This window comes from Geotrypetes seraphini, chromosome 1 (genome assembly GCF_902459505.1).
Source record: "Geotrypetes seraphini chromosome 1, aGeoSer1.1, whole genome shotgun sequence".
Lineage (NCBI taxonomy): Eukaryota > Metazoa > Chordata > Amphibia > Gymnophiona > Dermophiidae > Geotrypetes > Geotrypetes seraphini.
Window position 1 is genome coordinate 454,378,674 of NC_047084.1, and position 915,846 is coordinate 455,294,519.

A 915,846-nucleotide genomic window follows, 5' to 3' on the forward strand; every position below is an offset into this window, starting at 1 on the left:
AAGAGCAAGTAAGCTTCCCTCCGTGGCTGGCTTATCTCCCGCATGCTCCGGGGCTCTAATGGTCCGTGCCAGCTTCTCTTCCCTACCCCCCCCCCGACGTAACTTCCGGTTTCTGAGGGAAGCCGGGTTCGAGTCGCTTGCTGGGTTTTGTTTTGTTTAAAGTCCGGCGGGAGTCTTTCGGCGGCTCATCAGGCTGCGCGTTAGGCAGTGGTGGCAGCAGGATTCGGCAGATGACAGCCGGGCGGTAATCTAAATTTTCTGGGCGGAGCGCCAGGCTGAAAAGCGCTGGGGAGAACACTGCCATATATCTATTAAATTACAAGATTGTGCCAAATTATCTAACCCTAGTGACTTCATAATTTTACTTGGTTTTTTATCCATTAATGGATCCATTACAGCATTGAAATCTCCAGCCAATATTAAATTAGAGGTAGCCAGTGAGAGTAGTAATTGTTGTAGATTCCTAAAAAATTCCATTTGATTCATATTTGGGGCATACACATTGAACAAATCCAGGGTAGTATTCCCCATGCTCATTTTAACATGTACCCACCTACCCAAAGGATCCAAATTAGCTGTACATTTTTTATTTATTAATATGGCAACCCCAGCCTTCTTGCCAACTGCAGGGGCAAAAAAATTTTGGCGAACCCAACCCCCTTCCAGTTTTCTAGATTCCATCATTGATAGGTACGTCTCTTGAATAAAGTACAAATCAGCGTTTTGCTTTTTAGGAAAGCTAATATTTTCTTCCTTTTTATTTGATGGTTAAGGCCATTGACATTCAATGAAAATATCTTAATCTCCATCTAATTCCATATGTATAAACCAACAATGATATTTAAATTTATTCAATTTGATATGCATTAGACACCATTACACAAATAATATCCAATGAAAAGTTAAATGGATTTTCTTCATCCCCATCAATCCCTTTCTTCCTATCCCTGATTTTGAAAAAAAAAACCACCCTCCTCCCTCCCCTTCCCCCCACATAAATTGATTGTCTTGGAACACACATAGGATTAGTAATCGCAATACCTCCCCTAGGCAACATTCTATCACATCTTACTTCTTACAATATATATAAATAATAGTATATTCATTAATGCATTATGAATCAAATAATCTTACAATAATACCCCTTGCAACAATGTAGTCCTAATTATTATCGTAAAGAAGTTCTTCATATAAACTCATTTTAAAACTTTCCTAATTGAACCAGGATTACAAATTCATTATCATTTTAATCCTTCTAATAACCTTTAAGTGGAAATTTAGTTAATCATCTTTATAGAAGATATTCATCTATCAATAAACTACTATTAAATAATTCATATTTCCTAAATTTCATGAATATCCTTTTAAGTTTATATCATGACCATCCCAAAATGCATAAATATTAACTCCTTTCTCTCTTTTATCAATTCTAATGACTTTATCAAAACATATTAATCGATCTTTTCATTTAATTAAAATATTCATAAAACAACAAATATTACTCAATTAAAATTACTATATTCAATTTCATCATATAGCATCATCCTTTGCATTTATCAATAAACATATCTGATGCAATTAAAATAAATTTCAGTGGTACCTTGGATTATGAGCATAATCCGTTCCAGGAGCATGCTCGTAATCCAAAATGCTCGTTTATCAAAGTGAGTTTCCCCATAGAAAATAATGGAAACTCGCTTTGATACATTCCCCCCCCCCGATAACCAGCATCGCTCCCCCCCCTGCTCGCAAAGGTCCCCTCGCTCCAAACGGCCCCCCCCGCCCGAACAACTTAAACTTACCCCCCCCCTGTCTGGCACCAGCACGCAGGCACAGATCGTGCCGGTGCCTAGAAGATCTTCCGTCTTATGCCTGCCTTAAGCATGCATCTGCACATGCTCAAGGACTTCTAATTCTCCCTCTTTTCTAACACAGTTTATATTGTGGCTACTCTGATTAATACACTTTGCTTTGTGGTATTTTATATTTTTTTCATGTGTTCTACTGATTCTGGGACTTAGCTCTGGCATACCGTTCTTTCTATGTTTTTGCAAATAATAGGAATATACGAGCAAGACTTTTATATTTTTGTTTTGTATACATTTTTTATTTTTATTTATATGTCTTTTATATTGCTGCTTGAAACCAGCCTGATATTCATGTTAATACATTTTTGTTTAATATTTTTTAAAATAATTTTTATAGTAATTTTCATTTATTTATTTATAATTTTATACAGTATTGTCTTTTTTAATGCATAATGTATTTATTTATAAGCTTCATCTCTGTCCTTGCCCTTTGCTTATCTTTAGACCAGGGGTGTCCAACCTTTTGGCTTCCCTGGGATGCATTGGCCTAAAAAAATTTTTCTGGGGCCGCACAAACACTAATGTTAGCTGATGAGCAAAAAAAAGGTTGAATAGGTCCCAAATTTGCAATCACTAATATAGAAGATGTACAAGGCTAATAATAAACTTTCATTAAAGGGACAGTGTGGAGAGGAACCCAAAAAAGCAGTAATACTTACCCTGACTGAGTGATCCTCCACGTCCACTGCTGACAGTGGGAGTAGCCAGAAGGCTTCCGCATCCCCATTCTTTTCTTTTTTTTTTTCAAGTTTATTAATTATACAATTCTTCAGAACAGTACAAGGTAAAGAAATACATCATACATAAAAGGAAATTAAAATTCAACAGAATTCCTTCTAGCCCACATTAAATTGGTGGAGTTATGCATCCCCATTCTGATGAGCAAAATGCCTTGTAGATGTGTCTGCCGTGGACTCTAGAGGCCCAAGCGAACATGAACTGGTAGCTTTGTTCTCAATCGCTCTGTGAGGGCGTTCTGTTGCACATTGCCTCCTAGATTGTGGTAACGACAGATGGCAGTCTTCGGGGCAGGGGAGCTCACTGTGATCGTCGTCCTTTTCAGGGCTGTTGGACTCCGTATCAGAAGAGGTGGTTTGGAACTCAGGATTATTCGTCTGGCCCTAAGAACATTGCAGAAGATTCTGGAAGGGCAGGCAGTCACGGTCTTCTGACAATGTGACCGCAGTAGCCTATGTCAATCGCCAGAGAGGGTCCAAGAGCTCTCCTTTGGATTAGGAAGCCCACCTTCTTTTCCTTTGGGTGGAACATCGTCATCTGGTGCTGACAGCTGTGCATGTGGCTGAAGTGGACAACATGCAAGTAGACTTCCTCAGCCGACAGACTCTGGATCTGGGCGAGTGGACCCTGTCATTGGAGGCGTTCCAAGCCATTGTAAGTTCTGGGAGCAACCCCACTTTGACCTCATGGCCACAGCACAAAACAAAAATGTACAGCGCTTCTTTAGTCACAGATCCAAGCCAGGAAGTGAGGGGCTAGATGCTCTAGTGCAAGGGTATCCAACCTTTTGGCTTCTACGGGCTGCATTGGACGAAAAAAAATTTTTCTCTGGCCGCACAAACACTAACACTAGCTGATGAGCAAAACAAAAGTTGAGCCGGTCCCAAATTTGCAATCACTAATATAGAAGATGTATATATCTAATAATAAACCTTAATTAAAGGGATTTTGTGGAGAGGAACCCAAAAAAGCAGTAATACTTACCCTGACTGAGTGATCCTCCACGTGCATCACTGACAGTGGGAGCAGCCACAGGCTTCCACATTCCCACTCTGATGAGCAGGAATGCTCCCTCCTGGTTCTCTCATTCACTTCTATTACAGCTACGGTGAGCCTCTTCAGAGGTGAGTCTCATCAGAGCTGGGGATGTTGGATCAGCTGTCAGCAGCGCACGTGGAGGATCGTTTAATCAGGGTAAATATTACTGCTTTTTTGTGCCTCCCACTTTGAGCTTAGGCTCCCTAGAATGAATATCTCCCCTGCTGTAGCTAGTAGGGATCCCCAAGCCTCACCAACTGACAACCAACTCCCCATCCAGCTTCCTAAGTTCTGCAGCTGGCAGCAATATTGCAGAGCTTCTGCCTTCCCTCCTCCCTGCCCCCCCTTAGGAAGATGTCTTCAGTTGGCAGGGCTTGAGAATCCCCACTAGCTCAAGTATTTATAAATTGTACTCAGGCAGGGAGAAACTTTGGTGCCCATCCACTAATTTTGGGCTCCAGCCCCTCCCCCAAATCAGCTGTATATGACTAAGCCACTGAATGCAAAAATAATTGTGATGCACATAGCCCAAAGCTAACATATTCCAGTTAATAAATTCAAAATGAAACAATTTTTTCTACTTTGTTGTCTGGATATTTTGTTTTTCCATCATCTTTGTCCCAGTTTCTCTTTCTGCTTTTTGTCTATCTTCAACTAATTCTCTTTCCAGTGTCTGTTGTCCATTTTTTTCTTTTCCTCTTCTCTCATTTCATTTCCTTCTTATGCCTGCCTCCAACGTATTGATTTTTCCCTTTCAGTTTTCTTAACTTTTTCTTTTCTGTCTCTGTCCACTCAAGTCTTGCCTTTTTTTCTCACCCTTCTTCTTTTTTAAATGTTCAGCTACCTCTCAATTCTCCATCTTCTTTCAGTCCGTAGCTCTCCCATTAACCATCGCACTCCTTTCCCACTCAAGTCTTGCCTTCCTTTCTCACCCTTCTTCTTTTGAAATGTTCAGCTACCTCTCAATTCTCCATCTTCTCTCAGTCCCTAGCTGTCCCATTTTCCATCTCACTCCTTTCCCAGCCTCCTATTCCCTTCTATCTACTCCCCATTACCACATTTCTACCACTGTATTCACTGCTCTCTCACTCATCTTGTCATCTCCCTTTTGACCTCATCCACATGGCTTACCACTTTCAGAATCCTCCTCCCTCTCTCCACTGGTCAGGCTTTAACTCCCTATCCCTTTCTTTCCATCCCCTAGCATCATCATCCCAGCTCTCTTCCCTCTTGCTCTTCCATGATTCCATATCTCCTCCTCTATCTCCATGGTCCAACATTTTGCTCCCTCTCTTTTCTGGTTTTCTTCTTCCCTCCCCCCTTGATGCTGAACAATGAAATGGAGAAAAAAAGAGATGCTGCATCTCTCTGCCTTCCATCCACAGGCCTAACATTTCTTCCTCCCTCCCATCCCCAGATCCAACTTCTCTCCCTTTCTCTTCTCAACTGCCCCATCCCATCTATCTCCCTGCCTGCCTGCCTCCCTTCCTTCCCCAGGTCCACTATTTCTTTCTTTCTCTTCCCAACAGTTCTCCCTTCAAGTATCTCTTTCCCTCTTCCTCCACACCACCCCAGGTCCAACTTTTCTCCCTTCAGACCATTGCCCACCATCTCTCTCTCTGTCTTCTGTTTCTGATCCCATAAGCTCTCTCCAAACACCCAATCTGGCACTTCTTTTAATACCCCCTCCCCCCCCCAAAAAAAAAAAAAGTCCAGTAGGCTTCCTCAGCCCAGCATGTTCTCCCCTTCGCTCTGCGCCCATGCATCTCTATCTCACTCATCTCCCACCAACATGTCCAATAATTCTCTCTCTGTCGCTGTCCCTCCTCTCTCTGCCCTAAGACTCTCTCTGCCCATCAGTTCTCCTCTTTCTTTATCTCCCCAATTGCACCATCTCTTTCCCTCTCTCAGACATCCAATTCTTCTTTTCTAATATCTCTCTCACATCTGCATCTCTTTCCGTCACTCCCTCCATTCTTCTATTTTATGGCTCATACTCCCCTCTATCTTTCCCTTCATTCTGTGTTCTAAGTTCATGCCCCTCCCTCCTTCCTTCCATCATTTTTCCTAAGTTTGTGCTCCCTCCCTCTCAAGTCCTTAACTCTCACGTCCTCCCTCCCTCCTGTGCCCCGGATGTTTACTTTCAGGCCGGCTCCCTCCTCACTGCTAGTCATTTTTTTTGCTGAAAGCTGCTAGCAGCGCCTTCCTCTCAAGTCCCAACAAACCCTTCTCCCTCCCTCCCTTCTGTGCCCCGGGTGTTTACTTTCAGGCCTGCTCCCTCCTCACTGCTAGTCTTTTTTTTCTTTTTTGCTGAAAGCTGCATGCAGCGCCTCCCTCTCAAGTTCCAACACGCCCTTCTCCCTCCCTCCCTTTTTTGCCCCGGGTGTTTACCTTCAGGCCAGCTCCCTCCTCTCTGCTAGTCATTTTTTGCTGAAAGCCACGGGCAGCGCCTCCCTCTCAAATTCCAACACACTCCCTCCCTTCTGTGCCATGGGTGTTTACCGTTTTGCCTGCTCCCTCCTTGGTGCAGCATTCGCTCAAAGCCGCGGGCAGAGGCTTCCGTGCTTCTCCTGTGGCTGATCTGAAAGTGTTCCCTCTGATGTCGTAACATCAGAGGGAACACTTTAGGGGTCAGCTGCAAGAGACACATAGGATCCGCTGCCCGCGGCTTTGAGCAAACGCTGCAGCAAGATGGAGGAGGGAGCCGGCAAGACGGTAAACATCCAGGGGCGGCAGAGAAAAACACTACATTGCCCTCGATCCTTGAGCGGGACCGCACAAAATACTTAACGGGGCCCTGCTGTAAATGATTCTACTGTCTTGCGCTTATTTAAGTTTGCAGCCCTGCCAGACCTCATTTCTGAATCGTTGCAGGATTTGAATTTAGTCTCTCAATCTTTCCCTGGCACCCTCATATGAGTGTTCTGGTCTCAGAGCAGTTTGACTCTCCGGAGGGTTCTCTGAAGATTGCTAGAGTTATGTCTCACTTGTATCCTGTGGCACAGGAGTGTCAGCAGCTTTTGGGTCAGCCCAGGGTGGATTATTTGGTGGTGCAGGTGACTAAGCGCACCTCTCATGCAGGACCGCAGGGTGGATGTGGTCCTTAGAAAACTTTTTGATGCAGCGACGTTTGTGGCACGCGGTTGTCTCTCTTGATTGCGCGCCCTGGAGAGTGAGGCAGTTGATCCCCCTCCTCAGCTTCTTTTGGCTGGGACTGATTATAAGGCAGATGCATTGTATGAACTCAGGAGAGTTTTGACAAAGGTGTCAGCGTATTCCATCTCTACCCACCAAATGCTCTGAGTCTGTCAATGGGCTGGTGATTCCACTTTCAAGGCTACTTTGGCTAGGCTGCCTTTTTATGGACATGAGCATAAGAATAGTCTTACTGGGTCAGACCAATGGTCCATCAAGCCCAGTAGCCTGTTCTCACGGTGGCCAATCCAGGTCCCTAATACCTGGCTAAAACCCAAGGAATAGCAACATTCCATGCTACCGATCCAGGGCAAGCAGTGGCTTCCCCCCATGTCTTTCTCAATAACAGATAAAGGTCTGAATGACCTTATGGATTCGGTGACAGACTGTCATCCTAAGACTCTGCTCAATAGTAGACCTAGACCCTCCAGGGGTTCTGGACACTCTAATTTTCATGGCTCATGGCATTCCATGCCATGTCACAGAGATTTTCCCAGAGCTCCAGACAACGATACACTGGCTGCATGTGTTCCTAGCCTTCCGCCTCCCATTCTGCACTCTCTGCCAGAAAAGCTCAATGATGCCAGGACGAAGGCTGCCCCTCTGTGGATATGGGGCCAGCTCTCAGTGTTTCTTCCTGCCTGTATGCGCATTACGTCTGACCAGTGGGTTTTGGAATTATTCAGTCGGGTTACAAGCTGGAATTTGCTCGACTTCTTGACAGATTGGTTCGTGGACTCGCCTTCAGGTTGCCCAGACAAAGCACTCAGGTTTCAAGCCACCATTCAGCGCTTGCTTGGGTATTCAAGCTGTAGAGCCAGTACTTCTCGGGCTCCATTTACTTTATCATGCCAAAGAAAGTCTCAGAATATTGGAGCGCATGAATGCGGTCCTCGAGATTCCTTGAATCCAAATGGAGACAATGCATTCAGTTATTGCAGCAGTGGCTCCAGTTGAGTTTCTTGCCACTCTGGATCTCACAGAGGTGTACTTGCACATTCCTATTTTCCAGCCCACTGCAAATTCTTGTAGTTTTATGTTCTAGTTCTTGGCACTGCCCTTTGGGCTAGCAACAGCACGTTGAACAATCAATATATAAAGTGAAAAAAATCAATCTGCCAAAATAATCAGATCCACAGAAAGACAAATTGGTGAAGGTCAATTTTTTAAATGTGAGGGATAGTGTCTCAGAGTACCACTAAAGGGATCATAATGACTTTCACCCTTAATTTTTGTGGTAATGGTTATCTTTCATCGACACCCCCTCTCCACATACCCTTTACTACTCTATCGTAGCTAATTTTATATACCTCTTTTATCAAACTTTTCAGAAAAATAAATTAATTTTCATTTTATAAAACTTTTTAAAAGCTATTTTAAATCTTTTTTATATACTTTCTCAATTTATCAAAAAAATTTTTGGGTCTTCTTTTTTTGACCACCCCTTATGTCAAATCCAAAGTCAGATTATTTTGCTGCTTCATATACTAAGCTGGAATCAACATTACTGATTGTACTCAGTACACACACAGAGTGATATAACTTATCTTTGCTCTTTATCTTTACTCCTGTGCTTTATCTTTTCTCTAGTGCCGTTCACTTAAAGGCCCAAATTGCATTGTCGCCAAACATTGGCTAGCACATGTAATACCAATGGGTTCCGTTTCACCGCATACAGCGGCTTCATCAGGGTCTTTTAGTCGGGTTCTAAAAACAAATGCAAAGCAGTTTGAAAGAATTAAAAGAATGATTATATTACATTAACATTATGCATGATAGTATTGCACTCACTTTTTAGCTATGAATGAAACACTTAAAAATGGTGCTTATAACACTAAGAATGTCAACGCATGCGCTCTTACTGCCGCTGACGTTAAAGCTTCTAATAGGTGCAGCACAATCTCTAACATACAGAATCTCCCGCCCTCTAATATCAGAAGAACACTGACCAATCAGAGACTGTATTTAAACCCAATGGATGTACAGTTTTCAATTTATGAATCCACTGTAACTCTCGCTGTTTGAGCCTTTTGATTCTATCACCTCCCCTATGCATTTTAGGCTCCTGATCTATTATGAAGCATCACAAATCATTGAACTTGTGTCCTTGCAATTGACAATGTTCCACTACAACTTATGAACTTCTTGCACATTTCAAATTAGACTTATGTTCTCTCATCCTTATGCATAAATTTCTAGAAGACATTCCAACATATATTTTCTTACATGGGCACAGGATGAGATAAGCAATGAATGTTGTTTTGCAATTAGTGAAGTTCGTAAGATGAAGCCGCTGTATGCGGTGAAACGGGACCTGTCGGTATTATATGTGCTAGCCAATGTTTGGTGACAATGGGCCTTTAAGCGAACAACGCAAGATAAAAGATAAAGAGCAAAGATAAGTTATATCGCTCTGTGTGTGTGCTGAGTACAATCAGTAATGTTGATTCCAGCTTAGTATATGAAGCAGCAAAATAAGCTGACTTTGAATTTGACATAAGGGGTGGTCAAAAAAAGAAGACCCCCCCCAAATTTTTTTGGATGAATTGAAAAAGTATAAAAAAAGATTTAAAATAGCTTAAAAAAGTTTTATAAAATGAAAATTAATTTATTAATCTGAAAAGTTTGATAAAAATAAGATGGATTAAGAGGTATATAAAATTAGCTACGATAGAGTAGTAAAGGGTATGTATGTGTGTGTGTGTGTGTGTGGTGGGGGTGTCGATGAAAGATAACCATTACCACATAAATTAAGGATGAAAGTCATTATGATCCCTTTAGTGGTATTATGAGACACTATCCCTCACATTTAAAAAATTGACCTTCACCTGTGGACCTTCAAGCATCAGTATCCCAGATCTTCACCTGTGGATCTTCTAGTGACAGCACCCCAGACCTTCACTAAGGTGATGGTGGCGGCAGCTTACCTGCAGTAGATGGCTCTCCAGGTTCACCCTTACTTGGATGACTGGCTGATCAGAGCTCCCTCGTTGGCCGAGGGACGACATACGGTGGAGCAGGTGCTGGAAGACCTTGGCTGGATTGTCAACTTCAACAAAAGCCATCTGACGCCTACGCAATCACTGAAATACCTGGGAGTCTATCTAACAGAAGCCCCTAGGCAGAAACAGTGTGCCCAGATTTCTTCCCTTCTGCAGTGGCTGCTTCGGCATGGGATTATCTTTAGGTTCTGGGATCAATGGTTGCCACGCTGGATTTGGTTCCTTGGGTGAGGGTGCACATGTTCCTCTTCAGCATGCTTTGCTCTCTCACTGGGCTCTGCACCGGGATGCCTTGCTGACCCATACCTTAGACTCCGGAAGCCTGAGTAAGCATGGACTGGTGGCTTCTTCCACAATTGCTCCGCAGGGGGTACCACTACACATTGCCTCCTGGATCATGGTGATGCCAGATGCCAGCCTTCAGGACTGCTAAATACTCTGCTGAGCACATTGTAATCATTGTCCTGTTCAGAGGTGTTGGACACCCTCTCAGCAAAAGTGGTCAATCAATCAGTTGGAGCTCAGAGCCATTCGATTAGCTCTGACGAGATTGCAGAAGATACTGGAGTCAAGGTCTTTTTCGACAATGCAACAGTAGCAGCCTAAGGATCCAAGGGCCCTCCTCTGGTTCGGGAAGCCCGCTTTCTTTTTCTTTGGGTGGAACGTCATCTCCTAGCGCTGACGGCAGCGCATGTGGTAGGAGTAGACAATGTTCAAGCAGACTTCCTCAGCAGACAAACTCTGGATCTAGGCGAGTGGGTCCTGTTCTCGGAGGCATTCCAAGTGATAGTGGGGTGCTGAAGGAGGCCCTGCTACGACCTCATAGCCATGGCAAGAAACAAGAAAGTGGATTACTGCTTCAGTCGAAGATGCAAAAATTTTACGTGCAAGAAAGTTTTGTAAGGCTGATATCTTTTATTCACAGAACAGGCACTGATATGCGCTGACACTCATTTTTATTCCGACTTGTACACTTTCGTGAAACCTGTACTTTCGTGAAACCTTTGCGCACATAGTTCTGTCTGGCTCCCCTCCCCCTCCCTCCCCCATTGGAGTAGCGTACAAGATCTGCATGCATAAAATTTGCATGAATTTTATTTAGCTTTCTATCTGCCTGCATCTCCGCTTTGGAAATTGATCATATGGTGAAAGGTGGAGCTGTTACAACTAGTTTGGTGAGGAAGGAATATAAGATCCAGTGTGGTTTATGATCTTAGCCTAAAAACTGTAGCCCAATCCCCCCGTTATCCAGACAGGTTGAGTAAATTAATTAAAACAGGAGTTGAATAAGATGAGCCAAAAATTCAAATTTTTTCACAAAAATGATAATGAATACATAGAACAGTCTTCCAACAGGTGGCAAAAAAAATCAGAATTCAGGAAGGCAATTGGGAGACACAGTGTGTCTTTAATTATGAGCTATTGGGAAGAGAGTTCATCCATGCCATGCTGTGCAGCATGTAATTTTGGAAGATAATGCTTCCAGGGCTCTGTGCTTAATGTCTTTCTGCAAAGAAGGAATTGTTTCTTTGTGATTCCATCTGGAATGTCTGAGAGAGGGCATATTTCATTCCTGTCCTGTTTTTTTTTTTTCTGTCATAGTTACATGATGCAGTGGCCAGGGGGCAGGATCCTACTTCGACATGAACTAGATGCTTTCCTGGCTCAGGCAGTTTCTGGCCAACTGTATGAACCAGATCACCTGCAGGAACTGAAGGTAGGTTTACTTAAGACTTCCTTTAAGAATTAGGATTGTTGTGATATACAGTCATGTGAAAAAATTAGGACACCCTATGAAATAGTCAGTTCTTTCTTAAGAAATGTTTACATATCGATGTCAAATCTTTTTTTTTATTTATCTCTGGAAAAGAAAGTGATATAATTGCAGGTAAACAACAAAAATTTTCCTTGATTTACTCATGAAACAAGATATCCACAAAAATGTGTATTCTCACTGTGGAATAAATTAGGATACCCTACACTCTAATAACTAGTGTTACCCCCTTTGGCTGAAATAGCTGCAGTGAGACGCTTCTTGTAGCCATCTACCAGTCTCGGACATCGATTTGAGGAAAGTTTGGCCCACTCCTCAATACAGAATTCTTCCAGCTGTGAGATGTTTGAGGGGTTTCTTGCATGGTCAGCCTGTTTCAAATCACCCCACAATATCTCAATGGGATTAAGATCAGGGCTTTGACTCGGCCACTCCAGGACTCTCCATTTCTTAGTTTTCAGCCAGTCCTTGGTGGATTTACTGGTATGTTTTGGGTCATTGTCGTGTTGCAGGGTCCAGTTCCGCTTCCGCTTTAATTTTCTTACAGATGGTCTCACATGCTCCTCAAGCACCCTGTGATACACGGTAGAATTCATGGTGGATTCTATGATGGTGAGCTGGCCAGGTCCAGCTGCAGCAAAGCATCTCCAAACCATGACACTTCCACCTCCATGCTTCACAGGTGGTATGAGGTTCTTTTCCAGGAATGCTGTATTTGGTGTACCCCAAACATGGCCTCTTTTCTGGTGTCTAAATAATTCAATTTTAGACTCATCTGTCCATATATAGAACACTATTCCAGAATTCCTGGTGTTTGTCTACGTTCTCTCTGGCAAACTTCAGTCTGGTCTTGATGTTTCTTGTAGAGAGCAAAGGTTTCATCCTTGCACACCACCCATGCAAGTTAAATTTGTGCAGTCTCTTTCTCATTGTAGAGGCATGCACTTTCACATCAACAGTAACAAGAACCTGCTGTAGGTCCCGTGATGACATTTTAGGGTTTTTGGAGACTTTTTAGCATCTTGCGGTCTGCTCTGGAGGTCATCTTGCTTGGATGGCCAGACCTGGGCATGTTGGCAGTTATTTGGAAAGTACACTATTTTCCGTACTGTGGAATGGCTAATGTCAAATTCTTTTGAGATCTTTTTAAATCCCTTACCAGACTTATAAGCTGCTACAGTCTTCTTTCTGAAGGCCTCAGACAGCTCTTTTGATCTCACCATAGTGTTCACTCTCACCGCAGCAGTCATGAGTACACCAAACTAAATATCTAAGGTTTAAGTAGGGCAAACCTCTTTCAAAATGCTGAGTAACGATTTTCTAATCATGTTCACCTGATGTGATACACCTGTGGTGTGATTTGAGCCACTTAAGTGGGAGAATATGTGGGGGGTGTCCTAATATGTTCCTATTGTTTTATCCCTTGAATGTCTCTTTCTTTACTTTATTGTAGTTCTCCCCTTTCTTTTTTAACTGTATGCCATGTCTCTGTTCTGTCTATTATTTAAAAATTTTTGTATCCCATTTTTATCATTGTAAATAGCCTAGAATTCAAGATAGGCATTTAATCAAATTTTAAATAAACTTGTGAAACTTATTTACCAAGTTTCCAAGTTTATTTAAAAATTTGATTAAACACCTATCAAATACTAAGCATTTTACACATGTAAAATTAAGGGGAGACACAAATTTAAAACCAAAATAACATTTAAAAACAAAAACATATGACAGGACTCATAATAACGGATACATTTAAAAATAGGAAAGGGGGGAGAACTACAATGGTTTATAGAAAAAAGAACGAATAAGGAAAAAAAAAACAGTAGGGACAATGGGGGAAAAAGAGAGAAAAAAAAGTGGAGTCAATGAAGAAAAGAGAGGAGAGTTCAATATTCAAAGGTGTCTTTAAATAAGAAGTTTTTTTAAGCCTTTAAATTTGTCAAGATGTTCTGGTCGAAGATGAGTAGGCAATTACATCACTTTCTTTTCCAGAGATAAATAAAAAATTTGACATCGATATGTGAACATTTCTTAAGAAAGAACTAAATATTTCATAGGGTGTCCTAATTTTTTCACATAACTGTACGTAATATATAGTTTACTGGTTACAATTTGCCACAGTTCAGGTATTTCTGGGCCAGAAACTCAGAGCTATGCCCAGTACGGTGCTTAGGTTCCATCTACTGATGTCTCCATCAAAGCTCAGTCCAGCCCATTTAAACCATCCCAGCTGTTGAAGCTCTCCCCAGCCCATGCTCAATTGAATGGCCATATACAGGACACAGACTCATATAAGTCTGCCCAGTACTGGCCTTAGTTCTTCAATATATATCATTTTCTGATTAGAGATCTTCTGTGTTCATCCCATGCTTTTTTGAACTCTGTCACTGTTTTCCTTTCCACCACCTTCCTCGGGAGCTCATTCCAGGCATCAACCACCCTCTCCATAAAGAAGAATTTCATTCATCTCTCAGAACCACAATATCTAGTGGACAGACTACATCACAACACACCAGCAAGCACAATATACTCGAGCAAAAACCTCCTGCTGGGAAATACCCTCCTTCAGAGACATCAAATACAAAAGAATGTTTTCAGTGATGGCACCAAGGTGGTAGAACACCCTTCCTAAAGAACTAAAACTAGAAAAGGACACCAGAAAGTTCAAGAAAGGGTTGAAGACCATCCTCTTCACAGAATACTATAGCCAATAATGCAATAAAGAGGAGATAATTAGCTAGTCTCCTCTAGGAACATCTATAGCATAATAGTACTAATTGTAACACTATTTTTTCTATTCATTTTTCACAGATACACAATATAATCTTTTTAACAACACATAATGGTTAACTACAAAATTAAACTACACAAAGCACACTGACAGCAGATGTAAATTCTCAAAATTGACATAATTCAATCACTAAATTAAAAAATAAAATCATTCCCCCTACCGTTTGTTGTCTCCCTCCCTCCATGCTATGCCTTACCTTCTGGCCTGCTCCCGCCTGGCCATTTTATGCCGCCCCTGGTGTTATCTACAGGCCGGCTCCCTCTTCCTCACTGATGCAGTGCACAAAGCTGTGGGCAGCGGCTCCTTGCGCGTCCCGTGCATCATCTGGAAGCCTTCCCTCTGACATTGCACTGTTAGAGAGAAGACTTCCAGTTCAGGCGCAGGACGCATGTAGGAGCCACTGCCTGTGGCTTTGTGCACTGAATCAGTGAGGAAGAGGGAGCTGCCTTGAAGATAACGCTGCATTGATCGCACCGTGGACCGGCGGTTGAAGAACACTGTTTTTGGCCTGATGCATGTGCTGGCCCTGTGGACCAGCCAGTGGCGTACCTAGGGTATGTGGCACCCGGGGCCCATCATTTTTTGACACCCCCCCCCCTCATGTAAAATTTTTTTTTTTTTTTTTTTTGCAATAACCATGAAATGGAATAAATGGTCAGAATAGAAACAGGCAGTGAAAATTTTCTTTTTTTTTTTTTTTTTTTTTCCAAAGTATTTTTATTGAGAATGGCAAAAGGTCCAGACAAGCAACCATGGTCTGTACAGAAACTTATACATTATCAAAAAGAACACAGAATGAGAGTAACAGCAACAACAAGCATGAACAAGCCTCTCCCAAGAGAAAATTGCCAATGAGAGGCATAGCAATACACAACAAAAGGCCAAAACTTGGGGCAAGCAAACAAATCCCACCCCAGAACCCACAAGAATAATAAGCCGGACTAGACCCTCAGCCATATTTTATAATGAAAAAAACCCCCACAAGCAACAACACCCAGACCGCTCACCAGACACACCAATCCGCACAACAAGCACCCAAGAAACACCCAGCCACCACCCAGACAAAACTACCAGACACACCTACCCCACCAAGCCCAGACCCAACCCCCCCTCCCCAGAGAGTGCAAGCGCAAAGTGGACCGTGAAAAGGGCAGCTGCAGAAGTGGAAAGCCCCAGATAAGTAGGTTAGCTAAAGAAAGCCCACAGATAGAAGAAATCAGGATAACAGAAGTTCCAACAAATGCTCCCACAGAAAATTTTCTTTTATTGAACCTCATTTATGTAACCATTATTCCAAACATAACATAACATAAATTATGTCTGAATTGTCATGACATCAGAAGTACATATGGAGTAGTTGCAGGTGATGCTTGGGACAGTTCTGATTATGTTAGTTTGGTTTTATGTGTTTTTTTAATAGAAGGGTTTTTATTTCTTTTTTTAAGGTTTTGTAGTTTGTGGTCGAGGTCAATAGGTTGTAGAGTTGGGGGTCAAGTGTTGCAGCTCGAATGGCTAGGAGGTTGTCGAACAGTTTTTTTTCTTTTGACGTTTTTGGTTGGAGGGTGTGTGAATGGTGCGTGAGTTCTCCTATGTCTGTTTGAAGTGGATTGAATTATTTAGCTGAAGAAATTAGTTACCCCCCCCATTCCACACACATTAATTCTCTTCCATTTTTGTTCCCATTATAAAAAAAACACTGATAAGTTCCCAGGAAAAAAATACATTAAAATAAGAAGTGAAAACAAAGGCCCCTACAGATGAGAACATAACATAAGAATAGCCTAACTGGGTCACACCAATGGTCCATCATGCCCAGTAGCCCATTCTCATGGTAGCCAATAGTGCTGCCCGATTCAGAGAAAAATATTTCATTCGATCCGATTCACCCTGTTGAATCGATTTTTCGATTAGATTCACTGTTAATGACACCGCTTTTTAAGTTTAAACAAAGTATAACAATAAATTTCACAACAACAATAAATTTCACAAAGTACTTAAAAAAAAAAAAATCACATTTTTCCATTAAAGCAGTTCTGGAGACATTTGCTTGAACAGTCTTTTTTCCCAGTCCATAAGCAAGCAATATGAAAAAGATTTCCTTAATTATCTACTCAAACATTTTTGCTATTTACTTTCATTGTACCTATACTATTATTCAGTAGAAAAAATGGACTTAACTGTGCAGGAAATGAATCTCCTCATACACCCACCATATAGTGCAAAAATGTGCAAAGATCTGTTTTTTTCTTTCGATCACTACATAGCCTAATGCCACACAAGCAGCGCTGTTACAAACATATTCTGAAGGTCAATGCTAAGGTTGACAAAGTTTCCTTCCTTGGACCAGAAGGAGATACTGACAAACCACTGGAAGAGATTCTAAAACAACTACCCAGAAATAACACCCAAAGACCCACTCAGTGTGTGAACCAGTTGAGTGGAGTGGACTAACTGGGGGTGGAAATGGGCCCAGAGTTTGCTCAGCAGAATTTCCCAGACTACCTCTTCCTCTCAACACACTGACATGCTACCACCACCACCAACACTAGGAACACCTCACCGAGTATGCCAGCAATGCTTATAAACTTTATAAAACACATTATTATATTTTCTTATAAAGCATATATTTTAACTGAACTCAGCCTTGCCATTCACAAAAATAGAAAAGTTCCCATTTCAAGCTGTCTCATGTACACTTTTCAAATCTAACATATTGTAATCACAAAACAGAAAATAAAATTATTTTTTCTACCTTTTGTTCTCTGATCAATATTCAAATCTTGTTGGTCCCAGGCTCTTGTTGTCTTGCTTGCCAGGGTCTCCTTTCTCCGTGCTAACCATCCGTCTGCCATCTCTGTTCTCCCCTTCCGTTTCCCTTCCCTCTCCCGGAGATCTGGCATCTTTCCTTTTTTTTGTCTCCATCCACAGATTCACCTTTTCTCAACTCCCCACCACCCCAGGATCCACCATCTCTCCCTTTCTGTTCCCAACTATCCTCCTATCCAGTATCTCTATCCCCCCTCCACACCATCCCCTGTTTCCAAGTTCTCTCCCTTTCTGTTCCTTCCCTCCCTAAATCCCATTATGCACCATCTCTCTCCCACTCCTCTGTTTTTAGACCCATTATTTCTAACCCCCAAAGTCTGGCATATGCATGTATCTTTGAACCCCCCTTCCCTCTCTCCCTCTGTGTACTTTTACACCAGGACCCCCCTCCCCCGAAGGTCTGTCCCCCCTCCGAAGGGCTACACCCCACCCCTGAAGACCTGCACCCCCCGAAGGACTTTACCTCCCACCCGAAGGTCTGTCCCCCTCTGAAGGCCTAAACCCCACCCCTGAAGGACTGCACCCCCCCCCCCGAAGGCCTGCACTCCCTTGAAGGTCTGCACCCCCCCGAAGGCCTGTCCCCCCCTTGAAGGCCTGTCCCACCCCCTTGTAGGCCTGTCCCCCCTTTAAGGCCTGCCTGCCTGCCTTTCCCCCCCTTGAAGGCCTGTCTCCCCCTTGAAGGCCTGCACCCCCCTTGAAGGCCTGCACCCCCCCTTGAAGGCCTGTCCCCCCCCTTGTAGGCCTGTCCCCCCCCTTGTAGGCCTGTCCCCCCCCCTTGTAGGCCTGTCCCCCCCTTGAAGGCCTGCCTGCCTTTCCCCCCTTGAAGGTCTGCACCCCCCCGAAGGCCTGTCCCCCCCTTGAAGGCCTGTCCCACCCCCTTGTAGGCCTGTCCCCCCTTTAAGGCCTGCCTGCCTGCCTTTCCCCCCCTTGAAGGCCTGTCTCCCCCTTGAAGGCCTGCACCCCCCTTGAAGGCCTGCACCCCCCCTTGAAGGCCTGCACCCCCCCTTGAAGGCCTGTCCCCCCCCTTGTATGCCTGTCCCCCCCCCTTGTAGGCCTGTCCCCCCCTTGAAGGCCTGCCTGTCTTTCCCCCCTTGAAGGCCTGCACCCCCTTGAAGGTCTGCACCCCCCCAAAGGCCTACACCCCCCCCGAAGGTCTGCACCCCCCTGAAGGCCTGCCTGCCCCCCTTGAAGGCCTGCACCCCTTGAATGTCTGCACCCCCCCCCCCCGAAGGCCTGTCCCCCCTTGAAGGCCTGCCTGCCTGCCTGTCACCCCCTCCCCCTTGAAAGCCTGCTTGCCTGCCCGCCCGCCCCACCCTGAAGGCCTGATGCCCCGACCCACCCCGAAGGACCGCTCGCCCCCCTGGCCTCCCCGCACCACCTATGAACAGCCGCAGCAGGATCGCGAAGTCAGCGTCGGGTACCAGCCCTAAGGGGGTGTTCCCGGCCTTGCCGTTCAGTCCCCCGCCACCCCCGAAGGACCGCTCGCCCCCCTGGCCTCCCCGCACCACCTATGAACAGCCGCAGCAGGATCGCGAAGTCAGCGTCAGCGATCCCTGCTGCTTCCTGCGCCACGGTCCCGCCCCTCCTCTGACGTCAGAGGAGGGGCGGGATCGCGTCGTAGGAAGCAGCGCAGGGATGCTGACGCTGACTTCGCGATCCTGCTGCGGCTGTTCATAGGTGGTGCGGGGAGGCCAGGGGGGCGAGCGGTCCTTCGGGGGTGGCGGGGGACTGAACGGCAAGGCCGGGAACACCCCCTTAGGGCTGGTACCCGGGGCGGCCCGCCCCCCCCGCCCCCCCCTAGGTACGCCACTGGGACCAGCAGGAAATTTCTGTGGATTGGCACCGGTCCACGGACTGGTGGTTGAAGAACACTGATCTATAGGATAAACACAGTAGGGATGGGATAAGATAATCATAGCACAGATAACTAGATTTATCAGGAAGTTAGTACTTCTGAGATGAACATAGATCACGATACAGACACTAATTTCCTAGCTTTACTCTTGAGTCTACCACCCCTCAACCTCAAAAATATGCCCTCAGGTTTTGCCATTTTCCTTTCTCTGGAAAAGATTTTGATTTATTTAATACCTTTCAAGTCTTTGAAAGTTTGAATCATATTGCCCCTGTCTCTCCTTTCCTCTTTTCAGTGCTTTAAGTTTCTCCTCATTTGTCTTTGGTGCAAACTTCCTACCATTTTCGTTGCTTTTCTCTGGACCGCTTCAAGTCTTCTTATGTCATTTGCCATATATGGTCTCCAAAATTGAACAAAATACTCCAAGTGGGGCCTCACCAATGACTTGTATAGGAGCATCAATGCCTTCTTTTATTGGTCACGCCTCTCTCTATACAGCCTAGCATCCTTCTGGCAACAGCCACCGCCTTGTCACACTGCCTTTAGATCTTCACCTACTATCACTCCAAGTTCCCTCTCCCCATCCGTGCATATCAGCCTCTCACCTTCCAGCACATATGGCTCCTTCTGATTTCTAATCCCCAAATGCATCACTCTGCACTTCTTTGCATTGAAACATAGAAACACAGAAACATGACAGCAGATAAAGGCCAAATGGACCATCCAGACTGCCCATCTGCAATAACCATTATCTCTTCCTCTATCTAAGAGATCCCATGTTCTTATCCCACACTTTCTTGTGTCTAGTAGTCCTGAGGCCCCACCCAATCATTGTTTTAAGCCTGCTTTCTGTTGGAAGTCAGAGTGTGAGAGTATGGAGGATGCTTCTGCTACTCAGCTAGGATAAGTCTGTAAATAATAAAGTAAAAACATGTATTTTTGCCTGATAAATGGTTATGTGAATAACTACGAGCACCAAGAATATCAGTGCTAGTTGCACACTATTTCTATTTTGATCTTTAACTTTGTTGGTTATACTTGTTTCAGAGCAGAACAGAATTTGACTGTCAGGGAGATGCCCCATACCCTTCTTTCTTCTTATGTCTCCTTTTAAGAGTATTTTTGACTGCTTTGGGATGAACTGAGGGAGCATGGCATAGCCCTCTGAGAAGGAGGCAAAGTTGAAAGATGTGTGACATCCTACTGCAGCAATTTGTAGGTTCAGGAACAAAACCCTGCTGTTCAAGATTTCTAGACAATCTACAAGAAAGAAGATTATTGAAGTAAGAACCTGATGTTTCTCCTTTTTCCTCTCTCTCTCACCTGCCCTCAGCCCATCTACCCCTCTCTTTCTCTCACCTCCCACTTGCCCATGTAGTAAAAATTTCTGATTATTTGACTCATTTAGAAGAGAGACAGAACTTAGGAGCAAGAGGCTTGGGTGAAAATTAGAAATGGCAATTTGTAGTACCAGTCTTCTGTCAGCTGGAGACTGAATCATAGAGGGAGGAGGGAAGAGGTGAGGGAGTTGGACAGAGCTACAAGTTGTTTTTTATGGTAAACATTTGTCATTAGTGGGACACTTTTGAACACAGCAGAAACCCCTTTACTGGGTGAATCTGGTGCAACTGCACCAGCTGTCTTCCCCTAGTAGCCTCTAGTATCATATCTATTGTAAGCAACAATTATGGATAGAATAAAACAATGTGTATAATCTCTGATAGTGGGGTTTACTTCTCAGTAATAAACACTCCCTTCCCTTCTCCCCACCTTTTCTGTGACTCTTGTCCCTCTAACTCAGGGGTGTCAAAGTCCCTCCTTGAGGGCCGCAATCCAGTCGGGTTTTCAAGATTTCCCCAATGAATATGCATGAGATCTATTAGCATACAATGAAAGCAGTGCATGCAAATAGATCTTATGCATATTCTTTGGGGAAATCCTGAAAACCCGACTGGATTGCAGCCCTCGACATGGATTGCAGCCATGTTTCTGCTGTCTAGCTCATGCCATTGGAGGCTCTGCCCTTCAGAAACAAGAAGTCCATGTTAGATGGGGAGGAACTGGCAGAGCCATTAGCAGCATAATCTAAAAAGCAGCTCCATATCTTTATGCTGCTGCTTAATATTTTTTTTTTGCAGCTGGGGAGGCTGGGAAGAAGATAAAAGCTGCAGGACTAGAGATGTCAAGGGTGGCCCATCCCAGTAAGTGAGATGAACCATCCCAGTGAGTGAAACTGAAGGCCAATAATTGAGACTTTTCTCATAGTACATTCAAGTATTATTTTGGCATTATGAAGGGACTGAGGCCTAAGGAAGGGTTGCTAGATACTTATATTGACAAGTAATATGCCCTTAAAAATGGGCTTCTGTATTATAAGTGATATGTTTAAATTCAATTACAGTACTCCCTTGGAATTTGTGGGGGTTCCGTTCCAGTAGCACCTGCAAATTTCGAAAAACCACGAATATGGTTTAGGAGTGGATCGGAGGCAGGAGAGGGCTGCAGGGGTGGCGGCAGGTGCTGAAAATCGGGTGCAGGATTGTTCATAGTATTTTCTGACCTCCTCTTCTGGGAACTAAAGTCAGGCTACACCAATCAGGATCTGCTTTGACATGCTAACTGGCATGTCGAAGCAGCTCCTGATTGAGTGAGAATGAAGGGGAGAGAGAAATGCCAGCAAGTGGAGTGGGCCTTGATGCCAACAGACCAGGACAGTGGTTACAGAACATTGAACTTCGTGCTGGAGAGGCTTAGCTTCCCTAAGCTTCTTATATGGGATGCCTATGCTAAATGGTAAGGTTTAGTTATCTGCTTTTCTAGCTCTAAAATACATTCATTTCCCACACTCAATCCTGTGTCTGGCAAAGACTATGTGCAATGTTACAACTTTTTATATCCAATCTCAATGCTCCTCCCAGTTCGTTTACAGAAGTTGGATAGCTCTAGGTCTAATAGATGCTGGCATTGTAGTTTAGAATTTTTTTCTGTCTCTATATAAATGCCTTTTGGAAGTTAATTTGGTCCCAAATTTATTCATTGTTAGAAAATCATGTTGCCCTTTCCTATGATATTATATTATTTGGTACATCTATGAGATTTAAGAGTCCAATTTCAGCAAATAATAATAAACTTTTATTAATACTGATGGGGTTGCCATTCAACATATTGCTGGAAATTGGAAGGATTATACTAAACTTAATTATACCTTTTGGTGGAATTCAGTTTATCATATTTATAAAATGGAGAGAATGCTTGATATTCAGCAAGGAAATTATCATAATTTTAAAAAGATTTGGGGGCCATTGATTATATATTCTAATGATCAGACATCTTAAACACCTTGTTATTATATAAGATATAGGTAGGGTGGGATTTGGAAATATGATATTTGGTTTATTATTAATGGATGGAGTGGTTGGGGAGGGATTCTTTTATACTTTAATGATTATAAGTAAGAATGTCAAATGATTTGTAAAAAATTTTGATTGAATATTATACACTTGTTGTAAGATATGAAAATGAATAAAGATTTTTTAAAAAACAACTTTTTATATCCTGAAGACCCAATCCCACCTATCCTTGGGAAACTACAAGAAAAGTAAAAATAAGGTCCTCCCTCCCTGTCCATTTCTTTATCTCTCCTCTTTTAAGGAACACCAATAGATTTTGGAGGAGAGCCATTTAAACAGGATTATTATCATAGTCATTTGCACCCTGCCCATTAAAGATAAAGGTAAATCTATCCAGTATTTCAGTTGCTTGTCCAGTTCTTGCAGTACATTCAGCTGGTATGGTTTATGCATCTGGCTTGATAGAATAATGTCCAAGGGGCAGATTCTCAAAACTAAAATCTGCCTTTAACATGCTTGCTAAACCGGTTCCCGCCTGTTTAGCGTGCATGTATTTTAGCGGCGGATTATTAAAACAGCTTACCAAGGTCTTTTCCAAGTTTTCTAGCAGTCTTCGATACTGCCATGCAAATGTAGTACAACGAGGTCATTAATATTAAAATAGTAACTCTGAGTGATTCTCTAACCTTGTTGTTCCACATTTGCAGCCAAAATTTGCCAACGGGTCTGAGCTGTCATATTGCCTTTCTGATTAGTGCCTAAGTGCTGATTGGCTCAGGCATTGACAGGAATGTAAGGTTTGACAGCTCAGACCCCCAAGCAAAAAAAATAAAAACAAACCCCAAATTGAAGATTGGCAGGAGAGATGCCCACTCTGTCCTGCTGTGTCACAATCACCCGATACTGCTACCCCTCCCCCCCCCACACAGCAGGAGAGATGCCCATTCTCTCCCATCGTCAAGCAAGGCCCCCCCCCCCCGATGCGCCTCAGCATAGGGAGAGATGCCCACTCCCGACAAACAGCACACCCTTCACGATACCCTCCAACAGCAGGAAAGATGCCCATTCTCTACCACCTCCAACACCCCTCCCCCTTACCTTGTTAATGATGGATGGCCAGAGGGATGCCTACTCATCTTAGGAGTGGCTTTAAATACCTCAACCAATCAGAGCCTTAGGCCCCTCCCTAGTGCATCCCAGGATGCACTCGGGGAGGGGAAGGCCTGCCTTTTTGAAGAGACAGGCCTGCTGGTCGGAAGAGTAGGCATCCCTCCGGCCTGCCATCATAAGCAAGGTAATGGGGAGGGGGCGGGGGGGTTGTCCTTGGGGGTGTTGCATAGTGGTGGGAGGGAGTGGGCATCTCTTGTGCTGCTGGTGGGGGTTGGGGAAGTTGCTTGGTGGCGGGAGGAAGTGGACATCTCTCCTGCTGCGGGGAGAGAGTGGTTAGCAGTGTTGGGTGATTGTGCAACATGGTAGGAGAGAGTGGGCATCTGTTCCGCTGCCAGGTGTTTCTTCGGTCTGGGGGGGAGGGGGGAGGTGCTGTAGTGTTTACAATGTTTTAATGTACACAGCTACTATGGTGTTGAGGGTTGATTTGTGTATTTCCTTTTCTAGTGTGGTTTGGGGGGGACTGGGGGCCCCGATCATGAGATAGTGACTCCCTCACTTCATGCTGCCTTAGTGGTGCGGGGTGGGTTTTCGACATGGGTTTAAGGGGGGGTGGGTTCTGTATTCCGGGGGGGTTTGAGGGGTTGATAGGTTGGGTTGTTAGGTGGGGGGGTGGACGGTCCTTCGGTTCTCATGTTTGGTTTCTCAATATATTTTCAATATGTCTATTCTCTATGGATTTGCTGCCCCCAGAGGAGCCTGGGCTCCTGGGGTTTCTGTCTTGTCTCTTTTTTGCGTCTTTCTGTCCCTTTCTTTCCTGATTCTCTAGTCTGAGTACTTCTTTTAGACTAACCTCTTGGAATGTGGGGGGAATCACTTCGCCGGTTAAAAGATCTAAAATTTTATTGGCTCTAAATCGATATCGTTCGGATGTTGCCTGTTTACAAGAGACTCGTTTAACGGCTGCAGAGCACCTTAAACTACGCCGCTCTTGGGTAGAGGAGGTCCACTTTGCATCATCACCGGGCCGTCATGGTGGGATAGCTGTGTTGATCCGCAAAACTTCGCCGCTGGGGGTTCAAGTCCTTGACAAGGCCGCTGATGATAGATGTCTTCTTTTGCGCCTGACGTTGGGTGATCAACACTACCGTCTCCTAGTTGTTTATGGACCTCACTCGTCGGAATCCTCTTTCTTCCAAAAATTGACTCAGCTTTGTTCCCGTTATTCTGGGGACCAATTTATTATTTTGGGTGATTTTAATCTGGTTCTCGATCCTGACTCTGATAAGTCGGGTACTTCCTCAACCTCATTGGGGGCCAAGGGCCGTCTCCTTTCAGACTTTTGTGATACTCTTTCTGTAGTGGACCCTTGGCGCCTTCTTCATCCTGAGGTTCGTGATTACACTCATCTCTCTCGGGCTCACAACAGTTGGTCTCGGATTGACTACATTTTTCTGTCCTCGACATTGTTTTCCTCCATCGTCTCCGCAGAAATTGGTCCATTGAATATTTCGGATCACACCCCGATATGGGTGGACGTTCATTTGGAAGCTGCCTATCTTCACTCTCCTTCTTGGTGCTTTCCGTACTACCTGGCTCGGGATGTGGAATTTCAAACTTTTTTGCGGGCTCAATGGGATGACTATGTCGCTCATAATGCCACCCATATGGACGATCCTGCTTTGTTTTGGGAAGCAGCTAAGACAGTACTTAGGGGTTATATTATTTCTTTTTTTGTGTGCAAGGAACAAACATCTCCATAGAGGCATCATCACTTTGGAAAGGACCTTACGCGCTGCTAAGCGATCTTTTCACTCAGCTCCCTCGGGGGATACTTGGGAACGTTATTTATCTACTCAAGAGGCTCTCAATTCTCTAATTCACTCGCGTTCTCAGAAATGGACAGCTTACCATAAACATCAGTTTCACCGTTTTGGTAACAAGCCGGGGCGCCTTAGGGCACGACTAGTGACAGTTGAGACCAATAGAAAACCGATTTTAACCCTTCGAACCCCGGGGAGGTGGTAGGGTGACCAGTACGTCTGCAGTTTCTGGGATCCTCTTTGACTTCTTTCAGAGGCTGTATGGCGCTCCTGAGGATGTGTCATCGGACTTATTGGCAGATTATCTTCAATCCTCTGGAATCCCTCGCCTCTCTGACGATATTGTGGCTGCTCTTAATAGCCCCTTTCGGGTGGTGGAGTTGGAATTTGCTATCAAAGCTCTTGCTCTGGTAAGGGTCCGGGCCCGGATGGCTTTTCCGGAGAATTTTATCGCATTCTTTCTTCTAATCTTTGTGGTCCTTTATTGTCTTATTTTACTGCTGCTATCACTCGAGGATCTTTTCCTCAGTTTGCTAATGAGGCAGGATCCAGTACATAGCCTGACGCAGAATATAGGCCTGATGATACCTATAGAAATTTGGAAAATTTACCCCTCCCTCCTCAATTGATTTTTGTAAAGATACTAAAGCTATTGTAGCAGTTTTGCCCATCCAAATAAATTTGATAAGAATACTATTCAATTTTTTGTAAAAAGAACTTTGAAAATAAATTGGTAACATTCCAATTTGATAACACACCACAGACAAAATCATCATTATCACTGTTTGAACTCTCCCCCACCAAGATAAATGTAACGGATTCCATTGCTCACACATTTCTGTAACCTTTAACAATAAAGATTTTTCATTTATTTTCATTGTTTCTTCCTAAATATTTTATACCCTCTTCTTTCCAAAGAAAAGGGAACTGATCAAACAATCCTTTTTGAGAATGTATATTAAGCGGAAGGATTTCTGATTTATTCCAATTTATTTTATATCCTGAAAACTCCAAATCTTTCAGCCAAGTCCAATAAATGTGGAATAGTAGATTCAGGATTTCTCAAATGAAGCAAAATATCATCTGCATATGCAGAAACTTTGTATTCCTGACCAGCATAAAGGAATATCCCAAATCTACTCTGCTTGTTGAATAGCCAATAATAAAGGTTCCAAAAAAATATCAAATAACAAATGAGATAAGGGACATCCCTGCCTGACTCCCCTCTCCAGACGAAAACCATCTGAAAAAGAATTACTTATATACAATCTGGCCAAAGGGGAGTTATCGTCAAATATATTTTATTGAGCACCAAGAAAAAAACAATCCAATACAAGAACAAGGATCAACAAGGCAGCTCAAAGATTTGCACCCAATAATCCAGCAACCCCACCCCTCCAACCCAACCCACAACCCATCCCTCCCCCTCCCACTCTCACTGATGCCAAAAAACAAACAAAAAAAACCCCAGTTGTAATAACAAGGTTCAAAAGGCGGCTACGAGCCACCGGAGACAACGTGTTCCAAAAGGGCTCCCAAATTCTCTGGAAGGCTCGTCCGGTCAAGGAAGAAATGTCCTGGACTCCTCTCCGTTCCCAAGAAAGCAACGTAATCATGTAACTATGCCAAAGGGAATAGTCAGGTGCCTCCGCTTCCATCCACTTAATCAAAATGCATTTGATAGCAATCACAGCCGTCCAACGAAGGAAGGCGGAGGCTTCGGGCCAACGGGGATGGAAATGCAATGAGGCTCCAAATAACACCAAGGCTGATCTCCAAACTGTATTGCTCCAGATGACATCAACAAAATTAAAAACAGCATCCCAAAAAGTCTGTATGGGTGGACAAGACCAAAACATGTGGCCGAGACCTGCATCTGGAGCACCACAGCGCCGGCAGTCCAAAGGGGAGTTATACAAAGCTTTGATCATTTGTATAAATCCAGAACCCACTCCAAACCAATCAATTGCTTGGTACATAAAAGTCCATTCTACACGATCAAATGCCTTCTCTGCATCCAAAGATACAGAAAAGGCTGGATCCTCCATGGGTTTTGTTAATGTCAAAATATGAAGAGCCAATCTAGTGTTATGTGAGGAATGTCTATGAGCAACAAATCTGGTTTGGTGCATACCTATAATATAAGGGAGAGCCTTAGCCAAGCGTATGGCCAATAACTTAGCCAACAGTTTTCCATCAACATCAAAGATATTGGTCTGTAGTTTGAAACTAATAAAGGATCTTTATTTGGCTTCGGCAAAACTATAGTCAAAGATTCTGCCATAGTACCTGAAATGCAGCCTTTATTCAGTTGAGCTTGATATAATTTTAATAAATAAGGCATTAATATATTTTGAAATGATTTATTAAACTCCACAGTATATCTATCTCCTCCTGGAGCGGATCCGGCTCTAAGGGACTTAAATGCTGCTTGAATCTCCTTCAGTGTGATAGGTGCATCAAGAGATCCTTTTATATGCTCGGGAATTTTAGGACCCTCAATTAAATTTAAAAACTCTAAACCATCAAGTTCTTTATTTGAATAAGGCTCAGAGGAATACAAAGTTTATAATATTTCAAAAACTGTTTTAATATATTATCAATTTGAGAATGAGTAACCCCATTTTCATCTGTAATAGCCATAATCTTTACTTTTCTTTTTTTGCTTTTAAATAATTAGCTAGTAAGCTTCCTGCTTTATTCGAGTTTCCATAATACAAAGCCTGTTGAGTAAATATTTCCTTCCTAGCCCATTTAGAAGAGATCTCATTATATTTATATTTAGCTTTTAAGAGGGGCTGGAATGTATCATGTTCCCATTTTACCATTAATTTTGCTTCTAATTCTTTTTTTTTTTAACTTGAAAATCTTTATTAAAAGTTTTGTATTAAACAAGCAAAATATGGATATCAAGGCTCAAGCACTCCATAGTATTTAACAGAAGACAACAGACTCAAAAGTCACAATACAGCAAGAAGAAAACATCATTGCCAAACAGATATCCCCTGCAATGAATCACAAATCCCCCCACCCCTCCCAAGGAAACTGAAATATTCAAAGTGGACACCTCCCTGTTGTTCCTTCAGGCAGTTGTCCCCACATCAACAAACCCCCCAGCCCCAGTAAACTTAAACCAAAGTATCAATCTTATCCATAATAACAGTCCAAGTTCGGATAGATGAAAAATAGTGCCCATGTCGTTTAGCAATGGAAAGTTCCATAGTACACAATTGATGAAACTTCAAATACCATTCTAACATAACAGGTGCCTCGGATCTTTTCCAGGATTTAGCAATTAAACATTTAGCTGCAGCCAATCCCCACCGTCGGAGTTTAGTTTGCCAAGTGTGTTCACACACATTATGGAAGCCCAGTAAACATTCTACTGGCACCAACGGGAGCACAATTTGTAACAATTGGGATAAACAGCCAACAACATGTTTCCAAAAGATTTGTAAAGGAAGACAATCCCACCAAATATGCAAAAAGGTGCCAACGGCCCCCCCACACCTCCAACACAGTGCAGAAGATCCCGGAAACATTTTATGTAACCTAGCAGGGGTATAATACCACCTGGTAAACACCTTGTAGGCATTCTCCTGTATAAGAACATAAGAGGATGCCTTTCCCACCTCAAGACAAAGTTGGATCCATTCCCTCTCTGAGAAAGAACACCCCAAGTCCCGTTCCCAAAGACCTTTGTATTTAGGGTGAAAGACAACTGAGCCCCTGAAATATTGATAGAGAACTGAAATGGGTTTGGGCAGGTTACGAAGTGTAAGCCATAGATGTTCCCAGGGATCCCTCGTCTTGATCGATTCCCCAGTCCAGCCCTGTGATTGAATAAAATGTCGGGTTTGGGAGTAAGCTAAAAAATCCCCCTTAGGCAAAGCTGCACTCTTTTGAAAAGCCTCAAAGGACACCAGGATCCCCTTATGAAGGACATCCGAGAACGTCCGGAGGCCCTGACGCTCCCAGCGCTGAAAAACCGAGCTCTCCCTACCCGCCGGAAAAAATGGTTCATCCCCCAATGCCCCCAACAGCGAAGGCACCATCCCTGCTCCCCATTTCTTCCGCGTCTCCCACCATATCCGCAAAAGGTGAGTCAAAATAGGGTTTCTCAAAGTTCTAAAAACCACCCGTTCAGATAAAGAGGACCAAATCAAGGATCGTAAAACCCGGTTACCCATTAATTGCTGTTCCAATTGTACTACACATTTTTGTTCCGCTATATCCCAATCCAACAAAATTCGCAATTGCGCAGCTCTATAATACCAGAACAGATTGGGAAGCGCTCTAATTTTGCTTCTAATTCTTTAATCTTTTCCTCTAAATCAAAGAAATCTTTTTTTGATTGAGTATTAACATGAGCCAAATATGAAATTATATTCCCTCTCATGGTAGCTTTAAAAGCATCCCATAAAGTTTCCAATGAGATCTCTTCTGAGTTTAATTGGAAATATTCCTCCATTTTTATATTAAATTCTTCAATAAATTTTGTGTCCTCTAGCAGTGTATTATTGAACCTCCAAACAGATCTCTTTCCATCTTGTTCCTCCAATTCAAATTCTATCCATACACCACCATGATCTGATAGAATTATTGGATCTATGGTAGCTGTTCTGACCTGTTGTACAAGATTATCTGAAACAAAAATATAATCAATCCTAGAAAATGATTTATGAACATGTGAACAAAAAGAAAATTCCTGAGCATTAAAGTGTAAAATTCTCCAGATGTCTTATAGCCCACAAACTTATATCAAATTATCCAATCCTAATGATTTTATCATTTTACTAGGTTTTTTATCCAATAAAGGGTCCACAACAGCATTAAAATCTCCCGCCACTACTAAATTAGTCATAGCCAGAGGTAGAAGAATATGTTGGAGTGTTTTGAAAAATTAAATTGGATTCGAATTAGGACCATAAATATTAAAAAGTGTCAAAGTATCCTTACCTAAGCTCATTTTCACATGTACCCATCTACCCATAGGATCAGCTGAAATCAAGTTAAATGATGCATTACATTTTTTTTATTTACTAATATGGCAATTCCCCCTTCTTCCCTACTGCAGGAGCATAAAAACATTCTTTTACCCAACCTCTTTCCAACTTTTTAGATTCTATATTGGATAAATGGGTCTCTTGAATATAATAGATATCTGCATTTTTTTGAGAAAATTAAGTGTGTTTTTTTTGTCTTTTTATGGGTTGATTAAGGCCATTGACGTTTAATGTAAATATTTTCGTATGCATTTTAGATTTATAATTAGTAGTTCTCTATTCATGTTACAATTTATATAATAACCCATGCACATCTAGAGCCCTCCCCACCCTACACCCCTCTCTCTACCCTCCCCCAACCCATTAGATAATATGAATACTTGAAAACACTTATCAAGACTAACAACTAAAAAACTCCCCCAGGCACCTATAAATAATCATATTAAAGTATTGTAGATTTTCATCATTTATCATAAATCATTTTCATCATATACCATACATAAATTTATATTAATTAAAATAACTTAATATTATTAAATAGATTAAATTGAAAAGTATCTTAATCTATTACATTCTTATATCTGAACAGAACAAAATAGAAGATTAAAATCATCCTTTAAAAGAATTATGAAATTGTTATCTTTAAATATTAATTCATTAATTAATTCAACAGTTTTCAACTTAATTATAATAAACAATTATAATCCAAGTTAAAAATACTCTATATTAGAATGACCTAATATGTCCTATTAAAACAAGAATCTCAATTCCTAGCTTAAATGAATGTCTGAGATACTCAATTTCCCCATATTAATTTTAAGAAGCATTACCCTTATACCTATCATCAAATTAAATTATATAATTTTATAGGATTTCTAAGAATAAGACTATTAAATAGTAATTAATTAGTTCCAAGTCTAAAACATTAATAAATTAACTAAGTTAACTTTTTAAATTACCATATGTATTTATTATGCATCCCACTTCGTACATCATTACATTTTACTATTTTATATTTCATTGAATGTTATTTTACGTTTGCTATCACTTAAAGAATTCAGATTTCACAAACAGAAATTAATTAAGAAATGTTAATTTTTTCAGATAATCTTACTAAGGATTGAGGAACCTTAAACAGTGCAATCCACTTTCCTTCAACTATTTATTATGAATGGAACATCCTTTCTTTATATGTAAATTCAATGAAGATGAATGATAGATAATATAACATATGTTCTTAATTCTCTTTATTACGCTATAATAATTGATGTTATTGTCTAACAGCCATACTTAAAATATATTATTAGTACTTATTAATGTTGTTAAAGCTACTGCATTTCTTAATATTTCAGTAACTCACCATTTTCTATTTTGTAACTCATTGAATTCCCCAAATTCATTCATACTATGCTACTTAACTCTACCCCGCCTCCTTTCCTCTCCCTTAAGAACATAAGAAGTTGCCTCCGCTGAGGCAGACCATAGGTCCATCCTGCTCAGCGGTCCGCTCCCGCGGCGGCCCATCAGGCCCATTGACTGAGCAATGGTCTATACCTATCTATACCCCCCAATCCCTTTTTCTTCTAGGAATCTATCCAAACCTTCTTTGAAACCATTTAGTGTTTTCTTGTCTACAACAGCCTCTGGGAGCGCGTTCCATGTATCTACCACCCTCTGAGTGAAAAAGTACTTCCTAGCGTTTGTTCTAAACCTGTCCCCTTTCAATTTCCCCCAATGCCCCCTTGTGCTTGTGGTGCCCCTTAATTTGAAAAATCTGTCCCTGTCTACTTTTTCTATGCCCTTCAGGATCTTGAAGGTTTCTATCATGTCTCCTCTAAGTCTTCGCTTCTCCAGGGAGAAAAGTCCCAACTGCTTCAATCTGTCGGTATATGGGAGATTTTCCATTCCCCTTATCAGTTTGGTTGCTCTTCTTTGTACTCCCTCAAGTACCGCCATGTCTTTCTTGAGGTACGGCGACCAGTACTGGACACAGTACTCCAGATGCGGCCGTACCATTGCACGATACAGCGGCATGATAACTTCCTTCGTCCTGGTTGTAATACCCTTCTTAATGATACCCAGCATTCTGTTTGCTTTCCTAGAGGCTGTGGCGCATTGCGCCGATGCCTTCAGTGTTGCGTCTACCATCACTCCCAGGTCTCTCTCCAGGTTACTAACCCCTAGTGGTGTTCCCCCCATTTTATATGTGAACATCGGGTTCTTTTTCCCCACGTGCATGACCTTGCATTTCCCCACGTTGAAGCTCATCTGCCATTTTTCGGCCCACTTTTCCAGCTGCGTTAGATCCTTTTGGAGATCCTCGCAGTCTTCCTTGGTTTGAGCCCTGCTGTATAGTTTGGTGTCATCTGCAAATTTAATGACTTCACACTTAGTTCCCGCCTCTAGGTCATTTATGTAGATATTGAACAAGAGCGGTCCCAGCACCGACCCCTGCGGAACTCCGCTCGTGACCCCTTTCCAGTCTGAGTAGTGGCCCTATACGCCAACCCTCTGCTTCCTGTTTGCCAGCCAGTTTTTGATCCATCGGTGGACCTCCCCTTGTACCCCGTGGTTCCATATCTTTTTAAGCAGTCTCTCGTGTGGCACCTTGTCGAAGGCTTTTTGGAAGTCAAGGTAAATGATGTCTATAGATTCCCCTTTATCCACCTGGCTGTTCACTCCCTCAAAGAAGTACAATAAGTTTGTGAGGCATGACCTACCCTTACAGAAGCCATGTTGACTTGGTTTTAGCTGCCCATTTTTTTCGATGTGCTCACAGATGCCGTCTTTAATCAGTGCCTCCATCATCTTTCCCGGGACTGAGGTCAGGCTCACCGGCCTGTAGTTTCCCGGGTCCCCCCTTGCGCCCTTTTTGAAGATGGGCGTGACATTTGCTATTTTCCAATCCTCCGGGATCTCTCCGGTTTTTAAGGATAGGTTGCATATCTGTCGAAGTGGCTCCGCTATTACGTCTTTTAGTTCCTTGAGTACCCTTGGGTGAATGCCATCCGGACCCGGCGATTTGTCGCTCTTTAGTCTGTCAATCTGCTTGAGTACATCCTCTTGGCTTACCTCTAAATCGACCAGCTTATCTTCTTGGTCTCCTATTACGATCTCCTCGGGTTCTGGAATGTTGGTTATATTCTCCATCGTGAAGACTGACGTGAAGAACTCATTTAACCTGTCAGCTTCTCTTTCTCTTCTTTTACAACTCCCTTTCGGTCTCCATCGTCCAATGGTCCCACTTCTTCTCTCGCCGGTTGCTTCCCCTTCACGTATCTGAAGAACGACTTGAAGTTTGTTGCTTCCTTTGCCAGTCTCTCTTCGTATTCTCTTTTTGCTTTTCTAATCACTCGGTGACACTCTTTCTGGTGTTCTTTGTGCCTTTTTTGGTTCTCCTCTGTTTGGTCTTTTTTCCATTTTCTGAACGATGCTTTCTTGTCGCTTATCGCCTTCTTCACTGCACTTGTTATCCACACTGGGTTTTTTGTTCTATTTTTTTTGCACCCTTTTCTGAACTTGGGGATGCATATGCTTTGTGCTTCGTGCACAGTCTCCTTGAGTAAGGTCCAGGCTTTTTCTACGGATTCCGTCTTCCCTATGTTGCCTTTGAGCTTCTTTCCCACCATTTTTCTCATGGCATCATAATTTCCTTTTTTGAAGTTGAGTGCCGTCGTTGTGGTTCTTTTCCCCTTTGATGATCCAATTTCAAGCTTGCACTGGATCATGTTGTGATCGCTGTTACCTAGTGGGGGTAATACCGCCACCTCCTTTGCTGGCCCCCCTAGTCCGTTAAAGATTAGGTCAAGAGTGGCATCGCCCCGTGTTGGTTCCGTGACCAGCTGCTCCATGAAACAGTCCCTCGTGACTTCTATGAATTTTGTCTCTCTTGTCTCCCTTCTCACCTATACACCTCATCTCCCCTGGATTCTACTATCCCCATTCTGCACTCTCTTGTAATTGTTACTGGATTATTTTGTAATTGCTACTGGTTACATTACACTGGTTAATCTAACTCTCTGTATCTTCGCTGTAAATGTACAGTCTCTTCTCCTGTAAACCGCTCTGAACTGTTTTGTGGTATTGCGGTATTGCGGTATTGTGGTATTGCGGTATACAAAAATAAAGTTATTATTATTACTATTGTACCATTCTCAGAACATTTAAAAACAAAAAAGAAAATGATTTAAAACTTATTGCCATTTAAGAATGTTTATTCTTGTTGAGTGTGCTTCGGATCTTATTTTCCATATCCTCTATTAGTCTTCCAATATTGGTCATCTGTCTAGTTAGGCTGCCTCCAAAGTACATGGTATTTGACCCAGTCTTGTTGGTCTGCAACCAGAGTCACTACTGTGGACATTAGCTTGTAATACACAGTGCAATCACTTGATATTTCCTGGACCTCCACAATAGGAAACAATCCCACCGGACTTTAATTTCTTTTTGAACCATCTCGAGTTTTACTAATTAATATAACCCCCGCAAAGCCCCAGACCAAATCCCAAGGGTATACAGAAGAAACTCCTTTCAAAGTACAGGTCTCGGTACTGATCAAAAGCATCACTGGTCACAACTTCTAGTTTCTGTAGATGGGCAGATGGCATAGCTCCATCCACAAACTATATTACCTTATAGATAATCTTTTCCTTCCTCTTTATCTCTGGCAATCCTCAGTAACTGGTCAATAGAGGGCAGAAGATCCTGGCAATCCTCAGTAACTGGTCAATAGAGGGCAGAAGATCCTCGCACTGGGTTGAAATCAAATCAATGAGGTCTCTCAATATTTCATACTTTGTTGGGGAGGCAAATGCCTCATTAAATCTAAGGCACAAGATACAGTCCCAACTGCCAGTCACCCACGGCTCCGGTGCTCGCTGTGGCGCTACAGAGGCTTGGCCTGGGTAGGCACTCGCTGGCTCTCAATGTCTCAACTCATTTTCTTCTCCAGGCCTGGCGTTCCACCTCCTCGGTGCCCAGGATTGGATCATCGGAACCTCCGCAGCAATGACTCTATCCCTCCCACTATAGAGAGTCACTCAAAAGCCAGCAGACAATGCAAAACCAAATGATGCATACCTGACTTAGTTCATTCGAAACTATAGTAATTTGTCTGACGTATGTATGCATCTCACTTTAATTGTCCAATGTATTTCTTGTGAACAACCTCCAATACACAGATGATATAAATAAGAAAATACAAATTCAGTCAGAATAGTATTACATTACATTACATTAGTGACTTCAATTCCGCCTGTACCTTGCAGTTCAGACACTGTTCTCTTTTGCACAGAGTCAGTGACGTTGTTACCGGAAGTATAAAATGAGGCGGGACAAAAGAAACTGTCCAATCAAATAGCCACCCATGAAAGTTCCATATTTCATTCTGAGATTTAGCTGTTAAACTGTAAAATATTTAACCCTTTAATATCGAAATAACACTGTTAAAAGTTATACCGTCTCCATTTATTGATCTTAAAATAAAACCTAGCGACTTCAAAGACTGACACTCCTTTAACATTAATCAAACATCAATAAATTCATTCTAGTGAAACATACCATCTGATTCATCACAAATTTACATTTAATTTGAATAAGTATTCTCATTCCATTGGCATTGCTTGTGAGATAAATTCTTTTAACTTCATTGGGTCATCAAAATGTAAAGATTTATTTTGATATGTTACCTGCATAACAGCAGGGGAAAAAAAGATCATATTGAACCCCTAGGTCTTAATTGGAGAAATTGTTTCCTGGTATCTGCAGTTCTTTTTGTGAAATCCGGTACCATTAAGATCTTTGCATCCTTCTAATTCCAATTTTTGTTTTGTTTAGCGAATTGAAGAATCTCAAATGCTTGTTGATACCACAATACACAGAATATTAAAGGTCTAGGACCAGTAAAGCAGTTATTTCTTTTTATAGGAATTCTGTGTGCCCTTTCCACTTCGAATGGAAATTTAGATGACAGTTTTGGAATAAGCATTTCTATAAAGGCTACAGCATTTTTACCTTCTGAGTTTTCCGGTAGCCCTAAAAGTCTTATATTTCGCCTTCTTGCACGATTCTCTAGATTTTCAATTGGGCTGAGAAATCCTGTTGTATTTTCTGACTTTTCTGACATGTTATCACTGCTGCCTCTGCTTTTTCTAATCTGCTTTCCACGTTATTCATCCTAATGGTAATGCCATCCATTTTATGAGATAAACTTGTTACCTCTTCAATCACAGTAGCAAGTTTTTCTGCATTGCCCTGTAATAGTTGCCAGATACTCTTTAATTCCTCCCTTATATTGATTTTATCAGGTGAATCTTCAGGCAACGGTATCTTGGATGGTGTAGTTAGATCTTGCTTACTTCTTTTTGGTTTTCCACTCGAAAACGCCGTTTCAATATTAATTTGTTAGAGGCAGCCATATTTAGTAAAGAAGTTTTTTGTCTCCTTTTTAAAATTTTTTTTATCCGTGATCGAAAATCAATAAAAAGTATCTTGGATAGACGGAGCTACTTAATTACGCATCCATTAATCAGCGCTTCCAAGCCATGCCCCCCTGTATATTAGTTTCTATCTCTGTTAGTATGACAGTTTTTTTTATTTAGGTCTGGAATGTGCTTTTTGTGTGTTGATTTACTGGAACTCTGGAGGGGCTGTTCAAGTTTCAAGTTTATTAAAAGATTGTTTAAACCGCTTAATTAGGTTTCTAAGCGGTGTACAATATAAAATTTACATAAAAACATATTAAAACTGGGGATACTGGATAAAATCCAAGTGTCATAATAAAGCACTGATAAGATGTATAGACCTATTTCAAACAATAGGAAAATGGAGGAGAACTACAATCGTAAAAGAAAAGTGCAACAAAAAAAGGGAAAATAGAATAGGTTAGGGTAAAAAGTAATAATTTTGATTTAATTTTTGTCCTTAAAAGGACAGTTGTTGTCCAAAAGCATCCTGGAACAAGAATGTTTTTAGTTTTGCTTTAAATTGTTTTATATCGGATTCACTACGCAAATGGTTAGGCAGTGAATTCCAGAGAGTAGGGGCAGTGACGGCAAAATTATTGGAGCACAACGTATTGATTAATTTTAAAAAAGGTATGACGAGAAGATTCCCTCTCATTTCCCCCTACTTTGGGAGAGCTGGTGTTATAGGGAGCTATCTTATTTTACTTCTCTGGCCCCATTTGGTCCTAGCTATACCACTAATGGACCTGTGCATGCACAGTTGAGCTGTTTCAAAAGCTCTCTGCTTAAGACTGGGGGGAAAGCTCCCATCCATCATATGACATCTTGCATAAGTGAATATTTATATCCTGCTTTCCTTGTAGAACATCTGCTTGCAGCTAAGTATTATCTGCATAAAATTGGATACATTTTCAGGGTGTTCCCTTTGAAATTTTGCTAGCCAGCTTGTATGTGCAGAGTTTAACAAGAATGATTAGGAATAATTTTGTAGGTTTCATAATGTTACTTTACTTATGCTTTCTTGTCCTGATGCGTGGAGGCTTCATGCTTACTCTAAACTGAATATTCTTTCTCTCTGGTTTAGATCGAGAAGCTAGATACCCGTGGCATCCAGCTCGCTGCCCTTTTCATGAGTGGTGTAGATACTGCACTGTTTGCCAACGATGCCTGTGGTCAGCCAGTCCCCTGGGAACACTGCTGCCCTTGGATCTACTTTGATGGGAAGCTTTTTCAGAGCAAACTAATCCAAAGTGGACGGGAGAAGGCATCACTGATTGAGCTCTGTGATGGACAGGTAGAGTGAAGTCTAGGGAATCCCTTTCTGATCTTTTGTATGAGTAGGCTTACACTTTGTAATTGCCCAGCAAGGGAGTCATCTGAAGCAAAACTGCCAGAGAGATAGAGGAGACAATATCCTACCACAAGAGATTGCTTCTTTACTTTTCTGGCCTTGAGATGAAAGAGTGATTAGGGGCAATAGAGTTGATTTATATGCATATTGATAAGGTTATCTATGTCTGGTAAAGGAAGTCTCTCATCTATTTCCAGGCTGAACAGGCAGCAAAGGTAGAGAAAATGAGACAAAGCATCCTTGAGGGAATCAACCTGACACGTCAACCACCACCACCACTTCTTCCTCCACCACATTTCATGCCTCCCATGATGCCACCATTTTATCCTGTCCCACTCTATCCACGTGCCATGGGGTCAGTCCCCCCTCCTCCACCAGGGAGAAATCGAGGCTTTTCAGGTGAGTGCTCCTCTAACAGGTTCTACAGGTGCCAGTTGTGTGATACTTTCTGCTTATATGCGGCCTTTCTTTTCTCTTTCCAGGCATGCATCAGATTCCTCCTCAGGGAGGGAAACTGGAGATTGCGGGCATGGTTGTGGGCCAGTGGGCTGGTAGCAAACCTTCCAGAGGCCGTGGGTCCTTTGGGATGCAGGTGGTCTCTGTTGGGGGACCAGGAAAAGGGTATGTATAACAGATTGTAAAGGGAGAGAAGTATAGATGTACTAAAATTAAACATACTATGCTATCAATATAGATAGCACAATACAGTAGACTCTCTGTTAACTGGAACTCAAGCAACCAGCAAAAATAATCAAAGAAATACTGTAATACTTTAAATAAAAATGAAAATAAAATCAATTTCTGTTGGAAATTTAAGTGTAAACATGGCACGCCACACCTGAGTACGCCGCTTTGCCTATCACATGTCTGGTAGTTTGGAACAGTTTATGGTATGGAATAGTATGGGGTATAGTATTAATTAGGCCTATTTTTAATAGTAACTCTCAAACAACCAGAAACTACATTTATCCGTCATCTATTAAATCTCATGTGTGCCGGTTAATAAAGAGTCTACTGTACTTACCTTTTTTTATACTGGATGGATCTGGGTGTGATTTTAATTTTGAGAGCAGGATCAAATATCTTTTGACTATTGGCTCACTTTGCAGTTGGCTAGTATTTTTGCACAGTGTAGCACTTAAGTTGTTCCTTCTGCCTTTTCAGTATAGTGGAGAGCCTATGAGGAGGCACTTGGTCTGTGAGAACAGCTGTTCTGGACTGTGCCCTGAGACTTTTCCTCCTCTGATATTTATTGTTTTTTCAAGCTCTTAGTTCTATCAGTGGTGTATTGGATGTTTAGAAGTACTATTTGTTAGCTCCTGTAGTTTTCTATTAGAGCAGATTGGTCAGGTTTATTTTGCTTTCAGGGCTTTAATTCTTTCAAACCACAGGCTGAGCAACAGAGTTCTTTTTTTTTTTTTTTTACTTTATTTTTATTTCTAATGTATAAGATGACAACTATCTTCAAGTATAGCTTATATAAATGACACAATTATATCTCTCCCCCCCCTTACCTGTCCCCTTCATATTCAAAAGTCATACGAGGCGATCCCACACAGTAATAACCACACAACAATATCATAACACAAATAACAGAAGTAAAAGTGAAACATAGTAAAAAGAAAAATATAAGCATACTCCATAACCCCCAGAATTAAATTTCAACATTTATCTATTTTAGTTTTAGTTGTTAAAATCACCCATACATAGCTTAAAGAACTTTAAATAACTCTCAAACACTTGTTCCGTTTAGTGTGCTGAAGCTTAAAATGTTTGAGATACACTGCTTTACAGAGTACTATTAGTAGAATTAATCATTTGTGTAGTTCTTGGAGCAAAATGCTTAAATAGGTTAGCTGACGGCAGCATCCCATACACACTTATTAATTTCAGGAGTGGCAGCTTTGTACATCTTTTCCTACCTACAGGTCTTCCCACCCCACCATCATGAATAATATCTTTTATTTCTTCCTCTACCCACAGACGCGGAAGAGATGCAGCTGGGAAAGGAAGCAAGAAGGTGAATAAACCGGTGTGTTGACTTCCTGTTATAAGAAGGAGTATAGTGAATGATTAGAAGTACAGTGCATCCAGAAGGGAAAGAGTGGCACTTGCTCTTTGACATACCAGAAATGGGGCAGGCTAGTTTCAGAGGCAGGGGCTGTGTAGATTGAGTTCATCATAATTAGAACATGCATTTGGTACCATGTCAATGGTATAACATGGTGATGTTCTTTTCAGAGTTCTACAGATGGAGTGACCAAACCTGCAGAACTGATCAACCACCAGGTCCCATCTCAAGTTAATGGGACTGGGAGCAGCAGCATGACAGCAGGTGAAGAGGCAGACAGTCCAGCAGTCCTGGTATCACAATGTGCCTTATCTAAAGACAATGAAGCCTGCAATAGCAGCAGCAGTAATGTGCACGTCAGTTCATTGAGCGAAGAAAGAGACTGCTTCCGGGATGAGAAGCTAGGCGTGGCTGTCCTCCAAAAGGAGGAATGACCCCCAAGAGCACCAAGGACATGTAGAGTCTGGCAGACCTGAGTTTTGGGGGGAACAGTGAGGCCTCTGCAGGAAGATTGAGAAAAGAGGGAGAAGCACCTTAGTCGGCACCTAGCAGCTCTTGTGTTTTGATTCCATGCACACTGGCTGTGGTTTTACTTGGACATACATGGTCACGGTTTAATGCTTTGGGGGGAGGGAGATGTCCAGGAAATAATACCTTCATGCCAGTCTACAGTAATGGACAAACACAGATAAGTGCCATCTATATTTTTGATGCGTGTGAGAGGAGTGCGTAAGTACTATATTCCTCTTCCCTGATTCCCCCAGCCCTTGATGAGTATTGTGGTTTTTCAGAAGGTGAATATAACCTAAGTTGATATGCTTTGGGTGAGGGGTGGCAACTTAGTACAGTCTCAGCAGGGTTTTGGGAGGGTACAGGAATTTATATTTGCATTAAAGGAATGTGACCTTGTCCATCATTTCCTTGATTCTGCATTTGTTTAGGAGGGAGAAGGGGGGTATGGTGAAATAATGGCAGTTTCCTCCTCCATGGGTATTGAAATCCATCAGTGTTATCCTAGATATTTGGAGTTAGGCTGCCATTGTGCCCACTTCTACAGATTGAGTTCTAGTACACCACTCCTTCTCTTTCCCTGCTCCAACAGAGCTTACTCTACTGTGCCCTCCATTCTAGGCTCAGTCTGCAGATAGTCTTTGTCTGCCTTGCAATTCTCTGTAAATGTTTGCAGCTTTTTTAATTTAATTTTATGTATGTATATGTATATATGTGTGTATATATATATATATATATGTATATATATATATATATGTGTGTATATGTGTATATATATATATATATATATATATATATATATATATATATATATATATATATATATATCCCTTTGTACTTGGGGGATTTCTGAGAGTGCGAAGGTATCTAGGCAGATTTTTCCTGCCTATTGATTGGCTTGCTTGTGATAGTGACATCTGCTACCCAGTCTCTGCTACCCTTATTCTGGAGGGTGACTCAAGCCTTCCGGACACAATCAGCAGAGAAAGGGTTAAAGCCAATTACAGGATGAGATATGCATGGAAAAGAAGTGTATGCGTGTGCCTTTACCTACAGTAGAAGGATGCGTGTGTACATACATGTATGTATAAGCACATACGTATGCTTGTCCTGGGGTGCACTCATGCTTTATATATTGAGAAAGAAACATAAAGCTATATTTATATATAAATATATACATATATATAAATATAAATTTGTCCTTGTCCATTGGTGAATGGCATTATTTCAGAATCTTCACACTGGTATTGAGTGGATTTCTTTTTTTATTTTTATTTTTAAATAATGCCAGGAACTAAAAACTATTTTTTAATACTCTCAATATGAGAGAAAAACCAATTTTAAGTCTCTGTTGCTAGGTCAGTGTCTCTCAAATTGTGTGCCACAGTACAGTGGGGTGCCCTGAAGAGATTCTGGGTGTGCCACGAGAGTCCAGAATTTTACTTTATTTTTTTTAAATTTCCCTTCGTAAGTATATACTAGAATAGATGATATTGCACATCGCATACACAAGTATCTGACAATATTATGAGCATCTATATGCGTAAGGATACAACCGCCCAGACAAGCCTTTGCGAACTTGGATTTTCAGCTCTGACAGAAATTAAATGAAGAAAAAGAGAATGACTGCAGATGGTGGATGATGAAATGCGTGTTTACTTATTGACTATCAAGCCGCGTTTTGAGTTAATTTTCACTCAAAACCAAACCCATCCATCACATTGATTAGTAATTCTATCTGCTTTAGTTTCACCATTGTTAGAATTACCCAAACATAGCTTAAAGGACTTTAAATAAATAAATAAATCTCTAAATTTTTGTTGGTTTTGCAATTTTATAATTTCATTTATAATGTGCCACGAAAAACATTTGCTCCATTTAGTATGCCAGGGCTAAAAAAGTTTGAGAAACACTGCCCTAGGATCATATGTGCTATCTGAATTCACCTGGGGTCTCTAACAACAAAAAAAACAACCCAAAAGCAGGTTAACCTGTTCTGAGCAACAAGCACTTAAGAGACAAATAAATCTTCTTACTTTTGACTCTGAAATGATGTGTGGGGACAAATCCATTTTGTTGCCCTAAGAGTGAGGAAGGGCAAAGGGGGGATAGTTCTAGAAATATACACGTACACACATACAATATACAATATATATATATAATTTATATATATAATTTTTTTTTGAGAAGATGCTGCTCTCTGCTTCTACGACATCTCTACATGGATAGGGCTGTACCATTAGCAAGAGTGGGATGAGGGAGGAAACACTTCAAGCATCCTTCCTCCATGGATTATTCTATGTTTTTATCTAAGCCTGATTTCTCCTGTGTACATTCAGTGAGAACTGTCTCTTAAGACTAATAAATGATCAGACTTCCCTGGCCACTGTCATTATGTGACAGAGTGGCTAAGCACGTCCTCCTCCTATGAAGAGAGGTACTTTTAGAATTTTTCCTTTTATTCATGCTTGCTTAGATCTTTTTCCCTACATAAATGATTATACCATAGGGTTTACTGAATTAGTGATTGTGTTTTCTTTTGTAACTAGAGAGGAAGATTGTTCACAACCTTTTTTTGATTCTATCTCCTTCCCCAAAGTCCTCTTGTGTACCTTAAAGAAATATTATTCTATTGCAGCTCTTTTGTACTAAAGGTACCATTCTTTCTTCTTGATCTCCATCTCACAAAGGAAGGGAAACCACAAATAAAATATGTAGAACTGAACACCTATGCATAAACCAGGAAAGCCTTCACAAGCTTCGCAGCATGTTCAAGGAAAGTTCTTTGCTACGATCATCGGACAGCTTCCTAGCTATTTATTTAATTCATATTCCTAGGGTTCCAATGATCTTAGCTCTTGACATGCTTAGATTTAGGAGCTTTTTAGGCATTGAAACACTAGGGTTAGATGGCAAAAGAGATCATGGTTCAAAGGATTTCAAGATCCTCCTGCATACTTTTCTTGGTTCAGAGTGAAATGGTTCTATCTGATGCCAGTACTATCTGCGATGCTGAAAACATCATAGATCTCTCTGATTCTTTGCTTTTGTGAGACGGAAGGTTCAAATTTATCTCATTTCTGAAACCTTAAGAATAAACAAACACTCCCCAAGTGTTCAGAATTGGACTTTGAACCCCTTTCTGATAATAGTTCCATTGCAGTAATGATTGTGAAGATGCATTTTCCAATGTAAACTTCCTGACAGATCTTTTCACTGTCGCCAGGTTTGGCACTAGAAGGCAGAATATATACTTCATGCTTAGAAGCAGAGTCTCTAGTGGAATACCATCAACTAACATTCCGTATTTAAGCATTATGATGATCCTGATGATTATGGAATGGAACAGTATTGCCTACTGAGGCTGTGTTCTCACAGCAACTTACTTTCCCTTTTATTGAGGTGTGTTGACTGAGTTTGGGGAGGGAGGCCTATTCTATCATTCAGCATTCAGTCAGGAGCTCAATACGAAGCTCTTATTCTTGAATCACCAGTTCCTATGTGGAGCCACATAATGATAGGCCAGGCTCTGGTTTCCAGACATGATGCTAATTACTTGGATAATAGAAACATTAAGGTTGGACAGTGCTACCACCAAATACTACTCAGTTAGTGGAATACAAATTGTGGCACAAACTCCTGTGATCTCATTTCCAAAAATCCAGCATGGTCCCTTTGTACACTCTACCTATTCTTTCCATACAATTAGATTTTATACATTGAAAACCATGGAAACAAACATTGTATAATTATGATAACAGTATTGAAGAAATTTCTAATGCATCAAGATAATTTCTGCAGTGATACTTTGCTTTATTCTCTTTCGGAATTTGTCAATGTTTTTTTCTTTTCTTTTTTTGGGGTGGGTGGGTAAGATGTTCTGTTCATCTGTTAGATGAACCAGCACATAAGAATAGGTCTGTGTTTCTTTTATAGGGTGGCAAGAGTCAATCTAATCAATTAAGCCTTAAAAGGAAAAGCATAGTAATGGCACTAATCTGTAGTTTTTATGAAAGGCTAAAAATCAACTATTCTTGTCCCATCCATTACATGGTCAAATGATGGTTTCCACAAACATTGCTGCTGCTGCTGCAAAATTAAACAAAGTATATTATGGTAGGTTGTTTTTTTTTTAATTTCTCTTTTTAAATTGTAATGAGCCCATCCACCTGTACAGGAAGAAACCATAGCCCAGAAAAATGGCTCGCCCACATGCACAGTTAGAAGATAGATAAAGTATGTATTTCTCGTCTCCTTTTTATATGTACGTTCTGATGTGGCTTGCTGGTCCCAGCACATGAAACACCAGCATCCTGTTAAATCACGACAGCCATAACTGTTGATGATCTCAGCTGGCTACTGACTTAAGAGGGATTGACCAGATGTTCATTATACTTCTTGAGCGTAATTTAATTATGAAAGATTGTTTAGTAAGATTTGTGTGTTCATGGCTAGTGAATCTTAAATAAATTGTGTAGGTCCTTTTTGTGTACAGCAGCAATGCTAGCTGCAGTCATTCTCTGCCAGGGTGTGGAACTTTTTTTTAGATATTGTTTCTCTTTATATTGTCCTATACCTTTATTAAAGGAGGAGGGTTTCTAAAATGATACCTTATTATATTTAGCCCGAAGTAACTTTAGGCAGTATTTAAAATGCGCCTGCTTTTCAGATCACCCTTTCCCCTAAGGAGGCAGTTTAGCCCTGCTTGGACTGGACATGGGGGCAGGTCGGGGATCCGTGCCTCCAGCAGCACCTTCATGAATTAAAGAAGGTGGTCAAAACCTCATTATTTCTCTTCAGGAAGAAAGAGGATCTTAAACTAAGCTGATTATGCTGCACCTTGAAATGTCAGTACATTGTAGTGTTAAAAGGAGGGAGAGGTGATCCGGTTGTCTTGTTGAAGTCTACAAGGAGAAACTTATACAATGCCCTTGTACCGCTTCCGGACACCCTTTCCCTTCTTGTATGAAACAGTTCCACAACTGCTAACTAAAAAGACCATGGTTAATATAATCCAGCTAACTTTCCTAAAAAGTTTAATTGTCATAATTAGGTTTTCTGTTCCTGAATTGTATTTGGTTAATATTGCATGTTTTAACATTTTTATTTCTTTTGCCTTTTCTCACTGCTACTTTTTATTGACTTATTTTCCCTCTTTCACCCTCCCCATCCCTTTCCCTATATCTTTGTTTTCGGGTGTTCCTGGAATGGAGGTATCCACACCATTTTCTTCACACGGTTCTTTGGTGTTCCTTGAGCTTATTTAGTGTTTAAGGGAAATATAATTTTTAAAAAAGACTAAGTATAAATAAAAGCACAGAACAACTCTGCTCCTAAGGTGAACACCCTGCTTCAGCTAGTATCTGTTTCATCTTTGCTTTTTTGTTTTTCCTTTGTCTAAATAACATTGACTAATTAATAGTACAAATTTGCAGAAACCTAATTGATAATATTTCTAATGCTTTTTTTTTTAAGTAATATATTTCCCTTCACCCTTCTCATAAATCTAATCAACTTAGCTTCATTTGTATCAGTATGTTTTTTTTAAAGTGTTTTTAGCATAAGAAGCTTGATGGATCATTCACTGATGGCATCTGATTTTTTTTTTTTGTTGGTGTTCCCTGTTAAAATACTATAGTACTTACACACAAAAAAAAGGTAAAATATTTCTTGATTTTCTCCTTTTGTAACTCTGTCCCCTTATGCTGTATTGATTACCTGTGTAGTGGATGGATAACATGTAACTCAAAACCTTCTTGTACCCCACATTCTAGTCTCACCCAACCTCGCCACAGTCCCACAACAATGCCATAGTTTTATTGATGTAAGTTTGAATGGATCATTCTCTAGGAGACTGGGGTTGCTGATGAAAAGCTCTTGAATGGAATTTGATTGTTTCTTGATGGACATAGGTTTGCTTGTTCTGTTACTGCTGATAGAGAGAGAGAGACTTACAATGCTTAATAAAAATCTATTCTTTTAGTAAAAAAACAAACAAACAAACTGTTGCTTGGCCTGTCTTTGTCCTGAAGTTTGTACTACAGTAGAAATTTGTTTTGCCCTTACACTGCAGATTTACCTGTAGATTAAATGTTTTCTCAAAGCAATCTCTATAAAAAGGAATAAAGGATATTACTAGTAATATGCAAACATATTTGTTTTCATTAGTAACCACTGTATTCTGATTCTCCTATAAAACAGCTATCTTGTTAAGCGTTTTACTCAGGTAAACAGGAAAATAAGTAGCCCAGAAGTTAAAGCAATAAGCTTATCCAGGGAAGCCAAATTCAAATCCCTCTGTAGCTTCTTATAATCTTGCGGAAGTCACTTAAACCTACATTGCCGCAATTATAAATTTAGATTGTAAGTGAATGCAACTTACTTAGAGCTACAGCTGTAAAAGGCATGAGCTAAATCCAAAATCTCTTCCCTTTTCCAATTTGTTCTGGAAAGGACATATCTTAAATTTACTTATACTACTGTTTTTAGCTGGTTTGGTGTTTGCTGGATAAGAAATGTTATATGTGGTATACAGTGCTTTATAGATCTTCACTTACCATTGTACATGTTTCATATTCTACGATGTAAAAAACACAACAAAACTTAAAATGCATTAAAATAATTTATTTCACTATCTGAGCTTTCAGTATAAAAGAACAATTAGACATTCATAAAATTAAGAATAAGAAATCACAAGTGTCTTAATTGCATAAACTTTCATCTTTTTGGGTATAGCAAACCCAAATTAGCTCTTGCACCAAAAATTGCCTTAAGGCCCGTAATAAGTTAAATGGGGACTGCCTGTGACCATTCATGATAGTCAAGTTGATTCAGATACTACTGGATGAAAGGTTAACTTTCTATTGAAAGAGGTGTTACTTTAACTCAGGTCTCAAGAGTTGTCAGTAAATCAGGTTTTTAGGACATCCCTAATGAATATGCCTGAGAGAGCTTTGCATGCTAATCTCTCATTCATATTAATTAGGGATTCCCTGAAAACATAACCTTTTCATGGTGTTGCCAGGAAATTGTCTGATTTGCAAATGGCGATCGATGTTGAAACAATTTCACATGCAGATGAGTCATTGCAGAATGCGACTGACACATGCGCAGAGCTGGGAGGGGAAGCCCTGAAGCAGCTTCCTGCCAATCAGCTGTTCAGAGCAGGAAGAGTAGGTTTTTTTAATGGGCACAGATATTGCTTAATTGGAGGGGGCTTAGGCAACTGGCCCAAACAGAATCATAGGCCTCTCCCAGGGCATCCCAGGATGCACTGAGAGGCAACAGGAGGGAGTGGGCACTCCTCCTGCCCATCTTCATGGGAGGGTGTGGGGGTGTCTGGGTGGAGAAGGCAGGAGGGATTGTTAGTCCAGAGTAGGGGTTGGCAACCACAGTCCTCAAGGGTCACAACCCAGTTGGGTTTTTCAAGACTTCTACCCTAAATATGCATTAGATCTATTTGCATACAATGGAAAGCAGTACATTTAAACCACTCTCATGCATATTCAGGGTGGAAATCTTGAAAAACCCAACTGGGTTGTGACCTTTAATGACTATGGCTGCCCACACCTGGGTCCAGAGGATACTTATTAAAATGGCCAGTTACCTTCATTGTAGAGAGTATGAGGACAGACTTTTATCTAAATATGTTTACTTTGAAAGAAAGGTGGGATAGGAGGTAGATGATAGAGGCACTTAAATAATCTATGTAATGCCCTTTTTGGATTTTATTTGGTGTTTGTGTATATTAGTTATTTGATTTCTTTTAGAACATTTTCTTATTGTAAGAGTAGTAGTTCCACAATGTGTCTTATAGGCACATCTGTATAGTAACATGTTTAATTGTCTTAAACCTTCTGTACTCTGACAATTCCATAATACTGCATGCCTATGGCTAAAGATCAAATTGAGTTTCTTTATTTTTAGAATATTTATATAGTTTCATATTGAAAGTTTAGTTCATGTTCAGTAAAACAGACCCCAGTGTTAAACTACAATCCAAAATATGTTAGGAGAATGTGAAAAATGTACAAGAGTTTGAAGACTTATAATTGTATATCACATCCACATATAACAAAATAGTCTTGAATATACAAGATATATAAAACCATCATCAAAACAAAATAGCACACACTTTTCCTTGCTTGAGTTCAGATAGTACAAAGTAGGAAGAAGAGAGTGAAATCACCAGAACTTATATTTCACAAAGGAGATAAATCCCAGAAAACAAGGGACAGTGTCTACTACAAAAGGATTTTTCATTGCTTTTTTTACTTCCATCTGGCACTTGCCACAAGGATTCATCATCTGCATAGACAAGGAAGGGAAATGAAGGCACACTTGTGTGACACCATTTGATACTGCCAAAGTATCTGGAACCTTCCTCTAGCTACTAGGTATCTGTTTTAGTGCAGCTGGCCAGGAGTTCCCACATCGGTTGAAACTGCCTAGGAAGCTTCAGTATAGATTTTCCAATAAGGTCAGGCACAAAAGCTCTAGCCACTCAGCTCAAACCATAATGCATGGTTTTAACTTTAAAATAAACCCATATTCTTTAGTTTCCATCTCTCCAGGCTTGGTTCTAGTAGTAGTACAAGGAGTTTTATAGAATACAGTGATTACTGTTGAGTCCTCAGAAGCAGCTGCCCTCTTGGGACAAGCAGTGCAGGTCAGAGCTCAAGTCCCTGCTCACCAGGACCACATTTCCACTTCTAGTTTTCCCAGGGTTAGCTGCTCCTGTTCCAAAAGGACCAAAAGAAAAATCCTATTTATCAGGGATCTACAAAGTAAGATGGGAAGTGGATGCACACTTTACACAAGGATTTGGTTCCCTCTGCATTCTAAGGACAGTTGTGACCTAGTTTAAAAAAAAAAAAAAAAGGCTGGGTCTGTTTAGGATGAGGTGAGAAAGCACTACAGCACGCCTGTTTCCCACATTTCTCTTCCCATACTATGAGGTGGACTCAGAGCTACCTGCAGTATGCTTTCTCCTCATCCACTCAAATTATGCTCCAAGCAGACCAATCAGTGCAGGCCTAGCTGATCTAAAAATTTGTTGGACAGTTTTCCTGCAGGGGCAAGTAATTTTTACTTCCAAGATGCTGAATGTATATCTGTGATTTTGTATATCTTTGAAAACCTGATTTATTTTCTAAATATGTAAGCTGAAATCAGAATTGTTCTACTTTTTCAATTTAATGTGTAAAAACCAGCTAGCGCTTTCCATAGCGACAATATATAAGACAGTATGTATTGTATTATATGGTTCCCACTACACATGCCATTTCAGATTGGTGCCAGCAGGCTGTGCCTACCCCCCCAGCTTTTTCAGAGTCTCTAGATCACACTGTTGCTCATCTTCCCAAGACCAGCTTGCCTCTCCCCTAAGTCTTCCAAGCTCCCATAACTGAGACCTAGTTCAAATAAGAGGCTTCTCTTCCCCTCCCTCCCTGGCAATTCTTACACCAAACTACAGCTGCCCCCCCCCCCCCCCAGGAGCAATCGTATTACTCACCCAAACATTTTGCTAAAGATTTCCAAAACTCTAGCAGTCTTGTGGTGCTCCCAAAGAGACTATCGCTATAATCATCAGTATGGCGACTCTTTTCTCTGACTGACCAGATTTGATACTCTTTTGATCTCAAGTATAAATTCTCCTGTTCATAAGTGTAATCACATTTAACTACCTCATTATTGAGTTGTAGCAGAAGCAGAAGCAATTTTTTTAAAAAGCAAAGTTCTCAAAAGTTAATTCACAGACCCTGGGCAAGTCATTAAATCCTCCACTGCCCTAGGTACATTGTGAGCCCATCGGGACAGATAGGAAGAATGCTTGAAGTACCTGGGAAAGGGATAAAACGCGGACCTCATAGACCTAACGGACCTCATGGATCAAAACCCGCACGGTCTTAAAAATCTGAGGTCTGTGTCCGTGCCACTTGTAGTTTGTCTCTGACAGACCTTGATGAGATTTTAGTGCTGACGGATCCGTCTCAGCATAGGGAGGGAAAAGTATTAGGATCCGTCAGTGCAAAAATCTCTTTGAGGTCTGTCAGAGCCAGAGGCTAGTGCTGGAGTGGCAGAGCAGAAGCCAAGAGAGCGGGGACATAGGTTTCAGATGTGCGTTATGGAAAAGAAGTCTCCAAACGTTGCTGGGTGCTGCCGGGGTTCAGTCTGAGGATCGTAGGCATGAGGCAGAGCCTCGGCTGCTTTTCTTCCTCTGAATTGCTCAATGTACCCCTCTGCCTTTCTTGGAGAAGGGGTAAAACGCGGGCCTCAAGACCTTGAGATTTTAGCGCTGACAGATCCTAATATTTTTCCCCTACCGTTGCTGAGACGGATCTGTCAGCGCTAAAATCTCATCAAGGTCTGTCAGAGACAGAAACTACAAGTGGCACGGACATGGACCTCAGATTTTTAAGATCTGCGAGGTCCGTCAGGTCCGCGTTTTATTCCTTCCCAAGTACCTGTATGTAAACCGCTTTGAATGTGGGTGTAAAACTACAAAAAGTCCCAACTCCCCCCCTCCTTTTTCAGGAAGTGACCACAAACTTGTGAAAGTAGTCCGCAAGCTGACATTTCAGAGTTCTGTGTTACCATTGAGAATCACCTTGTATCAGCTTCAGATCTTACACTGTCAGCATGCCTTATGCCAGCAACTTGCTGAAAACTCTCAATGTTCTTGATTCTCAGCATGATCAATTTACATCTAGGCCTCCAGAAATGCATGTCATCTGATCAAAAGTCTGCCTAGAACTCTTATACCACTGGCAGAGCTGCAGCTTGCTTAGCTTAAATCTTCAGGTTTTAGCAAAGGTCTCCATGATTATCTGGCACTGTGCTTTTCAACCCAGTCCCCTCAGTTTTCAGAATATCCACAATGAATATGCAAGAATTTGCATGAACTGCCTCATTGATATGTAAATCTATCTCATGCATATTCATTCTAGAATGTCCTAAAAATCTGACGAGACTAGGTGTTCCACAAAGACTGTTGAGAAGCACTGATCTAACAGATACCACCTGTGACAACTTGTTTGGGGATAAATTTTAAGATGTTGTTTCTCAATTTAGACTATAGTTCCATAGTAAAGGAACTTTAGGGCAAATTCTGTAAAGGACAGGGGTCATGTAGATATCCAGCAAGGAAATGCTGAGCATGATTCTATATTGCATAGACCTACTATACAGCAGTGCCGGTCCACAGAAATTTCATGCCCGTCCACAGAGCCAGCATGTGCATCAGGCCCAAAACAGTGTTCTTCAACCGCTGGTCCACAGTGCGATCGATGCGGCGTTATCTTTGAGCCAGCTCCCTCTTCCTAACTGATTCAGTGCACAAAGACACAGGCAGTGGCTCCTACAGGCATCCTGCGCCTGAACTGGAAGCCGACATTGCAACGTCAGAGGGAAGGCTTCTAGATGAGGCACGGGACGTGCAAGGTGCAATTAGTACTATTATGGGGGCGGGGTCTGGCCCACAACTTAGCCCTGTGTTCTTCAACCGCCTGTCCACGGACCGATGCCAGTCCATAGAATAATTATTTTATATCTGCCGGTCCATAGGTGTAAAAAGGTTGAAAACCACTGCTATAGAGAATCACACTCAGCACAAGTTTATCAGACATGGCTAAAAGTGAATAGGTTTTTTATTTTGGGGCGAAAGAGGACTCCAGGTTGATATCAAGGTCAAAATAATTAAATAATGCATTATGTAAATTGAGTTACCCCAAACATATAAGTTTAGTATGCAATATACATATATATATTGCATACTAAACTATATCTCGTGTGTGTATATTTTTGGGGTAAATCACTTTGCCCATCCCTGCCCCATTTCTGTAAGCCAGTGGTCTCAAACTCAAACCCTTTGCAGGGCCACATTTTGGATTTGTAGGTACTTGAAGGGCCTCAGAAAAAAAAATAGTTACTATCTTATTAAAGAAATGACAATTTTGCATGAGGTAAAACTATCCTATATAATAAAAGTCTACCTCACGCATGCGCACTCCTATCTGCGTGCTTCCATGATCCGTAGGTCTGTGGCCGCAGGAGTGCGCATGCACGAGTCCCCAGCCTTACTTCCCAGCACCTACCACTCGCGGGCAGGACTGGACACCAGTGCTGGACTCCCTGCTCTCTGTTGTCGGCTCCTCTCACTAGCTTTGGAGAAGGCTTCCGACGTTGGCGGGATCGAGATGAGCCGCCGCAACACCTCATGGGAAGGGAAGCCCAAAACACTCCAGCTGCAAATGGATGCCGCGGTCCCGACTCCAAACCAGCTGATTCCAGCAGCGTGTGCAGCACTCTACACACGCTGCTTCGGGGCCTTCTACTGCGCTGATTTGCTCTGCCACGTCTCTGATGATGTCATCAGGGATGTGCCAGAGTAAAGACCCCAAAGAAGCGTGTGTAGATTGCTGCACATGCTGCTGGAATCGGCAGGTTTGTCGGACCGCGGGAAGGGGAGAGTGGGGGCGGCAACGGACTAAGGGAGCAGGCAAGACCAAGGGAAGGGGGAGGTAAGGGAAATGCTGCTGCTGCTGCACAGGGAAGTGGGGTGGGGTGGGAGGGAATGCTGCTGTGGCTGCTGCACAGGGAAGGAGGGATCTAAATGCTGCTGTACAGGGAAGTAGTGGAGGGGGAGGGAATGCTGCTGTGGCTGCTGCACAGGGAAGTGGGGGGGATGGGGGGAGAGACAGATAGATAGAAAGCCAGACAGCGAGAGGAGGGAGACAGAAAGAAAAGCCAGACAGACAGCGGGAGGGAGAGAGACATAGAAAGAAAGGGACAGACATATATTCTAGCACCCATTAATGTAACGGCCTAAAATACTAGTAGTTTATAAATCTTTCGTTTTGGTTAAGTCTTAATAATAATATTGTAATTTATAGCTAAAGAGACATATAATCAAGAAACTCTTATTTTACTTTTGTGATTATGATAAACATACCAAGGGCCTCAAAATAGTACCTGGTATGCCGCATGTGGCCCCTGGGCCACAAGTTTGAGACCACTGCTGTAAGCTGTGCCTCAATTGCACGAGCCTCAAACACAACTGATTTGAAAAGTGTTTGAGGCTGGTGGAGATGAGGATAGAGCTTGCAGGATGGGTCAGGGATAGGAAATAACTCAGAGGGATGGGAAAATTAGTTCCCATGGGGAAAATTTGGCCCCATGTCATTCTCTAAGAGAACTCCTATTTTATAATAGAAAAAAATGTTTAATAATCATTACTCAAAGCACTCCGAGAGAGCGTGAACTCGAAAGCCTTGAGCATGCTCAGATGCTCAAGGCCCAGCACAGCAAAGAAGACGCAGATCTTCAGGCACCAGGGTCTGGAACGAATTATGTGTGTGTGTATATACACACACACACACATAATTCGTTCCAGACCCCGGTGCCCGAAGATCTGCACACACTGCACACTAAACCTCATTTCCAAAAGGTTAAGAAAGAGATGCTCTGAACTACAGCATTGTGAGTTGTGTAAGTGCACAATCTTTACATCATTGTGACATCATCAATATGGACCTAAATGACAGAATGCCACTAAAACTGGGAGTATGTGCTGAGGTATCTGACCATGCTTAAGATTTGAATCCATGACCTTTTGGAAGATGGAAGCATAAGAATAGCCTTACTGGGTCAGATCAATGGTCCATCAAGCCCAGTAGCCTATTCTCACGGTGGCCAATCCATTTCACTAGTACCTAGCCAAAACCCGAGTAGCAATATTCCATGCTGCCAATCCAGGGCAAGCAGTGGTTTCCTCCATGTCTTTCTCAATAACAGACTATGGACTTTTCCTCCAGGAACTTGTCCAAACCTTTCTTAAAACCAATTTCATAAGGTCTGCCTGCAATTTTTCACAATCCACATGCGTTTTAACAACTTTGAACAGTTTAGTGTCATCTGCAAATTTAATCAATTCACTCGTCATTCCAATTTCCAGATCATTTATAAATAAGTTAAAATAACACTGGTCCTAGTACAGACCCCTGTGGCACTCTACTTAGTAGTTTACTCTCCTCCATTGAGAAAAATGACCATATAACCACACCCTGTTTTCTGTCCGATAACCAATTCCTAATCCACAACTGCACTTTGCCACCTATCCCATGACACTTTAATTTTCTAAGGAGCTGCTCTTGAGGATCTTTATCAAAAGCTTTCTGAAAATCTAGATACACTGTATCAACTGGCTCACCTTTATCCACATGTTTATTCACACCTTCAAAGAAGTCAAGCAAATTGGTGAGGCAAGATCTCCCTCAGCTGAACCTATGCTGACTGACTCATTAAATCATGTTTGTCTACATGTCCAACAATTTTATTTTTTATAATCATTTCTACCATTTTACCCGGCACCAAAGTGAGGTTTATCGGTCTGTAATTTCCCGGATCTCCCTTGGAGCCCTTTTTAAAAGTTGGCATAACATTGTCCACTCTCCCATCTTCAGGTACTATAGACAATTTTAGCTACAGGTTACAGATCACTAACAGCAGGTCAGCAATTTCATGTTTGAGTTCTTTTAGGACCCTGGGAAGTATACCATCCTGTCCTGTCACTTTTTAACTTGCCGATTTGACTTAGTATATCTTCCAGATTCACTGAGATTTTTCAGTTCCTCCGCATCATCACCCTTGAAAACCATTTCCAGTTCAGGTAGATCTCTTACATCTTCTTCCATAAAGACTGAAGCAAAGAATTCATTCAGTCTTTCCGCTATGGCCTTATCCTCCCTGAGCGCCCCTTTTGCTCCTTGATTGTCCAACAGTCCCACCAATTCCCTCACAGGTTTTCTGCTTCTGATGCACCTAAAAAAAATTGCTATGAACTTTTGCCTCTTTTTCTTCATATTCTCTTAGCTGTCTTTATCAATACTTTGCATCTAAGTTGTCAGTGCTTGTGTTTCTTCTTATTTTCTTTGGATCCTTTTCTCTATTCTTTAAAGGATGGTTTTTTGGCTCTAATAGCCTCTTTCACTTCACCTAATCCACACCGGCTCTTATTTCCTCTTCTTTCCACCTTTGCTGATACATGGAATACATCTGGTCTGGGCTTACACAATGGTATTTTTAAATAACATCCATGCCTGGTTTTTAGTCTTAACTTTTGCAACTGATCCTTTTAGCTCCTTTTTAACCATTTGCCTCATTTTATCATAGTCGCTCTTTCGAAAATTAAATGCGCCTACAGATTTCTTTTGCGACGTTACTCCCGGTATCAGCTCAAATTTGATCACATTATGATCACTGTTTCCCAGTGGACCCAATACAGTTAACTCCTGTACTATGTCTTGCATTCCACTAAGGACCAAATCTAAAATAGCACCCCGTCTTGTCGGTTCCCGGACCAGTTGCTCCAAGAAGCAGTCATTTATGACATCTAGGAATTTTACCTCCCTAGCACTCCCTGATGTAACATTTAACCAGTCAATGTTAGAGAAATTAAAATCATGTTAGTTACTATATCCAATTAGAGAGGCAAATATCTCCAATCACATAAAATAAAGCTCTTTATATATGCTAAATCTTTAAACTCAGAGTAGTGGGTTTGGAGAAAAAAGGGGCCTCAGTTAAAGGGCTTCATGGGTCCCCCCAAAAAAACTCCAATATAGTGCTTCTACTCACAAAAAATATCTGTTTGTTTAATATCAAACAGTTCCACAATAGGTCAGTTTTCCAACAGACTGATTTTTCTTCAATATCAGTGTGTTCATATGTTATCACAAAAATGCCAGCACTGTTTATAGCAAAAATAAGGAAAGGTACTTAGCTCCACACGCTGATGACAGCAATCAGCTGGTAGATCTATTTCTTATTTGATACCGTGCAGGCTTGTCCCTTTCCAGACCCAACAGGGAGTAATTTACTCAACAGGGAATAAATTCTGAGTTGTTCGTCAAGCCCCTTCCCTTCTCTTGGTTAAAAGAGACTGAAAACCCACCTTTTGATATAGCTTTCAATCCTTAACCCTTCACCTCTGACCTCCAACCCAGCCAGCTGATTAACCGTTCCTCTTAACTGTATCCATGATATTTTCTTCGTTTGTCTTGCCTGTTTAGATTGTAAGATCTTTCGAGCAGGGACTGTTTTCTTACTCTTTATGACTCTGTACAGTGCTGTGTGCATCTGGTAGCACTATAGAAATAATAGCAGTAGGTCCATCAAGGAAGCTTACTCCAGAAGTTCAGATTAAGATTCCACATTGGAAAAGGCTGTTGCACTGGAGGATGGAGGTATAACATGCCCTTCAAAAAACTGGCCACATCTAGATGTGCGGCTATGGCGCTCTTATTAATCCTAGGCCAAAAAAGAAGAGCCCCATAATCTGAACTTTCAGGTAGCCAACTGCTAGGCCTTTTTTCCAGACCTTCCTGCAGGAAGGCGAGTACCACAGAGATCGGTGTGGAGCTCGGGTTCTCACTTTTCTGAGCACACCAAGTTTGGAAGCACTTCAAGGCTTTTGCATATGCTGCTACAGTCACCTTCTTCCTACAGCTTAGAAGGGTGAATACTATTTGAACAGCCATTATGTGCTAGCACCATGTGCTCAAGAACCATGCCATAAGACCAAAGTGTTCTGGATTCTGTAGGATCAATTGGACCCTGTGTGATCAATTGGAGATGACAGGGAAATTTGAGACTTTGATCCCTTTGCAGACAGATCATGGTCACCTTGTCCAATCTGGTGCTACTGGAATCACCAGTCCCTGGTGCACCATGATCCTAAGCAGACGTCAGTCTATCAAGGGCCATGGATTGATACAAACCTGACGCCTTTGGTCAGGGTTGTACCAGGGCATCCAGGCCTTCATTTCCTGGCTGTCTTTGACTGAAGAACCAAACCAATGCCATCAGGTCAAATATCGGGCACCCCTGATTCACAATGCAGGTGAAAGCTTCCTGAGACTGTGACCATTCTCCAAGTCATCTGGCTGAGGAAATCCGCTTGCACATTGTCCGTTCCTGCCACATGCACTGCTGAGTGTGCCAGAAGATGGGCCTCCGCCCATCAAAACAGTCTCTGGGCTTTCAAGCATAGAGCAGCACTTTTGGTGCTCTCCCTGGTGATTGACATAGACTACTGCCGTTGCAACATCTGAGAAAACACATACCGCTTTGTTCTGCAATGCAATCCTGAACTCCTGAAGCACCAGGCAGATGGCTCAAAGTTCCAAGTGGTTGAATTGGGAGGAGGACCAATGTCCCTGAATTGGACACCTCTTCAATGTGCCCTCCAGCTGTATAGGCTGGTGACCATTATCAGAGTCACCCATGAAGAGATGAGAATAGGAATTCTTCTGGTGAGAGACTAGGGTTCCAACCGCCAGGCTAGACTGCAACAAGCTTCCACTGTCCCAAAGCAGCTGTTTGTGAAACACATCCCTCTGTTGGGCACCATCGGGAGAAGAGCACATCCTAGAGCGGACGCAAATACATCTTGCCCAGTGCAACCATAGTTGCAACCATTGATCTCAGTATTTCCAAATAATGCCAGGTCATCGAAGCAAACTCAATCTGAAACTCCTGTATCTGATGCAGCTTCTCTCTGCAGGCTTCCAAAAGGAACACTGTTTTCCTTTGTGTCAAACCAGACTCCCAGATACTCCAAGATCTGCATCAGCTCCAGGTGGCTTTTCCAAAAGTTTGCCACCCAGCTCAGCTTCTGCAGCAGTTGAATCACTCTGTGAATCGTTTGTCTGCCTTTGGATTCAGATTGGCTCTTATTAGCCAATCATCCAGACACATATGGACTTGCATGCCCAATCTGTGAAGGTGTACTGCAACCACCACCACTACCTTTGGTGAAGGTTCGTGGTGAGCCCGAAGGGCAAGGTCGTGAGCTGGAAGTGTTGCTCCAGCACATGGAATCACAAAAACTTCCTGTGCTCTGGAAAAATGGGAATTTGCAGATATGCCTCCGTCAAATCCAGGGAAGTAAGAAAATCCCCCCACCCCATCCACAACTTGATGCAATCACTGATCTTACCATCTCCATTTCGAAACGTGAAATCCTGAGGGTCAAATTCACTGCTTTAAAGTCTAGAATTGGCTTCCAGTCTTCTAAGCCTTTCTTGGGCACTATAAAGTATATTTGGTATCTGCCAGAGCCCAAGTCTTTCCCTGCTATGGGCTCTATGGCTTCCAGATCTAGCAACCTTTGCACTGTTCCTCTGACTTTGGCTGCTCTTTCTCAGCATCATAGCTGGAATCTAGAAAAAAGCCAGGAAGGGGATGAAAGAACTCAAGCTTTTTCATCCTCCCTTATAATGTCCAGAATTCAAATGGTCTGTAGTATCTCCATCCACACTCCTCAAAATGCTGATAACTTTCCTCCAAGGCATGGATGCTTGCTCTAATGCATGGATGCTTGGCCAACGGCTTCATATCATAACTGCTTCTTGGGAGTTGTGGTGGAGCGGGATCTTGAAGATTGGGTCTGCGTGGCCCCCCTGAGAACTAGCAATATTGTCTGGAGGCCTGAAAATCACCACAAACTGATCCTCTAGGAGCTTGAGGTCTGCTGTCCAGTAAAGACTTCAGCTGCATGCTGGCCATAACTTCTTCCAGACCTTTCCCAAAGAGTAAATGTCCTTTAAATGGTAATGTACTCAAGATTGCCTTAGAGGAGTCATCCCTCACCCATTGTCTAATCCATAGCATCCTGTGGGCAGAAATGGAATAAGCAGACATTTTGCTCACGACCCTGAAAGGTCATACAGAGCATCAGCTACATAATTCACCCCAGACATTAAATACTGGAGTTCCCCCTCCTGACAACTGTCTCCAAATCGTGATGCAAAAGCGTAGCCACAGCTGCTTTCAAACCTGAGATTGCGGCCTCAAAGAGCTTCTTATGAACAAAAACCAGCCTGCTGTCCTGGGCATCTTTAATACCACACTGCCTTCACTGGAAAGGGAGGTACGCTTTGTAACCTGTGCCACCAGTGAATCCACTTTTGGAAGAACAAAGAGCTTTGCCATAGCTTTGGTTACCCAAAGGGGTCCCTTTGGGACCTCCAATGGTCTGTGAGCATTTTGGTAATGTCTTGATGAGAGGGAAAACAGGTGATCTCATATAGCAGAGGACTTTGGAGTCTCTATGTTTAATTCCCAGAACACACACATACACACATAAAAAAAAATGATTTAAAGACCCTCTCTCCCCTGCAATTTTGTTTGCTAGGCTGCTAGACTTTACCTGTGTGCTGGGAGCTGCAAGTGTGGAAGCTGCATATAGCTTACAGGGAGAACCTCTGTCTCAAGCCTGGAATCCAGACTGCTTGTCTGACTGCCTCTCGGGCCCAACTCCCCCTAGATCATGTACACGCAAACACGGGGAAGAAAGCAGTCAGTCCATATCCTGGAAAAAAACACCATGGAACCAATCAGCCTATGCCCAAGCCCACTGCAGACAAACCTGGGGGGCGAGCCTTGCTCCCAAAGAAATGGTCCCTAAGCCCCCAAACTGGCTGTCCTCGTAGGTACACTGCAAAGCCATCTGCGCTCTACCGCAACCAGAGTTGTCCCAAGAGTGGAATCCTCTGTAGCATCAAAAAGCCTCACAAATGGTCCAAAAATCCAAATATAGTTGAAAAATAAGTATGAGTAAAAAAGACCGGCTTCTACCATCTCGATCCATCCTTGACCCATGCCCGCCAAATCTCATGGCAGGCACTAAAGAAACCTTCGTCAAATTAATCCTACCTCTAATAAATTCCTTCTTGCAGTCGGGAGTGGTACTGCAAAGCTGGAAATCAGCAATCAGGCCCAAACTTAAAAAAAACAACCAACCACCCTGGATCCAAATGAACCCAGCAACTACACTTTTCCTTCGTCTCCAAAATTATTGAAAAGGCCATACTATTGCAACTCCAAGTCTTCATCAACAGACAGAACACCCTCTCCCCATACCAATCTGGCTTCAGAACATTCCATAGCACAGAAATAGCCCTAGCGGACATCATTGATGAATACTGGGTCATACTAGACAAAGAAAATGATGGATTACTGGTCCTTCTAGGCCATCGATCACCTCGCTTCCTCACCAGATTTGCAAATACTGGAACTGGCAATCAAGCGCTCCGGTGGCTCTCATCATTCTTGACCCATAGGACCTAAAGCGACCTAAGGTCTACTCTATCGCAACCCAAACCAAAAAAATGAGTATCGCAGAGCGCTCTCCTATCCCCTCTGCTCTTAAACTTCTATATCAGACCGGTAATAAACATTGCCTTAAAACATCACGTAAACATCCACTCGTTTGCTGATGACATACAACTGTACCTACCACTAGGTGCAAACCGAGAAGCTCAACTCTCCAACTATACAACTGCCTCTCAAAAATAAAAACCTGGATGTCCTAAAATAACTCAACATGGCGAAACTGAACTCCTCTGGATACGGAGAGGTGACCTTGAATTCACCCGCAGCCTAGGGGTTATACTTGATGGTGACCTTTCACTCTCTTACATCTCCCAAGTAGTCTCTGCCTCATTCTACCTCTGGCAGCTACGGAAAATCAGACGTTACATCTCAGAACCGGACTTCTCTCAGCTACTCTACGCCTTTGTCCTCTCTCGTATGGATTACTACAATGCACTCCTAAACAGGCTCACATTAAAACATATCCATCAATGAGTACAAAATGCTGCCAACTGACTCCTAAAAAATCTCTACATAAAAGACCCGATCCCCCCAGTGTGCTTGCTGCCCACTGGTTGCCGATTAACAAATGATGTATTTTCAAAGGCCTAGTAATGGCCTAGAAACTCTTCCATGACATGGTATTGGCCTATAAGGCCTCCAAATTTTTACCCTATGCCCTCAGGACAAGCCCTCCATCTTGAGAACACCCAAAAAAGATCTTACTTGCACTACCTACCACACCTCTGGAACAAGCTACCTATCCATATAAAATTATTAGGTCTACTGAGCTTCAGGAAGGCAATAAAAACTCACCTCTTCCCCTGACCCTCTATTAAAAGTATGCCTATCCAAATTCCCCTAACCTGCTGACAAAGTGCCCGACCCTCGAGTCCCTAATGCTATGTGCTTCGTCACATGCTAGACCATACCATGTTTTATCTCTCAATGTTCTTCCACACCTTGTCATACTGTTCACCATCTTTGTCCTAATACTATACACCTTATTTACCATACTGTCTACCATTCTACAATCTCTCACACCATGTTTGCCACTCAATGTTTACTGTACCATTTCTTCCATGTTATGGAAGCTCATCTTACCATTTTTGCCATATCATGTTTCACTTTGTCAGCCATACTACGCTCATTATGCTATGTCTCACCATACCACGTTTTATCATTTTATGTACCACCATACTTTGTTAACTATGTTTGCCATCTCTATCAGACAATGGTTGCCTTGCTATTTTATACCATATGATGTCTGAGAGTGTGGTGCAGAGATTATAACTATAGCCTCAGCACCCTATGATTGTGGGTTTAGGCCTACATTGTCCCCTGTGACCCTGAGCAGGCCATGTGGTACCCCATCGTCCAGGTACATTAGAAAGATTGCGAGTACCACTGGGACAGATAGAGAAAAATGCTCGAGTACCTAAATAAATTAATGTAAACTGTTCTGAGCTCCCCTGGGAGAATAGTATTGAAAATTGAATGAGTGAATAAATAAATATAGAGACACAACTGAGGAATTGGAAGACAGCCCAGAAGGATGGGAGGCAGAGCAATAGAATACTAATGAAGCTCCTGCTAAAAGGGATTGACTACCCACACATTCAGGAATGGAATACACATGTGTTGAACTAGAATTTGTTCTCTCTTAATATAGTACTGGAATTCTCAGGCTTATCCAGTGTTTTGTAGGAATCTGAAGACATATTTGTTAAAAAAAATTCCTTTGATTTTTATTTTTTTTTTCTTATCTGGAATATAATTCTAGTGATGGTGGAATACAAATATCACATTATATTTACATTTATTAACATGTATTTAGGTAGATAAGGTCCTCTGCTATAGGGACTACAACTTTCTTTAATTCATTTCTTTAATTCTTTATTTAATTTTATTGAAAAAAATTAAATAGAAAAAACCCCCAAATAGAGCATTATTTATAAATAGTATTGTATCATCCTGTACAATACACCAGCACTTTCAAGATATTCAGAAAAACACACAAGGACCCTCCTCATCTTTCAAACTAAACTTTTATTGAATCATTTGTTAATTTCTCCTCCATGGACTAAAGTAACAGAAGAGAGATATCTCCTGATTAGCCACAGAAGAATTGTACTCAACAGTTAAGAGAAGTTGGACTAGGGGACAACTCACAAAGAGCTGTAACTGGTTTCCAAGTTCCTGGGGCACTTTCAGAAAACAAGGGGAAGGTGAGAGGGTTGTCTTATCAGAAAACTTGTGAACACTTTTTTTCTTTTTAAATACACACATTGTTTTCAGGCGTGAAACTCAACATTTAAAGTTTTCTTGTTAATTCCATTCTCCTGTAATAAGATATAATAAATATAAAAAGGAGGGGGACTAAGTTTTGATTTTTTTTTTAGACAAGCTATTGCATTTTTTGCCCCCTCTTGCTTTTAGTCCCCACGGTCTTTTCACTCTCTCCTGCCCTTCTCTCTGCTGCAATCTCAAGTGCATTCATTTAAATAAAAACATTACAAAAATGGCATAGATCTCTTCCATGTGCTAAGGATGAAAGAGCAAATATCTAGCAGGTCTTCTCCCCCCCCAGTTTGCTGGAGCTATTTTTTACCTGTCCGATTCAACCCTTCCAACCCGTAGCAAAACAAATGTTTACAGTCATTCATAAGAACCACCCAGAGAAAGGGAAAAAAACCATTTGATTGGATCTTTCTTTTCAGTCGTTTTATTTACAGGTAAATTTTCATATTTATTCAAACTGAAAAAATAGCATCATGAAAAGTGACTTCTTATCAAGAGTGCTCTCAGTTTTGTTTTGTTAAACTTCCTCCTCTTCTGTAATGACACCAGGGTCAAGGATCTGGGTTTTTTTTTTTTGTCTTAGATCATTAAATGTGCACATCAACACATTCCAAGCACAAATTAAGAAATGCAAAAAACAAACAAAAAAATATATATATTTATATATAATTTCCCCCCCTATCCAAATATTTCAAGTCTCAGTACAGTGGATACTCCCGTGAACAGGATTCTGTTATGCCTAAAATAGGCCATTTGGCTGAGTCGTGGCAAGTGGGGAGGGCAGCGGTGGCAGGATACACATATTGTTGGGATGGTTTAGTCTTTTTGTCTCCTCCACCTTGGAAGTTCAACAGTAGAAAAACATGCTAGCCCCTTTAAGCCAGCCCAAAGCCTTCTGAGCATTCCTGGATAGCCAACAGCAGCATGTGACGAAGTTTCTCATAACTCTCATAGGCTGGCAAATCCAGCTGGTTAAAACTAAAGAGGAGACAAGAAAGGAAGACAGAAAATGAAAGACCTCTAAATCAAACTATTCATATGGTTGCTCCACATTATTTGCTTCTCGCCTTTGTACACTTAAATTTTGCTGAGAAGCTGATTTGTCTTCAAGCAATGTGCACAGGATACCACCCTTTTAAGCAGCTCCTCTGCCATCTGCTAGATAACGGCGTTTTAAATTAGAGGTTAAAACCATCACAAATACTTGCAGCATGACTGTCCTGCTTCTGTCCCCTGCTTCTCCCTTACCTGCTCAGCATCAAGCTTCTACCTTTTCCTCCTTCTTTTCCCTATTCACTTTCCAGAAAGCAGCAAAGAAAATATTTAGCCTCTGAATCCCAAGAGCACTCAGACACTAGAAAGGCCTTAACTAGGAAACCCATGCAAAAAGGTGGAGCCACAGTAAAGCTTATCCACAGACTGAGGTTCAGAGACTCTGCAGTGAATTTGTGCTTTGTTGTTGCAGTAATAGTTGCTAAGGGCCTCTGGACAGGTGCTAAGTTCAATTTCCCCTAGTTTTGGTACTGCATTGGGGGAAGGAGAGGAAGGGAAAGAGGTAGGATATTGTTCTTCTGTGCAGGGCAGTCAAGACAAATAAGCACCCAGGAAAGTTGATTTTCATGTACTCCCTCACCTATTGAGCTGACATGCTTGCAGACTCACAAAAGAAGTGTAGCATTTCTCTTAGATTCTCCCCTCATCTTGTAACATCACTTTACCCATATCCTCCCTCCAAGCTTACACTGCATCTGAGACTTGCTTAAGGATCTTCAGAAAAAATGTGTGCACTTCATTTTCTTAAGTTCACTAATTATCCCTCATAATAACAAAACTAGAGCTACCAAACTATCTCTGTGGAAGAAATGGCCATATAGATGAAAATCCAACAATACACATTCAATAAAATAAACCAATACAGCAAGATTGGTCACTAGCCTGCCATCATATCAAATTAGTTGCTGAAGAAAAAAAAGAGGGTAATAGGATGATCATAGCAACTATCATATTTTCATTATTCCAAAAATGATAATTGCCCCGAAGTTGCTAGTTTCATAACTCAAAATGGAGTTATGAAACTAGCAACTTTGGGGCAATTATCATTTTTGGAATAATGAAAATATGATAGTTTCGATGATCATCTTATTACCCTCTTTTTCCTTCAGCAACCTTTAGATATGGGTAGGATGTTAGTCTGAGAGCCTACATCTGATTTTATCATATCAAATTAGGACACGCTGGCAGAGTTAGTAATTTCTGGATTTTTCTACTCTGAATTATATTTAGGGGGGTGGAGAATTTATAAGGCTCAATTTTCAAAACATCTAAAAAAGTCAGGAGAGGCTCTTGGCCATTTAAATTGCCAGCCTGGGGCTTACTCAGCAATTTCAGCAGCATTTAACCAAATAGTGCAACTGAAAATTACCCAGTTAGCTGATATCAGCTATTTTGGAGGCATTCCAGGGGTGGAGACGGCACTTAACCAGCTACAATAACCACACAATAGGATTGTATAAAAAGTGGTCCTATCTTTATGCAGTTCTTCATAGCCGGTTAAGTGCTGAATATTGCAAGAAACTGGCTAAGTATGTTTTTGCCAACTTCACATACCCAGAAATTCAATGCCAGAGAATGACCCAGAGAGTGGTAGAAAACTGGAACGTTCTTCCGGAGGCTGTTATAGGGAAAAACACCCTCCAGGGATTCAAGACAAAGTTAGACAAGTTCCTGCTGAACCAGAACGTACACAGGTAAGGCTAGTCTCAGTTAGGGCACTGGTCTTTGACCTAAGGGCTGCCACATGAGTGGACTGCTGGGCACGATGGACCACTGGTCTGACCCAGCAGCGGCAATTCTTATGTTCTTATTGAATTTCTGGGCATGATGCTGGTGGTGGTCAGTAAAACGCTGATCACTATTTGCTGAATATTGGTCTACAGACTTCTTTCTGGGTAAAAGTGTTTAATTCTAGATGTGTTAGTAAAGCAACAACTTATAAAACGTGTACTAGAATGCCCAAGTGATAATTTATGATCCAAGATGACCAATTTACTCAGTAAACCACTCTCCAATTTGCAGGATCTATTACAAAGAAGGCTTCACAAGGGGTGGAGAAAGCTGAGGAAGCTGTAAGTCATTACCACGTATGAGCAGAGGGTAGTCTGTCTGTAGATCTGTCATCCCGGTGTATCTGGAACTTCTGAATGCCATTCATTCCTTCTAAAGCAGCAAAGCCCTGCAGGGGAACCTTTGAGGTACCGGTGACAAATTGAAGGAATTTGGCACGGTCTGCTTGGTCAAAAGAACGCAGAGCTCTCCAGAACCATTGGATCTGTTGGGAAAACAAGGCAGACGAAGTTAGCAAAATAGACCCTCTTTACAGCAATAGGTTACACTTTATTGGTGTTAATTGATCTCTGTCAAAACAGCTATAGTGTGATATGCACAATGTACCACATTAGTTAAAGTTAAAAAATTTACTTGGGATAAACCCTGCCCCCAACACACTAACAAGTGTTCTGTTAGTTCTGATACAGAATTGAGTAAGCAATACCTAGAAAATCTGGAACAAAGCAAGAATTAATGCATTTTTTGCCCAGATCCTCTTACCTGCCAACTCCAATCTGATCAACTAATTTTTTTGGCATTTAAAAATTCATAACATTTTGGATAATTTATGCCTAATCTTTTATGAGTGAACACAATCAATACAAAGTACAACTGTGTACAGAAATTAACACACATAGCCAGTGCATTTTTCTAGGAAAAAAAAAAAAAGGTTCTGGTACTCAAATACTAGGCCATTTTTCAGGAGTAGGGTTGATCACAGAGGGCAGTAGCAGGGCCCCATGAAAAGACATTGAGTGTGCAGAACCTGAGCTCTTTTATTAATACTTGGGAACAATGTGTCATTTTTATCAAGCAATGGAAAAAGTGCTGATACTCAGTACCAGAGTACCCCTCAAAAAAAGCCTTGTACATAGCACTCCAGTATTTACAGTAAAAAGAAAGCCAGCATCCACTGAACTATATATCTCATGCTCCTCTAAACCCCCTCCCTTTAGCGAGAAGATACCATACATAGTAATTATATCCATTTAACTAGTCAGCAGACTGTACAAGTTTGTCAAATTAAAAGAAATCAAGTTTAAATTGCGTAACTAATTAAACTATGTCACCTATTTGTACAATCATCTAAACCTACTCATATTCTATCCCAAACAGAAACCAAGTATTGGAGTGAAAGGTCTTGGCTCTTATGGCCTTCTATTCTCATCACTGAACTCCCTAACCTCTTATATTAACAACGTTTTCAGGTACAGTATATCAAAAGAAGAAAACCTATGAGAGAATCCATGGGACTGTTGGATCATCAATGACCAAAAGGGGCACTTAGGAAGTATAGTGTGGTCTGCATACCGTGGGCATTTCGGCCAGTCTGGCGCCACTAAAATCACTCTTCTCTGGTGTGCCATGATCCTGTGCAGAAGGCAGCCTATTATAGACCATGGAGGAAAGGCATATTTAAGACCTGTCTTTGGCCAGGGTTGATACCAAGGCATCCAAAACTTCGCTTCTTGGCTCACGTCTTTGAGTGAAGAATCGCTCCGCCTTCTTGTCTGTAGCCGATGCCATCAGGTCGAATGCTGGTCGCCCCACAGATTCACTATGCAAGTGAAAGCTTCATGGGACAAGGACCACTCCCCAGAATCCCGGGTCTTCCACCCGAGGAAGTCCGCTTGCACATTATCCATTCCTGCCACATGTGCCGCCGAGAGAGCCAGAAGATGGGCCTCTGTCTATCAAAACAGCATTTGGGTTTCCAAGAAGAGCACTTTTGGTGCCCCCCTTGGCGACTGACATAGCCCACTGCCATTGTGTTGTCTGAGAAAACTTGAATCATTTTGTTCTGTAAGGTGCTCTCTAATCTGGAGCGCCAGGCAGATGGCCTGAAGTTCCAAGCAGTTGATTGACCACTTCCTCTGGGAAGGGAACCAACATCCCTAAACTGATGTGCCCCCCCCAGCTGTAAAGGCTGGCATCTGTCATTAAAATCACCCATGAAGAGATGCAGAGGGGAACCTCTCTGGTGAGACAGAGAGAGGATTCAACCACCAGTCCAGACTGTGATGAGTTTCCGCTTTTCAAGGAAGCTGTTAGTGTAGTGGATCCCTCTGTCAACACCATCGGGAAAGGAGTTCCTCTGGGATTTAATGCAAGTGCGCTCTTGCCCAGGGACTACGTCCATGGTCACAACCACTGACCCCAGAACCTGCTTGTATTGCCAGGCTGCTGGAACAGGTTTGCTCCGAAACTGCTATAGCTGATGCAGAAGCATTTCTCTGTGGTATTCCGGAAGGAATACTTTGTTTACTTCCGTCTCAAACCGAACTCCCAGGTATTTAAGCTCAGCGTCGGTTCTACATGGCTCTTCTGGAAGTTAACCAACCAACCAAGCTTCTGCAGCATCTGGATCACCCAGTGAACCGCTCGTCTCCCCTTGGATTCAGACTGGGCTCTAATTAGCCAATCATCCAGGTTACTTATGTATTTGTATGCCTGTCCTGCATAGATGAGCTGCAACCACCACCATCACAACTTGGTGAAGGTCCATGGCCAGCCTGAATAGCAAAGTTGTAAACTGGAAGTGTTGCTCCAACTAGAGAATGACACGGGGAAAAAATCTGTCCCCGTCACTGCACCGTCCCCGGCCCACCATCCTCTACACCGCCCCGTCACCGCCATCCCTTTCATCGCCCCGTCACCGCCACTGCCATCCCATTCACCGCCCCGTCACCGTCCCCGCAGCATCCATATAAGCCTCAGTACTGCGAAACACCATGAAGACAGAAGAGAGTTCTGCCACTACTACTACTGCACTGAGAATCTGTTTCAGTGCCTCTGCTCTGTAGTAAAAACCGAACATAAAATAAATCAATTAACTTGTCCTCTCTTTCAATGACGTATCCCCCATGTTCATCTATAGCTCGAATCAGGTCAATTGTGCACACTAAAAATGCAGGAGGATCTGGAACGTGAGCGCAGGCAGGCAGTGATACAAAAACAGCAGACACCCGACCGACTGCAGTGTTCCGCCATCTCCCTCCCTCCATCTCACTTTAGATGTAGAGTATGCTGGCTTTCTTTTTCGCCCAGCCGCATGTGCGGGTGTTCATTTGTTCAATATTCTCCTCTGATGCAACCGGAAACAGGAAGTTGCAAGAGAGGAGAAGATTGATCAATGCGAGCGCGGCTTGGCGAAAAAGAAAGCTGGCATACTCTACATTAGTGGTTTGCAACCTTTTTACACCCGTGGACTGGCAGAAATAAAAGAATTATTTTGTGGACCGGCAAACTACTAGGACTAAAATTTTAAAACCTATTTCTGCCCCATCTCCGCAAGCTCGGTCACCTCAGTAACTATAGAAAAATAGACAAATATAGACAGCAGATATAAATTCTCAAAACTGACACATTTTGATCACTAAATTGAAAATAAAATCATTTTCCTACTTTTGCTGTCTGGTGATTGATTTCATGAGTCTCTGGTTGCGTTTCCTTCTGTCTGTGTATCCTTTCTTTCATTTCTTTCTTTCTGCACTCAGGCCCAAGGATTGTCCCTTTCTATTCCCTCCCTCTTTGCTTCCTATGTCCTTAGTGCCCCCGGTGCCTCCTTCCCATGTCCTTAGTGCCCCTTCCTGTCTTTAGTGTCCCCAGTGCCTCCTTCCCATGTCTTTAGTGCCCCAGTGCTTCCTTCCCATGTCCTTAGTGCCCCTTCCTGTCTTTAGTGCCCCCAGTGCCTCTTTCCCATGTCTTTAGTGCCCCCAGTGCCTCCTTCCCATGTCTTTAGTGCCCCCAGTGCCTCCTTCCCATGTCTTTAGTGCCCCAGTGCCTCCTTCCCATGTCCTTAGTGCCCCTTCCTGTCTTTAGTGCCCCCAGTGCCTCCTTCCCATGTCTTTAGTGCCCCCAGTGCCTCCTTCCCATGTCCTTAAGTGCCCCTTCATCTTTAGTGCCCCCAGTGCCTCCTTCCCATGTCTTTAGTGCCCCCAGTGCCTCCTTCCCATGTCCTTAAGTGCCCCTTCCTGTCTTTAGTGCCCCCAGTGCCTCCTTCCCATGTCTTTAGTGTCCCTAGTGCCTCCTTCCTATGTCCCTCTCACTGCCTTCCACACTTTGTCCCACCCCCACCCCCGAAGCTTGCCTGCCTGCCTGTCTACCTTTCTCCCTCCCTAGCCAAAGCCAGCCTGCTGCCTCCCTGCCGCACAAAAAAAAAAAGCCTCCGTCCTTTTCCCCTTCTCTTACCGCCATGCTGCAGCTACTAAAGCCGACAGGAAGTCTATCCGACGTCAATTCTGACGTCGGAGAGGACATTCTGGGCCAGCCAATCGCTGCCTGGCTGGCCCAGAACGTCCTTTCCGACGTCAGAATTGACGTCGGATAGACTTCCTGTCGGCTTTAATAGCTGCAGCATGGCGGTAGGAGCAGGAGAAAAGGAGAGGCTTTTTTTTTTCTTCGCGCGGACCGGCAGAAATTCAACCGGCGGTGCTCTTCCAATTCAAAGGTGAGGTGGAGGGAGGGAGGGAGATGGCGGGGACCGCGCAATCTTGATTGCCTCACTGCGGGGACAAGTCCATTCACCGCTCCACGGGGCGGTGAATGGCCTTGTCCCCGTCCCGCAGAGGCCACTATTTTTTCTTCCCCGTTTTGGCGGGTTACCCGCGGCTAAATGCGGCTAGCCGCGGGTAACCTGCCACCGTGTCATTCTCTAGCTCCAACACATGGAATCACAAATACTTCCTATGGTGTGGAAATATAGGAATGTGCAGATAGGCCTCCGTCATATCTGGTGAGGCAAGAAATTCCCCTGGCGCCACGATGCGATCATCGACCTTGCTGTTTCCATTTGGAAACATGGTATCTTGAGGACCACATGCACAGCTTTGAGGTCTAGAATTGGCCTCCAGTCTTTGGAGCTTCTCTTGGGCAAGATGAATTATATCAAGTATCTGCCAGAGTCTTGAGTCTTCCTTTGGGATGGGCTCAATGACTTCCAGAGCTAGCAATCTTTGCACTGTCGATCTGATATTGTTCACTTTTTCTGGCTTCCCTACTGGGAAGTGTAGATAAAGGTCTGGAAGGGGATGAAAGAACTCGAGCTTGTACCCCTTGTGTATGATTTCCAACACCCAGTGATCTGTGTTGATCTCTTCCCATGCTCTTAAATAGCCTGACATCCTCCCTCCCGATGTGTGGAGGCTCAGCTGACATTGTGGAGTCATAACTGTTTCTTGAGCTGTGGCAGTGCAGGATCCTGAAGATTGGGGGCACCTGTTCCATCCAAATCTTTGAGTTTCGAAATGATCTCTGGCCTGATGCACCCCCCTCCCCCATGAGAACTGCCGGTAGAGTCTGGAGGCCTGAAAATTACCCTAACCAGACCCCCTAGGGGCTCGAGGTCTGCTGTCTAGCAAGGATTTTGGCTTACAATTCTGTACACAGGTCATAAGATTATCCAGGCCTTTCCAAAAAAGTAACTGTCCTTTGAATGCCAATTTACTCGGTGTCGCCTTCGAGGAGGAATCTGCTGCCCACTATCTGATCCATAGCATCCTGTGGGCGGAAATAGAATAAGGTGACATCTTACTAACTGTGACAGGATGTATATCCCATCCCAGAAACCAGGGGTCTCCGTGTCCACTTTTGGAGCCTCCCTTGGGAGGGATGATATGATTGGGGGAATTGCAGTCCTGCTGGGGAGGGATCTAGTTAGTGTAGAAAGACTAGGAGGGTAGTGGCGGGTTCCAGATATTCTCTATCCTCCCAAACAGATGCTGTTCCCCCATTCCCTGAACTGCTTTTAGTTCTTCCTCCTCACTTGCTCATTTGCAGTCATGCTGTACACTGTGGGTTTTTTATTAAAACATTAAAACTGCTGCACAGACTCACTATATACTCTCTCAAAACTGATGCCGACATCACTGTAGGTGCTGGCTTTCAAATCCTTTGTCTAATACACTGTGGGGACTGGCTCTACAAATATAGGGAAAGAAAGCTATTTGTGAAATTATGGTATTTGCAAGAGGGCTCCGCATCTAACCCCTGCAAATATGTTGGGAGACCCGTATTCCAAATGCCTTAGCGTAAGATTGAGGTTCATTCCTATCATGGAATGTGCCAAACTAACCAATTTGGAGAATTGCTTCTGAAAGAGACATTACATGCTAATAGAATTCTTTACCTCAGATGTACAAAGCACAGATCCTTGCCTAATACAGAATAGGGAACTGCAAATCAGAAACGAAGACAAAAACAGAAAACGCCAAGAAAGTCAAATTCTATAAGCAGTCCAATATTGGAAAGAGAAACACATGTATTTACTTCTGTACTCTACAAATATGGAAACAGAAAAGACTACCCATTCCAACGCTTAAAATGTAAAATACTGTTTCCAGTGCAATAAGTGTCATTCTGGACAAGTGAGTAATTTCCCTATTGCCGCGAGATCTGCAGAAGGAATCCACTTTGGATTTTTTCTGTAACCCAACCCTCTTACTTCACTGAAAGCTTTACTGCCACATACAGTTTTTACCTTCTGCACACGAGTCTGAAGGAATGTTTTTGTTCTGCTTTCCTTTTTCTTTATTTTACTTGGTGTTCTTCAGTTAATTTCCAACAATTTCAGTGCTCGGATCTCACCAATTTCAGGGTCAGCTTTGCCTGTGTGGAGAAGCAGATGAGGTCTGCAACTGACAGGTCAATCCCTTGTGGTACCTGCTGGCCTGTTGGTCAGCCTGCAAAAGTATTTTTGGAACTCGGGCCCGTTCCCATTTACCCTCTGCTACTGCTTAGCAGGGGTTTGCGTGCAGACTGTTAGGCATTCTTAGGAGGCTCAGCAGTGTCTCGCAGGGTGCTGGCTGCATTTTTGCCTTCCCCCCCCAGTTTGGTAGAACATCCATCGGGTCCCACAGTGGTGGGGGATTCAGTCAGACATCGAGTTTGACTGGCAGCTTTAAGATCAGCTTTGGTAAGGACTTTCAGCATGAGGCAGTGATTTCTTCTCCTTTCCAACTATTGTACAGAACCGAGGCAGGCTGCAGCACATTTCCAACACAGGTCACAGTGAGTAAGGCTGTCATAGCCTATGAGGTGGAATCGGTGGGGGATGTGTGTAATTCCAATTTTTGGTAGATTCTGAATGTTCCCCCTGTGATCACCCCGCCTGAAAAATCCTAAATTTACCAGTTTTTGACTTGTTTGTTTGAGGTTTTTTAAAGCAATTTTTGGCACCAAAATCTGACGGTGGCCATCTTGGATTTTTAGTGATTTTTTTTTCTCATAAGTTTCCTACAGCTTCAAATCAAATTTTTTTTGCCTCAAATCTTGTTGGGATGGAGTCATTGGGCTCTTTTACCACTAATCCATGCCAGGATTGTGCAAATTCTGCTCCTCAGGAGTGTCCGTGCACCATATGCCATGCTGCATGAGAAGGAGAGGTGAGAGTTTCTGGCTTAGCCTCTCCTAAGCATTCTTGTCTTTAGAAAAGGGCAGCTAGCCTGGCTGGAGCAGGTGTTTCTCTTTTTGGATTCCAGAAACAATCATCCTGCGTGGAAGCCACAGAGCCCAAGAAACGCAAATTAGTCATCGCAGGACGACTCTTCATTCCCTGGTTTGGCTTTTGCTTTTTCTTTTTTTTTCAATTTTCAATTACAATCAAGTTAACACTTGTACAGAAAGGTAAAGTTAAGCAACAAATAAAATACAATATAAATTATATTCTATTGGCCCACTATTCCAAGAAAACTAAATATAGCTTAACTTTTACTCAAGTCCTCAATTTAGAACTAAGATGTAGAAACCAGCGAGATAATAACAAAGAAATAAAAGTAAAAATAAGGTAACAGGTGTTGGCTGAGACAGGAAATCAAAATCTATGAGTGCTTCAGATATCCACTCCTTTTTTCAGGAGAGCAGCTGACAAGAAGGTTGTTAGTTGACTAGGATCAAAGAAAACATATTTTTGCGATTGATACACTATCACACATTTACATGGGTGACGAAGAAAATAAGCCGCCCCAAGAGCAATAACTCCCGGCTTTAACAACAAAAACTCACGTCGACGTTTTTGTGTATCTCGTGACAAATCTGGATACATTTGTATTTTATACCCTAGAAATTATTTCTGTTTGTTCTTGAAGAAAAGTCTTAATAGCCAATTCTTTTCTGGTGACAAAGCAACTGTTAGAAGAAGTGTTGCTGGCTTTGCAAGTTCGCTATCTGAAAGTTCCAAAATTGTAGAAACATTAAGTTCTCGTTGAATATCTTCTTCCTTTAATTTTTCTTCCCTTTTCATTGGTAAATAATATACTTGGGTAATTGGCGGTAGCAATTCCTCAGAAATTTCCAGTATCTCTTTCATATAGCATTTCAACATATCTCTAGGAGTTACTGTCGCTACTCTGGGAAAATGAATTAATCTAAGATTGTTATTACGAGAGAAATTTTCTAAGGACTCCAGTTTTCTCCTTAAATTAATATTATCTCTCACAAGTGTTTCTGAAATTTATTTAGAAGCTTTCACTTCTTGGGAAGAATTCAAAGTTGAATTTTTTAAATCTTGTAAGTCAACTTTAATATTCTTAAATTCCTTTTCTTGGGCATTAACTTTTTGCTCCAACTGAGAGAGCTGAGGATTAATAGATTTAGCCAGATTCGCCACAAGGTCCCAAATAGCCTCAAGAGTTATCTCTTGGGGTTTTTCCAAAGTAAAGAAGAATTTTTTAGAAGAAACAATTTCCTCACCAGCTAAGGTTCCTTCGTGGCTGCTGGTCTCCTGCTCACAAATCAAATGTGGCGCTGGTAAGTCCCCAGGTTCTAAAGGGAAACTCTGCAAATGCAGAGTCCCACTCCATGGTCCCCTCTGTACGTTGCCATCAGCCTCCGGGAAGAGTCCCACATCGACTCCTGATGCTTTCTCAACCCGCGGGGAACTTGCGCCCTGGGGAGGAGAGAGAAGCACTCCAGCTTCGGGGCTCAAGGTGGTTTCCGGGCCCAAGGAGATCGCTTCCGCCTCGCCCCTGTGCGTCTCCACGCTCCAGCGATGTCCTGCATTTGGCGCAGAAACTGATCAATACTGCCGAAAGTGGCTGGGTCCGGACGCTGCAAGGCTCCAGCGGCACTACGCCCTCTCCGCTTCGGCATCGATAAAGGTAATTTTTATGTAGAAGTAAAAAATGTTAGCAAGCTTTCTGAATCGAAGCACTCAGACAGACCTTCAATCCGCCATCTTGGTCCCATTCCTGGTTTGGCTTTTTCTTTGGAATTAATCAATTTAATGTGGAAAGCCTTTAAAAAGTCATTCTCCCAAAGTGCAGTGTCACCACCAGAGCGCCAGACTCCCCCTTAACAGGAGGAGAGCGCGGCGCTACACACTTCATCTTCAGCCGGTGCGGGTGGAAGCAGGCCCGGCGAAGACAGCGGCAGGAGGGAGAGAGAAGCCGGAGCAACGCAGAAGAAGGAGACAGTGGCAGGCAGCGAGCGGTAGCGTGGGGGAGCTCCGCCCACCCCCAACGCGTCACCGCCAGCGTCACCACCAGAGCGCTGGACTCCCCCTTAACAGGAGGAGAGCGCACGCTACACACTTCATCTTCGGCCGATGCGGGTGGAAGCAGGCCCGGCGAAGACAGTGGCAGGAGGGAGAGAGGAGAAGCCGGAGCAATGCAGAAGAAGGAGACAGCGGCAGGCAGCGAGCGGTAGTGTGGGGGAGCTCCGCCCACCCCCAACGCGTCACCACCAGCGTCACCACCAGAGCGCCGGACTCCCCCTTAACAGGAGGAGAGCCAACGGCGCACAGCCGTTTGGCGCGCGGCGAGCGGTAAAGGCGCTTGCCTTAGCAAGAGCGCCTTTGCAAAGGAGCCTGCAGAAGGAGCCAGGAAGCTGGGCCGACTAACAGGGAGCTCCAATATGTAAGTTACATTCTGGTTATTGTTCTTTTGTTTACTATTACCTAGCCACACAGCACACACCGAGACAAGCACTCTCAAACAGCTCAACAGCACCAACACAACCAAGACCAACGATCAACAGGAGGACTGCTATCAAGAGGGCAGGACACACACAATTGAGAATGAGAACAAGACATGAGCGCCCACGGAAGCCAGAAGATGAGCTTTCCAGTCTTCTGCACCGGCTGCAGTATGTATGACTACCTCCCCTCGGGGACTAGGGCATACGTTTGCAGCCGATGCGAGGAGCTGGACAGCCTGAAACTGCAAGTTCGGCTGCTGGAGGGAACTGTGATGGAACTCGAAGAACTTCTTGCCAGGAAGGAGGAAAACTGCTTGCAGGAGAAGTTGCTAAGGGAGCCCGATACCAGCGAAGGGATCGTGGAACTAGAAAGATTCATCGAGGAAGCCCACCAGCAACACGTAGAGATCCCAGGGCTGGAAAGCTGTACCCAGGATACCCAGACAGAAGGCCTGGAAGAGAGGAGAGAAGACATCCATGCAAACACAGAAAAAACCGAAGATGAGGTAGGAGACATCCACACACCAGGAGAAAGAGAGAGAACACAGGAAGACGTCCCCTCATCTGAAGAGCCGAAAACTATTTCAAGAGTAGCACTGGAGGAAGAAGACTGGCCTTATACCATAGATGTGGACTTACGACCCCCAAGAAACCCCCAAATAAAGAAGATGGGGATCATCGTAGGTGACTCCTTTATACGTCACGTGGACAGCCACACCGCAGGAGGAAGAGAGGACAGAATCGTCACCTGTCTGCTTGGAGCAAGAGTGAAGGATGTGGCCAACAGGATCTCCAGGATCATAGACAGCGCAGGGGGAGAGGATACTTCTGTTCTCATCCACGTGGGAACAAATGATGTGAGCGGACGGAAGTATGACAGGGAAGAGATGAAGGGCCAGCTCCGCTCACTTGGAAGACAGCTGAAGATCAGGGAGGTGAAGGTGGCCTTCTCTGAGATCCTCCCAGTACCAAGAGCGGATGGAAAGAGACAAGGGGAATTGCAAGCTATTAACGCCTGGATGAGACGATGGTGCGAAGAAGGCGGCTTTGACTTCGTGCGCAACTGGACGGCGTTCTGGGGAAAAAGCAAGTACTACAGAAAGGATGGACTACACCTCAACAAGGAAGGAGCAAGAGTATTGGCAGGCAACATGAAGAAGGCCATCGAGAAAGCGTTAAACTAATAAATAGGGGAAAGCCGACAGTCGACCACCAGTCGATGGCACGGACGACAGGATGCCCCGATGAAGAAACCATGGGCTACTACTCATACACAGGAGGGGACAACCTCACAGCAAATAAGGAAGACAAGGCAGGAAGGGACAACTCAGACACAGGAGGGGATGACCGTACAGCAAACAAGGGAGACAACACTGGAGCGGTTAAGGATACCGTGAAAGAAACAGTAGAGACAGTAAAGAGTAGAAAGTCCAAAAAGGTAACACGAAGAGAACTCAAATGTATGTATACGAATGCTAGAAGTCTAGGGAACAAAATGGGGGAACTAGAGACAATAGCAAGACATGATAAGTTGGAAATCATTTGCATAACAGAAACATGGTGGAATGAAGAAAACAAATGGGACACAGTACTACAGGGATACAAACTATATAGAAGAGATCGAGTAGGGCAGAAAGGTGGAGGTATTGCCCTGTATGTTCAGGAAGGAGTAGAATCTGTTGAAGTGGCTACGACGGAAACGAAAGAGAAGCTAGAGTCCCTCTGGATCAAGATTCCTGGCCAAAACAGCGCAGACACGAAAATTGGCCTTTACTATCGTCCCCCAGGACAGGCGGAGGAAACTGACTCAGAAATGATAGAGGAAATCAAACAAGAATGCAAGACGGGCAATGTAATAATATTGGGAGACTTCAATTTCCCGAGGATAGACTGGAAACTAGGAACCTCCAACTGCGGCAAGGAGGCCAAGTTCCTGGAGGTGCTAGGGGATTGCTTCCTGGAACAAATGGTAAAAGAGCCGACAAGAGGCAATGCCACCCTGGATTTGGTACTAAATGACCTCACGGGTCCGACAAAAGAAGTAGAAGTTACGGTACCGCTGGGGACGAGCGATCACAAAGTGATCAGCTTTAAGCTTGACATCGGGAATAGAAAATGTGCCAAAACCTTAACCAAAACCTTAAACTTTAAAAAAGGCAAATACGATCGCATGAGAGCCATGGTGAAACAACGACTCAAGAAAAAGGTGGACAAACTTGAAACAGTAGACCAGGCATGGTCCCTACTGAAAAATACTATCACAGAAGCACAAAATCTCCACCTTCCGAGGATCTCCAAAGAGGGGAGAACAAAAAGTAAGGGAGAACCGGCATGGCTTACCAGACAGGTGAGGGAAGCCATAAAAGAAAAGAAGGACTCTTTCAAAAAATGGAAACACATGAAAACAACCGAAGCATGGAAAAAACATAAAGATGATCAGAAGAAATGTTACAAGGCGGTGAGGGATGCCAAAAAGGACTATGAGGAAAAAATAGCGCAAGAGGCCAAAAACTTCAAACCCTTCTTTAGATACGTGAAAGGGAAAAAACCCGCAAAAGAGGCGGTGGGACCCCTGGACGACCAGGGAAGAAAAGGGTACATCAAGGAAGATAAACAAATTGCAGACAAACTAAATTCCTTCTTTGCGTCCGTCTTTACGGAGGAGGATACCGCAAAAATACCAGAAGCAGTGAAAGTGTTTAGTGGAGTAATAGAAGACAGCCTCACCACAGTTGAAGTGGAGTTGGACCAGATATACTACCAGATCGACAAACTTAAAAGTGACAAATCCCCTGGACCGGATGGAATTCACCCGAGAGTTTTAAAGGAATTGAAGGCTGAAATCAGAGAGCTATTGCAAAAACTTGCCAATCTGACAATCAGAACTGGACAGATACCAGATGACTGGAAGATAGCGAACGTCACGCCAATTTTCAAAAAAGGATCGAGAGGGGAACCGGACAACTACAGACCTGTGAGCCTTACGTCTGTCCCTGGAAAGATGGTTGAAGCACTGATCAAGGATAGCATAGTCCGGCACCTAGATACACACGACTTGCTGAAACCCAGTCAACATGGGTTCAGGAAAGGGAAATCATGTTTAACGAATTTACTTCAATTTTTTGAGACTGTGAACAAGCAAATTGATAGTGGAATGCCGGTGGACATAATATATTTGGACTTCCAGAAAGCATTCGACAAAGTTCCACATGAAAGACTTCTCAGGAAACTACAAAGCCATGGAATAGAGGGAGATATACAAAGGTGGATAGGCTGGATAGGTGGAATGGCTGGAAAACAGAAAGCAGAGAGTGGGCATAAATGGGAAGTTCTCAAACTGGGAGAAAGTGACTTGTGGTGTGCCCCAGGGCTCGGTACTTGGGCCGATCCTATTTAATATTTATATCAATGACCTGGAAGACGGAATATCCAGTGAGATCATTAAGTTTGCAGACGACACAAAGCTATGCCGGGCAATCAGATCACTGGAGGATAGCAAGGAACTCCAGAGCGACTTGTATCAGTTAGAGAAATGGGCAGAGCAATGGCAGATGAAGTTCAACGTGGAGAAATGCAAAGTAATGCATTTAGGTAGTAAGAATAAGGAACACGAGTATAGAATGTCAGGCGCAACTCTGGGTAAGAGCGAACAATTAAAGGACCTGGGTGTACTGATAGATAGGACCCTGAAGCCATCGGCACAATGTGCGGCAGCGGCAAAGAAAGCAAACAGAATGTTAGGCATGATAAAGAAAGGAATCACGAGTAGATCGGAGAAAGTCATAATGCCGCTTTATAGAGCAATGGTCAGACCACACTTGGAATACTGTGTCCAACATTGGTCTCCCAACCTAAAGAAGGATATAAAACTGCTGGAGAGGGTGCAGAGACGAGCAACGAAGCTAATAAGAGGTATGGAGAACTTGGAATATGAGGAACGACTCAAGAAACTGGGACTGTTCTCCCTTGAGAAGAGGAGGCTGCGAGGGGACATGTTCGAGACGTTCAAAATGCTGAAAGGCATCGATAAAACAGAGCAGGAAAATAAATTATTTACATTGTCCAACGCGACATGGACAAGAGGACATGGTTTGAAGCTAAGGGGGGACAAGTCCAGGACAAATGTCAGGAAGTTCTGCTTCACGCAGCGAGTGGTAGACACCTGGAATGCTCTCCCAAAGGAGGTTATTAAGGAATCCACTGTGCTAGGATTCAAAGGCAAATTAGATGCACATCTCCTTATGAGAGAGGGAGGGAGATGGAAAGAAGAAAAAGCATGGAAGCTCTGGAAGAATCCCTGTAAGTCCTGACGTTATTAAACCAGGTGAAGTGGGATGGGGGGATAAAACCATAAGCTCACAGAAACTGTTCTCCCTACAAAAAACCCTTCTAGCAACTAGCATCTTATCTCTGCAGCTGATGGAAACAGTAGATTAACTGTAAAAAGATATTTCACACAATTTACCAGAAGACATGCACAAATAAAGAAATACCTAGTTTCTAAGCAAAGTAAACTACTGTGTCAGCGAAACTTGAGAGAAAATAACAGGTCCTGATGCTGCGGTCTGGCATCAGGCCCACCCAGCCAGATACCATGAAGAGATGAACAGACCATGGTCCGAAGATAGAATTCTCAAGAGATATCATCTACAGTGTCAGAGATATTTATGGTTGGGAGGGGGTCTTGTGCTCGGAAATACTAATATGGTGGGGAAACAGGCATTTAGGGGAAAAGGTAGGTTTTACGGAAAACAGAGTAAAACATATAACATGACGTAGATGAGAATAGCCAATAAATGAATGTAGTTAGGCAGTAATGCATAAGTAAATAACCAATAAGGATGTATCATGTGATGTAAACCAACGTGGTGTTGGCCACTAAGAAATGTATAAAAACCAGGCCATTAGAAGGGAGAGGGGAGAACAGACATCAGAGGACCTCTAGGCCTAGAGGTCACCTTCTGAGCCACCTTCTGTTACGCTATATACTAAATGATTTATTCCTGTAAGCTGTTATTGATTGACTAAATAAATATATACTTATTGAAACCAGTATATAGCGTTCGAGGTCTCATTACCGAGATAGGCCTGGACAGCGGCCTATCTACATCACTTACGAGAGGCATAGAGGGATATGGGTGACTAAAACTACATCAGGTGTATACCTGACTGGGCCTCCGCGTGTGCGGATCGCCGGACTCAATGGACCATGGGTCTGATCCGGAGATGGCAGTTCTTATGTTCCTGCACTTCAGACTCAAAATGACAGGACACAGCCCCTCAAAGGATTTCTGCCTCACAGTTTAAAACTGCCCAGCCCTTAGGAGACCTGTTTGCAGGGGATACAGATAATGATGATACATCTCTCTGTGCCGTTACTGTCCATGGATGCATCTCCCATATCAGGGAAGCTGGTCCACAGATTGGCACTTTGGATCCTACTATGGCACTGGATCCTGGCGATGATCCCACAGTCCTGCCGGATCTCATTTATGAGTCTTTGCATGAACTAAATTTAGACTCCCAGACAGTTCCTGCTACTTCCTCCTCCCTTATGAGTGGAGTGAGGGTTCAGTCTGCTGCGTTTATAGGGCAGTTGCTATTCAGTAAAGGACTGGACGATCTCATGAATTGTGTGATGGACCGTTGTCCTAAGACTTTGCCTAACAGTTGGTCGGGGAACTCTGGAGGCTCAGTGTGCACTAATATTCGTGGCTCCTAGGTTCAGATTTCATGCGATCACTGGGTTCTGGAAATCATCTAGACTGGTTACAAGATGGAATTTGCCAGACCAGCTTCTCATGGATTGGTTTGTGGACTCTACCAAAGGGTGGCTAAAAAAGGTGGTCAAGGTACAAGCCATTGTGAGAAGGCTGCTGGATATCCAGGCCATAGAGCCAGTGCCACCCAAAGACTTGGGGTCTGGCAAATGCTCCATATACTTTATTGTAACAAAGAAAGGTTCTTATGATTGGAGACTCATGAAAATGATTGGAGACCTCACGAAAATGCAGCGCTAAATTCCATGCTTTTGTATGGAGACAGTTTGATCTGTCAAAGTGGCGATGATTCTGGGAGAGCTCCTTGCCGCTCTTCATCCGACGGAAACCTACTTGCATATTCCCATTTTCCAGGACCATGGAAAATAGTGATAAAATTTCCAGATCCAACAACGAGAGTAGTACATTGTTTAACATCTGGCGCTCCTTATCCTCTAAAAACGAATCCTCCCCATCAGCAGACGACCTAGCAAAATTCTTTAACGAAAAGATCACTACCATAATAAGCTCCTTCCCACCAGCAGTCTCTTATAATTCTCTGGTTCCCAGCGACTCTAACCCTTTCCCAGCCAACTCTAACCGTATCCCAGCAGACAGATCCTGGACCGTCTTTGAACACATATCCGAATCTCAGATCTCTAAACTCTGCCTCAAACTGAAATCCTGCAAATGTGCCCTGGATCCATGCCCTTCCTACCTATACAAGAAAATTCCCGCGCTGGCCATCTCATCCCTCACCAGACTTATAAACTCTGTTTTACTATCGGGCCTATTTTCTGCAGAAATGGGACATATTGCCTTGACCCCCATTACTGAAAAAAGCTGATCTTGACCCTTCCTCACCATCTAACTATCATCCCATAGCAAATATCCCTCTCCTTACCAAAATGCTAGAGGCCATCATATCTACCCAACTCTCATCTTACCTAGAGAGATTCTCCATTCTCTTACATTACCAATATGGCTTCAGACCCAACTTCAGCACCGAATCCCTACTGGCCTCATTAATTTCAAAGGTGCAACAACTACATTCTTGTAATAAGTTTGCTATCCTATTACAATTTGATCTTTCTGCAGCTTTTGATGTTGTCCAGCACGATATTCTAATTTATCAACTTTCCGAGATAGGCATGGACTCCACAGTTTTAGAGTAGTTCTCGAAATTCTTACGATCCCGCTCCTACATTGTTAACACAAATGGCACCATGTCCTCTCCTTGGAAACTGACTTGCGGAGTCCCGTAGGGATCCCCTATTCTCTTCAACATCTATGTCTTCCCTGAAACTCTTTCATCTATGTTATCCCTTGAAACATTCTACACATATGCTGATGACATCCTTGTCCTTCTCGAGACAGACTCGAACCTTACCAACCTCTCTGAGAACATAATAGCAGTCCCTCACAGTACAAATGAAACTGAACGAGTCCAAAACGAAACTACTCTGGATCAGCCCAAAATTAGAACAGCTACTCACCCTCATCTCACTGCCTTCTGGCGCCCACTGCAACTTGAGTTCTCAAGCAAAGTTCTAGGCATCATTATTGACTCTTCTCTTTCCTTCAATGACCATCTCAACTCCTTGATAAAGTCATGCTTTTTTAACCTCCATATGCTGAGGAAAGTGAGATCCTGCTTCCACCAACAATATTTTGCCATCCTTGTACAATCTATCATCTTCTCTAGACTAGACTACTGTAACTAAGTCTAACTAAAAAAGTCTCCAAAGACTTCAGCAAATTCAGAACACTGCGACCAAGCTGATCTTCGCAAAAAGCAAATTTGATCATGTTTCCCCTCTTCTGTCCAAACTTCACTGGCTTCCAGTAATTTCCAGGGTTAATTTTAAATGAGCTTGCCTAGCTTTTAAGATCTTACACGGTATCCTCCCTCACCTAATTCCTCTATTTTGGAACTCCTTGAGTCCCGTTACCACCAGGTCCACCCAAAAATTTAAACTATCCTTCCCCTCGCTAAAAGGTATCCTCTATGCGGGAAGATTAGAGAAATCTCTCTTCTTCCGAATCACAGGGCTTTGGAATAACCTTTCTGCCCCACTAAAGAATCTGGTCTCCTTCCAACTATTCCGAAAGCATCTAAAAACTAGGCTATTCACAAAAATGTAAGGCTCTCTACCCCCTATACTCAACCTCCAACCTCATTATGCTGTTCCTTCCTTATATTAAGCTTTTGTAAACCGTGCCGAGCTCTATAATTATGGAGAGGATGCGGTATATAAACTTAAGGTTTAGTTTAGTTTAGGACCATAGGAAGTTTCTCAGATTTCATGCCCTGGAAAATCATTATTCTCGGCTCTGCCTTTCAACCTAATGACGGCTCCTCACACCTTCACCAAAATCATGGCGGTGGTGGCGGTCCACTTACACAAGATGGAGCTGCAAACACATCCCTACCTGGACGAATGGCTGATCTGAACCCCCTCATTGTCTGAGGGTCGGTGCACAGTGGACCAGGTGATCCGAGTTCTGGAGGACCTGGGTTGGTTTGTGAATTGTCACAAGAGCCATTTAAAGCCAACAATCCCTGGAGGAACTGGGAGTCTTGTTCAACACATTAGCTGGCCATGCTTAACTTCTAGAGGCACACAGACAAAAACTTTGCTTTCAGATATTGTGCCTTCTACTGAAGTTAGCTCCGTCGGCATGGGGCTATCTTCAGGTCCTGGGGTCCATGGTGGCCACAACAGATGTGGTTCCTTGGAAGAGGGTCCACATGCGTCCTCTCCAACATGTGATACTCTCATGCTGGTTCCCACAGTCAGGCTCTTTGCAGAAGTCTCTACCTTGGAAGCTCAGGCCAGCATGGATTGGTGGCTCTGCTTTCAGTCCCTTACCAAGGGCATGCCCCTTCAGATAACTTTCTGGAATGCCAGCCTCTTTGGCTGGGAGGCTAATTACAACTGTCGGCTGATTCAAAGACATTGATTGCCCTCTCAGAGAAATGGCAGGATGGAGTTGCGAGCCATTCAGATAGTTCTGGCGAAATTGCAAAAGATTCTGGAAGGCCAAGCGGTCAAGGTAACATAGTAAATGACAGCAGATATAGACCTGAATGGTCCATCCAGTCTGCCCAATATTTACACTCCTTATACATTCATGTTTAGATTGCCTTTTATTTAATATTTCTGGGCAATAGACCATAGAAGTCTGTCCAGTATTGTCATAGGTTCCCACTACCGAGTTGCCGTTGAAGCTCACTCCAGACTACCCTAACCATCCTATCACTGGAGCTTCCCTCAAAGCCATCCCCAGTCTATCCTAAATGAATTCACCATATACAGGTCACAGACCATGTAAGACTGCCCAGTACCAGCCTTAGTTTGTTTTATACCATTAATTTTCTAATTAGAGATTCTCTGTGCTCACCCCACGCTTTTTCCGTCACTGTTTTCATCTCCACCACCTCCCTCGGGAGGGCATTTCAGGCATCCACCACCCTCTCCTGAAAAAAAGAATTTCCTAACATTACTCCTAAGTCTGCCACCCTACAACCTCAATCAATGCCCTCTAGTTTTACCATTTTTCTTTCTCTGGAAAATATTTGTTTCTATATTATATATTTAAATGTCTGTATCATATCTCCCCTGTCCTTCCTCTCCTCTAGAGTATACATATTCAGGTCTTCCAAGCACTTCTTGTATGTCTTTTGGCAAACACCCCATACCATTTTTGTTGCTTTTCTCTGGACAGCTTCAAGTCGTTTTACATCCTTAGCCAGATATGGCCTCTAAAACTAAACACAGTATTCCAGGTGGGGTCTCACCAATGACCTGTACAGGGGCATCAACACCTCCTTTCTTTTGCTGGTTATGCCTCTTTCTATACAGCCCAGAATCCTTCTGGCTAAAGCCACTGCTTTGTTGCACTGTTTTGTTGCCTTCAGATCCTCAGACATTATCACCCCAAGGTCTCTCTCTCATCCGTGCATACTAGCCTATTCCCCAAATGCATCACTCTACACTTCTTCACATTGAATTTTAGTTGACAAACATTAGACCACTCTTCTAACTTTTGCACAACTTTTTCATGTTTTCCACTACCTCCAGAGTGTCTACTCTGTTACAAATCTTGGTATCATCTGCAAACCTTACCTTCTAACCCTTCAGCAATGTTGCTCACAAATATATTGAGTAGAATTGGACCCAACACCAATCCTTGTGTCACTGTTCTACTCACCTTTCCTTCCTCCAAGTGAATTCCATTAACCACCACTCTCTGGCTTCGGTCCATCAACCAGTTTCTAATCCAGTTCACCACCTTGGGTCCTAAATTCTGCCCATCAAGTTCATTCAAGAGCCTTCTATGAGAAACTGTGTCATGCTGAAATTAGGTAAATTACATCTTGCACAGAACTTCAATCCAATTCTTTGGTCGCCCAGTCAAAGAATTCAATCAGGTTTGGCATGATTTACCTTTAGTAAAGCCATGCTGCCTCAGATCTTGTAATCCATTGGATTCCAGGAAATTCACTATCTTTTCCTTCAGCAACACTTTTATTATTTTTCCAACAACCGAAGTGAGGTTTACTGGCCTGTAATTTCCTGCTTCATCTTTGTAACCACTTTTGTGACGAGAGACTACATCCGCTCTTTTCCAATCCTGTGTAACTTCTCCGGTCTCTAAGGAGTAATTGAACAAATCTTTTAGAGGGCCCACCAAAACCTCTCTGAGTTCCTTTAATATACTGGGATGGCTTTGTCCACCTTCAATTTTTCAAGATGTCCACAGCCAATTGTAGTCCTTTTACAGGATTTTCTTTTGTAAATACAGAGAAAAAGAATTTGTTTAGCAAGTTAACCTTTTTCTCATCAGCTTCTGCACTAATATACCTGAAAAAATTTTTGTCACTGTTTATTACAGTTGTGGCATATCAATCGCCAGAGTGGCACCAATAGCGTCCATCTGTGTCTGGAAGCCTGCCTCCTCTTCCACTGGGCAGAACATCATTTGCAGGCACTACTGGCAGCCCACATAGTGGAAGTGGACAATGTTGAAGCCGACTTCCTCAGCAGACAGACCTTAGACCCAGGCAAGTGGATGCTGTCAGTGACAGCATTTCAATCCATTGTTTGGCATTGGGGTTGGCTTTGATTTGACCTCATGGTGATGGCAAAGAACAAGAAGGTTGGCAGGTTCTTCAGTCAAAGATATGACACCAGAAGCGAGGGTCTAGATGAAAATGCAGCGCTCATGACAGACTGAGTCATTGAAAGGATTGCAAGTCATCAGGGAAAGGTCATTCTGGTGGCTCTAGATTGGCCCCATAGACTGTGGTATGCAGATGTGATGCGCCTTCAAAAGGGTCCCAGTCTCCGGTGCTTCCGGACTTCGTCTCAAGGTCCAGTATGCACGGAGGATCTGGATCATTTTGCTCTTATGCATGGCTCTTGAATGGGAAGTGATAGAGAAGAAAGGATATTTGGAAGTAGTCAAACACTCTTCTGAAGTCTAAGAAGCTGACTACAGTCTCTGCCTATGCTAAAGTGTGGAAGACTTTTCAGCATTGGTGCATCCAAGAGCATGTGACACCATTTTCAGCTCTGGGTTCGTTGGTGTTAGCTTGTCTCCAGGGTTCTCTTGTTTTAGTGCTTGGGACCGCAGACCTACGCTGGCGTGGCTCTGCATGGTTTCAAAGCTCTGTTCTAGCCACTAGAAGAGGTATCCCTACTGGATTTAACACTAAAGGTGGTCTTTCTGGTAGCTGGGACTAGAGAATGACAAGGTGAACACAGCAGCAAGTCGTGGTTTGCCTGTGGCTATGGAGACACCAAAGCCTGACTCACCACAGACAAGAGAACAAAACATTTCACTGCCCACAAGAACAGTGAAAAGCTTTGTCCCCGCAGTTAGAAGCACCCCCCTTCCTTCTTGCCATTAACCACTTGTGGGGGGTACAAGGCACTGTGTGTGTCTCCCGCCCCCTTCCTCCCCAATGTGGAGCCACCTGATGTTCACTGCTGCTGGGGATCCCATTTGTAAACAGGTCTCCTTCCTGCCCTCCAGCTGCATGCTCCCATCCGCCGAAGCTAACCGGAAGGCTTCCCTCCAATGTCAGAGCTGATGTTGGACAGAAGCCTTCCAGGTCAGCCGGGGATCTCAATTACCTCAACAGTCCTCCTTCCAGATGGGCTGCTCTTTCCTGCCTTCAGCCACACTTGTTCTTTGCAGGGACGTGATCAGCGGATTTTGAACACTGCAAGTGGTTGACCCAGAAGCCATCTCTCCGACGTCAAAGCTGACATCAGAGGGATGATTTGCAGGTCAGCCATGTGAAGGATGCAAGAGCAGCTGCCTGTGTCCCTGCAAATGAGTGTGACTGAAGGCAGGAAGGAGCAGCCCAGTTGGATGGCCCTAGAGTGAGCAAGTAAGAGAGAGAGGGGATATCAATATGGGTCAAAGGGAGAAAGGAGGGATGGCACAAATTTGGGACAAAGGCTGGAAGGCAGGGAAGGAGGCATGAACTTGGGATACAGAAGGAAGGGAGGGGGGCATAAAGCACAGTTACTTACCGTAACAGGTGTTATCCAGGGACAGCAGGCAGATATTCTTGACTGATGGGTGACGGCACCGATGGAGCCCCGGTACGGACAATTTTAGAGTGATTGCACTCTAAGAACTTGGAAAGTTCTGGCAGGCCGCACCGCGCACGCGCGAGTGCCTTCCCGCCCGACAGAGGCGCGCGGTCCCCAGTTAGGATAAGCCAGCTAAGAAGCCAACCCGGGGAGGTGGGAGGGATGCAAGAATATCTGCCTGCTGTCCCTGGATAACACCTGTTACGGTAAGTAACTGTGCTTTATCCCAGGACAAGCAGGCAGCATATTCTTGACTGATGGGTGACCTCCAAGCTAACAAAAAGAGGGATGGAGGGAAGGTTGGCCATTAGGAAAACAAATTTTGCAAAACAGATTGGCCGAAGTGTCCATCCCGTCTGGAGAATGCATCCAGACAATAATGAGATGTAAAAGTGTGAACTGAGGACCAAGTGGCAGCCTTGCAGATTTCCTCAATAGAAATGGAACGGAGGAAAGCTACAGATGCTGCCATAGCTCGGACTCTATGGGCCGTGACAGAACCTTCCAGTGTCAGTCCGGTCTGAGCATAACAGAATGAAATGCACGCTGCAAGCCAATTTGACAACGTACGTTTAGAAACGGGACGTCCCAATTTATTCGGATCAAAGGACAGAAAGAGTTGGGGAACTGATCTGTGTGGTTTCGTACGCTCTAGATAGTAAGCTAGAGCTCTCTTACAGTCCAAAGTATGCAGAGCCTGTTCTCCAGAATGGGAGTGAGGTTTCGGAAAGAAAACAGGCAGTACAATAGATTGGTTGAGATGGAATTCAGAGACAACCTTAGGAAGAAATTTTGGATGTGTACTTAGAACTACCTTATCGTGATGAAAGACTGTGAAAGGTGGGTCAGAAACTAGAGCATGAAGCTCACTGACCCTCCTGGCAGAGGTGAGCGCAATAAGAAAAAGTACCTTCCAAGTGAGAAACTTGAAAGGTGCAGTCGCTAAAGGTTCAAATGGAGGCTTCATTAAAGCGGAGAGAACCACATTAAGATCCCAGATCACAGGAGGTGCTTTAAGAGGTGGTTTCACATTGAAAAGACCTCGCATGAATCTGGCGACTAGGGGATGAGCTGAAAGGAGTTTTCCATGGACTGGCTCATGAAAAGCAGCGATAGCACTAAGATGGACTCTGATGGATGTAGATTTGAGGCCAGAGTCAGACAAGGAAAGTAGATAATCCAATAAAGTCTCTACTGCAAGGGATGTGGGATCATGATGATGAAGAAGACACCAAGAAGAAAACCGTGTCCACTTCTGATGGTAACATTGCAGAGTGGCTGGTTTCCTGGAAGCATCCAGAATAGAACGAACGGGCTGAGACAGAAGAGAATCATAAGAAGTCAGCCCGAGAGATACCAAGCTGTCAGGTGTAGAGACTGGAGGTTGGGATGCAGAAGGGTCTCCTGATGCTGTGTAAGCAGAGAAGGATATAGTGGAAGCAGAAAGGGTTCTCTGGAACTGAGTTGAAGTAGAAGGGAGAACCAATGTTGTCTGGGCCACCATGGAGCAATCAGAATCATGGTGGCTCATTCCCTCTTGAGCTTGAACAAGGTTCGTAACATGAGCGGCAGAGGAGGGAAAGCATACAGGAATAGATTGGACCAATCCAGGAGAAAAGCGTCCGCTGCCAGACGGTGAGGAGAGAAGAGTCTGAAGCAGAATAGGGGCAGCTGATGATTGTGAGGGGCTGCAAAGAGATCTATCTGAGGAGTGCCCCACTGAGCGAAGATGGAGTGTAGAGTTACAGGATCGAGTGTCCACTCGTGAGGCTGGAGAATTCTGCTGAGGTTGTCCGCCAAGGAATTCTGTACTCCCTGAATGTAGATAGCTTTCAGGAATAGTTGGTGATCTGTGGCCCAAGCCCAAATCTTCTGGGCTTCCTGGCACAAGAGGCGAGAGCCTGTCCCACCCTGCTTGTTGATGTAGTACATCGCAACTTGATTGTCTGTGCACAGCAGGAGGACCTGAGGAAAGAGAAGATGTTGGAAGGCCTTGAGGGCATAAAACATTGCTCTGAGTTCCAGGAAATTGATGTGATGTTTCATTTCCTGGGTTGTCCAAAGCCCTTGAGTTTGGAATTCGTTCAAATGAGCTCCCCAGGCATAAGGGGAGGCATCGGTGGTGATGACAAGTTGATGAGGAGGCAGATGAAACAGAAGACCTCTGGAGAGGATATTAACCACCATTGTAGAGACTGACGAAGAGATGATGTCACAGATATGTGTCGTGAGCAAGGATCCGTCGCTTGGGACCACTGGGTAGCAAGGGTCCATTGAGGGGTACGCAGGTGAAGACGTGCGAGGGGTGTGACATGAACTGTGGAGGCCATGTGACCCAAGAGTATCATCATTTGCTTGGCAGAGATGGAACGTTGTGGAAGCACTTGCTGACATAGAGATTGAAGAGTTTGAAGACGGTTGGATGGCAGGAATGCTCTCATGAGAACTGTGTCCAGTACCGCTCCAATGAATTGAAGTCTCTGAGTGGGGATGAGATGAGATTTGGGTAGACTGATCTCGAACCCCAGAAGCTGTAGAAACAGAACGGTTTGGTTGGTGGCCAGGAGCACTGTTTGAGATGAATTGGCCTTGATTAACCAATCGTCTAGGTAAGGAAAGACTTGAAGGTGGTGAGAGCGTAGAAAGGCCGCTACCACAATGAGACATTTGGTGAACACCCTTGGAGAGGAGGCAAGACCGAAGGGCAGCACCTTGTATTGATAATGACAGCGATTGATCATGAAGCGGAGATACTGTCTGGAGGTCAGATTGACCGGTATGTGAGTATATGCTTCTTTGAGATCGAGGGAGCATAGCCAGTCGTTTTGATTGAGAAGAGGGTAAAGAGTGGCTAGAGAAAGCATCTTGAATTTTTCCTTGACTAAACATTTGTTGAGATCGCGAAGATCTAGGATTGGTCTGAGATCTCCTGTTTTTTTGGGGACCAGAAAGTAACGGGAGTAGAATCCCTGTCCTTGCTGATCTAAAGGAACTTCCTCTATAGCGTTTAGAAGGAGAAGGGATTGAACTTCCTGAAGAAGGAGGGCAGAGTGAGGAGTGTTCAAAGCAGACTCTTTTGGCAGGCTTTGAGCTGGAAGGGACTGAAAGTTGAGAGAGTAGCCGTGGTGGATGATGTTGAGGACCCATTGGTCCGAAGTGATAACTTCCCACCGGCTGAGGAAAAGAGAGAGACGACCACCTATAGGTTGAGGCAGGTGGGTAGAACTGGGAACCTTGGCTATGCTTTGGAGAATGCAGTCAAAAGGGCTGTGTTGATTTTTGTTGTGGAGGTGGCTTCACAGGTTACTGCTGCTGTGGCCTGGGAGGCTGATGTTGCTGTTGGCGTTGATGCCTGGGTTGCTGGGAAGCTGCTGGCAATGGGCGAGCTGCATAGCGTCGTTGATAAGCCGATTGCTGTCTGAAAGGCCTAGTCTGAGGAGGCTTTTTCTTGGTTTTGAGCAGGGTATCCCAGCGTGTTTCGTGGGCAGAGAGCTTTTGAGTAGTCGAGTCCATGGATTCCCCAAAGAGCTCATCCCCCAGACATGGGGCATTGGCTAACCGATCTTGATGATTAACATCAAGCTCGGATACCCGAAGCCAGGCAAGGCGACGCATGGCCACAGACATTGCAGTTGCTCTGGAGGTAAGTTCGAAAGTGTCATAAATTGACCGAACCATGAACTTACGTAGCTGGAATAGAGAAGACGAGCAGTGATGAAAAGCTTGCTGCTTGCTGTTTGCGCTGAGGAAGGTACTTTTCAAATGAAGCTATGGTGGTAAGGAGATGCTTGAGATAAAAAGAAAAATGAAAAGCATAATTACCAGATCTGTTAGCGAGCATAGCATTCTGGTATAATCTCTTACCGAATTTGTCCATGGCTTTACCTTCTCTGCCAGGAGGGACAGAAGCATATACACTAGTCCCTGCAGACTTTTTAAGCGTAGATTCCACCAGCAAAGATTCATGGGGAAGCTGTGGCTTATCAAATCCAGGAATAGGGATTACTTTGTATAATGAATCCAATTTGCGGGGAGCTCCTGGAATAGTTAAAGGAGTCTCTAGGTTTTTATAGAAAGTTTCCCTCAAGATATCATGAAGAGGGAGTTTCAAAAATTCCTTTGGAGGCTGGTCAAAATCAAGGGCATCTAAAAAGGCTTTAGACTTTTTAGATTCAGCCTCCAAAGGAATGGATAGAGAGGTACACATGTCTTTCAAAAAAGAAGTGAAAGATGTGGAGTCCTGTTGAGAGGATGGATCATCTGAGGAACATTCACCTTCAGACAGAAAGGGCTCTTCAGAGTCACCCCACAGATCAGGGTCCCTGATATGGGAACTACGGTCTCGGGACTCTGGGGTGGACGGTTCTAAGTGTCGGGATTTGCGCACCGACTTACCCGACCTCATCGACACGGTACCAGGAGATGTTATCGGTTGCACCGGTGCCGAAGTCTGTACTGATTGATGTTGGGCTCTCGGCTCCGGAGCAAGAACAGGCATCGATATCGATGAGGCCGAGTGGACCGGTACCGAAACAGATGCTGCCGATAATAGAGGTTGGTTTACCACCGGTACCGGTGGTTCAGACCGGACCGGCACCGGAAGGTTCGGTGCCAATAGAGCAGGAAGGAGTTGTTGTAACTGCTCCTTTAGTTGCACTTGGAGGACGGCGGCAATGCGCTCATCCAAAGAGGGCACCGGTACCGCTTTTTTCTTTTGTGGTACCTGCGGTGCCGCTCGACGCCCCGAAGATGAAGAGCCCGAGGTTGAGGGACTCACTTCAATCGGGGCGGAGCGCTTCCGCTGGCGTTTCACGGTCGGCAGGACTGGGCTCGCTGCAATAGAGACCGGAGGACGCTCCAGCGGGGAAGGCTTCTTAGCCGGCTTACCTAGGTGCGACGCCGGTGTGGTATCATGCGGCGTCGAAGAAGTAGGTGCCGAATGTGAAGGTGCCGATGCCGGTGTCGATGGAACGGGATCGGACATCTCGGCACCGAAAAGCAATCGCTGTTGTATCTGGCGATTTTTCAGAGTACGTTTCTTTAACGTGGCACAGCGGGTGCAGGTGGAAGCCTGATGCTCAGGACCCAAACACTGTAGGCACCAGTTGTGTGGGTCCGTGAGAGATATAGGCTGAGCACACCGCTGGCACTTTTTAAAACCCGGTTGAGGGGGCATGAAAGGAAAAACGGCTTCCGCCAAATCGAAGGCCGAGGCCTCGATGGTGGAAGTAGGCCCCGCCGGGGAAAAACCAAATTGAAGAAAAAATAAAAGTTAATTTTTTTTTTTTTTTTTTACCAAAATGAAATAAAAGAAAAAAGGCAATAGAGCCAAAAAGAGTTTACGCGAGCGGGAAGGCAAGAAGAAAAAATTTCAACAGCCGTTGAAAAACGCGTCTTCTTAGCTCCGCGGAAACTAAGAAACTGGGGACCGCGCGCCTCTGTCGGGCAGGAAGGCACTCGCGCATGCGCGGTGCGGCCTACCAGAACTTTCCAAGTTCTTAGAGTGCAATCACTCTAAAATTGTCCGTACCGGGGCTCCGTCGGTGCCGTCACCCATCAGTCAAGAATATGCTGCCTGCTTGTCCTGGGATAAACTTGAGATACAAGGAAGGGAGGAAGGGGGCACTAATTTGGGACATAGGAGTGAGGGAGGGAATAGAAAGGAAGAATTGTTGGCATGAGTGTGTGAGTGAGAGGGAAAGAGATGGTGCACATGGGGAAAGGCTTAAAGGAAAACTGTTGGGCATAGAGGAGTGAGATAGATACATGGGGAAGAGGATGAGAGGGAGAAATGTTGGATATGGTGATGGAGAGGGAACAGAGGGACAGATTGAAGGGGTTGCAAGGAGGAGGAATGTTGAACATGGAGGGAGAGGTATGGCTGGAGAGGGGTGATAGAAGAAATGTTTGGCATGGGGCTGGTAGGCAGTGGTGAAAAATGCTACACATGATCTGAGGGATGAGAGAGAAAAATGTTGGATGTGGCAGAGATACACCGTGGATCTTTCTCTTTCCCGATTCCCTGTACACAGGAGGGGATCATAGAATGGTGACATGATGAAAGCAGAGAGATAGGCACAGGGAAAATACTAGAAAGGAACATATAGGAGATATAGAGAAGGGAGATGCTGAACATGGAGAAAAATACATACACAGAGATAGAAGATAGCTGGTGAGCATAGAGATAGAAGAAATGTCAAATGGTCAAGAGACCCTGGCAAATGAGTAAGAGAAGACAAACGAAAACAGAGACCAGTGCCTGAGACCAACATGATTTGAAAAATAAAATGACAAGACAACAAAAGGTAGAAAAAAATAATTTTATTTTCTATTTTGTGATTAGACTATATCAGATTTGAAATATGTATCTTGCTGCAGCTGGTGTTAGACATACTGGGGACTGCAAAGCCTAGGTCGAGCTTCTTTAGCTTCTAGCTGGCTTAGGGCTCTCTCTGACCAGAGGCAGTTGTACTCCCTAACACTATTCATGTATGACTGTGGTATTCTGTTAGCATGATTTTTCTGTGTAGCATTCTGTAATAATTTGGCTTATTCAGTTTTCTCGATAGTGGAGGAGATATTTGTGAAGGGGAGGGGAGATAAGGGTTTTATTGATCCTTGCTCTGTATTAGAGTTAATAAAATGACAATTGTACAGAATATTATTTCTTTTTATACTTTAATAAAATAAGTTCAATATAAAATAATTATTCAAGGCTTGTGCGGATGGGATCAGACAGTTTGCGGGGATTGGGAGGGCGGAGACGGGGACTGAGCTCGCGGGAACAAATATTTTCCCCGTGTCATTGTCTAGCTGTGACCTCAGCGAGACGAGTCTTGGAGCTCCAGACTCTTTCTTGTAGAGAGCCTTTCTTTAAAATCTCAGAGACTGGAGTCTCTCTACACACAGTCCCTTTTCTGTCGAAGGTCATTTTGGTATTTCATGTCAATCAAGAAGTCCGCTTACATGTGCTCCAGTCTACAGGTTCTAAGAAACAGAACCATATTTTGAAGAAGCTGGATGTGAGAAGAGTGCTTCTTCAATATCTAGAGGTTACCAATGAGTTTTGACTATCTGATCATCTGTTTGTGCTGACTTGTTCAACTAAGCGAGGAGTGCTCCCTTCCAAGGCCATGATTTCCAGATTGATCCATAAGGATATATCGTCAGCCTACATTATCTGTGGTAAATACACTTGACCAGAAGTGTAGCTTTGTCATAGGCAGAAGCTAGGGCATCTCTCCAGCAGAGATTTGTGGAGCTGCAACTTGGTCCACTCTACATACATTTGCTAAGTTTTAAAGGGTGGATGTTGTGGCAAAAGAGGACTCTACCTTTGGCTCCTAAGTGTTATGGGCTGGCGCAGTCAGCCCAACCTAGATTTCTGGGACTGCTTTTGTACATGCACTTATCCAGAATGACACACCTATCACACTGGAAAAAGAGATTATGTTCTTATCTTGATAATATATTTTCCAGTAGATAGGTGTGCCATTCTTGACCCCTGCCTTGTCCTTCCTGCACCTGCCTACTGTCTCATTCTGTTTTTTCCTTCCTCAAATATGTTGTTGATGTGGTTGACATTGTCTCCTGGGGGTTGAGACTTGAGATTGAGCTGGGGCCATACGTTTTGCAGCAAACCGTCTCTGATATGAGGATTTTTGTCTGAAAGGACGAGAAAGTGGAGGCTTCTTTTTGGGCTTTACCAGAGTGCCCCACCTAGTCTCATGGGCCGATAATTTCTGGGTAGCCTTATCCATAGATGCACCAAAAAGTTCATCCCCCAGAAAAGGTGCATTAGACAACCTATCCTGATGATTAATGTCTAGCTATGACACTCTAAGCCAGGCTAGACACAGCATAGCCATTGACATAGCCGCAGTATGTGAAGTGAGCTCAAAAGTATCATAAACAGAGTGAACCATGTATTTACAAAGCTGAAGTAAGTCAGAGATGAAATGCTGAAAAGCAGGTAGTTTACTGTTAAGTAAATATTTTTGAAATGTGGCAACTTGGTTGACTAAATGCTTTAGATAAAAGAAAAATGAAAAGCATAGTAGCCGTACCGGTTGGCCAACATAGCATTCTGGAATAGTCTTTTGCCAAAGCGGTCCATTGCCTTATCCTCTCTGCCAGGGGGTACAGAGGCATACATGCTAGCCCCCGCAGATTTCTTCAGGGTCGACTCTACTGGGAGGGATTCATGGGGGAGCTGAGGCTTGTCAAACCCTGGAATGGGAACCACTGTATTCAGTGAATCCAGCTTGTGAGGAGCCACAGGGATGGTGAGTGGAGTTTCTAAGTTTTTGTTAAAAGTCTCCCATAAGATGTCATGGAGGGAAGTTTAAGAAGCTCCTTAGGTGGTTGGTCGTAATCTAAAGCATCTAAAAACTCCTTAGATTTCTTAGAGTCAGCTTCTAAGGGAATAGATAATCTCATCTCCAGTCTTCTCAAGAGCCTACAGATGAGATTCATTTTCTGAAGAACCGTCTTCTTCAGATAAATAGGGTTCCTGCTCAGAATCCCCCCAGAGATCTGAATCTTGAATTGTTTGGGCCAGTGCCGAGTGCTGGGTGTCGAAGGCTCATTTTCTTCAGAGTCTTTCCTGATCTTACCGACACCGTCTCAGGAGATGTCTGTGAAGATGATCGACGTCGACTACTGACCGGTACCAGTTCCTTAGTGAGATGAGGCGGCACCGATGGAGACTCCTGTAAAGGTACTGCTGGTGTCGAGGGCTCAAACCCGACTGGCACCGGAGGAGTCGGTGTCAACATGGTGGGTAACAGCAGTTGCAACTGCTCTCTTAATTCCTCCTGCAGCAATTCTTTAATTTGCTGCTTAAGAGAACGCACCGATACTGCTGGATTTTTTGCCGGTACCTTCGGTGCGGCTCTAAGCTCTGGCGATGAGGAAAATGTCGAGGCACTCACCAATATTGGAGCAGAGTTTCTTGGGTATCCTTGAGGTCTGCAGGATTTGGCTCACTGCTGTTTTGACCTGAGGACCCAAATGGGTAGGGGAAGGCTTCTTAGCCGGCATACCCACTGAAACATGCGACACCGAAGATGGTTCCATTGATGTTTGGTGCGATGTCAATTTTGTTGGTGCTGCCGACGTCAGCATCGGTGTCAAATCACCCTCCATCGTGACACCGATGAGGTGGCGCTGTTGTATCAGTTTCTGATAGTCCGTTTCTGGATGGATGAACAACGGGAATAGGTTTCAGGATGGTGCTCAGGCCCTAAGCACTGGAGACACTAGCGGTGCGGGTCGGCTATAGAAATGGGCGAGCACAGCGTCCGCACTTTTTAAAACCCATTTGCGGACAGGACATTAAAGGGAACACGGCCTCAGATAAATCAAAGTCCAAGGCTGTGAAGGTGGAAAAGGCCCCACAAGGCCGAACCCGTGAAAGAGAAAGAAAAATATTTTTTTTCAGAAAAAGGAATAAAAAAAGAAAATAAAACAAAAAATGACTGAAAAGTCAAAGACACGTGAGCGGGAAGGCAGCGGAAAAAAGATTTCAACGGCCATTGAAAAAATGCATCATCTTAGCTCCACGGAAACTAAGAAACTGAGGGACCGCACACCCTACATCGGGTGGGAAGGCACTCGCGCATACGCAGTGCATGCTAATTGTGAACTTTCTAAACTTAAAATTGCGATTCACTTTTCATCCATTTGTGAGAATATGCTGCATGCTTGTCTGGGATAAAAGATATTATCAAAGAACATAATTTCTTTTTTTCTACCTCTGTTGTCTGGGTATTTTATTTTTCTAACTGATTTGGTTCCAGTCTTTTATACTTTTCTTATGCTATTCTTCTCCTAAATTCCTCCATTTCCTCCTGTCTTCTTGCCATTCTTTTTCTACCTGACAAGAATCTTCCCTTTCTCCGAGTCTCTCTCCTCTGGCTTCTCCATTCATAGATAGACTTTATCCCTTAATCTTCCTCTTTTCACTTTTCCATGTCTCTCCCCAACCCTTCCTATGTCTTTCCTTTTCCCAGTCTGTTTTCCCATTTTCATCCTCTGAATTCACTGCCTCAAGTTCTTATCTATCTTCCTCTCATCCCCCTAATGCTTCCTGACATCTAAGTTCTTTTTTGAACCCTCTATACAGCTTTGCATTCCTCCTTTTCAACTTCTTCCTAGTTCCATTTCCACAGTCTTTCCTCTTTATATTACTTCTGAATCTCCAGATCACACCGCTCTACCCTTTCTGCCCTCTCCCCATCCCTTTCTATAGATGCTTTTCTCACTCTGTTTGCCCTCTCCCTCTTTTCCCTCTTTTGCTAACTCCTCCTTTCTTGTATCTCCCACTGGGAATTCCCTTACTTCCTACCCTTCCTACTATACATATAGGTACACAAACATGAGGATTTTCTAATTTTCATTCATCTTTCTCACAAGAAATGCGTCCCTCTTGCTTCTCATCTGCTTGTCTATGCATTCCCTAAATAAAGATTTTCTTCCCTTCCTCTTCCAGAGGTACTCCCCTCTTCTTTCTCATCTGCTTCCTCCTTGCATCCGAGGTCAGTCCTCAGGATACACTTACAATGGAGGAAGGGTATCACACATTTATCTCAGGCATATTCACTGTTGATATTCTGAAATCCTGAATGGCTACATGTATCCCAAAGACTGGGTTGAGAACCCCTGCATTAGCAGCTCTTCTTTTTTCTCCTTCCCTCAGTCCCTGTGGAGGCCTTCTGTCTCCCTTTCTTGCTTCCTTTTTTTCTCCCCTGGACTCAACACTTGATCCAACACCCTTCAGTATAGCACACAACCTCCTCTCATTGACAGGAGATATCTTCTGCTGCTATGGGACCACTGTTATGCCAACAATTGCAAAATCTTGCAGCTCATATGAGACTGGCCCCACAGCAGTAAAACATGAAGTCTCATTAATACTTCTTCTTTGCCTCTGATTGGCAGGTGAGGGTACTGCTGCCCGGTTCACTGATTCGAATTGATTCACTTTGGTGAATCGATTTAAATAGATTCGTTTTGTTAAAAAAAACAGGCTCCCCGATTCAGTGACCAACCCTCCTCACTGCATACCTTAGGGCCTCCTAAAGCAGAAGCAGCAGAACTCTGGCAGCGAAAAGCCTGTCCTAAGCGCTACCTCTTGCTGGTAGTCCACTGCTGCTCCTGCTTTAGGAGACTCAAACTCAGAGCTCACTGTTGGGGGGGAGGGGGTGTTGGTCAGGATAGGGGCACAGGTGTCAGCACTGTGGGTGCACGAGCAATCCCAATATTTTGGGGACCTCACGTGACATGTTACCTTCAGCCCCGTGCCTTTAGGGGGCTCCCTGAAGGGCGGCATGTTTTCTCCTTCTCTCCACTGTCATCCGGCTTCCCCCTGGTCTCACTTTGAAAGTTGCAGAGGATCAGTGGTGTAGCGATTCTAGCAGGCTGCTGTCGGCTTCCGCCGCATGTTCCCTCTGTTGTGGTCCAACTCAGACCAAAACATGACATCATGTTAGAGGAGGGGCAGGACCGCAGCAGAGGGAACATGTGGTGGAGACCAATAGCAGCCTGCTAGAATCGTTCCAGCACTGGTGATCCTCTGCAGGCTGTAATTAGTTTTTAAAGTGAGACCGGGAGGCCAGGAGGATGGCAGTAGAGAGAAGGGGGAAACATGCCGGCCTTCGGGGGGCCCCCTAGTGTAGCTATTAGAAGTACATGGAGGGAGGGAAGGGTCACAAAAGAGGGGCATATGCTGGACTGAGGGTGGGGGGAGGTGAAAGGGAAGAAATAATGGGTCTGAAAACAGAGGCGAGGGAGAGAGATGGTGGACAATAGGATGGAGGGAGGGAAAAGAAAGGGATAAGTTGGACCCAAGGAATGGTGTGCGAGGGGGGCTAGAAATACTGGATAGGAGGGTAGTTGGGAAGAGAAATGGAGAGATGGTGGACCCAGGGATGGTGGGGAAGGAGGGAAAGATGCTGCATGAAAGGGTAGTTGAGAAAAGGAGGTGGATCTGGGGATGATGGGATCCAACGCTGCAGCCGCTCTTTCATTCTTCAGGCTGCCGGCAGCATGAGTGAAATAAACACACTGCCTTCTGCAGCAGGAATCTTTCCCTCTGCTACTGCTTCCTGGTATCACTTAGATGTGAAGCAGTAACAGAAGTAAAGCTTCACTCATGCTGCTGGTGGCCCGAAGAGAGCAAGAGTACTGCCTTATCGAATCTCATAGAGGAGAGGAATGCAGGGGGAGGGGTCACTGGAGGATCACAGGAGTGATGACTGGGGGCATTAGAGAAATGCAGGGATGGAGATAAAAAAAAAAAAGGAAAGATGCCAGAGCTCTGGGGGAGGGAAGGGGAGGACAGAGATGGAGGGTGAGCACAGAGAAAAAAGAAAATGTCAAATGGGCAGGAGATCCTGGCAAGCAAGTTAACAGAAGACAAACAGAAACCAGATCCTGGGACCAACATGAGTTGAATGACGACCAGACAACAAAAGGTAGAAAAAAATAATTTTATTTTCTGTTTTGTGATTACAATGTGTCAGATTTGAAATGTGTATCCTGCCAGAGCTGCTGTTAGACAGCGAGTATGAGCTAGGACTTAGCAGAGAGAGGAAAAGTATTTTTAAAAATTTTGTTTACACCACAGCACCAGCGTGGTTAGGAGAGGGCAAAGAGGGGGGAGGGAGTGAAGAGGCTACAAAATAAACCTGCTAGGACGTTTTAAAGAAACACCCCAATTGGGCAGGAAAATCAATTCAATAGGCTGAATCCAATCAAAAATTTTTTACCTGAATCGGGCAGCACTATTGCACAGTGGGAGAGAATGCAGAATAACCAAGGCAATGAGCCATCAGATCAAGCAGTTTTGGGACACCCTGGACCATCAGATCAGGTAGGTTTGGGTCACTCTGGACTTGATTTGATGGCAAATAGATGGCTTTTGCTAGCCTGCAGTGATGATTATGCTCAGATGGACCCTCAAGTGTGAAGCTTCTGAATGATCTGTTTTAAATGCATCAATATACTTATGTCTGTACGAGTAAGGAAAATGTACATAGTGGGAGATATCAATGCTCTCTCTATAGAAATGAAGGCATTACAGAGATCCAGCGCACAGGCTTAGAATGTAAAGAGGGATCAGACCCAGTCTAACCTGGATGGAGTTGGACTGGTACTTGTGGTATTCTGTATTGGATTTCAAATCATCAATGTCAATGGTAGGCAGACCAGATATGAGCAACTCCAGTTCCTGCTCTGTGAATATAGAGATTAGTCGCTTTGGAATGATCTCATAGAAACCCTCTAAGAATGCAGCCAACTGCTTGCGGATGGCACCTGTACAGGAAAAAAAATTGGAAACGATAAGGAAAAAAGATTATAGGATCTTTATACCACATTGAACCAAACCCCCACCATTTTTCACAATGTTGCCACTAGCAATCCCACTCTAAATCAAGTCACTGCCAATTAGAAAATATTTACACACTCCTGATGCTGAGCAGTTTAATCCACTTCAGTTTTTACTCTTAACCTTCATACATACATGTTTTGTTTACACACAAAAGTACAACTTGGGGTTTTTTCTGTCCAATTGGAGTTAAATTTGTAAATCTGCTTGTTCTTCAGTATACTAGAAAGCACAGTTACTTATCTGTAATAGGTGTAATCTGGGGACAGCAGGCAGATATTCTCACAAGTGGGCAACATTAACCACAAAGCCTGGTAAGGACAGTGCAAAAATGTACCATAACTTTAAAAGACTGAGAAGTCTTGAGATCGCCCATAATGTACATGCGCTGGTGTGTCTTTCCACCCGATGTCGATTCGCGGGACCATCACATGTCTATAAGCCTGGTGTAAGTAAATGGGATGGAGGGATGATAATAATAATAATTTATTTCTTATATACCGCTATACCGTGAAGTTCAAAGCGGCGTCTAAATGAAGAATAAATTTTGTAGAATTGCTTGGCTGAACCAACTACCCCATCGGGAATGATTCTCTATGGAATGATTCTCTAAAGAGTAGTGGGATGTGAAAGTATGAATTGAGGACCAAGTGGCAGCTTTACAGATGTCCTCAAAGTGAATGGAACATAAATGAGCTACTGAAGTCACCATTGCTCTAACTTTATGTGCAGTTACAAGGACTTCCAGCATCCAGCCTGGGCATAGTAAAAGGGGATACAGTTCACCAGCTAAGTTAAGATGGTTCTCTTGGTGACAGAAGCTCCTACTTTGTTAGGATCAAATGACAGGAATAGCTGAGTGGAAGTTCTATGAGATTTGGTGCGATTAAGTAGACAGACAGAGCACGTTTACAGTCCAATGTGTGGAGAGTTGTCTCACCAGGGTGAAAATGTCATCTGGGAAAGAAGACGGGAAGAACTGTTGATTGATACAGATGAAATTCCGAGATGGCTCTTTGGAGAAATTTAGGATGAGTGCGAAGAACCACCCTGTCATGGTAGAATATTGTATAAGGTGGATCTTACTTGAAAGTGGAAAGTATAACATTAATATCCCAAGCAACTGGAGGAGGTTTGATTGGTGGTTTGCTATGAAAAAAACCTTTCATGAATTTGGAGACTAAAGAATGTACTGATAAAGGTTTGTTATCCAGAAGTATATGAAAAAGAGATTATGTACTTACCCTGGTAAGCTCTTTGCCAGTAGAGAGGTGAGACATTCTAGACCAGTGGGTAGTGTTCCCATGGCCGTGTGCCATCTGCTGAAGGAAGCCAGTTCATATTTTTCTCTGTGCCTATTCTGTACTTCACTGAGCTCATTAGCTCCATCCACAGTTAGTACCCAAGCACCAAGGGCCAATCAATGTGAAGTAGATACACCCAGACCAATTCAAGGTCATAAATAACTGTTCTGCTCGAAGGAGCAACATGACAATATCAGCTGCAAACAGCCAGCCAAACCTCAAGGGCGCTCAGAAACTACTCTCTCCTAAAAAAGGAACAGATACAGTATATGCACCGGCCCCCAAGGGCTGACAATTATCCATGATACAACTTAGAAATGCATAAAACCAACTGAGATAATAGGTAGGTGCAGGACGAACAGGGCGGAATCTAGAATGTCTCTAATGGAATGTATCTAATGGAAAAGAGCTTACCAGGGTAAGTACATAATCTCTTTTTCCAGTGCAATAGGTGTGACATTCTAGATCACTGGGACGTACAAAAGCATTCCCTAAAAGGTTTAGGAGAGCTTACTGCGCCAACCCTCAAGACAAAGGAACCCAAAGGCAGAGTCCAGTCTCACGACTACATGCACTCTGCAAAACAGGGCAAAAGGGTATATAGAAGAACATGTTGCCACCGTGCAAATATCCTCAGGGGAGACAACTCTAGCTGTGGCTCAAGAAGAAGCCACACATCTAGAAGAATGCACCTGGACGGAAACAGAAGACTATTTCCCAGAAATTATGTAGGCTGATGAAAGGGCCTTGCAGATTAATCTGGAAACCTAGGCCTTAGCAGTGGGAGGGCCCTGTTGGATAGAAGAAGTCAAGCCAAACAAATGGTCAGAAAGACAAACTCATTCGTGACCACCAAATAACGAAGAAGTACACCATGCATATCCAGGATCCTCAAAACATGATCCTGAGTGTATGAACCAGTAGGCTGAGAAACAGGCACACATACTTCTGATCAACATGGAAAGCTGAAACCATCTTCAGAAGGAAGAAAAACTGTGCACAAGGAAAATTCAGTCTCCGAGATTCAGAGGGACAGTTCATTACAAGAAAAAGTCTGTAGTCTGGAGACAAGGCTTGCCAACGGAACAGAGATCAGAAAAAAATATATAAAAGCGTGCAGAGTGTCAAGGCTAAGAGGGGAGCATCCTAAAAGTGCTTGAAGAGTCTTGGAAAGACTTTACAGCATCAGGGTGAGGTTCCAGAAAGGGAATGGCAGATAAATTGGTGGTTCAATGCGAAGAGTCCCTGTCAGAAATCTGGCCATGTCAAGGCAAGACGCCAAAGACAAAGGATGACCCCGGGCATGAAAACAAAAGAGCCCAGTCACTTGGACACTGCAGAGAGGCCTTAATCAATATCAGTTTGGAGAAAGGCCAGTACCACCGAAAGTGAAGCGGAATATGGCTCCACATGGTCTTGTGTGCACCAATGCTGAAAAGTCTAACATGCCTTAGTGGAAGCAGATATAGCAGTTGACTGCTTAGACAAGAGAAGAGCTCTTGTGGTCTAAAGCAGCATGCTCAAAAGCCATGCCATATGCAAACCCATGGAACTTAAGTAAGTTGTTATGACTGCCATCACCTCAGCGAAAACATGAATTGTTGCTAGTTCAAAGGGCAAAGCCAAAAACTGTAGGTGGAGCTAAGCAGCTCAGTGAAGTAAAGAAGGGGCACAGAGAAAAATTTGAACTGGATTCCTTCCGCAGATGGCACGCAGTCATGGGAATACTACCCACTGGTCTAGAATGTCTCACCTATTGCACTGGAAAAACTGTAATAGCACTGAGATAAATTCTGACTGAAGTAGTTTTAAGACAAAAGTTTGAAAGGTGTAAAAGATAAGTCTACAACCAATGGGAGCGGACAAGTGATTGGATCTGGTGAATGGAGATTTCACCAGACTGTGCAACGAATCCACTTGAAATGGCAGCAGCATTGTGTGGAAGGTATTCTAGAAGATTCAACGATGGCCGACACTGGTATAGAAAACTGGGAAGCATCTATTTGCTGGGAGAGAGATACCAGGCTGTGAGTGTTAATGAACATAGACTACCGTGTTTCCCTGAAAATAAGACAGTGTCTTATATTCATTTGGGCCCAAAAAAGGCACTAGGTCTTATTTTCAGGGTATGCACATGATCATCTCTCCCGTCCTCTCCTTCACCCCAATTCTCCCTCTTTCTTTTCTCTCCCCATGTACAGCATCTTTCTTCCCCTCCCTCCCATCCCCCTGTGCAGCAGAAGTTTGCCCAGCTTCTATCCTTCCCTCCCGTCCCTTGTGCAGCAGAACCCTTAAGCATCCTCTTCCCCCACCACGCAGCCGAACCCCTGCTGACCCTCCATCCTTCCCTCCCCGCCGACAGCGAGCGAGCCCTACATTCAACCGAAGCAGCGTCGGGCTGGCAGCACTCTAAACAGGCTGCTTGGACTTGTCCATCGGGGATTTCACTCTGCCGCGTTACTGATGATGTCATACTACTTACCATTTAGCACTATGTAGTTTTCTTCTCCTTTTGACCACTTTATATATTTTGACAACATATGTGGAAATTTTCTAATGCCCAATAAGTTTTCCTGAATATGAAAAAAGGACCAGCTGTGGAGCAAGTATGAGGGAAAAAGCAGAGCGGTATCTCTCTCTCTCTCTTAACTTCCTCCTTCCTTGATGCATGTGCCATGTCATGACACCAATAGGTGAAATCACTGACTTCTCATACCTCTGTTGGCAGCAGGAAGGAGTGGTGCTGTGACTTAAGCTCTGCAGCCCATTTGAGGTTGTGAGACTAAAATTGTGTGCAGAGTGCAGGGCACTGGGCAGTTGCTCCCATTCCTCCCTTATCCATGGATGAATCTATATTTGAATAGCAGTACCTTTCAAGGGGTCCCCCCCCAAAAAAAAACCCCCCATAAACAAAACACACCACTGACTTTACTTCTACCCACAGTAACTCAACTCTGAACAATACAGTCTATGGTTTCAGTTTGGCCAGTGGAACTCATCTTAGCCTATGAACTGAGTTTCATCATTTTTTTAAATTCTAGTTTGAAAACCATGGAAGTAAATCCACCAAAATTCATGTTCTTGTAAGAAATCTACCCTAAATTCCAATGCTAATGGGTCAAGGATTTCATGCACATGGAGGAAGACACAAAATAGTTGATGAATACTGCACAGATACAGAGGCAGGGTACCAAGGAGAGACAGCTGTAGCTAAGGAATAAAAGACATCTTACACATTTTTCAACTGCTATCGCCATTGTGCTATCACAACAGAAAAGTAATTATAGCCAAGGACTGATAAAAGAAATCACAATATATAGATAGGAGAAGGCAGAAGGTAAAAACATAGGCAGGGGGATGTATATTGGTGAGGAAGAGAATTCTTGGAATTTTTTGATTAAGTTTTAGGGGGATGGTGCTAGTCCTCTTATTTGTGGGCCTTTAAGGACCCCTGATTTGTCTTGGTATCCTGCATAAAACACATACTTCCACCTCATCCCCACTTTTCACTTTTAGTATCAGCCCCTCAAACTGTAAGATTACTTTATCATATTATTAATCAATTGGGAAACTTCTGTTTGGGCCTTAACTAGTTTTACTGCTTCTGTATTTTTCTTCCTCATTGCTGGCCCTTTTGCTGTTTAACATTACTGAATGTTAGTCTTTTTGAACTAGTTGTCCTCTCTTTAAACTAAACTAAGCCTTAAGTTTATATACCGCATCATCTCCACGGAAGTGGAGCTCGACACGGTTTACAAAGTATAAAAATAAGGAAGAGAGAGGAGGGGATTTACAAAAGCATGTAGAAAGGGGGTATGTAAAACAGGAGAAGAGGTGTTATATGCTAGAGAAAAGCCAGGTTTTCAGTTGTTTTCGGAAAAGTTGGAGGGAGCCCAGGTTCCGCAGCGGGGCAGTGAGATCGTTCCAAAGGCCCGTGATTTTTGGAGAGGAGGGATCTTCCCAGTTTACCTGCGTGTAGGATGCCGTGTAGAGAAGGGTAGGAAAGTTTATGTCTGTGGGCTGATCTGGTGGTGGCGGGCGTCAGGGCGAGGAAGGATAGAGGGATTAGGGGCGGAAGGATGCCGTGAATGATCTTGAAAGCCAGACAGGAGCATTTGAATTGAATTCTGAGAAGTACTGGGAGCCAGTGAAGATTGGTAAGAAGTGGGGAGACGTGGTCAGATTTGCGTTTAGCAAAAATCAGCTTGGCCGCAGTATTTTGGATAAGCTGGAGTCTGCGAAGACTTCTTTTTGTTAGGCATAAGTAGATGGCATTACAATAATCGAGTTTGGATAGGATGATGGATTGTACAAGGACGGTGAAATGTTTTTGGTGAAAATAAGATCTAACTTTCCTCAGCATGTGGAGGCTGAAAAAGCAAGATTTTGCCAAGGAATTCAGGTGATTGTTGAAGGAAAGGGAGGAGTCGATAGTGATGCCGAGGACCTTGCATGAGAACTCAAGGTGCAGAGCAGGGCCTGTGGGTAGAGTGAAGAGGGTGGGCAGGTGTGCTAATTTTGGGCCGAGCCAGAGTAATTTTGTTTTTGATTCATTTAATTTCATCTGTACAGAGAGGGACCAGGCGTGAAGTCTCATTATGCATGAGGTGATGTTCTCTTGGAGGTTTGTAAGGTTTTGATCTGTTTCGAGGAGGATGAGGATATCGTCTGCATATGTGTAAATTGTTTCAAGGGGGGATAGTTTGAGGAGCTTCAGGGAGGTCATATATATATTGAAGAGAATAGGGGATAGGGGAGAGCCCTGTGGGACACCACAGGATGGTGTCCACGAAGCGGATTTGGAGCCATTTGTGTTGACAATATAGGAACGAGCGCGAAGGAAGTTTGAGAACCATTTTAGGGCAGAGGAGTCTATTCCTATCTCAGAAAGTTGGTAGATTAGTATGTCATGGTGCATGACGTCGAAAGCCGCAGAGAGATCGAACTGTAGGAGAACAGCAAATTTGTTTCGGGCGTGTAGTTGTTGCACCTTTGAAATTAGGGAAACTAGGAGGGACTCGGTGCTGAAATTGGGCCTAAATCCGTATTGGTAGTGTTGGAGAATGGAGAATCTCTCTAGGTAAAAGGAGAGCTGAGTAGCGACTATGGTCTCTAGAAGTTTTGTTAAAAGAGGGATGTTTGCTATGGGGCGGTAGTTCGATGGTAAGGTAGGGTCAAGATCGGCTTTTTTCAGAAGGGGGGAATAAGGCAATGTGTCTCATTTCTGTGGAGAACAGGCCCGATAGTAAAGTTTTATTTATAAGGTTAGTAAGGGAAGAGATGGCCTGTGCAGGGATGTTTTCGTAAAGGTAGGATGGGAAGGGATCTAGGATGCACTTGCGGGATTTAAGTTTGAGGCAAAGTTTGGAGAGCTGGGTCTCGGATACAAGTTCGAAAGTAGTCCATGATCTGTTGGCAGGGATAGGGTCGGAGTCTTTCGGGGGAAGAGAGTTGTAGGAGATAGTTGGGAGGAACAAACTCTTTATGGTAGTGATCTTCTCGTTGAAGTATTTAGCTAGGTCAGTGGTTCCCAACCCTGTCCTGGAGGACCACCAGGCCAATCGGGTTTTCAGGCTAGCCTTAATGAATATGCATGAGCAAATTTGCATACCTCTCACTTCCATTATATGCAAATCTCTCTCATGCATATTCATTAGGGCTAGCCTGAAAACCCGACTGGCCTGGTGGTCCTCCAGGATAGGGTTGGGAATCACTGAGCTAGGTCATTTGGAGATGGGGGGGGAAGGGGCGGAGTCGTTTTTAGAAGTTAGGTTCCGCCAGATGTGGAACAGTGTACTGTTTTGGTTTTTTGACCTGGAGATTTTATCTCCATAGTGATTCTTCCTAGCTTTAGAATATCATGTTTTTTTTTTTTTACCGATTCTTCTTCCAAACTTGTCTAAAGAATAAACAAAATAAAGCTTGTTTTCTCATAGTATTTGTATCCAGAGTTGTTCTGCATCCTTCTGATTCTGGGTTTCTTTAGGACATGCCCTGCACAATCATTCAATTTCTTGAAGCCAGCCCTTCTAAAGTCCAGAACTCAAGGCTTAGTATTGTATGAAGGCTCCAATGTTTAGGATAGTGTTGCAGTCGATGGTATTACCTGGTTTTGATTACTGTAATATGGGGTTCTTGGGAGTACCTGAGTCAGTTTAGTGTGCGTTACAGGTGGCCCAGAATTCAGTGGTAAGATCGTTGTTTAAACTGAGTAGACGTGAACATGTGACAGATTTTTTTTTTTAAGTTATATTGGTTGAAGATAAGGGACAGGATAAATCACAATTTATTGGTAAATGTCTTCATGTGCCTTCAAAAGCTGGCCCCCAAACATCTGGTCCAGAGTATCGTGCCACATGAGTCGGCTCGCTTGCTTTGATCTACTAAGCACTTTGACTTATTTGTCCCATCTGTGTAGGACTTGCAGCTTTCAACATCCAGGAATAGTGTTTTTCACTGCATTGGCCCTAGGGAATGGAACAACCTTCCAGAATATATCCGTCATCAGCAGAATTTACAGAACATTAAGAAAATATTGAAAAGACATTTGTTCTGTACGACGAAATATGGGGCATGAGAGTGCTCGAGAGGAATAGTGGTGACTGTTGAGTGCGGGTCACTGATGTATTCCATGGTTTGGTTTGTTTTACTGGTTTTAATAATACTCAACATGCTAGTGACTTATATATCGTAGGCATTTTTATATTCTGATGTATACCGATGCTTGCTGTTGAAGCAATTTGTTTGTTACTTGTATTTTTATTCTTAGTATGTATATGTGTATTTTGGTTAAAGTGATGGTTGTGTTGATGTGATTTGAATGTTAAATGTAATATATTTTACTACTGCATCCACTATCTCTAGGTTATTCAGACCCGCTTTCAATACCTGTCATTTTCATCTGGCAGACTAAATGAACATATTCTTTCTTGTTCTCTTCCGTCACTAGGATGTTGGCTCCATTAGGTTTGAGGTCACGAACTTCACAGACTCCAAATTCCTGGACCTGGAAACCAATTTCAAATATATAACAGTCAAATAAATGATAGAACTATATAGTGCTGCACTTACTGCCATCTTTCCCAGAAAATTGTGCCTAGAAATTTCTGACAGACAAGTCAGATTATGAAGGTGTCTAGCTGTTTACTGTTTTACAAATTTCTGCACAACTAGGGGAACACAGTTATGTAATATCCATTTGGTTATAATAAAGTCCAAAAATATAAGTGTACAACCTTAACAACTGTTTTAGTCCCTTAATTCTTAAAGTTCATTTTTCAGGGAGGGGGGATTTTAAGTATAACATCTTATATAAAGTAATTTAATTACTTGTTATGAAGGGGTGGGAAGGGAAGGAGATAAGATTTTATGATTGGTATTATTGCTGAATATTCTCAATGTGCAAATGTGTTTATGTATTATCACACTTATTGTACGTATAAAAATGAATAAAGATTTACAAAAAAAAACCCCACAAAAAACAACAGTTCTAGTTTTAGAAAACATTTAAATTCTTTGCAGAATGAAATACCTTTTACTACATTCAACATTATTAAATATACCGTATTTTCTAGCATTTAACGCGCGCATTATACGTGGTTTTTACGTACCGCGCATACCCTTGCATGTTATACGCGTGAGCGCGTTGTACAAAATTTTTTTTACATAGTTCCCCCCCGACGTCCGATTCACCCCCCCCCCGCAGGACCGCTCGCACCCCCACCCCAAAGGACCGCTCGCACGCACCCGCAACCCCACCCCGAAGGTCCGCTCGCACGCACTCCCACCCGCACCCGCACCCTGAAGGACTGCTCGCACCCCCACAGCCTCCCGACCCCCCCCATCATGTAGAAGCTCCTACCGGTGTCCTGCTGCTTCCTCTTGGCGGTCCCGACACGATCGGGGCAAGAGGGAGCTCAAGCCCTCTTGCCCCAGCCAACCGCAGCACCCCCGACACGATCGGGGCAAGAGGGAGCTCAAGCCCTCTTGCCCCAGCCAACCGCAGCACCCCCGACACAATCGGGGCAAGAGGGAGCTCAAGCCCTCTTGCCCCAGCCAACCGCAGCACCCCCGACACGATCGGGGCAAGAGGGAGCTCAAGCCCTCTTGCCCCAGCCAACCGCGGCACCCCCGACACGATCGGGGCAAGAGAGAGCTCAAGCCCTCTTGCCCCCCCGACACGATTGGGGCAAAAGGGAGCCCAAGCCCTCTTGCCCCGCCAACTCCCCGACAATATCGGGCCAGGAGGGAGCCCAAGTCCTCCTGGCCCTGGCGCCCCCCCCCCCCCGCTAGTTGTTCGGGACAGGAGGGAGCCCAAACCCTCCTGGCCACGGCGACCCCCTACCCCCACTACATTATGGGCAGGAGGGATCCCAGGCCCTCCTGCCCTCGACGCAAACCCCCCTCCCCCCGCCCCCCCCAAGAACCTCCGACCACCCCCCCAGCCGACCCGCGACCCCCCTGGCCGAACAACTAGCGGGGGAGGGGGGGTCGCCAGGGCCAGGAGGACTTGGGCTCCCTCCTGGCCCGATATTGTCGGGGAGTTGGGGAGTCAGCGGGGCAAGAGGGCTTGGGCTCCCTTTTGCCCCGATCGTGTCGGGGGTGCCGCGGTTGGCTGGGGCAAGAGGGCTTGAGCTCCCTCTTGCCCCGATCGTGTCGGGGGTGCCGCGGTTGGCTGGGGCAAGAGGGCTTGAGCTCCCTCTTGCCCCGATCGTGTCGGGGAGTCGGGACCGCCAAGAGGAAACAGCAGGACACCGGTAGGAGCTTCTACATGATGGGGGTTCGGGAGGCTGTGGGAGTGCGAGCGGTCCTTCAGGGTGGGGGTGCGGGTGGGAGTGTGTGCGAGCGGTCCTTCGGGGTGGGGGTGCGTGCGAGCGGTCCTTTGGGGTGGGGGTGCGAGCGGTCCTGCGGGGGGGTGAATCGGACGTCGGGGGGGCATCAGGCTTTCAGGGTGGGGACAGGACTTCAAGGGGGAGAGGAGAGGAGAGTCGGGGTGGCCAGAGGAGAGTCGGGGCGGGCGAAAGGAGAGTCGGGCAGCATGTGCGGTATACGGGTGTGCGCGGTATATAAAAATTTCTGTACATAAATTTGTGTTTTTCGCGTGCTATACCCGTGTGCGCGTTTTACACGGGTGCGCGTTATCTACGTGAAAATACGGTACATTAATTTTCAAGACCTTACAGGTCTCTTCTTCAGCTGTTATCTTGAAAGGTCATGTAAAAAGCATCAGCTACGTTTTTCTCATGTGGTGATATGAGAGAGCTAAGTTATTAATAAACATTTTGATATACAAATATGTTTCCTATTTATTGTTTTGAATTTGCACTATGGAGGAGTACTCTCTGCTCATTTAGTTGCTCTACAAATCACTATTTCCAGTCGTTATCCATATGGTACCTTAGTATGTGACACTTTCTAGGACCTCTGAGGAAGGAGTGTTTCTTTGAAACACAGACTGTGTCGGGTTCCTGTTCATCTACCACTTGGACCATATGTTGGATACAAACTTTTTTTTGTTTATTTTTATGTTTAATTGATTAAAGTCTTGGCATCTTGTACACCATTCCTGCAGTTTTTTCCTTTTTTTTTTCTCCCCCCCCATTTATTGTTCTGATAGAATGTCACAGACATGGACAAGGTCCATCAGTTGTACTGAATAGTTGCCCCAGTCCATATGTACCTCAGTGCTAAAAGTGAGATCATAGCCAAGGGTAGAGACATCATTTTCAAGTAGGTACACCAACCCTTGGTAGAAATGATAGTCTTCACTCTCCATGTCAGTATATCTGAAAAGACAAAGGTAATATGTAAGGTAAAATATTAAGCATGCATCCCTGAAAAGACCAATTCCACAGTTTCACTGCAACTTTCCCCAAGTACTGAGCTACTAGGTCAACTAACTATAGCTCCATGCAACTACCAGTTTCACAACCCTACAGTATTCAGTCTAGTTCTCCTAAGACAATTAAAAGTTGCTTGGAAGTGATACTAAAGGTGAGACAGAAGCAGTATTTCTTTGCAGGAGCTATACCCTACAGCATATGCACATTTGCTTAAGTAAAATTTCTCTTACCAGAAATTTTCCTTGCTTGAGTCTCACCAGACCACAATCTGTGGGATGCATTCATCGACCAGTCGATAACGAGAGAGAACAAAATGTGAGTTCTGCCCTAGAAAGGTATCCTGCAACATTGGCTCTTCAGTATTTCAACAAAGCAATAGTAACTCCTTAGAATTTGCTTTTCAAAATCTTAATCATCCTATGAAACTCCACAAGATGTAATATTTTTAAAAGCAAGAATAAAATCAACAAACGTGGAAACAGACAAATAAAGGGAGGATATCTGGACTAGTCTGGTGAGATTCACATAAAGAAAATTAGCTTAAAAATGCTTCATTCATATGTATGAATTTGGGATTGAAGCACTGCCCAGGTTGCCCAGAGGAACCTAGCAGGACTTCCTGTCCTCCAACATACGGCTGTGCTTTGCCGGGAACACAAGCTTTCCATTTTCTGGCTCCAGCCAAAATTTCAGGCCCAGGAAACGTTTCTTATGGGCTACAATCCCCCTCCCCCCCGAGAAGAGGTGAAACTTGAAACTCCCGGCTCCCTCCTTCATATGCTGGGCCACATGTGGAACAATGACCCCCCTTGGACAGGCATCCATCACAAATCTGGTGTGAATCCAAAGGATCTCTATCTGAGGAGTCCATCTCTGACCTTTTTAACAAAAAATGAGGGGGTTTGAGGCAGATAGAGGCTTTTAAAATCAAATTGGTAAACCCAAGATGGCCACCGCGATAGCGATTTTAGCGCCCAAAACGACTCATGGAGTCAAAAATGAAACACAAGGTTCTTGGAGATGCAGGGCCTTACCCTCAGCAACCTTTAAAATTAATTTTAAGGAACCCCTCCTTGATTTTCCCATTGACTAACAGCCTTACTTACTGTGCCATGCATAAATAACCTCTAGTCAGAGGTATGAGAACATCTCTGCCTCAGGCTCAGATAAGCCCGATAAAGGAAAACTGTCTTGTTTCTTCCCCAATGATAGTGGTTGGGTGTCCTCTGATTCCTGAGTATTCTCTAAATTATCAAACTATTCCTCCACTAAATAATTTAATACTTTAATAATCTTATAATTTCAGTCACCAATTCAGGTACTGATCCAGGAGCAGACAGCAGACTCGAAGCTGCAAGGATATTTGTCATCATTTGCTAGAGACAGAAATAATGAAAAGGTAATGCCCTTATAGGATAGGGCTCACAATCTTTTGTTCTCTGTTTCCATCTTCTGGTCAACATACACAACCCACAGGTTCTGGACTGATCTGGTGAAGACAATAAGGAAATTCATTTATCATAAAGTGAAGGACAAAGAACAACAAAATCTGGCTGCTCAATCCCAATCAATATCAATTTATACAAGAAAAACAGATTCAAACATTAAAGAACGTGGGACTTCTAGACAAATTGCATAGACTACGTTTCTATAATAGTAAACATCCTTCCATTTAAAAAGAAAACCTAGTGCTTCTAAGTACTTACCTGACTGACTTGCCCAGGATGTGTTTGTAGAAAGACCGGGTGAAGTAGCATTCCAATAATCGGTTATCATATACAGCCTTTGCAACAATACGGCCTACAAACTTGAAGTAGCTGAGATGGTTGGGGTTGCAATGGGAGGAGGGATTGATGGTGTAGGTGACCCTGTCACCAGGAGAGGTGCGGAATAAGGCGTACATGGGGTTGAACATTTCCCTGGAGATTATCATGTACCACTCTCGGAGTAGGCCACCAGCATCCTGCCCTTCCTCCCCTTCAAATACTATGTACCTACGAGAAATAGAGAAAAACTCAGAAAATAGAAATGGAAATTTTTTTCTTACCTCTGCAATTTGTATTATATTAGTTCTCCATTATCAGCCTGGGCATTTGGATGATGTCTCTCTCCTTTAGACAGATATCAACACACCAAGATCCCATTTTGTTTTTTTTAAGATATGCCTCTGACATCAAGCACCATAGTTGTCCCTCTCCAAGTTACTTTTATAGCTAGATAAGCTGAAAATGATTAAATACAACATGTGACAATAACCCTGAACATATTGGAGTTCTCCATATCAATTTGGATGTCTTTACCTGATGGAGATAAGCTAAGGTACCCTTTATATAACAATCTTCTCACTGGTCTGATCAGCAGGAACATATCAAAACTACCCAAATAGGTAGGAAATAAGAAGTTCAGAAAATTTTTTATCCAAATACTGCACTGGAAATACTTATCTGGTCTGTAAATTTTAAGTTTCTATGTACTCTAAGGCAATGTTTCTCAGCTTCAAGCCAAATACCCCCAGATCAAAAAATTTTCAACCGTGAACCCTGAGAGCGGAGATTTTGAAATAGATATTTTATTGTTAAATGGTAACAAACTAGGCAACATACATAATACATACAGGCCACTGAAACCGACATACAAACCAAGGCATTTTTTTTGCTACTTTAGCTTGGCTGCGGTGTTCTTTGCTCACATGTTTAAAGACAATAGACTGTTTTCAGTCCAATTCTTTATATGTGAGTTTGCAAACCATTGGACCTCTGAGGAAGGCGTGTTCGCTGAAACATGGACCATGTAGGGTCCGGTTGGATTTTTATCACAATATTTTTTAGCATTGTACTTTTTTAATTGAATTTTCATGGTTTTATATGTCAGTGTTTAATAAATTATCTCCAGAACATCTGTATCCACAGTTTTTTGGTTTTGTTTTCATAGAGAAATTTGGAAAATTTTCAGATTATAAGATAAATTGGAGTAAATCAGAAGTTCTTCCAATTAATGTCCATTGCACAAAAGGATTATTTGAAACATTCCCCTTTCTATGGAAAGAGGATGGAATAAATATTTAGGCAGTTGGATAAAAAAACACGTTGGATGAAACAATGATAGTGAATGAAAATTTTTATTACAGAAGGTAACAGAAAAGTGCGAGCAGTGGAATCCTTTACATCTTTCTTGGTGGGGAAGAGTCCAAACTATTAAAATGATGATATTGCCTATGGTTTGTTATCAAATGGGTATGTTACCAGTTTTTTTTAAGGGGTCCTTGTATAAAAAGTTAAACAGTATTCTTTCAAAATTTATTTGGCTGGGTAAAATTGTTAGAATTTAGTTAGTATCTCTACAAAAGCCAATTGCGGAGGGAGGGGTAAATTTTACCAATTATTATAGGTATCATCAATCCTATATTTTGCGCCAAGGTATGTATTGGGTCCTCCCAGAGCTCATTGAAAATCTCCCAGATTGGTTGTGGTTGGAATGGGGACTCATGTTTCCTCTGCGACTATGTCATGTTCTCAGTATCAAGATGCTTAAATTATATAAAGAAAACAGAATTTTAGTGGATACATGGAAAACCTTACAATATAACAACAATTTAACACCTATCCCAATACATAAAATCAATGAATCAGATTATATGGTTAAACTCCAAGATTCAAATTGGCGGATTTAAGATCATCTGGAAGCATTGGATGATAGCAGGAATACGTATTTTAGATGATGTTATATCTAATGGTAAGCTGCTTGATTTTTCAGTTGCAGCATAAATTTGGACTTAACAATTCACAAAGTTTTAGATGGCTGCAACTGAAGCAGGCCATTCAGGTGGGGTTCCCTGAATGGAAAAATTTAAATAATCAGTATAGCTTGGAATTCATATGTTTTCAGGTGGACTTCCTGGGACACCAGGCTGCCCAGTGGTACAAATTGTTAGGTGAATTTGCAAATAAGAAATCAAAAACTGGTCTTGGGGACATTTGGAGTACTGAGATTAAGCACCAAATTTCTGCATCTCGATGGTCACGAATTTGGACTTGGAGGATGAGATGTACAATGTCGGCATCTATGCGACAAACATGATTTTTTTTGTTACATAGAGCATTCTGGACCCCGGTTCATTTACAAAAGTTGGATAACTCTAAGTCAAATAGATGTTGGCATAGTCATCTCGAAGCAGGGACTTTAGATCACTTATTGTTCTATTGTCCTTTTATTTTGGCATTTTGGAAATCAATATGGGGCCAAATTAATTGTTTGTTGGAAAATCCAGTGGCATTGTCTTATGAACTTCTGATTTACTCCAATTTATCTTATAATCTGAAAATTTTCCAAATTTGGTATTTGGTATGTCAAATTTGGTATTTGGTATGTCAATGAGGGCTAAAAGCCAAATATCATCTAAGAACAACAGGCAGTCGCCATACAACAAATTATGAGCAATTGGAAGAATTGGACAAGGCTTAATTATAGTTTTTGGTGGAATTCACTGTGTCATATGTATGAAATGGAAAGGACATTGGCCATTCAGAAAGGGAATTTTAAGAGGTTTCAGGAGATTTGGGAGCCATTAACAAAATATTGTAATGTTTAAATAGTGTTTTCCCCTTTAAATATGCACATCTGGGAGGGGGGAGGGGGGATGATAGGTTAATGAATTTTGAATAATTGATATGGATGATTATAGATATTTTATGTATGGGCATTGTGATTGTTTAGGGGGGAAGGGGGATTAATTCTGAAATGGATATTATAAGAATATTAAGTGTGATATTTGAGTATAAAATGTTATATTTACTGTTACCCTTATTGTAAGTATTGAAAATAATAAAGAAGTGAAAAAAAAAAAGAAAAGCCATTTAGACCTATGACAACAGGAAACAGAAGAAGAAAGAGAGGGCACGGGAACTCCTGCTACCAGTCAATTCTGCTCAATTATCATATTATACTAAAAACTATGGCCAAAAATGACCAACTGGAAACAAACAGATAATGCAAACATTATAAACTACAAAACCTAGGAAAATCCTGGAACATGGACACAGCCTGAAGATCAGAAAGGGTACCCCCCGGGGAACCCCCCCAACCCTTAAACCCAACAAGGGGGAATACGCATGAAATTCTTAGTGAGGCTGGTCAAAGACAGAAATCCAGCTTACCAGTTACTGAAGAGGCAATCTGCAAATCGGACAAAAAAAACAGATGGGCGGGCATTCAGCATCCAGAGAAGATATACAAGAAGGAAAATTAGCAGAAGTAAGAAACCTAATATTTCATTCTTGTACAATCTCTCTGGATGCTGAATGGATGGGACGTATCAAAGCTATCCTAAAACTCAGGGGGGGAGGCGATGAGCCCGCTACAAGAACAGAAGAGCCAAAGTCCGTATCACCCTTAGCAGCCCCTTTGAGCCTGTACAACCTGGAAAAGGTATGAAGGGAAGCCCACGTGGCTGCCCGACAAATCTCTGCAGGCGAGACCCCATGAGATTCCACCCATGAGGAAGCCATTCCTCTGGTAGGGTGAGCCTTCACCCCAATGGAAGGCTTCTTCCCCACCACCACATAGGCCATGGAAATAGTCGCTCGTATCCAACATGAAATAGTAGTCTTGGTAGCAGGCCGACCCCAATACGTGGGGCCTGCCAGGACAAACAGATGGTCCGACAGAACCAAGTCAGTGGCCTCCAGGTATCTCAAGAGAAGACGTCCGACATCCAGAGACCGCAGAACACGGTCCTGAGACTTGGAACCCAAAGGAACAAAGGCTGGCAACCGAACTTCCTGGTTGATGTGGAAAGAAGAAACCACTTTTGGAAGAAATGAAGGCACAGTCCTCAAAATCACCGCTGACTCCGTAATGCAGAGAAAAAGATCTCTGCATGACAAAGCCTGAAGTTCCAATACTCGTAGTGCAGAAGTGACTGCCATTAGGAAGATGGTCTTAATGGTAAAATCTTTCAGAGAGATCGCATCCAGGGGTTCATAGGGCGGATGATTCGGGGAGCGCAAGACCAAATTCAGGCTCCACGATGGACAAGGCAGTCGTAAGGGAGGACTCAGCCTCCCTGCCCCCCGCAAGAACCGGACAACATCTGGGTGAGAAGCCAGAGAACCTCTGAACGAAGAGGGACCCAAACAGGAACATAAGAAATGCCTTCACCGAATCAGACCTTAGGTCCATCTAATCCGGTGACCTGCACACGCGGAGGCTAAGCTAAGTGTTCCCTAATGAAGACCCTGTTTACCCTATCCCTCAATGTGATTTGCAAGAAGGTGTGCATCCAACTTGCCCTTGAATTCCAGAATGGTGGTCTCCGTCACAACCTCCTCTGGGAGAGCATTCCAAGCATCCACCACTCGTTGTGTGAAACAGAACTTCCTGACATTTGTCCTGGGCCTGTTGCCCCTCAATTTCAGTCCATGACCTCGTGTCCGAGTCACATTTGACAACGTGAATAACGGTGTTTCTTGCTCTATTTTGTCGAATCCTTTTATTATTTTAAAAGTCTTTATCATATCCCCTCGCAGTCTTCTCTTCCCCAGGGTGAACAAGTCCAGTTTTCCGAGGCGTTATTTGTAGCTCAAATTCTCCATACCCTTTAATAGCTTCGTGGCTCGCCTCTTTAGGTAGGGAGACTAGTGTTGGATACAGTACTCCAAGTGTGGTCTGACCATTGCTCTGTAAAGCGGCATTATGACGTCCGCTGATCTACTTGTGATTCCCTTTTTTATCATGCCCAACATCCTGTTTGCTTTCTTTGCCGCCGCAATCTGCACACGTAGAGAAGAGACTGCCAGACCCTTCCTGAGGCCATTCTGCAGGAAGTCCAGAACCTGAGCCACCGACGGGACCAAAGGGTCCATCTGGAGCCCCGCACAAAAAGCCTGAAAACACCTCCAGGCTTTTGCATAGGCCGAGACTGTCAAATTCCGCTTGCTCTGCAGGAGCGTGGTGATAACCGCAGAGGAATACCCCCTGGCCGTCAAGGCTGCCCGCTCAAGTGCCAGGGCGTAAGACCAAAGCGATCCGGATCTTGAAGAGCAAACGGAACCTGTGCGAGTAACCGCCGACGGCAAGGAAGATGCAGACCGCTCCCGGAGCTCAACCTCATAAAGTCTGGGTACCAAGGTCGTCTGGGCCAGTCTAGAGCCACAAGGATCACTGGACCCCAGTGTGAGAACATCTGGTATAAAATGCGCCCTATCATGGGCCACGGAGGAAAAACATACAGAAGTTCCCCTGTGGGCCAAGGTTGAACCAGAGCATCAAGTCCGACGCTGCCGACCTCTCGTCGTCGGCTGAAGAATCTGTCTGCCTTCCTGTTCACTGACGACACCATCAGATCGAAGGTGGGACGCCCCCAGCGGCGCACTATGGCCCTGAAAGCCAGCTTGGACAGGGACCATTCTCCCTGGTCCAGAGTCTGACGACTGAGGAAGTCTGCCTGAACTTTGTTGACGCTGGCCACATAAGCCCCAGATGAAGCCAAGAGATGACACTCCGCCAATGCAAAGAGCATCCGATCCTCCAGTCCTAGCCGGGGACTCCTCGTGCCCCCTTGATGGTTGACATAAGCAACAGCCGTCACATTGTCCGAGAACATATGGACAGCCTTCCTGTGGAGATTCACTCGGAACCGTAGCAGAGCTAACCGGATCGCTCGTAGCTCCAGCCAATTGATCGACCATCGGCTCTTTCTCGGTGTCCAGCGGCCCTGGACTGGGATGGACATGCAAACTGCTCCCCAACCAGAGAGACTCGCGTCTGTAGTCAGGGTCACCCAATCCAAGACTCGCAGAGGAAGCCTTGTGGACAGAGTGACTGGGTTCAACCACTACAGCATACTGCTGCGCGCTGCTGCCAACCAAGGCAGCTTCATTCCCAGCACATCTCTCTGGGGATTCCACCTCGATAGAAGTTAAAACTTAAGAGGACGCAGGTGAGCTCTTGCCCACGGAATTACATCTATGGTTGCCACCATGAGACCCAACACCTGCAGGTACTGCCAGGCCTTCGGAGCAGGGACCGCCAACATGTTCCGAATTGCACTCCCGAGTTTCAGTTTTCTGGATTCTGGAAGAAACACCCGGTTCAGACCCATGTTGAACCAGATACCCAAGTACTCCAACTCCTGGGTTGGAACAAGGCAACTCTTCTTCACATTGATCACCAATCCGAGAAGCTCCAGTAGAGACACCACTTTGCGAACCGCCAAGCGGCCCTGCTCCCACGAGGGAGCTCTGATCAGCCAGTCGAGGTATGGATGCACCAACACACCCAGAGAATGCAGATGGGCAGCCACCACCACCATGATCTTGGTAAAGGCTCTGGGTGCCGATGCCAAACCAAAAGGGAGCGCTGCAAACTGGAAATGCCTCCCGAGAATATGAATTTGCAGGAACCTCCGATGTTCCGGGAAAATCGGAATGTGGAGATACGCTTCCATGAGATCCAAGGAAGCCAAAAACTCCTTGGGTGCCATTGTTGCTATTACAGAACTCACTGTTTCCGTCCGTAAACGTGGAACTCGCAAGAATGCATTCACTGCTTTGAGGTCCAGAATTGGTCTGCAATCGATGGAGTCCTTCTTTGGCACGATGAAGTAAATCGAGTATCTCCTGCAGCCCAAGTCGTCCTGTGGGTCCTGCTCTATGGCCGCCAGATCTAGCAACCGGCGTACGGTAGCGCGCACCTTGCTGGCCCTGTCCGGATTGCCCTCGGGAGAGGAGATGAAGAAGTCTGGAGGCGGCCGGAAAAAGTGCAGTTGCAGTCCTTCCCTGAGTACCTCCAGAACCCACTGGTCTGAGGTTATCTTCAGCCATTCTGGAAGGAAGGCGACAGCTGCCCCCTGATTCGGGGAGGCCCCGCCAGAACCCTGGCATCATAATTTTCTTTTGGAAGGGACTGAAGGTCAAGAGTTGGGAGGCTGCGGGCGCACTGTACCTCCAAAGCAAGGTCTGTAGGATGCTCTAAAATGCTATCCCGCCGCAGGGGGTCCGGCGAACTGCAAGGTCCTCTGGAAGGGACGAAAATTCAGCGGATGAGATCTAGGGTCAGGAAGCACCTTAGGCTTACGGTCCTGCACACTCGCCATAAGGTCATCCAAACCCAAATAAGAGTGAACCTTTGAATGGCAGCTTGCTCAGAGTAGCCTTGGATGAAGAATCACCAAACCACTGGTGAATCCATAACATTCTCCTAGCAGAAACTGAATAAGCTCCCAGCTTTGCAAAAAACCTTCAAAGTATCATAGAGGGCGTCTGCCAAATAATTCACTCCAGAGACCAGGAAATCGAGATCCCAAAGGACAACCTCCTCAGGATCCCGATGAAGTTTAGTATGACATGCCTGGGCCACAAAAGAAGTGGCCACTGCAGCTCGCACCCCCGTTGCAGCAGAATCAAAAAGCCGCTTCATGACAAAATCCAGTCTATGGTCCTGGACGTCCTTCAGGACCACCCATCCATCCGAGGGCAAGGAGGTACGTTTACTGACCTGAGCTACCGCCGAATCCAGGACTAGGCGCTTGGAAAATTCTGAAGCCATGGGATACAATTTTGCCATGGCCCTAGCACACTTCAGGAGACCTTCCAGAGCCTCCCAAACCTCCAAAAGTATTCCGCCAAATCCACATGATCTGGAAAGGAAGCAGAAAGCGGGGGCTTAGAACTCATTACGGAATACTCCACCTGAACCGCGGAGTCAGAATCAAGTTTCAACGTCCGCAGGGATTCAGAGATAAGATCAGGAAGGCAACTGGACTTAAATAGCCTGCACACCACCTGATCCTCACCCAGATCGTGGAGCTCCGGGAATCCCTGATATCCGTTATGCTAGCCACATCAGCGGAGCCCGCCAAAGAGCCGTGCGACATCAATGGCATTAGAAATTGACGCAGGCAGTGAGGCAAAAGCAATGGCATAGAAATTGACGCAGGCAGTGAGGCAATAGCAGGAAGTTGCCTCTGGCTTTCCAGTGGACCAGCAAGAGAGCAGACTGACATGCTGGAATCCAAAGCCTGCACAGCTGTCGCACCGGATTCTGGAGGGGGGGGGGGGGGACACAGTCACAGCCCGCTTTCGCATGAAAGCCTGATACATCCTATCCACAAATTCTGGCGGAAAATAGTCCCTGGCTGCCAGGGCCGATCTGCGGGACTCCGATTTGGAGTGTTTTGAAAACTTATGAGACTTATCCCCGGAACTGTGCTTGCGTTTTGCGGAAGCGACCTCCTCGCCCAAATTTGGCATCCCAGACAATAGAAACGCATCTCCGGTGGAATCGGAGGCAATTAGAACCTCCCCGGAGAATAGTGCGGCATCCACACACAGTTCACACCCCTTGCGGGCCGTAGCGCACGTAACACATGGCTGTGAATCCGCAAGCCTTCCACCAGATTTAAGGCATGAATCCATGCCATCCTGTCCTGAGGTGGCCATCTGTGAAGTTTGGAGCAAAAACGAAGTTTCTAAGTCAAAAAATACAGTTTTAAAAACTTTAAAGAAAATCCAAGATGACCGTCGCGGGTGCCAATTTTGAGAAAAAAAAAAAAACGGCCGTTAAAAACGCAGGAAAACGCTAAAAATAGCTAAATTAGGATTTTACAGGTGGGGGGACCAGGGCATGCGGGGAAACCCCCCAAAACCCCAATTTGAAGACCCCCAAAATCGGCAAACTCTGACTCACAGACACCATAGAGACATGTGCTGTAATGAAAGTCTATGGCAGCCTGTAAAACACAGTACAAGCAAGGAGATCAATACCTCAGGAGCTGAATAAACTGGATATTTCAGGTCTGACCGCCTCAACTTCCCTGCCACCTCAGATCACGACCAGCAGGACCCTGCAGGGAAATCAGGGAAGACACGCGGCGCGGTTCTGATCCCGGCGTACCTCCTCGGAACCGCAGCAGCCTGCATTCTACCCCTTTGCGAACGAACCAGGGGAGAGATGGATCCAGAACCTGGAGACCTGATCCAATCTGCAGGCTGTCCAGAGGGCTTACTGTTTCAGGCTTACAGAGCACTCTCTGGAAGCAGACTAACTTTAAAATGTCTGCGATCTCCCGCCGAAGGATCACTCGCACCGAGTTGATCCGCAGCAAGTGGACAAACCTGCGGAAAAAAATAAAAAAGGACTAGGAAGATAAAACAAATCACGAGCAGAATTAACAGAGATACCATGCAGAGAAGCTGCAGAACAAACTGAGCAAGACAGGAAGCTCCCGGGCAGGTAGCCCAAAGGAGAGGGATCATCTTTTAGTTGCTTGCAGCTGAAGCTAATAGAGATACAAGATCCCATCTGTTCAGCATCCAGATAGATTGTACAAGAAATTGCCATTAGTGACCGATACAGCTTCATCTTTTCTCTGGGAAAATGAAACATGAATCCGATTGGTCATTGAGGGCAAGTTCTCACCCCTCCCCAATATGCCCTTTTTTCTCTGACACACACACACCTCCATGTGCCCTTTGTCTTTCTCTCTCTCAGACATATACCTGTCTTCAGCCACTCTGCCATTTTCTCTCTGAGAGCTTGTTGATTTTGCTGTCTCATGAGATTGGATGATTAGGTAATAATCTTTGTTAGCCCCTGGAGGATTCTGTACTGTAGGTGTCTCATCTCAACCCGCGAACTGGGTTTTGCAGATCAACACACTTTTCTCTTCTGCTCCTCCCACTTGGCTGAGGAACACAGAGCCCCCTGCAGTAACGTCCTAAAGCAACCGAATAGAACTAGACACAAAGGGGGCACAGGGAATCTCTCCACTATATTTATTTTAAAATTTCTTACTTGCGACATGCTACAATTCTGTGCGAGTCACAAAAGAATATTCATAATTAAAACATACTTCACAGTATAACCACCACTTTAAACAATAAAACATCATCAAAATCAGCTTCATCTTGGAACAATATCAGCGTCAGGTAAAACTGAATAGTAATGCTTGAACAGTACTGTTTTAATTAATTTCCTGAAGCTTAATAAGGATGGAGCTCTTTGCTTCAACTGGCAAGGTATTCCACAACATATGAGTTTCTGTACTAAAATCTAGGCGAAAACCTGATTGACTATTGTGTAAAATATTAAACCTATCAAGATATTCTGTCAGTTGTATGTTACCAAACCTGCCATAAGTTTAGTATCAATACCATTGGACGATAAATTGTTATAATTGCCTGAGATTCCTTTTTATTTTTCAGTATTACAGGGAGAGTATCGATACCTAAAGAATCTGGAAAATGGCCATGAGTTAAAATAGCAGTTATCCATTCAAATATTTTTATGGAGCAGTTTTCATACATATTTGTAGGGCAAGCATCCCACTGGCAATGAGATCTGGAAATTTTATTGATCAATTTGTCAACTTCTGACCACAGAACTGGTCTGAAGTTGCTCCAGATCCTATCAGATGGTACTGCATCATCTCCCATGAAAAAATGTCATTGGTATGATATTTTAAATACAATTTGTTAAAAATATTATATTTTTGCCTGTTATTTTAACTTTATATTCAGATCATATTTATTTTTTTTCAAATTCTAGTTTTCTACAGGATTTCTTTAGCAAAGTAAATCTGTATTATAGATTGCACCTTTGAGTACTTTAGGTGGTTCTCCATGCACTGCTATAGAAGACTATGAAATGCGTCGTTTAAGCCAGTTGGAAACGCAAATTTTTGAAGCTGGTAATATCACAGACTTGTTAAAGCTTTTTGACTCACCTTTAAGCATTCAATATCTACAATGAGCAATTGTTTTCTGAACTTGGATATTTGTAACAAAATGAAAACTCATATTTGGAATGAAAACCACATTGCCCAGAAAAATGCAAATAAAACTTAAGTTCACAGGTAAAGATTTAGCTTCACACATGAGCCAATAGTCTAGTCACCCTCAATGACCATGGGTACAGCCAGATCCTTTTTAGCTAAAAGTCCTTTTATAGAAGAAAACAAAATGGTCTTACCTGCTAAAAAGAGATTAGGTTCTTATCTTGCTAATACCTTTTCTAGTAGATAGGTGCATCATTCTAGACAGTAGGGTATTCTCCCAATGCCTGTGAGCTGTGTAGAAGGAATCCACTCCAGGTTTTTAACTCTACCTCCTTCTCCAGAGGGCTCTGTACCAAAGCAGGAAATAGGAGGAAGAGTACAGGGAGACTCCCTGAACTACAAATCTGTTCTGCTCTGGAAGTATAACATGTTGAACTTTTTAACTAAACAATCGAAACACTGAAATAACCACAACAATCTGAAATATTTACCATACTATTCCTCATATATCGCAAAATTTCAGCAAGTATTCATTGCAATTTACAATAAGATTTCAAGATCCATCTTTACATTTATAATGAGATTCTAAGAACATTAATAGGCACAGATCATGAGGAATACAGAGAGAAGAGATGTGTCTTCTATTTTCCTGAAATTATAATAAGAGGGGAGTTGATACAAGTACTGTATACACTTGAATATAAACCAAGCCAAATATAAACCAAGGTATACTTTTTTCTCTCCAAAAAGGAGGAAAAAGTTTGACTCAAATATAATCCAGAGGTTAGAAATTTGGGTTATAATGGTGAGCCAATCTATAAAGACTGCTCACTTTCCCTCCTCATCAGTTATCTCCCAAATCACTAAACATACCTATATCTGTGATGCATATATCTCAAAGCTAACTTAAACCGCAAGAAGCCATATGCAGTTCAACACCAGGGAAAGAGAAATAACACTCTACACACTTTGGCAAAAAAAAAAAAAAAAGAAAGAAGTGTAAATTTACAGTAAAACTGTATTTTCTGTTCATGAAATTAAAAATAAAATTATTTTTCTACCTTTGTTGTCTGGCTATTTTATTCATGTTTATCCCAGTTTCTGCTTTCTTTTGTCTTTCCTTAATTTTCCTTCAGTTTTCAGTCTATTCTGCCTTTTCTCTTCTTCTCCTATATCCTTCTTAGACTTTAACCTTTTCCTTTCAGCTTTCCTCCATTTATTTTTCTGCATCTCTATCTGCTTCTACTTACATCTTTCCATCTCCCTCATCCTATCATTCCCCAGTATTTTTGCTATCTCATTTTTCTTACCTTCAAGAATTTTACACAACATTCTACATGGTTCTCCATTATTGAAGCATAGGATAACTTGGTATGTATACATTTCTACCATTTCTCCACTAAATTTGGTCAGCTTCTTCCTCATTTTTTCACAACGTAATTCAATCATTCCTTTGTTTATTATCACATCCTCACATACAAAAAATATCTTAATATCACCAGCACTTACACATGTTATCACTACACAACTTTGGTGTACACCTCTCACACAATTTCCTATTGCTCACACCATTGGGAATACCTCACCAATTGGTCATCAGTCATGGGGGACGCACACTCACCAGCCACCACATTTCATAACTTTTCTACCTCATTTTCCTATAGGACCCCTGAAGGAGTGTTGGGTCTGTTCTCCATGTACAAGTGTATGAGAGCCATTTTTTTGGATTATAATATTTTATTGACTTTCCATAAAAGTTCCTGCACCTTGTACATTCTTTGCTGCAGTTTCTTTTTTTTTTTTAAGATTTATTGAAAATTTTAAAAATACAAAGTTTGAAACATACATATATAAACCAGTACAAATCAAACTTTTGTTACATGACTCTTTGATACAAGGCCAACATGTGCAAGAAAAAGAAGGGTACACCCCGCCCACTAGAAGCCTCCCACACCTTATCCTAGGCAGTAGTATCCAAAAGAAGAATCGGCAGAGCCTTTCATTTAAGAAAGTTCTCCACCTGATTATATTGTAAAAGGTCCGCCCCTTTGAGCCCAAACTCCTACTGCATGTGGGAAGTCGGAACCCAAGCTCCCTCCACAACAAACTGTCCCAAGGTAGCCAACCCCCCTGCCTCCCATACTTTAAATCGATGATCAGATTGACCTGGGAGAAAACCCTCAGCCACTCTCACTGGGGTCTGAGGGAAATATACCCGACTCTGAAACAATTTCTACCAGAATAACGCCCACAGGCGGAGAAGAACCCCCAACACCAGTGTAGCCCTTCTAGCAATAGCTTGAATCTGGCCCAAGTCATACCACGGGATGTGTTGAAGAGAGATATCCCCCAGAAGCCAAGCATCCATTTGTACCCAAGTCTTATGGGACTCCTGTTGCCAGGCCAGCAAATAACGCACCTGAGCTGCAATATAATAGTAATAAAAATTTGGGACCGCCATCCCCCCTGTCCCGCAATTGAACAACATTTTGCGACTGACTCGTGGAGGCCTCCGTCTCCAAATATAGGAAAAAAATAATACGATGCAGAGACTCAAAGAATGCCCTAGGAAGGAAAATCAGCAAGGCTGTAAAAAGATAAAGAAATCGGGGTAAAACCATCATTTTAATCACATTCACTTTCCCTAACCACGAAATGTGAAGCCGTTCCCATCTATCCAAGTCCTCCCTCAGCTGTTTAAGTAGGAGGGGATAATTGGCATCATATAAAGATGTCAAATCCGCTGTAAGATATATTCCCAAATACTTTAAAGTATGAGCTGCCCAACGAAAAGAAAAACGCTGTTGTAATGCTAAATGATCCTGCCCACCGATAGTAAGATTAAGGATCTCGGACTCAGACATATTAACTCTAAGTCTAGACACCCGCCCATAGTCAGACAAGACTGCTACTATTCCCTGTAAGAACTCCCCTGGATTCCGAAGTGTAAGGAGAATGTCATCAGCAAAAAGGAGTATCTTCTGTTCCCTACCTCCATTAGGAATACCCGTAATATGAGGGCACTCCCACACTCTCTGTGCAAATGGCTCCATAGTGCGAAGAGGAGGGGAGACAAAGCACACCCCTGGTGGGTACCTCTAGCTAGCTCAAATTCCGCACAGTAGGCACCATTCACCTTAAGTGTCACCAGAGGTTTAACATACAAGGATTTAGTCCACGCAAGAAATTCCCATAGCAGACAATGCCTGAAACAAAAATGGCCAGGAGACTCTATCCTTTTCTGCGTCAATCCCAAAAATCAGAGCGGGACCATCCAAGCCTGGGCAGAATGAAGAATGCGGAACTCCCAGCGAAGGTTATCAAAGGTTTGCCGTCCTTGAATAAAACCCGTTTGATCATCTTGCACCAAAACCCCCAAATACCGTTGCAGACAACGAGCAAAAACGCCCGTAAACATTTTATAATCTGTTCCAAGCAAAGATATAGGGCGATAGGAAGCTCTATGAGTAGGATCCTTTCCAGATTTTAACAGCAAAGTGACCCCTGCTAACCTCCAAAACCAAGGCAGATCTCTCTCTCCCCCCCCCCTTCAAGCTATTAAAAAAATTCCATAAGAGGCTTAACCAGAAAGGAGCTAAAACATTTATAAAATTTATTGGGAAAGCCATCCAATCCTGGTGCTTTTCCTAAAGGGAGAGCCTTAATAAAAAGCAACGTTTCCGCCTCCTCAATGAGTTGGGAAAGCCAATTCACCTCAGCCAAAGATAAACTAGGGAGGGTCACCTGATCCAAATAATCAGCCTCTTCAGAAGCTATGTCCTCCTCTGTATATAACGCAGTGTAATATTGGGTAAGGATATCACCAATGTCACCTGAGGATCTACGGAGCACTCCATCAGGACCCTTCAACTGAAGAATGAAATTTTGTAGGCGCTTCTTGCGGAGTTTATGCGCTAATAAGCGCCCTGCCCTATTGCCTGTTTCAAAAAAGGCTTGCTTCAAAATCTCAAGACGCTGTGAGATATCTTGCAACTCCAGCTCCTGAATATCACCCTTCACCCTCTGAATCCGAGACAGCAACTATGAACGCTCCCCCTCCCACTTATGCTGAGCCTCCAACACCAGTAACAGGGCCTGGAGGCTCTCCACCTGTTGGCTGTGCTCCTTCCTACGAAAAGCCCCCAGGGATATAATCCGTCCCCTAATTACACTTTTCAAACCCTCCCAGAACATTACCGAAGAGATCCCTTCTGAGAGGTTAAACTGAATATATTATTTAAGATTGTCCATCAGCTGGGAAATATTAACAGGATCCAGCAGAAGCCCCTCATCCATACGCCAAAATTTATTGCCATGACATTTCTCCCTACAATGTAAAGAAAACCAAACTGGGGAGTGATCCGACCACACCCGGGATTCCATTCCCACCTCACCCACCAACAATACCTCCGTGGAAACCCCCCAAAAGTGTATCCTAGAATAGGATTTGTGGACCTCTGAAAGATAAGATTAGACTCTGGCACCAGGGATCTTTCAACTCCCAGTGGTTAAGGAGTTCCACAAGTTTTTTCCTATCATGGTGATCATAACTAGTCCTGCCCATCAAATTGTCCAAAGATGGGTCCCAAGACAAATTAAAGTCACCCCCCAATACCACATGCCCCTCTACAAGGTCCTGTAACATCTTTTCCAGCTCCTCAATGAAGTGTCCCTGATCCTTATTGGGGGCATAAATATTGACACAGATAAAAAGTTCTTGATCAATAGTAACTTTCACAATCAGATAACGCCCCTGTTTATCCTTTACAACCCCATGTACTTCAGGAGACAAATCTCCCGCTATAAAAATTTCCACCCCATTTTTCCTCTCTGCAGTAGTACTGGAAGCCAAATACATGTGTGGATATTTTTTTATGATGAAGGTAATGTTCATGCACCGTTCTTAAATGAGTCTCCTGTATGAAGCTAATCCCCACCCGTAAGCGTTCAGCTACCTTGAACAAAAATTGACACTTCCTGAGGATATTCAGACCCCGCACATTAAATGTCATCCAACGAAACATTCTAGAACTCAAAACTGAGGCCAAGCAAGATTCCCGCAAATGAATCCCCAAGTAAAACAGACAGATATCCCCCTACACCAAAAACCCGCATTAACCATATCTCCCACTACCCGCATCCAGAATCACAAAAGCCCCCCCACTCCCTCCCCTTGAGCCCCCAGCCCAATCCCCATCCCCCCACACCACCCACCTTGTACAGGAACTTCCAGATCCCCCTCTCCTCCTTCCCTCCCCCACACATGTTTCTAAGGACCCTACCACCTATACCTCAAAACACATATTCCCACAACATCACACAACTGCCCCAACAATCTTGTTTAGCTAGCCTTCCTGACCCCCCACCACAACCCATCAAACTTAAAAGAAATACTGGACTCCAGCTCCACATTAGTAACCAGTCCAAACACTACAAGGGAGAAAACTCTCCCCGATCTCCACTGTATACCCATAGGAGTCCATGATCCTTCAGGTCGGGTGGGTAGCTGCAGAAGCATCCGAATGACATTGTAGACACTGACCGCTCTTATCCCCCCTCCACCATCGGGACTAACTCGACACTCCACTCCTCTGCGGTTGAGCGGTTAATAGGGGGACCTCCGAGTCCTGCCAGAGCTTGGCTTGTTGCAAAAGCAGCCAGGCCTCCTCATGCGTCGATACTTTATGCGATTGATTCTGCAACTGGAACAAAAGTCCAAATGGGTAGTTCCACTTGTATCGTATCTGCTGGGCCATCAAACATTTAGTTATGTCCTGAAACTCCCGCCGCTTACAGAGAATTAGGGCGGACATATCACCATACAGCTCAACTTTTGTGCCTTCCCACTCTATATGGCCCAATTGCCTCGCAGCTGCAAGCACCTTTTCTTTTATCGGGAAGCAGTGAAAGCAAGCTATAAGATCTTTCGGGCAGTTCAATAAAGCTCCCCCGACAGCCCGATAAACCCTCTCAAACTCTAGGGTAGAGACAGCCACAGTAGGATCAGCGGCCTGCAGAAATTTCACACAAATAGTGCGCATTGTCTCCTCCAACAGCTGAGAACTCGCTTGTTCCGGTACATCACGGGCCTGTAGATTGCTACGTCGGGCCCGATTTTCCATATCCTCAGTTTTTAACAGTAACTCATCATACTTGTTCTCAACGCCCTTGCACCTCTGTTGCAAATTTAAAATGTCGCCATCGTGGTCAATTACCCGCTCTTCAAATTCACCTAATCTCTGGCCCATATCCTCCACCGTTTTTCGCAGTGTAGCAACGTCAAGAGTGTAACTCCTTCTGCATTGCCATCATGGTATTTTTAAGGTCTGTATATCAGCCTTGAAGCTCTGTGCGTGACGCCAGCCCTTGCACCAGTATCCAACGGTAAGCACTACAAACTTGACTCGCTCGAAGTTTTGCCGAGACTCTGCAAGGCACAGGCCCATCCCCTAGTGCCATGGCTTGATAGGCAAAAGTGTACAAATCAGTCTTCAATTTTTTTGATGCCACGGTCATACCAAGGGTGCCAAAAGACACGTAGAAAGGCCCTTCAAAGTGCTAATTATAAGCAATATAAAGCTGGGTGGAGAGGAGCTCACTTCTCACTCTGCCATTGCTAGGATGACATCACCGGAAGTCCCGCTGCAGTTTCTTTTTATTTTTGGTGCTTTCCTTTCACTGCAGACTTGATGGATTTCTTTTTATTTTGTTTAGTCATCATCCAACACTTATAGGTCAGAAAAAGGCTTGAGACAGATATAGTCTCTCCATTAATCGCACCTGTTCAGGGAATGCTCTCTTCCATGGGAGCTACCACCTTTGAAGGACAAAGATTGGATAGACAAACATCTATGGAAAAGCAAAATTCTGTCTTTATTCTACTCCTGGTAGATTCACTAATCCTGAAACAGGAAAGTCTTCTAGCTACCCGATGCTTCTCTCATCTCAATGTGAAGACAGATTATTTTTTGCTTAAAAGGAATATCTAGTCTCAGTATCTCTGTGGAACTGAGAGTCTGCTGCCACAATCCCTACCAGTGAAATCCTGGATCCTGAAAAAAATCCTAATAGAGGAGATGAAACTCAACATGTCTCAATCAACGGATGACCGGCAGTATAATGGGGAAGAGTGGTGGCCTTGGTACTGGAAATCAGAGAGGAGCAGTCAGATACCAAGACCACAGATCTTGTGTTTACTGATGTTAACCAAGAAGGGAAGGCAACATAACCCAGCTGTCCATATATAGAAAGAAAACAAAGTAGATGCATTCCTGCAGGGCTGTTGCTTAAGATGAGTAATGTAGAATTTCCGCACCTTACACTTCTGCAGCATATACAGTATGTACTTAGTGGTGTACCAAAGGCAGGGCAGGAGGCGGTCTGCCCCCAGGTGCAGGGAGCTTGGGGTGCAGGAATGGTTGTGGGTCTGTCTGCATGCAGCCATTGGCTCCCCCCATGTCAACTTCTTGTTCCTGGGAGGAGTTCCAGCAATAGCTGCATACAGGCAGCCCAAAACTCCATGACAATCCATGCACCCATCCCACTGCCTGGAGGAAAGGGGTATTCTGGGCCAGAGGAGGGGGTGCTCCGCTCTGCCACAGTATATACTGTATTTAGGCAATACATATATCTGCTGGCATGCAGAGTAGTTTCCAGGATAACACATCTTGCACTTACAATCTATTCTTCATTTCCTCTGGGGATTTCCGGTGCAACTCACGATACGAATCTTCGAAGACATGATCCCGGCGCACATGGACTGCCATATCCTCTTTCCTCAGTCCTTCATCCAAGCGTTCCAACTCCTGGCGAAAGTACCTGTTAAGGAGCAACAAAAAGTTGTCTGATGCTAGTCCCATAAAGAGGTGACAGTCCCCCAAACACTTCTTGCTTTATTAAAAAATGTTTGAATATTATAAAAATCCTAAATATTGTCAACACCTTATTTCAGAAAGTTTTCCTAAAAAAGCTAAATTTGATTACACCTATGTTTAAAAACAATTTTTGATGCTTTGCTTATTGAGAACTGCAAACCTACTTCTACCCTTCATTCCAGGGGAAGCTAACTGAAATGGTAATTATGCAACTGATTGTCTGGATGTACTGACACACTTGAAAAAAATTGCTGTGTGAAACAGAAAAAATAAAAATTCTAACTGAGTAATTGTTGGTTCACCCAAAAGCTGTCGGAAAGAAAGTGCATCAATGCTGAATATCTTTGAGGTAACTCTTGTTAAGAGGCTGACAGAATTCTGACTTCAGGGCCACATCCTAACTGTATAAGACAGCTATCAGGGAGAAAGACAACTTTTTACTCTGATCACATTTTGTAAAGTAACAAAGCTAGAGTTTTTTTAAGGCTTAACACACTACAAACTCTCCCTGTTCAAAAGGCAGAGGATAAGTTGCAATCCATTATTTTCATACTAAAATCAAAGTTACTTATCTGTAGTAGGTGTTCTCTGAGAACAGAAGGCATATATTCTCACATGCCCCACAGCCCATTCGAGGGCAACCAAGGACCGCTTCCACCAGTCAGGCTTGCCTCTGCCCACCCAATGACTGGTCTCCTCCCAGCCCACTCTGAGCCGCCCAGGGTTTTGGATCCATTAACAGCTCTTCAAGGCAGAGGAAGGAGGAAGCTTCCACCATCTTGTCCCTCCTTCCGACGCCCGATGCCGCTGGAGCAAGATTGATCGGCCCTGCCTCGCTCTTCTCTGAGCTCCTGCCCCCCTGCAGCCTACCCTGGCGAAACCGTTGGCTGAGCTATTCAATCTCTCCCTAAGTAAGGGGAAAGTTCCCCTGGACTGGAAATTAGCTAATGTCGTTCCTCTGCATAAAAAGGGTTGCAGGGCAGAGGCTGCGAATTATAGACCGGTGAGTCTCACATCAATAGTGTGCAAACTCATGGAAACACTAATTAAAAGCAAATTGGACACGATCTTGAATGAAGGGAATCTTCGGGATCCCAGTCAGCATGGATTCACCAAGGGTAGGTCCTGCCAATCCAATCTCATCAGCTTCTTTGACTGGGTAACAAAAAAGTTGGACTTGGGAGAGTCTTTGGACGTCGTGTACCTGGACTTCAGGAAAGCTTTTGACAGTGTCCCACACCGCAGGCTGCTAAGCAAGATGGAATCGATGGGGTTAGGAGAGACACTAACTGCATGGGTCAATGATTGGCTGAGTGGCAGACTTCAGAGGGTGGTGGTTAATGGTACCCTCTCTAAAACATCGGAGGTGACCAGTGGAGTGCCGCAGGGCTCGGTCCTGGGTCCACTCCTTTTCAACATATTCATAGGGGATCTGACTCAAGGGCTTCAAGGTAAAATAACACTATTCGCCGATGACGCCAAACTATGTAATATAGTAAGTGAATGCAGTTTACAGAATTATATGGCGCAGGACCTGCTTACATTGGAAAGTTGGTCCTCAACCTGGCAGCTAGGCTTCAATGCTAAGAAATGTAAGGTCATGCACCTCGGAAGCGGAAATCCATGCAGGACGTATTTCTTGAACGGAGAAACTTTAACTAGGACTTCAACAGAACGAGATTTAGGAGTAATTATCAGTGCAGACATGAAAACTGCCAATCAAGTGGAGAAGGCTTCATCTAAGGCAAGGCAGATATTGGGTTGTATCAATAGAAGTTTCGTCAGCCGAAAGCCTGAAGTCATAATGCCGTTGTACAGGGCCATGGTGAGACCTCATCTGGAGTACTGTGTGCAATTCTGGAGGCCACATTACAGTAAAGATGTGCGCAGAATTGAATCGGTTCAACGGACGGCCACCAGGATGATCTCGGGGCTCAAGGGTCTCTCGTACGAAGAGAGACTGAACAAATTGCAGCTCTACACTCTTGAGGAACGTAGGAAGAGGGGAGACATGATCGAAACATTTAAGTACCTCACGGGACGTGTCGAAGTGGAAGATGATATTTTCTTTCTCAAGGGACCCTCGGCCACAAGAGGGCACCCGCTCAAACTCAGGGGCGGAAAATTTCATGGCGACACCAGAAAGTATTTCTTCACAGAGAGAGTGGTTGATCATTGGAACAAGCTTCCAGTGCAGGTGATCGAGGCAGACAGCGTGCCAGACTTTAAGAATAAATGGGATACCCATGTGGGATCCCTACGAGGGTCAAGATAAGGAAATTGGGTCATTAGGGCATAGACAGGGGGTGGGTAAGCAGAGTGGGCAGACTTGATGGGCTGTAGCCCTTTTCTGCCGTCATCTTCCATGTTTCTATGTTTACCCGGATATTGCCCGATGCCAAACTTTATTACTATCTATGCTCCTATTTAGTGTCTAATTTTATTACGGGCTATGCTCTTGTCTAGTTACCAAATTTCATTACTGTTTTTGCTCCTGTTCAGCGCTAAATTGTATTATTGCTAAAGATCTTGCCTAGTACTCCCTTTTCTGAGCCCCTGTTCCCCCCAACACATCCTTGGGCTACAGCAAACCTTGGCTGTACAATCTTTCCTGTCAATCACCTATTACCCAAAGTCTCTCCGTCTCAGGTTTCCATATGAAAAATGTCTAGCCGCTAATTGCTTTCACCGCTAAGGTTCCTCTTCCGATCTACCCCCCCCAAAAAAACAAACAAACAAAAAAACAAAAACCCCTACTCTAAGCTCTTCACACAGCCAGCTTAATTAAGTCCCCTGCTCCTCCCTTAACTCACCACCAACGCCCCCTACTGTAGACTCTCACGCACCAACCATCTAGTCCCAACTCCGCCATGAATCCATCCTTCTGGCTCCTTCTCCTCCTATTCTGCTCACCTCTCTAAACTTCCCTCTGTCTGAAAACTCCCTCTCCCAACCTACTTGACCTCGCAAACACCAATACTATCTGCCCTGGTCTCAGAATCCCCACTCTGATACGCACCAGAAATCACCCTTTCAAGAAAACCCCCTGAAAAATCAACCACGACTCACTAAAACCTTTGCCCTCTGCCAATCTTCCTAACACTACCTCTGACTCTCTCACCCCAGTCCCGACACTTTATTGCAATGCCAGATCAGCATGGAACAAGACCCAAATCTTGAAGGACCTTCTAGACGATCTTGACCCTGGATTCCTGTGCATCACGGAATCATGGATCACCAAAGACGATCTATTCACACAAAACGAACTCCTCCCCCACGGTTATCAAAGTCTCTTCTCTCCCAGATCCAATCGAAAAGGAGGCGGACTGGCACTCCTCTTTAAATCCTTCCAGTGTTCTGCGCGGACTGTCATATGTATGACTACCTCCCCTCGGGGAGACAGTCGTATGTATGCAGTCGGTGTCAGGAGCTGAAAAGCTTGAAGAAAGAAGTCAAGCGACTTGAGGACAAGATACAGGAGCTAGAAGGACTTTACACCATGGAGGACCCTACCAGGGCATTTGAAGACTTCAGGAGTGAGAAACACATCAAGAAGGAAGTCAGGGAACTCGAGGAATTCATTGAGGAAGCATACAGGAGGAGGGTGGAAGAGAACGAACTCCAGATGAGAGATGATGCAACACCAACATGGAAGGGGGAGCAAGAAGCAGATGACCTCAAAGAAGACACCCACAGAAGAATACCACACGAGGGGGAAGAATTGGCTAGTCGATGCCCAGAAGAAGAGAGAGCTAAGCACACCGAGGACATTGACCTGAGACCGATAAGAAAATTGAAGAAGGGAAAGTCAACGATCCTGGTGGGAGACTCGATATTGAGGCATGTGGACAGCCACATAGCAGGAGGAAGAGAGGATCGACTGGTGACCTGCCTCCCAGGAGCGAGAACCAAGGACAAAATTGGGCAGGTCCTGGAAGGAGCGGAGACGGAAGAGACCGCAGTAATGATCCACATCGAGACGAATGATGTCAGCAGGAGAGACTACAGAAGAGGCACGCTGATAGAACAGTTCAAGATTCTGGGAAGGAAACTGAAGATGAGGACCCAGAAGATAGCATTCTCAGAGATCCTACCGGTACCAAGGGCAGATGTGAAAAGGCAGGAAGAACTACAATCAATAAATGCGTGGATGAGGAGATGGTGTGAGGAAGAAGGGTTCCACTTCGTGAGGAACTGGACAACGTTCTGGGGCAAGAGCAAGCTCTACAGGAGAGATGGACTGCACCTGAGCGCGGCGGGAACAAGACTTCTAGCAAACAACGTCAAGAGAGGAATAGAACAGGCTTTAAACTAAGAGGAAGGGGAAAGCCGACAGTCGACCTAGCGTCGACGATTCAGAAGACGGTATCCCATGAAGATACTAAGGGGAAAAAAGGCTGGGAAGAAACAAGGGACAAATTACAGGAGTCGACTAACCCAGAAGTGGAGGTTAGAAAGATTGTAGCAAAAGAGAAGACACCAAAGACCAAAGCACAGGGAAAGGAAATGAGAAGGACGAAATGCCAGGATCTAAATTGCATATATGCTAATGCAAGGAGCCTAAGAAACAAAATGGAGGAACTAGAAGCCATGGCCAATGCAGAGGACATAGACATCATTGGAATCTCTGAAACGTGGTGGAATGAGGAAAACAGATGGGATACAGCACTGCCGGGATACAAGCTCTATCGCCAGGACAGGTCAGGACAGAAAGGAGGAGGAATAGCCCTATACGTAAAAGAAAGCATACAATCGACAAGAATGGACACAGCGGAGACGACCAACAAACTGGAATCGCTATGGGTTAAAATACCGGGTAGGAAAGGGCATGAAATAAAGATGGGCTTATACTATCGTCCACCCGGGCAAACCAGAGATATTGATAAAGAAATGGATGCCGAGATGAAGCGAGAATGCAAAAGAGGTTACATGATTGTTATGGGAGACTTCAACTACCCCGGGATAGACTGGAGTCTTGGAAGCTCAAGATGCGCCAGGGAGACAGAATTCCTGGAGGCTATACAAGATTGCTTCATGGAGCAGCTTGTTAGAGAACCGACGAGAGGAAATGCAACTTTGGATCTAATCCTAAATGGGCTAATGGGACCTGCAAAGGAAGTGGAAGTAGTGGGACCGTTGGGAAATAGCGATCATAATATGATCAAGTTCAAGGTTGAAGTAGGAATACCGAACGGAAAGAGAACCATAGCGACAACTTTCAACTTCAGGAAAGGAAACTATGAAGCAATGAGGGAAATGGTAAGGAAGAAAATTAGGAACACTTCCAAGAAATGGCAAACGGTAGAACATGCCTGGTCTTTTTTCAAGGACACGGTGAGCGAGGCGCAAAATCTGTACATCCCCAGATTCAGAAAGGGGTGCAAAAAGAGTCGAACAAAAGACCCGGTATGGATGACTAAAATAGTGAAGGAAGCGATAGCCAATAAGAAAAATTCATTCAGGAAATGGAAGAAGGACAAAACTGAGGAGAACTGGAAAGAGCATAGGAAGTATCAAAAAGAATGTCATAGTGTGGTTCGAAAAGCCAAAAGAGAGTACGAAGAGAGGCTAGCCAGGGAGGCACAAAATTTCAAACCGTTCTTCAGATATGTTAAAGGGAAACAGCCAGCTAGGGAGGAGGTGGGACCGCTGGACGAAGGAGACAGGAAGGGAGCGGTGAAGGAGGAGAAAGAAGTCGCGGAAAGACTTAACATGTTCTTTTTGTCTGTATTTACAAACGAAGACACAACCAACATACCAGAACCTGAGCAAATCTTCAATGGAAATCAAGCAGAAAAATTAACATCCGTGGAAGTGAGCCTTGATGATGTACACAGGCAGATAGAAAAACTTAAAACTGACAAATCCCCTGGTCCGGATGGAATCCATCCAAGGGTTTTGAAAGAATTAAAGGAGGAGATAGCTGAACTACTGCAGCAAATTTGCAACCTATCCTTGAAAACAGGCATGATCCCGGAGGATTGGAAGATAGCCAACATCACGCCCATCTTTAAAAAGGGATCAAGAGGTGACCCGGGAAACTACAGACCGGTGAGTCTGACCTCGGTTCCGGGGAAAATGGCGGAAGCACTGATAAAAGAAAACATCGATGAACATTTGGATAGAAACGAACTTCTGAAAACAAGCCAACATGGTTTCTGCAGGGAGAGATCGTGCCTAACTAACTTATTGCACTTCTTCGAAGGAATTAACAAAAGGATGGACAGGGGAGACCCCATAGACATCATATACCTTGATTTCCAAAAAGCCTTTGACAAGGTGCCTCACGAACGTCTACTCCGGAAACTGAAGAATCATGGGGTGGATGGAGACGTACATAGATGGATCAGAAACTGGTTGGCAGGTAGGAAACAGAGGGTAGGAGTGAAGGGCCACTACTCGGACTGGATGAGGGTCACGAGTGGTGTTCCGTAGGGCTCGGTGCTCGGGCCGCTGCTATTTAATATATTCATAAATGATCTAGAAACAGGGACGAAGTGTGAGATAATAAAATTTGCGGATGAAACAAAAATATTTAGTGGAGCTGGAACTAAAGAGGAATGCGAAGAATTGCAAAGGGACTTGAACAAACTGGGGGAATGGGCGGCGAGATGGCAGATGAAGTTCAACGTTGAGAAATGTAAAGTATTGCATGTGGGAAGCAGAAACCCAAAGTACAACTATACGATGGGAGGGATATTATTGAATGAGAATACCCAAGAAAGGGACTTGGGGGTAATGGTGGACATGACAATGAAGCCGACGGCACAGTGCGCAGCGGCCGGTAAGAAAGCAAATAGAATGCTAGGTATAATCAAGAAAGGTATTACAACCAGGACAAAAAAAGTTATCCTGCCGTTGTATCGGGCGATGGTGCGCCCGCATCTGGAATATTGCGTCCAATATTGGTCGCCGTACCTTAAGAAGGATATGGCGTTACTCGAGAGGGTTCAGAGGAGAGCGACACGTCTGATAAAAGGGATGGAAAACCTTTCATACGCTGAGAGATTGGAGAAACTGGGTCTCTTTTCCCTGGAGAAGAGGAGACTTAGAGGGGATATGATAGAGACTTATAAGATCATGAAGGGCATAGAGAGAGTAGAGAGGGACAGATTCTTCAAACTTTCTAAAAATAAAAGAACAAGAGGGCACTCGGAAAAGTTGAAAGGGGACAGATTCAAAACGAATGCTAGGAAGTTCTTCTTTACCCAACGAGTGGTGGACTACTGGAATGCGCTTCCAGAGGGCGTAATAGGGCAGAGTACAGTACTGGGGTTTAAGAAAGGATTGGACAATTTCCTGCTGGAAAAGGGGATAGAAGGGTATAAATAGAGGATTACTGCACAGGTCCTGGACCTGTTGTGCCGCCGCGTGAGCGGACTTCTGGGCATGATGGACCTCAGGTCTGACCCAGGAGAGGCATTGCTTATGTTCTTATGTTCTTCTTCGATGTCCAACTCCTCGAGAAGCACTCTCACGCCTCTCTAGAATATATGCTTGCCTCTGTCAACGATGAACTCCGCACTTACCCATTGGGCATCCTGTTACTATACCGCCCACCTACTCCTTGGACCAACTCATCCTATCTCGTCTTTGAGGCCATAACAAACGCCTTCCTTAAATTTCAAAGACTACTGATCGTTGGTGATATTAATCTCCACCTTGACGATACCACCAGCAAGGACACGATTGAATTTAACAACTTCCTTACCTCTCTAGGTTTCCCCCCACCTACCCCCTCTCCAACTCACGAAAAGGGGCACACACTAGACTTCACCACTTTCCTTGATCTTACCGCCTTCAAAACTTCAACAGACGACACTCGTTGGGAACAAGTCCCTTGGTCTGACCACTTCTTAGGGGCTACCTGTCTCCCCATTTTCATTTCACACCTTGAATCCCCATCCAGCTCCTCTCACTCCATAACCTTCTGCAAAAAAACTTCGAGCGATCTATTCTGGTCCAAATTCCTCAATCAACTCTCCTCCAAACCCAAGCATATAGATCCCGAATCCTACTGGCACAACTGGATCTCCCTCTCCGAATCCACCTACCACTCCCTTGCTCCAATATCCACCAAAACCATTTCCTACCCCCGAAAGGCCCCCTGGTATCTCCCACTTCACAGAGAATTGAAACAGAAATGTCGCGCTTTGGAGCGCAAATGGAAAAAATCTAGATCCCCTTCAGATAGACAAACTTTACAATTCAACACTAAAAAAAGCCAGGAAGAACTTCTTTGGAGATAAGATCTCTAAATCCAACAACCAGATCACTGCGCTGTTTAACATCTGGCGCTCCTTAACTACAAAAAAGGACCCATCCCTGCTCCCCTCGTCTCTTGTCAGCTGACGCCCTACCAAAATTCTTCAATGAAAAGGTTACCACCTTAAGATGTTCCTTCCCGCCTACAATCGCCTACAATTCCCTGGCTTCTATTGACCCCAACCCTACCCTACCTGTCTCTAATCCCATTCCAGCCGACAGAACCTGGACTGTCTTTGAGCTTGTCTCCGAATCACAAGTTTTCAAACTTTGCCTCAAACTAAAAACTTGCAAGTGTACCTTGGACCCTTTCCCCTCCTACCTATTTGAGAATATCTCTACACAGGCCATCGCTTCCCTCACCAATCTTATAAACTCTGCCCTATCATCGGGCCTTTTCTCCTCCAAAATGGGACACATTGCTCTGACTCCCCTACTGAAAAAGACCGACCTTGACCCCTCCATACCATCCAATTACCGTCCAATAGCAAATATCCTTCTCCTAACCAAGATGTTAAAATCTATCATATCCACTCAACTTCATTCTATCTAGAAAGATTCTCTATTCTCCTACCCCACCAATTCGGCTTCAGACCCAACTTCAGCACCGAATCCCTATTGGCCTCACTAATCTCTAAAGTGCAACAACTCCATTCTTGCAACAAATTTGCTGTGCTTCTACAATTCGACCTCTCCGAAACTTTCGACGTCATCCATCATGATATCCTAATCTTCCAACTCTCCAAAATAGGCATAAGCTCCACAGTCCTAGACTGGTTCTCAAAATTCCTATGTTCCCGTTCCTACACCGTTAACATAAACGGTACCTCATCCTCCCCCTGGAAGCCAATATGTGGAGTCCCGCAGGCTCACCCCTCTCTCCTATCCTTTTCAACATCTACATGTCCTCTCTGAAACTCTTCCAGCTCTCCCCCCTTGAAACTCTCTACACCTATGCCGACAACATCCTCATCCTCCTCGAGACCGACTCGAACCTCACTAAACTCGCTGGAAACATATCTGCATGTATATTGAACCTCCAATCCTGGGCCCAATCTGTACAAATGAAACTAAACGAGTCCAAAACAAAATTACTTTGGCTTGGCCCAATATTAGATCATTTACCCACCTCCATCCCACTATCTTCCGGCCCCACTCTTCATCTTGAATTTTCAAGCAAAGTCCTGGGCATCATCATAGACTCATCTCTCTCCTTCAATGACCACCTCAACTCCTTGATAAAAAAAACGCTTCTCTAACCTTCATATGCTGAGGAAAGTGAGATCCTGCTTTCATCATTCTCACTTCGCCGTCCTTGTTCAATCCACCATCCTCTCTAGACTGGATTATTGCAACTCCATCTATATAAGCCTAACTAAGAAAAACCTCTATAGACTTCAGCTAATTCAGAATGCCGCGGCTAAGCTCATTTTCACAAAAGGCAAGTTCAACCACGTCTCTCCACTTCTGTCCAAGCTTCACTGGCTTCCAGTACATTACAGAATCCTCTTTAAATGTGCCTGCTTAGCGTTCAAGATCCTACACGGCATCCTTCCTCCCGTTATTCCACTCCTTTGGAACTCCTCAAACCCTAACTCCTCCAGATCCTCCCAAAAACTGAAACTATCATTCCCTTCTACAAAAGGTATATCCCGCGCAGGAAAACTAGGAACATCTCTCCCCTTTAGAATCACAGAACTCTGGAACCTCACCTCCCCGCTCAGAAATTCAAATTCCCTCCAACTCTTCCGCAAACACCTGAAAACTTGGCTCTTTTCAAAAATCTAACACCTCCCGCTCTCTAGTACCTTGACCCCTCTCTACCCTCTTAGTTCCTTTCCTATTACCCTTCTTCTTCTGGAATTCCTTTCTATCCTAATTCTGTAAACCGTGCCGAGCTCTACGCTTGCGGAGATGGCGCGGTATACAAACCTAAGGTTTAGTTTAGTTTATGTGAGTGAAGAAGCGATATGGATCGCTCTGAAAAAAAGAAGATGGAACTTCTATCTATGTGGGTGTAGTCTACAAACCTCCGACTCAATCGCAGCAAATTGATAAAGATCTGTTTGTGGATATCCAAAAGTTTGGAAGGAAAGAGAGGTGCTGCTGTTGGGAGATTTCAACTGCTGAATGAGGACTGGAATGTTCCATCTGCGGAATTGGAAAGAAGTAGGGAGATTGTGGTTGCCTTTCAAGAGGTTCTGCTCAGACAAATGATGACGGAACCCAAGAGGTAAAAAGTGATATTGGATCTGGTCCTCACAAATGGAGAGTATCTCTAATGTTAGAGTGGTTGCTCACCTGGGAAGTAGGAGCCACAGGGTATGGCGAGCAGCCACTCAGAGCCATGGACATGGCCAAAGCCGCAGATCATACATGGCATCTGAGAGATAAGAAGCGCCCAGCTCAATTTTAGCTGCCTCCTGATCCACTAAGGACCAATCATCAGACACCCAGTCTAGAACACACTCAGACCATCGAAAACAAGCCCGAGCCACCAGACCGCCACACATCACCACCTGGACTGTCAGGGCAGCCACATCAAAACTCTTCTTAAGAAGAGACTATCTTATAATCCTCAGAGTCCTGTAAGGCTGAGCCAACCTCAACAGGCACAGTATGCCGATGCGTGATGACCAAGACCACTGCATTCACCATGGGAGGCTTCAGGGTATCCATATCCCCCTCTAGAATGGGATACAGGCGAGCCATGGACTGCGTGAAACGAAAAGGCATTTCTGCCACCTTCCACTGCTGAGAATTATATCCCGAATATCCTGATATATAGGAAAAGAGCAGGACGACGAGCAGATCCTCCGAAGCAGGGAGTCCACCACATGCAGGGGCTCCTTTGTATTCTCCTTGAAACGCAAAACTGAAGAAACCTGAAGAATAAGCTCCTGGAGCTCTTCCCACTGAAAAATGCACACCACCGATGCATCCTTGCCAGATGGCGGCTCCGTAGAACACCCGTCAGCACAATCCATCCTCCCAAGAGGATCTTGGGGGTCCACCAAGGGGTCCAGGTCCTCATCAGCTGTAAACGCATCTTCAAACAAAAAATCTTCATCCCATGAGAACTTTGGCCGCTTGGATGAAGATGGAGGGAACTGGGTTGGAACCGGCGCCGGGGGAACCGAATGGGAGGTGGACGTGGAAGGCAAAAGTTCCCCAAAACACCAGACCCCTGGGGAAGAAACAGGACCCCCCGGCTGCCTGCAAATAAGCCTTGCACAAGGCTAAAACAAATCCGATGAAAACCCCCCTGGCAGCACAGCAGGACTCTCTGCTAAAGCAGGAGACCCAGCAGAAACCTGCCCCTTTCTCTCTAATACAGGGGGAAGGTCACCCGAGGCTGCAGACAAGATGGAGAAGCCACTACTTGCCCTGGAAGGGAAGGAATATTGCTACTCCTTGGGTTTTAGCTTGAGTACTAGTGACCTGGATTGGCTACCATGAGAACAGGCTACTGGGCTTGATGGATGACTGATCTGACCCAATAATGGCTATTCTTATGTTCCCGCCAAAACCGGAGCAAAACCCACTGAAAAAACTCTCGAGGCCTGCAGAAGTAAGGGAGTCCTTAGCACTATTGGCGATAAGGGAAACCTCCTTTCCCTGACCGTTAGCGGGTGGGAAAATTCTTGTGTGAGCGGTAGGGAAGTATGGGCTTCCCCTCTCTGTCTGCTGCCAACGAGTGGTGTACGCGCAAAGGGAAACCCTGCTCACTGGCACACAAAGCTGATGAGGATCCCTCTTCAGTGGCTGGTGCAGCTCATGCACACGCTGGCCGCATCAACCTCGCGGCGGGAACACAATGAGCACTTATGCCCTGTGCTCATTGCGAAACCAATACTACGGAAAAAAACAAAGTGCCGGTTAGCAATTTAAAGTCAATTTACCTTAATTGAAGGCTTACAGCTGAGGCACCTCTACAGAAAAAATTTGGGGAAGTGGGGGAGAGGGGGGAGGGAACGACCCGTCGAGTTTAGCACCCCCGAGGTCAGATGGACCCCCAAGGGCTCCCCAAGCTCAATCTGGCACCACAAAAAGGGACAAGAAGGTCAAATCTTTTAATCCCAAATCCAACAGCTTCCAACACTAAACCAGGGAAATCCAACAGCTTTCAACACTGCACAAGCTTATCAACCTCCACCTGCTGGAGACTGAGAGCAGACTGATTGTACTTGGGACTGCACATCTCACTAGTACAGTGGTCTCAAACTCAAACCCTTTGCAGGGCCACATTTTGGATTTCTAGGTACTTGGAGGGCCTCAGAAAAAATAGTTAATGTCTTATTAAAAAAATGACAATTTTGCATGAGGTAAAACTCATAGTTTATAAATCTTTCCTTTCGGCTAAGTCTTAATATTAATATTGTCATTTATAGCTAAAGAGACATATGATCAAGAAACTGTTTTATTTTACTTTTGTGATTGATAAACATACCAAGGGCCTCAAAATAGTACCTGGCGGGCCACATGTGGCCCCTGGGCCGCCAGTTTGAGACCACTGCACTAGTACTACAGCCAAAAGTTTGTGTCTCAGTCTCCACCTGCTGGTCATAGTGAGCTATTACCCATCAGTTTCTGTGCCGGTCTGGAAAGACGATATAACATAGCAATTTTTGTTTTTTGGTGGAGGGGAGCCTAAGTACTAACTCCAGAAATCACTAAGTCAAAACTAAGGACCCCTCTAATATTCCCCATAGTGAATAAAGGGAGTACTCACTGTGACTTCTGGTGCTTGTTTGTCTGAATCAGCCTGGCTTTAGGGAAAGGATTTCTGCTTCAGAAAGGGTTCAGACTTCGGCCGTTTAAGGAATTCTTCTGGCTGCCGGTAGGACGGATCACGACCACTATCTCTCACCCCTGAGATTCCTTACACAGTGAAGGGGAGAGAAAATATGCAGTTTCCTCCTTGATACCCCGAGGGCTCTTACTTGGGCCACATAATATGCACTCAAGCCTCTGCTAAAATCAGCAGACGAGCCGCTCCCAGGGGGATGGACCCCAAGTTTCTAAAGGAACCCAAAGCAGGTTGGCTCCATAGGTACTCTTTGAGATTGGCCTGGGAGCAGCAGTCTTCCTCTGTGGGACTGTGCCCTTTCCCCGATGGAGTATGCCCGAGCAGGGGACCTCCAGGTACCAAAGCATAAGAACATAAGAATTGCCGCTGCTGGGTCAGACCAGTGGTTCATCGTGCCCAGCAGTCTGCTCACTCGGCGACCCCCAGGTCAAAGACCAGTGCTCTAAATGAGTCTAGCTTTACCTGCGTACATTGCAGTTTAATAGGAACTTGCCCAACTTTGTCTTGAATCCCTGGAGGGTGTTTTTCCGTATAACAGACTCCAGAAGAGCGTTCCAGTTTTCTACCACTCTGGGTGAAGAAGAATTTCCTTACGTTTGTACGGAATCTATCCCCTTTCAACTTCAGAGAGTGCCCTCAACAATCTATCTTTATCTGCTAAGTCTATTCCCTTCAGTATTTTGAATGTTTCGATCATGTCCCCTCTCAGTCTCTTCTTTTCAAGGGAGAAGAGGCCCAGTTTCTCCAATCTCTCATTGTACGGCAACTCCTTCAGCCCCTTAACCATTTTAGTCACTCTTCTCTGCCCTTTCGAGTAGTACCATGCCCTTCTTCATGTATGGCGACCAATGCTGGACGCAATACTCCAGGTGAGGGCGCACCATGGCCCGATACAGCGGCATGATAACCTTCTCTGATCTGTTCGTGATCCCCTTCTTTATCATTCCTAGCATTCTATTTGCTCTTTTCACCGCCGCTGCGCATTGTGCGGACGGCTTCATCGACTTGTCAATCAGAACTCCCAAGTCTCTTTCCTGTGAGGTCTCTTCAAGTACCGCCCCGGACATCCTGTATTCGTGCATGAGGTATTTGTTACTGATATGCATCACTTTACACTTAGCCACGTTGCTATGTCGATGCCCATTTCTCGAGCAAAGAAAACTGAGGAGAGTGCTATTCTCCACTGCAGAAGGGGAGGAGCTTTAAGTTCTTAAAGTGATACCCTTCTGGAAATGGGAACTAACAGCTACAGTATAGACTCCTGTGTATCCGCAACAAAAGCAACAGCTACAGTTCAGAATCCTGTCTTCGCTACAGAACTGGAAATTACTCAGCCAAGTTGATATTCAGTGCAGTACCTGAATAGGTGCCAACACTGAATACTGAAGCACAATTTAGCTGGTGATGGGACAGCATTAAAAAAACAAATGCTGACTGCTGTTGATTGTTACCCCTTGGTCTTTTATTTATATGTTCCCTAAAGGTTTTTTTTTCTATATTTATGTTTATATTGGTAATGCTTTTTTGTTTGTTCTTTTATGGTTAGTTTGTTTTTATACCATATTAAGGTTAGTAAGTATGATGAATATGTACAATGCAGGAGAAAATCTCAGGCCTTGATGTAGTAAACTAATATTTCACACTTAACACTGCTGTAAAGTGCATGCCAACAGGAAAAAGAGCAAACACTTCAATAATGTGCAGCAGAGGAGAGGGGTGGCATTCCCACTTCCTATCCCTTCTCAAAGCTGTCTGGTCCAGGGAATGCCTAGCTGGGGCAGCTTGAAGAGAGCTGGGGAATAATCTAGTAGTGTACTTCTCTTGAAAAACTGCAGGGATGGAGCAGTAAAGCACAGTTACTTACCGTAACGGGTGTTATCCAGGGACAGCAGGCATATATTCTCACATGTGGGTGACGTCATCTACGGAGCCCCGGCGCGGACAGCTTTTCAAGCAAACTTGATTGAAGTTTCAAGTTTGCACACTGCACCACGCATGTGCATGCCTTCTCGCCCACTAGAGGGCGCATCCCACCTCGTGGTCCTCAGTTCCATAACTAGCAAGGAAGCCATCCCCGGGGAGGCGGGCGGGTTGTGAGAATATATGCCTGCTGTCCCTGGATAACACCTGTTACGGTAAGTAACTGTGCTTTATCCCAGGACAAGCAGGCATGATATTCTCACATGTGGGTGACCTCCAAGCTAACCAAAAAAGGGCAGGTGGGAGGATGGCGATTTAGGAAAACAGATTTTGCAAAACTGACTGGCCAAACCGGCCGTCACTCCTGGATAACGTGTCCAGGCAGTAATGAGAGGTGAATGTATGAACCGAAGACCAAGTGGCAGCCTTACATATGTCCTCCATCGGAGTGGATCGGAGGAAAGCTATCGAAGCTGCCATCGCTCGGACCTTGTGCCCCGTGACTCGACCCGGGGGAGGAAGGCCGGCCTGAGCGTAGCAAAAGGAAATGCAAGCGGCCAACCAGTTAGACAGAGTGCGCTTGGAAACTGGATGCCCTAATCGATTGGGATCGAAGGACAAGAACAATTGAGGAACCTTCCGATGAGGCCTGGTGCGTTGAAGATAAAATGCCAACGCCCTCTTACAGTCAAGCGTGTGAAGCGCCGTCTCGCCCGGATGGGAGTGGGGCTTCGGGAAGAACACAGGAAGGACAATGGACTGATTGAGGTGGAAGTCAGAAACAACTTTAGGTAAAAATTTAGGATGGGTGCGGAGGACCACCTTGTCGTGATGGAAGACAGTGAAAGGAGGGTCCGCGACCAAGGCTTGCAACTCCCCAATCCGCCTGGCGGAGGTGAGGGCAATTAGAAACACCGCCTTCCAAGTCAGAAATTTCAAGGGGGATTTGTTGAGTGGCTCAAACGGGGGTTTCATCAGTTGAGCCAGAACCACATTCAAATTCCACACGACGGACGGAGGCTTAAGAGGGGGGCAAACCCTGAGTAACCCTTTCATGAAGCGTGTCACCAAGGGATGGAGTGACAGAGGGCGTCCCTCCAGAGGTTGGTGGAAAGCAGAAATCGCACTGAGGTGAACCCGCACCGAAGTGGTTTTCAAGCCGGAGCGCGACAAATGAAACAAATATTCTAAAACCGAGGATACCGGAACTGATACCGGATCCAGGTGGAAAGACGAGCACCAGGTGGAGAACCTGGTCCATTTCTGCGCATAGCAAAGCCTCGTCGAGATCTTGCGGGAGGCTTCCAACACCTCCTTCACCGATTGAGACAGGTCCGGAGGAGTCAGGGAACAAGAAACCAGGCTGTCAGGTGCAATGACTGCAGATTGGGATGTAACATGGATCCTTGACTCTGAGACAGCAGAGAAGGAGAGACAGGCAGGGGAAGAGGCTCTCTGGCACTGAGCTGGAGCAGCAGGGAGAACCAGTGCTGACGCGGCCATCGAGGTGCTATGAGAATCATCGTGGCCGTGGACGATTTTAGGTGTACCAACGTCCGCATGATCAGAGGGAACGGAGGGAATGCATACAGGAACCTCCCTTCCCAGTCGAGTAGGAAGGCATCCGCTTCCAGACGGTCCTGCGAGTACATCCGAGAACAATATAGTGGTAGTTTGTGTGTCTCCGGAGAGGCAAACAGATCCACCTGTGGCGTTCCCCAGCGAGCGAAAATCTCGTGTAGAACTGCTGAGTGTAGAGTCCACTCGTGCGGTTGCAGAAGTCGACTCAGTTTGTCCGCCAAGCAATTCCGTTCTCCTTGGATGTAGACCGCCCGGAGGAAGATGTTCCGGGAGGCCGCCCACTCCCAGAGGCGAAGAGCTTCGGAGCAGAGGGGCCATGATCCCGTTCCTCCCTGCTTGTTCACATAATACATTGCCACCTGATTGTCCGTGCGGACGAGGACCACCTGGTCCTGCAATATGTGAACGAAGGCTCGAAGTGCTAGGAAGATGGCTCGCAGCTCTAGCACGTTGATGTGACACTGACGGTCTTCTGTCGACCACAGGCCCTGCGTGCGAAGACCGTCGAGATGGGCTCCCCACGCGTACTCCGAGGAGTCCGTGGTCAGGACCTTGCGAAAAGGCGGAGTGAGGAACAATAGCCCCATGGACAGATTTGAAGAGTCTGTCCACCAACGCAGCGATTTCCGCAAGGGCGGAGTTACCGAAATGAGGCGAGACACCGGGTCGCACTCCTGACGCCACTGGGACGCGAGGGTCCACTGAGGGATCCTCAGATGTAGCCTCGCAAACGGCGTGACATGTACCATCGAGGCCATATGGCCCAGCAGCATCATCATGCGCTTGGCCGAGACCCTCGATAGTTGAGAGACCTGGCGGCTCATCCGTACCAAGGTTTCCAACCGCTGGGTCGGCAGGTAGGAGCGTAGGCGCACCGTGTCCAGCACCGCACCTATGAATTGAAGAGACTGAGACGGCCTCAATTGAGACTTTGGAAAGTTTATCTCGAACCCGAGAGTTTGCAGGAAGGTAATAGACTGTCGGGTCGCTGAGATAACCCCCTCCCTGGTCGGGGCTTTGATGAGCCAATCGTCCAGGTAAGGGAACACATGGAGTCCACGTGACCTCAGGGCTGCCGCAACCACCACCATGCACTTCGTGAATACTCGTGGGGACGCGGCCAGGCCGAAGGGCAGTACCCCCACCTGGAATCGTAAGAATCTTCGGCAGGCGGGGTGCACCGGAACATGGGTGTATGCTTCCTTCAGGTCGAGGGAGCACATCCAGTCCCCTTCCTCCAAGAGAGGATACAAAACCGGGAGAGATAGCATTCGAAACTTCTCCCGGGCCAGGAATTTGTTGAGCTTCCTGAGGTCCAGTATGGGGCGCAGGTCCCCGGTCTTTTTTGGAACCAAAAAGTAGCGGGAGTAAAACCCCGTACCCCGCTGGTCCTTGGGGACCGGCTCGACCGCCCGAAGCTTCAAGAGGGCTTTGGCTTCGGTTATAAGGGTCGGTAGCTGCGAACGGTTGCAGGGGACTAAACTTGGAGGACTGTCCGGTGGCGAGGACACAAAGTTGAGCGAGTAGCCCTCGGAGACGATCTGGAGCACCCAAGCGTCTGAGGTAATCCCGGTCCATGCCTCCCGGAAGGACCGCAGCCGGCCCCCGATAGGAAGGGGTTCCTGTGAAAGTGCGGAGGGGAACCCGCCCCGTCCGCTCAGCCCGTCAAAAGGAAGGCGCGGGCTTAGAAGGGCCTTGCGCCTGTGCTTGGGTTTGTCCCCCTCTGCCTCGCTGAGACGGACGTCTCGGAGGCGGTCTCGAGAAAGCCGGGGTCGACTTCTGAGGGTATCGGCGCGGCGGAGGCCGAAAGGGTTTCTGCGGCGGGGGTCTAGGTTTGGGGCGGACCAGGGATGCTAGAGAGCGCTCCTGTTCCGACAGGCGTTTGGTCGCCGCATCCAATGACTCGTCGAATAACTCGGACCCCACACAAGGCAAGTCAGCCAGGCGTTCCTGCAGGTTTGGGTCCATGTCGAGGGTGCGAAGCCAGGCCAAGCGGCGCATGGCCACCGAGAGGGCCGACACCCTCGAAACCAGCTCAAAGGCGTCGTACACTGCGTGGAATAGGTACAACCGCAATTGAGACAGGTTGGACATAAACTTATCGAATCCTGCTCTTTGGGAGTCCGGTAACGAGTTTCGATATTGAGGAAGATCCTTCACCATACCACGCAAATAGGAGGAAAAGGTGAAGGCGTAATTTAGAACCCTGGTGGCCATCAGGGAATTTGAATAGAGGCGACGGCCAAATTTGTCCAGGGTCCGCCCCTCCCTGCCTGGTGGAACCGCCGCAGAAACCCGTGAGGGTTGTGATTTTTTAAGAGCAGACTCCACCAGAAGAGACTGGTGGGAGAGCTGCGCCTTATCGAACCCTTTAGGGGGAATCGTCCTATACTTCGATTCCATTTTCGAAGGCACAGACGTGCCTGTAAGAGGGCTTGACAAGTTATTCAGCCAGGTTTGCAGAAGGACACTGTTGAGAGGGAGTCTAGGCACCTCCCTAGGAAGAGTAGGGAGGTCCTGTTCCTCCAAAAATTCTTTGGAATACCGGGAGCCTACCATGAGGTCAATCCCCAGGGCTTGGGCCATGTCCTGAACGAAGGATGAAAATGAGGACGGCCTAGCCTGGGGGGACGGGGTTCTCGACCGCCCCACCGAGGAGAGGGGGGAGGCTTCATGGGAATAATGAGGATCCCTAACCGATCCCGAATCCCAGGATCCCCTCTCGAGGGCCCTCGAGGGGGAAGGGGAAGTTGTCCTCCTCGCAGAACCCTTGGGTGAGGACCCCGGGGTTCGTGGGACACTCTCCCGTTTCCTCGGCGAGGCGGCCCGGGAAGACTTCCCATGAGGTGAGCGGAGGAGCCTCGGGTTGTCGAGGCGCAACTCCGACACCTGCAGCGCCTCGCCCCCGAACGACGAGGAACGGTCGCGCCGAGGCGAGCCTCGGGGCCGCTTAGACTTCCTCGATCGACGCCCCGTCCGAGGTCGCGTCGAGGGCGAGGCGTGTCTGGAAGACCCGGAGGAAGAGGAGGAAAGACGGCGCACTCTGCGCAACTTTTCCTTGGGCCTTACACTCCGCTCAGGGGGTTCCCCCGAGGTCGAGGTCCGGGGCGGGGCCGAGACCGAGGTGAACGGGGTCACCGTACCCGAGACCGAGGTCGCCGAGGTCGGGGCTCCCGAGGGAGCCCAGGCCGGGGCCTCCGAGACCGAAGGCGTCCCGGCCGAGGTCGAGGCCGCCGGAACCGCAGCACGCTGCAACACTTCCAGGGCTCCCGACAGCTCCGATGAGATCAGAGCTCGGAGGAGATCCTGGAAGGCCGGAATCCCCACGAAGGTGGGGAGTTCCGAGTCCGGGGCACACTCCCTGGAGGGCGACCTCGGTTTCGAGTATTCCCTCGGGGTGTGCGGAGTCGAGGTCCGATGCGGGGCCGGGGTCGACCCACCCGCCTTGGCCTGACTCGAGGATGGCTTCTTTGCTGAAGGGGATGGAACAGAGGACTTACCCGAAGCTTGCTTCACTGACGACGCCTTCGAGGAAGAGGGCCGAGGCGAGGCCGAGGCCCCCGAGGACGCCGAGGCCGAGGTCAAGGCCGGGGCCGAAGCCGAGGCCGACGTCGAGGCCTTAGGCGGTGCGTCGACGGCGAACAATTCGGCCATTCTTGCCTTACGGCGACGGAGGGCCCTGTTTTGGAAGGTAGCACAGCGATCACACGAGTCTGTCGGATGTTCGGGCCCAAGACAGACGATGCACCACCGGTGAGGGTCAGTGATGGAAAGCAACCTCTCGCACCGGCTGCACTTTTTGAATCCCGTAACAGGACGGGACATCCACTAAGAAAAAGAAGAAGGCCGGGAACGTACCGACGTCCCACGGCCACGGATTCCGGGAGCCCCCGGAGTCCGATGAAAAACGAAAGACTTTTTTTTTTTTTTTTTTGAAGGGAAACGAAAAGAACAAAACAGCACCGCGAACTAATTCGAAGGAAAACAAACTAAACGCGGCAGCTAGAAGGCAAAAACACTGGAGCTCAGATCCACAGGGCTTTCTTGCTCCGCGGAAAAATTTGAACTGAGGACCACGAGGTGGGATGCGCCCTCTAGTGGGCGAGAAGGCATGCACATGCGTGGTGCAGTGTGCAAACTTGAAACTTCAATCAAGTTTGCTTGAAAAGCTGTCCGCGCCGGGGCTCCGTAGATGACGTCACCCACATGTGAGAATATCATGCCTGCTTGTCCTGGGATAACAATGCTGTAGGAGAGCTAAGAGCAGCAGCATGGATAGAAAAGATAGGTCTCTAGGGTTGCATGATTTCTGTGGCCATAATGGGGGTCATGACAGCAGTGCATTAAAATCCTCTGATGTGAATACATGTATCAGACGGTTGTAATCTGAAGTCTGTGAATCTTGACAAATTAGTTAGCACGCCTATAGGCTCACTAGAATATGTAATATGTAATAAGGTAGAAGACAACCTACTTGCGTTTCACATCGAAATCTAAGACTCGGATGTAGTCTACTAGCACAGCAAATGGTCCATCAGCAAGATGTGTTGTGGATTGGCGAAGGATCTGGTTTAACACAGTGCGATGAGTCTCTGACAAAGAAGACAAAAAGTGAGCCCCTGACTTGACACACTTGACAGAATAACTTAATTCCTGAAGCTCATTTTGTTTCTTTACTTGCTACATATCCCATCTCCTTCCTCATAAGCATTCCACACAAACCGGCAATTCACTTCCCACCTGTACTACAGCTCACCTCCATTCTTATAAAGACATATCTAATTCCAATCAGATAACACTAAACATACCCTTCTCTCTTGCTCTATACAGTTCCTTCCTGTACTGGAGTCAGATGACTTCATTTTATTCAGAAAAATTAGATATTAATCTGAAATGATTATCCACTTAATCCCTGGTTTCAAGATACACCTAGGATCATCTCTACTGACCTATTACTATTAATAATCATTTTTATAGAGCTGCCAGATGTACACAGTGTTGTACATTAAACATGTAAGAGACGATCCCTACTCAAAAGAGCTTACAATCTAATCAAAGCAGACAAACGGTTCAAATAGGGGTTAGGAAATTTCTCACAGAGGGATGATAAATACAGACATTGGTAAGAGTTAGGTGTTAAAAGCAGCCTTGAAAAGGAGAAATTAGGTCCATACCTGCTAATTTTCTCTCTCTTAATTCCTCCAGACTAGCACAGAAACGGATGTGTTTACGCTCCTCTGCCAGCAGGTAGAGACTGAGACATTGACTTTTGGCTACAATACAAGTCCCTATTACACTCAGTCTTAACGAATAGCCAAGCAGAAAAAAACAACTAGGCTGAAAAACTTACAACATCTCAAGTCCACACTTACATGGAGAAGAAAAAAGGAAAACATGTTGGATACTGATTAGAATAGGAACCTTTCAGAAACCCCCTCAGTTCGCCAGCTATACCAAATGCTGCTGCTCTTTAAACTCCCCCAAAACTAATCATGATATATAGGAAATTCCAGAATGTGAGGCAAAGCAGCTCAAAGAGGAACCATGCCATGTGCGGAACACTAATCTTCAAAAAGACGCCAAAAATGGACATAAGCCTGAGAGGTGGAAATTCTCTGAGAACCTAAGAGAGTGGAGATCAACTTATCTGAATATCCCTTCTTCCTTAGGTGAGCCCTTTCAAGAGCTAAGCCATAAGACAAAAGAGATTGAACATTGGAATGGGACCCCGGTCTGATAATCAGTTGAGAGGGGCAGAGGGAGAGGATCTGCAACTAGCAGACAAACCAGATCCGCATACCACGGGTGCCTGGGCCAGTCCAGAGCCATCAGGTTCATGCAGCCTGTATGCTGGGCAATCCAAAGAACTCTGCCCACCCAGAGGCCATGGAGGAAAGACATACAGCAGGCCATCCAATGGCTAAGCCTGCACCAGAGCATCCATCCCCTCAACGAATGAAAAAGCAATCCCTGCGACGAATGAAAAAGCTCGGCCTGTGATTAGCTAACCCCAAGCCTGAACAATGAACTCTAAGGCCTCCAAGCCTGAGACACCACTCTCCGGGATCCAGCACATGACGACTTAGAAAATATGCCTGGATGTTGTCCATGCCAGCAATGTGGGAAGCTGAGATGTCCCGAAGATGAGCCTCTGCCCATTCCATGAGCAGAGGGTTTCCAGCACCACCAGATGGCTCTTGGTGCCCCCTTGACAATTGACATAGGCCACCGCTGTGGCATTGTCTGAGAAACTCGAACTGACTTACCCTCTAGCAAGGACTGGAATTCCATCAATGCTAGCCAAATGGCTCTGGTCAACAGGACATTGATCAACCAGGACGCCTCCACCGGTGTCCATCTGCCCTGAGCTGAGCTGAGCTGAGTGACTGAGATACTGAGTTCCCCATCCGAGGAGACTGTGAGAAGCACGGTCCACTGGGGTTGATTGGGACTCACTCCCTGAACCAGAATGAAAGACTGGAGCCACCAGCATAGGCTGCGCCAAAATAATCTCCTGAGTGGGACAGGCGAGTCCAAATTGTGAAACTGTGGCAACCACTGTCAAAGAAGCGCATACTGAAGAGGACACATGTGAGTCTGAGCCCACCGGAACACTTCCAAGGAGGCCGCCACAGATCCCAAGACCTGCATAAAGTCTTGCACCAGCGGACATCTACAATCCATCAGAGAGTGAATCTGCAATTTGCACACCTGGGCCTCTGGAAGGAAAACTCTCCCCAAGCTGGTACTGAAAAGAATGCCAAGATACTCCAAGCGCTGAGACTGAGAAACGATTCTTGGCCAGGTTGACCACCCAGCCCAGGGACTGGAGAAACTCCACAACTCAAGCCGTAACCTGGGAACTCTTCTGCAATGACTTTGCTCGTATCAACCAATCGTCCAGGTAGGAGGGGTGCACCAGAATGCCCTCCTTATGCAACGCTGCTGTCACCACTACCATAATCTTGGTGAAGGTGCATAGTGCCGTAGCTAGACCAGAGGAGTCCTGAAAGGACTGCTTGCGTTGGAAGAAACATCCTCTGGAAGGAAAAGAGGTCACACCGTGGCCAGGGCGGTACCTCTGAAAATCATTCAAACATCCCCGGGCAGAACCACTTCGCGAAGCCTGGAGAGGTCGGTATCTCCGGCAACCAAAGCACCTTAACATCACTCAAGACCTAAAGCAGTTTATCCAACTCCTCCCCGAAGAGAAAGGAGCCCTGAAAGGGAAACTTACTGAGTTTAGCCTTAGATGCTGCATCTGCCAACCAACCCTGAGGCCACAGGGTACAGTGGGTCGTTATACCCAGAGACACGGACTTAGTCGAGGCACGCAACAGATCTTACATGGCATCAGAGCGATAAGTTTCAAGTCAAGTTTCAAGTTTATTAGGATTTTATATACCGCCTATCAAGGTTATCTAAGCGGTTTTTACAATCAGGTACTCAAGCATTTTCCCTATCTGTCCCGGTGGGCTCACAATCTATCTAACGTACCTGGGGCTATGGAGGATTAAGTGCCTTGCCCAGGGTCACAAGGAGCAGCGCGGGGTTTGAACCCACAACCCCAGGGTGCTGAGGCTGTAGATCCAACCACTGCGCCACACACTGCCCCGAAGTTCCCAGCTCAATCTTAGCAACTTCCTGATCCACTAAGGACCAGTTAGCCGTCTTGTGGTCAAGAACCCTCTCAGCCCACCAGAAACAAGCCCAGGCTACCAGACCACCACAAATCGCTGCTCGGGCAGCCTCCATTTTATGGTCCTGAGGGTCTCTCAGGTCGAAGCTACCTTACTTCGGCACGGTATGCTTGTGTGCAATGGCCAAGACCACTGTATTCAGCACAGGAGACTTAAAAGTATCTCTATCCTCATCCAGAATGGGGTAGAGTCAGGCCATAGATTGCGCCAAACAAAAAGGTGCATCCGGAACTTTCCATTGAGCATAGGGAAAGAGCAGGATGCTGACCAGATCCCTCTAAGATGGTCCACCACACAAGGGGGGCCCTTGGTTTCCTCTTCAAAGTGTAAAACTTAAGACACCTGAAGTATGAGCTCCTGAAACTCTTCACAATGAAAAATGTGCACAACAGAAGCATCCTCGCCAACCAGCGCCTCTGAACAGTCTCCATCCAAAACAACAGACCCCCCACCCCCACCAATTGATCTGAAAATTCCTCCCCAAGATCCAAGTCCTCCTCTGGAGAAAACAGATCAGCCAAAAAAGAAGTCTCATCCCAAGACACCTGCGGCCACTTGGATGATGGCTAAGGGGTTTGGATAGAGGCAGCCATAGCAGGAGACTGTATGGGGTGGCCATGGGAGGAAAAAACCCCAAAACGACTCTGCAACCCTTGAAACTGAAGGAGGTCCTCCCAGCTGCCTATAAATAAGCATTGCACATGGCTAACATAAAATCAGGGCTAAACAACCCTGGAGGCAATCCAGAAATCATTAAAACCTGTTCCTGTCTTTCTAAGACAGGAGGAAGGCCACCTCCTATCTTAGAAAGACATGGGCAAAATGGACATGCTTCCCACCAAAGCCAAGGGAAGGGCTGTTGTTAAACTCTCACCTGAAAAAATACACGGCAACAAAGCCAAACCTTTGACCCCGCTGCTACAGAAACAACGCTAACAACCCCAGCTGCAGGAACAAGGGAATCTCCAGCCTCCCCTGAATTCGCTAGACTGCCAGCAACTGAGGAAACCCAGGTGTGGGCGACAGGTGAGGCCCGGGCATCACCAGCGCCTCCCACCAATGAGCGGTGCACACATGAAGGGGAGTCTAACACACCGACACCTGAAGCCAGATCCCCCTCGAGGCGGCCAGAACATTTTGTGCACACACCAACCGCATCCACCGCTCAGCACCCTCATAAAACGCACTTGTGCTGCTTCTTTGAAGCGCTCAATGAATGCGCCAAAACCCCATACACAATGCCACGCATCAACAGTGGCCTCAGGATTACTTTATGTTCCTAAATCTTGTGTCTTTTGGGGGTTTGTTTGTTTTTCAAACTTCTCACAGCTCAAAAGTAGTCTCAAGAGAGCAGATCCGACAAGGCACTCTAAACTGTAGTCTGGCTGTGCCAGACAGGTGGCTAGGCGTACAGATGAGGCTCCTCTAAAACACAGCAAACCTGAGGTGAGGGAAATGGGGAAAGGGACTTGACCCTTTTGAGTGTGGCACTCCTGAGGTCAGTAGGACCCCCAAGAAGGTTCCCCAAGCTCTGCCCAGACAGCAAGAGAGACAAGAAAAAATTCTCTAACCAGATCCAACAGGCCCAAAGAAACCCCAGCACAGACTGCACAACTTACCACTCCACATGCTGGAGACTGAGAAAAGACTAAGTGTATTAGGGACTGCACAGCCCGCTTATACTGTAGCCAAAAGTCAATGTCTCGGTCTTCACCTGCTGGCAGAAGAACGTAAACCCATCTATTTCTGTGCCGGTTTGGAGGGACACTAAAGAAAGTGGGTTTTTAGCCTAAATTTGAACACTGCCAGAGACAGAGCTTGATGTACTGACTCAAGCAGTCTGGTTCCAGGTTTATGGTGTAGCAAGATAGAAGGAATAGAGTATGGAGTTGGCAGTAGAGGAGAAGAGTATAGATAAACACTTACCTGCAAATCGAAGGAATTTCTGAGTGTCAGGAGGCAGGCTGGAAGATATGTGCATAGATGAGGGCTCCCGAGAAAAGAAAGGGTCCAGTGAGGATGGTGTGGCAGGAGTCAGAGGGGCTGGGGAGAGTGGAGGAGGTTCATCTTTGATGTGTGACAGTTGGCTCTCCCGTGTATCCCGTGCAGGTGGTTTGCTCTCTCGCTCTGTGGCATGCACCAGGAAGAAGGCCTCAACAGCAGGTTGTAACACTGCAAGAAAGTAAATCAAGTAATCTTACCACTTACTTTATGGCACATCATCTTTTAAGAGCAAGTTGTTGAGCTTCTATTCACCTAGCACAGCATGCTGGTCATGAGACTCTTCTAGCTCCTTCAGACATTCTCCCAGCATATCCCACAACTCATCCAAGATCAGCTGCTCACTGAGTAGTGGTAGTTCAGGAAGCCGCTCCTCTTTCTCTTTCTCCCCCTGCTGTGATCCTTCTGAACCTGTGAAGAAAGGGAAAAGCAGGCGGTAGCTATAGAGTCATATACCATGTACCCTGTGCTACTGGAGGAAGAAGGGGCAAACTATAAAGCAAAGTTAACTCACCTGTAGCAGATGATCTCTGAGGACAGAAGGATATGTATTCTCACATATGGGTGACATCATCCAAGAGCCCAAGTGCATATGTTACCCAGCATCCCGTTTCTTTAAGGCTTTGGTAGCATTGTACCACGCATGTGCAAGTGCCTTCCCAACCGATATGAGCCCATGGGACCAGCAGTACAAAAACAAATCTAAAAGAATATGACTCCATGGAGAGGTGGAAGGGGAAGTGAGAACACTTGTGATGCTGTCTGCAGAAAACTCCTGTTACAGGTATGTAACTTCACTTTCTATGAGGACAAGCAGGACATTATATCTCACAAAGGAATCCCTAACTACAAGGCTCACAGAAAACTACTAACCAAGGACAACAGAGACTTGCAATAAGACCAACTAGAAGCCAACCAAAATTACATACACTCCCACTTTGTGAGGGTAAAATAGAATATACCCAGACACCCAGAAAAGATGAGTCAGCAAAGTACTCTTCTTGAAAAGACTAGGTCTGTGTCATGAGAGCTGATGATCAGACCTGGATACTGGGGGAGTTTCATCTCTTGATGGCCTCTTCTGAGGCCAACATGGTGGTGTCACCTAGGGGTGAGTTAAGGCATGGGCTTTCAGGATCAGTTAGTGTGAAACCATGTCCAGCATGTTGGGCCAAGATCTTCGCCAACTCTTTTTGCAGTATGGCCTGGAACCATTCCTTAGAGGCAGACACAGGTAAAGGTGGGGCAGGTGTCTGTTTGGCGACAGACTACATAGATGCAGGTGCTGAACTGAAAGGTTGGTCTGGTGATTAGGAGACTGGAACATTGGCAGAGATTCCATGGATGGAGAGCAGCCCTTGTGGCACCGATGCCTCTTGGGCATCAGAGTTCTAATCTAGAGCTCCTACATTGTGCTCCAATGGGGACTGGTTGGTGCTTCTTTGCATTAGCTCAATGAACAATTATCAGAGTCCCTCAGTGTCGATGAGAACAATGCCAAATCCAGATATGCCCTCTGTGATGCAGACCAGTCCAATCGGGCTCTACCAGTACCTGAGGTTGAGGCAGAGGGAAACCTCCTTAATGCCAATGCACCCCCTTCAAACACATGGATTGTTACTCCCTGTTTTGATGGACTGGTCTCAGATGAACCTCTTGCAGGGCCTTTGCTTTTCATAATATGTTTCTGTATTTTCAGACAGAGAACACAGTTAGAAACCTCATAGTCAGGAGCTAGGTATCACAGACAACATTTATGTGAGTCAGTCATAGAAAAAACTCTGTTACACCTACAGCACCTTTTAAAACAACTGTTTATACACTTTTATAATGGCCAAAAGGTATAAAAATGCAGCCTCTTCAGTCCTTTTCCCTTCTTGCTTTTGATTGACGCTTTAAAGTTAATTAAGTTTAGGTACTTTCCATGTTTATTGTTCTTTTTCTATGCTATCAGTGATCCCTTTTGGGCTTTGTTTACTTTAGTTTTATCAGTAGTGTACAGGTTAACTTTGTGGCAAGCAACAATTTTTGTTGGGAAATAGTGGGGAATTATGTTCAAATAATAAAGAAAACAAAAACAATGCAAACACTTCCAAGTTTTACAAGATAAAACAGTGAATCCTCCCTTCCCCCCACCCCCCTCCCTCCCAACCAGTGTCATTCCTCTATACAGCATAACAAAAGACTAACAAAATGAAAGTTAACAGACTCAAGCATCAGAAATTCAAAAGATGACTCCGCGCCAAAGGAATCATAGTGTTCCAAAATGGCTCCTATGCCTTTTGAAAGAAGCGCCCCCAAGGGGAGGAAATCTCCACAATGTCTCTGCGTTCCAACATCAGAAAAGAAATCACTCGAGTCCTCAACAAGGAGATATCGGGAGATTCTGCATCCAACCACTTCAGGAAAATACACTTCAACTCAATCACCAGTGTCCATTTAAGAAAAGTAGAAGTACCCCGCTGCCGGGGATAGTAACTGGGAAGAATACCAAAAAGTAATAAAGGAGAACAACGTAATTTTATCTTCGAAATACGTTCAATGAAAGTGAAGATGCAGTCCAAAAAAGCCTCAACATATGGCCCAAACTTGCCTCTGGGTAGGAACAACGAGGACACTGAGCAGATGCCCAAAAACAAGCCAAAAATGCTCTTTTAGGAGAAATATAGAGACGCAACACCAATTTGTACTGTTGTTCTCAAAAAGTCATATATTTCCGATAAACATTGTAAATCTCAGGCCCAAACATCCCGAAGCTTATGATGATCAAGCAAAGGGGACTCATCCTTCAAATGACGGTGATGGAACTTAAAAGGGACCAATTGCTGGGTACCAATTCATGCCGAACTGCAGCCAGATCTCCCAAAGGCAAAGATTGGTGATAATGTCAAATTTGGAAATACGCAAACCCATCAGTAGAAGGTAAGCCAAATTCATTTTGTAATTGGGTAAAGGATTTAATGGTCTTATCATCCGACACAAGATGAAACAAATAATGAATCCCCCCGTGCTTCCCAACGAAGAAAAATAGTGGGGAATTATATTGTAATAATAAAATCACTTGGATGGTTCAATGTATTGGTTTGCATATCATTGTATTCTATGTGAACGTTTTCCACATTCAATAAAGATTTCACACAAAAATGGGAGTTTTCTTTAACATCAAGGGAAAAATAGCTGATGCAAAATCAAAGGCTCAATTATGAAAAATAAAATCATTTCAAGGAGAGAAAAGCTACCTTGGGGCTAGTGCTTGGGACTAAGTGGACCCCAGAAGCTGCAAAAAAGAACCAAACTTGTCTAAAAAAAAAAAACCTAAACAATTAAAGGCACAAGGAGAAGATTCAGAGAAAAAGAAAATGAAGTAAAACTTTGTACTGAATGAGAAGTCACTTTGAACAAAAGAAAAATAAACATAGTACTTAGGAGAGTTCATTGAATACAACCCCTCTGCTCTCAGAAAACAGACTATTGGTTCCGTGTGTTCGCATTGGGCAGGAAAGTACTCGCACATGCGAAGTATGATACTGCCAAAGGTTTCTTAAAGACAAAGAATATTGGGCAGTGTCCGCACCAGGCCTCGGTCACATAACATCACCCATATGTGAGATACAATGTCCTGCTTGTCCTCAGAGATCATAGACCCTGTATCCTACAGCGAAATAGTGACTGAGAATTAGTACAGTCACAGATTGCAAAACTCATGCTGCTCGGAGAATAAAGGGAAAGAGGAACAAGCAACAGTGTATACTGACCCACAGATTGTGTATCCTGTGTAGCAGGGGAGGGCTGATCCACATCCATGGGAGACTCATCTCTTCTCGCAGATCCTTCTGCCTGGCTGGCATCAGACTAAAATAGAAACAAATTAGAGGAAGACCCAGCTTCGGTTTGATTTCCTTCCAGTAAAATTTCATTGATAGTTACTACCATGAAGGAGTATTAATGGGAATACAGGAGTTGAGGTAGGGAATACTATCACTAGGTTTCTACTAGCATGTCTCTAGGAGTTGAATCCTTTAACATTACACTAACTATGAATTTCTGGAGGTGGTCCCAGAGTTTCATATCTGTGCTTGGTCTAGATATTCAGTTTACTGATTTTGTTCAACTTTGTCAAGTCACAAGCACAGACAGGCTGTGAGCACCAATGATAAAAGAATGTAACATCAAACCAAGACTGATTCAATCTCAGAGCTGGAGTTTTAAGCTTAATTGTAAATTAAGAGGAAGAGAGGACATTTAACTAGAAAACTGCAAATGTGACCTAGAAATCAAGATGCCTAAAAAGAAGACTCAAAGATATATTTTAAATGCAGACATTTAAAAGTGCACACCACCAGAGACTATTGGAACAAACACTGCATTTTTATTAATAGTAACCAAATTATTTGGAAACAGCAGTACCTAGGGTGGGAGAGTCCTCTGGACATGCATTTGCCAAGGCTATGTATAAATCACTCAAAACCCAAACATTTTGACCCTTGAGAAAAGCAATGCTCAAGTAATCTTTATAAGCAGCTCATCACATTCCTGAAAATCTCTGTGCTCTCCCTCCACTAGCCATGTTCTGCTCTCCCTTCTCTGCACAACTGTCACTGCATTACCTGTATTTAAGGGAGTTGTTGAAAGGCTTGAGAGGGTTTAAATACAGCAACATTTGGACTGATGAGTATTTGTGCCTGAATATTCACCAGCTGTGGTCCTATGTGCAACCATGGAGGCACCTGCAGCTCATGCCACAAAGCTTCCAATGATAAGGAACCCACTTGGAGCCCCTTCCCTCTCTTCCCCAAAATATCACACAAACATGCAAGATGAAACAGTGACAGAATGAAAAAAAATAATGGGGAAGAAGGGAAGGGGAGAAAAATATTTTTGGATGGCCTGCCAGCGCCACAGGAATCATGCTAACCGTTGCTGTTTGCTGCTGTCTCCGCGCCCTTTGACCCTCACGTACCATTTGTATAATGGCATCAGCTTCAGCCTCCAGCTGCCGCACAGCTGCCTGGATGCTGCTAGCCGAGCCCAGACTGGATGCACCTGTAAGGGAGAAAGAAAAAAAAATGAATCAGAACTGAGATGTTTACATGTTACTCAATGTTATGAACATTCCATAATCGTGAGATCCAACCACTCAAGTTCATCTCTTAAGCTGTGTCTACCTGCCCCCTCACTACTCATACCTAGTCTGCCTGTCTGCTTTGCCTTCTTGTTGGCTCTGCGAGTGTCATCCCGGAGTTGGATTATGACTTGAAGCACTCTTAGGAAGAACTTCTGGGTGGAGGTCTTTGATGTCAGCATGGACATAGAAGGAAGTTGGAGCTCCCGGCCACCCAATGGGCGTTTTTGCGATGCCACAATCACCACATTCTCTGCGATATCAAATCTGCAGCACACAAAGAAATCAAAAATCTAGACACAAAAAGGCAATCCTGAGCACTAGCTTGGTGGGGTGCAATATAGGAGCTTTGCTAATACCCCAAATTGGACATTCATTGTAGAAACTAATGTATTAAGTGCAAACTCTATGAAGAGCTGAGGTAGAGAATGACACGGGGACAAATTTTTCCCCATCCCCGCGAGAATGACACAGGGACAAATTTTTCTCCATCCCCGCAGGAACTCAATTTCCTTGTCCCCGAAGTTTTGTTGCTGTTCCTGCCCCAATCCTGTAAGCTCTGCCTTAACCACACAAGCCTCAAACACTTATGATTTTAAAGAACTTGTGGGGACAGGATGGGAAAATAAGTTTCCACATGGACAGGGAAAAATTTGTCCATGCCATTCTCTAGGTAATACATCAGCTCAAATATTTAGAGTAGCAGTACACCACCTGATACCAAATATGCATCAACACTCATTTGGGAGAATGGGGTTGGGTAGAGACAGGATGGCAACACAGCATCCTGGAAGCAGAATATCAACCTGGTACCACCTCATTAATATTCTTCACAAAAACTAAAATACAAGAGTGAACCATGAACAATAAACTCTCTATACATACAGTATGGCACTGCTATCTGAACTCACCTGCTTTGCATTTTGCCTTTCAACTTGGTGGTCTGAGGTTGCTCTTCAGGCACACCATCAGGAGAGAGAACCTCACACTGTGCCCGTCTCTGCTGCTCCAGGTTATATTCTCGCAGCTCAGCCAGGAGAGTTCCTGCAGAGAGAGAAAGATCAGCATCAATAATAAAACCCTAAGCACACATGCACACTACTACCTCCATGATCTCTGCCTCCGTGATCCGTAGCTCTATGGCAGAGTAGGCAGAGACATGGTAGTAGCGGCTCGTGCGCAGTTTTCAGCACTTTCCTACTACACTTCCTACAGCTGAGCCAGTGGCGGTTTCTGTGCGCCAGTTGCCCTTTGCACTCTAAACAAACAAACAAACAAAAAAGGTACGTGGGAGAAGGGCCATGATAAAAAGACAGGCAGGTGGCACGGAGAGACAGACAGACAGAAATAAAGACACACACACCGAAAGACAGGTAGGTGGGAGAAGGGGCACGAGAAAAAGACAGATAGCAGCCAAGGGGAGAGAGAGACAGAAAAATACAGACAGCGGCCAAGGAGAGAGACAGAAATAAAGACAGCCAGACAGATCTATTCTAGCACCCGTTAATGTAACGGGCTTAAATACTACTACATAAATAAAACTAACATATATAACTGAGCTGCACAGCAATTCATTAACATGCAAGTATAATAGACCTATGAGAGCAAGCTTAGAGGTCATGCCAGTCTTCAGCATGTTCACAAAGCCCATGCACATATATTTTTCAAGTTAAAAGGTTGTAAGCAAGTAAGAGAGAGGGAGAGAAAACCATCCTGTTTATGCAGGGAGAGGAGCCCAAAGGTGGAATGAAAATAGGGTACCCTCCCCATTTGTCTCACCTATCTGCCTGCAAAGGGTGCAGCCTAAATGCCTAGCACCACTGAGCAGCAGTTTCAAAACAGTGTCTCGTGTTGCTGCATCCCCCCTAGAGAGTTGCAACAGTACATTGGCTGCATCTTCTAGACCTTCTTCTGAGCAGGAGTGTGATGTCAGCACCTGGGGAGGAAGTTGGAAAAAGATAAAATTATATCTTACCTGCTAATTTTCTTTCCTCGAGTTCCTTCAGACTGTTCTAGACTCATGGATTATGCACTCCTATCAGCAAATGGAGATTGAGAAGCACTGACTTGTAACATCCCATAAGTATCCTGTGCAGCCCTTTTAGCAGTTAGTATTTATGGCTATATCAAGCAGAAACATTAACTTATCTAGGGAACCAATGGCAAATACTCTTGACAAAAAAAATCCCCACACTCTGCTGCAATGAGAAATATGTAACTTATACAGGAGTAGCCTGAAACTGGAGAAATTCTTCCCTTTTTACTGGCACTCTCTTACACTGAATAATGGGTGGGTTCTTGAATGGTCTGGATGGACTTAATGAAATAAAATTAGCAGGTAAGATCTAAGGTTTTCTTCCTCATCATCCCTCCAGACCAGTTTTGATTCATGGGATATACCAAAGCAGTACCTAACAAACTTTGCCTTAACATCCAGACAATGTCTTACAAAAGAATAAAATAAAAATCAGGTAGTCACTTTACAGATCCTGGATGGGATCAATCAATGTTCTGTCCATGAGGCCACTTGCCTCCTAAATGAGTGTGCTGTCTATATTTTAAGAACTGTGTGTCCCTGGAGGATATACACAGAAGCAATAGCATCTTTAATCCATCTAGTAATGTGTCACCTTAAGAGACTGCCTTTCCCTTCCTAGCTGCACCACTACCATAGATCCAACCTCTGAAACTCTTTCGTCCTATTAAAATAAAAGAGAAACACTGTCCACATTTAGTTTATGTTAATATCTGTCATCCCCCTCAGCTTCTGACTCCCAAAACACCAGAAGAGAAATGACTTGGGTGGAAAGAAAAGACTACTTTTTTAAAAAAAATCTTTATTCATTTTACATCTTATAACAAGTGTAACAATAGATAACAGTTAAATTGAATTGAATACAACACTTGAATCTCTATCATATTCAACATTAAAACATTAACATTTTTAACCCATTCCCTCCCAATCCAACTATAACCTATGTGTTCACAAAACTCATATAAGAACATAAGAAGTTGCCTCCGCTGAGGCAGACCAGAGGTCCATCTTGCCCAGCGGTCAGCTCCCGCAGCGGCCCATCAGGCCCATTGCCTGAGCAGTGGTCCCTGACTATCCCTATGACCTACCTCTACTCCTATCTGTACCCCTCAATTCCTTTATCCTCTAGGAACCTATCCAAACCTTCTTTGAAGCTTTGTAACGTGCTCCGGCCTATCACAGTCTCCGGAAGCGCGTTCCATGTATCCACCACCCTCTGGGTGAAAAAGAACTTCCTGGCGTTTATTCTAAACCTGTCCCCTTTTAATTTCTCTGAGTGCCCCCTTGTACTTGTGGTTCCCCATAATCTGAAAAATCTGTCCCTGTCTACCTTTTCTATACCTTTCAGGATCTTGAAGGTTTCTATCATGTCTCCTCTAAGTCTCCGCTTTTCCAGGGAGAACAGCCCCAGCTTTTTCAGTCTGTCAGTTTATGAGAGGTTTTCCATACCCTTTATCAGTTTAGTTGCTCTTCTCTGGACTCCCTCAAGTACCGCCATGTCCTTCTTGAGGTACGGCGACCAGTACTGGACACAGTATTCCAGATGCGGGCGCACCATTGCACGATACAGCGGCAGGATGACTTCCTTCGTCCTGGTCGTGATACCCTTCTTAATGATACCCAACATTATCCCAGGACAAGCAGGCAGGTATTCTCACTAGTGGGTGATGTCATCCGACAGAGCCCCGATACGGACATCTTGCAAGCATGTCTTGCTTGAAGAAACTCAGAAGTTTCGAGATGCCCGCACCGCGCATGCGCCAGTGCCTTCCCGCCCGATGTACCGGGCGTGTCTCCTCAGTTCTTTTCTTTCCGCGGAGCTGAGAAGTTTCACTTCATTCTGCGCTGACTGAATTTCAGTCAAATTTGCCTTCTTTGTACCACGTTTTTTTGTTTATTTCTACTTTAACTTAGTGTTTCTTTAAAAAAAAAAAAAAAAGTTAAAATTATTTCTTCCGGCGGTTCGGCCGGCCCGGCCTCGTGGCTTAGGCCCAGCGCCTTCGACCTTGCGGCGACGATTTTCCGGCCTATGTCCCGGCCAATCACCGGTTTTAAAAAGTGCAGCAAGTGCCAGCGCGCGATTTCGTTGACGGACCCGCATCGACGCTGTCTTCAGTGTCTTGGTCCAGAACACATACCGAAATCGTGCCGGCCTTGTTCCACGCTTACTGTGCGCTCGTTTAAACGGCGCTGCTTGCTGTGGGAGTCGATGTTTAAGATGGAGACTGCTAAGGAGCCGTCTGCTTCCACTTCTGCTGATGTTTCGCCGGTCCATGCGAAACCTGCATCGTCAACTCCTGCATCTGGCCTTTTGAAGCCGGCATCGTTCACACCGACTTCAGCCTCGAGTTCGACACCGGTGCCTGTCCCCGTCTCCTCGGCTCAGGTACCGCCTTCCACTGTCCCTCCGGTGGTCATCAAAGTGCCTAAGGCTAGCAAGCAGAAGCACTTGGCCGCAAAGGAGCGCGATGACCGTGCTGGAGGACCCCCTTTCGGTGCAGATCCCTCCATATCGGCTTCGCTGCGATCCCTGCTGGAAGCTCAGTTTGTCGAGCTTATGCAGACTATGGGACCCCGGCTTATCGCCTCCATCCAGGGTGACCTCCCAGTCCCGGGGGGGGCGGGCCGCCCCCTCCCCCTCCTCCTCGTCGTTCGATCTCACTGCTCGACGAGGAGGATCGGCGGAGGGGGCCTCGCGGCGGGCTTCCTTTGGAGCCCATCACGCCTCCTCGCCATCAGAGTACTGTGCCAGCCACTGATAATCGGAGCCCTGGGCATACCTCGCAGGAAGAGTTCTTCCGCACTCCATACCAGGCCTGGGTGGCAGCGCGTGAGTCCGCATCCTTGCCACCTCTACGATCCACTGCATCTAGTCCCATCCATTCCGTGGAGGCTTCGGGGGACCGTGCGATGCATAGGCGTTCCCGTTCTCCATCCCGACACCGGGAGGGGCATCGATCCCAACACTCGTCTCGACACTCCTCGCGTCATTCGGAGGTGTCCCCGCAAAAGAAGATGCAGCGTATGGGATACTCCTCGTCGGATTTATCCCCGCCTGAGGGACCGGAGAATGAGGAACCATCTACCTCCTATTCTCCTTGCCGCTCCCAGTTCTCTCTGGACCCGGAGGCTTCTACTTCTTCTAGTCCGTCTCGCCGGCCGGCGCTGGCGGACCAACTATCCTTTTCTTCCTTCCTCCGACAAATGGCGGATGACTTGGATGTAACTTTGGACACTGGTTCTCGATATTCCAAGGAGTATCTAGACACCATGCACTTGCCTCACCCTCCGGCGGAGTCGCTCCAGCTTCCTCTGCATAAACTGCTTGACCAGACTTTCATGCACTGTTTTGAGATACCATACTCCATCCCTGCAGTTCCCAGCAAGTTGGATGCTCGATAACGCATCGTCCACCACAAAGGGTTTGAGGGAGCTCAACTCTCTCATCAGTCCCTCCTGGTCGAGTCCTCTCTCAAGCGATCTCATCCCTCCCAGGTTTATGCCTCAGTACCACCGGGCCGAGAAGGGAGGACGATGGATAAGTTTGGTAGACGTATCTACCAGAACTCTATGATGGCGTCTCGAGTGCTCAATTACAATTTCTTCTTTTCTTCATATTTGGAGTTCTTCTTGCTGGTGCTCCGCAAGTTTATCCTTTTTATCGATGCTCAGGCTCGATACGAGTTCGAAGAGGTGGTGGCGACCCTTTCCCAGTTACGCCTTCAGCTGATGCAATCCTCCTACGATGCCTTCGAGCTCTCGGCACGTGCTGCTGCCTGTTCGGTAGCTGCTGCCTGTTCGGTAGGCATGGCTTCGTACGATTGATATGGATCCGAACCTCCAAGACAGGCTTGCAAATGTGCCTTGTGCGGGGGCGGATCTGTTCGATGAGTCTATCGAGACTGTTACTAAGAAGCTTTCGGATCATGAGAAGTCCTTCCAGTCTATCCTACGGCCTAAGCCCAAGCCTCAACAGTCTCGACCTACTAGGCCGCCTTTGATTTACCAGCGGCGTTATACTCCTCGCCAAACTCCTCCAGCGAGACAACCTGCGAAGAGACAGCCCCCTCAGAAGCCTCAGCAGAAGCCTCAGATGCCGGCTGCACCCAAGGCTACACAGCCTTTTTGACTCTCTTTCAGGGAGCATAACCGACCTCGTTCTGTCTCCCCCAGTTTTTCCCATTGGGGGTCGTCTCCATCATTTTTGTCATTGATGGGAGACCATTACCACGGACCTTTGGGTCCTTACCATCGTAAGAGAAGGTTACTCTCTTCATTTCCAACGGGTCCCCCCGGACCACCCGCCAAGAGAGTATCCTTCAAACTTGACGCAGACCGCTCTTCTCCTTCAGGAGGCTCAGGCTCTGCTTCGGGCCGTCGAGCCGGTTCCGTTAGATCAGCAAAACCGAGGGTTTTACTCCCGGTACTTTCTCGTCCCAAAGAAGACGGGCGATCTGCGTCCCATTTTGGACCTTCGAGTCCTCAACAAGTTTTTGGTCAAGGAGCGGTTCCGTATGCTGACCCTTGCTTCTCTCTACCCCCTCCTCGAGCAGAACGATTGGTTATGCTCTCTGGATCTCAAGGAGGCCTACACTCACATCCCCATTCATCCGGCCTCCCGCAAGTTCCTCAGATTTCGGGTGGGACATCTGCATCTGCAGTATCGAGTGCTTCCATTCGGCCTTTCCTCATCTCCCAGAGTCTTCACGAAGTGTCTGGTGGTGGTGGCCGCTGCACTCCGGAACATGGGTCTTCAGGTGTTTCCATATCTCGACGACTGGCTCATCAAGGCCCCATCAGCTCCAGAGGTCATTTCGGCGACCTTGACTACCATTTGTTTCCTGCAAAGCTTGGGCTTCAAGATCAACTTTCCCAAGTCACATCTTCAGCCCACCCAGTCTCTCCCCTTTATCGGGGCGGTCCTGGATACCATTCAACTTCGAGCATTCCTTCCTCCTCAACGCATGGATGCTCTCCTTCTACTCTGCCAGTCGGTGTCTTCTCGCCAATCCATCTCAGCGAGACACATGATGGTCCTCTTGGGCCACATGGCATCTACAGTTCATGTGACGCCTTTTGCCAGACTACATCTCAGAATTCCTCAATGGACCCTGGCATCTCAGTGGACTCAGGTGTCCGACCCGTTATCCTGTCACATTGTAGTCACTCCTGCTCTACGGCAGTCTCTTCTCTGGTGGATGACCTCTTCGAATCTATCCAGAGGTTTGCTGTTTCACTCTCCTCCCCACCAGAAAGTTCTCACGACCGATTCTTTGAACTATGCCTGGGGGGGCTCATCTGGATGGTCTTCGCACTCAGGGGTTCTGGACCAGTGCGGAACGACTCCATCAAATCAATCTTCTGGAGCTCAGAGCCATCTTCAATGCTCTCCAAGCTTTTCAACATCTGCTTCACGACATGGTGGTCCTTATTCGCACAGACAATCAGGTCGCCATGTATTATGTCAACAAACAAGGGGGCACGGGCTCGGCCCCTCTTTGCCAGGAAGCTCTTCGAGTCTGGGATTGGGCTGTTCGCCACAACGCCTTCCTCAAAGCTGTCTACATTCAGGGGAAGGACGTCTTGGCAGACAAATTGAGTCGTCTTCTCCAGCCTCACGAATGGACGCTCCATTCCGACCCCCTTCATCAGATCTTTGCACAGTGGGGTACGCCTCAGATAGACCTCTTTGCAGCCCCCCACAACTTCATACTGCCTCAGTTTTGCTCCAGGATCTACACTCCTCATCGCCTCGAGGCAGATGCCTTTCTACTGGATTGGGGGAATCGCTTCCTGTATGCGTTTCCTCCATTTCCTCTCATTCAAAAGACTCTGGTCAAGTTGAGATCAGACCATGCCACCATGATTCTGATTGCTCCTCGGTGGCCCAGACAACCTTGGTACTCCCTTCTACTTCAACTGAGCAGCAGGGAGCCAGTACTTCTTCCAGTGTTTCCTTCACTACTTACTCAACATCAAGGTTCACTACTTCATCCCAACCTGCAGTCTCTCCACCTGACAGCTTGGTTCCTCTCAACGTAACTCCTCACCAGTTCTCTCAAGCAGTGAGGGAGATCTTGGAGGCTTCCAGGAAGCCTGCTACCCGAAAATGCTATTCCCAAAAATGGACTAGATTCTCTTCCTGGTGTATTTCCAATGCCACGGAGCCTCAGCGAGCTTCCCTATCCTCGGTGTTGGACTATCTTCTACACCTGTCTCAGTCTGGTCTCAAGTCTACCTCTATACGAGTCCACCTGAGTGCTATTGCGGCTTTCCATCAGCCTCTACAGGGGAAACCTTTGTCTGCTCATCCTGTGGTTTCCAGATTTATGAAAGGACTTTTTCATGTCAACCCTCCTATCAAACCTCCTCCTGTGGTTTGGGATCTCAATGTTGCCCTGTCTCATCTCATGAAGCCTCCGTCTGAACCTCTCAACAAGGCTCCACTTAAGTATCTCACCTGGAAGGTGGTTTTTCTGGTGGCCCTCACGTCTGCTCGCAGGGTCAGTGAGCTTCAGGCCCTAGTGGCGGATCCACCGTTCACAGTATTCCATCATGACAAGGTGGTTCTTCGTACTCATCCAAAATTCTTGCCTAAAGTGGTCTCTGAATTTCAAACAATCCATCATGCTTCCAGTGTTCTTTCCAAAGCCTCATTCTCACCCTGGAGAATCTGCTTTACACACTCTGGACTGTAAACGTGCTTTAGCTTTCTACTTGATCACACAAAGCCTCACAGAACTGCTCCTCAACTTTTCGTCTCCTTTGATCCAAACAAGTTGGGACGACCTGTATCGAAGCGCACCATCTCCAACTGGATGGCGGCTTGTATCTCTTCCTGCTATGCCCAGGCTGGATTAACCCTTCCTTGGTCAGAGCAATGGCAGCCTCTGTTGCCTTCCTCAGATCGACACCGATTGAGGAGATTTGTAAGGCTGCCACTTGGTCCTCGGTTCATACATTCACCTCTCATTATTGTCTGGATACTTTCTCCAGACGGGATGGACAGTTTGGCCAAACAGTGTTACAAAATTTGTTCTCTTAAGTTGCCAACTCTCCCACCATCCCATTGGGGTTAGCTTGGAGGTCACCCACTAGTGAGAATACCTGCCTGCTTGTCCTGGGATAAAGCAATGTTACTTACCGTAACAGTTGTTATCCAGGGACAGCAGGCAGCTATTCTCACATCCCACCCACCTCCCCTGGGTTGGCTTCTCAGGCTAGCTACCTGAACTGAGGAGACACGCCCGGTACATCGTGCGGGAAGGCACTGGCGCATGCGCGGTGCGGGCATCTCAAAACTTCTGAGTTTCTTCAAGCAAGACATGCTTGCAAGATGTCCGTATCGGGGCTCTGTCGGATGACATCACTCACTAGTGAGAATAGCTGCCTGCTGTCCCTGGATAACAACTGTTACGGTAAGTAACATTGCTTTTTGTTTGCTTTCCTTGAGGCTGTGGCGCACTGTGCCGACACCTTCAATGTTGTGTCTACCATCACTCCCAGGTCTCTTTCAAGGTTAGTTACCCCTAGCAGTGATCCCCCCATTTTGTAGCTGAACATCGGGTTCTTTTTCCCTACATGCATGACCTTGTATTTCTCTATGTTAAAGCTCATTTGCCACTTTTTGGCCCATTCTTCTAGTGTCGTTAGGTCCCTTTGCAGATCTTCTCAGTCTTCCGTGGTTTTAACCCTGCTGTAGAGTTTGGTGTCATCTGCAAATTTAATAACCTCACATTTTGTTCCCACCTCCAGGTCGTTAATAAATATATTGAACAGGAGTGGTCCCAGCACCGTTCCCTGCAGAACTCCGCTCATGACCCATTGCCAGTCTGAGTAATGGCCCTTTACTCCAACCCTCTATTTCCTGCCTGCCAGCCAGTTTTTGATCCATCGGTGGACCTCCCCTTGCACCCCGTATTTCCACAGTTTTTTAAGCAGTCGTTCGTGTGGTACCTTGCCGAAGGCTTTTTGGAAGTCAAGGTAAATTATGTCAATGGATTCCCCTTTATCCACCTGGCTGTTTACCCCCTCAAAGAAGTACAATAAGTTTGTGAGGCATGACCTACCCTTGCAGAAGCCGTGCTGACTCGACTTTAGCTGTCCATTGTTTTCTATGTGTTCACAGATGCTGTCCTTAATCAGTGCTTCCATCATCTTTCCCGGGACCGAGATCAAGCTCACCGGCCTGTAGTTTCCTGGGTCACCCCTTGAACCCTTCTTGAAGATGGGCGTGACGTTTGCTATTTTCCAGTCCTCCGGTCTCCAGTCTCCAGTTTTTAAGGATAGGTTACATATTTGGCGAAGTGGCTCTGCTATTTCGTTCCTTAGTTCCTTGAGTAACCTTGGGTGAATGCCGTCCGGACCTGGCGATTTGTCGCTCTTTAGTCTGTCTATCTGCCTGAAGACATCCTCTTGGCTTACCTCTAGTTGGACCAGCTTTTCATCCCGATCCCCATTTACGATCTTCTCGGGTTCTGGAATATTGGATGTGTCCTCCCTCGTGAAGACTGACATGAAGAACTTATTCAACCTGTCAGCTATCTCTTTTTCCTCCTTTATCACTCCCTTTTTGTCTCCATCATCCAATGGCCCCACTTCCTCCCTTGCCGGTTGCTTCCCCTTCACGTACCTGAAGAACGATTTGAAGTTTGTTGCTTCCCCCGCCAGTCTCTCCTCATATTCTCTTTTAGCTTTCCTAACCACACGGTGACACTCCCTTTGGTGTTTTGTGCTCATTTTGGTTGTCCTTTGTTTGGTCCTTTTTCCATTTTTTGAACGATGCTTTCTTGTCACTTATCGCCTTTTTCACTGCATGTTTTCCACACTGGGTTTTTTGTTCGATTTTTTTTGCACCCCTTCCTGAACCTGGGGACGTACAGGTTCTTTGCCTCGTGCATCATGCCCTTGAGTAGGGACCAGGCTTTTTCTACGGACTCCATCTTCCTTGCGTTGCTGTTGAGTTTCTTTCCCACCATTTTCCTCATGCCATCATAATTCCCTTTTTGAAGTTTCTTTATTATTGATCTAAATATTTAATAAAATTATAAAATCCCTCCCCCCATCCCTTCCTTGTTATTGCATTTATAATGGAAAAATCACATTTATTCATTACAATATCTTAGAAACATAGAAAGATGACGGCAGAAAAGGGCTATAGCCCATCAAGTCTGCCCACTCTACTGTAATGTAATGTAATTTATTTCTTATATACCGCTACATCCGTTAGGTTCTAAGCGGTTTACAGAAAATATACATTAAGATTAGAAATAAGAAAGGTACTTGAAAAATTCCCTTACTGTCCCGAAGGCTCACAATCTAACTAAAGTACCTGGAGGGTAATAGAGAAGTGAAAAGTAGAGTTAGAGGAAAAATAAAAATAAAATAAAAAATTTTAACAAGACAGCATTGATCTAAATACTTTGGAAGGTAGAAGAGAGGAGAGAAAGGAATAGAAGCAGAAGGGGGAGCCGTTGAACAGTAGAATTCTGGAGAAATTTAAATGATAGAAATAGAACAAAACAAAGACAAAAGGCAAAACAATAGATAAGATTAAAGATAAATCATAAGCTGGAAAGAAAAATAAAATAAAACTTTGTCTTCAATCCACGGTTTCAGCGTCAGTGATGAAGTGGAGCAAGTAAGTTTAGGAGGAGCGATTGACGTTTCCAGAAAGGGCTTCTTCAGGGAAGAGACTTGGCCGACAGTCCCAGGATGCCTATGTCTCCTCCCCTGCGATGTTCTCCCATCCATGCATTCCCTCCCAGACACACTGCTCGTGCCCCAGCCGCTCCAAGGAGGCTGCCCCAGATGAGGCCCACGGTGAATGCAGGATACTCTCCTCTGCGGGAAAGCCGCCCGGAGCCGACAGTCGATACTGTCCCACCCCATTAAGTCAGAGTGCTGCTCGACCCACGTAGAGATCCCACGTGGATGTCTCATTTATTTTTAAAGTCGAGAACGCTAGTGGCTTTGATCACCTGCACCGGTAGTTTGTTCCAGTGATCCACCACCCTTTCTGTAAAGAAATACTTCCTGGTGTCACCACCAAATCTCCCTCCTCTGAGTTTGAGCGGGTGCCCTCTTGTGACTGAAGGTCCCTTAGGAAAGAATATGTCGTTTTCCACCTCGACACGACCTGTGACGTACTTAAATGTCTCAATCATGTCACCCCTCTCCCTGCGCTCCTTTAGAGAGTAGAGCTGCCAACTTGCCCAGTCTTTCCTCGTATGAGAGACCCTTGAGTCCGGAGACCATCCTAGTGGCCATTCGCTGGATGGTCTCCGGACTCAAGGGTCTCTCATACTTGTCAGTGGTCCCCAGACTACTTTTTCGGAGAAAAGGACAGAGTTGTAAGTTAGCCACCCTCTCTTGAGAGAAGACATAAGAATAGTCATACTGTGTCAGACCAATGATTTTCACAGTGGCCAATCCAGGGCACAAGTACCTGGCAAAACTCGAACAGTAGCATCATTCCATGCTACCGAACCCAGGGAAAGCAGTGGCTTTCCCCTTGAACCGCAAGGCAATGGTGGAATAGAAATCTCTAATGTAATGTAATGTAATATCTGTCTCAATAGCAGACTACGGACTTTTCCTCTAAGAACCTTCCCAGGAATGGTTTGCAACAGGATGCCTGCAGCTCTGAAATATGCCTGGCTAAACAGCTAGTTACCAGGAATACCAATTTCAGTGTCAAATTCTTCAAGGCAGCCTTCCTGAGAGGTTCACAGTAAAACCAACAGGACCAAATTCAGATTCCAGGGAGGAACTACCAGACACTGTGGAGATCTCAACAATTTTATATCTTGAAGAAAATATTTCACACTGGGATGAGAATCTAAGGCTACACTGTGCACCTGGCCTCTCTACTAGGCAAACACTGCCACCTATACTTTCAATGATGCTAATAGCCAAACTCTTATCCAATCCATCTTGCAGAAATTTCTGAATCCCTGATATGGACATCTTGAGTGGATTATACTCCTTGTCTCCACACCAGGCCTCAAACATTTGCCTAATCCTAAAACAGATAAACAAAAAAAGCAGCATGTGAGATGTCATAAAACAACCAACAAGAACATATATAAGCATAAAAAAGTCCCAGTATGTTTACTTGGCAAACATACTGGGACTTTTTTTAATGTTAATAAATGCTCTTGTTGGTTGTTTTATGACATCTCGCTTGATTATTTTTTTGTTTGACATATACAGAGGCAAGTCTTCCTTTCTTTGTTTGTAATCCTAAAACAGGCCAGTGACAGACATCTTTCTAGAGTGCTGAAGGTTCCAATAACTTGAACAAGTAACCTCTTTCCAAGAGTCAGACATTAAGAAAAATAAACTATCTGCATCATCACTTGATCCATCACAGGAGAACCTCCGAGATCAAAAAATGGGCTGGATGACCCTACCTTCTTGGGCACCACAAAATAGATGAAATATCGCCCCTTGCTCTCCTGTGACATGCAACATACTTGAAGCTGTAACAACCTAAGGTTGCCCTGATTGCTACTACCTTTGCTCAGGAGCAGTAGAGGACTATAAAAAGGCCTCTGAAAGAAGCTAAGTGAATTCAAGGGCATAACCTTTCTGAATGATCTCTAGGATCCACTGGTCTGAGGTTATTTGGGCATACCTCTGGTAAAATATTTGGAGCCTTCTTCCTATTGAAGTTCCTAGATAGTGGACCCCCATGTTCTCATTGTGATCCTTGTACATTCCTCAGGGTTCCAGCCCCCCCTCTGTGACCTCCATGAAACAAAATGAGTAAATCATGCTCCATTCACTTTACCCAGTCTAAACCTCTTAGAGTCCCTAAAACTATTCCTACTTGTGGAAACTTGCTGGTCATTATGGACTTGTCCTTGGGGAGCCTTTGTATCTCAGATTCCTCAACCTTCACCAAATTTTCCAAATCCTCCCCACAGAGCAATCTACCCTTAAAAGGAAAAGTTTACTTAGACACGTTTTGGCAGACGTGGTCTGCAGCAGTTATGTGACCCGGGTATGTTTTTGCTGGGCAGAACAGATGCCTGAGGATTCTCTGGGGGTCCGTCCCAGGCAGAGACCTTGTAAATGGGTAAGCCTTTCTAGTCGGTGCCTTATACCACTTTAGTAAGGCTTTGGCTTATAAGGCCCTATTAATGGCAGCACAGCATTTTCTCTGACTGACCAATTCCTCAGTCAGAGAAAATGCTGTGCTGCCATTAATAGGGCCATCACCTTAGCCAAAGCCTTACTAAAGTGGTATAAGGCACCAACTAGAAAGGCTTACCCATTTACAAGGTCTCTGCCTGGGACGGACCCCCAGAGAATCCTCAGGCATCTGTTCTGCCCAGCAAAAACATACCCGGGTCACATAACTGCTGCAGCCCACGGCTTGCAGTCCTGTTATGTCAAAGGTTTGTGTCAATAGCAACTCCATCTGACAATCTCAAAGGTCCTCAAAGAGTGCTGACTTTCACCAGCAGTCATTATCTTTGTTATGCTGGAAAAGATGCAAGACTTCCTTCTCTTATACTGGGATCAGATATAGCCTGGTCAGAACTGCCAACATTAAACCCCCATATCTGAAGTGTTCCATTCAGCTGCTATTAACATAGAAACATGATGACAGAAAAAAAAAGGCCAAATGGCCCATCTAGTCTGCCCATCCACAGTAACCCTCTCTCTAAGAGATCCTATACCTTCCTTAATAGCTCTGTTATCAGAAACATCCTGGAAGGCTTATTGTTTGTAAATCTTTATTCATTTTTATCTCTTACAACAAGTGTATAATAATCAATCAAAATAATTTTTACAGATCATTTGACAATCTTACTTATAATCATTAAAGTATAAAAGAATCCCTTCCCACCAACCCCACCCAATAACATTAAATCAATTATCAAATATCATATTACCCAATCCCACCCCTTCTATATCTTATATAACAAGGTGTTTAAGGTGTCTGATCGTTAGAATATGTAATCAATGGCCCCCAAATCTTTTTAAAATTATGCTAATTTCCTTGCTGTAAAACAAGCACCCTCTCCATTTTATAAATATGACAAACTGAATTCCACCAAAAGGTATAATTAAGTTTAGTATAATCCTTCCAATTTCCAGTAATATGTTGAATGGCAACCCCCGTCAGTATTAATAAAAGTTTATTATTATCTGCTGAAATTGGACTCTTAAATCTCATAGATGTACCAAATAATATAGTATCATATGAAAGGGCAACATGATTTTCTAACAATGAATTAATTTGGGACCAAATTAACTTCCAAGAGGCATTTATATAGGAACAGAAAAAAATTAAATGATCTAAAGTCCCAGCTTCTAAACTACAATGCCAGCATCTATTAGACCTAGAGCTATCCAACTTCTGTAAACGAACTGGGGTCCAAAAAGCTCTATGCAACAAAAAGAACCCAAGTCTGTCTCATAGATGCTGACCTTGTAGTTTTTATTCTCCAAGACCAAAATTTGGTGCCCAATCTCAATGCTCCAAATATCCCTAAGACCAGTTTTCCGTTTTTTATTCAAATACCCATACAACAATTTATACCACTGTGCGGCTTGGTGACCCAAGAAATGCGCCTTAAATCATAGGAATTCCAAACTATACTGAGAGTTAAGAACTTTCCATTCAGGGAACCCCTCCTGAATAGCCTGCTTCAATTGCAATCACTTAAAATATTGTGATTTGTTTAAACCATATTTATGTTGCAATTGTGAAAAACTAAGCAGTGACCCATTTAGAATAACATTATTTAAAGTCCGTATACCTGCAATAATCCAATGCTTCCAAACGATTTTAAATCCGCCAATTTTAATCTTGGAGTTTACCCAAATGGATTGATTTAATGATTTAGAAATTGGATCTGGTGATAAATTACTAACATAACGTAAAGTCTTCCAGGTATCAATCAAAATTCTATTTTCTTTATATTTCCTGGGCAAATTTATACTAATAAGATGAGACAAAGTAAAGGAAACAGGAGCCGCCATTCTAAATATAACCAATCTCTGGAACATTTTCCATAAGATCTGGGAGGAGAAGCAGAATGTGGATGTATATTTTATTCTGGTTTACCTGGAAGGCTTCTTAATAACCTCTAAAAGCAGGTTATCCTCTTTTACACTATCCACTAAAAACAGGAATCTTGCAAAGTTTTTGGGGATCCCCCTGGTCAGAGGGGATTCCCTACTCACAGGGATCCTGCGAGGATGGAAGATGATCCTCAGGGGCTCCCAAGGGAGTGTACCTGGCCAGTCTGCCTGCTTCCAGTACCTCAACACACCACCGGTTCTTCCTATATGCTGCTGGCAGCTGACTAGGAAGGCTGCCTTCTGATGTGCTTTTCTTGTAAGAGGGAAGCCTTCCGGATAAGCAGCTGTGTGTAGGAACTGCTGCTGGCAGCATGCTTTAGAGAAAGTAACTGCATGGGCTGGAGGGGGGAAGGGAGGGTAAGAAATGCTGCACGGGCCGGAGGGATGGGTAGGGAGGAAAAGATGCTGCACAGGCTAAAAGGGGTGGGTAGGGAGGGTAAGAGATGCTGTTTTGGGTTGTGGGGTGGGAAGTGAGGGAAACAGAGATGCTGCCAGTGGGGGAGGGAAGAGAAAGTGAAAATGGTTGAACATAAGTGTGTGGAGAAGGTAGATGGTGCACATGGGGAAAGGAAGAAAGAGGGAAAATTGTTGGACATGGTGGTGGAAAGGAGGGGGAGGGTGAAATATTGGATGTCAGAGAGAAAAGAGTGGGACAGATGGAAAGGGTTGAAAGAGGAGGAATGTTAGCCATGGTGGCCAAGGGAAGGCAGAGAGAGAGATACAATGTAGTGGGACTGGTGGCACCAGGTGTGAGAGTTGGGGGGAGGGGAGAGGAGGGTTTTGGCAGAAAAATGAATGAGCAGAGGATAGTGATTATAGTGGGTGAAAATATGGTAATGGGGAGTAGACTGAAGATGGAAGGGAAAGGAAGAGTGGGCGAGAAGATGAAAATTTGATAGCGGAAAAGTGAAGAGAATGGAAAAAGGGTGAAATCTGAGTAGAAAGGTAGAAGAGAGAAAAGGTAAGGAACAGCTGAATGGAAATGTTAAAATGTCAGAAGCAATTGTAGTGAGGGAATGGAACAAGATAGGAGAGAGAAGAAAAGACCAATGGACAGAAATTGTTTGAAGAAGAATTTTCAGAAGACAGGAGGAAGGCAGAAAAAAAGGAAATTGGAAAAATAAATCTACAGACAACATAGGTAAAAAAAACAAACCCCCGAACAAACAAAACAAAACATTTTGAATTTATTGACTGAAATATGTTAGCCTTGGGAAATGTATATAGCTGATGTCTTTGTATTGTGTTGTGTTTAACAGAAAAGGAAATGCATTTCTGGTTTTATTTGAAGTATTTGCTGACCCTTGCTGTAGCTGGTAGGAATTCCCAAGCATCGCCAGCTGAGGACCTTCTCCAAAGGTGGCCGGAACTCCTTTCTACCAAATTAAGAAATTGCTGGTAGAATCCTTGAGCCACTAGTTAGTATCTATGGCTTAGGGATATTGCTGCTGCCTGCCAAGCTAGTAAAAGAGAGTTTTGGCCATTTTCAGAGGACGTCTTCAGAACGTGAAATCGCAAGCCTTGAGCATGCGTAGATGCTCAAGGCCCAGCAGAGGAGGATGATCTTCGGGCACCGGCATCAAGCACAGGACATGCCGGTGCCCAGATGACTGTAAGAAACGGTGGTGGTGGGGGGGGTGCCCGATCGCGGGGGGTACACATAAATCAAGCCACGCTCAGTTTCCGAGGCGCCGATTTTACAAATGTTTTGCTCGTCTTGGAAAACACTCGCAAACCGGTGCATTCGTAAACCGAGGTACCACTGTATTTCTATTTACACTTACCCCTCCCTATTCGTGGTTTCGATTATCTGCGTTTTTTTCCCCAGGCCCCCGTCCCAAGAAAAAACAGCCCTGGGACTTGGAGGGAGGCAATCAGAGGCATCGGGGGGCGGGGGTCTGGGGGGCGATCAGAGGCAGAGGGAGGCGATTGGAGGTGGTGTGGGGACGATCGGAGCATGGACTGACCTGGTGGTCTAGCAGTGACGTGGGACAATAGTGATCTTCCTACACTCCTGCTCCGTGTAGAGCCGTGCTGTGAGTTCCCTTGGTCTCAAGAGACTACAACAGGGAGTTCCTGTTGTAGTCTCATGAGACCACAGGAACTCAGCAGCATGGCTCTGCGCGGGGCAGGAGTGTAGGAAGATCGCTCCTGCCCCGCGTCACCGCTTGACCACCAGGGAAGGGGTAAAGTCCGGGGGTGGGTCAGAGCCAGCCAAAAGTTATTCGCAATTTTTCCCTATTCGTGAGCCGGCTCTGCCCCTAACCCCCGCGAATAGGGAGGGAGAAGTGTACTTTAGAGGCTCTAGTCAAAACCCATTTACAAAGTATCTATTCTTTCCAATTAATATTTCCAAATTAATAGTATCTGTGCTTATTTGTAAATGAGTATCTACCAGAGCCTCTAATTCAGAAGCATAATTAAATAACCCTTCTGAAGTTTATGGGAATGAGTGGGGACGGAAAAGATTACTTGCAGGTACGGATGGAGACAGGCTTGATTTCTGTCCCCATGCAACTTTCTACTGACCACATGTTGGGGTTTTGAAATCTTCAGCATAGCCTGTACTTGAGAAATTGGTACAAGCAGCTCATGCAGAGAAAAAATGCAGCCCATAATGGCATTTTCTCCTTGTGGAACTTCCTCTTCTTCTGGCTATACTCCCACCTCAGGGTCTAACTTGTTTTCCCTCAACTCCATCTTTATATCAAAGGAGAACCCAACAACCCAAGTTCCTCTGGATCTTCCGCCGCCATTAGTTTAGGATGCTTAATACTGGGAAGACCCTCTCTGGAGAAAAAAAAAAAAGATTGCTAATATTTTTTCTAGTAGATAGTCATGTAAAAAAATTAAGACACCCTATGAAAAAGAGTCAGTTCTTTCTTAAGAAATGTTCACATATCGATGTCAAAATCTTTTTTTTTTAATCTCTGGAAAAGAAAGTGATGTAACTGCAGGTAAACAATAAAGATTTTTCTCGATTTACTCATGAAACAAAAGATATCCACAAAAATGTGTATTCTACCTGAGGAATAAATTAGGATACCTCCCACATATTCTTCCACTTAAAGTGGCTCAAATAACACACAGGTGACTGAAGCCATTTATGGAATGGTGCAGGACAAGGCAGCGAGCGAAAAGCTCGCACCTGCCTTTTGGGCCAATTTGACGTAGCTTAGCTCAGCCAGAGAGAAGGGCGGGACCGCCAGATCAACTAAAATAAGGTACGGGGGGGGGGGGGGGGGGATTGCCTGCCTGTTTGCCTCTGGGTGGGAGGCCCTGCATGCCTGTCACTAGGCCACTAGGTCTGCCTGCCTGCCACTAGGCCTGCCTGCCTGCCCTGTCCTGGCAGACCACCAGAGGGGGGACAGGATACAGAGCCTGGCAGGGAAAATTTGATTCAGAATTGTTTTTTTTTCTTGTTTTCCTCCTCTAAATCTAGGGTGTGTCTTATGGAGCAAAAAATGCAGTAAATTCATAATTTGTGTTCAAAGTGTTATCCCTCAACCTTGACACATTCACAAAGTCTTCAACACCACTGAGCTGTCAGCTCAATGAATTCTGGTGTTTAACGCTCAACTGTTTTGCCAGCTCAATGCACTGGAGCTCCATCCTGTTGAAAAATAAATATTTTGAATTTAAGGCAGACACTGTGCTGCAGCAGGGTTTTTTTTTTTGAAAAACGTTGAGATCCCGCTTTTTCCAGACACTGTATACACACATACTTTTCTTTTTTAACAAACATAGCAGGAGTTCTTTTGTTTTTGAGGCCCAGCTCTTTTGTTTTTCCTCCAGCAGCGGAAACTCAGACCTCTTCCCATGAGTAGGGTAAGGTGAGCCAAGGCACAATCAGTTGAGCCCACATCAACAGCAAGAGTTGGGAGGGAAAAGGGATCCCTGAGATTAAAGGGGTGGCTGCAGCTGTCTCCAGTCACTTCCTTGATACCCTTTTTATTTTTGTAACTACTGGCTGAAGAGGGTTGCACAGGATACTTATGGAATAATGTTACAAGTTGGTAGGAGTGAATAACCCATGAATCTGCAATAGTATGGATGGATGAGGAGGAAGTAAGCATGCCTGAAGAAAAGAAATCCAACCAAATGATGCTGACAGATCATCTTACCTCCACGGAGAGCTGCAATTGTTTTTCCGTCAACCCTGATGCTGCTATCTTGTCTGCTGTACTGCTTCCACCATCGGTGACCTTGGCTGGTGATTTACTGACCTTTGTTGTAGCTTTGGACAAAAAGTATTAGTGAGAGAGCTTGCAATCTGCTTGATCTTTCCCACCCATGTTTGCCAGTTCTGCAGAAAATGTAGACTTTGTTCTGTAATATGGCTACCAAACTCTGTAAAGAGTGATTCCACAAAACAGATGACATTGTAGCTCAAGTGATAGATCTGTATATCTAACCTCATGCTATAAGTAAGAGAAGATTAGTTTCTTGCCTCAATCTTCTTTCCAGTATAAGGGAACATGAGTCTTGACCAGTGGGTTATTCATCTCTACCTGCAAGTTTTTGCAGAAGGAATCATCTACAGCTTTTCAAGTCCACCTCCTTGTATCAATGGGCAGTCCCCATCTCAGTTTGTACCAAAGCAGTTGTTCACCCCTAAGAGAGGAGAAATAACTAGGAGGGCAAGGGGAACTCCCAGAATAAGTCAAGAATTTTCTGCTCTGTAACAAAGACAATGAATTAAATCCCATGAAACTTAATGCATGCAAGATAGACCCAAACAAGCCACCTGAGTGCAACCAGTACTCACATTTATATAGCTATGAAAAACAATATTTTACATACTCTCTTGTCTGTTCCAAGGCAAGCATTTGGAGACATTCAGGGCAGGATTTTCAAAAACCGGTGTTAAAAAGTTAGTCTGCTAACGCAGCCGTTTTGATAGGGAATCAAAAAAAGCGAGACATTTTCAATAAACCCGCACGCAAATAAACTCAGTGGACAGCAGCGAAGATTCGCAAAATTTGCATGTGCCCATTGCTGGTGACAGCAATGGGCACATGCACAGAAAAAAAAAAAAACAATGTGTAAAAAAAAAACCCCAACTCAAAACACAACAAATGTCCCCCAGCAGTGGGAGAGATGCCCACACTCTCCCGCTGTACTAAAATCCCCGCCACACGATCTGTTCCAACCTCCGGATTCAACCACCAATGCATGTTGCTGTGGGCCGCTGCTGACAAAGGTAGAGGCAGGCTCAGAGAATCCCACTGGGGATTTCACCGAGACAATAGAGAATGCTGAAGAGGTCGAAGCCTCGCTCTGGCCCACGTAAACACATCTATGGTCGCTACCATAAGACCCAGGACCTTCAGATATTGTCAGGCTGTAGGAACCAGAACTGCTAACATGACTTGAATGATCTTCGCATCTTGATTTTTTTTTCTCCCCAGGTTCCGGGAGAAACACTGGTTCCTAGCCATGTGAAATCTGACTCCCAGGTATTCCAATATCTGTGTCAGCTCGAGGTTGCTCTTCTTCAGGTTGATCACTCAGTCAAGACATCCCAGTAGTTGAACCACTTGATGAACTGCCCTTTACCCCTCCGCAAACTGAAGGGCACCCTAGCATGTGGAATTGCAGGAACCTCCTGTGCTCATGAAAAATGGGAATGTGGCAGTATGCTTCTGTGAGATTCAGGGAAACCAAAAACTTCAAGGTGCTACCGCCGCAACGACTGAACATACCGTTTCCATCCTGAAGCATGGAACACGCAGGAATGCATTCATTGCCTCTAAATCCAGCAAAGGTCTCCAATCTTCTGAGCCTTTCTTTGGAACGATGAAGTATATTGAGTATCATCTCCCTGAGCCCAAGTTGTCCTCTGGAACTGGTTCTATTGCTGCCAAGTCCAGCAGCCTGCGAACTGTGGCCCGCACGCACAGGCCTCTTTCTGACTGTCCTGTTGGCAAAGCCAGGAAGAAATCTGACGGGGGTCTGTAAAATTTCAATCTGAGGCTTCTTTGAGAACTTCTAGGACCCACCGGTCCAAGGTCACCTTCTGCCACTCTGTCAGGAGAGATGCCATAGGCCTGGCGTCAGAACTGTTTTGTAGAGGGGTAAGGGGGACACTTGTTGGAAGATTGCTGTCACATTAAATCTCCAAAGTGAAGTCTGGAAGATGCTCTGAATCATTGGCCTGAAGCCGGGGGCACAGTGTACTGGTGAGGGCACCAGTAGGGTCAAAAATTTGCCCGTCCCAAGCCCTGGGCTGGCCAAGGTTTGGAGCCCGATAGGACCTTTGGCTTATGGTCCTGAACACTGGCCATGGTTCAGACCCTGACCAAATAAAAGCAAAGGGCAATCTGCTCAGCGTGGCTTTGGAAGAAGAATTTCCAGACCACTGCCGAATCCAAAGTATCCATTTAGCTGACAGATAATAAGCTCCAAGCTTAGCAAACACCTTCATCAAGTAATCCACCCCAGAGACCAGGAAATTTAGGTCCTGCACTACATCCTCAGGATCATGGCGGAGCTTGGAGTGATATACACAGGCGACAAAGGAGAGGGCCGCTGTAGCCCTTACCCCTGCTGCCGCAGAATTGAAAGGTGCTTGAGGATGAAATCCACTCACCTTTCCTGAACATCTTTCAGGACTACCCCTCCATCAGAGGGCAAGGAAGTGTGTTTAGTGACTAGAGAATGACACGGGGAAAAAATTTGTCCCTGTCACTGCCCTGTCCCCGCGACCACCAACCCTGTCCCCACCCCATCCCCGTCCCATCTCTATCCCCATCCCCGCGACCACTGTCCCTGCAGCATCCATACAAGCCTCAGTACTGCAATATTTAGCTTATTCCTTTCTTATAAATCAAAGTTCTGGCTGCTGAACTAGAGAAAGATGTTCAGCTGGCAGGGCTTTGTTTATAAATTTTTATCAACACAACTAATATACTACTTTATCCTAAGCAAATAAAATAAAATTTTTTTTCCTACCTTTGTCGTCTGGTTTCTGCTTCCTCATCCTCTCCTCATTTCATTTCCTTCCATCTACTGTCTGCCTTCTCTGTCTCTCCATATGCTCTGTTACCTGTGCCTCTCCCCTCCATCCCCACCCCAATTGGTCTGCCATCCATCTTCATCCCTCGCTCCCCCCCATAGTTTGTAATCTCTCTCTTCCCCATTTCCCTTCAGCATCTGTTCCTCTCCACCCCAACTTCCCCAGTTCCCTTCAGCAGCTGTTCCTCTCCGCTACCCCACCTTCCCCAGTTCCCTTCAGCGTCTTTTCCTCTCTAGCCCACCTTCCCCAGTTCCCTTCAGTGTCTGTTCCTCTCTAGCCCACCTTCCCCAGTTCACTTCAGTGTCTGTTCCTCTCTAGCCCACCTTCCCCAGTTCCCTTCAGCGTCTGCTCCTCTCCACCCTAACCTTCCCCAGGTCCCTTCAGCGTCTGTTCCTCTCCAACCTTCCCCAGGTCCCTTCAGCATCTGATTCTTCTCCCACCCCAGCTTTCTTCCCTTTCTCCCTCCCTGCCCCTTACCTTTGTGGCAGGCAATTTCTAAATTTGCTTCCTACAAGTAGCTGGGGGCGTTGAAGTTACTTGTGGCTGCAGGAAAAGGTTGGCTCTGATGCAACTTATGGTTGCGGTCAGAGATGACCTTTACGGCAGCCATACACAATTTCAACACTCTGATTGCTCGTAGGAAGCAAATTTAGAGAAATTGCCTGCTGCGAAGGTAAAGAGCAGGGAGGGAGATGTTAAGGTGGCAGCAAGCGGGCGGCAGTGATCAAGAGGGATGGAGGGAGAAGCTTGGACAGCGGCGGCTATCAGTATGGAGGGGAGCGCGATTCTGGTGACCATGCACGTTCCCTCCCTTAACTGCGGAGACAAGGCCATTCACCACTCTCACAGGGTGGTGAATGGCCTTGTCCCCCATAGCTGCAGCGAACACAGTTCCCCTCCCCCCGTTTCGGCAGGTAACCCGCAGTCCCCTGCAGCTGACCACAGGTAACAGCCACCGTGTCATTCTCTATTAGTGACCTGCGCCACAGCCAAATCCACCTTCGGCAGGGTCGGGCGTTTGGTGAACTCCGGGGCCATGGGATACAACCTCGCCATGGCTCTAGAGCCTTTGAGGGGACCCTCTGGTGACTCCCAAACTTTAGAAAGCATCCTACACAACTCCGGATTGTCCGGAAAGGAAGAGGACCTTGATCACTCATCAAGGAATATTAGGTCTGTTCTGGATAATCCAAATTCAGGTTCAACTCTCTTAGGGACTCAGCGTCAATGTCCGTCAGGTGGCTAGTCTTAAACAGCTTGCGCACTGTCGGGGCATCCCAAGGTCGCAAGACACACTCTTATCCAGGGATCACGAAGATCTGCAAGATTAACCACATCGGCATGAGGCTATCGCTGAGACCTGCATCAGCAAAGGTATAGAGACCTGAGGCAGAAGTGATGGTGGACACCTTCCGCCTGCTCTCTGGGATCCCAGAGAAGGACACAGCGACATGTTGGAATCCAGTGGCTGGGAAGATCCCAACTGTAGTGTTGGATTCTGAGTTGAAGAAACAGGCATGGTCTTTTAAACCAAAAACGCCTGATACATCATCTTAACTAACTCCGGGGGAAAAAAACTCCCCTGTGGTCAGAGCCGCTCTGCATGCATTTGATCTAGAGCACAGTTCTTCAACCGCCGGTCCGCAGACCGGTGCCGGTCCACAGAAAATTCCTGCCGGTCCACACAGGACCGGCGAGATGGACCCGTTAAATTTTCTGCCCCGATGGTGTTTGCAGAAATCTTCTGTTCCTCCCAGCCTCGGGCGATCAAGACAGGCTGCCGACGTCGGCCGTGCCCTCTGTGAGTCTCGCCTATGCGGAAAACATGAGTTGAAAGAAAATAGGCGGGTCTCAGAGAGGGAAGGTCCCGATGTTTGCAGCCTGTCTTGATCGCTGCCCCTGCTGAGTCGCCGAAGAGGGCCGCGGGGAAAGTGCAGGCAGAGAGAAGATGGTCAGCGTGCGCGGGGAGGTCAGCGTGTCGATTGGGGCCATCAGCAGCGTTTGTGCTGAGTCTGCCCATGTGCAGGATGCGGCGGGTAGGGGCCTCCGGCTCGTATTGGGCAGCTAGTCCTGCAGTGCAAAGCTGTTTTTGCCGGCTTGGGGGGGGGGGGGTATCGCGAATGTGCAGGGCACAGCAGGAGTAAGATCATGGGGAGCCTTCAACAGTGGCTGTCTCCTCTCCTAGCAGCTCTGTACTTACCAGGGCAGTGATTCACTTTGGCAACTTCCCCTTTCCTCAGAGGCGGCAACGGACCCAAGGCTGCCTAAGGAAATCACTGCTGCAGGCAAGTACTGAGAGCTGCTGGAAGGAGAGGAAGCCACTGTTGGAGGCTGGGAAGCTGATGGATAAAGGGAGAGCTGCTACTGCACCTGGAGAGAGGTAGAAAGAGAGATGCTGCTGGGAGGGGAAGAGGGAAAGAGATGGGAAGAGGAGCTACTGTTGGATAGGGGGGAGGAGGGAAGGGAGAAGGTAAAAAGGAAGGAAACAGCTTGGCCAGGGAGATTAGAGGAGGAGAAAGGGGAGAGACAGGAATGAGAAAGTAGAGAGAGATTGATGCTGGAAAGGGGGTCAGCAGAGAAATGAGAGAGGGCTAAAGATGCTAGATCTGGTGTAGGAGAGATAAAAATGAAGAAAGCAGTGAAGCTGGAATGAATGATGTAAAAAGAAGAGAGGAGGGCACAGGCTGGATGGAAAGGGGGAGAGGGGCATAGAAAGAAGTCAGATACATATGGAAGGGGGAGGAGGACCAGACAGTGGATGGAATGGGCAGATGCTGGAAGGAAGAGTGGAAAGAAGATGAAAGCAGAGACCACAAAAGGTACGAAAAAAATCATTTTATTTCTATTTTGTCATTACAATATATCAGATTTGAAATATATATCCTGCTAAGAGACATAACTGGGGACTGCTCAAAGCCTAACACTATTCCTGTCATGTGTGACTGCAGTATTCTGTTAGCATGATATTTCTGTGTAGCATTCTGTAATAATTTGGCTTGTTCAGTTTTCTTGATAGTAGAGGGGATATATGTGAAGGGGAGGGGAGACAGGGGTTTTTGTTGGTCCTTGCTCTGAATATTTATATTTATAAAATGACAATTGTACAGAATATTGTTTCTTTTTATACTTTAATAAAATATGTTCAATATAAAATCATAACTGAGGCTTGTGCAGATGGGATCAGATGGTTTGTGGGGACCGAGCTTGCGGAGACGGGGCGAAAATGTGTTTTTTTAAATTTCGGTCTTACTAGTTTGCCGGTCCACAAAATAATTCTTTTATTTCTGACGGTCCACGGGTGTAAAAAGGTTGAAGAACACTGATCTAGAGTGCTTAGATAACTTATGGGACTTATCCCCAGAATGAATTTGCATTTTGCTGAAGCGTCAGTCGTATCCTTTACCGGGTCATTCCGGAGGAGGGAAGAGCGGAATCCGCAGTGTGTGTGCAGTGGTGTGCATAAAAGCCGGCTGCGAAACTGACAGCCATCTGCCACAAACGAGGCATGAATTCATGCATCATGTCCTGAGGAGGCCATCTGAACAATTTGGAGCGAAAATGAATCTTCTAAGTGCAAAAAATATACTTTTTAAAAGTTTAAAGAAAATCCAAGATAGCCGCCATGTGTTTTGATTTTGCTCTACAACAGTCCAGGAAAATGGCAATTTGACATTTTTAGAGGGGGGGGGGTTAGGGCATGCAAGGAAATCACCCCAAACCCCCTTTTTAAGACCCCCCAAAATCACCAAACCAAGCATGAAAACAGTAACTCACCCTGCTCTGTGCTGCAAGGAAAAGAATGGCAGGCAAGCTGAAACAGAAAGGATGGAGATCTATTTTTTCTGACTGCCTCACCTGCATGGTCACCCCAGTCAGTGACTATCCGGACCTCCAGAACAATCAGGGAAGGTATACAGTCCAGTCCAGATCCTGGGAATGCCTCCACGGAACCACACAGACTGCACTCTACCCTTTAGCGGACGAACCCGAGGGTGAGTTTGCTCTCGATCCCAAAGCCCTGATCTGACCTGCAGGCTGTCCAGGGGGTTTATTGCAGCGGCAGGAAACCCCAGAAGCAGACAATTTTATATATAAAGTATGCGATCTCCTGTCAAAGGATATTCCTGCAGGGTGAATCTGCCAGCACTAAGGCAAGACCTGCACCAAAATCAAATTAACATACTACAATTTAGGAAAATAAAACACGAGCAGAGAGATGAGCCCCTAAAGCAGGTTGTAGGAAACAAAAACTGATCTAGTTGGGGAGTCTCCTCAGGAGATGTCCCAATGGAGGATGGGTTAGACTTTGTTTTGAGTCCCCTACAGATCAGGGCTGGAAGGGATTGATAACCCTATGGTTCAGACTACAGAGGGATTGCACAAGAACAGTAGTTGGAACCTAACGATAGTATCGGGTTGAATTCTAAGGTTTATGGCCCAGAATAACCAAAAGAAAAAAAAGAAAAAGATTTTAATTTAATCATGAAATTATAACGCATATAATTATAAGGCAGACTGGATAGACCATTACAGGTCTTTATCTGCTGTCATTTACTATGTTAAAAAGAGCCAGGGGAAACAAAATGCAAAGTCAGAAAAATTAAAAACTTAGGATTTTGAAGGTGGGAGGACCCTTTAGAGAGCCCCAGAAACCTTTAAAACTGCACTTTGAAGACACCCCCCCCCAATGTTTCCCAGACAGTAATGCACTGTACTCACAGAACAGGAAAGGTGCTGTGCCTGCATCAACTTTTACTGCAGCTGAACAAAGAGAAGATTTCTGCCTCATGCAAGCCTGGAGTTCCTCCGGTTATTTGTCTCTTTGGCCTGCCTTTTAGAAAGACCTCATGGGTCTGGAACCCTTGACTCCATTAGCTCCTTATGCATCTTCAGAGGGCACCCATTATATTCCTCTGGACCAACACAGGGCCACTCAGCCTGTACTCAAGCGCCTGAAAAAATTCAGGGCAAAATGTGCTTCAGGGGAACTCTCCCCAAACTGCCCCCCAGTACAGTCCTCTGAACCAGAGACTATCTTCTCTCAGACAGAGTAGTCCCGGATCGCTGGGAAACTCTGTAGCAGCAGGATCTTCAAAATCAGATACAATCCTGAACACAATAAAAGATGCTGAACAAACCCCCCCTAAAACACTTTCTCAACTCACTTTCAGAAGGAAAAACTGATTGGCTGAGGTACTGCTCAGTGATTACATGGAGGCAGAGTTGAAGAAAAATGTAAATGATGCCTTCTGCAATCATCACGGGGTAAACGGAAAAAATTCAATAGTCAAGACTCCTGTCCCTTCCTCCACTGGAGGTAGATTTTTTTTCCACTTATCAATATAATTAAATCCTGTGAATAGCTGATAAAAATCAGTTTTCAAGCCCATTTCATCCATATTACTGTACCAATGAAAAGCAACTACTTTCCCCACAACTTGAGTACTAGTTGTTGAATACAATAGAAAAACCAAAGGGTAAAACTGGACTCTATGCAAAGTAAGCTTTTCCAGCTGGGAATGGTAAAAGCAAACAATTCTATCTCTGTACATAGAAATGACTCATGCAGCAGAAGACAAAGCCTTTCCCACTCAAACAATCTGATGAGATACTTACTCGACACAGTGGTGGTAGTGGTGGTGGCGGTGGTGGTAGCAGTAGTTGCAAAGGCAGGGACAGGGGCGGGAATGGGGGCTGCCGCAGGTGTGGGAGCTGGTGCAGGAGTTGTGGCAGTGCTGCTGCTGGTGCTGTGGTTGGCTAGTGCTTCTGCCACCTTGTTCTCTGGTAGTGCGATGGAAATGAGGGACAGTAGCCGCAGGAGTTTCTCGGTCAGCAGAGAACTACGACGGATGACAGGGTGTGAGAGCATGTTCATAAGCTGGCCTAATGGGGAGGCCTCCAGACTTAACTGTGCATTCTCCCCTTCATTACCCGAGCCCATAGGGGCAGACTTCATAGAGGTCTTGCCTTTCCGGCTCACATTCATGTTGTCCAGTTTTACCAGTAAGTCCCAGAAGTCTGTAGAGATATTGCCTCCACCCCCTGACTGTCCAGGACATGGACTGCATGCCAACTTTATGCTGCGCTCCCGTTCACTCTCTGAATTCATCTCTTTGGTCCGCTGCAAGGTGAAATGGCTGGGGAATACCTGGAAAAGGGAAAGAAGGAAAATTAAATTCTAGCACTGTGTCCAGCCTAATTTCCAGATTGCCCTCCCTCACCCTTCAATCAAAGGAAGCATGTGTTTATTGGAGATGAGAAATGGGAAACAGAGGATGGAGGCCACAAAGAGACAAAACTAAACTCCATTCAAACACCAAAAAAAGTTCCTGAAATCATGACTTATTTTTATATGAATTGAAAGGAGTGGATGCTTGGAAGATATAAACAAACACCGTGGATCTATAAAGTGTCATCCATTCAGAGGGAACCACAGTCAGAACATGTCAGAGATAGCAGTCATCTCTGGGATGACCTACTTCTAATCTGCATCTGAAAGAATCTCATGATTTTACTACCTGCCTTATGTGGGATGCAGAGAACTAGCTGCTTGTGTGTGTGGGTGGTTAAAGACCTGGTAAATTTCTGAGGTATTTCTTCCCTGAAACATCCAAATCATCAGATCGCCCACACTGAATACATAGGACATAGATGTGTATGAGACAGAGGCAGCCGATATGTACATCTCATACATATTTTTTCTGGATATCAGAAAAACCTGACTTGCTATAAACTCCAAAATGTCTCGAGAAACAATGGCATAGAAAACATGTATAGATGGGCAAACTAATTTTTATACTTATAGGAAATGACACTTTTAAGAAGTTTACTCTTCGTGTTGGAGAGGAATTGGGTTTTATAGGCTCTAAAGGAAAAGGTTTTTTTTTCAGCTTGTGCTTCAAACAAAAAATATCTAAACATTTCAGTGATAGAAGCTTTGGACGTTTCGTGAAACAGAAAGATACAGAGCTGTTAGTTGCCAGTTATAGAGATACCAACCACAAAAGCACTAGATTTTGGTAGTCATGTTTAGGTGAAGACTCAACAGATCTTAGTTTTTATCAGAACAATCTGTTTGTTTTTTTTTTTTTTTAAAGTCTTTCTGTAGGAGAAGAGGACATTGTACCCTTTCACTACTATGCACAAAACTCTCTTGTTAACTCCTGTTCTGTGAGTTCTCTACATTAGCCTTAGAACCTTTGGGTTTACTTAACCCCACTGCGGACTGCTGGCAACGACCCAGCAGCAGTAATTCTTATGTTCTTATGTAAATTTGAGTATTCATAATTTAAGATGACATGACCTAAAAAGAGTCAATAAATTATTGAACTTTCAAACATTTGGCCAGCACTAAGGTGTTTTGTAGCTCTCAGGGGATGATGCTCAAAGGTTTGCAGAAAATAGCCTGGTGGTCTAGCCTGTGGCAATGCCTCAGTCACAAAATAGCCCTGGTGATTCAGCAGCAATGTGACGGGGGTAAAATTTTTGAAATTCTCTCCCTGGCATCTTGAGGACATGTTCTGACCATTTACAGTTTAGAAAGATGTTTTAAGACAATTGTTTGTTGATGCTTTTCTTTGAAATTGTGCTGGTAATCATATCTAATAAGAATCTCAGAATATGACTGCTGCACTTTATTTAGCGGGGATGGGTGATATGTAAATTCAATGAGTTCTGCCATTATTTTAAGTGGATTAAATTACTACGTGATTGGAATGTAATTGTTCTGTTTTAACAGTATTAACAACTTGATGAAAGGTCAGATACCAACCTTTACCTCTGTGCTGAGACCTCTGTGTATACTGCCTTCCAATCTGCAAATCCACAAAAATAGCTGGTTCTTAATTTGGCTCTCTGCTAAAAAAATTAATAAATCCAAAAAACGCCTTTCCTAGGGTTACCATATGGCTCCAGAAAAAGGACAGATTGAGATATCTGGGTTTTACTTCCACTGAAAGCAATGGAGTAAAACCCGGATGTCTCAATCTGTCCTACTTTTTTATGGATTATATGCTAACCCTAGCCTTTCTTGAAGGATATCATGTGGCTCTGTGTGTTTTGCCCAATGTAAATGTGCAAGAAAAATTAATTTACTTTCCCAAGTATGATGATTTTTCAAATATTGTTGTTGCCATTGTAAGCAAAGTTTGGATTGTTAGTGCACCCTTGTAGGAATACAATTTGATAGCTTACTAACATTAGCAATCAATTTCTGTTACCCAGTAATGTTTCTCTCATTTCTGTTTCTAAAAATTCTAAATTTGAGGGAGTTCCTATTTTATCTTGAAGCAGAGCCTATTCAGACTGAGCTTGAAGTTCTGGATGTTTTGCATGGTCATCCAAAAGTGAAGCATTTGATGGATTCCAAAGAATCTCACAGGATCGAGCTTGTTGTTAATTTTGCAAGTCTGCACATTCTAAACTTTCATGACCACTACTGTTGCTGGTTTTGTTTTCTCTGTCCTTTGAACCATCATGATCCTGTTTATCTTGCATTTGAGATCCTCCTTATCCACCACATCTTTTGTCAGGCAACTCCAGCCACTGACCAGCTTGTTTATTATTCTATCTTGATATACCACATTTCTTTACAAATGTAAAACAAAGCAGTGAATATAAAAGAAAAACTCCACACAAATGAAAAAAAAGGTACACAATCACACGAGAGTACATTTAAAAAAAGTATACTACTTTAAAAGGTATAATACAGTACAGTATGTGTACTTGGAACATGGTTTCAGAGCTATCATCATCTAGAACAGTGTTCTTCAACCTTTTTACACCTATGGACCAGCGGAAATAAAATAATTATTTCGTGGACCGGCAAACTACTAAGACTGAAAATTTAAAAAAAACATCGCCACCCCGTCCTCGCGAGCTCGGTCCCACAAACCATCTGATCCCATCTGCACAAGCCTCAAATAGTTATGATTTTATATTGAACATATTTTATTAAAGTATAAAAAGAAACAATATTCTATACAATTGTCATTTTATAAATACAAATAATACAGGGCAAAGATCAACAAAACCCCTGTCTCCCCTCCCCTTCACATATATCCCCTCTACTATCAAGAAAACTGAATAAGCCAAATTATTACAGAATGCTACACAAATATCATGTAACAGAATACCACAGTCACACATGACAGGAATGGTGTTAGGGAGTGGAGCTAGGGCAACTGCACCCTGGTCAGAGAGATCGCTAAGCCAGCTGGAAGCTAAAGAAGCACTGCCTGGGCTTTGCACTCCCCAGTTATGTCTAGCAAGATACATATTTCAAATTTGATATATTTGAATCACAAGATAGAAATAAAATAATTTTTTTTCTACCTTTTGTCGTCTCTGGTTTCTGCTTTCATTGCCTTTTCACTCTCTTCCATCCAGCGTCTGCCCTAAGAACATAAGAATTATCACTGCTGGGTCAGACCAGAGGTCCATCATGCCCAGCAGCCCTCTGGTCTAAGACCAGCACCCTAACTGAGACTAGCCCTAACAGCGCACGTTCTTGTTCAGCAGGAACTTATCTAACTTTGTCTTGAATCCTTGGAGGGTGTTTTCCCCTATAACAGCCTCTGGAAGAGCATTCCAGCTTTCTACCACTCTCTGGGTGAAGAAGAACTTCCTTACGTTTGTACGGAATCTATCCCCTTTCAACTTTAGAGAGTGCCCTCTCGTTCTCCCTACCTTGGAGGAGGGTGATATAGTGTCCTTTCTCTACTAAGTCTATTCCTTCAGTATCTTGAATGTTTTGATCATGTCCCCTCTTAATCTCCTCTGTTCGAGGGAGAAGAGGCCCAGTTTCTCTAATCTTTCGCTGTACGGCAGCTCCACCAACCCCTTAACCATCTTAGTCGCTCTTCTCTGACCCTTTCGAGTAGTACCGTGTCCTTCTTCATGTACAGTGACCAATGCTGGACGCAGTACTCCAGGTGAGGGTGTACCATGGCCCATAACCTTCTCTGTCTCTTCAGTCCAGCATCTGCCCCTTCCATTCACTGTCTGTCTTTCCCTGCCATCTCTCCTCCTGCCTTCCCCCTCACCCCAAATTTGGTCTGGCATCCATCATCTTCCTTCTGTTCCTCTCATGGTCTGGCATCTCTGTCCTTCCCCCCCCCCTGCGGTTTTTAGCATCTCTCTCTTCTCATTTCCTCCACTCAGATCTGATATCGTTCTCTGCTCTCTCTTCCCTTTTCTTCTCTGGTCTTCCTTCTCTACTTTCTGCCTCCATCTAAATTAAATTCTTTCTTACTATTTAGTCCTGTTTCCCTCTTTTCACTGTGTCTACAAACAGCTTGTCACCCCCTTTCCCCTCCATTATCTTACTATTTTCTTCCCCCTTTATTTATCTCCTCCTTCCATCCAGTATGTGTTCTATCCCCACTTCCATTCAGCATCTGCTCTCCCCTCTCAACTGACATCCATCTGCCTTCTGCTCTCTCTCCCTTCTTCTCACTTCCATCACCTGTCCCCTTCTCTCTCTCATCTCCTCCATTCCATCATCTGCCCCTTCTCTCTTTCCCCCCCCCTCCACTTCCATCATCTGCTCCCCTTCCCCTCACCTTTGCGGGTCACTTTCTTTTCCCTGAGGGTGGCTCATGTCAGAGGGGTAGCTTTGGCGGAGCAGAACCGCTTCCACTGTTCCTTGCAACTTACTTGATGTTGATGCTGGGGCCCGTTGCTGTTTGAAGAAAAAAAAAAGTGGAAAAAAGGAAGACCTCCGGGACAGCTGCTCTTTGCCCTCCTTCAGCGGCCCAAGAGTCTTTAGGCTGCGGCAGCTCTTAACTTCGGCACAGAGCTGCCCCTAAGCAGTAGTTTAGCGCGGTTTCATGAGGCAGCCTTGGGGCCTTTGCTAGGTCGGCCCGCTTCGATGATGCGATGTGGGCCGGCCTAGCAAAGGCCCCGAGGCTGCCTCATGAAACCGCGCTAAACTACTGCTTAGGGGCAGCTCTGTGCCGAAGTTAAAAGCACACAGAGCTGCCGCTGCTGGTCTGGAGGTGCGGAGACAAGGCATGAAGCATATGCGGTGGAAGGCAGGAGTCCCGGCACAGCGACAGCAACAGGAAGTTGCAAGTCAGCTGACGCCGGCACCTTTCGTTGCGGCGGGGACCCGAATCCTTTGTGGACCGGCAAGATTTTTTTGCGGACCGACACCGGTCCGCGGACCGGCGGTTGAAGAACTGTGATCTAGAACAGTGGTCTCAAACTCGCAGCCTGCCAGGTACTATTTTGAGGCCCTCGGTATGTTTATCATAATCACAAAAGTAAAATAAAACAGTTTCTTGATCATGTCTCTTTAGTTATAAATTACAATATTATTATTATTAAGACTTAGCCAAAAGGAAAGATTTATAAACTATAAAGAAATTTACCTCATGCAAAATTGTCATTTCTTTAATAAGATATTAACTATTTTTTCAGTGGCCCTCCAAGTATCTACAAATCCAAAATGTGGCCCTGCAAAGGGTTTGAGTTTGAGACCACTGATTTAGAAGGTATCTAATCTAATCTTTGGTTTATATACCGGGTCATCTCTAAACGGAGCTTGACTCGGTTAACAAAAATCAGAAGATCATAATATACACAGAGATAAGACAAAGGGTGGGTAATAGAGTTTAGCCTGGCCTAATGCAAAAATGGGCCCTGTAAAATAATTAACTGTTACTGGGTCTTATGGGTAAATTTAGTTTTTAGATTAATCTTGTCTAGTTTATTGCTAGTTAGCTTGAAGCTGGAATACATTCCCTTGCAGTTATTCTACTTTTAAGGGGGGGGGGGGGGAAATGTAGGAGTGTTTCCTGGATCACTTTTGAGGGGCTGAGGCCTACCATCTGAGCCATACTGTTATATTTCCTGCAAAACATTCTCTGCCTTAAGGTTTGTGAAGGTCCCCTGTGCCATCAAGGACACTGTTTGCTTGAATACCATCTTTGTCGATTGTTTACTGTGTGGACCTGGGTGCATGAGGAACTTATGATGCCCCAGACAGATGGTAATATGGAAATTGGCTTCTGTTAAATCCAAGGAGGTGAGAAATTCTCCTCAGACTGCTACAACCAACCACAGGGTCACTATGCAAAAAATGAGCACTTGGAGGGCCTAATTCACCCTTTTGAGATCCAGAATAGGCTGGAAAGTGCTTTCTTTCTTCAAATCCACAAAACATATCAAATACCAGCACTCATCTTAACAACCTCTGTAGTGTCACTCCAACAGCCCACTGGGAAATGTCTTCCACAGGGAATGATCAGGAGATTCCAGAAAGGCAACAAGCATATAAACTCCAGGGCATATTTATCTCAGATGACTTTGAAAACCCATTGTTCTGAGCGGTAATCTGATAAAAAGCTCTCAATCTTATTCCTATTCAATTCTTATTCCACTGTCAGAGGATGGACCCTGGATCATGTGAGTGATGTTAATACAATGGCTGAACTCTTTACACAGAAAACCTGGTATGCACACAGGCAAACTAAAGCTAATTGAGAAGTATAAATGTAAAGATGTGCTCCGATATGCAGCTGCATTAATTCATGAAAAGGAACAAGGTTATCAAGATTAGCCTATACTAGAAAATGCAATAATAAACACACAGGCACCTCAGACTTCTGTTCCTTTGAATTTAAAACTTTTCCCTTGTCAAGATCTTTAACAATCCTATACTTCTGCAATTTCCACACATAAATAATAATTGTTACTACCTTATTGGGGACCATTTTCTTTTCCCTAAGACATATCACATGACGGGTCATGAGAGATGCAGAGAAATATACTCCCTATTAGAGCTGCCCAATTCATTTTGAATGACAGATTTTAAGTTTAAAGTTGAATCAATTTTTATTGTAAAATTAAACAAGTCAGATTAATAGAGATTGATCCTGCATAGTCAATGCTAACAGAAAACCATGTCCTTTTCATACATACAGAACACAGATATGCCCTTGCCCAGTATGGAATAAGTAATCACAAGCTACAGACAGAAATATGTAGACAAAAGTTAAACAGTCAAGAAGCCAGACTGCATAAAATGCAACACCACAGAAACAGTAACACATGTCCTCTAATACTGTGAAAAATATAAAGATAGATGCAAATTTGAAAAAACTGACAAATAATCACCACTTTACAAATTAACAAATAGAAACAAAACAAAAATGGAAAATAAGAATACACCATTTTATTGGACTAATCCATTTTTAAATTAGCTTTCAGAGGCCAAAACCGCATTCTTCAGGTCAGTAAAGTATACTGCTGTTACTGTATCTTATTCTGACTTTGACAGTAAAAAAAAACCCCAAACAATTAGTCTAATAGGGGCGGGCTGATGTCATTAACTAAGATGGCCCCTTGAGGACCGGGCTCCGCGAGCCTCACCATAATTTTAGCTATTTCCAGCAACTTGCCCCTCACTGTTTTCTACTTTGTTAGTAGTTGCAATTCCCCGACGATCCCTGAAGTCGAGTGGTGACACTGATGGCTCAATCGGGTTGCCATACGTTAAAGGAGTACGCATATCAGATACGTGCAGGAGATATGCCCAAACCAGCAACGGTTCAGCCACATACAGGCTTAGCCCCGGACTCTCTAACCCAGCAACAGGTGAGCTGGCTCCCTCACACCTGACAGAAGTGATATCCAAAATGCAGGAAATAAAGACTGATATTAAGGCCGTTCGTTCTGAGCTTTCAGCTTTGGCATCAGATCTCTGGGGGGAAATTGTGGATTTGAGGCACCACATAGAACACCGCGAGGCCATAACTCATCTAGAGACACAGACTACGGACTCCCAACAAACGCATCTATACATTCTTGATAAAATAGAAGATTTGGAAAATTGAAATTGAAGCTCCAATTTTCGGATTTGTCTGACTTTATGGACAGTGCATCAGTGGTACAGCACATTGCCAGTATGTTGCTTTTGGATGAGACCTCTATAATACCTCCTGATGACATTTGTATTGAAAGGGAACATAGGGCCTTGACTGTGCCTTGTGCTAACAGGCCACATGATATTATAGCCTGCTTTAAAGACTCCAAAGCAAAAGAGGTGGTCATGTCTAAAGCCTGGGCCTGTTCAACTATACTCTGGGAAACATATGAAATAGAGTTGTACCACGACCTAGCCTCTGTCACTTTACACAGGAGAGCTGATCTAAAGCCGGTTCTTCAATATCTGCGAGATAAAGCTATTCGATACCACTGGCGTCACCCTTTGCTTTACTGTTTTATCTAGAGGGATCGCTGAAAACAGTCTGTACGCTTGAGGATGCAGGACGGTTATTTCCAGAGGTGGACTTTGGCATGAAGGACGCTTCATTGGGTAGAGGAGTTTGGGATTTGCACCTTTCTGGCTCTCACAGACATCTACCCAGATGGCAGTGTGCAACCAGAGGCCGGGGTTGTCTTACGTGACAAGCATCTCAGAGTGGATTACCCAGAGGGAGCTCTACATGAAAACAGGGGCTTTTGGATTTATCGTCCATTTGATCAGGTGGACCTTGCTGGCTCCGTTGGGAACTTCCAGTGCCTCTTGAGGCTCCTCTTGAAGAGTGATTTATGTTTGACTGATTTTGTGTGAGTATGGCACTTTTTGGACTTGCTCAACATTTTTGGGACAGTTCGCTGTGGATTTCCTATTACTTTGGGGTTTTTTTTTCTCCAAATGTGGGGCAGGGAGGATTTTTTGACACCTTGAGTAAATTGCTTGGTCGTCATGCAGAGGATATAATAATTATAGCGGGGGGGGGGATTTTAATATGACAGTTAATTTGGCTTTGGACAACACCTCCACTCATGGCCTTTCTGTTCAACGGAGCGGGATGGGATCATTTGCTCGCTCTGATTAATAGGTGGGGCCTGGTAGATCTATGGAGATATTCATATTCTCAAGAGGAGACTGTACCTATCGCTCTTGTTCTCGGATTGATATTTTATTAGGGGACCAATTGGTACCTCAGCGCTTGCGCTCCTGCATGATTCAGTCTAGTACGCTTTCTGGTCATATGCCGGTACAGGTAACCATAAAGAGCCTGCTTCCGCAGCCGCTCTGGCTTCCTTGGCGCTTTCCGGATACTTTGCTTTTGGAGCCTGCGCATGGATAAGTGATAGCGAAAGCAGTGGAAGAATATCTTGAATTCAATGATATTGATCCCTGTTTGCTGTGGGAGGGCCTCAAGGTAGTTTTGTGGGAAAAAAATCATAGTGCTGCAGGCTCATTTGCATAAGATCAAGCTATGTAAAGAACAATAGTTGTGTCAACAGGTACAAGAGCTGGAGTGCTCTGTGTGTGCTTCTCAATTAAAGGATGCTCGTAATGAACTTAAAGAGTTGGAGTTGCTTGCTATAAGTGCAGACCTTCAAAAGTGCAGGACAAGATTCCAAAGATGAATACCGACCCCAGGCCCAAAAACATGAGCCCAGCCATTTGGACCCAAAGGGATGCCACAGTGAGGCCTTGATCAGGAACAACCTGCGAGCACCTCCGAAAGTGGAGCGGAATAAGGCTCAGCTTGATCCTAAGCGCACCAATCCTGGAAAGTCATCCACGCAGTAGTGTAAGCAGATACAGAAGTCAACTTCTTAGACATGAGAAGAGTGCCAACGACCATATCAGAACAGCCCTTGTGGTCATAAGAGCACAGCAACCCGGGTCCTCCACGCAGACTAGACCCTGTGTAAGTAGGTCAGGATGGGTGCTCAACCAAAAGCTGTGACCCTAGTGAAGATGCATCAGATCTGCATACCACGGCCTGCAAGGCCAGTCTGGAGTCACTAGAATAACATGGCCTGGATGGTCTGCAATTCTCTGAATGACTCGGCCTATCATGGGACAGGGAGGACATGGCTGAACCAGACCATCGAGACTCTCGCTTCTGAGCTCGGACATTCCATTGAAGAATTAATCAGCTTTCTTGTTCCTTACCGTGGCTATGAGGTTGAAGCAGGGCCAACCCCAATGCCGCACAATGGCTTGGAGTGCCACTGGGGTCAGTGACCACTTGCTCTGATCCAAGGGCTGTCCGCTAAGTCGACCTGAACAATGTCGACTCCTGCAACATGCACTACTGAGAGTGCCTGGAGGTGGCGATCTGCCTACAGAAAGAGAAGGTGGAAATCCTGAGCTAGAGAGTTGCCCCTGACATCTCCCTGGCAATTGACATAGGCTACTGCTGTTGCATTGTCAGAGAAAACTCTGACCGCTTGGCCCTCCAGAGTCTTCTTCAAGCACACTAGAGCCAGACGAATGGCTCTGAGCGCCAACCGTTTAACCAATCATTTCCACTGAGAGGACGTCCAATACCCCTGAATGGGACACCGAAGGCTGGCATCTGTCATCACCATGACCCAGGAGGCAATCCACAGTGATACGCCCTTGCATAGCGATTGCAGGAGAAGCCACCAATCATTCTGGCTAGAGCCTCCAGAGTTCAGGGAAGACTGGTCTGTAACGCATCCCTGTGCAAAGCCCAGTGAGAGAGCATGTATGCTCTTGCCCAAGGAACCCATATCCAATGTGGCAGCCAAGGATCCCAGGACCTTAAGATAGTCCCACGCTGAAGGAGCTGGTAGACACAGAAGGGAAGAAATCTGGGGACGCAGTTTCTGTCTGCATGCCCCTGGGAGACAGATGAGGTGGCCCACAGCTGTGCCAAAGAGAACATCCAGGTATTCCAAAGGTTGCATGAGAGAGACTGTCCTTTCTGTAATTCATAATCCAACCAAGGTCCTCTAGCACCTGGATCACCTGATCTACCATGTGTTGACCCTTAGCCAATAAGGTAGCTCTGATTAGCAAGTCGTCCAAGAAAGGGAATACTTGCAGACCCATCTTACTTAAGGTACGAGGAGCTGTCGCTAGTCCAAAGGGCAAAGCTAAAAAATGGTAATGGTTGTGCAAAACATGAAACCACAAGTATTTGCGGTGGACTAGAAAGATCAGAATGTACAAGTATGCCTCCATGAATCCAGAGAGGCAAGGAACTCTCCACTGCTGCTATGATAGTTTCCATGCGAAAGTGCAGAATTTTGAGAGCCTTATGTACGTGCTGCAGCTCCTGAATAGGCCTTCAACCATCTGAGCCATTCATTGGCACGATAAAGTATATGGAGTATCTGCTGGAGCCTGAAAGGTTGGGCAGCATGCGCTGTGGGAGAATCCACAAACTAATCAGTCAGAGGCTGGGCGAATTCCAATTGGATCCCGACCGAATAAAGTAAAGAACCCACTGGTTGGATGAAATGCAAACCAAAGCTGGCAGAAACGCTGATAGATTGCTCCCTATCTGTAGGGGGGGGGTATCCCCAAGCCTGACTTCATTGCACCTTCTTGGCAGGAGGTGCAGGATGGGAGCCAGATGGCTGGGCATGTCTGTAGCCGGAGTACCTCTGCTAGGAGCTCTGGTCTGAGATGTGATGTTGGGATATGAGTGATAATGCCTGGAGTCATGAAAATTAGAGCAACCAGAATCCCTAGGGGGTCTGGGTCTTAGGGCGAATGACCACCAAAGAATCCATGAGGTTGACCAGGCCCTTGTCAAAATAACTGCACTGAAAGGAAAGTCTCACCAAAGTAGCCTTGAAAGTGGAAACACCAGCCCATTGTCTAATTCAGAGTATCCTGCGGGCAACACTACTTGCATAAGGTCACGTAAAGCGTCAGTCACATAATCTGACCCAGCCAAAAGAAGTTGAAGAGGATAATCTACTGTCTCACTCTCCAGGGTGTGCAGGTGAGACAGACAAGTGTATCATATAAAAGATGCCACCAAAGCAGCCTTAAAGCCCAAAGCAGCTGCATCAAAATGCCTCTGGAGAACTAGGTCCACATGGCGGTCCTGCATATCTGTAAGCACCAAATCACTTTCCCTGGGAAGAGATGTGCAGTTAGTTACCTGCATAACCTAGGAATCCACTCTAGGCTGATCCAGAACCTGCAGGCAATCCAGTGCCAGAGGGTACAAACGAGACACGTCCCTCAATAACATAAGAGCACATTCCAGATCATCACATTGCACTGATATTAAAATGCTCATATGAGAGTGCCAGGGAAAGGTGAAAGACTGAGCACACACGACAAAGCCAGGAGGAAGAGGATGAAGCCGGCTGAGTGACCAAATGCAACTCCTGCAAAGACTCAGAAATAAGATTGGCAAGGACAGACTAAAATAAGCACAGAATTGTGGGATTGTCCCCAGGTTCTAGAGCCCCTGAAGGATCCGAAGATCCAGCATACAGTCCCTGGTCCCCCGTCCTTGGAAGCACTGCACCTGTAAATAATGGGTCAGCAAGCTGGTAATCAGCATTAGAATCAGGATCAAGCAGACCAGTAACAGCAGCTGACTGATGCAAAAAAATGCCCATAGAAGCAACGCCAGTGAGATGCGCAGCTGAGGCGGAGCAGGACTGCGCAGAACACCGGCTTTGAAATGTATTTCACAACTGCTTCAGAAACCATGATAAAGTCTCTGGCTCCTGGGGCGCGTAGTCACCCTCCAATGACTTAACCATGCATTTCGCAGGCTGCGGAGTCCGCAGCCTTGTGCACAGAACTATCAGCTGTGCTGAGCCCCCAAAATAAAGAAAGCCAACCCACTGGGCTAGCCAAGCGTTTTGTCACCTGCTGGATCAGGGGAGAGGCTAAGCTTTGAGCTGCTTACCCTCCCGGCTGCGGTACGTGGTGGAAGAACACTCCTGAAGTACCTAATTTGCACAATCCTGGCATGAATTCAGCCTAAGGACTCCATCCCAACAAGATTTGAAGCAAAAATTGCAGTTTTGGAGAAGCAGGGAGCTTTAACAAAAAGCGCAAAAAAACCAAATTTGCACCAAAATCGCAATATTTTTCACACTTACTAAAAGTTTAAAAAAACAGTAATTTTCAGATTTTTCCAGTGAAGGAACCCCCCTCCCACACACACACTTTTCAGACCCCCTCCCCCCCACCCCCCGATTCTCCTCACAGGCTGTGACAGCCTGTACTCACTGTGACCTGTCTGTGGAACTGTGCTGCAGTCTACCTCAGCTCTTATAGTAGCTGGATCAGAGAATCACTAACTCATGCTGGGAATGCCTCTATAATGCTGATCTTTGAGCTGCCAGTCAGACCCTATGCCTGACTGCACCTCCACCCCTGCAGACTGAAGAACGTACACCAAAACAGGCAGAGGTGAGAAGACGCAAACGGCACCCTGTGAGACACCACAGAGCCTCCTAAGGGTGCCTAACAGCCTGCGCTCAACCCCTGCTTAACAGTAGGTGACACAACTTCAGGGACATCCTTGAGCTCCAAAGAAAACTAAGCAGGCTGGCTAACAGGTACTTACTGGGATTGGCCTGTCAGCTACAGACTGTGTTCTCAATGTAGGTAAAGCTGAACAAACACTCTGAAAAAAATGACTAAAAACACCAAATAAAATAATAATGAGGAAAGAGCAAAATAAACACACTCCTGCTGGCACACGTGCAGAAGGAAAAAGCTGTAGGTGGAGCTAAGGAGCTCAGTGAAGTACAGAAGAGGCACAGAGAAAAATCCAAACTAGATTCTTTCAGCAGATGAAGACACTACCCACTTGTCAAGAATGTCTCACCTATTGCACTGGAAATCGCTTTGGGGAAATCTCTTCATGAAAAGGCAGTTAATAAATTTCAATAAAGTATCCCAGAATTGCCCTCCCCCTACCCCCCAAAAAATTTCTATGACACCATAATAGATTGATGTATGTATAGGTATCTTGGCACGTGAGAAGAAGGAGAAATTAGGTTTTTACCTGCTAATTTTCTTTCTTTTAGACTATCCAGACTGGCCCAGTCCACTGATGGGTAATAGCTCACCATGACCACCAGTGAACTGGGCCGGTCTGGAGAGTTGCTAAAGAAGGTATAATTTTTTTTACATAGATGGAAGCAGTGCAATGCATCCACCAATTCTAATTCTTTCTGCTGTCCTGCTAGGACCTCAGGAAAGTCAAGTCAACTGACCAGCCACAAAGAGAATCATACAAGACCCACAACCTAGAAATTTCCCTTTGGATTGCGATTCTCCCTATTAAACTATCAATATGGCTGTCAGCAACATAAATACTAAAATCAACACGCATAATTTTGACTTGTTGTCTGGAAATCCTGCAACATAAACAAACATAAAAACTCACTTTTACATTAGAAAACCATTAAGTTCTATGCAGTTCACAAAAGATTAAGAGTATACAAAGTGAATACAATAAGTGAGGTTAACCTAATTTCCAAAATATTTAATAAAGAGATATGTTTTTAAAGCATGCCAAAATTGTTGGTAGATGTCAGAAGACATAATTAAATGATACAAATCCTTGTTCCATAATGCCACTTGAAAGGACAGAAGACACAGATGAAATCTTTTAAATTTGCAACCCTTGGCAGATGGAAAAGTGAATAATGCATGAGATTTTCTGGAATGTTTTGAACTAGTAAAATGTGAATGAATCCAAGAGATATTCCAGTATTAAGCCAACTGATGCCTTAAAGCAAATGCATCCAAATTTGAACTTGACCTAAGCCTCGACTGGTAGCCAATGCAATTGTCAATAGAAAGGTGTGACATGGTCATCCTTTGGGATTATAGATCAATTGGACAGCAGCATTCTGTATAATGCACAATCTTTTAAGATTTTTTTGAGCTCCAGCAAGATGCACAATATTACAGTAATCAAGAAGGCTCAAAACCAGGAACTGCACAAGTCTGAAATAATTTGTATCAAAATATGCTCTAATAGCTCTTAATTTCCACAGCGTGTGGAAACCCTTACGAACTGTAGAGTCAACCTGGTTTGTCATGGTTAGACTATGGCCTAAAACTACTCCCAGTATAATAGTAGGTTGAATAAAGCACAGTTACTTACCGTAACAGGTGTTATCCAGGGACAGCAGGCAGCTATTCTAACTAGTGGGTGACGTGATCCAACGGAGCCCTGATGCGGACGCCTCACAAGCAGACTTGCTTGAAGAAACTCGAAGTTTCGAGTCGCCCACACCGTGCATGCCTTCCCGCCCAGCACAGGGCGCATCTCCTCAGTTCAGACAGCTAGCAGAGAAGCCAACCCGGGGAGGAGGGTGGGATGTGAGAATAGCTGCCTGCTGTCCCTGGATAACACCTGTTACGGTAAGTAACTGTGCTTTGTCTCAGGACAAGCAGGCAAGTATTCTCACTAGTGGGTGACTTCCAAGCAAACCAAAGTGGGATGGTGGGAGAGTTGGCAACTTAGGAAAATAAATTTTGCAATACTGTTTGCCCAAACTGTCCATCCCGTCTGGAGAAAGTATCCAGACAATAATGAGAAGTGAAGGTATGAACTGAGGACCAAGTGGCAGCCTTACAAATTGCCTCAATAGGTGTAGATCTGAGGAAAGCCACAGAAGCTGCCATTGCTCTGACCTTATGGGCTGTGACTTTACTGTGAAGGGGTAATCCAGCCTGGGCATAGCAGAAAGAGATACAAGCCGCCATCCAGTTGGAGATGGTGCGTTTAGAAATTGGATGTCCCAACTTTTTGGATTGAAGTAGACAAAAAGTTGAGGAGCAGTTCTGTGTGGTTTGGTGCGTTCCAAGTAGAAGGCCAAAGCACGTTTACAGTCCAGAGTATGAAGAGCCGATTCTCCAAGGTGAGAATGAGGCTTTGGAAAAAACACATGAAGCTCACTGACTCGTCGAGCAGAAGTGAGGCCAATGAGAAACACCACTTTCCAAGTGAGATACTACAGATGAGCCTTGTCCATTGGTTCAAATGGAGGTTTCATCAGTTGAGCAAGAACAACATTGAGATCCCAAACCACAGGAGGCAGTTTTTGAGAGGAGGGTTGATAATGAAAAGTCCTTTCATGAATCTGGAAACTAAAGGATGAGCAGAGACAGGTTTCCCTTCAATACGCTGATGGAAAGAAGCAATTGCACTAAGGTGGACTCGGATCGACTTGAGACCAGACTGAGAAAGGTGCAACAGATAGTCCAAAACTGAAGATAAGGAGGAAAGTTGAGGCTCCTTATGATGAGAAAAACACCAAGTAGAAAATCTAGTCCATTTTTGGTGATAGCATTGTCTAGTAGTAGGCTTCCGTGAAGCTTCCAAAACATCCCTCACAGATTGAGAAAACTGCAGATGAGCTATGTTGAGAGGAACCAAGCTGTCAGGTGTAGAGACTGCAGGTTGGGATGAAGCAGAGATCCCTGATGCTGCGTAAGTAGAGAGGTGAGTTGAAGTAGAAGGGAGTATCAGGGTTGTCTGGTCCACCGAGGAGCAACCAGAATCATGGTGGCGTGGTCGGACTTCAGCTTGACCAGCGTCTTTTGAATGAGATGAAACGGAGGAAACGCATATAGAAAGAGATTTGTCCAATCCAGAAGAAAAGCATCTGCCTCAAGGTGATGCGGAGTGTAGATCCTGGAGCAGAACTGAGGCAGCTTGAAGTTGTGGGGGGCTGTAAAGAGATCTATCTGAGGCGTTCCCCACTGAGAGAAGATGTGATGCAGGGGCATGGAATGGAGAGTCCATTTGTGAGGCTGTAGGAGACGACTCAAGTTGTCTGCTAAGGCATTATCCGCCCCCTGAATGTAGACAGCTTTGAGGAAGGTGTTGTGGCGAATTGCCCAATCCCTAACTTTCAAAGCTTCCTGACAGAGGGAGGCAGATTCCGTGCCTCTCTGCTTGTTGACATAATACATGGCGACTTGATTGTCCGTGCGAATGAGGACTACACGGTCGTGAAGCAGATGCTGAAAAGCATTGAGAGCATTGAAAATCGCCCTGAGTTCCAGGAGATTGATGTGACACTGACGATCCGTACTGGTCCAATAGCCTTGAGTACGGAGACCATCTAGATGAGCCCCCCCAAGCATAAATTGAAGAATCGGTCGTGAGAACCTTCTGATGAGGGGGCATGTGAAAAAGTAAGTCTCTGGATAGATTGGAAGAGAGCATCCACCAGCGAAGAGACTGTGTCAGAGCAGGAGGGACCTGGATGTGTCGAGTCAGAGGGTCGGAAACCTGCGTCCATTGAGATGCAAGGATCCACTGCGGAATCCTGAGGTGAAGTCTGGCAAAAGGAGTCATGTGTACTGTAGAAGCCATGTGACCCAGAAGAACCATCATGTTTCTCGTTGAGATGGACTGGCGAGAGGAGACCGAATGACAAAGATGGAGAAGAGCTTCCAGATGTTGTTGAGGAAGAAACGCTCCGAGTTGGACAATATCCAGAACAGCTCTGATGAATGGAAAAGTCTGAGAAGGCTGGAGATGGGATTTCGGAAAGTTGATTTTGAAACCCAGACTCTGCAGGAACCAGATAGTTCGCTGGGTCGCTAGGACGACTCCCTGAGACGTGGAATCCTTGATGAGCCAGTCATCCAGGTAGGGAAACACCTGCAGACCATGGTTCCTGAGCGCAGCGGCCACCACCACCAGGCACTTGGTGAAGATACTGGGCGACGAGGCCAGGCCGAAAGGGAGCACTCTGTATTGAAAATGAAGATGTCCCACCCGAAATCTGAGGTATGGACGGGAGGCCGGATGGATGGGAATGTGTGTGTAGGCCTCTTTGAGATCCAGAGAGCATAACCAGTCGTTCTGCTCGAGGAGGGGATACAGGGATGCTAGGGTCAACATGCAAAACTATTCTCTGAACAGAAGTTTGTTGAGCACCCTGAGATCCAAAATAGGATGCAGATTGCCTGTTTCTTTGGAACAAGAAAGTACCGGGAGTAAAAATCCTTGTTCTGCTGAGCCAAATGAACTGGCTCGATAGCTCGGAGCTAAAGCAAAGCTTGAGCTTCCTGAAGAAGAAGGGTGGTCTGGGCAGAGTTGGAAGGATACTCTCTTGGAGGATGTTCCGGAGGAACTTGATGGAACTGAAGAGAGTATCCCTCCCTGATGATGGAAAGGACCCAGAGGTCGGATGTAACAGTTGTCCATCGGTGGTAAAAATGATGGAGACGACCTCTGATAGGGGGAAAAACGGGAAATGACAGAACGACTGTGGTTATGCTTTGTATCAGACAGTCAAAAAGGCTGAGGAGCCTTAGGTACAGCAGGTGGCTGAGGCTTCTGCTGCTTCTGAGGATGTTGCCTCTTGACAGGCTGACGAATGGAAGGAGCCTGTTTTGGTGGAAAACGCCGTTGGTAGATTAGAGAAGGGCGTGAATGTCGAGGAGGAGCCGGCTTCGGCTTTGGACGGAGAATGGATTGAAAAGACTTCTCGTGGTTCGAAAGCTTCTTGGTGGCTGCCTCAATGGGCTCGTCAAAGAGGTCATTGCCAGTGCAAGGAACATTAGCCAGCCGGTCCTGCAGGTTAGGATCCATGTCGATGGTACGGAGCCATGCCAGATGCCGCATGGCCACCGAGCAAGCTGTAACTCGAGCAGACAGCTCAAAGGCATCATAGGAGGACTGAAGAAGCTGCAGCCAAAGTTGGGACAAGGATGCAAGGACTTAATGCACACGAGAATCCAAATAAGGCATGAACTTTTAAAGGATAGAGAGAAAAACTCAAAATAGGTGATGAAATGAAAATTATAATTAAGGACTCTGGAGGTCATCATAGAGTTTTGGAAGATGCGACGACCAAATCTGTCCATCGTTTTGCCCTCCCTGCCCGGAGGAACAGTAGCATACACCTGGGAAGGGTGAGATCTTTTTAAAGAAGATTCAACCAGAAGGGATTGGTGAGACAATTGAGCAATGTCAAACCCCTTGTGATGAACAGTCCTGTATCTGGAATCCAATTTGCCTGGAACTGCTGGAATGGAATAAGGAGTTTCCAGACAGCGGACAAAGGTTTGATCCAAAAGCTTGTGAAGAGGAAGCTTGAGGGATTCAGCAGGAGGTTGAGGAAGATGCATGGTCTTGAGATACTCCTTGGAAAACTTAGATCCAGTGTCAAGTTGAATATCCAAATCAACTGCCATCTGACGGAGGAAAGAACGATGAAAATCAGCGATTCTGAGAAAAAAGAACCCAAAACCGCGGACTAAAGAAGGCAAAAGTGAAAAATACTTCACGCAGAGAGTCGGATGGACTTCTCGGCTCCGCAGAAAAGCAAGAACTGAGGAGACGCGCCATGTACTGGGCGGGAAGGCACTCGCGCATGCGCGGTGCGGGCGACTCGAAACTTCGAGTTTCTTCATGCAAGTTTGCTTGTGAGGCGTCCGCATCGGGGCTCCGTTGGATCACGTCACCCACTAGTGAGAATACCTGCCTGCTTGTCCTGGGATAATATAAGTTTTGCATTTAAAACTATAGACGTCACTAGTGCTGCCTGATTCAGGAAAAAATATTTTTGATTCAATTCAGTCTATTGAATCAATTTTTTGATTCAATTCGATTTTCCTGCCCAATTGGGTGTTTTTTCCAAACATCCTGGTGGGTTTATTTTTTAGCCTCTACACCCCCTTTGCCCTCTACTACCCACATTGGTCCTGTGGTGCCCTCTCTATGTTAAATCCTAGCTCACATTCGCGGTCCAACACCAGCTCTGGAAGAATACACATTTCAAATCTGACATATTGTAATCACAAAACAGAAAATAAAATTATTTTTCCTACCTTTTCTTGTCTGGTTATTTTTCAAATCATGTTGGTACCATGTTGGTCTGGTTGTCTTCTGATCAGGCTCTCCTTCTTTCTTCTTTCTCCGTGCTAACCATCCATCTTCCATCTCTGTGCTCCCCTTCTGTTTCACTTTTCTCTCTCACCCAGAGATCTGGCATCTTTCTCCATCCCCCCGCAGCTGCAACAATGGACTCTACCATCCACAGATCCACCTTTTCTCAACTACCCTTTCATCCAGCATCTCTCTTCTGTGTCCCTGTCCCTATTCTCCTCTCCAATACTGTCCCCGTTCCTATGCTCCCTCCATGTCCAGCATCTTATCTCTCCCCATATCCAGCTTCTTTCTCTCTTCCTTACCTCTTGTATCCCCTTCCCTAGGTACAGGCTTTCTCCTACTAACTCTCCTACCATCCTGCACCCTGCCCACCTACTTTGGAGCAGTATCTATCCCTTTTGTACACTTGCCCTTGTGGTCTTGCATTTCTTCTCCCTCTCTCCTTTAGTCCAGCACCTCTCCTTTGCTTTCCTCCCCCTCTTTTTTGTTTGGTCTCTCTCTTCCCTTCACCCCAGGTCTGGCATCTCTCCTCCCCTCTCTTACTCCTTCCTCCTCCTCCCTCTGCAAAGGCCTGCCTCCCCACCGCGAAGGAACTCTTCCTCCTCTTCCCTCTGCACAAGCCTGCCTCTCTGCCATGAAGGCACTCTTCGGCCTGCTCCCCGCTGCGAAGACCTGCTCCCCCCCCACGCTAAGGCCTGCCCCCCTGCCGTGAGCCACTCTTTTCTCCTGCTCCCTGCCACGAAGACCTTCCCCGCACCCCCTGAAATGGTCTGCCCTCCTGCCGTGAAGGCACTCTTCGGCCTGCTCCCCCCGCAAGCCTGTATCCTCCCTCAGCTTCCCCGCTCTTACTTTAGGTTAACACGGCAGCTTGCAGGCTCGTTGGTATTATAGCGATCCCTGTAGCTACCCGTCTACCTCAGCAGCACGTTCTCTCTGTCGCGATAGTGTCCCTGACGTCAGAGCACAGGCAGGACGTAGCAAAGAGAACGTGCTGCTGAGGACGAGGGGCAGCTGCAGGGATCGCTATAACACCAACGAGCCTGCAAGCTGCCTTAAGGAGGTAAGAGCGGGGAAGCTGGGGGAGGCCTTTCTGACTGACTCTTCCCCTTCAAGCAGGAGCGGCATCGGATGGCCAGCAAGAGGCAGCGCTGAAGCTCCTACTTTTGGAAGATACGGGGGAAGTGTCAATTATTGAATCGGGAGGCCGATTTTTTGGGAAATTGAATTGATTCACCTGATTCAAATCGGTGAATCGATGTGAATCGGGCAGCACTAGACATCACATCGTCTTTCTGGCTCATAGAAAATTCTGCCATCCTTGATTCAATTATCAGTAGGATGTCAACAACATTATGACTGATATGAGAAAGAGGTAGAAATAGGGATCAGAACGGTTATATCTTCCATATTATTATTATTATTATTATTATTAGGTTCTTATATCCCGCCATACCCAAAGAGTTCTAGGCGGTTTACATTCGTTACATTAGGATCCGGTCTGAACCCTATAGCTAAACAATTTGATCTCCCAAAAAGGACAGATAAATATTAAAGAGCAAAGGAGACAACGGTGAGTCCAGTGGCACACCGAATGAATTGCTCCAACTATTAGAGTATTTGTTAAGTCGTACTTGATACGTGCGTGATGTTAAGAAGCCTTCAAACCATTTAAAAACCTTACCATGCACTCCAAAAACATCCAAGTACTCCAGTAATTTTTTTGTGTTTGTCTAAGTCAAATGCACTACACAAATCTAGCTGTAATATTAGAGCACTGGCACGTTTACTAAACAGATTACAGAGATTATCCAAAATTGAAGCTAAGACTGTCTCAGTGATATATAAAAGTCTAAAGCCCGATTGTGATCCATATAATTTAACAGCTGTATGTAGACCAATACTTCCATGATATTTACAAAAAACAGAATAGACGCTATAGGCCTGTAGTTAACTAGCAATGAAACTGAATCTCTAAGGTTTTTTTTGGAATGGGAGTAATAATGTTATGATCTCCTGTAGATGGAAATTTACCATTATCAAACAGATGGGTTAGCCAACTAAATAGATCCAATTGAAAATTTAAGGGAGCTGATTTCATAATTGCTGGGGGCAAGGATCCAGAGAACAGTATGATTTCACATACTTAAGAATATAAGAATAGCCTTACTGGCTCAGACTAATGGTCCATCAAGCCCAGTAGCCCGTTCTCACGGTGGCCAATCCAGGTCACTAGTACCTGGCCAAAACCCAACATGTAGCAATATTCCATGCTACAAATACAGGGCAATAAATCCCAATTCGGATTTCCAAATGTACCCAGCTTAAATCCATATAGCAGGTCTCTAATTTTTCTTGTTGGTCACCGAGCATGATATTCTTAAGCTATCAATTTTTTTACTAAAATAGTTTGCTAAATCCTCTGAGTTAAGAGGAACAATGTGAATTGATTGAAAAAAATGTTGTCATATCAAAAATATTGGTAACAAGTTTAAACATTAAGATTTCATAGATTTGCCATTTACAATGGGAGAGAGAATATTTAAGAGTTTCAGGATAGTGGGGAAGATACAATGGAATTTGGTAATTTAAGTAAAACAACCATTCTTTTTTAAGACTGATCATTGTGATCTCTGGCCTTTTCACTGTAAATATTTTGTGAATTACAAACATAGCTATAAAACTGCATCTCTACATTGCATACAGATTTCAGCCCCCCTTACCTTGGCTAACTGTATGAGGGTATCAAGGACATGCCGGCACACCACCGGGGCAGCTTGTGGATGGATATGCACTGTGGAGCCACAGCCCGAGTGCTTCTCTGTATGCTTCCGCCCCAATGATCTTTGGATCTGGAAGATGTTAGTCCGGCATCCAAGGGCTGCATCCATTGAGACAGAGAGCCAGGATAGCTGGCTAGAGCTCTTAGATTCCATTTTGTGTAATAGGTCAAAGGCCCGATTTTCCTGGGTCCCACATGATTTGCTACTGGCTCTTTTCCCTCTGTCCTCTGTGGCACTGGTAGACATGGGCTTGGGAGTCTCAATGCAAAGCTCACTTTCACTGCTGCGCTGGAGAATGGATAGCAGGCTTCGAATCACCCAGCTGCGGGTTTGAGCATGGTAGCAGAGGTTGCGCAACACCCGGTGCAGTCGACTTGTGTTTAGCTTGGGCTCATCCACAAACAGAAGGACCAACAGGCAGGAAAGTGCTTCATGGTCTAGCAGGAGTCGTCCCCGGAGGCGCAGAAGGCTGTCCACACTACCGGCTGATGGCCTGAAAAGAAGAAAGCAAACACCTGGATTAACCAGCCACTATTGATAGTTTCAAGTTTATAAAGTTTCTTTAAAATATTTGATTTGATCGCAAAATCCAAATCCAATGCGATTTACATTTAGTTAAAAACCTCTTTAATCTTTCCTCATATGAGAGTACCTCATGAAAGACTTCTGAGGAAATCAGAAATAATTATTATCTCATGAAAGACTTCTGAGGACATCAGAAAGTCATGGGATAGGAGGTAAAGCACAGTTACTGACCGTAACAGGTGTTATCCAGGGACAGCAGGCAGATATTCTTAACTGATGGGTGACGGCACTGACGGAGCCCCGGTACGGACAATTTTAGAGTGATTGCACTTTAAGAACTCAGAAAGTTCTAGTTAGGCCGCACCACGCATGCGCGAGTGCCTTCCCGCCCGACGGAGGTGCGCGGTCCCCAGTTAGGATAAGCCAGCTAAGAAGCCAACCTGGGGAGGTGGGTGGGACATAAGAATATCTGCCTGCTGTCCCTGGATAACACCTGTTACGGTAAGTAACTGTGCTTTATCCCAGGACAAGCAGGCAGCATATTCTTATGTCCCACCCACCTCCCCAGGTTGGCTTCTTAGCTGGCTTATCCTAACTGGGGACCGCCGGGGTCGCGGCGAGGGGTAGCTCCGCCCACCCCCACCGCGCCACAGGTCGCGTCGGCGCCCGGGCTCCCCTTTAAGAAGGGAAGCCAGGGCACGAAGCAGACCTCAGCGGTTGCAGTGTCCCTTCGTTTTTTTGAGAGCGTAGAAAAGCGGCCACCATAATGAGACACTTTGTGAATACCCTGGGAGAGGAGGCAAGACTGAAGGGTAACACTTTGTACTGGTAATGACAGCGATTGATCATGAAGCGGAGATACTGTCTGGAGGCCAGATTGACCGGGATGTGAGTGTAGGCCTCCTTGAGATCGAGGAAGCATAGCCAGTCGCCCTGAGTGAGAAGAGGATAAAGTGTGGCCAGAGAAAGCATTTTGAACTTTTCCTTGACCAAGCATTTGTTGAGATCTCGGAGATCTAGTATGGGTCTGAGGTCCCTGGGTTTTTTGGGAACCAGAAAATAGCGGGAGTAGAATACCTGCCCCTTCTGATCTAGAGGAACTTCCTCTATGGCGTTCAGAAGAAGAAGGGATTGGACCTCCTGAAGGAGGAGGGAGGACTGAGATGTGTTCAAAGCAGACTCTTTTGGAGGACTTTGGGTGGGAAGAGTCTGAAAGTTGAGAGAATAGCCGTGGCGAATGATGTTTAGAACCCACTGGTCTGAAGTGATGATCTCCAAACGGCTGAGGAAAGTAGAAAGATGTCCTCCTATGGGTTGAGGCAGAAGGGATGATGGTGGAAAACTGGCTAGGCCCTGGAGAATGAAGTCAAAAGGGTTGAGTGGACTTCGGTTGTGCCGGAGGCTTCACCTGTTGCTGCTGTGGAGCACGAGGTTGTTGGCGTTGCTGCTGACGTTGGCGTCTAGGCTGCAGAGGAGCAGATGGTAAGGGTCTAGCAGAGTAGCGGCGCTGATAGGACAATTGTTGGCGAAAGGGCCGAGCAGGTGGAGGCTTCTTTTTATTCTTTAGAAGAGTGTCCCAGCGAGTCTCATGTGCTGACAATTTCTGTGTGGTGGAATCGAGAGAGTCACCAAATAACTCGTCCCCGAGGCAAGGAGCATTGGCAAAGCGGTCCTGGTGGTTGATATCAAGCTCCGAAACCCTAAGCCAAGCCAGACGGCGCATAGCCACAGCCATCACAGTAGCCCTCGAGGTGAGTTCAAAGGTGTCGTAAATTGAACGACCATGAATTTTCTAAGCTGTAAGAGACTGGAAATGTACTGGTGGAAAGAAGTCAGTTTCCGTTCAGGTAAGTACTTTTCAAAGGAAGCCAGTTGTTGAATGAGGTGCTTCAAATAAAAGGAAAAATGAAATGCATCATTACCTGATCTATTGGGAAGCATAGCATTTTGGTACAAACGCTTGCCAAACTTATCCATGGCCTTCCCCTCTCTGCCAGGAGGGACAGAAGCATAGACACTAGTGCCCGCAGACTTTTTGAGCGTGGACTCAACCAACAAAGATTTATGCGGGAGCTAGGGTTTGTCAAAGCCTGGAATTGGAATGACTTTGTATAAAGTATCCAACTTGCGAGGAGCACCAGGGATGGTTAAAGGTGTCTCGAGATTTTTATAGAAAGTCTCCCTCAAAATGTCATGTAGGGGCAATTTAAGAAATTCCTTTGGAGGCTGATCAAAGTCCAAAGCTTCAAGGAATGCCTTAGATTTCTTGGATTCAGCCTCCAAAGGAATAGAAAGAGACTCGCACATCTCCTTTAAAAAGGATGTAAAGGAGGAATGTTCCGGTTTAGAAGAAGGTTTCAGTAGAGAGGGGTCTTCCTCAGCTGAAGAAACCTCGTCCTCAGACAGCAAAGGCTCCTCAGAGTCATCCCACAGATCAGGGTCCCGTACCTGAGAGCCTCGACCCCGGGAGTCTGGTGTCGAAGGTTCAGCATGCTGGGTTTTGCGTACCGACTTCCCAGATCGCATAGAGGTGGTACCTGGAGAAGTTAGAGGTTGCCAGGAGTGATCAGACAGCAGTGGAGGTTCGGTCGTTTGAACAGCCCGATGGAAGCCTCTCGGTTCCGCAGATAATACTGGCATGGAAGCCGAGGAGGCAGAATGGACCGGTACCGAAAGAGTGGAAGCCGACAATAGCGGCTGCTCCACGGCCGGTACCGGCGGCTCAGACCGGACCGGAACTGGAAGGTTCAGTGCAAACAGAGCAGAAAGGAGCTGCTATAAAGCAATGTTACTTACCGTAACAGTTGTTATCCAGGGACAGCAGGCAGCTATTCTCACTAGTGGGGTGATGTCATCCGACAGAGCCCCGATACGGACATCTTGCAAGCATGTCTTGCTTGAAGAAACTCAGAAGTTTCGAGATGCCCGCACCGCGCATGCGCCAGTGCCTTCCCGCCCGATGGTCCGGGTGTATCTCCTCAGTTCAGGTAGCTAGCAGAGAAGCCAACCCAGGGGAGGTGGGTGGGACGTGAGAATAGCTGCCTGCTGTCCCTGGATAACAACTGTTACAGTAAGTAACATTGCTTTATCCCAGGACAAGCAGGCAGGTATTCTCACTAGTGGGTGACCTCCAAGCTAACCTCAATGGGATGGAGGGAGAGTTGGCAACTTAGGAGAAAAAATTTTGTAACACAGTTTGGCCAAACTGCCCATCCCGTTTGGAGAAAGTATCCAGGCAATAATGAGAGGTGAACGTATGAACCGAGGACCAAGTGGCAGCCCTACAAATCTCCTCAATCGGTGTCGATCTGAGGAAGGCTACAGAGGCTGCCATTGCTCTGACCCTATGTGCTGTGACCTTACAGGGAAGGGGTAATCCAGCCTGGGCATAGCAGAAAGAGATATAAGCCGCCATCCAGTTGGAGATGGTGCGCTTCGATACAGGTCGTCCCAACTTGTTTGGATCAAAGGAGACGAAAAGTTGAGGAGCAGTTCTGTGTGGTTTGGTGCGATCCAAGTAGAAAGCCAAAGCACGTTTACAGTCCAGAGTGTGAAGAGCTGATTCTCCAGGATGAGAATGAGGCTTTGGAAAGAACACTGGAAGCACAATGGATTGGTTGAGGTGAAATTCAGAGACCACTTTAGGCAGGAATTTCGGGTGAGTGCGGAGGACCACCTTGTCATGATGGAATACTGTGAAAGGTGGGTCCGCCACCAAGGCCTGAAGCTCACTGACCCTGCGAGCAGATGTGAGGGCCACCAGAAAAACCACTTTCCAAGTGAGAAACTTTAGTGGAGCCTTGCTCAGAAGCTCAAAAGGAGGTTTCATAAGCTGAGAAAGGACAACATTTAGATCCCAAACCACTGGAGGCGGTTTGAGAGGAGGATTGACATGAAAAAATCCTTTCATAAATCTGGAAACCACAGGATGAGAAGAGAGAGGTTTCCCTTGTAGAGGCTGATGGAAAGCCGCAATAGCACTCAGGTGGACTCGTATAGATGTCGACTTGAGACCAGACTGAGACAGATGTAAAAGATAGTCCAAAACAGAGGATAGGGAGGCTCGCTAAGGCTCCTTAGAATTGGAAATACACCATGAAGAAAATCTAGTCCATTTTTGGGAGTAGCATTGACCAGTAGCAGGCTTCCTGGAAGCCTCCAAGACATCCCTCACCGCCTGGGAAAACTGGTGCGGAGTTACGTTGAGAGAAACCAAGCTGTCAGGTGGAGAGACTGCAGGTTGGGATGAAGCAGAGACCCCTGATGCTGAGTAAGCAGTGAAGGAAACACTGGAAGTAGGTACGGTTCCCTGCTGCTGAATTGAAGTAGAAGGGAGAACCAAGGTTGCCTGGGCCACCGAGGAGCTATCAGAATCATGGTGGCATGTTCGGACTTCAGTTTGACTAGAGTCTTTTGAATGAGAGGGAATGGCGGAAACGCATACAGAAAGCGATTTCCCCAATCCAGCAGAAAAGCATCTGCCTCGAGGCGATGAGGAGCGTAGATCCTGGAGCAAAACTGAGGCAGCTTGAAATTGTGGGGAGCCGCAAAGAGGTCTATCTGAGGCGTTCCCCACTGAGCAAAGATCTGATGAAGGGGCTTGGAGTGGAGTGTCCATTCGTGAGGCTGGAGAAGACGACTCAGTTTATCCGCCAAGACATTGTCCCTCCCCTGAATGTAGACAGCTTTGAGGAAGGTGTTGTGGCGAACCGCCCAATCCCGAGGGAGGCCGAGCCCGTGCCCCCTTGCTTGTTGACATAATACATGGCGACCTGATTGTCGGTGCGAATGAGGACCACCATGTCGTGAAGCAGATGTTGAAAAGCTTGAAGAGCATTGAAGATGGCTCTGAGCTCCAGAAGATTGATTTGATGGAGTCGGTCCGCACAGGTCCAGAATCCCTGAGTGCGAAGCCCATCCAGATGCGCTCCCCAGGCATAGGTCGAGGAATCGGTTGTGAGAACCTTCTAGAATGAAACAGCAAACCTCTGGATAGATTCGAAGAGGTCATCCACCAGAGCAGAGACTGCCGAAGAGCAGGAGTGACAGTGATGTGTCGAGTCAACGGATCCGACACATGAGTCCACTGAGATGCCAGGGTCCACTGAGGAATTCTGAGTTGGAGTCTGGCAAACGGCGTCACATGAACTGTAGAGGCCATGTGGCCCAGGAGGACCATCATGTGTCTCGCTGAGATGGTCTGGCGAGAAGACACAGACTGGCAGAGATGAAGAAGAGCATCCATGCGCTGAGAAGGAAGGAATGCTCTGAGACGTACGGTATCCAGGACAGCCCCGATGAAGGGAAGAGACTGGGTCGGCTGTAGATGAGACTTGGGAAAGTTGATCTCGAATCCCAAACTCTGCAGGAACAGAATCGTTGACAGGGTCGCTGAGAGGACCCCCGAGGCTGAGGGAGCCTTGATCAGCCAGTCGTCGAGGTAGGGGAATACCTGAAGACCTTGGTTCCGGAGGGCTGCGGCCACCACCACCAGACATTTGGTGAAGACTCTGGGGGACGGAGACAGGCCGAATGGAAGCACTCGATACTGCAGATGGAGATGTCCCACCCGAAATCTGAGGAACTTGCGAGAGGCCGGATGAATGGGAATATGAGTGTAGGCCTCCTTGAGATCCAGAGAGCATAACCAGTCGTTCTGCTCGAGGAGGGGGTAGAGAGAAGCAAGTGTCAGCATGCGAAACCTCTCTTTGACTAGGAATTTGTTGAGGACCCTGAGGTCCAAAATGGGTCGCAGGTCGCCCGTCTTCTTCGGAACAAGGAAGTACCGGGAGTAAAACCCCTGGTTCAGTTGGTCCGTCGGAACCGGCTCCACGGCACGAAGCCAGAGCAAAGCCTGAGCTTCCTGAAGAAGAAGGGCGGTCTGAGTCAAGTTGGAAGGATACTCTCTTGGAGGGTGGTCCGGAGGGACCCGATGGAAATGAAGAGAGTATCCTTCCTTGATGATAGTAAGGACCCAGAGGTCGGTTGTTATGGCCTCCCAGCGATGATAAAAATGATGGAGGCGCCCTCCGATGGGAAAAACAGGGGGAGGCAGAACGAGGTTGGTTATGCCCTCGACGAGACAGTCAAAAAGGCTGAGTGGTCTTAGGGACAGCAGGCGACTGAGACTTAGGCTGACCCTTCTGGGGAGGCTGACGCTTCGCCGGTTGCCTCGCAGGTGGAGTTTGCCTCGGCTGATAACGCCTCTGATAAATCAACGGCGGACGAGAAGGTCGAGACTGCTGAGGCTTAGGCTTCGGCCGAAGGATAGATTGGAAGGACTTTTCGTGGTCAGACAACTTCTTCGTGACAGTCTCGATGGATTCGTCAAAAAGATCCGCCCCAGCACACGGGACGATCGCCAGGCGGTCCTGAAGATTCGGGTCCATATCAATGGTCCGCAACCAGGCCAACCGGCGCATCGCCACCGAGCAGGGCCGCCGCTCGGCTGAGAGCTCGAACGCATCATAGGCAGATTGCATTAACTGAAGCCGAAGTTGGGACAGCGAAGCAACCACTTCCTCAAACTCAAACCTAGCCTGGGACTCGATGTATGGTGTGAACTTCCGAAGCACAGGTAGAAAAAATTCCAAGTAGGCTGCAAAGTGGAAATTGTAATTCAGGACTCGAGACGCCATCATCGAATTCTGATAGATGCGTCGACCAAACTTATCCATGGTTCTGCCCTCGCGGCCCGGAGGCACTGAAGCATAGACCTGGCCAGGATGAGACCGCTTGAGCGAGGATTCGACCAGGAGGGACTGGTGAGAAAGCTGAGGACCCTCGAAGCCTTTATGATGCACCGTGCGGTACCGCGCATCCAATTTGCCAGGGACCGCAGGGATAGAGTAAGGAGACTCGAAGCATCGCATGAAGGTCTGGTCGAGGATCTTGTGCAGGGGAAGCCGCAAGGACTCTGCCGGAGGACGAGGCAAGTGCATGGTATCGAGGTACTCCTTGGAATATCGAGACCCAGCATCGAGAGTAATGTCCATGTCATCTGCCATCTGCCTGAGGAACGATGAAAAGGACTGTTGGTCCGCCGTCGCTGGTCTGCGAGACGGACTAGAAGAAGAGGCTTCAGGCTCCAGAGAGGCCTGCGAGCAACAGGACGAGTAGAAAACCTCGGAGTCCTCAAACTCCGGGCCCGGAGGAGGAGACCCAGTCGAAGCAGCATACCCCAACCGAGGCAATTTCTTCTGAGGCGAGACGGTCGAGTGCCGAGAGGAATGCTTCGAAGAATGTCTGGCTCGATGCCTGGAAGGGGATCAAGCCCGTCTGTGAGAAACTGGGTCAGACGCCTCCAAGGAGCAGATCGGACTCGATGCCGTCGATCGCAGAGGCGGAAGAGTCGGTGCCTCCCCTGACGCCGCCCAGGCTTGATAGGGGGTTCGGAAAAACTCGTCCTGCTTCCTGCTATGCCCAGGACTGGGTGGCCCCGAAGGTGGACGCCACACTGAGTCATGGGGCGGAGTAATCGGTTCCAAGGGAGGCAGGTCACTAAACGAGGCTTTCCTCGAGGGGATGGGCTCCAAGGGAGGCATATCACTAAGGGAGGCCCTCCTCGAGGGAATCGGTTCCAAAGGAGGCACAGCACTAACGGAGGACCTCCTCGAGGACCCGGACACCGCTCGCCGCTCCTCCTCGCCGAGCAACGAGGTCGTGCGGCGAGGAGGAGGAGGAGGGGGCGGTCCACCCCTCGAAGCCGAAGCTGGGAGGTCACTCTGGATGGTGGCAATCAGTCGAGGCCCCATGGTCTGCTTGAGCTCCACGAACTGAGCCTCCAGAAGGGACCGCAACGAAGCCGATATGGAGGGATCCGCACCAAAAGGGGGCCCTTCCGCACGGTCTCCGCGCTCCTTCGGTGCTGCGTGCTTCTGCTTGCCAGTCTTTGGCACCTTGAGCACCACCGGTGGAACTGTAGGGGTCGATACCTGCTCCGAGGAGACGGAGGAAGGCTCCGGCGCCGAAGCCGGGGCCGAAACCGGTGTGAATGATGCCGGTTTCAGGAGGCCCGAAGCAGTCGGGGAGGCAGAGGGCTTCGCTGAAGGAGTCGAAGCACCCGTCGATGTCGAAGCTGCAGGATCCGATGAAGCTTCCATCTTGAACATGGACTCCCACAGTAGACAGCGGCGCTTAAACGCTCTCGCCGTCAGAGTGGAGCAAGGCCGGCACGATTTCGGGAAGTGATCCGGTCCCAGACACTGTAAGCAGCGTTGATGAGGGTCCGTGAGCGAAATCGTGCGCTGGCACTTGCTACACTTTTTGAAACCGGTAATCGGCCGGGACATAGGCCGGAAAAGCTCCGCCGCAAGGTCGAAGGCGCGGGGCCCCAGCCACGCGGCCGACCCGGTATCGGAAGGAAAATTTTTTTTTTTTTGAAAAAAGAAATCAAAGAAAGAAATAAATGCACAGGAGAGCCAAAAGAACTCAACCAGTGGCAAAATAGAAGGCAAAAAAAAGAGATTCAATGGGCGCAAATTGAAGATAGACTTCTCAGCTCCGCGGAAGAAAAAGAACTGAGGAGACACGCCAGGACCATCGGGCGGGAAGGCACTGGCGCATGCGCGGTGCGGGCATCTCGAAACTTCTGAGTTTCTTCAAGCAAGACATGCTTGCAAGATGTCCGTATCGGGGCTCTGTCGGATGACATCACCCCACTAGTGAGAATACCTGCCTGCTTGTCCTGGGATAATTGCTCTTTCAGTTGGACTTGAAGGACAGCCGCAATACGGTCATCCAAGGAAGGCACCGGTATCGCTTTCTTTTTCTGCGGTACCTGTGGTGCCGCTCGACGCCCAGAGGATGAGGAGGCCGAGGAGGATGCACTCACCTCAATAGGGACGGAGCGCTTACGTGGGCGCCTCGAGGTCGGCAGGACTGGACTCTCTGCCACAGCTACCGGAGGATGCTCCAAGGAGGAAGGCTTCTTAGCCGGCTTACCACTTCATCGCCGGAACGATGTCATGCGGCGTCGATGAAGTGGGCGCCGGTTGAGAAGCCGTTGACGCCGGTGTCAATGCCGAGGGATCGGCCATCGCGGCACCGAAGAGAAGTTTCTGTTGAAGCTGCCTGTTTTTTAAGGTGCGCTTCTTAAGAGTAGCACAATGGGTACAGGTGGAAGCCCTATGAACCGGACCCAAGCACTGCAGACACCAATTGTGCGGGTCGGTCAACGAGATGGGGCGCGCACACCGTTGGCACTTTTTGAATCCTGGCTGAGGGAGCATGAAACATAAACATAGAAATAGACGGCAGATAAGGGCCCACAGCCCATCTAGTCTACCCACCTTAATGTCCCTCCCCTACCTTTGCCCTGTGAAGAGATACCATGTGCCGATCCCATTTGGCCTTAAAATCAGGCACGCTGCTGGCCTCAATCACCTGTAGTGGAAGACTATTCCAGCGATCAACCACTCTTTCAGTGAAAAAGAATTTCCTGGTGTCACCTCGTAGTTTCCCGCCCCTGATTTTCAACGGATGCCCTCTTGTTGTCGTGGGACCCTTGAAAAAGAAGATATCTTCCTCCGCCTCGATGCGGCCCGTAAGAGCGAGTATAGCTGTAATTTATCAAGCCGTTTTTCATATGGTAGATCCTTGAGTCCCGAGACCATCCGGGTGGCCATTCTTTGCACCGACTCCAGTCTCAGCACATCCAGGTAAATACGGCCTCCGCCAAATCGAAAGCAGAGGCTTCAATGGTGGCAACAGGCCCCGCCGGGGCGAACCCGAGAAAATAAAAGAAAAATTATCAATTTGATTTTTTTTTTTGAATAGAGAAACAAATAAAAAAAGGAAGATAAGCTTCCAAGAAGAAAAACACGCGAGCGGGAAGGCAAGTGAAAAATCTTTCAACGGCCGTTGAAAAAACGCGTCTTCTTAGCTTCGCGGAAACTAAGAAACTGGGGACCGCGCGCCTCCGTCAGGCGGGAAGGCACTCACGCATGCGCGGTGCGGCCTAACTAGAACTTTCTGAGTTCTTAGAGTGCAATCACTCTAAAATTGTCCGTACCAGGGCTCCATCGGTGCTGTCACCCATCAGTTAATAATATGCTGCCTGCTTGTCCTGGAATAATGTCCTATTATAGATTAAGAAATGGTTGAAAGACAGAAAACAGAGTGGGTTGAAATGGTCAATATTCAGAATGGAGAAGGGTAACTAGTGGGGTTCTCCAGGGGTCTGTGCTGAGACTGCTGCTTTTTAACATATTTTATCAATGATCTAGAAATGGGAATAACTAATGAGATAATTAAAATTGCTGATGACACAAAGTTGTTCAAAGTTGTTAAATAGCTAGAGGATTGTGAAAAATTGTAAGAGGACCTTGTGAGACTGGGCATCAAAATGGCAGACAACATTTAATGTGAAAAAGTGCAGAGTGATGCATGTGGAAAAGAGGGACCCAAACTATAGCTATGTGATGCTGGATTCTATGTTAGGAGTCACTGCCCAGGAAAAGGATCCAAGTGTCATCCCTATGACTAAAGTGGCTAGGGCTCTTCAGCTTGGAGAAGAGATGGCTCAGGGGTGATATGATAGAAGTCTATAAAATGCTAGGAGCAGGGGGCATGCAATGAAGCTACTAAGTAGTAGACTTTATGCTGTGCAGGAGTTAAAATACGGAACTCTTTTGTATGCCAAATACGAAACTGTAGTTAAAAAGGGCATATTTAGAAAATTACTCAAGACACAATTATTTGTAGATGCCTTTTTAGCCAATTTTCCTCTCTGCAGTTGATGAATTATTCATGATTCTCTTTATATAAGCTATGGTATTAGTTTGTAGATATGAATTCTGATGATTATTTGTGTGTCTGTTTTATTATGTTTTTACAAAATTATGTATGTAAATTATGTGAACAGTTTAGTTTTAAACGGTATAGAAAATTTTAAAATAAATAAATTTAAAACAAACCAGAAAAACATTTCTTCACACAATGTGCAATTAAACTGGAATTCATTGCTGGAGAATGTGGTGAAATCAGTTAACTTAGTGGAGTTTAAAAAAGATTTGGATAATTTTCTAAAAGAGAAGACCATAGGCCGTTATTGAGATGGCTTGGAAAAATCCACTGCTTATTCCTAGGATAAGCAGCATAAAATCTGTTCTAGTTAGGTACTTGGGTTAGCCACTGTTGGTGACAGGCTACTAGGCTTGATGGACCTTTGGTCTATCCCAGTATGGTAATTCTTATGTTTATATCCCAAGCAACTGGAGAAGGTTTGACTGGTGATTTGGTATGATAAAGATCTTTCATGAATCTGGAAACCAGAGGATGTACCGATAATGGCCTTTTATCCAGAAGTTTACGGAATCATTTATAGCACTAAGATGAACTCTAACTGAAGAAGGTGTTTCAAAACGTAAACAGCAAATTGACATTTCATGAAACTAACACCACTAGAATTTCAAACTCCCACGCAGGGAAGATACATTCTTCGAAGTGTTGACACTGCACAATAGATGGCATGGCGTGCTTAATTGGTAGGGCACCATATACAAAGTGGAAGTGCCCTTAGCTGTTTTCAGGGTAGAGGAGCAGGGAGCAGTCATCAGATTTTTGTGGTCGGAGGGTGTGAAACCTCGTGAAATTCATAGAAGAATGCTGCAACAGTATGGAGATACCTGCATTGGCAAGAGAAGAGCATATGAGTGGGTAGATGTGTTTAAAAATAGGCAACCATCAATCCCTGATGAGGATCGCTAGGGTCATCCCAGCATGGCTGTCACTGATGAGAAGGTGGGTCATGCTGATGCCATTATTTGTGAAAACAGGTGCATTTCTTTAGAAATTCTGGCCAGGGAACTGGATGTCAGTATCAGATCGGCATATACCTGTCAGTACAGCCTTACATTGCTAGCAGTCAGCATTTTCGGTTGGCCTAACTAAGGTCAGCAGAGGCCTATGGAACATTATATCAATCTGACTCTGGAATGTTAATGCAGATAAACCCTAAATCAAGGGTGCCCAAATGGTCAATCGCATTGCCTTTGCAATCTTTTTCTTCCTGCCTCCACGAGCCAGGCCAGGCATGTACAGTGCCAGACCCACAAGATTTCACCTTCAATGTAAATTCTGATGTTGGAGAGGAAGTTCTGGGCCAGCCAATCGCTGCCTGGCTGGCCTGGAACTTCCTTCCCGATGTTAGAATTGACGTCAGCGGTGAAGGCTTGTAGGACCGGTGCTTGTACGCGCCAGGCCTGGCTCGGGGAAGCAGGGAGAAATCGACGTGGTGGCTTGGGGGGGGGTTAGGGAAAGAATCAGGGAAGTGGAGAAATCAGCGCGATGGCTTGGGGGGCAGAGGGAGAGAGAAAGAAAGATAGGCAGGGGGAGTGAGAAAGAAAGGCAAAAAAAAAGAGGGGGGCAGGGGGAGAGAGAAAGTCAGGCGGGGGAGAGAGAAAGAAAGAGATAGACAGAAAGAAAAGGTGAGGGGAACAAAAAGAAAGAAATATTGGATTTACAGAGGAAGGAAGTGCATCCAGAGACTCATGAAATCACCAAGAAGGTAGGAAAAATGATTTTATTTTCAATTTAGTGATCAAAATGTGTCCGTTTTGAGAATTGATATCTGCTGTCTATATTTTGCACTATGGCCCCCTTTTACTAAACCGCGATAGTGGTTTTTAGCGCAAGGAGCCTATGAGTGTCGGGAGCTGCGAGGGGCATTCAGCGTAGCTCTCTGTGCTAAAAACTGCTATTGCGGTTTAGTAAAAGGGGAGGGGGTATATTTGTCTATTTTTGTACAGTTGTTACTGAGGTGACAGTGCATATTTTATAGTTATCTGCCTTGACCTCTGATAAAAACCCCGAATACAAATGATAATTAACATTTTCTCTGCGTACAGTTTTTTATTTATTTATTTTTTTCAAATTCTTTATTCATTTTTACATCTTACATCAAGAACACAATATTACATCATTTAAACCTTGTAAAAATCACTTGAATTTCTTCTAACATCAACTTAAAAACATGAATTTATACCCTCCCCACAAATATTTGAATCAAAAATATCATATAAATATTATATTCTTATCTATTGATCAGACCTTTAATATAACTTTATACCCACCCCCCTCACCCCTATGTTTAAGTGTACTTTCAGTGGATAATGGTGTCTAATCATTGCAATAATTTGTCAATGGCCCCCAAATCTTTTAAAATTATTATAATTCCCTCTTTGTATGGCAATTGTTCTTTCCATTTTGTAAATGTGGCTAAAGGAATTCCACCAGAAGGTATAGTTAAGTCTACTGTAATTTTTCCAATTTCTGGTAATAAGTTGTATGGCGACTCATGTCATAATAAAAGTTTATTATTACTTGATGAAATTTGACTTTTTGTTCTCATTGACATACCGAACATTATTGTATCATATGATAATGCTACATGGTTTTCTAATAAACAATTAATTTGAGACCAAATTGATTTCCAAAATGCTATGATACAGGGACAATAGAATATTAAATGAGCTAAAGTCCCTGCTTCCAGATTACAATGCCAGCATGTATTAGACTTAGAGCTATCTAACTTTTGTAATCTAACTGGGGTCCAAAATGCTCTATGCAAAAGAAAAAACCAAGTTTGTCTCATAGATGCGGACACTTTAGATCTCATTCTCCAAGACCAACTTCGTTGCCATTGAGATGCAGTAATTTGATGCTTTATCTTTGATGCTTTTCACAGGTCGCGTCGGCGCCCGGGCTCCCCTTTAAGAAGGGAAGCCAGGGCACAAAGCAGACCTCAGCGGTTGCAGTGTCCCTTCGTTTTTTGCTTTTGTTTTTCAGCGGCGGAGGGCAGGAGGAGGAAGCCACGAGGAGGTAGCCAGGGGAGGAAGGCAGAGCAGGCAGGAGGAACCGGGGTTGCGGCGAGAGGTAGCTCCGCCCACCCCCACCGCGTCACAGGTCGCGTCGGCGCCCGGGCTCCCCTTTAAGAAGAAGGGAGCCAACGAGAGCGAGAGCGCCTTTGCGAAGGAGCCTTTCGAGGGAGCCAGAAACGCCAAGTAATTCACTTTTCTCTTCTTTTCTCTTTTCCCTTTTTCTTTCTCTCTCTCTTACCCACAGCAGGAGCACACCAGCACTTCACAAGAGCGATGGAGGACCCAGGATCCCAGAGGTACTTTCCGGTATACTGCACAGAGTGCAATATGTACGACTACCTCCCTTTGGGAAGGCGGGAGTACATATGCAGTCGGTGTCAGGAACTGGAAAGCCTGAGGATGGAGGTCGGCAGATTGAGGGTCAGGGTCCAGGAGCTAGAGGGACTGGAGGAACTGCGCACCACAGAGGAAACGAGCTGGTCTACCCAGAACACAGACGGAGCAGGCCCCATTGTGGACCAGGTGAGGGACCTCGAGAGATTCATTGAGGAGGCCTATAGGACGGTGGAGGAACGGGACCAGCTGCAGCACAGACGGATGTCGGTAGATGAGACCCAGGATCCACAAGGCGATACCGGGGAAGGACCTAGCGGAGGGACAACGCAAGAGGAGGAGACCATGACTCACCAGGACCCCGAGGGAGAGACACCATACTACACCGAGGACACGGACCTGAGGCAGAGGAGGTTGCTGAGGAAAGGGAAGTCTGCTATTGTGGTGGGAGACTCGATCTTGAGAGAGGTAGACAGTCACGTAGCTGGAGGAAGGGAGGACCGGCTAGTGACTTGTCTCCCAGAGGCCAAGACACGAGACATCACTGATAGGATCGAGAGGATCCTGGACGGTGCTGAGACAGAGGAGACTGCGGTAATAATCCACGTCGGAACAAACGATGTGAGCCGGAGGAACTTCAGCATGGACGCACTGACTGACCAGTTCAGGGTCCTGGGACGAAAGCTGAAGCGGAGCACACGGAGGATAGCATTCTCGGAGATCCTGCCTGTACCGAGAGCAGATGCAAAGAGGCAGGCAGACCTCCAAGCTGTGAATGCATGGTTGAGGAGATGGTGCCAGGAGGAGGGCTTCCGCTTTGTGAGGAACTGGACGTCCTTCTGGGGAAAGAGCAAGCTCTACCGGCGGGAAGGCCTGCACCTGAGCACAGCGGGAACCAGATTACTGGCAACCAATTTGAGGAAGGAGATCGAGAGGGCTTTAAACTGAGGAGAGGGGGAAAGCCGACAGCTGATCTGATGTTGACGCTTCGGACAACAGTATCCAGAACAGATGCTGAACGGGCTGACTGCAGGGAGGAAACAGAGGGACCGGAAGATCTCCAAATCAGACAGCGAGGGAAACATCAGGTAAAGGGAGCTTGCTGGGAGAAGACTAAGGGGCATGGGGACACAGGGGGACTGGGTGGCATAAGGGCGAAAGCCAAGGGTAATATAGAGGTACCACAAGGCGAAGGGGATCAAACAGAGGCTCAAGGGATGATAGCCCAGGAGGGGGCCGGTAGGGCTAGAAATCCCAGAGGAAAAGCGGGAAAGTGGGGTGGCAGGAATGTGGGGAAGCTGAAAGCTAAGAGGGTAAAGGCTGAGGGTAAAGCAGAAACACAGAGAGCGGGAAAACTGCCAGAAATCCAAGGGCAAGTGGCCCAGGTAAAGCAGAGGTGGAAGAAAAACGACGGGACCTGCGGTGCTTATACGCAAATGCAAGAAGCCTCACGGCCAAGATGGGTGAACTAGAAGTCGTGGCCAAGGGGGAGGACTTGGATATAATTGGAATTGTAGAAACCTGGTGGACAGAGGAAAATCAATGGGATGTAACGCTGCCGGGGTACAAGCTCTATAGGAGGGACAGGACCCACAAAAAGGGGGGAGGCATAGCACTATATATAAAGGACTCTATCCACTCGGTCGGGATGGATATGGCAACGAAGGCAGAGGGGCTGGAATCGATGTGGGTCAAATTACCGGGAAACAAGGGTGCGGGCATAAAACTGGGGCTGCACTATCGACCACCTGGTATGCTAGAGGGAGTTGGACACGACTTGGAAGTGGAATTGAGACAGGAGTGCAGGACTGGAAATGTAACAGTGATGGGGGACTTCAACTACCCAGGGATAGACTGGAGTACGGGTCACTCCAACTGCACTAGGGAGATAGGATTTGTAGAAGCTGTGAAGGACTGCTTCATGGAGCAACTAGTCAAAGAACCGACGCGAGGGGGTACTACTCTTGACCTCATCCTAAACGGATTAGGGGGGCCTGCAAGAGGAGTAGAAGTGGGAGGACCACTAGGCAACAGTGATCACAACACGATCAGATTCACATTAGAAAGAGGGACACCCATAGTTAGGAGGACCGCAACAACTGCGCTGAACTTCAAGAAAGGGAACTACGTTGCTATGAGGAAAATGGTGGGGAGGAAGCTCAGAAACATCTTTAGGATGGAGACTGTGGGAAGCGCCTGGACCCTATTCAGGGACACCCAGCAGGAAGCACAGAGAATGTACGTCCCCAATTTCAGGAAAGGCTGCAAGAACAAGCGATCAAAGGACCCGGTTTGGATGTCAATAGAAGTAAAGAGGGCGATAAAGGACAAAAAAGTATCTTTCCGGAGATGGAAAAAGGACCCAACAGAAGAAAATCACCAGGCGCACAGGAAATGCCAAAAGGAATGCCACCGGGAGGTTAGAAAAGCAAAAGGGAAATACGAAGAGGGGCTGGCCAAGGAGGCGAAAAACTTCAAGGCATTCTTCAGTTACGTTAAGGGGAAGCGACCAGCGAGAGAGGAGGTAGGGCCGTTGGACGATGGGGACAGGAAGGGAGTGATTAAGGAGGATAAAGAGGTAGCTGAGAGGTTGAACACGTTCTTCTCGTCGGTTTTCACGAGTGAAGACAAATCTAATATACCAGACTCAGAGGAGCTCATGAGTGGGGAACAGGCTGAAAAATTAGAGCACATAGAGGTAAGTAGGGAGGATGTCCTCAAACAGATAGACAGGTTAAAATGCGGCAAATCACCGGGCCCGGACGGGATCCATCCAAGGGTTCTGAAGGAACTAAGACAGGAAATAGCGGGCACAATACAACATGTTTGCAACTTATCCTTGAAAACTGGTGAGGTGCCAGAGGACTGGAAATTGGCAAATGTCACACCCATCTTCAAGAAGGGATCGAGGGGTGACCCCGGGAACTACAGGCCGGTGAGCCTGACTTCAATTATAGGGAAGATTGTGGAAGCTATGATCAAGGACGGCATTTGCGAGCACATCGAGAGGAATGGCCTACTGAGAACAAGCCAGCACGGATTCTGTAAGGGAAGGTCGTGCCTAACGAACCTTCTGTACTTCTTTGAGGGAATAAGCAGTCGGGTGGACAATGGGGAGCCCATAGACATCATTTACCTCGACTTTCAAAAGGCTTTCGACAAGGTGCCACATGAAAGGCTACTTAAGAAGCTGTGGAACCACAGGGTGGGAGGGGATGTGCACAGATGGATCAAGCACTGGTTGTCGGGAAGACTGCAGAGGGTTGGAGTAAAGGGTCAATATTCTGACTGGCGGGGAGTCACGAGCGGTGTGCCACAGGGATCGGTGCTGGGGCCTTTACTCTTTAACATATTCATCAATGACCTGGAAAAGGAGGCAAAGTGTGAGGTTATAAAATTTGCAGACGATACCAAACTGTGCGGCAGAGTTATGACCAGGGAGGAGTGTGAGGACCTACAAAGGGACCTGGACAAGCTGGAAGACTGGGCAAACAAATGGCAAATGCGCTTCAACGTGGACAAATGCAAGGTCATGCATATAGGGAAAAAGAACCCGTTGTTCAGCTACAAATTAGGGGGGGTATTGTTGGGAGACAGCAGACTCGAGAGAGACTTGGGTGTGCTGGTGGATGCATCACTGAAGCCATCTGCACAGTGCGCAGCAGCCTCGAAAAAAGCCAACAGGATGCTGGGCATCATAAAGAAGGGCATAGCAACCAGAACACGGGAAGTCATCATGCCATTGTATCGAGCGATGGTGCGTCCACATCTGGAATACTGCGTTCAGTATTGGTCGCCGCACCTCAAGAAGGACATGGCGGTACTTGAGAGAGTCCAAAGGAGAGCAACGAAATTGGTAAGAGGGCTGGAACACTGCTCATACGCCGAGAGGCTGGATAGGCTGGGGCTCTTCTCTCTGGAGAAAAGGAGGCTCAGGGGAGATATAATAGAGACCTTCAAGATCATGAGGGGCATAGAGAAGGTGGATAGGGACAGATTCTTCAGACTGAAGGGGACAGCAAATACGAGGGGGCATTCTGAGAAACTGAAGGGAGACAGGTTCAAAACAAATGCAAGGAAGTTTTTTTTCACCCAAAGAGTCGTGGACACTTGGAATGCGCTACCGGAGGAAGTGATCAGGCAGAATACGGTACAAGGATTCAAACAGGGATTGGATGGATTCCTGAGGGATAAAGGAATCGTGGGATACTGAGGGAGGAGCTGGGATGTAACACAAGTATAGGAAGTTAATCAGGTAATGAGTATAAACTAACCTGGTCGTGCATGTGCAAGACCGGAGGGCTAGGACTTCGATAGGAAGGCAGGACTTAAATGGGAAACCAAGGTGGCAAGGGAGCCCCTTCTGATGATTCAGACAGGTCTTGACCTGTTTTGGGCCGCCGCAGGAGCGGACTGCTGGGCGAGATGGACCTGTGGTCTGACCCGGCGGAGGCACTGCTTATGTTCTTATCTCAATGCTCCAGTGTCCCTAAGTCTATTTTTAGGTTTTTTATTTATAAATCTGTTTATCAATTTATACCACTGTGCAACCTGGTGACCCAAGAAGTCCATGGAAAAAAAGGAAAATAAAAAGTCACAAAAAGTGGGGTTCCCTGAATGGAAAAATCTCAATAATCAATATAGTCTGGAGTTCTTATGTTTTCAGGTGGACTTCTTGGGTCAACAAAACAAGGAGGGGAGGGTGGTCCCAACCTAAACTGCAGTAAACAACCAACCAAGAGCAAACAAAACAAAACTGCAGATCTGTACAAGACGTAGGCAAAATTTATTGTGACAAAATAATTTATATGCAAACCCTTTTACCAATCAAGGGACCCGACACAGTCCGTGTTTCGGACAAACCTTCGTCAGGGGTCCATGGTAAAAAAGGAAAATAAAAAGTCACAAAAAATGTAGAGTAGCAGCAAAATTTTGGCGACGTCGGAGCTCACTCAATGCTTTTTTTGCGACGGCTGTTTGCATTGAGTGAGCCCCGACGTCGCCAAAATTTTGCTGCTACTCTACATTTTTTGTGACTTTTTATTTTCCTTTTTTACCATGGACCCCTGACGAAGGTTTGTCCGAAACACGGACTGTGTCGGGTCCCTTGATTGGTAAAAGGGTTTGCATATAAATTATTTTGTCACAATAAATTTTGCCTACGTCTTGTACAGATCTGCAGTTTTGTTTTGTTTGCTCTTGGTTGGTTGTTTACTGCAGTTTAGGTTGGGACCACCCTCCCCTCCTTGTTTTGTTGACCCAAGAAGTCCACCTGAAAACATAAGAACTCCAGACTATATTGATTATTGAGATTTTTCCATTCAGGGAACCCCACTTGAATAGCCTGCTTCAGTTGCAACCATCTAAAGCTTTGTGATTTATTAAGACCATATTTAAGTTGCACCTGTGAAAAGTCAAACAGCTTACCATTTGAAATAACATCACCCAAAATTCGTATACCTGCAATCATCCAATGCTTCCAAATTACATTAAATCCGCCAATTTGAATCTTGGAGTTTAACCATATAGTTTGATTTGTTGATTTATAGATTGGAATAGGTGTTAAATTACTAATATATCGGAGAGTTTTCCATGTATCCATAAATATTCTGTTTTCTTATATAATCTAGGCATTTTAATACTAAGAACATGACATAATCGTAAAGGGAACATGAATCCAACCACAACCAATCTGGGGTATTATCAATGATTTCTGGGAGGACCCAATACATACCCTGTTGCAAAATATAGGCTTGATGATACCTATAGAAATTGGGAAAATTTACCCCACCCTCCGCAATTGATTTTTGTAAAGATCCTAAAGCAATTCTAGGAGTTTTGCCCAACCAAACAAATTTTGTAAGAATACTGTTTTTTAAAATTTTATTGTTGGTAGATCATTTTGACTAGGTCATTTTAAAAGTAGCTCACAAGCCAAAAAAGTGTGGGCACCCCTGCCCTAAATGTTCCTGCACAGAATTCACATACATTAAGCATTCAGCCATGCTGGATTGTTTATCAAGAAAGCACAGTTACTTACCGTAACAGGTATTATCCAGGGACAGCAGGCAGATATTCTTGACTGATGGGTGACGGCACCGACGGAGCCCCGGTACGGACAATTTTAGAGTGATTGCACTCTAAGAACTTGGAAAGTTCTAGTAGGCCGCACCGCGCACATGCCTTTCCGCCCGACAGAGGCGCGCGGTCCCCAGTTAGGATAAGCCAGCTAAGAAGCCAACCCGGGGAGGTGGGTGGGACGCAAGAATATCTGCCTGCTGTCCCTGGATAACACCTGTTACGGTAAGTAACTGTGCTTTATCCCAGGACAAGCAGACAGCATATTCTTGACTGATGGGTGACCTCCAAGCTAACAAAAAGAGGGATGGAGGGAAGGTTGGCCATTAGGAAAACAAATTTTGCAAAACAGATTGGCCGAAGTGTCCATCCCGTCTGGAGAATGCATCCAGACAATAATGAGATGTAAAAGTATGAACTGAGGACCAAGTAGCAGCTTTGCAGATTTCCTCAATAGGAGTGGAACAGAGGAAAGCCACAGATACTGCCATAGCTCGAACTCTATGGGCCGTGACAGAACCTTCCAGTGTCAGTCCGGACTGAGCATAACAGAATGAAATGCACGCTGCAAGCCAATTTGACAACGTACGTTTAGAAACAGTCCCAATTTATTCGGATCAAAGGACAGAAAGAGTTGGGGAGATGATCTGTGGGGCTTAGTACGCTCTAAATAGTAAGCTAAAGCCCGCTTACAGTCCAAAGTATGCAGAGCCTGTTCTCCAGAATGAGAGTGAGGTTTCGGAAAGAAGACAGGCAGAACAATGGATTGGTTGAGATGGAATTCAGAGACAACTTTAGGGAGAAACTTTGGATGTGTACGCAGAACCACCTTGTCATGATGAAAGACTGTAAAAGGTGGATCCGCAACTAGTGCATGTAGCTCACTGACCCTCCTGGCAGAGGTTAGAGCAATAAGGAAGACCACTTTCCAAGTGAGAAACTTGAAAGGAGATGTAGCCAAAGGTTCAAACGGAGGCTTCATTAAGGCGGAGAGAACCACATTAAGATCCCAGACTACAGGGGGAGCTTTAAGAGGTGGTTTCCGCATGAATCTGGAAACCAAAGGATGAGCTGAAAGGAGTTTTCCATGAACTGGCTCATGAAACGCAGCAATAGCACTGAGGTGGACTCTGATGGAAGTAGACTTGAGATCAGAGTCAGACAAAGAAAGAAGGTAATCCAACAAGGTCTCCACTGCAAGGGATGAAGGATTATGATGATGAAGAAGACACCAGGAAGAAAATCTTGTCCACTTCTGATGGTAACATTGCAGAGTGGCAGGTTTCCTGGAGGCATCCAGAATAGAACGAACGGGCTGAGACAAAAGAGTATCATTCAAAGTCAGCCCGAGAGATACCAAGCTGTCAGGTGCAGAGACTGGAGGTTGGGATGCAGAAGGGTCTCCTGATGCTGTGTAAGCAGAGAAGGAAACAAAGGAAGAAGAATAGGCTCCCTGGAACTGAGTTGAAGTAGAAGGAAGAACCAATGTTGCCTGGGCCATCGTGGAGCGATGAGAATCATGGTGGCCTGTTCCCTCTTGAGCTTGAACAAGGTTCGCAACATGAGAGGCAGCGGAGGGAAAGCATACAGGAACAGATTGGACCAATCTAGGAGAAATGCATTCGCTACCAGACGGTGAGGAGAGTAGAGTCTGGAGCAGAAGAGGGGCAGCTGGTGATTGTGAGGAGCTGCAAAGAGGTCTATCTGAGGAGTGCCCCACTGAGCGAAGATGGACTGTAGAGTTAAAGGATCGAGAGTCCACTTGTGAGGCTGGAGAATTCTGCTGAGTTTGTCCGCTAAGGAATTCTGTTCTCCCTGAATGTAGACAGCTTTCAGGAATAATTGGTGATCTGTGGCCCAAGCCCAAATCTTCTGGGCTTCCTGGCACAAGAGGCGAGAGCCTGTCCCACCCTGCTTGTTGATGTAGTACATCGCAACTTGATTGTCTATGCATAGCAGGAGGACTTGAGGAAAGAGAAGATGTTGGAAGGCCTTGAGGGCATAAAACATCGCTCTGAGTTCCAGGAAATTGATGTGATGCTTCATTTCCTGGGCTGTCCAAAGTTCTTGAGTTTGGAACTCGTTCAAATGAGCCCCCCAGGCATAAGGGGAGGCGTCGGTGGTGATGACAAGTTGATGAGGAGGTAGATGGAATAGAAGACCTCTGGAGAGATTTGAGGACATCAACCACCATTGTAGAGACTGACGAAGAGATGATGTCACAGATATGTGTCGAGAGCAAGGATCCGTCGCTTGGGACCACTGGGTAGCTAGGGTCCACTGAGGAGTGCGCAGGTGAAGACGTGCGAAGGGTGTGACATGAACTGTGGAGGCCATGTGACCCAAGAGCATCATCATTTGTTTGGCAGAGATGGAACGTTGAGGAAGCACCTGCTGACAGAGATTGAAGAGTTTGAAGACAGTAGGAACGCTCTCATGAGGACTGTGTCCAGCACCGCTCCAATGAATTGAAGTCTCTGAGTGGGGATGAGATGAGATTTGGGTAGATTAGAAACATAGAAAAAAGCAGCAGAAAAGGGCTATAGCCCACCAAGTCTGCCCATTCCAAGTATCCCCTCCCCTGAATTTACTCCCTTAAAGATCCCACGTGAGTATCCCATTTTCTCTTAAAATCCGTCACGCTGCTGGCCTTTATCACCTGGAGTGGGAATCTGTTCCAATGATCCACTACTCTTTCGGTGAAGAAGTACTTCCTGGAGTCGCCATGAAACTTCCCTCCCCTGATCTTCAGATTGATCTCGAACCCCAGAAGTTGAAGAAACAGGATGGTTTGGTTGGTGGCCAGGAGCACTGTCTGAGAAGAATTGGCTTTGATCAACCAGTCGTCCAGGTAAGGAAAGACCTGAAGGTGGTGAGAGCGTAGAAAGGCAGCCACCACAATCAGACATTTGGTGAACACTCTTGGAGAGGAGGCAAGACCGAAGGGCAGCACCTTGTATTGGTAATGACAATGATTGATTATGAAGCGGAGGTACTGTCTGGAGGCCAGATTGACCGGTATGTGAGTATATGCCTCTTTGAGATCGAGGGAGCATAGCCAGTCGCCTTGATTGAGAAGAGGGTAAAGAGTGGCCAGAGAAAGCATCCTGAATTTTTCTTTGACCAAGCATTTGTTGAGATCGCGAAGATCTAGGATGGGTCTGAGATCTCCTGTTTTTTTGGGGACTAGAAAATAACGGGAGTAGAATCCCTGCCCCTTTTGATCTAGAGGAACTTCCTCTATGGCGTTCAGAAGGAGGAGGGATTGAACCTCTTGAAGAAGGAGGGAAGACTGAGGAGTGTGCAAAGCAGACTCTCTTGGCAGACTTTGGGTAGGAAGAGTCTGAAAGTTGAGAGAATAGCCGTGGCGGATGATGTTGAGGACCCACTGATCCGAGGTGATGATTTCCCAACGGCTTATGTAAAAAGCAAGGCGTCCTCCTATGGGTCGTGGAAGATGGGCAGATGGTACAACACTGGCTATGCCCTGTTGCTCTTGTGCTGGCCTAGGGGTTTGCCTTTTGTTGTTGTCGCTGACGCCTAGGCTGTTGAGGAGCCGGTGGCAAAGGACGAGCCACATAGCGGCGTTGGTAGGCCGATTGCTGTCGAAAAGGCCGAGCTGGTGGGGCCTTCTTTTTTGTTTTGAGGAGAGTATCCCACCTAGTCTCATGGGCAGAGAGCTTTTGGGTAGTGGAGTCCATGGATTCTCCAAAGAGCTCATCACCTAGGCAAGGTGCATTAGCCAGTCGATCTTGATGGTTGACATCAAGTTCTGAGACCCTGAGCCATGCCAGACGACGCATGGCAACCGACATGGCCGTGGCTCGAGAAGTCAGCTCAAATGTGTCGTAGATCGACTGGACCATGAATTTGCGAAGTTGTAGAAGAGATGAAGCAGTTTGGCGAAAGGCAGATCTCTTGCGGTCAGTGAGGTACTTCTCAAAAGCAGTCAGATTTTGTATGAGATGCTTTAGATAGAACGAGAAATGAAAAGCATAATTCCCTGACCTGTCAGCCAACATCGCATTCTGGTACAATCTCTTGCCAAATTTATCCATGGCCTTACCTTCTCTGCCAGGAGGGACTGAGGCGTACACACTAGCTCCCGTGGATTTCTTTAAAGTGGATTCCACCAAGAGAGACTTATGTGGAAGTTGTGGTTTGTCAAAGCCAGGAATGGGGATGACTTTGTATAAAGAGTCCAGTTTACGAGGGGCTCCTGGGATGGTTAAAGGCGTCTCCAGATTCTTGTAAAAAGTCTCTCTCAAGATATCATGGAGAGGCAATTTCAGAAATTCCCTTGGAGGCTGGTCAAAATCCAGTGCATCAAGAAACGCTTTGGATTTTTTGGACTCAGCCTCCAAGGGAATAGAGAGAGAGTTACACATCTCTTTCAGAAATGAGGTGAAAGAGGTTGCATCTGATTTAGAGGATGGATCTAAAGTAGAAGGATCCTCGTCACCAGATGAACATTCCCCCTCAGAGAGAAAAGGCTCTTCGGAGTCACCCCACAGATCAGGATTCCTAACTTGGAAGCTGCGGTCTCGGAACTCCGGTGTGGAGGGTTCCAGGTGTCGAGTTTTGTGTGTCGACTTACCTGACCTCTGGGAAACGGTACCGGGAGATGTTAAGGTCTGTGTCGGTGCCAAAGTTTGCACAGCCTGATGTAAAGACCGCAGTTCCGGTGCTAAGATCGGCATGGATACCGATGAAGCAGAATGTACCGGTACCGACAAAGTGGATGCCGATAAAAGGGGGCTGCTCCACTGTCGGTACCGGTGGCTCAGACCGGACCGGGACTGGAAGGCTCGGTTTCAAAAGTGCGGGAAGGAGCTGTTGTAACTGCTCCTTGAGTTGCACCTGCAGGACGGCAGCAATTCGCTCGTCCAGCGAAGGCACCGGTACCGCTTTTTTCTTCTGCGGTACCTGCGGTGCTGCTCGACGCTCCGAAGAGGAGGAACCCGAGGTCGATGGGCTCACCTCAATCGGTGCGGAGCGCTTCCGCAGGCGCCTCGAGGTCGGCAGGACTGGGCTCGCTGTTACTGAGACCGGAGGACGCTCCAGCGGGGGGAGGGGGGAAGGCTTCTTAGCCGGCTTACCTGAAGGGTGCGATGCCGGCGCGGTGTCGACGAGGTGGGTGCCGACTGAGACGGGGCCGATGTCGGTGCTGGTGCCGCAGGATCAGACATATCGGCACCAAATAATAACCGTTGTTGGATCTGACGGTTTTTTAAAGTTCTCTTTTTTAAAGTGGCACAGCGGGTGCAGGTGGAGGCCCGATAGTCAGGACCCAGGCACTGTTAGCACCAGTTGTGCGGGTCGGTAAGAGAAATGGGCCTCGCACACTGCTGGCACTTCTTAAACCCGGGTTGGGGGGGCATGAACGTGAAAACGGCTTCTGACAAATCAAAGTCCGAGGCCTCGATGGTGGCAACAGGCCCCGCTGGGGCGAAACTGAAAGAAATGAAAAAACAAGATTTAAAAAAAAAAAAAAAAAAAAAGAACAAAAAGAATAAATAAAATGAAGGAAATATTATTTCCTCAAAGGTTTACGCGAGCGGGAAGGCGATACCGAAAAAATCTTTCAACAGCCGTTGAAAGAGACGCGTCTTCTTAGCTCCGCGGAAACTAAGAAACTGGGGACCGCGCGCCTCTGTCGGGCGGGAAGGCACTCGCGCGTGCGCGGTGCGGCCTACTAGAACTTTCCAAGTTCTTAGAGTGCAATCACTCTAAAATTGTCCGTACCGGGGTTCCGTCGGTGCCGTCACCCATCAGTCAAGAATATGCTGCCTGCTTGTCCTGGGATAAGATATGCTACTTGAATTGGACAAAGAAGCCAGAGACTAATCCCATCTACCACTTCCTTATCAATTAAACTAACCATTGTTGCAAACAGTTTATAAATTATAAACAGAAAGATACTAGGACCTACAATAGTTTCTATTTTTAGAATAAGATTCTAATCTATAAAAGCCTCCTCTCTGCAACACCCTTCTCTCCCCCTATGGAACTTGAACCATTGGAAACCCCCCCCCCTCTCTCTTTTTTTTTTTATAATTCTTTATTCATTTTCATATTTTACATGAAGTGTACAAAATATTGAGTTACAACTAATGAATACACAATATCACTTTTATATCTATTACATAATATTCTGAACAAATTTTTTTTATCCCCTCTCCCACCCCCCACCCTTCAAATACTTTCCAATCACCTTATACATATTGTATACCATATTATAACATGTTATGTAAAATTATTTTCACTACCCCCCTCCATGTGTGCCATAAAGAAGACAAGAAAAAGAAGAAAAGAAGAAGATAAATCCTATTATTCATTCAGTACAATACTTTGTCAATGGCCCCCATATTTTTATAAATTTAGGATATGTCCCTCTTTGTATTGCTATTACTCTTTCCATTTTGAATATATGACAAATTGTATTTCACCAAAATGTATAATTAAGGTTACTATGATTCTTACAGTTATTGGTTATATGCTGAATGGCAACCCCTGTCATGACTAGTAAAAGCTCGTTATTTTCTGGTGAAATTTGACTTTTTTTTCTCATCATCATTCCAAATAACACTGTATCAAATGATATTGCTACATGATTTTCCATCAATTTATTAATTTGTGGCCAAATTGCATTCCAAAAACTTTTAATGTAGGGACAATGATATAGTAAATGATCCAACGTCCCAGTTTCCAGATTACAGTGCCAGCATTTATTGGACTTAGAACTATCTAATTTTTGCAAACGTGTAGGGGTCCAAAAAGCTCTATGTAATAAAAAGAACCAAGTTTGTCTCATAGATGCTGACACTGTACATCTCATTCTCCAAGACCAAATTAGTGGCCATTGAGATGCAGTAATTTGATGCTTAATCTCAATGCTCCAAATGTCTCTTAGACCATTTTTTGGTTTTTTATTCAAATATCCAGATATTAATTTATACCACAATGCGGCTTGATGCCCTAGGAAGTCTGCTTGGAAGCATAAGAACTCTAAACTATATTGATTATTCAATGTTTTCCATTCAGGGAACCCAACCTGAATGGCCTGCTTCAATTGCAATCATTTAAAACTTTGTTTTTTACTAAGACCAAATCTATGTTGCAATTGTGAAAATTCCAGCATTTTACCTTCCGAAATAACATCATTCAGAGATCTAATGCCTGCAATAATCCATTCCTTCCAAAGGATTTGAGCTCCGCCAATTTTAATCTTGGAGTTTATCCATAAAGACTGATTAGTTGACTTGTTTATTGGGACAGGTGTTAATTTACTAATAAACCTCAACGTTTTCCAAGTATCCATTAATATCTTATTTTCTCTTTATCTTCTAGGCATGTTGATACTTGGAAGATGAACTAAATTTAGGGGAAACATAAGGCGCCATTCCAAATATAACCAATCCGGTGCATTATCTATCAGTTCTGGGAGGATCCAATACATACCCTGACGTAAAATATAGGCTTGATGGTACCTATAAAAATTTGGAAAATTTACCCCTCCCTCCTTAATTGATTTTTGCAAAGATACCAAAGCTATTCTATGCGTTTTACCAAGCCAAAGAAATTTCGTTAAAATGCTATTAAGCTTTTTATAAAAGGACCCCTGAAAATAAATAGGTATCATACTCATTTGGTAGCAAACTACAGTAAAGATCATCATTTTAATAGTTTGAACTCTCCCCCACCAAGAAAGATGTAACGGATTCCATTGCTCACATAACTCTGTAACTCTTTTCAATACAAATTTTTCATTTTCTTTTACTGTATCTTCAATTGTATTTTTAACTTGAATGCCAAGATATTTAAATCCTTCTTCTTTCCATATGAACGGAAAAGCGTCAAATAATCCTTTTACACAATGAACATTTAAAGGTATAAGTTCAGACTTACTCCAATTAATTTTATAACCTGAAAATTTGCCAAACATATCAATTAATTCCAATAGACAAGATAAGATAGACTCTGGAATCCTCAAATAAAGTAAAATATCATCCGCATAAGCCAAAATTTTATATTCCGTATCAGAATATGGAATACCCTGTATCCCCCTTGCTTGCTGTATTGCTAACAATAAGGGTTCTAATACAACATCAAATAACAAAGGAGATAAAGGACAACCTTGTCTAATTCCCCTCTGCAATTGAAAACCATCAGATATCATATTATTAATATTTAATCTTGCAATCGGGAAGCTATACAATGTTTTTACCATTTGTATAAATCCAGAACCTATACCAAACCATTCTAAAGCCTGATATATAAAATTCCATTCTACCCTATCAAATGCTTTTTCTGCATCCAAGGAAACTGTAAAAGCCGGTTCATCCATTTTTTTAAATAAATTTAACATATGAAACAATAATCTAGAGTTATTAGAGGAATGTCTTTTAGCAACGAAACCCGTCTGATGCGTGTCTATAATATGTGGGAGAGCTTTGGCTAATCTCAAAGCCAAAATTTTCGCCAAAAGTTTATTATCCACATTTATTAAAGATATAGGCCTGTAGTCTGAAACCAAAGTAGGATCTTTATTTGGCTTAGGCAAAACAATTACTATTGATTCAGCCATAGTACCTTTAATATCACCTTTCATAAGTTGTGTCTGATATACATTTAGTAAATATGGGGAAAGGACATTTTGAAATGTTTTATAAAATTCTACTCTATAACCATCACCACCTGGAGCGGATCCAACTCTAAGAGATCTCAACGCTGTTTCTAATTCTTTTAATGATATAGGTTCATCTAAACTCCGTTTTATATGATCAGGAACCTTAGGTCCAATAATTAAATCTAAAAAATTTTTACCATCTTTTTGCCTCTCCAAATAAGGCTTGGAAGAATACAGGTCCTTATAAAATTTTAGAAATTGCTTTAAAATTATATCCGTTTGATTGGTTATTATACCATTATCATCTTTTATCCCATTAATGTTAGTTCTTCTTTTTTTTGCTTTAAGATAATTTGCCAATAATCTTCCCGCCTTATTAGAATTTCCATAATACATTGTCTGTTTGGAAAACAAGTCTCTTCTTATTATTTTTGAAGCTAATTCGTTATATTTACCTTTTGCTTTCAAAAGAGCTTGTAATACATTATGTTCCCATTTGCTTACCAATTTAGTTTCTAGTATTTTAATTTCTTTTTCTAACTCTATATACTGTTTTTTAATCTGTTTCCTAACAAAAGCCGAATATGATATAATATGACCTCTCATAGTCGCTTTAAAAGCGTCCCATACATTTTCAATAGATGCATCTTCCACTAAATTAATTTGAAAGAAATCACTAATTTGTGTTTTAAAATTTTCCAAAAATTTTTCATCCACAAGCAATGCATTATCAAATCTCCAAAGAGGTCTTCTATTTTCTAATTGTAAATCTATCCATACTCCCGCATGATCCGAAATGATAATGGGATCAATGCACCTTATGTGATGAAATAAAAATATAATCTATTCTTGAAAATGATTTATGAACCTGTGAACAAAATGAAAATTCCTGATCATTAAAATGAAGAATACGCCATATATCCTTCAAATCACATGATTGAACCAAATTATCTAAACCTAAAGATTTTATACTTTTACCTGGTTTTTTATCCATTAATGGATCCATTACAGCATTAAAATCTCCAGCCACCACTAAATTAGAAGCAGCCAGTGGTAACAACATACTCTGCAATTTTTTTAAAGAATTCTGATTGATTCGAATTAGGGGCATATATATTGAACAACGTCAGGGCATTATTTCCCATACTTATATCAACATGTAGCCATCTTCCATGTGGGTCCGAATTTACTATCTTAAAATTGGCCATACACTTTTTATTTATAAGAACTGCTACTCCTGCTTTTTTACCCTCTGCTGGAGCAAAAAAACATTCTTTCACCCACCCACCCGTTAGTTTCTGTGATTCCTTTAAATTAAGATGGGTCTCCTGCAGGCAATAAACATCCGCGTTTTGCTTTTTTAAAAATGATAATACCTTTTTCCTTTTGATTACATGATTCAGGCCATTGACATTAATAGAAAATATCATAAAAGACATAATATATTTTATACTCCTTATCATAATCTTCCTCTTCCCTTCTTCCATAACTAAGATCTAAAAAACTTCTCCCCATGGCACACATTCTTACCTCCAAATTACCCAATCCCTTATTAATCTTTTCCTTAATCATCCTAGTAATATCTTTAATACCCACCTTCTTCCCACCCCTCCCTCCCCAATATAATGACTGCTTAAGGACACACATTGGACAGTAATCCCAACTTCCCCCCTCCCCCCCAGGCAACCAATATTTATTAATAACCCCTTTATCCTTTATTGAGACAAATTCACTACCTCTCCACAATATATCTAATTATATCTCTCTTCTAATCATAAAACCTTTTTTCTTTTCCATTTTAAAGTAATTAATTTCTCTATCTATTATTTAACCTTTAGTCACATAACCATATTTATTTCCTAACATTCCATTAATGCATTTTTATCATTTCACCAATCTCTAATTCATTCTCCCAACATTTTATTTCATTCAAGAAAATTCTATCAGTCATATATTTAATAAAAAGTATCATTTTTCTATATCTTATATTATCTAATCCATCTTCTCCTATCCTCCTTTAAATATCCAACAACAAATATCCATCTCTTCATATATTTGTTAAATAAAAAAAACAAAAAAACTTCAATTTTATAAGTTTTTATTCCATTTGTATTTAAACATTTGTATTTCATTTTCAAAATAATTTTTTTCCCTTTTTCCCCCCTTTTTATATTTCCTCTTCTCCAAATTAAATCCAATCTTTTTAAAATTATATTATCACAACATCAATCTTTACATTCCTTCAGCTACCAATAAATTCTTATGTATCTTTCTTTTATATTATTCATTTTCCTTGCCTTTACTTGCATTTAAATATCATATAACTTGTCCTTTCTATCATTAGTCCATTCTGCAATCTTTTCCTTATTGTCCTTTCATTCTTTACTTTCTCTTTTTCTGACTTATTAAATAAACTGAACTTTCATATTTATTTCTTATCTCCATCCATCCACTCTTAAAGACTTTTGACTGCCAATTGTCATTCATTTTTTTTTTTTTTTTAATATCCTTTGTCTATCAGTCCTGCTTTCTTCTTCTTCTTCACATCTATTTATTTTCCTATTCAGTCTTCACTTTTCCTTTTGTGTTAATTTGTCCAGTCCTTTAATCCTTCTTGTTCATTCTTTACTCCACAAAAAACGTGAAGGGAACAATATGCAGAAATCTTTCAACACCTTTTAAACCCGTGTGGTGCTCAGAATCCAGTAATGGATAAGAAAAAAGCTTAACATGGGGACGAACCCCTAAAGCATTTTCACAGAGTCTATCATTGCACCACCGATTTTGGTAGAAAGGTGAGTAAAAAATCTCTAAGGCTTGGTATAGTAATAGTTATATGTCCATAAAGTGAAAAAACTTCAATGTGTAAATACTTTGAAAAGCTAATAAATATTAGTTAAACTTAGCTTGAAGGTCCATACAGCGAAGATCTTAACAGGTTCTGACGCGTTTCGCCGAAATAGGCTTAAAAGGCTTCTTCAGAGAACCTGTAACGCTGAGTGAAAGATTCAGTTTGTAAATCCTTCCTGGTACAAAGGAAAAAACGAAAAAACTTTCAGTTCCTATGACCATAGGAACTGAAAGTTTTTTCCTTTGTACCAGGAAGGATTTACAAACTGAATCTTTCACTCAGCGTTACAGGTTCTCTGAAGAAGCCTTTTAAGCCTATTTCGGCGAAACGCGTCAGAACCTGTTAAGATCTTCGCTGTATGGACCTTCAAGCTAAGTTTAACTAATATTTATTAGCTTTTCAAAGTATTTACACATTGAAGTTTTTTCACTTTATGGACATATAACTATTACTATACCAAGCCTTAGAGATTTTTTACTCACCTTTCTACCAAAATCGGTGGTGCAATGATAGACTCTGTGAAAATGCTTTAGGGGTTCGTCCCCATGTTAAGCTTTTTTCTTATCCATTACTGGATTCTGAGCACCACACGGGTTTAAAAGGTGTTGAAAGATTTCTGCATATTGTTCCCTTCACGTTTTTTGTGGTTATTCTCCCTTTGGAACAATATTTGTTCATTATATACCCAGTTGTTGTACTTTGGGCATTCTTTACTCCAACCATCCATTTTTCAGTCTCCTAAAAGTTCAGTCTAATAACTTCACTTTAATGTCTTTCCAGTCTATCCTTCTTTCTACTTTCTTCTTTACATTCTTTTATTTTCTTTTTCACTTGTTCATTTTTATTTCCTGTTCTTTGTTGCATATTCTTCTTTTTCCAACAAACAAACGTCCCATAGTTCTTTATATTTAATTTTTTGTTCAATATCCACCAATCCAGTCTTAGTATTTATCCCTTCATTTCAACACCCATTGTGCTAAAATGACATAGGTTCTGATTTTGAAAGAAAGGTCTTTAGTTTTTCCGGATCAACAAAATACAAAGATTTATCCCCACAAGATACCCTCATTTTTGCTGGGTAATATAACCCATACTTATATCCTTTTTCCTTTAATTGAGATCTCAGATCAAGGAATTTCTTCCTAATATTTGCTGTATTTTTAGCAAAGTCTGGTAAAAACCATATTTTGGATCCTTTATAGTTTAAGTTTTTATCTTTTTTGGCAGCATTTAAAATTTCTATTGCTTGCTGGTATCTTAACATCTTGAATATTAACGGTCTTGGTCTCCCTTGATTTTCCAGACTCTTTATTGGAATCCTGTGTGCCCGTTCTATTTCCAAAGGCTGTTTGAAATCCAACTGCAATAATCTAGGAATTAAATTTTCTAAAAACTGTATTGCATTTTTCCCTTCCAAATTTTCCTGTATTCCAAAAAGTTTTATATTCTTTCTTCTTCCACGGTTTTCATAATCTTCCAGCTGACTTTTCAATTGAATTATTTCCAAACTGTCATTTTTGCATCTTTTTCCTTCACATTCTAAGCTCTCCATTTTAACTTCTAACTCTGTTTAACTTCTAACTCTGCATTTGTTTGATTTGCCTCAGTTCCCCCATAACTTCAGCTTTGCTTAACTCCTCTGATACATCAGCAGGAAGCGGAACCTTACTCGGGGTAATTTGATCCTGCTTCTGCCTTTTCACAGCCCCTCCGGTTTCACTCTTACTCTGTCGGGTGCTCGCCATGCTCCCGCTGTCCTCTCCGATGTTTTCAGCCGAAAACAGTTTAAAAGGAAATCTTTATTTATTCAACGGTTGCCCAGGTAAGAGGAGCGCTGCGATCACACGACCATTTTGTGTGCACACTAAGCCCCCCCCCTTCTCTCTCTAAAACCTGAAGCCTGGACCATCTCCCCGCCTCCTTTCTTTCTCTCTCTGGAACTTGGACCCTGGCTTACTTTCCCTGTCTTCTTAAGACAGCCTCTCACCTATCCAAACACACATTAATTCAGGTAAACTGTCCTCTCTCTCACATACACACCCAAGCAGTCTCTAAATCCATTCTGTATTTGTAAAGCTTATGTCTATTTTTTCTGTACATTTGTAATCCAGTATATGCTGGATGTATAACTCTAACATTGCCTTTCTGTAATATTAAGCCTATTTCTGCACATTATATTCTTTATGCAATCACTCTTGGCTGTCAGTCAGTAATTTCACTTCCTACTGAGAATCTTCTACGAGGGTATTGAATCCAAGATCTGCGGATAGTAAGGTCGCCACATTATATCATTGGGGCTTGTTTGCTCATTATCATGGAAGTTTTCAAGTATCTTAAGGTGTGTGCATAAGATGCTGACTGATGAGCACAACATGATTCATGTGCAGATTTCTACAGCCTTTTTGCTGGGTATAATGTAGGGGAAGGCTTCCAGGTACTTATTACAGGGGATAAAACCTGGATGCATCACTGAGTCTGAAAGCAAGAGGCAGTCTTCACAATGGTGTCACACATCTCCAGTCAAGAAGTTATTCAAGTCTCAGCCCCCCCGCTGGAAAAGTTCTGTTCACTCTCTTCTGGGATATGAATGGACCAATTTTGTAGCACTATCAGGAAAAGGGCGAAACAGTTAAAAGTGTGTGAAATGGTGCAATGTTGGAGGAGGAGCTGAAGCCCAAAATATGCAGCCATCACAGATGACTATTGTCTAAAAGCATTCTCCTTCATAACGAACGCCTTCGCATTGCTACTGCAACTCTCAACACTATTTAGAGATTGAGATTCCATATCTTAAAGCTTCCTCCATACAGCCTTGATCTTGCTCCCTCTGATTATCATGTGTTTGAACCCTTGAAGGACGCTTTGAGGGGATGAAGATTTAGAAGCGATGAGGTCCAAGAAGCAGTGCATTCCTAGCTGAAGGCATAACCAAAAACATTTTTTCTAGTGGAATAAAGAAGTTTGTGCAATGCTGTGAGAAGTGTGTTGAAAAGGAGGGTGATTATGTAGAAAAATGACATATAATTTGTTTCTCTAATTGAATTATATATCTCAAAATATTCAATTTGCTGTTAATTTGAAAATGCCCTTGTAGTTTTAAGACCAGAGTTAGAGAGGTGCAGAAGATAGTCCAGAATCGATAAGCGAGGACAAGTGGTTTGATCTAGAGAGTTAAGAGTACACTATACTGTGTAACGAGTCCACTTAAAATGGTAGCAGCGCTATGTGGAAGTTTTTCTAGAAGCTTCTATGATGGCTGAGACTTGTGTAGATAGTGGAAAAGCATTGAATCGCTGGGTGCGAGATACCATGCTGTGAGAGGTAATGAACATAGATTGGGACAGAGCGCCCTCGTTCTGTGTCAGGTTGCTGCCCACGGTGGCATTGGCGCTCTCTGACATCACATCCGGGACCTGCGCCTAGGAAGTGACGTCAAAGGGCGAGCCAGAGAAGTTAAAAAGATATGGGGAAATGGCAGGGGGCCGGGCGCCGCTCACCCTTACGCCACTGTCTGCAACCAAACTTGACTATTCTACCTCTTGAACTGTGTGCCTTCTATAGAGCAGACTACACCAAGGACTGATGTTGCAATTAGGGTCTGTCAAGCCCTGGACAAGATTAGATTCTATAAAGGGTATCAAGCTTGCATTGAGCTACTGGAACAGAGAGTGGTGCTTTCCAGTTCACGAATAATGCCTCTAAGTAAATTATGAAAAGGTACTTTTATGCACTCTTTATAATCTAAAGTGTCCATTAATTCTACTCTAGGCTCTGTCTTTGATTTCATATTTATGGGAAGAGTCTGGCCCATCTGTTTGATGTATTTTGTAAAAGATAGATTTTCTGGTAGGGATCTTCTGTGAGGTGGTGGAGGAGAAGGATCTGATGGTATGCCATAAAATTCTTTTAGACAAGTCTGAATAATCAGAATCTGATCATTGGGATAAGTCTGAATCATAGGTCTCGATATCAGGTCTCATAGGTTGAGTGCCGGTATGGACGCTTAGGTAAACCTCAAGGAGAGTGTCAAGGCGAACATGGAGAAGAACGCTGAGGTGATAGTTGATGAGAATGCCTCAAAGAGCATCGAGAGCATGATGAAGTGCACTTTTTGGAAGATTAAGTGTATTCCCTAGTATGGGACTGTCGACTACTACTATTATTTCTAGAGCACAACCAGATGTACACAGTGCTGTAAAAGGCATTACTTGTTTGGTCTTCTCATATACTAACCCAATTTTCCTCTGAAAATCATGGTTTACATTTCTTAACTCACTTTTTCAGGTAGAGTGTAAAAAACTCTAGTGAGGGTGTTAAAAAGTGAGGTGAAAAAAAGTCCAGCATCTGCTGTACCCTACCTGGTATGGCTGCTGCTGCCACCCATCTGAAAGGTTCCTCCTCGCTGCACGGCTAAACGGGTATACTGCACACCACGATTCCCACTCAGGCGGCTAGTGAAAGCTGCAGTGAAGAGAAAACACTGAGAAGACGGGCACAGAAGGATGTCTCAACATGTGACTTCAATTCAGGATGCTCACTCACAAATTGATAAGTGTTATTATTTTCTACTGTTCATTCAGGAACTGCTTAAGGGGATAGATTCACAGACATACTCTAAAGCAAACAGGTGTTTTCCAAGGACAATAGGATACCAGTCCTCACTGATGGGTGATGCCATCTAACAAAGCAAAAGATATGAGCATTGTTCACAAAGTTGAAACACTTTTTAGTGTATTCTACCACACTTGTGGAAATTCCTACATCAGTACAATAACTTGGGGCCAACTTAGTCTGTAAAACTATAGAAGTTAACTCAGGGGAGGTGGGTGAATTTTGTGAGGACTGCTGTTCTGCTTTGCTTGGACAGAATCAGCTAAGCAACTATGCTTTCTCCAAGAAGGGAGAATCCCTAGCTACAGGATGCCTAAGAAAAAGGGGTATAAACCCTTTTGTTGCAATAGGCCATTTTATTTTGACAAATGCAACCAAGAAATAAAAACAGATGAAATTAGCCCCTATCTTCAAATGCTATTTCCTTGAGTCCCTCAGGACCAAACACATAATATGTACTCCTGAGAGCAGATAGAAACTCACTAGTTTATGCTATCACCCTATAAAACAGTAGTCTTCAAATATATTCCCAAGCAAGGGCCATGACACTGCTGACCAGTGTGTATCAATGACATCCATCTCTACCTTCAAACCACATTGGGGATACCTCAAAGTTGTAAGCATTTCCAGATGCATTCTTGTCTATTGAGAAATGCTTTACCTGCAAGTGCTGGGTATAGAGGAAAAAAGCAAAAATACAATGGGGGCTGCCACTGAACCCCAGGCTATTCAATGAAAAACATTGCTATAAAGGGTCCTGTGCAACCCACAGCTAGCCAGTATTTCTGTAACAAGGTAATGGTAAAACTAATTCCCCCTTAAAATCAAGAAACAAAGGTTAAACATGAAATTTTATAACAGTTTTTGAGAGCAACTGAGAGCATTTTTTAAGAGAAAAGCCTGGTTTTGAGAGATAAACTCTGTTTATTGCTGTCTTTCCACAAGTATGATTGAGTTCACAGTTGTTTGGTTTCCTGAAGCAATATAACGAAACGTGGACACATTTGAACCAAGAAACCAAGCTTTAGCTAAGTGCTTTTCACCTACTAAACGCCTTTTTGGGAAATTGAGTTTCACCATTAATAATTTTTGAATATTTTAAAAATAAGCTTAAAAGTATGAAAGATTACGCAATGATTGGGTGGTTAGGTGGCTGGGGGTTCATACCCTCTATTGTGCCCCTTCATGTCTCTGAGCTATTCCTATTATATGTAAAGCTGTTATCAATAAAAGGTTACTTTATCATTTATAGAGGGAAGCGTTTTTTGTTAAACAAAGAAGCCAACTAGAGAATGTGGGAGAGTTGCAAGAATATCTGCCTGCTATCCCTGGATAACATCTGTTACAGGTAAGTAACTGTGCATTATCCCAGGACAAATAGGCAACATATTCTCACAGATGGGACTCCTAGCTACTTAAAAGGGATGGAGGGAAGCTGGAACATAAACAGAGAATAAATTTTGGACAACTTCTTGGCTGAACAGACTATCCTGTTTGAAATGAGTCTCCAGACAATAATGGGATGTGAAAGTATGTCCTCAATAGGAATGGAATGGAGAAAAGCAACTGAGGCTGTCATTGCTCTAACAAGACCTTCCAAGGTAGTTCAGCCTGAGCATAGGAGATACAGTCCACCAACCATGTAGAAATTGTTTTCTTGGTAACTGGAGTTTTCAGTCTGCTAGGATCAGATGAGAGAAACAGAGGAGTAGAAGCTCTGAGGTTTTGTTCGATCTATGTAGTAAGCTAAAGCACATTTACAATCCAATGTGTGGAGCAGTGGCGTACTTAGGGTATGTGATACCTGGGGCCCATCATTTTTTGACACCCCGCTCCGGCCCATCATTTTTTTTTACACCCTCCCCCCCCGTCCTTGGTACGCCACGGTTCTTCTCTTCAATTATAAAACACAATAGAAAATCCAGTGCTAGAAAAAGGCTAAGAAGCTGGCGGGAGTGGCAAAAGTGCCCTTTAAGGAATGCCCTCCCGATATGGCTCTATCCCGCCCCCTTCATGACACCACCGGTCAGCGTTCTCAGCCATTGGTTGACCTTGCCTGGGTACTGCGACCCCAGAACGTTGATCAAGAACAAAAGCGATCAGCATTCTGGCGCCTGGGGTTGCAGCGCCCAAGCAAGGTTGACCAATGGCTGAGAACTTTGTCCGGTGGCGTCATGAAGTGGATGGGATAGAGCCAGATCGGGCGGGCATTCCTTAAAGGGTGCTTTCGCTGCTCCCGCCGGCTTCTTAGCCTTTTTCTTGGGCACGGGGGTGGACCAGCAGCTGTGCTAAAATGCAGGGTCCCAGAAGGTTCTGGACCCGGCCAGCTGTGCACCCCGGGTGTTCTGCGTGCCTCCCCCCCCCCCCGGCAGGTCACTGGTGTGGAGTACAGTTTCACCAAAATGGGAATGTTGTCTTGCTATGAGCTGGGATTTATCATCCAAAGTTATCTGTGCCTTGCAATTGTGTGCTTTACTAACAGATAATATATATGTTCTCTCAGCCTATTTGCTCAATCTCAGACTAAAAGTAATCATCAGTCATCAGGCCCCACGTAGGGTCTGGTTTTTATTACAAAACCTGCGAGCAATCAGTGTATGATGAAACTACTGTAATAATTTTGACACAGATTCTGTATTTAAGATTTTTAATTTGGTTGTTTTTTATGACATTTTGAGCACAATAATCATTTTCATTAAGGGCTAGATGCACTAGAGTCAGACATCATCGTTAACCCTGTTTTCACAGCTTTAACGACGATCACTTTTACCGACCCGATGCATAAAATCGCGTGCTTTTTCCTTTGATCGCCCATTTTTGGATCAGATAATGCAAATTAGCAAAAATCCCATGTTGCACTAACATTGCTTGGCTATGCAAAAAAACCAAAAACAAATAAACCAGGAGTTTTAGCTATTGGAAACAACCGGCTGGTCTAAACCTGTCAGTAACCATGATACCCAAATCTTTACACATCCGGTTCTCACATCATCCACTCCAAACCACAATTTACTATAGAGAACAGGAGTCCATGGATGATCTCTATATTGCTTATTTTTAACTTATACTGCTCCATTGCAACCAAATGCCCTCTCTCAAGCATACCCTCAAACTTTATTAATTAAAAAACTCTCTTACCACCACTATTCAAAAGAAACCACATTGTCACCCAGACAAAAACTCAACTAGGAGGTGGATATATCATACAGCCATGAGGATCCAAATCATAGGACCTTTTATAATCTGGTTATTTCAAGTCCGCATCTGCATAACATTTGTTTTAATCATTTATATCCAAACCTCCTTCCCATCCCTTATACTAAGCAACAGGTAATTGGTGTAAAATATATATCTTCTAAGCAAAAGATTAATATATGAAGAATTGCTCAACTATTACATCATTCCAACAAAAACCACCTTCAGCTGTGAAAAAGATGTCTTGTTCTGAACCATGATTTTTTGAACAACTGTTGGCCTTCCACTAGTTTCTAGTTTCAAATCTGCTTCATATCTTTTTTAAATGTCGACGTCAGTAGCCTGGATCCATCCTGGCAGACTTCAGTGGACACAGACTACAGTCACTACAATGATATAGAGTAAATCTGAGTATTTCTCTTCTTTGCTGGGATAACTTCACTGGCACCCAGTTTGAAAGAGAATTCAGTTTAAGGTATCTTGTTTGTTATTCAAAGCTTTTCAAGGCAGTTTACCAGAGGATGTTACACTATGGTTAAATTTTCCATCAGGTATTTTTGCCAGTAGGCTGCTACTACTATTACTATTTAACACTTCTATAGTGCTGAAATGTGTAAGCAGCGCTGTACATTTTGACATTAAATAGATGGTCGCTGCTTGGAAGAGCTTACAATCTAACTTAGACAGACAGACATGACAGAGGGGTTGGGAATGCAGAACCCAAGGAGAAGAGTTAGGCGTTGAAAGCAGTCTCAAAGAGGTGAGCGTTTCACTTGGATTTGAATACTGCCAGAGATGGAGCTTGCTGTAGGGATTCAGGCAGTGTGTTCCAGGTATTCGGTGCAGCAAGACGAAGGACAGAGTTTGGAGTTGGCAGAGGAAGAGAAGGGGACAGATAGGAGGGACATACCAGTTGAGCGGAGATCGCTGGGGGGGAGGGGGGGAATAGGAGAAGTGAAATGAAGAGATAATGAGGGACATCTGAGTGAATGCATTTGTAGGACAGTAAGAGGAGTTTGAATTGTATTCAGAAACGGACAGGAAGCCAATGAAGTGACTTTAGGAGAGGGGTATTGTGAGCATAGTAGCTCTCACGGAATACGAGTTGTGCAGCAGAATTCTGGACGGATTGAAGGGGAGAGATGGCAGAACGGAAGACCTGATAAAAGCGAGTTGAAGTAATTTAACCATGAGGTGATGAGGGTGTGGATAAGGGCTTTGGTAGTGTGCTCAGAGAGGAAAGGTCGGATTTTGGTATTATAGAGGAAGAAGAAGCAGGTTTCACCCATCTGTTGTATCTGGGCAGAAAAGGAGAGAGAGGAGACAAAGATAACCCCCAAGACTGCAAGCAGACAAGATGGCGACGATAAGAATATTGTCCACAGAGACAGAACGGAGGAAGTGAGGAGGTGGGTTTAGGTGGGAAGATGAGCAGCTCTGTTTTAGCCATATTCAGTTTTAGATGGTAGTGAGACATCCAGGCAGCAATGTCAGACAGACAGGCTGAGACTCAGGTCTGGGCTGCAGTAGTGATGTCTGGTGCGGAGAGGTAGATCGGGGAGTCATTGGCATATAGGTGATATTGGAAACTATGGGTGGAGATCAGTGCTCCAAGTGAACAAGTGTAGATTGAGAAGAGGGGTGATCCCAGGACAGAGCCTTGAAGTACACCAATTGATAGCAGTATGGCTGTGGAGAAAGAAACACCGTTGCTTACACACTGAAGGTGCAATGGGAGAAAGAGTAAGAAAATCAAGAAAGCAGACCCCTGGAATCCCAGTGAGGACAGTGTATCAAGGAGCAGGTGGTGATCAATAGTATCAAAGGCAAATCCAATTTTGGACTTTGATGTTTCCCTCTGCAAAATCTGTTCGCTTCAAAAATATATTTGTACATTCATTCCCTTTTATGGCAGTCTTGATTTGGAATGATGTACCTGTGGACTTGCAATTTTATTTTTTATTTAAAATCGATCGATACCTGAAGGCTTTATATTTCTCTAGATCTTTGAATTAATATTTATCTTTCAAAATTTTGATGTAAAAAATTTGTGAACCACTTCGGGTCCTCAAAACAGAGGCTAGAAGTGGAATACAAATCTGACAAATAGAATAGAATTCACCACACCTAGGACCAACAAAGACAGATTGTCAAAACTCTTCCATCTTCTGAACATACTCTCACAATGCTCTCTTGACAGAGATGGAACAACTGCCACTGCTTCTCATTTTCTTTGGCATCCCACTAAACCAGCCAATCCAACAACATGACACACTGAAACCACCTTAGGAAGAAAGGAAGGTATAGGACACAGAAACACCTCATCCCTGGAAAATATCAGGAAAGGCTCTGTACAAGATCTCCAACTCCAAAATTCTCCTGGCAGAGTAAATGGCCACTAGGAAAACTGTCTTCAGGGTGAGATAGCTAAGGTTATATATCCAAAGGACTCAAAAGGAGACCAATGCCATGAGAACGAGATTCAAATCCCATGTGGGTTCCAATGGGTGAATAGGGGACTGAACGAGCCTTACTCTAAGGAATGTCTGAATGTCCGAGTGTAAAGACAACACCCAGCCCTGAATCTCATCTATGAACCACACCAGCACTATAGCACAGCTACATACCATACATAACAGGTGTTATCCAGGGACAGCAGGCAGCTAGTCACACATGTGGGTGATGTCACCAATGGAGCCCTGGTACGGACACTTTAAAAGTGCATCACCACTTTAAGACACGAGAAAGTTTGCGATAGCCAGCACCTCGCATTCGCGAGTGCCTTCCCGCCTGACGTAGATGTGTGGTCCCTCAGTTGAGATAGCCAGCTAAGAAGCCAACCTGGGGAGGGGGATGGGTTGTGAGAATATCTGCCTGCTGTCCCTGGATAACACCTGTTATGGTAAGTAACTGTGCTTTATCCCAGGACAAGGAGGTAGCATATTCTCACATGTGGATGACCTCCAAGCTAACCAGAATGGGATGGTGGGAGTGTTGGCCTTTTAGGAAAATAAATTTTGTAATACAGACTGGCCGAAGTGCCCATCCAGTCTGGAGAAAGACACAAGCCAGTAATGCAAACTGAACGTATGAACTGAGGACCAGGTGGCAGTTTTACAAATTTCCTCAGTAGGAATGGATCTAAGGAAAGCTATGGAAGCTGCCATAGCCCTAACTTTATGGGCTGTGACACAACTCTCCAGGTGCAGTCCAGCCTGAGCATAACAGAATGATATACAGGAAGCCAGCCAGTTGGAAATCGTTCTCTTGGAAATAGGATGCCCCAACTTGTTGGGATCATAGGAGACGAAAAGTTGAGGAGATGATCAATGTGGCTTTGTCCTGTTGAGATAGTAGGCCAAAGCTTGTTTGCAATCCAGGGTATGTAGAGCCGCCTCTCCTGAGTGAGAGTGAGGCTTAGGAAAGAATACTGGAAGCACAATTGATTGATTGAAATGAAAATCAGTGACAACTTTTGGCAGAAACTTTAGATGTGTGTACAGGACCACTTTGTCATGGTGGAACACAGTGAATGATGGATCTGGCTCTAATGCTTGAAATTCACTGACTCTCCTTGCAGAAGTGAGTGAAATAAGGAAAAACAACTTTCCAGGTCAGATACTTGAGATGAGCTGTTGACATTGGCTCAAATGGAGGCCTCATTAACCTGGAAAAAACAACATTAAGGTCCCAGACAACTGGAGGAGGTTTGAGAGGTGGTTTCACATTGAAAAGTCCTTTCATGAATCTGGAGAACAGAGGATGAGCAGTGAGAGGTTTACCCTCCATTGGATGATGAAAAGCAGTAATAGCGCTGAGATGGACTCTGATAGATGTAGACTTGAGCCCAGAATCAGACAAATGGAGAAGATAATCCAACACCAGTGAAACTGAAATGGATTGTGGATCATAGTGATGAGAAGACACCAGGAGGAGAAAAAAAATCCACTTCTGCTGATAACACTGCAGAGTGGCTGGTTTCCTGGAAAGCTTCCAAAATAAGACGTACTGGCTGAGAAAGATGTAGATAAGCAGCATTTAGCCCGAGAGAAACCAAGCTGTCAGGTGTAAGGACTGAAGGTTGGGATATAACAATGAACCTTGACTCTGTGTAAGAAGAGATGGAAAGATTGGCAGAGGAAGTGGTACCCTGGCACTGAGCTGAAGTGGAAAACCACAGCTGCCGGAGAGCTATGAGGATCATGGTGGCTGACTACTGCTTGACCTTGAAAAGAGTCTTTAGAATTGAGATAAAAATGCTGCTTTGGTTACCTCTTTGGAATAACTACAAGACGGCATTGTATCTTCCAAAACAGACAATATTCGTTTATTGTTAGAATAAAAAGTTACAATATTACAGCAGCCAAGGCATAGCAAAGCATAATGTATTGTCAGTTCAGAATATACAATGGAGAGAAGAATTTTCACTCATATGCGTAACAGGGGGCTAGCAGTTCCCCATAGTATAAGTAAGTGAATCTTTCTCTGCCTTTTCTTAGACTGCACGTGTTTTTTATACAGAGAAATTCTTCCTTTGTTCTAAAAAAGGCCATCCCCCGAATTCTAGTTATGTACTTCCCTATTGGTACATAAAAATAATGTACAGCTAACTCTTCCCTATCGTCCACGCCTCTCTCTCACCTCCACACCCCCCCCAGTAAAAGGGGGGCCTTACAGAAACAGAGAACTGTTGCTGAACTCTCATCTTTCAGCACGGAGACCTGCATCTACTAATTAGAGGTTTTACAATTCTATGCATATTCGAGTTGGTGTCCTTGTAAGATGAAAAGTTGGCAACGAGATGGCCTTTCCACAATCCAGCTGTCTGGTTCCCATAGCTTGGTTCAGAGACAGAGAGTCCATGGTTTGGTACCAAGATCTTTCATCTTGTTACACCCACATGAGCAGAGCTCCTTGCTCATTATAAATGGTTTATGGCTTTTTAGGGTGTCTGGCATATGAAGTCATACAGCAGTGATAAGAGTCCAGCAGGGCCTTGAAGAGATAGACTCCCAGCAGGGAATGAAAACAAGAACATCATTGCTGGCATTGCAAAGACTGCAGCTGTAGCAAGGTACACAGGCTGGGCCTGGCTATGGGAAAATATGTCTGTAGTTTCCAGCATACACAAGTGAAAATCTAGGTCTGTAGAGTCCAGTAGAATCATCCAGATGTCCAGGATATACATGTCAGAATGAAAGGAGTAGGTGGGAACGCATAGAGAAACTTGTGTGTCCAATCCAGGAGAAACACATCTGCCTCCAGATGGTGAGAGTAGTCAGGAGCAGAACTGGGGTAATTTGTTGTTGTGGGGAGATGCAAACAAGTCTACTTGAGGAGTGACCCACTGAGCAAAGATGGGATGGAGAGCTGCAAAGATGAGCGTCCATTTGTGAGCCTGAAGAATTCTGCTGAGCTTGTCTGCTAGGCAATTTTGTTTTCCCTGAATGTAAACTGCTCGGAAGAAAATATTTCGAGCAGTGGCCCAGAGCTAAATCTTCTGAGCTTCCATACACAGGGAAAGAGACCCTGTGCCGCCATGCTTGTTGATATAATACATCATAACTTGATTATCCATGCGGAGCAGGAGGACTTGATCATGAAGCTTGGGAGATGTTGGAACGCTTTGAGAGCATAATAAATCGCCCTGAGCTCCAGCAGATTGATATGAAGCTGTCTCTACCTGGCAGAACAATGACCCTGAGTCTGAAGGCCCTGGAGATGCACTCCTCAGGCATAAGTGGATGTGTCCATGGTCAATACTTTGTGGTGAGAAGGCATGTGAAGAAGTAGGCCTCTGGAAAGACTGGATGAGATCATCCACCATTGTAGTGACTGTCGAGGAGATGTCAAGGAAATGAGTTGTGAGAGAGGATCTGTTGCCTGGGACCACTGAGAAGCGAGGGTCCACTGAGGTGTTTTGAGATGGAGTCTTGCCAGAGGTGTGATGTGTACTGTGGAGGCCATGTGGACAAGAAGGACCATCATTCGTCTGGCTGAAATACAATGAAGCTGGTCCACTTGATGACAAAGACGAATTAGAGCATCCTGGCAATTCTGGGGAAGGAATGCTCTCATTTGAGCAGTGTTTATGTTTATTTAAGATTTGATATACTGCTCTTGCATTTATCCAATGGAGAAGAAGCTCTGGTAGAGCATGAAGCTTGGGAGTCCTCTGCGTCAGAGTCAGAGAAAGGGTTCCTGATCAGTGTCTTCTTGTAAATCCGACATCAAGCTTATGGAAGAGGAACTGTGCTTGGAATGGTGTCATTCCGATGCCAATGTCTCTACATGCTTACGTTTGTGAGAGACCTTCCCTGACTTCACAGGGCTAGTGTCCGACTGCCTGGAGGACAAGTATCGGACTTGGATCGATGTCGATGCGTCACTGTCGAATTGGCAGGCTTGACACCCGCGACGCTTCTTTGTCTTTACAATGCATCGATGCTGCTGTGTGATGCACCAATGCTTCCTTGCGAGGCATCAAGACAGCGTCAACGGTGCCCATGGTCCTGGATGCATGCTCAGGCTGGACTGGCACCGGAATAGTCAGTGTCGGAAGTAGCATTTGAAAATGCTCCTCAAGCTCCTCCCAAAGCAGCGTATTGATTTTCTGCTTCACAGAAAGCACTGGTACAGGCGGCTTGGATGCCAACCCACATGTGCAGCACTGCTCGATAAAGGAATTGGGAGCTTATGGAACTTTTGCGAGGTCGGCATGACTTGGTTCGATGCGTTGATGACCTGCATCCCAGATTGGGAAGGGGAAGGCTTCTTAGCCGGCTAACCCAATGGTATGGTGTAATATGACCCCGGAGTGAGCGTCGGTGCCTCCTTCGATGATGATTTCTTTGGTGTCAGTGGCTTGGACACCGTGGGTGTCGATGCAGGCTCTTGGTTTATACCGACACCAAAAAGTTGCTGCTGCTGCAAAACCCGATTCCGAATAGTCCGCTTCTGCTGTATAGAACAGCAGATGCAGGCTTCAATACGGTGCTCGGGACCCACGGGAGGCACCAACTGTGAGGGTCCGTTAAAGAGATAGTACAAGCACAGCAAGTACACCTTTTGAAACCCGTTAGCGGGCAGGACATGGATGGGAACACCACCTCAACCAAATTAAACTCCATGCCTGAGGTAAGAAATGAGGCCCCGCCGGCCCAAATCCCACAATGGATAAAGAAAAAAAAAAGGTGTTTTTATTTATTTATTTATTTTTTTGGGGGGGGGGTTAAGGAAAAAAAAATAAGGGAAGAAAGAAAAGACTGACAGTCAGAAAACTGCGAGAGCGGGAAGGCAAGCAAAAAGAATTCAATAGCCGTTGAAAACGCGACTTCTTAGCTCCGCAAAAACTAAGAAATGGAGGGACTGTGCGCCTACGTCAGGCGGGAAGGCACTCACACATGCGCGTTGCAAGCTATTGTGAACTTTCTCAAGTCTAAAAGTGGCAATGCAGTTTTATAAAGTGTCCATATCAGGGCTCTGTCAGTGACATCACCCACATGTGAGAATATGCTGCCTGCTTGTCCTGAGATAAAATCTGCTCCCTTGAGAGATAAAAGCCAGCTCCTTTGTCCAACCCATCCTGCAAAAACTCCCAAAAATATCCATCACAGAGGAGGCTCAATAGAACCCATTGGATTTCCTCACGCCACTCCTTGAAGATATACCACATGCAGACATATGCTAAGGAAGCAGAACTTCTTTGTAATTTAAGCATGGTGGAAATTACTCTTGCCAGAAAAACTTCTCTTGCACAATGGCACTCTCTTAAGACATTGGACAAAACAGACGAGTCAAGTAATGCAGTGGCCCTTGTTCCAGCAGGCTGCCCAAGCTATATTAGATCTTCATACTATGGTCTTCTGGGCCAGTAAGGGGCTACCAACACATCAGGCCTCTATGATACTCGATCTTATGAAGGATTCAATCTATCAATCACCAGGGAAGAAACCATCTAGCAGCCACCGTTGAATGTGGGCATCATTGCCTTCTGCCCTCAACTGCTTCCACTAACCGAAGGACCTAGATAGCTTTGCATTCTCCATGGAGGCCATTAAATCCATCACTGGCTGATCTTAAATTTACACTATGAGACTGAAGGCTGCATGACCCAGGCTCCACTCTAGCACATCTAGCTCATATAATTCAGCCAACAAATTCTCCACTCTAGCTACAGACAGATCCACCTAGTAAAATCTGCCAATGCCACAAGCAGAGTTGCATTCAATGACACAGACTTCATACCGCCTTGATGATTTACTTAAGCCAACACTGTTGCATTGATGGACAGCATGCATCCCACACTATCCTCCAGAAGGGTTTGAAAGGAAAACAAGATATGCACTGCTCTTGTTTCCAGACTGTTGGACTACTGAGCTGCTTCTTTCACAGGCCATGTACTACCTGCACCAGACAATGGTCTCCTCAGCCACTAAGGCTTACATATGTAGTCAGGATTTTCAACTCTGGAGGCTCCATGCTGGGCATCTGTAGCCACCAGTGCAGACTGTTGTGCACCATGACCCGAGACTGCAATCTTCTGTCCAAATCCTGGCACTTGGGTGACTAGTGACTAGGAGGAACTCCATAGCCACAAGGGAATTTCTAAAGCGTTAATCTTCAACAAAATACCCCTCTGGGTAAAAAGTGTTATATGTTCTATGACACATCTGATAGAGACTCTTGACATAAGGCACGTTTGCCAAAATATTTATTTATTTACTAAATTTTCTATACCGTTCTCCCAGGAGAGCTCAGAACGGTTTACATGAGTTTATTCAGGTACTCAAGTATTTTTCCCTGTCTGTCCTGGTGGGATCACAATCTATCTAATGTATCTGGGGCAATGAGGGGGATTAAGTGAATTGCCCAGAGTCACAAGGAGCAATGTAGGTTTGAACCCGCAGCCCCAAGATGCTGAGGCTTTAAGTTCAACCACTAAGCCACACCCTCCCTCAGTGTCGAGTCCATCAGTCCATACTGTGTTGTTTATTAATAAAGAATATCTTGGATTACCCATCCCTGAATACCCATCGCTGAATACATCTTTTGTCTCATGACTTCCCTATTTGCATTGCGAGAATAGTGAAACAGCATCTCCTGAAGGGGCCCCATGAGAGATCAAGCCTATTGCACTAATTCCAATGTTGCTACCAAAGATTCAAACACCTATATATAATCTTCTGGTTGTGGGAATCTCAATGCATCAACCTAGGTTAGATTCTGTGGCTTCTGAGTCCTGGTCACCGGTAGGAAGACGCAACCCTGACTCTCAAATAATCAAAAACCTATGAGACTTCAGCATATTCTTGAGCCCTGCTGCTTTCCTGAAAGGACTTTGCCCAAACTAACCAAGTGTCAAGATACAGGTGAAGCAGGATCCCTTCCTTCTGAGGGCTTCCACCACAACAATCAATATTTATTTATTCATTCAATTTTCTATACCGTTCTCCCAGGGGAGCTCAGAACGGTTTACATGTATTTATTCAGGTACTCAAGCATTTTTCCGTATCTGTCCCAGTGGGCTCACAATCTATATAATGTACCTGGAGCAATGGGGGACCAGGTGGCCAGCTCATGATCACAGGGGACAACATGGGCTTAAACCCACAACAGAGTGTTGAGACTGTAATTATAACCCCTGCACCACACTCAGATATCGTTTGGTAGAAAATAGCAAGATACTGTATTTTTTGCTCCATAAGACGCACCTGACCATAAGACGCACCCTAGATTTAGAGTAGGAAAACAAGGAGAAAACATTCTAAACTAAATTGTATACTAATATATACCAGGCTCTGCACCCAGCCCCTCACTCCCTACCAGGCTCTGCACCTAACCCCACACTCTTTGCCAGGTTCTACACCCTGTCTCCTTCCCTTCTACATAATTTTGCTAATTGAAATCTATTTAAAATATACATGATATTGGACCTTACAAAGGCTACTGAGGTCTATTTAGTAAAAATATACAAAAGAGCTTGCCTTACTGGAATATCTGACGGAGTGCCGAGCTTCTCCTGGGTGGAGGGAGGGGAAGGAGCAAGGCAGGGGCTGCTACCGACTTGGCCATTAGCTGTAGAGGCTGAAAGAGGGAAGGAAGGAGCTGCGGGAGCCCAAGTCAGAACCAGTCCCGGGATTCAAGCACGGTCTCCCCCCAGATCGGATTCGAGCCTGCACCAATCATAAGAACATAAGAATAGCCTTACTGGGTCAGACCAATGGTTCATCAAGCCCAGTAACCCGTTCTCACAGTGGCCAATCCAAGTTACTGGTACCTGGTCAAAACCCAAGGAGTAGCAATTTTCCATACTACTGAGCCATGCACACCCCTAGGATAGATAAGTTATTAACTTTAACATCTTCAGTATGAATTTGGCAGATTGGCCCTGCTTGGGGCAAACCAAGATGCAATGTGCAAGGTCAACCATTTTCCAATATAAGAGCACAGAGGCAGGAAAGAGTCAGCAGCATCTCTCCTACTTCTTTATAGCATGAGAGTGGGGGGGAGGAGAGGAAGGGGAATGGTGCTAGAGAAGTTTCTTTCATATTGAGGGAAGGAGGATGGGTGGGAGGCTGCTAGACTATCGGTGCTTTTTTTGCTGTTGTTGCTGGGGGAGAGGGTAGTGGTTTAGGTCAGATTGGGATCAGGGAAAGCCACTAGACTAGCAGGAATTTTGACTTTAATGTTAGAGATAGCAAAGGGTCAGATTGCTTTCTTTGAAGGGGAGAGAAGGGGACTCCAGTCTAACAGGGATTTTGGACATTGATGAAGAATGCTATGCTGAGGATAGAGGTTCAGGTTAGATTAAAGACTGAGGAGTTTTAATTCAAAATGTACTGAAATAAGATTCTAAAGACTCTCCCAGAGAATAATAGCACAGTTACTTACCGTAACAGGAACAGTAGGTAGATATTCTCAACATATGGGTGATATCATCCACGGAGCCCGATGTGGACAACCTCGCAAGCAGAATTGCTTGAAGAACTTTAGAAAGTTTGTGACTGCTTCACCATGCAAGCGCGAATGCCTTCCCGCCAGAGGTAGGGCGCGCATCTCCTCAATTCAGATAGCTAGCTTAGAAGCCAACCAGGGAAGGTGGGTGGGTTGTGAGAATATCTGCCTGCTGTCCCTGGATAACACCTGTTATGGTAAGTAACTGCGCTTTATCCCAGGACAAGCAGGCAGCCTATTCTCAACATATGGGTGACCTCCAAGCTAACCAGAATGGGATGGTGGGAGTGTTGGCAATTCAGGAGAATAAATTTTATAAAATTGCCTGGCCAAAGTGGCCATCCCATCTTGAAAAAGAATCCAGATAATAATGAGATGAAGGTATGAACCGAGGACCAAGTGGCAGCTTTACAGATTTCCTCAATAGGAGTAGATCTAAGGAAAGCTACAGATTTCGCCATGGCTCTAACTTTAAGGGCTGTGACTCGACCCTCTAGATGCAGCCCAGCCTGAGCATAGCAGAAAGAGATGCAAGCAGCCAACCAGTTGGAGATGGTGCACTTGGAAACTGGGTGTCCCAACTTGTTTGGATCAAAGGAGACAAAAAGTTGAGGAGAAGATCGCTGTGGCTTAGTCCTTTGCAAGTAGAAAGCCAAAGCACGCTTACAGACCAGAGTATGAAGAGCTGTTTCTCCAGAATGAGAATGGAAAAAACACTGGAAGAACAATGGATTGATTGATATAAAACTCTGAAACCACTTTAGGTAAGAATTTAGGATGAGTATGGAGGACCACTTTGTCATGATGGAATACTGTGAAAGGTGGGTCCGCTACTAAAGCTTGTAGCTCACTGACTCTACGATCAGACGTGAGAGCAAGATAGCTAAGCAGCTAACTAGGGAAGGTGGGCAGGTTGTGCTATAGGTGAGTAATTTTCTCCGATAAGCAGACATAATATTCTTATGTTATGGGACTCCCAAGCTGCCAGGATCATGCTTCTAGGAAGAGGGTTATGGTTAAACATGAGCCTAGTGAAACCCAAAGGGTTAGCGGGAAGGCTGGCATCTAGGGAGAGAAAAAATTTTGTAGAACTGCTTGTTGAAACTGACTATCCCTTCTAGAATGATTCTCTAAACAGTAATGGGAAGGAAAGGTAAGAATTGAGGACCATATGGCTGCTTTACAAATGCCAATTGGTATAGAGCAAAGATGGGCTACCAAAGTCACTATGGCTTGCACTTTATGAACAGTGACTTAGCCTTCAAGCATCAGTTCAGCTCGAGCATATACAAAGGAGATGCAGTCTGCTAGCCAAATAGAGATGGTTCTCTTGGTGACGGGAGTTCCAAGTCTGTTGGTGTCAAAGGACACAGAGTTGAATAGATGCTCCGTGAGACTTGGTGCGATCTAAGAAGTCTGATAATTAAGTTTTTCAACTCATCCTAGAAAAAGTGCTACATACCTCATTGCTGAATATCACTATGGCCATCTTCGAAATACTCCCCTTGGGAAGCTATGCACCAACGCCAGTACCTAGTCCACCCTTCAAAGCAATTTTGGAACTCTTTTTCTGGAATGCCCATCAGAGCTGTCATTGTATTACCCTTAATGTCCTGAATGTAATTAAACTGTATTCCTTTCAATATTTTCTTTATCTTTGGGTAAAGAAAAAAGTCATTGGAGGCCTGATCAGGTGAGTAGGGAGTGTGTTCAAATAGTTATTTGTTTACTGGCTAAAAATTCCCTCACAGACAGTGCCGTGTGAGCTGGTGCATTGTTGTGATGCAAGAGCCATGAGCTGTTGACAAAAAGTTCAGGTCGTTTTCCCATAACTTTCACACCGCCTTTTCAGCATTTCCAGATAGTAAACTTGGTCAACTGTTTGTCCAGTTGGTATAAATTCATAATGATATTCCCTCTGATATCAAAAAAGGTTGGCAACATTGTTTTGACTGTTGATTTGGACTGGCAAAATTATTTTGGTCATGGCAAACTTCGACTCTATTTCGCTTTTGCTAATCAATGAGTTCCTTTGGGACCATTTTTGCACACACCTTTCTTATGTTAAGATTTTCCTGGTTGTCTATCAATGTTTACTTGGTCTGCTATGCTTTTCACAGTGAGCCGACAATTTTGATGCAAAATTTGACAAATATTTGCAATGTTTTCATCAGTTCAGCTTGTTACCGGCCACCCTGACCTCTCTTCATCAGTGACACTTTCTCTCCCCTCAGAAAAAACATTTAATCTATTTGTTCACTGTCGTTTTCTTCATGGCATTATTCCCATAAACTTGGATTAACATGTCCCTCATTTCAATTAACATTGATGCAATGTTTGTGACTGCCCTTATGCACATCTTGAAAAATTGGAAGTCCTCTTCATTACTAAACTATACCTTTTGGTGGAATTCTTTGAGCATGTATCATAAATTTGAATCATATGCTTATGAAAAGAAAAATATAATTCGACTTTCCAAAAGTTTGACACAATGTAAATCACCCTGGAAATTCCTAGACTCATATGTTCAATCTATTTCATAGACACTCCTCTCTTCTTCTTCTTCTTTTTCTTTACCTTCATCTTTTTCCTCATTTTATTCTTTTTCTTTCTTCCTTCAATTTCTCTTTCCTCTTATCTTTTCTTTTATTATCTTTTCATGAACAGTCCTAGTACTTTAGATCTTTTAAAACGATTCAATTCTACATTGCACAATATAACTGAATATTTGTTATACTAAATGTTTTGTTTTATTTTTTGATATCCTGTACTTGAACTGTTTCTTATATTTTTTCAAAAAACTCAATAAAAAATATTGAACTTAAAAAAAAACATGTCCCTCATTTCACTTCCATTCTTGCCAGCCAAGTTTAACAAGAAATGTAATGTTTGTTCGTTGTTCTAATTCAAGCTCCAACATTCTTGTGACAGCACACAAAAACATGCAACAATAATAAACACCACTCAGCAAGACACTGCCACACATAAACATGAACACAGCAGCGAGACATTGATATACCAAGCTGTTTGTACAGTGTTGCTTCAACTAATAGCCAATCTGTCGATCAAATCGGGAAAGATTCCAGAGGACTGGAAGGTGGCAAATGTTACGCCGATCTTCAAAAAAGGTTTGAGGGGAGACCCGGGAAACTACAGACTGGTGAGTCTAACCTCGGTACCGGGAAAGATAGTAGAGGCGCTGATAAAGGACCGCATCATTGATCACCTTGACAGACACGGTCTGATGAGGACCAGCCAGCACAGTTTCAGCAAAGGCAGATCTTGTCTGACAAACTTACTGCACTTCTTCGAGGGAGTAAACAGGCAGATAGACATTGCATATCTGGATATTGTATATCTGGACTTTCAGAAGGTGTTCAACAAGGTTCTGTATGAACAACTACTTAGGAAAATTGCGAGCCATGGAATCGAGGGTGAAATACTCACATGGATTAAAAACTGGCTGGAGCATAGGAAACAGAGAGTGGGGGTAAATGGACAATACTCGAACTGGAAAAGCATCACCAGTGGGGTATCGCAGGGCTCGGTGCTTGAACCCGTGCTCTTCAATATCTTTATAAACGATCTGGACAACGAGCGAGGTGATTAAATTTGCGGACGATACAAAGTTATTCAGAATAGTGAAGATGCAGAGGGATTGCGAAGATCTGCAATGTGACATAATCAGGCTCGAGGAATGGGCATCGACATGGCAGATGAGCTTCAATGTGGATAAGTGTAAAGTGATGCATGTCGGTAACAAAAATCTCATTCACGAATCAGGATGTCCAGAGCAATACTTGGAGAGACCTCCCAGGAAAGGAACTTGGGAGTTCTGATTGACAAGTCAATGAAGCCGTCTGCGCAATGTGCGGCGGCGGTGAAAAGGGCAAAAAGAATGCTAGGAATGATAAAGAAGGGGATCACGAACAGATCGGAGAAGGTTATCATGCCGCTGTACCAGACCATGGTGCGCCCTCACCTGGAGTACTGCGTACAGCACTGGTCGCCGTACATGAAGAAGGACATGGTACTACTTCAAAGGGTCCAAAGAAGAGCGACCAAGATGGTTAAGGGGTTAGAGGAGCTACCATACAGTGAAAGATTAGAGAAACTGGGCCTCTTCTCCCTCAAACAGAGGAGATTGAGAGGGGACATGATCGAAACATTCAAGGTACTGAAGGGGATAGACTTAGTAGACAAGGACAGGTTGTTCACCCTCTCCAGGGTAGGGAAAACGAGAGGGCACTCTCTAAAGTTGAAAGGGGATAGATTCCGTACGAACGTAAGGAGGTTTTTCTTCACCCAGAGAGTGGTGGAAAACTGGAACGCTCTTCTGGAGGCTGTCATAGGGAAAAACACCCTCCAGGTTTTCAAGACAAAGTTAGACAAGTTCCTGCTGAACAAGAATGTGCGCTGGTAGGGCTAGTCTAAGTTAGGGCATTGGTCTTTGACCAGAGGGCCGACACGTGAGCGGACTGCTGGGCATGATGGACCGCTGGTCTGACCCAGCAGCGGCAATTCTTATGTTCTTATGTTCCTTGTTTGTTCACATAGATTAGAACATGGAGACTTGATTGTCAGTTTGAATGCTTGCCCTAGATTGGTAGCATGGAATGTTGCCACTATTTGGGTTTTTGCCAGGTACAAGTGACTTGGATTGGCCACTGTGAAAACAGGCTACTGGGCTAGTTGGATCACTGGTCTGACCCAGTAAGACTATTCTTATGTTTTTACTCCGCAAGCAATCTTAAAAGGTCCAGAGGGCATTGCAAACTGCTTGGAATTCCAGGTGATTGATATGGAGAGCCCTCTCCTGAGTATTCCATTAATGTGCAGGGCGTTGAGATGGGCTCCCCAGTCAAGCATGGAAGCATGGGATATTGTAAAGGTGATCTTGGACATTGGTATCTAATTCTGAGATCCAAAAAAAAGCTTTTCTGCACATTGCAATGGACATGGCTGAAGTCTGGGAAGTGATAAAGGCATCGAATGTGGATCTGAATACATATTTTCTGTTCTCCAACAAATTATTGGTCAGATGTTGGAAAGGTTTGATGGAAGATATTGCTCAAAGTTTGACAATTGTTTAATCAAGGATGGCAAATAAAAGGTCATGTAAAAACTCTAAATTGCATATTCTTGTTAGCTACCATTGTTGCTTGGAATACCCATCTGCCAAATTTTTCTAAGGTTCTGCTTTCTCTGCCTGGCAAAGTACTGGCATATATAGGAGAGCCATTTGCTCATTTTAGGATCAACTCAACTACTAGAGATTGATGCTGTAGTTGAGGTCTATCAAATTTAGGACATGACTATTCTGTATAGTATCCAATTTACGTGGAACCACTTGAAAAGAGTGTAGGGTTTTCTAGTTCTTAGCTTCCTTCATGAGTTTGTGTAATGGCACTTTGATGCAACCGTAGTCTAAGAAATCCTTGAACTCTTCCTGAGGTTTCTCTTCAGACTCCATGTTAATAGGTAGTGATTGCCCCATTTGTCCAATAAAGCTGGGAAAAGACAGACTTTCAGGTGGGGACCTGCACCGAGGAGGTGGTGGTGAAGTATACGATGGTATCTCATATAACTCATCAGCAGAAAAAAAAAACTATAGGTATTTATCAGAAGAGCGTGGTAACAAATCAGAATCAGAGTCCTCAATGTCAGCTCTTCTGGTAATGGGGCATTGAGGGGAGTGTCGGGAGTGAAAAACGCTAAGGAGAAGTTGGTGTGCTCCGCTCTCTAGAGTACACCGCAAATGTTGAGCATGTTTTTGATGTGGAAGATCGATGCCTTGATAGACTGCTTGGCTGATGCTCAGTCTGGGCTAAGGCTGGGAGTGACAATGTAGAAGGCTGTACAGTAACCAAATCAATTTTTGCTGCAGTAGTGTTTGAAGCTGCTCTTGCAGCATTGGCACCAGTACTGATATTGACAAGGGTACATTAGGCGATTGTTGAGTTGGGTGTAGAGGTGTTGGGGACCTCGATGCCAAAGAGACAAACTGTAAAGAAGGCAATCGGTCATCGGTGCATTGACATTTGGAGTGCAACAATGAAGATGACACTTGAGACAATGCTGATGCATGCCTGGTGGGGGAGACATGTTTGTGCTTCTTAGTTTGCTTAAGAGGCTCCCCCGATACCGGTAGCACCGAAGATGCAGTAGAATGAGTCAACAAGGCTGGTGCCAATGTCAATACTGGAGTAGTGAAAGGTTAATCATCAGGACTGGAGTCTCCAGCCATGCTCAATGTCCCTGAAGTTGTACCAAACAGTTTTTCAAACTTCAGTTTTCTGGCTTTAAGTGACCTCTTAATATGAGAACAGAGTGTGCATGAAATATCTAGATAGTCAGGACCCCGATACTGTACACATCAGTAGACAAGGGAACGGGCTAAAAAGAGTATGAAGGCCTGAAAACCCAAAGTTTGGGGAAAAAAATGCAATTTTAACTAAAACAAAGGAATATGACAGAAAACAAAATATTATGATAAAATTGACATACTAATAGCTTCTTAGCTCTGTAGAAAAACATAGCTTCTTAGCTCTGTAGAAAACTAAGAATTGCAGGTCCCGCAAGGAGACGTTGGGAGACAAGGCACCAGCACACAGATGGTATAGACGGTCCTGTGCACTTTTGACTGTTTGTACTGGGCACTGTTACCTACATGTGAGATTATGATGCCTGCTTGTCCTCGGACAACAGAATATACATACATTTCTGACATTCAGCCTATTACTGTAATATTACTTACTGTACCACTTGTTGAAGATTCTCAGCATTTTTTCCATCATCCTTCCCTCCTCAATTGACTCAAGTAATCTAATTCTAATCCTCCCCATGGCCCACTGATACATTCCTAATACCTGTAGGCTGTATGTGTAAGGGAGTCTTCAGGTTGGGTACACATTTCCACTTAAGCACATATGTATTCCACAATTCAGAGAGGCACTACTTCCCTCTACCATTATTTCAGGTGTTTATAGACATTTTTACTGCAGAATATCACACTCCCATAAAACTGAACTCTGATACACATTTAAAGAGAAAGTAAGGCAACTGCCGTCAAATTACAACATACACTGTCCCAGGACTCCAAGTCTGCCACTGGTTCAGGACATGAATGTATCTTTGACTCATGTGAATGCCTTGATAAAGACTTCTCCTTCCATACCTGGGCTCCTCAGAATGGCAGAAAGTGCAGAAGTGCTGCTATGGCCAAAAAGCCTCTCATGCATGAGCTGCCTCTGCCGAGCTTCCTGTTCCCGGCGCAGTGCCTGGGCCTCAGCTGCTATGTCTGGTGGCATCACAGCCAACACACTGTCTTCCATGTCCTCAAGTACGCTGCGACGCAGATCTGAGGGCAGTGTTTGGATGAAGGTGACTGGGTCCATTGGTGTGTCTGAGGTAGCACTCTGTGCCAACTCCCGCCGTTGCTGTTCTGCTCGCTGCTGTGCCAGTACCTACAGCAGACAAAGAAAGGCAGTCAGACTAAAAAGGAGTGAAGAGCAACCAGCGAGTCATTATGGAACCATCCCCTCAACTCTGTTCCCTCTTCACTGCCCAGAATCCCTTTCTTTCCTACTCATCATATTTGTTTCCCCAACAAGAAGAGAATATAATGAGCAAATACCTCCTCTTGAATGGCTGGTGGAAGTGCTGCCAGGAATTCAGGGCTGACCTCTGTCACACCAGCATTTGCTACCATGGGAGGGGGAACAGTGGGGGTCGTAGTGGCAGTTGGAGGAGCCCGGGCAGGTGGTCTGATACCCAGTTGGTTCTGGAGGACCTCACGCCTGATATCTTCAGGTAGGGCGGCCAGGAAAGAAGGGTCCACGCCTTCTGGTAGATTGATGCCTTAATGGAGAGAATATGAAGTAAGTATGGAAGAAGAAAGAAAAAAGTACAAAACATGCAAAGCACATGAATGGGGGTCATCACAAAAAAATTTCATTCACACCATTGTAAGAAAAAAGTGATCACATCACAACTAATCACATTTGTTTCAATTCAAACACTATGCCAGATAAGCAAGTGCTTATTGCTGTAGGCCAAGTGTTTTGCACACTGCCTCTAATATTTTAGACCTCCCACTCACCCCCTAGAAGATGAGTTTCACAAATGCCTTGTACCCACCCTCACCTGCCAGCGGATCCTCCTCTTCACTGCTAGTTGAGGGGAGAGGCTCTTCCAGGACGCCTCTGACATCTGCTCTCAGGATGGTCACAGATATCTCTCTGTTGGAGGAGCTGTCTGCAGAGGCTGGAGGAGAACTGTGGTAGGGAGGATAGGAGAGGTTTGCTGGAATTTGATAAAGACCAGCAAAATACTTCTGCAGTGTGTGGAAGAAAGATACTCAATCACCTTTATTAAACATTATTAAGCAAGCCTACTGAGTGATCCTCTCTCCTGTAAAGCACAGGACTCATCTCTGATTTCACCTTGATAGTCAGGGTCTTACACTGATACCTGTTATTCCGGACAAAGAATAATTTCTATTAAGCTTGCAAAATTATTTTGAAATAGTACACAACTGGGTATCAGTAAGTCAATTAAAGTTGAACAAGGATAAAAAAGTTCTTTGCTGGTACACCCAGTTCATCAAGATACTATATATTGATACCTGATTTTTAAGAAGAAACTTTTCCTTTAAAGATATTGAGAATCATTATAGATTGTACTTTATTGTAAATACTCTAGTTAATTAAAAAAAAAAAAAAAAAAAAAAAGCATGAGCAGCTTAAGTCAGATAAATTTTTCTTTTAAGAGATTTTATCAATTTAAATTAGTTGCTCAAGCCCTGACCTTATCTTAATTAGACAATTGCAATGTGCTATATGTGGGCTGTTCTGAAAAATTGATTAAGACATTTCAGACCTTATAGAATACAGCCTTGATTTACTGTATTCAGCTAGATACTTCAATAATCTCTTCTTTATTTTCAATTTTGACATCTTTATTTTAAAAATCACAATGGCTTCCAATTTCTACTCAGCTTACATTTAAGACCTGCACTATAGTTTTAAAAAATGTTTGTGGTCAAGCCTCCCAGTATTTGTTTGATTTGTCGTCAGTTTCAATTGACAACAACTATATCTGAGATAACAATTAATATTATACTTCCTGATTTGAAATGGTGTCAGATGCAAAAAAAGGTTAACATATAGTTTTGTTACCAGGCAACTAAGGTATGGAATAAGTTACCCTTGGAATTTAGATTGAAATCTAATTATATGTTGCTCCGGGAATTGCCTGAAAACTGTTTTCTCCTAAAATGTAAAATTGTATAACTTTGTATAAGTATTCTGTATATCATAGGTATGCCTAGTCCTTTTTTTCTCTTTTTTTGTAACCAACACTTTACCACTTTTGGTAAATATCAACTACAAGTATTTATTGATATTCTTCACTAATATGCATATCAAACAGCTTTCCTATCCTGTCAGTCAGTAGTTTCTATTAGGTAACTCACCTGTAGCAGATGTTCTCTGAAGACAGCAGGTAGCGTATACTTACGTATTCTCACATCTGGCTGATATCTGACAGAGCCCGGTGCAGGCACTGTCCAGTAACAACATAATAATATAGTACATGACTGCAGATAAAGACCTGAACGGTCCATTCAGTCTACCCTGTAATTACATGCAGTAATTTCATTATTAAATTATTATTTTTTCTCTGTTATTTCTGGGCCATTGACCTTAGAATTCCACCTGATACTGTCCTAAGGTCCCAACTACTGGAGTTGTCATTGAAGCTCACTCCAGCCTATCCAAAGAATCTCCTTTGCAGGATTTATACTGTGAAAGTTTGCCCATTCATATTCTAATTAGAGATGCTCTGTGTTCATTCCATGCTTTTTTTGAATTGTCTCACTGTTTTCCTCTCCACCACCTCCCTCAGGAGGGCATTCCAGGCATCCACCACCCTCTCCATGAAAAATAATTTCCTAACATTACTCTTAAGTCTACCATCCCTCAACTTCAATTTATATCCTCTAGTTTTACCAATTTTGAAAAGATTTGGTTCTATATTACGAAGGTAAATCAAAAAGTAAAGGCAAAACACATTTAACGGCTTTACTAGATGTAACACAGCAATTAAACATATTTTTCCACATAGTGCCCATTTGTTGTATCATTTAATTAGCTTCTGCAGAGAAGTTGTTTTTCAGTTGCTCCCAAAGCCAATTGAGCACTGCTTCCTTTACTTCATCATGCTTTGTCTTTTGCTCTCCAGGCAACAGTGGATACACTCAAGTCTCGTCACCGGTGACAATTCTCTCCAGAATACTCAGATCTTCACACCGTCTCAGGAACCAGGTCTCAACTTCCACACGCTGTTGCTTATTTGGGAACCTATCGTGTACAGATTTTCCTGTATCCCAAGTCACCGTGCATTATGACAAATGCAGATCCATAGTTGATATCCAAATTTACAGCCAACTGAGACACCATTTTCTGTTAGTCTTCTCTAATCCAAGCATCCGCACTGTCAATGTACTCTTGTGTGCACTATGTTGATGGGTGACCAGAACTATATTCGTCGGTTACACCTGCTCTTCCCACTTTAAACCTTTTTATCCACTAATAAACCTTTCATTGATTTATGGTGCTATGTCCATACTGAGTTAATATCCGATGGTGAATTTCCACTGGTTCAATCCCTCTGCCCAAAGAGTGCACTACTGCATGCTGTTCTTCAGTGGTACAATCTTGCAATGGAGCGTCCATGTTTCTGACCTCGTGGCTGCCACACGACTACAGCCCAAGCGCTGCACTGTGCATGGATGAAATATCCAACAGGCAATTTACAAGAATATATGTTGCATTTTGCTAGCTCTGTTCTGGTTATCGCATAATTTAACAATTGCCTTTAATTTTTGATTCACACTCATAATACCTTTCAAAATATTTAAATGTCTATCATATCACTCCTATCCCTCCTTTCCTCCAGAGTATGCATGTTCAGGTCTTCTTTCTCTTCTCACACTCTTTTTGGTGCAAACCCCTACCATTTTTGTCGCTTTCCTCTGGACTGCATATATCCTTGGCCAGTAACACAATTCTCCAAGTGGATTCTCATCAATGACCTGTAAAGGGGCATCAATACCTCCTTTCTCCTGCTGGTTATGTCTCTCTCTAAACAGCCAAGCATCCTTCTGGCTACAGCCACTGCCTTGTTATATTGCTTTGTGACCTTTAGATCCTCATTCACTATCAACCCCAAAGTCCCTCTCCCCATCTGTGCATATCAGCCTTTCAGTTCCCAGCACATACATATATCCCTTGGATTTCTACTCCCCAAAAGCATCACTCTGCACTTCATTGCAGTAAATTTTAGTTGCCAGACATACCATTCTTCCAAATTTTGAAGATCCATTTTCATGTTTTCCACTCCCTCCGGTGTATCCACTGTTACCAATCTTGGTATCATCCACAAAAAGGCAAACCTTTCCTTCTAATCCTTCAGCAATATCTCTCACAAACATATTGATTAGAATCGGTCCCAGCACCGATCCTTGAAGCACTCCACTTCTAACCCTTCCTTCCTCCTAGCAAATTCCATTAACCACCCTGTCCATCAACCAGTTTCTAATGCAGTTCACCACTTTGGGTCCTAACTTCAGGAACCTTGTCAAAGGCTTTGCTGAAATCTATGTAAATTATATTTAGCACAGTTCCTCGATTTAATTCTCTGGCTAACCAAATAATTCAATCAGATTAGAAACATAGAAATAGACGGCAGATAAGGGCCATGGCCCATCTAGTCTGCCCACCCCAATGACTCTCCCCTACCTTTCTCTGTGAATAGATCCCACGTGTCTATCCCATTTGGCCTTAAAATCAGGCACGCTGCTGGCCTCAATAACCTGAAGTGGAAGACTATTCCAGCGATCAACCACCCTTTCAGTGAAAAAAGAATTTCCTGGTGTCCCCGTGCAGTTTCCCGCCCCTAATTTTCCATGGATGCCTCCTTGTTGCCACAGGACCCTTGAAAAAGAAGATATCTTCTTCCACCTCGATGCGGCCCGTGAGATACTTGAATGTCTCAATCATGTCACCCTTCTCTCTGCGTTCCTCGAGTGAGTACAGCTGCAACTTATCCAGCCGTTCCTCGTACGGGAGATCCTTGAATCCCGAGACCATCCGAGTGGTCATTCTCTGGACCGACTCCAGTCTCAGCACATCCTTACGGTAATGCGGCCTCCAGAATTGCACACAGTATTCCAGGTGGGGCCTCACCATGGATCTCCCTTTAGTTTACTATTTCTACCACCGGCTTCGAGTACTTCCTGCATGAGTGGAGGAACATTATGAGAGTTTGGGTGGAGCCGAACTGTTTGTGATTTCTGGTTTCTGGTATGCTGTGGATATTGCTGATTTGCAGAATGTTTCAGCAAAGGTGAGAGGATTTGAGGAGGACAGCATTGGACAGAAGTGGACTATATATGGGACCTCCTTGAAGATTTGTGTTCTAAGAGAAGCTTCTCCCATTTCCAACTCTTCAAATTCCTTCTGCTAGCAGCTAAGTACTTGGCTTGTTTTGCATTTTTGCATTTTTTTTTGGTAATTGTGGTTTTTTAAAAAAATTTTGTTGTTCACCACATAAATTATTAAACACTGTTTTGTTCTGTAGCATTGTGCTATAGTGAGTATATCTCTGTGCCTGGGTGAATGACAGTTTTTTCTCAGATATTTCTGAGTTTTTTTGTTGCCATTACAGCTGGACACAAGAGGAGCCTATGATTATTGGACTCTAGCCGGCTGGCTTGATTGTCTGGCATGGATTAAGTTTCTGTCTGTTGCTCTGAGGCTCGTTTTGATAAAGATTTGGAAAAGCCAGTGTTTTCAAATTTTGTCATAGGTGTGTTAATACTACATAATAATTTTTTTGTGACAAAAAATTCACCTTTTGGCTATTTTTGTGTAATTACCTTTAGTAAAGCCATGTTGTCTCAGATCTTGTAATCCATTAGATTCTAGGAATTTAAATATATTTTCCTTCAGCAATGCTTCCATTATTTTTCTAATAACCGAAGTGAGGCTCACTGGCCTGTAGTTTTTTGCTTCATCTCTGTATCCACCTTTTGTGAAGAGGGACTACATCTGCTCTTCCCCAATTCCATGGAACCACTCCCGTCTCCAGAGATTTATTGAATAATTTTTAAATGGAGCTGCCAGAACCTCTAAGAGCTCTCAGAATATCCAGGGATGGATCCCGTCTAGTCCCATGGCTTTATCAACCCTTCAATTTTTCAAGTTGTTCATAAACACTTTTGTGAATGATGTGGTATCCATTCCATTCTCATGTGTAATTTTGCCAGCCAATCATGGACCTATTCCAGGATTTTCTTCCTTGAATGTAGAAGTATTTGTTTAGCATGTTTGCTTTTTCTTCATCATTCTCCACATAGCAGTTCATAGAATCTTTTAGTCTTACAATTCCATTTTTCATCTTCCATCTTTCACTAATATACCTGAAAAATTTTGTCTTCCTTTTTTATATTTCTAGCTATTTGCTCTTCTGCCTGCGCTTTCACCAGATGTACCTTTCTCTTGGCTTTTTAATTTTTATCTGGTATTCCTTTCTGTGTTCCTTTTCTTGAGAATTTTTTATATTTCATGAACACCAACTCTGTTGCCTTTATTTTCTCTGCCACTAGTTTGGAGAACCATATTAGTTTCCTTTTTCTCTTGTTTTTATTTATTTTCCTCACATAAAAGGTTGGTAACCATTTTCATTGCTCCTTTCAGTCTGGACCACTGTTTTTCCAATTCCCTTATGTCCTCTCATCTTACAGTGCTCTTTCTTCAGATACTCCTCTAGTTTACTAAAGCCCACACATTTGAAATCCAGGACTTTGAGTTTTGTGTGGCTGCCCTCCACTGTTATATCAAACCAAATCCCCTAACAACAATAATTTTCTTGTTTGAGCTTTCTTATTTTTCCTTTAAGTGTGCTTTTCTTCTTGAGAGTGTGACTGCAGTAACTAATTCTTTTTCTCTTGAGCATTGCAATGCTCTAATGGAGCAAAACAATACTTTAGGTGCAATAAATTGTGAGGGTGGATGTTTGTGTCACATGTTACAGTTTACCAGATCCTATTGTGATCCATTTATTCCTGGATTGTTTTAATCTTTGAGGCAGTGGTGGTAAATTGGTATGATTCTGTGGAGTGACAGGAGCTGCTTTAATTGTATCCAATTCATGCTTAAGTTTATAGAGCAAAGCTGAAGACAGATGGGGCAAGCCCTAAGTCTCCAGACGGTGTGTCTTGAACTAAATCACTATAATGATTGCACTGACTAAAAGTCATCCTGACTGATTGGTGTGGGAATTGACTGAAGTATTTTTGATTATTGGGTTGTCTATCTATAGTAGCAAACCCAGGGGTAGGTGGGGTGTGGGGGAGAGTAGGTGGGATTATAAGTCCTTAATTAGTAGAGAACCAGGCAGATTAGAACCAAACTTCCCAAAAAGTAAAAGAAAAGAGGTATTATTAAATTAATTTCTTTTACTAGCTGAAAGTAGAGTAGAAGACTGAAGAGAAAGGAAAAGTATTAGATTCTATGCGTAAAGCAAAATCAGGAATATACAATTCAGGATTACTTAGCTCTTAAGAGAGTTGCTGTGCTACAAAGCATATGTGTTACCACTAAGGCTTTGTACCAGGAAATTAAAGTAACCCAGGAAATGGCCCGCTCCTAGCAAGACACTGGCTCAAGGCATCTATTCAAATGGTCTAATGACAAGCCAAACCCTTATTCAAATGGTCCAAGAGCAAGCCAAATCTTTAAGCTCACTTTACTACAGAGCTGAGCAGACAAAAAGATAGGATTTTTTAAAACCCAAAGCACCACTATCCAATTGAGCAGAAAACAGAATTTTCAAAACTTCATTTTAGTAGAGCATAAAAGCACAAGATTTAAAACCCAACCTCCTCTTACTGCATGCGCAGGGAAGGTCCTTCTTCAACAGCTGGAACTCTGGAAGGATGCAGAAACACAGGGATGCTGCCCAACACTGTGTGGGAGAGATGCCTCTCAGGCAACAGGAACACTACAGGTGTTCAGGAGAAAGTTTGGCACTGGAACAGCTGTAATCTGGATTCAGCACTTTCTTCAGGGCTTGGTCACATATCTGAAAGGGAGCAGCTCAAGCATAGCATAGCCAGCAGGCCTTATGATCAGGAACCACCAGCACAGAGTCCTCTCTTAAGAGAATGGTTGCCAGGAACCACCAGTGTGGGGTCCCTTCTTAGAGAGTAATAGCCAGGAACCACAAGTGCTTTTGGGAGTTCATTCTTATATTCGTTCGGACTCAGTTCCTATCTGGGAAGATGATGCTTTCTATGCCTCCTGTTCCGACTTCTTGACCTGAGCATCTCCAGAAATATCCTTAGCTATTACTTCAGGGAAATTCCAGAAACCTTAACGCCTCCTGGTTGGTGGCCCCCAGAATGTTTGGGCATCAAGTTGTCTGAAAGGGCAAGCATACTTCACAGATAAGACACTGAAGGAGCAGAAGTAGGCCAGAGGTTTGTCCTGCTTCAGGCACAGTATCTGAACTAGCAGATGAAATGTATTCCGCTCTATGTAAAAATCTATGTGCAGGCCTAAGTCTTACAAAACCCTATGTTCTCAACAACAGGCCATGAGGGCAAAGGACTAGAGGCTGAAATGTAGAAGGGACCCCCCATTCTGCATTATGAGAGTCTGAAAACACTCCAATCTCACAATTCTTCAGAATACAACTCTAGAAGGAGGAACCAGATCTCTCTCAGCCAGAATGGAGCAATTAGATCATTATTCCCTTATCTTGACTGAGTTATCAGCAAAGTTTTCTCTATGAGAGGTACTGGAGGATACACTTATAGAAGACCTTCCTCACAATGAAGAAAAAAGGCATCTGATGCTAGCCTGCCATGTGATCTAAGCCTGGATCAGAACTTAAGGGACCTTGTTGAGATGAGCTGTGAAAAGATCCACTGACGGGGTGCCCCATTCTTGGATGATCTTGCAAGCAATACCCATACTGAAAGATCGTTCATAAGGTTGCATTACCCTGTTCAGACTGTTCATGCCAGCTAGGAACATTGCTCATAGAACCATCCCATGAAGAGGGCTCACCGCCCACATCTGTACCACTCCAGACATAAGGGGTAAGATCCCATACCCCTCAGATTGTTCACATAACACATTGCAACTTGATTGTTGATTTGAATGAGAACAATTTGATTCTGTATCCACTCTCTGAAAGCCTTTAGAACATTCCAAAAAGCCCTTAGCTCCAGAAGGTTGATGTAAAGAGCTGTCTTCTGAGCAGACTACATTCCCTAGATGTGAAACCAATCTATGCGAGACCGACCCCCATGCATCAGTTGTTAACATCTTTAAAGAAGGTGGAATTTGGGAGTCCCATGGTCAAACTGGTCCAAACTGTCCACCAGAGAAGAGAATGACACAGAGATGGGTTCCCATGGCAAATTTGTGGGAATGGGAAAAAATTTAGTGCATTTACTACAAGTACAGGAGCAAAAGCTTTTACCACCCCATAGGAATGGTAAAAAGTCTTGCTCCTTAAAAAACCCCTCAATTACCACACCTAGGTCCGCATCTCTATGCTTTCCTCCCCAACTCCCCACGCTTATCTGTACCTTAATGAGCCCAGCTATGGACAATAATCTTCATAGGCCTGCTCTGGGATGTTCCTTCTGCAGAGTCCCTCCTTCTGATGGGGGAGAAAGGAATGCAGAAGGGATATGCTGGACATTTTATTTTTGGGGGGGAGGGGGGTTGGATACAGACACAGAGCAGTAATACTGGACACAGGGGGAGGGGGAGGGAAGCACAAACTCCCAATCTGAGTAACAGCGCTGTGACTTATGCTAAACACTTGATGAAGACCTTGGGAGCTGACAAGAGAACAAAAGGTAGAACGCAATATTGGTAGTGGTGTTTCCATATTTGAAAGATGAGATACATTTCAATACTTCCCAGCTACAGAAAATGAGAATAGGCATCCTTTTAAGTCCAGAGCGTATAGCCAATCTTTTTCCTGAATCATGGAGAAGGGTGCCCTGGCAAATCATCCTGAACTTTTCTTCAACCAGGAAGTTGTTCAGGGCCCTTAGGTCTAGGATGGGATGAAATCCCCCTGTCTTTTTAAGCACAAGGAAATACCTGGAATAGAATCCTATCCCTTCTTCCCCAGGTGACAAGGGTTCAACTGCACTGTCCTGTAGAAAGGTGGAGGTTTCCTTTATAAGTACCTTCTTCTGCTGAGAGCTGATGTAAGATGCTCTCAGTGGCAATTTTGGTGGTTTCTGATGTCAATGAAGAACATAACCGAGGTAGACTATTTGAAGAGTCCATTGGTTGGTGGTTATACAAGGCCACCCTTGTTGGTAAACACTCAGCCTCCCTCTCACTGGTAGGCCATCCATGGAAGCTAAATGGATGATGGCTACGCACTTCTGGAGCCAATCAAGCACTCGTCCCTTGTTTTGACTGGTGCGTTGGTTCATCTTTTGTATATGGGACAGACATGGAACAAGACTGGGGTTACTGGGTAGAGCAGGAAAGCAGCAGGAGTAATACATCCGCCACCTAGGCACAATCAAAAACCACCTAGACAGGATGACGATGAAGCTAGAGAATGCTGAGAGACCGAATGATGTCACTACGTTTCTTGATGGTCTGTGATATCCTCTACCTTGCACCCAAAAAGATTCTCTCCTTGGCCCAGTATATCCACTAACCTCTCCTGAATTACTGGTTCCAGGTCAGAGACGAAGCCATGAGAGTATGCATTCCCACACCTATAGAGAAGTGTCTGGCCGCTAAACAAAAGGTGACAACTGCCCCTGGCCAAATATGTCCTATAATCCAACTGCTTTTTTGACCAACTAGCAAAGCTGTGGCCTACAAATGAGGGAGATAATCCATATGGTGGAGCATACAGCACACCAAATACTTCAAGAAAGATCTCATATAGAGCTGTTCATAGTGGATGTGATTAATGAGCATCGAGGCCTGATAAACGTCCTCCCAAATAAGTGAGGCCTGATAAACGTCCTCCCAAATAAGTCTAGAGTCTGAGCCTCTCTATCTGGAGGAGCTAAGATGCATTTTTTAAAGATAGGCTGTAATGGAACTGTGACCCCCTTCCTTAGGAGGAGATTCAGAGTCTACGATGGATACCATCTCTGCACGAGGCTCTTCCTCAGTCTCCAACTTAAATGGGATGGCTGAAGCCATCTCCTTCACAAAAACAGTGAATGACACACACTCAGTTGGCGATTTAAATCTCTCTTAGATCTTCGTCTGACTCCTCACAAAATTCTATTAAGGGCAGAGTGAGTTTGTGCCTGCTCTGGCTCAAGTGGACCCATGTAATTGTTGACCATGTCCATGACCTGGTTTTGACAGATAGAAAAATATCAGCTGAGACACTACAGATATCCAGGGAATGTACTGGGTTTATAATTCACAAGCAATTGGGTATGCAGAAGCTGTTATCCTGTGGGTGCTCAAATGTTTGAATGCTGATGAGAAATGTTAGAGTGGACACTTCCAAGTTGATTTTGCAGCATTTTCAGCGAGCTAGTGCCAACTTTTTGGAATGATTAGTTACCGTTGTTGAAACATGGTTACACCACTATGATCCTTAGACAAAACAATAGTCCATGCAATGGCGGGACTCAGATTCTCCAAGGCCAAGGAAACTCGAGACACAAAAGTCAGCAGGAAAGGTCAGGGCCACAGTGTTTTGGGATCAGGAAGGTGTTGTAATGACTATCTTCCAAGGGCCAAACAGTTAATGCAGAATACTACTGTAACTTGCTGTGCCGATTAAAGGAGTCATTTAAAGAAAAAAGGAGAGGGAAGCTGCGGAAAGGAGTTCTCTTTTTGTAAGAATGCACCTACACACAAGGCTGGCAAAACGATGGATGATTTGACACAGTTGGGGTTTCAGTGCATAGACCATCCACCTCTGTCACCAGATCTTGCTAAATAGTCAGATGGAGCAAGATCTGGTGACGGAGGTGGATGGTCTATGCACTGAAACCCCAACTGTGTCAAATCATCCATCGTTTTGCCAGCCTTGTGTGTAGGTGCATTCTTACAAAAAGAGAACTCCTTTCCGCAGCTTCCCTCTCCTTTTTTCTTTAAATGACTCCTTTAATCGGCACAGCAAGTTACAGTAGTATTCTGCATTAACTGTTTGGCCCTTGGAAGATAGTCATTACAACACCTTCCTGATCCCAAAAGTTTTAAAGGGTGACAATTTTCAAGTGATTCGAAGGTGCCTGCAGCAATATTTCAGTGACCAGACATCAGAGTATTTTGGGGATGGGTTAGAGAAAGTTCAGACACGATGTGCCAAGTGTGATGGACCTAGGAGTGGATATGTGGAATAACTTGTAAGTGAAATTCCCCTCTTGGTTGGGCTGAGAACTTTTCAGCATACCTGTAAGCACTATCAAGTGTGAAATCAGGAAAGAATCAACAAGTATCAGTGAAGAGCAGCTAGTCACTCAGTGTCTGCCCTGTAACACTTCTATTTCTTTTATTTATAGAACCATATAAGCCACTCTCTTCTGTACAAATAATATTCAAGACTATTAATTTAAAAAAGAGCAATTACATCAACTCAGTACTAAAATTTGAAGCCAAGTCACTGATGGAAAAAATCTTCAAAGCCATTAAAACTTATATGACCTTCTTAAAAAGTCTACAAATTAAACAATCTACTAATTTGCACTAATATTTAATGTACATTATTTAATGCAGGTTCCATTACTGTCAATGGAGTCTATTTAGCATACTTACTATCAACATTGGTATAGCATGCAATAATGCATATTGGTAAATCTAGCCCCAAGTTCACTATCAACCTCATATGAAAGACTATTCCACAATATTGAGGAGAAAATAGAAAAAGTTTTAATCCTCCAGATAACTTTCTTAATAGCAACCACCATTGAGGCCATTAACAGATACCTCTGACAAGAAGGTGGGAGTCTTGTTGGTAGAGTCCCATTAAATCTTATAAGGTATATGGGCTGGTAAGTACCCCTTCAAACACTGGGAATCAATGCAAACAAGATATTCCTTCTTTTTTGACCCACTAGTAATTATACAACAGTGTTCTGGATAACGTCATCTTCTCATAAATTTGCTGGAAATCCAATATACAGGGCATTATAATATCCCAGATCATCAATCACAAGAGTCTGCATTACGAAACAAAGTGCAGACAGTTCTAATGGTTTTAGTTGTTTCACCAAGAAAATATAAGCCCACTGCACCACTATTGAAATTTGTGGCACAAATTCCTTCTAATCAAAATCTCATCCCCAAATTCCAAAGTATTTAAAGGGTACAATTATGCTCTCTTACACAGTGACTTAGAAGAAACTAACATATCGGAAGAGACTCACTGTAACATTTCTATCTTGAAGTACTCCTCCCTCCCTCTCACCCCCCCCCCCCCAGTCCTTCTCTCTTGAGGTTAAGTTTAATCTTCCATCCTAGGTTTATCCATGACATTAACCCATGGTGAGAAAAGAGCATGCAGTCTTCAAGTAGTTTTTGTTTCTGAAACAGCATAAGATCTTGCCTCTCTTTTAGAGATAAAACCTCCAAGGCCTAGAATGCACTAGAGTAGTGGGTCCAGAAACATATATCATCTAAACCAGTGGTTCCCAAACTTGTCCTGGGGGACCCCCAGCCAGTCAGGTTTTCAAGATATCCCTAATGAATATGCATGAGAGAGATTTGCATATAATGGAAGTGACAGGTATGCAAATCTCTCTCATGCATATTCATTAGGGATATCTTGAAAACCTGACTGGCTCGGGGTCTTCCAGGACAGGTTTGGGAACCACTGATCTAAACAATTCTTACTCAGAAGCATCCCCCCCCAACCTTCCAGCACAATGGCAATGAAAACATATTGAGCATACCATATGCTTTCTGAGACATGAGGCTGCCCAGACGCATTGCTACCCTTGGATTCTAGCAATGCCATACTTCCACCCTAGTGCAAAGCACCAGACTGCTCCAAGCCTCATTCAGAGGATTTATTCCCATTTAAGCTTGTTCCTTACCCCTCCACTCTGTGTTGCACAGCCTCTGCCAACCCAGCACTGTCAGGTGTAGTCTCCACGCCTTGCTGTGAAGTTTCTCCACTGGTCGTATCTGCTCCAGCCTGCTCTATATGGCCAGCTCCGGAGCACTCCCCAACTCCTTCCTCCAGGGTTCCTGAGGCCAAGCTGCTGGTATCCATGGGGGAACCCTCCAGCTGACTGCTAACAGCTGTTAGTGCATCAGAGTCCTCTGCTCGCTCTGGGGAAAGGGAGGCTGCCAGACAGAGAGGGAAAGATTAGGCCCTTAACCTTGCTAATCTTCTTTCTTGTGAATAGAAATGGTAGTTTTGACCATTAAACCTCCATTAGTTGCAGGAGTTGTAGAGACCCCACTGTTTGTTATCGTGCTTCACCTCCCATCACTCTGAGATGAGTTCAACCCCTAGTCAGTACCAAAGCTTCTAGCAAGACCGAGTGCAAACATAAGAGAGATTCAGGGAAACTCCCCAAAACTACTAAGCCTGTTCTGCTCTAAATGCAAACATTAACTAACAATGCTGATTAATCACAACTAAACAAAACAAACAAGGCCATCTGCAATAATAGTTCAATTGCTCTTATGAGTGAATTCTTCTTCATTCCTGACCCTATTGGGCAGGCAATAGAAACAAAACATCCGACTAAGCAGGCATGTCTGAAACAGAAAGCAGGCTAGTATAAATCTGACAGAGCGGGCACCAAGTCTTCCATTCCTGTTTACAGGAAAGAAGATTATCTTGTGCAACAGGACTGGTAGTCTTCACAATCGGGACATATCAGAACAGTTCCCAGTTCCTAGGGTGGGACAGATGAGACTGCTGTCAGTACTGAGGATTCAAAAGTGGTGTCCAGCCCGGCTGCCACATCCACCTTACAAAATTTAGTGAACGTGTGGAGATTGGACCAAGTGGTCACCCTGCAAATCTCTGCAGATAAAACTGCTCTAGAATCTGACCAAGATGACGTGACACTACAAGTTGAGTGCACCTTCACTGCCACTGGAGACTACTTTCCATTTCCAATATAGGAAAAAGATATGATCATCTTGATCCACCATGATGTGGTCGCTTTAGATGCTTGTCTCCCCCTCCCCCCGACATGCCACATTCGTATGCACGAAAAGGTGATCAAACAGCCAGATCTCGTTGGTTACCTCCAAGTAGCAAATCAAAATTCTTCGCACATCCAGAACGTTCAACACATTATCTACTTACTTCACTCTTGTAGGTGTGAAGGCTGTGAATCACACCTCCTAGGTCACATGAAAATTGGACATGACCTTCGATGGAAAGAAGGGACCATTTGAATTGAAATGCTAACCTCTGAGATGCAAAGGAAGGGTTCCCTGCAGGATGGAGCCTGCAGCTTTGACACCCTTTTCACTGATGTCACGCCACTAAGAAAACTGTCTTAAATGTCAGATCTATCATGGATGCCTCTGCCAAAGGCTCAAACAGGGCCATCGCAAGGACCTACAGGAACAGATTAAGGTTCGCCGGAAAAGGCTGTACAGTGTCACTCACACCAGTTCCTGAAACACTTCCTGGCTTTTGCATAGGCCACTAATGTGGACTGCTTTTTAGATCTCAGGAGTGTGTCAATAACTTCAGATGAAAAGCCTTTATGCCCTAAGACTTCACACTCACGAGCCATGCCATAAGACCAAAGTGCTCTGTAGGAGCTGGACCACGTGCTTTACTGCTGTCGCTCCCTCATCCAGGTTTATGCTGAAGAGAAACTGTCCTTGAAAGTGGAGTTTGCTCAGGGCTGCCTGATCCAGAGCATTCTGTGGGCAGAGATGGAGTGAGTTGAGACCTTGCTCAGGACCCTGAAAAGGTCACAAAGAGCATCCGCAGCATAATCAACCCCCTCCAAGACAAACTGGGAGTTAGCATTGCTGTCTGGATCCAGAGCCTGGCTTAGCTGAGAGTGGCATGCCCAGACAATATAAGAAACCGCTGCAGCCACTTTCAGTCCCAGCGCTGCAGCCTTGAATTGTCTTTTGAGAACAATGTCCATTCTATGGTCCTGTGCGTCCTTAAAGACTATACCGCCTTCACTAGGGAATAAAGTTCACTTCATTACCTGTGCCACCAGCGAATCCACTTTAGATGTAGCAAACCACTGCTGGAACTCAGCATCCATCAGACAGAGCTTATCCATGGACTTAGCTACCACTAAGGGCCCTTTGGGCATACTCCAGTGATCTGTTAACATCTTAGTTATCTAGACGCAAAGGAAAACAGGCATTCTGTTCTTTGGTGCTGCTCATGAGCAAGCACTGAGCTGTGGAGGCTTGACGCAGTTCCAACTTTAGTTCCTAGAGCACCTCCACAATCAAACATTTCAAGCATAAGGGTTTGAATTTGCACCCTCAGATCTTCTCTGAGATCCAAGGCTGCACCTGATCATGGACAGCCCCTCCCAGCTGGGATTGCTGTACCTCCCACAGCTAAGGACCCTGAATGAGAAATTAAAGGCACCGACTCTGAACCTTCATCCTCTGAGTCTACCAGAACTTGGGTCCCTGTGAAATCTGCATGGCTCCTTGGAGAGAAATCTGCGCCTTTCACTAAAAATCCTGGCACTACTTCCATCAAGGCCCCATCAGGGTTAAGACGGCTGTTGATACCTAGTAAGGCTTCATCAATATGTGTATGAATTAGGGAGCAAACCACTGCCTAGATCCTAGGTTGCCCAAAATGTCCTGGCAGGCTCTCCCATGCTGGCTCCTGATGTTTGTCCACTGGCACGTGGTTGTGCTTCACCGAGGACGCAGAGTCTGTTTTCTCCATCTCCTGCCGGAATTTCTGGCCCATAAAATGCTCCAACTGATCACCTACACCATCTGAAGCCCAAAGATCCCGCCCCCACCCCCATGTGGAACAACCACCCCCTTCAGATAGGCATCCGCCGCAAATCTGACATGAATCCAAAGTATCTCCATCTGAGGAGTCCATTGAGACTGTTTTCTGTCAAACATAAGGCTGCTGGAGGGATTAAAATAAAAATAGGAAAATCCAAGATGACTGTTGCAATAGCGATTCTAGCGCTTAACATGGCCTGTGGAGAAAAAATGCAAGGAAGGGGTGTTGGGAGATGGGTAACCTGATCTGTAGCCTCAGAAACCTTCAAAAATGACTTTTAAGGACTCCCCCACCTAATTTTTCCCATAAGCTGCAATAGCCTTACTCACTGCCATGCTTCTGTGCTGGAGCTGCATAGCGAAACCTCAGATCAGAGGTGAGAGATTTCTGCTTCAGACAAGCCTGGAGTCCAACAGATGGCTTGTTTCTTCAGACTGCCGTCCAGTCCCCGACATGGAACTGGACTCTCAGAACCCCACTGGAGCTGCATAGTGTTGTTTTTAGGGGGGGAGTGAGGAGGAGGAGGAGGATGGAATGCAGTCAGCCCCGATCATGGATAAACTGTCATGGGACCTGCTCAGTCTGCACTCGAGCTCAGTGTGGATAGAACCTGGGGAAAGATTGCTCCAAAGGTTATGCACCCTGAGCTCAGAACTACTGATGCAGACTGGCCACACAGGAATCATGTGAAGCATGTGCCTATGGATTACAAAACCTCTACCTTGAGAGAGTATCTTCTCGCAGATAGAGATGACCCTGGGTGACCAGGATCCTCTTCAGCACCGAAAGCCTCCGACTGGTTAATGAAAATAATAAAAATTAAATTCAAGCAACAAAGAGTAAGACTGAGGGGGTAAGACTGAGGGGGTGGAACTCATCCCAGAGTGATGGGAGGTAGAGCATGAAAACAAACAGTAGGCTCTCTACAACCCTTGCAACTAATGGGGAAGTAACCTGATGGTCAAGACTACCAGTTCTGTTGCACAAGAAAGGAGAGTTAAAGGGGAAGTTGCTTCTAAAAGAACTAACATGCCAGGAGTAGAAATATATCCTATATGCCTTATATTAACTTAACAGACTGACATGTAACATGTCTTTGACCTACATTCTTGCCTGTGATTCAAAGCAGCTACTCCTAGCACAAATGAAAAGAGAAGGGGCTAGGGGAATTCTTACTTATTGTAGGGGCTGGTGATAACTCCATCTGTGTGGCCTCTGCTTCCCCGCTTGGCCTCCCAGAGCCAGAGTCCTCCTGCTCCACTGGCATTAGTAGCTGTCCTGCTACCTCTGCTTCTAAATGCACCTGCAATTCCTGAGGCAGCTCTCCTAGCATAGCTGGAGAAGGCTGGGAGGCATCCAGGCTGATGAGCGATTGGTTAGGGCTGGTTGGGGTGCCCTCAGCAGATGAGGTTGTGGGATAGTTCTCAGGCCTGGTAGTACAGTCCTGGTCTGAGAGAATGAAGAAAATCAAAACATGTTATGCTTGAGAGATAGGTGGACTGCCAAGCCATGCTTTTGACTCATCTTGTCTCAGCCCTAGCAGGAAAGAAGTCTGTCCTCAGTCACTCAGCTTTCAAGATGCCACCATTTAGGCAAAAGTACCTAAGATGCCAGTAGTAAATACCATCTGCAGAGGAAGGCAGTAAGTTGTATAGTTATCTTCAAAATGGGGCAAAATATTCCCTACCCCACAACAATACAACTTACTACCTCACCCCAGCAAAGGTACTTTCCAAGGATGCTGCACCAACTCCACTATCAGGTGACAGGCTAGTTCAAATCCCTGTGCTTCAAGATATGCACTGTGCTCTCGAGTCAGTGGCTCATCAAGTCTGTTTTATCTGAGTTAAGACATCTTAAAATGCAATACAAATGCTAAAACATATTTAAGCAGGCTGCAATTGTTCCTAGTATCATCCAAACTGTTTTTGCCTGTAACTAACTTCAGGACCAACTCTGGTGGTACCCCAAGCAGGACTGTTGATGGCTGCCGCCCAACACACTAGTCTCTGGCAGTAAGGGGCCTTCTTGCAACTTCATTTCTGCCCTTTTTCTTGTCAAGGTAGTAGTGGCAGCCCAAAGGGTAAGGAGCAGCAATGGCAGAAAGCAGCAGCTGTGGGCTATTAAAGTAAGAACTTACCTCATACCAACAGCAGGAAAAATTCTCTCCCAGTTCACACACATTATCTTCTCCACCAGTGCCAGATCTGTTCAGGGTTCTTGGTGGCATCCTTTATTGCACAACATCATGGGAGACTACTCTGCTTGCCTTACTTTATCCATCTACTCCCTCTCTCCTTCTTGTGGTCACAGTTGACAAGTCACACCGTGAGAAAGACAGTAGACTGTATAGTTATCTCCAAGATCGGGTATAACCCTAAAACCATACAATCTACTACCTCACCCCACAGGGGACAAGAAATCCTCTTTCATGCATCCAGAAATGGTAAGCACCTGGAAACTTGAAAATGTAGAATGCTAGGAGAGAAGACTAATCATAATTCATAATGGCGGAATTACCTGCAGGAGCTTGGTCCGAGGGACTGGCTGTAGATTCAGCAACCTATAGAAAGAAAAAGCACTTTTACCTGAGGACAATTTAGAACTTTTGATACCAGAGGAGTTATTCCACAGCAGTATTCCAATGATTCAACTATCCTGGTATGAACATGATTCACAGGGAAGGGAATAAAAAAGAGGTAAAGAGGTGACAGTTAGATTCACCTGTGCACTCTGATCCTTGTTTTCCTCCTTGGCTTTATCAACCACTTTAGCCTCCTCTTCTGCTAGCTGCTTCCTGCGCTTCTCCCTCCTCTCCTCCAACTCCTCATCCCGCAGTGCTTCAAGGTGATTAATAATAGGCACTTTCACTACTAGAGAGAAAAGACAAAAGGGGACCATGAGAAGGCTGACATCTCCCAGGATTTGAGCAATATTAAGCAACAAGGGATAATACAATACATACTAGAATTTTGATTTGATCAATTCCTTTTACATTACTTTTCTGTTCCTTGGACAATCAGATAACCATTCATCTTGAAATAAGTTACGCTATGACAAACTCAGATCGCCCAGAAAATCTTCTTTGAATGTTCACTATTTTAACAGTAAATTATACAAAGGTGGAAAGCTGTTAAGTGTCTGAGCATGCACACATGGTGTAGACTGTGCCTGAGCAGTGATTCACAGGACTTGCCAAATGACTAAATCCTGAATTAGTTTAAGAGTTAATGTTAATACAACATATGACAGGATGATTGGGTATAGTAATGCTTTCTTCCTATATGTTCCAGTGTCTTGCATTCAAACACAATCAGAAAAATTTTTAGTCTCATCCTGTGCAGATTCAACCATCACAGACTAGTATGGCTGCTGGACCTTGTTGAATCCTTATAAGTTCCAACTGGTTTATAAAATTAGAATTGATCAGCCAGATATACCAGTTCTCCCGTATAATTATGAATCGGGGATAAAACTTTAAAATTCAGTCTGGTTTCAACTGGGAGCCAACAAAATGCAAAATACATACAATAGAGCTTTCTCCTCTCCTTCCTACCAAAACCTGTGGATGTATTTTAAATTGTGCATGTAGTAAACCCTTAGTAAACCACAGAATGTGAAGTTGCTTACCTATAATGGGAGTTTATAAAAAAAAAAAAAAAATATATATATATATATATATACTACTCATGAACATCCAACAATTCTGTGTGAGTTACAATATAAAACATACATAGCTCTATAGACATCAGGGACTGTAGCTATTCTCAGAGGTGACATCATCTGATGGAGCCTCCAGTGCCTTAGTAGTTCTTTAGCTCAGATGTCAACCATTTGAGCATGTATAGGGGTTCTCACACTGCCTTGGTTTCCCCTCAATCTGTAACAAGCTGATGTGACATTTATTTTTAGGCGATGGAGAAGTGTGGGGGGGGGGGGGAGGGATGGGGAGTTTGGTTGCATTTCCCTTGTTATCTACATAGGAACTCTGTTATGAGTAATTAACTTTGCTTTCTTTGTTCCCTATCAGGGAAATGCAGGCACACTCAGAGGGAAGTCCCAAGTAGAGGGCCACCTAAAATTTGCTTCTGTTCATAGTCGTCAGAACGGGGGGCCACAGCAGCCATGGCCTCCCCCAAAATTGCCCCTCCTAAAGGTCAGAGGGTATGTGGGCTGACTGTTGCCCCCCGCCGCTGGCACGGACCTTCTCGCCGATATCAGAATGGAAGTCAGGTGAAGGCATGTGGGCCGGCGCCGATGCACACACCTGTCTCTTCCCTTCTTGAATTTGCTGCAGCAGTGGGCGGCAGCGGACCATGGGGGGTAGAATCGGCGGAGGATAGGATAGGCTTCGGCAGCGGACCAGGGGAAAGGAAGAATTGGCAGCGGGTAGGCCAGGCTACGGCACAGGAGGGAGGCAGACTGGCTGGCTTTGGCACGGCAGGGTGACAGGCAGACTGGCTTCGGGGGAAGGGGTGGGACAAAGGCTGGAAGGCAGTGAGGGGGACATAGAAAGGAGGAAGGGAGGAAGAGGCAGAGAAAGACTGGGGGAGGGGGGGGTGTAGGCAGAAGAAAGACAGAGAGAGAGAAAAGCCTGGACCAAAGGGGAAAGACAGGAGGCAGATGCTGGACTATGGGAGGTGCAGACAAAGAGGGAGAGATCCTGCGGAAGAACAGAAATGGAAGATCATAACAGATGAGGGAGAGAGAGGGAGACCTGGAACAAAGGTGGTGGTAGGTACAAAGGAGAACCGACACTGGATCTGGGGAGGGTAAGCAGAGTGAAAAGAGAGAGAGACCTGGACCCAAAGGGGTCGGGCTGGATTGTGAAAGAAATGTTGGATAAGAAAGAAATAAATATTGAATGCACAGTCAGAAGGAAGTGCAACCAGAGACTCATGAAATCACCAGACAACAAAGGTAGGAAAAATGATTTTATTTTCAATTTAGTGATCAAAATGTGTCAGTTTTGAGAATTTATATCTGATGTCTATATTTTGCACTATATTTGTCTATTTTTCTATAGTTGTTACTGAAGTGATATTGCATATTTTAAAGTCATGTGCCTTGACATCTTTGAAAAAACCTCAAATATAAATGATAATTAACATTTTCTCTGTGCGTGGGGCGTGGCTTAGGTGCAAATAAGGTTAGACGTGTGATCGCTGTGCTCCTCTCCTTCCTGCGGTTGTCAGCATAAAATTAAAGGGTATTTTTGAACAATAAACTTTTCAAATGGCATCAACTGGGCAAACAAAGATTGATACTGCTTTTGGAGGGACAGGTGGGGGTAAACGGTTGAAACCAGATCCCCCCCACATCATCAAAGGTCCCCTTACCATCGGAATCCTCATCAGAAGCCTTAGAAGCTGTGATGGCCGAGCTAAATAGTATGAAGATATTGATATCGGATACTAATGCTAAGATAACGAGTGTGAAGGATGAGGTTGCTAATATTACACAGCAACCTGCTGTATGCATGACTCGGATGGACTCTGTGGAGCAAAGGATGACAGGTTTGGAAGAAAAAGTAAACAACTGTGGTGAAGATAATAAAAGAGTTCTGCAATTAAACAAAGAGTTGGAAGATTTAAGTAACTGTTTTAGGAGGAATAATAGTCAGGTATTGGGATTACTGGAGGGGACTGAGGGGTCAGACCTGGTTAAATTTGTTGAAAATTTTATTCCCAAGCTGTTAGCTCTGAATTTCTCAGCTCCATTTGAGGTAGAGCGGGTGCATCGGATCCCGAGGAAAATAACTAATAAGTCGAACAGTCCATGTCCTCTAATTTTCAGAGTATTAAGATTCAATCAGGCATTTGAAATATTACATGCCGCTAAGGAAAAGAAAGTTTTACAATGGCAGGAGAGGAAACTTTCACTAGTCCCGGATTTCGCAAAGCGCACAGCCGACCAAAGAAAACAGATGTTGGCCTTAAGGCCACAGTTAAAACAGCTTGGAGCCAGATACGGGCTTTTTTACCCCTCAGTAATGCGGGTTATTTTAAATAATAAAACAATTCATTTTGAATCTTGTGATGCTTTGAAAGACTGTATTGAGCAACAGCAGCAAGACATGGAATAACTGTTAATTGCTTAGGATTCTATAATGGCCTAACTGTAACTGTGAGTCTATGAACATTCCAAATATACCATCAAATTTAATTTCAACATCAATGACTTTAACCTTACTTGAAGGTACAAAACTGTTTAAGTTAATGGGAGAATATAAATTTTAATGATTCTACTAACCATATGGGTTGTTGCAAGGAGAAGATCCCATGATGCAGTGTAAGGAGAGGTTTCCTGCCCTTTTAGAGTGACAACGAGCAAGTATTCAAGAGGAGGCATTATATATTTTTCTTCACTTCGTAAATATTTAGTGCCCTCTGGTGGATTACATTTATCTTAATTGAAAGCATGAAAGGAGAAAATTATGTGAGATCGAGAGATCAGAAGCGGGGGCAGAGAGAGGAGTATGAGCAGGAGAGAGCGCGAGGGCAGTAGCCACATCGCTGGCCTCAGTTACTACCACTATCCGGGGATTAGCAAACCTCCGTCTGCCCGAAACAACCACCTCTGAAGGGAAACCAACAAGCAGTACCGTAAAAAAGCAGCACTAGTAGCGAGACCAAGACGCAGTAGTAGCTGCAGCCTTTCACCGCAAACAGCAAGCTTGGCTTTGCGGCCACCGGGAGGGAAAAGATCACTGCAATCAAGGTTTTGGAAACAGTAAAATGATTTATTGTACGGAACGGGTATGGTTTCTTCAGCAGGAATGATACCAAGGAAAATGTATTTGTTTTCCAATCTGCTAAAAAGATGAACAACCTGAGGAAGTACCTTAGCAGTGTGGGTGATGGTGAGATTGTGGAGTTGGATGTGGTGGAAGGAGAACAGGATGCAGAGGCAGTCAATATTACAAGACAGCAAGTATGCAGCAGATTGGAACCATTATAGGCACTAGAAAATCAAGACAGATTGGGGTTTCCTGTTCAATGCCTTGATTATTTACACATTGTATCTTCAGGGAAGTGTTAAGTACTGATGATTGTGGTTTGTTTACTTCTTTTAGACATGTGCTTGGAAATCTTTTATGAGGGCTGGTATAGGGAATTCCTTGAGTTGCAGCAGAATCTTTGGTTATGTTCACAGGGAAACTTTGGGTTAATATTTATGGTTTCATAAGTTCAGGCTTCTAATACCATATGGTTAACTTATTTGTAGTGTTAAATTGAAAGGTTGTACGACAGTTTTACTTTGATTGGGAGGCGATGTTTGCAAGGATGCAGTTTGGGAATGAGTGACGGATGATAATTTCTAATATGGTATGAATGGTAGTTTATTAAACAAGGTGAATGTTGATTAATGTAGTAGGAAGATATGGGCATGTTATATGAATGATAAATATTTAGTTTTATTAATTATTTGATATTGTGTATTGAGCTGCTGTATTGATCCTTTTAGCATGTCATTTTTTTTAAGATAGCGGGACCTGCTAAGTGGGGTTGTCTTGGAAATGGGCCCTAAGTAAGGGGGGTTTGAATATTTAACTTTCCCAATTAATTGTTTCATTCAATCTTTTTATTAATTCGTTAGTTTTATGGGGTGATTAAGCAGGTAATTATTTACTATTGCAATTGAAACAGTTTTATTTTACTGGGACATGATTATTTACTATTTAACTAATTTGATAGACATATAATATATATAATAAGGATAATTGTCATTCCTATTAGTTGTTGGAATGCAGGGGGGAAATGTGGGTGGGTGAAGGTCTGATAAAACGAGTCTGAGTTCACTATGAATGAATTATTCAGGTGGGAGTGAGGTGGGAAGGGGTTATGATTGTGTGTGGTGGTTATTCTGGAATTATTTGCTTCTGTATTATTCTATATTTGTCAAATAAAATGGCTATGAAATTCTATTTGTTAAATGTAAATGGGCTTAATCACCCCATAAAGAGGAAAAAAATAATGCATTTTTTGAAAAAACAGGAGGCTGATGTTTATTTCGTGCAGGAGACATCTTTCTCCATCCGAGGCAAGCAAGTTGGAGGGAGGATGGGTGAAGCACTGCTTTTTTGCGCCTTCGATGGGAAAGAAAGCTGGTGTGGCTATCCTGGTCAATAGGAAATGCTCTGCTTTATTTGGTAATGCTAATGCTGATCCTATGGGAAGATGGATTCATATTGATATGACCTCAGGAAAAGATGTCCTGAAGCTTAATCAGGCTGATTTTTTAAAGAAACTCCAAAATATGATTCTGTCATTGGCTTCATCTAATCTAATTGTAGCTGGTGACTTCAATGCTTTTTCAGAACATTTCCGTCTGGAGAGGGGAGTTAGACAAGGGTGTCCTATTATCTCCTTTGCTGTTTGATATTATTCTGGAACCCTTGCTATTAGCTATTCAACAGGAAAAAGAGATGCAGGTTGGGAATATAAGGTCTCTGCTTATGCAGATGATATTTTGCTTCATTTGAGGAATCCTGAATCTACCATTCCACATTTACTAGCTTTGATTGATAGATTTGGGAAATTTTCTGGATATAAAATAAATTGGAGTAAATCGGAGATTCTTCCGCTAAATGTACACTGTCCAAAAGGATTGACTCATTCCCTTTTCTTTGGAAGAAAGAGGGTATAAAATATTTAGGTATTTGGATTCAAAAAACGCTGGAAGATATGATGAGAGTAAATGAAAAATTTTTTATTGCTAAAGGTTTCAGAAATGTGTGAGCAATGGAACCCCCTTACATCTTTCTTGGTGGGGGAAGCGTCCAAACGGTTAAAATGATGATTTTGCCTATGGTTTACTACCAAATGGGTATGTTGCCAGTTTATTTTCAATGGTCCTTTTATAAGAAATTGAATAGCATTCTCACTAAATTTATTTGGCTAGCTAAAACTGCTCGAATTGCTTTAGTATCTTTACAAAAAACAATTGCGGCAGGTGGGGTAAATTTCCCAAACTTTTATAGGTACCATCAGGCCTATATACTGCGTCAGTGTAAGTATTGGATCCTTCCTGAGCTCATGGAACATCTCCCTGATTGGCTGTAATTAGAGTGGCAACTTATGTCCCCATTAAGGTTGTTTCATGTGTTGAGTATCAAGTTACCCAGATATGTTAAGGACAATAGTATTTTATTTGACACCTGGAAAATCTTGAAATTTATTAACAATTTAACAGAAATTCCAGTAGAGAAATCCATGTGTCAATCCTTATGGCTAAACTCCAAGGTTCAAATTGGCGAGTCTAAGATCTCCTGGAAGCACTGGATTCAGGCAGGTATATGTACACTAGAAAATGTTTTATCAAATGGGAAAATGCTTGATTTTTCACAACTGCAACAATCTTTCGGTATTTCAAAATCTCAAATTTATAAGTGCTTGCAGTTGAAGCAAGCCATTCAGAAATAAGACTGTAGACGAAATCTTAAAAAAAATTAAAAAATTAAAAATCAATATAGCTTGCAGGTCCTATGCTTCCAGATTTCCTAGGGCATCAGGCCACTCAGTGGTATAAATTAATATCTGGTTATATGAATAAGAAATCAAAAACTAGTCTTAGAGACATTTGGAGCATTGAGATAAAGCAGCAGATTTCTGCATCTCAATGGCCACAAATTTGGACTTGTAGGATGAGATGTACGGCATCAGCATCTATGAGACAAACTTTTTTTGTTGTTGTTGTATAGGAGTTTTTGGACCCCGGTTAGATAACTAAAGTTAGATAGTTCAAAATCTAATAGATGCTGGCATTTGTCATCTCAATATAGGGACACTGGATCACCTATTGTCCCTTGATACTCAACTTTTTGAAGTCAATATGGGGACAGATTAATACCATATTGGAGTCATCGATTCCATTGACATATGATGTTGTCATATGTGGGATGATATTGCATCTTAAACCCTCATTGGACAGATATAAATGTCAGCTTTTCCTTATTATGACCGGGATTGCCATGCAAATGGTTACTCATAATTGGAAACATTATGATCGCCTCAATTTTCCTTTTTGGTGGGCAAATTTATGCTTTTGCTATAGGTATGAGAAAATGAACGCAGACATGTTGGGGCAAAGTAATTAATTTAAATTGGTTTGGGGCCCATTGAATCTTTTATCACTTAATTATAGTTGCCTTTTATCTTTACTTTTTGTTTAGTTTCACAAACAACCGGGGGAGGGGAGAGTGGTGGGAAGGGTGTGTGTGGCTATTTTTTTGCTTTGTTCCATTCCTTGATGAAAATGTAATGGAAGGAAATGTGTGTGTGTGTGTGTGGGGGGGCTTTATTCTTTATGCATTGTTATTGATTGTGATTATAAGTGTTTAACCTAATGATTATTATACATAAGGTTCTGCACTTTTATTGGCCCTAAAAATCAATAAAGATTATTAATAATAAAAAAAACCAAACATTTTCTCTGCGTACCTAGTGCTTTGTGTTTTTTTTAATTTTGTGGTTACCATTATGTATTAATAAGATTATATTGTGTGTATATGAAAAATGGATAGAAGAAATTGCATTACAATTAGTATTATTATTACGGGGGTGGAGTCTGGACGGGTCTGGGGCTGTGCTTTTGCCCCCCCTTCCAAACAAAGAAGCGTTCCGCTGCCTTTGCTTCAGGAAATAGAAAAACAATGGAGGAAAAGAACTAAAGAAGAGACTATCTTTAGGCCAACAGGTTGTGATGAACTGTCTGGCCAAATGGTACATCTTTAGCTGAAAAATGATCCAGACAACTTTTATTAAATATTTGGATAGAGGCTTATGTGGCCACTTTGCAAATATCTAAAATAGAAGCTGCTCTGAAATTGACTATAGAAGTAGATTTTACATGAAGTTCCCCAGTGGCGGAAGATTTGAGAATGCATAACAAAAATAAATGAATTAAATCCAATTGGTAAGTATGAACTTAGACAAAAAGCTGCATTACTATGAAAAAGTCTTTCATGTTAACATAGATAATACTCACTTACAATATAGATGTGAATAAAAGGATAGAAGAAGGTTGATACAATTAAGATCTGATTAAAGTGGAAATCTGAGACGATCTTGGGAAGGAATTGTGGGTGACTGTGAAGAAGCACTTTATTCTGAAAAACTGAGTATACAGAGGGTAGTGTATTAGGGTTTGCAGCTCAGATTCTTCTTGCTGAGGTTATATCTATGAGAAAAACAGTTTTTTAATTGAGATATTTTTCTGGAAACAGATGCCAAATGTTTGACGGGTCATTCATAAAAGTCTAGTGACCAAAACATTCAGATCCCATGCTATAAGTAGATGTGGTGCTCTTAAGGGTAGTCTTATATACATTAGGCTCCCTTTTGAAATCAGTAGCTACTTTTCCAGGTCTATCTTTCTTTGTTGAAGACAGTGATATACCTTGATAGCTTCTAGATCAGGGATCTCAAAGTCCCTCCTTGAGGGCCGCAATCCAGTCGGGTTTTCAGGATTTCCCCAATGAATATGCATTGAAAGCAGTGCATGCACATAGATCTCAAGCATATTAATTGGGGAAATCCTGAAAACCCGACTGGATTGCGGCCCTCAAGAAGGGACTTTGAGACCCCTGTTCTAGATGGAGGCATTGAGGTGGTCAGGAGTCCTGACTCAGAGGTGGAGCAAGCAAGTTAGAATGACTGTTGGAGAGCAAGAGAAAGAATTCTTGTTTTGGGACTTATACCAGATAGATACAAGTTGTCACTTTAAAGAACATGATTTACAATAGCTGGTTTTCAGGATGCCAGGAGAACTTGTTTCACTGGCTATGATAAGGGTGAGTGTCCATAGGTCAAACTCAATATCCAGACTCTTAGAGACAAGCTCTTCAGATTGGGATGTAAGATTTGCTCTTGACAGAATATAAGTGTTGGATGATTGTCTAATGGGACTAGATGGTGTCTTGACAAATCAAAGACATGGAAACCAAATTTTCTCAGCTACTGTGGAACAATGAATATTACTTGAGTATTGACAATGTAGATCATCTGCAGGACATTGGTGATCAGGGGAAATGGTCAAAAAGCATAAAGAATCCCTTTCTACCATGTAATTGTCAAAGCATCTGATGTAATTCTGTGATGACATGGGCAAAGGAAATAAGAGGGCGCATTGTTTTGTGTGTAAAAAGACCATATCATATGTGCAAGGTCTGAAATACAAGGGGATTCAGGAGCACAGGAAGATCTGCCAAAGAGAGGGAGAAAAGTCGTGGACCTCTTGGAAGGGGGGAGGCAGACAGTAGGAGCACAGAAAGATTTGCTGTGAGAAGAGGTGCAGACAGGAGTTGGGTGGGGTGGGTAATGTTTGAGAGCCAGATTCCAGAAATAAGGATGGAAAACCAAGGGAGATAGTGACAGAGGAGGAAGGAGAGAAATGGGAGGGAAGAGAGGGTGTCCATGAAAGGAATGGAAGGGGAGTAGATGATGGTGCCCATGATGGCAAGAAAGGGAAAGAAAGAGAAACTAGATAAATTTGAAAAAAGAGAAAGAAAAATGGAAGAACAGTAGATTGTGAGCAGGAAGTAAAGAAGAGAAAAAAAAGAGCGAATAGACAGGAGGCCCTGGAAAGATTTCAAAGCACAGGAAAGCAGAACGAGATGATTAGAAAGATAAAATCACCACACAACAAAAGGTAAGATAAATGATTTTATTTTTTGTTAGGAAGGGGGTAAAAGGATTTGATATATCGCCTTTCTATGGGACAACTGAATTGAAATGTGTCAGTTTTGAAAATTTATATCTGGTATGTAAATATTGCACTATACAGGAAGAAATTTGAGGGGGGCTTTATGCAATTTCAAATTTTAATTGATGTACAGCCTTAATATAGACTATTACACAGCCTCTGTCTCAATTCTTGAGTCTATGCAGATGACATTTATTTATTTTATTTATTCAATTTTCTATACCCTTCTCCCAGGAAAGCTCAGAATGGTTTACATGAGTTTATTCAGGTACACAAGCATTTTTCCCTGTCTGTCCCGGTGGGCTCATAATCTATCTAATGTACCTGGGGCAATGGGGGGATTAAGTGACTTGCCCAGGGTCACAAGGAGCAACATGGGTTTGAACCCACAACCCCAGAGTACTGAGGCTGTAGCTCTAACCACTGTGCCATACATATACAGGAAGAAATTTGAGGGGGTGCTTTATGAAATTAATTGTGCAATTAAAAATTTTAATTAATGTACAGCTCTAATATAGACTATTACACAGCCTCGGACTCAATTCTTGAGTCTATGCAGTTGACATCCAATTAATTTTGAAAATTGATGAGACCATTAACAATACTATGTAACAATTTTTTTTTTGTTCCTGGGTAATAAGTGTTCGTTCTTAATTGCCAATGCCACAAAAGTATAGAAAATGGCTATCATTCCCCTTATACTTTGCTTTTGTTACAAGGACACTATTTCAAAATTTACTTAGTTAATTTCAAGAACTTTCCACCAATACAAATCTACTTTAATAAAACCCTAAGCGCGCATGCGCACTTCAAACTTAGTGTTCCGTAGCTCTGTGGCAGTCCTACTGCGCATACAGAGTTTTAAATCATGGCCATGGATGCAAGGAGGCGGAGAACATGCCAACGACTCCCCCCTCCCACCCTCAGACACTCTAAGGCCCGCGGGGTGTTCAAAATTAGCCCGCCAGACAACAAACCGCTGCTGCTCTTCATTCGCCTCTTCAAAACAGCCTGCTGAGTATCGCCGGCCGGCTGTAGCGAACCTCGCAGGTCGCTCTCCACCTTGGGAGCACGTTCCCTCTGACGTGATCCCGTACGTCAGAGGAGGGGCAGAATCGCAACAGAGGGAACATGCTCCCGAGGTGGAGGACGGCCTGAGAGGTTCACTACAGCCGGCCGGCGATCCTCAGCAGGCTGCTTTAAAGAGGTGAATGAAGAGCAGCAGCGGCGGCAGCATTTCGTGTCAGTGGGCCAGAAGAGACCAGGAAGCCAGGATGGAGGGAGGGTAAGAATGGTGCTTTGGAAGCAGGTAGGGAGCAGGGAAGGGGTGCTGCTGGACAGTGGGGAGGTAAAAGTAAGGGAGAAGGGCTATTGCTGGACAGGGGGAGCAGGCAAAGGGTGGTGGTGGACAGCTGAGGAAAGAGAGAGACAGAAAGAAATACAGACAGACAGCGGCCAAGGAGAGAGAGAGAAAGACAGACATACACATCTATTCTAGCACCCGTTAATGTAACGGGCTTAAAGACTAGTAGTACAATATAACTACAGAGATCTTAAGCTCATCAGCTCAGTTTAGTTCCAATTGCCTAAGCGGTAACATATCTGCGCTGTTTTAATTGATTTGATTTTTTTTTTTTGAATTTCTTTATTCAGTTTTGCATATTACAACAAGTGTATCAGAAAAATTCATATGATCTTATAAATACACACTTGATTTTCCTTTATGTAACACTAAGTACAACATATCATTCTTATATTCATATTTTATAATAATTTAAATATTATATAATACATTTAATATGTAAATTTCCTCACATAATAAACTTTTATTTATATTGACTGGAGTAGCAATTCAACAAATAACATACAATTGGAAAAATTATGACAGATTAAAGTTATAACTTTTGGTGGAATTCGGTATGCCGTACATATAAAATAGAGCGCACAATAACAACACAGAAAGGTTATTTTGGTAAATTTCAGAAGATCTGGAGACCATTAGTAGATTTTTGTAATGATTAACATTTTCCCATATCTGCGCTGTTTTAGATGGCTGCAAACATCTGGCAGATGCATTTTGCTATGTAAGCAGCCAATTTATCAAAACAAGAGAGAAAAAGTACTCCATAGAAGCATCCACTAAGAAATGCGATGCCTACAAGGCATATTTTGGCATGCATGTTGGGGATCAAGACACATACAAGCACTGCCAAAAAACTTTGGAAGGTAAAAAATTTTTTCTCACTAGGATGGCAGAATTTTCTGCTATAAAATTTGTTAGAATGTTTATATTTTAAAATATTTAATTTTAAAATGTTCAATGTTATTTGAAAATATATCAGATATGAAATATGTTGCGAATATCTCATACACAGTCATAAGTGAAATCAGTGGCATAGCGAGGGTAGGAGGCACCCAGGCGGTGGCACCTCCCTCCTGCTCCTTCTGCACTCCCAAGCGATACTCACATCCTCCCTTCCCACCCCCGTACCTTTTAAAATCTTCGCCAGCACGAACAGCTTTTCTGTTGTGCTAGTGTTGGTTTTCCCTCAGATGTCACTTCCTGGCCCCGTGACCAAGAAGTGATTTCAGAGGAGCCAGGCCTGCATGAGCAGCAGGCTAGAGTAGTTTCTCGTACTGGTGAAGATTTTAAAGAGGTACAGGGGGTGGGGAAGGGAGATCACAAGAGTGTCGTGGGGGGGGGGGACAGAGAGGTGCTGGCGCCCTCACCGAGACAGCACCCGGAGTGGTAGGCCCTCCCCCCATACTATGCCACTGGATAATATAATGAGAACATGATGGGAGGCTACATCAGGGGGCTGATTCGTAAAAGTAATTTACAATATAATCACAATTCTAAAAATAAAATACTCATTTCTAAATCTTCTTAGTCATCTTTGTATAACTTCAATATAAATACATGTCAATGGTGATTCATTGTGCTTTTTATAAGAATGAAAAGATGAAAATTCGGTGTTATGTTTTAAAGAGGTAAACTGTAAAATCTGACTATTCTGATCATAAAAGCAAAGCTTTATGAAAATAACAGGCATTTTCTATACTTTTTAGAAATGAGCAATTTGGAAATTACACTTACTGCCCAGGAACAAAAATCATGTTACATAGTATAATTCTCTGAACGCTCTGCGCATTAACCTACATACAATAGGGAGGTGATTGAAAGGTAATCATTTAGAGACCAATATCTCAAACTCACATTTTGCTTTTAGCTGAATCAACTTCCGATGTCCCTCAATATTTCACAATGGATGGATTTGATATTCCAATAGTCAATAAAATGCAAAATTTAGAACTAAAGCCCAATTCACTTATCTATGAAATTTCAAGTTTCCAAAAACAATAGCCCAGTGTTTTCAAAGCTGAAATTGAGGAGCGAGAGAGATATGATTGAGTTTTCCCAATTTTTGTTTGATTGTTCAAAATATTGTATTTCCTATCTTTGACAACAGCTTTTTAAATGGATTGCCAAAAAGTTATCTTAAAGCATTACAAGTGGCTTAAAAAGCCACAGCTAGGATTTTAACAGGGATATCATGATGTGATCATATTACACTGGTCCTGAAATCACTGAATTGGTTACCAGTAGAGCAAGAAATCAATTCGCGGGAGACATTAAGGAAATCGCTCAGCGCTGAGCAGCACCAAAGCGTGCTCCTGCTTGTTACCACTCAGCGGCAGAAGCCGCAACTTGCGGCAGGGACTAACCAGGTTAGCAGTGGGGCAGGAGCACAGAAAGCAATGTTACTTACCGTAACAGTTGTTATCCAGGGACAGCAGGCAGCTATTCTCACTAGTGGGTGATGTCATCCGACAGAGCCCCGATACGGACATCTTGCAAGCATGTCTTGCTTTAAGAAACTCAGAAGTTTCGAGATGCCCGCACTGCCTGATGTACCGGGCGTGTCTCCTCAGTTCAGGTAGCTAGCCTGAGAAGCCAACCCAGGGGAGGTGGGTGGGACGTGAGAATAGCTGCCTGCTGTCCCTGGATAACAACTGTTACGATAAGTAACATTGCTTTATCCCAGGACAAGCAGGCAGGTATTCTCACTAGTGGGTGACCTCCAAGCTAACCCCAATGGGATGGTGGGAGAGTTGGCAACTTAAGAGAACAAATTTTGTAACACTGTTTGGCCAAACTGTCCATCCCGTCTGGAGAAAGTATCCAGACAATAATGAGAGGTGAATGTATGAACCGAGGACCAAGTGGCAGCCTTACAAATCTCCTCAATCGGTGTCGATCTGAGGAAGGCTACAGAGGCTCCCATTGCTCTGACCTTATGGGCCGTGACCTTACAGGGAAGGGATAATCCAGCCTGGGCATAGCAGGAAGAGATACAAGCCGCCATCCAGTTGGAGATGGTGCGCTTCGATACAGGTCGTCCCAACTTGTTTGGATCAAAGTAGACGAAAAGTTGAGGAGCAGTTCTGTGTGGCTTTGTGCGATCCAAGTAGAAAGCTAAAGCACGTTTACAGTCCAGAGTGTGTAAAGCAGATTTTCCAGGATGAGAATGAGGCTTTGGAAAGAACACTGGAAGCACGATGGATTGGTTGATGTGAAATTCAGAGACCACTTTAGGCAAGAATTTTGGATGTGTACGAAGAACCACCTTGTCATGATGGAATACAGTGAACGGTGGGTCCGCCACTAGGGCCTGAAGCTCACTGACCCGAGCATCCATGCGTTGAGGAGGAAGGAATGCTCGAAGTTGAATGGTATCCAGGACAGCCCCGATAAAGGGGAGAGACTGGGTGGGCTGAAGATGTGACTTGGGAAAGTTGATCTCGAAGCCCAAACTCTGCAGGAAACAAATGGTAGTCAAGGTCGCCGAAATGACCTCTGGAGCCGACGGTGCCTTGATGAGCCAGTCGTCGAGGTATGGAAACACCTGGAGACCCATGTTCCGGAGTGCAGTGGCCACCACCACCAGACACTTCGTGAAGACTCTGGGCGACGAGGAAAGGCCGAATGGAAGCACTCGATACTGCAGATGTCCCACCCGAAATCTGAGGAACTTGCGGGAGGCCGGATGAATCGGGATGTGAGTGTAGGCCTCCTTGAGGTCCAGAGAGCATAACCAATCGTTCTGCTCGAGGAGGGGATAGAGAGAGGCAAGGGTCAGCATACGGAACCGCTCCTTGACCAAAAACTTGTTGAGGACTCGAAGGTCCAAAATGGGACGCAGATCGCCCATCTTCTTCGGGACCAGGAAGTACCGGGAGTAAAACCCCAGGTTTTGCTGATCCAATGGTACCGGCTCGACGGCCCGAAGCCGAAGCCGAGCCTGAGCCTCCTGGAGGAGAAGAGCGGTCTGCGTCAAGTTTGAAGGATACTCTCTTGGCGGGTGGTCCGGGGGGACCCGTTGGAAATGAAGAGAGTATCCTTCTCTTACGATGGTAAGGACCCAAAGGTCCGTGGTGATTGTCTCCCATCGATGACAAAAATGATGGAGACGACCCCCAATGGGAAAAACAGGGGGAGACAGAACGAGGTCGGTTATGCTCCCTGGAAGAGAGTCAAAAAGGCTGAGTAGCCTTGGGTGCAGCCGGCATCTGAGGCTTCTGGGAAGGCTGTCTCTTCGCAGGCTGTCTCGCAGGAGGAGTCTGCCTCGGTTGATAACGCCGCTGGTAAATCAGAGGCGGCCTAGAGGGACGAGACTGTTGAGGCTTGGGCTTAGGCCGCAGAATAGACTGGAAGGACTTCTCATGGTCCGAAAGCTTCTTAGCAACAGTCTCGATAGACTCATCGAACAGATCCGCCCCCGCACAAGGCACATTTGCAAGTCTGTCTTGGAGGTTCGGATCCATATCAATGGTACGGAGCCATGCCAGTCGACGCATGGCGACCGAACAGGCCGCAGCGCGTGCCGAGAGCTCGAAGGCATCGTAGGAGGATTGCATCAGCTGTAGGCGTAACTGGGAAAGGGTCGCCACCACCTCTTCAAACTTGAATCGAGCCTGAGCATCGATGAAAGGGATGAACTTGCGGAGCACCGGCAAGAAGAAATCCAAATATGAAGAGAAGAAGAAATTGTAATTGAGCACTCGAGTCGCCATCATCGAGTTCTGGTAGATACGTCTACCAAACTTATCCATCGTTCTCCCTTCTCGGCCCGGTGGTACTGAGGCGTAGACCTGGGAGGGATGAGATCGCTTGAGGGAGGACTCGACCAGAAGGGACTGATGAGATAGTTGTGCTCCCTCGAACCCCTTGTGGTGAACGATGCGGTATCGAGCATCCAACCTACTGGGAACTGCAGGGATGGAATACGGTGTCTCAAAACAACGCATAAAAGTCTGGTCCAGAAGTTTATGTAGAGGAAGCCGGAGCGTCTCCGCCGGAGGGTGAGGTAAATGCATGGTGTCCAGATACTCTTTAGAATATCGAGAACCAGTGTCCAAAGTCACATCCAAGTCATCCGCCATTTGTCGGAGGAAGGAGGAAAAGGACAGTTGGTCCGCAAGTGCCGGCCGGCGAGACGGACTAGAAGAAGTGGAAGCCTCCGGGTCCAGGGAGAGCTGGGAGCGGCACGGAGAATAGGAGGTAGATGGTTCCTCATACTCCGGTCCCTCAGGCGGGGATAAATCCGACGAGGAGTAACCCAGACGCTGCATTATCTTTTGCGGAGATACCTCCGAATGACGTGAGTAGTGTCGAGAGGAGTGTCGAGATCGATACCCCTCCCGGTGACGGGATGGGGAACGAGATCTTCTATGCATCGTTCGATCCCCCGAAGCCTCCAAGGAATGGATAGGACTAGATGCAGTGGATCGCAGAGGTGGCAAAGATGCGGACTCACGCAGCGCCACCCAAGTCTGGTATGGAGTGCGGAAGAACTCCTCCTGCGATGCAGTATGCCCAGGACTCCGATTATCAGGGGCCGACCTAGTACCCTGGTGTCGCGGAGGCATGATGGGCTCCAAAGGCGGCATATCAGGAAGGGAAGCCCCTGCATCACCGAGCACTGCCCTCTCTTCTCAGTTTGTACCAAATCAGAGATAACTCCTGAAAGAGGAGAAATAAGGAAGGGCACGGGAAAATTCCATGATCATACTTTTGATCTACTCATAGAAAACACAACTCATAAACAAATGCAAAATAGCAGTAACAAGGCGGAATGAAAACAGCCACTTATCTGGTGCAACCAGCAACATTTGTTCGGCTCTGTGAAGAGCAAACCTGCATAAACACTCCTGTCTTTCTGGAGCCGTAGCTTTGTATTGCTTCATCTTGATTGCCATTAGACAAGAATCTGCAGAAACATACCTGGCTAAGAGCAGGCTACAGTGAAAATCGATATGGAAGAATTTCAAGATTCGTGTTTTTTCCTACTAGAAAGAAGATTATCGAGGTAAGAACCTAATCTTTCATTCCAGTGCAAAAAGCACATGAGTCCAGAATCTGTGCGGTGTATCAAAGCAGTTCCTCGAGTCTAGGGTGAGATAGAAGAGCCTTCTTCTACCGCGTTTCCCTGAAAATAAGACCTAACATGATTTTCGGGGTAGGTCTCACATCAGTTCCTGGGAAGATAATCGAAGCACTAATTAAAGACAACATTGTACAACACTTGGAAGATCACAACCTAATAAGGGCTAGTCAACACGGCTTTAGGAAGGGGAAGTCATGTCTGACAAATTTACTTCAATTCTTTGAGAAGGTGAACAAACAATTGGATAGTGGAAATCCAGTGGATATAGTTTACTTGGATTTCCAGAAAGCGTTTGACAAGGTTCCGCATGCAAGGCTTATGAGAAAACTACTGAGCCATGGAATAGGAGAAGTGCACAGATGAATTGGCAAATGGCTAAAGAACAGAAGGCAGAGGGTTAGCATTAATGGGCAATTCTCGGACTGGGAGAGAGTGACCAGCGGCGTGCCCCAGGGTTCGGTTCTTGGGCCTATCTTGTTTAATATGTTTACAAACGACCTTGAAGAGGAAACAACATGCAATGTAACAAAGTTTGCAGATGATACAAAAATATGTCGGGTGGTTGGCTCCCTAGGGGACTGCGAGGATCTCCAGAAGGATCTAAACCAGCTGGAAACTTGGGCGAAAAAGTGGCAGATGAATTTTAACATAGATAAATGCAAGGTGATGCATCTAGGAAAGAAAAACAAAGAACATGAGTATAAGATGTTGGGGGTGACATTAGCCAAATGCGAACAAGAAAGGGATTTGGGGGTACTGATAGACAGAACCCTAAAGCCTTTGGCTCAATGTGCGGCGGCGGCGAAGAAAGCAAGCAGGATGTTGGGCATGATTAAGAAGGGGATCACGAGCAGATCGGAAGAGGTCATAATGCCACTTTACAGAGCGATGGTCAGACCTCACTTGGAATACTGTGTCCAACACTGGTCTCCACACCTAAAGAAGGATATAACTCTGCTGGAGAGGGTGCAGAGGTGAGCCACGAAACTAGTCAAAGGTATGGAAAATTTGAGCTACGAAGAACACCTCATAAAACTGGGACTATTCACCCTCGAGAAGAGAAGATTGCGAGGGGATTTGATAGACTTTTAAAATATTAAAGGGATTTGATAAAATAGACCAGGAAACAGCATTACTAACATTTTCGGAGGTGACACGGACAAGGGGTCATAGCCTGAAACTGAGTGGCAGCAGGTTTAGGACAAATGTTAGGAAGTTCTGTTTCACACAGCGAGTGGTTGGCGCTTGGAATGCTCTCCCGGAGGAGGTTGTGGCAGAGACTACTGTTCCGAGTTTCAAGCGCAAGTTGGATGCACACCTTCTTGCAAATCATATTGAGGGATACGGGAAATCCGGGTCTCCAAAAAGGAGTACCTATATGGGCCACCGCGTGCGCGGATCGTCGGACAAGATGGACCACGGTCTGATCCGATGAAGGCATTTCTTATTTTTTTATGTCCTAATATAAGCCCTACCCCAAAAATAAGCCCTAGTTTAGATCCATAACACTAGTGCTGCCATAATCTTTCCCTTCCTCTCCTCCACTCCACCTCCAAAACACAGTGGCAGGGGCCAGTGGCGAACCAAGGGGGGGAGGTCCACCCCGGATGCTGCCTTAGGGGGGATGCACATCCAGCCAGGTCCGGAAAATTCTACCGGGCCAATAAGCCTTCCTCTCCCTGACGTCAATTCTGCTGTCGGAGAGGAAGTTCGGGCCAGCCAATCGCTGCCTAGCTGGGCGGAACTTCCTCTCCGACGGCAGAATTGACATAGGGAGAGGAATGCTGGATGGCCCGACGCAGGGAAGGAGAGCTTGGGGCGGCAGCGGCATGTTACCCGATGGCGGTGACTTGGGGGGCTGTTCTCCGATGGCGGCGGCAATGGCTTGGGGGAGGGCAGGGAGAAAGAAAGAAAGGGGGCAGGCAGGGAGACAGAAGGAAAAAAGGGAAACAGAGAAAAAGAAAGGGGGCATGAAGAGAGAAAAAAAGAAAGGGAGGCAGGGAGAGAGGAAGAAAAAGTTGGGGGAGGGAATGAGATGTAGAGGAGAGAAAGCATATAGGCTGAAAGAAGGGAAGAAAGATTGGATGCACAGTCAGAACAAGAAAGTGCAACCAGAGACTCATGAAATCACCAGACAAGGTAGAAAAATTATTTTATTTTAAATTTAGTGATCAAAATGTATCTGAATTTATATCTGCTGGCTATATTTTGCACTATGGCCCCCTTTTACTAAACCACAATAGCGTTTTTTTAGCGCAGGGAGCCTATGAGCATCAAAAGCAGCCCTGGGCATTCAGTGCAGCTCCCTGCGCTAAAAACTGCTATTGTGCTTTAATAAAAAGGGAGGGGGGTATATGTTTATTTTTGTATGGTTGTTACTGAGGTGACAGTGCATTGTCATCTGCCTTGACTATGGGAGGAGTGGAGGGAAGAAGATGAGCGGAGGGAAGAAGATGAGTGCCAGACCAATTTGGAAGGAGGGAGAAAGGGAGAGGCACAGTAACAGAGCAAATGGAAGATGCAGAGAGAAGAGAGACAGTGGATGGAAGGAAGAGAGTAACAAGAAGATGAGGAAAGCAGAAACCAGAGAAGACAAAAGTTAGAACAAAAATTTTCTATTTATTTAATGTTTAGGAGACATGTGTCACTGTTTCTGTGGTGTTGCATTGTATGCAGAGTTCAATTTAACTTTTGTCTATGTATTTCTATTTTATCCCCCCTTTTACAAAACTGTGGAGCATTTTTTAGCGCCAGCCATGGTGGTAGCAGCTCTGATGCTCAGAATTCTATGAGCGTCAGAGCTGTTACCACTGTGGCTAAAATCCACACTACAGTTTTGTAAAAGGGGGAGGGGTTAGTGTGTTATGACATATTCTATACTAGGCAAAGGTGTTTTCTGTGTTCTGTGTGTTCGAAAGACATGGTTTCTGTTAGGATTGACGGTGTAGGATTGATCTGTACTAGTCTGGCTTGTTTAGTTTTACAATGGGTGTATTGATGTTGTACTGCTCACTGCAGTATGTAAGATGCTGCCTTTTCCTAGGTACTCATGCGTGACATGTGGCTTGTTACTAAAAATCATGTTTTTCGTACAGATGGGGGTGCCAAAAAATGATGGGCCCCGGGTGTCACATATGCTAGGTACGCCAGTGGCAGGGGCCCAACTACCTGCGCAGACAGCTGGAAGGCATGGCTCGGGCGAGGATGAGTGCTGTGTGTGGAGAGCCTGGCTTCAGACAAGGCCAAGTTTCATACGTGAAAAGCCAGAGGCTGATAGTGATTGCTGCAAGCCCCAGCTCGACATCAGAAAGCAGCAGCGGCAGTAGCAGCGAGGGCTACTCGGGCAGTGTCAAAAACAGCCACAGAAGCCCCCAACTTGCTGATCATGTACCGGCGGAGAACAGAAAACGAGAGCACTGGCAGTGGGCGGCGGAGACCCCTCTGCGGACAGCAGGCTCTGGCGAGAACTTTGCTGCTGTGGCTGAGCATATGGCTCTGCGCGGGCACAACGGCAGCGTGGCCACGTCCGAGGGAGGCTTAAGCCAGCACAGCTGCAATGAGAACGACCTGCACGAGGAGGAATTCAGCAAGCAGCTAGACATCAGTAGTCGAGCATAAGGCTTCGGAAGTATGTCATGCTCACGGAGGGAGGGTTGGTGAGATTCCCCTGCTGCTACTACTACCTGTGTTTCCCCCCAAATAAGCCCTAGTGTGTTTTTGGGAGCACAAATTAATTTAAGACTCTGCCTTATTTTCTGGGAAACATGGTACTACCTCGGACCTAAAAGTGAAATCCTTTTGTGATGCTATATCCACTCTGTAAAATTTAACAAATATATGTAGAGTGGACCATGTAGCTGCCCTACAAATCTTGTGCGAAAACATCCTGGACTCTGCCCATGAAGTAGCTACACTTCTGGTGGCATGCGCTTTCAAGGAAACTGGTGTATGTCTACCACATCCTATAAGACGACAAAATAGCCACCTGTATCCATCTGGCAATCAAGGCCTTTGAGGCCAGCCTTCCTCTGCGTCCAGAGCCCATTAGGATAAAGAGGTGTTCTGACAAACGAAAATCACTGGTCATCTCCAGGTAATGAAGGAGAACCCTTCCAATGTCTAGCTATTCTAGCATTTTGTCCTGCTTCTTTACACATGTGGCCTAGAATTCCAGCAGTCGGACTTCCTGAGTCACATAGTATGCCAAATCCACCTTTGTCAGAGAAGAGGGAACTGTACGCAGACACACTCCCGCCTCTGTAATTCTAAGGAATGGTTCCCTGCATGACAGAGCCTGGAGCTCTGAAACCATTCTAGCTGAAACAATGGATACTAGGAAGATCATCTTTCCCTTGAGGTCTGTTAGCGTGGCCTCCTGCATAGAGTCATATGGGGCCTTACTTAGGGCCCTCAAAACAAGGTTAAGGTTCCATGAAAGACAAGTTTGATGAACAAGACAATGCAACTGCATTGTTCCCTTCAAGAACCTGGAACTGTCAGAGGGAGAGGCCAGTGAACCTCTCTCCAAACGAGCTTGAAAAGAGGAAAGACTATCTGAACTTTTAAGGGACTGACTACCAAGCCCTTTTCTAGTCCTTCTTGAAGGAAAGATAGGTGCGGCAATTGGAGCCCTAACTGGCTCTCTATCTGCTGCTCCGAACATCAGTGTTGAAAGGATTTTCCCGCTTTTGCATAAGCTGCTACTGTTGCTGGTTTCTTGGAGTGAAGAAGTGTAGTTATGACAACTCTGAGGAGATATGGCCACCTCCAAGTATCCTTTTTGTACTAGGGCGGCACGCTGAAGAGCTATGCCATAAGCCCAAAGCATTCCAGATTCTCTAAGGCAGTGGTTCCCAACCCTGTCCTGGAGGACCACCTGCAAGTCGGGTTTTCGGGATAGCTCTAATGAATATGCATGGGGCATATTTGCATGCCAGTCATCTCCATTATATGCAAATCTCTCATATGCATATTCATTAGAGCTATCCCCAAAATCCGACTGGTTGGTGGTCCTCCAGGACAGGGTTGGGAACCATTGCTCCAAGGCATCTGGACCATGCGAGAGCAGCATCGGTTGGAGAGGGAGTCTCAGACTCTGATCTCTTTGCAGCTGAACTAGATTTGCGTACTATGATTGATGTGCCTAATCTGAAACTATGAGGATCACCAGGCCTTGATTTATCTCTATTCTTTGAATGACTCGGCCTTTCTTTGGCCAAATTTATAGAAGACATTGTAGACATACAAGTTCAATCAGATAAAAAAAGAAGAAAACCAGGATAGCATGGACCCTCTAAACCAAGAAAAGGCGAGAGAGAAGCAGAGAATGGTCTACTATTCTAAAGAGACTGCTAGAACAATATTATGTTTAATTAGACGGGAATGAATTTCACTCAGAACAGCTGTTATAACAGAATCCGTATTATGATGGCAGCGGAAACTAGATTGTTTAGGATGTAATGCTAGCGTTTGTTCAACGTAAGATGAAAGCTGAAGAAAAACCATCTTCTTCAGTATCTTTGAAAGATAACAGATTCAAAATAGTGAGCCGGTTTAGTTGGGTCAAGTAATGATTTTTTAAGGATGGGTCTAACTATTGCAGATTTCCATAGAAAGGGAACCTGTCCTGTCGAAAGACTGAAATTAATTATAGACAGGATGTAGGGCATCCTTTCTAAATAAAGAATCCTAAACCAAGATGGAAAAGGTCTTATTTTGGTAGCGAAGATTTTTGACAAGGAAAATAAAGACTGCGGTTAAAAAGAAGCCCATGTCAAATTACCTACAAAGTAAATTAAAACTTTAGCCTCGGAAAACCTAGAATCCTGAATTGATAATGTTGAAGAGATTTAAGAAACAGAAGTTAAGGCTTTCTGTAAATCAATGATCTTGGAGGAAAAATATTATGCTAAAGTTTTGGTTGTTGGTCCTGAGTAAGAGGAGAATATCTGTAATGATTCAAAGTAATGGTGGAAAAAATGGAATACATTTCTTTGGATGGGTTTGATGATTTCTTAATCAGGTCATGAAAAGGAGAAGTTAGGTTCTTACCTGCTAATTTTCTTTTAGTTCCTCCAGACTGGCACAGCAACTGATAGATTATAGCTCACCTCAACCAGCAGGTGGAGACTGAGACACAAACTTTTGGCTGTAGTACAACTGTGCTGTGTAGTCCCAAGTACAGTCTAACAAATAGCCAAGCAGAATAAAGAAACTAATAACTGTGAACTATAACAGCAACTTCACTCCCAGAAGGAGAATAGCAATGAACAGAAAGAAATACTGTTGGATATTGATTATAATAAGAACCTTCAAAAACGTTCCATCTCGCCAGTTATGCAGATGAACTAAATGCTGCTGTTCTTTTAATCTCCCTTGACAACTCAGACAAAAAGGGATTAAAAATGTTCTCTTTGTGCAAAACTCCAAATAAAAAAACCAACAGGGTGGGGTCTGTGCCGGTCTGGAGGGACTAAAAGAAAGAAAATTAGTAGGTAAGAACCTAATTTCTCCTTTATTGTCCCTCCAGACCAGCACAGCAACTGATGGAACATACCAAAGCAGTACCAATCATGGGTGGGACCCCCAAAGGGCTGCCACAAGAACATGCTACCTGAACACCGTATCCTGATGTGCCTGATCAACCACACAATAGTGTCGCACAAAGGAATGGCGAGAAGACCAAACCGAAGCTTTACAGATATCCACCGGAGGTACAAGAGAAGACTCAGCCCAAGAAGCTGCCTGACTCCGAGTGGAATGAGCTTTGAGAAATTCCAGAACAGGCTTCTTCTGAAGAAGGTACGCCAAAGTGATAGTCTTGTTGATCCATTGCGGAATGGTAGCCTTAGAACAGTGTTTTTCAACCTTTTTTGGGAAAGACATACTTGTTTCATGAAAAAAATCACGAGGCACACCACCATTAGAAAATGTTAAAAAATTTAACTCTGTGCCTATATTGACTATATATAAAGTAATTCTCTTGAATAGGAATCAAATAAACACAAAGAAAGTATTTTATAATTACTTTATTATGAAATATTAAGTAAACAGAATAGTGAAAAATTATAAAATACTTTATTCAGTGCGAAACCTGGGCCTGTTTGGCTGAACACAAAGCTGATATTCTGGCTGGAATCGAAGAAAGACACACACGTAGCTCTTCGTCAACAGCTCTCAGTCTCTCTCTGTATTTGGTTTTTATAGCATACAAAAATAGACAAATATACCCTCCATCCTTTTTATTAAACCACAATAGCAGTTTTTAGCGCAGGGAGCTGCGCTGAATGCCCAGCGCTGCTCTTGACGCTCATAGGCTCCCTGCGCTAAAAACCACTATTGCGGTTTAATAAAAGATGACCATATTGTAAAATATAGACAGCAGATATAAATTCAGAACTGTGCAGGGAAGTGAAGGGAAGTTTTCATCTCTTGGAATTTACCCAGTTAACTATTAAGTTATTTGGGCAAATTCCTTTGAAAACTGTGGTAATACTGCCTCCACTTTGCTAAATTTAAAATAAAATCATTTTTCCTACCTTGTCTGGTGATTTCTGGTTGCACTTTCTTCTTCTGACTGTGCATCCAATCTTTCTTCCCTTCTATCAGCCTGTATGCTTTCTCTCCTCCACACCTCATTCCCTCCCCCAACTTTTTCTTCCTCTCTCCCTGACCTTTCTTTCTTTTTTTCTGTTTCTCTTCTTTCCTTCTGTTTCCCTGCCTGCCCCCTTTCTTTCTTTCTCCCTGCCATTCCCCAAGCAACTGCCACTGTCGCTGCCATCGGGGAACAGGACCCACCAATGGATAACTGGCCCCAAAGCCGACGCCGACGCATGCTCTCCCTGACGTCAATTCTGCAATCGGAGAGGAAGTTCCGCCCAGCCAGGCAGCGATTGGCTGGCCCGAACTTCCTCTCCGACTGCAGAATTGACGTCGGGGAGAAGAAGACTTATCGGCTCGATAGATTAGATCGCCAAGACAAAGTGAGTCCTGGGTGATCGACTCACTTTGCCTTGGCGAGCTACTGGCGCCCCTGCCTCGGGCCCCCTGTCAGCTCCGGGCCCCTGAATGCAGGACTGGTAGTACTGCCCTGATGGCGGCCCTGCGGCACACCAGGCAACATCTCGCGGCACACTAGTGTGCCGCGGAACAGCGGTTGAAAAACACTGCCTTAGAAGCACTGTCCTCTAAGAGGACAAAAGACTATTTGATTTCCAGAACTCCTGGGTCCGCTGAACATAAGAGCGAAGGACCCTACTGACATCCAACTTGCGCAACTCTCTCTGCTCCAAAGAACCCACCCAACTACCCAAGACCGGGAGGACCACAGACAGGTTGACATGAAAAGGTGAAGCCAGCTTCGGCAGAAAAGAGGGAATCAGCCGAAGAATGACCTGCTCTCTAGAAAACTGCAGTTCGGAAATGTGTCTCACAGAATTACCACCAGGAAGACCGCCTTAAGAGTAAGGTCTTTCAACGTACAGGAGCCAAGAGGCTCAAAAGGAGTGTGCATGAGCTATGCTGTGCTGTGTATCTCAGAGGGTGGCAGTCAGAACCACATGGCATTTTATAAAAATCCATGGAGTCCATGAGAAGACAAAGGGAAAAACTTTGTACTGGAAGTGATGATACAGGAAGATTAATTTTAGGAACTGCCTATGACTTTGGCGGAATATAAGTGTAGGTATCCTTTAGGCTGAGGGCAGCAAGCCAGTTGTTTTGGTTCAGCAGTGGGAAGATTAAAGAGAAGCTCAAAATGAACTCACTACCATGATATATTTATTGGTTGAGATCATGTAGATCTAGGCAGGGCCACAGGCCTCTTGTTTGTTTGTTTTTGGGGTTTTTTTTGGGGGGGAGGTTGGAGGTGGATGAGGAAAATCTCATATATAAACTTTGATTTTGAAACTGTTGAGGAACCTCCATAATTGCATTGGCTTGTAAGAGTACACTGATGTCTTCTTGTTATAAAGAAGGGAGTAGACCCCAGATTGGGGACTGTTGGGTGAGGTCTGCTGATAAGGTTTAACATGTAGTCTTGAAAATTACTTGTAGATCCCAGCAATCTTTTGTAATTGCTTGCCAATGTTTGGGGGAAAAAAAAAATGCAGGAAAATTTCACCTACAGGAATAAAGTCAGAGGGAAGGCATAGGTTTGGTAGGTGGAACCAATGGTAGTGGTTGCAATTTGTATTCTCTTGGGCATTGTTCCTAGGTATAGACCTGATAATTCTATTGCTGGAGCTGTGGTCTTGTATAAGGTTAATATCTTCTTCTGAGGTGACAAAATATTGATTGCAGTTTATAATTTCTTTATACATTTTTTCATATTACAACAAGTGTATCAGAAAAATTTATATGATCTTATAAATACACACTTGATTTACATTCATGAACACTTTAAGTACAACATATCATATTTATATTCATATTTTATAATGTTTTAAATAATATGTAATTAATTTCAAAAGGGTCTTCAATATCAACAATGGTGATTTTCTTGGACAATGTAAATAATGCCTGAGGTTGTTTGGAGAGTTCCTTTACTGTTGGAGTGATCCTTAACTTGAGAAACTGCATCTTTAACTTTGTCTCTGAAGATTATTGCTTGTGGAGGGGGCATCTGCTAATTTATCTGATATTTAATGCTCTCAGCCAAGCTGTTCTTTGAACTGCAGTAGGTGCTGCAGCTACTGCTCTTCTAGATGTGATATCATAGGCACTACAAATGAGACATGGCTTCTTGGAGGTTTAGATGAAAATTACAATTTCATTTTGGGAAGTGAAATAGAAAGCATAAAATTCTTCAATTGTTCTAACTTGCCATGTTGAAAATGCACTATTTATAGTTGATGAACTATTTTTAGGGCTGAAAGGAAGCTTAAGTATACTTTTTACACATAAGTAATCTAAAAAAAAAAAAAAAAATTGTCATTTTCCAGGGAGCTGTAGATTTGAGGTCTTATAACTTTGGGATTTGTAAGAACTGCATCAGATACTACAGACTTATAGCGGGAAGTTGATGCTCATATGACCTAGTGGTAAGAAAACTATTACACGCTCAAAGCACTTGGATATTGGTAGACTAGTAGAAAGTGTCTTCCATACACTAAGCTACAGCTCTTATAAAAGTTCATGAATTGATAGAGTTAAGATCCTTAGGTCCTGAGCAAGACTACAATATGGATCCGAAGTCTCCTCTTTCACCCCGAGTTTCAGACACTTCCCCTCACTACCCAAGGCAAGGTCTTTACGTATTTTATGGATGAATTTTGTAAGGGAAAACTTTTCAGTAGGCAATGTAAGATGGTTGGGAGATCTGAGGCTGATTTTGAGAAGACTTTGTAGGTGTCCTAGTGATGGGAACATTGAGGACCCAGGGACAAGCACAGAAATAGAGCTGAAGGTTGGGCTGAATTCAAGTTAACGGTGGTTCCTGCTGAAGTGCCTGCCAGCACTGACCTTATCTTTAAAGAGGACTCTGCACTCTCATTCTCTGCTATAGTCTCTTGTGTGGACCCTAAGGCCAACCTCAGCTCCCCATAGAGATAGCACTCTGTGACTGGCAATTTCATCCACCCAATGCCCCCATGTGTTGCAATGATGCAGCCAGCGAGCACTCATACCACAGCCACTCCTGCTGAATCATAAGAATTTCAAGGGCCATCTAGGAGCAATAACTGCCAGAACAGTATAGCTGGGACACCTCTCCACAACAAGAGGCCCCAACCACTCTTCTGCCCTCCATATAGCTCTATATCCCTCCCAAATGGAGCAAGCTGCTGTAAGCTGTTTTTGAAAAAATCAAGGCTTCCATACAATATGGGAGCTGGGGCACACTGCAGCCCACTCCAGGAAGGAGGGCAGAAGAGGGGTAGTAAACGTAGTTCCCGTGGACCAACACTGCTAAAGTGAGGCTCAGACAGAAGTACAGCAAGCCACCTCTTTTAAATCAACCACCTAGGAATCAAAATCACAAACCTTAACCACTGTTGGGGATCCCCCACTCCCCCTTTCTGGGCCTACTAGACTGGCTCAGATTGCATGTCCACCGTCCGCTGGGAGACTTAAAAATACTGGATGGCTAGGAACTGAATACTGTTATTATACTGTATAATTCTCAGATTCAAGTGTTCTCAGTCTCCCTCTGCTACTAGATGACCCTCCCACCAAACTGACCTCACCCCTTTCCCATGTTACAAAAAAATTGGCAGGAAGCATGCCTCCCCGGGCCTTAGGCATCTGAGCCAATCAGGGAATTCAGCTCTGCCTTGTGTATCCTGAGATACACAGGAAGGAGCCCAATGCCCTGATTGGCTCAGATGCCTAAGGCCCCTTCAAGGATATACTAAGAAGGCCCGCTATTTTGGAGTGGCGGGCCTGCAAGCAGGAGGACCTGGGCATCCCTCCTGCTGTCATCTTAATGTACAAGTACTGGGGTGATTTGGGGGGTGGTCCCGGGGGGAGGAGGTCGTGGACATCCCTCCTGCTGATTTTTTGTAATGTGGGGATGGGTGTGTCTGTAGGGTTCAGCGCAGGGGTAGGTGGGTTTCACAGGGTAGGAGGGAGTGGGCATCCCTCTTGTCTTTATTTTTGTTCTGGGGGGATGTCTCGATTTTTTTTTTTATATGGACCAGATGCATGTGTTACAAACACACATACAAAATCTTTGCCCATAGGAAAAGAAAAAACAGGTTGGTATTTGTGGTCCACTTTTGGAACTGCAAATGTTAGGCTATCGATCAGATGACTCATTTTAATATTAAAGACCTCATTTTTAATAATAATGAGGTAGTTTACATGCTAGTCAGACTTTTGTATGACCGCATGGAAAACCACACGGTTAGCCATTTTCAACATTGAGTCGGCAAATTCTGACAAGTCACTATTTAGTGACCACTGGTACCCGATCGGAGCACTTAGTGCATCTAGCCCTGGGTGAGGACTTCAAAAGCATCCAACATATTTTACTGGGTTCCCCAAATTCAACTGTTATTAATGAACTTCAGTTTAACTATCTATGAATTGTCAAGTAAGTTATTTTGTGTTTTATCTATTTGTATAATTTGTGCAGTAGAACTGTGTAACTTTTGGGCTTTGTGAGGTCTTATAGTCACAGGAAACCATAAGAGAATAGTTTACAGAAGCAGGAACCCAAGCAAGTAGGCAAGAAGTTGCAACCAAAGGAGTATATGCACAGGTACAAGCAAAGCCTTAGCACTGCTTGGCAGTCCCATTCCTGTGTCCTAAGGGTTAACACTGATTTATTTTTAAAAGACAATGTTACTTTCTGGATTTCATCAAGATTATGGTGATGGTCTCTCCATGCTGAGATTAATTGGATGTCTTAGCATCCATTCTGAGAGGTGGGAACAAATTATAAAGAACAAACATTCTGATAGCTGATGAGCAGCTCACTCACCTGATACACAGTCATGCATACTTTCTGCATCTAGCACTTTACACTCCTCTGTCCAGCGGGTTAGGGCAGTGGGAATGCTTGACAGAGTTCCTGTAGAGAGAGATTTATTGAAACAGTGTAGCCAATACAGGATCAAAAGTAACAGAGCTCTAGTCTTGCTTCATCCATCAGTGACCAGTTAAAACAAAATAACTCATGTCAATCCAAATGTGCTTCACTTCCAGAAGCACTAAATAGGTCTGGCCTCTGCCCAAGTTTCCAATTCATTATTGCACATTTATTGTGCTGACTGCTGAGGCCAGGGAATAGGATCCTGCTGTATCCAGGATCTCATCCCCACACTCTTCCAAAGTAAAAAAAAGCAAATTTTTATGAGGTTTTGTGGACCAGCAATTGTTCAAGATCACTTATGCATGCTCCCTCCACACATTCCAACCTCAGCTGTACAACTTACTTCCCCTGAGCTATTCATCAGCCTACAAATTTAACTACCTTATTCCCATGTTTACCCTTTCCTCTTTCCATCTTCCTCTGGTCATTCTCCTCTTACCATACCTTCCTGCTGCATGAGGAATTCCCTCACCTACAAGTCATGACCCTCCCACTCCCCCACCAGGCAACTGACCTCCCTGGCTGGTGGCTGTGCTTTGATCATGGAAGAAGTCATCAAGCAACTCATCATCAGAGCGTGCAATGATATGAACGTCATCATTGCCAACCAGTAGACGGGCTCGACCCCGGCTCTGCATAGGAAGACTACTGCTTAGCTGTAGAATGTCTGCCGCTGCTGATGGACCCAGCAACCTGTGGAAATTACAACAACAAACAAGTCAGTTCTGATAAAAACCTGAGACAGAGATGCATTGCAGACCCTTCTACTAAAGATCTGACAGTGGTGGTATTATATTTACCAATCCACAATTTCAATTAATTCTTCATCTCCAATACTCTTGCTTACTTTCTGGCTTTTATTTTATGCTGTATAATAATTTTACTGCTATTTGAAAGTGAAATTATACTACTCCCAAACCACATTAAGCAGCCACTACGCTGTTACAGCATGTAGAAGCCATTAGCACAGGCCCATGCTAATGGTTAGGGCACACTCAATTCAACACTAACTGCTTAGCACACGTTAGTAAATGGGTCCCTGTGTTTCTCAATGATAGCTCTGCTCTGACAGTCTCAGAGTAAGAGATTCTTGTAGTGCTTTGTGCAGCAGCTAAAGCGTCGCCTGGCAGCAGATTTTAAGAAGGCAAGGTTATCTTGAGTCAACAGCTTTTAAATGACAAGGTCCTATTTCAACAAAGGCCCTGATGGAGAAAGCTACACTACTCTTTAGTGTGCGGATTAACACGTGATTTTCACATGCTAATTTTTACTGAACAAGGAGCAAGAATATTAGCATAAGAGAAAATCAGTGTAAAACTACTGCTCTTAAAGGCAGAACAGGAGGGATGCAAAGAACATACAAATTGCTGATTAAAAAGATTATTACCGTTGTTTGGGAAAGCTTGGTTTTAATTCTTTCTAGGGCTGAATCTTTATACCCAGTCCTGAGCTTGCGTAAAGATGCAGTGGGGACCAAAAGGATCACTGGAAGTGAAGCGCGGTGCCTTGCCTCAGGTAAAGAAAGATCTATGGTAGCCTCAACCCTCCCCAATCCTGAAAAATGTTCCCAGGACATGCCGGTGCCGAGGCCAGATGAAAGTAAGAAGCTGGTTCAGATGGGTCTGGGGGACCGGATCGCAGGTGTGAGGGTGCTGGATCACAGGGGGGGGGGGGGGGCGCGCTTGTAAATCGAGGAATGCTTGGTTTCCGTGGCACCGATTTTACAAATGTTTTGCTTGTCTTGCAAAACACTCACAAACCGGTGCACTCATAAACTGAGGTACCACTATATAGTATCATGTCAGCATGTGCAATTTTTCCTCTTTTCTATAAAAAATTCTCCACCTCTTAATTTCCTCCTGACTTGTCTCCCCCCCCTTACAAAAGCATCACTATCTACTCTTATCTCTACTATTTCAGACTTTAACATTTTTTATCCCAATTCTATCATTTTAGGAGATTTCAATATTCACTTTAATTTTCCCAATCATCACAACACAGCAGAACTTTTGGCCTTAATTTCCGATCTATCCCTAACCCCTCTTATCTCTATGCCTACCCACTCTGCAGGCAATACCATAGATATGATTTTCAGCCCGACTTCTATTAGTCACCTCTTTCAAAACTTTCAATTTCATCCCCTCCCCTGGTCTGATCACATCCTTATTAATTGGCAATTAGACTTTCCGTCATATTCATGTCCTGCTCAACAAAACACTTACATTTCCAGAAATATTAATAAAATAACACTTTCTGCCATTCAGACTTCCTTTAAACTAAACCTACAAGATTTCACTACCCTTCCAATTGAAGAACAATTTTCACTCTGGGACACTGCTACAAAATCCTTAATGGACTTCCTGGCCCCTCCACAGGAAAAAAATACCTTAAGTCAGAATAAAAAAAAAAAACCCTGGTATAATGACAAACTCACCCTTCTTCACCGACAACTCCGCTCCATCGAACACAAATGGCGTAAAACACACTCCAACAATGTTCTTATCCTTTTTAAGGAAAAAGCCTCCTACTACAAAACTGCCATTCAACAAACCAAGAAAGAATATTATTCTAAATATATCACTACTACCCGCAACTCCTCCGCTCTCTTCAATATAGTTCAATCTCTTTCTTCTTATTCTAAAAAGAAACCTTCACCCCTACATATGCAGCTATCTGCTACTGAACTTGCACTCTTTTTCAATACAAAAATTAAGGACATTAGATCCCACCTCAGACCTCCTACCTCTGTTTCTTCCCCAGACATTTCTGATGATTCTACCCATCTATCATTCAGCACTTGCTCTAATTTCAAACCCCCTTCTCTTGCAAACCTTCTCCAAATCCTACAATCTTTAAATACTCCCAACAATCCTACAGAAAGTATTCCCCTTTCGCTTCTCAAAAAATTATTTTCTTTTTTTGGACCATTCCTTTTGGAAATGGTATCCAAATCCCTTTCTGACAACCTTGTTCCTACAATCTGGAAATCAGCTCTCGTTATTCCAAAACTAAAAAATCATAACTTAGATCCCTCCTTGCTGGCAAATTTCCATCCAATTGCTAACCTCCCTCTAATATCAAAACTGACTGAGAAAATCATTCATAACCAACTCACAGAATTTATTGACAACACTCATGTTCTACACCCATATCAAACAGGTTTCCGCTCCTCTCATTCTACCGAATTGTCATTGCTAGGCCTCATTTCAACTATATACTATTTTCTTGATCACCAAAAATCCGTCCTTATTAGAGAATGACACGGGGAAAAAATCTGTCCCCGTCACCGCCCCGTCACCGGCCCACCATCCTCTGCACCGCCCCGTCACCGCCGTTCCCTTCACCGCCCCATCACCGTCACCGCCATCCCTTTCACCGCCCGTCACCGCTACTGCCATCCCATTCACCGCCCCGTCACCGTCCCCGCTGCATCCATATAAGCCTTAGTACTGTAATATTTAGCTTATTCCTTTCTTATAAATCAAAGTTCCTGCTGCTGAACTAGAGAAAGAGATGTTCAGCTGGCAGGGCTTTGTTTATAAATTTTTATCAACACAACTAATATACTATTTTATCCTAAAGCAAAAAATAAATAAATAAATATAATTTTTTTTTCTACCTTTGTTGTCTGGTTTCTGCTTTCCACATCTTCTCATTGAATTCCTTCCATCCACTGTGTGTCTTCTCTCTGCGTCTTCCATTTGCTGTTACTGTGCCTCTCCCTTAACCCACCCCCCCACCCCCAATTGGTCTAGGACCCATCTTCTTCCCTCCGCTCCCGCATAGTCTGGCATCTGTATTCTTCCCACTCTGTCTTCCACATTTCCCTTCGGGGTCTGTTCCTCTCCACCCTCCTTCAATGTCTGTCCTATTCCTTTCCACCACCACCCTTCCCTCCCTCCTTTACCATCTGTTCCTTGCTACTACCCTTCAGCTCCTCTCATGTGGCTTATCTATCTACCTTCCTCCCTCTTATTTTCATGGCACGTTACAATGTAATTTGTGCAAGCCATTGGAGCCTGTGAGCTCGGTCCCTGTCCCATCCCCACAAACCATCTCGCTTCTGTGCTCCTATTTTCTCCATTTCTAATATCTCCCCTATGTATCTGTCATTGCCCCCCCTGTGTCCATATACCATCCCCATGGCATGTCCCCTTTATGTCTCTGTCCCTATGCCCCATGCACATAATTTCCCCCTCTTTCTGTTACCTTCCTGTGTCCAGATTTCCCCTATCTTCCTCTTCCATACCAGTGTGTCTCTTCTTTTCAACCCCATCTAGCTTTTTTCCCTCTTTCTCCCCCCCCCCTGCTTCTAGCATCTGGCTCACCTGCCAGTCCTTCCCTTTCTTTCCTGCTGTGGGTTTTTCTTTCCGACTTCATCCCCTTGGCCCAGAATCCTTTTCCCTTTCACTCCCTCCTTCCAATTTGAGCCGGGAACACTAGCGATCGCACGGTCCCCGCAGCTCACACCCGCCTGCCCAATCGATTCTAGTGTTTAGCCAGCTCTCTCCCTTCTCCTCACCTTAGTTTGTAGATTTTCTTTTTGGCGACCCGCACGCGCGGCTGCTCAGTGTTCAATCTTCTGCTCTGCTGTAACTTCCTGCTTCCGGTTGCGTCAGAGCAGAAGATTGAACACTGAGCAGCCGCGCGTGCGCGGCTCTCTGATAGCGTGCGGGTCGCCGAAAAAGAAAATCTACAAACTAAGGTGAGGAGAAGGGAGAGAGCTGGCTAAACACTAGAATCGATTGGGCAGGCGGGTGTGAGCTGCGGGGACCGCGCGATCCTTCATGCCTCACTGCGGGGACAAGACCATTCACCGCCCCGTGGGCGGTGAATGGCCTTGTCCCCGTCGCCGCAGCGACTGCTAGTTTTCTTCCCCGTTTTCGGCGGGTGACCCGCGGCTAAAATGCGGTGGCCGCGGGTAAACCGCCACCGTGTCATTCTCTAGTCCTTATCTCTCTAGATCTGTCTGCAGCCTTTGATACCATTGACCATTCTCTCCTCATCAACCGACTCAAAGACTGCGGCGTTATAGGACCAGCTCTCTCATGGTTCACTTCATACTTTAATGAACGCAGTTTTAAAGTTCACGTAAAGAAGGAAACCTCCTCATCTATACCACAAACTCACGGCGTCCCGCAGGGTTCTATTCTATCCCCCCTACTATTCAATATTTTTCTGTCACCTCTACTTACTTTGGCACAGTCAATTGGATTCACAATCTTTGCCTATGTGGATGACATTCAACTACTTCACCCCGTCAATACCTCAAACACCTCAGAAATAAAAGAAATTAACAATAAATTAGATAAAATAATTGACTGGCTCCACACAAATAAACTCTCTCAATATTGATAAATCCTGCGGTCTCCTATTTCCTATCAAAAACAGTGAGTCACTATCAGAAAAGATTTTTATCAAATCCACCCCTATAAAAATTGAAACAAAAATAAAATTACTGGGAGTAATCATCGATAAGGACCTTACTTTCCACGATCACATCAGCTCGGTGATAAAAACTTGTTTTTATAAACTTCGCCTTATTCGTTCTCTAACTTCCATCCTAGACATGGATGCTATCAAAACCTTGGTTCATTCCTTAGTTATCTCCCACCTTGATTACTGCAACTCTCTATATAACGGAATTCTCCAAAAAGAAATCTGACGTTCACAGTTAATCCAAAACTCGGCAATAAAACTTATATACAAACTAGGTAAATATGATCACGTGACCCCTCTCCTGAAAGAAGTGCATTGGCTTCCCATAACACATCGTGTTACTTATAAAACCATCCTGCTGACCTTTAAAATTAAACTCTCCCATCAGCCTTCTTACCTTGATAGACTTCTCATTCCACAATGTCCAACACGTACACTTAGATCAGCAGACCAGAATTTCCTTTCAGTTCCCTCTATAAAAGATTTTTTCTATACTAGACAAACAAATTTTTCAGTAGTTGCCCCAACATTGTGGAATGCTCTACCACATCAACTCCGCCATGAAAAACAACTTGATAGATTCAAGATAAGCCTAAAGACTTTCTTATTTCGAGATGCTTTCATCTGCTCTTAAAGCATTTCCTTCTTTCTCAACCAACCGCTTCTATGAAGCGATCCCATCCTACATGTTTATCCTCTCCCTCCACTCTTCTTTCAATCTCCATTTTTTTTTCTCTCTCCTCTTTCTTTTCTTCTCCTAATTATGTAACTTTACCCATTCCTTCCCTTCTTACCATCACGCTCAAGTTCGTCCAGTTCATGTCCTTAATGTACACTTTTATTAACTCCTTTTATAAATATAATTTTCTATCTCTATTTTTAACATTTTATTGTAAACCAGCTAGATACCAGTTGATGGTCAGTATATTAAAAGTTAATAAACTTGAAACTTCTTTGAAATCACAATTTTTTAATGTATAATATCAAATATCATCACATAACAACAAACTTTTATTAGTCATGACAGGGGTTGCCATTCAACATATTACCAATAATTGGAAAAATTACAAGAATCTTAATTACACATTCTGGTGGAAATTCATTATGCCATATTTTTAAGATGGAAAGAGCAATAGCAGTACAAAAAGGGACATATAATAACTTTGTAAAGATATGGGGGCCATTGGCAAAATATTGTGATGAATAGTCATCAATTCTTTTCTTTCTTAGTTGTATTTAGCACACTCAAGGGGGGAGGGTGGAGTTGTGAATAATTTTATAGGATATGTTATAATATGTTATATAACACGTGTATAATTTGTTGGATTTTCTTTATTCAGTTTTGCATAGTACAAGTGTATCAGAAAAATTCATACGATCTTATAAATACACACTTGATTTTCCTTTAAATATAACATATCATTCTTATATTTTAAATGACAACTATATGATTTTAAAAGAGATTCTGTGACTCATCAGAAGCCAGTCTCAGGGGAAAGTAGAAATATAAAACTTAGTCCCTGGTCAGAAGAGCTAATCAGTTTAGCAGCAAAGATCTGGAAGTAGCTGACTACCCCTCTGACAATGAGACAGAGCAGGATAGGTATGAGCCCAGTGTCAATGTAATCTATGTGATTAAATATCCCTGTGAGCTACTTAATATAGGGCAGATGTCCAGAGCCTTAACAACTAGGCTGATAGAACATAAGAGCTGTCTGAACACCTGGAAAATGTCAGCCCATTTAGTTGCCCATTGTGTGGAACACCAACATAATTTTAGAAAACCAAGTTGCTGGGTTATTGAGAGAATCTCTTTTTCCCTGAGATGGGGGGATGTGAGACAAATAAAGATCAACAGTGGATCAGCCGTTTAGAATCTTTGGACGCTTTAGGTTTGAATACGACCTTTGAATGGCAACCTTTCTACTGAAACAAGTTTGTTTGTTTATGCAGGTTTCTGTTATAGTACAGTGAACATTGTTTGAATTACTCCTTCTTTTTTGGAGCATATGACTTTTTGAGAATGGTTTTGTAATAATTTTTGTTTGTGAAGGTTTTTTCCCATTCTCTTACATATTGTTTTTCCCTCCGGTGTGTCTAGCTAATCATGATTCACGTTTGTGGTGACGTCATGATGCCTGGCTCTTTTTTTAATAAGCCGGGCGTGCCTCTCGGTCCCGTGGCCATTTTGGGATGTTGCCAGCTCTGGTATTCTAGTTGCATGATAGTGTGATATAAGCGTTGCAGTCTATGAGTGAAGCTACTGTTTATTTTTTTTTAGATTTTTCCCTGATGTAGCCTTGATGAGAAGGCGAAATGGGGAAATTAGGTTCTTACCTGCTAATTTTCTTTCTGTTAGCCTGTAGACCGGTATAGTTCCTTTTTGGATGGGTATTATACCTCACTGCTACCAGCAGGTGGAGACTGTGATCAAACTTGTATATCAGTATAGCTTCCCCTCTACTAATCCAGTCTGCTGAATAGACAAACAGAACCTAGGAAAATTCTTAACTGAAAACAGTAAAACACACTCCGAAAAACAACATACATCTGCAAACAACTGTTGGAACATGTGTAGAACTTTATTCTGGACAATAAAACATTTCCACACCTCACCAGCTATGCTAGCTGAGCCATCGCCACTGTTCTTAATTCTCCCAGGCCCTATAAAAATCCTGGAACCCGAAGAAAAATTCAAAATCTGCACGTGAGCAAAAACCCGCAATCTCCGTACAAAGACAGATAGGGTGGGGAACTATACCGGTCTACAGGCTAACATAAAGAAAATTAGCAGGTAAGAACCTAATTTCTCCTTCTGTATCACCTGGTAGACCGGTATAGTTCCTTTACAGATGGGACGTACCAAAGCAGTACCCATCAAGGATGAGAACCCCGAAGGGCCGACACCAGAACACGTTCACCGAATACCGCATCCCGATGTGCTTGAACATCTACACAGTAGAGTCTGACAAAGGAATGCAGAGAAGACCATACTGCAGCCTTGCAAATATCCACTGGAGGCACTAGAGAACATTCAGCCCAAGAAGCTGCCTGACCCCGAGTGGAATGAGCCTTGAGAAATTCTGAAACAGGCAAGCAGAAGCAATAGTCTCCTTGATCCAGCACGCAATAGTAGCCTTAGAAGCGCCATTTCCCTTATGAGGACCCACTAGAAGGACAAAGAGATGATCTGATTCCTGATCTCCTGGGTCCTCTGCACATAAGAGAGAAGGACCCGACTGACATCCAACTTGCGCAGCTGTCTTTGCTCAGAAGAGCCCTCCTGACTACCCAACACCGGGAGGACTACAGATTGATTGACATAAAAAGGAGAAACTACTTTTGGCAGAAAGGAAGGACCAGGCCTCAAGACAACCCACTCCCTAGAAAACACCAAGAAGGGAGCCCTACAAGAGAAAGCCTGCAGCTCAGAAATATGTCTAGCTGAAGTAATGGCCACCAAGCAGATCACTTTAAGAGAAAGGTCCCTACTTCCAACTTCAACATTACTGGGAAACTGAATGCCGAGGGCATCCTGGGGTATGGGTCAAGTGTCCGCTGGATAGTCATTTTTCAGATACTCCACCTCAGCTTAACTCTCTGTCCTATTGGTATCTGTCTTGGGGACACTACGGACGCATTGGGAGATGGACCTTGGGCAATCTATAGCAGAGCTCCAGTTCCTTGAGTGTTTTAATTTTTTATTTTATTTATTCAATTATCTATACCGTTCTCCCAGGAGAGCTCAGAACAGTTTACATGAATTTATTCAGGTACTCAAGTATTTTTCCCTGTCTGTCCCGGTGGGCTCACAATCTATCTAATATACCTGGGGCAATGGGGGGATTAAGTGTCACAAGGAGCAACATGGGTTTGAACCCACAACCTCAGGGTGCAGAGGCTGTAGCTTTAACCACTGTGCCACACTCTAAGACCCTTTATGTTTTTACGACATCTGTTGATTTTCATGAATTCCAATCCAAGGTCCTTCACAGAGCCTATATTACCCGACGGAAGGGAGCGCGCGCAGGGCTTTGGGACAGTGACCTTTGTGTTAAGTGTAAGTGCTCGCCTGGTACCTATCTCCATTCCTTTCTTGAATGTTCCAAATTGACCATCTGGGGCAGCTGCTTCCCTTTTTGAAGCATGTGGTGGAATGTGCTGTGGAATGGGATTATGGCCTTTTATTGGGTCTTCAGGAGCCTCTTAGGGCGCAGGGTCTGACTCTCCCACACTGTAGAGTTTTGTACAATGCCATCCTTAGTGTCAAAAAACTGATTCTGACGTACTGGGTTTCAGAAGATACCCTGCCGGAGGCCCAATGGAAGAGCAGACTTCGGGAACTGGCTCAATTTGAGATTCGGGCTTTTTCACTATCCTCATCTTTCTAAGCAGCATTATATTACTCTGTGGGAGCGTTTGTATGATCTGGTGATCTGAATGCCCTTTGGTATGACTGTCTCTCTCTTATTTGACTCTCCCGCTTTTTTCCTTGCTTTTCCTCGTTATGTGGGTACCTCAAGGGGGTGAGGCTGTGTGGGCTGGTGTGTTTGGGCAAGAGAGCGTTGGGAGTATGTGCTGTCTGAGTGGTTGGATGTTTACATAAAATTGGTGGTTGGGGTCCGGGGATTGTTTGTCCTGTTGGCATTATCCCTCTGCTGTCCCTGGGTTGGTTTCAATTTGCTGAGTTCCTATGAGGGGGGGGGGGGGTTTCTTTGACGGGACCCTGTTGCTTTTTATTTAGCTTGCCTCAGCTGTACCTGATTGTTTTCATGTTTTCATTATTGGCTTGTATTATGCTCTCTGTGACCCTTGCCATCTTCAATAAATATATGTTTAAAAAAAAAAAAAAAAAGAGTAAGGTCTTCAAAGAGCAGTCGCCCAACGGTTCAAAAGGAGGGCGTACTAGAACTGACAAAACCAGATTCAGATTCCAAAAATGAACAGAGGGCCGCACGGGAGGCCTGAGCAACTTGGCCGCCTGCAAAAAGTGAATCACATCAGGAACGTCAGTCATACACTGACCTTTCAACAACCCACGAAAGGCTGACAAGGCCGCAAGCTGAACCCGGAGAGAAGACCAAGCCAGCCCTCTGTCCAGGCCAACCTGCAAGAACTCTAAGAGGTTAGGCAGGGAAGCGTGAAATAAGACCACTCCATGCGCATCATACCACTTCTCAAATAGACGTCAAACCCTCACATATGCCCGAGAGGTGGATAGCCTCCGGGACCCCAAGAGAATTGAGATCACTTTATCTGAATACCCCTTCTTACCTAGGCGACCCCTTTCAAGAACCAAGCCGTAAGACAGGAGGGACCCGGATCGAACATTGGAATGCGACCCTGAGTCAGAAAGTTGACCAAGAGAGGCAGTGGAAGAGGATCCTCCACCAGATGCCTCACCAGATCCGTATACCACAGTCATCGAGGCCAATCCGGATCCACCAGAAGCACGAGACCCGGATGGCAAAGAATGTGGAAAAGAACTCTGCCTACTAATGGCAACGGAGGGAACACATACAACAGCCCCTCCGTTGGCCATGGTTGAATCAGAACATCCAGGCCCTCAGCCTGACTGTCTCTGCGACGACTGAAGAAGCGGGATGTTTTGGCATTGACAATTGTGGCAATCAGGGCCCTGAGGAGCTGATCCCAAGACTGCACTATCAACTGAAAAGCCACAGGGCTTGGACACCACTCCGGGATCAAGCATGTGACGACTTAGGAAGTCCGCTTGAACATTCGCCACACCGACTATGTGGGATGCTATTTCTTGAAGGTGCAACTCTGTCCAGACCATGAGCAGAGTCGCCTCCTGGTGCCCCCCTGATGATTGACATAGGACTCCAGCAGGGGAGAGCCGACGGAGGAGGGCTGCAGTCCGGCCATCGGTCCAACGGTCGGGCTCGGGGGCCCGTTCCAGCGGGGCACCCAACACTGTCTTCACTCCTCCCCCATGCCAGCAGGGGAGAGCCAACGGAGGAGGGCTGCAGTCCGGCCATCGGACCAACGGTCGGCTTGGGGGCCCGTTCCAGCGGGGCACTCGACACTGTCTTCGCTCCTCCCCCATTCCAGCAGGGGAGAGCCGACGGAGGAGGGCTGCAGTCCGGCCATCGGACCAACGGTTGGCTCGGGGGTCCGTTCAAGCTGGACTTCAGTTTTGACTGTTTTGATTTTATTTTCAATTCTTTTTAGTTTATGATATATTTTTTAATCTCACTTATTGTTTTACCACTTATTTTGTTTTATTTTATCATTTAAATTTCCCCAGAATTCTATTGCTTCAACGGTTCTCCCTCTGCATCTATTCTTATCTCCCCTCTTTTTTCAACCTTTCAAAGTCCTTTAGATCATTGTAGTCTTATTAGAATGTTTATTTTCTTATTTTTCTCATCTATTCTCTATTTTATTTCTTCATTACTCTACTAATTGTCATTTTTCCAGGTACTTTAGTTAGATTGTGAGCCTTCGGGACAGTAAGGGAATTTCTAAGTACCTATTTTACTTATAATTTTAATGCACCCTATTGTCTATTTTTCAGTAAACCGCTTAGAATCCTAACGGAGTTTAGCGGTATATAAGAAATAAATTACATTACATTACTGCCATGGCATTGTCCGACAAATCCCTGACTGACTTGCCCATCAGAAAGGACTGGAAAGCTAGTAACGCCAGACGGATGGCTCTGGTCTCCAAATACTGATCGACCAAGAAGCCTCCTCCGTTGACCAGGTGCCCTGAGCTGAGTGACCTAGATTCTGAGCCCCCCCAACCGAGAAGACTGGCATCCGTGAGCAGCACCATCCACTGCGGCTGATCCAGACTCACTCCTTGTACAAGATTGGGGGTTTGGAGCCACCAACGAAGACTGCCCCGAGCTAAGCCCGGAAGTAGAACAGGGTGATCCAGACTGTGTCTCTAAGGTGACCACCTCCGAAGAAGAGCATACTGAAGGGGATGCATGTGAGCCCGCGACCACTTCACTACATCGAGGGAAGCAGCCATCGACCCCAAGACTTGGAGGAAATCCTGCGCCTGAGGACACTGGGACAGCATTAAGTAGGAGAATCTGAAATTGTAATTTGCTTACCCGGGCCTCCGTAAGGAAGACCTTCCCCAAGGGGGTGTCGAACAGCACCTCTAGATAATCGAGGCGATGAGATGGAGACAACCGGCTCTTGGAAAGGTTGACTACCCTGGCTGGCCTGTAACTTCCTCTCCGACGTCTGAATTGACGTCAGAGGTGGTCATATGGGCCTGGCGCTTGTACGTGCCTGGCCTGGCACGGGGAGGATGGAAGAAATTGGCGTGGTGGCTTGGGGGGGGGGGGCAGCAGGGAGAGAGAAAAAGAATCGGGGAAGTGGAGAAATCGGCACGATGGCTGGGGAGGCAGGGAGAGAGAGACAGAAAGGCAGGCAGGAGGAGAGAGAAAGAAAGACAGAAATAAAGAGGGGGGCAGGGGGAATCAACATTCTCAGTCTGACCACCTTAATTCCTTGTTCCGACAAAGTCAAGGTGTCCCTATCCTGGTGGATTCACTCTCCAGTCCTCAAACAAGGATGCCCGTTCCAGCCTCCACCTCCTCTTCTCACCATTAACACAGATGCCTCCAACAAAGGCTGGATAGCGCATCTCAAGGAATTTGGTCAGCAAAAGAACTCCATTTCCACATCAATCTACTGGAACTTCGTGCAATTTATTATGCGCTCAGAGCAATCAGCTAGTATATTCACAACACACGGTTTCTGATTCAAATAGACAACCAAGTGGCAATATTTTATCTTCACAATCCCTACCCTTTACAGAGAGGCTCATCGTCTATGGAACTTTGCTGTCTCTCTCAACGGACATACAAGCAGTATACTGTACATTCCAGGAAAAATGAATGTCACTGCAGATTCCCTTAGTTAAAAGCTCGATCCTCACGAGTAGACCTTAAACCCGGAAGTACAACAATCCATTTTTCTCCAATGGGGCACTCAGGGATGATCTCTTTGCTTCCGCAAACAATGCTCAGTGTGCCATTATTGCTCCCTACAACCATTTCCTCATGTAGTCACCAGGGATGCTTTCTCGATTCCATGGATTTCCAATCTGATCTATGCATTTCCGCCGATTCCACTCATCTCCAAAGTTCTTCAAAAGACCAGAGACAGCACTCAACTGATTCTCATAGTGCCACGTTGGCTCAGACAGATCTGGTATCCCATCCTTCTGGACGCACATTCAATACCGTTAGGGGATCATCCGTCTCTTCTTTTCCAGCGGCATACTTATCTATTATATCTCAATCTTCGCAGCCTCCTTCTCACAGCTTGGAAATTGAATGAAGAAAAAGGGGATCCAGGGGTACAATTAAAGGGTTACTATACAGTACAGAAGGCTGTAAAGTAATAAAGTAGTAGAGTAATAGATCACTACAGGTCCTTGACCTGGGGGGCCACCGCGGGAGCGGACTGCTGGGCATGATGGACCTATGGTCTGACTCAGCAGAGGCAGTGCTTATGTGCTTATCACTGATGTTTCAGTCTCATCAGCAGTAAAAACAATACTTCTTGCAGCCATAAAGCCATCTACCAGGAAGTCTTATCAGTTGAAATGGAAATGTTTTTCCATCTTGACAGGCTCACAAGATCAAGACCTATTCTGCTGCCTAGTGGATCACGTCTTAACTAACATACTACACTTATCAAATTCAGGTCTTAAGACCAACTCTGCACGCCTTCACCTTTCAGCTATATCGGCCTACTACCATTTTTTGGATGGAAGATCACAAAATCCTCTGGTTTCTCAATTTTTTGCCGAGGTCCTAACAATCTCCGACCTCCACTTCATACTCCACCTTCAGCCTGGGATCTCAACATTGTTTTAAACCGGTTCATGAAGGATCCTTTGAACCCTTGGGATCTGCTACACTGCAGTTCTTAACATGGAAAACAGCTTTCTTAGTGGCCCTTACTTAAGCTGAAAAATTAGCAAATTGCAAGCACTGCTCATCTATCACTCATATCTTAAATTTTTTTCTGATAAAGTACTTCGTACTCATCCAAAGTTTCTACCAAAGGTAGGTACGGACTTTCACATCAATCTATTTCTTTGCCATCATTATTTCCTTCTCCACATGATTCTTCAACGGAGCAAACTCTTCACACATTGGACTGCAAAAGAGCGGTACTTTACTACCTAGATAGGCCTGCTTCTATCCGTATCACTAATCAACTATTTGTTTCTTTCAATGCAGCTACTCAGGAACATACAATTTCTAAACAAACTATATCTTCTTGGATTGCTAATTGCATTTCTTTTTCTTTTCCGGGTCACATTGGAGCGCATCAAGTACGAGCGACAGCTTCATCAGTTGCAAGCTTGAAAGCAGTTCCCATACAAGGTATCTGCAAAGCAGCAACTTGGTCTTCAGTTCATACGTTTAATAAGCATTATTATTTAGATCGGAGTTCAACACAAGAGGTTCAGTTTGGACAATCTGTTCTTTGCAGTTTTTTTTTTTGTTTAAGTGGAAATAGAGAATTGATTTGCCTTCTCCCATTTTCTTATTCAAGCTAGTGACTCACCAACAAGTGGGGCTGCATTAACCTGCTTGTCTTCGGGGAAAGCGAAGTTGCTTACCTGTAACAGGTGTTCTCCGTAGACATTAGGGGAATGCAGTCACACTCGCCCGTCCTCCATCCCTTCTAACCAGCATCCTTAGTGAGCTAGAGACATACTGACAGGAAAACTCAGTTCAGGGACTTCATCAACAAGTGTGGCTGCATTCCCCTGCTGTCTATGGAGAACACCTGTTATAGGTAAGCAACTTTGCTTTATCTGCAGTATAGCCACTAATCCCTTCATGCCTCAGAATAGTCTTAATATAATTTTTTGACTCCTATGGAAAAGTGGCTGGCAGTAATGACTTTTTTTATTTACAGGTACTTCTTTTAATGATAACTATCTCTCTTTTAAACTACAGTGGAACCTTGGTTTATGAGCATAATTCGTTCCAGTAGTATGCTCGTAAACCAAATTGCTCGTATATCAAAGCGAGTTTCCCCATAGGAAGTAAGGGAAACTCGCTTTGATTCGTTCCACTTTCTCCTCCCCCCCTGAGGCTACTGGCGCTGATCCATCCCCTCCCCTTTGAGGCCACTGACGCTACTCCATACCCACCACCCCCCCCGCGATCCGGCATCCCCCCTGCGAACCGGCATCCTCTCCCCCGCTCGCGTTGCCCCCTCCCCCCGTGATCCTACATCCCCCCCGAGCACCGTAACGACATCGCTTACCCCGATTGGGCACCGGCACCAATGCACAGGAGGTGCCGGTGCCCGAAGATCCTCCCTCTTCTGGCCTGGGCTGAGCGGTGCGACGGAGATCCTCCCTCTTCCCTGTGCTGGGCTGGACTGAGCTTTGAGCATTTGCGCATGCTCAAAGCCTTCTGGTCTCGCTCTCTCGGAGATTCTCAGATTCAAAATCTCGGAGAGAGCGAGACCAGAAGGCTTTGAGCATGCGCAAATGCTCAAAGCCCAGTCCAGCCCAGCACAGGGAAGAGGGAGGATCTCCGTCGCACCGCCCAGCCCAGGCCAGAAGAGGGAGTATCTTCGGGCACCGGCACCTCCTGTGCATTGGTGCTGGTGCCCAATCGGGGTAAGCAATGTCGTTGCGGTGCTCAGGGGGGGATGTAGGATCGCGGAGGGGGGGGGGGGGTGACGACGCGAGCGGGGAAGGGGGATGCCGGATCGCGGGGGGGGGGGGAGGCGATTGTAAACCAAGTCAAACTCGGTTTCCAAAGCACAGATTTTGCAAATGTTTTACTCGTCTTGCAAAACACTCGCAAACTGGTGCACTCGTAAACTGAGGTTTGACTGTATGTCTCTTTTAAAACTTTTTTTTATAGTTTTGGTCATTTTTACAGCATATTGATTTCATTTTGTTTTATCTTTCCTAGCAATTGTTATTTAGTATTTCCATATACTGATATGTTTATAAAAGTCAGCACTCTTGATTCCAGGTGTCTGTCTGAAGTAGAAGAGGCTCTACCCTCAAGTGGTATGTTTGTTTCTCGTTGCCTTTGTGCTTTTTTGCCTTGTTATATTACCTCATTTTTTGTGTTTGTTTTTTTCTTTTTTTCCCTTTACATTTATCTGTTTGGCCTTCTGTGGATTCAAAGATTATACTAACTACGCTCTAATAGATAGTAACAATTTCTGTGTATTAATTTATGAATCTATATTATCCTGATGCAGGCAATTTGTTAAAACAGTTCAGGTTTTAATTTGAATTTTTATTATTTATTAGCAATATGTAACATAATAAAATTTTATTTTAAATCCTGATACTTCGAGTCTGTCTGCTCTTCTGCATGCTCCATTTGCAAGGCACCTTCTGTTATAAGAAAGGCCTAATAGCATCTTAATATTTTCTGTAGTGATGTGAAAGTTTCCACTCACCCTTTTATCTTTCTTGGATTTCCCTTATGATTGCATATGTGTCACACTGAATGGTTTCTGTTCTTTAAACAAAATATAATATTAACAAAAGGGAGCCTGAGAAAACAAGTTTTTAAATTGCTTCATTTATTTAAGGAACAAGCTTATCCAACACCAATATCACACATGTGAAAAGGTAACTGTCCCCTAAACTTAACTGGTTACGTTACCATTAGCAGCAATAATGGCAAACACTTTCTATAAATTGTATCCATCTTTCACATTGCCATTCAGTAATCTTATCCTCCCTTCTTCTTTCCAGAACTACTTTAATTTAGGCTGATATATTTCAGAAACTTGTTTTCTCGTGTCCTCTGTAATTTTCTTTGATCTTGTAGAAACTGTGTGTTGACTATTTCACAATAATGGTAAAAGTTCAGAGCTAGCTCTAATCGATACAGAATTCAATGGCTGAATCTGAATTATCAATTAAATTTGGTCAGCTGGTTGATTAAATAACTAAGGAGACAGAGTGTTGCATAACTTTGCTCCTTAAATACAGTAATAACTAGAAAAAATCCAGACCATTGTATATTATTCAGGTTCCCTTTATCTAATATTAAATTTTGTTTGAAGATCAGAAACCATTCAGTGGCATATAAAATAGGGGAAGGGGATGTTAAGAGTGAAAGTGAAAGCAAAAATCTATAGCTAATGAACTAAGAGCACACAGCAAGGATCTCACCTTTGTAGAATTAAGGGTGGATTAGGCTGCCTGTTTCCAGGATAGTGGACATGGATAGTGTGTCCTGTATTGGCTGTCAACTGTCGGAGGGTTCTTTGGCTGCGCCCAATGCCCTGTGCCAGGCGTGTGGTGGAGCCCCCACTCCCTAGAGTCAGGGAGCTGTGATCTGCGTGCCGTACCATCAGTGGATGGGTAGCAGGAATGTTGCCTGGTGATGGAGGGATATCAGCTGGAAGCAGAGTAAGAGTGCTGCATGTTACACAGATCAAAACGATGAACATGTTCAAACTGTTAAAAACATGAAAATAGCAGACATCATTAGGCCTGAAATACTTCCAATGCTCAATGTAGTTCTTGTATAGCAAAAAAATGACTTCACTGAAGTCATTTTTTTGCAATATTTAATTGCCTTTTGACTTCCTATTTTTGTTAAATATTATCCCTGAATTTTACATAAGGAAACGGCCAATGTAGTTCTTGGCCATAATTTTAGGACATGAGAGATACCTACCTGCACTAGAGAACATATTATCAAATTCAATAATGAGATCATCCTCCCGGTCAAAACGCTCAAAGCGCACCAGTGGTGATGCATTCATGTCTGGATAATCCTCATCCAACTCCATCTCTGAGCCATCATCATCATCATCCTCATCCCCTTCTCCCTCCTCATCATCCTGAGGAAGAAAAGAGTACATGACAATAAAAGGACAATACCTGGAGACCTGTGAAACTAAATACCCATCAGAAGTCAAGATATACTTATTATTAAAGTTTACCCAATGTTACAAAACTCAATATTAAACAGTTTCATCCGAGATTCAATAAGCTAACTCAATGTGATCGAAGAGTGTTAAGGTAGAAATAGAAATACCTTCACAAAGAGTAACTGATTATGTGGGCAGGACGAGGAGAACTAGATTGGTTTGTACTGTATTTGTTCTAAGATAATGTTTTATGTTTTGTCATTGTTTTGTATGTGGTTTTTTACCCTGCCTAGTTGTAGATTGTGCAGATGTTTTAAATAAAATAATCGTATCAAATCAGGACATCTCCAGACATAGGTGCCGGCTCTGTGGGTGTTTGAGCACCCCCAAAATTGAGCAAGCTCCATTATTCTGATGAGGGAGTATTCATTTATGTTGTGTAACACCCCCAATCATTGTGAAAAGTTGGCTTCTATGTCTCCAGAGATAATGTCTTTTTCTCCAAACCTGATCATCCTCATCTTCTTCCTCCTCCTCTTCCTCCTCATCTTGGCTATCATCCTCATCTTCATTGCTGCCGCTACTGTCCTCTTCTTGTGTGTGTTCCTCCTCATCTTCTGGGTCCAGTATGTTCATAGAGTCTGGTCAGAGAAAGTACAGTGAGAGATGAAAGAAAATAGGCAGTAAACACAAACATAAATGAAGGCAAATAAAGACCGTATGGCCTATCTAGTCTGCCTAACTATGCCATCTTCTATCTCCTCTTCACCCTTAGAGATCCAATGTACTTGTCCCAAGCTTTCTTGAATTCAGATACACTTTATCTCTACCACCTCCACTGGGAGACCGTTACAAAGATTCACCACCCATCCAACATCTAAAATCCAATACTCCTTGATGCAAGGAGTATACATCAAATATGCATAAATCCTCCTCACCCATTCTCAGCATCTTCAATCTGTTGACTGTTAAGGTATTCCGAAAGCACTACACACTAGAAATTCTTAAGGTGTTTTAGATTTAGTGACAAAAATACAGATGGGCTCAGGCAACTGTTATGAATAACATCTCATCCTTATTATGCTGAAACTTAGGGCTCCTTTTACGAAGGTGTGCTAGGGTTTTTAGCGCACACACAAAATTACCGCTCACTGAAAATCTTGGCTAGTGCGCTCGGGAATTTAATGCATGCTATTGCGCGCGTTAAGGCCCTAGTGCACCTTTGTAAAAGGAGCCTTTAGTGCACACTTTGTGAAACTGCTGGGTAATTTATTAGCATTTGTTTACACACCTTGCCATAGATGTCTGTTTGGAGTTTTCCAATTTCAAATATTTTCCGACCTTACTCAAAAAAATAAAACATGTACTTTGAAACTTTCTACTTTAAATAGCCACAATTAAATTCTCCCATTATTAAGCATAAGAGAAGGCTAGGCTACATAACCAGGTTTTAATTTTTCCGATATCATTTACTTCATTAGTATTCCTCCAGCCTGGCCTAGGTTTATGGGTTATGCATAACGTGACCATGTATTTTTTCCTCAAAACAGGACATCTACTTCCTGTTTCCGGTTGCAACTTCCTGTTTTGGTTTTTAGCGCAGGGAGCTGTGCTGAACGCCCTGCGCAGGGCATTTAGCACAGCTCCCTGCATTAAAAAACGCTATCGATGTTTAGTAAAAGGGGGCCATAGTGCAAAATATAGACAGCAGATATAAATTCTCAAAACATACACATTTTGATCACTAAATTGAAAATAAAATCATTTTTCCTACTTTTGCTATCTTGTGATTTCATTAGTCGCTGGTTGCACTTTCTTCTGACTGTGCATCCTTTCTGCACTCAGGCCCAACAATTATCGCATTCTATTCCCTTCCTCCCTCATTCCTATATCCTTAGTGTCCCAGTGCCTCCTTCCTATGTCCTTAGTGCTCCCTCCCTCCCTCAAGCCAACCCACTGCCGCTTCTTCCTCCTTCCCCCCAGTCCGTCACCACTCGCTACATTTAATTACAGCCCTGGTGCCGCAACTACAGGAAGGGAAGGGCCAGTATGTGCAGCGATTACACACAACTGGCCCACAAGCCTTCCCCCCAACATCAATTCTGCCGTCAGAGAAGGTCTAGCCGTCAGAATTGATGTTGGGGGGAAGGCTTGTGGGCCGGCTGTGTGCAATCGCTGCACATGTTGGACCTTCCCTTCCTGTAGTTGCAGCACTGGGGCTATAATTAAAAGTAGCAGGCGAGTGGACAGCAATCAGCCCGCGTACCTCTGAAAACGGGACATTTCGGCATCACGAAGCTGTGCTTGTGGACAACGGGACAGGCTACCTAAAAATGGGATGTATGGTCACGTTAGTTATGCACTCCTATCAGCAGGTGGGTGGAGACCGAGAACTACAAAATTCTTGTGCAGTCTAAGGTAGCTGCTTTCTTAAACAATGCAGAAGCAATTAGTAGTTTATCACTACTTTATTCAGCTTTGCAGTATTTGGCACCTGTGAATTTCCATGGTAATTTAACAGTCCCTCCCGCTTGTACTGCACATGAAGCTGGAACCCTGATGGAGGAGGGGGAAATGGAGACATGGAGACTTTCAGAAGAGTCTTTTAGTTATGTTGAGTAATTTTGTTAGTGTCCAAAGAGCATCCTCAAAGTCTATCAGAAGGTATGGGGTGTTATAGGAGCAATTACAATTTTTAAATATATGAATACAGGCAGTCCACAAGTTATGAACATCTGACTTATGCTGAACTCGTACAAACAAATGTGGTGATATTTTCCTGGCATCTCCATTCTGCCTCTCTCCGCGGCCTTCCCAAAGTGGTAAAAGCTGGCCAGCAGGAGCAGCACTATAAACAGGACACCCGAGGTCAGCCACATTGGGCCTTTCCTCTGCCGCATCTGCTTCCTATGCTGGCACTTCCTTTAGGCAGATGTGACAGAGGAAAGGCCAGCTGTCACCACTTTGGGACTGACTGTATTCCACTGTGCTAAACAGATGTAGAATAAAGCTGTTCAATTGGATTTGGTTTTAGTGCTGTTTTTCGTCTTGTTTAGTCATTCTTCAGAATTATATGCGCGCCCAAAATGTGGGGCAGGAAAATTAAGTACACTGACAAGCACATCAAATGCCTCGGTTCTGACCATGACTGTAAGCATTATCTAATCTAATCTTAGATTTATATACTGTATCTTCTTCTGACAGTTTCAGGTTTAACTCTGGCTTATGCATGGCTGTGATTAACACCTAAGGATTTAGTCTCAGAGATACTGTGCTTGGGAATTTAGCTTCTAAGCATGCCCTTTCAGGTGAAGTTCACAGTTTCTATACATGCCTTCTCAGGTGAAATTCAATGTGGGCTTACTGCTTTAATTTTCAGAGGTGCCTTTCTTTCCAAAACAAAACAAAAAATATATCACCAAAATGTTCCACATAAAAAAAGGATACCCCAAAGCAACAAGCAGAGCTGTGGATTAGAGAATGACGTGGATTGTAGTATCTTTTGTATTGTTCAAACAAAAATTTTCAATAAATTATTTCAAAAGAAAATAAAGAATGAGTTACACTTTTAAAACTGTTCTTGTCAGATTTGTATGTAACTCGGAACATGTGAAAATTTGCTTTTTTCTGGAGTTGATGCAAGGGCTGCACTACAAGCCTAAACATCTGCAGGGTCTCTGCCCTTTGAATGACTGAACGCTTAAAATTATTGTGCATGTCCTGCTGAACCAGAACGTACACAGGTTAAAAAAAATAAATAAATAAATTATTGTGCATGGTTAATGGATTCTCCATGGAAGATTCTCAGCTAATCTGTGCAGGAATTTATGCACAGGAGCCTTTTTGCAAGGTTTTTCAAGGAGCAGTTTCTTTTCAGCCTCTATATTTCTCTGAGATAGTTTACATGGCCTTTTTGGGCCCCTACTTCAGAATAGAGAGTTGCGCGGGGACAGAAATCCAAACCGTCCCCACACGTCCACGCCAAAGTCTCACCCGTCCCTGTGAGGAATCCCACCCGTCCCCGTGATGAATCCCTCCGTCCCCGCCCGTCCCTATAAACTTCAGAAATAGTTATTTCATTTAATTATGCTACAGAATTAAAGGCTCTGGTAGAAACCCATTTACAAATAAGCAAAAAGACTATTAATTTGGAAATATTAATTGGGAAGAATACATACTTTGTAAACGGGTTTCTACCAGAGCCTCTTTTGTTTATAAATTTTTATCAACACAACTAATATACTACTTTATCCTGAAGCAAAAAAAAAAAAAAGAAATAGAATTCTTTTCCTACCTTTGTTGCCTAGTTTCTGCTTTCCTCATGTTCTCATTCAGTTCTTTCCATCCACTGTCTCTCTTCCTTCTGCGTCTTCCATTTGCTCTGTTACTGTGCCTCTCCCTTTCTCCCCCTTCCAAATTGGTCTGGCACCCATCTTCTTCCCTCCGCTCCCCCCATAGTCTGGCATCTCTGTCTTCTTCCCTGCCAGCGTCTTCTCCCCACTCTCTCTTCCCCATTTCCTTTCAGCGTCCTTCTCCCCCCCATCTTCCCCATGTCCTGTCAGCATCCTTCTCCACCCCCCCCCCCCCGTCTTCCCCATGTCCTTTCAGTGTAAGAAGGAAATTTAGATTTGCGGTTAAGGGCAGGGAGGTTTGTCGGACCAGGGCTGTTGTCGGTCGGTCGGGGAAGCGCCACAAAAGTAAGGGGACCTGGCCGGCTGTGCTGCACCCGGGGTGGGGCGGATCGCCCCCCTCCCTTGGTAGCCACTCGAGCCGCGAGGCTACTCCTCCTTACCTACCCTGCCTGCAGCACAGAGCGAACGGAAGTCATCCCGACGTCAGCACTGACGTCGGGAAGACTTCCGTTCGGCTCTGTGCTGCAAGCAGAGCAGGTAGGGAGAAAAACCGCCGACTTAGTACATCCAGCCCCGCAGGAACCCCGCTACCCTCGGAGGCGTCCCCACGGGATCCCCGCGACCCTAGGGGGCGTCCCCATGGGATTCCCGCGACCCTAGGGGGCGTCCCCACGGGATCCCCATGACCCGAAGGGGGAACCCGCGGGATGCCCACGGGATTCCCGTCGTTCCCGTGCAGCTCTCTACTTCAGAAGAAGATACAGTATATAAATCAAAGGATTAGATAATGATAAAACATTTGTGTGGCATTGGCCTCCTCATTAGACCCGTAAATTTTAATTAATCAATTATTCAAAAGTGCTCAGTGCTCTATATTATATCAATTTCAATAAATAGCTATAATAAAAAGCTAAAACTTATCTTTTGTTTGTTCATATGGCCATACAGCAGACTACAGCCTAGGAGAGCCAGAAAGCAGCAATCCTCACCATGGCAGCAATACTAAGGGGACTTTTCTTGAAACAGCCTTCGGGCGAAACATGTCTAAATAACAAGTCCCTTCCCGATATGAACACACAACAAACAAAAGATAAGTTTTAGCTTTTTATTATAGCTATTTAATGAAATTGATATAATAGAGCACTGAGCACTTTTGAATAATTGATTAATTAAAATTTACGGGTCTAATGAGGAGGCCAATGGCACACAAATGTTTTTAGCCATTGAAAAAACTTGGCTAACAACTGGCACTTCTGAAGACCTTAAGGAAAAATAGATAAAAAGGAAAGAAGAATGAATGTAGATATGATACTGGTTTGTGTTTGAAGAGATGAACTAATTTCAGTATCTTATAACTGACTGCAAGATATACAGTCTCCTTTTCTTGGCATGAATGGTCAGAACAAAAATGTGATTTGAAAGGCGAAGCTCATTGGTAACTTCAAGGTACTGAAGAAGCACTCACTTGAAATTCAGCAAATGCAATGCAGTGTTCTCCCCAGGGCCTTTTAGCCGGGCGCTCCGCCTGGCTAATTTAGATGACTGCCCAGTAAATCCTGCTGCTGTCGCCGATGCTCCTTCCTGGGCTGACTCACCACCGAAAATTTAGTTTGATGCCTGCCTTTTTTTTTTTTTTTGCCAGCATGCTAGTTTTACTTGCTTCGGGCCTTCCTCACTGACGGGTCCTGCCTACTTTGTTTCTGTGAAGGCAGGATCTGGCAGCGAGGAAGGTCCGAAGCAAGTAAAGCAGCAAGTTGTAAGCTTCCCTCCGGGGCTCTATCGTGTGCGTGCCGGCTTGCCTTCTCCCCCTTGAGAAATTCTGAAACAGACTTTTTCTTCAGAAGATAAGCGGAAGCAACAGTCTCCTTGATCCAGCATGCCTTAGAAGCGCCACCCCCCTTACGAGGAACCTCTAGGACAAACAGATGATCTGATTTCCTGATCTCCTGGGTCCTCGAAGGACCTGATCGACATCCAACTTGCACAACTGTTTCTGCTCGGAAGAGCCCTCCTGGCTACCCAACACCGGGAGGACCACAGCCTGATTGACATGACAAGTAAAATAATTTGGCGGGCAGTCACCACTGAAGTTATTTTGCCTCATTGGAATGACTACGAGACGGCATTGTATTTTCCAAAACAGACAATATTTTTTATTGTTAGTATAAAGACTTACAAAATTAAAGCAGCAAAGGCATAGTAGAAAGAAATATATTGTCAGTTCAGAATATGCAATGGAGAGTAGAACTTACACTCATATGCTTAGCAGGGGGCTAGCAGTTCCCCGCAACATAAGCAAGTGAATCTCTCTGGCTCTATCTGTGATGCACTGTTTTTTTTATACAGAGAAATTCTTCCTCCGTTCCAAAAAAGCACATCCCCGAACTCTGGTCATGTACTTCCCTACTGGTACAAAAATGTATACCTAACTATTCCTCCCCCCATTCCACGCCTCTCTCACTTCCCCCCCAGGAGGGGGGCCCGAGCAGAAACAGAGAATTCTTCGTTAACTTTCTTCCTCCAGTTCTGAGATCCTTATCACCTTGCAGATGCTTATTTGTGGTTTTACAATTCTGTGCATCTTCAGGATGGCGTCCTTGTAGATAGTCTTATGCAGAAAGTTGGCAAGGGTGACCTCCAGCACTCCAGCTGTGCTGGGTTCCCATAACTTGCTTCAGAGACAGGCCAGCCTTGGTAAGAGTTCTGTCTTGGTATCAGGCTCCTATGTCTCTTACTCCCCTGTCATCCTGCAGGGAATGTTGCTTGTTATAAATGTTTTATGGCTTTCCAGGGTGCCTGGCATATGTGAAGTCATACAGCACTGATAACAGCTCAGCAGAGCCTTGGAGAAGTATCCTCCCAGCAGGGAATGGAGACAGGAAATTTGCAGCAAAGGCCAACTGGGCTAGCATTTCACAGACAGCAAGGTACAGGCTGGGCCAGGCTGTGGGAAAATATATGTTAAAAATGTCTGTAGTGTCCAGGCCTGTATGTCCAGTTTATCCATCTGTATGTTCAGGTTATCCATCTCAAAAGGAGAAACTACCTTTGGCAGAAAGGAAGGAACAGGCCTCAAGACAACCCGCTCCCTAGAAAACTCCAAGAAGGGAGCCCTACAAGAGAAAGCCTGCAGCTCAGAAACACGTCTAGCAGAAATAATGGCAACCAAGAAAGCCACTTTAAGGGTAAGGTCCTACAAAGAACAGTCGCCCAATAGTTCAAAAGGTGGGCGCACTAGAACTGACAGAACCAGATTCAGATCCCAAGATGGAACAAAGGGTGGTACGGTAGGCTTGAGCAATTTTGCCGCCTACAAGAAGCGAATCACATCAGGAATGGCAGTCAAACATTGACCGTTCAACAACCCACAAAAGGCTGACAAGGCCACAAGCTGAACCCGAAGAGAAGTCTAAGCCAGTCCCCTATCCAGGCCATCCTTCAAGAACTCTAAGATGGTAGGCAAGAAAATGTGAAAAGAAACCACTTCATGCGCAGCACACCACTCCTCAAATATACGCCAAACCCTCACATAAGCGTGAGAGGTGGAAAGCCTCTGGTACCCCAATAGAGTTGAGATCACTTTATCTGAATACCCCTTCTTACTTAGGCGATCCCTTTCAAAAGCAAAGCTGTAACACAGAAGGGCCCCGGATTGAACATTGGAATGGGACCTTGAGTCAGAAGCTCGTCCAAGAGAAGCAAAGGAAGAGGATCCACCACCAGATGCCTCAGATTTGTGTACCACGGTCATCAGGGCCAATCTGGAACCATCAGAGCCACAAAGCCCGGATGTTGAACTATGCAGAGAAGAACTCTGCCCACTAATGGCATGGAGGGAACACATACAACAACCCCTACATTGGCCATGGTTAAACCAGAGCATCCAGGTTCTCTGCAATGACTGAAGAAGCGGGGTGTTTTGGCATTGACAACTGTGGCCAGTAAGTCCATGAGGGGCTAACCCTAAGACTGCACTATCAACTGAAAGGCCACGGGACCTTGACACCACTCTTCGGGATCTAGCACGTGACGATTGAGGAAGTCCGCTTGAACATTCTCCAATCTGGCTATGTGAGAGGCTGATATTTCCTTTACAGGAGACTCCACCTAGACCATGAGCAGAGCCGCCTTCTATGCCACCAAAGTGCTCCTGGTGCCCCCCCTGATGATTGACATAGGCCACCACCATGGCATTGTCTGAAAGACAGGAAGGCTAACAGCGCCAGATGGATGGCTCTGGTCTCCAAAGCACTGATATACTAAGAAGCCTCTTCCGCCCTGAGCTGAGTGATCTAAACACTGAGCTCCCCAGCCGAGAAGACTGGCATCCATTAGCAGCACCGTCCACTGCAGCTGGTCCAGATTCGCCCCTTGTACAAGATGGGAGGTCTGGAGCCACCATCGAAGACTGCACCGAGACAAGTCCAGAAGCAGAACAGGATGATCTAGACTGTGCCTCTGAGGCGACCACCTCCAAAGAAGAGCATACTGAAGAGGACGCATGTGGGCACACCACCACCTCACTACATTGAGGGAAGCCTCCATTGACCCCAAGACTTGGAGGAAATCCTGCGCCCAAGGACATCCGGATGCCATAAGCAGGCAAATCTGAGATTGCAATTTGCTCACCTGGGCCTCTGGAAGGAACACATTCCCCAAGGAGGTGTCAAACAGCACTCCTAGATACTCCAGGTGCTGAGAGGGAGACAACCAGCTCTTGGAAAGGTTGATGACCCATCCCAGCGACTGCAGAAACTCCACCACCCGAGCCATGACCCGGGTGCTCTACTAGAATGACTTCACTCGAATCAACCAGTCATCCAGGTAGGGATGAACTAGAATGCCCTCTTTTCGCAATACCGCCGTAACGACCACCATCATCTTGGTGAACGTTCGCGGAGCCGTGGCCAGACCAAAGGGAAGTGCACAGAACTGATAGTGTTGCCTAAAGATCGCAAAGAGCAGAAAGCGATGATGGGAAGCCCAAATAGGATTGTGCAAGTAGGCCTCTGTCAGATCTAAAGACGTCAGAAACTCCCCCAGCTGAACCGCCATTATCACAGAACGCAGAGTTTCCATGCGGAAGGAAGGCACATGTGAAGATCCCTGTTGACCCCCTTCAAATCTAAGTTGGGTTGTAAGGTCCCTTCTTTCTTTGGCACCACAAAGTAAATCGAGTACCAACCTGTACCCCACTCCTGCGGGGGAACTGGAATGACCGTGCGGAAATTCAACAATCTTTGAAGGGTCCGGCAAAAGGCCTGCTGCTTCCACGCTACCTGCGAGGGAAAAGCAAGAAAACAATCTGGCAAGGAACGGGCAAATTCCAAAGCATAGCCATCCCGAATCACATCCAGAACCCACTGCTCAAATGTGATGCCTGCCCATTTTGGATAAAAATCCCTCAGCCGTGCGGCCTACTGGAACCAAAACAGGTGCCGGCAAGGATTCACTGGACAGGACGGGCGGCAGGGGCGTTACCTGTACCCTGGCGGGCCCCATGAAAGGGCTGCATGCGCTGGAAGAACCAGCTTCTAGAGAGCCCAGGAGACTGAAAAGAGGCAGCCCCCTCGACCAGGGTGGAAGCAGCAATCACGTCCACAAGTAGCACCACCTCGAGCCAACAGCCTAGGTCTATCCTTTAGAATCAGTGAGAGTCTGAACTAACTTGTCCAGGTCCTAACCAAACAAGAAAGAACCTTTAAAAGGAAACTTTGTCAACTTAGCTTTGGATGCCGAATCCGCTAAACAAGCGTGAAGCTACAAGGTACAGCGAGCTGCCACTGCAAACGCCAACGACATAGCAGAAGCGCACAAGAGGTCATACATGGCATTTAAAAGATAAGAAGCATCCAATTTAAATCTTTGCCACCTCGCGCTTTAGCAATTCCCAATCTTCAGATTTACTGTCAAGCACAAGCTTGGCCCAGCGAAGCGAAAACATGCCCGAGCCACCAGCCAGCCACACATAGCGGCCTGGACCGCCAGAGCTGTCACATCAAAACTCTGTTTAAGGAGGGACAACTTATGCTCCTTTGGGTCCTTCAAGGACGCACCACCCTCAACAGGCACGGCGACTTCAATGTGTCCCTATCCCCATCAGGAATGGGATACAGGTGGGCCATTGAACGTGCAAAACGAAAGGGAGCTTCTAGCACCTGCCACTGTGTGAGCATGTCCCGAATATCCTGATGCATAGGAAAAGAGCAGGAAGGAGAGCAGATCCCCTTAAGCAAGGGGTACACCGTACGCGGAGGCTCCGACACGATGTCCTCAAAGTGCAAAACCGAGACGACCTGAAGAATTAGCTCATGAAGCACTTCCCACTGAAAAATGCGCACCACAGACACATCTTCGCCAGACAGGGGGTCTCGAACCCCTAGCTGGTGGCATCCGACCCCCCAAGAGGATCCTGTAAATCTTCCCATGGGTCCAGGTCCTCATCAATAACATCTTGTTCCTCTGGGCAAAAATCCTCATCCCAAGAAACCCTCGGGCGCTTGGACGAGAGATGAGTAGAAGGGGGCAAAACCGCCGCTGCCTGTGGCCGCACCGGGGAAGACGTCGAGGGCAACCTCCTCTCCCCCCTCCTGAGATCCCCGGAGTGGATACGGAACCTCCAGCCACCAGCACATAAACTTTACAAAGTGCTAACAAATTCAGGGGAAAAAAACCCCGGCGGCCCCTAAGGACTCCCTGCCCCAGCAACGGACCCTACCATACCTTGGCCCTGTACTTCCAGAACAGGGGGAAGTTCACCTGAGGTAACAGAAATAAAGGAGGAGGTTCCGGACGAAATTGGACCTGAAAATTGGAGCTCCTGCGGCCTGCTGCATCTGAAAAGCCTGGGACTGTCCAGATGCTAAGGCCGAGGAACCAACCGACGCGAAAAGGGAATCTCCAGCTGCTCTGGCGGTAAGGGAACACTTTTCACCCTGACCGTCGACGGCTAGGGAACCCTCCGCATGGGCGTCGGGGGAAGCCCGGGCTTCCCCACGATCCAAAGCTGACTGGTGAGGTACATGCTACGGGGTGTCCCGGCAGCCAGCATCTGCTGCTGACAAGACTGCCCAAGCACTCCAGTCTGCACAACGCTTGCACAGGCCAACCACGAGTACCTCGTGTCTGGAGCATTTTTCCCTTTAAAAGTGCTCATTGTGCTTAAAACCGCCCTAGCTGTAAGAAAAGTGCCGGTTAGGTGATTTCAACAATAAAAAAAAGGCAGTTTTAAAGGGAAATGAGCCCTTTAGACCGGCACACCTCAGGATTATTATTTTTTTTAACTTTATCAGAACAGACTCCACGGCTCTCAAAGCTGGAGGGCTGACCAACCAGAGGGCCAGGCCGCCGGCAGAGGCACCTCTACAAAACTTTGGTGAGGTGGAGGAACATGGGGGTGGGACCCAGCATGAGACCTGCTGAGTTTAACACCCCTGAGGTTGGACGGATCCCCAAACAGGACCCGTCCAAGCTCCATCCAGCACAAAAGGGGAACCCAGGAGTCCAAAACAAAATTCCAACAGTACTAAGAATTAGTCTTACCACCTACTATGGAGACTGAGATAGACTGGATTGCTAGGGGGAAGCTATCCTGATATACAAGTTTGTTCTCAGTCTCCATCTGCTGGTAGCAGTGAGGTATATAACCCATTCGTAAGGACTATACCAGTCTTCCAGATGCTTCAGAAATTGAAAATAAAATAATTTATCCTACCTTTGTTGTCTGGTGATTTCATGAGTCTCTGGTTGCACTTTCTTCTTCTAACTGTGCATCCAATATTTCTTCCCTTCTTTCAGTCTCCTGTATGCTTCCTCCCCCAACTTTTTCTTCCTCTCTCCCTGCCCTTTCTTTCTTTCCCCCTGCCCCCCTTTCTTTCTGTCTGCATTTCTCTCCATGCCACCTTTCTTTGTCTCCCTGTCCTCCCCTTTCTTTCTGTTTCCCTTCTTTCTTTCTGTCTTCCTGCACCCCCCTTTCTTTCTATCTCTCTGCCTGCCCCATTTCTTTCTTTGTCTTTCTTCCTCCCTGCCCTCCCCCAAGCCACTGCCATCAGGGAATAGGCCCCCAAACCACCACCACCGAGTTCTGAGCTCTCCCTGCTTCCCGACGCGATAAACAGGACGCAGAAGCGCTGGGATGACCAGCCTTCCCCTCCCCCCCTCACTGTCAATTCTGTCGGAGAGGAAGTTTCAGGCCAGCCAGCGATTGGCTGCCTGGAAGCCCGGAACTTCTTCTCTGATGTCAGAATTGACGATGTGTGTGTGTGGGGGGGGAGGGGGCTGCTCGGCCCGGCACTTCTGCATCCTGTTTACCGCATCGGGAAATAGGTAGAACGCGAAGGCAACGTGATCGACTCACGTTGCCTTCGCGATCTACTGGTCGATCACGATCGACCTTTTGGGCACCCCTGCTCTAGAGGTACAGAAAAGATATAATACAGAAATTTAAATAATTGAAAAGTATTAATATAGAAACAAATATTTTCCAGAGAAAGGAAAATGGTAAAACGAGAGGGTATGAATTGAGGTTGTGGGGTGGCAGACTTAGGAATAATGTTAGGAAATTATTTTTCACAGAGGGTGATAGATGCCTGGAATGCCTTCCTGAGGGAGGTGGAGGAGATGAAAATGGTGGCAGAATTAAAAAAAGCATGGAATGAACATAAGAGGATCTCCAATTAGAAAATGAATGATATAAAACTAAGGCTGGTACAGAGCCGTCTTGCACGGTCTGTGTCCTGTTTAAAGAGATTATATACTTACCCTGGTAAGCTCTTTTCCAGGCAGCTGGGTTATTTCCCCATACCCATATGCTGCAGAAGGAATCCACTATGTATTTTTCACTCTGCCTCTGATGTACTTCATTGTGCAGTTTAGCACCCTTTAAAGTTAGTACCCAAGTATTAAGGAGCTCCTAATATACGTGAAGTAGAGGCACCTGTAGTAACAGGTTAAACAAATTGTTCTGCTCAAAGTAACTAAACAGTACTATTAACCACAAACACAGGCTTCAAAAGAGCTCAGAAACTACTCCTCAAGAAATGGTATATATATACAAAGTCTTCCAAGCCCTCAAGAGTTGACAGACATCCAAGAATCAGCTTGGAGAAGCATAAACAGACTGAAAACTATAAGCAGGCACAGGAAGGACAGGGCGGGGAGTCTAGAATGTCTCACCTATCTACTGGAAGAGAGCTTATCAGGCTAAGAACATAATCTTTCCAGCATAATAGGCAAGACATTCTAGACAGCTGGGATGTTCAAAATCAGGGTGGGCTTGCTCCGCTGGCTCTTAAGACCAAGGACCCGAAAGCTAATCCTGTCTTTCAGCTACATCCACTCTATAGAACTTGGCAAACACTTGAAAAGAAGACCACGTTGCCACCCTACTAATCACCTCATGAGAGAGAGATCTAGCTTCGGCCCAGGAAGAAGCCACACTCTTGGTAGAATGCACCTTGTCAGAAACAGGGACTATTTCCCAGAAATAATTTTATGCTGATGAAATGGCCCTATGGATCCATCTTGAAATCAAGGCCTTGTATGCGGGAGTGTCCCATTTAACTGAATGAGTCAGCACAAACAAATGTTCAGAGGCTAAACAAATTGGTAACCTCCAAATAACGCAAAAGAACTCTGCGCACATCCAGTTTCTGCAACAGGCGATCTTGTGTTCTAGAGCCTGTAGCCTGAAAGGCAGGCAAATATACTTCCTTAATAACATGGAAAGCTGAAACCATCTTTGAAAGGAAGGAAGGAACCATTTGAAGGGAAACTCCAGCCTCTAAATACGAAGGAAATGGACATAGTAAGACCAAGCCTGTAGTTCCGACACACGTCTTGCTGAAGGAATGGCAACCCGAAAACAGTCTTGAGCGCCAAGTCCAAGAGGGAAGCATCTTTAAGTGGCTCAAAAGGAGCCTTGATAAGGCTAGACGGCACCAGGTTAAGGTCCCGGGAAAGGACTGGTTAACTGGTGGCCTGACACGAAGGGCCCCCTTCAGAAAATCAGTGAAAGATGGGTCTACAGGATGAGACATCTACAAGGGCCGACACTCCCGTAATTTAAAAACAAGAGCCCGGTCACCTGGAACCAAAAATAAGTCACAGAGAAGCCTTTATCCAGACCACTTAGACCCACAGAGAAGCCACAGTAAGGTCTTTATCCATACCAGCCTGAAACAAGGCGAGAATCAGCAAGATCAGAGCTGAATATGGATCCACCTGGTTTGTGGTGCACCAATGTTAAAAGGCCCTCCATGCCTTAGTGTAAGCTGACACTGAGGACAACTTCTTAGACTTGAGAAGAATATCAACCATCAGGGCAGAATATCTTCATGCTCTGAGGCTGGGCACTCAAGAACCATGTTGGAAGAGCAAAATGACCCAGATTAACTAACCCCTGCATGAGAAGGTCCAGAAAGGCACTCAGCCGCAGGCTGCGACCGATGCACAGATGCATCAGATCTGCGTATCATGGTCCGTTAGGTCAATCTGCAGCCACCAGAATGACACAGCCTGGATGAGCTGCGATCCTCCGAATGACTCAGCCGACCATCGGCCAAAGAGAAAAGACATATAGGAGAATCTCCTGAGGCCACGGCTGCACCAAATTGTCGAGCTCCTCACTTCCAGGCTCGGATCCTTGATTGAAGCAGCGATTTGCTTTCTTGTTTCTTGCGATGGCCATGAAGTTGAAGTGGGGCCGTCCCCAGAGCCCCACAATTGCTTGGAACGCCTTTGGAGACAGGACACACTCACCTGGATCGAGAGACTGTCTTCTGAGGAAGTCTGCTTGAACGTTGTCCACACCCAACACATGTGCTGCTGCCAGCACCAGGAAATAATGATCTCCCAAAGAAAAAGAAGGCGGACTTCCTAAGCCAGAGGAAGTCCCTCCCTGGTGACTAACATAGGCTACTGCCATTGCATTGTCGGAGAAGACCCTGACTGCTTAGACCTCCAGAGTCTTCTACAATCTCATCAGAGCCAAACAAACGGCCCCGAGCTCCAATCGGTTGATGGGTCACTTGCTCTGTGAAGGAAACCAACACACCTGAACAGGACAACTATTGCAATTGCTCCCAAGCCCCAAAGGCTGGCATCCAGAACCACCACGATTCAGGAGGCAATGTGGAACTGTACACCCCTACAGAGAAAGAGCGGGCAAAGCCACAAGTCCATGCTTGCTCGCACATTCAGAGTCCACAGCAGACAAGTCTGTAAGTCATCTTGGTGTGGCGCTCAGCGAGAGAGGAAGGCATGCTGAAGCGGACAAATGAGTGCCCTCACCCAAGGAACTACATCCAGCGAGGCAACCATAGATCCTAGAACTTGAAGATAATCCCATGCCGAAAGAGCTAACCACTCCAGAAGAAAAGAAATCTGGGCACACAGCTTCTGTCTGAGAGCTTCTGGCAAATAGACACGGCCTTCAGCCATATCCAGTGATTGCCTGGGCATCAGATATCTCTTCCTGAAGTCAACAATCCAGCCTAGGTCCTCCAGCACCTGGAGCACCTGCTCCACTGTGAGTTATTCCTTGGCAGAATGAGCTCTGATCAGCTAGTGTGCTAAACAAGGGTGAACCTGTAGACTCATCTTTCGCAGGTAAGATGCCACTACCACCATCACTTTGGTGAAGGTACAAGGTGCTGTCGACAGCTCAAAGGGCAGGGCCGAGAACTGGCAATGTTGTTCCAGAACATGAAACCGCAGAAATTTGTGGTGGGCCGGAAAAATGGGAATATACAATTACATCTCTGTAAAGTCCAGTGAGGCAAGAAACTCTCCTGTAGCCTCCAATGCAATGACCAAACGCAAAGCCTCCATGTGGAAGCAGGGAATCTTGAAAGCCGCACGCACTTACTGAAGATCCAGAATAGGCCTCCAATTATCTGAGCCTTTCTTTGGCATGAGAAAACAAAGTATCTGCCTGAGTCCGAGAGTTCAGGTAGCACCGGTTCTGTAGGCTGAACATCTAGCCAGCGATGAATGGCTACCTGAACTCTGAACACTTAACGTGGGCACCCCAAAGGAGAATTCACAAACCAATCTGACAGGCCTTGCAAATTCTAGCATGTAGCCTAGCCAAAAATTGTGCAAGACCCACTGGCCTGACGTGAGGGACATTGAGGAAAGAAACAACGCTTGGAGTCGGCCCCCTATCCGCAGAAGGGCATCCCTTGGTCTGTCAGCATCGTGGCTTTCTGGCAGGGGGTGCAAAATGGGAGGTGGAAGTTTGGGAACGACTGTAGCCATCATATCATCGTTGGGAGCTCTGTGAAAATCTCTGCGACGTTGCAGACGCATACGGTCTAGAGTGCTGTGAACCACAAAAATTAGAATGACCAGAACCCCAAGAGGGTTTAGGTCCACTATCAAGCATGGGCTTAGGGCGAAGGTCCATCACAAAATCCATGAGATCATCCAGGTCGTTGCCAAGCAACAAGTGCCTCTTAAAAGGCAGCCTAGCTAATATCGCCTTTAAAGTGGAATCCCCAGTCCATTTTCTGACCCAGAGCAATCGGCAGGCACACTTGCCAAAACTTCCAAGATATTATAGAAGGCATCCATCATCAGATATTGGAGGGGAATCTACCACTGCACTCTCCAGTGTGCGCCACTGAGAGCGACAGGCGCGTGCCACAAAGACGTTGCCGAAGCAGTTTTGATACCTAAAGTAGCTGCATCAGAAGTTTTCCTGAGGAATACAGGCACACGGCTGTCTTGCATATCCTTCAACACCACCCCACCCCCACTGGGAAAGGGGTGTGCTTGGTTACATGCACCAAGGAAGCCACCTGGGCTGACCTAAAAGCTGCCAACACTCCTGTGCTAGAGGAAAAAGTGTGACAAAACTCTAGAAATTTACAGAGCATCCTCCAGAGAGTCAAACTGCTCCGAGACTAAAACACTCATATCCAGAAGTCAGCATACAGCACAAAGCCAGGAGGTAGAAGTGGCAGAGCCGGCAGAGGGACGAAGTTTTAGTATTACAAAAACTCAGCAGTAAGGTCTGGCAGAGCTGAAAGCTAAAATGAGCTCAGGACTGTAATATCCATATGAGGATCCAAGACCCCCAAAGGATCCACAGATCCAGTATACCATCCCTGATCGCCCATCCCTGGAAACGCTGTACCAACAAACAAGGGATCAGTAAGAGACATATCGGGCTCTGGGTCTCTCAGATCAGATCAAGCAGTGCAACAGGGTAAGGCGAGGACGTGTCCAAAGGCACCATCTCACTAAGAAATGCTGCAGAGGCGGATGTAAACTGCTCAGGGAAAGAACACTTGAATTTGACTTTTTTTTTTTTTAAACAAATTCAGAAAAGGTATCCATCTCCAGGGGCATAAAGTTACCCTTAGATGATTTAAAGATGCATTTCTAAGACTTTGGGGGAGGGGCAGGTTGGGGGGTCCGCAGCCAGGCTAATGGAAGAACCAGCTGTGCCAAGCCCTGAAAGTAATGCCAGCTAGCCTGCCGGGCTACCTGAGCATTTGGTCACTTGCTTCAGTAGGAGAGAAGTTTAGCTGGATGCTACAGCCCCCCTCCCCCCCAATCTGAGTCATGCAGCGTAAAAACGCTCTAAAAGAACTAAATTTGTGCAATCCCGTCAAGAATTCACATGAGGAGTGCCCAAGCACACCATCCTACCAGTTTTCTAGGCAATATTCAAAGATTTGAAGAAGCAGCGAGCTGAAGAAAAAAAAAAAAAAACTGTTACAAATCCAAGATGGCCATTGGCACACAATTCACACCAAAATCACAATTTTTTTTTTTTTTTTACACATTTCCCAAACTTGAAAAACAGCAATTTTAGGATTTTTCAGGAGGAGGAACATCCAGAAACACTCAAAATTTCACTCTTCCAGCTTCCCCTGATGTCTTTCACAGGCTGTCAGTCTTGACCTACAGGATCCATGCTGCAAACCTGCTTTCAGTTCTCTCACAGTAGCTATATGAGAATTTCACTGCCACAATGCTGGGAATTGGTCTTCAAAGTTGATCTTCAGGCTGCCAGACTCCTCTGCCTGACTACATCTACCCCTGCAGACCAACAGATGCACACTGGGATGAATAGAGGAGCGAAAATGCAGTAGGCACTCTGCAAGACACTGCCGAGCCTCCTAAGGATGCCTAACAGCCTGCGCTCAATCCCTGCTTAACAGTAGGTGAGCGAGCCATTTCAGGGATGACACTGAGTTCCAGATAACATTATGCAGACTGGCCAAGAGGTACCCAAAAGAGATTGGCCTGTCAGCTACAGAGTAATATCTGTGAATTTTCATGCAGGCAGAGCTTCAAACTCGCAGTAAGCACAAAATTACTAGGAAAGGGGACAAAATTATATTAATTTAAAATAATAAAATGGGGAGAGCAGAACACACACAACTGCAGTAATGCGTGCAGAAGGAAAAAACTGCAGAGGGCGCTAAACTGAACAGTGAAGTATATCAGAGGCGGAGTGAAAAATCAGTAATGGATTTCTTCTGTAGCATGTGGGTATGGGGAAATAACCCAGCTGTCTAAAATGTCTCACCTATTGCACTGGAAATGGTGATTTGGTTTAGGATAGACTGGGGAGGGGCTTTGATGGAAGCTCCTGTGAAAGGTTGTATAGAATAGGCTGGAGTGAGCTTCAACAGCAACTCAGGTAGTGGGAACCTGAAGATGATACTGGGCAGACTTCTATGATCTATTGCCCAGAAATATTAAATAAAATATAATTTAAACATGATTGTATGGTAAGTGTGAATGTTCAGCTGACTGGCTGGACCATTTAGATCTTTATCTGCTGTCATTTACTATGTTACCTTACTAGGAAGCATCAATAGTAAATGATTAGATCTCAAGGTGTGGTCAGAAACATAAGGGCTCAACAACTTAGCACTATACAAAAGTTTAAACTGAATTCTAAATTCTATTGTGAACTACAAGTGATGGTGATACAATCTGTACCCCTTTTTTCCTCTCCAACTCAAAATGTACAGGCATCTTTTGTATTAACTGAAATGTGTTTGTTCCCTTCCCAGAGGCATGAACAGCTGGTAAACTCCTTTCCCTTAGCCGTCCTGCTAGCCTGTAGTACTTTTGGAGCTTGTTTCTATCCCTTCGTAGCTAGCGACATGACCATTTAGTCACCTTATCTTCCCTCTGAATTGCCAATATAGTGCTCATCTGTCTGACTTCTTTTCCTTACCTTCTCTATTGGGCTGCAGTGTGGATCCTTGGCTAAGATTTGAGGGAGCTTCATCCATTAGAACATCTTCCTGAGACTCATCTTCTCCACTTCTGCTCACTGTAAAAACAACCATCTTGAGTGTGAAGATATGGTCCTACAACTTACAATTTTCCACTGGTATTTTCATTCAAGTAAAGCCATGGGTGTGAAGAACAGCAAGTAAGTGTGCAAAGGGCATTCTCAAACATAGGGAAAATTAGCCTGCCCTCTGGGAAAATTAGCCTGCCCTCTTACAAAACTGCCTACTGACGCCCTTACCTGCTGCCCCATCTCTCTCAAGCAGTTCATCAATCAGATCTTCCAGTTCATTTTCCACCTGAAATCAACAAGAGAGACTTCAGGTGCTACAACCACCAAAGGACAGCAGTTACACACTGGACACTAATCATTATAGCATGTGAATGCTTTGAGAAAGTTCTTCTATAATGCTGTATAAGTAGTTCCATCTCACCTGCATCTCCTGTGTGCTGAGCACTTCTGGCTGCCCTGCAATCACTACTGTGTCTGTATCAGCCTCTCCATCCATAATATCCCCATCAGTCACTTCTGCCTGAGTAACGTCATGGTCTTCCTCATGCAGTTCTGCCTCCCCTGCCTCCCCTGTGAAAATATGTGGCAGTCATCACTGTTACAACAATCCAACATATGGGCCATTATTTTTTTCTTTTAACTTTTCCTACAAGAGACAAGTATGAGGGTGGCAGACAGGATGGTGACAGAGGTAGCATAATCTACATCCATTTGGAAACTGCTCACACTTGACTGGCTGGTCACCAAGCACTGAAACTCTATGCTTAGAATGGCAAGGAAGGAAAGAGAGGGACTCATCAGTACCTAATCTGTTTTCATTCAGCAGAGTGCTTGGAACAAGGTGAGGGAACCAAAGGGTGTAAAGTAAACCAACTTCTTGATAATACCTGAATCAGGCTGATTACTGTTGGCATCCCTAGCAGTCCCATGGGAGTCCTGGTCAGTCTTGTTTTTGCTGGAAGTTCCTTTGTTTCCAAAGAGACTGCTAGGCTGGTTGACAATGCGTGAGAGGGTCTCCAGGGGCTTTAGGGCTGCATTCACTGTATTTGCCATGTTGGGGCTAATAAAGAAAAGGAAGCATTGAGCACAGCAGATAAGGCACAAAACAGCTTGGTTGTCCAAATAATTCCATATTCTGAGTGAACAAGGTGAGCCAGTTCAGGTTCCCTCACTGTAAGATATAGAGCCTTCCTGGTCTTCTGGAATGTTAAGGAGAAATTAGGTTCTTACCTGCTAATTTTCTTTCTGTTAGCCTGTACACCAGTATAGTCCTTACAAATGGGTACTGTACCTCACTATGACCAGCAGGTAGAGACTGAGACAAAAACTTGTTGTAGTATATTAGCTGAGCCTTTCTCTAACAATCCAGTCTGCCGAATAGCCAAGCAGAACCTAGGAAAACACTAATTGAGAACAGCAAAAACATTCTGAACAGGAGGTGAAAAAACAACAAACACAGGGTAACAACTGTTGGAACCTGTATAGAACTGGAATCCTGCATTGAAAGTGTACCCACAGCTCACCAGCTAAGCCATAGCTGCTGTTCTTATATCTCCCCGGCACTAGAAAAATACTAGAACCCACAGAAAAATTCAAAATCTGAACGTGAACAAAAACCCGCAATCACTGCACAAAGACAGATAGGGTGGGTGATTATACCAGTCTACAGGCTAACAGAAAGAAAATTAGCAGGTAAGAACCTAATTTCTCCTTCTGTAGTGCCTGTTAGATTGGTATACTCCTTACAAGAGGCTCTGCTCAGACAAATGGTGACGGAACCCACAAGGGAAAAAGCGATATTGGACCTGGTCCTCACAAATGGAGAGAGTATCTCTAATGTTCAAGTGGGTGCTCACCTGGGTAGTAGCGATCATCAAACGGTTTGGTTTGATATAACGGCTAAAGTGGAAAGCAGCCGCACGATATTTAAAGTCCTAGATTTCAAACGTACGGACTTTAATGCAATGGGAAAGTACCTGAAGAAAGAGCTATTAGGATGGGAGGACATAAGAAAAGTGGAAAGACAGTGGTCTAAGCTGAAAGGAGCGATAAAAATGGCTACGGACCTTTATGTGAAGAAATCAATAAAAACAAGAGAAAAAGGAAGCCGATATGGTTCTCCAACCTAGTGGCTGAGAAAATAAAGGCGAAAGAGTTGGCGTTCATGAAATATAAAAAAACCTAAGAAGAGGAGAGCAGAAAGGACTACAGGGTGAAACTGAAAGAAGCCAAGAGAGAGATACGTTTGGCGAAGGCACAGGCGGAAGAACAAATGGCTAAAAATGTAAAAAAGAGGAGATAAAAATTTTTTCAGATAAAAATTTTTTCAGATATATTAGTGAAAGGAGAAAGATAAAAAATGGAATTGCTAGGCTAAAAGATGCTGGGAACAAATATGTAGAGAGTGATGAGGAGAAAGCAAATGTGCTAAACAAATACTTCTGTTCTGTGTTCACAGAAGAAAATCCTGGAGAAGGACCGAGATTGTCTGGCAAAGTTACACGAGAAAATGGAGTAGATTCTGCGCTGTTCACGGAGGAGGATGTTTATGAGCAACTTGAAAAACTGAAGGTGGACAAAGCGATGGGACCAGACAGGATCCATCCCAGGATACTAAGGGAGTTCAGAGAGGTTCTGGCGAGTCCTATTAAAGACTTGTTCAACAAATCTCTGGAGACGGGAGTGATTCCTGGGGATTGGAGGAGAACGGATGTGGTCCCTATTCATAAAAGTGGTCACAGGGATGAAGCAGGAAACTACAGGCCGGTGAGCCTCACTTCAGTTGTTGGAAAAATAATGGAAGTGCTGCTGAAAGAAAGGATAGTGTACTTCCTTGAATCTTTTTTTTTATTTTTTTTTTTGTATTCGAATTTTATACCATTATTACATATACATAATAATAAGGTAAGGAACATAAATAATATTAATACATCAACCATGAAGCTATCACATAAATTCCTCTAGTCCTCATAACTATGGGAGAGCAAGTACATGTATTCTAGAAAAAAGTCACATAAACATGATCATATAGACCAAACATATTAGTGTTTAGAAATTCAAAACTCCAAACAATTAATTATGTGGTAACAGAGGAATTACTAATGGATTCTTGATGTTGCAAAAATTGTTCTAATTGAGTTGAGTCCCAATAAACATAATCATTTTCTTTGAATTTAATCAAGCATTTACAAGGAAATTTTAAATAAAATGTGGCTCCTAAAGCCAACACCCTAGATTTCAAAGCTAAAAAGGATTTTCTTCTCAATTGCGTTGCTTGGGCCACATCTGGGAAAATCAATACATTATCTCCGCAAAACTTAGTCTGCTTATTCTGAAATACTTCCTTGAATCTAATGGGTTACAGGATCCGAGGCAACATGGCTTTACAAAAGGTAAATCGTGCCAAACGAACCTGATTGAATTTTTTGATTGGGTGACCAGAGAGCTGGATCGAGGACATATGCTAGATGTAATTTACTTGGATTTCAGCAAAGCCTTTGATACAGTTCCTCATAGGAGGCTGTTGAACAAACTTGAAGGGCTGAAGTTAGGACCCAAAGTGGTGAACTGGGTCAGAAACTGGCTGTCGGACAGACGCCAGAGGGTGGTGGTTAATGGAAGTCGCTCGAAGGAAGGAAAGGTGACTAGTGGAGTCCCTCAGGGTTCGGTGCTGGGGCCAATCCTGTTCAATATGTATGTGAGTGACATTGCTGAAGGGTTAGAAGGAAAAGTGTGCCATTTTGCAGATGATACCAAGATTTGTAACAGAGTAGACACCGAAGAGGGAGTGGAAAATATGAAAAAGGATCTGCAAAAGTTAGAGGAATGGTCTAATGCCTGGCAACTAAAATTCAATGCAAAGAAATGCAGAGTAATGCATTTGGGGATTAATAATAGGAAGGAACCATATATGCTGGGAGGAGAGAAGCTGATATGCACGGACGGGGAGAGGGACCTTGGGGTGATAGTGTCCGAAGATCTAAAGGCGAAAAAACAGTGTGACAAGGCAGTGGCTGCTGCCAGAAGGATGCTGGGCTGTATAAAGAGAGGTGTAGTCAGTAGAAGGAAGAAGGTGTTGATGCCCCTGTACAGGTCATTGGTGAGGCCCCACTTGGAGTATTGTGTTCAGTTTTGGAGACCGTATCTGGCGAAAGACGTAAGAAGACTTGAGGCAGTCCAGAGGAGGGCGACAAAAATGATAGGAGGCTTGCGTCAGAAGACGTATGAGGAGAGACTGGAAGCCCTGAATATGTATACCCTAGAGGAAAGGAGAGACAGGGGAGATATGATTCAGACATTCAAATACTTGAAGGGTATTAACGTAGAACAAAATCTTTTCCAGAGAAAGGAAAATGGTAAAACCAGAGGACATAATTTGAGGTTGAGGGGTGGTAGATTCAGGGGCAATGTTAGGAAATTCTACTTTACGGAGAGGGTAGTGGATGCCTGGAATGCGCTCCCGAGAGAGGTGGTGGAGAGTAAAACTGTGACTGAGTTCAAAGAAGCGTGGGATGAACACAGAAGATTTAGAATCAGAAAATAATATTAAATATTGAACTACGCCAGTTACTGGGCAGACTTGCACGGTCTGTGTCTGTGTATGGCCGTTTGGTGGAGGATGGGCAGGGGAGGGCTTCAATGGCTGGGAGGGTGTAGATGGGCTGGAGTAAGTCTTAACAGAGATTTTGGCAGTTGGAACCCAAGCACAGCACCGGGTAAAGCTTTGGATTCTTGCCCAGAAATAGCTAAGAAGAAAAATTACAAAAAAAAAAAAAAACATTTAAATTGAATCAGGTTGGGCAGACTGGATGGACCATTCGGGTCTTTATCTGCCGTCATCTACTATGTTACTATGTTACTAGTGCTGCCCAATTCAGGAAAAAAATTTTCAATTCGATTCAATTCAGCTTATTGAATCAAATTTTCGATTCGATTTTTTCAAACACCATGGTGGGATTATTTTATAGCCTCTTCACTCCTTTTATAGACAGACTCTTCACCCCCTTTGTTCTCTCCTACCCACATTGGTGCTGTGGTGTAAACAAAATAAACAAACAAGAGACTTTTCCTCTCTCTGTTAAATCCTAGCTTACATTTGTGGTCTAACACCAACTCTGGCAGGATACACATTTCAAACCTGACAAGTTGTAATCACAAAACAGAAAATAAAATGATTTTTTCTACTTTTTGCTGTCTGCTCATTATTCAAATCATGTTGGTCCCATGCGCTGGTTGTCTTCTGATAACTCGCTTGCTAGGGTGGACTCCTCCTTTCTTCTTTCTCCGTGCTAACCATCCATCTTCCATCTGTGTCCTCCCCTTCCATTTCCCTTCCTTTCCCCTGGTCTGGCATCTGTCTCCTTCCCCCCCATGCTCTGACATTTCTCCCTCCATGGCCTAGTATCGCCTTTCCATTCCCTCCCTCCCATGGTCTTGGCATCTCTCTTTCCTCTCCTCTCCCTTACATAGAAACATAGAAATAGACGGCAGATAAGGGCCACGGCCCATAAAGTCTGCCCACCCCAATGACCCTCCCTATCTATCTTTGCGGATAGATCCCATATGTCTATCCCATTTGGCCTTAAAATCTGGCATGCTGCTAGCCTCAATAACCTGAAGTGGAAGACTATTCCAGCGATCAACCACCCTTTCAGTAAAGAAGAACTTCCTAGTGTCACCGTGCAGTTTCCCGCCCCTGATTTTCAACGGATTCCCCCTTGTTGCCACAGGACCCTTGAAAAAGAAGATATCTTCTTCCATCTCGATGTGGCCCGTGAGATACTTGAATGTCTCGATCATATCTCCCCTCTCTCTACGTTCCTTGAGTGAGTAGAGCTGTAACTTCCCTAGCCGTTCCTCGTATGGGAGATCCTTGAGTCCTGAGACCATCCTGGTGGCCATTCTCTGGACTGATTCCAGTCTCAGCACATCCTTATGGTAATGTGGCCTCCAGAATTGCACACAGTACTCCAGGTGTGGTCTCACTATGGATCTATACAATGACATAATGACTTCCTGGTCTTCCTTCTCCCTCCTTCCCCCAATTGGGTGCAGCAGCAGCATTTCTCTTCCTCATCCCTCTCACTCTCCTCCTTCACTGCTCTTCCCCTTTCCCCTATCCACTACTCTCCCCTTAGTCTTGCTACAGCTTTCCCTCTTCCATTTTAAGTCCAGCAGCACTCTCCTCTGTTCCCAATCCAGCAGTACCTCTCCCTTTCACCTCCCTCTACCACTCAGCTCCAACAGTACCTCCCCTCCCCCTCCTCTCTACTTCCTTTTCCCCACCAACTAGCTGCAGCACCTCTCCTTTCCACCCCCAGGGCAAGCAGCACCTCTCTTCTCAGACTAGAAGGGCCCATCTCACTTCCCTTTCCATCCCCTCTGACTAGAAGCAGTACCTTACCCACTCACCTCCCAGGTCTAGCAGCACCCCTCCCTCTTGACTCCTAGGTCCATCGGCACCACTCCCCCCTCCCGATTAACAGGCTCTCATCGGCTCTTACCGGCTTGGGGATTCCCCGGCCTGACTCAGCACAGCCTGAAGTTCTATGTTTGACTCCAGCCAAAGAAAATAAAAAAATAAAAAAAAAAAAAAACCCCAGGCGATTTTTCAAACCCTCCTTGTAACACTAGCCTGGATTAGCAGCTGCATCACTCTCTCCTTCTGCAGCTTTAGCGAGTCAATTCCCATCTGCAGTCTCAGGGCCTCTGCTAGGCCGCCCCACCTCCGATGATGCAACTTCTTTCTTCCTTGGAGGCAGAACAGCCTAACAGAGGCCCTGAGGCTGCAGAAGGGAATTGACTCGCTAAAGCTACAGGAGAGAGTGGTTCAACTGCTAATCCAGGCTACTGTTACAGGGAGGGTTTGAAAAATTGCCTGGTTTTTCAGAGGGTTTTTTCTTTTTTACTTTCTTTGGCTGGAGTTGAATATAGAACTTCAGGCTGTGCCGAGTCAGGCCGGAGAATCCAGAGTTGGTGAGGGGTTTTTAAAAATGTTTTGAGTGGCGGCGTCAGCACAGCAGGATTTGTGACCGCGATGACAGCCTGGTGCGGGGAGGAGGTTGGGCCCCGAATTGGAGAGGCCGATTTTTTAAAAATACACATCGATTTGAATCGATTCACCCAAAGTGAATTGGTGAATCGATTAGAATCGGAAATCGGGCAGCACTAGTCCTTACGAATGGGACGTACCAAAGCAGTATCCATCAAGGGTGGGACCGCCAAAGGACCGACAACAGAACATGCTCACCGAACACTGCGTCCCAACACGCTGGAACATCCACATGGTAGTGTTGGACAAAGGAATGCAGAGAAAACCAAACTGCAGCCTTGCAAGTATCCACTAGAGGCACTAAAGAAGACTCAGCCCAAGAAGCTGCTTGACCCCGAGTGGAATGAGCTTCGAGAAATTCTGGAACAGAATTTTTCTGAAGAAGAGAAGCGGAAGCAGTAGTCTCCATGATCCAGGTGCAATGGTAGCCTTGGAAGCGCCATCCCCCAGACGAGAACTTTCTAGAAGGTCAAGGAGATGATCCAATTTCCTGATCTTCTAGGTCCTCTGAAAGCGTGAAAGACCCAGCAGACATCCAATTTGCGCAACTATTTTCGACTACCTAACACCGGGAGGACTACAAATAGATTGGAATGAATAGGAGAAACTACTTTTGGAAGAAAGGAAGGAAAAGACCGCAAGACATCCCGCACCCAAGAGAACTCGAGAAAGGGAGACCTACAAGAGAAAGCCTGCAGCTCAGAAACACATCTAGCAAATGAAACTGCCACCAGGAAGACCGCTTTAAGGGTAAGGTCCTTCAAAGAGCTGTCATCCAAAGGCTCAAAGGGTGGACTCACCAGAAAGCACAGTTACTTACCGTAACAATTGTTATCCAGGGACAGCAGGCAGCTATTATCACATATGGGTGACATAATCCACGAAGCCCCGATGCGGACAGCCTCGCAAGCAAACTTGCTTGTAGAAACTTCAGAAGTTTCGAGTCAGCCGCACCGCGCATGCGCGAGTGCCTTCTCGCCCAGCACAGGGCGAGTCTCCTCAGTTCAGATAGCTAGCAGAAAAGCCAACCAGGGGAAGGGGGTGGATTGTGAGAATAGCTGCCTGCTGTCCCTGGATAACAACAGTTACGATAAGTAACTGTGCTTTATCCCAGGACAAGCAGGCAGACTATTCTCATATATGGGTGACCTCCAAGCTAACCCAGAATAGGATGGTGGGAGTGTTGGCAACTTAGGAGAATACATTTTTTAATACTCATTGGCCTAAATGGCCATCCCGTCTGGAGAAAACATCCAGACAATAATGAGAGGTGAAAGTATAAGAACATAAGCAGTGCCTCTGCTGGGTCAGACCAGAGGTCCATCACTCCCAGCAGCCCGCTCACGCGATGGGCCATCAGGTCCAGGACCTGTATAGTAATCCTCTATCTATACCCTTCTATCCCCTTTTTCTTCAGGAAATCATCCAATCCCTTCTTGGACCCCAATATTGTACTCTGTCCTATCAAACCCTCTGGAAGCACATTCCAGGTGTCCACTACCCTTTGGGTGAAGAAGAACTTTCTAGCATTGGTCCTGAAACTGTCCACTCTTAATTTTTCCAAACACACTCTCGTTCTTGTAGTTTTCAAAAGTTTGAAGAATCTGTCCCACTCCACTTTCTCTATGCCCTTCATGATCTTGTAAGTCTCTATCATGTCCCCTCTAAGCCTCCACTTTTCCAGGGAATAGAGCCCCAGTTTCTCTAATCTTTCAGCATATGAAAGGTTTTCCATATCTTTTATCAATCGTGTTGCTCTTTTCTGGACCCTCTCGTGTATCGCCATATCCTTCTTAAGGTATGGCGACCAATACTGAACGCAGTATTCCAGATGCGGGCGCACCATCGCCCGATACAAAGGCAGGATAACTTCTTTCGTTCTGGTTGTAATACCTTTCTTGATAATACCTATAATTCTATTCGCCTTCTTGGAAGCTGCTGCACACTGTGCCAACGGCTTCATTGTCTAGTCCACTATTACCCCCTTTTCTAGGGTACTTTCACCCATTACCAGCCCTCCCATCATATAACTGTACTTTGGGATTCTGTTTCCTACATGCAAGACTTTACATTTCTCTACATTAAACTTCATCTGCCATCTCATCGCCCACTCTTCTAGTTTGTTCAGGTCCCTTTGTAAACCCTCACAGTCCTCTACTCCACTAAATAGTTTGGTGTTGTCTGCAAATTTTATTACTTCGCACTTCGTCCCTGTTTCTAGGTCATTTATAAATACATTGAACAGCAGTGGTCCAAGTACCGACCCCAGCAGAACACCACTCGTGACTCTCCTCCAGTCTGAGTAGTGGCCCTTCACTCCTACCCTTTGTCTCCTACCCGCCAGCCAATTTTTGATCCATCTATGTACGTCTCCTTCCACCCCATGGTTCTTCAGTTTCAGCAGTAGGCGTTCATGAGGTACCCTATCAAAGGCTTTTTGGAAATCTAAGTATACAATGTCTATGGGGACCCCTTTGTCCATTTGTTTGTTAATTCCTTCAAAGAAGTGCAACAAGTTCGCTAGGCACGATCTTCCCTTACAGAAGCTATGTTGGCTTGTTTTCATCAATTTATTCCTTTCTAGATGCTCATCGATGCTACCCTTTATCAGCGCTTCCGCCATCTTCCCCGGAACCGAAGTCAAACATACCGGTCTGTAATACCCCGGGTCACTTCTCGATCCCTATTTGAAGATGGGCGTAACATTAGCTATCTTCCAATCCTCCGGGATCACGCCCGTTTTCAGGGATATGTTACAAACTTGTAGTAGTTCTGCTATTTCTCCTTTTTTATTAGGTTTTTATATACCGCCTATCAAGGTTATCTAAGCGGTTTAACAATCAGGTACTCAAGCATTTTCCCTATCTGTCCCGGTGGGCTCACAATCTATCTAACGTACCTGGGGCTATGGAGGACTAAGTGACTTGCCCAGGGTCACAAGGAGCAGCGCGGGGTTTGAACCCACAACCCCAGAGTGCTGAGGCTGTAGATCCAACCACTTCGCCAAACACTCCTCCTTTTAGTTCTTTCAGTACCCTAGGGTGGATTCCGTCCGGGCCCGGAGATTTGTCAGTTTTTAGTCTATCTATTTGCTTATGTACGTCTTCAAGGTTTTACTCCATGGATGTTAATTTTTCTGCTTGATCTCCTTTGAAGATTTTTTCAGGTTCTGGCACATTGGATGTGTCCTCCTTTGTAAATACTGATGAAAAGAACATGTTTAGTCTATCCGCCACTTCTTTTTCCTCCCTCACCACTCCTTTCCTATCTCCATCATCCAGCGGTCCCACCTTCTCCCTTGCCACTGCTTCCCTTTAACATATCTGAAGAATGGTTTGAAATTTCGTGCTTCCCTGGCTAGACTCTCTTTATATTCTTTTTTTGCTCTTCTAACCATGTAGTGACATTCTTTTTGATGTTTCCTGTGCTCTTTCCAGTTCTCCCCGGTTTTGTCCTTTTTCCATTTCCAGAATGAGTGTTTCTTGTCTCCTATCGCTTTCTTCACTTCTTTAGTTATCCATGCTAGGTCTTTTTTTTGGCTCTTTTTGCATCCTTTTCTAAATCTGAACCGAGGACCAGGTGGCAGCTTTTCAAATTTACTCAATAGGAGTGGATCTGAGGAAAGCTGCTGAAGCCACCATGGCTCTGACTTTATGGGCTGTGACTCGACTCTGTAGATGTAGTCCAGCCTGGGCATAGAAGAAAGAGATACAAGCAGAAATCCAGTTGGAGATGATACGCTTAGAAATTGGATGTTCCAACTTGTTTGGATCGAAGGAGACAAAAAGTTGAGGAGCAGTTCTATGTGGTTTGGTGCATTCCAAGTAGAAGGCCAAAGCACGTTTACAGTCCAGAGTATGAAAAGCTGATTCTCCAGGATGAGAATGAGGCTTTGGAAAAAACACTGGAAGAACAATGGATTGGTTGAGATGAAATTCTGAAACCACTTTAGGTAAGAATGAGGATGTGCACGAAAGACCACCTTGTCATGATGGAACACAGTGAAAGGTGGATCAGCAACTAAAGCTTGCAGCTCACTGACTGTTCGAGCGGGAAACACCACTTTCCAAGTGAAATATTTCAGATGAGCCGTAGACATTGGTTCAAATGGAGGCTTCATCAATTGCAAGAACAACATTCGGATCGCAAACCACTGGAGGTGGTTTGAGAGGAGGATTAACATTGAAAAGTTATTTCATAAATTTGGAAACCACCAGATAAGCAGAGAGGGGTTTCCCATCAATTGGCTGGTGGAAAGCAGCAACTGCACTGAGATGGACTCGGATCGATGTAGACTTGAGGTTAGAGGTGGATAATTGCAAAGGAGGAATCTTGAGGCTCCTTAGCATGAGAGATGCACCACGTAGAAAATCTAGTCCATTTTTGGTGATAGCATTGTCTAGTAGTAGGCTTTCTAAAAGCCTCTAAAATGTCTCTTACGGGTTAAAAAAACTGAAGAGGAGTTATGTTGAAAAGTACCAAGCTGTCAGGTGTAGAGACTGCAGGTTGGCATGAAGTAGAGATCCTTGACTCTGTGTAAGCAGAGACGGAAAAACTGGTAGAAAGAATGGCTCTCTGCTGCTGAGTTGAAATAGAAGGGAGTACCAAGATTATCTTGGCCACCGAGGAGCTATCAGAATCATGGTGGCATGATCGTTCTTCAACTTGACTAGTCTTGAGAATGAGAGGGAATGGAGGAAATGCATACAGGAAGAAATTTGTCCATTTCAGTAGAAAAGCATCTGCTTCGAGGCAATGAGGAGAATATATCCTGGAGCAGAACTGAGGCAGTTTGTGGTTGTGGGGAGATGCAAACAGATCTATCTGAGGAGTTCCCCACTGCGAAAAAAATGTGAAGAGGCCAGGAATTGAGTGTCAATTCATGAGGTTGCAGAAGACAACTCAATTTGTCTGCCAAACAGTTTTTCGCCCATTGGATGAAGACAGCTTTCAGGAAGGCGTGGAGGATTGCCCAGTCCCAAACCTTCAGAGCTTCTTGACATAGTGAGGGAGATCCCGACCCTCCCTGTTTGTTGACATAGTAACTACCTAGTTGTTGACATAGCAGGAGACTGCGACTTGGTTGTCCCTCCGAATGAGGACTACCTGGTCGTGAAGAAGATGTTGAAAAGCTTTGAGAGCATTGAAGATCGCTCTGAGTTCCAACAGACTGATGTGACACTGATAATCCATGCTGGACCAGTGGCCTTGAGTACGGAGACCATCGATATGAGCTCCCCAAGCGTAGGTTGAGGAATCTGTCGTGAGGACCTTCTGATGAGAGGGCGTTTGAAACAGCAAGCCTCTGGAGAGATTGGAAGAGAGCATCCATCAGTGGAGAGACTGTCTCAATGAAGGAGTGACTGCAATGTGTTGAGTGTGTTTCGCAAGCCTGCGTCCACTAAGATGCCAGGGTCCACTGAGGAATTCTGAGGTGAAGTCTGGCAAAAGGAGTCATGTGCACTGTGGAGGCCATGTGACCTAGGAGGACCATCATGTGTCTCGCTGAGATTGAAGAGCGGGAAGACACTCCATGGCAGAGTTGAAGAAGAGCATCCAGATGTTGTTGAGGAAGGAATGCTCTGAGTTGGATAGTGTCCAGAACAGCTCTGATGAACTGTAGATTCTGAGAGGGCTGAAGCTGGGATTTGGAGAAGTTGATTTCGAATCCCAAGCTTTGGAAGAACCACGTAGTCCGTTGGGTCGCTACAATTACCCCCTGAGATGTTGAATCTTTGATGAGCCAGTTGTCTAGGTAGGGAAACACCTGAAGACCATGGTTCCTTCGAGCTGCTGCTAACACCAACAGGCACTTGGTGAACACTCAGAGATAAAGCCAGGCCGAAGGGTAGCACTCTATTGGTAATGCAGATTCCCCACCCGAAATCGGAGGTACTGACGGGAGGTCGGATGAATGGGGATTCGAGTATAAGCCTCCTTGAGATCTAGAGAACATAACTAATCATTCTGATCTAGAAGGGGGTAAAGGGACGCCAGGGACTACATGCAAAATTTTTGTATGTTGAGAGCCCTGAGATACAAAATGGGTCGCAGATCGCCTGTCTTCTTCGGAACCAGGAAGTAATGGGAGTAAAACCCCCTGCTCTACTGTTCCAGAGGAACTTCTTCGATGGCACAGAGAAGAAGCAGAGCTTGAGCTTCCTGAAGAAGAAGAAGGGCGGTCTGGGATGGATTGGAAGGATACTCTCTTGAAGGCAGATCTGGAGGAACCTGAGTGAAATGAAGAGTATCCTTCCCTGATGATTGACAGCACCCAGAGGTCAGATGTAATGATCTCCCATCAATGGTAAAAATGATGGAAAAAACCGCCTATGGGGGGAAAGGAGGACAGAGGCAGAACGATGGAGATTATGCTCTGTTTCAAACAATCAAAAAGGCTGCTCAGCCTTAGGCGCAGCAGAAGGCTCCGGTTTCTATTGCTTCTGCTGCTGTTGTTTCTTGGGAGGTGCTCAAGTGTAAGCAGCCGCGCTTGGAGTATAACGCCTCTGGAAAACTGGAGTCGAGTGTGAAAGTTTTGCAGGAGCAGGCTTTGGCTTTGGTCTGACAATGGAAGTAAAGGACTTTTCATGTTCAGACAATTTCTTAGTGGCAGCCTCTATGGATTCATCAAAGAGGTCATTGCCTTCACAAGGAATGTTAGCCAGACGGTTCTGAAGATTAGGATCCATATCAATGGTACGAAGCAGGCCAAGCGGCGCATGGCTAAAGAGAAAGCAGTAGCCCTAGCAGACAGTTCAAAGACATCATAAGATGACTGGAGAAGATGCAATCTGAGTTGTGACAGAGTAGCAGTGACTTCTTGGAACTCGAAATGCCTATGTTGATCCAGGTTCTGGAGAAAGCCTGGAAGAATATCAATGAGGAACTTGAGATAAGTAACAAAGATAAAATTGTAGCTGAGGACTTTGGGGGACATCGCAGCATTTTGATAAAGACGATGTCCAAACTTGTCCATGGTCTTACCCTCTCTTCCAGGAGGGACTGTGGCATAGACCCTGGAAGGATGGGTTTTCTTCAAAGATGACTCCACAAGGAGGGATTTGTGAGATAACTGTAAATTCTCAAATCCTTTGCAATGTAAAGTTCTATACCTCAAGTCCAACTTGCCTGGAACAGCAGGTATAGCATAAGGAGTCTCCAGACATCGTTTAAGTTTGAGACAAAAGTTTATGAAGAGGAAGCTTAAGTGACTCTGCAGGATGTTGAGGCAGATGCATGACCTCGAGATACTCCTTAGAGTATTTAGAACCAGCATCTAATTGAATTTCCAGGTCATCAGCCATCTGACGAAGGAAAGAAGAGAAGGAGAGCTGATCCGCCTTGGCCTTGCCTCGAGAGGGACTCGATGACCTCAAGGCGCCTCGAGTGGAGAACGAAGGCGAAGCCTCTCTGGTGAAGTGGCAATCCACAGAACATGGAGACTTGGAGGAAGCAATGGAAGCAGCTGTTTCCTCTGAGTCTGGAAGCGGCGACCTCGATCGAGGAGTTGGAGGCCTCGAAGAGCTGTAAGGTCTGGAATGAGGTCTAGATGAGGAAGGCTGCTCTTTGGAAGGAGACCTGCGCCTCAATGAGGGCCTCGATTGACGACGAGAGCGATGTCTGTAAGCAGATCTCGAGTAGGATCAAGGAGACTTTGCTCTATGTATGGAAACAGGCAATGTTGCTGGTGAATGATTAGGGCTGGAAGCTGTAGATCGAAACACTCCCAAATACTCTGATCCTTGTATGTTGTGTGAGGATTCCTGTTGAGACACTCACAAAGAATCTATTCCTTGCATCGAGTATGTAGATGCCAGACCAGACACTCGCAAAGACTTTGCTCCTTGCATAGAGTGTGAAGCTTCAGCTCGAGGAACAAGCAGGGACTCAACCTTGCAGGAGACTGCGGATTGCCCAGGCTGGATTACAGGAGGCATTGTCGAGGCAGAACCATATTTGCTCAGTAATTGAACAAATTACTGCTCCAACATGGTCTGGAAAGAAGCCTGCAAATGTGGATCCGCATCTGAAACCGGACCACTTGCTGAGGCTAAAGGCTCCAAAGTAGCAGTGGAGATGTGCTTCGACTTGGAGGTCTTATTGAACTTGAGAACCACCGCAGAAACCTTCTACTTAGGTATCTGACCTGAGTGGAGCTCAGGGGAAGATAAAACAGGTGTACTCGAGGATAAAGATGAACGAGGGCGGTCTGATGAGACTCAAGGTCGGAGTCGTGGAAGCAGAGGAACCTTGCTGGAAGATGGGACTGAGGCAGCACTTGAGGTTAAGGATGTCACTAAAGAGTCCATCCTGAAGAGTTTTTTCACTAGACGACGTTTAAGGGCTCGAGGTTGAAGAGTAGCACAGTACTTGCACGACTTAGGACTATGGTCAGGCCCGAGGCACCAGCGGTGTGGGTCCGTGAGAGAAATCGCACGCTGGCACTGGCTACACTTCTTGAAGCCCATTACTGGCCGGGACATAGGAGGGAAGATAGTTGCTGCTAAGTCGAAGCCTGCAAGCTGCGGCAGAGCAGCCTGCCCCGCCAGTCAGGAAAATAAAATAAATTATTTTTTAATGAAAAGAAAAGTAGTAACACAGCGATTCACGACTAAAAAGAACACAAACCGCGGTGAGAGAAGGCACGAAGCGAACGACGTACAGACTTCTCAGCTCTGCGGCAAACTGAGAACTGAGGAGACTCGCCCTGTGCTAGGTGGGAAGGCACTTGAGCATGCACGGTGCGGCTGACTCGAAACTTCTGAAGTTTCTACAAGCAAGTATGCTTGCGAGACTGTCCGCATTGGGGCTCCATGGATGATATCACCCATATGTGAGAATAGGCTGCCTGCTTGTCCTGGGATAACAGACAGGACCAAATTAAGATCCCAAAATGGAACATAGGGCCGCATGGAAGGCTTGAGTCATTTGGCCGCCCGCAAGAAGCGAATCACAACAGGAATGGCAGTCAAACGCTGACCTTTCAACAACCCATGAAAAGGCTGACAAGGCCGCAAACTGAACCCGGAGAGAAGACTAAGCTAGGCCACCTTGCAAGAACTCTAAGATGTTAGGCAAGGAAACTCGAAAAGAGACCACTCTAGGCACAGCACACCACTCAAATATACATCAAAACCCGCACAAAAGCCCAAGAAGTGGAAAGTCTTCGAGAGCTTAAGAGGGTTGAGATCACTTTATCTAATACCCATTATTAGGTGATCCCTTTCAAGAGCCAAGCTGTAAGACAAAAGTGACCCGGATCGAACAATGGAATGAGGCCTTGAGACAGCTGGTCGGTCGAAAGAGGAGGAACCACCACCAGGTCCACCTCACCATGGACGCCTGGGCCAATCCGGAATCACAAGAATCAACAGGCCAGGATGTCGAACAACGTGAAGAACTCTGCCCACTAATGGCCACGGATGGAACACATCCGATGTACCCTCCGTTGGCCTTGGGGGAACCAGAGCATCCAAGCCCTCGGCCTGAACGTCTCTGCAATGACTGAAGAAGCGGGGCATTTTGGCGTTGACACGCGTGGCCATCAGGTCCATGAGGGGCTGACCCCAAGACTGCACAATTAGCTGAAACGCTGTGCGGTTTAGACACCACTCTCCGGGATCTAGGACAGGACGACACAGAAAGTCCACCTGCACATTCTCTACACCAGCAATGTGGGAGGCTGAGATGTCCTGAAGATGAGACTCTGTACAGAGCAAGAGCAGAGCCACCTCCTGCACTACCAAAGTGCTCTTGGTGCCCCCCTGAAGACTGACATATGCCACCACCATGGCATTGTCCGAAAGAACCCTGACAGACTTGCCAATCAGAAAGGACTGGAAGGCTAACAGTGCTAGACGGATGGCTCTGGTCTCTAAGACATTGATCGACCAGGAAGCCTCCTCCATGGACCAGGTTCTCTGAGCTAAGTGACCCAGACACTATGCTCCCCAACCGTGGAGACTGGCATCCGTGAACAGCATCTCACGGAACTCAGCCCACCAAAAAATGTGTCTTGTCGGCGCTAGTAGACAGAGCGCAAAGCCGCCACTAGCAGGAAAACCGTATTCCCCCCCCCCCCGAATTCTGGAGAGCTCCCCAAAGGGTCCAGGTCCTTAGAACCAAAAGACTGCTCCTTTCAAACCAACAGCATCCCAAGAGGCCCACAGGTGATGGGACGCGAGAGGAGCAAAGGGGAACAGCACTGTCACTGAATGGGGCCCGACCTGTAGAGGACGTTGAGGGCAAAAAAAAACCCCGAGACCAAACATGAAAATAGGGGGAAAAATCCCCTAGCGGCCCCATGGGACTCCCTGCCACAGTAGGAGACCCAGCAAAAACCTGCCATCTATGTCACCAAACAGGGGCGAGGTCACCTGAGGCTAAACAAAAAATGGAGGTGCTTCCTGCCAAAAAAAAAAAACAAGCTCCAAAGACCTGCAGCGGCTAGAAGGCCTAAACCAGTGTTCTTCAACCACCGGTCCGTGGACTGGTGCTGGTCAGCAGAAATTTCTGCCGGTCCACAGGGCCAGCATGTGCATCAGGTCCCAGACAGTGCTCTTCAGCTGCTAGTACACGGTAAAATCCATGCGGCATTGTCTTTGAGCCAGCTCCCTCTTCCTCAGTGCTGCAGTGCACAAAGCCATGAGCAGAGGCTCCTACGCGCATCCTGCACCTGAACCAGAAGCTTTTCTCCAATGTCGCAACGTCAGAGGGAAGGCTTCCAGATGAGGTGTGGGATTGGGTGGCAATGGGCGGGGTCTGGCCCAGGACTTAACCCAGTGTTCAACTGCCAGTCCACAAAATAATTATTTTATTTCCGCCGGTCCATAGGAGTCAAAAGAACACTGGCCTAAACCATCCAAGCCGCTAAAGCAGGCAAGCTGGCATCAGCTGTAACGAGAGTTCCCAGCCGCTTCATGAAAATGGAATCCTTTCTGCCTGACCATCAGCCGCTAGAGAACCTCCCGCATGGGTGGCGGGGGAAGCCCAGACTTCCCTGCAAATGGACTCGAAGGGGATCCCTGGCCACCAGCACCCAATGCCGATGAGGATTCCCCTTCGCAGCAGCCTGCCTGGCTCGAACAGGCCGGCAGCAAGTGCCTCACGGCTGGATTACAATGAGCACTTTTCCACTTGCAAAAGTGCTCATTGCTCCAGATGCGACCTAGCTAGAATTAAAGTGCTGGTTAACAGAAAAAAGCAACCCAGTAAAATACAGTACTTTTAAAGGGAAAGAACCCTTTAGAACGGCACAGCCTCAGGATTTTTTTTTTTCTCTCTTTTCAGAACAGACTCCACGGCTCTCAAAACTTGAGGACTGACCAACCAGGGGGCCAGGCTGCCAGCTGAGGCTCTCTACAAAAATGTGGGGAGGTGGGGGGGAAGGGACCCAGCACTAGACCCGCCGGGTTTGAGACCCCCCCCCCCCCCGAGGTTAGACAGATCCCCAAAAGCTCCGTCTGGCACTAAAAAGGGGACTAGGAGTCCTAAAACAAATTCCAACAGGCCTAAAAGAGGGAACCAGTTTTTTCCTACCTCAACCTGCTGGAGACTAGAAAGACTGGATTGCTAGAGGGAGCCTCAGCTAATATACTACAACAAGTTTTTGTCTTAGTCTCCACCTGCTGGTCATAGTGAGGTATAATACCCATTCGTACGGACTATACCGGTCTAACATGCACTACAGAATATAAATTATATCTGTCTCTCTCTACAAGAATTATGGGTCAGCTCATTTTATCTCCCTGAACATGGAACTATACATATAATCTGCACAGGCTGTCAGAGGAAACTAACATGCTGTGTTTTGTTTCTAAGATGCAACTAACATACTCAGATTTGTATGAAGGGTTTAGCCTTTCAGTCTTACCTAGACAGGTCCAGACTATGGGGGACCCTGGCCAGGTCATTCACTAAACCCTTCTTCAAGAAAAGGCGGATGATATTGTTCATGCCATTGTGCTGTGTTTTAGCTGTTGCGCTGCTGTAGAAGCTTGATGTAGAGGGACATGATTCCATGATGGTACTAATGATGCACATCACGGCCTGCAGCCTGAGACAGAAAGATTACTTAAAATTCCCAATTGTCAGAATATTCCTGGGTAGTCTGGAGGCATTTGTTATTGAAACACACACAAGAGAGCTGGAAAGAACTCTATTACATTATTAGGTTGTTGGTTTTTTTTACCTGGCATGCTTCTCTGTACTCTCTGCCATAGCCAATGCTCGGCCTAAGGCAGCCTTCACTTCATTCACTAGAGCCACCTGTGCATCTGTACCGCTGCCTGCTGCAGCCAGGCTGGCCAGGAAGAGACGTGCCAGTGCAGGAGTATCCTTGTCTTCTACATTCTGTGTATGAGGGAGAAGGTGATCTAGAACAAAGGCCAGCACACTGCAGTCCTGAAAGATAAACACAGATATTAGCCATTTGGAAGATCAAGGATACAAAGTTGGCCAAGTGTGCTGTTCCAGAGGAGGAAGAAAATAGGTAGTTGTGCCTGGGAGGGGAAGAATGGAAGAAGAAAGCAAGCAGGCAAAGTATCCAGGTGCTTCTCAGCAGAATGCTAAAAGGAGAGAGAAGCTAAGGAATGTATTCAGTTTGGTTCAGTTAGTCAAACCTTTCCTATCCCATCAATACTCATTACCTCTTTGATTAGCTCTGATTGGCCAGCAGTATAACTGTAGCTAGCAATGAGGGTAGCGATGCCAACATATGAACGGACTAGTTCAGCCAGCAGCCGAAGGATAGTGGAGGTAGGCAGCAGAGGTTTGCTGCTTTTGGCCTTTTGTTTCCCTTCTTCAGAAGCCCGATCTGGCTCTTTATCTTTTTTCCCTTCTCGTGAATCCTCAGGAGTAGAAGCTGCAAAGAAATTTTTTTTTTTTAAAGTAGGAAACTAATTACTGTTTGCTATGCTAAAAATTATGCTTCAGGCTCCCTCTGTAAAATAGTGCATACCATCACCCTGTGGAGTTCCTGACTGTGGGGTCTCCACAGCTGTACTGTCTGCTGAAAACACTTGAGCCGCCTAAAAAAGAGAGAATAATTAAATATAAGTCAGAAAAGTATCATGTTGATAAATGTGGGCCTCAAAATCTAGCCTCTAAATTCTCACAGCTGAAACAACTCAGAGGGAAGGTTTTAAACTTGTTTGAAAAGCTCCCGGAATACAAATGAGAAAGCTCAAGGACTTACATTGATGGCAAAACCAGTCTGTGCATCAAAATCACTACCCTGCCGTGTCAGGGGCCGATACTGCTGGTAAACATCATCCCCCATATCCTGCAGAATCTGGCTGACCTCTTGATTCACCAACCCTGGCTTTGGCTCCAATTTTTCTGCTGAAGAGAAGAGTGGTATTTTTTTTTTAGCCTTCCCAATAAGTTGTCTCCAGCAGGTACATCTCACTGCACACCTTGTTTTTTTTCTTTTGGATATAATAGCATTAAATGCAGCCCACACCTACCTTCATCAGGTGCATGGTATGCTGCCAGAGCATTCAGCATGTCATAGATCACTTCTTTGATTGTGTCAGGGATGACTGGAAGTGGAGAGGGTTTCACTGGTGTGGTCTTTACAAGCTGCACAGCATTTGGGCCTTTGATTCTCAAATTTTCAAACTCGTCATCTGAAGCTATAAAACAGTCAGTAAGAAAATCTTACCACGAAAGGGCCAATTTGCATCTCATCTCTACTCTTTGGAGAGGAGTAGCAGCCTAGTGGTTAGTGCAGCAGCCTGAGAACCTGGGGAACTAGATTTGATTCCCATGGCAATTCCTTGTGACTCTGGGCAAGTTACTTAAAACTCCACTGCCCCAGGTGCAAAATAAGTACTTGTATATAATATGTAACCACAGAAAAATGGTACATCAAGTCACATTCCCATTCTCTTTGAAGCTCAGCCTCTTCATGATTAAGACACCTTGCTCTGTACCCCTAAAAAGTACCCTCAGGGCATGGATCACTTACCTGTGCCTGATCCACGAGGGGCAGGCAGAGCAATGCGGATACAGTTGTTGGCCACCTCAGTGAAAATGTCTGGATTGCGACATGCTGCAGGACCAAGGACTCGGAGGATATAGTTAATCTCCCGTGAACCCAGGCTACCGGACACTACACCAGAGGTAGTGCTGCCTGCTCCACTGGTAGCTGCAGAACGTACAACCTGATAAGAGACACATTTTCCTTTTGAGAAACCTTCATAAAAACAGATAGACCCATACAAATGGTAACTTCCATTCATTCAACAGCAGTTTATTATATACAACAACCCAGCTTGCACATAGTTCAGATTGTATTGGATAACATACCAGAATCCTACACCCATATGCATGCTCAAAGTTCAATAACACCTCATCCCTCCCTTGCAACAAATCAACTCAAACAGTCAGCAGCATTCCAAATGGATCATCTGAAACCAGAAGAGGAATCATGTTCCCTTTACTTCTGCCAGATCATTTTAGATGCTCAGGTCCATCTCCATCTGCTGAAAGGGGGAGCATAAAAGACTACAACTTTCCAGTGACATCAATTATAAAGGAGTGGTACAGCTGAATGGCTTGCCTGCAATCTAATATTAAAGCAATGAGATAGAGAAAGCCCTAACCTGAAGCTAATACCAGAACTACAAATGGAAACAAACTGTAAAAACAGTACCCTTCTCTGAACTTTCTTGCCATGGATAAAAATGGGTGCTGTGGAGAAAAAAGGGGTTCAGAAAATTCTATGTACCTAGACAAGAGAGTAATTGTGTGAATTTCTGACAACACCAGGTGATCTTGTAACTGAATAACAAGCCTTTCTTGCAATCAAAGATATCCTGGGATGAATCTAGACTGGTCTGGCAGAATTGAAGGACAGAATAAACAATAACATTTTTTTCCTTTATCATCTTACTAGACCAGTTCAGACATAGGAAGTACCCAAATTCAAACACAGAAGACTCTTAGTTAACTTGCACCCATGGGGACTGATAGATGTCAGATAAATGTAGTTTGTTTGTATGAGAGTTACTATTAAAAATAGGCTTAACTAATACTATACCCCCATAAACTGTTCCAGACAATTACCAGACATTTGGTAGGCAAAACGTGGGTGTACTCAGATGTGGCATGTCAAGTTTACACTTAAATTTCTGCCAGAAATTGATTTTATTTTCATTTTTGTTTAAAGTATTACAGTATTTATTAGATTTTTTTTTCTGGAATTTGAGTTCTGGTTAACAGAGAGTCTACTGTATAGTGTGAATGAGAAAAAGCCAAGGCTTCTTTAAAATTACTTACACCACAATCTGAATTAACTCTTGGCCACTTTATCTAGTCTAATATTAAATGAAGGAACAAAGAAGATGAACCAGCAACCTTGCAAGTTTCCTCCAGAAAAATTACCTTTGGTTCCACTTAAGATGCTGCCTTCTCTCATCAAATGTGCCCAAAAGAGACACCAGGACTTGAAGAACTTTCAACAAATAAGCAGAATAAATCACTTGCCTAGGTGGAGATGATTTGAAGAAGACTCTTGTGCAAGTCTATTGAACACTACCACTTCCCCTTAAGGATACTCCTTCATAATGTCAGAACCACCTAAAGATCTACAGTCCTGCCCAAGGGAGTGACATAGCAAGGGTGGAGCCCATAACTCCATCTCTCTAAGTTCAGCGGCAATTAGCGTCTGCGTAGAAACAATTCTGATTACTTTAAAAAAAAAAAAAAAATTTTTTCTCAGTGCAATCAATTACCACACCATTAAAAGTCAATTAAACCAATTAACTTAGATGCCAGTAGAGCGCCTAATGGCACCGTTTTTAGAAACTGGGCCTAAACGTATTTTGGTCTGATTATTAAGGTAAGGTAGATTGGAATGGGGATTAGGGGGGAGGGGGGATTAATTCTAATATGGATTTTAAGATAATAATAAGTGTTGTATCTGAGTTTAAAATGTTATATATGCTGTTACACTTATTGTAAGTTTTTAAAAATGAATAAAGAATTAAAAATAAAAAAAAAATACAACTTTTTAATTTCTAACTCCAACCTGTTTGTAAAGTAACCACATCTATTTTGCACTCCTACCCTATTTGTCCTATTTGTCTGATTAGATTGTAAGCTCTGTCGAGCAGGGAGTCTCTCTTCATGGTTAATGTAATGTTTAATGTAATGTACAGCGCTGTGTGTGTCTAGCAGTGCTATAGAAATTAAAAGTAGTAGTAGTAATACTAATAAGAGAAAGACTAGTGTGTCACAATTAGTCTGTTACACTGGTCCTCTATAAAAGAGGGATGCATCTTTAAAATGCTAGTTTTAATTTAAAATTTTGAAATTTTTAAGTGTAGGGGTACGACCCTCCTACCACTGTACTAGTGCAATCCAAACTTGGGCTACAGCCTCCTGTGCTCCAGAAAACAAATGAACAGTGCTGATGAACTTGCACTTCAGAGTGATGCAAGCATGGGAAGAACGCTTGGTCATAGCAACCCAGCTTTTCTGGTGCTGAAATTTGGAGAAAAATTTCTAGAATGACATCAATAGATTCTTGTGGTTTTCCTAATATAACAGATAGGACATATCCAATTATCTATTTAATCTTCAGACACACTGGGGCTTTATCAAAATGTTATAAGGGCATCAAATGTGTCAAGAGTTATTTTTAGCACTTGTGAAGTCTTCTGAGCTTCTCTACTCATCTCATTCAGAGTATTGGAGTGCAAATTGTGGTATTCCTCAAGGGTCACCTATGTCTCTTTTGCTTTTTAATTTATAAATGAGCTCTTTGGGACAATTGCTAATGAATTTAAGCCTTTTAAAAAATCTTATGCTGATATTTTTATCTTAAATCCAGCACTGGATAATCTGGAGGAGGCTTTGAGATTTGTTCAAAAGGTAACTATATTAGTGGTTAAATAGGCAGCCAATATTTTCTTACAGCTGAATAAACAAAACACTAAATTAGTTTGTTTTGGTATGCCAATAAATCATAAACAAACATAGAAACATGATGGCAGATAAAGGCCAAATGACCCATCCAGTCTGCCCATCTGCAATAACCATTATCTCTTTCTCTCTCTGGGAGATCCCATGTGCCTATCCCAGGCCCTTTTGAATTCAGACAGTCTCTGTCTCCACCATCTCTTCCGGGAGACTATTCCACGCATCTAGCACCCTTTCTGTAAAAAACGTATTTCCTTAGATTACTCCGGAGCCTATCACCTCTTATCTTCATCCTATGCCCTCTCATTACAGAGTTTCCCTTCAAATGAAACAGACTCGACTCATGAACATTTATATTACGCAGGTACTTAAATGACTATCATATCTCCCCTCTTCCGCCTTTCCTCCAAAGTATACAGACTGAGATCTTTAAGTCTGTTCCCATATGCCTTATCACGAAGACCATACACCATTTTAGTAGCCTTCCTCCAGAATTGTACACAGTATTCTAAATGAGGTCTCACCAGTCTTATAAAGAGGCCTCAATGCCTCCTTGAGGCACACCACTGGTAACATCCCTTTCCTCAGAGTGATCTCCATTGATCATTACCCTCTGTCACCTTCCACTCAACCAGTTCTGGCCCAGCTCGTCACTTTGGGACCCATCCCAAGGACACTCGGTTTATTTATTAGACATGTGTGTGGAACACTGTCAAAGGCGTTGCTACAATCTAAATACATCACATCTAGCGCACATCCTCTATCCAATTCTCTGGTCACCCAGTCAAAGAAATTGATCAGATTTGTCTGACAAGACCTACCTCTAGTGAATCCATGTTGCCTCCAGTCCTGTAATCCACAGGATTCCAGAAACTTAACCATTCTCTGTTTTAAAAATGTTCCCATTAATTTGCTTACCACAGAAGTCAGACTTATTGGCCTGTAATTTCCTATTTCTTCCTTACTTCCACTTTTGTGGAGTGGGACCACATCCGCCCTTCTCCAGTCTTCCGGTACCACTCCCAATTCTAGACTCATTGAAAAGGTCAGTCAGCGGAGCCTGTAGTGGAGATTTTTTGTAGAAGGCAGATTTAGTTGCAATTTGTTTATGATTCTCCTAAAGGTGGACCAGGCTATTGAGAATAGTTGGGCAAGGGGGGTGCCTGAAGAATATCCACGATTAGATGGGTAGCCAGTGCAATTATTTGAAGAAGGCCGAGATCGAGTCATATTTCTTTAGGTTGAAGATTAGTCTAACCGCTGTGTTTTGTATGAGCTGCAGTTTGTGAACTAGAGTGGTATTGATTCCCTTAAAGTAGTCCAGCTGAGGCAGTATCATCAACTGGACAATCAGCGCAAAATGATGCTGACGGAAGTATGGCTTAATGAGTTTTAGTTGGCACATGGTAAAGATGGTCTTTTTCCAGAGGCTGGAGACTTGAGGTTCCATTGTGAGTGTGTCATCCAGGATGCTGAAGATTGATGCTCGTCAGGGAGTTCTGCTGAGCTGTGTGGAAGCAGATGACTTTAGTTTGGTGGCATTTAATTTGTTTGTTTATAGTTGTCCAGGTGTGAATTCTTGCTATGTTGATTGATATTTTCTCCTCTGCATTTGGCTAGATGTTAGTTATGGGTATGAAGAAGAATGCCATCTGCATAGGATAGTAAGGTTTCATCTTCTAACTTAAGGTTTACGAGTGAACTCATGAATAAGTTAAATAAGATGGGAGCCATGTGGGACTCCGCAGGATGCCTTCCAGGAATTGGAGAACTTCCCTCACTTTTTAACCGTGTACTCTCTATTTTGCAGAAAGTCTGCGAACCAATTCATCACTGTCCCTGTTATTCCAATTTCAGATAGTTTGAATAGGAGCAGATAGTGGTTCACCACGTCGAAGGTGGTGGAAATATCAAACTGGAGTAGTATCGCTTGGTGACCAATGCTTAGAAGTTGCTTGATTTTAGTGATTAGGGTGATAAAAAGGTCAGTGCTGTATTGTTTTCTGAATCTGTACTGGAATGGGTAAAGGCATGAATGTAGCTCTATGTGTGAGGCTAGTTTGCGTACATGGGCTTCAATGATTTTTGTTAGGATAGGGATGCCAGCAATGGGCCTGTAGTTTGAGGTCTGCTGTAGAAGTTTTTGGTGTGTGTGAGAGAGAAATTTTTCCTATTTCTTTGGGTAGTTGGCCTTGATTCAGGGAGCTTTTAGGTTTGTAAGCCAAGCTATAATTTGGGGAGTGGGGGAGCGGCAGACAGGAGGTAAGTGGGGCAGTTGTCTAGGGGGGCTGCTGCGCGTGGAAAGTTTTGAAACAACTTTTTGGTATCATAGGTGGAAAGATAAGGACATAAGCAATGCCTCCGCTGGGTCAGACCAGAGGTCCATCCCGCCCAGCAGTCCGCTCGCTTGGTGGCCCATTCATGTCAAGGACCTGCATAGAACCCCTCAATCCCCTTTTCCTTCAGGAAACCATCCATTCCTTTATCTATACCTTTCAATCGCCTTATCCTTCAGGAAGTGAAGGAGGTTCAGATATGATCTGCTATAATAGGTTCCGTGTGGAGCTTTGGGGTGCTAAGTTGGGGGTTGTTGGGAATGGTAGACTTTGTGACTTCTGCTTGAACTGATTTGATTTTATTGAGGAAGAAGTCTGCCAAGTCTTGTGCAGATATTTTGTTGGCTTCATCAGTTGATTCTTGGTTCGGCAAAGATGTTAGCTGTCATACCAGACTGAACAGTTTTTTGTTGTCAGTAAGCTTTATTTCCTAGTTTGTTGGCGTAGTAGTTCTTCTTGACCTCTGTTGAGGGTTATTGACAATTATAATAATAATAATAACAACTTTATTCTTCTATGCCACCACAGTCGAAAGACTTCTAAGAGGTTCACACTGAAGAAGGCTGGACAATCAGCAAACTACAGAATGCAAGAAGTGAGGGTACAACTTATTACATAAGAAATAAATAAAAGGAAAATATGAATCTTAAGGATGTAGTATAGATTTCTTGTATGCAACCCAAGGAATAAAGCTGGACAATAAGGCGAATTGCAGAATGAAGGGAATTACAGAATAAAGCAAAATACTGGATAAAGCGAATTACAAAATAAAACTGGACAGTCAGCGAATTACAGAATGCAAGTAGTAAGGATACAACTTATTAACAAGAAATAGTTAAAAGGAAAATATGAATCTTAAGTATGTAATTTAGGTCTCATGTATGCAACCTAAGGAATAATGCAGAAAGTGAAGGAACAACATATTACACAGAAATTGACAGAGGGAAAATATAACTTTGTAAGTAGTGAGGCTTCTGTTTAGGAGATGAATTTGTCAAACAGTACGGTTTTAATTGCTCTCCAGAAGGCACCATAGGTCAGCCTGGCTCCATTGATGTAATTATCCAGCCAGGACTGCTGTTTACTTGCTTGGAACATGAGCCTGGCAAAACCAAAAGGGCTGGAAGGAAGCTCTGGCATTAAATGGTGAATATATTTTGTAGAACTGATTGGACGAACTGGCTATCTCGTCTCACCAGACTGCATTTTAAAACTTTTACTCAGATGATTTCTTAAAAGTAGTTCGTGAATCAATTTTTTATGCTGATTCTAGAAATGACTTCCATTTTTGCCAATCACGTAAGGTTTTTACACAAAATAAGTTGTTTAACGATATTAACTACTGTAAGCACAAATGTATTCAAACACCATTTCACACGAAATCAATTTTTATTACAAACATTTAAAAATACAAATAACTGTCCTAATTTATTTCTCGACTACCCTGTTACAAAACAAAAAGCAAACAGTGTTCCATTAATTTTCAAACTGTCTCCTCTTTGACTTCCTTGCAGATCCTGGAAGATCTTAACTGTCCCTCTTCAACATCCAACAGTAGTCGGCCATCATAGAACACAAGCAGTGTCCATCAAGCTCAACAGTCCGCTCACGCGGGGCCCATCATTCCATCTCCCCTGGTACATGCTCTCCATCTCCATAATATCTTGGTGAAAATGTTCACCTTGCTCTTCACTATGTCCCAGATTTTCCAGAAAATAGTTGATATGGGAATATAAAAAATGAACTTTTACACTCATGGTACAACCCAACTTCTTGAAATTTTCCAACATTGTTTCAACAATGGCCCTGTAATTAGGATCTATGTTATTCCCTAGAAAGTTTGCAGTAACAGATCAGAAGGCGGACAATGTATCTTTTTCTCTCTCATTCATTATTTTATCAAAATCTTCATCCTTCATCAGTTTCTTTTTTTGAGGACCAACAAAAATTCTAGCTTTCAATTTTTCTTGTGTGAAGGGAAATGTCTTAGAAAGGTACTTTAAGCAGGGCCCAACCTCTTACTCTCCAATGTCTTTGCTTTGCCTGACTGTCTCATTCACATAGAAAACAAGGCATTTTTGTGAACCCAGCTTGTTGTCGTAATAGTATTTCTATAACTTTGAAGTCACCACAGATAAGCCATTTGTGTTCCTCATACTGGCTACTTGTTAAAAGTAGCTTCATGTTCTCAAATGTCTTTAATTTGAACTGAATGGGCCACAGGAATGGACCCATACATATTCCCATTATGCAGTAACACGCCTTTGAGGCTCCTCCTTGAAGAGTCTATAAAAAGTCTCCACTGAGTAGGATCATGTTTAGTGCCATAGAAGTGCATTAACTTGTTTTATGTTATTGCAGTAAACCAAGGAATCGCTCTGTGAGAATAAAGGAACTAGTTCTTTTTCTCTGTATCTGCACTATGAGTAATGTGTTCCTGGTTCCAGAAGATTCTTACTTTTAAGCCAGGACCCAAGTAGTTCTGCAGATTCCTTAGGCAAATTCAAATCATGTACTAGATCATTAAGTGCACTCTAGAGAACCGTTGTGGAGTAAAGTCGTATTCAGGCTGGTAGCCATTATCAATATCATCTTTGGTGATTGCATCAAGTTCAATTACATCATCTTCTGCCAGGTTCTCTAAAACAGCTGAAAGAAGAAGAGCATGCAGGTCTTCTCCATGTGGAACTGGCCTAATGGCTGAAGGAATGCTTGGATACACAATTTGGTTCTCATTTTTTGAATTGCACCCCTGAACATTAAGTAACAGTCATTAATGTGGTCTTTAGGCTCCCTCTACACCACAGGAATTGCAAATGGCATGCACGTTTTCTTTCCTTTTGCCCACAATCTTAACACAATAGCTCTCAACACAATAGCAGCAAACTTTCTTTGGCGCCCATGCCTTATCCTGGTCACCAAGTTTCACTTTAAAATAAGCATAGTAAGCTTTTTTCACAGTCTGTTATATCTGTACTTTGCTTAAGCACTGTATAATTTCCACAAATGTAACAACAGAAAACATTTGGATTGTTCACACTTGCGTGTAGACATTGTAGTACCTGCAATCACAATAGAGAAATAAAATGAGAACAGCACTGGCAATGCAAGCGTCTGAGATAAATAACACTTCCAAGGTCACACAATAACAATTAGCAGCAACAGTTGTGCTAGCCTAAAGGCTTACAGGTCTGTATTGAGAAATTTTCCTCCAACAATACTCATTACTTACTGGCACAGCACTAAATCTTTGAAGTAAAATTGTGAAAAAACTGTATGTGATAGAAGAAAACTAAGAACAGTTCTGGAATCAGCATAAAAAACTGAGGTAATATCACATATTAGTTTTCAGTCATCTGAAATCATGCAGCTCAATGACTCTTTTAGCTGATGTGAGTGCTGCAAGAAATCTAATCTAATCTTTGATTTTTTTATTTTTTTTTTAAATCGATTCATCCCAGAGCTCAGCTCGGTTAACAAAATATTAATAAAATTATACAAGAGATTAGAACAGAAACTATATTTTTTAGGCCAGAATTTTATATTTTATGATTGATTTGGAAAGGAAGGATCATTAATAAATTTCTGAAATAAATATGTCTTTAGTACTTTACGAAAAGTAGGTAGATGAGAGAACTCTAATTATAGAAAAATGTTTTCCAGAAAAGGAAAGTGAGAGAAGGCAGAACCCAGCGGTTCAAAGGGGTCTGCCATCAATTGATCCAGTACTACATTGAGGTCCCAAGATGGGAGTAGGGGTTTCTCAATGGAGGGCTAAGATTGTTGAGACTCCTCAGGAAACATGCCATGAGAGGGTGTTGCGAGAGTGGTTTATTATTGACTCATGAGTGGTATGCTGAAATCACTGATAAATGAAGTCTGACAGAGTTCGATTTAAATCCTAAATCGGACAAATGCAGGAGATATGTGAAGAAATGATCCAGTGGGCAATAGAGAGGTTGTAGACCTTGATCCTGAGCCCCTAAGGAGAAACGTTTCCATTTTTCCTGACAGGATTTCCTCGTAGCAGGTCGTCTTGCGTCAAGCTGTTTTTACAGATTGTGAGAGAGGATGGTTGGTTAGGAGTGAGCTCTCAATTTCCACGCCATGAAGCTCAGACTGCGGAGATTGGGATATAGAAACTGGCCATCATGTTGAGACAGAAGAGGATGGTCGCCCAAAGGAAGAAGATCCAGAAGCAGTGGAAACCAGATTTGCCTGGGCCATCTGGGTGCAATAAGAATGAGGTATTCTTTGTCTGTTAAAACCTTCTGAAGCACTCTGGAAATGAGGAAATGGTAGGAACGCATAAAGAATATGGTAAAAGCATCCCTTCCTAGAGCTTGTAGAGATGGACATAGAGAGTAAGAGAGGGTGCACTGTGCATTGATTGGAGAGGCAAAGCGATCCAGTTGGAGTCCCCCATTGATGGAAAATGTTTGATATCACTGCAGGATTGATGGCCCATTCGTGTGGGTCAAGTTTCCTGCTGAAGGCGTTTGCAAGGATATTGTGATCTCCTGGAATGTAGACTACATGAAGATCTATTCTGAGAGTCAGGGCATAGGCCAGACATGATATGCCTTAGAGTTTGAGGGATCCCGAACCCTCCTGTTTGTTTATATAAAATATGGTTACTTGATTGTTCCATCTGAATAAGAATGTTTTTGTGACATATCTAGAGGCTGAATGCTCTGAGTTCCAAGTGGTTGATATGGAGGGACTTTTCTGATGGTGACCATTCACCCGAGTGCAAAGATTGTTGAGGTGTGTCCCCCAGCCTTGAGTTGAAGCATCAATGGTAATGGTAAGAGAAGGTGGTGGGAGCTGGAATGGACATCCTGACTGAAGAGAGGTGGAATGAATCTACCACAGAAGGGAATCTTTGATGTTGGATGGCAGGGGTGGAGCTTCGATAGCGGGTGGAGATGCTGGTTCCAGTGTAACTTGAGGTGCCACTGCAATGGACGCATGTGGAGTATGGCATGTGGCACTAATGAAAGTGAGGCTACCACATGGCCTAGAATTCACAATTTCTCTTGAGCTGGTAAGAGAGCCGATTGTCTTGCTTGGTTTATCAATTGGACAATAACCTGATGTCTTTCTTGAGGAAGATAGGCTCTTGCAGAATTGGTGTCTAAGAGTGCTTCGATGAAAGTTAGGGTACGAACTGTAGTGAGATTGGACTTTTCAAAGCTGATGATGAAACCCAGACTTTGCAAGGTATTCACAGTGGTCTGCATGGTGAGAAGACGACGTTCCTTGCAATGAGCTAGTAACAGCCAATCATCCAGGTACAGAAACACTATATGATGCTGTTTTCTTAAATGCGCTGCAACCATTGCCAGGCATTTCATGAATACTTGTGAAGCTGATGATAGGCTGAATGGGCAGGACCTTGTATTGGAAATGGTGATCGAGAAATTTGAATCAGAGGAAGCGCCAGTGGGAAGGATGAATGGGAACATAACTGTAAGCATCTTTGAGATCTAGGGCGGTTAACCAATTGTACTGCTTGAGGAGAGGCAGAATCACAGGAAGGAAGAGCATTCTGAACTTTTCTCTTTTTATGCAAGCATTGAGAGGCATGATATCGAGAATTGGATGGAGGCCTTGTGTCTTCTTGGTGATGAGAAAAACTGAATAAAACCCCTGATTGTTCTGGAGAGGTGGCACTTCTATGGCCTTGTTCTGGAGAAGAAGTGAGAGCTCTGCTTCAAGTTGAGACATATGTTGAGGAGGAACTGTGGATGGTGGCGGGGTTTTAGAAAGTAGGGTCTGAGATATAAAATTTAGTCGATACTCTTGGGACACAATGCTGATTACCCACTAATCTGTCGGGATCTGTTCCCAAACTGAGAAGAAATTAGTTAGCCGCCCTCCCACTGGAAGATTGTCAAAAATCAAAAACTGAGTGCAGGCTTGAGTGCAGGGAGTTGAGATGGGAGGCTGTTTACGGTCTCTAGGATGTTGTCTTGGTGTATACTGAGAAGGCTGCAAATGCTGCAAGGGAGTTTTATTATAAGGAGTAAATCATCATTTTGGATAGTATTGCTGGAAAAACTGTTGCTGATATGTTCTACGAAAGGGAAAAGTAGAAGATGGACAATGAAATTGATGAGACTTGATCAGAAGAATGTGCTGAAAGTTTCTTGTTGGCTGAGGAACCTTCCTTGAGTTATGAAACAGTGACTTTTACCTTTGCACCAAATAAACTTTCATAAGCAGGGAGCATTTGCTACCTTGTCATGAAGATGCTATCTAAGATCTGACACTTTTAGCCATGTGGTACATCTGGCTGCTATGGCCCTCACCGCTGTTCTAGTTATCATATTATAGGCATCATAATTTGTCTTAAGTGGATTCCTGAAGAGCCACATGTAAATTGGGAATGGACTCAGGCGAAGCCGATTCCAACTGCTGCAAGATTGAATGCTGAAAACGTAAAATCTGAAGCTGATGGGCCTTAATCTTTGGCAAGAGCATAGAACCCTGGTAGACTTTACGTCCAATAGAGTCTAAGAGACGACAGTTTTTCCTAGGAGAAGCATTAGTAGGAGTTTTTGAAGCCTTGCATTTCTTAATGAATGACTCAAACTATAGAATGGTGAGGAAGCTGAAAGAAAACATGTCCAGGTGCCTTCTGTAACTAGTATTTGATCTCTAGGAACTTGGAAGCCGTGGATACCGACCATGGTTTTTGCCAATTATCTAGTTGTAGATCTTGCAGGATCTGATGCACTGGTAGGGCAATGATTTCTCTCACTAGAGACTTATAGGACTGAAGGATAGTCTGAAAATCCCAACTACCTGAGGGAGTTGTGTCCAGACCGAGACTTAGAAGAGAAGAAACTTTTTGCAAAAACTTTGGGTAGGAGTGCTCCTCTAATAACTGGCTGAGGAAGGCACAGCTCAGGTTGGTCCGAGTCCACTGCCAAAAGTTCCTGTTGGTCCAGCCATTCTCTGAGAGATGAAGGACCCTGGGTTGGAGAGGAACAAATGGGAGTCCTAGGACCCCAATCCATATGTGGTGTTATGTCAACTTCAGTTTCTGAGGATAGAAGTTCTACACAGCCAGGATATTGCTGAAGCTCCAAAACAGGCAGAGGAGGTGCAGGGTCTGGATACTGAAAAAATGCTGCACTATCCTACATGAATCTCTGAAAAAGTGTGAAAAAATTTGACATGGGCTGAAAAGATTGAGGAGCAAAAGGAGAGCCTGGAACTGAAGGAGACAGAATCATTTGCTTAGGAGGCACCTGTGAAGTGTCCAGGTTCGGTGGAGAAACAACTCTTATTTTTTTACTTATGTTTTATCTGCTTCGCATAAGGCAAATCTTTTAGAGAAAGAAGGGGAGAGAACCTCGAGGCCGAAACAGGGCCTGCGGGAGCTCTCTCGAACAAAGCTTCCGGCAACAGACTAGTCCTTGAGGTACCTTTGGAGGGATGGGCTGTTGAAGCTGTCGATGGTGGAGAGGGAGTGTCCAGCCTCTTTAATATCAATAGCTTTTTCTTCTTCTGCAGTGCCGACGGTGCTGAAACTTTTGTTTGTCAGCTGTGGCGGCATGACGCTACCCTCCCCCATCAGAACCAAAACAGGGCCCTGCTGTTGTTACGCCGGCCTTTTTTCTATGCTGGCATGGAGCGGTGTCAAAGGGGTACTGGATGACATTAAGTCAGTGGGAGTCTTCGCGGTCCTAATAGCCACTGTGTAAATTGAAAATGAATGGAGAAAAAGTTGGAGCAAAAAAACAGATCTGCTCTCTGCTGCTCTGTTTAAAGTTTATTATTTTTTTGTAACAAAGAGAAAAATACTTGCGGATTGTCAGGGAATAAGAATTCTGGTTTCCTGCCGTTGTCTCCGAGGCAAATTTGCTTTTTTTATATACTATGCCCTAAGAGCTAGAAAGCATAGGCTTTCCCGTGAAAATATATCTGATTGTTTTAGTTCTTAGTTGGATTTTTTTTCTCTCTCTCTCCGACAGAAGGGGAGAGCTGCGACTGAATAGGAGCAGGTCAGAAAAAAACTGACAGGAGGAGGGGAGGGGGCTCGAGGACTAGGGCTCCTGCACATGCTCAGTAAGCTTAAAGGCTTACTATAGCTAGGGGAGGGCACCAACACATTAGGCTCAGTCAGAGACTTCATCATCAAGTGGGCTGCAAATCCTCTGCCTGTCTCCAGAAAAACAAACTTTACACAAAGTCTGATCTCCCGCAGCCAGAGCTGTCCCCGCAGGGAATCTCTGCAGCACAAGGGCAGAAGTTGCAAAGAAAATTATTAAAGAAAAATAAATATGAGCAGAAAAGACAAGCTCCTACAGTTTGGCTTGTAGGAAAAAACTTGATTCCTGGAGGGTAGTCCTGAGGTAACAGGGAAGGGGCTTAAGACTCTATAATGAGCTCCCTATAAGCCAGGGGTGCCCAATAGGTCGATCGCCGTGATAGACTCACTTTGCCTTGGCGATCTACCGGGCCAATCAGCCTTCCTCTCGCCGACGTCAATTCTGCCAGAGAGGAAGTTCGGGCCAGCCATGCTGGTCGGCCCGACGCAGGGAATCAGAGAGAGCTTGGGGCAACAGCGGCGGTGGCTTGGGGGCCTGTTCCCTGATGGTGGTAGCAGTGGCTTGGTGGAGGGCAGGGAGAAAGAAAGAAAGGGGGCAGGCAGGGAGACAGAAGGAAAGAAGGGAAACAGAAAAAAAAAGGGGGCATGAAGAGAGAAAAAAAGAAAGGGAGGCAGGGAGAAAGAAAGGGCAGGGAGAGAGGAAGAAAAAGTTGGGGGAGGGAATGAGTTCTGGAGGAGAGAAAGCATACAGGCTGAAAGAAGGGAAGGAAGACTGGATGCACAGTCAGAAGAAGAAAGTTCAACCAGAGACTCATGAAATCACCAGACAACAAAGGTAGGAAAAATGATTTATTTTCAATTTAGTGATCAAAATGTGTCTGAATTTATATCTGCTGTCTATATTTTGCACTATGGCTCCTCTTTTACTAAACTACAATAGCGGTTTTTAGTATGAGCAGTTTTTAGTATGAGCATCGAGAGCAGTGCTGGGCATTCAGCACAGCTCCCTGCGCTAAAAACTGCTATTGTGGTTTAGTAAAAAGGGAGGGGGGTATATTTGTCTATTTTTGTATGGTTGTGACTGAGGTGACAGTGCATAGAGCAGGGGTGTCCAACCTTTTGGCTTCGCTGGGCCGCATTGGCCGAAAATGCTGCAGCAAGACAGAGGAAGGAGGAAGGAGCCGGCAAGACGGTAAATATCCAGGGGCAGCAAAGGAAAACACTGCATCGCCCTTGACCGGGGCCGCACAAAATACTTCACTGGGCCGCATGCGGTCCTCGGGCTGCAGGTTGGACACCCCTGGCATAGAGTCATCTGTCATGACCTCTTTGAAAAAAAACCAGAATAGGAATGATAATTAACATTTTCTCAGTGTACAGTGTGCTTCGTGTTTTTTTTAAATTTTATTGTTGGCAGATCATTTTGACTAGGTCATTTTAAAAGTAGCTCACAAGCCCAAAAAGTGTGGGCACCCCTGCTATAAGCTGTCTAGCAACCATAGGAAATTAACCAATTATTCCAGGAATAAAGTAGGATTGTACAAGAATAGTCAGTTGCCCAGTTATGGATGAATTCCGATTCCTTCTTGGCTCAAAACCCTGCTAGTACAACCATTACCTTGAAAAATGCCCTGAGGATTCTTGATACACCAAAAAGCATTGCCCAAAACTGATGCTTCTTTCCTGGAATCACAAATCTTAATAATCTGATGTGGTAGCAAACTGGAGTAAGCCTAAGGTCCAAGCTCATTAAAAATTCTCCCAGACATACAGCTGCAATCACAGATCTTAAGGTTTCCATTCTGAAGTGCAACATCTCCAAAGTACAATTTACATGCTTGAGACATCTGCCAACATAATCTTGTGAGGAATGAACCCTGAAGGAATCACTAGAATGCCTAGGAAGCACCTGAATATGAGGTCCTTGATTAGGTTTTCTATCTGCTCAAAAGACAGTTACAAGCTTGAAACTGAGAATGCTGAAAGAAACCTATCTTCCTCAGTCTCTCTTTGCATCTCACAAACTAGCTCTTGAAGATACTTACCGTGTATACTCGAATATAGGACGAGATTTTTGGGCCAAAAAAATGGCCCCCAAAATGGGGGGTCACATCCTATATTCGGGTCATCACCCAATGACCACCTGACCTCCTCCCAGATTGTTGCAGGCCTCAACCGGCCTGCCGTATGACTTGGTAGGCCGGGATAAGAGGGACCTCTCCCGTCTCCCATCCCAGCCGACTATTTTTTTTTTTTTTTTTTTACCCATACCTTTTTTCACCGTTTTAAATTCCTGGTGGTCCAGCGGTGTATGGGGTAGGAACGATCTATCCGCACTCCTGCCCTGAGCCTCTCCCTCCCTGGATGTCTGCCTCCGATCTTGCGGCCAGCGGCACACCCAACAGGATCGAGCTTTTCGTGCTCCCTGTCTGGCCCCGTGCCGCTCTCTGAATGGCTGTCGACAGTTCTTGTCCACTGGAGGCAACCATTCAGAGAGCGGCGTGAGGCCGGACAGGAGCATGAAAAGCTCGGTCCTGTCGGGTGCACCACTGGCCGTGAGATCGGAGGCAGACATCGAGGGAGAGGCTCAGCACAGGGCAGAAGTGCCGTAAGATCACTCCTGTCCCATACATACACTGCTGGATTAAAAATGGATTAAAATAGGTACATGAGGGGGGGGGGGGGGTGTTAAAAAAATTGTTACTTGGTCGGGACGGATTCCTCATGTCCCAGTTTACTACTAGACCTCCAGAGGGGGTACAGGGTAGGAAGGTGGAACAGGGTGCAGAGCCTGGCAGGGAGTGGGGGGGGGGGGTTTGGGTATAGAGCTTGAAATGGTAGGGAGGGAAGAGGGCTGGGTACAGAGCCTGGCAGGGGAAGGCGTGAGGGAGAGGGACACTGGGTGCAGATCGTGGCAGAGTTTCACATTTAAAGTTTATTAAAATATTTTTATACCGCTTATTCAAATTTCTAGGCGATGTACAATAATAATAAAAAATAAATATCTTAAAGGAACAAAATAGTTGGAGCTAAAATATTAACCAAAACCATGTTAGGTTAGTAGACACATACAAAAACGTATATACTAACTGCACACAATTAGGAAAGAAGGGTAGAACTACAATATTTGAAAAAAAAAAAAAAAGCACACTTAAGGATAAAACAGTAGGTAAGGCAATCAAATATTAAGCTCCCGTCTTATATTCAAGTCAACCAGTTTTTCTTCCTTTTGGGGGGGAGAGGAATAATGGGGGTGTTGATTTATATTTGCATTGACTTATATTCAAGCATATTCGGTACTTAGAAATTTGGGTTTGTCTTCAGGCAAATGCTACAATTTGGTGTCCCCAAAATCCTTTATTAATTTTTCTAAAATCTTCAGCAAAGAGCAACTTGAACCAAACAGGAAGCCTACTGAGACAGGTTTTAGAAGCACTATCTATAGATCAATTAGACAGCCATAAAAGATACCAAAAAGGGCATCATTACTGCTGTACCCTGAGCATAAGTTATAAACAAATCAAAGAGCAAATGATGCACAAGTTAGATTGCAAATCGTTCAAAACACGACTGTTCATCTAATTTTTTAATCTAAAGACAGACCATATGATACCTTATTATTGGAAACTGTACTGGCTTCAAGTGGAAGTAAAAGTGATACAGTATAATCTCGTTATAACAAACTCACTTATAACGGAATATTGTTTATAGCGGACAAGGTCCGCTGGTCTCAGCCGTGCGCCTTTATGAACTTGTAGAAAAATCACTGTATATAGCGGACTTGCATACAACGGACTTTTGCATATAACGGACAAACAATATGGTCCCCAGAGCCGCTTTTAAATGTAGTTTTGTTTGGCTATAATGGACAAGCAGGCTCCGCCTACAAGGCTAGTGGAGTGCCGGTGATATAGTATCAAAATGCAGCCCAGAAGAAAACGACAGATTATTTTTCTTTCCAGTACAGTACGACATAATGCTTTAGAACATTTTAGTGTACTGGATTTATAATCATTTCCTACCAATGTTTTGCTGAGTTTTGTTATTGATGTTCTTGTGCAGTGACTGTTGTTCATTGATGCACGTTGTTTCAAGTTGACCTAAATAAAGTTTTTAAAAAAATGCAACTCTGGATATAACAGACTCTGGCTATAATGGACTGTTTTTCCAGGTCCCTTGAAGTCCATTATAACGAGATTATACTGTATTCAAATGTAGATGTATATGTTACAAAGTGACTCACTGTCGTGCACCAGGTTATCTTGTGGATTATTTTATGCTTGTAGATTCTAGACGTTTATCACAAAATTTTACCTTGTTTGCTTTCCATTCCGTAAACGGTTGTTTATGTAAAAGGTTGTTTCTGTAAAAAATATTTTCATAGATTGTCTTTTTAGGCTGCCATTTGGGGATAAGGATTTTAGCAATCTGATAGCAAATTCAATGTCCTATCAGCATTTCAGGAAATTGTTGAAAACCTGTTTGAGAAATTTCTAAAAGCCTGATTTGTACTTCACTGTGTTTATTCAGTTTTCTTTTATTATGTAAACTGGATAGAACTGCAAGGTTTTGCAGTACATACTGTTAAATAAATTTTTATGTTACTAGATGAGTTAGATCTGAGGGGTCTTCCTTTTTGTCTCCTTGAGTCACTCCATGGCTCTGCTGTATACATGGAAAACTGGCTCTCAACATATAGGAACTCTATTGGCCTGATGGGTTGGAAAAGTATTAGAGGGTTTTCTGGTTCCTAGTAGACTAGGATGCCCTGCAAGAAGCAGCTCCTGAACCAGGGATACTGAAATGCTTTCCAGAGTTTTGGAAATTACAGCTTTGAGGAGCTCTCTCCAGAAGAGAAACTACTGAAGAGCTGTCCCTTTCTAGCCTTGTCACCAAACCAGCTCCAGATGCCATAGATCTTGCATGATCTGAAACTGCTGCAAAGAGAACTGAATTGATCTCCTGTTGTCTAGTAATTGTAAACATCAGTCTGACATCGATGACCCCCCCCACCCCGCTTCAATCAAAGTGGATGGGAGATGTTTTGGTCCAAGAACCCTTGAAGAGAAAAGCCTTATGGAGCAATAAATTCTGAATACTTGAATTGTACATCGCTTAGGTATTTAATAAGCGATTTATCAAGCATTAATAAAACTTGGAAATTGAAGAACAAGGCATTCCTGCTCCCAGGGCTTTCCAGGAATCTCCAGAGGGTCTTAAATTATTTGGAGGGACTTCCATTGACTGTATGGAACTCACACTGCCCTAAACTGACATTTTGAGAGCCAAATGCATCACTTAAAGACACTGTCAATGGCTATGTTTGAGGAGGAATGAAATAAGGATGCTTTTCCCACTGCTTCTGCTCAGGAACTAGAGAGATGGGCAACATCAGATGCAACACTTTTTTGCACCATGAAAGCCTTTTTTGCTTGTCGCAGGACTCTTCCCTCAGTCTGAAGTATTGGAAAACCCACTGTGATAGGGGGCAGCACTTACTAACAGTGTGCTGGCCCCCACACCGAGAGAAGATGCTTGCATGTTTCACTGGGGCTTCCATGGCCCACAAAATCCACTCCTCTTCTCAAATGCACCAGCCACAACTAAAATCCAGATGATGCTAAAGGTGTTCCATGGAACTTCAAAACAGCTACACTTTCAAACAAAACCATAGATGACCAACTAAGTTCTAGAACAAGGATGAAACCCCCTTACTCACAATTAGACAAAGCTCTTCTTGTGTTCCAAAAACTGTGCTTTATTTTATTTAACATTTTCTTTAAATAGAGAAAGGAAAAACAGAACAAAATTTGTAAAATAAGGGGGTGGAAGGGAGGAGGGTATGGGGAAAAAAAATTATCAGACTCCTCTGATAGGTCACCCCTCAGCTTTAAGCAAACATTTTAATATTAAGAAAGGAACACTCCTTGCTCTAGTTTTCCAGTTTCTTAACTGGCCTCTAAAGATGCTAAGGAACATTTTCTTTTTTAGGTCTATAGCCAGATAAATGAAGAGATGATATCCACCCTAGCAAACTGAGACTAAACCCCTAATTCAGGAAGGTTCTTCTCTTCCCCTGCTCAGCCAGGTGATCTCAAGCAGAGTACCAAAAGCTCTAAAGATAAGTCTTGTTCAACCTGAAGGCTGTATGAGGTCGGGAACTGGGAGCCTGAAAGAGGGAAGCTGTTCTGAAATTGAAATCTTTAAAAAATAAAAAAAAAATGCTGCCTCAGGAGCCATGGATCCTTTTCTACCAAGCAACAGCCTGTAAACTGCTGCCCTGAGTGAGCAGCCTGGAGTCTAGGAAGAAGGCTGAAGCCCGGAGAGTCTGATCAATCCTAATCATCTGACTAGACATGTTTCTATCAGTTGAGAGAATGCCAGTAAGTGTCACCAGTGTACCACTTCTTTATATAGTTATTTTCTCATTGGAAAGTTGTTGATCTCTATCTAAGCTGATTTGGCAGGATAATAAATTTTCAACTCAATCAAAATTTGTCAAAAGAAGATGGAGGGAAATTGTCCTATGCATTCTCTATGATGTGCAGATTAGAGATGTGTTTTTCATACATTTTCCATGGTGTACAGCAACTTGCAGTGTATTTGAAAAGAGCAGGAGATTTGAGGGAGGAGTGTTACTGTACCTTTTCCATGGTGTGCTGCAAAGTGCAGGGGTCTTCAATGATGTGTCGGAACAGCAGAGTGACTAATGGAGTGAATCCGTTGAAGCCAGAGCTTTGGGTTAGGCTCAGGATCATGCGTGTGCTCTTGAGTTCAGCAAACATCATAGCATACTTGTGGTCTCGGGTCAAGCGAAGACAGAGACGCAGTGTGGCGTGCAGTGTGTCAGGGTCAACAGGAACCCCCAGCATGCTGACACATGAGCGGATCAGCACTGTCACCATCTCCTCCGTCAGCCCTTGAATCACCAACTCACTCACTTTGTTGTCCTCACCAGCTGCCTCTTTTTCTCCATTGGTGTCTAAAGACAAGCTAGTATCTGGACAGAAATAAAAGATGGCACAAGTGGTATGTCTATAGGCAGCAAATTAAGGTATAAGGGAAGATTAAGTACTTATCTTGATAATCTTCTTTCTAGTAAATAGGAACATCATTCTAGAACCCACTATTTTAAGTTCTTGTAAACCGTGTCGAGCTCCATTCTCATGGAGATGATGCGGTATATAAACTTAAGGTTTAGATTAGATTAGAACACTTGGGTAGCCAATCCCTGGTCGCGAGATCCTGTGTAGAGAGCCTCATTTACATTTTTCCGCTCTGCCTCCCTTTACTCTGGGCTGTCCCATAAGTCCTTAGTTCAGATGGTCTAGAGAAGGAACATAACAAGGAGGGGTATGGGGAGTCTCCCTGAGAAACAAATCTGCTTTGCTCATATCAAAACATTTAACACAAAATAATCATGAACCATTTAAAATATATAACGAGGTGGAACAAACAAGCCATCTACCTGAGTGCAACCTATACTAACAACTCTGCATGATACTCCTTGATCCCTTCACTATAGCGATGGTCTTCTCCATCCTTGTCCTTGCTGGATAGAAACAAGATATCTTGAAATCAGACATGTCTGAGACAGAAAGCAGGTTAAAGAACACAGGGCAGGCTTCAAGAATGATGTACTTATTTACTAGAAAGAAGATTATCTAGGTAAGTACCTAATCTTCCATTCCATTCTAATAGACACATTCTTGAACACTTGGGACATATCAAGGCAATACCTGGAATCTAGGGCAAGAAAGATGAGCTTGCTGAAAGTACTGAATATCCAAACGCAGTATCTGATTTAGCTATTATGTCCACCCTATAAAACTTTGTGAAAGTATGGAGGGAAGAACCATGTGGCTCACTCTGCAAATTTCCTCAGGGAAAACTGCTCTAGACTCTGCCCAGGAGGATGTTTCTCCCCTAGTGGAAAACGCCCTTATGGAGACGGGAGGTTGTTTCCCGCTCCCTATATAAGCTAAAGAAAAGACATACAAATCCATCATGAAATGGTCACTTTTGAAGCAGAGTGGCTCCGAAGGATAGATCCTGCTAGCACAAAGAGATGATCCGACAGACAAAACTCATTGGTGACTTCCAGATATCTAAGTAAAACTCTAAGGACATCCAGCAATTTCAGAACTTTGTCACTCTTTTTGGATCTTGAGGGCGTGAAGGCAAGTAGCCGTATTTCCTGGTTGATGTGAAACCTAAAGACTACCTTGGGCACAAAAGAGGGGACTATACGTAGTACTATCCCATTCTCTAAAATCCGGAGGAAGGGTTCTCTTCAGAGTTCACCTACAGTTTCGACACCAGAAATACCGCCTTAACTATCAGGTCCATCAATGATTTCTCCTCAAGAGGCTCATACAAAGCCCTAGTGAGGGACTATAGGATATTAATACTCCATGTTGGAAACGGTTGACATACTGGAGGGTGTTGGCTTAATGTTCCCTTCAAAAATCTGGACACATATGGGTAAGAGGCCAATCAAGGCAAGACCCTTTTGAAGGAATGTTAGAACCTAAGAAATTGGGGCCATGATCGGGTCTACACTCTTTGTACACCAGTCCTGAGAGCACTTCCAGGTCCTCACAAAGACAGCTAATGCTGACTGCTTCTAACAATGATTAGAAACAGAAACATGCTGGCAGATAAAGGCAAAATGGCCCATCTAGTCTGCCCATCTGCAGTAACCATTATCTCTTTCTCTCTCTGAGAGATCCCACGTGCCTATCCCAGGCCCTCTTGAATTCAGACACAGTCTCTATCTCCACCACCTCTTCTGGGAGATTGACCACGCATCTACCACCCTTTCTGTAAAAAAGTATTTCCTTAGATTACTCCAGAGCCTATCACCTCTTAACTTCATCCTATGCCCTCTCATTGAAGTTTCCTTTCAAATGAAACTCGACTCATGCGCATTTACATTACGTAGGTATTTAAACATCTCTATCATATCTCCCCGCTTTCCTCCAAAGTATACAGATTGAGATCTTTAAGTCTGTCCCCAAACACCTCATGATTTTAGTAGCCTTCCTCTGGACCGACTCCATCCTTTTTATATCTTTTTGAAGGTGATGTCTCCAGAATTGTGCACAATATTCTAAATGAGGTCTCACCTACAGTCTTTACTTCTGAATAACCTTTGTGAGCTAGGGCTGCTTGCTCAAGAGCCATGCCGTAAGCCCAAAGTGCTCTGGATTCTCCAGGGTGATTGGTCCCTGTGTAACTTCGGATGACAGGGTAGTCTGAGACCCTGGTCCCTCTGTAGATGGATATCGATGGTCATGTATGCTCAGAGACCTGGAAAACAGTTGGAGGAACACCCCAAATGTTAAGGTCTCACCATCCCAATCATTGCACACAGCTTTTAAAGACTTATCACAATATAGCAAACTTCATTAACTTCCAGAAAAAAGTTTTTATATTGCTTAATTGAAAATAAGCACTTATTTTATTGATTTCCTTGGGTCCCAAAATGGGACCATGTTTCACAGGCTGCTTCAGGGAATCCGACTTGGGAACTCAAAATTATAATATAGTGCCAATGGTCTCTAAACATAAACCAAGAAAATATGTTACAAGATAAAACACTACTCACTAAATTACCTTAAATCATATATTAAATAACAACCTAAAGCTTAACATTTTAACATACCTTAAACTTTAAAAACCTTTCACCACAAAGCTTTTCTTCAATATAAATCAATGTGAAAAATACGCCGCAAGATAAAGATGTTTAAATAGTGAGACGTCTGCACAGCTGATGAACGTGAAGACATAAGCAAAAATATTCACACACCAATTAGGAACCCAGGTCAATTATTCAAGATGTAAAAAAAGCTCTCCATTCCATCTCGTTAAGGCCATAAGGGTGCACCGTGTTTAATTCAAAGATCCATTGCTGTTCGCGCTTCCACAATAAAGCAATTTGGTTGCCACCATGGGGAAACTTTGGCGCTTCAATTACAGAAAACTGTAAATCATCAGTCTTGTGAATATTTGACATCCAATGCTAAATGAGAGGGGCTTCGGCTCTTCCAGTACTGATTTTACTTAAGTGTTCAATTATGCAGCTTTTTATCGCTCATGCTGTGTAGCCTACATATAGCTTCAGACAGGGACATTGCATGAAAAATCACCCCCCTCGGAAATTGCAGTCAGTTGTACACTTTCTGCTTTTTTTCTTCATCAACTCAGATATGGCAATTCAATGCAATGGAATGCTGTATTTACAACTCTTACAATTGCTACATGCAAAGTGGCCCTTTCCATATCCAAAAGAGTCAAGAACTGAGATCTCATTAAACGATGTTTAAATTAGGCCCCTTTGAATATGCAAATCATGGAGCGTCTTGAAAACAAGGGTGATATTGGAGTATAGTCCAATGGGATTTTATTATGCTCTTGATCTGAAATGCATATTGTGAGTAAGGAAGAAAAACATACTAGGTCTTCATCAGCAGTTTTTTGAGAAGGCTGCAGTAATACTGATTGGTGAGTATACAGAGCACGTTTGTAGGCTTTTCTTATCACCGCCTTTGGATAGCTCCTCTGCACAAAACGTTCCTGAAGTTCCTCTGCTTGGCTAAAAATTCTTTGCATAAGAAACAAATACGTCTGAGCCTCAAAAACTGTCCAACAAGAATATTGTTACATAGATGTTTAGGGTGGAAACTATTGTGACATAAAATATTTTTGTCAGTGGATTTTCTGTAGAGGGTAGTGACAAACTTTCCTTCCTCAATGTTGATCATCAAATCCAAAAAAGGTATTTTATCTTGATGCACTTCCAAAGTAAACTGTAAATTAAGGTCACATTGGTTCAATCACTTAAACTCATACAACTCATTATGTGTTCCAACTCATACTGCAAACACATCACCGATGTAACATCTCCAAAGGAACTTAGTGAAAAATGCAGATGGATACAAAAATTGTTCCTACAACTGGTTTCCAGGTCTCTGAGCATACATCATCGATATGCATTATAAATTGCAATTAGCAATTTAGTTTACAGATTTTGGGGGTTTCCCCTGTAATTATAAGTACTTTCCCAGACATCAGTTTGAGTGAGTTTTGGGGAAAAATTTTCCCCAAATGTAGATGGAATATGTAGATGGAACAGATCTACATATCATGGCCGTCTCGGCCAGTTTGGAGCCACAAGAACTACAGACCCCTGGTGTGACTTTATTCTCCTAAGAACTTTTCCTATCATGGGCGATAAAGGGAACACTTACAGATACCCTGCCTATGGCCATGCTGTACCAGGGAGTCCAAGCTAACAATTCCTGGCTCGTATCTTCAGCTGAAGAACTGAGACGCTTTCTTGTTGGCCGCTTGACACCATCTGATCGAACGCTGGGTGCCTCCATTCACTCACAATGCAGTCAAAACACTTCCTGGAGTGGAGTCCATTCTCAAGGATTTAGGTACCAGCTGAGAAAATCCACTTGCATACTGTCTGCTCCTGCAACATGTGCAGTTGAGAGAGCCAACAGGTGGATCTCTGACCACTGGAATAACAGTTGAGCCTCTTGGCATAGTGGTGCACTCTTCGTGCCTCCTTGTTGATTGATATAAGCCACCGCCATTGCATTGTCAGATAAGATCCTCACCGCTTAGTTCTGCAGAAAATTCTCAAGCACCTTCAGGGCTAGACAAATGGCCCTCTGCTCCAACTGGTTTATTGACCATCTCCTCTGAGATGCCAATGACCCTGCAAGGGATGCCCCTTGCAAATGGAGATGCAAAGTGGCACTCCCTGGGTTAGCAGCTGAGGCTCCAGTCACCAGTTCAGAATGTAATGCGCTTCCAGTGAACAAGGTAGGGACATCTGCAACACAGCCATCTGCAGACACCAATGGAATAGAAGCGAATCCTGGAGGAGAGGGCTTAAGTGTATCGTCGCCCAAGGGTCAAATCTATGGCTGCCACCATTGATCCCAGTAAAAGCATCCATGAAGCTACTCAGAGGGCACTCAAGCTCTCTGTGGACAAAACCTAGAGTGAAATTTGCTCCCAAGAAAACGGTCTTTGAGCACTGGACTGTTAATGCAGGCTGGCCAAGGAGGTGCCTGGCCAAGCAGGCTGCCCCATGGCTGCAGTTTTCCATCCTTAGAGTCTGTTTCCTTCTGCAGCCAGAGTTGTCCTGCAACTGGGAGACTCTGCAGCTCTAAAAAGCTTTGCAATCAGATAATAAAACTCAAAATTCATGAAAAATAAAAATGAGCAGAAGAGAAAGGCTCCTATCGTGAATGTAAAAAGAGAAACTGAGGATTTGCAGGACAGCCCAGAGTGAAGGGAGGCAAAGTGGAAAAATGTAAATGAGCCTATCTATAAAGGATCTCCTGACCATGGATTGACTACCCAAGTGTTTAAGAATGATGTGCCTATTGCACTAGAAGTAATATTGCAGAGTAATAACTCCACTCACAATAGTTTGAACATTAAGTTGTCTATGGTTTGCAACAACCAACAAAAAAAAACACTGTGCACAGAAGGCCAAGGTATATTTGCATCCCACGGCTCAGTCTTCACCTTTTACACAGTCTGGCTATTAACAGGAAGACAAACTTAGCCATATTCTCCACTTCTAAGAATTTAAGGTCTCTTAATTTTCCTATGATACATGATACCCCTGAAATTTTTCTTTTCAATTATTTTTCAAAGCTTCATATTTTCCCCACAGGTTGAGAGAATAGGAACTTCATTATTATATTTTTATTAAAGTTGTGTTTCCAGCTGGGGCAGAGGGGCTCTTTAAAGGTTCAATTGCAGTAGATAACTAAATACATCAAAACTTCAAAACCTTATTGGAGAATTCACAAGATATATATCAGGAAACTATTCTAGTGCTTTCCATCTCAGAACTAGACAAAAATTTTATCTTAAGAATAGTCTATTTTGAGGCCATTCAATAGTGTTGTTTTCTGTCACAATGCAAGCTACTCAATGATTAGCAACTCAAAGGGTGGGTATTGGTACCAAAGTAACTTTTTGCCTAAAACTTTCATAAATGTATGCTTATCTTAAACGATTTGAAGCAACATGGGAACACTGACATTCTTCAGGTTGTTGAATGTTTTCAAATGAAAGACAGGGGAAAAAAATATTAACATTTTTTCCATGTATCATAGAATGCCCTCTTTTGGGAAAAAAGTGTTATAAGAAAGCAAATATATATATATATATATATATATATATATATATATATATATGAAAATAAATATTAAATTAAAAGTAACCATAAACAATATGTAGCCTGCAACGAGGGGAAGAAAGTTAAGCAAAAAGAGATTATGCCTTACCTTTATAATATCTTTTCTAGTAAAAAAAGTTTATCATTCTGGACAAGCGGGTTATCTCCTCATGGCTGCGAGCCATCTGCAGAAGGAATCCACTCCAGATTTTTTCTGTGATCCTCCTACTTTACTGGGAGCTCTATTGCACTCCAGTGAGTGTCCAAGCATGCAAGAGCTTCCCTGAGATTAGATGAAGTAATGAAATGGGAAATTTCCCAAACAGTTCTGCTCTAACAAACATTTGAACAATGAAACCACCACCAAATGCCAACAGAAGCATTAAATATGCCCAGCAACCTATTATACAATATTCATCAAGGCCCAAAGGGCTGATTGGCATCCAAAATACATACTTGGAGAAGAACAGATTGAGACAGTAGGCAGGTGCAGAAGGACAGGGCGGGGGTCCTGAATGACACACCTATGTACTGGAAAAGATTAAGACAATCTCTTTTTCAAGTGGGACATACAAAAACAGTCCCTTCTTTCCGAGTGAAGGCAGTGTGGTGCATAAGGATGTGCAGGATCGCCGTGTAGAAGTGGCTCTCAGGAGACTTTAGAGTCATAGCTGCCTTAGCAGCATCTTTTATTACACATGCCTATCTTTCCAGGCTGCGTACTTTAGAGCGTGAAGGCAATGAACCACCCACTCAGCTTCTTTTATCTGGTGTGGCATATATATAGCAGATGCTCTAACACAGGGGTAGGGAACTCCGGTCCTTGAGAGCCATATTCCAGTCGGGTTTTCAGGATTTCCCCAATGAATATGCATTGAAAGCAGTGCATGGAAATAGATCTCATGCATATTCATTGGGGAAATCCTGAAAACCCAACTGGAATACGGCTCTCGAGGACCGGAGTTTCCTACCCCTGCTCTAACATTATTCATAACAAATCAAACACAAGCCCCTCGTTTTTGAGGTGCTGATTGTGGATTGTCCGCCTTTGGCTGTGGAGTCTGGTGCCTGTGGTGACATTAAGTACTTTCCTTACGGTTCTTTTGGTTATTCATGATTAGGGTTACTGTGCTGTAAACCAGGTCGGAAGTGTAGTTCAATACTAACATTATTCATGTCATGAGAAAAGCATTAACTTATTCAATCTCTGCTCATAGAATGATCTGGATTAGACAATGGCTGGAAATTCCACCTCTAAAGCTACTCAGCAGATTCCCTTTCAGGGGACAGTTATTTGTAAGGGTCTGGATGACCTCATGAACTATGTAGTGGACAGTTATCCTAGAGCCTCTAGAGCAGGGGTGAACAACTCTGGTCCTCGAGGGCCGGAATCCAGCCGGGTTTTCAGGATTTCCCCAATGAATATGTATGAGATCTATTTGCATGCACTGCTTTCAGTGCATATTCATTGGGGAAAATCCTGAAAACATGACTGGATTCCGGTCATCGAGGACCGGAGTTGCCCACCCTTGCTCTAGGATAACTGAGGCTCTAAATGCTTTCATTTTCATGGCTCCAGGTGGTCTCGACAATATTCCAGTTCCAAAACCCAGAGGTTCTCCCAGAGCTACAGGCAGCGGTTTTCCGGACCCAAGCATGACCAGACCTCAGCATATTGTGCTGCTCCCCTGTAAGGAAGAAGATGTCTTCTTCTACCTCAATACGGCCAGTAACGTATTTGAACGTCTCTATCATGTCACCCCTATCTCTGCGTTCCTCGAGAGAGTAAAGGTGCAACTTACCTAGACGTTCTTCGTATGGGATATCCTTGAGCCCTGAGACCATCTTGGTGGCCAATCGTTGAACCAATTCCATTCTTAGCACATCCTTCCGATAGTGTGGCCTCCAAAATTGTACACAGTATTCCAGATGTGGTCTCACCATGGACCTGTACAGCGGCATTACCACCTCGGGCTTTTAGCTGACAAAGCTTCTCCAGATGCAACCCAGCATTTGTCTAGCCTTGGATGAGGCTTTCTCTACTTGATTGGCTGCCTTCATATCTTCACTAATGATTATTCCCAGGTTCCGTTCTGCCACAGTTCTGGTTAAGGTCTCACCATTCAGAGTGTAGTTTCTGCATGGGTTTCTGCTACCAAGGTGCATAACTTTACACTTCTTGGCATTAAAATTCAGCTTTAAACAATCAAAAAAAAACCTGAGAGATATCAAAAAGCAAAGGAAATTAAAAACTACCGTATTTGCCGGCGTATAAGACGACTTTTCAGTACCTTAAAATCCTCCCCAAAGTCGGGGGTCGTCTTATACGCCGGGTACTGTTTAGAGAGCTGCACGGGGACGCCCCTAGGGTCGCGGGGATCCCGTGGGGACGCCCCCTAGGGTCGCGGGGATCCCATGGGGACGCCCCCTAGGGTCGCGGGGCTCCTGCGGGGCTGGATGCTCAGTCTTCTGGATGTACGCGGCTCTTCTTCTCCCTACCTTCTCTGCTTGCAGCACAGAGCCGAACGGAAGTCTTCCCGACGTCAGCGCTGACGTCGGAGGGGAGGGAGGGCTTAAACAAAGCCCTCCCTCCCTCCGACGTCAGCGCTGACGTCGGGAAGACTTCCGTTTGGCTCTGTGCTGCAGGCAGGGCAGATAAGGAGAAGGAGAGTAGCCTCGCGGTTCGAGTGGCTACCAAGGGAGAGGGGCGGCCCGCCCCGCCCCGGTTGCAGCACAGCCGGCCAGGTTCCCTTACTTTTGTGGCACTTCCCCGACCGACCGATAACAGCCCGGGTCCGACAATCCTCCCTGCCCTGTAGCCGCGAATCTAAATTACCTTCTTACAGCAGCTGTAAGAAGGTAATTTAGATTCGCGGTTAAGGGCAGGGAGGTTTGTCGGACCGGGGCTGTTGTCGGTCGGTCGGGGAAGTGCCACAAAAGTAAGGGAACCTGGCCGGCTGTGCTGCACCCGGGGCGGTAGAGAAGGAGGGGGGGAGAAGGACGCTGAAAGGCCATGGTGAAGACAGGAGGGGGGGGAAGGACTCTGAAAGCACTTGAAGACAGAGGAGGGAGAAGGAGGCTGAAAGCACATGGGGGAATACAAAGGGGTGGAGAAGGACGCTGAAAGGCCATGGGAAGGGTGGGGCGGGAGAAGGACACAAAGGAAATGAGGAAGAGAGAGTAGGGAGAAGACGCTGGCAGGGAAGAAGACAGATGCCAGACTATGGGGGGAGCAGAGAGAAGAAGATGGGTGCCAGACCAATTTGGAAGGGGGAAGAAAGGGAGAGGCACAGTAACAGAGCAAATGGAAGATGCAGAAGGAAGAGAGATAGTGGATGGAAGGAATTGAATGAGAACATGAGGAAAGCAGAAACCAGGCAACAAAGGTAGGAAAAGAATTCTATTGCTTTAGTGAATTAATTAAAATTGTTGAAATAAATTCTGATGTTCTTTTAAGTTTTATTTGTTGTGCAGAAGGTGTGCGGAAGAAGGGGTAGTCTTATACGGCGAGTATATAACAAACTCTATATTTTAACTGTAAAAGTTGGGGGGTCGTCTTATACGCCCAGTCGTCTTATACGCCGGCAAATACGGTAACTAATATAGAGAAAATAAAGAATTCCTTCTACAAACTATCCAATAAATCATAAAACTCAAGAGACATGAGTATAATGTACAAAAGTTATCATATAATAACCAATATAATACTTTATTATCTTGATTAATATAATTTTTAAAAAATATTTTAATTTTTTAAATTTGAATTTTAATAGTCAAAAAAAAAGAGGCCCCGCTGGTGGATCGTTGGGTTCAGTTTAATCATAATCTCTCTGATTTACGCTTTTGTGTATTTAAACAATTTTCTGCTCTTTCATTTACTTATTTATCATGAGCAACGCTTGATTTTTGCATGGCGGACTGTCGTCCCTAATGGCTTGAATCGTGAGATTGAGTGGCTGGTTCTTCATTAATTATGAGGTTTTGTTTGTTTTGTTGTTTCATTAATGTTATTTCATTTTAATTGATTTGTTTGTTACTTAATGTCCCGCCCCTTCCTCAGCCATTACAACTTCCGCCAGCCCTGCGTTGTTGTTGGTAGTTCTGGCCTAGACTCTCCACCCGTTATGGTAGCTATGATTTAGGTTTAGTTTGTTTTGTTTAGACTGTTTTTGTACACAAGTGTTTGTATTTTATTAAGAATTTTTATAAAAATTTTTACTTTCTGTATCTTTTTATTCCCTTGTGATTTCCCCTACCTGGTGTATTTTCCATTTATGTTCTCTTTAATATATACGATTGTAGTTCTACCCTTTCTTTCCTCATGTGTCTGTTAGTTAGTTTGTTTGATTTTAAGATAATGTATTAAATTTATGTATATGTTTATAATTACTCTGTTGTACCTACTTTTTATCTGTAAATCACTTAGCAATTTAAATTAAGCGATTCAACAAGCTAAAAATAAACTTGAAACTTAAACTTGTACATTTTATTTGTAGCTCAATTCCTCCTCTTGATAAAGACCTTATGGAAACACGGCCTGTGTTGAGGAAGGGCAAGAAACTTGTTGCCGTCCAGGCCCTGTATTGTGTATGGTTAAATGTGGAACGTCTTTTAAAGCATCCTTTAAAGCACCTTTTTGCACCTGATTTAGACCTCTTCACATCATTGGAATTATATTGCACATTATTGGAGTTATCATCGCACATCAGCACTTTAGTTTTTGATTGGATTTTGAACTTTGAAGTGAACTAACTTGGCTTTGTTTAAGGATGGCTGGGTCGCTCCTCTGCTATGTTTAGCTCATCGGACTTTTCAGCTAAGTATTTGCTCAATTTTGCCTTTTGCTTCTTGGCTTTATGAACAGAGCGTACCCTGTGTGCCATCTATATATTTTGTGGAGCGGAATGACGTTAGCTGTTTTCCAGTCTAATGGAATTATTCCCATGCTCAGAGAAAGATTTAAGAGCGCGGCTAATGGCTCTGCCAGGACATCTCTCAATTCCCTAAGCATTCTGGGGTGCAATTTATCCGGTCCCTTGGCTTTATACACTTTGAGCCTTGACAATTCTTGGTAGACGCTGCTGGTGGAAACTTAAAAATTCCTGAACGGGTCTTCTGGCTCTCTCTTGTTTGCAGTTGTGGACCGGATCCTGGTGCCTCACAGATAAATACTGAGCAGAAGTATTTGTTCAGTAGTTCGGCTTTATCGGAGTCCGATTCTACAAAGTTGCCATCGGGTTTCCCTAGGCGCACTATCCGGTCTGTATTCCTCTTTCTATCACTAACATACCTGAAGAAGGATTTATCCCCTTTTTTAATATTCCTAGCTAAATCTTCTTCCATCCTGAGTTTGGCATATCTGACCGCTGTTTTAACAGTTCTAGATTTCACTAGATAAGCTTCTTTGTCTTCTGGTCGTTGTGATCGTTTGTAGGATGCAAATGCTCTTTTCTTCTGCTTTATGAGTTCCGAGATCTCCACAGAGAACCATTGGGGTTTGTTATTTCTCCGCTGTTTTTCTTACGGTCCTTATAAAGAGGTTGGTTGCTTCCTGTAGGGTAGATTTCAGAGCTGACCACAATACCTCCACATCATCTGTTGTGTCTTGGTTTTGCAGCGCCTCATAGACAAAATTTCCTATGCTCTCGAAGTCAGTGTCCTTAAAGTTAAGGACCTTCGTTGATGTGTTCGACCTCGTGGATCCCTTCCTGAGGTGAAACCACACCATTTTGTGGTCGCTGGAGGCCAACGCCTCACCTACCAAAACCTCTGTGACGCTATTTCCATTGGTGAGTATCAGGTCCAGAATCGCCTGATCCCTGGTGGGCTCCAAAACCATCTGTTTGAGTCATGCCCCCCGTATAGATGTTAGTAGCCATAGAAACATAGAAGATGACGGCAGATAAGGGCCATAGCCCATCAGGTCTGCCCACTCTATTGACCCACCCCCAAGTCTACTATCCTAGGGATCCCACTCCTTGTGACAGGTTCCTTGGCTTAATCCTCTAAGGGATCCCACATGGGCATCCCATTTGCTCTTAATTCTTGCACGCTGTTTGCCTCGATCACCTGCACCAGGAGCTCGTTCCAAGGATCAACCACACTCTCGGTGAAGAAATATTTCCTGGTGTCGCCATGAAATTTCCCGCCCCTGAGTTTGAGCGGATGCCCTCTTGTGGCTGAGGGTCCTTTGAGAAAAAGAGAATCTCTTCTTCCATCTCGATATGGCCGGTAATATACTTAAACGTCTCGATCATGTCTCCTCTTTCCCTATGTTTCTCGAGTGAGTACAGCCGCAAATTTTTCAGCCTTTCCTCGTACGATAGATCCTTGAGCCCCGAGACCATCCTGGTGGCCATCCGTTGCACCGACTCTACTCTCAGCACATCTTTTCGGTAGTGTGGCCTCCAGAATTGCACACAGTTTTCCAAATGAGGTCTCACCATGGTTCTGTATAATGGCATTATGACTTCAGGCTTACGGCTGACGAAACTCCTGCGGATGCAACCTAACAACTGTCTTGCCTTAGATGAAGCTTTCTCCACATGATCAGCAGTTTTCATGTCTGCGCTGATGATCACTCCCAAGTCTCGTTCTATTGAAGTTCTAGCTAAGGTCTCAGCATTCAAGGTGTAAGTTCTGCACGGATTTCTGCTGCCAAGGTGTATGATCTTGCATTTCTTAGCGTTGAAGCCCAGCTGCCAGATCGAGGACCAAAGCTCCAACAAATGTAGGTCCTGTGTCATACTATCGGGTGAATTGCCGTCTCTCACTATATTGCATAGTTTGGCGTCGTCAGCGAATAACATTACCTTATCTTGAAGCTCCTGAGTTAGGTCCCCTATGAATATGTTGAAAAGGAGCGGGCCCAAGACTGAGCCCTGCGGTACTCCACTGGTCACCTCCGATGTTTTAGAGAGGGTACCGTTAACTACCACCCTCTGCCACTCAGCCAGTCATTAACCCATGTAGTTAGTGTTTCTCCCAGCCCCATTGATTTCATCTTGCTCAACAGCCTGCGATGCGGGACACTATCGAAAGCTTTGCTGAAGTCTAGGTATACGACGTCCACAAATTCTCCCAAGTCTAGCTGTTTTGTTACCCAGTCAAAGAAGCTGATGAGATTGGATTGGCAGGACCTACCCTTGGTGAATCCGTGTTGACTGGGATCCCGTAGGTTCTTCTCATCCAAGATTGCGTCTAATTTACGTTTGATTAGTGTTTCCATGAGTTTGCATACTATTGATGTGAGACTCACCGGTCTGTAGTTTGCAGCCTCTGCCCTGCAACCCTTTTTGGCAGTGGAACGACGTTAGCTGTTTTCCAGTCTATGGGGACTCTCCCCGAACTTAGGGAGAGATTGAAGAGTCCTGATAGTGGTTCTGCCAGGACATTACGCAGCTCACTGAGCACCCTGGGGTGTAGATTGTCCGGTCCCATGCCTTCTGCTGCTGCTGCTGGTCTTAGCTGAAACTTTGTTCCAGTTTATATCTGGCATGTTGAAGTCCCCTAACAGTACAGTGTCTCCATGCAGAGTGAAGGTCTCAATGTCTTCAATTAATTATTTGTCTATGTCACCCTGTTTAGGAGGTCTGTATATAATGCCCAGATACAGGCATTTGCCACTTCCCCTGGCAAGGTTCACCCAGAGGGACTCCCCTGTATACTTGACACCTGTGATTCTAGTAACTTTGATTTCTTCCTTGATATATAGCGCTACCCCTCCTCCATTTTTGCCTTCTCTGTCTCGGCGGAGTAAGTTATAACCTGGTATAGCCATATCCCATCCATGGGAGTCCGTGAACCAAGTTTCAGATATGGCCACCACATCTAGGTCAGCACTCCTCATTTCTGTCTCTTAATTCTAGTATTTTATTGCCTAAACTGCAGGCGTTAATGTACATAGCCTTCCATACTTCGTGTATGCCCGGTGTGCGTGGAGTTTTTCCCGCTTGACTTAGCATGCCCTTTATTTCCCAGTTTGAGTTAGTTTGTCCCTTTCAAGTTGATCTGTCCCCTGCGGTACTGACTGCAGCGTAAGTACTCACCTCAGACTCAGTAATGGAGTGTTTACTTACCATACCGGGATGGTTACTTACCATACCATACCAGGATGAGAATGGGTTCCATCCCCCAACTCACCTAGTTTAAAGCCCTTTGGAGCAGGTGAGCCAGTCATCTATCAAAGACATTCTTCCTTCTTCTGGTTAGGTGGAGCCCATCCGATCCCTGTAGTGCCTCTCCGTGGTCCAGGAAACCAAAGTTCATCTCCCTGCACCAACCGTGTAGCCATTCGTTTGTCTTCCGGATGCGAACTTCCCTGGTTCTACCCTTGCCTCTCACTGGAAGGATGGAGGAGAAGGCCACTCGTGCTCCCATTTGCTTCAGCTTCTCACCGAGGGCTCTAAAGTCTTCAGATATCTTCTCCGGGATGTTCCTGGTGGTGTCGTTCATCCCGATGTGGATGAGAAGCATAGGATAGTAGTCTTGGGGCTTGATCAGTCTCCCTAGGCTTATGGTCACGTCCCTGATTCTGGCTTCTGGCAGACAACAAACCTCTCTTGATCGTAGATCCGGTTTGCATATTGCACCCTCTGTGCCCCGCAGCAGGGAGTCCCCAATGACTACCACTCTGCGCATCTTCGTGGGGAGCTGATCCGTTGCCCCTGGAGCCTGAGTCATCTTCTGTAAATCCTCTTGAAAGTCGTCCTGAAAGTCGCTGGCTGGTTCTATCTGTAGAAGCTGGAACCTGTTTTTTGGGTGATCTGTGGGGTTGATGTGAAGCTTGTCTGTTTGCTTGAAGTGGAGGAAGGTCTTTTGTATTTGCTTGTAGAGGTGACCAGTTGCCAGGAGTCGATGTCTCCAGCCTCTTCTTGTACCCCAGCTGTTACTTCCAACGCTGCGAATCTGGTCGGTCTGGGTGTCTCAAAAGTAGTCATGTTTCCTTGTGCATGCTCAGAGACTTGGGACAGCTCCTGGATGACGCCATCGATGTAGGCCTCATCTTCCCTGATGCTTCTAAGATGCTTCACCTCCTCCCTCAGGCTCAAAAATTCTTGCATGATGTCTCTGTCAGCCTGTTGCTGGTTGACCACCTCTGCATGTACTGAGACTGAAGTCATCTGCTGTGGAATAACTTCTGTCTGCACAGAGACCTCTGTCATCTGTCGTGGGTAATCTTCTGTTTGCATGGAAGCTGTGGTTGTCCTATGGCTCTCTTCGGTGACTGGGACGCTGGTCTTCAATGCAGTCTTGTTGCTTCTAGTTATTCCTGCCATTTTTCAGCTTCTCACTTGCTGGGTGTTGGCCCTGGTCTGCCTGCTAGTTGATTTGCTTTTGTACTCCTGGTTAGCTGATAAGTGTAGTTGTCTGCTGTTTGGTGGGCCCGCCTACTTGCTGGGTGTTTGCTCCTATCCGCCTGTTAGTTGACTGTGTGAGTCTGTCTGATGTTTGCTAGGTGTTTGCTTTGTCACTTCTTCTTGCTAGTATGTGCTTGTGTTTCCTTGTCTTGTGTGTCTTTTGCTGGTATCTTTTATATCTGTCACTCCAGGGTCAAAAAGGGATGCAGAGCAGAGGCTGCGAATTACAGACCAGTGAGCCTCACATCAATAGTGTGTAAACTCATGGAAACACTGCTTAAAAGTAAATTAGACACGATTTTGGACGAGGGGAATCTAAGGGATCCCAGTCAACATGGATTCACTAAGGGTAGGTCATGCCAATCCAATCTTATCAGCTTCTTTGATTGGGTAACAGGGAAGCTAGACTCGGGAGAATCTCTGGACATAGTGTACTTGGATTTCAGTAAAGCTTTTGACAGCGTCCCACACCGTAGACTGTTAAGCAAGATGAAATCGATGGGGTTAGGTGAGACACTAATTGCATGGGTTAATGATTGGCTGAGTGGTAGACTTCAGAAGGTGGAGGTCAACGGTACCCTTTCTGAGACATCGGATGTGACCAGCGGAGTGTCACAGGGCTCGGTCCTGGGTCCACTCCTGTTTAACATATTCATAAGGGACTTGTCCCGAGGGCTTCAGGGTAAAGTAACACTATTTGCTGCCGCCGCCGCCGCCAAAATATGTAATATAGTAAGTGAAAGCAATCGGCAGGATAGTATGACGCAGGATCTGCTTACGTTGGAAAACTGGTCCTCGACATGGCAACTGGGCTTCAACGCTAAGAAATGTTAAGGTCATGCATCTCGGCAGCGGAAATCCATGCAAAACTTACACCTTAAATGGAGAAACACTAGCTAGGACTTCAGAAGAACGAGACTTGGGAGTAATCATCAGTGCAGACATGAAGGCTACCAAACAAGTAGAGAAGGCCTCATCCAAGGCAAGGCAAATGATGGGATGTATCAGTAGAAACTTCATCAGCCGCAAACCTGAAGTCATAATGCCACTCTACAGAACCATGGTGAGACCTCATCTGGAATACTGTGTGCAATTCTGGAGGCCACATTACCATAAAGATGTGCTTAGAGTTGAGTCGGTTCAACGGATGGCCACTAGGATGATCTCCGGGCTTAAGGGTCTCTCATACGAAGAAAGACTAAACAAATTGCAGCTCTACACTCTAGAGCAGTGGTTCCCAACCCTGTCCTGGAGGAGCACCAGGCCAATTGGGTTTTCAAGCTAGCCCTAATGAATATGCATGAAGCAAATTTGCATGCCTATCACTTCCATCATATGCAAATCTCTCTCATGCATATTCATTAGGGCTAGCCTGAAAACCCAATTGGCCTGGTGTTCCTCCAGGACAGGGTTGGGAATCACTGCTCTAGAGAAACGCAGGGAAAGGGGGGACATGATTGAGACATTTAAATACATCACAGGACGTGTTGAGGTGGAAGACGATATCTTCTTTCCCAAAGGACCCTCGGTCACAAGGGGGCACCCGCTCAAACTCAGAGGAGGGAAATTTAATGGTGACACCAGGAAGTATTCTTCACAGAAAGGGTAGTAGATCACTGGAACAAGCTTCCAATGCAGGTGATCAAGGCCACCAGCGTGCTTGACTTTAAGAATAAATGGGACATACACGTGGGATCCCTACGAGGGTAGAGTTAAGGAAATAGGTCATTTTAATGGGGTGGGTCAGAAGAGTGGGCAGACTTGATGGGCTATAGCCCTTTTCTGCCGTCATCTTTCTATGTTTCTAATGAGTCACCCTGAGATGCCTCTAATTTGTGTTTCTTGGGTTGCTGGGCGACCATGTCCTTTCAAGAGGAATAGTCACTGTTTCCAAGCCCTGAACTACTACTAATTATTTCTATAGCATTACTAGACACACGCAGCGCTATACAGAGTCACAAAGCGTAAGAAAACAGTCCCTGCTCGAAAGAGCTTACAATCTTTTTTTGAATTCTACAGAACTTTATTTCTCACCCATACAAGAGCTATAGCTTGTTTTGCACGGTCTCCTGAAGTCCATCTCTGGACCAATCCCTACCCAAGCATCCTGGCTAATTTTCCTCTAAACAGAGGACTGCATCCCATGTGTTCCACACATTCAATAAGAGTCCTATAAGACATTTAACAAGAGAGGTTTCTTGTGCTGGATGCACAGACTCTTTGTAATAGGAACCAGTTGGAAGACCCTGTTCTCTTTGGTGCCGACGTTCAGCTGAAATCAAAGGTCTCTGAGAGGCTAATGAGAAATGGGTCCAAATCTGGGCTCTAAACAAACTATTGGTATTGTCTGTCTGGACAGATTTACACAGCTATATCATAATGTCACCAAGAAGGTGACGTGGGCTGAGGGTTCTGCAGATAGGACATCACCACCGCTGAGATGGACAACATAAAACTGCTCATCATCTGTTTAGTGTCTTCTGAGCTTCGGGAATTAGCAAAGCTGATGAACGAGCAGTAGATAGCAATCCAGGCACACCACTTGAGCTTGAGTATAAGGCCACACATGCTGAAAATCACGCCTAGAAGATTCATATAATCAGAAGTGGGGTCTTCCAGAGTGGAGTTGTTCTCTGTGGAAGGAGGTTTGTACCGTAGCTTACAATCTAAACAAGAAAAAAGAAAAGACCGTCCCAGCGGGCTAGCTCTCCTTTCAGTTAGTTGAGAACATATAGAAAGGTTAAGCTGGCCACTCCTGCCTCCCCATTCCTTGCTGTGCAGCATGTGGCGCAAGGATGCTCTTGAGGCGTAGAATTTGCATAATCCTGGCATGAAGATTTGGAGGTGCAGGAAGCATTTTGAAAAAAAAGATTGCTAAAAATCTAAGAAGGCCGTCAGGATTTTGGTGCCTAAAATCACAAAAAAAAACCCCCACAAAAAAACCTAACAAAATTTTTTTTAAAAGGTGAATTTAGGATTTTTGTAGAGGAGAAACTTAGAGGAACATGCAGAAACCTCAAAAACTGTATTTTCAGACTCCCCCCCCCCTCGATTCACCTCACAGCCTTACTCACTGGGACCTGTGCTACAGCCTGCCTTAGCTCTTTACAGTAGCTAGAAAGGAGAAAAAATTACTGCTTCATGCTGAAATCCTTCCTCAATGCTGATTTTCTGGCTGACATACACAATGTCTGACCGAACCCCCATCCCCGCAGACCAAAGGATGCAATACAGAATGGGGGGGGGGGAGGAGGCAAGAAATGCAGAGGCCAACCTGTGAGACACCACTGAGCCTCCTAAGGATGTCTAACAGCATGCACTCAAACTCTTGCTAAGCTGTAGGGTAATGGAAGGCAAGTGGGGATGGCCCTGAGCTCCAAAAATACTTGTGCAGACTGGTTAACGGGTACCATAAGGGATCGGCCTGCCAGCTGCAGACCACAGACCGCTTCCTCTCTAAGCAGGCAGACCTGAAACTGATATGGGTAAGCTCCGAGCCTCAAATTTATCGAATATTAACTGAGAAATATCAAGAAAAACAAATAAAAAGGGGAGAGCAGAACAGAAACACTCCTGGCTCATGTGCAGAGAAAGTGTAGAGGGCAGTGAAGTAGGAGGATCACAGAAAAAAATCTGGAGTGGATTCCTTTTGCAGATTGCTTGCAGCCATGGGGAAATTAACCTGCTTGGCCAGAATGACACACTTATTGCACTGGAAAATAAGAATAGCTATTTGGTTTTTTTTTTGTTTTTTTTTAACTAGGTGCCCAATTATATAGCCTTCACAAATGCCCTCCAACAAGTACCAAAAACAAACATAAAAACCCACTGAATCCTCTCTGCAAAAGGTACACAGTTTCTGAACAGTTAACAAAATTGACAACATTGTTCCTATTGCCAAAAAAGTGCTCCTAAACAAAACATTCCTATAAACACAGGAAAAGAGCGGCATAGCCAGGTGGGCTCACTCAGCAATGGTGCACTCTTTCAGCAGCTGGCAGGAATCCTCAAGCCTGCCAGTTGAAAACTTTTTTGAACATGGACAAAACACAACTCTCTAGTTGCCTGCAGCTTTTCTGTGCCAACTAACCACAGCACTCAACATATGCTTGATTTTTCCACATACATGAAAACAAAGCATGTGGCATAGGCATCGGGCGGCTCATGAAAGTGCCACTGACTGAAGAACTGTGTTGGAGAAACCTGGCCAAGTTCAAGGAGGTTTTCTGCTGGCAGGACTTGGGAAATCACACTACCTCAGGTATTTAATATGTTTTAAGTTGAAGAAATATGGAATGGGGAAGGGGGCAGGAGCGGACATGTGCCCACCCAGTTTGCCAACCAAAAATTTGATGTCAGCTATGCCATTACAGGAAACAGGATATGAAAATTTTCAAACTGTACCCATCTACTTTTTTTGGGACACTTTCCAATTTGAAAAAGTGTTTGAATAAGAATGAGGATTTAGTAGATTCTTAAGCTTCAAACTTTTGTAATTGGAGGGCATTTGTGAGATCTATATGATAATTAGGAAACTTCATGAATAGCTATTAGTTTTCTCTCTTTTCTCTTAATTTTGTTTCTCTTTACCTCAATGTGGGCTTTAAATTGTTTCTTTTCAGTATTTATTTGGATGTATTTGGTTTTTTTAACACTTTTTTTCTAAAGTGAAGATAAGGATTTAAAATTGAAATAAAGAACCCCTTTTCCAGCATCTCTCTCATTCCTTAATTCCTAATCCATTCCTCTCTTCAGTCCAAAACCAGGGTTTTCTGCTAGTGTTGGTCACTAGTAAGCAGTAGCAGCAGTATTGATGGAATCAGAGTGGGGCTTGAGCTGTTATGTTCTTGTAGGTTTTACCCACTCATATATGTTTCCTTTAAAACAGGAGAGAAAGCAATTGGTACAGCTGTTGCAGAGCCTATGTACAAGGACCAACACAGTGGTTACAATTCTCAATGCTAGAAACTCTTAAAAATATGACAGCCCCATAGAGAAGGGTATTTCAAGGCTGCTGTGCACCCCTTCTTTGCACCCTACCTCCATTAAAACAGCTCTTGAACACAAGTCTTATCAGTTTAGACATCAAGTAGTAACTAAGAATGAAAAAAGGCTGACGTGTGACATTAGTACTACAACATGAAAACAGATGTACACAAGGAGTACCATAAGATCTGCATTCAAATGAATATCACAAACAAAACTGCAGTACCATTTCCTTTCTCTTCTTTGATCTTTGTTTCGGCTTCCTTCCCTTCCTCCAGTGTCCTTTCCAGCTCCTGACCATTCCCATTTTTGGAGTTCTTACTAAGTCTAGGCACACGTAGCAATGTCAGCATTACTGGACGTCTATTTCCTGTTTCTTCATTCACCTGCAGGATCAGTTGGGACAGGAGAAAAGAAAGGATAACATATCACAGCAGGCCTCTGATATCCTGTACAACAGCAAAGTGTGTCACAACCAGATGGAATGAACCACGGTTTACCTCTACATCTTTCACTTCAAATAAGAATTTGACTACCTCTCAGTAATTTACTGAATATATTCTATTCCAGTACCAGTTTCGATAGAACATAGGATCATGAAGATGAAGTAAACTCCAGTACCCTGGACCTACTTCCAACTTTACACTTTTCCCATCAAGAACTTTTATAGATTCAACAAACACAAGAGTCACTTGCATGCCTAGTGCGAAGGTGGCGGACCTCACGTATCACATAGATAGGATTTTAGAAAGTTCTGGGGAGAAGACAGCTATCTTGCTACACATAGGTACCAATGACATAGGAAAACGTGGGAGGGAGGTTCTGGAAGCCAAATTTAGGCTCTTAGGTAGAAAGCTGAAAATCAAATCCTCCAGGGTAGCATTTTCAGAAATGCTCCCAGTTCCATGTGCAGGATGAGGGATTTAGATTTCATAGGAACTAGGCAACCTTCTGGGAAAGGGGGAGCTTGTTCCAAAAGGATGGACTCCACCTTAATCAGGATAGAACCAGGCTGCTAGTGCTAACGTTTAAAAAGGAGATTGAGCAGCATTTAAACTGAGATTCGTGGAAAGTTGACAGTCGCCCAGGAGCAGATGGTTCGGTGTGAGGTATCCTTGAAGAATACTATTGAAACAGGATATTTAGGGAGTCTAAGTACAGAGATTTCAATAATGGTCAAATTTTCCCTGTCTTCTCAGCAGCATGTAGTTACAAGGAAAAACCACAATTTGAAGTGTCTGTATACAAATGCTAGAAGTCTAAAAAATAAAATGGAGAGTTTAGAGTATATAGCACTGAATGATGAAGTAGATATAATACGCATCTCAGAGACCTGGAGGAAGGAGAACAATCAATGGGACACTATTACTAGATACAAATTATATCGCAAGAATAGAGTAGATCAAACTGGGGGGGGGGGAGGGTTGTGCTTAATACTAAAAAGGGAACTGAATCAAATCAAATAAACATTATGCATGACATAATGCATAGATATCAGTGCAATGCAATAGACAGCAGTGTGGAATCCATATGGATAGAAATTCCATGTGTGAACGGAAGGAAAATAAAGGAAGGGTTATACTACTGTAGAAGGGAAAGAATATAAAGGTAGGGTTATACTACCATAGAAGGGAAGGAATATAAAAGGTAGGGTTATACTACCGTAGAAGGGAAGGAATATACAGGTAGGGTTATACTAACGCCCCCCAGGACAAAATGAGCAAACAGATGAAGAAATGTTTTCAGAGATTAGGAAAGCTGGAGAACTGGGCAAAAGTATAATAATGGGTGATTTCAATTACCACAAAAATAAGAGGATGGATAAAATAAGAGGATGGATAAGTTTTTCAATATCAAAAAGCTTAATAGCTTATCCATATTCAATCCAGGAGACTAGAAAAAACTATGTACTTGCTAGCAACTGAACCTCTAGGCAGCTTTCTTGGAGACTCAAAAGAATGGGAGAAAAAGGCCTCAGTTAAGCTTCATATAGCCAAAAAAAACTCCCAGTTAGAAATATCTTCAAACTGTTCTTTATTTAAAGTCTTCAAAAATGCCACTGTACACAGCAACATAGTACTCTTCTCCCTCCGTATTCGCTGTGACAGGGGATTAACAGAACCGCAAATACTGAAAAAACCACAAATAACTTTTTTATATGTTATGTGCTGTTTTCTATTAAAAACCATTGTGAATATGGTGAAACCACGAATAACATGGTGGGAGACCTGGCCTGTTTCTGAAGGAGAAGCAAAACAGTGTACAAAGTGCTGGGAATCAGCGATTTCTCTATGCAAGCTGATGTAATTTGGGGGAGGAGCCAGCAAGCTAAAAACCATGAATAATCAAAACTGCGAATATGGAGGGAGAAATCTATAGACTAATCATTCTTAAAGCCTACATCCAAAATGAAACCAAACACTTAACTTGCTCTGGCTCCAATCTGTCCTCCGTTGATCTTTCACAGGCTGTTGCATTTTCAACTGCTGCTCTATTCTTCCCATAGATGACAAGCAGAGATCCAACAGGGTCAACCCTGTTTCACCCACTGGCTTCTTCAGAAATCTTCTGCTTCAAAACTCTTCCAAACCGGATAGCACAGACAAAAATCAAACACACAAAAGCAAAATACGGCTTTTTTTTTGAGTCTCCAAGAAAGCTGCCTAGAGGTTCAGTTGATAGCAATACTTAGTTTTTTCTAGTCTCCTGAATTGAATGTGGATAAGCTATTGAGCTTTTTGATTTCAATTACCCCAAATCACGTTGGAGAAAGTAAGGTCACAATACCACTTTTGAAACTAAACTACTTCTTACTTATTTAGATACAATGCAGGAATCTGTTTTATTGACTCAGGAACACTATATTGCCTACTTCTTCATGACAATCAAAATTTGCATTACCACCCCCAGCCCCACAATAAAAAGTCTGGGAGAAAAAAGGCATCAGATGGGCTTCATAGGCCAAAAAAAGGCTTGTTTTAAATGATATTATTTCCAAATGAATAAAGTTCAGCAAAAATAGCTCCCTGCAGTACAGACTTCCTGCCAAACTGCACGGCAGCTAAGGTGAATCAAAACTAATTTCACTTAGCTTTTTGTTGACGGCTGGCCACTCTGCTCAAAATATGACAGTTCGCTCCTGTGGCGTTTCTTTCATCTGCTTTTCCTTAAGACGCCAAGTCATTTTTGCTGAACTTTATTCATTTGGAAATAACGTGATCAAATTTGAGCCGATACCGGGAGTGATGTCACAAAAGAAATCTACAGTAAAGGAGTTTAATTTTTGAAAGACGTACATAGATGGATCAGAAACTGGTTGGAGGGTAGAAAACAAAGGGTAGGAGTGAAGGGTCACTACTCCGACTGGAGGAGGGTCACGAGTGGTGTCCCGCAGGGCTCGGTGCTCGGGCCGCTGTTATTTAATATCTTCATAAATGATCTAGAAACAGGAACGAAGTGCGAGATAATAAAATTTGCGGACGACACCAAACTATTTAATGGAGCTCGGACTACAGAGGACTGCGAAAAGTTGCAAAGGGACTTGAACAAATTAGAAGAATGGGCGGCGAAATGGCAGATGAAGTTCAACATTGAAAAATGTAAAGTATTACATGTGGGGAGCAGAAACTCGAGGTACAACTATACAATGGGAGGGATGTTATTGAATAAGAGTACCCAGGAAAGGGACTTGGGGGTAATGGTGGACATGACAATGAAGCCGTCGGTACAGTGTGCAGCGGCCGCTAAGAGAGCGAATAGAATGCTTGGTATAATCAAAAAGGGTATTACAGCCAGAACGAAAGAAGTTATCCTGCCGTTGTATCGGGCGATGGTGCGCCCGCATTTGGAGTACTGCGTCCAATATTGGTCGCCGTATCTTAAGAAGGATATGGCATTAGTCGAGAGGGTTCAAAGGAGAGCAACACGTCTGATAATAGGTATGGAAAACCTGTCATATTCTGAGAGATTGGAGAAGCTGGGTCTCTTTTCCCTGGAGAAGAGGAGACTTAGAGGGGATATGATAGAGACTTACAAGATCATGAAGGGCATAGAGAGAGTAGAGAGGGACAGATTCTTCGAACTTTCGAAAAATAAGAGAACAAGAGGGCATTCGGAAAAGTTGAAAGGGGACAGATTCAAAACAAATGCTAGGAAGTTCTTCTTTACCCAACGTGTGGTGGACACCTGGAATGCGCTTCCAGAGGACGTTATAAGGCAGAGTACGGTACTGGGGTTCAAGAAAGGATTGGACAAATTCCTACTGGAAATGGGGATAGAGGGGTATAGATAGAAGATTACTGCACAGGTCCTGGACCTGTTGGGCCGCCGCGTGAGCGGACTGCTGGGCACGATGGACCTCGGGTCTGACCCAGCAGAGGCATTTCTTATGTTCTTATGAAAGGGCGACTATGAAAAAATGAGGAAAATGGATAAAAAGAAGCTAAAAGGATCAGATGCAAAGGTTAGGATTGTAAACCAGGCATGGATGTTATTTAAAAATACCATCATGGAAGCCCAGACCAGATGTATTCCAAGTAATCGCAAAGGTGGAAAGAAGAGGAAATGAGAGCCGATGTTGTTAAAAGGTGAAGTGAAAGAGGCTATTACAGCCAAAAAAAACAGCCTTTAAAGAATGGAAAAAGGATCCGAATGAAGAAAATAAGAAGACACAGAAGCACTGGCAAGTTAGATGCAAAGCATTGGTAAAGAAAACTAAGAAAGAACATGAAGAGAAACTTGCAAAAGAGGCAAAAACTCAATTTTTTTAGGTACATCAGAAGCAGAAAACCTGTGAGGGAATTCATGGGACTGTTGGATGATAAAGGAGCAAAAGGGACACTCAGGGAGGATAAGACCATAGTGTAGAATAAATTCTTTCCTTTGGTCTTTATGGAAGAAGATGTAAGAGATCTACCTGATCCGGAAACAGTATTCAAGGGTGATGATGCAGAGGAACTGAAAAAAAAATCTCAGTGAATCTGGAAGATGTACTAAGCAAAATTGGCAAGTTAAAAAGGGATAAATCGCCAGGACCGGATGGTATACAGCCCAGGATACTAAAACATGAAATTGATGACCTGCTGTTCAGTGATCTGTAACCTGTCACTAAAATGAAGGGTGGACAATGTTATGCCAATTTTTTTTTTTTTTTTCCAATATATTTTTTATTCTTTTTTATATAAAATTCTTACAACAAGTGAAATACATGTATTACATTCATTTATATTAAAACACTTAAAATTTTTAATAATTGTTCTTTCATTGTAATTAAACCTCTCCCCTTAGACAGAGTTTTATTTATAAGTACTAGTATAATAATTTTCCCTCCCTACCCTTTTATATGTTTTCTATATGTGCTATGATATCTGATCATTAGAAAAATTTGTCAATGGTCCCCATATTTTATTAAATTTTTTAATATATCCTTGTTGTATTGCCAGTACTTTTTCCATTTTATATATATGACATGTCGAATTCCACCAGAAAGTGTAATTTAATTTAGTGTAATCTTTCCAATTCTGAGTAATTTGTTGAATGGCGACCCCTGTTAAAATTAATAAAAGTTTGTTATTATTAGCTGATATTGGACTTTGTGTTCTCATTGCTGTTCCAAATAATATTGTATCATATGATAGTCCAACGTGATTATCTAATAGTTTATTAATTTGGGGCCAGATTAATTTCCAAAAAGAATTAATGCAGGGACAGAAGAATAATAAATGGTCCAATGTCCCCACTTCTATCTTACAATGCCAGCATCTATTAGATCTACTACTATCTAATTTCTGTAATTTCGTAGGGGTCCATAAAACTCTATGTAATAAGAACAACCATGTTTGACTCATAGATGCTGATCTTGTAGTATGTAATCTCCAAGACCAAAATTTTTGCCATTGAGATGCAGAAATTGTCTGTCTTATCTCAATACTCCAAATGTCCCTAAGTCCTGTCCTTTTTTTTTATTTAAAAATTCATATATAATCTTGTACCATTTTGCGGCTTGGTGTCCTAGAAAATCCGCTTGAAAACAAAGGACTGGTAAACTATATTGATTGTCAAGATTCTTCCATTCAGGGAACCCTTCCTGAATAGCCTGCTTCAATTGCATCCATTTAAAATATTGTGTTTTATCTAATCCAAATTTTTGTTGCAATTGTGAAAAACTAAGCAGTGATCCGTTTGCTATTACATCTTTTAAAGTACGTATACCTACTTTTATCCATTGTTTCCATACTATTTTAAATCCACCAATTTTGATCCTGGAGTTTACCCAAATAGATTGATTTAAAGATTTAGTCACTGGATCTGATGTTAAATTATTTATATATCTTAGTGTTTTCCATGTGTCAATTAGAATTCTGTTGTCTTTATATCTCTTAGGCATTGTTATACTAATAATATGTTCTGGAAGTAAAGGGAACATGAGGCGCCATTCTAAATATAACCAATCGGGTACATTTTCCATGAGATCTGGGAGGATCCAATACATACCCTGTCTTAATATATAGGCTTGATGATACCTATAGAAATTTGGAAAATTTACCCCTCCCTCCTTGATTGTTTTTTGTAATGATACTAAAGCGATTCTGGGTCTTTTCCCAAACCAAACAAATTTTGTAAGCACACTGTTTAACTTTTTATAAAATGACCCCTGAAAAAATATTGGGATCATACTCATTTGATAACAAACCACAGGTAAAATCATCATTTTAATTGTTTGAACTCTTCCCCACCAAGAAAGATGTAAAGGATTCCATTGCTCGCACATTTCTGTTATTTTCTTTAATAAAAGTTTTTCATTCTCTTTTACTGTGTCATCAATTGTATTTTTATAAGAATACCTAAATATTTTAGTCTTTCCTCTTTCCATTTAAATGAATATGAATCAAATAGTCCTTTGGTGCAATGGATATTAATTGGAAGAACTTCAGATTTTTCCCAATTGATTTTATATCCAGAAAACTTTCCAAACTTTTCTATTAAATTAAGTAGATGTGGAATGGTGTCTTCTGGTTCTCTTAAATATAATAATATATCATCTGCATATGCAGATAATTTAAATTCCCAATTAGAAAATGTGATTCCCTTTATTCCCTTAGTTTGATTTATTGCAATTAGTAAGGGTTCTAGAACAATATCAAATAGTAAGGGAGACAAAGGACAACCCTGTCTAACTCCCCTTAGCAAGTTAAATTTATTAGATAAGTTATTGTTTATATTTAATCTTGCTCCAGGGGAGCTATATAATGTTTGAATCATTTTAATAAAACCAGGTCCTACACCAAACCATTCTAAAGTTTGATACATAAATTTCCATTCCACTCTATCAAATGCTTTTTCTGCATCTAATGATAGCAGAAAAGCTGGATCATTTAAATTTTTTGCTAAATTTAAAGAGTGAAATGCTAATCTGGTGTTATGTGAAGAATGTCTTTTAGCAACAAATCCTGTTTGATGTACATCAATGATAAAGGGAAGAGCTTTAGCTAATCTTATAGCCAACACTTTAGCAATTAATTTAGCATCTACATTCATCAAAGATATAGGCCTATAATTTGTTATCAATGTCGGATCCCTGTTTGGTTTTGGCAAGACAATTATAACAGAATCAGCCATAGTTCCTGATATATTTCCATTAGTTATTTGATACTGATATAAATTTAATAGATAAGGTAGTAAAATATTTTGAAATGTTTTATAAAATTCAACAGTATATCCATCTCCACCTGGAGCGGATCCATCTCTAAGAGCTTTCAATGCTGTTTCTATTTCTTTTAAAGATATATGTTCTTCTAAACTTCCTTTTATATGATCAGGAATATTTGGTCCAATAAATGATTTTAAAAATTCTATACCATCATTTTCTTTCTTTTTATAAGTATCAGAAGTATATAAATCCTTATAAAAATCAAGAAATTGTTTTATTATATCTTCATTGCTAGTGTGTGTATTGCCTTGTTTATCCTTAATTGCTATAATCTTAGATTTTCTCTTTTTTGCTTTAATGAAATTTGCTAATAATTTTCCAGCTTTATTTGAATTTCCGTAATACTGTACTTGTCGATTGAATATATCTTTTCTTATAATTTGAGAAGAAATCTCATTATATTTAACTTTTGTTTTTAATAATTTCTGTAATGTATCATGTTCCCATTTAGTAATTAATTTTTGTTCTAATATTTTAATTTCATTTTCCAATTCTATAAATTGTTTTTTAAGATGTTTTTTTCATATATGCAGAATATGATATATTTCCTCTCATTGTTGCTTTATAAGCATCCCATAAAATTTCAATATTTATGTTTTCTGAATTATTAATTTGAAAAAATTCATGTATTTTTATTTTAATGTTTTCTATAAATTCCATGTCTGCAAGTAGAGCATTATCAAATTTCCAAATTGGTTTAGAGTAAGCTGATATATCATTTTGTATATCAATCCACACACCAGCATGATCTGAGATAATAATAGGATCAATAATTGCTTTTATCACTTTTTGTGCTATATTATTAGAAACAAATATATAATAAATTCTTGAAAATGATTTATGGACCTGAGAACAAAAAGAATATTCCCTATCATTAAAATGAAGGATACGCCATATATCAATTAAATTACAAGATTGTATTAAATTATCTAATCCTAAATATTTCATAATTTTACTTGGTTTTTTGTCCAAAATAGGATCCATTACAGCATTGAAATCTCCTGCTACTATTAAATTAGAAGCAGCCAGTGGTAGTAATATCTGTTGAATATTTTTGAAAAACTCCAGTTGATTTAAATTAGGAGCATATAAATTGAATAAATCCAGGGTTGTATTTCTCAGATCCATTTTAATATGTACCCATCTTCCTAATGAATCAAATTTTATTAACTTGAAGTCTGCTATACATTTCTTATTTATAAGAATAGCAACTCCCGCTTTTTTTCCCTAAAGCAGGAGCAAAAAAACATTTGGAAACCCAACCCCCAATTAGTTTATTAGATTCAGACCCTGTAAGATGAGTCTCTTGCAGGAAATAAATATCCGCATTTTGCTTTTGGAGAAAACTTAATATTTTTTTTCTTTTTAATTGGGTGATTTAGACCATTGACATTAAGGGAAAAAATTTTAATTGCCATTTAATATATTAAGTAAAATTTTAATTGGAATTTTAATAAAAAATTTTTGATCAGACATCTGCACATATTTAACACAAATTTCATTATTGATTTTTAAATCCTTTTTCTTAAAACTTATATTATTTTCCCCTACCTTCCTTTTCCATCCCCCCTCCCCACCCACCCTTTTAATTAAAAATTGTGTATACTTGGAATCACGCATCATAGATCGATAATAATAAAACACTCCATAAAGACCTTTTCTTATTGTAAAATATCAATTAAATCATTAAATATTTAAGATAAAATCAGATATATATCATTAAATATATATTGTTATAGTGATGATATATTATAAGTCAAATATATTATAATTATGAAAGATATAATCCTAAGATTCTATATTCATATAAACCTAGAATATATCTATAGGGAAAGATTATTAATTTCATTTTTATTTTATTATATTTCTATTTACCATTTTGTTTATAAGCTGATCAGCATTACCTATATATATACCTATATATATATTTCATTATATATACTACTATCATAAAATAAGTATGATGGGAACATAATGACTTGTGTTTGATGAATTCACGAACTAAGAGGTCCTTCCTCATGGAAGAAATCACCACAGAAGCACACAACATTCACATATATCATTATTCTTTTAGGATATATGATATATGTTTAAAAGAGAGGAGAAATCCTTTAGCGAATATGTTTTAGTCAAACTTAGTTTTTTAAGTAAGAGTCTGTTCTAATCTTCCGTTTCCTCTTCTTTCTTCTTTTCTTCATTTCTCAATATATTCCAAAGACACCCAGATTTAATCCATTGTATATATTTATTTATTTATTTATTTTTTTGAATAGTAAGCATAGTTCAATTATATGATGTAGCGATGTCATTTGGTTGTAGTTCCATTAGTTTTGATATTATAATGGTAGTTCCGGTAAATATGTTATATCCGTTGTTTCTTTCGCTTTGTCTTTCGGGGATGTAAGTCTCTTGAATTCAATATTAGTTTTAACATTATTCTTGTCCTCTTGTTCCGGAAAAATTTTTTCTTCCATTCCTATCAATTTACTTAGTATGTGCCTCCATAGTAATTCCCCATCAGGAGAAACCATCAGCCCGCCAAACATCTAATTTAATCATTTTAATTAATAATTATTAATTACATATTCATCACTTTCCCATCACATCCATTCTAAATCTAATATCATTCTTTTATAGGCAATATAATTATAATAAAATAAATTCTTCCACTTTAAAATTAAAATCGTTCCGGTTTTTTTTTTTTTTTTTTTAATCCATTTAAGGAAATGCCTTATCTAAGACGATTATTATCAATTTCACATATATATTTGGAAGCTTTCACTACTATTGGGTTTACAAATTATATTATATCTTTAACTTCATATATTTAACCTCATATTGTTAATAGAATGTATTAGTTGATTGATAAACATTCCATTTCGTTATTTTTCAAATCATTGCTATCTTTCAATATAAACCAAATATATACTTTAAAAAATACATTTCATTTATCTAAATTTATTTATAAATGAAAGATATTTCTTTAAAATTATGAAGACATTGGAATATCTTGATTTTTAATAAAATTTTCCAATTTCTCTGCATCATCGAAAGTTAAAGTTTTATTGCCAATAGTCACTTTCATGTTAGCAGGATAAACTAGACCATATTGTGCTCCTAATTCTCTTAATTTTGGTCTTAAATCAAGCATCTTCTTTCTTTTTATAGCTGTATTTTTAGCGAAATCCGGTACAAAATGAATATATGCGTCTTGATATTTTAAACCTTTATTTTTCTTTGCCAGTTGTAATACTTCCATGACCTGTTGGTGCCGCAATAGTTTAAAAATTAATGGTCTTGGTCCGTGTTGATTTACAGCCTTTTTGAACGGCACTCTATGTGCTCTTTCAACCTCTATAGTAAACTTTGTTTGTATCGGAAGTAACTTGGGTAATAAATTTTCAATGAATGTAACCGGATTTCCTTTTTCTGCTCCTTCCGGCAAGCCAATCAGACGTATATTACTTCTTCTTTCGCGATTCGAAAAATCTTCAAGCTCTTTAGTGAGTATTTCAATTTTTCATCTGTCCGTTTGGTTGTATCTTACTTCTTCCTCTACTGCTAACATTCTTTCTTCTAAGTTGTTTGATTTAATTTCTAGCAAATCCATTTTCTTATTTAGTGTAGAAACATCTTCCGTTAAATCTGTAACTTTTTTAGTAATGATTGAGAGCATTTCTTTCATTTCTTTTAGTTCTTTCATAACCTCTATATCTGGTATTTTTAAACCGCTCTCTTGTTCAGGTTTTGCTCTCTTACTGCTACCCGAAACCGCAAAGTCATTTTTGTTCTGTTTTCCAGTTGCCATCTTTTTTTCTTCTTTATTACTCATTAGATAAGTTATATTCTTATTTTCTTCAATTTCTTACGATTTATTAATACTTTCAAGGTCTTTTTTTACGGAGCTCTCCTATTGTCCGACCGTCCTCATGCGCGTCCAAGCCACGCCCCCCGTTATGCCGATTTTTAAAAAGGGCTCCAGGGGAGATCCAGGAAATTACAGACTGGTAAGCTTGACCTTCAGTGTCGGGCAAAATTGATGAAAAATGATAAAAAATAAAATAAAATTGTGCAACACGTACACAAACATGATTTAATGAGATAGAGTCAGAATGGGTTCAGCCAAGGGAGATCTTGCCTCACAAATTTGCTTGACTTCCTTGAAGGTATGAATAAACATGTGGATAAAGGTGATCCGGTTGATGTATCGAATCTAGATTTTCAGAAAGCTTTTGACAAAGTTCCTCATGATAGGCTCCTGAGAAAATTAGAGTCATGGGATAGGTGGCAAAGTTCAGTTGTAGATTAGGAATTGGTTATTGGCTAGAAAACAGAGGGTAGGGTTAAATGGTCATTTTCTCAATGGAGGAGAATAAACAGTGGATTGCCGCAGGGGTCTATACTGGGACTGGTGCTATTTAACTTACTTATAAATGATCTGGAAATTGGAACGAATGAGGTGATTAAAATTTGCAGATGACAATAAACTGTTCAAAGTTATTAAAACTTCTGCGGATTGTGAAAAATTGCAGGCAGACCTTAGGAAATTGGAAGACTGGGCATCCAAGTGGCAGATGAAATTTAATGTGGACAAGTGCAAAGTGATGCACAAAGGGAAGAATAATCTAACAATTACCAGAAGCTAGAGTTCACCTTGGGGGTTAGCGCCCAAGAAAAGGATCTGGATGTCATCATAGACAATACGAAGAAACCTTCCACCCAATGTGTGGCGGTGGCCAAAAAGCAAACAGGATGCTAGGATTTATTTAAAAAGGGATGGTTAACAGGACTAAGAATGTTATAATGCCCCTGTATAGCTCCATGGTGCAACCTCATCTGGAGTATTGCATTCAATTCTGGTCTCCTTATCTCAAAAAAGATATATTGGTACTAGAAAAGATTCAAAGAAGAGTGACCAAGATGATAAAAGGGATGGAACGCCTCTCGTATGAGGAAAGACTAAAAAGGTTAGGGCATTCAATGAAGTTATAGGGAAATACTTTTAAAACCAATAGGAAGAAATATTTTTTCACTCTGGAACGCATTGCCAGAGGTTGTGGTAAGACTGGACAGTGTAGCTGGTTTTAAGAAAGTTTTGGACAATTTCCTGGAGGAAGGGTCTATAGTTTGTTATTGAAAAAGACATGGGGGAAGCCACTGCTTACCTTGGATTGGTAGCACGGAATGTTGCTACTCCTTGGGTTTTGGCCAGGTACTAAGGACCAGGATTGGCCACCGTGAGAACGGGCTACTGGGCTTGATGGACCATTGGTCTGACCCAGTAAGGCTATTTTTATGTTCTTATGAAGAGAGATAGCAAAGCCTCTAATACCTGTTTCCTTCAGGCAGGAAAGGTGGTGGTCATGACTGGCCAAATCAAAAGCACACAAGGGTCAGCAATTAACTTCAACACTGTAGAATTAAAATCAGAAATGTCTTCTGTATTGTGTTCAACTGAAAAGGAAATGCATTTGCTATATATTGTACAATTCCCAAAAGCTAACATATTTCAGTCAATAAATTCCTTTTTTACCTTTGTCTGGAGATTTATTTTTCCATCAAGTTGGTTTCAGTTTCCCTTTTTCCCCAACTTTCCTTTCTTCTGCAAATTCTTCAAGTGGTTACTGCCCATTGGTTCTTCCTACCAAGGTCCAGCATTTCCCTCTTCCCTCCTTCCCATTGAACAGCATCCTCACTCCCTTCTATCCTGGATCATTCTTTCCCTTTTTCCCCTTCCCTCTCCTGCACAGCATTTCTTCCTCTCTCCTCCGCCCCCATATGCAAGACGTCTTCCTCTCTCTCATACTGTCAACCATCTCGCTTTCTCTCATTGCCTCTTTTGTTGAAAGGAAGTAGGGAGAGAAAGAGAGGGATCCAGGGTCTCTCTCTCCCACTCCCACCACATCCAACATTTCTCCCTCTCTCAACCCCTAGACCATGTGCAGTATCTTTCATCCCTGCCCACCAGCCCCATGTCCATACATTTCTCCTTCGCTCCAGCACCATTTCTCCTTCTCTCCATCCATTCCTTCCACCACCACATCCAAAATTTCTCCCTCACATCTTTCATTCCCATGCATCTCTACCACACTCCTCTCCCTCGCTATGCTCAATTCTCCTTTTTCTTCTTTTCTCCATGTGCACAATCTTATTCCCTCTCACTCACACCCATGCCCAACAATTCTCCCTTTCGATTCCCTTCCCCACCTCAGCATCTCTTTCCCTCCCTCCATACTATGTCCTAAGTTTTTGCCCCTTCCTCTCTCCCTTTTGTGTCCAAATGCGCTCCCCTCCCTCCCGTGTCCCAAATTTGTACCCCTTCCCTATTTCCTTCCAGCCTTTGCCCAAAGTTCATACCCCTTCCATGTCCTAATGCGCTACTTTTCCTTTGTTCCAAGTTCATGCCCCCTCTCTCTCTCCCGTACTTGTCCCAACGTATTCGCTTGCTCCCTCTCTCATGTGGCCCAAGCACTTGCGCCCCCCTCCCGCGAGTGTGTAACAGATAGACTCCAGGTGGTCTGAATCCTTCCTGCCTTATTCATGTCTTCGCAGCGTGGCGGTTCCTGCTGGCTGCACATGGCTGATGCAGAAGCCTTCCCCTTCTGATGTCTTCTCCGACATTGAGGAAAGACTTCTGGGTTGGCTGCAGTTAGCATGCAGGGAGTGCTGCACACAGCTTTGTGGAGTAGCAAGTATGGCTGGAGGGCAGGAAAAAGGAGGTGCTAGTGAGGTAACACTCTTAGGAGCCCCTCGAGGTGCCTCCATTCCTGTGGGATTCCCACGGACCTAGAAGGTAACCCTGTGGGATCCCCGTGACCCCGAGAAGGACCCCGTGGGATTGCCATCATTCCTGTACTTGTGCAGCTCTCTACTCCTAACACTCATTCACTCTGTCACTCCTTCTGCAACCTAACCTCTATTGTCCGTTTTACTTAGATTGTAAGCTCTTTCAAGCAGGGACCATTTCTTACATGTTTAATGCTTAATGTAAAGCACTGTGTATGTCTTGTAGCATTAAAAAATATAAATAAGGGGTGCTGAAAAGTTCTCAACCCATCTTCCTAAATTAATGGCACTATTTTGTCACTGTAGCTGAAAAAAGTGTTACTGTATATACTCGAATATAAACCGAGATTTTTGGGCAAAAAAAAAAGGCCCAAAAATGGGGGTCTCTGTTTATATTCGAGTCACCTGGATGGAAGGAAGGGGAAGAGATGGTGAGATGGAAGCAGTAAAATGGAAGAAAACTGAACATGAAAATCAGTGTCAAAGAAGGATGTAGAAAATTTACATGTTTTTATATTTTGGAATGTTTAGGAAGAAATTCATTTTTTTTTTTTAGTTCTCTTGTGATGTATTGTGTGCAGAGTCTGGCATATTACGGTTTCCTTTGTGTACAATGGTACTTTTAGTTTATGGGCTTGTATTTGAAAAGGTGTTTTTTTTCCCTTCTATTTTCTGCATATGTGACTGAGCCCAGGTGTTCTGGTGGGGACAGAAATCCAGAAACTTTGGTTGGTGTTGAGGCCCCAAGTCTAAAAATATTTGTTGGCTCTCCTTCAACATTTTTCGACTTGAAACAGCCCCAACTGAAAAATTAGTGATTACTTATGGCATGCTCCCTGACAAATGACACTCATGTACTCAGATTTCTAACCTCCGTTTATATTAGAGTCAACCTTTTTGCCTCCTTTTTTAAGGGAAAAAGGTTACCTCGGTTTATATTCGGATCAGTTTATATTTGAGCATATATGTTATTTTATTTTTTAAAGTGACAATTTGAAGCATTGAATTTTAAAGTGACAATTTGATAATTTAAAGTGACAAATAATTAAAGAATTTGAAGAATTGAATTTTGACACAGTTTCAGATCATTGGAGCCATGAAACTTACAAGTTATTCTACATATTCACCCCTAAGTTCAACACTCTTGGCACAAGGTGTCTGAAGTTTTTGCAATCTTTCCCAAAAATACTCTGATATCTTGGTCACTGAAATACTGCTTCACTGTTACAATCACCTCCGAATCACTCAAAAATAGTTGCCCTTTCAAACTCTGCTTTGGAAGCAGAAAATAGTCAGATGGAACAAGATCTGGTGGATGGTCTATACATTGAAACCCCAACTGCATCATAGCATTCATTGTTTTGCCACCCATGTGAGCAGGTGCAATGTCTTGCAAAAAGAGAATTCTATTCTACAGCTTCCATGTTTTTGTTATGCCTCCTTTAATCGGCACAGCAAGTTACAGTAGTATTTTGCATTAACTGTTTGGCCCCTTGGAAGATGGTCTTTACAACACCTTCTTGATCCCAAAACACTGTGGCCATGAACTTTCCTGCTAACATTTGGGTCTTGAATTTCCTTGGCTTTGGAGAATATGAGTGCAGCCATTGAATGGACTGTTTTGTCTCTGGATCATAGTGGTGTAACCATGTTTAATCAACAGTAACTAGTCATTCCCAAAAGTTGGCACCAGCTTGCAGAAAATGCTACAAAATCAACTTGGAAGTGTCCACTTGACATTGTTTTTCATCAGCATTCATACATTTGGGAACCCACTTGGCTGACAGCTTTTGCATACCCAGCTGCTCATGGATTACACAGCCAATACGTTCCCTGGATATCTGTACTGACTCAGCAATTGTTTTAGCTGATATTTGTTGATCTGCCAAAATCAGGTCATTGACATGGTCAACAATTTCAGGAGTTAACACAATTTGAGGTCCCCTAGACCTTGCTGTATCTTCAGTTTCAAGATGACTACACTGAAAGTTTGCACTCCACTTCTTTACTGTGGAGTATGATGGGCATTTGTCACTCAATGTTTGCATCATACATAAAAGTTCATGGATTTCCTTTGGAATTTTCTTCTGCAGCAATAGGAACTTCACGACAGCTCAGAGTTCCACTCTTTTCACTGGCATTGTCCAAACAATGATAAGAAAAAGTCAAAACATAGTATTACAATTCTGCAAATTGGCACTCAGAATTTAGGAAAATAGTTGGGCTGAGAACTTTTCTGAACCCCCTCATAGTATCATCAAAACAATCCTGAACCAAACAAAACAAAAAAATATCATCTGCATAAGAGTATATATGAATATGTGGTCAAGTAAATTTGTTCCCCAAAGCTCTTAAAAAAAACAAAACACTGAACAATGAAGGGGACAATGGGAAGCCCTGAGGCACCCTGCAAGATGATCTTCAAGATGGAGACTTACTGCTGCCCTTTCTTACTTCATATGTTCTATTCTGCAGAAACTCTGCAAACTACTTCAAAACTATACCTTGCAGGCCAAGTTCACTCAACCTGAAGAGCAGCAGTGAATGATCAATTACTGAATATCAAATGTTTATGTCTATTAAAATTTTTATATACCACCCCCTCGTAAAAACATCAAGGTGGTTTACAATAAAATAGAACTACAATCATAATAGCAAAAATACACATACAGAGGAAAGAAAATACAGCTGATATGTCAAATTGTAAAAGAACCGATTGCTCACCCCCCGCCCTTACTTAATAAAGATTTAACTTCTAAAGTCAATTCTAATAATAAAGTTTTAGTACTATGCATAGCATGGACATGGAACCTATAATAAGAACCATGAAAGCCATCTGCTGAGGAAAGAAACTCAGACAACTGAGAATTTACACAAAACTCCAGTAATTTAGCAGGCCAACAAATACTAGCCACAGGTCTATAATTCTCAACCTTAGTCAAATCTAACCCTGTAGACATCTGAGTGGGAGTCAATGCAATAGATGACAAAGCTGTTGAATAAGAACCACTGAGTAAGACTAGATTCACAAAATTTGTCAGCCAATCCAGAAAGCTGAGAGGTGTATTATCCAACACATTAGGTGGACAGATATGTATACAGCAAAATTTTTTAGATAATCTTTTTAAAAAGGTAGACACCACATCTGAGATAACTACAGAAAATTGACTCCAACATCTATCAACTGGAATACTTTCATCATCTACATCTGCTACATCCACATCTACACAAGTCTGCAAAGTATGTGAAAAAATCTCTCACTACATTAATCTTAGTCTGAAAATAAAGTGCCATCAGGCTGTAATTCAGGAGAAATAGATAAAACTTCTGTGTGGAGACCAGTGAATTAAACATTTTAAAAAGACATTTTGAGGAATTTATTGATTTTTCAATCCAATCATCATAATATGATTTCTTAGCCTCAGTCACTGCCACTTTATACTGTTTTATTTCCTCCAAGATCTTTCCAATTTCCTTACCCTTAAAATTACTAGGGCCTTGGAAAACTAGGGATTTCACTTCTTCCTTGATTTCACTATCTCAAATGGAAGATTAGGTTCTTACCTTGATAATCTTTCTAGTAGAAAGGCATATGAATCTTGAACCAGTGGGTTATTTTACTCTAGACATGAGTTGAGTAGACGGTAGAGAATGACATGGGGACAAATTTTTCCCCGTCCCCACGGGAGCTCATTGTCCTGTCCCTGCCCCATTCCTGCAAGCTCTGTCCTCATCTGCAGAAGCCTCAAACACTTTCAAATCTTAAAGAATGTTTGAGGCTTGTACAGTTAAGCCAGAGCTTATAAAAATGGGACAAGGACAGACAGCAACAAAACTCACGGGGACGGGATGGGAAATTGGAGTTTCTGCGGGGATGGGGAAAACTTTGTCCACATGTCATTCTCTAGTATAACTGCTGCAAAACCTCCCCAACCCCAAGAAAACCAACTAGCAAGGGGGAGAGACAAGAAGAAACCTCAATCTAAGTTAATCAGCAAATTACACATAGTGTGAAACAGGAGAACCCTCAGTAACACAGCCACCCACTAAGGGAAAGGCTGTCACCGGCTGACACTCAGAAAGAGTGTAAACTGTGAAACATCCCCGGGTTCTTCCTGTAAGTGGTTTTCTTGGGGTTGGGGAGGTTTTGCAGCAGTTATATATTTTTCCTCCCTATACATTTTTGGGTTCTATTTTTGTATTCTCTAGTATAAGGCATCTATGTTTTTTTCTCTCTCTCATTTCCACTTCCTGCATCACTGGGCAGTGCTCTGGCTCCTCAATTTGTATTAAAACAGTTGACAAGCACTATAAGAGGAGAAATATAAAAGGTGGGATATAGGGATCACCCTAATCAAGCCAATTGTGCTCTGCAACAATTAAAATACAACCAATCAATGCCAATAGGAACTAGAGAGCTGCACGGGAACGGGGACGATGGGAATCCCGCGGGATCCGCGGGTTTCCCGTTTGTGTCACAGGGATCCCGTGGGGATGCCCCCTAGGGTTGCGGGGTTCCTGCGGGATTGGATGGCACTCGAGCCGCGAGGCTAGTCTCCTTCTCCTTACCTGCCCTGCCGCAGCACACAGCCCTGACATCGGGAAGACTTACGGTCGGCTGAGTGCAGCAGGGCAGGTAGGGAGAAGGCAATGGCGTACCAAAGGGGGCGGGGTGGTCCGCCCCGGTTGAAGCCATGGGGGGGGGAAGTGTGCACAGCCAGTCAGGTCCCCTTACTTTTGCGGTGCTTCCCCTGACCGACCAACAACAGGCCCGGCCGACAAACCTCCCTGCCCTGTAGCCGCAAATCTAAATTACCTTCTTACAGCAGCTTCAATACTCCAGCTGCTGTAAGAAGGTAATTTAGATTTGCGGCTACAGGGCAGGGAGGGCTGTCCAACCAGGCCTGTTCTGTTGTCGGTCGGGTGGGGAAGCGCCACAAAGGTGAGGGGCAGGGAGGGAGAAAGGGAGGAAAGGTGAAGTGGAGAAGAAAAGACGCTTAAGGGAAATGGGTAAAACTGAGGGGGGAGAAGGCCGCTGAAAGCACTGGGAAGACAAAGGGGTGGAGAAGAACGCTGAAAGGACATGGGGAAGATGGGAGGGGGGAAAAGGATGCTGAAGACAAAGGGGTGGAGAAGGACGCTGAAAGGACATGGGGAAGACAAAGGGGTGGAGGAGGACGCTAAAAGGACATGGGGAAGACAAAGGGGTGGAGGAGGACGCTAAAAGGACATGGGGAAGACAAAGGGGTGGAGGAGGACGCTGAAAGGACATGGGAAGACGGGGGAGGACGACGCTGAAAGGACATGGGGAAGACGGGGGGAGGATGCTGAAAGGACATGGGGAAGACAGAGGGGGGAGAAGGATGCTAAAAGGACATGGGGAAGACGGGGGGAGAAGTACGCTGAAAGGACATGGGGAAGACAGAGGGGGGAGAAGGACGCTAAAAGGACATGGGGAAGACAGAGGGGGGAGAAGGATGCTGAAAGCACATGGGGAAGGCAGAGGGGGGAGAAGGATGCTGACAGGAAATGGGGAAGAGAGAGTGGGGAGAAGACGCTGGCAGGGAATAAGACAGAGATGCCAGACTATGGGGGGAGCGGAGGGAAGAAGATGGGTGCCAGACCAATTTGGGAGGGGGGGGAGAAAGGGAGAGGCACAGTAACAGAGCAAATGGAAGACGCAGAAAGAAAAGAGACAGTGGATGGAAGGAATTGAATGAGATCATGAGGAAAGCAGAAACCAGGCACAAAGGTAGGAAAATTTTTTTTTTTTCCTTCAGAATAAAGTAGTATATTAGTTGTGTTGATAAAAATTTATAAACATTAGAGGCTCTGGTAGAAACCCATTTACAAAGTATGTATTCTTCCCAATTAATATTTCCAAATTAATAAAGTCTTTTTGCTTATTTTTAAATCGGTTTCTACCAGAGCCTTTAATTCAGTAGCATAATTAAATGAAATAACTATTTCTGTAGTTTATAGGGACGGGCGGGGACGGAGGGGATTCCTCACGGGGATGGGTGGGGATGGGTGGGATTTCTGTCCCCGCGCAACTCTCTAATAGGAACATAACTTAAAACAAGGTAGAAACAAACAAGCCACTGTGTGGCAGAAGAAAACTAAACAGCAGGCAAAATGAAATTCGACAGAGCGGGCCTTCAAGACTCATATGCCTTTCTACTAGAAAGAAGATTGAGGTAAGAACCTAATCTTCCTTTCTAATGCAAAAGGCGTATAAGTACTGAACCGGTGGGACATACCCAAAGCAGTTCCCCAAGTCTAGGGCAGGACAGATGAGCCTGCTGCCAGTGCAGAGGACCCAAAGGGGTATTCTTTCGTATCGCCACATCCACACTGTAAACTTTGTGAAAGTATGGAGGGTGGACCATGTAGCCGCCCAACAAATCTCTTTGGGCAGAGCTGCCCATGAGAAAGCCACACTCCTTGTAGTGTGTGCTCTCAAAGCCAGGGCCTCCACTGCCTTTTAAGGACTAATTCCACCTTTCGGACTTGTGCATCCTTTAAAATCACTTTGAGCTGGACAAACAGCTATAGAAAATCTGGAGCCAATGAATATAAAACTTCAACATAGTCCTTGTCACTCACAGAAGGATTCTTCCAATGCTCCACCAACATCTTGTAATATCAGGATGGGAAGGGAAAAAATGTGGTCTGAGCCTCAGAGCTTCTCATGACTGAAAGCAGATTATCAGAGGTCTGCGGGACTTCAAGCTTCAATTCACACAAAGATTCTGTGATGACCTCTAACAAAGCCATAGGCTTAAAAAGAGGCAGCATACTGTTGGGTCTTTCCCCTGGTCCAGGGCTGCCTATGTGGGATCCTGAATCCTCCAAAACTGAGGATTCAGACTGAGGGATTAAAGACATTGACCCCGACTCCTTGTCATCTCAGTCTTTATTCGACTGGACCTCTGGTTCCTGTGATGTACCTTATGTAGGAGAACAGTGCTCTGAGAAGGAAACCCCCGCTCAACCTCTGGCGAGACCACAGACAGTGCAGGCAGACCTTGATAAATCAGATAGGTTGCAAACAAACTCACAAAATCAGACCTGATTTTGTGAGTTTGTTTGCAGCCTTATTCTGTTTTCTGATGTTGTTTCTGTTTTCTAGATTGAGGACGAGGAGGACCAGAAACCTTGGCAGAAAACCGGCGCTGCTATGATGAAGCAGGTTTAAAAGAATGCTGGAGGAGTTGGTTTCTTTCTTGGCTTGATCAAAGAATCCCAATGGTGGTATCTTTGAAAGGACCAAAAAGCTCATCTTCCAGATATGGAGCTTTAGCAAGACGATCCTGATGATTAACATCCATGTCTGAAATACATAAGCATGCTAGACGGCGCATAGTCACAGACATAGCTGCTGCCCTAGAAGTAAGCTTGAAAGTATCATACGTGGAGCTTCCCTGCAGGCACTTACCTTGTCTCCTCGTGGGCCCAGTGGCGTCTGCGTACCTGTGCTTCTCCAAATCTACAGCGTCACTATCCAAGGGCTCTAGGAGGTGTTTTTGACCCAAAAATCAAGCCATCTGTGACTGTCACCCTAGAAGGACCAAAGAGGGCTAAGACCAGCACTCCTGCACCCCCCCCATGTGCCCTGTGGCAAGTGGAACATGGGAGCTCCTCAGCCTGCCATCCAGCACAAATCAAGCATGAATCCAAGTTAAAACATCTTGAAAAGTCGATCTATATTGATTTTAACCAAAATCAAGGTAATCTGAGGCAGATACAGGCTTTTAAAACAAAATCAGGAAATAGCATTTTGATGCCAAAAAACGACCAAGAGAAGCTAAATAAAAACACAAAAAATTCAGCAAAGGGGTTTTAGGAGGTAGGGGACCCAAGTACTAACAATAACAACTCCACAATCCTTGAAAATATCAAAATCACAATCTCCCCATGTAAGAAGTGGTTTATACTATTGCTGGCTCTCAACTCCTTAAATAAGTGCAAAATACATTGGAGGACCTTCAAAAAGAGGAGGAAAATGCCTCATACTCGCGCCTCTACCACCATTAGGCATATATTTAGGCGTCAAACAAAGCTACCTCATTGGCTAAAAAATCTCCTCCTCCCTTCCATACCTCCAATTATCTTTTTATAATGCTCTCCCAAAGGAGGTTATTAAGGAATCCACTGTGCTGGGATTCAAAGGCAAATTAGATGCACATCTCCTTATGAGAGGCATAGAGGGATATGGGTGACTAAAACTACATCAGGTGTATACCTGACTGGGCCTCCGCGTGTGCGGATCGCCGGACTCGATGGACCATGGGTCTGATCCGGAGATGGCAGTTCTTATGTTCTTATCTATTATTTTATTATTATTTTTCATAAACGTTATTTACCTTTTTGCACTTTCATTTATTTAAATACTTTAAATACCATTCATCCCTTAAATATCATTAAAATTATTAAATTGAAAGCCACAATTATTTTCAACAATACTTTCAATATTCCTATTTCTAATGCCTGTGAGCACAGAGACTACGTGCCGAATGTATCCTGGATACCCTTACGCAGCTTAGCAAAATGCTGGCTGGCCACTGTTGTCTTGGGCTAAGCAGACTTGCCTGCAGCAATAGTGTAGATTTAAGTTTACAGCGCTAGCGTGGAGAGATCAGAATTGCGGTGTGCATATGCTTAAGCATATAAAGATAAGTAGTTTGTTTCTTACATTTCAGACCGCCATGCATCCGAACTCAGTGCTTCCACACTAGTGGGTAGCGATTTTATGGTTGCACCTAGTACTGCCCAATTCAGGAAAAAAAAAATTTTGATTTGATTCTCCTGCCCAATTGGATGGTTTTTTTTTTAAGCTTTGCAGTTATGGCACATTAATTGCCAAATTTAATGGGCTATAACTGTAAAATCATGGTAGTCCAATTGCCATAAATTGTGCATGTTTATCTCAGGACTTCTAATCCTTTTAAAAACCAAATCAGATTTTCCCCATGATGAAATTATAGCTCTCCTCATGACACATTAGGCAATACTCATTTTGTACACTGGACATGATCAAGGCATGCCAAACAGGGATTAATGCTTACCAGTAACTAGTCTACCGTATTTTCACGCATATGTGTATAACACGCATACGCTTATAGCGCGCGGGAACAAAGCATTGCTGTAAAAAAAAAAATCTATATAGCACGCACACGCATATACCGCGCATGCTGCTATAACCTCCTCCCGCCACCCCCGCTTACTCCCTCTTCTGGCCTGCGAACCGGCATCCTCCCCCCCCCGTCGAGTCACACCCCCTCCCCTGCGATCCTACATCCCCCCCAGCACCGCAAAGACATTGCTTACCCGACTGGGCACCAGCACCAATGCACAGGACGTGCCAGTGCCCGAAGATCCTCCCTCGCCTGGGCTGGGCTTGGCGGTGCGAGGGAGATCCTCCCTCTTCCCTGGGCTGGGCTGTGAGCATTTGCGCATGCTCAAAGCCTTCTGGTCTCGCTCTCTCCGAGATTCTGAATCTGAGAATCTCGGAGAGAATGAGACCAGAAGGCTTTGAGCATTTGCGCTGTCAATCCTGCTTTAAGGGGCGGGTCAGACAATGAAACGGGAGGCCGATTTTTTTTTTTTTAATCGATTCGAATCAATTCATCCAAAATAAATTGATTTGGATCGTGAATCGGGCAGCACTAGTCGCACCCGAACATAGCTGTAGAAATAGGACTATTCTCACACATGGGTGACCTGTAAGCAGTGGCGTACCAAGGGGGGGCGGTCCACCCCGGGTGCAGCTTTCTTGATAATAGATAAGATATATGTGAAGGGGAGGGGAGACAGAGGTTTCGTTGGTCCTTGCTCTGTATATTTATATTTATAAAATGACAATTGTACAGAATATTGTTTCTTTTTATACTTTAATAAATATGTTCAATATAAAATCATAACTGAGACTTATGTGGATGGGATCAGATGGTTTACAGGGACTGAGCGTGTGGAGACGGGGCGGAAATGTGTTTTTTTTTTATTTCAGTTTTCGTAGTTTGCCAGTCCAAAAAATAATTATTTTATTTCTGCCGGTCCACGGGTGTAAAAAGGTTGAAAAACACTGCTCTAGAGCACAGTTGGAAGCTGCGCTGAGGTGCAGGACGGTCTCCCGATGACTCGTCTGCCGGCTTTGCTCCGGAAGAAGTAAATTATGTCGGAGGGGGTGGACCCGGCAGACGCAGTCATCGCAGGTCCTTGCCGCAACTCCCTGCGTCTGCCGGGTCAACCCCCTCCGACGTAACTTACTTCTTCCGGAGCAAAGCCTGGAGTCATTGCGGGACCTTTCAGCACGCTGCTACCGACTCTGCTCCAGAGCTAGTACGTCAGAGTGGGGTGGACCGGCAGCCGGCAGCTACAGTCATCGTGAGAAAGGAGCAGGACTGCTGGAATGAAAGAGTGGTGCAGGGAGAGAAAGAGGGCAGGGTGGTGCTGATGGAATTGATGTACAGGGAAAGGGGAGAGAGACATAAGGGGGAAGGATACTGGATGGAATTGGATTGGAGGGAATGAAAGGGGGCAGATGCTGATTGAAGAGGGGTGGATGGAGAGAGAAAGGGCAGATATTGGATGGTAGTGTGGCAGATAGAGGGGGAGCCTATGCTGGATGGAAGTGCAGATGGGAGAGATAAGGGAGCAAATGCAGGAAGGAAATGGGAGGAGAGAAAGAGGGGAGCAGACAATGGAAGTGAACAGAGAGAGGAGAAGGTACTAGATGGAAGGGGTAGAGAAAGATGGCACATGATGGAAGGAGGGGATAAATAAAAGGAGGGCACATGATGGGGGGAAAAGGATTGAGTTAGGGAAATACTGGAGGGAGTGAAGGAAAGAGGTGGCGAGCTGTAGGTAGACAGTAAAAAAGGAAATTGATGAGAGGGTAGTAAGAACGTAACCTAGATGGATGCAGAAAATAAAATGAAAAGGAAAATGAGGGCAGAAAGGGATTGCAGAAAAGAGGTGTGGGAGAAGGAATGAAAGGAGAGAGATGCCAGACCAATGGGGGTGAAAGGAGAGATGGAAGGGGGAGGCATACAGTTTCTGGAAGGGGTAGAGAAGGAGAGAAGATCCCTATTTGCGGTTTCAATGTTCACGGGTTTCAATTATCCACGTTTTTTTCCCCAGGCCCCCCTTGAGAAAAAAACAGCCCTGGAACTTGGGAGGGAGGCGATCAGAGGCAGGGGGGGGGCAATCAGAGCCGGCATGAGGGCGAGGGAGTTCCTGTTGTAGTCTTGTGAGACCACAGGAACTCAGCAGCATGGCTCTGCACGAGGCAGGAGTGTAGGAAGATCGCTCTTGCCCCGAGTCACCACTAGACCACCAGGTAAGGACCGGGGGTGGGTCAGAGAAAGCCAAAAGTTATTTGCGATTTTTCCCTATTCGCGGGCTGGCTCTGCCCCTAACCCCCACGAATAGGGAGGGAGAAGTGTAGTTCCTTTATGGATGAGTATTATACCTCACTGCTACCAGCAGGTGGAGACTGAGATCAAACTTGTATATCAGTATAGCTTCCCCTCTACTAATCCAGTCTGCCAAATAGCCAAGCAGGAAAATTCTTAACTGAAAAACAGTAAAACACACACTCCGAAAAGAAGTGCAAAAACATCAAACATCTTTAAACAACTGTTGGAACATGTGTAGAAATGTATCCTGGAAAATATAACATCCCCACTGCTCACCAGCTAATCTAGCTGAGCTATTGCCGCTTTTCTTAATTCTCCCCGGCCCTAGAAAAATACTAGAACCCGCAGAAAAATTCAAAATCTGAACGCGAGCAAAAACCCACAATCACCATACAAAGACAGATAGGGTGGGGAACTATACTGGTCTACAGGCTAACAGAAAGAAAATAAGCAGGTAAGAATCTAATTTCTCCTTCTATATCGCCTGGTAGACCGGTATAATTCCTTTACAGATGGGACATACCAAAGCAGTACCCATCAAGGGTGGGACCCCCGAAGAACCGACACCAGAACACGTTCACCAAATACCGCGTCCTGACGTTCTTGAACATCCACACAGTAGTGTCTGACAAAGGAATGCAGAGACCAAACTGCAGCCTTGCAAATATCTACTGGAGGCACTAGAGAAGACTCAGCCCAAGAAGCTGCCTGACCCCTAGTGGAATGAGCCTTGAGAAATTCTGAAACAGGCTTTTTCTTTAGAAGACAAGCAGAAGCAATAGTCTCCTTGATCCAGCACGCAATAGTAACCTTAGAAGCACCATCCCCCTTTCAAGGACCCGCTAGAACAAAGAGATGATCTGATTTCCTGATCTCCTGGGACCTCTGCCCATAAGAGCGAAGGACCCGACCGACATCCAACTTGCGCAGCTGTCTTTGCTCAGAAGTCCTCCTGACTACCCAACACCGGGAGGACTACAGATTGATTGACATGAAAAGGAGAAACTACTTTTGGCAGAAAGGAAGGAACAGGCTTCAAGATAACACGCTCCCTAGAAAACTCCAAGAAGAGAGCACTTCAAGAGAAAGCCTGCAGCTCAGAAACACATATACCTGAAGTAGTGGCCACCAAGAAGACCGCTTTAAGAGTAAGGTCCTTCAAAGAGCAGTTGCCCAACGGTTCAAAAGGAGGGCACACTAGAACTGATAGAACCAGATTCAGATCCCAAGAAGGAACAGAGGGCCTCACGGGAGGCCTGAGCAACTTGGCCACCCACAAGAAGTGAATCACATCAGGAATGGCAATCAAATGCTGACCTGTCACTAACCCCCGAAAGGCTGACAAAGCAGCAAGTTGAACCTGGAGAGAAGACCAAACCAGTCCCCTATCTAGGCCATACTGCAAGAACTTAAGATGTTAGGCAACGAAGCACGAAAAGAAACCATTCCAAGCGCATCACACCACTCCTCAAATAAGTTGCCAAATCCTCACATAAGAGGTGGAAAGCCAAGAGAGTTGAGGTCACTTTATCTGAATACCTAGGCGACCCATTTCAAGAGTCAAGCCGTAAGACAAAAGGGGCCCGGATTGAACATTGGAATGGGACCCTGAGTTAGGTCATCCAAGAGAGGAAGAGGATCCACCACCAGATGCCTCACCACAGGCATACCACAGTCGAGGCCAATCCTAAGCCACCAAAACCACGAGGCCCGGATGGCGAATTATGCGGAGAACTCTGCCCACTAATGGCCATGGAACACATACAACAGCCCCTCTGTTAACCATGGTTGAACCAGAGCATCTAGGCCCTCAGCCTGACCATTTCTGCAATGACTGAAGAAGCAGGGTATTTTGGTGTTGACACTTGTGGCCATCAGGTCCATGAGGAGCTGGCCCCAAGACTGCACTATCAACTGAACGGCCACCTGGCTTAGACACCACTCTCTGGGATCTAGCACGTGACGACTTAGGAAGTCCACTTGAATATTTTCCACACCGGCTATGTGGGTTGCTGATATTTCTTGAAGGTGCGACTCTGCCCAGACCATGAGCAGAGTCACCGCCTGCGCCACCAAAGTGTTCCTTGTGCCCCCCTGATGATTGACATAGGCCACCACCGTGGCATTGTCTGACAGAACACTGACTGACTTGCCCATTAGAAAGGACTGGAAGGCTAGCAATGCCAGACGGATGGCTCTGGTCTCCAAAACATTGATCGACCAAGAAGCCTCCTCCGTGGACCAGGTGCCCTGAGCTGAGTGACCTAGACACTGAGCTCCCCAACCGAGAAGACTGGCATTCTTGAGCAGCACCATCCACTGTGGCTGGTCCAGACTCGCCCCTTGTACAAGATGGGGGATTTGGAGCCACAACGAAGACTGCCCCGAGCTAAGCCTGGAAGCGGAACAGGGTGATCCAGACTGTGCCTCTGAGGTGACCACCTCCGAAGAAGAGCATACTGAAGAGGACACTACATCGAGGGACGCCGCCATTGACCCCAAGATTTAAGAGGAAATCCTGTGCCCGAGGACACCGGGACGCCATAAACAGACAAATCTGAGATTGTAATTTGCTTACCCGGGCCTCCGGAATGAAGACCTTCCTCAAGGAGGTGTCAAACAGGACCCCTAGATATTCCAGGCGCTGAGATGGCAACAACCGGCTCTTGGCAAGGTTGACTACCCATCCCAGCAACTGCAGAAACTTCACCACCCGAGCTGTGACCTGAGTGTTCTCCTAGAACGACTTGGCTTAAATCAACCAGTTGTCCAGGTAGGGATGAATAAGAATGCCCTCTTTTCGCAATGCCGCCACGACAATCACCATTACCTTGGGTGAATGTCCACGGAGCCGTGGCAAGACCAAAGAACTGATAATGTTGCCCCAAGATCGCAAAGCGCAGGAAGCGATGATGGGAGGTCCGAATTAGAATGTGCAAGTACGCCTCGGTCAGATCTAGAAAGGTCAGAAACTCCTTTGTTTGAACCGCAAGAATCACAGACTAGAGTTTTCATGTGGAAGGAAGGCACGTGAAGAGCCCTATTGACCTTCTTCAAATCCAGGATGGGTTGAAAGGTCCCTTCTTTCTTTGGCACCACAAAATAAATCAATTACCAACCTGTACCCCACTCCTGCGTGGGAACTGGAACCACCGCACAGAGATCCAACAGTCTTTGAAGGGTCTGATGAAAAGCCTGCTGCTTCCACGCCACCTGCGAGGGAGAAGCGAGAAATGGTCTGGCAAGATCCGGGCGAACTCCAGAGCATAGCCGTCCGGATCACCTCCAGAATCCATTGATCGAACATGACGTATGCCCACTTTGAATAAAATTCTCTCAGCCTTGTGCCTACTGGAACCAAGATGGGCATCGGCAAAGAGTCATTTGGCAGGACGGGCGGCAGGTGACCCAGCAGGGGTGCTCTCTGCACCCCGGTGGGCACCATGAAAGCACTGTGTACACTGGAAGAATCTGCCTGTAGAGAGCCCAGAAGATGGAAAAGAGGTAGCCCCTCTATCAGAGCGGAAGCTGTGGAAATCACGCCCACGCCCATGAGCTGCGCCACCTCGAGCCAGCGGCCAAGGCCTATCCTCAGGAAAACGAAGCACTTTGGAATCAGTGAGAGTCTGAACCAACCTGTCCAGTTCCTCACCAAACAAGAAAGATCCTTTAAAAGGGAACTTCGACAACTTAGCTTTGGATGCCGAATCTGCCGACCAAGTGTGAAGTGACAAGGTACGGCGTGCTGCCAGGCCAAAGACTTGGCAGAAGCTTGCAAGAGGTCATACATGGCATCCGAGAGATAAGAAGCACCCAATTCAATTTTGGCAACTTCTTGCTTTAGCAAGTTCCAATTCTCAGATTTACTGTCAAGAACATGCTGAGCCCAATGAAAACACACCCGAGCCACTAGCCCACCACACATCGCCAACTAGACCGACAGAGCTGTCACATCAAAGCTCTGTTTAAGGAGGGACTCCAACTTACGCTCCTCCGGGTCCCACAAGACCGCACTGCCCTCAACAGGCACGGTATGCCTCTTAGAAATGGCCGAGACCACCGCGTCCACTACGGGCAACTTCAAAGTGCCCCTATCCCCTTAGGTATTACTATAGATGATAGGTTATCTTTTCACGAACACATTACTAACACTGTCAGATCTTGTTTCTATAGGCTGCATATGATCCGCTCAACTGCCAAATTCTTAGAACCAAAATCACTCAACACACTGATTCATTCACTAATTATTTCAAAACTTGATTATTGTAACTCTTTATTAATAAATGTCACTCAAAGAGAAAAAACATCTTCAAATAGTTCAAAATATTGCCATCAAATTAATACATAACTGCAAAAAATTTGATCATGTTACACCGCTCTTGATTGAATCACATTGGCTTCCTGTGGCTCATCGCATTACTTTTAAAATTTTACTTTTAGTTTTTAAAACATTGTCCACAAATGAACCCCAATTTATCAATAAATTACTTATCCCCTATAGTACATCACGTTCTTTAAGATCCACTAATCAAAAACTCTTAACAGTTCCATCACTAAAAGTTATCGGAACTCGCCGTCCTGATATTTTTTCTGTAATGGCCCCACAACTATGGAACACTCTGCCTCAGTATCTAAGAGAGGAAAGCGATCTGAAACATTTTAAAGGCATTCTGAAGAGCTTCCTTTTTAAAGACGCTTTTAATTTATAATCATATTTAATGATTACCATTTTTTTTCCCCCCGCTCTAATCCTTTTTTTTTATTTTGTTTACCTTACCTGCTGTTTTTACCATTTATGTTTTTTCTTTTATACATACAATTGTAATTCTGCCCTTTCTTCCCTCATGTATCTGTTAGTTTGTATGATAGTATGACAAATTTATGTAATCTTTTATAAATAATTTAATGTATACACTTTTGTTCTTTTATTTGTAAATCGCTTAGCAAATTAAATTAAGCGATTCAATAAGTTAAAAATAAACTTGAAACTTGATACAGGCGGGCATTGGGAAAAAGAAAAAATAATAATATTTTTTTTAGTTTATTAATTAACGTAAAAGAAAAGAAGAAAAAAAGAGAGAATGACTGAAAAGTCACAAATCGCAAGAGCGGGAAGGCAGAAAAATTTAAACGGCCTTTGAAACGCGACTTCTTAGCTCTGTGGAAACTAAGAAATTGAGGGACTGCGCGCGTACATCGGGTGGGAAGGCACTAACGCATGCACGGTGCGGGCTATCACAAACTTTCTAGAGTCTTAAAGTGGTGATGGCACTTTTCAAGTGTCCGTACCGGGGCTCCGTCGGTGACATCACCCATGTGTGATAATATGCTGCCTGCTTGTCCTGGGATAAAAGTAATATATTACTTAACAATATTATATAGTTGACAATTATGTAAAGAATGAATAGGGGAGGATATCCTCCAAGCTCTATCAGCTTTCTATACTGTTCTTTTATAAAGTTTGAGATCAGGTGAAAAACATGGCTGGTGATGATGTCTGACAAGTTGGGTGAAATGGAGTAAGACTATCCAATATCTTATGTAGAAAGCACATGAAAAAAGATCTTTTCATCAAGAGGAAGAGAAGAAACTGCAAAAGGAGAGATCTCTGAGAAAATAGCTCATTATCGGAGGAAGTGACGTCATCCTAGCGTATGGCTGCCTGAATCGTGAGCTCCGTAGGGGCCGTGGAGGAAACAAAGATTTAAAGCTTCTAGCGCTGCGCTAATTTTGCTACCAAGTTGTTCCTTAATTGCCGAAGACATGGCAACGCGGAAAAAGCTAGACTAGTTTAAATATTTTGGAGATGGAGGAGAGAAATCGGCGAGTGAAGCACAGGGGGGTGCGGGAGACTCGCTCAAAATGGCTGCGGGGCCTTCGATGTCGGCGGAGTTGGTCGAGGCTGGGACTGCAGTGCTTCCGGGAAGCTGGGTGAGACAGCGCATAAATCGTTCCAACTGTGGTTTCAGGAGCTGAAAGATGAAATTGTAGGAGTGAGAGTGGATGTGAAAGCTGTTCTGGCAGAACTCCGTGCGGATATGGGAGAGCTGGGAGCCCGAGTGTCGGCCTCTGAGGAACACGTGGAAGCGTTGTCTGCCTCGGTATCCCGGGTCAAGGAGTCCACAGCCCACCTATCTTCCGAGCTGCAGGAGTTACAGGCGCAGGTGGAAGATCTTGAGAATAGATAGCGCTGCTGCAACCTGCGATTCAAAGGAATTCCGGAGGGGGAGTTATATCGTGATTGCAAGAGTGTGGTGCGAGAGTTTTGTCGTAACCTACTTGGTGTGGATGGAGCTGAGGTGCCTGAGGAGATTCGGCTACAGAGGGCACACCGGAGCTTGGGTCCCGTGAGAGGTTCTGGATTTAAGATATCATCGCCTGTTTTGCTGATTATGCTCTCAAAGAGCGGGTTTTGCAGATGGCACGGCGCCATCCCCGTTTTTGTTGGAATGAGCTGGAGGTGGGAGTTTATCAGGATCTGGCCTGGTCTACACTACAGAAGCGTTTAAAGAGGTCACGCAAGTGCTGAGAGATGGTGGTCACAAATACCGCTGGCTTTTCCCCTTTGGAGTATGGCTTACCATCAATGGGAGGTCTCGGAGGGTGACTACTGTCATGGAAGCCTGGTCGGCTATGAAAGAGCTGGGCTGCGTGAACATTCCTGAGACTGTGCCTGTGCTGGAATCGGCTAGCACATCGGGATTGCCTGGAGCTTGGTCTACAGTTTTGCGCTCTGGAAAGCGTACGGCCAAAATGGGGACCTGATGACAATGGGGACCGGATGTTCAGAACATTCTTTTTTATTGAATTTTTAAACTGCCTGGACTGGGAGATTCACTGGGTGGTGTGATATCTCCGGTCTTACTTTTTGTATGGGACTTTGCATTTTCAGATATTTCTTTCTAGCTTCTTTTGCAGCTTGTCCTGCTGTAGTTCTTGGTTTTGTTTTAGAGTTCAGGGGAGCAGCTTGGGGTAACTTTCACTTTCTACGGACTGGCTGGTCCTTCGTTGAGGGGGTGGGGGGGTTCAGGGGGGAAGTGTATGTAAACTTCTAACTATTGGATCATGGAATGTAAATGGCTTGAACAGTCCAGGTAAACGCAGTATAGTGTATCGTGAATTGAATCGCTTACAGTGGGATATTTGTATGCTTCAAGAGACCCATCTGAGGCCCAGACATGTGGGAGTCTTGAGATCCTCTCATTTTGAGCATATCTGGACTCATCAAAGTGCAATGTCCGCTAAAAAAGTGGGAGGGCTGGCAATTCTTATCCGCAAGGGTTTGGGTTTTACAGTACAGAAGGTATATAGAGATTCTGGGGGGAGATGCCTTGCGCTGCAGGGCACATTGCAGGGCCGTCTCATCACTGTGATTAATATTTATGGTCCTAATGAGGGTTAGGCAGCCTTTTATGCCTCTCTTAAGGAAGATTTGGTAAATTTTGTGGCTGGATCAGTATATCTGGGAGGGGATTTTAATCTCACTCCTGATGTGCTGCTTGATCACTCTCAGGGAGGACTTCGGCCTTCTTCACGAGCCTCTCGTAAGGCCTTTCTTGCCTTGATGTCCTCCCTGGGCTTGATTGACTGTTGGCGCTTGCTCCACCCTATTCAGAGGTCGTATACCCATTACTCTTCTGCTCATTGCTCATATGCTAGGATTGATAGTCTTTGGACTCATCGTAATCAGTGGGGGGGGGGGATCAGGGCAGCCGAAATTGAAGCTATATATATCTCTGATCATGCACCTGTTTGGATAGCTTGTGAAGGCTATTGGGATGTGGGGAACTACCGTGCCTTTTGGAGGCTTAATGAATCATTGTTAAAGCATACGAAGGTGGCCAGCGAGGTGGGGGAGGCTATTGCTAACTATCTGCATTACAATGATAATGGCACGGTTGGTGACTCCATTTTGTGGGATGCTCTTAAAGCTGTAATTCGAGGGGTCTTTATTAAATGTGGGGCTCGCCTCAAGCGGACGCGAGAGCGCCGGGTTATAGTACTTAGGGACAGTTTGATTTCCCTGGGGAGGCAGCACCAGCATTCTCATGACCCAGAGGTGTTTGCACGACTTCTGAAAGAGCTTTCTCTTCTGCAGATGGAGGACATTGATTTTTATAGACTACGATTGCGTCAAACTGTGTACGAATATAGTAATAAAGTTGGCTCGCGCCTGGCTCAGTATATCAAATTGAAACAGACTCGAGCCACTATTACACGACTCAGGGATGTGGAGGGGAATACTCAGTGTACTGATGGGGCTATTAAGGGTTTTTCTTTCCTTTTCCATCAAATTATATGGGAAGGTGGAGGGGGTACATTCGGAGTCTATCACGGCATATTTAAATAAGGTGACTCTACTGCAACTGGGGGACTCTGATATGGAATATCTTAATGGTCCTGTTTCTTTGGGGGAGGTAATAGGGGTTATTACCCAATTGAAAATGGGAAAGTCCCCGGGTTTGGACGGGTACACCAACAGTTTTTACAAACAGTATCGGGATGATCTAGCTCCTTTATTGGTACGGGTTATTAATGGGGTGAGGGGAGGTAATATGCTACCACCTTAGATAGGAGACGCGGGTATTTCCATATTGCTTAAACCGGGGAGGGACCCTGCTAGCTGTGGTGCATATCGGCCCATTTCACTTTTGAACACAGATGCAAAAATTTTGGCTAAGGTCTTGGCCCTCCGGTTGGGGAAGTGCTTGCCTACCTTGATTCATATGGACCAGTCGGGGTTTATTCAGCGACGTCAAGTTAGTGACAACATTAGAAGAACTTTTTATCTTATTTGGGCGGCGCAGCAGACTTTGGATAAGGTAGCTCTCTTGGCAGTTGATGCGGAGAAAGCTTTTGATCAGGTGGGCTGAGACTTTTTATGGCAGGTCATGGAGCGGATGGGGTGTGGTGATTTCTTTTTGGCATGGGTGCGGGCGTTTTATCGGTCTCCGAGGGCGACTATTAGAGTAAATGGGGGTTATACGGACTTTTTTTTGATTGAACAGGGTACACGACAGGGTTGCCCTCTCTCCCCGCTCCTGTTTGTGCTGTCTATCGAGCCCTTGGCTATTTGCATACGGGAGCATCCGGATTTGAGAGGAGTTTGGATTGGTGATCAGGAACACCAACTTGCGTTCTTTGCTGATGATATTTTGTTGTATGTGAGGGATCCTGAATTGTCCCTTCCTATCTTGTTAGACATTTTTGAAGAATATGGATTGGTGTCCGGTTTTACTGTTAATAAGGATAAATCTGAGCTGTTGGGAATTACTTTGACTGCAGATGATGTACGGGGTTTATCGGGGGGATTTCTGTTTTGTTGGGCTTCTAGGGCGATTAAATATTTGGGGATTTATATTTCTCAGGATCTTTCTCAGCTTTATACTTTGAATTATACTACCATAGTTCGGCAGGTTAGGGTAGATTTGCAGCGGTGGTCTGGGTTGTGGCTGTCTTGGTGGGGGAGGATTGCAGTAACTAAAATGAATATTTTGCCTCGTTTATTGTTTCTTTTTCAAACATTACCTATACCGGTCCCTTCTTTAGTGTTGAAAGAATTTCATGCTTTATTCTTCAAGTTTATTTGGAAGGGGAAACCGCCTCGAATTTCTCGACAGTGTATGTGGTTGCCTCGCAACTCTGGGGGGCGAGCGCTTCCTAATTTGTTTTGGTATTATCAGGCGGCGCAGTTGCGACTATTGTTGGATTGGGATATTGCTGAACAAAAGCGTGTAGTCCAACTAGAGCAACAACTAGTGGGTACCCAGGTTTTACGATTTTTGCTTTGGTCTTCTTTATCAGAGAGGGTGGTTTTAGGGACCTTGAGTAATCCTATTTTGAAGCACCTATTGCGATTATGGTGTGAGACGAGGAGGAGATGGGGAGCAGGGATGGTACCTTCCCTTTTGGGGGTGTTGTGTGATGAACCCTTATTTCCGGTGGGTAGGGAGAGTTCGGTCTTTTTGCGCTGGGGGTGTCTAGGGCTTTGGACATTTTGTGATGTTCTTCATAAGGGGATCTTGGTATCCTTTGAGGCCTTTCAGATAAGTAATGCTTTACCTCAGGGGGATTATCTGGCTTACTCCCAAACCCGACATTTTATTCATTCGCAGGGCTGGACAGGGGGATCGATTAAATCTATAGCTCCCTTAGAACATCTGTGGCTTACGCTTCGCAGTTTGCCTAAGCCCATTTCAGTTCTCTATCAATACTTTCGGGGCTCAGTTACCTTTCATCCTAAATATAAAGACATTTGGGAACGGGATTTGGGATGTTCCTTTTCGGAGAGGGAATGGACTCAACTTTGCCTTAAGGTGGGTAAGGCCTCCTCTTGTGTTCTTATACAGGAGAATGCCTACAAGGTGTTTACCAGGTGGTATTATACACCAGCTAGGTTACATAAAATGTATCCGGGGTCTTCCGCAATGTGCTGGAGGTGTGGGGGGGCTTTGGGAACATTTCTTCATGTTTGGTGGGATTGTCTTCCTTTGCAGATTTTTTGGAAATGTGTTGTTGGTTGTTTATCACAATTGTTACAATTTGTGCTCCCATTGGTACCTATGGAATGTTTATTGGGCTTACATAATGTGTGTTAACATGCTTGGCAAACTAAACTCCGCCGTTGTGGTCTGACAGCGGCTAAATGTTTAATTGCTAGTCACTGGAAGAGATCTGAGGCACCAGCTATCTTAGAATGGTCTCTGAAATTTCATCATATGTGTACCATGGAACTTTCCATTGCCAAACGGCATGGGCACTATTTTTCATCTATTCGAACTTGGGCTGTTATTATGGACAAGATTGATACTTTGGTTTAAGTTTACTGGGGTTGTAGGGGATTCGGGGGATTGATGTTGTGGGGATGACTACCTGAAGGAACAACAGGGAGTTGTCCACTTTGGATGTTTCAGTTTATTGGGAAGGGGTGGGGGGATTTGAGATTCAATGCAAGGGATATCTAATTATTTATGATATTTTGTTATTGCTTTTCTGTGATTTTTGATTCTGCTGTTCTTCTGTTTTATTACATACTGTGGAGGTGATTGTGATATGATATCCACATTTTGCTTGTATATCAATAAAATTCTAATAAAGATTTTCAAGTTTAAAAAAAAAAGAAAATAGTTCATTATCTAGAGTTTTATACTCATGGAAAGACTGGAGACTAGTAAAGTTAAGCAAGGAGCTCATTCCTGGTTAACGGAGTGAAGGCAAATCTCAAATTATGTCACTCCACCACATAACAGCTACTGAATGAGGTTGCCAACTGTGCCCATCCCTAAAGTACACTATTGTTTTCTATTATATAAACAAACCAATGCAATACTGTATATATCTTGAATACCAACTGACTACAATCATAAGATCTCTCCTAGTATACTATCAAAGGTAGCACAAATATAAAGGTACACAACAAAGGCTAAATCAGATTCTAACAGAGGCAACCTTTTACTCAAAGTAGAGACTAGCAAGGTTATTTGTGAAAGTGGCAGTAACTGCTCACTAGATAAGTGGGAAAATTAAACTGCTGACAAGCATAAGCTGGTGTATTTCCATTCCTGTTGCTTTTATAAAAGCAGGTTTAGATATTTCTTGTCAAAATCAGGTGGCTTGCTGTAACCCTAGAAGGCAATTAATTGCTCTTATACAAAATAATTAGGCTCTGTCAATGCCAAAGCTAAATGACAAACCAATAACATTTGGTACTTCAGAGTTAACACTAGGAAGGCTGCTGCCTCGTTCCATTCCTCTCTCTATTACTAGAGTTGCTGTGAATTTTGGTTTGGTCTTTTTACTGCACACTGTCTTGAAAGGCAGTACAGCAAATTCTGCAGTAAACTGAAGGGCTTATGAGAAGGGAGGCAACAGGAAAAAAGCCTCTTAAACTGGATGCTAGCCTAGCACCTGGTACAGGCAAAAGCACAAGACTCCTGTTAAGACTGAATAGAAGCAAATGCTAAATTCAATACCTTGAATTCCTTAAAGGGCTGCAATCATGTTAGCTGCCTCTACCTTCCCAACTGAGTGTTCTACTATTGGGACCCAATCTGCCTCAGAATCTGCAATGTGGAGCCAAACTATATTTAAAGCAAACAAAGGAGACAGACACTTAGTACTTGTGCTGCACTCTGGTTAAAAGGGGAAGATGGAAACTAAAAGGCTATCTATGCCATAGTGACCAGCAGCTTTGAAACTTTGTCAAAATATGGGCTTATTCACTGGATTTGAAGTTGCAGCACAGGGCCCAGGCTGTTATTGTGATTTAACACCACCCCCATTGAAAAAAATAAAATGGTCTTGTCATCTTCCATGCTAGCTGTTAATGCACATATATAGACTTTACAATTTAGAAGCCCATCCCTTCAGCTTGGAATTTGTACCTGAACCATGGTGGTAAACTGAACTGTGTAGCGCCTACGTCCAGCTGTGAAGCGCACATTGGAATCCCCGCTCTTCCAAGCTGTGTCAATAGTACTGTTGTTGCTGGCACTGTAGCTGCACCAACGGCCAGAGCGATCATCAAACCAGCGCCAATTGTTGGCATTAACATGAAGATACTGTAGAGAATGAGAGAGGAAATAAAGTACAAATGAATATTTCTGAATGCATTTATATCAGGAATCATGAAGGCCGTCTCCCTGCCCCCAGGACTTTGGTATGCTCTCAAAGCTATCTTCCATACTTCCCTGCTCTCTGGCCCCTTATACATACTCAGGTAGCAGCTGAAGATTACAAATAAGGGAAAGGGACAGGGACTTGTATACCACCTTTTTGTAGTTTTTACAAACGCACATAAAACAGTTTACATGCAGGTACTTGAAACATTTTCACTTTCTATCCTGGTAGGCTCACAATTACACCCTACCACCTGGTGGGCTCTAACCTCTAAACCACACTCTCCTCCAACCAAGCTATCCAACATCACAAATCAAATGCTTCTTATGATACTTTACCCTGTTCATTTGTGCTCGCCTCTTTGAAGAAATGGCTGTCTTCTCATAAAAATCTATCAACAGCAACACTGGTGTGATCCACCTATTAAGGGAGAAAATTTGCACATTAATCTTAGTTTTTAAATATTGTTCTTGTTTAAATGATCAACCAGTGTGGTTTGCAACCATGCAAAGAAATATTCTGTTCTTACTTCAATAAATCTTTCTTGTAGATATGTCTAGTGGTCTTGAACCCTAGGATTATGCATCTGAACCTGCATGTTGCTTGTAGAATGTTGTCAATCATCTTTTGAACTCTGCCTCCTTCCCAGGGAGCTGCTCCTGCCCCCTTAGTTTGTACAAAAGCAAATAGCACTGTAATGACAGACATAACCAGGAGGAGGAAAATGGGGAAAAATCCCTAACACTACAATTCAGTTCTGTTCTTTAACAAACATATCCAACATTATAACATTCAAATAACTAGTCAAAACGGATACAAAAACTGTGAGAAACCAGCACTAACCTTATGTAGAGTTCATAGGTACTCGCATATCCTGCTAGCAAAGCAGATACTTAGACAGTTTTTACTTTTATAACCAATTTTATTGTAAACCGTTCAGGGCAGCTCCATTGATACCGGGATTTGCCCCAACACACACCAGCCCTCCCGCTGCAAAGAAGAGACTTCGGGCCGCGTGGAAGACCAGCTCCGCCTCCCGAAGCCCCCCTGCGGCTCACAGCAGCGTCGGATACTTTCTTCAGGGCAGCTCCATTGATACCGGGAGCTGCCCCAACGCACACCAGCCCTCCCACTGCAAGGAAAAGTCTTTGGGCTACGTGGGAGACCAGCTCCGCCTCCTGAAGCCCCCTACAGCTCTAACTTTTTGAAAAGACCAACAACAGGATCTTTCTCCCACACAACAGCGGGATCTATCTCCCACACCGAAACCAGCAGGACAGACGACACTCCGAACCACTCCAGACCCTTACCCCCTTCTCCAAAATGAAGCTAACTCCAAACACACACTCAAGCCACCCTTACTGATAATCCTCCTCATTACCAGTTGGAAAGTAGTAGCTTTTAACTTATCCACCACACTCAAAGGCCCCACTACAATCAATATACAACACCACCACAGGAGAACCCAAATAACAAGAAGCTCAAACCAACAAACCAGCACTCAACATCCCATTACCCTAACCTGGAGAAGAAGACCAACACTCCCCAAGACCAAACCTCAACCTCCTCCCAAAACACTCATCTACCCTGAAACGTCTCACAATCATCAAACTGATATCACTACCCTAACATGTGCCTACATAAACATCAGAGCGCTGGGACCTAAAACAGAACAAATAAAAAACTGGATAAAAACCGAAAACCTAGACTGCCTTTTCCTCACAGAAACCTGGTTAACCTCAGACGAAGACCCAAGAATAACAGAAGTATGCCCTCAGGAATACAAAATAACAGTGACCTGCAGAGAAAAAAAAGAGGAGGGGGACTAGCAATTATACTCAAAGACTCCCTATCCCTAAATATACTAGAAAAAACATCCACCACACAAATGGACTTCCTTGTCTGTCATCTCACAAGCACCACACTAAAAAATTCACTAAACCGCATGCTCTGCTACATAACACCAAGAAACTGGACCACAGTAAGACCTGAATTTGAAAACTTCATTTACCAAAACTCTAACAGCTGAATACAACCTTATCCTAGGAGACCTAAACCTACATCTTGAAGATCAAACTTCCAACCAAGCAAAAAACTGTCTATCATTCTTCAATGCCTTATTCTTCCAAATCCTAAACCCTCAAACCACTCATGAAAAAGGACATCAACTCGACATTGCAGCCTTCACGACCCATCAACCACCCACCCCAGTAATTCAAATACCCAATGGAACCTGGTCCCTATCCCTCTGGTCAGACCAATACACACACCTTCAACATCAACTGGACCAAGAACAAAACCACACCAAAATCCAAAAAAAAATAACATACCATCTACTGTATTTTTAATCCAAATTCCTAAATATTTCAATCCATCTTCCTTCCCAACAAAAGAAAATGAATCAAACATACTTTTTAAACAATGTATATTTAGTGGAAGAATTTCGGATTTATTCCAATTTATTTTGTAACCTGAAAATTTACCAAACATTTCTATCAATTCTAACAGACAAGGAATGGAGGAACCAGGATTTCTCAAATATAGTAAAATATCATCTGCATAAGCAGAAAACTTGTACTCCCAATCATTATGAGGAATACTCTATATCCCCTTTGCCTGTTGAATAGCTAACAATAGGGGTTCTAAAACTATATCAAAAAGCAAAGGAGATAGTGGACAACCCTGTCTAACTCCCCTATGCAATTGAAAACGATCCGATAAATTATTATTAATATATAATCTTGCCATAGGGGAGCTATACAAAATTTGAATCATTTGAATAAATCCCGAACCCATACCAAATCATTCCAATGCCTGATACTTCCATTCCACTCTATCAAATGCTTTTTCCACATCTAAAGATATGGCAAAAGCCGGTTCATTCATATTTTTAGTTAAATTTAATGTGTGAAACGCCAATCTGGTGTTACTAGAAGAATGTCTATTCGCAATGAATCCAATTTGGTGTACAACAATTATGAAAGGGAGAGCCTTAGCTAATCTCAAGGCCAAAGTTTTAGCTAATAATTTTCCATCCACATTAAAGATATCGGCCTGTAGTTTGAGACCAAAGTGGGATCTTTATTTGGCTTAGGCAAAACAATAGTCAAAGATTTTGCCATAGGAATTTGGATTAAAAATACAGTAGATTATACGGTAAAAGAAAATGAAAAACTTTTGTTAAAAAAGGTTACAGAATTATGTGAACATTGGAATCCATTACATTTATCTTGGTGGGGGGAGAGTCCAAACTGTTAAAATGATGATATTGCCGGTGGTTTGCTATCAAATGGGTATGATGCCAGTATTCTTTCAGGGGTCTTTCTATAAAAAATTGAATTCGATTATTATCAAATTTATTTGGCTTGGTAAAACTCCTAGAATTGCTTTAGTATCTTTGCAAAGGCCAATTAAAGAGGGTGGGGTACATTTTCCAAATTTTTATAGGTACCATCAGGCCTATATCTTATGTCAAGGTATGTATTGGGTCCTCCTGGAGCTCATTGAGTATACTCCTGATTGGTTATATTTGGAATGGCGACTCATGTTTCCTTTACATCTTTCTCATGTTCTCAGTATCAAGATGCCCAGATTATACAAAGAAAATAGAATTTTAATGGATATTTGGAAAACATTAAGATTTTTTAGTAACGTAACCACTATTCCTATTAATAAATCAACTAATCAATCCATATGGCTAAACTCCAAGATTCAAATTGGCGGTTTCAAGCTCATCTGGAAGCATTGGATAATTGCAGGAATTAAAACTTTAAATGATGTCATCATCTCTAATGGTAAACTGCTTGATTTTACACAATTGCAACATAAATTTGGGCTTCATAAATCACAATGTTTTCGTTGGTTGCAACTGAAGCAGGCCATTCAGGCAGGGTTCCCTGAATGGAAAGCACAGTTACTTACCGTAACAGGTGTTATCCAGGGACAGCAGGCAGATATTCTTGACTGATGGGGGTGACGGCACCGACGGAGCCCGGTACGGACAATTTTAGAGTGATTGCACTCTAAGAACTTGGAAAGTTCTAGCAGGCCGCACCGCACACGCGCGAGTGCCTTCCCGCCCGACGGAGGCGCGCGGTCCCCAGTTAGGATAAGCCAGCTAAGAAGCCAACCCGGGGAGGTGGGTGGGACGCAAGAATATCTGCCTGCTGTCCCTGGATAACACCTGTTACGGTAAGTAACTGTGCTTTATCCCAGGACAAGCAGGCAGCATATTCTTGACTGATGGGTGACCTCCAAGCTAACAAAAAGAGGGAGAGTGGGAAGGTTGGCCATTAGGAAAACAAATTTTGCAAAACAGATTGGCCGAAGTGACCATCCCGTCTGGAGAATGCGTCCAGACAATAGTGAGATGTAAAAGTATGAACTGAGGACCAAGTAGCAGCCTTGCAGATTTCCTCAATAGGTGTGGAATGGAGGAAAGCTACAGATGCTGCCATGGCTCGAACTCTATGGGCTGTGACAGAACCTTCCAGTGTCAGTCCGGTCTGAGCATAACAGAAAGAAATGCACGCTGCGAGCCAATTGGACAGCTTACGTTTAGAAACAGGATGTCCCAATTTATTCGGATCAAAGGACAGAAAGAGTTGAGAGAATGATCTGTGGGGCTTAGTAAGGTCTAAATAGTAAGCTAAAGCCCGCTTACAGTCCAAAGTATGCAGAGCCTGTTCTCCAGAGTGAGAGTGAGGTTTCTGAAAGAAGACAGGCAGAACAATGGATTGGTTGAGATGGAATTCAGAGACAACCTTAGGGAGAAACTTTGGATGTGTACGCAGAACCACCTTGTCATGATGAAAGACGGTAAAAGGTGGGTCTGCTACTAGTGCATGGAGTTCACTGACCCTCCTGGCAGAGGTGAGAGCAATCAGGAAGAGAACCTTCCAAGTGAGAAATTTGAAAGAAGCCGTGGCCAAAGGTTCAAACGGAGGCTTCATTAAGGCTGACAGAACCACGTTAAGATCCCAGATCACAGGAGGTGGTTTAAGAGGTGGTTTCACATTGAAAAGTCCTCGCATGAATCTGGAGACCAAGGGATGAGCTGAAAGGAGTTTCCCATGGACTGGCTCATGAAAAGCAGCAATAGCACTGAGGTGGACTCTGATGGAAGTAGACTTGAGACCAGAGTCAGACAAAGAAAGAAGGTAATCCAACACGGTCTCCACAGCAAGGGACGTAGGAATATGATGATGAAGAAGACACCAGGAAGAAAACCGTGTCCACTTCTGATGATAACATTGCAGAGTGGCAGGTTTCCTGGAGGCATCCAGAATAGAACGAACGGGCTGAGACAAAAGAGTATCATTCGAAGTCAGCCCGAGAGATACCAGGCTGTCAGGTGCAGAGACTGGAGGTTGGGATGCAGAAGGTTCTCCTGACGTTGTGTAAGCAGAGAAGGAAATTGTGGAAGTAGAATAGGTTCCCTGGAGCTGAGTTGAAGTAGAAGGGAGAACCAATGTTGCCTGGGCCACCGTGGTGCAATCAGAATCATGGTGGCCTGTTCCCTCTTGAGCTTGAACAAGGTCCGGAGCATGAGAAGCAGAGGAGGGAAAACATACAGGAAGAGATTGGACCAATCCAGGAGAAATGCATCCGCTGCCAGACGGTGAGGAGAGTAGAGTCTGGAGCAGAAGTGGGGCAGCTGATGATTGTGAGGAGCTACAAAGAGGTCTATCTGAGGAGTGCCCCACTGAGCGAAGATGGACTGTAGAGTGAAAGGATTGAATGTCCACTCGTGAGGCTGGAGAATTCTGCTGAACTTGTCCGCTAAGGAATTCTGTTCTCCCTGAATGTAGATAGCTTTCAGGAATAGATGGTGATCTGTGGCCCAAGCCCAAATCTTCTGGGCTTCCTGGCACAAGAGGCGAGAGCCCGTCCCACCCTGCTTGTTGATGTAGTACATCGCAACTTGATTGTCTGAGGAAAGAGGAAAGGACCTGTTGGAAGGCCTTGAGGGCATAAAACATCGCTCTGAGTTCCAGGAAGTTGATGTGATGTTTCATTTCCTGGGCTCTCCAAAGTCCTTGAGTTTGGAATTCATTCAAATGAGCTCCCCAGGCATAAGGGGAGGCGTCGGTGGTGATGACAAGTTGATGAGGATGTAGATGGAACAAAAGACCTCTGGATAGATTTGAGGATATCAACCACCATTGTAGAGACTGACGAAGAGAGGATGTCACAGATATGTGTCGTGAGCAAGGATCCGTCGCTTGGGACCACTGGGTCGCTAGGGTCCATTGAGGAGTGCGCAGGTGGAGACGTGCGAAGGGTGTGACATGAACTGTGGAGGCCATGTGACCCAGAAGTATCATCATTTGCTTGGCAGAGATGGAGCGTTGATGAAGCACCTGCTGACACAGAGATAGGAGAGTGTGAAGACGGTTGGACGGCAGAAATGCTCTCATGAGGACTGTGTCCAGCACCGCTCCAATGAATTGAAGTCTCTGAGTGGGGATAATATGAGATTTGGGTAGATTGATCTCGAACCCCAGAAGTTGTAGAAACAGGATGGTCTGGTTGGTGGCCTGGAGTACTATCTGAGAAGAATTGGCCTTTATCAACCAATCGTCCAGGTAAGGAAACACCTGAAGGTGGTGGGAACGTAGAAAGGCGGCCACCACAATCAGACATTTGGTGAACACTCTTGGAGAGGAGGCAAGACCGAAGGGTAGCACCTTGTATTGGTAATGACAATGGTTGATCATGAAGCGGAGGTACTGTCTGGAGGCCAGATTGACCGGTATGTGAGTGTATGCTTCTTTGAGATCTAGGGAACATAGCCAGTCGCCTTGATTGAGAAGAGGATAAAGAGTAGCCAGAGAAAGCATCTTGAATTTCTCTTTTACCAAGCATTTGTTGAGATCTAAAATGGGTCTGAGATCTCCTGTTTTTTTGGGGACTAGAAAGTAACGGGAGTAAAATCCCTGCCCCTTTTGATCTAGAGGAACTTCCTCTATGGCATTCAGAAGAAGGAGGGATTGAACCTCTTGAAGAAGGAGGGAAGACTGAGGAGTGTTCAAAGCAGACTCTCTTGGCAGACTTTGGGCAGGAAGGATCTGGAAATTGAGAGAGTAGCCGTGGCGGATGATGTTGAGGACCCACTGATCCGAGGTGATGATTTCCCAACGGCTTATGAAATGAGTAAGGCGGCCTCCTATGGGCTGCGGAAGATGGACAGAAGGAGGGAGACTGGCTATGTCCTGGAGAACCAAGTCAAAAGGGTTGAGTTGATTTCTGTGAAGGGGGAGGTTTCACCTGCTGTTGTTGCTGTGCTGGTCTAGCAGCTTGCCTCTGTTGTTGCCTCTGACGCCTGGGTTGTTGCTGGGCCTGAGGTAAAGGACGAGCCACAAATCTACGTTGATAGGCTGATTGTTGGCGAAAAGGCCTAGTAGGTGGGGTCTTCTTCTTTGTCTTAAGGAGAGTGTCCCATCGAGTCTCATGAGCTGAGAGTTTCTGAGTAGTGGAGTCCATGGATTCTCCAAACAGCTCATCCATCAAACAAGGTGCATTGGCCAGTCGATCCTGATGATTAACATCGAGTTCTGACACTCTGAGCCAGGCCAGTCGCCGCACTGCCACCGACATAGCCGTGGCCCTAGAGGTCAGCTCAAAGGTGTCATAGATTGATCTGACCATGAACTTGCGCAGTTGTAAGAGCGATGAAGAAGTTTGGCGAAAGGCGGATCTTTTACGGTCAGGGAGATATTTCTCAAAAGATGACAAGGACTGAATGAGATGCTTAAGGTAAAAAGAAAAATGGAAAGCATAGTTCCCTGATCTATTTGCTAGCATCGCATTTTGATACAACCTCTTGCCAAACTTATCCATGGCCTTACCTTCTCTGCCAGGAGGGACAGAAGCGTATACACTAGCCCCCGTGGATTTCTTTAAAGTAGATTCCACCAGTAAAGACTCATGGGGGAGTTGCGGCTTGTCAAAGCCTGGAATAGGTATGACCTTATATAAGGAGTCCAGTTTGCGGGGAGCTCCTGGGATGGTCAAGGGTGTCTCTAGATTTTTGTAAAATGTCTCTCTTAATATGTCATGGAGAGGCAGTTTGAGAAATTCCTTGGAGGCTGGTCAAAATCCAGAGCATCGAGAAATGCCTTGGATTTTTTGGATTCAGCCTCCAAGGGAATAGAGAGAGATTCACACATCTCTTTGAGAAAAGAGGTAAAAGAAGTTGCATCAGGTTTAGAGGACGGATCTAAAACAGAAGGATCCTCTTCCCCTGATGAACACTCTCCCTCTGAGAGAAGAGGGTCTTCCGAATCGCCCCACAGATCAGGGTCCCTTACTTGAAAACTGCGGTCCCGGGATTCCGGTGTGGAGGGTTCTAGGTGTCGAGTTTTATGCATCGACTTCCCAGACCTCTGTGAAACGGTACCGGGAGATGTTATAGGCTGTGTCGGCGCCGAGGTTTGAACAGCTTGGTGTAAGGATCTCGGTTCCGGCGCTAAGACCGGCATAGATACCGAGGAAGTAGTATGCATCGGTACCGACAAGGTGGATGCCGACAAAGGAGGCTGCTCCACTGTCGGTACCGGAGGCTCAGACCGGACCGGGACTGGAAGGTTTGGTGTCAGAAGAGCAGGTAACAGCTGCTGTAGTTGTTCTTTAAGCTGTACTTGCAGGACGGCGGCAATGCGCTCGTCCAGTGAAGGCACCGGTACCGCTTTTTTCTTCTGCGGTACTTTGGGTGCCGCTCTACACTCCGAAGAGGAACCCGATGTCGAGGGGCTTACCTCAATCTGAGCGGAGCGCTTCCGCGGGCGCCTCGAGGTCGGCAGGATTGGGCTCGCTGCCACTGAGACCGGAGGGCGCTCCAGCGGGGAAGGCTTCTTAGCCGGCTTACCTGATGGGTGCGACGCCGGCGCGGTGTCGACGAGGTAGGTGCCGACTGCGTCGGGGTCAAAGTGGGGACCGGTGCCGCCGAATCCGACATCTCGGTACCAAACAATAATCGCTGTTGGATTTGGCGATTTTTTAAAGTTCTCTTTTTAAGAGTGGCACAGCGGGTGCAGGTGGACGCTCGATGGTCAGGACCAAGACACTGTAGACACCAGTTGTGCTTGTCTGTGAGTGAAATTGGTCGAGCGCACCGCTGGCACTTCTTAAACCCGGGTTGAGGGGGCATGAAGGTAAAAACGGCTTCAGCCAAATCGAAGGCCGAGGCCTCGATGGTGGCAACAGGCCCCGCTGGGGCGAAACCGAAAAAATGAAAGAAAAATGAAGTTTTTTTTTTTTTTTTTTAGAAAGAAAAGAAAATAAAATGAGGGAAACAAAATCTCCCAACGAGTTTACGCGAGCGGGAAGGCGAAAGAGAAAAAAGTTTTCAACAGCCGTTGAAAAGTGCGTCTTCTTAGCTCCGCGGAAACTAAGAAACTGGGGACCGCGCGCCTTCGTCGGGCGGGAAGGCACTCGCGCGTGCGCGGTGCGGCCTGCTAGAACTTTCCAAGTTCTTAGAGTGCAATCACTCTAAAATTGTCCGTACCGGGGCTCCGTCGGTGCCGTCAACCCCATCAGTCAAGAATATGCTGCCTGCTTGTCCTGGGATAAAACTCTTAATACTCAGTTCAGTATGGAATTTTTATGTTTTCAGACGGACTTTCTGGGTCACCAGGCCGCACAGTGGTATAAAACTATTAGTGATTTGGTTAAAAGAAAACCTAAATATGGTCTTAGGGATATTTGGAGCATTGAGATTAAGCATCAGATTTCAGCATCTCAATGGCCACAAATTTGATCTTGGAGAATGAGATGTACAATGTCAGCGTCTATGAGACAAACTTGTTTTTTTTTGTTACATAGAGCTTTTTGGACTCCAGTTAGATTATAAAAATTAAATAGTTCTTTGTCTAATAGATGCTGCCATTGTAATCTGGATGTAGGGACTTTGGATCATCTTTTGTTTTACTGTCCCCATATCTTAGCCTTTTGGAACTCAATCTGAGATCAAATAAATTGTTTATTGGAAAACCATGTAGCGTTATCTTATGATACTGTGATATTTGGAATGTCTATGAGAAAAAAAGAGTCAGATATCATCTTGTAATAATAAACTTTTAATGATTATGACTGGAGTTGCCATCCAATATATTACTAATAACTGGAAAGATCATAGTAAACTTAATTTTAATTTTTGGTGGAATTCAGTATGTCACATATATAGAATGGAAAGATCAATAGCGGTACAGATTGGCATTTATAAAAATTTTATTAAAATATGGGAGCCATTAACATCTTTTTGTCATGATTAGATGCCATTTTTCTATTAATTATACACCATTTAGTATTGGGTGGGGGAGGGTTTCAAGTATATGATCTTATAATGAATAATGGGCTTTGAGGGAAGGTGGGGAGAGGGTTACATTTCTACTTATAGATTATAATGATAAGATGTTCAAGTGCTCAGATTAATTGTGTTTATTATGAACACTTTTTGTACACTTTTTGTACACTTGATGAAAGTTTAAAAATGAATAAAGAATGTAAAAAAAACAACAACAAAAAAAATAACATACACCTCACGCAAACACATCGAACCATCCGTTTTCTGGACAAAAATAGACGAAACAATCCAGGACTGCGACCCCAAAGACTTCATCTCTCACTGGAATAAAATGACCAACAACATCCTTGATGAACTAGCCCCACTTCAAACCAAAACTAGAACCAGCAGAAGATCAGACCAATGGTTTGACAACAAACTACTCCAATTTAAAAGGCAATGCAGACGACTAGAGAGAAAATGGAGAAAAACAAACCTAGATCAAACAAAAACTGATTGGAAAAAAATTAACAAACAATACAAACTTCTACTAAAAGACAAGAGGAAAACTCACTACACCAATCTTATAGGCACAGAAACCCAAGATACCAAAAAACTATTCCAAATATTAAAAGACCTAACAGACACCAAACCCTACATGACCGCTAATAATACCCCACCCCCCTAAGCCACCCTCTTAGCAGATCACTTCAAGAACAAAATTACAACTCATACTGGCTACCAATCCAAGAAAGAATACTATTTAAATTCTACGGAGACAGCCCATCCTACCTGAACAACCAACTCATCCAAGCATCCTCAACCAGACATAGAAAAATGAACTCCCCTTTCACACACACACCCTCCCCCCGATCAAAGAAGTAAAACGGACAAAATTATATGATGGCCTCCTAGCCACTCGAGCCGCAAAACTAGATAACCAGATCTCCAACCTTCTGATAACCACCCCAAACTATAAGATATTCAGAAAATAAATAAAAACTATACTCTTCAAGAAATTCCTGAAACAGCCCTAACTTCACTTATTCCGCCACTCCCCCCACCCGGCACACTGAAATTACCTGACCTTCTCTATACAACTTGAGAAATGACAAATGATCTTCCTTTGTTACTCTCCATTCATATATATCTACATACTCTACACCACTTTTTACCACTTGACAAATTACCTTATTGCTTACAACTCTAGAAATGACCACAAGGTAATAGCGGAATAGAAATCTCTAATGTAATGTAATATGTTAGATAGATGGTATATCAAGAAATTAAAACTTGAAAACTTTGAGTGGTTTCCGTTCTCTTTTTTATCCTCTAAGTTCATCTCTAAGATAGTGAATTTTTAAAGCACAAGACAGGCTGAGGGGAGATAGGATTTAAAGTCTACAAAATCCTGAGTGATGTAGAACAGGTACAAGTGGATTGATTTTTCACTACCGTCAAAAATTACAAAGACTAGGGGATACTCAATGAAGTTACAGGGAAATACTTTTAAAATCAATAGGAGGAAATATTTTTTTTTTCATGCAGAGAATAGTTAAGCTCTGCAGCGCATCGCCAGAGGTTATAGTAAGAGCAGATAGCGTAACTGGAAAAGTCCATAGTCTGTTATTAAGACAGACATGGGGGAAGTCACTGCTTGCCCTGGATTGGTAGCATGGAATGTTGCTACTCGTGTGTTTTTGCCAGGTACTAGTGACCTGGATTGGCCACCATGAAACGGGCTACTGGGCTAAATAGACCATTGGTCTGACCCAGCAAGGCTATGTTTTTCCTTCCTTATATTAAAGTTCCTATAAACCATGCCGAGCTCTATCTTTATGGAGAGGATGCAGTATATAAACTTAAGGTTTAGTTTAGTTTATAAAGCCCACTGACAGGACGGGGCTTCAGGACCACTAGACACATCTACAAGAAAAAAAAGATTACAGATGTATTTGTTGTAAGATGAAAAATGAACAAAGAATTAACCCCCTCCCCCACAAACAATCTTTCTTTCTAATGCAATGTGTATAGTAGTCCTGAACACTAGTGACATACCAAAACAGTCCCCAGAGTCTAAGGCGGACCAGCAACTCCTCTAGTAGATTGCACTTTCAATACAATCAGCAGCTGCGTACCACAGCCCAGTGTTCCCGCTAAGCTGCGCTGGCGTGCGCTGGCGCACAAAATATTACATCGCAGCGCACAAGTTTCACGTCACAGCGCACACTCGAGCGGAGGTGAGAGGAAGCGGCGGCGGTCTGCCCTGATCGCCTAAGATGCAGCAGCGGCGGCTCCTTTCATGATCCCCGTAAATTACGGGGATGCCGCCGCTGCTGCATCTTAGGCGATCAGGGCAGACCGCCGCCGCTTCCTCTCACCTCCGCTCGAGTATGCGCTGTGACGTGAAACTTGTGCGCTGCGATGTAATAGTTTGTGCGCCAGCGCACGCCAGCGCAGCTTAGCGGGAACACTGCTGAGCCCACATATGCGAAGGAAATGGCCATTTTAAACTATCTGGAAATTGAGGCTTTATACGCTGGCCTCCCTTTCTTGACATGACTGCTCAGAATAAAAAGGTGATCAAATATGCAGAACTCATTGGTAACTTCCGAGGTAACGGAGAAGCACTCGCTTGACATCAAGCAAATGCAACACTTTATCCGTTTCCTTAGATCCTGTAGAATGAAAAGCAGACAAACAGACTTCCTGATTGACATGGAAGGCCAAGACTACCTTCGGTAAGAAGGATGGTACTGAGCGTAAGGAAAGCCCTGCTTCCATAATTTTAAGAAACGGTTCCCTGCAGGACAGAGCTTGTAACTCGGAATCTCATCTCGCTGATGTAATTGCCACCAGAAATACCATCTAGATCAGTGTGTCTCAAACTTTCTCGAGCAGGGACACACTAAAGGTAGTGGCCACGGCTTGAGACACCCAGAAGTGCACGGATGTTGCCGTGATGACATCACACATATGCATGACATCATCATGTCGATGTCCACGCATGTGTAAATTCCCTCCAGATGGGCCCTGAGACGCCAGTAGGGGGTGCCAGCAGGGAAGAGGGCCAGAAAGAAGGAGAGGCACTGGCACCAGCTGATTGCCTACAGCAGTGTTTCTCACCTACTTCAAGCTAAGTACTCCCTAAGTCTAACAAATAACTGAGTACCCCAACCACAGACCTCTCTAGGCCTACCCAAGCTCTGCCCCAGATCCCATCCTCTTTACTAATTGTAATGCAATTTTTTCCATTCATTTTTCATATACACAGCAGATATAAATTCTCAAAACTGACATATTTCAATCACTATATTGAAAATAAAATCATTTTACCTACCAGCGATCCTCTGCAGGCTGCTGTAATTAGCTTTAAAGGTGAGACCGGGAGGCAAGGGGGAAAGCAAGAAGGACGTTAGAGAGAAGGGAGAAACATGCAGGCCTTTGGCGAATCGGGCAGCGCTGGCGCTGTACCACGTAGGGAAGTCAGCTGGCAGGCGCCTCTCTTCCTCCTCAGTGTACCGCGGCACACTTGGAATCTCAGGAGGCACAGTTTGAGATACACTGATCTAGATTGTAAGATTCAGAAGGGAAGTCTACCACAAGGGCATACACCGAGCTCTACTGAGACCTTGTAATAGTGTTAAGATTCAAGAAAGGGAAAGGGAGACACACCAGAGGGTGCAACCGAAGAACCCCTTTAATGAACCGGGTGACATCTGAGTGAAAGCCCAGAGAGCCTCTTCTCCCTCCCCCCCCCCCCAAGCTTGGAAACAAGAAAGGCCTGCTAGCTGCACCTTTCTGATTTGAAAGACCCTTCTGAAGTCCCTCTTGCAAAAAGTCTAGGACTAATGAAGCTGAAGCTTGTAAGGTCTCTACATCATCCACAGCACACCAGTGCTGAGAGGACTTCCAGGCCTTAGCATAGGCTTCTTAGCTCTAAGCAGAGTGGAGTCAACATCTGAGTATCCCTTGCTCGCTGGGGCCGCCTGCTCAAAAGCCAAGCCACAAGCCCAAAGTGTTATGGTGTCTTGATAGCGACCAGTCCCTGAGTGAAAAGATCCACTTAGACTGGCAAGTCTGAGGCCTTCCCCTATCTGGAAGTGAACTAGGTCTGCATACAATGGTCCACAGGGCCAATTGGTTGCCACTAGGAATATCAACTTCAGATGACTCGCAATCCTGCAAATGACTTGCCCTAGCATGGGCCACAGGGGAAAAAGTTCAAGAGCCATTTTTCTGGCCAGAATTAGGACTGTGTCCAATCCCGTACTTCCAGGCTCGTATCTTTGACAGTAACAGCAAATCTCCTTTGTGTATACAGCCGAGGCCATCAGAACAATCTGTGGACGCCCCTAATGCCAAACTATTAAAGTGAACACCTGGGGGAACAGAGACTATTCTCCTGGGTCGAGAGTTTGCTGAGAAAGTCAGCCTGCACATTTTCTACTCCAGCTATGAGCTTCTGCCCACCAAAAGAGGGAGTTGAGCTTCTAGGCATAACTAGGTGCTTCTGGTGCCACATGGCCTGTTGACATAGGCCATGGCTGTCGCATTGTCCGAGAAGAACAACAGCCTTGTCCTCCAGATATTTCTCTAGTGCCTGAAGCGCTAGTTGATTGGCTCCGAGTTCTAGTCAATTTATGGACCAGTTTTGCTGAGCCAGTGTCCAATAAACCTGAATTGAGTGTCCGTTGTAATGATGCCCCCAACTACAAAGGCTGGCATCAGTCATTAGCATCTCTCAGGAGGAAATTCGGAGATGCATGCCCCTTGAGAGGGCAGCCAGATACAGCCACCACCACAAACTGCTCTTCGCTTCTGGTAACCAGGGAAGCAGTTGCTGAAGCAAGTCCATTTGCGGAGACTATTGAGAGAGAAGTGAGTCTTTGAGAGGCCTCATGAGCGCTCTTGTCCAAGGGACCACCTCTGTGGCTGCCACAATCAACCCCAGAACCTGCAGATAATGTCATGCAGTAGGAGACTCTGTAGATCTGAAATCTGCTTCCAGAGCCTTAGTCTTTGTGGCTCTGGAGGAAAGACCTGGCCCAAGGCCATGTCAAATGAAACTCCCAGGTACTCCAGGTGCTGGACAGCTCCAGCTGGCACTTTTTGAAGTACAATCTACCCCAAGCACTGGAGGAGTTGGACCACTCTCGTAACTGCCAGTTTGCCTACCTCCTTGGACAGGGCTCTGATTAGCCAATTGCCTAAATATGGGTGTACCTGTATCCCTGTCTTGTGAAGGTGGGCTGCCACTAACACCATCACCTACGTAAAAGTGTGAGGTGAAGTTGCAAGGCCAAAGGGGAGCACCAAGAATTGGAGATACTGTTCCAGAACATGAGTCAGCAAGTACCTCCTGAGAGTCAGAAAAATGGGAATATGGAGATAAGACCTCCATCAAATTGATGGAGGCAAGAAACTCCCTTGAGCCACTGCCGCTATGACCAACTGAACGATTTCCATGCAGAAATGTGGCACTTTCATTGCAGCATTAACTGAATATAGGTCCAGAATTGGCCTCCAGTTGTCTCAGCCATTCTTTGGTATGCAGAAGTACATGCAGTATCTGCCTGAGCCCAATTCTTCATCCAGTACCAGCTCTACAGTACAAGGATCCAGCAGCCTTTGTACCATTGCGGAACTCTGAGGGCTCCCTCTGAAAGGCCGGGAAATCTACAAAGAGATCTTTAAGGAGGGCACAATTTTGTAATCTTCTCAAACTTTTAGGATCCAACAGTCTGCGCCTATCTGAGCCCAGACCAACCAAAAGGCTGACACTCTGCCACTTATCTGGGGGGTTGGCCCCTGTCCTGGCATCACTGTGCTTTCTTGGAGATTGGGGAGGGAAGAGAGCCAGAGGCTTGCTTTCTCCTACCCCCACTGAACCTCTGCTGTAATCCCTGAAAGGACCTCTACATCGCCTGGCCTCCTGTATAAGGACAGAATCTTCAAGATCCTTGAAAATTTCCATGTCCTGTACCCATCATCATCCAGGGTCTGCTGTCTGGAAAAGCCTTACAACAATGGTCCATAACACTGGGCATTAGATCATTCAGACCCTTGCCAAATAGCATCTTCCCTTGAAAGGGAAGCCTGCTCAGAATGGCTTTACAGGTTGAATCTCCCAACCACTGTCTGATCCAGAGCTTCTGCAGGAAAGAGATAATATAGGCTGACATCTTGCTCATAACTCTAACATACAGAGCGTCCGTTATATAATCCACCGCAGATAGGAGCATTTGGGGGATCTTCGTCATCCTCCAAGTCTGGGACTCGAGATAGACAGGTATAGCAAGATGCTGCCTTAATCCCTAGGCCAAAGCTTCAAAATGCTGCTTGGAGACCACATCTACTTTATGGTTCTGAATATCCTTTAACATTACACCTCCTTTACTAGGCAAGTAGATTCCTGTGGTGCCTGCACCACCATTGAATCCACCTTCGGCTGAAGAAACAGCTGCTAAAGTCCAGAGCCTTGGAAAAGCTTAGCCATATTCATTCAGGAAATGGACGCTCCTCAATCGGCCATTTAGCGCAAACCTGGTATAATATAGGGGGGTAGGAATGCCTGAGCGATCCATCTGTCAATTTTAAGTAAAATTGAGGCGTTTTGAAGCAGATGGAGTCTTCAGGAAAAGAAGACTGTTTAAAATCCACGATGGCCACTGCCAGAAAAATCATGCCAGAAGCGCCCTTGACTCCTCCCCCTAAAGTGCACCAGCTCCCAATTGGATCTTCTTCGTCCTCAAGCAGTGAGGGGACCAATCATTACTGCTGCACACGTTTATGGGTTGTAATGCAGCAGTAGCAATTCAGAACTGCGGTCACGACAGTTGCGGGAAGGACTGTGGAAGAAAGGAGAGCTAGACTAAATCCAGAGACAGTGGATGATATGTTGTTCATCCACAAGTTAAAAAATAAGGACAATTAAAAGTACAGGTTGTGTTTTGTTTTTGTATAGGCTGGGATAGTTAAGTTGTAAAGAATGTTGTTTCCTTTATATGTTAATAAAGACAAGTACTTGTATAAAATCATACCTGTTTGAGGCTTGTATGGATTCTGCTGGGGATAATGGTCACGGGGATGGGGCAGGGTCGGTGGTCGCGGGGATGAGGATGGTGGTTGTGGGGACAGGGACAAATTTTTTCCTCGTGTCAATTCTCTATTCCAGATAAATCAGGGATGTGAGCACATATGCAGGGGACAGCCCTCGAGCTCAAGAAAAACAAAAGCAGGCTGGCTAGCTTGGTGTCCCTGTGAGTTGATCCTGCTAGCAGCAGACTTCCACAGTGTGAGTCTGCGAACCTCTGACCAAACAATTAGAAAAAAATACCCAAATTAATAAAACCGCAGAGCAGAAACACTTCTGAGCAACTTACTTACAGAAAAAACAAACCTGAGGGGACAGAAGCAGCTCTCTGGGAAAGAGGCAGAATTCAAAAGACGATTGACAGCATTCTGCAAGCAACTTGCGGGTTCAGATGCATAACCCCATTTAGGACCACTAGACATACTACACTAGAAAAGAGTATAATCAATTCTAAGATAGTCACATAAATGCAAGATAATATTCTAAATATACAGTGCATTAAAGATATAATTCTTCACCCAGGATCAAAGGTACAATGCACCCTATACTTACAATCAGTATACTTCCTCTCAAGACCAAACAGTCCTACCACAAAAGTATACAATTACACCACCACCCACAGGCCTTGAAACATGTGCTCTAAATATTACTGTGTTTCTCGGATATTTTTATAAGCAGGATATTAAAACATAAATCAAATCTTTATAAAAAAAATTGCAACTTTGCTTATACATCCATAAGTGTCAATAGTAGGTGCAATAGCTGGTTTTATGCTAGGACAGCAATGACTACAGAATAATAAGGACAGCACTGATGGCATCACAAGCCATATCCTGTAACACTATTGTAGTCACAAGGCAAAGTTTACAACAGCAGCAGCAGCAACAAAACAGAATCCCTGGGATATCAGTGTCTCTGCTACAGGATCAGGACACAGGATAAAGAATTGTTTTTCTCCCATACAGAAAGTAATCATACTGAATGGCCAACATGAGTTCAGAAGGATCTTACTTGGGGGTCTGAACCTCCTTTTGCTCTTTTGCTGCTTGCAGGCATGGCTGCACCACTTCTAGCAACTTGATAAGTACATTCAAGATCCCACTTGTCTCTACTACATGAGCACAAGGCAGTTTCAACTCCTAGGAAGAAAAAATAGTCAGTCAGTCATTTACCACACTGAACTCTAACATTAACCTACTCCTGGGCAAGAAGGAAAGGACTCTCACCTCAAACAGCAATGTGAGAAGCAAGATGCGGGTGGCCAGGTTGGAGGCTTGAGGCAGAGTGGCCATCTGACTGATCCATTCAGAAACAGTTTTGGTATCACTGGTGGTGAGAGGGAGAGCGGCTTTAATTAGAACATCAGCTGCTTCCCAGACCTAGAGGAAAGAAAAAAAATAATACAGTAAGAACGGCGCTGGAGGCAATCTTGCATCACCATTATACAAGAAGATATACACATTAAGAAATCTCTTCCAATCCTGATGATCAATCTCAAAGCAACCAATCCTGTTCCAGTGTATGCATAGATAATGATGGAAATGCCTTAGGAACAGGCAACCAGCATATAGAAGAATGAGTTCAAATGAAGGAAGTCCAAAGCCAAGCAGCTGCCACAAGGCTTGTAAACCTGAACCTTTGGCTCATAGCCTCTTAGGTGGTGCAGGGTATGCCATGAAATCAAGACTCTAGAAATCTCACTTGAGAAAATGTAGGAAATTAAAGGGCTACCATAAGCCTGAAACTGTCCCTCACACTCAGGAGGGTGGGAATACTAGCTTACACCAGCGAAGGAAATGCCTTTTAGTCTGAAGAGATGGATCATGTTCTCCTCTGAGCCAAACCCACCCTCTAGACCAGGGATCTCAAAGTCCCTTCTTGAGGGCTGCAATCCAGTCGGGTTTTCAGGATTTCCCCAATGAATATGCATTGAAAGCAGTGCATGCACATAGATCTCATGCATATTCATTGAGGAAATCCTGAAAACCCGACTGGATTGCAGCCCTCAAGGAGGGACTTTGAGACCCCTGCTCTAGACTCTTCAACATCTGACAACTTCTTAGAAAATAACTTTACAACTAAAGAATGTCACAAGAAACAATCCACAAACTGTGAGTGTTTGCACATTAAACAAAGCAAGGAGAGATTAGTCTGATTATTGGTCAGAATAAAAGAACTGATGGAGATAAGCAATTTTGGTCCAGTTAGGACCTGAGAGGCAGCAACAGGGCTGCAAGGAGGCAACTTTCTGTGGCAGGGGTACAACAGTGAGAATGAATGCAGATGAATTAGAATCACTGTGTGGACAAAAGATGAGAAGAGAAGAAACTGGCTGGATGAAGTGAGGTGGGAAATGGAGGAGAAAAGTGTTGCACTTGAGCAAGGTGAGGAATGAGTCACATGGACATGGGTAAAAGTCACATGGACATGGGCAAACAAAGAAAACTACTAGTACCATATTACTCAAACAAATAACTGGGGTAAGGGGCAGGAAGGAGAAATTAGGTTCTTACCTGCTAATTTACTTTCTTTTAGCTTCTCCAGACCAGTAGAGGTTAACTTTACGATTGGGTATATATCTAATCATGACCAGCAGGTGGAGACTGAAAACAAAACTTTGGGACAGTATATCCTAGCCCCTCCTCTCTATTTCCCTCAGTCTGCCGAATAGCCAAGCAGAACCAAGAACTGGAAACAACAGAGAGAAAAAACAATACTCCGAAAGGAGTAACCAATAACATACCCAAAAAATGCTGTTGGAAAATGCAGAGGAGAAATTCCCGAAGGAAGAAGGTCCCCACAGCTCGCCAGCTAAGCCAGCCGAGCCACAGCCGCTGTTCTTCAATTCTCCCCGGCCCTAGAAAAATACTAGAACCCGCAGCAAAAACCAAAAACTGCCCGCGCAACAGCCCCAACAACAACAACAACAGACAGGGTGGGGACCTCTACTGGTCTGGAGAAGCTAAAAGAAAGTAAATTAGCAGGTAAGAACCTAATTTCTCCTTCTTTAGCACTCTCCAGACCAGTAGAGGTTAACTTTACGATTGGGACGTACCAAAGCAGTCCCTCTCACGGGCGGGACCCCCGAAGGGCCGATACCAGAACACGCTCACCGAACACCGCGTCCCGACGCGCCTGAACATCTACCCGATAATGCCGAACAAATGAATGCAAGGAGGACCAAACCGCAGCCTTACAAATATCCACCGGAGGCACGAGCGACGACTCAGCCCAAGAAGCCGCCTGACCCCTAGTGGAATGAGCCTTGAGAAACTCCGGAACCGGCTTCTGACTCAGAAGATAAGCGGAAGCGATCGTCTCCTTGATCCAGCGCGCAATAGTAGCCTTAGAAGCGCCAGCCCCCCGACGAGGACCCGCCAGAAGCACAAAGAGATGATCGGAGCTCCGAAAATCCCGGGTCCGCTGCACATAAGCATGGAGGACCCGACCGACATCCAACTTGCGCAGCTGTCGTTGCTCAGAAGAACCCTCCCGACTACCCAAGACCGGGAGGACCACCGATTGATTGACATGAAAAGGAGAAACTACCTTCGGCAGAAAGGAAGGAACAGGCCGCAAAACAACCCGCTCCTTTGAAAACTCCAGGAAGGGAGCCCTACAAGAGAAAGCCTGTAGCTCCGACACCCGTCTAGCGGAAGTAATGGCCACCAAAAAGACCGACTTCAGCGTAAGGTCCTTCAACGAACAGCCATCCAACGGCTCGAAAGGAGGGCGCACTAGAACAGAGAGAACCAGATTGAGATCCCAAGAGGGAATCGAGGGCCTTATGGGAGGCCTGAGCAACTTGGCCGCCCTAAGAAAGCGAATCACATCAGGAATGGCTGACAAACGCTGACCTGTCACCAGCCCCCGAAAAGCCGACAGGGCCGCCAGATGAACCCGAAGAGAAGACCAGGCCAGGCCCCTATCCAGGCCATCCTGCAAAAACTCCAGAATGTTAGGCAGAGAAGCGCGAAAGGAGACCACTCCCCGCGCTCGGCACCATTCCTCAAACAGACGCCAAACCCGTACATAAGCCCGAGAGGTAGAAAGCCTCCGGGACCCCAAAAGTGTAGAGATCACCTTGTCGGAATATCCCTTCTTACTCAGGCGGCCCCTTTCAAGAGCCAAGCCGTAAGACAAAAGGGAGACGGGTCGAACATGGGAATGGGACCCTGCGTCAGAAGATCGCACTCGAGAGGCAGAGGAAGAGGATCCGCCACCAGATGCCTCACCAGATCCGCATACCACGGACGACGAGGCCAATCCGGAGCCACCAAGACCACCAGCCCCGGATGGCGAACAATGCGAAGCAGTACTCTGCCTACTAATGGCCAAGGAGGGAACACATACAACAGCCCCTCCGTTGGCCACGGTTGGACCAGAGCATCCAGACCCTCGGCCAGACCGTCCCTGCGACGACTGAAGAAGCGGGGTACTTTGGCGTTGCCACTTGTAGCCATCAGATCCATCAGGGGCTGCCCCCAAGCACGCACTAGCAACTGAAACGCCTCGGCGCCGAGACACCACTCTCCCGGATCCAAGAAGTGACGACTGAGGAAGTCCGCCTGAACGTTTTCTACCCCGGCAATGTGAGAGGCCGAGAGGTCCAGAAGATGCGACTCCGCCCAAACCATGAGCCGAGCCGCCTCCTGCGCCACCAGAGTGCTCTTGGTGCCCCCCTGACGATTGACATAAGCCACTGCCGTGGCATTGTCCGACAGGACTCTGACCGACTTGCCCAACAAAAGGGAGTGGAAAGCCAACAGCGCCAGCCGGACCGCCCTGGTCTCCAACACGTTGATCGACCAGGAGGCCTCCTCCGTGGACCAGGTTCCCTGAGCAGAGTGACCCAGACACTGGGCCCCCCAACCCAGGAGACTCGCATCCGTAAGGAGCACCGTCCACTGCGGAAGATCCAGACCCACCCCCTGAACTAGGTGAGGGGTCCGGAGCCACCAACGCAGACTGCAGCGCGCCAAGCCTCGCAGGGGAACCGGAACATCCATCCCGTGCCTCTGGGGAGACCACATCCGGAGCAGAGCATACTGAAGAGGACGCATGTGGGCCCGCGCCCACCTCACCACGTCCAGGGACGCCGCCATCGACCCCAGGACCTGGAGGAAATCTCGCGCCCGAGGACACCGGGACGCCAAAAGCAGGCGAATCTGAGACTGCAATTTGCTCACCCGGGCCTCTGGGAGGAAGACCTTCCCCAAGGAGGTGTCGAACAGCACCCCGAGGTACTCCAGACGCTGAGCCGGAACCAACCGACTCTTGGAAAGGTTGACCACCCAGCCCAGCGACCGGAGAAACTCCACCACCCGAGCCGTAACCCGGTAGCTTTCCTGCAACGACTTGGCCCGAATTAACCAGTCGTCCAGGTAGGGGTGTACCAGAATGCCCTCCGACCGCAAGGCTGCCGCGACGACCACCATCACCTTGGTGAACGTCCGGGGAGCCGTGGCCAGCCCAAAGGGAAGCGCACAGAACTGATAGTGCCGACCCAAGATCGCAAAGCGCAGGAAACGCTGATGAGAGGTCCGAATAGGAACATGCAAGTAGGCCTCCGTCAGATCGAGAGAAGTGAGAAACTCCCCCGGCTGAACCGCCAGAATGACCGACCGCAGCGTTTCCATACGGAAAGAGGGAACCTTGAGAGCCCTGTTGACCCCTTTCAAATCGAGGATGGGCCGAAAAGTCCCCTCCTTCTTGGGCACCACAAAGTAAATGGAGTACCTGCCCGTGCCCCACTCCGGGGGGGGCACCGGAACTACTGCCCTGAGATCTAGCAAGCGCTGAAGGGTCTGGCGAAAAGCCTGCTTCTTCCCCGGAGTCTGACACGGAGAAGCGAGGAAAAAATCCGGCAGAGAGCGGGCGAACTCCAGGGCATAACCGTCCCGCACCACCTCCAGGACCCACTGATCGGACGTGATCTCGGCCCATTTGGGAAAAAAAGTCGCGCAGCCGGGCCCCCACCGGAACCAAGGGGGGCGCCGGCAAGGCGTCATTGTGCAGGACGGGAAGCGGGGGAACCGGCGGAGGGGTTCCCTGCCCCCCGACGGGCCCCCCGAAAGGGCTGCATGCGCTGGAAGAACCGACCCCGGGAAAACCCCGGAGACTGGAAAGAAGCAGCCCCACGCCCAGGGCGATACTTGCGAAATTCCCGCAAACGCCCCCGGGCCGCACCCCCCCGAGACGCCGGGCGGGCACGGTCCTCCGGCAAACGGGGAACTTTCGAGTCCGACAGAGTCTGAATTAACTTATCCAAGTCCTCTCCAAATAAAAACGACCCCCGAAAGGGAAATTTAGTAAGCTTAGCTTTGGACGCAGCATCCGCCGCCCAAGCGCGCAGCCACAACACACGCCTTGCGGCCATGCCAAAAGCCATGGACTTAGCCGAGATCCGCACCAAGTCATACAGAGCATCCGAGAGGAATGAGGCAGCCATCTCAATCTTTGCTACCTCCTGATCCACCAGAGACCAGTCGTCAGACTCTCGATCCAAGACCCGCTCCGCCCACCGAAACACGGCGCGAGCGACCAGTCCCCCACAAATAGCCGCCTGGACCCCAAAAGCAGAGACTTGAAAATTTTGCTTAAGGATGTTCTCCAATTTGCGCTCCTCAGAGTCCCGCAAGGCAGAACCGCCCTCAACAGGCACGGTATGCCGCTTGGAAATAGCCGAGACCACCGCATCCACGACTGGCGAAGCTAACGTAGCCCGATCCCCTTCAGGAATGGGATACAGGCGAGCCATGCTGCGCGCCAGCCGAAACGGCGTCTCCGGCGTTTTCCACTGCTCAAGAATAATATCCCGAATATCCTGATGCATAGGAAAAGAGCGGGAAACGGAACGGATCCCTCGTAACAGAGGGTCCCCCACACGCGGAGTCTCCGGCGGCGCGTCCTCAAAACGCAAAGCCGAAGAAACCTGTTGAATAAGGTCAGGCAGCTCATCTCTCTGAAAAAGGCGCACCACGGACGCCTCGTCACTGGAGAACGGGAAACCCGACAACCCGCCGCCAGCTTCCGTCCCCTCCAGAGGGTCCTGGAATTCCTCAGAAGGGTCCAGGTCCTCCTCCATACCGACACGTTCCTCCGACCACAAATCCTCGTCCCACGACACCCGCGGACGCTTGGACAAGAGAGGCGGCGGAGGGGACGTCACGTCAGACGAGAGAGGCAAAGCCGCAGGGAGCGCGGAGGAAACCCCACCCCCCGAGACCCCCTGGGCGCAACCGGGACCCCCAGCCGCCTGAAAATAGGCTTTGCATAATGAAAAGAAAAAATCAGGGGAAAAACCCCCCGAGGGTCCCAAGGGACTCCCTGCCACAGCAGGGGACCCAGCAGAAACCTGCCCCTGCTTAGACAAAACAGGGGGAAGGTCACCTGAGGTGGAAGACAAAATGGAGGGGCCAGACAGAGAAGATGGCGTCTTTCCCGCCAAAACAGCTCCCTCCACAGCCTGAAGCGGCTGAGAGACCTGAATAGTCTCAGCCGCTAAAACAGGCAAGCCGGCATCAGCTGTCAAAATATCAGCTGAGAGGGAATCCTCTAAAACCCGACCGTCGGCGGCTCGGGGAATCCCTCCGTGGGCGGACGGAGAAGACCGGGCTTCTCCACCGTTCCCTGCCGACTCGCGAGGCACCATCGGCGGGGAGCTCTGGGCGCCTGCAGCCGCTGCCGACGGAGCTCCTCCACCGCACCGGCCTGAACACCGCTTGCACAGGCCGGCCGCGAGTGCCTCGCGTCTGGAGCACAATGAGCACTTTTTCCCTTTAGAAGTGCTCATTGCTCCATACGCGACCTAGCTGTAAAAAAGTGCCGGTTAGTTGAAAAAATACAGTAAAATACAGTTTTCTTAAAGGGATACAACCCTCCAGACCAGCACTACCTCAGGATTTTTTTTTTTTTTTTTTTTTACAGAACAGACTCCACAGGCTCTCGAAGCAATATGCCTTGCTTGATTTAGGGGGCAAGGCTTACTGCTGAGGCTCCTCTAAAAAAATATGGGGAGGTGGAGGAAGTGGGGGGAGGGACCCCGCTCGTGACCCGCCGGGTTTGACACCCCCGAGGTCGGACGAACCCCCAAACAGAGTCCGTCCAAGCTCCGTCCGGCTAAAAACAGGGACAATAAACCTCTAAACAAATTCCAACAGCCCTACCAAGGGAGATGGGTACAGATCACTCAACACCTGCTGGAGACTGAAAGAAGACTGAGGGAAATAGAGAGGAGGGGCTAGGATATACTGTCCCAAAGTTTTGTTTTCAGTCTCCACCTGCTGGTCATGATTAGATATATACCCAATCGTAAAGTTAACCTCTACTGGTCTGGAGAGTGCTAAAGAATACATTCTAGTCATAACAAGTACATTTTCAATGAATTTTCTTATTTTGGATTTCTTTTGACTTTCTTGATCAAAACAGTAAAAAAATGTATTTAGGGAAGCATCTTGGAATAATTCTTAAAAACAAACTTAGAGAGGATAAAGCCATAGCAGAGACTGAATGAATTCTTTGCTTCGGTCTTTATAGAAGATGTAAGAGATCTACCTAAACCAGAAATGTTTTTCAAGGATAATGATATGGAAGAACTGAAAGGAATCTTGATTAACCTGGAAGACGTACTAAGATAAATTGACAAGTTAAAGAGTGATAAATCACCTGGAAAGGATGGTATATATCACAGGGTATTGAGAGAACTGAACTGTTTGTGATCTATAACCTACTGCTAAAATCATCTATAGGTACTTGAAAACTGGAGGATGGTTCTGGGGGTGATCCAGGAAATTACAGACCGGTCACAGCCTGACTTCAGTGCTAGGAAAATAGTTGAAACCATTATGAAATAAAATAAAATTACAGAACATGTAGAGAAACATGGTTTAATGAGACAGTCAGCATGGGCTCACTCAAGAGAGTTCTTGCCTCACCAATTTGCTGCATTTCTTTGAAGGCATGAACAAACATGTGGATAAAGGAGAGCCGGTTGATGTAGTGCAGGGATGCCCAATAGGTCGATCGTGATCGACTGGTAGCTCGCCAAGGCAAAGTGAGTCGATCATCCAGGACTCCCTTTGCCTTGGCGATCTATCGAGCTGATCAATCTTCCTCTCCCCGACGTCAATTCTGCCATCGGAGAGGAAGTTCGGGCCAGCCAATCGCTGCCTGGCTGGGCGGAATTTCCTCTCAGACGGCAGAATTGACGTCGGGGAAAGGAAGATTGATCGGCCCGAAGCAGAGAGAGCATGGGGCGGCGTCGGCTTTGGGGCCTGTTATCCGTTGGTGGCGTTTGGGTCCTGTTCCCCGATGGCAGCGGCAGTGAGAAAGGGCAGGGAGAAAGAAAGAAAGGGGGCAGGCAGGGAGACAGAAGGAAAGAAGAGAAACAGGAAAAAAAGAAAGGGGGCATGAAGAGTGAAAGAAAGAAAGGGCAGGGAGAGAGGAAGAAAAAGTTAGGGGAGGGAATGAGGTTTGGAGGAGAGGAAGCATACAGGCTGAAAGAAAGATTGGATGCACAGTCAGAAGAAGAAAGTGTAACCAGAGACTAATGAAATCACCAGACAAGGTAGGAAAAATGATTTTATTTTAAATTTAGTGATCAAAATGTGTCTGAATTTATATCTGCTGTCTATATTTTACAATATGGTCCCCTTTTACTAAACCACAATAGTGGTTTTTAGCGCAGGGAGCCTATGAGCGTCCAGAGCAGCGCTGGGCATTCAGCGCAGCTCCCTGCGCTAAAAACTGCTATTGTGGTTTAGTAAAAAGGGAGGGGGGTGGGTTTTGTCTATTTTTGTATGGTTGTTACTGAGGTGACAGTGCATAGAGTCATCTGCTTTGACCTCTTTGAAAAAACCCCGGAATAGGAATGATAATTAACAATTCTATGCGTACAGTGTGCGTTGTGTTTTTTTTAAATTTTATTGTTGGTAGATCATTTTGACTTGGTCATTTTAAACGTAGCTCGCGAGTCTAAAAAGTGTGGGCACCCCTGATGTAGTGTATCAAATTTTTCAGAAAGCTTTTGGTGAAGTTCCTCATGAGGCTCTTGAGAAAATTAAGAGTGTCATGGGATAGGAGGTAATGTTTTACTGTGGATTAAGAAATTGCTATTAGACAGAAAACAGAGGGTAGGGTTAAATGGCCATTTTTCTCAATGGAAGAGGGTAAATAGTAGAGTGCCGCACAAATCTGTACTGTGAACGGTGATATTTATCATATTTAGAAATTATCTGGAAATGGAATGACAAGTGAAGTGATTAAATTTACAGATGACATGAAACTGTTTGAAGTTGTTAAAATGCATGCAGGTTGTGAAAATTTGCAGCGAGACCTTAGGAAATTGGAAGACTAGGCATCCAAATGGCAGATGAAATTTTATGTGGATAAATGGAAAGTGATGCACATTGGGAAGAATAATCTTCATTTGATTTTTTTTTAGCCCGTCCTCCTAAAGGAGCTCAGAACAGGTTACAAATCGGGTAGACAAGCATTTTCCCTATCTGTCCTGGCGGCTCACAATCTATCTAATGTACCTGGGACAGTGGAAGATTAAATGACTTGCTCAGGGTCACAGGAAGAAGCACAGGATTTTGAACCCACAACCTTGTAGCTTTAACCAGTAAACTACACTCTTTCACGATAACTGCTCAGACCACACAAAACATTCCACAATATACCCTTGACTCTCACTCTCCTTAATACCCAATACACCTAAACGTGCTGCACTCCATCTCCCATCTTTCTCCTATTCCCCCCACCCCAGGGCAGAAATATTACCCACAAAACGCACCTTCCATTGGCCAACAATTATCCCATTCCCTTTCAACCAACCTACTCTTCAAACTCCTTAACCATTTCAAACAATTCCTAAACAGCATTAGGGGTCTTCAAAATAAGATCAGAATACTACTTGCACTTATGAAATCAGGAAAGTTGATTAAAAACTTATAAAGCTTGCTTTCACTGCTGATGCAAATCATTATTGCCCAGTTTACACAACGCTTGTTCGCACCGCCATAAAGGGGAAATTAGATCTTACCTGCTATTTGCTTTAGTCCCTCTGGACAGGCCCAGAGAAAACTGATAAGATTGTGAATGCCTACCAGCAGGTGGAGAATGAGAATTCAGATTCTTGAATGAGCCAACCTTGCCCAAGCCCTGCCAGAATAAGTATAAGCCTTTCAAAGCAAGGGAGAGAAAGAAAAAGAAAGTGTGCATCTTCCACCACCTGTCCTTAGTACATCTGCCAAAGTACTGGCTGTTTGATTTATAATCTAATTTTTGTTTTGTAACCCTTAAGGAAATTTGACATTTCATATGAACCACCAGCCTTTCCCCGCAGATCAGATCCCGAGCAAGAAAAACAGATTATGCACTAAGAGAACTAAGCAAAAAAAAAAAAAAAAAAAATCAAACAAACAAAAAACCATAGGGCAGGCTGAGGGATAGTCTGTTCGGATAAGGAAAGCAAATCAGAAGGTTAAGATTTAATTTCTCCTTCCTTAGTTTCCTTCCGGATCGGCACAGAGAAAACTGATATGAACTAACAAAGCAGTACCATTTTAGGAGATATCTAGAAAGCCCTACATAAGAGTACCCTGTTGGGCATGAACATTTACTCTGCAATGATGAACAAAATGAATGCAAGGAATTCATTGTCAAAGAATGTGGTGAAATCAGTTAGCTTAGCAGGGTTTAAAAAAGGTTTGCATAAGTTCCTAAAAGAGAAGTCCATAGGCTATTATTGAGATGGCCTGGGGAAATCCACTGCTTATTCCTAGGATAAGCAGCATAAAATCTGTTTTACTACTTGGAATCTAGCTAGGTATTTGGGTTGACCATTGTTGGAATTAGGATGCTGTACTTTGGTGGATCTTTGGTCTGTCCCAGTATGGCAATTCTTATGTTCTTAAGACCGCCACTCTATAAGTTCAATGGAGAGATTAGAGAATGCTCAGCTCAGAACCATGCTTGACCCTTGGTAGAATCCGCCTTAATCCTCTCCGAAATAGACTAGCCACTTAGAATATACACAGATGCAATTGTCTCCTTGATCCAGCATGTAATAGTAGTCTTGGATGCTGCCAGGCCTTTATGGCTGCCTCCAAGGAGAGCAAAAATATACTCCTTCAATGCCCTCCATCTTACGTAATCTACACTGTTCCTCTGACTCCTTCAAGAAACCTAAGGTGAGCAAAAACCATAGGCTGGTTTAAATGAAAGGACATCAGCACTTTACATTACATTACAGATTTCTATTCCGCCATTACCTTTCGGTTCAAAGCGGATTACAAAAAGAGTTATGGAAGAAGGGTTACAACGTTAGATCAGAGAAGGTTTCCAAGAGAGGGAAAAGTAGGATCTGGGGTTAGGGAGGGGATGGTAAGAGGGGGGTTAAGCTTTATCTGGTATTAAGCTTTATTAAGGGATTTCTTGAAGAGTATAGTTTTTATTTCCTTTCTGAACATCTTGTAGTCTGGGGTTGTTGTCAATAGGTTGGAGACTTGGTTGTCTATCTTCGCTGCCTGAGTGGCCAATAGTCCGTTGTATAGTTTTTTCCGTTTTACTTCTTTGATTGGGGGGTAAGTGAATGGGGTATGTGTTTTTCTATGCTTGGTAGAGGTGGTTTGGATGAGGCGGTCGTTTAGGTAGGTTGGGCTGTCTCCATTTATAGTTTTAAATAGTATACAGTAGAATTTAAATTGTATTCTTTCCTGGATTGGAAGCCAATGAGAATTGATGAATGCCTCAGTAATGTGATCATGTTTTTTCAATGAATAGACGAGTCTCAGAGCTGTATTCTGAATTGTCTGTAGTTGTTTAATCATTATTGCAGGGCAGGGGAGGTAGAGGATGTTGCAATAGTCTAGGATACTTAGTATTAGAGATTGTACTAGGAGCTGAAATTGTGTTTTTTTGAAGAATTTTCAGATTTGTCTAAGGTTTCTCATAACTGCGAAAGATTTCTGTATTGTTTAGTTAATTTGTGGTTGCATGGTGCAGCCTCTGTCAATAGTCATACCTAGAAGTTTTAGGGTGGTTTGCAAAGGGTAGTTGATAGAGTTGATTTCTAAGTTGGTTATGGTTGGGATTTTGTTATTTTCTAGGAGGATGAATTTAGTTTTGTCTAGGTTGAGTTTCAGTTTGTGGTCTTCCATCCAAGTCGTAACTGTAGTTAGAGTTCTGTGTAGTGTGTCTGACATTAAGAGCATTGGTTGGTCGAAAGGAATGAGGATGGTGATGTCATCAGCAAAGCTATAAGAGGATAGGCCTTGTTTGTTCAGGTAAACGCCAAGAGAGGCCGTATATAGGTTGAAGAGAGTAGGGGACAGTGGGGACCCTTGTGGAACGCCGCAGGGGTTGGACCAAGGTTTGGATTTTTCTTTGTCTGATTTTACTTTCTATGTTCTGGATTTTAAGAAACCTTCAAACCATGAGTATACTTTATCTGAGATGTCTATTGAGTCCAAGATTTGCAGTAGGATGTTATGGTCTACCAGGTCAAATCCACGGAGCCGCGTTGCGGACAGCTTTTCAAGCAAACTTGATTGAAGATCTCAAAGTTTGCTAGTGCTGCCCACGCATGCGTGCCTTCCTGCTCCACTAGAGGGCACATCCCCTCCTCGTGGTCTTCAGTTCAGATAGCTAGCAAAGAAGCCAACCTCGGGGAGGTGGGAGGGTTGCGAGAATATCTGCCTGCTGTCCCTGGATAACACCTGTTACGGTAAGTAACTGTGCTTTATCCCAGGACAAGCAGGCAGCATATTCTCTACATGTGGGTGACCTCCAAGCTAACCAAAAAGGGACGGAGGGAAAGTTGGCAATTTAGGAAAACAGATTACGCAAAACCGACTGGCCAAGCTGGCCGTCGCGCCTGGAAAAGGTAATCAACCAGTAGTGAGAGGTGAAGGTATGAACCGAAGACCAAGTGGCAGCCCTGCATATCTCCTCAATAGGCGTGGACCTGAGGAAAGCGACAGACACCGTGCCATCGCTAGGACTCTATGACCCAACCCTGCAGCGAGAGACCAGCCTGAGCGTAGCAAAAGGAAATACAAGCAGCCAACCAGTTGGATAAGGTGCGCTTGGAAACAGGGCGGCCCAACCGATTAGGATCAAACGAGATGAAAAGTTGAGGAGCCGTCCGATGAGACTCGGTGCGTCGCAGGTAAAAGGCTAGCGCCCTCTTACAGTCAAGCATGTGAAGCGCCACTTCACCAGGATGAGAGTGGGGCTTCGGAAAAAACACCGGAAGAACAATAGATTGGTTGAGGTGGAAATCCGAAACCACCTTAGGCAAGAACTTAGGATGAGTGCGAAGAACCACCTTGTCATGATAAAATACAGTAAAAGGCGGATCCGCAACCAGAGCTTGCAGCTCACTGACTCTGCAGGCAGACGTGAGAGCAACTAAGAACACCACCTTCCAAGTGAGAAACTTCAGAGGAGTCTTATCAATGGGCTCAAATGGAGGTTTCATCAGTTGAGCCAGAACAACATTCAGATCCCAAACCATCGGAAGGGGCTTGAGCGGAGGATGAACATTGAAAAGGCCCTTCATAAAGCGGGAAACCACTGGATGGACAGATAGATGTTTCCCATCAAGCGGCTGATGAAAGGCAGCAATCGCACTGAGGTGGACTCAAATAGATGTTGATTTGAGGCCAGACAGAGACAAGTGGAACAGATAATCCAGCACAGAAGACAAGGAGGCCGAGGGCAGATCCATGCGGTGCTCAGCACACCACGCCGCAAATCTGGTCCATTTTTGAGAATAACATTGACAAGTGGAGATCTTCCTAGAGGCCTCGAGAACATCCCGCACCGACTGGGAGAAGCCTAAGGAGGGAGGCACGTTGAGAGGAACCAAGCTGTTAAGTGTAGAGACTGCAGATTGGGATGCAACAGCGAACCCCGACTCTGAGACAGCAGAGAAGGAAAAACAGGAAGAAGCAGAGGTTCCCTGACACTTAGTTGAAGGAGCAGGGAGAACCACGTTTGCCGGGGCCACCGAGGAGCTCTCAAGATCATGGTGGCGCAGACTGACTTGAGATGCACCAGAGTCCTGAGAAGCAGAGGAAAGGGAGGGAACGCATAGAGGAACCTGCTCGTCCAATCAAGAAGGAAAGCATCCACCTTGAGACGATCCGGGGAGTATATCCTCGATCAAAATCGAGGCAACTTGTGATTGAGGGGCGAAGCAAACAGATCGACCTGTGGCGTACCCCACCGAACAAAGACCTGTCGCAGAGTTTGAGAATGAAGCGACCATTCGTGCGGCTGAAGCAGGTGGTTCAACTTGTCCGCCAGACAATTCCGCTCGCCCTGGATATACACTGCCCGAAGGAAGATGTTGTGGCGTAATGCCCACTGCCAAAGACGAAGGGATTTCCTGCTTGTTCACATAATACATCGCCACCTGGTTGTCTGTACGCACCAGGACAACGGAATCCTGCAGCAAATGACGAAAAGCCACCACGGCATTGAAAATGGCCCAGAGCTCCAGCAGATTGATGTGGCAGTGACGTTCCGCACTCGACCAAGGACCATGAGTCCGCAGGTCGTCGAGGTGCGACCCCAAGTGTACGCCGAGGAGTCCGTTGTCAGAACCTTCTAATGCAGGGGTACGAGAAAGAGCAAACCTCTGGACAGATTGGCAGAGCTAGCCCACTAATGGAGCGAGCGTCTCAAGGAGGGAGTCACCGCAATGTGTTGAGAAATGGGATCCCGATCCTGCCGCCACTGAGACATCAGGGTCCACTGAGGAACCCAAAGATGCAACCGGGCAAACGGCGTGACATGAACGGTGGAGGCCATGTGTACCAGGAGAATCATTATCTGCTTGGCCGAGACCGAAGCCCGCTAAGACACCAGCTGACTCAGCCGCAGGAGGACAGCCTGTCGAGGCAGCGGCAGAAACGACCGGAGGCGGACCGTGTCGAGCACAGCCCTGATAAACTGCAGGGACTGAGAGGGGCACAACTGAGACTTGGGGAAGTTGATCTTGAACCCAGACGCTGAAGGAAGATAACAGTCTGATGGGTCGCTGAAATGACCCCTTCCCTCGACGGGGCTTTGATAAGCCAATCGTCGAGGTACGGGAAAACCTAAAGGCCCTGCGACCGCAGGGCGCCGTAATCACGAGGCACTTCGTGAAGACCCGTGGAGACAAAGCAAGCCCGAACGGGAGGACTCGATACTGCAAGTGGAGGGTGCCCACCTGAAAACGGAGAAACTTCCGAGAAGCCGGATGGATCGGGATGTGAGTGTAAGCTTCCTTCAGGTCCAGTGAACACAACCAGTCCCCCTCGCCAATCAAGGGATACAAAATGGGAAGCAAAAGCATGCGGAACCGCTCCCGAACCAAGAACTTGTTCATGTTCCGCAGATCCAGGACGGGACAAAGGTCTCCCGTCTTCTTGGAAAACAGGAAGTACCGAGAATAAACTCCGGAGCCCCGTTGGCAAGAGGGAACCTCTTCCATAGCCCGCAGACAAAGTAGGGCCCGTGCTTCCAAAAGAAAGAGAGGAAGCTGCGTCCTGTCAGAAGAGACTCTCCGGGAGTCTGTCTGGAGGTAAAGCCCGGAAGCTCAGGGAATACCCATCCCGAATGACGGAGAGGACCCAAGAGTCTGCAGTGATCTCTGCCCAGCGCTGATAAAAGGCGCGGAGACGTTCCCCGATGGATAGAGGGGGAACCCCCAAGGCGGAAGGGGCCAACCCCCTCCCGCCAGGCAGTCAAAAGGACGGCTGCTGCTTAGGCGCAGCGGCGGTATGGGGCTTAGGAGGAGCCTTCTGCTGCTGCGGGCTTCGAGGCGGAGGGCGAGAGAACGCCGGCGTGGACTTCTGCGGATACCGCCGGGGAGGCAGCTGGTAGGTCTTGGGTGGGGCGTGTTTCGCCTTAGCCCGGACCAAGGAAGAGAAGGAGCGTTTGTGTTCGGAGAGGTGTTTCGGGCCAGCCTCGATGGAATCATCAAACAACTCGTTTCCCAAGCACGGGAGATTGACCAACCTGTCCTGCAGGTTCAGGTCCATATCGACAATGTGGAGCCACGCCAGCTGACGCATTGCTACCGCGAAGGCCGAGACCCTAGACAACAGTTCAAATGCATCATAGGAGGCCTGAAACATGTACAGCCTAAGCTGCGACAGTGTATCCACAAGCCGGCGAAACTCCGCACAGCTCGCAGAAGGCAAAGCGTCCTCGAAGGATGGCAGGGCCTTGATGCACCACTTGAGATAAGAAGTAAAAGTAAAGTTATAATTCAGGACTCAGTTCGCCATCATGGAGTTCTGATAGAGACGCCTCCCGAACTTATCCATTATCCTGCCCTCCTGCCCTGGCGGGACAGCGGCATAGACCTTGGACCGGTGAGACATTTTAAGGGTAGACTCCACTACCAAGGACTGGTGAGAGAGCTGCGCCTTCTCAAACCCTTTGCAAGGCACCTTCCGGTACCGAGACTCCATTTTGGAGAGAATAGCCAAATTACATATTTCAAATCCGATATATTCTAATCACAAAATAGAAAATAATATTTTTTCAATCTTTTGTTGTCTCATCATTTTATTCTTCAAATCATGTTGGTCTTAAGTGCATGTTCAGCATCTCTCTTATCTATGTCTCCTATAAATCCCTTTTAGTATTTCCCCTGTGCCCATCTCCCTATCTTCATCATCTCACTATTCAAAGATCCCCTCTCCGTGTGTTTAGTATCACACCTCTATATCCCTATGCCCCCATCCAGCATCTTTTTGCTTTCTTATTCTCACTCATATCTAGCCATCTTCTCTGTGTTCATATACTCTCCCATGCATTAACCCTTTGTGTCCATATATCATCCCATGCAGCATTCCCCTTTTTGTCCATTCCTATACTCCCATCCATGTCAAAATTTTTAATGATGTAATATTGTGTACTTGTTGTAAGATGATAAAATTAATAAAGAATTGGAAAAAAAAAAAAAAGAAAGAAAGAAAGGGATGGAGGGAGTGTTGGCCATTAGGAAAATAAATTTTGCAATACTGCTTGGCCAAAGTGACCATCCCGTCTGGAATAAGGTTCCAGACAGTAGTGTGGTGTGAATGTATGAACTGAGGACCAAGAAGTAGCTTTACAGATTTCATCAATAGGAGTGGAGCATAGGAAAGCAACTGAAGCTACCATAGCTTGGACTTTGAGGGCTGTGACTAGACTGTCAGTTGGAGCGCAGCCTGAGCATAACAGAAAGATATTTAAGCTGCCAACCATGTAGAAATCATTCTTTTAGATACAGGACATCCCAGCTTACTAGGATCAAAGGAGATGAAAAGTTGAGGAGAGTGGCTGAGTTTTCTGCAAGTAGTAAGCCAACACTCTTTTGCAGTCTAGAGCAGTGTTTTTCAACCGCTGTTCCGCGGCACACTAGTGTGCCGCGAGATGTTGCCTGGTGTGCCGCAGGGCCGCCGGGCCCGGAGCTGACAGGGGGCCCGAGGCAGGGGCGCCAGTAGCTCGCCAAGGCAAAGTGAGTCGATCACCCAGGACTCACTTTGTCTTGGCGATCTAATCTATCGAGCCGATAAGTCTTCTTCTCCCCGACGTCAATTCTGCAGTCGGAGAGGAAGTTCGGGCCAGCCAATCGCTGCCTGGCTGGGCGGAACTTCCTCTCCGATTGCAGAATTGACGTCAGGGAGAGCATGCGTCGGCGTCGGCTTTGGGGCCTGTTATCCATTGGTGGGTCCTGTTCCCCGATGGCAGCGGCAGTGGCTTGGGGAACGGCAGGGAGAAAGAAAGAAAGGGGGCAGGCAGGGAAACAGAAGGAAAGAAGAGAAACAGAAAAAAAGAAAGAAAGGTCAGGGAGAGAGGAAGAAAAAGTTGGGGGAGGGAATGAGGTGTGGAGGAGAGAAAGCATACAGGCTGATAGAAGGGAAGAAAGATTGGATGCACAGTCAGAAGAAGAAAGTGCAACCAGAAATCACCAGACAAGGTAGGAAAAATGATTTTATTTTAAATTTAGCAAAGTGGAGGCAGTATTACCACAGTTTTCAAAGGAATTTGCCCAAATAACTTAATAGTTAACTGGGTAAATTCCCAGAGATGAAAACTTCCCTTCACTTACTATGCACAGTTCTGAATTTATATCTGCTGTCTATATTTTACAATATGGTCACCTTTTACTAAACCGCAATAGTGGTTTTTAGCGCAGGGAGCCTATGAGCGTCAAGAGCAGCGCTGGGCATTCAGCGCAGCTCCCTGCGCTAAAAACTGCTATTGTGGTTTAATAAAAAGGATGGAGGGTATATTTGTCTATTTTTGTATGCTATAAAAACCAAATACAGAGAGAGACTGAGAGCTGTTGACGAAGGGCTACGTGTGTGTCTTTCTTCGATTCCAGCCAGAATATCAGCTTTGTGTTCAGCCAAACAGGCCCAGGTTTCGCACTGAATAAAGTATTTTATAATTTTTATTTCGTAATAAAGTAATTATAAAATACTTTCTTTGTGTTTATTTGATTCCTATTCAAGAGAATTACTTTATATATAGTCAATATAGGCAGAGAGTTAAATTTTTTAACATTTTCTAATGGTGGTGTGCCTCGTGATTTTTTTCATGAAACAAGTGTGCCTTTGCCCAAAAAAGGTTGAAAAACACTGGTCTAGAGAGTGTGAAGAGCCGTCTTCTCCAGGATGAGAATGAGACTTAGGGAAAAACACTGGAAGTACAATAGATTGATTGAGATGAAAATCAGTGACAACTTTAGGAAGGAAAATTTGATGGGTGCGAAGCACAACTTTGTCATGGTAGAACACTGTGAAGCATTTGAAGTTCACTTTTCGAGCAGAAGTATGGGAGATGAGAAAACCCACTTTCCAAGAGAGGCATTTGAAATGAGCCATAGACATTGGTTCAAAAGGAGGATTCATTAATTTAGCAAGAACCACATTAAGATCCCAAACCACAGGAAGTGGTTTGAGAGGTTTGACATTGAAAAGTCCTTTCATGAATCTGGACACCAGAGGATGAGTAGTGAGAGGTTTTCCATCAATTGGTCTATGAAAAGCGTTGATAGCACTGAGATGAACTCTAATCGAAGTGGTCTTGAGGCCTGAATTGGATAAATGTAGAAGATACAGAGATGTAGAAGATATGGATAAATGTAGAAGATATGGATAAATGTAGAAGATACTGAAGATACAGAGGTGGATTTAGCATCATGATGAAGAATACACCACGAGGAAAACCATTTCCATTTCTGCAAACACTGTTGCATAGATGGTTTTCTTGATGCATCTAAGATAAGCATGACAGGCTGGGAAAGATGACGGTCAGCCCGAGAAGTACCAAGTTGTCAGTTGCAATGACTGAAGACTGGAATGCAGAAGAGATTTGTGATTCTGCAAGAGAAGACATGGAAAAATCTGAAGCGTGATTGGTTCCTCGATACTGAGTTGAAGCAGAAGGGAAAACCAGGGTTTTATGGGCCACCGAGGAGCTATGAGAACCATGAAGGCCTCTTCTCATTTAAGCTTGACAAGTATTTTGAGGATGAGAGGGATTGAAGGAAACACAGAGAAAGAAACTTCAGTGTCCAATCCAGTAGAAAAGCATCCGCTTCTAGACAGTGAGGAGAGTACTGCCTGGAGCAAAACTGGGGCAGCCTGTGGTTGAGGGGGAACACAAACAAGTCTATCAGAGGAATCCCCCCCCACTAACAGACGATGTGATGCAGAACTACAGAGTTGAGTGTCCATTCAAGTGGCTGAAAAGACCTGCTGAGTTTTTCTGCAAGAGAATTTCTTTCCCCTTTAATGTATATTGCTTTCAGAAATATGTTGTGCGCAATCGCTCAATTGTGCCGTTTGATTGTTTATGTAATAATACATTGTGACCTGATTGTTCATGTGGATAAGGAGGACGTGGTTGGTGACAATGTGCTGAAAAGCTTTGATAGCATTGTAGATCATTCAGAGTTCCAACAGATTGATATGGCAAAGCTGGTCACAGGCAGACCAGTGATCTTGAGTGCGAAGACTGTACAGATGAACTCCCCCCCAAGTGTAGGTGTAGTGTCAAAACCTTCTAATGTGGAGGTGTGTGGAACAATCATCCTCTGGAAAGATTGGAAGAGCTCATCCACCACTGCAGAGATTGTCAAAGTGAAAGAGTGATGGTAATGTGGGTTGAGAGCTTGAGACCATCGAGATGCGAGAGTCCACTGAGGCGTCTTTGAGATGAAGTCTCACAAATGGAGTAACATGCACCATGGAAGCCATGTGATCCAGTAGTACCATCATTTGCCTGGCTGAGAGGGATGGCAGGTGAGAAGTGAGTGCAAAGTTAAATCAAATTTTCTAGTCTTTGCTGAGGGAGAAACGCTCTGAGATGAATGGTGTCTCACAGAGCTCCGATAAATTGCAGAGTCTGAGAGGGCTGAAGTTGGGATTCGGGAAGATTGATTTTGAAACCCAACTGCTGAAGGAAGAGAATTGTTAAGCGAGTCGCTGCAATCATCCCTTGAGAGGTTGGATCATTGATCAGCCAATAGTCCAGATAGGGGAACACCTGGAGACCCTGAGCCCACAATGCCCCTATTACTACCACCAGGCACTTGGTAAATAATCTGGGAGAGGATGCAAGGCCAAAGGGCAGGACCTTGTATTGATAATGGTGCTGTTCCACCTGAAATCTGAGGAATTTCCTTGAGATCAGTTTCACTGGAATGCGAGTATAAGCCTAGATCTAGAGAGCATAGCCAGCCATTGTGATCTAAGAGGGGATATAAAGTTGATAGGGAAAACATCTAAAACTTTTCCTTCACTAGAAACTTGTTCATACCTCTGAGGTCTAAGATTGGGAGCCACTGTAATGGTTAGGGGCATCTCCCAGTTCTTGTGAAGAGTCTCCTTGAGAATATCATGCAAAGGTAGTCTGAGAAGTTCTTTAGGAGGCTCATCATAATCTAAGGTCTCCAAGTATTCAGCACTGTAGGCAGGATCACCTTCTAGCTTGACTGGTAGCTCTTTGCCCAACTGCCTAATAAATTAGGTAAAAGAAAGCTTTCAGTAGGATATTTATCCCTTGGTGGAGACTTTTCCGAGGTGGTGTGTCATAAGCCTCCATTGTAGACTCAGATAAGTCCTCAGCTGAATCAGACTCAGTTAGTCATAAAAAAGCTTTGGTGAAGAAGTGCGCCAAGAAGATCGATGCTGATGTCAAGCCCTGTGTTAATCCGATGATGATGATGATATAGGATGTGACACTCTTTCACGCTTCGAAGACCGTGAGGGAGAAAAATGTTTTCTCTTCGAAGCTCCTTAAGAGGAGCAATGCTTACTGGACTTGGAGAGTCAAGATGAGGAGGAAAAGTGATGATACCTTGATGAACTGGAGCAGGGCCTCGATGGAGAACTGGACCTGCGATAAGATGGTATGCGCTTGGATGTGGAACGTTGATGCCAGTCTGGAGACCCAGTGTTGGTACCACAGGACCTGGTGGCCTTATGCTTGGGCTGGGCTGGTACCAAGGGAGTCAATGTCGGCGTAAGGAGTTTAAACATTTCACTCACTTGGAAAAGCGCAATGAGCTTTTCACAGAAGGAAAGCAAAAGTACCTTTGGCCTTTCTGCCGGTACCATCGGTGCCTTGTCTTTGAGGGTAGCCTCGAAGAGGATGCACACCTCGATGTAGGAGAGGCAAGATGTAAGAGAGGTCATCACTTGGTCAGCATTAAGGGATTCTATGCAAGAGTGACCTGCGACACCTGTTGGGAAGCTGGTGGCTTCTTAGCGGGCTATCTGATGATGGTATCAATGTCGATGCCTTCGACGTCAAAGGTTGTGATGACTTCTCTGCTGGTGCCAATTTTTCTTGTTGAAATTTCAGCTCTTGATGGAACATTTCTGCAGGGTAGAACACTGAGTACAAGGTTCTACAGGGTGTTCCGGGCAAGGCACTGCAAAAGCACCAACTGTGGGGGTTAGTGATGGAAATTTGCCTTTGGAATCTGCAGCACTTCTTAAAACCCGTTAACGGCCAAATCATCGACAGAAAAAGCGCCTCAGCCAAATTGAACACAATGGCTGAGGAAAAGAAACGACCTCATCGGGCAAAGCCCGGAAGGAGGAAAGGAAGGAAAAAAGTTTCTTCACTTTTTTTTTAAGAAATTTAAGTAAACTTAAAATTAAGTAAAAATTAAGTTAAAAAAAGAAGAAAACGTGTGCGTGGGAAGGCAAAATGCAAAAAATTTGAACGGTGTTCAAAAATACAACTTCTTAGTTCTGCAGAAAGCTAAGAACTAAGGACCTGGGAACGGCGTCGGGCAGGAAGGCACTCGCGCATGTGCAGTGCAGGCAGTTCTGAACTTTCTCAAGTTCTTAAAGTGGCAATGCACTTTTAAAGCTGTCCATACCGGGGCTCCATGGATGACGTCACCCACATGTGAGAATATGCTGCCTGCTTGTCCTGGGATAAAGGGCAGCTCCAGGACCTTAGTTCTTCTGGCCAAGCCCTTCCTTCCAATGCAACTTCCGATTTCGCCAGAAGTTACATCAGAAGGAGGGACTTGGCCGGAAGATGATCCCGGAGCAGCCCTGTGTGCAATGTTGCCTCTTCTTCAACAAAGCTACTAGGAGGCTGGTAGGCCTACCCTAGGAAGCGCAAAGGGGCCGAGACAGGGGAATCACAGGTTTTAGGGGTTTGTTTGGTTTTTTTTTTTTTTTACCAGTTATGACCCGTTATCGGGAGCGAGGGAGGGTGTGTGGGAGCGGGGCTGTTGGACCCACGAGAGGGAGGGAGGTGGGCTGTTGGACCCTTGAGAGGGGCTGCTGGCCAGTTGTCCAAGGCCTAAGAGGGCCTAATGGGCCATGGAAAATAAAGAAAGCTTAAGTGTTGAAAAACCTGAGGAATTTCACAAGAATCATGGTACCACACAGCAGCAAAAAGGACTTACAAATAATAAATAAGGAAATTTTTGCCAAATAGTAATGCTTGAAAGACTCTCGAGATGCAAGTTTAAGACAGCTTATATAAGCATGCCCAACTTGCTCCAAAGAAAATTTGACACTGGCAAGATCTTACATAACAGCACAAGGCAGGATGATGCATAAATACACAGTTCAACACTCTAAAGTTGCAGTTTACAAGCTGATGAGAGTTTCCACATGGGCTCTGTCGGATGTCATCACCAAGTGTAAGAATCTCTTATTTTGCTTGTCCTTAGAGAATAAAAGCATCTCTCCTAAACAGCTCTGGAAGATCCTAGGGATGCTAGAAGACTGATTAGCTTCCCCCATCCCATGAAATGGGGTGACAAATTCATACATGCACACTAACAAGCAGACATATCCTTACCTGATTGACTACCTGTTTAAGGATCATGTCCCTATAATCGGCACCATTGCGTTTGATGGCAGTCATGATAAGATCACAGACACGGTAGACTGTGTCTGGAAGCTCATCTAGAAGATGGAAGCAGCCTGGTAACATAGTATCTGTAAAGCCATGCAATTCATCTTGCTCCAATGGTTCTGAATCCTGAAACTTTTCTAAGCACTTAGCTTCTTCTTCTTCCTGCTTTTCCCTTGCCTTCCGCTCCTCTTCCTCTTTTCGGCGAGCTGCCTCCTGCAATTCAAGAGATCAGTGGCAACATCAGATAAAATGAAATTGAGAAGCCATAACTACAGATATCCCATGTCTTCCCCTTAAACTAGTAAATAGCTCGGGCTTATCAATGGCAGGTTTTATAAACTTTTCTAAAAGCACTTGTGAGGAGCCATACAAGATTCTGCAAGATTTTTCGGCTGCATTAAGGACAGTCTCCTCCTGTGTTCTATGATCATGGCTCTAGATTTCTCCTTGAGCCTCTGTTTAGGTACATAACAGATATTGTAATGTATATCTAAGCTTCTCTGCACTGTACTAAACAGTTCTCCATATACTGTTGTGTAAGTCACCTTGAACCTTTGAAGGCATAGTGCGACACATAAATATCCAGATTAGATTAGATAAATAAATGCTATAAATGTTCTCAAAGTTATCATCATGGACACTTGGAAGGTCCTAGCAAGCACTACTTGAGTCCTGCTTGTTTCTATTTTTCTATTCATATGACCCTACATTAGCAATTCCCTACCCACCAACTACATCCCCTTTCGCTTTTGGGGAAGTAAATACTGTATTTTTTGCTCCATAAGATGCACTTTTTCCCCACTCAAAAGTGGGTGGAAATGTTGGTGCATCTTATGCATCGAAGATACTTTTTTTTTTTTTTTTTAAACACCCCACCCCCTACCCCATCGTACCTTTTTAATACCTGGGCCCAATACGGCTCTCCCTAGCGTCGGTGAGCGCCCGGCTGTCTTCTTGGCTTCCCCCACAGCGTCCTCCGGATTCCCCCATTTTAAGTTAATTAGGCTCGCGACGAGCGGGGCCTTACCTCCAAGCTGTTTCCTGCACCCAGCGAGAGAGGTCGCCTTCTGCGCAGTGACTGCCTTTGAGCTAATTATGGCAGCCTGAAGAGTGAACCTAGCAGGCTGCCATTGGCCTCCGAAGCATGTTGCCTCTGCCATGGTCCCGCCCCTGACGTCAGAGGAAATGTGTTCCGGAGGCCAACAGCCTGCTAGGTTCACTCTGCAGGCTGCCATAATTAGCTCAAAGGCAGTCACAGTGCGGAAAATGACCTCTTGACAGAAAGGGAGAGCTGTGTCTCCCCCGATCTCCTGCCCCAGGTAGCGAGCAAGAAAGAGCAACTGCTGGGGAGGCAATGAGAGCCTGCCAATTTTGAGGCATGCATTCGGGCCTGGGCAGAAGCTGCAGCCCTGCACTGTGAGGGCTTCTGCCACCCATCCCAGCTCAATCCAGCACCGTCTGGGAGCTGGAGATAACGACCTCATAGGGAGCAGCAGAGGTAAGGCCCCGCCCATCGTGAGGGCCCTGGCAGGACGCTGGATCTGGACACCGGGGCGGGGGAAGAGAGAGACAGAAAAAAACCTTGAAAAAAGGGCAGATGCTGGACTAGAGGACTCAAAATGTTAGCAGAAGGAAGACAGAAAGAGGGGAAAACCTGAAACAAAGGGAGGCAGAAGAGAGGGGGCAGATGTTGGACTTGGGGTTTATAGAGGGAAGAGAGAGAGAGAGACTGCAGTGATGTGGAAAGATTCTGGACCAGGGAGGAAGGAAGGAGAGAGAGAATCAGAGAAAGACCTGGAAGAAAGGAGAACAAATATTGGACATGGGGGGGGGGGGGGGGTTGGTAAGCAGAAGACAGACAGAGAGAGACCTGGACCAAAGGGGAAAGACAAGAGGCAAATGCTGGACTATGGGGGGTGCAGGCAGAAGAAACAGAGGGGGAGAGACCTTGAAAAAAATGGAGAGATGCAAGATTATAACAGAGGATGGAGAGAGAGGGAGACCTGGAACAAAGGTAGTGGTAGGTACAAAGGAAAACTGACACTGGATCTGGGGAGGGTAAGCAGAGGGAAAAGAGATAGAGACTTGGACCCAAAGGGGATGGGGCTGGATTGTGAAAGAAATGTTGGATGCAGAGTCAGAAGGAAGTCCAACCAGAAACTAATTAAATCACCAGACAAAAAAGGTAGAAACATTATTTTATTTTCAATTTAGTGATCGAAATGCGTCAGTTTTGAAACTTTATATCTGTTGTGTGTATATGAAAAATGAAAGGAAAAAATTGCATTACAATTAGTAGGGGGGGGGGACAGGGTGCAGAACCTGGCAAGGAATGTGTGATTGGGTGCAGAGCCTGGCAAGAAGTGAGGGGGGCTGGGTGCAGAGCCTGGTATATGTTAGTACACAATTTGGTTCAGAATGGGTTTTTTTTCTTGTTTTCCTCCTCTAAATCTAAGGTGCATCTTATAGTCAGATATGTCTTATAGTGCGAAAAATATGGTAATAAGATTATACTGTGCATATATGAAAAATAGATGGAAGAAATTGAATTACAATTAGTACTATTATTATGGGGGTGGGGTCAGGAGTGGATCCTGGGCGGGTCTGGGGTGGAGCCTGGTCAGGGGTACTCGGTTGATATTTGTTAGACTTACAGGATACTTGGCTTGAAGAAATTGAGAAACATTGTTCTAAAGTACAGGGGAAAGAAACAGGATTCTGCATCTAGCATTACCCTGTCTTTGGCTGCTTTCTAGCTGGCTGGAGGAGAGAAAGTATCTTCTTCCTGGACAAGAGCAATGCGAGGCTGCCACCAAAAGGACACTGAAAAGACTTACTGCTGCCCCTCCCCTTTGCCATGGATGACTGCCTCATTTTGCCTAATGAAAAACATATCCCTGCAAGTCTTAATTGGGTCTTTGTGCCATATTAAGGCTTTGTGTTTGATTATATGAACTGTTTCAAATTGGTTATGCTTTATAATCTCTATTAATTGTATTTTAATATTTCTATTTATTCATTTAAAATACTGTACTTGTAAGTGTTCTAGGCAGCTTCCATACAATATTTATAATAAAATCTTGAATACAAAAAATTAAAATTGAGTTATATAACAACTAATACTTATTACATATCTGCTGCATTATAAATGAAAAATGTACCCTTTGAAGAAATATTTCCTTCAGCACAATGAAATTTGCTCATTATATGGTTCAAAAAATTTGCAAAATTTTTAGTTCACTTGAATGACACAACAGACATAACAGATCAAGGCTCGAGGCAAACTATTCCACAGACTAGGACATGGGTGGGGAGCGAAAGCCTTTCTCAGGATTCTTAGGATTTCCCCAATGAATATGCATGGGATCTATTTGCATGCAGTGCCTCCATTGTATGCAAATAGATCTCATGCATATTCATTGGGGAAATTCTGAAAACCCTACTGGATTGTGGCCCTTGTTCCCCACCCCTGGACTAGGACCCTTTATTTTAAACATTGACAAGTGTTATACATCCAGTCATAAAACTGTATAAAAAAGGGGGAGGGGCTGGAGGAACAGCATCCAGAAAATTTGCATCAAAGGATCTTAAGGACCTTGCAGGTTGATAGATTCATAATATAGAAGCAATCAGTGGGGAAAACAAATTATTACAGAAAAGCTTGCGAGCGGTTGCCCAAATCCAGATTTTCTAGGCTTCCTGGCATAACAGGTGAGAGCCCGTGCCTCCTTGCTTGTTTATGTAGTACATTGCTACTTGATTTATTGTGAAAAGGAGGAGGACTTGAGGGTAGAGAAGATGATGAAAGGCCTTGAGGGCATAAAACATTGCTCTGAAGATCGTCCATATGAGCCCCCCAGACTTAAGGGGATGTGTGCATCGTGATGACCTTGTGATGAGGGGGCAAGTGAAAAAGCAGAGCTCTGGAGAGATTGGAAGAGGTCATCCATCGAAGTGACTGCAGAAGAGATGAGGTCACAGATATATGTTGTGAGAGACGATCCATCACCACTGAGATGCAAGGGTCCACTGAGGAGTGCGAAGATGTAGCCTTGCCAGTGGTATCACATGGACAGTGGAAGCCATGTGTCCTAGAACCATCATGTGCCTGGCAAGATATGGATTGAAAAGGAAGTAGTTGCTGACACAGATGGATGAGAGCCTGAAGGCGATCTTGAGGAAGAAACACTCTCATGAAAGTGGTGTCTAGGATTTCCCCAATGATCAACCAGTTGTCCAGGTAAGGGAAGACTTGAAGGCTGTGTGATCGGAGAGATGTGGCCTCTACAATTAAGGCAATTTGTGAAAACTTTGGGAGATGCCAGGCCAAAGGGAAGGACCTTGTATGACACTGATTGATTTGGAAACGGAGGCACTGCCTGGAAACGGAATGAATTGGAATATGTGTGTAGGCTTCCTTGAGATCCAGAGAGCATAGCCAGTCGCTCTGATTTAGGAGAGGATAAAGCAGGGTGAGGGATAGCATCCTGAATTTCTCCTTGACTAGAAATTTGTTGAGAGCTCTGAGATCCAGGATGGGTCTCAGTCCTCCCATCTTCTTGGGAACTAAGAAGTAACAGGAGTAGAATCCCTGCTTCTGCTGATTGAGGGGAACTTCCTCGATGGCATTCAGCAGGAGAAGGGATTGAACCTCCTGCAGATGAAGGGAGGACTATGCAGGGTCCAAAACATACTTGTTTGGAGGATGGTCTGGTGGCAGGGTGTGAAAATTGAGTGTGTAACCCTGACGAATGATAGTGAGGACCTAGAGATCTGATGTTATGAGCTCCCAGTGAGCAATAAAGAACTGGAGACAGCCTCCGATGGGCTGAGGCAAAGTCTGCAGAATGATGACATTGGCTATGCTCTGAAGAAACATGTCAAAAAGGCTGTGTAGGCTTTTGGCGTGGCAGTCTGTTTTCGCTGTTGACGTGGTTGCTGCTGTCTCTGTTTCCTTAGTTGAGGCGGAGCAGGGGTCAAAGGTCTGCAGCAAACCTTCTCTGGTATGAAGAAGCTGGTCTGAAGGGATGAAAAATAGGAGGCTTCTTTTTGGGCTTTACCAGTGTCCCATCTTGTCTCATGAGCAGACAATTTCTGGGTACCTGTGTCCATGGAGGCACCAAAAAGCTCATCCCCCAGACAAGGTGCATTGGCTAACCTGTTTTGATGGTTGATGTCTAGTTCAGAAACTCAAAACCAGGCCAGATGCCTCATGGTCACTGACATTGCTGCAGCACGTGAGGTAAGTTTGAAAGTATCGTAGGTTGAACAAACCATGTACTTGCAAGCTGGAGCAGATCAGAAAAGAAATGTTGAAAAGCGTGAAGCTTACGTTCTAGAAGATATTTTGGAAACTTGTTTGACGAAATGCATCATTTAGATGGAGAAGTGAAAATTGTAGTTGTCAAACCGGTCCACAGCCTTTCCCTCTCTGCCAGGGGGCACAGAGGCATAGACACTAGCCCCTGAAGATTTCTTTAAAGTTGATTCCACCAGGAGAGACTCATGTGGAAGCTGTAGTTTGTCAGAGAATCCAACTTGCGAGGAGCCACAGGGATGGTAAGTGGATTTCTAGATTTTTATAGAAAGTTTCCCGTAAAATGTCATGAAGGGGAAGCTTGAGAAGTTCCTTGGGTGGTTGATCGTAGTCCAAGGCATCGAGAAACTGTTTAGATCTTTTAGAGTCAGTTTCCAAGGGAATGGACAAGATCTCAGACATTTTCTGTAGAAACCAAGAGAAAGATGATTTTTCAGACACTACAGAAGCCTCTTGAGAAGAGTGGTGAATGGATTTGTCATCTGAAGAACCTTCCTTGTCAGTTAGAATAAGGTCTTGTTCAGAATCTCCCTAGAGGTCTGAATCCTGAGTTGTCCGGGATTGGTGCCAAGCACTCAGTGACGAAGGCTTGAGATGTTTTAACTTCTTTAGTGCCTTTCCTGAACGCACCGACATCATCTAAGGTGACGTATAGGCTGAAGACGACTGGTGTTGGCGAATCATCGGTGTCGGTTTCTTAGTGAAACGTGGCGGTACTGATGTAGACTTATTTGCAGGTGCAACTGGTGTCGAGGTTTCAGACCGGACTGGCACCGGGGGAGTCGGTGTCGACATGGACAGAGTTGAGTCGGCACCAGCAGTTGGAACTGCTCACGTAATTCCTCTTATAGCAACTCAAGCCGGTACTGGGCAGACTTGCACGGTCCGAGTCTGTATATGGGCATTTGGTGGAGGATGGGCTGGGGAGGGCTTCAATGGCTGGGAGAGTATAGATGGGCTGGAGTAGGTTATAACGGAGATTTCGGCAGTAGGAACCCAAGCACAGTACCGGGTAGAGCTTTGGATTCTTGCCCAGAAATAGCTAAGAAGAAAAAATTTAAAAATTTAAATTGAATCAGGTTGGGCAGACTGGATGGACCATTCGGGTCTTTATCTGCCATCATCTACTATGTTACCTATTCCCATTATTCGTCCCTGCAGAAGAGAGGACTCTCAAGAACCGCCTTATTCAGCAATGGAGGGAGATTTGACACCGGCCAATCGACAACGCACCAATCGACATTGGTGGAACCATTGTCAGTGTTGAACACTTCAGTGGGTAAGCTGGCTATAGATAATGACACGGGGAAAAAAATCTGTTCCCGTCACTGCCCCATCCCCGGCCCACCGTCCCCTTCACCGCCCCGTCACCGCCATTCCCTCCACCGTCCCCGTCCCCGCAGCATCCATATAAGCTTTAGTACTGCATTATTTAGCTTATTCTTATAAATCAAAGTTCTGGCTGCTGAACTAGAGAAAGAGAAAGGGCTTTGTTTATAAATTTTTATCAACACAAAAAATAAATAAATAAATAGAATTTATTTTTTTCTACTTTTGTTGTCTGGTTCTGCTTTCCATATCTTCTCATTCAATTCCTTCCATCCACTGTGTGTCTTTTCTCTGCGTCTTCCATTTGGTGTTACTGTGCCTCTCCCTTCACCCCCCCCCCAAATTGGTCTAGCACCCATCTTCTTCCCTCCGCTCCCCCATAGGCTGGCATCTGTCTTCTTCCCTTCCAGCGTCTTCTCCCCAATCTGTCTTCCACATTTCCCTTCAGGGTCTGTTCCTCTCTACCCTCTTTCAATCTCTGTTCTATTCCTATCTACCACCACCCTTCCCTCCCTCTATCACCATCTGTTCCTTTCTACCACCCTTCAGCTCCTCTTACTTGGCTTATCTACCTCCCTCCCTCTTATTTTCGTGGCACGTTACAATGTAATTTGTGTAAGCCGCTGGAACCTGCGAGCTCGGTCCCTGTCCCATCCCCACAAACCATCTCGCTTCTGTGTTCCTATTTTCCCCATTTCTAATATCTCCCCTATGTATCTGGCATTGACCCCCCCCACCCCCCGTGTCCATATACCATCCCCATGGCATGTCTTCTTTATGTCTCTGTCTCTATGTCCCAAGCACATAATTTCCCCTCTTTCTGTTACCTTCCCGTGTCCAGATTTCCCCTCTCTTCCTCTTTCACACCAATGTGTCTCTTCTCTTCAACCCTATCTAGCTTCTTTCCCTCATTCTTCCCCCCCCCCTGCTTCCAGCATCTGGCTCACCTGCCTGTCCTCCCCTTTCTTTCCTGCTATGGGTTTCTTTCTTTCCCTCTTCATCTCCTTGGCCCAGAATCTTTTTCCCTTTCACTCCCTCCTTCCTAGTGTGAGCCGGGAACAAGCGCGATTGCGTGGTCCAGCAGCCCCACCCGATCGCGTTTAGCCAGCTCCCTCCCCTCCACCTCACCTTATATGCCGAGTTTGCCGGTTTCTTTTTCCCGCGCGAGTTGATCAATCTTCTCCTCTCCTGCAACTTCCTGTTTCCGGTTGCGTCAGAGGAGAAGATTGATCAACTCGCACAGCCACACGTGCGCGTCTTTTTAAACGCATGCGGCTCGGGAAAAAGAAAGCCGGCAAACAGCATATAAGGTGAGGTGGCGGGAGGGAGCTGGTTAAATGCTGCGATCGGGCGGGTGGGGGCTGCTGGATCGCGCGATCTTTGATGCCTCACTGCGGAGACAAGACCATTCACCGCTCCACGGGGCGGTGAATGGCCTTGTCTCCGTCCCCGCAGTGACTACTATTTTTTTTCCCCCGTTTCGGCGACTAGCCGCGGGTAACAACCACCGTGTCATTCTCTAGCCGGCTAAGAAGCCTTCCCCCACCCCTCTGGACTTCAGGTCAAAGCAGCAGTGAGTCAAGTCAGTGAGGCCAGCAGCGTGCTAGATTTTAAAAAGAAATGGGATATGCATGTGGGATCTCTAGCGGGGTGAAGTTCTGAGGGTGGGTCATTAGCGTGGGCAGACTTGATGGGCTATGGCCCTTTTCTGCCGTCATATTTTATGTTAGGTTTCAGGATGGTGCTCGGACCCCAAGAACTGGAGACACCAGTGATGTGGGTCAGTCACAGAGATGGGACGAGCACAACGTCCACACCTTTTGAAACCCTTCTGTGGGTGGGACATTGAAGGGAAGACAACCTCGGCTAAATTAAAATCCGAGGCCAAGGTGGTCGAATAGGCCCCCACCAGGCTGAACCCGCCCGTGAAAGGGAAAACACAAAAATTTTACTTTTTTTTTTTTTAAATGAAAAACTTAACAAATAAAAACAAAACTGACTGAAAAGTTAGAGATCCACAAGAGTGGGAAGGCAGCGAAGAAAAAATTTCAACAGCCGTTGAAAAAGGCGCGTCTTCTTAGCTCGGTGGAAACTATGAAACTGAGGAACCGTGCTCCCTACGTTGGGCGGGAAGGCACTTGCGCATGCGCAGTTTGGACTATCACAAACTTTCTAAAATTTCTAAACTTTTAAGTGGTCCATACCGGGGCTCCGTCGGTGACATCACCCATGTGTGAGAATATGCTGCCTGCTTGTCCTGGGATAAACTCAACTACCATGAATAAATAAGCGCAGTAGTTAGAAGTTTTCATAGACTGTGTAGGATTAGATCTTTAGCTTCATTTCTTGATACAGGTTCCTTGAATATCGTAATTCATTCACTGGTAAGTTGGATATCTGCAATTCATTATACAAGGGTACAGCAAACCCAGGACCTCTCGCACACAAAGCGAGAATCATACCATTAGATGAACAAGCCATTTGGCTGCTGTGCTGTGGAAGGTGTGGTGATAGAAGCAGGTAATTTCCCTGTAGTTTCTGTGCCTACACTGGGGAAATCCCGTGTGCCTGGTAAAATGAGAATTTCTTGAAAACAGCAGGCCTATCCTAGCAAAGATGATTTTGATACATCGACCTCTGGGTTATGGGCCCAGCACGCTTCCGCTTTACCACTCTGCTCCCTGAAGATGGTGCTTTCTGGCCGGCCCCTCTGTCTCGCTCTTCTTGCAGAAGAGAACACATGAAGTTGACTAAAATGGTCTGTGGTCTTTGTCGTAAAGTGTATATGGGGACAGACCTAAAGATCTCAAAATGTGTACTTTTGAAGAAAGACAATAGAGGGGCGATACGATACAGATGTTTAAATACCTAGGTGGCACGAATGCATCAGAGGCGAGCCTCTATCATTTGAAAGGAAGCTTTGGAATGAGGGGGTGTGGAAAGAGATAGATTTGGAAAAACCTGAGAAAAACTTCTTGATGGAAAAGGTGACGAATTCATCGAACGGCTTCCAGGTTGCAGTTGGCACTGACGAAAAATGTATCTGAATTCTAGAAAGTTTGGGACTAGTAGGAGAGTAGATGTCACAGATAGATGGAATAGGCTTATGGTCTTTTCCCACCTTCCCTTTTCTAGGTTTCTAGAACTATTGCTTTGTAGTGCCATTGCTGTACCCTATTGCCACCCTTTGTCTTTTCCTTTTCTTTACACTTACTTACCATCTGACACAGAGTGAGGAGGAGGTGGTGTAGAACTAGTCCCAATCATGCTAAGCAACAGATCCAATCACCAACTGCTATGTGCAAGATACTGGCTTGCTGAATAGTTCATTTCAGAGCAGACTGGGAACTGGATTAGCCACTCTTGGAAACAGGACACTGGGCTAGAAGAACCTTCGGTCTGTCCCAGAATAGCAATTCTTATTTTCTTATGTTCCTCCAAAACTGTCACTACGGTGAGGAGGAAGTTGTGACGATACTGAGGAAACCATTACAGGAGGTGTTGCCATGACACAAATAGAAAATTAAAGAGAAAATAAACCTAGTAAAAATATTATGTACTTACCCTGGTAAGCTCTTTTCCAGTAGATAGGTGAGACATTCTAGACCAGGGGTAGGCAATTCCGGTCCTCAAAAGCCACAGGCAGGTCAGGTTTTCAGGATATCCACAATAAATATGCATGAGAGAGATTTGCATCTCTCACATGCAAATCCATCTCATATATATTCATTGTGGATATCCTGAAAACCTGACCTGCCTGTGGCTCTCAAGGACTGAAATTGCCTATCCCTGTTCTAGACAACAGGGTTATTTCCCCATACTCGCATGCTCTACAGAAGGAATCCACTCTGGATCTTTCACTCTGGCTCTGCAGCACTTCATTGATTGGTTTAGCATCCTCTATAGTCATCCTCTATAGTCAGTACCCAAGTACTGAGAGGTACCCACATATGTGAAATAGAGGCATCTGTAATAACAGGCTAAACAAAGTGTTCTGCTGAAAGTAATGAAACAGTATCATTAACCACCAACACAGGCTCAAAGGAGCGCAACACAACTCCCCAACAAAAAGAACATATATACAAATTATTTCCAACCCACAAGGGCTGTGTGAGTCTCAAAGAAGCAGAATGGAGAAGCATAAACAAATTGTAAACAGGTGCAGAAAGGACAGGGTGGGGAGTCTAGAAGGTCTTACCTATCTACTGGAAAATAAATTAGCAGAGTAAGTGCATAATCTCTTTTTCCAGTGCAATAGGTGAGACATTCTAGACAATAGGAAAGTACATATAGCTAGGGTGTGCTTGCTGTGCTGGCCCTTAAGACAGAGGACTCGAAGGCTGAGTCCTGTCTTGAAGCAACATCCACTCTGTAAAACATGACCAATGTAGAGAAGACCATGTTACAACCCCACAAATCTCCTCAGAAGACAGATTTAGCTTCGGACCATGAAGAAGCCACACTCCTAGTAGAAAGTGCCTTGACAGAAAGAATGTAGGCTGACTAAATGTCCCTATGGATCCATCTGGAAATCGTGAACTTTGAAGAGGGAGCACCTCACTTAATTGAATGAGTCAGCAAAAACAGATGGTCAGAGAGGTGAAACTCATTAGTGACCTCCAAATTAACACAGAAGAACCCTGCGTACAACCAGTTTCTTCAACAGGCGGTCCTGAGTCGAGGAACCTGTTGGCAGAAAGGAAGGCAAACACACTGGCCAATGAACATGAAAAGCCGAAACAGCCTAGAGAGATTGAGAAGCATCTGAAAGGAGGCCAAAAGGAGCCTAGATAAAGCTAGAGAGCACCAGGCTAAGGCCCGCGGCAGGAATAGGATGGACAACCAGCTGTCTGACATAATGGACGCCCTGCAAGAATGGAGCGACATCAGGATGAGTCACCAAAGAGGACCAACTGTCCAAGATTCTAAGTAAGAGAGCTTGGCTACTGGGACCCGCAGAGAAGCCGCTGTAAGGCCAGTATCTTTCCAATGGGAAGGAAGAATCAGTGAGATTGGAGATGAATACGGATCCACCTGGACTTGGACGCACCAATAGTGGAAGGCCATCCATGCCGTAGTGTACATCAATCCCCTGGATAACTTCTTAGACTGTAGAAGAGCCTCAACACCAAGGGCAGAACATCTCATATGCCCGAAGGACGCATGCTCAAGAGCCAAAGGCCCCAGAACTAGCATGGCAACTGGACTCTGCTTGAAAGGGTCCAAAGCACTTAGCCCAAAGCTGCGACCCACATGCCCGCATGATGAACTTGAAGTCACCAGCATAATGCACCAGGTTGAACCAGGATCCTCTGAAAGACATGGTCAACCAACAGCCCAGGAGTAAAAACAGACAGAAGAGAGCTCTTGCTGCCAGAATTGAATCAGCGCGTTGAGCCCTCTGCTTCCAGATTCAGATCTTCGACGGAAGAAAAGCACATTCCGGAATCATAAAGTGGCCATGAGATGGATGCGGAGACTCTACCAATGCTCCACAATCATCTTAAATGCCTGTGGGAACAGGATCCACTTGCCTGGATCTTGAAACCATCTGCTGAGGAGGTCAGCTTGCATGTTATCTACTCTCGCCATATGCACTGCTGTCAACACCAAGAGATGATGTTCTGCCCAAGAAAAAGAAGGCGGGCATCCTGAGCCAAAGGAGTGCTCTTGGGCCCTCCCTGGTGATTAACATAGGCTACTGCCATCACATTGTCAGAGAAGACCCTGACCCCTTGGCCCTCTAAAATCTTCAGCAATCTCATCAAAGTCATACCAATAAGTTCTAGGCAGTTCACATCAAGAAAAGCTGAACAGTCGGCTGATGGACCACTTTCTCTGCATCTGAACCCTCATCTGAGCCAAACACATGCTGAAGATCCAGAATAGGCCTCCAATCATTGGAGCCATTCTTTGGCATGCTAAAGTATACAGACTATATGCTTGAGCCCAACAACTCGCACGCGACACCGACTCTATAGCTTGAATATCCAGCAAGCACTGAACAGTAGACTGGACTCTGAGCACCTTATCTGGTTGTCCAGATGGAGAAACAACAAGCCGTCTGATGGAGGCTAGGAAAATTCCAGATTATATCCTGATCAAATAATGTCCAAGACCCGCTGGTCTGCTGTAATGTGCACCCATGCAGGCAGAAACTCCAAGAGCCAGCCCCCTATCCTCAGAGGAGATTGTATCTTTCTGGTAGATTGTGCAGGGTGGGTGGCAGAAGGTTGTGAACATCTGTACCTCGCATACCAACCTTGGGAGCTCTGGGGAAGTCTCTGTGACATGGAATGTAGAGGTCTGCACGGGAAAGGGGATCGCGGGAGTCCCGCGGGAATCCCCCCTAACCCACGGTACTCCCACGGGGACCCCCCTCTGGCCCACAGGACTCCCACGGGGAGCCCCTTCTAGCCAAAGGGACTCCCACAGAGATGGAAGGCTTTGGGAGCAGGGTTCATCCATATAATATAATGGACACGTCAGCCTTACTAAAAGAGGGGGTTTATAAGTAAATTACCTGAACAGAAAACAAAAAAAGGGTTCCACCAAAGAGATTCCACAAGGAAAACAGCAGCGCAAACACAAAAGAAACTGTGGAATTGATGATCCTGTCAGAAGTAATTGCTGCTTTTTATGGGGACGGGCGGGGATGGAGGTAATTCCTTGCGGGGATGGGTGGACGGAGAGGATCCTAATGGGGACGGGTAGGGACAGAGAGGATCCTGGCGGGGATGGGTGGGGATGGAGAGGATCCTGGCGGGGAAGGGCGGGATTTCTGTCCCCGCACAACTCTCTAATGGAATGTGCATACTGTCTGAAGCCACAAAAATTAGAACACCCAGAATCCCTGAAGGGTCTGTGTCTTCTATCAGGCAGGGACTTTGAGCGACAGTCCATTACAGAATCCATGAGAACCTCCAGGCCTGTGCCAAACAATAACTTAAGAGAAAGCCTCGCTAAAGTCACCAAGGAAACCCACTGGTTACCGGTAAACCACATAATCACTTATAAAATTGCCTTACTGACACATAAGATATTAGTAAACAAAGCCCCAGCATTTTTAGAAAGATTTTTAATACCATACAATCCTGTAATATCTATTAGATCAGAAGAAAAATCCCTGCTGGTAACTCCCTCACTAAAAATTATTTATTCAAGGAGGGATTCAATCTTTTCTGTTACAGCTCCCCAAATTTGGAACTCAATATAAGAGAAGAAAAATTACCTACTAAATTTAAAGGCCTACTAAAAAGCTGGCTGTTTAAGGACGCCTTTCACTGATCCTTTTCATAATCACATTATCTCATTCCCTGGAATTTATCTGGACAAGGAACACTGTTAAGTAGAAATTAAGTGGGTACCGTTCCCCAACCTTTTGTTTCCTTACCCTTCCTTTTTATTTATTTTCGAATTGTATTTAATCCATTTTTCCCCCCTCCTCTTCATCAGTGTTTTTACGTCATAATTGTCTTTAATGTCCTGTTTGTTGGAAATTTTTTATTTTTTCTATTTTTAATTTTGTAAATCGCATTGGATTTGGATACTGCGATTATATCAAATATTTTTAATAAACTTGAAACCTGGAAGTGGAAACACCAGCCCATTGCCTGACCCAGATAATTTGGCGGGCCAAAAAGGAGAACACCTGACCAGAGCATTCGGCGGGCCAAAAGGAAGAATGCCGACACCTTTGCCAGCACTGTCAAAAGATCATACGTCATCTGCTATATAAAGTGTCACAGTCAGCAGTAGCTGTGGAGAAGACTCCACTGCATCAGTCTCCAGCATGCGCATCCATGAGACACAGGCGCATGCAACAAAAGGCGTCACCACAGCAGCTCTGATACCCAAATTGGCTGCTTCAAAACATTTCCCGATAACCACAGTCACACAGCGATCCTGCATAGCTTTCAACAAAACACCTCCTGCACTGGGAAGAGAGGTGTGTTTAGTCACTTGTGCCACCAAGGAATCCACCTTGGGCAGCTCCAAAAGCTGTTGACACTCCTGCAGCAGGTGATACAAGTGGGACATAGCTCTAGCACTCTTCAAATACCTTCTAGAGCAGGGATCTCAAAGTCCCTCCTTGAGGGCCGCAATCCAGTCGGGTTTTCAGGATTTCCCCAATGAATATGCATTGAAAGCAGTGTATGCACATAGATCTCATGCATATTCATTGGGGAAATCCTGAAAAGGAGGGATTTTGAGACCCCTGTTCTAGAGAATCAAACTGCTCAGAGACCATAAAACTCATATCCAGATGCCAGGCAAAGGTCGCCGAATGCGAACGTCCACTACAAAGCATTGAAGGAGCCGGCTGAGTGGCTAAGCTCAATTCCTACAAAGATACAGTAGTAAGAACAGGAAGAGCAGCAAACTTGATTAAGCATAGGACAGCAGGATCACCACCAGGATCCGGAGTCCCCAAAGGATCCAAGGATCCAGCACAAAAGCCTGGAACCTCCGATCCAGGAAGGGATGCACTGTCAAACAAGGAATCAGAGAGGTGAGGACCAGCAGCCGGATTCCCCAAATCAGGAGCAAGTAGATCAACAGCCGGATCAGGTGAAGGCAAGAACATGCCCGAAGGCACCACGCCATCCAAAAACGCCCTGGGAGGGAAAGGAGACTGCTCAGGAGAAGGACATGATTTTTTTTTTTTTTTTAAACTCTGGCTACAAAACCTCATGATTTTAGAGAAGGTGTCCAGCTCCTGGGGCATAGAGTCACCCTTCGATGACTTAAATTTGCGTGTATTAGACTGCGGAGAGTCTGCAGCCAGGCTGATTGAAGAACCAGCCGTGCCAAGCCCCAAAAGTAATGGAGGCCACCCTGCTGGGCTGGCTGAGCATCTTTTCATCTGCTTCTGAAGGGGGAAAGCTAAGTCAGTCACTACAGCCCTCCCCCCCAGCAGTGCCATGTGGCACACAGATGCTTTAAAAGCACTAAATTTGCACAATCCAGGATGAATTCATATGCGGAGACCCCCAAGGACTACATCCCAGCAGTTCTCCAGGCAACAATCGCAGTTTTGAAAAAGAAGGGAGAAAAAAAAAAAAAAGATTGCTAAAAATCCAAGATGGCCACCGGCACCAAATTCATACCAAAAACGCAATATTTCTCACACTTCCCAAAGTCCAATAACGGCGATTTTAGGATATTTCAGGAGGGGGGACATGCAGTTAACTCAGAGAATCCAACTTTTTAAACTTTCCCCAACATCTCACAGAAGCTGTCAGCTCCTTGTACTCACTGTGACCTGGTACACTGGAATACACCTGCTCACAGCTCTTATTCAGTAGCTGTAGAAGAATTCACTGTCACAATGCTGGGAATGCTCTCACAAAGCTGATCAGTGGGCTGCCATTCAGACTCCACTGTCTGCCTCCACCCCAGCGGACCACCGGATGCGCACCAGGACGGGAAGAGGCGTGAAAATGCAGCCGGCCCGCTGCAGAACACCGCTGAGCCCCCTAAGCATGACTAATAGTCTGCACTCGACCCCTGCTTAACAGAAGGTGAGACTACTTCAGAGCCCTGAGCCCTGGCCCTGAGCTCCAAGGAAAACTATGCAGACTGGTTAACAGGTACCCAAAGGGATCAGCCTATCAGCTACAGACTGAAGTCTGTGAACTCTCAAGCAGTCAGAGCTCCAAAGTTGCTTCAAATGCGAAATTATCCAAAAAAGGGGATGAAATGACATCAAATTTAAAACAATAAAATGGGGAGAGCAGAACACATAGCTGCAGACATGCGAGCAGAAGGAAAGGCTGTAGAGGATGCTAAACTGAACAGTGAAATACTAGAAAGGCAGAGTGAAAAATCCGGAGTGGATTACTTCTGCAAGTATGGGGAAATAACCCTGTTGTCTAGAATGCACTGGAATTAAAATTAAAATTACAGCTTACTGTTTGCTCCAAGAAAACGCACTAAAAATGCAACTGACAAAATGCTTGAGGGGAGAAGGGAGAATTAAGGCAGTGCAGGAACTCCACATGCACAGAGATATTAAGCTCAGATATCTCTAAGCTGAAGAACTGTTCTGGCATCCGAGGCTCCATCGGATGATGTCATCTATGACTGTGTGCCTGCATTTCCCTGATAAGTCTATGGAGAACAAGAGCCACTTTCAGTACTGTCAAGAGATGGCATCAGGCTTTCTGCTTTAACTAAGCCCTAGTAAAGGCATAGTAAAGAATGAAATCTAGCTTTTCAGCTTGGCAACATACATCATGGTCTAGTGTCAGCACAAAACATACTAAGTACAGGAGTGATTATCATACCATGGGATGTAGAGGACATCATGAAAAAAATTACTCTATCATGGAAACTGTTCACAGATCATGTTCTACATGAAAACCAGCCCACCACAGCAACAAGTCAAGATCAAAATGTATGGCTTACAATACCTCAGGTGACTCGGCCCTCTGATCCATGGGAATATCCTGTCCCAGTGACATGGCAATAGCTCTTAACATCTGATCTTCTTCAGACATGCTCAGATCCTGCAAAGCAACACAACTGTCAGCTCAAGAGGAAATGTACCTAGCACAAATCTAGACAGAGGAATCTCACAGACTATGACTGTTAACCTGGCTAGGTGTCATGAGAAGTTGCCAGCAATAACTTTATTCATAGGGATTAAGCTTTCAGTCAATTCTAGCATTGCCTTTTGGCAAGGAAGGATTAGGTTCTTACTTCGATGGTAATTTAGAAAATGACGGTAGATAAGACCCCAATGGTCCATCCAGTCTGCCCAGTCATACCCTCTCTTTAAATTACTGATTTAATTTAAATGGTCCTTTTTCCTAGATATTTCTGGGCCATAAACCTAAAGTTCTGCTTGGTACTGTGCTTAGGTTCCATCTAGAGCAGGGGTGTCAAGCTCAATCACATTAAGGGGCTGATATCTATAACACAGGCTAAGTCATGGGCCAGACTTCACCCAATCTCCGTCCCACACCCTGCCCCCATATTAGTACTAATTGTAATACCATTTTTTCCATTCATTTTTCATATATACACATGATATAATCATATAAACAACACATAAGGGTTAACCACAAAATTAAACTACACAAAGCACACTGTATGCTTCTCAATATTCATTCCTACCAGAACACAGATAATCCCTATGCAAATACGGGACCACAAACTAAAAGTACTAATACAGTGGTGCCTCACACAACGAACTTAATCCGTTCCAGGAGCAAGTTTGTTATGTGAAACGTTCGTTGTGTGAAACGCGTTTTCCCATAACAATACATGTTAAAAAAAATAATTCGTTCTGTAGCATAAAATATGCTAAGATGACATAAAAAAAGATAAATTTTTGGTTATTATTTTTATTTAGATACATCTAAAAACATAATTGTTTTTTAAAACAACACACATTTTTTAAATTTAAAGACAGACTAAGTAGAGTCTAATTTTACAGTGAGAGGGCAGAGTCTCAGCGGCAAAAACTGGGACTTAACTGTTCATTTTTTTTTTTTTTTCTACCGTGTTTCCCCGATGATAAGGCAGGGCCATCAAATAAGACAGCCCCCCCTTTTTAGAAAAAAATGTAAAATAAGGCACCCCCCCCGCAAATAATCCACCCACCGATACCTGCGCTTACCCGAATCGGGTGGTACGGTGGGTGACTCCGTGTAGTCCCTGGCACCCCCGACACGATCGGGGCAAGAGGGAGCTCAAGCCCTCTTGCCCCCCTGACTCCCCGACATGATCGGGGCAAGAGGGAGCTCAAGCCCTCTTGCCCCCCCCCCGACTCCCCGACACGATCGGGGCAAGAGGGAGCTCAAGCCCTCTTGCCCCCCCGACTCCCCGACACGATCGGGGCAAAAGGGAGCTCAAGCCCTCTTGCCCCCCCGACTCCCCGACACGATCGGGGCAAAAGGGAGCCCAAGCCCTCTTGCCCCGCCGATTCCCCAACTCCCCGACAATATCGGGCCAGGAGGGAGCCCAAGTCCTCCTGGCCACGGCGACCCCCTAGCCCCACCCTGCACTACATTACGGGCAGGAGGGATCCCCGGCCCTCCTGCCCTCGACGCAAACCCCCCCCCCCCCCAACGAACGCCCCCCCCCAAGAACCTCCGACCGACCCCCAGCCGACCCGCGACCCCCCTGGCCGACCCCCACAACACCCCCAACCCCCTTCCCCGTACCTTTCTGTAGTTGGCCGGACAGACGGGAGCCAAACCCGCCTGTCCGGCAGGCAGCCATCGACGGAATGAGGCCGGATTGGCCCATCCGTCCCAAAGCTCCGCCTACTGGTGGGGCCTAAGGCGCCTGGGCCAATCAGAATAGGCCCGGGAGCCTTAGGTCCCTCCTGGGGGCAGGGCCTGAGGCACATGGTCGGGTTGGGCCCATGTGCCTCAGGCCCCGCCCCCAGGAGGGACCTAAGGCTCCCGGGCCTATTCTGATTGGCCCAGGCGCCTTAGGCCCCACCAGTAGGCGGAGCTTTGGGACGGATGGGCCAATCCGGCCTCATTCCGTCGATGGCTGCCTGCCGGACAGGCGGGTTTGGCTCCCGTCTGTCCGGCCAACTACAGAAAGGTACGGGGAAGGGGGTTGGGGATGTCGTGGGGGTCGGCCAGGGGGGTCGCGGGTCGGCTGGGGGGGCGGTCGGAGGTTCTTGGGGGGGGGGGGGGGGGGGGGGGGGGGGGGGTTTGCGTCGAGGGCAGGAGGGCCTGGGATCCCTCCTGCCCGTAATGTAGTGCAGGGTGGGGTTAGGGGGTCGCCGTGGCCAGGAGGACTTGGGCTCCCTCCTGGCCCGATATTGTCGGGGAGTTGGGGAGTCGGCGGGGCAAGAGGGCTTGGGCTCCCTTTTGCACCGATCGTGTCGGGGAATCGGCGGGGCAAGAGGGCTTGGGCTCCCTTTTGCCCCGATCGTGTCGGGGAATCGGCGGGGCAAGAGGGCTTGGGCTCCCTTTTGCCCCGATCGTGTCGGGGAGTCGGGGGGGCAAGAGGGCTTGAGCTCCCTCTTGCCCCGATCGTGTCGGGGAGTCGGGGGGGGCAAGAGGGCTTGAGCTCCCTCTTGCCCCGATCGTGTCGGGGAGTCGGGGGGGCAAGAGGGAACCAGGCGGAGAGAGGGCAGTTAAGCGCAGTGCCTGCGCGGAAGGATGCAGCTCGGGCAACTTCGTTGTGTGAAACGAAGTTCGTTGTACGGATCAAGACATAAAGTTCGTTGTGCGCAGCGTTCGCTGTGCGAGGCGTCCGTTATGCGAGGCACCACTGTATATAAAAACGGAACCCTAAGATTCAAGACTCTGCATGCAGCAAAACCCCAGAGAAATAGAAACAAATACATTTCTTCTTGAACAGTGCAAAATATAGACAGCAGATGTAAATTCTCAAAACAACACATTTTATCACTAAATTGAAAATAAAATCATTTCCCCTACCTTTGTTGTCTGGTGATTTTGGTTTTCAAACCATCTTTTCCCAGTCTCTGGTTGCACTTCCTTCTGCCGGTGCTCTTAACTGTGTATCCAGGGCCAGCTTATCCATTTGCTGTTTTTCTCTCCTTCACATCTTTAGCATTAACTTTTAACATTCAACTTTCTTCCCAAAATCTATCTACTTTTCCATGTCTTCCCTTCCCATCTATCCATGTGTACCATCTCCTCCCTCTTTCTTCCACCCTATGCCCATCTATCCATAAGAAGCATTTCTTCTTATCTCTTCCCTGCTGTACCCATTGCTGTGCACCATAAGAACATAAGAAGTTGCCTCCGCTGAGGCAGACCAGAGGTCCATCTCGCCCAGCGGTCCGCTCCCGCGGCAGCCCATCAGGCCCATTGCCTGAGCAATGGTCCCAGACTATCCCTATAACCTACCGCTACTCTTATCTGTACCCCTCAATTCCTTTATCCTCTAGGAACCTATCCAAACCTTCTTTGAAGCCTTGTAAAGTGCTCCGGCCTATCACAGCCTCCGGAAGCGCGTTCCATGTGTCCACCACCCTCTGGGTGAAAAAGAACTTTCTGGCATTTGTTTTAAACCTGTCCCCTTTTAATTTTTCCGAGTGCCCCCTTGTACTTGTGGTTCCCCATAATCTGAAAAATCTGTCCCTGTCTACTTTTTCTATACCCTTCAGGATCTTGAAGGTTTCTATCATGTCTCCTCTAAGTCTCCGCTTTTCCAGGGAGAACAGCCCCAGCTTTTTCAGTCTGTCAGTATATGAGAGGTTTTCCATACATCTTATCAGTTTAGTTGCTCTTCTCTGGACTCCCTCAAGTACTGCCATGTCCTTTTTGAGGTACGGCGACCAATACTGGACACAGTACTCCAGATGCGGTCGCACCATTGCACGATACAGTGGCAGGATGACCTCCTTTGTCCTGGTCGTGATACCCTTCTTAATGATACCCAACATTTTGTTTGCTTTTCTTGAGGCTGTGGCGCACTGTGCAGACGCCTTCATAGACGTGTCCACCATCACTCCCAGGTCTCTTTCAAGGTTACTTACCCCTAGCAGTGATCCTCCCATTTTGTAGCTGAACATCGGGTTCTTTTTCCCTACATGCATGACCTTGCATTTCCCTACGTTAAAGTTCATTTGCCATTTTTTGGCCCATTCTTCTAGCGTCGTTAGGTCCCTTTGCAGATCTTCGCAGTCTTCCATGGTTTCAACCCTGCGGTAGAGTTTGGTGTCATCCGCAAATTTAATAACTTCGCAATTTGTTCCCGCCTCCAGGTCATTAATAAATATATTGAACAGGAGCGGTCCCAGCACCGACCCCTGCGGAACTCCGCTCGTGACCCAATGCCAGTCTGAGTAATGGCCCTTCACTCCAACCCTCTGTTTCCTGTCTGCCAGCCAGTTTTTAATCCATCGGTGGACCTCCCCTTGCACCCCGTGTTTCCACAGCTTTTTAAGCAGTCTTTCGTGCGGTACCTTGTCAAAGGCTTTTTGAAAGTCAAGGTAAATGATGTCAATGGATTCCCCTTTATCCACCTGTCTGTTTACCCCCTCAAAGAAGTACAATAAGTTTGTGAGGCATGACCTACCCTTGCAGAAGCCGTGCTGGCTCGACTTTAGCAGTCCATTGTTTTCTATGTGTTCACAGATACTGTCCTTAATCAGTGCTTCCATCATTTTTCCCGGGACCGAGGTCAAGCTCACCGGCCTGTAGTTCCCCGGGTCCCCCCTTGAACCCTTCTTGAAGATGGGCGTGACATTTGCAATTTTCCAATCCTCCGGGATCTCTCCAGTTTTTAAGGATAGGTTACATATTTGGCGAAGTGGCTCTGCTATTTCGTTCCTTAGTTCCTTGAGTACCCTTGGGTGAATGCCGTCCGGACCTGGCGATTTTATTCTCTTTAGTCGCTCTTTAGTCTGTCTATCTGCCTGAGGACATCCTCTTGGCTTACCTCTAGTTGGACCAGCTTTTCATCCCGATCCCCATTTACGATGTCCTCCGGTTCCGGAATATTGGATGTGTCCTCCCTCGTGAAGACTGACGTGAAGAACTTATTTAACCTGTCTGCTATCTCTTTTTCCACTCCTTTTTTGTCTCTATCATCCAATGGCCCTACTTCTTCCCTTGCCAGTTGCTTCCCCTTCACATATCTGAAGAACGATTTGAAGTTTGTTGCTTCTCCCGCCAGTCTCTCCTCATATTCTCTTTTAGCTTTTCTAACCACACGGTGACACTCCCTTTGGTGTTCTTTGTGCTCCTTTTGGTTGTCCTTTGTTTGGTCCTTTTTCCATTTTTTGAACGATGCTTTCTTGTCACTTATCGCCTTTTTCACTGCAGTTGTTATCCATGCTGGGTTTTTTGTTCGGTTTTTTTTTGCACCCCTTCCTGAATCAGGGGATGTACAGGTTCTGTGACTCTTGCACCGTGCCCTTGAGTAGGGACCAGGCTTTTTCTACAGACTCCATCTTCCTTGCGCTACCATTGAGTTTCTTTCCCACCATCTCCTCCCTCTGTCTCCCCTTCTCTTCCATCCCTGTCTACCATCTCATCCCTCTCCCATGGTCAAACAACTCTGTCTTCCCCCTTCATATGGTATGTCATCTTTCTCCTCTCCTTCCCATAGCCTGGAATCTCTCTCTCTTCTCTCCCACGGTCTGGCATCTCTCTCTCCTTCCCTCCCTCTACCCAAGGTTTAATATCACTCCCAGTCTCTCCTTTCTGCGGTCTGGCATCTCTCTCCCCTCCTTCCCTTCCATTCCGTGGTCTGGCATCTCTCTTCTCTCCTTCCCATTCCAGTGGTCTGATATCTCTCTCTTCCCCATGCATCTCTACCTCACTCCTCTCTCACCATGTTAAATAATTCTCTCTCCCTCCTTTCTGCGGTCTGGAATCTCTCCCCTCCTTCCCTTCTGTGGTCTGGCATCTCTCTCTCTCTTTCCCATTCCAGTGGTCTAACATCTCTCTATTCCCTATGCATCTCTACCTCACTCCTCTCCCACAACCATGTCAAATAATTCTCTCTCCCTCCCTCTCTACTCAACAATTCTCCTCTTCATCTCCCCATGTGCACCATCTCTCTTTTCCTGACACCCAATTCTCCCTTTCTATTCTCTCCCTCACCCTCTCCATTCTTCCATCCTATGGCTCATGTTCCCCCCCCTTCATTCTATGTCCCAGGTTAATGCCCCCTCACTCCTTCCTTCATTTGTCCAAAGTTTGTGCTCACTCCTTCTTGCGATCCAACACACCCATCTTCCTTCATTCTGTGCAAGTATTGGCCTCCCTCTGGTGGGTGTTTAACTTCTGCCCAGCTCTCTCCTCCTGCTACAGTCGTTTCTGTGCACAAAGCTGCAGGTGGCGGCTCCTAAGTGCGTCTTGCACCTGGGCTGGAAGCCTTCTCTCTTTCATTGCAATGTCAGAGGGAAGGCTTCCTGGAAAGCCACAGGATGCGCAAGGAGCTGACACCCGCAGCTTTATGCACAGAAACGACTGCGGCACATAGTAACATAGTAGATGACAGCAGATAAAGACCCGAATGGTCCATCCAGTCTGCCCAACCTGATTCAATTTAAATTTTTTTTTTAATTTTATTTAAATTTTTCTTCTTAGCTATTTCTGGGCAAGAATCCAAAGCTTTACCCGGTACTGTGCTTGGGTTCCAACTGCTGAAATCTCTGTTAAGACTTACTCCAGCCCATCTACACCCTCCCAGCCATTGAAGCCCTCCCCTGCCCATCCTCCACCAAACGGCCATACACAGACACAGACCGTGCAAGTCTGCCCAGTAACTGGCCTAGTTCAATATTTAATATTATTTTCTGATTCTAAATCTTCTGTGTTCATCCCACGCTTCTTTGAACTCAGTCACAGTTTTATTCTCCACCACCTCTCTCGGGAGCGCATTCCAGGCATCCACTACCCTCTCCGTAAAGTAGAATTTCCTAACATTGCCCCTGAATCTACCACCCCTCAACCTCAAATTATGTCCTCTGGTTTTACCATTTTCCTTTCTCTGGAAAAGATTTTGTTCTACGTTAATACCCTTCAAGTATTTGAACGTCTGAATCATATCTGTCTCTCCTTTCCTCTAGGGTATATATATTCAGGGCTTCCAGTCTCTCCTCATACGTCTTCTGGCGCAAGCCTCCTATCATTTTTGTCGCCCTCCTCCGGAGCCGGCTAGAAGGTAAATACCCAGGGGCGGCAATTAGCAAAATGCCACATCGCCCTAAAGCCTGCGGCCCACAGATTTGACACCCCTGGACTTGTGTAAGGGGCACAGTCACTATGGGCTGCATAAAACGGCCATGCGGGCTGGATTCGGCTCGCGGGCCTTGTGTTTAATACATGTGATCGCGAGAATCTAGATAATCTTTTTCCTGTAGAACAGCATATGATTCCTTAGAGATGGGTTGTGTACCCCAATTCACAAGTTGGATTGTAGAAGGAATCAATCATTTTTCTAAGTTCAGCCTCTGTCTATCTGGGCAGTGCCCTCTCTCTCCAGTCCATGCCAAAGCAAGTAATAACTCATAAGAGGAAATGATAACAACTAGGGGTTCGGGGGTCTCTCTAAAAACATTAACTTTGCTCAGAAGTAGGAACACAAAACAGTAAACATTGCAATTCCACACTACAGTGAAGGTAGAACCAACTCACCACCTACCTGTGGCAACCAGCACTAACACTTGTATAAGCTCCGTGAAAGAGTTCAGTAGAACTCTAACCCACTGCCCTACAACAATTTTCTTTTCTTCTCTTTTGGATTCCAAGAGCCAAGTCACTGGAAATTCAAACTAGACTATTGTGCCACTCAGGCTGCATCCATCTCTGACAGGACAGGGTATAAGGAATCGTATGCTGCTCTAGAGGAAAGAGGATTATTAAGGTAAGAACCTAATCCTTTCTTCCTGTGCAAGCAGCATACAATTCCTTATGAATGGGACATACCAGAGCTGTCCCTCGAGTCTAGGATGGGACAGATGGGCCTGCAACAAGTACCAAGGACCCAAAGGCTGACACATCCACTCTGTAAAACTTTATAAAGGCATGAAGAGTGGCCCATGTGGCTGCCCTGCAAATTTTATCAGGCAGCACTGCCCTTGACTCTGCCCAAGAAGCAGCCACACTTCTGGAATATTGAGCTTTCAAGGCAGCTGGTGGTTGTTTACCACAGCCAATGTACACCGAGAATATTGCCATCAGGAGATAGAAGCCTTAGAGACTGGTCTTCCTAGACAATTAGAACTGGATAAGACAAACAGATGGTCTGAGAGCCCAAAATCATTTCTCACCTGGATAGCAGAGAAGCACCATTTGCACCTCCAGCAACCTCAAAACCGTGTCCATTACTTTTTACCCCTGGGGTGAAAAAAGAGGTAACCTCACTTCCTGATTAACATGGAATGCGATAGCACTTTTGTCAGAAAGGAAGGCATGGTGCACATAGACACTCCTGCTTCCATGAATCTGAGAAAAGATTCTGCATGATAATGCCTACAGCTCGGAAACCCTCCTAGCTAAAGTGATTGTGACCAAAACCACTGTCTTCAGTTAGATCGATGATAGATGCTTCAGATAAATGTTCAAGGGGAGTTTTAGTAAGGGCCCGTAATACGATATTAAGATTCCACATTGGAAACGGCTGCCTCACTGAAGAGCAGAGCCTCAGTGCTCCCTTCAGAAATCTGGAAACATCGTGATAAGAGGCTAGAGACACTTGATCTACTCTGGTCTAGAAGCATGAATGACTAGCTATTCAAACTTTTAAGAGATCCAACTGCCAAGTCCTTCTCCAATCCTTCCAGCAGGACCTCAGGAATGGAAGGCCAAAAAGGATCCAACTGCTAATCCTTGCACCAAAGCTGAAAGGTTTTCCATACTTTAACTTAGGTCAATGGCTTTCTAGAACAGAGTCAATATCACCTTCTCCAAATATCCTTTCTGCGCTAAGGTTGCTCGCTCAATAACCACACATAACACAGCATAACTGGTAGTTTTTGTTAGAGTTGTATATCGCTCAATAACCACGCCATAAGACCAAATCGTTCTGGATTGTCTAATACTAAGGGCCCCTGCAACAGAATTCCATCCCGCAGTGGTAGTTTGAGACGGCTGTCCTACTACAAATGGAACAAATCCACAAATCATGGGCGATGTGGCTAATCCGGGGCTATGAGAACTACCAATCCCTGATGGGTCTCTATTCTGTGAATGACTTGCCCTATCATCGGCCATGGATGAACTAGTAGTTTTCTTGCTGGCTAAGACTGCATGAGAGCGTCCATTGTATATTTGGATTTTCAGAAGGTGTTCGACAAGGTTCCACATGAACGACTACTTTGAAAAATTGTGAGCCATGGATCGAGAGTGACATACTCACATAGATTAAAAACTGGCTGTCAGACAGGAAACAGAGAGTGGGGGGTACATGGACAATGCTCGGACTGGAAAAGCATCATGAGTGGAGTGCCGAAGGGTTTGGTGCTTAGAACCGTGCTCTTCAACATATTTATAAATGACCTGGAAATTGGTACGATGAGTGAGGTGATTAAATTTGCAGACAATACGAAGTTATTCAGAGTAGTGAAGATGCAGCAGGATTGCGAAGACCTGCAACGTAACAAACACGCTTGAGAAATGGACCACAACATGGCAAATGAGGTTTAACGTGGATAAGTGTAAGGTGATGCATGGCGGTAACAGAACTCTTATACACGAATATAGGATGTCCAATGCAGTATTTGGAGAGACCCCCCCATGAAAGAGGGGGTGAAAAGGGCGAACAGAATGCTAGGAATGATTAAGAAGGGGATCACAAACAGATCGGAGAAGATTATCATGCCGCTGTACCGGGCCATGGTACGCCCTGGAATACTGCATCCAGCACTGGTCGCCGTACATGAAGAAGGACACAGTATTACTCGAAATGGTCCAGAGAAGAGCGACTAAAATAGTTAAGGGGCTGGAGGAATTGCCGTACAGTGAGAGATTAGAGAAACTAGGCCTCTTCTATCTTGAAAAGAGGAGACAGAGGGGACATGATCGAAACATTCAAGATAATGAAGGGAACAGACTTAGTAGATAAAGACAGGTTAAGACCTCTCCAAGGTAGGGAGAACCAAAGGGCACTCTCTAAAGTTAAGAGGATAGATTCTGTACAAACAAGTGTGGCAGAAAACTGGAAAGCTATTCCAGAGGCTGCTATAGGGGAAAACACATTCCAGGGATTGAAGACAAAGTTAGACAAGTTCCTGCTGTACCAGAATGCACGCAGGTAAGTCTAGTCTCACTTATGGCACTGGTCTTTGACCTAAGGGCCGTCACATGAGCAGACTGCTGGGCACGATGGATGACTGGTCTGACCCAGCAGCAGCAATTCTTATGTTCTTATGCCAACACTTCTGACTCAAATCTTTGACTAAGGAACTGAGGACGGCCAAGTTGCTCAATCCTCCCGTTAGACCATCTGTTCCATCTTGTGATCTTAATCTGGACTTGTCCGTGCTGGTGCGCCCACCTTTTGAGCATTTGGGTTATTGCACATTGAAGGACCTTACTCTTAAAGCGGTCTTTTTGGTGGCAACTACTTCTGCTAGACATGTTTTTGAGTTGCAGGCTTTCTCTTGTAGATCTCCCTTCCTGAAGTTCTCTAGGGAGCAAGTGCATCGGGACACAGGTGCATCGGGATGCAGTGCTCGGTGAACGTGTTCTAGTGTTGGCCCTTGATGGGTACTGCTTAGGTATGTCCCATCTGTGAAGAACTGAACTGTACCAGTCTAGAAGGCGATACAGAAAGAACAGTTACTTTCCGTAACAGTTGTTATCCAGGAACAGCAAGCAGCTGTTCTCACATATGGGTGATGTCATCCATGGAGCCCAGATGCGGACAGCCTCGCAAACATACTTGCTTGTAGAAAACTTTAGAAGTTTCAAGTCAGCCGTACCGCACACACGCAAGTGCCTTGCCGCCCAGCACAGTGCGAGTCTCCTCAGTTCAGACAGCTAGAAGAGAAGCCAACCAGGGGAAGTGGGTGGGTTGTGAGAATAGCTGCCTGCTGTCCCTGGATAACAACTGTTACGGTAAGTAACTGTGCTTTATCCCAGGACAAGCAGGCAGCCTATTCTCACATATGGGTGACCTCCAAGCTAACCAGAATGGGATGGTGGGAGCGTTGGCAACATAGGAGAATAAATTTTGTAATACTCTCTAGCCAAAATAGCCATCCCGTCTGGAGAAAACATTCAGACAATAATGAGAAGTGAATGTATGAACCGAAGACCAAGTGGCAGCTTTGCAAATTTCCTCAATAGAAGTGGATCTGAGGAAAGCTACTGAAGCCGCCATGGCTCTGACTTTGTGGGCTGTGACTCGACTCTGTAGATGCAGTCCAGCCTGGACATAGCAGAAAGAGATATAAGCAGCCATCCAGTTGAAGATGGTACGCTTAGAGATTGGATGACCCAACTTGTTTGGATCGAAGACGACAAAAAGTTGAGGAATAGTTCTGTGTGGGTTGGTGCGTTCTAAATAGAAGGCCAAAGCACGTTTACAGTCCAGAGTATGAAGAGCTAATTCTATAGGATGAGAATGAGGTCTTGGAAAAAACAATGGAAGTATAATAGATTGGTTGAGTTGAAATTCTGAAACCACTTTAGGTAAGAATTTAGGATGAGTACGGAGGACCATCTTGTCATGATGGAAAACTGTGAAAGGTGGATCAGCAACTAACGCTTGCAGCTCACTGACTCTTCGAGCATATGTAAGGGCAATGAGAAACACTACTTTCCAAGTAAGATATTTCAGATGAGCTGTAGACATTGGTTCAAGCAGAGGTTTCATTAACTGAGCAAGAACAACACTGAGATCCCAAACCACTGGAGGTGGTTTCAGAGGAGGTTTGACATTGAAAAGTCCTTTCATAAATCTGGAAACCAATGGATGAGCAGAGAGGGGTTTCCCTTCAATAGACTGATGGAAAGCAGCAATTGCACTGAGATGGACTCGGATAGATGTAGACTTGAGATCAGAGGTAGATAAGTGCAAAAGATAATCTAGAACAAAGATAAGGAGGAATCATGAGGCTCCTTATCATGAGAGATGCACCACGTAGAAAACCTAGTCCATTTTTGGTGGTAGCATTCTCTAGTGGCAGGCTTTCTAGAAGCCTCTAAAATGTCTCTTACAGGTTGAGAAAACTGAAGAGGAGTTATGTTGAGAGGTACCAAGCTGTCAGGTGCATAGACTGCAGGTTGGGATGAAGTAGAGATCCTTGACTCTGTGTAAGCTGAGACGGAAAAACTGGTAGACGGTATGGGTCCCTAATGCTGAGTTGAAGGAGAACGGAATACCAAGGTTGTCAGAATCATGGCGGCATGATCGGTCTTCATCTTGGCAAGAGTCTTCAGAATGAGAGGGAATTTGTTGTGAGGACCTTCTGATGAAACAGCAAGCCTTTGGAGAGATTGGAAGAGAGCATCCACCAGCGGAGAGACTGTCTCAACGAAGGAGTGACTGTAATGTCAAGAAAGTGGGTCACAAGCCTGCGTCCACTGAAATGCCAGGGTCCACTGAGGAATTCTGAGGTGAAGTCTGGCAAAAGGAGTCACATATACTGTGGAGGCCATATGACCTAGGAGTACTATCATGTGTAGGTAAGGGAACACCTGAAGACCATGGTTCCTTATAGCTACCACCACCAGGCACTTGGTGAACACTCTGGGAGATGAAGCCAGGCCAAAGGGTAGTACTCTGTATTAGTAATGCAGATTCCCCACATGAAATCTGAGATATTGACAGGAGGTCGGATGAATGGGGATGCGAGTATAAGCTTCCTTGAGATCCAGAGAACATAACCAATCGGTCTGATCTACAAGGGCGTACAAGGATGCCAGGGACAATATGCAAAATTTTTCTTTGACTAAAAATTGTTGAGAGCCCTGAGATACAAAATGGGTTTCAGATCGCCTGTCTTCTTCGGAACTAGGAAGTAACGGGAGGAAAAACCCCTCTTCTGCTGTTCCAAGGAAACTTCTTCGATGGCACGGAAACGAAGCAGAGCTTGAGCTTCCTGAAGAAGAAGGGCAGTCTGGAATGGATTGGAAGGATACTCTCTTGGAGGAAGCTCTGGTGGAACCTGAGTGAAGTGAAGAGAGTATCCTTCCCTGATTGACAGCACCCAGAGGTTGGATGTAATGGTCTCCCATCGGTGGTAAAAATGATGGAGACGACCTCCTATGGGGAGAAGGAAGGACAGAGGCAGAACAATGGAGGTTATGCTCTGTTTTAGACAGTCAGAAAGGCTCCGAAGCCTTAGGTGCAGCAGAAGGCAGAGGTTTCTGTTGCTTCTGTTGCTGCTGTTTCTTGGAAGGGGCTTGAGTGTAAGGAGCCACCCTTAGAGTATAATGCCTCTGGAAAACCGGAGTAGGGTGTGAAGGTTTTGTAGGCGCTGACTTTAGCTTTGGTCTGACAATGGAAGCAAAATATTTTTCATGTTCAGACAACTTCTTAGTGGCAGCCTCTATGGATTCATCAAAGGGGTCATTGCCCTGACAAGGAATGTTAGCTTGACGGTCTTGAAGATTAGGATCCATGTCAATGGTGCGAAGCCAGGCCAAGCGGCGCATTGCTACAGAAAAAGCAGTGGCCCTAGCCAACAGCTCAAAGGCTTCATAAGATGACTGGAGAAGATGCAATCTGAGTTGTGACAGAGTAGCAGTGACTTCTTGGAACTCAAAATATCTATATTAATCCAGGTTCTTCAGTCTTGGATGCCAAATCCGCCGACCAAACGTGAAGCCACAAGGTATGACACGCGGCCACCCCAAAAGCCATAAAGGAAGGAGGCTGCCATCTCTTGTTCCACCAAGGACCAAGGACCAGTCATTAAACTCATTGTCAAGGACATGCTCTGCCCATCAAAACACTGCCCGAGTCATGAGCACTCCACAAATAGCCGCCTGGATACCCAAGGCAGATACATCAAAATTCTGCTTAAGAATGGTCTCCAACTTATGCTCCTCAGAGTCCCTTAAAGCAGAACCACCCTTTTCGGGCACTGTATGCCGCTTAGTAATAGCTGAGACAACTGTGTCTACCATTGGCAACATCAAGGTTAGGATAGGAGCCATGGAGCGTGCCAATCAAAACGATGCCTCCGGCATATTCCACTGTGCCAGGATAATATCCTGAATATCCTGTTGTATAGGAAAAGAGTGGGAAGAAGAGCGTATCCCCCAATGAGGGTCCCATACACCCGGGGTTTCAGGTGGCGCCTCCTCAAAGTGTAACACCGAGACCTGCTGAATCAGATCCTGGGAGCTCGTCCCTCTGAAAAAGGCGCACCATGGATGCCTTCTCGCTGGTAGACGGAAAAGCCGAGGCCCCAGTACCAGCAGTCTTCCCCTTGAGAGGATCCTGGAGGTCTCTCCAAGGGTCCAGGTCCTCATCAAGATTAACATGCTTCTCAGACCACAAATCTTCGTCCCAGGCCACTCTCAGGTGCTTGGACGAGGGAGGAGGGGGGGCGCTAAAGGAGTAGCGGGGGCAGAGCTGCAGGGGGTGCGGAGGGATCCCCCCCCTCAAGACCGCTGGGCCAACGCAGAACCCCGGCTGTCTGAAAATAAGCTCTGCACAGAGCAAAAATTAAATCTGGAGAAAACCCCCCAGACTCCAAAGCAGGGGAAAACAAGCTGAAATCTGACTCTGTTTTTCTAATACAGAGGGAAGGTCACCTGAGGCTGCAGACAAGATGGAGGGGCCTTCTGCCAAAAATGGCAAAGATCCTTCCAAAAATAACCCTTCCAGGGCCTATAGCAGCTGGGACCCACTTGCACAGGCCGGCTGCAAGTGGCTCACGTCTGGAGCACAATGAGCACTTTTATTCTTGTAAAGTGCTCATTCCTCCATAAGCGACCTAACTAAAGAAAAGTGCCGATTAGATGAAAAAAATATAGTAATTTACAGCAAATTTAAAGGGAAAGCAACCCTTCAGACCAGCACTGCATCAGGATTATTTCCCCTCCCCCCCCCCGGAACAAACTCCACTGGCTCTCAAAGTAGTATGCCTTACCCAAATTGAGGGGTAAGGCTTACTGCTGAGGCTCCTCTAAAAAAAAAAATGTTGGGAAGGTGGATGAAAGGGGAGGAGGGACCCAGTACGAGACCCCCCCAGGTATGACACCCCCCCGCCCGAGGTCAGACGGATCCCCAAATAGGGCCCACCCAAGCTCAGTCCGGCACAAATAGGGGACTTGGAGCCCTAAATAAATTCCAACAGCCCTAACCCAAGGGAGATGGGTACAACTCACACACACCTGCCGTCGAGACTGAGAGAAAACTGAGGTAATTAGGGGGAGTAAGCTATTATGTACTATTCCAAAGTTTTGTCTCAGTCTCCACCTGCTGGTCATGATGAGATATTACCCATCTGTAAGAAGTCATACTGGTCTGGAGAGTTGCTAAAGAACACCAATTTTTGAGAATCTGCTCCCAAGTCAGATCTTAATACTGTAGATGCCTTTGACTAGACTTCTAATTGCCTTATCTGTAAATGCAGGAAGAGGGCTCTGGCTACACAGCTTTTGTGTTTCACCCCACCCCTACTTTTCTTTACGGTTTTGAGTTCCTCCCTTTTAATTTTGTTTTGTTTAGTTCTACTACCCTGTTCTATCTTTTTAGTTTGTAAGCCAATCAGATGGTTTTCACTACACTGAGCCTTAAGCCAAGAAAGCAGATTCATGAATTTAGAAGTCAGCTGAGCTGATGATAACACAATTGAACCATATTACCAGGAATCAAGTTCCAGGTACAAAAGGAGCTTTATGGCCTCTATTGCTGCAAAAGATCTGCTGTCACTATCCTCTCAATGAGACCAGTTTCAGAATTTGTATCACCCGGAAGCAGCACATCTAGCAGAAAAGTGACATTGCTTCCTTTTGGTTATGCTACTGGGCTGAAATTCTCCTACAACCAGAATTTATTGATATTGACTGCTGAAGAGCATAATCTCACATCTCTACTGGGATCGTTACAGGGTAGTTGCTGGCTAAATAAGAGAATTTAGAAGTTCTTCCCTGGATAAAGGAGGGAGGGAGATTTTACACCTGGGACTATAAAAAACAACATGCACTTACCCGCACAACTCCTCCCATTAGGGGTGGAGGGTGTGTCAACAGGTACTCTGTAGCCTGCTCCATGGTACTTGTGTTCAATAGGGCCTCCATGGCATGCTCTCTTGTGAAGCCCATATCCATCAGCTGTAGAGCAGAAAAGATAAACACATTAGGGGGCACAGTCTGAAAACAGAACCAACTGGGATCCAGGTTCGACTCTGCTGCTTTAAGTTCACTTTTTAGGAACAAACTACAGAAACCATGGAGGCTCTCTCACTATAAACAACTTGGTCCTTTGTTCCCTATTGCTACCACCTCCTTCCTCACCTCAACAAGTTCCTTTAAACCTTAATTCACACTCCCACCTGCTGAAGTTGTTGCTGGTTCACTTGGGGCTCCCTACGGGCACCACTCTCTTCCTGCCCAGTCTCCTCTTCCCGACTGCCCTCCTTTTCCTTGCTCAGTCGTTCTCGAATGACAGGCTCGCCACGCAGTATATGACATAGGATTGCAAGCATGGACTCTGCCATGCGACCCCCATACACTTTCAGAGGTTTTCGATTCCACAGATTCTTGATGCAGGTGAATGCTGCCTATGAATGTCAGATGTAAAAAGGAGATAAAGAATCAATGCATTCTAATGTATATCTCCAGACTGTAGCAATGTGAATGGGCTGTGCCCAGTCTATGCTAAGAGTTTACTCACCTTTTGTGTCACTACCAAGAAACGCAGGGCACTGAACTGTGGATAGTTTTGCCCACTGGGCAGCTTAGCTGGCAGAGAGTGGGGAGACTCCAACACTGTGGTTGGGTTTACCATTTTCTCCACTAGCATAAGCCAGGCATCCAGGAACTCCCCTGTCCCATCTGGAAGCTCTGCATGCTCCAGTCCCTCAGAAATAGGGACCTTACCCCCCATTGAGAGTGCCCAGTTGAATGTCCTAGGGGAGAAAAGAAAACTAGATTAAGAGCACAAAACTACCTTATGCAAAAATAATGGACAGAAAAGGGTCAATTAAGAAATGCACCAAGTGTCAAGGTAAGAAAAAGATTCCAGCACCACATTCAACTAGAAGAGAGGGTCTTACTCAAATAGTGCATTGTGTCCACCAGAGCACAAAAACTTCTGCAGCATCAGGTGGTAAGGATACTTCCTCTCATCGAAGAGCATAGGTGAAGTGAAGCCCACTGAGCAAATGAAGAAGGTCAAGCTGGGGGATAAAGCAAGATTCAACTAATTTATACAAAGCAATATGGTCATCTTTACTGGACTTACAACTAAACAAAAGCCAAACAGTAAAAATACAAAGGATATTAAAAAAAAGGACATAAGATTTACACCATATAATTGTACGAAAGCATAATAGCATTGTAGGTCAATCTCAGCCAACCTTTACAAAGATGATCATGGTGTAAAGCATCAAACTTTCCCAAACACACTATCATTTATCTATTTTGATACCACATGATTCTCGTCATTGGCGTACATGCTGCAAAGGGACTCATGTTTTAAAGATTATGCAGTTCCACTAATGAAAGTGCATTTTGCCTGCACAAATCTGGTTAACACCTGATAAGGGAAGGATTTATTTATGTGATATCTGTTCACTTTACTGCTAAACATTTTTGTTGTGATAAGAAATATGTACGACCCATATATTGAATAAAATAGAAAACATTCACTACTGCAATCATAAACCTTTGTAACGGAAGGATCACTTTTTTTATTCCTCCCAAGCAATTTTAATATGGCATGAAAAGCCTGTAATCTTATAACCTTCCATACCCTATAAGGTAACTATCATGACCCTCCATCTAAGTTGTTTATAAACCAGACCATACTACAATTTACCTCCCTCTTTATCAGCGTTTTTCAACCGGTGGGCTGTGTGGCATATTAGTGTGCTGCGGAAATTTTCTCTCACTCCTTTCCCATCCTCAGCCAGCAAACAATCTTAAGATTTCTTCTGTAGCTGACAATGATTCAGACAGCCTGCTAGAAACAACCTCTAAGTCTTCTCTCTGACATTAACTTCATATAGGCAGGAAGTATCAGAGGAACTGGGTTGGTGCAAGCAGGCTGTCTGAATTGCCTCCTGCTTGGCTACCATTAACTGCTAGGAAAAAATGTAAGGGAAAAGCTAAATAGCAATGTTATTTACCTTAACAGTTGTTATCCAGGGACAGCAAGCAGCTATTCTCACTAGTGGGTGATGTCATCCGACAGAGCCCTGATGCGGACGTCTTACAAGCATACTTGCTTGAAGAAACTTCAGAAGTTTCGAGATGCCCGCACTGCGCATGCGCGAGTGCCTACCCGCCCAATGAGCCGGGTGTGTCTCCTCAGTTCAGGTAGCTAGCAGAGAAGCCAACCCAGGGGAGGTGGGTGGGACGTGAGAATAGCTGCCTGCTGTCCCTGGATAACAACTGTTACGGTAAGTAACATTGCTTTATCCCAGGACAAGCAGGCAGGTATTCTCACTAGTGGGTGACCTCCAAGCTAACCTCAATGGGATGGTGGGAGAGTTGGCAACTTAGGAGAATAAATTCTGTAATACTGTTTGGCCAAACTGTCCATCCCGTCTGGAGAAAGCATCCAGACAATAATGAGAGGTGAATGTATGAACCGAGGACCAAGTGGCAGCCTTACAAATCTCCTCAATCGGTGTCGATCTGAGGAAGGCTACAGAGGCCGCCATTGCTCTGACCTTATGGGCTGTGACTTTACATGGAAGGGGTAATCCAGCCTGGACATAGCAGAAAGAAATGCAAGCCGCCATCCAGTTGGAGATGGTACGCTTCGAGACAGGGCGTCCCAACTTGTTCGGATCAAAGGAGACGAAAAGTTGAGGAGCAGGTCTGTGTGGTTTGGTGCGATCCAGGTAGAAAGCCAAAGCACGCTTACAGTCCAGAGTATGAAGAGCTGATTCTCCAGAATGAGAATGAGGCTTTGGAAAAAACACTGGAAGTACAATGGATTGGTTGAGATGAAATTCAGAGACCACTTTAGGCAGGAATTTCGGATGAGTGCGGAGGACAACCTTGTCATGATGGAATACTGTGAAAGGAGGATCCGCCACCAAGGCCTGAAGCTCACTGACTCTGCGGGCAGAAGTGAGGGCAACAAGAAAAAACACTTTCCAAGTGAGAAACTTCAGCAGAGCCTTGTTGAGAGGCTCAAAAGGAGGTTTCATAAGGTGAGAAAGGACAACATTGAGGTCCCAAACCACTGGAGGAGGTTTGAGAGGAGGATTGACATAGAAAAGTCCTTTCATAAATCTGGAAACCACAGGATGAGCAGAGAGAGGTTTCCCTTGCAGAGGCTGATGGAAAGCCGCAATTGCACTCAGATGGACTCGTATCGATGTAGACTTGAGGCCAGAATGAGACAGGTGTAGAAGATAGTACAAAACAGAAGATAGGGAGGCTCGTTGAGGCTCCTTACGATTAGAAACACACCATGAAGAAAATCTAGTCCATTTTTGGGAGTAGCATTGTCTAGTAGCAGGCTTCCTGGAAGCCTCCAACACATCCCTCACCGCCTGGGAAAACTGGTGGGGAGTCAAGTAGAGAGGAACCAAGCTGTCAGGTGGAGAGACTGCAGGTTGGGATGGAGCAGAGATCCTTGATGCTGAGTAAGCAGTGAAGGAAACACTGGAAGAAGGAATGGCTCCTTGCTGCTGAGTTGAAGTAGAAGGGAGTACCAAGGTTGCCTGGGCCATCGAGGAGCTATTAGAATCATGGTGGCATGATCTGACTTGAGCTTGACTAGAGTCTTTTGAATGAGAGGAAACGGAGTAAATGCATAGAGAAAGATTCCTCCAGTCCAGAAGAAAGGCATCTGCCTCGAGGCGATGAGGAGTGTAGATCCTGGAGCAGAATTGAGGCAGTTTGCAGTTGTGGGGAGCCGCAAAGAGGTCTATCTGAGGCGTCCCCCACTGAGAGAAGATCTGATGAAGGGGCTTGGAATGGAGAGTCCATTCGTTAGGCTGGAGGAGACGACTTAAGTTGTCTGCCAAGGCATTGTCCTTCCCCTGAATGTAGACAGCTTTGAGGAAGGTGTTGTGGCGAATCACCCAATCCCAGACTCGGAGAGCTTCCTGGCAGCGGGAGGCCGATCCCGTGCCCCCCTGCTTGTTGACATAATACATGGCGACCTGGTTGTCCATGCGAATGAGGACCACCAGGTCATGAAGCAGATGTTGAAAAGCTTGAAGAGCACTGAAAATCGCTCTGAGTTCCAGAAGACTGATATGGCACAGCCGGTCCGCACTGGTCCAGAAGCCTTGAGTGCGAAGACCGTCCATATGAGCCCCCTATGCATAGGTCGAGGAATCGGTCGTGATAACCTTTTGGTGGGGAGGAGTGTGAAACAGCAAACCTCTGGATAGATTTGAAGAGATCATCCACCAACGTAGAGACTGCAGAAGAGCAGGAGTGACCTGGATGTGACGAGTCAAAGGATCTGACACCTGTGTCCACTGCGAAGCCTGGATCCACTGAGGAATTCTGAGGTGAAGTCTGGCAAAAGGAGTCACATGAACCGTAGAGGCCATGTGGCCCAGGAGAACCATCATGTGTCTCGCTGAGATGGACTGGCGAGAAGACATTGATTGGCATAGATGAAGCAGAGCATCCAGGCGTTGAGGAGGAAGGAATGCTCTGAGCTGAATTGTATCGAGAACCGCCCCGATAAAGGGGAGAGACTGGGTCAGTTGCAGATGAGACTTTGGGAAGTTGATTTCGAATCCCAGACTCTGCAGGAACCAGATAGTCTGTTGGGTCGTCGAGATGACCCCTGGAGCCGAGGCGGCTTTGATGAGCCAGTCGTCGAGGTAGGGAAACACCTGAAGACCATGGTTCCGGAGTGCAGCGGCCACCACAACCAGGCACTTTGTGAAGACTCTGGGAGACGAGGACAGGCCAAATAGAAGCACTCGATACTGCAGATGCAGATGTCCCACCCGAAATCTGAGGAATTTGCCGGATGAATGGGAATGTTAGTGTAGGCCTCCTTGAGATCCAGGGAGCATATCCAATCGTTCTGCTCGAGGAGGGGATAGAGAGAAGGGTCAGCATGCGAAATCTCTCCTTGACCAGGAACTTGTTGAGAATCCTGAGGTCCAGAATTGGACGCAGGTCGCCCGTCTTCTTCTGAACAAGGAAGTACCGGGAGTAAAACCCCCGGTTGTGTTGGTCCACAGGGACCGGCTCGACGGCCCGAAGCCGGAGCAAAGCCTGAGCTTCCTGAAGAAGAAGGGCGATCTGGATCAAGTTGGAAGGATACTCTCTTGGAGGATGGTCCGGGGGGATCCGATGGAACTGAAGAAAGTATCCTTCCCTGATGATGGTAAGAACCCAAAGGTCAGTGGTTATAGCCATCCATCGATGATAAAAATGATGGAGTCGACCCCCAATTGGAAAGACAGGGGACAGCAGAACGGTGTCGGTTAAGCTCCCTACCAGAGAGTCAAAAAGGCTGAGGAGCCTTGGGAACAGCAGAAGGCTGAGGTTTTTGCTGAGACTTCTGCGGGGGTTGTCTCTTCGCTGGCTGCCTCGCAGCAGGCACCTGCCTGGGAGTGTAACGCCGCTGATAGATCAAGGGCGGACGAGAGGGACGAGACTGAGCAGGCTTAGGCTTGAGACGAAGGATGGACTGGAAAGATTTTTCATGGTCCGACAGCTTCTTCATCACGGTCTCAATAGACTCATCAAACAAATCCGCACCTGCACACGGGACATTGGCAAGTCTGTCCTGGAGGTTTGGGTCCATATCACTGGTCCGAAGCCACGCCAAGCGACGCATGGCCACGGAACAGGCGGTAGCCCATGCCGAGAGCTCAAAGGCATCATAGGAGGATTGCATCAGTAGAAGACGCAGCTGGGACAGCGAGGCGACGACCTCCTCAAATTCAAAACGAGCTTGAGATTCGATGTAAGGTGTAAACTTCCGAAGCACAGGCAAGAAGAACTCCAAATAGGTGGCAAAATGGAAGGTGTAATTGAGAACTCGGGAAGCCATCATCGAGTTCTGGTAGATGCGCCACCCAAACTTATCCATGGTCCGGCCTTCTCTGCCCGGTGGCACCGAGGCATACACCTGGGACGGATGAGAACGTTTGAGGGAGGACTCGACCAACAGTGATTGATGGGAGAGCTGGGAGCCCTCAAACCCCTTATGATGCACCGTGCGGTACCTGGCATCCAGTTTGCCAGGAACGGCAGGAATAGAGTACGGTGTTTCAAAACATCGCATGAAGATTTGGTCGAGGAGCTTATGTAGAGGCAAGCAAAGAGACTCGTCAGGAGGTTGAGGCAGATGCATGGTATCCAGGTATTCCTTGGAGTATCGGGAACCCGAGTCCAAGGTAATGTCGAGATCATCCGCCATCTGCCTTAGAAAAGACAAAAAAGACAACTGGTCCGCCAGCACAGGCCTGTGGGACGGACTGGATGAAGTCGACACCTCTGGATCCAAGGAGACTTGGGATCGACAAGGAGAGAAAGAGCCGTAGGCATCCTCATACTCCGGGCCAGAGGAGGGGAGATATCCGAAGATGAATACCCCACACGAGGAAGTTTCTTCTGAGGCGAGACTGTAGAATGCCTAGAGGAATGCCTCGAAGAATGCCTGGAACGATGCCCCTCCCTGTGTCTCGAAGGAGATCTGGACCGGCGATGCCTAGATGGTTCCCCAGAGGCCTCCAAGGAAAAATTGGGACAAATCCCTAATATAAGATGTGATCTTAGGGACTGCATCTTTCAAAAAGTAGTCCACGAACTTAGACAAAGGCTCAAGAATGGATTGTCGCTGGGGATACCCAGCAAAATCTATTAGGCAGGCTTATCTTAGGGCTAAATTTGCCCAGCGGGAGCTCCTTTTGCAGGAGCCGGAACCATCAAAAACGGTTGAAAATGATGTCCTTACCTGTGTTCTCCCCTTTTCCAGAGCAGCAAATTTGGTTGTAGCTATGATGAAGCGCCACTGGTATATAGTACAATCGCACCGGGCGTTGAGGGAGTTTCCCAGGGTGGCATATTCCAGGGGCACGACATTAGGGCAAAAATGTAATAGTTTGAAATCTGGTGGGAAATGGGGTGAGAGGAGGGGGGGTCGGCATATGAAATGTGGTAAGTGCCAATGGTGCTCTTCAACTATTGAAGGGGAGAGCTGGAAGGTCCCAGGGCGGGACATAATTTTGTCTTCAAGAACGGATACTAACTGCATGTCACAAGAAGTGGTTTATGCCATAACTTGCCCTTGTGGGTTAGTTTACATAGGAAGAACTAATAGGGCGATTCGGGTCAGATTGACTGAACACAAATCACGGATAAATATTGGTGTTATTCAGGCCCCTTTAGTTGCACATTGGGCAGCTTATCACCACACAGTGGAACAACTTAGATGGCGGGTCATATGTCAGGTTGTTGGGAGGGAAAAAGATCCACATAAATTGAATGAGTGTGAACAAAGGCATATATTTATGTTAGATACTGTGGGACCTCGGGGGCTGAACGTAGAAATCGAATGGATTTCTTTCATTGGATGAGGTCGGGCCAATGGGATTCAGGGGGAGGCGGTTTGGATAGGAAGGAGGGATATTTAAATTTGAAGACTGAGACGCCGCGGCCATCTTACATTCTTAAATCTGAATAGTCGGTCATGGTGAGTGTTTAAGATATTGAGTGTTGATAAGATGGGGAAAAAAAGGGGGGGGAGAAGGGGCGGTTAGGGAGACCCTTGATAAAGCACTTCTTAGTGCGAAACATGGCATGTCGGGTTTAACTCCCGGACGTTGGCTCAGCAGCAAAAAAGCTAAGTACATTAGTATACTAAAGGATTAAATATTTATTTGAAAAGATTTTGAAAGTAAAATAAAATGCATTAAAATAGTAGTATAAGCAGCCAATGATGAGTTCTCATGTAATTCTTCCCGCAATGGTAAAATAACGCAGCGGTGGAGTGGTGGGGCTGAGGCTACTTTTCAAAGACTGAAAAAACAGCTTTGTGGACACTATAGCTTAGGCTTTATATAACCTTGGCATTTTGATACTAATTGCATGACTAAGACGCAAGGGAAACATAAGTCTCCATTCTAACCAGAACCAATCTGGAATATTGTCAGTGGGCTCTGGGAGGATCCAATACATACCTTGACGCAAAATATAGGCTTGATGATACCTATAAAAGTTTTTGAAAATTTACCCCACCCTCCACAATTGGCCTTTGCAACGACACTAAAGCAATTCTGGGATTTTTACCAAGCCAAATAAATTTTGTCAAAACCCTATTTAATTTTTTATAAAAAGATTCTTGAAAGAAAACTGGTATCATCTCTATTTGGTAACAAACTACAGGCAAAATCATCATTTTAACAGTTTGTACTCTTCCCCACCAAGATAAATGCAAAGGATTCCATTGCTCACACATTTCTGTCACCTTTTGTAATAGACAATTTTTATTAATTTTCATTGTTTCATCCACTGTTTTTGTAATCCAAATTCCTAAATATTTAATAGCATCTTCCTTCCAAACAAAAGAAAATGCATCAAATAAACCTTTTGTACAATGTATATTTAATGGAAGAACTTCTGATTTATTCCAATTATCTTATATCCCAAAAATTTTCCAAATTTCTCAATCAACTCAAGCAAACATGGAATGGTAGATTCTGGATTCCTCAAATACAATAAGATATCATCTGCAAAAGCTGATACTTTATATTCTCTATCTGAATGTGGTATACCTTGTATTTCCTTCACTTGTTGGAAAGCCAATAATAAGGGTTCCAAAACAATATCAAACAGCAAAGGAGACAAAGGACAACCTTGTCTAACTCCCCTCTGCAAATTAAAACATTCTGAAAAAGTATTATTAATATATAATCTAGCAGCTGGGGAACTATACAACGTTTGTATTATTTGTATGAATCCCGAACCTATACCAAATCATTCCAATGCCTGATACATAAAGGTCCATTCCACTCTATCAAAAGCCTTCTCTGCATCCAGAGAAACAGAAAAAGTCAGTTCTCTCATCTTCTTTGTCAAATATAACATGTGGAATGCCAATCTAGTATTGTGAGATGAATGTCTTTGAGCAACGAATCCTGTTTGATGCATATCTATAATATGAGGGAGAGCTTTAGCCAATCTTAACGCTAATATCTTTGCTAGTAACTTACCATTTACATTTATTAAAGATATTGGCCTATAGTTTGAAACCAAAGTGGGATCTTTATTTATTTATTTTTTTTGAAAAATAATAAACGACAGAAGGAAAACACACGATTAAGAGAAAACTAACTCAAAACCGCGGCACTAGAAGGCAAGAACACGGGTTCACTCAGCGCAGAGAGTTGAAGCAAACTTCTCAGCTCCGCGGAAAGAAAAGAACTGAGGAGACACGCCCGGCTCATCGGGCGGGAAGGCACTCGCGCATGCGCGGTGCAGGCATCTTGAAACTTCTGAAGATTCTTCAAGCAAGTAAGCTTGTGAGACGTCCGCATCGGGGCTCTGTCGGATGACATCACCCACTAGTGAGAATACCTACCTGCTTGTCCTGGGATAATCCCCAGTTTGTGTACCCAAATACCATGAGAAAGATAATGGAATCTCCACACTAAATGTACTTTAACTTGGTCATACATTGTTAACTGGTTCAATATATTGAGCTCTTGGGTTTTAATGGCTGTGTCCCTGTGTGGCAGTTTGCAAGTTCTTATCACAAATTTATCACAAATTATAATATTATCTGAATGTCAAACAACTTTCACTGTGTCCATTTTGCAAGAACTCACTACTTATGGCTAGATTCACTAAGCAAACCCATCATGTACTGATCGGTTTGTGAGCCCTATACAACCAGATTTCCCTCCTGCACTATTCACTAACGCCTGTAGCGATCCGATCCCGATCGTCCCATGCAAATTAGTAAAACTCCATGCAAAATAGCCAAGCGACTGATTCACTAATAATTGCTTGGCTATTTTGAGTCGGGTTTTACTATTGGCAAACTTGACTACTTCCGACCTGTCGGTAACTGAGTTACCATCAGGTCTGCAGGTATTTTGACAGGCCTGCCTGCCTTTTTTATTCATTTTTTTAACATGGCACAGATATTTTGCGTGTGTTACACACACAAAATATCTGCCCCATAAAAAATAATAATAAAAGTCAGGCAGGCCTGTCAAAAAATGGGCGAAGGCCCCCTCCGACAAATGATCCGCCCCCGCGACCCACAAATAGCAGGAGGGATGCTCACTCTCTCTTGCCATCACCCAACGCTGCCCTACCTGCCCGTGAGAATATGGCAGGAGGGATACCAACTCACTTCTGCCACCAACTGAGTCACCCCCTAACCGGCACACAATTCACACCACCTCCGGGCCTGTCACACCCCTGATTGGCACACCGCAGCATCCCCAACTGGCATACTGCACCACCCCAACCGGTCCGGCCCACCCCTGGTCAAGCCTGCTCCGACAGCCCCCTGTACCTAACAGTTGGGAGGAGGAACTGCAAAGTCCTCCTACTCCTTCGCCTCCTCCTGCTTCCCTGATGATGCACCGCAAAGGTAGGCCTTAGGCCCCGCCCCGATGCATCATGCAATGCATGGGGAGAAGCCTAAGGCCCTGACTGGCTGAGGCGCCTCGGGCTCCTCTGCCAATCAGGGCCTTAGGCTCCTCCCTGTGCATCACATGATACACCGGGGCGGGGCCTAAGGCCCACCTTTGCGGTGCGTCATCAGGGAAGCAGGAGGCGGCGAAGGAGCAGGAAGACTTTGCGGTTCTTCCTGCTCTGGAAGACGTCACTGGAGGCCTAAGGAGCAGGAGGGACTGATTATCCCTCCTGCTTCCAACTGTTAGGTACAGGGGGGTGTCTATTCAGGACAGGGCAGGCCAGTCGGAGTAGTGCAGTGTGCTGGTTGGGGGGGGGGTGCTGCGGTGGGCCAGTAAAGGGTGGGGGGGGGGTGAGTCGTTTGCCAGCCAGGGGGTGACTCAGTTGGTGGCGAACTCCCTCCAGCCATATTTGCACGGTCACGGAGGGAAGCGTTGGGTGGTGGCAGGAGGGAGTGGGCATCCCTCCTGCTATTTGTGGGTCGCTGGGGGAATCGTATGTGGGTGAGGCGGCAGGGGGGATGTCGGGCAGGGACAGTGTGTCGGGCCAGTGCCTGATCTCTCTTCCCTGCTCGCCGGACTCCCCAGCTCTCTGCCGCCGTACCCCACAGTGCAGGCCTGCTTTAAAACCACAGGCTTGCACTGCAGGGAACGGCGACAGAGAGCAGGAGAGTCCGGGAGCAGGCAAGAGAGATCTGGGCTGGGCTGAGCCCTGACAACAGTGACAGGAGGCTGTTTCTCCTGTCACTACTGTTAGGGTGTGCGCATGAGCGGGGATCGCTCTAGCCGTGGGTTGGGGGGCGTGTTAACGATCGTCCCCATTTGAATGCATGCCCTTACTGAATTGGTCGGCCAGCATGCAAATGGAATCAGATCACACTGTTGGAGGTTTAGTGAATCTTGGCCTCAGTCATTATGGGGGTAGTTTTGTGTGTACATGGAGGAACTCTATTATAAAGGAATTTAGGTCGACAGAGAAGGGATGTGACTAGCACTGTGGTGGGTGATGAGCGGGAGTATTTGCTTTAAAATTGTTGTATGTATGTTTGTGGCTAATTTTAGTATCTTTGAAGTGTATTGTTGTCCTTTTACCAATTTGTGTCTTCAATAAAAATATTCAGCTATAAATATAACACAATGATTAAAAATTTAATTCTTCACAATTTTATTGGAATTAACAGAATGCAACTTCCTAGAATTCTGTACTGGATAGTGAGAAAAGCACAGTTACTTACAAAGAAAACCACCAGAAGACTAAAATTGATTCAAAACACAGCCGTCCGCCTCATTTTCGGCTTGAATAAATGGAAACACATCACTCCTTTCTACCACCAACTACATTGGCTACCTTTAGAATCCAGAGTCCTCTTCAAGTTCGCCTGCTTCTGCTACAAAACAGTATTTGGTCTATCACCAAGATATCTCTCTCCCCACTTCACTATTAATTGCACCAATAAGAAATCCCGCAGAATTCAGCTGTTCGCCTTCCCCTCCCTAAAACTATGTCAGCTCAAAAGATTCCTCGACAAAACCTTCGCCTTCCAGGCGGCTAAGCTGAACCCTTGGCTAGCCCAAATGATGCTCGAGGCCCCAACCTACCTCGACTTCAGAAAACTTCTCAAAACATACCTATTCTGCGAACAGGACCCTTAACCCTCATTCCCCTGCAATAAACCACCTCCTGCCCTTCTTTCTATTCCCCTCCCCTCCTTTGGCTCTCCCTCCCTCTTTCCTTCCCAATCCAACCTTGTCGCTGCTTGTAACTCTGATAAATTTCTGCTAAAATGTTCCAACATTTCCTTCCTCGTTGCTTGTAACTCCGACAAAATGTTGTAAATCCGTGTTCAGATCGGATCTTAATTAATTGATGTGAACCACCTAAAACTCACTGGGTATGGCGGTATACAAGAACAAAATAATAATAGTAACAGTTGTTATCCAGGGACAGCAGGCAGTTATTCTCACATATGGGCGACGTCATCCACGGAGCCTGGATGCGGACAGCTTATAGAAACTCAGAAGTTTTGAGTCTGTCGCACCGCGCATGAGCGAATGCCATCCCGCCCAGCACAGAGCGAATCTCCTCAGTTCAGATGGCTAGCAGAGAAGCCAACCAGAAGAGGCGGGTGGGTTGTGAAAATAGCTGCCTGCTGTCCCTGGATAACAACAGTTATGGTAAGTAACTATGCTTTATCCCAGGACGAGCAGACAGCCTAGTCTCACATATGGGTGACCTCCAAGCTAACCAGAATGGGATGGTGGGAGTGTTGGCAATTGAGGAAAATAAAGTTTGAATTACTGTCTGGCCAAACTGGCCATCTCGTCTAGAGAAAACATCCTGACAATAGTGAGAAGTGAAAGTATGAACCGAAGACCAAGGAGCAGCTTTGCAAATTTCCTCAATAGGAATAGATCTGAGAAAAGCTACTGAAGCTGCCTTGGTTCTGACTTTGTGGACTGTGATCGACTCTATAGATACATTCCAGCTTGGACATAGCAAAAAGAGATACAAGCAGCCATCCAATTGGAGATGGTACGCTTAGAAATTAGATGTCCCAACTTGTTCGGATTGAAGAAGACAAAAAGTTGAGGAGCAGATTTATGTGGTTTGGTGCGTTCTAAGTAGAAGGCCAAAGCACGTTTACAGTCCAGAGTATGAAGAGCTGATTTTCCAGGATGAGAATGAGGCCTTGGAAAAAACACTGGAAATACAATAAATTGGTTGAGATGAAATTCTGAAACTTCTTTAGGTAAGAATTTAGGATGATTAAGGAGGACCACCTTGTCATGTTGGAAAACTGTGAAAGGTGGATCAGCAAATAAAGCTTGCAGCTCCCTGACTCTTCGAGCAGATGTGAGGGCAATGAGAAACACCACTTTCCAAGTGAGATATTCCGTAGACATTGGTTCAAATGGAGGCTTCATTAACTGAGCAAGAACACTGAGATCCCAAACCACTGGAGGCAGTTTCAGAGGAGGTTTGACAATGAAAAGTCCTTTCATAAAATTGGAAACCACCGGATGAGCAGAGAGGGGTTTCCATTCAAAAGGCTGATGGAAAGCAGCAATTGCACTGAGATGGACTCTGATAGATGTAGACTTGAGGCCATAGGTAGATAAGTGCAAAAGATAATCCAGAACAGAAGATAAGGAGGAATCTTAAGGCTCCTTGACATGAGATTCACCACATAGAAAATCTAGTCCATTTTTGGTGATAGCACTGTCTAGTGGCAGGCTACCTAGAAGCCTCTAAAATGTCTTGTACAGGTTGAGAAAACTGAAGAGGAGTTATGTTGAGCGGTACCAAGCTGTCAGGTGTAGAGACTGCAGGTTGGGATGAAGTAGAGACACTTGACTCTGTGTAAGCAGAGATGGAAAAACTGGTAGAAGGTATGGCTTCCTGCTGCTGAGTTGAAGTAGAAGGCAGTACCAAGGTTGTCTCGGCCACCGAGGAGCTATCAGAATCATAGTGGCATGATCGTTCTTCAGCTTGACTAGAGTCTTGAGGATAAGAAGGAATGAAGGGAATGCATACAGGAAGATATTTGTCCATTCCAATAGAAAAGCATCTGCCTCGAGGCGATGAGGAGAATATATCCTGGAGCAGAACTGAGGCAGTTTGTGGTTTTGGGGAGATGCAAACAGATCTATCTGAGGAGTTCGCCACTCAGAAAAAATGTGATGAAGAGGCGAGCAATTGAGTGTCCATTTGTGAGGTTGCAGAAGATGACTCACTTTGTCCGCCAAACAGTTTTTCGCCCCTTGGATGTAGACAGCTTTCAGGAAGGTATTGTGGAGGATTGCCCAATCCCAAACCTTCTGAGCTTCTTGACAAAGAGAGAGAAATCCTATTCCTCCCTGTTTGTTGACATAATACATGGCAACTTGGTTGTCCGTCCGAATGAGGACTACCTGGTCGTGAAGATGTTGAAAAGCTTTGAGAGCATTGAAGATCGCTCTGAGTTCCAACAGATTGATACGACACTGACGATCCGTGCAGGATCGATGGCCTTGAATATGGAGACCGTCGATGTTAGCCCCCCAAGCGTAGGTCCAGGAATCTGTCGTGAGGACCTTCTGATGAGGGGGTGTCTGAAACAGTAATCTCTGGAGAGATTGGAAGAGAGCATCCACCAGTGGAGAGACTGCTTCAACGAAGGAGTGACTGTAATGTGTCAAGAGAGTGGTTTGCAAGCCTGCGTCCACTGAGGAATTCTGAGGTAAAGTCTGGCAAAAGGAGTCACGTGAACAATCGAGGCCAAGTGACCGAGTAGTACCATCATGTGTCTTGCTGAAAGTGAAGGAAGGGAAGAAAGACACTTTGTGACACAACTGAAGAAGAGCATCCAGACGCTGTTGAGGAAGGAATGCTCTGAGTTGGACAGTATCCATAAGAACATAAGCCGTGCCTCTGCTGAGGTCCATCATGCCCAGCAGTCCGCTCACGCGGCGGCCCATCAGGTCCAGGATCTGTGTAGTAGCCCTCTATCTATACCCTTCTATCCCCTTTTCCTTCAGAAAATTGTCCAATCCCTTCTTGAACTCCAATAACGTACTCTGTCCTATCACTCCCGTTGGGGGGTTCATAGACAAACCCGCCGAAGACAAAGGCGCGCTGACAACTGAGCGTAAGACGGAAGCGTGCGCCGAAGGAAAAGAGTGTTTTTAGGGGCTCCGACGGGGGTTTTTGTGGGGAAACCCCCTCACTTTACTTAATACAGATCGCGGCGGCGTTGTGGGGGGGTTTGGGGGGTTGTAACACCCCTCATTATACTGGAAACTTAACTGGTTCCCTGTTTTTAGGGAAAAAGTGAAATTTTCAGTAAAATGTGGGGGGTTACAACCCCCCACATCCCCCACAACGCGGCGCGATCTGTATAAAGTAAAGTGGGGGGGTTCCCCCACACACACCCCGTCTGAGCCCTTTAAAACAGTCATTTTCTTTGGCGCGCGGCTCCGCATTGCGCTCAGTTGTCTGCGCGCGCCTTTGTCCCAGCGCGCTTTTGACTTGACAACCCCGTTGGGTTAAGAACTTCCTAGCATTGGTTCTGAATCTGTCCCCATTCAATTTTTCCGAATGCCCTCTCGTTCTTGTAATTGTCGAAAGTTTGAAAAATCTGTCCCTCTCCACTTTCTCTATGCCCTTCATGATCTTGTAAGTCTCTATCATATCCCCTCTAAGTCTCCGCTTCTCCAGCGAAAGCTCCAAAATAGCTCTGTTGAACTGCAGATTATAAAAGGGCTGAAGGTGGGATTTGGGGAAGTTGATCTCGAATCCCGAACTTTGTAGGAACCACGTAGTTCGTTGGGTCGCTACAATAACTCCTTCCTGAGATTTTTTTGTGTCGCTACAATAATCCCCTGAGATGTTGAATCTTTATGAGCCAGTTGTCTAGGTATGGGAACACCTGAAGACCATGGTTTCTTAGAGCTGCTGCTACCACCACCAGGCACTTGGTTAACACTCTTGGAGATGATGCAAGGCCGAAGGGTAGCACTCTGTATTGATAATGCAGATTCTCCATCCAAAATCTGAGGTACTGACGGGAGGCTGGATGAAATGGAATGTGAGTGCGAGTGCAAGCCTCCTTGAGATCCAGAGAACATAACACCAATAGTTCTGATCTAAAAGGGGATAAAGGGATGCCAGGGACAACATGCAAAACTTTTCTTTGACCAAAAATTTGTTGAGAGCCCTGAGATCCAGTATGGGTCGCAGATCACCTGTCTTCTTCGGAACTAGGAAGTAACAGGAGTAAAACACCTTGCTTTGCTGTTCCAAGGGAACTTCCTCGATTGCATGGAAATTAAGCAGAGCTTAAGCTTCCTGAAAAAGGGCAGTCTCGAATGGACTGGAAGGATACTCTCTTGGAGGAAACTCTGGTGGAATTTGAATGAAATGAAGAGAGTATCCTTCTCTGTTAATTAACAGTACCCAGAGGTCAGTTGTAATGGACTTCCATCAATGGTAAAAATGATGGAGACGGCCTCCTACGGGGAGAGGAGAGGATAAAGGCAGAATGATGGAGATTACGCTCTGTTTGAGACAGTCAAAAAGGCTGAGCAGCCTTAGGTGCAGCAGAAGGCTGAGGTTTCTGCTGCTTCAGCTGCTCTTGTTTCTTGGGAGGTGCTCAAGTGTAAGGAACTGCCCTTGGAGAATAACGCCTCTGGTAAGATGGAAGAGGTCGAGAAGGCTTTGCAGGAGCTGGCTTAGGCTTTGGTTTGACAAAAGACGCAAAAGATTTTTCATGTTCAGACAACTTCTTGGTAGCAGCCTCTATGAATTCATCAGAGAGGTCATTGCCCTCACAAGGAATATTAGCCAGATGATCCTGAAGATTGGGATCCATATCGATGGTGTGAAGCCAGGCCAGGTGGCGCATCGCTAACGAGAATGCAGTGACCCTGAAGGCAAGTTCAAAGGCATCATAAGATGACTTAAGAAGATGCAACGTGAGTTGCACCAAGGTAGCAGTGACTTGTTGGAACTCCAAATGTCTATGTTGTTCAAGGTTTTTTTGTAAAACCTGGAAGTATATCAATCAGGTACTTAAAGGAAGTAGTGAAAATAAAATTATAGTTGAGGACTCTGGATGGCATCATCAAATTCTGATAAAGGCGACGGCCAAATCTGTCCATGGTCTTACCCTCTCTTCCAGGAGGTACTGTGGCATAGACCCTGGAAGGATGGGTCCTCTTCAATGAAGATTCCACAAGAAGGGATTGATGATATAGTTGTGAATTCTCAAAGCCCTTGCAATGTAGAGTTCTATACCTTGATTCCAATTTGGCTAGAACAGCAGGTATAGCATAAGAAATCTCCAGATTTTGTTTGAAAGTTTGAGACAGAAGCCTTTTAAGAGGAAGTTTGAGAGATTCTGCAGGAGGTCAAGGCAGATGCATTTCCTCCAAATACTCCTTAGAGTATTTAAAACCAGCATCCAATTTAATATCCAAGTCGTCAGTCAGTTGACGGAGGAAGGAGGAAAAAGACAATTGATCCGCCAGAGCATGGCCTCGAGAAGGACTTGATGACCTCGAGGCGCCTCGAGTAGAGAATGAAGGCGAAGCCTCTCTGGAGTACTGGTAGCCTAAAGAATAGACAGACTGGGACGAGACAGTGGAAGCAGCTGAGTCCTCGGGGTCTGCGATTGGTGTCCTCAATCGAGGAGTTGGAGACCTCGAAGAGCTGGAAGGAGGCCTGGACGAGGAAGGCTTTTCACTGGAAGAAGATCTGCGCTTCGCTGAATGTCTCGATGAGAGCCTCGATCGACGACAAGAATGCTGCCTGGAAGCAGGTCTCATGGAAGATCGAGGAGACTTTGCCTTATGCCTGGAAATAGGCAATGCTGCTGGTGAATGAATAGGGCTAGAAGCTGTAGATCGAAACCCCATAGACTCAGTGGTTTGGATCAAGGAATCTCGAAGCACTCCCAAAGCCTCGGCTCCTTTTATAGAGTGTGAAGATTCCAATCGAAACACTCGCAAAGACCCGACTCCTTGCATAGAGTGTGTAGATTCCAGAGCAGACACTCGCAAAGACTCGACTCCTCGCACAGGCAGGGACTTGACCTCGTGTGAGACTGCTGATTGCCCAGGCTGGACTGCAGGAAACAGAGTTGAGGCAGGATTGTATTTGCTCAGTAACTGAACAAATTCTTGCTCTAAAATGGTCTGGATAGTAGTCTGCAATTGTGAATAAGAGTCTGAAACTGGACCACTTGCTGAGGCTAAAGGCTCTGAGGTGGCAGGAGAAGCATGCTTCAACTTGGAGGATTGATGCTTGGATATTTTGAGGACCACCGCAGGAATCTTCTGCTTAAGTATCTGACCTGAGGGAAGCTCAGGGAAAGATAAGACAGGTGTACTTGAGGCCAGACGATCCAAACAAGGAAGATCTGATGAGACTCGAGGTTGGAGTAGTGGAGACAGGAGGACACCCCGATGAAGGCTTGACTGAGTTAAAAGTCGAGGTTGTAGCTGAAGAGTCCATCCTAAACAGCTTTTTCACTTGAATCCAACGACATTTGAAGCTTGAGGTTGAAAGGTAGCACAGCGCGCGCACGACTTAGACTATGGTTAGGCCCGAGACAGCGGTGTGGGTCCATGAGGGAAATCGCACGCTGACACTGGCTACACTTCTTGAAGCCCGTGACTGGCAGGAACATAGAAGGGAAGCTAGCCACTGCGATGTCGAAGCCTGCAGGTTGTGGGCGCGTGACCCACCCCTCCAGTCAGTCAACGAAAAAATTAGTTAATTTATTTATTTTTTTTTTATATAAAAGAAAAGGAAAAACACAGTAATTCAGTAATAAGAAATTAACACACAAACCGCGGTGAAGAGAAGGCATGAAGTGAACAAAGTTAAGTGCAGAGCGTCAAAGACAGACTTCTCAGCTCCGCAGAAAACTGAGAACTGAGGAGAGGCGCCTTGTGCTAGGCGGGAAGGCACTCGCACATCTGCGGTGTTGCAGACTCGAAACTAAGTTTTCTACAAGCAAGACTGCTTGCAAGGCTGTCCGCATCCGGGCTCTGTGGATGACGTCATCCACATGTGAGAATAGGCTGCCTGCTTGTCCTGGGATAATAAGAAATATGAAACAGAACCTCTGTGAGGAAAGGATAAACAAGTAAGGACTCTTCACATTTCAGAAAAGTTATTTGTAAAGAAATGAGATGTCTATACAAATTCAGGAGTGGGGCACAATAGGCAAATGTGGAACAGTTATTATCAATTTTAAATAACCATTCAACAAAATAATTTTTTATTTCACTTAGCACTCAAGTGAACTATAGATTTTGTTAGTATAAAAAGTTCAAGTGAACTATAGATTTTGTCAGTATAAGGCTTTCATTGCTATTAGCCATAAGGACTCAGGAAAGCCACAATATGTCTGGATATGAAACAGAAAATGAAGACAGAAAAACAATATGGCTTATCTAGTCTGCCTGACCATGCCATCTACTATCCATACCTCACCCTCTCATACCAAGCTTTCTTAAATTCAAAAATACAAATATGAGCAATAAGGAATAGATCTACCTAGGATCTTGATGGGTACTTTTATCCTGGATTAGCCACTGCTGAGGAAATGATATGAGGCATGATGAGAATTTGGTCCCACATTTCCACTTACAGAAGAAAATACTGCTTTGTGAGATAAAAATGACTCTACATGGCCTCCTCTGAGAATATAGTCCTCAAGATTGGCCAACACTCATACATACCTGTCAAGATTTCTAAGAAACTTACCGAAATCTAGGGGTGGGTGTGTAAGGCGGAGGCTGCCAGGACAGGCCCTTAGTGAGGAGTTTGGTCAGAGCGGAGGCAGTTAATCTGGCAGCAGGTGTTGGGGCAGTGGTGGTGCTAGCAGCATGGTGACTTCTTCGTTGGCGCACAGGCGAACCAACACACAGTTTCACCAGGAGTCCAAAGAGCTCAGCAAGTGCCCGACCCAGCCTGGAAGAGGCTTAAATAAGCAACATCAAACAGATTTGAATCAGTTTTACTGGGAGCTGTTTCATCATACAACAGAATACTGGTTACAACTGAATATTAACAAGAGCAGTAAGACTCCCCCTCTCCTCGGTCCAAAGGGCAACAAAGAAGAGAATTCTCAGACATAAACACTCACCAGACAGTAAGGGTTTAATCTGTTTGATCCTGGCTGCCATGGCTGGAGTGATTTTGGATTTTGCTTTAGGGTCCGAGGTGCTGGGTTCATCTGTTTCCATAGGTGCTAATGTATCCCCATCCAGTCCGATGCCCTCCAGTAAGCCTGTGGCAGAGGACTCCAAATTCCCTGCTGTACATTCTAGCTCACTATCTGTATAACGAACACAGGAGTACAGGTTTGATACGTTTATTTTATTCACAGGACCATATCATCCCCTACCCCCAAGCCTGCACCACACAAATACGTTATACCATTTAACAATCCTATATGTTTTTATGTTATTTTCTTAATCATATTATACCACACTTCTAAACAACAAACCAAAGCAACTTAAATCATCAAAAAAAAAGATAAGAAGGCTAGGGAAAATAACCCTACAGCATCAAACATTACATATCTCAAAGCTCTCCTCACTTCCATTTACCAAAAGCTAGGGAAAGGAGAAGAAATTAGGTTCTTACCTACTAATTTACTTTCTTTTAGCTTCTCCAGACCGGTATAGCACAGTTACTCACCATAACAGGTGTTATCCAGGGACAGCAGGCGGCTATTCTCACATATGAGTGATGTCATCGACAGAGCCCGGATGCGGAAGCCTCGCAAGCAGACTTGCTTGTAGAAACTAGAAGTATCAAGTTGAACGCACCATGCATGCGCCTTCCCGCCCAGCGTAGGGTGCGTCTCCTCAGTTCAGATAGCTAGCAGAGAAAACATCCAGGGGAAGTGGGTGGGTTGTGAGAATAGCTGCCTGCTGTCCCTGGATAACACCTGTTACGGTAAGTAACTGTGCTTTATCCCAGGACAAGCAGGCAGCCTATTCTCACATATGGGTGACCTCCAAGCTAACCAAAATGGGATGGTGGGAGTGTTGGCAATTGAGGAAAATAAAGTTTGAAATACTGTCTGGCCAAACTGGCCATCTCGTCTAGAGAAAACATCCAGACAATAGTGAGAAATGAAAGTATGAACCGAGGACCAAGTAGCAGTTTTGCAAATCTCCTCAATAGGTGTAGATCTGAGGAAAGCTACTAAAGCTGCCATTGCTCTGACTTTATGGGCTATGACTCTACTGTGTAGGGGTAATCCAGCCTGGGCATAGCAGAATGAGATACAAGCAGCCATCCAGTTGGAGATGGTACGCTTAGAGATCGGATGTCCCAACTTGTTTGGATCAAGAGACACAAAAAAACGTTGAGGAGCAGTTCTGTGTGGTTTGGTGCGTTCCAAATAGAAGGCCAAAGCACGTTTACAGTCCAGAGTATGAAGAGCTGATTCTCCAAGATGAGAATGAGGCTTTGGAAAGAACACTGGATTGGTCGAGATGAAATTCTGAAACCACTTTAGGGAGGAATTTAGGAGGACCAACTTCTCATAATGGAACACAGTGAAAAGTGGATCAGCAACTAAAGCTTGCAGCTTACTGACTCTTCGAGCAGAAGTGAGGGCAATGAGAAACACCACTTTCCAAGTGAGATACTTCAGATGAGCCGTAGACATTGGTTCAAATGGAGGCTTCATCAATTGAGCAAGAACAACATTGAGGTCCCAAACCACAGTAGGCGGTTTAAGAGGAGGTTTGACATTGAAAAGTTCTTTCACGAATCTGGAAACCACTGGATGAGCAGAGAGGGGTTTCCCTTCAATAGGCTGATGGAAAGCCTCAATTGCACTGAGATGGACTCGGATGGATGTAGACTTGAGGCCAGAAGTAGGTAAGTGCAAAAGGTAATCCAAAACAGAAGATAAGGAGGAATGTTGAGGCTCCTTAACATGAGAAAAACACCATGTGATAGCATTGTCTAGTGGTAGGTTTCATAGAAGCCTCTAAAATGTTTCTGACAGGTTGAGAAAACTGAAGAGGAGTCATATTGAGAGGTACCAAGCTGTCAGGTGCAGAGACTGCAGGATGGGATGAACTAGAGATCCTTGACTCTGTGTAAGCAGAGAAGGAAAAACTGGTAGAAGGTATGGCTCCCTGTTGCTGAGTTAAAGTAGAAGTTGGGGGAGGGTACCCACTCATGTACTAGCGCAGTAAGTAATTTTCCAGGAGAGGTGAATCGACACTCCATTTCCGAGACCGAGGTAAGTTCACACAGCAAAAAAAAAGCTTATAAAAGCCACTCAAACTCAGGCGGGAAATTCTACACAGGGTCTTAGCAAACATAAAGTATGGAGGGCTATGTATGTTAATGCACACAGCTTAGGCAATCGAATTCTAGAATTAGAGACAGAGATAACGAACGCCGACCTCGATGTAATAGCGATATCTGAGACTTGGTTCACAGACTCACATGGGTGGGACATGGCTATACCAGGATACAACTTACTTCGTCGGGACAGAGAGGGAAGAATAGGGAGTGGGGTAGCACTATACACTAGAGATAACATCAAAGTCACTAGAATCATAGATGTCAACTACACCGGGGAATCACTCTGGGTGAACCTGGCCAGAGGAAACGAAAAATGCTTGTATCTGGGTGTGGTATACAGGCCCCCAAAACAGCAGGAAGACAGGGATATGGAACTAATCAAAGACATTGAGAACATCACTCTTTGACTGGGTTACAAGGAAACTGGATATGGGGAAGTCTCTGGACGTCGTGTACTTGGACTTCAGCAAAGCTTTTGATAGCGTCCCGCACCGCAGATTGTTCAGCAAGATGACTTCGATGGGATTGGGAGTGACAATGACGACATGGGTCAATGACTGGTTAAGCGGTAGACTTCAGAGGGTAGTGGTTAACGGTACCCCCTCCAATACATCGGAGGTGACCAGTGGAGTGCCACAGGGATCGGTCTTGGGACCGATCCTTTTCAACATATACATAAGAGACCTGACTCAAAGGCTTCAAGGTAAAATAACACTAATCGCCGACGACGCCAAACTATGCAACATAGTAGATAACAGCACCTTGCCCGACAGTATGGAACAGGACCTGCTCTTATTGGAGTGTGTGGTGCAGTGGTTGAAGCTACAGCCTCAGCACCCTGGGGTTGTGGGTTCAAACCCCGCGCTGCTCATTGTGACCCTGGGCAAGTCACTTAGTCCTCCGAAGCCCCAGGTACGTTAGATAGATTGTGAGCCCACCGGGACAGATAGGGCAAATGCTTGAGTACCTGATTGTAAAAACCACTTAGATAATCTTGATAAAAAACTTGAAACTTGAACATTGGTCCTCGACTTGGCAGCTAGGCTTCAATGCTAAAAAATGTAAGGTCATGTAAGAAACCCGTGCAGAACTTACACTCTAAATGGTGAGACCTTAGCTAGGACTAGGGCAGAACGTGATTTGGGAGTAATCATTAGTGAAGACATGAAAACTGCCAAGCAGGTGGAGAAAGCTGCATCCAAGGCTAGACAAATGGTGGGATGCATCCGTAGAGGTTTCGTCAGCCGGAGGCCCGAAGTCATTATGCCCCTGTACAGATCCATGGTGAGACCTCATCTTGAATATTGTGTTCAATTCTGGAGACCACATTATCAAAAAGATGTGCGGAGAATCGAGTCGGTTCAGCGAATGACCACCAGGATGGTCTCAGGACTCAAGAACTCCCATATGAGGAAAGACTGAGTAAGCTGCAGCTATACTCGCTCGAGGAACGTAGAGAGAGGGGGGACATGATTGAGACTTTTAAATATATCACGGGCCGCATTGAGGTGGAAGACGATATCTTCTTTTTAAAGGACCTTCGACCACAAGAGGTCATCCGCTGAAAATCAAAGGCTGGCAGTTTCATGGCGATGTCAGGAAGTATTTCTTCACCGAAAGGGTGGTCGATCATTGGAATGAACTTCCATTGCAGGTGATTAATGCCAGCAGCGTGCTCGATTTCAAAAAGAAATGGGATATGTATGTGGGATCTCTAGCCGGGTGAAGTCTGGGGGTGGGTCATTAGCGTGGGCAGACTTGATGGGTTACAGCCCTTTTCTGCCATCATATTCTATGTTTCTATGGAGTATCAAGGTTGTCTCGGCCACCGAGGAGCAATCAGAAACATGCTGGCATGATCGTTCTTCAACTTGACCAGAGTCTTGAGAATGAGAGGGAATGGAGGGAATTCATAGAGGAAGAGATTCATCCATTCCAGAAGAAAAGCATCTGCCTCGAGGCGATGAGAAGAGTATATCCTGGAGCAGAACTGAGGCAGTTTGAAGTTGTGGGGAGCTGCAAAGAGGTTTATCTGAGGCGCTCCCCACAGTGAAAAAATGTAATGAAGAGGTGAGGAATAGAAAGTCCACTCACGACGTTGCAGAAGACAACTTAAGTTGTCCGCCAAGCAATTTTTCACCCCTTGGATGTAGACAGCTTTGAGGAAGGTATTGTGGCGGATTGCCCAGTCCCAAACCTTCAGAGCTTCTTGGCAAAGGGAGGCAGATCCCGTCAATCCCTGTTTGTTGACATAATACATGGTGACTTGGTTGTCTGTCCAAATGGGACTACTTGGTCGTTAAGATGCTGAAAAGCGTTGAGAGCCTTGAACATCGCTCTGAGTTCCAACAGATTGATGTGACATTGACGATCCGTACTGGTCCAGTGTACGGAGACCATCGAGATGAGCGCCCCAAGCGTAGGACGAAGAATCTGGCGTGAGGACCTTCTGATAAGGGGGCGTTTGAAACAGCAAGCCTCTGGAGAGATTGGAAGAGAGCATCCACCAAAGGAGAGACTGCTTCAAAGAAGGAGTGACTTATGTGTTAAGAAAGTGGGTCGCAAACCTGCGACCACTGAGAAGCCTGGGTCCACTGAGGAATTCTGAGGTGAAGTCTGGCAAAAGGAGTCACTTACACTGTGGAGGCCATGTGACCTAGTAGTACCATCATGTATCTCGCTGAGATGGAAGAGCGGGAAGACACTGTATGACAGAGTTGAAGGAGAACTTCCAGACGTTGTTGTGGAAGGAATGCTCTGAGTTGGATAGTATCCAGAAAAGCTCTGATGAATTGTAGATTCTGTGAGGGTTGAAGTTGGGATTTGGGAAAGTTGATTTCGAATCCCAAACTTTGCAGGAACCACATAATCCGTTGGATCGCTACAATAACCCCCTGATATATGGAATCTTTGATGAGCCAGTCGTCTAGGTAGGGAAATACCTGAAGACCATGCTAATATCATTACCAGGCACTTGGTGAACACTCTGGGGGAGGAAGCGAGGCCAAAGAGTAGCACTCTGTATTGAAAATGCAGATTCCCCACCCGAAATCTGAGATATTGACGGGAGGCCGGATGAATGGGAATATGAGTGTAGGCCTCCTTGAGATCCAGAGAGCATAACCAGTCGTTCTGCTCTAGAAAGGGATAAAGAGATGTCAGGGACAACATTCAAAATTTTTCTTTGATTAAAAATTTGTTGAGAGCCCTGAGATCCAGAATGGGCCGCAGATCGTCCATCTTCTTCGGAACAAGGAAGTAACGGGAGTAAAAACCCCTGTTCTGCTGTTCCAAAGAAACTGGTTCGATGGCATGGAGACGAAGCAGAGCTTGAGCTTCCTGAAGAAGGTCAGTCTGGGATGGACTGGAAGGATACTCTCTTGGAGGAAGCTCTGGTGGAATCTGAATGAAATGAAGAGAGTATCCTTCCCTGATAATGGACAGCACCCAGCGGTCAGATGTAACTGTCATCCAACGGTGGTAAAAATGATGGAGACGACCTCCTATAGGGGGAAGAGAAGTCATAGATAGAACGGTGGAGGTTATGCTCTGTTTTAAACAGTCAAAAAGGCTGTGAAGCCTTAGGGCAACAGAAGGTTGAGATTTTTGTTGCTTTTGAGGCTGCTGCTTCTTAAGAGGAGGGCGAGTGTAAGGATCCATCCTCGGAGCAAAACGCCTCTGGTAAATGGGAGGAGGACGTGTAGACTTGGCAGGAGCTGGCTTTAGTTTAGGTCTGACAATAGAAGCAAAGGATTTTTCATGTTTAGACAATTTCTTGGTGGCTGCCTCGATAGATTCATCGAAGAGGTCATTGCCTGCACAAGGACTATTACCCAAGCGGTCCTGAAGATTAGGATCCGTATCAATAGTACGAAGCCAGGCAAGGCGACGCATTGCTATAGAACAAGCAGCCGCCCAGGCAGACAACTCAAAGGCATCATAAGACGACTCAAGTAGATGTAATCTGAGTTGTGATAGAGAAGCGATGAATTCCTAAAATTCAAAATGCTTTTGAGTGTCTAAATAGGTAAGAAATTTAGGCAAAAGAGCAATGAGGAACTCAAAATAGGTGACAAAATGGAAATTATAATTGAGGACTTTAGAGGACATCATAGCATTTTGATAGATGCGACGTCCAAATTTGTCCATAGGTTTCCCTTCTCTTCCAGAAGAAACTGTAGCATAAACCTTGGAAGGATGGGATCTTTTTAAAGAAGACTCCACAAGTAGGGATTGATGAGAAAACTGTGAATTCTCAAATCTTTTAACAATGGAGAGTTTTATATCTGGAGTCCAATTTTCCTAGAACAGCTGGAATTGCATAAGGAGTCTCCAGGCATCTGGTAAAAGTTTGAAACCAAAGGTTGTGAATAGGAAGCTTAAGTGACTTTGCTGGAGGGTGAGGAAGATGCATGACTTCGAGATACTCCTTAGAGTATTTGGAACCAGCATCCAGTTGAAGGTTCAAGTCCACAGCCATCTGACGAAGACAAGAAATGAAAGATAGCTGATCCGGAAATGCTTTGCCTCGAGAAGGACTTGAGGTTGTCAAGGCAGCCTGGGTCGAAGATGAAGCTTCAGCTGGAAAAAAGGCCTCAAAAGAATAGGGAGACTTGAACGAGGCTATGGAAGCCGCTAAGTCCTCGAGGCGTGGAAGTGAGGACCTCGAACGAGTCGTCGGTCTAGTAGAAGTAGGTGTAGATCAAGGCTTAGTTGAGGAAGGACGCTCCTTAGAAATAGAACTATGCCTGGAAGGATGCCTCGATGAAGGCCTCGATCGTCGGTAAGAACAGTGCTTGGAAACAGATCTCGAAGATCGAGGAGCCTTCACCCCGGAGACGGAAGCAGCCGATTTCATCAAAGAATGGATAGGACTGGAGGCTGTAGATCAAAGCTCCAGAGGCTTGATGGAGGAACCTCGATCCACTCCCAAAGACTCTACTCCTTGTATGGAGTGTGAGGATTCCTGCCGAGGCACTGGCAAAGAATCTGCTCCTTGCTTCACGTGCTTAGTTGCCAGACCAGACACTCGCAGAGACTCTGCTCCCTGCATAGAGTGTGTAGACTCAGACTGAGGAATAGGAAGAGAATCGACCTTGCGGGAATCTGCAGAATGCCCAGGCTAGATTAGAGTAGCTAGCTTCGGTCCCATTTTGGTGAGGAACTGAACAAATTGCTGCTCTAACATGGTCTGGAAAGAAGCCGTAAAGATGGATCCGCGTCTGAAACTGCACCACCTACCTTGGCTGAAGGTTCCACCAAGGCAGTGGAAATGTGCTTCGACTTAGAAGTCTTAGGCACCTTAAGCACTACCGGTGGAACTGTCTGCTGAGCTATCTGACCTGAGGATACAGGGGAAGATACAGTAGACGTTGTTGAGGAAAAAGCCGCTGCAAACGAAGAAATTCTGATGAGGCTCGAAGTCGAAGCAGTGGAGGCAGGAGGGCCCTCGGTCGAAGGCGAGACAGAGGTCGGCTTTGGAGTCGAAGAAGTGGACGAATCCATCTGGAAGAGCTTCTCCACTGAAAGTAAACGACGTTTAAGGGCTCGAAGTTGAAGAGTAGCACAGCGTTCGCACGACTTCGGATGAGGCACCTGGTGTGAAGGTCCGTGAGAGAAATCGCACATTGACACTGGCTACACTTCTTGAAGCCTGTCGCTGGCCGGGACATAGAAGGCAAAACAGCCGCTGCAAGGTCGAGCGGCCTGCCCCGGCAGCCGAACGGAAGAAATAAAAGATTTTTTTTTAGACTAGAAATAAAATAAAGAAAGTACGAACAGCGATGCATGAAGAAAAACAACACAAACCGCGGTGTAGAGAAGGCACGAAGTGAAAAAGTTAAACACAGAGAGTCAAAGACGGACTTCTCGGCTCCGCGGAAAATTGAGAACTGAGGAGATGCGCCCTACACTGAGCGGGAAGGCGCTCGTGCATGCGCGGTGCAGTCGACTCAAAACTTCTAGTTTCTACAAGCAAGTCTGCTTGCGAGACTTCCGCATCCAGGCTCCGAAGTCACCCATATGTGAGAATAGGCTGCCTGCTTCTCCTGGGATAAAGTATCTTACAAGCCGGGGGGGGGGGGGGGGGGGTAGTATATATCTCATCATGACCAGCAGGTGGAGACAAACGAAACTGTGGAATAGTACATAATAGGTACCTTCCCCTATTCCTATCAGTCTGCCGAATAGCCAAGCAGAACGAAGAACTGGAAACAGAAATAAACAAGACTCCGAACAGGAGTAACAACTTACATATCCAAATGCTGTTGGAAAATGCAAAGGAGAGATCCCAGCAAGAAAATGTCTCCACAGCTTGCCAGCAGAGACGGAACGAGGCTACTTGCAAGCAACATCAAGAGAGATGTTGAGAGGCTTTTAAACTAGAAAGAAGGGGAAAGCCGACAGTCGACTGAGAGAGAGAGGATACCGTACAGGAAGATAGAGGAGAAGACTCACCAGATCGCAAGCAAAACAGACCAAAAGGGACACAAGAAGGAAGAACATACAAGAAGGGAACAGACTGCAAACTCAAGTGTATGTACACAAACGCATGGAGCCTTAGAAATAAGATGGGTGAATTAGAAGCTGTGGCACAAAAGGATAACGTTGACATAATCATCATCACGGAAACATGGAGGACTGAGGAAAATGTATGGGACACGGTGCTACCAGGATATAAACTATACCGCAGAGACAGAGTGACTCAAAAAGGAGGAGGCATGAGTGATCAAGATGGCCGCAGCAGACTAACTGAGAGCGTCTCTCCGGATCGCATCAGTATTCTTACTTTTTTTTCCTGTTTTGGTGGCTTTCCGGCCCGATTTCCTGCTCCGATGACGAAGAGAAGGGGCAGGAGCGCAGCTGACGCCTCGCCACGCTTGGATCTGCCCTCTCTCAGTAGAATTGATACACTCTTGCGGCGGATGCAGGGAGCAGCGTCCTTGGTGTCGGAGGGCAGCCCGCTGGGAGCACCTGGACAGAGCGAGGCTGGGTTTGTCTCCCCAGGGCTTGATACCACACTTAGCCCCGACACAAGAGCCCCACCTCCGTGTCCTCGGTTAAACAGCTCCCCAGGGGTAGAGGAAACCCCGGAGATAGGGGAGGTCCTCCATCCAGAGGCAGACAACTTCAATCTGGAGAGAGTGGTAGCAGTGCTCCCTGGCCAGGGAGTAACTGTAGAAGAAACCGAGCTAGGACAAGCAACCGGAGTTGGATTCCAGTCAGAATTAAGTCAGGACAGCATTCCCTTGGATGGTGAGCATTTTTTCACTCAGCAAAGGTTTCCTATTTTGGAGAAACCCGCACAAGTGACTCTAGACTCTCTATGGGATTTGATAGCAAATTTTACACAAACCATAAGTCCCAATTGCCAATATATAGAAGGGAAATTAATTCAACATACTAAAGAGCTGAAAGATTTAACAACGGATTTACCTTTCTCAAAGACCACGATTCAAAAGCATGACCAAGAATTGTTAACTTTTAAATATGTACAAGAGTCTCTAATTAAAGATAACATTAATCTTAGGAAAAAAGTGGAAATACTCAAAAATAATTCCAGGAATAATAATTTGAGATTCATTAATTTTCCTAGAGTAACCACTGTCACTCCTAGGGAAATGTTAAGGAGATATTTGACTGAAATTTTGCAAGTTTTATGTACCAAATAAAGAAGGGACTCAACCTCAGCCAAATATATCGGATTCAAGACCACTGAATGTTTCTGAAATTTTAGAAACATCAGATAGTGAGACAGCAGTACCTTCTACAAAGGTAGTGACTTTAGCTCTTGCAATGGATAAAGTATGGTTATTGAGACTTTTCTTCAAAAACAAACAGAAAGAGTTTCTTGGATGTAGAGTACAAATGTTTCCTGATTTTTCAAGAGATACTCAAAAGCGTCGTAGAGAATTTCTACTTTTGAAATCTGGAGTCACTTCTTTGGGAGCAACGTTTTACTTGAAATATCCTTGGCAAGTGTATCATTTGTTACCATTCAGTCAAATATGTTTTTTTTTGAATCCTACCAGTTAACTGCTTTTCTGGCCTCACATCAACTGGATAAAGAAGAATCATCTATAGCTCTATAATTTATTTAACCAGCTCCTTAATCTCAGTTTTGTTTGTAAGAGTTTAACCTTTATAATTTTCTTTTTTTTTTTCTCGCTTATATAATCTTGGATCCTTTTTTGTGGACTTGAGTTGGGATAGTTGAAAGAATTTTCTTAAGTTTATGTGATTTATTTTAGATACAAATATATTTCACTAACCAACTTTCTGTACAAATGAATACTTGAAATATATTTAAATAAATGCATAAAAAAATAAAAAATAAAAAAGGAGGCGGCATTGCCATATACGTCAAAGAGGGGATTGAATCTACTAGAGAGAACGTGCCACACTAAACGGTTAAGTTAGAGTCTCTATGGGTCAAAATTCTAAGAACAAATGGGCCAGAAACTAGGATCAGCATCTACTACCAATAACCCAGGGCAGTCTGAGAAAATTGATGGGGAAATGATGGATGAGATTAAACGCAACTGCAAGGGAGGCAATGTAGTTATCATGGGCGACTTCAACTATCCGGGGATAGACTGGAACCTTGGCACCTCAGGCTGCGCTAGAGAGACCAAGTTTCTGGATGTTGTAGGTGATTGCTTGCTGGAACAACCTGTCAAGGAAAATACAAGAGGAAACTCGATTCTGGACTTAATTCTAAATGGACTGCGAGGACCGGCATAAGGTGTAGAAATAGAAGGAACGTTGGGAAACAGCGATCACAATATCATCCGCTTCAACCTGGACGCAGGGGTGAAACATCGGTCTAGCACGACGGCCACAGCACTGAACTTCCGAAAAGGGAATTACGAAGGGATGAGACGCATGGTGGGGAAGAAGATTAAGAAGAGCATGAACAATGTAAAAACGCTAGAACAAGCTTGGTCCCTTTTTAAGGTTACGGTCACCGAGGCGCAGAATCTATATATACCACGTATCAACAAGGGATCCAAGAAGAAAAAGGAAAAAAAACTGGCGTGGCTCACTGTAGAGGTAAAGGAAGCAATCAGAGGCAAAAAAAACTTCATTTAAAGGAATGGAAAAGGTCAAAAACTGACAAAAGCTGGAATAAGCACAATCATCAATGCAGGTGCCATAAGGCAGGAAAAGGGGCCAAAAGAAACTACGAGGAATCTTCAAGCCGCTCTTTCGATATATTAAGGGGAAAACGACCCGCGAAGGAAGCGGTGGGACCGTTGGATGACCAAGGAATAAAGGGAGCGCTAAAGGAGGAAAAGCAATCGCTGACAAACTGAACACATTTTTTGCGTCTGTATTTACCAAAGAGGATATACACAGCATACCGGAACCCATCAGGCTATATGCTGGAAACGAAAATGGGAAACTGACAGGGTTAACGGTCAGTCTAGAAGAGGTATGCAGGCAGATTGATAGGCTTAAGAGCAATAAATCCCCGGGACTGGACGGTATCCATCCGAGGGTCATCAAGGAACTGAAAGGGACTATAGCTGAATTGCTTCAGCTAATAGCCAATCTGTCGATCAAATTGGAAAAGATTCCAGAGGACTGGAAGGTGGCGAATGTTACGCCAATCTTCAAAAAAGGTTCGAGGGGAGACCAGGGAAACTACAGACCGATGAGTCTGACCTCGGTACCGGGAAAGATGGTAGAGGTGCTGATAAAGGACCGCATCATTGATCACTTCGCCCGACACGGTCTTATGAGGACCAGCCAGCACGGTTTCAGCAAAGGCAGATCTTGTTTGACAAACTTGCTGCACTTCTTTAAGGGAGTAAACAAGGGCGACCCGGTTGACATTGTATATCTGGATTTTCAGAAGGTGTTTGACAAGGTTTGCATGAACGACTACTTCGGAAAATTGCGAGCCATGGAATCGAGGGTGAAATTCTCACGTGGATTAAAAACTGGTTGCAGCATAGGAAACAGAGAGTGGGGGTAAATGGACAATACTCGGACTAGAAAAGCTTCACCAGTGGGGTGCCGCAGGACTCGGTGCTTGGACCCGTGCTCTTCAACATCTTTATAAATGATCTGGACATAGGTACGACGAGTGAGGTGATTAAATTTGAGGACGATACGAAGTTGTTCAGAGTAGTGAAGATGCAGGGGGATTGTAAAGATCTGCAACATGAGATAATCAGGCTCGAGGAATGGGCATCAACATGGCAGATGAGGTTCAACGTGGATAAGTGTACAGTGATGCATGTCGGTAACAAAAATTTAATGCACGAATACAGAATGTGTGGGGCGGTACTTGGAGAGACCGCCCAAGAAAGGGACTTGGGAGTTCTGTTAGACAAGTCAATGAAGCCGTCCGTGCAATGTGTGGCGGCGGCGAAAAGGGCGAATAGAATGCTAGGAATTATAAAGAAGGGGATCATGAACAGATCGGAGAAGGTTATCATGCCGCTGTATTGGGCCATGGTGCACCCTCACCTGGAGTACTGCGTCCAGCACTGGTCGCCATACAAGAAGGACATGGTACTACTCGAAAGGGTCCAGAGAAGAGCGACTAAGATGGTTAAGGGGCTGGAGGAGTTGCTGTACAGTGAAACATTAGAGAAACTCGGCCTTTTCTCCCTCGAAAAGAGGAGATTGGGGGACATGATTGAAACATTCAAGGTACTGAAGGGAATAGACTTGGTGGAAAAGGATAGGTTGTTCACTCTCTCCAAGGTAGGGAGAACGAGAGGGCACTTTCTAAAATTGAAAGGGGATAGATTCCGTACGAACATGAAGAAGTTCTTCTTCACCCAGAGAGTGGTAGAAAACTGGAACGCTCTTCCGGAGTCTGTCATAGGGGAAAACACTCTCCAGGGATTCAAGACCAAGCTCAACAAGTTCCTGCTGAATCGGAATGTACGCAGGTAGGGCTAGTCTCATGCCGCTGGTCTTTGACTAGAGGGCCGGGCGCATGAGCATGAGCGGCCTGCTGGGCACGATGGACAACTGGTCTGACCCAGCAGCGGCAATTTTTATGAACCGAGCCACATGTGCTGTTCTTCAATTTTTCCCGGCCCTAGAAAAATACTAGAACCCACAGAAAAAACAAAATCTGTACGCGTAACAGCCAAAAGAAGAACACGACAATGGACAGGATGGGGTCTTAACGGTCTGGAGAAGCTAAAAGAAAGTAAATTAGCAGGTAAGAACCTAATTTCTCCTTCTTTAGCACTCTCCAGATCGGTATAGGATCTTATAAGCAGGACATACCAAAACAGTCCCAATCATGTGTGGGACCCCCGAAGAGCTGAAACCAGAACACGCTCACTAAACACCGCGTCCAGACGCGCTTGAATGTCCACATGATAGTGTCTGACAAAGGACTGCAAGGAATACCAAACAGCAGCCTTACAAATATCCACTGGAGGCACTAACGAAGACTCAGCCCAAGACGCTGCTTGATCCCGAACGGAATGAGCCTTGAGAAATTCTGGAACAGGCTTTCTCTGAAGAAGATATGCGAAAGCAATAGTTTCTTTGATACAACGTGCAACGATAGCCCTAGAAGCACCATCCCCCTGACGAGGACCCACAAAAAGGACAAACAGATGATCCAATTTCCTGAACTCCTGTGTCCTCTGAACGGAAGAGCGAAGAAACCGACAGACATCTAGCTTGTGCAACTGTTCCTGCTCAGAAGAACCCTCCTGACTACCCAACACCAGGAGAACCAATGCCTTGACAAGAAAAGGAGAAATACCTTTGGCAGAAAATGAACAGGCCTCAACACTACCCGATCCCTAGAAAACTCCAAGAAGGGAGACCTACAAGAGAGAACCTGCAGCTCCAAAACACGTCTAGCAGAAGTAATTGCCACCAAGAAGACCGCCATAAGAGTAAGGTCCTTCAGCAAGCAAGCTCCCAAAGCTCAAAAGGGGGGAGCGCACCAGCCCGGACAAGACCAGATTCAAATCTCAAAAGGGAACAGACAGCTGCATGGGAGGCTTGAGCAATTTGGCTGCCCGCAAGAAGCAAATAACATCAGGAATGGTAGTCAGCTGCTGACCTCGCAACAACCCATGAAAGGCCGACAAGGCCACCAGCTGAACCTGGAGGGAAGACCAAGCAAGGCCCCCATCCAGGCCATCCTAAAAGAATTATAAGATATTAGGCAGGGAAGCACGAAGAGACCACTCCAAGCGCCCCACACCAATTCTCAAAGATACACCAAACTCGCACATAAGCCCGAGATGTGAAAAGTCTCCCGGAGCACAAGAGGGTGGCGATCACTTTATCTAAATACTCCTTGCCTAGGTGTCTCCTTTCAAGAGCCAAGCTGTAAGACAAAAGGGACCCAGATCGAACATGGGAATGGATCCCTGAGTCAGAAGATCGGGCGAAAGAGGCAGAGGAAGAGGATCCGACACCAGATGCTGCACCAGATCCGCATACCATGGACATTGGGCCAATATGGAGCGACGAGAACCACCAGGCCTGGGTGACGAACAATGTGGAGAAAAACTCTGTGTACCCTCTGCAGCCATTAGTGGTCATACAACAGCCCCTCCATTGGCCATGATTGAACCAGAGCATCCAGGCCCTCGGCCTGACCGTCTCTGCGATGACTGAAGAAGCGGGGTGGTTTGGTATGACACTCGTGGCCATCAGGTCCATGAGGGGCTGATTCCAAAACTGCACTATAAACTGAAAGGCCACATGGCTTAGACACCACTTTCCGGGATCTAGCACGTGATAACTGAGGAAGTCCGCTTGAACATTCTTCACTCTGGCTATGAGGGAGGCCAAGATGTCCTGAAGGCGAGACTCTGCCCAAATCATGAACAGAGCCATCTCCTGCGCCACTTGAGTGCTCTTGGTGTCTCCCTGATGATTGACATAGGCCACCGCCGTGACATTGTCCGACAGAATCCTGACTGACTTGCCTGTCAAAAAGGAGCAGAAGGCTAACAGCGCCAGCTCAGTCCAGCAACAAAAAGGGACAAAAAGTCCTAAACAAATTCCAACAGCCCTACCAAGGGAGATGGGTACAGCTCACACCTGCTGGAGACTGAGGTAATTAGGGAGGAGTCACATGATATTTACAGTTCCAAAGTTTTGTCTCAGTCTCCACCTGCTGGTCATGATGTGAAATAACCCGCTTTTAAGATTAACTTTTGCCGGTCTGGAAAGTTGCTAAAGAAGCTGTAATAGCAATGAGATGGACTGATAGTAGACTTGAGACCAGTATCAGACAAATGGAGAAGATAATCCAAGATCAACTCCACTGATAAGGAAGTTGGATCATAAATGATGACAACGATGGAGACACCAGGAAGAAAACCAAGTCCAACTTTGTTGATAACACTGTTGAGTGGCCAGTTTCCTGGAGGCGTCAATAATAGTGCGCACAAGCTTTGAAAGATGAAATGAAGTCAGCCCGAGAGATTCCAAGGTGTAACGATTGCAGGATGGGATGAAAAAGAATTTGTTGATTCTGTGTAAGCAGAGTAGGAAAAATTGGAAGAGGTACTGGCCTCCTAGTGTTGAGTTGAAGTAGAAGGGAGAGCCAATGTTGTCTGCTATGAGTATCATGATGTTTCCAATAACCAGGGACAATGTAACAATGAGAGTCAGAAAAATAGCTAGACTGCAATTGAAGAGACTGACTCAAGTCAATTAAACCTCCAAAAAGAAGGACTCGTATGTACTCAAACTTAGCTCAGAGGCATGTAACTCTGAAGAGAGGGAGGTAACCCTCTCTTGGAAAAAGAGTTGTATATCCAATCATAGCATAGTGGTTTGTAAAAACGAGTCCAACTAATGAGAGTAGATATAAATTGTAAACTGTATTCAGCACTTAATTGGAATGACTCACAAAATTTTCAAACGTGCAATAGTAATGATTGCATTCAGGATATGCTAAAAATTTTTACTTAGCTTGTATGCACAAAGTACAACTTTCCAGGGTCCCGACGCGGCCCCGTTTCGGCGTCTGCTTCAGGAGACCCCGCCAACCGAAAGTGGATGTTATCAGAAAAAATCACACTGAATGAAGTGCTTTAGCTGTGCTCGATAAAAAATTGAAAAGGTTCCACGCACAGCTAAAGCACTTCATTCAGTGTGATTTTTTCTGATAACATCCACTTTCGGTTGGCGGGGTCTCCTGAAGCAGACGCCGAAACGGGGCCGCGTCGGGACCCTGGAAAGTTGTACTTTGTGCATACAAGCTAAGTAAAAATTTTTTAGCATATCCTGAATGCAATCATTACTATTGCACGTTTGAAAATTTTGTGAGTCATTCCAATTAAGTGCTGAATACAGTTTACAATTTATATCTACTCTCATTAGTTGGACTCGTTTTTACAAACCACTATGCTATGATTGGATATACAACTCTTTTTCCAAGAGAGGGTTACCTCCCTCTCTTCAGAGTTACATGCCTCTGAGCTAAGTTTGAGTACATACGAGTCCTTCTTTTTGGAGGTTTAATTGACTTGAGTCAGTCTCTTCAATTGCACATGAGTATCATGATGGCTGATTCCTGCTTGAGTTTGAACAAAGTTTTCAAGAGGAGAGGAGTGGGAGGAAACGCTTAGAGAAACATCTGTGTCCAATCCAGGAGAAACATATCCGCTTCCAGTTGGTGAGGAGAGTAAAGTCTGGAGCAGAACTGGGGCAATTTATAACTGTGGGGAGCCATAAACAAGTCCACCCGAGGAGTGTCCCATTGTGAGAAAATGGACCAAAGGATCGTCGAGCTGAGTGTCCATTCATGAGACTGAAGAATTCTGCTGAGGTTGTCTGCCAAGGAATTCTGCTCGCCCTGTATGTAGACTGCTCGCAGAAAGATTGCGGGCGGTCACCCAAAGCCAAATCTTTTGAGCCTCTTGACAAAGGGGAAGAGAGCCCATGCCTCCTTGCTTGTTAATGTAGTACATTGCTACTTGATTGTCCGTGCAGAGGACTTGATCGCTCAGATGATGTTGGAAAGTTTTCAATGCATAAAACATCACTCTGAGCTCCAGCAAGTTCATGTGAAATTTGCACTCTATGGCAGTCCAATGACTTTACGTCTGAAGACCGCTCATGTGCGCTCCCCAGGCGTACTGAGAAGCATCCATTGTGAGCACCTGCTGATGAGGAGGAAGATGGAAAAGGAGACCTCTGGATAGATTGGAGGAGGTCATCCACCAGTGGAGCAACTGCAGAAGAGATGAGGTTACAGAGATATTCTGCGAGAGCGAATCTGTCGCCTGAGACCACTGAGAAGCGAGGGTCCACTTAGGAGTGCGAAGATGCAGTCTTTCAAGTGGGGTGACAAACTATGGAGGACACGTGGTCCAGGAGAACCATCATGCGCCTCACCGAGATTGTTTGGAGATGAAACATCCGCTGAAAGAAATTAATTAAAGCGGTTAGGCGATCTGGAGGAAGAAACGCCTTCATAAGAGTAGTATCCAGAATAGCCCCGATGAATTGGAGAAGTTGAGTCAGCTGCAGGTTGAACTTCGGGAAATTGATTTCGAAGCCCAAGGCTTGAAGGAAAGAAATGGTGTAAGTCATCACCAGAGCCACCTCTTGAGACGATGAAGCATTGATCAAGCAGTCGTCCAGATAAAGGAACACCTGAAGATCGGAAGATGTCATAATGCCACTTTATAGAACAATGGTCAGACCACACTTGGAATATTGTGTCCAACACTGGTGTCCATACCTCAAGAGGGATATAATTCTGTTGGAGAAAGTGCAGAGGCGAGCCACAAAACTCGTCAAAGGAATGGAGCATTTGAGCTACAAAGAACGACTCGGGAAACTGGGACTGTTTACCCTCGAGAAGAGAAGACTGAGAGGGGATTTGATAGAAACTTTTAAAATATTAAAAGGATTTGATAAGATAGACCAAGAAGCAGAAATGCTAACATTTTCAGATGTGACAAGGACAAGAGGTCATAGCCTGAAACTGAGTGGTAGCAAGTTTAGGACAAATCTCAGGAAGTTCTGTTTCACTCAGCGAGTGGTGGGTGCTTGGAATGCACTCCCGGAGGAGATTGTGGCGGAGACTACGAATACTGGGATTCAAGCGCAAGTTGGATGCACACCTTCTTGCATATCATATTGAGGGATACGGTAAAGTCGGGTCTCCAAAAAGGAGTACCTAATTTGGCGGCCGCATGTGCAGAGCACCGGACTAGATGGACCTCGGTCTGATCCGGTGAGGGCATTTCTTATGTTCTTATGGAGACCTTGAGATTGGAGGGCTGCTTCCACTACAATTAAGCACTTCGTGAAGACTCTGGAAGAAGATGCCAGGCCGAACGGAAGGACTTTGTACTGGTAGTTACGGTGACTGATCTGGAATCAAAGGTATTTCTTGGAAGCCGGATGGATTGGTATATGTGTGTAGGGTTCCTTGAGGTCCAAAGAGCATAGCCATTCATTATGAGCCAACAGGGGATAGAGAAGGGCCAGAGAGAGCATTCAGAATTTCTCCTTGACAAGATATTTGTTGAGATATCTGAGATCCAGAATGGGTCGCAGGCCTCCCATCTTCTTTGGAACCAAGAAATATCAGGAGTAAAATCCCTGATCGTGCTGAGAGGGAGGGACTTCCTCGATGGCATTGAGGAGAAGTAGGGATTGAACTTCTTGAAGTAGTAGAGAGGACTGTGTTGGGTTTAAAGCAGACTCTCTTGAAGGATGATTGTGAGGAAGGGTGTAAAAATGAACATAACCCTGACGAATGATGTTGAGGACCCAAAGATCTGATGTAATGAGCTCCCAGCAATTGATATAAATCTGAAGTCGTCCCCCAATTGGCTGAGGCAGAGACTGGAGCAGAGGAATGATGGCTATGCTCTGAAGGAACATATCAAAAAGGCTGGGTAGGCTTTTGAGGAGCAGCTGGTTCTTTAGGCTATTGACGGGGCTGTTTCTGCCTACGAGGCGGAACAGGAACATTTTTAGTATATCTGTGCAGGTACAAAGAAGTAGATTTAAAAGGGCGAGCAGGTGGAGGCTTCTTTTTAGGTTTCACCAGCACATCCCATCTGGTTTCGTGAGTAGACAACTTTTGGGTGGCAGTGTCGGTAGAATCTCCAAACAGCTCATCACCAAGGCATGGAGCATTGGACAGACGGTCTTGGTGGTTAACGTTGAGATCTGAAAACCACCGACATAGCCGCCGCTCGAAAAGTGAGTTCAAAAGTGTCACAAGCGGTTCTCACCATATATTTACGAAGCTGTAGGACAGTAGAGACAAGATACAGAAAATTCTTAGCTTTACATGCAGGGATGCATTTTTTGAAAGAGGAGAACTGTTTGATGAGATGTTTCAGGTAGGAGGAAAAGAAGAAATTGTAATTTCCCACTATGTTCACCAACATTGAGTTTTGATAGAGGCGCCTGCCAAACTTGTCCCTTGTCCTACCCTCTCTACCAGGAGGAATGGACACATACATACTGGACCCAGAAGATTTTTTGCAATGTGGACTCAACCACAAGGGACTCATGGGGCAATTGAGGCTTATCAAAGCTCGGTAATGGTACTACTTTGTAAAGAGATTCCAACTTTTGGGGGGCCAAAGGCATGGAAAGGGGAGTCTCAAAGTTTTTGTAGAAAGTGTCTCTAAGGATGGCATGGAGAGGAAGCTGCAGCATTTCCTTAGGAGGAAGGTCATAATCAAGAGTTTCCAAATATTCCTTGCTGTATTTGGAGTCAGCTACCAAAGGAATATCCAGGTTTTTTGCCATCTGGCGCATAAACCTGGAGAAAGAAAGTTTATCTGAAGGAGAAGAGGCTCTGGTAGGTGAACGTCGAGGGGAAACAGAAGCAGAAGAATCCTCCTCTGTAAAAGATGGTAGCTCTGACTCAGAATCTCCCAATAAATCAGAATCTCTTAACCGAAAAGATGAATGTGGGATCAGTGTTAACGGCTCCATTTCGAAGCCTCAAGACTGGCGTGAGACCTTGCCTGACCATGCCGGTGTAGCCTCCCGGAACGTAGCTGAGGAGGTCCAGTGCCGAATTGGTGGAATGCTCGACTCCCGTGTCGAGGATGTCCACACCGGGGGAGTAGTACTTACAGGAGTGGTAGGTGCCTTGAGCAACTTAGACCTGGGTTCCTGGAGAGTCAGTGACAAACAGCTGCACAAGCGGGGATGGTACCAAACAGATGAAAATACTCCCCTAGTTCTTACCGCAGCAGGTTGTCAATCTTCTGCTTAAGGGAGAGGGCCGTTTGCTTTTTTGCCAGTATGGGTGGCTTAACTATACGGTCCAAGGATGAGGAGGCCGAAGTAGAGACACTCACCGATATTAGCACGGTGCGTTTACAGGACTTATGCGAGATCAGCGTGACTTGGCTCAATGCAGCTTTGACCTGCGTCCCGGAGGGGGAAGTGGAAGGCTTCTTAGCCTGCTTACCTAGAGATATGGTGAATTGCAACACCAGGCTTAAAGTTGGTGGATCCACCATAGTTGAAGATCTCGGTGTCATCTTGGTCAGTGTGGTCTTGGTCGGCGTGGGTCGTGTCAGAGATGAAGTTGGCTCCGCTTCCATTGCGGCACCGAAAAGTTGCTTCTGTTGGAGTAAGCGGCTCTTTAAGGTGTGCTTCTGAAGGGAAGAGCAGCAAGAGCAAGACTCGTGACAATGCTCGGGCCTCAGACACTGAAGGCACCAGTGGTGAGAATCGGTCACGGATATGGCCCGATCACAGTGACTGCACTTTTTGAAAAAAAAGATTAGAAAACAGTGACAAAAAGTCACAAACAGCAAGAGCAGAAGGCAGCAAAAATAGAAAAAATCAATGAACGTTGAACACGACTTCTTAGCTCCGCAGAAACTAAAGGGACCGAACGCCTACGTCGGGTAGGAAGGCACTCGCACATATGCGGGCTGATCGCAAACTTTCTAAACTTAAAGTTGCGATTCACTTTTCAAGTGTCCATACCTGGGCTCTGTCAGTGATATCACCATGTGTAAGAATATGCTGCCTGCTTGTCCTGGGATAAAAATGGTATATTCTTATTTTCAATTTTTGTTTTATTTCTATTTGTTAATTTGTAAAGTGGTGATTGTCAGTTTTTTCAAATTTACATCTACTATATTTATATTTTGCAGAGTATTAGGGGGCTATGTGTCGTCGTTTCTGTGGTGTTTCACTGTATGCAGTTTGGCTTCTTGGCGGTTAAGTTTAACTTTTATCTACATATTTCTATTTTTAGTTTGCTATTACTTATTTCATACTGGGTGAGAGTATCTGTGTGTATGAAAGACATGGTTTTCTGTTAGCGTTGACTAGCCTTGTTTGGTGAAATGCATCAGGCATGGTTTTTGGGAGCACCTTGAATAAGCCTGATTTGAATCTCCTTATTATCTGCCAATCTTCTTTTGTTTCATGTTAGATTCTTTGGTGGACTGCTTGCCTTGTTGTTTCGTTACAAGTTAATATACATGGTTGTTTAGATTTGGTTGTTTATACATACATATAGGTTACAGTTGGTCGACAGAGTGAAGCAGTTGAGAGGCGTTGTAAACTTGGTTATTAATATAAACATATTTCGGATAGTATTACTGCTTTACAATATATTTGAACACTGTTATATACTTATGGAAAGGGTTCAGAGTTAAAATCCTGAATAAGTAGGTAGGAAGGGGGATTTGTTCAGAAATGCTTGGTGGTTGCATAAAAGACAAACTGTGCATTGGTATGCTAATCTTTGTTTGTTTTGAATTAAAAAAACCAAACAAACATGTGGAAATAAAGAACTAAATAAGAAAACAGTTAAATGGGGACGGGGTAGGGCAGGGCTAGGGGGGCCCAGTGTATTTGTGTGCCTAGGGGCCCTCGAACAATTAATCCTGTCCTGCATACAATTTTCTTGCATAATTATGCCTATTTTATATCAAATTTTAACAAGCTATAGGTTGCATTTTATGTTTGCTTTAAATTTAAAAGACTTTTTAAATACAGGTTAGGTACAGGGCTAGGAGAAAAAACTTTTGGGATAGTGAGGGGATAGTACCAATATGATGGGGATGTGTGGGTACAGGAAATAAATGACTGAGGATGGTGTAAGGATGAAGTTACAAAGAGAAATTTTTTTTAAACCAATAGGAGGAAATATTTTTTTTCACTCAGAGAAGTTAGAATGCATTGGAAAAGGATGTGGTAAGAGCAGTTAATGTAGTTGGCTTTAAAAAATAAAGGTTTGGACAAGTTCCTGGAGGAAAAGTCCATAGTCTGCTATTGAGACAGACATGGGGGAAGTCACTGACTAGCCTGAATCGGTAGCATGGAATGTTGCTATTTGGGTTTTTGCCAGGAACTTATGACTTGGATTGCCCACTGTTGGAAACAGGAAACTAAGAAGGATCATTGGTATGACCCAGTAAGGCTATTCTTATGTTCCTAGAGGATGGAATAAAATTGACAGGACAGATGGGGATGAGGACCAGATTATATCCCTGTACATACCTCTACTCCCCATCTTCTTTGAGTCAGTCTATCACTTGCCCTCAAACACACACTGAACATAACAGCAGAAGCTGGCTCAAAATCCTCTTTAAAAATATATAATTTTTCACTAATCAACCTAGTTGGCCCTAACAAGGTCTTCCTGCTCAGCTCTAGACTGCACAGGATACATCATCTACCATTTGATGAAGAATAAGGACTACTGACTGGATGGAGGATTGCACAGGTATTTATAGGGTTTTAAATTATTGGTTTGCTGTCTCCATGTGTTGGTAGGAGTGCATACACCCACACATCTGAACTGGTCTGGAGGGATGTGGAAAGAGTAGGGTTAGAAATCTAGACACTGCAAACAGCGAAATAGGAAAGGGGTCATGAAAGTCACTTAAGAACTACTCCGCTCTTACTGTCATGAACCTCTGAAGCCCAGTGGTGAAAAAGCACAGTTACTTACCGTAACAGGTGTTATCCAGGGACAGCAGGCAGATATTCTTAACTGATGGGTGACGGCACCGACGGAGCCCCGGTAAGGACAATTTTAGAGTGATTGCACTCTAAGAACTCAGAAAGTTCTAGTTAGACCGCACCGCGCATGCGCGAGTGCCTTCCTGCCCGACGGAGGCGCGCGGTCCCCAGTTAGGATAAGCTAGCTAAAAAGCCAACCCGGGGAGGTGGGTGGGACGTAAGAATATCTGCCTGCTGTTCCTTGATAACACCTGTTACGGTAAGTAACTGTGCTTTATCCCAGGACAAGCAGGCAGCATATTCTTAACTGATGGGTGACCTCCAAGCTAACAAAAAGAGGGATGGAGGGAAGGTTGGCCATTAGGAAAATAAATTTTGTAAGACAGATTGGCTGAAGTGTCCATCCCGTCTGGAGAATGCATCCAGACAATAATGAGATGTGAAAGTATGAACTGAGGACCAAGTAGCAGCCTTGCAGATTTCCTCAATAGGAGTTGATCTGAGGAAAGCTACAGACGCTGTCATAGCTCTAACCTTATGGGCCCTGATAGAACCTTCCAGTGTCAGTCCGGTCTGAGCATAACAGAACGACATGCAAGCAGCAAGCCAATTGGATAACGTACGTTTAGAAACAGGATGTCCCAACTTATTTGGATCAAAGGACAGGAAAAGTTGGGGAGACAATCTGTGAGGCTTAGTGCGCTCTAAATAGTAAGCCAAAGCACGCTTACAGTCCCAAGTATGCAAAGCCTGTTCTCCAGGATGAGAATGAGGTTTCAGGAAGAATACAGGCAGGACAATAGACTGGTTAAGATAAAAGTCAAATACAACCTTAGGGAGGAACTTTGGATGTGTACGCAGAACCACCTTGTCATGGTGAAAAACTGTGAAAGGTGGATCGGCAACTACTGCATGTAACTCACTGATCCTCCTGGCAGAGGTGAGAGCAATAAGGAAGACCACTTTCCAAGTGAGAAATTTGAAATGAGCTGTGGCCAATGGTTCAAAAGGAGGCTTCATTAAGGCGGAAAGAACCACATTAAGATCTCCAGACCACAGGAGGGGACTTGAGAGGTGGTTTCACATTGAAAAGGCCCCACATGAATCTGGAAACCAAAGGATGAGCAGTAAGAGGTTTTCCGTGAACTGGCTCATGAAAAGCAGTAATGGCACTGAGGTGCACTCTGATAGAAGTAGATTTGAGACCAGAGTTAGACAAAGAAAGGAGATAATCCAACACTAGTTCTACTGCTAGTGAAGTTGGATCATGATGATGCAGAAGGCACCAGGAAGAAAACCGAGTCCACTTCTGTTGATAGCATTGAAGAATGGCCGGCTTCCTGGAAGCATCAAGAATAGAACGGACAGGCTGAGAAAGAAGTGAATGAGCCGAGGTCAGCCCGAGAGATACCAAGCTGTCAGGTGCAGAGACGGTAGGTTGGGATGTAGGAGGGACTGCTGATGCTGAGTAAGCAGAGAAGGAAACAGTGGAAGAAGTATGGGCTCCCTGGAAATGAGTTGAAGTAAAAGGGAGAACCAATGCTGCCTGGGCCACCGTGGAGCGATGAGAATCATGGTGGCTTGTTCCCTCTTGAGCTTGAACAAGGTCCGCAACATGAGAGGCAGAGGAGGAAATGCATAAAGGAATAGATTGGTCCAATCCAGGAGAAATGCATCTGCTGCCAGACGGTGAGGGGAGTAGAGTCTGGAGCAAAATTGGGGCAGTTGATGATTGTGAGGAGCTGCAAAAAGGTCCACTTGAGGAGTGCCCCATTGAGAAAAAATGGACTGGAGAGTCATGGGATTGAGAGTCCATTCGTGGGGTTGTAGAATTCTGCTGAGATTGTCTGAAAAGGAATTCTGCTCTCCCTGGATGTAGACAGCTTTCAGGAACAAATGGCGAGCTGTCGCCCAAGACCAAATCTTTTGGGCCTCCTGACACAATAGGCGAGAGCCCGTCCCACCCTGTTTGTTGATGTAGTACATTGCTACTTGATTGTCTGCACAAAGTAGTAAAACTTGAGGAAAGCGGAGATGCTGAAAAGCCTGGAGGGCATAAAACATCGCTCTGAGTTCCAGGAAATTGATGTGATGTTTCTTTTCCTGGGCAGTCCAAAGACCTTGAGTTTGGAAATCATTCAAGTGAGCTCCCCAGGCATATGGGGATGCGTCTGTGGTGATGACTAGATGATGAGGAGGCAGATGGAACAGAAGGCCTCTTGAGAGATTGTAAGATTTCAACCACCATTGCAGAGACTGTCGAAGAGACGATGTCACAGATATGTGTCGCGAACAAGGATTCGTCGCCTAGAACCACTGGGTAGCTAGGGTCCATTGAGGGGTGCGCAGGTGAAGACGTGCGAAGGGGGTGACATGAACTGTCGAGGCCATGTGACCCAAGAGTATCATCATTTGTTTTGCAGAGATGGACACCTGTGAGAGCACCTGTCGACAGAGATGAAGAAGAGTCTGAAGGCGATTGGATGGAAGAAACGCCCTCATGAGAACAGTGTCCAAGATTGCTCCGATGAACTGAAGCCGCTGAGTGGAGATGAGATGCGACTTGGGCAGATTGATCTCAAAACCCAGAAGTTGGAGAAATAGGATGGTCTGGTTGGTGGCATGAAGCACTTCTTGAGATGAAGGAGCCTTGATTAACCAGTCGTCCAGGTAAGGGAAGACTTGAAGATGGTGAGAGCGTAGAAAAGCGGCCACCACAATGAGACACTTTGTGAATACCCTGGGAGAGGAGGCAAGACCGAAGGGTAACACTTTGTACTGGTAATGACAGCGATTGATCATGAAGCGGAGATACTGTCTGGAGGCCAGATTGATCGGGATGTGAGTGTAGGCCTCCTTGAGATCGAGGGAGCATAGCCAGTCGCCCTGAGTGAGAAGAAGATAAAGTGTGGCCAGAGAAAGCATTTTGAACTTTTCCTTGACCAAGCATTTGTTGAGATTTCGGAGATCTAGTATGGGTCTGAGGTCCCCGGTTTTTTTGGGAACCAGAAAATAGCGGGAGTAGAATCCCTGCCCCTTCTGATCTAGAGGAACTTCTTCTATGGCGTTCAGAAGAAGACGGGATTGGACCTCCTGAAGGAGGAGGGAGGACTGAGATGTGTTCAAAGCAGACTCTTTTGGAGGACTTTGGGTGGGAAGAGTCTGAAAGTTGAGAGAATAGCCGTGGCGAATGATGTTTAGAACCCACTGGTCTGAAGTGATGATCTCCCAACGGCTGAGGAAAGTAGTAAGACGTCCTCCTATGGGTTGAGGCAGAAGGGACGATGGTGGAAGACTGGCTAGGCCCTGGAGAATGAAGTCAAAAGGGTTGAGTAGACTTCGGTTGTGCAGGAGGCTACACCTGTTGCTGCTGTGGAGCACGAGATTGTTGGCGTTGCTGCTGACGCTGGCATCTAGGCTGCTGAGAAGCAGATGGTAAGGGTCTAGCAGAGTAGCGGCGCTGATAGGACGATTGTTGGCGAAAGGGCCGAGCAGGTGGAGGCTTCTTTTTATTCTTTAGAAGTGTCCCAGCAAGTCTCATGTGCCGACAATTTATGTGTGGTGAAATCGAAAGTCACCAAATAACTCGTCCCCGAAGCAAGGAGCATTGGCAAGGAGATCCTGGTGGTTGATATCAAGCTCTGCAACCCTAACCCAAGCCAGACGGCGCATAGCCACAGCCATCGCAGTAGCCCACGAGGTGAGTTCGAAGGTGTCGTAAATTGAACGGACCATGAATTTTCTAAGCTGTAAGAGACTGGAAGTGTAATGGTGGAAAGAAGTCAGTTTCCATTCAGGTAAGTACTTTTCAAAGGAAGCCAGTTGTTGAATGAGTGCTTCAAAAAAAAGGAAAAATGAAATGCATAATTACTTGATCTATTGGCAAGCATAGCATTTTGGTACAAACGCTTGCCAAACTTATCCATGGCCTTCCCCTCTCTGCCAGGAGGAACAGAAGCATAGACACTAGTGCCCGCAGACTTTTTGAGAGTGGACTCAACCAACAAAGATTCATGCGGGAGCTGGGGTTTGTCAAAGCCTGGAATTGGAATGACTTTGTATAAAGTATCCAACTTGCGAGGAGCACCAGGGATGGTTAAAGGTGTCTCGAGATTTTTATAGAAAGTCTCCCTCAAAATGTCATGGAGGGGCAATTTAAGAAATTCCTTTGGAGGCTGATCAAAGTCCAAAGCTTCAAGGAATGCCTTAGATTTCTTGGATTCAGCCTCCAAAGGAATAGAAAGAGACTCACACATCTCCTTTAAAAAGGATGTAAAGGAGGAATGTTCCGGTTTAGAAGAAGGTTCCCGCAGAGAGGGGTCTTCCTCAGCTGAAGAAACCTCGTCCTCAGACAGCAAAGGCTCCTCAGAGTCATCACACAGATCAGGGTCCCGTACCTGAGAGCCTCGACCCCGGGAATCCGTTGTCGAAGGTTCAGCATGCCGGGTTTTGCGCACCGACTTCCCAGATCGCATAGAGGTGGTACCTGGAGAAGTTAGAGGTTGCCGGTGCCAGGAGTGATCAGACAGCAGTGGAGGTTCGGTCGTTTGAACAGCCCGATGGAGGCCTCTCGGTTCCACAGATAATACTGGCATGGAAGCCGAGTAGGCAGAATGGACCGGTACCGAAAGAGTGGAAGCCGACAATAGCGGCTGCTCCATGTCCGGTACCGGCGGCTCAGACCAGACTGGAACTGGAAGGTTCGGTGCCAACAGAGCAGGAAGGAGCTGCTGTAATTGCTCTTTCAGTTGGACTTGAAGGACAGCTGCAATATGGTCATCCAAGGAAGGCACCGGTATCGCTTTCTTTTTCTGCGGTACCTGCGGTGCCGCTCGACGCCCAGAGGATGAGGAGGCCGAGGAGGATGCATTCACCTCAATAGGGGCGGAGCGTTTACAAGGGCGCCTCGAGGTCGGCAGGACTGGACTCTCTGCCACAGTGACCGGAGGACGCTCCAAGGAGGAAGGCTTCTTAGCCGTCTTACCTGAAAGGTGCGACGCCGGAATGATGTCACGCGGCGTCGATGAAGTGGGCGCCTGTTGAGAAGCCGTCGATGCCGGTGTCGATGCTGAGGGATCAGCCATCGCGGCACCAAAGAGAAGTTTCTGTTGAAGCTGCCTGTTTTTTAAGGTGCGCTTCTTAAGAGTAGCACAACGGGTGCAGGTGGAAGCCCTATGATCCGGAACTAAGCACTGCAGACACCAATTGTGCGGGTCGGTCAACGAGATGGGGCGCGCACACCGTTGGCACTTTTTGAATCCTGGTTGAGAGGGCATGAAGGTAAATACGTCCTCCGCCAAATCGAAAGCAGAGGCTTCGATGGTGGCAACAGGCCCCGCCGGGGCGAACCCGAGAAAATAAAAGAAAAATTATCAATTTGATTTTTTTGGGATAGATAAACAAATAAAAAAAGGAAGATAAGCTTCCAAGAAGAAAAATACGCGAGTGGGAAGGCAAATGAAAAATCTTTCAATGGCCGTTGAAAAAAACGTGTCTTCTTAGCTCCGCGGAAATTAAGAAACTGGGGACCGCGCGCCTCCGTCGGGCGGGAAGGCACTCGCGCATGCGCGGTGCGGCCTAACTAGAACTTTCTGAGTTCTTAGAGTGCAATCACTCTAAAATTGTCCGTACCGAGGCTCCGTCGGTGCCGTCACCCATCAGTTAAGAATATGCTGCCTGCTTGTCCTGGGATAAGGCTGTTATACTGGGAATTTACAATATATACCACTACTACCAGGACCTGCCAGGAATGTGACGCTGAAACCGTGGATTGAAGACAAAGTTTTATTTTATTTTTCTTTCCAGCTTATGATTTATCTTTAATCTTATCTATTGTTTTGCCTTTTGTCTTTGTTTTGTTCTATTTCTATCATTTAAATTTCTCCAGAATTCTACTGTTCAACGGCTCCCCCTTCTGCTTCTATTCCTTTCTCTCCTCTCTTCTACCTTCCAAAGTATTTAGATCAATGCTGTCTTATTAAAATATTTATTTTATTTTTATTTTTCCTCTAACTCTACTTTTCACTTCTCTATTACCCTCCAGGTACTTTAGTTAGATTGTGAGCCTTCGGGACAGTAAGGGAATTTTTCAAGTACCTTTCTTATTTCTAATCTTAATGTATATTTTCTGTAAACCGCTTAGAACCTAACGGATGTAGCGGTATATAAGAAATAAATTACATTACATTACTACCTATAAAAATACCTCGGTCTCAACACACCATGCTCTTACCAGGTTTCTTGATTCCTTGCAGAGAATTGCTGGCTGTTTTCTCATCCTTGGGAACCAATTTCTGCATGTCTACCTGACCAAACTCACATCCAGAAGGCAAGCTGCAACAGACACCAAGAAATTAGTACTGGACTTCGAGGCCCACCAATCTTTCCCTAAACATTTCCCATGACCTCCTTGCAACAGTGAAGGCTAAAATCAAGGAATTTTCACAAGGATTTATGGTTGTCATTGCTATGCACAGAAGTTTTAGACCTCATTCTCAGACTGATATATCAAATATTTCAAGAACTGAATAGAAATGCACATCTGGAGAATGGTGGAAGACACCCACTTATTTTTTTAATCTTTAAATTTTTTTTTATTAGTTTTTGAAAATAAAGTTACATTCACACAATAACATCAAGATTACATCAACTATGCCATAAACAGCAAACTAAGATGAACAAAATATTGCAGCAATATACAATACAACAAATCCCCCATACCCCATCACCCCCAAACACCAGAGCTAATTCCCATGACTACAGTCCATCCCCAACAGATCAGAATGGTTAACAAGCAGTAGGGGATACTGAAAGAGCATGCAAAATGGCCCCCAATTTTTTCCAAGTAGAACTATAACACACATAAGTAAAGCGACGTTTAGCCACAGCCATCTCCATCTTCCCCAAAGACAACAATCGATTAAGCCATTCATCTGGAGTGGGAGCTAAATTGCTTTTCCAATAGTTCACTATCAAACACTTTGCCGCCACCAGACCTAGGCGAAGGAGCTTAGTGTGCCATTGATATTCCCTATTATTGTACAAACCCAACAAACAGCCTTGAGGTGTTTCTTCCACCGGACTGCCAATCGATTCGGCCAGAGTATGAACCACGCTCCTCCAAAATGGGTGTACTATCAAACAATCCCACCAGATATGTAAAAAGGACCCCTACAGCATTACCACATCTCCAACATTGATCAAGACACCCCAGGAAACATTCGGTGCAATCTCTACGGTGTATAGGACCACAGGGTCAGTAACTTGTAAGCATTCTTCTGAACCAATGCACAAGAGGATGCCCTATAGACCTTCCCGCATATAACCCCCCATTCTTTAGAAGTAAACAAGTGTCCAAAATCCCCCTCCCAATGGGTCATAGAAGAAAAATGAATATGAGAATTCCCCCTCCAGTACTGATACAACACTGAGAGCGGTCAAGGAACCTTCTGCAGGACCAACCACAAATTCTCAAAATGTTCCTGCCCCAGAGGTACTCTAGATCCCCATCCCTGGGCATGCATAAAATGTCGGATCTGATAATAAGCCAAATAGTCCCCAGCAGGCAACCCATATTTCCTCTGGAGCACTGCAAAAGATAGGACCCCTGTAGGCCACAATAGGTCTCTAAATTTAATCAACCCTTTCTGAGCTCATTGATGAAAGACTCTGTTATCCCTTCCCGTCAGAAACTGAGGTTCAGCTTGTATAATTGCCAGAGAGGACACTAGAGCCCGTGCCCGGCACCACAACATCATAAGATGCCTAAGAAAAGGATTATCAATGCTTTGGAGCCAGGAGCGCTATGTACCAGAGACCCAAAGCTTATGTTTCAACAACCCCGGACCCCCACTCACTTGCTCCAACTGCACCCCACTTTTAAAGTCCCCGATTTCCCAATCCAGAAGTATTTTAATCTGGGTTGACATGTTAGATTAGGCACCCCTCTACCTCCTACCTCTCTAGCTGCCCATATCAACTTTTAAGATAATCTGGGAAGCTTCCTCTGTCAAATAAAGCTCTGCAGTTCTGACCCCAAACTCATCAATTCCGCAGAGGGCACCGGAACCGGCAATTTTTTGGAAAAGGAATAACAATCGTGGTAGAACATTCATCTTAACTACAGCTATCCGTCCTCACCAGGAAAGCCATAGACCATTCCACCGCTGTAAGTCACGCCTAATGTGCTGATAAATGGGAGGATAGTTCACAGCATATAGTTTAGAAAGATCTTTAGGAATGTGAATACCCAAATATTTAATCCCCTGCAAGGCCCAGCAAAAAGGAAAGTACCCCCGAAGCCCAGCAACCTCCAAATCAGTCAGCGTCAGATTCATAATTTCCGTCTTATCCAAATTTATTTTAAATCCCAAAACCTTTCCATACTCATCAAAAATCTGTAATAAGCGCAGTATGGAAGACAACCACTTATTAAGGGACATAAGTAGCAAAGCAAACCTGGGCAAAGCAATAAACCATTCTTACCTGTTTGGAGTGCAGAGGGACAGGAGGACAGTACTTTCCCATACCAGTGAGCAATAAAGCTGGCTTAGCTTACTCAACACATTCAATCCCAGCTGGGAACCCCACTGATTCACAGAGATGGCCCGGATCTCACTCTGCCATGAGAGAACAGAATGATCTACTTAGCACTTGCTTTTGCACTCAGTAAAGTGCTTTAGATCTCAAGAACAGTTGTAGCATTAAATCTCAAACAAAAAACAAATCCAAACACACAATAGATAGCAGTACTAAGGGAAGTTCATACCTGTCCAACTCTGCAGGTATGCACAAACATCATGATGTAGGCATGTGCTGCTGTCAAAGCATGAAGTAGAGGTGTAGCCTGAGCTGAGAGAGTAGCATCTGTTACATTCCCAGCATTGGCTAGCTCTCGTAGCAGAACTGAGCCACCAGGTGCCTCAATTGGCCTGTGAAGAGGCTCCAGGGATGACAGGATGCAATCCAGCTGCAGAAGACCCTCCTGCAGTACCTTGGGCTCATGTGAGAGAGTCTGAAATGGAGAACAAGTGTGCACAGTTGAGTACTACTACCCTAATACTAGTCACTTATATAGCACTGAAAGGCGTAAGCAACACTACATTTTGACATTTACAGATAGTCCCTTCTCGGAAGAGCTTACAATCTAACTTGGACAGACACACATGACATATAGGGCTGGGGATGCAGAATCCTAAGTGAGAGGAGTTAGGAGACAAAAGCACTCTCAAAGAGGTGGGCTTTTAACTGGGCCTTGAACACTGCCTGAGACGGAGCCCACCATAGGAATTTGGGCAGCTTGTGCCAAGCATATAGTGCAGAGCAAGGCAGAAGGGACGGAGTCTAAAGTTGGCAGTTGGAGGGAAAGGCACGGAGGGGGGTGGGAGACATAGGGGGAGATAAGTGAAGAGAGATAGTGAGGGGCAGCTGAGTGAATGCATTTGTAGGTCAGTAAGAGGAGTTTTAATTGTATTCAGAAATGAATGGGAACCCAATGAAGTGACTTTAGAAGAGGGGTAGCGTGAGTAGAGCGTCTCTCCTGGAATATAAGTCATGCAGCCGAATTCTGGGCAGATTGGAGTGGAGCGAGATGGCTAAGCAGAAGGCATGAGAGCAGCAAGTTGCAGTATTCTAAGCATGAGGTGATGAGGGCCTGGATAAGTGTTTTGGTAGTGTACTCAGAGAAAAAGGGTCGTATTTTGGTACTATAACAGAGCAAGAAATGGCAGGTTTTAGTGATATGTTGTATCTGAGCGGAGAGAGAGGAGTCAAAGATGACCCCGAGATTACAAGCAAACAAAAAAGGAAGGATGAGAGCATTGTCCACAGAGAAGGAGAATGAGAGAAGCGGAGAGGTGAGTTTAGGCAGAAAGATGAGCAGCTGTTTTAGCCATATTAAATTTTAGATGGCAGTGAGATATCCAGGCGGCAATGTGAGGTAGGCAGGCTAAGACACTAGTCTGGGTTTCAGTAGAGTTATTTGGCGCAGAGAGGTAGATCTGGGGTGGGTGGGGGGGGGGTGTCAGCATAGAGGTGATATTGGAAGCCTTCGGAACAGATTAGCGTTCCAAGTGAGCAAGTGTAGATTGAGAAAAGGAGTGGTCCCAGGACACAGCCTTGAGGTACACCAATCGATAGTGGGAAGGCTCTGGAGTGTCAATGGGTCCCAAGACTCCAGGGAGAGATCATCATTGCAGGCTATACCTCAGGAAGCTACCAGCACCCTCTTGCCCTGCCACAAACTCAGGATTAGGATACACTTGCTGTTCTTTTGTGCATGAATCCTCCTGGAAGGTTACTTTTTCTAAGCCACCTCTCACCCTTATGCTATTTTAAAATTTTTATTCTGTTTAAAACCTAAGCAGATTACATTAAAAGCAGTTTTGACCTTACAGCCCATTAATGTGTCAGCAATGTCTTATAGGCCTAGGCCTAGAGAAATTCTCCCATATCTAGGATAAATCTTACTAACCACTGAGTAGGCCTTGCTGAGGAAGTTTTGCAGTCACCTATATACTCCTCTCAATATTCTCCAGGCAGCTTCTCTATCCATCCACCCACCTCCATGGCTCCTGTACACCTTTTCCTTCTGATACTTTCTTTCCAAACTCTTTCCTCACTCCAATCCACTGAATTCAACACCATGTCATTCACTCTGAATTCACCACCTCACCTTCCCTTTTGTCTTCTACCTTCTTCTCAACCCTAAATCTTCAATATTTTCTTCCTCTCGTTCAACCATCTCCACTCTTTTTGTATGCATCTTGTCCGTGGAGTGCCCACACTCATGCCTGTCCTATTCTTGTCCGTATTCTCTTGCTCCTTTGTTTACTCTCAGCCAGGGACATCAATCACAACCCTGGTCCGTTGAACGTCTTTGGTTCAAATCTTGCACTCATGCCAAATTCCTTCTGACCTTCCTCCAGTCTGCTCTTTCATTTGCCAAACGGGACTACTATACCCATTTGACTAACTCTCTCAGCTTCAACCCTCACCGTCACTTTGCCACACTGAACTCTCTTTTCAAAGTGTCCTCACCTCTAACCCTCCATCAATTCCTCCCCTCCCCCATACTACAGCCGAATACTTCTATGACAAGTTTCATAAGATTAACCTTGAGTTCTCAACCAAGCCATCTCCACCTCTCCCTCCCCAGCCCACTCAGTCAACCCTCCTTCAGCCTCTGCCATCTATTCTTCTTTTCCAGAAATTATTTAAAAGGAAACTGCACATTTTCTTTCCTCCACAAAACTCATGACCTGCTCCTCTGATCTGATTTACCACCTGTCTACTATACACTCTTTCTTCTACTGTCACCTCCTCCATCTATCACTTTCCACTGCAACTGTCAAACATACTATAGTTACACCACTATTCAAAAAACCTTCACTGAACCCTACTTGCCCTTCCAAGTATCACCCCATCTCCCTCCTTGCCTTCTTCTCCAAGCTATTTGAGCATGCTGTTTACTGGTGTTGCTTTGACTTTGGAGAGGGTCGAGAATAGCTAGGGATGACAATCGGGCTTTAACCCCCTGCACCCTATGGAAACTGTCCTTGCTAAAGTCTCCAATGATCTGTTCATGGTCAGATCCAAAAGGAGCCTCTATTCTATCCTCTACAGGAGTCCCTCCTCTTTCGGTGGTCTCCTCAGAATAATCTCCTTCAGATACCGCTCCCCTGGATAGAACCAGCTTGCAGCAGTCTGCGCTAGTGTCTTTAGGGGGAGGATCTCCGCTAGGGCAAACCTCTTGGGATCACAGAGTGGATTACTCTTATGTCGGATGCAAGCCTGTTGGGCTGGGATGCTCACTGCGGGGACCATTCCAGGGGCAGTGGACTCCTCATCAGAAGCGTTGGTTGATCAATCATCTGGAGAGTCGGGTGATTCATCTGGTGTTACTTGCTCTCCAACCCACTCTGGAAGGACAATCAGTGCGAGTGTTCTCAGATAACGCCGTGATGGTGGCGTATGTAAATTGTCAAGGGGGCACAAGAAGCACTCCCTTGGGCTAGGAAGCTTGCATGCTGTTTTGCTGGGCAGAGTTACATCATCTGTCTCTCTTGGCAGTGCATGTGACTGGAGTCAACAACGTACAGGCAGACTTCCTCAGTCGACAAGTTGTGGACTCGGGAGAATGGTCCTTCTCATGGAAAGTGTTCCATCCGATCGTACAGAGCTAGGGTCAGCCCCAGATGGACTTATTGGCTTCAGCAGAGAACGTGAAGCTCAGAAGCTTCTTCAGTCAAAGAATAGAGCATGGAAGCTTAGGGCTGGATGCCTTGGTTCACTCTGGCGGGCTCACGAGCTCCTGTATGCGTTTCCTCCGTGGCCTGTGGTTGGTCGAGTTATCTACCGGCCAGTGACACATCCCGGCCTCATGATTCTGGTTGCTTCAGACTGGCCTCGTTGCCCGTGGTATGCGGATCTTGAATTCATTTAGAATCTTGGTGCAGTCCCTTATACTTAGTCAGCTTGATTACTGTAATATTGCTTACTTAGCAATATCCCAGAGGAATATGCAGCGATTGCGCATGATTCAGAATTCAGCGGTCAGGCTGATTTTTCAGTTGAAGAAACATGATCATGTAACACCCTCCTGTCGAGTACTGCATTGGTTGCCAATGGAGGCCTGGGTGAAGTTCAAGTTTGGCTGCCTCTCTTTTAAGGCTCTTTTTGGCTTATCTCCCAAATATATAATTGAGCTCTTTTAATTTGCAACCAAACATAAGAGAACTTCGCATTTGAATTTTGTTTTTCCACCTGTTAGAGGTTGTAAATTCAAAAAACATCATCAATATCTTTTTTCACATTTTAGCATTATGGGGTAAGGATTCAGAACACCTGCTTATGCTTTCTGACTCCTATGTGGAATTTAGGAGACATTTAAAGACATATTTATTCACAAAGTACTTAGGTAGTTAGTAGGCAAGGACTCTGTAATGGACTATCTAGCTTATCAAAGTATTACTTTTGAGTACCTGCTTATCTAGCTTTCTAATCTTATCTAACTTTTTTAAAATTGTATTTTTTTAATTTTGTAAACCCCATAGAACTTCACGGCCCTGCGGTATATAAACTGATTATTATTATTATTATTCTCAATCTATCTATCCTCTGCCTTTGACACTGTAGACCACCACTTTCTCCTTGATACCCTGGCCTCACTAGGATTTCAAAGCTCTGTTCTTTCATGCTTCTCTTCTCTCATGTCACACTTTTACTGTATGAAATGGTGGATCCTCCTCCACTGGTATCCCCCTACTAGTTGGGATACCCCAGGGATCTGTCCTGGGACCTCTTTTCTCCATCTATATTCATTCCCTTGGTGCTCTGATCTCTTCCCATGGTTTTCAATATCACTTCTACGCTGATGATTCCTAGATCTACCTCTACATCAGAGATCTCTACAAGAATCCAGGCCCAAGTGCCAGCCTGCCTGTTCGACTTTGCTGCCTGGATGTTCTGTTGCCACTTAAAATTGAACATAACCAAGACTGAGCTAATTATCTATGCTTCCACCTAAATCTACCTCTCATTTCCTATCTCAGTGAGTAACTCTCTCGTCCTTCCTGTCTCACCAGCTCACAACCTCAGGGTCACCTTAGACTCTTCTCTTTCACTGCACAAATCCAACAGACCACCAAAACCTGTTTCTTTCTCTACATCATCTCAAAATCCAACCCTTCTCTGAGAACATTACCAAACCCTTATCCACACCCTTATCGCTTGCCAATACTGCCAACGTGGTTCTCACAGGTCCTCCACATAAACCTCTCCCCCCTTCTATCCATTCAAAATTTTAATGCCCAACTGGTGAGTGTGTGGCACAGTGGTTAGGGCTACAGCCTTAGCACCCTGAGGTTGTGGGTTCAAATCCCTTGCTGCTCCTTGTGACCCTGGGCAAGTCACTTAATCATCCCATTACCCCAGGTACATTAGATAAGTGTGAGCCTGCCAGCACATATAGGGGAAAATACTTGAGTACCTGAATGTATACCACTTAGGTTATAAGTGGTATATATATATAGTAAAAAAATAAAATAAACTTATATTCTACCAGAGTTGCCAAGCCCAAATCACTCCTCGCCTGTAGTCATTTCCCACATACAGTTCAAACTCCTCCTGACTTAAAAGCGCATTCACACTGCAGCTCCTCTATCTCTCTCCCTATACCCCTCTCTGGGAACTTTGTTCATCAGGCAAGTCTCTCTTATTTGAACCCTTCTCTTCTACCACCAACTCCAGACTAGTTCCGTCTCCCTTGTTTAACCATATGCTTGAACAGACTGCTTGAGTCAATATGTCAAGCTCTGTCCCTGACATTATTCAAATCAAAACTAAAAGCCACCTTTTAGAGGCTGCATGCAAGTCCTAACCCCCCACTCACTGTAAAGTAGTCTTGCCTGAGAAACTCCCTAACCCCCTAACTTGTTCTGCTTGTTTAGACTATGTTCTCTCTTGAATGTTTCAATGAACATCACTATGTAAATCTAGCAGCGCTACAGAAATAAGGAGTAGTAGTAAATATGCCTGCCTTTTCACTCTAAACACACTGTACTTTTCAAAAAACTATTTTGGTGCTGAGATGACAGTTACAAAACAGCAAAAAGTACTACATACCAAGATAGACTTGCAAACTCCAGCTACAGCCTGGCAGGCAGCAGATGTAGGGAAATCAATAGGCAAATTGGAAAGCCCAAGAATGGTGATAAGAGGCAGCAATCCTTTCTGAGTCACAAACTCTTGGCAGTGGTCATCTGTTGTATTGTTGCTTAGAATGGACTCCACAAACTTCATCTGCATGGTTGGGGATGGGTGGAGATAGACAGAGAAGAAAGTCAAAAGACTAATAATGTCAATCTTCTAGTGCTGGCTCTTATAGCAACATAATCGATGGGCACAAACTGGTCTAACCGGTCTGCTTAGGTACATCCTTATCAATATAAAGAATATTCCAGATAAAATATAACTTACATTAAGTGCTCTCCGTGATATATCAATATTTTTATATAACGTATGTCAGTTTGCTGAGGTTTTTTTGGTTGTGTTTTAGATGAAAAGTGTTACAGAAAATTGTGGGGTTTTTCCCCTCCCGTCTTTAACTGTAGATATTCAAAGGAGGAGAGGCTAATACTATTAGAAGTCAAAGTATTAGTTCCCGCCATGGAACCCCACCTTTCAAAGTGTTAAAGATTTAAGCACTCCTGGTCAAATCATGTGTTTTCTTGAGCCATTAAGTGAACAGAATATGACTCCATTATATGGTATAAAATTAAATACATATTAAATATTTTGATGCATATTTTATGATTTTAAATTTTATAACTAAAGAAATGAAAATGGCAGATGCTCAAGTTTGGATATCCTTCTAGTTTATTCATTTGTACAGGTACAAGATCCTTTATCCGAAATCTTGGGACCAGGCATATTTCAGGTTTTTTTAATTTTTCAGAATAATGTTAAGTCAGAAAAAGACAGACCATAAGACCATAAAATTTCCACCAAACTTTTTATTTTAAAATAAGGCAAACGTTAAATATCATATTTTTCACTCCATAAGACACACTTTTTCCCCTGGAGTGGGTGGAAATAAGGCTGCGTCTTTTGGAGCGAATACCCAACCCCTTCCCTCCCCCTCCCCGGGTTACCTTATTCTAATTCTGGCACCCTCCCTCGCTGGACGCGTCTGCCTGGTCAGCTGACTCCTCTTCTTCAGCGACAGAGCAGCGCACAAGGCTGCCTGCCTGCCTGGTCGGCTGACTCCTCTTCCCTAGCGGCAGAATGGCGCACAAGACTGCCTGCCTGGTCCTGCGCTGATTCCCACGAGAACTCTCACGGGAAGCGGTGTGGGACCAGGCAGGCAGCCTTGTGCACCGCTCTGCCGCTGAAGAAGAGAAGAGGAGTCACTGCTGGACAGATGCCCAGACAATTCCTCTTACTTTCTGTGTCACTATGAAACGCTGCCTTGCAGTTCAGTGATGCTGCAAACTCACTGCCTCTTCCCACTAGAGAGGCAGCCATGTCAAGCGAGGGAGGGAGCCAGAATTAAAGGTAAGGTAAGGGGGGGTCTGGGCCAACCAAATTAAAAATAAGGAGGAAGAGGCCTGCCTGCCTGCCCTGTCCCTACCTGGGGGAAGGCTTGGGGGGACTGCATGCCTGCCTTGTCTCCTATCTCTACCTGCCTGCCCTGTCCCTACCTTCCTGCCAGCCACTTGACCACCAGAGGGAGCACAGGGTTCAGAGCCAAGCAGGGAGGGGGGACAGGGATGCAGAGCTAGGCAAGGAGTGTGGGGTTGGGTGCAGAGCCTACTGTTATAGAGAAGATACGGTATATAAGCCTAAGGTTTAGTTCAGTTTAGCCTGGCAGGGAGAATTTGGTTCAGAATGGTTTTTTTCTTGTTTTCCTACTCTAAATCTAGGGTGCGTCTTATGGTCAGGTGCGTTTTATGGAGCAAAAAATACGGTACTTCAAACACAAACTTGTTCATCAAAAAGCCTTCAATCTAGAAACATAGAAACATGATGGCAGATAAAGGCCAATGGCACATCTAGTCTGCCCATCCGCAGTAACCATTATGTCTTATTACTGCACTTGCTGACATGTCACTGCCTCAAATTTTCAGGTAGGACAGATATAAAATAAAATATAGGTGTGCACTTTTAATTTATTTATTAAATTTTCTATAGACTTCCCAGAGGAGCTCAGAGTGATTTACAAGAATTTATTCAGGTACGCAAGCATTTATCCGTATCTGTCCCAGTGGGCTCAAAATCTATCCAATGCACCTGGGACAATGGGGCGATTAAGTGACTTATCCAGGTTCACAAGGAGTAGCGTGGGTGCTGAGGCTGTAGCTTTAACCACTGCACCACACTCCCCATCCCCCATCAATTTTCCAACACTGACAACAGCTGATGAACGAGCACTATGTTGTATGGAGTGTGCACACAACTGAGGAAAGAGTTGCAATTTTCAAAGGGGACCCTTTCACAAAGCCACTACCACGGTTTTGTAAAAGGGGCGAAAGAGTGCGTGCATACAGGGGAAAGAGTCACAAACATTAAGAACTTCAAAAACACAAACTTATTCCAAAGTCTTTAGTCACGCAGACCTTTCTTAGCCAAAAATGTTTTAACATGTATCATCTTCTGTCTGTATTTGGCTATGACAAGGTGCAGGAACAGTGGCAGAATTTTTAAAGTCTTCTTTCAGTGTCATCTGTCTAATTAACAAAGGTTTCTGTTTCAGTAGTCTCTCTTTGATCGAGTACAGTGCCATAATTTCACGCTCTCTGATAAATACCCATTGTTTCATGCAGGCAATTAACTGATCAAACATTTTCACCATATCATCTATAGCAGTCGTCTCAAACTCGCGGCCCGCCAGGTACTATTTTGAGGCCCTCGGTATGTTTATCATAATCACAAAATTTCTAAGGTATTGCATGATTTCTAAAACATATCAGAGGGCATGGCTTGGCAGCAGAACATGTCGGATGCGTAATTGTTTCTCCCCCCTCTACTTCAGATGTGTTTTTTTTCAAAAAAGTGTAACGGTTCCTTTAATTTTTGTAGAAATAGGAGTGGATTGTAATATGAAGTGAAGAGAAGACAGAGGATTTTTTTTTTTTTTTTTTTTGCAGTAATTCCTTTTTGATGTTGATTCGTTGAGCTTGAGGAAGAGGATGGAAAGAAAGTAAAAAAAAAAAAGATATGGAGAATTTAAGAGTGGCTGCTGAGAAGATTGATTGATTGATCTAATCGTTTAAATCTCCCGATTGTGAAAAGTGCTAATTGTGAAATGAACAAGTCTTGAGAACAAGGAAAATAACTGGTTCTATAGTGGACATCGCGGAGCTGAAGGAAAACAAAAATCGTCATCTGTACCTTTTTCTCAGTTCCTACTGCCTGCCTAACTTGTTCTTGATTAGTTTTGAGGCTTGAGAGGTGGTGGTTTTTATTGAGGCAGGAAGAAAACAGATTGGGTGGAGTGGCTTGATATACAGACAGAAAGGGCAGCAGTAGTAGTAAATATAAAGTGACGGTTATGGCAGTTTAAAGCCTGAAGATCCTGAACAGGATCCTGCACTGCTGAATAAGGGCCAAAGTTATTCATTTACCCTGCCACAGCCACTATATTTTCCTGCTAACTGTTGGAATTTAACCTCGTCTTTCTGTTAAATAAAAGACTAATCTTCAATGACTGATATGTTCTCCTGTTAAAGTACATGATGGGCTTGAGGTTACAGCTGTCTGTCAATTGGTAATCAAGGGAGCTTCGTTTGCAATATAATAATAGTTCCTAATAATATAATAGTTCCTAAAACTATTTGTCTTTCACTACTGACAGGTTTATGCTATGTTCTCCGATATACAGCTGAATATAGTATGATAATGATTAAGGTGTCAGATAGAAGATTGACAGATGTGGCAGTTGGAAAGATTGACAAGTAATTCCAGGTATCAATCTTCTGTAGTACTGAAGTTTTAATGTATTTTTGATATAATAGATGTGCTGTGCTTATTATATTGTGAAAATCATTGAAGATAACTGATACAGTGAAAAAAAGGAAAGGGGAAATAATATTAAAATACATTAACCTGTCATCTTAATATAAGCTGAAAAGACAAGTCAGTTGTCAGCTTTAACTGACAAATTAAACAGGAGAATCTACATCTACATCTACTAAAATTCACTAAGAGTAAAGGAGAAGAAAAGAAAGAAAGAAAGGAAAAAGAAAGTTAATGGAAAAAGTGGGAAAGCATCTATATCTCGTCGAGCTAAAATGGAGGTATTAGTGGCCATACAAAGAGGATGAAGGCAGATCCCCCGACTCCTTCTAGAGTTCCACTTCCAAGAGATGATTTATTGGAAGATAAAAATATAATTGTAGAACTTAGAGACATCATGCTAGAAGTGAGACAGGAGATGGCTAACTTGGCCAAACAAATGGAGGTTGCAAATGCTAGAGCTGCACAACTTGAGACAAGAGTGGAAAAAGCAGAAGGAATACTAAAACAATGTCAGAAAGATCATAGTATAGTACAAGGTCTTAAAAGACAGATGGAAGATCTGGAGAATACATCCAGACGGAATAATTTGAGAATTCTGGAGTTACTAGAGGGGATGGAGGGGAAAAATGCGGTGGCTTTTCTTGAAGACCTAGTACTGAAACTGGTACCTTTAAACCCTAAATTCCCTCTACAAATTGAAAGGGCCCACAGAATTCCTACAAAATCAACTGGAAAAGGATATCCACGTCCTTTAATATTTAGAGTTTTGCGTTTTCAGCAGGCAATTGAAATATTGAGCCTTCCTAAGGTTTCCAGAGATATATCCTACAAAGACTCAAAACTACATATTGTCCCAGATTTTGCAAAAAATACAGCTAACAGGCGCAAACAATTTCTACAACTTTGACCAAAGCTTGGAGAATTGGGGGCTAAATATGGCCTCTTGTACCCAGGTGTGATGCGGGTTACACTTGATAATAAAACGTCACAGTTTGAAGACCCTGCAAAGTTGGTGGAGTTTTTGGAACAGAAAGAACCTATGTCTATATAGATCTTGAAAATGAAATATAAACAAGTATACAATGTGAAATGTTTAATGTCTTTTGATTGGAATAAGAATTAAAGAGTAAAGAGGAAGAAGGAAAAATGAATTAAGAGGAAGGAAAAAGAAGAAAGGGGAAAACATCAATACCATGGATTACTCCAAAAGTTCAGTGGTGTACATATAGTAATTTCATTGGTTTCGCAATTGTTTGAAGATGTAACTAGTTACTAACTTGTTCTACATCACAGAATACAAGAGTAGATTGGTTATGTTCTTTCTCACATACTGGATAAGCTCAATATGAATTGCTGATTTATTCTGTATTAGTCATATACTTAATTTTTTTTATTTTAAAGATCAATAAAAAGGGAGTAAGGGTGAGTGATATGGTTGATAGGCTTATTATTATAATCTTTGGAAGAATACAATATGAATGATATTAAGTTATAAAAGGGAATTTTTTTTATTGAAGATACCTGGGGAGTTGTATTGTAAATCCGAATGAGTGCTTCCAAGCAGGCATTTTGTGTAAAGGAGAGGGAGGGGGGAGGGTTAGGGTATATACTGGAGGAGGGGTATGGAATGTCTCTGAAAATATATTCATTAAATGTCAATGGTCTAAATCACCCTATTAAGAGAAAGAAAACATTATCTTTTCTGAAAAGACAGGGGAAGGACATATATTTTATTCAAGAGATTCATTTATCCGCTGGGGAGAATCAACTGCCTGCTTTCTTTTAAAAACAAGCAGAGGAATCAGCCACCACTATCGGGAGACCATCGACCCAATCCTGCCGAGTATCTGTGCTCCGCCCAATAACTACCTGCTTTTTATTTCCAAGCAGCGGGATCAGCCATCGCCACTACAGAGAGCCCTTCGACCCGATCCTGCGATTAAGAACTGCCTGCCTGCATATGTAACTGCTAGGCATATGTTACCATCAGAGTCATACAATTGCTAGATGAAAATTTAATCACTAGATGTATGTGTAATTGGTGAAGTCTTGAATTAGGACTACTTAGGAATTTTTGAGGCATATGTTATCATCAGAGACACAAATAGCTATTAAATGCATGAGTAACTGATAGCTGCATGTGTAATTACTAGAGACTTGTCGTAGAACTGCTTAAGATCTATATCTCTTTGGACCACCTTCAAAACCTACATCAATCCAGTCAACAACCATACAAACAATAACTCAAGAATTTACAGGGAAACCAATACACTTCTGTGCTAGGAAGAAATACCATACCCTGCAAACATGAATCTCCTCCTGATTTTCCTGATCTGTCTGCTAATTGGCAACATCAAAGATGTTAACTCCCTCCACCCACAATCGCAATCAATCAACTACCCGGATCTCTCACTTTTACATATCTCTATTCCACAAGAAAACATAACAAATCACATTACTGCTATCTTAAATAAAAGAAGACACCAACAAACCCTTAAAAAAAGAATAAGGCAAGTAAAACCCATCAAAACCAATACCGCTACCAAACCTATCACACCCACATCTGTCCCCTGTGCATACCTTAATACTAGATCTGTAAGGAATAAAGCCTTCCTAATTAATGATTGGATCATTAACAAGCAAATAGCCTGCCTTTTACTAACTGAAACATGGTTACTATCAGAAGATGATCCAATAATTGACCTCCTACCAGACAATTTTAAAATCCTTACTCTAAACCGTGTGGGGAAAAAAGGAGGAGGTCTAGCAATTATTCTTAAAGATGGATTTGAGTTCGAACTATTAGATTCCAAAATGAGCGACCAACTAGAAATTCTAGCCTGTAAAATTAGCAACCGTCATCTAGAAGAATCCCTATCATGCATATTATTCTATATCCCACCAAAAAGCTGGCCAAAAGCCAAAGAAGACTTCTCTGCATTTGTCCTAAACAATTCACTCGGTTCTTCTTACAATAACATCACAGGAGACATAAACTTACACCTAGATGAAGAGGACAATACAAACGCGAAAGAGTTTAAAAACTTTCTATCCCTACTCAATTATAACCTCCCTCTACCCACACAAACACACGAAAAAGGCCATCAGTTAGATATGGTAGCCATGTCCACAAAGGACATCCCAAACCCTGCCATCTCTATACGTAAAGGCACCTGGTGTCATGATATCTGGTCTGATCATTTTACTTATTATTTCAAGCTAATCTGGTCTTATTCTAAATCTAAAACACGCCCAATAATAAAAAGAGAACATCACACCAGAGGCTATATTAATCCAATAGATTTCTGGTCACAATATGAATTGCAATCAGAGATAGAAGAAGGAATCGATTTCTGGGATCACTGGATGACAACCAGCACAATCATTTTAGATAAAATCGCCCCTACACACAATAGCAAAAGCAATGCAAATAAATATAAGAAATGGTTTTGACACCGAACTTCTAAAACTGAAACAACTAGCTAGACGACTAGAAAGAACTTGGAAAAAAACAGGAGAACTAACAGACCGTAACAAATGGAGAGCTAACATAAAAATCTACAAACAAATGATAAAAGACAAACGTAAAGCATTCTACTCAATTAAAATCAACTCATCTTGTTATGGTTCACAAGGAATCAATACAAAAGAGCTATTCAACCTGATCACAAATTTATTTGACACCGCTCGCTATACCACACACACACAACTCTAAGTTACCCTCTGCAAATGACTTAGCACTACACTTCGATTCGAAAATTAAAAACCTTAGAATTCATTGTTCAACGACCTAATGATCATCCGATACCTATCACCCAAGGAAATGATACACCGGCAGACATGATCTGGAGCTCCTTTCAAGATTTAGAGTGGAACAATTACAACAGACTATATAACAAATACTCTAAATCCTATTGCGTTCTGGACTCATGCCCCCCAGAAATCATGAAAGCGGCACCTTTAGTATTTAAACTATCGTTGATGCAATATTTGGCTCATAACCTAAAAACTGGGAAGTTCCTCTCTAATAATGGTCATATAATAATAACCCCAATTCTAAAAAATCAAAAAGAATCTTCAGCTATAATATCCAACTACAGACCAGTAGCATCCATTCCGTTTATTGTAAAAATTATGGAGGGATTGGTACACACCCAACTGATGGATTATCTGGATCAGTTCTCTCTCCTACATGAAACTCAATCCGGTTTTAGACCGTTATTCAGTACTGAGACAGTAATTGCGGCTATTTTAGACAATCTGCGCCTACTGTTTAGTAAGGGCCTTAATGCCCTGGTTATGCAATTCGATATGAGCTCTGCCTTTGATCTAGTAGACCACGGGAAACTGCTGCAATGCCTAGACGCCATTGGTATCAGGGACGAGGTGCTGAATTGGTTCCTTGGCTTCCTTATGTCCCACACTTATCAAGTACGTTTTAATTATGAACTTTCAGATACCTGGAGCAATCCATCTGGTGTGCCACAAGGGTCTCCGCTATCTCCATTGCTCTTCAACGTCTACATGTCCTCACTAGGCACGCAGTTAACCCAGTTAGGGATAAAACTATTGTTATGCAGATGATTTTACGATCATCATCCCATTCGTTAATTCTATCTCTGAAACTATTCCTAAAGCTTCAGAAGCCATAAACGTGATGGAGCACTGGATGACAACCTTTAGGCTCAAACTTAATTCAGAAAAGACAACTTTCTTCATTACTTCGCCACATCCGCTTGACACCAAATCACCACTATGTATCAATAATCTTAATTATCCTATCCAACCTACCATAAAGATACTAGGTGTAACTTTGGATCAGTGCCTAACCATGAGAGACCAGGTGGACTCCTTGATCAGAAAGGGATTTTTCACTCTCTAGAAACTCAGATCCATTAAAGCTTATTTTGATACAGCGGCATTCAGAACTCTAGTCCAATCCCTCGTACTGAGTCTACTTGACTACTGTAACATCGCCTATTTAGCAATTTTCCAAAAGAACATGCAGCGTTTACAATTGATGCAAAATGCAGCGGTCAAACTGATCTTTGGGCTGAGGAAGTTTGACCACGTGATACCCTACTACCGGCAGCTGCATTGGTTGCCAATGGAGGCGCGCGTAAAGTTTAAATTTGCCTGCTTCTGCTTCAAAGCACTACACGGACTTGCCCCTAAATATATAACTGACCTTTTCATCTTCTCAGCCAACAGACACAAGAGAAGCTCACATTCCAACTTCGTTTCCCCCCCAGTGAGAGGTTGTAAACTGAAAAAACACCATGAACATCTTCTCTCGCACCAAGCAGCATCATGGGGTAAGACCTAGAATAATTGCTTTCGCCCACTACTTATGAGGAATTTAGGAAATGTCTGAAAACACACCTGTTCCTAAAGTATCTAGACAACTGATCCTCTCTTCTCTCTCCCCTCTATAGCGATTAACTTGTTCTATTGATCACTCTCTCCTCAAAAATGGATTTCCTGTCCTATTAACCCTCTTTCTTCCTCCCCTCTTAAAGTCAATCAATTTGTACCTTTGCTTAATCTTTGTAAACCGCATAGAACTTCACGGTATTGCGGTATATAAGCTGTTATTATTATTATTATTATCTGCAATAGAATCAAGAAAATTAGAAGGGGATTGGGTCAAACAGTGTTTTTATGCCCCTGCTGTAGGAAAAAAAGCTGGAGTTGCTATCTTGGTATATAAAAAATGTTTGGCCACATTTAACATGATATCTATGGATCCCGTGGGAAGGTAGATTAAAGTGAAAATGAGCTCGGGGAAAGATACCTTGTTACTGTTTAATATATATGCACCTAATTCGAATTAGGAGGAATTTTTTAAGAACCTTCATCAACTGATATTACCATAATCTACCTCCAATTTAATTTTGGCAGGGGATTTTAATGCAGTAATAGATCATGTATTGGATAAAAAGCCTAGTAAATTATTAAAATCATTAGGTTTGGATAATCTGATAAATTCTTGTGGTTTAAAAGATATTTGGAGGATTCTTCATTATAATGATCGGGAATTTTCATTTTACTCCCATGTTCACAAATCATTTTCAAGAATTGATTATATGTTTTATATCAGATAATTTAGTTCAGCAGGTTAAAAAGGCAACAATTGATCCAATAATTTTATCAGATCATGGGGGTGTTTGGATTGAATGCAATATTAATGGACAATAAAATAATAGACCTGTTTGGAAATACAATAATACATTGCTGACAGATTCCAACTTTATAGAGGAATTTCAATTAAAAATGAATGAATTGTTTCAGTTTAATGCGTCGGAAGAAATCTCTATAGAAACATTATGGGATGCCTTTAAGGCCATACCAAATTAATACATATACCATTTACATAGAGGATGCATCCAAAATATTCTCTATTGTGACTTTATTCATAGTAACTTATATCTTATATACACAGGAAAAGGCCTCAGAATTGGAGCCTACGCACAGTCCTATCATAGACTGAACCATCAGCGTAGCAGAAAATGCTACGCTGATGGTTCAGTCTATGATAGGACTGTGCGTAGGCTCCAATTCTGAGGCCTTTTCCTGAGTATATAAGATATAAGTTACTATGAATAAAGTCACAATAGAGAATATTTTGGATGCATCCTCTATGTAAATGGTATATGTATTAATTTGGTATAGTGTTTCTTGAGCCACTTCGGGTGAATATATATTTTTTAGGTTTTATACCTATAAGGCCACCATGAAAGGATAAATAATTTCGTATTCAGCATGTATTAGGAAGCAACTAAATCAAGATTTTCTTATCTTGGAACAAAATATTAAGGATCTGGAGTTACAGTTGAAATCAAATTGGGAACAAAATACTTTACAGGCTCTTCTAATCTAAAAGCAAAATATAGATATAATGAGATTTCCTCCCAATTGGCCAGGAAGGAATTGATATCTCAAAGTTTTGTATTATGGAAACTCAAATAAAGCGGGAAGATTACTGGCTAATTATCTTAAAGCAAAAAAATAAAAAAAAAAAGTCAACATAGTGGCTATTATAGATGAGAATGGAATAACTCAATCTCAAATCGGAAATATTTTAAAACAATTTTTGAAATTTTATAAAAGCTTGTATTCTTCCAAGCATTATTCAAATAAGGAGAAAGAGGGTTTAGAATTTTTACAGTTGATTAAGGGACTTAAAATTCCCGAGCATATGAAAATAAGTCTTGAGGCACCTGTTTCGAAAATGGAAATACAGACAGCATTGAAGTCTCTTAGAGTTGGATCCGCTCCAGGTGGTGATGGTTATATGGTAAGAGTTTTATAAATCTTTTCAAAATACTTTGTTACCCCATCTATTAAATTTATATCAGGATCAACTGAATAAAGGTTATATTACAGGTACTATGGCTGAATCTTTAACTATTGTTTTGCCAAAGCCAAATAAAGATCCCTTGTTGGTTTCAAATTACAGGCCCATTTCTTTGATTAATGTGGATGGTAAATTGTTAGCTAAAAGTTACTGGCTTTACGTCTTGCCAAGGCTCTCCCTTATATTATTGGTATGCATCAAACAGGGTTTGTTGCTCAAAGACATTCTTCAAATAATACCAGATTGGCTTTTCATATGTTGAACTTGACAAAAGAAATGGATGATCCGGCCTGCTCTATATCCTTGGATGCAGAGAAGGCCTTTGATCGAGTAGAATAGATTGGTTTAGTATTGGTTCTGGATTTATACAAATGATTCAAACCTTGCATAGTTCCCCTTCTGCCAGATTTTATATAAATAATACTTTTTCAGAGCGGTTTTGTCTGGAGAGGGGAGTTAGACATGGGTGTCCGTTGTCTCCTTTGCTATTTGATATTACTCTGGAACCTTTACATTTGGCTTTTCAATAAGCGGAGGAGATATGAGGTATTCCTTATGCAGGTCGGGAATATAAAGTCTCATTTGATGAATCCTGAGTCGACCATTCCACATTTACTGGATTTGATAGATAGACTTGGAAAATTCTCTGGTTATAAAATAAATTGGAGTAAATCAGAGGTTCTTCCATTAAATGTACATTGTGCAAAAGGATTATTTGATGTGTTTCCTTTTATTTGGAAGGAAAATGGTATAAAATATTTAGGTACTTGGATATAAAGTACATTGGAAGAAACGATGAAAGTAAATTTGAGCCCATTGATAAGACTCCTCTGAAGCTTCTCACTTGGAAGGTGGTGTTCTTAGTTGCTCTCACGTCTGCCCGCAGAGTCAGTGAGCTGCAAGCTCTGGTTGCGGATCCGCCTTTTACTGTATTTTATCATGACAAGGTGGTTCTTCGCACTCATCCTAAGTTCTTGCCTAAGGTGGTTTCGGATTTCCACCTCAACCAATCTATTGTTCTTCCGGTGTTTTTTCCGAAGCCCCACTCTCATCCTGGTGAAGTGGCGCTTCACATGCTTGACTGTAAGAGGGCGCTAGCCTTTTACCTGCGACGCACCGAGTCTCATCGGACGGCTCCTCAATTTTTTATCTCGTTTGATCCTAATCGGTTGGGCCGCCCTGTTTCCAAGCGCACCTTATCCAACTGGTTGGCTGCTTGTATTTCCTTTTGCTACGCTCAGGCTGGTCTCTCGCTGCAGGGTCGGGTCATAGGTCAGAGTCCGAGCGATGGCACGGCGTCTGTCGCTTTCCTCAGGTCCACGCCTATTGAGGAGATATGCAGGGCTGCCACTTGGTCTTCGGTTCATACTTTCACCTCTCACTACTGGTTGATTACCTTTTCCAGGCGCGACGGCCAGCTTGGCCAGTCGGTTTTGCGTAATCTGTTTTCCTAAATTGCCAACTTTCCCTCCGTCCCTTTTTGGTTAGCTTGGAGGTCACCCACATGTAGAGAATATGCTGCCTGCTTGTCCTGGGATAAAGCACAGTTACTTACCGTAACAGGTGTTATCCAGGGACAGCAGGCAGATATTCTCGCAACCCTCCCACCTCCCCGAGGTTGGCTTCTTTGCTAGCTATCTGAACTGAAGACCACGAGGAGGGGATGTGCCCTCTAGTGGAGCAGGAAGGCACGCATGCGTGGGCAGCACTAGCAAACTTTGAGATCTTCAATCAAGTTTGCTTGAAAAGCTGTCCGCAACGCGGCTCCGTGGATTTGACCTGGTAGACCATAACATCCTACTGCAAATCTTGGACTCAATAGACATCTCAGATAAAGTATACTCATGGTTTGAAGGTTTCTTAAAATCCAGAACATACAAAGAAAAATCAGACAAAGAAAAATCCAAACCTTGGTCCATCCCCTGCGGCGTTCCACAAGGGTCCCCACTGTCCCCTACTCTCTTCAACCTATATACGGCCTCTCTTGGCGTTTACCTGAACAAACAAGGCCTATCCTCTTATAGCTTTGCTGATGACATCACCATCCTCATTCCTTTCGACCAACCAATGCTCTTAATGTCAGACACACTACACAGAACTCTAACTACAGTTACGACTTGGATGGAAGACCACAAACTGAAACTCAACCTAGACAAAACTAAATTCATCCTCCTAGAAAATAACAAAATCCCAACCATAACCAACTTAGAAATCAACTCTATCAACTACCCTTTGCAAACCACCCTAAAACTTCTAGGTATGACTATTGACAGAGGCTGCACCATGCAACCACAAATTAACTAAACAATACAGAAATCTTTCGCAGTTATGAGAAACCTTAGACAAATCTGAAAATTCTTCAAAAAAACACAATTTCAGCTCCTAGTACAATCTCTAATACTAAGTATCCTAGACTATTGCAACATCCTCTACCTCCCCTACCCTGCAATAATGATTAAACAACTACAGACAATTCAGAATACAGCTCTGAGACTCGTCTATTCATTGAAAAAACATGATCACATTACTGAGGCATTCATCAATTCTCATTGGCTTCCAATCCAGGAAAGAATACAATTTAAATTCTACTGTATACTATTTAAAACTATAAATGGAGACAGCCCAACCTACCTAAACGACCGCCTCATCCAAACCACCTCTACCAGGCATAGAAAAACACATACCCCATTCACTTACCCCCCAATCAAAGAAGTAAAACGGAAAAAACTATACAACGGACTACTGGCCACTCAGGCAGCGAAGATAGACAACCAAGTCTCCAACCTATTGACAACAACCCCAGACTACAAGATGTTCAGAAAGGAAATAAAAACTATACTCTTCAAGAAATCCCTTAATAAAGCTTAATACCAGATAAAGCTTAACCCCCCTCTTACCATCCCCTCCCTAACCCCAGATCCTACTTTTCCCTCTCTTGGAAACCTTCTCTGATCTAACGTTGTAACCCTTCTTCCATAACTCTTTTTGTAATCCGCTTTGAACCGAAAGGTAATGGCGGAATAGAAATCTGTAATGTAATGTAAATGAAAAATCCTTATTGTTAAAGGTCACGGATATGTGTAACAAATGGAACCCTCTACATTTGTCTTGGTGGGGGAGAGTTCAAACTTTCAAAATGATGATTTTTTCTGTGGTTTGCTATCAAATGGGTATGTTGCCAGTTTAGTTTCAAGGGTCCTTTTACAAAAAGCTAAATAGTATTCTGACAAAATTTATTTGGCTGGGGAAAAATTGAAAAATTGCTGTAGTATCTTTACAAAAACCAATTGAGGAGGGTGGGGTAAATTTTCCCAATTTTTATAGGTATAATCAAGCCTATATAATGTGTCAAGGTATGTATTGGATCCTCCCTGAGCTCATGGAACATCTTCTGGATTGGCTGTATCTTGAATGGAAAATTATGTCCCCTATACGACTATCTCATGTACTAAGTATCAGACTACCTAGATATGCCAAGGACAACATAATTTTATTGGATACATGAAAAACAATTAAATTTATTGACAAATTAACAGAGGTTCCTATAATGAAATCTACTTTGCAGTCCTCATAGTTAAACTCCAAGATTCAAATAGGCGGAGCTGGGATCGCCTGGAAGAATTGGATGCAGGCAGGTATTCGGACATTGAATGATGTTATGTCTAATGAAAAATTGCTTGATTTTTCAAGGCTGCAACAATCATTTAGCATTTTAAAGTCTCAACAATATAGGTGGTTGCAGTTGAAGCAGGCTATTCAGAGTGGGTTCCCTGAATGGAAAAGCTTAAAAACTTATTGTAGCTTAAAAATCCTATGCTACCAGACAGATCTAGTAGGACATCAGGCTGCCCAGTGGTACAAACTGATTTCTGGATTTTTAAATAAGAAACCAAAAAATAGTCTTAGAGATATTTGGAGCATCGAGATAAAACAGTATATTTCTGTGTCTTGTTGGCCACAAATTTGGACTTAGAGATTAAGATGTACAGCATCAGCATCTATGAGACAAACATGGTTATTTTTATTGCATAGGATTTTTTGGACCCCAGTTCGATTACAAAAAATAGAAAATTCTAAATCTAATAGATGCTGGCATTGTCATTAATATAGGGACTTTGGATCATATGTTATATTTTTGTCCATTGATACTTGGTTTCTGGAAGTCAATTTGGGGATAAATTAATCTCATTCTTGAAGCAGCTATTCCCTTATCTTATGAAGCTGTACTTTGTGGTACATTACTACATATTAAGCCTACTTTAGATATGTATAAAAATTGCCTTTACCTGATCTTGACAGGAATAGGTGTTCAACTGATTACTCACAATTGGAAAAACCATGATAGGATCAATTTCACTTTTTGGTGGGTAAATGTGTGTACCACATATAAGTATGAAAGGATGATGGCGGAACGTTTGGGGTCTAGTAAATCCTTTAATGATTTATGGAGTCCACTGACTAATTTTATTGCATTATAAGGGTCGTGTTTCTTTCTTTTTCATTAGATTTCCTTACACATCCAGAGAGGGTGGGTGGGTGGGGGTAGAGAAATGTATTTTGAAAAGTTAAATTCTTAAATTATAATTTGTACCCATATCATATATATATTTTTGTATTAAGAATGAAGATGAGGATGAGAGGAAATGATTGTTTAACGTAATAATTGTATTGTTAATAGTGTGTTTTGTGCAGTTTTTCTGACTTAATATTTGTATTGCACTATCAAAGTTTGAAAATCAAAGATTAAAACAAAAACAAAAAAAACCATCAGCATTTAAATGAAGGGAAAGGTTCTTGGATCAATTCATAAATTCTGGGTTTAATTTAATTAGAACTTGTGCAGAGCAGAACAACAAGTAATGAATAGCGAAGAAAGATTTTACTCTCATTGATTATCTGAACTGTATATGATTTAATTATAATTCATTTTAATTATAAACAGAATATAATATAATAAAATATATATGTAAATCTCTGGTCTTTCTGGACCCTCTCTGTTCCATCCGAGTACATGCTGAAGTAGCATATGATATTAACTAAAACGTAATAATTTGTCATAATATTAAGGTATTTTAGATAATTAAGAATAAATTAAGGAGTTTAACCTAATGTTATCGATCACTTGCGAAAAATAGATGCTAGATAAATAATAACCATGTGCTTTAGAAAAAACTTAGATAGAGGGAATGATGGGAGGGGAGGGTGGTAATTTTATGTTTTATAAGATGAAATAGAAGGATTGTCAAGTGATATGTTTAATTTTATTGTCTTGATGTTTGTACACTTGATGTAAGATTGAAAATGAATAAAGATTAAAAAAAGAAAAAACTATTTATTTGCAGTAAATACTCCTGAAGAAGTCCCCGTGGCGAAACTCAGGACTGAGGAGTAGGGAGAATTCACCAATCAGCACATTTGCACATATTTATATGATCACATTGGATAAGGAAGCCTGCGGAGCCACAAAAAAACGATCATCCATGCTGGGGAAGTTAAGTGCTTGATTTTGAAAAGTATAATAAATAAATAAATAGAACATATAAGCACAGGCTGGATGTTTAACACCGAGAAAAGATACAATTTACAAGGAGCCAATAAGTGCGATGATGGTTCTAGAATGATTTCACTGTGGCTCTTTTGTAGGAGATAAGAGATTGAGCACTTAACAGTAGTATGAAATAATTTTAATATATAACTATTATCATCAATATCATGAGTAGAGAAATATTAGCAAGTAAGCACAATGGTTTCTTTGAAAAATTGAAATAAGAACATAAGACCTTAAGAGTTGCCGCTGCTGGGTCAGACCCGTGGTCCATCATGCTCAGCAGTCCTCTCACGCGGTGGTCCTTTTGGTCAAAGACCAGCGCCCTAACTGAGACTAGCCCTACCAGCATACGTCCTTGTTCAGTAGGAACTTGTCTAACTTTATCTTGAATCCCTGGAAGCTGTTTTCCCCTATGACAGCCTCCGAGAGAGCGTTCCAGTTTTCCACCACTCTCTGGGTGAAGAACTTCCTTATGTTTGTACGGAATCTATCCCCTTTCAATTTTAGAGAGCGCCCTCTCGTTCTCCCTACTTTGGAGAGGGTGAACAACTTCTTCTTATCTAGTAAGTCTATTCCCTTCAGTACCTTGAATGTTTCGATCATGTCCCCTCTCAATCTTCTTTGTTTGAGGGAGAAGAGGCCCAGTTTCTCTAATCTTTTGCTGTATGGCAGCTCCTCCAACCCCTTAACCATCTTAGTCACTCTTCTCTGGACCCTCTCGAGTAGTACCGTGTCTTTCTTCATGTACGGTGACCAGTGTTGTATGCAGTACTCCAGGTGAGAGCGCACCATGGCCCAGTACAGCGGCATGATAAACTTCTCCGATCTGTTCATGATCACCTTCTTTATCCTACCATTCTGTTCATCCTTTTCGCCGCAGTTGCACATTGTGTAGACGGCTTCATCGACTTGTCTATCAGAACTCCCAAGTCCCTTTCCTGGGAGGTTTCTCCAAGTACCACCCCGGACATCCTGTACTCGTGCTTAAGATTTTTTATACCGACATGCATCACTTTACACTTATCCACGTTGAACCTCATCTGCCACGTCGATGCCCATTCCTCGAGCCTGATTATGTCATGTTGTAGATCTTCGCAATCCCCCTGCTTCTTCACTACTCTGAATAACTTCATTTCGTCCGCAAATTTAGTCACCTCGCTCATCGTACCTATGTCCAGATCATTTATAAAGATGTTGAAGAGTGCAGGTACAAGCACCGAACCCTGAGGCACCCCACTGGTGACGCTCTTCCAGTCCGAGTATTGTCCATTTACCCCCACTCTCGTTTCCTATGCTGCAGCCAGTTTTTAATCCACGTGAGTATTTCTCCCTCGATTCCATGGCTCGCAATTTTCCGAAGTAGTCGTTCATGCGGAACCTTGTTGAACGCCTTCTGAAAGTCCAGATATACAATGTCGACTGGGTCGCCCTTGTCTATCTGCTTGTTTACTCCCTCGAAGAAGTGCAGCAAGTTTGTCAAACAAGATCTGCCTTTGCTGAAACCGTGCTGGCTGGTCCTCATCAGACCGTGTCCGTCAAGGTGATCAATGATGCGGTCCTTTATCAGCACCGCTACCATCTTTCCCGGTACCGAGGTCAGACTCACCGGTCTGCAATTTCCCGGGTCTCCCCTCGAACCTTTTTTGAAGATCGGTGTAACATTCGCCACCTTCCAGTCTTCCGGAATCCTTCCTGTTTCGATTGACAGATTTGCTATTAGTTGAAGCAGTTCAGCTATGGTCCCTTTCAGTTCCTTGATGACCCTCGGATGGATGCCATCCGGTCCCGGGGATTTATCGCTCTTAAGCCTATCTATATTTCTGTATACCTCTTCTAGACTGACCGTAGACCATGTCAGTTTCCCGTTTTCGCTTCCAGCATATAGCCTGATGGGTTCCGGTATGCTGTGTATGTCCTCTTTGGTAAATACAGACACAAAAAATGTGTTCAGTCTATTATTGATTGCTTTGTCCTCCTATAGTACTCCCTTTATTCCTTGGTCATCCAATGGTCTCACCGCTTCCTTCGCGGGTCGTTTTCATTTAATATAGCGAAAGAACGGCTTGAAGTTTTTTGCCTCCTTGGCTATTTTTTCCTCGTAGTCTCGTTTTGCTACTTTTACCACCTTATGGCACCTGCGTTGATGTTGTTTGTGCTTATTCCAGTTTTCATCTGTTTTTGATCTTTCCCATTCCGTAGACAAAGTTTTTTTGTTTTTGATCGCTTCCTTAACCTCTACAGTGAGCCACACTGGTTCTTTATCCTTTTTCCTCTTTGATCCCTTGTTGATACGTGATATATATAGATTTTGCGCCTCAGTGATCGTAACCTTAAAGAGAGACCAAGCTTGCCCCAGCGTCTTTATAATGTTTATCCTCTTCTTAATTTTCTTCCCCACCATGCGTCTCATCCCTTCGTATTTTCCTTTTCGGAAGTTTAGGGCCGTGGTTGTCGTTCTGGACCTACATTTCACCCCTATTTCCAGGCTGAAGCATATCATACTGTGATCGCTGTTTCCCAGCATCCCTTCTACTTCTACATCCTGTGCTGGTCCTCGCAGCCCATTTAGAACTAAGTCCAGAATTGCGTATCCTCTTGTATTTTCCTTGACAAGTTGTTCCAGGAAGCAATCGCCTACACTTTCCAGGAACTTGGTCTCTAGCACAGCCTGAGGTGGCTAGGTTCCAATCTATGCTCAGATAGTTGAAGTCGTCCATGATAACTGCATTGTCTCCCTTGCAGTTACGTTTAATCTCATCTGTCATTTCTCCATCAATTTCTTCGGACTGCCCTGGGGGTCCGTAGTAAATACCTATCCTCGTTTCTGGTCCATTTGTTCCTGGAATTTTGACCCATAGAGACTAACTTATCTGTCTGTTGTGGCATGTTCTCTCCAGTAGATTCAATTCCCTCTTTGACGTATATGGCAATGCCTCTTCCTTTTTGAGCCACTCTGTCTCTGCGGTATAGTTTGTATCCTGGTAGAACCGTGTCCCAGACATTTTCATCAGTCCACCAAGTTTCCGTGATGCCGATGATGTCTACATCATCCTTTTGTGCCACAGCTTCTAATTCACCCATCTTATTTCTAAGGCTTCTTGCATTAGTGTACATACACTTGAGTTTGCAGCCTGTTCCCTTCTTGCGTGTCTTTCCCTCTTGTGTCCCTTCCGGTCTGTCCTGACTGTGATCTGGACTCCGAGTATACCGGTTCCCGAATAATCGACTCTTTCTCTCGGTCGACTGTCAGCTTTCCCCTTCTTCCTAGTTTAAAAACTTCTCAACTTCTCTCTTGATGTTGCTTGCAAGAATCCTCATTCCATCTCTGCTGAGGTGGAGTCCGTCCTTCCTGTACAGCTTGCTCTTCCCCCAGAACGTCGTCCAGTTGCACACGAAGTGAAATCTTTCTTCCTCACACCAGTGCCGCATCCACGCTTTGACTGCTTGCAGCTCCATCTTGTCTCTTCTCATCAGCCCTGGATACCGGCAGGATCTCCGAGAATGTTATCCTCTGTGTTCTGGTCTTCAACTTCCTTCCTAGCATCCAGAACTGGTCCTTCAGCACGTCCCTGTTGTAGTTTCTGTTGCTCACGTTGTTCGTCCCCACATGGATCACCACCGCCGTATCTTCCTCTTCCATACTGTCGATGCGACTCACTATGTCTTCTACCTTGGCTCCCGGTAGGCAGGTCACCAGCCGATCCAGTCTTCCTCCCGTTATGTGGCTGTCGTCTTGTCAAATGATGGAGTCCCCTTCAACGATTGATGTCCTCTCTATCTTCCCTTGATTCTCCAGTCGCAAGTCCGTGTCCCTGTTGTTATGTCCATCTCTCCTGCCGCAGGTTCATATCCTTCGTGCTCGCTGCTGCATCACCCATTTCTTCGTGATGTTGTCTGTTGGGTGGTCCACACTCTCTACAGGTGTCTTTCGGTAGTTCCACTGTTGCTGGTGATTTTCCACAGCCTCCCTGTATGCCTCCTCCATGAACTTCTCCAGCTCTTGGACTTCTTCAATGGCTTCCTCTGACTTGTTCTCCGCTTCCTCTGTCTGGACGTTCTCTGCATCTGTCTCCCTCTTCCGCACCTGAAGTGCCTCCAGTTCCAGTATTCTACCCTTGAGGAGTCTGACTTATTTCTTCAGGCTCTCCAGTTCTCCGCATCGAGCGCATACATAACACCGCCTCCCAGAGGGGAGGTAGTCACATATATATGGCAGAGGGTGCAGAAAACTGGGTAAACTAAACTAAACCTTAAGTTTGTATACCGCATCATCTGCACAGAAGTAGAGCTCGGCACGGTTTACAGGAATTGGTATAGAGGGAACTACAATGAAAAGTAGAAGGACTTAGAAAGAGAAGTTTAGAGGGACTTAGTATATCGATGAGGGGGGGGGGGTTCATTGCATTTTAGAGAAAAGCCAAGTTTTCAAATGTTTTCGGAAGAGCTGGAGGGAGGTCAGGCTCCGAAGCGGGGTAGTAAAGCTGTTCCAGAGTTCGGTGATCCTGAAGAAGAGAGAAATCCCTAATTTTTCTGCATGGGATATGCCTTTTAAAGAGGGGAAGAATAGTTTTAATTTTTGAGTGGATCTGGTGGTGTTGGGATTAGAGGAGTTCCAAGATAGTGGAAAAAGGTGAGGCAGGATACCGTGTAGAGACTTGAAGGTTAGGCAGGGCATTTGTAGTGAACCCTAAGGATTACCGGGAGCCAGTGAAGCTTAGACAGAAGTGGGGAGAAGTGGTCAAATTTGCTTTTTGCGAAGATTAGTTTAGCCGCAGTATTCTGGATCCGCTGGAGTCTATGAAGGCTTTTCTTTGTCAGGCTTAAGTAGCTGGAGTTACAGTAATCCAGTCTGGAAAGAATGATGGATTGTACGAGGATTGTAGCTCAACATCTCGCTTCCTTCTGCTGTTTCCATTGCTGCCTGCTTGCTGGTCTGCTGTGGCTGTCCTCTGCGCCTATGTCCTCTGTACCTGCCTGGCTGTGGCTGTCTCAGCGCCTGATGTCCTCTGTGTCTGCCTGGTTGTATGCTGCCTGCGCCTGCTGTGGTCTCCTCCTGCTTCTCCTTCAGTGGTATGTGGTTGTGTGTCCCTTGTACCTGCTGTGTCTGCCTGGTTCTGTGTCGCCTGCTGTGGTCTCTTCCTACTTCTCCTTTAGCGGTGTGTGATTGTGTGTCCCTTCTAACTGCTGTGTTTGCCTGGTTCTGTGCCTGCTGTGGTCTCCTCCTGCTTCTCCTTTAGCGGTGACTCATCCCTTCAAGGCCCTTTGCAAAGGCGCTCTCGCTAAGGCGAGCGCCTTTAACGCTTGCCTTCGACATGCGCCGAACGGCTGAGCACCTTTGGTTCCTCCCCTTTAGAGTTGGAGCCCAGTGGATGACATCGGGGGGTGGGCAGAGCTAACTCTCGCCGCCTCCCCTAGCGCTCTCTGTCTTTGCTCCCCCTCTTCTGCCTTTCTCCTTCGCCTAATTTACTTTTCCAATAGCCGCCTGTCTCCTTCCTCAGCTCTCTGCTCCTTCCTGCTCATCTACCTGAGTCTGTTTATTCGCTGTTGGCTCCACCCCTTTAGAGTCTGAGCCCAGTGGATGACGTCGGGGGTAGGCAGAGCTAACTCTTGCCACCTCCCCTTGCTCTCTGTCCTTGCTCCCCCCCTCTTCTGCCTGTCTCCTTCGCCTACTTTACTTTTCCGCTAGCCGCCTCTCTCCTTCCTCAGCTCTCTGCTCCTTCCTGCTGGTAATTAATTTGAAGTAGTAATATAATACGTACCGGCAATATAAATTATATACTCCCGTTTCACAACCCGTTCTACTCCGCTCAGGATTTTGTAGACTTCAGTCACATCTCCCATCAGCCGTCTCTTTTCCAAGCTGAGGAGCCCTAACCATTTTAGTCTTTCCTCATATGAGAGGAGTTCTATCCCCTTTACCATCTTGGTCGCTCTTCTTTGAACCTTTTCTAGCGCCACTATATCTTTCTTGAGATTAGGAGAACAGAATTGAATGCAGTACTCCAAATGAGGTCGCATCATGGAATATAGGGGCATTATGACACTCTTAGTCTTGTTAATCATCCCTTTTTTAATAATTCCCAGCATCCTGTTTGCTATATTGGCTGCCGCCACAAATTGGGTGGATTGTTTCATCGTGTTGTCTACAATGATACCCAGATCCTTTTCTTGGGTGCTAACCCCCAAGGTTGACCCTAGAATCCGGTAACTGTGATTCAGGTTATTTTTCCCAATGCGCATCACACTGCACTTGTCCACATTAAATTTCATCTGCCACTTGGATGCCCAGTCTTCCAATTTCCTAAGGTCCGCCTGCAATTTTTCACAATCTGCATGCGTTTTAACAACTTGAACAGTTTAGTGTCATCTGCAAATTTAATCACCTCACTCGTCGTTCCAATTTCCAGATCATTTATAAATAAGTTAAATAGCACCAGTCCCAGTGCAGACTCCTGCGGCACTCCACTGTTTACTCTCCTCCATTAAGAAAAATGACCATTTAACCCTACCCTCTGTTTTCTATCCGATAACCAATTCCTTATTCACAACTGAACTTTGCCACCTATCCCACGACTCTAATTTTCTCAGGAGCCTCTCATGAGGAACTTTATCAAAACCTTTCTGAAAATCTAGATACACTATATCAACCGGCTCACCTTTATCCACATGTTTATTCACACCTTCAAAGAAGTCAAGCAAATTGACTAAACCCATGCTGTCTCATTAAATCATGTTTGTCTACAATTTTCCACAATTTTATTTATTTATTTAACTTTTCAAATTATAGACAAGTAAATCAATACTTGAATACAGATATGATTAAAAAAGAAACCCAAAACCCCACATAAAATTATATTACCAAGCACTACTTAAATCAGTAGTGGTTGGAAAGAAATAATTAGTCGTCCACTACATTAAGTAAAGATCCAAGTTTTAGAATTTAACATATCAAGGAAATTTTCCATTTATCTCAAGAACAGTTCAGGAGACACTAATCAAAACCCCCAATAGCCTGGACTTAGACTGCCGGAGGAGCTATCGGACCTATCACCACTCCATCCCCTTCTTTGGCCACAATGAATTCCAACAATTGCTTTGGTTCACAAAATAAAAAAAAAAATTTTCCCTGTAGTGAAACGCAGCACTTTGCCGGAAATTTCAAAATAAAGGTTGCCCCCAGTGCCAAAACTCTGGGTTTATAAAGTAGAAAATCCTTTCTCTTTTTCTGTGTCACTTGAGCAACATCAGAAAAAATCCAAATAGTTGAACCAAAGAACTTATCATTCATATGTCTAAAATATAACCTAAAAAGTAAATCTCTGTCATGCTCCAAGGTGAATGTCACCAAGAGAGTAGTTCTCTCCATGAGCACTTTCAGAGAACTTTCCAAAAATTCTGTTAAGTTCATTTCTCCCTTTTCTACTGCTTCAATTTCAATAGGGGTTGAACTATCTTGCTTCTTCCCTGTAAATAAATATTGAGCCCCAGTTACAGGTGGTACATTTTCTTACAGGATCATCAATATTTCCCTTAAGTATTTCCGCACCATCTCAACTGGAGATAATACTGGAGATTTAGGAAAATTCAACAGGCTTAAGTTGTTCCTTCTCTGCTTATTTTGCATATATTCAAGTTTTTTGTTTTTTTTTTAAATAAAAGCTCTCTTTAATAATCATTTCTACATTTTTAATTTGGGTGATCTGTTCCTTGTGGATTTTATTTTTATATCATCTCCCTGTTTAAAATATTCCCATGGGCTTCTACCTGAGAGTTGACAGAGACATAATCATGCTGAACAATAGTCATTGCCTTCTGGAGGTTAGAGTCCATGATTTCAATAGCCCTCCAGAGTTCTTCTAAATTTACCACTGTGGGCTTAATCGACTGTCCAAACTGTATCTTACTCACAGAAGATAGGTTTTCCCCTGTCTCTGCAGAGAGCCGATGTTTGTGCTTCAGAAGGAAGGTCTTCTCCTCCCCTCTGCTCCTCCGGGGCTAGTCAGTAGATTCCCATCCTGGGTAAACTGTGTAGCCACGCTCCCTGCAGGGCTTCTTCCGGGTTGGTCAGCCACGCCAGCGGCTTGAAGGGGGGTTTCATCAATTGGGCAAGGACCATGTTAAGATTCCATACTACCGGAGGAGGTTTAAGGGGTGGTTGAACATGGAAAAAGCCTTTCAAGAAGTGGGAAACCACAGTATGAACCGAGATGGGCTTCCCGTCAATCGGCTGATGAAAAGCTGCGATAGCACTGAGGCGGACTCGAACCGATGAGGCCTTGAGGCCAGCGCCAGACAAGTGCAAATGATAATCCAGGACAGCAGATAAGGAGGCGGACAGAGACTCCAGCTGTCGAGTAGCACACCAGGAAGAAAAGTGGGTCCACTTCTGATGGTAACAATGGCGAGTGGACTCCTTCCGAGATGCCTCCAGGACATCCAGCACAGGCTGGGAGAGCTGGAACGAGGGCATTAAGTCTCGAGGAACCAAGCTGTTAAGTGCAGAGATTGGAGGATGGGATGAAGCAGAGAACCCTGACTCTGCGTAAGTAGGGAAGGTAAAATAGGCAGAGGAAGAGGCTCCCTGGAACTGAGTTGCAACAGAAAGGAGAATCACGGTTGTCGGGGCCACCGAGGAGCTATCAGAATCATGGTGGCAAGCGAAGACTTGAGCCGGCGACAGTCTTCAGGATCAGAGGGAACGGAGGGAACACATACAGGAACTCGTTTGTCCAATCCAGAAGGAAGGCATCCACTTCGATCCTGAGAGGGGTGTAAACCCTGGAGCAGAAGCTGGGTAACTTTTGATTGAGGGGGGAAGCGAACAGATCGACATCCGGAGTCCCCCAACGAGCAAACACCTGACGCAGGGTTACGGAGTGGAGAGACCACTCGTGAGGATGCAGAAGACAACTTAACTTGATCGCCAGACAATTCTGCTGACCCTGAATATAGACCGCATGAAGGAATATGTTGTGGCGGATGGCCCAATTCCAAAGCCGTAGCGCCTCCTGGCACAGGGACAGGGATCCCGTTCCCCCCTGTTTGATCATGGCGATGTAGTTGTCCATGCGGACAAGCACCACTCGGTCGTGAAGCAGGTGACAAAAAGCTTTCAGGGCGAGGAAGATTGCTCGAAGATTCAGCAGATTGATGTGACAAAATCTGTCGGCACTGGACCAGAGACCCTGAGTTCGAAGGCCGTCCAGATGGGCCCACCCAAGCGTAGGCCGATGAGTCCGTCATGAGGACCTTTTGCGGAGGAGGAGCACGGAATAGAAAACCTCTGGAAAGATTGGAGGAGAGCATCCATCAACGGAGAGACTGCTTCAACAAAGGAGTTATGACAATGAGTCGAGAGACAGGATCCCGATCCGGTTTCCATTGGGACGCCAGAGTCCATTGAGGAATACAGAGGTGAAGTCTGGCAAAAGGAGTAACGTGAACCGTGGAAGCCATGTGACCTAGGAGGACCATCATGAGCCGAGCCGGAACCCTCCGACACAAATGGACAAGGGCCTCCTGACGAGGCCAGGGCAAGAAGGAGTGGAGACGAACCGTGTTCAGGACCGCTCCGATGAACGAGAGACTGGGACGGGCAGAGGTAGGACTTGCAAAAATTCACTTCAAAGCCGAGGCTCTGAAGGAGCAAGATTGTTTGAGTCGTTGCTCGCAGAACTTCGTGGCGAGACAACGCTTTGATCAGCCAGTAGTCGCGGTAGGGAACCACCTGCAGACCGCGAAGACGCAGGGCCGCAGCTACCACCACAAGACACTTCGTGAAGACCCTTGGCGAGGCCGCCAGGCCGAAGGGAAGAACACGATACTGGAGACGAAGATCCCCCACCTGGAATCTCAAATACCGGCAGAGAAGCCGGGTGTATAGGAATGTGCGTGTGCGCCTCTGAGGTCTAGCGAGCACAGCCAGTCTCACTCGTCCAGGAGGGGGTACAACGTAGGAAGGGTGCGTATTCTGAACCGTTCCTTGACCAGAAACTTGTTCAGAGCATGGAGGTCCAGGATCAGGTGCAGATCTCCCATCTTCTTGAGTACCAGAAAGTACTGGGAATAAAAACCAGTGTTCCTCTAGTCCGGCGGAACCTCCTCAACCGCTCGGAGGCGAAGAAGGGTTCAAGCCTCCTGAAGAAGGAAAAGCAGCTGAGACTGAGCAGCAGGAAACTGCCTTGGAGGCATGTCCAGGGGCACTTGACTGAAGTGAAGGGAGTACCCGTCCCGGATGAGAGACAGCACCCAACTGTCAGTGGTAAGACTCTGCCACTGGGAAGGCCCCCATGAGAAAGGGAGCCCCAAGGCTCGTACTGGGATTGTCAAAAAGATGGCCCGGACTTAGCCGGGGCCGGCGGCTGGGCTATAGCCTTACGTTGCTGCTGTGGCCATTTCGAAGGAGGCCGAGAGAAAGCAGGGGTGGACTTTTGTGGATACCTCCAGAGAAGAATTTTATAATCTCGAGCCGGAGGAAGTTTAAGTTTCACTAGAGAGGTGAAGGACTATTCTTGGTCCGAGAGGCACTTCGTGGTGGCCTCGATGGAATCATCGAAGAGCTCATGATCCACACATGGGAGATTGGAAAGACAATCCTGCAGATTCGGATCCATATCCACAATCCGGAGCCAAGCGAGGCGACGCATGGCGATTGCAAAGGCTGTAACTCTCGAGGATAACTCAAAGGCATCGTAAGAGGCCTGAAACATGTACAGGCGGAGTGGGTCGTCTCGAGGAGACGAAAACTCCTGACGCCAAGGCTCTATACGACCTCTCAGAACGAGCGGAGGGCATCTATACAGAACCAGAGGTAGGATGTGAAGATGAAATTGTAGTTAAGGACACGTTTCGCCATCATCGAATTCTGTTAAAGCGGCGACCAAATATGTCCATTGTACGGCCCTCCCTGCCCGGGGGATGGCAGCATAAACCTTCGAGGGGTTAGACTTCTTCAAGAAGTCTCAACCACCAAGAACTTTCAAACCCATTCACAGGGATTGTTCGGTAACGGGACTCCAACTTGGAGGGAATAGCCGTGACCGCATATGGTTTCTCCAGGTTCCGGAGAAATGTTTGCCGGAGAACCTGATGCCAAGGAAGGCGAAGAGCTTCATGAGGCGGATGGTCAACTCCCATTTCCGCCAGGTATTCCTGGGTAAAGCGGGAGTCGGACTGAAGATCCAAGTTCAAAGCTCTGCCCATGTCAAGAGAGGAAAAGAGGAGGTCCGAGAAGAAGATTCATCATCTGGGGGAGACTCCGACCAGGACCTGGGTGCGGCCGAGAAAGAGGGAGAAACCTCCAAGGAATAGTAAGCCAGGGCCTCAGAGTCCCATGAACAGGAGATCAAAGAGGTTCGACTAAGGCGTCTAGGGGGTGTCGAGGAATGGACCTGTGCCAGATGGACCGGGGAAGACCCCGGGGTCCGAGGGATCCACTGGCGAAGCACAGGAGAAGAAGGGGCAAAGGAAAATTCCCCAAACATCTTCGAAGCAGGTGCCTTAGAGACTGGCAAACGCCTCGATGGGGAACATACACTAGAGTCCAACTAGAGAACAAGCGTGTGTCTGGATGGCCTCGAGGTCGGAGACCTGCCCTGACAGGGCGGGGAAGACCGGGGTCATTTAGAAGAGGCGAGTCTCGCCGCAGTAGCAGGGGAAAAACAGGCCCCTGGCCTGGATCCCCAAAAGGTCACCGGCGTCGAAGAATCACTCGAGGGAACCCGACAAGTCTTACGGGTGAGGCCACGAGAGACAAGGGGGCGCTCAGGCTGGTCAGACCGCAACTGGGTCGAGACCAAAGTCAGGACTAATTGGCTCACCACCAAGGAAAGCTGTGTGGTAATAATAGTCTAAAGCATGTCCTCGAACATAGGCACCAAGACCATAGGTAGGTGAGTCTGAGGTGCAGCAGTGCACTCCTTCGGGGGCGACCTTGAGGAAGAGTATTTCCTATGTGAGGAGGCATGCTTAGAGTGATGTCTCGAAGACGCCGATGAGGCGGCGCTGACATGAGACTCTGAGGTAGGCTTCTTTGCTGGCACACCTGAGGAGGAAAGAGGAGACTTACCTGAGGCCGGAGTAGCAGGAGGGGCCGAGGCCGGAGCCTTCGAGGCTGACAGGAACTTCAAGGCCGAGGACTTCAAGGCCGAGGCACCTAAAGAGGGCACCGAGGCTGAGCTTGAGGCTTGTCCCGCAGGATCCATGGGGCCAAAGAGTTGAAGAATCTTAGCCACCCTGCGACCAAGGGCCCATGGTTGCAAATTCGCACAACGGGGACACGACTTAGCACGGTGCTCAGCACCCAGGCACTCCAAACACCAACGATGAGGATCAGTGATGGAGATAACCCAGTTGCATTTAGTACAGTTTTAAAGCCAGAACGAGGCCGGGACATAAGAAAACAAGACGGCCGTGGCCCCGTGAGGCCAGGCGGCAAGAGAAAGACCAGGAACCCGGTCAAAATTATACGAACTGGAAAAAATGAAAATAAATGAAGTGAAAGACGCGAGCACAGCGACTCAACAGGAACTAACCATACAAGCCGCGGTTCTAGAGGGACAACGATATCACGCGAAGCAAGGGAGCAGTGCTTCTGGCTCCGCGGAAAACACAGAACTGAAGACACGCTGAAGAGACGCATGCCCTAGGCAGGGCGGGAGGGGCATGCGCACATGCACAGGCCAATCACAAGCCTGAAGGTCTTCGAGCAAGTCTGCTTGCGAAAACGTCCGCTAGGGGGCTCCGGTGACGTCACCCACATGTAGAGAATATGCTGCCTGCTTGTCCTAGGATAAACCTCATTTATTTTATTTATACCTATTGCTAGATCACTCCACTACTAGTATACTGTTAAACTGTGCACTACCTTGGATAAATCTGTTCACAAAGGCAATTAAAAGATACACGTGTGCAATACCTTTTTACTAAACAACTACAATTTTGACCAGCTCTCGGAAGTTACCATGACCTTTGTCACATCAGGACAGAATGAGCAACAGATAAAAATTCTAGAAGGGATAAATTTACATGTTTATTAGTAGTAAAGGACCATCACTATAAAGAGAATTTTGATTGCCAAGACCTCATTTAGAATACTGTTTACAATTCTAGAGACCACACCTTCAAAAAGATAGAAAAAGGATTGAGTCAGTCCCAAGAAAGACTACTAAAATGGTGTGTGCTCTTCGACATAACGCGTATGGGAATCTCAATAAGTACAGTTACTTACTGTAACAGGTGTTATCCAGGGACTGCAGGCAGATATTCTCCAAACATTGGTGATGTCACTAACAGAGCCCTGGTACAGACACTGGAAAAGTGAATCGCAACTAAGTTTTAGAAAATTTGCGATCAGATCGCACCGCCCATGCGCAAGTACCTTCCCGCCCGACATAGGCGTGCGGTCCTTCAGTTAAGATAAGCCAACTAAGAAGCTAACCCGGGGAGGTGGATGGGTTGTGAGAATATCTGCCTGCTGTCCCTGGATAACACCTGTTACAGTTAGTAACTATGCTTTATCCCAGGACAAGCAGGCAGTATATATCACACATGGGTGACCTTCAAGCTAACTAGAATGGGACGGTGGGTGAGTTGGCCTTTAAGAAAATTAATTTTATAATAGTGACTGGCTTAAGTGCCCTTCCCATCTGGAGAAAGACTCCAGACAATAATGCGAGGTGAATGTATAAACTGAGGACCAGGTGGCAGCTTTACAGATTTCCTTAATAGGAGTAGATCTAAGGAAAGCTAAAGAAGCTGCCATAGCTCGGACTTTGTAAGCTGTGACCCTACTTTCCAGGCACAGTCCAGTCTGAGCATAGCAGAATGATATACAGGCCGCTACCCAGCTGTAAATTGTTCTCTTGGAAACAGGATGCCCCAACTTATTAGGATCAAATGAGATGAAAAGTTGAGGAGATGTTCTCTGTGGCTTTATCCTGTCAATATAATAGGCCAAAGCATGTTTACAGTCCAGAGTGTGCAGCGCCGTTTCTCCAGCATGAGAATGAGGCTTAGGGAAAAAAACTGGAAGAACAATTGACTGATTGAGATGAAACTCCGTGACCATTTTCGGTAGAAACTTAGGATATGTGCATAGAATCACTTTATCATGGTGAAAAACTGTAATGGGTGGATCTACCACCAATGCTTGCAACTCACTAACCCTCCTGGCAGAGGTGAAAGAAATGAGGACAACTTTCCAGGTGAGAAACATGAGATGAGCCATGGCCACTGATTCAAATGGAGGCTTTATTAATCTGGAAAAAACCACGTTAAGGTCCCAGACCACTATAGGAGATTTGAGAGGCGGTTTCACATTGAAAAGTCCTTTCATGAATCTGGAGACTAAAGGATGAGAAGTAAAGCACAGTTACTTACTGTAACAGGTGTTATCCAGGGACAGCAGGCAGATATTCTCAACATATGGGTGACAACAATGGAGCTCTGACGCGGACAGCTTCACAAGCAGACTTGCATGAAGAACTTTTAGAAAGTTTGCGACTGCCGCACCACGCAGGTGCGAGTGTCTTCCCACCCATGTCTCCTCAGTTCAGGTAGCTAGCTAAGAAGCCAACCAGGGGAAGTGGGTGGGTTGTGAGAATATCTGCCTGCTGTCCCTGGATAACACCTGTTACGGTAAGTAACTGTGCTTTATTTCCAGGACAAGCAGGCAGGATATTCTCAACATATGGGTGACCTCCAAGTTAACCAGAATGGGATAGTGGGAGTGTTGGCAATTCAGGAGAATAAATTTAGTAATACTGCCTGGCCAATGTGGCCATCCCATCTGGAAAAAGAATCCAGACAATAATGAGAGGTGAATGTATAAACCGAGGACCAAGTGGCAGCCTTGCAGATTTTCTCAATAGGAGTAGATCTAAGGAAAGCTACAGATGCTACTATGGCTCTAGCTTTATGGGCTGTAACTTGTTGAGGAAATTCTGAAATTTACAGTTGCAATAAGGTGTCACAGAAAATTGAGTTTGTGAATGAATTAAAACAAGGTGCCTATTAAAATTTGGAAACTCAGCCTTGAGACCTTGTAATTAAAACATTAAGCTCACAGATTGGCATTCATTGTCTAAATTGCTGTTTCTGCATTCTAGTTATGCTACGGAAGTTCAGAAGGTTAATTTTGTGACTCTTTATGTACCATTCTTCATATACACCCATGGAGTTTATAAGTAAGGTTCACAGAGGAACAGGAAACTTGAGGTTTTTACAGGGAGAATCTGTTCCTTGTAGATTAGAACATACAATGCTAATAGGGAGATCATACAGATGTCAGGATGTAGATGTCAAGACGAATTAGGCTTATTACAGGCTTTTTACCGACATGATTGATGTCTGAAAAAGTCAGAGATCAAAAGTGATTTAGAAAGAAAAAGTGAAATACTGCCACCTGCTGGGTGGACTTCACATTAAAATTAAGGATTTAAATTAGAGAATGACACAGGGAAAAAATCTGTCCCCGTCACCACCCCGTCCCCGGCCCACCATCCTATGCACCGCTCCGTCACCGCCATTCCCTTCACCGCCCCGTCACCGTCACCGCCATCCCTTTCACCGCCCCGTCACCGCCACTGCCATCCCATTCACCGCCCCGTCACCGTCCCCGCAGCATCCATATAAGCCTTAGTACTATAATATTTAGCTTATTCCTTTCTTATAAATCAAAGTTCCTGCTGCTGAACTAGAGAAAGAGATGTTCAGCTGGCAGGGCTTTGTTTATAAATTTTTATCAACACAACTAATATACTACTTTATCCTAAAGCAAAAAATCAATAAATAAATATAATTTTTTTTCTACCTTTGTTGTCTGGTTTCTGCTTTCCACATCTTCTCATTCAATTCCTTCCATCCACTGTGTGTCTTCTCTCTGCGTCTTCCATTTGCTGTTACTGTGCCTCTCCCTTCACCCTCCCCCAATTGGTCTAGCACCCATCTTCTTCCCTCCGCTCCCCCATAGTCTGGCATCTGTCTTCTTCCCTTCCAGCATCTTCTCCCCACTCTGTCTTCCACATTTCCCTTCAGGGTCTGTTCTTCTCTACCCTCTTTCAATGTCTGTTCTATTCCTTTCCACTACCACCCTTCCCTCCCTCCTTTACAATCTGTTCCTTTCTACCACCCTTCAGCTCCTCTCGCGTGGCCTATCTATCTACCTCCCTCCCTCTTATTTTCGTGGCACGTTACAATGTAGTTTGTGCAAGCCGTTGGAGCCTGCGAGCTCTGTCCCTGTCCAATTCCCACAAACTATCTCGCTTCTGTGTTCCTATTTTCCCCATTTCTAATATCTCTACTATGTATCTGCCATTGCCCCCCCCTGTGTCCATATACCATCCCCATGGCATGTCCCCTTTATGTCTCTGTCCCTATGCCCCATGCACATAATTTCCCCTCTTTCTGTTACCTTCCTCTGTCCAGATTTCCCCTATCTTCCTCTTCCATACCAGTGTGTCTCTTCTTTTTAACCCCATCTAGCTTCTTTACCTCTTTCTCCCCCCCCCCTGCTTCCAGCATCTGGCTCACATGCCTGTCTTCCCCTTTCTTTCCTGCTGTGGGTTTCTTTCTTTCCCTCTTCATCCCCTTGGCCCAGAATTTTTTTTCCTTTCACTCCCTCCTTCCTAGTATGAGCCTGGAACAAACGCGATCTCACGCTCTAGCAGCCCCCACCTACCCGATCGCAGCGTTTAGCCAGCTCCCTCCCTCCACCTCACCTTACATTCTGAGTTTGCCGGCTTCCTTTTTCCCCAAGCCGCACGCGTTTAAAAAGACGCGCATGCACGGCTGCGCGAGTCCATCAAGCTTCTCCTCTCCTGCAACTTCCTGTTTCCGGTTGCGTCAGAGAAGCTTGATGGACTCGCGCAGCCGCGCGTGCACGGCTTTTTGAACGCGTGCAGCTCAGAAAAATGGAAGCCGGCAAACTCAGAATTTAAGGTGAGATAGAGGGAGGGAGCTGGCTAAACGCTAAGGGCGGGCGGTGGCTGCGGGGACCGCGCAATCCTAAATGCTTCACTGCGGATACAAGACCATTCACCGCTCCACGGGTGGTGAATGGCCTTGTCCCCGTCCCTGCAGCGACTGTTATTTTTCATTCCCCGTTCCGGCGGGTTACTCGCGGCTAAACGCGGCTAGCCGCAGGTAACCGCCACCGTGTCATTCTCTAATTTAAATGTAACACTGACGAAGGCATTTTTGGAAAGGAGGTCATGTAATCAACTGTGCCACTGTATTCTAAAGCATGATAATTATTACAAATGATGCCACATAGGGTATAAATCTGTTTGTCCTTTCTCCCTTTAAAGAACACTGAAATTACGATAGCTTGCTCTTCCCAGACAATGGGAGAACAAGTAATAAAACCTAATTGATTACATGGCTTTTCCTCATGTCTGTTGTTTGAATTCACAGAATGGAGTCTCTAGCCCAGTCATGTGGGAGAGAGAATCCATTCTGGCAATTCTTTTGGCCTCGATGTTCAAGTCTTCCAGCCTGGCTTGACCAGTCCAGCTAGAGCATAGCAGAACGAGATGGAATGTAGCTAACTAGCTGGAGATGGTTCTTTTAGACACTGGGTGTCCCAACCTGATTGGATCGAAGGAGACAAAAAGTTGAGGAGAAGATCTATGTGGCTTAGTCCGTTGTAAGTAGAAAGCCAAAGCACACTTGCAGTCCAAACTATGAAGAACTGTTTCTCCCGGGTGAGAATGAGGCTTTGGAAAAAACACTGGAAGTATAATGGACTGATTGAGAAGAATTTCTGAAACAACTTTTGGTAAGAATTTAGGATGAGTACGGAGGACCACCTTGTCAGGATAGAATACTGTGAAAGGAGGGTCTGCTACTAAAGCAAGCAGACGTGAGAGCAATGAGAAAAACTCGATCGCCAAATTTCTCAGTTTAACTTAGATAAAGATACTCATTCACTCCTTAGTAATATCAAAAATTGACTACTGCAATGCTCTTCTACTTAATATCACCCAGAAAGAAAAAAGGAGACTGCAGTTAATACAAAATACGGCCATTAAATTAATATATAACGCGAAAAAATACGATCATGTTTCTCCACTACTAAAAGACGCTCACTGGCTGCCAATCGGCCATAGGATTATCTTCAAAATAATGTTACTTATCTTTAAAACACTAGCATCTAATGAACCACAATTTATTTCTTGATCTCTAATCCCCACAGTTCTCAACGTTCTCTTCGATCATCTGGTCAAAATCTGCTTTCAGTACCCTCTTTGAAAATCATAGGTACAAGGAGATCAGACATGTTCACAGTGATGGGACCACAATGGTGGAACGCCCTCCCTCAATACATTAGAAATGAAAAAGACATCGCAACATTTAAAAAACTTTTAAAAACTTATTTATTTATCGATGCTTTTAATATCTGAAATCTTTACATGCTTCAGAGATGCTTTTAGCTGTGCTTTGGATTATAGCCCCTTACCTCTTGTTTTTTCCTTTTTCTACCAAATTTAAGATTGTAACCTTTAATTTTTCCCTTCCCACCTCATGTTTGTATTTTATGTAATTATATTGTTAAAATGATAGTTTCTCTGTATTACTTTCTACTTGGATTTTGTACATCGCCTAGCAATTTTAATAGGCGATTCATCAAATGAATAAATAAACTTGAACTTGAAACTACTTTCCAAGTGAGATATTTCAGATGAACCGTAGATATTGGTTCATCAATTTGGAACGAACCACGTTGAGGTCCCAAACTACTGGAGGAGGATTGAGAGGTGGATTGACATTGAAAAGTCCATTTATAAATCTGGAAAACACAGGATGAGCAGAGAGGGGTTTCTCTTCTAGTGGCTGAAAGAAAGCAGAAATTGCGCCGAGATGTTGATTTTAAGCCTGATAAATGAAACAAGTAATCCAGAACTGAAGACAAGGAGGTAGACTAAGGCTCCTTGTGATGAAGGTTGCACCACGCAGAAAACCGAGTCCATTTCTGGTTGTAACACTGCCTGGTGGTAGGCTTTCTGGAAGCCTCTAAAATGTTTGCCACATATGGAGAAAACTAGGTTGGCAATTAAGGTACCAAGCTGTCAGGTGCAGCGACTGCAGATTGGGATGAAGTAGAGAGCCCTGACTCCGTGTAAGCAGAGACGAAAAACTGGTAGAAGTAGTGGCTCCTTGCTGCTGAGTTGAAGTAGAAAGGAGAACCAAGGTTGTCTAGGCCACCGAGGAGCTATCAAACCATGGTGGCATGTTTGTGTTTGAGTTTGACGAGTGTCTTGAGAATTAGAGGGAATGGAGGAAACGCATACAGAAATTTGTTCGTCCATTCCAGAAGTAAAGCATCTGCCTCGTGGCGGTGAGGAGAGTACCGTATATACTTGAATATAAACCGGAATTTTGGGGCCCAATAATGGGGGTCCCGGTTTATATTCGGGTCAATTCTCCCTACCAGAATTTTTTTTTTTCAGGCCGCCACCAGGCTCTGCCCCCGCCTCGGCCCCCTCAGCTCTGCTCCTGCCCTTGCGGGAGCCAGTATGAATGCCTCTCAGTACTGAGCAGCAGCGCAAAATCGCGCTCCTGCTCGTGTTGCTCAGTGGCCGAAGAAACTCCGGATGCCGGTTAGCAGCAGGGCAGGAACTTGGAAAGTTCACTCCTGCCCGCTGCACCTCCACCGCGGATTGCCAGATGAGGTACCTATGAGGCTAGGGCAGGGAGTGAGGGTGCAGAGTCTGAAGGAGAAAGAAAGGAAGGAAGGGTGCTGGGTGCAGAGTCTGACGGGGGGGGGGGGAAGGAAGGAAGGGGGCTGGTGCAATGCCTGACTGGGGGGGGGGGGAAGTTAGGAAGGGGGCTGTGCAATGCCTGACCTGGGGGGTAAGAAAGGAAAGAGGCTAGTGCAATGCCTGACAGGGGGGGGAGGAAGGAAGGAAGGAAGGCAGGGGGCTGGTGCAATGCTTGACATGGGAGAGAGGGAAGGATGCTGACTAGAAATTTGTTGAGATCTCTGAGATCCAGAATGGGTCGTATACTTCTGGACTTTTTCGGGATTAACAAATACCAGGACTAGAATCCCTGACTCTGCTGATTTAAAGGAACCTCTTTGATGGCATTGAGAAGGAAGAGGGACTGAATCTCCTGAATGAGAGGAGAAGACTCTATCGGGTCTGAAATAGACTCTCTTGGAGGATGATCCGGAGGTAGGAGTATGAAAATTGAGAGCATACCCCTGACGAATGATGTCTAGAACCCAGAGATCTGTGGTGATGAGCTCTCAACGATTTACGTAATGCTGAAGCTGCCCTCCAGCTGAGGTAGCAGTTGGAGAAGGGGAACTGTGGCTAAGCTCCTGAGGAATATGTCAAAAAGGCTGTGTGGGCTTTTCTTGAGCATCCTGTTTAGGTTGCTGAAGTGGTTGGTGCTTTTGCTTCCTAGGCTGAGAAGTAGCAGGAGGAGCAGGTTTAGCCCCAAACCTGTGCTGGTACAAAGAAGCTGGCTTGAATGTACAGGGTGGTTGAGGCTTCTTCTTTGGTTTAACTAAAGTGTCCCATATGGTCTCATAATTGGATAGTGTTTGAGTAGTTGTATCCATTGATGGACCAAAAATCTCATCTCCTTGACAGGGAGCATTGGCCAAGAGGTCCTGGTGATTTACATCAAGTTCAGAAACACAAAGCCAGGCAAGGCGCCTCATGGCCACCGACATGGCCGCTGCTAGTGATGTAAGTAAAAAAGTATCATAAGTCATGCAAACCATATATTTCCGCAATTGAAAAGTCGAAGCAATGAGTTGTTGGAATCTCGATTGCTTACAAGATGGAATATGCTTTTGAAAAGATGCAAGTTATTTGACCAAATATTTCAGGTAAAACGAAAAATGGAAATTATAATTACCAGCTCTGTTGGCCAACATTGCATTCTGGTAAAGGCGCTTACCAAACTTGTCCATTGCTCTACCTTTTCTGCCAGGAGGTACAGATGCACAGACACTAGCCCCAATGATTTCTTTTGAGTGGATTCAACTACTAAAGATTTATGGAGCAGCTGTGGTTTAGCAAAATCTGGAATAGGAACCACCCTATACAAAGAGTCCAGTTTTTTAGGAGCCACTGAAATGGAGAAAGGAGACTTGAGGTTCTTGTAGAAAGTCTCTCGTAGAATTTCATGGAGCGGGAGCTTCAGCAGGTCTTTAGGAGGCTGATCATAACCCAGAGCCTTCTAGAACTCCTTACAATGCTTGGAATCCGCTTCTAGCGAGATGGAAAGATCTTCAGTCATTTGATAGAGACATTTAGAAAAAGAAGACTGCTCAGACAAAGCAGTAGGTCTTTGAGGCAATCATTGGTGAATCTGAACAAGGAGAGTCCTCATCTGAAGTAGAAAGTGGTTCCTGTTCCGAGTCTCCAAATAAATCTGAATCCTGTATGGAATGAGGAATGTGTGCAAGAATCAGTGTCAAAGCCTTGAGATGCTTGGTCTTATGAGAGTGCTTCCAATATCGCACCGGAGTAACCCCTCTTGATGTTTGAATCGAGGACAACTGGTGCCGTGTAGAATGATCAATCAACTCCCGTGTCAATGGTCTCCGCACCGGTGGAGAATCAGAATGAGATACGGTCTATGTCATTCGCTGCTCAGACTGAACAACCTGGATAGCCGGTGTCGATGTGGCCTGGATAGCTGGTGTCAATGTGGCCATAATTTGAGTCAGCACCAACATTTGAAAATGCTCATCCAATTCCTACCAAAGCAAATTGTCAATCTTTTGCTTGAGAGAGCGAGCACCAGTAATGCAGGCTTTTTAGCCCGTACCATTTGTGCTGCGCGCCGGTCCGGTGATGAGGAGGCCGATATCAAGGCACTCACCAAAATCGTGACCGGGCGCTTATGGAACTTTTTCAGAGATCAGCATGACTTGACCCAATGCCACTTTGACCCGAGTCCCAGAAGGGGCAAGGGAAGGCTTCTTAGTTGGCTTACCCACTAGAGGTTGCAACACCGGATATGTTTCCGCTGGTGTCAAAGAGTTTAGCAACGCCTTAGTCGGTGCTGGCAGCAATGTCGGCTCCCCCTCCATAGCGACACCGAACAAACGTTATTCTTGAAGAATGCAGTTTATCAAAGTCCTTTTTTGAAGTGATAAACAAGTACAGGATTCTGGACGGTGCTCGGGTCCTAGACACTGGAGACACCAGTAATGTGGGTCGGTCATAGAGATGGGCAGAGCACAGCGACCACACTTCTTAAATCTCATCTGCAGGCATGACATCAATGGGAAGACCGCCTCGGCAAAATTGAAATCGGAGGCCAAGGTGGTACAACAGGCCCTGCCGGGCCAAAAACCCATGAGGGATAAGGAGAAATTAAGTTCTTACCTGCTAATTTTCTTTCTGTTAGCTTGTAGACTGGTATATTTCCTTATCGATGAAGACCAAGATCAAACTTGTATATCAGTACAGATTCCCCTCTATTGATCCAGTCTGCCGAATACCCAAGCAGAACCTAGGAAAATTCTTAAATACACTCCAAACAGGAGTGGAAAAACAACAAGCATCTGTAAACAACTGTTGGAACATATGTAGAACTGAACCCCGGAGATAAAACATCCTTACAGCTCACCAGCTGAGCCATAGCCGTTGTTCTTACTTCTCCACAGAACTAGAAAAATACTAGAACACTCAGAAAAATTCAAAATCTGCACGCAAGCAAAAACCCGCAATCACCGCACAAAGACAGAATACCGGTCTACAAGCTAACAAAAAGAAAATTAGCAGGTAAGAACCTAATTTCTCCTTCTGTATCGCTTGATAGACCGGTATAGTTCCTTTACAGATGGGACGTACCAAAGCAGTACCCATCAAGGGTGGGACCCCCGAAGGGTCGACACCAGAACACACTCACCGAATACCGCATCCCGACCCGCTTGAACATCTACACTGTAGAGTCTGACAAAGGAATGCAGAGAAGACCAGACTGCAGCCTTGCAAATATCCACTGGAGGCACTAGAGAACATTCAGCCCACGAAGCTGCCTGACCCCAAGTGGAATGAGCCTTGAGAAATTCTGGAACAGGCTTCTTTTTCAGAAGATAAGCAGAAGCAATAGTCTCCTTGATCCCGAGCGCAATAGGACCCCTAGAAGCGCCATCCCCCTTACAAGGACCCGCTAGAAGGACAAGGAGATTATCTGAATTCCTGGATCCTCTGCACATAAGAGCAAATGACCCAACTGACATCCAATGTGCGCAGCTGTCTTTGCTCAGAAGAGCCCTCCCGACTACCCAACACCAGGAGGACAACAGATGGATTGGCATGAAAAGGAGAAACTCCCTTTCGCAGAAAGGAAGGAACAGGCCTCAAGACAACCCTCTCCCTAGAAAACTCCAAGGGAGCCCTACAAGAGAAAGCCTGCAGCACAGAAACATGTCTAGCTGAAGTAATGGCCACCATGAAGACCACTTTAAGAGTAAGATCCTTCAAATAGCAGTCATCCAACGGATCAAAAAGAGGGCGCACTAGAACTGACAGAACCAGATTGAGAACCCAAGATGGAACAGAGGGCCGCACAGGAGGCCTGAGCAACATGGCCGCCTGCAAGAAGCAAATCATATCAGGAATGGAAGTCAAACACTGACCTTTTAACAACCCACGAAAGGCTGACAAGGTCGCAAGCTGAACTCGGAGAGAAAACCAAGCCAGTCCCTATCCAGGCCATCCTGCAAGAACTCTAAGATGTTAGGCAGGGAAGCGCGAAGAGACCACTCCTCACGCATCACACCACTCCTCAAAGAGACATCAAACCCTCACATAAGCCCGAGAGGTGGAAAGCGGATTATTACGCAGGTTCTGGACCTGTTGGGCCGCCGCGTGAGCGGACTGCTGGGCACGATGGACCTCAGGTCTGACCCGGTAGAGGCATTGCTTATGTGCTTATGTGCTTATGACCCCAAGAGAATGGAGATCACTATCTGAATACTCCTTCTTACCTAGGCAACCCCTTACAAGAGCCAAGCCATACGACAAAAGGAACCTGGATCGAACAATGGAATGGGACTCTGAGTTAGAAGGTTGTCCAAGAAAGGCAGAAGAAGAGCATCCGCCACCAGATGCCTCACCAGATCAGCATACCATGGTCGTCAAGGCCAATCTGGAGCCACCAGAACCACGAGATCTGGGTGGCAAAATATGTGGAGAAGAACTATGCCCACAGAGGAAACACATACAACAGATCCTCCCATTGGCCATGGTTGAACCAGAGCATCCAGGCCTTCAGCCTGACTGTCTATGCGACGACTAAAGAAGCGGGGTACTTTGGCATTCACACTTGTGTCCAACAGGACCATGAGGGGCGGACTCCAAGACTGCACTATCAACTGAAAAGCCACCTGGCTTAGACACCACTCTCCGGGATCTAGAACATGACAACTTAGGAAGTCTGCTTGAACATTCTCCACTCCGGCTATGTGGGATGCTGATAAGTCTTGAAGGTACAACTCCATCCAGACCATGAGCAGATATGCCTCCTGTGCCACCAAAGTGTTCCAGGTGCCCCCCTGATTATTGACATAGGCCACCACCGTGGCATTGTCTTACAGAACCCTGACTGACTTTCCCATCAGAAAGGACTGGAAGGCCATCAACGCCAGATGGATGGCTCTGGTCTTCAATACATTGACTGACCAAGAAGCCTCCTCTGTGGACCAGGTGCCCTGAGCTGAGTGACCTAGACACTGAGCTCCCCAACCGAGAAGACTGGCATCCGTGAGCAACACCATCCACTGCGCCAGGTCCAGACTCGCACCTATAAAATGGGGGGCCTGGAACCACCAACGAAGACTGTCGCAAGCTAAGTCCGGAAGCAGAATAGGGTGATCCAGACTGTGTCTCTGAGGCGACCACCATCGAAGAAGAGCATACTGAAGAGGACGTATGTGGGTCCACAACTACCTCACTACATCGAGAAAGGCTGCCCTCGACCCCAAAACTTGGAGGTGAATCTGAGATTGTAAATTGCTTACCCGGGCCTCTGGAAGGAAGACCATCCCCAAGGAGGTGTCAAACAGGACCCCCACCACCCAAGCCGAGACCAGAGTGCTCTCCTGCAACGACTTGGCACGAATCAACCAGTCGTCCAGGTAGGAATGAACAAGAATGCCCTCTTTTCGCAACGTCGCTCCAAAGACCACCATCACCTTGGTGAACGTCTGGAGCCGTGGCCAGACCAAAGGGAAATGCACATAACTGATTACGTTGCCCCAAAATCGCAAAATGCAAGAATCGATGATGGGAGGCCCGAATAGGGAACAAAAAGGGGAATCAGGAGTCCAAACACAAAAATCCAACAGTGCTAAGAGGGGATCTGCTACCGGAGATTGAGGAAGACTGGATCAGTAGAAGGGAAGCTATACTGATATACAAGTTTGATCTCAGTCTCCACCTGCTGGTAGCAGTGAGGTATAATACCCATCTGTAAGGAATTATACTGGTTTATCAAGCGATACAGAAAAAAAAGTTTTTTTTAACCGAAGTAACTAAGAAAAGCGAAAGAAGAAAATAAAACACAAAAATGACTAAAAAGTCACTAATGCGAGAGCGGGAAGGCAAAACAGTTTTCAATGGCCGTTGAAACACATCTTAGCTCCACAGAAACTAAGAAACTGAGGGCGGGAAGGCACTCGTGCATACGCGGTGCGGGCTGATTGCAAACTTTCTAATACTTAACGTTGCGATTTACTTTTCAAATGTCTGTACCAGGGCTCCAACGGTGACGTCACCCATATGTGAGAATATGCTGCCTGCTTGTCCTGGGATAATGTATACTTTGTAGGAAAGGTAAAAGAGGGGAGCTATGAGAGAGACATTTAAATACCTACATGGCGTAAATGCGCATGAGTCAAGTCTCTTTCAATTGAAAGGAAGCTCTGGAATAAGAGGGCATAGAATGAAGTTAAGAGGCGATGGGCTCAGGGGTAATCTAAGAAAATACTTTTTTACAGAAAGGGGGGTAGATGTGTGGAACAGTCTCCCAGAAGAGGCGGTGGAGATGGAGACTGTGTCTGAATAATGGTTATTGTGCATGGGCAAACTGGATGGGCCATTTGGCTTTTATCTGCCATCATGTTTCTAGGTTTCTAAGTGAACCACAAAAGAATGTCAATCCCTGAACACCCATCTTCCACCTTGTTTCCATGACTTTGCAATAAACTAAAAAACTGTCAAAGTAAATATGGCCATTGCCCAAGCTCCAGACCTTATATGTAACTACAATCTTTTTGAACAGTACCAACCTGCTGTCTTTAACCCAATTAGACTACAGAGTTTTAGTCTGCTGGTCCCAACCAAGCTATTCAATTATCTCTATCACTATAACTTTACTACACCTTTGCCATTTCTTACCACATTTAGGATGTAATCCATGAGTGGAATAGGGATCCGCTCCTCTGTTCCAACAACCCTGTAGAGACAAAAATGTACCTTAACCAGAAGCTGCATGTTGTTATATGTAGGAAACATTAGAATCTGGGAAGTTTGGCAGCACACTTTCATTCTATGGTGAAAACTTAAAGCTCTGAAAAGAACAGACTCATCAGTACTTTCCAATGTAAAACTCCTTCCCTGAAATAGTAGAAGTTAGTACTCTCCAGCTGCATGCATAGCCAAACATCTCCTGAGAAGTAGAAACATGAAAGTTAAAAAGTACTTCAGTAAAGCAACTCCACATTTAAAATCACACTAGGAGGCAGTTCAGGCAACTTTAGTTATTCTACTATTTTCAATGAACACATAAGAGAGAGTTTTCTTCCTAAAACAAAATTGGCTCTGCAGCAAGGGGCAGTCATTTCAGCACCCTAACAGGGCCCTGTTATTGAGAAGAGGGGGGGAGAAGAAGGTTGGACAACAGGTAGCTGGCAAACGATTAGAAGCCACAATAATGTTTTGTTTAAAAAAAAAACAAAAAAACGGTTCTGCAACAGCAGACAAAAAAATAAAGTTTAAGACTTTTGCATGCCAAGAACTTAGTGAGCAACAACCTGATCTAGAGAATGATCTGGGTACAAGTTTTTTCCCATCCCCGCTCTATTCCTTAAAGCTCCGTCCTCCATCTGCATAAGCCTCAAACACTTTAAAATCATAAGTATTTGAGGTTTGTGCGGTCAAGGCAGAACTTACAGGAATTGGGTAGGGACAGGGACAGTGAAAAAACTCACAGGAAGGGAAATTGAGTTCCTGCAGGGACGGGGACAAATTTGTCCCCATGTCATTCTCTAATCTGAACAAAGAATCACCCCACTGCCTAGCAACAGTGTAAACTAGAAAGACATGGACAAGAAACTGAATTTGGACCTATGCTTAAGAAATAGCACAGTTACTTACCGTAACAGTTGTTATTCAGGGACAGCAGGCAGATATTCTCACACATGGGTGACGTCACCGACGGAGCTCCGCAGCGGACAGCCTCGAAAGCAGACTTGCTTGAAGATCTTTATAAGAGTTTCCGAATGCTGCATCGCACATGCGTGAGTGCCTTCCCGCCCGAACTAGGGGGCACATCTCCTGTGAAGATCCTCAGTTCAGATACCTAGCTAAGAAGCCAAAGAGGGGAGGCGGGTGGGTTGTGAAAATATCTGCCTGCTGTCCCTGGATAACAACTGTTACGGTAAGTAACTGTGCTCTATCCCAGGACAAGCAGGCAGCATATTCTCACACATGGGTGACCTCCAAGCTAAGCAGAAAGGGATGGAGGGAAAGTTGGCAATTCAAGAAAAAAGATTTTGCAAAACAGATCGGCCAAAATGGCCATCCCGCCTGGATAAGTTATCTAGATAGTAATGAGAAGTGAACATATGAACCGAGGACCAATTGGCAGCCTTGCAAATTTCCTCAATAGGCGTTGATCTGAGGAAAGCTACAGAGGCCGCCATTGCTCTAACTTTATGGCCCGTGACTCGACCCTGCAGAGGAAGACCAGCCTGGGCATAGCAGAAAGAGATGCAAGCAGCCATCCAGTTGGAGATGGATCGCTTGGAGACAGGACGTCCCAACCTATTTGGATCGAAAGAGATGAACAGTTGAGGAGATGTTCTGTGAGGCTCAGTGCATTGCAAGTAAAAAGCCAAAGCACGTTTGCAGTCCAAAGTATGGAGCGTCACTTCTCCAGGGTGAGAATGAGGTTTTGGAAAAAATACCGGCAAAACAATAGACTAATTGAAGTCTGAAACCACTTTAGGCTAGAATTTTGGATGAGTACGGAGGACCACCTTGTCATGGTGGAAAACGGTGAAAGGTGGGTCCACAACCAAAGCTTGTAACTCATTAACTCTTCGAGCAGACGTGAGAGCTATGAGGAAGACCACTTACCAAGTGAGATACTTGAGATGAGCTTTATTAAGTGGTTCAAATGGAGGCTTCATTAGTTGAGCTAAAACAACACTGAGGTCCCAAACCACCGGAGGCGGTTTAATCGGTGGATGAACATTAAAAAGTCCCTTCATAAATCGGGAAACTACAGGATGTGCATAGAGAGGTTTCCCATCAAGAGGCTGATGAAAAGCAGCAATAGCACTAAGATGAACTCAAATGGATGTAAATTGAAGTCCAGAGTGTGATAAGTGAAGCAAATTCTCCAAAACAGAAGCCAAGGAGGTAGACATTGGCTCTAGCTGACGTGTGGAACACCAAGCAGAAAATCTAGTCCATTTCTGGCCATAACAAACTTATTGCACTTCTTCGAAGGAATTAACAAACGGATGGACAGAGGAGACCCCATAGACATCATATACCTTGATTTCCAAAAAGCCTTTGACAAGGTGCCTCACGAGCGTCTACTCCGGAAACTGAAGAACCATGGAGTGGACGGAGACGTACATATATGGATCAGAAACTGGTTAGCGGGTAGGAAACAGAGGGTAGGGGTGAAGGGGCCACTACTCGGACTGGATGAGGGTCACGAGTGGTGTTCTGCAGGGCTCAGTGCTCGGGCCGCTGCTATTTAATATATTCATAAATGATCTAGAAACAGGCACGAAGTGTGAGATAATAAAATTTGCAGACGATACAAAACTATTTAGTGGAGCTGGGACTAAAGAGGAATGCGAAGAATTGCAAAGGGACTTGAACAAACTGGGGGAATGGGCGGCGAGATGGCAGATGAAGTTCAACGTTGAGAAATGTAAAGTATTGCATGTGGGAAACAGAAACCCGAGGTATAACTACACGATGGGAGGGATATTATTGAATGAAAGTAACCAAGAAAGGGACTTGGGGGGGTAATGGTGGACATGACAATGAAGCCAACGGCACAGTGCGCAGCAGCCGCTAAGAAAGCAAATAGAATGCTAGGCATAATCAAGAAGGGTATTACAACAAGGACGAAAGAAGTTATCCTGCCATTGTATCGGGCGATGGTGCGCCCGCATCTGGAATACTGCGTCCAATATTGGTCTCCATACCTTAAGAAGGATATGGCGTTACTCGAGAGGGTTCAGAGGAGAGCGACACGTTTGATAAAAGGGATGGAAAACCTATCATACGCTGAGAGATTGGAAAAACTGGGTCTCTTTTCCCTGGAGAAGAGGAGACTTAGAGGGGATATGATAGAGACTTATAAGATCATGAAGGGCATAGATAGAGTAGAGAGGGACGATTCTTCAAACTTGGAAAAGTTGAAAGGGGACAGATTCAAAACGAATGCTAAGAAGTTCTTCTTTACCCAACGAGTGGTGGACACCTGGAATGCGCTTCCAGAGGGCGTAAAAGGGCAGAGTACAGTACAGGGGTTTAAGAAAGGATTGGACAATTTCCTGCTGGAAAAGGGGATAGAGGGGTATAAATAGAGGATTACTGCACAGGTCCTGGACCTGTTGGGCCGCCGCGTGAGCGGACTGCTGGGCATGATGGACCTCAGGTCTGACCCAGCAGAGGTATTGCTTATGTTCTTATGTATGTTCTTATAACACTGTCGAGTGGAAGGCTTCCTGGAAGTGACCAAAACATCTCAAACAGACTGGGAGTAGTGCGAGGAGTCAATCAGGCCGAAAGGTACCAAGCTGTTAAGTGTAGAGACTGCAGATTGGGATGAAGTAAAGAACCTTGACTCTGAGTAAGGTCCGGATAAAAGGAAGGCAACAATTTCAGAAAATGATTGAAATAGGTGGTAAAAACGTAATTATAATTAAGAATTCTCTCAGCCATCATGGAGTTCTGGTACAATCGACATCCAAATTTATCCATGGTCCGACCTTCCCTGCCTGGAGGAACTGCAGCAGAAAGTTTAGAAGGATGAGCCTTCTTCAAGGATGATTCCACCACCAAAGACTGATGTGACAATTGACATTTTTAAAATCCCTTGCAGGGTACAGTGAGGTAGCGGGATTCCAATTTGGAAGGAATGGCCGTAATAGAGTAAGGAGTTTCCATGTTCTTCATGAAAGTCTGCTTAAGAACTGGAGTCATAGGCAACCTCAAGGTCTCTTTAGGTGGATGAGGCAGCTCCATGTCAGCCAAGTATTCTGGGGTATACTTGGAGTCAGAATGAAGATCCAATTGAAGAGCTTTCCCCATATCAAAGACAAATTTGACGAAAGAAGTGGACTTCGAGGCTGAGGCATCCTCGGGGGAGGCAGAGCGAGACCTAGGAACCACGAGTAGGATGGAGAAGTCTCTCTAGAATATTGAGACAATGGCTCCGAGTCCAAGCGCACCATGATCGAAGAAGCTGCACTGTCTGCATGGGGTGGAGTCAGCGAATGCTTGCGCTTCAAGCTCCTTGACGGCGAGGTCCTCGGGATTCGAGGCATTGAGTGCGTCGAGGCAGGAGGGGAAGAGTCTCACAAAGTAGGCCTCAATGGAGGGGTCCTCGATCTTGATAGTCTCGGAGGAGAAGTAGTCGAGGCACTTCGAAGATGAGACCGCTATTTCAATTTGGAGGAGGTCTCGGGACGCACTGAAGTGGAAAGCTTCGGATCCTTTTGAAGCTTGGAAGCAAGGTGCTTCGATGGCTTCGAGCGATGCTTCGACCGAGGCAGTGGAGACATCGATGGAGGCTCAGGTGAAGTGGCAGAAGACGAGAGACGATGGAGCTTCCAAGACCTGCCTCGAAGCACCTCGACAGGAGGCTCAGACTGCTGCCCAGGCTGGTTTACAGGAAGCAGGGTCGAGGATGGGACAATTTGAGCCACTATCGAGGAAATTTGAGTGGTCAAGATGGACTTTAACATGTCCTCGAACATCGGCACCGAGACAAAGAGATCAGGTCTCATAGGTGCAGCAGTGCGCTCCAAGAGGGTGACCTCGAAGATGAGTATTCCCGAGGCTTGGAGGCACGCTTAGCTGGAGGTCTCGAGGAGGCGGACAAAACCGGAGGCACGGTTTGCGGGGCCTGAGACTCTGGTGGCTTCTTAGGGACGGTACCTGAAAGAGGCAGGAGACTTACCCACAGAAGCAGACTTCAACGAAGGAGCCGACGAGGCCTTCAAAACCGAGGACGCCGAGGTCTTCGAGGTCGAGACCTGCGTCGAAGGTGAGGTTTTCAACTCCGAGGCCACACCCAAAGTCGAGGCCTTTGAGACCGAAGGTGTCCCCAAGGTCGAGGTTTTCTCGGGCTCTATGGTGCAAAAAAGTTGTTCAAAACGGGGACAACAGCGACGAAAGGCACGAGGCTGCAGGGTCAAGCAGCAGTGACAATCTTCAGGGCAATGTCTGGGCCCCAAACAAACCATACACCGACTATGAGGGTCGGTGATGGAAATGGTCCTGCCGCACTGATAACAACGTTTAAGCCCGGTAAGAGGCCGGGACATAGAAAAAACAAAGTCCGTACCGAGCGAGGTGTGGGGTTGGCCTAGGCCCAAAGCCCACGCACCGGACGGCCAAAAAAATAACGAAAGAAAAGAATATTATTATTATTTTTATTTTTTTTTACGTTTTTATATCGAAGAAAGAAAGGAAGACGCGAACACAGCGACCAAATAACAAATATAGCCACGGTGAAGAGAAGGCACGAAGGCTGCAGAGCTAAGACGAACAGGTCTTCTTGGCTCCACGGAAATTATTGAACTGAGGATCTTCATAGGAGATGCGCCCCCTAGTTCAGGCGGGAAGGCACTTGCGCATGCGCGATGCAGAACTCGGAAGCTCTTATAAAGATCTTCAAGCAAGTCTGCTCTCGAGGCTGTCTGCTGCGGGGCTCCATCGGTGACATCACCCATGTGTGAGAATATGCTGCCTGCTTGTCCTGGGTTAATAAGAAATTTGTTTTGCAGCACCAAAATAGCAGCTCAGTTTACTAGAAACTCAACTTCAAAAATGTATATTGGACTAAAAACACTACTAGCATTGTGCTTTTAAACAGAAACCAGAACCTAATCTAATATCATGAAGGCATAACCAGGAAATAAAACAAATCTTCTCCCAAGCCCACGGATACTGATATGTTGGCGTTTGTCCTAAAATGAGCCAGTGCAAGCAACTTGACACTTGTTCACCCTATGTTATACAATGTGTTATTGTTCACAGCATACGTATTCAAACATCCCAACAGCCAGTGTTGGATATCCACATAGGGAAGCATTACTAATATGGTACCTACCACATGATTCTGTTCTGTGAAAATAAAATCCATTCCACATATATCTACTATAAAACGGAAGCAGGTGTAGATGCATATGCCACAATGCAACAAGGGCAACTAGGGAGTTACTGCAACCAACAGCACAAAAAGTACAGTTACTCACCATAACCGTTGTTATCTAGGGACAGCAGGCAGATATTCTCACATATGGGTGATGTTATCCACAAAGCCCCGGTACGGACACTTTAAAAGTGCATCGCCACTTTAACAATTTTAGAAAGTTTGCGATAGCCCACACCGCGCATGCACGAACGAGTGCCTTACCCCCAAGATCGGCACGCGGCCTCTCAGTCCAGTAAGCCACCTAAGAAGCCGATGAGGGGAGGTGGGTGGGTTGTGAGAATATCTGGTTGCTGTCCCTGGATAACACCTATTACGGTAAGTAACTGTGCTTTATCCCAGGACAAGCAGGCAGAATATTTGGTGACAGGTCAAAAGTGCGCGCCGACAAAGGCGCGCTGAGACAACTGAGCGCAAGGCGGAAGCCCGCACCGAAGAAAAACAGTGTTTTAAGGGGCTCCAACGGGGGGGGGGGGGGGGGGGGTTTGAGATCGTGCCGGAGTTGGGGGGTTTGTAACCCCCATTATACTGAAAATGTCACTTTTTCCCTAAAAAACAGTGAAAAAGTTAAGTTTCCAGTATAATGAAGGGGGGTTACAACCCCACAAACCCCCCCACAACGCCGGCGCGATCTGTATTCAATAAAGTGTGGGGGGGGTTTCCCCACCAACACCCCCTGTCTGAGCCCCATATAACACTGTTTTTCTTCGGCGCGGGCTTCCGCCTTGCGCTCAGTTGTCTCAGCGCGCCTTTGTTGGCGCATGCTTTTGACTATGAACCGAATATTCTCACATATGGGTGGCCTCCAAGCTAATCAGAATGGGATGGTGGGAGTGTTGGTCTTTAGGAAAATAAATTTTGTAATACTGATTGGCCAAAGTGGAATCTTTTTCCAGACGGGATGGGCAGACAGTAATGTGCTGTGAATGTATGAACTGAGGACCAAGTAGCAGCTTTCGTCAATAGGAGTAGATCTAAGGAAAGCTACTGAAGCTGCCATAGCTCCAACCTTATGGGCTGTGACACGGCTCTCCAGTTGCAGCCCAGCCTGACCATTACAGAACGTTATACAGGAAGTCAGCCAGTTGGAAATCACTCTTTGAAAAAGAATACCTAATGTGACCATACGTCCCGTTTTGAACGGGACCGTCCCATTTTCAGATACCCTGTCCCGTTGTCCCCACGCACAGCTTCGGGATGCCGAAACGTCCCGTTTTCAGAGACAGCGTCCTGAAGCTGTGTGTGGGGACAACGGGACAAGCGATCACTTCCCCTCCCTGCTGCGCCAAAGCCAGCCTGTATCCCTCCCTTCAGCGCCGAAGCCTGGCCTACCACCGATCCAAACCATTCCCCCCCGGTCCGCCACCGCAACTGAAGAAAAGGAAGGGCCAGGCACCAGCACACAAACCTTATTCCCGACATCAATTTTGACATCAGAGAGGAAGTTCAAGGCCAGCCAGTGAGGGGGACATAGGGAGGAAGGAAAGAGAGATAGAAGCAGAGAAAGGGGGGGGGGGGGTTTGTAAGCAGAAGAAATACGAGAGAGAGAAAGGCCTGGACCAAAGGGGAAAGACAGGAGGCAGATGCAGGATTATGTGAGGTGCAGAGAGAAGGGGGAGAGACCCTGAACCCTGAGGAAGAGCAGAGAGATGCAAGATCATAACAGAGGAGGGAGAGAGAGGGAGACCTGGAACAAAGGTACAAAGAAGAACTGACACTGAATCTGGGGAGGGTAACAGAGGGAAAAGAGAGACACCTGGACCCAAAGGGGATGGGGATGGAGAAAGAAAGAGAGAGACCTGGACCCAAAGGGGATGGGGCTAGAAATAGGAAGCAAGAAAGAAATATTGGATGAACAGTGAGAAAGAAGTGCAACCAGAGACTCATGAAATCACTAGGCAACAAAAGGTAGGAAAAATTATTTTATTTTCAATTTAGTGATCAAAATGTGTCAGTTTTGAGAATTTATATCTGCTGTCTATATTTTGCACTATATCTACAACTGGACCTGAGCAGTGTTTTCGATCTACTCGACCACGACATTCTCCTAGACTGCCTTGCCTACATTGGCATCTCCGGCCAGGTCCTTAACTGGTTCAACGGGTTCCTACGGAACAGATCTTAGAGTATTTAAAAACGATTCCTTCTCCTACTCCTGGGAAAACGCCTGCGGTATGCCACAGGGCTCCCCCCTGTCCCCCACCCTGTTCAATATCTAACTCAACTCCCTAGGAAACCTCCTGCAAAGCCTCAAGCTAAAATTCTTTATCTACGCGGACGACATTACCATAGTCATCCCTCTAACCAGTTTCACTCAAGAACTCCTTAACTCCCTCACAAGCATACTTAGTCAGATAGAACTCTGGATGCTATCCTACAGATTAAAACTAAACCCAGACAAAACAAAATTCTTCCTAGCAACCCCCAAAGACAAAATCAAAGACACCACAATTCAAGTAAAAGGATCCACATTCCCCCTTGAACAAACTTTAAAAGTACTGGGTGTAACACTAGACAAACATCTATCCCTCGAGAAACACACTGATATCACAGTCAGGAAAAGTATCTCGACACTATGGAAACTCCGCACCATAAAAAAATACTTAGACGACTCTTCATTCCGCCTTTTAGTACAATCCTCCATCCTCAGCATACTAGACTACTGCAACATCATCTACTTGAGCTCCTCAAAGAAAACCATCAGGAGACTAAGGATGATCCAGAACACCACTGTCCGCCTCATATTTGACCTGAAAAAATGGGACCATATCACCCCTTTCTATCACAAACTCCACTGGCTCCCTCTAGAATCTAGAATCATGTTCAAATTCGCCTGTTTTTGCTACAAAACAATATTTGGTTTATCCCCAAGCTACATCACCCCCCACTTCACCCTTAACCACAACTACAAGAACTCCCGTAAAATTCAACTCTTCGCCTTCCCCTCCCTAAAACTATGCCACTCAAAAAAATTCCTCGACAAAACCTACGCCTTCCAAGCCGCCAAACTAAACCCCTGGCTAGCCCAAATGGTCCTCAAGGCCTACAACTACCTTGACTTTAGAAAACTACTCAAAATTCACCTATTTCGAGACCAAGACCCTTAATGCCCCTTTTCTATCCTCCTTCTCCCTCCCCTTCTGATCTACTCCCCTCCCCCGTCTCCCTCCTCTCCCCCCTACTTCTCTCCTTGCTGTTCGCAACTTTACGATCAATTTGATATGTAACCACTTGTAACTACTCTCTCCTTGCTGTTTGCAACTCTATGATCAATTTGATATGTAACCACTTGTAATCTCTGTCTAACTAATGTGAACCACCTAGAACTCTTCAGGGTATGGCGGTATACAAAAATAAAGTTATTATTATTATATCTGTCTAACTAATGTGAACCACCTAGAACTCTTCAGGGTATGGCGGTATACAAAAATAAAGTTATTATTATTATATCTGTCTAACTAATGTGAACCACCTAGAACTCTTCAGGGTATGGCGGTATACAAAAATAAAGTTATTATTATTATATCTGTCTAACTAATGTGAACCACCTAGAACTCTTCAGGGTATGGCGGTATACAAAAATAAAGTTATTATTATTATATCTGTCTAACTAATGTGAACCACCTAGAACTCTTCAGGGTATGGCGGTATACAAAAATAAAGTTATTATTATTATATCTGTCTATTTTTCTATAGTTACTGAGGTGACATTGCATATTTTAAAGTCATCTGCCTTGACATCTTTGAAACCCCCCCAAATATAAATAATTAACATTTTCTCTGCGCATAGTGTGCTTTGTGAGGTTTTTTTTAATTTTATGGTTAGCATTATGAATTAAGTTATTATGTATACATGAAAAATTGAATGAAAGAAATTGGGGGTGGGATTGGGGCAGGACTGAAAATTAATAGATGTCCTGTTTTGATGAAAAAAATTTCATGGTCATTTAAGGATGCCCCAATTTGTTAGGAACAACAGAGACAAAAAGTTGAGGAGATGATCTATGCAACTTTGTTCTGTCAAGATAATAGGCCAAAGCTCATTTGCAATCCAGAGTATGAAGAGCCGCTTCCCCTGAGTGAGAATGAGGCTTAGGAAAAAACACTGAAAGTACAATTGACTGGTTGAGATTAAATGCAGTGACGATTTTCGGCAGAAACTTAGGATGTGCGCGAAGAATCACTTTCTCATGGTGAAACACTGTAAAAGGTGGGTCTGCCACTAACGCTTGAAGTTCACTTACTCTTCTGGTAGAAGTGAGTGAAATGAGAAAAATGACTTTCCAGGTAAGATACTCGAGATGAGCCGTAGATATTAGTTCAAATGGAGGCTTCATCAATCTGGCAAGCACTACATTGAGGTCCCATATGATCTACAAACTCAGGGAAGCTATAAAAAGATTGATATGGAATTTGGAATTATGTATGGAAGTAAGGTAAGATTAGGAACTCTCAATGTGAAAAGACTCAATATACCTCGAAAACGTCAGTTGCTTTTAAAAGAAATAAAAAGGCTGAAATTAGATATTTGTTATGTACAAGAAACTCACTTATCAAAAAATGGGAGAAAAGATGATTCATTTTAAAGATTATCCAGTGAGAGTTTGGGCCTCTAATAAAAAGGAGAAAAAGAAAACAGGGGTAGGAATATTATTTGAGAAAAAATTGAAAATAGTATCAAAGGAGGAATGGAGAGATGATGGAGGCAGATGGATCATCTGGGTGGGGGAAATAAACGGTAGAAAGGTAACATTGGTGAATCTTTATGCACCCAATAATTATCAAGGGAAATTTTTAGAAATCCGTACGAACATAATTTTAGAAAAACAGGAAGGATTATTGTTGGTAGGAGGGGATTTCAATTTGGTTCTGGACCCTCATTGGGATTCTACGAGTACTAAAAGTGATAGAACTAAAAAAGATAGGAAATTATTAAAAAGATCTTTGGAAGTATTAAATTTATCAGATGGATGGAGGAGTATACTGCTAGAAAGAGATTATATCTACTACTTTCCACCACACAAAGTGTACTCTCGAATTGATATGATTTGGATTGATAAATCCCTAGGAGGTAGGATAATAGATACAAAATAGATACAAATAGAAGAAACTAGCTGGACAGACCATTCCTCAGTCTGGATGGATATAATATGGGGTTACTCTAACATAGGGACACAATATTGGAAATTAAATGATATGCTATTAAAAGATCCCAAGGTAGTACAGAAAATAGAACAATCTATTAGAAATTTTTTAGCGAATAATAGTATTGACCACTATTCACCTATTACGATCTGGGAATCTTTAAAAAAAACTGTCCTAAGGGGAGAACTGATTTCTATAGCTTCATATAAGAAAAAGACCCGGGAAAAGGAAGAAAAAAAGATTAAGAGAAAAGTTGATGGGATTAGTAACACAACTTAAAAAGGGAATCAATGGGGAACAGATTATGGCCCAAATTAAAGAGACTCGTATGACTTTAGGAAAATTGGAGGACGAAGCCATTCAATTTAATTTAAATCGCCTCAGACTTAAACATTATGAATCTGGGAATCGGGCACGTAAAATTTTAGCACACCGTATCAAAGTTCAACAACAACAAAGTAATATTATGGGGATACGATCTGAATATGGCGACCTTTTAACAGAAGAGAAGGAGATTCAGGATAGATTTATGGCATTTTATAAGAAGTTATATACATCAGAGTACCAAGGAAAGGAAATATCATTGACACAATACTTGTCTCAGTTAGAATTAAATAAGCTTCAAGACTGAGAGGTTCAGAGTCTAGATGAAGATATAACTGAAGACGAGATACGCGGTGTAATACATCAAATTAAATCAGGCAAATCTCCAGGATTGGATGAATTTACAGAAATGTTCTATAAAAAATTTATATCTTACTAGTCTTTAAGCCCGTTACATTAACGGGTGCTAGAATATATGTATGTCTGTCTTTCTTTCTTTCTGTCTCACTCCCTGCCCTTGTGTCTTTCTTCTTTTCTTTCTGTCTCCCTCCTATTATTTGTCTTTCTTTCTATTTGTCTGTCTTCCTGCCCCCTATGCAGCATTTATCTCCTCTTGTCCACTTTCCTGTACAGTTGCCATATCAGCATTCCCTCTCCCTCCATTTCCTTGTGCATCAGCATTTCCCCCTCCCTACTTCCCTGTGCAGCATTTTCCTACCTCCCCACTTCCCTGTACAGCAGCTGCAGCAGCATTTCTTCCCCTGTCCATTTTCCTGTGCAGCAGTGAGAGCCGGGTGAGAGCGGTGACCCTCAGCTGTGTTTTGTTTTGTTTTTTAGTTGAAAGCCGCCGCTGCAGCTCCTCTCTCGATCCTGGTGCGGTTCGAGAGAGGAGCCAGTACCATGCAGTGAGAGGCGGGGGTGAGGAAGGCCGTCGAAGTTGTGTATTTTTTTTTTTTATTTGAAAGCCACCGCCGCCGCAGCTCCTCTCTCGATCCTGGTGCAGTTCGAGAGAGGAGCCGGTACCATGCAGTGAGAGGCGGGGGTGAGGAAGGCCGCTGAAGTTGGGGTTTTTGTTTTTTTTTAATTTGAAAGCTGTATGCACAGTGAGAGCCGGTGAGAGCCGCACAGTGAGAGCCGGGGCCGTGCATGCGCACTCCTGTTTCCGCGACGGATCAGGGAACATGACTTTTGAGTGCGCATGCGCAGCCTAGCATTTTATATTAGATGTAACTCCTCTTTTAGCAAAATTATTTAATAACCTAAAAGATAGAGAAGAATTGCCATATTTTATGAGACTAGCCGGAAATCACAATATTACCTAAAACAGGGAAAGATAAAATCTATTGTGCTAGCTACAGACCCATCTATTTATTGGGAATTGATACAAAAATTATGGCAAGAGTTCTTGCTAATAGATTGGCATTATTTATGCCATCACTTATCCAACCGGACCAGGTAGGTTTTATTACTGGGAGACAAGCTTCAGATGGGATTAGGAAGGTGTTAAACTTAGTATGGCGAGCTAAGAGAGAAAAAACTGGGTGGGTGGCAGTCTTGGTTGATGCTGAGAAAGCATTTAACGGAGTTGAATGAAGGTTTATGGATGCAGTATTGGCGCTCAGGGGCCTGGGGAAAAGATATAGGGATTGGATATTTACATTATATAATAATCCATTAGCATCTGTTAAAGTAAATGGATCCTATTCCCCCACATTTGAACATCAAAGAGGGACAAGGCAGGGTTGCCCGTTGTCTCCTCTGATTTTTGTATTAACTATTGAACCTTTAGCACAGAAAATTAGACAATCTCAACAGGTAAAAGGTCCGAGGGTAGCTGGCGAAGAACAAAAGCTCTCATTGTTTGCAGACGATATACTAGCTATTGTTGAGGCATCTGAGATCACCCTTAAAGACATTATGAGTGAATTTGGCCAATTATCAGGGTTTAAAGCCAATTTAAATAAGACGGAAGCGATGAATCTCTCAGCATCAATAGAGAAGATTACGGAATTACAAAGATCAGTTCCCCTGAGATGGGTAAACGGTCCTATACACAATTTGGGAATAATTTTGGGAGAAGATTGGACATCTCTGCTCCAAGAAAATTATATACTATTGGTCAAAGATATCCAGATAGATGGAATAGGTTATACATTTCATGGCTAGGTCGTATGGAAGTGCTAAAGATGATGATTCTCCCTAGGTTTCTTTATTTATTCCAAGCACTACCGATAGAAATTCCCAAATCAGTTTTTCCAAAAATGGAATAAAATGATATTTAGATTCATATGGGGTGGAAAACAGCCAAGGGTTGGAAAGTATTCAATGTTTAAATCTAAGATGGAAGGAGGATAAGGCTTACCTTCTTTGGAGAACTATTATAAAGCAGCACAGATGAAAGCAATAGTTGAATGGCATTCATCCCCTTTTAAGCTCTGGGTAAAGGTAGAACAAGCAATGTTAGATGGGGAAGATGGAATAAGAAAACTGAAATACCTACCATGGTTGGGAGAAAAAGAATTAATAAATATAAATAACCCTTTTACTAAATGCTCCCTGAAAATTTGGAAAAATGTTAGGAAAAAAAACTCACAGGTAGAGAAAAAAACATTATTTTTACCCCTATATTGCATACACAAGATTTCAAACCAGGCAGGGAGAGGGGAATGTTTAAGAAGTGGGAGGATAAAGGATTAGTATATTTCGGTCAAGTAGTTGAAGAAGGCGAGGTAAAAGCCTTTACAGATATTCAGGATTATTTTCATTTAGAAAGGAGGGGTCTCTTCCCTTATTTTCAGATAGAAAATTATATATTAACATATAAGATGAAGAATGATGGAATTTTAAAGAAATCTGAATTTGAAAAAAGGCTAGGAGAACCAGCAACCAAAGGGTGTATTTTGTGGTTATATAAAATTATAAATGATAAAATAACCAAAACATCATATATGAAAGCATGGGAAAAAGATTTAGGGAAAGAATGGTCAACAGAGGAGTGGGGGGTAATTACATTACACCATTTTCAGACAGCGAGGGCTGCCACTTTGGTGGAAAACGCTATTAAACTTCTAGTACTATGGTATATTACTCCGGTTTTAATTAGCAAATATACCAATCAGAGTGTTGCTAGCTGTTGGAAAGGATGCGGTGAAAGAGGTACATTTTATCATATGTGGTGGGATTGTCAAAAGATCCAGGAGTTTTGTATGCAAGTTTTTGAGTATATAAGCAAATTAATTCAGACTCCACTTAAGCCTAATCCCGAAAGGGCTTTATTGGGAGTAAGAAGAGACGGTTTAACATCCTCTCAATCTAAACTTTTAGACTTGACATTTATAGCTTCCAGATTAACATTAGGTCAACAATGGCGTATGTTAAATGTACCTACCTTGAGAGATGTAAGAGAACGCTTAGGATTAGTATGTGAAAAATATAGACTTTTTGCTATTTTAACTAATCAATGGGCAAAATTTAATGATATATGGGGGAGTTATATTGAACTGGAGAAACAAATGTTTGAAAGACTTATTTGATCATTTTGGTTTTTGGAATTAGACTTTTGGGGATGGGAGGAATGGTAATGTTCAAAATGTGCAATGACAAATTATTTTATTTTTATTAGTTTAACAACATTATAAGACATATTTACTTTAACTGTGTGTTGCATTGAATTTATTGTATTAGAAAATATTAAATAAAGAACTAAAAAAAAAAATACTTGATGAGCCATAGATATTGGTTCAAATGGAGGCTTCATCAATCTGGCAAGCACTACATTGAGGTCCCAGACTACTGGAGGTGGTTTGAGAGATGGTTTAATATTGAACCTAGAGACTAGAGGATGAGCAGTGAGAGGTATTCCCTCAACTGGTTGATAAAAAGCTGTGATAGCACTGAGATGGATTCTGATAGATGTAGACTTGAATCCATAATCAGACAAATGAAGAAGATAATCCAAGAATAATGAAACAGATGGATTTTGGATTATAATGATGGAGAAGACACCTGGTAGAGAAACGAGTCCACTTCTGCTGATAGCATTTGCTGAGTGGCAGGTTTCCTGGACGCTTCCGGAATAAGTCGAACAGGCTGAGAAAGGTGAAGTTCAGTTGGATTCAGCATGAGAGAGGCCTGTCAGGTGTAACAACTGAAGACTGGGGTGTAGAAGTACACCTTGACTCTGTGTGAAAAAAGATGGAAATATCAGCAGAGGCATTGGCTCCCTGGCACTGAGCTGAAGTAGAAGGGAGAACCAAGGCTGCCTGGGCCACCGAGGAGCTATGAGAATCATGGTGGCGGCCTCCTGCTTGACTTTGAAAAGAGTCTTTAGAATGAGAAGCTTAGGTGGAAACACATAGAGAAACTTGTGTGTCCAATCCAGCAAAAATGCATCCAGCTCCAGGCAGTGAGGTGAGTAAAGTCTGGAACAGAACTGGGGCAACTTGTTGTTTTAGGGAGATGCAAACAAGTCCACTTGAGGAGTGCCCGAATGAGCTAAGATGGGATGGAGAGCTGCAGAGTTGAGCGTCCATTCGTGATGTTGAAGAATTCTGCTGACCTTGTCTGCAAGTAATTCTGTTCCCCTTGAATGTAAACTGCTCTGAGGTAGATATTCCGAGCAATCGTCCAAAGCCAAATTCTTTGAGCTTCCTGGCAAAGAAGGAGAGATCCTGTGCCTCCCTGGCTTGTTTACATAGTTCATCACTACTTGATTGTCCGTGTGAAGCAGAAGGACTTGACTGCTTATGAGATGCAGGAAAGTCCTGAGAGCATAATAAATCACTCTGAGTTCCAGAAGATTGATATGGAACTTCTACTCTCTGGTGGACCAATGACTGAGTCTGAAGACCATCCAGATGTGCCCCCCAGGCATTTGTGGTCAAAACCTTTTGATGAGGAGGCATGTGAAACAGAAGACCTTTGGAGAGATTGGATGAGATCATCCACCACTAAAGCAACCGTCGCAGAGACAATGTCACAGAAATGTACTGCCAGAGAAGATCGGTTGCTTGAGACCACTGTGAGGCCAAAGTCCATTGAAGCATTGGAGCCTTGCCAGAGGAGTCGCACGAACCGTGGAAGCCATATGGCCCAGAACCACCATCATTTGTCTGGTTGAAATGGACTGGAGCTGTTCCACCTGATGACAGATTTGAAGGAAAGTGTTCTGACAATCCTGTGAAAGGAACGCTCTCATCGAGAAGATGTCGAGAAGAGCCCCAATGAACTGAAGCCTTTGCGACGGATGCTATGACTTGAGAAAGTTTATCTCGAAACCCAGATTTTTTTTTTTTTTTTTTTCCATTATTTTTTATTTTCAAATTTTACATAAAGTGTACAAAATATTAAAATACAATTGATAACTACATAGTATCACTTTTATATCTAATACATTATATATCTAAAATTGATTTTCCCCCTCACCCTCCCCCCACCCTTTTATTACTTTAATATAATATTTTTAATTTTCAAATTTTACAGAAAGTGTACAACATGTTAGAATACAATTGATGAATATTCAATAACACCTTTATATCTAATGCATTATGTTCTAAATAAATTTTATCCCCTCTCCCTCCCCTCACCCTTCTATTACTTTTCATTCCTACATTACATATTGTATAATATATTATAACATATTATGTAGAAATTATTTTCCTTACCCCCCTCCATGTGTGTCACAAAAAAGATCCTTAAAAGAAGAAAAGAAGAAGAGAAATCCTACTATTTATTCATTACAGTATTTTGTCAATGGCCCCCATATTTTTATAAATTTAGTATATGTCCCCCTTTGTATTGCTATTGTTCTTTCCATTTTAAATATATGACATATTGTATTCCACCAAAATGTATAATTTAGGTTGTTATAATTTTTCCAGTTGTTAGTTATATGCTGAATGGCAACCCCTGTCATAATTAATAAAAGCTTGTTATTTTCTGGTGATATTTGACTTTTTTTTCTCATCATCATTCCAAATAATATTGTATCATATGATATTGCAATATGATTTTCCATCAGTTTATTAATTTGTGGCCAAATTGAATTCCAAAAAGTTTTAATATAGGGACAATGATATAATAAATGATCTAATGTCCCTGGTTCTAGATTACAGTGCCAGCATTTATTGGACTTAGAACTGTCTAATTTTTGTAAACGTGTAGGGGTCCAAAAAGCTCTATGTAATAAAAAGAACCAAGTTTGTCTCATAGATGCTGACACTGTACATCCCATTCTCCAAGACCAAATTAGTGGCCATTGAGATGCATTAATCTGATGTCCAATCTCAATGCTCCAAATATCTCTTAGACCATTTTTTGGTTTTTTATTCAAATATCCAGATATTAATTTATACCACAATGCGGCTTGATGTCCTAGGAAGTCTGCTTGAAAACATAAGAACTTTAAACTATATTGATTATTTAATGTTTTCCATTCAGGGAACCCAACCTGAATGGCCTGCTTCAATTGCAACCATTTAAAACTTTGTGTTTTATTAAGACCAAATCTATGTTGCAATTGTGAAAAATCCAGCAGTTTACCTTCTGAAATAACATCGTCTAGAGATCTAATGCCTGCAATAATCCAGTTCTTCCAAAGGATTTGAGCTCCGCCAATTTTGATCTTGGAGTTTATCCATATAGATTGATTAGTTGATTTGTTTATTGGGATAGGTGTTAATTTATCAATAAATCTCAACGTTTTCCAAGTATCCATTAATATTTTATTTTCTCTGTATCTTCTAGGCATGTTGATACTTGGAAGATGAACTAAATTTAGGGGGAACATAAGGCGCCATTCTAAATATAACCAATCCGGTGCATTATCCATAAGTTCTGGGAGGATCCAATACATACCCTGACGTAGAATATAGGCTTGATGGTACCTATAGAAATTTGGAAAATTTACCCCTCCCTCCTTAATTGATTTTTGCAAAGTTACTAAAGCTATTCTAGGTGTTTTACCAAGCCAAAGAAATTTTGTTAAAATGCTATTAAGCTTTTTATAAAAGGACCCCTGAAAATAAATAGGTATCATACTAATTTGGTAGCAAACTACAGGCAACATCATCATTTTAATAGTTTGAACTCTTCCCCACCAAGAAATGTGTAATGGGTTCCATTGCTCACATAACTCCGTAACTTTTTTTAATAAATATTTTTCATTCTCTTTTACAGTATCTTCAATTGTATTTTTAACTTGAATGCCAAGATATTTAAATCCTTCTTCTTTCCATATGAATGGAAAAGTATCAAATAATCCTTTTACACAATGAACATTCAAGGGTATAATTTCAGATTTATTCCAATTAATTTTATAACCTGAGAATTTACCAAACTTATCAATTAATTCCAATAAAGAAGATAAGGTTGACTCTGGATTTCTCAAATAAAGCAAAATATCGTCAGCATAAGCCGAAATTTTATATTCCATATCTGAATATGGAATACCTTGTATCTCCCTCGTTTGCTGTATTGCTAACAATAAGGGTTCTAATACAACATCAAATAATAAAGGAGATAAAGGACAACCTTGTCTAACTCCCCTCTGCAATTGAAAACCATCAGATATCTTATTATTAATATTTAGTCTTGCAATCGGGAAGCTATACAATGTTTTTACCATTTGTATAAATCCAGAACCTATACCAAACCATTCTAAAGCCTGATACATAAAATTCCATTCTACTCTATCAAATGCTTTTTCAGCATCTAATGAAACTGCAAAAGCCGGTTCATCCATTTTTTTTGATAAGTTTAACATGTGAAACAATAGTCTAGAGTTATTAGAGGAATGTCTTTTAGCAACGAAACCCGTTTGATGCATATCTATAATATGTGGGAGAGCTTTGGCTAATCTCAAAGCCAAAATTTTCGCTAAAAGTTTGTTATCAACATTTATCAAAGATATTGGCCTGTAGTTTGAAACCAAAGTAGGATCTTTATTTGGCTTAGGCAAAACAATTATTATTGATTCAGCCATAGTACCTTTAATATTACCTTTTATAAGTTGTGTCTGATATAAATTTAGTAAATGTGGGGAAAGGATATTTTGAAATGTTTTATAAAATTCTACTGTATAACCATCACCACCTGGAGCGGATCCAACTCTAAGAGATCTCAATGCTGTTTCTAATTCTTTTAATGATATAGGTTCATCTAAACTCCGTTTTATATGATCAGGAACCTTAGGTCCATTAATTAAATCTAAAAAATTTTTTCCATCTTTTTGTCTCTCCAAATAAGGATCGGAAGAATACAGGTCCTTATAAAATTTTAAAAATTGTTTTAATATTATATTTGTTTGATTTGTTATTATACCATTATCATCTTTTATTCCATTAATATTAGTTCTTCTTTTTTTTGCTTTAAGGTAATTTGCCAATAATCTCCCCGCCTTATTAGAATTTCCATAATACACTGTTTGCTTGGAAAACAAATCTCTTCTTATCATTTTTGAAGTTAATTCATTATATTTACCTTTTGCTTTCAAAAGAGCTTGCAAAACTTCATATTCCCATTTACTTATCAATTTAGCTTCTAATATTTTTATTTCTTTTTCTAATTCTATATATTGTATTTTAATCTGTTTTCTAATAAAAGCTGAATATGATATAATATTACCCCTCATAGTTGCTTTAAATGCATCCCATACATTCTCTATAGATGTATCCTCCACTAAATTTATTTGAAAGAAATCGTTAATTTGTGTTTTAAAATTTTCCAAAAATTTGTCATCCACAAGCAATGCATTATCGAATCTCCAAAGAGGTCTACCATTCTCTAATTGATCTAAATGTAATTCTATCCATACTCCCGCATGATCCGAAATAATAATAGGATCTATGGAAGCTTTAATCACCTGTTGCACTTTATTTGTTGAAACAAAAATATAATCTATTCTTGAAAATGATTTATGAACCTGTGAACAAAATGAAAATTCCTGATCATTAAAATGAAGAATACGCCATATATCTTTCAAATCACATGACTGAACCAAATTATCTAAACCTAAAGATTTAATACTTTTACCAGGTTTTTTATCCAATAATGGATCCATTACAGCATTAAAATCTCCAGCCACCACTAAATTAGAAGTAGCCAGTGGTAATAACATATTCTGTAATTTTTTAAAAAATTCTGATTGATTCGAATTAGGGGCATATATATTAAACAACGTCAGGGCATCATTTCCCATACCTATATCAATATGTATCCATCTTCCATGTGGATCTGAATTTTTTACCTTAATCTTGGCCATACATTTTTTATTTATAAGAATTGCTACCCCTGCTTTTTTACCCTCTGCTGGAGCAAAAAAACATTCTTTTACCCACCCACCCGATAGTTTCTGTGATTCCTTTATACTAAGATGGGTCTCCTGCAGACAATAAATATCCGCATTTTGCTTTTTTAAAAATGTTAATACTTTTTTCCTTTTGATTACGTGATTCAGGCCATTGACATTAATAGAATATATCTTAAAAGACATTATACATTTTAATACTTCTCATTATAATCTTCTTCTCCTCTTCTTTCATTTTTAGAATACAAAATATGTTTTTCACGACACACATATTTACCCCTAAAGTATCTAAACCCTTGTTTATTTTTCCCTTAATCATTTTAGTAAATATTCTCATTTTCCCTCCCTTTCCCATCCAATATAATGGCTGCTTAAGGATACACATTGGAACTGTAACCCGAACATTCTCCTCCCTCCTAGGCAATCAATATTCAATCAATTTCCCCTTCTTCCTTAGTATTTTTATTTACATCATAAAATTTTATCTTAAACATATATTTAGTATTTTATCAATGTTTTTTCTATATCTTGTTCTTTCTTTCTTATAAATTTTTATTGTCTTTTCTTTGTATCATTTTTCCTTTCTTCAGATATTTCAATATTTCATACTTTTATAATTTTTCATAAAGTCATCAAAATCCATCTTAATGTTTTATGTTAAAATATCATAGGTTCTGGTTTAGCAAGAAAAGCTTTTAATTTTTCTGGATCCTCGAAATATAGGGATTTATCTCCAGATGATACTCTCATTTTTGCCGGATAATATAGACCGTATTTAAAACCTTTTTCTTTTAGCTGAGGTCTCATGTCTAATAGTCTCTTTCTTTTATTTGCTGTGTTTTTAGCAAAGTCCGGCAAAACCATATTCTGGATCCTTTATAATTTAGATTTTTGTCTTTTTTTGCAGCATTTAATATTTCTAATGCTTGTTGGTATCTAAGCATTTTGAAAATTAGCGGTCTTGGCCTGCCTTTGTTTTCTACATTTTTAACTGGAATTCTATGCGCCCTTTCTATTTCAAGTGGTTGTTTCAAGTCCAGTTGTAATATTTTTGGAATTAAATTTTCAAGAAAAAGGATAGCATTTTTCCCTTCTAAATTTTCTTGTATTCCAAAAAGTTTAATGTTTTTCCTTCTTCCTCTATTCTCATAGTCTTCCAGTTGATCTTTCAATTTATTTAATTCCAGGCTGTCATTTTTGCATCTATTTGATTCACTTTCTATAACCTCCATTTTTGATTCTAATTCAGTTGTTCTTTTGTTATTAACTTCCATTTGTCTGTGGATGTTTAAAATTTCTTCCTTCATTTCAGACATATTGGTTACAGTTTCCTTAAGCATTTGTTTAATTTGTCTTAGTTCTTCCATAACTTCTGCTTTACTCAATATGTCAGGCTCTTCAACAGGAAGTGGGATCTTGCTTGGTGTTATTTGATCTTGTTTCTGTCTTTTTGCAGACGTACCAGCCTCATTTTTGTTTTGTCTGGTACTTGCCATGTTGTTATTTTCTTTTTCTTGGTTTTACTTTCTTTATATTTATTAGGAGACACAATAGTCACTTTCAGTCACAATTCCCAGTAATCTGTCTTGTTTCAGTTTTTTACACAGTTATATCTTTTACAGCAATAGTTTTAGAACAGCATTGAAACTTTCTTTTTTCCTCCTTTGGCCAATTCAATTTTTTTTTTTATCAGCCAGCCCTCACTGTCTCTCTGTATCAGTCCAGAGAAAAACCAATAAGAAAAAATTATTTTCTTCTCAGACTTTTTTTTTTTTTCCTCTGGTTTGTTCACATACTTCAATATCTCGCCGCTTGTCTCTTTTTTTTTTCAAGTCTTCAATTGATGTCAATATCTCTATCAAATTGTCTCCATTGATGAATAAATCCTTTTTTTTTTTATTATTATCTGCCTCAATGCCGATCCAACGCTGAGAGAAAAGCAAACAAGAAGACTGGCTTCAGGCAAAAAATCAGTTAATCACTCAGGGCTCCGTTTCAGCTCTAATCTGGAAATGGCTGCTTCAAACCGCCACACTTAGGAATTCAACTGACAGCTTCCACATATTGGGAGTCAGGTCTCTCTTTTACTTTTTTTTTTTTTAAACATTAGTTAGTATTTTCCCCTTTAAACAACTCTCTTCACAGTTATAGCTTTGACAGCATTAATATTTAAAACTGCATTTAAACTTCTTTTTTCTTCCGTTAGCCAATTCAATTCAATTCTTTATCAGCCTTCCCTCACTGTCTCTCCACATCAGCACAGAGACAAGCCGTTAGAATCAGTTATTTATCTTTCCTTAGCACCTCTCTCTTCTGTGTCAGACCCCCTCAGTTAAACTTCAATAATTGCCGTTCTGAGAAAGCTGCAAATCTTCAAAAGCCTTCTCTCATTCTCTCAGCATTCAAATCGGCAAACAATATAATCTCACAGTCTTTTAACTTTTATGACCTCCAGTATCATCAGATTGTATTCGCTGACATTTCTTTTCCCTTTTTATATGTTATCTGTCTTGATGCTGCGCCGATTCAGCGCCGAGGGAAAACAATAAAAGTATCAATCAATTAGTCTCTCAGGGCTCCGACTCAGCGCTTCAAACCGCCACAGCCCAGGAATCTAGCTATCAACGGTCTCACATTGGGATCTGTCCCTTTTTCAATGTTAGTCAGTTAATAAAATTTTTTTTTTTACAGCTCTTCTCACTCTCGTGCCGTATCACCACACAGAAAGACCGGTAAAAATTAGTAGCTTTACTTTTCTCCTTCGCTTCAGATCTTTTCTGCGATTCTGGCAGGAAATGTTTTCAAATTATCTTTTATATATATTTAATTTGTTATCTTCAGCAATTGATTTCTTAAAAATCAAGTTGAAAGGGGAATTTTTTATTAATTTGTTGCCTATTTGAGAGGAGCTCCGTGATCACACGTCCATCTGTGTGTGCGGTAAGCCGAAACCCAGATTTTGAAGAAACAAGTCAATTGGTCGCAAGAACCACCTCTTGACATGAAGGGTCTTTTATGAGCCAATCACCCAGACAGGGGAAAACGTGAAGACCGTGGGACCTCAAGGCCGCTGCCGCCACCACAACCAGGCACTTGGTGAGGACTCTGGGTGAAGATGCCAGGCTGAATGGTAGGACCTTGTATTGGTAGTGGTGATGTGCCACTCAAAATCTGATGAATTTTCTGGAAGCTGGGTGAATTGGGATATGAGTGTAGGCTTCCTTGAGATCCAGAGAGCATAGCCAATCGTTTCGAGCCAGGAGAGAATATAGAGTGGCTAGAGTATGCAAAACTTTCTTCTGTCCAAAAACTTGTTGAGGGCTCTGAGACCTCCCATCATCTTCCCTACTAAAAACCCCTGGTTCTTTTGATCTACAGGGACTTCTTCTATGGCATTGAGAAGAAGGTAGTGAACCTCCTGAAGAAGAGGGGATTGGTGAAGCCTGAAAGCAGACTCTCTTGGAGGATGATCTGGAGGGATGGTGATGAAATGTAGAGAGTAACCCTCCCGTATGATTTTCAGAACCCAGATCAGAGGTGATGAGCTCCCAACGATGGAAATAGAGTTGAATGCGACCTCCGATTGGCTGAGGAAGAGGCTTGAAGTAGAGGGATTGAAACTATGCTCTCTATCAACAGGACAAAAGGACTGAGCTGACTTGGCAGGAGCAGCCGGTTGGGTCTTGGGAGGACACAGCTTTTTTTGCTTCTTCTGTTGAGACCTCACTTTGGCTGAAAAACATCTCTGATAAGAAGAAGCAGGCCTGAAAGGTCTCGATGAGGGTTTGGACTTGGATTTAAACAAGGTGTCCCATCGAGTCTCATGAGCTGAGAGTTTTGGGTCACCGAATCTGCCAAATCCCCAAAAAGCTTGTCCCCTAAGCAAGGAATGTTGGCTAGTCTGTCCTGCAGGTTAACATCCATGTCAGACATAGAAGAGGCTCAGGACGCGAGTTCAAAGATGTCATAAGCTGAACGCACATGATACTTCCTCAATTGCAGAACAGTGCTCCCAAAATGTTGAAAACCTTTCAACTTGGGAGAAGGGAGGAGCTTACTAAAGATAGCGGCCTGAGGACTCCGCAGAGACGCCACTGTGCTGTTGAAGGGAATTTTTTTCCTGCCGGATGGTGAAGAGAGTCTAAAGTTCGGGTATTCCCGGACAAATCTGTTCCGTCAACGGGCCCGATGGATGCCTTTGTTGATCACGGCACAAGAACGCCACAATCGGATGTTTCCCCGGCTGAAGGGAATGCGCAAACTGAGGCGTGTGATCCTTCCTTTGAGGGTGTCACTCTGTCCTCCAAAGAACGAAGTCTGCCTAGCTGTCCCGGTGCATCGGGGGAGTCGTTTCTGGATGCCACGGCCCGGAGTACCCTCTTGCTGGTCTCTCGGAGTGGGAGGACTGGCTCTGAGATAGGGCAGGAGGAGCAGTTAACATCTAAGCAACTGGTGACAAGAGGATCACAGCTAACTCATTTAGATTCCCATACAGCTGACGTTGGCTAAGATGTAATGGGAGCTGCAGGGAACTCTGGTGCAGGGATTGTTCCCTTACAGAGGCCCAGGGTCTTTACAATGGAATCCATTTGGGATGCTATCTCGGATATGCAAACTTCTCTTGGTAATCAAATCCAGCAACTGACTACTCGGTGTAATAATAATAATAACAGTTTATATACCGCAGTACCGTGAAGTTCTATGCGGTTTACAAAAGAATAAAAGAAGGTACAAATTGATTGAACTTAAGAGGTGAAAGCAAGTGGTTGATAGGTCAAGAGAATCGTTATTGAGGAGAAAGAGATGTATGGGTCAGCTGTCTAGGTACTTCAGGAACAGATGTGTTTTTAGGCGCTTCCTGAATTCCTCATAAATAGTGGACGAAAACAACTGTTCTAGATCTTTACCCCATAATGCTGCCTTATGTGAGAGAAGGTGTTCATGGTGTTTTTTCAGTTTACATCCTCTAACTGGGGAGGGGGGGGAATGAAGTTTAAATGTGAGCTTCTCTTGTGTCTGTTGGCTGAAAAGGAGAAAAGGTCAGTTATATATTTAGGGGCTAGTCCGTATTGTACTTTAAAGCAGAGGCAGGCAAACTTAATCTTTACGCGTGCTTCCATTGGTAGCCAGTGTAACTGCCGGTAGTAAGGTATCACATGATCAAATTTCTTTAGCCCGAAGATTAGTCTGACCGCTGCATTTTGCATTAATTGTAAATGTCGCATATTCTTTTGGGAGATTGCTAAATAGGCAATGTTACAGTAATCAAGTTGACTCAGTACGAGGGATTGTACCAGGATTCTGAATGCTGAAGTATCAAAATATGATTTAATGGATTTAAGTTTCCAGCGAGTGAAAAAACCCTTTCTGATTAAGGAGTCCACCTGGTCTTTCATGGTTAGGCATTGATCCAGAGTTACACCCAGTATCTTCATGGTGGACTGAATAGGGCAACTAAGTTTATTGATGCATAGTGTTGTTTTGGTGTCAAGCAAATGTGGCGAAGCAACAAAAAATTTTGTTTTCTCTGAATTAAGTTTGATCTTGAAGTCTGTCATCCAAAGCTCCATCAAATTTATAGCTTCTGATGTCTTGGGAATAGTTTCTGAGATAGAGTTAGCAAATGCGATGATGATCGTAAAGTCATCAGCGTAACTGAATGATTTTATCCCCAGCTGGATTAATTGCACGCCCAGTGAAGACATGTAGACATTTGAAAAGCAATGGGGATAGCGGTGACCCTTGCAGCACACCGGATGGATTGCTCCAGGTATCGGCGAGATCATATTTGAAACGTACTTGATAGGTACGGGACATAAGGAAGCCACAAAACCAGTTCAACACCTCATCCCTGATACCAATACCACTGTGCTTTCAGAGAACCTGGAACTCAAAACCAAGGTAACGAGTTTTGAGAGTAAATCAAGTGACTGATACTAGACTAAAAATTTTGGAAGTTCAAGCTTTAACTTGGGCCAAGGACAGTACTAGCTTGCACTTTAAACAAGAAATGATGGAAAACTCTATTAGGAGATGTAATCTCCGAGTACTTAATTTTCCTAAAGTTCAACCTATATCTGCCCTGCAATGTTTAAAAGATATATGTCTGAAATTCTGAAAGTTCCGGAGACCTCATACCCACCTCTATCTAAAATATACTATTTTCCAAAGGCAATTAAATTTCAAAAGTCCAACCAGAAGAATCTTCCTGCTGATAGTTTAGACCTGACTAATTTCTTGGAGAGGTCGGATACTGAGGTTTGTGTCTCAGCAACATTAATTGTTCAGTTTGCTATTGACTCTGATAGGGAATGGATCTTAAGATGTTTTTTAAATATAAAGATATTCCCTTTTTGAATAATCTAATATAATAAAACCCTAAGCCACGCATGTGCACTCCCATCTGCATGCTCCAGTTTTCCAAGCGCTGTAGGGCACCGCAGGTAGGAGTGCGTATGCGCGCACATCTCTCTCTCTCTCCCCTGAGGCGGATGTCGGCACGGCGGATGTTGGCGGCTGCAGGCTGTGGCGGCTGCTGGCTGCGGCGGGCGAGCCCGGAGTCTAGATACTCCTGAAAAGGAAGGCAAAACAGAAGGTTCTGTGTTGTCGTCTCTGAGTGGCAGAGATTGAAAGAAGAGGAACAAGAAGTTGTAAGGTCACTGGAAGGAAAAAAAATAAAGGAATTGGCAGATGAAGGAATCGTGGCTGAGAGTGAGGCTGTTCATTTGCAGGAGGCTGGCCAAGCAGACAGAAGGTGGTAGTCAAACACACAAAAGGACAGGGAGCTAGAGAGACAGATTTAAAGGGAAAAAAATGCACAAGGAGAGACACACACAGAAAAAACAAAAACAAAAGGAGAGAGATAGGAAAAAAAAACCAAGAGAGACATACAGCAGCCAATGAGACAGATAGACAGACAGTAGCCAAGGAGACAGACAGAAAAACACAAAAGGAGAGAGATAGGAAAAAAAGACAGAGAGACATACAGCAGCCAATGAGACAGATAGACAGACAGTAGCCAAAAAAGGGAGAAGGGCTGCTGCTGGATAAGGAGAGCAGTGAAGGGGTGGTGGTGGACACATGGAAGATAAAGGAAGGGAGAATGGGTGGACAGCCGAGGAAAACGAAAGACAGAAATACAGAAAGTGTCTAAGGAGAGAGAAAGAGAAAGAAATAAAGACAGACACACACACATATATTCTAGCACCTGTTAATGTAACGGGATATAAGACTTGTATTATAAGAATGTATCCAGATGTCTTCGTTCTACTCAAAAGAGAAGGAAACAATTTCTCATTTTGAGACCCCAGGCAGTTCAATTAGGGGTAACTTTTGCACTTAGATATCCCTGTAAGTGCGTTCTGACATATAAAAAAAGTAGATATGTATTCTTTGAACCACAGCAGCTGTCTAAGTTTATTTCAGATAGAGAGCAGTCAGTATCTTCTATATGAGTTTTGCTGTCTTCAAGCCTAGCAAGATTAGTTCATGTGCACTCAGGTCCCCATTTTTTAGTTCCTTTGATTAAATTACCTTGGTTTAATTCAGTTTATTTATAGCTGCCTCCCCGGGAGATATATTGTGGACTAACTATACTCTGTAATAAGTTGATACCTCTTGGAATTATATTTTCATTTTACATTGTATTTTTTCTTTTTTGACTTGTAAAGATTGTCAAAGTTAAAACTTATAAATAAATAAAATAATAAATAAAATAAAACCTTTCAACTTATGAGATGGGATATATATGCAGGAAACTGTTTCATGAGATGCTTCAAGTAGCATGAGCAGTAGAAATTGTAGTTGACAGCTCTATTAGCCAACATGGAATTTCGGTAGAGTCTTCGACAAAATCTGTCCATAGTATAGCCCTCCCTACCAGGAAGAACCAATGCATAAACTTTGGACGAGTAAGAGTAGACTTCATGACGAGGGATTGATAGGGAGTTGAGGTTCATCAAATCCCAGGAGAGATATCTTGTAGAGAGAATCCAATTTTCTAGGAGCCACCAGTACCAAGAGGGGTGATTCCAAATTCTTGTAAAAAGTCTCTCTTAAAATCCCATGCAAAGGGAGCTTGAGCATTTCCTTAGTAGGATGATTGTAATCCAAGGTTTAGAGAAACTCCTCACTATACTTAGAATCAGCCTCCAATGTCACTGAAAGATCCTTTCACATTCGTCGTATAAATCTAGTGAAAGAAAGCTTTTCGGTGGGAGAAACCACTCTAGCTGGAGAATGTCTTGGAGACTTCAATACAGGAGAATCATCAACATTGGTAGTAGAAGGTGATGGATCAGGGTCGGAATCATCCTGCAAATCAGAGTCCTGGAGCAGAGGAGGAGAATGGTGCTTCAACCAATGCGGGTCTGGTGTTGGGGTCTCAGAATGTTTTCTCTTTAGAGATACCTTCCCAGGCTTAATGGAGCTCCTGTCAAGAATGCCTGGAAGAGGATGTATGACATTGAGCAGATGTGGACCGGTGTTTGGAAGACCAATACTTCGATGCTGGAGTGGCAGGACTGGATTGGCGTTGCGACTTTCTGGGACACACCAATAGAGCATCGATGGTACCAGAGATCATGGTAATGTTAGGCTGAGGCTGGACTGGTACCAGAGGAGTCAGTGTCAGGAGTAACAACTGAAATTGGTCCCCAAGCTCCTCTTGAAGCACAGTATCAAGCTTCTGCCTCAAAGTAAGCACCGGTACACGGGGCTTTGTCGCCGGTACCACAGGTGCTATGACACATTCCGGAGAGGATGACTCCGATGACGAAGCATCCCTCGATAATGGAACTGGTCGCTATAGGGACTTACGCTTAGTCAGCATGAATTGGATCAATGCCTTTGTGTACTGTGCCCCTGGAAGGGAAGGGGATGGCTTCTTATACAGCTTACCCAAGAGCGTGATGACCGGTGTCGATGCTGGTGCCTCTGGCGGTGTCGAAGTTTTGATGCCAGTGATTTAGATATAGAGTCGGTGTTATCGGTGCACCTCCCTCCATGTCGACACCAAAAAGTTTCTCTTGTTGGAGAATACAATTCTTGATGGTAAGCTTCTGCAGTGAAGAGCAGCGTTTACAAATCTGAACACGGTGTTCGGGACCCAAACATTGCAGGCACCAGCTATGAGGGTCCGTTAGCAATACAGTGCGAGAACACCGATCTTACTTTTTAAATCCCATCAGTGGGCCTGACATCAACAGAACACCACCTCAGCCAAATCAAACTCAATGGTTGAGACGTGAAAGTAGACCCCGCTGAGGAGAACCCCCGCAGGCGAAAAAAGAAAAAAATAAACTTTTTAAAAAAAACTTTCAGATAAAACTATAAAAGAAATAAAGATGAAAAAGAGCATGAGGAGAATCAAGATGGCGACGGCGTGCTTAACAGCTAGTTTGAAATGCTCTGTCCTACCTTGCAAAGTTTCCACAAAGTCGTTAATCGGCTTGCTTTTTTTCTCCAATGCCTCATATCAAACACAAGGGTATGCTTTGGATGGACTCCTCTACTCCCAGGCAGGCGACGATGGAGTGCTTTTTAGCTAGATCCCCATCTGTTCCAGGAGTGGAGTTGCCTGCATTTACCTTGGAGGAAGGAGCCTCCAAGGCGTTAGGGCTGGAAATATTACCTCCTCCTGTTGCCCGTTTGCCGCCGTGACCGGTGCTGGAAAATGTTGAAGGCGCAACTGCCGAAGCCTGGATGTGCTTGACACAACCGCATAGTGGGGGCTTTCACACGGAACAGAACGCCAAAATTACAACTGCTTTGGGAGTTGCTGAACCCCGCTCCTTCGTGGTGACATTAGAAGCTATATGGACTACACTTCAAAGACTTGAAAAAGCTGTGAATAAATCGTCTGAAGAAGCTTCACCGACAATTTATCACTATTTGTTCAAGCCATGAAAACTGAAACTCATACTAAGTTTGAACAAGTGGACAAGGAGCTGGTTGCATTACAGAATTTAGTGGGTAATTTTGTCAAGGACAAAATTATTTACCAGAGGAAATTTGAACAAATTGAAAACTATAATAGAAGACTCAATTTGAGAATTCTTAACTTTCCTAAATCACTAGGTGTAACATCTAGTGATATATTAAAAAAATAATGGAAAATTTTGAAATTTACTCTTGAAACAATGCCTCCTTTAAACCGAGTCTTCTATTTACCAACAAAACCAGAAATACCATCTGAAACAAATCAAGGAGAGAATCCACCAGTGTTGGATTTAAATAATATAACAGCAATTCTTAAAAACTCTGAAGTTCAAATTGACTCTAGATGAACGATGTTAACATTCTTTGTTTTTGAACGATTTAAATGCTGTTATGAGAATGTTTTTCTGCTTTTCTCAATTGTTATTTTATGGTGAAAAAGTATGGATATTTCCAGATGTTGCTAAAATAACTCAAGAATTGAGAAAACTTTTTCTAAGTATGAACCAAGATGTAAAAAAGTTGGAAGCTAGCTTCTTGTTAAGTTACCCCTGTAAATGTTTGATCAGCTATATGAGGATAAAGTATGTCTTTTTTGCTTCTGAGCAACTTCGTAGCTTTTTGGATTCTAAGACTGTATTCCATAATGTATAGGGTAATTAATAATTTATAGGATGGGTATGATTGATTCATGTTAAGTTGTTTTGTTTTTTTTAAGCAATATTTGCATGGAGATCTCCTTATCTTTTCTCAATTCTCCACAGTATAGTTATGGTCTATGGCAGTGTTTTTCAACCGCTGTTCCGCGGCACACTAGTGTGCCGCGAGATGTTGCCTGGTGTGCCGCAGGATCGCCATCAGGGCAGTACTACCAGTCCTGCATTCAGGGGCCCGGAGCTGACAGGGGGCCCGAGGCAGGGGCGCCAGTAGCTCATCAAGGCAAAGTGAGTCGATCACCCAGGACTCACTTTGTCTTGGCGATCTAATCTATCGAGCCGATAAGTCTTCTTCTCCCCGACGTCAATTCTGCAGTCGGAGAGGAAGTTCGGGCCAGTCAATCGCTGCCTGGCTGGGCGGAACTTCCTCTCCGATTGCAGAATTGACGTCAGGGAGAGCATGCGTCGGCGTCGGCTTTGGGGCCTGTTATCCATTGGTGGGTCCTGTTCCCCGATGGCAGCGGCAGTGGCTTGGGGAACGGCAGGGAGAAAGAAAGAAAGGGGGCAGGCAGGGAAACAGAAGGAAAGAAGAGAAACAGAAAAAAAGAAAGAAAGGTCAGGGAGAGAGGAAGAAAAAGTTGGGGGAGGGAATGAGGTGTGGAGGAGAGAAAGCATACAGGCTGATAGAAGGGAAGAAAGATTGGATGCACAGTCAGAAGAAGAAAGTGCAACCAGAAATCACCAGACAAGGTAGGAAAAATGATTTTATTTTAAATTTAGCAAAGTGGAGGCAGTATTACCACAGTTTTCAAAGGAATTTGCCCAAATAACTTAATAGTTAACTGGGTAAATTCCCAGAGATGAAAACTTCCCTTCACTTACTATGCACAGTTCTGAATTTATATCTGCTGTCTATATTTTACAATATGGTCACCTTTTACTAAACTGCAATAGTGGTTTTTAGCGCAGGGAGCTTATGAGCGTCAAGAGCAGCGCTGGGCATTCAGCGCAGCTCCCTGCGCTAAAAACTGCTATTGTGGTTTAATAAAAAGGATGGAGGGTATATTTGTCTATTTTTGTATGCTATAAAAACCAAATACAGAGAGAGACTGAGAGCTGTTGACGAAGAGCTACGTGTGTGTCTTTCTTCGATTCCAGTCAAAATATCAGCTTTGTGTTCAGCCAAACAGGCCCAGGTTTCGCACTGAATAAAGTATTTTATAATTTTTCACTATTCTGTTTACTTAATATTTCATAATAAAGTAATTATAAAATACTTTCTTTGTGTTTATTTGATTCCTATCAAGAGAATTACTTTATATATAGTCAATATAGGCACAGAGTTAAATTTTTTAACATTTTCTAATGGTGGTGTGCCTCGTGATGTTTTTCATGAAACAAGTGTGCCTTTGCCCAAAAAAGGTTGAAAAACACTGGTCTAAGGAAGAGTATTAATATGATGCTAAGATGGTCTATTTGATTTATTTCTTTAACTCTGTATTTCTGTTAACAAGTGGATGCTTGTGGATTTATTTGAAAATGCATATAAATTAAAAAATTAAAAAAATAAAAGGAGCATGAGAGCGGGAAAGCAAACAATTGAAAATGAAGACCGTTAAATATGCGACTTCAATGCTCCACGGAAAAAATGGAACTGAGGGGCCAGGCGCCAATGTCGGGCAGAAGGCACTCGTGCATGCGCAGTGCGAGCTATCACAAACTTTCTAAAATTGTTAAAGAGGCGATGCACTTTTAAAGCGTCTATACCAGGGCTCCGTGGATGACGTCGCCTATATGTGAGAATATGCTGCCTGCTTGTCCTGGGATAAATGCCACAAGGAAAAAATTTCACGCACCAAACTAGCTCTCAGGGGAACAGATCCAACTAAAAACTTCAGGTCAGACCTTTATTAATGGCTCTGTCAGTTCCTACAGGAAGTCAAATTCTAAAACTATAGTGATAACACTTACTGCTGGTTCTGCTCTGCCTCACTCTGCTGGTTCGTGCTGAAGCTTTGCATAGCCTGCACTTCCTCCTCCTCCTCATCCTCACTTGAAGCTTCCTCAGCAGCATGGTTGGAACGGGGTGAAGGTGTAGTTGCAGTGCCATCAGCTTTTTGGATGGATGGTTTCTGACAGATATATTTAGGATCACGTCCAAGATTACAAATCTCTTCCAGCAACTGAAAAATAAGACGAAAGGAAACATTTGAGTGAAATATATAACTCATGAAGCCAGCAGTTACACAACACTTCTTGCATCACTGCCTCTTGAAGGCAGTAGAATGCAAGATACAGAAGAGCTTGGTTACATCATCAGCACATTCACTCCTCCACCATCTAGTATCACTACCTATATGCAATATCTTATGAGCTTCAAAAAAACTCTTTGGCACAACAATATGGTGATCATCAGCAGCAAAACTGAGATTGAAATCATATTCCACATATCCTGGCTTCAGGGTGATATTCATTACTATCATATTATATGCAATATATTTATTTTAAATTTATTCCAAAATAAGAATTATACTTAGGGAAAATAAGTCCAAATTAAGGGAGAAAGAGAAACAAATCGTGTATCTGGATTTTCAGGTGTTCTACAAGGTTACGCATGAATGACTACTTTGAAAAATTGCAAGCCATGGAATTGAGGGTGAAATACTCACGTGGATTAAAAACTGGCTGGCGGATAGGAAACAGAAAGTGGGAGTAAACGGACAATACTCGGACTGGAAAAGCGTCACAAGTGGAGTGCCACAGGGTTCGGTGCTTGGACCCGTGCTCTTCAACATATTTATAAACAACATGGAAATTGGTACGATGAGTGAGGTGATTAATTTTGTAGATGATACGAAGTTATTCAGAGTAGTGAAGACACAGGAGGATTGCGAAGATCTGCAACGGGACATAAACACACTCAAGAAATGGGCCGCGACATGGCAAATGAAGTTTAACGTGATAAGTGTAAGGAGATGCATGTTGGTAACAAAAATCTTATACACGAATACAGGATGTCCAGTGCAGTACTTGGAGAGACCCCCAGGAAAAAGAGACTTGGGAATACTGGTCGAAAAGTCAATGAAGCTGTCCGCGCAATGCGTTGCGGCGGCAAAAAGGGCAAACAGAATGCTAAGAATGATTAAGAAGGGGGATCACGAACAGATCGGAGAAGGTTATCATGCCACTGTACCGGGCCATGGTACGCCCTCACCTGGAATACTTTGTTCAGCACTGGTCGCCGTACATGAGGACACAGTACTACTCGAAAGGGTCCAGAGAAGAGCAACTACAATGGTTAAGGGGCTGGAGGAGTTGCATACAGTAAAAGATTAGAGAACTGGGCCTCTTCTCCCTTGAAAAGAGGAGACAGAGGGGACATGATCAAAACATTCAAGATAATGACTTAGTAAAGACAGGTTCTTCACCCTCTCCAAGGTGGACAGAACGAGAAGGCACTCTAAAGTTAAAAGGGGATAGAATCCGTACAAATGTAAGGAAGTTCTTCTTCACCCAGAGAATGGTAGAAAACTGGAATGCTCTTCCGGAGGCTGTTATAGGGGAAAACACCCTCCAGGGATTCAAGACAAAATCAGACAACTTCCTGCTGACCCAGAATGTACGTAAAAAAGGCTAGTCTCAGTTTGGGCACTGGTCTTTCACCTAAGAGCTGCCGCGTGAGCAGACTGCTGGGCATGATGGACTACTGGTCTAATCCAGCAGCAGCAATTTTTATGTTCTTATGACATAGAAGCAATCGCCTGAAATTAGAAAGGGTTAATATCAAATCACCCACCCATTGATCTTCACTATTAACAATCATTATAGCTTCCCTATCTAACAGGAATCTTTCTAGTTGGTCAGGCTCAAAAATATACTGAATTTTTTTTTTTTTTAATTTAAAAATATTTTCAGTTATACATGAATTGAATATAAAAGACGATCATGAACACAGGAAATGATGAAGATTTTGTGCTTCAAGGCGACAGAATAGAAGTTGTAAAGTATTTCAATCTCCTAGACTCTTTTATAAAGAAGCAACTAGCAGGTAAAAAATACTTCACAGAATAGCACTTGGTTGCTCTTCAATGAAAGCTCTCGACAAAATATACAAAGGCAAGGAAATAACATTCCAAATGAAGATCAGACTTGCCCATGCACTCATTCTCTCAGTGGTCAAAAAACTAAATCAATTCAAGAAGAGATCAAACTGGCAATATCACCTGAAGCCCAAATGATGAAGTTACGACTGTCTTATTTTTGTCATACTGTCAGAAGAGAGAGATCATTGGAGGAGGACATCATGTTTAGGAAGACTAAAGGAACAAGGTAAAGAGAGCAACCTGCAATCAAATGGCTGGACATGTTGAAAACAACTATGGGGATAACGCTGGAGGACCTTACCAGATTAGTACAAAACCAATTTCTTTAGATCTGTAATTCATAAAGTCAGTAGGACTCAAACAGGAGTCAATGGCACCTAACACATTAAGGATAATTGAGGAAATAGTACGAAACAGTTTACATTGCCATTATTTCAAACAAGTCCACATCAAGGAAGGAAACCCCAAGAACTGCTATGGCATCATTAATAAATAAAATTTAACACAATTTAACAAAAATAACTAAATATGCTGGCCCAGAGACAATATTTAAACCCAATTTAACCTGTGGTGTGTGGCGTAGTGGTTAAAGCTACAGTCTCAGCACCCTGAGTTTGTGGGTTCATATCCCATGCTGACTCTTGTGACCCTGGGCAAGTCACTTATTCCTTCACTGTCCAAGGTACATTAGACAGATTATGAACCCACCAACACAGATAGGGAAAATGCCTGAAGTATCTGTATGTAAACCGCTTTGAATGTGGTTGTAAAACTACAAAAAGGTGGTATATATAAGTCCCAATCCTTCCTTTCCGTTACCATTGGCTCCATTACTAAAACCCCTATATTAGAATAAAAAAAGTTTCCAATGGAATTGATCAAAAATATAAAAGATTTGTCTCCAGATTTACAAGGGAATCTCAAAGACCCTACCACTGCCAAATCCTTTAGCTTTAACTGAAAAGCACAGTTACTTACCGTAACAGGTGTTATCCAGGGACAGCAGGCAGATATTCTCTACATGTGGGTGACACCATCGACGGAGCCCCCTAGCGGACGTTTTCGCAAGCAGACTTGCTTGAAGACCTTCAAGCTTGCGATTGGCCCATGCATGCGCGCGAGCCCCTCCCACCTGGTTTAGGGCATGCGTCTCCTCAGCGTGTCCTCAGTTCAGATAGCTTGCAAAGAAGCCAACCACGAGGAGGTGGGTGGGTTACGAGAATATCTGCCTGCTGTCCCTGGATAACACCTGTTACGGAAAGTAACTGTGCTTTATCCAAGGACAAGCAAGCAACATATTCTCTATATGTGGGAGACCTCCAAGCTAACCAGAATGGGATGGAGGGAGAGTTGGCAATTTAGGAAAACAGATTTTGCAAAACAGACTGGCCAAAATGGCCATTACACCTGGAGAAAATATCCAGACAGTAGTGCGAGGTAAATGTATGAACCGAGGACCAAGTGGCAGCCTTACAGATTTCCTCAAGTGGAGTCGAGCGGAGGAAAGCAACTGACGCCGCCATCGCTCTGACCTTCTGGCCTGTGACTCAACCCGGCAGGGAGAGACCAGCCTGAGCGTAACAGAAGGAGATACAAGCGGCCAACCAGTTAGAAATGGTCCGCTTAGATACAGAGTGACCCAAATGACCTTCCAAGTAAGATACTTCAAGTGAGCCCACACAAGCGGCTCGAACAGGGGTTTCATCAAATGAGCAAGGACCACGTTAAGATCCCGAATCACAGGGGGAAGTTTAAGGGATGAACAGAGATAGGCTTCCCGTCAAGCGGCTGATGAAAAGCAGCAGTGGCACTAAGGTGGACTCGAACCGATGAGGACTTGAGTCCAGCGCCAGATAAGTGTAACAGATAGTCCAGGACAGCAGATAAGGAGGCAGACAACAGCTCCTGCTATCGAGTAGCACACCAGGAAGAAAAACGGATCCACTTCTGATGGTAACATTAGCAAGTGGACTCCTTCCGAGAAGCTTTCAGGACATCCAGCACAGGCTTTGAGAACTTGAACGAGGACATCAAGCCATGAGGAACCAAGCCGTTAAGTGCAGAGATTGCAGATTGGGATGAAGAAGAGAACCCCGACTCTGCGTAAGCAGAGAAGGAAAAACAGGCAGAAGAAGAGGCTCCCTGGAACTGAGTTGCAACAGGAGGGAGAACCACGGTTGCTGGGGCTACCGAGGAGCTATCAGAATTATGGTGCACTCGTGGACTTGAGCCTGATGAGAGTCTTCAGAATCAGAGGGAATGCATACAGAAACAGGTTTGTCCAATCCAGCAGAAAAGCATCCGCCTCGAGTCTGAGCAGGGTGTAAACTCTGGAGCAGAAGCGGGGCAACATGTTATTGTGGGGGGGGGGGGGGGGAGACACGAACAGATCGACGTCCGGAGTCCCCCAGGGAGCAAACACTTGACGTAGAGTGAAGGAATGGATGGACCACTCTGTGAGGCTGTAGTAGATGACTCAACTTGTCCGCCAGACAATTGTGCCGGCCCTGAATGTAGACCGCTTGAAGGAATATGTTGCGGCGGATGGCCCAATCCCAGAGCCGCAGCACCTCCTGGTACAGTGATCGGGACCCCGTTCCCCCCTGTTTGTTGATATAAGACATGGCGACCTGGTTGTCTGTGCGGACCAGCACCACTCGGTCGCAAAGCAGGTGACAAAAAGCTTTCAGGGCGAGGAAGATCATTCGAAGCTCCAGCAGATTGATGTGACAAAGGAGGTCGGCACTGGACCAGAGACCCTGAGTGCCAAGATCATCCAGATGCGCCCCCCAAGCATAGGCTGACGAGTCCTTTGTGAGGACCTTTAGCGGAGGAGAAGCATGAAACAGAAAACCTCTGGAAAGATTGAAAGAGAGCATCCACCAACGGAGAGACTGCCTCAACAAAGGAGTACCGTATTTTCACGTAGATAACGCGCACCCGTGTAAAACGCGCACACGGGTATAGCGTGCGGGAAACCAAAATATATGTAAAAAAATTTTGTATACCGCGTACACCTGTATACTGCGCATGCTGCCCCGACTCTCCCGTCGCCGCCCGACTCTTTCGCCCGCCCCGACTCTCCTTTCACCCGCCCCGACTTTCCTCTCCCCCTTGAAGTCCTGTCCCCACCCTGAAAGCCTGATGCCCCCCGACGTCCGATTCACCACCCCGCAGTACCGCTCGCACCCCCACCCCGAAGGACCGCTCGCACGTACTCGCACCCCCACCCCGAAGGACCGCTCGCACGCACTTCCACCTGCACCCCCACCCTGAAGGACCGCTCGCACCCCCACAGCCTCCCGACCCCCCCCCCCCCCATCATGTAGAAGCTCCTATCGGTGTCCTGCTGCTTCCTCTTGGCGGTCCCGGCCCTTCTGTGAGCCCTGCGCTGCTTCCTCTTCCGGCGGTCCTGCCCTTTCTCTGACGAAAAAAAAAAGTTGTAAAACGCGCTCATGCGTATAAAGCGCAAGGTTATGCACAGTTTGTAAAATTGTGTATAATGCGCACGTTATATGCGTGAAAATACGGTAATGAGTTGAGAGACAGGGTCTCGATTTTGGTTCCATTGGGATGCCAGAGTCCATTGAGGAATATGGAGGTGAAGTCTGGCAAAAGGAGTCACGTGAACCGTGGAGGCCATGTGACCGAGGAGGACCATCATGAGCCGAGCCGGGGCCAAGGACAGATGGGCCACCTTTCAGCATATTCGAACAAGGGCCTCCCATCAAGGCCGAGGCAGTAAGGAGCAGAGACGAGCCGTGACCAGGACCGCTCCGATAAATTCCAGAGACTGGGACGGACAGAGGTGAGATTTGGGGAAGTTCACCTCGAAGCCGAGGCTCTGAAGGAGCGAGATGGTTTGATTCATCACTCACAGAACTTCGTGGCGAGAGGACGCTTTGATCAACCAGTCGTCGAGGTAGGGAAACACCTGCAGGTCACGGAGACATAGGGCCGCAGCTACCACAACTAGACATTTCATGAAGACCCTCGGAGAGGCCGCCAGGCCGAAGGGAAGAACACGATACTGGAGATGGAGATCCCCCACCCGGAATCTCAGATACCGGCGAGAGGCCGGGTGCATCGGAATGTGCGTGTACGCCTCCTTGAGGTTCAGTGAGCACAGCCAGTCCCCCTCGTCCAAGAAGGGGTACAAAGTAGGAAGAGTGAGCATTCTGAACCGTTCCCTGACCAGAAACTTGTTCAGAGCACAGAGGTCCAGGATTAGACGCAGATCCTCCGTCTTCTTGGGTACCAGAAAGTACCGGGAATAAAATCCAGTGTTCCACTGGTCCGGGGGCCTGAGCTTCCTGCAAAAGGAGAGGCAGCTGAGACCGAGCAGAAGGAAACTTTCTAGGAGGTAGGACCAGGGGTACGTGACTGAAGTGAAGGGAGTACTCCTCCAGGATGATAGAAAGCACCCAACTGTCAGTGGTAACACTTTCCCACTGGGCATTGAAATGATGGAGACGACCCCCGATGGGGAGGTGAGAAGGCTCCAGGAGGAAGGGAGCCCGAAGGCTCGGACTGGAAATGTCAAAAAGACAGCCCAGTCTTCATCGGAACCGGCAGCTGGGCCTTAGCTTGATGTTGCTGCTGCTGTTGAGACTGCTTCGGGGGAGGACGAGAGAACGCAGGAGTAGATTTCTGCAGAGACCTCCGGAGAGGAATTTTGTATTGCCGAGCCGGGGAGGGCCTTTGGTTTAAGTTTCACCAGAGAGGCAAAGGACCGTTCGTGGTCTGATAGGCGCTTGGTGGCCGCTTCAATAGATTCATCGAAGAGCTCATGACCCACACATGGGAGATTGGCAAGACTATCCTGTAGATTCGGATCTATATCCACAAGGCAGAGCCAAGCGAGTCGACGCATGGCGACCACAAAGGCCATGACCCTCGAGTACAACTCAAAGGCGTCGTAGCCCACCTGAAACATATAGAGGCAGAGCTGGAAGTGGGTCTCCTCGAGGAGGCGAAACTCCCGACGCCGACAATCCGGAATATCCTCCCGGAACGAGCGGAGGGTGTCCACACGGAACCGGAGGTAGAGCGTGAAGATAAAGTTATCGTTGAGGACACGATTCGCCATCATTGACTTTTGGTAAAGACGGCGACCAAACTTGTCCATCGTACGGCCCTCTCGGCCCGGAGGGACGGCAGCCTAAACCTTAGAGGGGTTGGACTTTTTCAAGGAAGACTCAACCACCAAGGACTGATGAGAAAGCTGACAACTCTCAAACCCCTTAACCAGAATCGTCCGGTAACGGGATTCCAACTTGGAGGGAATGGCCATGACCGCATAGAGGGTCTCCAGGTTCCGGAGAAAGGTTTTCCGGAGAACCTGGTGCAATAGCAAGTGCAACGACTGGCGTGGCGGATGATCAACACCCATCTCATCCAGATATTCCTGGGTATAACGGGACTCAGACTGGAGGTCCAGTTTCAAGGCCCTACCCATGTCAGAAATGAAACGAGTAAAGGAGGAGTTTCGAGAAGAAGACTCATCCTCCTGAGGAGACCCCAAGCGAGATCTGGGGGCTGCCAAGAAAGAGAGAGAAATTTCCCTCGAATAGTAAGCCGGGGCCTCGGAGTCCCACGAATGGGAGACTGAAGAAGCTGTACTAAAGTGTCTGGGGGGCGTCGAGGAACGACCCCATGCTAAGTGGGCCGGGGAAGACCCCGGGGTCCAAGGAAGTAGCTGGTGACGCCTCGGGGAAGACTGGGTAAAGGAAAAGTCCTCTACCGGTTTCGAAGAAGGCCCCTTAGAGGCTGGTAACTGTCTCGATGGGGAACACAACCTAGAGTCCAACTCGAGGACAAGCTTGTGTCTAGAAGGTTTCGCGGTTGGAGAACTGCCCCGAAGGGGCGGACAAGCCCGGGGCTTTTTAGGAGGGGCAAACCTCGACAAAGTAGCGGGGGGAAAACGGCCCCCTGGTCTGGATCCCCGAAAAGTCACAGGTGACTCAGGGGATTAAGAATCGCTCGAGGGAACCCAGCGAGTCTTGCGGGCAGGGCCTCGAGAAACGAGGGGACGCTAAGACTGGTCAGACCGAGACTGGGTCGAGACCGAGGTCAGAGGCGTCTAAGTCGGGACCAGTTGGCTCACCACCGAGGAAAGCTGCTTGGTAAGAATAGCCTTAAGCATGTCCTCGAACATAGGCACCGAGACCAAAGGTGGTTGGGTCTTAGGTGCAGCAGTGCGCTCCATCGGGGGCGACCTCGAAGAAGAGTATTCCCCATGTGAAGCACGTTTAGTGATGTCTCGAAGATACCGATGAGGCAGCACTGATATGAGACTCAGAGGTAGGCTTCTTTGCCAGCACACCTGAGGAGGAAAGAGGCTTACCTGATGCCGGAGTAACAGGAGGGGCCGAGGCCGGAGCCTTTGAGGCCGACGGGGACTTCAAGGCCGACGGGGACTTCAAGGCCGAGGACTTCGACGCCAAATCACCCAACGAGGGTACTGAGGCCGAGCTCAAGGCCTGTCCCGCAGGATCCATGGGGCCAAAGAGTTGGAGAATCTTGGCCACCCTCCAACGAAGAACCCGCGGTTGCAAAGTCACACAACGGGGACACGACTCAGCGCGGTGCTCTGCACCCAGGCACTCCACACACCAACGATGAGGGTCGGTGATGGAGATAACCCGGTTGCACTTAGTACAGTTTTTAAATCCGGAAAGAGGTCGGGACATAAGAAAAAAGACAGCCACGGCCGCGGCCCCGCGAAGCCATGTGGCCAGAGTAAGACCAGGAACCCGGTCAAAAAGATAAACCGAAAAACAAATAAAAAGAAAGAAAAACACAGACGCAAGCACAGCGACTCAAAAGAAACTAACCAAACAAGCTGCGGTGCAAGAGGGACAATATCGCGCGTAGCAAGGGAGCAGTGCTTCTGGCTCCGCGGAAAACAGAGAATTGAGAAGATGCATGCCCTAGACCGGGCGGGAGGGGCAAGCACGCATGCGTGGGCCAATCGCAAGCTTGAAGGTCTTCAAGCAAGTCTGCTTGCGAAAACATCTGCTAGGGGGCTCCGTCGGTGACGTCACCCACATGTAGAGAATATGCTGCCTGCTTGTCCTGGGATAAAAGGCTTTACGTATCATTTGGGTAGATCTGGCCATGTCTGGAAACTAATACAGTTTGATCACAAAAAGATACATTTTCCTTGAAAAGAATGACTTCAAAATCTGTATCTTTTCTTCAATAGAGCCTAAAGACAATAGAGTAGCTCTTTTAATAACTAAATCCTGAGAAGATTCCAAACACTTGGATAGATCTAAACTATCTGGTGATTGCACTCTCTCAGGTGATTTAAAAATATCAAGCTCCCCTTCTAGCATCTCTATTTTTGACGCTATTTTTGATGTTCTTGGAAGATAAAAGATTTAACTTCAAAATTTTCACATACAAGTTGAAATATATCCTTAATACATCTTAATTCCAAAGAAGAAAGATAATGAGTGACTGGAAAATTAAGGAGTCTAACATTACAAGCTCTGAAAGCATTTTCCAATGCAAGTGTATTGATAAACAATCTTTAGCTGAAGCAGCCTTAGAAGACTGAGATAACTGAAATAGAGACACCGTCTTATCCAGTCATTTCAAGCTTAGCCAGTCTAGAATCTTATTCAGTAAGCGCAATTAACACTTCTTGAGTAAACATACCATAAAAAGCAAGGTTATCTTGTAGATTTTTGGCCATTTGAGTAACTTCTAAGAAAACATCCTTCAACCCTTGCTTATCATTAATAACGATGATTCTTTCAAAGACTTACAAGTAGAAACAACAGGAAAAGGTACCTTACACAACTGTAGAGATTCTCTGCGAGAGGGAGAATTAGAAGTCCTTGAGCATGCACAGATGCATGCTCAAGGCAGACAGGCAGAAGCCGGAAGATTTTCTAGGCACACGATCTGTGCCTGCGCTAGACGGGGGGGGGGGGGGGGGAATAGGGGTAAGTTTAAGTTGTTCGTCGGGGGGCCGGTTCGCGCGCGGGGGGAGTGCCGGTTGGAGCGAAGGGGCCTTTGCGAGCAGGGGGGAGCGATGCCGGTTATCGGGGGAGGGGGGGGTGGGAACGTATCATAGTGAGTTTCAATTATTTTCTTCGCATTCTCCGGTCACTACTCTCAATCTTAGAGACCGATTCGATCAATATCTTAATCCATTCCTTAGTCATTTCTCACTTAGATTATTGCAACTCTTTTCTCAATGGTCTCCCCCAAAAAGAAATCCGACGCCTACAATTAATACAAAACACAGCAATAAAACTCATTCACAAAATAGGCAAATTTGAGCATGTTACTCCTCTTCTCAAAGAGGCACACTGGCTCCCCGTTACCCACCGTATCACCTATAAAATCGTACTACTCTCCTTCAAAATGAAACATTTTCACCAACCCTTATTTCTCGACAAACTTCTTATTCCCCAATGTTCCCCACGCATTCTAAGGTCAACTGATCAAAAACTTCTCTTTATTCCCTTCATAAAAGACTTCTACTACACCCGGAAAAAAAAATTTCGCAGTAACTGCCCCAACATTATGGAACTCTTTACCACAGCAACTCCGTGATGAACAACATTTAGACAAATTTAAGATAAGCCTAAAGACTTTTTTATTTCGTGACGCCTTTGGCTACGTTTAGACTTACCTTTAACTTTCCCCTTTTTTTATTTTTTTATTTATTTTTATTTTTTTCTTCTTCTCTTCTATTCTCTCTCTTTTCCTTCTCTAAAACAACCAACCGCTTTGATAAAGCGACTCTCCCTATATGTTTTTTTCCCCTTTCCCACTGTCTCCATTTCTTCTCCAACATGTAACTTTTCCCCTCCCATCCCTTTTATTTTAATTTTATTTTTTTTTCTTCTTCTCTTCTATTCTCTCTCTCTTTTCCTTCTCTAAAACAACCAACCGCTTTGATAAAGCGACCCTCCCTATATGTTTTTTTCCCCTTTCCCACTGTCTCCATTTCTTCTCCAACATGTAACTTTTCCCCTCCCATCCCTTTTTACCCTCACATTCAAGTCTGTCCAGTCGATGTTATTTATGTTCACTTAATCGTTTTTAATGCTTAACATTTTATCTTACTTTTATCTCTTTTTAGATTTATTGTAAACCATCCAGATATTCTTTGATGGTCGGTATATTAAAAACCAATAAACTTGAAACTTTGATAAACGAGCATTTTGGATTACGAGCATGCTCCTGGAACGGATTATGCTCGTAATCCAAGGTACCACTGTATATTCTTTATGCCATCACCTCTGACTGCGCTTCTCATTTGATTCTACTCCTGGTGAATCTTCTGTGAGGGTGTTGAACTCGGGACCTGGCGTTGTAAGGGCGCCTCACATAACTCCTACATCCTTACAGAGGCGAGGAATCTTCTCTAGGATATCATCCTTCAGAGATTGTGATGCTCTTCTTATTCAGGGCATTTCCCAACTTTTGCTTTGTAGAAGGTTGAGCATATGGGGGTAAGACCCCCCTTGATGAAAGGGAAACTTCTGGAGGAAAGTAGCAACTTGAGATGGGTTAAGGTTAACTATAGGCACTAGATGAAAATTCAGACCCTTAACCACAATTGGTGCCGGAAACTACTTATCTCCTCTTCACTTCCCCTTCGGAGAGGAGCAGAGTGCCATGTTCCACACTCCTCAAGTGTTCCAAAGTGACATGACCTGCCCCTTAGGTCACGTGCCGTTGGCTGCATTCTGTGGCAGGACCACTCAAAAGAAGAAATCTCCCAGAGGTTTCTTTCTGATGTCACAGTTCAGCAGGGCATCTTTTTCAGTGCCTGCAAAGACACCGGCAGCTCTTCCTGCAACTCTCAATATACTGTATTATTTAAATAAGTAATCATACATTTGGCTGGAAATTAAAAAAAAAAAAAAGTTGCTTCAAGAGCCAAAATTCTAGATTCATGTTGAAGAAATGGTTTACATCTAACTTGTGTTATTCTAGAAACATCCATATACATTTGTAATTTCCCTCCACAAAAGAGAAAATCTTTTCTACGAAAATAACTTTAAAAACTCATTACCCTATCTGCTTCTGAAGAGGAGGATACCAAAAAACAGCATGCTTAAAACTCATTCCGAGTTGTTTCCCAAAAAGTTGTTAAATTTTCTATAAAATTACATTACATTAGTGATTTCTATTCCGCCATTACCTTGCGGTTCAAGGCAGATTACATCCAAACTAAAAACAAGAATTACATTCCAAATTTGAAGTAATAGAATAAGCGATGAGATAAAACATTTAAGGTTACCAGCAGGAAGTAGAAGTCTTTAGGAGATAAGAATAGTGTGAATAATGGGGTTTTAGATAATGTTTGGTAAATAGAATATTAGAGAGTACTAAGGGTATAGAGAGTGCTGGATGTTGGGTTGGGATTGGTTGTGCTGGATAGGTTTTATGTGTTTTTTGAAGAGTATAGTTTTAATATCTTTCTTGAAGGTTTTATAGTCTGTGGTTGTAGTTAACACAGTGTTGAATTGTCTGTCCAGCTTAGTTGCTTTGGAGGCTATTAGGTTGTCAAAGTTTTTTTCGTTTGACATTTTTGGATGATGGGTAAGAGAATAGTGAATGGGTTCTTCTGTGTCTGGTTGAGGAGAATTGATTTAGTCGATTATTCCAGTAAGTTGGGCTTTCTCCGTTGATAGCCTTGTGAAGTAAGCAGTAGAATTTGAAGTGCACTCTCGCTTCTATTGGAAGTCAGTGCGAGTCATGGTATGCCTCTGTGATATGGTCATATATTTTTAGTGAACAGACAAGTCTCAGGGCTGTATTCTGCATTGTCTGCAGTTGCTTCATCTTGGTCGTGGGACATGGTAGGTATAGTATGTTGCAGTAGTCTATCATCCCAAGAATAAGAGATTGTACCAATAGTAGGAATTGCTTCTTTTCGAAGAATGTTCGGATTTTTCTTAGATTTCTCATGGTCAGGTCTTAGATATCACTTCCCCAAGGTAACACTTCTCTTAAGCAAAAAATAACATTAAGTCAATACAATCCTCAACATTTATCAAAACAAGAACCTCTTTAAAATATTAAGCGTTTCTGCAGATAATGGATAAACAGGATAATTTAGGATTCTTACTCTGGCAGCTCTAACTTGATAATCTATTAATTCAATTTGCCTATCCTTAACTGCTGAAACACCTGTCTGTTGTAGAGTGTCAATTTGAGAAATCATATTCTTTACCTTACCATAGAAACTATTAAGCATTTCCTCCATATCATTGACTTTGGAGACCATAAATTCACATATTGTTGTACAGGTCCCTAAAGCATTACGTTGGTTCTCTTTACCACTTTCCACACATCTAACAATGTTGGTTCTCTTTACCACTTTCCACACATCTAACAATGACACTTTTGTAGGTTCATCCTCCAAAGAGACAATCTCCTTGGGAAATTCCACTGGTTGAAGATCCGTCAGAGGTGAAATTCTGAAGTTAAACCAACATGAGACGAACTCCTCATCAAAAGGAGATGAAAAGCAATAGATAGCAGAGGGGATATCCTCTCCTATGAACTCAATGATGCCCCAGAATCATATCCTGCAATGGGGGAAAAAAAGATCTCAGAAAATGAAACCAAATGTTTCTCTATAGGGCCCAGAATTGAAGGAGTACTAGCCAGAACATGCTTGATCTTAGCTTTGCTTTTCTCCATCACAGTAAATTACAATGAGCATGAAAAGTTATCCATTCGTTGATGCTCCAAAAGGGCTTACAAAGAATCTGGTATACGGCAGGAAACAGCAGAATATTTAGCTCCAGTATTAGCCCACAAAGAGTGATATCAGACAGCTGGAAACAAGAAGACACTCTGGACTTTCTACTTTGTCCGGGGAATCTAATATCTGTACTCAACATGAAGCCTTGATTCTGACAAAGTTTGAATTTCTACAGAAAAACTGCTGTAATCCATTCAGAAAACAATCACAGCAATATCAAAGGTCTACGCCCAATTGATCTTCCTGCAGCTGATCATTTAAAAGCTATCACAAAGCATGAGTTTAAACCAGGCCAAACGCTTTGCCCAAGATGCAGGCAAGACTTGGGGGTCAAACTGCAAGATCTAAGTAGTCCTAAGTCTGATTCTGACAGTAATAACCCTACCAATGCATCTGAAAACCTCAATGCCAGCTTTTCACCACTAGGAATCTCTCCTCTAAAGATTCAACGGATTAGCAAGCAAAATTCATTTTAAGTTATGCTTCATTAAACTGATCTATAACCCTCCATTTTAACTGGCTTGAGTCATTTTTTTGATTTATACAATGTTCAACTAGGGGGGGAGGGGATGGTAAATGTGGAAGAAAAACTTAATTATAAAGAACAAAGCTGGATTTATACACTAAATACAGTCACCCCATATGGGCTGAACACAGAGCTTGAATGGCTGTCTTTATTTTGACTCAGTATGATAAAAGAGGTGGGAGGAGTTTCAAACAGAACAAGGAAAAAGTACAGTAATGGGAGCTCCAGGACGTTGGATGACATCATTACGTGTCTTCCAGCTGATTGGACCTCACAAGATATTTAAACGAAAGAACGCTGTCGCTCGCGCTGTAAAGTATTGACTGTTACAACGGAGGTAGATGGCTAAGGGTGAGTAACTTTTCAGAAACTTGCTAGATAGGAAAGAGCTTGTTTTGAGATTAACATAATTGAAATATGTTCAATTTGTGATTATGAAAGCACTTGTTTTGTTATAAATATAATTGAAACAGGTTTTAATTTATGGTTATGTTGGTTATTTTTTAGGGATTGAGCCTTGAAAAAGCAAGCTCAACAAGGCAGAACAATGGATTGGTTGAGATGGAATTCAGAGACAACCTTAGGGAGAAACTTTGGATGTGTACGCAGAACCACCTTGTCATGATGAAAGACGGTAAAAGGTGGGTCTGCTACTAGTGCATGGAGCTCACTGACCCTCCTGGCAGAGGTGAGAGCAATCAGGAAGAGAACCTTCCAAGTGAGAAATTTGAAAGAAGCCGGGCCAAAGGTTCAAACGGAGGCTTCATTAAGGCTGACAGAACCACGTTAAGATCCCAGATCACAGGAGGTGGTTTAAGAGGTGGTTTCACATTGAAAAGTCCTCGCATGAATCTGGAGACCAAGGGATGAGCTGAAAGGAGTTTCCCATGGACTGGCTCATGAAAAGCAGCAATAGCACTGAGGTGGACTCTGATGGAAGTAGACTTGAGACCAGAGTCAGACAAAGAAAGAAGGTAATCCAACATGGTCTCCACAGCAAGGGACGTAGGAATATGATGATGAAGAAGACACCAGGAAGAAAACCGTGTCCACTTCTGATGATAACATTGCAGAGTGGCAGGTTTTCTGGAGGCATCCAGAATAGAACGAACAGGCTGAGACAAAAGAGTATCATTCGAAGTCAGCCCGAGAGATACCAGGCTGTCAGGTGCAGAGACTGGAGGTTGGGATGCAGAAGGTTCTCCTGACGTTGTGTAAGCAGAGAAGGAAATTGTGGAAGTAGAATAGGTTCCCTGGAGCTGAGTTGAAGTAGAAGGGAGAACCAATGTTGCCTGGGCCACCGTGGTGCAATCAGAATCATGGTGGCCTGTTCCCTCTTGAGCTTGAACAAGGTCCGGAGCATGAGAGGCAGAGGAGGGAAAGCATACAGGAAGAGATTGGACCAATCCAGGAGAAATGCATCCGCTGCCAGACGGTGAGGAGAGTAGAGTCTGGAGCAGAAGTGGAGCAGCTGATGATTGTGAGGAGCTGCAAAGAGGTCTATCTGAGGAGTGCCCCACTGAGCGAAGATGGACTGTAGAGTGAAATGATCGAGTGTCCACTCGTGAGGCTGGATAATTCTGATGAGCTTGTCCGCTAAGGAATTCTGTTCTCCCTGAATGTAGATAGCTTTCAGGAATAGATGGTGATCTGTGGCCCAAGCCCAAATCTTCTGGGCTTCCTGGCACAAGAGGCGAGAGCCCGTCCCACCCTGCTTGTTGATGTAGTACATCGCAACTTGATTGTCTGTGCACAGTAGAAGGACCTGAGGAAAGAGAAGATGTTGGAAGGCCTTGAGGACATAAAACATCGCTCTGAGTTCCAGGAAGTTGATGTGATGTTTCATTTCCTGGGCTCTCCAAAGTCCTTGAGTTTGGAATTCGTTCAAATGAGCTCCCCAGGCATAAGGGGAGGCGTCGGTGGTGATGACAAGTTGATGAGGAGGTAGATGGAACAAAAGACCTCTGGATAGATTTGAGGATATCAACCACCATTGTAGAGACTGACGAAGAAAGGATGTCACAGATATGTGTCGTGAGCAAGGATCCGTCGCTTGGGACCACTGGGTCGCTAGGGTCCATTGAGGAGTGCGCAGGTGGAGACGTGCGAAGGGTGTGACATGAACTGTGGAGGCCATGTGACCCAGAAGTATCATCATTTGCTTGGCAGAGATGGAACGTTGATGAAGCACCTGCTGACACAGAGATAGGAGAGTGTGAAGACGGTTGGACGGCAGAAATGCTCTCATGAGGACTGTGTCCAGCACCGCTCCAATGAATTGAAGTCTCTGAATGGGGATAATATGAGATTTGGGTAGATTGATCTCGAACCCCAGAAGTTGTAGAAACAGGATGGTCTGGTTGGTGGCCTGGAGTACTATCTGAGAAGAATTGGCCTTTATCAACCAATCGTCCAGGTAAGGAAACACCTGAAGGTGGTGGGAACGTAGAAAGGCGGCCACCACAATTAGACATTTGGTGAACACTCTTGGAGAGGAGGCAAGACCGAAGGGTAGCACCTTGTATTGGTAATGACAATGGTTGATCATGAAGCGGAGGTACTGTCTGGAGGCCAGATTGACCGGTATGTGAGTGTATGCTTCTTTGAGATCTAGGGAACATAGCCAGTCGCCTTGATTGAGAAGAGGATAAAGAGTAGCCAGAGAAAGCATCTTGAATTTCTCTTTTACCAAGCATTTGTTGAGATCGCGAAGATCTAAAACGGGTCTGAGATCTCCTGTTTTTTGGGGGACTAGAAAGTAACGGGAGTAAAATCCCTGCCCCTTTTGATCTAGAGGAACTTCCTCTATGGCATTCAGAAGAAGGAGGGATTGAACCTCTTGAAGAAGGAGGGAAGACTGAGGAGTGTTCAAAGCAGACTCTCTTGGCAGACTTTGGGCAGGAAGGGTCTGGAAATTGAGAGAGTAGCCGTGGCGGATGATGTTGAGGACCCACTGATCCGAGGTGATGATTTCCCAACGGCTTATGAAATGAGTAAGGCGGCCTCCTATGGGCTGCGGAAGATGGACAGAAGGAGGGAGACTGGCTATGTCCTGGAGAACCAAGTCAAAAGGGTTGAGTTGATTTCTGTGAAGGGGGAGGTTTCACCTGCTGTTGTTGCTGTGCTGGTCTAGCAGCTTGCCTCTGTTGTTGCCTCTGACGCCTGGGTTGTTGCTGGGCCTGAGATAAAGGACGAGCCACAAATCTACGTTGATAGGCCGATTGTTGGCGAAAAGGCCTAGTAGGTGGGGTCTTCTTCTTTGTCTTAAGGAGAGTGTCCCATCGAGTCTCATGAGCTGAGAGTTTCTGAGTAGTGAAGTCCATGGATTCTCCAAACAGCTCATCCCCCAAACAAGGTGCATTGGCCAGTCGATCCTGATGATTAACATCGAGTTCTGACACTCTGAGCCAGGCCAGTCGCCGCATAGCCACCGACATAGCCGTGGCCCTAGAGGTCAGCTCAAAGGTGTCATAGATTGATCTGACCATGAACTTGCGCAGATGTAAGAGCGATAAAGAAGTTTGGTGAAAGGCGGATCTTTTACGGTCAGGGAGATATTTCTCAAAAGATGACAAGGACTGAATGAGATGCTTAAGGTAAAAAGAAAAATGGAAAGCATAGTTCCCTGATCTATTTGCTAGCATCGCATTTTGATACAACCTCTTGCCAAACTTATCCATGGCCTTACCTTCTCTGCCAGGAGGGACAGAAGCGTATACACTAGCCCCCGTGGATTTCTTTAAAGTAGATTCCACCAGTAAAGACTCATGGGGGAGCCGCGGCTTGTCAAAGCCTGGAATAGGTATGACCTTATATAAGGAGTCCAGTTTGCGGGGAGCTCCTGGGATGGTCAAGGGTGTCTCTAGATTTTTGTAAAATGTCTCTCTTAATATGTCATGGAGAGGCAGTTTGAGAAATTCCCTTGGAGGCTGGTCAAAATCCAGAGCATCGAGAAATGCCTTGGATTTTTTGGATTCAGCCTCCAAGGGAATAGAGAGAGATTCACACATCTCTTTGAGAAAAGAGGTAAAAGAAGTTGCATCAGGTTTAGAGGACGGATCTAAAACAGAAGGATCCTCTTCCCCTGATGAACACTCTACTCTCCCTCTGAGAGAAGAGGGTCCTCCGAATCGCCCCACAGATCAGGGTCCCTTACTTGAAAACTGCGGTCCCGGGATTCCGGTGTGGAGGGTTCTAGGTGTCGAGTTTTATGCATCGACTTCCCAGACCTCTGTGAAACGGTACCGGGAGATGTTATAGGATGTGTCGGCGCCGAGGTTTGAACAGCTTGGTGTAAGGATCTCGGTTCCGGCACTAAGACCGGCATAGATACCGAGGAAGTAGTATGCATCGGTACCGACAAGGTGGATGCTGACAAAGGAGGCTGCTCCACTGTCAGTACCGGAGGCTCAGACCGGACCGGGACTGGAAGGCTCGGTGTCAGAAGAGCAGGTAACAGCTGCTGTAGTTGTTATTTAAGCTGTACTTGCAGGACGGCGGCAATGCGCTCGTCCAGTGAAGGCACCGGTACCGCTTTTTTCTTCTGCGGTACCTTGGGTGCCGCTCTACACTCCGAAGAGGAACCCGATGTCGAGGGGCTTACCTCAATCGGAGCGGAGCGCTTCCGCGGGCGCCTCGAGGTCGGCAGGATTGGGCTCGCTGCCACTGAGACCGGAGGGCGCTCCAGCGGGGAAGGCTTCTTAGCCGGCTTACCTGATGGGTGCGACGCCGGCGCGGTGTCGACGAGGCAGGTGCCGACTGCGTCGGGGTTGAAGTGGGGACCGGTGCCGCCGAATCCGACATCTCGGTACCAAACAATAATCGCTGTTGGATTTGGCGATTTTTTAAAGTTCTCTTTTTAAGAGTGGCACAGCGGGTGCAGGTGGACGCTCGATGGTCAGGACCAAGACACTGTAGACACCAGTTGTGCGGATCTGTGAGTGAAATTGGTCGAGCGCACCGCTGGCACTTCTTAAACCCGGGTTGAGGGGGCATGAAGGTAAAAACGGCTTCAGCCAAATCGAAGGCCGAGGCCTCGATGGTGGCAACAGGCCCCGCTGGGGTGAAACCGAAAAAATGAAAGAAAAATGAATTAAGTTTTTTTTTTTTTTAGAAAGAAAATAAAATAAAATGAGGGAAACAAAATCTCCCAACGAGTTTACGCGAGCGGGAAGGCGAAAGAGAAAAAAGTTTTCAACAGCCGTTGAAAAGTGCGTCTTCTTAGCTCCGCGGAAACTAAGAAACTGGGGACCGCGCGCCTCCGTCGGGCAGGAAGGCACTCGCGCGTGCTCGGTGCGGCCTGCTAGAACTTTCCAAGTTCTTAGAGTGCAATCACTCTAAAATTGTCCGTACCGGAGCTCCGTCGGTGCCGTCACCCATCAGTCAAGAATATCTGCCTGCTTGTCCTGGGATAAAAATAATTTTATTTCTATTTTGTCATTAGAATATCAGATTTGAAATATATGTCCTGCTAGAGACATAACTGGGGACTGCAGTATTCTGTTAGCATGATATTTCTATGTAGCATTCTATAATAACTTGGCTTGCTCAGTTTTCTTGATAGTAGAGGGGATATATGTGAAGGGGAGGGGAGACAGGGGTTTTGTTGGTCGGTGCTCTGTATATTTGTATTTATAAAATCACAATTGTTCAGAATATTGTTTCTTTTTACATTTTAATAAAATACGTTCAATATAAAATCATAATTGCGGCTTGTGCAGATGGAATCAGATGGTTTGCGGGGATCGAGCTCGCGGAGATGGGGCGTAAACGGGGTTTTAAAATTTTAGTCCAAGTAGTTTGCCGGTCCACAAAATAATTCTTTTATTTCTGCTGGTCAATGGGTGTAAAAAGGTTGAACAACACTGCTTTAGACCAGTACAGCCTCAGGATTTTTTTTTTCTTTTTCAGAACAGAATCCACTGGCCCTCAAAGCCAGAGAGGTCTGACAGGTATTGGTGGCCAAGCTGCCAGCTGAGGCACCTCTACAAAAACTTGGGGAGGTGGAGGAAAGGGGAAGTGACCCAGCACGAGACCCACCGGGTTTGACATACCCGAGGTCAGACAGATCCCCAAAAGGACCCATCCAAGCTCCGTCCAGCATAAAACCAGGAGTCCTAAAACAAATTCCAACAGCCCTAACAGGGGAGCCTAATTTTTTTCCTACCTCATCCTGCTGGAGACTGAGAAAAGACTGGTTTAGGAGAGGAGAGCCTCAGCCAATATACTACAACCAATTTTGGTCTCAGTCCCAACTGCTGGTCGCAGTGAGATATTACCCATCAGTAAAGAACTGTACCGGTCTATCAGGCGATACAGAACTGACTGCTAATTCCCTGTTTCTCACTTCTGATTAATATAATACTTTTCCACAGTGCTATCAGAGTTGGGTATGTCAAGGAATAAATCACAAAGTCAGCCATGATCAAATTTGATTGCTTGATGAATTAGAAGGCCCTAGCTAGCTTTCCAATTCTCTCTACCAAGGGATCCTCGAACAAGCTGGCCTCTGTCAGATGATCCAAATACCCTAAAAACTGTTAGAAATTGAGCAATCATGAAAAGCAATTAATCACACTTGAATATTCTGCTCACTGTGGCATTCTCCCTGGCTGTAATCTCCTCATCCTTCAGAACCTTACCCCTGTTTTCTCCCACTTCCTAAGGACAACCTCCTCCTGCTTTCTCCACCAAAACCTACTTGGGCCCTTTACTCAGTGAGGGGGTCTCAGTGCCTGAGAATCCAAGAGGCAAATCTGAACAGACAAAAGTCAATCACAAGATCTGATGCATCAACAAAATGAATTCTAGGGAAAGACCTGCATCTGAAGTAGCCTTTGCCCAAGGCAAAACACTTCCTCTAGAGTCAAGACAAGATGCAGCAAAAGCCAGTCACATCACCTAACCCCAGTCCACACTCCTGCAATATGGTCATAATTTGTAGGTCCCAATCCTGCAGTAATCTTTCTTACAAGCTTGCCTTGCTCCACTCCTTTAGAAACTCTCCTGGATTTTTTGTAGCTTCAGCCCTTCTCCTCCTCCTCTGCTGCACTGATGCTCAAGTGACAGCTGCCATAGACTGCCTTTACCAGGCTACCCCAATATCAAAGATCTGGGCAAAATCAAGACAACTATCCTAGAGCTATTACAGTACACTGCAGATATACAGTAAGCCATACAGACATAGAAAAAACTATAATATGCTGTACAATCCCACCCATGCACAGCCAATATTACTCATCCTCAGAAAACAGGTTGGTGAAAAGAATGCTGATCAGTCATACCTTGATAATAGCTGTAGTAGCATCAGTCTTCAGCGTAGGCTGGTGCCGCATTAACTCGTCCACAGCACTACCCAAGTTAGAGGCTGTGTCACCTGTAGTAAAGTGAAAAGCACAATGAAAAAATGGCACCATTATCTGCCAATACATCTATAAAAGGAAAAATCTGTCCAGCCAATACTTCTGAAAAATAACATACCACACCACTTATGTATCAAAGGCAACATTTAAAACCAAGCCAGTTTTAATTTATTTAAACCAAATCCTATGAATATGCGCGCACACACTCTGTGATTAGGTACTCAAAGCAAATTAAATAGAAGTGATACACTCACAGTTGATTCCACTTCGTAAGCTCTGGGAGTCATTATTAGACTCATTAACTTTTGAACCACAAATATTGTTAGGAAATACTTTTAAGTTGAAACAATTTGAATCTGTCCACCCTTTCATGAAAATCATTTTACTCTTCTAATACTGGATACTATTTTAACACAACTTGATTTCTGTAACTCCCTAGATGGGGAATTAAGGATTTGTTTGTCAATTTCAAGCACTCTGATTTTAAATTGGCATGTTTTATCTTTAAAATTTTAAGTAGTATAGCTCCAGCAGAGAGTTTCTTTCTTTAGGAAATTCTACATGTGGCAGTAAAGCCTTAGGCTGAAGGACAGATACATGCACTGGCTTTCCAATTATTTAAGAAGCTTTTGGTTTTTTTTTCAAATTCTTTATTCTTTTTAAAACTTACAGTAAGTATAGCAGTAAATACATTTTATACTCAATATCACACTTAATATTCTATTAATGTCCATATCAGAATTAATCCCCCCTCCCCCCTAATCAATCACATTTTTCAACATGTAACATATCTATCATGGACTCCATAACTACATACCAAAATTCATTAGCATTTCAACCCCCCCCCCCCAGGATGTGCATTTTTAAAGGGAAAAAACAATAATTAAACATTACAATATTTTGTTAATGGTTCCTAAGTCTCCTGAAATTTCTTGAAATTCCCTTTCTGAGTGGCTAGTGTTCTTTCCATTTTATACATATGACACAAGGAATTCTACCAAAAACTATAGTTAAGCCTCCTCCAATTTTTCTAATTGCTTGTAATTTGTTGTATGGCAACTCCTGTCATAATAAGTAATAGCCTATTGTTCTTAGCTGATATTTGGCTTTTAGCTCTCATTGATATGCCAAATAGCACTGGATCATAAGATAATGTTACTGGATTTTCCAACAGACGATTTCTAACCCTATATTGATTTCCAAAAAGCCAAAATAAATGGGCCCTGCTTCGAGATGACAATGCCAACATTTATTTAACTTAGAGCTATCTAACTTTTGTAAATGAACTGGGGTCCAGAATAGAGAGCTGCACGGGGACGACGGGAATCCCGTGGGTTCCCCCTTCGGGTCACGGGGATCCCGTGGGGTCACCCCCTAGGGTCGCAGGAATCCCGTGGGGACGCCCCCTAGGGTCGCAGGAATCCCGTGGGGATGCCCCCTAGGGTCGCAGGAATCCTGCGGGGCTGGATGTACTCAGTCGCGCGGCTCTTCTTCTCCCTACCTGCTCTGCTTGCAGCACAGAGCTGAACGGAAGTCTTCCCGACGTCAGCGCTGACGTCGGAGGGGAGGGAGGGCTTAAACAAAGCCCTCCCTCCCTCCCTCCGAAGTCAGTGCTGATGTCAGGAAGACTTCCGTTCGGCTCTGTGCTGCAGGCAGGGCAGGTAAGGAGAAGGAGAGTAGCCTCGCGGTTCGAGTGGCTACCAAGGGAGGGGGGCGGTCCGCCCCAACCCGGTTGCAGCACAGCCGGCCAGGTCCCCTTACTTTTGTGGCACTTCCCCGACCGACCGACCGACAACAGCCCCGGTCCGACAATCCTCTCTGCCCTGTAGCCGCGAATCTAAATTACCTTCTTACGGCAGCTGTAAGTAGGTAATTTAGATTCGCGGCTACAGGGCAGTGAGGTTTGTCGGACCGGGGCTGTTGTCGGTCGGTCAGTCGGAGAAGCGCCACAAAAGTAAGGGGACCTGGCCGGTTGTGCTGCACCCGGGGCGGTAGAGAAGGAGGGGGGAGAAGGACGCTGAAAGGCCATGGGGAAGACGGGAGGGGGGGAAGGACTCTGAAAGCACTTGAAGACAGAGGAGGGAGAAGGATGCTGAAAGCACATGGGGAATACAAAGGAGTGGAGAAGGACGCTGAAAAGCCATGGGAAGGGCGGGGGGGGGAAGGACTCTGAAAGCACTTGTGGAAGACAGAGGGGGAGAAGGATGCTGAAAGCACATGGGGAAGACAAAGGGGTGGAGAAGGACGTAGAGAATGACACGGTGGCGGTTTACCCGCGGCTACTGCGTTTAGCCGCGGGTAACCCGCCAAAAACGGGGAATGAAAATTAGCAGCCTCTGCGGGGACGGGGGACAAGGCCATCACCGCCCTGTGGAGCGGTGAATGGTCTTGTCACCGCAGTGAGGCTTAAAGGATCGTGCGGTCCCCGCACCCCCATCCGCCCACCCGCACGCCGGCTCGATCGTTTAACCAGCTTCCTCTCTCCACCTCACCTTAGTTTGCCGGCTTTCTTTTTCGGCGACCGGAACGCTTTCAAAAGAGCCGCGCACGCGCGGCTGCTCAGTATTCAATCTTCTGCTCTGACCCAACCGGAAACAGGAAGTTGCAGAAGATTGAACTTTGAGCTGCCGCGCATGCGCGGCTCTTTGAAAGTGTGCCGGTCGCCGAAAAAGAAAACCGGCAAACTAAGGAGAGCTGGAGAGCAGTAGCGTACCAAGGGGGGGGCAGGAGGGGCGAAAAAGGTAATGGCGCCAGGCCTTGGAGCACCGAGGCAGACCGCTTCTCCCCCCTCCCCGCCGAACCCCCGCTGACCCTCCTATCTCCCTCCCCCAAGTGAACCTGTCCGACCCTCCCAGCGAAAGCAGCAAACCTCCCTCCAGTAGCGTCGACTTTCTCCTCCCTCTGCCGCATCACTGATGACGTCATCAGTGACGCGGCAGAGGGAGGAGAAAGCCGCGAAGAGGGTTTGCTGCTCTCGCTGGGAGGGTCGGAAAGGTTCACGGGGGGGGGGAGATAGGAGGGTCAGCGGGGATTCGGCTGGGAGGGGGGAGAAGCGGTCTGCCTCGGTGCTCCATTACCTTCTTCGGGCCGAAGCAGCGTTTACAATTCGCTGCTGTTGCCGGCTTCAGGCCTTGTTCTCTGTCGGGTCCTGCCTACTTCCTGTTTTCATGAAGACAGGACCCGACAGAGAGGAAGGCCTGAAGTGGGCAACATCAGTGAATTGTGAATGCTGCTGCTGCCCGATGAAGATCAGGACATCGAGGAAGGAGCAGGGTGAAATCGGCTGCTGGCTTGGGGGTGAGGGTAGGGAAAGAATCGTGGAAGTGGAGAAATTGGCACGATGGCTTTGTGGGGGCTAGGGGGAGAGAGAAAGAAAGGAAAAAATAAAGAGGGGGGGCAGGGGGAGAGAGAAAGAAAGGCAGAAATAAAGAGGGGTCAGGGGGAGAGAGAAAGAAAGGCAGAAAGAAAGAGGGGGACCAAGGGGAGAGAGAAAGAAAGGCAGAAATAAAGAGGGGGATCAAGAGGGAGAGAAAGAAAGGCAGAAAGAAAGAGGGGAGCCAGGAGGAGAGAAAGAAAGAGGGGGGGGGGGGCAGGAGAAGAAAGAAGAAGGACCAGAAGAAGGACCAGAGACTCATGAAATCACCAGACAAAAAGGTAGGAAAAATGATTTTATTTTCAACTTAGTGATCAAAATGTGTCCGTTTTGAGAATTTATATCTGCTGTCTATATTTTGCACTATGGCCCCCTTTTACTAAAACGCAATAGCGGTTTTTAGCGCAGGGAGCCTATGAGCGTCGAGAGCAGCGTGGGGCATTCAGCGCAGCTCCCTGCGCTAAAAACCGCTATTTCAGTTTAGTAAAAAGGGAGGGGGAATATTTGTCTATTTTTGTATAGTTGTTACTGAGGTGACATTGCATAAAGTCATCTGCCTTGACCTCTTTGAAAACCCGCGGAATATAAATGATAATTAACATTTTCTCTGCGTACAGCGTGCTTTGTGTTTTTAAAATTTTATTGTTGGTAGATCATTTTGACTTGGCCACAAAGGTAAGGGGGAGGGAGTGAGGGGAGCTGCTGAAAGACATCTAGTAATCCTTGCAGGGAATTATTTTTGTAAAATCATGTTTTGTTATGTGACTGGCATTATCTAGACTTTAATTTCTATGAATGAATAGAATGAAAATGATATAAAATTGCTTGCGGGGACCGCGTGTTCCGGCTCACACAAGGAAGGAGGGGGTGAAAGGGAAAAAGTTTCTCTTCCTTGGAAATAGATTCTGAAGTGACCTCATCAAAGAAGACAAGCACTAAATGTACAAGAAATCCCTTAAACAATGTCAAAAGAGCCCAAAATAGAAAACTGCTACTGCCTTGAGACTCCATTATTGAAGGAATCAACTTGAAATCACAGAAGAGACAGGAAAAGGTTAAATGCCTCATGGAATCCTCAGGTACAAAACACAAACCAAATTGTGAATGAAATCAGAGCAGACAGTAAATTATAAAATTGATGTCATTATCCATCTGGAAAAAAAGGCGTACTAGAAATAATGCCTCAGCAATACAATTTTCAGAAGTTCTATTTGCTCATGGTAAGGGAAAAGAGAGACTGCTAGTGATGGTGGGGGGACTGATAGAAGATATGAAAGAAGGGTGGTAGAAAGGAACAGATGGTAAAGGAGGGAGGGAAGGGTGGTGGTGGAAAGGAATAGAACAGACATTGAAAGAGGGTAGAGAGGAACAGACCCTGAAAGGAAATGTGGAAGGCAGAGTGGGGAGAAGACGCTGGAAGGGAAGAAGACAGATGTAGAGGTCTGCACGGGAACGGGGATCGCGGGGATCCCGCGGGTTCCCCCCCTGGCCCACGGGACTCCCACGGGGACGCCCCCTGGCCCACGGGACTCCCACGGGGATGCCCCCCTGACCCACGGGACTCCCACGGGGACGCCCCCTTGCCCACGGGACTCCCACGGGGATGAAAACAACCTACCTAAATTCTGGCGATGCAAGCATGCAGCTTACAAGTCTGGCGTCGCGTCGGGAAATAGCCATGTTGAGCAGTGAGCTCAGCACGTACACAGATGAAAGCCTTGCTTGCTGATTGGTCCGGCGGCCCCGCCCCACCGTGCCGCCGGACCAATCAGCAAGCAAGGCTTTCATCTGTGTACGTGCTGAGCTCACTGCTCAGCATGGCTATTTCCCGACGCGGGCATTAGGCTGTTTTTTGTCATTTCGGGTGGGGGATGGCAGCGGCAGCAGCAGCCTGAAAAAGAAATCATCCTGGCCGGGTTCGGTGTCATGCTCCGGAGCTTCTACAGCCTTCCTATCTCCCTCTCCCTTCTACCTGCGGCTCTCTTCGGCAACTCAGCAGCAACGATCGACACAAGCTTCTGACGTCGGGGCCTACCCTCTGCGAGTCCCGCTTGTTTCAACTTCCTTTTTCCACAAAGGTGGGACTCGTAGAGGGAAGGCCTCGATGTCGGCAGCTTGTCTTGATCACCGCTGCTGACGAGTTGCTGAAGAGAGCCGCGGAGCAGGGGGGTGTTGCCAGGTGCAGGTAGAAGGGAGAGGGCCAGATGCAGGACTCGTGGGTGAGGGAGGAGAAGAGAGAGGGGAGAGAAACAAAAGGAAATATTTCATACTGGGCTGGGCCGGAGTGGAGAGAGGGTGGAAAGATTCTGGCTACAGGGTGCAGTAACAAAGGAAAAGGGGGGAAAGCTGAAAATGGAGATAGTGACACAAAGAAGAGAAAGGGTAAGCAGGACCTTCTGAATAAGGATAGAGATACAGAGGGGACATGAAGAGGAGGTGAAATAGAGACATAGAAGTAATGCTGAAAAAGTGTGTGTGGGGGGGGAGATAAAGACATTGAAAGGGCAAATGGTGAATATGGGGTAAAGACAAGGACAGAGACAAATGAAGATTCTGAAAAAGTGGTGAGATAGGGATATAGGTGAGATGGACACAAAGAAGGGTGATGCTGGAAAATAGGTGGAATGGTAATTCTGACAGACACAGAAGGGAAATGCTGGATCAAGGAGAGATGGGGCTCAGGCTGGATGGAATGAGGAGAAATGCCTTGTTGGCCCGGAACTTCCTCTCCTACGTCAGAATTGACGTCAGGGAGCGGAATGCTGGTCAGCGCGACGCTTCTGCAGGGAAAGCTTGGGACAGCGGTGGCTTGGGGACTATTCCCCGATGGCGGTGGCAGCAAACCGAGTGGCTTGGGGGAGGGCACGGAGAAAGAAAGTAAGGGGGCAGACAGAGAGACAGAAAGAAGGGGGAACAGGGAGACAGAAAGAAAAAGTTGGGGGAGAGAATGAGGTCTGGAGGAGAGGAAACATACAGGAGGCTGAAAGAAAGGAAGAAAGATTGGATGCACAGTCAGAAGAAGAAAGTGCAACCAGAGACTCATGAAATCACCAAACAGCAAAGATAGGAAAAATGATTTTATTTTCAATTTAGTGATCAAAATGTGTCTGTTTTGAGAATTTATATCTGCTGTCTATATTTTGCACTATGGCTCCCTTTTACTAAACCGCAATATTGTTTTTTAGCGCAGTGAGCCTATGAGCATTGAGAGCAGCGCGAGGCATTCAGCGTAACTCCCTGTGCTAAAACCTACTATTGTGGTTTAGTAAAAAGGGAGGGGGTGTATTTGTCTATTTTTGTATTTTGTTACCGAGGTGACATTGCATAGAGTCATCTGCCTTGGGAAATGTATATGGCAGATATCTTTGTTTTGTGTTCAAAAGAAAAGGAAATGCATTTCTGGTTTTATTTCTACAGTGTTGAAGTACTTGTTGGCCCTTGCTGTGACTGGTGGGGATCCCCAAGCACCGCCAGCAGAGGACCTCCTCTAGAGATGGTCAGAACTCCCCTCCACCAAGCGCAGCAGTCGCTGGCAGCATCCATGAGCCACTGAGGTGCCAGCATCTGTGACTCAGGGACGCTACTGCTGCCTGCCAAGCTTGGCAAAAGGGACCCCAGGCCAACTGCAAAGGAAGTCCTCAGCTGACAGTTTGTGGGTTCTCATCAGCTGAATATTTATATTTTATATTTACATTAGAGGTTCTGGTAGAAACCCATTTACAAAGTATGTATTCTTCCCAATTAATATTTCCAAATTAATAGTCTCTTTGCTTATTTGTAAATGGGTCTCTACCAGAGCCTTTAATTCAGTAGCATAATTAAATAAAATAACTATTTCTGAAGTTTATAGGGAAGGATGGTGACGGAGGGGATTCCTCGCGGGGACGGGTGGGGACGGAGGGGATTCCTCGCGGGGACGGGTGGGGACGGAGGGGATTCCTCGCGGGGACGGGTGGGGACGGAGGGGATTCCTCACGGGGACGGGTGGGGACGGAGGGATTCCTCACGGGGACGGGTGGGGATGGGTGGGATTTTGGCGGGGACGGGTGGGGACGGGTGGGATTTCTGTCCCCGCGCAACTCTCTAGACAGATGCCAGACTATGGGGGAGCGGAGGGAAGAAAATGGGTGCTAGACGGGGACGGTGATGGGGCGGTGAATGGGATGGCAGTGGCGGTGACGGGGCGGTGAAAGGGATGGCGGTGACGGGGCGGTGAAAGGAACGTCGGTGACGGGGCGGTGCAGAGGATGGTGGGCCGGGGACGGTGCAGTGACGGGGACAGATTTTTTCCCCGTGTCATTCTCTAGAAGGACGCTGAAAGGCCATGGGGAAGACAGAGAGGGACAAGGACGCTGAAAGGACATGGGGAAGCAGAGGGGGAGAAGGACACTGAAAGCACATGTGGAAGACAGGGGGGAGAAGGACGCTGACAGGACATGGGGAAGATGGGGGGGGAGAAGGACGCTGAAAGGAAATGGGGAAGAGAGAGTAGGGAGAAGACGCTGGCAGGGAAGAAGACAGATGCCAGACTATGGGGGGGAGCGGAGAGAAGAAGATGGGTGCCAGACCAATTTGGAAGGGGGAAAAAAGGGAGAGGCACAGTAACAGAGCAAATGGAAGATGCAGAAGGAAGAGAGACAGTGGATGGAAGGAATTGAATGAGAACATGAGGAAAGCAGAAACCAGGCAACAAAGGTAGGAAAATAATTCTATTTCTTTTTTTTTGCTTCAGGATAAAGTAGTATATTAGTTGTGTTGATAAAAATTTATAAACATTAGAGGCTCTGGTAGAAACCCGTTTACAAAGTATGTATTCTTCCCAATTAATATTTTCAAATTAATAAAGTCTTTTTGCTTATTTGTAAATGGGTTTCTACCAGAGCCTTTAATTCAGTAGCATAATTAAATGAAATAACTATTTCTGAAGTTTATAGGGACGGGCGGGGATGGAGGGGATTCCTCACGGGGATGGGTGGGGATGGAGGAGATTCATCGCGGGGATGGGTGGGGACGGAGGGATTCCTCATGGGGACGGGTGGGATTCCTCACGGGGACGGGTGGGATTTCTGTCCCCGCGCAACTCTCTAGTCCAGAATGTTCTATGTAAAAGAAAAAACCACGTTTGTCTCATAGATGCTGACATTGTATATCTCAACCTCCAAGTCCAAATTTGTGGCCATTGAGATGCAGAAATTTGGTGCTTAATCTCAATACTCCAAATGTCCCTAAGACCAGTTTTTGGTTTCTTATTTATAAATCCAGCTATCAGTTTATACCACTGTGCGGCCTGATGTCCCAGGAAGTCTACCTGAAAGAATAAGATTTCCAAACTATATTGATTATTTAAATTTTTCCATTCAGGGAACCCCGCTTGAATGGCCTGCTTCAGTTGCAACCATCTAAAACTTTGTGATTTATTAAGTCCAAATTTGTGTTGCAACTGTGAAAATTCAAGCAGCTTACCATTAGATATAATATCATCTAAAATACGTATTCCTGCTTCCAATGCTTCCAGATGACCTTAAATCCGCCAATTTGAATCTTGGAGTTTAGCCATATAGTCTGATTTGTTGATTTATGTATTGGAAAAGGTGTTAAATTACTGACATATCTTAAGGTTTTCCATGTATCTGCTAATATTCTGTTTTCTTTATATAATCTAGGCATTTTGATACTGAGAACATGGCATAGTCGGAGATGAAATATGAGTCGCCATTCCAACCATAACCAATCTGTGATATTTTCAATGACCTCTGGGAGAACCCAATACATACCTTGGCGCAAAAAAATAAGATTGATGATATCTATAAAAACTGGGAAAATTTACCCCTCCCTCTGTAATTGCTTTTGTAGAGATACTAATGCAATTCTAACAATTTTACGCAGCCAAATAAATTTTGTGAGTATACTATTTAACTTTTTATAAAAGGACCCCTGAATAAAAACTGGTAACATATCCATTTGATAACAAATCACAGGCAGAATCATTTTAATAGTTTGTACTCTCCCCCACCAAGAAAGATGTAAAAGATTCCATTGCTCACACATTTCTGTTACCCTCTGTAATAAAATTTTTTATTCCCTTTCATTGTTTCTTCCAATGTGTTTTTTTATCCAAATGCCTAAATATTTTATTCCATCTTCTTTCCATAAAAAGGGGAATGTTTCAAATAAACCTTTTGTACAATGGACATTAAGTGGAAGAACTTCTGATTTACTCCAATTGATCTTATAACCTGAAAATTTTCCAAATTTCTCTATTAAGTCAAGTAAGCATGAATGGTTGCTTCAGGATTTCTCAAATGAAGCAGTATATCATCTGCATAAGCAGAGACTTTATATTCCCTATATGAATAAGGAATACCCTGTATCTCCTTCGCCTGTTGAATAGCTAATAACAAGGGTTTTAATACAATATCAAAAAGCAAAGGAGACAAGGGACATCCTTGTCTAACCCCCCTCTGCAGACTAAAACGCTCCGAGAGATTATTATTAATATACAATCTAGCAGCAGGGGAACTATACAAGGTTTGGATCATTTGTATAAATCCTGAACCTATTCCAAACCAATCCAAGGCTTGATACATGAAGGTCCATTCCACTCTATCAAAGGCCTTCTCTGCATCTAGTGATACAGAAAAAGCTGGATCTTCAATGGCTTTTGTTAAATTTAACATATGAAAAGCCAATCTGGTATTATTAGAGGAATGTCTCTGAGCAACAAACCCTGTTTGGTGCATACCAATTATAAAAGGGAGAGCCTTGGCCAAGTGTAATGCCAAAGTCTTAGCTACAAGTTTTCCATCTACATTAATTAAAGAAATAGGCCTGCAATTTGTAACCAATGTGGGATCTTTATTTGGCTTCGGCAAAACTATAGTAACAGATTCTGCCATAGTACCTTTGATGTAACCCTTAGTTAGTTGGAACTGATATAAATTTAATAAATGAACTAAGAGGGTGTTTTGAAATGATTTATAAAACTCTACCGTGAAACCATCTCCACCTGGAGCGGATCCAACTCTAAGGGACTTCAACGCTGTTTGCAACTCTTAATGATATAGGCGCCTCTAGACTTCCTTTTATATGCTCAGGAATTTTTAGACTATTAATTAATTTTAAAAACTCTAAACCATCTTTTCTTTTATCTGAATAATTCTTGTCCTTCTTTTCTTTGCTTTGAGATAATTTGCCAATAATCTTCCCGCCTTATTTGAGTTTCCATAATACACTGCTTGCTGAGAAAATAAATCTTTCCTTACGAATTGTGAAGAAATCTCATTGTATTTACATTTAACTTTTAAAAGAGCCTGTAGAGTAGTTTGCTGCCATTATTCAATCAATTTTGACTCCAAAACTTTAATTTCCAAATTAGAGAATTGTCTTTTAAGTTGTTTCCTAACATATGCCGAATATGAAATAATTTGTCCTTTCATGGTAGCTTTAAAAGCATCCCATAAGGTTTCAACTGAAATTTCCTCTGAAGTATTAATTTGGAAAAATTCATTCATTTTTAACTGAAATTCTTCAAGAAAATTTGAATCCGCAAGCAATGTATTATCAAATCTCCACAAAGATCTACCATTATCCTGTTCAGCAAATTTAAATTCAAGCCACACACACCCATGATCAGATAAGATAATTGGATATATGGAGGCTTGTGTAACCTGTTGACTTAATTGATTTGAAACAAAAATATAATCTATTCTTGAAAAGGATTTGTGAACATGAGAACAGAAAGAAATTTCCCTCTCATTAAAATTAAGTATCCGCCATATATCTTTCAAACCACAAGATTGCACAAAATTATCTAATCCTAATAATTTCATAATTTTATTAGGTTTTTTAACCATCAATGGGTCCATAACAGCGTTAAAGTCCCCTGCCACCACTAAATTAGAAGTGGCCAGTGGTAGTATCAACTGTTGCAGAGTTTTGAAAAATTCACTTTGATTCGAATTTGGGGCATATGTATTAAATAGCACCAGCATAGTATGTCCCAGGCTCATTTCCACATGCACCCATCTTCCTAAAGGATCTGAAGACATCATTTTAAAAGCTGCTGGACATTTTTTATTCACTAAAATGACTACCCCTGCTTTTTTCCACACCACCGGGGCAAAAAAACAATGCTTTACCCAACCACTTTCCAGTTTCCTAGATTCTATGGATGACAAATGTGTCTCTTGCAGATAGTATACATCTGCATTTTGTTGTTTCAGAAAGGAAAGTATTTTCTTTTTTTTTATTGGATGATTTAGGCCATTAACATTTAATGAAAAAAATTGTTAATATTGTAATATATAGACACTAAAAAAATACCACAGATCATCAAATACCTTAATAGATTCATATTTCCCTTGCACATCCATACCTTAATTGGGAAAAAAAAACGCTCCCCACCCCTATCTCCCTCCCCCAAATAAAATGACTGCCTTGGAGTACCCATAGGATTAGCAATCACAATACCCATTCCCTTGGCTACTTATCTTTTCCTTCCCGAAACTAAAAATCCAAAAGTTAACCCTTAATTTAACATACAATATTTCCTTATATCCAATATATTTAAGAGAAGAATGTATTTATCCTTTTTTAGAGAATTTTCCATTAATAAATTCTTCCTTAATCATTTAATTAATCTCAATATCTCATTTTTTTAAACACATGAATAATCCCTATAGCGTATCATTAACATAAAATTGATCTTCGTATTGATCTTTGTTAATTGTTTAGTTAATTAATAATAATATATATATACACACACACACCTTTTTTGTATTAATAGATATACACACACACCTTTTTTTGTATCAAGTTTTAGGATCAAAATATCTAAGAATTCATATATGCCCTAAACTAATACTCAGTATTTTCTGTATATTATCAATAATTATAGATTACCATTAAAAAACACTTTATATTTGATATTCATTTAAAACATAGAATATTCTTATTTCTACATCATTTTTTAAAAAATTTAACCCCCTCAATGACAATTTATTTATTTTCTTTACTATATTCCCTCAATTAACCCATTTTTTCCCACCTTTCCCCACAAGAGTGATATCCAAATCTTTTATATTATTTGCACCACATATTAAGTTTATGCAATTAGACCATCCAAATAATTACCCTTTAAAAAAGACCATATCATGTAATACACTCCAACTGAAACATATCATATAATTTTCCCTTAACCCTAATACAGCAGATTAAATCTTTAAATATTAAATAATATATATTTTTCTATTAAATCCAACAAAATCTATGCCAATACGTTCCAAATCTTAAGAAGATTTTTTCCTCCACAACTGTAACTGTATTGACTAAATTTAGATGACAGGCTCTTCTTATTCGACTTTTATCAACAAATTTATAAAATTTCTTAAAAGAAGAATCCCAAGACTGTTCTTCCATCTCTTTTTAAAATCTTCTAAGATCAACAGTAAAATGAAATCTTCTTTAGATAACATCTTGTTCAGCATCAAATATCTTGCACTGTCTCCTCTTTAAGCAATAAAGTATTTATCTTTAATCAGTAATATTCATATTTCCTAAATAACAAATTCATATATGATTTTTTCCACATCTTATAAACACAAACAATCTCTACTTTTTCTTTTGTTCCACCTTCTAATCAAGCCAGTTTCCATATTTTAGTATGTCAAAGAATCTGAACTTCTGTTCATCTTTAAGTGGACATTGTCTCCATGTTTGACAAAAAATCCTTTAGTTTCTCTGGATCCTCAAAATACATTGTCTTATTACCACTTGTCACTCTCATTGATGCAGGATAGTATAGTCCATAGGTAAAACCTTTTTCTCTCATTTGCTGTCTTAACATAAGAAACTGCTTCCATTTGTTTGTTGTCAATTTTGCGAAATCTGGTACCAGCAACAGCTTAGAACCTTTATAGTTCAAGTTTCTATCTGCTTTAGCCAATTTTAATATCTCTAAAGCCTGTTGAAAACGAAGAAGCATAAAAAATAGTGGCCTTGGGCTTACTTGGCTTGCTGATCTCTTAGTTGGAATTCTGTGTGCACGTTCTATTTCCAACAGCCTTTTTGAATTAAGTTGTAGTAGTTTAGGCAATAAGTTTTCTAAGAACTGGATGGTGTCTCCCTCTTCTAAACCTTCCGCCAAGCCAATAATTCTTATGTTCTTTCTTCTTCCTCTGTTTTCATAATCTTCAAGTTGTTTTTTCGTTATTTCCATAGCTTGTCTGTCTGTTTCACATTTTCCTGTAATAAGTTCCACTTGCTCCACTCTGTTTTCAATCAGTGACATTCTTTGGTTAGCGATCTCCATTTGTTTATTTAAGTTTACAACTTCCTCTTTTACTTCCATTATTTTATTAGCGTTGTCCTGAAGCATTAGTTTAATATTCAGTAGTTCCACTATTATATCTGCCTTGTCAGACACATCCGCATCATCTGCAGGAATCGGCACTTTCGATGGCATCAGCTGATTATGTTTTACCCATTTTGCCGTCCCACCTGACGTGCCTGCCGCTTCTGACTTCGATTGTCTCGCTGCCACCATATTTAACAACTTTTTCCTCTATTTTCAGGAGGAATAAACTCCGTAGTGTTTTTCAATTTTATTTGTTAGTAGCCCGGGTTTGAGGAGCGCTGCAATTACGCCTCCATCTTGTGCGCTGCCAAGCCACGCCCCTCCTTTTAAGAAGCTTTTGGAAAATCCTTTTCTTATAAAGGCTATCCAAGTATGGAATACACTTCCTACTCCCTTAGGGAAAACTACCAGTGAATGTCAGACATTTGAAAACTGTGTTCCAAAAGTTTGAAAATTGGCTCAAGTTTGAAAATTAGATGTTTTTTGTTGTTGATAATTAATGGAAACTGCTTCCTTGGAGAAAGGTGGTATAAAAGTGTTATTTACTGTGGCGGGGGCTATATTCATCATGACACCCTACCAAAATAAAGTGGCACTTTTTTATTGAGGTCTGTAATAAATGTACATGTAAAAGTTATATAGATACTACCATTATTGGCACTACCAGAGATTGACCTAAGTAGAGATATCAGTACAAAAGAGCCATTTGCTTGCCTATTATCTCCAATTACTTCACCTCCTTTAGCTAAGGATATGGATCAACTGGCAGCAGCACAAGATTAACAGATTAGGTTCTTACCTCGATAATCTAGATTCTGTTAGGATATAGCAGTTACTTACCGTAACTTGTGTTATCTAGAGACAGCAGGCAGATATTCTCACATATGGGTGACGTCATCCATGGAGCCTGGTACGCACAGCATGAAAAGTGTACTGTCACTAAGTTTCAAGAAACTTTGCGACTGCCTATACCACACATGTGCAAATGCCTTTCCACCCAATGCCCGCTCATGGTACCTCAGTTCCATATGAAAGCTAAGAAGCCAATCAGGGAAGGTGAGTGGGTGACCTCGATGAGAATGCACACCTAGCAGACAACCTGCAGATCCTTATATCAATGGTGTGTATGTGTGGTTTGCATCAAGAGACTCGATGCTGCAGAGACCTAGATGCTAGATTTCCTGAAGTTGATGTCAATGTACGATTTTTCAAAGGCGATGTCCATAGCAGAGCCAAACTGCTTCTCCCGTTGAATGCGACTGGCTTTAATGGAACGCTTTTGCAAGGTGGAACACTTAATACACGATTCAATTTGGTGATCAGGGCACAAACATTGAAGACACCAATTATGTGGGTCAGTTATCAAAATAGGCCTCTGGCACTTTTTAAACTCCATCATAAGTTTCGACATGGAAAAAATCTTGGTGGCGAGATTAAACTCAATGGTGAACTAACAGGGAAAGAACCTCAAGGCTGAGGCTGGACAAACGCAAACAAATATATTTATTATTTATTTAGAAACTATATAAACAAAAGTAAAACTAGAAAAATGAAACACGAAGCAGGAAGGCAACGCCAACTGAACAGAGTTCAGTCAAAAACAGATTTCTTCACTTCGCGGAAAACAAAACTGAGGTACCTTGAGCGGGCGTCGGGTGGGAAGGCACTCGTGCATGCCCTGTGCAGGCAGTTGCAATGTTTCTTAAAACTTAAAGTTCTAGATGATATGATTAAGAATTTCAAGTGTTATATTGAAAGTTTAATGGATATTTTATTGTACACTTGTTTAAGATTTAAAATGAATAAAGAATTTAAAACTAAAAAAAAAAAAAAACCTTAAAGTGACAGCACACTACTTGAGACTTACAGCTTTTAAAGAACTTACCAAGCGGGTCAGAGCTTCTCCTCCTCCTCATGGCTGGCAGGTAGTCAGGAGACAAAAGTACTTTGAAGAGGCGCTCAAATGGCTGGCACTGCACAAAGGACTGCAGGCCTCGGGCATTCAAACATAAGGCACTGAACACATTTGGAAGAGAGGCCAGTACTTCTCGAGTGGCTGGGACCTATAAAGATACAGAAAAAAAAAAAAGATGAAAGTCCCAAAATAAAAACTGCTCACCCCACCAACATTCTGATGAATTATGGGAGGGACGTAGACCCTGACAAACTAAGAATCACTCTATATACAAGACAGAAGCAAAATTCAATTTTCATTTTCCAATGACCCACTAGCAAATCAGGCACTTACATTTCTTCATTTAGATCCTGAAACACATCATACTACTCAATGCATAAGAATTAACATGGGATAACTGGCAATGTTCTGCTGTGGATTAGGAATTGGTTATTGGACAGAAAACAAAGGGTAGAGTTAAAAGGCTATTTTTCCTCAGTTGAGGAGTAATAGTGGATCTGGAAATTGGAACAATGAGCAAGGTAATTAAATTTGCAGATATTAAACTCTTTAAAGTTGTTAACATATGTGGACTGTGAAAAATTGAAGGAAACCAGGCATCCAAATGGCAGAAGAAATTTAAATGTTGACAAATAAAGTGATGCCCATTAGATAGAATCATCCAAATCAGTTACCAGATGCTAGGTCCACCTTAGGGTTAGCACCCAAATAAGAGATCTAGGTGTCATCGTAGATGCTAAAACTTTCCGCCCAATGCCTTATTGGCTGCTGCTGCACAAACAGGATACGTGGAATTATTAGGAAAGGGATGGCAAATAAGGAGAAATTAGGCTCTTACCTGCTAATTTTCTTTCTTTTAGACTCTCTAGACTGGTACAGCTTAGAGAATTGCGCAGGGACAGAAATCCCACCCGTCACCGTGAGGAATCCCCTCCGTCCCCGCCCGTCCCCGTGAGGAATCCCCTCCGTCCCCGCCCGTCCCTATAAACTTCAGAAATAGTTATTTCATTTAATTATGCTACGGAATTAAAGGCTCTGGTAGAAACCCATTTACAAATAAACAAAAAGGCTTTATTAATTTGGAGATATTAATTGGGAAGAATACATACTTTGTAAACGGGTTTCTACCAGAGCCTCTAATGTTTATAAATTTTTATCAACACAACTAATATACTACTTTATCCTGAAGCAAAAAAAAAAATAAAAAATAAAAGAAATAGAAATCTTTTCCTACCTTTGTTGCCTGGTTTCTGCTTTCCTCATGTTCTCATTCAATTCCTTCCATCCACTGTCTCTCTTCCTTCTGCGTCTTCCATTTGCTCTATTACTGTGCCTCTCCCTTTCTCCCCCCTTCCAAATTGGTCTGGCACCCATCTTCTTCCCTCCGCTCCGCCCATAGTCTGCCATCCCTGTCTTCTTCCCTACCAGCGTCTACTCCCACTCTCTCTTCCCCATTTCCTTTCAGCGTCCTTCTCCCCCCATCTTCCCCATGTCCTGTCAGCGTCCTTCTCCCCCCTCTGTCTTCCACATGTGCTTTCAGTGTCCTTCTCCCTCTCTGTCTTCCCCATGGCCTTTCAGCGTCCTTCTCCACCCCTTTGTCTTCCCCATGTGCTTTCAGCGTCCTTCTCCCCCCTCTGTCTTCCCCATGTCCTTTCAGTGTCCTTCTCCCCCCTCCTTCTCTCCCGCCCCGGGTGCAGCACTGCCGGCCAGGTCCCCTTACTTTTGTGGCGCTTCCCCAACCGACCGACCGACCGACAACAGCCCCGGTCCGACAAACCTCCCTGCCCTTAATCGCAAATCTAAATTACCTTCTTACAGCTGCTGTAAGAAGGTAATTTAGATTTGCGGCTACAGGGCAGGGAGGATTGTCGGACCGGGGCTGTTGTCGGTCGGTCAGGGAAGTGCCACAAAAGTAAGGGGACCTGGCCGGCTGTGCTGCAACCGCGAGGCTACTCTCCTTCTCCTTACCTGCCCTGCTTGCAGCACAGAGCCGAACGGAAGTCTTCCCGACGTCAGCGCTGATGTTGGGAAGACTTCCGTTCGGCTCTGTGCTGCAAGCAGAGCAGGTAGGGAGAAGAAGAGCCGCGCGACTGAGTACATCCAGCCCCGCAGGAACCCCACAACCCTCGGAGGCGTCCCCACGGGATCCCCGTGACCCTAGAGGGCAACCCGCAGGATGCCCGCGGGATGCCCATCGTCCCCGTTCCCGTCAGCTCTCTAGTACAGCTGTCACTGATGGTTAATAGCTCATCATGACCAGCAGGTGGAGACTGAGACCAAAATTTTGGTATCTATAATCATAAAACCCTAGCCGCGCATGCACACTTGAAATGCCGTGCCTTCGCATGCAAGTAGAGGAACCGCCGACCAGAGAAGCGTCTCAGCGCAGTAGAGGAACCGCCGACCAGAGAAGCGTCTCAGCGCAGTGGCAGCAGTCCTGACCCGCCAACCCATTCCTTATCCAAAGCAGCAGTGGCAGCGCTGTAAACAGGCTGCTCGCGGCAAGCCCTTGAGGGCCTTTCCTCTGCCGCATTACTTTGGATGAGGTAGAAGAAAAGCCCTGTCAGGGGCTGCCACTGCTGCTTTGGGTAAGGAATGAGGGGTTGGCGGGTCAGGACTGCTTCAACTGCTACTGATATTTGGGTGGGGGAGGAAAGAGATGCCTGATTGGGAGTTGGGGCCTGGGTTGGTGAGGAGAAGAAAGACATGGGATAGCCACTGGAAAGTGAAAGCCACAGCTGGATTGAGGAAAGGGCAAGGGATCCCTTAGCTGGCATAGCTGGAAGGCGGCTTCAGTGAGTGTCTGGGCAGGGAGAGAGACAAAGAAAGATAGACGGGGCAGAGAGAGAGAGAAAAAGAAAGAAAAAAAGATAAGACGGGGCAGGGAGATTGACAGACATCTATTTCTAGCACCCGTTAATGTAACGGGCTTAAACACTAGTAGTACATAATAGCTGTCCTTCCCTATATACCTCAGTCTGCTGAATAGCCAAGCAGAACAAAGAAAAAACTAAATATAAACAGTAACAAGACTCCGAACAGGAGTAACAACTAATATACAGAAATGCTGTTGGAAAATGCATGAGATAGGCCCCTGCAGCAAAGTGTCCCCAAAGCTCGCCAGCCGAGTCACAGCCGCTGTTCTTTGATCTCCCCGGACCTAGAATAATACTAGAACCCGCAGAAAAAGAAAATTCTTCACGTGGAACACCCACAAGAACAAACCAACAACAGATAGTCGGGTGCTGTACCGGTCTAGAGAGTCTGAAAGAAAGAAAATTAGCAGGTAAGAACCTAATTTCTCTTATGTCAATGCTCTCTAGACCGGAACAGCTGTTACTGATGGGACGTACCAAAGCAGTACCAATCATGGGTGGGAACCCCGAAGGGCAGACACCAGAACACGCTCACCAAACACTGCACCCCGACGTGCCTGAACATCTACCCGGTAGTGTCTGACAAAGGAATGCAGAGAAGACCAAACTGCAGCCTTACAAATATCCACTGGAGGCATCAGAGAAGTCTCAGCCCAAGAAGCCGCCTAACCTCAAGTGGAATGAGCTTTGAGAAATTCCGGAACAGGCTTGCTCTGAAGAAGGTATGCGGAAGCAATACTCTCCTTGATCCAGCACGCAATGGTAGCCTTGGAAGCGTCATCCCCCTTACGAGGACCCGCTAAGAAGGCAAAAAGATGATCCAATTTCCTGAACTCCTGGGTCAACTAAACATAAGAACAAAGGACCTGGCAGACATCCAACTTGCAGAACTGCTTCTGCTCCGAAGAGCCCTCCAGACTATCATACAGCAGGAGGACTATGGGCTGATTGACATGAAAAGGCGAAACCACTTTTGGCAAAAAGGAAGGAACAGGCTGCAGCACAACCCGCTCGGTAGAAAACTCCAGGAAGGGAAGCCTACACGAGAGCCTGCAGCTCAGAAACACATCTTGCAGAAGTAATACCCACCAAAAAGACCGCCTTAAGAGTAAGGTCCTTCAACAAACAGGCATCCAAAGGCTCAAAAGGAAAGTGCACCAGCACGGACAAGACCAGATTAAAATCTCAAGATGGAACAGACGGTCAATCGGGAGGCTTGAGCAAAAGAGACTACTCCACACACAGCACACCACTCCTCAAAGATATGCCAAACACGCACATAAGCCCGAGAAGTGGAAAGTATCCAGGACCCCAAGAGAGTGGAGATCACTTTATCTGAATACCCTTTCTTACCTAGAAGAGTCCTTTCATGAGCCAAGCCGTAAGACAAAAGGGACTCGGATCGAACATTGGAATGGGGCCCCGAGTCAGAAGGTCGGTCGAGAGAGGCAGAGGATCTGCCACAAGATGACGAACCAGGTCCGCATACCACTGACACCTGGGCTACCAGGATCACGAGGCTGGGATGCCAAGCAATGCAAAGAAGAACTCTGCCCACTAGCAACCAAAGAGGAAATACTACAGAAGACCCTCCGTCGGCCATGGCTGAACCAGAGCATCGAGCCCCTCGGCTTGACCATTTCTGTGATGACTGAAGAAGCGGAGTGTTTTGGCATTGACACTCATGGCCATCAGGTCCATGAGGGGCTGACCCCAAGACTGTACTATTAACTGGAAGGCTGCGGGACCAAGACACCACTCTCCGGGATCTAGCACGCGACGACTGAGGAAGTCCGCCTGAACATTCTCCAATCACGCTGTGAGAAGCCGAGACATCCAGATGATGAGACACTGCCCAGACCATGAGCAGAGCCGCCTCCTGCGCCACCTGAGAGCTCTTGGTGCCCCCTGACAACAGACCTAGGCCACCGCCATGGCACTGTCCGAGAGAACCCAGACTAACTTGCCTGCCAATAAGGACAGGAAGGCTAACAACACCAGATGGATGGCTCTGGTCTCCAGAACACTGATTGACAAAGACGCTTCCTCCGGAGACCATGTGCTCTGAGCTGAGCGACCTAGACACTGAGCGCCCCAGCCAGAAGACTGGCATTAGTGATAAGCACCGTCCACTGGGGCTGATCCAGACTCACCCCTTGCACTAGATGGGAAGACTGAAGCCACCAGCAAAGACTGCCGCAATTCAAACCCCGAAGAGGAACAGAAAAGTCCAGATTGTGCCTCTGGGGCGACTACCGCCGAAGGAGAGCATACTGAAGCAAACACATGTGGGCTCGAACCCACCTCACCACATCTAAGGAAGCCGCCATCGATCCCAGGACCTGAAGAAAGTCCTGCGCCTGAGGTGAATCTGGGACTGCAATTTGCTTACCCGGGCCTCTGGGAGAAAGACCCTCCCTAAGGAGGTGTTGAACAGAACCCCAAGATACTCCAGGCGCTGAGAGGGAGCCAGCCAGCTCTTGGATAGGTTGACAACCCATCCCAGCGACTGCAGGAACTCCACCTCCCGAGCCGTGACCCGGGTGCTCTCCAGGAAAGACTTTGCTTGGATCAACCAGTCGTCCAGATAGGGGTGAACCAGAATGCCCTCCTTGTGCAAGGCCGCTGCCATGATTACCATGATCTTGGTGAACATCCGCAGAGCCATGGCCAGACCCACTCTTGGGAAAAATCTCGCAACCTTATGCCCATCAGAACCAAGGAAGGCGTCGGTAAGGAGTCACTGGGCGGGTCAGACGAGGGGCCGGGGGAAAAATCACATCCCCCCCTTACAATGGGCCCCCGAAAGGACTGCATGCGCTGAAACAACCAACCCCAGGAAGACCCAGAGGTCAGGAAGTAAGCAGCCCCTCAACCAGGGAGGTATCTGCAGAACTCATGCAGATGCCACTGAACAGTGCCACCCCAAGCAGCTGGACGGGCATGGTCTTCAAGCAGTGGGATTCAGACTGTGAAAGTTAGCCCATTCATATTCTAATTAGCGATCTTCTCTATTCATCTCATGCTTTTTTGAATTCCATCACAGTTTTCTTCTCCACCATGAAGAAATATATAAATGATGCCTTCTGCAATTCTCACAGGTAAATGGAAGAAATCCATTAGTCAGGACTCCTTTCCCTCTCTACAGGAAAGGTTACTGAGGTAAGAACAGCACATTACCGCGCTAGAAGCGCAGGTAAAAACTTTGGTGAAGAGAGTGGAGGATGCCGAGAATTGCGGACGCCGAAACAACCTCTGCATCATTGGGCTCCCGCAGACAGTGAAGGATGCGGAGCTGGGTGATCTGGTGGAGACCTGGCTGCCACAGATTCTGGGGCTGGAGACATCTTTGGGCCAGGAACACGTGGAGAGGGCCCACCACATCGGGGCTCCACGTGAGGCACACACGCCCGCCCATGGCCGGTGATAACCCACTTCCTCAACTACGCTACTAAGGCAAAAATCATGGAAGCCTACAGACTCCTACCTTGGACTACCAGGTTAGTAATATATTGCTCTTCCAGGATTTTTCAGCCCAGCTTTCTGAACGCCGCAGAGCCCTAACCTTGTACTGTACTCAGCTGCATTCCAGTGGGATCAAATTAGCCCTTCAATATCCTGCTAAAGTCCACTTCCATCACAACAATGGGACAGTTAATCTGGACAACCTGGCAGACCTGCATTCTTTCTTGCCAAACTGCCTGTGCCCTAGCGAGAGCGGCCCAGCGTAACCTGCGACCTGTGCTACCTGTTTGCCCTTAGTTTGGTTATCGCTGTGCTAAAGACATGAGGGTGTACCTGCACTGGAGTTTAGCCCACTGGCTACCCGGTATAGCACAGTCCTTGCTTATGTCACCCCTTTGCTAGGTGGTGCAGACATTCCATGCCAGACTTAGGCATCTACTCTGTTGAACGCCTGGGTGGTGCTGGGCCACCTACCATCCTGTGCGTACCCCACAGAGAGAAAATGTGATGAAGGGGCATGGAATGGAGAGTCCATTCGTGAAGTTGCAGAAGACGACTCAAGTTGTCCGCTAAGGCATTGTCCATCCCCTGAATGTAGACAGCTTTGAGGAAGGTGTTGTGGCGAATTGCCCAATCCCAAACTTTCAGAGCTTCCTGACAGAGGGAGGCCGATCCCGTGCCTCCCTGTTTGTTGACATAATACATGGCGACTTGAGGTCCGTGCGAATGAGGACCACATGGTCGTGAAGCAGATGTTGAAAAGCAGTGAGAGCATTGAAGATCGCCCTGATTTCCAGTAGATTGATGTGGCACTGGCGGTCTGCACTGGTCCAATAGCCTTGGGTGTGGAGACCATCCAGATGAGCCCCCAAAGCGTAAGTCGAAGAGTCGGTTGTGATAACCTTCTGATGGGGGGGGGGGCATGTGAAACGGTAAGCCTCTGGATAGATTGGAAGAGAGCATCCACCAGTGAAGAGACTGTGTCAGAGCAGGAGTGACCTGGATGTGTCGAGGCAGAGGGTCGGAAACCTGCGTCCATTGATATGCCAGAGTCCACTGAGCAATTGTGAGGTGAAGTCTGGCAAAAGGAGTCAAATGTACTGTGGAGGCCATGTGACCCAGAAGTACCATCATGTGTCTCGCTGATATGGAAGAGCGGGAAGACACTGTGTGACAGAGTTGAAGAAGAACTTCCAGATGTTGTTGCGGAAGAAATGCTCTGAGTTGGACAGTGTCCAGAACATCTCCAATGAATTGTAGATTCTGTGATGGCTGAAGCTGAGATTTGGGAAAGTTGATTTCGAATCCCAAACTTTGTAGGAACCAGGTAGTCCGTTGGGTCGCTACAATAACCCCTTGAGATGTGGAATCTTTGATGAACCAGTTGTCGAGGTAAGACCATGGTTTCTTAGAGCTGCTGCTATCCACTACCAGGCACTTGGTGAACATTCTGGGAGACGAAGACAGGCCGAAGGGTAGAACACTGTATTGATAATGCAGATTCCCCACCTGAAATCTGAGGTATTGACAGGAAGCCGGATGAATGGGAATGTGAGTGTAGGCCTCCTTGAGATCCAGAGAGCATAACCAATCGTTCTGCTCGAGAAGGGGATAAAGAGAAGCCAGGGACAACATTCAAAATTTTTCTTTGACTAGAAATTTGTTGAGAGCCCTGAGATCCAGAATGGGTCGCAGATCACCCGTCTTCTTCGGAAAAAGGAAGTAACGGGAATAAAACCCCCTGTTCTGCTGTTCCAAGGGAACTGGTTCGTGGCATGGAGATGAAGCAGAGCTTGAGCTTCCTGAAGAAGGGCGGTCTGGGATGGATTGGAAGGATACTCTCTTGGAGGAAGCTCTGGTGGAACCTGAGTGAAATGGAGAGAGTATCCTTCCGTGATGATGGTAAGCACCCAGAGGTCGGATGTAATTAACGTCCATCGGTTGTAAAAATGATGGAGACGACCTCCTATAGGGGGAAAAAGAGACAGACACAGAACGGTGGAGGTTATGCTCTGTTGCAAACAGTCAAAAAGGCTGAGAAGCCTTAGGTGCAGCAGAAGGTTGGGATTTCTGTTGCTTCTGAGGTTGCTGTTTTTTCAGAGGAGATTGAGTATAAGGAGTCAGATTTGAAGCAAAACGCCTTTGATAGATAACAGCAGGGCGTGCAGGCTTGGCAAGAGCTGGCTTTGGTTTAGGTCTGATGATTGAAGCAAGTGATTTTTCATGGTCAGATAATTTTTTAGTGGCTGCCTCAATGGACTCGTCAAAGAGGTTGTTGCCTTGACAAGAAAGGTTAGCTACGCGGTCTTGAAGGTTAGAGTCCATGTCAATGGTACGAAGCCATGCAAGACAACGCATAGCCATAGAGCAAGCAGCTGCTTGGGCAGATAACTCAAAGGCATCATAAAATGATTGCAGGAGATGGAGACGTAACTGAGAGAAAGAAGCAATGACTTCTTGAAACTCAAAATGCATGTGGTTATCCAAATAAGCCAAAAACCGGTAGAAGAGAAAGAAGAAACTCAAAATAAGAGATGAAATAAAAATTATAATTGAGGACTTGAGGACATCATAGCATTCTTGTAGATGCGACGTCCAAATTTGTCCATAGTTTTCCCCTCCCTTCCAGGGGGAACTGTGGCATAGACCTTGGAAGGATGGGATCTCTTCAAGGAGGATTCAATAAGCAGGGATTGATGAGATAACTATGAGTTGTCAAATCCCTTGAGATGCAGTCTTATACCTCGAGTCCAATTTTCCTGGAACTGCTGGTATGGAAAAGGGAGTCTCCATGCATCGAGCAAAAGTCTGGTTCAAAAGCTTATGAAGTGGAAGCTTGAGACACTCTGCCGGAGGCTGAGGAAGACGCATGACTTCTAGATATTCCTTAGAATATTTGGAGCCAGTATCCAATTGTACATCCAAGTCTATAGCCATCTGTCGCAGGAAAGACGAGAAAGATAGCTGATCTGCCAATGCTTTGCCTCGAGAAGGACTCGAGGATGTCGAGGCAGCTTGTGTCGAAGAAGAAGCTTCGGCATGGAAAAAAGCATCAAAGGAACCTGGTGACTTGGACGAGGCAATTGAGACCTGAACATCCTCGAGGTCCGGCATTGGAGACCTCGAATGAGGAGTCGGTGGTCTGGTCGAGATTGGAGTAGAGCAAGGCTTCGAGGAAGATGGTTTATCCTGCGAAGAACGATGCCTGTAAGAATGCATCGATGAAGGCCTCGAACGGTGGTGAGAACTGTGTCTGGAACCAGATCTCGAGATCGAGGAGGTTTCGCCTCGGAGACGTAAGCAGCCAATGCCAATGTATGAATAGGACTAGAGTCTGTAGATCGAAGCTCCAGAGACTTGGAGGAGGAACCTCGATGCACTCGCAAAGACTCTGCTCCTTGCTGAGAGTGTGAGGATTCTCATTGATGCACTCGCAAAGAATCTGCTTCTTGCTTTTCGTGCTTGGATGGCAGATCAGACACTCGCAGAGACTCTGCTCCCTGCAAAGAGTGTGGAAGCTCCGACTGGGACATAGGAAGAGGCTCCACCTCGCGGGAGTCTGCTGAATGCCCAGGCAGGATAAGAGGAAGCAGTTTAGGACCCATAATAGTAAGGTACTGAAGGAACTGCTTCTCCAATATGGTCTGGAAAGAAGCCGGCAAGGATGGATCAGCGTCTGAAACCAGACCACCTGCCTTGGCTGGAGGTTCCTTCGAGGCAGTGTGAGTGTGTTTCGACTTAGTAGTCTTGGACACTTTAATCACCTCCGGTGGAACCGACTGCTGAGCTATCTGACCTGAGGAAACAGGGGAAGATACAGATGATGTCGAAGCAAGAGCCGCTGCAAACGATGAAGGTCTGATGAGGTGGAAGCAGGAGGCGCAGAAGGAACCTCGATGGAAGTCGAGGCCAAAGACACCTTCGAAGTTGAGGGATCAGTAGGAGACTCCATCTCGAAAAGCTTGTCCACCTGAATGCAATGATGCTGAAGTGTTTGGCAAGGCAGGCACGACCTAGGATGATGTTTCGGCCCAAGACACTTGAGGCAGCGTCCGTGAGGGTCTGTGAGAGAGATCGCGCGCTGACACTTGCTACACCTCTTAAAGCCTGTAGCAGGCAGAAAAATAGCCGCCGCAAAGTCGAAGCTCGCAGGACAAAATTTTTTTGGAACTAAAAGAAAAGAAACAAAATAAAACAGCGATTCGTGAAGAAAGAAACACCAACCGCGGTTGAGAGAAGGCAAAAAGTGAACGAAGTTGAAAGCAGAGAGTCAAAGACAGACTTCTCGGCTCCTCGGAAAACTAAGAACTGAGGAGACGCGCCCTGTGCTAAGCAGGAAGGCATTCGTGCATGCGCAGTGCGGGCGACTTGAAACTTCAAGTTTCTTCAAGCAAGTCTGCTTATGAGGCATCCGCATCCGAGCTCCGTCGGATGACGTCACCCATATGTGAGAATACCTGCCTGCTTGTCCTGGGATAATAATTGTTACTCCTGTTCGTAGTCTTGTTTTCTGTTTATAGTTCTGCTTAGCTATTCGGCAGACTAATGGATATAGGGAGAGTCACCTATTATATACTATTCCAAAGTTTTGTCTCCGTTTCTACCTGCTGGTAATGATGAGATATTACTCATCTGTATGATCTATACCAGTCTGGAGAGTTTGCAAAGAATTCTCAGTTTTGGATTAAGTAGAGGGAAGTAACTTACGTCCTTTATCAAGAGTGCATACAGCATGACATCTGTCAGTCCATTGTCTTGCAGGGATGATAGCAGTGAAGGCTCTTGGAATACAAAGACCGTCACTACTTCAGTGGCTGTAGGAGATAATGGGGAAAGACAGACAATAACTGGGTACAAGGCAGCAATAGGGCATATATAACTAAAACCCTCCCATATTCAGCAAATTATAAAATGTATAATTAATTCTACTAACTATGAATTCAAATACCCAATTTTCAGCTTCCCAGTACCTAAGCTTCCTCTATTCAATGGCTTGGAGACTTGGTTGCATTAAGTCTCATTTCCACCCCTTACTCTGTTTTGAAAGGTGAGAACATTTAGCAAACATCTCACTTGCTTGCTTGAGCGTGTCCTGTTAGGTTTAGGGAAGACAGACATGAAAGCTCTCAGAGATTTCATCTACTTAGGAACAATTTGCAAGAATCACTTGCAATTTCAAACTGCAAGTGGTGTTCTTCAACTACAGTACTGACCCTTCATCCATCTGTACCCTAACCAATACATGGGGAAATTGAGAGAATACCAGGACTGGTATGGAATAATAGAAATAAATAGCAGTCAAATGCAGCCCTGCTCTTTCAGACATGCTATTCTGGTTACAATGCTGTGCTAAGTACAACCATCATCTCAGCAAGGTTTATTACAAAGAGCTGATCCCCCACATTTTGACTAGGAGTAGAATTTTCTACCTCAATTTTGGGAAGAGGAAGCCCTGCACCAAGAGCTTCTGGGACATCATAGGTTCCTACCTGCCTTCTTTAAAGCTCTGATTTAATATAAATACGTTCATGTTAAGCATCTCACCCCTCCTTTAAATACTTCTAACTGATATCAACCTTCAAATATGTAGCCCTAGAGACTCACCAAGTAAGAAAAGGGAGGGCCCATAGTACTCTGCATTGCTGATGACGTGCTTCAGGGAGGTGGGTAGTGAGCCATCCATCACTGCAAGACCAGAGGAGTTTCCATGAGAACAGGGATTTTAGGGTGTGGGGATAGGTGGAGTGAGAATCCATAAGCAGACATAGCCTGCAGTGAGAAAACCACTGAGGAGTCCAAAAAGCAGCACACTTCCCTATATAAGATTTATATATATTTACACATTTATATGAAATGCTGGATTATGCAAAAGGGTAAAGTATCCCTTATACAAACAATCTTTAAAATATAGGAAAAGTATCCCTATACAGTTCACATGCTTTTGGGCATGTGGCAGAGGAAAGTTAAGCATTATTTGTTGCAATAAATGTGTTGCTTGTTTATTTAATTGATATATTTGAAAAATAGACTTCAATAAAAAAAATTTAAGTTACATAGCTTTGTTCATAACCCTGGTCAGCAAACCCCCTCCTTCTTTAGTCTTACCATGACGAATGCCATCAGAGAAAGCAGGGTCCTGAATGGCCTTCTTTAGAAAGTTCAGCATTGACTTAAGCAGTGCAGCTCGCTGGGGGATACACTGGACTCCTGATAGGAAAGAACATACAGTGAAAGATTAGGTTTTTACCTACGATAATCTTCTGTTAGTCCCTGGAGGATTCCATACACTAGGTGATCAATCCCAACCCACAGTCCGGGTTTTGCAAGAATTCACATATTTTCAAAACACATGGTGCACTCACCCTAGTGGTAAAATCAGTTCAATCCCAAAGCCAAGCACAAACCTGTAAATCCAGGACAAAGGGGGTACAGGGGAGAATCCCCATCAACACAAGTAAATCACAAACTAGTATGCTCTGCAAAATATTAACAAGTAATAAATAGGCACAAAGGCAACTCAGAAAAAAACATTGATAAACAATGTAGAACCTGCTGTGTGCAACAAGCACGCCAAGAGCGAGCCTTTGGTAATGTGCATATTCACAGAGAACTCATCACAGGATCCAGCAACTGGCTGGACAATCTTCAAGAGTGTAAGGAGAATAACTGAGGCAGAAAGATGCAGGCTATTCCAAACCACTGAGTGTATACAGCGAGGGTGGGTCGTATGGAATCCTCCAGGGACTAACAGAAAGAAGATTATCGTAGGGAGAAACCTAATCTTCCATTCCATTACGTCCCTTCCAGATTCCATACGCTAAGCGAAGTACCAAAGCTCCAGAAGCTAGGGAGAGACAGAATAGCTTGCACACAAAACAGAGGTCCCGAAAAACAGCAGCAGAATTCAGTAAAACCGGGTAAAAGTATGAAGAGAGAACCAAGAGCTGCCCTGCAAATTTCATCAGGATGAATCACGCAAGATACCACCCATGATGAAGAAATCAGAGGCTGCACACCATGGGAGAAGTAAGTCGTGGAAATGGTCATTCGAATCCATTGAGTGATCGAGGACTTGGATGCCAGCTCACCAAGGTGAGGCGCAGTAGTGAGAACAAAAAAGTGATCAAACAGCCCAGAACTCAGTTATTCTTTCCAAATAAAGGAGCAAGTTCTTCCAGACATCTAATTTGCGGAAGATCTGATCTTCGCACTCCAAACCTGTCGTATGAAATGCAGGCAATCTAACCTCCTGAGGGACTCGAAAAGAAGAGACCATCTGTCAAGGAAAACACCCACATCTATCACATGGAGAAAAAAGGTTCTCTGCATGAAATAGCAGAAACTCCAAAATACACCAAGCTGAGACAACAGTGACCAGAAAAACTGTTGTGAACATCAGATCCAGAAGAACTACATCCTATAGTGATTCAAAGGAAGCCTCATCTAGGCTTTGAAAAATGATAAGAAACCATGAAGGGAAAAGAAGATGCAAGGGAGGTCGCAGGTGTCTCCCTCATACATCTGGCCAGATCTAAAAGAGCAGAAAATGAACTAAAGCCTGCAACCTGAACTTTCAGGGAGGCCACTGCCAGACTTCTGGCTAAACCCTCCTGAAGGAAAATCAGAACTCCCTAACTGGGAGTCTGCTCAGGCTCCACCTAACTCCCCTCCACCCCCCCCCGGTAAGAAAAACTTACCAGGCTTTGGCAGAAGAAGCAAAGTAGAGGGTATTTCAAGCACAAGAGAGTCGAGATAACTACCTCCAAATAACCGCTCACCATCAAGGCTGAGCGCTCAAGAGCCATGCTGTAAGACCAAAACGTCGAGGGTTCTCCAAGGACACCAGTTCCTGACAGATAAATTAAGGGAACCGGAGCCTCTCGTCCCGCTAAAGACATATGAGAACTGCATACCGCAGGCGGAGAGACCAAGGCAGAGCCACTACCAGGTCGGAATGCTTCACTTGTCCAGCAGATGGCCTGACCTATCAGAGGCCACGGGGGACACATCATACAGGAACTCATGAGCAGCCAGGGCCAAACCAATACATCTGACCCTAGCTTCTACGATGTTTGACTGAAAAGGTGCACAGCTTTCAAGATCTCTGCCAAAGCCAACAAGATCCTCCAGGGCAAATCCTGGCTCTTTTAAGAGCAGACAAAACGGCTCCTGTGAGAAACCAAGCTTCCAAAACCAGGAAATGTTGGCTGAGGAAGACTGCCTGAACAGTGGCGACTCTGGTCCCATGGGCTGCCGAGAAAGGCCAAAGAAGCGCTTCCTCCCAGTGGCATGCCGCCAATCTATCGAGAGAGCACTAGAGCTCCCTCATGATGTACAGACGCCACCACCAGTCTTTCTGAAGGGACTGGAAATCGAGTAGCACCAGCTGAATTTCCGAAGCACCAGACAAAAGGTCCACCAATGTTGCAGACCAGGTGTCCACTACCCCTGAATCGAGTGGACCCCACAATGAGCCCGCAACCCAACAGGCTGGCATTTGTGCTAAGAGTTAGCCACTCATAAATCCAAAGAAGCCAGCCCTAGCCGAGAGCCACCCTGAAGCCACAAGCTGAAATTGCTGCTATCTGGCTCCATCTAGGAGAGCAGCTGTGAAAGGTAGAAAAATTCAGTGGAGATCATCAAGAAAAGAGGAACTCCTGTCAAGGGCGCATGGGCACTCTGGCCCAGGGGATCGCCCCCAAGGAGGTTGCCCAAGCCCCAGAACCTCCAGATAAACCAAGCCAAGAGAACCGGACAATCCAAGAGAATTCACAAAGGTTCTCTCTACTCACCCTGAGAAGAAATGCACAACTCAAGCCTGGAGATGAAGGGAAGCCCTAGAAAATCAAGAGACTGGGAGGATGCCCTGCGTCTCTTCCTGAACTTGCCCACACCTGCAGCAGAGACACTACCATCTCCACCATGTCTTTGCATACCCAATGAGATGGAGCCCGGAGCACCTGTGGTCCCAGGAAGAGTGGAATGACCCCTGCTGGAGGAAAGCCAACTTATCTACAATTACTGGGATGAAAGGAGTGAGGCCAAGTGGCAGAGCTGTGAACTGGAAATGCTGATGCAGAACATGGAGATCAAAATATGGAGGAAAACCTCCAGGAGATCTAAGGACACTAGAAATTCCTCTGGAAGACAGCAGCTAGTACAGTGAACTCCATTGACCACTCGGAAAAAGGGAATTCGGAAGAAGTGGGTAACCAACCGTAGAACCAGAATATGTCTTCAAGTCACAGAGCCCGTCTGGCACGAGGAAGAATAAAGAGCATTTGCCTAAATCCTCATTCGGGTACTGGAACAGGTTTAAGCATCCCAAAGACCAAAGGCCTGCTACAGAATATCACAGACCCTGAATTCTGTTGCCAATGACTTGCCGAAGGCCAGAAACCAAGCTGGAGGCAGGAAATGTAAGATTAACAACTGACCAATGAAAGACGAATCCACACTGATAAAACAGTAGAAGACAGTCTGAGAGCAAGGAAACCATGCCCGCTCCAGGCAACTTCAGTGCTTTTTATTTTTGGTTTTTTTGTGCATGTGGCATAGCCACTACACAGGAACCTGAGGACGCCTGGAATCAAAACTGTGGTAACAGAGGTATAGCTCTATGAATGTCTCTAGGAGGAAACCTGAATATCCCCGATGACACCTGTGGGAGGAACAAAGTGAATTATGATTGCGTCCCTACAGCCAGCCATACTGGATTACAGGGAGCAACATAGGATGGCAAGCAACCCACCTAAGAGGTCACCCCAACCTATACCAACAAAAATTTGGCCCTTGAAAGAATGGCTGCTGAAGGAGAACCTCGAGGCTTCGTCCGCATCCAAAGACAGGGACAAAGATACCAGCACTCGACTCTGCACCAGCAGAACATGTACCAAGACTCGAAAGAGATCATAAAAACACACCTGGCACTGTACCCACACCAACCCGCACCAGCGGAGAACAAGCATGCACCACCACAGAGGACACATTGCGCAGGCCAGAATGACAGGCATGTGCCAGATATGAAGTGGTCACCACCACTCGGCTACCTGAGGAAGCTAGAAAAGAATAGTTTGCATCAGAACAGCCTCCTGCAATTCTGAGATACATGAATTTTCACTCCCCAGCACTAGGGAAACCCTACGCCACAGCAGAATTCACCTCAGGCTGTTCAGACCTGCCAAAGAGCAGGACTCGGGAGATAAAGCGGATACATAGCTGTAGCAGATCAGAAAATGCTGTCCGGGGATCGCATTGTCCTGAAACCTGTCCCAGGATCTGTGGACAGAATGGAAAAGGCACAGGAGAACGTACCAGGACTGAAGCCTGGAAAGTAAAAAACCTAAATGGAGATCTTACAGAACACTAGCTGTAAAGAGGTGGACAGAAGTCCACTGAAAATGCAAAGAAGGATCAGACCCTCCAAAATGGATGCTCCGGGAGGCCGAGGAGATCAGTCTCTACAAAGCAGCAGCCGGATCCAAATTAAATATAGTGAAAGGAGAGGAGACAGAAGAAACAGAAAATTGGCATGGCAACTACTGCAATTGAAATCTTGCATGGTCAGACAAGAGAGCTCCCAAAAGGAAATTCGTCACAGACACCATAGACCAAAAAAAACCCCCGACGCACCCACTAGCCATTTAGAGGAGCCGAATAAAATCTGGTGAAAATGCCCATTCCGCAACCATGGCAGGGTACTGTTGAGATACATGCTATGCGCCAAGAGTCCCCAGACTCAGAACACAGGCGAACTGCACCAGACTCCAGAATGGCCCCTGGGTGAGATATTCTTCGGAAGGAACAGACCAAGGCCATGAGGACCCAGAAGAGGAGATGTCTGAAGCTCCCGCCCCCCTCCCTTGGCGTGCTATGGCATGCGTTTCAAATTTGCTGATCCAGCACCCACCCAGCACAATGTCCAAATACAATAGATTAGGAACTTTAAACTGAAGGACAGGGGAAAGCCGACAGTCGACAACCGGTCGATGGCACGGACAACAGGATGCCCCGACGTAGGAACAAAGGACCACTACTCATACACAAGAGAGGTCGACCTCACAGCCAACAAAGGAGAACAAGCAGGAAAGGACAACTCAGACACAGGAGGGGATGACCACACAGCAAACATGGGAGATAACACAGGAGCAGTAAAGGATACCGTAAATGAAACTGTAAGGACAGCCAAGAGTAGAAGGTCCAAAAAGGTAACACGAAGGGAACTTAGATGTATGTATACAAATGCTAGAAGTCTAGGAAACAAAATGGGAGAACTAGAGACGATAGCAAGACATGAGAACATGGATATCATTGGCATAACAGAAACATGGTGGAATGAAGAAAACAAATGGGACACAGTACTACAGGGATACAAACTATATAGAAGAGATCGAGAAGGGCAGAAAGGTGGAGGTATTGCCCTATATGTTAAGGAAGAAATAGATTCTGTTGGAATGAGTACAACAGACAGGAAAGAGAAGCTGGAGTCCCTCTGGATCAAAATTCCTGGTCGCAATGGCGCAGATATAAAAATTGGCCTTTACTATCGTCCCCCAGGACAGGCGGAAGTCACTGACTCAGAAATGATGGAGGAAATCAAACAAGTATGCAAGACAGGCAATGTAGTTATATTGGGAGACTTCAATTTCCCAGGAATAGACTGGAAACTAGGAGCCTCCAACTGCGGCAAGGAGGCCAAGTTCCTGGAGGTGCTAGGGGATTGCTTCCTGGAGCAAATGGTAAAAGAGCCGACAAGAGGCGACGCCACCTTGGACTTGGTCCTAAATGGTCTCACTGGACCGATAACAGAAGTAGAAGTCATGGTTCCACTGGGAACGAGTGATCACAATGTAATCAACTTTAAACTTGACATCGGGAAAGGGAAACATGTCAAAACCTTAACCACCACCTTAAACTTTAAAAAGGGTAAATACGATTGCATGAGAGCCATGGTAACAAAACGACTCGAGAAGATGGTGGACAAACTTGAAACAGTAGATCAGGCATGGTGCCTATTGAAAAATACTATTGCAGAAGCACAAGATCTCTACATTCCGAGGATTTCCAAAGATCGGAGAACTAAAGGCAAAAGAGAACCGGCATGGCTTACCATACAGGTGAAGGAAGCCATAAAGGTAAAGAAGGACTCTTTCAAAAAATGGAAATGCACGAAGACAACCGAAGCCTGGAACAAACATAAAGATGAACAGAAGAAATGTCACAAGGCGGTGAGGGAAGCAAAACAGGACTATGAGGAAAAAATAGCCCGGGAGGCCAATAACTTCAAGCCCTTCTTTAGATACGTGAAAGGGAAAAAACCTGCAAAAGAGGCAGTGGGACCCCTGGACGACAAGGGAAGAAAAGGGTACATCAAGGAAGATAAACAAATCGCAGACAAACTAAATTCCTTCTTTGCGTCCGTTTTTACGAAGGAGGACACCTCAACAATACCTGAAGCGGAGAAAGTGTTTGCAGGAGAAATAGAAGACAGCCTCACCACAGTTGAAGTGGACTTAGCCCAGATATACTATCAGATCGACAAACTTAAAAGTGACAAATCACCTGGACCGGATGAAATTCACCCGAGAGTCTTGAAGGAATTGAAGATTGAAATTGGAGAGTTATTGCAAAAACTTGCAAACCTGTCAATCAGAACTGGTCAGATACCAGACGACTGGAGGAAAGCGAACGTCACGCCAATTTTCAAAAAAGGATCGAGAGGAGAACCGGGCAACTATAGACCTGTGAGTCTTACGTCTGTCCCCGGCAAGATGATTGAATCACTGATCAAGGATAGCATAGTTCAGCACTTGGACACACACGACTTGATGAAACCCAGTCAACATGGATTCAGGAAAGGGAAATCGTGTCTGACGAATTTACTCCAATTCTTTGAGACCGTGAACGAGCAAATTGATAGTGGAAAGCCGGTGGACATAATATACTTGGACTTCCAGAAAGCATTTGACAAAGTTCCACACGAAAGACTTCTCAGGAAGCTACAAAGCCATGGCATAGAGGGAGATATACAAAGATGGATAGGCAAATGGCTGGAAAACCGAAAGCAGAGAGTGGGCATAAATGGGAAGTTCTCCGACTGGGAGAGAGTGACTAGTGGTGTGCCCCAGGGCTCGGTACTTGGGCCGATCCTTTTTAATATTTATATCAATGACCTGGAAAACGGAACATCCAGTGAGATCATCAAGTTTGCAGACGACACAAAACTCTGCCGGGCAATCAGATCGCAGGAGGACAGTGAGGAACTCCAGAGCGATTTGTGTCGGTTACAAAAATGGGCGGAGAAATGGCAGATGAAGTTCAACGTGGAGAAATGCAAGGTAATGCATTTAGGCAGTAAAAATAAGGAATACGAGTACAGAATGTCAGGTGCAACTCTGGGGAAAAGTGAACAAGAAAGAGATCTGGGTGTACTGATAGATAGGACCCTGAAGCCGTCGGCACAATGCGTGGCAGCGGCAAATAAGGCAAATAGAATGTTGGGCATGATAAAGAAAGGAATCTCGAGTAGATCGGAGAAAGTTATAATGCCGCTTTATAGGGCAATGGTCAGACCCCACTTGGAATACTGCGTCCAACATTGGTCTCCCTACCTAAAGAAGGATATAAAACTGCTGGAGAGGGTGCAGAGACGAGCAACTAAACTAGTGAAGGGTATGGAGAAACTGGAATATGAGGATCGACTTAAAACACTGGGATTGTTCTCCCTTGAGAAAAGGAGACTGCGTGGGGATATGATCGAGACCTTCAAAATACTGAAAGGAATTGACAAAATAGAGCAGAGAAGATTATTTACAATGTCCAATTTGACACGGACAAGAGGACATGAAATGAAGCTAAGGGGGGGCAAGTTCAGGACTAATGTCAGGAAGTTCTGCTTCACACAGAGAGTGGTTGACATCTGGAATACTCTCCCAGGGGAGATTATTGCGGAATCGACAGTCCTAGGTTTCAAAAGCAAACTAGATGCATATCTCCTTGAGATAGGCATATAAAGATATGGTTGGCTATAAAATAAGCCAGGTGAATACCTAGCAGGGCCTCCGCGTGTGCGGATCGCCGGACTTGATGGACCGAAGGTCTGATCCGGAGATGGCGCTTCTTATGTTCTTATGTTCTTATTAATCCATCCCAATCCATTTTGAGTCAAATCGAGGGGATTTTGAGACAGAATTTAAAGTTAGAAAAAAGATCGATTTTAAAATCGAAGATGGCCGCCATCACGAATTCATACCAAAAACGGCAAAAACAACAAACATCCGAAAATAGTGATTTGGGGTCTGGGGATACCTGAACCCTACCCATAGAAACTGTGAAAATGGGTTTTAAACCATTTTCCAAGCCACCCCCGAAGTTCCCATATGAAACAATGCAGTTACTCACAGACTCCGATGCCTTCTGCCTGTCAGCGTTTTTCAGCAGCTGAGTGGAGAAACAAGGACTTTTCTGCCTCAGAACAGCACCAAATGCCCAGGAATGGAGATCTTTGGACTCCAGCTGGCCAGAGACCGATCCCAACCTCTGCCCGCAAGGATCCTCTGCCACGTGGCCAGGGGCAGGAATGCAGCCTGCGCCCTGAAGCCCGGGTGGGTTTCTGTCCAGACACACTCAGCCTGCGCTAGAAACCTGTGACTGTGGTGTCACCGGACAGCAAACTCCACAGGAGACACCTCCGGGTACTTCCAGAAGGTAGCACACAGCAGTCTGACTTCACAGATCCACCTGAGTTTCTCTGTGAAGCTTCAGTCCAGTCCCACAGTGAAGTTTAAGCAAATTTTAATTAAAAAAAAATAAGAAGTAGAGCAACAGCAAAAGATTTCTGCCCAGACTGCTTGCAGGAATTGAAAATGATTTTACCACTAGGGTGAGTGCACCATGTGTTCTGAAAAATAGTGAATTCATGCAATACCCAGATGCGGGTTGGTATTGAACACCTAGCATATGGAATCCAGAAGTAATGTAACAGAAAAGCACTGTGACCTTCTTCCTAGCTCAGGGCAAGCTTCAAATTAAGGGAATCTACTCCTTCTCCCACCCAAATGTCAGAGGTAAAGAGGGAGAACCCAGATCCTCCCCCAACCCCAAAAGCCTTTGTCCTGATCTTCTCCTCTCTGCATCCCTATCACCTTGGAGTTGCACTGCACATTCTTACCAACAGCAACTGCAGAAACATCATTCAAAGTGGGAGCCTGTTAAGTCTTATGTGACGACAGTCCTGCTCCCTCCTCCTAGGCAAGCTTCCTATTACTATAAAAATCCTATAAAGAGTATGGAGCCATAGGGCCTGTAAGAACACAAGGACTTACAGTCCTGCACTAAATATTCCTTCTGCAGTTCCTATTGCTGAAGAAAAAGCAAGGTTCCCTTGTGGAAGCCCTGAATAATGCAGTAGAAGATGCATTTCAGCATCTATGAAAAATCTGGCCCCACAAGCAATTTATGTCTAAATCCAGTCTTTGAAACCTAATTGGTTTTCCTTCCAAAGCAATTGCCAAACAAGGGGGTCCAACGCCTCTGTCAAACTTCTGCCTTCATACTAGCCCATACCTGATCTGGGTGTAATAATGCTACTGCCACTGTTGCTAATACTCTGGGCTTTAGGTTCTGGCTCAGACCGCTGATCTGTGGAGGTGGAGGGACCAGGGCTGCTCTCCATGACAACATCTGAAACTGAAAATATATTAAGACTTACATAAGGAACAGGAGCTCACACATACACAACTAAAGTCAGAAGCACTAAGGCTTTACATTGACAGAAATAAGTCCTGCTTATATTTAATATAGTACAGCTGGCCAGGCTTGATAGGTTGAGTGGCATTCCAACCCAGAGGAGTTCTAATATAACAGAGATGTCATGGTCTATTACCTAGTGTTGTCAATGCCATGCTCTTGTTGAGGGATGGTTCCTCCAGTCATATTCTGCTCAGTAACTATGAACCTAGAGGACAGCTAAGGTGACTTAAAGAGCTGGTGCAATAAGAGAAGGAAATATCGAGTACCTTCCATGTCTGTTTCCATTTCCTCCCCTTCCTGAGCTGTGTTGGGCCGCTGGATCTTGGGCTTTATGACAAAAGGACACTCCTTCCTACACAGGTCCACCTCATGCTGACAGAAGATAAAGTCAAAGTTGTTTTCAGCACAGAATATTTACAAGATGCTTTGTGGTGATATATCACTTCAAGAAAAACCTTCCCTGCTATACAACCAACTTATCCCCAAGCTAGCAGCTGTTTTGTAAAATACAGCACATTTAAAAGCAAGCTCAGTGTTCATTCTATAACATGTGACTAAGGTCCTTACCTCCAACCGGTAGATGAAGATGGAAAGGCCACTATGTGACTGGAAGGCTGCCATGTCCAAGTTAGTGATAAGGTCAACCACACGCACTGCACGGGTCACAAATGTGATCTGATCCTGCTCATCTCCAAGGAATTTAATCACCTGAAAGGGGGGAGAGGATTTTCCAATCAAATGCCACAGTTCCTTCAATGTCACATTTGCTTTTCCCAAAAGCAGCACACCTAAAATCAACTCCAACTATATAGCCCACCTTTACCAATAATTCATAATAGGGCAAAAAAAGCACTATGCCCACGTACCTTCAGCAGAGCTTCCATCATGCCACATGACACAAGTGCCTCCCCTCCAGCATCATAACTAGCCAGGTGATACAGGAATGAGAAGAGGGCTGTAGCAAACTGGTGTGGGTATGGATCCATGGTCGGATCTGAAAGCAAAATAAATCTCTATTAGAAGTCTAGGATCTGCAGCAAAGGCAGAACAAACCCCTCCTCACAACCATTCTTGGTAGAAATAGCACTCACCAATCATGGCCTGTATACAGTTACGAACAAGGACGGGAAGGAATCCATGGTAAGAAGCTGTGCCAGTACAGTCAATGATGCTGCTGAGTTTTGGTGTGCGCTCGAGGTGAACGATGGAAGTCAGTGTCCTCAAAGAGGCAGCTTTAATGTCCTACCAAGGGACAAAACAGGAATGTGGTGCACTGTAATGTATTCAAACTTCACACTATTGCTGGTGCTGTCGAGTGTACAGACATATACAGATATAACAAGAAAGGCAGACTAGTCTCTGCAGTGCATGTATATTAGTTATTCCAGCACTAGTCATAAGACTATAGCAGAGAGTAAGACTAAACACAAGGAAGCACAGTTACTTACCATAACAGGTGTTATCCAGGGACAGCAGGCAGATATTCTCACGAATGGGTGACATCACCGACAGAACCCCGGTACAGACCACTTTAAAAGTGCATCGCAACTAAGTTTTAGAAAGTTTGCGATAGTCCGAACTGCGCAGGTGCGAATGCCTTCCCGCCCGATATAGGGTGCGCGGTCCCTCAGTTAAGATAAGCCAGCTAAGAAGCCAACCAGGGGAGGTAGGTGGGTTGTGAGAATATCTGACTGCTGTCCCTGGATAACAACTGTTACGGTAAGTAACTGTGCTTTATCTCAGGACAAGCTGGCAGCATTTTCTCTTGTATGGGTGACCTCCAAGCTAATAGAAATGGGATGGTGGGAGTGTTGGCTTTTAGGAAAATTAATTTTGTAACGTAGATTGGCCAAAGTGCCCATCCCATATGGAAAAATACTCCAGACAGTAGTGAGAAATGAAGGTATGAACTGAGGACCAGGTGGCAGCTTTACAAATTTCCTCAATGGAGTAGATCTGAGGAAAGCCGCAGAAGCTGCCATAGCTCTAATTTTATGGGCTGTGACATGACTCTCCAGTGCCAGTTCAGTCTGAGCATAACAGAACAAGATGCAGGCAGCCAGCCAGTTGGAAATCTCTTTGAAACAGGATGCCCCAACTTGTTTGGGTCAAAAGAGACTAAAAATTGGGGATATGTTCGATATGGCTTTGTCCGATCAATGTAATAGGCCAAAGCCCGTTTACATTCCAAAGTATGCAAGACGGTTTCTCCAGTATGAGAATGAGACTTAGGAAAAAACACTGATAGAATAATGGACTGATTGATATGAAATTCAGTGACAACTTTTGGAAGAAACTTTGGATGTGTACGTAGAACCACCTTGTCTTGATGAAAAACTGTGAAGAGTGGATCTGCTACTAATTCTTGTAACTCACTGACCCTCCTGGCAGAAGTGAGAGCAATAAGGAAGACAACTTTCCAGGTAAGAAACTTAAGATGAGTTGTAGCCATTGGTTCAAATGGTGGCTTCATCAAACTGGAAAGGACCACATTAAGGTCCCAGACGACAGGTGGAGGCTTGAGAGGTGGTTTCACATTGAAAAGTCCTTTCATGAATCTGGAGATCAAAGGATGAGCAGTGAGAGGCTTACCCTCAACTGGCATGTGAAAAGCTGTAATAGCGCTGAGATGGACTCTGATAAATGTATATTTGAGGCCACAATCAGACATATGAAGCAGATAATCCAACACCAAATCACTGATAATGAAGATGGATCATGATGATGAAGAAGACACCAGGCAGCGAACCGAGTCTACTTTTCTTGACAACATTGCTGAGTGGCTGACTTCCTGAATGTATCAAGAATTTGATGAACAGGCTGAGAAAGAGTTTCAAATTTATTTAAGATTTCATATACCGCCCAATCAGCCTTCTAGGCAGTGTACAATGTCATAAAAACATATTGACTAAAAAACATATTTAAGATAACAGAACATCCTTAAAAACAATAATAGTTATTAAAAACATTTAAAAACAGACAGGAACAAAAGGGAAAAGGGCTAGAACTACAATGATCAAGTAGAATTAAAAACATATAGGGAAGAAAATAAAAGGAAGGGTGGCAAAAAATTAAAATAAAACTATATATCCCTGAAAAGGACATTTAGGTCTCGAAAGCGTTGAGGAAAAGAAATGTTTTTAGCTTCGTCTTAAAATAATTAAGAATTATTTCTTCCTGTAAGAGGGCTGGAATATTATTCCAAAGAGATGGAGCGCTGACAGAGAAAATAGTAGACATCATTATATTTATATACTTCAGAGACGGAATAGATAGAAGATTTTTGGCAGACGATCTTAGAGTCATAGAAGGACTATAGGGGATAAGAAGATTATTAATAAATTTGTGCTGGCTATTTTGTCTAGTTTTAAAAGTTAGTAAAAGAATCTTGTGATCCTATGTTCTACTGACAACCAATGAGCTTTATAAAGGGGGGGGGGGGGTGACATGGTAAGTGTAAGTGAGATGGATTCAGCCCAAGAGAAACCAAGCTGTCAGGTGTAGCGATTGCAGGTTGGGATGTAGAAGTGATTCCTGATTCTGAGTAAGCAGAGTAGGAAATATTGGAAGAGGTATGGGCTCCCTGGAGCTGAGTTGAAGTAGAAAGGAAAACAAATGTTGCCTGGGCTACCGTGGAGCAATGAGAATCATAGTGGCTGCTTCTTGTTTGAGTCTGAACAGAGTTCACAACATGAGCGGAATTGGAGGGAATGCATATAGAAAAAGGGCCCGTCCAATCTAGGAGAAATGCATCCGCTTCTAGACAGAGGGAAGAGTAAAGTCTGGAGCAAAACTGGGGAAGCTGGTGATTGTGAGGAGCCGCAAACAAGTCCACTTGAGGAGTGCCCCACTGAGAAAAGATGGATAGGAGAGCTGCAGAGTTGAAAGTCCATTTGTGAGGCTGAAAAACTCTGCTGAGGTTATCTGCTAGAGAATTCTTCTCTCCTTGAATGTAGACAGCCCAAGTCCAGATTTTCTGGGCTTCCTGACACAAGAGAAAGCCCGTGCCTCCTTGCTTGTTTATGTAGTACATTGATACTTGATTGTCCGTGCGAAGGAAGAGGACTTGAGGGCAGAGGAGATGATGAAAAGCCTTCAGGGCATAAAACATTGTTCTGAGTTCCAGGAAATTGCTGTGAAATTTCTGCTCACTGGTGGTCCAAAGACCCTAAGTCTAAAGAGCATCCATATGAGACCCCCAGGCATGTGTCCATCGTGATGACCTGATGATGAGGGGGCAAGTAAAAAAGGAGACCTTTGGAGAGATTGGAAGAGGTTATCCACCATTGAAGCGATTGCAGAAGTGATGATGTCACAGATATATGTTGTGAGAGACGATCCGTCGCTTGAGACCACTGAGAAGCAAGGGTCCACAGAGGAGGAGTGCAAAGATGCAGCCTTGCTAATGGTGTTACATGGACAGTGGAGGCCATGTGGCCTAGAAGAACCATCATATGCCTGGAAGAGATGGATTGAAGAGGAAAAAGTTGCTGACAGAGACGGATGAGAGTCTGAAGGCGATATGGAGGAAGAAATGAGAGTGGTGTCTAGGATTGCCCCAATGAACTGCAGACATTGAGTTGGAATGAGATGTGATTTGGGGAAGATGACTTCGAATCCTAGAACCTGGAGAAAAGAAATGGTCTGAGATGTTGCTTGGACCACTTCCTAAGATGAGACAGCCTTGATCAACCAGTCGTCCAGATAAGGAAATACTTGAAGGCCGTGTGATCAGAGAGATGCGGCTACCACAATGAGACACTTTGTGAAGACTCTGGGAGAAGATGCCAGGCCAAAGGGAAGTACCTTGTACTGATAATGACAGCGATTGATTTGGAAACGAAGATACTTTCTGGAAGCCGGATAAATTGGGATATGTGTGTAGGCTTCCTTGAGATCTAGGGAGCATTGTCAGTTGTTCTGATTGAGGAAAGGATAAAATCAGGGCGAGGGATAGCATCGTGAATTTCTCCTTGACTAGAAATTTGTTTAGAGCTCCGAGATCCAGGATTAGTCTCAGTCCTCCGGTCTTCTAGGGGACTAAGAAGTAATGGGAGTAGAATCCCTGATCCTGCTGATTGAGGGGAACTTCCTTGATAGCATGCAGCAGAAGAAATGAGGATTGTGCAGGGTCCAAAGCAGACTCTCTTGGTGGATGGTCTGGTGGTAGGGTTTGAAAACTGAGAGAGTAACCCTGACAAATGATGCTGAGGACCCAGAGGTCTGATGTAATGAGCTCCCAATGACCTATGACAAATTGAAGATGTCCAACGATGGGTTGAGGTAAGTCTGTAAAATGGTGACTGACTATGCTCCGAAGAAACACGTCAAAAAGGCTGCTTTTTTTGTTGTTGTTGACATGCTTGCTGCTGTTGTGGCCGCGGTCTCCTGGGTTGAGAGGAAGCTGGGATCATAGGCTTTGCAGTAAATCATCTCTGATAGGAGGATTGTCTGAAAGGTAGAGGTTTCTTCTTAGGTTTTATGAGTATCCCACCTAGTTTCATGGGCTGATATTTTTGGGTAGTCGTGTCCAAAGATGCCCCAAAAAGCTTGTCCCCTAAGCAAGGAGCATTAGCCAACCGATCCTGATGGTTGACATCAAGCTCTAAAATTCTCAGCCAGGCTAGACGCCGCATGGCCACTGACATGGCCTCAGCGCGTGAGGAGAGCTCAAAGGTATCATAAACAGAGCGGACCAGGTACTTATGAAGTTGAAGTAAGTCAGAAATGAAATGCTGAAGAGCAGGTAGTTTTCTGTCAGGGAAATATTTATGAAATTTAGCAACTTAGTTGACTAAGTGCTTAAAATGAAAAGCATAGTTTCCAGACTGGTTGGCTAACATAGTGTTCTGGAACAGTCATTTGCCAAACTTGTCCATGGTTTTCCCTTCTCTGCCAGGAGGTACTGCGGCATAGATGCTAGCCCCTTCAGATTTCTTCAGGGTTGACTCCACCAGTAGTGATTCATGTGGAAGCTGGGATCTGTCAAACCCTGGAATGGGAACAACCCTATAAAGTGAATCGAGCTTACGAGGAGCCACTGGGATGGTTTAAAGGAGTTTCTAAAATTTTATAAAAAGTCTCCCTTAAGATGTTGTGAAGAGGCAGCTTAAGAAACTCCTTGGGTGGCTGATCATAATCTAAGGCATCTAAGAACTGCTTAGATCTCTTGAAGTCAGCTTCCAGTGTAATAGAGAGTGCCTCAGCCATTTCCTTTAAAAATCTGGAAAAAGATGACTTGTCAGATTTCTGAATAGGCTCTTGAGAAGATGGAAAATGAAAAACCTCATCTGAAGAGACCTCATCATCAGATACAAGAGGTTCTTGATCAGAATCACCCCATAGATCTGAATCTCAGGTTGGAGTAAGTCGGTGCTGGGCACTGGGTGTCGAGGGCTCGAGATGTTTCATTTTTGTTAACGCCTTGCATGATCTGACTGACAACCTCTCGGAAGATGTCTGAGAAGATCGGTGCCGAATCGTTCCCGATACCGGTTCCTTAACCAGAGGAGGCGGTACCAATGGAGACTCTTGAAAAGATGGTACAGTTGTCGAGGGCTCAGACCTGACACTGGCACTGAAAGAGCCGCTGTCGCCATAACGGGAAGGAGAAGTTAACTGCTCCCATAATTCCTCGTGCAGCAATTCTTTAATCTGCTCCTTAATGGAATGCACCAGTACCGCTGGCTTTTTCGCCAGTACCTTCGGTGTGGATCTGCGTTCCGGCGATGAGGAGGCCGATGTTGAGGCACTCACCGAAATCGGAGCTGAGCGTTTTTTGGGTCTCCTCAAGGTCGACAGGACTTGGCTCACTGCCAGTTTGACCTGAGGCCCATATGGGGTGGGGGAAGGCTTCTTAGCTGGCTTACCCACTGTGAGTTGCGACACCAGAGCCAAAGTTGGAGGATTCACTCTCGGTGTCATCTTGGTCGGTGCTGTCTTGGGCAGCGCGGATGGCATCAAAGATGAACTTGCGGCAATGAACAGTTGTCTTTGCTGAAGAAGCCAGTTTTTGAGGGTACGCTTCTGAAGGGACGAGCAACAGTCAGCACACTGCTCGTGTCCCAGACACTGCAAGTACCAACGGTGAGGGTCGGTTAACGAAATGGCAATTTTTGAAACCCATCGACAGGCAGGACATGGATGGGAAGACAGTCATTGACAAATCAAACTCTACAGCTAGAAGGGTCCATAAGGCCCAAAAAGAGCCAGAGCCCGCAACGGAACAATAAAAAGGAAAACAAACTGTTTTTTGGTTGTTTTTTTTAATTTTTGGAAGAAAAAAACAAAGAGAAATTAGGTTCTTACCTGCTAATTTATTTTCTTTTAGCTTCTCCAGACTGGTAGAGGTTAATCTTACAAGTGGTATATATCTCATCATGATCAGCAGGTGGAGACTGAAACAAGACTGTTGAATAGTACATAAGAGATTCCTTCCCCTATTCCTATCAGTCTGCCGAATAGCTAAGCAGAACTAAGAAATGGAAACAGAAGTAAACAATACTCCGAACAGGAGTAATACCTAACACACCCAAATGCTGTTGGAAAATGCAGAGGGGAGATACCAGAAAGAAAATATCCCCACAGCTCACCAGCTAAGCCAGCCGAGCCACAGCCACTGTTCATCAATTCTCCCTGGCCCTAGAAAAATACTAGAACCTGCAGCAAAAAACAAAAACTGCCCATGCAACAACAACAACAACACAACAATAGACAGGGTGGGGACCTCTACTGGTCTAGAGAAGTTAAAAGAAAGTAAATTAGCAGGTAAGAATCTAATTTCTCCTTCTTTAGCACTCTCCAGACCGGTAGAGGTTAATCTTACATGTGGGATATACCAAAGCAATCCCCATCATAGGTGGGACTCCCGAAGGGCTGACACCAGTACACACTCACCGAACACCGCATCACAACGCACCTGAACGTCTACCCGGTAGTGTCCAACAAATGAATGCAAGGAAGACCAAAACGCAGCCTTACAAATGTCCACTGGAGGCACAAGCGAAGACTCAACCCAAAAAGCTACCTGACCCCTAGTGGAATGAGCTTTCAGAAATTCTGGAACAGGCTTCTTCTTCAGAAGATAAGCGGAAGCAATAGTCTCCTTGATCCAGCGCGTAATAGTAGCCTTAGAAGTGCCATCCCCCTGACAAGGACCCGGTAAAAGGACAAAGAGATGATCTGATTTCCGGTTCTCCTGGGTCCAATTTGCACAACAGCCTCTTCTCAGATGATCCCTCCTGATTACCTAACACTGGGAGGACCACAGCCTGATTGACATGAAAAGGAGAAACTACCTTTGGCAGAAAGGAAGAATAGGCCTCAAGTTAACCCGCTCCCTAGAAAACTCCAAGAAGGGAGCCCTACAAGAGAAAGCCTGTAGCTCAGAAACACATCTAGCTGAAGTAATGGCCATCAAGAAGACCGCTTTAAGAGCAAGGTCGTTCAAAGAGCAGTCACCCAACGGTTCGAAAAGGTCGCACTAGCACTGACAGAACCAGATTCAGATCCCAAGAAGGAACAGAGAGTCGTATGGGAGCCGAAGAGAGAGGAGAGAAGGGAAGCAGGAAGCAGAGGAGACAGGCAGCGTTGGTGCCGGGCACCGAAGCAAGCAGGAGGAGGAAGACAGTAGGCTCGGGGTAGCGGCGAGAGTTCGCTCCGCCCCCCCCAAGCGTCACAGGCAGCGCCGGACTCCCCCTTGAAAAGGGGAGGAGCCAGCGCGGCACACGCGGTGCCGAAGAGAGAGGAGAGAAGGGAAGCAGGAAGCAGAGGAGACAGGCAGCGTTGGTGCCGGGCACCGAAGCAAGCAGGAGGAGGAAGACAGTAGGCTCGGGGTAGCGGCGAGAGTTCGCTCCGCCCCCCCCAAGCGTCACAGGCAGCGCCGGACTCCCCCTTGAAAAGGGGAAGGCGTGCGGCGAAGGCGTGCGGTAAAGGCGCTCGCCTTAGCGAGAGCGCCTTTGCGAAGGGCCTTGCAAGGGACGAGCGCTACTCTCAAGAACACCAGAGGAGAACAGACCGGTAAGGAACCGACAACCACAGAAGGTAAGGAAGAGACAGACACAAAAGAAACCAACCCGCACATACAATCAAGGTGAGGTAGAGCAGAGACAGCACACACGAGAGAGACAACAAGGCAAGCAACACAAGGAAGCAGCAGGCAAGGGACACAAGCACACAAAGGCACAGGCACTGTAACACAAACAGACTCACTCAAATAGGAAGCTTGCAGTCAGGAAGTCAGAAGGTAAGGGGGAGGTAGGATCAGTAGGAAAAAGAGCAGCAGTAGGTCACAACAAATCACTCAGACAACCCACGAGTGAAGCACGAAATGGAAGCCCAAGGAAGTCAGAAGATGAGCTTTCCTGTCTTCTGCATCGACTGCAATATGTATGACTACCTCCCTTCGGGGATCCAGGCATACATTTGCGATCGATGCATGGAGATGGATAGCTTGAAATGTCAGGTAAGACTATTGGAGGGAACAGTGATGGAACTCGAAGACAGAATCCGAGCACAAGGGAAGATTCTAGTGGAGTACAGCCCAAACGACGAGGTCAAGGATCTAGAAACGTTCATAGAGGAAGCCCATCAGCACCACGTAGAGTTCCCAGGGCTGGAAAACTGTACTCAGGAAACACATGTGAGGAGAGAAGACATCCATGCAAACACAGAAGAAAACGAAGACGAGATAGGAGACAACCGCACAACAGGAGGAATAGTGAGAGCACAGGAAGATGTCCCCCCACCCAAAGAACAGGAAACAATTTCAAGAGTATCATTGGAGGAAGATGACTGGCCCTACTCCAAGGACGTGGACCTACGCCCCCCAAGGAACTCCCGAATAAAGAAGATGGGGATCATCGTAGGCGACTCCATTATACGACACGTGGACAGCCACACCGCAGGAGGAAGAGAGGACAGAGTCGTCACCTGTCTGCCTGGAGCAAGAGTAAAGGATGTGACCAGCAGGATCTCCAGGATCATAGATGGCGCACGGGGAGTGGACACCGCTGTGCTTATCCACGTGGGAACAAATGATGTGAGCGGGCGGAAGTATGACAGGGAAGAGATGAAGGGCCAGCTCCGCTCACTCGGAAGACAATTGAAGATCAGGGAGGTGAAGGTGGCCTTCTCTGAAATCCTCCCTGTACCAAGAGCAGATGGAAAGAGACAAGGGGAATTGCAAGTGATCAACGCCTGGATGAGACGATGGTGCGAAGACGAAGGCTTCGACTTCGTGCGCAACTGGACGGCGTTCTGGGGAAAAAGCAAGTACTACAGAAGGGATGGACTACACCTCAACAAGGAAGGAGCAAGAGTTTTGGCAGGCAACATGAAGAAAGCAATAGAGAAGGCTTTAAACTGAAGGACAGGGGAAAGCCGACAGTCGACAACCGGTCGATGGCACGGACAACAGGATGCCCCGACGTAGGAACAAAGGACCACTACTCATACACAAGAGAGGTCGACCTCACAGCCAACAAAGGAGAACAAGCAGGAAAGGACAACTCAGACACAGGAGGGGATGACCACACAGCAAACATGGGAGATAACACAGGAGCAGTAAAGGATACCGTAAATGAAACTGTAAGGACAGCCAAGAGTAGAAGGTCCAAAAAGGTAACACGAAGGGAACTTAGATGTATGTATACAAATGCTAGAAGTCTAGGAAACAAAATGGGAGAACTAGAGACGATAGCAAGACATGAGAACATGGATATCATTGGCATAACAGAAACATGGTGGAATGAAGAAAACAAATGGGACACAGTACTACAGGGATACAAACTATATAGAAGAGATCGAGAAGGGCAGAAAGGTGGAGGTATTGCCCTATATGTTAAGGAAGAAATAGATTCTGTTGGAATGAGTACAACAGACAGGAAAGAGAAGCTGGAGTCCCTCTGGATCAAAATTCCTGGTCGCAATGGCGCAGATATAAAAATTGGCCTTTACTATCGTCCCCCAGGACAGGCGGAAGTCACTGACTCAGAAATGATGGAGGAAATCAAACAAGTATGCAAGACAGGCAATGTAGTTATATTGGGAGACTTCAATTTCCCAGGAATAGACTGGAAACTAGGAGCCTCCAACTGCGGCAAGGAGGCCAAGTTCCTGGAGGTGCTAGGGGATTGCTTCCTGGAGCAAATGGTAAAAGAGCCGACAAGAGGCGACGCCACCTTGGACTTGGTCCTAAATGGTCTCACTGGACCGATAACAGAAGTAGAAGTCATGGTTCCACTGGGAACGAGTGATCACAATGTAATCAACTTTAAACTTGACATCGGGAAAGGGAAACATGTCAAAACCTTAACCACCACCTTAAACTTTAAAAAGGGTAAATACGATTGCATGAGAGCCATGGTAACAAAACGACTCGAGAAGATGGTGGACAAACTTGAAACAGTAGATCAGGCATGGTGCCTATTGAAAAATACTATTGCAGAAGCACAAGATCTCTACATTCCGAGGATTTCCAAAGATCGGAGAACTAAAGGCAAAAGAGAACCGGCATGGCTTACCATACAGGTGAAGGAAGCCATAAAGGTAAAGAAGGACTCTTTCAAAAAATGGAAATGCACGAAGACAACCGAAGCCTGGAACAAACATAAAGATGAACAGAAGAAATGTCACAAGGCGGTGAGGGAAGCAAAACAGGACTATGAGGAAAAAATAGCCCGGGAGGCCAAAAACTTCAAGCCCTTCTTTAGATACGTGAAAGGGAAAAAACCTGCAAAAGAGGCAGTGGGACCCCTGGACGACAAGGGAAGAAAAGGGTACATCAAGGAAGATAAACAAATCGCAGACAAACTAAATTCCTTCTTTGCGTCCGTTTTTACGAAGGAGGACACCTCAACAATACCTGAAGCGGAGAAAGTGTTTGCAGGAGAAATAGAAGACAGCCTCACCACAGTTGAAGTGGACTTAGCCCAGATATACTATCAGATCGACAAACTTAAAAGTGACAAATCACCTGGACCGGATGAAATTCACCCGAGAGTCTTGAAGGAATTGAAGATTGAAATTGGAGAGTTATTGCAAAAACTTGCAAACCTGTCAATCAGAACTGGTCAGATACCAGACGACTGGAGGAAAGCGAACGTCACGCCAATTTTCAAAAAAGGATCGAGAGGAGAACCGGGCAACTATAGACCTGTGAGTCTTACGTCTGTCCCCGGCAAGATGATTGAATCACTGATCAAGGATAGCATAGTTCAGCACTTGGACACACACGACTTGATGAAACCCAGTCAACATGGATTCAGGAAAGGGAAATCGTGTCTGACGAATTTACTCCAATTCTTTGAGACCGTGAACGAGCAAATTGATAGTGGAAAGCCGGTGGACATAATATACTTGGACTTCCAGAAAGCATTTGACAAAGTTCCACACGAAAGACTTCTCAGGAAGCTACAAAGCCATGGCATAGAGGGAGATATACAAAGATGGATAGGCAAATGGCTGGAAAACCGAAAGCAGAGAGTGGGCATAAATGGGAAGTTCTCCGACTGGGAGAGAGTGACTAGTGGTGTGCCCCAGGGCTCGGTACTTGGGCCGATCCTTTTTAATATTTATATCAATGACCTGGAAAACGGAACATCCAGTGAGATCATCAAGTTTGCAGACGACACAAAACTCTGCCGGGCAATCAGATCGCAGGAGGACAGTGAGGAACTCCAGAGCGATTTGTGTCGGTTAGAAAAATGGGCGGAGAAATGGCAGATGAAGTTCAACGTGGAGAAATGCAAGGTAATGCATTTAGGCAGTAAAAATAAGGAATACGAGTACAGAATGTCAGGTGCAACTCTGGGGAAAAGTGAACAAGAAAGAGATCTGGGTGTACTGATAGATAGGACCCTGAAGCCGTCGGCACAATGCGTGGCAGCGGCAAATAAGGCAAATAGAATGTTGGGCATGATAAAGAAAGGAATCTCGAGTAGATCGGAGAAAGTTATAATGCCGCTTTATAGGGCAATGGTCAGACCCCACTTGGAATACTGCGTCCAACATTGGTCTCCCTACCTAAAGAAGGATATAAAACTGCTGGAGAGGGTGCAGAGACGAGCAACTAAACTAGTGAAGGGTATGGAGAAACTGGAATATGAGGATCGACTTAAAACACTGGGATTGTTCTCCCTTGAGAAAAGGAGACTGCGTGGGGATATGATCGAGACCTTCAAAATACTGAAAGGAATTGACAAAATAGAGCAGAGAAGATTATTTACAATGTCCAATTTGACACGGACAAGAGGACATGAAATGAAGCTAAGGGGGGGCAAGTTCAGGACTAATGTCAGGAAGTTCTGCTTCACACAGAGAGTGGTTGACATCTGGAATACTCTCCCAGGGGAGATTATTGCGGAATCGACAGTCCTAGGTTTCAAAAGCAAACTAGATGCATATCTCCTTGAGATAGGCATATAAAGATATGGTTGGCTATAAAATAAGCCAGGTGAATACCTAGCAGGGCCTCCGCGTGTGCGGATCGCCGGACTTGATGGACCGAAGGTCTGATCCGGAGATGGCGCTTCTTATGTTCTTATGTTATGTTCTTATGTCCTGAAGGTGGGACAATGCCCAGACCATAAGTAGAGCCGCCTCCTGCATTACCTGAGTGCTCCTGGGGCCTCCCTGACGATTGATTTAAGCCACCGCCGTGGCATTGTCCGACAGAATTCTGACTGACTTGCCCGACAAGGAGCGGAAGGCTAACGGTGTCAGACGGACGGCTCTGGTCTCCAACACATTGATCCACAAGAACGACTCCTCTGTGGACCAGGTGCCCTGAGCTGAGTAACCTAGACACTGAGCCCCCCAACCAAGGAGACTGGCATCCGTGAGATTCAGACTCATCCCCTGAACAAAATGAGAGGTCTGGAGCCACAACGAAGATTGCAGCGCCAAGCATCGCACAGGAACAGGGAAATCCAAACTTTGGTTCTGGGTAAACCACCTCTGGAGCAGAGCAAACTGAAGAGGATGCATGTGGGCCCACGCCCACCTCACTACATCTAGGGAAGATGCCATCAACCCCAAGACTTGGAGGAAATCCTGCACCCGAGGACACCGGGACACCATAATGAGGCAAATCTGAGATTGCAATTTGCTTATCCAGGCCTCTGGAAGGAAGACCTTCCCATAGGAGGTGTCGAACCAAACCCCAAGGTACTCAAGACGCTGAGATGGGACGAACTGACTCTTGGAAAGTTGATCACCCAGCCCAGCGACTGGAGAAACTCCACCACCCGAGCCTTAACCCGGGTGCTCTCCTGCAACAACTTCGCCTGAAGCAACCAGTCGTCCAGGTAGGGATGCACCAGAATGCCCTCAGACCACAAGGCTGCCGCGATGACCACCATAACCTTGGTGAATGTCTGGGGAGCCGTGGCCAGACCAAAGGGAAGCGCACAGTACTGATAGTGCTGACCCAAGATCACAAAGCGAAGGAAGCGTTGATGAAAGGCCCGAATGGGAACATGCAAGTAGACCTCCGTCAGATCGAGAGAAGTCAGGAACTCCCCTGACTGAACCACTAGAATGACAGACCGCACTGTTTCTATGCAAAAAGAGGGAATTCTGAGAGCCCTGTTGACCCCTTTTAAATCTAGGATGGGCGGAAAGGTCCCCTCCTTCTTGGGCACCACAAAGTAAATGGAGTACCTGCCGGTGCTGCACTCCTGAGGGGCACTGAACAACTGCTTTGAGATCTAGCAAGCGCTGAAGGGTCTGGCAAAAGGCCTGCGTCTTCCATGCCGATTGACACGGAGGCTAGAAAATGATCTGGCAGAGAGCGGGTAAACTCCAGAGCATAACTGTACCACACCACTTCCAGGACCCACTGATTGGGCGTGATCTCAGCCCACTTGGGGAAAAAATTGCGCAGCCAGGCACCCACCGGAACCAAAGGGGGCACCGGCAATGAGTCATTGTGCAGGATGGGCAGCAGGGGAACCAGCAGAGGGATTCCCAGCCCCTCCCCCCCCCCGACAGGCCGCCCAAAAGGACTGCATGCGCTGATAAAACCAACCCTGGGAAACCCCCGAAGCCTGGAAAGTAGCAGCCCCAAGCCTAGGGCGATACTTGCAGAACTCCTCGACGCCCACAGGCAATGCCACCCCGAGACGCCAGGCGGGCACAGTCCTCAGGCAGGCGGGGCACCTTAGAATCCGTCAGAGTCTGAACCAATTTATTTAAGTCCTCTCCAAACAAAAAGACCCCCGAAAGGGAAAATTGGTAAGCTTAGTTTTGGACACAGCATCCGCCGACCAAGCGCAAAGCCATAAGGTACATCACGCAGCGACTCCAAAAGCCATATACTTAGCCGTCATCCGGACCAAGTCAGAGAGCATCCGAGAGGAACGAGGAAGCCATCTCAATCTTTGCCACCTTCTGATCCACTATGGACCAGTCATCAGAGTCACGATCTAGGACACGCTCAGCCCACCAAAACACAGCGAGAGCCACCAGCCCCCCACAAATAGCTGCCTGGACCCCCAAGGCAGAGTCATAAAAATTCTGCTTAAGAATGGTCTCCAGCTTACACTCCTCAGAGTCCCGCAAGGCAGAATTGCCTTCAACAGGCATGGTACGCCGCATAGAAATCGCTGAGACCAACGCATCCATCACTGGCAACTGTAAAGTAGCCCTATCCCCCTCTGGGATGGGATGCAAATGAGCCATGGCTTGCCCTAACCGAAATGGCGACTCCGGCGTATTCCACTGCGCCAGTACAATATCCCGAATATCCTGATGCATAGGAAAAGAGCAGGAAACAGTATGGATCCCCCTAAGAGCGTCCCCCCACACGCAGGGTCTCCGGTGGCTCTCTTCCAAAGCGCAGTACCGATGAGACCTGCTGAATCAGGTCTGGTAGCTCATCCCTCTGACAAAGGCACACCACGGACGCCTTGTCACCAGAAGGCGGGAAACCCAATGCCCCGCCGCCAGCAACCGGCCCCTCGGGAGGATCCTGGAATTCCTAAAAAGGGTTCAGGTCCTCATCCAGGCCAACAAGCTCCTCCAACCACCAATCCACAACCCAAGCCACCCACAGGCGCTTGGACGAGGAAGGAAGAAGAGGGGACGCCAAAGGAGAAGAGGGAAGCAAAGCAACAGGGGGTGGGGTGGGGTGGGGAGGGAACCCCCCCCCCCCGAAAACCGCAGGCGCACATGGGACCCCCAACTGTCTGAAAATAGCCTCTACACAAAGAAAAAATTAAATCAGGGGGAAAAACCTCCAGGGGTCCCATGGGACTCCCTGCCACAGCAAGGGATCTAGCTGAAACCTGCCACTGTTTTTCCAATACAGGAAGAAGGTCACCCAAGGTTGCATACAAAATGGAGGGGACTGTGTGAAAATGGCGAAGTTCCCGTCAAAAATAACCCCTCCAAGGCCTGAAGCAGCTGGGAAGTCTGAACTAACCCAGCCGCTAAAACAGGTAAGCCGGCATCAGCTGTTAACAAAAATCAGCTGAGAGGCAATCCCTCCGGGGGCAGTGAGGTAAGACTGGGCTTCCCCACTGCTCCCTGCCAACTCACGAGGCACTAAGGCAGGGGAGCCCTGGACACCTGCAGCCGCTGCCGATGGAGCTCCACAACCGCACCGGCCCGAACAACTGTTTTCAGGCCGGTCGCGAGTGCCTCACGTCTGTACCAAATTGTGCACATCTCCCCCTGAGAAGTGCTCAATTGCTCCATATGCGACCTAGCTAGAATAAAAGTGCCAGTTAGTAAAAAAAATATAGTTATTTACAGCATAGTTAAAGGAACAGCAACCCTTCAGAACGACACTACCTCAGGATTTTATTTTTTACAGAACAGACTCCACAGGCTCTCAAAGCAATATGCTTGAATTAGGGGGCAAGGCTTACTGCTGAGGCTCCTCTAAAAAAATGGGGGGAGGGGGAGGGACCCAGCATGAGACCCGCCAGGTTTGACACCCCTGAGGTTGGACAGACCTCCAAACAGGGCCCACCCAAGCTCAATCCGGCCAAAAACGAGGACTAGAAACCCTAAACAAATTCCAACAGCCCTACCAAGGGAGATGGGTACAGCTCACGCACACCTGCTGGAGACTGAAAGAAGACTGATAGGAATAGGGGAAAGTATCTCTTATGTACTATTCCAGTTTTGGTTCAGTCTCCACCTGCTGGTCAGGATGAGATATATACCACTTGCAAGATTAATCTCTACCGGTCTGGAGTGCTAAAGAAAATAAATTATGACAAAAAGTCACAAACCGTGAGAGCGAGAAGGCAAGCGAAAAAAAAAGAACTTCAACCAAAGCTGAAGCACGTCTTATTAGCTCCGCGGAAACTAGAAAACTGAGGGACCGCATGTCCTACGTCGGGCGGGAAGGCACTCGCGCATGCACGGTTCGGGCTATTGTGAATTTTCTAAAGACTTAAAGTGGCGATGCACTTTTAAGGGGCTCCGTTGGTGACATCACCCATACGTGAGACTATGCTGCCTGCTTGTCCTGGGATAATGCATCTACCCCAGTAGAGAATAGCAGATGTGATACATTTGGCCTTTATCTGCCATCAAGTGTCTATGTTTCTATCACTAGCCCTCAAAAAACCTTCAGGAAATAAGCTGAGCAGTGTTAACATAATCTAGTTTACACCGCCTACCCACATCTGCTCCCTGCAAATTGTCTCATCATATTCCCTGAAATATTCAGTGTCCAATGCAGAAGCACAATACACGTAAGTTCAATGCAGAAGTTAACCTGTGCGGTACCCATGGGTGCATAGTATATTAAAATGGATGGATGTATTCTTATCACAACAAACAGAAGTAAACAGTGGATTTTAAAGCATGCAAATGAGAAATTTTCTACTAGGTCTTAGAGTGTAGAAGAGCTAGTCAAGATAATTTAATGCAAGTTCTTTTCATTTTTATGCTTCAACTATAACAGGTATCTAAACTTTAAAACAGAAGAGGAATTAATAGCTCTGTGTGCATATCTGAAAAAAAACAGAAAAAGTGCCAGCATACATCTGCACGTGAACAGGAATTCTATTATCACAATTAACTTCACAAAAGTTTTATGTGCAAGTTTTTGAGAGCTAATATTTACTCTCGGAACATTCCAGCTCATGTGCAAATGTGCAGATATGTGCAGGCACTTGTTTCTCCCCTAATTAACTGTACATTGCTTTGAAATTTGAAACTGCAATTTAATCAAACTTTTAATTTAACTTGAAACTTAAAACTTTAAACATGTGCACAGCAAAGCCACCCATGCTGCTTTAAACATGTGCACAGCAAAGCCACCCATGCTGCTAGATACATGCAGCCTTCCCCTGATTAGCAAGCAAGCTCTGTACACTCTGAATTTGCATTTCATTAGTTTATTGTGGAATATTTTCTCCTCACCAACACCACTGCAGAATATTCTCTCAATCTCAAGGTAGAAGTCATGTACTCAGCCATTGGTACTTGGATCTATCACATGTTTCTCTGCATCAACCCTCAAAGTCTAATTAGGTTATACTTTTTAATTCCAGATTAAAAAAATCTTTTTTAACCCTCCCTTTTGTTATTTCCCTTACTCGTCTCATTTACTTTCATACATTGTATTTCTACCCCCACTTCCCTCTCGGTCCTGTCTATGTTATGTGACTTGTCTATGTTATTTGCACTGTCTCCTCAAATATTGTGATGTATTAATTTTTTAGATTTGTTCATCACTTTGTATTAAGCGATTCAATTTTTTTTTTTTTTAAAGAAAATACGCAATTCAATCAACTATGGTCTAACTGCAGGAAGTTTTAAACCTCCATAATGAATATCATGCCATAAAACCAAAAACATTTATACTCATTTTCCATGAGTAGGGGAGGCAGAAAGGTATCTAAAGAAAGGGAACAACTCACCATTAGCTGTTTGTCTGTTATCTGTAGAACATCCACCAGCTCTTCGATCAGCCCATTATACAGAATGCTATTTGCAGACTCCTGAAGAGCATTGGAATACACTGCCAGAGGCAAGAAGAGAGAGTAAACAAATAGTCCCCAAGCAGCATAAGCTGAAACCTGAATCGTCCTTTCTGTTCTGAAATACTCCATGCCCTGTCACCCATTCATTCTTTGGGATAATATTCACAGTTCCTCATCAGTGTCTTTTCCCACAAAATAAGTGCAATAGAGCATCAACTGATATTTTCATTATAAATTCTAATAGGTCATTCTGAGAAGTGCTCCAGGCATATTGTCCCTCTACCTCCAAGAAATGTTCCAAAGAACAGCAGTTCAGTTACTTACCATATATACTCAAATATAAGTCAATCCGAATATAAGTTGAGACCCCCTTTCCCCCCCAAAAAAGGAAGAAAAATGGTTGACTCGAACATAAGTCAGGTGGCTTAATATTTAAGTATCCTGCCCTATCGGGCTCTGCACCCAGCCCCCTCCCTGCCGGGCTCTGCACCCAGCCCCCTTCCCTCCCCTGTCAGGCTCTGCACCCAGCTTCCTTCCTGTCAGGCTCTGCACCAAGCACCCACCCTTCCTTCCCTCATCCGGCTCTGTACCCAGCACTCTTCCTTCCCTCCCTCATCAGGCTCTGTACCCAGCATTCTTCCTTCCCTCCCTCATCAGGCTCTGTACCCAGCACTCTTCTTTCCCTTCTTCCTCTGTCAGACTCTGTATCCAGCACCCACCCTTCCTTTCTTCGTCAGGCTCTGTACCCAGCAGTCTTCTTTCCTTCCCCTGTCAGACTCTAAACACTCCCTCCCCCTCCCTCCTGTCAGGCTCTGCCAAAACCCCTCCCTGCCCTATCCTCATACTTCTCCCTTCCCTCCTCCCCCTGTTCAGCAGTAACTCTCTTCCCTTTCCCTCCTCCCCTCTCAGCAGTATCTCTCCTTCTCCCTCTCCAGGTCCAGTAGCAGCTGTCCCTTTTTTCCCCTTGCCCAGCAGCTTCCCAGACTCCTTTCCCTCCTTCCCTCCCAGCAGCATCTGTCCTTCTCCCTCTCCAGGTCCAGTAGCAGATGTCCCTTTTTCCCCTTGCCCAGCAACTTCCCAGACTCCTTTCCCTCCTCCCCTCCCAGCAGCATCTGTCCTTCTCCCTCTCCAGGTCCAGTAGCAGCTGTCCCTTTTTCCCCTTGCCCAGCAGCTTCCCAGCCTCTAACAGTGGCTTTCTCCCCTCCCAACAACTCTCCTTACTTGCCAGTGCAGATATTCAGGAAGCATAATTAAATGAAATAACTACTTCTGAAGTTTATAGGGACAGGTGGGGACAGGGACGGGTTTTATTTCTGTCCCATGCAACTCTCTAGTATAGAGTACCCAGAGATAATATACAAAAGTTTTCTTTTACTAGATATATGTTGAGAGCTCGGAGACTGAGTATGGGACAAAGACTTCCTATCTTCTTTGGAATTAGGAAATACCTGATTTTTCTGGGAAGGAGGTACTATTTCTATAGCATTTAGATGAAGTAGAGCTTTGATTTCCTGAAGAAGGTACGTCTGTTGAGATGTGAAAGAGGATTCTCTTGGAGGGTTGTTTGGAGGACAGGTGATAAAATAACGAGAGTAACCCTCCTGTATGATTTTGAGGACCCAGATATCTACGATAATGAGAGTTCAACGTTGAAGAAATAAGTAGATGGCCTCTGATGGGTTGTAGAAGTGGTCAAGATGGGGATATTGTGGCGATGCTCTTTAGAAGCATGTCAAAAAGACTGAGCTGGTTTTTGAGAAACAAAAGTCTGAGGCTTCTGCGATTTCTGCCTCTTCTGTGGTGGGGGTTTGGCAGAGGACATGGTGGCTAGATAATTCCTCTTATATGAATAGGAAGCAGATCTCTGGGAAAACTTAGTTGGGTCAGCCTTGGACCCTATTAAGGTTGTCCAGCTTTGTTCATGTCACTTAAGTCTTTGGGTGGCAATTCCGGAACTTGGAGACATAGGAAATAGCTGTGTAGCTGTTGAGCTCTCATCCCTGGGCTCCCTTTTGTTGATTTTCAGCTGTATAATTCTTCTCCTTAGCGGCAGAAAATCTGGAACTGCTTAACTAATGGCTTCTAGTAAACAAACTAAGCCTGAAACAACATCAAAATCAGAAGGGAAGGGAAAGAGACTGAAAGAGGATCCACCCACTCCAAGCAAGACTGTCCTGCCTTTGGACGCTCTGGATATGATTGAACTTCTAGAACAGTGGTCTCAAACTCGCAGCCCAGGGACCACATGCGGCCCGCCAGGTACTATTTTGAGGCCCTCGGTATGTTTATCATAATCACAAAAGTATAAATAAAACAGTTTCTTGATCATATGTATCTTTAGCTATAAATTACAATATTATTATTAAGACTTAGCCAAAAGGAAAGATTTATAAACTATAAAGAGTTTTACCTCATGCAAAATTGTCATTTCTTTAATAAGGTATCATCTATTTTTTTCTGAGGCCCTCCAAGAACCTACAAATCCAAAATGTGGCCCTGCAACGGGTTTCAGTTTGAGACCAGTGTTCCAGAGGAACTAAGAAATATTAGGTCAACATTGAAAGATGTCACAGAGCAGATTGTGGAGGTAAAGGAAGAAGTGGTAGCGGTGAAACAAGAAGTGGAAAATCTGGGTCATAAAATGGAACTGGTCTGTACAAGAATGAATCAGATGAAGACCAGAACAAAAGCAGAAATGTAAAAATCATAAGGTCATTGGAGAAATGGATGACAGACTATGAAAACCAGGCAAGAAGAAATAATGTGAGGATCCTAGGTTTAAAGGAAGGGGTAGAAGGAAATAATATGCTGTCTTTCCTAGAAGAAGTGATTCCAAAAGTACTCCCCCTAAACTTAAAAGTACCACTGGAAATAGAAAGGGCACATCGAGTCCCGGGAAGGAGACCTCACGGCCAGGAGTGACCCAGACCAATAATTTTGTGCCTGCTGCGTTTCCAGCACGAGTTAGAAATTTTAAGGGTGGCAAAAGAGAAGTGCTGAAGAATATGGGGTTTTGCCACTAAAGCCCAAATATCCCTTCTGTGTCACTACCTGCCAAACCAACCAAGGAGGAAGAGGATGATGATAGGAAGGATCTGAAAAACTGGGCTTCAGTGTAACTGCCAGAAACAGACTCTTGTCACTGTTGCTGTATAAGTATTTAGTGGGGGAGATAAAAATTTTAATAATAAATTTCATAAAAGGGATTATTTGGATTGATTTGAGGCAATATAAAGGGTACTTATTGGTTTTATTAAATACAACTGTTTATATAATTTTATTACTTTAATGATTCTCTACATATGTAATAATAATAATAATTTTATTCTTATATACCGCCATATCGAAAAAGTTCTAGGTGGTTCACAACAAGGTGAGCTAATACATGGGATACAGATAAAATACAAATTAGAATAATGGACTTAAAAACAGATAAAGACAGAAAGCATTTACAATATAATGCAGAAAATACCAGCATGGCAGGGAAAGAAGTAATGCATAGAACAGATAAAATACATCAAGTTTAATATAAGAAACTTGATTGAAAAAATGAAGCAGAATGCATTAAGATACCAGCCTATCAAAGAGCCTTTAACAATTTTCTAAAATCAAGATAGGAAGAGACCTCTAACATAATTTTTCCAAGCCACACATTCAATTTAGTGGCTTGAAATGAGAGGGTTCCCTCAAGGAACTTCTTATAACGACAGGATTTTATGGAGGGATATGAAAACAGGTGCACTCTACATGTGGTCTTTTTGGCGTGACTCAAAGAAAAATGAGACATAAGATAACCTGGTAACAAACCCGAAACTGATTTATAACAAATACAAGAAAATTTGAACTGAATTCTCGACTATTGGCAACCAAAGGAGTTTCAAATAAAAAGGAGTGATATGCTCCCATTTTTTTAAACCAAAAATGAGGCGAACGGCAGTATTCTGAATCACTCTCAATATTTTGAAAATTTTCTTGTAAGCACCTAGGTATATGTTACAGTAATCGAAAATACATAAGATAGAAGACTGAACCAATAAACGAAAGGAAGTTTCATCAAAATACTTCTTAATGGTACAAAGCTTCCAAAGCACAGAGACACATTTCTTAAACAATAAATCCGTATGTTGTTCCAATGTGAGATGTTTATCCAGAGTCACACCCAATATTTTTATGGATTGTTTTATATTATAGTCCAAACCATTCAAGTGTAATATTGTTTCTTTAATCTTATCATTGGGAGTTGCTAAAAAAAATTTAGTTTTTTCCCGCATTTAATTTCAATTTATAAGCAGTCATCCAAAGTTCAATCTGACTTAAAATAATCGCTAAAAAAATTATGAACTCCGGTGACACACAAGTTAGCAGGATGACTATAGTAATGTCATCCGCATAAATGTAGAACTTGAGCTTTGAACTTTGCAGCAAATTTCCCAAGGAAGCAAGATAAATATTAAACAAAGTGGGGGACAGAGGTGAAACCTGTGGGACCCCACAGGAGTTTTCCCAACAATAAGACAAGGTATCTTCTTTAAACACTTGGTATGATCTTTTAACCAGGAAGCCATGAAACCAGTTCAAGACATTACCTGCGACTCCAATGCATTCCAAACAATCCAACAAAATAGTATGATCTACCAGAGAATTTACTTTATTTCGTTACTATATTCTAATACTTATTTGCTCATTCTTTCTGAGTATTTATTTTTTCATTCAGATATTTCTGAAATATTTTAGTAGTTAAGGGTTGATTAATTTTAATTTTATGGGGAAAGAAAAAAGGGTTTTAGGGTATTGCAGTATTCATTTTATGAAGTTTAAAAGTTTATTATTTATAGATTAATTACTTTACTACCATAGGATCTTATATCTATTTCCCGATACATGTTTTTAGAATTTCAGGGGTCAGGTCTCATTGCTCTAAATTTATTTAGTAGTTTAATAGAGGGGTTTTGATATGATTCTGGGGAACTTAAAGGGTATTCATTAGATATATTATTTAAATATATTTGTTTTAAGCAATTTCATTAATGAATTTCCACGTAGGTAGGAAATGTATTTATGTTATATTATATTAATTTTATCCACTTAGAAAATATTTATCTATTTATTTCAATATTCATGAAATTTTTAGTTTATAGGGGTTGATTAATTGTAATTGTAATATGACTGCTAGTCTAAATATATGTCTTCAAGCAATCGTATGATAAGGGGGGTAGGGAACTGGGAGAGAAAGGGGGGTTTAAGGGGTTTAGGACATATATTGAATATAGGGTGCATTTGCGCAATGTATTTGGTATATTATTTTGGGTTCCCTTCTTTGAAATTTTAAATCATTTTCTTTAAATGTTAATGGCCTCAATCATCCTGTTAAGATGAAGAAAACACTCAGTTTTTTAAAGAAGCAAAATGTGGATATATGTATGATACAAGAAACTCATTTGACTGCGGGGGAATCTATGAAACTAGAAGGAGGGTGGGTCAATGTTTCTTTTGCGCCAGCTGTGGGAAAGAAAGCGGGGGTGGCTATTTTAGTCCATAAGAAATGTTCAGCTGTATTTAATATTATTTCTGCAGATCCTTCAGGAAGGTGGGTTCAAGTAAAGATGACCTTGGGGAAACATGCTCCGACGCTGTTCTTTGTCTATGCCCCTAATTCGAATCAAGTAGAATTTTTTAAGACTATTCAACAGATACTTCTGCCACTGGCTGCCTCTAATCAAGTGGTAGCTGGAGACATCGATGCTGTTATGGATCCATTGTTAGATAAACAACCCAGCAGGATTTTGAAATCAATGAGATTGGATAATTTAGTTCAATCCTGTGGGTTAAAAGATATCTGGCAAATTCTCCATTTTAATGCTCGGGAGTTTTCCTTTTGCTCTCAGGTTCATAAATCATTTTCAAGAATAGATTATGTATTTATATCAGATCAATTAGTTTAACAGGTAACCAAAGCTAGCATAGATTCAATTGTTTTATCAGATCATGCTGGAGTTTGGATTGAATTAAAATTTGAGGAACAAGATTGTAATAGACCTATGTGGAAGTTAAATAATACATTGCTTGCAGATTCTAACTTTATTGAAAAATTTCTTTTTTTTTTTTTTTTTTTTTTTTTTAATTCTTTATTCAGTTTTAACTCTTGAAACAAGTGTACAAAATTCAATCAGATAATTCGTACAAATCACTTGACATTCTAACAATTATTGTCAAATGCATATAAAAAAGACCCCTTCCCCACCCATCCCATTTATCAGGAATAAACCTATTAAATCACATAACATACCTCCCCATCCCCACATTAAATATAGTCCTATGTAATAAAAAGGTGAAGAATTTCAATTAAAAATGAATGAATATTTTCAAATCAATGCCTCAGAGGAAATCTCTTTAGAAACACTTTAGGATGCTTTCAAAGCTACCATGAGGGCAAATTATCTCATATTCGGCACATATTAGGAGACAACTTAGATTGGAGTTCCCTAATTTGGAACAAAATATTAAGGACTTGGAGTCACAATTGGCCTTGAAATGGGAACAAAATACTTTGCAGGCCCTCTTAAAAGCTAAATACAGATATGAGATTTCCTCTCAACAGGCTCTGTATTATGGAAACTTTAATAAAGCGGGAAGAGTATTAGCTAATTATCTTAAAGATAAAAAAGGAAAGTAAAAATTGTGGCTTTCACAGATGAGAATGGGGAAACTCATTCTCAAATTGGAAATATCTTAAAACAATTTTTGAAATATTATAAAGCTTTATATTCTCCTGAGCTTTATTCAAATACAGAAATTGAGGGTTTAGAGTTCTTGAAGTTAATTAAGGGGCCTAAAATCCCCGAGCATATAAAAGGAACTCTTGAAAGAACTATAAGTAGCGTTGAAGTCCCTTAGAGTTGGATCCGCTCCAGGTGGTGATGGGTTCACTGTAGAGTTTTACAAATTATTTCAAATTACCCCATTACCTCATCTATTAAATTTATATCAGGATTAACTGACTAAAGGTTGTATTACAGGTACTATGGCTGAATCTTTAACTATAGTTTTGCCAAAACCAAATAAAGATACTATTCTTTGATTAATGTGGACGGAAAACTTCTGGCTAAGTTATTGGCTTTGCTACAGCTCTCCCTTGTATTATCGGTATGCACCAAACAGGGTTCATTGCTCAGAGACATTCAAACAACACTAGATTGGATTTTCACATGTTAAATCTATCAAAAACTATGGAGGATCCAGCTTTCTCTGCATCCTTGGATGCAGAGAAGGCCTTTGATCGTGTAGAATGGACCTTCATGTATCAAGCAATGGATTGGTTTGATATTGGTTCTGGATTTATACAAATGATTCAAGCCTTGTATAGTTCCCCTTATGCAAGATTATACATTAATAATTTTTCTGAATATTTTTGTCTTAGAAGGGGAGTTAGACAAGGGTGTCTGTTATCTCCTTTGCTTTTTGACATCATATTGGAACCCTTGTTATTGGCTATTCGGCAGGCAGAGGAGATACAGGGTATTCCTTATGCAGGTCGGGAATACAAGGTCTCTGCTTATGCAGATGACATATTGCTTCATTTGAGGAATCCTGAAACCACCATTCCACATTTACTGGATCTGAATGATAGATTTGGAAAATTTTCTGGTTACAAAATAAACTGGAGTAAATCAGAGGTTCTTCCATTAAATGTATATTGTACAAAAGGATTATTTGATACATTCCCTTTTCTTTGGAAGGAAGAGGGTATAAAATATTTAGGTATTTGGATAAAAAGTACACTGGAAGAAACTATGAAAGTAAATGAAAAATCATTATTGCTGAAGGTCACAGAAAAGTGTGAGCATTGGAATCCATTACATCTGTCTTGGGAGGGGAGAGTCCAAACAGTTAAGATGATGATTTTGCCTGTAGTCTGTTACCAAATGGGTATGTTGCCAGTGTTTTTTCATGGGTCTTTTTACAAGAAATTAAATAGTATTCTGACAAAATTTATTTGGCTGGGGAAAGCAGCAAGAATTGTCTTAATATCTTTACAAAAGCCAATTGTGGAGGGTGGGGTAAATTTTCCCAACTTTTATAGGTACCATCAAGCCAATATTATACATCAGGGTATGTACTGGATCCTCCCTGAGCTCATGGAATATCTCCCAGATTGGTTATGGTTGGAATGGCAACTCATGTCTCCATTGCGATTAGGTCACGTTCTAAATATCAAGATGCCTAGGCTGTATAAGGACAATAGAATTTTATTAGACATGTGGCAAACTTTAAAATTTATCAATAATTTAACACCTATTCCTTTTTTTTATTTTAATTATACTTTTGAATACTTACAATATCCAATAAGACAAAGGAAAAAAAAAGGGATATTAAACAATACATAATCAATCATACATACATAATTCCTTTTAAAACCCACATAATGGGGAGACATGATACAATTCCAACAAAGTTTAGGAAAAGATAAAGAAATAATTCTCAATTTACCCTAGCGAACCTTGAATCATTCCTTACTTAATAGGGATTCTAATTTACTCCTCTTATTTTTCTCAGCAATGAGATTTAAAAGGAAAATTAAACTCGTTTCTGTTCTCTAGCAACTAAGAATTGTTGTAGTTGTATGGGATCCCAAAAAACATATTCAATGTCCTGTATCTTGACTAAACATTTACATGGAAATTTCAGATAGAAGGATGCCTCTAGAGCCAAAACTGTAACTTTTAATTTCAAAAACTCTTTCCTCCTTAATTGAGTAGCTCTAGAGACATCCGGAAAAATCCTAACCAAATCCCCACAAAATTTTGTTAACCTATTTTTAAAATAAAGTTTCATTATTAACATCTTATCTATCTCACTCATGCATGTTATCACCAGAGTGGACCGACTCTGAATCACATCTTGGGAATCTTCCAGAAATTCAGTCATATTAATTTCGGTAGTGACCAAATAGTCCACCTCCTGGGCAGATTCTATATTTTTTTGAGGAACATAATAATAATTATTAATTGGAAAATTCTCCACATTGGTCAATCCCAGTATTTCTTTAAAAAATTTCCTTTACAGAATTTCAGGTGATAGTAGATGAGTTACTGGGAAATTGACCAAGCGGAGGTTTCTCGCTCTATGCATATTTTCCATAGATTCCATTTTAGAGTGTATCGCAGTAGAATCTTTAACAGCAGATACCGAGACAGCTTGAAGTGTATTACATTGAGTTTCCATAACGTTCAATCGTTTATCCAAACAACTTAAATTGGAATCCACATTTTCTAATTTATGAGAAACAGACTGTGAAAAATCCACTATTTGTTTCATCGTTGACCTGAGAAACCCTTCAACTCTAGAAATACTTAACCACAAATCTTTAAGGATAATATCCTGTGCTTCCTCCGTTAGTGGATTTTCCTCCACTCCACCTGAAATATTCAGTGATTTAGGTATTTCAGTAAAAACTAACTTATTAATCTGAGTGGAGGACACCACTTGTTCGTTGGAAATAGCAGGGTTTATATTCCTACTCTCACTTGATACTGGATGAAGAGGAGGAGTCCTTTCGAGGGGACTCATTGAAGCACCCAATAAGGAGGAATTCATATTAAGTGGTGCTACTGAAGGATTTTCAGTTAAAGTTAGATGCCTATCCATGGGGCCAGAAATAGCTGGTATTGAACTCTTAGGTTTAATTTTTCTTTTCCCCATGGTCAATCTAGACCACTAATATACAAATAAATCAAACAAAACTTGAGTTCCGGTTCCCCGGCTCCTCGTGGCTCCAAGGGGCTCCCAAGGGGCCTAGCGTGCCCCTTCGGCCATGCCCTGCGGCCGCAACCGCAGCCTCACTTTAAAGAGTTGGAGACGGACCCGGTGACGTCAGGGGTCCATCTCAATCAGTGCCTGCCCGTTGGGCCAAGGAAAGAAGGAGCCGCTACTGCAGTGGGCTTGGGGGCAGCCAAAGAAGTCTCCTCCGATTTCCCAAAGTAAATGTCAAGCTCCCGAATTGGTCACTTTAAAGAGTTGGAGACGGACCCGGTGACCTGGGCTCTCTCCAACTATTCCGCAAGCAACTGACAACTTGGCTCTTCTCTAACATGTAATTCTATTTTCCCCCTTACTCTTCCATTCTATATATAAGCTCATGTAAACCTTTTCCTTTCTCTTCTTATATTTTAAGTTCTTGTAAACCATGCCAAGCTCCACTTCTGTGGAGAGGATGCGGTATATAAACTTAAGGTTTAGTTTAGTTCCTGGGACACCAGGCCGCTCAGTGGTATAAATTAATATCTGGATTTTTTAATAAGATACCAAAGGCTGGTCTGCGTGACATTTGAAGCATTGAGATAAAGCATCAAATTACTGCATTTCAATGGTCACGTATTTGGGCTTGGAGGATGAGATGTATGGTGTCGGCATCTATGAGACAAACGGTTTTTGTTGTTACATAGAGCAGTTTGGATCCCAGTTCGTTTAAAGAAATTAGATAGCTCTAAGTCTAATAGATGCTGGCACTGTCATCTCGAAGCTGGGACATTATATCATTTACTATTCTATTGGCCATTGATACTTAGTTTTTGGAAATCCATTTGGGGCCAAGTGAATAATCTACTGGAAAATCCAGTGGCATTATCATATGACACTGTTATTTGGTACTTCCATGAGATCCAAGAGTCAAATCTCTTCTAATAATAATAAAAAATTTTCTCATGATTGGGGTTGCCATACAGCAAATTACAAAAAACTGGAAAAATTGGGATCGGCTGAATTATAATTTTGGGTGGAATTCGTTATGCCAAATATTTAAAATGGAACGGGTAGTAGCCATACAGCAGGGATATTTGGGAGCCATTAACAAAATATTGTACAGAGTGAATAATACTTTTTTCCTTTTGTTCATACGCGTCCAGGGTGAGGAGGGGGGGAGGGAATATTTTCTGATTCATTATGCTTAAGAACAATTGTTGGGTATAAGGGAGGGGGATATTTGATGTGAGTTTGAATTTGATGGTATATTAAGTGATGTTAAAGTATAAAATGATTGTATCTTATGTTACACTTGTTGAAAGTTTTAAAAATGAATAAAGATTTATTTAAAAAAATATATATCTTTGGGTGGCATTCTCAACTTTGTCTCCAAAGAGCTCTTCACCAAGACAGGGAATATTTGCTAAACGAACCTAACACTAATGTCCAGCCATGCAAGCCGTCTGATAGCGATAAGAACCAACTTGTTCAAATCCTCACCAAACAAAAAAGACCCCAAAAGGGAAATTTTGTCAGCTTAGCCTTGTTGACCAATGCTCGCAACAGGTCATATAGGGCATCAGAGAGATAAGAGGCACTCATCTCAATTTTGGCTACTTCCTGTTTCACTAAGGACCAATCATCAAACTCACGGTCAAGGACACGCTCGGCCCACCAAAAACAGGCCCGAGCCACCAGACCGTCACACATCGCTGCCTGGACTGCTAGGGCAGAGACATCAAAATTCTGCTTAAGGGCCTCCAATCTACACTCCTCAGAGTCTCATAAGGCTGAGCCGCCCTCGACAGGCACTGTATGCCAATTCGCAATTGGGGAGACCACCATGTCCACCATTGGAAACTTTAAGGTATCCTTATCCCCCTCCAGAATGGGATACAAGCGAGCCATAGAGTACGCAAAACGAAAGGGCACCTTCGGCGCTTTCCACTGCGCAAGGACAATATCCTGAATATCCTGATGCGTAAGAAAAGAGTGGGATGCAGAGCGTATCATCCAAAGCAGAGGGTCCACGACAAGCAGGGGATCTTTTGCATCGTCCTCAAACTGCAACACTGAGGAGACCCAAAGAATCAGCTCCTGGAGCTCTTCCCACTGAAAAATGTGCACCATGGACCCATCCTTGCCAGCAGACGGAACCACAAAGTTGCCGCTAACGGCATCCGTCCCCTCAAGGGGATCCTGGAGGTCTCCCAAAGGGTCCAGGTACTCATCCAACGAAAACTGTTGCTCATACAATAAATCATTGTCCCAAGAGACCCACGGCTGCTTGAACGAGAGAGGAGGAGACAGGGAAAAGACCGATGCTGAGGGGGGGCCAAACCCGAGTGGACACAGAAGGAACCCCGCCCCTGACACCTGGGGTGGAAGCAGGATCCCTAGCCGCCTGAAGATAAGCTTTACACAAGGCAAAAACAAAATTAGAGGGAAAAGCCCCTGGTGGCCCAATAGATTTCACTGCCAAAGCAGAAGACCCAGCAGAAACCTGCCCCTGACTCTCCAAAACGGGGGGAAGGTCACCTAAGACTGCAGACAAAATGGAGGTGCTCCCAACAAAAACGGAGCAGATTCTGCTGAAAGACACACCCCTGAGGTCTGTAGCGGCTGGGAAGCCTGAACCTTCCCAGCTGCTAAAGCAGGCAAGCCAGCAGCAGGGGTAAGGGAGTCCCCAGCAGCATCGGCGGTAAGGGAAACCTCATTTCCCTGACTGTCGTTGGTTGAGGAAATCCCTGCGTGGGCGGCGGGGAATGCCTGGGCTTCCCCGCTGTCAGCACACAAGGTACTCACGAAGAGGAACCCTGCTCGCCGGCACCCAAAGCCAATGAAAATTCCCCTTCACAGCAGCCTGCACACCGTGAGCACAGGCCGGCCGAATCTACCTCACATCTGGAGCACAATGAGCACTTTCTCCCTTTAAAAGGGTTCATTGTTCAATTTGCGACCTAGCTGTAAAAGTGCACGGTTAAAAAGAAAAAAGCAATAATAAACAAGGGAATGATCCCTTCAGACTGGCACTGTCTCAGGAATTATTATTATTATTTTTTTAAATGTCAGAACAGACGCTATTGGCGCTCTAAACCATATGCTTTGCCGGTATCAGTAGCAAGGCTTACAGCTGAGACACCTCTACAAAATTTTGGGGAGGTGGAAGAAATGTGTGTGGGGGGTGGGAGGGACTCAACTTGTGATCCATCAAGTGAACCCCCCCCCCCCCCCAATGAGGTCGGATGGACCCCCAGTGTCCCCCCAAGCTCAGTACGGCACAGCCAGGAACAAGAAGGTCACTACACAAATTCCAACAGTCCTAACACTAAAGAGGGAAGACTACAATAGCTTACCACATCTGCTGGAGACTGAAAGCAGAGAGGTATGATAGGGAAGCATAGCTATTTCTACTACAGCCAAAAGATTTTGCTGGTCATGATGAAGCTGTACCGATCTGGAGAGAGACTAAAGAACAGCCTTTTACAAACATTATTAGGCTGATAGAACAGATTAAAGGTATACATGTGTAAAGAGTAGATGCCCAGAAACACAGCACCTATTTTTAAGTAATATGTATCAGCAACCCTGCGAAGAGAAGTAAGGGTAGAATTTGCACTTATATTCCTTCTAGCACATACATGCTATTTCTCCAGTCTCAGAGCAGGTATAAAATTTTCCCTGAGGTAACTCAAAGGAACATAGATGTACAACACCTGCAACAAGAAGAAATTAGGTTCTTACCTACTAATTTTCTTTCTTTTAGTCCCTCCAGACTGGCACAGCACTGATGGGTCATAACACACCTCTACCAGCAGGTGGAGATATACACAGACCCCACCTTGTTGTTTTTATTTAGTGTTTTTGATGTTAGGGGAGATTATAAGATCAGCGGCGTTTGGATCATCTGGCATAGCTGGCAAGTTTTGAGAACATTTTTGAAGGTGCTTATTGTAATCAATCTCCAACAGTATTTCTCTGTTGCTGTTTATAGTTCACAGTTATAAGGAGATTATGTACTTACCCTGGTAAGATCTTTTCCAGTAGATAGGCGAGACATTCTAGACCAGAGGTGTCCAAACTTTTGGTTTCCCTGGGCTGCATTGGCCAAAAAAAAATTTTCTGGGGCCGCACTAACACTAGCTGATGAGCCAAAAAAAGGTAGAGCAGGTCCCAAATTTGCAATCACTAATATAGAAGATGTACATATCTAATAATAAACCTTCATTAAAGAGACACTGTGGGAAGGAACCCAAAAAAACAGTAATACTTACCCTGACTGAGTGATCTTCCACATACATCGCTGACAGTAGGAGCAGCCACAGGCTTCCGCATCCCCATTCTGATGAGCAGGGATGTGCGCTTCTGGTTCTCCCATTCAATTCTATTACAGCTACGGTGAGTCTCTTCAGAGGTGAGCCTCATCAGAGCGGGGATGCTGAATTAGCTGTCAGCAGTGCATGTGGAGGATCGCTTAATCAGGGTAAATATTACTGTTTTTTTGGGCCTCCCACTTTGAGCTTAGGCTCCTTCAAAATGAGTAACTCCCCTGCTGTAGCTAGTAGGGATCCCCAAGCCTCACCAACAGCCACCTCCTCCCTCTCCAACTTCCCAAGTTCTGCAGCTGGCAGCAATATTGCAGAGCTGCTGTCTTCCCTCCCCCCTTTTGGCTTTCATGCATGCATGAAAGCAGGGGCAGCTTGAGGATATTGCCATTGGCTGCAAAGCTTGGAGATTTTGAGTTGCCAGACTGGAGGAAGATGTCTTCAGTTGGCAGGGCTTGGGAATCCCCACTAGCTCAAGTATTTATAAATTGCACTCAGGCAGGGAGAAACTTTGGTGCCCATCCACTAATTTTGGGCTCCAGTCCCTCCCCCCAAATCAGCTAAATATGACTAAGCCACTGAATACAAAAATAATTGTGATGCACATATCCCAACGCTAACATAGTTCAGTTAATAAATTCATAATAAAACAATTTTTCTACCTTGTCTGGATGTTTTGTTTTTCCATCATCTTGGTCCGTTTCTTTCTGCTTTTTGTCTTATCTTCAACTAATTATCTTTCCTGTGTCTGCTGTTCATTTTTTCTCTCATTCCATTTCCTTCTTATGCCTGTCTCCAAAGTATTGATTTTTCCCTTTCAGCTTTCTTAACTTTTTCTTTTCTGCCTGTCTACTCAAATCTTGCCTTCTTTCTCACCCTTTTTCTTTTTAAATGTTCAGCCATCTCTCAATTGTCCATCTTCTCTCGGTTTCTAGCTCTCCCATTTTCCATCCCCCTCCTTTCCCAGTCTCCTATTCCCTTCTATCTACTCCCCATTACTACATTTCTACCACTGTACTCACTGCTCTCTCACTCATCTTGTCATCCACATGGCTCACCACTTTCAGAATTCCCCTCTCCACTGGTCAGGCTATAACTCCCTGTCCCTTTCTTTCCATCCCCTAGCATCATCTTATCCCAGCTCTCTTCCATGGTTCCATCTCTCCTCCTCTATCTCCATGGTCCAACATTTTGTTCCCTCTCTTTTCCATTTTTCTTCTTCCCTTTCCCCTTGATGCTGAACAATAAAATGGAGAGAAAAAAAAGAGAGATGCTGCATCTCTCTGCCTTCCAATCCACAGACACATTTTGATCACTAAATTGAAAATAAAATCATTTTACCTACCTTAGTTGTCTGGTGATTTCATGAGTCTCTGGTTGCACTTTCTTCTTCTGACTGTGCATCCAATATTTCTTCCCTTCTTTCTGCCTCCTGCATACTTCGTCTCCTCCAAACCTCATTCCATTACCCAACATCTCTATCCTTCCATGAGTCCAACTTTTTCTTCCTGTCTCCCTAACTGCTCCCTGCCACACTCCATTCCCTCCCCCAACTTTTTCTGTCTCCCTGTCTCCCCTTTCTGCCTCCCCAAGCCACCACCAGGGCTGTCACCTGGAAACAGGTTCCCAAGCTGCCACCGATGTCTGGAAACAGGCCCCCAAGCCACCGCCAATGTCTGGAAACAGGCCCCCAAGCCACCACCGAGTTCTCCCTGTTTCCCGATGCTGCAACAAGCCAGCAGCCTCCCCCCCCCCCACGTAAATTCTGATGTCGGAGAAGAAGTTCCGGGCCAGCCAGCCAGCGCAATCTACTGGTCGATCGCGATCAACCTTTTGGGCATCCCTGTTCTAGACCATAGGGACGTACAAAAGCCGTCCCCTACAGAGTCAGGGTGGGCTTGCTGTGCCAGATTTCAAAACTAAGGACCCAAAAGCCAAGTCCCGTCTGGCAGCAAAATCCACTCTAAAATTTGGCAAACGTGTGAAGAGACGACCATGTCGCCACACGCAAATCTCCTCAGGAGAAACCTATTGCGCTTCAGTCCACGAAGAAGCCACACACCTAGTAGAATGTGCCTTAACAGAAATAGGAGATTGTTTTCCCACTAGAATATAAGTGGAGGAAATGGCCCTATGGATCCACTGGGAGATCGTGGCCCTAGAAGCGGGAGTACCTCGCTTAATCGATTACGTTAGCACAAAGATATGGTCGGAGGTGAAAATCATTAGTGACCTCTGGGTAACCACAGAACTCTGCACACGTCCAACCTTTTCAGGATACAATCTTGATGTTTGGAACCTGTCAGCTGAAAAACAGGTAATCACACTGACACTGCCTAGAAGACTTTCAAGACTCCTGAAGCAGGCCTCTTTTGGCCGAAACATGTACCTGTTGAGTCACTGAAACATTGGATGAATAAAGACATTTTATTAAACAGATTGTGTCCACCCATCTTTTTAGGACCATTCCACTCTTTACTTCATGCAACCAAGGAATCCACCTTGGATTGTCCCAGCAGCTGCCGACACTCCTGTGCCAGAGGATACAAACGAGACATAACCTGAGCATTCCTCAAGGAACCTTCTGGAGAGTCAAAATGTTCTGTGACTAAAATCTGGATTGGATTAAGGACTAGACTTTAAAGTTTGGATTATAAAGATATTTTGAAAGATCGGATCAAGAATTAAACTTTAAAGACTGGACCAAAAAAGATTGGATTAATCAATTGATCAAAGGACTGAATTGGCCCAAAAGGATCGGATCAACAGATTGATTGAAGGACTACACATTTGATCTTTATAAGGGTTTCTTTGCATCAGTCCAACATAAAGTTAAATGCCTTTTGGAACATTATGAATATGTGGATGTATGTTTTAAAATTTTAGTGATGTTTTCAGTTGATATTTTTGCACACAATGAATTAAGCTGTTAATTTATTTAAAAAAGATTTAAATGTAAAAAAATAAATAAATTAGGATTTCAAGACTAAGGGTCTTTTATTCCTTGAAACTACACTATTAGCATATTAACTTTCTCTCTTTGTTGGAGCAAGATTGGGCTCGTGTACTGCAGAGCCACGGAGAAGTGGAAGAAGAGGGAAGAGTGAGCTTGTCATCCAAGCCCAATTCCAGTAAAGATTCAGCAATCAAGTCAGTGAGCACCACAACTTTAAACAAGCGCACCACAGTCGGGTCTTCTCCAGAATCAGGAGCCCTAAGGGATCCAGCATCCCAATCCAGATCCTCCAATCTGTGGAAGAAATGATCAGCGAGGCCCGGATCCATCGCTGTTGTCTCCTGAACAGACTGTGAAACAGCCGGGGCAGTCTGAGAGACTGACATCCCCGAAAAAATACTGGCACTTTGTAACGTCGTAGGGGCAACCTTTGAACATCCCGCAGCCAGACCCCTTGATTGAAACTCGGACCATACATATTTCATGAATTCCAAGAAAGCATCTGGACCCTGGGGCATAGAGTCACCCTTAGATGACTTAGACCTGAGCTTCTTAGGCGCAGACCCAAGCCCTGAAAATAAAGGCGGCCTAACCAATGGGTTAGCTAAGCATGTTATCACCTGCTTCTGTGGAGGGGAGGCTGAACCCAGTTACCGTCCCCCCCCCCCCCAAACTGCGCTGTACAGTACATGGCACACGGATGCTCTAAAAGCAGCAAATTTGCACAAATTTTACATGAATCCATACTGGGAGACCCCGAGGACTCCATCCCAGCAGTTTTCCTTGCAAAAATTCAAAATTTGAAGCAGGGAAAAGTTGAAAAAAGATCGCTAAAAATGCAAGGTGGCCGCCAAATCTAATTCGCACCAAAACACACAATAAAAAAAATGGCCTTCCCACAAATAAAAAAAAATCATAAAATAGGATTTTTCAGGTGGAAGAACCCAGGGGAACCCTCAAAACCCCTCAAAATTAAGTTTGAAAAATTGCTGATAGAGCTTGTCAGCTCCTCTTACTCACAAAACTGAAGACAGACGCTTCACCTGCTTTCTAGCTTCTGAGAAAATCCAGTCAGAATTCACTACCACACTGCTGGGAAAGCTGTTACCAAGCTGATTCTTTGGGCTGCTGGTCAGATCCACTGTCTGACTATGCCTCCGCCCCTGCGGACCACCGACTGCGCACCCGGATGGGCAGAGGTGCAAAACGCAGTCTGCATGCTGCGGAACACCACTGAACCCCCTACGCATGCTGAACAGTCTGCTCCTGACAACCCCCCCCCAAGTCAGGGACGGCCTTGAGCTCCAGGGAAGACTAGCAGACCAGCTAAACGGTACCCCCGAAGGGATCGGCCTGTCAGCTACAGACCAAAGTCTGTGAATTCTCAAGCAGGTAAGCTGTTGAAAATTGCTTGAAATGCGAAAACCGCTAAAGGGAACGAAACTACATGAAAATAAAAATAATAAATGTGGGAGAGCAGAACTCAAACACCTGCAGCCATGCATGAAAAAGAGAAAGACTGATGGGAGGAGCTAAGCTATCCTGTGAAGTACTCTAGAGGCGGAGTGGAAAATGGTTCTCTTCTGCAGTCCATGCGAGTAAAGGGAAATTACCCTATGGTCTAGAATGTCTCACCTAGAATGTCTCACTGGAATAGTTGTTACTTAGTTCTGCTTGGCTATTCATCAGACTGAATGGAACTGCACAGTCCACTTATATTACAGCCAAACGTTTGTGTCTCAGTCTCCACCTGATGGGTTATAACCCATCAATGCTGTGCCACTTTGGAGGGACGATAAAGAAACACCCTGTTATATAAGCTATCCTCATTATTTATGGACTAGAATAGACAAAAAATACTAGTAGGAAAAAAAGTTTTTAAAAATAGACAATTCGAGCCTACACCTAACCAATCTCCTTGGAAAAAAATTTTAATGAGTAAGTTAACATGCCAACAACCTAGAGTTGAGACATGCTTTGTGTTTCTCAGTACTTACCTAGTATAGAGATGGCATGCAACCTGGCCTGAACAGCTTGCAGTCTCTTCTTGTGATTTGAGAATCCATGGGCCAGTCTTATGTGTGTGAACAGAAGCATCTGGGACAGAAAAGTAAGTTTCCTCAGATCACAAAATAGAATTTAGTCATGTACAGACTACCGAAGCAGCTATTCCTCAGATTCACTATTTAAGAGCTTCTGCTCAGGGCAGAACTTTCTCTGTCCTGTGCCACTTGGAAACCCAGAGCTAACATAGTAAAGGAGCTTACCTGCTTATCTTTGGGAATACTGTACATCTTGGTAAGAGACTCCATGATCTCAGAAGGGCTTTCTGAAATCTGAACAAAGAATAAGACTTAGGAATCAGAATATCAGTTCTGCCGCAGTGGATTATTTGATCACGCATAAATATACCTACAATGTTATAGCATGTCACTGAAGAAAAACAGAAAATTAACATACTAAGTGCAGATCAGGTATAGCACAACAGTAGCACAAATTTCCTTAACACCTACTGCTCCTATAGAACAATGTCCTTATTACCTTATCCAGCTGTTCTATATGAATGTAGTGAAGAGTGTTGGTGGTTGTCTGTAAAGGAAATAGGAGAAGCATGATTGAATAGGGGTGAAGATACTCATACTTCCATAGCAGCGAATGCAGACCACAAATCATACCAGAAGCACTGCCACCAGCAGATCCTAAATTATAAAATAGGGAAGCTATAAACTCCAAAAAAAAGAACACTGAAAACAAGTTGTGTCCTGAGAGGTGGAGTGCCAAACAGTAAACGCTTACTTTGATTGTCACTTTATCAGTTATTTATATATCTATCACTGTGGGGAGGTTGATGCTTTAATAAACTATTTTCCCCAGTTCAGACAAGATGACTGATGCTATCTCTCCTGCTCAAATTTTCCAGTGGTGCATCCTATCAGTATGTGGTGAGGTGATGCCTCCTACATGCCAGGCAATACACTCCGCAAAGCAACGAGTTAGTTTTACATATCAACTTCCATTCCCTAGCGCATTGCTCTTCTGCTCTGCAACATCAACTCAAACTGCTATTGTAAAATTTAGTCAGTGGTGGAAGACCCTATATGTTAACACACACACACACACACACAAACAAACAATTCATATAACCAGGGCAGAGAATGCTTCTGCCAAGGACAATGTTTCCTGCTTATTAGCTGCTATACTCAGAGGTCTCCAACGTCTGCATGCCTGCGAGACCCTGGGTCACCAGTTTACACCCAATAACACCCACTTTGAGAAAGAAGCAGCCTCATCTGAAAATTCTCAATGAATTGGGGGTAGAAAATAAGCTGCTGCTATAGTACTTATAAAAATAATGCCAAACTGAATCTTGAGGGCAAACACATTTTACTTGTTTGGAATGTGATGACCCTATAACCCATTGTCTTCTACAGATGGGAAACAGGAAACTAAAAGCTAAATAAGTCTCTTGTTGCCCATATGTCCCATCTGCTTCCATCCCAACACAGGTGCACTCCATAATGCTATTCCCCAACCTGCAGGGTATCCTCTGGAGGGGCAAAGTCTGCCTTGTGCATAGGACTCCAATAAATTTATCCCCATAGTGGCACTTTACCCCTTCTCTGAGCATCTGCCTCTCTGCCAACCCTGGCCTAAACAAACTTTCAAGAGATCTCTCACTGCTATAAGCTGTAGAAGAACAAGTCTGTATGAGACTCACCCTTTTCTCGACTTTGACCTCAGCCCCTGGCTCTGCATAGAATTCAAAGTGTAGTGTGGTGGCACTGGGAGGGTATTTCTGTGTATAAAGCACAGGATGGAATGAGACACAGTGAGCTCCGAGAGAGCAGGTAACAAAGCAGCTGCTATAGAGACCTTTCCTTTCTCATCACAATCATGCTGGAAGCTGCTCTGACTTTCAGACTAGCACCCTACAATTTTCACAGCCCTTCTACTGTTATTTCAACAAAGAAGTCTCACCTTGAAGATTTTCCAAATTAAAACATTCCCAGAAACTGATCATGAGCTTAAGAGATAATTTGAGGGGGGGGGGGGGTTGTATGCAAAACAGACCATTACACATAGGGCAGGATTAAAGCATAAGCAAACTAGGCATGCCTAGGGTGTAAATGTTCACGTAGGGTGCGCTCTGATGGATTCAAGGCACTTTTCTTATTATGTTTAAGTCAACTGTTGGGATAAAGAGTATGACAGGAGACAGGAAAGTCCAGAGCCACTTCTGCCTACAGAGGCTTATCTGTTCTCTCCACCCCCTGTGAACTGCCTTTCAGTCAGTAGAAAGAGTTGGTGAGCAGCGCTGCTACATGCTACTTTGCTGGTTTTCCTTTGCAGTCAACCAGGGCTCCATTTGTTGTGCTGCATTTAAACAATACACTCGTTTGCCTAGGGCCCACAAAAGGGTTAATCCTGCCCCAGTATTCAAAATTGCAGAAGAGAGTAGGGGACATTCACATTTCAAAACTTTATGTTCTAACAGCACTGAATACCCTGGATAAGAGCTAAGGCATCAAAACGTTTAAAATTTTCAACTGCACCCTCAATATATTTAACCAAAGACAGCAAGGAGGAAAAGCAGACCAAAAAGTATATTTGAGAACAAAAATTAATACTGGGATCCAATGCCACAACTCTTTTCCCCAAAGCACAGTCATAAATCTTTCCCTATTCCATATTAACACACTGGGTCCTGTAAATGATATATTTTTATATTCTGCTTCATGTACTATTGTTTAATGCTGAAGGAATCCAGAATAGCTTCTCAATATCTATTCCCCTGGGATCACTCCATCACCTTATGGCATCTGCCAACTCCTCCTCCTTCCCCCCCACCACAAAGGTTCATCCTCAGGCAACTATTCATAAGAGTTATGCTGTTTGCTAATGGGATATATTTTCACTATCACACCTTTTCCACATTAATGTGCCTTTGTGAATAGGGTTATTTACAGTGAAAAGGTTTGAGCTGAAGCTACAAAGGCAAGGTCATTGATATTGTCATTAGGAATTAAAAGTAATATCACTCCAAAAGGAATCTTATGATAACTTAACTACACTGAAGACCGACTCTTCCCCACCTCCCAAATTTTACTGCTTATTCCCACAATAACTGCATCTGAAGTGAGCCATTTCTGCCAGAGAAGGGCAAGAGTAGAAAGACAGTCAAAGACAAACAAAAATCGGTGGGAACAGGTGAAAGCAAGAGAGGGAGCAATGGCTACTACTTAACTGTAGCATTCAAAGAAAAGAATCAGTAAGAAACTTACCAACATGTGCAAATCTCTACAACACTCAGCGAGTCCGAAGCCATTCTCCTTACCACCCCAGCTCTGTGAAAGATGCAGACGGCATTAAGCAGGTTTCTCCACAACAAGTGAGGCAGTGCTAATTGCCCAGCATCCTGTACAAATTGCATATAATCCCTTTAAACTACTCTAGTCTTGCCCATTAATTATCACAAGGGTGGGGGTGGAAATAAAGACATTCAGTTTCTGTATACAAGCTTTAAATTGTTCATACCAGTGATTCAAGTCTTAGACCAGGGAGAGGTAGCAGCTATTGCCTGGCTGAGCTGATCTACTTGCTCCACCAGCCCAAACAGTAAAATCTCATCTGAAGAAGCATGAGCATAGGCTTCTCATCTACACTGCTTTTTTTGCTAGTGCATTTAGACACCATATTCAGCCAGGTCAAGGAAGAACTAGGTGAGTCAGCCCAGCAAATAACCAGGCTCTATACAGTAGCCAGAGGGCAAGCAATTGCACTTCCCTTCCTACAGTGTCATGAAAGAGAAGAAAACTGAAAAGGTGACACAAAGAAGAAACTATAAAAAAACAGACCCAAGTATGGACAGAAGACAGAGTAGCAGGGAAGCATGAGATGAGATCAAGGCAGCTTTACAACTGATCACACATCTCCTCCCCCCCCCCCACTTCAATCACTGTCCACTTCCCATGGCTACTCAGAATGAATTTAAATCAATAAATTCTAGAGAGTCAAAGGAAGGAATGGGGCAACAAGGAGACTACAAAGGAGTACAGAAAAACACTGATATTAGAGGAGAGGGTTGGAAGAAGAAATTAGGTTCTTACCTGCTAATTTTCTTTTTGTTAGCCTGTAGACCAATACAGTTATTTTGTACAGATGGATATACACCTCACTATGACTAGCAGGTGGAGACTGAGACAAAAACTTGTAGTATATTAGCTGAGGCTCCCTCTACCATCCCAGTCTGCCGAAAAGCCAAGCAGAACCTAGGAAAATACTGAGAACAGTAAAAATACTCTGAACAGGAGGTTAAAAACAACAAACACACGGTAACAACTGTTGGAACATGTATATAACTAAATTCCTGCAGTGAAAATGTCCCCACAGCTCACCAGCTAAGCCAGCTGAGCCATAGCTGCTATTCTTATATCTCCCCGGCCCTAGAAAAATACTAGAACCCGCAGAAAATTCAAAATCTGCACACGAGCAAAACTCGCAAGCATCGCAAAAAGACAGAAAGGGTGAGGAACTATATTAGTCTACAGGCTAACAAAAAGAAAATTAGCAGGTGAGAATCTAATTTCTCCTTCTGTGTCGCCTGGTAGACCAGTATAGTTATTCTGTACAAATGGAATGTACCAAAGCAGTACCATCAAGGGTGGGACCCTCGAAGGGCCAACACCAGAACACGCTCACCGAATACCGCATCCCAAACGCGCTTGAACTTCCACACGGTAGTGTCTGACAAAGGAATGCAGAGAAAACCAAACTGCAGTCCTGCAAATATCCATCGGAAGTACAAGAGAAGACCCAGATCAAGAAGCTGCTTGACCCCAAGTGGAAAGAGCCTTGAGAAATTCAGGAACAGGCTTTTTTCTAAAGATAAGCAGAAGCACGCAATGGTAGCCTTGGAAGCACCATCCCCCATACGAGGACCCGCTAGAAAGGCAAATAGATTATCTGATTTCCTAATCTCACGGGTCTTCTGCACATAAAAGCCAAGGACTCAACTGACATCCAACTTGCACAACTGTTTCTGCTCAGAAGATCCCTCCCAACTAATCAACACCAGGAGGACCACTGATTGATTGACATGAAAAGGAGAAACAACTTTTGGAAGAACAGGCTGCAATACAACCCACTCCCTAGAAAACTCCAGGAAGGGAGCCCTACAAGAGAAAACCTACAGCTTAGAAACACATCTAGCTGAAATAATGGCCACCAAGAAGACCACTTTAAGAGTAAGGTCCTTCAAAGAGCAGTCGCCCAACAGTTCAAAAGGAGGGCACACTAGAACTGACAGAACCAGATTCAAATCCCAAGAAGGAACAAAGGGCCACACGGGAGGCCTGAGCAACTTGGCCGCCCACAAGAAGTGAATCACATCAGGAATAGCAGTCAAACGTTGAACTCTCAACAACCCATGAAAGGCTAACAAGGCCACAAGCCGAACCTGGAGAGAAGACCAAGCCAGGCCCCTGTCGAGGCCATCTCGCAAGAACTAAGATGATTGGCAGGGAAGAACAAAAAGAGACCATTCTACATGCAGCACATCACCCCTCAAATATACCCCAAACCTGCACAGAAGCCCGAGAAGTGGAAAATCTCCGAGACCCCAAGAGGGTTGAGATTAGAGAATGACACGGGGAAAAAAATCTGTACCCATCACCGCCCCGTCCCCAACTCACCGTCCCCTTCACCGCCCCGTCACCGCCATCCCCTTCACCGCCCCATCACCATCACCGCCATCCTCTTCACCGCCCCATCACCGTTCCCGCAGCATCCATATAAGCCTCAGTACTGCGAAACACCATGAAGACAGGAGAGAGTCTTGTCACTACTACTACTGCACTGAGAATCTGTTTCAGTGCCTCTGCCCTGTAGTAAAAACAGAACATAAAATAAATCAATTGACTTGTCCTCCCTTGCAATGACGTGTACCCCATGTTCACCTATAGCTCGAATCAGGTCAATTGTGCACACTAAAAATGCCCACCTGAGCACATAATCATGCAGATGCTGCAGTACAATGAACAACAGGAGGATCTGGAACGTGAGTGCAGGCAGGCAGTGATACAAAAACAGCAGACACCCGACCGATTGCAGCGTTCCGCCATCTCCCTCCCGCCATCTCACCTTAGATGTAGAGTATGCTGGCTTTCTTTTTCGCCCAGCCGCATGCACGGCTGCTCATTTGTTCAATATTCTCTTCTGACGCAACCGGAAACAGGAAGTTGCAGGAGAAGAGAGAAGATTGATTAACTCGAGCAGCCGCGCATGCGCGGCTTTTTGAACGCGTGCAGCTAGGCGAAAAAGAAAGCCGTCATACTCTACATCAGTGTTTTTCAACCTTTTTACACCCATGGACCGGCAGAAATAAAATAATTATTTTGTGGACCGGCAAACTACTAGGACTAAAATTTAATAACCCCGTTTCCGCCCCATCTCCGCAAGCTCGGTCACCTCAGTAACTATAGAAAAATAGATAAATATAGTGCAAAATAGACAGCAGATATAAATTCTCAAAATTGACACATTTTGATCACTAAATTGAAAATAAAATCATTTTTCCTACCTTTGCTATTTGGTGATTGATTTCATGAGTCTCTGGTTGCGTTTCCTTCTGTCTGTGTATCCTTTCTTTCATTTCTTTCTTTCTGCACTCAGGCCCAAGAATTGTCCCATTCTATTCCCTCCCTCTTTCCTTCCTATGTCCTTAGTGCCCCCGGTGCTTCCTTCCCATGTCCTTAGTGCCCCCAGTGCCTCCTTTCCCATGTTCTTAGTGCCCATTCCTGTCTTTAGTGCCCCAGTGCCTCCTTCACATATCCTTAGTGCCCCTTCCTGTCTTTAGTGCCCAGTGCCTCCTTCCCATGTCTTTAGTGCACCCAGTGCCTCCTTCCCATGTCTTTAGTGACCCTTCCTGTCTTTAGTGCCCCCAGTGCCTCCTTCCCATATCCTTAGTGCCCCTTCCTATCTTTAGTGCCCCTAGTGCCTCCTTCCTATGTCCCTCTCACTGCCTTCCACACTTTGTCCCACCCCCACTCCCGAAGCCTGCCTGCCTGTCTACCTCTCTCCCTCCCTAGCCATAGACAGCCTACTACCTCCCTGCCGCTCAAAAAAAAAAAAAAAAGCCTCCCTCCTTTTCCCCTGCTCTTACCGCCATGCTGCAGTTGCTAAAGCCGACAGGGAGTCTTTCCGACTTCAATGATGATGTCGGAGACGACGTTCTGGGCCAGCCAGGCAGCGATTGCGCCTGTCCCTTGCTGCAATCGGGCAGGTGGGGACCGCGCGATCCTTGATTGCCTCACTGCGGAGACAAGTCCATTCACCGCTCCACGGGGCGGTGAATGGCCTTGTCCCCGTCCACACAGAGGCAACTATTTTTTCTTCCCCGTTTTGGCGGGTTACCCGCTGCTACTCGCGGTTCATGTCATTCTCTAGTTGAGAACACTTTATCTGAATATCCCTTACCTAGGCAGTCCATTTCAAGAGCCAAGCCTTAAGACAAAAGGGGCACAGATTGAACATTGGAATGGGGCCCTGAGACAGATGGTGGGTCGAAAGAGGCAGAAGAGGATCCGCCACCAGATGTCTCAGCAGGACCGCGTACCACGGGCGCTTGGGCCAATCCGGTGCCACCAGAATCAACAGGCCTGGATGTCGAACAATGTGGATAAAAACTCTACCCACTAATGGCTACGGAGGGAACACATCCAACAGACCCTCCCTTGGCCATGGGTGAACTAGAGCATCCAGGCCCTCAGCCTGACCATCTCTGCGACAACGGAAAAAGCGGTATGTTTTGGCGTTGACACTCGTGACTATCAAGTCCATGAGGGGCTGACCTCAAGACTGAACTATTAGCTGAAATGCTGCGTGACTTAGACACCACTCTCCGAGATCTAGGACGTGACGACTCAAAAAGTCCACCTGCACATTTTCCACACCTCCTATATGGTAGGCGGAAATGTCTTGAAGATGAGACTCTGCCCAGCCCTGACTGACTTGCCCATCAGAAAGAACCAGAAGGCTAACAGTGCTAGACGGATGGCTATGATCTCTAGAACATTGATCGACCAGGATGCCTACTCTGTGGACCAGGTGCCCTGAGCTGAGTGACCTAGACACTGTGCTCCCCAACTGAGGAAACTGACATCCGTTGCAGCACCAGCCACTGCGGCTGATCCAGACTCGTCTCTTGCACTAGATGAAAGGTCTGGAGCCACCAACGAAGACTGCAGTGAGCCAAGCCCCGCAGAAGGACAGGAAGATCCAGACTGTGCCTCTGAGGCGACCATCTCCGTAGAAAGCATACTGAAGAGGACGAATATGGGCAGGAGCTCACCTCACTATGTCTAAGGAAGCCGCCATCGACCCCAAGACTTGATGGAAATTCTGTGCCCAAGGACACCAGGCCGCCAAAAGCAGGCAAATTTGAGATCATCATCTACCTAGCCTCTGGAAGGAAGACTCTCCCCAAGGAGGTGTCAAACAGAATTCCTAGATACTCCAAGCACTGAGAGGTGCCCACCGGCTCTTGGAAATGTTGAAAACCCATTCCAGCGACTGCAGAAACTCCACCACCCAAGCCGTGACCTGGTGCTCTCCTGCAACGACTTTGCTTGAATCAACCAGTCGTCCAGGTAGGGATGAACTAGAATGCCATCTTTGTGCAACGCTGCCATGACGACCACCATAACCTTGGTGAACGTTCACGGAGCCGCGCCCAGACCAAAGGGAAGCACACAGAAGTGATAATGCTGCCCCAAGATCGCAAAGCGCAAGAAGAGAGGATGAGAGGTCCAAATTGGAATAAGCAAGTAGGCCTCCGTCAGAAATAGAAAAGTCAGATACTCCCCTGGCTGAACTGCCAGAATAACAGACCGCAGAGTTTCCATGCAGTTGGACAGAACTTGGAGAACTCTGTTGACCCCTTTCAAATCTAAGATGGGCTGAAAAGTCCCTGACTGCGCACCACTCACGAGATAGTAATGGGACTACAGCTTTGAAATCTAGCAATCCTTGAAGGGTCTGGCAAAAAGCCTGTTTCTCCCATGCTGACTGACAGAGAGAAGCGAGAAAATGATCTAACAATGAATGGGCGAACTCCAGAGCATAACCGTCCCTAATCACCGCCAGTACTCACTGATCGGATATGATCTCTACCCGCTGTAGATAAAAATCACATAGCTGGAATTAGAGCAGGTGCCAGGAAGGACGGGCTGCAGAAGAACCGGCAGGGGCACAACCAGCACCCCGGTGGGCCCCTTGAAAGGCTGCATGCACTGGAAATACTGGCCTCTGGAAAGCCCAGGGGTTTGAAAAGAAGAGGCCCCTTGCCCAGGGAGGAGATGGCGGAAATCACGCTCACGCCCGCGAGCAGTACCACCCCATGCCAGCGGCCTAGCTCTATCTTCAGGTAAACAAGGCACTTCAGAATCTGTTAAGGTCTGAACCAACTTGTCCAGATCCTCACCAAACAAGAAAGACCCCTAAAGGGGAATTTATCAGCTTAGCTTTGAACGCCGCTTCTGCCGACCAAGCTTGAAACCACAAGGTACGGCGTGCTGCCACTCCAAAAGTCATAGAGTTGGTAGAAGCTCGCAAGAGATCATACAAGGCATCTGAGAGATAAGAAGCACCCATTTCAATTCTGGCAACTTCCTACTATGTTCCAATTATCAGACTCACTGTCAAGGACATGCACTGCCCAGCGAAAACACACTCAAGCAACCAGCCCACTACATGCCGTCGCCTGGACTGCCAGAGCTGTCACATCAAAACTCTGTTTGAGGAGAGACTAACTTACATTCCTCAGGGTCCCTCAAGGCAAAACCACCCTCCACAGACATGGTATGCCGCTTCAAGATGGCCATGTCCACCACTGGCGACTTCATAGAGTCCCGATCACTTCCCGGGATGGGGTATAGATGGGCCATTGAACATGTAAAGCAAAAGAGCGCCTCAGGCATCTGCCACTGTGCGAGCATAATATTCCAAATATCCTGATGCATAGGGAAAGAGCGGGAAACAGGGCGGAGCCCCTAAAGCAAGGGGTCCACCACACGTGGGGGCTCCGACACGGTGTCCTCAGACCAGAACAGAAGAGACTGGCAAAGGCATCTCGTCCCCCATAGATGCATCAGCGCTAGTAGATGGAGCGCAAAGCCACCGCTAGCAGGAAAACCGTATCCCCCAGAGGATCCTGGAGAGCTCCCCAAAGGGAAATACTGCTCCTGCCAAACAAGCAGCATCCCACGAAACCCACGGGCGGTAGGGCGCGAGAGGAGCAGAGGGGAACAGTCACTGAATGAGGCCGAACCGTAGAGGACGTCAAGAAACAGGACCTCCAGCCGCAACCATAAGCCAAATAAGAAAATATGGGGGGGGGGGGAACCCTCAGCAGCCCCATGGGACTCCCTGCTACAGCAGGGAACCCAGCAAACAACCTGCCACCTGTGTCACCAAACAGGGGCGAGGTCACCTGAGGCTAAACAAAAATGGAGGTGCTTACTGCCAAAAATGGAGCTGAACCGCCAAAAAAAAAAAAGAAGCTCCATTAGACCTGCAGCAGCTAAGAGGTCTAAACCGCCCTAGCCACTAAAGCAGGCAAGCCGGCATCAGCTGTAAAGGGAATCCTTTCTGCCTGACCGTCGGTAGCTGGGGAATCTGCCGTGTGGGCGGTGAGGAAAGCCCAGGGTTCCCCGCAAACAGCAGCCGGCCACGAGGCACTCACGAAGGGGATCCCTGGCCGCGGGCACCTGATGCCAACAAGGATTCCCCTTCGCAGCAGCCTGCCTCGCTCGAACAGGCCGGCCGCAAGTGCCTCGCAGCTGGATTACCGTGAGCACTTTTCCCCAGACGCGACTTAGCTAGAATAAAAGGGCTGGTTAACAGAAAAAGACAGTAAAATACAGAAAATTTAAAGGGAATGAGCCCTTTAGACCGGCACAGCCTCAGCATTATTTTCTAAAACAGACTCCACGGCTCTCAAAGCTGGAGGCCTGACCAACCAGGGGGCCAAGCTGCCAGCTGAGGCATCTCTATAAAAATGTGAAGAGGTGGAGGAAGGGGGAGGAGGTCGGACAGATCCCCAAACAGGACCCATCCAAGCTCCGTCCGGCACTAAAAGGAAAACCAGGAGTCCTAAAACAAATTCCAACAGGCCTAACAGAGGGAGCCAGATTTTTCTTAACTCTACCTGCTGGAGACTGAGAAAGACTGGGATGATAGAGGGAGCCTCAGCTAATATATTACAATGTTTTTGTCTCAGTCTCCACCTGCTGGTCAAAGTGAGGTATATACCCATCTGTACAGAATAACTATATTGGTCTAGCAGGCGACACAGAAAGAAGGGAAAAAGGCTAAGACCCAGATTCTCAAAAGTTTTAACACCGTCGCTAAACTTTTTTCCAACAGTTTAACCTGAACGCATTTTAGTGGCAAATTATCAAAATGGCTTATCTATGTTTTTAGCGAGGTTTCTAGCAGTCTCCAACACTGACATGTAAATGGGCTTTTCAACATTAAAATAAGCATTCCAGTGGATTCTTTAAAATCGCCAAGTCATTCTCCATGAGAGGCATCCGCTATTAGCAACAAAAATCAGCAACTGGTGCAGGGATGCCGGTACAGTGGCAGTACTGCTTAAAACCTCAGCACAGCAGTGTCAGAGACTGCTCGAAAAGCTGTTTTGAGAAGCGTCTCTCCCCCCCCCCCCCCCCAGCAACAGGAGAGATACCCACTCTATCCTGCTGCCACATAACACCCACCCCTGAAGCAGGAGAGATGCCCACTCTCTCCAGCTGACAAGCGAACACCTCATCACACCCCCCAGAGGGAGATGCCCATCCTCTCCCGCTGACAAACAGGGGGAAAAAACCCCCAATAGCGAGAGATGCCCATTCTCTCCTGCTGCATCACAACACTCCCCCCACCCAACTCCTGACGCTTATCCTTCTTTCCTGTACCTTTAATTAGATACTGACCAGAGGGATGCCTACTCCCTTTGGCCAGCCTCTTCCAAAATTAGCCTTCCCCTCTCCGGTGCATCCTGGGATGCACCGGGGAGGGGCCTATGGCTCTGATTGGCCCTTGCTGTTTAAGGCCCCTCCCACAGGATGCACCGGGGACAGGAAGGCCCATTTTGTAAGAGGCGGGCCAGCTGGCCAGAAGGAATAGGCATCCCTCCGGTCAGCCATCTAATTAAAATGTACAGGGGAAAGGGAACGTAGGTGGTGGGGGAGGCTGTGAAGCAACGGGAGAGAATGGGCATCTCTCCCGCTGCGGGGGGGGGGGGGGGTTGTATGGCAGGGGGACAGAATAGGCATCTCTCCCGCTGTGGGGGGTGTTTGCTTGGGAATGGGAGAGAGTGGGTATCTCTCCCACTGCAGGGGGGTGTTGTGTGGCAGTGGGAGAGAATAGGTATCTCTTTTGCTATGGGGGGTGAGGGTGGTGGAGGGAGAGAGAAGTGGTGTTGATTGGCAGTGGGCGAAATTGAACATCTCTCCCACTGTTGTCATGTTTTTAGTTTGTTTTTGCATTTTTTCTGCCAATCTTATGTACATAAGCATTTTTGGAAGAACAACTTGCTTTTTTAAATTTGCTACCATAACGTCTGCTATAGCAGCCCATCGGGGTTTTTTTTTTGGGGGGGGAAGGGGGTTATTAAATTTTCACAAAATTCATAAAAATAAATCTCTCTCCATGTAATACAGAGAAAGAAACAATTCAAAACAAATTTTCCAATATAAATATAAATCTACCCCTTCCTTAACCACTATATGGGGGCGTGGTAATCCCAAATATAATGGAGATAAGTAAAGGTATCAAACACTCAAAAAAGGAACAGGCTTAGTGCATTATCGGTTGCAATATTCTAACTTTAAAGTCCATTGCTTACTCATTCCTTAATGATCTTTTTAACTTTTAAAAACTCCTTCAAGTGGTCTGGAGCATAAAAAGTATATTTAATTCCCAAGTACCTAACCAGGCATTTACAGGGGTATGCTAGAAGAAATGTAGCACCCAATTTAAGAGCCTCTTGCCGTAAGAAAAGAAAATCTTTTCTTCTCTCTTGAGTAACTTTTGAAACATCTGGGTATATCCAAAGTCTTTGATCTCCAAATAATTGAGAGTTTTTGAAATATAAATTTTAAAATCATATTTAGATCTTGCTCAAAGACGAAAGATACTAAGAGAGTAGCTCTTTCTGTATCTGCAGACAAAGTTTGTTCCAAAACAGCAGAGAGATTTCCAAAATCAATCTGTTTGTCTTCTCCATTATTTTTCCCCCGCTATCTCTCTGAGGAATCTTTTTATTTGGAAGATAATAGATTTTATTCAAAGGAGGAATACTGTAAGAGGAAATTTTTAAATTCTCATTTAAGTATCTTTTAAAGAAATCTGTAGGCGGTATTCCTGGAGATAATGGAAAATTCAAGATACGAAGATTTAATCTTCGGTTGTAGTTTTCAATTTGTTCTAATTTACGATGTATAGAGGAATTGTCTTTAATCATTGCTACCTTAAACTGTTGTAATTGCTGTATATCCTCCTGTGTTTGTCTGGCTTGGTCTGAAAGGTCTTTTTTCACTGAATCAACAGTTTGAGTTGTTATCAAGCTTAGAAGTAATACTTGTTACCTCTTCAGTAGTTTTAGGGCTCCTTTTATCAAGCTGCGCTAGCGGTTTAACGCGCGTAATAGTGCATGTTAAACCGCCAGCCGCGCTATCTACTACCGCCTCCTCTTGAGCAGGCGGTAGTTTTTGGCCAGCGCAGGGGTTTGCGCGTGATGAAACGCCGCGTGTGTTAACCCCGCTAGCGCGCCTTGATAAAAGGAGCCCTTAGTCAATTTAGTCTCCAGCCATTGAAGGAGTGACCAAATGTCTCCTAAGGAAGCCTCCATGGGAGCAAGATGAATTCCCTTGCTCTCTGATTGAATCTTCAGCTCTCTTGCCTGTACTAGCTTTGCGCCCTCGCCGGGAGACCCCGTAGGTCCACTTCCGGGATTATAAGTCTCCTGTAGCAAAGCCCCGGCAGTAGCTGGACACTCAGGGTTGGAAGGCACCAGAGGGGATAACAATGTCTCAAATCCTGAAAGGTGGAGAGGCTCTCCAAAAACTCTCCCCAGAGCCAGGCCACATCCTCCAGAATCTTGTGCAACTGAGGGTAAAGCCGCAAAGAAGCGGTCAACGATTTGCTGAATGGGTGTAAAAGCAAGGGCCGGCGAAGGTTCACACCTAATCACTCCCTTCCACTTTGAATGTGGCATGTCCAAGAAGAAAAAACCTGCTAACTACACGATAAGGTAAGAAAATTAAAATGGAAGGCACCAGCAATCGTGATTTTCCTCCGTCTCTCTAGCGACATCTCTCCCGCTGCTTGGAGGGGGGTGGGGTTGTATGGCAGTGGGAGAGAATAGGCATCTCTTCCGCTAAGGGGGAGTGGGGGTGGGGGAGGGAAGTGGTGTTGATTGGCAGCGGGTGAGAATGAACATCTCTCCCGCTGTTGTCATGTTTTTGGTTTGTTTTTGCTTTTTTTCTGCCAACCTTATGTACATAAACATTTTTGGGAGAACTCCTCGCTTTTTTAAATTCGCTACCAGAACATCTGCTATAGCAGCCCATCATTTTTTAATGCTTTTTTTTCTTAAGAATCTAGGCCTCAGTAAGAAAGGCCTCAGTAAAAGGACAAAGGCTCAATTTTCAAGAGAAAAAAAAGATTTAACTAATGTAAGAAGATTACAAAACTGACAATTTCAAAAATTAACAAGCTCACCACTTTTAAATCGTTACCCAAAATTCTTTGGTAAACATGATCTACATCAGTTTTGGCAAACAATATTACAGGAGTCCATTAAAACCTACCTCTGCCAGATGCTGCAGGCGCGACAGAAGAGGGGTTCTCTTATCTGACCCCAGCCGTGTGATATAGTTGGAGCGTTTGCTAAACACATAGAGTAGGTTAAGAACAGCCAGCACCACTTGCATGTCTGAAGAAGCAAGCAGCGTTGTCAAGTGCTACAAGAAATAAGTATAAAGCAGGTCATTAGCTTTCTAAGTGCACAATGCATTTTAGAGCTGCTTTCAAAAGCAAGCATTCTATGCTACACCTAGGACAATGAGCACTCATTTGAAAAGGAGTCTGATATAACAGGCATGCTGTCAGCGCATTTACATTTCTAGACCGCAAATACCTTTCAGTTCATTGTCGTGTACAAGGAAACGAAGAGACTGTAAAACAGTGACTTACAAATTTGCAGAAAACAATTTATAATTAAAACAATAATTTTTAGTTATAAAGATAAAATTGCCGAATTTTCAATTACCAATAAATTTGGTAAACAATGATTTCAATAATTTTCTAAATTGCAAATATGAAGACGACGATAGCAATTTATGAAATTCAACATCCCAACTAGCAGCCTGAAAAGAGATCAATCGCTTAAAAAATTTCTTATAAATACACCCTCTTACCGATGGAAAAGTAAAAATAGAAGTAATCCATAAAGGGCGATTTGTATTTTTTAAAAACTGAATTGGCCCATTAAGTATCTCGAAGTTTGTCCCTGAAGAGCTTTATAGCATAGTTTCAAATTTAAGCATAACCCTTGCCTCAAAGGGAAGCCAGGGAAGATCTCTATAATATTGCAATACATGGCAGAATTTCTTCAGATTGAAGATCAGGCAAAAACAGCATTTTGGATTCTTTATAATCTATTTAAATTCTTACGTTGGCCTGCCAAATAAACAGAGTTACAATAATCCAAGATGCTGAGCACCAAAGACTGGACCAACAATCTAAACAACGATTGATCAAAATACGATCTGATTACCCGCAATTTCCATAACATGAAGAAACATTTTTTTTTAACTGTCACATTAGTGAGAATATCTTCACGGAAAGTGTCTATCTAAATAAACCCCTAACACTCTTAATTCGGGAACTATTGGATATGTTATACCATTTAATATCAATTGATTTTCTAATGTATGATTAAATGGGGCAGCGGAAAAAAAAAAACAACAATTAGTCTTTTCAGTATTGAGTTTTAACCTAAATTCCTTCATCTAATTTTCCACTGCATCAACTAGATCAGGGAGACCCAAAAAGGGAGTTGCATACCAATTAAGCCCAGAAGGGTTGGGCAACTATCCACCACCTGCTAGAAGCTAGAGCAATACTGGTCATAATAATAATAATAATAATAATAACTATTTTTTCTATACCGCCACAATTTTGCGATTTCTAGGCGGTTTACAGTGAAGAGAGCTGGACAATCAGCGAATTACAGAATACAAATAGTAAAAAATACACAAATTTCTCAAAGTTATCAGCATGGTGTTAATAGTTTTAAAATGGTATCTGATTAGGAGATAAATCTATCAAACAGTGCTGTCTTAATTTCTTTCCGAAATGCGCCGTAGGTCAACCTGGCTCTGTTGATGTAATTGTCTAGCCAAGGCTGCTTGAAACTTAAAAGTTCTGTGCAGAAAGGACCTGTATTTGCAATCAGTGATCCTTGGATAGGCAAAAAGATTGCAATTTCTGGTTGTCCTAGTGGGGATGTGTAGCTCAAAATGTGGTAAGAGATAGGTAGGGGCCATTTCCCACACTGGTTTAAAGCAAAAGCAGGAGAACTTGAACATTATTCGTGCCTCCATTGGCAACCAGTGTAGCAGTTTGTAGTAGGGACTAACATGCTCGCTTTTCTTTTGTCCGAATAAAGCGGACAGCAGTGTTCTGCACTATTCTTAGTTTTCTCACAGTTTTTTTTAGGTATACCCAAGTAAATGGCAATGTATACCCACGTAAATAATTAGGTACGGTTCACCCTTTATCCTATATCTCCACCTACTGGTAGAAGGACATAACCCACTCTTCAAGGACTCATCTGGCGCTAAATGTAATGGAAGGGTAAACTTTCACATTACTGTACACACTAGAATGATTGAAGTGCTTATTTCCAAAACCCTCTAAGCCCTTTTTATTTTAGAAGAAACTAAAATAAACCTAAAGCACTTCATTCAAACTGAGATGCAAGATGAAAATGGACCTGAAAATGCATCTGTCTAGCTCCACAGAAAAACAAAGACTGACAGGGACCCGGTGCAACAGCAGCAAGCAAAAAGATATACACATGCACATTGCAATACTTCCAAATGTTTTTCGCTCCATTAGATGCATTTTTTTCCCCCAAAAAAGTGGGTGGAAATAAGGATGCATCTAATGAAGTGAAAATCCAAAGCGCCACCCTCCCCCCCGTTAACTTATTTTAATGCTGCCAGCCTCCCTTGCTTGCTGGCCCTCTCCCACCCCCCCCCCCCCCCCCCCAAACACGCATACTTTTTTTTTTTAACTTCTAGCACCTCACTCACTGAGAGCAGTGCACAAGTGTTGCTGGCTGCCTGGTCTCCGCCGCTTCCCCGAGAATGTTTTTTGCGGCATAGCAGCGCACCAGCCTAAAGCGGGAAGCAGCGTGGGACCAGGCAGGCAATCTGGTGCACCGCTATGTCGAGAGAGAACAGAACTGTAGGCAGCTGCATCTGCCGTTCTCAGCGGAAGCAGCGGGGACTAAGCAGCCAACAACCCTTGTGCGCCGCTTTCAGCGAGAGGCGTCAGAAGTTAAAAAAAAAAGTACCCGGGGGTGGGGGGAAGAGGGCTGGGGCCTGCCTACTGCCTGCCTGGGGTGAGAAGGGAGAGGCCGGGGCCTGCCTGCTACCTGCAGGGGGGTGGGGGGGGGGAAGCCTGCCTGCCTACCTACCTGCCCTGTCCCTGCCTGCCTGCCAGCCACTAGGTCTGCCTGCCCTGCCTACCACTAGACCAACCAGAGGAGGGACAGGGTACAGAGCCACAAGGAGCAGAGCTTGGCAAGGAGTGTGGGGTTGGGTGCAGAGCCTGGCAGGGAGAATTTGGTTCAGAATGGGTTTTTTTTCTTGTTTTCCTCCTCTAAATCTAGGGTGCGTCTTATGGTTAGGTGTGTCTAATGGAACAAAAAAATATAGTAAGATGCGCAGCATTCCCGCACAGGTTCTGTCAATGACACCACCCAGATGTCAAACTGTACTCATACTGCTTGTCTTTGGAAAAAACTCTGGAATATTCCAGGATGTACCTCTCCTTATATGGAAGAGTTCATCAGAATCTCCAAGTTTTCAGCTTCTATCTCCTCACAAAAGGACATTAACATACATTCAAGTGAAAAAATTAGGACACCCCATGAAATATTCAGTTCTTTCTTAAGAAATGTTCACATATCGATGTCAAATCTTTTTTATCTATCTCTGGAAAAGAAAGTGATGTAATTGCAAGTAAGCAACAAACAGGTTCCTTGATTTACTCATGAAACAAAAGATATCCACAAAACTGTGTATTCTGAGAAATAAATTAGGACATCCACTTAAAGTGGCTAAAATCACACACAGATATCATCAGGTGTACAAGATTAGAACATAATTACTCAATATTTTGAAGGAGGTTTGCACTACTTAAACCTCAGACATTTAATTTGGTGTGCTCATGACTGCTATGGTGAAAGTGAGCACCATTGTAAGATCAAAAAGAGCTATCCAAGGTCTTCAGAAAAATGATTGTAAGGGATTTTTAAAACATATCAAAAAAATTTGACAGTAGCCATTCCACAGTCTGGAAAATAGTATACAAGTGGAGGACTATCCAACAACTTGAAGGTAAAACAAAAACAAAGGCACAATCCAAGTAGTCTGCAGTGCAGTGAATGAAGCACAATCGGAGCAAACAAAGAAAAAACTGCAGACAAGAGTACAAGATGCAGGCTGGGTTTATTTGAACAAACATATATTGCGGCTAATGTCACCACCTTTATACATAACAGGGGACCCGACACGATCTATGTTTCAGTTAACACGTGTCCTTAATTTGTAAAGGTCTCAAATCAAACAGCAAAATTTTATTGCTCCACAAAAGATTTTCCTATGGAGAGACTTTCTCAGCGATTTTTTTTGGCGTTACACAGGCTCATGATTATTTTTGTTGTGGTTTAATTTGAGACCCTTACAAATTAGGGACCCCTGATGAAGGTGTGCTAACCGAAAAGCAATGTTACTTACCGTAACAGTTCTTATCCAGGGACAGCAGGCAGCTATTCTCACTAATGAGTGACGTGATCCAACGGAGCCCCGATGCGGACGCCTCACAAGCATTTTTGCTTGAGGAAACTCAAAGTTTCGAGTCACCCACACCGCAAGTGCCTTCCCGCCCAGACCAGGGCGTGTCTCCTCAGTTCAGATAGCTAGCAGAGAAGCCAACCCAGGGGAGGTGGGTGGGACGTGAGAATAGCTGCCTGCTGTCCCTGGATAACAACTGTTACGGTAAGTAACATTGGTTTATCCCAGGACAAGCAGGCAGGTATTCTTACTAATGGGTGACCTCCAAGATAACCACAATGGGATGGTGGGAGAGTTGGCAACTTAGGAGAATAAATTTTGTAATACTGTTTGGCCAAACTGTCCATCCCATCTGGAAAAAGTATTCAGACAATAATGAGAAGTGAAGGTGTGAACCGAGGACCAAGTGGCAGCCTTACAAATCTCCTCAATCGGTGTCGATCTAAGGAAGGCTACAGAGGCTGCCATTGTTCTGACCTTATGGGCTGTGACTTTACTGTGAAGGGGTAATCCAGCCTGGGCATTGCAGAAGGAGATACGAGCCGCCATCCAGTTGGAGATGGTACGCTTAGAGATGGGACGTCCCAACTTGTTCAGATCAAAGGAGATGAAAAGTTGAGGCGCAGTTCTGTGTGGCTTGGTGCATTCCAGATAGAAAGCCAAACCACGTTTACAGTCCAGAGTGTGAAGAGCTGATTCTCCAGGATGAGAATGAGCCTTTGGAAAAAACACAGGGAGAACAATGGATTGATTCAGATGAAATTCCGAGACCACTTTGGGGAGGAATTTTGGATGAGTGCGAAGGACCACCTTGTCATGGTGGAATACTGTGAAAGGTGGATCCGCAACCAATGCTTGAAGCTCACTAACTCGACGAGCAGAGGTGAGGCCAATGAGAAACACAACTTTCCAAGTGAGATACTTCAGATGAGCCTTGTCAATAGGTTCAAATAGAGGTTTCATAAGCTGAGAAAGAACAATATTGAGGTTCCAAACCACTGGAGGCGGTTTGAGAGGAGGATTGACATGGAAAAGTCCTTTCATGAATCTGGAAACCACAGGATGAGCAGAGAGAGGTTTCCCTTGAAGCGGCTGATGGAAAGCAGCAATTGCATTCAGATAGACTCGTATCGATGTAGACTTGAGGCCAGAATGAGAAAGGTGCAAAAGGTAATCCAAAACTGAAGACAAGGAGGAATGTTGTGGCTCGTGATGATGAGAAAAACACCAAGTAGAAAATCTAGTCCACTTTTGGTGGTAGCATTGTCTAGTAGCAGGCTTCCTTGAAGCTTCTAGGACATCTCTCACAGGTTGAGAAAACTGGAGAGGGGTTACGTTGAGAGGAACCAAGCTGTCAGGTGTAGAGACTGCAGGTTAGGATGAAGTAGAGATCCCAGATGCTGTGTAAGCAGCGATGGAAACACTGGTAGAAGGAAGGGCTCCCTGCTGCTGAGTTGAAGTAGAAGGGAGTACCAAGGTTGTCTGGGCCACCGTGGAGCAATCAGAATCATGGTGGCATGGTCTGACTTGAGTTTGACTAGAGTCTTCTGAATGAGAAGAAATGGAGGAAACGCATTTAGAAAGAGGTTTGTCCAGTCCAGAAGAAAAGCATCTGCCTCGAGGCGGTGAGGAGTGTACATCTTGGAGCAGAACTGAGGCAGTTTGAAGTTGTGGGGGACTGCAAAGAGATCGATCTGAGGAGTTCCCCACTGAGAGAAGATGTGATGGAGGGGCGATGAGTGGAGGGTCCATTCGTGGGGTTGCAGTAGACGACTCAAGATGTCCGCCAAGGCACTGTCCGCTCCCTGAATGTAGACAGCTTTGAGGAAGGTGTTGTGGCGGATCGCCCAATCCCAAACTTTCAGAGCTTCCTGACAGAGGGAGGCCAATCCCGTGCCCCCCTGCTTGTTGATATAATACATGGCGACTTGGTTGTCCGTGCGAATGAGGACCACCTTGTCTTGAAGCAGGTGCTGGAAAGCATTGAGAGCATTGAAAATCACCCTGAGTTTCAGGAGATTGATGTGGCACTGGCGGTCTGTGCTGGTCCAGTGACCCTGAGTGCAGAGGCTGTCCAGATGAGCCCCCCAAGCATAAGTGGACGAGTCGGTCGTGAGGACTTTCTGATTGGGGGAGTTTGAAACAGCAAACCTCTGGATAGATTGGAGGATAGCATCCACCAGCGAAGAGACTGTTGCAGAGTAGGGGTGACCCAGATGTGTCTGGACAGAGGGTCGGATATCTGCGTCCACTGAGATGCCAGGGTCCACTGGGGAATCCTGAGGTGAAGTCTGGCAAAAGGAGTCACGTGAACTGTAGAGGCCATGTGGCCTAGGAAAATCATCCTGTGTCTCGCCGAGATGGACGGGCGAGAGTACACCAAGTGGCAAAGATGGAGGAGAGCTTCCAGCCGTTCGGGAGGGAGGAACGCTCTGAGTTGGGTAGTATCCAGAACTGCTCCGATGAAGGGAAGAGTCTGGGAAGGTTGTAGATGGGATTTCGGGAAGTTTATCTCGAACCCCAGATGTGGCAGTAACCAGATCGTCTTCTGGGTCACGAGGGCGACTCACTGAGATGTGGAATCCTTGATAAGCCAATCATCCAGGTAGGGGAATACCTGGAGGCTGTGGTTCCTGAGCGCTGTGGCCACTACTACCAGGCACTTGGTGAAGACTCTGGGTGACGAGGTCAGGCCAAAAGGAAGCACTCGGTATTGAAGATGAAGATTTCCCACCCTGAATCTGAGATATTGGCGTGAGGCCGGATGAATTGGAAAGTGAGAGTAGGCCTCCTTGAGATCCAGAGAGCATAACCAGTAGTTCTGCTATAGGAGGGGATACAGAGATGTCAGGGTCAACATGCGAAACTTCTCTTTGACCAGAAACTTGTTGAGCACCCTGAGATCCAAAATGGGTCACAGATCGCCCGTCTTCTTCGGAACAAGGAAGTACCGGGAGTAAAAACCTTTGTTCTGCTGAGACACAGGGACCGGCTCGACAGCTCTTGAGCTGTAATAAAGCCTGGGCTTCCTGCAGAAGAAGGGCGGTCTGGGTCAAGTTGGAAGGATGTTCTCTTGGAGGATGTTCCGGGGGCACTCGGTCGAACTGGAGAGAGTATCCTTCTCTGATGATGGAAAGGACCCAGAGGTCGGTGGTAATGGTCGTCCATCGATGGTAAAAGTGATGGAGACGACCTCCAATTGATGGAGCAACTGAAAATGGCAGGACGACTAAAGTTATGTCCTCCATGAGACAGTCAAAAGGGCTGAGGAGCCTTTGGGACAGCAGATGGCTGGGGCTTCCGTTGCTGCTTTTGGGAATGCTGCCTCTTCACAGGCTGTTCGATGGGGGGAGCCTGTTTAGGCGGGTAACGCCACTGGTATATCAATGGTGGGCATGAGGAGGAGCAGGCTTGGGCTTCAGACACAGGATGGATTGGAAGGATTTCTCGTGGTCCGAGAGCTTCTTGGTCGCCGCCTCGATGGATTCGTCAAAGAGGTCGGTACCAGCACATGGAACGTTGGAAGCCTGTCGTGGAGATTACGGTCCATATCGATGGTTCAGAGCCATGCCAGCCGGCGCATGGCCACCGCGCATGCTGTAGCCTGAGCCGAGAGCTCAAAGGCATCGTAGGATGACTGCATCAGCTGTAACTGGAGCTGGGACCGCGAGGCCAAAACCTTCTAGTACTTGGATTGTGCCCTAGGGTCCACATAGGGCAAGAACTTCTGGAGTATCGACAGGAAGAACTCAAAATATGTGACGAAGTGGAAGTTGTAGTTCAGAACCCTGGATGTCGTCATGGAATTCTGATAAATCATCCTGCCAAATCGGTCCATGGTCTTGCCCTCTCTACCAGGTGGAACAGCAGTGTAGACCTGGGAGGGGTGAGACAGCTTCAGTGAGAACTCCACCAGGAGGGATTGATGGGAGAGTTGGGAACCATCGAATCCCTTATGGTGCACCGTGCGGTACTTGGTATCCAATTTGCACGGTACAGCGGGGATGGAATAAGGTGTTTCAAAGCATCGCATAAAGGTCTGATCCAGCAGCTTATGTAGAGGAAGCTTGAGGGATTCAGCAGGTGGTTGAGGGAGGTGCATAGTCTCCAGATATTCTTTGGAGAATTTGGAACCTGTGTCCAGGTGGATGTCCAGGTCGTCTGCCATTTGTCGAAGGAATGAGAAGAACGACAGCTGGTCCACCGAAGCATGGCCTCGAGAAGGGCTCGAGGACATCAAGGCCTCTGGATCCAATGAGGACGGGGATCGTGGTGGCGATAAAGACCCCAGCGTGTCTTCGAGCTCCGGCATCGGGGGAGGCAAAGTAGCCGGTGGAGAATACTCAAGAAAAGACTGTTTCCGATGAGGCGAGGCATGCCTGGACGAGTGCCTCAATGAATGCCTCGACCGATGTGCACCATGTTTGGATACCAGCCTCGAGGAACGAGGCGATTGGATCTTCGCTGAGGCCCCCAGGTAGTGGATGGGGCTGGAAGCGGTTGATCGAAGCACAGGTGGGTGGCTGGACTCACCCCGGGCACTCGTAGAGACTCGAGCCCCTGCATCGGGTGGATCGGCTCCAATGGAGGCATTCGCAAAGACACTGCTCCTTGCATCGAGTGGATGGGTTCCAATGGAGGCACTTGCAAAGACTCTACTCCTTGCATCGAGTGAATGGGTTCCAATGGAGGCACTCGCAAAGACTCTACTCCTTGCATCGAGTGAATGGGTTCCAATGGAGGCACTCGCAAAGACTCTACTCCTTGCATCGAGTGAATCGGTTCCAACGGAGGCACTCGCAAAGACTCTGCTCCTTGCGATGCATGCACTGTTGCCAGACCAGACACTCGCAGATACTTTGCTCCCTGTAGAGAGTGTGTGTATCGCTGAGGCACTGGAGGCGGCTCGACCTCGCGGGAGGCCTCCTCGAGCCCAGGCTGGATTTGAGAGAAAAGTTTGGGCCCTTTGGTGGTGAAGAGCTCAATTAATTGCTTCTCTAACAAGGTCTGGAACGAGGCCAGCAAAAGGAACGCCTGCACGGGCCTCGCGTTCTTTGGGGGTAGTGTGTGAGTGCTTGGGCCTAGAAGCCTTGGGCACTTTTAGCACTACCAGTGGAATAAACTGCTGTGCTACCTGATCTGAACAGACTGAGGAAGGTATCGCAGCACGCACTGGAGTCGGGGCCGGCACAAACGATGCAGACTTGATGAGACTCGGCGTCACAGAGGTGGAAGGCTGAGGAGCAGCGGATGAAGTCGAAGGTGAGGGGCCTTTTGGTGAAGATTGTTCTGTCGAGGACTCCATGATGAACAGCGACTCCCACAAGAAGCAATGGCGCTTGAAAGCACGTACGGTGAGTGTGGAGCAAGGCCGGCACGATTTCGGAAGGTGTTCAGGCCCGAGACACCGAACACAGCGTCAATGAGGGTCCGTTAGCGAAATTGCGCTGGCACTTGGCACACTTTTTAAAACCGGTGATAGGCCGGGACATAGGCTGGAAAAGCTCCGCCTCAAGATCGAAGCCGCGGGGCTGCAGCCACGTGGCCTGCCCGGTCGGACGGATGGAAGAATTTTTTTATTTTTTTTAAACAAGAATGAATGACGAAAATCAGCGATTAAGAGAAAAATAAACCAAAACCGCGGACTTTAGAAGGCACAAATGAAAATTCTTCACGCAGAGAGTCGAATCGGACTTCTCGGCTCCGCGGAAAAGAACTGAGGAGATGCGCCCTGGTCTGGGCAGGAAGGCGCATGCGCGGTGCGGGCAACTCGAAACTTCGAGTTTCCTCAAGCAAAAATGCTTGTGAGGTGTCTGCATCGGGGCTCCGTTGGATCACGTCGCCCATTAGTGAAAATACCTGCCTGATTGTCCTGGGATAACACGGACTGTGTCGGGACCCCTGGTTTGTATAAAGGTGGTGACATTAGCCACAATATATATTTGTTCCAACAAACCCAGCCTGCATCTTGTACTCTTGTCTGCAGTTTTTTCTTTGTTTGCTCTACCAACATGCCCAGGTCTGGCCATTCAAGCCAGCTGATCCCCAGAGAACATAAGAACATGCTGCTCTACCAACATGGGAACATGTTGCTCTGCCAACATGCCCAGGTCTGGCTGTACAAGCAAGGTGACCCCCCAGAAAACATAAGAATAGCCTTAACCAATGGTCCATGAAGCCCAATAGCCCATTCTCACAATGGCCAGTCCAGGTCACTAGTACCTGGCCAAAACCCAAGGAGTAGCAATATTCCATACTACCGATACAGGGCAAGCAGTGGCTTCCCCCATGTCTCTCTCAGTAACAGACCATGAACTTTTCCAAACCTTTCTTAAAACCATCTAAGGCACTATCCACTCTTACCACAACCTCTGGCAATGCATACCTATCCACTCTTACCACAACCTCCGGCAATACATTCCAGAGAACACAGTTACTTACCGTAATAGGTGTTATCCAGGGACAGCAGGCATATATTCTCACATGTGGGTGACGTAATCTACGGAGCCCCGATGCGGAAGCATTTTCAAGCAAACTTGATTGAAGATTTAAGTTTGCTCTGCTGCTCCACGCATGCGTGCCTTCCTGCTCCACTAGGGGGCGCATCCCCTCGTGGTCTCCAGTTCACTTAACTAGCAAAGAAGCCAACCTCGGGGAAGTGGGCGGGTTGTGAGAATATATGCCTGCTGTCCCTGGATAACACCTGTTACGGTAAGTAACTGTGCTTTATCCCAGGACAAGCAGGCATGATATTCTCACATGTGGGTGACCTCCAAGCTAACTGAAAAGGGATGGAGGGAAGTTGGCAATTTAAGCAAATAGATTTCGCAAAACCGTTTGGTCGAATCGGTCATCGCTCCTGGACAATGAGTCCAGACAGTAGTGGGAGGTGAAAGTATGAACCGAAGACGACGTGGCAGCCTTGCAGATTTCCTCGATAGGTGTGGACCTGAGGAACGCTACGGAGGCTGCCACTGCTCGGACCTTGTGTCCCGTTACTCGACCATGCAGCGCGAGACCAGCCTGAGCGTAGCAGAAGGAGATGCAATCGGCCAACCAGTTGGACAAGGTGCGCTTGGAAATTGGGTGACCTAACCGGTTTGGGTCGAAGGACAAAAACAATTGTGGGACTTTCCGGTGTGACTGAGTGCGTTGGAGGTAGAAGGCCAACACTCTCTTACAGTCAAGAGTGTGGAGCGCCACCTCTCCGGGATGAGAGTGGGGCTTGGGAAAAAACACAGGCAAGACAATGGACTGATTGAGGTGAAAATCAGACAGTACTTTAGGCAAGAACTTTGGATGAGTGCGGAGTACCACCTTGTCGTGATGGAATACCGTGAAGGGTGGGTCCGCTACCAGAGCCTGTAACTCACTAACCCGCCGAGCGGAAGTGAGCGCAAGCAGGAAAATTACCTTCCAAGTGAGGAATTTTGGATGGCATTTGTCTAGGGGCTCAAATGGAGGTTTCATTAGTTGAGCCAGAACCACGTTGAGGTCCCAAACCACCGGAGGAGGTTTGAGAGGAGGGTGGACATTCAGGGGACCCTTCATGAAGCGAGAGACTAAGGGATGGAGCGAGAGGGCTTTCCCTTCCAGGGGCTGGTGAAAGGCCGCAATCGCACTAAGGTGTACTCGAACGGAGTTGGTCTTTAGGCCGGAGTGAGATAATTGAAGTAAATAGTCAAGGACCAGAGGGACGGGGACCGACACCGGGTCCTGGCAGTGGGAGGAGCACCAGGTTGAGAATCTGGTCCACTTTTGTGAGTAGCAGGTTCTCGTTGAGGTTTTTCTAGAGGCTTCCAGTATCTCCTTGACTGATTGAGACGCGGGGAGAGAAGTCAGGGGGAAAGAAACCAAGCATTCAGATGAAGAGATTGAAGATTAGGAATATAGAAACATAGAAATAGACAGCAGATAAGGGCCACGGCCCATCAAGTCTGCCCACTCCAATGACCCTCCCTATCTATCTTTGCGGATAGATCCCACATGTTTGTCCCATTTGGCCTTAAAATCTGGCACGCTTCTGGCCTCAATAACCTGAAGTGGAAGACTATTCCAGCGATCAACCACCCTTTCGGTGAAGAAGAACTTCCTAGTGTCACCGTGCAGTTTCCCGCCCCTGATTTTCCACTGATGCCCCCTTGTTGCCGCGGGACACTTGAAAAAGAAGATATCCTCTTCCACCTCGATGCGACCTGTGAGGTACTTGAATGTCTCGATCATATCTCCCCTCTCTCTACGTTCCTCTAGTGAGTAGAGCTGCAATTTCCCTAACCGCTCCTCGTATGTGAGCTCCTTGAGTCCCAAGACCATCCTGGTGGCCATTCTCTGGACCGATTCCAGTCTCAGCACATCCTTGCGGTAATGCGGCTTCCAAAATTGCACACAGTACTCCAGGTGTGGTCTCACCATGGATCTATACAGTGGCATAATGACTTCAGGTTTACGGCTGACGAAACTCCTGCGTATGCAACCTATGATTTGCCTTGCTTTGGATAAAGCTTGCTCAACTTGATTTGCAGACTTCATGTCTTCCCTGACAATCACCCCTAAGTCTCTTTCTGCTTCAGTTTTTGTCAAGATCTCGCCATTTAGGGTGTAAATCTTGCATTGATTTCGGCTTCCCAGGTGCATGACTTTGCATTTTTTGGCATTGAAACCGAGTTGCCAGGACCTAGACCAGTGCTCCAGTAGAAGTAGGTCATGCATCATATCATCTGCCATTGAATTATTGTCTGTTGTGCTCTTGTTCACTACATTGCTTAGCTTGGCATCATCGGCGAATAATGTTATTCTTCCTCGGAGCCCTTCTGTCAAGTCTCTTATGTAGATGTTGAACAAGATCGTGCTCAGGACGGAGCCCTGTGGCACTCCACTTATCACCTCTGACATTTCGGAGGGGGTGCCATTCACCACTACCCTCTGAAGCCTACCTCCAATCCAGTTCCCAACCCAATTTGTCAATGTGTCGCCCAAACCTAAAGAACTCATCTTGCTTAGCAACCTGCGGTGTGGTACGCTATCAAATGCTTTGCTGAAATCCAGGTAGACGATGTCCAGGGACTCACCAGCATCCAGCTTCCTCGTCACCCAGTCGAAGAAGCTGATCAGGTTGGATTGGCAGGATCTCCCCTTAGTAAATCCATGTTGGCGGGGATCCCGTAGTTTCTCCTCGTCCATGATTCTATCCAATTGGTGTTTGATTAAGGTTTCCATTAGTTTGCTCACTATCAATGTGAGAATCACTGGTCTGTAATTTGCCATCTCCATCTTGGAGCCTTTCTTGTGGAGTGGGATGACGTTAGCTGTCTTCCAGTCCATCGGGACGTTACCAGGAGAGATTGAAGAGCGCGGATAGCGGTTCCACTAGGACATCACCCAACTCCCTGAGCACCCTAGGGTGTAGGTTGTCAGGCCCCATTGCCTTGTTGACCTTGATTTTTGACAGCTCGCAATAGACGCTGCTGGGTGTAAACTTGAAATTACTAAACGGGTCAACTGATTTAACCCTTGTCTGTGGCTGAGGGCCGATTCCCGGCGCCTCGCGGGTGAAGACTGAGCAGAAGTATTTATTTAACAGTTGGGCTTTTTCCGAGTCCGTTTCTACAAAGTCTCCGTCTGGTTTTCTGAGACGTACTATCCCGCCCGAGTTCTTATTTCTGTCACTGATATACCTGAAGAAAGATTTATCTCCTTTCTGGATGTTCTTTGCTAGAGACTCCTCCATGCGGAATTTGGCCTCCCTAACTGCTGCTTTGACGGCCCTTGACTTGGCCAGATATTTTACTCTAGAGTCCTGTGTCCCTGATTGTTTGTAAGAGATGAATGCTTTTTTCTTCTCTTTGATGATGTCCGAGATCTCCGTAGAGAACCACTGTGGCTTGTTGTTCCTACTCCGTTTGCTTACTGATTTAACATAGCGGTTTGTTGCTTCCTGTATGGTGTCTTTCAGAGTTGACCACATTTCTTCCACGCTGACGGTGTCTGCTTGGCTTTGTAGCGCCTGGTGAACGAAGTCTCCCATGTCTTGGAAGTTTGTGTCTTTGAATTTGAGAACCTTGGTCATTGTGGTAGATTTCGTGAAACCTTTCCTGAGATTGAACCATATCATATTGTGGTCACTGGAAGCCAAAGTTTCACCCACCGAGACCTCTGTGATACTTTCCCCGTTGGTAAGTACTAGGTCCAGTATTGCCTGATCCCTTGTTGGTTCAGATACCAGTTGCCTGAGTCTTGCTCCATTCAAAGAGTTTAATAGCTTCCTGCTGTTGCCTGAAGCAGAGGAAAGTGTGACCCAATCCACATCAGTCATGTTGAAGTCACCTACCAATACTGTATCACCCCGCAAGGTGATATTCTCTATATCTCCGATTAATTCCTTATCTAGGTCATCTTGATGTCTTGGGGGTCTGTATACTACGCCAAGATACAGGCATTTGTCCCTCCCTCTGGCCAAATTTACCCAAAGGGATTCCCCAGTGTACTGTACATCTGTGATTCTGGTGACCTTAATGTCCTCTCTAGTATATAATGCTACACCACCTCCCATTTTACCCTCCCTGTCCCGCGAAGCAAGTTGTAACCTGGTATGACCATGTCCCACCCGTGGGAGTCTGTGAGCCAGGTCTCAGATATCGCCACTACATCCAGGTCGGCATTCCTCATTTCTGTTTCCAAGTCTAGGATCTTATTTCCCAGACTGTGGGGGTTGACGTACATAGCCCTCCACGTTGTGTGTTTGTTGTATCTCAGTGGGACAATCCCTCTTTACCAACTAGGACCCCATTAGCATTATTCGCATGTCTCTTGCACTCCCTAGCATTATTCGCCTGTCTCTTACACTCCATAGACCCAGAGCTAAAGCTTGAACCTGTCTCGGACTCCCCATGACTATAGTGTGCTCCTATCTCAGACTCGGTAATGTGTGTACCCTGTGGGGGTATTCCCGTTTGGGCTACTCGAGCTCCTTTAGTGCAATTTGCAACGTGTGCACTCTCTCTGGTCCCAGAATTATAATGTGTACCCCCTCTAGACCCAGAATTGCTATGTATCCTCCCCCTAGACCCAAAATTGTAATGTGTCCCAGAAATATAGTATTTACTTAGCTCAGTCTCAAAAGAGTATTGGTAGCTTAGCTCGTCAGGTGGGTTGTTTGTGCCCGTACCCTCCCCCAACTTACCTAGTTTAAAGCCCTGTGTAGTAGGCGGGCTAGACGGTGTCCAAGGACGTTCTTCCCCCTCCTGGTCAGGTGTAACCCGTCTGGTCCCAGCAGTCCTTGCAGTGCCTCTCCGTGGTGTAGGAACCCAAAGTTCATCTCCTTGCACCATCCCTGCAACCAGTCGTTCGCCCTCTGAACTCGATCCTCCCTGGCACTGCCCTTGCCCCTCACTGGGAGGATCGATGAGAAGACCACCTGCGCATCCATCCTCCTCAGCTTCTCTCCCAGGGCTCTGAAGTCTTCGGGTATGCTCTCCGGGGTGCACCTGGCAGTGTCGTTGGTTCCGACGTGGATGAGGATCATAGGGAAGTGATCCTGCGGTTTGATGAGTCTGTCCAGGCTATCGGTTACATCCCGGATCCTGGCCCCCGGCAAACAGCAGACCTCTCTTGATTGCAGATCAGGTCTACAAATTGGTCCCTCGGTGCCCCTTAGCAGCGAATCCCCGATGACCACAACTCTGCGCTTTCTAGGGGCGGGCCGACCTGTTGACTCTGGAACCGGAACCATCTGCTCAACCACTTCTTGAACCTCGTTGTCAGGATCCTCCTGTAGCAGCTGGTATCTGTTCTTAAGGGGGATATGTGGTGTCGATGTAGAGCTGCCCTGTATGTGAGAGAGAGAAACAGAATGAGGTTTTCTGCGTTTTCCTGTGGAGGAAGTCACCAGCTGCCAGGAATCAGCGTCTCCAGTGACTTCCTGAATTCCGACGGTTGGATTCAAGCCTGAAGTTTTGGAAGCTTTGGGAGTCTCAAGGATGGTCTTGTCAGGCTCTCGTTCGGCGATCTGAGACAGCTCCTGAATTATTCCGTCAATGAAAGTCTCGTCATCACGGATGCTCCTTAAGCGTTGAATCTCCTCTCTCAGGCTCATCAGCTCTAGCAGAAGGCTTTCATCTGGCTGTTCAATTGGTTCCGTCTGAGTGGAGACTGAAGACATCTTTGAGGGGATGGCATCAGTCTGTACAGAGACCTCTGCCCTCTATCCAGGCTCCCCCTCTGTCTGTACGAAGACCGTAGCCATCCCCTGGGTACTTTCGGCGACTGAGCTGCCTGTCTTGACTGAAGTCTTGCTGCCTCTAGTTCTGCCTGCCATATATAAAGGTTTTTTATTATTATTATTTATTTATTTATTTATTTATTTTTTAGATTTTTGTCAGAATGGGGACTGTTAGGAGTTGGTGTCTGCCTGTCAGAATAGAGTGGTTGGTGTGGTCCGCCTGTTAAGTGTGCTTGTTGGTTAGGTAGGAGTAGAGAGTTGAAAGTTGAAAGACCTGGAAGAGGGAAAGATTGAAGAAAGGTTGAAGTTGATTGGTAATTTAGCTAGTTGTAGGATTTTAGAGACCAGCTGAAATTGAAAGCCCTTCCTTGATGCCCTTCTTGAGGCCCTTCGCAAAGGCGCTCTCGCTAAGGCAAGTGCCTTTGCCGCTCGCCTTCGCCGCACGACTGCGAGCCGTTGGCTCGAGCCCTTATATGGGGGAGATCTGCAGTGACATCGGGGGGGTGGGCGGACTTACCACCGCGTCCCGTCCGCCTCCTTCTCTGACGATTTCAGCGCTCCTCTCCCCTGCTTAGCCTCCTCCGTCTCCTGTAAGCACCTCCGCTGCTTTTCCTCCCCTTTCCCTGCCTTCTCCGCTTCTCTGTAAGCTCTCCGCTCCCTTTCTCCTCCTCCTCCGCCTCTCCGTGTGCTCTCCGCCCCTTTCTCCGTCTCCCTGCTCGCTCTCCGCCCCTTCCTCCGCCTCTTGGCAAGCACTCTGCTTCTCTCGCCGCTGCTAAGTGCCTCCTTCCTCTCTCTCTAGATCAGCCTGCCTGCCTGCTCTCACTCCCTGCAAGCACCCTCACGCTGCTACCACGTGCTTGCCTTGCCTGGCTGGCCTAGAGCTGAGGATTCCTTTGTTGGCTCGAGCTTGGGTTGGGATGTAACAGCGAACCCTGACCCTGTGATAGTATAGAGGGAAACCGAGGCAGAAGCAGTGGATCTCTGACACTGAGTTGAAGTAGGAGGGAAAACCAAGGCTGGCGTGGCCAGCGAGGAGCAATCAGGATCAGGGTGGCTTGTACTGTTTTCAGGTGGACAAGCGTCCGCAGGATCAGAGGAAACGGTGGAAACGCGTACAGGAACCTTCCCTCCCAGTCGAGGAGGAAGGCGTCGGCCTCGAGCCGGTCCGGGGAGTACATCCGGGAGCAGAAGAGAGGCAGTTTGTGATTGTGGGGGGATGCGAACAGATCTATTTGAGGTGTCCCCCACTGATCGAACACCTGTCATAAGGTCTGAGAGTGCAGTGACCACTCGTGTGGCTGGAGGAGGCGGCTGAGTCTGTCCGCCAGACAGTTTTGTTCTCCTTGTATGTACACCGCTCAAAGGAAGGTGTTGTTGGAGATTGCCCATTTCCAGAGGCGCAGAGCTTCCCGGCAGAGGGGCCAAGACCCTGTTCCCCCTTGTTTGTTCACGTAGTACATTGCTACCTGGTTGTCGGTTCGGATGAGAACCACCCGGTCGTGGAGCAGATGTTGAAAAGCTACAGCTGAGAGATAGATGGCCCGAAGCTCTAGCACGTTGATGTGGCAGCGACGGTCCTCTGCTGACCACATCCCTCGAGTGCGTAGGCCATCCAGATGGGCTTCCCAAGAGTACTCCGATGAGTCCGTGGTGAGCACCTTGTTGTGTGGGGGGGGCGAGGAAGTGCAAACCTTTGGAAAGATTTGAAGAGTCGGCCCACCAGCGGAGCGATCGTTGCAAGGAAGGAGTCACTGTCACGGGGCGATCGATCGAGTCCCGATCTTGACGCCATTGAGAGGCTAGGTTCCATTGAGGGATTCTCAGGTGGAGACGGGCGAATGGTGTGACGTGGACGGTGGAGGCCAAGTGACCTAGTAGAGTCATCATCTGTCGAGTTGATACCGAGGGTAGAAGTGAGATCTTTCGACTCAGATTTACTAAAGCCTCTAGACGTGGAGGGGGGAGGAAGGGACAGAGGCGAACCGTGTCCAGCGTGGCCCCGATGAACTGCAGGGACTGTGAGGGGCTCAGTTGGGATTTTGGGAAGTTTACCTCAAACCCCAGACTCTGTAGGTAGATAATAGTCTGTTGGGTCGCTGAGATAACCCCTTCCCTGGACGGGGCTTTGATCAGCCAGTCGTCCAGGTAGGGGAATACCTGAAGGCCCTGGGAGCGTAAGGCAGCTGCGACCACCACGAGGCACTTGGTGAAGACCCGGGGTAACGATGCTAGGCCGAAGGGGAGGACTCGATATTGTAGGTGCAGGTCCCCTACTTGGAAACGCAAGAATTTGCGGTGAGCGGGGTGCACTGGAACATGTGTGTACGCCTCCTTCAGATCGATGGAGCAGAGCCAATCGCCTTTTTCGATCAGGGGGTAGAGGGTCATAAGAACATAAGCAGTGCCTCCGCCGGGTCAGACCATAGGTCCATCCTGCCCGGCGGTCCGCTCCCGCGGCAGCCCAAACAGGTCACGACCTGTCTGAATCACCAGAAGGGGCTCCCTTGCCACCTTGGTTTCTCATTGAAGTCCTATCTTCCCATCGTAGTCCTAACCCTCCGGTCTTGCACATGCACAACCTGTTGGGTTTCTATACTTATTACCTGGTTAGCTTTCTATACTTGTGTTACATCCCAGCTCCTCCCTCAGTATCCCACGATCCCTTTATCCCTCAGGAAACCGTCCAATCCCTGTTTGAATCCCTGTACCGTACTCTGCCTGATCACTTCCTCCGGTAGCGCATTCCAAGTGTCCATGACCCTTTGGGTGAAAAAAAACTTCCTTGCATTTGTTTTGAACCTATCTCCCTTCAGTTTCTCCGAATGTCCCCTCGTACTTGTTGTCCCCTTCAGTCTGAAGAATCTGTCCCTATCCACCCTCTCTATGCCCCTCATGATCTTGAAGGTCTCTATCATATCTCCCCTGAGCCTCCTTTTTTCCAGAGAGAAGAGCCCCAGCCTATCCAACCTCTCGGCGTATGGGCAGTGTTCCAGCCCTTTTACCAGTTTCGTTGCTCTCCTTTGGACTCTCTCAAGTACCGCCATGTCCTTCTTGAGGTGTGGCGACCAATACTGAACGCAGTATTCCAGATGTGGACGCACCATCGCTCGATACAATGGCATGATGACTTCCCGCGTCCTGGTTGTTATGCCCCTCTTTATGATGCCCAGCATCCTGTTGGCTTTTTTCGAGGCTGCTGCGCACTGTGCAGATGGCTTCAGTGATGCATCCACCAGCACACCCAAGTCTCTCTCAAGTCTGCTGTCTCCCAACAATGCCCCCCCCCCCAATTTGTAGTTGAACAACGGGTTCTTTTTCCCTATATGCATGACCTTGCATTTTTCCACGTTAAAGCGCATTTGCCATTTGTTTGCTCAGTCTTCCAGCTTGTCCAGGTCCCTTTGCAGGTCCTCACACTCCTCCCTGGACCTAACTCTACCGCACAGTTTGGTATCGTCTGCAAATTTTATAACCTCGCACTTTGCCTCCTTTTCCAGGTCATTGATAAATATGTTGAAGAGTAACCGCCCCAGCACCGATCCCTGTGGCACACCGCTCGTGACTCCCCGCCAGTCAGAATATTGGCCCTTCACTCCGACCCTCTGCAGTCTACCCGACAACCAGTGCTTGATCCATCTGTGCACATCCCCTCCCACCCCGTGGTTCCACAGCTTCCTAAGCAGCCTTTCATGTGGCACCTTGTCGAAAGCCTTTTGAAAATTGAGGTAAATGATGTCTATGGGTTCCCCATTGTCCACCCGACTGCTTATTCCCTCAAAGAAGTACAGAAGGTTCGTTAGGCACGACCTTCCCTTACAGAATCCGTGCTGGCTTGTTCTCAGTAGGCCATTCCTCTCGATGTGCTCGCAAATGCCGTCCTTGATCATAGCTTCCACCATCTTCCCTATAATTGAAGTCAGGCTCACCGGCCTGTAGTTCCCGGAGTCACCCCTCGATCCCTTCTTGAAGATAGGTGTGACATTCGCCAATTTCCAGTCCTCTGGTACCTCACCAGTTTTCAAGGATAGGTTGCAAACATGCTGGATTGTGCCCGCTATTTCTTGTCTTAGTTCCTTCAGAACCCTTGGGTGGATCCCATCCGGGCCCGGTGATTTACCGCATTTTAATCTGTCTATCTGTTTGAGGACATCCTCCTTACTTACCTCTATGTGCTCCAATTTTTCGGCCTGTTCCCCACTCATGAGCTCCTCTGAGTCCGGTATATTAGATGTGTCTTCGCTCGTGAAAACCGACGAGAAGAACGTGTTCAACCTCTCAGCTACCTCTTTATCCTCCTTAATCACTCCCTTCCTATCCCCATCGTCCAACGGCCCCACCTCCTCTCTCGCTGGTCGCTTCCCCTTTACGTAACTGAAGAATGCCTTGAAGTTTTTCGCCTCCCTGGCCAGCCCCTCTTCGTATTCCCCTTTCGTTTTTCTAACCTCTTGGTGGCATTCCTTTTGGCATTTCCTGTGCGCCTGGTGATTTTCCTCCGTTGGGTCCTTTTTCCATCTCCGGAAGGATACTTTTTTGTCATTTATTGCCCTCTTTACTTCAGTTGACATCCAAACCGGGTCCTTTGATCGCTTGTTCTTGCAGCCTTTCCTGAAACTGGGGACGTACATTCTTTGTGCTTCCTGCAGGGTGTCCCTGAATAGGGTCCAGGCGCTTCCCACAGTCTCCATCCTAAAGATGTTTCTGAGCTTCCTCCCCACCATTTCCCTCATAGCAACATAGTTCCCTTTCTTGAAGTTGAGCGCAGTTGTTGCGGTCCTCCTTACTATGGGTGTCCCCCTTTCTAATGTGAATCTGATCACGTTGTGATCACTGTTGCCTAGTGGTCCTCCCACTTCTACCTGTTGCCTAGTGGTCCTCCCACTTCTACCCCTCTTGCAGGCCCCCCTAATCCGTTTAGGATGAGGTCAAGAGTAGCACCCCCTCTTGTCGGTTCTTTGACTAGTTGCTCCATGAAGCAGTCCCTCACAGCTTCTACAAATCCTGTTTCCCTAGTGCAGTTGGAGTGACCCGTACTCCAGTCTATTCCCGGGTAGTTGAAGTCCCCCATCACTGTTACACTTCCAGTCCTGCATTCCTGTCTCAATTCCGCTTCCAAGTCGTGTCCGACTCCTTCTGGCGTACCAGGTGGGCGATAGTACAGCCCCAGTTTTATGCCTGCACCCTTGTTTCCCGGCAATTTGACCCATAGCGATTCCAGCCCCTCTGCCTTCGTTGCCATATCCATCCCGACCGAGTGGATAGAGTCCTTTATATATAGTGCTATGCCTCCCCCCTTCTTGTGGGTCCTGTCCCTCCTGTAGAGCTTGTACCCCGGCAGCGCCACATCCCATTGATTTTCCTCTGTCCACCAGGTTTCTGCAATTCCAATTATATCTAGGTCCTCCCCCTTGGTCACGACTTCTAGTTCACCCATCTTGGCCATGAGGCTTCTTGCATTTGCGTATAAGCACCGCAGGTCCCGTAGGTCCCGTCGTTTTTCCTCCACCTCTGCATTTACCTGGGCCGCCTGCCCTTGGATTTCGGGCAATTCTCCCGTTCCCTGTGCTTCTGCTTTGCCCTTTACCCTCTTAGCTTTCAGCTTCCCCACATTCCCGCCACCCCACTTCCCCGCTTTTCCTCTGGGTTTTCTAGCCCTACCGGCCCCCTCCTGGGCTATCATCCCTTGAGCCTCTGTTTGATCCCCCTCGCCTTGTGGTACCTCTATATTGCCCTCAGCTTTCGCCCTCGTGCCACCCAGTCCCCCTGTGTCTCCATGCCCCTTAGTCTTCTCCCAGCAAGCTCCCTTTACCTGATGTTTCCCTCGCTGTCTGATCATAAGATCCTCCGGTTCCTCTGCTTCCTCCCTGCAGTCAGCCCGTTCAGCATCTGTTCTGGATACTGTTGTCCGAAGCGTCAACATCAGATCAGCTGTCGGCTTTCCCCCTCTCCTCAGTTTAAAGCCCTCTCGATCTCCTTCCTCACATTGGCTGCCAGTAGTCTAGTTCCCGCTGTGCTCAGGTGCAGGCCGTCCCGCCGGTAGAGCTTGCTCTTTCCCCAGAAGGACGTCCAGTTCCTCACAAAGTGGAAGCCCTCCTCCTGGCACCATCTCCTCAACCATGCATTCACAGCCTGGAGGTCTGCCTGCCTCTTTGCATCTGCTCTCGGTACAGGCAGGATCTCCGAGAATGCTATCCTCCGTGTGCTCCGCTTCAGCTTTCGTCCCAGGACCCTGAACTGGTCAGTCAGTGTGGCCATGCTGAAGTTCCTCCGGCTCACATCATTCGTTCCGACGTGGATTATTACCGCAGTCTCCTCTGTCTCTGCTCCGTCCAGGATCCTCTCGATCCTATCAGTGATGTCTCGTGTCTTGGCCCCTGGGAGACAAGTCACTAGCCGGTCCTCCCTTCCTCCAGCTACGTGACTGTCTACCTCTCTCAAGATCGAGTCTCCCACCACAATAGCAGACTTCCCTTTCCTCAGCAACCTCCTCTGCCTCAGGTCCGTGTCCTTGGTGTAGTGCGGTGTCTCTCCCTCAGGGTCCCGGTGAGTCGCGGTCTCCTCCTCTTGCGTGGTTCCTCCGCTAGGTCCTTCCCCAGTGTCGCCTTGTGGATCCTGGGTCTCGTCTGCCGACATCCGTCTGTGCAGCTGCTGGTCCCGTTCCTCCACCTTCCTATAGGCCTCCTGGATGAATCTCTCGAGGTCTCTCACCTGGTCCACAATGGGGCCTGCTCCGTCTGTGTTCTGAGTTGACCAGCTCGTCTCCTCTGTGGTGCGCAGTCCCTCCAGTCCCTCCAGTTCCTGGACCCTGACCCTCAATCTGCCGACCTCCATCCTCAGGCTTTCCAGTTCCTGACACTGACTGCATATGTACTCCCGCCTTCCCAAGGGGAGGTAGTCGTACATATTACACTCTGTGCAGTATACCGGAAAGTACCTCTGGGATCCTGGGTCCTCCATCGCTCTCGTAAAGTGCTGGTGTGCTCCTGCTGATTGGAGCCTGTTATTTTGTTAGCTTCAGAATCCAACTGTCGTCACTGCAGGCGCTTCACAAAGGCGCGCCGAACAGCTGAGCGCAATTGGCGCTGTGCTCTTTTAGATTTTCCCTTTCGGTCAGGGAGAGGGGCGGAGCAGGGCTCCCATGCTGCCTCTCTTCGGGAACAATCTGGATACGCTGTCTCCCGCTGGTGGGTCGGTAGGGAAAGCATCCGAAATTTTTCCCGTACCAGAAATTTGCTGAGTCGTCTCAAGTCTAGTATTGGGCGTAGGTCTCCCGTTTTCTTCGGTACCAGGAAGTAACGGGAGTAGAAGCCCTTCCCCTGTTGGTCGGGGGGAACCTCCTCCACTGCTCGCAGGCGAAGCAGATCTCGAGCTTCTGAGAGGAGTAGTGGTAGCAGCGTTCGGTTGGGAGGGCACTTCCCTGGGGGGCTGTCTGGGGGAATGGCTCGAAAGTTGAGTATCCTGATGAGATCACGCCAAGGACCCATGCGTCCGACGTGAGTTGTTTCCAGTAAGGGTAAAAAGCTCTGAGGCGGCCCCCGATAGGTAGGGAGCCTGGAACACTGGCGGAGAGGGTCAGTCCCCTTCCGCATATCCTGTCAAAAGGACGGGGATGGTTTGGTAGTTGCAGACGGTTGGGATTTGGGTGGGGCCCGATGGTGGGCTTGCGGATGCCTGGGCGGAGGCCGGGAGAAGGCAGGAGTGGATTTTTGCGGGTAGCGGCGCAGAGGGGCCCTGAATGGCCTGGACGCGGGCGGTTTTGGCTTTTGCCGGACAAGGGAGGCAAATGAGCGTTCGTGTTCAGAGAGGCATTTTGTAGCCGCCTCGATAGTGTCGTCAAACAGCTCTTTTCCCACGCAGGGGAGGTTAGCCAACCGGTCCTGTAAGTTGGGGTCCATGTCGACCAGGCGCAGCCAAGCTAATCGGCGCATGGCGATAGCAAAGGCTGCCTCTCTGGAGGAGAGTTCGAAGCCATCGTAGGCCGCGTGGAATAGATGGAGGCATAGGTTGGAGAGGGACTCTACAAGCAGGCTAAACGCTCCTTGGCAAAACACTGCGGTGAAGTTAATTTACAATGCAAAAAAATATGATCACGTTACCCCTTTACTAATTAAATCCCATTGGCTTCCGATAAGTCATCGCATCACTTTTAAATTATTGCTTTTGGTTTTTAAAGCGTTAAATTTTAAGGAACCTCAATTTATTAACAGATGGCTTATCCCTTATAGTATATCACGTTCACTTCGTTCAACATCTCTTAATCTTCTTGCCGTGCCTTCAATTAAAATGATAGGAACTAGAAGACACGACATGTTTTCAGTTATGGCACCACATTCTTGAAATCTTTTACCACAATACATCAGAGAACTAAAAGATTTAACACTGTTTAAAAAAACATTAAAAACTTTTCTTTTTAAAGACGCGTATGGATCTCAGGACTGCTAAAAACTTAATGATTGTTTAACTACAATTTTAAATTTCACAAATAGCGAAGATTAACCCTTTTTTTTTGTACTTACCCTTTATGTTCTTTCTTCTCTTCTATCAAAATTGTAACTATTCCCCATGTTAACCTCACATGTCGTGTAAGTTACCCACAAGTTTACTGTAAAGTCTTGTCTACACTAGTCTGTTTAGTTTGTTAAATTTTAACTAACCACAAATTTTTGTTTGGTTTGTAACACTAACATTTATCTGTTTTATTTTTATTAATTAATGTTATTATTATTGTACATCGCCTAGTAATCTAAATAGGCGATTTATCAAGAACGATTAAACTTGAAACTTGAAGGGAGGCTGGTAAGTCAGTCTCAAAGGCTCTCAGTAGTCCGATGAGGTATTTGAGGTAGGATGTGAAGGTGAAAGTGTAGCTTTGCACCCTAGAGGCCATCATCGCATTTTGATATAGTCTCCTGTTGAACTTGTCCAGGGTTCGGCCTTCCCGACCTGGGGGGACCGTGGCTGAGACCCGGGAGGTGTGAGCCTTTTTCAGGGACGATTCTACCAACAGCGACTGGTGGGAGAGCTGTGGTTGTTCAAACCCCTGGTAGGGTACCGTACGGTACTTGGCCTCCATTTTGGAGGGGACGGCTGTGACCATATAGGGGGTCTCCAGGTTCCTGAAGAAAGCCTGTTGGAGTACCGGATTAGGCGGTAAGCGAAGGGACTCTCTGGGCAGTGATGGCATGTCCAGCTCCGCTAGGTACTCCTTTGAGTATCTGGAGTCGGACTGGAGGTCTAAGTCCAAAGCGTGGCCCATGTCCTGGACAAAGCGAGTGAAGGATGGGCGGGTGTTCCCGAGGCCCCGTGTGGGGTCGGTGAACGAGACATCCGTCGGGTGGAGAAGGAGGGGGAGGCTTCCCTCGAGTATCGAGGTTCCCGCTCCGATCCACGTTCTGAAACTGGGGAAGCACTGTGAAAGTGTTCCGGGGTCGGGGATCTCCGACGTCTCGAGGAGCCCCTCGGAGACGATGCCGGGGTTCGGGGTACCGATCGATGTCGAATCGGTGACCTCGACCCGGACTCCCTCGGTGAAAGCCTGACACCTCGGATCACAGCCCCGGTCCGAGGGGGAGTTCGGAGGATGCGCGGGTTGGAGAGTGATAACTCCGCCACCCTGAGCGGTCCCGTACGAGGTGTAGGGGAACGGCCTCGTAGAGTGGGGGAACTCCGGGCCTTCTTGGAGGTACGGCGGTTCGAGGTTTCTGTCGGTTTAGCACGACGTTTTGCCCTGTGGCGGTCTGTGGAGGGAGAGCGCCTCGGGTGCCTCGGCGAGGAGTCAGAGGAGGATGAGATGCGGCGGAGCTTGCGCACTTTTCCCCGAGGTGGCTCGACGCGAGGCTCAGGCTGGTCTGGCACATGCGGGGTCGAGGCCGGTTGTAGATGGGCCATTGCAGCGGACAGCTCCGACGAGATCATTGCTCGGAGTAGGTCCTGGAAGACAGGCACGGACAGCATCGAAGGCATGTCCATTGCCTCGGTGCACTCCACCGGGGGCGACCTCGTTTCAGAGTATTCCCATGTGGTGGAGGCACGGCCCGAAGGCTTGGAGGGCTTCGCCGGGGCTGAAAGCATGGGGCTTCCGCCATGCGTCGCCGGTGTCCCCGAGGTTGGTTTCTTTGCTGGTAAAGAACCTGAAGAGGGAAGAGGGGACTTACCCGGAGCCGAGGTTTTCTGTTGTCCCGAGGACTTCGGGGTCGAGTCTCGAGGCGATGCCGAGGTATTCGGGGCCGAGGTCAAGGCCGGGGCCGATCTCGAGGCCGAGGTAGAGGGTTGGTCTGGGGCGAAAAGATCCGCCATGCGGGCTTTCCTTCGACTGAGGGCCCGGTTCTGGAAAGTAGCACACTGGGGGCAGGAGTCGGTTGGATGAGCGGTCCCCAGGCAAATGATGCACCGGCGATGCGGGTCTGTGATGGAAAGAAGCCGCTCGCACCGGGTGCACTTTTTAAAGCCGGTAAAAGGCCGGGACATAGAAACGAAAGTGGCCGCGGCTCGAGTAGCCACGCGGCCACGGGGACCCGGAAGCCTCCGGGTCGGTGAAAAATGAAGCAGGAATCAAGTTGAAAAAGAAAAAATTTGCGCACAGCGACTTAATCAAGAAAAAACAAGAAAAAAATTGCGGTGCTAGAAGGCAGTTGGGGCAGAGCCTAAAAAAACACGACTTCTAGGCTCAGCGGAAAATTTTGAACTGGAGACCACGAGGGGATGCGCCCCCTAGTGGAGCAGGAAGGCACGCATGCGTGGAGCAGCAGAGCAAACTTAAATCTTCAATCAAGTTTGCTTGAAAATGCTTCCGCATCGGGGCTCCGTAGATGACGTCACCCACATGTGAGAATATCATGCCTGCTTGTCCTGGGATAACTTAACTATTCTCCGAGTGAAAAAAAAATTTTCCTACTACTGGTTTTAAAAATATTTCCCTGTAACTTCATCTAGTGTCCCCTAGTCTTTGCAATTTTTGACGGAGTGAAAAATCGATTCTACTCCACTCCGGATTTTTGTAGACTTCAATCATCCTCAGCCGTCTTTTTCAAGCTGAAGAGCCCTGTTTTAGTCTTTCCTCATACAAGAGGAGTTCCATTCCCTTTACCATCTTGGTCGCTCTTCTTTGAACCTTTTCTAGTGCCACTATATCTTTCTTGCGATAAGGAGAACAGAATTGAATGCAATACTCCAGATGAGGTCGTACCATGGAGCAATACAAGGGCATTCTAACATTCTTAGTCTTGTTAACCATCCCTTTTTAATAATTCCTAGAATCCTATTTGCTTTTTGGCCGCACATTGGGCGGAAGGTTTCATCGTATTGTCTACAATGATACAGAGATCCTTTTCTTGGGCACTAATCCCCAAAGTAGACCCTAGCATCCGGTAACTGTGATTCAGGTTATTCTTCCCAATGTGCATCACTTTGCATTTGTCCACATTAAATTTCATCTGCCATTTGGACGCCCAGTCTTCCAATTTCCTAAGGTCCGCCTGCAATTTTTCACAATCTACAAGCATTTTAATAACTTTGAACAGTTTAGTGTCATCTGCAAATTTAATAATAATAACAGTTTATATACCGCAGGACCGTGAAGTTCTATGCGATTTACAATGATTAAAAATGCTACAAATTAAGTAGAACTAACAAAGTTAAAAGCTAATGATTAACAGCTCTATACATCAGTTATTGTGGAAACCACAGGATGAGCCGAAAGGGGTTTCCCTTCGATAGGCTAATGAAAAACAGCAATTGCACCGAGATGGACTCAAATGGATGTGGATTTGAGGCCTGATTGAGACAAATGGAACAGGTATTCCAAAACTGAAAACAAATAGGTAGATTGAGGTTCCTTGTGACAAATGGTACACCAAGCAGAAAATCTAGTGGTAGACTTTCTAGAAGCCTCTAAAACATCCTGTACACCAGTGGTTCCCAACCCTGTCCTGGAGGAACACCAGGCCAATTGGGTTTTCAGGCTAGCCCTAATGAATATGCATGAAGCAAATTTGCATGCCTATCACTTCCATCATATGCAAATCTCTCATGCATATTCATTAGGGCTAGCCTGAAAACCCGATTGGCCTGGTGTTCCTCCAGGACAGGGTTGGGAATCACTGCTGTACACATTGAAAGGACTGTAGAGTGGCAGTTAGGTTGAGAGGTACCAAACTGTCAGGTGTAGAGACTGCAGGTTGGGATAAAGTAGAGACCCTTGACTCTGTGTAAGCAGAGGGAAAAACTGGTAGAAGCAATGGCTCCCTGCTGCTGAGTTGAAGTAGAAGGGAGAACCAAGGTTGCCTGGGCCACCGAGTCTTGAGAATCAGAGGAAATGGAGGGAATGTATAGAGAAACTGATTTGTTCATTTCAGAAGGAAAGCATCTGCCTTGAGGCGATGAGGAGGGTATATCCTGGAGCCAAACCAAGGCAGTTTGTGGTTGTGTGAAGACACAAAGAGATCTCTCTGAGGAGTGCCCCACTGAGAAAAAAATGTGATGGAGAGGCGAGGAATTGAGTGTCCATTCATGAGGCTGCAGAAGACGACTCAATTTGTCTGCCAGACAGTTTTTCTCTTCTTGAATGTAGTCTGCTTTCATGAAGGTGTTGTGATGGATTGCCGAAGTCCACACCTTTTGAGCTTCCTAACAAAGAGAGATCGATCCTTGTTGTCCTGCTTGTTGACATTGTACATGGCTACTTAATTGTCTATCCGAATGAGGACTACCTGGTCGTGAAAATGTTGAAAAGCTTTGAGAGCATTGAAAATCGCTCTGAGTTCCAACAGATTAATGTGACACTGACGTTCCGTGCTGGACCAATGGCCTTGAGTATGGAGACCGTCGAGATGAGCCCCCCAATCGTAGGTCAAGGAATCTGTCTTAAGGACATTTTGATGGGGGAGTGTTTGAAACAGTAAACCTCTGGAGAGATTGGAAGAGAGCATCCACCAGTCTCCACTGTCTAACGAAGGAGTTATTGTAATGTGTTGAGAGAGTGGGTTGCAATCCTGCACCCACTGAGATGCCAGGGTCTACTGAGGGATTCTGAGGTGAAGTCTGGCAAAAGGAGTCACATGAACTGTAGAGGCCATGTGACCTGGGAGAAGCATCATGTGTCTTGCTGAAATTGTAGTCAAAGACGACACCTTGTGGCAGAGACGAATAAGAGCATCTTGACTTTGTTGAGAAGGAAAGCTCTGAGGTGGACAGTGTCCAGGATAGCTTCGATGAACTGTAAATTCTGAGAGGGCTGTAGCTGGGATTTGGGAAAGTTGATTTCGAACCCTAGACTTTGTAGAAACCAAGTAGTCCGTAGGGTCGCTACAATAACCCCTTGAGCTGTGGAATCCTTGATGAGCCAGTTGTCTAGGTACGGAAACACCTGGAGCCCATGGTTCCGCAAAGCTGCTGCTACTACAACTAGGCACTTGGTGAACACTCTTGGAAAATGAAGCCAGACCGAAAGGTAGTACTCTGTACTGAAAATGCAGATTCCTAACCTGAAATCTGAGGAACTGTCAAGAGGCTGGATGAATGGGAATGTAAGTGTAAGCCTCTTTGAGATCTAGAGAACATGACCAATTGTTCTGATCTAGAAGGGGGTACAATGATGCCAGAGAAAGCATTCGAAATTTCTCCCTGACAAGAAATTTGTTGAGGGCTCTGAGATCCAAAATGGGTCGCAGATCGCCAGTCTTCTTCGGAACTAGGAAATAACGGAAGTAAAACCCCCTACTCTGCTGTTTCAGCGGAACCTCCTCGATGGCATGGAGACGAAGCAGAGCTTGAGCTTCCTGAAGAAGAAGGGCGGTCAGAGATGGATTGGAAGGATACTCTCTTGACAGCAGATCTGGAGGAACCTGGATGAAATAAAGAGAGTATCCTTCCCTGATGATGGACAGCACCCAGAGGTCTGATGTAATGATCTCCCATCATTGGTAAAAATGATGGAGATAACCTCAAATGGGAAGGGGGAGGACAGAGGCAGAACGATATAGGTTATGCTCTATAGTTAACTGGTCAAAAAGGCTGAGAGGCCTTAGGCGCAGCAGAAGTCTGAGGTTTCTACTGCCGCTGTTGGGGTTTCTTAGGAGTCACCCTGGTATAAGGAGCAGTCCTCTGTGGGAAACGCCGCTGGTAAGATGGTATAGGCCTGAAACCCTTAGAGGTGGGAAGGCTTAGGCTTAGGACAAATGATGGAAGCAAATGACTTCTCATGTTCAGACAATTTCTTAGTGACTTCCTCGATGGAGTCAAACAATCACTGCCTTGACAAGGAAGGTTGGCGAAGCAATTCAGTAGATTAGGATCCATGTCTACAGTGCGAAGCCAGGCAAGCCAGCGCTTGGCCACTGAGAAGGCGGTGACCCTCGAGGCAAGCTCAATGCATCACAGAAAGATTGAAGGAGATGCATGAAGTTGATTCAGAGTAGTAATGGTGTTCTGAAAACCGGTAAGACAATGTTGAGGAACATACTTGAAATATGCAGGCAGTGTATCAACCAAATGCTTGAAATAAGAAATGAATATAAAGTTGTAATTCAAAACCCTGGTTGCCATAAGAGAATTCTGATACAAACTGCCCAAACTTGTCCATGGTCCTGCCCTCTCTTCCAGCAGGGACAGTGGCATAAACTTTGGCAAGGTTGCTCCTTTTCAAAGAGGACTCCACAAGAAGGGACTGATGTGATAATTGAGACTTCTCGAACCCTTGCAATGGACCATTCTGTAACGGGATTCCAGCTTGCTTGGAACGGCAGGAATGGAATAAGGAGTTTCAAGGTTCCTCTTGAAAGTTTGAGAGAGAGGAATCTTTTAATGGGTATTTTGAGAGACTCTGCAGGAGGTCGAGACATACCCATCTCTTCTAAATACTAAGTAGTGTATTTGGAATCAGAGTCCAAATTAATCTTGAGCGCTTTACTCATTTGACGAAGAAAAGGAGATATGTTTCAAGGTAGATTGACCTCAAGGAGAAGGTGACCTTGAAGCGCCTTGAAAAGCAGAGAACGATGGCGAAGCTTCCTTGGAGTACTCACACCTGAGACCTGAATATGCAGTTATAGACAACTCACTGGGAGAAGAATCCCTCGCAGGAAAAGCAGATGGAGGAGGCATCCTCGACTTTGGAGTAGAAAGCCTCGAATAACCTCGAGGTGTAGAGCGACGAGGCGTGTCTTGAGAAGAGGATCTATGCCTCGATGGATGCCTCGACTGGTATGGTGAACTGTGCCTCGAACCAGGCAGGTCTCGCTGAAAAGGAAGTCGAGGAATCTTTGCCCTATGCCTCAGGAAGGGCGAAGCCTTATGCAAGGAACGAAGGCTGGAGATCGAGACACCACCAAAGATTGAATTCCTGCTGTCAAGGTATCTCGAGGTTCTGACAAGGACTCAGCTCCTTCAATAGCATGCTTATGCTCCCGACGAGATACTCACAAAGAATCGACTCCTTGCTTATTAAATGTGGAATCCTCTCAAGGCACTCCCAAGGACTCGACTCCTTGTATAGAGTGAGGAGTCTCAACTCGAGGCGCAGCCAAGGACTCGACTCCTTGTGATACTGCTTGCTCACGCTGGACTGCAGGAAGCAGAGTCGAGGCAGAAGCATGTTTGGCAAGGATATTGCCTAGCTGGCGATCCAAAATGGTCTGGATGAGAGCCTCCAAACGTGACTGAAGAGACCGGGGAATCTGACACTTTTGGCAAAGCCAGAGCCTCAGATGAAGAACGACTCTTCGACTTCGAGACATGCTTCTTAGGCAGCTTGATGACCACTGCTGACATGAGGGAGGCCCTGTAATCGAATAGATGTGGCCAGCACAATCAGACACACCCTCAATAATCTGGGAGGAAAAAACCCAAAACTGTTAAGGAGTACGGTTGAAAACCAAAGCTCGAAAGCCGTATGAATTGGAGCCTGTAGCGGCTGCCCGGAAAATCAGGAAGCAGAGCCATGAGGTCTGAAATCCAGAAAAAAACAGAGTCATCCAGTGGCCTTGACAATTAAGAGAAAGACCAGTAATCGAAGAGAACCCTTCAAGGTGAATTAGCAGGAGAAAACAGGAAGGACTATGATCTCACACAGACTCTCAAAAGAAAACAGAATCTGAGAGCAGGAAGAAAAGATTAATGAATAAAGCCTCCAGATGAAGAAAACTTGGAGAGCCTAGGCTCGTAGGAGTACAGGAAGATTAAGATAGCCACCGTGACAGTGAAAACTGCTACACAGATGTGGCCAGAGAAAATTCAACAGGTCCATAATGTAGAGGAAACATGTTCCAGCACAGCCCCAGTAACATATCCCCAAATCAGACATTCAATAAATTGGCCTGTTGAGTAATGATAAAGACAGACACTCAGATTGAGATCAGAACCATAAACAAACAACAGGTACTCAAATGGAAAAGCAGCTACATGGAATGTGTACACCAATAAATGGAAAACCATTCAGGCAGTAGGGGAATCTAGTAAGCCGGTTTGGCTAACCAGCTCCCAGCTTTGTCCACTCTGCCCAGAAAGACAGAGGACGACACACTAGTGGTGAGGAGGAACTCTACCAGGAAGGAAACAAAGACACATGGGAACTACTTCATAGGACGTGCCAAAAAGTCCCCACAGAGATCCAGGAAGGGAAGCAAACCACCCTGGAGGAGATAAGGACAAGGAATGAAAATAAATTCCGTAGGGAAAGAAATGACTATACAAAGTCAACTCCCAAAGGAATGCATTTACAGAAAATTCCCTAATGGTGCAATTATGAAGGCTTTGCGAACCCCACTCAAGGGAAAAAAGCACATGTGATGAAGAAGCACACACCACTTCATAGAGAGATGGGGCGTAGTTCTGAAAGACATACCAAGCCTCTCAATCAGTCAAAGCCAAGACTATCAAGGAGTCAAAGTTGAAGGCCGAATACAGCTTGATGACTGCAAAGCTTTCCCATACCAGAACAATACCGACACCGGTAACAGCAGTAACTGGTGTCATGGGATAGGAGTCGTCAAAAGCAGAGAAAATTCAAGTGAAAAAGTCCCCGGAATCAAAAAAACTCAACCGGGCAGCACTAGAAGAGACGATGTCAACAGGGCTAACAACCCAAACAACTGGAATCACAGTTCAACATGTCGATGTCAACAAGAAAGTCCGACATCGGCCTGGATATCGATATGGACTGCAACATCGATCAGACATGATTACAGTAATATGACGTCGAGAGAGAAGTCGACATCAAACAGGGAGGTCGACACCAATTAGAAACGTCGATATCACCGACAGGAACACTGTTAAAAATGAAGAGCCTGTACCAATGGATACATCGCTGGTATCAAGGTGCAAGACTCCCTAGATGAAAAAAGCTGGTATCAAGCACACAGCACCACTGGAGCAGACGGGAAAAGACACCAGCACCGTTGGTCCATGACCGGTACCGATGGCGTTAAGCCCCAAGCAGAGAGAAAAGGACACCAGCACCATTGGTCCATGACCGGTACGATGGCGTTAAACCCCAGCAAACAAAGAGAAAAAGACACCGGTACCGTTGGTCCATGACCGGTATCCGATGGTGTCGTTCCAGAACAGAAAGAAAAAAGCACCGGCACCCAGGGGCCATGACCGGTATCATCGGTGTGGCTCCGGAACAGAAGAAAAGAAAGGGACACCGGTATCCTTGGCTCATGATCGATACCATCGGTGTCGCTCCACGCTTCGAAGATGAACATGCACATATCAAGACAGTCATCGACATCGAAGCGGAGCCAGAGATAGGACTGAAAAAGGTCGGCAGGGTTAGACTCAATGCTACAATGACCTGAAGTCTAAAGGAGAAAACCAACTTACCAAAGAAGAAGCATCACAGGTGCAGACCAGAGAAGCGGTGCTAGAAGTACGCTGGGTACCGGAACACTGGCATCGCCTGGTACCAGATTTCTGGTACCTGTTCACTGGCGTCGACTGGTGCCGGATTCCTGGCGGCGTCAACGGGAAACTGCTTCTGGAGAATACACATGAAAATGTGCTGAAGAGGAAAAAAGCAAGGGAAGAAAAAAACCGGCAAGGCCGAGGTCCCGAGATTGCTAAAATAGAATGGTGTCAGTGAAGACAAGTTCCACAATAAAACAACCGCGTGGAGGAAAAATGGGCAGGAAAAACCAGCCCGGGACAAGAGCCATGCAGAGGGGAGAAAACAAAATGGCAATCCATGAGGCCCCAATAGGCCAAACCGATAACGGTAAAGAAAAAAATAAAGTATAATTATTTTTTTTTTTTTTTTTTTAGAATAAACCTATCAACCACAGAAAAGAAGCAACTGACAGAAAGGCAGTAAAACCGCGAGAGCGGGAAGGCAGCGAAATAAAAAATTTTCAACAGCCATTGAAACGCGACTTCTTAGCTCCGTGGAAACTAAGAAACTGAGGGACCGCATGCCTACATCGGGCGGGAAGGTACTCGCACATGCGCAGTGTGGGTATCAAGAGCTTTTTCAAGTTCTTGAAGTGTCCGTACCAGGGCTCCGTCGGTGCCGTCACCCATCAGGGAGAATATGCTGCCTGCTTGTCCTGGGATAAGACAGAGTATGAGGTCGAGATACCAAAAAGGACTCAGCTCCTTGTAACAAGGTACCTCGAGGCACTCTGAAAGATAGTGTGTTGATTCATCTCTAGGCACTCTTAAGGACTCGACTCCTTGTATAGAGTGACTAGGTTGAGCTCGAGGCACTGCCAAGGACTCGACTCCTTGTATAGAGTGACAAGGTTGAGCTCGAGGCACTGCCAAGGACTCGACTCCTTGTAATACTGCTGAGTGCTCAGGCTGGACTGCAGGAAGCAGAGTCAAGGCAGGAGTTAATTTGGCAAGCATATTACCAAACTCCTGATGCAGAATAGTCCAACATATTCTGCAAAACCGGCACCGAGACCACTGAATCTGGTACATTTGGTGTCGCTAGTGTCTCTGAGGAAGACGACATCGAGGAAGAATGATGCCTCGATTTTCAGACACGTTTCTTGGGGAGCTTCAAAACCACCAGTTCTAAGGGTGGCATGTCCGGAGGAGTTGGTTTAGCTATCTTACCCGAGAGAGTCAGTGAGAATAATGGCTCCTCAGGAGAAGATTTAGCTGATTTCCCCGAAGATGAGGACTTCCTAAACGAGGAAGGTTTGATTAAGGTCGAGGTGAAAGGCGGTAGCCCCAAAGATTTCACTGGATTCGGAGTCAAGGTCAGTGTTGGAACCGGGGTCAGGGCCTTAGGTAAAGGCCTATCCATACCACCAAATATTTTGTCTACCTGAACTCGACGACGTTTAAGGGCATAGCATAGCACAGCAGGCACACAATGGTCAGGTCCTAAACACTGTACACACCACTTGTGTGGGTCAGTGAGGGAGATCGCGCGCTGGCACCGGCTACACTTCTTGAACCCTGTGACCGGCCGGGACATAGAATGAAAAACAGCCATGGCTAAATCGAAGCCCGCAGGCTGAGGCCGTGGAGTAGGCCCCGCCGTGACAGGAAGAAAAAAATAAACAGAATTTATTTTTTTTTAAGAAAATGAGACACGCAATAAACACAGCGACCCTGTAAGGAAAAAACACGAGCCATGGTGAGAGAAGGCACGAGTAGAACTAACTCTAGTGCAGAGCATCAAAATGAGGGCTTCTTGGCTCCGCAGAAAACTTAGAACTGAGGAGACATGCACCGGTCGAGTGGGAAGGCACTCACACACGTGTGGTGTGGCAGTCGCATACTTTCTAAAAGTTCTTCAAGCAAGTCTGCTTGCGAGGCTGTCCGCATCAGGGCTCTGTGGATGATGTCACCCACATGTAAGAATATGCTACCTGCTTGTCCTGGGAAAACCTTTGCTCTCTAAGAGAAACTCAAGGCCAGACTGAAGTTTGCCAGAGAGAACGCAAATACCAGGACTTCTGGAATAGTGTTCTATGGACAGATGAGTCTAAAATTGAATTGTCTGGACACCAGAAAAGAGCACATGTTTGGCATACACCAAATACAGCATTCCAGGAAAAGAACCTCATACCAACTGTGAAGAATGAGGTGGAACTATCATGGTTTGGGGATGCTTTGCTGTAGGACATAGCCAGCTCATCATCACAGAAACCACCATGAATTCTACCATGTATCAGAGGGTGCTTGAGGAAAATGTGAGGTCAACCATCTATAAGGAAATTAAAGCTGAAGTGGAACTGGACCCTGCAACGTAACAATGACTCAAAACATACAAGTCCACCAAGGACTGGCTGAAAACTAAGAAATGGAGAGTACTGGAGTGGCCGAGTCAAAGTCCTGATCTTGATCCCACTGAGATGCTGTGGGGTGATTAGAAACAGGCTGTACATGCAAGAAACCCTTCAAACATCTCACAGCTGAAAGAATTCTGCATTGAGGAGTGGGCCAAACTTTCCTCAGACTGATGTCAGAGACTGATAGATGGCTACAAGAAGCATCTCACTGCAGTTATTTCAGCTAAAGGGGGTAACACTAGCTATTAGGGTGTCCTAATTTAATAATCAATTATAACACATGTTTTTGTGGATATCTTTTGTTTCATAAATAAATCAAGAAAATTTTTTGTTGTTTATCTGCAATTACATCACTTTCTTTTCCAGAGATAAATAAAAAAAAAGATCTGACATTGATATGTGAACATTTCTTAAGAAAGAACTGAATATTTAATGGGGTGTCCTAATTTTTTCACATGAATGTAGATGCTAATGTTACCACCCTGCTAGTTCCGATACAGATTGAGGGGAAGCGGGGGTTAAGGGTGATTTTTTTGTTTGTTATATAAAAGGCTTCCTCCTACTATTCTCACCTCTATAGAACTGTACAAATGACGAGAGAAGCTATATTCAATAAGAAGGGCTGTGAAGTTCAACACTGCGAGCAGCAAGGCCTTTAGCTGCCCTCTTTCTGGACGGTCACACACCAGCATCCATGACATGTTCTCCACAGTTTGCCCAGCATCTGCAAGGATCCCATCGAAACGGTCCAGCAAGTCCACCCAGTGGTACAGCTCACACTGAGAATGAAACAGAAGATTTAAATGCAGCCCAAAACCATCTGCCAATACCTAGCAACAAAGATAACTTTTCTATAGGTGGGAAGAAAACTAAGATATTGCCTACCTTGCCAATGTTCCATGTTTTTATCTGCTGGAGTTCCAACAAGAGCTGCTCATCACTACAAATCTTTAGCTTCTCTATCAGAGTCCTGCAATCAGCAGGCTAGGAGTAAAGAGAAAAACTGGTTATTTCTCATCAAAAAGGGCTTTCCAATCAACAGAATGCAACAGCACCAACGCTGGATTACAACAAATGGGGTAGGAGAGCTAAAACCAAAAGGAGTTTCCTCTGCCAACTCAAACACCAAGTTAGCAATGAGTATCTGATGGCTCCTTTTCACTCTAGCATTCACAAGTTTCCAAACTGCAGTAATATTTTTGAGATTAAGAATTCAGTCACTGCCAAAGAAAGCTAGAAGGAATAAGATCTGTATGCAGGACTGTGCCAGCAAATGCTCAGTCCTTACAGAACCTGACTCGTCATTATTCGATCAGTCCTGTACAAATAGTAATATTCCTCCCACTTCCCCTCAGCAGTACACACTTAATTCTGCAGGATGTGAGCCAGAAAAACCAGACTGAAGGGGTGAGGGAGAGTAGGAACCGATTGTACATTGTAGCAGTGGCAAGTGTGAGGAAGAAGATGCTATGGATTGTTTAAGCTGTTGTGCAGCAGAACCACTGCGACCTATCCCACTCTTCCTCCCACTGCCACCCTTGCTGCTGCTTCTCTAAACCAGCAACAGCACCAAAAGGCCAAACTCTCCATTTGTGCAGTTTATCATTATCTCCCCCTCTGGCATCACTTCCTGTTCCAGGGCAGAACTGACAATGTGAATGGAGAATCCAGCTCCAAGGTGGTTATAGCTTTTGCCATTGCTGCTATTCTACAGAAGCAACAGCAACAAGGGTTAGATGGTGGAGAGGGGAACAGAAATGTGACAAACGCTGCATGGAAAGGTGGGGGGGGAAGAGGATATAGTTAGTACAGGGGTGTCATAGTCCCTCCTTGAGGGCCGCAATCCAGTTGAATTTTCAGGATTTCTCCAATGAATGTGCATGAGATCTATTAGCATATAATAAAAGCAGTGCATGCAAATAGATGTCATGCATATTCATTGGGGAAATCCTGAAAACCCGACTGGATTGCGGCCCTCGAGGAGGGACTTTGACACCCGTGAGTTAGTGAGAGTCTGGGAAATAATAGAAATGGAACATGAGCAGAGGTGAGGGAAAGATGGAAAGCTGTAGATAGAATAGAGTACAGTGGTACCTCGGTTTACGAGTTCACCAATTTGCGAGTGTTTTGCAAGATGAGCAAAACATTCACAAAATCTCGATTTGCGAGCGCCCCCCCCCTAACCGGCATTCCCCCCCGCCGCCATCGGGCACCCCCCGCTGCCATAGGGAACCCCCCCCCCCCCCGCCGCGACCTGAGGTCCCCCAACCCACCCGAACCCTCTTCTTACTTCAGTGTAGCCTCCGCACCAGCACTGGCACATCCTGCCGGTGCCCGAAGATCTGCCTCCTGTGCTGGGCCTTGAGCATGTGCGCAGACTAGTATCTGCAGTGCATGCATATTAGTTATTCCAGAACTAGTCATAAGACTATAGCAGAGAGTAAGACTGAACACATGGAAGCACAGTTACTTACCGTAACAGGTGTTATCCAGGAACATCAGGCAAATATTCTCACGTATGGGTTATGTCACCAACAGAGCCCTGGTATGAACCACTTTAAAAATGCATCGCCACTTTAAGACTTTAGAACAGGGGTCCCCAAAGTCCCTCCTTGAGGGCCGAATCCATTCGGGGTTTTCAGGATTTCCCCAATGAATATGCATTGGGAGCAGTGCATGCACATAGATCTCATGCATATTCATTGGGGAAATCCTGAAAACCCGATTGGATTCGGCCCTCAAGGAGGGACTTTGGGGACCCCTGCTTTAGAAAGTTCACGACAGCCCGAACCGCATATATGCAAGTGCCTTCCCACCTGATGTAGGGCACACAGTCCCTCAGTTAAGATAAGCCAGCTAAGAAGCCAACCTGGAGAAGTGAGTGGGTTGTGAGAATATCTGCCTGCTGTCCCTGGATAACACCTGTTACGGTAAGTAACTGTGCTTTATCCCAGGACAAGCAGGCAGCATATTCTCACGTATGGGTGACCTCCAAACTAACAGAAATAGGATGGTGGGAGTGTTGGCCTTTAGAAAAATAAATTTTGTAATACAGATTGGCCGAAGAGGCCATCCCATCTGTAGAAAGATTCAAGACAGCAGTGAGAAGTGAATGTATGAACTGAGCACCAGGTGGCAGCTTTACAGATTTCCTCAATGGGAGTAGATCTGAGGAAAGCAACAGAAGCTGCCATAACTCTAATTTTGTGGGCTGTGACACGACTGTCCAGTGCCTGTTCAGTCTGAGCATAACAGAACGAGATGCAGGCCACCAGCCAATTGGAAATCGTTCTCTTGGAAACAGGATGCCCCAACTTGTTTGGATCAAACGAGATGAAGAGTTGGGGAAATGTTCGATGAAGCTTTGTCCGGTCAATGTAATAGGCCAAAGCCCGTTTACAGTCCAAAGTATGTAGAGCGGTTTCTCCAGTATGAAAATGAGGCTTAGGAAAAAACACTGGCAGAACAATTGACTGACAGATGAAATTCAGTTACAACTTTTGGAAGAAACTTTGGATGTGTACATAGAACCACCTTGTCATGATGAAAAACTGTGAAGGGTGGATCTGCTACTAAGGCTTGTAACTCACTAACCCTCCTGGCAGAGGTGAGAGCAATAAGGAAGACCACTTTCCAGGTGAGCTGTGGCCATTGGTTCAAATGGTAGCTTCATCAAACTGGAAAGAACCACGTTAAGGTCCCAGACGACAGGTGGAGGCTTGAGAGGTGGTTTGACAATGAAAAGCCCCTTCATGAATCTGGAGACCAAAGGATGAACAGTAAGAGGTTTTCCCTCTACTGGTACATGATAAGCAGTGATAGCATTAAGATGGACTCTGATGGATATAGATTTAAGTCCAGAGTCAGACAGAGAAAGTAGATTATCCAACACCAATTCCACTGCCAAGGAAGTTGGATCGTGATGATGAAGACGACGCCACGAAGAAAACCTAGTCCAATATTTTTGGTAACATTGTTGAGTGGCTGGTTTCCTGGAGGCATCAATAATATGACGTACAGGCTGAGAGACATACTTCAGAAGAACTCAGCCCGAGAGAAACCAAGCTGTCAGGTGTAGGGATTGCAGGTTGGGATGCAGGACTGATTCCTGATTAAGAGTAAACAGAGTAGGAAATATTGGAAGGGGTATGGGCTCCCTGGAACTGAGTTGGAATAGTAATAGGGAGAACTAATGTTGCCTGGGCCACTGTGGAGCAATGAGAATCATGGTGGCTACTTCTCTCTTGAGCTTTAACAGAGTTCTCAACATGAGAGGAATTGGAGGGAATGCATATAGAAACAGGCCCATCCAATCTAGGAGAAATGCATCTGCTTCCAGACGAAGAGGAGAGTAAAGCCTGGAGCAAAACTGGGCAACTGGTGATTGTGAGGAGCTGCAAACAAGTCCACTTGTGGAGTGCCCCATTGAGCAATGATGTACTGGAGAGTTGCAGAGTCGAGAGTCCATTTGTGAGGTTGAAGGATTCTGCTGAGGTTGTCTGCTAGGGAATTCTTCTCCCCTTGAATATAGACAACTTTTAGGAAAAGGTTCTGAGCGGTAGACAAGTCCAGATTTTTTGGGCTTCCTGGCATAACAGGAGAGCGCCCATGCCTCCTTGCTTGTTTATATAGTATTGCTACTTGATTGTCTGTGCGAAGGAGGAGGACTTGAGAGCAGAGTAGATGATGAAAAGCCTCGAGGGCATAAAACATCGCTCTGAATTCCAGGAAATTGATGTGAAATTTGCGTTCCCTGGCGGTCCAAAGATCCTGAGTCTGAAGATCGTCCATATTAGCCCCCAAGGCATAAGGGAAATCGTCTGTCGTGATGACCTTGTGATGAGGGGGTAAGTAAAAAAGGAGACCTCTGCAAAGATTGGAAGAGGTCATCCACCAACGGAGAGAGTGAGAGAGGCAAGGGTCCACTATGGAGTGCGAAGATGTAGCCTTGCCAGTGGTGTCACATGGACAGTGGAGGCCATGTGGTCAAGAAGAACCACCGTCTGGCAGAGATGAAGAGGAAGCAGTTGCTGAAAGACGTATGAGAGCCTGAAGGCGATCTGGAGGAAGAAACACTCATGAGTGTCTAGGATTGCCCCAATGAACTGCTGACGTTTAGTTGGAACAAGATGTGATTTGGGGAAGTTTACTTCGAATCCTAGAACCTGAAGAAAAGAAATGGTCTGAGAAGTTGCTTGGACCACTTCCTGAGATGACACAGCCTTGATCAACCAGTCATCCAGATAAGGAAAGACATGAAGGCCGTGGGAACAGAGAAATGCGGCTACTACAATGAGGCACTTCATGAAGGCTCTGGGAGAAAATGGCAGGCCGAAGGGAAGGACCTTGTACTCATGATGACATTGATTCATATGGAAACGGAGGTACTTCCTGGAAGCCGGCTGAATTGGAATGTGTGTGTAGGCTTCCTTGAGGTCCAGAGAACATAGCCAGTCGTTGATTGAGAAGAGGATAAAGCAGGGTGAAGGATAATAATAATAACTTTATTCTTCTATACTGCCACAGTCAAATGACTTCTAGGCGGTTCACATCGAAGAAGGCTGGACAACCAGAGAATTACAGAATGCAAGAAATGCAGGTACAACTAATTACATAAGAAATAGATAAAAGGAAAATATGAATCTTAAGTATGTGGTATAGATCTCATATATGCAGCCCAAGGAATCAACTATATTTATAGTTGATCAATTTGTGAAATTTAGAACAGATCTGGACAATGAGGCAAAATGCAGAATGAGGCGAATTACAGAATAAAGCGAGTTACAGGATAAGGCGGATTACATGATAAAGCGAATTAAGAATAAAACTGGACAGTCGGCGAATTACAGGATACAAGTAGTGAGGCTAGAACTTATTACAACCGAATGGCCACCAGAGCAGCAAAACTAGACAGACAAATCACCAATCTGCTGTCTTCAACCACTAACCTTCGGAAAGGTTTCACCAGATCGACCACAACAACAAAGGTCCTTAATTTTCGGGGCACTGACTTCAAACGCATGGGAGACTTCGTCCGTCGGGCACTGCAAGACCATGCCGAAACCAATAATGTAGAGGCTATGTGGGCGAACCTGAAATCTACCCTATATGAAGCAACAAATCGCTATATAAAAACAGTAAGCAAACGACGGAGGAATAACAGACCCCAGTGGTTCACTACAGAAATCTCGGACCTCGTTAAGAAAAAGAAAAAAGCATTTGTTTCCTACAAACAATCAGGAAGAGGAGCAGTCAAAGAAGACTATCTGGCCAGGTCCAAAGCTGTCAAAACGGCAGTCAGAGAGGCCAAGCTTCGAATAGAAGAGAATCTAGCAAAGGACATTAAGAAAGGGGATAAATCCTTCTTCAGGTACATCAGTGATAGGAAAAGAAACACAAATGGGATAGCACGCCTTAGGAAAGCAGACGGGACTTATGCAGAATCAGATTCCGAGAAAGCCGAAAACCTGAAGTCATAATGCCACTGTACAGATCCATGGTGAGACCCCATCTCGAGTACTGTGTTCAATTCTGGAGACCACACTACCGGAAAGATGTGTTGAGAGTTGAGTCGGTTCAGCGTATGGCTACCAGGATGGTCTTAGGGCTCAGGGATCTCACGTATGAGGAAAGGTTAAAAAAATTGTGGATGTACTCACTGGAGGAGCGAAGAGAGAGGGGGGACATGATTGAGACCTTTAAGTATATCACAGGGCATATAGAGGTGAAAGATGATATCTTCAGTCTTACAGGGCCCTCGGTAACCAGAGGGCACTCGCTGAAAATCAGGGGAGGGAAGTTTCAAGGTGATGCTAGGAAGTATTTCTTCACCGAAAGGGTGGTCGATCATTGGAACGAGCTGCCTCAGCAGGTGATTGAGGCCAGCAGCGTGTTGGATTTCAAGAGGAAATGGGATATTCACGTGGGATCTATAGGGGAGTAGAAGTCAGGGAGTGGGTCATTGGTATGGGCAGACTCGATGGGCTGTGGCCCTTTTCTGCGGTCAATTTCTATGTTTCTATGTTTCTATTAAACGAATACTTCTGCTCAGTCTTTACCTGCGAGGCGCCGGGGTCCGGTCCACAATTGCAAGCAAGGCAAAGCTCAGAAGACCCGTTCTGGAATTTCGAGATTACACCCAGCAGCGTCTACTGTGAACTATCAAGACTCAAAGTGAACAAAGCCATGGGACCGGACAATCTACACCCCAGGGTGCTTAGAGAGCTGTGTGATGTCCTGGCGGAGCCATTGTCTGTGCTCTTCAATCTTTCCTTGAGGGCGGGAAGAGTCCCCTTGGACTGGAAAACAGCCAATGTAATCCCACTCCACAAAAAGGGCTGCAGGACAGAGGCTGAGAATTACAGACCGGTGAGTCTCACATCCATAGTGAGTAAACTCATGGAAACACTAATTAAGCATAAATTAGATACGATCCTGGACGAGAAGAATCTCAGGGATCTCCGCCAACATGGATTTACCAAGGGCAGGTCCTGCCAATCCAATCTAATTAGTTTCTTTGACTGGATAACAAGGAAACTGGATGTGGGTGAGTCCCTAGACGTCGTTTACTTGGACTTTAGTAAAGCTTTTGATAGCGTCCCGCACCGCAGACTATTGAACAAGATGAAATCAATGGGACTGGGAGAGACATTAACTACATGGGTCGGTGATTGGCTAAACGGTAGACTTCAGAGAGTGATGGTGAATGGTGCCCCTTCAAAAACATCAGAGGTGATCAGTGGAGTGCCGCAGGGCTCGGTCTTGGGCCCGATCCTCTTCAACATATTTGTGGGAGATCTGACTCAGGGGCTTCAGGGTAAAATCACATTATTTGCCGATGACGCCAAACTATGCAACATTATAAGTGAGAACACTTTACCAGATAGTATGACACAGGACCTACTTCTATTGGAACACTGGTCCTCAACTTGGCAGCTAAACTTTAATGCTAGAAAATGTAAGGTCATGCACCTCGGCAGCAGGAATCCATGCAAAACTTATACACTTAATGGTGAAACCTTAGCTAGGACCAAGGCGGAACGTGATTTGGGGGTGATCATTAGCAAAGACATGAAGACTGCCAATCAAGTGGAGAAGGCTTCATCAAAGGCAAGACAAATGATGGGTTGTATCCGAAGAAGCTTTATCAGCTGGAAGCCCAAAGTTATTATGCCGTTGTACAGAGCCATGGTGAAGCCTCATCTGGAATATTGTGTACAATTCTGGAGGCCACATTACCAAAAAGATGTACTGAGAGTTGAGTCGGTTCAGAGAATGGCCACCAGGATGGTCTCGGGACTCAAAGACCTCCCGTATGAGGAAAGGCTGAATAAATTGCAGCTATACTCACTTGAAGAACGTAGAGAGAGAGGAGACATGATAGAGACGTTTAAATATATCACCGGCCATATTGAGGTGGAGAATGATATCTTCTTTTTTAAAGGTCCCTCGGCCACAAGAGGACATCCGCTGAAAATCAGGGGTGGGAAATTTCATGGCGACACCAGGAAGTTCTTCTTCACCGAAAGAGTGGTCGATCGTTGGAATGAACTTCCGCTTCAGGTGATTCAGGCCAGCAGCGTGCCGGATTTTAAAAGGAAATGGGATACACATGTGGGATCTCTAGGGAGGTAAAAAAATGTAGAGGGGATACACATGTGGTATCTCTAGGGGGGTAAATTCAAGGGGGTGGGGTTGTTAGAGTGGGCAGACTAGATGGGCTATAGCCCTTTTCTGCCGTCATCTTCTATGTTTCTATGTTTCTATGTAACTAACTACAAAACCTTCAAAAAAGAAACAAACACACTACTCTTCAAAAAATACATAAATCCTATTTAACATGACCAGTTCCTTACCAAGCTCCACCTACCACTCTGTCTACTCCTATCAAATCTAAAATGTTCAAAATTCCCAACATGTACAGCAGTTACTTACCGTAACAGGTATTATCCAGGGACAGAAGGCAGCTATTCTCACATATGGGTGACGTCACCGACGGAGCCCGGATGCGGACGCCTCGCAAGCAGACTTGCTTGAAGAAACTCGAAGTTTCGAGTCACCCGCACCGCACATGCGCGAGTGCCCTCCCGCCCAGCGCAGGGCGCGTCTCCTCAGTTCAGATAGCTAGCAGAGAAGCCAACCAGGGGAGGTGGGTGGGTTGTGAGAATAGCTGCGTGCTGTCCCTGGATAACACCTGTTACAGTAAGTAATTGTGCTTTATCCCAGGACAAGCAGGCAGGTATTCTCACATATAGGTGACCTCCAAGCTAACCAGAATGGGATGGTGGGAGTGTTGGCAATTTAGGAGAATAAATTTTGTAATGCTGTTTGGCCAAACTGTCCATCCCGTCTGGAGAAAGTATCCAGACAATAGTAAGAAGTAAAGGTATGAACCAAGGACCAAGTAGCAGCTCTACAAATTTCTTCAATAGGTGTAGATCTGAGGAAAGCTACTGAAGCTGACATTGCTCTGACTTTTGTCTTTGTTTTGTTCTATTTCTATCATTTAAATTTCTCCAGAATTCTACTGTTCAACGACTCCCCCTTCTGCTTCTATTCCTTTCTCTCCTCTCTTCTACCTTCCAAAGTATTTAGATCAATGCTGTCTTGTTAAAATGTTTATTTTATTTTTCCTCTAACTCTACTTTTCACTTCTCTATTATCCTCCAGGTACTTTAGTTAGATTGTGAGCCTTTGGGACAGTAAGGGAATTTTTCAAGTACCTTTCTTATTTCTAATCTTAATGTATATTTTCTGTAAACCGCTTAGAACCTAACGGATGTAGCGGTATATAAGAAATAAATTACATTACATTTATGGGCTGTGACTTTACTGTGAAGGGGCATAGCAGAGATACAAGCCGCCATCCAGTTGGAGATGGTACGCTTAGAAATAGGATGGCCCAACCTATTTGGATCGAAGAAAACAAAAAGTTGAGGAGCAGTTCTGTGTGGTTTGGTGCGTTCCAAGTAGAAGGCTAAAGCACGTTTAGAGTATGAAGAGCTGATTCTCCAGGATGAGAATGAGGCTTTGGAAAAAATACTGAAAGTACGATGGATTGGTTGCGATAAAATTCTGAGACTACTTTAGGTAGGAATTTAGGATGAGTACGAAGAACCACCTTGTCATGATGGAACACAGTGAATGGTGGGTCAGTAACAAAAGCTTGCAGTTCACTGACTCTTCGAGCGGAAGTGAGGGCTATGAGAAACACCATTTTCCAAGTGAGATATTTCAGATGAGCCTTATCAATTGGTTCAAATGGAGGCTTCATGAGTTGAGAAAGGACAACATTGAGGTCCCAAACCACAGGAGGCGGTTTGAGAGGAGGTTTAACATTGAAGAGTCCTTTCATGAATTTGGAAACCACTGGATGAGCAGAGAGAGGTTTCCCTTCAATAGGCTGATGGAAAGCCGCAATTTCACCGAAATAGACTCAGATAGATGTAGACTTGAGGCCAGAATTGGATAAGTGCAACAGGTAGTCCAAAACAGAAGATAAGGAGGAATGCTGAGGTTCCTTATGATGAGAAAAACACCACGTAGAAAACCTAGTCCATTTTTGGTGATAGCATTGTCTAGTGGTAGGCTTTCTAGAAGCTTCTAAGACATCTCTTACAGATTGAGAAAACTGGAGAGGAGTTACGTTGAAAGATACCAAGCTGTCAGGTGTAGAACCTGCAGGTTGGGATGAAGCATAGATCCTTGACTCTGTGTAAGCAGAGAAGGAAAAACTGGTAGAAGATGAGCGCCCCAAGCATAAGTCGAAGAGTCTGTCGTGAGGACCTTTTGATGAGGGGGCGTTTGAAAAAGTAAGCCTCTGGTAAGATTGGAAGAGAGCATCCACCAATGGAGAGACTTCTTCAAGGAAGGAGTGACTGAAATGTGTTGAGAAGGAGGATCGCAAACTTGCGTCCATTGAGATGTCAGGGTCCACTGAGGAATTCTGAGGTGAAGTCTGGCAAAAGGAGTCATGTGTACTGTGGAGGCCCATGTGACCCAGAAGTACCATCATGTGTCTCGCTGAGATGGAAGAGCGGGAAGACACTGTGTGACAGAGCTGTACAAGAGCCTCCAGACATTGTTGAGGAAGGAATGCTCTGAGTTGGACAGTGTCCAGAACAGCTCCAATGAATTGTAGATTCTGTGAGGGCTGAAGTTGAGATTTGAGAAAGTTGATTTTGAATCCCAAACTTTGTATGAACCAGGTAGGGAAATACCTGTAGGTAGTGAAATACCTGAAGACCATGGTTCCGGAGAGCTGCCGTTACCACTACCAGGCACTTGGTGAACACTCTGGGAGACGAGGCCAGGCCGAAGGGTAGTACTCTGTATTGAAAATGCAGATTTCCCACCCAAAATCTGAGGTATTGACGGGAGGCCAGATGAATGGGGATATGAGTGTAGGCTTCCTTAAGATCCAGAGAGCATAACCAGTCATTTTGCTCGAGAAGGGGATAAAGAGATGCCAGGGACAACATTCGAAACTTTTCTTTGACTAAAAATTTGTTGAGAGCCCTGAGATCCAGAATGAGTCGCAGATTGCCCGTCTTCTTCGGAACAAGGAAGTAACGGGAGGAAAATCCCTTGTTCTGCTGTTCCAAGGGAACTGGTTCGATGGCATGGAGAGAAAGCAGAGCTTGAGCTTCATGAAGAAGAAGAGCGGTCTGGGATGGATTGGAAGTTCTGGTGGAACCTGAGTGAAATGAAGATAGTATCCTTCCCTGATGATGGTAAGTACCCAGAGGACGGATGTAATTATTGTCCAAATGGAGACGACCTCCTATAGGGGGAAAAGGAGACAGAACGGTGGAGGTTATGCTCTGTTGTAAACAGTCATAAAGGCTGAGAAGCCTTAGATACAGCAGAAAGTTGGGGTTTCTGTTGCTTCTGAGGTTGTTGTTTTTTCAGAGGAGGGTGAGTATGAGGAGCCGGCTTTGGAGCAAAACGCCTTTGATAGATAAGAGCAGGGCGTGCAGGCTTGGCAAAAGCTGGCTTTGGTTTAGGTCTGACTATAGAAGCAAATGATTTTTCATGGACAGATAATTTCTTGGTGGCTGCCTCGATGGATTCATCAGAGAGGTCGTTGCCCTCACAAGGAATGTTAGCTAAGCGGTCTTGAAGGTTAGAGTCCATGTCAATGGTACGAAGCTAGGCAAGACGATGCATAGCTACAGAGCAAGCAGCCACTAGGGCAGACAACTCGAAGGCATCATAAGATGATTGGAGGAGATGCAGATGTAATTGAAAGAAGCAATGACTTTCTGAAACTCAAAATGCATTTGGTTATCCAAATAATCCAAAAACTTTGGTAGAAGAGAAAGAAGAAATTCAAAGTAAGTGATGAAATAAAAATTATAATTGAGGACTTTAGAGGACATCATAGCAATCTGGTAGATGCGAGGTCCGAATTTGTCCATAGTTTTCCCCTCCCTTCCAGGAGGAACTGTGGCATAAACCTTGGAAGGATGGGACCTCTTCAAGGAGGATTCAACAAGCAGGTATTGATGAGATAACTGTGAGTTGTCAAATCCTTTGCGATGCACAGTTTTATACCTAGAGTCCAATTTTCCTGGAACAGCTGGTATGGAAAAAGGTGTTTCCATGCATCAACCAAAAGTCCGATTCAAAAGCTTATGAAATGGAAGCTTAAGACACTCTGCCGGAGGTTGAGGAAGATGCATGACTTCTAGATACTCCTTAGAATACTTGGAGCCAGTATCTAATTGAATATCCAAGTCTACAGCCATCTGTCGCAGGAAAGACGAGAAAGATAGCTGATCTGCCAATGCTTTGCCTCGAGGACGTCGAGGCAGCCTGTGTTGAAGAAGCAGCTTCGGCAGGGAAAAAGGCATCAAAGGAACCTGGTGACTTGGACGAGGCAATCCAGACCGGAACATCCTTAAGGTCCAGCATCAGAGACCTCAAACAAGGAGTCGGTGGTCTGGTCGAGGTTGGAGTAGATCGAGGCTTCAAGAAAGATGGTCTGTCATGAGAAGAAGAACGATGCCTGGAAGGATGCCTCGATGAAGGCCTCGAATGTCGGTGAGAACTGTGTCTGGAACCAGATCTCTAGGATTGAGGAGATTTCTCCTCGTCGACGTAGGCAGCCGATGCCGATATATGAATAGGACTAGAGGCTGTAGATCGAAGCTCCAGAGGCTTGGTTGAGGAACCTCGATGCACTCTCAAAGAATCTGCTCCTTGTTTAGAGTGTGAGGATTCTCGTCGAGGCACTCGCAAAGAATCTGCTCCTTGCTTTTTGTGCTTGGATGGCAGACCAGACACTTGCAGAGACTCTGCTCCCTGCAAAGAGTGTGTAAGTTCAGACGGGGCAAAGGAAGCGGCTTGACCTCGCGGGAGTCTGCTGAATGACAAATCCAAAACTTCACCTCACTCTGTAAGAAGAGGAAATAAACAATTCACTTGCTGAATCTCAAACCTGAGATCAGCTACCTCTGATATGTTGTAAATTTCAACATTTAAAGTGTTCCATCATCTTCTAATCTTTTCAGAAGTAAGACAAACCAGTTGCATCAGATAATTCTTTCATTTATTTTTCTTCCATATTGCAGAGATACTAGCATGCCCCCGACGGGACCCATTTCGCCCAAATAGGGCTTTTTCAAGGGTTCACAGTGGGCGCTCTTTCTACAGCGTCCTCACAGTTCCAGTGCTAGATCTGCCGGGAATATATCTGTCAAGAGTCGATTTACCTCACTTTCATCTTCATACACTTGTGGAGTCTGCTGAATGCCCAGGCTGGATAAGAGGAAGCAGTTTGGGTCCCATGTTAGTAAGGAACTGAATAAACTGCTTCTCTAACATGGTCTGGAAAGAAGCCGGCAAGGATGGATCCGCGTCTGAAACCAGACCACCTGCTTTGGCTGGAGGTTCCTTTGAGGTAGTGTGTGTGTTTCACCTTAGGAGTCTTGGACACTTTAATCACCACCGGCGGAACCGACTACTGAGCTATCTAACCCGAGGAAACAGGGGAAGATACAGCAGATGACGTCGAAGCAAGAGCCGCAACAATGACAAAGGTCTGATGAGTTTCGAGGTGGAAGCAGTAGGCGCAAAAGGAGCCTCGATGGAAGTCGAGGCCGAAGACACCTTCGAAGTCGAGGGATCAGTAGGAGACTCCATCTCGAAGAGCTTGTCCACCAGAATGCAACGATGCTTAAAAGCACGAGGCTGAAGTGTTTGGCAAGGCAGGCACGACCTAGGATGATGTTTCGGCCCAGGCACTTGAGGCAGCGTACGTGAGGGTCCGTAAGAGATCGCGCGCTGACACTTGCTACACCTCTTGAAGCCCATAGCAGGCCGGACACAGATAGAAAAATAGCCGCAGCAAAATTGAAGCCCTTGGGCTGCGGCCGAGCGGCCTGTCCCGGAAAACGAACAGAAGAAGAAATTTATTTTTTTTTTTTAAACTAAAATAAAAGAAATAAAATAAAATAAAACAGCGATTCGTGAAGAAAAAAAAAACACAAACCGCGGTTGAGAGAAGGCACAAAGTGAACGAAGTTAAACGCAGAGAGTCAAAGACGGACTTCTCGGCTCCGTGGAAAACTGAGGAGCGCGCCCTGCACTGAGCAGGAGGGCACTCGCGCATGCGCGGTGCGGGCGACTCGAAACTTCGAGTTTCTTCAAGCAAGTCTGCTTGCGAGGCGTCCACATCCAGGCTCCGTCGGTGACGTCACCCATATGTGAGAATACCTGCCTGCTTGTCCTGGGATAATACCTTAATTTCTCGACAATTTTTATGTAATCCGCCTTGAACCGCAAGGTAATGGCGGAATAGAAATCACTAATGTAATGTAAATAACAAGAAATAGTTAAAAGGGAAATATGAATCTTAAGTATGTAATTTATGTCTCATGAAGCAACCCAAGGAGTAACGCTGAACAATCAGCGAATTGCAAAATGCAGAAAGTGAGGGAACATATTACACAGAATTTGACAGAGGGAAAATATAACTTTGCAGGTAGCGAGGCTACTGTTTAGGAGATGAATTTGTCAAAAAGTACAGTTTTAGTTGCTCTCCAGAAGGCGCCGTACGTCAGCCTGGCTCCGACTAGAAATTTGTTGAGAGCTCCGAGATCCAGGATGGGTCTCAGTCCTCCAGTCTTCTTGGGAACTAAGAAGTAACGGGAGTAGAATCCCTGCTGCAGGAATTCAGCAGGAAAAGGGATTGAACCTCCTGCAGAAGGGAGAACTGTGCAAGGTCCAAAGCAGACTCTCTTGGAGGATGGTCTGGTGGAAGGGTTTGGAAATTGAGAGTGTAACTCTGACGAATTATGTTGAGGACCCAGAGGTATGATTTTATGAGCTCCCAGAGAGCTATGAAAAACTGAAGATGGCCTTCGATGGGCTGAGGCAAAGTCTGTAGAATGCTGACGTTGGCTATGTTCTGAAGAAATGTGTAAAAAAGTCTGAGCAGTCTTCTGAGGGGCAGCCTATTTTTGCTGCTGCTAACGCGGTTGTTGTCTGTCTCCTTGGTTGAGGTGGAACAGGAGCCGCAGACTTTGCTGCAAACCTTCTCTGATGTGAGGATTGTTGCCTGAAAGGACGAGAAGGTTGTATTTTCTTTTTGGGCTTCACCAAAATGTCCCACCGGGTTTCATGGGTAGACAATTTCTCAGTAGTGGTATCAGTAGATGCACCAAAAAGCTCATCCCCCAGACAAGGAGCATTGGCCAACCTGTCCTGATGATCGACGTCCAGCTCAGAAACTCGAAGCCAGGCCAGACATCTCATGGCAACTGACACTCGGACCATATCATTTATGCCATAATATGTCCATGCAATAAATGGCATATAGGTATGTCGACCAGAGCATTTAAAACAAGACTTTCGGAACATAAATCTAACCTCAAACATAAAAAACTTACAGCACCCCTGGTCGAACATTGTTTACAAGCAGGACATGTTTTTGAAAATCTAAAGTGTTTCTGTATCGACAAAATGGAGGCTTCACCAAGAGGAGGCAATAGACAAAAGCGATTGCATCAAAAAGAATGCAGATGGATTTTCAACATGAACACTCTAAAACCATCTGGTTTAAATAACTCTATTGACTGGTATGCATTTTTTTAAATACCGAAGTCTAGTAGATTTGCAAAGAAGGGTCATAAGATGACATCATTAAATAGTCATGACGTCAAATTTTGATGTTTATTTAACACATGCGCAGAATCGGCAACGGGCCGACGCCATTTTCTCAATTCTGTAAAAGCAGATTGAGCTATACACGGTGAGTACCGCTATTCAATAATTATACTCGGTTTTAATCCTTTTAAATTCTTGTAAATAAAAAATTTTTAATCGAAATTCTCTCATTATTACAGCTTGATGCGAACAGACCCCTGAAGAAGCCATATTTGGCGAAACGGGTCCCGTTGGGCCACCTATTCAAGCTTAAGTTACTAACATTAAGTAACGTTCAGCAAACAGCCAGCCAATATATAAGATAAGTGTCATGTTTCACCACTTGTTCTTGTAATGCTGTCTGCTGTTTTCACTAATGCATGTATAAAAAAAGCTTAAAAAATAACATAAAGTATAACATCATTAGTATCTGTATGCCCGATGAAAGAAAACGTGCAAACCTGCAAACTGCCTTTCCAGTGAGTCATCTGACCGCTGTGCAGCACAGGTATCTGAGGGCTACAGTTCTTTCTACTGAGTGCTTACAAGTCCTATCTTGTTTTGCTACAGTATCTCTCTGGGACTTGACACCATTGCTTTGTAAAGTAGTGATCATAATCTAAACCATGCAGAAACTCCTTAGACCATCTAGAATCAGCTTGAAGGGGAATGGACATGGTCTCAGACATTTCTTGCAAAAATTTGGAGAAGGAAGATTTCTCAGACAAAAAAGGAGTATCTAGAGAAGGTTGGTGAATAGAACCCTCCTCTGAAGAACCTTCATGCTCAGATAGAACAGGTTCTTGATCTGAATCCTCATAGAGATCTGAATCTTGCGTTGTTAGAAGTTGGTGTCGAGTGACCAGTACCGAAGGATCAAGGTGCTTCAACTTCTGCAATGCCATTCCAGACTGCACCAGCGTCGAGTCAGGTGTTGTCAGAGTTGAAAATGACCGGTGCTAGTGAGTTGTAGGTGTCGGTTCCTTCACAAGAAGTTGCGGCACCGGTGGAGACTCCACCGTCAGTGCAACTGGTGTCGAAGGCTCAGACCAGACTGGCACCGGAGGAGTCGATGTTGACATGGGAAAAACTTGAGTCAGCAGCAGCAGCTGTAGCTGATCCGCAAACACAAGTACCGCTGGCATCTTTGCCGGTACCATCGGTGCGGCTCTATGCTCCGACGATGAGGATGCTGATGTCGAGGCACTCACCGAAATAGGAGCGGAGTGTTTTTGGGTCTTCTAAAAGTCGGCAGGATTTGGCTCACTGCTGTTTTGACCTGAAGCCCACAGGGGGTGGGGGAAGGCTTCTTAGCCAGCTTACCCACTGAAGTTTTTGACACTGAAGATGGTTCCACCGATGTAGACTGGTGCGTGTCAATTTGCCCGGTGCCACTGACATCGGCAGCGGTGTCAAATCGCCCTCCATTGTGACACTGAAGAGGAGATGCTGCTGAATCAGGTGGTTTTTAAGAGTCCTCTTCTGCAGCAATGAACAGCAGGAACAGGTTTCAGGACAGTGCTCGGGCCCTAAACACTAGATACACCCATGATGTGGATCAGTTACAGAGATAGAGCGAGCACAACGTTCACACTTTTTGAAACACGTCTGCGGGCGGGACATTGAAGGAAAGATGGTCTCAGCCAAATTAAAATCAGAGGCCAAGGTGAACAAACAGGCCCCACAGGACCAAATCCACAAAAGGAAAAACACAAAAATTTTTTACCATTTTTTTACTAAAACGAATTAAAGAAAGAAAATAAAGACAAAACTGACTAAAAAGTCAGAAATCCGCACGAGCAGGAAAGCAGCGGAGAAAAATATTTCAACAGCCATTGAAAAACACAACTTCTTAGCTTCGCGGAAACTAAGAGACCACGTGCCCTACATCAGGCGGGAAGGCACTCGCGCATGCGTGGTTCGGGCTATCGCAAACTTTCTAAAGTCTTAAAGTGGCGATGCACTTTTAAAGTGGTCCGTACCGGGGCTCTGTCGGTGATGTCACCCACACATGAGAATATGCTGCCTGCTGGTCCTGGGATAAAGATTAGTTAACAGACAAACACATAGGGAAAGTACATAGGTTATGGCTCATGGAATTCTTTCCAACTTTCCTGCAAATGTGCACTTACGTATCAAGTTCAAGTTTCAAGTTTATTTATGGCTTGATATACCAACCATCACATGTATCTGGACGGTTTACAATATTAAAAAATTAGAAAAATCTAATAAAATTTAAGATTTAGTTAAAATAAAATAAAAGGGGGTAAAACTAGGACTAAGACAGATTAAGACTTGTTAGGTGCTAGGGGATAGGGAAGTTTTAATTACACTCATAAGGTAATGCAATGGAAAATATTTGTTCACATCAACTGTCTTTAGAGAGAATATCGAGGATGGTGACCAAGTTTGGTAGTAATACAAAGATTACTTACCGCCTCCGTGGGAGTTTTCTTCAGTTTAGTCCTGTCTACTTTCATGGCTGTGGAAATACTACTTCCTATAGCTGTATGGAGAGGTGAAGGAAATTGCTGAAGGCACGACACATATAGGATCTTGTGATAATGGGCCTTGTAGGATCCCTTAAAATTGCTTCTGATAATTTCAGCCTAGAAAATAAGAGGTCAGTATAACTACCACATACTAGAAAAGCATTTCAGTTATATGTATCTGCACTGAATGTTGGATAAGCAGATTCCTTCTTCAAACTGATAGCCCTACAATGCCAAATCCTTCAAGCCAAAAGGTGCTCTTATTTCACCCTCACTTAGCTGGATCTGTTTTCTATCAGATTATACTTATGGTCACCTCAGCAACATAAGTCAATGTATTTTTGTACTTGTACCATTAAGAGCTAGCTAAGAACTTCTGTAATCTAGTCATTAACTATATAGTATGAGCAAACTAGATAGATGATGGCAGATAAGGACCATATGGACTTTGTTTCTCACTGATATACAAGGGTCATTTCATAAATAATGCACACTATTTTTTTAATTTACATGTTGTTGTTTTTGGGGGTTTTTTCAAGTATTTCTTTACAATCCTTCAATATAGTCTCCCTGCTTTGCAATGACCAAATCCCAACATCCAGGAAGCTTCATTATTCCATCCAAGACACCATTTTGTTCAGTTGCCGAATGGCTTGGGTACCGGCAGAAGAAAGCTCTTCCAGAGATGCAAAACAATGTCCATGCATAGGTTATTTCAATTTTGGGAAAAAGGTCAAAGTCTGGTGGACTCATGTCTGGACTGTAGGGAGCAAGAGGTAACTCCACTATCTGACTACACCTCCACCCCTGCAGACCAATGGATGCGCACCAGAATGGGCGGAGGCGCAATACCACCACCAAGCCTCCTAAGGGCATCTAACAGTCTACTGGGGAAGCAAGGGGCCCAGCTCTGGTAAAAAGATGACCACCTTATCAGAGCACACAGCTTGTAAAATTCCAAGAGACTGTAAGCAAGAAGAAAATGGTTCGGAATAAGAGGATCTGCATTACTTTTTTTCAAGGGTGGCTTAAATGCTCATAGGAAATGGCAACCGTGAGCTCCCGTCGTAGTCTCACGGGAGCTCACGGCAGCCATTTCCTATGAGAGATCTGCATGGGGCAGGAGCGTAGGAAGATCGCTCCTGCCCCGAAAACCCGCTAGACTACCAGGTAAGGAAGGCTTAAGGGATTCCAGGGGAAAGCGGGAGGGAGGCGGGGAAGGCCAGGAATAGTTTTAATTCTGGGGTGTGGGTCAGAACCGGCCCAAATATTATTTGCAGTTTTTTAATATTCGCAGGCCGGCTCTGCCCCTAACCCCCACGAATATTGAGGGAGAAGTGTACTCGTCGCACTAGCTCTCTATTTTCATTTCCATCTTTAAAAGGATGTACGTATAAGAGATTTTTTGAAAGAACTCTGTCCTATCAAGCAGGAAAATGGAGTAAGATGTTAAGCGGTTTAATTGTGGTTTCTCGTTCCAAGATTTTAGAAAAAAATTAGGTAAATTTGTCTAATGTTTTATTAATATGATCTTAATATACTTTATGTATTATTACTGCAGGATAGAAACAAAGCTATTAATCATCATTTCATGCCACTTAGGAAAGAGAAAACCACTTCATCAGCAGAGGAAACAAGAACCAAGTTACACCATTCTGTCCTCTACATCTCCAGGCTGCTATGCCTGAACACACTAGTGGAGGTAACAGCACCAAAACTGTGCAAACCATGCCCTCAAAAACCACCCCTCACTAGATGAGAAGGGATTGATTTTCCAAGGGAATACTTACTATACACAGCAGTGCAACATGCAGAAAGTGAAAAACTATCTAAAGTATCAACTGCAAGAGACGACTTTGATGTAGTCCTCTAGGCTTTTTTGTAGAGGGGACAATCAATATTCGACTTGTGCCTTAAGTGTCCGGTGGTCTAGAAAGAGAAAAATATGGTCTTTAGAACAGAATATCCCATTTAGCAACAGATGATTCATAGTCATGTACCAGATAAAGCACTGGTACTCACCAGTAACAGGTGTTTACAGTAAACAAGATTGATCCCTTTTAATAAGTGGGTGATATCACATGCTACCTGTATAACACATTAGTGGCCCTTTGCAGTTTTTCGATCGAAGGCCCCGCCCCCAAATTTACATCACAGAAAATCGCTGCCCAGCGTTCCACAGAGAAAATCGCTGCTCCCAGCTTCACTTTCTTCACTGGAACAGGTCAAGTTATTCATGGCTGTGTGTGTTTTGTTTTGGGGTGTTTTTTTTGGGGGGGGGTTGTGTTTTTTTTTAACAGAAAAACCGTGAACACACGAAAAGTTATTTGTGGTTTTTCTCTATTCGCTGCCTTGCCGTTCCCCTATCACTGCGAATGCAGAGGGGGAAGTGTATAGAGTTTCTCAACTCCCTAAGTCATGAATTTTGAGCGAGTCTCAGGGAAGGTGAGAGATCATGATCAATCCTGCTGTTCACAGAAAGAATCTGTTACAGGTGAGCAAAAATCCTTTTTCCACCAACAAGCAGGAATAAGGCAGGCAGACAATAATATCACACCTAAATTCAGGTCTACTCATCTCTCTTTTGTGATGATCATCCATTGTTCAGGAGCAGCTCACACAAAAGGTAAAGTTATATCTTAACTGATTCCTTTACATTACAATCATTGTTTATATATCACAAACACCTTTACAAAGTTCATTGTGGTTTACATATCATAAGAGTGGAGCCATCATTCAGAATAATTGAATAAAATTAAAATTTCTAACAACAAATTGAACATATATTTACTAAAAGATACATCTTCAATGATCTTTGAAAACTTTTATAATTAACCAAAGATGCAATATGAGTTGGGGGAGGGTGGATAGGAAGAGGGTAGATGCTATGTAGCCCAATAGGATGTAAAATCTGCATTGTACCTAAGAGTGAGGGTATCTAAGCTGTTGGTTTTATTTTTGGTGTGTATTTGACAGTATTCGTTAATAAAGAAATTTAAAAAAAAAATCTTTTATATTGAGGGTGCAAGATTGTGGAATGGACTTCCTGAATAATTACAACAAATTGAAGGTTATTTACAGTTCAGGAAATCGCTTAAAGATGCTTTTAGTCACAGCAGATGAATCCAGAGAGGTGAGGGATATGACCATCTTCCAGAAGATGAAGATAAGACGGCATTAGATTGAGCTCTGTTATATAGGATGGTAAGCTCCTTGGCAAACCAGTATTTCTCATAACAAAGCAGAAGGACATCCACTGAGAACGAAACTCATATAATGTAACTCCCTCACAGCAGAAATGAGCTATCAATCCATCTGAATGCTGCTCAAAGGCATATACCTACAAGAAAAGAGAAACCAAACTCCTCAGAAATGGAGGGATTCTAGATTTCTCTGCTGTGGCAAAAGGGGGGGGGGGAACTCAGGTAAGGCAATTTTACCTTCCTTGTCATCAACAGCAGATGAATCCATAGACTTGTGGGATGCAACAAAGCAGTCCTCAGTAGAGTGGGACAATGAACGGAACGCAGGAAAATCAAATGACCCATCAGATGCCAGCAAGGGGCAGTATCGGCTGAAATAGAACCCCACTGCCCCTTGCAAGAGAAACCAAAATCTAGCAGAGAGAAATACCCAGGCCAAACAGTAGAGGACTCCAATCTTTACCCCCAAGACAGAGGAAACCCTGCCTCACAAGGTCTGAACTATGATCCACCATCAAGCTCCCAAAAGGAAGGACTGGAAGACCCAAACAGACAAGAAAGAAAGCACCCAGGGTCAACCATGAAGGAAAGCAGCATCAACAGGTACACAACATAACCACCAGGAAGGGATGAATCACCTCAAAAACCAGGAGACTGAACCAACCAACCAACTTGGAACTAAGAATCCAGTGCCAGGCAGAGGGAGGGAAGCTGCACTGGAAGACTAAATAGGAAAATACCCAGCCAACCTCCAACCAAATAGCTATGACTACTATCCAAAACAGCATGGTGCCCTGAAGAGTGAGTCAAAGACAAGCCTCACAGCCTGCAAGGAAAAGGCCAGGCCGCAGCCATGACAACCCACAGCTCGAGTAGGAGGTAAGCTATTGCCATACCCATCTGCCAGAGCCCAGGCTCAGCCCAAAAGCCAGAGTTGAGCACCCTACAAAGTCCCTATACCCAAAAGGCCAAAAAGGCAGAAACAGAGCTGTGCCAACAGATGAAATAGACCAACACTCTCAAGCAAGGAGCTCATGACCCCATACAAAGATGTGAAACATAACCCAAGAACCTGCATACTACCCATACAGAGGGAAAGGCACGCCACCTACAACCAAGGATATGCTCCATACCCAAAGACAAAAGGTGTGCTCTTAAGGGCGAGCTGCTCAGTAGCACCAATCACCAAGGGTAAGGTTCCATACTCAGATACAAAGGTGTGCTCCCAGGGATAAAGGTCCAGGAACACCAACAGAGAAGGTGCGATCTTCATACCAAGATGAAAACTAGTTCCACCAAAGCATTCAAAGGAGTACGAGAGATGCCAATATGGTCCTAGTATAGAGATGTCTGTTCTATGAAAAAGCTAACCGGAACCAATGCCCATAAGCCTGAGTCAAAATCCTTAGTGGTGAGCAGCATAGCAGATCAACCAACAGGAAGGAGTTGTGCCCGCAGACAGGGTACTGAGCTCAGATGATGCTGTGTTTATAGAGCTGCCCTCTCCAGACTGAGAAGAGCTGCTCCTGTCAAGACAGGTGTCCCACCAATCCAAGATCGAAGTACACTGAACAACAAACATCTGGACACTACCCTCATGACCTATGTGTACAGAGAAGGAGTAGCACCCCAAGGCCAGAGATAAAGATGTACCTACCAAGCAGGGAAGAGGTAACACACCCTTCATTTAGAGCAGAGACCTATACTGATATGAAGGGGAATCTCTCCAGCAGATATCACCCCTTTTGGCAAAAAACAGATGGGCAGGAAGTAGAGTCATATGGCAGCACCAAAGACAAGCTCTGCCCCAGAGAGAACTGTGCTCTATGCCCCGAGAGGGAGTCATGCGGTACAGCAAGAGGCTCCACAACCAAAACTAAGCTGCATACTACAGCCAACAACTAGGCTGAACTCAAGAACCAGAAATGGAGGCAGGTATTCCAGACAGAAATGAAACTGCACCCAAAACTCAAATGTAGCAGCACTCAAACTAAAGATAGAACTGTGCTTAACAGCCAGAAACAGGGCTGTGCTGAACTAAACAGCCAGAGACTGAGCCAAGTTATACAATCAGGAAATGAACCACATACTACAACCAGAAACACAGTTGCGCCCTTCCTCCAATGATGGAGAAATGAGCAACCAAATGAGAGACAGATGCACCCAACCTGCATTCACCAGCAGGTGGAGATGAGAGCACTGAACTGACCTCTGTGATATAGGATGGAACGTTTTCCAGCTATTCAATATTATCTATAAAGTAGAAGAAACAGAAACCACAGCATCACCAGTTCTCTCTCCTCACCAACCAATCCCAAAGAACACTACCTAAAGACAAGGAAGGAACAGCAACAGCCAGCAAAAAAAAAGAAGGACAACAGACATTTGGCAGCACCCTAACCCCAAGGGTGGGTCCTGGATTCATCTGCAATGAATAAGGAAATAAAGTTATCAGGTGATACATAATTTTACCTTCCCTGTCATCACCAGATGAATGAGATGCAAAGCAGTCCTCAAGAGTGAATATCAGCAAGTGCTGCCAACAAAATGGATGCTCCAAAAGAAGAAACCGACTGCGCTGTCACATTCACGCAACAGTGCTTGGCAAAGGTATGCAAGGAAGATCAAGTAGCAGAATGACAAAATTTCCTCAAGGGAAAAAGATTGTGATTCAGGGACAGTGACAAAGACCTCCCCACCAGCACATAAGCCAAAGAAATAACAGTTATTTGTTAATGCAATTTTCTAGGAACTGATCTTTGTGATTGTTCTTTTGATGGGCACTTTACGTGATTTTCCAATGATTATATGTTAATGTTTGATTTTATTTGTCTTACTGAATTATGTATGTACTAGTTTTTTAGCCTGTTACATTAACGGGTGATAGTAGCCCTTCTTCCTTACTTTTTCTCCCCCTGTCCAGCAACACACACCCCTTCTCTGCTCCCACTGTCTAGATGTAGGTCTTTTCCCTTACTTTTATCTCCCCCCTGTCTAGCAGCACCCCTGTCCAGCTCCCCCTGTTCAGCAGTAGCCCATCTCCATTGGTTCTACCTCCCCCCTGTCCAGCTGCACCTCTTCCCTGCTCCTCCTGTCCAACAGTAGTCATTATCCCTTCCTTTTACCTTCTCCCTGTCCAGCAGCACCATTTGTTCCAAATTCCAGCAGTCTCTACCTATCATCGGGCCCTCTCCTCCTCTTCCTGTTGCCGGGGTGCTATCTCCAACTCTCACACTCTCTCCCTGTCCTCCTGCTCCAGGGTGCTCGATTCCCCCCCCCAAAAAAAAACAGATGTTAGAGTTGATTGCGTGACTGCGTGCGGCGGTCCTTCGCTTCCTGTTTGTCTCCTTGGACAGCGTTTTTTTTTTCGTGTAGGCCGGCTTCCAACCCGCTGAAACTGCCGCATGCGCAGTGCACAACAAACAGCCGCACGCGTCACAACAGAATTCAGCCATGGAGGCACACATCACAGTGGCAGGGATCACGGTCTCCTAAATGCGCATGCGCACTTAGAGTTATATTATAGAGGATTGATATGTAAACCGTTTAAGTTTCAAGTTTTATTATTTTTAATATACCGACCATCAACAAGTATCTAGCCGGTTTACAATGTTAAGATAAAATAAAAAATTAAAATAATACTTATAAAAGGGAGAAAAAGTGCCCATTAAAGATGTTTTACAAATACAAACATGAAAGTGGGGGTTGAAGGAGAAGAGGGGGGGGTAGAGTTACATTGTTAGAAGTGGAAAAAAAAAAAAAATTTAGGTTGAAAAGAAATGAGAAGGAAAGGGATGAAACATTAGGAATTGGGTTGCTTCTTAAAAGCGGATGGGGACTTAAAGATGGGAAATTTAGGAGCTGTGGAAAGGTAATACGGTGTGTGATAGGTAGCCAGTGGGCTTCTTTCAGAAGGGGGGTAACATGATCATATTTCCCTAACTTATGTATGAGTTTTATTGCAGTGTTTTGGATGAGCTGTAGATGTCGTAATTCTTTTTGGGGGATTCCGTTATAAAAAGAGTTGCAGTAATCAAGATGAGAGATAACTAATGAATGAACAAGGGTTGTAATAGCTTTAGTTTTGAGGATAGAAGTTAAAGAGTGAATAAGCCGGAGTTTATAAAAGCAGATTTTTACCACAGAACTAATCTGATCATGAAAAGTTAAATCTTTGTCTATGATTTTGCCAAGTAGTTTTATTTTTGTTTCAATTTTTACAGGGTAAGATTTAATGAGAATCTTTCCTTTTATTATTTTGTTGTTCTTGGTTGGAAAAAGTAAACCACAGGATTTATTGATGTTGAGGGAGAGTTTGTTTGCGTGAAGCCAATCACTGATTTTGTCCAGTTTGGTGTTAATTTCTTGTATTTCGGATATGTCTGAAGAATCAACAGGGTGAAGTAGTTGAATGTCGTCTGCATAATAAATAGTGTCTCTGATCCATTGAGCAATGGTGGCCTTTGGAGCCACCAAAGTCCTAGAAGGCCCTCCAAAAAGTACAAAAAGATATCCGAATGTCAAAACTCATTTGTTTCCTGCAGGTACTGCCATAGCACCCTGTGATAATCAAGAATGTGTAGCTGGAGCTGATGAAACTGATCTAGATAATCCTTCTCCTGAAAGGAGGGAAGGAACAGGGGCTGGTTCATGTGAAAGAAAGAGACCACCTTGGGTAAAAAGGAAGGTACTGTGTGTGCAGAGTAACCCCCACATCCATAAACTGGAGATGTTCCCTGCAGGACAGCACCTGCAACTCTGAAAACAGACACACTGAAGTAAATCGCTACTAAAAACACCAAATTCAGGGTGAGATCCTTCAAAGTGGACTTGTGCAGAGATTCAAAGGGGGACTTCTGTAACACCCAGAAAACAAGACAGAGTTTCCACTCTGAGCAAGGAGCCAAAGACTACCTTTGTAAATTGCCCTGAAAACAAGCTAAGGCAGCCACCTGAACCCTGAGCGAGCCATAGACCAAATACTTAGCACATCGCTTTTTCAGGAAGCACAGAATTTGCAGTAGGGTCAACATGAGCAAGATCATCCATTGCGAACACAAGGCTTCAAAGATTTGTCAAACCCTTGCATAAGTCATCGAAGTAGAACGTTTCCAGGCAAACAGCAAGGTGGTAATCACCGCATCTAAATAGCCATTCTTCCTTAGTCTCACTCTTTCAAGAGCAAGGCCATAAGACCAAAGCAGAATAGATTTTCCATGAAGACTGGACCCCAAGGCAGAAGATCCAACAACGGCAGAGAAAGTGGTTCATCCGCCAGGAGGCAAAACAGATATTCATACCACAGGTATCACAGCCAATCTGGTATGCCTGCCCTCCGAGACAACTAATCCTATGAAGTACCATGCTGATTATGGGCCAGGAAGGAAAGACAGAGGAGCCTGTCCCAAGGACAGGGTTGAAGCTGAGCGTCCAGGCCCTCCAACCAAGATTCTCTGCCCCTGCTGAAGAACAATGGGATTTTATTGTTGCTCTGAGTAGCCATCAGGTCCAAAATGGGAAACCCCCAGGTCCCCGTTACCAACTGAATGGCAGAAAGGGACAACTCCAAATCCTCTGGATCCAAGGTCATCCAGCTGAGAAATTCCCCTTTGACATTCAGTGACCCATTGTGTGGGCTGAGGACAGGAAAGAAATGTTGCTCTCTGCCTTCTGTTATTGTGCGCCATTCCTCATATTTACTCTGCTTTTATTGAATGACTAGTTCAGGGGTGCCCAAAAGGTCGATCACGATCGACCAGTAGATCGCAAGGTCAACGCGAGTCGATCCGGGCTTCGCAATAAGACTCGTGTTACCTTTGCGCTCTCCCTGCTTCCCTGACACCACAAAAGCCAGGCCCGTAGCAGGCCCATAAGCCCCCTCTCCCCCACCCAATGAGGAAGCTCTGGCCCAGCCAATCGTGGCCAGGAACTTCCTCTCTGACGTCAGGGTTGTGGGCCCGGCGCAGGCCTGGTTTTTGTGGCGTCAGGGAAGCAGGGAGAGAGGAAGAGAAAGTTGGACTTGAGGAGGAAAAAGGAAAGAAAGCAGAGAAAGGGAAGGAGTATTGCATTAAATTCTGGTCTCTAGCTCAAAAAAAGATAGTGGCGCTAGAAAAGGTTCAAAGACAAGCGACCAAGATGGTAAAGGGGATGGAACTCCTCTCATATGAGGAATGATTAAAACGGTTCAGGCTCTTCAGCTTGGAAAAGTGATGGCTGAGGGGAGATATGAATGAGGTCTACAAAATCCTGAGTGGAGTAGAACGAATACAAGTGGATCAATTTTTCGTTCCGTCAAAAATTACAAAGACTAGGGGACACTCAAAGTTACATGGAAATACTTTTAAAACCAAAAGGAGAAATTTTTTTCACTCAGAGAATAGTTAAGCTCCAGGATGCATTGCCAGAGGATGTGGTAAGAGCGGATAGCGTAGCTGGTTTTAAGAAAGGTTTGGACAAGTTCCCGGAGGAAAAGTCCATAGTCTGTTATTGAGAAAGACACTGCTTGGGTATTGGCCAGGTACTACGGACCTGGATTGGCCACCGTGAGAACTGGCTACTGGGCTTGATGGACCAGTTGAGACAGACAGAAATATTGGATGCACAGTTAGAAGGAAGTGCAACCACACTCATGAAATCATCAGACAACAAAAGTAGAAAAAATGATTTTATTTTCAATTTTAGTGATCAAAATGTGTCCGTTTTGAGAATTTATATCTGCTGTCTATATTTTAGACTATGGCCCCCTTTTACTAAATTGCAATAGCGGTTTTTAGCGCAGGAAGGCTATTAGCGTCGGGAGCAGCACGGGGCATTCAGCACAGGGTATATTTGTCTATTTTTGTATAGTTATTACCGAGGTGACATTGCATATTTAAAGTCATCTGCCTCGACTTTGGGGGGGGGGAAACCCCGAATATAAATTGTAATTAACATTTTCTCTGCGTACAGTGTGCTTTGTGTTTTTTAATTAAAATTTTATTGTTGGTAGATCATTTTGACTTAGTAGCTCGCAAGCCAAAAAAGTGTGGGCACCCCTGGGCTAGTTGATATAGCTCATTACACTAAAAACCAGCTCATTACACTCCTCTGGATTCTAACCATATGGTTGAAACATGGAATGGAGCTTTGCTTCATGCCTTAGATCAAATAGCCCCTCTAAGGATCTTTACTCCTAGAAGGAATCACATAGTCCCAACTAGAAAGCATGGATACTTGTCGTTAAAATCTCCACCACCACCCGTTCCCACTTCATTGTGGGAGTCATTCCACATGGTGACATAAATATATTGTACATGTTTTCTCACGAATCAATTCCCAACGTGTCCTCTCTCCCACAACTGGAAAGGGCCGTCCATCGTACCAATTGCAAGGTCGTAACATTTGCCACTTTCCGGTCTTCCAGAATCCTTCCTGATTTGATCGGCAGATTGGCTATTAGTTGGAGTAGTTCAGCTATAATCCTTTTCAGTTCCTTGATTACCCTCTGATTAATGCCATCCGGTCCCGGAGATTTATCATTTTTAAGCCTATCAATCTGCCTGCATATCACTTCTAGACTAACCGTCAACCCTGTCAGTTTCCCGTCTTTGTTTCCTGCATAAAACCTGTCTGCTTCTGGTATATTGTATGTATCCTCTTTGGTAAATACAGATGGAAAAAATGTGTTCAGTTTGTCAGCGATGGCTTTGTCCTCCTTTAGTACTCCCTTTATTCCATGGTCATCCAACGGCCCCACCGCTTCCTTCGCGGGTCGTTTCCCCTTAATATATTGAAAGAACGGCTTAAAGTTTTTTGCCTCCTTGGCTATTTTTTCCTCAGTCTTTTTTAACCCCTCTTACCGCCTTGTGGCACCTGCTTTGATGTTTGTGCTTTTTCCAGTTTTCGCCCATTTTTGACCTTTTCCATTCCTTACATGAAGTGTTGTCTCTGATTGCTTCCTTCACCGCTACACTGAGCTACGCCGGTTCCTTGTTCTTTTTCCTCTTGGACCCCTTGTTGATACGCAGTATATATAGATTCTGCACCTCGGTGACTGTGTCCTTAAAAAGGGACCATGCTTGCTCTTGAGTTTTTACGGTGTTTATCCTCTTCTTAATCTTCTTCCCCATCATGATTCTCATCCCTTCGTAATTCCCTTTTCGGAAGTTCAGTGCTATGGTTGTCATTCTGGATCAATGTTTTGCCTCTTGTGTCCAGGTTGAAGTAGATCATATTGTGATCACTGTTTCCAAGCACCCCTTCTACTTCTACACTTTGCACCGGTCTTCATAGTTCATTTAGAATTAAGTCCAGAATTGCATTTCCTCTCGTATTTTCCTTGACAAGTTGTTCCAGGAAGCAATCGCCTACAGCATCCAGGAACTTGGTCTCCCTACTACAGCTGGGAGGAGCCTAGGTTCCAGTCTATCCCCGGATAATTGAAGTCGCCCACAATAGCTGCGTTGCCTCCCTTACATTTGTATTTAATCTCGTCCGTCATTTCTCCATCAATTTCTTTGGACTGCCCTGGGGGTCGGTAGAAAACGCCACTCTTCGTTTCCATTCCATTTGTTCTCAGTATTTTGGCCCATAGAGACTCTACCTTATTTTTCGTTTCCGGCGTGTGCTCTCCAGTAGACTCGATTCCTTCTTTGATGTATAGGGCAATACCTCCACCTTTTTGTCCTACACTCTCCTACAGTATAGCAGTTACTTATCGTAACAGGTGTTATCCAGGGACAGCAGCAGATCTTCACACATGTGGATGACATCATCCATGGAACCCCAATGCAGACAGCCTCGCTTATAAAACTTTAGAAAGTTTGCGAGTGCCTTCCCGTCCAATGTAGGGTGTGCGTCTCCTCAGTTCATTTAGCTAGCTAAGAAGCCAGCAGGGGAGGTGGGTGGGTTGTGAGAATATCTGCCTGCTGTCCCTGGAATAACACCTGTTACAGTAAGTAACTGTGCTTTATCTCAGGACAAGCAGGCAGCATATTCTCACATATGGGTGATATCCAAGCTGACCAAAATTGGATAGTGGGAGTGTTGGCAATTTAGGAGAGTAAATTTTGTAAACCGCCTGGCCAAAATGACCTTCCCGTCTGGAAAAATAATCCTGACAATAATGAGAAGTGAAGGTATGAACCGAAGACAAAGTGACAGCTTTGCAGATTTCCTCAATAGGAGTGGATACAAGGAAAGCTACTGATGCCACCATGGCTCTGACTTTATGGGCTGCGACTCAACCCTGTAGATGCAGTCCAGCCTGAGCATAGCAGAAAGAGATGCAAGCAGTCATCTAATTGGAGATGGTGAGCTTGGAAATTGGATGTCCAAACTTATTTGGATCAAAGGAGACAAAAAGTTGAGGAACAGATCCGTGTGGCTTAGTGCGTTGCAAGTAAAAAGCCAAAGCACGCTTACAATCCAAAGTATGAAGAGCTGTTTCTCCAAGATGAGAATGAGGCTCTGGAAAAAACACTGGAATAGTGGATTGGTTGAGATGACATTCTGAAACCACTTTTGGTAAGAATTTAGGATGAGTACGGAGGACCACCTTGTCATGATGGAAGTTTGTGAAAGGTAGATCCGCTACTAAAGCTTGTAGCTCACTGACTCTGCGAGCAGATGTGAGAGCAATGAGAAAGACCACTTTCCAAATTAGAGATATTTCAGATGAGTCTAAGCCATTGGTTCAAAAGGAGGTTTCATCAATTGAGTAAGAACATTGAGATCCCAAACCACTGGAGGCGGTTTGAGAGGTGGCTTGACATTGAAAAGTCCTTTCATAAATCTGGAAACCACAGGACGAGCAGAAAGGGGTTTCCCTTCAATAGGCTGATGAAAAGCAACAATTGCACTGAGATGAACTCAAATGGATGTAGATTTGAGACCTGATTGAGATAAATGCTAGAGGTAATCCAAAACTGAAGACAAGGAGGTAGATTGAGGCTCCTTATGATGAATGGTGCGCCAAGCAAAAAATCCTAGTCCATTTCTGGTTGTAACATTGCCTAGTGGTAGGCTTCCTAGAAGCTTCTAAAATATCCTTAATAGATTGAGAAAACCGTAGCGTGGCAGTTAGGTTGAAGGGTACCAAGCTTTCAGGTGTAGAGACTGCAGGTTGGGATGAAGCAGAGACCCCTGACTCTGTGTAAGCAGAGAGAAAAAAAACTGGAAGAAGTAGTATCTCCCTGCTGCTGAGTTGAAGTAGAAGGGAGAATCACAGTTGTCTGGGCCACCGAGGAGCAATTAGAATCATGGTGGCATGTTTGTGTTTGAGTTTGACGAGTGTCTTGAGAATGAGAGGAAATGGAGGAAATGCATACAGAAACTGATTTGTCCATACCAGAAGAAAAGCATCTGCCTCGAGGCGAAGAGAAGAGAATATCCTAGAGCAGAACTGAGGCAGTTTGTTGTTGTGGGGAGACGAAAAGAGAGCTATCTGAGGAGTCCCCCACTGAGAAAAAATGTGATGGAGAGGTGAGGAATTGAGTGTCCATTTGTGAGGTTGCAGAAGAAGACTCAATTTGTCCGCCAGACAGTTGTAGCTGGGACTTTGGAAAGTTAATTTCAAACCCCTTGGGAAGCTTTGCAGGAACCAAGTAATCCATTGGGTTGCTACAATAAGCCCTTGAGATGTTGAATCTTTGATGAGCCAATCATCCAGGTACGGTAAAACCTGAAGACCATGGTTGCACAGAGCTACTGCTACTACCACTAGGCACTTGGTGAAGACTCTGGGAGATGATACCAGGCCGAAGGGTAGCACCCTGTACTGAAAATGATGATTTCCCACCCAAAATCTGAGGAACTTGCGAGAGGCTGGTTGAATGGGAATGCGAGTGTAAGCCTCTTTGAGATCCAGAGCATAACCAATTGTTCTAATCTAGAAGGGGATACAAGGATGCCAGAGACAGCAACCAAAATTTTTCTCTGACAAGAAATTTATTGAGTGCTCTGAGATCCAAAATAGGTCGCAGATAGCACGTCTTTTTCGGAACATGGAAGTAACAGGAGTATATCCCCTGCTCTGCTGTTCCAGGGGAACTTCCTTGATGGCACTGAGACAAAGCAGAGTTTGAGCTTCCTGAAGAAGAAGGGCGGTCTGGGCTGGATTGGAAGGATACTCTCTTGGGGGAAGATCTGCAAGAATCTGGATGAAATGAAGAGAGTAACTTTCCCTGATGATAGAGAGGACCCAGATATCGGATGTAATGAACTCCCATCAGTGGTAAAAAGATGGAGACAGCCCCCTATGGGAAGAGGAGAGGACAGAGGCAGAAAGACTGAGGTTATGCTCTGTGTTAGATAGTTAAAAAGACTGAGAGGCTTTAGGTGCAGCAGAAGTCTGAGGTTTTTGCTGCCGTTGTTTCTTAGGAGGCGGGCCTATGAGGATAATGCCTCTGGTAGGGTGGAAGAGGTCTATAACCTTTGGCAGTGGAAGGCTTTGGCTTAATGATGGAAGCAAAGGACTTCTCATGTTCAGATAATCGCTTGGTAGCTGCCTCAATAGAGTCATCAAACAACTCATTGCCCTGGCATGGGATGTTAGCTAGGCGATCTTGCAGATTCGGGTCTATGTCCATGGTGCGAAGCAAGGCAAGACAACGCATGGCCACCGAAAAGGTAGTAACCCTAGAGGACAGTTCAAACCATCATATGCAGATTGAACCAGATGCATGCAAAGCTGAACCAGTGTTGTGTAGTTGTTGAAACTCTGGAAGTCGATGTTGTGGAAGAGATTTAAATAAAAAAAAAAAAAAAAAAATCAGGCATGGTGTTGACCAAATGCTTGAGATAAGATGTGAAGACATACGAACATAAGAATTGCTGTTGCTGAGTCAGACCAATGGTCCATCGTGCCCAGCAGTCCACTCTCGCGGCGGCCCCTAGGTCAAAAACCAGTGCCCAAAATGAAACTAGCCCTGCCTGCGTATGTTCCAGTTCAGCAGGAACTTGTCTAACTTCTGTCTTGAATCCCTGGAGGGTGTTTTCCCCTATAACAGCCTCCGGAAGAGCGTTCCAGTTTTCCACCACTCTCTAAGTGAAGAAGAACTTCCTTATGTTTGTATGGAATCTATCCCCTTTTAACTTTAGAGAGTGCCCTCTCGTTCTCCCTACCTTGGAGAGGGTGAATAACCTGTCCTTATCTACTAAGTCTATTTCCTTCAGTATCTTGAATGTTTCTATCAAGTCCCCTCTCAGTCTCCTCTTTTCAAGGGAGAAGAGGCCCAGTTTCTCTAATCTCTCGCTGTACGGCAACTCCTCCAGCCCCTTAACCATTTTATTAGCTTTTTTCTATAGTAGTACCTTATCCTTCATGTATGGTGACCAGTGCTGGACGCAGTATTCCAGGTGAGAGCGTACCATGGCCCGGTACAGAGGCATGATAACCTTCTCCGATCTGTTCGAGATCCCCTTCTTAATCATTCCTAGCATTCTGTTTGCCCTTTTCAATACCTCCGCACATTGTGGACGGCTTCATTAACTTGCTGACCAGTACTCCCAAGTCTCTTTCCTGGGGGGTCTCTCCAAGTACCACCCCAGACAACCTGTATTAGTGTATAAGATTTTTGTTACCGACATGTATCACCTTACACTTATCCACGTTGAACCTCATTTGCCATGTTGCGATCCATTTCTCGAGCGTGTTTGTCACGTTGCGGATCTTCATAATCCTCCCACATCTTCACTACTCTGAATAACTTTGTATCATCCGCAAATTTAATCACCTCACTCGTCGTACCAATTTCCAGATCATTTATAAATATGTTGAAGAGCAAGGGTCCAAGCACCGAACCCTGCAGCACTCCACTGGTAACACTTTTCCAGTCCAAGTATTGTCCATTTGCCCCCACTCTCTGCTTCCAATCCACCAGCCAGTTTTTAATCCACGTGAGCATTTCACCCTCGATTCCATGGCTCACAATTTTTCGAAGTAGTCGCTCATATGGAACCTTATCGAACGCCTTCTGAAAATCCAGGTATACAATGTCGACCAGGTCACCCTTGTCTATCTGCCTGTTTACTCCCTTGAAGAAGTTCAGGCAAGTTCGTCAAGCAAGATCTTCCTTAGCTGAAGCCATGCTGGCTGGTCATCAGATCGTGTCCATCAAGGTGCTCAATGACGCGGTCCTTTATCAGCGCCTCCACCATTTTTCCTGTTACCAAGGTCAGACTCACCGGTCTGTAGTTTCACAGATCACCGCTCGAACCTTTTTTGAAGATCAGCATAACATTCGCCACCTTCCAGTCTTCCGGAATCCTTCCCAATTTGATCGATAGATTGCCTATTAGTTGAAACAGTTCAGCTATAGTTGCTTTCAGTTCCTTGATTACCCTCAGATGGATTGCCATCCAGTCCCAGGGATTTATCATTTTTAAGCCTATCAATCCGCCTGCATACCTCTTCTAGACTGACCGTCAACCCTGTCAGTTTCCCGTCTTCCGGTATGTTGTGTAAATCCTCTTCTGTATACAGACACAAAAAATGTGTTCAGTTTTTCGGCGATGGCCTTGTCCTCCTTTAGCAATCCCTTTATTCCATGGTCATCCAATGGTCTCACCGCTTCCTTCGCGGGTCGTTTCCCTTTAATATTTTGAAAGAACAGCTTGAAATTTTTTGCCTCCTTGGCTATTTTTTCCTTGTAGTCTTTTTTGGCCCCTGCCTTATGGCACCTGCTTTGGTGCTGTTTATGCTTTTTTCAGTTATCATCCGTTTTTTACCTTTTCCATTCCTTAAACAAAGTCTTCTTGACTCTGATTGTTTCCTTCACCGCTACAAAGTTGTAGTTCAAAACTCTGGTTGTCATGAATTAATTTTGATACAGTCGTCAACCAAACTTGTCCATAGTCCTGCCCTCTTTTCCAAGCAGGACGGTGGCGTAAACCTTGGCAGGATTGGTCCTTTTTAAAGAAGATTCCACAAGAAGAGACTGATGGGATAATTGAGACTTCTCAAATCTCTTACAGTGGACCATCCCATATCAAGATTCCAACTTTGCTGGCACAGCAGGAACAGAATATGGTGTCTCGTTGAGGAGAATGTGATCGAGAACCCCTTGAGGTACCTCTCATAGCAGAGAACGAAGGTGAATCCTCTCTGGAGTATTGAAACCTGAGATCGGAGTCCATAGGCAAAGATGAGCCACTGCTGGAATGTGAGAACCTCGCAGGAGAAGAACTCAACTGACAAGAGTGGTGAGGTTCCACAAAGAAATGAGACCTAAACAAAACTAAAGCTTAACTTTGTATACCCAGTCATCATTCTGAGAAGGCTCGACTCGGTTTACAGCAATTAAATAAACAGGGAATGATTTACAAATGATAAATAGAAGATAATAATCAAAATTTCAAAAGAATGAATTTTTAAAGATTTACGGAAAAATTGAAACGAACTGGAACTGGAAAGGGGAGATCATTCCAGAGTTGAGAGAATTTAAAGACCAAAGACTGACTGAAGATCTTGACTCTTTTAATCCCTTTTTTAAAAGGAAGAGTTTAAATTGTTGGATAGCTCTTGTAAAGGAGAATCTGTAAACATTCCAAAATAAAGAAATAAGATGATTAAAGATACTATGTAGAATTTTAAAAGAAATACAAGCGCATTTAAATTGAATTCTAAAATAAACCGGAAGCCAATGAAGACTCTGAAGCAAAGGGGTCAAATGGTCAAATTTACGTTTTCCAAAGATCTGCTTCGCAGCAGTATTCTAAATTAATTGTAATCTATAAAGACAAATTTTTGTAATGCCAAGGTAGAACGCATTACTGAAATCAAGACTAGATAATATAATTGACTGAACTAAGATAGAAAAACGATGGTGATAAAAAAGATGTCTAACCTTCCTCAGCATTTGCAAACTAAGGGGTCTGTTTATCAAGGTGCAGTAGGGGTTTAACGCACAGAATACCACGTGTTAAACCGCCTGCCACACTAGTTGCTAACGCCTCCATTGATGAGGCGTTAGTATTTTGGCTTGCGGCAGGCGTTAGCGCGTGATGAAATGTCCGATGAGCTAACCCCCGTAGCGCGCCTTGATAAAAGGAGCCCTAAAGAAGCATTTCTTGACCAAGTAATTTATTTGGTCCTTAAAGAAAAGAGAGGAATCAAAAAGGTCTCCCAATATCTTAGCAGAGAACTCAGTTGGTAAGGAGGACCCAGATACCAGAGCTACACTTGGAGGAAGACAGTCCAATATTGGACCTAACCACAAAATCTTAGTTTTAGTTGTATTAAGCTTCATCCGGACAAATAAAGCCTAGGCTTGAAGTTTGGAAATGCAAAGATTTCCATTGGAAACTAGATGGCAATTTCCGGATCAATCTCAATCAATATAAAGATATAATCCCCATAAGTGAATAACGTTTTCTAAGCTGACAGTGTGGTCATATAGAGATTGAATAAAATTGGTGGGGAGCCTTGAGGAATCCCACAGGGAGGCTGCCAGGAATTGGCGATATTGCCTTCAATATTTACTGAATAGCAGTGTTCTCCCCAGCGCTTTTCAGCCGGGCGCTCCGCCCAACAAATTTAGATGCCCGCCCAGCTGTCATCTGCCGAATCCTGCTGCCGCCATTGCTTAACGCGCAGCCTGAAGGAGCCACCGAAAGACTCCTGCCGGACTTTAAACAAAACAAAATCCAGCAAGCAAGTAACCGGAAGTTACGTCGGGTGGGGGGGGGGGGGGTAGGGAAGAGAAGCCGGCACGGACCATTAGAGCCCTGGAGCATGCGGGAAATAGGCCAGCCACGGAGGGAAGCTTACTTGCTCTTGCTTACTTCAGGCCTTTCTCGCTGCCAGGTCCTGCCTACTTTCTGTTTCCGGCAATGAGAAAGGCCCGAAGTAAGCAAGAGCAGCAAGTTGTAAGCTTCCCTCTGTCGCTTACCTTTGGGAGATAGGTCAGCGACGAAGGGAAACTTGCAACTTGCCTTTGTCTGTAGCGAATCTGCCGGGTGTGTGAGACGGGGGGGGGGGGGTGTGAATGAGAGGAGACAAGCTGCTGTACCCAATTAGAGGGGGAGGGGGAAGAGAAATGCTGGTGCTTCTGCTGTACCCAATTGTGGGGGTGGGGGGTTAAGAGAAATGCTGATGATGCTGCTGCTGTACCCAATAGGGGGAGGGGAAAGAGTCATGCTGCTGCACCCAATTAGGGGGGAGGGTGAAGAGAAATGCTGCTTCTGCTGTACCCAATGGGGGGGAGGAAGAGAAATGCTGATAATACTGCTGTACCCAATGGGGGGAGGGGAAAGAGAAATGCTGCTGCACCCAATTGGGGAGAGACAGGGAAGGAGGGAAAAGATCGATCAGGAAAAGGAGGAAAGAGATGCAAAGACCATGAGAGGGAGGGAAAGGAGATATCATAATCCCCCCCCCCCTCCCGGGTCTACCATCCCCTTCCCACAACACATGGGAATCCAGCATCTCTTATTCCCTCCCTTGGCTGCTGGCCCCAGAGCGACTCCAATGTCACAATGGCTGGTCTTACCATAACTGACACTAAATCGGAATCAGCCTGGTTCTTAACTCGCATCAGTTTACTTACAGTTCCCTTGCCCAGAACTCTTGAAAGTCTTGTTCTTCATTCAGAGTTAAGCCCAATAATGCTGCTGTCTGCCTCCCTTGCTCGCTGGGACTTGCCTCAGACAAGCGCTGAACTGCAGTGGCGGGGGAGCCACTCATTCCATGGGACTTAGGGATGTCTCTCCCAAACTCGATTACTATCAGCCCTGCCTTCAATTGTGGTCCCGCTAAATCAGACGGCTAGAACGAAGACAGAAGCCGCAGGACCTTTCCTCTTGCCTGCATTGCTATTCGCTATAAGCTCTGCCGGTCTCAATCCTGCCCCTCAAACACAGGAAGTCACTTCAGAGGGGGGCGGGATCAGGATCAGCAGAGCCTATAGCGATGTAGGCAAGAGGAAAAGTCCCGCAGCTTCTGTGTTTCTTTTTGCTGTCCGTTGTAGCAGTACCGCAGCCGATCCCAATGTCAGCCCTGGAAGGGAAAGGGGAAGAAATGCCCAACAGGAAATTTAACCGCATCGATCTCGCCGGCCCTCCGCGGACCGGCAGGAATTTTCTGCGGATTGGCGGTTAAAGAACAGTGCTCTAGAGCAGCAGTCTCAAACTCAAACCCTATGCAGGGCCACATTTTGGTTTTGTAGGTACTTGGAGGGCCACAGAAAAAAATAATGTATTAATAAAGACATGACAACTTTGCATGAGGTAAAACTCGTTATAGTTTATAAATCTTTCCTTAATTGCTTCTGATATTTTCAGCTATACACAGCTGAAAGCAGTGCAACACGCAGAAAGTGAAAAACTATCAGAGTATCTGCAAGAGACAAGATTTTGGACCAAGTATTTTGAGGCCCTCTGTATTATAAAGAATGATTCTTTATGAAAAACTTGTGCCATAAGTGTCTGGCGGTCACGTTTGCAATTGCTTTCAGCTCTCACCTTATCTAGCACTGGACACACACACAAGCTGCACTGCCTCCAATGGTTACCTTACGTTCTGGAATGTTGCCTGCCTCACTGCTATAACCTGCAAGTGTTTTCCTGTGTCTGCACGCAATTGAACTCCATCTCACAATTGCATACAGACGCAGGAAAGTGCTTGCATGAGGTTACAGTGACTGTAGGATATGACCACCGGACACTTAAGGCACAAGTGTTACATAAAGAATCATTCTTTAAAATACTGAGGGTCTCAAAATAGTACCTGGCGGACCGCGAGTTTGAGATCACTACTCTAAGGGGAGACCATGGTTAAATTAATTTCTTGGAATGTTAATGGAGTGACCTCTCCAGTAAAATGGCAAAAAATATTGGAAACCTTGAACCGTCAAAGGACGGATCTAGCCTTTCTGCGAGAGACGCACCTGACCTCTGTTGAGCATGAAAAATTTAAGCATTGTCGGGTAAGATGATAGGAGCAGAAGCAGTACATGGCTGTAGTATCAATACTAATACAGAAGACTCTGGATGTAACAGTGAGATATTTGGGTGGATCCCTCAGGTCATTTTGCTCTGGCCCTTGTGGTTCTGAATAGACAACCTCTATTATTCTGCAACATTTTACCCTGAATGTTTATGAGAAGTCCTACATGGCTGTATTTCAAGCTTTTCTGGGTTGCCTCTAGTGATGGGCAAGAATTTTAATCTGGTTCACGACCCAAACTTGGATAAGTCTAATCCTCAACCACAGGATCATATAAATAGAACCAGAGGCATTCCCCACCTTTGTTCTTCTCTGGATCTTTTAGATGTGTGGTGAACTTTGCACCTGAGAGAGAAAGATTACACCAATCTTTCCAGAGCCCATGGATCTCAATCTACAATTGAGTATTGGCTACTCTCCAAAAGCTTATTTTCTCAAACACAATTGGCAAGGATAGGTCCCTATTGTGTCTCGGATCACGCTCTCATTTGGTGCGGTGGGTGATAACCGTGCAGGTGGAAATTACCTTTGGAGCTATATAAAGATCCTGGGGTTTTTTAAACATTTGCTTGGGAAGTGGGAGTCTTTCAGTCTAATAATGAGATTCATTTGGATGATCCTGTATTGTATTGGTTTTACATGGGGAAATCATTGTCTATAATAGTTTCCACTAAAAGGCTCGGGACCGCAAAATTCTTCAGTTGGAAAAAAAAAACGTTAAAATGGATAGGATCTGGTATGCTTGCCACCCTATAGTTTAGTGGAAGACAGCCCTTTAGGCTTCTCAAGCCTCCTTGAATGAGTTAATTCACAGTCGCACAGTGCAATCTCTTCAGTAGTTCAAATACCAATTTTATCTACAAGGTAACAAGGATGGGAAGCTTTTAGTTAATTTGGTGCAAAATTCAGAGGGACCAACTAAGGTGCTGCAGGTGCTCGCAGAAGAAGGTGGCAGAGGTGTTCCGAAAGTTCTATCAAAAACTGTATGATCAACCTGGTGAAATCTGAGATGATGGGTGAAACCTATCTGGAAAATATTTTGATTCCTTGGATCCCAGATTCTCAACGACAGATGTTGAATGACCCCAATATTGACAGATAAGGTTTTGTTGGTAATCCAATCTAGTAAACTGTGGAAAGCTCCGGGACCCAATGAGGTTTTGCTCTGAATTTTTTAAATTATTACATGCCAAGAACATCTGTTTTGGTCTCAGCTTTTAATGCCTATATTCAGAGGGGATCTCTACCATCTTCAATGCAGAATGCTCATATAGTGGTATTATTTAAGCCGGATAGAGATCCGAATTTGCCGGGTTCTTATTTTCTGATCTCACTTCTGAATACCGAGGCAAAGTTGTTTGCCAAAATTCTGGCTAATCGTATGGCATGTGTACTTCCTGATCTCATAGCGGATCCACAGGTGGGATTTGTGAGGGATCAGAAAGTGGCCCGTAACCTTTGCTGCATCTTTGCTTCTCTAGAGCACAGTTCTTCAACCGCCGGTCCGCAGAAAATTTCTGCCGGTCCGCACAGGGCCGGCGAGATCCAGTCGGCAGTTAAATTTCCTGCCGACTGCGGAAGTAGCGTACTAAGGGGGGGGCGGTCCGGCCTTGCCGTTCAGTCCCCCCCACCACCGAAGGACCGCTCGCCCCACTGACCTTCCTGCACCACCTATGAAGCAGCCCGCAGCAGGATCGCGATGTCAGCGATCCCTGCGCTGCTTGGGCGCTGCTTCCTGCGCCGCGGTCCCGCCCCTCCTCTGATGGGGCGGGATCCTGCTGCGGGCTGCTTCATAGGTGGTGCGGGGAGGCAATGGGGGCGAGCGGTCCTTCGGGGTGGGTCGGGGCATCAGGCCTTCAGGGTGGGGCGGGCGGGCAGGCTTTCAAGGGGGAGGGGGGTGACAGGCAGGCCTTCAAAGGGGGGAGGCAGGCCTTCAAATGGGGGGGACAGGCCTTCGGGGGGTGTGCAGACCTTCAAGGGGGGGCAGGCAGGCCTTCAAGGGGGGGACAGGCCTACAAGGGGGTGGGACAGGCCTTCAAGAGACTGCAGGCCTTCAAGGGGGGGACAGGCAGGCAGGCCTTCAGGGGGGGGGGGACAGGCCTACAAGGGGGTAGGACAGGTCTTCAAGGGGGGACAGGCTTTTGGGGGGGACCCTGGTTTAGAAGTACACGGAGGGAAGGGGTTTTTCAAAGAGATGTGCTTATGCCAAACTTTGGGGGGGGGGGAGAAATAATGGGTCTGAAAATAGAGGAGAGGGAGAGAGATGATGGACCAAGGGATTTAGGGAGGGAAGAAACAGAAAGGGAGAGAAATTGGACACAAGGGATGGTGTGGAGGAGGGATAGAGATACTGGATAGGAGGGTAATTGAGAAAAGAAAGGGAGAGATGGTGGACTCTGGGTTGGTGGGGAAGGAGGGAGAGATGCCGGATGAAAGGGTAGTTAAGAAAAGGTGGATCTGTGGAGGGAGATGAAAAAAAGGAAAGATACCAGACTTCCTGGGGAGGGAAGGGAAATGGAAAGGGAGGACAGAGTTGGCAGATGGATGGTTAGCATGCAGAAAGAAGAAAGAAGGAGACCCTGGCAAGCAAGTTATCAGAAGAAAACCAGAGCCTTGGACCAACAAGATTTGAAATATAACCAGACAACAAAAGGTAGAAAAATTAATTTTATTTTCTGTTTTGTGATTACAATATGTCAGATTTGAAATGTGTATCCTGCCAGAGCTGGTGTTGGACTACAAACGTGAGCTAGGATTTAACAGAGAGAGGAAAAGTCCTTTTTGTTTCTTTATTTTATTTACACCACAGCGCCAGTGTGGCTAAGAGAAGCCAAAAGGGGTGAAAAAGCTATAAAACCCACCAGGATTTATGAAAAAAAAATCACCCAACTGGGCAGGAAAATCGAATTGAAAAACCAATTCAATAGGCTGAATCGAATCGAAATTTTTTTCCCTGAATCTGGCAGCATTAGTTTGCGCTACTGTCTTAGACTTTAGGACCTGGGATTGGGGAGAGATGGCATCCTCAGTACTTTATAATGCAAGTGAAACGAGGATTTGGTCAGACTTTTGAAGGGTCTGCAGAAAAAAAATATTGTATACGCCGGGGACATGAGACAGCAGGAAATGGGAACTTTTCTTCCTTCTATTTTTGTGAATGGAAAGGCTGAGGATGTCAGAGAGCTCAGTTAAAATATGTGCTTTATAAGAAAATATAATAATGTGTTTTATAAAGTTTATAGCATAGCTGGCCTACCCAGTGAGGTGTTCCTAGTGGTGGTGGCGGCAGCGTGTCAATGTGTTGAGAGGAAGAGGTGGTCTGGGAAATTCTGCTGAGCAAACTCCGGGCCTACTTCCACCCCCCAGTTAGTCCACTCCACTCAACTGGTTCACACACTGAGTGGGTCTTTGGGTGTTGTTTTGGGATCTCTTCCAGTGGTTTATCAGTATCTCCTTCTGGTCCAAGGAAGGAAGCTTTGTTATCCTTAGCATTGACCTACAGAATATGTTTGTAACAGCACTGCTTGTGTGGCATTAGGCTATGTAGTGATCGAAAGAAAAAAAACAGACCTTTGCACATTTTTGCACTATATGGTGGGTGTATGAGGAGATTCACATTTCCTGCACAGCTAAGTCCATGTGAAGTTACCTTTTGCTGTATTTGACATCTAGCAAGGTCTCTGTTTGAAAGGAAAAATCTAAACTTAAAAATGAAGTGGCCAGAAGTTATGGTAAAAGCAGATAGTGTAGCTGGTTTTAAGAAAGATTTGGACAAATTCCTGGAGGAAAAGTCCATAATCTGTTATTAAGACATGGGGGAAGTGTCTGTTGCCCTGGAACGGTAACATGGAATGTTGCTACTCTTTGGGTTTTTGACAAGGTATTAGTGTCCTGGATTGGCTACCATGAGAATGGGCTACTGGGCATGATGGACCATTGGTCTGACCCAGTTAGGCTATTCTTATGTTATGTTCTCATCTGTAGGGGCCTTTGTTTTCACTTCTTATTTTAATGTATTTTTTTTCTGGGAACTTATCAGTGTTTTTAATAATGGGAACAAAAATGGAAGAGAATTAATGTGTGTGGGATGAGGGGGTAACTAATTTCTTCAGCTAAATAATTCAATCCACCTCAAACAGACATAGGAGAACTCACGCACCATTCATACACCCTCCAACCAAAAACGTCAAAAGAAAAAAATTGTTCGACAATCTCCTAGCCATTCGAGCTGCAACACTCGACCCCCAACTCTACAACCTATTGACCTCGACCACAGACTACAAAACCTTCAAAAAGAAATAAAAACCCTTCTTTTCAAAAAACACATAAAACCGAACTAACACAATCAGAACTGTCCCAAGCATCACCTGCAACTACTCCATATGTACTTCTGATGTCATGACAATTCAGACATAATTTATGTTATGTTATGTTTGGAATATAAGAAAATTTTCACTGCCTGTTTCTATTCTGACCATTTATTCTGTTTCATGGTCATTACAAAAAATATTTTTTTACATGGGGGGTGTCAAAAAATGATGGGCCCCGGGTGCCACATACCCTAGGTACGCCACTGGACGGCGGTTCCTCCCGACTAATGTTCCTCCCAGCCTCAGGCGATCAAGACAGGCTGCCAACGTCGGGGCTTTCCCTCTCTGAGTCTCGCCTGTTAGGAAACAGGAAGTTGAAACAAAATAGGCGGGACTCAGAGAGTGAAGGTCCCGATGTCGGCAGCCTGTCTTGATCGCCGCCCCTGCCGAGTTGCTGAAGAGGGCCACGGGGAAGTCGCGAGTAGAATGGAGAGAGCTGCAGATACAGGTGCAGGTGGAGAGAGATGGTCAGCGTGTGCGAGCAAGATCCTGGGGAGCCTTCACAGTTGCTGTCTCCCCTCCCACCAGCTCTCCTACTTGCCAGGGCAGTGATTTACCGGCAACTTCCTGCAGGCAAGTACTGAGAGCTGCTGGAAGGGGAGGAAGCCACTGTAGGAGGCTGGGAAGCTGCTGGATAAAGAGAGAGCTGTTACTGGACTTGGAGAGAATTAGAAGGAGAGATGCTGCTGGGAGGGGAGGAGGGAAAGGGATGGGAAGAGAGTTAATGTTGGATAGAGGGAAGGGAGAAGAAGGAGAGATGCTGCTGGGAGGGGAGGAGAGAAAGGGATGGGAAGAGAGTTAATGTTGGATAGAGGGAGGAGGGAAGGGAGAAGGGAAAAAAAGGAAGGAGGGAAGGGAGAAAGAAAAAAGGAAGGAAACAGCTTGCAGGGAGATTACAGGAGGGGAAGGGGGTCAGGGTGGAATGGAGAGATCAGATGAGGGAAAGGGGAGAGAGAGGAATGAGAAAGTAGAGAGACATTGATGCTGGAAAGGGGGTCAGCAGAGAAATGAGAGAGGGATAAAGATGCTAGATCTGGTGTAGGAGAGATAAAAATGAAGAAGGCAGTGAAGCTGAAATGAATGATGTAAAAAGGAGAGAGGAGGAACAGGCTGGATGGACAGGGAAGAGGGACATAGAAAGAAGTCAGATACATATGGAAGGGGGAGAGTGCAGACATTGGATGGAACGGGCAGATGCTGGAAGGAAAAGAATGAAAAGAAGATGAAAGCAGAAACCAGAGACAACAAAAGGTAGAAAAAAATAATTTTATTTCTATTTTGTCATTAGAATATATCAGATTTGAAATATATATCCTGCTAGAGACATAACTGGGGACTGCAGTATTCTGTTAGCATGATATTTCTATGTAGCATTCTATAATAACTTGGCTTGTTCAGTTTTCTTGATAGTAGAGGGGATATATGTGAAGGGGAGGGGCGACAGGGGTTTTGTTGGTCCGTGCTCTGTATATTTGTATTTATAAAATCACAATTATTCAGAATATTGTTTCTTTTTATACTTTAATAATATACGATCAATATAAAATCATAATTGCGGCTTGTGCAGATAGGATCAGATGGTTTGCGGGGACCGAGCTCGCAGAGATGGGGCGTAAACGGGGTTTTTAAATTTTAGTCCTAGTAGTTTGCCGGTCCACAAAATAATTCTATTATTTCTGCCGGTCCACGGGTGTAAAAAGGTTGAAGAACACTGCTCTAGAGCATGTTGCTAATCTCTGCTTACCATCCCTCCTGGTTAGTTTCGAAAGTGTTTGACCGGGTCTCTTGAACTTACAGAATTCATCGATAAAACTCATGCCTTACACCCATGTCAAACTGGTTTCCGCTCTTCACACTCCACTGAACAGAGATTTTGGCAGTTGGAACCCAAGCACAGTACCGGGTAAAGCTTTGGATTCTTGCCCAGAAATAGCTAAGAAGAAAAATTAAAAATAAAAAAAAATTTAAATTGAATCAGGTTGGGCAGACTGGATGGACCATTCGGGTCTTTATCTGCCGTCATCTACTATGTTACTATGTTACTAACTTAACTCCCTCAACCATAGCTCTTAAGAACCTCAACTTGCAGTTACTGGACGGCTGGAAATTTTTTCCTCTAGCTTTACATGGTAGAATTCAGCTATTTAATATGGTTATCTTTCCAAAATAGCTTTATATTTTACAACTCTTGCCAATTCATTTATTACAGAAAGATCTGCGAAAGCTATATAGATTGCTGTCTGGGGAAGCAAGAAGCCTTGTGTGGCTTTTCACTATCTAATGGGGTCTTGGTCTCAGGGTGGGATGGGCGCTCCTGATCTGCAGAAGTATAATCAGGCTTGTCTCCTTTTTTTTTTTTTAAATGGAAACTTTTATTGAAAAATATATCAAAGTATACAACAACAAGCATGTAGATACAGATCAACAGTGCTGTCAGCGAATAAAACAGCAATGTATACCCCAACCACTCAAATACGAACCACAAATCAGCAAACCCACAACACAAGCCCCCCACCCACCCCCCCACCCCCCGAAGACAAAGCACAGTGCCAACACCACCCAAAGAGAAAGGATCTCATAATCTCACCCAGAAAATTAATAATAATAGGGTCTCCCCAGTCTCAAACTCCAAATTAACCCACCAACCCAACCCCCCCGCTCTCCCCTCCCGCTAATCCCTATAGAAGCCCGAAACCGGCGCCAGACATGTGCATAGCCATGGTGTTTACCATGCCTTAAGGCCGTCAACTGGTAGAGAAGCTGCCAGGTAGTCAAGCGCTGCTCCACCATATGCCAAGTGGGAGAACGCCCCTGATTCCACAAGGACGTAACAGCCAACCGGGCAGCAGTGAAGGCTAATTTGCAAAATAGGGAGTCTCCCCCATCCAGATCCAATTGGTGCCAAAACAACAGGGCATGTCTCCAGTCAACCGGAACCCGCAATGCAAGAATCCGGGAGACCTGAGAGAACACCTCAGTCCAAAAACCACTCACCCGCCCACAAGACCACCACATGTGTAAGTAGGTGCCCACCTCCCCACATCCCCTCCAACAAAGAGCATTCGCCCCCCCGCGCCAATGAGCCATAGCCTGAGGTGTATAATACCACCTGAAGAGGACTTTATACCCATTCTCAACCAACAAAGCTGCAATGCCCGCCGAAGCGACTTCTCTCCAAATATCTCCCCAGGTCTCCAACGAAATATCAGATTCCCAATCCCCTTCCCAGGCTAGCATGTAAGGCAAGGGTCGAACCCCCCGACCATTAAGACACCTGTATATAGCAGACAAAGCACCCTTTCGGAGAGTCAGGCCCAACAATAACTCAAATGGGGTCTTTCCCGCCCGTAAGTCCCGGAGGGCCCCCGAGGCCCGCAAATAGTGAACCACCTGCAAGTAGGGGAACAAATCCCGATCCAGAAGATCATACCAACCCTGCAGCTCAGCGAAAGATCTAAGACAGCCCGATAGCGGATCCCACAATTGACCCACACACACCAGTCCATGAGACTCACACCTAGCAAAGTCACCCGCTCCCCATCCAGGCGCAAAGGCTACATTATAACGCAGCGGCGTATACCAAGAATGGCACCTACCCAATAACAGACAGCTCCAAGTCATATTCCAGACCCGTAAAGCGGTATCAACAGAGGACAATGCTCGCTCGAGCCGTATCCTCCCAGGTACCCAAGGCCTATGCAGCAGGGGAACCCCAACAGACAGGCGTTGCTCAAGCTCCACCCACAGCTTAGGGTCTTGTGTTTGCCACTCCAACAGAGCACGTAACTGGGCCGCCTGGGGACAGCCAACCCCCCATCACCCCGACCCAAGCACATAACCGACCTACGCACCCTAGACCGCCGGCCAGCCCAAATAAAAGCAAAAATGTGCCGCGGTATCCCCTCCAACGTACGCCTACTCACCCAGAGCGGCAACACCTGAAACAAGAACAGTAGACGAGGCATTATCATCATCTTCACAATTTCCACCCTACCCAACCATGAAAAATATTGATCCTTCCATCTGGCCAAATCGCGCTGGATACTACGAAAAAGCGGGGGAAAATTAAGATCATAAATCTCCGTTCTGGGCGGGCCCAAATAGATCCCCAGATAGCGCATAGACTGCTGAGCCCAAAGAAACGGAAACCGAGCCTGAAGAGAATCCACTCTATCAGGGGGTAAATTAACATTAAGCAGCTCAGATTTCCCAACATTAACTCGAAACCCCGACACCCCTCCGAACTCCTCCAGCTCCCTCAAGATAGCCGGCAAGGAGCTCTCGGGATCCTCCACCGTGAAAAGAAGATCATCCGCAAACAAAGACATCTTATAGTTACTGTCCGAGACCGTAACCCCCCTAATATTCGGATTCAGCCGCACCCGTTGCGCTAGAGGTTCCACGGTCAAGGCAAAGAGTAGCGGGAGAGAGGGCACCCCTGACGCGTTCCTCAGCCCAAAGAAAAAGTATTAGAGTAACTCCCATTCACTTTAATACAACCAACAGGACAAGTGTAAAGGATCCGAATCTATTCCTGCATACGGGGTCCCAAACCCACATAATCTAACACCCGAAACAAAAAGGGCCAGGAAACCCTATCAAAAGCCTTCTCGGTGTCAACCGATAAGAAGACCGCCTCCCGCCCACCACACCGCGCCCGCTCGAACATGTTATACACCCTACGCGTGTTATCCCCCACCTGCCTCCCCACCACAAAGCCCGATTGATCCGGATGTATCAACCGAGGTATCCAACTCAGTCTGTCCGCCAAAATCCGTGTAAATATCTTCGTATCCACCCCTAGCAAGGTTATCTGTCGATAGGAAGCACAATGAAGGGGCTCTTTCCCCGCTTTGGCCACCACTGTAACACCCGCTAAACGCATGAAAAACGGTAGCGCACTGGTACCCTCCAACGAGTTAAGAAAGCTGAGCAGGGGAGGCAACAACAGATCCCGAAACCGCTTGTAATAGCTAACAGTAAAGCCATCCAGCCCAGGTGATTTGCCAAGTTTCATTGAACGCAAAGCACCTCGAGCCTCAATCAACGTGAGGGGACGATCAAGCCGGGCCACATCCGCCAGTGCAATCCTAGGCATTCCCACCGAAGTTAAATAATCATCGAGAACAGGCGAGGACCCAGCCGCTTCCGGGGAATAGAGGTGCGAGTAGAATTCTACAAAATGTGCTCGGATATCTTCATCTTTACGCAACAGTGTTCCCGAAGCCGCCCGAACGGACAGTATTTGATTGCGCGTCTGCCTCACCTTCAATCGATGGGCTACCAGTCGGCTAGCCTTATTAGAAAACTCAAAATATTTTTGTTGTAATAACTGCAAATTAAAGAGTAGACGCTCCAGATCCAACGCTTGGAGATCTCTGCGTGCCTGGAACAAACGTTCCCGCAACACTACATCCCAAGGTCGGCGTTTATGAAGACTCTCCAGCCTCCCAATAGTATGCAACAAGACCGCCGCCTCCTCCCTACGTTTACGCTGCCGAGCTGAGGTCAAAGCAATCAATCTGCCCCTCATCGTAGCCTTCAAACCCTCCCAAACCGCCTCCTTCGAAGCCCCACATTCCAAATTCATCTCCAAATACTCCCGTAACCATCCCTCAATTTGAACCACGACCTCCGGATCGTCGAGGAGACGATCATTCAGACGCCAAAATTTCATTCCCGAGCTACCCCCCTCCCCCCGGAATCGGGTCCACACAGGAGCATGATCCGACCATGTAATCGCTTCTATCCCCGCCGATTCAACCCGACGAAGCAGCCCCCGCTCAACAAATAAAGCATCTATTCTAGAGTAAGTGGAATGTAGCCCAGAGAAGTACGTGTAATCCCTATCCAAAGGATGCAGCCAGCGCCAACAGTCAACTACATTCAGAGCAGCCAGCGCCTCCTTCAAAGCCTTGTGCTCCCTCCTCCCATAATGATCCGCCCTCCCCGAATTATCCAAACGCGGAGTCACCGTAAGGTTAAAATCCCCACCCAAAACCAAAGCTCCCCCCTTAAATCGGAGAATGCAAGGTACCAGAGCGCGAATGAAGGCCCCCTGACCTTCATTAGGGGCATAGACATTGACCAAAGAATATAAACACCCCTCAAGATATAGAGGATCCAAGATGGCCGCGAGCAGATGAGAGTGAGAGAGACGCCGCCAGAGACTCCAAGTAACAACGTTTACTCACAGCTTTATCGATGCCGAAAAGGAGAGGGAAAGGTGCTTCTGGAGCCTCGAGGCGCCCGGAGACTCCTCTTCAGATGTCCATGGAGGATTTCTTGCGGCGTCTAAACCAAGAGGCAGCAGCTGCATCGGGGAGTCGCCCGCTGGAATCGCCGGGAAGGAGTGAGGTCGCGGCAAGCTTCCCTGGGCTAGAGTCCACTCTGAGCCCCGACGCCAGAACCCCGCCCCCTCAGCCGCAGCGTGCTAGCTCTCCACGGGAGAGTAGTCAGTCCGAGGAGGCAGACTTCGTCTCCCGGGAGGCTGAAATGGGCGTAGCACCGGAGGAAGAGGAGACTGCGGTGAGAACAACGAGGGAACATGAAATAGAACAAGGCTCCCAGAGGGAGAAGACTGTCATTGCTGTGGAAGCTGGGACAATGCAAGCAAGTATATTCTCTGTTCCTAAACCCATGAATGTTACCCTAGACTCTATTTGGGACTTGGTAATTACTCTGGGACAAACATTGTCACCACAAATTAAAGCACTAGAAGATAAATTCCTAGAACAAAGAAATGAAATAAATGGACTTAAACAGGAAAATATATTGATGAAAACTAATGTGGAAAAAATAGATAAAAAGATAAGTGAAGTAAATCAAGTTCAAACGACACTGATTAAAGACAATATCAATCTTAGGAGAAAGGTGGAAATGATGGAAAATAATATGCGGTTGAATAATCTTAGATTTTTGAACTTCCCAAAGATTCCTTCTTTATCAGCAAAAGAAGTTTTGAAAAAGTACTTTTGTGAAGTTCTTAATGTTCCTAATGATGCCTTTCCTCCCTTTTCCAAAATATATTATTTGCCAACATCAAAAAATTCGGAAGAACAGCGTCCACCAGAACAACAAGGTCAGGGTGAACAAATGGACATAACATTATTATTGGAATCTTCAATGAGGGAGGTAGCTATTCCAGCTACCCTATTGGCTACGGTGGTTTTATCACCAGATAAAAATTGGATATTACAGCTTTATTTTAAGAACAGACATAAAGAATTTCTTGGATGTAAAGTTCAAATATTTCCGGATGTGACAAGGGAATCCCAGAAACGAAGGAAGGAATTTTTGCTTCTTAAGCCTGGGGTTGCGGCAATGGGAGCATCATTTCTTTTACGATATCCTTGTAAATGCATTGTAAAGTATAAATCTTGCAATTATATTTTCTTTGAACCTTCGCAGCTGACAGGATTTCTCTCCAGGAGGGGCCTTGAAGGGGATCAAGAAAATCTCAATGCATAAATTTACTCTTGGTCCATTCTCATCTGACCGCCTAATTTGTAATTTGAATTTTTCTTTTTCCTTTAAATAGTTTCTCACTCAGGAACATCTTGGATCTCAAATTTTGGGACTTTAATTTTGATTGAGTAAATAGTAATTTTGTTATATAAATGTTACTTCATTTGTTTTATGTTATGTTGACTTAATCATATTCTGTACAAGAAGTTTATTCTTGATAATATATTCAAAATAAATAAAGAATTTAAAAAAAAAAAAAAACACCCCTCAATGAGGATCTCCAACATGATATACCGCCCCTGAGGATCCCTAACCACCCTTTGTACTTCACTCCGAAGTCCCATACGGATCAGAATGCCCACCCCTCCCCTCTTAGATGTACCCACCCTAGAGGCCCAAAATGACTGAGGAAAGCGGGAATCCCGAACCAGATATTCATGAGTCAGGAGCAGATGTGTTTAGGCTTGTCTCCTTCACTATCTTGGAAACTGGATTCTGGGACAGGAGACCTATACCTGCTTTGGTTATGAACTGGCCTTGTATCACCCTTGGCAATTATACTCTTTACTTCATGTTCCTAGGGCTTTGCTTCCTGTCCCTTTACACTCTTCTCTTACTAGGCTCCCTCAGAGAAACCTGGAAATTTTTTAGTGATCTTGCTTGGTGGGATGCCTGGAGTCTCCGATCAACTTCCTATTCGGGGGAACCTCCAGTTTTTGCCGGATCAATAATGTCTGCCTTTTCAAAGATGGACCCAATCAGGCATATTATTATTAGCTCATATACTTAGGGTCGATGGTACTATGCAACCATGGGGGGAGTTTCAGCAAAGGGGATTTTGGCCACTGACCATTTTGCCTACTTACAATTACAACATTATGTACATTCTTTGTAAGTGGAGGGTCTTCGGATTAGGCTGGGTAGTATGCTTCAGGATTTTTTTTTTTATTTTTTTTAAATCAGTTTCTGGAGATGGGTCTGTCTTTGTAGCACAAGGCTATACATATTGTTGCTCCCGGTAGATCTTGGGAGTCCTTGGGTACTAGATGGGTGCCTGAGTTAGGTTTAAGGCCACAAGATTTAGATGTAGGAGGGGTATATTAAGCATATCCCTACTCTTTCTACGTCCTCTGAACTAAGAGAATGTCAACTTCGGATTCTGCACTGGTCATACTTTACGCGAGTACAATTGTATAAATCGGAACTGGCAGGGTCCTCACAGTGTGAAAAATGTAAACGTGACCCAAAATCGTTTTTTCATGCTTTTAGGAGTTGCCCAGTGGTTAGGGTTATTTTGGCAGCAGGTGATTCAATATTTGGAACATTTGATGAGACACTATTCCCTTCACCCCAATGGGCTTTCTTTTGGATAAATACGAAGCCTTCTGATTGCCGGCAAGATGTGGGAGGCTTTTCATTAGGAAGGCTGGTCTACTGGCCAAAAAAGTTTTTCTGGGAGAGTAGACTTTGGCACATCACAAACGAATCCTCATTCGTCAGAGATAAATCTTCCAGAGCTTATATACAAAATATTTTCTTCTTGTGCAAATATTCAGACAGACAACTTGAATAATTCTTAATCTGTATCTTTATTTGACATATGCCCCAATATAAATGCCCGACGGGACCTGTTTCGCCTGCAGAAGGCTTTTTCAAGGGTTCCAAGGGGGGTACTATAAGAGAAGGGGAAAAAAAAGCAAGCAAAGAATAGATACCTATTGTGTTCTAAGCATCATATTTCATATAAATCTAACCCCCTATTCTCAAAGGAAAAAAATAGAAAAGAAACAAAAAAAAAAACCAAACCCCAGAGAAACCCTCCCCTCCCTCCTCCAGTGACACAGAAGAAATCTTCCAGGCAGCCACAACAGAGCTGTAAGTCCACCTTGTGGTCACTGCTGTATCCCGCTGAGTCCCCTGTAATTCCCATGGGGCTATTTCTTTCGTGGAAGTTTTCATCCATACACAGCTAGAAGACCCCCCCCTTTTTTTCTTGCCAAATAGCTCCTGTCCCCTTCCCCAGTGTGCTACGGCACATGGTACACAATCGCTGAGCCAGCACCAACCCAGCACACTCAATATCCACATTCAACAGATATGGGGTTGAGCAGTCCATCCCAAATGATTGTGTCTCAAGATTAAGGGTATTTTAAATTAAGAACATAAGAATAGCCTTACTGGGTCAGACCAATAGTCCATCAAGCACAGTAGCCCGTTCTTACGGTGGCCAATCCAGATCACTAGTACCTGGCCAAAACCCAAGGAGTAGCAATATTCCATGCTACCGATACAGGGTAAGAAGCAGTGGCCATCAAGAATTTGCGCCAAAAACAGCAAAAATAAAAAATAGCGACTTGGGGTCTGGGGAGGTGGGGGACCTGAACCCTACCCTCAGAAACTGAAAAACAACTTTAAAATTGTTTTACAAGCCACTCCTGCCACCCCTGAAGTTCTCATAAGAGATAAAGGAGGTTTACTCACAGTATGCAGTGCCAGACTGTCAGAAGCTGTAAACAGCAATAGAGTGAAGGAAAAGGATTCTCTCAGAAACAGCTACAAGCGGTTCCAAACTTGAGATCTTCAGACTACCAGCCAACAAGACACCAACTATGACCTCCACCACCATGGATCCTCATCCACACAGTCGGGGGCGAGAAAGACTGCCTGTGCCTTGAAACCCAGGTGGGTTTCACTCCAGACACATATCCACAGACCCACCAGAGCTTCTCTGTGAAGCAGCAGTCCAGCACCGATGGACTGCATCCTTTCCTCCAAAGGGGTCTCAAGGAACTGAAGCAACCGAGAAACAAACTTTAAGCGAAAAAAATAAGAAATAGAAGCAGAGCAACTGCAAAAGACTTCTGCACAGACTGCTTGCAGAAATTGTAACTGAATATGTTTATTAGCTCTCAGGCTAAAGGGGTGGAGCACATGCTCAGAAAAGTTGTGGATTTCTGCAACTCCTGGACTGTGGGTTGGGATTGAACATCTACCGTATGGAATCCAGAAGGGACATAACACAAGTCCACCTTGTGGTCACTGCTGTATCCTGTGAAGTCCCCTGTAATTCCGAAAGGGCTATTTCTTTCGTGGAAGTTTTCCACACCACTAGTTCTGGGGTTCTTTCATCCATCCAAAGCTTGAAGGACCACCCTACCCAACCCCTTTTTGCAATGAAGCCCCTAATCTGAAAGGTCACTACCATGGCCTAACATGAGCCCCAGGAACGACCATTGTACTGGCTTATGCAGTATAATGAGGATATCACCACGTTAACAACACTTAAGAATGATTTGAAAAATGTTGGATGCAGTTAATATGCAAATAAGCAAATAGGCAAATATGATTTGCACAATATTTAATTGTTTTTTAAAAATAAAATAAGGACAAAATAATATCAGAAGAAACAATAATAATAAAAAATTAATAAAGTAGTTTTTGATAAAACAGAGAAAATAGGAGAACATACAGGACCAATGATAGCTCACCCTATGGCTACTGGCTCTTAATACACATCGAGCCTTTAGCTGTGAGCGCTTAAGATCCTTAAGTATTTCTCCCTTATATCCACTGGGATATTTTCTCTTGCGTTTTCGCTAAACTTTGAGGATATTTTATGCAGTATAAGACCAATAAAACCAAGAATCCCCATTCCGGTAATCTGCCAAGGATGGACACTCAAGAAACATATCTAATAATGTCCCCCCCTCATACACTTGCACTTCACACATTCCTCAGCATCCCAGAGACCCGCCTAAATACCTTGTGTCCTGGAGATATGTGATGTAACAGTTTAAATTGTAATTCCTGCAGTTATACATTTTTAGCCCCCCAGGTAATGTTACAAAAACAAGCCCTCATAAGAGCGGTGCTAATCTCCTCACCCAAGTCTAGGGTCCACTTTGATGCCAAGGTGTTCATCTGATGATCTTTCCATTCTTCCCTGGCCACCCTATACCACATGGATATAAAATTTAACACCAAAGGCACAGACATAAAATGATAGTCCACCCTCAGGATTTTTCCTAAGTTTCTTGAAATAGTAATGTCGCAGCTGGCAATGGAAATAAGCAAAGAACCACATGCTAGGTAAGGCCCAATGACATTTCAACTCCTCATATGAGGGAAATACAAAGGTGTCCCGCCACACAGATCAAATGTGACCTAAACAGCAATTCTCCCCAAATTGATCCCCTGCTGTCCCACATCACCTACAGCAGGTGGAAATTCAGGGCTGTTGCACACCAAATGAAATGCCCAATTACCCTTCCCAATATACATCCTCCACCAATTCCAGGCCTGGCGTAATGGAGTGAGCCAAATATTACACAATTCCCCCCTAGCCTGTGCCAGGACCTAGCTGAGAGGTATACTAAAGTAGCGTGCAGGGCTACCCAGGTATTAAACAGTCCTACTGGTGCAAAATAGTAAGTATTGGTAAAAAGTTAATGAACCCATCTCATCAGTGCTGCCAACTTTATTCAAGCTTAGATCTAGAAGTCTCAATCCACCCTGCTCTGAGTGTGTTTCCAGAAGCTTATTCTTGCTCCGCCGGATTTCCAAATAAAAGACCTGAAAGTCCATTCATCCTTACCCTTGATCCACAAGGGCAACATTTGTAACGGAGAAAGAATCTTGGGAAGCAAAACCATTTTGACCAATGCTACCCTACTAGAGAGAGGCAAATCCCCCTACTGAACACATAAGTCAAGGAGGTGCAACGATTTATCCAGTATATTGCACCGATAGACACGTGCACAATCCGCACTAAGATACCAAGATATAGCCTTCAATCCATAACCCTACTCCCCACTGCCCACCAACCCAGCCAACAGATTAACTATTTGCCTGCCTTGTCTGTTTAGATTGTAAGCTCTTTCGAGCAGGGACTGTCTTCTTTGCGACTCTGTACAGCATTTAATACATCTGGTAGCACTATAGAAATAGTAGTCCCCCTGAGCCCATGCCAGTGGAAAACCAGCTGTGCCCGTGGAAGCACAAAGAAGAGTTAACAGCATAGCTTTGGATTTACTGAAATTTATAGAGCCCAGAAAGCTCCAAAAGTATCAATAAGTTCAATCTCCCTGGAGACAGATTCCCAAGCCTTCCTAATAAACCGTAACATATCACCCGCAAACATAGTAATTTTACACTTCCTATGTTCCACAAAAAAAAAAAAACCCCACCAAAATCTCCGGAGAGAACTGAATTTTATTAGCTAGAGGTTCTAGGGACAAGATAAACAGAAGGAGATAAAAAACAGCCCTGTTCTGTGTCCCGCTGCAGGGAAAAAGATGATGTTTTCCACTTATTAACAACTGTGCAGTAGGGGCTGTGTAAAGGCTAACTATTCATTGATGAAACGAGCCAACTATCCAAAATTTCTGCACTATCATAAGAACATAAGAACATAAGCAGTGCCTCCGCCGGGTCAGACCGTAGGTCCATCCTGCCTAGCAGTCCGCTCCCGCGGCGGCCCGAACAGGTCACGACCTGTCCAGAAAAGATATTCCCATGTGATGTTATCAAAAGTCTTTTTGACATCAAGACTGGCAGGATATCATCCCCCAACTCGCCATCTACCCACCTGAAGAGCAACCAAGGCCTTCAGAATGTTAGAAGCCCACTTGATCTGTACGAATAAGTTCGGGAATCACTCAGGCCAGCCGTGAAGGAAAAATTATGGTTTTACCTGTTAATTTTCTTTCCTTTAGACGCAACAGATGAATCCAGAGACTAGTGGGATAGCACATCAGCCAGCAGGTGGAGATAGAGAAACTGATTAACAGGTGGTCCTATTGGCTGTCACTTTTCCTGTATCTTCAGTACAGGAGAAGTGACAGCCCAAGCATTCGGAACCAGTAATATGCTTAGAATGTAAAAAAAACTTCTTGGAGAGACCTCCCAGGAAAGAGACTTGGGAGTTCTGATCGACAAGTCGATGAAGCCATCTGCACAATGCGCTGCGGCAGCAAAAATGGTGAACAGAATGCTAGGAATGATAAAGGGGATCAGAACAGATCGGAGAAGGTTATCATGCCGCTATATCGGGCCATGGTGCGCCCTCACCTGGAGTACTGCGTCCAGCACTGGTCGCCTTACATAAAGGAGAGCGACTAAAATGGTTAAGGGGCCGGAGAAGTTGCGTGCAGTGAGAGATTGGAGAAACTGGGCCTCTTCTCCCTTGAAAAGAGGAGACAGAGGAGACGTGATCGAAACATTCAAAATACTGAAGGGAATAGACTTAGTAGATAAAGACAGACTGTTCACACTCTCCAAGGTAGGAAGAACGAGAGAGCACTCTCTAAAGTTGAAAGGGGATAGATTCCGTACAAACGTAAGGAAGTTCTTCTTCACCCAGAGAGTGGTGGAGAGCTGGAACGCTCTTTCGGAGTCTGTTGTAGGGGAAACACCCTCCAGGGTTTCAAGACTAAGCTGGACAAGTTCCTGCTAAACTGGGACGTACGCAGGTGAAGCTGGACTCATTTAGAGCACTGGTCTTTGACCTGGGGGCCGCCGCATGAGCAGACTGCTGGGCAGGATGTATCACTGGTCTGACCTAGCAGCGGCAATTTTTATGTTCTTATGTTCTTTCCCATAAAGTTCATAGGTAATAATCCAGAAAACAACTACCAACTCCAACAAAAGTTCTGAAATTTGCAAAAGATAAACTGACAAGTCAATATCCAGAAAACAATTACCTGATTGTCCACCACTCCAGAAGATTGAGCGAGCACAGAGCCTCCTCCCGAGACCAGACTCCTAGGGCTGAGGATTGAAGGCACTGAGCCTCCCAACCCAACAGACTGGCATCCTTGGTGACTATAAGCCAGTCCAGCTATGACTGTGGCATGCCTTTGAACAGATCGATTTCACTGAGCCACAAATTCATGCTGAGCGATGCTTGAGGAGACCACTAGTGACTATAATTGAAGCCTTGGGATACCGGGAACCCCCGGAACAGAAGCGACTGCTGCAGCATTCTCACGTGAAAGCGAACCCAAGGCCTCACTTTCAGAGTCGCCACCACGGATCCTAGAACCTGTATATAATCCCATATCCTCAGTCTGGGTGACTGAAGATTAGGAAGGCGAACTTGAAACTGTAATTTGACACCCTGGTGTCTGGGCAGAAACACATTTCTCACCTTCGTGTCGAACAACACCCTGAGATGTTCCAAAGATTGGAACGGGAGAAGAGAGCTCTTTGGAAATTTGAAGATCCACCCAAAAGATTGAAGAAGAGAAATCACCCGTTTGTGTCACTGTCAAACAGTCCTGTCGGGAAGACGCCCAAATCAACCGGTCATCCAAGAAAGGATGTACCTGCTGCATCCCCTCTTTGCAACAAAACACTGTCACTAATGCCATCACCTTCGAAAAAGTTTATGGAGCAGTGGCTAGGCCAAATGGCATCTGCCGAAACTGATAGCACTGCCTGAGGACAGCAAAGCAAAGATACCGCTGATGTGGTGGCCATATGGGAATATGTAAACAAACTTCTTTGATATCGTGTACTGTAAAGAACTCTCCCAGCTGGACCGCTGTAATGACCAATCTGACAGTTTCCCTACGGAAAAGACTGACTTTAAGAAACTGATTGAGCCGTATGAGATCCAGCACCGGTCTGACCAATCCTCCCTTCTTGGGCACAATGAAGTAAATGGAATAACTTTCCTTGCCCCTTTGTACTGGAGGAACTGGAACTATTCTAGAGTATTCTAGAATGTTGCCCGAGTAAGAACTGGGCTTCAGTGTCTCTCTTTTATATTTTTAGTTTTTAGTTATATTTAGTTCCTGTCATCTACCTTATTCATAGTTTTACAGGGTTCTGTACTATTATCTTTTCATTTTCACTTGGGTGAGTCAGAAAACATCTTGGATAGGAGGAGTTTGACAGTTATATAATCGCAGCATAACTGTCTACTAACCTAAGGGCATGGAACAGTTAATTTTCAGCAGAGGCCCTTCCTACCTGTGTGTGGTGACTGGAGATCGTTGCAGGAAGATCATTGCTGGGGCGGGACCAGTGGAGGAATGGGATGATCGCTGCTGGTTGTTGCCTACGATAGGGCGACATCTGCTCTCTCATTGTGGAGGGGCTGGTGGTGTCTCTGGATCCATGGAGTGGGGCCGTGCCATGGACTCCTCCTCCCGGTTATCTGTCGATGAAGGCAGAGTGCTGTATTCTTCGGGAGCTGCTCATGAGCATCTGCCACCCACCAAGAGCAGTGCGTCCCAGCGCTGGATTGTTCTAGCTCTGTGCATCTTCTGCCTGGAAGTGATGAGTCGGGGCTGCAGCAGCTGGAAAGCCCGAGCTGATATCTGTCCCATCTGGACTTTTGCCATTGGGATTATTTAAAATATACTGAGGCAACAGAGCTACAGTGTTCCCCCAGTCATTCGCAGATGGCAGTTCGCGGTCCCACTCATTCACAGTATTTTCCGACCGCCGACCAGAAGAGGCAGGAGAGAGCAGCCGGAGCACCGGCAAGTGAAGGAAATCACTCATTGTATGCTCCGACCGCCTCTTCCTGCACTAAAGTCGGGCATTACCAATCAGGAGCTGTGTGTCAAAGCAGCTCCTGATTGGTAAGGCCCGACTTTAGTGCAGGAAGAGGCGGTCAGAGCATACAGCGAGTGATTTCCTTCACTCGCCGGTGCTCCGGCTGCTCTCTCCAGTCTCCCCCTCGAAAAACCGTATTCGCAGTTTGTCAAGATTCGCGGGGGTTCCTGGAACAGAACCCCTGCGAATTTCAGGGGAGTACTGTACTTCAGGAAATTGGACTTTTGTCAGACTTATTTAATTTTTTCCCCCCAGTTTATGAATTATTTTAAATTTTATTCCACTGTTTTTACCCCTATTTTTTTATTTTATTAAACGAGTTCTATTGTTTAACGATTCCTCCCTTCTATTCCATTTTACATATTCCTTTAATTCATTTAGATATCATTTACATAGCTGGTGCTCCTATCTGTAAAGTTAGGAATTTCTATGAAATATTCGACATGCTTCTCTCCTCTCCTCCCTGCCCTTGGTAGTCCTCCCTACCCTCTTCTAACCCCTTCTTTGGAATGTCGCCTAGAGCTTGTATAAGTACGTGCAACGCACAAATGGAAGAAATAAAATTCAAACTATTGCCCCAAGTTCTAGTAACACTTGAAGGAGCTCTTGCACCAATGTCACCTTTGGCTGCTCAATACATGGTGATCCCAAGGAAGAATCTGGAATGGAGAGGAGGATTCAAAATTGCAATCATCCTGAATAATGTCCCAAATCCATTAACCGTACATGATCATGCCCTCTCCTCCTCAAGAAAGCCTAAATAGCTGGCAGAGGGAGACAAGACTCCTTCAGAATGAAGCATGGGAGGACGGAGTATGGGAAGGACGAGAGCTGCAAGTTCTGTATGGAGTAAAGTAACTCTCCTGCGAAAAATCCAGTTTCGTGGTGTAAGAAAGAATACAAGAAGGAGTGGAATACAGTCAGTCTGGACTATAGATCTTGGGATTCTGAAAACAGAACCATGACAGGGAGGACTAAAAAGAACTTCTAGAATTAACCTGTAGTAACCTCAGTTGGCCAGAAATCCTAGAATCCACTACCAACTACCCTTAAAGTGAAGACGCACTAGGCGCAATCTCCGTCCCATGGCAAACGATTTGCACCTTGATATCTATAAGACCAGGCTCCCATCCCGAAAGAGAACTTAAGGAATGATTCCAACTAATATATAGCCTTACACATCCTTCCCCCCCTCCCCCGAGACCTGCCTACGGTATGGCTCGGAGCCGAAAAGAGCGGTAGCATAGTCAAGTGAACCGTGACCAATTTGTGAATAGGTACTTTATACTGCCTTTTTCATTGGCTTTGGCATTCAACGTAATGGCCTTGGAGGATTAAGTGAGTGGTCCAGGGTCACCAGTAGCTGCACAGCTCTCCCAGCCAATTTGGAAGCTGTCTAGCACACACCCTGAGAAGATGGCAGTCTCAGAAGTCTGTGCGACAGCCTGTGTAACAGAGGCTGTGCCACATTAGAAAGAAAATCAGTCCTGCCTGGATGAAGAAGTGAAATGCCACCAGACTATTATGCTTCGCCACTATAATCTCCCCAAACTCAACAACAATCACTACTATGACTAGGAATCACTTCCACAGTGATACTAGACAGACGGAGTGCCGCACAGAGGCACAAAGAAGAAGAAAATCTCCAACTTGTATAGCCTTATTGAGGAAGCCTGACAGACAAGGAGAAACCCATACAAAGTACAGGGTAATCTCCTGCTGCTGCTAACAGCTGTGCTGAGATCTGTCTTCAGCCAAAACTGAGCAGATTAGCACAGAGCTGAAACTCCGTTTAAAATGGCCTCATGCCAATCAGGATGGGCCACATTGCCAGCAGGACTCGTAGCATATGAAAGAACCAAATCGGTAGAAAACGGTGACCGAGCCTGACTACCACATCATTACACAAGATTGTATGAAAATTGCCAACGCATCAGCCACTCATAAAATATATGCCACGGCAAATGCCGACAAAGAACAGGGTCGAGGAGAACTGCAAGCATGCTGCTGAGCTCCCGATAGCACAAGGAAACACTCACGCGCCTCCTGCACGTGGTAAAGGCCTAGTTCCTCCTGCACCCTGGCAATTGTAGGCGTGGAGCTCACCTCCAAATGCAATAACACCCACATACCACTGCAAGAGAAGAGTAGCTGGACCGCGCTTCAACTGCGCAAAAAGCACAGTTACTTACCTTAACAGTTGTTATCCAGGGACAGCAGGCAGATATTCCCACATATGGGTGACGTCACCGACGGAGCCCCGCAGCGGACAGCCTCAAAAGCAAACTTGCTTGAAGATCTCAAGCTTTCGAGTGCTGCACCGTGCATGCACGCGTGCCTTCCCGCCTGAACTAGGGGGCGCATCTCCTGTGAGGATCCTCAGTTCAGATACCAAGCCAAGAAGCCAACCAGGGGAGGTGGGAGGGTTGTGGGAATATCTGCCTGCTGTCCCTGGATAACAACTGTTACGGTAAGTAACTGTGCTTTATCCCAGGACAAGCAGGCAGCATATTCCCACATATGGGTGACCTCCAAGCTACATAAAAAGGAATGGAGGGAAGTTGGCAATTCAAGAAAAAAGATTTTGCAAAACAGATTGGCCAAAATGGCCATCCCTCCTGGATAAAGTATCCAGACAGTAATGAAAGGTGAAAGTATGAACCGAGGACCAAGTGGCAGCCTTGCAGATTTCCTCAATAGGAGTTGATCTGAGGAAAGCTACCGACGCCGCCATAGCCCGAACTTTGTGGCCCATCACTTGACCTTGCAGAGGAAGACCAGCCTGAGCATAATAGAACGAGATACAAGCAGCCATCCAGTTGGAGATGGTACGCTTCGAGATAGGACGTCCCAACCTATTTGGATCAAAAGAGATGAAGAATTGAGGAGATGTTCTGTGAGATTGAGTACGTTGGAGGTAGAAAGCCAAAGCACGTTTGCAATCCAACGTATGAAGTGCCACTTCTCCAGGATGAGAATGCGGCTTTGGAAAAAAGACCGGCAAAACAATAGATTGGTTGATGTGAAATTCTGAAACAACTTTAGGTAGGAATTTAGAATGAGTACGAAGGACTACCTTATCTTGATGAAAGACCGTGAAAGGAGGATCTGCAACCAATGCTTGCAACTCACTGATTCAGCAAGCTGAAGTGAGGGCAATTAAGAAAACAGCTTTCCAAGTGAGATATTTGAGATGAGCCCAGTCAATAGGTTCAAAAGAAGGTTTCATCGGTTGAGCCAGAACAACATTAAGGTCCCAAACCACAGGAGGCGGTTTAAGAGGTGGATGCAGATTAAAAGCGGGAAACCATGGGATGCGCAGAAAGAGGTTTCTCATCCAGAGGCTGATGAAAAGCAGCAATAGCACTGAGATGGACTCTAATAGATGTAGAATGAAGGCCCGATTGGGACAAGTGAAGTAAATAGTCCAAAACCGACGGTAAAGAAGAAGACATCGGATGAAGCTGACGAGAGGAACACCAAGCAGAAAATCTAGTCCACTTCTGGCCGCAACATTGACGAGTGGACGGTTTCCTGGAAGCAAGAAAAACGTTTTGAACAGACCGAGAAAATTGAGAAGGGTCTGTTATGTCGAAAGGTATCATGCTATCAAGTGTAGAGACTGCAGATTGGGATGAAGTAAGGACCCTTGACTCTGAGTGAGCAGAGAAGGAAAAACCGGTAGAAGTAGAGGCTCCCTGACACTGAATTGAAGTAGAAGGGAGTACCACAGTTGTCTGGGCCACCGAGGAGCTATCAGAATCATAGTGGCACGTTCCGCCTTCAGTTTGACAAGAGTCTTGAGAATCAGAGGAAATGGAGGGAAGGCATAAAGAAACTGCTCCCTCCAGTCCAGAAGAAAGGCATCCGCTTCGAGACGATGAGGCGAGAAAATGCAGGAGCAGAACAGAGGCAGTTTGAAGTTGCCGGGCGACGCAAAAAAGTCTATCTGAGGGGTCCCCCAGCGAATGAACACCTGACGAAGCGTGGGGGAATTGAGTGTCCACTCGCGAGGCTGCAATAGACGGCTCAATTTGTCTGCCAGACAGTTCTGTCGACCCTGTATGTATACAGCTCTGAGAAAGATGTTGTGAGAAATCGCCCATTTCCACAACCTGAGAGCTTCTTGACAAAGGGAGTGAGATCCCGTCCCTCCCTGTTTGTTGACATAATACATGGCCACTTGATTGTCTGTTCGAACCAATACTACCTGATCGTGAAGAATATGAAGAAAAGCTTTGAGAGCAAGGAAAATCGCTCTGAGTTCCAACAGATTGATATGACGACCGGCGATCTGTCGACATCCACAACCCTTGAGTACAGAGACCATCTACGTGGGCTCCTCACGCGTAAGTGGACGAATCTGTCGTGAGCACTTTCTGATGTGGAAGACTGTGGAACCGCAAACCTCTGGAAAGATTGGAACAGAGCATCCACCAGCGGAGAGACTTCTTTAATAAAGGAGTTACCATTATATGGCGAGAAGGCGGGTCCAGTGCTTGTTGCCATTGAGACTCCAGGGTCCACTGAGGAATGCGAAGGTGAAGTCTGGCAAGGGGAGTCACATGAACCGTAGACACCATGTGACCTAGCAGAATCATCAACTGATGGGCAGAGACTGTCGAAAGGGAAGACACTTGCCGGCAGAGTCGACAGAGGGTTTCTTGACGATTTAAGGGTAGAAACGCTCTCATGTGGACAGAGTCCAGAGTCGCGCCAATAAACTGAAGGGACTGGGCTGGAACCAACTGAGATTTGGAGAAGTTTACATGGAACCCCAGACTTTGAAGAAAAGAAATAGTCTGATGGGTCGCTGTTATAACCCCTTGAAGAGAAGGGGCTTTGATAAGCCAATCGTCGAAATAAGGAAATACCTGTAGCCCTCGAGAGCGCAGGGCTGCAGCCACCACGACCAGATACTTGGTGAATACTCTGGGGGAGGCGGCAAGGCCGAATGGCAGAACTCTGTATTGAAGATGAAGGTTCCCCACCTTGAACCTGAGATATTTGCGAAAGTTCGGATGAACAGGGATACGAGTATAAGCCTCTTTGAGATCCAGTGAGCACATCCAATCCCCCTGATCCATTAAGGAATACAAGGTTGGAAGCGAGAACATGCAAAACTTCTCTTTGACTAGAAATTTGTTGAGGGCTCGAAGATCCAGAATGGGTCGCAAATCCCCCGTCTTCTTGGGCACCAGGAAATACCTGGAGTAGAACCCTAGATTGAGTTGGGAAGGAGGAATCTCCTCCACCGCTCGAAGGCGAAGGAGCGCCCGAGCTTCTTGAAGAAGAAGGGAGAGTTGCGAGGACATGGAATGACACTCTCTTGGCGGGTGATCTGGTGGTACCTGAAACAGGCGCAGAGAGTATCCCTCGCGGATCGTTGTCAGCACCCAGATATCCGATGTAATACTTTCCCAACGTGATGAAAAAAGGGAAAGTCGACCTCCAATGGGCAGAAGAGAATTTTGCAGGGAGGATGGAATGCTCTCTACCGGAACATCAAAAAGACGGAGTCGGTTTGGTGACAGCAGGCGCCTGAGATTTCTGAGGGCGTTGCTGCTGCTGAGGACGTCGAGGAGGTGGTCTAGAAAATGCAGGAGTTGTTTTCATGGGATATCGACGAGGTGGAGGTTTATATGCCCGGGCAGTAGACGGCTTGGGTTTAGACCTGATCAGGGAAGCAAAAGAGCGCTCATGCTCAGAGAGCCTCTTGGTGGCAGCTTCAATTGAGTCGTCGAACAACTCATTCCCCTGACAGGGTAAGTTGGCAAGACGGTCCTGCAAATTTGGGTCCATATCGACTATGCGGAGCCAGGCAAGGCGGCGCATGGCAACGGCAAAAGCCGACACCCGGGAAGAAAGCTCAAAAGCATAATAAGATACCTGCAACATAAAAAGCCTCAACTGAGAAAGAGTCTGAAGGATCTGTTTAAATTCAGGCAGATGGTGTTTAGACAAGTCAAGAAAAAAAGATGGCAACAGCTTCAAAAAATGGTTGAAGTATGATGTAAAAACATAATTGTAATTCAAAATTCTGTTCGCCAATTTTGGTACAAGCGACACCCAAACATGTCCATAGTGCGACCTTCACGACCAGGAAGGACTGTTGCAGAAATTTTAGATGGATGAGCTTTCTTGAGGGAGGACTCCACTACTAAAGATTGGTGAGAGAGTTGTGACTTCTCAAATCCTTTACAGGGGACAGTGCGATAACGGGATTCCAGCTTTGATGGAATAGCAGTGACCGAATAAGGTGTCTCCATATTGCGGATGAAGGTCTGTTTAAGCACTGGTGTCATGGGCAAACGCAAGGTCTCTTTGGGAGGATGTGCTAGCTCCATGTCAGCCAAGTATTCTGGGGTATATTTGGAATCTGAATGCAAGTCTAAATGAAGAGCTTGACCCATATCATAGACAAACTTGGCAAAAGAGGAAGACTTGGAAGAAGGTTTCTCAGGGGAGGCAGACCTGGAACGAGGAGCTACGGAATAAGAGGGTGAAGCCTCACGTGAATACTGAGACACCGGTTCCGACTCCACTCCCAGTTTGAGGTGGAGTGAAGGAATGCTTCCTCTTCAGACCCCTCGAGGGGGATGTCCTCGGAGTTCGGGGGGTAGAATGCCTCAAAACCGGAGGAGAGAGATCCTGACGCAAAGACCTTGAGGGAGGAGTCCTCGACCTCGAATGCCTCGCAGATAAAGAAGAAGCAGCAATCTTCGTCTTCGAGGAAGTGTCCCGATGTCTTGAGGTCTTCGAAGCAAGGTGTTTCGACGGCCTCGAGCGATGCTTCGGACGAAGCAAAAAGGATCTCGAGGTGATAACCGGCGAGGAGTCTGAAGAAGAAATTCTCTTGCGAGACCTGCCCCGTGGATGCTGGATCAGGGACTCAGGCTGCTGCTCAGGTTGGTCCACCCGAGGCAAAGTCGAGGACGGGACTAACTGAGCTACAATAGAAGAAATTTGCGTAGTCAAAATAGACTTGAGCATATCTTCAAACATTGGCACCGAGACCAAAGGATTTGGCGGTAAAGGTGCTCCCGTGCACTCCAAGGAGGGCGACCTCGATTTAGAGTATTCCCGAGACTTGGAGACACGTTTCGCCGAAGGCTTCGAGGAGAGAGGCATACCCGGAGCCCCGGGCAGCTCTGGAGGCTTCTTGAGCATGGTACCTGAAAAGGAAGCAGGAGACTTACCCCCAGAAGCAGGCTTCGAGGACAGGATCACGGAGACCTTCGAAGCAGAGGACCCTGAGATCTTCGAGGCCGAGGTCGAAGCAGGGGTCGAGGGCGAGGCCTTACCGCCCGAGGTCGCTCCCGATGTCGAGGTCTTGGGACCCGAATGAGTCGAGACCGTCGAGGCCGAGGTTTTTTCAGGCTCCATTTTGAAGAGAGCAATGAATCTGTCGCAGCAGCGGCAAAAAGCACGAGGCTGAAGGGTCAGGCAGCGATCACAATCTTCTGGACGATGAGTGCGACTCAAACAGACCATACACCGACTATGAGGGTCGGTGATAGAAATCGTCCTGCCGCACGAGTAGCAACATTTAAACCTGGTCACAGGCCGGGACATAGAAAAAATAAAGTCCGTCAAAAAAAAGGGAAAAGGGCCTAGGCCCAAGCCCGCGGACTCAAAAACAAAAAAGAAACCAAAGTTTTTTGTTTTTTTTTTACTTTTCAAAAACAATAAAATAAAATAAACAAGGGAATAAACCCTAAGCACAGCGACCGATAAAAATAACAGCCGCGGTGAGAGAAGGCAAATTGCTGCAGAGCCAGAAGCACAAGTCTTCTCAGCTCCGTGGAAAACAATGAACTGAGGATCCTCACAGGAGATGTGCCCCCTACTTCGGGCGGGAAGGCACGCGCGCATGCGCGGTGCAGCACTCGAAAGCTTGAGATCTTCAAGCAAGTTTGCTTTCGAGGCTGTCCACTGCGGGGCTCCATCGGTGACGTCACCCATATGTGGGAATATGCTGCCTGCTTGTCCTGGGATAAAATGCATTGTCGGGCGGCATGAAATTTCTCCCCTGCAGCGTCTATTCAGCTGACCGCACATAGGCCTGATGGTGTTCGGCACTTTCTACAGTTCGAACAACCTTTTCATTGCCTCTGCTACCATGTCGATAATATGAACGCGTGCAGCACACACAAACTGCTAACAAAAATAAGTAATTTGCGTCAGACACACAAACCGGCATACACAATACAGTTAAAACTCAAATTCTTCTCACCCGCACTGACAGACACAAACCTAAAGAAAAAGTTAAAACTAAAATTACTGTCATCCGAACTGACAGGAAAGTTAACTAAACCAGCAGAAATAATAAACAAAGTAAAATTAAAATTCCTCTCACCCAAACTGACAGGAAAGATGTGAACATTGGTAGTTGTAGACTGTCAGATAAGCACAGCAACTTTTTTTTTTTAAGTGGGAAAGAAGAAAAATTGAGAGAACCACCAATACCCCTCAATCCACTGGAGGGGAGGGTAGAGCAGGGATTTGGAAGCGCCAAGGTGAAATTCCCAAAGCCTGCACCATTCAGCCGGACATCCCTGTCTCACTGAAGAGCACTCTCAACAGGAGAAAATTAATTGACCAGTCACAGCCAGAATCCAGGAGCTAGTTAAATTGCGACCATCATCTGATAGGAGATAGAGGAGGAGGAGTGCCAGCCAACAGGACCACCTGTTAATCAGTTTCTCTATCTCCACCTGCTGGTAGATGTGTGCTATACCATTGGTTTCTGGATTCATCTACTGCTGTTGCTAAGGAAATGTTGGATGTAGCAGTAGAGGGGGTGGGAGAGATGCCTGGATCTCTCAAGACAAATGGAAAGTGAGAGAGGGAGACATGTTGCCAATAGAGGTGGAGGAGAGAGGAAGAAAAGTTGGACTCATGGAGGGACAGAGAGAGATGTTGGTTGGGGAAAGGGAATGAGGTCCGGAGGACAGAAAGCGTGCAGGAGGCAGAAAGAAAGAAATATTGGATGCACAGTCAGAAACAAGTGCAACCAGAGACTCTGTCTGAATCACCAAACAAAATGTAGGAAAAATTATTTTATTTTAAATTTAGTGATCGAAATATGTCAGTTTTGAGAATTTATATCTGCTGTCTATATTTTGTACTATATTTTGTCTATTTTTCTATAGTTGTTACTGAGGTGACATTGCATATTTTAAAGCCATCTGCCTTGACCTCTTTGAAACAAATAATTCATTTTCTGTGTGTACAGTGTGCTTTGGGATTTTTTTAAATTTTGGTTACCATTAAGTATTAATAAAACTATATTGTGTGTATATGAAAAATGGATAGAAGAAATTGCATTACAATTACCGTATTTTCGCGGATATAACGCGCACCTGTGTAAAACGCGCACAGGGGTATAGCGCGCAGAAATCACGATGATATGTACCAAAACTTTTCTATACCGCGCTCAGGCATATAACGCGCATGATGCCCGACGCTCCTTTCGCCCGCCCTGACTTTCCGTGCGCTGTCCCGACTCTCCGTTCACCCCCCTGACTTCCGTGCACTGCCCTGACTTTCCGTGCGCTGTCCCGACTCTCCGTTCACCCCCCCTGACTTTCCGTGCACTGTCCCCCCTTGAAGTCCTGTCCCCCCTTGAAGGTCTGTCCCCATCCTGAAAGCCTGATGCCCCCCCCCGACGTCCGATACATCCCCCCCCCGGCAGGACCACTCGCACCCTCACCCCGAAGGACCGCCGACTCCCCAACAATATCGGGCCAGGAGGGAGCCCAAACCCTCCTGGCCACGGCGACCCCCTAACCCCACCCCGCACTACATTACGGGCAGGAGGGATCCCAGGCCCTCCTGCCCTCGACGCAAACCCCCTCCCCCCAACGACCGCCCCCCCCCAAGAACCTCCGCCCGTCCCCCAGCCGACCCGCGACCCCCCTGGCCGACCCCCACGACCCCCCCACCCCCCTTCCCCGTACCTTTGGAAGTTGGCCGGACAGACGGGAGCCAAACCCGCCTGTCCGGCAGGCAGCCAACGAAGGAATGAGGCCGGATTGGCCCATCCGTCCTAAAGCTCCGCCTACTGGTGGGGCCTAAGGCGCGTGGGCCAATCAGAATAGGCCCTGGAGCCTTAGGTCCCACCTGGGGGCGCGGCCTGAGGCACATGGGCCAAACCCGACCATGTGTCTCAGGCCGCGCCCCCAGGTGGGACCTAAGGCTCCAGGGCCTATTCTGATTGGCCCACGCGCCTTAGGCCCCACCAGTAGGCGGAGCTTTAGGACGGATGGGCCAATCCGGCCTCATTTCTTCGTTGGCTGCCTGCCGGACAGGCGGGTTTGGCTCCCGTCTGTCCGGCCAACTTCCAAAGGTACGGGGAAGGGGGGTGGGGGGGGGCGGGGGGGTCGGCCAGGGGGGGCGCGGGGCGGCTGGGGGGGGCGGTCGGAGGTTCTTGGGGGGGGGGCGGTCGTTGGAGGGAGGGGGGTTTGCGTCGAGGGCAGGAGGGCCTGGGATCCCTCCTGCCCGTAATGTAGTGCGGGGTGGGGTTAGGGGGTCGCCGTGGCCAGGAGGGTTTGGGCTCCCTTCTGGCCCAACTACACAAAGGTACGGGGAAGGCGGGTGGGGGTGTCGTGGGGGTCGGCCAGGGGGGTCGCGGGTCGGCTGGGGGACGGGCGGAGGTTCTTGGGGGGGCGGTCGTTGGAGGGAGGGGGGTTTGCGTCGAGGGCAGGAGGGCCTGGGATCCCTCCTGCCCGTAATGTAGTGCGGGGTGGGGGTAGGGGGTCGCCGTGGCCAGGAGGGTTTGGGCTCCCTCCTGGCCCGATATTGTCGGGAAGTCGGCGGTCCTTCGGGGTGGGGGTGCGAGTGGTCCTGCCGGGGGGGGGGGGTGTATCGGACGTCGGGGAGTCGGCCGGGCAAGAGGGCTTGGGCTCCCTCTTGCTCCGATCGTGGATGCGGGTGCGAGCGCGTGCGAGCGGTCGTTCGGGGTGGGGGTGCGAGCGGTCCTGCTGGGGGGGTGAATCGGGCGTCGGGCGGGGTGGGAACTATGTTTAAAAACTTTTCTATACCGCGCTCAGGCATATAACGCGCGAGGGGTATGCGCGGTACGTAAAATCACGTATAACGCGCGCGTTATATCCGCGAAAATACGGTAGTACTACTATTATGGGGTAGGATTAGGGTTGGAGCCTGGGCAGAGGTACTCAGTTGATATTTGTTAGACTTAGGGGGTACTTGGCTTGAAGAAGTTGAGAAACACTGGTATTCAAGACAGAGCTCAGCTTGGAGCTCTCTATTCCCGCCAGCTGGTAGACAGACACAACCCACTTGTCTGGATTCATCTGGATTCAACCATTATCAGGTATGATATATAATGTTTCTTTCCTTGTCACTAGCAGCAGATGAATCCAGACAAGTGGAATGTAGCAAAGCAGTCCTTATTAGGGTGGGACAAAGACAAGTATGCAGAAAAGCACAGTTACTTACCGTAACAGGTGTTATCCAGGGACAGCAGGCATATATTCTCACATGTGGGTGACGTCATCTACAGAGCCCTGATGCGGAAGCATTTTCAAGCAAACTTGATTGAAGATTTAAGTTTGCTCTGCTGCTCCACGCATGCGTGCCTTCCTGCTCCACTAGGGGGCGCATCTCCTCGTGGTCTCCAGTTCACTTAACTAGCAAGGAAGCCAACTTCGGGGAGGTGGGCGGGTTGTGAGAATATATGCCTGCTGTCCCTGGATAACACCTGTTACGGTAAGTAACTGTGCTTTATCCCAGGACAAGCAGGCATGATATTCTCACATGTGGGTGACCTCCAAGCTAACTGAAAAGGGATGGAGGGAAGTTGGCAATTTAAGCAAATAGATTTCGCAAAACCGATTGGCCGAACCGGCCATCGCTCCTAGACAGTGAGTCCAGACAGTAGTGGGAGGTGAAAGTATGAACCGAAGACCACGTGGCGGCCTTGCAGATTTCCTCAATAGGTGTGGACCTGAGGAATGCTACGGAGGCTGCCATCGCTCGGACCTTGTGTCCCGTTACTCGACCATGCAGTGTGAGACCAGCCTGAGCGTAGCAGAAGGAGATGCAATCGGCCAACCAGTTGGACAAGGTGCGCTTGGAGATTGGGTGACCTAACCGGTTTGGGTCGAAGGACAAAAACAATTGTGGGACTTTCCGGTGTGACTGAGTGCGTTGGAGGTAGAAGGCCAACGCTCTCTTACAGTCAAGAGTATGGAGCGCCACCTCTCCGGGGTAAGAGTGGGGCTTGGGAAAAAATACAGGCAAGACAATAGACTGATTGAGGTGAAAATCAGACACTACTTTAGGCAAGAACTTTGGATGGGTGCGGAGTACCACCTTGTCGTGATGGAATACCGTGAAGGGTGGGTCCGCTACCAGAGCTTGTAACTCACTAACCCGTCGGGCGGAAGTGAGCGCGAGCAGGAAAATTACCTTCCAAGTGAGGAATTTTGGATGGCATTTGTCTAGGGACTCAAATGGAGGTTTCATTAGTTGAGCCAGAACCACGTTAAGGTCCCAAACCTCCGGAGGGGGTTTGAGAGGAGGGTGGACATTCAGAAGACCCTTCATGAAGCGAGAGACTAAGGGATGGAGCGAGAGGGCTTTCCCTTCCAGGGGCTGATGAAAGGCCGCGATCGCACTGAGGTGTACTCGAATGGAGTTGGTCTTTAGGCCGGAATGAGATAATTGAAGTAAATAGTCAAGGACCAGAGGGACGGGGACCGACACCGGGTCCTGGCTGTGGGCGGAGCACCAGGTTTAGAATCTGGTCCACTTTTGGGAGTAGCAGGTTCTTGTCGAGGTCTTTCTAGAAGCCTCCAATATCTCCTTGACTGATTGAGACACGGGGAGAGCAGTCAGGGGGAAAGAAACCAAGCATTTAGATGAAGAGATTGAAGATTGGGATGTAACAGCGAACCCTGACCTTGTGACAGTAGAGAGGGAAACAGATGCAGAGGCAGTGGATCTCTGACACTGAGTTGAAGTAGAAGGGAAAACCAAGGCTGGCGTGGCCAGCGAGGAGCAATCAGGATCAGGGTGGCTTGTACTGTTTTCAGGTGGACAAGCGTCCGCAGGATCAGAGGAAACGGCAGAAATGCGTACAGGAACCTTCCCTCCCAGTCTAGGAGGAAGGCGTCGGCCTTGAGCCGGTCCGGGGAGTACATCCGGGAGCAGAAGAGAGGCAGTTTGTGATTGTGGGGGGATGCAAACAGATCTATTTGAGGTGTCCCCCACTGTTTGAACACCTGTCGTAGGGTTTGAGAGTGCAGTGACCACTCGTGTGGCTGGAGGAGGCGGCTGAGTCTGTCCGCCAGGCAGTTTTGTTCTCCTTGTATGTACACCGCTTGAAGGAAGGTGTTGTTGGAGATTGCCCATTTCCAGAGGCGCAGGGCTTCCCGACAGAGGGACCAAGACCCTGTTCCTCCTTGTTTGTTTACATAGTACATTGCAACCTGGTTGTCGGTTCGGATGAGGACAACCCGGTCGTGGAGCAGATGTTGAAAGGCTACAGCTGCGAGATAGATGGCCCGGAGCTCTAGCACGTTGATGTGACAGCGGCAGTCTTCCGCTGACCACATCCCCTGCGTGCGTAGGCCGTCCAGATGGGCTCCCCAAGCGTACTCTGACGAGTCCGTGGTGAGTACCTTGCTGTGATGAGGGGCGAGGAAGAGTAAACCTTTGGAAAGATTTGAAGAGTCGGCCCACCAGCGGAGCGATCTCTGCAAGGAAGGAGTCACTGTCACGGGATGGTCGATCGGATCACGGTCTTGACGCCATTGAGAGGCCAGGGTCCATTGAGGGATTCTCAGATGGAGGCGGGCGAAGGGTGTGACATGGACGGTGGAGGCCATGTGCCCTTGGAGAGTCATCATCTGTCGAGCTGATACCGAGGTCAGCAGAGAGATCCTTCGACTCAGACTTACTAACGCCTCTAGGCGCGGAGGGGGGAGGAAGAAACGGAGGCGAACCGTATCCAGCGTGGCCCCAATGAACTGTAGGGACTGCGAGGGGCATAGTTGGGATTTTGGGAAGTTTATTTCGAACCCCAGACTTTGTAGGTAGGTAATAGTCTGTTGGGTCGCTGAGATAACCCCTTCCCTGGACGGGGCTTTGATCAGCAAGTCGTCCAGGTAGGGGAATACCTGGAGGCCCTGGGAACGTAAGGTTTCTGTGACCATCACGAGGCACTTGGTGAAGACCCGAGGTGATGATGCTAGGCCGAAGGGGAGGACTCGGTATTGTAAGGTGCCAGTCCCCCACCTGAAAACGCAAGAACTTGCGGTGAGCGGGGTGTACTGGGACATGTGTGTACGCCTCCTTCAGATCGAGGGAGCAGAGCCAGTCGCCCTCATCGATCAGGGGGTAGAGGGTCGGTAGGGAAAGCATCCAAAATTTTTCCCGTACTAGGAATTTGTTGAGGCGTCTCAAGTCTAGTATTGGGCGTAGGTCTCCCGTTTTTTTCGGTACCAGGAAGTAACGGGAGTAGAAGCCCTTCCCCCGTTGGTCGGGGGGAACCTCCTCCACTGCCCTGAGGCGAAGCAGGTCTCGAGCCTCGGATAGGAGCAGGGGTAGCTGTGTCCGGTTGGGTGGGCAATTTCTTGGGGGGTTGTCTGGAGGAATGGCCCGAAAGTTGAGAGAGTATCCTGATGAGATCACGCCAAGGACCCATGCGTCCGACGTGACTTGTTCCCAGCGAGGGTAAAAGGCTTTGAGGCGACCCCCGATGGGAAGGAGGCCTGGGACTATGGCGGAGGAGGCCCACCCCCTTCCGCGTATCCCGTCAAAAGGACGGGGATGGTTTGGTAGTCGCGGGCGGTTGGGACTTGGGCATGGCCCGGTGGTGGGCTTGCGAACGCCTGGATGGAGGCCGCGAGAAGGCAGGAGTGGATTTTTGTGGGTAGCGGCGCGGAGGGGCCCTATACGGCCTGGACGCGGGCGGTTTGGGCTTTTGTCGGACGAGGGAGGCAAACGAGCGTTCGTGTTCGGAGAGGCGTTTTGTAGCCGCCTCGATAGTGTCATCGAACAGTTCTTTTCCCACGCAGGGGAGGTTAGCCAACCGGTCCTGTAAGTTGGGGTCCATGTCGACCAGGCGTAGCCAAGCTAGTCGGCGCATGGCGATAGCAAAAGCTGCCTCTCTGGAGGAGAGTTCGAAGCCATCGTAGGCCGCGTGGAATAACTGGAGGCGTAGGTTGGAGAGGGATTCCAAAAGTAGGCTAAAGGCTCCTTGGCGGGAGGCCGGTAGGTCAGTCTCAAAGGCTCTCAGTAGTCCAATGAGGTGTTTGAGGTAGGATGTGAAGGTGAAAGTGTAGCTTTGCACCCTAGAGGCCATCATTGCATTTTGATATAGTCTCCTGCCGAACTTGTCTAGGGTTCGGCCTTCTCGGCCTGGGGGGGACCGCCGCTGAGACCCGGGAGGGGTGAGCCTTTTTTAAGGAGGATTCTACTAACAGCGACTGGTGGGAGAGCTGTGGTTGTTTAAATCCCGGAAAGGGTACTGTACGGTACTTGGCCTCCATTTTGGAGGGCACGGCTGTGACCATATAGGGGGCCTCCAGGTTCCTGAAGAGAGCCTGTTGGAGTATCGGATTAGGCGGTAAGCGAAGGGACTCTCTGGGTAGTGATGGCATATCCAGTTCCGCTAGGTACTCTTTAGAGTATCTGGAGTCGGACTGGAGGTCTAAATTCAAAGCGTGGCCCATGTCCTGGACAAAGCGTGAGAAGGATGGTCGGGATGACCCCCCCGTGGGGGGGGGGGTCGGTGAACGAGACCTCCGTCGGGTGGAGAAGGAAGGGGAGGCTTCTCTCGAGTAGCGAGGTTCCTGCTCCGATCCAAGCTCCGAGACCGGGGAAGTACTGTGAAAGTGTTCCGGGGTCGTGGATCTCCGACGTCTCGAGGAGCCCTTAGGAGACGATGCTGGGGTTCGGGGTACCGATCGATGTCGAATCGGTGACCTCGACCCGGACTCCCTTAGTGAAAGCCCGAAACCTCGGATCGGAGCCCCGGTCCGAGGGGGAGTTCGGAGGATGCGTGGGTTGGAGAGTGATAACTCTGCCACCTTCAGCGGTCCCCTACGAGGTGTAGGTGAACGGCCTCGTAGAGTGGGGGAACCCCGGGCCTTCTTAGAGGTACGGCGGTTCGAGGTTTCTGTTGGTTTAGCCCGACGTTTTGCCCTGTGGCGGTCTGTGGAGGGAGAGCGCCTCGGGTGCCTCGGCGAGGAGTCGGAGGAGGATGAGAAGCGGCGAAGTTTGCGCACTTTTCCCCGAGGTGGCTCGACGCGAGGCTCAGGCTGGTCTGGCACATGTGGGGTCGAGGTAGAGGCCGGTTGTAGATGGGCCATTGCAGCGGACAGCTCCGACGAGATCATTGCTCGGAGTAAGTCCTGGAAGACGGGCACGGACAGCATCGAAGGCATGTCCCCTGCCTCGGTGCACTCCACTGGGGGCGACCTCGTATCAGAGTATTCCCGTGTGTTGGAGGCACGGCCCGAAGGCTTGGAGGGCTTCGTCGGGGCTGTAAGCATGGGGCTTCCGCCATGCGTCGCCGGTGTCCCCGAGGTTGGTTTCTTCGCTGGTACAGAACCTGAAGAGGGAAGAGGGGACTTACCCGGAGCTGGGGCTTTCTGTTGTCCCGAGGACTTCGGAGTCGAGTCTCGAGGCGATGCCGAGGTAGTCGGGGCCGAGGCCGGGGCCGACCTCGAGGCCGAGGTAGAAGGTTGGTCTGGGGCGAAAAGATCCGCCATGCTGGCTTTCCTTCGACGGAGGGCCCGGTTCTGGAAAGTAGCGCACTGGGGACAGGAGTCGGTTGGATGAGCGGCCCCCAGGCAGAGGATGCACCGGCGATGCGGGTCTGTGATGGAAAGAAGCCGCTCGCACCGGGTGCACTTTTTAAAGCCGGTCAAAGGCCGGGACATAGAATCGAAAGTGGCCGCGGCTCGAGTAGCCACGCGGCCACGGGGACCCGGAAGCCTCCGGGTCGGTCAAACGAAGCAGGAATCAAGTTGAAGAAGAAAAAATTTCGCGCACAGCGACTTAAACGATGAAAAACAAGAAAAATCGCGGTGCTAGAAGGCAGTTGGGGCAGAGCCTGAAAAAACACGACTTCTAGGCTCAGTGGAAAATTTTGAACTGGAGACCACGAGGGGATGCGCCCCCTAGTGGAGCAGGAAGGCACGCATGCGTGGAGCAGCAGAGCAAACTTAAATCTTCAATCAAGTTTGCTTGAAAATGCTTCCGCATCGGGGCTCCGTAGATGACGTCACCCACATGTGAGAATATCATGCCTGCTTGTCCTGGGATAACAAGGTATATCAAGACCTATGTTCCACCATCCCTGAAAGAGATGAAGGATGGGCCACGTTAGATTCGTTGTCTCCCAGAACCACACAAAAAGTGAAACCTGTTACATGTAATACAAGGGAGTAAGTCTACTCCAGAACAGTGCTGAGAAATTGAACGTAGGGCGCCAGTGCCCTGAGAGTCAGAAAGCAACCATTGCCTTGGGTACCATGTGGGAAGCTAAAAATCCCACTGCACAGGAAAACACTAACATGGCTGAAGACCACTGATTATAAAAGCTATTAAAAAAAAGCCACCTTCTCTGATGCCTCACCATCCAAGCTCCAACTCTAGTGCAGGAATGGAAGCAGAGGCCCACTGCACAGGAAACACCAACGCAATCAGAGCCAAATACCTGGGACTGACGCACTCATCCCCCACCCCCTCCGGACATTCAGCTGGTAAGAACAATAAAACTCGAGGGCAGCCACCTTACATGGTCCCATGAGAGAGAAACAGTAGGGGAAGCCTGACTAGAGTAGCAAACCTGGATGGGCTGAATACAAGGTAGGGCCTAAAACAATGGATCTAATGGTACAGCAAACAGAATAGCCAAAGAGACCAACATATTCACTGCAGCTGAAGTGAGTATGTTGCTGGAGCACACAAACTTGTCTAGCTGTTACTTTAAAAGCCTCCCATCCACTGCACTCCCTCTGGGTTTAAACAGCCTTTTTTTTTCTTTTACGAGGAGATAGACGTGCAGGATAACGCCAGAGGGACTTCAGGATATGGATAGGTAACTGGTACCACCAGCTATAACCTGAAATAGACACCCAGGAAGCCTAATCCCTTTGCTCAACTGAGCCAAAATAGGAGCTTAGCTCTATGCCTGTAGCTGGTCCAAGCTGCTGCTTACAGGCCAGGCTGAGCAGCAGATGAAACCAGGAGCAGGAAAGACCATCCATCCGTCTGTGGAGATAGAAAATACTGAATTACCAATGAGCACACCATTGTATATAAGACAGAGCTCAGCTTGGTGCTATCTCCACTTGCTGGTAGATGGAAACAACCCACTTGTCTGGATTCATTTGCTGATGATTACAAGAACTCCACTTTTTGAACCCAGTCTGAGTATATTGAATAGTACCACACCTTCAGGCACCCAAATTATGCAAGTGCTTCATGTTTACACTAGACCAGTGTTTCTCAATTTGGTCACCCCCTTGCCAGTCAGGTTTTCAGGATATCCACAATGAATATGCATGAAATAAATTTGCATATAATGGAGGCAATGTATTAAAATCAAGTTTAAGCATATTCATTGTGAATATCCTGAAAACTTGACTGGTAAGGGAGTACTCCAGGACCCAGTTGTAAAACACTGCACTAGACAATACACCTGTCAAAAAAAGCTTAAAGTCTTGAGGTAGTAGAAGTACATGCTTGAGGTCCTAGCCTATTACTTTTACCATTTGATAATGAAAACAAAACAAGTTTACTTAAGGAGCATGATTTTAAACACATTTAGCCATTATCACAAAACATTTTCCCTTTTATCAACTGGTTTCATTTAAATGTATTCCAGTTCATTTACAAATCAGAGAAAATCTTTTCCCTGGGATCAGGTGGAAAGGATGTGTGTATAAGTTTTAACTGAAAATTAAATTCAGCACAGCAGACCAGAATGAAGAAGCAGCTTCATAGTTTCCACAGGGGTAAGAACTAGAAAAGTTAAGGTTCAAGTCCTGCTGATACTCCTTGACCTTGGGCAAGTTTTTAATCTGAAAACAAAGAAAAAACAGCAGATGCGATGTACAAAGTGTAAAATCTGGTCTTTATTTAAAAAGTTCAATGTAGCATTCAAAACTAAATGAAAATAAATAAAAATATAAAAATGGTTCACAGGTGTGAGTCCACGGGACCTGACATGGTCTGTGTTTTGGAAAACACTCCTTCCTCAGGGGTCCTAAGCAACACAATCTTTCCAAATGAAAGAATCACAGAACCAGACAAAACAAATGAAGCGTGAAGTATCTTTTCCAGCAGCAGTGCAATAATGCTAGCGGCCAGTGAAAATGAAAGTAAAAACGCTGCATTGCTTAAGACCCCTGAGGAAGGAGTGTTTTCCAAAACACGAACCGTGTCAGGTCCCGTGGACTCACCCGTGAACCATTTTTATTTATTTTCATTTAGTTTTGACTGCTACATTGAACTTTTTTAATAAAGACCAATTTTTACACCTTATACATTGCATCTGCAGTTTTTCCTTTGTTTTCGTCTTTCGACTTTGAGCTGCAGTTCGTTTTGGATATTGTCTTTTGTCAAGTTTTTAATCCTCCACTGCTCAAGTACATAGAAAATGGCAGCAAATACAAAGTCCATATGACTCATTCAGTCTACCCATTATCATCTGCATCTCCTCCTCTCCCTAAGAGATCTAATTTTGCTTTCTTGACTTCAGACTGTCCTAGTCACCAACACCTCCACCAAGAGCTCATTTCAACATCTACCATCCATTCTGTAAAGAAGTATTTCCTTATGTTACTTTGAGTCTATCCTCCAACTTCATCTTATGTCCTCTCATTCCAAAGCTTCCTTTCAGTTGCAATAGGCCTGTCTCCTGTAGGCCTCTTGTGCCAGAAAAATAATCCATAGTATCATCTTGATGTATGAGGGTGGTTTGAACAGTTTAGTAAAAAAAAACAAGTTAAAAATGTAATCTTCAATGAGGGCTGTACTCTCAGGGCTCCTTTTATCAAGGTGCGCTATGGGGGTTAGCACGTCAGACATTTCATCACACGCTAACCCCCACAGCAAGCCAAAATACTACCGCTTCGTCAATGGAGGTGTTAGCGACTAGCGCGGCAGGAGGTTTAACGCGTGGTATTCCACGTATTAAACCCCTACCACACCTTGATAAAAGGACCCCCTAGTCCAGCGAGTTTCCAGTTTTTATTCGTAAAATGTTTTCCCTACAATATGAAAAAACTGAAAACTCGCTGGACTAAGTGTGCAGCCCTCGATGAAAACTACATTTTTAACTTGCTTTATTACCAAATTTTTCAAACCACCCTCATAACTTTCCTTAAGCTACCCAGATAAAGACACACTAAGGGGGCCTTCTACTAAGGCATGCTAGCCATTTTTGCGCATGCTAAATATTAGTGTGCACTAAATGCTATCGTGTCATCTTGTTTTGTAACTTATTTTAGTGGTCCTTTTAGTCAAGCTTTTTCCATTTTGCTTCTTTAGAGAAATATGCTTGATAAATAGGGATGTGAGTGTTGCATGGCCTGCAATACAGTTCTTTTTGTGCTGTAGCTGGCAGGGATGGCAGGAAGCTGAGTGGTAGTTAGGAGGTGGGGTAAGGTTTACTATCCAATTGGAAAAGAAAGAATGTTTTAAGAAATTGAATAGTGTTTTCAGTATAACTTCAAACTCTCCCTGTAGCTGCTTCATTAGCAGCATGTTCTAGTTGAATTTTTATGTGGATTTAGGTGCACTAGCTGTTTTAGCGAATGCGTCCTTATAGTCTACGTAGACTATAAGGACGCATTTGCTAAAACAGCTAGTGCACCTAAATCCACATAAAAATTCAACTAGAACATGCTGCTAATGAAGCAGCTACAGGGAGAGTTTGAAGTTATACTGAAAACACTATTCAATTTCTTAAAACATTCTTTCTTTTCCAATTGGATAGTAAACCTTACCCCACCTCCTAACTACAACTCAGCTTCCTGCCATCCCTGCCAGCTACAGCACAAAAAGAACTGTATTGCAGGCCATGCAACACTCACATCCCTATTTATCAAGCATATTTCTCTAAAGAAGCAAAATGGAAAAAGCTTGACTAAAAGGACCACTAAAATAAGTTACAAAACAAGATGACACATGAGTGAAGAGAAATAAAAAAATAGCTTTTGTTGTGTTTTCAGCTGAAGTAACTAGGCATGCTGCATTCAAGGAAGGAATTTGAACCAATACAGAGTGCGTAACATTCCACTCCTTCAAAAAAATAAAAAGCATACATCTGCATAATTTCAGACACTTCACATTTTAAGAATTCAGTATATTAACCAAGCATCCCCTTACTGTGCCAAAAAGAAGGAAAAATCAATAAGGAAATACACACCGCACCATTGCATCCATTTCCTTCACTAGTCTCATCTTATAGTGAAAACAGAGGAACAAAAAACACTGTCGTTTGTTATGTATGAATATAGCCTAAATAATATACAGCAAACAGAAAAATCCGAGTGTAAAACCATGAGATAAGGATTAAAGTTACAAAGCCATGTCATAATATTGTCAGGATTCCACTTAAATTAAACCAAATTGAAAATCATGAGCAATTTCAGTTTCTAACAAGTAGGTCAACAAGTCTATCAAGTCTGAACAACCAGTCATGGTGACACATCAAAATAAAAGTCCTGCGAATTTCAGGGCCAAATTCAGTTCAACATTAACGATCATTTATAAATATCCTGCTTACTGTGAACAAGCAGCAGTGACAACTAAAATAAACCACGAGATGCCAGAACGAAGGGAAGTTGAGAAACCGCAGTATACCTATTACATAGGGATCACATGGAAGGAATTACCCTAGTGCACTTCTCAGTATAACACACGTGAAAGTCCTCAATTAAGAGAGTTAATATCTCAGCTTTTCCCTCATTACATCAGAACCTCTAAAGGCAAAATTAAAGAGGGAGAAGGAGCATCGGAGAAGGTTAAAAAAATAAAAAAAAAAGTCCCGCCAAGGCTCACATGTCACCCGAGTACAGGGCTTGAACACGAAAGCAAAGTTTTATAACACAAACTAAAGGATATAAACAGGCATCATAAAAGCTCATCTCTAATAACACTGGGCTTCCGAGAGCACCCACGATAGAAAAGAGAACGTTCCCCCAACCCCTTCCCAGAGCAAATATTCCACACTAACCCTGCGGCATCTAAAAGAGCATTGGGATCCCCAGAAAAAAAGGGCAGAGAATTATGCTTAAAGAGGCCCAAGGGCTCCTGGAGACTCCCAGAAGGAAGGCCAGGAGAGGAGAAGTGTTACAGGCCGCACTGCAGCTTCTTTGTCTCCCCCTGTAGGACGCAGCAACAGGGGCTTCAGCCAGGATAAGGAGACAGAAGGCGCAAACAAACGCGTCAGCGAGTGACGTAGAGAACAGCGCGCAAGAACAGGTACCGGCCACACGTTCACTTCCCAGATAGGTTCTGTAATAACAGAGCGCATGCGCTAAATTGGAAGGCACGCGACTACCGCTCCCCCCCCCCCTCCCTCCCTTACTACCACCGGCTCCCGCGCGCTGAGCACTCATCCTTGCCGCCAGCCCGCATACACAGAGAACACGAACACAGGGCGCGGAATTCCCAACACAGAGTGTGGAAAGGAAGGCAAGACTAAAGAATGACCATAGGAATTGGGCGAGGCCCCGGGCCCTCTTCTATATGCATTAAAAGCAAGGTTAACTTTATTTTTTTTTCTGCATTACCACTCAACTTCCTGCCCTCCCTGCCAGCTACAGCTACAGCTCCAGGTCCTTCCCCAACCTCAGTACTTACCGCGTCCGCAACCGCCTTCAGCTCTCACCACCTCCAGCACCGGACACAGCCGCCATCTTACATCGAGCAGTCACCGCCAGGAGAGGTGCCGAATTTCGCGAGAGTTCACGAGATTACGTACGTACGTATGCACGCATGCACAAGCCGCACTGCCTCCAATGGTTACCTTACGTTCTGGAACGTTGTTCGCCTCACTGCTCTAACCTCACGCAAGCGCTTTTTTTACGTCTACGTGATTCTTCACTCCACCCCCGACGCCTTTCTTTGGCCTCCTAAACTTCCTTACGCACCTGCGTGCAAAGCCGATCCGTGTACATCATTAGTGCGAGTGAGTATGATGGAGTCAGGATACTTAAGTTATTTTGTCTTGTTGCGCTTTCAGTTTATCTCTCAGAGCTATACGTGGCCTTTAGAAGGGAAGTTGGGAAACCGCAGTACACTTCGTCTGCATTTTTTTTGTGTGTGTTTAATGTGGTGGTTGTATTCGTCCAAAGGAATATTTAGGAAATAAAGATCAATAAAAAGACATATAAGGGTATGCTTTTTTTTATTGCACTAACGTAACAACTTTTTTTTAGCAACGTTCGGGATCCCTTTCTAAAGTCAATATAATATGAATAAATTATAATATTGAAATATGTAAGTGTATCATGAACGTATTTTTATTATAGTCCAAAGGAAAGGTGAACACGAATAATGGACAGCAGAATTTTTATGGCTCATAATATATTAGAAAACTATATTTAATCCTTTCTTTGGGCCCCTTTTACAAAGCCACAGTCAGTGCACTGAAGCCTATTTAATTTGTGCAGGGGTCCTTAGTGTATTTATTCCTAGTGCATGATGTGATTTTGCCAGCCTAATTTTTCTCTTGAAATCAAATGTTATTTGATCTAGAATACATTGTGGAAGTGCTGATGTGGTTCAAATTCTCTGTGCTTTCTGAAGGTGGCACCTAAGATCCAGACACACACGGATAAAGTACCAACCCCCCACAACAGAAAGTCCAGAAATAATTTATATGTGACCCTGGTCATGAACTACAACAGTGACTTAATGTTTTGGAGTTGTTTTAATATATACAAGTGTAGCTGCCTTCCTCTCTGGATAACTTCTAGCTTCTCACAAGGCATGGTCCACCTGGAAACTAGCTATCATTCCACCAAAACTTACGGCCAGCACACTTCTGTTACAGACTGCTCTAATCTGCTATGGAAATAATTGATAGTATCAATTCCAAACTCCAACCCACTTTCTAAGCACCAATACCTGTCTTATCATTCCCTCTGTAATTCCCCCACCTGAGCACTGTGTATAGAAGCACCTTCTTGTCCAGTTTGTCTGTCTTGACTAGATTGTAAATCTTTTGAGCAGGGACTGTCTCTTCTGTGTTTTGATGTACAGCGCTGCATATGTCTAGTAACACTATAGAAATGAATAATAGTACCCTATTTCCCCGAAAATAAGCCCTAGCATAATTTTTAAAGATGCTCCTAATATAAGCCCTACCCCAAAATAAACCCTAATTAAGAATGACCCTTGAAGCCTCCCCAAATCCATCCCTGACACTATTACTAACTGATTTGCCAATCATCTCTCCCTTCCTCTCCTCCACCCCAATTCTTCCTCTTTCCTTTCTCTCCCCTCACCCCATTTGCAGCATCTTGCCTTAAACAGTCGCCTGACTATGGCGGTATAGAAAAATAAAGTTATTATTATTATTATTATTATTAAACCATCTCCTTGTGCAGCAGCTCCCAAGGCCTCCAAAAACAGCAGCAGAAGTGCTCTGAACAGGCTGCCTTCCTCATCGGGGCCTTCCCTCTGCTGCTATTTTGGATTCTTTTGGAGTGGAGATATGTCAGGCTCGTGGGAGGATTGGTGGGGTTCTGCTGCACAGAGGGATGGGAGGGAGGAATAGAAAGATGCTGTAGAGGGAAGGCCCCAGCGGGGTAGGCTGTGAAACAGCCTGTTCAGAGCACTGCTGCTGTTTTTGGAGGCCTCGGGAGCTGCTGCACAATGGGATGGGTGAGAGGCGAGGAAAGATGCTACAGATGTGGGGGGTGGGGAGAGAAAGGAAAGAGGAAGAATTGGGGTGGAGAAGAGGAAGGGATAGATGATTGTTGTACATGGAAAAAAAAAAGACATTCCCCAAAAATAAGCCCTACTGCATTTTTTGGAACACAAATTAATATAAGACCCTGTCTTATTTTCAGGAAAACACGGTAGTAATTGCTGCCCAATCTCCAACTGGCTATTCCAGGGTTGCCCAATTCCAGTCCTCGAGATCTACTGGCAGGCCAGGTTTTCAGGATATCCACAATGAATACGCAGATGACATCACCATACTCCTCCCCTTCGACTAACCAGCTCCCTCCATGATAGGCACAATACAAAGAACACTCAAAGCAGTAGCAACATGGATGAAAGAACACAAACTAAAGCTTAACCCAGAGAAAACAAACTTCATCCTCCTAGAAAACAGCAAAACTCCAACCTTGACTAACCTAGTAATTAACTCTCTCATACCCCATTCAACCCAAGCTAAAACTCCTCAGAGTGCTGATAGACAGAGGCTGTACCATGCAACCACAAATCAACAAAATAATAAAAACATCATTTGCAATTATGAGAAATCTAAGACAAGTCCGAAAATTCTTCGACAGAAAACAATTCCAACTCGTGGTTCAATCACTAATCCTAGGCCTAATAGACTACTGCAACATACTATATCTCCCCTGCCCTGCAACCACGATAAAACAACTACAAACCATACAGCCCTAAGACTCATCTATTCGCTGAAAAAATATGACCACATCACAGAGGCATACCACGACTCACACTGGCTCCCAATACAAGCCAGAGTACACTTCAAATTCCACTGCCTACTATTTAAAGCTATAAACAGAGACAGCCCAACCTACTGGAACAATCGATTAATTCAATCTATCTCAACCAGACACAAGAGAACCCACACAATATTCACACACCAGCCAACCAAAAACGTCAAATGAAGAAAACTACATGACAACCTACTGGCCACCAGAACAGCGAAACTGGACAAACAACTCACCAATCTGCTGATTTCAACCACAGACTTTACAAAACCTTCAAAAAAGAAACAAAAACCCTACTCTTCAAAAAAATACATAAAACCAATATACACAACCAGATATGCCCCAAACTCCTTCAATACTATCTACTTCTTAGCAAATTAGAAAATGTTCAAACTATTCCTTAAGAACTTCTTATTACCTTAACAATATGTACTTCTTAATATCATAACAATTCTTATGTAATCCGCCTTGAACCGCAAGGTAAAGGCGGAATAGAAATCATTAATGTAATGTAATGAAAGAGATTTGCCTGCATTGCTTTTTTGGTATGCAAATCTCTCTTTTGCATGTTCGTTGTGGATATCCTGAAAACCTGGCCTGCCAGTAGATCTCGAGGACTGGAATTGGGCAGCCCTGGGCTATTCTAAACCAAGATTGCAGAGAAATGTGTTCTTACCTAACTAATGGACTTTCTGCACAAAACAAATCCACCTCACCCAAACCAATCTGGTTTCCAACAGCAACATTTCACAGAAATATCTTTAGTTGGTTACCACTAAAATCTTATATGGACCACCTCAGTTGGTTATTCTGATTTCACTTGAACTAAGTGCAATTTTTGATACTGTTGACTATACACCTCTTCTCACATGCCTCCAAATTACTGGTGTCACTGGCACTGCTTTTACATGGTTCACATGGGTCCTCAAAATACACGTTTACAAAACTTTATGTGCCCTCTGCCAGCATCCGGGAGAATGGAGGGTTACATCTACATTAAAGCTAATAAGCAGAGAAGGCATTTCCCATTTGTGCACCTCCTCAATAGAGACCAAAGATGCCTGTATATTTTTCACTGGCTGTCCATCCTCGGACCAAGCCTACTTGGGACTCATCAACCAAAGAAGGTAACACCTGGGCTAAATGATTTGCCAATATTTTAGTGAACAATTTGGTTTCATGGTTCAGTAAGGATATGAAACGATATGAATTTGAAGTTCCAGGTTTTAGCAAAAATATCATTTGAGCAGTCACTAGAGATTCTGGCATTGCCTTAGACTGAACCATATGGTTGAACAATCTTAACTAATGAGGGCCCAATTTTCTCCTGAAGAATTTTATCAAATTTGGCCCAAAAGTCATCTGGCCCTGGTGTCTTATTAATAACACTCTGCTGTACGGATAATGTTAACTCCCCATCCAAGGTAAGAAAGTTTGGCAGAGACTGCTGTGTGGGAAGTACCACATTATCCAAATATATGGACCCGTCCATTAAGCAATCAACAGAAGATTTAATTGCTACATCAGAATTTACCCTATGTCCCTTAGACTCTTTTAATTGTAAAATTTTGGAAGGACCTCGTTTATTTTTAAGAAATTGAACAAGTAGTTTTCTACTTTTACCACCATGAAAAAAGAGCTGGTATTTATAATAAGCCATGGATTTGACAGCTAATGAATTAGAACATTCAAAGCTGCCTAGGATGTTAATGGATTATTTTTATGATATTTAATGTGCCAGTACCCAAATTGACTGTGTCTTTTTTTTATCTGCCATTCAAGTCTCAAAATTTATTGATCTCAGTTTCTTTTTCTGGAGGCGTAAGCTATGATTTAACTTCTGAGACTTGCTTTAGCCCATGGACATATTCCAGGATCTGAGCCAAGGGGTATGAACAATCTTACACTGACGCCTAGATGCACTAAATTCTCTGATTTTCTAACGATTGTCGCTAAACCAGTTTGAACTGGTTTAGCAATGACCTAATTTACTGACAAGATGTACACAATTGCTCAATGTGGTTTTCCGTGTGTTCGTACATTTCACTGACTCTGCCTTGCAATTACCTCATTAATATTAAAATGAGGTCATATTAAAACGAGTCCTCCAATCCATGCAAATGTTGCCTATCAAATTGTTGGAAAAGGATTTGACAATTTTATATAGATGTAACTAAATTCTGGTGAGGTGGAAAGAAACCTAAAAACCCAATTGAAAATACTATTTGGAACATGGCACAGAGGAGGGATGCGTTTCCCTGAGTTACATAAATAAGAGGTCTGTTCAAAAAGTTCCAGGACTAATTTTATAAAAATTTATTAAACAATCTTACAACTTATTCCATTGGGTCCCCTTCAAAGTACAACCCTTCCCTATGTATACACTTTTTCCAACAACATTTCCACTTTTGGGATTCAAGACAAAGTTAGACAAGTTCCTGTTGAACCAGAATACGCAGGTAAGGTTAGACTCAATTAGGGCACTGGTCTTTGACCTAAGGACCACCGTGGGAGCGGACTGCTGGGCACGATGTATCACTGGTCTGACCCAGCAGCGGCACTGACAATGGGACATATCAAGAATGGGAACGGAAAGGCATTTCATGATTATAGCATGTAATGCAGCAGAATGGCAAACTATTACCTTTGTGAATGTTAGAAGGAGGATCCTTAAATCGTTTGGATGCTCTTTCTGCTTATCAGTTGACACTCTAGTCTATAGCAACATTAAATGAAGCTGCTCTATCTACTAAACATAGTCTTTGACTTAAATCATTTTTGGCTCAGATCCACAGGGATTCTCTTTCAGTGTCTGAGCTCCTTTAGACATCATCCCTGAAAGATATGGAAATCTTAACAGAACGTTGGTGTTCAGACAAACTGATTATAGCTTCTCTGCCTTCCTACCAGTGGTAATAATTTTCCTAAAGATGGCATTGAGGTGTCCCATAGTCTATTTTCTTGTAAGAAAATTTTTTTAAAAAATTTTAATTTTCTAACCAAATATACAAGAATCCACTTGTTACAGCAATACGGAGTATCATTTTAAACAACCAAGGAAAACAATTAATTTAACCACAAAATATCAAAAAGAAAAAAAACTACCGGTATATAAGGAAAGGTTGAAAAAGGGAAAACCCTTATTCATTTTCTAAAACAATTATTAAAACTTCTTCTTAGACCTCAATTGAAAATAGTGAGAAACAAGAAATAAATGAGACAAGGAGGTCTCCATTGATTTAAACAAATCACACAATAAATCTGAGGCAAAGGCTTAACATGGCACACAGCCCAAATTTCTGCAGCACTTTTATATTAATTAATTAATAACTTTATTTGTGTCCAAGCAGTGTCGAAGCTGTTCTGGTGTAAAAAAGACGTACTTAGTCCCAGCATATCTTAAAAGGCATTTACAGGGGTAACTAAGTAGAAATGTAGCTCCCATTTTTTATACTTCATCTCGCATAGCTAAAAACAACTTCCTACGGTCTTGAGTAGTCTTTGTTACATCTGGATATATCCAAATTTTTTGATCCATGAAAATATTCTGCGAGGATTGAAAGAAAGCCTTCATAATTGCGTTCAAGTCTTGTTCAAACACTAGGGAAATTATCAAAGTTCCACAGTATTCCATTTCTTCCTGGGAGCTTTCTAATATACCAATTATATTATTTAAGTCCATTGGTTGAGGATTATCAATTTGATTAAGAGGCAACTTTTCTAAATTCATAGGCAGGTAATAGATTTTATTTACTGGTGGCAAAAGTTCAGAGGAGAATTTCAAATTCTCTCTCAAATATTTTTTAAAAGTTTCAATTGGTGTAGCGAGAGCAAGTTTAGGAAAATTCAATATACGCAAATTAAGGTGCCTGTTATAATTCTCCAATTGTTCAATTTTCCTCTGTAGAAAAAGTATCTTTTACCAGTGTTGAAGAAACATTTTGTAATGAGGAAATCTCTTCTTCAATTTTTTCAAATTTTGTAGTAGTTTCTGTCTTAATGTTTTGAATTGAAATACAGTAGTCGTCATCCAATTTACTCACAACATTCAGCATATCTCCTGCAGATTTTGTAGAAGCAGCTTCCAACTTCTGGAGCACTCTCCATGTTTTGAAGTGTTGCCGTCTGTGAGGAGTCAGCAGCTTCTGCTCCTCGATAGGTAGTTGATTCGGCATCCTGGTTTGCCTGGTGCCTTCCCCTGTGTGAGTTCGTTGAGCTCATTGGCTTTTCGGAGCTCACACCGCCCACGCCTTCCATTGCCGGGTTCGGTGGCGATCGTTCTACTGGGGGGGAGAGCGATGTCTCAAACCCCATGGCTCCGGCTTCTCCTTCCACCAGAGCTACAGCAGGGACTCTCCCTCCTAATACAGCTGGTGAGCTCGTCAGGAAGTGGTCAATCTGCGTTTGTCCAGCTGTGGAAAGGTCCAGCCGGATAACGTCCTTGCGTTTGCTGTGAGGCATTGGTCCCGAAGCAGAAACAAAGTCGGGACCCAGGGGAAAAATAGTTGAACCAAAAGGTAAGACAGAGCGCTTACACTGGCTGCTAACATGCTGCCGCCAGCTTGTTTCTCTGAACAATCTCCCGGAAGAGGTTTTTTACACAGACACTGTCTGAATTCAAGAAAGCCTAGGATAGGCACGTGGGATCTCTTAGAGAGAGGAAGAGATAATGGTTACTGTGGATGGGTAGACTGGATGGGGCATTTGGCCTTTTATGTGCCATCATGTTTCTAATTAATTAGTTAATTTTGTGTGTGGTTAAAAATTTAATCATAATTAATCTTGGTCTAGAATTGCAGTACTGTAGTTGCCTGGGTTGCAGGCAGTGTCTAAAATGCAAGCAGGTTTCCTTCACCAGCTCAAAGAGCCTTCCTGCAGTTGTGAAAACAGGAAGTTGCATCAGAGGAGGTAGGGCGGGGTTCAGGGCTGGTGGAGGAAACCCTGCTTGCTTTGTAGAAGCTGCTCATGACCCAAGCAAGTACAGCCATAGTAGATCAGTTAAGATTAAAACTTTTAAATTGTGAGATTAATTCAGATTAAAATTTTTAATCTTCTAACAGCTCTATATGAAACTGTTTTCCAGTATATGCACATAAGCAGTAAACCTGTAACTGGGAAACTTGATTGGCACAAGAAGCCTGTTTTATAACGGTACCTAGATGCTTAGGTTAAGTTATAGACTACCATTGAAACCCAGTATTGGCATGCCTAACATTTAAGCACCCAGCACTTAGATCCACAAAAGAGCTAGTGTTAAGTGTGGGCACCTAAATGCAGCAAGGATATGGAAAACTCAATCATACGTACCTGGTATATGAGGTTTGTGGAGACTAAGCCTCTCAAACTTCCACCACTTCTGCTGCTTCTAAAAAGCAGCAGTGGCAGAAAAACAATATGAATGCCAAAGGTCTTCAAGCTGTATATATGTGCTACTGGTTCTGTCAGTTACTTCCTTTTCAGGAGAGGGTGGAATTAGCAGAGTCAGCATGCACTCATATATAGGCTTCAGCTCTGTGGTTCTTTACTTTTTTTAAAATATTTTTAAACAATTTATTAAAGAAACAAATCAAAGAGCAATACAAACAGATACAAAAGAATACAGCAAAACCTAACAGATACAACAAAGGTTAAACAATCTGAGTCCAGGTTTGGGTTCTTATAACCCAGACTTGGCCAAATAAAACTACCCCACTGAAATGCCCACCCCCTTCCCCAAACCCCTACCTGACCTCAAGTAACAGGTAATAAGGGTACCGCTGGCTTCTGCAGTCTGTTTACTAATTGACTCTTGATAGTAGGGGGGTAGAGTGTCTAAACAAGACGACCAGACTGACAGAAAAATCTTACTCTGGTGTCTGGAAAACTGGGCTGACAGATTTCTATTTCTTTATTGCTGGTTATTACTGTCCAGGGAGGAAGGACTTAAGATGCTGAGGTGGAAGCGAAAAGAGATGCTGACTGGAACACCGGGGGAGGGGGAGGTTGTTACAGTATAGGGAATGGGATTGGGGGGGGTTGTTACAGTATAGGGAATGGGATTGGGGGAGAGGAAAGATGTTAGAAAGGGAGACACTGGATGAAGGGAGAGAGGAGTTGTTTGGAAAGGGGATCGAGAGGTGGATACTGGATGGAAGGTGGATGAAGATGTATGGAATTGAGGGAGGAGACAGTTGGAAGGGAAAGAGGAGGCACCGACAGAAAGGTGACATTTCCTAATGAGCGGTCAATTACGGCTGCAATTTTAATGTGGAAGTAATTTGCATGCTCACTGCATATAGCATGCCGTAGTAAGTTAGAAGAGCTGATTTGCAGCTCTACTGTGCGACTTTCTGGAGACTGTACTTTCAAAAAGATATAAACAGGAAAGAGTTGGTCCAGAAGCGGAAACTAAAATGGTTGATATGTCATAAGGTGTATGGGGACAAAAATCTCAAAATGTATACTTTGGAGGAAAGGCCTATGTAGGTTCTAAGCAGAATATAAATAAATATGTGGTATAAATAACATGAGGCGAGTCTTTTTCAACTGAACAGAAACTCCAGAGTGAGAGGGCATAGAATAAGATTAAAAGGTGATAAGTTCAAGAGTAATCTAAGGAAATATTTTTTATAGAAAGAGGTGGTAGATGCATGGCATAATCTTGCGTTGGAGATGGTGGAGACAAATACTGTGTCTGAATTCAAGAAAGCATGGGACAGGCACATGGGATCTCTTAGGAAGAAGAGATAGTGGATGCTGCGGACAGGCAGACTGGATGGGCCATATGGCCTTTATCTGCCATCATGTTTCCATTGGCCTCTCATTTCATATATACTTCATAGCCCTGCTGCTATGTTTGTTTGTTAAATTGTATTTAATTTCTTATATACCACATGCTAGTATGAAAGCTATCAAAGCTGTGTACATTCAGGTACAGTACATATTTTTCTTTCTGTGGAAGGCTCCTAATCTAAATTTGTACCTGAGGCAGTGGAGGGTTAAGTGATTTGCCCAAGATTATAAGGACTGCAGTGGAATTTGAAAGAGGTCTCCTGGCTGTCAGCACGTTGTTCTAACATAGAAAGAGAAAAATGATGGCAGATAATTAGGCTATTTTATGTATTACGCTGGCTTCTCATGATGACCGAAGTGAGGGGAGAATACATGGAGGCATCAGAGCCAGATGAGCGAAATGGGAAGGGCAAGAGTAAGAGCAAATGAGGGGACTGAGGAGGTTACAGAATATTTTCGAGGGGAATGAATTGCAAGCAGAGGAGATTGGGAAGCGATGCAGTGAAAAGAAGTATGTGGTGCTACTCCCCCAATATACACAAAGAAAGCAAAGAACAGCCGATGCTTTGTAATTCAGACTTCCCCAGATATTTGTCCCATCCGAAGCAGAGGACAACCAGCTGATTTCAGCTCAGAAAAATGTCCTGTGTCTGCCAGCTAAGAAGAGAGAAGAAAAGTTGTTGGAAAAGGCAGTTTTCTGGGGATTGGGGTTGATAATCACCATGGGATGTCTCAAGGACTAACAGACTCAGGGATAGCAGAAAAGATCTCAAGAACAGAGAAGAGGAAAGTGAAAAATTGTACCATTTTTTATTTTTTTACTCTCCATATTTATGTTATGAAGAGATTTACCCCAGTGATAGTCCACCTCCAGCCCCCCTATGAGTATTCAACCCTCAACATGTACATGTACGAGAGGAAACCCTTTCCATTATCCCAAACCTTCGAAAACAAGGGGTCCTAATTGGTTTTCCACATTATTTTTTTCCTAGAGATTTGCAAAGGCAACAAAGTGTTAGTTAGGTGCCACCGACTCAAGTTTGAGTCCTAGTGAATTATAGATCTAAAAAGAAATTGGTTTTGTGCTAGTCTGCTAAGGACCTCATGCGTCATCCACTTGGTTCTTTTCAACGTGTCCAGCCATCTGATTGCAGGTTGCCTTCTTTGCCTGGTTCCTTCAATCTTCCCAAACATATTGTCCTCCTCCAATGATCTTTCTCTTCTGATAGTGTGACCAAAATAAGACAGTCGTAACTTCATCATTTGGTCTTTGTGTGATATAGCCAGTTTGATCTCTTCCAGAATCAATTTGTTAGTTCTGGTGGTCCACGTAACGCATAAAATCCTTCTCCAGCACCAAAGCTCAAATGAGTCCATCTTCTTTCTGTCTTGTTTCCATGCTGTCCAGCTGTTGTATCCATAATTGACCGCTGAAAAAATGAGTGCGTGGACAAGTCTGGTCTTCATTTGGAGTGTTATTTCCTTGCTTTTGAATATTTTGTCACGACTGAAGCTTTCATTGAAGCATGACCAAGTGCTATTCTTCTGAGTATTT

At 44.8% G+C, this 915,846-nt stretch overlaps 2 protein-coding genes and 1 pseudogene across 9 annotated transcripts in view; 1 reads left to right on the forward strand and 2 right to left on the reverse strand.

Moving 5' to 3' along the window:
• FAM120C (family with sequence similarity 120C) overlaps positions 1–41,175 on the forward strand; it is a 183,763-nt gene extending 142,588 nt beyond the window's left edge. The window contains exons 11-16 of one of the 2 annotated variants that reach the window (XM_033921801.1): positions 11,444–11,558; positions 37,922–38,131; positions 38,386–38,587; positions 38,671–38,809; positions 40,172–40,220; positions 40,430–41,175. In XM_033921801.1, coding sequence (XP_033777692.1) covers positions 11,444–11,558; positions 37,922–38,131; positions 38,386–38,587; positions 38,671–38,809; positions 40,172–40,220; positions 40,430–40,693 — 979 coding nt within the window. In that variant the 3' untranslated portion in view covers positions 40,694–41,175. The remainder of the gene's footprint in view (positions 1–11,443; positions 11,559–37,921; positions 38,132–38,385; positions 38,588–38,670; positions 38,810–40,171; positions 40,221–40,429) is intronic. The other variant, XM_033921812.1, reaches the window with a different exon arrangement.
• On the reverse strand, positions 34,577–36,497 carry LOC117359214 (annotated as a pseudogene).
• A 21,779-nt stretch (positions 41,176–62,954) lies between the features above and the next one.
• HUWE1 (HECT, UBA and WWE domain containing E3 ubiquitin protein ligase 1) lies at positions 62,955–842,151 on the reverse strand. Of its 7 annotated transcripts, none has more exons than XM_033921880.1 (83): positions 842,092–842,151; positions 840,245–840,418; positions 822,546–822,644; positions 822,233–822,439; positions 784,932–785,084; positions 773,343–773,405; positions 771,779–771,856; positions 770,602–770,649; positions 770,328–770,396; positions 770,058–770,157; positions 750,979–751,079; positions 733,189–733,339; positions 732,964–733,091; positions 732,665–732,805; positions 732,364–732,469; positions 731,912–732,034; positions 722,453–722,554; positions 721,952–722,032; positions 721,055–721,161; positions 709,977–710,154; positions 694,287–694,378; positions 672,603–672,814; positions 638,975–639,032; positions 595,807–595,983; positions 589,952–590,197; positions 589,669–589,802; positions 587,417–587,517; positions 558,068–558,259; positions 557,686–557,902; positions 538,902–539,024; positions 538,520–538,754; positions 538,179–538,406; positions 537,835–537,957; positions 521,683–521,778; positions 504,565–504,834; positions 481,458–481,610; positions 481,243–481,370; positions 463,189–463,270; positions 462,616–462,792; positions 424,545–424,704; positions 403,405–403,760; positions 383,406–383,601; positions 382,903–383,070; positions 382,632–382,777; positions 382,395–382,464; positions 382,084–382,298; positions 381,627–381,838; positions 381,309–381,491; positions 363,273–363,445; positions 362,807–362,955; positions 362,614–362,671; positions 362,314–362,412; positions 343,267–343,400; positions 342,564–342,729; positions 342,053–342,281; positions 324,957–325,135; positions 324,332–324,421; positions 294,482–294,630; positions 294,278–294,320; positions 292,934–293,206; positions 288,873–289,125; positions 275,897–276,027; positions 275,388–275,611; positions 274,929–275,217; positions 253,348–253,450; positions 216,694–217,246; positions 193,962–194,493; positions 185,452–185,564; positions 166,972–167,128; positions 166,104–166,236; positions 165,257–165,459; positions 164,986–165,113; positions 163,826–163,922; positions 160,326–160,481; positions 159,996–160,241; positions 154,844–154,961; positions 133,597–133,737; positions 114,854–115,141; positions 112,985–113,090; positions 110,194–110,311; positions 101,747–101,928; positions 66,362–66,552; positions 62,955–64,202 (listed from the first exon to the last, which is right to left on the reverse strand). In XM_033921880.1, the coding sequence occupies exons 2-83, from the start codon at positions 840,287–840,289 to the stop codon at positions 64,100–64,102; spliced, it is 13,137 nt and encodes a 4,378-aa protein (XP_033777771.1). In that variant the 5' UTR covers positions 840,290–840,418; positions 842,092–842,151; the 3' UTR covers positions 62,955–64,099. The 7 variants fall into 7 exon arrangements, with proteins under 7 accessions (XP_033777771.1, XP_033777725.1, XP_033777733.1 ...); XM_033921834.1 differs by having other exon boundaries at positions 275,891–276,027; XM_033921842.1 differs by having other exon boundaries at positions 275,891–276,027; positions 382,632–382,774; positions 538,176–538,406.
• Positions 842,152–915,846: the final 73,695 nt, after the last annotated feature.

Excerpts from the sequence above, each read along its gene's own strand:
- HUWE1 (XM_033921825.1), bottom strand. The coding sequence starts at position 840,289 with ATGAAAGTAGACAGGACTAAACTGAAGAAAACTCCCACGGAGGCG. Across the intron at positions 165,460-166,103 it reads AAAGGCAAAATGCAAAGCAG|ATTTGATATCGCAGAGAATG; the intron begins GTGAGTTCAGAT and ends TGTGTGCTGCAG. Across the intron at positions 66,553-101,746 it reads ACCAGTCCAACTCCATCCAG|ATCCAATGGTTCTGGAGAGC; the intron begins GTTAGACTGGGT and ends TTTTCCCAACAG.